This window comes from Rhinatrema bivittatum, chromosome 2 (assembly GCF_901001135.1).
Source record: "Rhinatrema bivittatum chromosome 2, aRhiBiv1.1, whole genome shotgun sequence".
Taxonomy (NCBI): domain Eukaryota; kingdom Metazoa; phylum Chordata; class Amphibia; order Gymnophiona; family Rhinatrematidae; genus Rhinatrema; species Rhinatrema bivittatum.
In genome coordinates, this window is record NC_042616.1 from 221198466 (window position 1) to 222297223 (window position 1098758).

A 1098758-nucleotide genomic window follows, 5' to 3' on the forward strand; every position below is an offset into this window, starting at 1 on the left:
CTATATGCCTCCTTTTACAGCTGTTACTATCTATTTCTTCCAATATTCATTCTGCAGAAGCCAAAAAGATTTTGAGTGAATGGAACCATGTGCATATACTCCCATGATTCAAGAAAAATATATCCTTATTCATTCACAAGGGTTTCCATAAGTGAGAATTCTGATAAGTACCTTATGCATTTTGTTGAATGCTTAGAAAAAGTAGTGCTGAAACATCAGCATCTTTTTTTAGAATATCAGTTACATCAATAGTTTTACTATCCACTTCCTGAACGAAACCTGTCAATCATATTAAAGGATCATTCAGGCTGTTCAGATGGCAGGATGTGACCTCCTCCTCGAACGATGACCTGTGGGAGAAGAAAGAGAAAGCTGGTTTCAAAACACACTGAATCACTTCCAAATGATCCAAGCACCTGAAGTTCTAGGCTGCCAAAACATGCTTTGCTAAAACAAAACAAGTTAATCAATCTCAAACAACCCTCTTTTTTTTACGTCATAAACAGGGCTTTGTTCAGATTTCAAACAGAGAAGAACAGAGGCACTCTATTATGTCTAATGACTAAACAATATACAGGATTCACCCACCTCTCAGTCAATTAATGCGATTGACTTGTATTTGGACTCCTCAAATTTCACTCAAATAAGAGACAATTATTTGTGCTCTGATTTTTCGTGTGTGTGAATTTAGTGTCCATGTAAGATACCAGGTTGACAGTACTGGAAATCAAGTCCTCCACAATAACCGACACTACCCTACCAATGTACCTCAACCCTGATCATGAGTTACCACTTCTAGAGCGGAGAGGGGAATTCAGAAAACTTCTCTGTGCAGTTTTGGCCCTTCTACAGAGGCTGTCAACAAAAGTGTCAATTGTTTTGAGCAGTTTTACTGATGTGGACATCTGGGGAAAAGACAAGAACTACTGCAAATCAGCTTTATTAAGTCATTACTACCTAAGCCAGATTTGAAGCAGTAACTTTAAGGTGAAAGTATCCATAACTCCGCCAATTCCCTTAAGCCACCTAGTACCTTGTGCTTCGACATATAAGACCAAGAGCATGAGCATGACTTGTCTGAACTTCCTATATAATTTCTTTCCCTCTCCTATTGCCTTAACATGTCAACATCTTTAGAGCAGGTTAAAAATCATCTTAACTGACTTTTTCTGTCGCAAAAACCTTGGTTCAATTTATATCATCACATGCAGTATGTCTTCTACTACGTGCCAGATCCTTGCAATGTATTCTGAATGCATCTGCTTGGTTAATTTACCATTCCCTTTGTTGCATGTACAATAATTTCACACTCCTATGCTTGTTCATGTGGCTTCTTGCTTATCAAACAATTCAGTTTAAAATCCTTAACAGCCCTTTTTGTATTTTATTCTATAGCTCTTCCTTCCCTTTGCTTGATTTCTCTCCATGGACTTCACAACTTTGTTCCCAGGATACATTTTTTTGCTGTTCTTCCTCCTGTGGTAGATAATCACAGTTTTGTTCTTTTCTCATTTTGCCCCTCCCCCCCCCCTTTCATGGTGGAATCTGCTTAATCCATTTTCCATAAGCTGCTAAAACTAATTTCTCACTTTCATCTACTTAGCTGGACGACTATTCTATGCTCCACCAAATTCCCTTTAGTTCACTTTTAAATTACTAGTTGAAACGGTCATGAAAAATAATGGGCAGAAAAAGGGTATCTACATGCATGTGCTCCCCCCCACCTCCCCCGCATGACCAGGTGTGTACCGTGTCTCATGCACATACAGATTTTCTAGTAAGTAAAGTACATGCACTATTACACAGCATGCACACTTTCACATGCAGAGAAACTGGACAATGTTCCCAAGTGCGGTTTATGTGCAAACACACATTTACACCCTCAGGAAAGGAAATGCATAAAGGGGTAGATTTTAAAAAGGTGAGTGCGGGCGTACATGTGCGCGCACTACCCGGTGCGCGCACATGTACACTTGATTTTATAACTTGCAGGCGCATGCAAGTTATAAAATGCAAGGGTCAGCGCACACAAGGGGGTGCACAATTGTGCACCTTGCGCGCTGCCTTCCCACATTCCCTCCCAGGCCCCTAACCTGAGCTTCCCACCCCTTCTCCTAACCTTTTCTCTCCCTAGCCCTACTCTAACCCCCCCAAAATTGGTATTTTACCTTTTGCGCCTGCCTCTGGGCAGGCGCAAGTTGCGCGCACCGGCAGGCTGCCGGCACTCAATCCCTCGACACAGCGGCAATGGCCTCTGGCCCCACCCCCGGACCGCCCATGCTCCGCCTCTTTTGTAAAGCCCCGGGACCTACAAGCGTCCCGGGGCTTTACGCGTGCCACCGGGCCTTTTTAAAATAGGCCCGGCACGCGTAACCTTCTGAAAATCTGGTCCAAAGTGCATAATTCATTTTAATTGCATCTCTTCTTTAATTAACATTCCTAAAGATTGCATAAATGTGCGAAGCTATAAGTTCCTTCAAAGCAACTGAAAAAAAAATGGCAACATATTGTCACCATGCACTGAAGTCCAACATCATCAGCATGCCAAAATCCTAAAACATCTTTAAAAAACCTCAGAAAATCCTTTGAAAATAAAGGGGACAATGATCTTTCCTTTGGTTAAAAAGGAAGAACTTTGAAACTTTTTGAAAAATAATTACTATTACATGGGGTTTTGACCCTGAAAAAATGTGATAAAAGTTATGTTGAATTGTTGCTTATCTTTCCAACTGGTGAAAAGAAGTGTTCCTATATAAGTACAATTTCATTTTATTAACAATAACCTCTTTCACTATATTTATCTATTTATTTATCTATTTAGCCATTTTAAATACCATCATTCCAAATGAAAATCAGAGCAGTTTACAACATGACATACATAATTTTTGATCAATATATACATTGACTTAATGTGAACAAATAACATACATATTATAGATTGACACATACATTGATCTAGTACATTTAGTGGACGTAGTAGGAATGAAGTGTGGTATGTAGTTCAATTGTTATGTTCCTAATGAGTTTATCTTTGTAGATACATTCTCTGAGTTCAGATATTTTTAAGCCAGGTTATAGACATTTTTAAATAATCATGTTTTAGTTCACATTTGAAATTATTTTTCTGGACTCAGTCGCAGAGGCTCAGGTAGAGAGTTCCATAGTATTGGGCCAGCTATGGAGAACACATGGTCTTTTATTTTTGTTAGATGAGTATTCTGTAGTGATGGCACGACTAGTAATCCTTTGTTTTGAGATCTTAATGATCTCTGTGGCTTGTTTGGCTGCGGTGCTACACCTACCAGACCAGAGTTGGCAGTATGTATTAATGTTATTGATTCAGGCTTGTATAGGCAGCCAACGAAGATCTATAAGTGAGTGTGAGATGTATTCAAATTTTCTCGAACCTGTTAGGAGTCTTACTGCAGCGTTTTGTAGTAGTTGTAGTTTTTTTTAATAGAAAGTTAGGTACTCCAAGTAAAAATGAGTTAAGGTAGTTTAAATTTGAGAAGATGAGGGTTTGCAGGACCATGCAAAAGTCTACATATGTCAGTAATGGTTTCAGTTTGTATAAAAATCACAGTTTATCATAGCATGATTTGATTAATTTATTTACATGCTTTTCCATTGATAGGTTCTCGTTGATCTGTATTCCTAAGTCACGTACTTGGTCTGAGGGAGTAATATTGAATTTAACCAGGTCTAGTGTCTGCGGAGTCGCTATAGGTAGGTTTCTTCTTAATAGAATGTTTTCAAGGGGTTTTTTTTGCATTAAGAGTTAATTTGAGTTTGAATAGTTCATGTTCTATGGCCTTCATGTGTGTCAGGACTCAGGAGAGTCAGTGTTGTATATTCAGCGGAACTGGAGCAAGGTGTGTAAAACTGAATGTCATTGGCATATAGGTAGAAGGTGATTCCTAGATCAGATAGTAATTTACAGAGCGTCAGCATATAAATGTTGAATAGAGTGGCTGAGAGTGCTGAACCCTGGGGGATACCTGCATCAATCGGGAAGGTGTCAGACATATGATTGACCAGTTTGACTTGGAATGTCCTTTTTGATAGGAAGGAGGTGAACCACTTACTAACAATGCCATCAATTTCAATTTTACTCAGCTGATGGCATAATAGGGTATGGTCAACAGAGTCAAAGGCTGCCATTAGATCAATGAGTACCAGGAGGATATAGGATTCGTCATTGTTAAATCCCTGTAATATGGGGTCCATTAAGGATACGAGTAAAGTCTCAGTTGAGCAAATTTTTCTGGACCCGAATTAGTTTGGATGTAGAATGTGATGGTCATCTAGATAGTCTTCTAATTGTGATAATATAGCTTTTTCAAGAATTTCTGATAGGAATGGCAGGTTGGATATTGGTCAGTAATTCTCCCAATTATCAGAACTGCTGGTATTACTTTTTAGGATAGGTTTCATGACTGCTTGTTTCGCCATATCTGGGAATAAGCCTTCCGAGAATGATTGATTGATTTAAGGATGTGATTGTTGGAATGATATTACTATGTATTAATTTTAAGGAGCTAGCTGGAATGGGGTCATGTGGGCGATTTGCAGGTTTTATTTTATTAATAAATTGCATGAAGTTTAGATACTCTGTTGAAAGTGGTCCATTTGGCTGGTTCACATTATTTTTCCTGTTCTATCGTTGGTGAGCAAGTAAGGAATTGAATTTTTAGCCTATTTATTTTTTCTAACAAATGAATGGCATAGTCATTGCAGGCATTCTTTGAGAAGCAGTTGCTGCTTGAGATTGAGGAAGATGGGTCCTTGATTAGATGTTTAATGGCATCAAAGAGTAATTTGTAGTTAAAAATTACCCCATGAATCTGCTTAGTAGAGTATTCTTTTTCTGCTTTGTTGATTAATACCCGGTATTGAGGAAAGATGTGATCTGCATTTTCCAAGTGATTCTGAAGTTGGGCATTTCTGCCAGTGTTTCTCAGATTTTCTCAATGATTATTTAGAGTGTCATAATTCTTCATTGTACCATGGTTTCTTTTATTTAGAGATACATTTCTGTAGGTGAATGTTTGCTTATTATTTGTATTTATTTTTGTTGGATAGAGAAAGGTTATGCACTCTTTTAATATTTGGTGATCAGACCAAGGCAATATTGTGAGAGAGGTTTTTTTTTATCATACAATTGTGATTGGAAAAGATAAGATCTAGAATGTATCCTGCTTTATGTGTGGGTTTAGTTAAGAATTGTGACCATCCCATTGCTTCCATAGGGGCGGATTTTAAAAGCCGGGCGGATTTACGCGAGCAGGGCCTTGCGCGCCGGCGCACCTATTTTCCATAGGCCTGCCGGCGCGCGCAGAGCCCCGGGACTCGCGTAAGTCCCGGGGTTTTTTGTCGGGGGTGTGTCGGGGCGGGGCCTATCGATGCGGCGTTTTAGGGGCGGGACGCGGCGTTTCAGGGGCGGGCCCGGGGGCGTGGTTTTGGACCGGGGCGGTCCGGGGGTGTGGCCGTGCCCTCCGGAACTGCCCCCGGGTTGTGTCTCGCCGCGCCAGCGGCCCGCTGGCGCGCGTGGGTTTACGTCTCCCTCCGGGAGGCGTAAATCCCTGGACAAAGGTAGGGGGGGTTAGATAGGGCTGGGGGGGTGGGTTAGGTAGAGGAAGGGAGGGGAAGGTGAGGGGAGGGCGAAAGAGAGTTCCCTCCGAGGCCGCTCCGATTTCGGAGCGGCCTCGGAGGGAACGGAGGCAGGCTGTGCGGCTCGGCGCACGCCGGCTGCCCAAAATCGGCAGCCTTGCGCGCGCCGATCCTGGATTTTAGCAGATACGCGCGGCTACGCGTGTATCTACTAAAATCCAGCGTACTTTTGTTTGCGACTGGTGCACCAACAAAAGTACGCGAACGCGCATTTTTTAAAAATCTACCCCATTGTTTCTAAGAAGATTTCACAAGCAGAGGATTTTGTTGATCTGTCAACATGTAGATTAAAGTCACCTACTATGAGGGTGGACTCAGGTGAAGGAAATGTTTTAGTGAATACTTCAATTAGTGGTGAGCAGTCTTTTTGGAGTATTCCTGGGGGGGCAATAGACCATTCCGATGTTTATTTGTGGTGATTTAAGTATTGCCACTTCATAGGGAGGGTTAATTTCTACTTTATATGGAATACGTTTAAGCTCTTTTTTTACTAATTATTAGTAAACCCCCACCTTTATACTTAGGTCTGGGGAAGTGAAAGACACCATATTTGGAATGTTCGATTTAATTTAAGAGTACATTATCATTATTGTTCAGCCAGGTTTCAGCAATGCAGAAGATGGTCGGGTTTAAATCTTCAAGTAAATTATTTATTAGTGGAATTTTTTTTTAGAAAGACTGCACATTCAGAAGAAGCAGTGTGAACATTAGGTAGGAGTAGACTCACATAGAGCATAAGAATTAGGGGTATGCGTTCATTTTTTAACAAAATGAAAAACATGACAAAACACTTCTGTTTCATTTAAAAATGAAATGAAATGATAATAAACCCCTTCCCAAATTTTTTTCACTGACTTAATTTCCAAAGCAGGCAACCTGTGAGGGAGTCAATTGGATCGTTAGATGATGATGAAGGGTTTAAAGGGGCTCTTAAGGAAGATAAGGCCATCGTGGAAAGACTAAATGAATTCTTTGCTTCTGTGTTTACTAATGAGGGCATTGGGGAAATACCAGTTCCAGAGATGGTTTTCAAGGGTGATAATTTGGATGAACTAAACCAAATCATAGTGAACCTGGAGGATGTAGTAGGCTACTAAAGAGTAGCAAATCACCTTAACTGGATGGTATGCATCCTAGGGTTCTGAAAGAATTCAAAAATGAAATTTCAGATCTATTAGTAAAAATTTGTAACCTATCATTAAAATAGTCCATTGTACGTGAAGATTGGAGGGTGGCCAATGTAACCACAATATTTAAAAAGGACTCCAGGGGTGATCCGGGAAACTATAGACTGGGGAGCCTGACTCTGGTGCCGGGAAAAATAGTGGAAACTATTCTCAAGATCAAAATCACATGACATATAGAAAGACATGGTTTAATGGAATATAGCCAGCAAGGGTTTAACAAAGGGAAGTCTTGCCTCACAAATCTGCTAAATATTTTTTGAAGGGGTTAATAAACATGTGGATAAAGTTGAACTGGTAGATGTTGTGTATTTGGATTTTCAGAAGGCATTTGACAAAGTCCCTATGAAAACTAAAAAGTCATGGGACAGGAGGCGATGTCCTTTCGTGAATTACAAACTGGTTAAAAGACAGGAAACAGAGAATAGGATTAAATGGTCAATTTTCTCAGTGAAAAGTAAACAGTGGAGTGCCTCAGGGATCTGTACATGGACTGATGCTTTTCAATATATTTATAAATGATCTGGAAAGGGATACAATGAGTGAGGTGATCAAATTTGCAGATGACACAAAATTATTCAAATTAGTTAAATCACATGTGGATTGTGATAAATTGCAAGAGGACTTTACAAGACTGAAGAATGGGCACAAAACCAATAGAATGGGCACAAAACCAATAGAATGGGCACAAAACCAATAGCAGAAATTATCAACACATCCCTGTCTCAAGGCTCAGTTCCTAACCAGTTAAAATTGGCAATCCTGAAACCGTTACTGAAGAAACCAAATGCTTCTCCATCAGACCCAGCTAACTTCCGACCTATTGCAAACTTACCACTCATCGCCAAACTGATGGAAAAAATTGTCAACAAGCAACTGTCAGAATATCTGGAAGATCATAACATTCTATCCCCAGCTCAATATGGCTTCCGAAAACGACTAAACACCGAATCTCTCTTATTATCGATCACTGATACCATCCTCGTGAACCTGGAGAAAAAACAATCTTACCTGCTGGTTCTACTTGATCTTTCTGCGGCGTTTGATACGGTAAAACATACTACACTTATAGACCAACTAACTAATATAGGGATCAAAGGCACAGCTCTCAAATGGTTTCACTCCTTCCTAAGCAACAGATTCTACAAAGTAAGGATAAACAACAAAGAATCGCATCCAATCCTTACAGAGCAAGGAGTCCCGCAAGGATCCTCACTTTCTCCCACCCTATTCAATATCTACCTCCTCCCTCTCTGCCACCTCCTCTCAAACCTCAAGCTTACCCATTACCTCTATGCAGACGACATTCAAATCCTTCTCCCGATTACAGAATCCCTTCAAAAAACCATCACTTACTGGAACGAATGCCTTCAGCCCATCAAGGAATTACTCTCAAGCCTCAACCTAGTATTGAATGCCAATAAAACTGAAATGCTCATTGTCTCTCAGGATCCACTCACAATCTCTTCTAGCTTCTCTCTACCAAACGCTAATAACATGTTCTCACCGGACGTCAGAAACCTTGGAGCATGGCTTGACAATCATCTTAACCTAAAAAAGTTCGTAAACAATACCACGAAGGACTGCTTTTACAAACTGCAAGTCCTCAAAAAACTTAAACCCCTCCTTTATTTCTCTGACTTCAGGCTAGTACTTCAATCCATAATATTTTCAAAGCTCGACTATTGCAACGCCCTGCTACTAGGTCTACCCAACAACACGATCAAACCATTACAGATGGTACAGAATTCTGCTGCCAGAATTCTAACAAGCACTAACAAAAAAGATCACATCACCCCAATCCTTAGTAATCTACATTGGCTTCCCATTAAACAAAGGATACTCTATAAGGTACTCACAATCATCCACAAAGCGACAAACAAAATAGCTCCCATCACGTTAAGCTTTCAACTCCAACCGCACACATCTTCCAGACCTATCAGAAGCGCTTACAAAGGATCACTGCATGCCCAACAAGTAAAATCATCTCTGAGCAAAAGAGCGCTATCCTTAGCAGGCCCCCACCAGTGGAACATGCTCCCCCCAAATCTAAGACTTGAACCCAATCATCAAGAGTTCAAAAAAAGGCTAAAGACTCTTCTTTTCCAACAAGCCTTCCCAGACTCACAATCCTACCAAGACGGAAAGTCTTCCAAATAAGAAGTATCCCCTAATTATGGTCACCATACCAAGTCCTACCTTCAGGACTCTGCAACTGGACAACAATCTTTGAGTTCTAAAAATTAATCTTATTTATATTTTCTTCTGCAACTGGACTACAATTTCTAAGTTCAAAATTCATTTTATCTTATTATTTATATTTGGCATGGTTAATATGTCACTATATCCAAGTTAAATATTTAAATTATATAGTTTATATTACATAATTTTATTAATTACCAGTAAAACTATTCTATATTATTTATTATCATTATGTTAAATTGTCATCCAGTTATAATGTTCTATATGTACCACTGTTCTATGTAAAGCCCCCTTATCTATGTTGGGCAGTTTATCGTTATATGTAAACCGGAGTGATTTATAGTCTCTATAAGAACCTCGGTATATAAAAATTAAAAATAAATAAATAAATAAAATAAAATAAGAATGGCAGATGAAATTTAATGTGGACAAATGCAAGTTGTTGCATATAGGGAAAAATAACCCATGCTGAAGTTACATACCGTTAGGTGCCATATTAGGAGTTACCACCCAAGGAAAAGATCTAGGCGTCATAGTGGATAATACATTGAAATCATCAGGTCAGTGAGCTGCAGCAGTCAAAAAAGCAAACAGAATATTAGAAATTATTAGAGATGTGAATCATGTCCTCGATCGTCTTAACGATCGATTTCGGCTGGGAGGGGGAGGGAATTGTATTGTTGCCGTTTGGGTGTGTAAACTATCGTGAAAATCGTTAAAATCGTGAGCCGATACACTAAAACCCCCTAAAACCCACCCCCGACCCTTTAAATTAAATCCCCCACCCTCCCGAACCCCCCCCCCCCAAATGCTTTAAATAACCTGGGGATCCAGCGGTGGTCCAGAACGGCGGCGGTCCGGAACGGCCCCCTCAATTGAATCCTGTTGTCTTCAGCTGGCGCCATTTTGCAAAATGGCCGCCGCAAAATGGCGGCGGCCATAGACAAAAACGATTCGACGCAGGAGGTCGTTCCGGACCCCCGCTGGACTTTTGGCAAGTCTTGTGGGGGTCAGGAGGCCCCCCCAAGCTGGCCAAAAGTTCCTGGGAGTCCAGCGGGGTTCAGGAAGCGATTTCTTGCCGCGAATCGTTTTCCGTACGGAAAATGGCGCCGGCAGGAGATCGACTGCAGGAGGTCATTCAGCGGCGGTCCGGAACCCCCGCTGAACGACCTCCTGCAGTCGATCTCCTGCCGGCGCCATTTTCCGTACGGAAAACGATTCGCGGCAAGAAATCGCTTCCTGAACCCCGCTGGACTCCCAGGAACTTTTGGCCAGCTTGGGGGGGCCTCCTGACCCCCACAAGACTTGCCAAAAGTCCAGCGGGGTCCGGAACGACCTCCTGCGTCGAATCGTTTTTGTCTATGGCCGCCGCCATTTTGCGGCGGCCATTTTGCAAAATGGCGCCGGCTGAAGACAACAGGATTCAATTGAGGGGGCCGTTCCGGACCGCCGCCGTTCTGGACCACCGCTGGATCCCCAGGTTATTTAAAGCATTGGGGGGGGGTTCGGGAGGGGGGGGGATTTAATTTAAAGGGTCGGGGGTGGGTTTTAGGGGGTTTTAGTGTGCCGGTTTTCCTGCCCTCCCCCTTCCCCCTTCCCCCGATTTACGATTTTTTAACGATAAATCGGGGGAATTGGTATTGTATCGTGGCCCTAACGATTTTTGACGATTTAAAATATATTGGACGATATTTTAAATCGTCAAAAAACGATTCACATCCCTAGAAATTATTAGGAAGAGAATGGTGAATAAAATGGAAAATGTCATAATGCCTCTTTTTGTTCCATGGTGAGAACACACCTTGAGTACTGTGTGCAATTCTGGTCACCGTATCTCAAAAAAGATATAATTACACTGGAGAAGGTACAGAGAAGGACGATCAAAATGAGAAAAGGGAATAGAACAGCTCCCCTAAGAGGAAATGCTAAAGAGGTTAGGGTTGTTCAGCATGGAAAGAGATGGCTGACCGGGATATGTTAGAGGTTTATAAAAACATGAGAGGAAACATAGAAACATAGAAATGATGGCAGAAGAAGACCAAACTGCCCATCCAGTCTGCCCAGCAAGCTTTCACACTTATTTTTCTCATACTTATCTGTTACTCTTGGCCCTTATTAGTAACTTTTTGGTTCTAATTACCTTCCACCCCCGCCATTGATGTAGAGAGCAGTGCTGGAGCTGTATCAAAGTGAAGTATCAAGCTTAATTGGTTAGGGGTAGTAACCGCCGCTATAAACAAGCTACTCCCATGCTTATTTGTTTACCCAGCTTGTGCAATTCAGTCCTTGTTGGTTGTTGTCTGAATATAAATCTTCTTTTCTTCAATCCCCCCTGCCAATTAGAACAGGTAAATGTGAATCGGTTATTTACTCTTTCGGATGATAGAAGGACTAGGGTGGTACTCTATAAAGTTAGCAAGTAGCATATTTAAAACAAATCAGATAAAATTCTTTTTCAGTCAATGCACAATTAACTCTTGAATTTGTTACCCGATGATGAGGGAAGTTAAAAAAGGGTTTAAAAAAGTTTTGATAAGTTCCAGGAGAATTCCATTAACTGCTATTAATCAAGCTGACTTAGGGATTAGCCACTGCTAATACTGGCGCATTAGTAGCATAAGATCTACTTAACGTTTGGGTACTTACCAGGTACTTGTAACCTGAATTGGTCACTGTTGGAAACAGGTGCTGGGCTTGATGGACCCTCAGTCTGACCCAAAATGACAACTTCTTATGTTCTTATGAGAAAGTCAATGGAAAAAAAAGATGCTGCAAATGTAGCTCCTTTTCTAGTATTATCTGAGAAGACAGGGTCACCCTGAGTCCTGGGGCTAAGTCCTTGCAAAGTTCAAACAGCCTCACAGCATGAATTCCCTGATGGAGGTGGGGGCATGATGGATCTCTGGGGCCCAGAGTACAGGGGATGACTCTAGATGTATGCTATGGATATGTGTCTGGGCCAAATAAAACAATCAGTATACTCTGGATGAGTTTTCCAAAATTAAACATTACTGCAGATATTCCAAGATAATTAACTGACACCATACCACTTGAATCAGAGAATAACTTTGAGATTTAGATGTGATCAAACTGCTTCTCTATTTGTGAAAGTGTCCCTTGGTACTGAGGTCCTAAAATGGTCTCACCCTTCAGGGCCTGGAATGTTAACCCTCCCCAGTGGGCGAGGGGTCTCCTAGATGAAGTGAAATCCCTTTCTAGACAATACTTGAGGCCAAGATATAATTCAGTTTCTCCAAAATGTCTAATATTCTTCTTCTTCCTTGGGTTAGAGACTTCATATCTCCTCTTCAGATGGCAACTTGCAATTTTTCAGAAGGAAAGGCCCAGTTTTTAGCAATAACTTTCCTCAATACTGAGTTTTTTTACTAGCTACTCCAAGCCCCCAGCAACAAAGCAACAAAAATGCACTGAATATACCCCCATGGTCAAACACCCCCCCCCCCCAAACACACACATAAATTAAAGCTGGAAATGTCAAACATCAGCAAAATGGGGAGTGAAGAGGAATCTGTCTGTATGGTTTATTAAACAGAAGATGTATATGCAGATAGAGCTCGGCAAACTTGAACTCTTGTATACTTCTGTTTATATCCAGTCCAGCCTGCAGCTGCAAAATCTATTTCAGCTAGAACAGCTGTATTTTGTTACAGAAATAAATGTAGCTGGCTTAGGTGACCTCAGTCCACTTTCATTTACAGAGAAGTCGCTCCTTTGAAAATTGCTGAGCCTGGGGCCTGCTGTACCTGGTAGTGGTTTGGAAGAAAATTCCAAGTCAGATTAAAGGGGATCGGCTAAGACCCCCTTTGGGAGAAGTGAACATAGAAATAGTTGTTTCCATTTTCATGAGAGAAAATGAATATTCAATAAGCTTAAAAAACAAAAGAACAGACACTTGGCATGCAGTTGCACAGCTTGAAGTGCAATAGTATTTTCTATAGAGCCTTAGAAACATGGAAGAGCATAGATAATAAAATGAAATGTCTTTTCATCTCTCCAATTATTGAAATGAAGTGTGTGCTTATGGTGGCACACAGCGTTGAAACCCATTCTCCATAGAATGAGCATCATGATATGCCATTGCACTGTATTCTTTCCATACCTTTACCTTTGACAGTCAGTTCTGTGGGGTAGCTTGCTTATTACGGCGGTTACTACCCTAAACCAATTAAGCCTGATGATACATCACTTTGAATGCATATACGGCATTGCTCTCTACTTCAACGGCAGGGGGAAATGTGGAAAACAGGATTTACATTCAGACAACATCCAACAAGGCATTGATCTGTGCAGTCTGACATATCTGAAAAAAAGTTTTGTCACCTCACTTTACCTCTTTAATGATGCTTTCTTCCACAGGATAGCTTCTGCTATCCTGATTTCTTTTTCATCTTCACCGGACATTCCTCCCTGTCTTCCTCTTTTTGAGTTCCTTTTATTTTCTGAATGCTGCTCTTTTTGCCTTTTTTTTTTAATCCAGTTTGCTGGAGAACTATATCAGTTTCCTTTTCCTCTTACTTTCCTTTTCTTTTCTTACCACAAAGATTTGTTGCCTTTATTATAACACCTTTTAATCTGGCCCACTCTTGTTCCACTTCACCCATCTTCTCCCAGTCTTTTAGCTCCTCCTCAAGGTACATCCCCATTTTACCAAAGTCTGCATTTCTGAAATCCAGGACTTTGATCAAAGTGTAACGTCTCTCCATCTTGGCCTGCTATATCAAACCATACCATGTGAGAATAACTGGTGTTCAGGTGGGCATCTACCCGGACATCAGAGATACTATCTCCATTTGTTCCTACCAGGTCCGGTATCGCCCCTCCCTTCATGGTTTCCATTATCAGTTGTCCGAGCAGAGCCCCTTGAAGAGCATCCAGGGATACTCGAATCCACATCGGGCAGATTAAAATCTCCAGCCAGCAACACCTCTCTACACTTTCTGGATGTCTGTTCAGTTCTTCTGTGATTTGGAGGCCTGTAGACCACACCAGTGTAAACGTAAGGGCCGTTGCCTTTTTTTTTAAAGACAGCCCACAGCGCTTCCTCCTTTCCCCATGCCCCCCTGCATTTCAGTTGCTTGGATATTGTTTTTGACATTCAGGGCTATTCCTCCCCCTTTTCTGTCATCCCTATCCTTCCGCAATAGGTAATAGCCCAGTATGACCATATCCCATTCAGGAGATGCCATGTCTCTATAACAACAACAATTATCCACTGTAAGTCCACCTCCACCATTAGGGCCTGCAGCTCTGGAACTTTATGCCCAGACGATACCCTTTCGCACTCATAGCTTTCCAGCTGTTCTTCTTTGGCATGCTGCTTTTCCTGGTCACCTGTTCTGAGTCATGAATTGAAGTTGTTTGTATGTGTACAGACCCCCTTGGGTCTCTACAAGGTGGTCCTAGATCCCAGCCCTTGGGCTAGCTAGCAGTAGGGGGGGCAAACCATTTTATACTGCACCTTCCCAGAGCCTTGCTGAAATGGAGAGCTCCTGGTGCACAAGGTGTGTGTGTGGGGGTGGGGGGGAGGGCGCTAGGACAGAGGAGAGTGTGACAGTCTGGAGTTTTAGTTCTGAAAGTCAGGAGGATTTTGATGTGCTTTCACAGGTTTAGGCTCCGGCCTAGATCAGGAGGGGAGAGGCACTGCCTTGCCAGCAACTTGTTTAGAGCTGAAAGGGAAGTTGAGAAAAGAAGAGTTTTGTCCCTTTTTCTGAGTTACGAGTCTTTTTTTCTGCTGAAGACCCGGGCCTCTCTGGAAGGTTGTTCCCTTGTCCAGGAGAGAGCTATATACTTTTTTGGCCCATCCAAGAGGGGATTGCAGTGACCATCATAGTGAAGAGAGAAGTTTTCCCAGTTTTGTGTACCAGAGCTTGGGAAGGAAGTTTTTTTCCTGCCACCTTTCCTTACCCCAGAGCTGAAGAGCCTTAAGAACTATTTCCAGTAAGAGGCTTTTCCTCAAGAATGGTCCGTAACCATCTATTTTTTAAGAGGAATTCAAGGGAGAGAAGAAGAGTGAAGAGCATCTGGAGATCCCAAAGGAGTTTCCACCCGGAATACTGGTTACGGCCAGGTTGGGACGATTGGGAGTATACCTGGACTTCAGGTACTATGGGGAGGGGACCCTATCCACTTCTAGGATATCCCGGCCAATGTTGGGACACGTTTCATTCCATACCATGAAAGATAAGCAATTCCCAATCCCCTGTACTGAGGGACACCTCCACAGAGACTTTAAATCTTTACTCCCATATGGCAGAAAAACCTGGATGTAACTGGACACTTCATTATTTAGTCATCTTAATTATTTTGAAATCAGTAAGAGTAAACGTTTATTTGAACACCCATCCAGTGAGCCCAGCCTGGTTTGTCAGTGTATCTGCCCCAAAGAGCCACAGTAACACAGAAGGAAGGGATTCAACCAAAGCCTTGGGCCTTGAAGAAATCAAGAATCCAGGGCAAAAGGAACAGTGACTATACTATTAGGACTTAGCCCTAGGCTTTTTAGGACCCCATCAATATTCAATCCATACACTGTATTGGGGTTACATATGGGTTAACCTTTCCTTTCTCTTTCCATGTACAGGTAACTAAAGATACTGATCCTGGGAAAGAAAGCTTCCTAGTACATATATTTTAGGAGTGAAATGTCTTCCTTATTAAACTAAAATAATGACATTCAAACTACCATGAGGTCTCAAATTATGTGATGGGAGTAAGCCTGGGTATTTTATTTCACTCACACAGAAAATGAACCAATATGTCAACCAGGCTGATGTGTGATTTCCCTGTTCCCATTATGCTTTTCAGGACTTTGCATGCACCAGCTGAAATGAATTACTTCCTTTCTTATAAATGTATATACAACGGTTCTTAAGTACTAGCCACATGTTTGCAGTGCCTGCATGTGATGGATGTTGCTACAGTTCTCTTCAGGACGTAAGTTTTTTTCCATGCCAGTCAAATAACTGAAGGGACAAGGGACGAGGGAAGAGAGGCTTGGTGGCCAAAGCTTGTTTTTCTCCTTCCTGCTGGGTTACGTAGCAAAGGTTTGAATCGTGTTTTCATTCTGATCTTCTTTAAAGATAGACTAAGTCCAATCTGTATCATATTTCTTTTTATTTATTTATTTATTTATTTTTAATTTTTATATACCGACATTCTTACATCAAATGCAAATCATACCGGTTTACATAAAACAGAAAAAGCAGGAAATATATTTCCATAGTCAAATACAATGAACATTTATAAAAAATTGTTAACAAGCCATAAGGTAAGAACTTGGAAAAAAAGTGACTCCTTACAAAACCCTTACTGGATCCTACCTGTCCTGCCATCTATTGCCCCATCGCCCTCCTCCCTTTTGCCTCCAAACTACTTGAATGTGCTGTTCACCACCGCTGTCTTGACTTTCTTACATCTCAAGCCATTCTTGATCCACTCTAGACTGGTTTTCACCCTGTAAATTCAACAGAAACTGCCCTTGCCAAAGTTTCCAATGACCTGTTTATGGCTAAAGCCAAAGGTCTTTACTCTGTCCTTATCCTGCTTGACCTGTCTGCTGCTTTTGACACTGTTGATCACCACCTACTCCTTGATACTCTTCCTCGCTTGGATTTTGGGACTCCATCCTGTCTTGGTTCTCTTCTTACCTCTCCCATCACACCTTTAGTGTTTCTTCTGGTGGTTCTTACTCTCCTGCCATTCTACTATCAATTGGTGTGCCTTAGGGCTCTGTCATGGGCCCTTTTCTCTTCTCACTATATAATAATTCCCTTGGTGCGCTGATTTCCTCCCATGGCTTTCAATACCATTTTTTATGCTGATGACTCCCAGATCTACCTGTGTACACCAGAAATCCAATCCTGGATCTCAGCCTGCCTGTCTGACATTGCTGCCTGGATATCCCGCCGCCACCTTAAACTCAACATGGCCCAAGCCTACCTCCCCTCTTCCTCCATTCTCTGTTTTGTAGTTAACAGGTCGTCTTCCCTGTCCCATCAGCTTGAAACCTTGGAGTCCTCTTTGACTCCTCTATCTCATTTTCTACGCATATCCAAAACACTGCTAAAATATGCAATTTCTTTCTTTATAACATTGCCAAAATCTGTCCTTTCTTTTCTGAACACACTACCAGAACCCTTATTCACGTTCCCATCTCCTCCTGCTTAGACTATTGCAATCTGCTCCTCACAGGTCTCCCGGCAAGCCATCTCTCTCCACTGCAATCTGTTCTAAATTCAGCAGCGCAATGTATCTTTCACCAAAGTCGCTTTGCTTACATTGCCCCTTTTCTGACGTCACTGCATTGGCTCCCTATCCACACCCACATTCAGTTCAAGCTCCTCTTTCTCACCTACAAATGCCTTCACTCTGCAGCAGCTCACTACCTCTCCTCTCTTAACTCTCTCTAACCCCTTCTCGTGCACTCCGCTCATCGGATAAGTCACTGTCTGAGCCTTTCTCCTCTACTGCCAATTCCAGACTCCATGCTTTCCACCTGGCTGTGCTGTGTGCTTGGTATAGTCTTCCTGACCTGGTGTGTCATGCTCCCTCTCTTGCCATGTTTAAATCCCATCTAAAGACCCACCTTTTTGAAACAGCTTTTAAATCTTATGCCTGATTGTCTGACTTTAGTCTTGACTAACTTTCTTTTCTTTTAACCAAGTCTCTTGTCTTGTATGTTTGTCTTATTAGATTGTAAGCTCTATTGAGAAGGAATTGTCTTTTTGTATGTTTGTATAGCATTGCGTATGTCATGTAGCACTACAGAAATGTTAAGTAGTAGTAGTAGTAAGTAAGTACTGAAAATTTTGTGTGGCACCACTATGTTATCTCCATCTCATTCTAAAGCATGCTTCTTCTTTTGTTATTCTGTTTATTTAGCTCACACCTTTTCGTTGGTTGCTCAAGGTGAGTAATGTTCCAGTCCTGTAGGTATTTCCCTGTCTCTGAAGGGCTCACAATCTAAGTTTGCCACTAAGGCAACAGAGGGTGAATTGACTTGCCCAAAGTCACAAGGCGTGCCAGTGGGACTTGAACTCTGGCTTCCCTAATTCTCAACCCCGCTGCTCTAACTATAAGCCTGCTCCTTCTCCCTCCATGTCTTTTACCTAATCCTTCACCCCTTTTCTACCACTGCCCTCCATATCAATCCCGAGGGTGCCCAGAATTTGTAAAAGGACTGGCCCGCAGCACCTTCGCTGGGCTTTCTCATCTTCCTCTTTGATTCTTGCAAGGACCCAACAATGAATTGAAAACCCAAATGCCGTCCCCATGTGTTAGTGCCAAGCTCTCTCACAACCCATACAGCTACCAAAACCAACAAGGCTAATGTCCAAAACATCTGCATAACTGGGAACGTTTGATTTCCGGTCACCCTGAGTATGTGGCGGATTAACGGAGGGTGGGGAAGGGACCCACAGCTGCAGCATGTGCACGGACTTTCTCTATATACACGCGCACTAACACGCTTATATGTCCTTTCTCATACTCTTAGACACATACACGCTCACTCTTACTCCTGTCATTTTCCCACACTCTCACATGTACAGAGCACTCACCTTATAATCATTCTCTCACCAATAATCAAACCAAACTATCTCTGCATAGTTTTGCTTATTGCCAAGTGAAAAGTACCACACAGTTTTTCACCTCCTTTTCCAGGCAAACTTACACATTGTTTCCTCCTCTGACCTCACCCCCACCTGTGGGAATGTCTCCTCAGTATGTGGGTAAAGGTGTGGCCATTTTATGGAACAATACGCATTCTTTTACCCACACACGGGGTGAGCAATTTTCAAAGTGCCCATCTCCATAAGTAAACCCTCGGGAAATTACTTTCTATATTGCCCTTATTTTTAGCAGTAATGAGAGTGGAACTAAAGAGCAAAGTGTTAACCTGTCAGGACACATTGCACCATAAAACAAATAAAAGTACAGTAAAACACTCTGAAGTCAATATTCAAATGCCATTTAAATGGATAATGTAAACAGGACGTTTATTCTACTGAATATAGAGGACAGGTTATCCGGCTAACTTTAGCAGGATAATTTGTTCACTAAACCAGGGATGGGCAAACTACAGCTCATGAGCCAAATCCAGCTCATCACCATGTTTTCATTCAGCCCGCCTGTCTCTAAAAAATGTACATTATATGCAGCCCGCACAGTAGGTCAGGCAAGAAGGCCACCGCGGAGCTGTGGAATGACGTGCTGGTGGGGTTACCAACTCCCACCAGCAAGAAGAAGAGCGGCGCAGTGCAGTAATGTGTTTGCAGGGTTCCCACCCCCAGCCAGCAAGAACAGGCCCTGCACAGTGGTGGGCCCAAAATTAACCTGCCAGCGGGCTTCCAGCATCCAGCCGGCAGGAAGAACACGATGACACCAGCAGGAAGGGTGAGTCACATGGAGGGAAAGGAACAGGTATGAGTAAGAGAACTGAAGGGAAGGGGGTGAGAGCGGGAGTGACTGAGGGGCAAGAAGGGAAGGAAGTGAAAGGGGAAGGGAGAGTGAGTGGGGGGGAGGAAGAGTGACTGAGAGGGATGAGAATGTGAGGGGGCAGGGAGCATTCACTGAGAGGGAAGGGAATGAGTAGTAGGGAGGGAGCCTGACTGAGAAGACAGTGGGGGGTGTGAGGAGACAGCCTGACAGAGGGAAGTGAGTTGGGAGGCAGGGAACCTGATGGGAGGGAGGGACCCTGACTAAGTGGGGGGGGGGGGGGGGAAGGGAGCCTGAGTGAGAAGGAAGAGGTAAGAATGAGGGAAGGGAAAGTTATTGAGTGGATTGGTGAATGACAGAGGGGAGGGAAGGGAGTGAATGGGAGGGGAGGGGTGACTGACACAAAGAGAAAGGAGTGAGAGGTGAATGAGAGAGGGAAAGGAAGAGGGTGAGTGGAAGTGAGGAATTGAATGTGAGGGTGATTGACTGAGTGAGAGCGGAGGGAAGAGGGGTGAATAACTGAGGGGGTGAGTAGAGGGGAGGGGTGAATCACTGAAAGGTGAGTGAGAGGGAAAGGGGAGAGAGGGTCGTGAGAAGAGAGAGTAGCAGGGTTTGTGATTGTAACTGTGTATATATGAGAGAAAGGAGAACGTGTGTTCTCTCACCTCTTCCACTATTGTACTGCAATCTCAGGGTGAATTGAAATCAAAAGTTCATAGATATGGAGAAGGGGAAATTTGTATCCTTATTAGTTTTAATTATTGGGTTTTTGATATATTTAATATTTGATTGTTTTTTGGGAAATGTTTAACCTTTTTTAGCCTTATTCTTTGTAATTATTATATGATCTATTCTTTATCTGATTGGAAATATTTTTATTAGTATGATTGATTTTATGTATCTTGATTTTGTTTCATGAGGAATGGTGCTATTTCTATTTTTGCATTATTGCACTGGCTTTTAGTGGTTTCCTGTTCAGTTTTTTGTCTGCACCTTTCTGTTTTATACTTTATGGCCTTGTTCTTATTTGGTGAGAGTCTATGTTCTGCATTTGTAATTGAGGTGAGGTAGTCTGCTAGCCGGGAAAACACCTTGTACCTCTTGAGTTGAAGGTTCTGCTGATTTGGGTAGAGGCTGGGGATCCATGATTGAAAGGGACTTCTTTGGTGCTACAATGATGGTGTTTAAGTCTGCTGGATACTGAAATGCCTGCAGCAAGTGTTAGGCAGTTTGGTTGTCGTGTCGAGGAGCTCTAAGGGAGAAATCTCCGCCCCCCCCCCCCCCCCCCCCCCCCGGCCCCCATTGTGGTCCATAGTTTATAATCTGGCCCCAGCACAACACCTTTGCCCAGCCCTGCACTAAACAGCCTACTGAATATTGACCTCTAAATAAACCCCACAATTCTATACACCACAAACTATAATCATTTAAAACTTGCAAAGCACATAATCCAGTATACAAAGTGAAAATAACTGTGTTACTTTTTCTTCCTCTCTGATCTTGTCACCTTTCTTGATTCTCCTTTTAATTCTCACACTTCTCCCTTTTCTTTCTCCCCTGCCCTTCCATCTGTCCGACCTCTCTTTCACCTCACTTCTCTCCATTTCCCTTTATTCTGTATCTCTGTTCGCTCCATCACACCTCTATATTTCATCCTTCTGCATATTTTTTCCTTCAACTCCTCCTTGACTCCCTTCTCCATCTGTCCATCTTCTCCTCAAATCCACAACTTCCCCTCCACCATGCTCTATTTGGCACTGTCTTTCACCTCCATCTCACTGTCTCTCTTCCTCCTGTCAGAATGCTCCTCTCCATACCTGGGAACTTTTGAATCCTGCTCACCCTGAGATTTCTCAAGATTAGCAGGGGCGGGGGAGCGGCCATTTATCACCATCATTAATTATCATTCATATATTCATAATCATTGTTTAATCACCAATTCATCACTATTATTCAATTCACTATCATTCAATCAATATAATCAGTATCAATATTTCATATTAACCATCAATTCATCAGGCAGACCAATGAAACCCTGCCCAACCCACCTACCCTGAGTTGAAAGTGTGCTCTTACTGTGGTTTTATATATATATATATAGTCATCGTGTTTGACTTCCTTTAGTTCTCTCTCTCTGTTATGCTCCCCGGCCACAGACGGCTGCGGCCGCCATTGCTCACCTCTCTTTTTACAACTTTGGCTCCGTTGGGCGAACTTGCGGCTTCGGCCAACCACTGCCGGCCTTCCAGCCTCCGTTCCCGGGCCTGCTCGAGCAGCATGGACGCTGTCGACTGCCATCTTACCTGTGGGGTTCCCTAGGCACGCGCGTGCACGCGCCCTCCAACCAGCTTTAGCAACGTCATGGCGGGAACCTCGGGGGCGTCCCTAGCAGATGACGTCACTCCACTCCGATACTTATACTCACCAGCCCAGACAGCTGGCGACTTGGCCAAGAGTTCACTTGCTGCATTCCACAGCTTCTCTTCAGCTTGTTCCGGTTTCTGCTTTCGTGGTGTGAGACTATCGGGTACCCACTCCTCGGGGGCCCCCCTCATCTCTTGGCTATCCGCTCCTCAGAGGGCCTTTCACCCGGACTTCAGCCTGCCTCATCCCTGAGGCCTACTTCAGGACTTCCATTTGCTTCCAGTCGCTGTGAGTACCTTCCTCTGGATCCTTGTGGTGATTCTATTTGGGAATCCTCTCCAGTGTACCCCGCTCTGCAGACCATTGCCGTGAGGATTCACTTCTGGGTTTTGCCCCTGCTCCACAGGACCCGCACCAAGTCACCATCAGAGAAACCCTTGCCGGTGTACCCAGCTCTGCGGACCATTGCCTCAAGGACTCATTCCCAGCTTCCTCCCTGCTCTGTGGACCTGTGCCATGATACCATCAGAGGAACCCTCGCCGGTGTACCCTGCTCTAAGGACTACTACTGTGTTCTCCCATCGATTGACCCTCCTGCATACTTCACTACAGATTCAGTGTATTCAGTGACTGTACTTTCTCGGCATTCTCCGCTCCTCGGGTAGTGCCGCTTCTCCCCTAGACTCTCGTCTCTCAAGCTGAGATGACGTCAGCATCTCTGCTGCCGTACTGTGGCCCGCCTCCAGGGGTCATCCTCTCCAGCTCCACCTCTACGTCTGCTGTATCCCATCCCGCAGCCGAGGCTCCGCCTCCCGATGGTGAGGCCCAGCGGGGCTTCTCCCCCTGGGCAGTTACACCTCTCACCTTGGCCAAAGGGCCCACTCACTTACTGATTCTAACACACTCTCTCGCTCTCTCTCTTGCCAGCCCGGAGATTTTATCGTCCTGCCCGGAGACCCGGAAATTTGTCTAAATTTCCGGAGTCTCCGGGCTAAATCCGGAGAGTTCCCAGGTATGCTCCTCTCTATCTTACTTATGCCATTTCCTTTCTTTCCCCTACCTTCTCCTCTTCCTTTTCTGTCAAGTGTCTTTTGTATTTCCTCTCACCTCTCACCTCAGCAGATCAGCCAGGACTTAACACAGGCTGTGAGCTGGAGAGGGGCAGAGATCTCTGGGCCCAAAGCATCCCTGGTTGGGGGAGGTGCTGCTGCAGGCAGCATAATCAGCTTCTCAAGGCAGAGGGCATGCAGGGACAGAGAAGGAGTCAGCCTGTGCTCCTCTTTAAGGCCTCGCCTCCCACCAGCAGGGCCTAAAAAAGAGAGCACACACTGAGTCCTTCGCCGTTCTCTGTACCCGGGCTGCTTGAGAAGCTGATTCTGCTGCATTGCTAATGCGATTGCCCTTGGAGCAGTCCCTTAACTCCAAATCTTAAAAAAGACTATGCTTTTGTGCTGGATGCCCATACTCTTCCTCCTTACAGCTGCATGGCTCCACAGATATCCTTCTTGCTTCCTTCCAATGCAGTGGGCCCAGGCTCCTCCTTCCTGGCTGTGCAGGTCTGACAAATTTCCTCCCCGCCGCACACCCAGGTGATTTGTTTTTAATTCCTGGGCCTGCTTCTGTGGCAGGACATGGAGTTTTTCAATGCTGGCATTCCTTTAGAATTTTGGAGTCTCCAGGCCAGATCCTGTAAGCTCCCAGATATGAATATCCAGCCTCCCCATGATCACTGAAATATGGTTGTAACCGCTGTCACTCCATTTATTTACTTCTTTATTTAAGGAAGCATTTAATCCCGAGTCAAAGTCTATTCGCTGAATTCTGGAGTATGCAAGCCAAATATTAGTTAATTGCCATCAGAATTGTTCATCAGAAGCCCTGAGCTGTTATGTTTTTGTTTTCATCATGATTTTTATGTTTTTGAATTTTATGAATGTACACTTCTAATCTGCTTCGAACCCAGTAGAAGTGGATATAAATCTTTTAAAATAAATAAATAATTAAAGGCAAGAGAAATTTGAAGGGACTCACAATAAATCAATTTAGTTGATGTTGCCGATGTCACACTTACAATGGCAAAGTCTTGAAAAACATGGACAAACTACAATAAAATTCCTAATATATTGGAAAGGCCATTAAGAAAACCATTTATAAAACACAGATCACTCCATTTCTCTATTCAGTCCTTCAGGCATAACCGTGACCCAATCAAAAGTGAAATGTTGGTCCAGTTGCAACTTAACTCCAATTGGAGCAATTGTTACAATTCCCGGTCTCAAGAAGCCTGTCCTATCTCCCAACACCGGGCCCAGGCCGTGGCTCTTCTCTCTTCGGCCCCCTTTTTCACTCCTTTTTCGCTTTCGTTGCTTCGGGAGGAGGGTAGAGAGGACTGGCAATCCCGAACGTAGGAGAACCGAGTGTAGGAGAACCATCCACTTCCTGTTACCCGTCATTTCAAATGTCATTTGAAATGACAGGTACCAGCGCACCCAGGTTACTGTGCTCTATACAGTAAAATGGATTGCGCAGGCCTAACCCTTCTCGGATGCTTCTTGGAAGCGGCTTGCATTTGCAAGCTATTTAAATACAGTATCGAGCGGTAGGTGAGCCAGACTGTGCGTGCGGCAAATGCGGGTGCACCCGGCACTAACACAGCTCTTCCTACCGCTCCTTACTGTATCGGCCCGTGAGGAACTACCATTGGTGCCACACTCCACCTGACCTCAGAGGATGATTTTCCTTTTTTTATTTTCTCTCTCTCTCTCTTTTTATTTTGTCTTGTGCAGTTAAGCCCATAGAGCTGGATTTCTTCATAAATACAGTCTATCACCAGCACAAGACAATTTCCTGGATTTAAGGTGAAGGAATTGTTTTGTTTTTTTTCTTTCAGATCAAAGTAGGAAAAGCAAACCAGTGCCCAGCAGTCCAGCACTTATCCAAAGATCTTTGCATACATCGTATAGCATGAACACCATTTACCACCACACTTTCGGCTCGATCCAGTAAGGCCGCGGTAAAAACAGTGAGGTAGTGTCAGGCACACCCTTCCTCCCCGCACGCACAGTTCTCTTCACTAACTCCCCGATACTCTCCTCTAATCGCATGCAAATGCATGCCGCGGCTGTGAAGCGTTAGGGAAGGGTTATGCCCGCGCAACCCATTTTACTGTATAGGCGCTGTAACAGCGCCTATACAGTAACCTGGGTGCGCTGGTACCTGTCATTTCAAATGACATTTGAAATGACAGGCACCAGGAAGTGTAAAAAAGTTTAAAAAGTGTAAAAAACAAAAAACCTGTGTGTTATATAAAAAAAAAAAACAATTTTAAATACCTGTCGGAGGGCCGTGGGTCCAGGCGGCCGGTGGGCGGTGGGCAGCCATCAGCGGCATCCGGTAGTCCCTTCTCCCTGCCTGGATGAGCGCCAAAATCGCACGGGCGGGTCGGCAGCAGCGGGGTCCGGGGGTGGCAGCGAGATCCGGGGAGCCAGCAGCGGCAGCATGTTCGATCGAGCAGGCAGGTAGGTGGCAAAGTAAAGATGGCCGCCTGCACGGGAAAATCGTGCAATTGGCCGCTGAAGACGTGACGTCACACCCCGTGACGCCAAACGTCGTGACGTCACGTCTTCAGCGGCCAATTGCACGATTTTCCCGTGCAGGCGGCCATCTTTACTTTGCCACCTACCTGCCTGCGCGATCGAACATGCTGCCGCTGCTGGCTCCCCGGATCTCGCTGCCACCCCGGACCCCGCTGCCGCTGCCCCCCCGGACCCCGCTGCCGCTACCCCCCCGGACCCCGCTGCTGCCTACCTGCCGCTCCCGGATCCTGCCCCCCCCCCCCCCCGCTGCCGACCCGCCCGTGCGATTTTGGCGCTCATCCAGGCAGGGGAGGGAGGGAGGGAGGAAGGGAGAAGGGACTACCGGATGCCGCTGATGGCTGCCCGCCGCCCACCGGCCGCCTGGACCCACGGCCCTCCGACAGGTATTTAAAATTGTTTTATTTTTTTATATAACACACAGGTTTTTTGTTTTTTACACTTTTTACACTTACCATAGCAGGCCCGAGCCTTGCTACTTTTTCGTTTGTTTTTTTTTGCCCTGGTCCCGTCCGGTCTCCTGCAGCCCCGTCCGGTCCGGACGGGGCTGCAGGAGACCGGACGGGACCAGGGCGGGTAAGCAATGTTTTTACCCTACACTACACTACACTAACTCCTACTAGGGGGAGGCGGTTAAACTAGCAGGTTAAGGCCGCGGCAGAACAGCGGGTTACGGAGGAGATAATATCAGCGCCCGTTACAGTATCGCAGGGGGATAGCTAATTCCTTCATTATACAGCTTTTTCGTTCATTTACATGCCGGGTGCGGAAAGGGTTATGCGTCTGTTTTCAGAAGCGATACGGACGCGTGAAACTGGAGACTGTATCGCCGAATTGCCTTGCGCGCCCGAATTGTGCGCTACGAGCACGTTACAGACGGGCAATCCTCGAGCGGACGATACTGGATCGACCTGTCATCTGTCTCTCAACCAGTTTCTTGTCCAGTCTACCAGCTTAGGTCCCATCCTCATACTGCCGCATGGGAACTTTTCCTAAAAAGACTGGCATTGGTCAGCTGAGAGATCAAGTGGCACTCTGTCTGCTCTACCTGATCCAGCCTGGCAGAGACTTAGCAGAGCAGCTTTCTGTACATAGTAATTCAGGGGAAGGTTTAGAAAAACATACTGAGTGAATTCTGTGATAATGAAAAAATTCCTGCTCAACCCCAAATAAGGCAATCAGCTCAAAATCACTAGATTTAATTAGCATTTTTCCCTCGTATGTAGCTCTGTCATTATTTCCATAAATATATTTATCCTCTGTAAGCTTGTCCAATTTACTTTTGAATTCATTGAATGCTGCAGCCACAATTACCTTCTGCTGCCAAAATGTTCCATAATTTGATCACTCAAGTTAAAAAAAAAAAAATCCTTTCCTTTGAAACATCTTGTGCTTCCCCTAGTAATTTGCATTTAAGAATTCAAGGTTACAAATTCAAGTACAGTTGGTACAATCTGAGGCAGTGTTTCTATGGCGCACTGGTGTGCCACAGGAACGTCACCACTGACTGATACGTAAGCTCCATGCCAGGACCTGGGTCTTCTCTCAGCCCTGCACAGCAGCAAGAGACATCAGCAGTGGCTCTTGAGTATGTAGGAGCTCCTTCTGAGAACATGTGTTCATGCTTGCCTCTTCCTAGCTTAGAGTATGAGCCCTGGACTATGGTAATTAATGTGCAGCATGCAGGGCCAGGGGTATCTGGCACCCCGCTTTGTGCAGCGCACACATTGCAAACAGCACCTCATCTTCCCCATCTTGAGCCTCCTTCTTTGAGTGCTTCCAGGCTGAGGGGCTGATGCAAAAAAAAAAAGCAGGTGCCAAAAAGTCAGGGAGGACGCCATGCTATATTATAATTAGGGGGTCGTGGTTACCGGCAGTCCGCCGATTATGAACACCAACGCCGAGTTTATCGGTGTCGGGTTTCATAACGCAGCAGACCGGTTATGAAAACCGACGCCGAGCATATGGGCATCTGTCTTCAATGCGGCCGGCTGAGTTTTTTTTTTTTGTGGTTTTTTTTAAAATTTTAAAAAGTACAGAAAAGCAGTTTTTTCTGCGTTTCTGTACTTCTTTTCAGTGCGCTCAGCAGGCACAGTGCGCTCCAGGCAGGCATTAATAGTTGAGCGATAAATGTGAATCTGACACGCACATTTATCTTTTTGCATTTGGAGTTAGTGATAGCCTCATTCACATGCATTTGCACGTGATGAGCGCTATTAGATTCTCTCCGCATCAGACGTGTGTTAAATAGGCGCTAATCCCCCTATTGCATTAGGGGTGGATTAGCGTCTATTTAACCTGCGTCCGACAGCAGGTTAAACAGTGCGCTCGCCTGAGCACACTGTATTGCATCGGCCTCAGAGTGAGACAGGGAAAGAGTAGACTGAACACTGGATATGACTCACCCTGAGTAGTGGGAACAGCTCCAGCAGCCAAATGAGATTCCTATACAACACACTAATTTCTATCTTCTCTTGCACTTGTATATAGAGGGACCTCATCCATTGTAATGAGTTCATGTGTGTCTCTGTCTCCTCGCTCTTTGGGGTAGAATTTATAAATCTACGCCCGTGCGTACTTTTCTTCGCACACCAGGCGTGAACAAAAGTACGCGGGATTTTATAAGATACGTGCGTAGCCGCGCGTATCTTATAAAATCCGGGATGGGCACGCGCAAGGGGGTGCACATTTGTGCACCTTGCGCACGCCAAGCCCTGCGCACGCTGCCCGTTCCCTCCGAGGCCGCTCCGAAATCAGAGCGGCCTCGGAGGGAACTTTCCTTCCACTCCCCTGCACCTTGCCCTCCCTTCCCCTACCTAACCCACCCCCCCAGCCCTATCTAACCCCCCAACCTGTGTTTAAAAGTTACGCCTACCAGAAGCAGGCGTAACTTGCGCGCGCCAGCAGGCTGCTGGCGCGCGATTCTCCGGTCTGGCACCCGTTTCGGAGGCCTCGGCCATGCCCCCGAAACGCCCTCGGGCCGGCACCATGCCCCCAACATGCCCCCCCCGGAATGCCCTGAATGATGCTTCGGCCCTGACACGCCCCCCGACATTCTCCCGAAACGCCCCCCTAGCGAAGCCCCGGGACTTACGTGCGTCCCGGGGCTTGTGCGGCACCGCCAAGCCTATGCAAAATAGGCTCAGCGCACGCAGGGGGGGTTTAAAAGGGTTACGTGCATAACTTATGCGCGTAACCCTTTTAAAATCCGGCCGTTTTTGTTTTAAAATTTGGAATGGATTGGTAGGGCTTTCAGTGCTTCTGTAGCTCATATGAGCCTTCGCCATGTCTGCACTACTTGTTGCACAGAGTTAGATGTGCTACATAACATTTTTGTTAATGTAGGTGTGCCTTGGGCTTGAAAAGTTTGGAAAACACTGATCTCAGGGGTATGTTTACTAAGCCATAATAAAAATCCCATAGGATTTTTTTTCTGGGAAAACCACCACAGTAAAGTGCCTCCAGTAGTGCATGATGGCAGTTCCACAGCCCAGGGCTGCCACCTGCTTAAAGGGCTGGAGCAGCTCACATAGTGCACTCCACCCTCCAAGTGGATCAGAGCGGTGGGCTAGGATAGGGGGGTTAGGAGGCCTTGCAGTGATTTTTTTGACAAAAGGTGGCAAGGTTTGGGAAGGGTCAGGGATGGGTCATTTGTAATTTTCTTTACATTTTGATCCCTGGGGCCACCTGAAGGAGCAGCAGGGGAGAGTAGGGGTGGGACATGGGGTCTCTTGAGAACCCTCAAAGATTTTAACCCACCTATCTCTTCACCAGGTTATGCAGAGGGGTGAGACAAAAACCTCAATATGAACAGAAAGGGGGAAAAATCCAAAAGACTCTAACCGGAAGGTCTCATGCTGGGTAGTGCTGTCACTGGCGTTGCTTCCTCTATGGGGCAGAGGGGTTGCTCACAGGGCTCCAGCCCCTGGACCAGAATCTACAAGAAACTTAACTCTCTACAAAAGGGAGGCAGACCCTCTCAGACAGGGAATGTACTAAGAAGGGATCTCCTCTAAACACAAGAAAAAATAGCAAGAGTGGGGTTAGTGGGTCCAGTGCAGCTGGGAGAAAATAAAATAGCTCCTTACCCCTCAACCTCTAACTCAAAGTGACCCCACTCTGACTCCACTAACTCCACCTTATGACCCTGGGATAGCCAACCTAGTCAGCTCAATGGAGAGAGTGAAAGAGAATGGAAAATCCCATGATGTTACTAGTCTAGATGGGTAAGGGACCCAGGGCAATCTAGAGACAAACTGAAGAGGTGGTCACATAAGTTCTGTTTCTTTTGCCTGATAGCTACTAATTGCAGCTTGCCATACATTGTACACCATTATATCATACAGTTGTACCTTGTACAGAATGTGAAACAGTAGTTCAGAGGTGCTCAAACTGGTCCATGGGCTCCCCTCCTCCAGCCTGTTTGGTTTTCAGGATATCCCTAATGAATATGCATGAGATATATTTGCATTCACTACCTCCTATGTATGCAAATATTTCTCCCGCATATTTCATTAGGGATATCCTGAAAACACAACTGGCTGGGGTAGAGCCTAAGGACTGGTTTGAACACCCCTGCAATGGATTATTACTCACTTAGGGGCAACCTTGAACTTAATCTGAGCAAGGAAAGTCAGTACAGACAAATTAGTGTACCAAAGGATCTGGTGTATTAACTCTAAAACTCATCAATATCACCAAATATTTGATTTGCACTAAGAACTTTCCAACTAGTTTTATATCTTCCCTTGCTCAAGATTGACACTAAACATTCTGTGGCACAATTCCATATTACCTGCAAAATTAAAGGTCCAATTTAGAAAAACATGAGCTGACCAGTTTACTACCCTTCTGCTGCATGCCTCCACACTCCTTTAAAGAAACAGAGGAATGACATCCACCAGCAGAATTTATAGCCTTCAACTGACAGTGACCCCACTTCATGAGAAAAGGTAACAGCAGGATCCAGATTGTGCTTAGATTCACTATGACCCAAGTTTCCTGTCTGATCTCTGTCTAAAGCCAACTCAGTGAATAGGCTGGAAGAAGCTCCTCCACTATCAGAAGTCGTAAACTTAGCTTCTAAGTAAGAAACACATAGCTAGCTTCTTAGCTGATTCGAATTTACCCTCATGTCTAGGGAGGATTTTGAGAAGCAAACCATAAGAATTCATCTTTTTTTATTACATTTTTCAATATTTACTTATGACCTTAACCAAAAAAAGAAGTCAACTTCTACAGACTGTGTTTCCTCTCTCTATACTCTTTGATAATAAGCAGACCTCAGCTGCATACTGTTGTGTCCTACCAACTCGTAAAATAAAACAGGCTAGATGGAGAACTTAGAGTTTTGTTAGGATAACATGCTTTCTGGCTTCATATTCATCGTGCCACTTTTTTTTGTCATTTAACCTTTTAATTTAAATGATGACTTTATTATTTATTTAAAATATTTATATTCTGCCTCATGCAACTTATACAATAACATCCACATTAGAGAACACACAATTCCTATAACACATCACACATCAATCTGTGCAAACATTTTATTGAGACCACATGATAAAAGCTCTATCTAGACAATAAATACTATCTAGCTCACGCACTCATTCACAACCATACCATTCAGTCACTAAAACACAGTGTATTCTACAATGTCTACAAACATATTGTTACATATTCATCAATTGATAAGAAGTATACATAGAAATATAATTCAAGGATACAATAAACAAACATCTCTAAATTTTTAAACAATATCGTGTGCAGATATCATATATAGTCTAATGGAAAAAATTAAACAGGTCACATCATCCAAACATTTTTTGGACTGCTGGATATTCAATATTAAATATGGCTCATCACTAGAAAGCTGACACATTCCATAAATTCATCCAGTATCCAAATATAGAATCAGCACTGTCCAATGGACTACTCCGACAAGAGATCCTTGTTTCACCCGAGAAGGACGGGCTTCTTCAGGGATACATTTTTGCCGAAACTATACTCGCCAACGATTCCCCTTCTACAACGTCCATACATTCACATTGTTGAAACTCCTAAATCCTCAGGTCTCGAGATTAATTTCACCTCTCCAAAGAACGTTTAATCACATTTCAAAAGTGCTTCATAGGTAATATTTCAAACTATTACTTCCAGTCGCAGAAAGTCAAAAACCGGAAATGACGAAAACATCCCACATTTTCCATTAGACTATATATGATATCTGCACACGATATTGTTTAAAAATTTAGAGATGTTTATTGTATCCTTGAATTATATTTCTATGTATACTTCTTATCAATTGATGAATATGTAACAATATGTTTGTGGACATTGTAGAATACACTATGTGTTGTTTTAGTGGCTGAATGGTATGGTTGTGAACGAGTGCATGAGCTAGATAGGATTTATTGTCTAGATAGAGCTTTTATCATGTGGTCTCAATAAAATGTTTGCACAGATTGTTACGAGTGCGCGCGGGCGCGGTCGTCTCGGGCGGGTGGTGAGCCCTTGGACCACGGCAGGACCCCAGGAGGAGCCCAAGGCCACACCGTGGGAGGTGAGCTGAGCAGGCATGGTGAGCCAGGCAGGCAGGAACAGAAGCAGGGAGTCCGACCCTCAGCCGGACCTGCATGCCCATGGTAGCCAACACGGGGGAAGTTGACTAATGAACGGTCCTCCGACTGTTCCCGGCCCTTTCGGACCTGCCGCAGGGAACGGCAATGGGCAGCAGGCCGGACAGAGGCGAGGGCAGACAGAGTCCTTAAACAGAAGACATCAAACGGGGCAGAAGCAGGCTGAAGCAAGACGGAGACAGCAGGACAAGGGCTGCAGCGAGACACAGGGAGGATCCAGGCGGGCAGGAACTCCGATGCTGGGATACTCACATCCGAAGCCCCCTCGGCTGGCAGAAGCTCAAGAGCCCGTGGGACGAATCCCTCCTGTTGGCCACTCCAGGGCCCAACAGGACAGAAGGCTCAGGAACCAGGTCAAGGCAGAGACAGGAAGACATCCGGACAAGGGCTGAAGCAGACACTGTAGACAAGGCTGGACGGGAACATTGCACTGTCCATCAGGGCGCCCTACTCAGCCCACCCATGGGACTGAGTCGCAGACCACCCTGTCCCAGACGCGCCCTACACAGCCCAGGAAGGCTGGTCGCGGACCACGCTGAGAAGGAGGGTGCAGGGAAACTCCAGGCGAACAGGAACTCCGATGCTGGGATACTCACATCCGAAGTCCTTACAGCTGGCAGGCACAGGAACAAACATCTAGGCAGAGACACTGGACAGGAACCCATCAAGGCATAGGCGAAACCGGGGGACCTGGATCGGCAAAGTTACAGACGACTGTAGAGCCCGATCCAAAGGCCCGGTGCAAGTGAACAGACAGTCCTTAAGTACTGGAGGTAGAAGGCAACTCCCTGGGAGGAGCTTGCCAGGACCGCCCACCGCTGGTCCTATAACTAGGGTAGAGAGCTGCGGGCCAGCCCCTAGGGAAGGGCGTCGCCCAACAGGAAGTCCAAACACTGAGGCTGCAAGCCACCGGCATGCCTCAGGAGCAGCTAGGCCTCTCAGGCCCTGGAGCAAGTCCTGGATGATGCGCAGGCGAGGCCCTGGCTTCAGAGCGGCCTCTGGAGGAAGGTAAGAGACCTCCTGCAGCGCAGCAGCAGGGGGGATCGCAACACAGATTGATGTGTGATGTGTTATAAGAACTGTGTGTTCTCTAATGTGGATGTTATTGTATAGGTATAGAGAACCTATTGAATAATTTACCCTTAGTGAGTATTATCATGCAACTTATAGTCATTCTAGGATGATAACACAATTACGGACTTTTCTATGCTTATTGTTATGCCACTTTATAGTTTTGGGGGAAGGGAAGCTTCTGGTAAACTAGGGCAAGATGCCAGAAAGCACCTTAATAATCTTCTAATAGAGAAAAATCTTCTGGAAGAATGACTTTAGAAGCTGCATGACACTATTGTTTTAGGAACATTTGCAAACATTTGTGTTGTGCAAGCCAAATAATTTTTAATAACTATGCCTTGCACGCATCTCACTTCCTGATTATCAAGTTGTATTTGCTTTTCCTTCCTTTCCCAAAGGCTCTTTTCATACCATGCCTATGCCAAATCTTTTTGTAAATACTGGACCCAAAAAATTGTGCTGCTTTGTTAGTGCACTTGGATATGTAGAATTATGGGTCATCCTACAAACTGTAAGTAATACCTTCTAATTGGACTAACTCAATACATCTGTGACAACCTTTCTAAAGTTATCCTCTTTTCATCGTCAGTGGGGAAACAGCACAGTTACACAAGATTTAAATAGTATTCTCCATGAACTTGGCCATTTGTTTTTTCATGCGGCTGGATGTAGCATCCTGAACAAGGGATTGTAGTTGCCATGTTAATTTACTTGGATATGTAGGATTAAGACTCAAACAAGTTATAGGTGATGTTGGAGGATCAATAGCAGAAGGTCACCCTCCAGCACAGATAGCAAAGGGTTAACACCCTTCCCCAGCCATGTCATCTGACATTAAGACCCATGCAACAACCTATGCATGTGCGCTGAAATTCAGCACACAGTTTTTTAACAGGCAAAAAATTTTTCAACTCCCAATGCAGTAATCTCATGCTATGTTAATGCATCAGGAGTTAAAAGGTGAGGATGCCCAGTTAAAATGTGCGTTCAGCACAGGCCGAACGTATATTTTCACTTGGGGTGGGAGGGAGGAGGGAGCATAAGATGGTAGCGGCAATACTGACAAGTTCCAAGGGTCACTATGCCTTTAAAAGCACCGATAACACTATGCCTTTAGGACAGAGCTTCCCAAACTGTGGGTCGGGACCCCAAATGGGGTCACAAAACCTCTAGCCAGGGTCACAAATGCCTCAAAGGGTCGTCCTCTCCAGACATCACCAGCAGCAGAAGTATTTTTTTATTTCAAAATTCTTCTATACCGTCGTTAAGTTAGGTAACCATCACAACGGTTTACATGGAGGCACGATAAAGTAAAATATGAATGGTATAGATTTACAAGTTAACCATGTGCCATCAAAGTACGGTAACATTTTCGTAATAATAAACTATGGGGTAGATTTTAAAAAGCGTTTACTCGAGCAAAACTGGTTTTTGCTCGAGTAAATACACTTTACTCAAGTAAGTGGGCTTTTCAAAATTGCTACAATATATGCCATTGAATTGTCCATAGGATTTACTCAAGTAAGTGCACTTTACTCGAGTAAATAGCTTTTGAAAATTGCTACGATAGTATGTCACATTTACATGCGTAACTCCTTTGAAAATGACCCCCTATGTGTATAAATTAAACCTATATGTATTTTAAGAAATATTGATTTGAATTTTAATGTAATGATATATTTTACGGTTAAAAACAACTTATTTGCTTGGTGCGACCTTTTCACTCAGCTGTATTTCTCCTTCTCTTTGTCTATACAGAAAGCTTGTTTATAAAGCCATGTTTTCAAGTTGGTTCTGAATAATTAAAATCTCTCTGTCGTCTCAACTCGAGTGGCATGGTGTTCCATAGCACAGGACCAGCCAGTGATAGTGCTCTTTCTCTCACCTGAGTAAGGCGTGCTGATTTAACAGAGGGTATGGTTAGTAGAGCTTTATTGGCGGATCTCAGGTTTCTGTTTGGGACGTGTACACGTAATGCTGTATTGAGCCAGTCAGCTTTCTCATCGTGAATTAGTTTGTGGATTATACATAATGCTTTGTATTGAATTCTTTGTTCAATTGGAAGCCAGTGTAGTTCGGAAATCAGCATGGGATCTTTGAGCTAGCATGCACCCAGGTCCTGCAATGGTCCTGCCCTCACTTGAGTTTCCACCTTAACAGGAAGCCATGTGTAAGGTGGGACTGGGGCCACTGCAGGGCCTATGAGCTTTTACTGGCTCACAGACCCTGTGCTGACTGCTGCCAGTTTCAGATCAACATCAGACATTAGACCAACCATTGAGGAAGAGTGGGCAGAATGTGCAGAGGTCTATGCAGGTTGTCACTTCTCTATAGAGATGTGAATCGTGTCCTCGATCGTCTTAACGATCGATTTCGGCTGGGAGGGGGAGGGAATCGTATCGTCGCCGTTTGGGTGTTTAGAGTATCGTGAAAATCGTGAAAATCGTGAACCGGCACACTAAAACCCCCTAAAACCCACCCCCGACCTTTAAATTAAATCCCCCACCCTCCCGAACCCCCCCCCCCAAATGCCTTAAATTACCTGGGGGTCCAGCGGCGGTCCGTAGCTAAATCGGGGGAAGGGGGAGGGCAGGAAAACCGGCACACTAAAACACCCTAAAACCCATCCCCGACCCTTTAAATTAAATCCCCCACCCTCCCGAACCCCCCCCAAATGCCTTAAATTACCTGGGGGTCCAGCGGCGGTCTGTAGCTAAATCGGGGGAAGGGGGAGGGCAGAAAACCGGCACTCTAAAACACCCTAAAACCCACCCCCGACCCTTTAAATTAAATCCCCCACCCTCCCGAACCCCCCCAAATGCCTTAAATTACCTGGGGGTCCAGCGGCGGTCCGGAACGGTCTCCTGCAATTGAATCGTGTTGTCTTCAGCCGGCGCCATTCTGCGCCGCCATTTTGCAAAATGGCGGCGCAAAATGGCGGCGGCCATAGACCAACACGATTCGACTGCAGGAGGTCGTTCCGGACCCCCGCTGGACTTTTGGCAAGTCTTGTGGGGGTCAGGAGGTCCCCCAAACTGGCCAAAAGTCCCTGGGGGTCCAGTGGGGGTCCGGGAGCGATCTCCTGCCGCGAATCGTTTTCCGTACGAAAAATGGCGCCGGCAGGAGATCGACTGCAGGAGGTCGTTCAGCGGGGGTTCCGCCATTTTGCGCCGCCATTTTGCAAAATGGCGGTGCAGAATGGCGCCGGCTGAAGACAACACGATTCAATTGCAGGAGGCCGTTCCGGACCGCCGCTGGACCCCCAGGTAATTTAAGGCATTTGGGGGGGGGTTCGGGAGGGTGGGGGATTTAATTTAAAGGGTCGGGGGTGGGTTTTAGGGTGTTTTAGTGTGCCGGTTTTCCTGCCCTCCCCCTTCCCCCGATTTACGATTTTTTGACGATAAATCGGGGGAATTGGTATTGTATCGTGGCCCTAACGATTTTTGACGATTTAAAATATATCGGACGATATTTTAAATCGTCAAAAAACGATTCACATCCCTACTTCTCTATGTTCTCCCATCACTGAACTTACCTAAGAGAAAAATGTTGCCCCTGTCATCAGCCTGCCCTCTCTTCCCACTAGTTGTCATCCACTTATTGCCTGAGGCCCAAAGGAAAATGTTGCTGCTGATCCTAGTCAAGGGGATGTTTGGATGGGGGCTGTTTGCAGGGAGGGATCAGATACAGGAAGGGTTTGAGGATTGGATCAGTGGGAGAGGGATTGGCTGTGGAAGGTGAGAGGGGAGATGCAAGAGAGGAGCTAGGGGTGAGAGTTATCAACTGGGGGGGGGTATGTGAGAAAAGAGGGAAGGGATGACAGATAATCAATTGGGGTTACAAAAATGGCTTGAAGGTGAGAGAGGTTCAGTGGGGATGATATAAAAAGCTGGAGAGAGTGAGCGAGCAGCTAGTCTGGGAAGGGGAGAGGAAATGGGGAATGTAAGAGGGGATCAGCTGGAGGGTCAGAGGTTGAGAGGCCCTCTGGAGGGGATGGAGATTGAGAGAGGGGATCAGTTGGAGTGTAGGAATGGTGAGTGGAGGGATTGATGGAGGCAAACGACACCCTTGCTAATTAGGTTTGGTTGTCCTCTGGGGTCATGTGAATTTTCAAGTGCTGAAATGGAGTCACATTGGCTAAAAGTTTGGGAAGCCCTGCTTTAGAAAGAAAGACCAGCCCAAGAATCCTCCTTTGCAGGTTTTATTTTTTTATAATGTTATTCTCCCACAGGAGATCTGCCCACTAAAAAGAAAATTGCAGCTACACCTGGGGGAGAGGAATTCAGACTCCTGCTGACTCTTAAATGAGGATTGAAGCTCTTTCTGGAGAGAAGAACAAAAGCCACATACAACCGAGTTGATCTTTGAAATGCTCTGCTTATGTTCTGTTGGCAAGTTGATTTTTCAGGAAATCTGCTTATCTGCTTAGATAAGTGCAAGACTAAGCCCCCAGCTTTCCTACAATAAGCAATAAAGCATTTAAATATTAACCAAACCCTTTGGATTTTTGGTAGTACAATAGTGGCTGCTTCTGACACCACCTGCTTTTCCATTGCTGGAAACTTTACTCCATCTCTGATCAGGAGTAAAATTTCCAGTGCTAAGAAAACCTGAGTTAACCCAGCACACCTCTCTGCATCAGGTAATACTGCTTAATGCCTTCATTTGCATGGGATTTTCATTTGAGAGTGCTAAACAGTACTCAGAATTGTATGCACACATGTATGCACATAAAACTCCTTGCTGCATTAGCAGTAAGATTTACCCTCATAAATTGTGCGTTTAAGTACAAGTAAAACTATGTGTTCAGCTGAACATATTTTTCTGCATCAGTCTGTTGGTGTGGGGGGAGTGGGTCTTCAAGAGTTTTTAGATAGAATTGAAACCCACCTCCCAAGGGAGATGGAGGTTAACCATGCTACCATTTAAGAGAACTGCAGCCAAGAAAAAAAAGAGGAGAATGCAGCTATGTAACATGAGCTGCCACCAGAAAACCCAGAATGAGTTTGAAAAAGTTGCCAGACCTCTTACTGGGAAGATGCTTAAGTGACCACTGAATAGATGAGACAGAGACTCAGGTAGGGGATTTGTATGTCATAGCCCCCTGGACTACTATTGGTAACTTTGCAGTGAAATATCACTTTAATTCAAAGGATAGCAAAATCCTAAATTACAGAGCTATGACTGGGAAAGTCCTACATTAGAGAATTCTGAATGAGAGGGAGTTGTGAGAAAAATGTACTGAAAAACAGTCCTAGAAAGCAAAAGATTCTCACCCTGACTAACAAGGAGAGTCAGACCCTTGGTTACCCAGTTCTCAGATGACAGAAGAAAAAAAAAGCTATACAAGATAAATGAGTGTGCACATATTCTCTTTCCATGGTCCTGCCTAGGTCCTGCTTTTTGGTTGAGAGAAGTTGATCCATCCAGGCTGGGTAACAGCGAATGACTGGCCATGATCTTAGCAGAGCTGTAAACCTAAGAAAGGGAAAACCTCCTACCAAGGGAGAAGAACTGAAGGACAGCAGTAGATCTAGAGGTAGAGTGGCTCTGCAGGAGGAAGGGTACCCTAGCGACAGATTGAGAGGAGACTCTGGGTCTCCCTTGACTAAGAGGACCCCAGCAGCAGATTGAGCAGTCCACAGGAGGATGTGGACCCCAGCAGCAGATTGAGTGATCCCCCAGGAGGGCATGGACTCCAGCAGCAGATTGTGTGCTCCCCCAGCAGGGTATGGACCCCCAAGGAGGTCATAAACCCCAGCAGCAGAACAGGAGGTTATCTTGCATCCCCCTTGAGCAAGGGGACTCCTGTGGCAGATTGAGTGGTCCCCCAGGAGGGTGTTGACCCCAGCAACATCCCAGGAGGCAGAGTAAGCATGGACCCCAGTGACAGATTTAGCAGTCCCCCAGATGGGCATGGAACCCAGCAGCATTCCAGGAAGCAGAATTGGGTCTTACAGGAGGGTATGGACCCCAGCAACAGACTGGGAAGTAGCATCAGGTCTGATGCATGGTTATCCACCCATGGACAAGCTATCTACCTGTGGACATGGTATCAGAGTCTTTTGGTGTAAGATGGACTTAAACATGCCAGGTTAACTTTAGAAGGACCATAGAGTATCTGTGTAATGCGCCAGTACTTGCTTTTGCTGACGCAGGCAAACCCTATGAACTGCATATAAATGCTTGCCTGAAAGGCTTAGGAGTAGTTTTATATCAGCCACATCCAGAAGGACTAATACCTGTGGCCTATGCAAGCCACAGTCTGAGTAAAACTGAGAGAAACTACGCTGCTCATAAACTGGAGTTCTTAGCCCTTAAGTGGGTGGTTGTGGACAAATTCAGAGAGTACCTATATGGGGTTGAGTTTAAACAGACAATAATCCATTGATTTATGTTTTTAATACCTGCAAAATTGGATGTAACTTGTTCTAGTAATTTGTAACTCCGTCTTTTTTCCCTGCCTGTTGTGCTGTTTCACCCTAACACAATCACATGTATAGAACCATGTAATTGTAAACATAATGTTTATTGTTTTCTATCACAGTTTCCTAAATAAAGAATCTTTGCATGCAACCACAGAAGACTTCTAAGTTATTTTAAGTGTTTCTCTTGGAGGTGTGTGAATCCCTGCTGCACACACATCCAGTTATGACCCTGAATAAATAGATTGGGCCAGAACCGATACCAGATAAAGGAGAGAAAATTTCCATCAGGTTATGAACCCAGAGAATGCTATAAACCCAAGGACACATATAAATCAGGCTATAAGCAAAACCAATGAAAAGGCGGCCTACTGGGTCCACAAACAGTGAGTAGAACAAAAAACAACAATTGATTCAGACAGCATGGCATCCAGCACAGATCTCAGAACTGCTATCACTAAGTTATATGTAAGTAATTATCAAATATGGAAGTTTAAGTCAGAAATACTGTTGAATAAACATAAATTATGGGATGTGATATGAAGAACTTTGGGACCAAAGAAAAATCAAAGGAAAATGTTTTATGGGGCAGATTTTTAATCCTACGCATGCGGGGTACATTTGTGGGCGCTACCTAGCGTGCACAAATATACACCTGATTTTATAACATGCATGTGCTGCCGCGCGCATGTTATAAAATCCGGGGTTAGCGCACGCAAGGGGGTGCACACTTGTGCACCTTGCATGTGCCAAGACCGAGGGGAGGGAACTTTTCTTGCACCCCCCACCTTCCCCTCCCTTCCCATATCTAACCTACCCCCCAGCCCTACCTAAATCCCCCCTACCTTATTTTATTTTTTTATGCCTATCTTGTGCGCACTGGCTGCCAGTGCACAAAGCTCTGGCACGGCTGCTCTGCCAGAGGACTCGGGACCCCTCCCAGACCGCCCCTGGACCGCCCCCAGATCGGTACCACACCCACGACCCCACCCCCTTCCCGCCCCTTTTTCAAAGCCCCGGGACATACGCACATCCCGGGGCTTGCATGCACTGCCAATAGGCTCAGCGTGCACAGGGGCAGGTTTTTGGGGTTACGTGTGTAAGTTATGCGTGTAACACTTTTAAAATCTACCCCTATTTGTTTTATTATTGAAGATAATTAGTTTATATAATCTGTGGTTATGCTACCACGAGACAAATGCAGGAATGTTTGAAAAGATTATATGAAAGGTATAATTTAAACAGCAAACTATTTCTGCTTTACAAATTATACAGTTTAAGATTGAAAAAATCCCCCAAATTTGTAGAGTATATTAATATCATACTAGAAATCACAGAGAAATTGAAATGCATGGGAGATGATTTAAAAATATTGCATTATTATTGTGTAGCTTGCCAGATACTTATGATATGCGTATAAATACTTTAGAGTCTAGACCAGAATGTGAACTATCACTGCACTATTTGAAAGGCAGACTCGTAGATAATTTCATTCGCAGAAATGCAAACTATACAAGTCAAAGGCTAGCATCTTTAGTACCAAGAGGCAGCCCTGCATGGGGTAGGGAAAGACAGAAAAGATTTTCAAACTGCTCTTGCTGCAGAGGGAGGGCCTAGTATACAAAAGCAACCTAGAAGAACAAAACTTTCTAACACAGCAGGGGGTAAAGCCTGTGGGAAACCAAAACCCATAAGAGGCAGAGATAGCTACAGAATGTGCCATGGTACACCAAAGCACTTCATACACTTAAGACCTTATTAAGATCTAAGGAGCGACATTGGCGATGTAAAAAATATCCCAAGACCAAAAGGAAGTACAATAAAGAAATTAACTTTGCTAAAAAAACGTACTTTGCCAAGAAAATTATGATTGCCAATGTCAATCCTAATACTCTTTTCAATTTTGTAAAATCCTTAACTACTCTGAACACGAATAATCCTGTTATTTACGACGCTAGCACCTGTAACAAAATAGCAAGCCACTTTAAATCTAAAGTAGACAACATATCCAAAGAATTTCAACATTTATCTTTCCCTACATTTAACAATTCCGCTACTAGGGTCAGTTGGTCAGAATTTTCTATGGTCTCAGAAGCAACTATCCTAGCTATAATTCAAAATCTCAAACTCTCCTTTAAATCCTTGCTCAGGTTCTTTCTTTAAAGCAATTGCTCCATTAACTGGTGGCTTTTTATATACTCTGGTAAATCAATCTCTTGCATCAGGCCATTTTCCAGATAACTTGAAAAAAACGTCAGTCTTTCCTATAGTAAAAAATAAATCTAAAAGTCCAATGGACATAGATAATCTCAAAAAACAAAACGGAAGCCGATCCAGTTGGCTGTGTAACAGTGACGACAATAGGAATCGGATGATAAAAACAAGCCCTTTATTAAAAATGCCTGACTCTGACCGAGTTTCGCTCTCTTACATGGAGCTGCCTCAGGGGCAATTGATTGTAACAGGACTTGGGTTTGTTCACAAAGGTGAAATCGCAGTGACATTCAGTGTCATTGATTTCCTTGTTGTGTCTAGAAACCTTTTCTCTATTCACACTGCATTACCACATGGTATTAACAGTGAAAATGGTTTTGTTCAAATATATATGGATGCTAAGAGTACTCAAGCTATTAGCTTGGTAATGCAGTGTGAATAGAGAAAAGGTTTCTAGACACAACAAGGAAATCAATGATACTGAATGTCACTGCGATATCACCTTTGTGAACAAACCCAAGTCCTGTTACAATCAATTGCCCCTGAGGCAGCTCCATGTAAGAGAACGAAACTCGGCCAGAGTCGGGCATTTTTAATAAAGGGCTTGTTTTTATCATCCGATTCCTATTGTCATCACTGTTACATGGATAATCTCAGACCCAATGCTTTGTTACCATCTTTATCAAAATTGATTGAATCAGTAGTCTTGCATCAACTTTCTGACTTTCTAGCAGAAAATGACATCTTGCACCCTTGTTGGCACAGTTTACGAAAGGGTCACTCTACCAAGACCCTTTTGTTATCTTCGTTTGATACGCCTTACCGTGGGTTTGACTCCAATATTGATTTCATATTGGTTTTTTTGGACATATCAGCAGCGTTCAATACTATTGTTCACCAGATTCTAATTTCTGGTTTACAGTCAATTGGTATTTCAGCTATACTTCTGAAATGGTTTTCTTCTTTTCTTTCTAATAGATCACAACAAATCAATATCAATAATCATTCCTCAGATCATTATACTATTTCTTCTGGGGTGCCGCAGGGATCAGCTTTGTCTCCAATTCTCTTTAATATCTATTTACTCCCTCTCTGCCATATACTTTCAGCTCTGAACATTCAATTCAAAATTTATGCAGACGATATTCAGTTTTTAGTTCCCTATAACAATTCTTGGTCATCCACTCTTTCCATGGTCACATTATATCTGAATACCATTAGTACTTGGCTCTCGCACAATTGGCTAAAACTAAATCCAGCTAAAACGGAACTGGTTTATGTTACTTCTATTTCTGATTCTACTATAGGTCCTCCATCTCATTTTATTTTCAACGGAATTACTATTCCAATTCATAACCAGGCTTCTAGTCTAGGAATAACAATAAATTCAGATTAATCAATGAAAAATCATATATCTGCTCTCACAAAAAAAATCTTTCTTTAAACTTCATCTTTTAAAAAGACTATGTCCACTATTGTTCACTCGAGACTTCCGTACTGTTCTGCAACGCACTCTACCTAGGATTACCAGATTCTATAATTCACTCACTACTAGGAATGTGAATCGTTTTAGGACGATTAAAATTATCGTCCGATAATTTTAATATCGTCTTAAACCGTTATGGAACACAATACAATAGAGATTCTAACGATTTATCGTTATAAATCGTTAGAATCGTGAGCCGGCACACTAAAACCCCCTAAAACCCACCCCCGACCCTTTAAATTAAATCCCCCACCCTCCCGAACCCCCCCCAAATGAGTTAAATAACCTGCGGGTCCAGCGGCGGTCCGGAACGGCAGCGGTCCGGAACGGGCTCCTGCTCCTGAATCTTGTTGTCTTCAGCCGGCGCCATTTTCCAAAATGGCGCCGAAAAATGGCGGCGGCCATAGACGAACACGATTGGACGGCAGGAGGTCCTTCCGGACCCCCGCTGGACTTTTGGCAAGTCTCGTGGGGGTCAGGAGGCCCCCCACAAGCTGGCCAAAAGTTCCTGGAGGTCCAGCGGGGGTCAGGGAGCGATTTCCCGCCGCGAATCGTTTTCGTACGGAAAATGGCGCCGGCAGGAGATCGACTGCAGGAGGTCATTCAGCGAGGCGCCGGAACCCTCGCTGAACGTTCCGGACCGCCGCTGGACCCGCAGGTTATTTAACTCATTTGGGGGGGTTCGGGAGGGTGGGGGATTTAATTTAAAGGGTCGGGGGTGGGTTTTAGGGGGTTTTAATGTGCCGGTTTTGCGATTTTTAGATTTTTAGATTTTTCACGATTTTTCACGATATTTTACCCCCCCAAATGGCAACAATACGATTCCCTCCCCCTCCCAGCCGAAATCGATCGTTAAGACGATCGAGGACACGATTCACATCCCTACTCACTACAATTAGTCCAAAACGCAGCCGCTCGTATTCTTTCTGGTTCTTCCTGCAGAAATCATATCACACCTATTCTATATTCCCTTCATTGGATTCCAGTAAAATTTAGAGTACTCTACAAAATTATATCCATTATCCACTCTCTTATTGTTATGCTCAGGCTTGTGGACCCTTGGGCCGACGAGAGGGTGGAATACCTTGGGGGAAGACCCGAAGGTTCTCCCGTCGGGTGGCGAGGCAGGAACCGAAGATGTGACCGGTGGACCCTCGATACTGTAGACAGGCGTGACGGTGGAGGCGGACAAAGAGTCGTGATGTCGAGGAACGGAGGTGGAGCTTCACCCCTGGAAGCCCGCGGTCCCCCCAGGAGGAGCCCGTAGGGACCCGGGCCGCTGGGACTTAGGTGGGCCCTTGGAGACGATGGTCAGAAGGAAGTCCGAGGTCGAAAGCCAGAGGGTCGTCGCTCACCAGGGATGGCTCTGGTCCCGGCGGCCAGCCCGGAGGCCAGCGGCGCCGCGCAAGGGTGCCGGGTCCGGCGCAGGGCAGTTGGCCCCGCCATGGTCGAGAGTCCGGTCGGGGAACGAGGTAGGGGGCCGCACCCGTGGACGGCAGCGGGCGCGGAACACAACACTTATACACAATCCTGCTTCTTTGTGCCCTCCTGTGATTGTCCTCTTCTGCTGACCCTGCCTAACCATCCCCCTTCATTCCCTTTGGTCGGATATCTGCTTTTGACCTTGGCTTGGATCCTGGATAAAACTGGCCTCTCCCTGCCTCTGACCATTGCCCGGAGCTCTGCTATGCCTGATTGCTGCCTGCCCATGACCCAGCTTATCCACTGACTTCTGCCATTTGCAGAGACCCCCCGCCCCTGGCCCCGGCACCCAAAGGCTCAACCTAAGAGGAATGAGGGCTGGTAGTAAGTGAAAGTCCTGATGGGTCTCTGTGCTGCCTGGGTCCACCTGCCGATGGTGGGAATCTGCAGGGAGAAGCCCTCAGGTAGTGTCAATCCTACCTCACTCCAAGGGTTCACAGACAACAGTTTTCTTATTTATGCATCTATATACTCCCATACTTTTTCTCCAGGAACATACGGGATTTTAAGTGGTGGAAATGTCCAAACTGGCCAATCTGATTGCCTCATTTAGGCGTTATGACTGCACAAAGCCTCAATATGTTGGCAATACACTGGGCTGACACTAGGCAGATGCAGGGTCCAGGGCAAATCATTGGGCGTGTCTCTCCCCCCAGGCAATTTTCTCCAAACATTCTAATTCCCCTTCCCCAAGCATCACCCTCTCCATACACTCCCTTAGCACAGTCATCTTTTCTCCTTCTTTTTACCAGTAGGAAGGAAGGTGGGAGAATCATAGTAAGGGCCCCCCCAAAGCACAGGGCCCAGGATAGTCAGTCCTGGCAATATATGCTGGCAGACATACCTAGGAACTTTTGATTTGCAGTCGTCCTGAGATTGTTGTGGTTTAGTGGAGAGGTGAATGAGGGTGGAAGAGGAGAAGAAAGGGATCTGGGGAGGACAGGGAACACACTAACACACATACATTCTCATTCTCACCTGCTCACATATACACACTCTCACGTACATGCCCACTCTCACTTCTATTTTCCACACACACACACACACACACACACACACCTTCTTACTCAATCCCTCACACATCCATTCACACACTCACTCCCTCACACACATACTCACTCACTCCTTCATACAAACATGTCCACTCACCCACACACATGATAACTTTCATACACCTCTCTCGTTCCTTCACTCTCCCTCTCCCTGAACTCAGCAGCGACAGTAGCCCTTTCGTCCTACACGGCCCATGGGAGTACTTTACATTCCTGCCATGTGGCAAGTGCTGCTTCCTCCTTCTTCTAGCTCAGTGTGTCCCGAAACCTCTCTTGCTCTTCTTTTGGTGAGGGCAAATCAATGTATCCCTGCTCCTTTGGGCACTGGCCTGAGACTCCGCCTTCTTCCCACCTACGCAGATCCAGGTGACTCCCTCTTCCAGGCCCACACAGGAGCCTGAACAGCAGCAACAGCACCAGCACCCGAACATGGAGTTTTGTAGTGTTGACCAGGAGACTCAGCAATTCCTTCGGAATTCCAGAGTCTCCGGGTCAAATCCGGAGAGTTCCCAGGTAGGTATACTGGCAGTCAGATAGTGTGCCAACTGGAATGTTTGATCTTTCTAAAGCAGTGCAATACACAACTGCCTTAAAATTGTTCTTTAGAAGACTGAACATCTCATTTACCTTTCTATATACTATTCTAACAAAGCAGAAGGTAGTGTATGCATACTTCGTCATCCATCTAGAAAAATAGCAATTAACAACAAACTGGCTTGCTTAGTAAAATGGCCAGGGATTTGTTGACCCTTTACAACACTATATCTAAATGGAGATAACCGTTCAGGTTGTTTTCAATCAATCTTTAAATATAATCTGAAACTACCATATAGTAAACCAGGTGTTGTTGTACAACTCAATTTTATTCCCAATAAATGTGGAAAACAATTTTTTGAAAAACTTTTTTAAGGAGAAGGATGGAAGTTTCATAAATTTTATTCAGCACTCACCCGATGCCCCCTTAGATGTATTCATAAACACCATCCCACCTCCATTTTTTATGTGAAATACTTTTTCTAATACTTTGAGTGTAACTACAACACCCGTATATAACTCATACAATTGTTTTTATTTAATCTTTTTCAATATATTTAAAAACATTATTTGTGTGTGCACACCTCCTAAAAGTTTTTCACCGTTGGGGTGGCCAGCTGTTAATCTTCGCTATACATTGGCTTCTGTAAATACAACTTAGAATTTCTTAATTTTACTTGTCCTTTTATAATATCCAGCGAAGACCAATATTTATAAATTCTTTCTTATAAAGCTCATAGAAATTCTTTTTCATGAAAAATAGCCAATGTAAATAGCACTTTGATCATATTTCATTTTTCAAGTAGCTTTTCAAAATCTCTACGTGTCCAATATTCATTCGACTCGCGCAAGTTTCGGCATGAACTGCCTTCCTCAGGAAACTGTTGTTCTTTTTCTTCCTTACTTGAAACACTGACATGCAACTGAAATAAATATCTTGTATCGTGCTCACTCAAAGCCTCCTCCCAACGCTAACCGGCGATTCCGTTACAACAAACATGTAAATTACCAGCACAAAGAAAGAAATATTTCAGCAAAAAAAAAAAAAGACAACTTTGGGGCCGATGCAATAAATCAGTGCGGAAAACAGGCGCTCAAAACACACGTCCAACCATGGGTTAAACAGTGCACTCGGCTGAGCACACTGTTTTGCATTGGCCCCTTTGTGATTATGGGAGAAGCTTGAGCTGATAAGGCAGGTCAGGGAATGCCAACTCTGTTCTTTGTGTGAATGGTCAGCTAAATTTGAAACTGCAATGACTGGTGCTACTGCTCACAAGTTAAAACCTTTTGCTAATTAAATCATTTCTCTGTGTGTATTATCATGTATACAATATATGCTCATGTACTTTTCTGTCTAATCACAGTTAAATGTAGTATGTAAATGTACTAAGTATACTGTTTTCATATAGCAAAAGAAATGGGTCCCCTTTTGGGTGAAGGCCATCACTTTCTGTGCATTTTCTGAACCATATTCTAGCTAACACTGGATATAGAAAAAGGATCAGGACTGCAACAGGATCAGTGGCGATGAATGATTTCTTCCTATATTTTTGTGTTGTGGCCTCTTTCCCCAAGTCAGTTTCTTGTTTGCTGGAAAGCATGTACTTTTTGCCATTGTCTCTAGCCCCCCCTGAAAACTCCTATTGCCTATTGATATTTAATTTCCCAAAACATTCCCTAACCTCCTATAAACCCAAGCCTCTCCAGTAGGTATCAGATATCCGGCGCTGGAATGCGTCTGAAAGCTGTCTGAACAGAATGGTAGCTAAGGCTGAAGCTAGAATGAATCATTCTATTTATGCGCAAGTTTCAGACTTGTGCTAATTCAATCATTTCTTTGCATTTTCTCTGTGTCCTATACATGTGCAAGTACTTTTGTGTGGAACAATTGTACTGATGATGGATTCCAAGAGCGCTGCAGGCTTCAGACTTCACTGCAGGGAAAACTGCTTCACACTGCAAGGATCCACAGTGACATTCAGTGCAGCACTTGCATGCTTGATCTATCACAGAAAGCAAAATGACCCTCATCAGAATGCTACATAACAAATCCATCCTTTTTGTCATGTTTAAACATGCATAATATTCCCAAAATCACAGACTCATGTGTGAAGTGACTACAATGTTCATTTACAGTAACGTTCCTTAAAAAAATATGTATATACACATATCTATATACACCAAATAAACTCCCAGTAAGGGAAGAAAAGCACACGATTCTGAATCACATGAAGTTTTATACCAATGAAAAAACTGTTGCTATCTAAAATAACTAAGTCAGAGTATTTATGGTGTGTGTGTGTATATATATATATATATATATATACACACACACACACATATATATATATATATATATATATATATATATACACACACACACACACACATATATATATATATATATATATATATATATATATACACACACATATATATATATATATATATATATAAACATAGAAACATAGAAATGACGGCAGAAGAAGACCAAACGGCCCATCCAGTCTGCCCAGCAAGCCTCCCCCACCCCTTCTCTCACACCCATCTGCCTCTCCTAGCCCTTGGTTCTAATTCCCTTCCACCCCCACCATCAATGTAGAGAGCGGCGATGGAGCTGCATCCAAGTGAAACATCCAGCCTGATCAGTTAGAGGCAGTAGGGGTAGTAACCGCTGCAATAAGCAAGCTACACCCATGCTTATTTGTTTTTACCCATATTATGTTATACAGCCCTTATTGGTTGTTTATCTTCTCCCCTGCCGTTGAAGCAGGGAGCTATGCTGGATATGCGTGAGGTATCAGTTTTTTTCTTCTCCCCTGCCGTTGAAGCAGAGAGCTATGCTGGATATGCATCAAAAGTGAAGTATCAGGCACATTTGGTTTGGGGTAGTAACCGCCGTAACAAGCCAGCTACTCCCCGCTTTGTGAGTGTGAATCCTTTTTTCTTCTCCCCTGCCGTTGAAGTTATGCTGGATATGCGTGAAGTATCAGTTTTTCTTTCCCCCTGCCGTTGAAGCAGAGAGCTATGCTGGAAATTCGTGATGTATCAGTCTTTCTCCCATGCCGTTGAAGCAGAGAGCCATGCTGGATATGCGTCGAGAGTGAAGTATCAGGTACATTTGGTTTGGGGTAGTAACCGCTGTAACAAGCCAGCTGCTCCCCGCTTTGTGAGTGTGAATCCTTTTTTCTTCTCCCCTGCCGTTGAAGTTATGCTGGATATGCGTGAAGTATCAGTTTTTCTTTCCCCCTGCCGTTGAAGCAGAGAGCTATGCTGGAAATTCGTGATGTATCAGTCTTTCTCCCATGCCGTTGAAGCAGAGAGCCATGCTGGATATGCGTCGAGAGTGAAGTATCAGGTACATTTGGTTTGGGGTAGTAACCGCTGTAACAAGCCAGCTGCTCCCCGCTTTGTGAGTGCGAACCCTTTTTTCTTCTCCCCTGCCGTTTAAGCAGAGAGCTCTGCTGGATGTGTGAAGTAACAGTTTTTCTTCTCCCCTGCTGTTGAAGCAGAGAACTATGCTGGATATGCATTGAAAGTGAAGTATAAGAATGGAGTGATCAAGCTAGTTGAAAGGCATCAGGAATAGAGGAAGGTGGAGGTAGTAATTTGGTTATATATATGTGTGTGTATATATTTATGGTGTGTGTATATATATATATATGGTATATATGTATATACATATATATGGTATATATGTGTGTATATATTTATGGTGTGTGTGTGTGTATGTGTATATATATATATATATATATATATATATACACACAAACCATGATTGAAGGGTTCTGGGGGGAGCCCTGGTTCACGGCCCCTAGCCAAGGACTGACACTGGCTCCAGTGTCAGTCCTTGGCTAGGGGCTATAAAAACAATGGGAAAATCTCCGGGCAGCTGTGAATGAAGGTCCATGGTGCCAGATCCCAGACCTGGTTCTTTTGGGATTTATTTTTTAATGACCTGGCAGTTTCCTCCTTTTCCTTTGTGTTTTAGGTTCATTTGTAACCAGGGTTGGGGATTTGGCATCAGGGGCCTTCATTCACAACCATCTTAGGATTTCCCCCCCCCCCCCCAATCTTCATATCACCCTGCCTCTAACATACCTAAGTCTGGTCATTGTAGCAAGGGGCCTGGGCTAGAGGTTTGTGTAGCAGGGCTCCATCTGGAATCTTGCAATCATGGGCCCTGAATCCAGCCTCTAAGTGTCACCCTTAAGCAGTAATCATGATTGTCCCTCACCCCAGCACTGTGGATATTGCCTCTGCAGCATCCTCAGCCAACCTGGGGAGTAGAAGACCTGACCACTGGGTTTGAACCAGGAACCTAACACATAGCAGTGCATGACACTTACTACCCAAGCCACTGACTCTGATTGAACTGGAAGCCCAAAAGGAGCAAGAGAAAATCTGCCAGCCCCCCCCCCCCCCCCCCAAAAAAAAACAAATTAAAAAAAACTGTGGTAGTCTACCTTTCATTTTTGTTGCGGAAAAAAGTTAGCTGTGATGACCAGCAAAGCCCTCTCAGTAGCAGCGCCTTGCTTCTGGAAGTCTCTTCTGACAGAACCAAGACTGGCCTTTTCACGTGGTAACTATCTTATCCTTTTTGTGTGAAGAACTGCTTGCGCTTGTACATCTGAGTCTTGCTTATGACACTTTTTAATCAGCCTTCAGTTTTCATAGTTAAAACTGTAAATCATCCCTTATAGTGCCAGCCACAGCCACTGAGCTGCACATGAATGGGCAATGTAGACATTTTATTAAAAAAAAATTCAATAAAATATCAAAAGTTCACAATAATGAATTTGAGGGATGGGGGAAGGCCCCTGCTGCGATTCCCCGGGGGAAGAGCGGTTTCAAGAGAAACCTAATACTAATAACAGAAAACTAAACACTTGCATGTGTTCCCCCACGCACAGGAAAGGATTTCTGGGTTGTCTGCCAAGGTCTTTTTTACATTTCCAAAAGCGGTTCCAAAGACACCTCTCCAACCCTGCATCCCCCAAGTGCACTGCAAGCTGCACATGAAAAGAAACCGGGAGAGCCGAACTGCTCCGGGGTGGAAACACTTCAAGAAAACGTTTCGCCTCACTCCTCCTTTTGTTTAAAGAGTGTATAACTGCAGTAACGAGTTACTTTTGTCACAGGCTGGGATGGTTTTGCCCTAGAAAACACAGAAGTCCTGCAGTGGCCCAAGAAATATTTTCACAGCTCCAGTCAGGGCAGACTTGCACCAGTACTTGGTATCCAAATGACCAAACAGCAGTTGTGAAAATCTTAAGTAATGGATATTCCTAACACTGTTGTACGGTAAACGACTTGCCATGCAGATCAAGTTACCTCAGCAATGGGCTGTAACCTTTAACAGTGCACTCTGGCACTCTGCGTTGCCAGATTCCTTTCTTTTGTTTTCTTATAGCCCTTTAGCTCTGTATTAGCCACTTTCCGGCAAGGCTGCCAAAAAGTAAAACCTTCCCTAACCTGACTCTGGAGAGCCTTTGCTGCTGGGGAACCAGGGGAAGGGAAAAAGATGAATGACAAAATTCCAACAGGTCAGAGAAAAGGAATTGTCTTGCTGGCGGTTTGTATACCTGCAGTGAGCCAGCTCTATCTACTACCACTATCTATCTATCTACTACTACTACTACGGTAGATATGACCTGAGACCCAGTGCAACAACATGCCTCTTTCTCTCCTGCCTCCCCTGCAGCTCTCGCCTCTTTACCTCACCTATATCCCCATCCCCCTACTCCTTCAATGTCCCACCTCTCTCCCTAGCCCCACTCCTTCTTGCTCTCTCCCCATCTTCCTCTTCCCCCTCTTTAGCACCCTACATCTGTTTCCTATTTCCCCCTGCTCCCTCTTCAGCATTCTATATCCCTCCCCCATCTCCGCTCCCTCTTGCTCTCACTACTTGTCCAATCCCTCCTCCTGTCCCTATAGCCTTCCTCCTCTTGTCTCCCTGCCCCCAGCTCCCACTCCTTTCTTTTGCTCTCGTCTCCTTGCTCCCACTTCTCTTCCCGTTGCTTCCTCTCCCTCTACCCCCACCTCTACCCATCTCTCACAAGAAAAACAACAAAGGCTCAGCGGCCCCAACATAATACCAAATTAACATAATACCATATTATGTGGGCGCCACCAAGCCTTTGTTGTTTTTCATGAGGGGGGTGTCATCTGACAGAACAGCCCTCACTCCCCACAAGGACAATATCTGGGGCTCAACTTAACCTAAGAGGAAATGCATCTATAAGTGCTTCAGTGTTGCAATGCATGCAGAGTCTGGCTTCTTAATTTTGTATTTGTTGAGGGTCATTTTGCATGTGTGAGTGTGACTAAGGTGAAGTATTCTACTAGCATGTAGTTTCTGTGTAAGGATTTGTAGCAGTCTTGTTCATTGTGCTTTCCCAACAGGAGGTGTATTTGTGTTCTAGGGCCAAGTGTAATATATGCGGTGCTGCCTAATCATAGGTAGAATTGTTGCTTTTGGAGTCTTATGAGTTTGTTCTGCTGTAGTATGGCAGGTTTGCTACATATGTACTGACTAAGTGATTTTTTTTCCCCCAGGATTTAGTATTATTTCATAGTGTGCCTGATAGTGGAAGAAATTTGTGTTTCTTAGATGACACCAGAATTTTTTTGGATGGTAGGGGAAAATATCCTGCTCTGCCCCCATTGTTAGAGGTCTGTGTTTATGTTTTGGGACAGATTTGTGATTACAAAGTATATATTCACAGATCTGGAGGTACAGGATTTATATAGGGTTTGTCTTGAACAAACAATGACAAGAATGAACCTCTCTTAAATCAGGGTACAATATAAGAACATAAGAACATGCCATACTGGGTCAGACCAAGGGTCCATCAAGCCCAGCATCCTGTTTCCAACAGTGGCCAATCGAGGCCATAAGTACCTGGCAAGTTCCCAAAAACTAAGTCTATTCCACGTTACCGTTGCTAGTAATAGCAGTGGCTATTCTCTGTCAACTTAATTAATAGCAGGTAATGGACTTCTCCTCCAAGAACTTATCCAATCCTTTTTTAAACACAGCTATACTAACTGCACGAACCACATCCTCTGGCAACAAATTCCAGAGTTTAATTGTGTGTTGAGTGAAAAAGAACTTTCTCCGATTAGTTTTAAATGTGCCACATGCTAACTTCATGGAGTGCCCCCTAGTCTTTCTATTATCCGAAAGAGTAAATAACTGATTCACATTAACCCATTCTCAACCTCTCATGATTTTAAACACCTCTATCATATCCCCCCTCAGTCGTCTCTTCTCCAAACTGAAAAGTCCTAACCTCTTCAGCCTTTCCTCATAGGGGAGCTGTTCCATCCCCTTTATCATTTTGGTTGCCCTTCTCTGTACCTTCTCCATCGCAACTATATCTTTTTTGAGATGCTGCGACCAGAACTGTATGTTGTATATGATCTCAATGTAACATCCGCAGGAATGCTGGATCTTTGGTACTGTGTTACGGTTGGTGCAGCCTAGTGAGCAAGCCCACTAGACCCACCACGGAAGCTGCCGGAGAAGCCCTGTGGCAGGACCATCTGGAGCCCTTGGGTTCTGGCAGTCAGCAGGTCTTGGGTGGGTCCCTAGGACAATCCAGAGATGAGAGTCCAAGTTCAGGTAAGAGATAGGGCAGGTGGCTAAGAGCAGAGTCAAATAACGATCCACAGATCGGGGCAGGCAGCAGACAGCAAAGACTAAGAACAGGCCAAAGGTTGGGACAGACAGCAGGCTGAGCAAAATCAGGTCCAAAGCAGAGGGTCAGTTCCAGGCAACAATCACAGACGGTCAGAGTCCAAGTCAGGCACTAGCTGGTTGCAAAGGAATTCCTTATATACTGTGGAGGATGTGATGTCATCAGCCAATGCCACAGGAAGGCCTGGCTAGGGGATCTATAAAGGGGGTCCAGAGTTATAGGAAGTTCTATTCTAGGTCCTAGGAATAGCATGCTGTCGGAAGATATGCTGGAGTTGCTTCAGATCAGAGGTGAAAGGCGTAACACTCAATCTTTGAAATTTACTGCTAGTGCTCTTCTTAGTACTTGCATTGTGACAAACTGCTTCTTTCTGAACCTCGTTAAGCTGTTGTATATACAGGCAACATATCAAAGTGAGCCTGGAAGTGTTGGATTTAGATTTCGTGGACCCTTGAGCCGGCTCGGATAGGTGATGGCGCACTGTGTGAGGACCCACAGTGGAGGTCGAAGCCGGGAGGCGGTACGGGGCAGGAGACCAGTTGAATCTTCACCAATGGAAGCCGAGGTCCCCCCGGGAGGAGCCCTTGAGGACCCAGGCCACTTGGACTTATGTGCGGTCTTCTGTGGGTGAGTCTTGAAGAGGAATCCAGGGATCCTGAGGAGTACCGAAGCTGAAGCCAGGAGGTCAACTGGAACTTCACCACTGGAAGCCCGAGGTCCCCCCAGGAGGAGCCCGTGAGGACCCGAGCCGCTTGGACTTAGGCGAGGCCTCCTGGACGTAGTGGAATAGGACACTGAGAGCAAGTTGAAGTCACAGACCAGGAACAGAAGCTGAAGTCAGAAGCCAGGGATGAAGCTGAAGACAGATGCCAGGAATGAAGCTGAAGTCAGAAGTCAGAGGACGAGCCGAAGTCAGAAACCAGTGGACAAGCTGAAGTCAGAAGCCAGTGGATGAGCCGAAGTGAGAAGCTAGTGGACAAGCTGAAGTCAGAAGCCGAAGTCAAGACCCAGGAACAGCAACTAGCAACCTCTGGAACAGAGAAACCTCGTTGCAAGGCGAGGAACAGGACTAGCTGCAGGGCTTAAATCCCTGCCGGCGTCTGACGTCCTTCGGGGGTGGAGCAGCAGGTTCCCGTGCTGGTCCCTTTAAAAGCTGTGCCCCAGCGCGCACGCACGCGCCTAGAGGGGCGGAGCCAGAGGATGTCAGCGGCATCTCCCTCACGGAGGGAGCGCCGTGAAGAGAAGCCAGCCAGTCCCAAGAAGGCCTCACGGATGCCGCGAGGCAACCCGCGGTAAGTGGGGAGCCGGCCTGCGGGGGTTCGTGGGTTGGAGGCGCAACAGTACCCTCCCTTCTATGCCCCATTCCTGGGGGTTTCAGCTTAGCAAGGTGGCATAGATGAAACTGGTGGAGAAGAGACTTATCCAAAATATTGGAGGCAGGCTCCCAAGTATTCTCTTCAGGGCCATAGTCTTCCCAAGAAAGAAGGCATTCCCAATGTCTATGATAAAATCGCACATCCAACACCTCTTTCACTTGATAGATGGTGTCTTCCTGAGCCACAGGGCTGGTGTGTTCAGGGGACTTATTGTGGAAGGCTGACAAGACCAAAGGCTTGAGCAGGGATACGTGGAAGACGTTATGAATCGTTAGCGTGGATGGAAGACGGAGGCGGTAGGAGACGGCGCCCACCAATTCCGATCCTGCAAACAGACCAATGTACCTTGGAGCTAGGCGCATAGAAGGAACCCACAGGCAAAGGTGTCTGGTACTTAGCCATACCTTGTCCCCTGGGAGAAATGCAGGAGCTGGGAGTCGTAGACGATCAGCGTATCTCTTCGCAGTGGCTGCCGTGCATTGTATTTCTTTCGAGTGGAACCCCAAAGATTCTGTAACTGTTGGGCAGTGAGTTGTACGGCCGGCGATGGCACCGCCAAAGGCAGGGGCAAAGGAGGTCTGAGTCGTCTCCCATAGACGATCTGGAAGGGAGACATGTTGGTGGCAGAATGCCCAACTCAGGCCGAGTTTCGCAGCTCAACAACCACTGCCTCAGGGGCTTAGATAATCATGATTCTTGAATGTGTTAAAATGGTGTAGAATCATTAAGGAATAACCCATGCTATAATTATACAATGTTGGGTTCCATATTAGGTGCTACAACCCAAGAAAGAGATCTAGGTGTCATAGTGGATAACACATTGAAATCGTCGGTGCAGTGTGCTGCGGCAGTCAAAAAAGCAAACAGAATGTTGGGAATTATTAGAAAAGGAATGATGAATAAAACGGAAAATGTCATAATGCCTCTGTATCGCTCCATGGTGAGACCGCACCTTGAATACTGTGTACAATTCTGGTCGCCGCATCTCAAAAAAGATATAATTGCGATGGAGAAGGTACAGAGAAGGGCTACCAAAATGATAAGGGGAATGGAACAACTCCCCTATGAGGAAAGACTAAAGAGGTTAGGACTTTTCAGCTTGGAGAAGAGACGACTGAGGGGGGATATGATAGAGGTGTTTAAAATCATGAGAGGTCTAGAACGGGTAGATGTGAATCGGTTATTTACTCTTTCGGATAGTAGAAAGACTAGGGGGCACTCCATGAAGTTAGCATGGGGCACATTTAAAACTAATCGGAGAAAGTTCTTTTTCACTCAACGCACAATTAAACTCTGGAATTTGTTGCTAGAGAATGTGGTTCGTGCAGTTAGTATAGCTGTGTTTAAAAAAGGATTGGATAAGTTCTTGGAGGAGAAGTCCATTACCTGCTATTAAGTTCACTTAGAGAATAGCCACTGCCATTAGCAATGGTTACATGGAATAGACTTAGTTTTTGGGTACTTGCCAGGTTCTTATGGCCTGGATTGGCCACTGTTGAAAACAGGATGCTGGGCTTGATGGACCCTTGGTCTGACCCAGTATGGCATTTTCTTATGTTCTTATGTTCTTAACAGATTACTGTGAATCAGCAGTGCAATGCAACTTGCAGCGCACAGTCCGGTGATCAGTCTCTACTCGTAGTGTGATACTACGAGTAGAGACTGATCACCGAGTAGAATCATGATTATCTAAGCCCCTGAGGCAGTGGCTGTTGAGCTGCGAAACTTGACCTGAGTTGGGCATTTTTAAAGAAAACGTCTCTACTTTAATAAATATTTGAAAAAGATCAAAGCATCTATTCTTCTTTGTTATCCTAACGCAGGCCCATCCACCTCCCCTGGGCACATGATGCAGTAGGCTAATGAGCTGCTGTGTTAAAAATGAGGCACTAGGGGAAATTGTGTGTCCCTAGTGCCTCCTCGGCATCGAGAGCCCAGGAGAAGTGGCTGTGTGTGGATTAGGAAAATGGACGCCCAATTTGCCATGATATTAAGTTGGAGGAACCACATAAAAGCAATATTTATTTTCTGCTTTTCTTTTAAACTTTTGGGACTCCTCAAGACTTAATGCCAGCTCCAGGGCTGCCATTAATTTTTGAGTGTTAAAATGTGCGCATCGGGCGCACATTTATTTTTTACATAAGGGTTACTAACTAATAGTGTCATCAATATGGCATTTACATGTGATGAGCATTGTTAGCTACGCACTGGTTTGGACGCGCGTTTTGGATGTGCTGATCCCCTTATTGCATAAAGGGTTATGGACGCGTGACCAAAATGCGCATCCAACCGTGGGTTAACCTGTGCACTAGCCTGAGTGCACGGTATCGCATCGGCCTGCAAGTGGGCTCTAAGCTTTGATCTTTATCATGGACTTAGGATCAGTAAGAAAGGAAAGTGTTGTCACTGTTGTGGTATATATTTTCTTTTTATTATTCTGGGTTCTTTGCCTCCCTAGCCTTACCTCTTGGCACCAATCCAATAGTGCAGTGAGTAGTTGAAGGACTGTAAGTGACCATGGGCCATGTACACACCTGTGGCCCTGGAAGTCCCGCTTCCCCCCGGGAGGAATCCAGGCATCACAGTGCCTTGATTGCTGCCAACCAGCCATTTGGGGGTCCTGCTACATTAGCTAGGAGGATAAAGACCCCAAGGTCTAAGGGAACACCATCCTGCCTGGGGAAGCTCACAGTCAGAAAGGGCAAAGGTGATAAATATGAAACTGTCAGCTGCTGTGGGTCTGAAGGAGAAAGGGGATCCTGTTGAGGGGATGAAAAGACAGCTTTGTCCAAAGACCTTTGAAATAGGCAAGTGAAAGAACTGTGAGCAATCTGAAGTACCCAGGGCCGGTGAAAGGACTAAGCAGCCGCCTTGAGCACCAACAGTCGGGGAGCAGCAACAGTATGGTCTCGCCTTCTCGCCCACACGGCCCGGAAGAGAAGGCGCCAGGGAGTGGGACAGTGCGGGTGGGATGAAGAGGCAGGAAGAAGAACAGAGCAACCCCAGCACAAGCAGAGGCAATATTGGCCCCAGGCCTACGTTCGCAACAGTGAAAAGGAGGAAGAGAAAAAGGAGCAGCAGCGCGACTGAGACTGGTACAAACAGTACCAGCCGAGCAGCCATCAGAAGGATGTGAAGCACGCGGCCCCGCCCACTCCGGAAGTAACATCGGCATGGTCCCTGCTCAGCAGGAGGAGCAAGAGGCAGAGAAGCATTAGCAGGCCTGAAGAAAGGAAGAATATCCTAGGCTGCAGCGGCTGAAGGAGGAGGCTGTTGGCCTTGTGCTTCTCGGAGAGGGGCAGTGAGTGAGAGATCGCATGTCTGCGTGTATGTATAAGAGAAAGGGCATATCTGTGTGTGTGTGTATGAGAGAAAGAGGGCATATCTGGTGCGTCTATGAGAGAGAAAGCATGTCTGTGTGTTTATGTATGAGAGAGAAAACATGTCTGTGTGTTCATGTATGAGAAAGAGCATGACTATGGGGGTTATTTTCTAAAGCTATCGCATGCGTGCGATAGCTAGCTCGGGGGGAATCAGCACCGGAAGAGGAGGAGACGGGGCAGCACCGGGGTTGACGCCGCGAAGACTGCACCGACAGCGAAAGCAGTCGGTGCAGTTGCAGACTGCAGTTGCAGACTGCAACTGACAGCGACAGCTTTATCGCTGTCAGTTTTGCACCGAATAACTATACCTTTTATGGGGATTCACTATGCCTTGCGGCATTAGTGAATCCAGCCCTATATTTGTATGTATGAGAGAAAGAGGGCATGTCTGTATGGATGCATGAGAGAGAGAGAGGGCATGTCTGTGTGTGTGCACGTATGAGAAAGAGAGAGAGAGGGCATGTCTATGTATGTGCTGTGCATGTATGAGAGAGAGAGGGCATGTCTGTGTGTGTGTGCTGTGCATGTATGAGAGAGAGAGGGCATGTCTCTGTGTGTGTGCTGTGCATGTATGAGAGAGAGAGGGGGGGCATGTCTGTGCGTGTATGTATGAGAGAGAGGGCATGGCTGTGTGTGTGAGTGAGCAAGCATGTGTGTATATAGGAGAGAGAGATAGGAGAAAGTTTGTGAGAAATAACCCCTGTCCTCTCCACCTGCTAATCTATGACAATTTCAGGGCATCTAGAAATCAAAAGATTCCAGGTATGGACAGCAGGGGATTTTTTAAATCATTATTTTTAATTATTGGGTGCTCTATGATGTGTCTGCTAATTTTAAATAGTGTTATGGTCGTGGACCCTTGGGCTGGCTGAAACTGCAGATGAAGCACTGTGGGGACCCACAGTGAGCTTCACAGCCGGGAGGCGGCGCTGAAGAGAGACTCCGGAGAAGACTTCACCACTGGAAGTCCGAGGTCCCCCCAGGAGGAGCCTGTAGGGACCCAGACCTCTTGGACTTAGGCGGGACCCTATGCGACCAAGGATCCAGGAAGCGGCCGAAGAGATGGTCGATGAGGACGGCAGGACCCAGGAGGCTGGAAGAGTCTTCATCCTCGGAAGCCCGTGGCTCCCCTGGGAGGAGCCCGTGAGAGCCCAAGCCGCTGGGACTTAGGAGAATCCCCTGGGCCAGCAAGAACCGGATACCTGAAGAGGCGGAGAGAACAGAAGTCGGAGTCCAGGAACGCAGCAGGGTCAGAAGCCAGAAGTCAGAGATCCAAAGCCAAAGCCAGGGGCGGAAGCTGGAAACAGAGTCATTGGACGGAGCCGGGTCAGAAGCCAGAAGTCAGAAATCCAAACCAAAACCAGGGGCGGAAGCAAAGACGAAGTCAAGGGATGAAGCCGGGTCGGAAGCCAGAGGTAGAAGAGACGATCCAAGATCCAAAGCAGCAACTAGCAAGTCAGGGGACTGAGAGAACCTCGTTGCAAGGCAGGGATTTGACCAAGCTGCAGGGTTAAAATACCCTGCAGCGTCTGACGTCATCTGAAGGCCGTCCCCTTGATTTCCCGTGCTGGCCCCTTTAAGAGCCAAGCCCCTGCACGCACGCGCGCCTAGGGGGCGGGGCCCAGCGTGTCAGGTCGGCGGCGTGTCCCTCGTGAAGGGAGAGCCACGGTGGAAGCCATGTCAGGCCTGAACGGCCAAAGACGAGTTCCTGCGGCCCGGGCTGGCCCCGAGGTAGGTGGAGGGACCGGGGTATGGCCCGGGACCATAACAAATAGTTTATTTGTATTTGGAAAATGTGTATGACTTTTAAATTACAAGTTATTGTTCTATTCATCAACTGTTTTGAAATATTTATTTTTTTGATTAGTGTGGTTTTACTCTAGTGATAATGTATATTTCTTGATTTTACTGTTTGTTTTATGAGGAATGGTTATTTCTGGTTTTCCATTGTTGCACTGAATACAGTATCTGGCTTCTTGTGGTTTCCAGTTCAAATTTTGTCTACATGTTTCTATTTATAGTTTATAGTGTCTTTATTCTGTATTTGGTGAGGGTCTGTCTGTGTTCAGCATGTGTGATCAAGGTGAGATATTCTGTTAGCCTGTTGTTTCTGTGTAGGGATCAGTGTTGCTTTTTCAAAGATAGGGTTGTTACTATTTGAGTTTTGGCAATTAATTAGTGCTGTTTTGATTGAAAGGTTTACTATATTGAAATTGTAATACAGTTTATTTATGGCTTTCTGAGGGCCAAGCCTACACCCAATGAATATTGCGCATAAGGCCTAATAGCAATTCCAAGTGTACCTTTTACTTTTTTCTGCAATTTTCTGGTTGGCACCATAGCAGTGAATGTACATATAATATACATGTTATAAGTTATATTTTTACCTCAGAAGTCTGTACTTTGAATGTTCTTTATCATGTAAAATTATTATAAATGTGTGGGGAGGGGGTGACCTGGGACGGGGGTGGGTGGCAAGCTGCAAGTTTCTCCTAGAGCACCTAATGCCCTCGCACTTGCCCTGGAAGTACTTTGAATTAGATTAAGAGACAGCTAAAGTATCTTCTTTGTGCTTTTTTTCTCCTGGACTATTCTGTCATTTTTTACTACTTGACGGGCTGTTATTTTTTTGGACTTTTGTAAATAAATCCTTTTTTGTTTTGGAACAAACCCTCTTGGTCTGGGCTACTGATTTTTCTTCTTATGGTGTAAGAGCCTGAATCCTGGTTCCTGGGCTGCAGCCATCAAAGGTGACCCTGGATAAAGAGGAGGGGGCGTTACAGGTGTCTTTTCAAAATTGTGCATGCTGCGCAAACTTAAAGGACACATTTAAAAGCCCTATGCGCGGCAAATCTGGGAGATACGGGTGTGACTTGGACGCACGCAGGCCGCACGGATTTTAAGAGGCCCTCAGCCACGCGCGTATCTCCTGGTATGCGGATGAAAAGGGGTGGGACGGGGGTGGGGTCTGGGTAGGGCGTGGGCTGGGACTGCACCCATGAAGTCAGTTGTGCGCACTAGCGCGCCGGGATCGCACAACCGTGTAACTTGTTTCTGCTATGGACAGCATGTAAGTAGTTAAAAAAAAAAGGGTAGTCAGCGGGGTTTTAGGGGTCGGGGCTAGTAGGATAAAAGGGAGGCAAGTTAGGTAGGGGGTTTAGGAAAGCCGCTCCTTTACTGAGGCAAACTGGGAGGGAATTGGGAACTACAATCCTCCCCCCCCCCTTATGTGCTCAAGATGGGATTCGTGCGCACGTGCGTCAGTTTGAAAGTTACCATCCCAGCCTTTCCTAAAGCCTAATGATTTTAAGGCTGTCCAGCGGGCATTAGTTTTATCCAATCTGGATTATTGTAATTCACTCTATCTGGAGTTGCACTTACCACCTTAAAAGCAGTTTGGGCAGTATAAAATGCTGCGGGCCATGTTTTGACAAGCACTCATTTAAGAGATCATATAACACTAGTATTATATGTGACTTACATTGGCTGCCGTTCCAGTGGTAGATATGCTTTAAGATTCTCACACTTATCCATAAGCTGTTAAGCAGGGATGCCCCTATCTGTTTGAATACTGTGTTGACGACCTACAGGCCTCCTCGTTTTCTAAGACAATTTGGATGTAATATATTTAATGTATCTTCGACTTGCCTAGTTAGACTTTCTAGGGCCAATATTCAAAGCATGTTCAGCACTATTTAGCACGATAAGCGGGAATTATGCGGCTAAGAAGCAGCTGCTGAATATGTGCCAATGCTCAGCAGTCACCACTTAGCCACATAAGTTCCTTACATGGCTAAAAGTTACACACACAAAAAGTAGGCATGTATTGGGCAGCTGGGGGCAGAGTGAGCTAGGCGTATAACTTATACAGCTAACTGCCGATATTCAGAGTTAGCCGCATAAGTATACATGTAAGTTTAGACGCACTATAGAGCAGGTCTAAACATAGCCAGGTAGACTTATCTGGCTAAGTGCGCACGTATACTCGTATATTCAGCAGCTTCGCCATGCCACGGAATATACATCTTAGTCAGATAAGCTCTAAATTACTGACATCGTCAGCCTTGAATATTGATCCCTCTAAATCTGGAGCTAGGAAGTTCTCTGTGGTAGGTCTACTGCCGTGAAATTCCTTGACAGAGTCTTTGAGATCTATAACTTGTATGCAGACGTTTAGAAAGCGAATGAGGATTTTGGACAAATTATCAACTAATTGCTAGGTTATGGCTTAACTATGATGGTGCATGGAGAATAGTGCACTTTATGGGCCAGCGTGATTGGTTTCGTGAGTAGGCTTCTCTGCTGAGCAGGTAGTTGATTTTTGTCTCTGTTTTTATTCCAATGTGTTACATTAAGATAACAACAAAAATAAGTTATTTCATTATGTATGTGACTAATGTTACCCACCTAGGACTGTGGATAGCGCGGGATAGATATTTTTTAAATTTAAAAAAATCTTCAAAACGGACCTATGTGCATAAGCCCATATAGAATATTGGTGTAACTTATGAATCATATTTGCTGGCTAATTTATGTGCAGTGTTAACAAAATGACCACCTTAATGGGGAACCACTGTTGGTTCATTCCATCTTTTGCCGCCCTGCTGAGATTGCCAAAATTAATTAAATGTGAATGTCAATTAGTGTCATTCATCAAAACATGAATACATGTCTACTGGGAATTAAGTAAAGAACACCAATTCAGTTCACACAGCCACAGACTTTCTTCCTGTTGTTACTCACTTCAGCTGGTGACCTCGGGGTGAAAGGTTCTGCAGCCCTGTGCCCATTCCACTTAAGCTCCATCCATCTGACATGCTATTTAAGACTATTTGTATGTGCTTCCTACTTCTGATCTGACATAAAACAGATATGGTTTGTAGTTTTATGCATTATGTTATTGCTCAGCTGCAGCACCAAAATAAATGAAGCAAATCATCTAGAACAAGGTCTAATCTTAGGAGAACTGAGGAGCCCATTGTTTTAGGAAATAAATGTGAGAGCATTAAGAATCTTTGAAACATTTACACTCTAAACATGGGTTATTGGCCACAGGAATGAAAATTACATAGACATCAATATTCAAAAGGATTTGTCCAGCCAAGTTCAAGACTTAACTGGACAAATCTGTAGTTTAAATATTCCCCCAGTGTACAGATTATTTGTAACCAGAAAAGTCATTGTGTGGTTAAAACTTATAACGTCGCGACCGCTGATGCTTGGGGCGCTGCTCCGTTCGCTGTCGCAAAGTGGAATCGCAAATACAATACAGAACAATATGAGGCAAACGCTTTTTATGTGGTAATAATGGCCGCAGCTTTATTATATAATTAATAAAGATGTGCATTCGTTTTTGCCGACTTGGACAATTTCAAAGAAATTGTCCAATTCGGCATGGGTCGGAGAGCCCGAATCCTGAGATGGATTTCCCCCGAACTTCATGGAAAATTCACTGTTCGGGTTAGCGCGGGAGGGAGGGGCACATTTATTTAAAAAAAAAACCCAAACCCACCCCAACCTTTCAAATTTACTTAATTACAACCCCCCCAAAACTTCCTAAAGTCCCTGGTGGTGCAGCAGGGGTCCCAGGAATGATCTCCCGCTCTCGAGCCGTCGGCTGCCAGTAAACAAAATGGCGCCGGTGGCCCTTTGCCCTTACCATGTGACAGGGGCTACCGGTGCCATTGGTCGGCCCCTGTCACATGGTAGGAGCAATGGATGGCCGACCTGGAGAAGAATTTGGTGAATTGGTGGAGTAATTGATAAACTGGTAATGTCAATAATGTGTGCATGTTTTAAAATATACTTATGTGCTTAAATCTGGTTTTATGCGAGTTAAGTCCTACTTTATTTTTGCAAATAAAGTATATGCCATGTGTATTTTTAAAATTGGTAGGAAAAGTACACATATTCAATGCATTGAAATACTTGGCTCTCAATGCATTGCATGTATTCGCATGTAAGCATACATATGCACATATGTTGCAGGTTAGAGATTCACATGGGTTATAAATTATTACCATAGATCTATGCTCAGCCATATACACACATATATGCTACCACTTGGAGTTGTTTGAAAGCTATCCTCATATTTTTTAGACAGTGTTGTTTAACAGATACCATATTGTCAATGCTGATAATATTTGTGTTTCCAGATAAATGATGCATCAAAAGAATGAAATATAAACTGGCCACTTGGCGCAGAGCTTACATACGAAAGACTTGCGGTATATTCCCAGATCTGGCTTCTCATCAGCCTAGGGATACTACAGAGGTAGTGACCACAGTCTATGGGGGTAAGGGAACTTACCCAGTCAACCAACAGTGATATTTGGATGGGAGGCAAGGTACATGTATATTGGGTTTTGAAGTGGGTCCTGGGTCTATGGCCTCCTATCAAGGATGAGCAATGTGATGGATGATAATAGACGGAGGAGGGCAGGACCTAACTGGGCAAAACGTTTGGGTAGCCATAAGTGAGGGATCATGATACCTCAATTTCATATCCCTCTTCCTCCTGTCTTAAATAGCAGTGATTGGGATAGGTTTCTTCTGGGGAATGGACTAAATTAAGGTGTAAGATTGCACATGACAATATGAAAACTTGCAGGAGAGAGAGAGATAGAAAGAGAGAGAGTTCTCATATTAGTCATCTATTTAGTGGTGGTCTAGGGTTTGGGGGCCAATTTTACATTTACAGTGAGATGTACGAACACTACAGCACAGTACATATCAGTGAAGATTTGATGTGATTTGGAGTGAGGAAAGGTGCACACATCAAGCTAGGGCGAGAGTACATTGTAGAAATTTCATCTTTGTGTACCTTTCCTCATTCCAAATCACATCCAATCTTCACTGATCAAATCTTCTGTTCGTATGTTTGACTGTGCAGGTAAAATTGTCCCCCAAACCCTAGACCACCACCAAAACCTCACCTCGAGTTACTAGTTGACCCTCCTATAGTGGTATAAATAGATGACTAATATGAGAGCCTTATAAGGAGTCTCTCTGTTTTGATGAAACTAGGAGTTGGCTGGTAAACATTTTGCTATTGTATAACTATTTTCAAATGTAAGTGCTATAGTCACACAACATCCTAAAAATAAAACAATTTGAAGCTTTAAGTGAAATAAAGACAACCATGATGATACAAACACTTGTGTACTTAAATGATGCTATATTCCAGTCTAGCTAAAATAAAACAAACACAATAGGTTATGTTGTCAGGTCAAAGAACCACTTAACCATATTAAGTAAATAGCAATATCACTTTTCCAAGTGTCTATGGTGCACCCAGTCATCAAAATGAAAACAGCAAACTCCAGTTAAACACTAACATTCTCAGGCAAAACCTTTTCCAGGCTCTCCTACTTTTCATTAGAAGCAGACTTGCTCATCAAAGTGACCACACAATAGATCCTTTCTTCTTATATTCAGTGGAGGCAATAATCCTTACTCTGAGCTTCCTCTCAACATCTGGCCATCAGACTGCCACATACTCAGACCTCCATTGTGTCATTTCTAGTCTCTAACCTGTTAGAAGTCTCCAACTTGACGCACAAAGCCAGCGACCTCTATGTCACAGGGGTGGACTTTCCAATACAATCTCTCAGCCCTCTTGTATTCCTCCACTTTGGATAAAGGCACAGTAGGTAGGAAGCACTCTGTCAGGGAAGCTGCCATAATAACATTAAGTTGCCCACTATACAAAATAACCTAGAAGTGTGGGCTTGGGAGGCGAAGGAAACAGAACAATTGTCAGACACAACATAGAGCTGCAAGACACATGGAAGATCTAAGCTCTTTCAGTTAAAGACAAAACTAGATATAGATGTATAGGTCATTACACTGCCTTATTTTTTTTCTAAATATCAGAAAACATATGGCATAAGAAAGAGAGAGAATGCTCATGGAGCTAAAAGATAACCTGCTGTCAACAAGTAAATCTCATATCGCACTTGCAGTCAGATTATTTATATGATACAAATTATATTAGAAGACTAATTATGATGAGGTGAAAGGTTCACATAGCAGAGCGGTTACAGTAACGTAGACAGGAAAGCATGATTAGGAAACGGGAATCTTTTTTCTTAGTATGTTTATACTTTTATTTCAGACAAGGAAAATACTGAAACCGACAAAGTTTAAATCAATTTTAATATGAAAGCACACACAACAACTGCACAATACCTCCTCTAAGTGCTGTTCTGATCACTGCAGCTGCTGCACCCCTCAGTGTGGCACCAGTCTCTGCAGCTGTTGCACCTCTCAGTGTGGCCCCAGTCTCTGCAGCTGCTGCACCCCTCAGTGTGGCACCAGTCTCTGCAGCTGTTGCACCCCTCAGTGTGGCACCAGTTTCTGCAGCTGCTGCACCCCTCAGTGTGGCACCAGTCTCTGCAGCTGCTGTACCCCTTGCAGCAACAGTGATTTCTGCACTTACTGCACCACAGCTGCTACACCCCATGGTGAAGATCACTGCAGCTGCTACATCCCTCAGCACAAATCACCAATGTTTACAGTTGCTGCACCCCTGTGCGTGGATCACTGCTGCTGCTACACCCCTTGGCACGCCCTAAGGCTGCCCTTGCTTATACTAACTAGGGAGGTGCTATCGTTTCAAATGACCATAGACATAACATTGTCTATATCATTTCATGTCATTTTGTAAATGAAATGCTAGCCAAAAATAAAAAATGTTGTTTTGTTTTGTTTTTAGTGCGTGCTAAATTTAAATAGTACACAGTAATGCAAATAGTGTATAATGCAAATAGTGTATAATGAAATAGTGTGAAGTATTATCAAGTATTACAAGTTAGTGCTACAACCCAAGAAAGAGATCTAGGTGTCATAGTGGATAACACATTGAAATCGTCGGTTCAGTGTGCTGCGGCAGTCAAAAAAGCCAGCAGAATGTTGGGAATTATTAGAAAGGGAATGGTGAATAAAACGGAAAATGTCATAATGCCTCTGTATCGCTCCATGGTGAGACCACACCTTGAATACTGTGTACAATTCTGGTCGCCGAATCTCAGAAAAGATATAATTGCGATGGAGAAGTTACAGAGAAGGGCTACCAAAATGATTAGGGGAATGGAACCGCTCCCCTATGAGGAAAGACTAAAGAGATTAGGACTTTTCAGCTTAGAGAAGAGATGGCTGAGGGGGGATATGATAGAGGTGTTTAAAATTGTGAGAGGTTTAGAACGGGTAGATGTGAATTGGTTATTTACTCTTTCGGATAATAGAAAGACTAGGGGGCACTCCATGAAGTTAGCGTGTGGCACATTTAAAACTAATCGGAGAAAGTTCTTTTTCACTCAACGCACAATTAAACTCTGGAATTTGTTGCCAGAGGATGTGGTTAGTGCAGTTAGTATAGCTGTGTTTAAAAAAGGATTGGATAAGTTCTTGGAGGAGAAGTCCATTACCTGTTATTAATTGAGTTGACTTAGAAAATAGCCACTGCTATTACTAGCAACGGTAACATGGAATAGACTTAGTTTTTGGGTACTTGCCAGGTTCTTATGGCCTGGATTGGCCACCGTTGGAAACAGGATGCTGGGATTGATGGACCCTTGGGCTGACCCAGTATGGCATGTACTTATGTTCTTATGTAGTGCACACTATTTGCCTTAGTGTGCGTTATTTCAATTTAGTGAACACTAAAAACAAAGCAAAAATAGAAAAATGAAAAATTTTACAAAACGAAACAAAAAATGAAAATAAACTAAAAACAACACAAAAATAAAATAAAAATTATTACCAGATACACATCTACTAGTAACAAACACCCCAATCAATGAGTCTACTGTATGAGTCTTTGAGACAACAGTAGATGTTCCATTTTGTTTTGTCACAACCAGATGTTATAACAAAATTAGAAAAAGATTAAAAAAATTCAAGAATAGCATTATAGTATCCTGCCTAGAGCAGTAGTTACAACCTATTTTATTATGTGTGCAAATTTGTAACCCACCTAGAATGAGCAAAAGTGCGGCTTGTAAATGTTTTAAATAAAATAAATAATAAGCCCTAACAGCAATTGTATGGTTGCATAGGGCTTCCAAGAAGGTACTGGGATAACCTACATGAAGTACCATGGTTAAAAACCAAGATTCAATGCATAGAAATATAAGGCTGAATTTTAAAAGCCCAGTGCCAAAATGGGCGGATGCGAGCATGGATGGGATGCGCGCGCCACAGGGATTTTAAAACGCCTGCAGCCACGCGCGTATCTGATGATATGCACAAAAGAGAGGATTTGTGAAAAAGGGGGCGGACTGGAGGTCCGGTCTGGGCAGGGCATGGACGGGCCGGGAAGAAGCACGCACCAGGAGACAACCGGCCTGCGCAAGTTGCTGCTGCTCTGGACAGCAGCTAAGTTTCAAAACAAAAATATGTAGGATAGTTAGTGGGGTTTTAGGGATCCAGGTTAGTAGGGCAAAAGGGAAGCACGTTAGGTAGGGGGGAATAGGGCCTATCGCGTCGCCGCACCCCTTCCATGTGCAATTCGGCACTCACGCACACATGCACGCGCCAATATAAAATTGTGCGCAGATACGCACGTGGGTAGCAGATTTTATAACATTTGCACATTGACGCGCACATGTTATAAAACTGTCAAGTCCATGTGCGCGCGCTGGGAATGGCGTGCAAAAGGACACCTTAATGGTTTACAAATGAAAACAAAACCAAAAAAAACCCAACAGTATAAGGTGATACCTTTTTATTGGGCTAACAATACATTTCTTGACTAGCTTTCGAAGCCGATACGCTCTTCCTTAAGTCAGAACAGAATGAGCAAAAGATGACATTTTACCAGAAATATAAGTGAATCATAAAAGACCTTCCAGTGATAGGGTACAGGCAGGGGTGTGGAGTCCCTTTGACTTAAAAGAGAAAGCTAGGTTCATCTTCAGTATCCACCCACCCCAAGCACATTCTTTGATTTATAGACTTTTATCCCTATTAAGAGGACAGGAGAGAAAATTTTCACAAGAGTCACTCAGGGATTTAGATAAATCAAGGGGGTAACCAAGCCCTTATCAACAGATTAATTGTTGTCCCTTTGCGAACGATTGCCAAACTAACATAAAATATACCAAATTAAATGTAAAGGACTTTATATTAAATTAAGCAACCCTTAGCAACCTTAACTAACAAACTCAACAGTATTAAGATGCAGACAGCAGTTCAGAAACGAGATGGGGACTGTCCAGTCTTTTGCACCTAGTGCTACATGCATGATTGTCTACCATTTGGTGACAGGTTGTGCGTGCGATGCAGAGAGCTCCTGTATCTCAGAGAATGATCTCTGAAGACTAGAGTGGTAGGCCTGGAGGAGCTGTGCTACCTTGGAGGAGCACAATTGCCAGGAAAGAAAGCATCCCCTTTGGTGTGGTAGAAAATGACTCTGTAGCTAGGACCTACCCACCAGGTGATGCACTATCCTCTTATACCAAGGATGTATCTTCAGGGGCATGTGCCCAGCTGAGAAAGGTTACGATAACCTTTGTAGCTGGCAATTCGATCATTAGCAATATAGATAGCTGGATGGCTGGTGGGCATGAGGATCATTTGGTAATTTGCTTGCTTGGTGCAAAAGTGGTGGACTCGTATGTCTCCTAGAAAGGATTTTAGACAGTACTGGGAGAAGCCAACCGTCATGGAACATGTGAGGTAACAAGGACATAGGAAGGTATGGGATGGCAGATCTGGAAGTCACATTTAGGCTTTTAGAAAGCTGAAATCCAGAACCTCCAGGAAAGCATTCACAAAAATGCTCCCCATTCCACATATAGAAGCAGGGAGAGCTCCAGAGTCTCAATGTATGGATGAGGTGATGGTGCAGGGAAGAAGGCTGTAGATTTGTTAGGAGCTGAGCAATACTTGGGGGAAGGGGGAGCCTATTCTGAAAGGATGGGTTCCACCTTAAGCAGGATGGAACCAGACTGCTGGCCGCTAACATGCAAATAAGAGATCAGCTTTTAAACTAGATCATGGGAGAACGCCAACAGTCTCTCAGGAATGCATGGTTGGAAGTGAGGTTTCTTCAAAGGATATTGGCATAGTGGGGAAGTTAGAATAATATCCCAATTGAAAGGTTCTGCTAGAGGCAGAAGTGGCCCAGGTGCACAGACAGAGATAAATGATTTAAAACTACCCATTACAACTGCTAGGCTGGCTGTGATTACAATTACAAATCATACTTTGAATTGTCTGTATGTAAATGTAAGAAGTCTAAAAAATAAGATTGAAAAATTAGTTTGATCCTCTGTGTAATTTGGTACATTTGAGCATCTGGTTTGAATAAACATGTTTTTTTGTTGGGGGTTTTTTTTTTTTTTTTAAATAAAAAGAATACATGGCACTGAAAAGATGTAGACATAACCTGGTGGAAAGATGATAACCACCAATGGGACACTGTGATACCAGGAAATAAAGTATATTGAAATGATAGGCTAGGTCAAACTGGTGAAGGGGTGGGAGTGTGATGCCATATGTTAAGGATAGTATAAAGTCAAACAGAGTAAAAGTCTTGCAGGAAACAAAATGCACAGTAGAATCTCTATGGCTAGACATTCCCAGTGTGGTGGGGAAGAGTATAGTGGTGAGAGCATCTACTGTCCACCTGGCCAGGATGAAGAGACAGAAATTAGGAAATCTAAATTAAGCAACAAGATAATAATGGGCGATTTCAATTACCCCAATATTGATTGGGTAAATGTGTCATCAGCACATGCAAGGGATGTAGTGTTTCTAGATGCTATAAATGAGTGCTTAATGGAAAAGCTAGTCCTGGAACCAGTGAGTAGGAGATAATTCTCTGGATCAAATACTTACTGAGATGCAGGATCTGGTGCGAGAGGTAACGGTGATGGGACCACTTGGCAATAGTGATCATAACATTCTGAGATTTAACATAACCACTGAAGGGAGAAAATTAAGGAAAACGTCTGTAGTAGCATTTAACTTTAAACAAGGAGACTATCCTAAACTGAGGAAATTAGAAAAAAAAATAAAAGAAGCATTTGCAAAGGTTAACAATTTTCACGAGGCATGGATGCTGTTTGAAATACCGACTAGATGTATTCCAAGCTTTAGAAAAGGTAGAAAGAAGACCAAATGAATGCCAGCGTGGTTAAATGGTGAGGTGAATGGCTATTAAAGCCAAAATGACATTTTCTAAAAACTGGAACATGGAACCAAATAAAATAGGAAAGTGCAGAAGCACTGGCAAGTTAGACATAAAGCATTAATGACACAGGCCAAAAGAGAATTTGAAAAGAAACTCGACAGAGAGGCAAACACACAAAATAAAAACTTTTTCAAGTATATTCGATGCAAGAAGCCAGTGAGGGAGTTGGTTGGACCACTAAATGACTGAGAGGTAAAGCGGTGCTAAGAGAGTCAAGACCATAGCAGAAAAACTAAATTATTTGCTTTTATTTTTACTGAGGAGAGTATCAGGGAGATCAGGAAGCATTTTTTAAAGATGATGATTCAGAGGAACTGAAACAAATCACAGTGAACTGGGAAGATGTAATAGAGCAAATAGACAAACTAAAAAGTACAAACTAAAAGATATTACACTCCCCCCCCTCCCGAGTTCAGAAAGAACTAAAAAATGAAATTGCAGACTTCTTATTAGTAATCTCTAAGTTCTCAATCAAATCAGCTACAGTACCTGAAGATTGGAGAGTAGCCAACAACACCCATTTTAAAAAGGGTTCCTTAGATCATCAGTGCCAGGCAAAATGATAGAAACTAATCTGAACAAAAGTACTGGTCATCTGGATAGACGCAGATTAACAGAGCAGAGCCAGCAATGATTTAGCAAAGGAATGTCGATTCTTACAAATCTGTTAGATTTTTTTTGATGGGGTTAATAAATATGTTGACAAGGGTGAGTCAGTTGATATAGTGTATCTGGAATTTAAAAAGCATTTGACTAAGTCTCTCATTAGAGACTTAATAGGAAATTAAAAAGACATGAGGCAATGTATTATTGTGGATTGATAACTAACTAAAAGATCAGAAACAGAGAGTATGACTGCATGGTCCTTTCTCTCAGTGGAGAAAAATAAAACAGTGGAGTGCCCCAGGGATCTGTACTCGGAACGGTGCTTTTTAATATATTCATAAATGATCTGGAAATGGAAGTGATGAGTAAGGTGATCAAATTTGCAGATGACAAATGTATTCAAAGTAGCTAAATAACAAGCCAATTGTGAGGAATTGCAAGAGGACCTTGTGAGATTTGGGGATTTGGCATCTAAATGGCAGATGAAATTTAATATGGACAAATGCAAAGCTTGGCAGCCTGCTGCTTTAACTACCAGATTACTCCTCCACTCCAATCTAAAAAAGTAGCTGCACACTGCTGGGTTCTGTATTAGAGTCTCTACCCAGAAAACGGATCTTGAAGCCACTGTGGACAATACTTTGAAATTTTGGAAATGTTAGAGGAATGGAAAATAAAAATGGAAGATAACTTAATGAATCTGTATCAATCCATGGTGCAACCTCATCTTGAGGACTATGTTGCAATTATGGTTGCATTTCAAAAAAGATATAGTAGAACTAGAAAAGGTGCAGAGAAGGGTGACCAAAATGATAAAAGGGATGGAAAGGTTCACCTAAGAGGAAAGGCTAAACTGGTTAGGGATCTTCATCTTGGAGAAGAGACAGCTGAGATGTGATATGATAGCGGTCTCTAAAATCATGAGTGGGGTGGAACAGGTAAATAGGAACGTCCAATAGTATTAGAACTAGGGGGCACTATGAAGCTAATAAGTAGAAAATTTAAAACAAATCAAAGAGAAAATATTTTTCCCTCAGCATATAATTAAACTGTGGAGTTTGTTGCCAGAGGATATAGTGAAAGCAGTTAGCATAACTGGGTTTAAAAAGTGTTTAGACAAGTTCTTGGAAGAAAAATGTGTAAATCACTTTGTCTCACCCAAATTTACACTTTAGTAATAGTGTTGTCCCTTACTAGTATGGCAGTAGTGGCCTCTGTAGGCCTGGTTGCCAGTAACGATGGCAGAGTTGGAAGGCGCGTGTAGGGAGGCTTTGCATTACAGCAACGGGAGGACGGGGAAGCTGTGAGTGCCTTTCCAAGCAGAAGGTGCTGGAAGTCAGTGCCTCTCTTACAGAGGGTGCTATTGGGACTTTCTCTCCACAGGAAAAAGATCTAGAGGTGTTGACCCTCTCTCACATATAGAAGGGTACTCTGGAGAAGAGGTTTCCTGTCTGTGGAAGGTGGCTGGGGCCCAAGGTAAGAACATAAGAAATGCCATACTGAGTCAGACCAAGGATCCATCAAGCCCAGTATCCTTCCAACAGTGGCCAATCCAAGTCACAAATACCTGGCAAGTACCCAAACATTAGAAACATCACAAGCTACTATTGCCTATTAATTACCATCATAGCAGTTTATGGATTTATCCTCTAGGAACTTATCCAAACCTTTTTTAAACCCAGTTACACTAATTGCTGTAACCACATCCTCCGGCAATGAATTCCAGAGCTTAACTATGCGCTGAGTGAAAAAGAATTTTCTTCGATTTGTTTTAAATGAGCTACTTGCTAACTTCATGGAGTGTCCCCTGGTCCTTCTATTGTCTGAGAGAGTAAATAACTATCTCAGACAGGGTTCTCAGAAGATATCTTGGGGTAAGTGAGTGAATTCCTGAAAAGTGATGCTGTGGGTGCTCCAAGCTCTAGAGGTCCAAAGAATGGGGATTTCTTCAGGCAAGGAAGAGTATTGGAAAAGTGTGGTGAATCAGAGGCCTGTCCTTTGTGGAGTTCAAAGAGGACTTGCCTTCCAGAGGAAGTTCCTACAGAGTTGCTGACAGATAAAAAGGAATCAGACAGAGGCTTATTTGAGTTTGAGAAGTAACAGAAAAAAAGGAAGGAGAGCTGCATCCTAAAACATGACCTGGAGAAGAGCCAGGATAGGAGAGCCCCTGCCTCACAGAGCTTACCTAAGGGTGTGCAACACTGTGATACATGAGAGACTGAGATAGTTTTCTTTGTGCTCTGGGCTATCTGAGCTGTTTAGTGCAGTAGCCATTGGACTTTGCTCTGTCTGCCATCAGTGACAGATTTGAACAACAGCTTTGGGGGTCGGTGTGGTAATTTTTTGAGTGACTGGATTGGTGAGAGAAAGCACTAAAGGTTTTGAAGAGAGTAACCTTCCCCCCCCCCCCCCCCCCCGTGCAGGAACCCTGGGAAGTTGTGGGACTGTGCCTGGTCCACAATGTTCTCACCGAACCCCTGTGCTCCAGAGCTGACTGAGCCAGGAGCCATGTCATTATTAGCCATGAAGACTTGGGAAAGCCAATGCTTATCCCTGGTTATGAGCAAGAAGGACTGGATCTATTCTTTGGGATCTTACCGGGTACTTGTGACTTGGATTGCCCAAAGTTGGAGACAGGCTGCTGGGCTTTAAGGAACTTTGGCCTGACCCAGTGTAGCTTTTCCTATGTTCTTAACTTTAGGGAGTTAAAGTTGTCTTCCAAACTGTAGAAAACCTGGGTTTCTTCTAAGGGCCTCTTTTACTAAGCATTTTTCTCAGTCCTCTGGGGTACTTTTTCTTTGATGGATAGGAGGGAAGGATGGGGGTGTGCTGTCAGTCCAAAAGTGAACTTTGAATTCCAGCTGGTGGGAGGAAGAGGTAAGCTAGCGCTGGCTGTCCAGATCTGGCCCTGCTATTGCAGCGTTTAGATTTAGCTGCCCAAATTAATCTCCTGGCCTTGAAAATTAGTGCTAGGTGCCTAACTTCTTTACTGCAACTTGATCTTCTCTGCCCTGCCCCCCAAAAACCACTCACTCATACACCTTATCCATACCTACTTTTAGGATCCTAAACTGAGGAAGCCAATGAAAAGTTAGGCCTTGAACTATTTCAATTTTCACAATGGCGAATTTAGGGTCCTGACTCCCAAAGCTAGGGGTCAGAACCCTTTGACAATTGACTTCATACTATTCAGATACTTTTAGATGAGACTATTCAAACAACTCTACTCCTAACCTGGGGGTGGGGGGAAGAAATGTAAAGCAAAATTATTCTTAAGTGTACAGAAGTAACTTCTAATGATATACACACAATCAACATTTTGTTTTGGCTACAATCTGCTGCGTTAGTCTTTCAGCAGACATGCAGACAGAATGGATAAATAAAGCCTAGATTAACCAGGGCTAACTGCGCTGACATTCCAGAAATAACAAGACTTTCACCCATGATTTACAGGCAACGTTGTGTGTCATCCCCTGTGAATTATTTTCCCCATGTGGGAGACATTTTATAAAACTATATTTAGAAAAAAAAACCCAACAAAACATCATTTGACCTTTTCCATGAGAGTGACATTTGAAGTCACAGTTGGTCATAATATTTTTTGTCTTTCCTATTTGTTTGAAACTACATCCTAACAAGTTTTAAAGATTATTGCTGCATGGTGGAATGATAATGATAAATAGAAAGAAAAAAAATAATTTTGGTGGAATCCTCCTGCATCTATTTCAAATCTATAGTGTATTTTATTATATTCACATATTAAAATAAAAAAAAAAAAAAGAAAATCTTGAAGATTGATTTTTCCCAAAATGACCAATGCATTGTAGTCACTTCTTTAAGCCTGAGAACTCTAAGTCTGTGATGAACATACAGTAACCTTACAGTTCTGCAAACTGCTGACCATGGTGGTAAGGGGAGGTAAGCGAGCTCTTGTTTTCTGGGAACTTTTGGATCAGTGATAACATTTATTTATTTTATTTTTCCTTTCACAGCAGTTTACATAATATTACAGACACAATGATAAAAACAAGTATGAGAACTGAAAACAGGTAATGTACATTTATTTTATTTATATTCTGCTTTTCGGCACTTCAAAGCAGATTACATGCAGGTACCATAGGTATTTCTCTATCCCCAGAAAGCTTACAATCTAATTTTGTACCTGAGGCAACGGAGGGTAAAGTGACTTGCCCAAGGTCACAAGGAGTGACATTGGGATTTGAATGCTGGCTTCCGTGGGTCTTAGCCCACTGTTCTAGTTACTAGGTTACTCATCCATTCCCTCTATAAACAACTGGAGACCCAATTATTAGCTTTGAAAAGCCATCTCAAAAGGTGCATTTTTAAGGTCTTCTCGAACACTTTTAAAGACGAGGCCACGCGTACTGATTCCAGAAAGTTGTTCCATAAAGGTGGAGTGGCCACAGAGAAATCTGATGCAAACTATATATATATAGGTGGCTAAACCTGTACTACATCAGAACAAATCAAAAATCAATTTGCAAACTTTGAAATGAGGATTCCATATATTTCCACTTGACATTAGAAACAAGAGTCCAGATGAAACAGTCTGAGAATAAAACAAAATAACATCCACAAGAGCACATGTTTATTTTGGAAAGATCCCCGCCAGATTCACTTTTGCTCACAAAAAAAAGTTTGAACATGTTGCCAGCAAACTTTTAAGAAAGTCATTTAGTTCCGCACTTTAGAGGCACTTTTCCCACAGTGAAGGCATTTATTTAATACTCTGACCCAAATGGGTATATGGTTTTGTCTTGCTGGTCTCTTTCTATATGCAGTTCACTCCACGGCTTAGTGAAAGATACCATACTGGATAGTGTCAAGGCCTGACTTCAGACTTTTTCAAATTACCTCAATAGGCATGAATAGAATGCTCTTCACTAATCCCAGAATTAGCCCATTACAGCTATGATATTTCAACTGTCTGGCAAAAAAAAAAAAAAAAACCACCCACAAAATTACATTTATTGGTGAATCAGAATGTTGCATGGGCCTATGATTCTCTAAGACATAGTGGAAAGACCCAGTTTAACCATTATAAGAAATATCCCAAAGCCAGCGGATCCTGCTGTGATGCCATAGACACTCTGAATCACCAGGCCACCTGCAGAAAATACTAAGCAAAGCGAAATTAGGGAGACCTGCCTCCAGAAGTTCCCTCTTGGACCAGCAGTAGGTGTGTCCCAAATAGAGAGCTGTATATAAGGAGATCTAGCCTGACACACCTTTGCTGGTCCAACAGTCCACTCCGTGATGTTTTCTTTCCTGATGGTGTTCCTGTATTTTCTGATTCCTGGTCTTGAGATACTTTCCTGATTCCTGCTCTGGTTCTGGTCTTTGGTTCCTTCTTAGGTCCTGCTTCCGCCTGAGAAGTCCTAGCAGCTGCCTGCACCCAAGGGCTCAACCCACGGGGAATGATGGGCTGCTTTAGGCAGAGACAGCAACTCTGGATCACTCGATCTCTTCAAAGTGCATCCCTACCTAGACACTGTGCTGAGTCTCCGTCCCCCAGCTGAGCACCATGACAAAATTAAGGAATTATTGAAATGAAATACAGGGCAAGGGATATACAACTTTGAATTACATCAGGACTCTAATTGTCAAGAATCTGTGGGATTTTCTTTATCAAACAGAGGCCATATTGTAATAAATAATGTCAGGAACTACATCTATCTATCTATCTATATACTAGCAAAAAGAGCCAGGTTTGCAGGTTTGAACCTTGCTAGGGACTGTGTTTCGCAGAGCTGCATCAGGAGGGACATAGGCTGACTTTAAGAGTGTAGTATACACTTACTTACATTATTTTTAATGTAAGTAAACAGTAAGTAAGTAAACAGAAAAACTTTTAGCTGCAAGAAAAAATTGGAAAATATTTTTTTACCAACAAAAATGCATAGAGGCATCCAGCAAAAGGCATAAATGTGATATGCGTACAACATAAGGAAACATAAAAACAGATAAAAAATAGATAAAAAAAACAGATAGTATACTCTATGGGCCGGATTTTAAAAAGGTTACGCTCGTAAATCCGAAGGATTTACGCTTGTAACCAGGCTTACGCGTGCCGGGCCTCTTTTCAAAAGGCCCAGCAACGCGCGTAAAGCCCCGGGACGCGTGTAAGTCCTGGGGCTTTACTAAAGAGGCAGGAAGGGGGTGGGGTGAGGGCAGGGTCAGAGGCTCCGGGCACAGCGGCCATTTGCCACTGTGCCAGGGATTGGGCGCCGTCAGTCGGCCGGCGCGCACAACTTACTTCAGCCCCAGGGCTGAAGTAAATTTGGAAACAAAAACAAGAAATCAAAAAAGGTAGGGGGGAAAGGGCGGGGGAGGTAGGGGAAGGGAAGGGAAGGTGGGGTGGGGGGAAGGGAACAGGGGAAGGCAGCGCGGCTTGGCGCGTGCAAGGTGCACAGTTGTGCACCCCCTTGCGCGTGCCGATCCCGTATTTTATAACATGCGCACGCCTGCGTGCGCATGTTATAAAATCGGGCGTACATGTGTGTGCGCCAGGTAGCGCGCGAACATGTATGCCCGCGCGTAACCTTTTAAAATTTACCCCTTTATGAAGAAAATCAAACCATTAAATGTACAGTCTATAGAATACTATAGGATACTATAGAACAGCAGTATTAACAGGACGGAAATGATTTAAAACATTTTTTACATGTTGTTTACCACACAACAAAGTATCCTGAGGAGACAAGGGAAAAGAAAAACAAACCGGAGTGAATATTAAAGAGGTAGAGGTAGGAGCAAACCTGATTTAATTGAAGAAGTTACGATGAGAGAAAAGAAACTGTTGTCAAACGCGTGATGGGGCAACCAACATATTCTGAAACCAAAAGGCAAAGGTCAAAGAACATGAAATACCTCAGGTTGAAAAAAGATGAATATCAAACAATATGGGCCAGATTTTCAAAAGGTTACGCGCATAAATCCCCAGGGCTGAAGTAAGTTTAGTAATAAAAGAAAGGAAAAAAAAGGTAGGGGGGAAAGGGCGGGGGTGGTAGGGGAAGGGAAAGGAAGGTGGGATGGGGGGTTAGGGAAGTTCTCTCCAAAGCTGCTCCGATTTCGGAGCAGCCTGGGAGGGAACGGGGAAGGCAGTGCAGCTCAGCGCAGGCTCAGCACACACAAGGTGCACAATTGTGCACCCCCTTGCACGCGCCGACTCCTGATTTATAACATGTGTGCTACATGTGTGCACGCCAGGTAGCACGCGTACATGTACACCCCACGCGCTCCTTTTAAAATCTACCCCTATATATTTGAAGAATAATCCTGAATTACCTGCTTGAAAAATGTAGAAAGATGTAGAAAATATGTGGAAATGAAGTGGCAGTGTTGTCCCTGCTGGGGGACTGAACTCATTAATATCTGTTTAGGTGACTGATGTGCATTTGTTTAGATTTACAAAAACCATTGTCAATTGTGATTTTATCGCAACTGACCACTTTCTCAGTGAACCTCGATAAAATATTAGCATTAAATTGCCTAGTAATGAGCTGCTTTGCCTGCATTTGCATTATTCATACATGCAAACCACATGCAAAGCAGCTCATTGTAATAGTGGAGGCAACCTTGGCAGGGCCATGCAAATGTCAAGTATATCACATGATGTATGCTGTTTAAACCATGTTAGAGCACTACCGTGGCTTGATGCATCACTCAGATGGTTAGTAACTTTCTTTCTCTTGGCTTTATTTTCCCAAGCGTCTTTCAATTCTTGTGCATAAAGTGAGCCAGGCTTCTAGGTTGGCTGGGGGCTGTAGCTGGGCCAATTCCAGCCCAGATCATTTGCTAACTAGTTATATTCCATGGCATACTTGGTTACATTGCACTGGTCCTGATGGATCCCCAAGATCTTACGCTTCACCAACTGAACATGTTCTAGAAGATCACCAAAGGCCAGGAAGAGAGCAGTCACAAATGAGTCTGTTCAATTCAGGATTGGATCATCTCGCTCCAGAAATGTGTTCCCCATGCCAGGGCGTCTTTTTGTGAACAGGCTAATCATATCACCCATCTTATGTGATACGGACACGTACGAATGTGGGTGTAGGTGAAACCATAACTTGTATGGATGCAAGAACCCTACAGCCCATCCCTATTACCACCAAACCTTTTTGGAAGGGGCGATCAGGGTTATGGAATGGATGTGGCAGGTCTGCTCAGGGCTGCTCACCTTGCTGGGGGGATTCCATCATCAGTTGAAGGCCACGAGGCTGGGTTTGCAACCTTTGCACCGCCTCTATAGGGTCTTTCACACATGCAGAAAGCTGCCCCATTTAGCCCTACCTCTTTTTTGGGCTGGTCCAAACTATCAAGGCCTGATTCATTGGATACAGAGATTCGGTACAGTGTCTAGGCAGGGGCATGCCTTGGAGAGGTTGGGCGATCCAGGTCTGCTGTCTTCTATCTGAAGCAGACCTTTCCCCATGAGTTGAGCCCTTGGGTGCAGGCAGCTGGCAGACGCTCCTCAGGCAGAAGCAGGAACCAGGAAGGAACTGAAGACCAGGACCAGAACAGGAAGCAGGAATGTAGCTGAGTACAGGAGCAGAGCAGGAACCAGGAGAATATCCAAGGACCAGGATTCAGGAAATTCAGGAGCATGGCCAGGGAACAGGTCCAATCGTAAGCCTCCGGAGGCAGGTCTCCTTAACTTTGCTTTGCTTAGTATTTTCTGCAGAGGGGGGTGGTGATTTAGAGTCTCTGTGGGTCCACAGTAGGATCCCTTGGCCAATACCCCAGACACAGGTTTGATTCCCATGACCCCCCAACAGATTTCTGTAAATGTAACAGCAGCATATTTCAGTACCAGAAATGTAAAGTATTGCCATGTCACTTGCTATAATTCTGATTAGAAAAAAAGAATTGGGTGCCCTGTAACCTTTTCTACTGTCATTTCCTAAATGCATATTTCAGATTGTCATTATTCTACATGTGCCGAAGATAAATGGAGACCTACTGAAGGAAAAACCATATGTGACTAAATGCTTTAGGGTGGTAGAGCCCCACCAGATGTCACCATAAATACTTGTCCCACAAGATGATGTGAACCTTTGTTATTAAGCATGGCAGGCGCAGGGCCCTGAGTTTGCCTGATGCATGACACAGGAAGATCCCAGTAAGTCTCTGCAGAAATGAAGTCCGGGAGTTTGATGGCCTGTACACATAAATCCTGAAGAGTGAGAGGGTGGACACGTTATAAGTGAAGCAGCAGAAACTGAACAGTCCAAGCACACACAAAAGGGACAACTGCGGGCAAATTAGTACTCTTCCAAAAGAAATGGCCCCTTAGAAAACGATGTGCCCAAATATATGTGTAACATTACACTCATGCACACTACATGCACATGGAAGAGAAGTGTTCCGGAAGCAAAGTCTAGTTGGGGTTGGGATTTATCTGCATAAGGTTTTGAATTGAAAAAGTATGCGCATAAGTTCTTTCATCAAAACTACATGCACTAAATAGCAGGTGTAATTGTGTGGGTAGTTTTGCCAGGAATATTTTCAAAGTGGACTAATTCTTTTTGAAAACTGGTGTGTTATGTGCATATTTTACAGCTAATTTATGCACAGTGTTACAAAATTATCCCAAATGCTGTTTATTCACTGACCTGATGAAGAGAAGATAATCCTCGAAAACATGTCAAAGCTGTATTTCGCTAATCCAAGAAAAAGGATCGTTGCAACTTGCTGTTTGACTCTTAATTCCCCTGAATGCTGAAGGTCAAATAGTAACCACGTAATAACCACTTTACCTGGCTCTGAACTGGCTCTGGTCACAGTGACTTTCTTATGAAAATCGCTTAGCCTCTGAGGAAGGGGTCTCTAGAATGTTCTAGTGTTATATTGTTCTTTTTTTATTCTAGTACTGTTGTTATAATAGTAATAATATAGTCACCATTTCATATAATACTTCCGAGAAACAGTAGTATATCCAGAACTTATAGTTCAGTATGAAAACAAACAAACTAGGAAGCAAGTCTGAGGAGAAACTGAACTTGTATGTCTATGCCTACATCTTGTCTCTGCAGCAGCTATGCTGAGTCCTGCCTGTGAAATAAAAACCAGCATTTACTGAATGAAGCAAAGGATTCAAGAGCATTTTTGTACCTTCCTGGCTATACAATTTTAGCCATACAGTGAACTAAGTGCTGTCATTCTATTTATACATAACACAGAAGAGCTCTAGAAATGTTTCCTATTATTCCTGAGGTCCATATTGAGCCGCTGCACGGCTCTGCTAGCTAGCCAGTTAATGTATCTGGCCAGCTTGACTCTTCCATGATCCGCCCATTCCCCACCCCCGAATCATCTGGCTAAACATGTGGGCTTAGATTCATCAAAATGCTATAAATTTTGCATGAATAAAGCCCATGATAAGGAAAAGGGCATGGCTATGATAATTTAGAGTTACTGCACTGTGTGCTATTTTAGTACTTTGCATAGGTATTTTATTGCAACCTGTTTTACATTTTTGCAAACAGTGAAGTACTCAGACAGGCATTTTCTTATTTTGGGCTGTTCCTAGAGGAGAAAGAGAGTGCACAAGAAGTCTCTTTATAGGGGGTTGCATAGTAGTAAACTATTTATACCACTATAGGAGGGTAATCTAGTAACTCAAGGTGAAGGTTTGGTGGTGGACAAGGGTTTTGGGGGCCAGTTTTACATGCACTGTCAGAGGTACGAACAACACGGTACACATCAGTGAAGATTGGATGTGATTTGGAATGAGGAAAGCCACACAAAGATGAGATTTGTACAATGTTCTCTCCCCCTAGCTTGATCGTAGCCAAGTAGAGATGCATCAATCTAGGGCGAGAGAACATTGTACAAATCTCATCTTTGTGTGGCTTTCCTCATTCCAAATCACATCCAATCTTCACTGATGTGTACCGTGTTGTTCGTACCTCTGACAGTGCATGTAAAACTGGCTCCAAAACCCTAGTCTGCCACCTCGAGTTACTAGATCCCCATCCTTTAGTGCAGAGCTTTCCAAACTTTTCATGTTGGTGACACACTTTTTAGACAAACATAATTTCGTGACACAGTAATTCAGTCTACCAGCAAACCAGAAGTTAAAGGTTAAACGAACAAAATGTATTTCAACAATTTATGTATGTTTCCTTAAATATATACATAAATAAAATGTTTCACAACACAACCTATCTCATAATAAATATTTGCAGGCTTCCACTTCCTCCATGCTGATCTCGTACATTGTGAGATCGGCATAGAGAAAGTGCTACTCTTGCACATTCCCAAAGATTACATGTGCCAATCACTAAAAAGTAATTTTTTTTTTTACCTTTGCTGTCTGATCTTAGTTTTCTAATCGGTTGGTCACAGGCTTTTTTTCCCACCTTTCCTTTCTTGTTTTTTTGCCAATTCCTTTTACAGGGTCTTTTTTTCTATTTCTTTTCTCTCCATCTGTCTTCCCTCAAACACACAATCAGGTTCTCATTCTCACACGCTATCTCACACATACACAGGCTCTCACTCACATGCAATCTCACACATCCACAGCTCTCACTCTCACATGCCTCTCTCTCATACATACATACATACATACTGTCTCTCTCGTGCACATGCTGTCTCACTCTCACACACACAGGCTCTCTCACTCCTACATGCTCTCTTGCTCAAGCACAGGCTCTCACTGGCACATGCTGTCCCTCTGCACGGGTTGCCGAAGGATGGGCTCTTCAGAGGCCCTGATCTTCCCTGGCCGTGACATGGGATCTGCAGCGGCCCTGCTATCGGGTTTCCTCCTCTTCTCGGGCTGCCATGACGTGGGATCCGCAGCGGCCCTGCTATCGGGTTTCCTCCTCTTCTCGGGCCGTTGCGACGTGGGATCCGCAACAGCCCATTAATGCTGCTCTTCTTCTGTACGCAGCAGATGCTCCTCCTCCTTCCTGCCCACGCGGCTCCGGCAACGTTTTTCTTCCAGGGCTGCACAGGCAGGAAGGAGGAGGAGTGAACGTGACCCTTTTCTTCAGGCCGTGGTGATGTAAGCTCCACCACTGCCCGCCGATCTTCCTGCTATAGTTCCCTGTGTGTGGAGGTGTGTCGCCCTGTGGACCGGGCGACACACCTCCACACTACAGGCGACACACTAATGTGTCCCGACACACACTTTGGAAAGCTCTGCTTTAGTGGTATAAATACATGGCAATTATGCATGCCACCCCAGAGGTGTTCTCTCTCTCTCTCTCTCTCAAATATAATTCACAATATTTATCACAAACTCCATTTCAGGCATATTGCACGGCTTAATGCCAGGAAAAAAGTGTAGTTATTTACAGCATTAAAAAGCTGTGTTGATGCCCCTCATTTTCATAGACCTCGCCCAAACTCCTCGCCGTTGAATAAATTTTGAAAAATTGTATTTGTGTCATGCAATGCGATAAATAATGCATGCGTTATTGCATTATTGTGGGCGTTAAGACCCTAATGCCCATGATAACAGCCTGATGCATTTTGATGAATGATCCTATTAGCTGGCTAAGGGGGTCATTTTCCAAGCGGATCGCACGTGATAAGGGACGTTTCGCACGCGAAAAGTCCCTTAGCGCATTCGATACCAAGATCGGGGCGGCTTCAGCCCCGGAAGAGGAGGAGTCGGGTCGGCACCGGGGCTGACGCTGCGAAGACTTCGCCAACAGTGAAAGGTATGCTCTGTTTTCGCTGCTAGTTTCGCCAAATACAGACCTTTTATGGTGTAGTTATTTGGCGCGATGCCAGCAGCGATCACAGGACAGCCCCCCCCCCCCCCCCCCGTTTTGCCCCCCGTTACCACGGGATTCAAAGAGCCCGGTGGTATTAGTAAATCCAGCCCTAAGCCACTTAAGCAGCTAAGTGGTGCCCATTGACTGTAGCCGAATATTCAGCTGAGTGCCGTTTTGAATATCAGGCTCCCAGTGCCCCTTTATAAAGACTGAATAGCAACTAACTATCCTTTTTTGGCCACTATTTGCCAAATGAAAATCAGACCCTCTAAGGGGCCGATGCAATACGGTGCACTGAGCGGAGTGCACTCTTAACGAGCAGTCGGAAGTGGGTAGAATAGGCGCTAATCAATCCCGTAATGCAATAAGGAGATTAGCGCATATTCAACATGCGTCCAACGCAGAGTGAATCTAATAGCGATCATCACATGCAAATGCATGTGAATGAGGCTATTAGGCATTCACTCCCGATGCAAAAAAAAAAAAAATGTGCGTCTCGGATGCACATTTAACTGTCATCTATTAACACCTACCTGGAGCAGGCGTTAACAGCTGTGCACATCAAAAAAAAGTACAGAAAAGCAGAAAAAAAATGCTTTTCTGTACTGCCTCCTATTTAATATCGTTGAGATATTAAGTAGGATGAAAAATAAAAGTAAAAAAAAAAAAATTTGACCCATCACGAAAAACGACGCTGAGTTTATCGGTGTCGGGTTTCCTTACCGGCGGACAGCCACGAAAACCGACGCCGATAAACCTGGCGTCGGTTTTCGTGACTACCGTTCGCCGTTAAGGAAAACGATGCCGAGGCTATCGGAGTTGGTTTTCGTGACAGCCGATAAACTCGACATCGGTTTTCCTTACTGCAGAACGCCGGTCACGAAAACCGACGCCGGGTTTATCGGCGTCGGTTGTCCGCCGGTAAGGAAAACCAACGCCGATAAACTCGGTGTCGGTTTTTGTGACCGGCGTATGGGAGTCACGAAAACCGATTGGGTTCACGTTAGCAAGGATGCGCTAGGGTCGCGCAAGCTAAGGCGGCCCCCTAATTTTAATATTTGAATTTAATTTAATTTTAATATTACATGGCGCCCCCCCCCCCTTGGGGCGCATTAAGAGAGCAGGCGCTGACTGTTAGCGCCCGCTTTCTACGTGACTTTATTGTATCGGCCCCTAAGTGTGAATCAATGTCATTCTCTTTAGTGATTTCTTTCTATAGAGATCAATCAGTAATATTCTAAAAGGTCTCCGATGGCTCTCAAAAGCCATTAACCCTCCTTTTGTTAATGTAACTATAATCATATACCGGGACGCCAACTTCTTGGGGGTTTATTTTTTCAGTTTTGTTTAATATAAAATAGACAATAAACATAATGTGAAGGCCCAGCTTACCAAAAGTAACCTACATTTAGTACAGAGAAGGAATTTTTATGCAATGTGGAACCAGTAAGCTTTAATTCTACAAAATCATGCATGAGAGCAATTAGCTTTCATTTTGCTATGCTTCCAAACTGAATGCTTTCCTCCTGGTAAACCACTTATTCTAAAGAGCAAAGAGCAGCCATTTCTATGGCATGGTTTAAGGATTAAAAAAAAAAAAAAAAAAAAACTTTATAAATGCATTTGCATTTTTTAAGCTTGATTTATTATTGTTGCTTGGCCCATTTGAATTGTAATACTTTTACAGACAAACATGTTTTCTTTTCCTCATGATCTAGTGACCTTAATCTGTAACATTTTGTGGTTTCCTGTTTGGGAAAATGATAGAGCAGTGGTCTGAGAGGTCCCAGGCTGCACAGTGCTCCCAGTTTTCTGCTATCGATCCCAGATTTATGTGTTCTCTGGTTCAAGAGATCTTGATACAGTCGCTAAAATCAGTCTAACATCTGCAAAGAAAGGCTTCACAAAGGACTCGGTCCAAAACTCAAGATACTTAAGTCTCACGGTAAGCCTCATAGATACAGTAATGTGTGCAGAAAGCTTCTTGACGAAGCAATTTCAAGATTCAATTCCCGGTCTTTACGGACTGCAAAAGTTACTCAGCTCAGCTCAAACTGGGCCTGGGGAAGTCTCTTTTCTCTTTTCCTTGAAAATCAATTTAAATAACTAACGCAAGAAGTATCTTCTGGAAACAGTTCCTCTTTTTTGAAGATGCTCTGTTTTATGAAGACAAAAACGTTAACCCTTGGATGAGCAACAGACTTCCAGCTTTCTCAGAAATGCACCTGATGGTAGTGTGTCTGCCTGAGGACAGGTCGTTTTACAGTTCTGTTTCCCAACATCATTTGGGAAGAAAGTTAAGCGAGGACAGTTGTTTATTATACCCCTAGCATGTGAGCTGTGCGCCGGCTTTCCTCTGCAAAACCAATTTTTTTTTTACTCCTATGTGTTTTTCTAATATCATGCAGGAAACCTGAGCCCCCCACTTCTCCTCCCCTCTGCCCCAGTTTAAGCATGGAGGAGACTGGTAGGAAATGAATACTGCCAGTTAATAGAGGTTCACAGACACTAACATTACTCCGGCATTCTCCAAGAAAGATGTGCTATTCAGCTGTTCATTTTCAGACGAGGGGGCAGGGCCGGCGGACGCACTAGGCCTAGTAGGCAGCGGCATAGGGTGCCAGGGTCCCAGGGACAGCAGCTGCTGCAGGCAGCAACAGCCAGAACCTTAAAACCCTCACATCTCACAAAAAAAAAAAACAAACCAAGAAACCAGAGGTAAAGAGCATAGAATGAAACGCTGCCTGGGAAGGTAGAAACGCAAGCCCACACTAAGGTGAAGCGGGGCGAGCGGTGTCTCAGCTGAGCGCATTGGCACGAAACAATGCCAACCAGGGAGGACGGGGCAGAGCTGAGCCCCGTGGCCGCAGACCTTCCTCACCGGCTGCCCCACCTCCGCTAGGCCCAGACCTGCTGCCAGCCAGCCGAGGGAGACTTTGTCCGAGCCAGTAGCGGGGCTCACGGCGTACACCTAGGCCGGGCCATGCGACTGGTGGGGGGGAGGGGAGCAGTGCAACGGGGGGAGGGGGGAGAGCGGGCACAAGGCAGAAGGTTCGCCTAGGGCGCCTAATCCCCTTGCACCAGTCCTATGAGGGAATCATGGATGGGAGAGATCTGCAAACTGCAGGTAATCGAGTCCTTCCATTTCCTCTTTCTATGTAAGAATCTGATGTTTTTTTCATTTACTAAGATGCATTTCTTAGGTTGCATTAAAATGATAAATATAACATTTTAAAAACGTAATCAGATGAAATACCTACAGTACCTAATTTATAATCCGCTCTAAAATGCTTGAAAGGCAGACTAGAAATCAAATAAAGAAAGAAGTCTAATATGATCTCCCTGTGCTAAAACTCATGCCATCTAGTACCTAAAGCCCACTGGATTCAAGAGACATCACTACCCTTTCTTTCAGAAGTGACTCCATTAATGTATCCACTGTGGAGGTCTGACTAACTGGCCTGCACTTACCAGACTAGCGAAATGAAAAAAAAAGCTTTTAATGATCATTCATAGAATCACTTATCTATGTCTCACAGCAACTGCAGGGATTCAGTATCCGCTCACACAGGAATCCATCAGCAGCTCACAGGGGCTCTCTGTGGTGTAAAATTACATTCAACGCTTTCTCTCTCTCATCATCCTTCTGTAGCTTTAGAGCTGAAAAGCGATTTTATGTTTCAGTGTTTGAACATTTAAAGTGGAACAATCTGGACCATGCCATTCTGAAAATTATAATTGGTTCTTTTTTTTTTGGACTGTCAAGTGATTTGACAGAAACTGAAATATAAAGCTGATAATCTCTTGCCCCTGCTAAACTGATAATGAAACTGTGGTATCAAATGTAAAAAGAGATGAAAACAGTTTTGTTTATTTATGTATTTCTATTCTTTTGTATGGTCATCTGTTTGAGTTTTACTGTAATTTGAACATTTTAATACACAGAAAAAAAATTCTATAGCTCTGTGCTGAAGAGAAGTGTTTTACTACAGGAACACAAACTCCACAGTGAATAGCACTTTGATGCACCAAAAGTCAGGTTTTAGTTTTCTACTGGCCTTCCCTACATAAAAAGTTGACATGGGCAACTACAATGCATCTCACGTATGTGCTGTTACAACTTGAATTTTAAGAATCCTAAAATAAACTCTTTCATCTTGAAGACCAGGCGGGAGGTATTCAGCATGAATCTGTATTGTTAACAATAGCAGCAAAGAAATTGCTCTAAAAGGCTTGGTAGCTCCTTAATCATTCCTTGCTCACATTCCTCATTTAAACATTGGCCACGCACCAAAAAAATATTTCATATTTCTAGGTCAGACGAACACCACCCATGGTTTTTCCACAAAGCTCAGGGTATTTCTCAACATACTTCAGTTTTTAAAAATGATATCCTTCTACCTAGATGCGAAAGGACTATACTGAAATACACATACATTCCCAGTCCCTTTTTAATATTTCTTTCTTTTCTGTAATGGTGCTGCCTTTAGTGAATAACCAGCCCACTTATGTGCTGCCTTTCATTAACTCTGATAGAAAACCCTTCTCAATCAATCTTTTAGTCAATAAATCTGCCCGTTTACATAACTCTTTTTCACGATCACCTTTACCGCAAAAACTGCCCCATCGGCAGTCCTCTCATAAAGAAAGATAGATAGGAACTTATAGAAAATGTAGTGATATAACCCACTGGGGTTCATTACCAGTAGTGCCCTTAGTAAAGTCCTTTCACTAGGCACAGAGAGGTATAGATTGTTGGAAGGCACCATTCAGTGCAGCCCATCCCTTTGAGGGAGCCGGATGACCGTCTCCTCGGTAAGGATATAAAAGCAGCTCTCTACTGAGAGACTGGAGGCAGTACCTTTGCATTTGGAGTTAGATAGCAGTGAAGGAGCATTTTCCTTTTTGGATTTTTTGGCCTACTTAGAGGATCCAGGCAAGCCCTGCCTGGAGATCCTATGCAAAGTCAGGAGGCTGCACTACCAGTCTACTAACTGGCTGGTTGGGCTGGCCTATGGGTTGTTTTCAGGTTTTGGACATTTTAGTGGTAGGAAGCCTTGTAAGACCCATGAGTGTCACCTGGCGAGAGGGCACAGGGGGCCCCAGGATAAGGACGACTTGCCCTTTGTAACCTTTTTAGGGAACCAGAGGAATGGTGGTGACCTGATTCAAGGATCTTCTGGTAATTTTGAACTCAGTTGTGGGGAAATGTATTTTTGTTAGAAGAACCAGGAGGAAGAGTTTTACTGCCCCCCCCCCCTTCCTACCTGAGGATGAATATTGACAGCTACACGTTTCAGGCTGAGAGGATCCCTTCCATCGTGAGATTTGCGAGAAGTAAGAGAGATCGAGAGTGTGAGAGCAGAACAGTGAGTAAGACCAATTTTAAACCTAGTGAGGACACTCACTTGGAGTCTTCAACCCGTGGGGAGAGAGGAATTGGGACTGTCTGTGCAGAGACTGTATTTTACCAGTGTTGGAGGAGTTTTTCCTGCCTACCCAAGGATACTCTGCCCACCTGGGATCTTCACTTATCCAAGCCCTGGAGGGTGAAGACTTCCCATGATCTGGTAGTAGAGACCCGTGCGCAGAGGAAAAGATGTCACGGTGCTAAAGACTGTGTTAACTGTGCCTTACACTCATTCACCATCAGTAAAGTATTTAATTTGGACATTCAAAAAAGAGTCTCAGGTGTTTTATTTGGCACTATCAGCACTCACAGCAGTACAAGGTATACATCTCCCAGGGTAAGTAGCTACAAAGGCACCCCTGTTGCTCCAGGCCCTGAAAGAAGTTTGCCTTCCCCCCACCATCAAACAACTCAGATGTTGGGAAATAGAGACTGTGAAAGAGCTAGCCTAGGAGATCCAGCCCAGAAAGAGACAAATTTTTTTATGGCCCCATCAGTGTGTAGCCTGCTCCCGGAGACGGGGTGACAGTAGAAATGAGTTCCTTTCAATTACCTTTCTATATACTCACAAAAGACCTTCTTTCTCAATGAAATATACATAAAAAGAATATTTCTGTGCCCTCTGGTCCTTACCTGCCATCATATTGTCTGTCCCTATGTGTCTTTACCATCTACCAGCATCTTACATTTCAATTTATGATCTTTGGTGGTCAGCTAATCAAGAAATGATTTACAGGAGCAATAAAGTCAGTTAAAAAGCACCACCATCATTCCATAGATTGGTATCATGGGTCAATTTTTATATCAAGAACATATTTGCAGTCAGACTGTAAAGTACATTTGCAATTCAGCGGACCACAGTATTTGTTGTAAATAAATTGTCTTGCCAATAAAGTTATCTGTTTTTATGCATGTAAATGGACTTTTGAAACTTACCCAGGGGGGGTTGTGCATGGAAAGGTGTGCACAGAAGTGATTTCTTGCATACTTTTAAGCTCACTAAAAGAGGGATGGCGATGGGGTGGAAAAACCATTTGTACACAAACATTTGATTTTTGAAAACTATGGGGGTAATTTTCAAAAGGATTTATACCTTTATAACTGGGACTTACATGTGTAAATGCACTTTACGTGTGTAAGTGGGCTTTTGATAATGGCTACAATATAGGCCATTGAATTGTCAATAGGTTTTACTCATAAGTGCACTTTAGGCTTGTAAATGGGCTTTTGAATATTGCTACAAAAGCATGTTACATTTACACGTGTAACTCCTTTGAAAATTACCTCTCCTGCTCTAAAATCTACACACACACATTTATACTTGCTTAGTTGCAGGTGTAAATGAGTGTCCGTATGCCACCAGGATTCCGCGCATACTTGCTAATTTTCAAAGCAGACTTGGGTGCATTAGTTGGCTTTTAAAATCTGGGTTAAAGTACATAAAATCTCCACACACAGATTTTAGCACAATGTGGGCTGTAAAAAATTTACTCTCCCTATTTCTATATACAACTATAGAAAACTAAAGAGAACGTGTACACGTGTGTGTGTGTATATATATATACTGTATGTATTTCTCCATGGTTCATATTCAGTCCTATGCATTATTCAATATTCATTATGGGGCAGATTTTTAAAAAGTACGCGCGCGTACTTTTGTTTGCGCACCCGGTGCAAACAAGAGTACGCCAGATTTTAATAGCGCGTAGCCGAGTATATCTTTTAAAATCCGGGGTCGGCATGCACAAGGCTGCGCAAAATCGGCAGCCTGCGCGCGCCAAACCGTGCAGCCTGCCTCCGTTCCCTCCGAGGCCACTCCGAAATCAGAGCGGCCTCAGAGGAAACTTTCTTTCTAGCGCCCCCCACCTTCCCCTCCCTTCCCCTCTCTTCCCCTCTCTTCCCCTACCTAAACCCCCCCCCCAGCCCTATCTAACCCCCCAACCTTTATTATAAAAGGTACACCTGCCTGAGGCAGGTGTAACTCGTGCGCACTGGCTGGCTACCGGCGCGCGATTCCCCGGCCCGGGAGCAGTTGCGGAGGCCTCGGCCACGCCCCTGGGCCGGAACCATGCCCGTGGCCCCGCCCCCGGAACGCCTCCGATGATGCGCCGCCACGACACGCCCCCCGACACGCCCCCGACACCCCCCGCCCCAGGAAAGCCCCGGGACTTAAGCGTGTTCTGGGGCTCGGCGCACGCAGGGGGTGGAAGGGGCAACTTTTTGGGGGTTACGTGCATATCTTAAGCGCATACCCCTTTGAAAATCTGCCCCTATGTACACTGTTTTGAAGATCGGTCTATAAAAATAAAAAATGTCACATATGGGCCTGTCTATTTCATAGGTATGCGCGCTCGTCCATGTGCTCGCGCTTCCCGGTTCTCACGCATGTACGCGCCAATTTTTTTATGACATGCGCGCACATGTTTATAGAATTGTTGGGCCGCAGGCACATGCGAGCCAGATTTTGTAATCCACATGCGCATGTGCAAATAAAGTTCTGCAAATTCGCACGGCGATGCATCGTGGCCTTCCCCAGTTCCCTCCCAGTCCGCCCACAAGGCCTGGCCACGCACATAATCCCTGTTTGTTACGCACGTGGGGGGTTTAACATTTGGCCTTATGTTTGTACCTATAATGCATTTGCCTGTGAGAGGTTCTAAGAATTATTATTATTATTAATTGGACTTTATATTCTGCTTGTAAAACAAGTTATCCAGGTGGTTTACACAATAAAACATACTTAATATGAGCAAAAGATTAAAACAATATGGACATAAGAATTGCTATGCTGGGTCAGACCAAGGTGTATCGAGCCTAGGGGCCAATTCAGGTCACAAGTACCTGGCAGGTCCCATAAAGTAGATCTAATTCCTGTTACTGACTCCCAGTCATAGCAATAGCTTTCTTTAGTCTACCTGACTAATACTTTTTTTATTGATTTTTCCTCCAGGAACTTGTCCAAACCTCTCTTAAACCCTAGTCACCTTGATTATGTTCTCTGGCAATAGATTCCACAGCTTGATATTGCTCTGATTTCTCTGATTTGTTTTGAATCTACTTGTTGTTAGTTTAATGGAGTGTCCCCCTTGTTTTATCATTATTTGTAAGAATAAATAACCATCCTTTATTCCACTCCACTCATGATTTTATAAACTTCTATAATGTCCCCTCTCAGCCTTCTCTTTTCCAAACTGAAGAGTCCTAGCTTGTGCAACCTCTCATCATAGGAGAGATGTTCCATATCTCTTAACATTTTTTTTGCTCTCCTCTGTACCTTTTCTAGTTACGCTATATTTTTCTTGAGATGGGGCGACCAGAACTGCACACAATACACATTGTGCAGTTGCACCATGGCTTAATACAGAGGCAATATGATATTTTCCATTTTATTCCCCATTTCCTTTTGGATCATTCCTAACATTTTATTTGCTTTTTTGACTGCCGCCATGCACTGAGCTGAGGATTTCAACGATTCATTCACAAGAACTCCAAGGTTCTTTTCCTGGGTAGTGACTCACAATACAGAACCCAGCATCGTGTACCTGTAGTTGGGATTATTTTTCCCTATGTGCATTACTTTGCACTTTTTCCACTTTAAATTTCATCTGCCATTCAGTTGCCCAGTCTCCTAGACTCACAAGGCCCTTCTACAGCCCCTCGTAGTCCACAGCTGCTTTAAGAAATTTGAATAATTTTGTGTCATTTTCAAATTTGATCGCCTCACTCGTCGTTCCCTTTTCCAGATAATTTAAGAATATGTTAAACAGCACAGGTCCCAGTACCGATCCCTGTGGTACTCTACCAAAGACCTTTCTCCATTTGGAAAACTGACCTTTAGTCCTAACCTCTATTTCCGGCTTTTTAACCAGTTACCAGTCCACAAAAGAATACTGCCTCCTATTACATGGTGTTGTAATTTCCTGATGAATCTATCATGGGAGACTTTGTCAAATGCCTTTTGAAATGCAAATGCACTATATCAACCAGCTCACCTTTATTTATGTTTATATACACCTTCAAAAAAATTCTAAAAGATTGGAAAGACTAGACTTCTCTTTGCTAAAACCATGTTGACTCATCCCCATTAAGCCAGGTCTACTATATGGCCAGTGATTTTGTTTATAAGAATGGCTTCTACCATTTTGCCCAGCACCGATGTCAGGTTCACCGGTCTATAATTTTCCGGATCACTCCTGGAGCCCTTTTTAAAAATTGGTGTCATATTCTTCTGTAGAAGAAAATCATTCAATAACTTTCTTTTCAGTGAATAATGCATTGTGAATTGTTTTTATTTTTAAATGTACCGTATTTAAAGGAGATGATCTTGCAACAGTGTGGATTCTGTGGTAGAAAATTACAGAAATCTAGTGCAGGTGGAGAGGAGCCCTCAAATATCTGAGCCTGTCATATGCCTTCCTGTAACACTGCACAGTAAGCTTAGAGCATAGCTTTTTTTTAAAAAGTAACATTTTCAGTGTCGGTGCTTCCATTAGGCAAACTAAGGCAGTTGGCTAGAGTGTCAAACTATTAGGGGTGGTAAAATCCCACCAGTGCAAGGCCCAGAGAGGTGCTGTGCCAGAGGCAGAGCTGTGCAGGAGCTACTACCGCTGGTAGGAAGGAGTGCCGAGTTGGAGCGTCTGCCAATAGGTAAGTTGGGGAGGGTGGTGCATGACCAACAATTTGCCTAAGGAGCCAAATACTCTTGCACCGACCCTGAACATTTTCAGCTTCACATAAGGTGATCACTAGAAAAGAGTTTTTTGGGAACCGGTTGCCCTGTACACATGAAGTACAGTTTCCTTTTTCTAAACCTCCACACATGAGGTAGAAGCTTGTAAAAACATCTCATCCGAAAGACAGTGAGGCACCTCCAGCAGGGTAATTATTCTCCAGGAATTTTGGCAGCCAAGCAGTCCAGCTCCTGATTTCCAATCCTCACCGGACCCTAGCGAATATGTTGACAATTTACTGACAAAAGTGATACCATCAGAACCTCTCAATCTCCAAAAAATGCACATTTCCAAATTGCCATAGCTAACTAGGTAAGCACAGAGCATTAGGCTCCAGTCTTCCTAACCAGTGAGCAAAGGCTCACTAGTGCCACATATGAACACTGTCACAGCTACAGCACAAGGAGAAAACTGATCTACTCATCTGTTCATTCTGGCAACTGTTTGTTCCTTCCTAGCAGGATCCTAAGCTAAATAAAAAATCCTTACACTTTTAGGTCAAGAAATGATTAAAAACCTGTTGCATGAAACCGACATACATTTTGAGCCTGAGTGCTAAAAAGTCCATCGAAAACACAAGCAGATCTACCCAAGGAGGCTGAGCTCAGCATTTCGTTCAATCAGCAAAATTAGACGTTTGACAGTCCTCATCATCAATCAATAAAAAAGCAGAGGAAACAAAGGAAAAAGAAAGAAGAGACTCCAGCTGAGCTAAATTACAAACAGCCAACTGTAGGGCCTCTTGCAAAGCTTCCTCTGGGATCTTGAAATCCGAGCCCTTATTTGTTCCAGATGGCGCCCTGCATTCTTGTTTAGCTTTAGTTGACCACTAGATAATGATACCCAGCGTGCATGAGTGTGTGTGAACCCCAGAAGTGGATGGCTAAATGATGGATGTCTGGAGTTCCACATCTCATTCATAAAGGCAGCCTTTATTGTTGTCCAGCTCCGAGAAACGCTCAGAGATGTGGGGGAATTGCGGGTTAATATATTATGCTGTGAGGAGGATACAGTGCAAAAAGCCATGCTGATGGGTGATTTTTGAGGACCTAAAGTGTATCATACAAGGCTGCTGTTACGGCGGTGGCTGCTGTGCTACCGCCTCACCACCAGGGGTCCCTCTAGGGCTGGCTTTCCTGACAGGCCCAGTCCATCTCCTATGTCCACTCTATGCTCTGGGTGTGCCCTCTTAACCCTGCCTGACAGTTGCCTCGGTGCTTCGGCATCGAGCTCACCTGGGCTCCCTGCTCTAGCCTGCCTTGCGCGGCCTTCGGGCCTATCCTTGCCTTGCCTTGCGCGGCCTTCGGGCCTATCCTTGCCTTGCCTTGCGTGGCCTTCGGGCCTATCCTTGCCTTGCCTTGCCTTGCGTGGCCTTCGGGCCTATCCTTGCCTTGCCTTGCGCGGCCTTCGGGCCTATCCTTGCCTTGCCTTGTGCGGCCTTTTGGCCTTCTTCCGTGTGTGTGTGTGTGGCCTACGGGCCTTCTGACCTGCCTTGCCCCGTCTATGGTGTGTGGCCTACGGGCCTTCCGTGTGTGTGTGTGTGGCCTACGGGCCTTCTGACCTGCCTTGCCCCGTCTATGGTGTGTGGCCTACGGGCCTTCCGTGTGTGTGTGTGTGGCCTACGGGCCTTCTGACCTGCCTTGCCCCGTCTATGGTGTGTGGCCTACGGGCCTTCCGTGTGTGTGTGTGTGGCCTACGGGCCTTCTGACCTGCCTTGCCCCGTCTATGGTGTGTGGCCTACGGGCCTTCCGTGTGTGTGTGTGTGGCCTACGGGCCTTCTGACCTGCCTTGCCCCGCTATTGGTGTGTGGCCTACGGGCCTTCCGTGTGTGTGTGTGTGTGGCCTACGGGCCTTCTGACCTGCCTTGTCCTGCTTACTGTGCCCTGACCCAGCCTGGACCCAGACACTGCTGACTGCCGCCTGCCCTGACCCAGCCTGTACTTGACACTGCCACTTGCCGCCTGCCCTGACCCAGCCTGTACTAGACACTGCCACTTGCCGCCTGCCCTGACCCAGCCTGTACCAGACACTGCCACTTGCCGCCTGCCCTGACCCAGCCTGGACCCAGACTCTGATTATTGCTGCCTGCCCTGACCCAGCCTGGTACCTGACTCTGTTTCGAGCCTCCTGTCTCTCTCCACCTGGAGCCACCCTGCTGGGTGGTGTGCACGACTCCTGTCCGGAGCCCAAGCGTAACAGTATGCCGAAGCCATCACATTTTCCAGGGGAAGAGATAAGTCTGTGTCCTGCCGGTGAGTCAACTTTTCACTATTCAAGATGCCTCCTTCTTTAAAGTTTTATACCTGCAGTTCCTGTCAAACTTTGAATTATCCTAGCTATCAGAACTGTCTAGCCTGTGAACTTGTTGGTCAGGAACACTGGTCATGCAATAACTGCAACAAGAAAAATGTCTCTGTCTATCAGGAGTGTTTGAACTGTCTGGCTCCTAAACCAGGGTGGTGGAAATGCTCCTGTCTCCCGTGTTTGTTACCTCCAGGCAAACCCTGCCCCTGTTGTTCTGCTCTAGGACCAGCTGTGCAATTAGAAAAGGCATTCAGCTCTCCTAACCAGTATTCTGTTTCTGGCTCAACTAAAACAAACATTTTTGCTGGCAGTTTGAGGGTAGAAAAAACCCAGGACTTACCTGGCCAAGAAGGCTTCTGTGAGACCAGTGCTAGAGCCTCGGGAACAGGTTTCTCTACAACGGAGAGAGCTGATTAGCTCTAGCAGGGCTCAGCTTCCCACAGCTGCCAAGTGGACACTAACGAGCACCTTCCCTAGACGTCCTAGAACTGCCTGTGCCTTCTCTAAACTGCTCCTCCAGAAACAAAATCAGGAGCATCAGACTTTGGCTCGAGGTATCAAGCCCACGGCAGTACAATCTGTGTCTTCCATGCACCCTACCTTTAACCATGCTACTCTGCCATCTGAACCTGCTGCACTACCCCGAGAAGAGCCTGAGTCTGCTGAACCGGCCCTGCTGCCGTCCTCGGAGGGGTCCGCACCAGCCCTGCTGACAGACTTTCTAACTCTGCCATCTGAGCCTGCCGAACCGGTCCTGCTGCCGTCTTCAGAGGGGTCCGAACCTGCTACAACGCCCTTGGAGGGGTCTGAACCGGCCCTGCTGCCGTCCCTGGAGGGGTCCATACCGGTCCTGCTGACGCCCCCGGAGGGGTCCGAACCAATTCTACTGACAGACTTCCTGAGTCAGCCATCGGAGTCTGCTGAACTGGTCCTGCTGCCACCCCGGGAGGGGTCCATACCGGTCCTGCTGCCACCCCTGGAGGGGTCCATACCGGTCCTGCTGACGCCCCGAGAGGGGTCCGAGCCTGCTACAATGCCCCGAGAGGGGTCCGAGCCTGCTTCATCGCCCCGAGAGGGGTCCGAGCCTGCTACAACGCCCGAGAGGGGTCCGAGCCTGCTACAACGCCCCGAGAGGGGTCCGAGCCTGCTACAATGCCCCGAGAGGGGTCCGAGCCTGCTTCATCGCCCCGAGAGGGGTCCGAGCCTGCTACAATGCCCCGAGAGGGGTCCGAGCCTGCTTCATCGCCCCGAGAGGGGTCCGAGCCTGCTACAATGCCCCGAGAGGGGTCCGAGCCTGCTTCATCGCCCCGAGAGGGGTCCGAGCCTGCTACAACGCCCCGAGAGGGGTCCGAGCCTGCTACAACGCCCCGAGAGGGGTCCGAGCCTGCTACAATGCCCCGAGAGGGGTCCGAGCCTGCTTCATCGCCCCGAGAGGGGTCCGAGCCTGCTACACCGCCCCGAGAGGGGTCCGAGCCTGCTACAATTGCCCGAGTAGGATCCGAGCCTGCTGTACTGGCCCAGCTGCCGCCCCTGGAGGGGCCTGTACCGGTCTTAATGCCGACCTTGGAAGGGTCCGGACCGGTCCTACTATCGCCTCAAGAAGGGTTACGGACTATTTCTCTGCCCCAGGTGGGGTTTGTGTTCCCCTTGTCACCCCAGGAGGGGTTATGGAAATCTGCACCGCCTCTGCTACCCCAGGAGGGGTCTAACCCTGCCGCCTTGTCCCAGGAGGGGTTATGGACTGCCTTTTTGCCTCGGAAAGGAGTTGAACCTGCCGCATCACCCCCGGAGTGGTCTCCCGTTATTCTTGATTACCTCCTGCACAGATGGGATCCAGGAGGAGGGGGAGGCCTTGAGGGGGGGGGTACTGTTACGGCGGTGGCTGCTGTGCTACCGCCTCACCACCAGGGGTCCCTCTAGGGCTGGCTTTCCTGACAGGCCCAGTCCATCTCCTATGTCCACTCTATGCTCTGGGTGTGCCCTCTTAACCCTGCCTGACAGTTGCCTCGGTGCTTCGGCATCGAGCTCACCTGGGCTCCCTGCTCTAGCCTGCCTTGCGCGGCCTTCGGGCCTATCCTTGCCTTGCCTTGCGCGGCCTTCGGGCCTATCCTTGCCTTGCCTTGCGTGGCCTTCGGGCCTATCCTTGCCTTGCCTTGCCTTGCGTGGCCTTCGGGCCTATCCTTGCCTTGCCTTGCCTTGCGCGGCCTTCGGGCCTATCCTTGCCTTGCCTTGTGCGGCCTTTTGGCCTTCTTCCGTGTGTGTGTGTGTGGCCTACGGGCCTTCTGACCTGCCTTGCCCCGTCTATGGTGTGTGGCCTACGGGCCTTCTGTGTGTGTGTGTGTGGCCTACGGGCCTTCTGACCTGCCTTGCCCCGTCTATGGTGTGTGGCCTACGGGCCTTCCGTGTGTGTGTGTGTGGCCTACGGGCCTTCTGACCTGCCTTGCCCAGTCTATGGTGTGTGGCCTACGGGCCTTCCGTGTGTGTGTGTGTGGCCTACGGGCCTTCTGACCTGCCTTGCCCCGTCTATGGTGTGTGGCCTACGGGCCTTCCGTGTGTGTGTGTGTGGCCTACGGGCCTTCTGACCTGCCTTGCCCCGCTATTGGTGTGTGGCCTACGGGCCTTCCGTGTGTGTGTGTGTGTGGCCTACGGGCCTTCTGACCTGCCTTGTCCTGCTTACTGTGCCCTGACCCAGCCTGGACCCAGACACTGCTGACTGCCGCCTGCCCTGACCCAGCCTGTACTTGACACTGCCACTTGCCGCCTGCCCTGACCCAGCCTGTACTAGACACTGCCACTTGCCGCCTGCCCTGACCCAGCCTGTACCAGACACTGCCACTTGCCGCCTGCCCTGACCCAGCCTGGACCCAGACTCTGATTATTGCTGCCTGCCCTGACCCAGCCTGGTACCTGACTCTGTTTCGAGCCTCCTGTCTCTCTCCACCTGGAGCCACCCTGCTGGGTGGTGTGCACGACTCCTGTCCGGAGCCCAAGCGTAACAGCTGCAATGATCCCCAAAGGTCCTCAACAACCAAAGGGTCTTCCCCTCTGATGCTCCACCTTCTCACTATCTGAGTGAGGGCCCCTTTGGGCCAGGGAAACCCCCAAACACACACGCACACTCGGTCTGCTCCTCCTCCTTAATCTATGGGTAGATTCTTCCACCTACCCCATCCAATGGCAATAAAGACATGAGGGGGAAGCAGGAAATATCATACTGCTCCCCCCCCCCCCACACACACACACCCTCAACCTGCCAGTTATTTCAGACATCTACCACCCTTACTGCAGAAAAGTATTTCCCCTAGGGATCTGCATGAAAAAAATTATTCTGTTTGGTTTATTATTTCAGTTTGGTTGCTATTTTACATTTGTTTCAGTCCCCAAATTTATTCACTTAGGGGGTCATTTATCAAAGTGCTATATGGCGTTTTCGCATGGGTTAAGGCGTTTTCGCATGCAAAAAAAACTCCTTTAACGCATGCGAAAATGCCATTAACGCATGCGAAAGCACCATAACATTTGGTGCGATGCAAATGAGAAAAAGGGGAGGATATTGGGGTGGGAATTTTGGCCAAGTGGGCTGGGCTCACAGTTTTGCGAAGCTGTATTGCATGGCTTTAATGCGAATTTTAACTACACCTTTTTCATTTGCGTAAAGCTGTGCGATAGGGCTTTATCTCAGTTGTGATGTTTTTCGCACATGTCGTTTTGAGCTCCTGGAGAGCCAGCCAAGCTATCAGGGCCCGAGAGAGATAGAGAGAGAGAGTGAGACGTATGAACAGAGATTTGTGCAATGTTCTCTCAACCTAGCTTGATGGACTCTCTACCTGGGTAACATCAAGCTAGGTTGAGAGAACATTGCACAAATCTCATCTTTGGGTGAGTTTCCTCACTCCAAAAATCATCAAATCTTCGCAAGAAATCACTGTTCTGTTCGTACGTCTCACTTTGAATGTCAAAGTGGCCCCTAACCCCTAGACTAATACCTAAATCTCACCTCGAGTGAATAGGTGGGCCTCCCATAGAAATATAAATACCAATCTAGTGTGAGGGTATTATGGCTACTCTCTCTCTCTCTCTCTCTCTCTCTCTCTCTCTCTCTCTCTCTCTCCCCCTCCCCCTCCCCCTCCCCCTCCCTAAACATGGTCTCCCCAGTGGTTGTATGTAGAAAATACATCAATTCTGGCAGTTATCACATAGGTATTAGCACAAATTGCAATAAACTGTCTATTACCATAAAACACACCCCTTTTCCTATCGCATGCAATATTTAGTGCATTTTGATAAATCCAGGCCTTATTTTGTTATGTCATTTCATTTGTTTAACATTAAAGTAAAAAAGGAAAACAATGCCTTCTGCTTTGAACTCTAACATTGGGATTTTCTATTCAAATGTATTGAAAGTTTCTGGCAGACATCAGCAGCAGAGGAAACAGCACTCCAAGCTACCAAGAGTGGGAAAAAAATAATACCAGCAGTGGCATGAATAGCTGAAGGCACTATGAAGGGGCAAAGAATAATGAATGGTGTCATGAATACCCCAAGGCACCAATTGGTCTCCTCTTTGCCCCTAAACCTAACAGAAACTATTTTGATAGGTGACTTCAATTTACAGATAAATAATGAGCCTTCATCCACAACTACGACAATTACATCCTTTTTAGATGCCATGGCTGGTTTAGGCTGGACTCAACCTGTTGCTGAGCCTACTCATAAAAAAGGTAACACTTTAGATTTAATATTCTACAACTCCTCATATTTGAACATACCTTCGGCTGATTTAAAAATTCAACCGGTTCCTTGGTCAGATCACCATCTTATTTCCTTCTCGACCTCTATTATGCAAAAACACCCTCCAAAGGAGGCGGTTAAACAAATCAAAAGAAGGAAACCTATAGTAGTAGACTCCTTTCTAAATACATTTGCCGAGAACATACCATATGATCTTGCAGAGAATGTGGACAAATCCCTTGAAAACTGGAACTCAGCTATCTCTAAGACATTAGATGCTGTGGCCCCTTTTAGAACTATAATTCTGAAGAAACCTTACAATAAAGCAAATTTTCCTTGGTATAATAATTCTCTACGAATGATGAAAACTGCTTTAAGGAAGAAGGAGCGTCTCTGGTCAAAACAGAAAAACTCTGAAACATTGCGTGTCTTTCATAACACGCTAAAATGTTACAAAAAAGAGGTTAACTTAGTAAGGAAAAGATATTATGCTGATAAAATAGCAATGGCAAATAACAATCCTACTATATTGTTTAACTTAGTACAATCTCTAACAACTGATCATGCAAAGGTACTCCCTGAATCACAAAACGAAATCTGTGAACAAATATCAAACTTTTTTCAAAATAAAACAGAAACTATATCCAAGGAATTTGCTACCTTACCATATCCTAGTTACAAGCAACAACTAGCAATCTCAGAATGGACTGAGTTCCATCCTATTACTTCAAAGTCCATTCAGAATATTGTTGGCAAGCAAAAAGTGTCTAACTCGCCATTAAATCCTTGTTCAGGTACACTTCTAAAAAGTATTGTCGAAAAATACCCTGACTACTTATGCCTACTTCTTAATCAATCTTTGGACTCCGGTAAGTTCCCTGACTCATTAAAACAAACGTCAATATTGCCTATTTTAAAGAACAAAAAACTTCCATTTATGGATTTTTCTAACTTGAGACCTATCGCCACCTTATGCTCATTAGCAAAAATTTTGGAATCGGTAGTCTTATACCAGCTAAAAGATTATTTATCCAAGCATGACATACTCCATCCGAGTCAGCATGGGTTCAGGAAGGGACATTCCACTGAGACTTTACTACTATCCTCTTTTGACACCTTCCTGAGAGGTTTCGATTCTTATACGGATTATGTAGTCATTTTATTAGATATCTCAGCAGCATTTGATACGCTGGACCATAAATTATTATTATCTGCTCTACAACTTATAGGTATCAAATCGACAGTTTTGAGCTGGTTCAGAAGCTTTCTCTCAAACCGTATCTGCCAAATTAATTTAGGCACCTTTTCTTCCCAAAAATATGCCCAATCAACCGGTGTTCCTCAGGGCTCCTCGTTGTCTCCAATATTGTTCAATATTTATCTTTTACCTTTGTGCCAAATTCTATCTGCACTGAATGTTCAGTTCAAACTTTATGCTGACGATATTCAGCTATTTGTTCCGTATAAGTCATCCTGGGCAGATACTTTTTCTCTGATCCAACTTTATATCAGTACAATTGAGCAATGGATGGCTCATAACCGTCTAAAGCTCAATAAAAAGAAAACAGAGCTTCTGTGTTTAAGCTTTATATCCAACCCTACCAACGCCCCACCAACTTGCTTAACCATAGGTACTGAAACCATACAGGTTACTAAATTAGCACGTAACCTCGGTGTATGGGTAGATACTAACTTATCACTAAAGCAACACATTTCAAAAGTGGTTAAAACTTCATTTTTCAAATTGCATGTTCTGAAAAGATTGCGGCCCCTTTTATTTTCTCATGATTATCGCTCAGTGCTTCAAGCACTGATTCTGTCTGGTCTAGACTATTGTAACGGCTTATATTTGGGATTGCCTGATTCTACTATTAGGCCTTTACAATTGATACTGAACTCGGCAGCTAGACTTCTTACCGGTACTCCATTAAAACATCACATCTCACCTATTCTGCACAAATTACACTGGCTTCCAGTTAAATATAGAATTCGTTATAAAATCATCATGTTAATCCATTCTCTGTTGAACAATAGTGACTCCACTTGGATGTGTTTCACCTTACATATCTATAAACCACAGAGAGAACTAAGATCTACAGGAAAACATTTATTGGAAATTCCCTCAGTGAAGAATGCGGCATTGAGTATAACAAGAAATAGAGCTTTCTCGGTTGCTGGCCCCATTCTGTGGAATGCATTGCCTGACTCGCTTAGGCTAATAAGCAGCCGGAAGGAATTTAAGAAGGCTTTAAAAACCTATTTCTTTCAAGAGGCTTTTAAAGATTTAGAAACATCTTAGCTAAGTAAATAAGACTAAATAAGTTTGTATTATATTATATTACTTTACTTATTCTTACTTTAAAATTTTTTAATGTAATTGGCCATTCTCTGTTTAGTCATCATTATTTTTATTGATTACCTAAAATGTTGTATTTTTATTCATACCTATTTTACTGTTTTAAGTTTTATTTAGTATTAATTTTTAACCTTTTAACTGTTAAGGTTATTTACTGCTGTAAACCGTTTTGGTCAGTAAGCCTTACTGGAAAACGGTATATAAATTTGTTTAAATAAAATAAATAAATAAAAGCAGTACAAACAGTGGAATGAAGATCCCCAAATCATAAAGTGACAGATATAGCAGAGAGTGCAGTGGCATCAATATGTCAAGACACAAAGCGAGGGGTTAAGGCATCAAGAGGAGTGGCATCAACACAACAAGGTAATGAACCAAGAGAGAGACAGAGCACGAGGAGCAGGCTGGGCAGTAAAAACACAATAAGACCCTGAACCAGAAGAGAGCTAGGGCATGTGGCGAAGGCTGGGCAATGACAGCAAGCGCGGCAACTGGCAACAGCATAGCAAGGTGTTGAGGCCAAAAACTGTGAACATTGGTTTGTTATTGCTCTGCACTCAGCCCTCCTACCGCCCACATGGATATTCAGGGAAACCCAGCAAAGGGAGATTTAAGATTATATTTTACACCAACTCTATAGCCAGCCATGAACAATCTGAACTTGCCCCCTGCTATTGAGAATACCTGTTTGCTAGGCACACTGGATGGTGGGCAATAATGAAAATGTTAGGCGACATTGGTGAGGTCAAGCCACACCACGGACTTGTTTACACAGTATGCCAATGTGTCTGTGTTCAGAACCTCAGTGGGCTTCCAAAGCTACTGTGCAGCAGCAGTTTGTTCAGGGGGAGTAGATATTGGTCTCTGTTGCCAATCACTGAAGCTATGGCATGTGACAGGAGAGCCTGTTGTGTGGTAGCCACAGAGGTGTGGCGAATAAAAGTGAGGGAGGAAGTGGCAGCATTCAGGGTCCTGTTGATGCTGATAGTAGTGTAGGGGAGCCCAGTCTTTCCTCAGCTGCATCCCCACTGCTCCTCTGCCTCTGGTGCTCCAATTGCCTGCATCTATAACTCAAGGTTTGAGTACATAAAGTGAAGGAAAAGATTCCCTGTTGAGTAAAGGCAATGTTTCCCAAATTTATTTCGTGGATTCTGAAGGTAGGTCATACAGATGATGAAATGGACAGTGGGGGGGGGGGGGGTGTGGTAATATACCATAGTTATTCTTCTCTGATAAGGGAGGAATTGCTAATCTCCTTTCCATGAACACTAGCCCCACGTTATCCATTAAGAAAATAAGAAATTGCCATGCTGGGTCAGACCAAGGGTCCATCAAGCCCAGCATCCTGTTTCCAACAGAGGCTAAACCAGGCCACAAGAACCTGGCAATTCCCCAAACACCAAGAAGATCCCATGCTCCTGATGCAATTAAAAGCAGTGGCTATTCCCTAAGTAAACTTGATTAATAGCAGTTAATGGACTTCTCCAAGAACTTCTCCAAACCTTTTTTGAACCCAGCTACACTAACTGCACTAACCATATCCTCTGGCAACAAATTCCAGAGCTTAATTAGTCCTGGCCCAAATAAAAAAATAAGCAGACTCCTCTTTCAAACATACCAACTCTTAAAACTTTGTTTCTGAATCGATCAGCCAGCAACTATATACACTCTGGCACAGGGACAAATTGTCAATAATGAATAATAAGAAGTCATGACATACAACAGTCAGGATTATCTTCTTCTTCCCCACATCAGTCAACAGAAACATATGATTAACATTCCACCAAGTACAACCTTCCCTTCATCAGTCAACCCCCAAACAGCAAGGGTTAGGTTCAACTCTCAGGTTCCTTTTTATTTTTACCTCAGTCTCCTCCTGTACTGAAGGAATAGGGTTCACTCCTTTAGACTACCAAAGTTATCTCACATTGAAATTCACATCCAAAAGGGACATGCAGTTTCACGATTTACTGGGAAGGATTCTGCGACCACCAGGCTTCAGGCTGGTCACTCCTCAGGCCGGCCATGTTGGAGGTCCCTTCTCTTTCTAGCCCCATACAAAAAAGGTTAGGATCCAATGGCAAGCTTGAAAGAGGACTAGCAGAAAGGGCAAGTTCCACCAAAACCACCCACTCTATACCCCTCGCATAACCCTTTCCTACCAATCACACACTCTGTTCTTAAGGGCTCACACACACACCAACCTTCAACTCAAACCATAACATCTCACCATGCTTCAATGATCATGTCTTTAAAAATGCCATCCAGTGGTTGCAAATGTAACCCCTGTGATGGTTGAACCTGGCTAACTTGTTTAAGGGGCCATATCTCAACTTTCTATTTAGTTGGACACTATAGCTATTCCATTAGATTTATTTCCAGGGTTTCCTGCACAGCAGGGGATAGGGAGTTTCCTTTCAAGGATCTCACATTGCTCTTTACTTTTCCCATATTGAAGTTTCTTTGAACATAGCACTAATAATCTTTAGAGATGTGAATCGTGTGATCGATCGTCTTTTTTTTTTTTTAATTCTTTATTTATCAATTTTTAAAATACAATACAAGAATTACTTGCAGTATTGAAATTACAGAAAAGAAAAGGAGAATAATCATCAAAGACAAAGAAACATTATACAGGTAACAACTCAAAACTTTTCTGTATCATTTATAAGAAAATTAGAGAAGTATATCCCTCTTGAGCAGTTCTAATGAAAATATATTATCATGAAATTGTAAGTTATTTCTCCAAATTATTTTTCACCGCCATTTAATTAACTCCCAGGAGTGTTTTTAGATGTTCTGGATCCATATAGTGGTATGTCTGACCTTTAAGCTTTATTACGCACTTACAAGGATAGCGCAATAAAAATTGACCACCTTGTTCAATTACATGATGTCTTAAATCGAGAAATTTCTTCCTCCTAAGTTGAGTGGTTTTTACAAGATCTGGATAAATCCAGATCTTGTAACCATAAAAGGTTTTAGATCTATTTCGAAAAAAGTATTTCAAGATGTTATCTTTGTCCGAAATAAATGCTAACGTAACCAGCAAATTTCCTCTTTTCTCAATAACTATCTCTTCCTGGGATTTTTCAAGGAAATCCGATAGGTCTACTGAAATTTCTTTATTTGGATCTCCTAGATCTTTACTTTGCAATCCAGATTTTATTTGCTCATTCATTTTAACAGAAGTAGAGGCATTGATGTAGAAAGCTTTAACTATTTTGGGAGTACACTGTTCAGGAATCTTTAATATCTGGTTTGTATATGATCTAAATAGGTCTATTGGGCCCATTTTACTTGTAATAGGAAAATTTATAATCCTCAAATTTAACATACGAGAATAATTCTCTATGTTTTCAATTTTCCTTTGTAATTCCCCTTCATTTTTAATTTGATGGATTGTACCTTCTCCACTTTTAATAAACGTTGTTCTATATCCTTTACTTGCTTTTGCTGTACAATCAATACATCAGCATTACTTTTAACAACCAAGTTTGTTTCATTTACCACCTTTGTTAAATTCTTTATAGAAGAATCCAATTTAGTTAAATAAGTCCATAGAGTCTCTAAGGTTACATTTGCTGGTTTAGGTATCAGTTCCTGAATCAATGTTTGTTGGTTTTCATCACCCAGATGATACTTCTGTGCTTTAGAAGGAAGAGTGTCTCGTTCTATATTTTGATCCATTTTTGGCACAGGGATCTTGCTTTTCAATATTCCTTCCTTTACCAGAATAGTTTCACCAGATTCATCTACACTCCCTGGATCTCCTTGAGAGATATCTGGCAAACTGAGGGGTGATACCCCTTCATTGCCAGGTATAGTTGGAATATCTGGCGCCCCTGGACTTAAAGATATATCTTCGGCCAAAAGAGACTGAATTTGCCCTAATTCATTCTCTTTAGCGGCCCCCTCAACAGGGGTACTACATGGAGAAATCATCCACTCTGTGACCGTCCTTTGGCCTGACTGAGCTGTTGGAGTACTTGAGGCTGGCCTTATCCTGGCTTTCCTCTTAGTATGAGGCATATATTAGTCTTAATATGAATCAGCTCAGAGCCTTGGTCAGGAAACACAGATATGGAACTTACATATATATAATACACTTCTCTGTGGAGGTCGAGGAGTTTGTGTTATAAGAAATTATAATTATAATGTCTTGACTTACCCAGAAATATAAAGGATCTATACGAAATCCTTTTTGTTCAACACCTTTGACCAAATGTATTAGGCAGTTCCAGGCGGTTCCGGTCGGAGCCGGTCAGAGCCGCGCGCCCCTTTGGCGCGCAGCTTCGGCGGCGCGCCTCGGCAGCCGCGCTCCGTAGGAAATCAATTTTAAGCTAACTTTCCGGTCCCTCCTATTGACGTGGCAGCTGGTAATTGGTCAGTCGGTCCAAGCTTCAGGGCGGACTTGCGTCCTCACCCCCGCGGCAATCAAGAAGCCAGAGTTTCCAAATTATGAGGCAAGTGTCCACCGTCAGGTAAAATAATTCCAGGGGAAACAAACTCAATCCAAAGCGTTGACACAGCTCACCTCGCCTCAAATGAGTTCTTTATGGTACGGCCGTTTTAAGGCTTCCTTCCGGCCCCTCCTATTCACGTGGCAGCTGGTAATTGGTCAGTCGGTCCAAGCTTCAGGGCGGACTTGCGTCCTCACCCCCGCGGCAATCAAGAAGCCAGAGTTTCCAAATTATGAGGCAAGTGTCCACCATCAGGTAAAATAATTCCAGGGGAAACAAACTCAATCCAAAGCGTTGACACAGCTCACCTCGCTTCAAATGAGTTCTTTATGGTACGGCCGTTTTAAGGCTTCCTTCCGGTCCCTCCTATTCACGTGGCAGCTGGTAATTGGTCAGTCGGTCCAAGCTTCAGGGCGGACTTGCGTCCTCACCCCCGCGGCAATCAAGAAGCCAGAGTTTCCAAATTATGAGGCAAGTGTCCACCGTCAGGTAAAATAATTCCAGGGGAAACAAACTCAATCCAAAGCGTTGACACAGCTCACCTCGCCTCAAATGAGTTCTTTATGGTACTGCCATTTTAAGGCTTCCTTCCGGCCCCTCCTATTCATGTGGCAGCTGGTAATTGGTCAGTCGGTCCAAGCTTCAGGGCGGACTTGCGTCCTCACCCCCGCGGCAATCAAGAAGCCAGAGTTTCCAAATTATGAGGCAAGTGTCCACCGTCAGGTAAAATAATTCCAGGGGAAACAAACTCAATCCAAAGCGTTGACACAGCTCACCTCGCCTCCGTGATCGATCGTCTTAACGATCGATTTTGGCTGGGGGGGAGGGAATCGGATCGTCGCAGTTTTGTTTTTTTAAAATCGTGTAAATCGTAAATCGGGGGAGGGCGGGAAAACCGGCACACTAAAACAACCCTAAAACTCACCCCGACCCTATAAAATAAATCCTCCATCCTCCTGAACCCCCCCCCCAAAATATCTTAAATTACCTGGGGTCCAGTGGAGGGTCCCGGTGTGATCTTCCACTCTCGGGCCATGGGTGCGATAATAGAAATGGTGCCGGCGCTACCTTTGCCCTGTCATATGACAGCAGGGGTCGCTCCCGGACCCCTGCTGGACCCCCAGGGACTTTTGGCCAGCTTGGGGGGGCGCCTCCTGACCCCCACAAGATTTGCCAGAAGTCCAGCGGGGGTCCGGGAGCAACCTCCTGCCAAAATGGCGCCGGCCGTATGACCATATTGCCGTATTGCAAAATGGCGCCGGCCATATGGCTGGCGCCATTTTGCAATATGGCAATACGATTCGAGTGCAGGAGGTTGCTCCCGGACCCCCGCTGGACTTTTGGCAAGTCTTGTGGGGGTCAGGAGGCCCCCCCCCCAAGCTGGCCAAAAGTCCCTGGGGGTCCAGCGGGGGTCCGGGAGCGATCTCCTGCGCTCATGACGTCGGGGGACAGGAACCAAAATGGTGCCGGCGCTACCTTTGCCCTGTCATATGACAGCTAATAAATATATTGTGACATTACTCCAATTTTTAAATCTTTATTGGTGAAAAATATCAAAAACACATCCCACATTTAATCCATAATACCCCACACAATAGATATTATATTTTGATTAAAACCTATTTCATCATACTCATCCATACATCCTACATATCACTCATACAAAAATCATTCAACCTCTTATAAAACAGTTTTCAAACTTTCAAGTGAAACATCAAATACACATTCTTCTTAACAATTATCCAATTGTAGATACAAATTGTTTTACAAGCAGAAAGAGTCACATTGCACATGTATTTCTGCGTTACTACAACGCCATTCCTCTTGATCTCTTTTTAATTCTCTCTACATGTTTCGCCTTCCCTCAGGCTTCTTCAGGAGAGCTTATTCAAACAGTCTCCCACTGCTCATATATCCAACATCTATCCACAGGGCGTTCTGCACGTCCCAAAGAGTTTACCCAGACGTACAGCTTGGCACATCCCCGACTCTTTTCATAGCGTCTCAATCATTTCAAATGCATGGAACACCACATCTCAAATGCGTTTAAACTTTCCATTTTAAAACAAACAAACACCGACACCTCATATCAGAGTAAACGCTGCCATCGAGTGAATCAAACGGAATGATTCACTCGATGGCACTCGATGGCAGCGTTTACTCTGATATGAGGTGTCGGTGTTTGTTTGTTTTAAAATAGAAAGTTTAAACGCATTTGAGATGTGGTGTTCCATGCATTTGAAATGATTGAGACGCTATGAAAAGAGTTGGGGATGTGCCAAGCTGTACGTCTGGGTAAACTCTTTGGGACGTGCAGAACGCCCTGTGGATAGATGTTGGTAATATGAGCAGTGGGAGACTGTTTGAATAAGCTCTCCTGAAGAAGCCTGAGGGAAGGCGAAACATGTAGAGAGAATTAAAAAGAGATCAAGAGGAATGGCGTTGTAGTAACGCAGAAATACATGTGCAATGTGACTCTTTCTGCTTGTAAAACAATTTGTATCTACAATTGGATAATTGTTAAGAAGAATGTGTATTTGATGTTTCACTTGAAAGTTTGAAAACTGTTTTATAAGAGGTTGAATGATTTTTGTATGAGTGATATGTAGGATGTATGGATGAGTATGATGAAATAGGTTTTAATCAAAATATAATATTTATTGTGTGGGGTATTATGGATTAAATGTGGGATGTGTTTTTGATATTTTTCACCAATAAAGATTTAAAAATTGGAGTAATGTCACAATATATTTATTAGTTGTTAATTGGCTTGTGATATTTGAATAATTTGCCAGGATTTAGTATCCTGTCATATGACAGGGCAAAGGTAGTGCCGGCGCCATTTCTATTAACGCACCCGTGGCCCGAGAGTGGAAGATCACACCCCGGGACCCCCCCACTGGACCCCAGGTAATTTAAGACATTTTGGGGGGGTTCGGGAGGGTGGGGGATTTATTTTAAAGGGTTGGGTGGGTTTTAGGGTTGTTTTAGTGTGTCAGTTTTCCCGCCCTCCCCCTTCCCCCGATTTACGATTTTTGATGATAAATCGGGGGAATTCCTATTATATATCGCCTCTAACGATTTTTGACGATTTAAAATATATCGGACGATATTTTAAATCGTCAAAAAATGATTCACATCCCTAATAATCTTAGCATTGAAGAACAATTAAGTCACTAATTAATAAAACACATGAGACTTGTCTAGTGGTCTCCAACATGTCTCTTTTATTGATAAGGTGCAATAATGGTTTAAAGTCTTTATAGCCATGTACTTCAATTTCAAGTTGATACACGTGCTTTTAGTAAGTCTGTGACTTCTTACAGCCTTTATTAAATTCAGATGTTATTCCCATTTCTTTCTTTCTTTTAGTTGATTGCTCTCTTCCCTTCCATTGGAATATAGGGTAAGTGTGATTTTTCCCTCCCAATGTAGATTAAAAACCAGTGAATACTTTTAAAGTATTTAGTCTTTTTATCTCCTCTTGTAGTATCAAGGGTAATAACTTTTTCTCCTTCTCCTCATCTTCGGTAGATACTCATGGCCGTTAATGTAGTCCATCTGATCTCCTTCTCTCCTCTTTCTTCTTCCTTTCCTCAGGATGGCTAGAACTCATCCTCTCCTTGGATTCTGTTGATCTCAGGTTCCACTTTCAGGAAGGGAACCTCTTCTATTAAATGAGAAACCCCCAAACAGCTTAGTTGAGTCCAAAAGGATTTGGAATTGGCACTCAAAATCAAATACGTTAAAGGTGGTATCAGAGGGTGTATAGAATCTCTCACCAAAAACAAAGGTCTCCATAGAGCTTAAAGTTAAATCTTAGATAAAATGAGAGCAGAGCATAGAACATGCTGCTTCCTCGTAAACAAAAATCACAATCATAAAATGGTGATCCTTCTAGAACAGTGGTTTTCAACCCTGTCCTGGGGACCCCCCCAGCCAGTCGGGTTTTCATGATATCCACAATGAATATGCATGAGAGAAAATTTGCATGTTATGGAGGCAGTGTATGCAAATTTTCTCTCATGCATATTCATTGTGGATATCCTGAAAACCCGACTGGCTGGGGGGTCCCCAGGACAGGGTTGAGAACCACTGTTCTAGAAAAACACAGTGGACACTACCATTACCAGCTACCACATGGGGGAGCTGCAAACCCAATAAACACCACTTTAGCTAAATGGTATAATCCTTATCTAGTCTTAGTAGGGGACTAACAGGATTCCTACACAAACATACAATACATTTCCCAAACAAGTCAAACATGATAACTCTTCCAGATCTCCCCCATCCAGAATATCTTGTACAACTAGAAACCAAACAGATGCTCAACATTTGGCCACATTCTCCCCCACTCAAATGTGGTCCTAGTCCTCCAGACCACCAGGTTCAGGATCAGGTAGCTGACATCATGATCATCCACTACTTCCTAAGCTCTCCCACTTATTTCCAGTAACTCATCAGGACTTAAAAAACACTAAAAACAAAGCACACTCTCTCCTCTCCTTTACATTAGCAGCCTAGCAACCATCATAGTTTACAATTACAGTTTGCATCCACGGGAACCCCCCTGACCCACAATAATGGATGTTCATTACAGAGGTTCTCCAAATAACATCCTCCCTCAGAACAGTTATCCAAACTGTATCTCTGCTTCCTGTTATGTCCGTCGGTCACAGACGGCTGCGACCGCGCTTGCTCACCTCTTTCTGCACAACATTGACTCCGTTGGGAAGACTTGCGGCCTCCGCCAGCTGTTGCCGGCCTGCCTACCGCTCCCTGGATGGCACGAGCGCTGCCAACCGCCATCTTGCCCTTGGAATCCCTTAGGCACGCATGTGCACGGGCCAGTCTTAAGCCTGTCATGGCGGGAACCTCGGGGGCGTTTCCTCCAGATGACGTCATTCTTCCAGGTCACCTAAGCCGGCTGGCCCTGCCTACCTATGACTTGGCAACGAGTTCCCTCATTGCTGAATCCACCTCGCTCACAGAGGACCCTTCGTTCCAGCTCCTGCTTCCTTGGCATAAGATGTCCCGGGTACCCGCTCCTCGGGGGCCCTCTCCTCATCTCTGGCTATCCGCTCCTTGGAGGGCCTGATGCCCAGGACCTCTGCCTGCCCCGTTCCCCTGGGCTTTCCTGGAACAATTGCTACTCCTGCCGTGAGTACCCCGCTCTGTGGACCATTACCATCTCTACTGAGGACCCTCTTCAGTGTACCCCGCTCTGTGGACCATTACCCTATCTACTGAAGACCTCATTGGTGTACCCCGCTCCATGGGCCATTACCATCTCTACTGAGGACCTCATTGGTGTACCCCGCTCCGCGGACCATTAACATCTCTACTAAGGACCTCTTCAGCGTACCCCGCGCTGCGGACCATTACCATCTCTACTGAGGATCCTCATTGGTGTACCCCGCTCCACAAACCACTACCATCTCACCTCTGCTGGAGAACCCTCATCAGTGTACCCCACTCTGTGGACCATTGCAGTACCATCTATCCTGAGGTATCCTCCTTGGGTATCTCCCATTCCACAAGACCCGTGGCACCTCGGTGTCTGTGTGACTTTACTCTTGTACCCCCCACTCCACAGGTAGTGCTGCTCTACCTCTGGGGATAGGGAAATACCTACAGCACCTGAATGTAATCCACTTTGAAGTGCTGAAAAAAGTGTGGAATATAAATCTAAATAGATAAATAAATAAATAAAATAATAAAGACTCTAGACTTGAACTGTGTCTGACGTCAGCTGAGACCTCGCCTCCCAATGGTGAGGCTCACAGGGCTCCTCCCCATGGGCAGTACCATCTCTCACCTCATATCTGATTATCTTAAGATAGAAAAACAATGGAACAATGTGTTGGCCAGAGCCAGAGTAATGCTATAGTCCATAGGAAATGGCATTATCAGTAGAAGAAAGGAGATAAAAATGCATCCAAACAGGTCATTGAGATTGCATCTGGAGTATTTTGTCCACATCTGGAGGCCATACTGTCAGAAGGATATAGAGAATGTGGAGACAATCCAAAGAAAGTCTACCAAAACAGTGCAGGGTCTTCATCAAAAGCCCTATGAAATGAAACTTAAGCCTTAAATATGTACATTCTGGAGGAGGAGAGACAGGAAGGATATGATAAATATATTTAAAGACCTCAAAAAGTATAAATAATGCACAAGAAGCAAATCATTTTTTATTAGATGGGAAATTTAAAGGAAGTATGCTCAGGACTAACACTATAAAAATTTGGTGTTTCACAGGAAGAATAGTAGATACGTTGAATGACCTCCCATAATAGGTGGATGAGGCAAAGACAGTAAGAGAATTCAAGAAATCCTGGGGCACACACAGAGAATCTTCATTTGTGAAGAAGTGAAAGGAAAGCCTAAGATCAACTGTGGTCTAGGGCATGAAAAAAGGAAGTGGACTTGGCAGACTAGAATTGGCCTTATAACTCGCCATCATATTCTCTGTTTCCAATTTTTTTCAAGTCCCTTTTCACTTTTTTCACCACTACTGATGAGTCTAACATGTTATAGATTTCTGTATTATTTGCAAACACTTTTTTCTCAAGACCCTCTGCAATGTCGCTAATAAAATTGCAGAGGGAGGAAATGGGTAAGAAGATCTATTAAAGAACCAGAGAAGAGGTGTGTGTGCTACAAGGTAGCTGATGGCAACATTTGCGGGGTACTATAGGAAGGGGACAGAAGGGCCGATTAGAACCACATACATTTGGAATCACTAGCTTTTCTTAAATTATCTCTGATGGGAGAAGTGACTAAGATATACTTATTGAGGTCACTGAAATACTGGAAACACTTAAATTGTTAAAGTCAAAGAAATCCCCAGGCTCAGATGGGTTTGCCATTGAGTATAAAGATGCAATTTTAAAATCATTTACACGATAAGAGAGCAATTTCCCTCTGAAATTGGATATCTGAAAATTGCCCTAAGTCATCTTGGCTAAAAATACATACATTGAGCCTCATTCGCTAAAGCTTTTCTCCCATTCTATGTCTATGGGAAAGAAGCTTACAGGTAGATTTTAAAAGCATTGCTCGCACAAAAACAGCCCATTAAATGTATATGTGGGCCATGTTAATCTGGAGATCTTGAGCCAAAGGGGTTCTGAACACCGGGGGGGGGGGGGGGGGGGGGGGGAAGGGGAGAGACAGACAGAGAGAGAGAGACTCTGTTAGAGAGACAATATGACATTTTGTATATCTCCCACTGTAAGAAGGGCTCAGTGTGAATTTTGGAGGTGGGTGGGTGGTGTTACATTGGTCTTCCTAGGGCGCAAGGGTCTTTAGACCCTTTGTAAAACCGCCCTCCCCCCCAAAAAAAAAGCCCATCCTGAATTGAAAGTGCCCCTCTTACAGTGGGAGATATATAGAGTGTCAGGGTGTCTCTCTATCTCTGTCTCTCGTGTGAGCATGTTATTAAAATATGCGCGTAAAGGCTGCTCCTTTTTAAAATGTACATGTTAGAAGATAACTTTCAAATAACCCCATGCAATCACACATATACGTGCATATATGGCCAAGCGGAGATTTACAATAGTATTTTATAACCCCCACATCTCAGATATGCACATTTTATAAAATACATGCAATTCTATCCCACAACATATGTGCGTATGTATGCTTGCATACAAATATATGCAATGCATTGAGAGAATTTCAATGCATTGAATGCGCATACTTTTCCTACCAATTTTAAAAATATACGCGTGCATATTTTACATGCAAAAATAAAGTAGGATATGCTCACATAAAACCTGATTTACATGCAGAGGATGGTATATTTTAAAACATGCACACATAACTGAAATTGCCAGTTTTCTAATTCCTCCACCAGTTTTCCCAGTCCTTCTCCAGATCATCATGTTCCTCCTGGCTCTTCAGCCTGAACCCCCTCCGGTTCACCCAGACCTCCCACCCAGACAATAATACACAAAAGTAAGTCAGATATCAATTGCACCAAATAATTAGCAGGTGTAAAATTGCATGAGAAAGTTGCCAAATGTACGCGTATAACACTCTTATAAAACAGCAATCTATGGGGTAGATTTTAAATGGGTTACGAGAATATGGTATGCACGCAACCCTTTTAAAATGCCCCTGCGCGCGCCGAGCCTATTTTGCATAGGCTTGGCGGCGCGCACAAGCTCCGGGACGCTCGTAAGTCCCGGGGCTTCGCTAGGGGTTCGTGTTGGGGGCGTGTCGGGTGGGCAGCGCAACGTTCGGGCGTTCCAGGGGGTGTGTCGGGGGCGCGGTGCCGGCCCGGGGGCGTTCCGGGGGCGCGGTCGAGGCCTCCAGAACAGCCCCTGGGTCACGAGATGGTGCGCCAGCAGCCCGCTGGTGCGCGCAAGTTACGCCTGCCAGAGGCAGGAGTAACTTTTACAATAATGGTAAGGGGGGGTTTAGATAGGGTCGGGGGTATGGGTTAGCTAGGGGAAGGGAGGGGAAGGGAGGGGAAGGTGCGGGGGGGGGGGGAATGAGCAGCGCGCGCCGACCCTGGACTTTATAAGATACACGTGTATCTTATAAAATCCAGTGTACTTTTGTTTGCGCCTGGTGCGCGAACAAAAGTATGCGCACGCGCTGTTTTTTAAAATGTACCCCTATGTGCGCAACTGTTGGCCCAGGCCCAGAATGCCCCTAGACCGCCCTTTTTTTCACGTGTATATGTACACGCCAAACGTAAAGTACTCGTGTACTTTCAATGTTTATAAAATAGCGATTATGCAAGTACAGGCTACTTACACATATATATGCTGATTTTTACATATATAATGCTTTGAAAATTCACACCAAAGTAAATAATGCTCACATTAATTACAACCAGGTTTCTTGGTTACAAATTTTTTTATCATTATAAGTAGACAGAAATATGGACATGTTCTCCCCTGGCCATTTCACAAGGCATAACTTTCTGTTCTTCAGCGTGCTAAGATAGTGAGCAGAAGGCGTTCATAGATTATTGTACCCAAAAGGCAGTACAAAACCATTGATTCTTTATAAAGTTTTCCTCTCCAGGCCTACATTGCTTATTCACTTTTATTCTAATCACTATTTCGTGATTCTGGTTTGCGAGAAGTAGATTGCAACATTTGCTTCTCAATCAAACTGGTGATTCACGTAACCAAAGATCTAAGACTAAAAACCATAACTATTTCATTGTAAAAAGCATATTTAAACTATTCTTTTCCTTATCCCACCTCCCAGGCAATACTGTTAGTCCCCTACTAGCTTTGGTCAGTTTTATACCATTTGGTGTGGGGAGAGACAGTTTAGAGATAAGTGTTTGCAGCTCCCCTGTGTGGAATGCTTGCAATGGAACTGTCCTGTTGGTTTTCCTCGTGGTTCCTTTTTGCTTTTGAGGAGGCAGCATGTCTGGTGCTGAGTTCTGACTTAACTTAAACCTCCATGGAGTTCTTTATTTTGGATGAGAGTTTCTTTCCTCCCTCTCATTCCATTCTTTTATCTTTGATTAAGTATTTGAGATTAGAGTGCCAAAATTCTTTGGGACTCGGTTAAGCTTACTTAATTTTGCTCATCTATTATATGGGAGAGGTTCCCTTCCAACAAGAGGAATCTGAGATAACCAAGATCCAAGGAGAGGATGACTTCCAGCCATCCTGTGAGAGGAAGGAGGAGAAAGGAGAAGAGATGGACCATTTCAATTGCCCACATGTATCTACTGAAGATTGGGAGATGAGGAGAGAAAGGTATCATCCTTGATACTATAAGAGGAGGTAGGAGATAAAAAGACTTAAGCATTTTAAAATACCCCCTTTGATACTTCAAACTACCATGGGAGGGAAGCACATAAAGTTTGTCCAGAACCTTATGGGAAGGAAGATATCAAGTAATTAAAAGAACTGATTAAATTCTGTATATCGTCTGAATATAAGAAAGATTCTTAAGAAGTCACAAACCTACTAAAAGAACTTGTACCATCTTAGAAATGAAGTACACAGCTGTAAAGACTTTAAATCATTATGTGCACCATATCAGTAAAAAGAGAAATGCTGGAAACCATCAAATACCTTCTCACTGTTTTACTGAGTAGTGACGTCATTCTTTGCTAAACTGTGATTATCAGTGCTGCATGCAAAAAGGTCCAAACAAAGGAAAATCTCAGAGCAATGTGAGAGCCTTGAAGGTAAGCTTCCCACCCCACCCCCATGCAGGAAACCCTGGATATTCATCTTGTGTTATAGTAACAGTGTCCATTTAAAAATAAAATGTGAGATTTGGCCTCTGCAACCTTTATCTGGGTTCAGCTATCACAGGAGCTACACCTTTGAAATAAATAAATAAATAAATAAATAAATAAATAACTAACAAATTGGGGTGTAGAATTGTGAAACTGTCTTTGGCACTGGAAAAAAAACTATTTAGCTAGATGATTACATGATAAAACTATTCACAAAGACCTGATTCATCAAGGTTTATTTCCCTAGACAAAGACAGAGAGATCCTGTGATGAATCAGCCCCAGTGTGGCACATTTACATAAATGTCTGTCTTGGAGGTTTTCAGCCTGTTTGTATTCTTGTTACTTTTTGGACTCTACTAAGTGATAAGCAGGTGGCCTAGGGTTAAAACAATGGGCTGGGAACCAGAAGTGGAGGTAAATTCAAATCCTGCTTCTGATGCTCATTGTAACCTTTCATGAGCTACCTTATCTCCTATTGCCCCAGGTACATACCTAGATTGTAAGCTGCCTGGGACTGTTACCACTTGCATATATTTTATTGTAAAGTGATATGGTTTAGGTTTAGGGTACTGTATGAGTAACAAACTAATTTAACCTCCTAATGGGGTACATAACATGAGGAGGGGGATTCCCTGTTGCTTAAAGGTCAACTCTTCCATCTTTTGTGTGGGTTCTTCAAAGCTGGTCATGCAGATGGTGAAGTCTACCTGATGGCAACAGCATCCTCCACAGACCTCTCCTTTGCTCTTAGCTGCATCATGCATAGGGAGGACGCCACTTCATTCTCCTCCATGATCTCTGATTACATCCAGAACTCCAGGCTGGCTCAACGATGGACACTGACACATTGTATCAAATTTCAAAAAAAAACTTGCAAGTTTATTTTCTGGTATATCCAGCCAGTCGAGAACTATCTACATGGATGAGAAGGGGCTTCACAAGATACCGAACAAGTCAGAAAAAAAAATCATGGGCTTCCATACAGAGAATAATTACAGTTACTACTGATCATAAGGGGTCACCCTGTTATCCTCTTCACTGCCTTTTCTCTCCCTCAGCTCTATGGGAGGGCTGGTTTCTTCCCTTCAGGCATACTTATAGCAGAACTCTCATCCAATGGGTACCCAAAATCAGAGCACCAAATTCCATGACAGTACAATACACCATCACTTTTCTCAAGGCACTACTCATACCCTACAATGGTCCTCCTGGACCTCTTTATGCAAATCTCCACATTACCATCCTTTCATGCTGGTTTCCCTAGACACAGTACTAGCAAGGACTTCTTGGGCAATACCTCAGTACAACTCATCCTTCTCTTTACCTCATTTTCTTCCCCTCCTAGAGCATCCTGCTCTGCACCTTATGGGTAGCTCCTCGGGAGAAGGACAACACCATGCCCCACTTTGGCCTCTGGACTCTCCGCTTCACCACTATGTTAAGCTCCTCTGGGAGATGAGGAAAACTCTCCTTCCCATCTGTGTTAGGTTCCCTGGACCACATACATCAAGAATACTACAAAGCAGTTCCCCATTGGATTACCTCACTCTAGTCCTGCAGCTCTCCTTTTGGGCTGCATGGTAGTTCCCCTGGGAGGTAAGAACCCAGTCCTTGCCATTTCAGTGCTCCTAGGCTCTGGTCCAACCATAAAAAGGAAGAGATGCCACACAACCTCTTCTCATCCTTGGGCCTCCCCCCTTGAAGGGAAGAGCCCCTGCAGGGTCCCACTCCTCTTGGAAGATACCCAGGTCTCCCAGCCCTCAAGCCGGGGTACTATTAATTTCATAAGCTGGAGAGAGCAGGGGAGGAAAGGACAAAAACCTACCAAAACCTTTCCCCTTTATACTGCCCGCTTCTCTTTTAGCAAGCAATCAGAGAATCCTATACACACTTTTTCCCATAAAAGCACATTTAATAATTTACATCATGACTCGTTCCCTTAAAATGCCATCCAGGGATCATTTCATGGTACTACATGATAACTATTTAATATTTTTGTTAACCAGACAAGACATGATGAAGGCGGGGTTTCCCTCACCCAGATGCTTTGATACCAAGCAAAAAAAAAGGGTCAACCCTTAGGGGTCACCACAATAATAATATCACCAAAGGATTCAGCTTCTACCTCTTTGTTGTGCTGGGAAATTGGGAATTCTCTATTTTTGTGGCTGCTCATGTCATGGTGGCAATAAAAGAGCTCGATTTAATATGGAGAACAAATTCAAATCACATACCAACAAATGAAATCTTTCACACACCACAAAATGGTTGGCATCAATTTCATGCAAAATGCAAATGTTTTCAGTTCAGCATGTCGCAGGAAGCTGTACAAGAAGAACATTATTTAAAAAAAAAAAAGGCTGCATGGCTTTAACATTTGGATGTGTTATAAGCACCACTTAAATCATCAAACCCCTGAATACCAGAGTGAAGATGCAATTACCCACGAGTTTAATGAGCTGCAGATGACTCCACAACAGGGCCCATGTAACTTTATGAGCATAAATTTCCTGACTGCAAAAGACGATCTCTTAAGAAGTGCAATACTGACCTCACCCTAGGGCATGTTAACCTTTAGAATGGCTTTGAGGCGAAGGTCAATGCATGGCATGAGCTCGGCAATGTGCTTTGGGATGAGAATTAAGAAGCAAGGGACAGGATAATGGCTGAGGGGAATAATTTGATCTGTTTTGTGTGGGCACATGTTTTCCGTTTCAGCCTCCAAACAAACAGGTTTCATATGTTTAAAATGCAGTGAGGATTTCTGCTCATTAAAAAGCCTCTTTACTGAACTTTGCTAAAAGCAGGACCCCCTGAACTAACTCGCCTTAAATTTAGTGTCTAGTCGAGGCCTTGCCTTAATCCAGAGATGCAGAACAAGCTACTATAAAAATGCCATATAAAAAAAAATATCTGATAGAAAAGCGAGATAAAGAGCAATTAATAATGATTTTACATATCAGCAGAAGAGCTTTTAATCAGCTTGCTGCCAATAAAAACACAGAACAGCAGCTCACTCATCACAGGCTAAAAGCCCTGAAAAGTCAAAATTGTAGCCATTCATATGATGAATACATATTTCATATATGTATATGTTATTATTTTATAATTTATATTTTTGCTATTATATTTAATGTATATACAACTGTTATAAACTGCCCTGTGGTTTCTTTGGGGGAGGGCAACATATAAATGGAAAGTGAGAATAATATGTAGAACAATGTAAGGATGGTCACAGGAGTCAGTGAGTGTGATAGAGCCTATATGTGCCTGTGGGAGGAAGAGAGAGTCAGTGAGTATCAGAGATCCTAGGTGTGTGTCTGAGGGAGAGTGAGTCAGTGAGTGGTGAGACATTCTGTGTATGTGTGTGTGAGGGAGTCAGTGAGTGTGAGAGACTGTGTGTGTGTGTGTGTGTGTGTATGTGAGAGAGAGTCAGTGAGTGTGAGAGATCCTGGGGGCAGGGTGAGAGGGAGGGAAAGAATAAGTGAGTGTGAGAGTCTGTATGTGTGTATGTGTGTGAGGGAGAGAGAGCCAGTGAGGGTGTGAGAGCTTGTGTGTGTGTGAGAAGGTCAGTGAGTGTAAGAGATCCTGTATGTGTGTTTGGGAGGGAGAGAGAGTAGGTGAGGGTGAGATAGTCTGTGTGTATATGTAAGAGAGAGTGAGTGAGTATCAGAGATCTTAGGTGTGTGTCTGAGGGAGAGTGAGTCGGTGAGTGGTGAGAAATTCTGTGTGTATGTGTGTGTGTGTGTATGTGAGGGAGTCAGTGGGTGTGAGAGACTCTGTGTGTATGTGAGGGAGAGTGAGTCAGTGATTGTGAGAGATCCTGGGGGCAGGGTGTGAGGGATGGAGGGAGAGAATAAGTGAGTGTGAGAGTCTGTATGTGTGTGTGTGAGGGAGAGAGAGCCAGTGAGGGTGTGAGAGCTTATGTGTGTGTGGGTATCTGTGTGTGTTTGTGTGTGTGTGAGGTCGGTGAGTGTAAGAGATCTTGTATGTGTGTTTGGGAGGGAGGGAGAGAGAGTAAGTGAGGGTGAGACAGTCTGTGTGTATATGTAAGAGAGAGTGAGTAAGTGAGTGTGAGAGAACCTGGGGGGTTGTGTGAGAGAGCCTATGTGTGAGGGGAAGAATTTCAGTGAGTTTGAGAGAGTCTGTGTGTGTGTGTGTGGGGGGGCTGTGTATATATGTTTGGGGGGGTGTATAAGGAAGAGAGAGAGCAGGTGAGTGTGGGAGAGCCTGTGTTTGTGTGAATGAGAGCCAGAGTTTTGTTTGAGTGAGTGAGTGAGTGAGACTCTGCATGAGTGAGAGAAAGAAAGTGAACATATAAGAGAGGGCTTGTGAGTGCCTGTATGTTTGTGTGAATGTGTGTGTCAGAGAGAGATGGAGTGTGCATATGTGAGAATGTTTTTGTGAGAGAGAGAATGAATGTATATGGAATGAGAAAGAGAGGATAAAGTGTGCACCTCCCTCTACCCACTAATCCATGACAATGTAAGATGACAAGATGATTGGAAATCAAAGGTTCCCAGGTATGGCATCCTGGAATATTTTTTACCCCCTATTTGTTTGAATTATTAGACTTTATTTGATATATATGTTGTTTTGAAATATTTTATTAGTATATGGAAAATGTTTAAAATTTTTAAAATGAGTTTTTATTTATTGGATGTTATTCTTTTCATCAGCTCTTTTGAAAAATGTATGAACCATATTGAAATATGGTTTTACTATTAAGATGTTTTATATTTGTTGGCCTTATTGTTTGTTTTGTGAGGAATGGTGATGTTTCCGTTTTTCCATTCTTGCACTTTATAAGGAGTCTGGTTTGTAGTTTCCAACTGCATGTTTCTATACTTTATGGTCTCTGTATTCTTTATTTGGTGAGGATCTGTCTATTCTATATGTGTGACCAAGGTGAGTCATTCTGCTAGTTTATAGTTTTTGTATAGGGATCTATAGCAGCCTGCCTTGTTCTGCTTCCTAATAGGAGGTGTATTGTTATTTTAAAGCCTGGTGTAAAATTTTAAGTGTTGTCTTTTCTTAGATAGGGTTTTTACTTAGCGCTGTTTTGTTTTAGGTGGTTTACTATACTGCAATTGTAATTTAATTTACTCATAGCTTTCTGGTGGCCAAGCCCACACCAAACACATTATAATAGGCATAATACCATATTTTATTTATTTTATTTATTTGTATATTTGTATATACCGAAGTTTGTTGCAGACCTTCACTCCAGTTTACAGGTATAACAACAGATTACATGATCAGTCAAAAGATTTACATTGATAACTGTGGGATAACAGGTATAACAGTGGTTTACATGAACAGTCGACCGAATTAAATTAAAAAACTATGGGAGGAGGTATAACAACAGAGTATATGAAAAGACATATTGTTTACATTAATAAGTCATATTATATACATTAATAATGAATGGAGAGTGGTTTAGTAGTTGTAACAGCTAATTTTAGAGGTTTAACAGAGAAATGCTGCATCATATTGAGAATATTTTGCTAGTGAAAAACTACTGGTTACAATAAGGTAGGAAGGGTAGGTAGAGTATATGGGTTCCAAGTGTGTTTTTTGCAGGGCTTGTGTTTGATACCATAGCCGTGCATATAAATATAATATGCATGTTGTAAGTCATATCTTTACCTCAGAAGACTGTACTTTGAATGTCCTTTTCCATGTAAAATCTTTTATAATTGCATACTTTTTAATTGTGTGTGAGGGAGGGAGTCAGGCAAGGCTGTAAACTTTGCCTAGGGCACCTCATACCCTTGCACCAGTCCTGTGACAGCAGTGCTGGGTAAAAGATTGTGATACTTTTTTACCTAACATCACAAGATAGTGGGAAGAAGCTGGCATTGGGTTGCATGTGGGAATATGAATGTTCATCTACCCAAAGCAGAGGAATTTCAACTGGGCATACTGAATGGACCAATTTGGGCTTCATCTGCCATCATTTATTTATTTTATTTATTTGTTGATTTTTATATACCGACATTCGTTGGAACATCATGCCGGTTTACATTGTAACAAAATAACAAGCGAGAGAAATACAATAAACAGGGAAGGGAAGGGGGGAGCAGTAATGAAAGAGGAGAGAGGACAGCAGTAGGAAGGATAGGGAAAGAGAGAAATTTGATAGGAACATTTGAAGAAAATAAAATTAACAATAGACACCATGTACAGGTGGGCTGGTAGGTACCAGACCAGTGATGGCAGAGACAGGGAGAGGTGGAGGGGGAATGGTAGGGTAGGCTTAAAGGAGGATGAGGGGAAACTTATAACAGAATTTAGGCATCATTGCTTAGGGGGAGAAACACTATATTTTGGAGTCTTTGCTTGGGGTGAAGAAAGGGGGAGAAAAGGAGACGCAGAGAGGAGGAGGAGAGGGGAAAGGGTGGGCTGCGGGGTTAGAGTGCAAGCTAAGTTTGGTCAACATCTGGATATGCTAATGTAAAGAGCCAGGTTTTGAGCCCTTTTTTAAATTTAGACAGGTTAGGTTCTAGACAGAGGGCCGTGGGCATGGTGTTCCATAGGGAAGGACCGGCAATAGAGAAAGCCCTTTCTCTGGTTGAGGTGTGGTGTGCAGTTTCTAGGGAGGGGGTGTATAGGGTACCAGCAAGGTTGGATCTGGAGGGGCGGGTAGATGATCGGAAAAGAGGTGCATTCTCGAGCCAAGTGTGATTTTGATTGTACAATAAATTGTGGAGGATGGTGAGTGTTTTGTATTTTATGCGTGAGGTTATGGGTAACCAGTGGAGGTTTTTTAGGATAGGGGTAATGTGATCCGATTTACGTGCGTTTGTTAGGATTCTGGCCATGGCATTCTGTAAAAGTTGGAGGGGTTTGATAGTGGAGAGAGGGAGGCCCAGCAATAAAGAATTGCAATAGTCCAGTTTAGTTAAAATAGTTGCCTGTAGGACTGTGCGGAGGTCTTGGGTATATAGCAGGGGTTTAAGTTTCTTTAGGATGTGTTTCTTACTATCAGGCCGATACAGTACAGTGTGCTCCGGCGGAGCGCACTGTTAGTCCGCAATTGGCCGCGCGTTTTCGATACGCTATTTTTACCCCTTATACAGTATGGGGCAATAGCGCGTCGAAAATGCATGGCCAACCCCCCGAAACTAATAGCGCCCGCAACATGCAAATGTTTATGGGCCTATTAGTTATTCCCGCACCATACAGAAAGTAAAATGTGCTGCCAAGCTACACATTTTAATTTCTGCCAGCACCGAGAAAATGTACAGAAAAGCAGAAAAAACTGCTTTTCTGTACACCCTCCGACTTAATATCATAGCAATATTAAGTCAGAGGCCCCAATATTAAAAAAAAATTAAAAATCGGCCCGCGGGTCGGAAGACGGACGCTCAATTTAGCCGAAGTCCGTTTTCTGAACCCGTGGTTGTCAGTGGGTTTGAGAACTGTCGCTGCTAAAATTGAGTATCGGCTGTCAAACCCGCTGACAGCCACCGCTCCTGTCAAAAAGGAGGCGCTAAGGACGCACTAGTGTCCCTAGCGCCTCCTTTTACCGTGGGCCCTCATTTAAATACTTGATCGCGTGCCCAGAAGAGTGGCCTGGGCGCGCGTTGGGAGAGCGGGCGCTCGCCTCGGAGCACCGGCTCTCCCGCAGGTTTTACTGTATCGGCCTGTATGAGACTGATCGCTTGCTCAAGGGATAAGTAATAGTACTAGGGCAAAATAGATTTAATGAGTTATTAGAAAGTTTGTGTGACCTGAAAATGACAAGTATTTGTGATTCTTCAGATCAAATGCACATTTCCTAATGATGGGGGGTGGCAGTAGTTACATAATTTTCATTTTCCTGACTGTTCTAATAGAATATTATTGGTATTTTTTCTATAATTGGGATCACGTCCTTGCTTTGGGCACAACTTTCTAGTAATAAATCAAGTAATACAATTTTAAAATAAATGATCATGCAAAAGGACAAAGATGAACATTTTACTCCGTGTGTCCCAGTGTTCTGAATTTTCACATTTGAAAGCTGGAAACCTTAGATCAGCAAAATGTGGAGAGATGAAAAACAGGCATAAGAGTTAATGTTCACAGGAGAGAATCAAACTTCGCCTGAGCATCTTTATTGCAGCATGCATAAAAAGAAAGTGTGAGTCAAACATCTATAGCTCTGGGGATAGGGAAATACCTACAATATGTGAACGTAATCCACTTTGAAGCGCTGAAAAAAGTGTGAAAAGTGGAATATAAATCGAAATAAAATAAAAAATAAATAAAAATTGCTCAGAAATTTTGCAAAATTGAATCCTGTATGTGTGGTACCAGATGCCCCTTGCCATGAAATTTCTTTTCTCCTGATTTTTAAATAAATTGTTATGTATTTCAAGAGTAAAATTTGCCACTGAAAACATTTATAAAATTTAAAACAAAAATAAATTATTATTATTACAATAAATGGCCAAAACAGCACCTGGCAACAGCTGAGAGCAGATAAAGATGAGTATTTATAGGGAATAAGAGGGACATGTTGGAAGCAGTGTTTCAATCCACTTGAGTTTGAGCTTTTGGATGGACAGAGCAGACAGTGGATATGTTTTAGGAAAAATAAATTTGCAATGCCCTCCAGAAGAAAGACAGCTTACCATTTTGAAAGAAATGATCCCAATGGAAAAAAAAACCAAAAATTTTGTGTAAATTCAGTTCACACTAGAAGTAAAATCAATTATAAGCAGCAGGCATTCTCTTTATTTGGAATCAAAATGCAGTGCAGCTAATGCACACCCTCACAGTCAGAAGAATCTCCAGAAAGTTTAACATCACAATAAAAAGTTGAATAATGAAACAAAAAAACAAACTAAGCTCTTCCATTTTTTTTACCCTTAAATTCTTCTAATATTTGGACTTCAGAAAACATCTTATGCTGTGTCTTGCCAAAGAATCCCCTGAAAGCAAGGAATAGAAATGTTTGTGGTAGCTTGTTAATGCTATAACACAAATTATATACTTGCAAGAAGAACAGAAGACTGGAGTCAAAGTAAGCCAGCCCGGGTTGGTTTGCTCTCTACACTTTGGTTTACCACCAAGAGTCTGTGTGCCAAAACATATAATCCCCGGATTTATGGCAAATCCAGCTGTGCAGCTGCATTTGAAACAAACTGTGAAAGCACTCCTCCTTCAGTAGTGCTTGCACTTGATACTTAAGGAATTGATTTACCCAAATTTTGGACTTAGAAAAATGTTCAGCTGGAAGATATATGGCAACTTTGTCAAATATAAACATTCATACCCCAAAGTTAAGAAAAAAAAAACTTCAATTATTTCAGAGGCTTTCTTGGAAAATTGCACAAAGCTCCTTTTAAGGATGGTCCCTTGCTCTAAATATCATATTGCATTATGAACTTCATATTAATATTTCTAAGCCTTATTATCCGTTCTGCAAAAGTCAGGATATCTTTATGACAACAGTAACATCTGGAATAGGGCAGTGGAAACAGTGAGCATGCTCTGACCATGATGTCATCTCTAATAGAAGGAAGCCAAGAACATTCCACAAACACTTACCAGGAACTTCTTTTAAAATACTTTTATGCCCCAAATGCCATAGGAATCAATGGGGAAAAAGAAACTGAAAAGACAACTAGCAATCAGTTTGGGAATACTCTCATATGTAAACCTTTTTTTTAAAAGGAAATACTGTATAAGAGCTACCAGAGGTAAATAAAAGACACATATATATTTGGGGGAATCAGTCCTGGGAGGCAAGTGTTTTTTGTTTTTGTTTTGGTGGGTTTTGTTATCTATTTATTAGAATTTATATTTGTATGATATAACCGTTTAGAAACTAAACTTAACTACATAAACAGAGAAGAAAAAATACAGCCAAACTATTAAATTCCAAATTAAACTGCAAGAAAGTTAACCTTAAAATGGGAGAAGAGCAAGCAGAGAAAACATATGTGACTAAACAAGCCATCGCCCAAAATAACAATCTGAAAAAGAATGCATTTCTGGTGGTGATGAAGTAATCTTAACTAAAAATTCAGATAGCTGGTTATAATTCCAAATAATATGAAATTCTATATTTGGCACTGATCAAGAGGCACCAGCTTTGGATAATTCTGCAAATACAGCCATAAAAAAGTTTCCTTTTCACATGGGTTAAACAAATGACATTGAACTAAAGCTTAACTTTACAACCCACATAACTTAAGATACATTACAAAACAATGCTTGCATACTCCATTCCTTATCTGGCTTCAGCACAATCACAACCAAAAGAATTTCTTTAGTCCAGGGCTTCCCAAGCCTGTCCTGGGGACCCTACAGCCAGTTGGATTTTCCAGATATTCACAATGAATATACATGAGATAAATTTGAATATCGTGGAGACTCAGTGCTGCTCCTGTTGTCATTCTGGAGCGAATCTTCTGGATACATTAACTCTTGCTCTCTGAATTCACCTCCTGCAGCCCTAGACCATCTCCATCGCTGTCTGCCGCCGGGACCAAGTCGTTCTGCACCCCCCCCCCCCCCTTGACGTCATCTGGGGCGGAAGCTCAAAGAACCCGCATAGATGCCGGAGGGGCAAAGCACCCTGGACTCCGTGCTGCTCCTGTTGTCATTCTGGAGCGAATCTTCTGGCTACATTAACTCCTCCGCTCTGAACTCACCTCCTGCAGCCCTAGACCATCTCCATCGCTGTCTGCTGCCAGGACCAAGTCGCTCTGCCCCCCCCCCCCCTCCCTTTGACATCATCTGGGGCAGACGCTCAAAGAGCCTGCAGCGATGCCAGAGGCGTCCTTTGTGCATCCAATAAAACCACCCAAGTTTAATAAAACTTTCTTAGATCCCTACAGCACTTTTGACCGGTCTCTCCCTATTTTATTATTCACATTCATACATCTGTTTGGACTCCATCATGGACATACCAACTATAACCGGCATGGTAAATATGGTGACCTGATTCACCATTATAACAAATACTACTCTTTGAAATCAAAAACAATTAGTTGCGCATCCTTAATCAATATATCTACTTCAGTTATGACCCCCCTTTTTATTCTCTACTCCTTCACACTATTGCTCTATAATGTACAATCAATTGGGAAAAAAAACGGATTGTTTCCTCATTACAGTCTTGGCTGACAGATGCAAACAATGTTACAATCAACTCATTATGCCCTCCGGACTATATCCCAATCTCTGAACATAGGCCAAACCGGCGAGGAGGCGGCCTCCTAGCAATTTGCAAATCTTCACTATCCCCCCAAAAAATCATTCTTCCCTCATTCTTCCATTCAAATTCCTCCTAATTTTGACCAATGTTTTAAATATCCTCCTGATATATTGCCCTCGTGGGACAATTCATCATGACCCATCAACAGTTATTGAATCCATATCCACCCTCCCAGTAGACTTTAGTAAAATCATTATTGCTGGAGACTTCAACATCCATTTTGATGCCTTAAACCCACATTTTATTGCAACATCTTTCATTGATGCCCTATCAGGTTTAGGTTTGCTTCAAAATATTACTGCCCCTACCCATAAACATGGTCATATGTTGGACCAAATCTTCTGCAATCCAACATTCATAAAACCTGAAGATACCACACTAGTTGCATATCCAATTCCCTGGTCTGATCACAGTTTGATTTATCTATCCACCTATCTAAGGTCTAACACCAACTCAACTCAGTCTTCAACCCCTCTCTCCATCTATAAACGGAAAAAAATTGACCCTGAAGAGTTTGTAACAAATCTCACAGAAAACTTACCTGATTCCATATTAAATGACATTAACTCAACAGTTGATCTTTGGAATAACACCATCTCCAATGACCCCGACTCCTTAGCCCCTATTTCTCGTTTTCACATTAAGCCCAAACCCTCAGTTCCCTGGTATATACCGTAATCAAACTCAAAATGTTAAAAATCAAACTACAACAATCTGAACGCGCATGGATGATTCCCTTAACTCAAAAAAACACTACTTTATTTGTCTCAGAAAATATAGGAAAGAAGTCACATTAGCAAAAAAGAATTTTTACTCATCTAAAATTAAAGCAGCCAATGGTAACATTTCGGTGCTATTTAACCTAGTGAAGCAGTTAACCTCTTTTCCATCACTTGTTCCCCCTATACTATTACTCAGTAACGATTTTTGCAATCAAATTGCTTCTTACTTTAGAGATAAAATTACCAACATATCATCGGTCTTTACACATTTACCCTACCCCAAAGACTTCATCCATAAAGCTGACTGTTCTTGGTCATCATTCTCGCCCACTAACTCGGACACAGTCATACGCATTTTTCATAAAACAAAAATATCCTTTTCTCCATTCAATCCCTGTCCTGGACACTATTTGAAATCACTTAGAGCCGGATTTTAAAACATACACATGCGGCGTTCATTTGTGCATGCTACCTGGCATGCACAAATGTACGCCCGGTTTTATTTGCTTCCAAGTTTACCTCCCTTGTTGAATGTAACTTTGTTCTTCCTGTTACCTACGGTTTCGTTACAGTTCCCCCTTTTTGATGTAAACCGACCTGATATGGTCCCTACCATGAAGGTCGGTATAGAAAAGTGTTAAATAAATAAATAAATAAATAAATAACATGCGCACACCTTGCGCACCGAGCCCTCGGGGAGACCAGCTGGCTTTCCCCTGTTCCCTCCCCATCTTCCCCTCCCTTCCTCTACCTGTCCTGCCCCCCAGCCCGAAAAAAAGAAAAACCCGTACCTTTATTTCACAAGTTACGCCTGCCAGAGGCAGGGCAGGCGTAACTTGTGCGTGCAGGCCGACTGCCAGCGCGTGATCCCCCAGCACAGCGGCCAAGCAGAGGCCTCTGGCCACGCCCTTGCCCTGCCCCCGGGCTGCCCTGCCCATGTCCTGCCCCTTTAGTAAAGCCCTGGGACTTACACGCATCCTGGGTCTTTATGTGCGCCACCGGGCCTTTTGAAAATAGGCCTGGCACGCGTAACCCCCCTACACGCGTAAATTCACCTTGATTTACGTACATAGGGCTTTTAAAATCTGCCCCTTAGTTTACCAATATATGATTTCCTTGTTAACCTCATAAATCAATCACTACTCACTGGTGTTTATCCTGATCAGTTTAAACTGACCTCATTACTACCTATTCAAAAAAAGAAAAATGAAGACTTCTCCAACCTTAACAATCTTCACCCAATATTACCTTGGCCAAAGTAAAGGAATCTACTGTTCTCTACCAGTTAAACAACTACCTCTACGATAACAAGCTTCTTCACCCAAACCAACACGGCTTCCGAAAAAGTCACAGTACAGTGCTGCGTACATTGAATAGCGTTATATAAATGTTAAGTAGCAATATCAGTAACAGTAGTAGTACCCAGACTGGCCACTATCAGAGGCAGGATCCTGGGCTCGATGGACCTTGGTCTGACCTAGCATTGCATTTCTTATGCTCTTATTATAGTCACTTTCTTTCTAAATAAGTGACCAGCAAAAGGGTTCTTCAGCATGTCCTCACAACCCTGGCACTGGTATCTTTATTCTGTATTCTCTATATGGTTCCATGCCATGAAATCCACTTCCATCTTCTAATTCTATAGAAACATAGAAATGATGGCAGAAGAAGACCAAACGGCCCATCCAGTCTGCCCAGCAAGCTTCACACATTTTTTCTCATACTTATCTGTTTCTCTTAGCTCTTTGGTTCTATTTCCCTTCCACCCCCACCATTAATGTAGAGAGCAGTGATGGAGCTGCATCCAAGTGAAATATCAAGCTTGATTAGTTAGGGGTAGTAGGGGAAGTAACCGCCGCAATAAGCAAGCTACACCCATGCTTATTTGTTTTACCCAGACTATGTTATTCAGCCCTTATTGGTTGTTTTTCTTCTCTCCTGCCGTTGAAGCAGGGAGCTATGCTGGATATGCGTGAAGTATCAGTTTTTCTTCTCCCCTGCCGTTGAAGCAGAGAGCTATGCTGGATATGCGTGAAGTATCAGTTTTTCTTCTCCCCTGCCGTTAAAACAGAGAGCTATGCTGGAAATGCATTGAAAGTGAAGTATCAGGCTTATTTGGCTTGGGGTAGTAACCGCCGTAACAAGCCAGCTACTCCCCGCTTTGTGAGTGCGAATCCTTTTTTCTTCTCCCCTGCCGTTGAAGCAGAGAGCTATGCTGGATATGCGTGAAGTATCAGTTTTTCTTCTCCCCTGCCGTTGAAGCAGGGAGCTATGCTGGATATGTGTGAAGTATCAGTTTTTCTTCTCCCCTGCCGTTGAAGCAGAGAGCTATGCTGGATATGCGTGAAGTATCAGTTTTTCTTCTCCCCTGCCGTTGAAGCAGAGAGCTATGCTGGATATGCGTGAAGTATCAGTTTTTCTTCTCCCCTGCCATTGAAGCAGGGAGCTATGCTGGATATGCGTGAAGTATCAGTTTTTCTTCTCCCCTGCCGCACTGCTGTCTTCCTTAAAATGTTAACTTGAGCATTCCTTCATTGAATGCCTTCCTCTCTGCATCATTCTTCAAAATGCGTTATGGCCTTAATGCATGCATTAAGGTGTTTTTGCATGTGTAAAATTTATTATTTATTTATTTATAGACTTTTCTTTGCCGACATTCGTGAGGCACATCATACCGGCTTACATTGAACTGAAAGGAGGAAAATACAATGAACAGAATAACATGTCATAGTTAAACGCAAATGGTGTAAGATATAGGCATCGTAAAAACATTCTGAGATTATATATAATAACATAAAAGAACTAAATAGCTATGGAAGAAAAAGGTAGAAAGAAAGAAAGAGAAACTTTGTACAAACTAAGAAAACTTTATCTTTAACAATGAGAAAGTGGTATAGGGGTTATGAAGTGCAGCAAAGTTCCAGGGGGGGAGGGGAAGGGCACAGATGGAAAAGGAGAAGAGCAAGGGGGGAGGGGCATGGGAGTGGGGGGGGGAGGAGGGGGGGAGGGCAGGTAGTGGAGATTCTTAGAAAGGTCCATTTAGAAAGGTCCATTTAGGAGAAGTCTACGTAATGGTTGAGTCGGGATATGCATGCTTGAAGAGCCATGTTTTGACTCCTTTTTTGAATTTGTTAAGTGATGGTTCTATTCGGAGGGAAGGGGGGAAGGGATGCTCTACCTGGGTAACATCAGCTAGGTTGAGAGAACATTGTACAAATCTCATCGTTGTGTGAGTTTCCTCACTCCGAAGGTCATCAAATCTTCACAAGAGAGCACTGCTCTGTTCGTACGTCTCACTCTGCATGTAAAAGTGGCCCCTAACCCCTACACTACTACCTAAACCTCACCTCGAGTTACTAGGTGGCCCTCCTACAGAGATATAAATAACTAAGACTATCTACGAAGGCCCTTTAGTTACTACAGGGCCTTCGTAGATAGTCTGTTTCTCTCTTTCTCTTTCTCACTGTGAGAATGATTAATCTAGGGTTCTGTTTGTTGCATTCCATTCTTACCACCTTTCTATTTTGGCTATATCTAGTTATTTCAATACTCTTTAGATACTTTTAATAAAAAGGATGTTTTTATTATGGTCATTTCCTCCTTATAATCTCCTCCCATTAGTTCATACTCAGCTGTGTATACCAGGAGCTCCCACACTGAGTATGAATCCACTAAGAAGTCCCTCGAGGCTTGCAGAAAGGTCCTGCTTAAGTCCCACTGGGGAAATCCAACCAGGAAATTCAAGAGCAAGGAACAGCGCAACAAGACAGCAGATTTCTACAGCATGATAAGCATCCAGCACTACCCTTGTTCTGCATTCTGAAGCTATTCTGTTTATTTATTTATCAAACATCTTACTCATAAACAGAAATGCTCCCAGAGCAAGGAATAGCAATAATAGCTACAATAAATCATAAAAATTATTAAAAAATAAAGCACATACATAAATAAATGTGACAGGTCCCCTGAATTTGGTTTAAAGTTGGTCCCGAATGAAAAAGGTTTATGAAGAAATGATTTATGCACTGTTTGGACTTTGGATGCATCAGTGTTTTGGTTTTCCCCAAGAAAGAAAGATACCAGTACTCTGAAGCAGGGCCATCCTTGAGTGGGGAAGGGCTGTGGGAAAATCAGTGTAATTGCCCAGTGCCCCATCTCCTGAATGGTAGCCTCCCTCCCTGCAACTGGCAGTGGGGCTCAGTCCTAGCATAATCCATCCTCCTTCTCATCCTGCCTCCTGGCTGAAAGTGAGAGAGGCACATGCTAGGCTTTTCTCTCCCTCCCCTCACTGGTGCTTTTCCCAGATTCAGTTTCAGGAAACTTTAGTGTCATGACAACATTTATAAATGTACTGCCAAAATAAAACATGAAGTGGATAATTTTCAAAGACTTCCATGGGGAATGTGTAGGTAAAAAAAATCCCCATACAGGCATGTAAGTAGCCTCTTGCACAATAAACAAACTTTCATAAGGGCAGAAAAAATATGCGCATACAAAGAGGGCATTTCGAGGGTGCTCTGGGGCGGGGCTTGCAAGTATGCACATCAGTAAGTATTCTGAGAAGCAAGATATGCGCATATATCAGGCAATGTTGTAAAATAACAGTTTAAACATAAAATAGCTGTCTCTCCATGTAAACTGAGGGTTATTCACACATATCACAATTATTTAACATACAAAATATATGCACATGTTTTTATAAAATAGGTGTGCAAACTAACCAGGTTCAGGTATTCTGCATTATCCCTGGTCATGGCATCCAGTGCTGATATCTTAAATCTCCTGGTGAGTGCCCTGCAGAAAACAGCCCCTACCCTCCCATGCAGCTGCAGACAGAACAGAGCAGAGAAAAGCTACTCTGTTCTCTTAGCCAGCCCCTACACTCTGCCTATTATGAAGTGGGGAGAAGAAGAGGGTAAAGGAGAGCAGGCATTCCATCCCTTCAACACCACCTTCACTGAGGCAATCCCTCCAGACACCTTCCTCATCCCCTCAAGTTTAATATCATAAGAGAATCATCACCCCTACACGTGAGACATCAGGAGGGCACTCTGTTCTGAGGGAGTCATGGCCTGTAAAGCTAGGGGTGTCCAGGTCAAAAAAATGTTTCGTTTTGTGTTGTGTTGTTTGCGGGTTGATTTTCATTGTCAGTAATGCTTTTCCTTTTTTTTTCATGTTTCGGAAACAGAGCGCATAAAAAAACGCTAGAAGAAAAAACCATGAAATACTATGTTTTTTTTCCTATCATTTTGTTTTGAAAACAACAAGAAACAACACAGGCAATGTCGTCGATATTGTCTGTGTCGTTTCAAGCAAATGCACAACCTTACGTAAAACATGCAGTTTACTCCAGAGAAAAAAAAAAAAGCATAAAATGCAATACCAATTTCAGCCTTTCATAAAGTGGAATGGCAGGAGAGTGCCAGAGAATGAATGTTGCTAACAACCAACAAAATAAAATGTTGCTTTCTTGCCTAATCGAATACTGATGGCTGTCTTAGACCTCCAAAGCGCAGTTAGAACAACTACCTCCAACAGTAACTTACCCTGTAATTATATATAAGAACGGCCAACTACGGCTTCACTGTGTTCATCATATCTGCAATCAAATGCTTCCAACTTCAGCCCATTACTGAAGGCCTTGTTTCCTCACATCTGGGAGTGATAAAAACCTTCTGCAGTCTTCCTGGTATCAAGGTTCCTTTTACAAGAAAGACATGATGGTACTTTGGGGGTAATCGTATCTTTTATTGGGCCAATAACAACAAAAAAAGATTACACACACAGAGTTATTGTGGCTGAGCTAACAGGACCTCTCTCTCTCAGGCCCCCATTCTTCATATCTCTCTGCAACAGAGCGAGTGAGCAAAATAAAGCTATGTTCACACAGATCAAATGCAAGGACCAGCATTTTCTGCCCATACCCAGGAACTTTTCACCATAACAATGTGCGATTTTCAGTGCACATTTTTAATGCTTAGATTTTTTTTTTTTTTTTTAGCTCCTGATACATAAGCTAATGCTACGCAAATGCTTTGGGAGTTAAAAAAAACACACACTGACTGCAAAATGTGTGTTCAGCACAGGAGGAGGGGGAGGCATTCCTGACAGGAAAGATTGCAGTCAGATCGCAGCCATTATATGGGTAGAGTGCTATCCCTTGATCCAACTCTCTGGTCACTCAATCAAAGAAATTGATCAGATCAGTCCAACAAGATTTACCCCTGGTAAAACTATGCTGCCTCGAATCTTGCAATTCATTGGATTCCAAAAACTGCAAAATCTTCTGTTTTAGCACAATTCCATGTATTTGTTCACCACAGAGGTCAGACTAACGGGTCTATAGCTCCCAGCCTCCTCCTTTCTTCCACTTCTATTAACAGGAATTACATCTGCCTGTCTCCAGTCCTCCGGAACTATTCCTGATTCTAAAGAAGCACTGAAAAGCTCATCCAAAAGAGCTGTCAGGACTTCTCTAAGTTCCCTTAATACTCTCAGATGTATTCCATCCAGCCCTATTGCCTTATTTACTTTGGGGTAGATTTTATAATTTTGCGCGAGCGCGTACTTTTGTTCGCGCACCAGGCGCGAACAAAAGTATGCTGGATTTTATAAGATACGCGCGTAGCCGCGTGTATCTTATAAAATCCGGGGTTGGCAAACGCAAGGGGGTGCACATTTGTGCAACCTGCGCGCGCCGAGCCCAGCGTGTGCTGCCTGTTCCCTCCGAGGCCACTCCGATTTCGGAGCGACCTCGGAGGGAACTTTTCTTCGCCCTCCCCCCACCTTTCCCTCCCTTCCCCTACCTAACCCACCCCCCCGGCCCTATCTAAACCCCCCCCCCCCTTACCTTTGTGCGCAGATTTACAGCCGTAAATCTGCGCACGCCAGCAAGTGCTGGCGCGTCATTACCCGACCCAGGGGCTGGTCCGGAGGCCTCGACCACGCCTCTGGGCTGGCGCCACGCCCCCGGGCCTGCCCCCGAAACACTGTGTCATTTACAGAACGCCCCGACACGCCCCTTTTACGAAGCCCCGGGACTTACGCGCGTCACGGGGCTCTGCACGCGCCGGCGGCCTATGCAAAATAGGCGTGCCGGCACGCAAGGGCCCTGCGCGCTTAAATCCGGCCGGATTTACACGCGCAGGGCATTTAAAATCCAGCCGTTTAAGTTTAGTTAGTTCCTCATGAATACACTGTTGCAAAGATCACTTGAGGTTTACCTCACGTCCAATCTTATTTATGCTTGTTTTATGTGGTCCTGCTTCAGGCCCTTCCACTGTGAACACTGAACAGAAATATTTGTTAAGCAATTTTGCATTTTTCTCATCAGCCTCTACATATTCCTCCCCTTCACTTCCGAGTCTCACAATACCACTTCTGCACTTCCTTCTATCACTAACATATCTAAAAAAAAGTCGTCTCCCCCTGTTTTACCATATTTACTATTTTTTCTTCTGTTTGCCTTTTTGCATTCCTGTCTACTTTCCCAGCTTCTCTTAATTTTTCCAGATATTGTTGCCTGTCTTCCTCTTTCTCTGATCTCTTGTAGTTTTTGAATGCTAATCTTTTCTCCCTTAACTTTTCAGCTACTTCTTTAGAAAAACACAGCGGCCTCTTTTCCTCTTTATTTTATTTAACTTTCTAACAAAAATATGTGTTGCCCTTTTATCATCTTCTTTTAATTTTGCCCACTGTTCTACTTCTAGATTTTCCCATCCGGCTAACAGCTCCTTGAGGTACTCCCCATTTTAAAAAAATTAGTTTCCCTGAAGTCTAAGGCCCTCACCTTTGAATGAACCTTCATCTCTTGTGCCCCAATACTGAACCACACCATTCAGTGATCACTGGATCCCAAATGATCATCCATTACAACATCAAAAATACTGTCCCCATTGATAAGCACCAGGTCCAGGGGATTCCATTGCCATTTGACAGAACAGTTCTCCTTGCAGAGAATCCAAGATCTTCCTGCTTCTAGAAGACACTGCAGCTGAGATGTCCCAATCAACTTCTGGCAGATTGAGATCCCCTAGCAATAGCACCTCCACTTTCACAGCAATTCAGCGAATATCCTCCATTAAATCTCTATTTCTTCTGTCTGTGATGGAAGCCTGTTTACTATGCCAACATAAATAGATGTTCTGTTCCCTCCTTTCAGATTAACCCACAGTGCCTCCTCCTTACCTCGTAAGCCAAGCAATGCTATTGCTTTTATATTATCTACTAGATAAGGGAGCCCTTTATTTATTTATTTTTTTTTTTATTTATAACTTTTATATACCGGCATTCGTAAAAAAAAACATCATGTCGGTTTACAGACAACTGAGAAAGGAAATTACAATGATAGATGGAGGAAGGATAGGAAGTTAAAAGGTGACAACTTACTGTAGAGCCAACGGGCGCCACAGTTATTAAATGAGATTACATGTGGTTAACCAGGTTGGACATAAATTAATTATATACAAGAGACGACAAAGTGGGGGGTAGCGTGGGGTGGGGGATGAAGCGCATAGGGGAGGCGGGGTGGGGTAGGAACTGTACAAGGGGGCAGGGGGTGGCGATGGGAAGGAGAGGTGGTGACTGAATATCAGGAAGCCATAATATGGATGGGGGTGGTGAGGGAGGGAGGGTGTGTAGGGGGGCGGGGGACACTGTACTAGGGAGAGGGAAATAATGAGTGTTGAGGAGAAGTCAAATGCTAGGGTTGAGAGGCGTTGGGATAGGCCTGTTTAAATAACCAGGTCTTGATTCCTTTTTTGAATTGATTAAGTGAAGGTTCTAGTCGGAGCTCAGTGGGGAGGGAGTTCCAAAGGGTGGGGCCGGCGATGGAGAAGGCTCTCGCTCTGGTGTTTGTGAGGTGAGCAATTTTGAGTGAAGGGGTGTGGAGGGTGCCCGCAAGGGAGTTTCTGGTAGGACGGTTTGCCTGGTGGAAGTGTGGCATATCTTCGATCCAGGGGGAGTTATTTTTATATAGCCCTGACAGACGTGCAGCAAATGTGCAGTAGAGAGCAACTCTACCACGCATGCGCGGGCAGCACGTCGGCCAGAGCGGAGCGTGCCCGAAAAAAAAATGGCGCCTGCTCCTTAGGAGCAGGAGTGGCGGCGACGACGAGCAGGAGCGAGAGGAACAGTAGCTGCGGCGACGACGATGACGACGACAACAAGCAGGAGCGGGAGGAGCAGCGGCGGTGGCGACGCGCGCGAGGGAGGGAGGAGCAGTAGCGGCGGCGGCGCACGAGGGAGGGACACCCCCTGTCTGCCGGGTGTGGATGACTGAAAGGGGAGGGGAGTGAGAGAGGGGGAGTGAGTGAGGGGAGGAAGGAGAGAGTGAGCTGAGAGGAGGGAGGAGAGAGTGGGTGAGGGGGGTGAGAGTGAGGTGAGGAGAGGAGAGGGAGGGAGATGAGAGGGAGGTGGGGGGAGGGAGGAGAGGGAGGGAGGTGAGTGAGGTGGGAGGAGGAGAGAGTGGGGGGAGGAAGGAGAGAGTGAGCTGAGAGGGGAGAGAGGAGAGAGTGGGGGAGGGAGGTGAGGTGAGGAGAGATTGAGGTGGGAGGAGGAGGAGAGAGTGAGGGGTGGGGGGAGGGAGACTAGAGGGGGGAGGAAGTGGGAAGGAAATGGACCGAAAATTTTTTTTTAAATGTAGCCCGTTGTTACGGGCTTAACGGCTAGTTTCTTATAAATAATGCCATACTTCCTGCTTGCCTTCCCGGTCCTTCCTGAATAAATTGTAGCCTGGTATAACTCTATCCCAGTCACGGTTTTTCCATGTACCAGGTCTCTGTGACAGCCACTATATCTAAATCAGCTTCTTCTGTGACTACCTCTGGATCTGTTATTTTATTTCCCATACTATGAGCATTCATGTACATGGCCTTCCAAATATTGCCTTTTTATCCCATTTCTCCCATTTCTATACAAATATTGAATGTTCTTTCTTACCTTAGGGCTTTGTTCACCCATCCCCAATGATTCTAGTATTAGTTCTCTTCAATACTCTTTCATTTTATTAAGCAGGCTGTAAGAATCAGTATGCTCCTCATGTGGATCCTTGTGCTGTGGTGTGGTTGGCGTAGCCTAGCGAGTGAACCCCCTAAGCCCTCTCAGACAGATGACAAACAGTCTCTGAGACAGGACTGAACAGGAGCTTCACCTTTACCAACCCCTTTACCCACAGATGGAACCTTTGGATTCTGGGGGCCGGTGGGGCTTAGGTGATGGTCCCCCAGGGCAAGAAATAGGAGAGAGTCTGGGGCCAAGCTGAGGTATGGGCAGGCAGTAATCAGAGAAACAGCAGGGACAGGCCAAGGGACAGGGCAGGCAGCAAGCAAAATATACTCCAGGTCCAGGCAGTGGTCAATGAATGGTAGCAGGCAGAAGGTTAGTCTGGGTCCAGGCAGAGGTCAAATCCAAAAAGTCAGTCCAAGGCAAGGGCAGGAATAAGGCAGAGACGACTGGATGAGGCAGGGCAGGTAGAACGAGGGGCAGGCTGGACAAGGCGAGGATGAGGCAAGGCAAGGCAGGAAACAGGAACGTACCAGCAACACACACACACTGCGAACAAGGCAGGAGACCATTTCTGAGGCAATGCAGAGATGCACAGCTGGGGCTTATAGACCCAACCACTCAATGTCATCCAGGAGCACCTGCAGTCTTGGTTCCCACATGGGGCCTTTAAGGAGTGGTATGCCACGGGCCTAAGAAGGTCCATGGGATGAGCAACATGGTGACAGCATGCGGCGTTTCTGCCACTGAAGACAGCATCAGCTTCCAGGCTGAGCCGGAGGCTGCAGGCATCTGGGGGTGAGTGCTACCAGTTGTGGGCCAACCCCACAACCAACAAACATTACATAAAGGGCCTGTGTACTAAAAGCCACAATAAATTTTATTTTAGTATACATGCTAAAATCCTACTTAACATTGAAGGCACTACGTATTTTTGTACACCAACTAAACAGTTGGCATGCAAAATTAGGGTACACATTAAGCCAACAAAATTTTAACACATGCATGCTACATCTTTATTTTTTTTTTATTTATGCTTTTCAGATATACATAGAAATTAAACATTGATACAGTAATGTCAATATCACATTTTCAATATTATTGACCAGATTTCAATTGAGTAATTCTAAATGTATCTTCATAAAATAAAAAGGTAATCCACTAAGGAGATTAATAAGAAATATCTAGCGGACTAAAGGGAAATTATGAGAACTATCTCAATGTACAACTGAAAACATAAGGTAGCACCTATCTATCTATTATGCCTCTTTACCCAAAAACTAAAGATTTCTAGGCCTGTGAATCAAAAAAAACTCTCAATTGAGAAATATCATAAAAAATGAATCTCTGGTTCTGATGCATTATTTCGCATTTACATGGGAATCTTATTAGCATTTTCCCTTCTATGCTTTCTACTTCATTTTTCATTGCAAGAAATTTCTTTCTCCTTATCTGTGTGTTACGAGATAGGTCAGGATATATCCAAATAGGAGCACCATGGAATTTCTCCAACCTCTTCCTAATGTAAATGCGGAATACTGCATCCCTGTCAGCTGAAAAAACAAAAGATACATGCAATGTAGCCCTAGCTTCAATTTTTGTTTCTGCTGTTGCTTCAATTATTTCTGATATATTTAACTGTGGTTCTAAAGGCTTACTCTCTGGATTTACAATATTCCCCTTTATTTCAACATAATAAATTTTTGCAATAGGAGGAATAGATTTTTGTGGCATTTGTAAGGTGACAGTAAGATATTCTTTAAACATGTCTAATGGTGTAATCAAATCATGTTTTGGAAAATTCAGAACTCTTAAATTTAAATACTTCAATGAGTTTTCAATGGCCTCAAGCTTTTTGTCATAAAGAATCTCTATTTTAGTAAACTTTTGAGAACAACTTTGTAGTCCATTTATTCTCATATCCATTTCTCGTTGTTGTACTTCCAATTTTGACACCACAGTCTCTATTTTATTGAAGCGCTGATTTGATGTCTCTGTAATTTTAGTTAAGTTTACAATAGCAGCTTCCAACAAATTTATGGCTGACCATATAGAGCTCATTGTTATTTCTTCAGATTTTTTTTATCTGTAATTGATTATCAGAGAGATTCATAGATCCACTTTGACCTCCTTTAGCTTGGTCTCCTTCTCCAACCGATTCACTAAAAGAGTTAGTTATTAGGTGGTCAGGAGAAAAGATTTGTGGCGGAAGAGGGGTCTTAGGGGCTCCAGGGGTTAAAGATGCCTCGGCCAGAGGGTCTGTCACCCGCTCTATGGCAGTTTCCTCAGCGGCCATGTCCACAGGTTCATTTAAAGGTGCTGGTGAGAAAAAGGTAGGAATCTGTGATTGGGTAGGCACAGGATTGGGAGATGAGGTTATTACCTCCCTAATCCTTGCCTTCCTCTTAGTATGAGGCATAATATAGGCAAATAGTAAGGGTCACTGCTCCAATTCCTTCAATTCTTCACTCTACCTTATTACTAATTAGGCTCTCCTTAAATGGTAAATGGAGGTCGGAGTGAGGGAGAGTAAAAAGAAATTTATTTACTCACAGTTCACAAATCTCTATGGAGGTTGAAGAGAATAAATTTTGGAACGTTTCTGCCCAAGATGAAAAATTCAAACCAAAGCCACGCGCCCCTTAGGCGCGCGCGGCTTGGGCGACACGCCGGCGGCACCTACACGCCGCAGGAGGGGCCGGCTTTTGAAGGCCTTCCGGTCCCTCCCTGATGACATCAGCGGCAAGGTCTCCTCCCCTCGTCGGGGGTCCGGTCAGCGTTCGAGCACAGCGTCTAGGGGACGGTCCATGTCCCAGTCCCCATGCACAGGTAACAAAATGAAAAGACCTCCTCGAGTTCTTCTCCCTCCTCTCCTCGAGTAAGCCGCAGGAGGGGACAGCTTTTGAAGGCCTTCCGGTCCCTCCCTGATGACGTCAGTGGCAAGGTCTCCTCCCCTCGTCGGGGGTCCGGTCAGCGTTCGGGCACAGCGTCTAGGGGACGGTCCACGTCCCAGTCCCCATGCACAGGTAACAAAAGGAAAAGACCTCCTCGAGTTCTTCTCCCTCCTCTCCTCCTGCATGCTACATCTTTAAATTACAGTACTCCCCCTCATAAGCCCCCTCCCCAGGTTCTTAACCTTGCCATCCTGGGAGAATTAACGATGGAAGTCCGTCACTTTCTGAGGGGCTTGCAGGTTGGATGCTGGCTCCTAAGAATTCTCCTCCAGTCCAAAGCCTTTCCAAACAATAAGGTACTCCTGCTGCTTCCGGCATCTTTGGGAGTCCGGGGTTGGTGTCAGTCTCAGAGATGGTTTGAGTGGGGCTAGGAAGTTGTCATGAAGGCCAGAAGAGGACCAGAGGGTTTTAAGAGCGAAACAGAGAAGGTGTTGAGAATCTTCAGAGTGGGTGGGAGTTTCAGCTGAAATATTATGGCACTGATCTGTCGTAGGATGGGGAACAGCTCAATAAACTTGGGTGCGAACTTGGTAGAGGGCATCTTAAGTTGCAAGTTTAGAGTATTCAGTCCGACTAGATCTCCAGTTTTACACTGTGGTGCAGGTTGTTGCCTCTTACCAGTCTGTTTGTTTAATCAGCTAGTTGCAGTGGTAGCAGTTGATAAGTCCTCTGCCATAGGTCTTGGAAATCATGGCTCATAGCCTGGGCCACTGGGCATGATACCAAAAGTAGGGCTGGAAGAGGTATCCTAGAGTGTTTGCCACAGATGATCTGAAACAGTGACAATCCAGTGGAACTCTCTATGTGATTGTTATGGCAGAATTCTACCCAAGGGAGGAGAGTAGCCCAGTTGTCCTGTCACTTACTAACATATGCTCTTGGAAAATTCCTGAGGATTTGGTTGACCCTTCCATCTGCCTATTTCTTTGGGGCTGCTATGCGGATGTGAAGCCCAGTGCAAATCCAAATTTCTTGCAGAGACAACCCAAGAAAGAGATTTAGGTGTCATAGTGGATAACACATTGAAATCGTAGGTTCAGTGTGCTGCGGCAGTCAAAAAAACAAACAGAATGATGGGAATTATTAGAAAGGGAATGGTGAATAAACGGAAAATGTCATAATGCCTCTGTATCGCTCCATGGTGAGACCACACCTTGAATACTGTGTACAATTCTGGTCGCCACATCTCAAAAAAGATATAATTGTGATGGAGAAGGTATGGAGAAGGGCTACCAAAATGATAAGGGGAATGGAACAGCTCCCCTATGAGGAAAGACTAAATAGGTTAGGACTTTTCAGCTTGGAGAAGAGACGGCTGAGGGGGGATATGATAGAGGTGTTTAAAATCATGAGAGGTCTAGAACGGGTAGATGTGTATTGGTTATTTACTCTTTGAATAGAAAGACAAGGGGGTACTCCATGAAGTTAGCATGTGGCACATTTAAAACTAATCGGAGAAAGTTCTTTTTTACTCAACGCACAATTAAACTCTGGAATTTGTTGCCAGAGGATGTGGTTAGTGCAGTTAGTATAGCTGTGTTTAAAAAAGGATTGGATAAGGTTTAAGGTTTAAGGTTTATTTGTGCTTATATACCGTTGTCTCGGCGTAGCCTTCACAGCAGTTAACATAGCAATAAAATACAATAAATGAAAATTACAAACAATAATAATAATAGAAGATAAAATTTAACAAGTAAGAATAAAAGATGTCTTAATAAAATAATGTCTGAAGCCATAAATATTAAACCAATAAATACTAAAAACATAAACATGCTTTAAGTATTAAGGTTAATAAAAGTCGGAGCCACCTGTGATTGTACAGTTACATTGATGCCTATTTCTTATCTTCATTTCTTATCTTCATTATATGCCGCATAGAATAACCAAGTTTTGGATAAGTTCTTGGAGGAGAAGTCCATTACCTGCTATTAATTAAGTTGACTTAGAAAATAGCCACTGCTATTACTAGCAACGGTAACATGGAATAGACTTAGTTTTTGGGTACTTGCCAGGTTCTTATGGCCTGGTTTGGCCACTGTTGGAAACAGGATGCTGGGCTTGATGGACCCTTGGTCTGATCCAGTATGGCATGTTCTTATGTTCTCCAAAATCGTGATGTGAATTGAACTCCACAGTCTGAGAGGATGTGGGAGATTGGTCTACTTCTTCTTCCACATTATAGTGGGCACTCACCCCCAACAACAAATGTTTGACCTCTGTCTTACTCCCATGTGATCCCCAAACCTTACTCAGATGGTTTAAGTTGTAAAAAGGCCTCTGAGCAGGTCTCCAGTATGGACTTCAAAGGAGTCAATCCATTTCTCCTGCTGGATATACGTGACACCCTGGTCATTCTGCTTCTGCCTCATTTACCAGGCCTGTTTGGTACAGGAGTTCTGCATAGCCCCCAAGCATCTGACCTATGCAGGATGGAAAGAGAAGCTCATTAAATTCTTAAGACTGCGATTGAAAAAAGGTAAAAAAAAAAAAATGTAATCATTCACTAAAATAAGCTTAAATTTAAAAGTGGCTTGCTTGGCTTATCTAGCAACTTGATGTTCTGAAACATTTGGTAAAAATTAGAAGGTTTAAAGCCATTAGGAAAGCATCTGGATATTGCTTCTCGTTATCAAGATAGTGCCTGTAACATGAGAAAAGCATTCCACTTGATTTAGAGGTAACCCCCTTCCCAACACACACACATTAAATAAAATAGGAAACCTACTATTCAGGATCACAAGGACCGGCTCCAGTAGAAATACCCTTCGGGTTTATCTTAACCTCAGCTGCAGGATTGTAGATATGGATATCATAGGCAATAGACAACCCAAATTTCCCTGCATAAGATTAAAGGAAATAGAATGTTAATTAAGATTTAGTATACTTTTCCCCTAAACATTCTCTTATTTATAAAGAGTTATGACTCACTCACTAGACTATATGATGATGCTGTTCAAAAACATCACATTTATTGTAGCTATATTTTAACTAGTGACACCACAGATGTCACCTTCTCTTTTTTTATAATTAAACAAAAAGGGTGGAACACCAGTTCAGCTAAGCAAAAGCACTGGAAGAAGAACTTACACAAAGACTTTCAGCTTCAAACTGCCTCAAAACTGGCAGGGGATGACTTCATTCCTGGAGTACAAGTCAGGTCTGCAAATTAGCCAAAATCCCAGGTCAATTAATTCTATGACGATCAATTGTAGGCAAACCTCTAGGCATATTTATTTTGGCTTCTATTGGGTAAAATTTCAGAAACGCAGATGAGTACATCTCTGGAAAGGAGCCAGCCCAGTTATCTTTTTATGTAGGAAAAGGGAGTCCCAAAACTGATCCCGACTGGAGTGGTATCAGCGTCTCCACAGAAATTGTATGAGATGCATGTGATGCCACAGTAGAGTAGGAGGGTTAGAGGAGGTATGATGCTCCCCATTGGGAGGTGTCATGAAATTTATTAAACTCCTGTAGCCTCGTATTTCAGGGGGTCTTCAAGCCTCTCTTGCCAAGAAAGAGGGTCTTCGACACTCTCCCTCCAAGGGGACACGTCGTGCGTGGCGAGGTGCCTCTCTCTCAGAGTAGTGCTAGAGGCCAGGATGGATTTAAGATTTTGCAGTTCCTAGACACTTTTGGTGCTTTCACAATACCCCCACCCCCAGACCCGATTTCACCCTGAGACTCAGGGAATTTGCATCAGTTGCAGGATCTCAGGGGAAACACTCGAAATCTCAGGGCCTCTCTTTATACAACTCAGCCACTCCCCTTCCTCAGTGAGCCTGCAGAGAACAGGACTGAGTCTGGAGCAGACACTGCAAGCAGAATGTGGAGAGAGACTGGAAAGGGGCTGCAACACACACAAAACTCAGTCTGCAGATCCCAGGACCCGGGGCTCAATCAACATGCCTAAGTCATGGAGCTGTGACTTATAGAGGGTGGGAGCAAAGAGAGTGCTGGGGTCAGGGAGAAAGGAAGTATGCTGGAGTCATCTCTGGGTTGGGGGGGAACAGGTGATAATGGTGGGTAGGAGAAAGAGAGGAAGAGTGTCGATTGATTGGGGTTGGTGTAGAAGAGAGAACAATTATGCATATTATTCCATTCTTTCCTCCTCCCCGCTCTCTGCTAATCAACGGCAATCTCAGGGTGGCCAGAACTGAAAAGTTCCCAGGTATGCCGTCCCCCCACCCTCAACACACAGTCACACCTCCTGTAAGGGGCTGTTACAGGGTAGCAGAGGGCTGTTCTCTGCTGAATGAGATTCAGCAGAGCTGGAAGGCAGCAAATCTTAGCCAGCCTGCTGCCCCTAAATGTTTGCTGCCCTAGGCACAGGCATAATGGGTGCCTATTGACAAGTCTAGGACTGGTTAGAAGGCGCCTCCTTTTCTAGAAAGGTGGCTGGAGCCCAAGGTTGAGATACACAGACATTCATGATTAGAAAGTTCTTGTTTTGGGGGTGTTTTTGAAAATAATAATAAGAGGTCTCTGAGAACAGGGGAGCTAAGCTCCATCCTGCCTATCCTAAGATTTTTGCAGAGGTGGAGAAAGAGAATTGTCCTTTTGGGAGTCAAAGGGAAGACTGCCTAACAGGGAAAGGTCCCAAGATTTGCTGATTGTGGAAAAGAATCAGCCAGAGGCTCATTTGCTTTTGAATATTGGATGATAAGGGAGGGAGAGATACATCCAGGAAAGCAGGTATTGGGGAAGAGCACAGGGAAGGACTTCCTAACTCTGAGCAGAGTGCCTACCTGCCAGGGTGTGCTACTTTTGCTATTGCTTGGAACTGAGTTCTTTGTGGATTGCATTTTTTGTACTGATTGATACACTAAGCTTTAGTTTACTATCTGCAAATTGTTGTCTCCTGCAATCACATTCAGTAGTAAAGGATTTATTTTTTTGAACAACAGCAACAATGTGAAATGTGCTCTGTTCTTTTATTGAACTGCCTATTGACAAGTCTAGGGCTGGTTAGAAGGCGCCTCCTTTTCTGGAACGGTGGCTGGAGCCCAAGGTTGAGATACACAGGCATTCATGATTAGAAAGTTCTTGTTTTGGGGATCCAAGAGAGGTTCCTAGGCGTCACAGTGGATAACACATTGAAATCGTCAGTTCAGTGTGCTGCGGCAGTCAAGAAAGCAAACAGAATGTTGGGAATTATTAGAAAGAGAATGGTGAATAAAACGGAAAATGTCATAATGCCTCTGTATCACTCCATGGTGAGACCGCACCTTGAATACTGTGTACAATTCTGGTCGCCGCATCTCAAAAAAGATATAATTGCGATGGAGAAGGTACAGAGAAGGGCAACCAAAATGATGAAGGGAATGGAACAGCTCCCCATATGAGGAAAGGCTGAAGAGGTTAGGGCTGTTCAGCTTGGAGAAGAGACGGCTGAGGAGGGATATGATAGAGATCTTTAAGATCATGAGAGGTCTAGAACGGGTAGATGTGAATCGGTTATTTACTCTTTCAGATAATACTAGTACTAGGGGGCACTCCATGAAGTTAGCATGGGGCACATTTAAAACTAATCGGAGAAAGTTCTTTTTTACTCAATGCACAATTAAACTCTGGAATTTGTTGCCAGGGGATGCGGTTAGTGCAGTTAGTATAACTGTGTTTAAAAAAGGATTGGATAAGTTCTTGGAGGAGAAGTCCATTACCTGCTATTAAGTTCACTTAGAGAATAGCCACTGCCATTAGCAATGGTTACATAGAATAGACTTAGTTTTTGGGTAAGTGCCAGGTTCTTATGGCCTGGATTGGCCACTGTTGGAAACAGGATGCTGGGCTTGATGGACCCTTGGTCTGACCCAGTACGGCAGGTTCTTATGTTCTAAAGCTCTAAAGGCTCTTATGAGGGAGTATATAAGAAACTCCCTCAGAACATCTTAAAGGACTACTACAGCTATGTGGCCTGGCCCTCTTAAAACTCAAGCCAGCAAGGGATTTTCTGCCCAGGCAGGATCCCTGCAGCCTAGTATAAGAAGGCAGAGCACAGAATGGTGAAAGAGACCTCAGGGAGAATGTAGGAAGCCAGCCTGCACCCAAACTACTTATATTTGACTGTTTGTTAACACAAGGGACTACTGAGGTAAGCAGCCTTTATGCTATGTTTTGCTTTGTCTGTAAATAATGTGTTTTGTTTTTGTGGAGCCAGTAAGAATTTGACCTTAATTTTGTATTCCTGGCTGTATCTCCCCCCATGGCTACTCCCGAATGACCTCCTATGGTAGCAGTAGTGGGATCTCCTGGTCTAAGCGGGAAGCACAGGCAGGAGCCCACTGCATAGAAAGAAATAAAAAACATACATAATTTTTTCTCCTCCTGGGGCATGGCTACAAGTGCAGCCAGGACTCTGGTAGAGCAGGCTAAGGGAGCTAACCCCGCCTGCAGCAAGTAGGGAAGTAAGCAGCTAGTAAGGGCCAGATAGGCAAGAAAGACTTTTTTGTTTTCTGTCCTCTCTCCTTCCCCATAGAGCCACCCAGCTTCACTGCTTGTACAGTGTGAGAAGTGGGGAAGATGGAGCAGGTAGTATGGATCCTCACCGCAGAGCAGCAACAATTTCAGGCCACTGTGTAAAACCAAATTAACCAGCAGCAGCGCTGCTAGAGCAAGTTATACAACAAAATATGGTGCTAACTCAGGTGACACAGGCCATGCAGACTGCAGTAACCAGGCCACCTGCATTAACACCAGTAGAACTTAAGATGGCTCTGGGAGAAGATCCCGATTGTTTCCTGAAGAACTTTGAATGGATAGCTTGATTGGCAGGATGGCCAGAAGATAGGTGGACTACATATTTGGGTAACCTACTTACAAGGAGTAGCCAAGCTGCCTTTCACACCACCAACCCGGAAGGAAGGGCTACATAAGCCAAAGTCAAAACAGCCATCCTAGAAAGGGTGGGACTCACTCCGGAAGCCTATTGGCAGAAATTTCAGTAAGGAGTTCTTCAAGCAGAGGAAAATCTGCTGAACATTTTCCACAAACTTAAGGATGAGGCTTGGAAGTGGCTGCATCCGGAAGGGAAGACCAGCATGGAAGTAGCCAAAGCAGTTTTGCTGGAACAATTCCTATATGGCCTAGAACAACCGATGCAACAGTGGGTGTGCCAACACCCAAACCATATGCTAGAAATGATGTTGGACGTGTGAGAGGCCTATTACCAAGCCTAGTCCATGCCTGACTTGTCAAGATCTCAAGGGAGACCACCTGACCCAGGTACAGAATTCTAGAGTCATAAGGGCAGAAGACCCCGACAGCCGGGGAAGCCGGATCAGCCAGATTTTTTGCCTGAACTGCAAACCCCAACAGGACTGCTGTGTTTTGGCTGCAGAGAAAGGGACAATTTTGCATGAGACTGCCCATGCAGGGAAGATGAGCCAATGGACGTTAATCTCGTGGCTCCACACTTTTTGTAATTTTGTGGATGTCCCCAGTCAGGGAGTCTCTACTTTTGTTATTGCTAGTGAGAGAGATGCCACTCCAAACCAGGAATTAGTGGACTCTGGGAGTGTAAAAATGCTCTTCAAAGAGTGAATTGGGTCCAGATTGATGACAGATCCATGATCCTGGCATGCATTCACAGGAACCAACATAAGTATCCATCAAGCCATGTACAAGTGAAGACCCTGGTTGGCCAAGACAAGATAGAAATGGGAGTTTTTCCTTGGCTTCCATATCCAGGGGTGATAGGAGAGGACTGTCCAAACTTCAAAATCCTGTGGAACCAACTCACACCCAATTCACCCACACCCAGCAATGAAGAACTGACATTTCCAGAGCTCTTCCCTTTAGAAGATCCCAACCTCTATTGTAAAGACTCTAAGATTCCTAAATCCCTATGTTTCTGATTTTAATGTTTTTGAAGTAATGTAGTATTGTCTTGTATATTTTTAAATATGCTATTTTTTGGATGTAACCCTGTAATCTGCACTCGATACATGTTAGGAAAATGCGGGCTAAAAGACAATTTTAAATAAATAAATAAATAAAATCCCAGAGGTGATGTCGACAAGCAAACTACAGTCACAGGAGCTACAGGGGAAGTGGGATCAGAATCCAAGCAATAGAGTGAGAAAATCTGCTTGAATACCGGTAATTTAAGTGGTAGTTAAAATGAAACCATTCAGATTGCTCTTCTTTATTCCTGTAAGGGTGTTACCTTAGTGTCCCTTATTACATACATCAGAGTCTTCATAGCACGGCAGGATAATCGAGATTAGGCATGTCCCAGTGGGAGGGGTCTTGTCAGGAAGCGGGATTTCACAAAACTCATGAGCCCAGTGTGGCTTGTGTTCTTTCACCCAGCCTTCCATCCTGAGAGAGTGGCTGAGGCTCCAGGGTCAGAGCCCTTGGACCTTTCAGGAGGAGGGAGATTTCTTGGCATCCAAACAGGATTTTGAGATTGAGAGAACGGAAGAGGTGAAGCACAGAGAAAGGGGAGTAGCGTGGATTTCTGGTTGGATTCAGAGTAAGGACTGCCAGGCTAGGAGGGTGTTGCAGTGTGGTTGCTGGACTGCAGAGATCTACACACCTGAATCCAGGTAACAATAAGGGGAACCACTGGGAGGGTCCCATTCTCCTAACACAGTATTTCATAACCAGTGTGCAATGGCAATGGAGTGCCTTCAGACCTGATCAGGTGTGCTGTGGAAAAGTCACCAGTGCCTGATGCTCAGATCCAGGCCAGCACTTGGGCTCTTCTCTCCGCACCATGCAGCAACAAAAGACGGCAGCAGAGCCTTTTAAACTTGCAGAACTCCTTTTGGAAAACAGGTGTAATCATACGTGCTTCTTCTTATTAGCTAAGCATGAGCCTGATGTATGGTAATTGGCAGCATGCATGGCATGGGTCAGGGGTGGCTGAAGGCCAACTGCTGCCTGAGGCGAGGGAGGAGATGGCACTCACATCCCCACGCATACACACACAAGGCGTGACTCGACACAGATTATATCATCGAGATGGTAAGGTGGTGGTGTCCCCTTTGGAGTCTGGCCCTTTCAATGATTTGAATTGCTGGGAAAGTGAGAAGGCGGGGATCAGCACTCCCAGAGCTGTGGCAGATAAAAGAATTTGTGATATTTCTAGGAAGCTGGCAATCCTGCCTCACTCCTCGGAACCCCGCCATCTACTTTCCACCCTTCCTCTGCATCTGCACCCTTGGGGAAGTGGGAGATGGGTGAATGGTGAGGGTCTGTGCTCGGCGCTCTCTGTCAGGGCCAGTGCAAGGGTATAAAGCACTCTGTGAACCTTACAGCCTTGCACCCCAATATTCAATTATGCATTAACAGATTTTATCTGAAAAACAACGTTCAAAGTACAGTCTTCTAATGTAAAAATATCACTTACAACAACATGTATATTATATGTACCTACACTGTTGTGATGACAATAAGGAAATCCTGCAAAAAAGACACTTGGAGCCCATGGGTATTGAGCTTATTGTAAAGTGTGTATCATTTGGGTCTAGCCCTCAGAAAGCCATCAATAAACTGAATTACAATTAGAATATAGTAAACCTCCCATACTAAAACTGCCCTAATTGTCAGGACTCAAACAGTAAGAACCCTATCCATGAAAATGCAACAATGCAAATATTACACCAGGCCCTAAAATACCAATTCATCCCCTATTAAGAAAACAGAACAAGACAGACTGTTATAGATCCCTACACAAAAACTACACAATAGCAGAATACCTCACTTCCATCACATACTATAACACAGATAGACCCTCAGCAAATACAGAATCGAGTGACCATACAGTATAAAAGAAATGTGCAGACAAAAACTGAACTGGAAATTGCAAAAAGCCAGACTTTGTATGAAATGCAACAATGGAAAAACAGAAATATAAAACATCAACCATAATGGTAAAATAAACAAATTAAAAAAATATATATTTCAAGACAGCTGACAAATAGAATAAAATTCCTCAATTAAAGCCACAACAAGTTTTTAAAACATTCCCAAAAACTAATAAAATTAAAACAGCAGCCACATCAAATAAACATCCAATAATAATTAAAACTATTAAGGATAAAAAAATGTCCAGCTTTCCATACCTGGGAACTTTTGATTTCCAGTCACCCTGAAATTGTCCTGGATTACTGAGGGAAGGAGGGGGGGCTGTACACAAACTTTTCCCCACTCTCTCTGATATATACACATTTTCTAACACATATATGCTCATTTTCTCACACACACAAGCTCACTCACACTCTCATATTCTCACATGCCCTCACATTCACACACACACATGCTCACACTTTCATGATCTCATACACTCACATGCTGTCACACATGCTTACACACACACTCACATGCTCTCACATTCTCTCACACACACATGCTAACATACATGCACACTCACACACTTCCATGGTTTGGGGGAGAGACGCAGGGGATTTCTGCTAGCTTGTTCTGATCAATATCTGGAGACGTGGAATTTTAAAGTATTGAAAAGGGATGGTATTGAAAAAACGGTTGGAGTGCATTGGCTAGGGGGATCATGGAGTGGCAGTAAATTGATGTTCACACACTGCAGATGAAAGCAGTTCCTGTCCCCTATCACCTTGTCCTTTTTCTCCTCTTTATCCATCCTGAAGTGGAATAGTTGCTTTGCAAGGGCCAGGCTAGGCCCATCTGTTAAATCCTTGCTGTAACCAACTGAGTGGGATTAGGGGAAGGTGGGAGTGATTAGGGGATGAGACATCCAGTGGTTTCAATGGCGCTCTTGTTTGTGTACTTTCCCTCTTTGGGGACTTCCTAGAATGCAGGGGTACAAGGATGTCCCTGGGGCCACTGTCTTCTGGATCTCCCTCTTCTCACGCCAGCCCCAGGGTGCCAGTGAGGAGGAGGCTTCAACCTCCAGAGCCTAGACTCATAGGGGTAGGGACCACCACACAGTCTCTCAATCTCTCTGTTCCTCTCCCAACCGTACTGACAATTAGAACACCCTTGCTTTACAGCGTCTCTGGTTCTCAAAAAAAAAAAATGCTGAATATGCTGCTGGAGATGGTGTTCCAACAGAAATTTACTGTAATCAAAATACTTCAAGTCCAATTAGCAACAAAAATTCTCCAATTGCTTTTCCCTCAACAACATTCCAGATCTGCACAGCTATGTCAGTGTCCCTCTGGATGGCAGGCACAAAAAAAAGACCCAACGCTCTTTAGTGATAGAGAGTGGGCTCCTAGTGGGGACATGGGATCTCCTATCTCTTTCTCTGAGGTTAGCTCAGGACCTCTCTCGTATTTGAGGTGCCAAAAAATACTACAAATTCCAACGTATCTTCTCTCTCTCAGTGGGCAGGAAATGTTGGCAAAAGAAATCCCTCCTAAAATTACAAGAACAAACTTCTCTTCTTCTCGGTCAGGTCACTGCTGTCCTTCCTGAGCTAGGCAAAAAGAATCACAGCACCTTATCCTGACCTCCCACCGGCAGGGGTGACAATCCTCCTAGACAGGACTGGGATCCAAAAAGAACAACTCTTCTCAAAAACAAACTGCTCTTCCACAAAAAACTCTTTTTCCACTTTCACAAAAGCCTTCCTTCCAGGCCTGACGGGTACCAAGTCTCTTCCCCTGGATTAGGCTGGGGAAACTCTCAAAATGCCACACTGCCCTTCGTGCAGTGCTGCTTTTAAGGCACTAACTGACCAATCCAGGAAAGCCTTGCTGGAAGTGCCAGCAAGGGATGGTCTGCAAACCACTCCCTCCTTCCTGATCTTTGACTAGGGCTTAAGCTGGGGGCAAAATGGCTAGTGAGGCTTCTTTACATTTATATCATAGCATGCCATTTTCTGCTGAAGTTTGCATTTGAAAGGACACCACCTAACAAATTTTGGGTAGGAGAAGCCCTTATCAGACAGAATTCTTTTTCAAATCCCCTGCTCCTTCTCCACCCCTCCAAATTCTTTTACGTGTAAAGTTTTACATAGATAATTAGCGTATTATTTCCTTTAAAAAAAAAAAAAAAGCAGCAGCAAAAAGAATTCCTTGTAAGCAGGTCTCCTTCACCTGCCAATGCCAAACAAAAGCAGCCAAGTCGTCAGATCAGCGGTTCGAACCTAAGATCAGCTCACCAATCAGAGCTCTTGGCTTAGTGGTTTTGTACTACAGTGACTTCCTTAGACTGTCTCCTTTACTAACAGTCTTACAAAATCTGGCATAGTGCACAGAGTCTAATAGAACCCTTCATAAGCTTATAAAGTAAAAACAGCCCCTGGCTTTTATTTAATAAAGTCACAGTTTTAAGTGGTCAAATACAGAATTAAATGGCTTTCAGAAGGATTCAGTTCCTTAAGTGGGTTGGAATACCATGCCACTCACTCTCTGTCAGTTTTAGATTGATGTAGCTTTCTTAAACACGGAATAAGACAGAAAAAGACCAACTTTTATACACCAGTGATGCTGGCAGGAAACCTCTTGCATTGACAAGAATGGTCGCTGACCAGCTCTAAACATCAAGAGATTCGAGTAAGATCTCTTCTGTTAGAACACAGTCTGTCAAAAATGTGGGTTTGAAAAATCCTATGCATGAGTTCGTTATTGGCTGCAGGTCTTTCCTGCTTTTTCATAGTATAATGCTCCGGTCAAGCTTATGCTGCAAACCATCGCAACGTCCAGTGTACGTACGTCTTGCTGTTGAGTATTCATTAGAGATTATCAGCGCTGTTTATACCAATTGACCACCGAGATATAGAATAAAGCAATGCACGGGGCCTAAAAGATCCTTCTTTCCCCTGTCCAGGGAATCATGGACACCCTCAGATAACTTGATATCATGGAAAGAATTAACTATGAGGTGTGGACCTCTGCGGCCTTAATCCAGGACTATCAGCCCAGGGGGGTCACATTAAAAAAAAAATTGACCTATTTAAATCAGTTTTCCAGTTCAGAGGGATCCCTGGGCTGCACTCCGACCCTGGCCCCATATTCAGCCACTCTCTCACTGCTGACACTATCTTTTATTTCAGGGTACTGTATGCCCCTTTTACTGGGAAATTCAATAGGTCCTTTATTCCTGAATAAGTCAAACAACAACCCAGAGTTTCAAGTAAAATTACCAAACTATTAGCCTGTAGTGCAGGGAGAAAGAAACCTTACACAATTTTGAAGGGCCGCAGAATCACAGTGCTCCAATCAGCTTATAGTGTAAGAAATCTTTTTATTCTCTTTCAAGACTTTTTGTGGCAGTTTTGCAGTATCCATTTTAAGAGAGATTTTGACCAAGATATGCTGCACAGTATCATGATTTGACACTGCAAAGTAAAACAAGCATAATGGGGAAAAGCAATGGCAGAGTTTTACCTTGCTCCTGGGAAAATCTAAGATGCAAAGGAATTCATCAGCCTATTCTGTCCTTCACAAATGCCTGTTGCAGAAGGACCCATGAACATGATTAATTAGAGGACTTTCTCAACACTGGAACATTTTAACTCATTTACATTTTGTTTAAATCACCTTATCCCCTTTTTTATCCTTTTTCACACACCCTCTTCAGACAGACCAGGAAGGCTAGAGGGACCTCCTTAACACTATACCTTTGACTAGCAAGTGTGCTGGCACAGTCATCCGGAGGTGTGACCCCCAACATCAAGAGCTGGTAATGCACAATGCACAGACAGAGCACGTTTGGTGGATTCTAACAAGAGCAGAGACAGGCCTCTTCCGCCTGCATTGATCACCTTCCTCTTAGGTTGAACTCTTGGGTACTGGCAGTCGGCAGAACTTGATAAAGGAAAACAGGAAACACAAAGGCACATACTACTAAGGCAATATAGAAACTAAACCTGGAGACAAGAAGGTGTTCACAGAAGCAGGGTAGGACCAACGTAGAAGGACTGGATATATGAAGCAAACCTGTACCAAACAAGAAGGAACATCAAATTTAGGACTAAACAGAGGACTGAGTACAGGATCATGCTCTGTAAAAGTGCAGACTGGAAACCTGGAATAAATATGTGCCTGGATAGGAATATGATAGCCAGTAGCCATCAGCAGGAAATGTGTGCCATAGAGCTGGGAGGACTGAACAGATAGTCCAAAGGGCAGACTAAGACCCTCTGCAGGCAAGAGTCAAGAACTGCCCACAAAGGCCTCACAGCAGGGAAGGAGGGGGTGGGGAGGACTGTAGTAGCAGCTGTCATCCTCCCTCCCTCCCCTATATCAGGCACAAGTCCTCTGAGACTTTTCCAACCCCAGCTGGCCCCATTAGATGGGACATGACTCATTCCCAATTTATTCTGGAATTTGAAGTTCTGCATTTTGTCCCCCCAACGAAAGCAATAAGATTATAAAACTTGGAGATGAGGGATTAAAAACAAAATCCATGGAGTCATTGCTTCATCCAGAGTTAAGTCTATATTATGCAATCGTCACCATCATGGGTGGTGGGGTTACCATGACAAGCACCTCTCTGGGACAGAAAACATATTCTTCATTCTTTGGTTATTAACCCACCCCAAACATACACACACCCTGCAGATTACCACTTCTGGTGAACTGAAAGAGCCATAATGCATTAGGAAGCATGTTGATTTGAATTTTCTTGAGAATGATTTATTTTAGAAAGGGTTTATGTCCCCCACTGAATAAAAGCAAATGCCATTGCTTATATAGGCACCATGCAACACCACTAATGACTTTTAACTGCGCTGCCCTGGCCGGAAACAAGAGAAACTTTGCAGTTACTGGCTCAAAAGGGATAACACTTTTTTTTTTCTTACCCTCCTCTCCCTCTATTATAATTAGCATTTATTAAGTGCAGCTTGCACTAGGGTTTTGAAGTGGATTGTTCATGCCTGGAGGTGGGGTACATTGCCAGACACATTTGTCACTCCCTCTCTTCACCGAAATTAAAACCAGTTGCGGTGCTTTTTTGAGTGGTATTGGAAGGGAGGGGGGGGGGGGGGGTAAAGCATTTACTCATTTCTAATCACAACCAAACCAGCATGTGCTAATAAGTTCCCATCACAATCAGTTACTCATGCAAATATAAAATAGCAGCTGAAAAGAAGAAAGTTGGAGCCTTTGTAGAAATGGAGATTTTGCTGATGAGAAAACAGGAAGTGCAGACTGCACAATTCCTGTGTGGTCCTCTGTCAAGCCCTTCTGGCTGCTGAAGGAGAAGGACACATATGAGGCACGGGACAGAGCTCTTCTGCGCCACTGGCAGAAGAAACGGTGCATCAGAGAACTGCTGGCATCATGACACCAACCAAGGTCAAGAGGAGGACTGCACAAACCAGCATCTGCCACCAAGCAGAACACAAAATCCAATGTCAAAAGTAGACTTTCTGTTTGCTTAAAAAGAATGCACAAATGAGTTATCAGAACCAATAATAGTAATACAGTATTTCTAGTAATAGTAATATTTATTTTTGAGAGCTGATTTTCATAGTAACTTCAGAAGTATGCAGGAGGCTGAAAAGTCCACTGGTACTTTTCCCTGCCCCAGTTCTCAAAGAGAAAGGTCAAGCATGCTTTTCATTGAAAGCTCCCTGAAAATGCAAACACCTAACCCTACCTCTGAGCTGGCTTGACAATTTTTCACATGGGTAAAAGTAGGCATGTTGTTGATCTCTGAGCGCGCTGTTAATCTTGTTGACAGTTTTCAGACAGTCTATCTATCGGAATAAATGACTTTTAAAAATTGCTCTTCCCTAGGGATGTGCATTCGTTGGAAACAAAATAGGAAATGACAACAAAATTTATTTCATTTCATTTAGTTTTCAAAATGAAATGATTGACAATCCAATGAAATTTCATTAGTTTTCATGGTTTGTTTTGTTGTTTTGAAAACCTAAAAAAAATTAAATAAAAAATCACCAGTTGGGACTAGGTCCAGGCCCAAGGCTGGAACCTCGCCTAAGGAATAGGCTGAGGCCCAAAGCAGGGGTTATGGCTACGCCAGAGCAAAACACCAGGGTCTCTGCCTAGGCCCGAGCAAAGGTTCAGGCCCAAAAAACTTTGCCAGGGCTGGGAAACTTTCTGGCCCCCTACTTACCTTATCCATCAGGGTTCCGATGCCGTGTGCCAGGTATGGATTCAACGCGGAGGACCATATCCTGATGCCTGGGTCTTAGCATAGGCAAAGTTCTTGCCCCAGGCCTGACACCAGGGCCCAGTCTGGAGTCCTTGTCCCAATTCCTCGGCCAAGGCCTGGGCCCAGGGCCCATGCCAGGAACCCAGTCCAGAAGCCGAGTCTGACACCTCAGTGCTGGCCTAGGCCATGGTCTGATGCCGGCGCCTGGTGCAGAGTCTAGATCCAATGCCAGCTCTCGATACCTGGGCATCGGTCTAAGCCAAAGCCCAGGCCAGAACCCAAGCTTTGTACGTGTATGTACTCTTCTTTCTTCTTCAAAATTACGGAGTCTGTTGTGGACACATCAGAGTAAATTAACTTTGGCATCTTCTTCCTCAGTGGAGGGTGCCATTTTGGTGCATGGCCTTTGTGAAGGGTCTAGGCTGAGGCTGCGGCGACCTACCATGGCCTAGGCTTAAGCAAGGCCAAGGCTTCGGCCTAAGCCTAGACCTTGTCAGCAGATCGCCCCTGGACTGGGTAAAAGGCGGTCTGGGAGGATCCTGGCCCCGGCATTTTTCCGGGTGGGAGGAATGGATAGTGGGGATGAGAGGCTTCGGAGGCCCAGTTTTTTTTTTAATTTCTTTTTGGGGAGTTTTTTTAATGTTTATTTTGTTTTTGGAAACTAAAGAAAATGAAATGAACATTAAAGGAAACAAAATTTGTAAAATAAAACACTCCATAATGAAATTTATCCTCGAATACAGAGAGGTTATTGGCTTAACCAAGGTTTTCTTAGCACTAGAAATTTTACTCCTGGCTAGAGATGGAGTTAAGTTTCCAGCGCTAGTGTCAGTCTATGGGCAGAAGCCAGATTTATGTGCAGAAAACATTCTTTGCACACACAAAACATGCTTTCTGTGCACAACTATGATTTGTATGCACAAAAAATGTTTTCTATGCTAAAAGCATTTTTGTGCTCACAAAACATGTTTTATATGCATTAAAGTCTTTTGTGCGCCAAAAAGATGAGTATTGTGCATAGAAATCATGGCTGAGAGATTTCCTCGGGTCAGTGCACAGATTTTCCAGTTAGTGCACTTTTTAAACTCCTGATGATTTAGTATATCATTAGCTTACTGCATTGGGGGTTAACAATTTTTTTTAAACCTGCATATTAAGAAACTGTGTGATGAATTTCAGCACAGTTTTAACCTCCACTTTTATTACATAGGATGTATGCTACATAGCTAGGTCTTCAAATGGGCTCTAATACCCCTTCAGTTATACTTGTCACACTACAAGCAAATAGGAGTCAATCCTCAAAAGATTATGCAGTTAAAATAGGATTTCAACTTCATAAATCTAAGTGGTTAAATATCCCCAGGGTCAGTTTGTGTATTAGGGAAACATCTAGGGTGCCAGCATATGCGGGGCAGCAAAGAGCAGTGGCAGTGACAGCAGTACAATAAGTTCTGGCAGCCACACAAATTCAAAGAGCTGGCAGTGCTTTTATTCACTTTTATCATCACATTTTTAGGGTACACAAATAAACAGCCACAGCAAGCAAATTTTTCACCAGGGCTTTGTTTCTGTTTGTTTTTGGGGGTTTTTTAAAGTGGTTTGACTCAGTTTGTCTCTACACCTTTGACAGGAATTGACAGCTTTGTTTCCAGGGGGCTTAGCCTGGAAACAAAGCTGTCAGGAAATAGGAGGGGTGAAGGTGAGGCCAGAGCGGACAGAGCAGAGCAGAGCTACCCTACTCCTCAATCCAGTCCTTCCCTTCCTGTTGTTTCCTTCTTCCCTTCCCTTCCTCTCCCCTCCCAGCCAGCTGCAGGGAACAGGAAGGTAGAGGTGAGAATGGCGTAGACAGAGAAAAAGTACTCTGAACCCTGATAATCTGGCGGTGTGCACATGGCCCTCTAGGCTCTGGTGGTTCCATTTCCAAAACGGTGCCGACCAACCACAATCACACCTTTGTCTTTAGGGCTCCAAGAGATGCCTAATTCAAAAGAGGAAGTCCGGAGGAGATGGAGAGTTCACTTTTTGGACACAAGGGGGTGGGTTTTGAGATTAGGGGAGCAGGGCTGGCGTCAGCACCAGGACCACTTTGTTTTATTTTTTTTAAAACCGGGGGGGGGGGAGCAAGGCAAGAGGAGAGGAAAAAAATGAGGGGGTAGGGAGTGATGAGGAGAGTAAAGGGGGTGGGGGCTCCATACAGATTGGGTGGGAAGGAGTAGGGCCCTCACTAGGTAAGAAATGCACTCACTATGTACATCCTTTTGATGAGTAGTCAGCAGGCGCTCAGAGGCGGGAGATGCTACAGGGGATCTCTCAAGCTGATATAGTTTTGAGAAGGGACCCTGATTATTTTGTTGAAAAGACTGCAGAAGTGACCCTGGAAATCTGGAGGGACATTTTCCCCAGCTAGAGGCTGAAATTTTGCAAGTTCCATCTCTCGGTGCACAGTGAGATCTTGCCATTGCAAAGCTGCTCACACCTTAATAAACTAAACTGACTGATAAATGTCACTTGTGGACACACAGGGTTGAGCAAGTCTCTGTCTTTATTTTCTGCTCAAACACTTTATTAATCAGAATTGCCTGAAATTTATATTTTCTTGCTGTTTTGTATACAAATTGCACTTACATGTGTGTGTTTGTGTGTGTGCACATGCGCAAAGGTTCAATACGTTTTATTTTGCTGTTTCAGTAAACCATTATTGAAACTAGACCTAAATCAGTATCATCGTTGCTGAGTTCCAAAATCAGCCTTTGTTGTGGGTATAGTTTTTTTCTTTTCCTCAATGAAAAAATTGCAGTCAGGTAAAATCTCGAAGAACCCTGAAGAAATGTATTGTTAAATGTTTTTGTTTGTTGCCACTGGGAAGGAGGAGGTGGTTACCCTAAAAATAAATTGATTTTACATAGTGACTTGATCATATCATCAGAACGCTCATATGCTTTGTGAAATGTGACATTATGCATGTGCATTTGGCCCAGAATACGCCAGGCTCGACTCTGTCCCTGAAGTCAGCTCCTCCCTATGGAATGTAAACAATTTAACAACTGGCAGGAAGAGAAAGAAGGAAGCAGGGCATGGTTTCAAACAGGGAAACAAAAAAAAAAATGGTTTCAATTTGGCCTTCCTATAGCACTCCCCATGCCCCCCTTTCCCTTATGTTTTGAAAGCAAAGGAGGACTCCAGCCCAAGGAGAACTCTACTTTTTACCTGCTTGCATCCCATTTTAACATTCACATTCCTGTTCTGATAGAAGAAATCAATAGATGCATAAAACACTGGAAGGCCTGCATTAGCCCACCCCATTTTTTAATGGGGTGATTTAAGTCCCAAGGGCACACAATCTTATTTATATCTTCTGGAGCTGCTCCGGCTAGCCATCCACTCCCACGCTGACTCTTAATCCCTGGGGGGGGAATTCTTGTTATGGGGGGAAGCTCTCACTTATGGCCCAGATGATGAAATAGGGTCGCTAGTGTGTGTTCTTTACTTTTGGTGCTTCCCATGAGGAGAGAGGCTGTAAGAATTAGACAGGACCAGGTCTGGGTGTTAAAATAAAGTTTACTGATTCTTAAAGACAAGTTAAAGTCCATTGTCCATAATTGATGAGTGTACATCTGACTGTAGTTACAGGGTTTTTTCTGTGTAGGTAGGAATCCTTATTACTGACCTCTGGGTAGAGCACATATGGATGTTAAATGTGCTTATTCTCCCAGCGGCTGTGCTGTGAGAATCCTAGTGAAGGGATCCCCTATGCTTTGCAAAAATCCTACCTTTAGATATCTTCTTTCCCGTGGACACTCAGCCTGTCCTGTTTCCTTCTCTCCTTCCCATCACATAGAGATTGACAGAATTCTTTAAAAGGCTGGAACACAGGATCATCATTTTATTTTTAGTGTAATTCTCCTGTAAATAAATAATGAATTAGAGTGCAAGGTGTCACATTTTTATAGGAGACTCCATCTAAGAAGGAAAATAATAGTTAATCGCAAAATTCACATAAATAAATCAAACACCCTTTTAATGAAGTTTTATAACTTTATCAAATCTAAGAAAAGGAGTATAACATTCAGCACATCACAAGTGAATAAGGTAGACAAAAACAGTCATTTCAGAGTAAATAATTCTCTGTTATGAATATAAAACCTTTTAAAATAGATACCCTTTCGTGAAGGGCTTTTAGAAGTTCAATGTCTATAAAGTCTTCACCCCCCTTTGAAGTCAAGCTAACAGTCTTTGATGAAAAGTGGAAATCTTCCCATTCTCATGGAGGGTAGGCAACAATCTTTAAATCAGGACCCTCAGCCCACAGATCTGGAACTGGAATCCAAACTGCAACTTGACAGCCTGCAACAAAGCAGAGACAAATATAAGAGAAAAGAGAAACAAATACCGTTCCTTTAAATTGGCACAGGAATAGTTCTTTTATTGTAGTATCCTTCCTCAAAGGGAAATCAAATCCTCACTGGTTCCTTCCTCCTTCTTGGGCAGTCTTCTCCTCCCGTAGTGCTCAGAGCTGGGTTTTTTAACCAGGAGCCCATTCGGCAGAAGACAGTTCACAGAATAGGGCTTCTGGGGCCCACACTTTAAATAGTAGATCACAGCATGCTTAAATATATTCCTGCCCAATTGCAGGTCTGCTATTTTCCTGTCAAGGGCCCTTCTGTAATCAGGATGATCTCTGATATACTGAGGAGTTTTAGAGTCCTTGACTATCATTTTGTCAGCATGTTCTGCAATCCATGCATCCTGGTTTTTTTCCACAAAGTTCATAACATATACTGGGACATATGAATATTGAAGCCCAAAAATGCCTTGCACTTGGCGATCAATAATGCGCTGAGCCTGTGAGAAGCGTTAAATGTTGGGACGCTCTCCCAACATGTGGTACCACCCATGACTAGTCCCATACAGCTAACAGCAGTGGCTGATCTAGGAGATCACCATCAGGTAAAGCCTCTGATGGCACTCATGGGAACAGGTCCTCTGGGGCTGGTGGTCTTGTCCCCTCGGGATTGTGAATCACTGCTAAGCGCTAACTCCCTCCACTGTATACGCCTGATCTGGAAGGTCTGACTGGCACCCCCATAGCCATCCAACTGAGTTCTCTAAAGGTCTTCAGGCCTCGTGTTCTAAGATTACATTTTGGTGATACCACTCTATAAAGTTCTTCTGCCTGTTTAGCGGTTATTGCCGTAATCCACTCTCGGTGTTCCATCTGCCTTTGCTGTGATACTGTCCAGTACTGTCCATGCAAAGCTCCTGAGCTAGTTGTTCCTGCTCAAGCGAAACAGGGTGGCTGTGCTGGCTTGAGCTGTCATGGGTACATTTTCATTGGGGTCGATGGCCGCACAAATTCAGATTCCACTGACCTTGGAATCCTCACTTCCATTTGCTAGTTGATCCTCCTTCAGTGATTATAAATAGTTGACTTATATGAGAGACTTATAAAGAGTCTCTCTCTCTTTCCTGCCCAAAACAGGATTTGCAAATCCCGTTTCAGGCATATCGCATGCGTTACAGCGTTATTGCAGGTGTTAGGGCCCTAACACCCGTGATAAGACCCTAACATGATTTGAAAAATGACCCTCTGAGTTTGTAAAGTTGTTCTAATAACTGTTCTAAAATCTCAATTGCTTAAGATTTAAAGAGAATTGTATTTACTGTTGGTAAACGATAACTGTTTAACTTAGTTTTAACATCATTGCCATCTGGTAACATTTTTTTTATTTAATAATTGCCGCTGCTACCTTTTTCCCAGTCCCAGCCACTTTGCAACATGGTGGGATGCTGCTGATGCGTGGAAGATACCACAAGCAACTCCTGCCCCGAGCTATCCCATCACTCCTCAATGCGGCTGGACGCTATTGCCGACTTCCTGTGCAGCGTGTTGCCTTAGGTGCATTCTCCTCAGAATTTAAAGGGACTATGGAGGGAAATTCCCCACAGCCCCCACTGATGACATCTGTAATGATAAAAACGCCTCTCCTGACATGATTCCAGAGCCTCGGCAAATGGTCAACCTGCTTCATTTGGTTGTGTGAGTTGCCTGTGTCTCTTCTTCAGTTCCAGCTTGTCGTTGTCTCAAGTTCCAATTGGATCTTTAGTTCCACTTCCTGTCTTTTTCTTCAGCCCCTGTGGTCAATCTTCAGTTCTTCAGTATGTTTTGCCTCCCTGTTTTGCTCCTCATTCCCCTGCTTTGCCTCTCCCATGGACGGATACCTAGTAAGCAACCTCTGCTTGTTTCTGGACGTTCCTTGAACACTGTCTGCCGCCGGCCCTCACCGATCTCAAGATCACCTGATCCCAGTCTGCTCCAACCCTGCTATATCAAAGAATCCCCATTGCCCACAGAGGCCCCCTCCTAAATCCTGCTGGCCCTGGCACCCAAAGGCTCAACCCGAGGGGAATGAGGGCTGGTAAAGGCGAAGCTCCAGTTGGGCCTCTGCCTTGTCCAAGTCCACCTCGTGACAGTAGGGACAGTTGGTGCAACCTGCAGGGCTCCTCCCTGCAGGTTGCACCAACCTTATCTCCGTCCAAGGGTCCACACCCACACCACAACACAACCAATTCTTTCCTAAATAAAATATTGTTGTACTTCCTGCTTCTTCTCCCAACCTCCAGGAGTACTACTGGCTTGCTGGGATTTCCCATTTATTTTAAAATTACCCAGTCAGGAAGAGGGCAATGCGTGGAACCCCTTTAGTTGCAGCTCGACTATAATCCCATCGACCTACCCCAGTTCCACTTGGAACCTTGAGCCACTATAGCAGGAGAGAGTCGCTATTTCTTCCATTTGCAGCAAGGGGTACTATATTACTATGTTACATTGGAATCCAACAGCCAGGAATCAGTGACACATTAATCATGAGAATCAGTGGTGAGCAAATCATGCAAGATGGAAATTTTCTCCCAACAGATTGTGCATTTACTAATAATATAAAAAGTTTCAAGCTAATTTGCTTTGCCAAAGACCTATCACACTTATCTGGAAACAGGCAAGATGGCCGCTGACCTATAAGAGGATGGCGATGGGGACACAAGTTACCATAGCTGCCATGGCCACAAATCACCTAACATAGTGGGGTTCAAAAAACAATTGGGCAAGTTTAACTTTAGTTTTATGATAAGTTTTATGATAAGTTAATAATTTTTTATTATTAGAATATTGGTTTTTGCTACCTATTGCTGTATGATAGTGAATTATGTTTAGTATTATTTTAATGCTACTGTATGACATGTTTCTTTGATTGCATTTTTGTTTTTTATGTAAATCCTTGGCATTGTAAACCGACTTGATATGAATTTGAATGTCGGTATATAAACCTGACTAAATAAATAAAAATAAAATAAATACTGAAGGAAAAGTCCATAAACAGTTATGAGCTAGGTAGACTTGGGAAAGCCAGTGTTTATCCCTAGGAATACAATACAAGAAATAGATCAACTATTGGAAATCTGATGGGTACTTGTGACCCGGACTGTCCACTATCGGAGACAGGATGCTGAGCTTGATGGACTTTGATCTGACCCAGCATGGCATTTCTTATGTTCTTATGTTTTGTTCTTATGTTATTAAACTGGAATTCCACTATAGAGTGAAGATCAGGCAGGTCCGACCCACACAAATTATCATTGGGCCACCCAGCAACACTGAGCACATGTGAAGGAGCACACAAAGGAGCACACACCATCCTAAAGAGTGGCGCCTCAGGTGTTCTCAGTCAGTTCTTCACCCCCTCCCCCTACCCCTCCACATGCTTATGACATTAGCATGGGAGGTGGGGCTTGGAGGCCCAGATGATAGTAGAGTTGGCAAACTAATTGAGCCCATGATGGGAGCTGCGATTGTTGGTAGTGCTTCAGCATAACAGGCAGAACATCCAGGCATAGTAAGACAGGCAAGGGAGAGGCCCAAGCCAGTATCCTCAGCTAGCTCTTTACCCCCTCTTGCTGTTGATGTCAGCAGGGAAGGGGGGGCTGCATAGCCTGGATGACAGTGGAGATGGAAAGCTGAATGATCCTTTAGTTTGGACTACAATGGTTGGCAGCCCCTCGGGGTGACAGACAAAACGTCCAGGCATAGTAAGACAGTTACACACCATTGGATTCTTGCCATGCCAACTGTGAATAAACCAATAGTGAATTTGATACTAACTGTATAGTAATTCGTTTGGTATTGTCTGGTATTGTCGTCGGTTCAGTGTGCTGCGGCAGTCAAAAAAGCAAACAGAATGTTGGGAATTATTAGAAAGGGAATGGTGAATAAAACGGAAAATGTCATAATGCCTCTGTATCGCTCCATGGTGAGGCCGCACCTCGAATACTGTGTACAATTCTGGTCGCCGCATCTCAAAAAAGATATAATTGCGACGGAGAAGGTACAGAGAAGGGCTACCAAAATGATAAGGGGAATGGAACAGCTCCCCTATGAGGAAAGACTAAAGAGGTTAGGACTTTTTAGCTTGGAGAAGAGACGGCTGAGGGGGGATATGATAGAGATGTTTAAAATTATGAGAGGTCTCGAACGGGTAGATGTGAATCGGTTATTTACTCTTTCGGATAATAGAAAGACTAGGGGGCAGTCCATGAAGTTAGCATGGGGCACATTTAAAACTAATCGGAGAAAGTTCTTTTTTACTCAACGCACAATTAAACTCTGGAATTTGTTGCCAGAGGATGTGGTTAGTGCAGTTAGTATAGCTGTGTTTAAAAAACGATTGGATAAGTTCTTGGAGGAGAAGTCCATTACCTGCTATTAGGTTCACTTAGAGAATAGCCACTGACATTAGCAATGGTAACATGAAATAGACTTAGCTTTTGGATACTTGCCAGGTTCTTACGGACTGGATTGGCCACTGTTGGAAACAGGATGCTGGGCTTGATGGACCCTTGGTCTGACCCAGTATGGCATTTTCTTATGTTCTTAATATGTTGTAATCTGTCTTGAGGCCATTCTTTGTGAAGCCCCACCCCAGTATGAGTGTCCTGCATGGGTGGGGGCCATAAAAGAATGTATAAGTTCTTTGGGGCAGGAACCTTGACTAGCTCTTTTATTTGCCCATTTCTCCGGGGCATGGATATTTTGGCTTGGGAGGAAAGGGTTCCTTTCGGGTCCCTTTGCAGGGGTGGCAAACTTCCTCCTGGTTATCCCTGGGAGGGGAGTCATTTTTCTTTCTGTGTGCTCAAATAAACCACTGGACACACTGGATTAGTGTCCAAACTTAAATATACTGAATAACAGTTGCAGATTGTACAATAAATATGTTTCCAGCACCACAGTCTCTTTTCTCTTAAGTACAGGTTTATCTCTATAGCTGTGCAGGGATCTTTAAGTAGGCAAGGGATCCTACCACCCTCCTGGGTTAGGAAAGATGGAGTTCCCTATAGCGAGGGCAACCTTTAAGCTGGGCAGGAGAACCCCTTCCACGGATGGCCAAAAATCTTGTCCTTGCACAGAGAATAACATTTCTCTTTCCCCAGGGGCTGAAGATTCCGGATTGGTGTTGTCAAATCTCTTTACAATCCTGGTGCTCACAGTTAGCACTTTCTTCTCCTCTTTGAATTTATTAGGGATGTGCAAAGGGACGCCATATGTTGCATTCGGGATTTGGATTCCTCGGGGGGCAGATACGTTGCATTCGGCCCTATGGTGCCCCGATACATTGATAAATTGATTCCTATTCGTTTTCCCGCTAAAATTAAATTAACTACAACCCCCCACCCTCCTGACCCCCCCAAGACTTAACAAAACTCCCTGGTGGTCCAACGGGGGGTCCGGGAGCCATCCCCTGCACTCAAAATGGTGCCGATAGCCTTTGACCTACTATGTCACAGGGGCTACCGGTGCCATTGGCACCATCTTGTGCTCCTACCATGTGACAGGGGCTGACCAATGGCACCGGTAGCCCCTGTGACATAGTAAGGGCAAAGGCTATCGGCGCCATTTTGATTACTGGCAGCCGAAAGCCCGAGTACAGGAGATCGCTCCCGGACCCCCGCTGGACCACCAGGGACTTTTGGCAAGTCTTGGGGGACCCTCCTGACCCCCACAAGACTTGCCAAAAGACGGTCGGCCTCTGTGACATAGTGAGGGCAAAGGCGATCGGCGCCATTTTGAATACTGGCACCCGACGGCCGGAGTGCAGGAGGTCACTCCCGGACCCCCGCTGGACTTTTGGTAAGTCTTGTGGGGGTCAGGAGTGTCCCCCAAGACTTGCCAAAAGTCCCTGGTGGTCCAACGGGGGTCCGGGAGTGATCTCCTACACTCGGGCTGTCGGCTGCCAGTAATCAAAATGGTGCCAATAGCCTTTGTCCTTACTATGTCACAGGGGCTACCGGTGCCATTGGTCAGCCCCTGTCACATGGTAGGAGCACAAGATGGCGCCCATGGCCATGTGACAGGGGCTGACCAATGGCACCGGTAGCCCCTGTGACATAGTAGGTCAAAGGCTATCTGCGCCATTTTGAAACTGGCAGCCGAGGATGTGAGTGCAGGGGATGGCTCCCGGACCCCCCGCTGGACCACCAGGGAGTTTTGGTAAGGCTTGGAGGGGTCAGGAGGGTGGAGGGTTTGTTTAAATTGGCTCCTAGGTGGCCAAATAATTCGGCGAAGATTCGTTGTATTCGTGGGGAATCACGATACATTTCGCTTCCCCACGAATACAACGAATAGGGCCCTATACGTTACGGATTCCCAATTCGTAGGGAACGAATGCACACCCCTAGAATTTATCTCAGTCTCTCACTCTCCTTTGAATCCCTTATGGGAGGGATCCCTGGAAACAGGTTCTCTTACCCTGCTCCACTGCAGATAGGAAGGGGCAGTCAAGCAATCTTCCTCCTGAATATCTAACTTAATATTAGCTTCTCTTAAACAAGATAACACCGGAATTACCCCTTGCAGTGGGTTACCACCTCAGATGGGCAGGTCTTCCTTATCCCTGAGTGTCCCAAACACAGTTTTCCCCATTCCCTGAATTCAGGAAAGGCCCAGGTGTCCAGCAAAGCTCTTACCAAGAAAATCTCAAATCCCGAAAACGACACAGAGGAGTATCCAAACCAGCTAGGGAGTAGACTTGCAGGAACACTTTCCTGACCTTGAACAGGAATCCTAGGCTGGGTTAGCCTGTTCCCTCTGACTGGGCCTGAAAATACAACAAAAGGTAAATCACCTCCTAACTCTCCAAGATTCATACATGACTGCTTCCAGACTCTCAGGAAAGAGCTGTTATAAAGTCTTCTATGGGGATAGCCATTCCCATGCCCTTCAAAGGGAGGGGCCTATTCTACATAATACTTCCCTGGGCATAATGGTAACCAAAGAATGGCTCTTGGTTATACTCGTATAAAGCAGAATATTAAATGTGCATAAATAATAATAAACAATAACAATAAAAAAGACACTTAGAGCTGTTTATTAACAAGTTACAACTACATCTAAATCATTTAAAAACTACAGAAAAATATAACTTTTTTATTGGAACAGGTTACCATGCTTTTTCCAGGGGCTGGGGAAGGTGATTGTGATTATGCTGTGGGAGGAGGGGAGGGAGATAAGGAAGGTTGGGAGATGAGGAGGGTGGCTGTGCCAGAGAGGTGGGTGGAAGAGATGTGTTTATGTCAGAGGTGGGGAGGTAGAGAATGAGGAAGGTGATTGTTTTGGGGAGGGGGTAGGGGGGAGAAGGGAATCTGTGCCACGACAATGTGAGCTCAGCATCAGGTATGCCATAATGTGAAAAAGCTTGGGGAACGACTGCTTGAAGATGAAACATTTCATTCAGCAGACCAAGACATTCTCTGGAAAACTGCACAAGATACAGGCTTGTCAGGGACGCCTTGCCTGCAACGCTCTTAGAGCTCCTCCTGGGGACAGCTAGAGGGTGATACAGGCACAGCTATCCTACAACACTGGAAAGAGGAGGCTGAAATATTACAGAAGTTAAGGGGGAAACCCTGTGTCTGAGGCCCGGATAAATGCCCTGGGATTTCACCCCAAGCAATACTTTAGAACAGACACTGTGCCAGGAAACTAAGAACCATTTTACTATCCCCGCACACCGTCCAGGCTGTAAAGTGTGGGCACAACACAAAATAGACACCACAGATTGCCAAAAAAAAAAAGGCTGAAGTTCCATAGCAAGATCAAAACATGCTGTTTAAAAAAATGTGCTTAAAGACATATACAAATAAGCAGATACCAAAGGCAATTAGTATTCATTACAAGAAAGTAATCCAGCAACCATGGAATAATAAAAAAAAATATATATATACATATACATGACTAACTTAAAAATGGTTCGTTATGGTACTAACAAGCAACTGTGACATGGTCTCTTTGAAGGAATTTACATTTTATTATTCAGCTGTTCCCAGTGAGTATGTTAAAGGTTGGATACTGACAAAAACCGAGAACCCATCTTAAATGGACTATTACAAGTCATTCTGCAAAGCTCTGGTGATTGCTTTTGTATGAATTTTTTATTTGAATTCCCCCTGATGAAGCCTTTTGATTAGGTGAAATGAAAACCTTGATTGAGGTTTTTGAAACAGTCCTTTTAGGTTTTTTTTCAGATGGGTGTAACACATCTTTGAGTTTGACAATTAATAATGGTCATCTTGGTCAATCAATAATTGTCATGTGTCCAAATCAACTTGCTTCAATCAAATAAAACTATAATTAACTCTACATGGTTTTGAAAAATGTATTTTATTTGAAAAAATTGTTGATAAAAAAATTGTTGATAAGAAAACAATTTTTTATGGAAAGGATTGTGGTTTCATATTCCATATATTCATCAATTGGTAATATTCCATTACCTTATGTTTTTCTAATCATTAACTGACCAACCACCTTCCAACTAATAAACTTTTATTGAAAAATAATGAAAATTGTCCTCTATTGTTTTATTCAAAAAATTTAAAAAAAAGGGGGGGGGGGGGAAAGCCTCTTCCACTCTTACAATATTATTTCCCCAACACTTTTATCAAACCATGAGCCGAAGTCTTTCACAAGTTCTAAATTGCGATTTTTGCTCAATGTAAAAAAAATAAAGACTTCACATTGTCCCACCTAATGCTCTTTAATTCCAAAATAGAATCAATATATTTACGTGCTCCCAAAGTGGGCGCGTTTCAGACAATGTCCTTCATCAGGGGTTGTTTGTAAAACAGGAGGTGACTGGTGAGGGGGGAATGACTGTATGGGGTGCCAGGTGGGAGAGAGATTGGTTGTGGTGGTGACTGGTGAGAGAGAGGCAGCCTGGTATGTGGGGGATGAATGGTGAGAGGGGGAGTGATTGAGGTGGCTGTATAGGGTGACAGATGGGAGAAAGACTAGTTGGGTGGTGACTAGTGAGAAAGAGGCCACCTGGTGTATGTGGGGGTGACTGGTGTGGGAGAGACTGGTTACAATGGTGACTGATGAGAGAGAAGCAGCTTGTTTTGTGTGTGGGGGGAGGTGACTGGTGAGAGGGGAAGTGACTTGGGTGACATGTGAGAGAGATAGCCTGATATGTGTGGGGGTAACTGAGGTAACTGTATGGGGTGTCAGGTCACCCGCCACACACACCAGGCTACCTCTTTCTGACCAGTCACCACACCATTCAGTCTCTATCCCACCTATCACCCCATACATTCACCCCAGTCACTTCCCCTCTCACTAGTCATCCCCCCCACCCAAACACACAGACACACACCAAGGGAATTCAAAGTATGCATGTCCTAAAATGCCAGGGCTCTTTTCCTAAAATACAAAGGGATTATGAATTCAAATTATGCATTTGCATTACATGCTTTTGCTTTTGCTGACTAGAACTTGTTGCTATTATTCATTACACCACTTGTTTGTTTATACTTGTTACCAGGCACTGGCCATCCCCCTACAAACACCACCTTGCAATCTTGGCAGCACAAACAAGTAACTAACGAGACAGCCTATGGGAATGTAGAACCATTTCTCTAGCTAACGTACTGCTCCCCAATTGACACTTTAATTTATTGTAAACATTTTTCACTTAGGGCCGGATTTTAAAAGGGTTACGCACATAAGTTATGCGCGTAACCCTTTTAAAAGCCCCCTGCGTGCGCTGAGCCTATTTTGCATAGGCTCGCCGGCGCGCGCAAGCCCCGGGACGCGCGTAAGTCCCGGGGCTTCACAAGGGGGGCGTGTCGGGGGCATGTCGGGGGCGTGCCAGGTGGGCGGCGTGAATTTCGGGGCGGGGCGGGAGGGTGTCGGGGGCATGACGCCGGCCCGGGGGCATGGTCGAGGCCTCCGAACCAGCCCCCGGTTTGGGTGATGGCGCGCCAGCAGCCCGCTGGCGCGCGCAAAGTTACACCTGCTTCAGGTAGGCGTAACTCTGTCGACAACGGTAGGGGGGTGGTTTAGATAGGGCCGGAGGGGTGGGTTAGGTAGGGGAAGGGAGGGGAAGGTGTGGGGGGGTAGAGAGAAAGTTCCCTCCAAGGCCGCTCCGATTTGGAGCGGCCTCGGAGGGAACGGGCAGCGCGCATAGGGCTCGGCGCGCGCAAGGTGCACAAATGTGCACCCCCTTGCGCGCGCCGACCCCAGATTTTATGTGATATGCGCGACTACGCGCGTATCTTATAAAATCCGGCGTACTTTTGTTCGCGCCTGGTGCGCGAACAAAAGTACGCGCGCGCGTAAGTTTAGAAAATCTACCCCTCAGTGCGCACTAAGTACCATTAGTGCGCACTAACTCTGAAGATAGGGAAATCCGAAATAAACACCTCCGAACAATTTAAAAGCAAAATCAAACAGATAACAACACGAAACAAAAATGACATGAAAAAATCAGTGCACACCCCTAGTTAAGATTGCTTGTAACTACTTTTTAGTATTGAATGAGTGAGTGAAGTGTGGTATGGATGATTGGTAGGAGTGCTGAGAATTTTCAGAATAATGGTTTCTAGGTGAGGTGGTTTTATGTAATGCTTGTTCTATTTCTATATCAAATAAAGAATAAAGCTATTGTTATAAAGTCTATCTATGAATTTACATATGTATATTTGCATTAAAGGATTTGTCAGAATATTGAAGGGATAATCATTTTTCCTGTGTATTATCATAATTTTGATATCTTGACAGTAGGGAGAGTGCCACTATAGCACATATCTCTGGAACTATCTATATATTTATTCTAAATATGTTTGCGCTCTGGGAAGGAGAGACCTAGCAATCTGAGCAGCTGTTTACATACTTATTGGATTATCAATATAGAGCATAGAATATTTAGACGACCAAATGAATTTGTGAGTGCTTACTAGGAAGGGAGAAAAAAAAATAGTTGTTATCATTAACATGTGAATAATTAAAGCAGCAATAATACAATAGCAGAACTCACTAAAAATAATGTTTTTTACATTTTTCTAATTATGCTGTGTGTGTGAAAAAGCAGTACTAACTGCAGAGACAATGTCTCTCTCCTTTGCCCTGCCTCCAGCCATCCACTTTTTTAGCAGCACCTTATCCAGAATTTATTATGTTGCTGACACTGATTTTATAATACATTGACACAGTACATTAAGACTCAGGTGCAACCTACTAAAGTGGCCACATATTAGGATTTTATGGCCCTAGAGTGCTTCAATAAATGCTAAGAGACCAGCCGGCTGAAGCATCCTTTCCTTCAATCTGTAAAAATGGGAGACATGCAAAAAATTCTGTAGAGCAGTAAATCTTCATGTAGTAGAACTGTATATTCCTTCTTTTTCTGTAGCAGGATACAGAAAAATAGAGGTGAAAAATCAAGCTGTAGGTGACATCCTTTCAGTGGACCCACTTAGTATATGCATGACTAGCTTTCGAGAGCTATGCTGCCTTCCTCAAGTCAGTGCAGAATGAAGTGTAGCTCTTGTAAGCTCATCAATGTGTTAGGTTAGTCCAACGAAAAAGTATTACCCCCAGCCAGTCAGTTTTTCAGGATATCCGCAAAGAATATACAGGAGATAGATTTGCATACTCTGCTTCCATTGCATTCAGATTTACCTCATACATGTTCATTGTGGATATCCTGAAAACCTGACTGGCTGCGGTTCTCCCTGGAATAGGTTTGGGAACCACCAACCTACAACATATTTGCTGACATTTATTTCTACATAACTATGTGGATTAATATGGCCATCTCACTGAAAAATAATGCTGCTGGTCACACATCTCTGGATATTCAGTCATTTACTTGATTTAGAAACCCATGTGAAAAGGGAGGTGGGACAGCCACAGGGCCTCAGGATTCATGCCGACTCACATTCCTGTCTACAACATAACACTCCTACTGGCTCCCCTCAGCAGCATGCATGTACCCTGCAATCTCAAGAATGTCGCTTGCAATTTGCAAACTTACAAGGGGAATTCATGAGGACCACCATACAGTATATATTGACCAGCTTTTACAGTTTATACTTTCAAGTCAAAGGGAGAAGCCATGATCCCAGTTCTACTGACTCCTAAAACAGTGACATCAAAGTGGCCACCAGATGTTAGGTCAAAAATATAGACTTGTGGCCAGTGTGATGGCTCTGAAGTAGAAGGTTTAGGTTTGAAATACAGCCCTGGATCCTCTCATGGAGCTCTTGATGTGAAAGAGGCACAAAGGTTAAACCTACCTCAAACCTCATGTTTATGTTACGGCGACTGGCCGCGGCTGGCCAGCCCCCCCTACCTTCCTGAGTTCCTCCGGGGCGAAGGCCCTCCCTTTGCGGCAGGCCACGAACGCCCGACCGTGTGGCCCGAGCAGCGTCTCCTCCCAGCCAGCGTCGGGGCCTCCCCTGACACATGCGCGTGGGAGGCTCCACCTCTTAAAGGGGCCACGGCGGGAGAATCAACCTGGCCCCAGAAGATGACATCAACCAGGAGAGGTATTTAAACCCCGCAGCTACACATTCTCTTTGCCTTCGAAACAGATCTCCTCTGTTGCTCCTGGCTGTACTCCTTTCATGCCTTGGTGCTCCCGTTGTGCCTCTGGGTTCCTGCCTTGCCTCTGGGTTCCTGCCTTGCCTCCGTGTTCTTGCCTTGCCTCCGAAGTCCCTGCCTTCATCCCTGTATCCAGTCTCCGGCTTGATCTTCAGGTTTGACCTTGACTCGTCTTCTCGTTTCCGCTTGTCTGCTGCCCATCCTGACCCTTGGCCTGTATCTCCGTTTCGCCTCTACGCTGCCTGCCCTGGATCTTCTGCCTGGACTCCATCTCGCCTCTTCGTGGGGACCGGTTCCTATCTCGCTGGGTAAACGCTCTGAGCACCCGCTCCTCAGGGACTCTCCTGCGTTCATAGGCTATCTGCTCTTCAGAGGGCCGTCCTGCTTGATCCTTGGAACCATCCCCCGTGAGTTCTTCTTTCACCAGCGCCACCTCCCAGAAACGAGTTCCATTGAGTGTTTTCCCTCGGCGGCCTACACCTCTCGCTCTGGCTCAAGGGTCCACATCCTCAACAGTTTACATGTATATGCAATATATACATGTTTAATGAGAAGGGTCATCATGTCAGTATGTTCACTGGTTGAAGAGTATGTGTGTGCTGGAGAGTTGAGTGGGAGAGGCAAGTGGGAGCACTTGCCCACCTATCAGGTCCCCCAATCTCTCATCCCCTTAGTCTTCTTTCCGGCCCACCACCCTCCATCTATAACGCACTCTCACACATATCCCCATCTCTCTTCTGTAATTAACTTTTCTCCATCACTCGTTCAGATCTCTCATTCCTCTTCATTTAGTCTCAGTACTCCACCCCATGTAACTTCCTTTCTCCTTATTCTTCACTTGCCCAATGCATCTCCCCACGATCCCCTCCACCTTACATTTTCCTTCATCTCTCTCCCACTTCCATACTCCACTTCCTGCCATCTTTCCTCTTGCTCCTCCCCACCCTCTCCATTGAGCCACTGCAAGACCTGTATCAGCATGCAATTCCTTCCCAAACAGGATGCGTGCGAGGGAGAGGGATGTTGCACAGACAGATGCACAGCAGTCATTCTGTTCCCACATTGACAACTTAATCCATTTGGGGCTTCCAGCAGCCCAGTAGTCCCACGTCAGAAGCCTTGATTTGTCTACCAGCTACAGACGCTTGTCTTCCTCCTTTTCTCAGTGGACTGAAGAAGGTTGAAGAAGCACTAGTACGAAGTACTGACATGTACGGCCTCATTTTGAACTATGTGCATATATCATGTTCCCAGAGCCATGGCTAGCCTATGACTAATGTGCCTGTAGCCATAGGCGCCATCCACCAGGGAGATCACTGTTTTCTCACTGGTCTCTAAAATTCTGCCTCTCCTCCTCCCAATACAGCTCTTGATCCTCAAGCTAAAGATCTGCCTCCCAGGGAAAGAACTGCTGTGCATGCTCCTGGTGTCTCCCCCTCTCTTCAGGGTCATCCTTGAAAAGGAGGGGCCCTAAATTAGGATAACATTGCTACTTAGCTCAGAGGCAACCTGAGCAGGTGCTTGCCCCCTGCAGTAAGGAGCAGTGTGACTCACGGGGCCACAATCATCATTGACTGTCCGTCCTCCAGTCAGAACAGGAAGAGCAGCGTGACATGTGGGGCCTCAAAAAGAAGCATCAACTCCCCTCTCCTCTCCTGGTAGTCAGGAGCAGGAGGAGCAGTGCGGCCTGTAGTGCCGTAAGCAGCATTATTGGACTCTCCCGCTCCCTCTAATCAGGAAGAGCAGTGAGGTGTGTAAGGTGCAAAAAGAAGCATCAGCCTCACTCTGGTGGTCAGGAGCGGGAGAAGAAGCATGGCCTGCTGGTAAGAAGAAGCTCCATCTGCTTTCCCTCCCTACAGTCAGGAGTAAGAGTAATGGGGCCAAAGGCTAGAAGAAAGAGGAAAAGCCTGATGGGCCAAAGGAGACAGCTTCTGTGGCTGCTCTTGTGCTTCCAGAGAGGAGAAACAAGTAAGAAAGCGTGTGTGTGTGTGTGTGTGTGTGTGTGTGTGTTAATGTGTGTGTGTGTGTGTGTGTGTATGTGACTAAGCATGTGAGAGAGTGTGTCTGTAACTGAGCATGTGAAACATACATGTGTGTGATTGAACATGGGAGATAGCACATGTGCATATGTTACAGAGCATGTGAGAGACAGCATGTTTGTGTTTGTATGTTTATGTGACTGAGCATGTGAGAGCGTGCACATGAGTGTGTGTGGCTGAGCATGTGAGGGAGCATGTGAGTGTGACTGAGTGTAAGAGAAAGCGAGTGTGTGCACAACAACCCCCTACTCTACCCCTGCTAATCCATGATAATCTCAGTGCATCTGGAAATCAAAAGTTCTCAGGTATGGAAAGCTAGTGATTTTTTTAATCCTTATTAGTTTTAAATATTGGGTATTATTTGATGTATCTGCTGTTTTGACATATTTTATTTGAGTTTGGCCAATTTTATGAGTTTAAAATTATTAGATGTTCTATTTGTCAGTTGTTTTGAAATATTCTTTGTATCAATATGGTTTTACATTACTATGGATGATTTATATTTCTTGATTTTATTGTTTGATGTTTTATGAGAAATGGCTATGTTCTGTTTTTTTCATGGTTGAACTGAATACAGAGTCTGGCTTCTTGCAGTTTCCACTTCACTTTTTTGCATGTTTGTAGTTATATATAACTAGTGATGGGTATCTTTTTTTTTGTTTCGTGGTTCGGTTCAGGTCCCCCGTGGATAATTCTGTTTTTTCTGTGGTTCGGGATTTTTTTTGCATGGTTCCCGAATTTCGTGTTAGTTTGCACTAACGGGAGTGAACATTTTAAAGTTAGTGTGCTCTAACTCCCATTAACGCACACTAACACAAAATACGAATTTTTTCAAAATTTCGGAAAAATTTCTTTCATTTTTGAGTGCTCTTGAACCATGACGAATTAGACAATTTTGTTGAAATTGTCTAATTCATTTAAAATAAATGCACATCTCTATATATAACCAGGCCTTCCAGGGTTTACTATATATTGGTCTGGTATAGCCTCCAGAAGGGGGAGTTCCTCCCTCTTTGTTCTACCTTTCCCCCTTATGGGATGGGCTTTAGGCTCACATATAAGGATGTGTGAGCATGTTCAAAAGGTCTTTGCTATCCCCCAGGGTGGTCTGACCAGATGCCTTGAGGTTTGTCTACTTCACAGTGAACAAGGCCAAAGGAGACAGAGTTTTTGGAGTAGTTAGAGAAAAAAGATGTAGAGATTTTTAAGGAACAGTTACTTCCCACATCCAGTTAATAATGGGCTGTAGCTGGTTCAGGGTCGTTATCCATGACCAGTTAAGTGTTGGTGGCATTTACGCTGAGGACTGCTCTTTTTTGTACAGTATTTTGAAGAACGGTTCTTGAGGAATTTGGGATTTGTGTTGTTCAGAGGAGAAAGACAGTGGGGATTTTTGGACTTTTCCCCTCTGGCTCATGTTGCAGGGACAGGTCAAGTTACTTACCCTTTTTGGAGAGGGTTTTATGGACAGTGATCCAGAGAGGTATCAGCTAGAAGGAGAAGGAAGTGCAGGATGGATAAGGACACTGTTTTTCTTATGATTTTTGTAGTACTCTCTATGATTTTTGTCATACTGGCATGGATCCTATTTTTCAAACTTCAGTAAAGTTTACTTTTGTTGAACACCATCTCTGCCTCCACACTGTCTTATTGAGAAGTATTCCAGCCAGCGATCTCTACCTCTGTGAGTACCAAGCATTCAGTGACTGTGTTAAGAGTGAGTGCACAAGGCACTGAGTTCCCCAGCAGGGGTTCTTCCTCTCGCTGCCAGTGACCCCCCCCCCCCCCCACACCCCCCCAGGGTTATAAATCTGATGTGTGAGAGCTGTTTGAAATCCGGAAGAGAAGCTATGATCCTGGGACTCTGCTGTACCCTTCGATTAGATGGCCGAAAACCAAGAGGGGGTTACATATAATATATTATCTCTTTATTCTGTATTTGGTGATGTCTGTTGGTGTTCTGCATATGTGACTGAGGTGAGGTATTCTATTAGCGTGTAATTTTTGTGTGAGGATCTATATATATCTCTTAACAGGAAGTATATTGGTGTTTAAGGGCATGGTGTAATATTTGTATAACTCCTGCTTGGGGTACGTAAAATAATGGAAAGGGTTTCCCTATTGAATAAGGGTCCTCCATTCCAAATTTTTTTAGTGGGTTCATAGAAAAGGTCATGCAGATGGTGAAGTGGACCTGTATAGAGACAGCTGGGGACACCGATTACTATTTTCTCTTCTGGCTGGACAGGGAGGATTCCTGCTGGTCCCTGTTTCCTACTAGTACTGGCTGAATAAAGTTTAGCAGACACCATGTTTCAAACTTAAACCATTCACTTTATTTCTGGATAAACCAGCCAGTAAAATATTTACAATGGATGTGAAGCAGATAAAATAGCCAATACCAAAAACATCAGAATTAATGGGAATCAAGAGTTAGTACTTTTACTTCTCCCCTCTATAACCATTAAGCAGAGCATAATGGCACACCCTAGGCATTAAGCCATTGTCTACAGACTTCTCCCATGTTCCTTCAGAACATCACAGGGGTTCAAGGCTTCAAAACTAAATCCCCCTCCCTACACACCAAAGATCGATTTGGAACCTCAGAGTTACTTCAACTTTACCTAATTTCTCCAATCCTATTAGGAAGGAATGGGGTGCATTTTTTCCCTGATACCCATATCAAAATTCACATCCCAAAGGGTCCACAGTGCAATTTCCTGCTCTCAGAGCTACTCATGACTTAGGAGGTCTCAGACCTCCCACATCATCTTCCGTATTGTACTGCTCTCACAGCACGCAGGTTTCTTCCCCACTCCTGTTCTCCTCGGTCCTAGTCTGCAAAGGCGAGAAAGCTGACGCTCTGACACGGATCATGGTCAATTCCTCAGGAGGAGGAAGAACCCTCTCCACTTTCTGGCCTCGGGCCTCTTCCGTTGAGGGGGAAGAGCTATTGCAGGCCCCGACTCCTCAACTCGTGAGGGTCCCCGGCCCGGCTCCGACTACAGCCCTGGAAGTCCCTTTCATCAAGCCCACACAGGAAAGAGCAGGATCCAAAAAGGGCAAAACCCACCAAAGCCTTCCCCCTCTAATACCTCCTGCTAAACCTTGGCCACCCGATCAGAAAAACCAACATTTTCTATTTTGCTTTTATGCAGGGTTTTCTGGTTGGCACCACAACACTTATAACACATGTTGTTATAAGAGATATTTTCACCTCAGAAAACTGTACTTTGAATGATCTTTTTCATATAAAATCTTACAATTAAAAATTGTGCAACTGGAAAGGGGCACAAGGTTGCAAGAGGGAGCGTGGAGCTTTATAGCAGGTGCAAATTCGACATTATAAAGCACATACAGGAATTTCAAAACGAGATCCCAGCATATTGCTCGTTGGCTCCTCGCTCCCTCTTGCAACCTTGTGCTCCCATTTTCAAAGAGAAACTTTGCGTGCAGTTTCCCAGCCTCTTACATTAGGTACATGGCTATGTCTCATAATTTACATTTACATTTATTAAGACTGAATCCTCTGATCTGTCCATTACAGATAAAATTATTTTCCATGTTCATTATTCCATTAGAAACCTAACTAATTTCAATATGGTGAACAATATTTAATGTATGGATGTATAAATATTGTTGGGAGCCTTTTGATGGTTATACATTTAGTATGTATGTCACTTTGAACCTCGCCTAGAGCTGTAGAAAGAAGAGCTGGTTATAAAGGTTTAAAAATGAATTAATGTAAAAAATAAGGCCATAGCACGAGGATTCCCATTCTTATTCTGATTGAGCTGGAAGCTCAAAGGAGCAGGAGGAAACTGCTGGGTCAAAATTAAAATACCCAACATTTAACAAAGTCTCCCTGTTCGAGGTATTTTATGTTGTGTTCAGGGTGAGGGAGGGTGCACTTTTTCACAGGGCATCTCTCATGAGCAAGGTCACTATGCAGTAAAGTGTAGTAGTTCCTTAGTAAAGTACTTTGGATATAACCTGAAATGCAGGTTGCGTTGACGTAGAACCTTCGGTAATGGCCCCCTGCTTCCATCAAAGCATTCTGCTGGTAACGGGCTGCGGCCCGAGGCTCCGGACCTTGGCCTCAAGCTGATGACATCTCTGTCTGACCCCAACTCTGGGTGCAGACTGCCACCCAATGAGGCCATACAAGTATTTGTTCTCGTGAGGACAGGAACCTTCCCAGGCTAGCTGATCCCTGACCCTTCTAGGGCCTGGATTTCTGGTCGAATGAGGGGTGGGGAGATGATTCCCAAGGCCCCTAGTGCTAAAGGTGACTCCCGTGTGTCCTTTACCTTTTACCTGGGGCAACCTATGTATGTCTGTCCCACAGTGTGCTGGGTGAGCCAAAGAAAGACTGGAGCCAAGGTATTAGTGTCCAAACAATTCTTTACTGATGAAATTGATGAAAAATGGCGGCAGCAGCAGCAGAATGATTCCCTTGTCACAATTTCTTCCTCAGTCTGTGCAGGAAGGTCAAACGCCAGCCAGGAGAATTCCTACCCTCCGAGGCTTGGAAAAATAGGGTCTCCAGGTGGGCAGAGTGTCCTTTTGATGGGTAGGACCACCCCTTCCAACTGGCAAGGATATTTTGTTGCAGTCTCTGCACAGAGAGATAAACTCTCTCTCTCCCCAGGGTTTGGAAGCACCGGATGGGTGATTTCCCGGATGTTAGGCTTTGCCTTTACTCACAGTTTGTTGGATTAGTCTTGGTTACTGATTCAGTCCTTGTTCTTTCTTTCGGATCCCTGATGGGAGGGATCCCTTAGAGCAGGATTCTTAATGCTCCCAGCAGGAAGGAAGGGCAGTCAGAACTTCCTCCTGGATCTTGAATTAGGTTTACAAAACTCAGAAAAAACTCTGGAGTGGCTCACAATAGGTCACTGGCACCCCCTCCTTACCGAGGCAAATAGGAGGGGGGGGAGCAGGTTCTTCCCGAACCTGCCCAGGCCCGGATCCAGGGTTCCCCATTCCCTGAGCCAGGAGCCGAACAGGCTCCAGTAAGGCCCCAATACTTAAAGGGTAAAAGTTCAAAAAAATGACCCAGAGGGGAATAGCCCAAACCAGCCAGTGAGTGGACTGGAAAGGAAAACCCCACCCGACCCTTGCTGGGACCTCCAAGCAGGGCTTGCTTGGCTAAAACTGGCTGGGCCTGTAAAATAACAAAAATCTAACTCCTCACTACCTTCTGTATTCAGTACTTAACCCAAAGGACTGCCTCCTCAGCTGTAGCTGGGGAGCTATTATATATATAGTATCACCAGTGGGCAGGTCAAGGCAAACCCTGCAGAAGGAGGGGCTGCATCTGCATGGACCTCCCCAAATCCATCCTCCTCTGGCTAGCTGACACTGTCACTAAATACCCAGGGCTTACTAGTAATCCGAGAAGTGCCCCGGTTACACCTGGGACAGGGTTTCACTTGCCCGGGCCTGGTATACCCTCATGCTGCTGTGTCTGCACCAGCTGATTCTGTTGCAGCAGCCCTTGAATCGGCTGCCACAGCTCTTCCACTATAGTCATTGCAGGCTTGTCTATATATGCTGGAGAGAAGCACTACCCACTTCTTCCTCTCTTTGGTAAGGAGCAGAACCACGATTCTGGATTGGCTTTCATTCCAGGATTTCTGTGGGAGCTTCAGGGCAAAAAACAGATTGCAGGGAGTGGCACTCTACTTAAGGTTGCCAGCTGACTCCAGATTTTCAGGGCAGGTTGATCCAGTGCTGGTTTTAGCCCCTGCTGCCTGCATGGACTTGTAGTTCTGGTGTGCCTCTTGATTTCCTTAGAAAAGCAAGACTATAAATCCATGCAGGCAGCGGGAGTAGAACGAGGACTGGGTCAGCCTGTCCTGAAAATCTGGAGCCAGATGGCAAGCTTAACTCTGCAGGTACAGAGGACTGTTGCTTGCTCTCAGCACCTGGTGAACTCCACTTCTCTTTTTCCAAAGAAAAACCTCCTTTTTTTTGAAGTGCTGACTAATTCCGGGTGACTTCTCTGTGACGGAGGCACAGCTAAGCTGTTTAGTCCCAATACATAACAACAATAAAAATAGAATCAACTTACATACTCAGGGGTTTACTCCATTCTTTTTTTTTTTTGGCTGCTTCCTGCAACACCTCCCAATATGAGTGTGAGAGAGAAGTAAAGGGGAAAATGTTGACAGTTCAACGATTTCAAGATTATTCCAAAAACATGGCCTGTATGGGAGACAGTGATGGATTTATGCTTTTGCTGCCCCGGGCGCTGTTGGTGCTGTCACTCCACTTCTCCCTCTCCCCCTCCCTCCCTCCAAACAGAACGTCAGACAACAGGGAGCAGAAGAGCTGGGGCACAGAACCAGAGTTTTCTGCAGCAGGGATAGGAACATTTGTTCTTGCCTGCTAATTTTTGTTCCTGTAATACCACGGATCAGTCCTGACAAGTGGGTTATGCGCATCCCTATCAGCAGATGGAGGCAGAGAATAAAACCTTTTCAGGCACTGCTACATAACCGAGAGTGCCACCTGCAGTCCCCTCAGGATTTCTCTGTCTCTAGCAGATGGTAGCGGTGCAAACCTGCAGTCTGGAGTTCCCAGGGAATGAAAAAAAGAAAGGGAAGAAGGAAGATTCCCAGTAAGACGGCTCCCCGAGGTGTTAGGGTCCTTCATGGGCCATCCCTTGGGTAGAGCAGGATGAGGGGGGGGGGGCGGGGGTTGGTTATCCCTGTCCTAGCTCGACCCTTGTCATCAGGGTGGGGTGAAAGCTGGGGTCCTGGTTCCCTCACCCCCTCTGGGTCCTGGTCACCCTCAGCGATCAGCCTCCTTCACCTAGAAACAAGGACCGATTAGGGTACAAACAGGAATAGGAAATTATGAAGCACACTGACATATATTTCCATCTTTTATATTATATTAGCAAAAAAAAAAAAAATCTTTTTCCAAACTTGCTTGTGTCTGTAGAATTAATTTGGTTTTTACTGCATGAGGAAAAGGGATCTCATGCTGTATCTCTAAAGCATAGAAACAGCTACAGGAGAGGAACGCTGATGTGATTGAGCCAACTGTTTAGCCACATAATCACTCGATCCATTCTGTAGGCCGTGGAGAGACAGGCAGTTAAAACTGACTGCAGGCCTCTCTGAATTTCTGATGCAAAATGGAGAGTTTCCTTCAAGAGGAGAAAATTTCCAGCACATCTTACAGCTCACCCAGAGTATAGATTATTATTTTGTTTAGGAAATTCAGCTTTCAGTATAGATAGGCCCTTTCTACTGTAAGGTTTACTGGTAAGAACATAAGAACATAAGAACATGCCATACTGGGTCAGACCAAGGGTCCATCAAGCCCAGCATCCTGTCTCCAACAGTGGCCAATCCAGGCCATAAGAACCTGGCAAGTACCCAAAAACTAAGTCTATTCCATGTTACCATTGCTAATAGCAGTGGCTATTTTCTAAGTCAACTTAATTAATAGCAGGTAATGGATTTCTCTTCCAAGAACTTATCCAATCCTTTTTTAAACACAGCTATACTAACTACACTAACCACATCCTCTGGCAAAAAATTCTAGAGTTTAATTGTGCGTTGTGTGAAAAAGAATTTTCTCCGATTAGTTTTAAAAGTGCCACATGCTAACTTCATGGAGGGCCCCCTTGTCTTTCTATTATCCGAAAGTGTAAATAACCGATTCACATCTACCCGTTCTAGACCTCTCATGATTTTAAACTCCTCTATCATATCCCCCCTCAGCCATCTCTTCTCCAAGCTGAAAAGTCCTAACCTCTTTAGTCTTTCCTCATACGGGAGTTGTTCCATTCCCCATATCATTTTGATAGCCCTTCTCTGTACCTTCTCCATTGCAATTATATCTTTTTTGAGATGCGGCAACCAAAATTGTACACAGTATTCAAGGTGCGGTCTCACCATGGAGTGATACAGAGGCATTATGACATTTTCCGTTTTATTCACCATTCCCTTTCTAATAATTCCCAACATTCTGTTTGCTTTTTTGACTGCTGCAGCACACTGAACTGACGATTTCAATGTGTTATCCACTATGACACCTAGATCTCTTTCTTGGGTTGTAGCTCCTAATATGGAACCCAACATTGTGTAATTATAGCATGGGTTATTTTTCCCTATATGCATCACCTTACACTTATCCACATTAAATTTCATCTGCCATTTAGATGCCCAATTTTCCAGTCTCACAACGTCTTCCTGCAATTTAGCACAATCTGCTTCTGGTTTAACTACTCTGAACAATTTTGTATCATCTGCATATTTGATTACCTCACTCGTCGTATTTCTTTCCAGATCATTTATAAATATATTGAAAAGTAAGGGTCCCAATACAGATCCCTGAGGCACTCCACTGCCCACTCCCTTCCACTGAGAAAATTGTCCATTTAATCCTACTCTCTGTTTTCTGTCTTTTAGCCAGTTTGTAATCCACGAAAGGACATCGCCACTTATCCCATGACTTTTTACTTTTCCTAGAAGCCGCTCATGAGGAACTTTGTCAAACGCCTTCTGAAAATCCAAGTACACTAAGAACATAAGAACAAAAGAAATTGCCATGCTGGGTCAGACCAAGGGTCCATCAAGCCCAGCATCCTGTTTCCAACAGAGGCCAAACCAGGCCACAAGAACCTGACAATTATCCAAACACTAAGAAGATCCCATGCTACTGATGCAATTAATAGCAGTGGCTATTCCCTAAGTAAACTTGATTAATAGCCATAAATGGACTTCTCCTCCAAGAACTTATCCAAACCTTTTTTGAACCCAGCTACACTAACTGCACTAACCACATCCTCTGGCAACAAATTCCAGAGCTTTATTGTGCATTGAGTAAAAAAGAATTTTCTCTGATTAGTCTTAAATGTGCTACTTGCTAACTTCATGGAATGCCCCTTAGTCCTTCTATTATTCAAAAGTGTAAATAACCGAGTCACATCTACTCGTTCAAGACCTCTCATGATCTTAAAGACCTCTATCATATCCCTCCTCAGCCGACTCTTCTCCAAGCTGAACAGCCCTAACCTCGTCAGCCTTTCCTCATAGGGGAGCTGTTCCATCCCTTTTATCATTTTGGTTGCCCTTCTCTGTACCTTCTCCATCGCAACTATATCTTTTTTGAGATGCGGCGACCAGAATTGTACACAGTATTCAATGTATGGTCTCACCATGGAGTGATATAGAGGCATTATGACATTTTCCATTTTATTAACTATTCCCTTCCTAATAATTCCTAACATTCTGTTTGCTTTTTTGACTGCTGCAGCACACTGAGCCGATAATTTTAAAGTATTATCCACTATGATGCCTAGATCTTTTTCCTGGGTGGTAGTTCCTAATATGGAGCCTAACATCGTGTAACTACAGCAAGGGTTATTTTTCCCTATATGCAACACCTTGCACTTGTCCACATTAAATTTCATCTGCCATTTGGATGCCCAATCTTCCAGTCTTGCAAGGTCCTCCTGTAATGTATCACAGTCTGCTTGTGATTTAACTACTCTGAATAATTTTGTATCATCTGCAAATTTGATAATGTCACTCGTCGTATTCCTTTCCAGATCATTTATATATATATTGAAAAGCACCGGTCCAAGTACAGATCCCTGAGGCACTCCACTGTTTACCCTTTTCCACTGAGAAAATTGACCATTTAGTCCTACTCTCTGTTTCCTGTCTTTTAACCAGTTTGTAATCCACGAAAGGACATCGCCTCCTATCCCATGACTTTTTAGTTTTCGTAGAAGCCTCTCATGAGGGACTTTGTCAAACGCCTTCTGAAAATCCAAATATACTACATCTACCAGTTCACCTTTATCCACATGTTTATTAACCCCTTCAAAAAAATGAAGCAGATTTGTTAGGCAAGACTTCCCTTTGGGTAAATCCGTGTTGACTGTGTTCTATTAAATCATGTCTTTCTATATGCTCTACGATTTTGATCTTGAGAATAGTTTCCACTATTTTTCCCGGCACTGAAGTTAGGCTCACTGGTCTATAGTTACCCGGATTGCCCCTGGAGTCTTTTTTAAATATTGGGGTGCTAACTCTGTTGCAGATCTTAGGCAAACTTTTCCTTCTAACTCCTCCACAATATCACTAACAAAGACGTTGAACAGAACTGGCCACAGGACTGATCCCTGAGGCACTCCACTAATCACTCTTCTCTTCAGGTTGAATTCCATTTATCATCACCCTCTGTAGTCTATCATTCATCACCTCTCTGACCAGTTTCTCTCAATCACACACATGCTCTCTCTCTCACACACTTACACACATGCTCTCAATTAAACACATGCTCTCAATCACACACACATTCTCTCACTTACAGGCTAGCTGTCTTCTCTCTCTCTCATTCACTCCCCCCCCCCCCCCTGAGCACAAATGGTAGCTGCAGCAGACTCCTCCAGCCCCTGCAGGCCAAGAAAGAAGAATCCCATCGGCCGCAGGAGGCTTATACTGCTGTCTCCTTTGCAGATTGCCAGCTGCTTCGATTGCTCCGGGCCACGCTACTGCTCAGGGGTCGATACTGCTGCCGCTGCCGCTACTTTTCCACGCGGCACAGCTCTTTCTCCTTCCCGCGCACTGCACTGTGTATCACTTCCTGTTCTGGGGCAGGCGCGGGAAGAAGAAAAGGCCAGCCGCGGGTGCCACAGCTTCCTCTAACAACGCTGCCGTTCCCATTGGGCTTGAATGTGCTGTTAGCCCGACGGCAACAGCAGCAGGGAAGGAAGAGCAGCGGGAGAGACTGAGGGCACGTGACACACCTGCTGGTGCTTGGCGACACACTGGTTGAGAAGTGCTGCTCTAGAGGTCCCCTTTTAGCTACCCTACATGGGAAAGAGCAGAAACAGAAAAGGGCAAAACCTTCCCACTTTTATAGCTCCTACAATATCTTGGTCACCCAATCAGGAAAACCCACACACTTAAGGAGACACACATCATTTCTCCCAAAATCACATTACTATATTAAACTGTCATCCAATGGTCATTTGTTACTACTACACTAGCAAATATATTAAACATTTTCCCAAATACATCAAGCATGATAATAACAAGGTCTTCCCCACCCAAAATTCTTGTATACTAAAACCCAAAACCAGGGTCAATTTTGAGGGTCTCCTTACATTTCCATGAAAATATATTTCTTGACATTGTTCCCGAGTCTACCCTCTTGGAACTTCATATTATGATCCCTAGTTTTACAACTTCCTTTCTGTTGAAAAAGGTTTCTGTTTTGTGCATTATCAATACCTTTCAATATTTAAATGTCTGTACAATATAGTGCCCTCTTATCTTGCTCTTTGTGCAGTCATCTCATACCTTTTTGCCTGTCACAAAAATGTAGCAGGGACACTGTTGATTTGTTGCTTCATGGACATCTGAGGGCCTTCTCAACATGACTGCCTCAGACTGTCATTTCCTCATAGGACTGGACAATGCCCCTGCTCCAACGTCTCTAAAAGCCAATGGGAGCACAGGGGGAGAATTTGATTAAGGAGAAAGCAAAGAGGACATAGATTTCAAATCTGACTGGACTGTTGAGTACAGTTAGAAAGAGACAGACATACCTAGGAACTTCTGAGTTCTGCTTATCTTGAGAAAAGCGAGAGCGGTGTGGCTGTACAGAATTTCTTTCTTCCTCTATCCCTCCTCTCCCCCCTCAGGCATGATTTTCTGGCTCTGTATCTTTTTTTAATTATCTGTCCTAATCTCTAGGCCTTTATTTGTTTTCTGTCTCTCTGGTAACCTCCTTCCTCTTCAGTTTGCTCTCTTGCTTCCTTTATCTCTTTCCTTCAGCAGCAAATACTTTAATACTTTCTTTTCATCTCCCCTTCTGCTTCTTTCCTTTTTTTCTTCTCTTCCTATTCATCCTATCTGCTCTGCTTTTACATTCTTCCTCCAGTTTCTCTTGCACTCTAACCTCCATTTCTCACCCCATTCCTTCTACATTATCACCCTGGATTCCTCTCCCAAATGAGGGTCCTCTCCTCCATCTCTTGTCGTCCCTGGTCCTCACTCTTACCCCTTTCATTTCCTCCTCCACATTCCTCACCTTTCCTTCTCCTCCTCCTCCTCGCTCTAATCTTCTCCCAATTCAACTTTCTCACCTTCTTCTTCCCCCATCTTACTCTCCCCTGTCTCTACCCTCCACACCATTGCTCTTCCCTTTCTCTCTCTTTCCCATGTCTTGCTCTCTCCTCTGTTCAGTCCCCCCCACACACACACACTCCTGTCCCTCCCCTTGTTTGCCCCCTCTCTCTCTTTCCATACTTACTCTCCCCTCTGGCTCACCCCATGCTCCCCCTTTCTCCCTCTCACACACACTCTCTCTTGCTCTCGCCTCTCACTGATTCTCCTAGCACTCAATCTGCTCTCATCTCTCACTATCTCCCCACATTCATTCTTGCTCTGTCCTCTCACTGAAACCCCCTCATACACACAGACACACACACATACACACACACGTGCACACACACACATGCACACACACACACACACACAGAGCCAAGGGTGGCTTAATACAATTTGCTGCCTGAGGTGAGGGATGAGATAACATAGCACCCTTCCCCTTCCCCCCGCAAGGCACAGCATAAGTCAAATTATTGAGGAGACCTGTGCTGAGGCATTATCTCCCTCTTTCTTTTTCTGCTGGTTATGCCTCTCTCTGTGCATTCTAGCGTCCCTCTGGCTCTGGTCACTGGCTTATCAGACTGCTACCTTGAGATCATTAGATACTATCGTGCTGAGAGATCTCACCTGGCTGGTGCACATCAGCTCCTCACCCTTGCATCATATACTGCTCCATCAAATTTCTGCATGCCAAATGCATGACTGCACTTTCTTGCACTGCATCTTCACGGCCATGTATAAGACTACTCTTCAGACTTTCTTAGATCATTTCTCATTCTGTCCACCCCCCCTCAGGGGTGCTAACTCTGTTGCAGATCTTAGGCAAACTTTTCCTTCTAACTCCTCCACAATATCACTAACAAAGACGTTGAACAGAACTGGCCACAGGACTGATCCCTGAGGCACTCCACTAATCACTCTTCTCTTCAGGTTGAATTCCATTTATCATCACCCTCTGTAGTCTATCATTCATCACCCTCTGCAGTCTAACATTCAACCAATTTCTAATCTAGTTTGCCACCTTGAGATCCACCTCCAGGCTGTTCAGTTTATTTATGAGCCCCTTGTGTGGGGCAGTATCAAAAGTCTGACTGAAATCCGAGTACGCCACATTTAATACAGCTTACCTTTGGCTGACCCTTGAGTTCTCCTTTTTTTTTTTTTTTTTAACTAATATAGGTCAGTGTTTCTTAAGCCAGGCCTGGAGTATTCCCCAGCTGGTCTGGTTTTTCAGGATATCCAGAATGGATATGTACGGAGAGATTTGCATGCATTGGAGGTCCAGCTGGACTTTTGTTCAAGGAAGGCAGTATAGAAGTGTAACAAAACATAGCATAATGTAACATAAACACTGATCTAAATAATCAAGGTGGATAATATAATCAGATGGATTTCCAAAGATGAAGCTGACATAGTGTGATGGTGGCTGAATGAGAAAAACTGTTCCTATTTCTCAGTGGTTGCCGGATGCTATTCACCTAACAGGGTGTTAATTTATTGAAAATGATCTGAATATTGGAGATGATTGGCTGCAGTTTAACCATGAGTTTATGCAAAAAACATGGTCTTGATTTGTTTAATAATTTCCTTTAGTATTGCTTTTTGCTACAATACAGAGAACCAGTATGAGCATAGATCTTAACATATGTCTCAGAGAAAACACAATGTAAACACATTTTGTTATTTTACTTAGGTCTTTTTACCTTGCACAATATCCCTGATCTGATGTTTTTCTAAGCATGGTCTTGCCCAGAATCACTGTTTTTCATAGGTCTAAATTTTATTTTTGCTTTGATTGTGTGATCATCTTCACAATTCAAACTATTTTCTACTATCAGTCCATTAACTCTACTTTTCTGCATTTCTTTTTTAATTTTGTACATTTTATTTCATGCAGTGTGGGCTTGGATTATTTTTGTTGGGCTTTGGGATCATAATTAGGAATGACAATCACTATAGGGAATTTAAATTTTATGTAAATCCTGGGTTAGTTATTTCCAGATAATGGTTCCAGAAACCATATCTCAAATCACAGTTTTGATGGTAAAGTTCCCTTGATATTAAATTGCAGGGAGGAAGACAAGTTTTCTAGGACATTTTTGCATTTTGAAGTTAATTAAATCCCAGTTAGCAATTATTGGGGCAGATGCAATAAATGTGTTTAGAAAGCGGGCGCTGAACAGTCATGCAATATTTAAATTAGGGGGTCCCGTTAGCAATCTTGCTAACAAGAACCCAATCGGTTTCCTAACTCAGCTGTCTGCCTGTTGGGAAAACTGATGCCGGGGATTCAGGAAATGGACGCTTGTCAGTTGAGTGTCTGTTTCCTGCACCCTACTGTCAAGTGTTTTTTTTTTAACTTGTTTCCTTAAGTTTTTCCTCCTACTTAATATCACAACAATATTAAGTAGGAGGAAGTGCAGAAAAGCAGTTTTTTCTGCTTTTCTGTACTTGTTTTAAATGCGCTCAGCTATTAACGCCTGCTCCAGGCAGGCGTTAATAGCTGATCGCTAAATGTGCGTCCGAGACACCCATTATTTTTTTTTTTTTTTGCATCACAGTGAATGCTTAATAGCCTCATTCACATGCATTTGCATGTGATGAGCATTATTAGATTCACTCCGCATTGGACGTGAGTTGAATACGCACTAATCCCCTTATTGCATTAGGGGATTGATTAGCACCTATTCAAACCGCGTCCAACTGCGGGTTATACAGTGTGCTCGGCTGAGCGCACTGTATTGCATCGGCTCCATTGTATACAGCAGTGAGGCATGCTCAATTCATTAAACAGTAAAAAGCACACTGGAAGCTGTGATGGTTTCCAACAATATTTTCCCTGAATTGCCCTGAAATGATGAAGTGTTCTTTAGACTGATGTCTTCAATTTAGATGTTACAATCAGAGTTTTGGAATAAATGTGTGACTTCATCAGTTCTTTAATTTGTTTATGGATATAAAAGTGTTTCAAACATGAACTGAAAGCATGGCTCTTCAAAAATGCAAAGGATCTAATTTAAAATATCAGTATGCAGATAACATCACTATCAAAAACATAGATAATGTTAGAAGAACGAGCTATAAGTAATGAGAGATGTAAAGTGTATTAAGACAACTTACTGACTAATGTCATGAGAGGGAACGCTAGAAGAACAATCCCATTAGAGGGGATTGTATGCCCTTGGACCTCGACCCGATCCCAGAAGAATCCAAGACAGCACCGAGGGTTGGCGAGACATGTCCAAGTATGGGTGAAGACAAAGTCTGACCCTCTGCCATCCTGCATGCTTCTGGAAAGCCAACAACACTATGTTGGCTATTGAACAGTCCTCCGACTGTTCCCAGCCCTTTTGGACCTGCCGCTGGGTATCGGCAAGAAGCAGCAGGCTGGACTGAGAATGAGGGCAGACAGAGGCCTTGTGACACAGAAGACTCAAGACATGGACGAGAAGACTCTGGATGTGGACGAGGAGCTTGGAAGACTCTCGACGAGACGAGGAGCTGGCAAGGTTCAGACATTGGCACTGTCTCTCAGGGCGCCCTACACAGCCCACTGTCATGGGCGGACCCAATGCGGACCACCCTGTCCCTGTAGCGCGCCCTACACAACCTGGAGAGATTGATTACGGACCACGCGGAGAACAGGACTAGCGCAGGAAGGGAATCCAGCTGAGACGAAACTCCAATGACGAGAACAGGAACCGACGAGACGGATTTACCCCAACAAGATGTCATCTGGAGAACCAAAGGAGCTGGAGGGTCAGGAGGACTCGGAACGAGTTAAGGAGGAGCGGAACCTCGGAACATCAGGAAGTGGAACATCAGGAAGCCTGGACTAGGAACCTCAGAACATGAAGACATGGAACATCAGGAAACCACGAAGGCTCAGGAAGCAAGTCGAGACATGGAGCTCCAACAAAGAAAGAAGACCTGGCAGAGCGCTGGAAGACGAGACTTCCAGGAGTGAAGAACTCCAATGAAAGGCAAAGCAGAAGTGTTGGAGAAGCCCTTTTATAGGGCTGAGACAGGAAACAGTCATCAGGTAGGGCGGGGCCTTTAAATCTTGTGAAGAGGCGTGGCCCGCACCTTAGGAACAGGAAGCAGGAAGTTGTGCAGGACCATGGCCAGTGGCCAGGCTGCTGCTAACGCCGAAGAGCAGGGCGGGGCCAAGCAGAGCAGGACGGCGTCGGGAGCAGCCTTCAGGCCGCGAAGAGAACTGAAGTCCGCGGCTTCCTGCCGCTGAAGGCAACGCTGCTTCGCGGCTCCCTGCCGTGAGTGAGGACAAGACTGGGAGCGGCCTCCTGACCGCTTAGGAGGTTGAAAGTGTGGCGTTCCAGGCCGCATGGCGCGACAGCGGCAGTAACGGCGGCCTCCTGGCCACATGGTGAAAGGTAGGTGAAGAGGTCTGCTCGCGGGATGGGCCCCGCGGGCAGGAATCATAACAACTAATACGTGAAGGTTATTGAAATGGAACTTACATATCACAAACTACTGTCCTAGCCCCCTAGTTAACATTTTTTTTAGTTGTTGTGTTGACCTAGAATATGAATGTTGCTTTTGTAAATTGTTGTGATCTTCTTTTGGAATAATGATATATAAAATGCCTAAATAAATAAAAGTCAATTATCCAAATTCTTGAAATGTATCTTTTCTCTACTTTCTCATGGTAAGAGACAGGTATAAAGTTCCCTCCCATGTAGACAGTAAATAGAATGTTATAGTCCAATTTACATACAAAGTCTCATCTCCTAACTCTCCAGTAATTCTCCTTTTCTGAACTCACGTTCTCTTCAAAATCCCAGATTGATACTGTTATTTATTTATTTTATTTATTTAAAGACTTTTATATACCGAAGATCATGTACTAGTACATATCGCTTCGGTTTACAGATAACCAGCATTAGAATTACCATATACATGATGTACATAGAACAGTAAACAATCAACAGTGCACAGTTAATAAATATGGTATACATTAAACACGGAATATTATTAATTAAACATTGGAATTTTTACAGAGAACAATTAATGAATGGGTATACATTGAACATGGCGTAATATACAAGTGAAACATTAATGTGTATGGTGCATTATAGGTAGTCTGGTACTTTAAAGGTAGCATGGGAATTTAAGTGAAGGCTTTGGTGAAGAGCTTTGGTGAAGAGATGTTGTTACGTTGTTATGTGTTTATGTTATGTTATTATGTTATGTTGTTGTTATGTTGTTACGTCTCCTTTCTCATATTCTAAACAGAGCCCCCTCTGTGGCAGAGACCTTCTCCCACTGTAATAGCTGAGGCAGGTGGGGTTTTAAAGGTTGCTGTATTGCAAGGCCTCTAGATGAAACCTCACAGGGTGTACTTCTCAATGCCCTCTTCCCTACTAGGTCTCCTACACAGGAATGGGGTCCAGAACCCACCCAGCAAAGTCTCCCATGGGGAGGAAGGGGAAGTAGGAAGAAATTTAGGATAACCATCCTGAGGGAGGATATCACTTGGAATACCTTGGAAATAAACAATTCTTGATGAACAAGTTTAACAAGTTTATTTTTACCAAAAAGAAAAGGATTAGAAGTAATCCTGAAGTAAACAATATAAGGGGCTGATGCAATACAGTGCGCTCAGCTGAGTGCACTGTATAACCTGCACTCCGATGTGGGTTAAATAGGCGCTAATCCACCCCCTAATCCAATAGGGGGATTAGCGCCTATTTAACCCGCGTCAGACATGGAGTGAATGAGTTAGCAATCATCACATGCAAATGCATGGAATGAGCCTATTACTAATTCACTCCACATGCAAAAAAATAAATGTGCGTCTCAGATGCACATTTATCGCTCAGCTATTAATGCCTGCCTGGAGCAGGCGTTAATACCTGAGCGCAGGTAAAAGAAGTACAGAAAAGCAGAAAAAAATTCTTTTCTGTGCTTCTTTTTTTAAGTTTAAAATAAATAAATAAATAACCCAGCAGACTGCCGAGTTATGAAAACCGACGCCGGTAAACTCGGCGACTGTTTTCATAACCAGCCGTCTGCCAGTAATTAAAATGGCCGCCGATAAACTTGCCATTACTGGCAGACAGCTGGCTATGAAAGCCAACGCCGAGTTTACTGGCGTCGGTCTTCATAACCGGCAGCCTCGGCAGGGTCGCATTAGCAAGCAGGCGCTAAGGTCGCGCAAGCAACCCTAACGCCTCCTTGCTAGTACGACTCCCTTATTTGAGTATTGCATGGCGCCCCCCCTTGCGGGCGCCATGCGCATGTTAGGAAAGCGAGCACTGACTTCTCAGCGCCCGCTTTCCGTGCTTTATATTGCATCGGCCCCTTAGTATTCAAGTTCTTTAGCATGTACCATTGGAATAATACTTCAAAACCTTTTGTTAATAATAGACAATTAAACAATTAGAAATTGTAAACACTTTATTGCAGATGTGGACCCTAGGACCAAGGTGGAGTTGGAGTAATGCCGCTGCTGACTTCTCCCAGGCTAGCTGCTCTTTCTTGAGGTAGCTGGATGCCAACGCCAATTTCTTCAGGCCAGCCACCCTTCCTCGATGCGGTTGGATGCCGACATTGACTTCCTATGCGGTACATTGCCTTAGGTTGAGCCCTCAGGTGCTGAGGCCAGCAGATCTTAGGTGGGGAACCTTTGCTGACAAAGGGAACATCCATGGGACATCAAGCATGCAAGAGAAGTCAAAGACAGGTTTGGTTCAGGGCAGGAGGCATTCAAGAGAAGTCTAGTAAGCAAGCCAAGGTCAAAGTCGAAGATCAGTCTAAGGAAAGGCAGGATGGATAGGCAAGACAGGAGATCAAGGAGCAATACGAGAGGCAAGGAACACTGAAGAACCAAAGACTGAAGGCTGACCACAACCACTGATGGACGAGACAAAGACCACAAGAACCAAAGACCAGGGCAAAGACCAGGAATCAAAGATGAAGACAAGGAACTGGAACACTGAAGGCACAGGAACCAAAGACAGCTCACTGGGAACTCATACCAGTAAGAAGCAAGCTGACATATTTCCAAGGCACTGGAATCATGCCAGGAGAGGCCTTTTATAGTACTCAGTAGCTAATTTCATCATTATGGGCTATGGAGGATTTCCCGCCGCAGTCCCTTTAAATCCTGAAGAGAAGCGGGTGCACTTCAGGCAGTGCACCATGTAGGATGTCAGCAGTGGTGTCCAGCTGCATAGAGAGAGTGGCTGGCCTGAAGAAGTCGGTAGTGATGACCAGCTGCCTCAAAGAAGGATGGCTGGCCTGAAGAAGTCAGTGGCGGCATTCAACTGCCTCGAGGAAGGGCAGCTGGCCTGAGAGAAGTTAGCAGCGGCGGTCCGCAGTACATGCTGGTGGCGTCCCAAAACAAATCAGGCTGGAGGTAAGAGCAGCAGTCTGTGAGGCAGCCCGCAGACCACCAATTGCAACACACTTTCCAAATTTTCTTTTGCAGTAGCAGTGCAAAAACAATATTAACAATTCTATGATCTTGTTTATAGGAGCCTTATGCTGGATTCAACTCCAAGTCAGAGAAGTATTACTTTTATTTTTGTGTGCGTTGGTCTTTACTTTACTCTGTGTTTAACTTCATATCTGTATCATAAGAAATTAAGTCTTTATGGGTACTTTTTCTCTTTTCCAAGCTCTTCCAAAAACCAAGAGTCTCGCTTATGATAAGTATTCTCTTTTATCTTTTTTTCTTTAGTGATTGCTGTTCACTTTCAGTGTCATCTGTTCCTTTTTGTTACTTTCCTATTGAGCTCAATTAGATTCTACTAGCTTGCTAATCTCGCCAAACCTAAGGTGTGATTTTTTTTTTGTAGATGTATGCACACATTTATATTGGGTCCAAACTCAGTCCATTGTGATACAATCTCTGAAGCTATGGTTGCTGGCACAACAACCATCTCCTTCAGGTGATGGGTCCTGAGGTCACTGGCATCCGGTTTTCCTCCGTTGGTGTCCACCTCCAGAGTGGTGCCTACTACCTCACTATACCAACTCAAAAACAAAGACTTCCTCCCTGGGACCAAATTATCTTCCACAAGCTAAAATTATCTTCCACAAGCTAAAAGTCTTTCTACTGCTGGTGCCATGCACCTTAGTATGTTATATATCAAATTGCAAAAGAAAATTTTTTTAAGTATTTTTGTGAACAAATAAAAAGAACAACAGTCCAAACAGAGTATTTAAGTAGCCCAAATAGAGGCTATTTAAATAGGACTATTTAAATATTCTGTTTGGACAGCACTCTAAGGTGAATGAATGATAAGACCAGGTTGTCCGTGCTTTGCTGGCTTGCTGTCACCTTATTTTTTAAATAGTTTGCTCTTTCAAAATTGATGATACATCAGGAGTGTTCTTTAGAAAGGAAGATTACAACTCTTGAAACCCAACATAAAGTTACTTGCTCCCCAAAGACCTATGCTGCTCTACAAAGAGCAAGGGAAGACCTTTGCTCACTGCAAATAGAGGCCGTTGAATGTCAGTTACAGTTTTCCTGTCAGCGTATATATGAACACGGGTATAAAACAGGAGCCTTAATGGCTAGGGTGATCCGTAAAAGGTGTAAAGAGACAATCATTGGGAACATCTGCACTCCTGGAGGGGAGGTGGTCAGTCACCCATGCTCTGTTAATGAAGTTTTTAAGAATTTTTATCAAACTCTCTATGGTCAAACATGCCAAAGTAGCAACACTGAGTTAGATGATTATTTAACTGACATTGAATTCCCACCTCTTACTGATAATCACCTTGACAAACTTAAGGCTCCCATCACAGATAGGGAAATATATGCTGCAATTATGCAGTTACCTAAAGGCAAATGCCCAGGCTCTGATGGCTATTACATAGATTTTTATAAAAAATTCCCATTTGAATTAATGGATAGATTGAAAGGGGCTTTTGAATACTTGCAAAATAACCCACACACAGTGCATAATTTGTCAGATGCAGTCATAGTCTTGATTCATAAACCCGGTAGAGATAAGCTAGACCCGAGTTCATATCGTCCAATCTCATTACTGAACTCTGATGTCAAGATACTGGCAAGAATACTGCAGATGCGTCTTTAGAAAGTAATGCTGGTCTTGATTGGAGATGATCGAACTGGTTTTATTAAACGTCGCTTATCGACCACTAATACCAGATGACTCTTTAACATTATTGCTCTGGCAAAGAAAACTAACACCACTGGTTTGGTGGTTGCTTTGGATGCAGAAAAGGCATTTGATCGCCTTCAATGGGTCTTTCTGTTTAAAGTGCTGGTAAAGGCAGGACTTCCTATAGACTTTAGGTAATTAGTGCATATCCTATATGCACATCCCCGACCCCAAGTCTACACTGATGGTTATTGTTCCAGCCTTTTTCCAATCTTATGCAGCACTAGACAGGGTTGTCCCCTTTCCCCACTTTTGTTTAACTTAGCTATTGAAGTTTTAGCACTTAAGGTTCGCAATGACCCTGGGGTGAGGGGTTTTCAATGTGCAGGGGTAAAACACGTCATCTCCCTTTATGCAGATGACGTTCTGTTCTATCTGACCAGCCCCAGTCAGACAGGGCCCCATCTCCTGAATGTTCTGTCTCATTACAGTAGACATTCAGGCTACAAAATTAACTTCTGTAAATCATAAATATTCCCACTTGGCCCCTTGTCCTTGGAAGGGTTTCCCCATTTTTTTCTCCTTTCAAGACAGCATGGAAGGAATTAAAGTACTTAGGCATCTGGATCCCATGGGAGACATCAGATCTATATAGACTCAATTACGCCCCAGTAGTCACAAAGATCTGTCAGGATATGGACAGATGGGATCATTTTCGATCCTGGGCAGGTAGAATTAATGTTCTTAAAATTAATATCTTGCCACACCTGATGTACCTCTTTCAACATGTTCCATGTTATTTACCTGAAGGTTTTTTCACATCACTAAACAGAGCTATCTCCAAGTTTATATGGCATAAGAAACCTGCGCGTATTAAGCTCAGCATGCTTTGGAGGCCTAAGGCCGCAGGTGGAATGGCCCTACCTAACCTGCAATGTTATCATTGGGCTTGCAGTCTTGTGGGCGCCAGGGTGTGGCTACATAGGGATTGTGCCATGCTTTGGTACATCCTGGAGCGCACGCTCCTAAGCGACACTGATCTATCTTTATTATTATTGCAAAAACCTTCACCACAGGAAGCCAGACGCATGGGGAGAGCTAGTCCACACATAAGTTACACCTTCAGAATATGGAAAGCTCTGAGTACGAAACATAGAAACATAGAAATGACAGCAGAAGATCAAACGGCCCATCCAGTCTGCCCAGCAAGCTACGCACTTTATCCATTTTTTTCCCCTTTTTTTCTCTCCCACCTGTTACTATTGGCTTCCAGTACCCTCCAGCCCTAATTCCCCTCCACCCCACCACCAATTTAGAGAGCAGCGCCGTATCTGCATCCAAGTGAACGTCCAGCTCAATTAGGGGTAGCAACCGCTGTAACAAGCAGGCCACACCCTTATCCCATACTCTTACCCACCCCTGTTTATTTTTGTTTGTTTTTTGGTTTTTTGGGTTTTTTTGGAGATAGCAGCCCTCCATCCTTCCGCTCCGTGAAGGTGGAACACCAACTACTGGCCACTGGCATCCCACTCCGTGAATGCCTCTGTGGATATTGCCGCTCCGTGCAGTGTTTGAATGCCTCTGAGGCTACTGCCGCTCTGTGCAGTGTTTTGCTGCCTCCTCTTTATTCACGCCCTCTAGACTTGATGGATCCACAGTGTTTATCCCATGCCCTTTTGAAGTCGTTCACAGTTTTAGACTTCACCACTTCCTCCGGAAGGGTATTCCAGGCATCCACCACCCTTTCCGTGAAGAAATACTTCCTGACATTGGTTCTTAGTCTTCTTCCCTGGAGCCTCAGCTCGTGACCTCTGGTTCTGCTGATTTTTTTCTGACGGAAAAGGTTTGTCGTTGTCTTTGGATCGTTAAAGTTTTTCAAGTATCTGAAAGTCTGAATCATATCACTCCTGCTCCTCCTTTCCTCCAGGGAGTACATATTTAGATTGTTCAATCTCTCCTCGTATGTCATCCGATGAAGACCCTCCACCTTCCTGGTCGCCCTTCTCTGTACCGCTTCCATCTTGTCCTTGTCTCTTTGTAGATACGGTCTCCAGAACTGAACACAGTACTCCAGGTGAGGCCTCACCAAGGACCTGTACAAGGGGATAATCACTTCCCTTTTCTTACTCGATATTCCTCTCTCTATGCAGCCCAGCATTCTTCTGGCTTTTGCTATCACCTTGTCGCATTGTTTCGCAGACTTCATATCATTAGACACTATCACCCCAAGGTCTCTCTCCTGCTCCGTGCACATCAGCCCTTCTCCCCCCATCGAATACAGTTCAATCGGATTTCCACTCCCCATATGCATGACTCTGCACTTTTTGGCATTGAATTTCAGCTGCCATATCTTCAACCACTCTTCCAGCTTCCTTAAATCCCGTCTCATTCTCTCCACTCCTTCCGGCGTGTCCACTCTGTTGCAGATCTTAGTGTCATCCGCAAAAAGATAAACCTTACCTTCTATCCCGTCCGCAATGTCGCTCACAAATATATTGAACAGGACCGGTCCCAACACCGATCCTTGTGGTACACCACTTAAAACCTCCCTCTCTTCAGAGAGAGCTCCATTTACCATCACACATTGTCTTCTGTCCGTCAACCAGTTTGCAATCCAGGTCACCACCTCGGCACTCACTCCTAAGCTTCTCATTTTATTGACCAATCTCCTGTGCGGGACCGTATCAAAAGCTTTGCTGAAATCCAAGTAGATGACATCGAGTGCTCTTCCTTGATCCAATTCCTTGGTTACCCAGTCAAAAAAGTCAATCAGATTTGTCTGACAGGATCTTCCCCTGGTGAATCCATGCTGCCTCTGGTCCAGCAATTCTCCCGACTGTAGATAGTTCACTATTCTCTCTTTCAACAGTGACTCCATTCCTTTTCCCACCACTGAAGTGAGGCTAACCGGTCTGTAGTTACCAGCCTCCTCTCTGTTCCCACTCTTGTGAAGCGGAACCACCACAGCTCTTCTCCAATCACTTGGCACCACTCCGTTTCTAGGGATCTATTGAACAGGTCACACAGCAGACCCGCCAGCACATCTCTGAGCTCCCTCAGTATCCTGGGATGAACCTCATCAGGTCCCATGGCTTTGTCTACTTTCAGTTTCCCCAGCTTTTCCCATACATTTTCTACTGTAAATGGAGTTACATCTACTCCACTCCCCTCCAGTATCCTGTTAACTAGGGATGGTCCTTCTCCAGGGTCCTCCTTAAGTGAACACAGAACAGAAGTATTCGTTTAATATTTCTGCCATTTCTTCATCTCTTTCCACACATTGATCCTTTCCATCTTTCAATTTCACTATACTACTTTGAACTTTTCTCTTTTCACTGATGTATCTGAAAAATGTTTTGTCACCTCTCTTTACTTCCTTGGCAATCCTCTCTTCCGCTTGACTTTTTGCTCTCTTGATTAATTTCTTCGTCTCCCTCAGTTCTACCAGATATTCTTCTTTGTGCTCCTCTCTTTGGGATCTTTTGTATTTCTTGAACGCTGTTCTTTTAGCCTTTATTTTGTCAGCCACCTCCTTTGAGAACCAGATAGGTTTCATTTTTCTTTTGCTTTTCTTTACTTTTCTAACATATAGATTAGTTGACTTGGCAATTGCTCCTTTTAGATTGGTCCACTGTTGATCCACATCTCTCACATTCTCCCAGCCTTTTAGTTCTTCCTCCAGGTACTTAAATGGTCCCTCCATGGTGTTACCGTACTTACCCCCCTGAGCGGAAACTGGAATTTGACTGTGACTATATTGTCCACAGAGCCTGTTAGATGGTGGAAATTAGGCCTTAAATGTGTGGGTCAGCCATGGGAGGATGACGTATCTCAATTTCAATCCTTTCAAGACCTTCAAGATGAATACGACCTGGATGATAGTTCAGCGGAGTTCCATAGTCAATTGCTAGTTGAATTCGACCATTTACAGGAAAAGGGTTGCACCCAGTGCTCCCGGATCCTGTTATATGAACCCTCATCCAGGACACCCTTCCCCGCAAGGGAATTTCCCTTTTCTATAAAGCTTTATTGAATGCCCAAGGTATGCAGGTTACCTCCCAACATTATCCAACTGTGGAATAGCGATTTACAATTTGATTTGCTAGGTCAAAATTGGAAATTTATTTGGGAAAAAGCGCTTAAGATTTCATTATGTGCCCGGCGAGTGGAAGTTATGGTGAAGCTTCTCCACAGGGCTTACCGATACCCTATGTTTTACGCTAAGTTCAATTCCACCTCTACCGGCCTATGTTGGCGTGGGTGTGACCTGTCTGGTACATATGTTCACGTGTGGTAGACCTGTAAACATATTGATCTTTACTGGAAAGCATTGTTCAGGGTATGCTACCTTATTTTGGGTAAGGAAATAATCCAGACTCCTGAGCTGTGTTTACTCGGCTTATGGAAGAAACATAACCTCACAGTTGCACAAAGAAAGCTAGCCGGTCACTTAATTCATGCAGGACGATTTACTATCATGCTAATGTGGAAATCATCTCCTACACTGGAACGATGGTTGCATCAGGTACACGAGATTGCTCTTGTGGAGAAGCTCACTTACACTCTTAAACGAAAAGTATCAGTATATGACACAATATGGTCACCTTATTGGGCTTACAGGAGGGCATTCCTTGTATAACAACGCACTTCAGCTGTCATTGGACAAGGTTAAGTGTTAGTGGGTTAAACCTGGATATACTTGCATAATCTATTTACTCTGTTCATATTGTGCACTTGGTCCAGCTCCTGGGGGGGTGGGTAAAGGGATAACTACTGTCTTATTTCATTCTGTATTAAGCTTTTATTCTCTGTATCATTAAATTCTTAAATAAAGAGTTTCAAAAAAAATTGATGTGATGGTGGATTGCAAAATCTTTCTTAATAGCATTTCGTTCTCATTTTTTTTTTTTTTTGTTATCCCTTTAAGTGGGTGTCAGGTGATGATGCCATCATTGCTGGGCTGCTAAAATGAAACTAAACTGGCAACTCCTTTTGATCTCCCGTAATCGCGGGTAGCAGCAGCCCTTCTCTCCTGCTTCAAACAGCTGATACACCGGGGGGGGGGGGAGAGAACATACAAAAGAATAGCATGGTGTCTCTGCCTAGCGATGCTTTTGCAGCAGCCCAGGTAACTTTTATTTATCTTTTCTTTTAACTTGTTCACAATATCTTCAGTAGATGCAATTTCTTTCCCTCCCCTCTTTCCTTCTCTCCTCTGGATGATTGTTAAGTCATCCCTCCATATAGAAGCAGATGATCCCAGGTTCCTTCTCAGTGAAGAGAACCTCTTCCTTGGTGATGTTACAATAAAAGATTGTGGTAAAAGCTGTTAAATTAGCTGGGTTTAAGAAAGGCTTGGACAAGTTCCTAGAAGAAAAGTCCATAATTAAGGTGGGCTTGGGGAAATCTACTGCTTGTCCCTGAGAGAAGCAGTATGGAATCTATTGAACTTAGGAATCCTGCCAAGTACTGGTGACCTGGATTGGCCATTGTTGGAAACCAGACCTTTTGTCTAACCCAGCATGGCAAATCTTACGTTCTTATCTAAACAGTGCTGCATTGCAGGCATAGCCTAGACATGCACATCTATCTTCTCGAAGCACTGCTGATTCGTGGAAGGTTTTGCTATTCATGGTACCATTATTTGGCGATAACGCCGTACAATATATCAGTGCACACATAGGCCTTCAGAGACAAAACACCACAGACAGCCCATGATTTACAAGCTGTGTAAAAAAGAGCCCCTGGTTAATCAGAAAACCCAATAAAAGGTAAAATATGTTTCCAGGAGACTGGAGAAAACTCTTTGCTCAGCAAAAGGAAATGTTCTTAAAAAAAATGGTCCTTCAAATACAGTATAAAGAAATACTCTCTGACTCCATATCCATTCCCCAGGTCTCATTTTGAGACCCCTTCAACATATTCCAAAACAAGAGACTGCCATGACATGTTGCCCCTGGATAGGGTAATCAAAAGCTGCACAAGGTGAATTGCGATCCAAGTATTTGTATCTGTGGAACTCACCATTTGCTCTCTCCCACATGGGGGAGCTAACTACCTGCATTTTATTATGCTTTCTCCTGAACTTAGTAGAGAACCAAGGGGTCTCTACATTTACGAAGACATTTTTTTCTCCTTCAGAAATGATATACTTGGTGTTCTGATTCAGAATTAATTATTATGATAATTTTTTTAATTGTGTTCAAATTGGGAACTGAGATTTGCTAACATTAATATCAGTTGTGGCAGGCAGTGAGAGCTACTGGCTTTCACTGAATGAATTATAGTTAGCTTAATACAGAGTGTGCTCTGAAATGCTTGCATAGACTATGAAATGCTGAAGATGTACAAGAGTTCAGAATTATTTAATTTAAAGACTGTATTGTGCTGACAACAGTGGACTGAAGATATTTCAGCCACTCACCACAATAACTCGAGCTGCATTGGAAAAGTGGCATGAAATTAATCCTAAATTATGAAATATTGAATGATTATTGTCCCTGTTGAGGCAGATTCATCAATTTAATGTGCTGACAGCCACGGACAGTGTAGACAAAACACTTTGGCTGGTCACTGTGATGTAACCAGAGCCACAGCTGGGAGAGAAATAAGTGTAATGAATTCTAAGCTTTTTTTTTTTTTTGGAGCATTCAGTATTATTACTGTAGATACGCATAAATTGCTGTAGATTTAGAGAGGATTCCTGTGGATGAATTACCAGTTTGGAGTTTGATGACTAGCCTGAATGGAAGGTGAAAACAGGAGGTGCTTCAGCCTGTTACTGTGATTACCAGAGGCGAATCGCAAGAGAGTCTGACATAACAATAACCTTAAAGCTGTGTGCTATTACAGGCTTTTTGGACATTGTACTTCACTCTTATTTCATGACCCCCCTATGATTTTTGATCACAGTGGGATGTTTTGAGGTCATAGGTCAAGGGATGGTATCAGAATTTGGCACATTTTGTGGTATAGAAACATTGATTATTTGAATATATATTTTGTTTGTATTATGTCTAATCCTGAGGAAGAGTCTAGGCATAGATTGAAATGGTTCTAAATGTGATGAGTTGATTGATTTAATAATTGTGTTAAATTTGTGGTGCTTCTGGTTCTTCATTCTTTTGTTTTCTTCCTAATGCAAGACCTGTGGTTGCTCTCTGATCTCTGCTGGACTCTCCTTCCCCCCTCCTGCCCATGGCAGCATATGATTCTCTAATTAGGACCTGCAGCAGGCCGGGGCACCTCTAGTGAGGAAACAGATATTTATTTATTTAGACATTTTATATACCATCGTTCCATGAATAGATCACAACAGTTTACTAAGTGACATTCATAGTTATAAAACAAACAAGCCAACAAAGATTGGTTCTAGAGGTGGTATTCATAGGCAGGCATTGGTATCATCAAATGAACTTTTCTAGAACATAATAATTGATTTTGTATATAAGGTAAAGAGTATATATAATTAAAACAAAATGATAGTTTTCACATATTAGTCAGTGGGTTGTTTTGAGTAACTTGCACTCTCTCTTTTGATTTATTCTTCATGATTCTATTATTATCTTTTGTAGTGAAGTTTAGCTTGAGCCTGAGGGGGCACATGCTCATAGTCCTGCAATGGCTTGCCCTTGCATGAGTTTCTGTGTTTAGGAATCCCTGTACAAGGAGGGAATGAGGTCTCTTGCAGGGTCTGTAAGCTGGTACTGGCTCACAGGTCCTGCATTAAATTTAATTAGTGAGGGAAGGAGAGGACTGAGTGTGGGTGGACCAGTGGAGATGGTCACTGCTCCTCTCTCCTCACCCATCACTGAATCTACTCAAGAGAAAAATGTTGCCCCTGATATCAGGGGGTTCCTGGACTAAAAAATTCCAGAAGGATTTTCTCCATCAGATTGCTCGACTGCTTGTGACAATCCTGGAGGCTGGCATAATGGGGCCTTTATCACAAGGTACAAGAGACTCCTCAGAGGAAAAAGGTCAAGATAATGCATCAACTTTAACATTCTCAAGCTAGGACAAAAGGAGACAATGAATTGGAAATGGGAGAATATGACCCATCATGCTTGCCAGGTGTTCAGATATTTAACAGCTTAAACTTAAAGTTTTATGATCCGTGGACATTGTGATCAGAAAAGCAACACTTCCAGCAAGTGTTTCCATTCTTCCAAAGAACACTTAATGGCAATGAGATCATCATAGTTGCGTTCTACAGGAGAGAACTTTCAAAAAAGGTTAGCACAGGCGTGCAACCAGGAGTCCAGATCAGGTCTTTGAGATAAGATGGCACCTGCACCAGCCTCAGATGTGTCCATTTCTAAAATGAAAGGCTTGGCTAAATCAAGGTGATGCAGGTTTTGAGATGAAAGGAAGATTTGATTCAGTTCTTCAAAGGTCCACTGAGCTTGGGGGTTCCAAGCATTCTATAAAGTCCCCATATGTGTAAGAGCCATAAGTGGAGCCACTAAGTTGGAGAAGTTTTGGATAATGTGCCAATAATAGTAAAGCCTATTCTTTTATGTTTATCAAGGCCTACATTTTTAAAGGGAAAAAACACTTTTAGTTTAAAAATTCATTTTTGCTTTTTATGCGTGCTGCCATATGACTGTAGCATTTCAGCCCGGCCAAGTAAAATACTCACTCTATACTCAAGACTGGCTTAACCATTTCCAGTTTGAATTGAAATAATTACTTGTTGTGAGGACCAGTTCCCCTCTCGTTCAGATGCATGCATATATCATTCTTTGCCAGTGTTTCTCAAATGTCTTAGGGTACCCCCACCTCATTTTTCTTTTCTGCAATACTTTTACCTAAAAATGGTTAAATTTGTTTTTTATGTTTCAAATCTGTTTATTAATTTATATGTAAACACAGTGTACAATAACAAGCAAGAGACATGAATTAGGAGACAGAAGTTAAACAAAAAACATAACACTCAGTACATAAAGAGGGTGGCCAGGTGTCAAGTGTGAAGCTGTGAAGCTAATGGGTACAGGGATGGGAAGTAAGGAAGGGTGAGTGATGGTTGCAGCATCGAGGAGGTCAGAGGAAACCATAAAATTTATGAAGTCAGTCCTTGGGCACTCAAGCAACATAATTCAAACCATGCCATTTTTCACTGACATTACACTGCAGTTTGTACTCTGCCACTTGGTTAAAATGCTGAAAGGGATACTCACTCTGTAAGAAACTGGTATCATAGGAAACAGAAATTGTGTCTGGTTGATAAAATAAAATCATCATGTTCTAATAAACATCAATCATAACCTCCTCCTCACCCGGCTGACAGAAATAGGCATCTTAGGCTTAGCTCTCTTGTGGTTCAAATCATATTTATCCAATTGAAAGTTCTCCGTCAAAATAGGTAATGCAGAATCCACACTCTACTCCTTGTCCCAAGGTGTCCCACAAGGTTCCGCTCTCTCCTCCACCCTTTTTAACATATATCTCACAACCCTCTATCAGCTCCTTTCGGACCTCGGCCTCAAGTTCTACCTCTACGCCGATGACATCCAAATCGTCATTCTCATCCATGATTCCTTATCCGATGCACTGAAGCTTTGGGACACATGCCTTGCTTCCATCAATAGCTTACTCACAAACCTCCACCTTGCCTTAAACACAACCAAAACAGAACTGCTCCTCATATCCCAACACCAAACCCCTAAACCATCGATATCCAATGACCTGGCCTTCAGTGCCATTTCAGTTCAGCTTTTTGTAAGAGACCTTGGGGTCCTCCTAGACCAACAACTGATCTTAAAGAAATATATTAACTCTATCCTCAAAGAGGGCTTCTATAAGCTCAACGTCCTAAAAAAACTAAAACCCCTGCTCCACTGCCATGATTTCGGACAGTCATTCAGGCCACCCTCTCCTCCAAGTTTGATTATTGTAACTCCCTCCTACTAGGGCTCCCCTACTCCACCATAAAACCCCTACAATGCTACAGAATGCAGTAGCGAGGGTCATCACAAATGCCCAGAAATCCGTCCATATCACCCCAATACTCAGAGACCTCCATTGGCTCCCCATCCCCTCGTGTATTCTCTTTAAAACACTATCCATCATCCATAAATCCATCTACTGCCATAACTCTAACTGGCTAGATGAACCCTTCTGCCTTACACGCTCCAACCGTCCTACCAGGACTATCAATAAGGGAACCCTACAGGTACCCCCTCTTAAAAAGGCTCATCTCTCCTCCACAAGGGATTGTGCCATCTCCATTGCTGGCCCCAAGCACTGGAACTCTCTTCCCACCTCCCTTCGACTTGAACCCTGTACCTCCAAATTTAAAAAGAAACTAAAGACTTGGCTCTTTAAGCAGGCCTGCCCAGACTAGTCTCTGACCTCCATCTCACCTATGCAACCCCCTTGATCTGATCCTGTATATAATTTTGGCACCAGCTCCTGTATATAATTTACTAGTTCTCGTTATTTTTACAGCACAACAATTGTTTTTGCGTTATTCCTTCTGCTCTGTCTCTGGCTTCTCCTTGCCCCCCTAATGTCAGTATATAAAAGTGTTAAATAAATAAATAAATTATATTGTTTATAAATTTCTCTTAGCCTTTTGAGGTTTTTTTTTATTTTCACTGTTATTGGCCCAGATCTGAAAGGGTTGGATCCATGTTGCAAAGGCTGTCCATTTTTATTTTTCAGTTTTTGAGTCTGACTGATTGAGGGTTTCCTCCGTAAGCACAGAATGGGCACAAGCATCTAGTAAGAGAGGCTCTTCGCCTATTCATAGAGCACAGGAGAGTGGACAGTCCTCTTGCTTTAATTTGCATATTTGTGCTGCTGCACCATGGAAGTGAGTGAAAACCAGAGAGATTGTAGAAGCAATTCAATCATAGTTCAAAGTTTATATTACAAATTGAATGCATTTATAAACGTGTGCAAATGTTAATTACAGGTCTGTACCTACTGTATAAGTAAAAAGAAGTAGCTTGCTGCTTAGTACTTTTGCTTAGATCCGCTTTTTCTTTTGACCCAGTAATTTCCTTCTGCTTCTGTGGATCAAAGGACCCTTCCTCTGCTCCAGCTCAGATCGATAGTTGCCAGCACTAGATTTTTCTGTATGTATAAAAACTATTTGTATGTTTTTGGTATTGTGCCTCAGGGGATGGGTATCGCAGGATAGTGTAATAAACTTTTATCTCAAAATTTTATAATGAGGTAACGTGGTAGGGCCACTTGGCAATAGTGATCTTAACATGATCAAATTTAAACTAATAACTGGAAGGGGGACAATATGTAAATCTACAGCTCTAACACTAAACTTTCAAACGGGAACTTTGATAAAATGAGGAAAATAGATAAAAACTGAAAGGTGCAGCTGCAAAAGTTAAAAGTGTACAACAGGCATGGACATTGTTTAAAAATACAATCTTAGAAGCACAGTCCAGATGTATTCCATGCATTAAGAAAGGTGGAAGGAAAGCAAAACGATTACCATCATGGTATCCCAGTTAATTGGTCTCACTGTTTTCTCACTAATATTATTCAATGCCCAATCTGTAGTAAAAAAGACCCCGATCCTAGACGACATCTTAGCAGACCAGAAGCCAGACATATGCACCATCATTGAAATATGGTTCAAACAGACAGACATAGTCCTAATTAACCAGCTACCGACTCACCTCTACGACATCATCTCCATTCCTAGGATCAACAGAAGAGGAGGTGGCCTTCTTTTAGCCGCAAAGAAAGAACATGGCTTTAGGCTTCAGACCATTCACACAGCACCACAATTTGAAATAGGCTTCTTAAAATCCAATCAACTACAAGTCTGTTTGGTATACACCCCTCCAGGACTTCTTGAACGCAATGCCTCCCCTCTAATCAAATTCATCATTGAAAATATTGACATGGACATTCCTGCCATCATCCTAGGCAATTTCAATTTACATGTAGTCATCCTTAACCCCCAACTGCGAAGCTCTCCTGACCACGCTAAATGCCATGGGCTTTAAACAAATCATAGACTGCCCTACGCACAAAGCAGGACATTCCTTAGATCTAATTTTCATAAACTCACACTACAAACCTTGGAACCTCCCTCATGTACACCTGTCCCATGGTCTGATCACACACTGATTCACGAAATTTTCTCCATAAACAAACCAGACAACTCTCCACCAAATCACAATTCTACAATCCAATTCAGAAAAGCATGTAAGACTGACGACTTGATTGAAGCGCTTCCAGCCGCACTAAACAATTTAGATCTAACTAGTATTGAGTCTGCTCTTGCAACATGGAACACCATTACAAACAACATAGCCAACAAATACTGCCCTCTAATGACCAAGGAATTAAACCCTTCCCATCAAAACAAAAACACATGGTACTCTCCTGAACTAAAAAAACTGAAACGCACCCTCAGAAAAGTTGAAAAGAAATGGTGAAATAATTGCATCCTCAGCCTACTGACCACCTACAGAACCACACTACACAATTATAGAACAACAATTCTTAAAACTAAACGTGATTTTTACTCAAAGAAAATACACGATTTCCAATTCAACTCTAAATCCCTCTTCTCCTATGTAGCTGACCTAACAAAGATAGCTCCCCCAGTAATATCTGATAAAGATTCCAAAGCAAAATACAACGAGCTTGCTCTCTTCTTCAAAGACAAAATCACAAACCTAATGGCAAATTTCCCCCGACCAACTCAAATAAAATTATCCTCCCCAAAAACCCAGATGCCATCTTAAATACCTTTGAGAGTAGTTCCTCCTCAGAAATAGAGTCGATCATAAGAAAAATAAAACCCGCAACACACCTAGCATACACAATCCCAATAAAATCACTAAAATCTATTCCAAACATCCTAGCCAAACCCTTATCTGATATCATTAACACATCCCTAACCCAGGGAAATGTACCAGTTGCCATAAAAAGCGCCATGGTCAAACCCATATTAAAATAAAACCATCTAAACCCCTCAGAGCCAGCCAACTTCCAGCCCATATCCATTCTCCCTTTCTTAGCCAAACTTCTTGAAAAAGTAGTAAACCAACAATTAACCGAACACTTAGAAAAACACAAAATTCTATACCTGTCCCAATTCGGTTTTCGCAAGTTTTTTTAGCACTGAAATCCTATTAATCGCCCTCACTGACACTGTTCTCAGAGGAATAGATAAAGGCCAGTCCTATATTCTAGCAATGCTAGATATCTCTGCAGCCTTTGACACCATTAGTCACAAGATTCTAATTGACAGACTGATAGAAATTGGCTTAACTGGTAGTGCATTATGATAGTTCAAATCATATCTAGAAAACAGATATTACAAGGTTAAAATTGGCAATAGTGAATCTGAACCCATCAAACTAACTCAAGGTGTGCCCCAAGGTTCCTCCCTATCATCCACACTCTTCAATATATATATATGCTTCCCATATGCAAACTACTATCTGACCTGGTGCTGCTGCACCGTGGAAGTGAGTGAAAACCAGAGAGATTGTAGAAGCAATCCAATCATAGTTCAAAGTTTATATTACAAATTGAATGCATTTATAAACTTGTGTAAATGTTAATTACAGGTCTGTACCTACTGTATAAGCTCGTCAGATAGTAGTATGCAAACTACTATCTGACGTGCAAATCCTAATCCCCATCACTGAATCCATATCTAAATCACTCCAGCTCTGGGAAACCTATCTCACTACCATCAACCAACTACTCACTCAAATGAATTTAGCACTAAATACCACCAAAACCGAACTTCTAATAATATGTCACAAACTATACGATAAGATCCTATCTGATATCACCTCCAATCAATCGAAACACCCAGTCGCGCAGGATGTGAGAAATCTAGGTGTTATCCTAGACAACGAACTGAGCCTAAAAAAATTCATAAATACAACTCCCCCAACCTTTATTTTATAAGTTGCGCCTGCCTCCAGGCAGGCGTAGGTCGCGCATAGGGGGGTTACGCGCACCGGGCCTATTTTCAAAAAGCCCAGCAGTGCGCGTAAAACCCTGGGATGCGTGTAAGCCCCAGGGCTTGAAAAAATAGGTGGTCCGGGGGACGGGCGGGGGTGTGGCGGGGCAGTCCAGGGGCATGGCTAGAGGCCTCTGGCAGGCGTAACTTGTCAGATAAAGGTACGGGTTTGTTTTTTTTTGGGCTGGGGGGTGGGAAACGGGGAAAGCCAGCTGGTCTCCCCGAGGGCTCGGCGTGCGCATTGTGCACTAGTGTGCACCCCCTTGCACACGCCGACCCCTGATTTTATAACATGCGCACAGCTGCATGCGCATGTTATAAAATCGGGTATACATTTGTGCGCACTGTGTAGCGCGCACAAATGTAGGCCATGCGCGTAGCTTTTAAAATCTGCCCCACAGTCTCAATCACAAACATTCTCTCACACACTTATACACATGCTGGCTCATTTTCTCTGTCTCATTCACCCCCACCCCCAGCACACATGGCAGCTACAGCACGAGGCATCCTGGATCTGAACTGGGCGATTGAGAAGGGCAGCCAGTGTGTTGCTATTAAAGCAGAGTCGTGACAGGCTGGGACCTGCAGCAGGAGTGACTCCCCCGGCCCCGCAGTGGTAAGAAGGCAGCACTCCGCTGTTTTTTCCTGTGCTGCGATCATCACAGCAGAGCAGTCAGCTGAGAATGCAGACGCAGGGATTTTCTGTCACACGGCTGTTTGGGAAATCCACAATCAGCTGACCCCAGGTCTGCAGCGGTGAAGGACTGCCTCAGAAAAGAGACAGAAGAATTCCCACAATCGCAGGAGGTGGAGGGAGCCTTGGGACTCTTGATCTCTGTAGCAGCGGCAGCAGCAGCATGGTCCTGAACATCACTTCCTCTTCTGGGCCACAGGTGCGGGAAGAAGAAAAGACCATGTTGCTGTTACCAGCTTCCACAAACACTGCTGCCTTTCCCCTCCGGGCTTGAATGTGCTGATAGCCTGGGCTGGAACAGCAGTAGTGTTTGTCGAAGAATTGTGTGCATTTCACTGGGGTGGAGGAGAAGGAGGGAAGAGCAGCTTCAGACCAGGAAGTGCGCAACATACCTGCCAGTACTTGGCGACACACCGGTTGAGAACCGCTGGTCTAAGGTATAGTTCCAAAAATTCTGCAGCAGGTATTAGAAAATTCTGGAGCATGTAGACAAACAAGTCCATCTTTTATTTTACATTAAAAAATAAAATAAAAATAAAATGACATCAAATCTTCTCCGAGGTGTACTGTGCTGTTTGTACTTCTCACTCTGCATGTAAAACTGGCCCCTAAACCCTAAAACACCACCAACACCTTACCTTGAGCTATTAGTGGGTCCTCCTATAGAGATATAAATAGTTGACTACTAAGAAGACCTTATGCTCTCTCTTTTTCTCTCTCGCCTTCTCCCTTCCTCCCTCCCCAATTTACCATAAACTTGCCCCTTTTTCTTACTGTGGGCATTATTATAGCATTTTGATGAATCTAGGGGTATGTTTGAAGACCAGGGAGGAATCATCTTTTCTGCCCCCTTCCTACTCATCAGTGGATCTGTGACACCTACAGCTCCAATCACAATCCCTCCCATCACAGATCTACATCAAGACAAAGGGCATCTGAGAGTAAAAAATCATCCATATGTAACCCCCTTTTTAGGAGAGGTACCGCTAGGTGCACATTCTGGGGCTGCTTCAGCTCGGTCTTCATTCCCATGCTGACTCTTACTCCCTGGGGGGGATTCTTTTTACTGGGGTGGCCCAGACGATGAAAGAAGGTTGCTAGTGTGTGTTCTTTACTTTTGGTGCTTCCCATGAGGAGAGAGGCTGTAAGAATTAGACAGGACCAGGTCTGGTGTTAAAATAAAGTTTACTGATTCTTAAAGACAAGTTAAAGTCCATTGTCCATAATTGATGAGTGTACATCTGACTGTAGTTACAGGGGTTTTTCTGTGTAGGTAGGAATCCTTACTACAAACCTCTGGGTAGAGCTCAGGATGATTTTAAATGTGCTTATTCTCCAAGTGGCTGTGCTGTGGGAATCCTAGTGGAGGGGTCCCCTATGCTTTGCAAAAATCCTACCTTTAGAAATCTTCTCTCCCGTGGACACTCAGCCTGTCCTGTTTCCTCGGGGAGAAATCCAGATGGGATCTCCTTCTCTTGCTCTTCCCTGGATTCAGTTGTTCATTCTCATCGGTTACTTAAGTGATTTCTCTGGTGGAAAAATCTGGGGACCAGGATAGTCACAGCACTGTAATCCCAGTAGGAAAGGGGGATCCAAAAACCTCCCCACTACTCTTAAGTTATAAAAATTACTTTAAGTCTTAATCGGGATAGCTTCTCTGCCCTCTTCCTGTCTCTCACAGCAGGATCCATCACTGGTGCTTGCCTACCTAGGGAGTAGAGTAGGCTCACAGGTCTTTGATCCCCTGAAAAGAGCCCCTTGCCCCAAAGGGGTATCAGGGTTAAAAGCCTACCTCACTGTAAATTATAAGAAGGACCCTCTGGCAGGGAGTGCACAGTGAGGAATCTCTTCTAAAAGAAACTCCTTTGGGCAAGGCTGGAAGACTCTACCAGAGTGTGGAAAAAACACAGGTTTACTCTGCAGCTCCTCTCTCTAACTGAACCCCACCAGTGGTAAAATGGCTGGGCTAAGTTGGTCAACCAATCAGAAACTGCAGATGGGAGGGACTAAAGGGTATGGATGGCTCCCTTTGTATGTGTGTTCCAAGTACAGGGATAGTGACATCTAGTGGCCAGACCCGGTAAGGGTGCCACATATAATTGGAGGACACCCATCAGGATTCTTCAAAACCCCTGGGGAGAGAGAGAAAATCACTCTCTGTGCAGAGACCGTTTTTGCTATCTGGGAAGGGTTTCCCATCCACTAAAGGGACCCTGACCAAGGGGGATCACTACTTAACTTAACCCAGGAGGGTAGCTGGATCCCCGGTCTGTACAGAAGAATCTTGCATGGATAGAGGAGCACGTTTTGCACTAAGGAGCCAGAAAGTCTGTGGTGCTGTCAATTATATTTATTGTACCAATAATCCATCACTTTCTACAGTAAAGTTATTATTCTGGACATTAATCCAATGGTCCCTAATCTTCTTTGGGCACACAGAGTATAAAAATTCACCTCACCAAGGGAGGAAGTCAGTCACCCCACGCTGGGACTTGAAAAGACCAGGGCTGGTGCTCTAGGCGACTTCTGCCTTGCACCCGCCCCCCCCCCCCCCCCCATTCGTGCTGGTCTTGGGCCCGACTCTTCCTACCTCACGCTGCCCACTGTATGCTTCTCAGGGTGTTAAGGGAAGAAGAAGAGCTAGTCAGGGTCCCTGCCCCAAAGAGATTATAACTAACTTTACGGCCCCATCCATGCCGAGCATGCACACTGGGGTGGGGTTACATTTAGTTAGCCCATCAAGAGAACAGGAGTTCTCTGTCTCCTGCCCTTTATATTTTTTCTTATTATTGAAGGAAGAGGTGTCTGATTTTTCCTTGAGGCCTGCCTGCCAGTTTGACCCAGCTTAGTATTATTTTGCTCTTAAAAAAAAACAATTTTTGGAGACTTTTCCCTGTGAGAGCCTTGGTACCCCTTCACAACGGATTGGGGATCCCTGTGTAAGGTAGGGATGTGCTTTAGTTTTAAACAAATTAGGAAAACTAAACAAATAGGGCCAATTTGTTTCTTTCATGGGGCCACAAAATGAATTGAGCCCCCCCCCCCCCAAATTAAATGAATCCTATTTGTTTAATTCATTTGAAATTAAGTAAAAGTTACCTGTCGGGCCTAAGCCTAGGCCCAATGCCGGGCCTGACCTAGGGAATAGACTGAGACCCAAAGCCTTTGCCCAAGCATGACACCAGCACCTAGGCCTGAGACCAAGGCATCACTTAGGCATAGGTCGCAGCCAGATGCAGAGGCATGGCCTATGCCTGAGTGTGATGCTGGAGTCTCGACCTAGGCCCAGATTGAAACGTTTTGCCAGGGACATGAAATTTCCTGACTCTCACCAGATCCATCGGTGATCCAATGCCGTGGCCAGGCCCTAGCCCGATGCCAAGGCCTGGCCCGGCAGCCCAGTCCTGATGCCTGCGCCTCAGACCAAGCCAGAGCACGGGCCCAGACCCGATGCCAGAGTCTCGGTCTAAGCCAAGGCCCAGACTCAGGCCCGACGCAAGATGTACAGCAAGTAATACAGCAAAATGGCACCCTCCGCTGAGGAGGATGCACTGGAGTTCATTTTCTGCAGTGCAGCCCCAGTGGATGGCGTCATTTGAAGAAGAAGAGAGAAGAGAGAAGACTCTGAGGTCTAGCTCCAACTTATGGGCCTGGGCTCTGGCCTAGGCCGAGGACCAGGCATCAGGACCTGGCCTACAGGTCAGTGCTCACATTGGGCCTGGGTCCACGCCTTGGCCTGGGCCCAGGCTCTGGCCTAGGCAGAGTCCCAAGCATTTGGTCCCAGCCTCTGGTTCGGGCCCCAGCATTGGGCCTGGACCCGAGCTCTAGCCTAGGCTGAGGCCCAGGAGTCAGTACCCAGCCTAGGCCAAAGCCGAGGCCCAGCTTCCGGCCTAAGCCGAGGCATTGGGACAAGGCCTCTAAGCCTCAACTTTGCATAGGGTCTAGGCTGAGATCGTAGTGACTTACCACTGCTTAAGTCTCACCAGCAGATCCTTCCCCAGACTGGATAAGTGGGGGCATGGGAGGATCCTGGCCCCAGCATTTTTCTGGTTGGGAGGGATGGGACAGGATGCCATGGGAAGCCCCATTGTTTGTTTAAACAAACCTCAAGGTTTGTTCATATTTTAAACTAAAGAAATGTATTAAGTTCCTGAAGAGTTCGTATTTAAACTTAATTAGTCATAATTGTTTTTACTGTAAACTCCTCTAAGTTCATTTATGCTCCATTAAGCTCCTTTATGTTTCTCTGTTAATTGTTTCAATGTAAGCCGCCCCCGAGGCGACAGTTTTACTTCCTTGTACACCGGTGTGATATGTATATTATACAGGAACGTCGGTTTATAAAAACTAAAAATAAATAAATAAATAAATATTGAACATAATGAAATTTGTGGGAAACCCCTCCCAAAAATGAAAATGAAAAACAAAATTAATTTTTTACCCCTGCACACCCCTAGTGTAAGGTTAGATCAAGTGTTAGGGAAGATTTTGGCAGACTTCTAGCTCTTCTCCAGAGGATAAAGCTGCCTAGTGACCCGATGCAGAGGAGTTTCACTTTTAAGTATACTGTTTACAAGACTATCTCCTAATTTTGGAGACAAGGAGGTTTTTTCCACCCTTTCTCTCTCTATATTGTTTTTTTCCCTTTTTGAGTAACAAACTATTTTTGTTCCTACCTGGAACCATGTGCCCTTCTTACCAGGGTCTCAACTTCCAGAAAGGTGTCTTTCACACCGAAGGAACCTGAAGATGGGAGAAGTGTTGGGAGAGGACTGAATCTTTGCCTTTGGCAGAAGAAGGAAAAATCTGAAGGAATTTTTGAAACACTGTTGCAGTGCACTCAAGTATGGTTTTGCCTGAGAAGAGAAGTGTCCATCTGGTACTTCATAAGGAGAGCTAAAGTATTTAAGACTTCAGAAAAGGTATGAAAATTGGGACTTACATTCTGATACATTGTTGGGACTTTATTCTAAGCATTCCATGGTGAGGAGATGCCGGGACAAAACAGGGACTGAAAAGGAGGATTGAGCTATCTTCAATATAAGTAATCTGAGTAACTGAGAAGAGAAAGAGATCAAGTGTTAAGAAGCGTGCTTCCAGAGGAATTGAGAGACTTTGCTAGAATACGTCACAAGTTTATTAACCTTTCTACTGTTCTATTATTCATAGACTTTGATTTGAAACAATTGAGAGCTGTAAATATTCTTCAGTCATCTAATCAACTAACTGTACAGAAGTTGAAAATCACATTGCTTCTCAGTGTGATTGTTATGAAAAGTCTGTTTTAGTGAACCCTTGGCCCGGCTGTCTGGATAGTGGAAACCAGACGATGGAAAAGGAGCCGGGAGGCGGTACGGATCTGGCGGGTAGGAGCAAGTGTTCGCCCTGGAAACCCGAGACCCCCCCAGGAGGAGCCCGTAGGGGTCCGGGTCGCTGGGACTTAGGAGGTCCGGTAGTCAGGGCTGGCTGAAGACAAGAAGGGTCAAGCAGAAGTCCGAAGATCAGGGCTGGCTGAAGACAAGATGGGTCAAGCAGAAGTCCGAAGATCAGGGCTGGCTGAAGACAAGAAGGGTCAAGCAGAAGTCCGAAGATCAGGGCTGGCTGAAGACAAGATGGGTCAAGCAGAAGTCCGAAGGTCAAGGCTGGCTGAAGACGAAAAGCTGGAAAACCTGGAGCGGAACCACAGGAACAAGGACAGGAGCAAACAGGAACGGATCCACAGGAACAAGGACTGGAACAAGCAGGAACGGAGCACGGCAGGAACCACAGGAACAAGGACTGGAACAAGCAGGAACGGAGCAAGGCAGGATCCAGGGAAGCAACTAAGTACTCACAGGAGCGACCTCGTTGCAAGGCAAGGTAAGAGAGACTGAAGCTGGTTTATATAGCCAGCCAGCCTCTGACGTCAGGAAAGGGGCGGTTCAGCACTTCCGGGTGCTGGACCTACAAATGCTGTCCCCTCGCGCGCGTACCTCGGCAGGGGGGAGGAGTTAGAATCGGCCTCGACGGCGTCTCCACGAGGGAGACGCCGCTGCCATGCGGCTGCACAGGCCTGAAACCCCGGCGGAGCGCGACACGAGCGGGGGCCTCGGCACGGAGGTAAGCGGCCCGGTCGCTAGTCTGGCGACCGGGATAGCAACAGTACCCCCTCTCTTACGCCCCCCTCTTCAAAGGACCAGGCTTTTCAGGGTGATCCAAGTGGAACTGTCGCAGGAGAGACTTGTCTAGGATGTTGCGAGCTGGTTCCCATGTATTGTCTGCATCTTCACAACCCTCCCATGCTAGCAAATACTCCCAATGTCTGTTGACAAAGCGAGTGTCCAGTACTTCACGCACTTGAAAGGTGGGATCGTCCACTGTAGGTGCCGGGGTAGCATCAGGGGGTCTAGGATGGAATCTTGAAAGTATGACTGGCTTCAGAAGAGAAACGTGAAAAACGTTGTGAATGCGCAGGGAAGTGGGTAGTCGTAAGCGGTAAGAAACCATGCCCACTCTCTCTGCTACGCGGAAAGGACCGCAGAATTTGGGTGCCAACTTCTTAGATGGTTGTCTGAGATGGAGGTGTTTGGTACTGAGCCATACTTTGTCCCCTGGGAGAAACAGTGGTGCGGCCTTTCGATGCCGGTCGGCAAATCGTTTAGAAGCTAGTGCCACCCTTTGTAGTCGGTGCTGCGTAGAAACCCAAAGTCTATCCAGTTGGTTAGCGGTTGACTGAGCGGCAGGAGAGGAGACTGGTATTGGTAGCGGCAAGGGAGGTCTAAGCTGTTTCCCGTATACAATCTGGAAAGGAGATCTTCCGGTTGCGGCGTGCACTTGATTGTTGTAGGCAAATTCTGCCCAAGGTAACAAATCTACCCAATTGTCCTGTTTGTGATTGATAAAAGCTCTCAAGAACAACTTCAATGAACGATTCATGCGTTCCGTTTGGCCATTACTCTGTGGGTGGAACGCAGTGGAGAAACTTAACTGTATCTTGAATTTTTTGCATAGTGCTCTCCAGTACCTGGCGGTGAACTGGGGACCACGGTCAGAGACAATATCATGAGGTAGCCCATGGATGCGAAAAATATGGTGGACGAACAAGAAAGCCAGTTCTGTAGCGGAGGGAAGTTTGGGTAAAGGCACAAAATGGGCCATTTTAGAAAATCGGTCCACGGTGACCCAAACCACCGTCTTGCCTTGAGAAGGCGGAAGTTCTACTACAAAGTCTGTAGCGATATGTGTCCAAGGTTCCGCTGGGATCGGTAATGGCTGTAAGAGCCCCCTTTTGGAACCAGTTAGGGGTTTTTGTAGAGCGCATGTAGGACAGGAGTTAACAAAAAGGGAAACATCCCTCCGAAGTCCAGGCCACCAATAGAAGCGACCTATAAGATCCAGTGTTCTTTGTACTCCCGCGTGCCCTCCAGTCAAGGAATCATGCCCCCAGATTAAGACCTTTCTGCGAAGTCTTTTGGGTACAGGAGTCTTAATAGTGCTGTCCAGCGGAGTGAGGTTCAGTTGTATGCTTGCTGGGTCCAAAATGTGCTGCAAAGCCTCCTCCTCTTCCGGTTGAGTGGTCCGAGATAGAGCGTCTGCCCGAACATTCTTTTCCGCAGGTCGGTATTTAAGAATAAAATTGAAGCGACTAAAAAACAGTGACCACCTTGCTTGACGAGGGTTCAACCGTTGGGCTTGAGCCAAGTACTGCAAATTCTTATGATCTGTATATACGGTCACTGGATGATTGGCTCCCTCAAGCCACTGTCTCCATTCTTCGAGGGCGAGTTTGATAGCCAGGAGCTCCTTGTCACCGATACCGTAATTACATTCGGCCGATGAAAATTTCTTTGAGAAGTAAGAGCAAGGCATTAACTTGCCGGAGGCATCGTGCTGACTGAGGACGGCCCCAACCGCCAAACTGGAAGCATCCACTTCCACAATGAAGGGGCGCTGCGGATCCGGGTGGCGCAAGCAAGAGTCTTGTAAAAAGGCTTTTTTTAGTTCCTCAAAGGCGAGACAAGCAGAAGTGGACCAGTCATGAGTGTTGGAACCCTTGCGGGTGAGTGCAGTAAGCGGGGCCACTCTTTGAGAGTAGTGTGGTATAAAGTGTCTGTAAAAGTTGGCAAAACCAAGAAAACGTTGAAGAGCCTTCAACCCCACCGGTCGGGGCCAATTAGAGATAGCAGCGACCTTCTCCGGGTCCATTTGGAAGCCACTGGACGAAACGATGTAACCCAAGAAAGGAAGTGTCTCGCACTCAAACTGGCACTTTTCCAGCTTGGCATACAGTTGATTGTCTCTTAAGGCGTGTAACACTCGTCGGACGTGATGACGATGAGAAACAAGGTTCGGAGAGTAGATCAAGACATCGTCAAGATACACGATAACGAATGAGTGGAGCATCTCACGGAGTACCTCATTCATTAAATTCTGGAAAACAGCTGGGGCGTTACATAATCCGAAAGGCATTACAAGATATTCGTAATGACCGTCCCGGGTGTTGAAGGCCGTCTTCCACTCGTCCCCGGGACGGATACGGACTAGATTGTAAGCCCCACGCAAGTCAAGTTTCGTAAAAACCTTGGCTCCTTGGAGTCTGTCCAATAGCTCAGGTATTAATGGAAGCGGGTACCGATCCTTCTTGGTGATAGTATTTAATCCACGATAATCAATACATGGCCTGAGGGTACCATCCTTCTTGGCCACAAAAAAGAAACCTGCCCCAGCTGGCGAGTGCGAAGGACGGATAAAGCCCTTGGCAAGGTTTTCAGTAATATAGTCCGACATCGCCCGAGTCTCAGGTATAGACAAGGGATAGACCCTGCCTCGCGGAGGAGTGGTGCCGGGAAGCAGGTCGATGGCACAATCAAATGGTCGATGAACAGGGAGGAGTTCCGCCTTCTGTTTAGAGAATACATCCGCGAAATCCTGATAGGGGACTGGAAGTTCCAAGGCGGCCTGACAGAGCGGAACAGCTGGTCTCTGAGGCAAGTTCAAACAGTTCTGGAAACAATAGGTGCTCCACTGGGCGATTTGAAGAGAATCCCAATGAATGATCGGAGCATGCTGTTGCAGCCATGGAAGACCTAGGACTATAGGATGCACTGATTTTCCCAATAGCATGAAAGAAAGTCTCTCCGTATGGAGGGTCCCGGTCCGAAGAGTGAGGGGTCCAGTGACCTCCGAGATGTCTCCCGGTAACGGAGTTCCTTGGATCGAGGTGACTCGGAGCGGAGGCTCCCAGGGTAATGTGGGAAGCCCCAGTTGATTGACCAGTTCTTTCAAGATAAAATTCCCTCCAGCTCCAGAATCGATAAAGGCTAGAGTCTGGAAGGAGCCTCCTGGGTAATCCAGGGTGACAGGTACCGTACATTGAGGAGCAGGATTAAGACAACCTAGAGAGATCTCCTCCTTCTTCTCTAGGTTCAAGCGTTTTCCAGCCTCACGGGGCACTGGGCCAACAAATGACCCTTGGTACCACAGTACAGACACAGTCCTAGGGTGCGGCGTCGCCTCCTCTCCTCGTCGGTTAGCGGCGTTCGCCCAATTTGCATGGGCTCCTCGGAGGAGATATGACTGGGAGTGGATTGTGTCTTATGGGCCGAGGTCAGAGGCCGTGAAAAGGTGGGAGCCAGAGCGACCGGTCGCCTAATAGTTCGGCCCTCCTTGGCTCGCTGCTGAAGGCGTCGGTCGATCCTCCCCGCCAAATCTATTACTTCGTTCAAGGTAGTAGGAATGTCCCGAGTCATCAGTTCGTCTTTTATACGTCCCGCGAGACCTTCCAAGAAAATGCCTCGCAAGCAATTATCTTGCCACCCAAGCTCCATAGCCAGGGTGCGAAATTCAATGGCGTAGTCCGCTAACGAGCGGCTCCCTTGTTTCAATTGAAGAATTTCTGTAGTGGCGGTAGTCTGGCGAGCTGGTTCGTCAAAAGTCTGTTTGAAGTGATCCACAAACCTTTGCAGGTCCTGTAGTAAAGAATCTTGATGTTCCCAGAGGGGAGAAGCCCATATCATGGCCTTCCCATCAAGCAGGGACAAGATGTAGGCGACCTTGACAGCATCAGAAGGAAATTGCCCCGGCAGCAAGGAGAAGCGGATGAAGCACTGATTCAGGAAGGCCCTACAAGTCTTAGCATCCCCAGAGTAACGCGTAGGAGCCGGAAGTTGGGTCTGCACGGACGGCTGAGGAACTAGTGCTGGGAGTGACGGCTGTACCACCACGTCACGCGGCTGAGCGTCCAGCCGACTCGCCAGGCGGTCTACCGTGGCAGCCAATACTTCTAAACATTGTTGCTGTTGCTGGATTCTTTGAGCCATTCCCGGAATGGCCTGCAGGCCGGAAGTGTCCGCCGGGTCCATGGCCTTGCAAACTGTTATGAAAAGTCTGTTTTAGTGAACCCTTGGCCCGGCTGTCTGGATAGTGGAAACCAGACGATGGAAAAGGAGCCGGGAGGCGGTACGGATCTGGCGGGTAGGAGCAAGTGTTCGCCCTGGAAACCCGAGACCCCCCCAGGAGGAGCCCGTAGGGGTCCGGGTCGCTGGGACTTAGGAGGTCCGGTAGTCAGGGCTGGCTGAAGACAAGAAGGGTCAAGCAGAAGTCCGAAGATCAGGGCTGGCTGAAGACAAGATGGGTCAAGCAGAAGTCCGAAGATCAGGGCTGGCTGAAGACAAGAAGGGTCAAGCAGAAGTCCGAAGATCAGGGCTGGCTGAAGACAAGATGGGTCAAGCAGAAGTCCGAAGGTCAAGGCTGGCTGAAGACGAAAAGCTGGAAAACCTGGAGCGGAACCACAGGAACAAGGACAGGAGCAAACAGGAACGGATCCACAGGAACAAGGACTGGAACAAGCAGGAACGGAGCACGGCAGGAACCACAGGAACAAGGACTGGAACAAGCAGGAACGGAGCAAGGCAGGATCCAGGGAAGCAACTAAGTACTCACAGGAGCGACCTCGTTGCAAGGCAAGGTAAGAGAGACTGAAGCTGGTTTATATAGCCAGCCAGCCTCTGACGTCAGGAAAGGGGCGGTTCAGCACTTCCGGGTGCTGGACCTACAAATGCTGTCCCCTCGCGCGCGCGCGTACCTCGGCAGGGGGGAGGAGTTAGAATCGGCCTCGACGGCGTCTCCACGAGGGAGACGCCGCTGCCATGCGGCTGCACAGGCCTGAAACCCCGGCGGAGCGCGACACGAGCGGGGGCCTCGGCACGGAGGTAAGCGCCCGGTCGCTAGTCTGGCGACCGGGATAGCAACAGTGATATTTCAATACAAAAGACTGTGACCATTATCAGTGCTGTTTATAGAGAAGGAAAACGAGCTGGTACTCTGATGAATGCAAAAGGGCCTTGAGGTTAAACCTCCCCACAGGGTTTCCTGGAACTCAGATTGTTAATGCTATCCGAAGAGAGAATAAAAAAAACTGAGAGCAGATAGGGTCTATCTCTTTTCCTATGTACCCCTGGGTGCAGTTAAAGGATCCGTCCCACCCAGGGGGTTACATACATAGCCCTCTACACCACTCCTTTCTCTCTCTCGCACTCACACACACACACACACACACAACTGGAAAATTGGGCATCAAAATGGCAGATGAAATTTAATGTGGATAAGTGCAAGGTGATGCATATAGGGAAAAATAACCCATGCTATAGTTATACAATGTTAGGTTCCATATTAGGTGCTACAACCCAAGAAAGAGATCTAGGCGTCATAGTGGATAACACATTTAAATTGTTGGTTCAGTGTGCTGCGGCAGTCAAAAAAGCAAACAGAATATTGGGAATTATTAGAAAGGAAATGGTGAATAAAACGGAAAATGTCATAATGCCTCTGTATAGCTCCATGGTGAGACCGCACCTTAAATACTGTGTACAATTCTGGTCTCCACATCTCAAAAAAGATATGATTGCAATGGAGAAGGTACAGAGAAGGGCTACCAAAATGATAAGGGGAATGGAACAGCTCCCCTATGAGGAAAGACTAAAGAGGTTAGGACTTTTCAGCTTGGAGAAGAGATGGCTGAGGGGGGATATGATAGAGGTGTTTAAAATCATGAGAGGTCTAGAACTGGTAGATGTGAATCGGTTATTTACTCTTTCGGATAGTAGAAAGACTAGGGGGCACTCCATGAAGTTAGCGTGTGGCACATTTAAAACTAATCAGAGAAAGTTCTTTTTTACTCAACGCAAAATTAAACTCTGGAATTTGTTGCCAGAGGATGTGGTTAGTGCAGTTAGTATAGCTGTGTTTAAAAAAGGATTGGATAAGTTCTTGGAGGAGACGTCCATTACCTGCTATTAATTAAGTTGACTTAGAAAAGCCCACTGCTATTACTAGCAACGGTAACATGGAATAGACTTAGTTTTTGGATACTTGCCAGGTTCTTATGGCCTGGATTGGCCACTGTTGGAAACAGGATGCTGGGCTTGATGGACCCTTGGTCTGACCCAGTATGGCTTGTTCTTATCTTCTTCCCCATTCCCTTTTCTCTCAGACACATGCCCCACAACCAATTTCTTCTCATCCTCCAGTCCCTCTTCTCAAGCCACAATGAGCTCCCGTTCATCCCCTCCTAATTTCCCCAAAATGATCCTCCTCTCCTCTTTCTACCCCGGTTCACCATTTCCCCTCCTGCTGGATTAGGGAGCAGAGGGTCTTTCTCTACTGAGCCAGCCCGCTGCTCTCAGATTTTTCTCACCCTAGGCACAGGCCTAGTATTGCCCTGTTGACAAATCCAGGCCTGCCCCTTGGTCTCTTTAGCCTTTATCAGGTTGATAAAGTATCTCATTGAGCTCATGCTGAAAATGAAATGCCAACTAAGTTTGAAGAATTTAGAATCAACTCCCCTGACGCAGACTTGATTTTCGAAACACAGCCTGTGTGGGGATGATTGAGGACATTATTTACAAGAACATGAATGTGTGCTTACAAGATATCAGAGTTGGGGGTTTAAGAAGCGGCTGGGGAATCTGACCACTGCTAAGATAAGTGTGTATATAAAAGCCTTATGGTGATTTTACTTGCATAAAGATAAAAATTGAAAAATATTGACATTGGACTTGTCCTATGATTAATAAAAAAGCAATGAAGTTTGAATAACCGGTAGTACTTATTATGACAGTCCACTAACATAATTGTTTGGCTACATTTTGATACTCTGGTGGTTATTTAGACAAAACTTTCACAACACTCCTATTACTATTAATAAGCCTAGGAGTCTTACATTATGTCTGTGGGCTCTGTTCTCCTGATAATCTAGTTTTGACTTTGTGTTTTACTTATCTGGTTTTCTTGGAGTTTGGTTTGATCCTCTGTGCCTCCAACTTGTCTTTCCACCGACTCCACATGACCAAACGCTAATCACACATTTTTTTATTTTTTCAATATAGCGTTCCTTATCATTCATTTTACTGGTTAAGCTTGCCAGTTCTCTCTTACTTTCCTGCATAAACTTGGTTGATCCAGCATTAATCAGATCCAAGTCTATGAAGTTACAACTATTTTCTGAGTCTTGTAAGAACCGGCAAAGACAGTGGACAGAAAGTCTGAGAGCATGCCACACTTGCTTCCTTCCTGTTGTTTATCACTGCTTTTTCACTGGATACCACTAATTTCCTGCTGCGGTCATAATTCAGCTTATTTTAGCTTTGCATTGACACAGCGGTTCTTGCTTGGTGCAGATCATTTAATACTCGGTAGAATTTTTAAGGATTTTGTACCATGAGTGATCCAGATCAAAGCTCAGAGACTGTTTTCTTCTCTTACGTCGCCATCTAGTGGCACCCCCTCCCCATATAAATACTCTTAAAATCTAACAATCCCATCAGCAATGTCATAACAGCACTTGCACGCCTCACACCTTCTAGAGCAGCAGTTCTCAAACCAGTCCTCAGGACACACCCAGCCAGTCGGGTTTTCAGGATATCCACAATGAATATGCCTGAGATAGATTTGCATACAGTACAATGGAGGCAGTGCATGCAGATCTTTCTCATACATATTCATTGTGGATAATCTAAAAACCCAACTGACTGGGTGTGCCCAGGACTGCATCCAGAACCACTGTTCCAGAGAGCGCTCTGAACTGAGGTATTGGGACTATGCATGAGCTCTCTGGAATGCTGCATTTGCAGTGGCTCTTTCTCCATCCTCAATTTCTTCCTGTGTATACATCTCTACAGCTATCTCCTCTTGCCACAGAAAACAGTGATTGACACAAATATTGTGTATCTTTCCACACACAATGAACATGTTGCTGACTTTCACTGAACTCAGGAGAAGGAAGTCTCTGGTATGGTCTGCTGAGCAGAACCATTATTTAAGTAGCCCAAAAGTACACTTGATCAGGGACCTAGTAGTTGTACCGCTCTTCAGAGGCAGAGAAGAAATGGAGGAAGGAAATAAGTAGGCAGGTGAACAGGGGTTAACCATATCACCTACAACCACAGAAAGGAAATGTCACACCATGAAATATTAGAAGCTATGAATATATCACTAGCACCACTGAAGATTACAATGATTTCAGCACTTACCCCATAGAAAACCCTCTCTTGGATCCCGAGCACATGTGTAGGTGACATGACTCTTTCTGTGAGTAACTCATTGAAGCAGTATTTCAACACAGGCATCCTGAAAGTTAGTAGTGTTGAAATACTCTCTGCTCCTGTACAGTATATTGTGTTATTCCTTCTTTGGAATTATAGAAAAACAGTATTTAAAAATAAATATATTCTTCCGTAATTTTGTGCTTACTGCATTACAAGAACTTTTTATTTCCAGCTTTCTGCTATTCCCTTTGCCTATCTGATACCTGCAAGCATTGATTAGCTTTCTGGTGCCTCCCTGAGGGGAGCTTAAGAGTGTAGTCAGGAGCACAGAACCTAGAACAAGACTCTTAAATAGAGAGGACATGAGCTTTTTATTAGGAATGGGCATTTGAGAGAAATTAAATAGGAAATGAGATGAAATTTCCTATTTTGTTTCATTTCGTTCTCAAAGCAAAATGATTGAAAATCCAATGAAATTTTGTTGGTTTTCACATTTTGTTTTGAAAAATAAAACAAAAAAATGTGATCTGTTGGGCCTACGCCCAAGCCTGATGCATGACGTCGGGATCTGGGCTTGGGCCTGGGCCTGAGGCCTGAGGCCAGGGCCTTGCCTAGGTGTAGGCTGAGGTCCAATGCAGGAGCCATGGTCTAGGCCCGACCATGACACCATGGTCTCAGCCTTGCATAGGTCTAGGCCGTGGTAACTCACTACAACCTTGGCTTAGGCCCTATGCAAGAACCAGGCTTTGTCTGGACCTAGACTTCGTTTGCAGACTCCCGCCCCTCCGGACCGGGTAGGTGAGAGCCGGGGAGGATCCTGGCCCTAACATTTTTCCAGGTAGGAGGGATGAGTGGGGTACATGGGAGGCTTCAGAAGACCTTGTTTCTTTTTTTTCCCTTTTTGGTTTTTTTTAAATGTTTATTTTGTTTAAAAAGAAAACATAAAGAAACAAAATAAGCATTACAGGAATCAAAATTACCCCCAAAAATTAAATGAAAAACGAAACAACATTTTTACTACTTCCCACTCCTATCTTTTATTAAAAACACATTTGTCCAACTTTTGGAGGCTGTGTGGCATTTTTTACTAGTAAAAATGCCACTTACTTACAGGCACATGTTAAAACATAAATTACTTCAAGTCAGCCATAGTTTGCTGTGATGCCGCAGATGTATTTTGAGCAAGGAAATCTTAGTGTTGAGCAAAGCTGCAATTTGCTAAGGAAATATTCTGCTCCTTTCCACCCTGGAATTAATTGGGGTTCAGTCCCTGAAAAAACATGGGCCAGCAGTGGGCCAGCAGATAACCATGCCTGTAGCAGTGGCACACTCTGTTATTGGAAGAGCCATTGGAAACACCCAACAAAAGCCATTTTTTCCTGATTGTCATGTATACACAGTTACAGGAGAATGTGATAAAGCAGACCTACGACACAAAAATTTCTCAGCTTTACCATGGCAACATGCCAATGATCACACGTGCCAACTGCAACTCTGCTCTGATATAATGATGTGGCTTTGTCCTGGAAATATGCACAAAGAACACAAGACTATCAAGTGATTACACAAGCAGCACCCTGTAATTTCTTTCTCATTTTCTCAATCCAATGAAAGGAACGTGCGTCTGGACACTGTTGCCCTCTCAAATAACACCTCCTACAGAATGAGTTTTCAGTCACAATGACTTTATGCTCGATAAAATGTGAACATTTTATAACTCTTCAGCCTCTATTATGCAAAATTCAGAGGTCTGGAAAAAGAAAAAACCCTGTACACAAGAGAAAGAACAGATTATACCCCAAGCCAGCCTGAGTATCTTTTCTGCAGCATGAGGGGAAAGAAAAGCATGCTGGATATATAACTCTGTGGCAAAATCTGCAGCTCAGAAATCCTGCAGACTTTTGCCTATATGATTAATACGTGAAAGACAATACCTGAAATGCTGCTGCATTCCAGGCACCTTTGTTCTCATGCTTGAAAGGTGAGATTTTAGTCCCCAGGTTTTGGGTGAAAAAGTGGAAACAAGGGTTTAAATTCACTAGTACTACAGAAAAGACATCTTATGGTGAAAAGAACATGGAGCTAGCGTCTGAGTTGAGCCATTTGTAGAGAGACATAGTTAATGAATTTAACATCTTTTAACTGAAAAACGAATATCAATACTTGCATTAAATTAGTCCAATAAAAAGATTTCTTCTTCATTTCTGTGCATTCAACTGGACTGACACGGCAGCTGCACTACTTTAACTCACTGCTGGAAATAATTGCACTGCTTCTCTGTCATCCTCTCACTTGAACACATCAAATACCCTTTCTCCTCCTTTCCCCTTCCCACTGCCACTGTAATGTATTTTATGATTCACTTGTATTTTCTGGCAGCATCTTCTTTTTTTCATTCTGTTTGGACCTTAGGAAGAAAGTATAAACTCCTAACAGTTAATGAAAGGGAGGGGAGGGGGTCATTTTATAACAACCTTAACCTATGTAACTTGTGCATTTCAAAATCGCATAAGTTATGACAATTTTCAAAGCAAACCTATGTGATTACGTTTACTTTGAAAATTATCCAAAATCATGTGCACAAACTCACTCGTTCACAGTTACACCTGTTCTTTGTAGGGCGTAAACTGTGGTGTTAATTTATGTGCATACTTTTAAAAATCTAAATTATTCACATAAATCCTATCTCCACCCCACCCTTACCCCACTGGAACACCTATTTTTGAAGCACATAAAAGTAAGTGCAAAATTGGGTTATCTGCATGCCTTATGTGCACAAATCCCAGGCAAATTTATAACAAGGGATTTAAGCATGAAAACTTTCCTAAACAGAAAATGCCATATTGAACCATCTGCTTCATTCTCCCCGCAAAACAATCCCCAGTATAGGGATAACTCAGCAGTATCCAGAAGTTGGAGAATGTTCTCCATCCAACCTAGGAACAGAGTTTCCTTCCCATATCTACCTTCTGAACACTGCATAGCACTATTTTAGATATTTAAAGAAGCACTTCATGTCTATCTTTAATTCTTTTTTCCTTCTTAGCATTTGATAAACTCTTTGAATTTAAATATATTTTACCTGGTGATTTTGCCTTTAAAATTATAAAATTAGTTTTTAATTTGCTTCTGATTTTATAAGTTATTATTGTTTGGCTATTGGCTGCACAGTAATAACTTATAAAAAGCATTCAAATCACTGAAGAGATCAGTCATCATAATGTGCCTCTTTAAATTTAAGGGTGAGCAGTTGACCAGGAAGTGCTTAAATATTAAAAGATACAAAGCATTAAAGGAAAAAAGTGAAAACAATAATTGTAAACATCAAGTGCTTCTCTAAGAATTCTATTAACATAAATGAATAGTGGAAGCAAAGTTGAGTTCCAATGCAGCAGAACTCAAGATGCATAATACAAGATAACATTTATGTAATGAATTAAAATTTTAATAAGATTTCACAGAGTATAACTGAAATTTTGAAATGAATGTGTAGTGAGAAATGTGACTTATCATGTAAGCAAGAGCATAAGACACGAAAGCTTCAATTCTGCAAATATCTGAGATGTACAGAAAATTATGCAGGAAGATATTCAGGGGGCAACTGCAAGGGAATGCAGTCACATTCGGAATTCAAATATTGTGAAAAGGAGTGTCACATCTCACATTTTTGTGTAACTGGGGTTTCAGTGATATATGCAAGCCCTGCTCTCTGCCGCAGAATATATGATCTCCCTCATTTCAGTGTCTCCTTCCCACTTTTCTCAATTTCAAGTTCTTTATTGAATGCCAAATATCAGAACATAAAATGAAAAAGTCTTAAAACAGTATCGTAGCTCAAACTAATTCCAACCTAACACAAAACATGTCCCTCTCACACCGTCCCTCCCACCCATACCCAAATGTCAGGAAGAAAGTTTGTTCAGATAAGAGGAAAATGTAAAAGAAATTCCCCACAGCAAACAGAAAACCATATAAAGAACATCGGCATATTGTATTGGACTCAGGGAGTCTGAAACTCATGTCCAAAGGAGTCACAACCAGCTTTCCATATTTGATTCCCCAGCCATATCCCCATCAACACCCCATTCCCAATTAGAAATTGCTTCTAAATTTCAGATACATTAGTGTAACCCCCTACTGGACAGGGCACATAAAATATGAGAGGGTCCAACACCAAAGTAAGCCAAGTACTGGACTCTCAGGGGGGGTCAGAAAGGAATGCTGGTGGACTTGGTCCCAGAAGCAAGGAAAGAGTGCAAAAAAGGCTTGAGCTGGATAGGGATCTTAAATTTTAAGAGAATCTGCTTTCTGGCTCCCTCTGACTGCTATCTTCTTTGCTCAGATCTCTCACTACATCAGAAAATGGAGGTCACTCTGCACAGATTATTTAACAGGAGTGAGGGGGAAAACTGATTAAATCAGGATACATAGTCTTACACAGCTAGGCTGTGGAAGTTACGATCATCATAGAAAGGTCAACATGCTGAATCCTTAGTAAATATATACATCCTCCTTTGAATTAAGAGAATGTCTTACAAATAATTTTCCCCAATTTTTCTCTCTGACATTACAAAGTGCACTCCAATTCCCACATCTCCAACCATTGCTTCTCCTATTTCTTAAGAGACTATGCTTCTCACAATCTTTTCTTCAATTCCTCCCACCTTAAGTGCTTCAGTACTCACTCACTTGACAGTTAATAATTTTCTCCATTTCCATAGAAACTCTGTAATCCTTCAGAGGTTTGTTCTGCCTCATCTAAACAAAAGCTTAGAATTTCCCCAGTGTCCACGGCTTTCATCCTCCGGGGCTTCCTTCCCACTGACTGTGAGAACTCCAGACTGTGCTCCGCCTTCGGGAATCGGATTGGGTCACTTGGTTGTGTCCCCTTGAGGAGAAACATCTATTCCACCTTGGGCCTTTCCCCTTGAGGGAGAAAGCCCTTGCAGAGCCCTCTCTGCAGAAAGGCTGCCCAGGGTGTATTATGACTTCCGGCCGCGGCAAACCGCGACCGGGGCCGGTCACTCACCTAAACACCGGGGCCAAACACCGACGCTGAGGCCAGCGTTGCCGGTTTTATCTCTAGCAGCCGCTGCTGCTTCAACATGGCCGCGGCGTCTTCCCCGCACGGCCAAGCTCCGCCCCTTGATGGTTCCCTAGGGCCGCGCGGGCAGCCTTTGCCTGGATTTAAAGGAACCCATACCGGATGTGGACGGTTCCTTCCTGCCTGCCCTCATCTTCTGGGACTTATTTAAGGCAAGGTCTGAGCCTTCAGACCTTGCCTTGGCTTCTTGGCTCCTGAGTTGTTCCTGATCTTGGTTCCTGCTTGCTTCCTCCGTGCTTGATTCCTGGACTGGCTGCTGTATCTTCTGGATCTCGACCCCTGGATTGGCTGCGGTACTCTCTGGCTCTTGACCCTTTGGACTGGCTGTGGAACTCTCTGGCTCTCGGCCCCTGGACTGGCTGCGGAACTCTCTGATTATTGATCCCTGGACTGTCTGCAGTACTCTCTTGCTCTTGGTTCCCGGCTGTGCTACTGAGGAATCCTTGGTTCTGGCTCTTCGACCTGCTGAAGGCGTCAGCAACTGCTTTCTCGACCCGCTGGAGGCGCCAGCTATCTGGAGAACACAACCTGCAGGAGGCGCCTGCATCCAGATCTTCCTCAAACCTACCAGCAACTCCGAGAACCGGCCTCGCCTACCAACGGTGGTCTAACAGACATCGCCGGACCAAGGGTCCACGCCTCTGATCATAACAGGGTGAACCCAGTCACCAGCTGGGTTCTCTCCAACTCCCCTTGCCAAATCCTCCAACACCGCTTTTAATACCAGATGAAATACTCCCTGTATGGGATCTCACTCCTCATCAAAGAAGAACGTCCCCATATAGACCATTAACCACTCTTCCACATTACCACAGTGCTAATGCATCATGCAGTTTTACTAGAAGGGATGCCATCTAGTGGCCTTTCAGAGTTTCACCTCCTCCAAAGGAAAATAGTAGTAACAAAATGGGAAAAAAGAGAAAGAGCCCAAATGGGGTTTTTTTTTGTTTTGTTTTGTTTTTTTTAATGCTGCTGTAGCCCTGGAAACAAGGGCCCTGGGAGGAGCAGGCAAGCAGGAGCATTCTGTACCTTACTTTGGCAACGCATGTAAAACTGTCATGCCAATAAAGTTATTGGAATGTGACTCTGTGTCTCAGAGCTGGGCATGTGCTGTGTTGCTGGGCAACAGAGAAGCTGGTAAGGGAAGCCTGTTTAGAGTGAGAGAGAGCTGACAGACAATGGGTTGGAGATTGAAAGAATCAGGAGCTCAGTGAGAGGTAGATTTTAAAAGCCTGGCACACGAATGAATGAGGCGATGCGTGCACGAGTCAGGCTTGTGCGCGCCGCCCGAATTTTAAAAGCTGCTCAGATGCTCGCGTATCTCCCACAGTGCACACATCTCACTTGATTCCAAAAAGGGGCATGGTCTGGGTGGGGCGCAGGCATTTCGGGGCATGGCCGAGTGATGTGTGCGTATATACTGACGCGCCCAGTGCATGCCCAGATGTTGTACTGCATAAGTTTACTTCTGCCATGGAGGAGGGTTAAAGTTAAAATAATTTAAAAAACTGGCCATCCCTGAGGGGTTTAAAGGGTCTGGAGTAACTGAGGGGCGTGTAGGCTATTACACCAGGGGGTTTACAGGAGCTAACTCTACACTGGAAGAACTGGTGAACAAACTGGTAAAACTGGTCATGGCATGGACGTGCACACCTTTTAAAATTCCCCAACTTACGCATCTGAAACCCAAGATGTGCAGCTGGGCACTCATAAGCCGAAAATTAGGAGCACATTTGCGCACGTCCAGGCTATTTTATAACATGAGAGCATATGGACATGCAAGTTATAAAATCGCTGTGTCCCCTGGATGCACGCTGACACACATGCATCAATGTGCACCAGTGTGCCGCTTTGAAAGTTAACAACTCTGTGAGCTACTTATACACTTTGCTAAAACTAGAATTGAATTGAATAAAAAATAGAAATGAATATAAAAAATAACCAGTGGCTGTGATAGGAGTGTGTAGTGAATGCTGGAAATTCTATTTGTGATTGTAGATTAGTGAAAGATCATTTGTAGTAAGGATTTTGACAGAAATCTGTTCACTAAATAACATTTTATAGGAAAGGTTTTTCCCGAGTAAAAAGACAAGGAGCAGAAATGAGCAGAAAAGGTGAGTACTTAAATAGCAGATTAATTAGTTGTTGCAACTTTCGCTGCCCGATGTATCCACTACGCCCATCTTACCTCTTTGGCGACTCCCTCTTTGCCTGTTGGAAGTTTGACTGCCGCGGCGTCATCATGCCGTTCTCCTCCAGCATCCCAGATCGGCTAGACGCCGCACTCCGCCATGTTTCCCAGCAGCCTAAGAGCGCGCGCGGGGCGGCCCCGACTCAAGTACCAGCAGTGGCGCAAACTTCAGGGATGTCCCCCTGAGGTGACGTCATCTCCACCGGATATTTAAGGTCTCTGAAATCTCTAACTAATGCAGTTAGCAAGGAATGGAGTTGGATCGGAATGGTTTTCTTACACTCCTAGCTACTCTGCCTCCTCGGACTTACCAGGGGTACCACTCCTCGGGGGCCTAGTTTCTCTTTGCCTTTCAGGTCGCAGTCTGGAACCGGTACTCGCTCCTCGAGGGCCCACGTACCCGGACTTGCTACTGAATACCACTTCTGCCAGGAAGTCATCGCTGCCTACAACACCAGTGAGTTACCTTCTCTCTCTGAGCGTTCCCTGGAACCAGGTACTCGCTCCTCGAGAGCCTACTTCTTTCCAGCTCCTGGGCTGCTTCTAGAGACTATTGGGTGAGAGTTACCATCAAGGTTCTGTTCCTGAACTCTGCATACCCTGCCTACTCACTATATTCAGTTTCTCTACAGCTCAGTTATCCAGGATCGCTGTTCCAGTATCTGAGGGACTACAGCCCAGCCAGGTGTTCCAGCTCACTACTACCACCTCTGGTGGTTCCATATACTGTCTAATAAAAGAACTAGTGTGTATCTGTCTCCATACTCTGAGCCTGACCGGTGGTCCCTCTCGGGTCTTCCCCCGGGGGCATGGTCATCTGCCACCAGCCCAAGGATCTACCCACAACTACCTCAAACACCAACATTAGTAAATACTCCTATAAATTTAAAGTACTCTACTTCCAACTCCCTTAGTATCCTAAACTTAACTAGGAACTCAATAAAACTAAGATGAAGGCAGCAGTCCAGCAGCAAGAGGGGGGCTTTCCAGTCTTTTGTATTGAGTGTCACATGTATGATTTTTTACCCAACTGTGAGAGATTGTATGTGTACACTCGGTGCAAAGAGCTCCTGGCTCTCAGGGAATGAGTCCGATCTCTGGAGACTAGAGTAGCAGACTTGGAGGAGCTGAGGCAGACAGTGAGGTACATTGATGAGACCTTCAGGGACATAGTAGCCAAGTCCCAAATCCAATCTGGCAGCCCCAGTGCTGCCTTGGATCGGAAAGGTCTCCCAGTAGGAGAACATCAACCTGGTGTAGCAGGAAGTGATCCTGTAGCAAGGACCTGCTCTCCAGGTGATCTACTGTCCTCTTGCACTGAGGACAAGTCTCCCAGGGCTACTGCCCAGGAGGGAAGGGTTAGGCCGTCCATCATAGTTGGTGATTCAATTATTAGAAATGTAGACAGCAGGGTGGCTGGTGGACGTGAGGACCGCCTGGTAACTTGCCTGCCTGGTGCGAAGGTGGTAGACCTCAAGAGTCACCTAGATAGGATTATAGACAGTGCTGGGGAGGAGCCGGCTGTCGTGGTACATCTGGGCAGTGGCACCAAAGACATAGGAAAATGTGGGAGAGAGGTTCTGGAAGCTAAATTTAGGGTTTTAGGTAGAAAATTGAAATCCAGAACCTCCAGGGTTGCATTTTCTGAAATGTTTCCTGTTCCACATGCAGGTCCCCAGAGGCAGGCAGAGCTCCAGAGTTTCAATGCATGGATGAGACGATGGTACAGGGAAGAGAGATTCAGTTTTTTAAGGAACTGAGGAAACCTTTGGGGAAGGGGGAGACTTTTCTGAAAGGGTGGGCTCCACCTTAACCAGAGTGGAACCAAGGTGCTGGCACTAACTTTCAAAAAGGAGATAGAGCAGCTTTTAAACTAGAACAAGGGGGAAAGCCGACACTCACTCAGCAGTGCATGGTTCAGAGAAATGTATCCTTGAAGGATACTAATGAAACAGGAGAGTTAGGACATCCCAACAGAGAGGTTCCAATAAAAGCAAACGTAGTTATGTGCCTATATGTAAAAAATCACTGCAGCTAATGATTTCCAAATTATCCCTAACAACTGAAAAGCAGGTTGTTAATATAAACAAAAAACACACTTTGAAATGTCTGTATGCCAATGCCAGAAGTCTAAGAAGTAAGATGGGAGAGTTAGAGTATATAGCAGTAAATGATGAAATTGACATAATTGGCATCACAGAGACTTGGTGAAAGGAGGATAACCAATGGGACAGTGCTATATCAGGGAACAAATTATATCGCAATGATAGGGAGGATCAACTTGGTGGGGGTGTGGCACTTTATGTCTGGGAATGTATAGAATCCAACAGGATAAAGATCATACAAGAAACTAAATGCTCAGCAGAATTTGTATGGGTAGAAATCCCATGTGTGTTGGGTAAGAGTATAGTGATAGGAGTATACTACCGTCCACCTGGACAAAATGGTCAGACAGAAGATGAAATGCTAAGAGAAATCAGGGAAGCTAACCAATTTGGCAGTGCAATAATAATGGGAGATTTCAATTACCCCAATATTGACTGGGTAAATGTAACATCAGGACTTGCTAGAGACATAAAGTTCCTGGATGTAATAAATGGCTACTTCATGGAGCAATTGGTTCAGGAACCAAGAGAGGGAGCTATTTTAGATTTAATTCTTAGTGGAACGCAGGATTTGGTGAGAGAGGTAACTGTGGTGGGGCCACTTGGAAACAGTGATCATAACATGATCAAATTTAAAGTAATAACTGGAAGGGGGACAATAAGTAAATCTACAGCTCTAACACTAAACTTTCAAAAGGGAAACTTTGATAAAATGAGGAAAATAGAAAAAAAAACTGAAAGGTGCAGATTAAAAGTGTTCAACAGGCATAGACATTGTTTAAAAATACAATCCTAGCAACGCAGTCCAGATGTATTCCACGCATTAAGAAGGGTGGAAGGAAGGCAAAACGATTACCATCATGGTTAAAAGGCAAGGTGAAAGAAGCTGTTTTAGCCAAAAAAAACATCCTTCAAAAATTGGAAAAAGGATCCAGCTGAAGAAAATAGGATAAAAAAAAAATATAAGCATTGTCAAGTTAAATCTAAAACATTGATAAGACAGGCAAAGAGAGAATTTGAAATGAAGTTGGCCATAGAGGCAAAAACTCATAATAAAAACCTTTTAAAATATATCCGAAGCAAGAAACCTGTGAGGGAGTCAGTTGGACCATTAGATGACCGAGGGGTTAAAGGGGCTCTTAGGGAAGATAAGGCCATTGCAGAAAGACTAAATGAATTCTTTGCTTCCGTGTTTACTAATGAGGATGTTGGAGACATACCAGATCCGGAGATGGTTTTCAAGGGTAATGAGTCAGATGAGCTGAACCAAATCACTGTGAACCTGGAAGATGTAGTAGGCCAGATTGACAAACTAAAGAGTAGCAAATCACCTGGACCAGATGATATGCATCCTAGAGTACTGAAGGAACTCAAAAATGAAATTTCTGATCTATTAGTTAAATTTGTAGCCTATCATTAAAATCATCCATTGTGCCTGAAGACTGGAGGGTGGCCAATGTAACCCCAATATTTAAAAAGGGCTCCAGGGGCGATCCGGGTAACTATAGTGTCGAGAAGAGGGTGTTTTAGTGTGCCCATGGGCCTCGGCCCGACCCCAGACGGATCCAGGACCGAACAGAAGGTTGACGGCGTGTTCCACCATGGCTGACGGTCTTACCCTCTGCCAGGCCTGCAAGCTCCCAAGGCCAACAACAGGAAGATGTTGGAAAATGAATGGTCCTCTGACCATTCCGAGCCCTTTCGGACCTGCTGCTTGGATCGGCATGGAGCAGCAGGCCTGACCTGAGGTCGAGGGCAGACGGGCCTTGACACGAAGACATGACAGCAGGATCGATGCAATGGCATCGCAGACGAGGACTTGACACCAAGGCTGATGCAGACAGCATCAGAGACGAGGGCTGGCACAAGACAAAACACCAAGGTAGCTGAAGACGTGACACCAGGGTCGATGCAACGGCATCGCGGATGAAGACATGACACCAAGGCTGATGCGAAGACATTACAGACCAATGGTCGATGCGACGGCATCCCGGACCATGGTCGATGCGTCGACATCAGGAACAAGACGTTGACATGATACCAAGAGTGATGCAACGGCATCCAGGACAAGACGAGGAGCTTGATGAAGTCCAGACGAGACGAGAAGCTGGACAGAAGGACATTGGCACTGTCTCTCAGGGCGCCCTACTCAGTTCACCCGCAGAACTGAGTCGCGGACCACCCTGTCCCACTGCGCACCCTACACAGCCCGAGGAGGCTGGTCATGGACCACGCTGAGAACGGGACGAGCGCAGGGAAAGATCCAGTCGAAGCAGAACTCCAACGACAGAGCCGATGTCATCCGAAGCTCCACCAACGGCTGGCAGGACATGATGGCTCAGGAGCACAGGACACCAGTCCACCTGCAGGCTAGTCCCCACTCGGGAAAGACGTCATTTGAGGGACTACCGGCCTACAGGACCAGAAGGCTCAGGAGCGTTGATGAAACAGCAAAGGGCAGGACATCAAGGAACCAGGAACAACAGGAAGCAGAGAATCAGGACGAGACACCAGGACATCTGGACGAGGACCTCAGGCACGAAGACTTAACTTGACATGGCGTGACAACAAGAACTCCATGGAGAAGACGAAGAAGACCTGACGGAGCTCTGGCAGGCAGGAGCCTCCAGAGTGAAGCAACTCTGATGCAAGCCAAGACTGACTGATGGAGCAGCCCTTTATAGGGCTGGAGAAGGAAGTCCACTCCCTAGGTGGGGCCAGCACACTTCCTGTGCCTGGCCCTTTAAATTCAGTGGAGAGGCACGCGCCGGCACCTAAGGGAAGCAGGAAGAGCTGTGCAGGACCGCAGAGACGCAGGGCTGGGCCTGAGGAGCAGGCCCGATGACGGCAGCGGCTCCAGCTTCTGCAGGAGGCCCCGGGTACGGCTCCAGCTGCCACTCGAGCCCAGGGATGCGGTCTGCAGCCCCGGGGAAAGATGGTGATGATGGCAGCGGCTTCTGGCCACGATGGACGGCGGCAAAGTCCGCAGCTCCAGCCGCGGTGAAGTGGAGCCTCGAAGGGCGGCCTCCGGGCCGCAGGGGAGATCAAGTCCGCAGTTTCCAGCCGCGTAAGCAGGCCCGACGTCGGCGTCCATGCCGCGGCGGGTGAAGAAGCAGCATGGGTGAGTGCCTGCTCACGGGGGGACCCGCGGGCAGGGATTTCATAACATATAGACCAGTGAGCTTGACTTCAGTGCCGGGAAAAATAGTGGAAACTATTCTAAAGATCAAAATCGTAGAGCATATAGAAAAACATGGTTTAATGGAACACAGTCAACATGGATTTACCCAGGGGAAGTCTTGCCTAACAAATCTGCTTCATTTTTTTGAAGGGGTTAATAAACATATGGATAAAGCTGAACCGGTAGATGTAGTGTATTTGGATTTTCAGAAGGCATTTGTCAAAGTCCCTCATGAGAGGCTTCTAAGAAAACTAAAAAGTGATGGGATAGGTGTCGATGTCCTTTCATGGATTACAAACTGGTTAAAAGACAGGAAACAGAGAGTAGGATTAAATTGTCAATTTTCTCAGTGGAAAAGGGTAAACAGTGGAGTGCCTCAGGGATCTGTACTTGGACTGGTGCTTTTCAATATATATGTAAATGATCTGGAAAGGAATACGACGAGTGAGGTTATCAAATTTGCAGCTAATACAAAATTATTCAGAGTAGTTAACTCACAAGCGGATTATGATACATTACAGGAGGACCTTGCAAGACTGGTAGATTGGGCATTCAAATAGCAGATGAAATTTAATGTGGACAAATCAAGGTGTTGCATATAGGGAAAAATAACCCTTGCTGTAGTTACACATGTCAATTTCCATATTAGGAGCTACCACCCAGGAAAAAGATCTAGGCATCATAGTGGATAATACTTTAAAATTGTCAGCTCAGTGTGCTGCAGCAGTCAAAAAAGCAAACAGAATGTTAGGAATTATTAGGAAGGGAATGGTTAATAAAAGGGAAAATGTCATAATGCCTCTGTATCGCTCCATGGTGAGACCACAACTTGAATACTGTGTACAATTCTGGTCGCCGCATCTCAAAAAAGATATAGTTGCGATGTAGAAGGTACAGAGAAGGGCAACCAAAATGATAAAGGGGATGGAACAGCTCCCCTATGAGGAAAGGCTGAAGAGGTTAGGGCTGTTTAGCTTGGAGAAGAGAAGGCTGAGGGGGGATATGATAAAGGTTTTTAAGATCATGAGAGGTCTTGAACAAATAGATCTGAATCGGTTATTTACACTTTCGGATAATAAGAGGACTAGGGGGCATTCCATGAAGTTAGCAAGTAGCACATTTAAGACTAATCAGAGAAAATTATTTTTCACTCAACGCACAATTAATCTCTGGAATTTGTTGCCAGAGGATGTGGTTAGTGCAGTTAGTGTAGCTGGGTTCAAAAAAGGTTTGGATAAGTTCTTGGAGGAGAAGTCCATTAACTGCTATTAATCAAGTTTACTTAGGGAATAGCCACTGCTATTAATTGCATCGGTAGCATGGTATCTTCTTGGTGTTTGAGTATTTGCTAGGATCTTGTGGCCTGGTTTGGCCTCTGTTGGAAACAGGATGCTGGGCTTTATGGACCCTTGGTTTGACCCAGCATGGCAATTGCTTATGTTCTTATGAGTAGGCATAATAAAAAAATTGGAGCAGAATTGAAGAATGCACAGTAGATCTGCTCTAGTCAGGTTTAAAAGGTTGATAGAGAGGCTCTGAAAATCCCTGGAAATTTATGTAAGCTCCTGCCTTGGTGAGAAAATATTCTTTTTCTCTAAATTTGAATACTATAAGGTGTCTATTAGAACCATAACTAAGTGGCTCACTGTGAGAGGGCAGACTGATTGCTGACAGGTGTCAATGCTGCAGAACACTCTCACACAGTCAGTGGTGGTCTGTGAGATTCCAAAGAAGCTTAAAGGGGGTCTAATAAGTGACAGTTTAAATATTTTTGAAGGGAATAGAACAATTTTTCTCTTAGAATGAAGAATCATTTAGGTCCATATTCAGACATAGCCTGGCTAGCAAAATTAGCCAGATAAACTTATCCGGCTAACTTTAGAGGTATATTCAATAATGAAACTACACTATTGAATATTTATTTATTTTATTTATTTATTTATCAGGTTTTATATACCGTCTTTCGAATTCATCATTATAAATCCATCATAATGGTTTACAAATATGAAGGTTACATGTTAAGGGATAAACAGAGTTTCAAAAAGGTTCAAACTGTTGTTAAACAAAGGGGAATCAAATGTTAGTTAATTTCTGTTCTGGTTTACGTTTAACTTCATAGTTATAGTCCATATTTGAGATAAGTTCATATATTCATTTAATCTTCAGGTTGAAGTGGAGGGTGAAGTTGTTGTATTGTTCATTGGGTGAGTTGGTATGCTTTGATGAACAACCATGTTTTTAGCTCTTTTTTGAATGTTTTTTGTTAGGGCTCTAACGTGCATTATATTACATATATCATTGATTACAATGACATATTGCATATATTGTAATAGGAGAGGGTATCTGGGTTGGGAGATGCAACATTTTGTGATATATGCAATATTTTGCATCTCCCCGCTCAGATAACCTCCGCTATTACAATGATCTTCTTTGCATGCAATTTTCATGCATGAATAATGCAAACGCATGCAAAAAGGTCATTACTAGTCGATTTGATGCAAATATATTATCATGGCCGACCGAGAAGGTGGTCAGCTGTGATAAAAAAATAAAATCTCCCTGGTAAGCATTAGATGTGCAGCGGGAGGCCCAGGACCCTAACACAGGTCCCGAGGTTCCCGTTTCACATTTAAAGCATCTGGGAAAAAAAATATAAAACTGCAGCTAGACGGGGAGGTTGAGCGGGGATCAGTGCTGTAAAATTACTGAAAATATGTATGCAGCAGTGGGTCTCCCCAAAGTCTAACCCCCTGCCCCCGCCCCTCTGAAGGACTTTTAAGACAACTCCCCTGACAGCAAGAACTACCCCCGGCTTTTGAATCTGGACCTCATTAAAAATATTAAATGAAAAAACAATCTGAAATAAAATGCAGCCAACATAAATTTGGTAATAATGTTTTAGCAAAATTAACTTGCACAGCCGTGGAAAATAATGATTCTGAAATAAAAGTAGACAGGGAAACATGTTTTCTTTTCTTTTTATTTTTACTAGATTCCACTGCAGTTATATTAACGTATCCCATGGAACTGAGGGTACATACTAATTGTGCAGAAGAGGAGGGACATGAGAGAGTAGACAGCATTCTCTTTTTGATTTATTCAAGCTAGAACAGTAGGTCCTCAACAATGATTTGCTGCCAGAGAGGGAATGCAGAAGAACCAAAGACCTGATAGAGAAGATTTGAGCAAGGTGTGCCAACGATTCAACACTGCAGAACTATGAGCTATATATTTACAACATTTACACACATTTATGGCCAGAAATATTTTCACATTGTAGCTAACATCAATTAACTATAGTGTTTACTTTCTACTGTTTTCTAAATCCATACTTATCTGATAGATTTGTGTTGAATAGTTTTGGAAACCTATAAAAAGAAGAAATAATTGGCATAAGATAAATTTGAGGTTAGAAACCTGAAAAAAGGAAAAAGAGAAGTCAAAGAAAGGTATATTGAAAAGGAAACATACTTATGTATTGACTATTGATACCTTTTGAGTGCACTGCTATGAGGTTCTATGTAAATGGATGTTTCTTCTGAAAATCAAAAGTACAATTATTTTAAAGTATTTTTTTAATATTTATTATTCAATAAAATGTATCAAATTCCAGGACTTCCAATGAATAGGAAACACTGAGAGAACACAGATGAGAGAGCTCCATTGAGGCCTATTTCAATTAGCTAAATTATTTTCTTGGGGAAGCTCTCTGAGTCTTGATATTCATCTTCTACAACAGATTGCTGGACTCTTTTGATATGTGGCTACTGGTAAGTTGATTAAATCAGTACAGTTTCTAAAAGATAAGACTAAGCATTCTGACTCTATAATGATGACTAAGTTGAAGCATGTGCTTGTGGACTTAAGGAAGACCTTGCATAAGAGAGCTCTAAGAGTGTGTCAGTAACTTTGGAAGATAGCTTATCCAAGTTGCAATTGTCCTTGAATGAAATTAAAAATGGGATAGCAAAGCCTCAGGGAAGTTATCCAACCTAGAAAACCATATGGTAGTGCAAGAGATTTTCACCGACCAATTTACAATGCAATTAGCTGAAATACAGAAAGAGAATGAGTTATTAATGGAGCATGTTGAAGATCAGAACAGAGCAAGACAAAATAATTTGAGAATTATAGGTCTTCCAACAGGTTAAAAATACCAAACTCTTGCAGCTTGTGCAGGTAAGGCTCCCTGAAATGTTGGGCCTGTCCCTTGTAATTGAGAATGTGGTGTTGCTCATCAAGGGGGCCCTTTAAAAGAGGGTGGAACTAGATCTAGATCTGTGGTTTCTAAGATTTTTTACTGTCACAAAGTCAAGATATTGCAAGCATATAAGATATGAACCTCATTAAAATATGAAAGGCACAAACTCCTCTTATTTAATGACTTTCCTTTTTGTCAATCTGTTTATTAACATTTCAATAAGAAATCAGACATATACAGATGGTAACACATGATGCATAATGTCTTGTAGGGAGATATCCCATGTTTTACCACTGAAAGCACAAATATGAATCAGAATAGCCAAGAAATATGCAGACAAAATACTGACAGGCCAAGACTCTGTCTCGGTGGAAAAAGAAGAGACCTTGCTCACATGAGAATTTACACTGAAGGATACTTTAACTACATCTACCTGTTTGTAGGTGCCTGTGTAAATAAAAACCAAGTCAGAGAGACAATGTAGCAACTTAAGCTCCTAAGCAGGAGTCATGGACCAGCCAAGCAAGTCCAGAGGTCAGAAGGACACCTACCCTTGGAAGAAAGGGGGGGCAGTCTGAGACGTAGAAAAACACTGACTCTGGCACACAGCTTGGCATACAGACGTGACAGTACTCCCTCCGAAGAAATGGGCAGGGGAAAAAAGACCTGCAATGTGGGAAAGGCCCTCCACCCACCAGTGATTATGCATGAGCTTATGCATATTTATCAGCTGAAAAGTATAAGACAGGGGGGCAAATAAGGAAAAGAAGCAAAAAACCAGATATTAACCCTGAGAGCAACCCTGAAACCAGAGGAGAGACCCCTGAAAGAAATGGAACCAGAAGAGTGAAAAGGGAGCCCTAAGCAAACCAGCACCCCCTGCTGTTGAGGAGGGAGAAGACTGGGTGTGGCCAGGAGACCAGAGAGAGGAGACACCCTGCTCAGGTTTGGAGAGTACTGTATCAAAATAACCTCTTAATGAGAGAAAAGAAAAAATATAATATGCACTTGTAAAGATTTCTCACTGATATTGGGACTGGTGAAGGCAAGATTTACTGTGTTGGTAGCCCTGCAACCATCATAATGCACAAGGTTCCAGAATATATGTCTGGTAACCTGGAAGAGCTGCTGCTTCTTCGTGCTAAAGATTTAATCATCGGTTGCTTAGGGCCATGTCTCTCTGATTATTGTTAAGCTAGTAACTAAAGAAGCTGTTTGTAAATAGTAATACTTAGCTTAACAGTTTGGAGAGTGACATGGAGTTTGAGATGGTGTGGGGTGAGAGCAAGGCCCAGACAGCCCAGCAAGTACCAGAGCCAGAAGCAAGTCTCCTTCCTGGACCGCTGCCAGCTCTGCCAGTCTCAAACCCAGGAAGCACATCTCCATCCCTGCACAAATCCTCCAGACCTCCAGCCAGCATCTGCTTCAGAGGGGCCATGGGTAAGTAAGCTAACCATAAGTATTAACATATTAAGCAGGCTAAGGTTTATGACATGTTTGAAACCACCCATGGTACAGAACTTTCTTAGGGTAAACTGGTGCTTAGTGGCCAGGATGTTAGAGACAGGGATTGTTGTTACCTTCTAAATGCTAAGTCCTGCTAAACCTGATAAATAAAATTCTATTTCTGAGGAGAACACATTGTCTATTTCCTGAGCTTAGGATCGTGAAGTGAAGTGGGACGTGAACTGGAAGTGTCCTGTAGCAGACAAGTCCCTGAACCCATAAACTTGCTTAGTCTTATTTAATGACTTTGCTCAAAAGGTTTCAGCAGCTTTCTGGAATCTCTCCCCAATTTTTTCAGAGTTACACCACTGTAGCATGAAGTTCTCATTGTTCCCTGTTACACTCAAGGTTTTTGCTGATAACAAAATCATTCTTCAACAAACAAAGGAATAAGCCCATAAATAGATTGTCTCTATAATCAGCTCAATGTGGTTTCTTTGCGTGTATCGGTGTTAATGTAGCTTTGTTGGCATGCAGCTGAATATCAGTGAAGTTCTGATCTAGTGCAGCTTTTCATTACTTTGGTTATCGTCAGTGGCGTGCCTAAAGTATTTGGTACCCGAGTGGATACTTCCTTAGGCTCCCCTCCTAATATTCACTCCTCCATTCCTTCCCCCAGTGATTATTGGTTCCCTAGTCCCTCACACAGGCTCCCCCTCTCTTTCGTAATACACACACCCTCACACAGACTCTCTCTCTCGCTCTCTTTCTCTTGCACACACACACACGCACATCCCTGCGCACAGACTTCTTCCATTTCTCTCTTTCTCACAATTACACACTGCTTCACACAGGCTTCCTTTCTGACACACAAACATGCACCCCCACTCCCATAAACACACATGCTTCCAGGCTCTTACTCCATACACACACACACACACACACACACACACACGCCCACATTCCCATACACAAATGCAAGCTCCCAGTCTCTTACATACACACACGCACACACACACACTTTCTTCTCTCACTCACAGAGGCTCATGTGCAATTATTCTGGGCCCCTCCCTCTTCAGCTGAAGGCAGGATGGATTCTGCCTGCAGCTATCCAGACTCTCTCTTCCCTGTCTTCCACCATGAGTGGGACGGGCTACACTCGTGATCAACTGGGCCTCCTCCATCTTCTGCGACGATCAGGATGGTCTCCGCTCATGGCTTGCTGGATGTCGCTGCTCCTCAGTCACAAGCAGGAAGGAGCACTTCCCTGCACTCGCGGCAACCCCAGTCAATTCTGGACACCGCGAACTCTACAAGTTGGTTGCATTTGTAGATTCCAGGAATTCATATGCACTTGTCATTCTCAACTGATATTAGCGATAGCAGCTGGCATCGCTTTGCAGAAGTATTTCTTCCACTGTAAGCACCATCATAAGTTGTGTCCTTGAAGAAGGGGTCTCTTTACTAGGGATGTGAATCGTTTTTCAACGATTAAAATTATCGTCCGATAATGTTAATATCGTCTTAAATCGTTATAGAACACGATACAATAGAAATTCTAACGATTTATCGTTAAAAATCGTTAAATCGTGTTAGTGCGCACTAACTCGATTTAGTGCGCACTAACTGAAAATGATACAAATAAACACTTTCCAGGTCACTGAAGGTCAGTTAGGAATGAATATGTGTTCCTATTGGCTGGCTGCCCTCTTATCTATTGATGTTACCAAGGTTACCACTGAGGTGATGGTTGGGGGGATGGGAAATGGAACTGGAAACTAACGAACACCAACAGAAAATGAAACAAAGTGTTCACACTTCCCAGGTCAGTAAAGGTCACTTAGGAATGAATATGTATGTATGTATTCCTATTGGCTGGCTGTGCTCTTATCTATTGATGTTACCAAGGCTAACACTGAGGTAATGGTTGGGGGGATGTGAAATGGAAACAGTTGGAAGCTTGACAAAAAAAGTAATGTAATGATCAGCACTCACGTGACTAGAACTTGTTTGTTTATTATTTTTGTTAGCAGGCACCTGAAATGCTAGTGCATGTTGAATTTGCCAATCACTGTGCATTTTAGAAAGGTGGTCCTGGCTGGAACTGTACACAGTTCAAATATATGTAATTGATTGTTGGTAAGTGTATTTTTTAAGTAGCCACACTGGCACAAGTATGTTTACTTTTCCTCCTACTTAACTCACTAGCTCAGCTTTGTAAGAAGGGCTTCTCTGCTTGTGTGTTGTTTTTGTTTGGTGTGAGGAGAGCAGAAACATCAGATCTTTATTCAATCTACTACAGTCATCTCTTACAGTGCCCTATCCCTATTAATACCAGGAGTGTTGTGATCTTCCTGCACACAGTGCCCTAACCCTGATACCAGTCTGAGACAGCTCCCTCCCTGCATTACTAGTGAGAGGCTGGCTTCACAGACAGGGGGGAGCTGCCTGACCCTCACTCCTGACTTCCCCCATGTCCCAGCTAGTGAATGGTGTGTGGGTGAGGGGGGGGGGGGGGAGGAGGATGGTGAAGTCTGAGACAGCTCCCTCCCTGCATTACTAGTGAGAGGCTGGCTTCACAGACAGGGGGGAGCTGCCTGACCCTCACTCCTGACTTCCCCCATGTCCCAGCTAGTGAATGGTGTGTGGGTGAGGGGGGGGGGGAGGATGGTGAAGTCTGAGACAGCTCCCTCCCTGCATTACTAGTGAGAGGCTGGCTTCACAGACAGGGGGGAGCTGCCTGCCCATCACTCCTGACTTCCCCCATGTCCCAGCTAGTGAATGGTGTGTGGGTGAGGGGGGGGGAGGATGGTGAAGTCTGAGACAGCTCCCTCCCTGCATTACTAGTGAGAGGCTGGCTTCACAGACAGGGGGGAGCTGCCTGACCCTCACTCCTGACTTCCCCCATGTCCCAGCTAGTGAATGGTGTGTGGGTGAGGGGGGGGGAGGATGGTGAAGTCTGAGACAGCTCCCTCCCTGCATTACTAGTGAGAGGCTGGCTTCACAGACAGGGGGGAGCTGCCTGACCCTCACTCCTGACTTCCCCCATGTCCCAGCTAGTGAATGGTGTGTGGGTGAGGGGGGGGGGAGGAGGATGGTGAAGTCTGAGACAGCTCCCTCCCTGCATTACTAGTGAGAGGCTGGCTTCACAGACAGGGGGGAGCTGCCTGACCCTCACTCCTGACTTCCCCCATGTCCCAGCTAGTGAATGGTGTGTGGGTGAGGGGGGGGGGGGAGGATGGTGAAGTCTGAGACAGCTCCCTCCCTGCATTACTAGTGAGAGGCTGGCTTCACAGACAGGGGGGAGCTGCCTGACCCTCACTCCTGACTTCCCCCATGTCCCAGCTAGTGAATGGTGTGTGGGTGAGGGGGGGGGGAGGAGGATGGTGAAGTCTGAGACAGCTCCCTCCCTGCATTACTAGTGAGAGGCTGGCTTCACAGACAGGGGGGAGCTGCCTGACCCTCACTCCTGACTTCCCCCATGTCCCAGCTAGTGAATGGTGTGTGGGTGAGGGGGGGGGGGAGGATGGTGAAGTCTGAGACAGCTCCCTCCCTGCATTACTAGTGAGAGGCTGGCTTCACAGACAGGGGGGAGCTGCCTGACCCTCACTCAAGCAGAGAAGCCCTTCTTACAAAGCTGAGCTAGTGAGTTAAGTAGGAGGAAAAGTAAACATACTTGTGCCAGTGTGGCTACTTAAAAAATACACTTACCAACAATCAATTACATATATTTGAACTGTGTACAGTTCCAGCCAGGACCACCTTTCTAAAATGCACAGTGATTGGCAAATTCAACATGCACTAGCATTTCAGGTGCCTGCTAACAAAAATAATAAACAAAGAAGTTCTAGTCACGTGAGTGCTGATCATTACATTACTTTTTTTGTCAAGCTTCCAACTGTTTCCATTTCACATCCCCCCAACCATTACCTCAGTGGTAACCTTGGTAACATCAATAGATAAGAGCACAGCCAGCCAATAGGAATACATATTCATTCCTAAGTGACCTTTACTGACCTGGGAAGTGTGAACACTTTGTTTCATTTTCTGTTGGTGTTCATGAGTTTCCAGTTCCATTTCCCATCCCCCCAACCATCACCTCAGTGGTAACCTTGGTAACATCAATAGATAAGAGGGCTGCCAGCCAATAGGAACACATATTCATTCCTAACTGACCTTCAGTGACCTGGAAAGTGTCTATTTGTATCATTTTGAGTTAGTGCGCACTAACTCAAGTTAGTGCGCACTAACGGGGAGTTAGTGCGCACTAATCGGAAAAAACGATTTTTAACGATTTTTCAACGAAATAATCGTGCCAAACACGATTTTCTTCTCCTGCCACACGATTTCTATCGTTAAGACGATATGGAAAACGATTCACATCTCTACTCTTTACCCCGAAACCACGCATTGTCGGACAGTTAAAACTTCTATTTCAAGTGGATTTTCAGATAAGTACTTTTTCAGCACTACTTCATCGTCTATTTTCCTGGACTATAAATATTATGCAGCAATAGAACAGCACAGTTCTTGGTCACCTAATGATTAACAAAGCTCTCATTATAATTATAGAGCTGATCAGCAAGATAACCATATTCTGGCATCGTATGAAAGTAGACCTATAGAGAAATTACTATTAGCAGCAAGTTTTATATATATCTTTATAGTTAAAAGGGTGGCAGGCGTGAACGAGCCTAAGTAACCTCGGATGAAAGATGGCTGCCGGGAGCACCCACGCCGTCCCGGGCACACCATGAGGGTCGGCGTGTGGAAGCGGAGGCTGCCATTCTGCCCAGACTTGGAGCTGTATAGAGAAAGGAGGTGAGCAGCATAGGTCGCAGCCGCCTGCCGTCTCTTCTCCAAGCTGAATAGCCCTAACCTCTTCAGCCTTTCTTCATAGGGAAGCTGTTCCATCCCCTTTATCATTTTGATTGCCCTTCTCTGTACCTTCTCCATCGCAACTATATCTTATTTGAGATGCGGCGACCAGAATTATACACAGTATTCAAGGTGTGGTCTCACCATGGAGCGATACAGAGGCATTATGACATTTTCCATTTTATTAATTTTCCCTTCCTAATAATTCCTAACATTCTGTTTGCTTTTTTGACTGCTGCAGCACACTGAGCCGACAATTTCAAAGTATTATCCACTATGATGCCTAGATCTTTTTCCTGGGTGGTAGCTCCTAATATGGAACCTAACATCGTGTAACTACAGCAAGGGTTATTTTTCCCTATATGCAACACCTTGCACTTGTCCACATTAAATTTCATCTGCCATTTAGGTGCCCAATCTTCTAGTCTTGCAAGTTCCTCCTGTAATGTATCACAATCTGCTTGTGATTTAACTACTCTGAATAATTTTGTGTCATCCGCAAATTTGATAACCTCACATCGCATTCCTTTCCAGATCATTTATATATATATTGAAAAGCACTGGTCCAAGTACAGATCCCTGAGGCACTCCACTGTTTACCCTTTTCCACTGAGAAAATTGACCATTTAATCCTACTCTCTGTTTCCTGTCTTTTAGCCAGGCCATGAGATAAGGCAAGGCAAAACTAAGATCAAAGGGCCTAGAGGCCATGAAGCAAAGCAAGGATAGGCCAAGAAGGCTGCAAGGCAAGAATGCCTATGGCAGGGAGCCAAAGGAGACTCGATGCAGAAGCATTGAGGCAAGAGACAGACAAGGTTAAATAGGGCTGGAGTCTGGGTGTGGTGCAAGCGTGAAGGGGGAGCTTGACCAGCCTGTAGTGTATGCTCACTGGGGTCCCCTGGTGAAGGGAAGGCTGCACTGCAGTTGGAACCATAACAGTTCCCCCCCTTTAAGACCTCCTCCGTTTTGGTCTCATTTTCCATAGGGGTCACAAGTTGAGAACTGATCAAGAAGTTGTTTACCAGGGCAGATACCTCTTGCTAGGTAGACTGGCTGTAGACGGATGACCTCTCCTGGGTGGACTGACTGTGGACATACACCCCCTTCTGGGCAGATTGACTGTGGACGGACACTCTTCTGGGTGGACTAGCTGTAAACAGATGTCCCCTTTTAGACGGACTGACTATGGATAGAAGCCCTCTCCTGGGTGGACTGTTTGTGGATGGAGGCCCTTGGACAGACAGGCTGAAGACAGATGCCCTCTTTTGGGCGGACTGGCTATGGGCAGATTGGCTATGAACAGATTCTTCCTGCTGGGCGAACTGGCTGTGAACAGATGCCCCCTGCTAGACAGACTGGCAGTGGACAGGTGCCTCCTGCTGGGTGGACAAACTGAAAGAACGCCCTCTGCTAGGTGCTTAGGTGGTAGAAGAGTTCCCTCTGTTGCATGGTCAGGCTGTAGAAGAGCACCTTCTGCTGGATGATCAGGCTGTAGAAGAGTGCTGTCTGCAGGGCAATCAGTCTGTGGAAGAGTGCATTTTGCTAGGCGGTCTAACTGAGGAAGAGTGTCCTCTTCTTGGTGGACAAACTGTGGAAGATTGCCCTCTGCTGGGCGATCAGGCTATGGAAGAGCACCCTCTGCTAGGCAATCAGGCAGTGGTAGAGCATCTTCTTCTGGATGGATGATGTCAGGCTTTGGATGGATGCCTTTGGCTGGACTGGTTGTATCAGGATGGGAACTGTCTGCTGGGCAGACTGCATCTGGACAAGACTTCTCTGCTGGACTGGCTATATCTGGGTGAGATCCCTCTGCTGGTTGGTAGCATCTGGGTAAGAGTCCTCTGCTATACAGGTTGCATCTGGACGAGATCCCTTTGCTGGGCTAGTTGCATCTGGGTGAGAGCCCTCTGCTGGGTTGGTTGCATTTGGGTGAGAATCCTTTGCAGGGCTGACTGGAACATAGGTGGATCCCTATTCGAGACTGGTTGCATTTGGGTGAGAGCCTTCTTCCGGACTGGCTGCTAGTGGACTGGAGCACACTGCTGGGTTGGCTGCATATAGGCGAGAGCCCTCTGCTGGGCTGGTTGTGTCTAGATGAGAACCCACTGCTATGCTGATTGCATCTGGATGAGAGCCCTTTGCAGGGCCGACTGGAACATAGGTGAAGCCCTCTTCTGGGCTAGTTGCATCTGGGTGAGAGCCCTCTTCTATACTGGCCGTAACTGGGTCTGGACATCTGGATTTTGTGAGTGTAGCTTAAGGTTGGTAAAAGCACATGCTATTCTCTGAGGCTTCACTGAATGGCTCATTAACAGCTTCTGGGTTGCAGCTGCAATGGACTGAGCTCTGCCTAGGTTAATTAGGCCTTTCTGCTTCAAATGCAGGCCGATGCAATATCAGCATGTAAAATATGTGCGTCTAAACTGGATGCACATTTTTTGAATGTGCGCACTTCCACATATCCTGGGTGCTCGATGCAATAGGCAAATGAGCTGCCGCACTAAAAGGGACGTACAATGGGTAATTTGTGCGTCCCTAGTGCTCTGCATCGGGCACGCAGAAGTATGTTGCGACATTCGGTCTGTGACGGCTTCGCCCTGCCTACCTCACTCTTCTTGCGGCTCCTCCCACTCACCTCGGACTACTGGCTGCCCCGGCGTCTGGCTGCCGACCTCTCCAGTGTCCCCGGACCAGCTTTGGTTCTGCTTCCCACCATGCTCCTCCAAGGTACCATAGGGCGCGCGCGCCCACGCTGCTCACATCTTTATTTCCTCGTTGGCGCAAACCTCAGGGGCGTCCCCCTGAGATGATGTCATGCTGCCTGGATATTTAAGCCTACAACCTTTGCTAGCTAATCGAGTTAGCAACCGGAATTCTAAGGATGGGATTCGCTCTTCGTACCGAAGCTGCTCTGCCACTCCAGCGTTATTTGGAACTCTTACTGCTAATGGGGTACCCACTCCTCGGGGGCCTCTTCTGCTTCTTTCAGGTGCTATCAGGAAACCGGTACTCGCTCCTCGAGGGCCCAAGTTCCCTGAGTCACTGCCTGCATCTACAACCCTTTCTACTTGGAAGACTTCACTAATAGTTTCCATCTGTGAGTACAAATACCATCTAATTCCACAGTACTGCTTCCCTGGAACCATGTACTTGCTCCTCAAGGGCCTGCCCTCTGTTCCAGTGCCAGACCTCTCGTCTAGTGGAATCACTGTGTGAGTACAATACCACTGAGTCTCTCTACTCTAAGGGATCAGGTACTCGCTCCTCGAGGGCCTGCTCTCCCAGTCTCGGAGCTTCTCCTATTCTACCTGGGACTCTGTATGTTTCTCACTGTGTACTCATAACTCTCAGTCTCTTTCCACTACAGCACAGCCAAGCAGAGGATTCGCTGTTCCAGCGTCCTGTGGGATACTCGCCCAGCCGGGCTCAATATCTACTACTCACTACTGCCACCTCTGGTGGTTCCCAAAACTGTTTAAATAAAGATTCAAATCTGTGTTTGTGTGTCCAGAGTCTAGTCTGACATCATGGTTCCTCACGGGAGTGCCCCCCATGGGCGTAGTCAGCTGCCACAGTGTCCAAGGATCCACCCAAACATCAATAACCATAACAAAGTAGCTGTGCATCTAGAACAGCCTGTCCAGAACTCCCTCCCCAACACCAGCAGACTGTTTTTGATTGGTCCTTTTCACTGACACTTGTCAGTGAAAAGGACCAATCCCTTTCAGGACAGCCTTCTGAAAGGGGATTGGACGTTTCACTGAAATGTGTCAATGAATGGACCAATCAGCAGAAAGTGAAGGAGTGAATTAATTAATATCAAGTGACTGACACTTAATGTATTCATTTTTTCACTCACTGCTGCCAGGGGTTCCGATTGGGCCAGACCTTGGGGATGCTGCTTTCTGTGGTTCTCCAATGAGGAACCATAGAAAGTAGGATTTTTTTTGTTTTGTTTTGTTAAGCCCTTGTGCAGGACATAATTCTGCTTTCTGTGGTTCCTCCTATTTAGTATCGCTAGGATACTAATAGGAATCACACAAAGCAGGATTTTTTTGGGGAGGGGGTTGTCAGCCCTTGACCACATGTTTTAACACCTCCTCCCAGGCAGGCGTTAAATTTGCAGTATTAAAATGGGCACCATGCCTGCATGCCAATTGTTTGCATCGGAGGGAAGAGCTTACAACTTCATCAACATGAATTTACATCTGATGAGCGCTATTAACTACATGCTGGTTTGGACACGCGTTTTGGACGTATTACTCCCCTTATTGCAAGAGGGCTATTGGACACGTGTCCAAAACGCGCATCTAAGCACGTGTAAAGCCATGCGCTCGGCCAAGCGCACTATTTCGCATCGGCATGATAGTCTGATGTCTGAAAACAGAGCGGGGATGCCACAGAATCACTGCAATCAAGATTTGTGTCAGTCCTCACTGGTAAAGTTTTTAAGTTACTTTGCTAAATAGTTTTTGCTGTGTTTGTGCAAGAAGAAAAATTCAGAGATTTTAATTCAGGTGCAGGTTTTGCTGTTTTTGGCACCTGGTGCTGCAGATTAATCACTGGGTGACCGAGGGATCTCAGTGAGTATACGTTACTTGAAACAAATGTTGAGACAGACTTTCTTTGTAAACCTTTTGGGAGAGCAGGCATTCTATCAGAAACTGATTTAGGAACCTCATAGTCAAGACAAATCCCCATAGACATGAGATTTATACATTTTCACCCATTGCACTCCTATATGGCTGGATTGGAAAATTTTCTTTTGCAGTTTTGAGATGGGACTTGGTTATTGCTAGGGAAGCAGTTATAGGTAACAAAATCTTCATAAAACTCACCAGGCTACTTTGGGGTCCTGCCCAGACTCACGAAGGCAATAGTTGACTTCTGCATGCTGTTTTATCTCCAGATCAGGTGGAGTGTAGGGAACACCACCTCTGGAGTGACACAGGACGACAAGGCGAGGCTGGCGCAAGACTGGGGAAGTCTGGTAAGGCTGAAGCAAAGCTTGGACTATCTGAAGGTAAGGTTATGACTGAGAACATGTGTGCTAGTGCAAGCAGCGTGTCCCGAAAAAGAGAGGCACAGCCTGAAGGATGAGCAGCATGGTGTGGAGCACAAGTGGAGCAACGTCAGCCCTCACGGCCGATGGGAGTCCTTACTCGAGGCCGTGAGGGCTGGAAGTGGAGGAGGTTGCTACTGCCATTAAGGAAGGAAATAGAGGAGGCTGCTGCTGTCCCTAGTTTGGCGTGGGGAGAGAGAGTGGGTGAGCAAGCATGCATATGTGTTTGAGATCCTGTGTATGAGTGTGTGAGAAAGAGAGAGACAGCATGTATGAAAGTGAGTGGTTGAAAACCTGTTTATGTGAGAGTATGTGTGTGTGAGAGCCTGTGTGTGATTGAGATCCTTTGTGTGTGAGAGAGATAGCTTGAAGGTAAGTGTATGACTGAAAACCTGTGTGTGCAAGTGAGAGAGATCATGTATATGTGTGATTAAGGATTGTAATTAGAAAAACATCATACCCACAAGAAAAACATCATACCCACAAGCTGAAAACAACTCCTACCATGTAGTCTGTTAAATGAGCGTGGAAACCTCATAAACTGAGTGTGACCACACTCACTATTGTCACTATTGTCTGTGTTTTTTTTAATTTTTCAAATTTTTCAAAAGATTTTTCAGAAACTAGACACTTATCATTGCAGTGCTTGGACAACCCAAACCGACACGGCTCATGTTTCGTAGGCTTCGTCAGGGGTGATAAAGTTATTCGGTGTCTAAAATATAAAAGCAAACAACTGTACTTATCTTCTTGGTTTACTGCACATTAATGTATATCGCTACTCAAGATTACATACGTTCTTTGTGTCTGTCTGTCTGCATGCTCTGCTACTCGGTCTCCGCTTTAACAAAAACTGGGATAATAGGTGTCTAGTTTCTGAAAAATCTTTTGAAAATTTTGAAAAATTAAAAAGAATATGGACAATAGTGAGTGTGGTCATCAATGATTGAAACGAGGTAATACAGTCTTAAGCAATATAATTGACTGTAAAGCAGCATTTAAAACACTGCAAAATCGGCAGTGTGTGCGTTATCTTTTTTAGCAAAAAGAAGCACACTCAGTTTATGAGGTTTCCACGCTCATTTAATAGACTACATGGTAGGAGTTGTTTTCAGCATGTGGGTATTATGTTTTTCTAATTACAATCTTTGATTTGCACATCATACATATACAGGTTTTTTTTTATTGTATGTATGATTAAGAGCATGTGTGTCTGTGCGTGATTAAGAGCCGATGTAGGTGAGAGAGTATGTGACTAAGAACCTGTATGTAAGTGAAAGAGAGAGCATGTGTGTAAGTGTGTGAAAGAGAGTCTATGTGTGTGAGAGAAGATACAGCATGAATGTGTGTGAGAGAGAAAAAGCATGTGTATATGTGTGTGATTGAGAGCCAGTGTGAGAGAGAGAGCTTGGGTGTGACTGAGAGGAGAAAGTTGCAAGCAAACCATCCCTCCTCCTGCTAATTCAAAACAATCTCAGGGTACCTGGATATCAAATGTTCCCAATTATGCAGAACAAAGCTCCTTTATGAGGAAAGGCTAAAGAGGTTAGGGCTGTTCAGCTTGGAGAAGAGATGGCTGAGGGGGGGATATGATAGAGGTTTTTTAAATCATGAGAGGTGTAGAACAGGTAAATGTAAATCGATTATTTACTCTTTCGGATAATAGAAGGACTAGGGGGCACTCCATGAAGTTAGCAAGTAGCACATTTAAAACTAATTGGTGAAAATTATTTTTCACTCAATGCACAATTAAGCTCTGGAATTTGTTGCCAGAGGATGTGGTTAGTGCAGTTAGTGTAGCTGGGTTTTAAAAAGGTTTGGATAAGTTCATAGAGGAGAAATCCATTAACTGCTATTAATCAAGTTGTCTTAGAGAATAGCCACTGCTATTACTGGCATCAGTAGCATGGGATCTACTTAGTGTTTGGGTACTTGCCAGGTACTTGTAGCCTGGATTGCTACTGTTGGAAACAGAATGTTGGGCTTGATGAACCCTTGGTCTAATCCAGTATGGCAATTTCTTAAGTTCTTATCCTTAACATTTTTCATTATTGGGTCTTTGTGCCTGCTATTTTGAAATATTTTATTGGTCTCTAAAAATTTTTGATATGAGTTTTTAATTATTGGATATTCCATTCTTCAGCTGTTTTGAAATAATCTGTTCTTTTTATTATTATGGTTTTACTGCTATTGATTTTATATTTCTTGATTTGTTTTATGAGGACTGGTGATGTTTCTCTTTTCTCTTTGTTACACTGCATACAGTCTCTCTGTCTTGCTGTGGTTTCCAGTTCAGTTCTTATCTGCATGTTTCTATTTATGCTTTATGGTCTCTTTATTCTTTATTAGGAGAGGGTCTGCATATATGACTGAGGTGAGGTATTCTGCTGACATGTAGTTTCTGTGTAGGGCTCTATAGCAGCCTGGCTTCGTCCGTTTTCCTAATAGGAAGAGTATTGGAGTTTTAAGGCCTTGTGTAATATTTTCAGTTTTGCCTTGTAAGGTGGTTATTGTTTGAGTACTGGAAATTGGTGCTGTTTTGGTATGGGATGTTTACTATATATGCAATTTCTGTTCAGACAGAGTACTTATCTTTCCCTTGTGTCATTCTTAACAATAAAAATAAATCTAGGCCTTTATTTTTTATTTCCGCCGTGAATTCTAATGAGCAGTGAGTCACAGATGTGAACATGGTCTGTCAGGTGTGTCACGATGGGAAAAAGGTTGAGAACCACTGCTGTAGAGTATCCTCACTAGCATCCCCTGGTGGAGGAGAGGCTGAACCGCAGCTGGAACTATAACAGCTGGAACTGTTGCCAATACACTTCTGGTGTCCACCCAGCCCTTTTAAGGATGGTGGCTTTAACAGCCGCATAGCTGGCCTTTCCATCTGAATTTTCAGCTTAGAAGGCAGCCTGGCTGTTGCCTGTGAGCAGGTTGCTTAGGTAGTTAATCCACATGGACTCTGGCCAGCCTGTCGGTCAGGTGGTTTGTTCAAATTTCACCAAGAAACAGTCTGGCTTTCCTGGACCTATCTTTTGTATTACAGGAGACAGTGGCCAGGCCGGAGCATAGAAATTTGCACAACTGGTGCTACTTCAGTCAATGACATTTGTTGCTTGTTGAAACTCTCTTGTAGAGCTTGCTGCGACAGTTTGTAGTTGGTGCTGCTCCTGTGTGAGGGCCTGGAGTAAGTGCTTCATGCCGGTTAGCAAGTGTTCAGGTAAAACAGGGGCTACTGTGCTCCCAGAAGACTGCACCCGATTCAAGAACACAGCTAAAGAGGATAAGGAAACAATCTCCTCTTTTTATTCCCCGGGGATGAAAAGGAAAAGAAAACGTAGCCTGTCCGGCTATGACTCACTGTACAGCCCTCTCCACCCGGACAGGGCTAGGCCCTTTAGCATACTGGACTCAGCTCTCTCAAGGCTGCCATTGCAGCCAGACAAGAGAAAAAAATAACTTTTGTAATATGAATCTTTGATCTGTGGTGGGCTTAGATAAGAATCCCCACCTCTGAAACTATGTGTGATAATGTGGGAGTGGAGCTTGGCTTCAGGGAGGGTGCCAGAGGACAGAAGCAGCCTGGATTCTGACCTTTTCTCACACAAAAGAACTTTTGTTAATTAGATAAAAAGAAAATACCTCAACAGTTTGTCTCAAAGGTTAGGACAGTCAGAAATGTAAGTCTTGGCATAATGTCTGATGCTTACTCTTCCCCTCCTAGACCTGTCTACTTGCTCCTGAGCTTTTATGTTTTTCCCTAGAGAACCACCCTCTGCCTTGGTTTTCTCTCCTGGATGTCTCTTAAGGTGGACTGGGCTGGATAATAGGGTCAGTCTTATATACCCCTGTACAGCACACTATTTGCAAATAGCGAGCACTATTCAGAATTAGCGAGCACTATTTTCTGAAACCTAAAAGAAATGAACACCCTCCCCTTAAAACCCCCCTGAACAACACTGAAGTTGAACCCCAAATGAAACAATACAATATTTTTTGGCCTGCACACCCCTACCAGTAACCTCATCTTCACACACAACTTCTTTTTGCATCAATACAGTTACTATTTTCTTTTAAACAAACCTGTATAGATTTACCTCCCTGCTTTTAAAATCTTCAAAACAAAGGAACAGTAAGGAGCCTCATATGACAACTATTTTTCCATTGGCAGTGTTATAGTCACATGCCCTTTCTCAGGATGTTTCCTTCAAACTAAGGGGCTGATGTAATAAGCTGAATGTTAAAACTGTGCGCAGAATTCAGCATACAGTTTCTTAAGGCATGCACTAAAAAATAGTTTAATTTCCAATGCAGTAAGCTAATGGAAAACTAATGCATTAGGATTTTTTAAAAAGTGCACTAATCTGAAAATGTGCATCAAAAAATGCTTAGCACACATAAAAACATGATTTATGCATATAAATCATGTTTTCCCTACAGAAAAAATAATTTGTGCATACATCATTTCTGTGCACAAAAATAGTTTTCTGCGCAGAAAATTATTTTTGTGTGCATAGCCTGGAGGTGGCATTGTAAGATTGAAAGGAGACCAGCAGTAATGGGTGGAGAAAGAATAGGAAATAGTAGAAATATTAAACAAATACTTCAGTTTCGTTTTCACTAAAGAAGACCTTGCAGGAGGGTCATGTCTGGTTGGCAAGAGAGTGGTGGGAAGGAACTAGCAAAAATGAAAAAGTGGACCAGGCCTTTGGACCTGATGAGATACATCCCATGATGTTGTTGCTTTCGGTGGCCAGCGGGTCCATCCCATAGACCACAGCTCTTACTGCCACCTGAAGAGCCCTCCGGTAACCCAGCTCCAACTTCCTCCTCCTCTCGACATGGCAGCAGGCCATGCCACAGCTCGACAGCATGCTATGCAGCACTCGCAGCAGAATGCCGCTGTTCTTGGCTCCGCTCCCCTTAGAGCATGCACCTGTTGACTGCCAGCAATTTAAAGGGCCAGCAGTGAGAATCTGGAAGAGACCCTCCTGATGACATCATAGCTTGCTCAGTATTTAAGGCCTTTCTGGACAGCCCTTCAACACCTCAGCAATAGGCCAACTCCATTGGAGAAGTGCTTTGCCTCTGTGTTCCTGGTTCCTGATCCTGGCTTCCTAGTTCCTGCTTCTGCTGTGTGGCTTTCCTGAGTTCCTGTGTCCTGTTTCTGGTTCCTTGGTAATCTGGTTTGTCTCCTGAGTTATCGTCTTTGTGGTCGGTCTTTCCTTCATCTGTCTTCAGCATCTCGTCTTGCTTCTGTGGTTCCTCGTCCTCCCTCCTCCTCTTCGTTCCTCACCTCTTCGGATTAGACTTCTGCTTTGACCTCAGACTGGCTTCTGGCATTAGACTTCTAGCTTAAACTTGTATTGGACCTCGATGCTGCTTGACCTCTGCCTGCCCCTGACCACTGCCTGCTTCCACTTCTGACTGAACTCTGCCCAGATCACTGCCTGAACCATGTTACTGCGAGAACACTGCCTGCCTCTGACCTCAGCCTGAACCTGGCCCTGTTTGATTGCCGAATGTCCTGGCCACAGCTTGTCCTGACTTTGCTTCCTTCTTCGTGTTGGCCTGCAATGACTTCATCTTGACGAATCTTCACCTCCACAGAGGCCCGCACCTAAAACCAGCGTCCATGGCACCTGAGGTCTCAACCTAAGGGGAATGTGGGCTGGTATTGGCGAAGTTCCAGCTAGGCCTCTGCTTCAGCCAGCTTTGCCTGCTGATGGGGGCAGGGGACCTGCAGGGCTCCTCCCTGCAGGTTGCACAAACTCCCCCTCGGCCAAGGGTCCACATCCGCAACAGATTTCTGAGGCCAAGGACCCAGCAGACATTTCAGACTTCTAGGCCATTCCTGGCCTGACACAGAAAATCCAGCAGCAGCAGTTTCTTGAGCTCCTGGCGGGCTCCATTGAATGACTCAGTGCTCACCTGGATGCACTGCAGCTTCAGCTGCTTTTTCATCTCCTGTAGCCACTGTAGCACCTCCAGCCATTCGGCTACAACCATGATTTGCCAGTTCCACCCCAGTAAGCTGGAGATCTGAAATAGTGCCGAGGGTTCTTGAACCAATGCTTGATGCACCTCTCCCTCCAGCTGGCACTGTTTCCCAATGATTCTGTCAAGACCAAGTTCATGCTCTCTCTTTTGGATGGGAAGGTCTTGTCCTGGGCCTCTCCTTTGTGGGAGTGAGGTGATCCCCTTCTTCAAGATATGCAACAATTTGTCAAGGCCCTCATCTTTGAAGAAGCCAGCCAGCTGGCCATGGTGGTTTCAGACTTCCTTCACCTTCATCGAAGCAATCGGCCCTTAATGGAGTATGCAATTGAGTTCTGGACCATGGCTACAGAGCTGAGGAGAGGATATCCTCTGTAACATTTTTATGGAGAGACTGTTGTTCTAGGTTAAAGATGACTTAGCCACTTGTGAGCTTCCTGAATCCTTAGATGGTCTGATTGATTTGGCTGAGAGAATCGACTGCCACCTCCAGCAACGAGCCAGGGAGCTCCACCCACCATGCAGACAGTTTGTGCTGGCTCCTTGATTTTCATGCCCCCCCCCCCCCCCCACCCTAGGCACGACTGGAAGAATCAATGCAACTTGGACAGTGACACCTCACCCCTGAAGAAAGGCTTCACTGACATCAGCTGGGATTTTGCTTCTTCTGTGCCAAGACCAGGCATCAGCTTGCGCTTTGCCCACTGAAGCCAGGAAACTAGCATGCCTGGGATCTACTGGGGAGGCAATCGTAGGCTTCATAACTCCAGCTCCTTAATTGACTCTCCCAGTGAGTTTTTCCATGAATAACCAAGAATTTTCCACCCAGACGTTGGTTGATTCTGCCACCTGGGGGGGGGGGGGGGGGGGGAGGGGGGACTTCATAATGAAGGCCCTCGTTGACCACTTACAGCTTCCCATAGTTGCCAGAAAGACGTCCCTTGTCATCTCCTCCTGCCATGGGGACCCACTTCCTGGTTGGATCACCCTTGCCACGGCACCCTTGCACATATGAACTGGCTTGCTACATGTGGAAAGCATAGTCTTTCATATTAACAACAAGGCAGTACATCCCATGGTGTTGGGCTTTCCATGGCTACAACTCAACTCTCTGCAGTTTGACTGGGCCTCGTTACAGCTGACAAGCTGGGGTCACCATTGCCACAGCTCATGCCTGCAATGTGTGGAACCACCATCTCACTTGATCTTGGCAACCACCCTGGTAGACCTCCCCCCACAGTATGCAGACTATACTGACAATTTTTCCAAAAGGAAGGCTGAGGCAATGCCCTCTCATAGAGTATATGATTGTGCCATCGATCTGCTACCCAATATTGAACCGCCTCGTGGGAGAGTGTATTCATTATCCATACTGGAGGCTAAAGCAAATTCGGAGTACATTAAAGAAAACCTCGACTGGGGTTTCATCCAGCCCTCTACTTCCTCAGCTGGAATTGAGGTCTTCTTTGTCTCTAAGACATATGATTCTCTACGCCCCTGTATCGACTACAGAGGGCTAAATGCCATAATTAAGAAAGACCGGTACAAAGTTGTTCAACCGTCTCCAGAGATTGCGAATATTTACAAAGCTGGACCTCCATAGGGCCTACAATCTAATTTGGATCAAGCATGGAGATGAATGGAAGATGACATTCAACAATCAAGATGGGCACTACGAGTACATAGTGATGCCCTTTCCGCTATGTAATGCTCCCACCTGTATTTCAGAAGATGATGAATGAAATCTTCGGAGACCTCTTCTATGTCTGTGTCATTGTGTACCTCAATGATATTCTCATCTTCTCTAAGGATCTCAACACCCACCACCAACATGTTCACCTAGTCCTCCAGAGACTACAAGATAAACTGTACGCAAAGTTGGAGAAATGCCATTTCGAGAAAGAGAGTCTTCCTTTCCTAGGATACATTGTATCTAGCAAGGGCTTCCATATAGATCCAGATAAGGTCAAGTGCATCCAAGACTGGCCACAACCCTCCAGTCTCCATGCCTTGCAGAGATTCCTAGGTTTTGCCAACTATTGCCAACATTTCATTCTTAACTACTCATGGTTGCGGCTCCACTCACACCACTCACCTGAAAGGGAGCCAGCACAAAAGTCTGGCCATCGGAGGTGGGAGGTGGTCACTGCATTCCAAGAGATGAAGGATGCATTCCTTCAAAAGCTTTGCCTCCATCACCCTGATCCCACGTGTCCCTTTATCCTCTAAGTCAATGCCTCATCCCTGTGGGTAGGAGCAGTACTAAGTCAGCACTCCGATATGGGAGTCTTAAATCCCTGTTCTTTCTTTTCATGAAAATTCTCCCCACAGAACGCAACTACAGGATCGAAGACAGAGAACAGTTGGCCATGAAGCTTGCATTTGAGGAATGGCACCATTGGCTCAAAGGTGTTCAACATCGACTACCATCTACACTGATCATAAGAACATAGAACATCTCCATCAAGCCCAACCGCTAAACGCCCAGCAAGCCCACTGGTCTCTGTTCTTTGCATGTTTTGATTTTGATCTGAGGTACTGGCCAACTGTCAAGAACCTTAGAGCAGATGCTCTCTCCCAGTCTTTCCTAAAGGAGGACACCCCAGAACCTCCCAGGCATATTATTGATCTCGCCCGGATCCTCCTAGCTCCAGCATGACCGTCCATCAGGGAAATCAGTTGTACCACACAAACTCTGAGAAAAAGTGTTATAATGGTCCTATGACTTCTGTATTGCAGGTCACTCTGGACGAGCTCAGACTTTCACAATGCTTCTGCAGTACTACTGGTGGCCCCAAATGTACAGAGATGTCCAAGCTTATGTGGACTCTTGTCCCACCTGCGCACAGTAGAAAACTCTGATGGGACAATCCTGGGGGCTGTTACAGCCGTTGCCAGCTCCCAGAGAATCCTGGACCCACTTGTCCACCAACTTTGTGGTGGACCTCTCTCTCTCAAACGGCTGCACAATCATTTGGGTTGTAATCAACCATTTCTCAAAGATGGCCCATTTCATTCTGCTCCCTGGAGTTCCCATGGCCCCTATGTTGGCCCGCCTATTCATGTAATACATCTTTCACCTGCACAGTCTGCCCAAGCATATCATCTCTGATCATGGAGCTCAGTTCATGGCCAAATACTGGTGGTCCTTATGCAAAAGGTTGAACATCTCCCTGGACGATACAACAGCATACCACCTCCAAGCTAATGGCCAGTCCAAACAGACCAACCACACACTGAAAACTTTCCTCAGAGCTTATGCAAATGACCAACAAGATAACTGGGTCTCTCTTTTTCTGTGGGCAGAGTTTTCCCACAAGTCCCATATCAGCACCGTTACTGTTATGTTAGGACCACTAAGAGAGCAATCCCAACTTGAAGGGAATGTGTTACCTTGGGCCTCGGCACGATCCCAGATGAATTCAAGACATCACTGAGGGTTGGCGAGGCATGTCCCAGCATGGGCGAAGACAAAGTCTGACCCTCTGCTGGACCTGCATGCTTCTGGAAGCCAACAACACTATGTTGGTATTTGAACAGTCCTCCGACCGTTCCCAGTCCTTTCGGACCTGCCGCTAGGTATCAGCAAGAAGCAGCAGGCCGGACAGGATGAGGGCAGATGGAGGCCTTGTGACACAGAAGACTCAAGACGAGACAAGAAGACTCTGGAAGTGGATAAGGATCTTGGAAGACTCTTGACGAGATGAGAAACTTGGAAGACTCTTGGACGAGATGAGACTCTGGGAAGGTTCAGACATTGGCACTGTCTCTCAGGGCCCCCTACACAGTCTACCAATGGGACTGGTCGCATACCACCCTGTCCCACTGCACGCCCTACACAACCTGAAGAGGCTGGACACGGACCATGCAGAGAGTGGGACAGGCGCAGGAAGGGAATCCAGCTGAGACGAAACTCCAATGACGAGGCTAGGTGTCATCTGGAGAGCCACAGGAGCTGGAGGGTCAAGAGGACTCGGAAGCACAAGAAGGGATTCCAGCTGGGATGAGACTCCAATGACAAGGCAAGGTATTATCTGGAGAACCACAGGAGCTGGAGGATCCGGAGGACTCGAAACAGGCGAAGGAGTAGCGGAACCTCAGAACATCAGGATGTGAAACATCAGGAAGCCTGGAACATCAGGAAGCCTGGACTAGGGACCTCAAAACATGAAGACATGGAACATCAGGAAGCCACAGGAAGCAACGAAGACTCAGGAAGCAAGATGAGACATGGAGCTCCAATGAAGACCTGACGGAGCACTGGAAGATGAGACTTCCAGGAGCAAGTGACTCCAATGCAAGGCCCCCACTAAGGAAATGCTTCTGAAAGCAGCTGAGAGGGCCAGGAAAACTATGGATGCACATCGTAGGCTTGCACCACAATTTAAACCGGGGACAAGGTCTGGCTCAGCATCCATCACATTCAACTCCGGATGCCCTCTATGCGGCTTGCCCCCTGATACATCAGGCCCTTCCCGATCATCCGCCAGATGGATCCAGTAACCTACTGATTGTGCTTACCAGCTTCCCTAAGAATCCACAATGTATTCCACGTTTCACTGCTCAAACCTCTAATCCTCACTTGGCCCAAAGATATTACCTATCAAATAAAAAAAATCGTGGATGTCAAATGATGAGCCAAGAGATGGGAAAACCATATATCATGGGAAGAATACAGTCCAGAAGAAAACATGCGGGAGCCCGCCTCCAATATATTACATAAGAAACTCTTGAAGGAATTTCACACCACACAACCCAACATGGGAGCGGAGTTTCTATTGATGTTACCAAAGGGGCATGGCTTAGGGCTGTTTGTGCTGTTTGTGCTGCAAGTTCCTCCGCCGGATATTTCAAATCTGGTCCGGCCATCTCAACCCCGAAGCCGCTCTCCTTAGATGTTGTAAGTGGAGAGTCTATTGGCAGTGGAAGTGATTTGGCGAATATTATCTCCTTTAAATCTCCCCTCTCAAAACCATCTGAAATTACCTTCGAATCAGTTTGGGATGCTCTAGCTACTCTGGAGGCTTCCATTACTTAATTAACAAAAGTTATCTTGCATACAAATAATCAAACACGAATGAATACGGCTTCTATAACCAAGTTTGCAACTAAGCTGGATACATTTGAATCTCGAATATTTACGGTTGAGAAAGTCCAATATACTTTGGTTCAGTCAGAGCAAGTACATGCTAAGAAGTTGGAGAACTTAGAAAGCTCCCTCAGAAGACTGATCTTAAGAGTTTTGAACTTTCCTATCATAAGGTTGATTTCACTTACTGAACTTTTTAAGTCTTGAAGGTGCCTAAAGAAGCTATGCCGATAATAACGAAGGTAGGGAAGTGATTCGGCCAAACCTTTTGGTTTGGCCTTTGATATTGGCCTGCCGTGGGAAATTTCGTTTCCCATGGTTCAGGCCGATTTTTTTTCGGCTGTCCCGAACCGAAACCCCCCCCCACCCCAAGCCTTCAGATTTAATTAATTACAACCCCCAACCCTCCCGACCCCCCCCAAAACTTACCGAAAGTCCCTGGTGGTCCAGCGGGGGTCCCAGGAGCGATCTCCCACTTTCAGGCCATCAGCTGCTAGTAAACAAAATGGCGCTGGTGGCCCTTTGCCCTTACCATGTGACAGGGGCTATCAGTGCCATTGGCCGGCCTCTGTCACATGGTAGGAGCAATGGATGGCCGGCACCATCTTAAAAAATGGCACAGTGGGAATCTGGCAAAGGTACCTCCTGATGACATCATAGCCTGCTCAGAATTTAAGGCCCTTCAATGCCTCAGCAATAGATCGTCTCCATTGGAGAAGTGCTTTGCCTCTATGTTCCTGGTTCCTAGGGATGTGCATTTGTTTTCAACGAATGTGCAATCTGCAACACATAAGTCCCTGTTCATTTGATTCATGGGTTCACGAAACACATGGCGATCCCCCACAAATAAAACATCATATTAGTTTAATTATTTTAGTTCGCAGTGATCTCTTAGCAGCCGTTTGAAATAGGAAAAGGCCATGTGGGAGTATCCATAAGAAAAAACAGCCCTTTCCTGTGAGTCATAAGTGACCTCACAGCCCTGTCATACAGTGGGTCAGACAGGTTGGCAAGGAGACGAGAATGCAATCTATCAGAGCTAAGCATTTTTCTAATGCATCCAATCGCCGCTCTCACTCAGTGCTCTGTGACGCTGTTCCTGATGACGCTGTACTATTTATACCTTAAGCACGCGGCGTGCCACGCAATTTCTTTGCGGGGGTGGTCTGGGGAGGTGGCTTTACTCAGAGCTATTCTGAGTGTCTCAAATCTGTATTCAATTGCTAGCTACTTTGATAGAATTTTCCATTGAAAAATATATTTGTTTGTTTTTCCTGCAGTGCCAGCCAGCCAGTCTTTTTTTGACCGCAATTTTTTTTATTGAACTCAGACGGTCTCTCTGTCTCTCCCACTGAGACAAGCTGCTAGCAGTGGCATTTTGCTGATTATCTTACCCCCCTGGGGTAGATAGTTGCAGGCTAACATTAATGTTTCTAGTATTATAGAAAAGTGGTGGTAGTTGCACTCTAGTTCATCCTCTGTATTCCCGTAGTTTACAGAGGCACTGTGTAGGGTACAAAGTCAACATAGGTTGATATTGTAGATTTGGACTTGAGTAGCAGTTTTCTTATTTCTGAGAGCTCTTCAAGTTCCTTTCTCATTAGCTAAAGTGCAAAAGCAGTTAATAGCTTCTGGGTATTCACTAGACGCCACTCTAGGGGCCAACCCATTTCAGGGAGCCTTTTCCTGTGCAAAGGAAAGGGAACTCTCGCTGGGTGTAGCCAGCCTATCTCTTAGTACCTGTTGATCCATGTTGAACCGCTGTTCACATGGAAACCTATTCCATGTCAACTCGCCACACTTTGAAGGCTCGTGCTCCACTCTAGGGGCCAACCCATTCTAGGGATCCCTTTCCTGCACAAAGGAAAGGGAACTCTCCCCAGGTGTAGCCAGCCTATCTCTTAGTACCCGTTGACCCATGTTGAACCAGAACCGCTGTTCACATAGAAGCCTCCTCCATGTCGACTCGCCACGCTTTGAAGGCTCATGCTCCACTCTAGGGGCCAACAATCCATTCTAGGCAGCCCTTTCCTGCACAAAGGAAAGGGAACTCTCCCTGGGTGTAGCCAGCCTATCTCTTAATGCCCGCTGACCCATGTTCAACTGCTATTCACATGGAAACCTCCTCTGCCTCGGCCTTCAAATTTCTCGTTTGTATACATCCACCAGATTTTAAAAGATCAGCGAGAGCTCACTGGATGCCAACGGAAACATCCCTCCTTAGGGGCGAACCCATTCTAGGGAGCCCTTTCCTGTACAAAGGAAAGGGAACTCTCCCCAGGGCCAGCCTGTCTTGCCCCTATCAAAACCACAGGGACCAGACTACCTCCGCTCTGCCAGCCTTTCTTGCCCCTATCAACTTTCTGCCACTCTGCCTTGCTGCCATACACCAGATGACTCACTCTACTCCTTGTGGTGTTCTTGCCACTATCATGGTTCCTCAGTGTGTTGGTGCTAGTCTTTCTGCTGCTTTGTCCCTTTATCGGCGCCTTGTGGTTTTTTTCTGACACTCTTTCTGCTTGCTATGTTCACCCTTCATTGTGCTGTAGAATGTTGATGCCACTTGTCTTGCCACTTTGCCTGTCATGCTGCCTTCGAGGGTTCATGCAACTGTTATCGGTGCTCTCTTTTGAAGCTGTGGTGTGTTTTTGACACTCTCGCTGCTGCTTTGCACCTCTATTAAAGCACTCTTGCCACTCCTGGTACCCCTTTGCCCCTTTACAGTGCCTTAGGCTATTCATGCCACTTGGTGCCACTTTGCCGCAGTCTAAGTACCTTGGAGCTCTTTTCTCATTCTGATGATTGCTCCCCAGAAGTTTCATCAAAATTGATAAGAAAACCCCAATTCTGCAGCCAAAAATAGGCTGCAAATACTTCCCCCATTGACTTTAATGAGAAAATGGAAAACGAATAAAACTAATCAACAAATTGGTTTCCCCCACCTATGAAACTAATGAAATGAATTTGGCTGGCGAAACGAAAAATGAATCGAAACTATTTTTTCCTTCTGCACATCCCTACTGGTTCCTGATCCTTGCTTCCTGGTTCCTGATTCCACTGTGTGTCTTTCCTGAGTTCCTATGTCCTATCCCTGGTTCCTTGGCAGTCTGCTTTGTCTCCTGAATTCTTGACTTCATGGTAAATCTTTCCTTCGTCTTGTCTTGCTTCTCTGGTCTCTTGTTTTCCCTCCTTCTCTTCATTCCTTGCCTCTTCAGATTGGACTTCTGGCTTTGACCTTGGACCAGCTTCTGGCTTGACCTTGGATTGGACCTCAATGCTGCTTGTCCTCCTTCTGCCCCGACCACTGCTTTCTTATGCTTCTGACTGAATTCTGCCTGACCACTACTTGAACCATGACACTACGAGAACGCTGCCTGCCTCTGACTTCAGCCTGAACCTGACCCTGTTTAATTGCCACCTGTCCTGACCACTGCTTGTCCTGACTCCATTTCCATTTCTGTGCTGGCTGGCAACAACTTCATCTCGATAGATCTTCACTTCCACAGAAGTCCGAACCTAAGACCAGCCAGCCCCAGCACCCGATTGCTCAACCTAAGGGAAACATGGACTGGTATTGGCAAAGCTCTAGTTGGACTTCTGCTTCAACCAGCTCCGCCTGCCAATGGGGAAGACCTGCAGGGCTCCCCTCAGCCCAAGTTTCCACATCTGGAACAGATATCAATGAGCTCAGAGAATTGTTTACAGGTCCGCTTTCAATAGACCCTTGGAGACAGGAATGGTGCCACAAGAGTGGAAGAGGACAGTTATGGTTCGATTCACAAAAGTGGTAGCAGAGAAGAGGCTGGAAACCACAGGCCAGTTAGCCTTTTCTCAGTGGTGAAAAGATTGAAGGAAACCCTTCTGAAAGAAAGGATAATGAACTATATACAAACAGATGGGTTGCAGCAGTGAGTTGCAGGATCCAAGACAACGTACTTTTACCAGAGAAAGGTCATATCAAACCAAACTGCTTGATTTTTTTGATTAATAGAGAATTAGATGAAAGAAGAGCATTTGATGTGATTTACTTGGATTTCAGCAAAGCTTTTGATACAGTCATGCATAGAAGCTTGTCAATAAAATGAAAAACCTGGGAGAGGGTCCCAATGTGGTGGAATGGATTATAAATTGGCTGACTGACAGACAAAAGTGCATAATGGTAAATGGAATCTACTCTGAAGACAGTGTGCCTCAATCACATAAAATGGCATAATAGCATATATATCTTTGCTATATAATTATGCTTAACTATAAAAAATATGGAGGCCAATATTGAAACATTACTTAGCAGATTAAGTAAGACTTATCCAGTTAAGTGGCAGCTGCTGAAAATCCGGTTATGTCCAGTGACTGACCACCACTTTGCGAGAGAAGTAACTGATCTGGCTATGTAGATAACCAGATAGTCAATGGGCAGGGAATAGGTAGATCGGGGCAGAGCTATTTATCCGGTTAACTTAACTGGATAAGTGTTGATATTCAGGCTTAACCAGTTAAGTTAATTGGATAAGTTAGACCTGTCATAGAACTGATATAACTTAACCAGATTTAACTTATCCAGCTAAGCAGAGATTTATACATGGATATTCAGCAGGATAGCTGTGTTGCTGAATATCCCATTTAAGTTAACAAGACAAGTCTGCTTCAATGCAGGGCCGGTGCAAGGGTATTAGGCGCCCTAGGCGAAACGTCAGCTATGCCGCCCACCCCCCCCCCCCCCCCCCCGCCTCCACACACAATTAACTTACATTGTGCATTAATGAAAATAACGAAGTCTGTATTTATAACAGAACACTTATTTGACATTTTTATGCCATGTAAACCATTGAGATGATTTGTCTTATTGACGGTATAGAAACTTTTATAAATAAATAAATAAAAATAAATAAAATAAACATAAACCAAAGCTATACTTGTTGCTCAAACAAAAAAAGCAGACACATCACATAATATTAAATAATTAAAATGGCAGTCAATCAAGAAAAATAAACTTAAAAAGCCATCTTTACTTACCCCCTCCAGCAGCTCTCTTACTCCTCTTCCATGCAGGCTGTAGTACACACCAGAAGCAGCAGTAGTGGCTAAGCTCTATACTCATGGTCCTCTTCCTTAAGGCCCATGTCTCTCACACACACACCATATCAGTCATGCCCCATGACCAGTTTCTGTCTCTCACACACCAATCATCTCCCAAACAGTCTTTGACAAACACACCAGTCACCTTCCTGAACAGTTTCTCTCATGCCATACACACACAGGCTTCCCACTCCCGTGTTCCACTTACATATATGGGCTTCTCACTCTCATAATCACTTTCTCTTTCTCACACACACTCACCAGTCTCTCACTCCCATGCTTGTTCTCTCCACATGCACAGGCTTCTCATTCCCATAATCACTTTCTTTCTCTCACACACATACACAAACACACACACCAGTCACCTGATCTCTCTCATGCATACACACACACAGGCTTCCCACTCCCATGTTCTCTTTCAGATATACAGGCTTCTCACTCCCATGCTGTATCTCACACACTCCCAGCTTTCTCACTCCCATGCTCACTCTTCACATGCACAGGCTTCTCATTCCTATAATCACTTTCTTTCTCTCTCTCACATACACACAAACACACATCAGTCACCTGTTCTGTCTTACATATACAGGCTTCTCCCTCCCATGCTGTGTCTCACACACACCCAGGTTCTCACTCCCATGCTCACTCTCTTCACATGCACAGACTTCTCATTCCCATAATCACTTTCCCTCTGTTATACACACACACACACCAGTCTCTCTCTCATTTCCATGCTCGCTCTCCAGGTGCACAGGCTTCTCATTCCCTGAATCACATTCTCTCTCTCTCACATTCACATACACACCAGTCACACCGTCACCTTACCAACCAGTCTCTCTCTCATACATGCACGCACACACAGGCTTCCCACTCCCATGCTCTCTCTCACATAATCAGGCTTCTCACTCCAATGCTTTCTTTCACATACACCCCCACAACACCAGGCTTCTTACTCCCATGCTTTCTCACATACCCAGAGTTCTCACTTCCATGCTTTTTCTCTCTTTCACACACACACACACATCAGTCACCTCCCTGACTAATGTCTCACACTCTCACATACACAGTCATCTCCTTGAGCAGTCACTTTCATTGTCTCTCACATATACACATACATCAGCTCTCTGACCAGTTTCTCTCAATCACACACACATGCTCTCGATCAAATACATTCTCTCACTTACACACAGGCTCTCAATCACACACAGGCAGGCTGGCTGCTTCTCTCTCTTTCTCTCACTCACTTCCTCCCCCCCCCCCCCCCAGCACAAATGGTAGCTGCAACAGCCTCCTCCTCCAGCCCCCGCAGGCCAAGAAGGAAGAATCCCATCGGCAGCGGGAGGCTCATGCTGCTGTCTCCTTTCCCTGTTATCAGCTGCTTCAATTGCTCGGGGGCCGATGCTGCTGTCGCCGCTATTTTTTTCTTGCGGCATGGCTCTTTCTCCTTCCCGCGCATCACTTCCTGTTCCGGGTCAGGGGGGGCGGGAGGAAGAAAAGGGCAGCCGCGGATGCCACAGCTTTTTTTTTTTTTTGCACCGCTGCCGTTCCCGCTGGGCTTGAACGTGCTGATAGCCCGGCGGCAACGGCAGCAGGGAAGGAGGAGCAGCGGGAGAGACCGGGAGCACGCGAACCGCTGGGGGAGGTCAGATGGGTCTTTTGGGGCGGGCTGCCAGCAGCGGCTCTTTTATTTTTATCGGGGGGGCGGCAGCTGAGCGCGGTTCTCTTAATTTTACCGGGGCAGTGCCGCCCCCGGGAAGCTGGCACCCTAGGTGACCGCCTAGTTCGCCTAGTGCTTCCGCCGGCCCTGCTTCAACGGCAGGGGAGAAAGTCTGATACTTCACTTTCAATGCATATCCAGCATAACTCTCTGCCTCAACGGCAGGGGGAATGAAGAAAAGTGGATCTTTGTACAGACAACAACCAACCAGGACTGAATTACATAGTCTGGGTAAACAAATAAGCATGGGTGTAGCTTGCTTATTGCGGTGGTTACTACCCCTAACTAATTAAGCTAGATATTTCACTTAGATGCAGTTCCAACACTGCTCTCTACATTAATGGTGGGGGTGGAAGGGAAATAGAACCAAAAGGTTACTAAGAGCCAAGAGTAGCAGATAAGTATGAGAAAAAAAAAAGTGCGAAACTTGCTGGGCAGACTGGATGAGCCGTTTGGTCTTCTTCTGCCGTCATTTCTATGTTTCTATGTAAGTCTTATCCAGTTAACTTAAATAAGCTTTTATTTTTGAATAGTGGGTCCATGATGTTTTCCATTTCTTTAAAACAAATGATATGCTGAATAAATTAAAGTAGAATTATTTTCATTAAAACAACTACTTAAATAACACTTTCAAAATCCCAATATTTGCATTATACTTGTGCAAGCACTGGCTTGTACTGCACAAATCTGAACTCAGCTTATAAAAGTTGCAGAAAAGTATATTTACACATGTAAAACCCAATTTTACGTGTGTAAATGCTTTTGAAAATCAGGCACATAAACTTTCAAAAGTTAAAGGGAAGATTGGCCTCAAGGATTGATTCTGAGACCACCAGTCCTGTTCAATATCTTTGTAAGCAATACAACAGAGGGGTTAGATGGTAAAGTGTGTCTTTTGCGAATGATACTAAGATTTGCAACAGAGTGGACACACTTGAAGGAGTAGAGAGAATGAGACGTGATCTAAGAAAACTCAAGGATTGATCAATGATTCGGTAGCTAGGATTCAATGTCAAGAAGTGCATAGTCATACATTTTATTTTTAGATTTAGATTTATATTCCACTTTTCACACTTTTTTCAGCACTTCAAAGTGGATTACATTCAGGTACTGCAGGTATTTTCCTATTCCCAGAGATGCAGTAATCCAAAGCAGCTGTATGTGATCAGGGGTGAAATACTGATATGCATGGACTGAGAGAGAGAGAGACTATAGGGTGAAAGGGTCTGACGATCTGAAGGTAGCGTACCAATGTGACAAGGTGGTGGCTAAGGCCAGAAGGATGATGGGCTACATAAGAGAGGCATAAGCAGGAGGAGAAAGGAGGTGATAGTTTCTCTGTAAATGTCTTTGGTGAGGCCTCACCTAGGGTACTGTGTTCAGTTCTGGAGAACGTATCTCCAAAAAAGATAGAGACAGGATGGAAGCGGTCCAGAGAAAGGCAACCAAAATGGTGTGGGACCTGCACCGAAATACTTATGAGAAAAGACTGAAAGACCTAAATATGTATACCCTGGAGGAGAGGAAAGGAGAGACAGGGGAGACATGATACAGACTTTTAAATACCTGAAAGGTATAAATTATTCACAAGAATCAAACTTTTCCAATGGAAGTAGGGGTCATGATATGAATCTCCAAGGGGGCAGACTCAGGAACAACATCAGGAAATATTTCTTTATAGAAATGGTGGAGGATGCATGGAGTGCCCTCCGGGAAGAGGTGATTTAGACAAGAACAGTAATGGAGTTCAAAAGGGCATGGAATAAACACAGAGGATCCCTAGTGGCTAAAGGATGGAAATGAAGAAACAGGGAAACCTATGTTAACTTTAGGTGTAACATTTATAGATATGGGTAACCTGCACAAAACGGCAGTTGCTACCTTACACACGGGCCGATTCAGTAAAGTCCGCGGGAGAGCGGGCGAACGCCCGCTCTCCCAGCGTGCGTACAGGCCACTCGCCTGTGCGCGCGATACAGTATTTAAATTAGGCCCGGCGGTAGAAACGGGCAAAAGGAGGCGCTAGGGACACTAGCACCTCCTTTTTGACAGGAGCAGCGGCTGTCAGCAGGTTTGACAGCCGATGCTAAATGTTGCCGGTGTCGGTTCTCGAGCCCGCTGACAGCCACGGGCTTGGAAACCGGACGCCGGCAAAATTGAGCGTCCGGTTTTCGCCCTGACAGCCGCCGGCCGACTTCAAATTTTTTTTAATTTTTTTTTTTTACATTTTTTAGCCTTCGGGACCTCCGACTTAATATCGCCATGATATTAAGTCGGAGGGTGCACAGAAAAGCAGTTTTTACTGCTTTTCTGTGCACTTTCCCGGTGCCCGAAGAAATTAGCACCTACCTTTAGGTAGGCGCTAATTTCTGAAAGTAAAATGTGCGGCTTGGCTGCACATTTTACTTACTGAATCGCGCGTGAATACCTAATAGGGCCATCAACATGCATTTGCATGTTGAGGGCGCTATTAGGTTCGGCGGGTTGGACGCGTGTTTTCCGCCCCTTACTGAATAAGGGGTAAGGGAAAACGCACGTCCAATCAAGGGTTAACAGTGCACTGTACTGTATCGGCCTGACAATTTGCTGGGCAGAATAGATGGATCATTTGAGTCTTTATTCACAATCAGAAGTGCTTACTTTGTAACTTGCTTCCAGTTAGGGTCTTTGCCTGTCAGCTACAGACTCTGTTGGTGACTCAACAAAGCACTGAACTTAAACAGGCAGTTAAAGATAACCTCAGGCTAGTCTGATATGACAGCAACTGTGGGTCTCATGATTATTTGACTGTAGATAGTATGGAAGCTCATGGAAAAAATGTAAAAGATACATTCCTAATCATCCTGCTAGACCAGTCTCTAACAGTGGGATTCAGCCACCCTATCAGCAGTTGGAGACAGAATGCAACACTCTTTCATGCTGACTTCCCTCCCTATATAGCCTGATACAGCAGGGAAAGCGTCACTAGTGCTCTGCCACAGCAGATGGTAGGACCCTGTTACAGCAGGAGGTGGAAGCAGCAGGCTACTGGGGCAATGATATGTTAGTTAGGCTGCTTTCCCCAAGAATGTCACGGCTGAGTAGGGGGCTCATCCTCTCTCTTTCCGTAAGAGACTGGAACGACAGTCAGTAGAATAGTCACTCTTTCCTTCCCCCAGGCCAATCAGGGCTAAGCTCCCTGGATTTACCTAGCACGGTAAGGAGAAATGGTGTTGCCCCTTTAAGGAACTCACAAAAAAAAGAAAATAAGTGGAATTGGAATAAAGGAGCTGCTTGCACAAAGCAGCCCACGGCCCAAGGCAGTGATTTGGTCTAAAGAGCTGGTGATTACTTGAATTTTCCTCCAGCAATCTCTAAGGTACGAACTGCAGGAGGAAGTGTGGAGGATGTGGGACTCGCCACCTGCAACCATGTCCAGCTCCTTTTGCAGGAGCTGCAATGCTGCAGAGACAGAAGTTACAAAAAGAAGGGAGGGCCCCGCGGGGAAATCTAGCACTACAGAGCTCCCAGGGCCCTCTGTAGTGTTCTCGGCATTACTGGAGCAAGGAAATCACTCCAGACACTGCTCTGCAGCTTCAGAGGGATTGCTGCCAGAAGACCAGGAAGCCTGATTGGCACTGGGCTCAGAAGGGGAGGAGTCAGAGTTTTTCAACAGAGTTTGTAATGGTGATGCATGAGGCATTTTTGAAAACTAAGTCAAAAAGAAGACAGCTAGTTGCTAGCACCAGTCCTAGAGAGCAGGAACCTCATGAGCAAAAGAGGCAAAAATTGCAAGAGGGTCAGTATTTGCCCGTAGATGTACATCTCCATGTACCCTATACAGCAAAAGCAAAAAGACTAATTATTTCAGCTACCTAAGGTAGATGCAGCGGTAGCGGCCAGAGCGAAAAAAATTACAATCTTGGTGGAAGGGAGTCTAGCTCTTAAGGATCTGCAAGATAGGAAAGTAGAATCTGTTTTGAAAAGAGCATTTGATGTAGCCAGTTTCTCTCTTCAAGCAGCTATTTGTGGAGGCTATATGGCCAGGGCATTGCTTAGATGGATACAGTAGTCCCCATCGGGGGAGGATCTAGGCACAGCGCAATCAAGCAGTGAACAGTCAGCACAACTGGAGTCAGCAGAGGCATTTATGGCAGATACCATGTATGATCTGATAAGATCCTCAGCCAAACAGCTGGCATCTATGGTTATGGTCAGGTGGCTATTATGGTTGAAGAACTGGGCCGCAAACTCAGACTTCAAAGTAAGATTGGGCAGGCTCCCATTCAAAGTCAAGCTGCTTTCTGGAGAGGATCATGATAGGGATGTGCAGAGGATACGGATTCATCCGATTCAGTATTTGTATTTGTCGGTGGGCAAATACGTTGCATTCGTTCAATGGCAACCCTGATACATTGATACGTGCATTCGTTTTCCGGTTCCCATTAAAGTCAATGGGGGAAGTATTTGCAGCCTATTTTTGGCTGCAGAATTGGGGTTTTCTTATCAATTTTGATGAAACTTCTGGGGAGCAATCATCAGAATAACAAAAGAGCTCCAAGGTACTTAGACTGTGGCAAAGTGGCCCCAAAGTGCCATGAATAGCCTAAGGTACTTTAAAGGGGCATAGGGGTACCAGAAGTGGCAAGAAGTGTGCTTTAATAGAGATGCAAAGCAGCAGCGAGAGTGTCAAAAACACACCACAGCTTCAAAAGAGCGCACCGATAACAGATGCATGAACCCTCAAAGGCCGCATGACAGGCAAAGCGGCAAGACAAGTGGCATCAACATCCTACAGCACAATGAAGGGTGAACATAGCAAGCAGAAAGACTAGCACCAACACACTGAGCAACTATGATAGTGGCCAGAACACCACAAGGAGTAGAGTGAGTCATCTGGTGTATGGCAGCAAGGCACAGAGGCAGAGAGTAGATACAGGCTGGCTACACCCGGGGAGAGTTCCCTTTCCTTTGTGCAGGAAAGGGCTCCCTAGAATGGGTTCGCCCCTAGAGTGGGGTGCTTCCGTTGGCGTCTAGTGAGCTCTTGCTGGTCTTTTAAAATCTGGTGGATTTAGCAGATATACAAATGAGAATTTTCAAGGCTGAGGCGGAGGAGGTTACCATGTAAACAGCGGTTCAACATGGGTCAGAGGGTAGATATAAGCTGGCTACACCCGGGGAGAGTTCCCTTTCCTTTGAGCTGGGAAGGGCTCCCTGGAATGGGTTGGCCCCTAGAGTGGAGCACGAGCCTTCAAAGGGTGGCGACATGGAGCAGGGTGCCATGTAAACAGCGGTTCAACATGGGTTAACAGGTACTAAGAGATAGGCTGCAAAACCGGGGAGAGTTCCCTTTCTTTTGAGCAGGAAAGGACTCCGCGGAATGGGTTGGCCCCTAGAGTGGAGCACAAGCCTTCAAAGCGTGGCAACTTGGAGCAGGGTGCCATGTGAACTGTGGTTCAACACGGGTCAACCGGTGCTAAGACTTAGCTGCAACACCGGGGAGAGTTCCCTTTCCTTTGAGCAGGAAAGGGCTCCGCGGAATGGGTTGGTCCCTAGAGTGGAGCATGAGCCTTCAAAGCATGGCGACCTGGAGCAGGGTGCCATGTGAACAGTGGTTCATCATGGGTCAACCGGTGCTAAAAGATGGGCTGCAACACCAGGGAGAGTCCCCTTTCCTTTGAGCAGGAAATGGCTTCCTTGGAATGGGTTGGCCCCTAGAGTGAAGCACAAGCCTTCAAAGCATGGCGACGTGGAGCAGGGTCTCACTGTGAGCAAGGTCTCACTGTGTTTGCCATAGTCTAATAAAGGAGCTGCTTGCACAAAGCAGCCCACGGCCCAAGGCAGTACCTTGGGCCGTGGAGTTCTTTTCTAGTTCTGAACATGGGTCAATAGGTGCTAAGAGACAGGCTGCTACACCGAGGAGAGTTCCCTTTCCTTTGAGCAGGAAAGGGCTCCCTGGAATTGGTTGGCCCCTAGAGTGTATAATGGTACAAATTGTTAGGATTTAAGCATTTGCAAACAGATCATGACTTCATAAGCAAGACGGAGGAAGTTCTCTTCTCTGACCTGAAACTAAAGAAAACTGTTTGTTTTATTTAAGGATCCATGCTGTGAAGGATTACTAGTTTGAATTGCCAGAGACTGAGGTTTCCCTTTGCAACAAGGGTTCAGCCATTAGGACTGGACATAAGGCCTGGACGAACAGGCACAGCAATCGAGAACAGAGGTCAATCCCACCTAGGGACAAAAGGCCTGGATGAACAGGCACAGCAATCGAGGACAGAGGTCAGTCCCACCTAGGAACATAAGGCCTGGACGGACAGGCACAGCATTCAAGGTCAAACCCTTATAGGTACATAAGGCCTGGACGGAGAGGCACAGCAATCGAGGACAGAGGTCAATCCCACCTAGGGACATAAGGCCTGGATGAACAGGCATAGCAATCGAGGACAGAGGTCAATCCCACCTAGGGACATAAGGCCTGGATGGACAGGCACAGCAATTGAGGTCAAACCCTTGTAGGGACATAAGGCCTGGACGGAGAGGCACAGCAATTGAGGACAGAGGTCAAGCCCACGAAGGGACATAAGGCCTGGATGAACAGGCACAGCAATCGAGGACAGAGGTCAATCCCACCTAGGGACATAAGGCCTGGATGATAAGGCACAGCAATCGAGGACAGAGGTAAATCTCACCTAGGGACATAAGGCCTGGATGGACAGGCACAGCAATCGAGGTCAAAACCTTGTAGGGACATAAGGCCTGGACAGAGAGGCACAGCAATCGAGGACAGAGGTCAAGCCCACGTAGGGACATAAGGCCTTGATGAACAGGCACAGCAATTGAGGACAGAGGTCAGTCCCACCTAAGAACATAAGGTCTGGACGGACAGGCACAGCATTCAAGGTCAAACCCTTGTAGGGACATAAGGCCTGGACGGAGAGGCACAGCAATTGAGGACAGAGGTCAATCCCACCTAGAGACCTAAGGCCTGGATGAACAGGCACAGCAATCGAGGACAGAGGTCAATCCCACCTAAGGACATAAGGCCTGGACGAACAGGCACAGCAATCGAGGACAGAGGTCAGTTCCACCTAGGGATATAAGGCCTGGATGGACAGGCACAGCAGTCGAGGACAGAGGTCAAGCCTACATAGGGACATAAGGCCTGGATGAACTGGCATAGCAATCGAGGACAGAGGTCAAGCCTATGTAGGGACATAAGGCCTGGACGAACAGGCACGGCAATCGAGGTCAAACCCTTGTAGGGATATAAGACCTGGACGGACAGGCACAGCAATCGAGGACAGAGGTCAATCCCACCTAGGGATATAAGGCCTGGATGGACAGGCACAGCAATTGAGCACTGAGGTCAATCCCACCTAGGGACATAAGGTCTGGACGGACAGGCACAGCAATCGAGGTCAAACCCTTGTAGGGACATAAGGCCTTGATGGACAGGCACAGCAATCGAGGACAGAGATCAAACCCTTGTAGGGACATAAGGCCTGGACGGACAGGCACAGCAATCGAGGTCAAACCCTTGTAGGGACATAAGGCTTGGACGGACAGGCACAGCATTCGAGGACACAGGTCAAAAACTCTTAGGGACATAAGGCCTGGACAGACAGGCACAGCATTCAAGGATTTCCTTTGTGCAGGTATGTTGTGGTTTGACCTGTCACTTCTTCCTGAACTAGTTCAATGCCAGAAGAAAATGGCATCTTTTTCATTTCTGAAAGACAATTCAACAGAGGATGCTTTTAGAGCAATAGAGACTGCCATTTCTGAAGCAGGAACTGAGCTGGAGATTATTTTTTAATACCCAGAAGCTTTTAACTGTACTTATGCACTTCAGTTGATGACAAATGAACATGAAGAGCTCTCAGAAATAAGAAAACAGCTACTCAACTCAAAATCTACAATATCAACCTATGTTGACTTTGTACCCTACACAGTGCTTCTGTAAACAATGGGAACACAGAGGATGAACTAGAGTGCAACTACCACCAGTTTTCAATAGTACTAGAAACATTACTGTTGGCAAGGTCATGAAAAATATTGAGCATATGAAATATTAGGGGTGTGCATTCATTTGCAATGTATTGGCAAGCCACAACGTATATGCCATATTCGTTGTATTTGTGGGGGTCAGGAAATGTATGGCAAACCCCCACGAATACAACGTATCACTAACGAATAAACCCCCACCCTCCTGACCCCCCACCTACCCAAGACTTGCCAAAAATCCCTGGTGGTCCAGTGGGGGTCCTGGAGCGATCTCCTTCACTTGGGCCGTTGGCTGCTGGTATTCAAAATGGCGCCGATAGCCCCTGTGACATAGTAAGGGCAAAGGCTATTGGTGCCATTTTGAATACTGGCAGCTGATGGCCCGAGTGAAGATCGCTCAAGGACCCCCGCTGGACCACCAGAGACGTTTGGCAAGTCTTGGGGAGGTCCTCCCCAAGACTGTGCTGGTGTTTCCTTTGCTAGGGTGGGCTGAGAGTCACTCATGCCAGATGCTTTCTCTCTAGCCCCTGGCACAACAGATGAATCTTTATGGGCAACATGCCTTTGGCATTCTGGAGGAGGAGGAGGAGATACTAACTGTCGCTGACAGAGTGCTGCTCCTGCTTGGGCTACCACAACTCTCTGAAGTGTCCACTGTTTCTACCTTTGCTTCACGCCTAATCTGTCTCTGCCTATGGCGCTCCTGTTCACGGAGTTTTGCTAACAGCAGGTCCTTCACCAATAAGAGACAATCGTACTGTAGGGCGAGTTTCCCTTTCACACGGGGATCACAGACTGTGGCGAGCATGTATGTGTTCTGTTCACTCTCATACACACACACCTTGAATACTATGTACAATTCTGTCGCCACATCTCAAAAAAGATATAGTTGCGATGGAGAAGGTACAGAGAAGGGCGACCAAAATGATAAAGGGGATGGAACAGCTCCCTTATGAGGAAAGACTAAAGAGGTTAAGACTTTTCAGCTTGGAGAAGAGACGACTGAGGGCGGATATTGTAAAGGTGTTTAAAATCATGAGAGATCTAGAACGGGTAAATGTGAATCGGTTATTTACTCTTTCGGATAATAAAAGGACTAGGGGGCACTCCATGAAGTTAGCATGTGGCACATTTAATTTTATCATAAACAGTTTTTATTAAGTTTCACCAAAGCATGTGGCACATTTAAAACTAATCGGAGAAAGTTCTTTTTCACTCAAACGCACAATTAAACTCTGGACTGTGTTGCCAGAGGATGTGGTTAGTGCAGTTATGTAGCTGTGTTTAAAAAAGGATTGGGTAAGTTCTTGGAGAAGTCCATTACCTGCTATTAATTAAGTTAGCACCTGACAGTCAAGGGCCATCAAAGACCTGAAATACCAGGAGAACTACTGCTAGTCAAGACTTCATTTTGGGCACTAATTTCATATTCCATGCTATGGGTGGGAATTTATATTTATTGGGTTTGAAACTATTAAAGCAGGGGTGTGTGATTGTATCTGGGTATTTATCACTGATCTATTACTTAATAATATGGAATGTTGATTGAATAGGTAAATTCATAGGCATCTTATTGCGGATGCAGATGGCCCAGTTAATTTCTGATTGCTGGTTAAATGATATAAATGGATTATTAAAGAAAAATTTAAAAATCTAAAAAATAGGAAAATATTGAAAAGTTACATAAAATAAAGGTGTTCAGTTTATTTATTTGTAACTCTTTTTTCAAGCTAAGTACTAATACACTGGTGGTGTGATTATGCTAATATGAGGCTGTGAGGGAAGCAAAGATCTCAGAGATACTGTTTGGATCAGACTTCTCCACTTTGTACCTTAATATTTTTATAGGATTTTCATGGCTACAGATGCAATCTGTTCCTTTTTCCAACTGCTCCCTTCAGGTGGAAGTCAGCTTGGAGTGTATTGTTTTGAAGGAGTTCTCCCTGGAATTGCCAGCTTGTAAAGAAGATTTTTCTGTAAACGTCTAATAATATTTGAATTTGTTTCTCCCATCTCTTCCCCAAGGAGAGAATGGTTTTGTGATATCTTGAAAAGGCTTTTCTGTAACTGTTCCCTGCCTTACAAGTATGGGTGGCTACACTTTTGGGAGAGTACCCTCCACATTTGTGGTCCTCCCTATATCTGGGTTTGTAGAAGAGGCCTCCTAGCTATGCCCCGGAATGCCTCTAACTTAGACGCCTATTTACTAAAGGTTTTCTCCCATTCCGGGTCTATAGGAAAAATGCTTAGTAAATGACCCCCTTTGCTAGCTATGGGGGTTATTTTCTAAACGTTTATCACATGAGTTAGAGCCTATTGCACGTGAAAAGGGCCTTTTTGTGTGCGATAGGATGCAAAAAAAGCTGGAGTGGAAGAGTCAGGGCGGGGAAATCCACTTTGAAGCACTGAAAAAAGTGCAAAAAGCGAAATATAAATCTAAATTTAAAAAAAAATGTGAGGAACATTATCGCCGGCAGTAGCACGGTGAATAGCGCCACCTTTTATAGTGGTGCTATTCACATGAAAGGCTGCGGCCGGCCGCACCACAGCCGGTGAAATCGCACCACCGCAGTGTGAACGGCTGCGGCCTTTCGCAGGCCCGCCCCCTTTTTCACGGGATTCATCATTCCGCGAGGAATGTTGAATCGAGCCCTAAGTGCTCAAATATTCATTTAGCTGGATAACTTTTGAGTTATTCGTCTAAATGCTTCTGAATATAGACCTCAATACAAATATTTTTCAGAAATCATATCATAGTGTCTGATGAATGTGTTATCTGTGAATTTTGGGGGTAGATTTCAAAAAATAAGAAAACAAGAAAGAAATATACATGCAAATTTAAATAAATCCATTCTGAATTAATTGAGAGTAACTATCAAATGCTAAGAAAGCTGTTTATTAAAATGAAAAACACATCTTGAAATGTCTATATGCAAATGCCAAATATCTAAAACATAACAGGCTAATTTTAAATGAGCGTGCATGTGCCCACACACATGCGTATTGGTGCGCGAGTGGAGATACACTGGAATTTTAAATCATATGCAGACTTGCACGCATACGTTTTATAATATACCTACCGCAAGTAAGCATGCTCCTAATTTTAAGAGATTACTTGAGCAAACCTACTTTGCCGATCTTCCATAGGACTTTTCCGGCATTAATTAATTAATTAATTAATTTTCATTTTTATATACCTAAATCACCACGGAGAGACAGAAGAATTAAATCAGTCCCAGAGCATCCAAATTTTTAAATATGCAGTATTTTTATTCATCAAGTCGGCAACTCCATTGCTCAAAGATGCAGAATTAACTTAACACCGGGTCCCCGGTGTTAAGTTAATTCTGCATCTTTGAGCAATGGAGTTGCCGACTTGATGAATAAAAATACTGCATATTTAAAAATTTGGATGCTCTGGGACTGATTTAATTCTTCTGTCTCTCCGTGGTGATTTACATATTGTTTGTGGAGAGCAGTTTCCGCTCCTTTTGACATTTTTATATACCGACATTCATGTATAATATACAAATCATACCGGTTTACATTAAAACAGAAGATGCAGGCAAAATGTTTCCTTTGTCTAATACATTGAACATTTATAACAAGGAAATTGTTAACAAGGGATAAAAACTAAGAAAAACATGGAGAAAGATAAAACAAAAGAGGAAGAAACATAGAAGTTTAAAAATGAAAAGGAGGCACAATGGGTTGCACGAAGGGGTGCACAAAGGGGAGTGCCCCTTTGTTGCGCCCCTTTGGCGCGCAACGCCTGGTGGAATGGCGCCATTTATCGGCTCTACGCTAGGCGGGATGACGTCAGAAGGGGGCGGTTCTCTTGTATGCATGTATGTAAGCAGATTTTAAAACATGCTCATGCGAGGGACATTCCCAGTTTTTCTAATTATTGCACCTGTTTGCCCAGTCAATCTCGAGGTCATCTAGACCCCTCTGGTTATTCATCCTGTACACACCCAGTTGACCTAGATCCCTCACCCTGCATTGTAAGCCCTAAAATGCAAAACCTGCAGACTTGCTCATCAGAAGCAGCAGTAAAGTTGCGCGGCTAAGAAGCCACCGTGTGCTGAGGGCTCCGATTTTAAAATACGGAGTTACTCGCGTAACATTTGGCCCCCCACCCTGGAACGCTCATGCCCTACTCCTTTTCCTCTCCCTTATTTTTTGCTTGCGCATGCTCAAACACACGCATAAATTGCAGCTTTTAAAGTCCGTGTTGCTCATGCGCAGCCCACATACCCCCTTATGTGGGCATTTTTTGCACGAGCAACACTTTTAAAATCAACCCCCAAGATGGGAGAGTTAGAATGTACAACACTGAAGAGGTAGGCATAATTGGCACCACAGAGACATTGTGGAAGGAGGATAACTAATGGGACAGTGTTATACCAGGGTACAAATTTTTTTGCGATTGTAGGATGGATCAGCTTGGTAGAGGATTAGTGCTCAAAGTTAGAGATGGCATAGAATCAAACAGATAAAGATCATGCAGGAGACTAAATGCAGTGGGTCGGATTTTAAAAGGGTTACGCGCTTAAAAACAACAACCCTGCACACGCTGAGCCTATTTTGCATAGGCTCGGTGGCGCATGCAAGCCCTGGGACACGCATAAGTCCTGGGGCTTTGCTAGGGGAGGCGTCGGGGGGCGTGTCGGGGGCGGCATGACGTTCGGGCGCGTGCCGGGGGGCATGGTGCCGGCCCGGGAGTGTTCCGGGGGGGCGTGACCGAGGCCTCCGGACCAGCTCCCGGGTCGGGTGATGGCGCGGCAGCGGGCCATTGGCGCGTGAGTTACGCCTGCTTCGAGATTTCAATTACCCCAATATTGACTGGGTAAATGTCACATCTACTAGACTAGGAACTGATGAGGAGCCATTTTAGATCCAGGTCTTAGTGGAATCCAGGATTTGGTGTGAGAGATAATGGTAGTGAGGCCACTGGGCAACAGTGATCATGACACTAAAATTTGACTTAATAACTGGAGGGATGACATTAAGTAAAATAAATGCTGTAGCATTTAACTTTCAAAAGGGACATTTTGATAAAATGAGGAAAATAGAAAAAAACTAAAAGGTGCAGCTGCAAAGGTTAAGCGTTTTCATCAGGTATGGCCTTGAGTCCTCCTCTGTGATCATCAAAGCTAGGCAGCTGCAAGATAATTGCAGCTTCAGCAGCATCATGCAACTCAGGCTGGTAGAACATGTGTCTTGGTCCTGCCCTCTGATGTATAGCATTGTGTGCCATGAGGTCATCTGTTTACAGGCAGGCTTTTCACTATAATCCATGCACAGATGGTGGGGAGAGGGGAGAAGTTTGGAGACTGGGGATATTGGATTTTCTTAGGCTTCTCAAGGACTGGACTGGGAGGCAGCTTCTTTTTGGCTCTGTGGGCTGCCCACATCACAGTTGTTGGGCAGAAGCATATTAATACCAAGGTAGCTGGTCCTTTCATGCACCCCCCCCCCCCCCACTCCCATCCTGACTGGCCACTGTGGTGACATTATCTGTTGCAGCACACGTAGTGATCTTCATCTGCCATTATTCCAGATGTTATCAAGCAGGGCCACCTATCCATAAATGGGTAAGAAAAGACAGTACAATGAATGCAAAATGTATTCCCTTGTGCAAAAAAAACTTAGGAGGTGTAGAACACCTAAGGCTCTGTCTTTGAATAATAAATGCAAATTATGGAGGCAAAGATCACTCCAAATATCCTAATGCAGGAATTTTTTGACACACCTCCAAATTTGGCAAAACAAAGCTCCTATTAACACTCTAGTCTGCCAGAAGGTAGGCTGCTTGAAAAAAAAAAAGAGAGCGCATGAAGAATTTCACATGAACACAAAACATTCAAAAAACTTTTTTATTATTAATCTTTGATCTTCACTATTGCTTGGAAATGTTACTAGGTCAGACTGAGGTCAGGCCTCTTCACAGTGATTTCAGTCCAAGTTATTAAAGTGCACAAACCTTTTCATTTGTGATTAGACATTGGCTAACCTATTAATACAACTTTTGATAACACTTTATTTCCTGTAGTTTCTTCCACTGTTTTTGATGGATATTTGAGGAAGTCACAACTAAGTTCTAATGTGTTGTTTTATTCCCAAGAAAACGGTAAATATTTCCAATACTGGAAGTACAAATTATGTCGAGGGAACCCTCCCTTGCAGACAAGGGCCGACTTCCATGAATTGTATGAGCGAAGATATCATCTCTGTGTGACAAGGGGAGGGTCAAGTTTGTTTTCTGACGTCTGTTGCAACAAAAATTTCAGCAACATTTCAAGCCTCCTTGCCTGCCAGGCGACGATTTAGCGTGTTCCACCATCTTCCTCTCCACCCCCTGATCTAGCTTTTGTCTCAGCCAACACCTGAAGCAGGGAGGAGACTGAGCCTCACTCTCCAGTGCCCTGGGCAGCTGTGCAGTTTTAAATTCACTTTAGCAGCAGAGCAGCAACAGTAGCAGTGGAACCAACAGCAGAGCCTTTGTTGCAGTGCCGCACACCCCGTTGTCTCCTTGCATTTTCTGCAGCTGCGTCGCCTCACGCTCTCCTGCCTGCACTGCAGAGTGAGGCCTGGGCCCGCCAACTGGAATGGCAGTGGTGCACATGCAGCAGTAGTAGCAGCTGCTGCGGCCCCTGACCCCAAGCAGCTGCGGCGCCCTCATCTCACCCGTTTCCTGCCAAGCCCTCCCAGCACAGCAGGGGCTGCAGCTGCCTCTCTCTCCTGCAAGGCTCGGCAGCTGGGGCTGTCATGGGGGCTGCAAATGTCTCTTGCGGAGCAGGGACCAGCTTCTTCTGCACCCAGGGCAGAAGTACAGAATTATGCCCCTTCCCCCTTTCACTTACCAGCGTCTACTCTGACAAAGGGGCTGATGCAATAAAGTGTGACCAGCCTAGCAGCGCACAGGTTTATGAGCGGTTGGACACGCGGCTTGAATGCGCTAGACTAGCACACGAAACAATAAGGAGCTCAGCACGTCCAAAACACGTGCCCAGACAATAGCACTCCTCACATGTAAATTCCATGCAGATGAGGCTATTAACCGTGACCCCGATGCAGAAAATCGCTGGGTGCTCAACGCACACTTTTTAACATAGTAAATTTAACTCCAGCCCCGGAGGTGGAGTTAAGCAATCCGCGAGTCAAAGGCACAGGAGAAATTACAAAAAATACAGTCCTCAGTGGTTTCTCCTGCTTAGTATTGTTGTAATACTTAAATCTACTGCTTGCAGTGTTTAAGAATCAAGGTGTAATGTAATGACGATGTAAAAAAAAAAAAAAATTTCTGGACTCACATTATATATGCTCAATACAATATACATACTCCAGGCCGATTTTGCGTGTATATTGGGTGAAATTGACCTGATGCGGGATAAAACGGACACTCATATTGAGCGCCCATTGCAATTATGGGCACCCAATGCATTTGAGTGCTAGGGATGCACAATTCTTCCCTAGCGCGTCCTTTTCCAATGCAGCAGCTCATTTAAATATTGCATCAGGCACCCAGGAGTCATGGCTGTGTGCACGGTAGGAAAACGGGCGCTCAGTATGAGTGCCTGTTTTATCACGCATCTTATGGCAACGGTCCAACAGTGCTTTCTCCATCAGCAGCAAATACACAGCTGCCCTTATAAGAACATAAGAAATTGCCATGCTGGGTCAGACCAAGGGTCCATCAAGCCCAGCATCCTGTTTCCAACAGTGGCCAATCCAGGCAGCTTCAGCAAAGCCCCATTCTCTCTCTCTCTTTCCTCTCCTACCCAGCATCCTCCTTTCTCTTCCCCCACTCCACGTCCAGCAATCCCTTTCGCTTCTCCTTTCCTCCTTCCCCTGTATTTCCCACTTCACTCTGTGCCGTGCTCTGAATACTTTCTCCCCACTCCTTGCCCTGCATCCCCCAATCCACTTCTCTGTGCCTTGAGTCGCCCTCTTTCCTCCCCCACTCCCTAATCTGCATTCCCCCTATCTCTTGCCCTAGGTCTTCCTCTTTCTCTGCTCCCCCCCCCCCCCCCACACCTTTCACCCTCATCTACTCCCTGCCCGGCAGCGGGGATTCCCTCTCCTCCACCACTCTGCCTAGTTGCTCTATTTTTTTGTCCCCCCTCCCCCCCTCAAACCTATTGTACAACCGCGGTCCCTTCTTTGGCTCCCCTCTTTACCTCTGCCAAGTGGTAGCCCTCTCCCTTCTCTCTCTGATTCTCCTCCCTCTTATGCTCCTCAGGCTGCAGTGCTGTTGATCTTTGAACCAATTTAAAACCAACACAGGGCAGGTAAGTCAAGAGGCAGCCCTTGCCTTTCTCCTACACAAGAATATTCATTGCAGTATCCTGAAAACTTGAGTGGTTGGGGGTCCCCCAGTACAGATTTGGAAACTACTTCCCTAGGTCCTCCAGCCTTGCGCACCCTCCTCGATTTTCAGGCCTATAGGCTCCCCCCTGAATTTTTATAATCAAACAACTATCAGGAAGTCCCCACCACAGCCCTTCCCCCGAACAATCCTGTAAAATCACAAATCTGGACATCATACTTTTAAATATGAAACTTTGTTTTGTAAAACATGTTTCAGAAATCATGCCACAGTGTCTGATGAATATGTGTTCTGTAATTTTTGGAAACAGTCTGCAAAATAAGAAGATCCCAAGAAATGCCTACATTTATCAAGTAAAAGATAGTCATACTATATTGGTTGAAGGTAATCTCTGAAATGGCTGGCTGAGCTGTACTGGAATATTTTTCCTTTTACTACTCACCATAGGAAACACATTCAAATTATGTTGTCACTTCAGTTATATTGACACAAAGTCCCTGGATTACCAGGCATTTCGTGAAATAACACACTCACCCTGCAAAACGTCTCTCAGAACCTCAAGGGCTGTAAACCAGTCAGGTTTTCAAGATAACCCTAATGAATATGCATGAAACAGACATAGACTTAATTGGCATCTCAGAGACAACCAATGGGTTGGCATCTCAGAGGACAACCAATGGGACAGTGCTATACTGGGGTACAAATTATATCGCAATGACAGAGAGGAGCACCCGGGAGGCGGTGTGGCGCTTTATATCCGGGATGGCATAGAGTCCAACAGGATAAACATCCTGCAATAGACTAAATGCACAATTGAACCTTTATGGGTAGAAATCCCTTGTGTGTCGGGGAAGACTATAGTGATAGGGGTATACTACCGTCCACCTGGTCAAAATGATGAGACGGACAGTGAAATGCTAAGAGAAATTAGAGAAGTTAACCAAATTGGTAGTGCAGTAAAAATGGGAGACTTCAATTACCCCAATATTGACTGGGTAAATGTATCATCGGGACTCGCTAGAGAGATAATGTTCCTGGATGAAATAAATGATAACTTTATGGAGCAATTGGTTCAGGAACCGACGAGAGAGGGAGCAATTTTAGATCTAATTTTCAGTGGAGCACAGGATTTGGTGAGAGAGGTAACAGTGGTGGGGCCGCTTGGCAATAGTGATCATAATATGATCAAATTTGAATTAATGACTGGAAGGGGGAGTGTAAGCAAATCCACAGCTCTCGTGCTAAACTTTCAAAAGGGAAACTTTGATAAAATGAGAAAAATAGAAAAAAACTGAAAGGAGCAGCTACAAAAGTAAAAGGTGTGCAAGAGGCATGGTCATTGTTAAAAAATACCATCCTAGAAGCACAGTCCAGATGTATTCCACACATTAAGAAAGGTGGAAAGAAGGCAAAACGATTACCGGCATGGTTAAAAGGGGAGGTGAAAGAAGCTATTTTAGCCAAAAGATCTTCATTCAATAATTGGAAGAAGGATCTAACAGAACAAAATAGGATAATGCATAAACGTTGGCAAGTTAAATGTAAGACATTGATAAGACAGGCTAAGAGAGAATTTGAAAAGAAGTTGGCCGTAGAGGCAAAAACTCACAGTAAAAACTTCTTAAAATATATCCGAAGCAGAAAGCCTGTGAGGGAGTCAGTTGGACCGTTAGATGATCGAGGGGTTAAAGGGACACTTAGAGAAGATAAGGCCATCGTGGAAAGATTAAATGATTTCTTTGCTTCGGTGTTTACTGAAGAGAATGTTGGGGAGGTACCCGTACTGGAGAAGGTTTTCATGGGTAATGATTCAGATGGACTGAACCAAATCACGGTGAACCTAGAAGATGTGATAGACCTGATTGACAAACTGAAGAGTAGTAAATCACCTGAACCGGATGGTATACACTCCAGAATTCTGAAGGAACTAAAAAATGAAATTTCAGACCTATTAGTAAAAATTTGTAACCTATCATTAAAATCATCCATTGTACCTGAAGACTGGAGGATAGCTAATGTAACCCCAATATTTAAAAAGGGCTCCAGGGGCGATTCGGGAAACTACAGACCGGTTAGCCTGACTTCAGTGCCAGGAAAAATAGTGGAAAGTGTTCTAAACATCAAAATCACAGAACATATAGAAAGACATGGATTAATGGAACAAAGTTGGCATGGCTTTACCCAAGGCAAGTCTTGCCTCACAAATCTGCTTCACTTTTTTGAAGGAGTTAATAAATTTGTGGATAAAGGTGAACCAGTAGATGTAATGTACTTGGATTTTCAGAAGGCATTTGACAAAGTTCCTCATGAGAGGCTTCTAGGAAAAGTAAAAAGTCATGGGATAGGTGGTGATGTCCTTTCGTGGATTACAAATTGGCTAAAAGACAGGAAACAGAGAGTAGGATTAAATGGACAATTTTCTCAGTGGAAGGAAGTGGGCAGTGGAGTGCCTCAGGGATCTGTATTGGGACCCTTACTTTTCAATATATTTATAAATGATCTGGAAAGAAATACTACGAGTGAGGTAATCAAATTTGCAGATGATACAAAATGGCAGATGAAATTTAATGTGGATAAGTGAAAGGTGATGCATATAGGGAAAAATAACCCATGCCATAGTTACACAATGTTAGGTTCCATATTAGGTGCTACTACCCAAGAAAGAGATCTAGGCATCATAGTGGATAACACATTGAAATCGTCGATTCAGTGTGCTGCAGCAGTCAAGAAAGCAACAGAATATTGGGAATTATTAGAAAGGAAATGGTGAATAAAACGGAAAATGTCCTAATGCCTCTGTATCGCTCCATAGTGAGACCGCACCTTGAATACTGTGTACAATTCTGGTCGCCACATCTCAAAAAAGGTATAATTGCGATGGAGAAGGTACAGAGAAGGGCTACCAAAATGATAAGGGGAATGGAACAGCTCACCTATGAGGTTAGGACTTTTCAGCTTGGAGAAGAGACGGCTGAGGGGGGATGTGATAGAGGTGTATAAAATCATGAGAGGTCTAGAACGGATAGATGTAAATCGGTTATTTACTCTTTCAGATAATAGAAAGACTAGGGGGCACTCCATGAAGTTAGCATGTGGCACATTTAAAACTAATCGGCAAAAGTTCTTTTTCACTCAGAGCACAATTAAACTCTGGAATTTGTTGCCAGAGGATGTGGTTAGTGCAGTTAGTATAGCTGTGTTTAAAAAAGGATTGGATAAGTTCTTGGAGGAGAAGTCCATTACCTGCTATTAATTAAGTTGACTTAGAAATTAGCCACCGCTAGTACTAGCAACGGTAACATGGAATAGACTTAGTTTTTGGATACTTGCCAGGTTCTTATGGCCTGGATTGGCCACTGTTGGAAACAGGATACTGGGCTTGATGGACCCTTGGTCTGACCCAGTATGGCATGTTCTTATGTTCTTAAATAGATTTGCATACAACTGAGGCAGAATGTATGCAAATCTCTCTCATGTGTATTCATTAGGGATATCCTGAAAACCCAACTGATTTGCGGACCTCGAGGTCCAGAATTGCTCACCCCTGACCTATATAGCAAGCCTGCCATATTAACACAGCATTAACTCCCAGAACTCAAACAGAAACAATCCTGCATGAAAAGGCAATACTGCAAATATTCCACCTGGGTTTAAATCACCAATACATCTTCTATTGGAAAAACAGAACAAGCTGGACTACTACAGATCCCTACACAGACCCTTCATGCTAGCAGAATACTTCACCTCTGTCACGCATATAGAGCAGAGACAGACCCTCACCAAATACAAAATAAGGGGGGTCACAAATTAGAAATATGCAGATAAAAATGGAATTCTTCTTTGTTCTGCTGTTCTCTCCAGTTCCCGACCCCCCTTTCTGTTCCCTGCAGATAGGAGTAGAATGGGGCACAAGAGAGAAGGGGCTGGATTAGGGAGGGTTCTTTTTTTGCTTTGCACTGTGCTCTGTCTACTCCAGGCTCGCATCCACCCTCATCCAGTTCCTTGCACGCTGCCTGGGAGAGGAGGGGCTGGATTAGGAAACTGAGGGCTGATCTCTGGTGCCTGAGATTTTGGGCACTGGCCAATGGAGTGATCGGGGGCAGAGCCTTGTGTGTTTATGCCCATAGGTATAAGCAGCCTCGTTGCGGACGCCCCCCTCGGGTTTGACACCCGGGGCAGCCACCCCCCACCTCTGTGGCTCTTTGCAGCACAGCACGTTAAATGTTTTTCTTTCCTTTGTGCCCGTGTGACTTGAGGAGGAGGAGGGGGTGTTCCCTTTGCCAGGTTTGCGCTAGCTCTGGCTGTCAGTGCTGAGCGCGGCTCTAGGCAGAGCTGCTAGCGACTCCAGCTGCGGGGGAGCAAGGGCAGAAATGCAGTGACAAGCGCTGGCACAAGGCGAAAGCGCTGCTCGCCTTAGTGACGGGCAGCGGTGAAATAAGGCAGCTTGCCGGGCGAAGGGGGGGGGGGACGACGACTCGAAAGGGACGCGAGAAGACGCCAGAGACGGAAAGCAGAGCACATCTCCCTCGAAGCGGCGCAGGCACGTCAGCGGCCCGAGCAGGAAGTGCCGGGAAAGTGTGAGCCTGGCATGGGGTAGCGCGCTGCCAGCAGTGCACACCATGGCAGCGTCCAGCAACTCCAGCTTGTCGGGCTCCTCCGTTTCCTCAGGTTAGTGGGGTTTTTTTTAAAAATTTTATTATTGTTGTTGGTTTGCTTCTTTTCTCTTGCCGCGGGACTGTTTGGTTGCCTGGCCGTTTTCTGAGCTCTCCAATCCGTCAGTCTCCAGATTGTCCAGCGCTGTCCCCCGGGGCAGACCTTGCGGTTCTCCGGATCCCTCTCCCTGCCTGTGGCTTTCGTGTGTGTGTGTGTGTGTGTGAGCGAGAGAGAGCGGGAGCCCGGGAGGGGAAACGCTGAGGAGCGGGATGCACCCCCTGCCTTGCTGCCCTCCCCGGGTCTGCGGGGAAGATGTGCAGCGGCTCGAGAGTGCGCCTGAGGAACCTGGAGCCCTAACTTAGAGCCGTTCCACGCCGGGGCTTTGGGGGGGGGGGGCAGCAGGGGCAATCGCAGCCTCGTGTGGCTTTTTGGCCGTTTCTGCTGCTTCACACCGCCCCCCCCCCCCCCCCCGGCTATGAATTAGATGTTTAAAAAGCCGAATGCGGCTGGAATGCTGCAGCCGGACCCTAAGCGGAGTGAGCCAGACTGGCCCCCCCCCCCGACAGAATGATAGATTTTCTTCGGCTCGCCTAAGCTGCGTGCAGTGTAACAAGTGAAACAGAAGCGGCTGTGTTTCTCTGATGCAGATACGGGCAGCTTTTCGTTGTGGCTCGCAGCATTTCTGTTGGAAAGACACTTTGTTTATTTTTGTCCGAGAGAATGGCATGGTGTTGAATCAGGGTTAGAAATCATACCCTTTATAGCTTGTTGCGCTGATCCAACTGAAATTTATATATATATATATATATATATATATATAACACGGACTTAGAGGTTTTGCTTCTGGCTATGGCAGTTTGTAATCAAATGATTTATTGGGGAAGAGGGGGGAACACCATTTTTGCCTTTGACTTCCTCAGGTGATGGAGTTGTTTAATAATAAATCTTGTGCAGGTAGGTGAGAAGTGATTGCACTGAGGAGCTGTCAGACTGGCTCAGAGATAGAGGCACTGCTGCCTGTAGGGCCTCAGACTGTTACCTGCGGTTAGGTGGCATTCAGAATCCAAAAACCTGTTTTGAACTTGGCAAAATAGTATTTCATTAATATACTGTTAGTAAAATATGCTTTTTAAATGGAAAAAAAAAATCTGTGTAGACATTTGAAAAAAACCAAAAGGCATAACTAACACAACCGTTTAATTAATTAATTTAATGGGTCTGTGTATCAGCAATAACAAGCTTCTTTGTGTCTGGTTGCTTGTTGTGCCAAGATGCCATGGGGTGCTGTGGAGTTGACTATGTTAAGACATATATCTGTATATATTTATCTAATATTGGATATGCAGAAAGATGTTATTGCTCTACTAAGAGTTTTGTATAAGAAAATATTTAATCTAACAAATTTTAGTGCTGGTGAAAGGTGCCAGCAGTTGAAACTGATTTGCTAACAAGTCAGTTGGGTGTACAGGCTGCGTGGCCATGCAGACCTCCTCACTTCTTGGCCAGAGGCTGCTCTGGAGGGATCACCTCTAAGGGCAGGAGGGGAGTTCAGCCTCCATGTTCTGACTCTTGGCCTCACTGCTGAGACTGTCTATCAAGGATATTTAACTAGGAAACAGTTGTGAGGATGGCTATTGATGGTCATGTCCTCCAAGCAGAGCATGGACTGAAGTCACCATTTCTTTTCACACAGATTACTGAACGATGAAAGCAATTTATAAACTTAAAAACCTTCCATCCCAGTTAGAAAGTTTGTGATCAGGCCCCTCTGGGTGGAGTGGAAAGACCCTAACCAGAGCAGTCACCACGAGCCCCATGCTGCTGGGATAACCTCGCACCCTAGCTATCACATTCTTAAACCGTGCCCTGACTCTGCTGCTCCTCCTCCACTCACTTCCCAGGTGAAGAAGAGCTGCCTGCTGCATTGCTCTAGAGCCCAGGTGGTGAGAAGTGGCTCCTTCTTCAGTCTGGCCAGAAGGAAAGTGGAACTAGCGGATCCAGTGTTTCTACCCTGATCCTATTGGTTCTTCCCCCAACTGCTCAGTCAACTGATCTATCCGGCATGGGAGGGAGAGGAAGGAGTGGCGGCAGGAGGTGTTGGATCCGCCTGCCTCATTTCTCTATTGGCTGGGGGCGGGGACAGTGAGGGGGAAGTGATAGCGAGGCCCCTGGGAGGCAGAAAAGCAGCTTTCAAGATGGGGTTGCAGAGATGGGGGGGGGGGGGGAGAGGGGTGACTGGGCATAGTTGGGACTCAGGAATATGCAGTGGGAACTGAGGGACGAGATTGTAGGGCAGAGCTGTCTGAGGGGAAGAATCTTGGCCTTCCCTGACGTTGCTATTGGTGGACCAGGAGGTGCTATCAGTCAGTATGGAGGGAACTCTCCCGTCCCCATCTCACTGTTCAGCCTCATGGCGTGGGTCCTCGGTCCTGCCGATTGTCTCTGGACCCCTATACTTCCCTAGGGTCATCTCTAGTGGTGATCAATTTATATGCTGAAGTTATTCTTGCACTTAGTCACAGGTTCTAGCTCTATGGGTGCAGTGAGTGCTTGAACACCTCCAATTCTGAGCAAACATCTTCACTGTGTCCAGGGAGGGATAACATGCTTTGGTGCCTGCTCAACATTTGACGTGGCTTTTTTTTTTTTTCTTTAATAATAAGTTATTTTATCTGTTGCCTGTGAACTTAATCAGCTATCAGTGTAAAGTGCAATTCATATCTTCAAACACTTAAAAAAAACCACAAAAACCCAAAACAACCCCCCCCCCAAAGTACTGTATTTTTAAAAAAATGTAATTTTTTATTTAAAAACATTTATTACCCACACTGCCGATGTTCAGAGCAGGGTACAGTATAAACATATACAGTCTAAACATATACAGTCAAATGAACAGGAGAGAACAGGACATTACATACCGTAGTTGCAAAGCTACAGCAAACATGTTGAATGTACCTAAAGGAAGAGAATATTTAAGAAAATAAAACTAAGCAGTCCCTATTCTACTGATACTGACATAAATAGTCAGAAAACATATTTTAAAATGAACAGTGTGATTTAGTTTACAAGTCCTAGAGCTGCCTGCATATAAACTGTATGTATGGGAGCCAACTTTTCAAAGTGTATGGGGGATATTAAACTCAACCCAAATTTCAACATTGTCAGAGCTGACTCTGCGTGTTTGCTTGCTTATTTTTTTGGGATTGAGCTGTTTCCTTCTGCTCCTTCCTACTTCTAGCTCAGTCAGAACTGTACTGGCATCTGACTCTAAGGGCCTCCCTTCACACCTGGGTGGGGAATGTTCCCCCCTCCTGTTTTATGTACTCGCCCAACGTAATTAACCCACTCTTTTCAGCAAAATCCTTGGCCAGATCCCACACACCAAGCAGGGGGGCTCCTTCTGGAAACCTGCAGTCATAGGCTCTGGCTACATTGCCTGATGGCTGCGAACACCACCTCTACCGCATCTCCAGCCGACCCAGGGAGAGAACACAGGCACTGCCACCAGGGTGGCCCGCACGCTAGCTTTTAATCTCGTTTTGACAGTCTTCTGTTTTTGACCTTAACTCGCCTAAATTTGAAGCCTTACTTCTTATTATAATGGGTCTCTGTGGTGAGCTTTGTCCATCAATAAGCAAACCTTGCCTTGCTGGGCAGAGCCGGGTTTCCCGGTAGGCGCGTGCCTAGGGATGCCTTGTGTCCGGAGGTGCCACGGACCCTTAACAGGGCAGGTCCAAGGTGGAGGAGGAGGTTGCCCACTGATTATGGCACATCTTTGGAGGGTAGCCTGCACTTGCACCCCCGATGCCACCACAGCTTGCAGTGAGATTCCTCTCCCCTTCCACCCTGCTCCTGCAGTTTTAGAGGGGCGACCCCTCCTGCCACAACAGGTATATCTCACCTTTTATAGACTGTATGCATATCTATCAGTTTTTCATCATCTTCCTGATTCTTTTGTAGTTTATTTATTTATTCTTTTTCTATACCGACGTTCATGACCCGTCATATCACATCGGTTTACATCAAACACAGGAGAGAAATACATGGAACGGGTAAAAACTTGGTCGGTAACGGGGTATTAACATTTCTGCAGCCATTTAGAGTATAACAAATTATGAACGAAACCTAGGGTGGGGAAAGTGGCGTGTAACAGGGGGAGATGGCGAGGAAGGACTTCTGGGGACCGAGGGATAAGCAGTATAGAATATAACAGTATAAAAATATAAGGATGTAGCAATATAAAACAATATAAAAAAAACGACATAACCACTATAGCAATAAAACAATATAACTTGTATCTTCTGAGTCTTAAGTATCCAGGGCTGAGGAATAACGAGGGTGGGGGGGTGAGAGGGCCTTGCAGTGAGGAGGGTGAGGGTGGGGTACCCTGGGCGGGGAGGGTGTGGAGGGGGGAAGGGTAGCACGGGGGCGGGGGGGGGGGGGGTTGACAGGAGGGTAAACAAGGGAGTAATGTGGGGGGGGGTGCGAGAAGGTAGGACGGCTGGGAATTAAAGCTGAGCAGTAAAGCAGGTTGGGGAGGGTTCTACAGTCTACAGTTCTACAGTCATTTTAAGGAAACGCTTGCTTCAGTTCTTTCTTGAAAGTCCGCAGGCATTGCTCTTGGCGTAGGTCTGGGGGTAGAGCATTCCATTGTGTGTGCATTTTTTAGACACAACAGCCACATAATCAGGCCGATGCAATATCGGGCGCTAAGGTCAGCGTGCCGCCGAATGGGTGGTTGGAAGTGTTAGACTTGCGTCCGAAGCATGTCCAAACCAGCGCATAGATAATAGCACCTATCACGTTTATTTATTTATTTAACTCTTTTTTTTTTTTTTTTTTTTTAATACTGACATTCATGGAGCATATCATATCGGTTCACATAGAACAGGGGTATTATAAAATTAGAAAGAAGGTTAAATTACATTGAACAGGGTCATGAGAACTTGGTTAACCGAACGAAGAGGAAAGGCGTAGCAGGTCGAGATGAGAAATCAGTAATTAACAATGTAGAATGACGTGCTGCATTGCAGATCTCGTTACAATTGATATAGCCAATAATATAAACTTAAACAAAATTAAGATTAAAATTATAACATATGGCATAACGTAACTGGTTGCTGGCTCTAAGGAGGCTAAATTAATTAATAGGGGTAAGGATGGGGAGTGGGAGGGAGGGGATGGAGGAGGCTTAGGTGAGAATTATATGCATGGTAGAAGGCGAAGGATAGGTAACAGAGGTAGCATATTAAGTGGATTCAACAGTGACTTAAATGTAAATGCATGATGAAGAGGTTATTAGCTGGTATGCCCAATGTAAAAAGTTACTGTGCGCTGGACTTGCGTGTTTTTACACTCAAAAATTAGCGCCAGCCCCGGAGCTGGCGTTAAGTTTTGAAGCACCCCAAGCCATGCACAGAAAAGCAGAAAATTCTGCTTTTCTGTGGTTCCTCCAACTTAAGACTTTAAAGTGGTCAGGATAGGAATAGAGACGCTCCATTTATGAGCGTCCGTTTTCTTAACCTGGGCACAGCCATGCCTCATGGACACGCTAGGGATGCACAATTTATCCTTAGCTTGTCCTTTTTAGCATGGTGGCTCATTTGCCTATTGAATTGAGCGCCCAGGAGCGGTGATAATGCATGTGTTAAAAAACAAAACAAAAACCAAAAACAGTGCGTTCCGTTTGGATGCATGTTTTTAGTGTGTCTGTATTGCATTGACCCGAATATTGTTTACAAATGTGTTTGTCAAATAAGTTCATTTTGCCCTCTCTTGACTTCCCTTCAGAAATCCTAAGTGTGCATCTTTTACAGCATCATCCATTGGCCCCACCCAACCAAATGTACTATGAATAAGGTTATAACCAGTATCACCTGGAACATTTGGTATGTGAGGCTTTGGTTTCCTGCTGCCTTTTAATCAGTGCGGGTTTTGTTTCTTGTGAATGTATACGTACAAAACATGCTGCTTATTGAGGGAGGAACTGCTGTATTCACTGTGGCAGCAGCAGAAGAGCTTTTTAAGGCAGAAGGCCTTTGCTGAACAGAGCTGCTAAATGGTAGCCATTTCAGGTTTGGGAAGGCAACAGTGACCTACATATTTCGTTTACCAACTTTAAATGGCAGGCCAGTAATGGGACTTTAGTTCCTACCGAGTAAATAGCATTATCAATCTACACCTCCTCTGAAGTTCAAAGCAAGTGCTGAAATTATCTTCCAGTATCATCTCGCTTTTAAGGTGTCTTTAAATGAGCTATCTCTGTAGTGTAGACCCCTTGCCTTGTCAGTGGCAGTCACAGGCTGTTATTTTGAGTAGTGGTGGCTTTAGAATGGAAGTCAGCCGACAGTATATTTGACATTTTGTAATGATTTTGGAGATTGTAAAACAGGAATCTAAATAGATTCTGTATAATATTCCTTTGTCTATCTGACTCTTCTTTCTGTTTTGTACTTATTCTTAGGTCTCCTTCCTTTTTTGTTTTCCTCTGTTGGAATGGTCTGCAGGTTTGTGGGCCCTTGGCCCGAGGTGCGAGTTGTTACTTCCTGTGGGGAGGCGAGGTCAGGCACAGCGGAGAGCTCTGGGTGAAACTGTGGAGGGGTCCTGAGGTGTGGGGTAGGAGACAAAGCCAGGAGGGATCCCCACAGTAGATTAGACAGGCTGGAGATCAGTACCTGGGCAGAGGCCTCCGAAGGGGATAGCGCTAGGCAGACACATGGAGCGGGGAGCGCGAGACAGGACGTGCAGGAGGTGTCCCGGAGAGGCAACCCCGAGGGGCGGAGCTTGCGCTTGAAGGAGGTACTGATGTGATGACGTAGGCCAACCTGCGGTGCGGGGAAGCCTGAGTCAGGTCTCCAGATGATGATGTAGTCCAGCTCGAGGAGCGGGAGGCACCGGCAGAGACCGGTGGTGGAATCAAGGGTACTGCTCTGAGGAGCAGGGAAGCACCAACAGTCCCAAGTGTAAAACGTAGGCACTACCCCGAGGAGCAGGAAAGCACCGGCAGTCTCGCAATAGAATGTAGGCACTGCCCCGAGGAGCGAGGAAGCACAGAGGTAGAACTCCCAAGTGGTGAAGGCGTTCCCAGAGGCGGCCCTGAGGAGTGGGGAGTCAGGTAGATAGGACTCCTGGAGAGAGTAGGGCTAGCCCGAGGAGCGGGGGAAGCCAGGAGACCAAGACCCCGAAGAACGCGCACGCTGGCCCCCGAGGAGCGGGTACCAAGCAGGGTCCAGAGTCCAAGAAGGTCCGGTAGCATCACCACAGGAACGAAGGAAACAGGAGCAATAGTAATGGAACTCGTTGCCATGTTGGCTAGCTGAGGGCAAAGATGGAGCTTAAATAGTCTTATCCAATGATGTCATCAATCAGGGACCCCCTTGAAGTTGCCGCCGAAGAGGCTTTAAAAGAGGGTGGTGGTGGCGGTGGCGGGTGGCGGCGGTGTCTCGACCGCCAGGAGGAGCCATAGGAAACACGGCGGCAGAGGCTGGCCCGCGCCGCGATCAGGCCTGGAGAAGGAAGCAGGACGGTGCAGGACATGAGTAAACGCGGTCGCAGCCATCTGCGACCGCCGGTCATAACATCTGTCGTCTTCTGTATTATGTTTTCATATTTTCAAATTTTGGGGGAATAAATGATATGCTACTATGTACCATACAATATGTCTTTCTTACAAAACCTCCTCCTCTGAGTGCACTCTTCAGTCAGTCATGCTCTGCTCATCTTTATTATGTATCAGTGTGAAGTCTGCATGGGATTCTCATGAGGGTCAGCGCAGCGGCAGCCTAATTTTGTTAGATGCATGATGGCAGATGTGGCACATTAGAAAGGTGCTGTGCTATTGTATGAAAGCTGTTTCTGTTGCTTTTTTTTTTTGTCTGTAATGCTCAAAATGATTTATGAATGTTCCGCGTGCAATCCGAACTGGACACATTTTTCGGAAGTTGCGGAATATAAAAGACATTGTAAATAAGTAAATAGCTAAAGATAAAAATTCCCTCTCTGTGGGCAGGGTAGTCAGCCACAAGAAGAAGCCCCCGTGCTTGACTGGCAGCCTCTGACCTGCACTGGGCGCGGAGATGGCAAGAGCCGAGCCCTTGCTCCCTCGTGCTCACGCAGTGAGAAATCTCAACAGCTGGTGCCCGAGGCTCCTGCCGCTCGGAGGCTGCACCAGCAACAGCTCAAAAAATTGAAATAAGAAATTTTAAGCTGTTATGAAAAAGTTGAAACCTATAATTTTTATTTCTTGGATGGGCACTTAAGCTAGTCAAAAATTAAACGGCAGTGCATCCTCGTAAACTAAATAGAAATAAAAATGAAAAAGGCAGATGTTAAAGTATTTAAGTGCCGGCTGAGTTGCCCCGTCACTTTTTTGGTTAGTGATGTTGATGCAAGTGAAACCTGGCATTTAGCATTGTTTCATCATATTTAAGCTTTTCTTGTTTTCTGGAACTTGCTGCCATTTACTCCTGTCTATGATGGTACATGCAGCTTATTCTTTAAAACAACAGCAACAAAAAAATCACAGTACAACTTAGCCAGCCTACTGCGGCATGTCTATGATGAGATGTACAGTGCCACCCACTGACTCTTGGCAATTTGATACATGCCCCTAACCGTCAGTTACCAAATGATGTACAACAGAATACCATGGTCTCTGCATGGAAAGGTTTATATATAAAAACACTGAAAATGTCTTGGGAGGTATCTCCGGCCCTCTCAGTGGTTGGACCGCCGAGGTTTACACCTGGAATGGAGAAGACTATTCCCCAGATTGGGCAAGGAAAAGTCTCTCCCTATTATGGCAGTTCACCCATACTGACCTGGGGGGGTTTTGTTGTTTTAGTGACTTGAAAGCGGAGTTTAAATTGTCACACAAGGAATTTTATATATATTTACAAATTGGACATTTTATTGAGAGAGACTTCTACAAACGGTCCAGGTTTTTGCATCCTCACCCAGTGGACGAATTTTTTGAGCTGCCCCCGGGGAGGAGGCAATCCCTGGCCGCTTTAAATAAAGTTTTAAAGAGGCTGAGCTCTCCCATTGACCTGCAGGCATTAGTACAGGGGTGGAATGCCGAGTTGGAAGTCCCTATCTCCTATAAAGTACTGAGAGAATGTTTTATGTACAGTGGTCCCTCTAGTTACAACCAGCTTGACATACGAACAACTTGGGTTACAACCAAAATTTTAGTTTTGAGTTTCAACCCAAGACTTGAAGTACAACCTTAATGCCGGCCAAGGCCATGTGTATCCGCTCGTGTGTGCGGTTGCTTCTAATTGGGTGTTTTTTCCTGTCAATAGCGTTTTTTGGGGCTTGGTGGGTGGAACTTCTGCTCTGCTGATGCAGTGATTGGCTGCTGCTGCTGCTGCCGCCGATGAGGCCTGTCCATCTTAGGCGCACCCAGAGCTGCAAATGTTCACAGGAGCACATAGGCAGACCTGGCACGGCATTGCAGCAAGCAACAGCATCACTGGTGACCAAGGAAGCTTCTGTGCAGCAGCAGAAAGGGGGTGTAGCACTCAGCTGGCTACAGCAAGGTATCAGGAGGAGCGGATTGAGTATGCTGGGAGGGGGAAATGAGTATTTGGGGGCCAGAGATGTGCTCTGAGGGGATGGGGAGGGGGGAATCCTCCCCCTCCTCCCTTCCTGCAAGCCAAAGATGTCAACTTGAATGGTGAGTACCGTATGAAATTGTTGTTTCTGGTAGGCTAGGCACATTTTTATAACTTTTTGGTGATTACACTAGGAAAATTATAGGTGTTTCTGGTAATTACGCACATTATACAACCCTTTTTTATTATGAAAATGTTAGGTAAGGGGTGCTTTGGGAGGTTTGGAATGCATTATGGGTATTTCCATTATTTCTTATGGAAAAAATGGTCTTGACTTACAACCAATTTGAGTTACAACCAGCCCCCTGGAACAAATTGAGTTCGAAGTCAAGGGTCCACTGTATATAACAGATATTTCTGAAAATGTCATTTTAAGATTTTGCGCCTTATGATTGTGCCTGTCACATGGCCCTTAAGGCGAAATTGGTTGAATTGAATATATGTTTGAGATGTAAGATTACTCCTGGAACATTATACCATTTTTTCTGGGACTGTGTACAAATAAGAACATTTTGGTCTGATGAACTTACTTAAGAGGTATACTACAATGTAAGGTACTCAGGTCACCTACTGTATGCTTGTTTGATTCTCTAGACAAGTTGGATCCCAAAATAAAGAAAACTCAAAAGGGGTTTTTACAAAAAGCATTTTTATTAATGAAAAAATTCTGGATTTCTGGCTGAAAACGGAAAGTCCATCTTTTGTATATTGGAAGTCAAAACAGCACCAAATGGTTATATTTGAGCATATGACAGAAGCAGATCATCAGCACCTAAGACAAAGAAATGCTCTGTTCATAGGGATTTGGCGGGACTATCTTACATCTTTGACATCCAAATCCAGGAACACTATTTTGGCAATGCGATGATTGTGGAATATGGTTCGGACAAAACCTGGCAGATGCTTGAGCTCCACCAGTGTTGAGACTTTGAGGGATCCTATAGGGCAGTGGTCCCCAATCCTGTCCTGGGGGCCCACCAGCCAGTCGGGTTTTCAGGATATCCACAATGAATATACATGAGAGAAAATTTGCATGCACTGCCTCCATAACATGCAAATTTTCTCTCATGCATATTCATTGTGGATATCCTGAAAACCCAACTGGCTGGTGGGCCCCCAGGACAGGGTTGGGGACCACTGCTATAGGGTCTGCGATTTTGGTGTTCACCATACTCTCTGTTGTGCTAAGGTTCTGACGTGGACTCTGAAGGAGATGAGGACAGTAAGGGAAAGGGGGCTGGAAGGGAGAGGGCTGTGGGATTATTCTTATCCCAGTTTGTAAGAGTTATGCAGTATCATGTGTTATCTGTTTCTCTGTGAAAATGGTAGAAAAAAAAGTAAAAAATAAATAAATAAATAAATAAAATTCTTTGATAGCAGTGTAGTCTCGCTCTTATTCTGAGGAATAATTTCCTCAGTCGTACCTTGAATTTAACCAGGCTTTCCCCCCCAAAACAACATCCTGCCAAATCTATCCTGAATAGCCCATAAAGTATATCTTCATTGGTTTCTTTCATTTGTAGACTGTCTTCATCTCTTCCCTATTAAACCTGTACTCAGGGGCAGGTTCCCAGTGTGGCTACTCTTGATCTATGGGAAGTGCTGCAAAAAAAAAAAAAGGAATCGTGACAGACTTTGGCCGAATGAAAGTACCCGTGTCTTGTTAGCCCTTCCTTTGGGGGTCATTTTGTAACAGCCCACATAAATTAGATGGCAAAGACATGAATAAATGACCCCAGTTTCCAAAGGGAAAGTACGCATAAGCATGTGCATGCTTTTCTTTGAAAAAATGACCCCACCTAAACTACCCACACATAATTTATACCTCTTTATATTTGTGCGCTGATGTGTGTTGGAAAATTTGGATGCATATACTTTTGAAAATGTGTGCGTAAATGCATCCTCTTGGAATGCCTCTGTTCCGACTGGGTACACCTATGAGTAAGTGCAAATGTGTGTGTACAGAGAGTCCTTTGGGATCTCCTCTAGAGCTAGGCGAGGGGCGTACCACTTGGCTACAGTGCTCCCCTGTTTGTTTGCTACAGTGTTGGGCTCCTGTCTGTTCAAGTGGGGCGTCAGATCAGCCTGGCATTTTTGTGTGGCATTCAAAGAGAGAGGCTCTTTTATTTATTTATTTGTGGTTTTTATATACCGGACTTCGTAGGATAACATCAGTTCGGTTTACATTATAACTTCAAAATCAGCAAAACAGAGGCTTTACATAGAACTTATAGGAAAACAGTGAATAAAACAAAATTAAATAAACTATATAATGAACGAAGCTTAAATAGAGAGACTTAAATAGAGGTTGTTGGATAACTGAGATGGTATTGAGAGAAATGGTTGGGGGATGGAGTGGGGGAAAGAAAGAAAGGGGTAGAGGGAGGATGAAGATGGACAGAATGTATAGAGGGGATAGGGGTTGTATATTGCATATAGGGAGGGGAATGAAGAGTTGAAAGGGTTGCATGGGGAAGGGAAAGGAGGAGTTGCATAGATTGCAAGGAACTATTTACAATAGATGCATTGGGGAGGAAGTAGCATATATGATTATAAAACTATATACAGAGCGTACATTATTGAAGATATGTAAGTCAAGGCATGAAGTTGAAAATCCAAGATGGTAGCAGCTAAGAGAGGGAGTTATCTTGTGAGGGATCGTAAAGTTAGAACTGATGGATCTGTTAGGGGCAGGGACGCGGGAGAGGAGGATCTTTTGTTTTGTTCCCTTGTTCCTAAATAGGAGGTGCCACTGTATTTTTGCAGTCCACAACCCGGCTAGTATTTGGATTGTTCTGAAGAATTTCTGGACTTTGTTCTCATTTTTCCTGGTCCCCCCCCCCCCCCCCCCCCCCCCCGGTCTTTCTCAGGGAGGGAAGGAAGCATCCTGTCCAGAGAGAGGCTAGGAAGTGAACCAATTTTCCATCTGAATCTGACACCTAGTATTTGGAGTGGGGCATCTCTGTCTACTTTAGGAGAAAGTTTTGTTGGTATTTTTAAATGACTTGTCCCTTTTTTTTTTTTTTTACTTTTATTTACATTGGATCTCTTATTAAGAACATAAGAACATAAGAAAATGCCATACTGGGTCAGACCAAGGGTCCATCAAGCCCAGCATCCTGTTTCCAACAGTGGCCAATCCAGGCCATAAGAACCTGGCAAGTACCCAAAAACTAAGTCTATTTCATGTTACCATTGCTAATGGCAGTGGCTATTCTCTAAGTGAACTTAATAGCAGGTAATGGACTTCTCCTCCAAGAACTTATCCAATCCTTTTTTAAACACAGCTATACTAACTGCACTAACCACATCCTCTGGCAACAAATTCCAGAGTTTAATTGTGCGTTGAGTAAAAAAGAACTTTCTCCGATTAGTTTTAAATGTGCCACATGCTAACTTCATGGAGTGCCCCCTAGTCTTTCTACTATCCGAAAGAGTAATCATGCACTTTCAGCAATGACATGAATTAGGTAAAAATGGTTCTACGCCACAAACAATATTGCATCGATTTTATAACACAAAAAAACATACTGGTCACTGTAGCAACCCTAAAAAACAACACAAGACAACCATCCACCTACACTTCGTGCAACAAAATAGATAATACATGAAGCTAATCATCGATCTAATGTGCAGAGCATTGCAATTCTTGTAATCTCGTTGTAGTCATTAAAGATGATTAAAAAAAAACCAAAACAGCATTTCCCAAGCAGATACATAAGCCCTGGCCACGTTTCTTGACATATAGCGAACGTCAATGCATTCCCTTCCTGCCTAGGAATGGGGAAAGCGGAGTTTTTCCTGTTGGTGATTGGGTCTGTCAGGCTGAGAGTCCAAAAAACAACCCCTCTGTGAGGATGAGATTTTGAAGAAGTGTAAAGGATTTCATCTGGAGACCCCACAGGAGCCTCTTGCCCTTGGAGAGGAAAGGACTGGGAGATGTGGAGCTGAGGAGAACCTCAGTGACCTTGAGCTACTTTTCTGCTTTTGGGAGGGAGAACAATATTTAGTTAGAGCCCATTCCACCCTGGGAGCTTTCTTTTCAATAACCTGGAAGGGAAGACCCCTCGGAGCCCTGAAACCATGAAGGACACTTACATAGATTAAATTGAATTTAGATTTGATTCGGGGACATGGATATATAAGAGAGAGCATATTTGGTGCCAGCTGGTCATCAGTGAAGTAGCACAGTAAACCTTATTTTGTTGGATCACCCATCCAGAGTGTCCCATCTACATCCTTTGATACATTTACTGAGAGAACCCTCACACTGACCTGTCTTTTGTGCCCTGAAAATGTATCCCCCACCCCCCAGAATCTTACCTGGGGAGGTGGAGACTCCGTGAGGACTTAGCACCTAGACTGAGTGTGACCACCTGCCTTCTCGGCACTGTCTAGAAGTGGCGCTGAACATACGTACGCTTACCTGCATATTGGGTGGGCAATTTTATAAAACATTTCTGTGCATAAATACTGTCTTATCTGCAGAAGTCCCATTGAAAATTACCCTCTTGAACTTGACTTTCAAAAACATTTGTGTATAAATGGACTTTTGAACATTATCTTGGCAGTGGCATTTCTGTGGGTAAAGTACACGGAAAACCTTTTTTTTTTTAACCCGTACTCGAGGCTTTCCCGAGGGTGGAATTGGGGTGGGGAAGGGATTTACTTGCATAATTTTGATTTTCAGAAGTACTGTGCAAATCTACATGCAGAAAGTTATGCATACTCCAAACAGGTTGTAGCTTTCTGCATGTAAGTCTAAGGGTACACCTGTGGAATCATGGGCTTTTCAAAGTGGACTTATGTGCACCAGTCTGCTTTGAGTCTGCAGGTATAAAGTATCCGCAGACTTTTAGCTCTAAGTGTGGAGTATACAATTAACCTTCCTATGGGCCAGATTCCTCAGACAGGCCTTCTATCACTCTGCCTGAACAGTGATGCAAAATTTACGACTGTTTATAGCTATTGGGATTATGAGCACTGTAATTGCAGATTGTTGTGAATTTAGTTTGAGTTACTGGTTTGTGGCATCCTGTTTTTATAAATGCATGTGTAATCTGAGTCTAGGAAAGGGTTTTACATTAGAAAAACAAGATTTATCTAAGGGACCTTAATGGGACACATTGTGTAAATAAAGGCTCAAGAATTACTACTTAAACATGTGTGTTGAGATTTATTGTTTAGGTCAACCAATAGCTTCTAACAGTTAACCATTTTCCCACTTTATTTTCTAAGCGATATTCATTCATTGAGGAAAAAAAATGAAGTATTCTTTTGAAAGAGCTTGGTTATCAAAAAAAAGAAAATGTATATCAATAACCTGTATTAGAAAGGTGAAAAATATATCTTTCTTTTAGAAAAAAAATCAGGGTATTGATGCTGCAAAGCCTGTAATCTGGATGTATTTTTGGGTTTGGTAGCCCATTTTGGCCAAAAGTGAACATTACATTGTGGCAGTGGTAGGCAACTCTGGGTCGGAAATGCGCGGCCAATTGTGTCGTAAATGGTGCGCTTGGCTTGTCTGTGTGTTAAGTGAAACAGAGGGCTAAGTTTTTTTTTTTTTTTTTTCCTGATGAGGAGAATTAGGTAGGGAGAGTTTGTTTTTTTTTTTGTTTTTTTTTTTTTTCACATAGCATAGATTCTACCTTAACTAGGATGGAACCCAGCTGCTGGTGCTAACATTTTAAAAAGGAGACAGAGCAGCTTCTGGGGGAAAAGCTGACAGTTACACAGGAGCACTTGATTCAGAAAAAGGTATCTTAAGAACATAAGAAGTTGCCATACTGGGCCACACAAACGGTCCATCAAGCCTAGTATCCTATTTCCGACAATCCAGGATACAAGTACCTGTCAAAATAAAAAATATTAAATAGATCCCATTCTGCTAATCCTGGTAATAAGCAATGGCTATTCCTTAAGTCAACTTAATAGCAGTTTATGGACTTCTCCACCAGGAACTTGTCTAAACCTTTTTTTAAACCCAGCTCTGCTAATTGCTTTAACTACATGCTCTGAATGAATTCCAGAGCTTAATTGTGTGTTAAATAATTTTCTCTTATTTGTTTTAAATGTGCTAACTTGCTGTCTTCTATGGATACTAGCATAACATGGTTTGTAGAAAATGCTGAAATAGCCCATGTATAATGAAACTTATGAGCAGACAAATATGATGGATTCCAAATTACCTTTATGAACTGCTAATAAGCAGGTTGTAAATAAAGTTAATGGTAAAGCAACATATATGAATGGGGTAAAAATTTATACTGATGGTCAGTAGTGCTGTCCCTTTAAGGGTTCTGAATGTTTTTGTGCTGCAGTCTCTATGGCTGAAAGACAAAAATAAGGCTGGTGCCGTGTTGCTAAGCAATGTAGGAGCTCACCAGGAGTGAGCAGTTAGGTGAGGCACTTGAGGAGAAGTAGTTGATTAACTGAAGGACAGAGGAAGTATAATTAAACTTTCTGCTCTGTGGCTTTAAGTCTTTAAAGTTCTTTTTAAAGGAAACTGTCAAAACTTTATTGGCAGCAGTGAAAATACCACAAAAGGGGATATATACAGGAAGCTGTTCCTGATTCTGATCCACATTTTAATTGATTTTGAGAATATGTAAATGGGTTTTGCTGACTCTGGGATAAATTTGATGGTAAATACTTAAAAGGAGAAATTTTTAAATATCCTTTTTATGAGAAGGTAAGGAAATCAAACTACAGGGAAAGGGAAACTTAATTATAAAATTAGAACAGAAATGCAGCAATCTAAGTAAATCTGCTGTTAGTCTGAAGGACAAAGATGTGCCTGTGAGAGAAACCATTTAGGACAAAAGCTCTGTGAGGTCAAAAGTGTGAATTTTAGTGGTTGTGAGGCGGGTTTAAAAATGTACCAAGTGTATGGGAATGTTCAGTCATTGGCACTGGCAAGCACCTATAAGAGATTAGGAGACCAATTTGATGTCATTGAATCGCTAAATAAAAGGATTTCCTTAGAGGGTGGGATTATAGAATTCTAGATGATCCTTGAAGGTCTAAAAGTTGGGAAACATGTTTCTTGGCTTTTTTCCCTTAGCTGATTTCAGGAAATACGTAAAATATCCGTGTAAACAATGCATATACCGATTGTAGGTTTGCGGAAGATAAACTCGTGTAAGAGAAGAGCAAACTTTTTTTTTTTTTTTTTTTGTTACTGATTTATTAAAGATAGCAGTAGGTTGAAGAAGATATCCAAGCTATAGGAAATATAAACTGAGTCCTGATAGGGAGAGCCATGAAAATTGGCATGCCCAGGGCACTCTAGTGACTGACCCAGGAGTTATAGTCTACACTGTGTTTAACATGTCTGATCAGGAAACATTTAAAGGAAAATACCAGCTTACTTGGATAGTAATTTTGCAGTAAAGTAGGAAAAAGGATACATTTTAAAAAAAAAAGAACCAAATTCTGTATAGAATTGACACTGATGTTTGTGGAAATACATAACTATTGTTTATATCTTATGGTAAAACTTGATATTTTGGTAATTCTGGAACCTATAAAAAGAACAGTGAAGTTATTTAAAGAGAAATGTTATAGATACAAACAGCACATAAAAGAAGTTTAATTGCAGAAATTACATGTTAAAGACTGTTTACTTACCCAAAGTGATTTTATATTCTTCAAGGATGTCATTCTCTTATTGTACAACTTTTTTTTGCCAGCAGTATCTCTTGCAAAAGGAAAGCAGCAATAAATTTAAATTGTATTTACAATTATTTTATTTATATACACTTAAATTTTATCCCTTCTTCCCCTCCCCCCCCCCCCCCGGGACAACCTTTGACCTAGATTCATCAAAATGCTATTAAATATAGTGGAAAATGTGCCCGTGATAAAAAGAGGGCGTGGTTAGGCTAATTTCCCTGCTCCCGCATAAGTATATCATGCATTGCAGAAATTACCTATCGCATCCATGCTATTTTTTGCATTGCATGCTGATTAATCCATGGGGGGTGGGGGGAGAGATTTGGAGAGAGACAGACTAATATGTACATTTACTATTTATACCACTGAAAGAGGGGGCACTTTTAACTCGGAGTGAGGTTTGGGGAGGGGGGGGGAGGGCAGTTTTACATACACAATCAGAGGTAAGCTAGATAGAGAGTACAATGTACAAATCCACTCCTCTTTTACCTTTCATCGCTCCAAATGACAGAAAATCTCCAGTTATGTCAACTTTGCTGTTCGTACCTCACAAACCTCACCCCAATTGTTCTGCCAGATATTAAGCCCTGAGACAAAGGGTTTGAATTAGCACAAGTTTGAAAATTGTGAGCTGTAATGCTTATCAAGACTTGCATTGAAGCCTTGATGATTGCTTCTACTGCACATATGTTTCAACCTTGTGCTTTTTTCCTCTCCAGCTTCTGCTTCACTATCAGCCCTTCTCCTGTTCCCTGTAGAAGAGGAGTGGTGGGGAAACAGGAGGGAAAGGGCTGGATTACGGAATTGAGGACTTGTTCTCTGCTCTATTTGCTCCAGACTCATCCTCTCTTCTCCTCCTCCCAGCAGGCTGCCTAAATGGGAGGGGCTGAGCAGAACACCTCTGCTGTTTTAGCTCTTAAGTCTGGAAAAGAAGTAGTGTTTCCAGGCCATTCCCCCACAAATTAAGCCCTGATAGTGAGGGTATATTGCTACCCCTGAAAGTGAAATACAAACAGAAATTTGAAAGGTGAATAAAGCTATCAACAATAATAATGGAGATTTCAGTTACCTCAATATTCATTGGGTAAATGTCTCATCAGGATAAGCTAAGGAGTTAGTTTCTGGTTGTCATAAGACTGCTATATGGAGCAACTGGTCCTGAAACAAACAAGAACAGCTATTTTAGATCTAGTCCTCTGGTGGAATGCAGCACCTGGTGCAAAGGTTTAATGGTGGGGCGCTTAGCAGTAGTGATCATAATGCAGTCAACTTTGACATAATCACTGGACGGGAGTATATTAAGTAAAACTACTGCAGAGGAATTTAACTTTTAAAAAGGGAGAATGTAATAAAATGAGGAAATTAATTAATTAGAAAAAAACTAAAAGGAACAGTTATGAGGGTTTAGTTTGCATGGGGCATATACTTTTTTTTTCTTTGTTTTAAAAATACCATACTGGAAGCCCAGATAAAATGTATTCCATGCATTAAAAAAGGAAGAAGGAAGTCTAAACAACTGCTATTGTAGTTTAAATAATAAGGTGAAAGAGGCTGTTAAAGCCAAAAAATATCTTTCAGAGAATGGAAAGCTGATCCAGCTGAAGTAAACCAGGAAGAGTACAAATCCTAGCATGTTAGATGTAAAACATTAATAAGGCAAGTCAAGATAGAAATGAAAAGAAGTTAGCTATATAGGCAAAATCTAATAATAAAAAATCATTTTCAAATACATTCAAAGCAAGAAGTCTGTGAGCAGGCCCGGTGCCACCGGGTGTACAGACAATTGCACAGGGAGGTACACTGGGAGGGAGGCGGTATCAAGAGCAGGGAGAGGCCCATGTTATCACCAGTGGACTGAATCCCACTGGCAGTGGAAAAAGCAGGAGGCCCATGTGGCCACCGGCGGGCTCCATCTCATTGGTGGCCAGAGCAGCAGATGAAGTTTGTCCTGCAGCTCCTCCTCACGTACTGGCCTCTTGATAATTCAACACTCACGGTGTGAGTATTTCCTATGTTCTCATCTCGCAATGCACAAGATAAGACTACAGGTAGTGTAAGCACCGTGAGTTTTGAATTACTGCAGAGCCAGCATGCAGGAAGAGCCTGAGAACTGAGCAGGAGCAGAGAAGGAATGACCTGTTGACCTGGACTACCTGGTCTGCATGAGTATGTGTGTGAATGGGCGGCTGCCTGGGATGGGTTGGGTGTATGAGTGAATGGGCGGCTGCCTGGGATGGGTTGGGTGTATGAGTGAATGGGCGGCTGCCTGGGATGGGTGGGTGAATGGGTGGCTGTCTGGGATGGGTGAGTGAGTGTGTGTGTATTAGAGAAAATGGGGCTGCAGGTGGATCCCAACCTGCTAGCAGCTGAAATGAAATGAATAGGAGGGCCCAGGGCTGCTGGCAGATCCCACCCAAAGAAGAGCTGGAGACATGTGGGGGCTTGTCTGAGAGAGAGAGATAGAGTGTGTGTGTGTGTGTGTGTGTGTCCCAGTCCCACTAAACCATGGCAATCTCAGGATGACTGGAAATCAAACATTCCCAGGTCTGGAGAGCATGAATCTTTAAAAAAAACCTTTTTAGTTTTATTTTTCAGGTGTAGTCTGCGGTTTTCAAATATTTTATTGGTGTTTGGGACATAATTAAAAACTCACATACAATTTTTTTTATTTGATCTTTTATTTGTCATCTGTTTTTGGAATATTGTCAGTATGTTGTTACTATGATAATTATGTATTTATTTTATTTCTTGATTTTGTTTGATATTTGAGGAATGGGGATGGTTCTGGTTTTTTATTGTTGCACTGCATAGAGTCTGGCTTCTTGTGGTTTCCAGTTCAGGTTTTGTCACATTTTTATATTTCTACTTTATGGTTGCTTTATTCTATATTTGGTGAGGGTCTGTTTATGTTCTATATTTGTGACTGAGATGAGGTATTCTCCAGTAGGAAGTGTATTAATGTTTTAGGGCTTTCGGAGGTCAAGCCCACTCACAACACATGTTACAATAGGCCTAATACCTTCTGGGTTCCAAGTGTGTTTTTGCAGGGATTTCTGGTTGGCATCACAGCAGGGCATGTAAATATAATACAAGTGATATTTTTAACTCAGAATACTGTGCTTTGATATTTTTCATGTAAAATGTTGTTATAAATGCATAACTCTTAACTGTGCTTTTGGAGTGGGCCGAGGGGGGGAGGGGAGGTTGGGGGGCAGTGGGGCATTGTACTCGGCTGTAAGGTTTGCCTAGGGCACCTAATACCATGGCACCAGCCATGGGTTCCAGAGAGTGGGGCAAATTAATAAACTAAAGAGTAACAATCACCAGGACCAGATAGTAGTCACTTGAGAGTACTGAAAATTCAAATGCAAAGTTGCAGACCTGATACTAATAATCTGTAGCTTATCATTGGAAATAGCCACAGTACCTGAAGACTGGAAGGTGGCCCATCTAAAGACAATTTTTAAAATGAGCTCCAATTGTGATCTGGAAAAATATAGACCAGTGAGTCTGATGTTTGTGCCGGGCAAATTGGTAAAAGCCATTTTTACAAACAAAATTACTGACTATAGCGAAACAAATCTGCTTCTTTTTTTTGAAGGGGTTAATAAACATGTGGAGAAAGATGAACCGGTAGATGTAGTGTATTTGGATTTTTAGGCATCATTTGACAAAGTCCCTCATAAGAGGCTTCTAAGAAAATTAAAAAGTGATGGGATAGGAGTGCCTCAGGGATCTGTACTTGGACCGGTGCTTTTCAATATACTTATAAATGATCGGGAAAGGAAAACGACGAGTGAGGTTATCAAATCTGCAGATGATACAAAATTATTCAGCGTAGTTAAATCACAGGAGGACCTTGCAAGGCTGGAAGATTGGGCATCCATATGGCAGATGAAATTTAATGCAGACAAGTGCAAGGTGTTGCATATAAGGAAAAATAACCCTTGCTGTAGTTACATAATGTTAGGTTCCATATTAGGAGCTATCACCCAGGAAAAAGATCTAGGCGTCATAGTGGATAACATTGAAATTGTCGGCTCAGTGTGCTGCAGCAGTCAAAAAGCAAACAGAATGTTGGGAATTATTAGGAAGGGAATGGTTGTTAAACTGAAAATGTCATAATGCCTCTGTATCGCTCCATGGTGAGACCGCACCTTGAATGCTGTGCACAATTGTGGTCGCCGCATCTCAAAAAAGATATAGTTGCGATGGAGAAGGTACAGAGAAGAAAGTAGGAAGTAGTTTTTCACTTAGCGCACAATCAAGCTATGGAATCTGGAGTTAACAGTACAATAGGTATATGTAAACATTCAAAACTCATTCGCTTTCAACTCTTATCTCCACCACTCAATGGCAATAAAGACTTCATATTTGGGTCTACAAAAGCTTTGAAATAATCATAGGTCCAGGCTTAATATTTTTGAAATGTTTGTTTTGCAGATAAAATTTCAATATTTCTTTCAATCGCTTTTGCGATTAGTGATGATTCATATAAATAATGTGGTTCCCGACATGGGTCCATGTTTTGATGTAAGATCTGCGACAGGAGCTGATGGGAGGACTTCTTCCATTATCAATATTCTACCATGAATAATTTGTCAGTGTTCGTGTCTAGTTCCCCTTGGTCTCTGACATTGTTACATTGTGAGAATTCCTTAATTGGAGTTATCCATGCACTTAGTATGTGTTATCGCTTGTTTGCATAATTTATAATTTGTAGAGTTATAATATGTTTCCCATTAGATAAACCTTTATTTTAAGCACCCTAATTGAATATTATATGCATTAAAAAAGAGGCAACATCAGCAAGTATAGAGCAGGCTTTTAAAGTCTGGGTTGTAAGGTTGAAATTGTTAAGATTTTGCAAAATAAGGACTTTTTTTTATAAGCTTTGGAGCTATTAATTTCTAAGGTTAAACTCGATGAAAGATAATACTGTATCTTAGTGATGGCCTACTTACTTAAACTCAGATTTATAAAGTTGTTACCACAGAGAAAAAAAAATGTATAAAAAGAGCAACCGAGAGAGAGACACTGAAGCAAGTTTATCACCATGCAAGGCAGTGGTTAAGACCAAACTCAAATACAGTTTACAGTTTTGCTCTTTTCAGCACTGTAAAGGAAGTGATGAAATTAGTTGCTCTGTTAAGTTTTTCCTGTTATCTTATCGGAAGTTTTAAATACAAGCTTGGCTCTCAATAATTTGAAATCTTATAAATGTTTACACTGCAAACCTGAGTTTGAATACTGTACATGCAATATATGCATATTGTTAAGCTTTTGAAAGGAGGTGATTGTCACAGTATGCTATTTAATATTTGTATTTTAAAACTATATGGCTAAATTGGTTAGTGGGGAAAAAGAGGGATGTGTGAGGTGAGAGAAGTTAACAGGCAAAGGATTAGAATACAGAACGTAAGTTTGATAAGAGAGAGAAGAGAATGCAGGAGTGATACAGAAGGAAAGAGAAGAAATAGGCCAAAAGACTGGAGAAAACCAAACAAGGCCTGCAATGGGTCTCCATCTATCCTTCTGATGTCATTGCACAGTGAGCTGCTGGAAGCACAATATATTCAGTTTGTTAGGATCTCCTCTCCTAGTGATTAAGTCTCATTCTCTACAAGTCATTTGGTTGTGTGCTGCATGGACATAACGTATTTGTCACACCAAAAAAAGAACTGGAACAATTTCCACAAACACAAAGTAGTAACCAAAAAGGAAATGTTATATGAAAAATCTTATATTGAATGCCACTCCCAAAAATTTTTGACAATTATTTAAGTCTATAACCGCATTATCAAGCCTGACAGCGTGCTCTCTGTGTTTTCAAACGGGAACCGCCCGGACCTCTAATCATGTCATTTTTTTCTCTTTTTTTCTTATTTCTATTTCTATTTTTCTCATTTCTATTATGTCATTGTTTCAATTGTCATTTTTTCAAATAATGTTTCACATTTAAAAGAAGCTGTGGTTTCAAACGGGCGGCTCCCATTTGAAACCACAGAGAGCACGCTGTCAGGCTTGATGATGCGGTTATAGACTTAACAAATAATTGTCACAATTTTGGGAGTGGCATTCAATATAAGATTTTTCATATAACATTTCCTTTTTGGTTACTACATAACGTATTTGTGCAATATTGCTTTTGCATACTGTTCTTTTTTTTTCTCTTTAGGTACCTTACTAACATTTTTCGGCAGTATTTCTAGAATAGTACCTGATCTATCATTATCCACTCCTGAATGTCTTCAGTCTTCATATAGTGGTGGGATTGCATGTTCACTCTCCAGCCTTTTGGTTCTGTACGTATATGGAGAAATTCTTTAAACAACATCCTCTCACATAAACTGGGTAAATGCTATATATTCATTTTAAGATTCTAAAGCATGAGAAGTCAGAGTGGTGGATTGACTGGAATGCCCCTGACTGTGTGTCTGGAGCTCTGTCCGTGTGTTCCGTGGAGTGGCACATGTACCATTGCCTTGTGGTCTTATGGGGGGAACCATTCTCCATGGCACTGTCTAAAAGATTTAAAAAAAAAAATGTATTTATTAGAAAGAACCTCCAAAACCTAACATTTTGTAGATACCTGAAAGGTGAATTTTTATGCGCCAAAACCGGGCGATATGCAAATATGTCGGGCCAGCACGCGCAGCACGGATTTTAAAAGCCGCCCGAGTATGGTCATATCTACCGCTAAGCGCACAAATGAAAAGTTTCAAAAAAGGGGCAGGGCATGAGCGTTCCTCTGTTTCAACTTCAAATTAGCATGTAAATACTTACGCACACTAGTGCATGCCGGGGGGTCCCCTGCCGTGTAACTTTACTTCTACTATGGAGGGCATGTAAGTAGTAAAATAAAGATAAATAGATCAGCAGGGCGTTAAGGGTAGCGACTAACAGGAAAGAAGGGAGTCTATTGAACTAGGAGGGTTTGGAAGTCCTACTCTTTACCTGTGTGAGCTGGGAATGAACCGGTTAAACTGGTAATGGTATCGGCGCCTGTCTCTTTTTTTTTTTTTTTTTAAATCCCCCCCCACTTATGCGGTAGAAGCAGCATTTTGCACGTATAAGTGCGCGTCCACTTAAAATTGTGTGCACTTGTATGTGTGGTCAGGCTATTTTATAACACACGTATGTTATAAAATCACAGCGGGCACACGGGCTGACAAACGTGCGCCTGCGTGCCTATTTTAAACGTTCCTGTCCCTGTTTATAATAAGTTAATATGCATTGCTGCCTCTGTCTTACAGTTTAAAAATGTCATTGTGCATAGGTTTGACTTGTTATAATTGCTTACTTCATTCTGTTTATCTCGCAGTCCTCAAGGCCAAATCTGCAAATAGGGAGTTGTGACAGTCTTGCTCAGTAGGATGGCGGTTCTGAATCCTTTCCTGGAGGTCCCTATCTGTTTTCAGCATAATGAAGCTGTTTGAGAGATGTTTGCATATATTAAGACTCAGTATTTGCAAGTTTTTCTCATATTTAAAGGTAACTTTTAAGACGTATGCGTGCGCCCATATTGGGCATGCAAGCAAAGATACGCTTAATTTTGTGTTGTATGTGCAAATACATCTGTATCATTTAAAATATCCCTGCTGCATGTATGTGTGCAGCCTTTATGCAGATATGCATAACATGCTTGCACAAGTGACCATGAGAGAGAGACAATATGACACTCTATACCTCTCATTCTAAGAGGAACACTTTCAACTCAGGGTGGTTTATTTGGGGGGGTGCGATGTTACAAAGGTCTACAGACCCTTGTGCCCTAGGCAGACCAATGTGACACCGCCTCCCCCCCCCCCCCCACCTCGAACGCACCCTGAGTTGAAAGTGCCCCTCTTACAGTGGGAGATATATAGAGTGATTCATTCCCTCTCTCCCACCTCTCCCAGTGTTCAGGACCCCTCTGGCTCACAATCTTCAGACTTGCGCGGCTCATCAGGACCAGCAGTAAAGTTACGCAGGTAACATGGCAACACGTTCCATGATCAGCCTTTGCAAAATTCGGGCTGCTGTGTGTAAGTCTTGGCCCCGACCTGGAATGCCCACGCCCTGCCCCCTTTTCTGCCTCCTTATTCTCGACGCGGCTTCTTAAAATGCGCGTTGCTCGTGTGCGGCCCTCACATGTGTGTAGGGGGCTGTTTTTGCGCGAGCAAAGCTTTTACAATCCACCTGTTACTGTGGATAAACCAGACCAGGTAGGTGCCCCTGGGTTGAGAATCAGTGCAGTAGGATACATGGGCAGTCCCATCTGTTAAATTATTGTAACCACAGGACAGGCGTTTCATATATTCAGCAAGATTTAAAAGCACATAGTGGATCTGTTATATGTGCCCAGACATCTGGTGAAATCATTTATGAACTGACCAATGCAAACCATTCTACCTTCTACTAGCTTTCATTATCTACCAGCAACCAAATTCTGTGGGATGCCTCTTCACTGGTCTAAATGAAGATATACCCTTAGGAAAGCTTCTGCATGCTGTTGGTCTTGATGTCTGTATATATTATGTGTGTGTGCCTCTTAAAGGACTGACCAGAAATAATTGGTGTTAGTCCTGTTACATGGTGTCTCATTCCATTTCCTTGCTGATGCCTCCTCATACATCTTTGAGGAAAAGAGAACGGCCACTACCTCATTTTCCCATATACAGAACTTCTGGATCACTTATCTGTAAAGACTGGGCATTTGTGACCTGGCTGTACTTTCGCTGTGCATGCATTATTAAAAAAAAAAAAAAAAAAAAAAGGAGGTGGTGGAGCTGGCCTGGTGGTTTAGTGGCAATGCACACTGGCATTCGAGTAGCTAGTCCCTGGTTTGGGCCTCTTGCAGCATCCCCAGCCCTGGCTCACCCAAGGTGCAAGAGGCAGAATTCACAGCCCCTTGAGGAAGGCGGGACGGAGTTGTGGTCATGGCTTAAACGTGATGCTTGGTGGCCTGATGCTAGAGCTCATGATACAGGGTTCTGGAAGGCGCTGTGGCGCATGGCTCCAGACTAGGAACAGTGGGAGGATGGGCTCATTAAACAGGGGAAAAAAATCCCCAGATAGTTGTGAATGAAGGCTCATGACAGCAGAATCTCAGCACTGGTTTCAGCTGAGCTGGTAGAGAAAGGAAAAACTACCAGGCTAAAAAAAAACAAAAAAACCCCCCGAGCAAAATTAAATGTAGGCTTTATGAAGGCACTAGTTTGTGAAAATATAAAGATTTTAAATTGGACAGAATACTGCATATGTGAATGACAACATAAGCTGATTTTTAATTAAGATGCTGGCAGGTGAGATGGGTTGGAATACAAAGGTAGAAAAGTTAATTAATTGTACAAAAAAAAAAAAGAGTGAGCAAAGGCTATTTATATGTTTACTTTCTAATGATTTAATATGTGTGTGTCTTGCCATCTGAACATTGTGAAGGGCCTTGCATTGCTAGTTATTTAAAATGGTGCTTTTCTTTTCATTTTGTGAAAAAAGTGTGTGACCTGGCAATTTCTTCCGGGTCCTTTATATTTCTTGCATAATCAGAATCAAGACTGAGATCTGGTGCCACGCGTCTTCATTCACAATTACCTGGGGACGTTTCCCCTATGTTTTATATCTCCCCTCGCCCTAGCGTACATAGTCTGGTCCTTGCAGTGATGGTCCCGGGCTAGAGGCCTTTTCCCAGGGCTTCTTCCAGAGCCCTGCAGTCATGGGTCCTGAATTTGGCCAATAGGTGTCAGTCACCCTTTAAGCAATGGCTATGACTTGCCCCAGCCAGCCCAAGGAGCTGACCACCCACCTCAGGAATTGAACCAGAGGCCGCCTGCATGGCACTGCACAGCACTCCCACGCCCCAGGCCATCCACCACGTCAAGTTTTGAATATTTAGTAAAGTTCTAAGCTGCTTTGTCCTAAACTCTTGAATCTCCATTGAGATTCTGAGGAAACAGCAATATCACATGGCCCAGCTAAAAATTATTCACAACCTGCAGGTACTCTGTGGATCGCAGTCGCACCTGAGATGCAGTAAAAGATTATTAGCATTGATTTGAAAGTGTATAATTAGCTTATGTTATTTGCAAACATTTTATGCACATGTTGCAGTTTGTGCAGTAATTTTTGACTGGCCAACGAGAAGGTACATGCTGCTTTAACTACCTTGGTTCATTATCTGACTGTAATACTGCGAGCTCACCACTCATCTGCCCAGAAACATAACCTCATTCTCACCTCTGATCAAGCGCAGATGTCACGCATCACACTGAGTTAATCCTGGGATCCTCTGTTGAGAGTTCGGGGAGGGGCTGGACTCTGGCTTGCTAATTAATCTTAAAAAGGGCTGCAGGCCATAAATCAACAAGTTGTTGTTTGTTTATTTTTTGTTTTCATGTAGTTGCCTGGGGAAAAATCCCAAGTTCTTTTGCTGGGTGGGTGGTGGATTCCTTTTCCTCTTAGCAAGAGGTACAAATTATGAAGTATGAGTTCCTTGACATCACCCTGGTTTTGAAGTGCATGTAAGAGAACTGTACTGTCTTTTGAATGCTCAAAGGGGACATTTTCAAGGTGATTTACTGTCCAGTCAAGTGAAGGCAGCCATTTTGTGCTGGGATGGGGGCTTCTTCATGCAGCCCCTGCTCAAGAGAACCAGTTCTTCATTAATATTCGTCTGTGCCTTTTTTTGGTATGCGTATTTATTTAGATTTAATATTCTACTGATTCCCTTTCATCTCAAAGCGATTTACAATAAAATCATTACAGTCACATAAAACAGTCTTTTATAAAGAGAGAAACCTTCCTCCCAATAACCCACAATTAATAAGACAGTAGATCCTGATTTCCAAAGGTAATACTATTCAAATCAGCTTATCCTGCACTAAATCACATCGTCGACCAAAAGCCATCTTGCATAGCCATGGCTCAACTTCTGAAACTTTTTAGGTAGGGAAGAGACTAATACCGTTAGGCAGATCATCATAAAGCATAGGAGCAACGCAACCAAATGTGTGTAACCCCTTTTTGGAGGATTGTTCCTCCTCAGGGCACACAACTAACATTTCTTCAGGGACTGCTCCGGCTAACCATTCCATCCCATGCTGACTTTCAATCCCTGGGAGGATTCTTCTTCTTGGGGGGGGGGGGGGAGCTCTCGCTTATGCTCAGGCGATCAGAAAAGGTCACCAGTGTGAGTGTGGTCACTTAGTACTTCCCATGAGGTGGGAGGCTATAAGAACTCAGACAGGACCCGATCAGGGTTTTAAAGTAGACCATTATCCCAAAGTGTGAGTTTACATCTGACTGGTACATTACTGTTTTTCCTCTGTAGGTAGGTGCCCTTAATCCAGACCCCTGGGTAGAGTCCATGGTGATTTTTTTTTAAGTGCATTACTCTCCCAGCAGTTGTGCAGGAATCCTATGGGAGATGTCCCCAACTTTAGACATCTTCATCATGGACACCCAACCTGTCCTGGTCTCTCGGGTGGAAATCCAGATGGGAGCTCCTGATCTTGTTCTTCTTTCCTTTAGTTTTTTTTTTTTATCATTGATTCTCTGATCTTTCTGTGGAACATCTCTTAAGGAAAGGTCAGTGGGATCAGGCTATTACCCCTGCACAGAAATCCCAGTGGGAAAGGGGGATCAAAAAAACCTCCCCACACTGTTGAAGTTCAAAAGATAATTCAAAAGTCAAACTGGATATCTTGTCTATCCTCACTGTCTCGCAACAGGATCCATCTCTGGTGCTTGCCTACTTAGTTTTTAGAATAAGCTCACAGGTCTTTGGTCCACTGTAGAGAGCCCCTTCGCCCCCAAAGAGGTATCAGGCTTAAAATCTGTCACTCTGCAAAATAGGAGAAGGACGCTCAGGCAGGGAGTGCACTGGGAGAACATAAGAACATCTGAAATTGCCATATGGGTCAGAGCAAGGGTCCATCAAGCCCAGCATCCTGTTTCCCACAGAGGCGAAACCAGGCCACAAGAACCTGGCAATTACCCAAACACTAAGAAGATCCCATGCTACTGATGCAATTAATAGCAGTGGCTATTCCCTAAGTAAAATTGATTAATAGCCATTAATGGACTTCTCCAAGAACTTATCCAAACCTTTTTTGAACCCAGCTACACTAATTGAACTAACCACATCCTCTGGCAACAAATTCCAGAGCTTAATTGTGCATTGAGTGAAAGAATTTTCTCTGATTAGTTTTAAATGTGCTAATTACTAACTTCATGGAATGCCTCCTAGTCCTCCTACTATTCGAAAGAGTAAATAACCGAGTCACATCTACTCGTTCAAGACCTCTCATGATTTTAAAGACCTCAATCATCCCCCCATAGCCGTCCCTTCTCCAAGCTGAACTCTTTAGCCTTTCGTCATAGGGGAGCTGTTTCATCCCCTTTATCATTTTGGTTGCTCTTCTCTGTACCTTCTCCATCGCACTATATCTTTTTTTAGATGTGGCGACCAGAATTGTACACAGAATTCAAGGTGCGGTCTCACAATGGAGCGATACAGAGGCATTATGACATTTTCTGTTTTATTAACCATTCCATTTCTATTAATTCCTAACATTCTGTTTGCTTCTTTGACTGCTGCAGCACATTGAACCGACAATTTCAATGTGTTATCCACTGTGATGCCTAGATCTCTTTCCTGGGTGCTAGCTCCTAATATGGAAACTAACATTGTGTAACTATAGCAAAGGTTATTTTTCCCTATATGCATCACCTTGCACTTGTCACTTCTAAAAGAAACTTCTTTGGGTGAGATTGGGAGGCCTCACCAGAGTGTGGAAAAAAAACATCTTGCTTTGATTTCTCGCTGATTGAATCCCACAGTGTAATAAAATGGCTGGGCTAACTAGTACTGAGGCATCCAATCTAGAACCTCCAGGTGGGAGCATTGAGGGGTATGGAAGGCTCCTTAATAGAGGGTTATACCACAGGGATACTGGACGTTGGAGGCAAAAACCGGTAGGGGTGCCCCATGTGCTACAGTGCATAACTGTCAACTGAGAAGTGGCAGTGGAGATAAAAGTTTACTGGGATAATCTCAGAATTCTCTTTGGCTTATAACACAATAAGAAGTCAAAGTATTTGGGCATGCCAATCTGTAGACAAACAGCCCAGATAGTGGTAAAGTCTGTGCATACATTGTGCATGCAGGCTTTGCCAAGTATTCAATGCCAACTTATATGTTTGAGTTTGCTTTGAAAAAAAAAATATATATATTTTTTTTTTTTTTTTGGATAAATGGCAGAGTACCCAGACTTCCCTTTAGAGTGTGTAACCTGTGCAATGTAATTTATATGCATACTTTTAAAAATAGAAATATATACACACATTCCAATTCCTCTCCCCACCCCCAGAACACCTCTGCATCTCACATAAAAGTACCCATGTAATCAGGTTATATGCATGCTTTTACATAAATTACCCCGGGACTATTTTAGTACATCCATATTATGTGCATAAATCTGGATAACTAAATGTCTTGTTATTAACCTATGGAAAACCTAAGCTAAATCTTTCCCGTCAAAAAAAAAAAAAAAGCATGGAATAGACAAATTCCGAATAGACTCAAAAATGCATTTTGGATTACTGAGATCACTTGCATCTGCATCAATAACTGCACATCTAATTCTACGCCCCGAACTGTGGACTACATCCTTTGGTGTGTTAGGCTTACTCCAAACTCTGCAGGAAGCATAGTGAACTTCCTCCCTCGTTGGCTAATCCATAATGCTTCTGATTTAAAGGTATTCAATTTAAGTTTATTTTCTTTGAGTCAACCTGCCATTGCATCTAAGCAGGCATTATGTTTGGGAAATTCGTAGGGACTGATCAGATCTCACATATGCCAGCAGCTGCATGATTTCGGTAACATGTTGGGCTGTCAGTGTCAAACCCTTGGTTCAGAACTACAAGATGGGCCAAATACAAGTGAAAAAGCATCGCTGAGCGGACTGAGCATTGAGGTACTTCACAACTCAAGATTTTAGTTGACAAGCGCTGTGTCCCAACACATAATACTGTGTGCGATCAGACAAGAAAGAAATGAACCATTGCATGAAAGAATCTGTAAATCCCAATTCCCTTAGTTATGGTTACAGTAGGTCATACTCAATGGAATCAAATGCTATAGTAAGATCTAATAATATAGAAAATTCAGTCTTTTATCTGCCTGCATTCTGACTCCATTTACCAGAATCAGGAGGGTGGTTTCGGCACTGTCGTTCATGGAACACCAGTTGACTTGGACTACTTGTTGAATGTTCAAGAATGTAATCTTGAATCTAATGATAAACTGTTGTTTCAAAAAGTTTACTCAGGAAAGGAAGGTTTGATATTGGTTGATAAAAGTCCACTGTGTTCAGATCTGAATTTTGCTGCTTTAATCAATACTGGCCAGCACTGCTTGATCTAAGCTTGAATTAATAATGGACGTAAAGCGAAGCATGAGATCCAATTCAGGTTTCTTAATCAAACAAGATGGCATGAGATGGAGAAATGAATGGAAAATTTAAGTCTCCAATAGTTTGCCTGCTCCAAATTATGTCAGCACTAAAACCCACAGACAGATTAGATGACCAATTAAGAAAGCTTAATCCATTAGCTCTAAAACAGCTACTGTAAGTCTGGAGTCCCTCTCAGTCTTTGTTGATCAGCACTTTTGATGTCTGTGTGCCATAATTCCTTGCATAATAGTTTATGGACCCCCTGTATGTGTATGTGTGTTGCAGCTGTATAGAGAGATTAGACAATTCCAGGGAGCAACATCTCACTGAGCCAGTTCCAGATCAGCATGGAAAATTCCAACAACTCAACTAGGGCTGGCTTTTTGCCACTTGAAGTATTATCAGGAGCACCTCCTCCTTCCGGGAGCCACTTCTGGTGTCAGCACCTGAGGCTGATTAGTAAGTATCTTTGCCGTGCTAAGTAATGAGTGAGGACCCTCTAACTTGTAAGTGTCTGAACATGTCTGTTATGCCCAAGTAATTTTGAGTCGAACAGGCAGTTCATGAAAGCAGGGACTCTGCTCGCTGACTGCTGAAGTTGCACTCGAAGGGCCTGCAAATCTAAACTTTAGTGCTATGATAGCTTTATTCAAGAAATAGTTTCTTTCCTGAGGAACAGTATATTACTACTAGAGCTGTTTTACAGCATAAATGAGTGTGCATTTACTGTGAGGCTCCTTGTGGATTGGACATCTATAAATCCTCTTCTGTAAATAAACTCAGACCAGTCAGAACCATCAGGAGGCTGTAGATTGAAATTCTTTCAGGCTTGCTAGAAGAGGGAGGTTTGGTTAGCCTTGCAGAGTGAATGTTTCTCCCCCTGGTCCACTACAACATCTGATGAACCAGTGATTTAAAATGAACCCCTTAACCTGTGCTCAGTACTACCCTTTTCCCCTCAACATCCAGTTACATTGACATCACTGTTTTGCTGTTCTGCACAAATTGGTTGCTGCTGGCAACAGCAGGGAGCTTGTATCAGGCTAACCTAGTCCAAGATCCAATGTCTTGCTAAATAATCACAAATACACATGTTATGTTTTGTAATTATTAATTTATATTCAAATAGATGCAACCCCTGGGCAGGACAGATCCTTTAAACTTGCACCCAGGGGCACATAGAAGAAAGAAAGGAGCCAGACCCTTTCTGCACATCGCTCCTTGAATGTCTGACTCTCACCGTCCCTGCCAGATAGCTTTACATTCTCAGTTCCAGGATTCCGATTGTGGGGAGGAACAGTAGTTCTTGTATCCAGTTTTTTTGCAATATCAGCCCTTCTCCATCCTGTGCGCACAGCACTGTTAATTAATACTATCGCTGCATCCAATAAACATACAATGACAAGAATGGTGGTTTCTGACTTCTTTACCTGATAGTCGAGATGACCGAATGATATTCACACTTTTATTTGTTTATTAGTACCATGCAATAAATAATAAGACAGAAGAAAGATATAATAAACTGGTGACTATTTCTTTTGCAAAGTCTCTACTTCTACTGCAAGCTCTCTATTTGCACTAAATTCATTCTTTTATCCATGTCCATCAAATCCAGTATTCTTTTGGATGAAATTGGTTCAATCCTTCTTTACTCCCCTATTTAATTCTCAGCTCTTCCCACCTGAAGGTGGTTAATATATCTCAACATTCAAGAAAAGACTTAAGACGTGGCTGTTCACGCAGGCCTTTCCTAACTCCAACATTACTTAACTCCCTTCAATCAACATACTTTGCTAGTAATAGCATTAATAGCCACCTCTTATAATGTTATTATATATATATATATATATATAATTATCTGATCTTCATTTTCCTCCTTACTCCAAGTTACTGATTCCCTGTTACATGTAACTGCTTTTCTGCACCATTGTTCAAATTGTAAAGTTTATTGCACCCCTGTTTCTTGTGAACCAGCATGATGGGACTACCGTCTTGAATGTTGGTATATAAAAAACTTAAATAAATTATTGGGGCTATATATATTTTTTTTATCAGAACTTAGTCCCAGATTTAATGCTCTTCCAGAATACTCTTTAAATACTTTAAGTGCTTATTCAGCGCCTGGTGGGCGCCTCACGCTCCCCTTATGTAACACCACACAGCAACAAAGTTCTTGTTACCTTTAGTTTGCATCCTTTGGCTTCCTTTCTGTAGTGCACTTTGCTGGGCTCCCTTCCTTCAGATGACTCTCGCCGCACTTCTGTTTCAGGGTGGAAGACTCCACTCTAAGGTGTTTGGTTTACTGAGTCCCGGGTAACAAGGGCCAGCAGCTCCAAGGGTAACAAAAATATTATTTAAAACCAAAATGGAGAAAAAAAAAAAATCAAGCAGGAAGAGTGAAATAAAACTTCCTTGCCTCCAAATAGAGGAGATAATGCAAAAAGACAGTTAAATCCCAAAATATACTTCTGCATCTGGTCACCAGACAGCTTTGTCCTCTGGAGGAGAGAGAGAAGTCTGCCAGGATCTTCCCTTACACATGATCTAACCTTACACAACAGACTCCCCAGTACGCTGCGAAAGTGAGTCCAAACCAAGCTTAAAGGCTGGATAGACAAGTCCAAGGGAGGCTGACTGCTAAATGGGAAAATGTCCTTACTCCTTTCCTATAAATTAGGAAAAAAAAAAAAAAGGTAGAGAGCTCCTGCTTCAGCAAAATCCAAACTAAAATCCACGAGGATAGATGGTGCTTTGGGATGATAAACAGCTAGGACACACCATCTGCTGTTTCCACATGGTGGGAGCAAACCCAAAACCTTTCTACACAGAACCTCCCCAGTAACTTGCTATGCTTCTATTAGTTAGGGAAACCAAAGGTTCTCTACGTATATATTACACACAGGAAAAAACTGTCCCCGCAAAATTGGGGCAGAAGGAGTGGCTGAATGGTTAGAGCAATGTGCTGGGACAAAGGAAACCAGGCTTTAAATTCTCCTGCTGCTGCTGACATTCCTTGTGACCATGAGAGAGTCATTTTGTCTTCCTTTGAAAATTGTCCTCCTTATGTAATTGCAACATTCAAGGGAGAGTGAACCCTTGGAGCACTGTTATGCTCCCGGGAATAGTGGATCCTTGGTGCTGTGGTTTGATTGGCACTTCCTAGTGAGTAAGCCCACTAGGCCCATACTGACAGCTGGTGGAGAAACCCTGTGGCGGAAGTGACTGGAGCTTTGCCTATTCCAGCCGCCTTCCCTACAGGTTGAGCCCTCGGGTTCTGGTGGCCAGCAAGACTGGGAGCAACCCGCTTGGATTGAGGCAGGTGAAGAGCTGAGAGGCAAAGTTCTGGGCAGGTGACTGGGAGTAAATGCAAAGTCCAGGCATTGATCAGGCCAACAGCCATGAGCAGATGCAAAGACCAAACAATGGTCAAGGGCAGGCAGCTATAACCAGATGCAAAGTCCAGGCAATTGGCAGAGCTCAAGCAGAGTCCAAGGCAGTGTGGGTCAGCAACAAGGAAGACAGGCTGAAGAGGGGAGGGCAAGGAGCGGGAGACACTCATGGAGACAAGGCTGGGTATCAAAGAACACAAATGACCACAAGACACTAAGAACTACCAAAAAGCAAGGAAAACCTGTTCTTGAGGCACTGGCTGGTTGCAGAGGGCTTCCTTATATACCTGATCAAGATTTGATGTCTTCAGTCAGGGTCCCAGGAAGTCCAGGCTGCAGGACCTATAAGAAGAGCTCAAGGAAACAAAAGTGCTGTAAATGTCCCTTGGATGCAGCATGGTGTGGGATGCTATGTTAGAAGTACTTGCAGGTAAGTTGTGTCACTGTAATATACTGGCCACATAATTCTTTATCTGATGCAATATTCCTGAAGATTTGATGAAATTTAAAAGAATAGCAATTTGAACATCAGTTTACTATGAGTGGAGCAAGTTTGAGTCTGTGGCTATCCATTTGTTTTTATTGGTGGTGAAAATAAAGTGCAGAATAAACAGTTTTCATAAGGAAACATCAGAAAAAAAACCTCTAATAGATAGAAAAAAAGAGCTCATTGTCTACAAATTGTTAGTGTGACATGTAGGGAATTATAAAGATTGTGTAAGAACTGTTCCAGCATTCTGTAGAATTTAAGGCAAGGGGGCATCTGATAGTTCTAGTAGAACATTAACCGGTAAAAAGCAAAAAAAAGTGTCCAGTGGAAATCTGTATGGATTCCAAAGAAAAAGCAACCAGCAGCAAAACTAGACACCTGCAAGCATGCCTCACATATTATGATGTGACCACGGCTGCTCCTTGTGACCTTGGGCAAGTCGCTTTATCCTCCGTTGCCTCAGGTACAAAATTAGATTGGAAGTCCTCTGGGGATAAGGAAATACCTACAGTACCTGAATGTAATCCGCTTTGAAGTGCCGAAAAGCTGAATATAAAAATAAAAAATCTAAATGGGTGTCTTGGGTTAGCAATAACAACTAAAAATTGCACACGGAACCAATGGAGGCTACTTTCCAGAATGCACGCACACTCGTGTCTGCACGCCTATATAGATCCAGAAAATCATACCTATGTTGGACACCTCTTGCCCCCTGACATCTCCTGAAAATTTGTTGTGATCCGGATGCAAAACCAAAACAGTTAAATGACAATTGTGTATGCATAGTAGTGAAACCTACGATTCTCCAAAAATATACCCCTTTCATGATCCTCAGAGACCCCCTGACATGTTCAGAGAATAGGATCCCAAACCAGACGTTTATTAGATAGGGTAATTGTGTTTTATATTAATGGAATATGTGGAACCAAAAATAAAAAATACCCCTTTCAGAATCATCTTGTCCCCCTGACACATCCTGAAAATGTGGCATAGATCGGATAGAAACCCCAAAAGTTATTAGGTGGTGTAACTGCCACAATGTTAAGTGGGGCTCATTTTATTTTTGGAATATGTCCTTTCCTCACACTCCTCCAAAAACCAAAAAAAAAAAAAAAACCACCCTTTTATGATCCTCATGTGCCCCCTAACATGTAGTAAACTTTTGGTGTGGCTGTCCCAAAAGAAGGTCACAATGGTTTACAAAAGCGACATTCATATTATAGGTCCACACATGTCAACTAGAGGGCTAGGACAGTAATTTGTGATACATAAGTTCCATTTCAATAACCTTCAGGTATTAGTCAGTGAGTTGTCTTAATACACTTTACATCTCTTTACTTGTCACTCATTTTTCTAACATTGTCTTTGTTTTTGATATTGTAGTTCTTTGCATGTTGATACTTTAAATTAGATCAGATGCATTTTTGACGAGCCAGGTTTTCAATTCACATTTGAAACTCTTTCTGATATCAGACGTAACATCTCTGGTAGAGTATTCCATAACTTGGGGCCCGCTATGGAAAACATTCTGGGGTAGATTTTAAAACGATACGCGCGTGCGTCCATGTGCGTGCGCAGTTTTATAACATGTATGTGCTGGCGCACGCAGGTTATAAAATGCCAGGTTGGCACGCACAAGGGGGTGGGTAGACATATGCAATTATGTGCGGCAATGCATCGGGGCCTTCCCAACCCCCTAGTCTAACCTCCCTTCCCCTTCCCCCTATCCTAAATACCCCCAATTTTATTATCTTACATTTGCTCCTGCTTCTGAGCAGGAGCAAGGTGTGCGTGCCGGTGCCCGATCCCCTAGCACAGCAGCAAATGCCCGCTATTCCGGGTGCTTCTAGCCCCGCCCCACCCCCAGGACTTACACGTGTGGCTGGGCCCTTTGAAAATTGGCTCGGTGCGCTTAAAGCCCGGCCACGCTTGTAAACCCCTGGGTTTTACGTGCGTAAGTTTTTAAAATCCAGCCCTTAGTCTCTTATTTGCATTAAATGTGTACTCCACGTTGTAGGTAGTCAGCAGTCCTTTGTTTTGCGATCTTGGTGATTGCTGTGGTGCGTATGGTTGGAGTGTCACGTCTATTAGGCAGGTGTTTCTGTTGATGATTATTAAAAATTAGTGTTAATACCTTATACTGGATTATGCTGACAGCCAGTGCACTGCTATCAGCGAGGGGGTGATGTGGTCAAATTTTCTTGTTTCTAATAAGTCCTGCTGAGGCATTCTGTAATAACTGTAATGGTTTTAATAGTCCTGAGGGTGGGCCTAGTAATAGGGAGTTGCGGTAATCTATGAGAATATTAGTGCGGAAGTCCTAGAATGTTAGAGGTTTCAACCGATGTAATATTTGCAGCTTGGAGTATCCTGTTTTAATTAATTTGCTTATGTGCTTTTTCATTGTAATGTTCTCATGCCTATGTCCCATTCTTGATCTGAGGGTGTAATGTGAAAATTACCCAGGCCTAGCGGTGGCGGTTTAACTATAGAGGAGTTTCTCCTTAACCATACAATTTCAGGTTGTGTTTGGGTTTTTTTTTTTGCGTTTAGTGTTAATTTAAGCTGAGAGTTCTTGCTGTATTGCCTTCATGTATGTTGAGTGCCGATGCTATATTTTCAAATAGTTTGGCTAATGGAATGTACAACTGTATGTCATCTGTATATAAGAAGTTGATTCCTAGTTCTGCTAGTAATGTACACAAAGGAAGCATGTAAATGTTGAATAGTGTTGCTGAGAGTGCTGAACCCTGGGGGACTCCTGTATCGATAGGGAAGGTGTCAGATATGTAATTGCCGAGTTTGACTTGGAATGTTCTATCAGCTAGGAAGGAAGAGAGCTGTTTGAGAATACTATTGTCTGTTCCAATTTTTCTCAACTGATGTTCCAGTAGCAGAATATGGTCCACAGTGTCGAAGGCTGCTGTTAAATCAATTAGTACCAGGATATAAGATTTATCATTGTCAAACCCCTGTAGTACAGGGTCTATTAAAGATATGAATAAAGTTTGTTGCGTGATATTTTCTGAATCCAAATTGGTTTGGATATAGAATATCATTGGCTTCTAGGTGGTTTTCCAATTGAGATAACACTGATTTGTCTAGAACTTTTGCGATAAAAGGCAAGTTGGATATTGGTCGATAATTGTCCCAATCGTCAATTCTGCCAGTTTTATTTTTTAGGATTGGTTTGATCACAGCTTATTTTGCACCATAAGGGACCAATCTTTCTGAGAGCGAGTTGTTGGTTATGGTTGCGATTGTCTGTGTGATTACGCCGTGTACTATTTTTAGGGAGTTTGCAGGAATTGGGTCCAGTTGGTGGACTTCAGGCTTGATTTTGGTAATGATCTGGTTCATTTCTAGTTTAATTACTCTGTCAAATGTGGTCCATTTAGCCTTCCCTTATTTTTCTTCAGGTTCTTTTGTTGGTGAGCTAGTGGAGAATTGTGTTTTTAACCTGTTGATTTTATTTAACAAAGAGGTGGCATAATCATTGCAGGCATTTTTTAAGAAGTAAGAGTTACTCAAGGTGGAGGAAGATGGGTCCTTGATTAAGGGCCGTAATTTAAAAGGGTTACGCACATAAGTTATGCGCGTAACCCTTAAAAAAATCCCCTGCGCACGCCAAGCCTATTTTGCATAGGCTTGGCGGCGCGCGCAAACCCCGGGACGCGCGTAAGTCCCGGGGCTTGCAAAAAGGGGCAGTCGGGGGCGTGGCCAGGGGCGGTGTGGTGTCAGCTTGGGGGCGTGTTTGGGAGCATGGGGGTGGTCCGGGGGCGTGGCCGATTGCCCCGACACAATGGCCTGTGTCGGGCCTGCCGCTCCAGCAGACAGCCGGCACGCGTAAGTTACGACTGCCCTGAGGCAGGCGTAACTTCGCGGATAAAGGTTAGTAGGGTGATTTAGGTAGGGCTGGGGGGTGGGGAAGGTGGGGGGAGGGAACGGGCAGCATGCGCAGGCTCGGCGCGCACAAGTTGCACAAATATGTACCCCCTTGCGCGCACCGACCCCGGATTTTATAAGATATGCGTGGCTACGCGCGTATCTTATAAAATCTGGCATACTTTTGTTTGCGCCTGGTGCGCGAACAAAAGTACGCGCGTGCGCTGTTTTTTAAAATGTACCCCTAAGTGTTTAGCGGTTTTGAAGAGTAATTTGGAATTAAATATTACCCCATGAATCTGTTTGGTGTAGTTGTGTTTGTTTGTTTGGTTTTTTTTTTTTTTTTTTTTTTGCTTTATTGATTTGTGCATATTTTAAGAGGGATCTGTATTTCCCTAGGGATTCTGTAGATGGGCATTTCTGCCATTGTTTCTTAGATTTTCTCTGTGTCTTAGTTCTTCGCTATACCATGGTTTCTTTTTGTTTAGAGGTATTCTGTTCATTTTGGAACTTTTTGTCTGGACTGGGCTTAGGTTATCTGCTATGTCATTTACAACTTTATCCCAGGAGTGAAATGCTGATGAGGCATTAGCTTTATTAAAATCAATTAGCTTATTTTTAATTGATTCTTCAAGTATAACCAGATCTATTTTTTTTCTGAAGGTGAAGTTTTGATTATTATTAAATTTGTTTGCTTTGTGTTTAGGAGGGTTATATCCACTTTTATTAGTTGGTGATCAGACGACGGCAATATATTTTGGGAAGTATTGATTAGACAATTATGATTGGCAAATATTAGGTCTAGGCTATGTCCTGTTTTGAGTGGGGTTGGTTACAAATTGTGACTATCCCATTGCTTCCATTGTATCTAAAAAGATTTTACATGCTGCAGTTTTTGGTGTTCTGTCTAAGTGTAGGTTAAAGTCTCATACAATTAGTGTAGAGTCTCGTGATGGAAATGCTTTAGTTAATAATTTGATTAGTGGTGAGCAGTCTCTTTTGAAGTATTCCAGGGGGGCATAAGAACATGCCATACTGGGTCAGACCAAGGGTCCATCAAGCCCAGCCTCCTGTTTCCAACAGTGGCCAATCCAGGCCATAAGTACCTGGCAAGTACCCAAAACTAAGTCTATTCTATGTTACTGTTGCTAGTAATAGCAGTGGCTATTTTTGAAGTCAACTTAATAGCAGGTAATGGACTTCTCCTCCAAGAACTTATCCAATCCTTTTTTAAATACAGCTATACTAACTGCACTAACCACATCCTCTGGCAACAAATTCCAGAGTTTAATTTTGTGTTGAGTGAAAAAGAACTTTCTCTGATTAGTTTTAAATGTGCCACATTCTAACTTCATGGAGTGCCCCCTAGTCTTTCTATTATCCGACAGAGTAAATAACTGATTCACATCTACTCGTTCTAGACCTCTCATGATTTTAAACACCTCTATCATATCCCCCCTCAGCCGTCTCTTCTCCAAGCTGTCTCTTCTCCAAGCAGTAGACCATTCCTGTTTATTTGTGGTGATTTTAGTATTGCCACCTCATAGGGAGGGTTAAACTCTACTTTGTAAGGTATAAGTTTAAGTTCTATTTACTGATTATAAGTAGACCCCCACCTTTGTTTTGGTCTGGGGAAGTGAAAGACATGGTTGGGTTGATCAGTTTGATTTAGGTTGTAATTCAGCCAGGTTTCGGAAATGCAGAAGATAGTAGGATTTAAATCCTCTAACAAATAATTTATCAGTGGGATTTTTTCTTGACAGTGACTGAACATTCAATAATAGGAGTGTAAACATTAGCAGGAAGAGATTACAGGAGAGTTGTTACTTATCATGGGGAAGATCAGCTTTGCGTTCTTTCTTTGACTGTGTTTTGGTATTCTCCATAGATTTCCATATATTCCTTGTCCAATGATGGTATCGATAAGGTGTGCTGGCTCCATTATTATAGCTGTATAGTCAGGGCAAGATTAAATAGTCACTTCGTGCGTGCCCGAAGTGAAACCCGAAGGGGCGCACAAAGGGGCAAGCTCCTTTGTCCTGCTTCATGTGCGCGCCAAGGGCTTGTGGCCACCACGCTCTTGCCTCTTCAGCAGTGGGCGGACAGTGGGCCCATCAGTGGGCTGGCATAGGCTTGCTGGCACCAGCTTCTTCTTCCTATCTCCGGAGGGAGGTCACGCTCCACAAGCGCCTGCCTCGCCGATGTCTCTCCGCTCCAGTGGAGGAGCTGGGGTTGGGGTCTGGCGCCGGCTGCAGTCTCTCTCCGGCATGGCCGCCGCGCTCTTACCCCTTTGGTGGTGGGTAGGCCGGTTGGTGGGCGGGCACAAGCCTGCTGCTGCCAGCTTCTTCCTATCTCTTGGGGGGGGGAGGGCGCCTGCCTCGTCTCGCCGGTGTCTCTCAGCTCCCGTGGAGGAGCTGGAGTCTGGGTCTGGTGCCTGCTGCAGTTGTGTGTGCGCATTTGTGGAATTATGTAAATCTGCAGAAAAACACTTATCTCCAGCTCCTCTTAGCCCCCCCCCTCCCCCCCCCCCGACATGCCCTGAAAATATGGTATTGATAGCACAGTGAACAGGAAAGTTTCTTAGTGGGACTCACACACGATGAGAGCATAAGCCTCCCTCCCTTTGAAAAGAAGCCTAAAAATACTGAGCCTTGGCCTTTCGTATTTGTTAGCACGTTAGTGGATATGGTACAGAGGTGATAATGGGGAAAGCAAGCTAGAGTTTGCTAGAAAAGTCACTGTTCTATGTCACAGCTGTCTGTGATTAATACATAAACCGAGTCAGCAATATTTGTTTGGCAGACACAGCATATGGTAACACAGCCTCAGTTGCATGAAGAGAACGTCCAGGGCATGCCCTCAGTTACCCACCAGACCTCTGTCATACTTCATATACTCACTAGGGTTCTAGTCCTCTGCAGGCTTCAGTTTTTCTTCAGTGGGGGGGGACTGGAGGATTGATCTTAGGGGGAGGAGAGATCGAACATGTGGAAGGGGTTCAAATAATGAGGTGGAGAGAGATTTGCTGGGGAAGGTTGTTCTCGCCCTTCTCCAGGTTCAATCTGGAGGAATCATGTCTTATGAAGGGAAAATTCTGCACAAAAAAAAAAAAATTAAAAACTCTGCATCTTTGAGGAAAATGTTTTTTTGTATTGCATTATAAATTTAATTATTCCTCAAAGACAGTGATTATATTATTTATTTATTTTATTTATTTATTTAGAATTTTTATATACCGAAATTCTTGTTGGGAAACAAATCAATCCGGTTTACAGGTAACAATAATAATGCTTAGGGGCGGGAAACAGTGCCCCTGGCTTTACAAGAAACATATTAAACATGGCTTTACATGAAACATAATGAACAGAACGATTCAATAACGATTCAAAAAGAATAACAATAAGGTGACTTCTCTGGGTTGGGGACAAACCTGGACTTCTCTGGGTTAGGGACAAACCTGAGACTTCAGATAAAAATGAATTAAGACTCTTTAAATTATAACTTGCTAGGATTTCCCTAAAGTGTGCACAATAAATACAATATAGAAATAAGATAAAATTAGAATTGAAAATAACTACTTAAATGAAGTAAAGATAAAATAAAATAAATAAAATAAAATGTACAAAAATAAATTAAAATAGCGAAGGCAGTTTGTATAACGGAGTCCTTTGGGTGGTGAAGTCCGGGAACATCAAGTGATCCGGCTGTAATAAAGTGACCTAAGTCATAAAGTAACATAAGGCATAGACATTGATGATATAAAGAGATATAAGGCAAGAAGTAACATAAGGCATAAACATTTATGTCCTAAAGTGGCGTAAGTCATAAGGTAACATGAGGCCGTCCTAACGTAATATAAGGGGTGGTGAGAGGATAGGCGTCGAAGATGGGAGGTGAAGAAGAGAAGACTGCGTGGGTTGAGTTGCTTATGTGCCTGTGAAAGCTTGGCTAAAGAGCCAGGTTTTTAGCTTTTTTTTGAAGACAGGCTGGCTTGTTTCAAGTCTTAAGTCTGGGGGGAGAGTGTTCCAATGGTGGGGTCCAGCAGCAGATAGAGCTCGTTTCCTTCGTGATGTTTTTGCGGTTGGGGCATACAGTGTACCTTTGTATGCGCTTCTGATAGGTCTGGAGGAGGTGTGGGGTTTAAGATTATTATATTAAGATTATATTATATTAAGATTAAGATTATATTATATTAAGATTATATTATAGATATTATAGTGTTTGAACAAATTGTAGAATTAAAAAATATTGTGCACAGAATTTTCAATTTTTTTTTTTTTGCCCAGGAATTCAGCCCCTAGGTGTTGCCGTTGCACAATGGCTATGATTTCCCTCCAAGCCTTGTGAACGCTGCCTCCACAGCATCTCAGTCAGTCTGGAGAGTGAAAGGTCTGAGTCTGGGATCAAACCCAAGTCCCTCGGCAAGGCAGTGCACAGAACTTCTACTGAGCCATGAATCCATCTTTAACAAGGGAAATGGACTTCTGCACTACCTGTTCCAGAATCTATAGCAAGCCCATCCTGTTCAGAATTGTGCTGACTCCATTTTAGATTTTTACCCTACCAAGTACTAATTTGTGATTCACATCCAAATAAAGATTTCAGGGTAATGAACCATTAACTTTTTTGCTTTGCTATTTGGATAGATAAGTCAGTGCAAGGTGTTAAGATGGGATAGAATTTAACTAGCAGCTGGGTCTGTCTGGCAGGCCACAGATTTAGTAATAAACTGGAAGTCTTGGTAGAAACACAGCCACTCGCATACAGGTCTATACATACTGTATCGATAGCTGGGTCAATCTCGCAAGCTGTTGCAGGGGATCTAGGAGACCAGATGTTTGGCCAACAGCCATCCTGGTGTTGGTAGATACTTAAATTATTACAAAGCTTTGTGGTTAGATATGAGCGAGGAAGGGAGCTACAGGAGAAGTAAGTGGGGGATCTTGTGGAAGAGGCCACACTCTCCTGGATAAGGAGATACATCTTTCAAGTGATCATGCTGCACGGCTGGCAGCTAGGATATACTGCATATTTGCAGTGAGGACAGGACATAAATAACTGGGTATGCTAGTTACCTTTTTGTTTTATGTTTCTTTTTTACTGTTACTATATCACTGATTAAATGTATCTAAATACTTCTGCCTTTTTGCTACCACTTGATTGATATTGGAACTTGTCAATATAGTAGATTTTGCCATATATCCTTATCCACTATTGTGAGACCACACCTTGAATACTGTGTACAATTCTGGTCACCGCATCTCAAAAAAGATATAGTTGCGATGGAGAAGGTACAGAGAAGGGCAACCAAAATGATAAAGGGGATGGAACAGCTTCCCTATGAGGAAAGGCTGAAGAGGTTAGGGCTGTTCAGCTTGGAGAAGAGATGGCTGAGGGGGGATATGATAGAGGTCTTGATCATGAGAGGTCTTGAACGAGTAGATGTGACTCTGTTATTTACACTTTCGAATAATAGAAGGACTAGAGGGCATTCCATGAAGTTAGCAAGTAGCACATTTAAGACTAATCGGAGAAAATTCTTTTTCACTCAACGCACAATAAAGCTCTGGAATTTGTTGCCAGAGGATGTGGTTAGTGCAGTTAGTGTAGCTATGTTCAAAAAAGGTTTGGATAAGTTCTTGGAGAAGTCATTAACGGCTATTAATCAAGTTGACTTAGGGAATAGCCACTGCTATTAATTGCATCAGTAGCATGGGATCTTCTTAGTGTTTGGGTAATTGCCAAGTTCTTGTGGCCTGGTTTGGCCTCTGTTGGAAACAGGATGCGGGGCTTGATGGACCCTTGGTCTGACCCAGCATGGCAATTTCTTATGTTCTTATGTGGAAAATATGTACAGTAAGCTCAAGTTGTAAGAAAGCATCTGAATTTGTGGGTGCCTAACAGGATTAATGAGCATCTTGGGACACACTTTTTTTTTCTTGGATAAAAGAGCTTCCTCATTTTCTCCTTGTAATTTTCCTGCTCATCTCTTTAAATTCAGCTGCATGCTGTTGTATGGTGTTAATATAATGAATGCCATATTTCCCAGTTGCTTACAAAATGCTTGGACGTTAGATATATCAGAACCTTCAGTACTAGTGTTCTGGGTACCCCTGCAGACTGTGAAGGTGATGGCAGACTCTTGTCCTCCAGTGCTTCACAGGTTTGGGTTTCAGTTCAGTATGCAAATTAACCTGGTTTTTAGATCAAATGCGTGAAGATATCTCTCAAATGTTCACGGTAAAGATCCTGAAAGCCAGACCTATTTGTGGTACCTGATGACTTTGCCATCCCCGGTCTGTGCTTTAGTAATCTGGGTGCTTATTTATTTATTGATAAACATATGATGATCCACCTATTTACCAAGAATGATCTCAAGGTGGATTACGCCCAGTTTTAAATCAAACAGTACAGAATGCTGTGACAGTTACAGTACCGAGGCAAGATTTTCCTTCTTCCTGGAACAAAGAGCAGGAAGGAAGAACAAAGAAAAAAGGAGTCATTTTCTAGGAGTAGGTAGTACCTGCAGTGGGATCAAGGATCTGGAATAACAAGTGTAGGAGCATAGGTGCATTAACAATAAGGTTAACATCTGATGTAGTCAAGCGAGAATCCCATGAAGTTTAAATAGTGTTTGTTCAAAGTTCTGAGGTCAAGTCAATATGACTTAGTCTCTGTAGAGGAATCTAGGGGAAGGCCTGTTCGAGCAGTTATGCCTTAGCCTTTCTGGAAAGGGAGATAGCATGGTTTGATATGTATGGATAGTCCTACTTTGTTTACGTGTTTTGGTGCATAGCAGTTGAAGGCACAAAGTCTCTTGAACAAGTTAATATGACAGTAATCGGAGGAGAGGAGGAAAGTAGGGCCATTTGGGAGGATCAGAGTTCTCCTGTGGGATTGTGGGTCTTGTTTGTTTATGCATTTGAAGATGAAGTAGAGGGTTTTGAATTCTGCCCTGTTTTCTACAGGGAGCCAGTGCAGTTGATGCAGGATTGGTCTTATGTGGTTAGAAGCTTTGGCCCCTACCACAATGTTATCAGCTGCATTCTGTTGGAGCTGGAGATGTTTCAGAACTGTATTGTGAGATGCTGCTAAAAAGAGAATTGCAATAGTCAGTTTGTTTGATATTAATGCATGACTCACAGTAGCAAACCATTTAAGGGCTGTGGCTTTGATGCCAATGTCTCTTAAGTGTTGAATTGGCAGTTGATGATCGATAGTGTCAGGGTGCAGTAGGACCAGGATGCAGTTGTCACTGGGGTCTGCATTAAGGTGAATACCGTTAGTGATCGCTAACAGGACAGATTCAGTTCCATGGCTTTTCTTGAAGCCAGATTGGTAGCAATGCAGGATGTTACTCTCTTCTTGGAAATCTAGGAGTTGGAGGTATACAACTTTTTCTTTTAACTTGGATAAGAAGGAAAGACTTTGAGACTGGCTGATAGTTGTTAATATTTATTGGATCAGAGCTTGGTTTCTTCAGGATTGGTTTGATAACTGCCTTGTAAGTGAGCAGGGTAGGGAGCCTTGGGATAGTGTGGTGTTTATTATGATGGCTAATTGGGGGCTAGGTCATATTTCAGGTTACAGATGAATCTGGGGAAATAGGGTCTAATGGGCTGATTGATTTTCTGGAGTATCTTCTCCACCTCCTGTATATAGATAGCATCCTATTACATTCAGAACTGAATATGCATCTAGGTTTTAGCACTTTCTGGTTAACCTGGCTTAATGGTACCTTGGTTTATCTTTTGGATAAACAATTGTATGAAACTAAAACTGGTGTCATTTTGTGTTAAAACCTGACAGAATCAACAGGCAGTCTTCTACAGACTGTCACACCCAAAAGAGGTTCTTTGCATGGCTGAAAGTTTATTTATTGAGGCTTGCTTGTTGGTCTAATGAAATACCTTTCATCACCTGCAGTTTGTTTTTTCTGTGCAAGCAGAAGTGTAGGTCAGTAGGCTGCACTATAATATGAAGCTTAAAGAGAAGTGCCTTATTTTGAGCTCTCACCAGGAGTATGTACAGTCTAGTCATGCCCTGTGGCAGTCCGTTGCTTGCTAATCAGTTTTAAAACCCAGCTTCAACTCCTTTTGAATTGTACACCATATTTTCTTGCCTGTGCATTTTGAATAGCATGTTAGGAATGTATGAAGAATGTTTGGGCTCAGAGGAGGAGCTATATTTGCATTCTTTGAGTCTAGTTTAAAACTTGCTAATTTACATTGCTCTCTACTTTAATTAGAGGGTGTCATCACAGATTCTGTAAATGTGTGATATATTGTACAGAAAACAAGAGTTGCAATCCCATCTGACCCTGTTAATGATGGTATTTGTTTTCTTTTAAATCCAGTTATAGCTGTAGGTTTACAAGAATGCAGAAATACACTGCGGGGTGAACAGAAGTAGGTGACAGCACAAAGACTAAGTGACCCATTCAGGCTGCCTAGTTTTTTGTTTTTTTTTTCCTGACCAACACCTTAAGGATATGTCCCTGCTTCTGACTCTAGAAGCATGACTACTTGTAGGATATCATTCTCTAGCCATTCAATTCAGTTCTTGGTTTGTTTTATTTTTCCTCCTTCTGAGTAGATTAATATACAGGATCCCATACTTAAACCAAAACCCAGTCTCCTCCACCCTTACCCTTACCTTGCCTTTTATCTCCAAACTTTACAATAATCTAAATGACCAAAACTAGAAAAGCTGTTTTCCAAACATCCAGCCTCCTAGGTTAGTTACTCCAGCCTCCCTGAAAGTAACCTTACTGAGCAATGAACTGCCATAACCAAAGTGTCGGGACCAACATGATAGTTGTCCTGTGATATCTTAATCCTGACTTTTACATCCCCCCCCCCTCCCTGGCTGATTATTATTCTTTAGCTGGGGAGTTATAAGGTACCTTCAATATACCAACCTGATACTGCAGACCATGGAGGTATCGTTGGATCCATTATCCCCCATCATCAACCTTATCATTTATTTGTTTCACGCTTTTCCAGCAGAATAAGTTCAAAGCGTGCTAGAGGACTGATAATACTGAAATTAATGAATGTAACATATGAGTTGGCAGGGATAAGGAAAATGCCATAATCTCAGCATTGTAGCTGTTCACTGGAGTGCAGTTTTACTCTTTGTTAAAAAACAAACCCAACTTCAAAAATCAAGCTGATTTTTATTTATCGATTGTTGTCAGGCCAGTTCATAGCCCAGTGGAAGCAGTCATGTAGGAGTACTGACTTTGATGCCTAGTTCCGACTGTAACTCGGGACAGTTGAGGGATGAAAACTAATCAAGAGATCAGACTTACATTCTACTGACGGGAGTGAAATTCGGGCATTGCTTTCAAGTAACTCTCTGGTTGGAGAGAAAGGTGCACTTTGATTTGGTCTATATTTTCTTTGCAGCTCTTTGAGTTAGAGGTCCTGCAGTAGCAGTCTGTATCTCAGGTTGCTAGCAGCAGAGCAGTGACCAGAGGCCTGGATAGTCTGGTGGGCAAGCGAATGCTATTTAACTGGTTTTCACATTGGGATTTACTGGGTACTACTGGGTATATCTGGCCACTGTTGAAGATAGGGTGCTGGGCTTGAAGGAACATTCCTTTGACCCAACATGGTATTTCTTATGTTCTGCTCCTTGGGGGAATTCTGTGTGGCACAGAATTGCCCACAATTTGCCTCCCACACAAAATTCTGTCTTTGTCCATTGAATGAGGCAGCAGCAATGACAGTAGAGGCCTGCATGGGCCAGAAGAGAGGAGAGACTAGCATAGGTGTCGGCTAAGTGATGAGTGCCTACAATAAACTTTTAATAAATAGAAAAATAGAAGCGAGAAGGGAGCAGTGGCAGGCTGGCCTACACTGACTTGGAAGAGTTGGAAGAACTGATGTTGGTATATGTAGGCCGGAAAAAATGAGCCTGCAGTTTCAGCCTTGGCCTGTGTGGTCCAAGAAAAGGAAGGAGCAGTGGGAGTCTATTGGAGCCTAAACTAAAGAGGTAGACAGCGAGCTTAGGGGAAAGTAGAAGAGAGCTTGGACAGAGAAAAAGCTAGGGGGTCTCTCTCTGCCCTTCCCCCTACTCCCCCCCCCCCCCAAGGAGTCACTTGAGGGAGGCAGACAGAGTAAAAGTTAGAGGGTTTGCTGAGGTTAGGGGGAGAGAATGGGGAGGAGCAGAGAGCTGGGGAGTGGGGTTTGCCTGTGGAGGGGAGAGAGAAAGCTGGTGCATGGGAAGAGAGAACTGGGGGAAGGGGGGTCTGAGTTGGGGGAGGGGTAGAGAGTGAGCGGAGGGTCTCAGGGGTGGGAGAGAGGGATAGAATGGAGGGGGTGGAGTCTGATGGGGCAGAGAGAAAGCTGGTGGGAGGAAAAAGGATGGGCGGAGGTAGCGAGTGCTCTGGGGGATTAACCTGAGAGGGGGGAGGTGAGATCAAGCAGTGGGAAGAGGTTCAAACCATAAGGGGGAGAATGCTGCGGAGGGTCATTGAGTCTGGAGGAGGCGAGAGCAATCTGGAGGGGTCAGGCCTTATGGGAAAATTCTGCACATAAATTCTGCATCTTTGAGTAATAACTTAAATTATTACTCACAGTGATTATATTGTGCTATTTGAATAAATAAAATCTGTAGAATTTTGCAGGATTTTAAAATTATTTTGCACAGAATTTGTAATATTTTGTGCAGAATTCCCCCAGGAGTGTTTATGTTCTTAAGAAAAGACTGCCTCATGACAGTGGTCATGTGACATTTTAATCCTGGCCTTTAATCCCCCCTCCCTGACTGATGATTATTCTTTAGTTAGGGAGTTATACGGTACCATCAATGTAAAAATCCTGTATAAATGTAGCAATTAAATTTGTAGGAAGACATAGGAAGCAAATCTTTTTTGGAGGAAGTAATGCTTTAACGGGCCGATACGGTAAAAATCACGGGAGAGCGGGCGAACGCGCACAGGCCCCACTCTCCTGTGCGCGCGATTCAGTAAATTTATTTAAATTAGGGCCCGCGGTAATTTTTGGACAGGAGCGGCGGCTGTCAGCAGGTTTGACAGCCGACGCTCAATTTTGTCGGTGTCTGTTCTCGAGCCCGCTGGCAGCCGTGGGTTCGGAAACCGGAGGCTGGAAAAATTGAGCATCTGGTTTTCGACCCGCGAGCTGCAGGCCTATTTCAAATTTTTTTTTCAATTTTTTTTTTTAACTTTTTTTTAACTTTTGGGACCTCCGACTTAATATCGCCATGATAAGTCGGAGGGTGCACAGAAAAGCAGTTTTTACTGCTAATGCACCACTGTCTTCCTCCTCTTCCTGCTGAACAATAGCTGCCTGCCCAATCTAGTCCTGGATCTCCCCCCCCCCCCCCCCCAGTGATTCTTTGGGAAGGGCCTGATTTTTGCCTGGCCCATGGACCCTGTTGGATACCCCATTCTCATGCCCATGGCACGTTGGCCATATTTATAGCAGCTGTTTTAACAGCTGCTGCAGAGACCATTTTTGGGGGGTTTTTTTTCTTTGATTTTTTTTTTTTAGACCAAAATCCCTCCCAAAAAACATTGGGGGGAAAACGAGGGATTTTTTTTTTCCTGGCAACCTATGCCTTTTTTTCTTTCTTTCAAAGACATCTCAACAGTATGTAGTGAATGGGAAGTGCCCTAATTAAGCATCCACAACAGGGCGGGTTTCTTGTTTAGTATATAGACAGCAATGTATGCTAAAGTCAGTTCAGAAATAATACTTATTAAATGTAAGCACTGGCCAATCTGCAGCCGGATTCAGCAGGCACTTAATCATGTTGAAACTTGCCACTGGTGAGATGGATTAAAAAAATCAATAACATGCAAAAGAATGCCTTTTCGGTTGTTTAAAATTCCATTTTCTTGTAGCAGTATGTACAATTGGTAGGGGATATTATCTGATCAGTTTCTTGAAAATATTGTTATCCTTCAGGACCTCTAGCCATCAGCATGGGAAATTAACTTATAACACCTGCTGCTATGGCCACTGTTGATGAATTTTTTTATTTTTTTTTTAATGTGTTTGAGCTTGTTTCACTTTGGTAGCCTGGTGTTTATCCAGGCCATTATCAAAACCACTTTCTCTTTGCTTGGTTAATAATCCACAGATGAATAAATTAATGTACGGTGTGGTAATGCTGAATGATACTACCCCAAACAATAGATACATTTGATACAAAAGACATTAATCCTAGAAGTTCACAAGTGCATATATGTCAGGGTATCCGGCTACTACCTTATTATTCTAGAGACAGTATGTAAGCACACTACCAAACGCATCTATTGTTTTCTTCTTTTCCTAAGTTCATGGATGGTCAGATCTGCTTGGGAGGCTACAGGCGAGCAGTCCCAAACCTGTTCGAAATCAGTTTTGTCAGGATATTGTGTATACATCATATGCTGGATTGCCAGCAAATGCGTACCTGCTACATATTTACATAACAGAAAATACTGTCGCAAAGTATTTGCTGTTCCAGAATAGCATAGAGCAATGCATCATATCAAGCCCTGTTCAATCTGAGCTCCCAAAATGCAAGCTGTCCTTGTGACTTTATTTTATTTATATATTTATTTATAAGCATTTGCATTCCGCATTCAATCAAAAAATGTTCTGAGCGAATTCCATAATTAAACTAGGCTTCCAGAGCTGGGATCTAGTGTCATGAGTCTTCATGGGAATTTTTTCTCCCATTTTATATCCCATCCAACATTCTTTGCCAGTCGTTGTAGGGTTCTGGCAAGGCCAAAGCCGGTGGCTGCAATCAGAGGTCTTAAATCCAACCATTAAATGTCGCTGTTGCTGTGTGATTGCTATGATTATGCTTCCTTCCCCAGGGTCTGTGAACATTGGCTTCTTGGTGGTCTTATCCCCAGGGAATAAAACACCCAAGCTGGGGATTGAACCCAACTCCATGCCAGGACAGTCTCTGGCTTTCTTTATTCTTAAGAGCAAACTGGAATTAAAACCAACCACTCTGAATCACATAAGGTGTCTTTCATGTCCAGCCTTTAAATTCTGACCATTTATTTATTTATTTATTTTATTTTAAACTTTTTTTTATACCGACATTCATTTGCATCTCACATCGGTTTACATGGAACAATTTTAACAGCAACATATGAGATTTACATGGAACAGTTTTAACAGAAACATATGAAAATTGCATTGAACTAGTGTAACAGTAATGAGAACATAATTGAGGTACGTACATAGAACTAGTATAACAATGATGAGGATATAAATAAGGCATGTGGGTAGAGGGAGGTAATATTTCAAGACCATGAAGGCAGGTTGCAACAGTTTATACTGCAGCTGTTAATTGGAAGGGAATAAGTTAAAGTGGTAAGGTGCATAGTTAATCTGGATGCAACAATTGTGTAGAAAGGTTGTAGAAGTAGCATTATTTAATATAATGTGGAGGAGGAGTAAATGTGTGGGTGGGGTTATGCAAAGGCCTGATAGTGTATGTAGCATGGGCTGATGGTGTTATGTGGCACTGTGAGGGAGTATACAGGAAACTCCCTCGAACCACCTTAAGGGACCAGCCACAGCTATCTGGCCCAGTTGAGGATCAGCCCTGCAAGGAATTCTGGGTGAAGGGAGTCAGGGTCCATAAGGGTTGGAGAAGCTCTGGGAAGCAGGCAGGAACCAAGTGTATGCGAAGATCTGCTATGTTTAATGTTGAGTGTACCAGAACTGCAAGGTGAGCTGCACTATTTTCTGTTTTGCTTTTTCAATGTAAATAAAATTGCACATGAGGAAACAGCCAGTCTGCCTTCTTTGTCCCATTGACTGTTTCTCAAGCCATGACTGACCAAGTTTCCACAAATGGTAGAAGCAGTGGAATCTTCTTGCCTAAGCATTAAGCACAGGCAGAAGCCCACAGCCGCAGCACTTATTTTTGGGTGCATTTCATTTTGAGCGCAAGCAGGTTCAACGCACGCTTACTGCTCTGGCGCCGGTAAGCAAGAAGCCTAAGCATCTTACTATCTGTGTTACCTGTCATATTAGGGCTTCTCAGCCTGACCTGGCTTCTAACCTGTGTCAATGCTGCTCAGACACTCAGGGAGAGTTGTTTTTCTTGTATTTTGCTAAGCCTGGCTCTTCCTGTTCGGATGATGGGTTGGTCATGGATTTGACTGGGGGGGGACACCAGATCTTTGTTCTCCCTTGACTGGCTTCTCCACTTGTGAGGGCAGTTCAGGGGGTCCAGCTCCAGTTCCTTCTGGGCTTGGTCTGGATCCAGCTGCTTTTTCTTGGGTGAAATGTTTTCAAGGCTTACAAGCCTTTCTTTAGGCACAGTCCTTCACTTTCCTGATTTCTGTATGGCCGGGCCCTCAGCCAGTGGTGCCTCCCTCTTCTAGTTCTATGCTTATGCACCAGGGCTCGCCTCTGCTCCCTGCAGGTGTTCCCGACAGGAATTCGGATGGCACTGATGAGGTTGTTCCTGATTTCTCTGGAAGATGGGGAAATTCCTCCAGGGCTGGAACCGTATTGAACTATGTTGTGGTTCTTTCATAGAGATGAGCTGCCAGCTCTGATTTCCCTGACCTTGAAACAGCTGGGAGTCCTTGGTTCAGATGGTATGTCAGAGCCGAAGAAGAATTCCATTTTGGTTTCTTTATGCAAAGCCTCTTGTTTTTTTCCCTGTGATGGATGCCATTCAGGAATTAATTGATCTGCCATGGGATGCCCCAGAAGCAAATTTTAAAGGGGATCAAACACTGGAAGGCTTGTACCCCCTGGATTCAGCTGAGAGAGCGTTTACATTTTCCCAAAGTGGATGCTCTGGTATGTGCCATTTCTAAGTGAATGATTATCCTCGTAGGGGGAGGAGTGGCCTTGAAGGAAGTACATAATAGAAGGATTGAAGCTATTCTTAAGAAAGCCTTTGAGGTGCTGGCAATGAATTTACAGATTGCCTTCTGTTGCACCCTAGTAGTGAGATCTTGTCTGCTTTTCTCTCAGGAGGTTGATGAGTTTGGAGGGAATTCCAGAGCGGTTATGGAACGTGCTGCTGCCTGTTTAGCAGACGCAGGCTGTGATTTGGTTCGGACCTCTGCCAGAGGAATGGCTTCAGTGATAATGGCCAGGCGTCAACTCTGGTTGCAAAATTGGTCGACTGACGCAGCCTCCAAAGACAATCTTACCAAGATGCCCTTTAAAGGCTTGCTCTTGTTTGGGAGTGAGTTGGAGAAACTGGCCAGTAAGTGGAACGAATCTCCAGTTCCTCGGTTGCTGAAGGATAAGAAGCAGTTACAGCGCTCCTTTGGTATGAGGGGGCATCTCCAGGTTCCAGGTGTTTTCATCCCTACAGAGAGACAACCTTTCAGCAGACTCGGCCTTTCGGTAAGTCGAGGTCCTTTCATCCCTGACAGCTCAAGAGAGGAGTGGGCTCACGTGGTGTTTCTTCCTGAGCTGTCCATTGAAGGTTTGCCGACCCTCCTTCCGGAACAGGAAATAGAGGGACATCTATCTTTATTGGAGGTGGGTTGAGATCACGTCAAACAAGTGGGTACTGGAGGGGATATGAGAATTGTTTACATTTCGCAGAATTCCTCTGGACGTGTTCATGGTTTCCCCTTGCCACTCCTCTAGGAAGAAACAGGCAGTGGAGTTTACGCTTCAAAGGCTTCTCAGACTAAGGGCTGTGGTTCCGATGTCCATGTCTCAAAGTATGGGGCTATATTCCATTTACTTTGTTGCACCCAAGAAGGAGGGCTCCTTTCATCCCATCCTAGATCTCAAGAGGGTCAACTGTCATTTTGAAGGTGACTCATTTTTGCATGGAGACCTTACACTCTGTGATAATGGCGGTGCAGTAGGGGGAATTTCTGACCTCCTTGGACCTGTCAGAGGCTTACCTTTATATTTTCATCAGATTGGAACACCAATACTTTCTAAACTTTGCAGTGTTGGGGTACCATTATCAGTTTCGGGCACTGCCTTTTCTTCTAGCCACTGCTCCCAGAACATTTTCCAAGGTTATGGTGGTAGTAGCGGCAACCTTGCAAAAAGAAGGAATCCTGGTGCACCCGTATTTGGATGACTGGCTGATTCAAGCCAAGTCTCAGAAAGAGAGCCACCTGGTGACACAAAAGTTGATCTCCTTATTGTAGGAGCTTGGTTGGGTAGTGAACCTGATCAAGAGCATCTTGATCAATCCCAGATGGAATTATCTGGGGGTTTGGTTTGATACAGGACAGAGTTTTTCCTACTGGAAGTTTGGATCCAGAAATGAATTTCTCAAGTGTGTCAGCTGATGAACAGCATTCGCTCGACAGTGTGGTCCTATCTACAGGTGCTTGGTTTCATAGCGGCTACCCTGAAAGTGGTGCCATGGCAAGGGCACATATGCATCCTCTTCAGCACTTTCTGCTACCTCGTTGGAACCCTCAGTCTCAGGATTATGCGGTTCGGCTCTACTTGCCAATGGAAATCTGCTCCCAACTCCAGTGGTAGTTGCAGGAGGATTATCTGAGAAAGAGAGTTCCGTTGTCTTCTCTGACCTGGTTGGTGCTCACAACAGATGTGAGTCTCCACGGTTTGGGAGCTCACTGTCTGGAGTTAATGGCCCAAGGGTGTTGGAATGCCGAAGAGACCTGCTGGAACTTCACTCGCCTGGAAGCCCGGGCAGTACGACTAGCATGCTTGCTGTTCAGCCACAGGCTGCAGGATCAAGCAGTTTGCATGATGTTGGACAACGCGACGGCGGTGGCCTACATCAGTCGCCAGGGAGGAAACAAGAGCCAGCAAGTGTTGCAGGAAATAGACCAACTTATGGAATGGGTGGAAGGTCATCTGCAGATGATCTCAGTCTCCCACATTGCAGGAAAAGACAACGTAAGAGCAGAATTTCTCAGCAGGGGGAGTCTGGACCCATAAGAGTGGGTGTTGTCAGCTGACACATTTCGACTGATTGTGGATCGCTGGGGCCTTCTGTTCCTAGACCTGCTGGTGACCTCTCGAAATGCAAAGGTTCCTAAATTCTACAGTTGCAGGAGACATCCGTGGTCCTTGGGAATAGACACTTTAGTACAGGTCTGGCCAAAAGACAAATTGCTTAATGCCTGTCCTCTGTAGCACTTGCTGGGCAGGATAATTTACAAGATTGAAGGCCACAGGGGGCTAGTATTCCTGGTGGTGCCAGACTGGCCCAGGCATCCATAGTGTGCAGATCTGCGACGACTCCTGGTGGAGGCCCCCTTTGTCATCTGCCACACATGGACTTATTAAAGCAGGACTGGTTCTTCACGAGGATCCAATGGTTTGGCCCTTGAGAGGGCTCGTCTTTTAAAGCATGGTTATTCCTCTGCAGTGATTGCCACTTTACTCTGCGCTCACAAGTTCTCCACTTCCTTGTGTGGGTTTGGAGCATTTTTGAGGTATGTATGTGTGGGGGTTCTCCCTCATTCAGTTAAGATCCCTTTCATTCTGGATTTTTTGCAGGATGGGTTTAATAAAGGATTGGTCCTTAATTCCTTGAAGATGCAGGTTGCAGCTCTTGCCTGTTTCAGAGGCCTGGTGAATGGTGTGTTATTGTCTTATGCTGATGTGGCCCATTTTTTTTGAAGGGAGTGAATAATCTTAGGCCTTCCTTGAGGTTACCGGTTACATTGTGGAGTCTTAATTTGGTGCTGGATTTTTTGGCAGGCCCTAAGTTCCAACCACTGCATAGCCTTTCCTTAAGGTTGCTGACCCTGAAGACTGCATTCCTGGTGGCGATATATTTTGCGTGTCTAATTTCTGAGCTGCAGGCCTTGTCTTGCCGGGAGCCATTCCTTCGGGTAACTCTGGAGGCGTTACACCTGCATACTGTTCCATCCTTCTTGCTCAAGGTAGTCTTGGACTTTTATTTGAATCAGTCCATCTCCTTGTCATCCCAGGATGCTCCCTGGATAAGGTCAGGGATGCGGAGGAGTATTGCCTCTTGCACTCCATGCATGTCAAGCGACTTGTTAGGAGGTGTCTGGAGCTCTCCGAACCTTTTCAAAAGATGGATTGCCTGTTTGTTCTCTGTGGCAGGAGTAAGCAGGGCTCTCCGGCTTTGCAGACTACCATAGCTCGTTGGATTAAGAAGGTGGTCTCGGCCGCATATGTGGATGTTTGAAAGCTGTTGCCTTCTCAAGTTAGGGCTCATTCCACTAGGGCACAGGCATGGTCATAGGCAGAACTTAGTCTGTTGTCTCCCATCGATATCTGCCGAGCTGCAATGTGGTCTTCCTTACACACTTTTTCCAGGTTATATTGTCTGGATGTGCAGGCCTGGAAGGATGCAGCCTTTGCAAGTGCGGTGTTATCTGGACCGCGGGCAGGACTGCTGGCAGCTTCCCAATCTGTTGGGGAGTAGCTTTGGTACATCCCCACTGGTCTACACATTAGGAAATGGAGAAATTACTTACCTGATAATTTTTTTTCCTTTGTGTGGACAGATGGACTCAGCTTCCCCCCCTTGGCGGCCGCATGAGTGTGTCAATAGTCCTCCTGTGGGGCTATGAGGCTCCAGGTATTACTGATGTGTTCATCCAGACCCTAGCTTGGGGTACCTAGAATCTTATGTGAGTTCAGTGTTTATAGTTGGTTGAGTAAAGTTCTGGTTACCTGTTTTTAATCAAGTTTTTTAAGTCTGTCCACAGTTGCTTTTGAAGAGAATACTGATAGGCTTGGGTCACTGCAGGGCTGTACATACTGTGACCTCATCTTGCTCCGTTTCCGTCTGCTGGCAGGAGAGCATAAATCCATTGGTCCTGAGTCCATCTGTCTACACTAAGGAAAACAAAAATATCAGGTAAATAATTTCTCCAGTGGTGGGACACACTGCTCATTACAATCCATGGCGGAAATAATAAATAAATAAATAAATAAAGGCCCAGTATTATTTATTGTTAAGAACAACAAAAGAGAAAGATAAGTAAACATGCCATACAAAAACAGCACCAATTTCCAGCACTCAAACAGTAACCACCTTACCTAAGAAAGGGCAATACTGAAAATATTACACCAGGCCTTAAATCACCAGGACACTTCCTATTAGGAAAACAGAACAAGCCAGGCAGCTATAGAAGCCTACACAGAAACTACATGCCAGCAGAATATCTCACCTCAGTCACTTGTGCCAGACCTTCACCTTACAATCAAGAGACCATAACGCATAAATAGAAACATGCAGACAAAAATTGAACTGGAAACCGCAAAAGCCAGAGAGATTGTATGCAGGGTAACAAAGGAAAAAGAGAAACATCATTAGTCCTCGTAAAACGAATCAAGAAATATAATGTCAATAGCAGTAAAACCATAATAATAAAAACAGATTATTTCAAAACAGCTGATGAATGGAATATCCAATAATTAAAAACTCAAAAAAATTTTTTGACACCAATAAAATATTTCAAATCAGCAGACACAAAGACCAAATTTAAAATGAGAGAAAAATGCTTTGCTCTTCATACCTAGGAATGTTTGATATCCAGATGCCCTGAGATTGTTGTGAATTGGGGGGGGTTGCTTGCAACTTTCTTTTCTGTCACACACAAGCTCTCTCTCTCACATTGGCTCTCAATCATACACATATACACATGCTCTCTCTCTCTCTCGCACTTATATAAGCTCTCGATCACACACAGACACACATGCGCTCTCTCTCTTATTTATACACTTGGGCTCTTAATCATACGTACATATACTCTCACTCCCTTACACATACAGGCTGTCAATCACACACACACACATACACACACTCACAATCTCAATCACACACACACATACACACACTCACAATCTCAATCTCACACACACACATACACACACTCACAATCTCAATCTCACACACACACATACACACACTCACAATCTCAATCACATACACAAAATGCGATAAATGTATCGCACCTGCACTATTTTCTGCTTTGCATGCTGATTAGTACATTGCAGAGAGAGAGAGAGAGAGAGTCAGTCTGACACTCTAAATATATGTACCACTGTAGAGGGGCACTTTGAATCTACTCCAAGTTATTCATTTTATCCATTATAATGACTAGAAATCTTTAGTGATGTTAATTTTACTATGAATACCTCAGATTGTTTCTGTATCACCACCCCCTAACCCCTCCCACCCTCTGAAACCCACCCTGAATCAAAATGCCCCTCTACAGTGGTACTCATATAGAGAGTGTCAGACTTGACTGTCTTTCTCTTTCTCTCTCTTCCCTGTGCACTAAATGTATTTTGTCCGTAACACAAGTCTATTGCAAGCACATCACACTGAAAAATAGGTGTAGTTATTTCCTCCCACTCGAATACTCAATGTGGAATAGGCATACTCATTTGCGTTGTTGTTTATCGCATGTGGTCGGTCACTAACATGCGCATTTAAGGCCCTTTCGTGAAATGATAAATGACCCTGTTAGCCAGCTAACTGAACTCCCAGTTATGCCCCTGGACCGCCCCTAACTTATCTAGCTAAATTCTAGCCTCCAAAATTATTAGCCGGATAGAATTTTGCCAGATAAAGACTGAATATTGCTTGGTAAGGCCGCTGCCTCCTCCTCCTCCTCCTTCTCCATTATCTTAGATTGAAATACTGGAAATGCAGAGAGATGAGCCAGCCTAATGGTAAAGCAGCAATGCTGCGCAAGGCAAGAGACTGAATTCTAATCCTAAATCTGGCTTCTGCTCCTCAGATCATCTGGTATTTGGGATGCTGAGGAGATGGCTGTCACAGTCCACCTTAGGAAGGCTGCTTAACAGTGATGACGACACCTAGTGGTCAGACTCAGGTTGCACATGTACCTGGTTTCAGAGGGATCGGCAGTCTGCTGCCCCTGCCTGAGAACTGTTGTAATGGCTGAGCTAGATAGGAAGGGGAGAGCTTTAAAACTGAGGTGATGGTGATGGTGGGGAACTCCAGGTTCCTAGTACATGAAAGGTCATGGCACTGTAGCTCAATAGAAGCCTGTTTTAATTCAGCTGGAAGCCCAGAGGAGGAGGAAACTTTTGGATAAAAAAAAAAAAAGAGAGAGAAGCAGAAGAAACAATTGAGAGAAACTAACTTTTAAAAACTATTTTGTTTTCTATTGTGGGAAATTGAAGCAGTTCTGGTGACTAATCAATAAGCCTAGATGTTATAAGCTTACATAAAAGCTTCTAGATGGATTGTATTGATATACAAACAGCACTGTTTACAGGAAGTCAAGTGATTCATAAAACACATATGAATCTTGCATTTACCATTTTGCTGCTGTTGGGGAATTTCCACACAGTGAAATTTTATGACCCATCAGAGTTCAACAAGGAAAGCAAATGAGCATTCAACATAAGGTTTCTTGAGCCTTCTGTGTTGGACAGAGCACCCTCTAAACCCTAGCCAAAACTTCCTTCTACATTTTTTTTCAAGTGGCAGAATTAACCAGTTACATATATAGTATTTGCTCTTGGGGTAATGTAAACTGTTAATAAAATTCTGCATAGAAAAGTACTTGATGCTCCTTTGTATTCCATAGCGAGCAATTTCTCAAATAGGGTAGCTCTGTCAATCCAGCTTCAAAAAATCAAAACACTCTGATCTGTCATAGACTTTGCTCAGAGAGAGAGAATAGCAGAATCGGGCCTGATCGGTAGCACATTCCAGGAGCAATTTACGGCAATGTCTGTCCTCCTAAGGCAGACAAGCTGAGTCAGTGACCCATCCTTCTACAAATGCTTAGAAGTGCTACTTAGACTGTGATAAAAATCATACACTAGTCTTTAAAAAAAAATTAAAAAAAAATGATACTAGTAGGAGGATATGCATTAGTGAAGAGAGAGGACATGAAAAACACCAGCTTAGATAAAGTGTTTCACGCCTACATTTTTGTTAGTGGGTCAGGTGAATCGATTGACTGCATTCTTGAAACAGAGAGCAGGCAGAGGTTGCCTGGATTCTTTCCTAAACGGACTGAACAGTAGAATCAAGCAAGAGATCCGTGTGGTCTAAATGTTTTATAAAAGAGGTGAGCAGTCAAGTGTTAGTGACTTAAACTATTTCTTCATGATCCCAGGGCTGGTTCCAGTTGAGATGAAAGAAAAGGAGGCAAGAGGATCAGTTGGGCTAAAAGAAAAGGTTTCTTAATAAATTTGAGGACTCTCAAAGATTAGTTTACCTATCGTATGTTAGGTGCATTTTGTTCCGGAATATTCATGATAGCATTTTGTTCCAGAATATTCATGCAAGATGAAGTACAAGAATCTTGCCTGAGCAGGATTACAGATTTTTTTTTTTTAAGAGAAAGGTCTTTGTGGGTTCCCGGTAGGCTGACTGACAGGAAAGAGAGTCCACTATGGTTTTATAAAGAAGTATCTGAAAAGGTAAGATGAAGAAAAGATTAGTGTTCATAAACTACAATAAATCACAGAAAGAGGGAGACAGGCAACAATGTCTTGAAAACTATGAGAAGCTGGAAAAGTAGTTAGAGTGAAGATGCAAATGGAAGACAAAATGGTTAATACAGTAAAATGGGGGGAGGTAAGCTATTTTTTTTTTTTGTGATAGGAGAAACTGCAAAAGTGGCATTGATAAACATAAGCGCCGTAAATTTTAAGTGCAAAAAAAATGTGACATGTATGTGTAAAATCCTGACTTGTAGGCAGAAGTTGCTATATTTGAAAATATGCACGCGACATTGAAATTGCCAGTTTGCCGATGCTTCCGCCAGTTCTCCTCCAGGCCATCAAGACCTTCCTAGTACTTTGCCCTAAACTCCGCTCACTTCACCTAGACCTCACACTCGGCCAGTAACAGACAACAAATAAGTCTGAATTCAATTGTGATAGACAATTGGCAGGCGTAAAATTGCATGTATTTGCATAAATCTCTTATAAGTTAACAACATACACACACATCTCTTGACCCTGCCCCCAGAACGCTCCTAGACTGCTGCTTTTTGCGCAGGTATATGTGCGCATGCAATCGAAAAATGTGTGAATATTTTTCATATTTATTCAAACTACCTAGTTGCGTATATGCTAATTTTATACATGTAACTCCTTTGACAATTTCCCCCATAGTATTTAAGGCCCCTCATTTTCAGTTTAAACAGATTTTTACAGAAAAAGTTTGTTTTATAAAACCTATTCTTTTTTAAAAAAAAAAAAAAATGCTTTTCACCCTCACTTTGTAACACTCAACACACCAAATTTTGATTTGGGCTTACAAAATTCACGATTGGCTTGGGCACACTCCAGACTGAAGAAACATTTGAGTAGTTGTGGTGATATCCTCAACCAGATTGTCAGAAAATATGTTATTAAATTGTTTTTATTGATAATTACCTATATTCAGTGTAGTCAGTAACAGTGACACCACTTATTTGTGAGGCAGGAACAAAATGGGATTTTGATGCTCTACAGCGTAACTGCATTATTTAAAATAGAAAATCAACAGCATAGAAGTCTCTCTTCATTTAAAGCAATTCAATAATAGAGAGTCTTTAAAGTAGGAGGTGGGCAGCTCCGGTACTCAAGAACCCCTTACCAGTCAAGTTTTCAGGACAACCCTCGTGAACATGCATGAGATAGATTTGTATGCAGTTGAGATGTGTATTGCAAATCTCTCTCATGCATATTCATGAGATTGGAGTGTCCTTCCCCCCCCCCCTCACTTTATCGTATCAATTTTCTTTTTCTTACTTCTAATGCTTCTGCCCTATCTCTTATTCCCAGTGCCTTTTTTTTTTTTAAACCATGACATCTTACTTAAATTTTATACTTTTTTGAAGAAAAGATATGTACCTTTTTATTATGGTAAACATCCATCCAATTTTATTAAAATTTCATGCCTTTATTTAACATGATGGAATGGAACTTTACTGTTGTGCAGCTGTCACCCACTCCAAATGTATTATGTGGGTTCTTCAGAATAATCATGCAGATGGTGACGTGAACCTTGATGGTGACAGCATGATTTAACACAACTCTATGTTGTTTGTGCTGTTAGGACAGGGAGGAAGCCCTCTGATTCCATCCATAGGAACAGGTCGTCATAAATATTACCCCTGGGGGAATTGTGCGCAAAAAAAGATATAAAATTCTGCAGACAAAAACTTAAAATGCTGCAACATTTTGCATACTTTACATTGGTCAAAATAACACAATATACATTCATTAAGTAATTAATTTAAAATTTAATACAGAAAAAAGATATTACTTAAACATGCAGAGTTTTAAATATTTTGCGCAGTATTTTCCTAGAAGTTCACTGGAAGAGTGTCTCTTCAATCCCTACCAATCTACCTCCACTCCCAGAGTTCAATTCCTCTCTCAGTACTGCCCTCACACAGGCTCTCTTTTCCCTCTCTCTCTCACACACAGAGCGACAGACATAGGCTCCCTCTCTCTAGTGCACACACCCCCCACCCTCATACAGGCTCCCTCTATCTCTTACACACACCCCCACACAGGCTCATAAGAACTTAAGAAGTTGCCATACTGGGTCAGAGACCAAGGGTCTATCAAGCCCAGCATCCTGTTTCCAACAGTGGCCAATCCAGGCCATAAGAACCTGGCAAGTACCCAAAAACTAAGTCTATTCCATGTTACCGTTGCTAGTAATAGCAGTGGCTATTCTCTAAGACAACATGATTAACTTACCAAACCTTTTCTAAACCCTGCACTAACCACATCCTCTGGCAACAAATTCCAGAGCTTAATTGTGTGTTGATTGAAAGAATGTTCTCTAATTACCGTAGTTTTAAATGTGCTAATTTCTAACTTCATGGAGTGCCCCCTAGTCCTTCTATTATCAGAAAAAGTAAATAACTGATTCACATTTACCCGTTCTACATCTCTCATGATCTTAAAGACGTTTACCACATCCCCCCTCTGCAATGTCTTCTCCAAGCTGAACAGCCCTAACCTCTTCAGCCTTTCCTCATAGGGGAGCTGTTTCATCCCCTTTTTCATTTTGGTTGCCCTTCTCTGTATCTTCTCCATCGCAACTATATCTTTTTTGAGATGCGGCAACCAGAACTGCCTTCGCTCACTGTACATCGGGGCCTGCCAAATTCTGTGCAGAAAACAAAATTCTGTGCAACTGCGCAGAAGGGGAATTCTGTGCAAATTCTGCGATCCACCGTAGTTCAGAATTCCCCCAGGATTTTTTTTTCTGAAATTCCCATGTAAATGTCAAATTACCTATCAATCTAATAATTTTATTTTCTTTGATCCTTTACAATTACAATGCTTTATTGGGGATAAAAGTCAGAATTCTTAGTAGGATCAGGAAGTTGGATTCATGATTATATCATTTGGATGTAAATGTTATAATTTGAAAAATTGTAAAAAAAAAAAAAAAAAAAAAAAGAATTCCCCCAGGATTAAAATATGGAGATTGACAAATTGTATCAAATTCCAAACCAAACAGCAAGCTATTTTCTGGAATATCCAGCCAGTCAAAACTATGTACATGGATAAGAAGGTGTTAAACATAATTATTGAACAAGTCAGAAAACCATGGGCTTCCATAATAGTGAATATTACCCCCACTGCTGACCAGAAAGTGGAGAGGATTACATGTTGACCTATCTTTTCTCTATCTCAGCAGTAAGGGAGGGCTGTATTTTTTTTTCAGACAAACCCATATCAAAACTCTCATCCAATGGGCACCAAATACTTATCACACTTCCCATAGCATTACTCACGCGTTGTGTGGTCCTGGACCTTTTCCCCAATTTCCACATCACCATCCTCTTAGTGCATGCTTCCCTGGACACTGTACATCAAGGACACATTGGGGCATATCTTCACATAAAATCACCCCACTTGTGCTTCTACTTGGTGCCCCTCTTGGGCAGATCCTCAGGAGGAGGAAAATGCCACTTCACACCCAGACCTCTGGCCTCTCCATTTCACCCTGGAGGGGAGGAAGAGGCAGCTCCTTTCTCTCTGTGCTGGCTCCCTGGACCTCTGCACGAAGAACACCCTGGGGTGTAGTCAGTAACAGTGACACCACTGGGGCTCTGCCAATTTTGTTAACTCACCCAATCCTGCACGGTAGCTCCTTGAGGGAGGGAGGGGGGGAAACCACTCCCCAGCCACTGTCTTGTGCTTCTCTCTTCTGGTCCAAATCCCATAAAGGTGGACTCCTCTCCACTTCTTGGCCTCGTGCTTCTGCCCTTGAGGGGAAGAGCATCCTTACAGAGTCCCACTCCCCTTGGAGGATTGCTGGGCTCAATCTCATAGCTGGAGGTTCCTAATCCCCACCCTGTTCAGGCAAGAAGAAGGGAGGAAAGGACAAAGCCCCTCCAAAACCTTTCCCCTTTATACTGCCCACTTCTCTTCCAGCAACCAATCAGACCTTCAGCAATCAATCACATTATTAACTGTCTTAAATTGCTCATACAGCCAACATGCCACCTTGTGGACTTTTAGTGGGGTTACAACAAATGGAACAACATTTTCCTAAATTTGCCATCCATGATAGTTTTCCCAGGTCTCCCCTACTCAGAGTCTTCTGGATACTCCCAGGCTTGCAAAAAAGGCAGAAATAATTGAGGTTCTCCCTATAAGTAAATTCTAATTCACATCACATTCAGATAGACAAAAATATTACAGAAACCGTCCAATCAATATTTTAAGCAGATGTGTAAGAAAAACAATAGATAATTCAGTTGAAATTTAAAATAAGCAAACATTTTTAAACCCTCTCTTATTCATATTTTATTCCAAAGGAGGTATTAGTGTTTGACAACCCAACTTTCAAAACCGTCCAAAGTACACTATTTGCATATGTAAGTGGCTGCGTGGAAAATCATGCTAGCATTTTGGCAGGAGCTGCACGGTTTATAAAGTCCTATATATTTCCGCCCTGAAAGGATGCATATATATTCACAATGCAGGAACACATACACTTTCTCTACCCATTTTATAAAAATACACATGTATATTTTACATGTTTAATTACTGTAACAATTGTTTATTTCTGTTGGCACTTAACTCCTTGTTCATAGTGGCTCTACTAGGCTGAACAGATTAGGAATATTGCGTGTAAGATCATTTTCCAAGACTCGTGAGTGGGATTATCAGTTTAGATCTTAGTTTGTGATATGATTCTTCGTTTGTTCTCTTGTGAACCGCTTTGAACCTGGTCTAAGCAAGATATGAATGTTTTAAAGAAAAAAAAAATGTGGGCATTAATAAACTCGAATTAAATATGGAGACAGAGGTTTTATGAAGTACGAGTGCATACTTGTTTGTGCATATGCTTGGAATCACCAGTTCACTCACATCCTGTCACCCTGAACCTCCAAAAACTGTAGAGAAAAAGACAAGTCCGTTTTCAACTTTGCGAGTCACTTTGTAGGTGTAAAAGTTTACAAACAAGTTTGGTAATATGCTATACATATACACATACATACACACACCCAATTTTTGAAAGCTCCTGCTTAGTTACTCCCACCATTCTTAATGCACATAAATCAGGGAGCAGGCCCTGCTGCTGACCCTCCTCATAATCCCCTGTGGATATCACACTGGTACAATTAAATAGAGTTTAAAAAAAAAAAAAAAGCTACTGAAGAAATGTATCCAGTCGGGGAGGGAGGTATTACATACTGCTATATACTTTAGCATAATCCAATTTACTGCCAAATTAAGTACATCTATAATTATTTTTTTAAATCTTCTAAAGTAAATACAAAGTTAATTGTTTGAAAGCCATTTAATGTGTGGGCTGCTTGTCAGCAGAACCTTTAATATTTCATAATGCTAGGGATGTATTTGTAAGCAACATACAAAGATACTTCAAGTGGTTACATTCCAACTCAGTGACACAATTTAGTACATAGGAGTTGTTTCCTAACTTGCAAGCTTCATCTTAGAAGTGAGAAACTGCAAATCTGCATAAAACATTTTAGATAATTCAGTTCACAGTTAAAAACAAAATCATTAAGCTCTCTCTCTCTTGTTCGTTCTGATTTTTTTTATGTAATTTTTTTTTTTTTTAGAAAATATTCTAAGATATTTCTTCCTACATGGCACTCCTATTGTTATTATGACTGTAAGGGGACTATATACTAAACAGCATTAACATTTACACAGGTATTAATGCCTGTTAATATTAACATGGAGATTTCACATTAACACTTATAAATATCATTTAAAAACTCAACCATTGAAATTTTAAATAGTTAAACATTTAAATGAGCAAATGTATACAGAGCTACATTCAATTGTGGGGGAAGGAATCCCCCCCCCCCCCCAATGTTCCTATGCACTTCCTGGGCTCGCCAGTAGTGGCCCAAACTGGCCTAACATGGGGAACTCAAGCCCATTGACGCCTTTTGAATTATAAAGCTGGCAGGGTGGGAGCAACTGGGGAGTGTTCCTGCCCCATTATGGACCTGGATTCTGCTTAGGGTAAGGGGAAGAGGGTTCTAGGATGGTAGGAGGAAGGTTGGGGGGCATCTTTTTTGGGATGTCAGGTGGGGGTTGAGATTTGACAATAGGTATGGGTTTACCTGGAGGGTTATTGAGTTGGCAAGGAGGGAACCTTTTCCTTTTAAAGCTGCCCCTTTAACATTGATAGGCCTGGGGTGACCGAGGCTGAGCCTCGACACTTGCATTAGCATTGCCATTGCTCAATCAGAGGATACTGTGCAAGCCTCATTAGCATGCTAATTAACTCCTTAGCATGTTTTGTGTTTACATTGAGAAACCACATTTAGGAATCTGAAAGAATGTTCACCAATATTCTTGGACTATCCCATACAGTGTGTGTGTGTGCATCCCATTTGCACATGAGATCTTCCCATTCCAATCTAAAATCTGAAATACATACTCTTATTCCATCTTAGCAAAACTCTTTTCAGCATCTAATGGTAAGTGGACCCCCAAATCTGCTCTTTACTAGCAGAGGTTGTCCCTTAGTGGTATGGTATTAGTGTCCTCCACAGATCATTTTGCCAGCATTGTGAGTCAGAGGTGTCAACAGACCCAGCCACTCTGTGTGAAGCTAGTGTATTGTACTGTAGGTGTGTTAGTGTAGTTTACCACTCCTCATTAGGAATGGTTGTAATTGTGTATCAAATACTTCTACCCATGTGATACAGGAGAGTCTAGAAGGTTAACCTTAGCTCATGGCTGAAGATGAACAGATGTCTCTCCTTGTGGTGGACACTGGATGGGCCTTATCCCTCCAAGTCAGAAAAGGTGTGGGAGAACTGCAGGATTCCAGGAGGGATGATGTCCTGGGAATCCAGGAGGTGCAGAAGGAAAAATTCATGGAAAAAGGAAACCCAAGAGTATTGAATTCTTAAGAAAATGGGATGTGTACCAGGGAGGCATCAAAGGAAAGACAAGCTAAGCTGTCTGGCAAAATCCATAGAGTGAAAGATTGATCAAGCAATTCGGTCAAGTGCTCTAGAAAGGAACCAGAGTAACAGAAACATAGAAGAGAAGAGTCGTCAGCTATCCTTAAAATACTGGGAGGGCCCAGGGTGGAAGGGATATGACCTATTTGGGAACGAGTTGGGAAGAGACAGTTATTTTGAAGTGTGTTTGAAATTTGCTTTTGGGCCTTCTCCACGGTTCCAAATTATTTAAACTGTTTTTATTTCCTGCCATCAGTTCGGAAAAAGCTTTATTTTGGACAGCAGTTTGGAGTGAAGAGTGATTTGTTGAGTTATTGACTGGTGTGCAGAAGAGGTCCAGAGAAAGAGAGAACCCAAAGCGTCTTGAAAAGTCTGTCTCCCCCCCCCCCCCCTTCTGCAGGCACCCTGGGATGCCATGATGCTTTGCATGGTCTGTGGCTCTCCTCGTGTGCTTCCATGCCCAAGAATTGACCAGGATTTGAGGGGGATGGGGTGGGAGGCTGCATAATTACTACAACTAGCATCAACACCTCTTTAGCTTTGTGTAGGATATTACATCATAGCCTTGCATTACTTGTGGCATAATGACATTTTAAGAAACCTGACTGATCCATGTGGATTAATCCTCCTATGACTTTGCTTAATCCTTAAGCCAGTATCTCAGCATTTTACAGTCCACATTAATTAATGGGGTAGGCCTGTAATTTTGAGCAAGCAATGTGTAATCATGGCCTCAACAAAGATATAGTTGCATCTTTAGTCTTTAAAATGAAATCTTGATATAGTTTAAGGTGGGAAGTTGGTTTACTATTAAAAGCTTGATAAAACTCAACCATAAAACTGTTGTCTTTTTCTTATCTGGCATTTTCTTAGATATTCTAGGTGGTTTACAGTTCCAAATGTAACTCCCTCTTCATGTGAGAGCCAGAATGTAGGGGCCACACAGTCCCCAGGACCAATCTCACTGTCCCAGACCTCTCATTTTTCTCTCTATTCATGATCTCTAGAGGCCCCAGGTGCATGAGGGAGGGAATCCCTACTTGGTCTTTCCCCCAGTGGAGCTCACTCCGATAGCTCTAAGCAGTTGTATGCTCCAACATAGAACAAGCAGCTAGTCTTGAAGTTTTACTGTAAAATAAATAAAACTTGATCTAAAGCAAAAATAGGAAAATCACAAAATACAGAAATAAAAATATTTGGATACAAATGGCATGTGCCTTAGTCTCTTTTTCTCCTTCTCTGACTCTGAGTGAATGTTCCTTCCTGGTGGCAGGAAAGGTTGAAAGAATCTTCTCCAAAATCTAGGAAGATGGTAGTAAAAAGTCTTCCTCCTGTCAAGGAATAAAAGAAAAATATCTCCAAATACATTCAGATATAAAAACTTAGATATTTTATTACTCCAACAAGATTTATACAATCATAATCTCAAGTACAGTAAATAATCAAAAGCAAACAATCTATTTTAAAAGCAACACCAAATATACCCAATCCCGATATCCAATCCTAACTAGAAACCTAGTTTTGACAGCTGTATGCCATCTTCTTCAGGGGATACCCCACCCTTAAGACCCTCTATCCTAAAACAATATCATATAACAAGTAACTATAACCCATTACATATTCATATCTCCATGTTCTTTAATTGCCAATTTTGTATATTTTTTATATTCAAAAGCCATTTAGATGGATAACGAGAAAGTTATTCATCTAAATGGCTTAGCTGCATATTTAAAAGGCTTATCTGGCTAAATTCTAACAAATTATCCAGCTAGAATTTATCTGGGTAAGTAGGGGACAATCCTGGAGCAGGAGGTAGGTGTTCCGGGGAAGACTGGACACACAATAGGGCAAGTCTAAAGTTAGCCAGATATCACATATCTGGATAACTCTAACTTATTCAGGTATATTCAGTGGTGTAGCTGTGATTCCGGCTAACTTAACTAGCTGCTCATTGTTTGAATATTTACCCCAGTATTTTTAATTTCACTTTCACTTAAAAACACATTTAAATCTGCTTTAGGAAAGTTGATCTTAAACTTTGACCACTTTGCTGTAAAGGTCAAGCTGTTTAAAATAGATGGGGTGTAGAGGATTGATGCCCTATAATTGTAAGAATAAGACTGCAAACAAAGCAAGGTTTGATCTCAAGAGGACCAAATTTCAAGCCACCTATATTAAATATCTATTGTCAGGGCCGGTGGAAGTACTGGGCGGCGGCTTAGGGTCCCGGGGCAGCAGCTACAATGACCGAGTGACTCGTCCTTTCTCGCCAGACATAACTTGGGGTAGGGAGAGCACCAGGTTACCGCACGGCTGGCTGTCGGCGCCTGCGCTGCGAGGGAGAGAGAAGCGCTGGCTGTGCCCTGGGAGGAGGGATGTGCGTGCTCATCTCTCGCAGTTTATCATTCAGCCGGCAGTAGTGGCAGCTCAGCAGCTGCGATTCCTCCCTCCATACTTGCACCGGATCTTGCGGCTTCCACTCATCATTTTTCTCTCCCCTGCTGGCGCGTGATTGCCACAGCACTACCTACCTTACCCGGCAACAAACCAAGAAAAGCCCGCGCGTCCTTGGAAATAATTTCCCCGCCCACCACCAATAGCCCACCACTTCCATTGGCCCTACTAATAAATGCTTTCTGCCCATCTTGTATGACCATTGGATAACGTGAACTTCTATCCATTAGCTCCACTCTGACTGGACTAAGGCGCCTCTTATCAAATTGTTTGCCCATTCTGACTGGAGGCTGATATGTGCCTGAGGACCGAGCTTTCCGATTGGCCCAGGGAAGTATAGCATCCGCCTGCACCAATCCGCCTTGGGGATCCTCCCATTCTGACAGGTGGTGCTGATGACCAATGACTGTGAGCACAGCACAAGCTCCTCCTTAGTGCTAAATGCTGAGGGTACTTTAACTTCAGCCTGAGTGGTTTTGCATGCTTTATCCAAATAATTCACAAATTGGGAACACATGCACAATGTAGTAATGCAGCCCACAGGCACGTGCTCAGACTCTCGCTCACTGGTCCAACATGCCCCTGCTCAGACTTCATTTCTGACCTGGTGGCAAGATCCCGCAGATTTTGCCGCTGTTTCTCCTCTTTACCCCAGAGCTTTTCCAGGATCCTGCCGGCAGCTGCTGAGCTGCCACTACCGCCGGCTGAATGAGAGCTGCGAGAGGTGCACGCATTCCCCCCCCCCCCTTCTCCCCACTGGGCACCGGCCAGCATGTCTCTCTCTCCCTTGTAAGCACTGACAGCCAGCTGTGTGATAAGCTGGTCTCCCCCCCCCCCCACCACCACCTTACCTGCAGCAGCTCCCTCAGGCCAGACCCCACCACATGCTGCCTCCCGCAGGAGACCGGGGCGTGGTGGGGGGGTGGGAGTACAAGGCAAAGATTCTCCTAGGGCACCTAATACCCTTGCATTGGCCCTTTCTATTGTGTATATCCTTGGCCAATGGTTTCCTAGATAATAACAAAATAGGGGGAGAGTGGGCAGCCCAGTCTTGTTCGCCTTGCGATAATGTATTCTTCCAAGTGCCCACCATTTATTTGGACTCTGAGTTCTAGGTTGTCATAGAGTTTAATGATCTTATTCCTACAGTTAGGCCCAGACCTTTTTCTTTGAAGAACTGATTTAATAAAGTGCTAGTCAATTCTTTCAAACACCTTTGCTGCATCCCAAGAAAGTATCATGGGTGAGACGTTTTCAGACTAGAACCTGTACATAATGATGGTAACTTTAAAAAAAAAAAAGCTGCGCGGGTGCACGTGTATGCACGTATGCCGGCTCGCACCAATGAACGTGGCCATTTTATAACATACGCACGTATATGTGTGCATGGTGCATAGGCTGTGTGCATGTACATGTGTGTGCGGTTTTATATGGACGTGCGCAGATGCCGCCTCTACTGCGTAAGTGGGGGATTTCAGTAGATATGTGCGCCAACGCCATTACCAGTTACCCCAGTTCGTTCCCAGTTCACCCAGGTAAAGGATATGATTTCCTAACCTTACTGTTTAAATGGCCTCCCTTTTACCCTCTTAGCCTCAACCCTTAAAACTCCACTAACTAGCCTAGTTTTTGTTTTTTTTTTCGTTTCATGACTTACACGCCATCCATAGCAGAAGTAAAGTTACACGGTAGGGGACCCCGACGAAAGCTTGTATGTGTAAATACTTACGCACTGGTTTCATTGATAAATCCAGGAACGCCCATTCCCCTCCCAGACCAGGCAAAACTATTTGTATGCATTTCTGGAGATACGCCCGTACTCTTGCGCCTTTTAAAATCCGTGCATCACGCGCTAGCCAGAGTTCTGCATGTTTCTCTCAGCTTTGGTGCATGCTGGGTTTTTTAAAAATTCTCCTTTATGTTCAGAAACTTTTTATGTTCCTGCCTATCGAGAACAAAGCCCTTTTAATCTTTATTTATTTATTTATTATTTATTTATTTTTAATTTTTATATACCGGAATTCCTGTATACAATACAAATCACATCTGGTAATATCAAATTTAATCTTTCAGCTAAAAGTTTTTGAGGTCCATATCCGATTACTGTCCAGATAGCAAAGTTATCCGGATAACATTATCCTACTAATTTGGGAGGTATATTCAGTAATATGGCTGCACTGTTGAATATAGCCCGCCCTCTTAGAGTTAGCTGCCTAACTGTATTCAGCTAACTTTAGAACAGCTCTTTGGCCTGACCAGACTTACCTGACTGGCTAGCATAAATCTTCCCAGTTAAGCTCCCAGAAAGCCCCTAATTATCCTGCTAAATTCTAGTCTGCTACTTTCAGCTAACTTGTTAGCTGGATAAGTGCCCAAATCTTCAATTAGGCAGATAACTTTTGAGTTATCCGGCTAAATGCCTTTGAATATGGACCCTCTTCACATTAATTATAACATCAGGTTTAATGGTGCAATTGGCTTATAAACCGAAGCGATATGTACTAGTACATGATCTTCGGTATATAAAAGTCTTTAAATAAATAAATAAAAGCTCAGTTTGTTATGTTTTTGCCAATGTTAGCACAGTAACACCTGCTGCTGCCATAGGTTATGGTGATCTCTCATCCTTCTGTACAGAATGTTTGGCCCCCTCTAGGCTGCTAGAATGTTTGTTTTTAACAGAGGGAATTTTCCAAAAATGAGGGTTCCGGAAGAGTTCTGGGGATATGTGGTGATGGACAGGATGTTCTTCCCTCCAAGGGGATGGAACAAGTAGGAGGTATTAAAAAAGCATCCAACGAGGCACAAGTCAGAAGCTAAGGAGGAGTTTGGAGTGAGGCGTTTAAGAGAGTTGGAGTTGGGAGCAGGGTATTGTGTTGAAGAAACTGGAGGACAGGAAGGGGCAACAAAGAGCTGCTTGTCTTAACCTGGACTGCCAGGGGTGTTTCTGTGGGGGATAAAGATCCCTCTACAGGAAGACGGGGTGAACCAGGAATTTCTATCCACCAGAAAAAAGTGAGGAGATTTGGTTTCGGGCAGCTCACTAAAGTGTGAGTTCTTAGTCTCTCTTGAAATTTCTCTCCATTCTTGTCTGTTCTTTCTAGGGTGAATATCGGGATACTAGCGGGAAAAGGAGTAGAGTTCCAGGGGACTGAAAAGACTTACTTTGCATAAAGGTTATGTATATGAAAGTGTTTTGGAAGAACAGATGCCTGATTTTTCTTGGCTGTGGATCTGTATGGACTTTTTGTACCTGCTGAAACTTGGCGTGTTTCTTCTTCAGTAAATTTAATTTGTTTGGAGCACAAACTCAAAGTAGACTACTCCCTCAGTTGGTCTTGCAGGAATGTCCTGACCCATTTCACAGAACCTTAGGGCCAGATTTTAAAAGCTACGCGCGGGCGTACATTTGTGCGCGCAACCCGGCGCGCACAAATGTACACCTGATTTTATAACATGCGCGCGCAAGGGGGTGCACAATTGTGCAACTTGTGTGAGCCGAGCCACACAGCCTTCCTCCATTCCCTCCGAGGCCACTCCGAAATCGGAGCGGCCTCGGAGGGAACTTTCCTTACGCCCCCCCCCGCCACCTTCCCCTCCCTTCCCTTCCCCGCCCCCAAGCCCTACCTAACCCCCCCCCTTATCTTTATCCTATAAGTTGCGTGTGCTGGCCGATGGCTGCCCACGATCCCGGGCACAGCAGCAAATGGCTGCTGTGCCTGGAGACTCTGGCCCCACCCCGCCCACGCCACGCCCCGCCCCTTTTTTTAAGCCCTGGGACATACGCACATCCTGGGGGTTGCGTGCGTCGCCAGGCCTATGCAAAATAGGCTCGGCGCGCAGGAGCGGGTTTTCTGGGTTACGTGCATAATATACGCCCGTAACCCTTTGAAAATCCGCCCCTTAGAACTTCCCCTCTCCATATGCAAGGAAATTCAGGGCTGGAAAATTCAATGTGTGTGTTACACATTGAATAAATTAGCTAGGCGCTCTTCTACTTCAGTTCTAGATAAATTCATAAACATTTTTTAGTTCAAAAATATTTGATTTAGTTGCAAACACAACAAATAATACAAACAAAGCTTGGAGACCATTAGTTCACAAAATGTAACAAATCGATCATCCATTCTTGCTGATTTGTTAGACTTGAGGGAGTTCATAGCACAAACCACTTCAGTAACTCTAATTGGCTGGCTCTTCAAGAATGTTGATTGATAGAAGGAAATCCCACTCCAGAGAGAGACTTGGCCTGCCGATCCTGAGTATCAAAGTATGTGAGCAATTATACTACTGACAAAATCCAGCAAATACTTTGGAGACTTCTCGAGCTGTGTACAGCCTTCCTCCTTTCCCTTCTTGAATGCCCCCTAGATTTCCCTTCGGAATTGTTTCTTCGGTCATAGTGTTAAATGGCTTGTCCAGTTGTATTTCCCTTTCCATAAAAAATTCTGCTTAAAGTGTGATTGGTGCAAGAAACATTTTTATTGGCAGTTGGAGAGCTTTTTTTTTTTTTTTAATTGACAGTTTTTTACTGATTGACCATCATGTAACAGGTTTCTCTTAGATATTGAAAGGTGGGAGAGGGGGAGGGGTCCGTTCTGCGGATGAGGAGAAGGAGATTTCTCATGGAAGATGAAGCGGGTATAGAGCCGCCTTTGAAGTGATAGCAGCAGCAGCAAAGCTGCAAGTTTGTGTCAGGATGGGTTTGATTAAACCTCTAAGGGCCATGCGTTGCATGAGAAGGAAGCAGCAGTATATATTAGCTGTTGAGTATTCCTGGCTGCGGTAGTGCAGAACCGTAGGCTGCAGATGAATGCTGTTTACAGGGGTCACATTGAAAGCAGGCTCAGGGTGCGTCTTGGACTGCAGAAAGCAGTCTCTCTTGGAGTGGAGGATGTTGGAGTTGTAGCTCTTTCTGGAATGAAATATGGCCTATCCAGCACTTGCCCAACAGTCAAGATTGCTTGAAGAGAGATATAGCATAAAGGTTTCTACGTACCTTGTGGATAGGCCCATCTTTATGCCAAGCTTTATGGACAGCCTGTAAATGTACAGGTGGTGGAGAAAAAGCAGCCTATGTCACCTTTATCATTCTTTGGGGAAAAAAAGGGCTAAAAATCCAGAAATTTTTATTACGTTGGGAATGTACTAGAACTTTGCGATGTGGAGATTCTGTAACTTTCTAACTATAGTTTATCAAGAGGTTTTTTTTTTTTGTTTTTAACCTTTTTCCTTATGTTCATGTTCTAATTATTTTATTTGCTTTAAGTCCTTTACTGTTCTTTCTAGTGACTTGTGCAGTCAGGCATCCCCTTACAAACATTTTAAAAGCATCCCATCCTACCGTCCGTGATACTTGCTCATTAATATTCTGCAGGACTGGACAAATCCTGGGCATTAGGTAATCGTGGCTGTGGTAACGTGGCCAGTCATGACTTAGGAAACAGCCAAGAAAATAAGGGGGTAGACTCTGGCTGTTTCCATAGGTGCAATTTTATTTACAGTACAAAACAAATACAGAAGAAAATCTGCTCACGCTGCAGTTCTGATAATAACCAACCTCAAATGTAACAGGTCTTCACATAGTCTGGCTTCCTGTCTACTTCCCGGACCTTTCTAACACTTCCAGGCCCTGAATTCTTACATTTTGTTGAGGGGCTCCTCCCTTCACCCAGGATTCATTATGGGTCTGGATCTTAAGGAAGACCAGGCAAGAGAGCTATGCCTGATCCCTTAAGGTAGTCTGAGGGAAATTCCTATAGACTACCTCACAGTGGGGCCTAGGAATCACATCCTGGCATCCATAATTTGTTCAAAGAGAGTAGGACCAGTGCAGCCTGTGGGAAGAGTGGGTCTGGTCTACTGGTTCAGCTGTAGGGGGAGCAAGTCACTGGAGTGGCCATGGGGAGAGAGGGCAGTGTAGCTGTAGTACTACCTGGAAGACTGTGAGAAGAGAAGGGATGTTGAGTGACAACTGTGGGTAGATATAGAAAGCCGTAAAGCTAGGGGTAGAAGGAAGAAGAAACTGCAGTTAGGGGTGGATGGATGAAGGAGGAGGCTGAGGAGGTAGAGTTGGGTGGGAAGAGAATGTTGCATCAGGAAGGGGAAAGTGGGAGGAGGAAGAGAAGAGTATGGAGAGGAGTGGGTGGAAGAAGAATGTGTGGAGGTAGGGGATACGTTAGGAAAGAGTTCACAGGTAGGGTGAGAGAGCAGTACAAACAGGCCGATTCAGCTGAGCGCACAGATTAGCACCCATTTGGCTGCATGTTTTCAACGCATGTCTATTACCCCTTATACTGTAAGGGGTAATAGCGCCTTGAAAATGCAAGGCCAAACTCGCGAAAACTAATAGCGCTCATCACATGCAAATGCATGTTGATGAGCCTGTTAGTCGTCCAGGATACTGAAAGTAAAATGTATGGCCAAACTGCACATTTTACTCTCAGAAATTAACACCTGCCCAAAATGGAGTGGAGGAGTAGCCTAGTGGTTAGAGCAGTGGCTATGAACCAGATGACCAGGATTTGAGTCCCTCTGTCGCTCCTTGACTTTGGGCAAGTCACTTTACCCTCCATTGCCTCAGGTACATACATAGATTGTAAGCCCTCTGGGCTTGTAATCCACGTTGAAGTGCTGAAAAAAGTGCAAAAAGCGGAATATTAATCTAAATAAATAAATAAACCATAGACAGCACTGGGAATGTTTACAGAAAAACAGAAAAAACTGCTTTTCTGTACGTCCTCAGACTTAATGTCATAGCAATATTAAGAGATGGATATTACAAGCTCCTAGTCCTTAGATGTCTAAAGCCACTATTAGACCTTAACGATTTCCGATCAGTATTACAGGCCCTCATACTATCCTCGCTAGATTACTGCAACTCTCTCTTATTAGGACTCCCAAAGTCAACACTTCGTCCATTACAGTTGTTGCAGAACGCTGCTGCGTGGGTACTAACGAATTGCAACAGACGAGAACACATCACTCCAATTTTGATTAACCTGCATTGGCTTCCCATCACCCAAAGGATTCTGTACAAAACTTGCTGTATTCTTCATAAAGCTATTTACGCTCATAAGACAGACTGGTTAAATTTTTCCATATGTATGCATACCCCACATCGATCTCTAAGATCTGCTAATAAAGGACTGCTCTCCGTTCCTTCAATAAATACTGCACATTTGGCATTAGTTCGGAATAGAGTAATTTCCATAGCAGGCCCAAGCACCTGGAACACCTTACCAGCTGAGTTACGGCTTGAAACAGAGTTCAAGAAATTTAAGAAAGGGTTGAAAACTTGGCTCTTTGAGTAAGCCTTTGCAGTTAGCCCCTAGATTAATGTTTTTGGTAGGAATTACATCTGTATACCAGTTGATTTGTATATTTAAATGTCTTAATGTTTTATTTGTATCTGTTTTTTTAGATGACTATTTTGCTGTTTTAAGATCTAATAACATTGTACACGTTGTGATATAACCACGAATGACGGTATATAAAATCTTTTAAATAAATAAAAGTCGGAGGTCCCAAAAATAAAAAAAAACCCCAGAAACGTCAAGAAAAAGAAAAAAAAAATCTGCCCGCCAGTTTGCGGGTTCGAAACCGGACGCTCAATTTTACCGGTGTCCATTTTCCGAACCCGTGGCTGTCAATGGGTTTGAAAACGGATGCCGGTAAAATTAAGCGACTGTTGTCTGGACCCAATGACAGCCGCCACTTCCACCAATAAGGAGGTGCTAGGGACAATAGCGCAGGCCCTAATTTAAATAGAGAATTGCGCGCCCAGGAGAGGTGCCTGGGCGCGTGTCGGGAGAGCAGGCGCTCAACACGGGAGCGCTGGCTCTCCCGCACTTTATAATGAATCGGCCTGACAGTGAGTAAGCAGTGCAGTAGTAGTGAAAGGGAGTGTAAATGAGAAGGTTGGAGAGTAAAAAGAATTGAGGTACAAGGGGTAGAAAAGCAGAAGGAGGAGTTTTTGCTTTGGGAAAGAGAAGAGGAAAAAGGAGATTTGATAGAGAATAGTAAACGGATAAAGGAAGGAAATCAAGAATTTAAGAAAAGAGAATGAAAAGGAGACTGGACATGCAAATAGCAAATGAAATTTAATGTGGACAAGTTCAAGGTGATGTGCATAGGGAAGAGGAACACAAATTATAGCTCCACAATGCAAGAGTCATTCAGGAAAAAGATCTAGGCATCATCGTGCATAAATCTTCTGCTCAGTGTGTGGTGGCCACTGAAAAAGCAAATAGAACGTTAGAAATTATTAGGAAAGGAATGGAGAATAAAACGGAAAATGTCATAATGCCTCTGTATCGCTCCATGGTGTGACCTCAACTTGGCACCACATCTCAAGAAAGATACAACAGAATTAGAAAAGATAAAGAGAAGGGCGACCAAAATGATAAAGGGGATGGAACAATTTCCTTATGAGGAAATGCTAAAGAGGTTAGGACTCTTCAGCCTAGAGAAGAGATGGCTGAGGGGGAAGATATGAGTTCTAAAAAAAATGAGTGGAAGGTAATGGGGAAATGCGAATTGGTGGTTTACTCTTTCAGAAAGTACAAGGACTAGAGGACACACAATGAGGTTACTAGATAGTACATTTAAAACAGGATACAATTTTATTTTACTCAACGCATAATTAAGCTCTGGAATTTGTTGCCAGAGGATGTGGTTAAAGCTGATAGTGTAACTGGGTTTTAAAAAGGTTTGGACAAGTTCCTGGAAGAAAAGTCCATAAATCATTATTAAGGTGGACTTAGATTCTATATTGCTTATCCCAGGGATAAGCATTGAATTTCCCTATCAGCTTATTGAGATCCTGCCAGGTACTTGTGACCGGGATTAGCCTCTATTAGAAACAGGATAATGGGCTTGATAGACCTTTGGTATGTTCTAAGGAAAATGGCTGAAAAGAAAAAAAACACTGAACAGAAGTTAGAAAAATACTTTTACCTAATCATTCTCTTTCCTTTTAAATTTGATACATAATTTTGTTTCACTGCTATGAAAAAATCTTCTTGTGTAGCAGTGATTCCTTGAATGACTTTTTTCCCCCACCTTTTCTTTGGATAACCTGGCCTGTTTTCCCACAATCTCTACAACAAAATGTCACATCCAGTGATGGCCAAAAAAGAGAGAGTGAAAAGAAAAATTGCTTTCTGTATCCAATAAAACAGTCACACCCTTTGTGCATTGCACACAGGGTGTGCAATGCACAAAGGGTGCATTGCACCCTTTGAGTCCTTTGAGTCCTTTGAGTCCTTTGAGTCCTTCCAGCCTCTGTCCTTTTCCCAGGCTGAGGGAAACATGAAGAGTGTGCCCTGAGCACTGCCTGCAACTCACTCAGACTGCTTGGGAGCAGCAGCACTGGAGGAGCTCTGGCAGTAACTAACCGAGCCAGCTGCCTGCAACACACCAACTTCTCTCTTCTCCAGCAGTGGTATGTAGAGGGAACCGACTCGGTGGTGACGAGTTCCTGTGCGTCTCGTTCCCTCTCTTCCTTTATTTAAAATTTCGAAGAGACTGATGGGGCTTTCAGTGCTTCCGTATCACGTTTTTGATCTTACAAACCCTCTCCATGCCTGCATTGCCTGCCCCCCCCTGGAGGTTGGTATGCCACACTATTTTTGTTAGTGTAGGTGTGCCTTGGGCTTGAAAAGATTGGGATATACTGAGTTAAAGACCTGTGGGGTAGGTAGATAAATGTCATTGTGCTTAGCTAAGCTAATTATAGGGTTAAAGATTATTAGCATAACCATATTAAAATTTCAGTGGGTTTTCCCTTAGATTTGGAGTGTGGGATTATTTTAAGTAGTCTTCAGTTCCTGGTTTATTTCTTCACAAATAACCAAATTGGTTGCATAATTACTGTAGCTAGAAGTAACCTATACTTTTAAATTTTTTGATTAAAAAAACCAAACCAAATTACTCTTAAGTTGTGCATACATTGAACAGGGGAATATCTGTCTATATAGCAGGAAGACCGGCACATGATAAACCCACAGCCGGTTTGTAATGTCGATTTCTTGTACTACATATGGTGTAGAAAAGGATAGTCTTCAGAAATCAGTTTCTGTGTCTCTTCCTCCTAAAGAGGCATGTTTTCCAGAGGCTTTTGTCTGTTTTGGACCTCCAGGAAAAAGTCTTTGTAGAATAAAGTCCTTATAGTGTACTGATGAATTGTATGATATTTATCTTTGCCTTATTATGGACCAGATGGACGACAGCATTTATTTCCCATTCTGTGTCTATATGGGCTAAAAGCTTAGGGCCTGATTTTCAAAAGTTTTAGGCATGTAAGTGCACTTTAGTTGAGTAAATGGGCTTTTGAAAATTGCTGCAATATATGCCATTGAATTGTCCATAGGCTTTACGTGCATAAAATCACTTTTAGGTGTGTAAATGGCTTTTGAATATTGCTACGATAGTATGTTACATTTACACACACAACCCTTTTAAAAATTACCTCCAGAGTGAATCGGTCCCTGGATCTGTTTCAGTTATTGAATAGCAAATGTAAATCTGGCACTATGAAGTTGCTTAGCTATCTTTTTTTTCTAAAATAAAACAAAAAACGTATTGCATTTGCTTTATCTGTCTTTGCACACATTATATCCCAAACCATTCAATTTATAGTTAATGATATTTTCTGTTTTATTCTCTATTCCTTTTCAGATCATACCTAGCATTCTGTTTGCTTTATTTTTTAACTCTTTATTCATGGATTTCATAATTAGCATAGGAGTGAAAACTTGCAATGAAAAAGCAATCACCAAGAGTAAATTATTTAAAAAAGAAAAACATTTTATTTATTTTATTTAATGGCTTTTCTATACAGATATTAGTGGATACATCGTATCTGTTTACATCAAACTGCAGGTAGAAAATTACATCAAACAGGGACTGGACAGTGGAGTGAAGGAATGTAACAAGAGTAAATATAAAATACAGAAAGCAGGAAATACAACTGAGAGCAAGTTAACATATTAGAAAACGGGTATTGAATTGGAGGCATAATGAAAGCAAACATATACCTAAAGGAAAAAAAATACCTAAGGGATTACATACAGAGGCCACCACAACCTGGTAGGAGCTCAGAAATTTAGGGAGAAAATACAGAAGAACATAAAAAGAAAAATTTTTTCCAAAAAGACAACGTCGCCCTTATATTCCAAACATATTAAAAAGAACCACCAATTTTCACGAATGAGGTAAAGTGACCTTCATATTAACAGAACAAAGTGGAACATTAAAGCATTGTAATTTTGCTCAACGCTCTAGAGCTCTCAAATACATTGCAATCATTGTTCTCTAAAATGTGACTTATTGTAGATTGATTTTTAGAATTGCGAATAAAATGAGCATAAATGAAGTGGTATATAAATGTGGGGAAAATTATCTTATGCAAGTCTTAAGGAATCCACGGCATCCTTTCATTTCAAAACGAGCCTGACGCGATGCGTGTTTCGGATTCTTCATTCTACTCACTGGGTGCTAACTAAGACGGAAGCCACACTAGTCTCAGAATCGCAAGCTTATCTTTGGATTGGATGGGGACTGTGTCTTGGGATCACAGCTCACCCTAAGGAGATGAGATATTGAAGAGTTGGAGAAAGAGGGCACTGTACCATTTGGCATGGCGCAGAGCTCTCTGCACACAGGTCACAGGTGCTCCCGAACGGGATGTGATAGCTTTGGGGAGGTGATGGGGATAGGGCCCTCTCCCACCAGAGCTCCAACTGATCCCTACAAGGGATGGCGCCCCCCAGGAGTGGAGGTAGAACCGGTCTTAAACCAGCTTATAACATGTTTTACAATCATAGGGTGCTTTTTTGTTTTTAAAAGGAAAAAAAAAGTGCTCAATCAAATTGCTGTGAAATTCATTTCTTACCTGTTATTTATCTTTTGATGGGCTCTTTCATTTATTTAACTTTTTTTTTTCCTCCTCACTGTGGCTGAGAAATTCTCCCTTCAGCCTAGAAAATTGCTCATCATACTTGGAGCTGAGATGGCTCCATTTTCACACACCTGTCAAAATACATATTCAAAAATTATTACTTTTGAGATTCAATCACATCTGAATAATATGAAAGAAATATAAAATGTGTTCAAATTAGAGCCGCTAGGTTTGCAAGTGTGGTGATGGTTGAAAGAATACCTTATGTCTGACTAACTGTAGTTTCTTTATTCTTTGCCAGATTTTTCTTTCCTGAATCAAAAGAAATATTTGAACTTTGCCAACACTTTTTTTTTTTTTTTTTATCAATGTGCCTCACATCTGTGGGTGTCCCTCACATTCTTACCTCCTATTTTTAACTTCTCTTCAGCTTTTTTCTCCTTTTCCATGTGACGTTCTTACTGTATCCTAGATCTAATGGGTCTTCCTGAGTAGCGCACCGCCTCTTTCCTTTGCTTGCCAGGAAGCCCTTATTATTTATTGCTTATAGAAAGTCCCATCTTCTGCTCTCCTCTTACTATTCCCAACCTTTGCCCTTCGGAGCTGCACTATTGCATTTGACAAATGCGCTTCCATTGTTCTGGAATCACTTATAGCCATTACATTTTGCTACACTGCTGACGGTTGTTTCCGGCCTTAATTTATGATATATGCACAGTTGTCTGCTGTTTTTCATTTTGTGATTGAAGAGGATGTTCTGTGACTCCTACATGTGCATGTGTCGGTGTATCCCTTCCTACAGGGCCAGAGTCGCTAAGGGGGGAACTTTCAATAGCATTTACATGCATAAAACACATGCAAATGCATTTTACACGGGGAAGTAGGCTTTTGAAAATTTGCTACAATAGTATGTTACCTTAAGGCTTTTTGCCCATTCTATGTATGGGGGCGGGGAAGGAAGCTTACTAATTCAGGCTTGCTGAATAATGGATTTGTACTGAAGAATTATTGGGAAATCCTGCTCCCCAGGAGTACTGTTTGTTCTCATGTTATCCAGTGTCGCTGATCCTGGGATTAAGTCCTCCTAACTCTGCCATGTTTTGTTTACATGCTTGTGGGTGTGGGTGCGCGCAGCTTACACAGGGAACACTGGTCTCCACATCTGTTTAAAATGTTTTGTATGCTGTAACCCTTTTTAGAAGGGTATGTTTCATTATAAGGGGAAGAGAAGGATTTTAAAATAAATAACAGAGAGAAAAAAGAAGGGAGCTGGAAAGCTCATGGCTGCTCTTTGGGTAGTGCTAATGTTGGCCCTGTCAGAGATATCACAACTTTGTGAAGGATCCAGATCCGGGTTTCTCCAGGCTACTAAGACCAGCAGCAGCAGCAGCAGTGGGGAGAGGTCAAGGAAGAGGAAGGAATTGGGAGGGGAGCAGCTAACTATATCCTAGGAAAGGGGAATCCTGTAGATTAATGGAAGAAGGTGAGGAAGAATATCCAAAGTATAATGTTTGTTTGTTTGCCTGTAGCAAAAAGGGAAAAGGAGACTAGTTTTGATTCCCCAAATTATTTTTTTTTTGTATCCATAATTTTTGTACAGGTCATAATTGGGATAGTTTGCTATTCATACTTGTCAGTTTTGTTTATGTCTATGGTGTATGCCAGTCACAATATTTTTCTCGCCATTTCCCTGCAATGAACTTGTACTCTATCTTGCACTGTGCTTTAAGTTAATTGTACATTTTCACAGATTGATGGTTCATAATGAAAAAGCAAAATGTTGCGCTTGCCATCTGCGGAGCCCTGTGAGCAGCTTCACTTACCACAACGCCATGCTGCCGTGGCCAAGTCAGTGCCGGGCTCTCTCTTGTGGCTGGGCTGCTGCCAACATTGTTGTCTTTGTGGCTCTATGCTGCCAACATCTGCTTCATCGCAGCCCAAGTTCTGCTGATTCCTGCTGCCTCTTAGCGGCTGGGAGCCGTCGGTGGCAGGAGTGCCACCGACGCCTCCAGCCCGGCGTCGGTGGCACTCCTGCCATGAAGATGCCGGGCTGGAGGCGTCTTCGTGGCAGGAGTGCCACCGACGCCTCCAGCCCGTTGCAACCCTGAGCCACCATTGCAGGCCCTTCGGTGCGGCTGGGATACTGCCGACTTCCTCCAGCTCTCCCTGGCGCCTCTGCATTCAACTTAAAAGCCCCGTGACCCTTGCTGATGACGTCCTGCTTCGTTGGTCCTGCAGCCCTTCAAAAGGGTTTCTCTGCCAGTTCCTCGGGGCTGTCACAAGAGTGTTCATGGTGGTCCATGGTCTTGTCGTTCATCAAGGTTTTCCGTGGTCATACTCATGTCTTGATGGTCTTCATGTTCTTCGTTGGATGTTCCTGATCTTGTTCCATGTTCCTGTTCCTATTCCATGTTCCTGGTCACTTTGTTCTTCGTGGAAGCTCCTCCATGTTCTACATTCCACATTCCTGGTCTCTCGACAGTTCCAAGTCGAAGTCTCCGCCTCTTCTGAACCTTCAATGAAGTTCATGATGATCCTGTCTTCATTCCAAGGTCAGCCTTCTAGATCCTCCCTCGTCCCTCCTCCAGGCTTGCCAGTGTCATGTCCATGACCAGTCCTTGGGAAGCTGTGTAGGGTATTTACTGGCACAGGGCCTGTCTCCAAGTGTTTTTAGAGTTCCAAGTTCCAAGCCATGTTGTGGTCAAGTCTCAAGTTTCTAGTCATGTTCCTAGTTCCAGGACTTGTGGAGCTTGTCCAGCCAGCAGATTTCCTTGTTCCTCGTTCCAAGCCATGATTCCTCATTCCAAGAGATGTCCTGGTTCCTGTCCTCATCAGAGTCTCAGTCCAGAGCCTGTCTCGCTCCTGCATACTCCGTGACTAACCTGTGTCAGGTTGTGTAGGGCGCACAATGGAGAAAGTGTGGTATGTGACCAACCCATGCGAGACTGTGTAGGGCACGCTGAGGTGCAGTGCCCCAGGAAGCTGAACTCTAACCTGAACCTGAGCCTTCGTTCATGTTCCTTGTCTCCAGAGCCTTTGTCCAAATTCATAGTCTTCGTTCATGTGCCAAGCCTTCAGTGTCTTCGCTCATGTTCCTCAGCCTTCGTCTGTTCTGATGTACTCTCCGTTCCAAGTGGCTGGTCCAAAAGTGCTATTGAGTGGCCGGAGGGCTACCCTAGAGGCCAGCATTGCGTTGTTGGTATCACTCTGTGTGTACGGGTTCAGTGGAGGTCTGAGTGTGCGTCGATCCAAGTCTAAACTATATTTCAAGTTCAGCCCATGCCCAAATACTATTGCTTCTCACAGTGTTTACCTTGAAGCCTCGCCCTGAGGCTGTCCTGTGATCCAAGGGCTCACTCTCTCTCGAGCAAGCGACCGCATCCTGTCCTCACAACACAAACTTTGAATAGTACCATGACAATCACTATTTTCTCTCTGTATGCAGATCATAGGGGTTAAAAAGCCCAGGAGACCAGCTAGCAGCACAGAACTTAACAATTATCTGTTCAACCTTTAAAAAGTGCACACAGAAGAAATGGGGAAGCAGAACAGCGTTTTGGGCAGACATGAGGTAACCAAAAAGCGTAGCTAGATCCCCCTGCCTACTAAGGGTCCAATTTTAATAAGGTGCATTCAGCAAAGCACACAATTTTACCTGCAGTTGTTCACACATATTTTGTGTGCAGACTTTACTTCCAATGCAACAAGTTTTGCACACAAAAAATGTGTGTTGAATTGTGCACACTGCTTAGCGCCCTAGTATGGAAATCCCATGCAAATGAATGGCATTCGCTATTAACCCCCTCCAGTGCAGAGACTTGTACTGGCTGAACACTTGCTGTGTTAATGTTGGAAATTTTATTTCTGGTCTGAGGAGGAATATAGTCTATGGGCAGAAGTAAGAGTTCCTATGTTGGGACGTGTAGTCAACATTTTATGCACAGAAAAAATGCTTTGTGTACATAAACCATGTCTTCTGCACATGAAACATAATTTATGTGCATAGATCATGTTTTTCTGTGCACTAAGTCTTTTCTTTGTGCACATTTTCTAGTTTGTGTGCATTTTTTTTTTAAACTCCTGATACATTAGAATACCATTAGCTTACTGCAGCGGGAGTTAATTTTGTGCATTAAGAAAGTGTACTGAATTTCAGTGCACAGTTTTTAACTCCTAGCTGATTACATAGACCCCTAATTTAGATGAGTGTAGTATAGTGGGAGATGCCATTTATAATCATAATTGACTATGGGCCTCATTTTCTAAAGTATTGCAGGCCTGCGATACTTTAGCTAATGAGGGGCGGGGGGCCGAAACGGGGGGGCGGTCCTGCACTAGCCTGCAGCTATCGCTCCGCCGCGGTGTGATCGCTGCCGGTTTCGCACCCAATAGCGCCACCATAGAAGGTGTAGCTATTGGGCGCGAAATAGGACGCGAAAAGGCCCTTACCTTTTCATCGTCCACGGTGTCTTCGCGGAGTCGACCCCAGTGATGCCCCGACTCCTCCTCTTCCGGGACCGACTCCGTCCCCATCCTGGTATTGCACGCAATAAGGGACTTTTCGCGTGTGAAACGTCCCTTATCGCGTGCGATCCGTCTGGAAAATGACCCCCTAAGTTAGATATTAACTAGTGTTATGATTACATATTGAGGTGAGAGTGAGGAATGGAATGTTTAAAGTGAAGATGTCTTTGTGATGTAGATCTGCTGGAAAATGTTTGAAAAGAGAAACACTGTTCTTTGTGCTGAGTCCTAGAGGGTAGGCAGTTTGTTACCTGGCTATATTAAGGTGAGATTATGAGACTGTAAATCTGTACTCCTCTGACACAGTACATTTGGGCAGTTTTGTAATACCATGCACATGACCAGCTTTAATGTAATTAACATATACTGATCCTTGTTTTACTAGATTTTGTAACCAAAGACTCAAAATGAAAATAGAAGATAATTTAATAATAATAATTAAAAAAAAAAAAGGGCTAGTAAAGCATTGCTTTAGGAGGATTTCATAATGAATGAAGATGCCTTTTGATTTTCGTTCATTTTATTGTCTGTACATAGTCACTTTTCTGCCATGCTGTGGTTCAACTGATTTGCACCAGTTTTGATATGATATACTGGTCCTTGCAAGTGTCACTGTTTCTCAAGGCTGATTATGCCCTGTTGATGTCACAATACTGGGCCCTTCCACTCAGCCAGGGACTCACCCACTGGGTTATGCTGAAAGCATACAAGTCTCCAGCTTGTTCAGGTCCACAAACTTCAGAGACTGTTACAAATAAATGTTTTAGTAACTTAGAAGAGACAACATCTCAAATCCTGATGATCACAGTCATCCTCCCCCCCCCCCCCCCCCCCCCCCAACACAAGACCGTGTTTCGATTAACTACATGGGGAGGGACCAAATCTCAGTTCATATGCTGTCAACAATCCAGGCTTGTATACGGACATCAATCAGTATCTGCACATGCCACTCTTTAAGCTTCCTTGAGATATTCAGTACTATATCCTAAAACTGCTCTGAGTGCTACCTTCTTTAGCTGATTGATGTCCGTATACAAGCCTGGGTTTTTTTTTTTTTTTGAATGCATGTGAACTGAGATTTGGTCCCTCTCGCCGTAGTTAATCGAAACACCGTCCGTGTCAGTGGGACTGTGAACACCAGGATTTGAGATGTCTCTTCTAAGTTAACAAAGCATTTATTTGGAACAGCCTCTGAAGTTTGTGGACCTGAACATTTTACCAAATCATTGTGTGTGTGGGTGCATTACATATGTGATTTGGATTTTCCACCTACGTCGCTTGGCTAATTAAAAAAATTGGCCAACTTAGGCTGGACTGGTGGTTCAGTGGCGGCACTGTGCAAAAGGTCCCCAGTTTGCTTCCTATGTTGGCCGGGGCTATGGCCACTGTGGAGGCAGCAATCACAGCCTCTCCCTCCCTGCCACCCTGTGGTCATTGATAGTGGCTGGATTCAGAGACCATGATGATTGCAGGGTTCTGGAAGGAGTCCTGGCGCATGGCACCTGGGCCCAGGAAACACTACTGCAATGACCAAGTTAGGTATGATGGGGGAGGTGGGAGAGAAGACAAATAGGAGCAAAATCTCCTGGGTAGTTACAAATGAAGTCTTATGGCTCCAGGGTACCATCCCTGGTTCTGACTGAGCTGGAGGCCAAACGGAGCAGGAGCAAACTGTTGGGTCCAAAAAAAAATAAATTGCAATTTATTTTGGTTCCTTTTTTTTTTTTTTTTTTTGAACACTTAGGAAACTTTTAGCAAATGCAGGTGTGTATGTGTGTATATGTATATATTTATACATACACACAGACACACACACAGACACACACACACACACTCTTTTGGTCTCATTTTCAGTTCATTCACACTGCTTCCCACCAACAATAGAAAAGCACTTAAATGTCTCTTAAATCAGTGGTCTCATCCTGTCAGACCTATTTCTCCACCCCCCACCCCTCCCATGGGAAGTGTTAAGAACTCCTTTGTAATTGCCAGAACATTATAATAACACCAATGTAATCATCTGCTCGAGTTTTCTCTATATTTGCTACCCTTCTTGCTGCAGATCCCGGTCTCTGCTTTTTGCTTTTTATCGTATTGATATTTCCACCTCAGTCTGCAGCATTGATACTTCAGAGCTAATCAATGTGTATGCTGGCAAGGCAGCAATATTATACTGCCTACATCAAGACATAATGGTGCTCGGAGGAAACCTGGCATTCCCTGCTGACACAGGGTACTTGCTAAGCACGGGCTTTGCAGGAACAAGATCAATTTACAGCAAGACCCAGTTGATTGTTGCTAAATGAACTGCCTAATTAGCACTGATATTTTGAAATTATGTTTAGAAGATGGTCAGTAGGTGGGATTGTTGCTCTAAAGGGAGACTGAGGGTGGTGGCATGCACTAACCAGGGCTCATTTAAGCAGCATCTCGCATTTATGCAAAAAAGAGAGAGAAGCACCATTATTAGATTGCAGGATGACACTTTAACATTTGAAAAGATTGCTCCCAGGACATGTCATGGCAAGATACCATTATTATGAGGTAATATTGTGTGGGTATGTGTGCATAATATATATATATATATATATATATATATATATATATATATATATATATATATATATATATAACCCCGATTGAGGGTGTTTGCTGCACTTTATTGGCCCCACAATAAATCCCAGGGCTAAGTCCCAATTTTACAATCACCAGTCCATTTTGCCCTGGGGTATGGGTTCTTTTCTACTAGTGGGAAGGATATCCTTCAAGGCCCAAGGCCTAAATGGAAACCTCTCCCTGTTACTATCAGCTGTTTGGGATCGGAATTCTGGAAATAACAAGCTGCCCTCATTGGTGAATGTTCCAAATTAAAATTTTACTTTGATTTATCAAAAATGCTCAATGTCCATGAATGCTTGTTTCCACACAGACTGCGTTCCAATGGTTTAGGTTTTTACCCCTCTGTGGAAGTGTCCCTCACACTAGGCCCTGAGAATTGTTCCCTCCAGGGAGAGGATAGTTCAATATCCCAAGTGGGTGGGATATACTGACTGTGGTGGAAATCCTTTCTCCAAAACGGTACCTGAGGTCCAGAGGGTCTCCAGTTGTTTCACACACCAGTTTCTGTCCTGTGCCCGGGTCGAAGATTCCAGTGGGGGTCTCCAGATGTCTCCCAAACTCCTCAGGCCTGTTCTCCTCTCCGATCTGCAGCTGGACCTCCTTGGATGAAAAGTCCCAGACAGAGAAAATACATCTTTGCTTTCCCAAACCTCCGGGCAAGGAAGGGTGGCTCCAAACTTCCTGCCCTAACTCAGAAAAAAAAACACCAAAATAGGACTTCTTCACAAAACCAAAAAGGTAAAACTCTCTTTCAGTCTTTAATGGAGTGAGTCACCTCTGTCCCTTCTCTGAACAGGTCCAGGGTCTGCCCACAGAGGGAAAAAATCAACGTCCCAAAGGAACGTTAAAACTGTTTCAAAATCCAGGACCTAGGCGGGAACCCTCCAGGCATTGGGTGCCTGGTAAGGAAAAACCTTTTCAACCATGGTTAGGCTGGAGGGCCCAACCAGAATAGCTGAGAAGCCCTAACAGATCCTTGCTCTCCAACTCTAACAAAACAACCCCAAAAAGCCACCCTATTCCTGCTACTCCCCCTCTCTTATTCACAGAGGAGCTCAGCCCTCCAGCAAGCTTCAGAGGAGGTGCTGTTCAGAATGATATGGCCTTTCTCCTAATTCACTAATCCCTGAATTGGACTAGGGCCATCTAGTGGAGACCTAAAGGGTCTCTACATATAGATATACAGATCCACAGATATACAGTCCACGCAAGCTTCCAAGTTCTCTTTCCCTGTTGATTGTAACTTTGACTTATTCCTACCCATTGTTTAGCTCTCGTTTACTTGAATTGTTACTCCAGTTATTCCCTTGTTAAATGTAAACCGATCCGATATGGTTATTACTATGAAGGTCGGTATAAAAAACTGTTAAATAAATAAATAAATATATAGATATAGATAGATATAGATATATCTATGCAGCTATAGAAATATATAATATGAGGGGGTGAGGCATAGGCTCATAAAACATACATTTTTGTACAGAATTTTGGAAGATGCCCTCAGATTCAGCTGCAGTGAATGGAAGCTGTAAAGGTGGTTTTGGTGGTCTGGCAGTCATTAAAGTACCACTGTCCGCTGATACTTTTGGAAGTCTGTTTTTAAGCCATCTTTTCTTTCTATGAAAACATCCGAGCTGCGTGAACTGAGCTTGTTGATGAAGCTGACTGGAAGTGAGCAGCGACCGCTTTGCAGGTGACGTGTTGATTTGGTAGAGTTGTTTTCCCGTGATACGGTGACGCAGACTCTTTATTAGTGAGTCACCAGACTGCTTCCTGAGGTTGTGAACCTCCCAAGGGTTCTTTTTTCACGTCCCACCTTTACAGGCTGTTGCAGCACCAGATGCAGATACCTCACTGAACTGTCTGCGCATTTTCACTGCCATATTTTTATTTCCATATTATTGTAATCCTCAGACAGGGCACATTAATAGTTGAGAAATGTCTGATGCTTGTTTGCTGTCTGAGCATCGGTCTCTCTAAGCTTTCAAATTCTAAATTGGTCAACTCAGAGGCTAGGGTTTTATGTACCCCACTGGACAGGGAAAGGTCCACGAAACCTTCTTTCCCATCTGTGATCCTTCTGACTGATATCCAACCACTTCCATGTACCCCAAGATGCCTTTTACCTTGGGATTAAAGAAGCCGCACTGCAGGTGGGTTTAACCAATCAAAACTTTTATTGGGAATTTTGGGTTCCCAGCAGTTAGGATGTACATGCCAACTCCAGTCCTTGAGAGCCACAAACGGATCAGATTTTCAGGCTATCTGCAATGAATATGCACAAGATAGATTTGCATGCCCTGCCTCCATTTTATGCATTTTATCTTGTGCATATTCATTATGGATATCCTGAAAACCAGGTCTGTTTATAGCTCTTGAGGACTGGAATGGGGCCGCCCTTGGTATAGAAAATATATTAAAAGGTATTGATTCAATCAGTGATCACAGGATTTCAGAGTAAGGCGATTTGCAGAAACAGCAAAACCAACAACAAAACTTCCTTCCTGCAAATCTGTACTTTTAATACTGTATAGAAAAAATACCAAAATAACTGCCCATCTCCCCACTTTAGTACAATAGATTACTGGTATTCCCCTTGGAGCACACATCAAACAGTCTTATCACAAACCTCCCAGTTGTCGTATTTTTACCTCCTGTTTGTCACCACAGTACCCTCCCAAGGCATCTCCTGAATGATACGGGATCACGTTATCGGCCCCACTGGACCACCTTTTAAAAAGTATTGCATGTAAATTCCTGCCCAAAACCTATGTGCACCAAATAGGAGGTGTAATTGTGTGCGCGCAGTTTTTTTGCCAGGATGGTTTTCAAAGCGGACGTATACATACCTGCATGCTTGCTGTGACAACTGGTGTAACTTGAGCACGTAACAGCCTGTAAATTTTATGTAGCCCGTTATAAAATTACCCCCATATGTACAGCATATATTTCTGGGTCACCGGGATTCATCTACTTACCTGTTGCACTTCTTATCGGGGGTTCATTTTTAAAAGGTTTCCTGGGTAAAATCACGTATGTGTATTAAGCAGCACGTTGGCGCGTATGTGCTATTTTGGGAACATTGCGAGTCTGTCCACGCTTGCGGCATTTATGTGTGTGATCTTAAGAGGGGAGGATAAGGTGTGCTCCAGGACAGGGTTTGCAAGTAGGCACACAGTAGCTATTTTGTAGGTGGTATACGTGCATATATTACCAAACTTGCCTGTGCGTTTTTTGCACCTGCTGGTGACATTGTGGAAGTGAAGTTGCGCTTGTCTTTTTGTCTGCGGGTTTTTGATTGGAAGGTCAGGGTGAAGTGCTAGGAAGTTCAGTGAAGAGGTGATGGCAAGTATGCACGCCAGTGAGTATTTTCAGAAGCAGAGTACGCCGTTCTTTTAAAATTCGTGCCTCCGCGTATAACTCTGTGCTGTTACACGCACATATAACTATTATGCACGTCAAATATGAGTACAAGTTTCCTGCATTACAAACACATTGCATGTACTTTTAGGGCAGATATCCGCCGGTATTTTATGAACTGTGCGGCTCCCACCACACAGTTTGTAAACTGCTAGCAGAAATCTTCACAGGATTATGCAGAGTACTGAAAGTGTGGCCCGTTGTGTTTAACATAAAATAATTCATTCATGGAAGGCATTATGAACTCTGCGTCTTCCAGCTTCACACGCACCACTCACAAATGGCTGGTTACACATAACTACCATCATAACGTGATTGTGGGAGAGTAGGAGAACCCCCCACATATTTCAAGGCAAAGAAACAAACCTGCTGAAGAAAACCCTCCAGCCAGGCCACAGAGATCCCAGCTGCCTGCAATTATGAACCGGAGCAGGAGGCAAGGGTGGGAGATCATCCTAGATTAAAGCCCCAGCAATCCAGAAAGCAGGAAGAGAAGCCTGTCAGGAACTTGAGAGTTTTTAGGCTGCTTTGAAACTGTCTCTGTCTGGAATTTCATTTTGAAACTGGTTTTGATTTGACTTGCTCTGAAATTGTAGGAGTCTGGACTGTTTTAAACAGACTCAGAAAGCAAACCAGCAGACCATACAACTTGACACAGTAATTTAGCTGCAGGAGCAGCTCACTAGGACTGTCCCTGCAGAGGCAGTAGCCGAAGTTGGGCTCTAAGCCAGGAAGGGCTGAAGGATTGCTGTTTTTGCATGAAATACACTGAGAGGTCAATGCAATAAGACGCTGGCTTGAAAGCAGGTGCTCGGATTGAGCGCCTGTTTCCCTGACGCTCACGCAGCCACACAGAGGCTGTGATAAAAAGGGCGCACTAACTGAATTGAGAGTCCATAGCGCTCAGTACGAGCGTCCATTTTCATCCTGTTTCTTTTTTTTGCTATTCGCATCAGCAACCTCAACAAAATATTAGGCGCCTTTTGGGTTCCTTTCTTTTAAGGAAGTAAAATATGCAATTATTTTTCTCCACCAAAAGCAGTAAATTAGTGTCACAGTGATACATGCTGATTTTACTCCACTTCTGAGGCTTGAGTTAAATTTGCCACACTAAAAAGTATGCATTCGGTGCCCAGCGCTTTACTAATAGTTAATGTCTTCATCTACATACAATTTACATCTGACGGGTGCTATCCTGCTCGCGTTTCTTAGTCCGCACGTTTTGGATATGCTAAACTCCTTACTGCTCTGGGCGCTAGTCTAGAGAGTCCAAAATGCACATGCTAACCGCATGTAAAGCCCTGTGCTAGGCTGGGCGCACTTTGGCCCCTGTGTGAGGGCAGTTAGAGCCCAACAGAGTTTCCCCAGTCCTGATGGGACCCTGAGGCCTTAGTGGCTGCAGATAGGAGAGAAATAACTCCTATTTGAGGAATTCCTGACCAAACTTAGATTGCAGCCATGCAGCACACCCTGCACTGAGTCCTGAGCGCAAGTTGCACAAATGTGCACCCCCTTGTGCATGCCGACCCCGGATTTTATAAGATACGCGCGTAGTCCGTGTACTTTTGTTTGCGCGCGCGTAGATTTGTAAAATCTACCCCATAATATGCAAATAGATGTTGCTAAGTCTATTATAGATTTCCCCTTCCATGCAAAAAAAAAAATGTGTGCCCGAGGCACACATGTTTACTCTCAAAAATTGCCAGCTCTGGAGCTAGCGTTTGTCTTGAGGAACCCAAAAAGTGCACAGAACTGCAGAAACTACTGCTTTTTCTCTACTTCCTCTGACTTAATCCCGTGGCAGCCCATTTGCATTTAGCATTGGGCGCCCCGGAGAGGCGGATCGGCGCGCGATAAAGGAGCGGTCGCTCCCTTATCCCTGCGTCTTAACCCCTTTGCTGCATCAGTACGTGAATTGAACTTATTTGTTATGTTACGTTATTTAGCATGTTATTTTCTATAGTCTGATCTCTTGTCTGCCAGCTTCCGGCTGCCCGCCTCCCCTGTTCCTTGTAGTCCCATCCCATGTCCCTGTTTGATGTATATTCTACCTTCAGTTCGGACGTAAACCGGTATATTGTAACCACTAATACCGGAATAAAAAAGAATTAAATAAATAAACCATGAGCAGCACCCCTTTAACGTGCGCCGATATTGCATCGCCTCGATTGTTTCTTTAGCATAGGATCGGGACAGAGGCCGGTTGCTCGGGCATTTTTTAGGCATTGGAGTGAAGTTTTTCTCCAAATTAGTCAGGGGTTTCTGTGCTGTGCCCAAAGTCATACAGAAAAAGCCTAAACAGTTTTTTTTTATGAGACCTAAAGTGCTGCAAATAAGTGCTTAGTTTTAAAAAAAAACTTCCTTGTAAAAGTTATGATAAGTACAATGAGGTCTCATTTTTTGAGCCATCTTAAGTAAACCTTTTTTTATTCTTTTGGGTGATAAATCTGTGCAATGGCGCAGTCCTCATCTTGGCTTTCAGCTCTTCAGTAACATCTTAACTCCGTTAATGTTCTCCAAGTAATCTGGCGCTGCTTAATTGTGGTTTCTTTGACTTTATACTTTTTTTTTTTTTTTCTTGGGATTGTGGCATTGCTGTCTCCCTTATTGTGGACTAGAATTCGAGCTACGTATGTTTGCTTAGCCTGTGGTATGGTTTTTGTGGTGTTCAGGTTAAATGTAACTTTTTTGTTCTCAAGGTTATCTTGAAGGATTTAATAAAGAAATAATTACAACCCCCCCCCTCCCCCATTTCTTTGAAACCCTGAAACCAGAATGTGCCGTCCTATCTATTCCTGTCCCAACACATCCCCAAACCTTTCAAAAGTTAAGGTTTGACGTTTTGGCTCGAGCCTTTCCTTAGTCTCCTCAGCAGAGATTTTCTGTCCTGTGAAGTGACTACCAGAACCTTTCATCAGACCACTAGGCTTGCAAACTCAGCACTCTTGCTTGCCTGTTCTAGGTGCCTGCCTCATTGTAAATGCCTCTTTATTCTTGTACCTGTGCCTATGCTCTTGCTCCTCACCTACCAAATAGATCCTTGATTATCAACTTCAGGTACTACCAGTTCCTAGATGACTTATTCACAACTCTGCCGATTCACAGCTCCGTCACTGTCAGCAGTGCTACAGCCCAAAACTACTTAGGCTTCCTCTCTTCCTATCTTTATCTGTACAAGTGCCCTAGCTTCATGTTTGATTGTTTTTGTTCTCATAAAAAAAACTGTAGTGCTAGTGCTACTGCAGCTGCAATTTTGATTTAACTCTGATTGTAACTCACCTCAGACTAATGCTACTGTAACCCTAAGCTTGATTTAATTTTGATTGTCATATACCTTGAGACTATTTAAGGAAAAGGCAGAATATCAAATATTTATAAGTAAATAAATAGTACCGAGAACGTTAATTAAATATCAGCTGTGAGACACTCAGTCTTGTACTGTTGAGCAAACTATACGTCTTGGTGAGTGACTTTTGTTTTCCACCAGTGCGTCCGAGGGGGATGGCCAGGTTCAGCATTTCCACTTCTCTCGGTGCTTTATTTGTGTAAATCCCAATTCCTTATAATCTAAGAGGATGTTATGGGAGTGTACTTTTTTTTTTTTTTTAAGCAGGAAGAATTAGGCTAACAGCTCAGACATGTTTCCTGGTCTAATTCAGACATACAGCAAGTGAAAGTCTCTTGTGCATGTGTTTGTTTTTTTTCTACAGCATTTGGCTATCACATCATCCAAACACCAGCTAGCACTGCAGTACTGCAGACACTGATGCAGGCAGAGAACATCTCGCTTTAAATCTGCCACGGTGGTAAAAGGAATGGCGGCAGATGGCACAGAATCTCAGGTTTATTTAACTAACCCCTTTCCTACCCTTTCTGCAAAAATTACCTTTACAAGGTGGGACCCTCGTTTTGATGGTTGACTGGAATGCAGTGGCAAACGGTTGCCCCAAATCTACTCTTTACCAGCTCCCCCTTTATCCAGTCCTCAGCAGGTCCCCAGGATGCCGGGATTTTCCAGCAGGGAGGAGGATTCAACTCTGGGGCTTTAGGCTCACGGGGTGGGCATCGCTCATTTTCTCAGGTATAGTCACTGTCATGATGTCCTTGCTTTAGGGCACCTCTGACTCTTAATGAAGGCACTGGATCCGCTGTCAGGGTGTGGCAAACAAAATTTGAAGGGCTTCATGCCCACTTAGCAACCCAAATCTCTGGCTGATCTTTTCACCAAAATAAACAATCCCCTTATACTTTTCCTCTCAATACCACGCAATTGCATCAGGGTCCCTTAGGAGGCAAGCACCAGGCAGGAAACCCAACATGTGGGCTTCCAGTGGGAACTTGGATCTCCTTTTCTCCCTCCCTCTCTCTCTCTCTCTTAGATGTTAGCTCTGGACTTCTGGTTTAGACTTCTGGTAACATTTTTAAACAGCCACGTGGGCGCACGTGCGCGCGAATGCCAGCTCGCACCAAAGGATGGCACGAGCTGGCATTCGTATAACACATACGTATGTGCGTGCATGGTATAAAATAGGCTGAACATGCATACATGAGGACACAATTTTAAATAGATGTGCACATGTGTGCGCAAATGCCACCTCTACCATGTAAGTAGGGGGGGATTTTATAACAGACGCATGCCAACGCCATTAATAGTTTTCCCAGTTCATTCCCAGTTTGCCCAGTTAACGGCTAGACTTCTAAACCTCCCTAGGTTATTAGCCTCCCTTTCTCCCTGTTAGCCCCAACCCTTAAAACTCCACTGACTAGCCTAGTGTTTTGTTTTGTTTTTTAATTTTATTACTTACACACCATCCATTGTAGTAGGAAAGTTACATGGATGGGGACCCCGGCATGCAATTGTACCCATAAATACTTATGCACACATTTCATGTCAACGTCCTGGAATGCTCATGTCCTGCCCTTGCCCTGCCCAGACCACACCCCGCACCTTTTCTGGGCTTTCTGACTTGTGCACGTACCGGGAGATGTGCGTACGTGGGCGCCTTTTAAAATCCGCATGGCATGTACTTGCTAGACATGCTTGAATATCTCCTGGCTTTGGTGCATGCCGGGTTTTTAAAATTCACCTAAAAGTCTCTTCTTCCTTTCAGTGGGAAGGCATCGATGCCAGAAGATCCCTCCAAAACAATAGAAGCAAAACTTCTCAAAGCTCAAAAATACTTCTCTCTTCCTTCTCTGCCAGGTCATTGATATCCCTCCTTAGCTAGTTGGCAGAGAAACACCTGTACCCTATCCTGACCTTCCACAGGCAGAGGTGATAATCCTCCTGGGTAGGAAAGAAAATTCTTCCCAAAAACAATAAAAACCCCAAAACCTCCCTTCTAGACCTGCGGGGTACAGACCAAAGATAAGTCTCTTCCCCAGGCTGGTGGGCCTAAACTTAGGAACCCCTGCAACACTTTTTTTTTCTCCTTCTCCCATCTCCAGTTCAAAAATGCCCCTCTGCTCCTCATGCACTACCTGCTTTTATTCAGGCTGCTGACCAATCAAAGGCATCCTCACAGGAGGTGCCTGCAAGGGGTCGTCTGCCAACTCCTCCTTCCTACCTAAATCCTAATTTAGGGTTTAATCTAAGGACAGTATAGGATAGGGAGCAAGGGGGTCCTTTCACACTCACTCTGGATTTTTCTGTGGTTTTATTCCTCATAATTAAAAAAGTTTCTACAGTGTATCAGTAATCATGTATAGGGTACCAAACAACAATGTACTTAGTTTCAATGAATCCTTGCCCTTCAGAGGTTATAATGTCATGAGTATCACTGGCCAAAATAGAAATAGAATTTCTGCTAAGGTCTCTTGGTCTCTGTCCATTGTTTCAACCACTGTCTACTTGTTTATTCCATATTAGTTTTTCCTATGCAACACACACAAATTATGTTTATTGTTTGGAACAAATGAGGTCGAAGAAGATATAATAAACTAATCGTCTAATCCGGTAATCCCCACCCTTCACATTTTGTTGTCCTTTACTCCTTTTTCAGCCTGGAATAACCCAAGGTGCATTCGCCTAGTCATACTGCTGGCCACTTACTAGCAATAGCATTTCTCACCTTGGTTTTTTTTCCCCCTGAATTGTACTGTGAAGCTATGATCTGCTGGTTCTCTGTCCTGGCATCGACACTGTTCCAGAAGATGCTGTGTTCTGTCATGCTCTAAAGGATCCAAGGAAACTGCTATTGTTTTCTCCAACTGTAGGTCCTGGCACTTAGCTGTTAAATATCCTGGTATCCTTTCAACCTTGAGATCAGGCTGTTAAATTTGGACTTTCAGTAACTTTTGTTGCTTTCTTGCAAGTCAAGTCCTTTGCTTTCACATATCAGTTAATAATGTTATGGGACACTCACCTGGCATTTTTAGAAGAGCAGTTAATCATTTATCCAGTGTTTTTCTTGTTGCGTGTACTTTTTGTGGAAACACAATGAACCCTCATTTGCAACTACCAGGGGGTATTTTCCCTATTTTATTAAAACCGCCCCCCCCCCCACCAATTCACCCAATCCAGTCATTTCAGTGGCAATTTTCAGCTGAGGACAATGCACCAGGGCTGCTTCTGTAACCCTGCAACCATGGGTGCCAAATCGTGTTCCATGGGTCTCCATAACCTTTCCCCAGGAAACGGAAATCAAACCCAGCTCCTTGTTAAGGTGGTGCTCGGCACTTCCCACTGAGCCAATGGGCCATCCCTTCATTGTATACCCTTCACAATTAATGATCCTTTTAACTTCCTGCTGAATAGTCTGAATGTTGTCATCTTTTTTTGTTTACTCAGAAATTTGATTTTAGACAGATTTTACTCTGGAGAGAGAAATTTAAATAAACCAATTACATCTGCCTTAAGGGTGCTCTCCGTCATGGGTTGCTTACTTGTCTTACCAAAGCAGGGGCTCTGTTCCTGTTAGGTAGCTGTCCAGAGGTTCACTGACGTGTTCATGTTTTCACCAAGGTCATTCCTATTGTTTTTTCAGATCTGAGTGTTTGTTTTTGGTTTGTTTTAGCAGTCATTAAACAAAATGGCTCTTGTAAGAGTAATTCCACTGAATGTTAACCTCTGATCATAAAACAGTGAACATGGCTTTATAATCTCTTTTTTTATTTTTTTTTCTCTGAGTTGCATATGTATTTATGAACTGAAGTTTTAATGTTATATTTTGTGTTTATGAAATTGTCTTTCCATTGGTTGTAAGCTGCCCTGAGAGGTCAGTTGGGACTAAGGCAGGATATTCTGTAAGTATAAAATAGATTAGGTTAGTTTTCTTTCGACATAAGGTCCGAAACATCAGCCAGTGCTTGACATACACAAATCCACCTTAGCTGAAAGAAAAAAAAAATAAATATAACATCAGTGCGTTCTCAGGGTGAAGGAACAAGAAGAAAAACGTTAGCTAACATTTAACAGAATTTATCATCTGTGCAGGCTAACTGTAACATCCCTAAAGTTTCTCCTCATTCCCAGCACAATCATGTGGGCACGTACCAAGACTTCTCAGCTGATTCATAAAAAATCATGTATTTTAAATCCAGCAAACCTTGTGCATTATAGACATAACTATACAGGAAATACGATTGACTTGTACACTAGTTCTTTCTGCTGTTTTGCCAATGACCCTCTTGTACTTGGTGTTATGTTGTTTAAACATACTGCTTCTATATGTTTTGCAAATCATTCATTTGCAGTGTTTCTATCATGGCAGTATAAGCAAGGGCCCAATTCAACTGCATTTCTCTTCTATCAGTTTTCTGAAAGAAGGACCAGTGCCACCTTCAGCCCTCCCAGACCCAATCCGCCACCGCTGCTATGGCATCGCACCCCTCCCAGGGCTTGATCCGCCACCGTATTTGTCACTGCTACCTCCTTCCTCTCAGGTTCGATCTGCTGCCTAGCCTTGACTGGCTGATGCAGCTGGCTCTAGCTCCTTCCCCCGCCATGGTCTGCTAATAATTTTGCATTGTGCTGGCAGATGCTGGCAATTAGGTTCTTGGATTTAATGAATGACTTTTTGCAGGTAGGGAAAGGTATGCATAAGGGTTCAATATTGAAAAGATTTACCTGTCTAAAATATGGCCCCTTTACTTGCTAAGGGCCCAATTTAATAACCTTTTTTTTTCTCAGACACAGAATAAGAGAAAGTCTTTAATAAAATCTGGCCCTAAATTTGTGCAGTTGAAATATCAAGCTGCACAAATTTATCTGGGTAGAAAATGGGCTCTGTCTGAGGCATTCCTGGGACTGGCGTTCAGATTTCGTCAGCATCGTATTTAGTGCTGACTTGGTGAATTTAGCCATCTAACTCTAGCTACCCAAATAGCAGCCCTGAATCTAGTGGATAGATTTGGACGGATATTCAGCTGCACAGTTAACTGAGTAATTGTGGCTGAATATGTGTTCAAAAATAATCGGGTAAAGTTTGCCCTGTTATCTCACTTGCTTTGCTGGTTTTTAAATATCAACCCTGAAGTGTTGGGATGGGATGGACTATTGGTGCCAGTGAAAAGTGGCATTGTGCCATTAAGTCTTTTTAAAAACTTTAATTCTTATTCTGAGAGGTGCCACAGTAACATTATGCCTCATGAGAGAGACTGGATTTTAGATTTCAATTACTCAACTGTCTAAATGCAAGCTCAATGTAAGTTACAAATTCAGCTTCATTTGGTAAGCCCCTGGCCCAGAATGCTTACAATCTAAAATTTGCACTGGAAGCAATGTTGGTTGAAGTGACTTGCCCAATTTCACAAGGCACATCCGCGGAATTTGAACTCTGGTTTTCATGATTCTCTGCCTGCTGCACCAACCATTAGGCCTCTCCTTCACTCATACTAAATGCGCTAGATCCGCAGTGATTTCCAAACCTGTCCTGGGATACTCCTGGCCAGTTGGGTTGAATATGCATGAGAGAGGTTTACATTCACTGCCTAAACTGCATGCAGAGCTGTCTCATGCACATTCATTGTAGATATCCAGAAAACCTGACTGGCTGGGGGAAAGTAAAATCTAACCAGTAACAGGACCATAGGGCGCCAGTGGAATGTCCCTCTAGTATGTCACTGCCCATCAAATGGCAAATCTAAGATGATCACATAGAGAATAAATGACAGTACAGTGCCTTCCCCTTAATTATCATTTCTCACTTAGTATTGCAGATAGAGATGAGTTTGGAGCAGGCACCGATTTGTTTTGCAGATGAGTACTTAATATTTGGAGTATTTGAAGAATCATGCTACCTGTAAAATTCTTCAAACTGTCTTACCCTGCAGATATCTGCCATGTATTTAAACCAATCTGAGGAAATCTATATATCAGTCAGTTTTTAATTGGATTAATGCTGTCTTTGATTATGTGAGTAAACTGAAGTGAAATATTCATTTATTTAAACCTTGATTCAGCTTGGATGGGGAGGGATTGTCCATCCTTAAAACTCCCAATAGAGTCATAGAAATGTCAGCAGATAAAGACCATGTGGTTTACCCAGTCTGCCTATTTTTTGTCTTGCTACTATGCTGCATTAGCTCTTACTTAATCCGTGGTCTTCTCCCATCCTTCTCTTACCACTAAAGTCCCCTTGTGACTATCCATGCATGCTTGAATTTTGCCCCGTCTTGGCTCCTCCTACCTCCACTGGCAGTCTGTTCCAAGTGTCCACCACCCACTCAGTATGTAACTATTTTCTTATATTGCTTTTGAGCATCTCTCCCATCAACATCAGCAATGACCCCTTGTCCTTGAGCTTTTAATTCTATGGAAAATGCTACCTCAATGAAACTTGCTAGATATTTTAATTTGAACGTGTATCCTAACTCCCCTTTCCCTGCTTTCTTCTAGACAATGTATCTTCAGATCCTTGAGTCTCTGAATATTGCTTATATCATAGGACATGCAACATTATAATGGCCATTCTTTAGATTGTCTTCACCAAAGTCCAAATCATTTTCTTTAAAGCTTACAGGAATTTTATGTGCTTATCAGTGACTTTACAGACAGTACTTTAACTAAACCATCTTTAAAACTGCAGCCTTTGAAACTTTAATTCTAATTCTGAATTAGCCATTGTCACTCCTTCCTTGGGTCTTCTCTCAGTTTATGCTATTCTGTTTATAGTCCTGCTTTTTCCTTTTGGAATCAACACGACAGGTGTCTGTCAATATAATCAAAAAAAGGATATTAAAAACAGGCTGAACTGAAGTACCTCGCCAAAGATTGGGTTTTATCATACCTCTGTTATAAGGGAAAAGAGGACTTGGTCAAGAAAACACTAACCTATTAATTTTATTACTGCCTACATCATTTATATGTGAAAATAATAATGGAGCTTTAATGAGAGAAGAAGGTGGAGACTTCCTCCAATATGATAGCATGAGCAACCTCTAATGATTCTAGTCTTTACATCTCATTTTAACAATTTTCTGGGACCTATATCTTTCATTTTCAAGGATCACCAAAACTGGTCCTTAGGGACCCTCAACTAGGGCTGCTATTCAGGATATTATATCCACAATGAATGCTCTTGAACTATGTTTTCTATATTTTTGGTCTAAGATCCAGGTTAATTTGCATATTTTGGTTGTCTGGAAAATCAGATATGGCTGCGGGTCTCAAAGATTGAATTTAAGAAACCTTGTTTAAGTAAACGTGGTGTAAAACAAATCTCAAAAGGTAATTTCAGTTTTTAATATTCTTTGGGATCTGGCCATATTCTAAAAGCCTTTATATCGGTTTGAATTTAATACAGTTTTCCATATTTATGCACTTTCTAAGAATGAGATTGATTTTGGAGATGCAATTTTTCAAAAATTTCTTTTTCTAAGCCAGACAGAAGTAAAATAATCAACCTTCAGACATTCCTTACATGATCAGTTGCCATAGACCAAAGTGTTACCCCTGTACAGCTGGCTCCTATGTGGTGTGAGTTTTCTCAAGTCATCCCTGTGGATTTGTCACTTTTGTTATCTCAGTTGAAGTCTATCACATCCACACTTAATCCTTGCCCTCTACAGATTGTTGGGAATCTGAAGGACAAATTTGCAGGCAATCTGGCTAACATTAATATGTCCCTGGCAGAGCGTGTGGTTTTGGATCCTTTGAAAAAAACTACAGTTCACCACGTATTAAAGAAATTTTACTTTTGTCCTCAGATTTGGCGAAATATTGTCCAATTCTGAATCTCCTCACTTTGGGAGAATTATTAGAGAAGAGCATTCTTTTACAGCTGCAGGAATTCTAGGGAAGCACGAGATCTTGGATTCATTCCAGGGTGGGTTCCTTGAAGGCCATAGCACAAAGACTGTATTGGTCTCTATGCTTGATTCTTTATTATGGGCTGCGGATGGTAGTGACACCGGGGTCCTGGTGCTGCTTGACATATCATCCATCTTTGGCACCTTGATTCACTCTGTTACGATTGAACATTTTGCATTCAGTGGCGATTGGCAGTATTGTAGTCAAATGGTTTGAATCAACAGGTGAGGAATGGTGTTGTCACTCTTTATATGCATCAATGCTGACACCAGCTTGCCAGCATTTACCTTTATGATGGAATCCCCAATCACAAAATTATTCCATATGACTTCCAGTGCCAGAATCGGTCAAGATGAACTTGTAAAAGTGGTTAGAGGCCAAACACTTTAAACTGGGAGTGGACCTGGATACCCCAACCTGGGTGCTGATGACTTTAGATGCCAGTCTGATGGGCTAGGGGTCACAATCTGGAGCAGTTTGCTCAGGGACAATGGACTCCAGAGGAATTGAGTTGGTCTATCAAATGATTGAAAGCCAGAGTGATTCAATTTGGGCATCTGGAATTTACTTCTTGGCTAGTGGGTTAAGCTCTCAAGAGTATTGTCTGACAGCGCCATGGCTGTGTACTACATAAATCACCAAGGAGGAACAAGCAGTCCTCATGTGTCGTTGGAGATAGATTTGCTCCTCTTGGGTGGAGAAGAATTTGAAGGCCTTGTCAGCATTTTACATAGCAGATGAGGACAATATTCAAGCATATTACCTCAGTTACAATGTAGTCGACCCAGGGGAATGGTCTCTGTCTCAAATGGCCTTCAATTGTATGGTCACCAGATGTAGGATGCTGGGGCTGGATCTTATGTCAACCAGCAAGAATGCAAAGGTACAAACATTTTTCATCAGAAAGAGGGATGCTCTTTCATCTGGAATCAATACCTTAGTTCAAGACTGGCCCTCAGAGGTGGTCCTGTATACATTTCTTTCTTGACAGTGTGCTTCACAAGATCTGAGTGTCCAGGTCTAATAATTTTAGTAGCTCCAGATTGTCCACATTATCCATGGTATGTGTATTTCATGTATCTGAGCAGCAGACTTCTGAAGCTTCTGTCTCAAAAGGTGTTGCTTTTTCTGGGTCTGGTTCTTCATGTCAATCTGGATCAATTTTATCTTAAGGCTTGGCCCTTGACAGGGCACGTTTGGTAAAGAGAAGATATTCTCAAGCTGTGGTGGCTACACTCTTGAAGGCTAGGAAATTTTCTATGTCCTTAACTTATGTGTGAGTTTGGAGATTTTTTAAGGATTGATCCACTGGGAACCATAGGCATCTAAATAGGGGGCACACAAGGGTCAGGGCCTCCCCAATTTTTTGCCATCAACGGGAGAAGTCTCATTGGTGGCAGTGGGAGGGTGCATTATTCCCTTTCTGCTGCTCATCCCCGTGGTGTCACGATCCCCTCACTCAACCTCCCTGTGCCAGAAGAATCAAAGGACCTTGGCCATGCAGCATGTGCTGCTTCCTCCCTTCTGACTGCCAGCACTTGTATGATGTCATCAGGCGCCGACAGTCAAGGAGGAAGAAGCAGTCTGTGTTGCAAGGCCGCAATCCTCTGAATGTTTGAAGCATGGAGAGTGAGTGAGGGGGTCACAGCAGCGCCAGCGGAAAGGAAATAATGCACTGGCCACTTGCAGTGAGTGAGGAGATTGTGGGTGAGAAGGTATGGGAGGGGGAACAAGATTGCTGGGGATTGGGGAACAATTTCTGGGAAGTAGGGGGTGTGGGAGGGGTGGGGAAAGGCAGCTGGGGAGCAAGACTGCTAGGAAGTGGGGTCTGGGAGGGGCTGTTGAGCAAGATTGCTAGGAAGTGGGGTCTGGGAGGGGCTGTTGAGCAAGACTGCTGGGGAGTGCATGGGCTGGGAGAGGAGAGGGGGCTGAGAGCAAGATTGATTGCTGGAGAGTGTGGGATCTGGGAGGGGGAGGGGAAGGGGTCTGGGTAGCAAGATTGTATGGGATCTGGAAGGGGAGAGAGGAGCAAGACCAATGGGAGTTGGGGGTCTGAGCGGGGGAGCTCTTGAAACCAAGAGTGCTGAGGATAGGGTGGCTGGGGTGCAAGACTGCTAGGGATTTGGGGTCTGAGAGGAGGCTTGGGACCAAGAATGCTGGGGAGAGGGGCTGGCGAACAAAACTTCTAGGGGCTGATAAGCAAGACTGTAGGGGATGAGTGTATGAGAGCCAGAGAGCGTGTGTATTTGTGTGTGTATGTAAGAGCCAAAAAGCATGTGTGTGTGTGTGTATGTATGTGTGTGAGCAAGAGAGAGGTTATGTGTGTGAGACAGCATGTGTGTATATGTGTATGTGAGAGAGAGGGGATGTATGAGAGGCTGTGTGTGAGCATGTGTCTGTCAGAGAGAAACGTGGGTATGTGGAGAGAGAAAGAAGGAAGTGTGTTTGTGAGAAAGAGAGGGTGTGAGAGTGTGTGAGAGAGAGAGGAAAATGTTTGTGTGGCTCCCTTCTCCTAATCCATGACAAACTGAGGGTGACTGGAAATAATAATAATAATAAAAAAAAAAATCCCAGTTATGGAAAGCAGCAGATTTTTTAATCCTTTAATCCTTATTAGTTTCATTATTGGTTATTTGATGTGTCTGCTGTTTTGAAATATTATAATGGTGTTTTGGGAAATTTATAAACATTTCCATGAGATTTTAATTGTTGGATGTTCTCTTCATTAGCTGTTTTGAAATATTTATTATTTTTATTAAAATGGTTTTCCTATGATTTATTTTTCTTGATTTTCTTGTTTGTTGGTCTGTCAGTGTTCTGAATGTGTGATCAAGATGAGAGATTGTTAGTATATAGAGTTCTATATTTCTGTAGGGTTCTATATTTCTGCTTTCAGGAGGAGGTATATTGATCTTCTAAGGCCTGTTGTAATATTTGCAATGTTGCTCTTTCCTACATAGGATTGTTGCTGTTTGAGGGTTAGTGTTGTTGAGTTAGTGTTGTTTTGCTTTAGCATATTTGTCTCTTGGGATAAACTGTATGCTTGGCAGGCTGTGATAGCTTTTATTGGAGCTATGTAAATACTGTTAGCTATTGAGACAATGAAGGACCCATCTTTAGATGTAAGTCTCTGATCTGACATCTGAAGAAGGGGCCTATGTATTTTTAAAAGCTTTTGTACAATACTTTTAGCTACATGTGCAGTAATACCTGTTCATTGAATTGTTAATATCCTGCTATAACTTAAGGAATGACAGGACAAAAAAGGGGGAGGTGTAGCACTTTATGTCAAAAATAATATCCAAGCAACTGAACTGCAAGGAAAGTGGGGTAGAGAAAAAGCATTATGGGCCGCCTTAAAAATAGATGATGGTATACCAGTTTTTACTGGAGTGGGGTTCAGGCCTCCAACTCAAAAGAAAGAACTAGACAGAGATCTCTGATCAAAGACATTAAAAAGGTGGGAAAGAAGGGGGAAGAGTTGATTTTGGTGACTTTAATCTGCTGGACGTGGACTGGAGAATCCTTTCTGCAGATTTGACCAGAAGTAGAGAGATAGTGGATGTCCTGCAAGGGGCTCTGTTCAAACAAATGGTAATGGAACTCACGAGGGAGGGAACTATACTTGACCTAGTGCTCACTAATGGGGATAATGTCTCTAATGTCTGGGTGGGTGCCCACCTCAGCATCAGTGATTATTAAACAGTATGGTTTGATATTGCAAATAGGATCCTGCGAAGTCACACAAAGACCAGAGTTTTGAACTTCAAAAAAATAGACTTTGTAGAAATGGGGAAATTTCTGGAGGCAGAACTTGAAGACTGGAAGAAAATGGGAGAGGTCGAACAGTGGGCCAAACTAAAAGGAGCAATTACAAAAGCAACAAATCTGTATGTTAGAAAAATAAACAAAAGTAAGAGAAATAAGAATCTAATCTAGTTCACCAAGGAGGTGGCTGATGTAATAAAAGCAAAAAAAAAAAAAGCAGCGTTTAAGAAATATAAAGGATCCCGAAAAGTGGAACACAGGGAGGAATTTCTGGTGAAACTGAGGGAGATGAAAAAAGTAATCAAAGCAAAAAATCAGGCGGAGGAAAGGATTGCCAAGGAAATAAATTTATTTATTTATTTATTTTTAACTTTTCTATACCGACGTTCCTGTATAAAATACATATCACACCGGTTTACAATGAAACTGCAAATTCGCTCAGGGGCGATACAAGGAACAAGGGATATAAGTAACTGTGGCGAGGGGAACTATAACGAACTTCACAAAAACATCAGAAACAGAGAACAATCCTTAACTATATCATGAAGAAAAATACATTTGAGTGCAATATGAAAAGGCCCAACCTTAATTGTAAACATACATGAGAATGCCCATCCTTAAGTCACAAACTTAAGTAAAATTGTAAGATAAAGATTGGCAGCGGCCTGTATACGGCTAGCTGTAAGCTTAAATGATAGTGCAAGATTATTTTATTATTTAAAGAAGGTCACGGACTGGGAGATGTGAACCTGCTGGTGGGCGAGTGATCGAAGGCAGGAAATAGTGAAAATGGACATGTCAGTTACGAACGTGTGTATGTTAAGTTTCAGGAAAAGCTTGGCTGAAAAGCCATGTTTTGAGGTTTTTTTTGAATACCGATGGGCAAGGTTCTTGTCGGAGGTCCGCTGAGAGCGTATTCCAAAGAGAGGGACCTGCTGTCGATAAGGCGCGCTTCCCTAAGGATGTTTTAATTTGGGGGGCATGCAATGTGTCTTTGTAGGCTCTTCTGATAGGTCTGAATGAAGTATGCGGACGTAGTTGGATAGTTAAATTTAGAGAGGTGAGGTGGTGCATAGCTTTGTGTATAATCGTGAGGACTTTAAAGAGAATCCTGGATTTAATCGGTAGCCAGTGAAGGTTCTGCAGGATGGGGGAGATGTGTTCTTTTTTTTGGTGTTGGTAAGAATCCTGGCGGCGGAATTCTGAACCATCTGTAGAGGTTTGATGGTGTTAGCAGGGAGTCCGAGAAGAAGGGAGTTGCAATAGTCTATTTTCGACAAGATGATGGATTGCAGCACCATTCGGAAGTCACGGAGGTGAAGGAGTGGTTTCAGATTTCTAAGGACTTGAAGTTTGTAGAAGCATTCCTTTGTGGTGTTATTCACAAATTGTTTTAGGTTAAGCTGGTTATCCAGGAGAACGCCTAGGTGTCTCTCAAAAGGTGAGTGATTTAAATTTAATTTGGCTACTTGGGAAGCTATTGGTGAGTTGAGATGAATGATGTTGTTGTCTTGAGAGATAAGAATCTCCGTCTTGTTGGTGTTGAGGACTAGGTTGAGACTGGCGAGAAGGTGATTGATTGAAGGCAGTTGTTCCAGTGGATCAGGGTTTTATGTAGAGATTCTGTGATCAGGATGAGAATTTGTACATCGTCCACATAGAGGTAATGAGTTAGCTTTAGATTTGTGAGAAGGTGGCAGAGTGGGAGAAGGTAGATATTGAAAAGGGTAGGAGAAAGAGAAGATCCTTGGGGAACTCCCAGGTTGGAGCGGACGGGGTGAGATTCTTTGTTGTTTATCCTGACCTTGAAGAACCTGTTACACAGGAAAGATTTAAACCAGCTGAGTGCAGATCCCTTTATGCCTATGTCTGAGAGCAGATCTAATAGGATTGCATGGTTCACCGTGTCAAATGTGGCGGAAAGATCTAGAAGAGCCAGCAAATAGGGTTGTTTTTTTTCGAGGTTTAAAAGGATGGTGTCCGAGAGAGATATAAGGAAGGTTTCTGTGTTTAAAGATTTGCCAAAGCCATACTGAGAAGGGGAGAGAATGTTATTTTCATCTAGGTATTCCGAGAGTTGCTTGTTGACAATTTTTTCCATAATTTTAGCAATCAGAGGCAGGTTAGCTATCGGGCGGAAATTGGCTGGGTCCGCTGGTGACAAGCTTGTTTTTTTTTTTTAGTAGGGGTTTCAGTATAGCGAGCTTTAGCTGATCTGGCACTAGACCTTGAGCTAAGGAGCAATTTATGATTTCCGCGATTGGCTTTGAGATGGTATTTGGGATATTGATGAGAAGGTTAGGCGGTATTGGGTCAGACGGATGTGAAGCAGGTTTCAGATTTTTCAGAATATTTTCTATCTCCAGTAATGATGTGGACTCGAAAGCTTCAAAAGTTGAATTTTGTTGAGGCGAAGAGGAGCGCGGGAGAGTGGGCAAGAAATTGGCTGTTGTGAGGGGGTTGATTAGGTTGGTGATTTTTTTTCTCGAAGTATATGGCAAGTTCTGAGGCTTTGTTGAGAGCTTGGTTGTCCGGAATGATGGGTGGGGATGGTTTGGTGAGCGGTGCGACATATGAAAACAGAGCTTTCAAGTCAAAGATGAAGTGGTGGATTTTTTTTGCGAAAAAATCTTTCTTTGCTCTGAGGATGGTGATCCTGTATGAGTTTAGGAGGGATTTGTAAGCAGCTAGAGTGGAGATGGAGGGGTTTTTCCGCCATCTGTGTTCTTTACTTCTAAGGTCTTGTTTAAGGGACTTCAGTTCAGGGGTGAACCATGGTTTCCTGTTGTCCGAAGCAGGTTGTAGAACTTTAGTGATGGTTGGGCAGGTTTGGTCTGCTACTTTGTCGGTGATATTGAACCAGGAAGTGGTGGCTGCACATGCGTCTGATAGGTCGAGTTGGGTTAATTCCTTGGAGAGCTGACTGCTGAGGTAGTCCGAAGAGCAGGGTTTTCTGAATTGGATTGTAGTGTTAGAGAAGGATTGTGGTGGGTGATCTTTAATCTCCAGCACCGTGGAAATGATCTGGTGGTCCGACCAGGGGACAGGAGAGCTAGTGGGCTTGGAGGAGAGAGAGATACCTTCATTGATGAAAATAAGGTCCAATGTGTGGCCCACTTTGAGTAGGGCTGTTAACAATTTCTGTGAAGCCCATGTAGCTGAGCGAGGAGAGTAAAGTTTCGTAGTTGGTGGATTGAGGGGATGCGTCAACGTGCATGTTAAAGTCTCCCATTATTACGGCTGGTTTGTCAGCATTGATATGTTTAGCTATGAGTTCAATAATGGGAGAAGGGTTGGATTCTAGGATTCCTGGAGGGGCATAGATTAAGCCAGTTTGTAGATGATTGGATTTGAAGAAGGAGGCTTAGAGGTTAGTTGTTGTATTGGTCTGTTGAAGGGTTAAACCTAATCCTTTTTTTACCGCTAAAAGAAGCTCTCCTCCTCTTTTCTTAAGTCTGGGGATTGAGAAGAGGTTATATAGATGGGTGGGAAGTTGATTTGTAAGAACTGTATCAGTGGGTTTCAACCAAGTTTCTGTGATTGCACAGATGTCTGGATTGACTTTTAAAAGGTAGTCATTAAGAATGAGTTTTTTTGGTGAGTGATTGAGCATTAAATAGTAATAGTGTGAAGAGTGAGAGACAAAGCAGCTGAGTTATAGGAGAGATCATTATTGGGATTAGCCTCTGTTGGATGATGGGAAGAGAGGGAGGTTTGTTGCGATTTCTGGGGTGATTGCCGATTATGGGAATAGTGAAGGTGCACATTTTATTCGAGAGAGGGTGGAGTAGATGGAGTAGAGCGGCAGCAGTGCAGTTGGGAGCAGTCTCCGGCCAGTGGGACACCTGCAAAGTGTGCGAATTTGGTACAGATATCAGGCTAGGCCAGAGCTCTATGAGGATGCCCTTCGGGGCTACACGAAGGGGGCGGCCCCTTTGTCGCACTCCTTCAGCGCGTGACGCCTGGAGGCAGGTAGGTGATTTAAATCCCCGGCAGACGCAGTCAGATGAGGACACTGGCGCGACTCCAGTGTGGTAAGGAAGCATCGGTCTGCTGCGTGGGTGTCTGTCAGGAGGTGTAGGTGATGGCGGGAAGCCACGTGGACCGGCGCGGTGACCCTCAGCGGTTGGAGCGAGATTTAAAGGGCCTTACCCCAATAGGCTCAAACACCGGCAGCGCAGCCCTCTCTCCCAGCTTCCACAGATTTCTTCGATGTGACAAAACATTTTTCAGATATATCGGAGAAAGGTCCATAGTGGTATAGTGAAATTGAAAGGAGATAAGGGTGGAGAGAGATGAAGAATTAGCAGAAATATTAAACACATACTTCAGTTCAGTGTTCACTAAGGAAGACCCTGGAGAAGGACTGTTACTTGTTATCAAAACTGTAGAAGGGGGTGGAATAGATGAAACTCCATTTACAGAAGATAATGTATGGGAAGAGCTAAGAAAACTGAAAGTGGACAAAGCCATGGGGCCTGATGAGTTTCATCTCAGAATACTGAGGGAGCTCAGAGATGTGCTGGAGGGTCTGCTGTGTGACCTGTTCAATAGATCCCTGGAAAAGGCTGTAGTGCCTAGTGATTGGAGAAGAGCGGTGGTGATCTTGCTACACAAGTGTGGGAGCAGAGAAGAGACTGGAAACTACAGGCTGGTTAGCATCACCTCGGTGGTGGGAAAATTAATGGAGACTCTGCTGAAGGAAAGGATAGTGAACTATCTACAATCCGATGGATTGCTCGATCAGAGGCAGCATGGATTCACCAGGGGAAGGTCCTGTCAGACGAATCTAATTGATTTCTTTGATTTGGTGACTAGAGAACTGGATTAGGGAAGTGCACTCGATGTAATTTACTTAGATTTTAGTAAAGCTTTTGATACGCTCCCACGTAGAAGACTCGTCAACAAAATGAGCTTGGGAGTGAGCTCCAAGGTGATGGCGTGGATTACAAACTGGTGATATGATGGTTCAGAACTTTGGCTCATTCAGCCAGTCCCAGAATCCTCAGCTGGCTGATTCACACTGAACCTGTTAAGGTACAGTGAACTTCTGACCACTTCAGACTCAAGAATGTGGAAGATCTGGGAAACCTGTAGGCTCTGCAAAGCCTATAGTTAAAGGCTAGGAGGACATCAATGGCAATATTTAAATCATAATACAAGGACCATAATATAAGTTTGGTTCTCACAGAAACCAAAATAGAAGCTTGTTTCTCACAGATTCCTATCTCAATTGACAGAAGCCAGGTGAACTGAAGATTCCCGGAGGTTACAGCTTTAATGAAAGGTCTGGCACCAGCAACAGAATTCAGGCCTACTATCTATTCAGAACACAGACCTACTATCTATTTACAAAACACAGAAGATCAGAAGGATCAGAAGGAACAAAGTGCATCAAAGCCATGTTGATAAAGGAACTTTTATGGTGGGAGGAGATTGTTTTCAGGATAGACAAGTTTAGTTTATGACATTGACAAATTGGTGAAGGATTTTCTCACAAGCATTTTCTATGTATAGTTGAAAGTATAAAATAACAGCGTGTATTAGAGATTACAAGACACAGCGTTGCTATGCCCATCTTGAAGGATAGCTCCTGTTCTTCCAAAGATATGAAATATTAAAAATTATATTTGTTCTAAAATTCTGAGTCATATCTTTGTTTGAAAAAGTGCTGACAAGCACCTTATTAAAGTCTAATATTTAGACACTGGTTGATGGGTAGAAGACAACGGGTGATGGTAAATGGAATCTACTCTGAAGAGAGAATGGTGCTAAGTGGACTGCCACAGGGATCGGTGTTCGGACTATTCTGTTCAACATTTTCATGAGCTACATTGTGGAAGAGATTGAAGGTAAAGTTTGTCTATTTGCAGATGATACTAAGATCTGCAACAGAGTGGACATGCCGGAAGGAGTAGAGAATGTGACTGGATTTAAGGAAGCTGGAAGAGTGGTTGAAGATATGGCAGCTGGGATTCAATGCCAAGAAGTGCAGAGTCATGCATCTGAGGTGTGGTAATCTGAAAGAACTGTATGTATTGGGGGGGGGGGGGTGTTTGAAGGCCTGATGTGCATGGAGCAGGAGAGAGACCTTTGGGTAATAGTGTCTTATGACTTGAAGTCGAGAAGCAATGTGACACGGCGATAGCTAAAACCAGAAGAATGCTAGGCTACATATAGAGAGGAATATCTGGTAAGAAAATGGAAGTGATAATACCCTTGTACAGGTCCTTGGTGAGTCCTCACCTGGAGTACTGTGTTCAGTTCTGGCGACCGTATCTTAAAAGGGACAGAGACAGGATGGAGGCGATCCAGAGAAGGGCGACCAAAATGGTGGGTGATTTCCTTCGAATGACTTATGAGGAGAGGTTGAAGAACCTGAATATGTATACCCTGGAGGAGAGGAGGAGCAGGGGTGATGTGATACAGACTTTCAGATGCTTGAAAGGTTTTAATGATCCATGGTAGTCAACAAACCTTTTCCATTGGAAACAGTTTAGTAGAACTAGGAGTCATGATTTGAAACTCCAGAGAGGAAGACTTAGAACCAATGTCAGGAAATATTTCTTCACTGAGAGGGTGGTGGATGTCTGGAATGCCCTTCCGGAGGAAGTGGTGAAGACTAAAACTGTGAAGGATTTCAAAGGGGCAAAGGATAAACACTGTGGATCCCTAAAGGCTAGAGGGTGGGAACGAATGAAAAAGCTTGGGGGTAACCTGCACAGAACGGCAGTTACTACCTTGGGAAGCTTGCTAGGCAGACTGGATGGACCATTACTATGTTTAGGACATTGCTATACTTAGTGTACTATATACAAATCTACTTGCAGACATAATATTTAAAACATAAAAAATATACTATTAAAATTTATGGGGCGCCTGCCCTCTTCAGAATCCCACATCCCTTTCCCATCTCCACTCCCTCTTGCTCTCACCCCTTGTCCCATCACCCCTCCTCTCCCTTCGGTCTCCCTGCTCCCACCCCTCTTGTTGCTCTCCCTCCTACCCACTTCCCACAAGAAAAATGACAAAGGCTCAGCAGCCCCAATATCATACCATATTCTGTGGGTGCTGCTGTGACTTTGTCATTTTTCTTGTGAGGGGTGTTATGATACATAACAGTCTTCACGCCTCACAAGAGCAATGACTGGAGTCTCCTTAATCTAGGAGGCAATGCATGTCTTTTTCTAGTGCTCCAGTGCTGCATTGCATGCAGAGTCTGGCTTGAGGTTATGGTCTAGTGTTTGCATATTTTTGTTTTTAATTTGTGATCACTTATTTTGCATTTGTTGAGGGTCATTTTGCATGTGTGACTAAGGTGAGGTATTCTGCAAGCATGTAGTTTCTGTGCAGGGATCTGTAGTAGTCTTGTTTGTTGTGTTTTCCCAACAGGAGGTCTACTGGTGTTCTGGGGCCTGTGTAATATTTGTAGTGCTGCCGAATCACAGGTAGAGTTGTTGCTTTTGTAATCTTGTGAGTTAATGCTACTGTTGAATTGGCAGATTTTGCTACATATGTGCAGAGTTTTTTTTTTTCTCCCACCCCTAGGATTTTGTATTTGACAATATGCCTGGTAGTGGAGAAACTTTGTGTTTCTGTTACTTATATGACACGAGAATGTTTTTCTATAGTGAGGTGTAGGGGAAAATATTCGACTCTGCCCCCATTGTTAGAGAGTTGTGTGTGTGTGTATTTTGGGAGGTGGTCTGTGATGACAAATAGTCACTTAATACTGACATTTCTATTAGTAATGCTGTTTTTGTCATTTTCTCCTTTACAATTATGTTTGGTTTTGTAGCAGCAAGCAGTTAATTGGTTTGAGAATGAATAATCACAGTCTATGATTAATGCAAAGAATATATGTAGGACAGAATAATTAACAGCAAATGTAAAGTAAAAGCTTGGCAGTGGGAATGCGGATGGAGCTTGGGGGTGGAGCTTGGTTGCCTCCCCCTCCCCTCCCCCAACCAAAAGTCATTCCGCTGCCCCTGCTGGGAACAGTTGTACTCCTGGAGAACCTTGGTTCTCTTGATTCTGTGTTTTTTTTTTGCAGGAAGATCTTTCTAAGGGCTTGACTGCTAATACCTTGAAAGTTCAGGCTCTAGCTCTCGATTGCTACAGGGGCTCATGGTCTTTGAGAGGCATTAAGCATATTAGGTCTTCACTGAGGTTTCTGGTTCCATCTTGGGACCTGAATTTGGTTTTATCCTTCTTGATGGGATTACAGAGCATTTATCTGAAGATGCTTACATTGAAGACTGCCTTTCTAGTCATTATTTGTTCCACTTGGAAGATTTCGGAGTTGCAAACACTTTCTTGCAGAGAGCCTTTTCTATTGATTACTAGGGATAGGGTCCAGATTTGTATGGTTCCTTCTTTTCTACCAAAAGTGGTTTTAGACTTTCATTTAAATCAGTTGACTTCTTTGCCTTCGTTCAGCAAATGGGTAGGAAGCTAGGCTTCTGTGAGCCTTGGATGCTTTTGAAATATCTCAAGGTTACAAACACCTTCAGAAAGTTAGATCAAGTTTTTTGTTCGGTAGAGTGGAGTACGAAAAGATGAGACAAGTCACTAAGGCTATGGTGACACATTGGATTGAGGAGTGGTTCTCAACCTTTTTCCCATCGTGACACACCTGATGGACAACGTTCACATGCGTGAGACACTGCTCATTACAATCTACGGTGGAAATAAAAAAAAAAAAAAAAAGGCCTCATTACTTTTATTGTTAAGAATGACACAAGGAAAAAATAAAAATACTCTTGCTGAACATAAATTATATAAATAGTAAACCTCCCTTACCAGAACAGCACCAACTTCCAGCACTCAAAAAGTAACCACCTTACCTAAGAAAAGGCAACACTGAAAATATTACACCAGGCCTTAAAACTCCAATGCTCCTCCTATTAGGAAAATGGAATAAGCCAGGTGCTATAGAGCCCTACACAGAAATTACATGCCAACAGAATACCTTACCTCATTCATATGTGCAGACCCTCTCCTAACAAAGAATAAAGAGCCCATAACACATAACTAAAAACGTGCAGACAAAAACTGAACCGGAAACCGCAACAAGCCAGAGAGACTGTATGTAGCGTAACAAAGGAAATAGAGAAACATCACCAGTCTTCAAAACAAATCAAGAAATATAATGTCAATAGCAGCAAAACCATACTAACAAAAATAACAGATTATTTCAAAACAGCTGATAAATGAAATATCCAATAATTAAAAACTCATATCAAATTTCTAGATACCAATAAAATATTTTAAAATAGCAGACACAGACCCAATAATGAAAAATAATAAGGATAAAACAATGCTTTGCACTGCATACCTGGGAAATTTGATATCCAGGTGCCTTGAGATCATTTTGAATTCACAGGAGGAGAGATGGTTTGCTTGCAGCTTTCTCCTCTGTCACACACAAGCGCTCTCTCACACACTGGCTCTCAATCACACATATATACACGTGCTTTTCCTCTCTCGCTTATATAGGCTCTTAAGAACATAAGGAATTGCCATACTGGGCCAGACCAAAGGTCCATCAAGCCCAGCATCCTGTTTCCAACAGTGGCCAATCCAGGCTACGAGTACCTGGCTAGTACCCAAACACTAAGTAGATCCCATGCTACTGATGCCAGTAATAGCAGTGGCTATTCTCTAAGAAAACTTGATTAATAGCAGTAAATGGACTTCTCCTCCATGAACTTATCCAAACCTTTCTTAAACCCAGCTACACTAACTGCAGTAATCACATCCTCTGGCAACAAATTCCAGAATTTAATTGTCGAGTGAAAGAATTTTCACCAATTAGTTTTAAATGTGCTACTTGCTAACTTCATGGAGTTCCCCCCTAGTCCTTCTAATATTCGAAAGAGTAAATAACCGATTCATATTTAGCCGTTCTAGACCTCTCATGATTTTAAAGACCTCTATCATATCCCCCCTCAGCCGTCTCTTCTCCAAGCTGAAAAGTCTTAACCTCCTTAGCCTTTCCTCATAGGGGAGCTGTTCCAACCCCTCTTAATCTCACATTTACACACATGCTGTCTCTTTTCACACATACATACACTACGTCTGGGGGAATTCTGCGCACAAAAACTTAAAATTCTGCAAACTTTATTTTTGTCAAAATAACACAATTTACATGACATTCTTTAAGTAATTACATTTTAAATTAATACAGAAAATGCAGAATTTCCCTAGAAATTCACTGTAAGAGTGTCCCTTTCACCTGCTCTCCCTACTCCCCTGGCCACTTTGCCCTCTCAGGCCCCAACTCCTCCACCTGCCAGTATCTCTCCCCTCCACCTATAGGCTCAACCCCTTCTACTCTATCGCCAGTTCCAGAGTTTGACTCCATTCTCAGTTCTGCCCCTCACACAGGCTCCCTCTGTCCTTCCTCTCTCACACACATGCTCCCTCTCTAGTACACAAACACACACCCTCATACAGGCTCTCTCACTTTCTCGCACACACACATCCCCTCATACAGGGCCCTCTCTCTTGCATACCCACCCAAACAAGCTCCTTTTCTGTCTCACACATACATCCTCACACAGGCTACCTATGTCTCTCTCTCATGCACTCCTTCACACAGGCTCTGTCTCACACATACACAATCCTTTCACACAGGCCAGCACCCTAACATTCACAAGATCCCTTTTTCATACACACAAGCTTCCAATCTCTCACACACATAAACACTCCTTCACAATTTTCTCATATAGGCTCCCTCTCTCGGAAACCCACACTAAAGCATCCCTCCCAGCCCCCTTCTCTTACCTCCTAGGCTCTCTCTCACACCCTCCTGCTCTCTGTCACCCTCCCCTCCCCCACACCCCTCTCTTCTCTCACACCCCCTCCCTCTCCCTCTCTCTCACACACATACACACAATCTCAAACACATATGCTTACTTGCTCACTCATTCTCTCTCTGCCCCCACTGAACTAACGACAGCAGCAGCCTCTTCCACTTACAGCCCTCGTGGCCTCGAGAAAGGAGTCCTCTTGACCATGGTGGCTGATGTTACTCCTCTTTTTTGCTCCGAGCCGCGCTGCTCATTCTTCGGCCCGCACTTCTTCTCTTCTTTGGGCCGATGCCCGCACTAGCATGGTCTCTCTTTCCCACGCGCATGGCCGCTGCATTACCACTTCCTCTTCTGGGCCGCAGGGGGCAGGAAGAAGAGACCTTGGCTGTCCTGCCATGTTCCATCCGGGCAGAAGATAAGTTCCTATTTCACTGGGGCAGGGGGAGCAGCTCGGCCAGTAGGGGACTGGGAAGTGTGGCGACACACTGGTTGAGAACTGCTGCTTTAGAGGACAATTATCACAAATATTTGCACATGTAAGGAAGTATTTACCTAGGTAGATTGCTCTGGTTGAAAACTGTCTCCTGTAAGAGTGGGTGAAAGTACACATGGGATTTCACAATATGTGTACTATGAGCCAGGTGTCTGTGTAGATCAGGAGAGCAAATGGTGTGAGCACATTTGTATGTTTAAATGTACACACACGCGCATGCACTGTTTCTCCCTCCGATTGGCTGCCTACAGAAATAGCAGGAGCAAATGTGCATGCCACTGTGTACATGCATACCTCATAGGTAATTTTCAAAAGGAAACTGCTACTATGCAGCTAAATATACTCTCACAAGTTTACAAATTACAGAACGTGGCACAAAGTTTTGTACCTATATGGCATACGTGCATTATGAAAATTCAGGTTACTCCTGTAAATCTTTAATATATCAATGAAATACCCCTTTTTTGTGCAAGTACATTTATACATGCAGTGAAAATATGCAAAGGATTTTCAGGTGGCTGAGAATCCACTTTCAGCGCACAGAACTGAGTTATATACTTTACCAATTATTGTATGTGCCTGTGCCCAAATCCAAGCGTTGGAAAGTTTACCCAAGTAGAGGCAAACTCTTTGGAACAAATCTTTGTCATATTATAGACTTTTGCCATACAATATCACCAGAGACAGTGCACAATTAAAGCTGCAGTTCATATTGGCTGAAAATTGTTTAATGGTGCTCCCAAATTTGTAACTACCGTAGTGCTATTAAGGGGCACTACTTAAAATTATAATAACTGGGCCCAGAACAGAAATGCAGGAGAGAGGCAGGGAGAGTGAAACGAGATATGGAGTAGAGAATATCATGAGATTTTGAGCTGTTTCTGTTCATTGTGAGCCAGCCCGGTGGAAGAGAATCTCTATGGTTTACACTGGTGGTTGGGAAGGATACAGAACCCATTCTCGTTCAATGCCTGCAAGCTAACAAATCAGGGACGGGAGTGCAAGATCACAGAGCAATTTGAAAATGTGAAATCAAATAAAGAAGAAAATGCTGCTTCAGAAATCTGCAACCATCCGTTTCTTTAATTCACGCATGTGAATGACATTTGTTTTTATTGCTTCTCATTACTCTGCCAATTGTGAGTTAACCCATCCGTAACCTGTGAAATCAAAACACGTATCCCTTACACTACAGTGCAGGGCTGGACTGCGCAGTCATGCTGTGAGGTACAAGAAAACGATGCAAATGATGCCATGGGAAGCTTCAGAAACAGAAAATGAGGAAAGAGCCGCCTGTGGCTCCTGAATGCTGCAGAGCTGAGGGTGAAACTACTTTCAAGCCAGACAGCCCCTGTACTAGTTTGCATGTCCTGCTGCTTTTTGCCACCCTGCTGTTTATAGTCTAATCTCCTCTCAACATCTCCTAATGAGTCACTTTATCAATGAAATGATTTCCTCCTGTTCCCTCTCTCCCTCTCTGTTCTGCAAGGTTTCTCACTCTGGTTTACATAGGATGGGTTATATTTAACCTTGGTTGCAAGAACAGCTACACAGACACTGTCTGACGTGAGATGCAAAGGAGGAACACGTCCATATGCAAATACTACAATACCACAAATGTCCTCTTCCTGTCAGGCTTGGGGCTGTGCAGATGGGAGATCTTAAATATAACACCATGGCCTGACTAAACCCTGCTGTTTTGTGCTGCAAAGGTGTACTGCCTATGTGCATCAGCCTTAAATCTGGTCCCATATCAATCCATAGACTTCTACTGTCTGAAGTTCAGAGGAGTGCAAACATTTATGTTCAGGAATAAAAGCCAGAGGCAAATACTCCCCGGGATGGCTTAAATACCTTTTTCTGCAGCATGAGATTATCACAGTGTCTGGAATCTATCCACGCATTTGGTTATTTACATGATTCAGGGATTTTGCTGAGAGGCCACGGTGATTAAATCACAAAGCTTTGAGAAACAGTGGCCGCCAGTCTCAAGGTTCTAGTACTGTCTGTTTGATTTGGACATAGCACAAGTGAACGCTCTGTAGCATCTGGTACATCAATGACTAATTTAGCCATTCTTAGGGATAATGTGGTGTGGTGAAGGCAGGCTCACACATGTCCATCGCTCTCCTTATTCTTTCCCTGATCCAGGTTTTATGCCTGCTCAGTCCTGCAGTTTGGTGCTTCCTTGACTGATGATCACCACTGCTAGGTGACATGTCATCAATATATAAATGCTCTCAGCAAGGACTGGAAGCAGACAACAATTTAAGTGTTAATAGACGGCAAGGACCGAATCAACCATGAGGCATGGATTGCAGGAGCCCTTACTGACCTCAAACCAGGAAAGAGGGGTGGGGGAAGCCCAGAAGCACCAGTATCCATATCTCATGGTATGACCAGGGTCAAAGGCAAGTAATATTATGAAAAAATGTATTTTTCAGAGTATGCCCTAAAATGTAAGTAAACAAATACTAATTATAAAAGCAGCTGAATGGGGAGCAGCATGTCTGCAAGCCCCTAGTCTCCTTCATACCCATAACCCGTCTTTCCTTGAGCAGCAGGGTGTGGTTTCAAACTGTTATGCTTCCTTTTTCTTAACTAGCAGGCACATTATTATTATCTCTTCTAATAAGAACATGCCATACTGGGTCAGACCAAGGATCCATGAAGCCCAGCATCCTGTTTCCAACAGTGGCCAATCCAGGCCATAAGAACCTGGCAAGTACCCAAAAACTAAGTCTGTTCCATGTTACTGTTGCTAGTAATAGCAGTGGCTATTTTCTAAGTCAACTTAATTAATAGCAGGTAATGGACTTCTCCTCCAAGAACGTATCCAATCCTTTTTTAAACACAGCTATACTAACTGCACTAACCACATCCTCTGGCAACAAATTCCAGAGTTTAATTGTGCGTTGAGTGAAAAAGAACTTTCTCCGATTAGTTTTAAATGTGCCACATGCTAACTTCATGGAGTGCCCCCTAGTCTTTCTATTATCTGAAAGAGTAAATAACCAATTCACATCTACCCGTTCTAGACCTCTCATGATTTTAAACACCTCTATCATATCCCCCCTCAGCCGTCTCTTCTCCAAGCTGAAAAGTCCTAACCTCTTTAGCCTTTCCTCATAGGGGAGCTGTTCCATTCCCCTTATCATTTTGGTCGCCTTTCTCTGTACCTTCTCCATTGCAACTATATCATTTTTGAGATGCAGCAACCAGAATTGTACACAGTATTCAAGGTGCGGTCTCACCATGGAGCGATACAGAGGCATTATGACATTTTCCGTTTTATTCGCCATTCCCTTTCTAACAATTCCCAATATTCTGTTTGCTTTTTTGACTGCCGCAGCACACTGAACCGACGATTTCAATGTGTTATCCACTATGACGCCTAGATCTTTCTTGGGTGGTAGCACCTAATATGGAACCTAACATTGTGTAACTATAGCATGGGTTATTTTTCCCTATATGCATCACTTTTGTTATAGTTAGTGAGATTTGGGTGGACCCTTGGACACTGTGGCAGCTGACCCCGCCCACGGGGGAAGTCCCGTGAGCGGCCACAGGTCAGGCTCAGCTCTGGACACACAAACACAGATAGTTCTTTATTTAGACAGTTTGAGAAACCACCAGAGGTGGCAGTAGTGAGTAGATGTAGCCCAGCTGGGCTAGTATTCCCCAGGGTGCTGGAACAGCGGTTTGTCCGGTATCAGTTCTGTAGTGGAGAGACCTGAGAAAGTGAGTATAATAGAACATTCACAGAGTCCCAATTATAGAGAAGCCCCGAGATAGGGAGAACTGGCCCTCGAGGAGCGAGAACCAGATCCCTGGAGGTAGAGAGACTTGTTGGCAAAGTACTCACACAGCGGTTCCACGTAAGAGATGGCACTGGCACTGGAACGGAGGCAGGCCCTTGAGGAGCGAGTACCTGGTTCCAGGAAGACAGCTCTGAGGAGTAGATGATATGGTACTCACTGATGGTGTCTGTAGCGAATTCTTCGAAGTAGAAGTGGAGATAGATGCAGGCAGTGAGTCAGGGAACATGGGCCCTCGAGGAGCGAGTACCGATTACCTGATAGTGACCTGAAAGAAACAATGAGGCCCCCGAGGAGCGGGTACCCCGTTAGCAGAAAGAGTCCAATAGGAGTTGGAAGGCAGAGTAACTGGGTACAGAGAGCGAATCCCATTCATAAGATCATCCGTGCTAACTCAACGGCTAGCAATAAACAGTAGGCTTAAATATCCGGGCAGCGTGACATCACAGGGGGACACCCCTGAGGAACGCATCAATGAGGAAATAAGAATGAGGGCTGCACGGCGCGTGCACCATAAGGTACCTGAAGAGCATGGCGGGAGGTAGAGCCCAAGGCAGTCTGGGGACGCCGGAGAGGACAGCAGACGGATGCTGCGGCAACCAGGCGTCCATGAGGAGTCACAAGAAAGGAAAGGTAGGCGGAGTGAAGCGGTCGGGCAAAGACGGTCACAACAGTACCTCCCTTCAAAGGGTGATCTCCTCTGCAGGTACCAGGTTTTGGTTTCCAAGAATATGAGAGATGAAACTGATGGAGCATCTTTGTCAAGGATATTAGCCAGAGGCTCCCAAGAATTTTCTTTGGGGCCAAAACCTTCCCATGAAAGAAGGTATTCCGAAGTCTTGCCTCGTCTACGGACATCAAGGATAGCTTGAACCTTATATTCTAGGTCATCTTCTGCATTGATGGGAGATGGTTCCTGAGACTTGGAAGAGAACTCACTGAGAATGAGTGGTTTCAAAAGTGAAACATGAAAAGCATTGTGGATGTTTAATTCAGGTGGTAGCTTCAGACTGTAAGTGATGTTGCCAAGAAGTCTGAGGATTGGAAATGGTCCAACATAGCGAGGAGCAAATCAAGTGAAGGGTAACTTCAGTCTAAGGTGCTTAGTGGATAGCCAGACTTTGTCATCAGGTTGAAAGAAAGGCGCTTTGGAATGGTGAACGTCATAAAATCTTTTGGCTCGATCACTCGCTTTGAGTAGCATCTCTTTCATCTGAGTCCATAATTGATGGATATCAGCAGTGGATTGAGCTGCTGGGGATGTCACTGAGAGCTTCAGTGGATGTGGCGGTGGTGGTGAACGTCCATATACCACTTCAAAAAGTGTTGATCCAGTGGATGACCCTTGATGAGAATTAATGGTGAGTTTGGCCCGGTTATTCTGACGGCAACTCACATAGGCCCGAATGAACTGTTTCAGGGTCCTATTCATCCGTTCTGTTTGGCCATTTGATTGAGGATGATAGGCAGAAGTATAATCTAGAGAGATGTCGAAAAGCTTGCACAAAGCCTTCCAGAATTTTGCTGTGAACTGTGATCCTCGATCCGAGACTATGTGTTTCGGTAGGCCGTGAAGGCGAAAGATGTGGGTTATGAAGAGCTTCGCAAGCTCCAAGGCTGAAGGTAAACTAGGCAGCGCCACGAAATGGGCCATCTTGCTGAAGCGGTCGACTGTGACCCAAATGGTATTCATACCTCCAGAGAGGGGAAGATCAACTACAAAGTCAGTAGCGATTGCGTCCAGGGCTGTTCCGGAGCTGGAAGCGGTTGCAGCAATCCCCACGGTTGGCCAGAAGTAGGTTTGTGTTTAGCACAGTTGGTACAAGATGCTACGTAGGAGAGTGTATCTTCCTTGATAGTTGGCCACCAATAATACTTCTGGAACTTCAGCAGGGTACGGTGTTGACCAGGAAGGCCAGCCAGCTTGGAATCGTGTGCCCAAAAGAGCACTTTCTATCTGAGGTGTTTAGGCACGATGGTCTTACCAGCGGGCACAGTATGAGTAGCCGCCAAGACGACTTTCTTCGAGTCGATAATATGCTGAGGTTCTTCTGGAACATCCTCTGAGAGAAAGGAGCGTGACAAGGCATCAGCTCTGGTATTCTTGTCTCCGGGGCGATATTTGAGCATGAAGTCAAAACAGTTAAAAAATAAGGACCATCTGGCTTGTCTATGGTTAAGACGTTGCACATGGCGGAGATACTCTAGATTTTTATGGTCCGTAAATACGGTAATTTGATGTTCAGCGCCTTCGAGCCAAGGCAGCCATTCCTCGAATGCTAACTTAATAGCCAGGAGCTCTTTATCTCCGATTCCATAGTTCTTCTCTGCCAGAGAGAACCGTCGCGAGAAGAAGGAACAGGGACGTAAGGATTTGGAGTCTCTGGTTTGGCTCAATTCAGCTCCCACACCGATGACAGAAGCATCGACCTCCACGATGAGTGGCTTGTTGGAGTCTGGATGACGCAGGCATGGTTCGGTGGAAAAGGAAGCCTTTAAATCCTCGAATGCGGATATGGCCTCCACAGACCATTTAGAAGCGTTGGCCCCTTTCCGGGTCATTGCAGTTAAGGGCACAGTTAAAGAAGAATATTTCATTATGAAGCTTCTATAGTAATTAGTGAACCCCAAAAATCATCTCGGGGCCTTCAGGCTGGTAGGTTGGGACCAATTTTTAATACTCTCTAGTTTTTGGGGATCCATCTGGAAGCCATCTTTAGACACAATGTAGCCAAGAAAAGGCACAGAGTCCTTATGGAATTCGCACTTGGATAGCTTGGCGTAGAGCTGATGTTCTCGTAGTCTTCGTAGTACTTGTTTGATGTCCTCTAGATGAGTAGACAAGTCCTGAGAAAATATCAGGATATCATCCAGGTACACTACGACACTCTTGTACAACACGTCCCACAAGATGTCGTTCATCATGTTCTGGAACTCAGCGGGTGCCTTGCACAGGCCGAAGAGAATTACTAAGTGCTTGAAATGACCATCTCGAGTGTTGAAGGCTGTTTTCCATTCGTCGCCACTGCGAATGCGAATTAAGTTATAGGCCCCCTTCAGGTCAATTTTCGAGAATATCTGGGCACCTTGAAGCCGGTCGAACAACTCTGAGATTAAAGGCAGGGGATATCGATCTTTGATCGTGATCTCGTTCAGACCTCGATAGTCAATACAAGGATGCAAGGTACCATCCTTCTTCCCCACAAAGAAGAAGCCTGCGCTGGTTGGAGACTTCGATGGTCTAATGAATCCTTTCTGTAAATTCTCCTTGATGTATTTTATTTTTTTTTTATTTAGCATTTTTATATACCGACTTTCCAATAACAGAATTACTGATCAATTCGGTTTACATTCTAAACAATAACATTGACAGGTAAATGTCTTACAATGAACAGGTCGATATAACTTGGATTAGTATATATGGGGTTAGTAACATAAGTAAAAGATACGGTGCCTAATGTAGGCTAAATAAACAGTTAATAGTTATGATACTAGGTTTTGATATTAGACTGCCAAAGTTCAAGTGAGTTCTAGAGATGATCTAAATAGTTCTCTAGCGTGTTACCACCGAAGGGATCATTGGCAGGGATATTCCGCAGGTTGATGTTATGGGAAAGCTTGGTTGAATAACCAAGTCTTGAGTCTTTTTTTAAATGTAGTGGAGCATTGCACTGATCTGAGTTCTGGCGGGAGAGTGTTCCAGAGTTTGGGACCAGCTGTGGAGAAAGCTCTTTTGCTTAAAGCTGACTTCATCGGTGGGATATGAAGGTTGTTTCTATAGGCTTGTCTCACTGGTCTGGTAGAGGTGTGGAATTGGAGAGGGATTTTGAGCTCAAGTGGTGCCAAGTTGTGTAGTGCCTTGTGGGTTACTGAGAGCACTTTGAGAAGTATTCTGAATTTGACGGGAAGCCAGTGTAGGCTTTTTAAGATGGGAGAGATGTGGTCTCTTTTGTTGGACTTAGTTAAGATCCTTGCTGCAGCGTTTTGCAGCATCTGTAGCGGTTTTATGGTGTTAGCAGGGAGGCCCAGTAGAAGTGAGTTGCAGTAATCTATTTTCGTGAGAATGATTGCTTGTAGAACTAATCGGAAATCTTGAAAATGGAGGAGAGGTCTCAGCCTTTTTAAAACTTGTAATTTGAAGAATCCATCCTTTATGATGTTATTTATGAGAGATCTGTAATTCATTTGGTTGTCAAGTAAAACACCTAGATTTCTGACTTGTGGGGACATTGTTAATTGGGTAGACAGGATGGTACTGGGATGTGTGTAGGTTCCGTCTTGGGAGATAAGGAGGTATTCTGTTTTGTTTTGATTTAGGATCAGATTGAGGCTAGTGAGCAAGTTGTTGATGGCTTGTTTGCAAGAGTTCCAGAAGTCCAGAGTTTTTTGGAGAGATTCAGTAATTGGAATCAGTATCTGAACATCATCTGCGTATAAGTAGTGGATGAGATTTAGGTTGATGAGGAGCTGGCAGAGTGGTAGAAGGTATATATTGAATAAGGTTGGAGAGAGTGACTATCCTTGTGGGACTCCCAAGTTACAGGAGACTGGTTGAGATTCTTCCTTGTTGACCTTGACCTTATACTGTCTGTTCTGTAGGAACGATTTCAACCATTTGAGGGCCTCATCTCTAATTCCAATGTCTGACAGACGATCTATTAATGTGTTATGATTGACCGTGTCGAATGCTGCTGTAAGATCTAGGAGGATGAGAAGACAAGGGTGTCTGTTTTCAAGATTCAGTAATATGGAGTCCGTTAATGAAATTAGGAGGGTTTCCGTGCTTTGAGATTGGCGGAAACCGTACTGCGCTGGGGAAAGAATGTTGTGGTCGTTTAGGTATTCAGTTAGTTGTTTATTTACAACTCGTTCCAGGATTTTTGCGATGAATGGTAAATTTGCAATTGGGCGAAAATTGGCTGGGTTTTCTGGAGAAAGATTAGGTTTTTTTTAGAAGTGGTTTTATGATTGCCATTTTTAGAAGGTCAGGTACTAGCCCTTGGGAGAAGGAACAGTTGATGATTTGTGCAATAGGTTTAGAAATGGTTTTAGCGCACGCGATGAGGAGATTGGTAGGTATGGTATCCTGAGGGTGTGAAGATGTACTCGGACATAGCCTTATTCTCTATTACAGAGAGTGGATAGACATGTCCTTTAGGAGGTTCAGTGTTCGGTTTCAGCCTTATGGCACAGTCGTAAGATCTGTGTGGAGGAAGGATGTCAGCAGCTTCTTTGGAGAATACATCAGCGAATGATGTGTATTGAGGCGGCAGTCCTGGCATCACTGGAGTTGTAGGCATGCAGAGGACAGGAGAAACCTCCTTAAGGCACTTGCCATGACAACCTGGGTCCCAGTGGGAGAGTTCCAAGGCGGCCCAGTCGAATTGAGGCTGATGCGATTGCAACCAGATAACCCCAGAATGATAGGGTGCATGGCCTTCTCTAACACAAAGAAGGAAATTGACTCCACATGGAGGGCTCCGGTGTGGAGGGTTACCGGTTCGGTGCGACAGGTAACATCACCCGGCAAGGGCTCTCCATGGATAGATAAGAGCAGTGGAATCTTCAAAGTGATGAGGGGAATCCTCAAATGTTCCACTAGGTGTCAAAGTATAAAGTTGCCTCCTGCCCCTGAATCCACTAGGGCAAGAACTTGAATTTCAGACGGTCCACAGATCAGGGAGACTGGGAGAAAGAGCGGAGGAGAGGGCGTAGTAAGGCCTAAGAACAGTGTTCCCACAGGACTTAGGCCCGTCCTTTTCCCGGACGAATTGGGCATGTTGGGACATCGTGACCAGCTTGTCCACAGTACATACACAGGCCATGCCTCTTTCGAAGTCTTCTCTCTTTTGTAGTCAGGTGACTGTGACAAAGTTGCATCGGTTCATCTCCACTGGCGACAGGTATTGCTGGGATCAACTGTAGTGCGGGTTTAGCACGAACCTCCTTCTGAACCGGTCCTTTACTAGGCTTGAGTTTTTTCACCTTATCATGAAGCCGGTGGTCAATTCTAGTGGCCAAAGCCACAAGTTCATCCAGCGAGTCAGGTGTCTCATGAGCGGCCAGCTCGTCTTTCAAGCGAGTATCCAATCCTCTGAAGAAGAGGGTTTTCAGACATTTAGAATCCCAGCATAATTCGGTAGCAAGAGTCTTGAGCTCTATTGCAAAATCAGCCGGTGGTTGGTTGCCTTGTTTCAGGTCTACCAGAGCAGAACCAGCAACAGTCACTCGAACAGGATCATCAAAAACGGATTTAAACAAATCCAGAAATCCGTCAATATCCTGCAGAATTGTATCCTTACATTCCCACAGCGTTGAGGCCCAAGACAAGGCCCTTCCATTAAGATAAGATAGAATATAAGTAGTCTTGGCGTAGGCTGTGGGGAAGTGAGAAGGCTGTAATGCAAAATGCATGCAGCACTGATTTAGGAAACCTCTAGTTCTTTGAATCTCTCCAGAGAAACAAACTGGAGCAGCCAGAGGTACCATAGTCTTTATAGTTACTTCAGGTAACTGACCTTCATTACTGGAAATAGTGCTTTGATTCTTCTGTGCGTGCAGCTGATGAAACGCAGAAGTGAGTTTCTCCAATGCTTCCTGTTCAGCAATGCGCAGGGCCAGGCCAGGAATGGCCTGCAAGGCATTGAGCTGTGCCGGATCAATGGAGTTAGCAATCTATTATAGTGAGGTTTGGGTGGACCCTTGGACACTGTGCCAGCTGACCACACCCATGGGGGAAGTCCCGTGAAGGGCCACAGGTCAGGCTCAGCTCTGGACACACAAACATAGATAGTTCTTTATTTAGACAGTTTGAGAAACCACCACCGCACAGTTAAGCTCTGGAAATTGTTGCTGAAGGATGTGGTTATTGCAGTTAGAGTAGCTGGGTTTAAAAAAGGTTTGGATAAGTTCTTGGAGAAGTCCATTACCTGCTATTAGTCAAGTTGACTTAGGGAATAGTCATTGCTATTACTGGCATCAGTAGCATGGATCTACTTAGTGTTTGGGTACTTGCCAGGTACTTGTAGTCTAGATTGGCCACTGTTGGAAACAGGTTGCTGGGCTTGATGGACCTTTGGTCTGACCCAGTATGGCAATTTCTTATGTCCTTAAGATGAAAGGACGTCTTCACGCTAGCTCCGTGTTTATTAATTTTTTAAAATGTTTTCCCACTCTGCTGGCTGTGGTTGCTTCTTCTCTATTCGCAGGTGCCTCTGCGTCTCTGGTGGTACATAGCTGTCCTGGCTGGCTGCAGCCTTCTAGCTTGCTGCCGCCACTTCGCTTGATGTTCCCCCACCTTTCTGTGGCTCTTGTGCCCCACCTCTGTGGCCTGACTCTCACTCACCACTCTGGACCCTGCTGCTGGTGGCAGTGTCCTGCGTCTGGGGTGATAGCTGGTCAGAGGCTGGCCTGCTTCTGAGAATTTAAGCGATCTCAGACTCTGGTGTGGTTGAAGGAAAAGAGAGAGAACTGGTGAGGGGTCCAAGCCTGTGGTGAGATGGGGCTGGGGGTCTTGAGCTTGGTATGGGAGGAAGGAGAGAGAGAGTTGGGAGGAGGGGGACACAGAGAAAGAGAGAGAGCCGAGGTGGTGGTTACACTTAGCGGAGGGAGAGAAAGAGCTCTGAGGAAGGGCAAGCCTGGAATGGGGGAGGGAGGGAGAAAGAGATGGGGAGGGGGAGGGTCAGCCTGGGGGTAAAGGGGGAGCTGGGGTTAGGGGCATTCAAGCTTGGTCAGGGAGGAAGAGCTTGGGAAGCAGGGGGAGAGAAAAGAGAAGAGAGGTGGGGTAGTTAGTTGGGAGTAGTTGATGCTTCCAGTGCTACTTTTGATAGCACTGGGGAGTGGGGGAGGACATAGGGGCCCAAGAGGGTGCAGCCTGGGCCAGTGAAACTGCAGGTGGGTTGGGTGTGTGTTTGTGGGGGGAGGTCAGGGGGATCGGAGGAGGGGAACATGGATTTAAAAATATTACCTAAAATGGGGAAGGGATGTGTGGGGGTGGGGGGGGAGGCCTGGCCTGTGGACTGCAACACTTTGACAAATTATGAGGAGGGTGGGGGTGCATGCCATGACAGGGTCATCTATTATATTTGGTGAGGGAGGGAAGGGAGAGAATCGGGGCCAGGCCCCTTAACTTCTTTTTTTTCTCCTTTTGACAGTTTAACTGGATATCTTTTGAAAATATCCGGTCAAGTAGCTAGTTATCCAGCCACACAAGGCCAGATATATTCAAACATAACCAGATAACTTTGGATGAGTATATCCAGCGGGGCATTTATCCTGCTGAATATCCGGGAGAAGTTATCCGGCTAACTTTAGCTGGATAACTTGTTCATTCACCGGTTTACCTAATACGAACCTTTGTCGCCTTTGAGATGGGGCGACCAGAATGGCACAGGATACTCAAGGTACAGTTGCACCATGGATAGATACAAAGGCAATATGATATGTTCTGTTTTATTCTCCATTCCTCTTGGGATCACTCCTAACGTTCTGTTTGCCTTTTTGACCGCTGCTACACATTGAGGTGAGGATTTCAATGCATTATCTGCAAGGACTCTGCCGTCCTTTTCCTGGTTGTTCACTCCTAATACAGAATCCAGAATTGTATACCTGACCTGCAGTTGGGATTATTTTTCCTTGTGTGCATTACTGGGTACTTTCCCACATTAGATTTCATCTGCCATTTAGATGCCCAGTCTTCTAGTCTTGCAAGGTCCTTCTGCAGTTTCTCACAACTGTGAATTATTTGTCATCTGCAAATTTGATAATCTCACTCGTTGCTTCTTTTTCTTTTATGAATATGTTAAACAGCACTGGTCCCAGTACATCTCCCTATGATATTCCACTAACCTTTCTCCATTTGGAAAATTGACCATTTATTCCTACCTGTTTCCTGTCTTTTAGTCAGTTACTAATCCATAATAGGACACAAACAAACTGTTGCGTTCATGCCTGCTCTTGCCCTCGCTCCACCCTCTCTACCTCTGAGGCGACTCCCTTCGGGTCTGATGGACAGTTGCTGCTGCGGCTTCTCCTCGCCGTTTCTTCCCGGAGTCCCCGGCTGGTCTGATGCTGCGGATCCGCCATGTTCCTGATGACGTAGGGTATGCGCGCACTCTGAAGTTTGTACCAGCAAGGGTGCGAACCTCGGGGGCGCCCCCCCCCCCCCGTAGTGACGTCATCCCCTTCCAACATAAAAGGTCTTTGCTTACGCTTACAAATTGAGCTTGCAAGGGTTTGATTGCGTGGATCATCTCAACCCGCTTCATTCTCCGCTGCTCTGCCTCCTCGAACTTACCTCGAAGGGCTACCAAAATGATAAGGGGAATGGAACAACTCCCCTATGAGGAAAGACTAAAGAGGTTAGGACTTTTCAGCTTGGAGAAGAGATGACTGAGGGGGGATATGATAGAGATGTTTAAAATCATGAGAGGTCTAGATGTGAATCGGTTATTTACTCTTTCGGATAGTAGAAAGACTAGGGGGCACTCCATGAAGTTAGCATGGGGCAGATTTAAAACTAATCGGAGAAAGTTCTTTTTTACTCAACGCACAATTAAACTCTGGAATTTGTTGCCAGAGAATGTGGTTAGTGCAGTTAGTATAGCTGTGTTTAAAAAAGGATTGGATAAGTTCTTGGAGGAGAAGTCCATTACCTGCTATTAAGTTCACTTAGAGAATAGCCACTGCCATTAGTAATGGTTACATGAAATAGACTTAGTTTTTGGGTACTTGCCAGGTTCTTATGGCCTGGATTGGCCACTGTTGGAAACAGGATGCTGGGCTTGATGGACCCTTGGTCTGACCCAGTATGGCATGTTCTTATGGGTACCCGCTCCTCAGGGACCCCGCTTTCTCTTCTTGTTTTCAGATTGCTAAGACGGGATCTGGTACTTGCTTCTCGAGGGCCTATGTCCCTGAATGCTCAGAAGACTCCCTATTGCCTGGAAGCGATCGCAGATGTGAACATAGTGAGTTTCTATTCCAGTTGCATATAGGAGCCGGTACTCTCTCCTCGAGGGCCCATGTTCCTAGAACCCTGAAGATTCTCTTCTGTCTAAGATGCTATCGCAGGTACGGAGATCGTGAGTTATTATTACAGATTGCAGATAGGAACCGGTACTCGCTCCTCGAGGGCCCATGTTCCTAAAACCCTCAGACTCTCTTCTATTTCAGAAGCTATTTCATATACAGATATTGTGAGTTTTATTTCAGTGCATATAGGAACCAGAACTTGCCTAGAGGCTCCTGTTCCTGAATATACTAACTATTCTCTATTGCCTAGAAACCATTACAGAGATAGATAACTATGAGTTACCATCGCTCTCTCAGAGCTGTCCCTGGAACCAGGTACTTGTTCCTCGAGGGCCTAACTCTCTCCAGCTACTGAGCCTTCTTATTAATCTATTTGAGTGTATCAACTACTTCTGGTTATGTATCCAGCATACCCTGTCTACTCACGATCTATGAGTCTCTCTCTACAGCTCAGCAAACCCGGAGATAGCAGTTCCAGAATCTGAAGGACTTCAGCCCTGCCGGGCACATCAGCTCACTACTGCCACCTCTGGTGGTTCTACTACCTGTCTAATAAAGAACTATCTGTGTCTGTCTCCATACTCTAGCCTAGTCGGTGGTCCCTCTCAGGATATCCTCCTGAGGGCGCTGTCATCTGCCATCGGCCCATGGATTCACCATTCTACATTAGAGTGCTCATCTCTCACACTTCAAGAGCTGAGTACAACAAACTGCTACCTTGCAGTCTAATCCTCAACTGTTGCTAACATCTTCTTCCTCAGGAACTGTATCATAACCAATTGCTATTTCTTTGCAGGATCTATACAGATGACCAACACCTCCCTTCAGGGGAACTCTTGCATATCAGGTTGCCACTCTGTGCGGAGATCCATAACAGATACTAACTCCTCCCCTCTGGAAGAACAGATCTTATGGTTGCTGACCTCTCCCCTCTGGGAGCATCTCCATAACAGTTTGCCAACTGATTGCTAACCCTAGCAGAGTCGCTAACAGATTGCTAGCTCCTCCCCTCTGGGGGAGCAAAGCTCAACAGGATTGCTAACTCCTCCCCTTGGGAGGAGCAAACCTAACAGACTGCTAAATCCTAGCAGCTCCTACAACAGATTGCTAACTCCGCAGTCTAACTCATAACACAAACCCTGCATGTACACTCACACACACCCTACTACATTCACAACAGCCATACTCTAAAACTGCTCCTCACAATCCCTTTACACAAACAACTCCTCCACCTACTCATCCCAATCACACGAGCCCCTACCCACCATAAAGCACATGCATCCATCCCCCTCAGATATTCCCCACTTCACGCCCACACAGCCCTATAGCCCCCATTCACTCCCCACTACTCTTGCTCACTCTTTCATGCTTACATACAGACCTCCCCCCTACACAATCCTAACCCACCCCACACTCACACCCTCTATTTCCCCAAAGCACATTCCCACCACAAACACCTCGTCCCCTCCCCCCTCAACAGTCACATCCTTCACTCTTTCTGTAAATCTGTGGTGGAAGGTATTCGCAAAGCTAGGCCTCTGCATACTTTTCTTTCTAGTTATACCTTGTCCAGTTTCACAGACGTGAAACCTAGAACCAGCCATTAGACATAAGGGGATTTCTGTTGCATTTTCAAACAATGAAGACAGAAATGCTAGTGATATATTATTTCTTATTTTGGAACCTTTTTTTTATCCCTTCTAACATACAGAATGTTGGAAAGAATTACGTCCATCTGTTCATCCACCCGTCTGTAGGCACAATAATGCTCCAAAAAAGGGATAGAAATTCACAAAATTTGGCATGCAGGAAGAAAATGTGACTCTGTCTCAGATGTGTTTGAAAACCATAAACATCAGATGAGTGTTTCCAGAGAGCCAATCCTCCCAAAAGAATCTCCACTGCTTTCTGTGGGAATCTGTTAGAATGCTGACCAGTGCTCTATTCCAAACCCCTCACCCCCCACCCTTATCCTACCAGTACTTCCCTACTGGGCATCACAGGCAGAGAGAGAGAGAGAGACTGAAGAAATAACGGAAGCAACTGGCAAACAGTGGCACAAAAAGATGCTTCCAAAGAATACACACCTCACCTCCCATACCACACCCACTGCTCCCCACTCCGCCCACCCCAACACCTCCTCAACTTCACACAAACCCTTCAGCTTCCTACACCTTCCACACTCACACACGCACACATTCCTACATCCCTGCCCTTCCACCACACTTTCTCCAAGTCTATCCACAGCTTCCCCCGCCCCCTACAGAGACAGGGAATAGAAAAGATGTAGCTTCTCGATTCACCCTACATGCCTTCTCGTACACACATATGCACAACTCTCCCTACGCGCGTGCACACACACACACACACACACTTATCTCAACTACATACCTCCATCTATAGACACAGTTATACCTCCCCAAAATACCCACACCCATATCTCCTATGACACACACAATTCTGTCACACATTATCCCTTACAGAACCCCTTCACACACACACTTACCGAAACACACACACACATCCATCTCCCAACACTCCCCGACATCTATTTACACTCACATACACCTCCCTACACATATACATAAAAATGCCTAAGGCCAAGTTGAAATTCAAAAGTAAAGTTAAATGTACTTGTGTAAGTTTGACATTTGCGCGTATGTCTCTTTTTTTAAAATCTCATTATATTCTTACGTGCAAACCCCATGCTGACATGCCCCTAACATGTTCCTTTTCTAGCCGTGTACTTTTACTTGCAAACACAAATATACATTCATATGTGGCCACTTTTTAAAATATTCATTAGGATTATAACTTTCAAAACTACTTGCATGCACCCATATGCGCACATATTTATTTACAAAATCTTAGTATTCCGCACTCTTTCCAAAACAATTTAGAGGCAGATTACAGCATCAAAATTAAAGCAAATATAATTTAAAACAAATAAATCACACATCAAAAGCAAAAAAATACAAAAATACAAGCATAAAATTGAACAATCCAGAAAAAACATTTATTAAAAGCTTCCCTGAACAAATAAGTTTTAGCATTTCCTAAAGCTTTAATAATCACTCAAAATGCATTTCCAAAGGAATATTATTCCATAGTCTTGGTGCAAAATGAGAAAAGGCTAGTTTAGAAGTTTGCGGCAACTGTGCATTTTTAATATTCGGAATCACCAACTACATAAGAAAGTAAGATATGCCTTATTTGGATTTTCAGAAGGCGTTTGACAAAGTCCCTCATGAGAGGCTTCTACAAAAACTAAAAAGTCATGGGATAGGAGGCGATGTCCTTTCGTGGATTACAAACTGGTTAAATGACAGGAAACAGAGAGTAGGATTAAATGGTCAATTTTCTCAGTGGAAAAGGGTAAACAGTGGAGTGCCTCAGGGATCTGTACTTGGACTGGTGCTTTTCAATCTACTAGATAAATGAGGCTTGACCGACGTGCCGCAAATGCGCAGTAGGGAGCAGCTCTACTGCGCATGCGCGGCACCAAGAACTCTGCCTGACAATCCCGCGAGAGAGCACGTCGGTCTGAGTGGCGGACACGGCGTTTTGCAGCAGTGGAGGCAGTATGTCAGCATCGGTCGGGCCAGCAACAGAGAGCGGCGGATGCGGCGTGGAGGAGCAGCAGCAGTGAAAGATGAGCGACAGACGGGCAAGCAACGAGCGCGGTGGTCAGGCGCTCCAAGAAAAGGCTCCTCAGACATGTTAACAGCCTGAACCTGGCCCTCCGTTGCCGGGGAAGGGGGGAGGGAATAGAAAGTAGGGACGGCGATGGAGGGACAGGCTCAGGCTGTTAACATGCTGCAGTTCCGTCAGCAAATGCCTCCTCCTTTAGCCTGGTCCCTCCCAGCCAGCCCTGTAGAAGAGAAAAAGAGGGAGGGGAGGAGGGCTGAGGGAGAGGGAAGGGGTTGTGGATGAGGTGATAGTGGAAGGAAAGGGAAGATGAGGGGATGGAAGGAAAAGTGATGAGTGAGTAAGTGGGAAGGGTAAGAGGTTGTGCAGAAAAGAAAAAGAGGGAGTGGGAAGGGGGTGTGGATGAGCTGGGAGGGGATGAGAGTGAGGGATGGAATTGAGAGAGTGTGGGGAGTGACTGAGGGAAGGGGAGGTGAGAGTGAGGGAAGGGGAGGGAGTGGGATGGAGGATGAGGGGGAGGTGAGAGTGAGGATGAGGGGGGAGGTGAGAGTGAGGGAAGGGAGTTTGGGGCAGGGGAGGGAAGGGGGGTGAGTGACTGAGGTGAATGAGCAAGGGGAAGGGGGAGTGAGGGAAAAGAAGTGTAGTCGGATGCAGTGTCCGAAAGCGGACCAAATTTTTTTTTAATGTAGCCCGTTGTTACGGGCTTAATGGCTAGTATATATATAAATGATCTGGAAAGGAATATGACGAGTGAGGTTATCAAATTTGCGGATGATACAAAATTATTCAGAGTAGTTAAATCACAAGCGGATTGTGATACATTACAGGAGGACCTTGCAAGACTGGAAGATTGGGCATCCAAATGGCAGATGAAATTTTAATGTGGACAAGTGAAAGGTGTTGCATATAGGGAAAAATAACCCTTGCTGTAGTTACATGATGTTAGGTTCCATAATAGAAGCTACCACCCAGGAAAAAGATCTAGGCATCATAATGGATAATATTTTAAAATCGTCGGCAAAAGTCAAAAATGCAAACAGAATGTTAGGAATTATTAGGAAGGGAATGTTAATAAAACGGATAATGTCATAATGCTTCTATATCGCTCCATGGTGAGACTGCACTGTGTACAATTCTGGTCGCCGCATCTCAAAAAAGATATAGTTGTGATGGAGAAGGTACAAAGAAGGGCAACCAAATGATAAAGGGAATGGAACAGCTCCCTTATGAGGAAAGGCTGTTCAGCTTGGAGAAGAGACGGCTGAGGGGGGATATGATAGAGGTCTTTAAGATCATGAGAGGTCTTGAGCGAGTAGATGTGAATCGGTTATTTACACTTTCGAATAATAGAAGGACTAGGGGGCATTCCATGAAGATAGCAAGTAGCATATTTAAGACTAATTGGAGAAAATTCATTTTTACTCAATGCACAATAAAGCTCTGGAATTTCTTGCCAGAGGATGAGGTTAATGCAGTTAGTGTAGCTGGGTTCAAAAAATGTTTGGATAAGTTCTTGGAGGAGAAGTCCATTAACTGCTATTAATCAAGTTTACTTAGGGAATAGCCACTGCTATTAATTGCATCAGTAGCATGGGATCTTGTTAGTGTTTGGGTAATTGCCAGGTTCTTGTGGCCTGGTTTGGCCTCTGTTGGAAACAGGATGCTGGGCTTGATGGACCCTTTGTCTGACCCAGCATGGCAATTTCTTATGTTCTTATGTTCTTACTGGGTCAGACAAAGGGTCCATCAAGCCCAGCATCCTGTTTCCAACAGTGGCCAATCCAAGTCACAAGTACTTGGCAAGTACCCAAACATTAGTTAAATTACAAGCTACTATTGCTTATTAATTACCGTAATAGCATTTTATGGATTTTTCCTCTAGGAACTTATCCAAATGTTTTTTTAAACCCAGTTACATTAACTGATGTAACTACATCCCCTGGCAATGAATTCCAGAGCTTAACTGAGCATTGAGTGAAAAAGAATGTTCTTCGATTTGTTTTAAATGAGTTACTTGCTAACTTCAAAGAGTGCCCCTGGTCCTGTTATCTGAGAGAGTAAATAACCAAATTATATTAATTTGTTCATGTCCTTTCATTATTTTGTAGACTTCTATCATATCTCCCTCTCAGTTGTCTCTTCTCCAAACTGAACATCCCTAACTTCTTTAGTCTTTCCTCATAGGACAGCCGTTTCAAGCCCCTTATCATTTTGATCGCCCTTCTCTGCACTTTCTCCAGTGCAGCTATATTCTTTTTAAGATGCTTAAAAAGAATTGCACACAGTATTCAAGGTGAGATCTCACTATGGAGCAATACAGAGGTAATATAACATCCTCAGTTTTATTTGCCATTCCCTTCCTAATAATTCCTAACATTCTGTTTGCTTTTTTGATTGCTACAGTACACTGAGATGACTATTTTAATATATTATCCACTGACGCCTAGATCTCTTTCCTGGGTGGTAAGTCCTAAGATAGAACCTAACTTTGTGTAAGTACAGCAAAGGTTATTTTTCCCTATATGCATCACTTTGCACTTGTCCATGTTAAATTTCATCTGCCATTTGGAAGGCCAGCGGGACTTTTACCATATACAACCCGATGAACTAGAGCCAAAATCTTAAACCTTATGTAAAACTCAATAGGAAGCCAATGTAAATCCTGTAAAATAATTGACATATGAGCAAATAATGGACAGCCTGTGACAACCTGGGCTGCATCATTCATCAATATTTGCAATGCCCCTACGTAGCACTATGTACAGTGCATTGCAATAATCCAGATATGTTAAAATAAATGCCTGCATAACCGTCCTAAATTCATCATGATCCAAAATAAACCTCAATCTCTGCAACTTCCGTAATTTAAAAAAAACCTCTCTGCACAACCTCTTTTAATTGTGGCTGCAGTGTGAAACCTGTTTCCAAGACCCCAAGGTTTCTGACTGTTTCCACAGCAGGAACCGCAACCCCACTAGCTTGACGACTGAGTAAAGAAGATAGATCAATCTTTAGGGTAATTGGTAAAATTTTGGTTTTCCTCATGTATGCACATTAACTTGCTTCAATATTTTATAACTTGCGCATGATCGATGTGCACAGGTTATAAAATGAGATATATGCGCGTGCACATGCTCACATATGTAAAAAGCACGAGCCATGCAAATTTGGAATTATCTGGATAAATGCTTCTTAATCCGGCTAGGTAGTGGCACATAGCCAGATAAGTCTGAAAGCACTACTTGCCAAAGTCTGAAATGCACTACTTCTCCATCTAAGTAGGCCCGCCGCTACGTAGCTGGATAAATCGGAATTTAGCCGGATGGATGCCATGACTTCTGCAGATAAGTTCTAATTTGTTAGTTTAACTGGCAGCAAAGACGCTACTTACCAGGATAAGTCGTAATTTGGCCGGATAACATGTGCAAGTGATATACTCGCATGCTTGTACTTCGAATTTTAAAAGGATACGTGATTAGATTTTATGCACGTTGTGTAAATTGGCTTTTACAAGCAAAGTCAGGGGATTTTATAACATGTGCATGGCCATTGAATAACCAGTTTGACCAATTAGTCTGCCAGTTCGCCCAGTCCAACTGCAGCTCATAAAGACCCTCTTGGCTCTTCAGCCTGAAGTCCCTCCATTTCACCCAGAGCCCCCCACCCAGTCATTGTTTTCACTCTTGAGCCGTTTACGATCACTTACACCAGATATTGAGCAGAGTAAATATACACACGTAAAAGACTTCCATGCGTCACTTTGGCAGGTTGTAAAATAGCAACTTATGTGCGTAAATGTTGGAACTGCCCTGGAATGCGGTGGCCCGCCCCCTTTTTTACCTTTGTAAATGTGCTCATGGCCCCCAACTTATGCGCATATGTTGTGGTTTTTACAATAGCATGTGTTTGTGTATATGCCATGGCGCGCATGTGCTATTTTTTTTTCCATGCACAGCTTTTGAAAAGTCACCCCTATGCATGAACAGGCCACATGCCCTTTTTCTTCATATCTAAACCTTTGAAAATTTACCTTTAAGTGCATGGAGGAGTAGCCTAGTGATTAATGCAGCAGGCTGAGAACCAGGGAGGCCAGGGTTCAATTCTTTACTGTCCCACCTTGTGACCTTGGGCAAGTCGCTTTACCCTTCATTGTCCTAGGTACAAACTGATATCGTAAGCCCTTTGGGGACAGGAAAGTGTGCACAGTACCTGAATGCAATTTGCTTTGACGTGACTGACCATTCCCAAACGGTGGAATAAAATATTAAAAAAACAAAAAAAACAAAAAAGCATTTTAAGGACAGTCCTATGCACCCCTGCATCCTCCAGTACACGCGCTTCCATCCCACACACACACAGACAGACATCCCACCACACCAACTGCACCCTTCTCATGCTCCTAAACCCCACCCCACCCCGCCCCACAGCTACTTCTGCAAATCTGTTAGCATTATCAAAGCCATGCCCTCTGCATGCTTTCCGTACTTGTTTATTATTGCTGGGCATTTACATAATGGGCAAGCAGCATATTGACCCTAACAGCCTAAGCACAATGAAAATGCAACCCACTGATAAAACAGAGAATGCTTCCCACATGGCTGTCTCCTTCCTGCTTTTTCATGTCTGCTGGGCATTTGAATTTTGCTCTGGTGCAACCTATACAGCAAATACTCTGACAAGCTGTTCATTTTAGTTGGAATCGGGGCCGCAACTTCTGGCATTTCTTTTTCCCGTGTTAGAAAATATATACACGTGTGTGTGGTAACTCTTTACGTTCAGGAGTATACAATAGAAGGTGTATAGCAGTGTAGCATAATGGTTAGAGCACAGGGCTATGAATATGAAGACAGCGAGGTGTGTGTTTGGGGGGAGGGGGGCAGGGAGATGGATGGTCCGGAAGTTCCTTCGGGTTTCCAGCTCAATCTGAGTCTTCATTCACAACTTTTCTCCCCACATTTTATATCCACCTATCTTATCTGGTCAAACCCTTGCAGTTCCAGTTCTTCAGCCGGGGCACAAGGACCAGGCTGTCAGAAGAGGCAATTGAAGCAGGTGACTGCCTGGTATCGCAGGACCAGGGGGACGATGACACATCTTGATAGGAGGTGGAGCAGCAGCATTCAGTGTTCCTACTGGTGCCGTAGCACCAGTAGGAACACCTGTAAATTCTTACAAGGCCCTCCAGTGTGCGACTTTGTCATCGAAGGGGCACCCCTGCTGGGCTGACCATGTCCTCATCACAGGGAGCCTCTCCTGCAGCCAGCTGGAACTTTGAAGAGGGGACCCATATCCTGTCCCTCCAGAGTGCCCAAGGCACTGGTTAGTCCTGTGAAGGGTCTGACCACAGACTCTGCCTCCTTTCAGAACCCAGCATGCGTGCAGTCTGAATCTGATCACTAGGTGTCGCCATTGTGCAGTGGCTGGGACTCCCTCTCCCCCAGGGGCTATGAACCTGCCTCTGCAGCCTCCCGGGCCGTAAAACCTGTGCTCACTACCAGTGAATGACTGGGTTGGTAGAAGACCCGAGCCTGATGGCTCCATATCCTCCACTTGCCATGCGACCCTGGACATGTTGCTGAATTTCTTTGGGCAGGGATACTGCAATCACGTTTAATTATCTGAAGGGATCTGGGTAGAGCAACTTAATAAATACTGAACTGATAAGAAATTAATGTAATACTTGGGGACAGTAACTTTTAAACAGCTGCGCGGGCGAACATGTACATGGACGCGGTCATTTTATACCATATATGCGTGTATGATATAAAATCAACTGTATGCGCACAACTTTGTATGGACACGTGCTTGTGCGTGCAAATGCTGGCTCTGCCGCTTAAGTGAGGGGGTTTTATTGCATACACACGCCAGTGAAATTACCAGTTTTCCCCAGTTTGCCCAGGTGAAGGCTAGGACTTCTAATCCTCCTAATTAATCTTCCTCCATTTTACCTTATTAGCCCAGACCCTTCAAACCCTGCTGATTGGCCCTGCTTATTTTTTATTTTAATAATTACATTTGGCCTGCGCTTGTGCGTGTGAATACCTGCCCATGTCCTGCCCATTCCCCCGTCCTCATCCCCTTTTTTATTTTTTTGAGTTCCCGACTTGTGCGCTCACTTGGGAGATAGACGTACCGAGGCGCCTTTTAAAATTCCATACGGCACCTGCTAGCCAAAGATACTCGCGTATCTCGTGACTTTGGCCTGCGTAGGGCTTTTGTAACCTGCCTGTTTTGGAGGGAAGAGAGGAGGGGGCTGATGAGGAGGTGAATAAATGTCGAGTAAGGCGAAGCGGTTTCTAACACAACGCCTGCATTGAAGAACGGTCTGCTCAGGAGTCGTGAAGACATCATCCTGGAGCGTGCAACACAAGAACAAATCTGTGCATATATAACTATTCAGAAAGGGGAAAGTGAGAGCTGTGTGAAATAATATGAAGTTTTTTGGTTTGTTTTTTTTTTTTTTTGTGGTGTCTTTCCCACCAAGAATTCCGTTTCCTTGCTGGCTCATTGAGGTGACCTCAAGGAAAACTAAAAAAAAGTGCTCCCTACCATACAATGAGTTTGACAGGTATTTGACAGTTCAGTATAGTAATTCTGCATTACAGCACCTCTACTGGTCTTTTCCAAACATGAGGCAATCAATCAAAGTGATGTTGTGTCATCAAGTAAAAGGGATTATCCTGCAAGGCAATGGAAGCGTGAAAAGTTTTTATTGCTACAAGGGAAGCTTTATTTATTTTATTTTTTTTCTGGTAAGCAGGCTGCACTTAGCCAGTGCTTCTACTAGATGGTGTTCTTTGGCAGTCTGAGGGTAAATTTCAGATGTGCTTACTCAGGATCGTTGTGATTTACCTAAGGTAAATCGACTTGTCCAAGAATTGCCTTCACTCAGTCTAGTCTGTGTACTTCTAGGTGGACTGCAAGCTGAGGTTCCTAGAAGTGCAGTTAGACTAGGAGAGAAAAATACATGATGTTTTCATAACTGTACGCACTATTTACCCTCCTTGGCTGCTTGCACAAAAAAAAAAAATTACCTTACGCTAAATGTACAACACATGCTAGAAGTGCCCACCTACCTTACAAGTATGCAGGGCTAACAGAAGAATGCCCCTGTCTATCCAGTAAACAAGGTCTTTTTTAAGACATTGGGTCTGTGTACTATGTGCAGTGTTTAAATTTCCATTAACGTGCTGATTTTAATATGGGCAACAAACTTAAGGATGCAAAGCCTTTAGTACACTAGGCATTAAAAGTGGGTTTTACTGCTAGCTAAGATATTTGCCTTATCGCTGCTGGTAACAAAATACCGGATGGAGGCCTCAACCCACCCTATCTCTGAGTCTAAAATCAAGGGGCTTCTGTGGCCCAATCCACCCCCTCAAACACCCCTCCCCTAGACTGCAACACCAAGGGTTCTCAATACACTGATCCTTTCCACCCCTCATTTTTAGCATAAAGTTCGCCTCAATGACCCCATTCTCCCCCTCCCTAACCCTGACTACAACTTGAAGAGCCAAAGTACCACAAGAGGTCAGCCAGTGCCCTTCTGAATTCAGCGTCAGCAGGGCAGGAGAGACTGGTGCTCCCTCCTGCCTGCCTCTTCCTTTTACACAACTTCAGAAGAGAGAAGTGTGTGTGTGTGTGTGTGGGGGAGGGGTTACAGAAGCTCATTCTTGTTGTAGCCAGCGGGCAAGAGGATGGATCACGTTCCCCAACGGGGCTGGCATCGGTTACGGTCGGCTAACGCTAAAACTCTGAAGGGTAGAATATCTTAGTATTACCAGAAAGTCAACGTAAATCGTGTTACTTCCTGCAGTTTGTGTTTGCCCATTTGAATTACTCATATGAGTGTAGACTATTATGGCAGAGTTACATAGAGATGAGCAATCATCCATTTTCTAGCAGATTGTTTATAATTTTTAATATAGAGCTTGTTTGTGGTAATATCTATTGTTCTTGATTGTTTTAGCCCCTGATGCAGCCTTTTGGCGAAACTCAGCTTGTATTTTGAGTCGGGCAATTCTAATAAAAGTCTTTCCACGGTGTAAGGTAGTCCCCTCTGTTTTTTTGCCTTGGCTACGTGGGACCACCTTCCGGTTTGTTTCATTGGACCTTACGTTTTTCATCCTACATGTTTTGGAGTGCAGGCCTCAGTTGTGTTTTGCACCAATTGCTGTGCCATAAAATTTTAATGCAAACCAAAATCTTTTGTTAAAAAAAACCCCAAAACAAAACCATGGTTTCTGTGTTAGTCCATTTGGATGCTTGGAAATATAGATCTATAAATAAAAATAAGGTTATGCTTTTTATTGAGCTAATTTAATACACTTTTTGACTAGCTTTCTGGAACAATGCTCCCTTCATCAGGTCAGTGCAAAATAAGCAGGTCAAAGCAAAAAGATGACCATTGTCTGAACATTCAAGTGAATCATAGTTGCTTGAAGGACCTGCAGTATTTTTTCCATTTTCCTTTTAAAGGCACTGCACTATGTAGGCAGACAACAGAAACTTCACATTCAACAGAATGGAAAGGAGAAAAAGAGAAAAAATTAAACCCTTAACTTGTTCGGCACTTAATAGTCCATAGCTGCTCATGCGGGGCTACTCTCCTTGGCCTGCTGTAATGGGACTCTCTGCTGCCGGAATAGCCAGGCCCCAGGAAAAAAAAAAAAGAGAAAAAGAAATCCCACTTTTTTTTTCCCTGTGTTGTGGGTTCCTGTCTGTACTTCATGCTTAGACCAGAAAATCCCAATCCTGCCACCATATGCGGGAGCTTGGGATCCTCTCCTGTTTGGGAGATGGGCTGGAGGACAGAGAGGTGGGACTCTGGCCAGTTCTCCACAGAATACTTTATTTACACAAAATAAAAAAGGAAAAGGCTGCTTACCTTAGCATTCCAGGCAGTAATTAAACATAAACAGTTTTGGCATTAGTTCAACATTTGACCTCGTCCTGGGGCCTCTCGAATCCTTCTGGGCCCTGAATTCTTATCCTCTGGTGAAAGGAGATTCCCTCACACCAGAATCTCTTGCTAGGCTGCTTCTTGAGGACCGGGCCAGATAGCTGTGGCCAGTTCTTTAAGGTATCTCGGGGAAGCTTTCTGTATACTCCCTCACAGATATAGATAATTTCTGTACAAAGAATTTGGCATTGTGGACAATGTTATACGCTGTCCTGCAATGAAAGGGGAGGTATCTGATACTTTCTAGCAAAGTCTAGATGCCCTTCAAGAATTAAAAGATAATCAGCTCCTACATACACTTAATGCTGGGCAACGATACTCGCACAGAGCAGGCTTTTTCAATGACCACCCTTGGAGAAGCAAGAGGAACAGACTAGAAGTGGACATTGTGAAAGCAGAGATCCAGATCTATTATTGTTTCAAAAAAAATGCGCAAAAAGCAATGCTGGGGAACAAAAACAAAGTTTTGAATGATGCCAGGAACAGATAGAAATATCAACACTAGTCATTCCTAGGATTAAGGGTAAACACTTACATTTTTGATGGTCTTAATAGATGTGGTTATTATGAATATCACTACTTTTAGTTAAAAAAAAAAAAGATTATACATAAACTGCATAAACTTGGGAACTCTCTGGATTCGGCTTGAAGGCTCTGGAATTTTAAAGGAATTGCTGGGTCTCCATGCCAACACCTGAAAACTCTGGGCGCTATTACAAAAGCAGAGCCTGGAAGAAAAAAAATGGTCTGGGCCGAAGTGACGGAGACCCCCCCCCCCACACACACACACCTTCCTCCCCCACCAGTGGAAAAAGAAACAGGGGGCTGCGTAGGCCTCACATAGGGGAGGAAAGCAGGAGGTGATCGGTTGGCCCCCATGGGGCAGCAGGAGGAGGAGATCCCTGGCTCAGAGCAACAGCAGCAGGCTCAGGAGGAGATGCAGTGGGCCTTGAGGAGGCGGAAGAGTAGCCTAGTGGTCAGAGCAGTGATCTGTGAACCAGGTAACCGAGAGTTCAAATGCCACTGCTGTTCCTGGGGACCTTGGGCAAGTCACTTTACCCTCCATTGCCTCAGGTACAAACTTAGCTTATAAGCTCTCTGGGGATAGGGATATATCTGCAGTACCTGCATGTGTAATCTGCTTTGAAGTCCTTGAAAAGCAGAATATAAATAAATGTTTTTGCTTGTAGATTGGGGTAACAAGAGAATGAATGAACATATGTGTGAATGAGAGAGAAGAGTGTGTGGGTGAGTGAAAGAGAGAATGAGTGGAGGAGGATATGGGAGGGATGGAGGAGAAAAGTGTATGTGTGGAAAAGTGTGCCTGAAAAGTGTGTGTGTCCGCATGGAAGAATGAAAGGAGTCGGTGTGTGTGCACAAATGAGCTTATATGTGTACGAGAGTGCACATGTGAGTGTGAAAGTTTGTGCGCATGCTGACACCCTGCCTCGTTCCGATCCATGACGATTGCAGGCTGATCGGAAATCAAAAGTTCCCAAGTATAACAATGCAACAGTCCTCTACTCTCAAGGGAACCGATGCAATGCCATGCGCTGTGGCTAATGCACAGCTCAACATGCGACTGGACGCACATTTCGGACGTGCATCCATAACCCCCGCTGCAATACAGGGATTAGCGCGTCCAAAACACTACGCAGCTAATAGCGCTAATCACATGTAAATTCCATGTAGATGAGGCTGTTAGCTAATACCCATGATGCGCCTGTTTTCTACACACAAATACTGCATCGGCCCCAAGGTATCTCAGTGGCCACTCTTAACTGTGGCCGTACTGTAATTGCTATTATCAGTTCTGGAGTGCCACAGACAGGTCTGTGGAAGGAGTATACAGAAAACTCCCTCGGACTATTTAAGGGACTGGACACAGTCTCGCCCGGTCACCCTTAAGGTTCAGATCCACAGGGAATCCTGGGTGAAGGGAGCAGCCAGGCCCTGATGGTTTAAGGCCCTGGGAAACAGGCAGAGACTCTTTTTATGAAAAGACCTGCTAAGTTTAAGGTTTGACAGTGACAGTTTTAAAGATTGGGACTTGTCTGAAGTCAAGGTGAGCTGCCTACACTGTTTTGCTTGTACTGCCCCTTTGTTGTTTTTGAGACAGCTGAATTTCCAGGTGAGCTGCCTGATTTGTTTGTTTTGCTGTGCACTTCCCTTTGGTTTCACTGTAAATAATCTCAAGTTAAGGAACAGGCAGTTTGCCTCATTTTTTCCTCTGCCTGTTCCCAAGCCACTACCACTTGAGTTACCACAGGCTGGTTTTCTGGATGTCCACAATTAATATGCATGAGGTATATTTGCATGCATTGCCTCCAAGATATGCAAAGATATCTCGTGCATATTCATGGTGGGTGTCCTGCAAGCCAGACCTATTTGTGATATGCCAGGATTGGAGTTGCCTACCCCTGTCCTATGTGGTGCCAAGTGATCTGCTGCTTCCTAGCCAGTGATTTATAATTCTCCAATTCTTTTATAAATGAAGTCTACATTGTTGAAGATAGGAACATTATTCTCATAACAACAGTGTGTACTTTCTGCTGGGAGCAATGGAGCGAACTGTGTAAAGAAAACATTGTTTCCAGCCCCAGTGCTCTGTTGCTGGAATTGATTTAGGAAGAAACATTGTTTGCTGGTACATAATTCTGGCCTGAAAAATCTAAAGAGCAATTTTATTTGGTAGCTTTTGGAGTGCATTTATCTAATGAAAATTTTCAAGGAGCAAAAACACAGAAGAGGAAATGATCTGGCCAGTCCATCCAGAATATCTTGTGCAAGTTTTATTTTATTGTTTGATGCTGTATAAAATTAACTTTCTGTTTTGTATTTTTTCTGCTTGGAAAATGTCAAATCATTGTAATGAAATTTTGTAGAATCGTTGTGCAATTTATAAGACATTTTTATAATATGGGCAGCCAGGACTGACGCGTCTGCCCAAGCCCGCCCATGTACAACCACATAATACACAAACACAGCTTTGGGAGTCAACAGGCCGCAGCTCTATTAAAACCCCGGAGCCCGAGCCATACACGTATAATCTTGAATTCCCCCATTTGCACCCATCCGCCACCAGCCAGCAAGATGGGCAACCAGGGCTATCCCAGCCTGCCAATTGTGCAAACCCCAGGCTTATCCCAGCCTGTATGAAGCGCCCCCCTTTCTCATGTCCCCCCACGACTCCCGCCGCCATCAAGCAAGAAGGCGAATAAATCGACCCCCAGCCATCATCCAGCAAGTGGCCGTACCAGCCACAACTGCACCCAGTTGCTTGGCTAGGGATCACTGACCTGCCTCCCTTCAGGTCAGCCACCAGTTACCCAAGCATAACCCCCCACCAATCGGCTCGGGCTACCCACCAACCCCCCCCCCCCCCCCCCCCATTGAAGCTGCGACAACGATAAAGCCCCCATACAACAAACAATAGCAACAAGGGCAGGCGGGTGGGATGCAGCGCCAGAAGCAAGGCTGGAAAGAGAGACGGACCCCGAGGGATCAGGTAGTCTCTCTTCCAGCTCCTCCCCCCCTCCCTCCCAACTAATCGCCTCAGGAGCCAATAAGCTCCCACCCCGGAGTGGTTCAAAAGAACCACCAATCCCTAATGCAGGAGGGAGCATGAGGAGCCCGGGTGACCGGCCGCCCACCTCGGGGCTCTTCCCCCCCCCCCCTCCCCTCCGCACAACGCCAGCCAGGCTTGCATCAGCGAGCCTGGCGCCATATTATCTTGGCCGGGCAGACATGAAGCCTACCCGACCTCTCAGTCCATGAAATCTGATGGGGTAAAGTGAGGGAGAGGATAGTCACACACTTGCTCGAATTGCTTTGTGTTTACTTAGAAACTCAGATGTTTTTGCTACTTATTAAAATGATTTCATTTATAAATAAAGAAGAAAAACTTTGTTTCATGCTCTTGTCTAATTAAAGAGCCACCCTGCCTGCTGAATGAATAGGTAGGTGCTGTATGCAAAAGTCAAAACTGTAAAGTTGCTGTTTTGCTGGGTAAAATGTGGGTGGGTTAGTCCTCTAAGGAATTACAGATTTAAATGGAGGATTTGTGTGATGGGTTCAGTCCCTTCTACCACTGATTTTCTTGGGCAAAGGTCTTTTCCTTCCCGTAGTTCACCCATGGTAATAACAGGAATCTGGCTGCCTCTCTTCCTGCCACCTTTTGCGCAGGCTGTGTCACGCCAGACCATCCACCCCAAAGACCGGCTGCATGCATGTCTGTGGGACATTGCATTGGAAGGCTGGGATTCTGCTTAGGTAAAAGGCATTCTTCTATGGATCAGGTTGCTGTCATTTCCTGAGCAAATGTTAGCAGACGTGGCCAGTAAATCCATGGTGTCCACACAAACCCCAAATTTGAGACTTGTTCACTGTGTGACTCCAGAGAGCTGTGGTCCGTTTTTTAACTAAGAATAGTTTCAACGTCTTTTAAACAAAGATAGGAAGCTGTTGCTGAAATCTTAAATAAGTCAAGTAAAATTCTCCCAACATGCATACAGGAAACCAGTGTTTTCGTTTCCCGATCCTGACTTGGAGAAATTCTGTCATGAGGGGCTTGAGAACGCCGATGACTGAGCTCTTGTACCACACCCCCTGTGTTTGCAGCTCTCAGTGTGTTACATCTGTCAGCAATTTAATGTGGTGCATTGGGGCTTTCAGAAAGGCCAGCTGGCCACCAGATAGCCCATTACCCTGCATTCCTTTTCATGAGAGAGAGTTTTTTAACCTGCTCATTTTACCTTTCTTTTAAAAAGTAAGTAAAGGTCAGCAAAAAAGTTGCTAGTGATACCTTTTTATTAGAAAAACATAAAACATTTCTGACAAGCTTTCAAGAGCTACAAATCCCTTCGTTAGATCAAGGCAAAATGAGTGGATCATTCTAATGCTGCTATTACCACAATTACAGTTGTTGCTATTACTAGTACTACAACTGATACTCCTGTTACTGTCAGTGATGGATTTAGGCTTTTGCCACCTGCAATTATGTGCAAGTGGTATTTGGCTTTATATATGGATGAGGGAGGACAGAATAGTCTGGACTTCAGCCTTTTCTCCACATAATCAGCTTTTATTTAGCATAACAGAAAACAGGCAGAAAAAGTCTGCTTACCTCAGCAAATCAAAAGTTAAAGCAATAGACATTCTTGTTGTAGGAATTGCCTTCTCCTTGTCCTCAGGGCCTCTCTGCTCCTCCTGGGCCTACTCTCTTATTCCCCTACTTGGAGAAATACCCAGGGACCAGAATTCCCTCCTGGGCTGTACCTGGTCCTGATCTTTCAAGGGGGCTCCCAATATACACTCCTTTACATTCACTTCCCCTTAGCTTGACATTCACAGGCCAAGCACCTGCTCCTACCCAGGTTACCACCCAAGGAAGTGAATCGTTCGTTTTTTCTTTTCGACTATTAATTTCTTTTTCTAATGGAGGGTGAGGTCAGGTTGGAGATCTATAAGCCAGAGAGTGACTTTCCCTTTAACTCCTAAACAAACTCCATTTTGAGTGGAGTTTGTTTAACTTTTCCCAGGTTATCCTTCTCCACCCTTTCTGGGGAAGCAGGTAAGGGTTTCTGGAGTGCCTGCAGTTCACCTTTGTTTTGGAATCCTTTATATATTGTTCCTTCGAATCCATCTCACTATGCAAAGTAGGCAGAGAAGTTCCTGGCATGCATCTTTCCAGTTAACCTTTCAATATGCCCTTTTTAGCCTGTATAAGGATCAACGTTTCATACAAATCAGAGTATCAGAGTTCTGGTCTTCTCTCTTCACATTTTTGTAGAGCTATTTAATATCCTCAAGGGTCAACTCTTCCTTTTCCACAAAACAAATTCTGGACTTCTCCGAAGGAGGATCTCTAGCAAGGATTCTTCTTCAGTTGCTTGACCCACCATTAAAGTGGGCCCACAGAATCTCACAATACGGGAAACTGCGTCCCACGACAACTGGACATGAGGGTCGCCAGAGTGTTCCCCTTCAAGGCCAGCTTGTTCAGCTGACACATCCAGTGAAACCCATGTGGCAGAGCCCCTCCACTGGTCTCCATAATTGTAGGCTAAAGTTACTGGAGGTTCATGATCTGTGTAGACTCGCTTAAATAGCTCCCTCAAAATGAAGGGTTTTCCAGTTCCAGAATCAAGAGCCTGTACAGGAACCCAATCTAGCACAACTGGGACCACAAAAGCACCAATGCTGGGGTGACGAGTATTCATAAAACTACAGTTGTGGGTGTTGTAAGCCCGCGAGCGGCCTCCCACCTTCCCTGCTGGCTGGATGCCGGCTTTTTTCTCTCCCATGGCGTGGCGTGCCGCAGACGCCATCCTCATGCAACCAGGAGCACTGCCAAGACTGCCATCACCACCACTCTCTCGAGTCCTAGAGGGGGCACTCGATGAAGTTAGCAAGTAGCTCATTTAAAACAAATTGGAGAAAATTATTTTTCACTCAATGCATAATTAAGCTCTGGAATTCATTGCCAGAGGATGTGGTTACAGCAGTTAGTGTAACTGGGTTTACAAAAGCTTTGGATAAGTTCCTAGAGGAGAAGTCCATACACTATTAATTAATAAGGAATAGTAGCTTGGGATCTATTTAATGTTTGGGTACTTGTGAAGTACTTGTGACTTGGATTGGCCACTGTTGGAAACAGGTTGCTGGGTATTGATAGACCCTTGGTCTGATCCAGTATGGCATGTCCTTTGTTATGTCCTTACTATTAAGATAAGTTCATTACTGGTTGTGATATCACGCTGCAGCAGTCTGAGAATAACAAGCTCTGTTCCAGTAAATTCTAATGTGTGCAATAAAAGCGAAGTGAACCCAACTTCAACCCTTCATTTAATTCTAACTGTTTCAACTACAAGAACTGAACTCACTACTGTTATGAGCCAGTTTTAACCTGTGGATCACAGATTAAGTTATTTTTGAGCTGTAGTATGGCCAGCATGTCATGATCTCACCTAATCCTAGTTCTTGTCCTGTGGCTGACTTCATCTCTTTTCAGTGGGAAAACCTGCAACACCGTTCTACCACATGCCTGAGCTACAGGAATCTTGTACCATAAATATATCATCAAATCTGGACCTTAGTCAGTTAGGACCTCTGTAGTTCTGCTGTACAGGACATGTCAAGATCTATAACCGCACACCCAAGTTCTCCAGATCAATTTTTCCAGTACCATCTGCTACCCAAGAGCCAACCTGTTTGTGGTTCTGCAGTTCAGTCTACTCATTTATCCTGATATAACACTTCTAGCAGTAAAAGAATCAAGCAATAATGCTTTAATTAGTTAACCACCACCTTTACTAGAGTAGCATGAGGACAACAGTTCTAATGTGATTCCCATTTCTGTAAAAATCAAGTGAGAATCTGAAGTATCAGATCAGATACACTTGGAGGATATAAAATAAATCAAGTCCAAGCCAAGTTTTGTTTTTTTTCCTAGTCAAGTTATGATTTTTGTCCAAACTTTACCCATGTCTTCATCCAAGCACTCAGCTAAGCCTTTGTCAGAGTCTTTTGACCATGTCCATGTTTGTCCTCAGTTTTATATGCTGCTTGCTCCAGTATCCAAGTCCAGTATCTCCAGATCCTGTCTTTGGACCTTCGATTTCCCCCTGCTGGGATAGGGATATAACTTCATATCCTTGGAAGCTGAAGAAACGAGGCTTGAGGAGGGGATAGTATTGCGATACCACCACGGGACAAGCCTTTGAGTGGGCTCTCACCTTCCCTGCTGGCTGGACGCTAGCTCTGTTCTCTCCCTCAGCATAGAGCACCGCTGATGCTCTCCTCATGTGGCTGGGAGTGCCGCCGACTATTACTATTGCCGCCATTTTGTCTTGCAGCATGGAGTGCTGCTGACATCTGCTGCCGCCTGTGAGCTATGCAGCTGAATGCCGCCTCTGCCATCTTCGCGGCCTGGGATGCCGCCAATGTCTGTTCCTACCCCAGTTGTCCTCGGCGCCCTCTAGGCACGTGTGTGGGCCTCAGCACTGGATTTAAAGGGCCTACGGCAGAAAAGACCTTGGCCTTTCGTGATGTCATGCCTGCAGCCCTATAAAAAGGCTCCTCTGTCAGTTCAGGCTTTGCCTTCATTAGGAGTTGCCTTTCTTCTGGAGTTCCTGTGCCATCTCTTTGTTCCAGGAGTCTTTGCTTCTTCAAGGTCTTCTGTTTCTTGTTCTTTGTGGGAGCTCCTTCATGTTGCCTGTTCCATGTTCTGGTCTCTCGTTGGTTCCTCATCCAAGTCTTCTGAATATTCACTTCATCCAAGTCTTCATAGTAACATACATATAGAAACATAGAAATGACGACAGAAAAAGACCAATTGGCCCATCCAGTCTGCCCAGCAAGCTCCCACACTTATTTTTCCCATACTTATCTGTTTCACCAGCCACCAAGTTCATGGCCCTTATTGGTAACTGTTTGATTCAAATTTCCTGCCATTGATGCAGACAGTAATGTTGGAGTTGCATCAAAGGTGGGCATAAGGCTTAATGGTTAAGGGTAGTAACTGCTGCATCAAGCAAGTTACCCCGATGCTTGTTTACCCAGAGTCAAGTTCTGGATGTTCCAGTCCTCTGTTCCAAGTTCTGTCTTCCAGCTCCTCTCTCGTCTTTCTTCCAGGTGTGCCAGCGACGTAGTCCATGACCAGACCACAGTAGATTGTGTAGGGCGCCTCCTGGCACAAGGCCTGTTTCCAAGTCCATCTTTGCTGGTTCAAGTCCTCAGAGTCCATCCTTGTTTTAGAGTTTCAAGTTCCAAGTCAAGCTCCTAGTCATATTCCTAGTTCTGGTCTCATAGAGCTTGTCCAGCCAGCGGATCACCTTGCTCCTTGTTCCAAGCCATGTTCCTCCTTCCAAGCTATGTTCTTTGTTCCCAGCCATGTTCTAAGGGATGTCCTGGTTTTTGTCCATGTCAGTCCCAGTACAGAGCCTGCTCCGCCCCTGGCATGGTCTGTGACCAGCCCATGGGTTGTATAAGGGCAGCATGCTTCAGCAGTACGTTTTGCGCCCAAAAAATGAACTCAAACGCAGGCAGAAAGAAGCGTTAGACTGAACACACCTATCTGTATCATCCTGTAGGTACGTGTGCCCGAATGAATCTGGGAAAATAAATCCCTGACAGAATTTTTTTTTTTTTGAGCCCCTGACATCTGTTGAACATCTGTGAATCGCATGCAAAACCTAAAAGTTAGTTGGTGGCATAATTACATGCACGCGTGCATAGAATATGCATAAATGAATGGACTAAATAAAAAAAAAAATATGTCATGATCCTGGTCAACAGCTGGCCCTCTCTGGATAAGTTTGGTATGGATTGAATGTAAAATCAAACAGCTATTAAGTAGAATAATTGCGTACGCATGAATATTCATGAAATACATGAATTCCCCTCTCAAACTGTCCCTTGTACAGAAAATTTGGTGTGGATCGGATGTAAAACTAACAAGTTAAGTAGCAGGCGGCAACTGCACACACTGTTTTTGTTGAATGTGTGGATTTGGAAAAATGACCAGTGACTAACTCCACTTGGACCCTGACATCTCCTGAAAGTTTGTTTTCAAAATACAACACTGAATGGCAAAGTTATTAATGGGAGACACACATACAGACAAGATGATTGCATAATACTCCTTCCCTTTGAAAATTAGGCAAAAATGAGAAGGGCTGATTCAGGAATATAAACCTCCTAGACGGTAACTTTAAAATGAGTGCACGGGCACCCATATGCATGCGTATGTGCATACGAGTGCAGTTACGCTGAAATCTTATATTGTGCACACACGTTTAAAACATACCCATCACGCATCTGTGTGCTCCTAATTTTAAGTGGATATGAGCACATGTAGTTTGCATATCTTCCTTAGGAGGGTGCTTTAATGTACGCATGTAAGTGGATTCTAAAACATGCTCGTATGCCCCTTTTTTTTTGTATGTTGGGTTGCTTGCGCACGTGCATATATGCGCTTAATTAAGCCATTTAAAATACAAGTTGACCGTGCCCTGGCCAAATACTGAGATATATGATCCTTCTAACGAGAGCAGCTCTAAAAATTCACCCCTTAATGTGGAATATGGTACTAGTGTGCACATAAACTCCTGAGCCAAATAAAATAATATCAAATTCAGGTTCATAAGCCCCGAGCCGCATTTCTCATAAAGCCCTGTGGTAGCTAGATCCAGCTGTTACATACAGCCTGACCTCGAGCTGAGTCTTTTTCTCATTGGAACAGCATGAGATAAAAGCTTTAGTAAATCAGGCCCTGTGTTTTATGAACTTGACCTACTGCTCAGTTTGCCTGAGCATTTTATTTTTACAAGGCACACTTAAAGCCGGGTTCAGATCTGTGATTTGTTAACCGTGCAGTCCCTAGTCCAGTCAGTCACCCTGTAAAGTACAGCCTATCTGTTCTGTTACTTCATATTATTCTCTGAATTTGAAAAAACCCAACCCTATCAACCCCTGCTGATATGAAAACCAAAATAACTAAAACCTCACAAAGGGCTTGCTGGATATGGAGATGAATCTGATTCGGTATTTCAGGGAGCTCAGTCGCTTGGCTCTTTAACCTTTGCTCTGATTTTATTTGTATTTCCTGTGTAGGCTGTCATCCATACGACTAGCACTGTGTGAAAATAAAATATATTCATGCTTTGTATTGCATTCACAATAAAGTGTCAGAGTAATTTAAGGATGTCAGACCTCTGTGTAAATCTAATGACCATACTGAGGCATAACTGTTTCTGTAGTAATTCCCTCTAGATTTAAAGAGGATAATTTTCAGGAATGCTAATTTAAAATTGATTAAAAAGAATCCTATGTGTTCACCCTGTAGATTCAGCCATCTCGTGTTTTTATAATTTAGCAGGAAATACTTTACGCATAGATAATATTGAGGGAATATTTACTGGGAAGTAATTAATTTTCTAAATAAGATTATCTTATCTAGATGCCTAGCTCTGGTACAAGTGAAATCTATGGGTGGGATTCACGGTGTATGCATACTGGATTCTGAAGGAGACCGTGATCTGTGGCCTCTTCATTGAGGATCATCTCTGTAATGGTTGGGTGACAGAGTAGAATAACTATGCACAAAGCTCCAAAGTGCCTCAGCTCTGGACCTCCTATCATAAAACAGCACAAGTCAATTTTAAAAGGCCCATGCGCCCAAATACTGGTGGTTACACAAGTGGCTGGGCCCTGTGCGCGCCGAACGCGTTTTAGAAAGGGCCCAGCCACTCGTGTAACTCTTGATATGCGCAGAAGGGGCGGTTGGGGGGAAGGGGTGGGGCGGGCTACGACTCTGCCATTAGAAGCTGTCCTGGGAAAGCATGCGCTGGCCAGAGTTTATTTCTGCTCCAGAGAAGCAGTGAGTATAAAAATAAAATTATGCATAGCTAGGGTAGGTTTAGGGGTCAGGGAGGAGAGGGGAAGAGGGGAGGAAAGATAGGGTTAGGGAAGTTGCCTCCTAGTCTGCTTCTTAATTGAAGTGGACTGGGAGGGAACTAGGAACATGCCAATCGCGTGCATGTTATAAAATAGCCTTTTAAAATTGACCTGCAGTGAGCAGGATCAGGGCAAGTTCTGGCAAGGCAGAAGGTGAGTCAGATGGCGGCTTTAAACTGAGCAAGCTACGATAAAAAAAAATTCTCTTGAGCCCCTAAAGCAGACGCTGGCAGTGTCGGGTAATGAATGACAAGTCTAGTTTCTGATCGGCATGTAAGTAAACATCTGCGCCACCAATCTTTAAGTCCTACAAGAAACAATATCAGCCCGCTTGCATTTGAAAAGAGAGCGAGAAAGGTAATGGACTAGATAACACTGGTAAACAAAGAGGTAGATTTTAAAAACATACGCGCGCGTACTTTTGTTCGCGCACCAGGCGCGAATAAAAGTACGCTGGATTTTATAAGATACGTGCGTAGCCGCGTGTATCTTATAAAATCCGGGGTCGGCGCGCGCAAGGGGGTGCACATTTGTGCAACTTGCGCGCGCCGAGCCCCGCACGTGCTCGGAGCGGCCTTGGAGGGAACTTTTTTCTACCCCCCGCACCTTCCCTTCCCTGCCCCTCCCCGGCCCTATCTAGACCCCCCCCCCCCACCTTTATCAGAGAAGTTACTACTGCCTCCGGACAGTAGTAACTTACGCGTGCCGGCGCGGCAGGCCCCAACACAGGCCTATGCAAAATAGGCTCGGCGCGCGCAGGAGGGGTTTGGGGTAGGTTTTCGGGGGGTACGCGCGTATCCCTTTGAAAATCTACCCCATAGTTTTTGTTTCCTTCAGGCTTCTGGTGTTCCAAATAGACTTTTTGATGCTGATCACAGATATTACTTCGAAATTTGACATCACGTAAGGTTTTTGGGAAATGGCCAATTTTCTGTTACAATAATTCTGAAATTTTAAAATAATCTTATGTATATATATTTTCTTGCTGGACAGTAGTTTTTATGATTTTTAAAATTTATGTCATATTTTTGAGGCCATAAGCAACATAACATATAGCAGAGACTAACTTTTTTTAAAAATATACCAAGAAACTCTGCCTGATCATGCCAGAACTTGCTTGGGCAAGCTCCAGCCCAAAAGTGATGCCAAGATAAAAGATGATGTTTTCATCTTTTATCTTGGCATCACTTTCGTTCATCACAAATCCGAGCTGTGATGAACGACAGCCACCTTTGGTCTTCTGCAAGGTACAGAATGTGTTGCATGGACAGCCTTCAAGAATGTAGTTTGTAACTTTCTAGGCAACTATAAGGCAGCAGACTATGTCGAATAGGTTGAAAATCTGCTTCAGGCATACAAACTAATGAAGTGCAACATGTCATTGAAAATACATTTTCTTCATTCCCACTTGGACTTCTTCCCAGACAACCTTGGCACTGTGAGTGACGAACATGGTGAAAGGTTTCATCAAGACATTGTCAAAATGGAGAAACGGTATCAAAGCAAGTGGAACCACTCCATGCTGGGTGACTACTGTTGGACTCTCATCCGCGAAGTGTCGGACAGTGATTACAAACGAAAATCTGCAGCAAAACATTTTTAGTTTTGTTTTCTGGTGCAAACATTGCCATTATAGCTTATGCCACTACAGACATGTAACAATGCTTAATGTATATCTCACTTTTCTGGCAAACAGTAGGTGATACATAATAAATTCATATTTGTGTTCAGCTTGTTAAAATCTACTTGTTTCACCTGAGGTTGTGGAGGAAAAACTTTTTTCCCAGAATTTTGTTTACCAATGTAAGCTAGCAAGCACAGTGATTTCTGGACACTTTAATTTTACATGGAAGAATTTTTATAATGCAATGAAAATTATGAGAAAAAATGTTTAACAAGAAATATGAAATTCGGAAATGATTGATTTTTTTAATTTTATATTTTATTGAATTTTAACAATACCTTTTGGTAAAATTTAAGTAAACATATTGGAAACTAGAATTATTATCACATCAACATAATGCATACATATATATAGAATTCTAATAGACAAGTCCTCATTCTGGGAGGCTATAGTGGAATACAAATTAAAGAAAAAATGATTTAATATTAAATTTGCCATCAATACAATGCAAACAGTATAGTGCACTTTGAGTGGCGGAAAGGTAAAACGACCTCCGCTGTTTTAAACTTTACCAGACAAACTTCAACCAACGTTTGTATATACGTGTCCCCTAGTTTGTGTTGATTTTCTGTTGGTTGGGGACCATTTTTGAGGCAGTTTTCTATAGTAGGAAGGTGAGTCAGATCCAAAAAACAATAAGAACATAAGAAATTGCCATGCTGGGTCAGACCAAGGGTCCATCAAGCCCAGCATCCTGTTTCAAACAGATGCCAAACCAGGCCACAAGAACCTGGCAATTACCCAAACACTAAGAAGATCCAATGCCACTGATGCAATTAATATCAGTGTCTATTCCCTGCCATTTGGATGCCCAATCTTCCAGTCTTGCAAGGTCTTCCTGTAATGTATCACCATCCGCTTGTGATTTGATTACTCTGAATAATTTTGTATCATCCGCAAATTTGATAACCTCCCTCATCATATTCCTTTCCAGATCATTTATATATATATATATATATATATATATGATCTGGAATTATAAAATGATCTGGAAAGGAATATGATGAGGGAGGTTATCAAATTTATATTTATATATATATATATATATATATATATATATATATATATATATATATATATATATATATATACTGTTTACCCTTTTCTACTGAGAAAATTGACCATTTAATCCTACTCTCTGTTTCCTGTCTTTTAACCAGTTTGTAATCCACGAAAGGACATCGCCTCCTATCCTATGACTTTTTAGTTTTCTTAGAAGCCTCTCATGAGGGACTTTGTCAAACGCCTTCTGAAAATCCAAATACACTATATCTACCGGTTCACCTTTATACACATGTGTATTAACCCCTTCAAAAAAATGAAGCAGATTTGTTAGGCAACACTTCCCTTGTGTAAATCCATGTTGACTGTGTTCCATTAAACCATGTCTTTCTATGTGCTCTACGATTTTGATCTTGACAATAGTTTCTACTATTTTTCCCGGCACTGAAGTCAGGCTCACTGGTCTATAGTTACCCGGATCGCCCCTGGAGCCTTTTTTAAATATTGGGGTTACATTGGCCACCCTCCAGTCTTCAGGTACAATGGATGATTTTAATGATAGGTTACAAATTTTAACTAATAGATCAGAAATTTCATTTTTTAGTTCCTTCAGTACCCTAGGATGCATACCATCTGGTCCAGGTGATTTGCTACTCTTTAGTTTGTCGATCTGGCCTACTACATCGTCCAGGTTCACAGTGATTTCATTCATTTCGTCTGACTCATCCCTGAAAACCATCTCTGGAACTGGTATCTCCCCAACATCCTCATTAGTAAACACGGAAGCAAAGAATTCATTTAGTCTTTCTGCAATGGCCTTATCTTCTCTAAGAGCCCCTTTAACCCCCTGTCATCTAATGGTCCAACCGACTCACTCACAGGTATCTTGCATGGGATATTTTTTAAAAAGTTTTTATGAGTTTTTGTCTCTATGGTCAACTTCAATTCAAATTCTCTCTTCGCCTGTCTTAACTTGACAACACTTAACTTGACAACACTTAACTTGACAACACTTAACTTGACAACGCTTATGTTTTATCCTATTTTCATAAGATGGATCCTTCTTCCAATTTTTGAAGGATGTTTTTTTGGCTAAAATAGCTTCTTTCACCTCACTTTTTAACCATGACGGTAATCGTTTTGCCTTCCTTCCACCTTAATGTGTGGAATACATATGGACTGCACCTCTAAGATTGTATTTTTAAACATTGTCCATGCCTGTGAACACTTTTAACCTTTGCAGCTGCACCTTTCAGTTTTTTTCTAACTATTTTCCTCATTTTATCAAATTTTCCCTTTTGAAAGTTTAGTGTTAGAGCTGAGATTTACTTATTGTCCTCCTTCCAGTTATTAGTTTAAATTTGATCATGTTATGATCACTGTTGCCAAGTGGCCCTACCACCATTTCCTCTCTCACCAAATCCTGCGCTCCACTAAGAATTAAATCTAAAATAGCTCCCTCTCTTGTTGGTTCCTGAACCAATTGCTCCATGAAGCAATCATTTATTACATCCAGGAACTTTGTCTCTAGCAAGTCCTGATGTTACATTTACCCAGTCAATATTGGGGTAATTGTATTAACAACCTGCTTTTCAGTTGTTAGGGATAATTCGGAAATCATTAGCTTCAGTGATTTTTTACATATAGGCACATGGACTATGGGCCTTATTTTCCAATATCGCATTGGTAACGCATTAGGGGGCGTTACCAATGCAAATGAGACTTCTTTCGTGCAGTGGGGAAACATCGTGTGCGGCGATGTTTTCGCCATTCGCGAAAACATTAGTGCCGCACACAATGTTTTCCCAGTGCACGATGATTCTTTCAGTCTTTTATCACGGTGCACGATATTCGCAGTGTTTCAGGCTCAGAGAGAGAGAGAGAGAGAGAGAGAGAGAGAGAGAGAGAGAGAGAGAGAGACTTACTATAGTGCCTATGCCCTACATAGGTATTTGAATCCCTATGGCAGGGCTACCTACTAACTCGGGGTGGGGATTAGGTATGAGCGTCGGGGTTTGGGGGCCACTTTCGCATTCCACATGAGACCTACGGACAGAACAGTGGTCTCTAGTGCAGATTTGCTGGCCGTCGGAGTGAGGACGCTCACTCCAAGAAGTGGTTTGGGCAACGTTCTCTCTACCTAGCTTGATGGACACTCTACCTGGGCAACAACATGCTAGGTGGAGAGAATGTTGGCCAAATCTCTGCTTGGAGTGAGCGTCCTCACTCCGACGGCCAGCAAATCTGCACTAGAGACCACTGTTCTGTCCGTAGGTCTCATGTGGAATGCGAAAGTGGCCCCCAACCCCCGACGCTCATACCTAATCCCCACCCCGAGTTAGTAGGTAGCCCTCCCATAGGGATTCAAATACCTATGTAGGGCATAGGCACTATAGTAAGTCTCTCTCTCTCTCTCTCTCTCTCTCTCTCTCTCTCTCTCTCTCTCTCTCTCTCTCTCTCTCTCTCTCTCTCTCTCTCTCTCTCTCACACAATCCTTTTCTGGCCCGTAGCGCAGTCCAGAATGCGAAGTTGTAGTTATTAGCCGCGCTAACACTGCGGCTGTTAACGCGATTTGCGAATTTATCGCACGCGGTAAAGTGCTTGGAAAATGAGGCCCTATGTTTGCTATTAATGGAACCTCTCTGTTGGGATGCCCTAACTCTCCTGTTTCATTCGTATCCTTTAAGGATACTAATGAAAGATAACTGTAGGTAAGCCCACCCTGCGTTCATGTCAGAGTTTTGGTTGCTCAGACGTTCTTGTCTGTCTGTGATACTTCCTCAATTGATAATCAGCATGGGAGAGTTTCTTATTCATTCCTGTCTATTCTCTTTAAAATCTGCCTTGAGCATATGCAGGTATAGTTACTGTTCTAATCAATTCAGTTCAACATTACAATATTTATATATATACAAAGTTATGGATTATAAATCCTTAACATATTTTGCATTGACATTTTTTAAATTAAAAAAATATAATTTCAATAATCAAATACAATATAATAACCTGTTTTCTAGTGGAATATCCTGAATCAACTTGGAATTCTTGTAACCTGTTTGATCAGTTGTTTTAGAGGTCCATGGGCTAAAGCACAAAATTAAAAGTTGACCAGTTCTCTCTGTGGCTACACTGTGCTCTTTTAACAAGACATGAAATAATGGTGCTCAACTCCAAGTCTGTGGTTCCAAAACAGAAGAAAGTATTTACCAACCTGCTCCACGGGCATATTTGAGTGTACGCAGTCCTCACATATCTGTGCTGTGCATTGGGATGTAAGGTTCAAAACAACCACTGAGAAATCCCCGAAGTTTTTCTTAACACTCCATAAATTCTCTCATAGCAAAGCATAGGGAGTTGAAGACGTGGGGGGTCTATATTTTGACACAGTCCGGATAGCAAAATTAACCGGATAAACTTATCTGTCTAACTTTGGAGGTAAAAGGCCAATTTTTCAAAGGCCGGCTATCTTAAAGTGGGATAACTTTAGGACAGCTCTTTGGCCAGACCAGACTTAGCCAGCTAACTCAGCTCCTCCCAGTTATACCCCTAACGTATCCGGCTAAATTCTAGCAGCCAACTCATTAGCTGGCTAGAATTTGGCTGGTTACGTGCTCAAATATTCATTTAGCTGCTAACTTCTGAGTTAGCCGGCTAAATACTTTTGAATATGGAACTCGTGATGTCTATTCTTAATCTCCCTCTTCCCCTTTCTTCCTCTTTGAATTGTTCCTTCATTTGAGCAAATTTACAGTGGGGCTTAATGCCCCTTTAAGTGTGTGTGTAAGGAGGCTCCCTGTGTTACTCACAATTCTGAGCATCTCTTTCATAGGACCCCAGGGTGCCTAACACTAGTCCCTTAGCAGAGGTCTGACCTGAGCTGGACTATGGGTAAGAGGAGATGGTAAAGTCTCACCAGGAATGTACTGCATATTGTGTTGTGCAATTCCTTGGGGCCTGAAAGCTTCCCATGTTCATTTAATGCCACTTATTTGAATGATCAATATTTAATAGTGAAAGCCAATTAACCTTTTTTTTTTCTTTTAAGTGTAATAGCTGTCTGTTAGAAATGTCCTGCTGTGTGTAATAGATTTTTTAAATTAAGGCCATGTTTCGGTCAGAGAGTAAGAGGTAGAAGAAGTAACTGCTAGTAGGTAGTTAACTGTTAGCATCTGAGAAAGACAGACATGTTGGGATCTATTGAAGATAGAGACCTTTTGTTTTCAGTTTTTATCTTATTTTTCCTGGGAATTTCGATTTTATAACAAAAATTAAGTGGAACAATGACTTTGTTATAAAAGGAGAAAAATCGGTTCAAAAGTCAATTTTCCACTAAATAGTTTGCCTCACAGGAATTCACAGGAAAACAGAGGTCCCTAAATATAAAGGAATGAGCTGATCGGAGGCATTCATTTAAGCTCCTGAAAAAGTTGCAACGAGTTCTGGGTTTCTCTCCACATGAGGTCACGGTGCTCTCTGTGCTGAGTTATTAGTGATGTCGGGGGGTGGTTTAGATCTATAGTGCAAAGTTTTAGGACTATCCTGGAGAAAACTGGGTTCTTCATAAGTTATAATGCCTTTTATTGGACCAACAATAATGTTTCTGTAGTACCTGAGCTTTTCGAATCCACAGAAGCCTGCTCTTATTAAAGGATGAACTGGTGTGCAGTGTCTTAAAAGCTCAGCTTTTTTTTTTTTTTTTTTTTTGCGGGCTGGAGGTGGGGATGGAAGGCGAATCCACATCACATAGGGGGCGCGTGCAAAAAAACATACGTCCAATTAGATGCACGTTTTTTGAACGCGCTCTCATCCCCTCTCTTGGGCACTTGATCTAATATTCTAATGAGCTGGCACACTAAAAGGGATGCACAATGAATGGATGCACAATGAATGGATAATTTGCTCGTCCATGCCATCGAGCACCCAGGAGAAGTGGTTGTGCGCAGGTAAGGGAAACAGAGTTGTTTTCCTAACCTGACCACTGTCAAGTATATTTTTTTTGGGGGGGGGGGGGGGGGGGGTTTGTTTCAGCTTTCTGTGGTTCCTCCCGCTTAGTATTGCAACAATATTAAGTGGGAGGAACCACAAAAAAACTTTTTTTTTCCTACCATGTAGACAGATGGACTCAGGACCCCAGTGGGTTTATGCTCCCCTGCCAGTAGATAGAGACGGAGCAAGCTGACATCACAGTATTATATATCCCTGCAGTGACCCCAGCCTGCTAGTATTCTCCATCTCCAGCAAATGGTGAACGAGCATCTCCCAATGGGGATTGCTTTGAGCTTTTTGAAAGGAGAAATTTGAAATTCTAAATTCAGGAAAAGAAAGCCCCGCTCTCCTGTGGTGGTAACTAAAGTTCCCTCCCCCAGTTGCGAATTCCTGAGATGATTTTCGTGGTCCCTCAGAGGTGTGCCTTGGTCCGGTAGCTGGGACTTGGCTGCTAGTTCAGCTGAAAGGCAGTGGGTGCAGGAGGCAGAGCATGGTGGTCACAGCAGATGCCCTCTCCCTCTGCAGCCAGTAAGCGCTGAGCTCAGGTAAAGTTTTTTGTTGTTGTTTTTTTTTTTTTTTTTAAAGGAGAAACTTTTACTTGAATCAAAGACAGAGATTTCAGCACTTCCTCCAGTCTCCGTTCTTGGCGCACCATGCCGATGTTCGTTCCCACTCCCATTGGGGTTGGGGAACTGGGCAGCCTGGCAGGTTAAGCGGCCCCGGTGGGCTAAGCCCTGAACTAAGGCTTTTTTTCTTGCACACTGCGTGGTAGGCCATGGCGCTGTTTTCGCACACTGTTGTGCGTGTTCTGCCCTCTGTAGGCCGTCGATATGCACAGTGTGTTGACTCTGTGCAGGCATTGTGCGCTCATTTTATGGGTGTGCTTTTTACGCGCAGAAACTTTTTTTCGCGCTTAATTTGGTGCACAGGTTGTACATGCGCCTTGCTGTACTTTCTTCTAGGTGCTTATTTTTTTGGGCGCATTTCATTTTTGAGCGCAAGCTGTTCCAACGCACTTTTACCACAGTGATGGCACCAGTAAGCAAGAAGCCTAAGCATCTTCTGATTTGTGTTCCTGTCATATTAGGGCTTCTCAGCCTGACTTGGCTTATAACCTGTGGCAGTGCTGCTCAGACGCTCAGGGAGAGTTGTCTTCCTCGGATTTTGCTAAGCCTGGCTCTTCCTGTTCTGATGGGTTGGTCTCAGCCTTGTCTTGGGGGACACCAGATGTTGGTTCTCTCTTGACTGGCTCCTCTGCTGGCGAGGGCAGTTCAGTGGGTCCAGTTCCTTCTGGGCTTGGTCTGGACCAGGATGCTTTTCTTGGGTGGAACTTTTTCAAGGCTTACAAGCCTTTCTTCAGGTGCAGTCCTCCACTTCCCCTATTTCTATATAGTCAGTCCCTCAGTGGTGGCTCCTCCGTCTTCCAGTCCTATGCTTGAGCGCTTGGGCTCGACTCTGCTCCCTGTGGGTGTTCCCGACAGGAATCCGGATGGCACTGATGATAAGGTTGATCTTGATTCCCTAGAAGATGGGGAAATTCCTCCAGGGCTGGAATCATATCGAGCCATGTTGCGGTTCTTTCATAGAGATGAGCTGCCAGCCCTGATTTCCCAGACCTTGAAACAGCTGGGTGTTCCTGGTTCAGATGCTATGTCAGAGCCAAGGAAGAATCCCATTTTGGTTTCCTTGCGTAAAGCGTCTTGTTTTTTTTTCCCCGGTGATGCATGCCATCCAGAAATTGATTGATCTGGAATGGGATGCCCCAGAGGCAAATTTTAAAGGGGGTCAGACATTGGAAGGCCTGTATCCCCTGGATCCAGCTGTGAGAGAGTGTTTACATTTTTCTAAAGTGGATGCTCAGTTATTTGCCATGTCTAAGGGGACAACTATCCCTGTAGAGGTAGTAACAGCCTTAAAGGATGTACATGATAAAAGGATTGAGGCTATTCTTAAGAAAGCCTTTGAGACAGTGGCGATGAATTTACAGATTGCCTCCTTTTGTGCCCTAGTGGCGACATCTTGTTTGCTTCTCTCTCAGGAGGTTGATGAGTCTGGAGGGAATTCCAGAATGGTTATGGAGCCTGCTGCTGCCTTTTTAGCAGAAGCAGACTGTGGTTTGGTCTGGACCTCGGCCAGAGGAGTGGCTTTGGTAATAGTGGCCAGGCATCAACTCTGGTTGTGAAATTGGTCAGCTGACACAGCTTCCAAAGCCAGTTGTACCAAGATGCCCTTTAAAGGCTCGTTATTTGGGAGCGAGTTGGAGAAAACTGGCAAATGGGCTGAGTCTCTGGTGCCGGTTGCTTGAGTTAAGAAAAAGTTATAGCGTCCCTTTGGTATGAGGTATAGTTTCCGGGTTTCCAGGTGTTTTCGTCCCTACAGAGGGACGACCTTTCAGCGGACTCGGCCTTTCGGTAGGATTTAGTCCTTTCATCCCCAGCAGCCCAAGAAAGAAGTGGGCTCGGGTGCTGGACTTTCCCAAGCTTCCCAATGAAGGCTTTCCAGCCCACCTTCCAGAACAGGAACTAGGGGAATCTCTGTCTTTCATCAGAGGTGAGTCAAGATCACGTCAGACCAGTGGGTCCTGGAGGTGATACAAGAATGTTATGCTCTGGAATTTTGCAGTATTCCTCGGGACGTGTTCATGATGACCCCTTACCACTCCCCACAGAAGAAACAGGCAGTGGAGTTCATGCTTCAAAGGCTCTTCAGAATGAGGGCTGTGGTTCTGGTGCCTACTTCACAAAGTATGGGGCGATATTCTATTTATTTTGTTGTGCCCAAGAAGGAGGGCACCTTTCGTCCCATCTTGGATCTCAAGAGGGTCAACAGTCATTTGAAGTGACTCATTTCTGAATGGAAACTCATTTCTGAATGGAAACCTTATGCTCAGTTGGGGGAATTTCTGACCTCCTTGGATCTGTCAGAGGCTTATCTTCATATTCCCATCTGATTGGAACACCAACACTTTCTACGCTTTGTGGTGTTGGTGGCGCCATTATCAATCTTGGATGTTGCCTTTTGGTCTAGCCACTGCTCCCAGAACATTTTCCAAGATGATATGGTGGTGGTTGTGGCAGCCTTGTGAAAAGAAAGAATCCTGGTGCACCCATATTTGGACAGCTGGCTGATTCGAGCCAAGTCTCAGGAAGAGAGCAGCCTGGTGACATACAAGGTGATCTCCTTATTGCAGGAGTTCGGTTGGGTGGTGAACCTGACCAAGAGCAATCTTCGATCATCCCAATTGGAGTATCTGGGGGGGTCCGGTTCAACATGGGACAGGACAGAGATTTCCTACTGGAAGTTCAGATACAGAGATTGATGTCTTAAGTGTGTCAGTTGATGATCATATGCCTGATGGCGTGGTCCTATGTACAGGTACTCTGCTTGATGGCAGCTAGCTTGGAAGTGGTGCTGTGGGCAAGGGCACATATGCGTCCTCTTCAGTGCTCTCTGCTATCTCATTTGAACCCACAGTCTGGCTCCATTTGCCGATGGAAATCTGCTCCCGCCTCCAGTGGTAGTTGCAGGAGGATCATCTGAGAAAGGGAGTTCTCTTGTACTCTCTGGCTTCGTTGTTACTCACGACACATACCAGTCTCCACAGTTGGGGGGCTCACTGTCTGGAGTTAACAGCCCAGGGGCGCTGGAATGCCAAAGAGTCCCGTTGGAACATCAATTGCCTGGAGGCCCATATGGTATGGCTGGCATACTTGCAATTCAGCCACAAGCTGCAGAATCAAGAGGTTCACGTGATGTCTGACAACGTGACGACAGGGACCTGAGCTGGCATTAATTTTTGAGCGTTAAAATGTGAGCATAGGCCACACATTTATTTTTAAAACCGGGGGTTCTAGCTACTAGCCTCATCAACATGGCATTTGCATGTGATGAGCGCTATTAGCTAAGCACCGGTATGGATGTGCGTTTTGGACACGCTAATCCTGATATTACAATGGGCTTTTGTCTAGTGCGTCCAAAATGTGTGTTCAATCAAACTTGATGGTCGGTGAAACAGATAAGTGTGGGTGCATGGTGGGCAGACTGGAATGGCCGCTTGCTATTTTTCTGCGGTCATTTCTATGTTTCTATGTTTCATTTGGTGGCGCACTGAGCTCAGCGCCCGATACTGCATCGGCCCCAAAGCCTTTAATAGATTAGATCCAAATCTGTTGAATGATCACTGACAGGATTTCCAGATTCTATAATTTAGCAAATCTGTGCAGTTTGCAGTAGCAAAAATATTTACTTTAGATCTTTTTTTTTTTTTTAATGTAGGCAAGAATGCAGGAGAAGAGTTGGTATTTTACATTAGGAACACAAAGGCGCTTCAGCTTTGATGGGAGGCTTTGATTGTGTGGCCGGGATACCAGGGTTAGTTTCCTTGCTTCTTTCCTTACTCTTCAGCAGTGCCATGCCTTTCCAGTTTTCTTATTTTCCTCCTGTCTTCCTTTATTATTGCATTCTGACGGGCCGATTCAGTAAAAGTTGAAGGAGAGCAGGCGAGCGTCCAGGCAACTCTCCTGTGTGCGCGATTCGGGGGGAAGAAGATGCAAATTAGAGCCCGCGGTAACAAGAGGCGCTAGGGACACTAGTGCGTCCCTAGCGCCTCCTTTTTGACAGGAGCGGCGGCTGTCAGCGGGTTTGACAGCTGACGCTCAATTTTTCCGGTGTTGGTTCTCGAGCCCGCTGACAGCCACGGGTTCGGAAAACGGACGCCGGCTAAATTCAGCATCCGTCTTCCGACCCACGGGCCGCCGACCGATTTAAAATTTTTTTTTTTAAACTTTGGGACCTCAGACTTAATATCGCTATGATATTAAGTCGGAGGGTGTACAGAAAAGCAGTTTTTTCTGCTTTTCTGTACACTTTCCCGGTGCCGGCAGGAGTTAATTTCTTAAAGTAAAATGTGTGGCTTGGCTGCACATTTTACTTTCTGTATCGTGTGGAAATAACTAATAGGGCCATCAACCTCCTCGGGGAGGTTGGACGCGCGTTTTTGACGTGCTATTACCCCTTACTGTATAAGGGGTAAAGCTAGCGCGTCAAAAACGCGCGTCCAAACCCGGGCTAACAGTGCAGTGCGCTCCACCGGAGGCTAGTAGCTAGAACCCCCAATTTTAAAAATAAATGTGTGGCCTACGCTCAGATTTTAACGCACTGTACTGTATCGGCCCGATTGTTAGGGCCATGATGTTTAGTCTCCAGCATTTATTTTATTTCTTGTCATTTTATATGTGCACTGTAATGCAGTAAACTTGTGGTAGGCACTTGTGATGTTTACATTACAACCTGCTTTCACCCAACTGAGTGATTTGTGAAACGCTGGGTCACTCTCCTGGTACATTTTGCATTATTTGCTGTTAATCTGTAGTCACCAAGGCCCTTTTTAATGTTAAACCTCATTCCTGATGTTACTGTTACTTTTAAAGCAGATTTTGAAATTTAAATCTGTATAAAAGTGCTGATGTCACATACTGCACAGCAGTTAAACAAGAATTTCAATTTGAATTTCTCCAACTCTCCCTTCAGTGGGTTGTAATAGTGCTGCACATTTGCAAAGGGAAGATTATTACTTTTTTAGTCCTGGAAACTTTTTTGTTAGTGAAACTGAAATCTACTTCAGCTATCGCTCTGGCGCCATGAACCTTAATTTTGCAGCTTCACGGATTTTGCCCTCATTTTTATTGCTCTTCTATAACCCGGTCATTGCAGTAACCGCTTCTGCTAGGGGACCAATGACTCTGGCTGTCTTTGGAATCTTGTGCTGGTGCATCCAGAGCTCCACTCAGAGACGTTGATGTTGTGTGATGACTGGGACCCCCCTGAGTGACTGTAAAGGCTGCTTCCATAGCATGCTCAGTCCCTACCAGGCCAAAAAGCATGAAAAAATAAAGCTGAGCCTGGGATTCAAATGTAGGTTGCCTACATGGCATGGTACTATTAATAAAAAAACAAAAAGCAAAACAGATAAAAAGATGAATCACCAGCTATATGATATTGTAAACCAAAACTGATCTAGCATGGAAGAAACAGGCAAACTTCTGTCAGCCCTCGAATGCCACTCCTTGCTTGCATACTTCTAATGATATTTTTGAAATGTGAAGTATTCTGAGTGCTGCTGACTGCAGCATGCAGGAGCTTTGGACTGTACATGGGACTTTGAGCTCACGTGTTCATAGACCCCCATGGCGGTGCCATCCCCTCCTCCCATGGGTTTCTGTGTGAAAGGGCGAACAACTCTTTATTATTAATGTGTTCCATAACCACTCATAATTCTATAAACCTCCTCCATATCCTTTTTCAGTGATACAGGCGGAACTGGATTAACATTTTGGGGTGAACTTTCCAAAATTTGTGTGTGTAAAAAGTAGCGTATTTATAGCCTCTTCGTCTATTCTTTATTTTATAAAAGTCTAAAATACACTTTTGTGCGCTCATATGCATGCATACAAAAGGGCAGTTAGGGGTGTTCCAGGGTGGGCCAACACTTCCATGGGTTAGTCGCTATTTTAAGACACTTACATGCATACATTTGCTAAGTTGCATATTTTTACACCTGCTAATTGTCTGGCGTAAGTGATGATAAGCATGTTTACTGTATGGTACTGACTGGGTGAGAAGTCTGGCTGAGCTGGGGAGAGTTCAGGATGAAGAACCTGGAAGGTCTCAGTGATCTGGAGAAAGTCCGGGCGAACTAGTGGGCTAATTGGTAAACTGGTTAATTTTGTTTTTACGCATGTTTAAAATTGGCTGACTTGCGTGCGTAAATCGGGACTTACGTGACTAAGTTCTACTTTACTTTTGCACGTCAGCGTTTCAAGGCATTGATATATGTGGTTTCAATGCATTGCATGTATTTGTGCGTAAGCATACATACATACATTCATATGTTGCAGGGTAGAGAGATGCATATTTTATAAAATGCACGTATATCATACATGCGGGTTATAAAATACTAGCTTAGATAGGCTTGCGACCATATATGCACATATAAGCCACTGCATATGTTTGTTTGAAAGTTATCCGGCCTGTGTGCCATCAGGCCAGGGCCACTTAACCATTTGAGGAGCTTTGGGCAAACATTTTCTGGATGAGTTTCCTCTTATTTTTTCCATGTTTACTGTTATCCTCCCTCCCTCCCTGATCCCAGCACTTGCCTCCTTCCCTTGCCTCTCTGCTGTTAATCAGATACGGTCTGCCTGCTGCTGCAGCTTTCCTTCTCTGTGCTGGCTGACAGAGGGCAGATGCATATTGTCACCATCTTCTGGCCCACACTGGCCTCTGCAAGCACATGTGTAAAGACAGGAAACAGAGTAGGATTAAATGGTCAGTTTTCTCAATGGAGAAAGGTAAACAGAGGAGTGCCTCAGGGATCTGTAATGGGACTGGTGCTTTTTAATATATTGATAAATGATCTGGAAAGGGGAACAATGAGGTGGTCAAATTTGCAGATGACACACAATTATTCTGAGTTGTTAAATCACAAGTAGATTATGAGAAATTACAGGAAAACCTTGCAAGACTGGAAGACTGGGCAGCCAAATGGCAAATGAAATGTAATATGGACTAGTGCAAAGTAATGTAAATAGGGAAAAGTAGCCCAAACTATCGTTACAGTACATGTTAGAAGTTTCCACCCAGGAAAAAGATCTGCGCATCACAAGGGACAACATTTTGAAATCATCCACCAGTGTGCGGTGGCAATCAAAAATGCAAACAGAATTTTAGGAATTATTAGGAAAGACATGGAGAACAATATGAAGAAGGTCATAATACCTCTGTATTGATCCATGGTGAGACAGCACCTAGAGTATGGTGTGCAATTTTGGTCACTTCATCTAAGAAGATTATATAGTTGCACTGGAAAATGTCCAGAGAAGCATGACCAAAATGATAAAGGGGATGGAACAGCTTCCCTATGAGGAAAGGTTAAAGAGGTTAGGGTTGTTCAGCTTGGAACAGAGATGGCCGAGGGGGGATATTTCCTCTTTCAGAAAATATAAAGATTAGGGAACACTCCATGAAGTTAACAAGTAGTACATTTAAAACAAATTGAAAAACATTCTTTTTCACTCAGTGCATAGTTAAGCTGTGGAATTCATTGCCAGAAGATGTGGTTGAGGCCGGTGCTAGATTTTTTGCTCTCCTGTGCAAACAATTATTTTGCTGCCCCCACCCTCTCCCCGCTCTCATTCAGTCTTTGTCTTGGGCCGCCAAAAAAAGCCCAGCTCCTTCCAGCAACCTAAACTTTAAAAACTGTCACCCACCAACCCTCTAGGTCTTCATCCCCTCCCCTGGAACCCACAGCCAGTGCAAGAGTTTTAGTGCACTAGGCAAACCTTATACCCTTGGCAACCGCCCCCCCCCCCCCCCCCCGCCTCCATGCACAATAATTATTATGCAATTATAATAGATTTTACAAAAAAAGAATATTCAAAGTACAGTCTTCTTCGATAAAAATACCAAATGAATATTATATTTCATGTACTACTACTCTGGTGCCAACTAGAAAAGCCTGCAAAAAAGACATTTGGAACCAAGATGGCATTAGGGTTATTGTAATGTATGATGGGTGTGAGCACCCTCAGAAAGTCATGAGTAAATTACAATTAAAATATAACAAACCTAGCACACCAAAACAGCACTAACTATCAGCACTTAAAAAGTAACAAGCTTATCTATGAAAAGACAACACTGCAAATATTGCACCAGGCCCTAAAAGACCAATATACATTCTATTAGGAAAACAGAACAAACCATGCTGCTATAGATTCCTACACGCTAGCAGACCTCTTCCCTCACCAAATACAGAAAAATAGAAGCCATAAAGTATAATAGAAACATACAAGCAAAAACTGAACTAGAAATAGCTACGTCAGACTTTGTATGCAGTGCAACAGTGGAAAAACAGAGCTATCTTCAATCCTCAACCTTTAAGCAATAAAATCAAGAAATATAAATATATCATGCATTATACTGTAAAATACTAATAAAGAATATTTCAAAATAGCTGATGAATGGAATATCCAATAATTAAAATATACTATTTGTTTTAAATTTCCCAAACACCTTTAAAATATTTCAAAACAGCAAATAACACTTAAAAATTAAAACTAATAAGGATAAAATAATTCATGCTCTCCATACCTGGGAACTTTTGATTTCCAGCCACTCTGAGATTATCGTGGATTATTGGGAGAGGGATACATAAACTTTTTCTCTTCCCTCTCTCATAGATATAGATGAGAGAGATATGTTCCTTCTCCCACACACATACATATACTCTCTCATATGCACACATGCTCCCGCTTACACATGTTCACACTCACATGTGCCGTCTCACATATACATACACACACTCTCACCCTTTCTCACACACATCCTCAGAAACACACAAGATCACACATCCCTCTTACATGCACACACACAAGATCCCTCTCTCTCATACACACATGCTGAGACACATACATACACATACTCATGCACATGCATACACATACACTTGCTCAGACCCACACGAAGAGAAGTGGCAGGCCTGGACTCCCACCCACTCAGAGAACGCGCTATGCTTCAATAGCACAACGTTTCCTGATATAAACTGCATAATTTACTGCTTAAAAGAAGCTGCTACTTACTACTTAGACCTCTTGTCCATTTCCCTAGAGCTTTGCCTCTGCACTTGTTTCAGTGCTCCCTCTAACACACACATGGTCAGTGTCCCGTGACTCTCTCTTCTCAGCTGTGTGGTGGGTTGACAATTGCTGGGCATCCCCGTAGCTCTTTCATCTTGGCTGCACAGTGGGTTGGGAACCACCAGGCAGCCCTGGAACCCCTGGGGAGCTTTGCGGCATTGGCTTCTTCAGGCTGCCTGGTGGGTTCTTGCCAGATGGGTGGTGACCTCTTTCTTATCTCGTGTGCTCAGTAGATTGAATCCAGTGGCGGTGACATTCTTTCATTTTTCCTACCAGCCCCATGGCTTTCTCTTGTCTTTGGGCCCCAGTGCCTCCAAGGCTGCTGCCCCCTTCATTCCGCCACCCTGTGCAAGTGCACGGCTTGCACAGTGGGGTGCATTGGCCCTGGACAAGTTCCTGGAGAAATTCATAAACTGTTATTGAAGTTGACTTGGGGAAAGCCACTACTTATTACTGCACATTAGCAGCATGGGATCTACATACTTATGGATTCTTGCTAGGTACTTGTGACCTGGATTGGTTACATTTAGAAACAGTATACTGGGCTTGATGGACCCTTAGTATGATCCAATATGGCAATTTCCTATGTGTTTTATATACAATTTTCAGGCCAAAAGAAATGTGGCATGAGGTGTCTTCTTCCTTCTGACCCTTGCAAGCTGGCATGAGTGCTTTGCACTATGGGCAGGGCTGGTGAAAAGGTATTAAGCACCTTAGATAAATCTTCAGTCTTGCTCAAAACCCCCTTCCCCCAATTAAATTTAGAGTAATAGCTCCCTCCCCCTGAGACTTTCATAATTAAACTAAGCAATTATTATGACTCCATTACCACCCAGCCCAAAAACAATCCTATAAAAACAGATAATTGAACATCATACTAATGTTCTTGTCTGATGAATGTCATCTATGATTTTTGGGGTTAGACTTCAAAAATAAATAAATAAATAGATAGATAAATTGAAAATCGTAAATGTAGTATAAATTGAAAGAAATCCATACTGCATTGGTTGAAGTTAATCTCTGAAATGGCTGGCTGCCTGGCTAGGCTGATCTAGGATATTTCCTCTTACTTCTCATCAGAGGAAAAAAATCAAATTATGTAGTCCTGTCAGTAACAGTGACACAAACACCCTTTATTCTGGGATACTACCAAAAAAGTCACTCAGAAGATATATAGTAAATCTGCCATACAAAATTAGCACTAACTCTAGGGTTGCCAACTAGCCCCAGAATCACTTGGCAGGGTTGATCCAGTTATGCATTTATCCCATTGCATGCAGGAACTTGTAATTCTAAGAAAAGTAACTGTGTGAGAGAGCCTGTATGTGCGTGTGGGAGGAAGACAAGATCAGCACATTCAGAGCAACATGGCCATAGGCTTATATGTGTGTATGGGAGAGAGAGTCAGTGAGTGTAAGAGATCCTGTATGTGTATGATGGAGGGAGAAGAGAGTATGTGGTGAGGAGGATGTATGTGTGGGAGGATGTCAATGAGTGTGAGATATCTTGGATGTATATGTGTGTGTGTGGTATGTGTGTGTGAGAGAGAGAGTCAATGAGTGTGAAAGAGCCTGTGCGTGAGATGGAAAAAGTTGGTGAGAGTGGGAGAGCCCGTGCATAAGGGAGAGAGAGCCAGTGAGTGAGAACCTGTGTTTGTGTGAATGAGTGAGTGAGAAAGAGCCTTTGAGTGAGAGAAAAACTGAGCATGTAGGAGAGGGCTTGTAAGTGCCTATATGTTTGTGTGTGAGTGTATGTGTCAGAGAGAAAGTGTACATGAGAGAACATATGTGAGAATGTTTGTGAGAGGGAATGAATGTGTGTGTGTATGTATGTATGTATAAAACAGGTTAAAGTGTGCACCCTTCCGCTCCCCACTAATCCAGGACAATCTAAGATGACTGGAAATCAAAAGTTCCCAGCCATGGAGTCCTGGGATATTTTTTACCTCAGTTTGTTTAAATTATTTGACTTTATTTGATATGCTTGCTGTTGTTAAATATTTTATTGGTATTTAAGAAATGTTTAATATTTTTAATGAGTTATGATTGGATGTTATTATTTTCATAATTTCTTTTGAAATATTTTTGAACCATATTGAAATATGATTTTATTATTAAGATGTTTTTCATTTCTTGTCCTTATTTGTTTTGTGAGGAATGGCGATGTTTGTTTGTCCATTCTTGCACTTTATAAGGAGTCTGGCTTGTGGTTTCCATCTACCATTTGTATTTATACTTTATGGTCTCTGTAATTTGTATTTGATGAGGATCTGTCTGTTCTACATGCCATTACCAAGGTGAGTTATTCTCTAGTGTATAGTTTCTATGTTGGGATCTATAGCAGTCTGCCTTGTTCTGTTTCTTAATAGGAGGGGTATTGGTGTTAGGGCCTGGTGTAATATTTGCAGTGTTGTCTTTTCTTAGATAGGGTTTTTACTTTGTGTGTGCTGGCAGTTAGTGCTGTTTTGTTATGGGAGGCTTACTATATTGTGATTATAATTCAGTTTACTCATGGCTTTCTGAGGGCCAAGCCCACACCAAACACATTATAATAGGCCTGTAAATGATTTCCCCACCCTAACTCGCCCCCATAAATGCCTCTTTGAAGTACGCATTAAAGAACACAAAAAATTTGCTTTTGTGCGTACTTCTACATGTGCATCATTCACGGGCATCAGTGCTTTTGAAAATTCCCCCCAGTAGGTTTTTAGCAGGTGTGCAGAGAGAGTACGGATATGCTCTCCTTCATTCACTATTTCTCACAGGCTCATTCAAACCTTAAACTTAACTGCTTCAGAGCAGGTGTTAGCATGTCAGCATGGCCTTCTCCCCTACAAATGAGCCTCCACCTACATACATCACAGAACAGTGGACTGCCCCAAACAGCTTGAACTTCCCACCGTTGATTCAGGCTGGCATCCCTCCACAATTCCCCTTGGAATGCAGACCAATATCACCTGCACAGCCCAAATAAACCCTGAATGCACACCAGCATCCCCTTATACAACCTGTCACCTCTGTAATATAGGCTGACACTCCCTCCAAAACCAACACCCTTCACCCCGCTGGAATGCAGCCAGGGTCCCCTATCCAAGACCATGGTTCTCCTCCAGAATTGAATGTCCCACCACGCCAGAAGGTCCCCATCTTGAAGGGCAGTCTGGCAGGCGGGATGCAAAAGCCCTTCTTGATCACTGCAACACTTTGCTGTATCTAACTGCAGCATGAAATGTGGGAAGTGCTCCTAAGCAGATTCTTTTGGCCACACGCTATGGTGCCAGCAGGAGGTTCTCTCGTATCTCTCTTCCTAGGTTGCCCTTCAGGATGGGGGACCTCCAGAAAAGTAAGATTATGTTCCATGTGATGACGCGGGGGAGTAAAGCAGTGTGGGAGTTGCGTTTCTGGAATGGGTGCCTGGTTGTATTCTAGGGATGCCTCAGTCTTGGAAGGGAGGTACCAACTTGCATTCTGGGGATGGCTGTGTGTGTGTGTGCGGTGGTAGTGGCGTATCGGGCTGTGTAGTGGGAGGGTCTGCAGTGATAGAGGGATTAATGTCCTGTCTGCACAGGTGTTTTTCTGTTTATTCTCTGTTCTACTTTCAGGGTGTCCTGCTTCCACAGCAGCATTTCTGTTTCTGTATTCTGTACAGTTTCTTGTTTACTCTTATACTGTCTGCATGTTCACTGTTTCTGCTATATTCACTGCAGCTGGCTCTAAAGGCTTAGCCTTTGACCTGGAAGCAGGGGTTTCTGGGTGTTCTGTGTTTCTTCAGTCAGCTCTGCCCTGTCCAGCCTGTGTGATGCAGCAGCTAATCTGGTCAGCCTTGCAGAATAATCATCATTTTACATGTCTGTATTTCTGTGACCTAGACTGCTTTGGTTACTTTTATCTTCAGTTTTTCTACAGTAAGTCTCTATTTACTTGCTCTACCTGTTAATAAAGTTTGGAGTTGAAGAGGCGGCCTCTGTCTGTGAGAAAAGACCGAATTAAGCTATCTGTTAAAGTTGTGCAAAGGAAACGCATAGTGGAGACAGAATAATTAAATCCCTGGTGCTAACTGGCCCTTCCATTTTGGGATGGTTAGGATAGGGGATTTCGATATGCAGTGTGTGCTTGTTGAACTTTTGGGCTTAGTAAGCATGCTCATTTTGAATGCCTAAAAAGCCTATATTTTAGCAAACATTGTAAAATGTTTAGCTTGTGAGTGCTAAAGCTTTTTATTAGTGCAGGTTTTAGTGCACAAGTCCCAAAGACATAATTTTAATTTTAACTGGCAGCTAAAAAAGAAAAATCTTTGACACATCTGTCTTTACTGTCACCAAACTTGTTTAGCTTCATAGGAAAACCTTTTCAAAGTACCCGTACAATCCTCCCTCCCTTTGTCATAATTAATAAAGACAACATAATGACTGATTTAATAGTGAATATAACACGGCCCTTTGGGACTAAGACAGTCAAAGCAGTTCTAAGTCTTGGGTTATCAGGATACAAAATAATAGCCTTATTACAGGTGGGTCTGGCCGTTTGCACACATATGTCAGTATTTGAAATAGGGAGTTGCAATAGGAAATATTGACATTAAGAATCATTTGAAGTTTTGAGTTCAAAGTAGTGCCACTCCCCCCCCCCCCCCCCCCGCCTCAAATTTGGGTTGCTAGAATTGTGGGCTAAATGCTCTCAGGAGAGGGCCAATTCAGGAGCAGTCTCATAGAATGTTAGTGATACAATGGGTTAATAGGTCACCACCTCCAATTTACACACCAGTGAGTTAATTTGTTTGCATAACATTTTCCTAATTGGTTGGCATTATAATTTTCTCTCATATATGCTAATGAGATTGAATTCTTGTAAATCAATTGATTTCTTGTGAATTGAGCCCAAAGGCAAAAATGAAACTCTGTTGAAGTTTAACATACTTTTTGATCTTTTTCATACTTTTTAGCATTTCAGCAGCCTTTGATATTTTTGCAAGTCTGATCAGTATGGTTATTTCATTGCTGTAATTATCTTTATTTCTTCATTGTCACCAAACTAGTTTAGCTTTATAGGAAAACCTTTTCAAAGCACCCTTACATGATAGACCAATAAGTAATGCAAACATAAATAATTCTGGGAAGTGATTTAGATTTTCCTGGGGCAACATTCCATGTAATTATCTTGTGTAAAACAGTCTACCTCCTTTAAAAGGGACCTGCACAGTGATCACTAAATAAGCATTCACCAATGAGCAGTTGATTTCCATATAGCTATTAATATAGCAAAATTAATTAAAAAAAATACAGCATATGGATGCGCCAATTTTATAACATGTGCGCGCGTGTTATAAAATCCACTTGCCACACACACATGCGTGCTGGATTTTAAAATCTGTTCGCACGTGTTTGGGCATCCCTCAACTCGCGAAAACGGGGAGGGGGGGGGGATTTTATAACCTACGTGTGGCGACGCGATTGACCTGTCCCCAGTTCCCTAACTATAACCCTATCCTTCCTCCCTCTGCCACTCTCCTCCCTGCCCCCAAAGCTACCCTAACTATCCCCAAATTTTTTCATTTTCGTACTTACTGCTCCTCTGGAGCAGAAGTAAGGTCCGAGTGCTTCCCCAGGACAGCGTCAAATGGCACTGCCCTCTCAGCCCCCACCCCTTTTTTGGGCCTGGCATTTTGGCACGTAACGGGGTTATGTGCGTGGCCGGGCCGCACATAACCCCCGCCCCCAATCTTACTTGTGCGGGTCTTTTAAAATGTACTTGTTAATCAGCTATATTCAAAAGCACATAGCCATTTAAGTAGCACTGTGTTTAGTAAAAAAAAATATATATATATCTTTTTCTGTGAGCTCTGTAGCCCCCCCCCACCTGATATTTAACAAATAGCCCTGCCAAGCACTACCATGCCCTCAAACCCCTTTAAAAGTGCAAAATGATCGTAAGTGCCTCTTCTCTCGCTTCCCCGCAGCCCTTCTGCCGGGATCGTGGTGCTGAAGCTTGATGATGGCCACTTTCAAAACTGCTGTGAGAGCCACTTAAGTGCAATGCAGATTTTAAAAAATAAAATAAATGTATCTTACGGGCCTAGTGCTCTGAATCAAAGCTCCACACCCAAGCAGCTAAATCAGGGCCTGCTGGACTGAGCCTCCACTCACTCCTCCTCCTCCTCCCCCCCCCCCCCCCCAACCTCTCTGATATCAATTTTTACGCAAGTTTCAGGAGTTCGGGTCGGCCTACACACTTCCCCCCCCCCCCATCCTACACGGCCATGCCATGCTGGTAGCGTACACTTTCAGCATTGCTGACGTAGCAACGAGGAAAGCTTTGGCCCAGGATCTTGGTAGCAGCCTACCCCAGTTTGAGCTGAAGATTTACAATTTAAAAAGTACCTGGAGGACAGGAGGGTTAGGGTTGGGGGGTGGAGGAGTGCGGGGAGGCACAGGAACTTTGGATCTTCTAAAATATTGATGGGATTGGGGAGTGTTGAGGAGGAGGACAGCCCAGGACCCCTGGAACTTCTGTATAAACTGATTATCAGAGAGGTTGGTTGGGGGGGGGGTGGAGTTGGAGGCTTGGCCAGGCAGGGCTCTTGTTTAGCTGCTTGGGAGGGGGAGCTTTTTCCGATCACTAGGCCCACAGGAAAAAAGTCTGCCTGGCACTTAGCAGCTGTATTCTTTTGAGTATAGCCAGTTAAGTCTAAAGTTATCCAGTCGTACAAGGCCAGATAACTTTAGGCCTGCCTCAGAGCAGGCGTAAAAGTATGTGGCTAACTTACCCAGAGTGCCTCACTTTTATCTGGATACATTTTAGCCGGATAATGTCTTATCTGCTAACTGGCTCCATATTCAGACAGCTGCCATTTAGCCTCGTGACTTGAGTTATTTAGCTAAATGAATTTTAGCATTTTAATATTGGCCCCTTTATGACTAATCCTTCCTGGGGAAGAACACCTTGCTTTTTGAAAAGGACCAGGTAGGAAACTAGATCTCAATTCAGCTAAAGTGACAAGAAAAGGACCATATTAATCAATAAAATTCTTACAACTAGCAAATCATCAGGTTTTTTTCTGTGTGCATTGCATGTAGTGTAGGCTGAAGACCAGACTGTTTTTGTTTTGTTTTTTTTACCAGCCAAGACAACAAGCTTAGACATATTTTCATGATGTAGGCGAGGGGGCGGGGGGGGGGGGAGAAGAAGCCTGCTGCCCGTTAGTAATAAAAGCAAATATTCTGCAGAGATTGCACCAGCTGCCGCTATTTCAGAACAAACATCTCTAAACACTGTAGGAAACATGTTTGCAGCAGCTAAAGTCTCTCTGTGACACCATTACTAATTATAGGCTATTGTGAAATTTATGTTTAATACTTGAAACAACACGGCCAGCCTTTGTAGGCGGTAAATGACCTTTTCAGTGTTAGTGGTTACAGTCTCGTTCTACATTGTTTTCCTTTTCATAGAAGGTGCTTGTTTTTCTTAACGTCTGCTTATATGCGCTAAGCAGCGGCGAGTTTCCTAAAATAAATCTCACTCTTTAGAAATCTGTATTTCCCAGACAGTTTAAAGTTTGGTATGTGTTGGTATTTGGCCCCTCTGTGCACACTCAAGCACATGTTAGGCCATTCCCAGAGTCAAGATTCTGATGTACAAACCTGAAATAAGGTGCAGGTACATAACTGTGTGCACAGTAGTTTAGGAGAATCTGCGTTAGGCTTGCTCCTTCCTTTTCCTCTTGTTCTGCATTATTCTGCTTTGTTAGTTTATTGATTTATTAATCACCTTTTTGCAAGTAAACGTTTTACCCAAGGTGGTATATAATGGAATTAAGCATGGGTGGGTGAGGAAGGTATAGTCCCCCCTCTTGTTATAAGCTACTGGTACATCTATAAATGGTAAACATAAGAATAAATAATAATGGTACAGCTAAATAGATATAGGATGGCAGTGTACAAAAGTCTCATCTATATAAGTGGATCACATGAAGGTAAATAATATTGGTACAACTACACTGATATGTTATATAGGATGGGATTAGATACAAGTCTGACGATGATGCATTAGAATATTCATCAGATGGGCTGCAGCCAGTCTACCATTGAATCCTTGTCCAAAATGAGAAGTTTTCACTTACTTCCAGAAAAGGAGTAGTTTTCTGGTAAAGCATTTCTGGTAGTGAGTTGTGGAGAAAGGGGCTATACCTGAGAAGGCCTTATGTCAGTTGTCACAGCGCTTTTTCAAAGGACTAGCAAGATGGCACTTTTCACACATGGGTGACATCATCCGATGGGGACCAGCATGGAAAAGTTAGAACTTGACTGTGCTTCACTGGGCATGCTTGGGCATGCCATAATACCATGTGACCATTCAGGTATCCTACAGTCTCTTTTTTTTTTTTCGCAGAGCCCTTTGATCATTTTTCTAAGTTTGTTTGTTTTTTTTTTTTGTAGTTGTTCCTCTCTGCAGCAGCAAAGCCCTTTGGTGGCCATTGGCTCATTGATGTCATTGAGTTTGATTTTGCCTTCCTTTTATTTTGGTTCAGCATGTCTAATGGGTTCCTGTGATGCTCCTGATGCAAAAGAACCATGTCTGTCATGGACCCCAGTGATAGATGAATCCTTTGCTTGGGGGCATCTCATGATGTTCATGGGTGCCGCAAATGTATGCCAATGATGCCGGTCCTGTTTTTAACTCATGGACGAGCTCTTCAGGCACAGGAAGATCAATCCATTGCTGTCATCATTGGAGGCATCTTCATCAAAGGACCTCTGAGCTGCACTGATGGAAGGCATGTCTACATTGAGGGGACCGTCCATGCCATCAGCCAGTAGAGAACCAGGAGACAGACCATTGTCGGACTCTTCTCATTTGAAAAAAAGGCATAGAGTTCAGTCTCTTCAACTCTGGTATTGAGGAGATCTCCTGTTGTTCATCAAGGAAAGCTAAAGAATCATTGATATTGATCTTCATTGCTGTACAATGCTGGGAGTGGGGACAGTCTGGCACATATGAAGACCCCCCCCCCCCCCTCCAAAGCAGTTCCATGGTGAGGAGATTTCATCCTTTACAAATGCCAGAGGTCATGACAATCTCTATCAGTCCTGGTGACCACGACCGATCAACCTCTCCGATCCAAAGTGGATGTGGTCACTTCTCTTCGATTTATTTATCTATTTATTTATTTAAAAGAAGCTACTTAAAAAAAACAAAACGATTCCCAGTCAGTGTTGGCATCGGCAAAGTTTGAGGAGTAGTTGGATGAAAAGATCCAGCAGACTTTGGAGAAGGCACTGTAGAACCTCGGTGCCAGGGCATTGAGGGCACTGGGACAGGCTCAGACTATCCTTGAGCCGCTGCTCTATTCCCTCAGTTGCATGCTGGTGATGCATTGGCACTGAATCTGGCACCCATTCTATCACAATGTCCAGAGGGGCCTGCTGTTGATCTCTGGCTCTTTGGGGAAGGAAGTTTCCCTGAAATGTTTAAGTTCCTCAGGGTTCAGGCCCAAACAGCCAACTGCACTGGTCCAAGAACAACTGGATGGGGTCAGAGCATTGAGAGAGTTATCACCAGCAGATCAGAATGAGTCAGACTTTCAATATTTGTGGGGGTATTGCTATGATTCTCTGAAGTCGCTTCTGAAGAGGAGGTATCTATGGGTCTCCACCAAAGAGAAGGAAGTTTCTATTGGAGTACCTACCCTTTGCAGGTTTTGAAACTAAAATTGCAAAAGCCATTCCATTTACTTTACAAATGGAGGAGGAGTCCAGAATTAAGATGCTGGACATCCTCCAGTTTGTACTCCCTCCTAAGGAGACTGGGGCCATCCCAGTTCATGAGATCCTTCAGGAGATACAGATGAAAGGCAGATAGGAAGGCAGATTTGGTGTATCTCATTCAGAAGGCTCCTGGATTCAATAAGTGGCAGCTGCCTCACTAATCTGTGGTAGCTGAATCAGCTCTCAAAAAGGCCAAACATTTTAGAACCCATGCTCAGTGCACCTTGGATACTATTGAGACAGAAGTTTTTTAAGATGCTATGCTCCTTTCCTGCATGGTATCCTACTAGCTCTTTATGTGCCAGTAAATGCGAGACATTCTGAAACATGTGCAGGTGGTGGCTGAGCAGCTTGCTTAACAGTAGCAAGTCACTTTCCAGTCACTGGTGAACAAAGGGTTGGAGTGCAGCAAACATAAGGTCCATTCTATCTTCAATGTTTTTGAAACTGCATCGAAAATCTCTACCAAAGGGATAGGGCATGCAGATTCACCTGGCTGCAGGCCTCAGTTCTCTATTTGGAAATGCAGGAAAGACTCGCTGACGTGCCATATACAGGAGAGAATCTCTTCAGAGATAAGGTCAGAGATGTTGCATAGATACACGATCCCAGAAGCTCTCCATGGGCACTCGAGACCTGGGCTTCTCCTCCACGAGATATCAGAGGATAGGGCACAGGAGGGCACTCCTTCCACCTGAGGAAATGCTGTCCTCCACTCCTTCCATCTGCATTTACAGCAGACATCTTGTGCCTGTCCAAAGCAACAGAGGGCATTTAAGATTCAGATGGCAACACAGTCAACACTTTGGATGGGTTTTGGCTGAATCATAGAGAGCATATCCAGAATCCCTGTACCCATGTCAGAGGACCTTTATAGTCAGAGAGAGGCTTTAAATCAGTGACCCAGTGAAAACTCAGATATGTAGGTCCTCAGCATCATCAAAAGAGGGTACAAGTTAAACCTTTTGGGATCCCCACCAAATCTGCTTCCAGACCCTAGTAGGAGTAAGTCTTGTATCAGAAACTGTTTCTTGCTGAGCTTTCTTCCCTTTTGAAGGTCAGAGCAGTCAAATATGTTCCACGAGGACAAAGAGCAGGAATTCTACTGCATTTCTTGATTCCAAAGAAAAAGGGAGGACTCTGTCCCTTCCTAGATCTGAGGGCTTTGAACAAATTTATCAAAAGAGAAGTTGAAGACTGTTTCCCTGAGCATTTTAATTTCTTTCTTCAAAGATTGGTCTGGCTATGTTCTCTTGATTTCAAGGATGCATGTTACTCACATTGGGGTGAATTTTAAAAACATTGCTTGCGTTACAAGGCTCATATATACAAGTATATGGGCCGCGCACGAGCAATGCATATTTTAAAATCCACAAATTACGTGCATATGTATGTGGGCGTGAGTCAGAAAAAAAGGGTGCAGTTAGGGTGTGTTGGGCGAGCCCAACAGTTGTGTCTGTAAATCCGTATTTTAAATGCAGCAGCCGCAGCACACAGCAGGCTGTAAACTGCGCATGTTTAACATAACATAGAAACATAGAAATGCGGCAGAAAAAGGCCTCCCACACTTATTTTCCCATACTTATCTGTTTCATCAACCGCCCTTGTTGGTAACTGTTTGATTCAAATTTCCTGCCATACTCTGTCATTGATGCAGAGTAATGTTGGAGTTGCATCAAAGGTGAGCATAAGGCTTAATGGTTAAGGGTAGTAACCGCCGCATCAAGCAAGTTACCCTGATGCTTGGTTACCCAGACTGCACAGATCAATGCTTTGTTGGATGTTGTCTGAATGTAAAACCTGTTTGCCACATTTCCCCCTGCCATAGAAGCAGAGAGTGACTCTGTATATGCATTCAAGGTGATGTATCAGGCTTAATTGTTTTAGGGTAGTAACTGCCATAATAAGCAAACTACCTCATGCTTCTTTGTTTACCCAGATTGTGAAGTTCAGTCTTTGTTGGTTGTTATCTGAATGCAAATCCTCTTTTCCACATTTCCCCTTGCCGTTGAAGCAGAGAACAATGTTGGAGTTGTGAAGGCTTATTGAGAAAGGGTAGTAATCATCAGGTAGTAGCCTCCACTCCAGTACTCCACCCCCATGGCTCTTCTCTTCATTCCCATCCTGTAGCCTTTATGGATCCACAGTACTTATCCCATGCCCCTTTGAAATCCTTCACAGTTTTAGTCTTCACCACTTCCTCCAGAAGGGCATTCCAGGCATCCACCACCCTATCCATGAAGAAATACTTCCTGACATTGATTCTGAGTCTTCCTCCCTGGAGCTTCAAATCCTGACCCCTTGTTCTACTGATTTTTTTTCCAACGGAAAAGGTTTGGTGTTGACCATGGATCATTAAAACCTTTCAAGTATCTGAAAGTCTGTATCATATCACCCCTGCTCCTTCTCTCCTCCAGGGTGTACATATTTAGGTTCTTCAATCTCTCCTCATAAATCATTTTATGAAGACCATCCACCTTTTTGGTTGCCCTTCTCTGGACCCACCTCCATCCTGTCTCTGTCCCTTTGGAGGTAAGATTACCAGAACTGAACACAGTACTCCAGGTGAGGCCTCACCAAGGCCCTGTACAAGGGGATCATCACTTCCTTTCTCTTTCTAGATATTCCTCTCTCTATGCAGCCCAGCATTCTTCTGGCTTTAGCTATCGCCTTGTCACATTGTTTCGTGGACTTCAAATCATTAGACACTATCATCCCAAGGTCTCTCTACTGCTCCATGCTCATCAGCCCTTCACCCCCCATCAAATACAGTTCTTTCGGATTTCCACATCTCATATGCATGACTCTGCACTTCTTGGTATTGAATCTCAGCTGCCATATCTTTGACCACTCTTCTAGCTTCCTTAAATCCCATCTCATTCTCTCCACTCCTTCCGGCATGCCCACTCTGTTTCAGACCTTAGTATCATCCGCAAAAAGACAGACCTTACCTTCTATCCCTTCCGCAATGTCGCTCACAAAGATATTGAACAGGACTGGTCCCAACACCGATCCTTGCAGCACTACGCTTAACACTGCTCTCTCTTCACAGTAAGTTCCATTTACCATCACACATTGTTTTCTGTCCGTCAACCAGTTTGCAATCCAGGCCACCACCTCGGCACTCACTCATAAGCTTCTTTTATTTTATTTTATTTTTTATTTTCTATTTTCAAATTTTCACAATCAATCATGAAATATTCTTGCGGAAATTCGGTACATATTCTAGAACATCATATTACATATATTTAAGAACCAAGAATAGGTAAATTTCCTTCTAAATACACACCTAAATATAAGTATTGCGGAGGCAAGAACAAATTTGAACGAATAATTAACAAAATTCAAAATATATTGACATATAGATAGGTGAGCAACTGTTATTTACTTAGCCGATCACACATCAGTAGGTTCTTGAGGGTGTCCCAACAGAAAATCCTTCAATTGTTTGGGGTCAAAGAATACATAATTGTTCCCTTGGAATCTTATACAGCATTTGCATGGAAATTTTAACACATATCGGGCACCTATAACTAATACCCTTTGCTTCATTGTAAGAAATTCCTTTCTGCGTAGCTGCGTTGTTCTAATTACATCAGGATAGATCCACAATTTTGCTCCATAAAATAGAGCTAATCTATTCCTTAGGAACATTTTCAACACATAATTGCGGTCAGAAATGAACGCAAAAGATATTAACATTGCTTTCCTTTCTTTCACCTCAGAGTCAATGGACAGTTCCAGTATCTCAGAAATGTCCATTTCTGGTATATTTTCTTGTGCAGCCTCTGACAAACCCTGGGGCAAGTAGTACGCTCTAATACATACAGGCAGCGTGTTCTCAGGTATCTTTAAAACTTCTTTCATATCTTTAAAACTTCAGCTTCTTATTTTATTCACAAGCCTCCTGTGCGGGACCTTATCAAAAGCTTTGCTGAAATCCAAGTAGATAACATCGAGCACTCTTCTTCGATCTAATTCCCTAGTCACCCTATCAAAAAAAAGTCAATCAGATTTGACTAACAGGACCTTCCCCTGGTGAATCCATGCTGCCTCTGGTCCAGCAATTCTCCTGAGTGTAGATAGTTCACTATTCTTTCTTTCAGCAGCAATTCCATTACTTTTCATACCACCAAGGTGAGGCTAACTGGTCTGTAGTTACCAGCCTCCTCTCTGCTCCCAGTCTTGTGAAACGGGACCACCACTGCTCTTCTCCAATCACTTGGCACCACTCCCGTTTCTAGGGATCTATGGAACAGGTTATGCAGCGGACCTGCCAGCTCATCTCTGAGCTCCCTCAGTATCCTGGGATGAACCTCATCAGGCCCCATGGCTTTGTCCACTTTCAGTTTTCCTAGCTCTTCCCTTATATTCTCTTCTGTAAACGGAGTTACATCTACTCCACTCCCCTCCAGTTTCTTGTTAACTAGTGACGGTCCTTCTCCAGGGTTCTCTTTAGTGAACACCGAACTGAAGTACTAGTTTAATATTTCTGCCATTTCTTCATCTCTCTCCACACATTGATCCTTTTCACCTATCAATTCTTCTGCTCTTGAAGACATGTAAATATTCATAAATCTCTGTTAAGGCCTAAAACAACTGGGTGAGGGATCTGGGTCAACTGGGCTGAGTGCAGGCTGAAGAACCAGAGGGGTCAGGATGATCTTGAGACAGATTGGACAAACTGGTGGACTAAGTGGTAAAACTGGAAATGTCCTTCATGCAAGCATATTTTAAAATGTGTTTACCCATCTGCTCCACTCGCGGCTGAAGTCTAGGGAGGCCCTAGTGGGCTGCAAGTGGAGCCCATCCCACTTGCAGCTGAAATCAAGGGAGGCCTGTCGGGCCATGAGTGGAGCCCATTCTGCTTGTAGCCATAGTCAGTCAGATTGTGTTTGTGAGGAGCCAATTAAACTAAAAGTAGATAAAGCAATGGGTCTGGACAGGATACATCTAAGGCATTAAGGGAACATGAAGAAGTTCTGGCAGCTTCACTAGATGACCTTTTCAGTCCTTCTTTAGACTGGTCTGAACTGGATTGGAGACAAGTAGATGTGGTTCATGTTCACAAAAGTGGAAATAAAGAGACTGGGAACTGCAGGTCAGTTAATGTGAACTCTGTGGTGAAGAAATTAATGGAATTGCTGCTAAAATGGAGGTTACTGCTGTTTCTGGAATCCAGTGGATTACAGGATCCAAGGCAGAATGGTTTTACCAGAGATGGGCTTGTCAGTTGAATCTGATCCAATATATTTGACTTGGTAACCAGAGAATTGGATCAGTGGTGAGCGGTAGATGTAGTGCCCTTGGATTTCAGTAAGGCATTTACCATGGTTCCACATAGGCAACATATAAAAAAGCTGATCACCCGTGATATGGGTGGGAGGCAGCAAAGTTTAGTGAAAAGGGAGTTCACTCCGAGGAGGGCATTACTGTTGGTGATATTGCAGAGCTAGGTCTGGATTTTGAGCCACTGGTGCCCTGGGTGAAAAGTGCCCCCCCCCCCCACATGATGGCACCCCTACCCCCACCTTATGGCACCCCCCTCCTTGAGCCTGTCTTAGGCTGTGGCAGGATGTGATCTGCTACATAAGAACATAAGAAATTGCCATGCTGGGTCAGACCAAGAGTCCATCAAGCCCAGCATCCTGTTTCCAACAGAGGCCAAACCAGGCCACAAGAACCTGGCAATTACCCAAACACTAAGAAGATCCCATGCTACTGATGCAATTAATAGCAGTGGCTATTCCCTAAGTATAATTGATTAATAGCCTTCTCCTCCAAGAACTTATCCAAACCTTTTTTGAACCCAGCTACACTAACTGCACTAACCACATCCTCTGGCAACAAACATTAGACCTCTTTTTTTTTTTTTTTTTTTTTTTTTTTAGCTGCAGTGGGATGGATTGGGATCTACTTTGGCCATGGGCTTCTCTTCGGCCACTGCAGATGAGTTCCACTCTGGCCTTGCTGCCACAAGATGTGTGATGTTTGCAGTGCCCAAGGTGCTCCCCTGCTCATGGCGCTCTAGGCAACTGTCTAGCTTGCTCACCCCAAAATATGGTCCTGTGCAGAGAATCATTGGGAAAGTTTTTTCGTTTATTTATTTTTTGCAGATACCAAAATCTGCAACAGGTAGACACCAAGGAAGGTGTGGAAGGATCTAGCGAAGACTGAAAAAAGGTCTAGATCTGGCAGCTAAGATTTAATGCTAAAAAATGCAGTTATGTATTTGGGCTACAAAAATCCAAGGTAGTGGTACAATATAAGACAGGGTTATCCAACTCCAGTCCTCAAACCAGTTTGGTTTTCAGGATATCCCTAATGAATATGCATGAGATTGATTTGCATGTAGTTGATGCAATGTGCATGCACATTTATCTCATGCATACTCATTGAGATTATTCTGAAAACCTGATTGGTATGTGTTTATTGAGGACTAGAATAGAACACTTCTGGTGAAGGGGGTGAAAATCTTCTGAGCATGAAAAAAAGGCATGATTGTATCTGATCACCCCCAAACAGGTGGATAAGACTATTGCAAAAGCCAGCAAAATATTTGGTGCATATGGTGAGAATGGCCAGCAGAAAAAAAGAGGTGATATTGCCACTGTAGAAATCCCTAATGAGAAGTCATTCGAAATATGTCCAATTTTGGAGAAAAAAGAGGTGATATTGCCACTGTAGAAATCCCTAATGAGAAGTCATTCGAAATATGTCCAATTTTGGAGATCACACCTTCAAAAGGATATAAACCGGATGGAGTCAGTCCAGAGGGTGGCTACTAAAATGACAATGGCCTTTGTTCTAAAGTATCACATTGCTCTTTACTTATCCCATCTGTTGCACACAACACTGATAATATCAGCAGAGAGGATAACAGTCATTATGATCTATGATAATATTGAAACAATGAAATCTTGGATAGATGTAACCACTTCAATCCCTGATGAACTTAGTCCTGTTATCAGCAAGTATATGAGTGATACAAGGCCAAATACCCCATGGTATACCCATGATATAAGAAAATTTAAAAGATTACTTAGAAAGAAAAAGACTATGGTGAAAAAATCCCTCCTATCAGACAACAGGAATATATCGAGCCCTCCTGTCTATGTATAGACCTTTTAATAAATAAGACAAAACGAGAATACTACGTCAAAAAAATCCATGACTTGAAATTTAACACAAAAATCCTGTTCTCAATGGTACAAAATTTGACAAAATCTAATCCAGACGATCAAACAGTAAATCCTGAAAATTGAGGAAGTGAATGCAATGAGTTTGCAATTTTCTTTAAGGAAAAATTCCAGAAGCTAACAAATAGTTTTACTATATTTTCAAATCAGAATATGATATTACAGCCCCATGATACAACACCTTGGACACTTTTTGAGAATACATCCACCTTAGAAATTTAATCAATTATATGTATATGTGTGTGTATGTATATGTGTATGTATGTATGTATATGTGTATGTATGTATATATATGTATGTATGTATATATGTATATGTATGAATCCAGCAAACCATCCATTAGATTTAATCCCTATAAAAGCATTAGACAATTACGAATATAATCTCTACCTGCATTTACAATATAGTAAATTTATCACTTTCAGGGGGAAAGGTGCCATTCCTTTAAAATGGGAGTTAAGAAACCCCTGTATAAAGCAGAAACTTTGAAACAATCAATAAATAAAAGCCTATAATGACACTGAGACCTGGTATTTGTGGTGCAACAGGCTAGAAATTATATGATAAGGCCTTAAAGCACAAAATCCAGTTTAATCATCGGTCATTCCTCACCGCAGTCTTTGTACAGGCTCCAAATCGCTTTGGCTATGATAAACTTGAGAATGACATTTAATGTGCACTTATCTGAGTCCTGAAGTTAATCCTCCAACTCTGCAGGGTTTCGGAGTGAGTAACACTCCTTCTTCAGAGAGCTTCAGGATGACTCGGATGAATTACTTCAGCTTCCAATAGCCTATAATGCTTTAAGCAGTGTGAACTCTGCTGTGGTTACCTTTACCGCGTCAAAGACTTGGTAAAGTGTTACTCACTCCGAAACCCTGCAGAGTTGGAGGATTAACTTCAGGACTCAGATAGTGCACAGAATGACATTTGGGGGTAGATTTTCAAAAAACGCGAATAGGCGTACTTTTGCTGGCGCATCAGGCGCCAGCAAAAGTACGCTGGATTTTAGTAGATACGCGTGGAGCCGCGCGTATCTACTAAAATCCTGGATCGGCGCGCGCAAGGCTATGAATTCTGTATAGCCGGCGCACGCCGAGCCGCGCAGCCTACCCCCGTTCCCTCCAAGGCCGCTCCAAAATCGGAGCGGCCTTGGAGGGAATCCTCTAACGCCCTCCCCTCACCGTCCCCTCCCTTCCTCTACCTAACCCACCCGCCCGGCCCTGTCTACACCCCCCCCTTACCTTTCTCTGGGGATTTACGCCTCCCGGAAGGAGAAGTAAATCCCCGCGTGCCAGCGGGCCTGTTGCGCGCCGGGACGCGACCTGGGGGCGGGTACGGAGGGCGCGGCCACGCCCCCGGACCGCCCCGGGCCGTAGCCACGCCCCCCGTACCCGCCCCCAAAACGCTGCTGACACGCCCCCTAAACGCCGCGACGACCGGGCCTGCCCCCGACACGCCCCCGACACGCCCCCCTCGGAGAACCCCGGGACTTACGCGAGTCCCGGGGCTCTGCGCGCGCCGGTAGGCCTATGTAAAATAGGCTCACCGGCGCGCAGGGCCCTGCTCGCCTAAATCCGCCCGGTTTTGGGCGGATTTAGGCGAGCAGGGCTCTGAAAATCCGCCCCTTAATGTGCACTTATCTCAGGTTTATCATAGCCAAAGCGATTTGGAGCCTGTACAAAGACTGTAGTGAGGAATGACCGATGATTAAACTGGATATTGTGCTTTAAGGGGTAGATTTTATAATTTTGCGCGAGCGCATACTTTTGTTCGTGCACCAGGCGCGAACAAAAGTACGCTGGATTTTATAAGATACGCGTGTAGCTGCGCGTATCATAAAATCCGGGGTCGGCGCGCGCAAGGGGGTGCACATTTGTGCAACCTGCGCGCGCCGAGCCTGGTGCGCGCTGCCTGTTCCCTCTGAGGCCGCTCCAAAATCGGAGCGGCCTCGGAGGGAACTTTCTTTCCACCCCCTTGCACCTTCCTCTCCCTTCCCCTACCTAACCCACCACCCCCCCCCCTGGCCCTATCTAACCCCCCCCTACCTTTTGTTGGCAGATTTACGCCTGCTGAAAGCAGATGTAAATCTGCGCGCGCCAGCAGGCTGCTGGCGCGCCATCACCCGACCTGGGGGCTGGTCCGGAGGCCTCGACCACTCCCCCGGGCCGGTGCCACGCCCCCAGTCCTGCCCCGAACCGCCCCCTGACCCTGGACACACTCCCTCCCCGCCCCTTTTACGAAGCCCCAGGACTTGCGCGCGTCCCGGGGCTGTGCGCACGCCGGCGGCCTATGCAAAAGAGGCGCACCGGCACGCAGGGCATTTAAAATCCGGCCCTAAGGCTATATCATATAATTTCTAGCCTGTTGCACCACAAATACCAGGTCTCTGTGTCATTATAGGCTTTACCAATATAGCCAGTGACAAGACACATATGATGGTCATCCACACCTCCTATATATAATATTACATGAGCCATGAGTAGCAGAATTTTTTATTTATTGATTCCTTTAAAATGTGCATCAATTAGACTGATTCTAAAAAAAAAAAAAAATGTAAATGCTGATACTAATGTTTTAAATAATTTTAGACCAATTTCAAACTTACCATTAACAGCAAAAATAATTGAGAAAGTAGTAGTACAAGCACAATTGATTGAACATCTTGAAGTGAACAATATTCTTTTTACATCCGAATTTGGTTTTAGAATTTTAATACTGAAACTTTATTAGCACTGATATTGTCTTGAGAGGTTTCGATGCAGGCCAATCATATTTGCTAATCTTACTTGATCTGTCTGGTGCATTCAACACAGTGGATTACATCATTATGATCGATAGGTTATCTGAAATTGGATTTAGGGGTAAAACCCTTCAATGGTTTACTTCATATTTAAAGGATCGTTCCTTTCAGGTGAAGATTGGTAATTCCCTATAAAAAAAAAAAAATTGACATGGACTCAAGGGTTCCACAAGGGTCATCCTTTTCAGTGACCTTTTTTAACATTTATATGCTATCACTATGCAAGTTACTATCAGGATTAGGCATTAACTAATATATTATATACACAGATGATGTGCAAGTCTTAGTTCCAATTGAAAATTCCATAGAACATACTTGAAGCTGGTAGAGGTTTATATATCAGCAATCCAGTAATTATTAATTCATATGAAACTTATATTAAACAATCAGAAAACAGCAATCATACTGTTAAACAGAAAATTATCAAAAGCACCTATATATCTAAAAGCAGAATCTATGCAAATAGAATTGACCAATCATGCACTTGATTTGAGTATAATAATTGATGGTGATCTTAATATGAAGAAGCATATTAGTCACAAAATTAGAGATGGCTATAATAAATTACATATTTTAAAATGTCTGAAACCTCTACTTAATTATGAAGATTTTCGCTCAGTACTTAAAACAATATTTTCCAATTTAGATTACTGTAATGCTCTCTTATTGGTTTACCCGCAAGCATAGTAAGACCATTACAGTTATTGAAAAATGCCACAGCCAGGAAACTGACAGGCAACAGAAAATATGATCATGTTACTCCAACACTGATGGCTGTTCATTGGGTACCTGTAAAATTCAGAATTTATTTCAAAGTGCTATGTCTATTACATAAATCCATCAATATTGAAAAAACAGAATGGTTGAATGTTTTTCTGCACCTTTATACTCCGCAATGAAACTTAAGATCTGCAAATAAAGGTCTTTCAAATATTCTTTCTGTACGAACTGCACATTTAAGTGAAGTAAGGGAAAGAGCTATATTGATTGCAGGACCTAAATTATGAAACACTCTACCTTGTGCACTAAAGGTTTTCTCTCATTCTGTGTCTATAGGAAAAATGCTTAGAAAATGACCCCCTAAAACTGCAAAGAAACTTTTTGGGTTTTAAGAAAAATTTGAAAACATGGCTGTTTAAACAGGCCTATGAGAGCACTAATTTAAATTGAGTGAGTTATTGGAATTATGTTAATATAAGGAGATAAAATAGAATTAGAAAATAGCAAAAAATTGAGGCAATTCTTAGTTATTTTTATTTACAAAATGTATTGGATTGTTTTATTTTTCTGCTAAGTTTTGTCATCACTTATTTTAATGTAATTTTTATGATTTTAATGATTCTAATATTTTTACTATGTCATATTTTTTGTTGTAAACTGTTGTGATTGATAACTGAATGACTATATAATAAATATAATAATAACTCAATATGACACATGAGTTGTTTGGTTTCCAACATTTCTCTTTACTGATAAGGTGCAATGATGAGATTTAAAGTCCTTACAGCTAGATCTTTCACTTCCAGAGAGTACAGAATATATTTAGAGTAATTTTGTCATTTCTTAGAGTCTGAAGTTCAGATGTTTCTCCAGTTTAAGTAGTTCTTTTAATAAGGTGATTCCTTCCCTTCCATTGGAATACAGGGCAAGTTTGGATGCTTCCCTCCCAATGTAGATGAAGTCTCAAAAGGTATTTTCAAACAAGCCGATGCAATACCATGTGCTTTGGTCAGCGCACGGCTCAACGCGCGATTGACTGCGCGTTTTTGGCAGGTCCATAACCTCTAATGCGAAATGCGAAATGGGGGTTAAAGCGTCCAATTGAGCACGTAGCTAATAGCGCTCATCACATGTAAAGTACATGTAGATGAGGCTATTAGCTAATCCCCGCGATGCAAAAAATTTCCTGCGTGGCTAAAGCGCCCTCGCAACGCGGCAAATTTTACGCCAGACCAGGGCTGGCGTAAAAGTCTGCCACGCTCAAGGGCGCATTGTAAAAACCCTAAATTCCTGCTTTCTGTGATCCTTCCTACTAGTATTGTCACGATACTAAGTAGGAGGGACCACCAAAAGTGTGTGTTATTTTTTTTAAATGATTCCACTGTTTGGGCAACGCTAAATTTTTTTTTTCAATGTACACCCACAATATGCATGGTCCAGGCAGTGTATATTGTAGTTGTATATTGTGCTGGTAGCAGGAGAAAACAGACGCTCATATTGAGCACCCACTGACAGCCACCTTTCCTGGGTGCCCAATGCCAAGGAGACATTAGGGACGCATAATTTTCCCTAGTGCTTTTTTTTTTCCAACCGCGGCAGTGAATTTTAATATCAGGCGCCCGGGAAAGATGGATTGGCATGGTTAGGAGAGTGGGCGCTTAATCATGAGCATCCATTTTCCACGTGCAGATATTGCATTAGTCTGTTTCTGTTTAATTTTTCTTCTTCTACCTCGTCTTGTAGTATCAAGTGTGATGCCTTGTTTCTCTTTCTCCTTACCCTAAGTAGATTTTTGTGGGTCATTGATATAGAGAGGTGAGAAGGAAAGGAGATGGATTGTCTTTTCACCTTCTCTCAGGATGTCTGAAAGTCATCCTCTCCTTGGATTCTGGTGATCTCATGTTCCTCTGGTTGAAGGTACCTCTTCCTTGGGTTTTAGAAGAAAACTCAAAATAGCTTAGTTGAGTCCAAAAGGATTTGGAACTCCAAACTCAAATAAGTGGAATGAGAGGGTGGAAAGAAACGCTCATCTGAAACAAAAGTCTCCATGGAGCTTAAAATTAAGACTACAGAAAAATAAGAGCACAGCTTAGGACATGCTGCCTCCTTGAAAGCAAAAACAATCCACAAGAGCAAAATGGTGATCTCTCTGGGAAAAACACTGGGGACACTACCATTTCCAGCTGCTACATGGGGAATTGCAAACCCAGTAAAGTACAACCTCTCTTCCCCTGTATACCAAAATGGTACATTCCTGATCCAGTATTGGTAGGGAACTAACAGGATCCCTACATGCACATACTTTTCAAAATTGAAAAGTGTGCTTGTAAATGCAAACCCTGCCCAAATTCTTCTCCCCGGAATGCCTCTCCCCAATGAGCTTAAAATTATTTGCACATGGGTTATACGCATGGAAAGTCGACAGTTTTCTAAAAGGTCATTTCTGCAGGTAAAGCAATCGGGCCAGAATTTAGGCATTGGCAACTTAGGCAGCTTACTCTGGTGCCAAATTCTTATAGGTGTTTGAGCATCACTACCGCTGCCATTCCTAAATCTGAGACTGCTGCTGCGGTGCCACTTTTCTCCTCTAGTGACAGCAAACACTAAAGATGAAATAAAACTCAGCATGGGGCCTTCAGCTACCCTCATGGTCTGATGGACCCCATGGCACCTCGCCCGAATTTCCATAGTAATATCCCATGTGGGAGGATGAGGCAGGGTGGTACAGGGTCCATCAGTGTGTGAGGCCTGCTGAAGGCCCTGCACTGAATTTTATTCATCTTCAGTTGCTATTGTGACTTGAGGGGGGGGGGGGGGGAATGGTCTGAGAGGAGGATTTGGGAAGGTGGGATTTTTCTCCTTCCCCTTCACATCTCACAGGGAGGAGAGGAAGCATAACTCCTAGTGATATGTCAGAAAAAGACTACTGCAGCCTGTCCAGTCTGCCCATACATACATATAAATAGCATGAGTGACTATGACATTTCCTTCCAGCAATGCCTGTGGATGCACACTGCCTTAATCCAACCCTGAAAGCTTCCTTTTACCCTCAGAAGTCCTTCTGAAAATTTCCCTCAACCCAACTCCTCCCCCTTTTGTGTAGGGGGAAGTATACAGTGCAGTAAAACAGCCCATTTTATTTATTTATTTATTTATTTATTTAGCTAGCTAGCTAGCTCTTTTATACCGTCGTTCAGACTGGCCATCATTTCCTTGCAAAGGAGGCTGGGGGTGGGCAATAATCAAACTGCATTTTAATATAGAGGAACACATTTACCCACTAAAACCTTTTGATTTATTGCCCCCAATATCTTTGCATTATCTGCAAGTCTCATTATTTTGAAAATAGCATGTTAGTCTTTCAAACTAATTTAAAACATTTTTTCTTTTTGAATACTGTGGTGTGATACTTTCTGTTACTGTGGTTGCTTTGGGCTACTAAGGTAGAGAAGCCGGTTCATTTCCTTCCTCTCCTGTCGCCCACACTGACAGAACAGTAGCTTTTAGCTGACGCCTGTATCATATAGTGCAGAAAACTTGCATATTGATCCACTGCTTATATTATTTTCTATGTCTGAGATGTTTTTGTTTGGAGGCTGCTTTTATTATTGTTGTTTTAACATTTATAAAGCTGGAACTCTATATGGCCCAAAAGCACTGTTAAGGAAACCGTTGCGCATATTTGAAGACCATAATATTTGAAGATCATTTTTATAAGTAAGCACAGCAGCTTCATGCTTTACCCCCATCCTTTGATTTTCATATTTTATTGCATTGGAAATGTTTTCTTTAGCAAGTGGCTAGGCAACATTGGAGCTTGTAGGTGATAAGGTATAAGTACTCAGCTTTTTTTGCAACTGGTTTGCACAATTGCAGAAAGAGGGGGCATGATAGGTTAGGTTTAGCGAGAGCTAGCTAGTAAGGAATATAACATCGTTAAGCATATCCTGGGAGCATGCTCTTTGTAAAAATAGAAGCAAAATCCCCAAAAATCTACAACAGGTCACTCGGGGACATGCAAAGCAAATTATTTGCTTGGGCACCATTTGAAAATGATTCCTGGGGTCTAAGGCTAGTCCTTGTCCCAGTATCTTTTTCATGGGACCAGCTGGAATGGGGCTGGTGGGGATGTCTGAGCTGCTGGGCTGTGGTGTGGCCATTGTTGGCTGTCAGTAAGGCAATGAATATGATGACATTATTATTCCTGCAAGTTATACTGGGTTTAACATTAGCATAGCATATTTCAAGCATTTAAAGGACCCATGTCTGTATGTGCTGCCTTAGCATAGCAGGAAGACACCCTATGCTCTTTGGTGATTATAAGCAGCTGCCTTTTGAGAAAGGACAAGAAGAATAAATGGAACAGGAACAGATTTGTGTTGGAGAAAGTATGTGAATAAGGTGGTGGAGACTGAAGTGTGAGTAGACGTTTTTTTGGCTTCTTGTCCTTAGTATGCACTGGCTTGACAGACTACATCTGCTCAGTGCATTGTCCTGCCTTTTTTCTATAGGGTACTGACATCTGAGAGACTTTGCATGTCTGAAAAGGAAATACAAAGGTCATGCTTTTTTTTTTTTAAACAAGGCTGGTATTGTATTTCACAGCTTGCAACCAGGCGGACCTTAAATACTTCATATTATGCTCTTGTTATACCAGTCATGTTACACCTATCATTCTTTGATCTTCAGATGTGTTCATTTTTGTGTACATGGTGTGGATAACAATATATATGTACTGACCTGCATCCCTGTTCAGAGCAGTGACAGCAGGAGGTGTGCAGGCCTTCTTAGTGTTAGGTGCTTTCTAAATGCAATACATGTAAGGCCCTTTCCCAATGTGTATAATGACTGATGGAGAAGGTGGCAGGGTGCCGGAAAGAGTGGAGTGTATGAAGGCTGTGAACCCCCTATTTTATTGCATGATTCACTGAGGATGCAGGGTAAATGCAGTGATGGATCCCTTGTATATGATAAATGAGGCTGTAATGCCCACTGTTTAGTGGATTAGCTTGCTGCCCTGTGAGGATATGTAGAAGGATGTTGTGAGGCATTAATGTAGTCCATCTCTTTTCCTTCTCACCTCTCTATCTTTTCACCTTCTCTCAGGATGTCTGAAAGTCACCCTCTCCTTGGATTCTGGTGACCTCAGGATATACACACACACAATACTTATAAAAAGAGAGAGCATTCACATATCATGCAGGGGTTGAGGTTTGCATAGTGTGTATATAAATGCTCTTATATAGTGTGTGTGTGTGTGTGTGTATATATATATCCTTGAACTAACAATGAAAAGGAATGAGCTAAATTCCCCCAAAAATTTTATATAATGTGTGTGTAGGATAATGATGATCATCAATTTATTTCATGATTTTCCAACTAGAAGAGTTCTAAAGAGGTTACAATAGGGGGCCAATTTTTAAAAGCTGGTGCATGCCAATCCCGGGAGATACACGCGTGGCCGAGCTGCACGCATTTTCAGAGCGGCCCGGCCACACACATCTCACAGTACGCGTGGAAGTGCCGGGTTTTTGAAAAGGGCCGGGGGCTATCCAGGACAGCACCAAGAAAGCAAGTGCTGGCAGCCGACCGGCGTGTGGAACTTACTTCAGCTCCAGAGAGGAAGTAAGTTAAAAACCAAAAAACAATTAGAATAGTTAGATGAGGATTAGGGGTTGGGGTGGAGAGGGGAAAAGGGAGGAAGAGTAGTTAGGGAACTGGGGCAGGCCCTGTCCGATCGTCGCGTATTTCTACAAACATTCCCGCCCCTTGCACACGCAGGTATCAGATTTTAGAATGTGCGCGTCACATCATGCATGTTATAATCGTCGCATCCGTGTGTACGTGACTTTGAAAATGTTGACATAGCAGAAACTCGGTACCATCGATAAATACATTTTATACACACATGCATAATGTTGCAATTAGACTCTTTGATGGCATTTATTTACTTTATTTTACTAGTTCAATGTGATTGTTTCCACTCCTCCCCGGATGTTTTTATTTACTATACTTATTTATTTATTTATAGCTTTTATATACCAACATTAGTGTACAACATCATACCGGTTTACATTAGAACTGCCAGATGGAAAGTACAAAAAACAGGGGCGGGGGAAAAAGGAGGCAACAAGATTTAAAGCCAGGCAGAGTAGAAACTAGAACACAACTAACAAGATAATACAATGGGGTATAGGGAGAAGACTTTGTACCAAGGTATATACAATATAATATACGATATAATGAGTCAACTTATATACATTATAATATACAAATTTGAAAGATGAGGCTCATGTCAGAATCGTACGCAGGGGTAGATAAAGGGGGTTGCCTGGGAGGGGGAGGCAGGGTCTAATCCGGGTAAGCCTGTCTAAAAAGCCATGTTTTTAGTTTCTTCTTGAATTTGGAGGTGCAGGATTCCAGTCGCATTGATGTGGGGAGTGAGTTCCAGTGCTTAGGGCCAGCAATGGAAATAGCACGATCTCTTGTGGTAGAGATCGTGCTATTTCAGCACGATCAAGACCTGGCTGTTCAGGCAAGCCTACCCAGAAGCCAATCAAACCTAGCCCACTCCCTACCCCTTCCATCACCGTCCTCCCCCCCTTCACCCCCCACCCTCCCCTTACCTCCCTAGCCCACCCTCCCTGCCCCCCTATCTCCCCCTCCCACCTCTTCCTTCTTCTTCCGCCTCCCTCTCCCCCCTCCCCCTTCAATCAATTAATCATACAACTGATCTATTGTAAATGAATACTTCGCCTTAATTTATAATTTTAAAACAGTTACAATTATGTTCCTTTTATTATATTTATCAAGTTGTTTGTTCCTCTCTCTCCTTCTGCCCTATTCTTTCTTGCTGCTCTTCCCCTGCCCACCTCTCACCTTTTTCTTGCCTGCTCCCCTTCTCCCCTACCCTTGTTCATTGTATTTTCTACCTGCTTCAGTTTTTTTGAAAACCGGCATGATATGCCCTATGAATGTCGGTATATTAAAAGTTAAATAAATAAATAAATAAATAGAGAGATGAGCCTTTTTGAGAGAGGGTACCTGGAGGGTACCTTTATTAATGGTCCGCGTAGGGCAATTGGAGTGTGTGAGGTGGAAAGGTTCGTCCAGCCAATTGGCATTATGGCAGTGTATGGATTTATGTATGATAGATAAGATTTTATAGAGGATCCGTGAGGGGATGGGGAGCCAGTCGAGGTCTTTGAGAATAGGGGTGATATGGGAGGATTTCCATGTGTTGGTGATGACTCTAGCTACTGCATTCTGTAACATTTTGTAGGGGCTTTATGGTGGAGTAGGGGAGCCCAAGCAGCAGGGAGTGACAGTAATCTAGCTTGGAGGAAAGGGTGGCCTGAATGAGAGAACGGAAATCATATTGGTGGAGCAGAGGTTTGAGTTTTTTCTAGGACGTTGAGTTTAAAGAATCCAGCTTTGAGGATAGAGTTAATGTATTTCTTTAGATTAAGTTGCTGGTCCAGGAGGACTCCGAGGTCTCTTACACAATGCTGGGAGGATATAGCACTGAAAGCCGGGTCATTGGAAATGGAGGGTTTGAGGGTATGATGTTGGGATATGAGGAGCAGTTCTGTTTTAGTTGTTTAAGGCAAGGTGGAGCTTTGTAAGTAGGTTATTTATGGAAGCAAGGCATTTGTCCCAGTGCTTCAGGGCATCAGATAGAGAGTCGTGGATAGGAATGATGATTTGTACATCATCAGCATAGAGATAGAACTTAAGGCCTAGGTCCGCTGACAGAGGGGAGTGAGATATATGTTAAATAAGGTGGATGAGAGGGTGTGTTTCAACTGTAGACTCATACCAAATATTGTCCTTTGTTTCTCTCCCATATTCTACTTCATTGGGATTAGCTCCTGGGATATATTTATTTGCTGCTTTTAACTACCTCAGGGTGATTGTAATTGTCACTCCAATGTATTTATTTATTATACTGTTTTTCTCCTGTAAACCCTAATGTAGAATAATATGCTTTGATCATCCTTTAAATCCATTTATATCCATTCTCTATGGCAGCATTCTATGAACCTGAGATTAAGAATAAATATAAGAACATGCCATACTGGTTCATACCAAGGGTCCATCAAGCCCAACATCCTGTCTCCAACAGTGGCCAATCCAGGCCATAAGAACCTGGCAAGTACCCAAAATCTAAGTCTATCCCATGTTACTGTAGCTAGCAATAGCAGTGGCTATTTTCTAAGTCAACTTAATTAAGAGCAGGTAATGGACTTCTCCTCCAAGAACTTATCCAATCCTTTTTTAAACACAGCTACTCTAACTGCACTAACCACATCCTCTGGCAACAAATTCCAGAGTTTAATTGTGCATTGAGTGAAAAAGAATTTTCTCCAATTAATTTTAAATGTGCCACATGCTTACTTTATGGAATGCCGCCTAGTCCTTCTATTACCCAAAAGAGTAAATAACTGATCCACATTTACCCGTTCTAGACCTCTCATGATTTTAAACATCTCTATCATATCCCCTCTCAGCCTTCTCTTCTCCAAGCTGAAGAGTCCTAACCTCTTTAGTCTTTCCTCATAGGGGAGCTGTTCCATCCCCTTTATCATTTTGGTCGCCCTTCTCTAACTTTCTCCATTGCAACTATATCTTTTTGAGATGCGGCGACCATGGAGCGATACAGAGGCATTATGACATATTCTGTTTTATTCACCATTTCCTTTCTAATAATTCCCAACATTCTGTTTGCTTTTTTGACTGCCGCAGCACACTGAATCAACGATTTCAATGTGTTATCCACTATGATGCCTAGATCTTTCTTGGGTGGTAGCACCTAATATGGAACCTAACATTGTGTAACTATAGCATGGGTTATTTTATTTTTCCCTATATGCATCACCTTGCACTTGTCCACATTAAATTCCCTCTGCCATTTGGATGCCCAATTTTCCAGTCTCACAAGGTCTTCCTGCAATTTATCACAATCTGCTTGTAATTTAACTAATCTGAATAATTTTGTATCATCTGCAAATTTGATTACCTTATTCGTCATATTCCTTTCCAGATCATATATAAATATATTGAAAAGTACGAATCCCAATACAGATCCCTGAAGCACTCCACTACCCACGCCCTTCCACTGAGAAAATTGTCCATTTAATCCTACTCTGTTTCCTGTCTTTTAGCCAGTTTGTAATTCACGAAAGGACATCGCCACCTATCCCATGACTTTTTACTTTTCCTAGAAGCCTCTCATGAGGAACTTTGTCAAATGCCTTCTGACAATCCAAATACACTACATCTACCGGTTCACCTTTATCTACATGTTTATTAACTCCTTCAAAAAAGTGAAGCAGATTTGTGAGGCAAGACTTCCCTTGGGTAAAGCCATGCTGACTTTGTTCCATTAAATCATGTCTTTCTATATGTTCTGTGATTTTGATATTTAGAACACTCTCCACTATTTTTCTTGGCACTGAAGTCAGGCTAACTGGTCTGTGGTTTCCCAGATCACTCCTGGAGCACTTTGCAAATATTGGGGTTACATTAACCACCCTCCAGTCTTCAGGTACAATGGATGATTTTAATGATATGTTGCAAATTTTTACTATTAGGTCTGAAATTTAATTTTTAAGTTCTTTCAGAACTCAGGGGTGTATACCATCCGGTCCAGGTGATTTACTACTCTTCAGTTTATCAATCAGGTCTACCACATCTTCTAGGTTCACCATGATTTGGTTCAGTCCATCTGAATCATTACTCATGAAAACCTTCCTTGGAATGGGTATCTCCCCAACATCATCTTCAGTAAATACCAAAGCAAAGAAATTGTTTAATCTTTCCACAATGGCCTTATCTTCTCTAAGTGCCCCTTTAACCCCTCGATCATCTAACGGTCCAACTGACTCTGGTTACTCTGGTTTGCACAATGGTAAATGCACCCACTCTGCAAGAGCCCAGTCCACGAATCCTTGTATTGCATTTCTTTTATATTTATATTTAAATCTCTAATATTCTTGCATAGCTTTGAAGCTCCCCTGTAGTATCTTGGACCCTAAAATGGAAAATTAAAACATTCTAAATTTAGTGCTTTGGAGCAGTAAATAAGGAACGGTACAAAACCTTGATTTCCGCCATTGTGCAAGACAACCCAGTAGGTTGATGGGCCGGTGGGCCTCACTGTGTTCCCTTGTGCCACAGAACTGACCAGGGGGGGGAATTAAAAATATATTCCTGGGGAGTTTAGAGATTCCTTTTAAGTATGCTGCTCACTGATGGAATTGTCCGCACCTACACCATTCAGGGCAATAAAAATAAACTTAAAAATATAGAACCTTGGAGCCATAAATAACTGTGTCACTATGTAAGCGTTCAATTGTATGACTATATAATTATATAAATGTAAAACTTTACAAGTTAGTAATCTTGAGAATCCACATCTGTGTAATTATAATTTATAAACTAAAGTATATGTTTATGTGATTGTCTAAGTTTGTGTCTGTGTTGTGTTACTTTACAACTGCATTTATGAGTGTGAATCATTTCATTATGTTTTTGAATACATACTGGCCTTGTATGGCAGTATGGCAGCAGTTTCCCAGATACTTCAGCTTGCTAAGGCATTTGAGGTATATTTCATCACTGTAATATACAGTTTAGTTTGTGTATGTGAATGCTGAGATTTTCACTATTTCTATATGCTATAGAACCGGAATGGATAAGAATTGGAGAAGTAGGCGCATGAGTTGGTGAGACTGAAGTGTGTGGGCAGGCGTTTTTGGCTTCTTGTCCTTCGTTTGCACTGACTTGGCAGACCACATCTGCTAGGGACATTGCATGTCTGAAAAGTGATAATGAGGGCCACACTTATTGTAATGAGGCTGGTATTGCATTTCATAGCTTGTAGTAAGATGGCCCTCAAGTACTTCATTATACACTCATTATCATCCAATCTGTGGCTATTTGGCCTCCTACATAGCCTCCGCTCAAGTTTTGAGTACTGTTTTAAATTCTCTGAATTTTCCAAACATCAGTTCTTCTTGGGCTCCATTCCAGCCTCAGAAAGGGTAAATGGAGCCCTTTGTGATTCACAGTGCTCAAGTTGTGGACTAGTTAGCTTTTTCATATTTTGAGCAAAAGGAGATTGACTACAAGTGATGTTAAAATGGCTATACTGTTTAGAACTGTACTGGGCTGGAAATCAGAATTTGAATCTTTAGAAGGAAATAAGAAATTTTCTCTGAGAAGTTGTGATTACTGTGCAAAAGACTGTGTCATGGTTTAATTGACTGAATCCTTCTTGTTTTAGATGCTGAAGAGTACCAGCCTCCAATATGGAAATCATACTGTGAGTATGGGCAGTGGGAAAATCTCCATTAAAAGTAGGATTGTTTTAAAAATCAATGTTTTTAAGTAGAGTGTAATGCAGAAATGCTTTTTTCCTGACCTATTCTGGTAAGCCCAATTTATGTTCAAAAAGGAAACTGGATTAAACCTTTAAAAAGAAAAAGCCATGAAAATCCAAACTGACAGATTTCTAGTCCACGTCCGATTCGGTACATATTAACTAATCATCAAAGTCTATTTTTTCTTGCTATTGATTTGTTTGACTTTTTTTTTTTCTACTTTTTTCAAACATCTAGAAACATTAGTCTTTAGTAGCGAGCATTATCAGGTAATTGCCCTAGCTTGGCTTTAGATTCCTCTCACCTCTGACTTGAGACATTCAACTAGTATTGCATGCCAGCTGCCATAGGAGCTATGTAGATTTCATAGGACAACATCAGCTATTTTCCAAGTTTCATATATCTATACATATATAATATGTATGTGTGTATGTATGCTTGTAGTAAAATGCTCCTAGAAAATGTACCAGCACTGAGAATTGTTATCCTCCCAAATACTGATATTCATATAGCAACAATACAAGCAGTGATTGTTAGCTTGTGTACCCTGTGCTGTCACTGTGTTAAGCCTTATCTAGAAGCACTGAGGCCCATATTCAAGCATGTTAAGCCGAATAACTGAAGTTATCCAGCTAAATGAAAGCTTTTTTTTTTTTTTAAGTTAGAATTTTGCTGGATAAATGAGGTGCATTCCGGGGCAGAGCTAAGTTAGCTGGATAACCTATCTGGCTAACTGTGGCCATACCATAGAGTTGCCCTAAAGTTAGTTGGATAAACATATTTGCTAACTTTAAGGTAGCTGGGTATATTCAATGACATGGTGGCACCGCTGAATATCCAGCACTAGTTAGTCGGATACATTTATCCAGCTAACGAGCAGAGCTGCACATTGGCTGAATATGGCCCTCACCATTGGTAGGGGTGAATGGATCGGCTAGTTTGAGTGCTTAGTGTTTTGTCTTCCTAACAGTTCCAACTAGGATGCCAGTTAATCTCAGTTGTTTATGCATTTATTACCACCTGTTAATAAATCCTCCTACTTTGGACATGGTTGTAATGTCAATTTTGTCCTCAGTTGGGTCAAGTGACATGGCAAGAGTCTTATTTTCTTTTTCTCCTTGTTGAATTGGGCCCACTTACCCAACTTGGTGTTTTCCATTTAGAGGAGATTCCTTATCACTACACTTTGAGGGTCTGCCTCAAATTTTGAGAGAGAGAGACTTTGAGATTTTGGTCAGATGTGGTATAGTTTTTCTCATATTGGAGAACACCCTGTTCCCTTTGGAGAGGGACCAGCCCCAATCCAGAGAGCAGTCGCTGACGATTTGTGAGCTGTCCTTCTGCTCTCTAGAGGAAGAAAGACTAATGACAGCACTACCCCGCATGGAATTTTTGGACTAAGTATTTGGGATTTTTTTCCTTTTTGGTTAGTGTGGAGATTTTTTCCTTCCTCATAAAATTGGAGCCAGGAGATTGGGAACTTGGTTTAGGACCGTTCCCTCAGAGACGTTATGTAGATATAAGAGAGACTGCGGGAAGAAGAATCAAGATCCGGATACCCTGCCTGGGATCTCCATCCCAAGGGGACCAGGACACAGGCTGTGGGCAAGAGACAGAGCATTGGACTCAGGATCTTTTTGGGCTTCGGAGTTTCCCCAATAGGACTCTCCTCACACCCTGGGACAACTTTTGTACACTGAGGAGAAAAGTGACCAGCTTTCCTCCAGAAATTTAAGAAAAGGACACGAGCCCATCCTCAGAGAGACATTGTAAATATTCCCATTGTACAGATTCATTTGTGGGAATAGCCATCAAACTATGAATGAGGTTTGTGAAATAATCAGTAAGTTTTGTATCTGAGCACCCAGTCTGTGTCCAGCCTGTTTGCCCCTGAAACAAAGATACCATCAGAGAGGGAGAAAGACAAACACAATTAAGGAGAAGCACACCATCACCTGTGCCACAGCGGACTACCTTTATCCCCTTGGGATCTGCATTGAGGGGGAGGTATGTGTGAGAAAACAGTCCCAGAGAAAAAAAATACTTTTATGGCCCTAGGGGAATCGGCGAACCCCCAGACAAACAGTTGCATAAAAATAAATACAAAATTTTGCTTAAGATACTGCCTTTCACAAACATCCATTCATATGACTGTTTCTCATATGCACGAGCCACTTCTCTGCCTTTTTTATTTTTGCTTAAGATCCAAGCATGGGGTCTGAGCCATGTTCTCGTTTTGGCTTTTGACTGAGATTGAGAAGCCCTGCCTTTTAACCCCACTGGAGACACAATTGAAAAACAAATCTGTATGAATTTGGCTATTCTTTTTGTAGGCGATTGGGAATTCCTGGGATGGAAACCTCCATAGAGCAAAAGCCATTGCTCAGGAGACCTCTTCCAGCTCCTCACTGGTTGCCCCATGTTCCATTGTGTGTGTTGCATTACTCTCTTGTTACTTGATTTGAAAAAAAAAAAAAGAAAGGAGGGAATGAGCTTTTGAAACCTTCATCTCTGTGGCAGTGCTGCCTTCTGCCTTATTGTAGCCCTAATTTGGAAACATGGGCAAGCATGCTTTTGTTTCCCTAGATAAATCAGCTACTGTTCAAAGAATGTGATTTGTGGTTAAAGGCAGAAACGTATCTTCAGCATCTAAACTCCATGGCATTTGCGACCTTGGAAGAGGGACCAAGATGAAATGCTCTGATTTAAACTGACTTGGCAAGTGATATGATAGCAAGAAGATTTCTGCTTGGATTGCTTTTGGTTCAGGACCATGTTTTCAGTGTAGTCTAACACTGAAGGTGAAATCCTGCTTCCTTGTCACTGACAGCATGACAGATTTAATTATCAGAAACTTTCAGCTCATAGTGATATTAATCTAGTGGATAATTTGACTGGTTTGACATGTTTATTTTAAAGCCGGTCACTTCTGCCCCTATTCACCTATATTTTCTTTTAAAGGAACTGTAAAAGGCACCTACTGAAACTTACACGTTTTATCTATTTATTTCATTTTATATGTCACCTAAATATTCACTTACACAACCCCTAAATGGATCACAGTAAGGTTTTAAACAATATACAATGAGGAAGCATCAAATACAAAAACATAAATCAAAACAGAGGTCCATATTCAGACAGTCCTGATAGCAAAGGTAACTGAATAAACTAATCTGTCTAACTTTGGAGGTATATTCAGTGCAGCCGTACTATTGAATTTAGCCAGCTATCATAAAGTTAGCCAGCTAACTATAGGACAGCTGTTTGATCCAACCATACTTAACCGGCTAACTGGGTCATTTATCATTTTGCGTTGGGCCTTAATGCTAAGGCTGTAATGCACGCGATAATGCTGTAATGCTATAAGTTTATTATTTATACCACTGTAAGAGGGGGCACTTATTACTCTGGGTGAGGTTTGGGAGCTGGGGTACGTTTTGGTGGGCAGTTTTACATACACAGACAGAGGTACGAACAGTAAAGTTGACATCAGTGAAGATTTTCTGTCATTTGGAGTGATGAAAGGTAAAAGTTGATTTGTACTGTGTACTCTCTACCTAGCAGGCTAACTTCTGAGTTAATCAATATCAAAAGATACACCTGTGCCGCGAACTGCTGTACTAAACAAAAACAATCAAGAGCTAAGCTCTGTCGCTGGACAATTAAATAACCTTTTAGTGAATAGTGTGTGTTCTAGAATTATTTTAAATAAAGTAAATACCTATACTACCAATGGTAAAAAGTTTTTAATAATGTGTATAAATTTAAAAATGTTAAGTGGAGTCAGAGAAAGGTTTCATACATGGTGTAGGTGCCCTGCACCTCCGTAAGGTGAACTTATAATCATCAACCTTCCTCCTCCTCCTCAATAGCTTTTAACGATTATTTTTTAAGAGTTTTGTATGTGAACTTGTGTTGTCCCTAACAACACCTAAAGGACTCTTCCGTGGCAATATGATTTTTAAATGCGTGACCGCAAAAGTTTACTCCATAATACTCAATGAGAATGTCAATAAAGGGTATAAAAACAGACTTCCCCGATTTTGGTTGGTGTGTCCATCTTCTTATAAGTTATCCCAACATGTTTCAGACGTAAATGCCTTTCCTCAGGGGGTTCGATGTTTACCAAGACCAACTTCACGGAGTCTGCAACCCTCTCCTCGACGGTTTCTCCTGAGCTCAAAATGTTGTGCCACAGGGCGATCTTCCTCTAACGATCGCGGCATTTACGTCTGAAACATGTTGGGATAACTTATAAGAAGATGGACACACCAACCAAAATCGGGGAAGTCTGTTTTTATACCCTTTATTGACATTCTCATTGAGTATTATGGAGTAAACTTTTGTGGTCACGCATTTAAAAATCATATTGCCACGGAAGAGTCCTTTAGGTGTTGTTAGGGACAACACAAGTTCACATACAAAACTCTTAAAAAATAATCGTTAAAAGCTATTGAGGAGGAGGAGGAAGGTTGATGATTATAAGTTCACCTTACGGAGGTGCAGGGCACCTACACCATGTATGAAACCTTTCTCTGACTCCACTTAACATTTTTAAATTTATACACATTATTAAAAACTTTTTACCATTGGTAGTGTAGGTATTTACTTTATTTAAAATAATTCTAGAACACACACTATTCACTAAAAGGTTATTTAATTGTCCAGCGACAGAGCTTAGCTCTTGATTGTTTTTGTTTAACTTCTGAGTTAGCCAGCTAGATGCATTTGAATATGGACCTCTTGCTAAATTAAAATTAAATCAATTATAACTCAGAGAGCTGCAAAAAGGAAATGAAAAGAAATACAAATTAAAAAAATACAAAAAGCAACCTGTAAAATATAGTAACATAGGAAATGACGACAGAAAAAGACCCTATGGTCCATCCAGTCTGCCCAGCAAATTACTGCTCAGCCTCTGCTAATACTGGCATCAGTAGCATGGGATCTTCTTGGTGTTTGGGTACTTGCCACGTTCTTGTGGCCTGGTTTGCCCTCTGTTGGAAACAGGATGCTGGGCTTGATGGACCCTTGGTCTGACCCAGCATGGCAATTTCTTATGTTCTTATGCCACTCCATGCAGGTTATACCCATGCAGAAATGTTACCCCTAACAGATTCTCTATGGACAGGCAGGGCTGAATTAGCCATGACACATGAATGACATCATTTGACGGTGCCAAACAAACACATTTCTCTAGCTCAGTAAAGTTTTACTACTGAGCATGTGCGGGAGTTCCCGCGAAAGTGCTGCCTCATGAGATCCTCAGTCTTTTTTTATCTGAGCTTCTGTACGGAAGTGTGTGCACTCTGCCTTGTTTTATCGGTATCTTGTACTTCAAAGCTTTACCTTTCATCTTGCTTTGAGTTGCCTGGCTGCCTCAACAGCTCCTCAATATCACTTTTCAGTGCTACCAAAAAAAAGAAAAAAAAATCATGTCCAGTCCAAGAAAGCCACTTCCAATAGTTTCAAAGACCATGTATGTGGCCTTAAGATGTCTATCACCAATGGCCATGATATTTGTTACATATGCTTAGGTACCCAAAATCTAAGTCTATCCCATGTTACTGTAGCTAGCAATAGCAATGGCTATTTTCTAAGTCAACTTAATTAAGAGCAGGTAATTCATTTGCTATGAATGTGGCCAGATGTCAACAAGATACCAAAGGAAAAGTGCCTGGAAGATGGAGGAACTTTGCAGTTTAGTAAAAAGTTGGACTTGTTCTTCTTCTGAGTGGGCCCTCTTCAGGCTTTCTCTGTGCTGAGTTGAGTAGGAACTCCTCGAGCGAAGATATCCCAACGGCAGCATCGATTCCCAGATCCTTGGTGGTTCGGGGTAATAACATAAGAATATGCCATACTGGGTCAGACCAAGGGTCCATCAAGCCCAGCATCCTGTCTCCAACAGTGGCCAATCCAGGCCATAAGAACCTGGCAAGTACCCAAAATCTAAGGGGCGGATTTTAAGAGCCCTGCTCGCCTAAATCCGCCCAAAACCGGGCGGATTTAGGCGAGCAGGGCCCTGCGCGCCGGTAAGCCTATTTTACATAGGCCTACCGGTGCGCGCAGAGCCCCGGGACTCACGTAAGTCCCGGGGTTTTCGGAGGGGGCGTGTCGGGGGGCGGGCCCGAACTGTGTGGCGTTTTCGGGGCGTGTCGGGAGCGTTCCGGGGGCGGGCCCGTGGGCGTGGCCGCGCCCTCCGGACCCGCCCCCAGATTGCGTCCCGGCGCGCTAGCGGCCCGCTGGTGTGCGGGGATTTACTTCTCCCTCCGGGAGGCGTAAATCCCCGGAGAAAGGTAAGGGGGGGTGTAGACAGGGCCGGGCGGGTGGGTTAGGTAGAGGAAGGGAGGGGAAGGTGAGGGGAAGGCGTTAGAGGATTCCCTCCAAGGCCGCTCCGATTTCGGAACGGCCTTGGAGGGAATGGGGGTAGGCTGCGCGGCTCGGCGCGCGCCGGCTATACAGAATTCATAGCCTTGCGCGCGCCGATCCAGCGTACTTTTGCTGGCGCATCAGGCGCCAGCAAAAGTACGCCTATTCGCGTTTTTTGAAAATCTACCCCTAAGTCTATCCCATGTTACTGTAGCTAGCAATAGCAGTGGCTGTTTTCTAAGTCAACTTAATTAAGAGCAGGTAATGGACTTCTCCTCCAAGAATTTATCCAATCCTTTTTTAAACACAGCTATACTAACTGCATTAACCACATCCCCCGGCAACAAATTCCAGAGTTTAATTGTGCGTTGAGTGAAAAAGAACTTTCTCCGATTAGTTTTAAATGTGCCACATGCTAACTTCATGGAGTGCCCCCTAGTCCTTCTATTACCCGAAAGAGTAAATAACCGATCCACATTTACCCATTCTAGACCTCTCATGATTTTAAAGACCTCTATCATATCCGCCCTCAGCCATCTCTTCTCCAATCTGAACAGCCCTAACCTCTTCAGCCTTTCCTCATAGGGGAGCTGTTCCATCCCCTTTATCATTTTGGTTGCCCTTCTCTTTTCCTTCTCCATTGCACTATATCTTTTTTGAGTTGCGGCGACCAAAATTGTACATGGTATTCAAGGTGCAGTCTCACCATGGAGTGATACAGAGGCATTATGACACTTTCCGTTTTGTTAACCATTCCCTTCCTAATTATTCCTAACATTCTGATTGCTTTTTTGACTCCTGCAGCACACTGAATCATGACTCCTAATATGGAACCTTGCATTGTGTAGATAAATGTGATTTACTCTTCCTTAAGGGGTAGATTTTCAGACGAGCGCGAACAGCCTACTTTTGTTTGCGCTCCAGGCGCAAACAAAAGTACGCTGGATTTTAGTAGATACGCGCGTAGTCGCGCGTATCGGCTAAAATCCTGGATCGGCGCGCGCAAGGCTATCGATTTCGTATAGCCTGCGCGCGCCGAGCCGCGCAGCCTACCCCCGTTCCCTCCTAGGCCGCTCCGAAATCGGAGCGGCCTAGGAGGGAACTTTCCTTTGCCCTCCCCTCACCTTACCCTCCCTTCCCCTACCTAACCCACCCACCCGGCCCTGTCTACACCCCCCCTTACCTTTGTCGGGGGATTTACGCCTCCCGGAGGGAGACGTAAATCCCCGCGCGCCAGCGGGCCTGCTGCGCGCCGGGCCGCGACCTGGGGGCGGGTACGGAGGGCGCGGCCACGCCCCCGGGCCGTAGCCACGCCCCGTACCCGCCCCCAAAACGCTGCCGACACGCCCCCCGCAACGCCGCGCACTCCGGCCCCGCCCCCCGACACGCCCCCCCTCCGAGAACCCCGGGACGTACGCGAGTCCCGGGGCTCTGCGCGCGCCGGGAGGCCTATGTAAAATAGGCTTCCCGGCGCGCAGGGCCCTGCTCGCGTAAATCCGCCCGGTTTTGGGCGGATTTACGCGAGCAGGGCTCTGAAAATCCGCCCCTAAGTGTATCATTTTGCCCTTGTCTGCATTAAATTTCATTTGCATTTTGCATGCCCAGTTTCCCAATTTTTGCAAGTTCTCACAATTTTCTTGTGATTACATAAAATTATTCAAAGTTGTTAATCTGCAAATTTGATCACCTCACTCATTCCCATTTCCGGGTGTTTTATAAATATATTAAAAATTTGTGGTCCGAGAACAGATCCTTGGGGAACTTCACTATTCACCTTTCTCTACAGAGAAAATTTATGATTTAGCCCTATCTTTTAACCAGTTCCCAATCTACAATAGGACACTGCTCCCCATTCTCTGATTTTTTTTTTTTTTTTTTTGGAAATGTCTTTTATTCAAGGATGTACCAAGACATAGCAATATTATGAAAACATCAAAACAGACCAACCAATTACAAAGTACAAACCTTCTTTTTAACTTTTCACCCCCTGAGCACCCCCTTTCTCTGATTTTTAATTTCCTAAGAATTCTCTCATGAGGGACTTCCAGTTGCTTTCTGGAAATCCAAATACACTGTATGAACTGGCTTACCTTTATCCACGTTTGTTTACGCCTTTAAAAAATGTAGCAGATTGCTGAGACAAGACTTCCCTTGGCTAATCCATTATGGTTTTATTACTTTAAACTATGGCTATCTATAAGTTCAGTAATTTTGTTCTTTATTATAGTTTCTACCATTTGCCCAGCACAGACATTAGACTCGCTGGTCTGTAGTTTCCTCTATCACTTTATAAAAATTGATGTTTCACTGGCAAAAAACCTCCAGTCTATTTTAATGATAGTTTGCAAATTAGTAATAACGGGTCTGCAATTTCATTTTTCAGTTCTTTCAACACTTTTTGAGATGTATACCATCTGGTCCAGGTGATTTGCTACTCTTTAGTTTCAGTTTGCTCTAGTACATCTTCCAGATTCACTAAGATTTCTTTCATTTCCTCTGAATCATCACCTTTGAATATCATTTCTGGCATGGGTATATCTCTTACATCATCTTCAGTGAAGACCGAAGCAAAGCACTCATTTAGGGTCTCTTCTTTGGCCTTGTCATCCCTAAGTGCCCCTTTCACTTCTTGATCAACTGACTCCCTCACAGGCTTTTTACTTGAAATGAATCTGAAAAAGTTTTTGAGTTTTTGCTTCCACAACAAGATTTCTTTTTAATTCTCTTTGCCATTCTTATCACTGCTTGGCATCTAACTTGCCAGTTCATATGGTATTTTCTGTTTTCTTCATTTGGATCCCTTTTCCATTTCTTGAAAGTTGTTCTTTTAGTTATTATAGCCCCTCTCACCTCACTTTTTAACCATGCCTGTAGCCATTTAGCCTTCCTTCCACCTTTTTTAATGCATGGAATACATGTGGTCTGGGCTTCCAAGATGGTATTTTTAAACAAGGTCCATGCCTGATCTAAGCTCTTAAAGTGAATTTTAAAAGCTCTGTGCCCACATCAGTTAGGGGATGTGCGACGAAGTCGGGCTTGCGCAAGCTGACCGTATTTTAAAAAGCGCCCAGATATGCAGATAAAGCCCGCAGTGCGCACATCTGAAAAGTATCCAGAAAGGGGCAGGGCGTAGGCATTTTGGAGCTTGGCCAAAATATTTGCGCGTAAATACTTACATGCCCCAGAGCGCACAGAAGTTCCCTTCTGCATAATTTTACTTCTGCTATGGATGACAAGTAAGTTATAAAATAAAAGGATAGAGCCATTTCTGAGGGGTTTAAAGGGTCTGGGAAAACTGGGGGGGGGGGGGGAGATCTAGCTTTTAATTGGGCAAACTCGTGGACGAACTGGTAAACTGACAAAGGCTTGGGCACGTGCCATTTGAAAAATCCCCCACCTTGTATGGTAGAAGTGGGATTTGCTCGTCCATGTGTGTGCCCACTTAATATTTGACATACATGTGCATGGGCCAGGTTATTTTATAACATGCCCACATATAAGCACGCAAGTTATGAAATGATGGCATCCCTGGGTGCGAGCCAATGCACATGTGCCAATGTGTCCCCGCGACTGGTTTGAAAGTTACCGTCCTTACTTTTGCAGCTGCTTTTTTCAGATTTTTCCTAACCATTTTCCTCATTTTATCAGTCACCCTTTTGAAAGTTGAATGCTGTCGCAGTAGATTTCTTTAGTGTCCTCCCTCCAGTTATTAAGGCAAATTTGATAATGTTGTGATCACTTTTGCCAGGTGACTCCAACATGGTTACCTCTCTCACCAAATCTTGTGTTTTACTAAGGACCGGATTACCTCTCTAGTATATACTGATGTGATATTCGCCCAGTCAGTACTGGGATATTTTAAATCTCCCATTATTACTTTACTGCTGATTTTGTTTCCTTCCCTAATTTCTTTTATTATTTCATTGTCTGTTAGTTCATTCTGGCCAGGTGGACAGTAATGTACCCCCACTGCTATTTTATTCCTCTTTTCACCTGTGATTTCTATTCATAAAGATTCAAATTTGCATTTGGTTCCCTGCAGAACTTTTATCCTATTTGACTCAGTGTCCTCTTTAATATAAAGTGCACCCCTCCACTAATTTGATCCATCCTTTTGGTATAATTTGTATCCTGGTATCAATGTCCCATTGGTTATCCTCCTTCTACCAGGTCTCTGATGTGTCAATTGTATCTACCTCTTCATTCAGTGCTATATACCCTGTCTCCAATCTTATTTTTTTTAGATTTCTAGCATTTGTATACAGACATTTCAAAGTATGTTATTTTGTATTAACAACCTACTTATCAGTTGGCAAAGATAATTTGGAATCTTTCTACTCTCCCTGCTCTTTACTTAAAGACATCTGGTACACTTTAGCACGTATTCAGGGCTTCCCAAACCTGTCCTGGGGGACCCCACAGGCAATCGGGTTTTAAAGATACCCACAACAAATATGCATGAGATAAAGTTGCATATCACAGAGACTCAGTATATGCAAATTTATCTCATGCATATTATTGCCGATGTTCTGAAAAACCTGCTGGCTGTGGTTTGTGAAGCCCTGATTTATTTAATACCCTCTTCTGGGATGCTCTAATTTCCCTGCTCTGACACTATCCTTCAAAGATGCAGCATTCCAAAGCACATGCTCCTGAGCGACTGTTGGCTTTCCCCCATCATCTAGAGAGCGCTAGTTGCTGAGAATAAACTTTTTTGCTACTCAAGATTTTACAACTTATGTGTTTTACAGTGTATTACATTGTCTAGAGAAGGACATTTTTTATCATTGTCTTTCTAATTTACACAACTATCTTATTCATAGATGCAATTCGTTTGTAAACCAAGGATAGTTGGGTTTTTTTTTTTTGTTTATTCAAGATGGAACACTTTTTTTTCAGAGTCCAATAGATCCATAACTGTCTTAAATTCATGATCCCAAAGTTGAACCATCTGCTCAGTTGACATGTTCTGATAATAATTTTTCCAAAAGTTTAATACTATTCAGCTTACTCAAATTTCTGGTCCACCTAACTATCTTCAGTTACTAAAACCACTCTCAATGCATTCTTTGCTAAAAAGCAGATTAGAAAGCGATCAGACCAAAAAAGACAAACAATACAAGTACTGGCCACCTGTAGGTTAGATCTGTCTAATGCAAACATTAAATCTAAAAGATGGTCCTTAATATACATGTTATCTCTTACCGTTTGATAAAATCCTAAGTTCTTCATACTCAGTATAAATGCCTTAAGAGAGGCAGATACAATACTATCAAAATGTCCACTGAAATCACCAATGAACACAACAGGGACAGTAACTTCCAAATTGGCACACAGGTGCATTTTGGCGCATGTTGTCTGCGCACATCCAGATACAAGGCCGTTTAATAGTGTGCGCGCATGTTATAAAATAGCTTGGCCGCATGCACGTTCATCCAGTTTTAATTGGGCGTGCGCCCAAAAGGCGCACAAATCTCAATTCTGCCACATAAGGCAGGGTATTTTACAATAGGCATGTATCTGTGCCATTGCCGGTTTCACTAGTTCGTCCACCAGTTTGCCCAGTTAAGACCTAGGTCTTCCAAAGCCCTCTGGTTTGATAGCCTGCACTCCTCCCAGTTACACAAACCTTTATACCCAGGAGAAATGGCTTGTTTTAAAAATTTTTTTTTAACTTACAGCTCCTCCCTGGCAGAAGTAAACTTTATACGGTAGTGGATCTGGGTGTGCGCGAGGGTGTGTTAAGTATTTTTTACATTCACGTCTCTTGGTCTTGCCCCAAAATGCCCACGCCCTAGCTAGGCCATGACTGTGCCCCTTTTTTAAAATCAAGTGAGATCTGCATGTAGCAGGAGATATGTGTACATCTGGGCAGCTTTTAAAATTCAGTCGTTGCGCATAAGCCCGACTTGTGTGCACATCCCCCTAATTTATGCACACACACCAGACTTTTAAGATTTCACCTTTAATTGTTTACAGGTCGGAGAAAATTCAGCAGCAAGAGTTAAGACGCAATAAAACCTTTTATTATTGGCTCATAAGACCCCCCCCCAGCCTGAGGGAGGCATTACCTGGGAATTTTACCACTCTGCATTCCAACCTGGTAATTATTTCAAACTCGAGAACTAAACTGTCTAAAAGTACCACCGCTGCTGCTCCTCCCCATTTAATAGTCCTTGGGTTCTGAACAGGGTAATTAGGAGAAGGCAACTGTATCCCCTCCCACCTCACCCAGGTTTCTGTAGTTCCACAGATTTGACACTTTATGCTGCAGCATTAAATTCTGAATTACTGGAGTCTTATTCATAATGGGGCGGATTTTCAGAGCCCTGCTCGCCTAAATCCGCCCAAAACCGGGCGGATTTAGGCGAGCAGGGCCCTGCGCGCCGGTGAGCCTATTTTACATAGGCCTACCGGCACGCGCAGAGCCCCGGGACTCGCGTAAGTCCTGGGGTTCTCAGAGGGGGGCATGTCGGGGGGGCGGTCCCGGTCGTCGCGGCGTTTTCGGGGCTTGTCGGCAGCGTTTTGGGGGCGGGTACGGGGGCGTGGCTACGGCCCGGGGCGGTCCGGGGGCGTGGCCGCGCCCTCCGTACCCGCCCCCAGGTCGCGCAAGAGGCCCGCTGGCGCGCGGGGATTTACGCCTCCCTCTGGGAGGCGTAAATCCCCCGCAAAGGTAAGGTGGGGGCTTAGACAGGGCCGGGTGGGTGGGTTAGGTAGGGGAAGGGAGGGGAAGGTGAGGGGAGGGCAAAAGGAAGTTCCCTCCGAGGCCGCTCAGATTTCAGAGCGGCCTCGGAGGGAATGGGGGTAGGCTGCGCGGCTCGGCGCGCGCCGGCTATACAAAATCGATAGCCTTGTGCGCGCCGATCCAGGTTTTTAGCAGATACGCGCGGCTCCGCGCGTATCTGCTAAAATCCAGCTTACTTTTGTTTGCGCCTGGAGCGCAAACAAAAGTAGGCCTATTCGCGGAGTATGAAAATCCGCCCCAATGCATATTACACTCAAAAGACCACAAATTAAGTGCAAGGACTGCTGAGCCTTAAAATCCGTATTTCACTTCAGCTTTTGGGAGAGGGAGGGGGAAGATGCTAGAGGGATTTGAACTAAACAACAAGATTGTCTCAGAATACCTCTCTTATTCCTTCTTCTATCCAATCCCACTTTACTTCTACTGCTTGTTCAGTCTTCTGGAAATATGTGTACAAGCAAACATTTCGGGTATCCACTCAAAAGCTTACCAAATAAATTTCAGTACTACCTTTTTGTTAAAGCAGCAACAGCAGAACCAAGAGTAAATAATCCTCTAAGGAGCATTCCAAGGGAACTCCCAGTGGGCCCGGCTGCTGTTTAAAAGCAGTCATGGCCTCTTTTGCTTCCATCCAAGAGAAAACGGGGTGGAATAAAATGTTAACTGGAGAAAACAGAGAGTTAGAAAAATTGGAAGGAACAGCAGCGGATAACAATCCGATTACTGTTTTGAGGAAATGTAGGTAATAGCTCTAGGGGGGAGCTCCTGGAGAGGTGAGGAGTTGCAGGGTGCTTCCGGATCCCCGGCTGGACTTCAGGTGATTTATCATCTTGCTGACCACCCCGGGAGAGTTTGGGCATGTCATCTTGCTCGACCCGTGCACTGCCGGACAGTCATAAGGGCGTGTCTTCCAGACCTTTAAATCTACCGGCTCGGCGGCGCACCGCCGCTGCCGGCATGCGGCTTTGTCTGGCTTCGTCCGATTTCACCTGGTTATTCTGTTTCCTGAACTTAGTGTATTAATTGGGAAGAAAAGGAAAGCTAGAATTGTAACTTCTTCCCTCCACTCCTCAACCTGTCCATGGCCCAGTGGACGTTCTCCTGATTAGGGAGAATGAGCTGCCAATTGGTGACAGTGTGGGAGGCACTTCTAGTGCTTCCTTGGGTCCCAGCAATGGTCTTCCTCCTCCTCTTCCTCCACAGCCTGTTGGGTTGTTACCAGGTGAAGCTTCAGTGGTAAGAGACCTGTGGATCCTGAATTGAGGGTAGTGTGAGTCTCCTTCTGAGCCTCTTAAGCCTGTTAGTCCACTCAATCACAAATCATCTGAATGCCTTCAAATGAATGTTGAAGAGCCTTCTAGTGTCACACTCACTGATTTGTGGAGGATGTTAGCTAAATTAGACTTTCTCACAAGTTAATGCACATCTTTCTTCCTTAGTGGATGCAAATAGATCCTGGATTGAAGAGCAGAGTAAGAAAACTGGTAAATTAGAATCTTCTGTATGTACTTTGATTTCTAAAGTTCAATTATTTCAGAATGCTGAGAATATGCATATTAAGGATAGTTTGGTATTACACAGTGAGATTGAAAATTTAATGAGATGAAAGAATTTGTTTGGTGAATTTTCCATATACACGGTTACTGCTCTTGAAATGTTCAAGACATTTCTTAAAGAAATATTAGCATATAATGATAACATACCAGCTATTTCAAACTTTTTTTATTTTTCTAGGCAGATTAATGATGTTAATAACTTGCAGAGAGAACATGTTGAGGGAACTTCTAGTCCAGGGATTTCTTTTTTAGAGGAGTCAATTGACGTGATAAACAGGAGGGCTACACTTTTTGTATCCTTCTGTTTAGAACAGGAAAAGGAAATTATATTCAAGAAGCGTTTTAGGAACAAAGATGTTTTATTTTGTGGGCAGAACATTTTTTTATTTCCTGATGTCTCCAGACCCACACAGGCCCGTAGGAGGCATTTTCTATCCCTGAAAAGTAAGAGTGGAGGAGTAGCCTAGTGGTTAGAGCACTGGGTTATGAACCAGGAGACCAGGGTTCGAGGGCAAGTCACTTTACCCTCCATTGCCTCAGGTACAAACTTAGGCCTGGATTCTCTAAGGTCGCAGAGAATCCGGTGGGGGCAAAGCGGGGGGCGGGCCTGGGAAAGCCGGCAGCCATCGCACCACTGCAGTGCACTGGCTGCCGGCTTTTGCACTGAATAACTACACCTGGTGGCGATAAGGGTCCCTTACCTTTTGCCGCCAGCGATGTCTCCGCCCGACGACTCCTCTTCCTGGGCCGACTCTGCCCTGACTCCGCCTCGATTTAGGTATCGCACGCGAAACGTCCCTTTAGAGAATGACCCCCTTACCCGACAGTACCTGAATGTAATCCACTTTGAAGTGCTGAAAAAAGTGTGAAAAGCGGAATATAAATCTAAATAAATTAAATACATAAATAATAAATAAAATACTGTTTCCTTTATTACTTTTCAGGCAAAGAAATGTATTTTTACTGACCCTCTGCAGCTTGAGACTTTTTTACTTGATAAAGCTACCATAAGTGAGAGTTCTTCTTTAGCAACATAAGAAATTAGGACCTTTAATTTTGAATTTACTCCTTCTCCATATTGTAATCCCATCCCCAGATTATTGGGTCTAAATATGTAGTTACATTTTTGCTAAACTTTATATTATGACTATTTACTTGTACTGCATACTTTGTTACTTCTTTTTTCTTTTTATGATATATAATTCAAAATTCAGTAAAGAAAAAAAATAATCAGAAAAAAGTTAACAAAACAAAAGAAATAAAAAATATATATAAAAAATACTTTTTATTGGACTAACTTAATATATTTCTTGACTAGCTCTTGAAAGCTAATTCTCTCTTTCTCAGGTCAAAACAGAATGAACAAAAATAATCAGGTACCTAAATTAAATGAAACTGTACAGCTGAAAAGCTTTTGTAACTATTTGAACTGGGGCAGGTTTGTCCCTGGAAAGGCAGATAACAAATAATGGGATAATTTTTGTAACAGTCCATGTAAGTTACAGCAGTTTTCAAAACAAACTTGTACGTATAAATTCACTTTCTAAATTACCACAGCAAAGTCAGCCCCAGCAGTTACATACACCATTTGGTGCAGATAGTTTTGCTGTGAAAGTTTACATGCTATGGAGTTAATTTTAAAAAGAATTTGGATGCTTAAAAACTGGGTTTTATGTACATTAAGGGGTACATTTTCAAAAAAAGCACGAGCGCGTACTTTTGTTCGCGCACCAGGCGCAAACAAAAGTACGCCGGATTTCAATAGATACACGCGAAGCCGCGCGTATCTTTTAAAATCCGGGGTTGGCGCGCGCAAGGGGGTGCACATTTGTGCACCTTGAGCGCGCCGAGCCCTGCGCGTGCTGCCCATTCTCGCCAAGGCCGCTCCGAAATCGGAGCGGCCTCGGAGGGAACTTTCGTTCCCCTTCCCCTTCCTTCCCCTACTTAAACCCCCCCCCCCCCCAGCCCTATCTAAATCCCCCCTACCTTTATCACAAAAGTTACGCCTGCTCAAGGCAGGCGTAACTCGCTCACGCCGGTGGCCCGCTGGCGCGCCATCACCCGACCCGGGGGCTGGTCCGGAGGCCTCGGCCATGCCCCCCCCCGGAATTCCCCGAACATCGCGCCGCCCCCTAGCAAAGCCCCGGGACTTACATACGTCCCAGGGCTTGCGCGTGCCGCCGAGCCTATGCAAAATAGGCTCGGCGCGCGCAGGGTTTTTTTTTAAGTGTTACGCGCGTAACTTATGCACGTAACCCTTTTAAAATCCACCCCTAAGTGTACTTTAAGGGCCTGATTTGGAAAAGCATTTGCATTCTTAAAACTGGGTACCATGTAAGCGGGCCTATGAAAATTGCTACAGTTTATGCTATTGAATAGTCAATAGGTTTTTACATGCGTAAATGCAGTTAACGCGAGTAAATGGCTTTTGAAAATTGCTATGATAGCATGTTACGTTTACATGTGTAGCTTCTTTGAAAATTCACCTGTTTCTGCTTAAATGGGCTTTAGAAAATAGCTATGATATATGCTACCTTTACATGTATAAATCCTTTTGAAAATTACCCCCATGCTGTTTGTTTGTTTATTTAAAAATGTATATACTGCACGATAAGCAAAACTATCGGAAAGTATATGTGTAAATGATTACTCCGCCTGGACCCCTGCCCCCGAGCTCACCTCCTGGATACAGGTAAAAGTGCACACATGCAGGTCTTATGCACTGCACACATTTTTACCCACATATCGGGCAGGCAATTTTATAACAGGACATTTCTGCAGGAGAAGCACTGCTTTTCCAGCAGGAAATGCCTTTTAAAATTTCCCTCCCTCTAAATAAACTGTTTTCGAAGATGAAATGTTTTACATTCATATTTTTGCATTTGCATCAAAGCCAATAGAAGTAAAAGGGAGCGAGAAGTCTAAAATGTTTGTCTTGCCTTTTGTCTGAATGCTGCTGTTCTGTTGTTGCGTTTGCAGTGTATCAGTTGCAGCAGGAGGCACCTCGTCCTAAGAGAATCATTTCTCCTCAAGAGGTCAGTTCTTCTTCTCTCACAGCATTGTGCTGGAACTGCATAATGTCTCATCTCCCCTCCCAGCACTGAAATTTAGATTTTCGGATTTCCCGGTGGGCAGTTCTTGAGGCACTAGGGGGTATATGTGTGTTATATCAGGCTGAAATAAACTAGTTTTAGGTACTACTGATTTCTTATTCTCCTACATATAGGGTTGCCAACTGGCTTCAGATTTTCAAGATAGGCTGATCCAGTTCTGGTTTTACCCCATGCCTTGTGATCTTTCTTTCCTTAGAGAAATCAGAACTGCCAATACTTGCATGCAGTGGGATAAAATCAGGACCGGATCAACCTACCTGGAATAAATTAAGCCAATTGGCATTCCTAAGCCACACAATTACAAGGAAGGGCACACTTCTTGTGCCATGTTGAAAATGTCTTATGGTTCTCCATATTATTGTTTTTTAATTCGGTGTTGTAGAAGGCACTTTTTTTTTTATCCTTCTTTATTTGCATCCTGACCTTTTTATAGTGTTTTACTGTGCTTGATAAAAGATGTGGTTATGTATGCTTCTGATGTCATTTTAAATGTTTCTGGGTCAGAAAAAACTGGGGGGAGCATGTTGAACTGAAGTGGAGATAAAGCAGCAGTACCTCCCAGAGAGGGATCCTGAGAAATATCAGGTGTCTTTTCACACTCCCTGACGTGACAAAGAGAGCATAACTCTAGAAATGTAGTCACAAATATATTTGTTTCATCCTGTAAAATTGTTCTGGCTTGTTGGCTGACAATTATTTCTGTCTAAGAGGACTGCACTCCCCCAATACGTTTTAGGTGCTCCTTCCTTCTGTACAAATGCTTGGTCATACTTAGGGCTGATGAAGCTGCTGTATTGGTTCTCTTTCTGATGATAGGTAGTTACTCCAAACCTTTCTTCTCAACCTTTTAATTAGACCCATGCCAAATGTAGCAGAAGGGTTGCCACAAATTGGAATAAATCTAAGGTACCCACTGGTAGCCATCAATTGAATCCTCAAACTGCTTTTTATTGCTCACAGATTTTTACTTATTTTTTACCTGAGAAACAGGCGTAAAAGAATGGGTGGTATGGAGAGGCAGAAGAGCACCTGGGGTCAACCGGTGCAATTTTGAAAATGGCATGGGTGGAGCAGGACAAGCAAGGATTGCTCTATCCACAGAAGACCATCTCTTCATAGTGTAAGCTTTGGGTGGGATCTGAATTTAACATTTTACTTTTTTCGGGGGCAAGGAGCAAGACTTAAGAGCTTACATTTTTCGCATGTACTTTTTACTATAAGACGAGACTGAAAGGGGTCAGTGCAGGGTCAGTGCATTCCTGGGCATGCCCAGTAGGTGCCAGTCAAAGTTCTAGAAACTTTGACAAAAGTGTTCCGTGATTGGGCTCCATCCTGATGATGTCACCCATATGTGACTCATATGTGAGGACTAACATCCTGCTGTCCTGTGAGAACACCTGTTACAGGTAAGCAACTCTGCTTTCTACTAGATGGAAAATTAACAGTTGCTAGTTGCAGTATGATTGCAGAAGTTTTTTTTTTCTTACAATAATGGAAACTTTGTAGGACCCATGCTCTTGTTGAAGCTTCTTTTGACTGTTCAAAGCTGCTTGTATTTAGATCACATTGAAAATCCATCTGTATTCTAAGTAATTTAAATGTGCAACTGTTTATATTGTACTTCTTGGTATCAGAATCCAGCAAAATTAAACTAGATGATATTCCTTCCAATTTTTCTTTTTCTTTTTTTCTTTTTTCCATCTTTGGGGACCACCTTTGTAGTTCTAAATTTTAATTAGAGGTAGATTTTCAAAAGTTGTGCGCACAAATAGAGCAAGTGCACGCGTAAAATATGCGTGTCAACGCTATTTTAAAAACTGCTACATATGTGCATAACATAAGGACTGTGAGTAAATTTGTGGATTGAAAAGAAGGGCAGACCAGGGACAGGCTAGGGGCATTCCAAGAAGAGGCCAAGTTGTGTATAAGTTGCTATTTTAAAAGCTGCCAAAGTGAAGTACTTAATTCTTTTACTTGTATATTTACTTCTCTCAATAACTGATGCAAGTGATCATAAACATCTTGAAAGTGAAACAATGACTGGGTGAGGGGTCTGGGTGACATGGGGGGATTTCAGGAGCCTGGAGGGTCTATACGAGCTGCAGATGGATTGGGCAAACTGGTAGACTAATAGGTAAAACTAGTTATTTTATTGCCACGCGCCTATTACAAAATTTGAGGAAGTAGGCGTATAAAAGCAGACGTTTGCTTTGAAAACTGCGCTAGTTAAATCTTCTCATGTAAATGATTAAAATTAGGAGCACAATTACATGAGTAGAGCTGAATTGCATTACTTAATCTGGATACATTTCTACTTCTATGAGTAAGTGGTGACTTTGCTACCATTTAGCAGGATAAGTTTGAAAAACCTCCACCTATCCAGCTAAGTAAGGCCTAGATTCATCATTTTGCTATAAACGTCACATGAATAGTGCCCACTATAAAAAAAAAAAAAAAAAAAAAAAAAAAAAAAAAACCCCAAAAAAAAACAAACCCAGGGGTGTGTGTAGTTAGGGTAATTTGAGTTACTGCAATGTGCACTATTTTAGTGCTTTGCATAGGTATTTTAGCACAATGTAGTTTGAGCTAGAGAGAGACTAACTCTTTTTATAAGGGTCTCATATTAGTCAACTACCTAGTTGCTATCAAGCTAGGGCGAGAGTACATTATACAAATCTCATCTTTGTGTCCCTTTCCTCGCTCAAAATCACATCAAAGCTTCACTGATGTGTACTATTGTTCGTACAATGATTAGGGTACTCTCTCCCCCAGGGAGCCATACACTGAAGACTGCCACCACAGCATCTCCAGTCCAGTCTGGCTCGGGGAGAAAAAGGCGTGATTATGAATCTAACCCGGGTCTTCTGTGGCAATGTGGGGTGCATTACACTGAGCCACCAGGTGGCCCCTTGTAGAAACCTTCTATGATTCACAGTTCTGCACTCATGACAAAGATAGTTTTCTTCCTGGATTATTAATTGTTCTTCTCTCTCTCTTTTTTTTTTTTTTTTTTTTTTACTTAGGTGGAGAACAGACCAAAATATTATGGAAGAGAGTAAGTATGTCATCCAATTATAGTTTTCAAGAATTGTGATAATGGTCAACAGACAAATTGTAGGTAATACCATTTTATTAGAATAACTTAATACATTTGTGACTAACTTTCAGCATCAAAACATCCATCAAGTCAATGCAAAAGAAGTCCATTGTGACTTCATGAAAGAAACGTAGCTCTCAAAAGCTAATTAAAAAAAAAGTATTACATTAATCCTAGAAAAGATATCGCTTGCAACTTGTTTTTTTGACCTTTATTTCTGTGTTTCGTCATTGACAAACAGGAATGAATTAACCATAATGTGTGGGTGACATCTTGAAGGCTCTGACAAGACTCCACTCTCAGAGCTAAGTAAAGACTTTACTGAACATGTGCGGAAGGTCTTGCATATGCACACTGCCTCGTGAATCTTTCATTGTTCGAGCTACTGCATGGTTGTGTCCCAGTCTCTTGCAATTTTTCTGTTTTGGGCTTTAGTGCCCTTTTTACTGCCTCGTTGCTTCTTCAGAATATTTTTTTATCACTTTCTTGGCAGCCCCTCAATCAGAATTTTTAAATTCTTTAAAAAAAAAAAAAAAAAAAAAGAGTTAAATGAGTATGGAAAAGCCCAAGGCCTGCATCCGTTTCTAACCAAATCATGGTGTATATACCATTGAATCTGTAAATAGTTTCTCAGTTATCCAGGTTATCTTGTTATGGTTAGTTATTGTACACTTTGTTCCTGTTCTATGTAATGGCATTGCCAATTAGTTATAAGTTACATGTAAACCGATACGATGTGCAAACGGCTGTCGGTATATAAAATTCTCTAAATAAATAAATAAATAAATAAATAAATCTGTGGTTGTCAAATGTCCATCATGTATACACATGCTATCTGCTATCTCTGTCTGGGTCCATCTTCCTCAGAGCCAAAGAAAATACTGCCGCTATTGACTCAGGAGTCCACTGCAGCGAGCCCTTCCTAGATGCAGAGCCAGGAGATAGCCTTATCAGTGCAGGTCCCATCATCTTTCATGGCACGGACTATCCCTTTGGCACTGAGCCATTTATTTTATGCAGACCCAGAGCCAGCCAAAGCCTATCACTCCCACAGTAGATGCAGCTATTGAGGTGCAGAGATCCTCCTTGGCTTTAGCCACTTCACTGGCAGCTCCAAGTGAGGATGAGCCAATCTGGGTTTCTGAAGAAATCTCTCATCCAGCTCTTTTTAGACTCCCTCAACCAGTGGCAAAGACATCTCTGCTTAAGCTCTGAAGACTGGCGAGGGAGATTAGAATGTCTTCTGTTCAAAATAGAGGATGTTTTCTACATAGTGAGGCTGCCCAAAATCCTACACCAGTGCGTACCTGTCCTCAAGAGATTCCAGCATTGGGAGTAAGTCCTCACCATGATGTTGTAGTTTTTCCATCTTCTGGAGAGTCCCTTCACAAATCAAAAGGGGAATAAGTGGGGTCAGTTCGTTCTGAGTTTCTACTAGACATGTCCCCCTTGGATCAATGGAGATCTCCTCAGTTGCCCTCATTGTCTGGATCATGGCTCAGTATTTCCCCCTCAGTCGGGGGAGGAAGAAGATTCCTACAAATCCCCTATTTGAATTGCTGCAGCATACTTCTCTTCTGGATGATCTCTGCTATTCCAGGTTCCATAGATAAGCTGGCAAAAAGCTGTCCATCAGTTTTAGAAAGGAAAAGAACCTGAGGACAGATGTCTTTGGGCTGCTTCAGTTCCATCAATTTCCAGTGGACTCCATGGTAATCCCAGTTCTCAAACTCCTCAATGACCTGCAGAGGGGGATAAGGCAGATGCCATCATTTTGCCTTCTGGTTACCCAGAAGCTAGATTTAAAGTACAAAGTTCAGACTTCCCCTGGTTTTGGGGTGGTACAACTACCATAACATTCTGCAGTAGTGGAGTCAGCAGTGAAACGTGCAAAGTGCACTCATGATCACGCCAATACATCTCCTGGGTGGATCCAAAAGCAGTGGATGTGTTTGAGAAAATGCTCTTACAGGGATCCATGCAGAGTGCCTGGTTTGTTGTCAAAAGCTAAAGCCTTTGATAGAATTATCCGACCCAGAGCAGGTGGACTTGCATCATGCGGTAGACGATATGGAGGAATGTGGGAAACACCTCATTGTTCCATTTACAAAACTTCATACACCATGGCCAGGATTCTGGTCATTTCCATTGGACCTCAAAGGCCTTGGAAAAGGTACATGCATTATATTCTCGTAGATGTTCCTTGCATAGAGGACAATTTAGTTGGCAACAGAGTTAAAGAGATGGTGACTCGAAGGAGTATCAGTCCACCCTACAGTCATCAGCTGTGGCAGGGTACAAGCCATTTCATGCCCGATGCCAATATTTTTTCCTACAAGTGTCCATTTTTCCAAAGACATCCCTTCATTCTCATCAGCATCATCAAACTTCTCCCACTCCTCAGCAGCAACAGTTGCCTGAATGAGGTCAACAGAGGCATCAGCCAAAGGCTCAGCAGCAGCCTGGGACCAGTTTTTGATGACTTTGAGACCTGCCTCCCTGCCTTCTCCAGTGGGGAAAAGGGTTCTTTCTGTCTTCCTCCCTAGAGTAGCACTATATAACCAGGGACAGGTGAGTCCTTCATAGTAATGACAACAGAAAAAGACCAAATGGGCCATCCAGTCTGCCCAGCAAGCTTCTTATGGTAGTAACTGCCACTCCGTGCAGGTTACTCCATTATGGATGTGCAGGGGGAAAAAAAATTGGTTCATTTTCGGGAGGTATTTTTTACCCATGAATTTCGGTTCGTGGATTGCTTGATTTGTTTAATTCATGTGAAAAAAAAACAAACAATTAAAAAAAAACAAAACCCAAACCAAAACAGCCAAAATGAAAACTAGGCCTCCCTCCCACTCTCTCAGAAAAATGCCAGGGCCTGGATCCAGCCCGGCCCCCACTTACCCGATCCAATGGGAATCCACTGGTTACAACTAGACCGAAGTCTTGGACTTGTATAGGCCAAGGCTTTGGTAGGTCGCCTCAGCCTACTCAAGGCCACCGCCTTGGCCTAGGCTGGAGCTTGGGCCCAGGCCTGATGCTGTGACCCGACCCAGAGGCCATGTCCCAATGCTGGGGCCTTGGCCTGGACCCATGACACCCCCCCCCCCAGAGGATGGGTCCCAATGCCTAGGCCCGAGCCCAGGCCCAATACTGCAACATGACCCAGAGGCTCTGGTCCCAACACCAGGACCTTGGGCTAGGCCAGAGCTGGAGCCCAGGCCCAACGCCACAACCCAACCCAGAGGCCCTGGTCCCAATGCCAAGGCCTAGGCTGGAGCCCAAGCCTGGGCCCAACGCCATGACCCAATCTGGAGGCCCTGGTCCTGATGCCAGGGCCTCTGCCTGGACCCAGGCCTGACATTGTAATCCAACCCTGAAGCCAGGTCCTGACACTCGAGCCTCAGTTAGGAGGCCGGGTTCTAATGTCTGGGCCTTGGCCTAGGGTCAGGGCCAGGCCTGGGAGCTCCTCTTCTTGGTCCTCTTCTTTCTTTGGCTAAATGACTGTATCAGCTGGAGCCTCGCTGGAGTTAGTTTCATATCATGACCCCTAGTTCTACTGTTTCTTTTCCTCCAGAAAAGATTTGAGGAACATGCATCATTAAAACCATTTAGATATCTGATGGTCTGTATCATAACTCCTCTGAACCTCCTCTCCTCCAGGGTATACATATTCAGATCCTTCAGCTTCTCCTCATAGGTCTTCTGGTACACACCCCACACCATTTTGGTCACCCTTCTCTGTACCACCTCCATCCTGTATCTATCCTTTTTCAGATACAGTCTCCAGAACTGAACACAGTACTCCAGGTAAGGCCTCACCAAAGACCTGTACAAGGACATTATCACATCTTTTTTTTTTCTTCTTACTGGTTATTCTCTCTATGCAGCCCAGCATTCTTCTGGCTTTAGCTATCGCCTTGTCACATTGCTTCACCGCCTTCAGATAGTTGGACTGTATCACCCCAAGCTCCCACTCCCAATCTGTGCACATTAGTTTTTTATCCCCCATCACATACAGCTCTTTTGATTCTGAAAATTGTGGAGTATGGCTACCATGTATGCTTCTCTCACCCTTCTCTGATCCAGTGGATTTCAGTCTTCATTTCAGACCTTACTTAAGCCCAACTGCAGTTGGAGGTGATCTTCTTCAGCAGAAGGTGGTTGAAACTGTTCCTTCTCAGGATTGTGGCCAGGGCTTCTGTTCCTGGTATTTCTTAATCCGCAAGAAGTGAGGAGGTTTGAAGCCTATTCTAGACTTGAGGAGCCTGAACAAGTTGTTGGTTCTGAGAGTTTCAAGATGACCTCTCTCCAGACAATTATTCTTTTCATTCCACAGATGGATTGGATGTGTACTCTGCATCTAAAGGATTCATATGTTCACATCCCCATTCACCCCACCCATCAGAAATTCCTCAAGTTTCTGGTGAACAATGCACATTACCAATAAAAGGTGCTTCCTTTTCTCTCTATGTGGCCCAGAATATGTTCACAAAAAGCCTTGAGGAGTGGCAACCCAGCTTCATTGGCAGGGACTATGCATGTTCCCATACTTGGAGGATTGGCTAGTGATGGGTCTATTCCTGTCAAAAGTTCTGAATTCCCATGTGAAGACCATACAGCTTCTCCAGTCTCTGGGTTTTCTGGTCAAATTTGACGTCAAACATGGTGCCAGCTCGAAGAATTCAGTTTATAGAAGCCTGGATAGACTCTCTTCAGGAGAAAGCATTTCTCCCTAGCAAAAGAGCTGCTTTGCTGATGGGCCTGATACCTATCTCTCCTTCAGCAAGGCCAAATATCAGCATGATTAGTTCTGGTCCTTTTCTCTATGATGCATGTGGTTCCTCTGACTCATCTGCAAATGTGAGGCCTTCAGTGGGGCCTCTGAAACCAAAGAGATCAGCTCTTTCAGCCAATATTCCACCAAATCTCAGCGATTCCCAGGATGAGAATATCCCTTCAATGGTGGATGAATATGGAACGCACATTAGTATCTTCCTTACACCTTTCCAAAGAGGTGGAAAATATTCTGACTTCTTCCAGGAAGCCTTCATCTAGAAGAACCTACAGTTTTAAACGGAAGAGGTTCTTGTCTTGATGTAGGACCAGCCTGTTGGATCCTTTCTCCTGTGGCCCAGGAGACTTGCTTCAGTATCTATTCTGCCTCTTGTCCTCTGGCATTAGTACCTCACTAGCAGGAGGAAGGCATTCCAATCTCTCTCTCCCCCTTGGTATTAAAATTCATGAAACGATTGTGGCATTCAACATCTCCAGTCAGTAAACCTCCACAACCCTAAGACCTTGATGTAATCCTCACTCAGCTCATGAAACATATTTTCAAACCTTTCAAGTTGATGGGCTTGAAGTTTCTCACTTGAAATGGATTGTTTCTTGTGACCGTCACTTTGGCACAAAGAGTAAGTGACCACAGGAACTGGTTTCATATCACTTACACCATCAGTCTTTTCATAAGAAGGTGATTTTACAAACACACCTCGAATTATTTTCAAAAGTGGTGTCTGTCCCACATTAATCAAGTCATTTTGCTACCTACATCTTTTCCAAGACCACATGCACACTAAGGAGAATGGGCTGTTTAATCTTGGAATGTAAAAGAGCCCTGGTGTATTACCTAAAGAGGACTCAACCTCACTGTCAAGCTTCTTAGTTCTTTGTCCTTTGATCCCAATAGATTGGGAAGGGCAGTTACCAAAAGAACTCCTATACAATTGGCTAACAAATTGTATAGTTCATTGTTATGTACTGGCTCTCTTAACAGATTACAGACTTTATCATGGCTCATTAAGTGAGAGCCATGGCAACATCAGTGGCTGATCTCAGGGCCACTTCTATTAAAGACATTTGCAAAGCTACTACTTGTTGTCTGTTCACACTTTCTTGTGTCTAGGAGACAGTAACTTTGGAAAATCAGTTCTGTGCAGCCTGTTCACCCAGGAGTTCACTCTCCACCTTAAATGATTGAACAATGCAAACCTAACTTAGGACTCCCCATGCATTATGGCTAATTTATGTCTGCTTGTTGATGGAGAAACAAGGTTGCTTATATGTAAACAGGGTACTCTGTAGACAGAAGGATGAATTATCCATACTTAATACCTGCCCACCTCCGGGAGTGTCCACTACCTCACTAAAGTTAAGCTCTGGAAGAGACTGAAGGTCTCATGAGACAGTGTGTACATCAGAACACTCATGGATGCTCAATAAAGTCTTTATTGAGCTCTCAGAGCTTGGGTCCATATCAGTGCTGTCAGATGACATCACCCATGCATTTTGGCTAATTCATCCTGCTGTCTCCATAGAATTCTGTTTACAGGGAAGCAAACTTGCTATCCAAGTGGACTAACACAGCAATCATACGATGTATAAGAATTGTGATGAAGCAAGGTATGAGAGCCATGTTGCCTCTTATTACAAGAAAAGTAGCCTTACATTGTTTTCTCTCACTTTCAAATTCCTAGGTCCAGATCTCCCATGTCCTGTGCTTCAGTGTTGTTTGGAAGTTAGCTAAAATTAATTTCATCACTTAGGAATTGGATAGTCTTCTATGGTGATATCTGCTTAGATGACTCAGCATGTACAGTTCCTTGGTATTTCAGTGCAGCTGGGTTTCCTTCTGCTATATAGTGCTTGTATAAATTCAAGCTTGCAGTAGAATAAATATATCAATATTTTGGAAATTAAGGAAAAATGTTTAAGAATTTGGTTTATAAAGAAGCATCCAAAATGTATATCACTAAAGGAGAAGACATATCATGACTTTGGATCAAGCAGAGAAGATCCTATAGTCCTAGTGGATTATGCAATCTTTTCTTGTTTATACTGCAAGTCTTTTTCTTTTGTTCCTGACCTTAGTTTCTCTTCATCCCCCTCCTTCTTTTGCCTTTGTTTCTTATTATTAGTACTCAAGGTGACATCCCATGCTATTGCTGGGAATAATCCACTTCTTCAGGCCCCTTCAATGAAGTTTTCTTCCAATGGCCTTCTTTTAGCCCATGCATTGTGTGCCGTTAAAGAAACATTAATAATGATTAATGACCACCTTGCCAGGCAGCTTGCTCCTAATTGCTATAGTTGCATATCTTAACTTGAGCCATCCTAGAGAATTCAATCACAGCTTCACAATTGCAATAGCAATAAAAAGATAAGGCCCCTGGTTTATTGAACCATGATTGGGTTATGACACTTGATATGTTCATAATCCCCTATTTTTGACTAATGGTCAATATCCAAAGCGGGATCGAAGCATGCTTTTGAAATGCACTTTGTCTTACTCAAATGCTTCACTATGAAATCATTAGCTATTTTGATACAGGCACTGACTGTTCTGCTATTAGTTAGATGTAGTATAATTTGAGGGATGTCCAGCCTCAAACAGCAGTGCTTCTTACTCATAGCAGAATTAAAAATTTGTTGTGAATAGGCTGAGAGATCTAATTATAGTAATAAGGCTGTACTGCTGGAACTTTTATTTTCTCCATAATTGTCCAGTTTTAAGGGGAGGGGGGAGAATTTAAAATGAATTTGCTAGGAGCAGAAAAATCAGCATTAGAACACTGTCTCTTTGCTTCCTTCTGCTTGTCATGCTTTCGATTAATGACCACAAATTGGGTACCGCTTCAGAAGCACCCATTTAGGGGAGGCCCAGTGGCAGTGCTATGTGCTGCCATGCTGGAAACCCAGGGTTCAATTTCCAGACTTGGCTCCTTTTCTTCCTGCTGGTGACATTGCAGAGGCAGTGTACAATGCCTCTAGAAGGGAGGGAATCACAGCCATCACTCAAGAACACCTACAGATTGGCTCAAGAGTTCACTTGCACCAGGTTCAGAAGGAAACTGTGGAGCTAATGTAAGAAAATCTGCACTAAAATGGGAGTCAAATTTTAGTACTGGTTTTAATTTACACACAGGATAGGTATCTGTGGTGTCAAAGATGCAGTAAGCTAATGACATGCAAATGTCCTATGAGTAAAAATAAACATAAAATTTGCTAAATGGAAAAGGCATGCTTTTTTTTTTTTTTTTAATTCACAGCCATTTGCAAAACCAGGGTGAACAAAAAGGGCTCCCTCTTCTGCTTAGAGCAGTCGCTACAGCGTCCCCAATATCTGCTGTGAGCACTACTATAGCTCTCAAAAAAATGCATTTTTATTTTTTTTAAAGGTAGTATATCTTGCAGCAGTGTTTTAATACACCACAATGACTTTGAAGTGTGTCAGTGTTTGTGTATTCACATTAAAGCGAGCTGTGTTGGCTATATTTGTATGGGTGATAGCCATGCCAGCCTTCTCATATGCAGTCAGGGTTCAAGCCATGAATTTGTGAGACACCAAAATTCCCAATTATTCCTTCCAGCTTCCCAGCCAAGGAGAAGACCTTACTTCCTCCCATCAGGCTGCGGTATCAGCATTTAATATTCATTCGTTTATTCACTGGCCACTGATTGGCCCCTTCCTTGAAGGAAATAAATGAATAAGCCGGTTCAACTCCATGTTGGCAGCAGTCTGGTGGGAAAGAGGTAAGGTCTTCTCCTCTTCTGACTAGGGTTCTTTGCATTGGGGAAGGGGGGAGGGAGGGATTTTTAGGTGTCTTATACTACTATTTTTTTTTAACTTGGGCAGACATTTTTATAAAATGAGCTCTTAAAGAAGTGTTTGCAAAGATATTTTTAATAATTCCATATATGTGTGTGTGTGTGTGTGTATATATATATATATAGAGAGAGAGAGATTGTGAGAGATTGTGAGACTAGGAGCTTTGACATCTGAATGGCAGATTAAATTTAATTTGGAAATAAGTGCAAAGTGATGCACCCAGGGTAAAATATTTCCAGCTACAGGTACACAATGATGGGTTCTATATTGGGAGTCATCACTGAGCTAAAGGACCTTTGAGTTCTTGTAGACAATAAATTGCTCAGCGTGTGGCAATGGTTGAAAAAGCAAATAGAATGTTAGGAGTGATCTGAAAAGGAGTGGAGAATAAAAGAGAACATATATTGCCTCTGTATCACTCCATGGTGTGACCACACCTTGAATATTTGTGCAGTTCTGGTCTCCCCATCTTAAAAAAGACATAGTGGAACGAGAAAAAGTGCAGAAGAGGATGACAAAATGATAAAGGGAATTAGACCGACTCTCCTATGATGAGGTTACTGTCTAAAAATTTACACAGGTTAGGTCTCTTCAGCTTGGAAAAGACGGCTGAGAGGGGATATGATAGAAGTTTTTATAAAATCATGAATGGGGTGGAATGGGTAAATAAAGAGCAGTTATCTACCCTTTTAAATAATACTAAAACAATGGGACATGCCATGAAACTAATAACCAGCATATTTAATACAAATTGTAGAAAGTACTTTTTTTTTTACTGAGTGCATTATCAATCTGGAATCTGTTGCCAGAGGGTGTGGTCAAAACTACTAGTATAGCAAAGTTTAAAAAAGGTTTGGACAAATTCCTGGATGAAAAGTTCATAAAAGATTAGCCAGGTAGACTATAAAAAGATAGCAAAAGCATTCCAGGCAATGAGTAACAAGAAATAGGTCTATTTCATGGGATCTGCCAGTTAAGTCACTTTCAGAGACAGAGGATAACTTCAAACAACTGTGCATGGCATCATATGCACATTGATGTAGCCTCGCATATTTTTGCTGTAGTATTTTATAATACTTGTATATGTGCTCATTTTATAAAATAAGCCTAATTCTACCACACAACATACACGCATATGTAGGCTTATGCATGAATACATGCCGTCCATTGAAAGCACGTGTTTCAGTGCATTGAACACACGTACTTTACTCACCTATTTTAAAAATATACACAACCATATTTTACATGTCTAAGTAAACTTGGACTTACTTGCGTTGTCCTGATTTACATGCGTAAGTTGGCCAAATTGAAAACATGGGCCATCGAGGAAGTTAACCAGTTCCAGAAAACAGTCCACCGGTTTGCCGAGACCTTCTTCAGCCTGAAGTCCATCCAGAAATCCCACCCTGTCAGTACTTCACAATAAACACATGCAACTCTCATCCCTGGGTGCGGGCTGAACACAGATAGGGGTCATAAAAAATGTTAAGTCTCTCTGGGGCTGGACCCACTCCCCAGCTCACTCTCTCACTATCCCTCTTTTCCCCTGGGCTGAATCCTTAGTAGGTAGGGGGGGGGGGGCGGGAGATTTGCTTCCAGGGCCCCGTGTGAGAGGGGAGCTTCTACTTGTGTTCCCCGGAAGAGGTACACTCTTCTCAACACTGTGGATGTTGCAGGCGTCGGAAAGAATGCACAAGAGACTTGGGGGTGTTTAGTGTCCAAAATCAAAACCTTTCCTGATGAGTAATCAGATGAAATACTGGCACAACTGAACTTAATTCCTTTGGTTTCCACAGGCGGCTGTTACAGTTCTTCATCTTTTCTCTATCTGTGCAAGGATTTCTTTGTCTTGGTCCAGGGGCCAGGAAAGTACTCACCATTCAGGGTTTGAATTAATGAGGTTCCCAAATGGGCAGGAATGTATCCTTGTTGGAATGGAAAACCCCTTCCAGCTGGCCGACATCTACTACACAGTCTCTGTACCTGACTCCCAATTATCTCTCTTCCCGGGGTGAAGACTCCAAGTTGGGGGGTCCTCAGATGTAACTCATATTTGATTTTACTCACAGCTTTCCTAAGTCCTTCTTGATCTCACAAACAGTATTCAAATCCCAAGTTGGAGGGGGATCACAAACAACTCTGTGTTCCTTCTCAGGGGATGAAGCATGGGAGGCAAAACTCTTCCTCCCAGATCATCTAACCAGAATGTCTCTTTATCCCAAAAATTGATCTTAATATCAGAATTGTTCTTTGCTTCAAAAGGGTAGGTCTTCCCTATCTCTAGGTGCTCCAAGCATGGGGTTCCCCATTCCCTGTGCTCAGGAGAGGCCCAGGGGTCTCATAAGGCTCCTACCACAAAACGTCCCCCCAAAATATCCCAAGAACAACCCAGCCAGCCAGTTAGTGGACTGAGAGGGATGCTCCCTTGACCTTACCCAGGAACTGCAGGCAGATGGTACCTGAGTCCTAGTGTAGGCCCAAAAACTAACACAGGCAAAAACTCCTACACTTCCTCCTAAGTCCAACTCAAAGCTGCAGTGCCCCCAGAGCTCACTGTTACAAGCTGCTTTCATTAACTCTCTTGAGGCCGGCCATCCCAGCACCCTCAAAAGGAGGGGCTGTACCAAATGGTTCCTCCCCTTTTTTCTGATCCAACATAAACTGCTTTATGAATACAGGAATACCCAGGACTTAATAGTAACATCGTAGTGTCCATTACACATGTTTAATATTACTTATGCCAAATAATGAGCAGGTATAAAAATGAGTATATTAGAAAATAGACATGTGTAAGTGTCTTTTAAAATAGCCCTGTCCCAGAACATTCATAGACTGCCCCTTTTCTACATTTGTATATGTGCACGCATAAGTGAACATATGCATGCATTTTTTATTTTTATAAAATTCAGAATGCATGAGTTGAGGCTACCTGTGCGTGTACATACTATATTTTACCGTGTGAAATTTTGAAAATTCACCTTAAAATGCTGTGCGCGAGCTCCTTGGTGTGATCCAGCACGGCATTTCTTATGTTTCTATCTATCTATATCTATGTAGATATACACATACATGTAGAAGGCTGATCGACTTAAAAATAAAAGAAGAAGAAAGAAGTGAGTGAGGCGCCTCAGAAGAAGTGTGCCAGAGTAGAATAGACTCTCCTTCCTTGGATTACCTTTTACTATTTTTTGTCTTTCCCTTCCTTCTTTGTCTCTCTCTTTCTGTGGAAACCATTTCCCTCTTTCTCGTCCCATTCCTTTCCTTCTATTTTCTCCAGTCATGCAACATTGGTTGCAGCATCTGTGGTTTAAGAACATAAGAAGTTGCCATATTGGGTCAGACCAAGGGTCCATCAAGTCCAGCAAGCTGTTTCCAACAGTGGCCAATCCAGGTTACAAGTACCTGGCAAGTACCCAAACGCTAAGTATATCCCATGCTACTGATGCCTGTAATAGCAATGGCTGTTTTCTAAGTCAAGTTAATAGCAGTTTATGGACTTCTCCTCCAGGAGCTTGTCCAAACCTTTTTTAAACTCAGCTAAGTTACAAAATTTAGAGTGGCGAGCCTTTCCCAAACAAGAGCGAGAGTATCTGCAAGGCGATGCCACATGGTTTATAACCCTCCAGTAGGAACTTGGAACAAATTTGCCCATCTACCTTGTAACTGACCAAAACTCTTCAGAGCTGGTTCCGATCTCTTGCAGGAACTGTAACTCTTACTCTGACCCAGGAGGTCAATTTCCTGTGGTGAAACAATCTACATAAAACTGTATGCCTTGAGGCATCTATCCCTGCATTGCATGGTAATAGCTGATAAGTTCTTTCCCCTGCAGTTTGCATGGAGACTCACTAATCCTGGAGTGGGTTTAATTCTTGTTTTACTGCATGATGTTTGGTGCTAAACTCCTATTAAATACCAGGGTTGTGCTAGTGCTGAAAAATTGGGACAGAAAAAGAAAAAAGAAGCCATGCTAAGGTCAGCGCGGCTTATTACATTGGCCCCTGTATTCTGTGCTTCTCGGAAAGAAGGTACAATGAAGGCTAGGCTACATGGGAGGAAGGAGAAGGAATAAAAGCATGGTTATCTGCAGTGAAAGCTCAGAACAGTGTAGCTCCAGTTGAGAGACATTTTGATTGAGCTGAATGTTCAGTGGAGCAAGAGACAGCTGTTGGTTAAAAAATAAATAAGAACCTGAGAAAGGCTTTTGTCCCATTTTGTGTTTACCGGAAAATGTGTAATAAATCAGGTGTTAAATTTGGTGGTGACAAATGGGACTTGAAGAAGAAGAGGGAGATCTGATTCATTCAGGTATTTTTTTCTCAGTTTCTAGTTTATTCAGTGTAGGGAACATTTGGTTTCCATTACTAAAAGGAGTATACTATTTAACAGGGGGGCTTCAGTGTAGAAAATTTGTAAAGAAAGGTTTGGGTTTTCCTTCCCCATGTGGGAGTTGAGGATGGTGTAACCTAGCTGTTTATCATTCCCAAGCACCATCTATCCTCGTGGATTTTTAATTAGTCTTTCAAGGAGCTAGGGGCACTCTGTCTCTCTTTATCAATTTTTCCTTATGTTAATGGAAAGGAGTATGGGACTGTTCCTGTTGGTGTTTGGCCTCCCGTGGACCAGATTTTGCATTCTTTAACTCTTTTAATCCAATTTTTGGAGAATTCCATGTGAGAGCTAGTCCCCCTTGTTGCAGTGGATTGGGGTCCCTGTATGCAAGACTGGATTTGGAGTAAAGGAGACCTGCAATGTACTATCTCTCCCTCAGAGGATAGGCCTGACAGTGACCTGATGTAGAGGAATTTAAACTTTCAATTAGCTGCCTTTTTGCACTATCTCCTCTGTTCTGAGGCAAGGAAGTTTTATTCCATCCTGTCTCTTGCATGGTTTTTCCCCCTTTTGGGTTCAAGGCTATTTTTGTTCCACTGGGAGATGATGTCCCTTGGTTCCCAGGACTCTGTAATCAAACAATTGAGAGAGTGGGGTCTTTCATCCTGAAAGAACCAGAACTGTGGAGAGTTCATGCTGGAAGAGAGGATCCCAGCAAATGGCATAAAGGGAAGGAAACAGAATACAAAGTGGCAAGGAAGTGAAGGTAACAAGAACGTTGTTGCTGATTATTCAGAGGAAATACAAGTGAGAGTAAAGTGCCCAACTGGTATTTTGTAAGGAGTTAAAGGATTTAAGAAGGTTTGGGAAAGGGCATAAATTTGGGACTAAGTTCTGATAAAATATTGGGATTAATGAGATCTGGGAATTAAATCTAAAAAGAAAGCAGGATTGAATTAACTTCAATCTGAATATTCTGAGCATTTGAAGTAATTGAGAAGAGAAGGTATCTGAGTGTAACTAAGTGCTTCCAGAAGAGTTGAGAGACTTTGCTAAAGTGGAGTCACAAGCTGATTAACCTTTCTGCTGTCTTATTTTTTTTTACTTTAATTGAAATCCGAATTGAAGCTGTAAGTATTATTCAGTCATTTAATCAACTATTAGTAAAAAGAAGTTGAAAACCACCCTGCTCCTCAGTGGGTTTTTCAGATGCGAAGACTGTGAAACTTATCAGTACTGTGTAAAGAGGACAGAGAAGGGCTTGTATTGCAAGAAACAAGTATAAAAACTATTGTTCACCCTTAAGTAGAATCCTGGAACTTAGAGTGGTAAATGCTGTTTGTAGAGAGAGATTTCAGAAGAGTTGAATGCAGAAATCATCTCCCTTTTTTGTGTACCCCTGGGTGTCAGCCAACGGATTTGTCCCACCCAGGGTCAGTTTATAACTTGCTTGACAAAATTGAAGCATTGTGATTTGTCAGACAGATTCATATGTTAATGCTGCTTGTCTATGTGCAGAGGAAAGTCACTTTAACAATTTCTGATTATATCACAATGTCCTCTTATCTCAATGTGATTGGACAAACATTAAAAACAATATTAAAAGTTGGGAATTGTTTTTATTTTGAAGAAATACTAATTATTTTTGGTCCCAGGATGTGTAATAAGTATAAAAATATGCTGAAATATGTGTTTTTAAATTATTTCAATGCACTTCTTCCCTGTTGAAGACCCTTGTGCCTTTTGAACCAAATATTCCTGTATGTCACAATCTTTTACTATATTCCCTGTTTTACTGCCTGTAAACCACATTTTCCTGACAAGCCAATGTTCAGCCTTCTCACTCTATGCTTGTCCTCCCACTGGCTCTACAGATCTCTTTTTTGCCATAAGTAGAATGTATGGCTACTGCAGTTGACTTTTTTTGCAGGGAATTCCTCTCTGTCTTTGGTAAAAAGGAAATTCCCAAGTGGACAAAAAATTCTAAAGGAGAGCTCTCTGCTACAACGGCAAGGGAGAAGAAAAAGGGTTCGCACTCAAAAAGCGGAGAGTAGCTGGCTTGTTACGGCGGTTACTACCCCAAACCAAATGTGCCTGATACTTCACTTTCCATGCATATCCAGCATGGTTCTCTGCTTCATCGGCATGGGAGAAAGACTGATACATCACGCATTTCCAGCATAGCTCTCTGCTTCAACGGCAGGGGAAAAAAAACAAACCAAAAACAAAAACAAAAGACTGATGCTTCACGCATATCCTGCATAGCTTCAACGACAGGGGTGAAGAAAAAAAAAAGGATTCGCAATCACAAAGCGAGGAGTAGCTGGCTTGTTACGGCGGTTACTATCCCAAACCAAATGTGCCTGATACTTCACTTTCAATGCATATCCAGCATGGCTCTCTGCTTCAACGGCAGGGGAGAAAAAAAAAAAAAAAAACAAACCAACAAGGGCTGTACAACATAGTCTAGGTAAAACAAATAAGCATGGGTGTAGCTTGCTTATCGCGGCGGTTACTGCCCCTACTACCCCTAACTAATCAAGCTAGATATTTCACTTGGATGCAGCTCCATCACTGCTCTCTACATTAATGGTGGGGGTGGAAGGGGAATAGAACAAGGAGCTAAGAGAAACAGATAAGAATGAGAGAAAAAATGTGTGAGGCTTGCTGGGCAGACTGGATGGGCCATTCGGTCTTCTTCTGCCGTCATTTCTATGTTTCTATGTTTCTATGAAATGTTCCAAGGGACATGGAGGAAACAGCACTTGAGTAATGACACGCTTCATACAGTACAGTTCATGAGTGTGCCAGTTCAACTCTGAAACGAAGCAGCACTCTCCTATGTTACCTCCCTCCATACTTCTTTACTGGTATTGAAAGGACAAACAAACTAGGGTCATATCAGTTTGTTCTATACTTTCTTCACTTCAGATAGTGACTTTGCAGGGCATTTGATTTCATGAATAGGTTGCAGTGTAAGTCACTGTTGAACACAATCTGTATACAGATCTGATAGAGGATTTTTTATATTGAATGCTTATTCTCTGAATTGCCTCTCAATTCCACGTCCTAAAAGCCCTAGCCTTAGTTCTTGTATCAAACAAAAGGTCAAGGAATCGCCATATCTTCCAAGCTTTTTCCATGGTATCTAATAAACTTGCTCTCCTCTTCTGTTTTTGCTGCATTTTCAGTATCTAAATTACCCACATACTGTGTGTGTGTGAGGGGAGGTTGACTTATAAAAGAGCATTCAGCAGCACAAACAATCTCTGTCCCTCTGTCTTTGTAATCTTAGCTGTCATCCTAGCTCCCTCTGGGGGTTTACTTTATTGCACAATCATATTGATATATGGACTGGTAAATTCTAATGATTTATTCAGAGAGTTTGCAGTAAAGCCTTGGTCTTTCTGCCCCCATCAGGTTCCATGGAATAATTTCCCGGACGCAAGCGGATGAGGTTCTCGCCGGCGCAGAAGGTGCATATCTTATTAGAGAAAGTGAGCGTCAGCCTGGCTGCTACACTCTGGCATTAAGGTAAACAGGAAAGCCTGGCCTTGCTAACCTTTTAGTGATGATGTAAATATAATATAGCAGCATAGCCCTTAACACCCTCATTTGCATGTCTGCTGTGCCACTAACCAATGGCATAGCTGCTTTGGCAGGGTTGAATGACAACAATCAGCTGCACTAACATTCCAGAGTAAAAAACATGAATAGAGAAGAGCGAGCATGTTGTAGGCAGCTGGCTAAAAATGTTTCTGCGTTAAAGCAGCTATACTGGTAATTTTTTCATTTTTGGAGGGTTGTTTTAAATAATTCAAATGGCCTTAATATTAAGATTCCCTTGTCTTGTCTTGTGGCTTTGCATGCAGTTCCTACGTAAGATGTTAATCACTTAAAGTTTTGGAAAACACCTCCTCTGAGGGGCCCTCTTACCATTTTGAATCTGAGTAAATCTGGGCACTGTCATGCTTGTCCTGATCAGAACCACATGCATGCAGGCCTCTCACAGACACGTGTGAAACAGAAGCAAACATGGAGAAGGAAACTGTGGACTCAGGCAAGGAGGCATGATTATAATAAAAGGCACACAACTTTAGTTCCAAAGGTTTAAACACATAAAATATTGAATGCTTTAGGGCAATAAAAGGGAACTAAGAAATAAGACCAAAGGAGAGCCATAAAACAGGAAAGCTGATATTTTGGACATTGATCCAGATAGCACTGTGCAAATAGATCATGTAGCTAGTATTTTTTTAAAACTGTTTTACTCAGGTTTTTTTTTTCCAAATGAATACAATACGAAGGGAAATAAAGCATAACACAATATATGACCCATTTACAAATATGCCGTAGTCTTCTGAATCAGGGAGAGACGGTCGAAGTTGTCAAAATGCTGTCAGTTGCACCAAATGCATTATTGAGCCGTTCCTTTCTCCTAGGACAAGCAAGATGGTAGTCCTCACATGTGGGTGACATCATCCAATGGAATTTCTAGAAGCTTTGACCAGTACATTGAGTATGCCCAGCATGCCACTATCCATGCAAATTCCCCCTTCAGTCTTTCTTTTTCTGTGGTGCAATTGCCTTGAGGTTCGTGGAACTCTGCTCTGTTTTCTTGCGAGAAAAGTATTTTTTTTCTAACATTGGGTCCCCCTTCGCAGTCAGTGCCTCCTTGGCACGGTAGGTTAGAACTTCTGTTTTTCTGCTTCTTTGCGGTCTATTCTCAGCTTCTCGCCTCTCGGTGACCACCGGTCAACGACTGCACATCGGGTACTTTTCTATGGCGTCCGGCTTTCATTGGTGCCCCCAGTGCCTGTGGACCATGTCCATCACGGATCTGCATAAGGTTTGAATCCTCTGCCCTGGGGCCTTCGCACAACGTCCGAGGGTGTCAGCTGTTGTGATCAGATGACCCCCAAAGGCCATTGTGAATGCCTTGACAACATGGAGAAACATTTCGGTTTTAAAAAGTCTGCTTCATCTATGCCTGCTTCAGAGTCATCGAAGCCAGAGGGTCGAGGGGTGGCCCTTAATACGCTCCCTCTCGCCACTCCTTTTTCTGCTTCTTCAAAGGATCATGGAAACTGTGACTGATCCTCCATGATTTCACCGCTTTCCAGGACATCAGGATCCTTCACCTCCTTGGTGCTGGGGAAAGACTGGGCCAAGCACTGTGGGAGGTCCCGCAAGCATTGACACTGGTCACTGTCAATGCATGGCTCCAGTTCCGGTGTGGGTACTGGTGGCTGCTGTACTGCCACTGAAGAGACCCCGTTCCTCGGCAGTCCCATCCTCTGATGTACCCGGGAGTCCCACGTGTTCCCCACAGATATCGGTGCAGGACACCAAGCCACCTTGGAGGACTAAGGAAGAGCCGGTGACTAGGGATGTGCATCCGTTTTCCACGTATTTGTAATCCGCAACTTATTTTGTCCTATCTGTTAAATACGTGGGGAGGCGAAACGCATCGCGACTCCCCACGTATTTAACAGATTTCTGTTTTATTCGGCCTCCTAAATAAAAATTTAAACCCCCCACCCTCCTGACCCCCCCAAGACTTACCAAAACTCCCTGGTGGTCCAGCGTGGAGTCCAGAAGCCATCCCTGCACTCGTTTGCCGGTTTCATCATGGCACCGATAGCCTGTGTCACAGGGGCTACCGGTGCCATTGGTCAGCCCCTGTCACATGGTCACAGGCACCATCTTGTGCTCCTACCATGTGACAGGGGCTGACCAATGGCACCGGTAGCCCCTGTGACATAGTATGGGTAAAGGCTATCGGCGCCATTTTGAGTCCTGGCATCGGACGGCCGGCGTGCAGGAGGTCGCTCCGGGACCCCCGTTGGACCCACAGGGACTTTTGGCCAGCTTGGGGGGGCCTCCTCACCCCCACAAGACTTGCCAAAAGTCCAGCGGGGGTCCGGGAGCGACCTCCTGCATGCCGGCCATCCGATGCCAATACTCAAAATGGCGCCGATCACTTTTGCCCCTCACTATGTCACACATAGTGAGGGCAAAGGTGATCGGCGCCATTTTGAGGGTCCGGGACTCAAAATGGCGCTGTGGGTCCAACGGGGGTCCCGGAGCGACCTCCTGCACGCCGGCCGTCCAATGCCAGGACTCAAAATGGCGCCGATAGCCTTTGCCCATACTATGTCACAGGGGCTACCGGTGCCATTGGTCAGCCCTTGTCACATGATAGGAGCACAAGATGGCGCCGGTGACCATGTGACAGGGGCTGACCAATGGCACCGGTAGCCCCTGTGACACAGGCTATCGGTGCCATGATGAAACCAGCAAACAAGTGCAGGGATGGCTTCTGGACTCCACGCTGGACCACCAGGGAGTTTTGGTAAGTCTTGGGGGGGTCAGGAGGGAGGGGGGTTGTAGTTAATTTTAATTTTAGCTGGGACACGAATTTAACTCGCCGTATTAACACATTGGGGCGCCATACGGCCGAATGTAACGCATTTGCGCCCCGACGAATCCGAATCATGAATGCAACGAAACCTTTTGGCTGCACATCCCTACCGGTGACACCTCATCCCCCTCCTTCAGTCCAGGTCTCACCAGACTTTCAGGTTGAGTTGGACCGCAGGGTACAGATCGCGGTACTCAGAGCTCTTCGGATTGTTAGGCCCCCTCACCACCAGTCCCCATGCCGGTGCCAGAGTCTCCGCCATCTATTTTGGCACCTCTGCTTGAGTGTTTGGAAGTCCTGTTAGGCAATTCCTCTCATCAGATCCTCTGAGAAGGAAGATGCCGCCAGTTTCGCATTCCTGAGGTCTCGGTTCTCCGAGTCTTTACCTGGGCCCTTCGGCCTCTGACGACCCTCAGTCCCCTGATGTCGGGGGAACAGATTCCTGTGGTGCCTTCAATGCTTCCAAAGCCATTGGAGCTCAGGGCTGGAATCCCTCACAGGCCTTGCCCGCTCCGCGCTGGCCTTAGAGAGGAGGAAGGCCCTTATGACCTATGGGGGGGGGGGGGACGATTCCTCAGAATCTTTGTCCGAATATTCAGATGAACCCCTCTCCGAGCATTCCCCATTAGAGGAAAGGCATTGGTCCCCCACCAAGGATCTTCCTTTCACAGGGTTTGTCAGGGCCATGGCCGAGGCTATTCCCTTCCAGCTCCTTATGGAGGAGGATGCGTGACATAAGATGCTGGAAGTGCTCTAGTTTGTCGATGCTCCTAAGGAAATCATGGTGGTTCCCATCTTCTCCACATCTGGAGGACCTTCTCCTCCAGATGTGGGAGCACCCGATCTCTGTATCCCCCGGCAATAGAAAGGCGGATGCAACCTATTTGGTACAGCAAACTGTGGGGTTCGAGAAGTGGCACCTCCCCCGCTAGTTGGTGGTTGTAGAGTCCATCCTGAAAAAAGCCAGGTGCTCCCTGCCCATTCTTCTGCTCCCCTAGGGTGGGAATATAGGGAGCTCGATGCCTTGGGTAGAAAGGTCTTCCAGGGCACTATGCTTATCACCCGTATTGCCGCCTACCAGTTGTACATGACCCAGTATCACCGGAACCTATGGAAGTGACTCCAGGACCTCTCAGAGAGCCTGCTTCAACAGCAACAGGAGGCATTCTTAGCTATCGTCCTGCTGGGTTTAGAGGCTGGCAAACATGAGGTGAGATCCACCTATGATGTATTTGAAACTGTGGCCCGCGTAGCTGCGGTGTGCATCGGCGCCCATAGGATGGCCTGGTTCAGAGCTTCTGACCGCCATCCAGAGGTACAAGAAAAGCTAGCTGATCTCCTCTGCACAGGTGACAACCTCTTTGGGGATAAGGTCCGGGATGTGGTAGAGCAATTGAAGGACCACCATGACACCCTTCAACAGCTTTCCGCTAGCATTTCTGACGCCTCTTCCTCAACCAGGAAATCTTCCAGACCAGGTTCCGGGACGTCCTTCTATCGGCAGAGGAAGTATTATCCTCTGGCTTTTTGAGCTTGCGTGCCACGCACTAGCTTCGGGGGCCGCCCTCACCAGCAGCAAGCATCCAGACCCCAGCAAGCCCTGGCTACGGGTTTTTGACTGGCGGTGAGGGAGCACAAGTCACCCGAGTGCACCCCTGCTGCCGGATCCCCTAGTGGGAAGCAGGCTCATTGGCTTCGCCATCACTGGAAGGAGGTCACTTTAGATCGATGGGTCCTTACTATAATCCATCAGAGGTACCGACTCAACATCAGATGGCTCCCAGGGACCTCTCCCCGCTTGCCCATCATGGGGTTCATCCGCCCAGCAGGTCATACTTCAAACAGAACTCTTCACCCTTTTCGCAGCAGGGGTTCCTCAACCCCAGCAGGGCTGAGGGTTCTATTCGAGGTATTTCCTAATTCTGAAGAGGAACAGTGGCTTACACCCCATCCTCAACCTCAGGGCATTGAAGAAATTTCTCTTAAGAGAAAAATTCAAGATTGTCTCTCTGGGCACGTTGATTCCCCTTCTCAAAAGAGGAGACTGGCTGTGCTCCCTCAATCTCAAGGAAGCTTATGCTCAAATAGCCATCTTCCCTGACCACAGAAAATATCTCTGCTTTCTGGTGGGGAAAGCTCACTACTAGTACAAGGTGCTGCCTTTTGGGTTTGCCTCAGCCCCTCGCGTCTTTACCAAATGCCTAGCGGTGGTGGATTTGTATCTCAGTCATTGTGCGGTGCATGTCTTTCCGTACCTAGATGATTGGTTGATCAAGAGAGATTCCCACACAGGGGTGCTGAGTGCTTTAACCTTGACAGTGTGGACTCTACAATCCTTGGGGTTCTTGATCAACTACCCAAAGTCTCACCTCTGTCTTTCTCCTCAGCTGGACTTCTTAGGAGCCAGACTAGACATGGTGCAGGCAAAAATGTTTTTGCCCCACGATCGGGCTCTTACCCTCACCTCGCTGGCTGCCTTCATATGCAGCAGCCAGCAGGTGAATGCCTGCCTTTGCTTTGTTTGTTGGGCGCATGGTGGCTTTGGTCCATGTTACTCCTCTTGCCCGCTTGTGCCCGCTTGCCTTGCAGTCACAGAACTTCTGCGGGCATCTCTGTCCTGGTGGGAAAACCTTTCCAATTTGGAGAGGGGAATCCCCTTCCAGGTTGCTCCATCTCAAGTGGCCCTAACCACCAATGCTTCTCCTCAGGGCTGGGAAGCCCATGTGGATGGCCTCCACACGCAAGGCCTATGGATCGCTCACAAAGACTGCTGCCAAATAAACTTTCTGGAGCTTCGGGCAATCGTTACGCTTTATGGGCGTTCAGAGACTAGTTGTCGCACAAGGAAGTTTTGATCCAGACAGACACCAGGTGGCAATGTGGTATTGCAACAAACAGGGAGGCATGGGATCATTCTTCCTCTGCCACGAGGCAGTGTAGATGTAGTCTTGGGCCCTGTCACAGGGGATGTCATTGGGTGTGACATACCTACCTGGGACTCTGAACATGCTGGCGGACAGTCTGAGTAGCTCCTTCCAGCCACACGAGTGGTTTCTCAATCCGGAGGTAGCGGCCAGACTGTTTCATCGGTGGGGTAGCCCAGATGTGGACCTCTTTGCCTCCTTGTACAATTACAAGGTGAGCAGTTTCTGCTCCCTGTCACCGGGAGGGCGGATATCTGGCCTGTGACGCCTTCTCCCTTCACTAGGGGAGAGGTTTGCTGTATGTGTACCCTCCTCTCCCGCTTCTCTTGAAGGCCCTGCTGAAGTTTCAACAGCACAAAGGGACCATGATCCTCGTGGCGCCCTTTTGGCCCTGACAGATCTGGTTCCCTCGCCTGCGGGACCTGTTGGTCAGGGCCCCCATCTGGCTGGGGACCACGTCTGATCTGATCACTCAGAACCAGGGCACCCTGCGCCATCTGAACCTCCGAGCATTGGCCCTAATGGCATGGATGTTGAGCGCTTAGTCCTTCAGCCCTTGGCCTCTCAGAAAGTGTCTCCCAGGCGCTTGTGGCTTCTAGAAAGCCTTCCACCAGGAAGATTCTCCATCTTGTGAGCGGGGCATGGCTTAGATCCATTCACATGCCCCCTTCCCCAGCTGTTGGACTACTTGTGACACCTTTCTGTGTCTGGGCTTCAAACCAGCTCAATCAAGATTCATCTTAGTGCTGTTAATGCGTACCATTGGGGTGTGACTGGCATGCCCATATTGGGGTAACCCTTAGGTTGCTATGAGGGGACTGCTCCAGCTGAAGCCCCCTCTTCGGCCTCTTGTTGCCTCCTGGGATCTCAACATTGTCCTGTCGCGGCTCATGCATCCTTCCTTTGAGCTATTGCGTTCCTGTGACCCGAAGTTCCTCACCTGGAAAGTTATATTCCTAGTGACAATTACTTCGGCTCGTAGAGTCAGCGAGCTTCAGGCCTTGGTCACATACCCACCATACACGAAGTTCTTTCATGATCATGTGGTCTTGCATAGGCACCCTAAATTCCTGCCTAAGTTAGTGACTGATTTCCACATTAATCAGTCCATGGTTTTACCCATCTTCTTTTCCAGGCCTCATTCCCATCCAAGGGAACGGGCTCTTCACTCTTTGGACTGCAAAAGGGCTTGGCTTTCTATTTAGATCGCACTACCGGTCACAGGCAATCCACTCAGCTCTTTGTGCCTTTCGATACCAATAGACTGGGAGTGGCGGTGGGTAAACAGACTTTATCCAACTGGCTGGCCAGATTTCATCGCCTTCTGCTATGCGCAGGCAGGCCTTCCGCTGGTTGTCTGGCCGAATCAAAGTGCACTCTGTGTGGGACATGGCGACGTTGGTGGCTCATCTGCGAGCAGTCCCCATTGTCGAAATTTGCCGGGCCTCAACATGGAGTTCTCTTCACACGTTTGCGGCTCATTACTGATTGGACAAGGATGGGCGGCAGGATAGTGCCTTTGGTCAATCTGTCCTGTGCAATCTTTTTCAGATCTGACCCCAACTCTTCCTGCGTAGTGCCCCTGGTGGGAGCTAGGCATTCTCCTGTCGACCAACAGAGCCGCAGTTATTGTTGTGCCCATTGGCACTTTGTTTGGCATCTGTTGGTCTCTCTTGTTAATGGAGACAGCCTGGAGTTTGGTATTCACCCACCTGCTTGTCCTAGGAGAAAGCAGTGTTGCTTACCTGTAACAGGTGTTCTCCTAGGACAGCAGGATGTTAGTCCTCAGGCCCGCCATCCCGTAGATTTGGGTGGTTCTTCCGGTTTGTTTTATTTTTTTCGCTCGTACTTGTTTCTCTGTTACAAGACTGAAGGGGGATTTTGCATGGATGGACGGATAATGGCATACTGGGCATGCTCGGTGTGCTGGCCAAAGCTTCTAGAAACTTTGACAAAAGTTTTCTGTGCCAGGCTGCATTGGATGATGTCACTCACATGTGAGGACTAACATCCTGCTTTCCTAGGAGAGCCCCTGTTACAGGTAAGCAACTGCGCTTTACTTTGCACATGTAGCTCACATTACTACTATGTGATCTGGAGAGGAAAACTAGTACTATATTTGTCATTTCTAATGTACTACCAAAAGTAGCAGACTTGCACAGACATGCAGAAGAGAGTCCCTGCTCCATGGAACTTATAGTCTTAGTCAGGATAATTGGACACAACAAATGAGAGGCTTTGAGTTAAAATTAGCAGCCATGTGGGTTAAAGATGGGATTAACTGAGGAAGGAGACAACTTTAATGAGTAAAACAGTTGTAAGAAATGAGGCCTCTAGTCTCTTAGTCTATATAAGAGAAACTGGAATTGGGGGTGGGTGCGACTCTTGAAAAGACCTTAGACCATTTTGGAAAAGCAACACACAAACTTCCTTTAGCCTCCCTCCAACCCTTGCCAAAAAAAAAGTCAGGTAAAACATTTAAAACCCAGGAGCAACCTTATAACACAGCAGCTCAGAGAGCGTGCGTGGGGCTCAGTGCTGGCACAAGCCCAGCAGCAGGATATAAAGAGCTCACACTGGTGCTGTGTCAGCCTTATGGTATATCCTTCCACATGTTAAAAATGTTTCCATGTTCATGGAAAAAAGTAGCATGGACTGTGATTTATGGCTCAATTAGAGTGTTCTTTCTGGACATTCTGTCGCCCATATAGAATGAAAATTGATCAGAATTGGATTTGCAGTTCAGTGTTTCACAACATGCTGTGCAGGGTTTGAATTTGACCTTTTTCTTTTTTTTTTAATTTTAAATAAAAGAATAAGCAATGACTAATCCAAAGGGAATCAATCCTACAGTCCTTCCTAACTGCCCTAATGTTGCTGTTCCTCTCTAAATAGGTTTGGCCATCAGACGTTGAACTACAGACTTTTCTACGATGGGAAGCACTTTGTGGGAGGGAAGAGGTTTGAATCCATCCACGATTTGGTCACGGATGGCTTGATAACGCTGTACATAGAAACCAAGGCTGCCGAGTATATTTCAAAAATGACCACGAACCCTATATATGAACACATCGGCTATGCCACCCTTCTCCGAGAGAAGGTGTCCAGGAGGCTGAGCAGAACGAAAAGCGAATCCAAGAAAGCAAGCGTGCCAAGTGAGGAGGGTCCTGCTGTAGAGAAGGTGAGATGCCAGGCTCCATTCTTCATTTGCTGCTTGTAAAATCTGTTCTCTATCAGGCCGATACAGAAAAGGGTGTTTGGGGGAAAACAGGTGCTCAGTGTTGGGCGCTTGCTTTCCTAACGTGCGCCCAATCACTTCTCCTAGGCGCACAATACTGTATTTAAATGAGGGGTCGCACTATAAAAGGGAGGCGCTATGGTTTTAATTTTACAAGCGTCCGTTTTCCTAACCTGAGCCACGGCACAATTTAAAAAAATTTTTTTTTTTTTTTTAAACTTTCGTTTAACCTTTTGGTTCCTCCAACTTAATATTGTCATGCTATTAAGTCGGAGGATGTACAGAAAAGCAGCATTTTCTGCTTTTGTGTACACTTTTCTGAGCGTGAAATGTGCGGATCAGCCACACTTTTTTTTTTTTTTTTACTGGATCCCAGGTGAATGACTAATAGCCTCATTAACATGCATTTGCATGTGATGAGCGCTATTAGTTTCGGGGGGGTTTGGATGTGCGTTTTAGACACGCTAAGTCCCTTATTGAATAAGGGGGGGTTGTGGTCGCGTGCCCTCAGCTAAGCCCACTTTATAGTATTGGCCTGTATGTGTCTTGTGCTCATGGCTTGGATCCTTTTTGTAAAGCAGCAAATGCCACACCCAAGGCTGGGGTGCCAAGCGGCACACTCTTTTTAGGTTTTCCACCATGCAGCCTCTTATGCCACCTTTCACAAGCGGGGAGTAAAATGAGATTGATGCTGAAATGTTTAAATTAGGATGAGGACATCACAGTGTGCATTGCTGCTGCAAGTGTTGCTTATTCTAGGTAGGAAAAAAGTTCAGGGGCCGCTGAAATGAAGCAAGATGAAAGAATTAAGGGAGCTCTGCTGTCTGTGTGATGTAGTAAATAGGATTGCTAATGCCTTGGATTTTCTCTAAGCAGAATGGTATTTAGGGGTAGTGTCTGTAAACCAGAAAAGGGGGTGGGATGAAATGTCCAGATTATAGCCCTCCAGCTAGCCGTGGACACACTCCTCTGATCTGGGTCCTGGTTTCTCTGATCTCTTCCTCATCCAAACCACGTCCTCTTTTCTCTTCCCCTCCAAGCCAGCTAGCCTGAGTTCTTGTCTGTTCCTCCCTGGCCTGCAGGAGTGTGGTATATTACTGTTTGCAGCCTCTGCCAACTGTCCAATAAATCCATCAATCCACTTCATTATAATCGAAAATCTAAGGGGCCCATCACACTTCATTTTTTCTCTGTTTTATTAGTTTATTTGTTGGATACTTTGTATAAATGGTTTGTTTATTAGAAAATTGTTGTTTTGTATATTTTATTGGTTTATTTGGTTTTTTATGCCTTTTTTATTTTTTTTATTTTATTGTGTACTAATGTCTGTGAAATTTCTAAACATAGTATTGTCAGCCACCTTGTGCAGCTTTGGTAATATGGCATAGAAATACAAAATAGTAAATAAATCAAATGAATACACAGGGTAGAGGAGGTTAAGTGGGAAGGAGAGATCAAATAGGGGAAGAGAGAGGGTCAGTGTGCAAACTTGAAGTGAGGAGAATGGGGATCAAACTGGGGTGGGGGAAAGAAAGATGGAGAGAGAAGCAAATGAGAGGAAGAAGGGTGGAAATATATGTAGTGAGGGCCAGAGATGGAGGGTTGGGACAAGGGGATGGGGAAATATTGGAAGAGGGAGGGATCTGGATGAGGAAGGTGCAAGAGAGATGGATGAGAACAAAAGGAAAGATAAAGAAAAAGTTGGCAGAAGGTACAGAGATAAGGGAGGCTGGAAAGGGAGACAGAATTGAAGCTGGAGAGAAGGGGAGTTTGGCTTGAGCAAGGGAAGGAAAACTGAAATCTGGGGAGGAGAGAGAAGAGGAAAGGAAATAGAATGAAGTAAAGAAACAGGACCAAGTAAGGGAGAGATGTAGGGAGTTTGAAAAAGAAGAAATTGAAGGCTGAGAGGAAATGGAGATAAAAGAGATGGAGTGATAGGAAGAGTGGGTCATGGCTTGGAGGGGACAGAAAGAGGAAGATGAAACCTTAGAAAGGGAGAAGAAGTTGGAGGCCTGAGACTTTGAGTGGACAGAGTTGGGGAGGAGGAAGCAGAAGAATGAGATGGGGAGAAGAGAGAGAAAGAAGTGACATGAAAGATTTTAAAGAGGTGGAAGGAGGAGAGATGGGGAGGGGAGTGGGTGAGACAGCAGAAGGAAAGGGAACAGAAATCAGAAGGAGGAGACCACGCAGATAGCTATGATCATGAAGAAAGAAAACAGTAAGATGAGGAAAGACAAAACAAAGGTGCAAGAGAAATTCCATAGCGCACATACTCTTAGCCAGATAGCAAACTGGCATTTCCTGGGGGAGAAAAACAGCCGACATACATGGCTTTTTCAAAGTATGCTGGCTATTTTATGCCTCCCGGCCGCCCACACAAAATAGCAAGTGCAAAGTACATGGATGCCTTTTAGCGCACATATTTTACATTAATATTGAAAGAGGAACTGCATACGTTGTTTCTCTTTTTGAAAATTGGTGTAACGTATGTGTGCTAAAAGCTCCTAGAAATTACCCTTATATGTACTTTGTTAAAAATGTATTCTTTGTTTTTTAATTCTACGCCTCTCCCTCCCTCCCATTACTCCCTTAGAGGTCTCTGTCACCCCTAGGCCATCCCACCACGCACACCAGATTAGAGGATCGCCGCCCCCGAGCGCACCTTCACTGCTGCTGCTCAGCTGTGCGGGGGGGGGGGGGGTGTCTGCTGTGCTGGCAGCTGCCTTCCCTCTCTCCCTGGGACTGTGCTCAGCCCCAAACCTGGATCCCTCACAGTGCAGTTCAGAGCCCTTGGGATTGAGTTACTTCTGTAGCTTTTATAGTCCGATTTGGTGCTGCAAGGTGTAGTATGTCCTGACACAGTATGCATCCTAATGGCAAGAGTGGCAAGGATGAGTCCCCTGTATTGAAAACACGGTCAGTGGAGATATTACACAACGCCTCCAAGCGTTCGGCGCTTTCAGATTGAAAGTTGGGAGCCCCAGTATCAAAAGCACGCAGCCGGCAGCAAAATATGCTGCTGACCCTCAGTCATTTAAAAATGTTGCAAAGACATTAGGTTTGAAGTCCCTGTAATTCCCCTGAGCCACAAATTCCCTTGAATGGATTGCTCTTTCTTGATTGGAGTGTCGCAAATGCCATCACACAACGTACATGCACCTGGACCAGCCGGGGCCTCCACGTTCCACTCCAGCTGCAGTGGGAAAAAGGAAGCAAGTTTAAAGAAAAAAAAAAAAAAGGTAGGCGAGCTGGCAGAAAATCATTACTGGCATAAAATAGTTTCTGCCACAGTTCCAAGCATGACTGCTTCCAGGCCTTGACAGAATAACTTTAAAGAATTTAAAAAATAGCGACGTAGCACTAAAAATTGTGAGTTGTACAGGGAGACAACTATCTAGTGGACCTGCTGGTGTGCTGCCAGGCATGCCCATCTGTGCCAAGGAATTTTTTTTTTTTTTTTTAAAGTAGTGTACATATGGAAAGCTTTAGGATGTTTGCTCTGAGCATTACAAGATGCTACATCATGGGAACACAATGCCAAGGTGCCAGGAGGGGGCAGTGCAGTCATGACTGTATTCTCCAGCCCTATGAATGAAATAATATGGTCTGTGTGCTGCTCCTTTTTACATGTGTAGAAATGTTACCAACTCTGTTGGCATATATTTGAAGAAAAGAAATTTTGCTGTCTCCACATCTGTGTGCAGGGATATAATATCAACTGAATCTGTATGTTGGAAGATCAAAGTTATCTGGGATCCCTTTGTATTTATTTACTTAATATAGACTTATTATCTACTTCCCCATCCAACATCTGACTTCCCAAAGTGATGTACATGGTTGAACCAGAGGCCTAATAAAAGCCATACACACAAACACAACAAACTGAATACAGACTGACCCCATTGGTACCAGTAAAATCATCCCTGGCCTCACCAGCCATTGGCCTCCTTTCAGTTGGCCCCTGTGACATAGTGAGGGCAAAGGCTATCAGCGCCATTTTGAATACTGGCAGCCGACGGCCTGAGTGCAAGAGGTCGCTCCCGGACCCCCGCTGGACTTTTGGCAAGTCTTGTGGGGGTCAGGAGGGTCCCCCAAGACTTGCCAAACGTCCCCACTGCTTCAGCGGGGGTCCGGGAGTGATCTCCTGTACTCGGGCCATCGGCTGCCAGTAATCAAAATGGCACCGATAGCCTTTGCCCTCACTATGTCACAGGGGCTACATGTGCCATTGGTCAGCCCCTGTCACATGGTAGGAGCCCAAGATGGCGCCGGCCATCCATTGCTCCTACCATGTGACAGGGGCTGACCAATGGCACCGGTAGCCCCTGTGACATAGTAGGTCAGAGGCTATCGGCACCATTTTGAATACCGGCAGCCGAGGGTTGAGTGCAGGAGATGGCTCCCGGACCCCCCGCTGGACCACCAGGTAGTTTTGGTAAGTCTTGGGGGGGGTCAGAAGGGTGGGGGGTTTGTTTAAATTCGCTCCTTTAGGTGGTCGAATAATTCGGCGAAGATTCGTTGTATTCGTGGGGAATCGCGATACGTTTCGCTTCCCCATGAATACAACGAATATGGCCCTATACATTGTGGATTACCAATTCGTAGGGAACGAATGCACACCACTAGTTTAAACCCTTTAAACACCTCAAATTTGACATGTCCGTTAGACACCGCCGATTCAGATAAGGGTTTTATTTGTGCTCCTTAAGCAACCCATACGGACCACGTTTCGAAGACGCTGATTTCTTCTTCAGGGGAACGGTCATGTTATTTCAACCGCACCGCCACTGAAGAATGTGTCCTAGGGTGGCATCGGTTTAACCAAAATGGACGGTTTTAACCATACATCGCTTTAAAAGAACTGTGCTTTATCTTTATAAATTTTCACGTTGAGCATTCAAACAATTTTTTTCAAAAAAAATATATTTGCTGCATGGATGGAGGGGGGCAATGATGAAATTATGGCTAAACAGTTGCATTCAACTGGTGGCCTCAAGTATATGAGCATTGTCTCTCTCATGCTGGTCAGTTGGGCTTTAACATCAGATGATTGTTCTGACAATATAATCACCTGATGGTGTTCATCTGAATGTGGACTGTTAATCAGTAGCCTACGTTCCTGCCAGTATGCTGACATTGCAATCATCTTAAAACCTCACAGTGCCAAAGGGTCAGCACAGCTGCACTTTGAGTTTAGAAATTGCTAGCGGTGCTGGCATGCGGGCGGGAGTGGGGCGTCCTGCAGACGTACGGCAGATTTTCATCGTTGCAGGTTGGGGCTGACTTTGCCGCAGGGGGGGGGCCTCTCTCCCTCCCTCCCTCCCCCCTCCCCGCCTCCCCGAGCAAGTAAGAACTTTGCTCCAGTAACGATTTGATTTTCTGTGGGGGGAGGGGGGACCTTCTTTACCCCTCTTCCCTCAGCATGGAGGGAAGATGATTATACAATGGGCAAGGGTTGATGCAGCAAACTGTTTGGGGTTTTTTTTTCCCCCCATGAGACTCAATGGAAGAAAAAAAAAAACATTCTGAGGCTCCTCCCCACAATAGCATCCGTGTTCTCGGGCCCCCTTTGCTCATTCTTAAAGCCCCCTCCATAGCTCTTCTCTAGGTAGTTACAGGATATGGTACGGTTGATTTTTGTGCAGAGGTTCCGGCGATTTCTCAAACCCCTAAACCTGTAAATAAGTGGTCTGCTGAATTTGGCACTGGCTTCACAGTCACTTTAATGACCGGGCTCTTTACAGATCTGTGTTCTCTTACAGTCAGTCCCAAACCGATGGAAATGCAAGTTAGGATATTATGTAGAAGTCATTATACCTCTGATAGGATGGCAAGAATAGGCAGTGCATCGTCTAATCTTGGGATTGCATGTAAAATTCATAGACGTACATTGCCACCTCATTATATGCTCTGTATGATTTCTGGGATATTATACTGTCATGGGTCCAGGCTGCAATCACTAATAAGTCCCCCCTTTTTGGGAGACTCATTGCTATTGGGTGCGACAACATGGGTGGCAGTGCTGCCTCGGGATTGTAATAAGTTTGCCCATATAGCTTTTATGCTAGTCAAGTTAATTAGCTATCTTAAGTTCTGGATTAAAGAGATACCATCACCAGTTCAGTGGTGGATTGCTCATATGATGGAGTGGAAGCAAAATTGACTATTTGGATGCTCTTTTTTTCATAAACATCCCACCAGAGAGTATTCTAATGCATGGTAATTATTTCTCACTAGTCTTTCTGCATAGACAAATGGTTATCCAGTAATACTATGATGTGATCTATTTCTCACTAGATGGTGATTGTGTCTGTGCGTGTGAATGGTTGTCCATCTGCCTAGAGTTTGTGTTGCTAGTTTACCAGCTGGATAATGTTAAAATGATGTGACAGCTTTGTTTTGTTGATTGTTGCTGTTCGCTTTTTATGACCTAATCTACTGTTGCATTGTTTAAATAAACATAAAAAATAACGGCCCTGTACCCTGATGAAGGTATTCCTCAGACTTATTGTGTGTAATTTTGAGGGTCTAATGTTTTAATTAAAGAATTTATAAAGTGTTTTCTTCTACTGATGTCTGTGTATGTGTGCCAAGACACACTTTTTTGCAGTTCAGGGAAAGTATCTCAGTTTTCGGCTTCTTTTTATTTTTAAAAAGTTTATTATTTGTATCACTTTTTCAGTGCTTGGACAAGCTCATTAGCAGAGCTGTTTGTATTCTGTTGCAGCCCTTCATTAAGGGGACGATCTGATTCTGCGCGTCATTTGCCACACGATAGAATGCAGATTGATCATCCTGCCACTAGGAGCAGGCACAAATGCCATGCGCTTAAGGAGTCCTTTCTGAATAGCTTGCCTAAATGTGGCAGCAAAAACATGCAGAAGTTACACCAATTTTCAAAGCAGTCTAGCATGCATAAATTTGCTTAGAAAGTTATCTTGGAAAAACTGCACACACACAATAAAACTTTTGGTGAATGTAGTTTTGACGAGAGAATTTATACGCAAGGAGGATAACTTTCAAAACTGCTCGCATGTGCCCATATGCGTTTGTATGTGGGTGCACGGTAATTTACTCCTGTATTTTTTTTCACCTGTGTGCAAATGATATGCGCATGTCATAAAATGAGTGCATACGTGCGCATACAGCCTAAAGTCCCCCCATTTCACCCAGACCTCCCACCCAGTCATTTTTCTTTCACTTTTAAGATGTTTGCAATGATTTATGCCAGATAATGGCCAGCTGCAAATATACGCAAGTAAAAGACTTCCATGCGTCACTTTGGCAGGTTGTAAAATAGCAACTTATGTGCGTAAATGTTGACCCCCTCCCCAGAACGCCCTGGCCCGTCCCTTTTTTTACATGCGTAAACTTACTTGTGGTCCCTCATATATGCGCATATGTTCTGTATTTTAAAATAGCACATATTCTCATATATACCATTTTAGGTGTGCACGTTATTTTTTACACATGCATCACTGTTTAAAAAAAAATGATATGCACAAGTGTCAACTCCATCCAGATGCCACCCTCTGGAATGCCTCGCCCCTAAATGCATAAAAGTACGTGCAGACAGCATGTGTGTGCATGGTTTTGCACACGTCCAGCTGCACAATTTTCTAAAGGCCATTTCTGTGGGTAAAGCACTACTTTACCTGCATAAATCCCTTTGACAATTACCCTTCTTAAGTAAAACAAACATGATAAAAGATAAAGAGGCTGGCAGGCACACCCATGTGTTGGAGGCGGGAAGAGAGAGTTCCCTTTTCTTTGCAAGTTAACCTGGGTGGCCTAGTAATGAAGCGAGATTCTTAACGCCGCAACTTTTTTTTTTTTTTAGTGTGTTAAAAATGCATCGGAAACTGGATTGTTTGGAAGCTGTGATTGGTGAAATTGAAATAGAAGATTAACAAAAAGCATCTATGAAAATTATTCAAAGTTGTTAGGACTGTGAGAAATTGCAAGAGGACCTTGCAAAACTGGGAAACTGGGCATGCAAATGGCAAAAGAAATTTAATGGGGACAAGTTCAAAACGAGGCACGTAGGAAAGAGTAACCCAAATTATAGCTACAAAATGCAAGGCTCCACATTAGGAGTCACCACTCAGGAAAAGGATTTTCAATGTATTTCGTTGATAATACATTGAAATCTTCTGCTCAGTGTGCAGCAGCAACCAAGAAAGCAAATAGAATGCTAGGGATTATTAGGAAAGGAATGGAGAATAAAACAGAGAATATCATAATGCCTCTGTATCACTCTATGGTGTCACCTCATCTTGAGTACTGTTTGCAGTTCTGGTCACCACATCTCAAAAAGATATAGCAGAATTAGAAAAGGTACTGAGAAGGGAGACCAAGATGATAAAGGGGATGGAACGATTCCCCTATGAAGAAAGACTAAAGAAGTTAGGACTCTTCAGCTTGGAGAAGAGATGACTGAGGGGAAGTATGATAGAGGTTTATAAAATAAGTGGAGTGGAATGAGGAAACGTTAATCACTTGTTTACTCTTTCAGAGAGTACAAAGACCAGGGGGACACATAATGAAGTTACTAGGAAATAGATTTAAAACTAAGAGAAAATATTTTTTTTACTCAACGCATAATGAAGCTCTGGAATTTGTTGCCAGAAGATGTGGTGAAAGCTGTTATAACGTAGTTGTGTTTAAAAAAGGGTTGGACAAGTTCCTGGAGGAAAAGTCCATAAACAGTTATTAATTGGAAACTGCATAGAAATGTCGATGGGTGGCTAATAAATTTAAAAAATAAACAAATAAATAAATAAAGCAGAGTTGCAGAAATCCACTTCCTACCCCTGGAATAATGATCTTGAAATCTGTCTTACCCTTTGGGATCCTGCCAAGTACTTGTGACCTGGATCAGCCACTGTTGGAAACAGGATCCTGAGCTTGATGGACCTTTGGTCTGACCCAGTATGGCAAATCGTATAGTCTTATGTTCTCATAATAAAGGTTGGCGATTGACCTATTTCCTTCATTGATATGTGCTGTCAGACCAGTGTGAGAATAATCAAAAAATGTCGTGTAGCACATGAGGTCACATCGGCAGAAGGGACCTATATTGTCTCAAAGCTCCTGCTCAGCAACACTTCCTGATTCTTATCTTGATCTGTTCAAAGGTATCATAGTCTGGTAAAAACCAGTCTAGTAATAATTTAATTATTACTAGACTGGTTTTTCCTCTTATAGCCTGTAGATTGATATCAACAGCTACTAATGCCTTGATAACAGATAACTAGCTCATGATTTATGAGTTACTGTTTTTCTGTCCGATGTGGTTCTACAGTTGATTTATAAGTGTTGCCTTAACATTATCACTATTTTACCACTGAATTTAGGTAAAAACAAAATGGGTAATGCTGATGATTTCATAGTTATGGGAGTTCTTGCCCTGCTTGATGCCAGATTATGCCAGATATGAGAGTACATTTTGGCTTTTAGAGATGTATTACTCCATTCTCTTGTAACCTGTCACTAGGTTTGAATTTTACAGAGTAAATGCTATAGTACACCTAGGGGCAGATTTTCAAAGGGTTACGCACGTAACCCCCGAAAAGCTGCCCCTGCGTGTGCCGAGCCTATCTTGCATAGGCTCGGCACGCACGTATGTCCCGGGGCTTTGAAAAAAGGGCGGGAAGGGGGTGGGTCCGGGGGGGCGGGACAGAGGCCTCCTTCGTTACGGCTGTGCCGGGGAATGGTGCACCCGGCAGCTGGCCAGCACGCGCAAGTTACGCCTGCCCAGAGGCAGGCGTAACTTCTGCAACAAAGGTCAGGATGGGGGTTTAGGGTAGGGGAAGGTGGGGGGTGGCAGAAGGAAAGCTCCCTCCGAGGCTGCTTCAATTTCGGAGCGGCCTTGGAGGGAACTGGGAAAGCCATCGGGGCTCCCTTATGGCTCGGCGCGCACAAGCTGCACAAGTGTGCACCCCCTTGCGTGTGCCGACCCTGAATTTTATAACATGCGCGTGGCAGCATGCACATGTTATAAAATCGGACATAGATTTGTTCGCGCCAGGTTGCGCGAACAAATCTACGCCCACACGTATCTTTTAAGATCTGGCCCCTATCGTTTTGTGCTTTCAAAGTAAATTTCATTTAATAAGCCAGATATGGGAGGAAAAATAGATTATACAGATCTCTTTATACGGTTGTGTAACCCCCATCCTGGGAGGCAGGCTAAACTCTGATGGGGCCATAAAACTATTTTTTGCTCTTTGGGGCTGGAATCTCAGGCTAGTGGCTAGCTCTCTCATGATCTCTTTCCCCAGGGCCTGGACCCTTTCTTTGAGGGGGGAGAGTGTATCTTCCAGGGCTCAGAGTGCTAATGGTGACTTGGATGCACATTTCTCTCTTTCTCTGGGAAGTGGTGTCTTTTTCCCAATGTGTATGCAGTATTGAGCCCAAAAAAACACGCCAGAGTCGCTGGGTTAGTGTCCAAATAAAATTCTTTACTGATGGGTAATTAAGTTGTGAAATGACAATGTTAAAAAAAAAAAAAATCCTCTGCTTCACAAAAATCTGTTCTCTTACAGTCTTTTCTCTCTCTCTGTGCATAACTCTCCAGACCAGGGCCGGGAAATTTCCACCCTCCGGTGTTTTGGATAAGTGGGGTTCCCAGGTGGGCAGGAAGTCCTTTAGCTGGGCAGAAACTCCCTTCCAAACTGGTGTAAATGGCAGATACTGTCCTTGGCAGAAAGAGTCAAATCCTCTATCTCCCCGGTGGGTGGAGACACTGGATGGGTGCACCCTGAAAGGGAGGGCCTGCATTTGAATGGTGTAATCTCCCCCATTCTCTAACCTGCACTGATCTTAGTTAGTTAAGGATGGACCTAGGCCTTAACGGTAACAGAACCAGGTGTCTGTCACAAATGTAGCTAATATCAAGTTCATAAAACACGGGCTATTCCTTTGCGCACTAAATGCCAAAATTAATGGAAAAATTAATATTTAAGCAGAGGACTTGACTAGGCTTGTACAGGTCTTGACGTAACTTCTTGTTATTTTTAACATATTGTAAGCATGCCCATAAGATCCAACTAGGTATCCTGTTGCCTTGTGTATGTGAACACTTCAGGGAACATATTTCAGTACAAAAATAACACTTTTTGGAGAGAAATGAAAGAAGTGAGAAAATTGACCCTTTTATCCAAATGAGTAGATAACTATAGAAGTAATTGTGTACATGTGGCTGGAGGACATTTTCAGAGGGCTTTACCTTACAGAAGTTTTCCTGATCTGATCTTGTTTCATATAGTGTTTTTTTTTATCCATCGTTAGATTTACATCGTTAGATTTACATGAGGCATCAGGGGGGAGAGAGCCACTAAATGCTAGTAAGATATACACAACAGGAAATTGTGGCTCCATGAAAATTAAGGAAGCGCTCAGACAACAAATATAAAATAAGAAAGTACTGCATGGAAATATAGAAACTCTTATACTCTTGCTTGAAAGGAAGGGTGACAATCCTGAAAGTGGAGCAAAGGCCACAATATCCACCACAGTAGGTCTTTCTGCAGACCTCGGCATATTTTATGTGGTGCTTTCTGACTTCACTTTCTTTTGGCTTCCAAGAAATACCAAAGAATTTGTTACGAAGTTAATAGGAACCAAAGGTCAGGGTGGTTTCTGCTTATCAAGGTAGGAAACTAAAGTCACATTTCTCCTCCCCTTTTTCTGATCCTATCTTCCCTGATGGCCATAGTGGGCAAGACCAGGGCTATAAAGCAATCCTCCTCAAAGGGCTGAGCCGGGCTCTCTGCATAACCTGCTTTCATTTGTACTTTTATGTGTGCTGAGCAGAGGGGGAAGGGGGGGGGCACATAGTTTAGTTGCACCCTCCGAAGAGGAGGCGTAACCTTATGCAAATGAATGCGCGCATGCACTCTGCCAATTTCCCTAGCGTTCTGAAAGTGAGCTAATGCATGTACGTTCTGCTTGTTTAATATGAACATGCTGCTCTTATCTCTGTGCGAGCTTTTTGAGAATTACCCTCTTACTTTCCTCTTCTGCCATCAGAAGTGTGCGGCTGCATGCCCTGCTCTCCAGCATCTGGGCACATGCCTGATCCCCCAGGTCTCCTTGCAGCTTTTCACAGCAGGCCCAGTAAGATTCCTGAATAATTTATTACACTCATGCAAGGCTGAGTTCTTAAATTTAAATACCTCTTAAGGTACATGGTAATTGGAAAGATTAAATTTGGCTGGCAGAGCAAGTGTTACAACATAATTTTCATGTTCTGGTGGGATGGTCTTTTCTCTCCCATGTCACTTTGTAACTATGCCCGGATAATTACACTGCTGAAATTGCTGGACTGAACTTAATACATAATCTAGAGTGAACAGTAAAACTGTTTATGGTCACATAAACAGGGCAAGAGTGAGACTAAAGACAGATTAAAAAAAAAAAAAGGAAAAAAATTTAGGTCAGGAAGTTCAAAAGATTTACACATTACAAGCAATCAAGCACCAGAAGTCTGTGACTTTATTTTATTTATTTATTTAAAAACATTTCTATACCGTCTTTTAAAAGCGAATAGCTGGCCAAAACGGTTTACAATAAAAATATAAAAAATAAACAAGTTTTAAAAAATATATATAAATAAAATAGGAGATAGTATCAACTAAATTATGTGAATAAAAATAAAATAAACTGAAAACAATAAAAACTATAAAGCAAAAATAGTAGAAGTAGGAAAAAATACAATTAATTCATTAAACCCTAACGGCCGGATTTTAAATGCCCTGCGAGCGTAAATCCGGCCGGATTTACGCGCACAGGGCCCTCACGCGCCAGCGCACCTATTTTGCATAGGCCGCCGGCGCGCGCAGAGCCCCGGGACGTGCGTAAGTCCTGGGGCTTCATAAAAGGGGCATGTCGGGGGCGTTTCGAAAATGACGTGGTGTTTTGGGGGCGTGACGCGGTGTTTCGGGGGCGGGCCCAGGGGCATGGCACCGGCTCGGGGGCGTGGTCGAGGCCTCCGGACCAGCCCCCGGGTCGGGTGATGGCACACCAGCAGCCCGCTGGCGTGCGCAGATTTACGTCTGCTTTCAGCAGGCGTAAATCTGCCAACAAAGGTAGGGGGGGTTTAGATAGGGCCGGGGGGGGGGGGTTAGGTAGGGGAAGGGAGGGGAAGGTGGGGGGAGGGCGAAGGAAAGTTCCCTCCGAGGTCGCTCCGAAATCGGAGCCGCCTCGGAGGGAACATGCAGCGTGCGCAGGGCTCGGCGCGCGCATGTTGCACAAATGTGCACCCCCTTGCACACGCCGACCCCAGATTTTATAAGATACATGTGGCTACGCGCGTATCTTATAAAATCCAGCGTACTTTTGTTCGCGCCTGGTGTGCAAACAAAAGTACGCGCTCGCGCAAAATTATAAAATCTACCCCTAAATCTAGTAATTATTTCCTTAATAATTAAAGTTAACTATACTAAACTTTTTACAAAGACAGAATGAAGTAAAAAATCAATAAGAATAAAAATCAAACTGATGAGAACAAATCTAATGTCCTCTAAAAAATATCCGCTGCAGTACATTGATGTTAACAACTGTAAATAGTATAAAACAGTGTATGACACTTCAAGGTTGATTATGAATTCCTGTACCTGAGTCCCCAAACGCTTCTTTAAATAAGTGAGTTTTTACTGATTTTTTGAATTCGGTATGATTCACAATTTGTCTCAACGTATTAGGGAGAGACTTATCTAGAATGAAGGGAGAGCTCCTGAATCAGTTGTGAACTTGTGGAATCAGCAGCATTGCTTTGTTCTGTTACTGTTTAAGGAAGTATTGCTGTCTAGATTGCTTAAACATTTTCCAAGTAACACTCCTTCCATCACAGGGGGTCAACTTCGGGTGCTGCAGGGTGGGAAAAACCTGTCTGCAGTCCAGCATAGGATTCTTTCCACTGGGGGATAGATTTTTTTTTTGATTCAAGGGAGCCTTGCACCAAAAGAAAAACCCCACAGACATTGTACGAAGACTGCATTCCAAACAGTGCTCTTTGGCATAATAAGTGAATCTGAACATCAGTGGTATGGCTTCTTGGAACAGCTGCCCTCTGAGGAAAGACTAAAGAAGTTAGGACTGTTCAGTTTGGAGAAGAGACGACTGAGGAGGGATGTGATAGAAGTCTACAAAATCATGAAAGGACTTGAACAAGTTAATGTAAATCAGTTATTTACTCTCTCAAATAATAGAAGGACCAGGAGGAACTCCATGAAGTTAGCAGGTAACTTATTTAAAGCAAATTGGAAGAAAATTATTTTTCACTCAGCACATAGTTAAGCTCTGGAATTCATTGCCAGAGGATGTGGTTACAGCAGTTAGTGTAACTGGATTTAAAAAAGGTTTGGATACGTTCCTAGAGGAAAAATCCATAAACTGCTATTACGATAATAAATAAGCAATAGTAGCTTGTGCTTTAACTAATGTTTGTGTACTTGCCAGGTACTTGTGACTTGGATTGGCCACTGTTGGAAACAGGATACTGGGCTTGATGGACCCTTGGTCTGACCCAGTATGGCATTTCTTATGTTCACTGTGAAGTCAATGCTCAGCCATGGGCTATCTGGATAAGTTACACCATATATTCAGCAGAGCAGATGTGCCACTTAATATATCTAGACAGCCCCAAAGTCATCCTGGTAAGTTTATCTAGATGACTTTAGGACCACTTCTCAGCATGACTAAAGTCAACTGAATAACTCACCCGAATAACTTTGAAAATCCAGGTTAGCCAAATAACTTTGTCAAACCCAGATACATTGCTGGGTTCGCTTTCCCTCCTCTCCCAACCCCTTTATCCAGATATATTTTCGTGAGCAATAATCATGTAACATTTATCTGTTTAGCAGGGTGGGAATTTAAAGCCTCAAAAGTTACACGAACAAACCCCTTTCAATTATCAACTTCAGTGTGTACAGGGCTAACTGATGATATGAGCCCCCTGAGAGCATGAGACACCTGAAAATAAAAAAAATGCCCCTGAGAAAATTCAGCTATGAATCTCCTCCTTCAGCCTCTGTACAGATAAGTTTGTTATAGCCCTGGACTACAGAACAGCCTGAAAGCATTGTTTGGCACGAAAGAAGAAAAACATATCATCGCATCAACCTCAAGTGAACTGCTGCCCTTCCACTCTCACCAGCGCTGGCCTCCTAGCACTCCACATACATGAAAGCTACCTAAAATCTCCTTGTCATTATATTATTTATTTTAACTTCTGTGCCCTACAGTTTGCTTACCTCTCATGTAAAACGTCTTTTTGTAATGTTTGTTGTATTACACACTCGTCCCTCGTCCCTCTGTACTAGACCAGCTAGTATATACTGCTTACTCTGCCTTTTCTGTCTTGCATATGTGATCCTCTCAACTTTCGTTTTGTAATGTTTCTTTACCTTATTATGTATACCTTCCTCCATCCTCTGTGTAAACACATCACATTATCTGCTGTATTTTCCCTGCATTACAGATGTAATCCGTTCTGTAATCCGACCCCTCACTCTGGAGTCAGAACGTGAGTACTAAATCCCTGTAGTAAGTAAATAAATATTTCAGAAATGTGGTGCGCAGTAATTAGGCAGCAGTATTCTGAAGTCGGTGCTATATAAACCACAGTTGGCCACCCAGAGTCCAGTAAACACAGGCAGTCATGAGCAATCTTACCTCCTGCCCGGTCAGCCTCTTGCGGGCCGTGCCCTTGATCTTGGCCATCCCTTTTCCTATGAGTCAAAGTCAGCAGGTGAAGGTAAAAATGAAACATTGCTGGGGTCAGGTTTTCAATGTTTGCTTTTCCCAAGGCTTCAGCCCCTTAAGCAAAGTTCGCTTGATTACAGCATTATCTTCTAAAGTGAAATGGGAAAACCTGCTGTTGGCTTGAAATGTTTATCAGAGACTTTTTTGAGGGTCAGATGAGATCATTCACCACTTTATAAGATCCTGATGCATCTCTTATGCATGCCTTTTTTTTTTTTTTTTTTTTTTTCAATTTACTGTTTCATGTCAGGTCCCTGACCATTACTCACATACCTACTGGTGGAGGGGTCATTTTCACATCCTCGCCACTGAGAAGGTTTCCACACAAATAATCTGTCTTGAGATACATTTATTCAAACTTGTTAAAACACGAGTAGGTTGTGAGTAATTTCAGAAGTACCTTGTGAGGCTAGGAGTCTGGACATCTGAATGGCAGATGGAATTTAATGTCTAAGTGCAAAGTGATGCACATAGGGAAAAATAATTCAAACCACAGGTATACAATACTAGCTCCATATTAGAATTTGCCACCCAGGAAAAGGATCTTGACATCATTGTGAATAAATATATTGAAATCCTTAGCTCAGTCTGCGGTGGCAGTAAAAAAAACCCAAATAGAATGTTAGGAATTATTTGGAAAGAAATGGAGAATATTGTAATGCCTCTGTATTGATCCATGGTGCACATTGAGTATTGTGTACAGTTTTGGTCACCCCCCCCCCCCCCCCATCTCAAAAAGATATAGAAAAGGTATATAGAGAGGCAACAAAAATGGTAAAGGGGAGGGGATGGCTGTCTTATGAACCAGTGGCGTACCAAGGAGGGTTGAGGACAGGGAGAAAAATGCCACTGGGTGTCGGCTGTGGGAGGGCACTGACCAGTCTGGATGTCACCACCAATAACCAAATCTCCTAATGTTCAGGGAAATTGTATCTCAACGTTAACATACCCCAGATAAGGAACAGGTTGGCCTTCTGTACCGGGACACAAAGAAAATCTAGAGATTGCAATTTTCAATGTGATAAGCAGTTCCCATAGGAGGTTTGTGTTATACATTCTTACCTGAGAGCCTGCGTCCACTAAACAAGGGCACTGCACACCATTTAAATAAGCTGTTGCAGAGCAAACCTTCCCCGCAAGGTGATTTAAAACCTCATCTGGTAGTGGGCCTGATGGGGTATGATAATTTGACATTTCCTTTTTGAGACCTTGTGAAATTTCACCTGCTGCCTTTGTTCGTCCCTAATCAAAGCACCCTTGTAGTTTAAAGGATCGTTTGAGGCCTGTCTGGTACTGAGAGTTCTTTCTTCCTTTCAAATCCTCCACACAGATTCTGTTGACTTAGAAGAGCACTCACAGGGTTTGTGCATCTTCCCATCATGTGTCTGTCCTATCCACAGTTATAACAGAATGAAACTGCCCTGGAGTAGTATTTATCTTTTGGGGATGCTTTCTCTACCCATGGATTTCCGTACATCATTCTCAGGCCAATACAGTAGGAGGGCACTATCGGAGCGCACTGTTAGCCTGCTCTTGGACGCGCGTTTTCCCTTACCCCTTATTCAGTAAGGGGAGGAAAACGCGCGTCCAACCTGCGGCAGCTAATAGCGCACTCAACATGCAAATGCATGTTGATGGCCCTATTAGGTATGCGTGCGGGATACAGAAAGTAAAATGTGCAGCCAAGCCGCACATTTTACTTACAGAAATTAGCACCGACCCAAAGGTAGGCGCTAATTTCTTCCGGCACCGGGAAAGTGCACAGAAAAGCAATAAAAACTGCTTTTCTGTGCACCCTCCGACTTAATATCATGGCGATATTAAGTCGGAGGTCCGGAAGAGTAAAAAAAGTTAAAAAAAAAAAAAATGTGAATTCGGCCCGCGGCTGTCGGGCCGAAAACCGGATGCTCAATTTTGCCGGCGTCCAGTTTCCGAGCCCGTGGCTGACAGCGGGCTCGAGAACCGACGCTGGCAAAATTGAGCGTCTGCTGTCAAACCCGGTGACAGCCGCCGCTCCGGGCTAAAAGGAGGCGCTATGGACGCACTAGTGTCCCTAGTGCCTCCTTTTCCCCGTTTCTACCGCACCACCTAATTTGAATACTGAATCGCGCGCACCGGCGAGGGGTCGGTGCGCGCGTCGGGAGAGCGGCATTCGTCCGCTCTCCCGCGGACTTTACTGAATCGGCCTGTCTGTTTGCAACAAGGTATTTACCACTTTGAGGTTGGCAGTTCTACATTGAGTGACTAATGAAATGGGCAAAATATTAACTACTCCTGAAAATGCTCTTGACTCGGTTTCTGTTTTAAACTCGCTTGCCTCTGGCAATGTTTGTCATTGGCTGTGCAAGTTCTGCTTACAGGTTTAGTCCCCAAATGACATATCCTAGATTCTTTCATGTTCCTTTCCTCCTCAGTTGCTCTGGTTTTAAACAGCAGCTCAGAGTACTCTCAGTCTGGCTCTCTAATAAGTCTCTAAAATACAACTGGGCAATCAGAGCCTCTTCCCTGCAGCCTCGTACAAACTGTTGCAATAACTGCCTGTGAGGAGCAAGTGCAAAGAAATTTCTCCACTCCAACACCTTCTGCAACAGAATCCGAAGCCTTCTCAAATAAGCTGAAGATTTTTCTTTGGCATTTGGGTAAGATTCTGTGACTTTGAAGAACAGTTTCTCCCCATTAGTTACAATGCCCTATGCCCTATCCAGCTCTTTTTAAGCACTGTTCTGCTGTAGCACTTTCACCCACATAAGAGGCAACATTTAAAGCCGGAGAAAGGAGGCTTTCAAATAGTTTACTTCTTTTCTTGTCCTTGCAGTGAGGTCTGGATCATGCAATAATTGCAAAATCTGAATGCACCAGGTTTCTAATCTCCTTCATTATTAGGTTTAGGACATTCCCAGAGAAAACATTAATTCGGTGATAAGTATGATCCAAAACTGCCCCTTCTTTTGAAGTTTTAACCACATGCTCCACTGTAACTTTTGAAACATTTTCAGGAATGGAAATGGAGTAGAATAGTGAGGAAAGTTGGCTGGCCCAGAATAATGAGTCCATGTAATATCTTGCAATCTGGGAACTTCCTGCTGACTTTTAAAGTCTGAGCCACATCCTGATGTGATTGATCCATATTAATTGCTTCTTCCATTTTTGACCCCAAACCCTCAGTCATATGAGTAGATGTTCTCTTTTGCAATTCCTTAATATCAACTTTATGGCTGTCAGCTATATGATCTAGCTCTTCTTGCAACTGACCTGTCATACCTAGGAGTGTCGTTCACTAGGGAGTCAGTGAATGCCTTATGGGCCTTAGACTCAGCATTCTGTTGTGATGGTGTGACATCCAAAACAGGCTTAACTGTCCACGGCCTATCCAATTTCCCACCAATGCATATCTCTTCTAGCGAGAGTACAGAAAGTAGGTCTTCAAGCTCACACAAAACCTGATCAGATGATTCAGCCTTCTAAACATTGTAGTTTTGTAACCATACCTGCTGAGTTTAAAGCTTTCTCGACGCTTGCCATAGACGTTGCAGGGCTCACTGAACCCAAGATGACAGATCTGCCAGAGATAAATTCATAACAGGTATTTGTATCCCTATGGGAGGCCCACCTAGTAACTCGAGGTGAGGGTTAAGTATTAGTGTAGGGGTTAGGGCCCACTTTCACATTCAACGTGAGACGTACGAACAGAACAGTGGTCTCTTGTGAAGATTTGCTGACCCTACGGAGTGAGGAAACTCGCTCCAAGATGAGATTTGTGCAAGGTTCTCTCCACCTAGCTTGATGGACTCTCTACCTGGGTAACAAGCTAGGTGGAGAGAACCTTGCACAAATCTCATCTTGGAGTGAGTTTCCTCACTCCAAAGGCCAGAAAATCTTCAGAAGAGACTACTGTTCTGTTCGTACGTCTCACGTTGAATGTGAAAGTGGGCCCTAACCCCCTACACTAATACTTAACCCTCACCTCAAGTTACTAGGTGGGCCTCCCATAGGGATACAAATACCTGTCTAGGGAGGAGGCACTATAGCAAGTCTCTCTCTCTCTCTCTCTCTCTCTCTCTCTCTCTCTCTCTCTCTCTCTCTCTCAGGCAATTTGCGATAAACATGCTTATTAGCATAAGGTACACCCCTTTTTGGTATCACATGCGATACCAATGCGATATTGGAAAATGAGGCCCTAAGTGTTGCTACGAGAAGCATGGGGAAGAGGGAGCACAAATGAAATATTGGCCCCTGGATGCCAGAGATAAGAACATGCCATACTGGGTCAGACCAAGGGTCCATCAAGCCCAGCATCCTGTTTCCAACAGTGGCCAATCCAGGCCATAAGTACCTGGCAAGTACCCAAAAACTAAGTCTATTCCATGTTACCGTTGCTAGTAATAGCAGTGGCTATTTTCTAAGTCAACTTAATAGCAGGTAATAGACTTCTCCAAGAACGTATCCAATCATTTTTTAAACACAGCTGTACTAACTGCATTAACCACATCCTCTGGCAACAAATTCCAGAGTTTAATTGTGCGTTGAGTGAAGAAGAACTTTCTCCGATTAGTTTTAAATGTGCCACCTGCTAACTTCATGGAGTGCCCCCTAATCTTTCTTTTATCTGAAAGAGTAAATAACTGATTCACATCTACCCGTTCTAGACCTCTCATGATTTTAAACATCTCTATCATATCCCCCCTCAGCCTCTGCTTATTATAAAAGACTAAACAGGTTAGGGCTTTTTAGCTTGCAGAAGGGACTGAGAGAAGGGACATGATAGAAGGTTCAAAATCATTTGTGGGTGGAACAAGTAAATAGGACCCAGATCATTACCCTTTTCAATAATATTAAGACTTAGGGGCATCCTGTGAAACTATAACAAATAGCAAATTTTAAAACAAATTAGGAAAAGTTATTTTTTTTCACTCAATGCATGATCAAGCTGTGGAATTTGTTACCAGAGGATGTTGTCAAGGTATTTAGCATAGTTGCATTTTCAAGGGGTTGGCCAGCTTCCTAGAGGGAAAAGTCCATAAACAATTATTAGTCAGGTAGACTTAGGAGAGCCACCGCTTCTCTATGGGAGTGGGCAGGAAGGAATAGATGTGCTGTTTGGGAACTGCCGGATACTTCCTAATGACCTGAATTGGCCACTGCCAGGGACAGGATGTTGGGTTTGATGAACCTTTAGTCTGATGCAGCATGGCAAATCTTATTTTCTTGTGACCATAAATTTAAGACAAAAGCATGCTAACCATCATTTACATACTGCTAATTAGGGATGTGCGAATCCTGAACCTATTGGTTCGGGCTTCGTTTTTGGCCCACCGTGGGAAATTTCGTATTTCCCGCGGTTCGGGCCTTTAAAATTCTGGGAGACCCGAATTTCAGTTTAGGGCACACTAACAGGAGTTAGTGTGCACTAACTCCCCATTAGTGTGCACTAACAGGAGTTAGTGCGCACTAACTCCGAAACAAATTTATCCCGAAATTTCAGGAAAAATTCCTTTGGGTTTCAGGCTTCCAGATCCAGGACGAATTAGGAAATTTTGTTTAAATTGCCTAATTCGTCCTGGACGAATGCACATCCCTACTGCTAACAAAAAATAAACTAGAAGCCCTAACTCATATATAAGCAAAAGAAATGAGTCTTAGATATTCGTTTTCTTTCTAAAATAGTTATCATTGATTGTTTTTGTAGATTTTATGCATAATAATATTGAATGATTTTTGCTTTGTTGTCTTGTTGCCACAAAGATTTCTTGTTGGACAGTGTGAGAGGAAATTATACCTCAAGACACCGTGTAATAGTAAGAGCTGGCCCAGTTCTAAGTTACAATATCATGCAGACACAACCAGATCATCTAAGGCGTAGTCCTTGGTAACACTGCTATTTTAATCTCTTGTAAGTGTGCAGCTATTTTTAGTGGGTCTGATTCAAACCTTTAATTCAGGTGCACCTTGGTAGCAGAGAGGGGTTTTACTTGCTGGGAAAGCACAAATCAGGTCATCAGATTGGTTGGCTGAGTCAGGTTTTCTGGAGCATAAAACGCCCTCTCTACACTTGCCGTGCAAGACCAAATGAAACATTTGAACTGGATGGAGAGTGAGAGGCAGTATTGCCAGTTAGAAGTGGTGAGGGAACATTGCTTCTGGCCTTTGTAACTGAATAAAAAAGCTGGATTGATTGCCAGGGTTTTACCATGGCAGAGAACAACCGAAGTGCTTTGGGTGGTTGACTTATAAACCACCCAACTTCATTAAAGTGTGCAGTTGAGTGTCTATTTTTACAGGTGCCTACTTTTATGGGATAATATTTGTAACAGCCCGCACAAATTTGACAGCAGATATGTGCATGAGATCCACCAATTTTCAAAGTACACTTATGCACCTAAAATTGCTCTGAAAATCATCCTGCCAAATCTGCCTGCACATAATTACACCTGCTGGTTTATTTTTTTTCAAAATATTTTTTATTAACAGCAAGAATATGCATCTGTACAATAGACAGGGCAGTATAGGACAGTCAGTGCCAACAGGGCACGGCACAACAGAAGCAGTGTGTCCAAACAGTAACAAAAGCACAAACTGATCAGCTGAAGGCATACAGTGCAATTCCCGCTTTCCTCTTTTTTAGTAACCCCCCCTACTCTCCCAACCTGTCATCCCAAGTGGTAGGACTCATCCCAACCACACCCATCTCAGCATCCACAGTCACTCCTGTTGCCCTCCCCATGCATTCAGCCATACAACCTCAAACAATCAGCGGCAGCCCTCTTCCCTCCCTCTCCCCCTCCCCCTCCGAGACTAGGGAATTCAGTCCCAAACCATGTGAGCATCCGGCATTGCAGGAGACGGTGTAGCAAAGTTCCCTCCTCCAGGCCACATTCGATACAGAGCGGAGAATCGGTGAGGCCCATCTTGAAACGGCGGTCATCGTCAGCCAAGTGAAGAATCCGGAACTGTAGGTCCGCATCAGCCCCACATCCGGGTTTTGAGCGTGTAGAATTTTAAAGCAGTTCAACGTATACTCCACCGTGATATCCCGGGTCAGGATGGCAGACCATCGTCGCACCAGCGGCTGCAGGAAGTCTCGTGCCTGACGAGCCTGGCCTAGGGTTTCCCATCCTGCTGTGGTGGTGTTGAGACAGGCTGCTTCAAAAACTTTAGTTGCAAAGTCAGTTTCCGCGGCCACCGCCTCCGTTGTCCACGAGAGGGACTGCAGATAGTGGCAGGCATTTGTAGATATGCAAAGAAATGATGGGGGAGGGTAGATGATAATCCTTAGTCAGCGTCTGAAAGTGCAAAATAGTATGGGACTCCGAGTCATATAAGTGAGAGGTGAATACCACCCCGCGACTGGCCACACCTGCTGTTATGCATGCAGAAGGTTTTGAGGAAATTTTATGCACATGCTTTTGAAAATGGAAAACTATATATGCAAGTGCAATGCCCTCCTTACCTCCGCCCCTAGGAGCGCCTCCTCACAGTCTGGGTAAACTTACTCAGGTGGGCAATACTATCACAGGCCATTTCCAAGGGTACCTGCAGAAATGCCTTTGAAAATTACACAGTTAAGGTGCAGAACACCTCTGTATCTCTTTTTCTAACACTTGTAACACCCAGAGTGAAAAATAGATTAGATACATCTTGATTGTGTACCCATCATGAGTTTTAGGTTGGACACAAAGATTAGAGTGAGACAGAAAGTTTTATTCTTTGTACTCCTAAATAGACTAATAAGTTTTATGGCTCCTTCTCCAGTATTTTTAATCTTGTTTGCAGCAATATGGATGAATCCTATGAAAGGTCTGCCTGACTAACCTACATAATACTGTGTCTATTACTTTGAGAAATTCAGGCATGCATGTGGCATGTGTGATCCACTGCGTAAATGTGTGTTTCCCACAGTGCGAGACGCCATGCTAAGCCGTGCATAGAGCAAGAAGTGTTTGCAGCACCAGGAAAGCCCCAGTGGGTGGGCCATGCAGGGAGGGAGAGGCAGCTGCAGCTCAACTCAGCCCCTACTCTGGGAGAATATACCGCTGGGGTAAGGGAAGAGTAAGAGCGGTGAGGATGGCCGGGGTGGTGGGGATGGGGTTTGACAGAGAAAAGGTGCTGGAGCTGGATTGTGGAAGGGAGGGAGAGAGAGAATGGTAGAGGTAGGTTGGTGAAAGAGAGAGTGATGGTGACAGAATGGGAGGGTGAGAGAAAGTAACTTCTGCTTCAATCTGCTCAGGGTTTCTGCTCATTGTAAATAATAGCACGTGGACACTTCTTTCCTTTACATGGTGCTCCTTCCTCTTTTAATGGACGATAAATAGGTTTACAGCAGCAAGAAAGTAGCTCCATGCCCAGTTCACCCGCCTGGTAAGGATGTTATCACCACAGGAAGACAGACACGGTCTGTCACTCATGCCCTTCATTTCCAAAGCTTCCTTCTCCAAAATCTCAGACCTGTCCTTTTATCACCATCAGAGTTGTGAAAACCTCACTCATCAGTCACTCAGTGAGTTCTGAAGTCTTAAGTGCACACAAAGGGGTTGAATTAGCACAAGTCTGAAACTTGTAAGCCTTAGCTCCGGTCATCGAGTCCTCAGCCCCAGCTACTGTCCAGTTCCTGCACCTCTCATAAGCTTTCATTGTTCAGCTGCCTTTGTAAGTTCAGAATCAGAGCAGTGAACAATAAATAATTATTCAGTTACCTTAAAGTACAAAGAAATCTATCAAAAGTAAAAGGAAGGTTTCATTCACTTCCCTCGTGCTTGGTTATGTCCTGGGCCCGAGCTCCGGACCATTAGGGAATTTAGGGCTCAAAATTGAAACTGTTGGTTTGGCTTAAGTTAGGACCCTATAAATCACAGCTTTTACATTCACTTCCACAGTAAACAGCTCTGATTTATCTGGATTTTAGCTGGATCAAAAACTGAGCTGGATGAATTTGGGGGCATTTTGGGTTGGGCTAGATTTAGCCAGGTAACTTGTCTGGCTAACTTGACGCTCAGAGTTATCCGGGTAAGTTGTCCAGCTAAGAGTGACATGGGGCAGTCCTACGGTTATCCAATTAAACTCACCCAGATAGCATACCTGAACTGCCCATGGCTCCACATTGACCTCATAAATAGCAACAGGGAAAAGGAGGTGTGCAGAGGAAATGTGATTATTTTGTTGATCTTTCAAATTGTCTAACTCGACATTATCCATGAATTAATTTGCGGGTGTAATCCTGCACAACAAACACTAGATGTCAGTTTTGCCTAATTTTAAAGCCTTCTGGGCTGTGCAGCCCACTTGATGTTATACTGGAAATTTGTGTTTATAGTTTAGTCATGCAGAAATACAGGTCAGCAAACAGGTTTCAGGACCAGCTCTTAGTACATTTTGTGAGCTCTTGTCGCACTAGGCTGATGAAAGGGTGATGAAAAAGGTCTCTGCTCCGTCTCCTGACCTCTGTATGTAGATGGAATAAGCCAACAGCCATATTACTTTATTACATATGATTTCATCAGAGATTGTAGAAATGTGATATGTGTTATACATTTTTTCTTTTACTGAGAAATTTTGAAATTAATTTGTAAAAATTCTAAAATTGGTATCGTTTTACTTGTTTTTTCCTTTGAATTAGTCATCTCAGAATTAAAAGCAGAATTATATCTGCCTGTCCTAATTTCACAAGCACTCTAGTATAAGGGGTGGCAGTAGTGGTGATGGGAAGTGAGGGGTGAAAGGAGCAGCTGCAGCTTTGGAGCAAGGGGAATCCCCCCCCCCCCCCCCCCTTGTTCATGCAGCAAAAGGCTCCAAACCAGGTTGATGAATGACTGCCAGTAAAGCTGAGTGAAGGACGTGTTTCCGTTGCAGTAGGGAGAATGCAACATTTTGTTTCATATCATTGGGGGGGGGGGGGGGAGTTTGTTTTGTTAGGGTGGTTTTATGTTTTTCTTTCAGTGCATGCTATTTTATGGACAGGCACACTGAAAAGAATTAATGAAGACTATTGACAGCGCATACTAAAATCACAACCCATGTGTAGAGGTTTGTGGGTTTGTGCCTTACAGGTCCACACCGTAGGGGGGGGGGGGGGGCGAGGTCAGGCACAGTGAGGAGCTCTGGGTGCAACTGTGGGGAGATTCCAAGGAGCGGGGTAAGAGACACAGCAAGGAAGGATTCCCGGAGAGAGTAGGCAGACTGGAGATCAGTACCTGGGCAGAGACCCCCGAAGGGGATGGCACTAGGTAGGCCTATGGAGCGGGTAGTGTGAGACAGCAGGCTCAGTAGGTATTCCAGAGAGGCAACCCCAAGGGGGCGGAGCTGCGCAGCGAAGGAGGTACTGATGCGATGACATAGGCCAACCTGCGGAGCAGGGAAGCCCGAGTCAGGACTCCAGATGATGAAGAAGGCCAGCCCGAGGAGCGGGAGATCCCAACAGACCCAAGTGTAGAACGTAGACACCACCTCAAGGAGCAGGGAAGCACTGACAGGCTCTGTATTGAGCGTAGGCACTGTCCTGAAGAGCGGGAAAGCACTGAGGTAGAACTCCCAGGTGGTGAAAGTGTTCTCAGAGATGGCCCCGAGGAGTGGGGAGCCAGCAAGATAGGAGCTCTGGAAGGCACAGGTCCAGCCCGAGGAGCGGGGGAGGCTAGGAAACCAAGTACCCACAGAGTGCGCACACTGGCCCCCCAAGGAGTGGGTACCAGGCAGGGTCCAGAGTCCAAGAAGGTCCGGTAGCGTCTGCACAGGAACAACAGAGACAGGAGCTCATAGAGTAGTAATGGAACTCATTGCCAAGTCGGCTAACTGAGGGAGAAGGTGGAGCTTAAGAACCCTGATCAAATGACATCATCAAACAGGAGGGCCTGGAGTCGGCGTGGGTGGTGGCGGCATCTCGACCGCCATGAGGAGCCATGAGGAACGCAGCGGCAGAGACTAGCTGGAGAGGGAAGCAGGACGTGAGTAGACGTGGTCGCAGCCGTCTGCGACCAGCGGTCATAACACCATGCTGTCTGATTACAAGAATGCCCCCTCCTCTCAGGGGCCATTCATGTTGTATGTTTTATATTATTTTATATTGGCATTGTATTTCATTTATTTTAAAAATTTTATGTATGTAAAATCTGTAAACACTTAGCTTGATGGTAGGCGGTATAGAAAAAAGAGAATAAACATTAAAATAAAATTACTCACCCCCAGCAAGACCTTCTCCAGATCCCCTCCCACCTTTCACCTTAACTGGGGCAGGAGCAATTCTCAGTTGCTCCTGCACCACTGCTGCGGTATTTAAAATAGGCACTGGTTGGCACGGGTTTTAAGTATGGACCATACTTCAAAATGGCATTGACCTTGGATCAGCCGGCATCATTTTTAAATACCATGGGAGAGACTGGGGATTGATCCTATCACTGTGGGTAATCTGGGGAGGGGTCTGGGGGGAGTTCAGGGAGTGGTGAAAGAAAGCCCAGGGAGTGCTTTTGTGAAGTCAGGCAGCATGGGATTTAAAAAAAAATAAAAAATTAATGTCTGAGAGAGAGGGCACATAATGAAATATAACTAAATTTCGTTCATTTTTCTTTTTGTTTCAAAAACACAAAACATAGGAAATGTCACCTCAAACGACTGCACATCCCTAAGGTGCAGTGGTGTCCTTAAGGTGGTAGATTTTGCAGTTAAGTTGCAGGTTGCTCCATGGTGTGTGAGGTTAGTGTCAATGACCAGGTGAAATAGAACCACCAACAAGAGAAGGAAAGCTTTAAGGCAGCAGATCGTGCAGGGACCGGATGGCTGAAGAGATTTTTCAAGCAGCACCTACTGAGTCTTTTGCACTAGATCCCTGGTTCAAAAAAGCGATATATGTTTAGGGACCTTCTCTTTCAGTTTTTATTTTATCAGTGTTATTGTAATGAATAAAAATGAGAGAAAATAAGTGGAAAAAAATGACACTTTATTTCCACTTATTTTCTTCCATTTTTTTTGTTTGTTATAATAAACGCACTGATAAACTCCTGGGGGAAAAATGTAAAACTGAAAATGAAGGTCCCTGCCTATGTTAAACGATTTGGTGGTCTCAGCCAAGTTCTGGGAGCCACACCAGAAGTGGTCACATTGTCACATTGTGGCCCTTGTCAAATCCCTATGAATCTGTGAACTCTGTGCACATCTTGTCATGGCGTTGTGACAGGAACATGAGGAGGGAGGAGGAGGAAAATAGACCATGTGAGCCTCAGGTGTATGGGCCGAGGACCTGGTGTTCACTAGGCATCCTCATAAGATAATGATTGATGTACAGTGTTATATTTCATTTGCTGTTTATCACCCAGTTCTCCAGTGGAATTCATCTGTCTTTTGTTTCTCTTTTAAAGTTATAAAACAGTGCTATGTAGATTGCTCTGGTTGTCAACTTGACAGTGGAAGCCTCCTCAGGGGAAATACTTGTTTAAAATGTAAGAAAAGCAGTGTACTCTCAACTTCTCAGAAGGCTGGTAAATTGGAGCAGGAGTAATAGTCTGGGGTTTTGTCTTCAGGGACAATGAACAGGCAGTCTATTGCTGGAGTTTGCCCCTGGAGAGGAGTCCGACGTGACCTACTGTCGCTTACAGGGAATAAAGAAACTCTGTAATTGGCCTGTGCCTGTAGCTCTTGTGGATCCAAGCATAGGGATTTATGAGCTCTGCTCTGTTGTCGTATTTTAGCTCCTTGCAGTTATTTTACAGGGGGAGGCAGTAAAGAATATCCTTACCCCACTAGTAGTTAACGCCACCTTAGCTGGGCTGTTCCCTCCTGACTGGGACATCTTGTCAGTTCCTTTTAAGTGCTGGAAGGGGTTGTTAAAGTAAAGCTGAACCTGGCTTTAGTTTTACCTCCTGCTCATCGGGCAATACTTCAGAATAGGCTGTCGCCCCTTGAGGACTGAGGAGGGGATAGCATCTGTCTCCAAGGAGAATCCCCTGTGTATCTGAACCAGCTGTCTCACCTGTTCTGTAGAGATTTGCAAAACAATTTGATTCAAACCAGCCTGGTCTGAATTCTAACAAAAAAAACCTGTGCATTTCACTGAGATCTATGGGGAAAATTCATCTTTTTTTTTTCAGCAGATCTTGAGCAAATCCATGGGCAGAATTTTTAGAGATCCACTATGAGGTTTTGTCAACAACAACCCAGTTTCTTTATTAAAGAAGAAAAGTTTGAACCTGAAAAATGTATGCAGGTTCAATGAAACTAGTCTGCTGACCTCTTTAAAAGAAATCCATTTCTGTGTACTGTTCTCTCAGTCACTGGAGACTTGCTTTACCAGGAAATGCAGCTCATTCTATGGCTGGAAAAGAGGGGGGTGAGAAACCCAAATCCTCTTGCAAGCAGGCAGGCAGGCGTTTTGGAGATGTTGCTTTCTCTTGTGCTCTGACTCCTGGATCTGCTGTCTTTACAACAAGGTCACACCTTTGCCTTTTCCCAATCCCAGCAGCGATCGGCTGCAGTGGTGGCACCTGTGGCTCAGTTGCAAGGCCGCCGGTTCAGAGGTGAAAAGTCAGTATTAGTCCAGCCTTACCTTGAGAACTCTGTGCAGATATAGCAGAATTAGAAAAGGTACAGAGAAGAATGATAAAGGGGAAAGAACAGCTCCCTTAGGAAGAAAGGTAACTTCAGCTAAGAGAAGAGATGACAGAGAGTAAATATGATAAAGTATTATAAAATCATGAATGGGATAGAACTGGCTGATGAGGAACTCTAATGTCTCCTTGCTTTCGGTATCCTTTATGTGATGGATTTTATTATGATTGCACACAGCTTTGGGTGGATTGTTTAATCTGGAGAGATGGTTTACACAGTAAATGCTTAAAATTAAATAGGACTAGGGGACACTCCCTGAAACGAACATGTAGCAGATTTAAAGCAAATTTAAGAAGGTAATTTTTCAGTGGGTGCACAGTTAAGCTATGGACTTTATTGTCGGAGGGATGTAGTCAAGATAAGTAGTATAGCTGGCTTTAAAATTGTTTGAGTTCCAGGCCAGATCTATTAACAGTTATTAGCAAGGTAAACTTGGGGTTCCCTGCCTCTTTCCTTCTGCAACAAAACAGGAAAGGGATCTGCCCGGTGAATTGGCTGCTGTCGGGGTCAGGATGCAAGACTTTGGACCATTGATCTGACCCAGCGAGGCCCCTCTTGTGTCCTTGTGACCTTATAGATGAGCCTTACCAATCACCTAAGCATACATATACACCTCAAAGTTAGGAAAACAACATCAAACCATAGGACAAAGATGTGCATGTGTGTGTATGTACTGTACGTATGCATATATAGAGATAATCTCCCCTGTAAAACACTCAGCATAGATGTTCATAATTGGTTTTTAAAATCTGTCGCAGCAGAGCCCAGGTACACAGAGCACCACTCACTTGTACACGGAGTGACCACTGCACTTAATCTCAGTGCATCTCCTGTTTTGATTGTACCCTCATGAATCTGTGCTGAGGAAATCGGACTTTCCAATGGTGAATTCATTTTGGCAGCTAATTTCTCACTTTTCAGTGTACATGAGTGCTATAGGAGTAAAAGCTCGTCTGTAGGGTTCACTTTTGCTTTTTCTGATTACTGGTTGGCACATATTACAATTTTAATGAGACAGGTGTCAGTTTGCAATAAAGAAATACGCTTGGTGGCTGAGGCTTAGCCTACTTACTATAGAGTAGATGTGATATATAGAGATGATATATATATATATATATATATATCTCCTTAAGCACCCTAGCATTTCACTCACTCCCCCCAACTATCGTGTCACATGGTAACCTCTTGGTCCACATATATGATCATTCCTAATCCTTCTGTTTGCTGTTAGCATTGCTACCCCACTATCCCTCACAGAAATCCAGAGGAGCACTACTGCTTCTCTGGATTTCTGTGCCCAGAGTATATGGGTCCACCAGTTTGGCCAGTCCTTCTCCAAGCCATCGAGACCTTCCTGGTCTTTCATCCTGAACTCCCCCAAGTTCACCCAAATCTCCCACCTAGTCAGCACCACACAAAAATACATGTAATTTCACTTATGCCAGATAATTAGCAGGTGTAAAAATCCGCGAGTAAGTTGGCAAACTTGCATGTGTGTCTTTTAGAATAGCAACTTATGCATATATGTGTTGGCCCTGCCTCAGAACGCCCCAGTTTCTGCATGTATATGTACGTGCATATTTACGAGTTTTATAAAATCTGGAGTATGCATGTGGAGGCTACTTATGTGTGTATATTTTAATTTTTGCATGCATAAACTTTTGAAAATTCAACATGAAGTATTTCTTTAAGATTCATTTTAGTACCAAGGTATGGTACCGAAGAACAGTTTTACTATGACTGTGGTAAAATTCTTTGATAGCATGCTAAGTTGTGTTTTAATGTGCAGGTACAAATTTTACCAAGGCACCCAGTAAAACTTTTTTTCCTGCAAGTTTTATTGCATAGGCTTCTCCTTCTCCCAGGTTAGTGCATTCCGCAGGAAGCAAGTGTGTGTAGTTGCGTCTTGGTGTCCACTTCAGCGGCGACTGCTGATTGTTGCTGAAATTTTAGGTGTGATAGAAAGTTTAAAGGCATGAGTTTAACAGGCATGCTACAAAGCCAAATTTCTCTACCTTTTTCCTGTACTCTGCCTGCTGCCAGCTCATTTCTCTGCATGAGGAATGCAGGGTTATATAATTGTATAAAGAGGATTAAGTGTCAGCAAGCAAAGCAATATGTGGAGCTTGTGGGTTGTGTTTTTTTGTTTTGTTTTTTTTTAAATACCGCTAGGTAGCATCTATTATTCAAAATAATAAAAAAATGTATACCATGGAATGGGCAGGGGGAGGATGACCCAAAAAGTGGCAGGCGTGATCCTTGTTTTCTCTTGCTCCCATTGATTCCTTTTAAAAATAGGCACCAGCCACCCAGAAAATGGTGTCAAAGTGAGTCTCTCTCAGATATGGCTGGTGCCACTATTAGGCAAGGGGTTCAGAAAGGCCTGACAAGGTCCCGACTGGACTTAGCTCAGCCCTGCCGGGTAGCCTTGGGTAGCAACCAAAACGAATAGATCAGTAAAAACAAGGATTCTTTTATTATTACAATGTGGTCTATTAGAAGTAAAAGCCCAACTCTGGCCGAGTTTCACTCATTTGACCGAGCTGCTTCAGGGGCTGTAGAGTTCAGACCAGCTTTCTCATTGGTCTTTAAAATACCACATTCAGTCCTCCTTTGTAACCAGATACAATGTTGTACTTAAATGTACCAGCTTAGTTTGATGCTGAGGTCCGCGCATCCAGTGCTTTCATGCCGCTACCGTAAGTAGTTCAGTCAAATGAGTGAAACTCGGCCAGAGTCGGGCTTTTACCTCTACTAGACCACATAGTAATAATAAAAGAATCCTTGTTTTTACCGATCTATTCTTTTTGGTTGCTACTTTGCCACTTTGAATTGGCTTCTGTCTTGTTTCTTGGGTAGCCTTGGGTGCCAGGTATGGTTTTGTGTGGCTGGAGGAGCATCAGAGGGGCCCAACAGGGCACAACTGGACTTAGCATGAGCTCCAAGGCTTGATTGAGGGGGCAGAAGAGGGTTGGAAGGCCTGTGAGAGGCCCATTTAATATTTATTTTTTTTTTGATTTGGGGCTTTTTATTTTTTCAATGATTTTCTTTGGTTTGGGAAACAAACTGAACAAAAAAACATTAAATGAACTGATAATGAAAACCACCCCCCATAATGAAAAAAATGAACTGAAACAAAATTATTGGGCCTACACATGTCTAGAGTGCAGAAGCAGAAAAAAAGAAAAAAAAACAAATAGAATGTTAGGAATAATTTGAAAAGGAATAGATTGAAACTGAGACTATAATAGCTCTGAAAATATTTATGATGCAACCTCACCTTGGAGCCGATGCAATACAGTGGTCTCAGCCGAGCGCACTGTATAACCCGCAGTCAGACAGGGATTGAATAGGCGCTAATGAATCCCCTAATGCAATAAGGGGATTAGCGCCTATTCAACGCGCGTCCAACACAGAGTGAGTCTAATAGCACTAATCACATGCAGATGCATGTGATTGAGGTTATTAACATTCACTCCAGATCCAAAAAAAAAATGTGCATCTAGGACACATATTTAGTACTCAGCAATTAACGCCTGCCTGGAGCAGGCGTTAATTGCTGAGCACTCCTTAAACCAGTACACAAAAGCAGAAAAAAACTGCTTTTCTGTACTGCCTCCTACTTAATATCGTTGCGATATTAAGTAGGAGGAAAAACAAAATTAAATAAAGTTGAAAAATAGAAATAAAAACCGAAAGCTCTGGCAGTTGGGTGCAGGAAACAGACGCTCGAATGACAAGTTTCCTGAACCCCCTGACTGCGGCTGTGCGGCGTTTAGGAAAACCGACGCCGATAAACTCTGTGATGGGTTTCTTAACCGGCGGACCGCTGACACCAATCGGGTTCTCGTTAACAAGGAGGCGCTAGGGGCGCACAAGCAACCCTAGCACCTCCTTACTAACGCAATCCCCTAATTTAAATTGTGCATGGCGCCCCCCCCCCCTTGGGGGTGCCTGGGGGGCGCATTAAGAAAGCAGGCGCTGACTGTTCAGCACCCACTTTCTGAGCATATTTATTGCATCGGCCCTCTTGTATATATGTAATGGAGCTTGCATTCCATTCAGCCCAGGCAGTAGAGTGCATGCCAGGAGGAGTCACGGGGTGAAAGTGAGAGAGATTCCAAATTGAGAGTTCTAGGAAGAGTGGGTCTGGACTCCAAACCATGCCCTAGAATGGAAGACAAAAAGCAAAAGAGAGAATAGGCAACTGGAAAACAGAGTTCTGGGCCTTTGACAGCAGCACTTTTAGGAGAGAGGCTCCATGGTGTGACCACATTCTGAATATTGTGTGCAGTTCTGGTCACCCCATCTCAAAAAAAGATATAGCAGAATTAGAAAAGGTACAGAAAAGGGTGACCAAAATGATAAAGGGGATGGAACAATTCCCCTATGAAGAAAGGTTAAAGAGGTTAAGTCTCTTCAGCTTGGAGAAGAGAGAGCTAAGGGGGAGATATGATAAAGGTCTATAAAATAATGAGTGGAATGGAACAAGTAAACAATCAGTTGTTTGTTCTTTTGAAATGTACAAAGATCAGGGGACACACAATGAAGTTACTAGGTAATACATTTAAAACTAATAAAAGAAATTTTTTTTTAGTCAATGCGTAATTAAGCTCTGGAATTCATTGCTAGAGGATGTGGTGAAAGCTATTAGTGTAGCTGCGTTTAAAAAAGATTTGGGTAAGTTCCTGGTGGAAAAGTCCATTAATCATTATTAAGGTAGAGTTGCAGAAATCCACTGCTTGGAGGAAGTGATGTCACAAACCCTGATGGTTGTCTGATTTTGTGCTCCTGCTTCCCCCAAGCAAAATCTGGTCACCACAGGGCGGAACTCCAAGGTATGCGCTGCGGGGAGGCAAGCATATCCGGGCACAAGCTGGACCAAAACTGGAGACACTTGGGCCCTTGGAGACGTGAAGCACTCAAACCTCTGCTGAACCTGCGTGCAGAGGAATGAGACCCAGCAACGCAATGCTGATCTCTGGGGTAGCCTTCCAGCCACTCGAAAACCCTTTCAGACCTGCTGCTTGGGAATGGCTAGTGCATCAGGACAGACGGAGATCGAAGATGGAAGATGAATCTGGAACAACATGATGAAGGCACTGAAGATTTTGACAAGAGCACTGAAGATTTTGACAAGCGCACTGGAGCAAGGAACCCAGATTCAGGAATCAAACTCTGGTTCAGGCTCAGGTTCAGATCGGATAGAGCCCTGCACCACAGCATGCCCTATATAGCCCATGGGCTGGTCGCAGACCATGCCAAATGCAAAGCAGGCTCTGGGCTTAACACTTGGACATGGACAGATGCTGGAACAAGGTACTCCAAAGACCAGGAATAGGATTCAAGGATTCAGGAACTCAGAACCAGGGATGGGACCCTAGCATTTAAAAGCAAGGGTCTTCCAGAGATTTGACAGCGGACTTGAAGGCAGGACTTGTGCTACGAGGTGACCTACATAACCCGGGGGCTGGTCAAAGACCACGACAGTGACATGCCTGGAGGAGTGGACGAGGAGAAGGACTGGAAGCAGGATGAGGAAATGAAGATTGGAACATCAGGACACTGGAACAAGCTGAAGACACAAGGACCATCAAGAGACCAGGAACACGGAACAAAGAACATCAAGGAACATGAAAGCCTTGAAAAAGCAATTCTAGAACAAGAAGAACCCTTGGATCAAGAAGCTGGAACAGGACTCCAGGCGCAGGACAACTCCTTGTGAAGGCAATGGGAGACAAACTGAAGAGCCTTTTTATAGGGCAAACGGGCTGACGTCATCAGGGAGGGCCGCCGGGCTTTTCCTGCCACGGGCCATTTAAATCCTGAGAGAGGCGCATGCGCGTGCCTAGAAGCGCTGAAGCAAGAAGATAGCGTTAGAGCAGAGCCCCGGGCCATGAAGAGCAGCAAGAGGCTGGCGGCATTTCCAGCTGCAGGGAGGAATTTGCATCGGCGGCGTTCCTCCTGCCGTGAAGATGCAGGTCAGCGGCCGACTCTGTGCCCCATAGGGAGCGGCAGGCCAGCTCAGCGGCGTCCAAGGGTGAGTGAGCCACTCACAGGGCCGACCTGCGAGCAGATTCACAACAGGAACACCACAGTTATCTGGATGTTCCTTCAAGGTAGGAAGGGGGCAGCAAAACCTTCTTCCCAGGTCTTCTAACCAAAAATCTTCTTCCCCCAAAATCTGATTCCAAACACCAGAAGTCAGTTGCAGCGAGTCACCCTGATTCCTTTTGTCCTTGAGGAGGGTGCAAAGGGGCAGGTCTTTATCATGCCCCATTCCAGGAAGAGACTTCACTGTCATCTCTCTCCAAGTCAAAAAAACAGAGGTCTCGCAAGACTTCTCACAACAGAAACAGGAAAGTCCCAAAAGCAACCTGGAAGACAGACCCAACCAGCCAAGGAGGGGACTGGAATGGCAGCTTCCCGACCTTTTCCCGCAGACTGCAGGCAGATGGTACCTGAGTCCAAAGATAGGCCCAAAACCAAAACTAGGCAAAAGCTCCTGAAGGTCCTCTAACTTAAAAACAAATCAAGCTGCATTGTCTCACTTTGTAAGGTAGAGAGGTGCTTTTATAACCCCAAAGGGAATGGCCTTTCTAGTACCCTCAAAGGGAGGAGCTGTACCGAATGGGGCCTCCCTTAATTACTAACCTGTCTTTCCTAGTTCAGAGTTACTAGGGCCATACTTGTAATGAACCCAAAGGACCCCTAATTAGCTTGAAAATAAACACCTACATTTACAAGTAATAAACACTTAAGAATAGAAGTTGTAGATTCAACACAACATAGGATTTTTGTTACTTTAATTACTTTAATACATATTTTTCTGAAACCCATTACCATTTTCACATAAAAAAAAAACATACTTGGTGCAGTTTTCTACCATCTAACACAACTTTCTGTATCTTTTTACTGTCTCTCTGGTAGTACCTATAAAAAGTTTAAAATTGGAAAATAAAGTACCTCTGTGATGTCTGTTCCAAAATGAAATTACATTGTTTTGTTGCTTATGGTCTTGGGATCCAGGGTCAGATTACCATCTGACAGAGTCAGTTGGGCCTAGGTGTTTCATGGGGCTAGCATATGCAAGCATGGGGAAGGAGGGAAGTTGGCTACCACCACAATGGAGGTGGCTACTGGCCTATCTGCCTAAGAGGAGGCACCCTTTTAGTCATGGGGCTGGTAAGCGGTACCTGTCCACTAGGCCTGACTGTGTGGGAATAGTGCAGGTCGAGAGACACTGCAAGGGCAAAGGGGGGAGAAGTGGGGAATCACCGCAAAAAAAAAAACCCAAAAAAGCCCACTCATTTGATGGTGAATATTCAAGGCAACTTTCTGTTCAGCCACACACCGTTGTTCTCCAGCATGTGTGTCAGTCCCGAGCTAGCTGAGCTTGAAGAAGTCTCCTTGCTGCCACTGAGAGCATCCTTTTAGTGCAGGGGTGGCCAACTACAATCCTCAAGAGTCCTAAATAGGCTTGGTTTTCAGAGTGTCCACAATAAATATTGCATGAATTAGATTGCATGCACTGCCTCCATTATATGCAAATATATCTCATGCATGGTCATTATGAATATCCTGAGAATCAGGCCTGTTCTTGGCTCTTGAGGACCAGAGTTGGCCACCCCAGAATTAGTGCTATTAGCAGCAGGGAAGTCAATACTGCTAGTATCTTTCCCTCTTCTCACAATGCTGTGGGACACCCTGATTTCATTGTTCTGCTGCAGCACACGATGGGAGCCACCAGCGGCAACAGAGAGCCCTGGTTCAGGAAAACTAGCTTTTAGCCTGCATGGATATAAAAAATTCATTAACCTGACAGGCAGACACTTTTGCTTTGAACAATTAGCCACCTTGAAGTTTGAGACAGAGTTTTATCCCATTATTATAAATGGTAATCCATTGCTCTGATAGCTCAGCATCGAAAATGGCTTGCTTAACTGCCTATGGTTAACGTCTAGGCACTGTGATGGCTAGCATTTTGACTTGTATGAATTATAATCAGGGAACAAACCTCCCAGTCGGTTCCACAAAAAAAACAAAACAATGGTTAATTGTTGAAGTCCAAATTCCTTAGCTGTGGTTTAAAAAATACTTATTACAACAAGCATTTGTCTTTTTTTGGGTTAGGAAAGGTCATGGTGACTTGCTTCAGTTGGATGGGTTGTCTCTTCCAGATGCCTGGAACTAAATTCATCAGTGTGAGCCATCTCGGAGGTCAGAAGGGCTTGCATTGTTTAGCAACAGAAATATCTTTCTCCCACTTGCTTCTTTCTATGTACATTTTTCCATTGACTTGTCACTATTAGTTCTAAAGTATGTTATTTTTGTACTGAATTTCCTTTAGTTTATTATTCTGATTTGTTGCTGTAACAGCTAAGTAATATAGTGGAAACTGAAGCTAAAAATGTCAAAAATGTTAGTGTCTTTGAAACCTTATATAAAGTAGGTGGCTGCATGTTATTTGAGAAATAAAAGTCAAAAGAATAAGCTGTAGTTGTTACTTTTTTATTGGAGTAACTTACCTCATTTTTGACTAGTTCTCAAAATGTAGTCAGTTATGTCTTACGTTAGGACAGTAAAAATGTATTTCTTACAATTTCTCTGTTGACCAGTTCATACCTTGAGATAGTCTTATCAGAATTTGTTAGTGTACCATCTATTAGGCAAATCCAATTCACGGAGACAAGGGAACGAGTATTTAGTAAACCTGGGCCTTCTATTTGGAATGATATGCCGGAAGAGATTAAAGCTGAAATATCAGTAGTCAGTAGGGATGGGAAGAAGAAAAACATTACTTTTGTTTTTGGGAGTTGATTTCGCACAAATTTTGTTTCTTCTAATGTTTATTTTGTTGAAAAAAAAAAATTACAGTAAAACCCAAAACAGGGTAAAACAAAAAAAGAAATGGGGTGTCCCAAGACCTCTCATGCCCCACACCCATCCCTCCCACCTGAAAAAATGGCAGGGTCTGGATCTTCCTTGCCCCTACTTAACCAGGCTGAAGCCTGAGCCTTGCGTAGGGCCTAGGCTGACATCATAGCCTTGCATAGGCCTAGGCCACGGTAGGCTGCTGCGATCTTAGCCTAGGCCCTAAGCAAGGCCCAGGCTTCAAGGCCTAGACTCAATGCCTGGGCCTCGGCCTAAGCCAGGACTTGGGCCCTGGCTCAGGCTTAAGCCAAATCTGCAGACCAATCTGAAGACCGGGTCCTGAAACCAGGGCCTAGGCCAGGATACAGGCCTGATGCTAGGTCCAGACCCAAAGGCTAGGTCTCAATGCCTGGGCATCAGCCTAGGCCGGGGCCCAGCCCGAAGATTGACTCCTGATGCCGGGGGCTCAGTCCAGACCCAGACCCAATGCCAGGGCCTGGCCTGGAGGCTGGGTCTGAATGCTGGGGCCTTGGCTCACAATCAGGCCCAGGCCCAGTGCCCAGGCTTGGAGGTCTTCTATCCCATCTTCTTTCTTCTTAGACAAAATGATGCTGTCTGCTTGAGAGTCTCCAGAAATAATTAACTCAGGGGCATTCTCCCCAGCAGAGGGCACCATTTTGATCTATGGCACCCAGGCCCAATGCCGGGGCCTCTGCCAAGACCCCAAAAATTGAACAAATGTACCGTACTTGCTCTGCTGGTGATCCAGCATTGCGGTCCAGGTACTACAACGCTGGATCTCTGACAGCAGATAAATTTGTTCAATTTTTGGGGTCTCAGCGGAGTTGCTGGCATTAGGACCGAGCCTCGTCTGATACCCCAGCATTCCACTCGGGCCTAGGCCATGGCCTAAGCCTGTGCAAGGCTCTGATCTCGGGGCCAGGCCCTGGCCCCAGCGCTGTGCACTGGCATAGGTTGGGACCTCTGCTTTGGGCCTCAGCCTATTCCCTAGGCAAGGCCCTGGCTTTGGGCCTAAGCCTAGGCCTGACAGACAAATTATTTTTTTCAAAACAAAATGTGTAAACCAATGAAACTTCATCATATTTTCGATCGTTCACCTTGAGAATAAAATTAAATGAAATAGAGAATTTCTTCTCATTACCTATTTCGTTTCTCACGAATGCCCATCCCTAACAGGTTCCAGAAAAATTTGAAGGCACATTTTTTTTTTATCAAGCCTTTGAAGGGCAATATTAAACATCATGGTAGTATGGGTAATAGCAAATGTTAATTATACATTACTGATAGCTAAGATCAGATTTGAATATTTAATCAATGAGGGATAATAGCAAATGTTGTTGGTATGTGACTGATTTGAATATCTAGGGCTTGATTCACTAAGCATTTTTCCCATACACACAGAATGGGAGAAAAGCCTTAGTGAATCTGGCTCTTAGTTAATGGGTAATGTGCCTCAAGTGTTTAGTTATGTTTGGATTTGTTTTAAGTGTGTTATGTTATGATTTTTAATGATTTTATGAATGTTTGTGTTGTATATGTGTTGTTTGTAACCCACCTAGAACAGGCAATAGGTGGGCTATAAATATTTTAAATAAATATAAATTTGTATGAAACCTTGCAGAGTGAACCTTGAGTTCAGTGGGCAACTAATGTATCACCAAAATGTTCATGTTCTCAATAGGTGAGGCATGAGTCTGGCACTGCTGGGAGTAATTCGGTTACATTCATTTTTAGCATTTTGTTTTTATAAACCTAAAAACTTCTATGGCTCATTCCCCATGCACAAAATGACAGTATAAGAACATAAGAACATAAGAAAATGCCATACTGGGTCAGACCAAGGGTCCATCAAGCCCAGCATCCTGTTTCCAACAGTGGCCAATCCAGGCCATAAGAACCTGGCAAGTACCCAAAAACTAAGTCTATTCCATGTAACCATTGCTAATGGCAGTGGCTATTCTCTAAGTGAACTTAATAGCAGGTAATGGACTTCTCCTCCAAGAACTTATATAAGAACATTTGCGGTCTCGCCCTGCTAACAAAAAGATATTTTACATATTAATGTACTTTGTCCCAGCAAACAGTCATAGTTCTAATTTTTATTTATTTTATTTTATATTCTGCTTTTTGGCACTTCAGAGTGGATTACATTCAGTTACTGTGGGTTATTTCCCTTTTCCCAGTGGGCTCACAATCAATGGGCCTGATTTTTGAAACATTTACACGCTTAAAATTGGGTTTTACTTGTGTAAATGCACTTTTGAAAATTGCTGCAATATATGCAATTGAATTGTCCGTAGGATTTACTGGCGTAAGTGAAACATAGAAACATAGAAATGACAGCAGAAGAAAACCAAATGGCCCATCCAGTCTGCCCAACAAGCTTTCATACTTGTTTTCTCATACTTATCTGTTACTCTGACCGCTAACTTTTTGGTTCTAATTTCCTTCCACCCCCGCCATTGATGTAGTGAGCAGTACTGGAGCTGCATCAATGTGAAGTATCAAGCCTAATTGTTTAGGGGTAGTAACCACCGTAATAAGTAAGGTACTCCCACGCTTATTTGCTTTACCAGCCTGTGCAATTTAGTCCTTATTGGTTGTTGTCTGAATATAATTCCTTTTTTCTTCATCTCCCCCCCCCCCCCGCCATTGAAGCAGTGTATTCAAAGTGAAGTGACAGGCTTGATTGGTTCAGGGTAGTAACCGCCGTAACAAGCAAGCTAGTTCCACGCTTATTTGTGAATGCAGATCCTTTTTCCCACATTTCCTCTTGCCGTTGAAGCATAGAGCAGTGTTGGAGTCGCATTAACCGTGTGTATGTTTATTGAATAAGGGTAGTAGCTATCATTCCCGTAAGCCACCTCCATGCCTCTTCTCTTCATTTCATTTACATCCTCTAGACTTTATGGATCCACAGTGTTTATCCCACGCCGTTTTGAAATCCTTCACAGTTTTGGTCCTCACCACTTCTTCCGAAAGGGCGTTCCAGGCATCCACAACCCTCTCCTTGAAGAAATACTTCCTGACATTGGTTCTGAGTCTTCCTCCCTGGAGTTTTAAATCATGACCCCTGGTTCTGCTGATTTTTTTCCAATGGAAAATGTTAGTCATTGACTTTGGATCATTAAAACCTTTAAAGTATCTGAAAGACTGTATCATATCACCCTTGTTCCTCCTTTCCTCCAGGGTATACATATTTAGATTCTTCAATCTGTCCTCATAAGTCATTCGATGAAGCCCCTCCACCTTTTTGGTTGCCCTTCTCTGGACTGCCTCCATCCTGTCTCTTTCCCTTCTGAGATACAGTCTCCAGAACTGAACACAGTACTCCAGGTGAGGCCTCGCCAAGGACCTGTACAAGGGGATAATCACTTCCCTTTTCTTACTTGTTATTCCTCGTTATTCCTGCAGCCTAGCATTCCTCTGGCTTTAGCTATCGCCTTGTCGCATTGTTTCACTGACTTCAGATTGTTACACTATCGCCCCAAGGTCTCTCTCCTGCTCCATGCACATCAGTCCTTCACCTCCCATCGAATACATTTCTTTCGGATTACCACACCCCATATGCATGACTCTGCACTTCTTGGCATTGAATCTGAGCTGCCACATCTTTGACCAGTCTTCCAGCTTCCTTATATCCTGTCTCATTCTCTCCACTCCTTCCTGCGTGTCCACTCTGTTGCAGATCTTAGTATCATCCGCAAATAGACAAACCTTACCTTCTATCCATCCGCAATGTCACTCACGAAGATATTGAACAGGACCGGTCCCAACACCGACCCTTGAGGCACTCAGCTCATCACCGCTCTCTCTTCCGAGTAAGTTCCATTTACTATCACACATTGTCTTCTGTCCTTCAACCAGTTTGCTATCCATGCCACTACCTTGGCACTCACTCCCAAGCTTCTCGTTTTATTCACAAGCCTCCTGTGCGGGACCGTATCAAAAGCTTTTCTAAAATCCAAGTAGATGACATCAAGTGCTCTTCCTTGATCCAATTCCTTAGTCACCCAATCAAAAAAAGTCAATCAAATTCATCTGACAGGACCTTCCCTTGGTGAAACCATGCTGCCTCTGGTCCAGCAATTCTGCTGCTTGTAAATAGTTCACTATTCTTTCCTTCAGCAGTGACTCTTAATACTTTTCCCACCATTGAGGTGAGGCTAACCGGCCTGTAGTTACCAGCCTCCTCTCTGCTTCCACTCTTGTGAAGAGGGACCACTGACGCTCTTCTCCAATCACTCGGCACCACTCCCGTTTCCAGGGATCTATTGAACAGGTCACGCAGCGGAGCCGCCAGCGCATCTCTGCATTCTCTCAGTATCCTGGGATGAACCTCATCAGGCCCTACGGCTTTGTCCACTTTCAGTTTTCCTAGCTCTTCCCATACATTTTCTTCCGTAAATGGAGTTTCATCCATTCCACTCCCCTCCAGTTTCTTGTTAACTAGTGATGGTCCTTCTCCGGGGTCTTCTTTAGTGAACACCGAACTGAAGTATTCGTTTAATATTTCTGCCATTTCTTTATCTGACTCCACCCATTGATCCTTTTCACCTTTCAGTTTCACTATACCACTTTGGACTTTTCTTCTTTCACTGATGTATCTGAAAAAAGTTTTGTCACCTTGCTTTACATCTTTGGCAATCCTTTCTTCTGCTTGACCTTTCGCTTTCTTGATTACTTTCTTTATCTCCCATTTACTCCAGTAAATGGCCTTTGAAAATTGCTACAATAGTATGTTACATTTATGCACATAACTACTTTGAAAATGACCTCCTAAAAGGTAGCTTTTAAAAATGTTGCTCGTGCAAAAATGTCCCCATACACGCATATGTGGGCCGCTGGCGAGCAATGCAAATTTTAAGAAGCTGGGAAATATGCGCGTTCGTACCTGTGCAAACATCAAGAATAAGGCAGAAAAGAGGCGGGGAATGAGCATTAAGTGGTGGGGGCAAGACTTGCGCGCGAAACCCCCAAATTTTACAAGGCTGACCATGGCAATGCGCACCATGTTACCAATGTAACTTTACTAATGGTCCTGATGAGAACATAAGAACATGCCATACTGGGTCAGACCAAGGATCCATCAAGCCCAGCATCCTGTTTCCAAAAGTGGCCAATCCAAGTCACAAGTACCTGGCAAGTACCCAAACATTAAATAGATCACAAGCTACTATTGCTTTTTAATTACCATCATAGCAGTTTATGGATTTATCCTCTAGGAACTTATCCGAACCTTTTTTAAACCCAGTTACACTAACTGCTGTAACCAAATCCTCTGGCAAGTCTGGAGATTTTGTGCCAGAGGAATCCTGAATACCGGGGGCAGGGGGGTGCAGAGAGAGAGGGTCTGTAGACTTTTGTAACACTGTCTCTCCCCCCCCCCCCCCAAAAAAAAAAAACCCCACCTTGAGTTGACAGTGCCCCTCATACAATGGAGGATATATAGTGTCATATTGTCTCTAAAGAGGCCCTCTCTCTATCTCCAGTCACGCACTTGCACGCACATTTTAAAATTGATTGTATTTTGTATGTGTGCTCCTTTTAAAATTTACTTGTAAGGAGGGTAAAGTGACTTCTCCAAGGTCACAAGGAGTGAGAGCAGGATTTGAATCCTGACTACCATGGTTTGTAGCCTAGGCTGCTACTCCTCCATTCCCAGAGTGTTGCCACCATCCTTGATTGGTACCTTGGCTTCCTGTTCTTTCAGAGCTTATCTAGCTTTCATCTGTAATTTCAGGTCCACCTCTGGGTGGCCATTCTTTGCTGCTAGACCCCATCAGAGAGACACTCCGAAAGCCCAGGCAGTCTGATATGCCCAGCAGGCACCAGGGAACAGAGCTGAAGGTACTTGGCTCATGGTAACTGCAAAATTCAGCAGACAATACGCTGTTTCACTCTATTTTTACCACTTGTAGGCGAAATAGCGTTCTTCGCTCAATCCAAGGCATTTAAGCATTACCAGTATTATGATAGCTGCATTGATATATTATTTTGGCACAAAGTGATTACGCAATTAAAATCCATTATTTTCTATGGGAGAAATTGCCAAAATGTGAGCGTCAAAATAGTACATTGTACTTTTTTTTGACAGTTTATTTATTTATAATATCTGATATTCTGCCTTTTCCTAATAAGGCAGAATACATTAAAGATAAAGTACTTTCAGCATGTGGTAATGCATACAATTATATGCAAAAGTTTAGGAACTCTGATCAAATTGTGTGCTTCAATGAATCTCTAAGCGAACTAGGACCAAAGGAAGCGCTAAGCAGCTAACTAGTCCAATCGCCAGCCCTGCTCAGATGTTGTCTTCAGGTGGCAGAACAAGACTCTGGACTCTTCTGGGTGGCAGGACTATGGTGACTGTATCTTCTTTTCTAGTGGAGCTATGATACAAACCCTCAATACCTGCAAGTAATTAATTCTGATGGAAAGGAAGATGTAAAACTAGGGGTCACAATATGAAACGCCAAGGGGGACAACTCAGAACAATATCAGAAAATACTTTTTCATGGAAAAACATGATGGATTCATGGAAGAGGTGGTGAAGACAAGAATGATAATAGAATTTAGAAGGATGTAGGACACATGCAGAGGATCTCTGCTGGCTTGTAAATGGAAATGAAGAAACGAGATAACTATTCTATTACACTTAAAATGTACACTTCTGCTTAGGGTAGTCTGCACGGAGTAGCAGTTGCTACTAGCCTTAACGGAAGGCTTGGGGGTATCCTGCACAGAGCAGCAGTTGCTACTATCCTAACAACTTGTTGGGCATACTAGATGAGCCATGTTGGTCTTTATCTGCCATCTTTCACTATGTTACTATGTTAGATATTGGCATTGGCCCCGCAGAGGTGGAAGAAAAGCTCAGGCTTTAGGGGTGGAGCAGTGTTAGCAGAAAGAGAGGAGGAGCAGCATCTGCCCCACAAATGGGAAAGAGCGGAGGCATCCTGATGCAGGCCCAAGGTGGAAGCTACTGCTGCTGAGAGAGAGAGAATATGTATGTGTGAGTGAGCAAGCATGTGTAAGAGAACGTGTGTGTGTGTGTGCATGTAGATGAGACAGCAGAGAATGTTTTTCCACCCCCGCAACCCACTAATCCACTGCAATCTCAGGGTGACTGGAAATCAAAGTTCCCAAGTATGGAGAGTGGGGGGTTTTCTTATAAAAATAATTTTAATTATTGGGTGTTATTTGATATGTCTGCTGTCTTGAAATATTTTATTGGTGTTTGGGAAATTTTAAAACATTTGAATATGAGTTTTTAATTAGGGGATGTTATTGTATTCATCAGCTGTTTTGAAATAATATTATTAGTATGCTTTTACTGTTATGACTGATGTTTTATATTTCTTGATTTTATTGTTTTATGTTTTCTGAGGAATAGTGGCAATTCTTTTTTTCCATTATTGCATTTTATACTGAGTCTGGCTTGTTGGGGATTCCAGTAAAGTTTTAGTCTGCATGTTTCTATTTATACATTATGGTCTCTCTATTCTGTATTTGATGAGGGTCTGCATGTGAGACCAAGGTAAAGTATTCTTCTAGCATGTAGTTTCTATGTAGGGATCTATAGCAGCATAGCTTGTTCTGTTTTCCTAATAGGAAGTGTACTGGTGTTTTAGGGCCTGGTATAATACTTGCAGTGTTGCCCTTTCATAGATAGGGTTGTTACTGTTTGAAAATGGAAGTTGGTGTTGTTTTTGGTATGGGAGGTGTACTATATTGTAATTGTAAAATAGTTTATGCCTGGTTTTCTGAGGGCCAATCTTATACTCAATATATGTAAAAAGAGGCCTAATACTATATGGGTTTCATTGTCTTTTTTTTTTTTTTTTTGCAGAGCTTTCTGATTGGCAGCACAGTAGTGTATGTAAATATAATATATATGTTGTAAGTGATGGTTTTACCCCATCATGTCCTTTTTCATGTAAAATCTGTTATAAATGCATAGAAGTAAATTTTCAAAAGATGTGCACGTAAAATAGCAAAAACAAAAAAGAGCAAGAACCCCAGTTATACGTAGCACAAAAAAAAAAACAGGTTTCATGAAATTTATCAAACAAATATTATGTGATTATAAAAAATAAGTTTCAGAACGAACACAGCATCTGATGTATATTAAAGTGCAATCTCTTGCCTCACAATGGGCTGCAAATGGTGTGAGCTAATAGGCACAAAGGCTTTCTTTCATCAAAACCCAAACCACCTACAAACCCTCAAAAACCCGAAAGGTGAATGCTACTTAGCTTCTAGAAGATTGCCATTCTAAGAATTGAATCTAAGATTGGATCTTGGCACTTTAAAATTCATCTGATGCTGTGTTCGTTTTGAAAGTTAGTATTTTTTTTATATTACATAATATTTGATATCTTCATGGTACCTGTTTTTATGATAAGCACAGGTAAAATAGCACATGTGAGTACCCTATATGCTATTTTAAAAACCACAAAAAACCAAAAACCCACAAAGTGTAAGAATAATCAGGTTAATGTATATATTGCGATCTAATTTATGAACAAAAATTCAAGGAAAGTAAGGACCACTACAATATTCAATGGATTATATAATAATCTTCATATAGTACTGGGGCTACATATTGCTTTCCCCTTAATATACAGTAATTTATAATCATTGGTCATATGTATTGATGTGTCCTTATTTTCGTCTTGCACATAAAATAACAAATATTTTTAAAATCACATTTATCTTTGTGTTTAATCTTCCAGGAGAGGTCTATGGATGTGTGGGAACAGTGTAAGCATCTGAGTATCGCTGAGCATTTCATATTTATTCTTTGCACCAGCCCGATATTGCAGTGTTTTGGAAAAAATGTTTCCTTCATCAGGGGTACTTCCGCTTACACACTTTTCGAATAGTGACAATCCTGGGTTCTGAAATATGCACAAAAGGGAATAATTTAATGTATCAAAAAAACACATTGTTGTAAGTTACCACGGATATAAGTTCATAACACAATTGTTAAATAAGTCTCAATGGCTATTGGAGAAGAAAAAGCCATATTTCATTTGACTTACTCAGACCAGAGCTCATTGCAAAAAATGAACGGAGCATCTGTTGTTGCTGTCCGCTGTTCTATGCTGATCAATTCATTCTGGCCGAGGTCTGCGGCAACAACATCGCCATATTTAAAGGGTAAAAACACGGGAATGGCGAATGTTAATCAAAAACAATCACTATATCAAAATTTACAGAATTTAAAAAGAATATCAATTAGAGAGTGTACCATTCAATTCTGTCATTAAGACCCCAAGGCTGTATTGTGTTTAATTTAAAAATCCAAAAATGTTCACACTGGTTGAGTATCGACATAACATCGCCTCCTCGTGGGGAAGGAAGAATTTGCTCCAAACTTGTCTGTGTGAGATCTTGAAAGATATGTCCAGCTTCAACACAATGGGTGTCTACAGGGGCTCAAACATCTTTGTTATTGACGCCTATTGTGTTGAAGATCTTGAGGGGAATGAAGCATCTTCGTCCTCCCTTGTGGTTACCGGTTCGTTTTGACCACTGCGTGGCCTTTCCTTGCAGTTAGTGATCTTGAAAACAATGTTTCTGGTGGCAATGTGTTCTGCATATCAAATTTCCGAGCTGCAGGAGCTGTTCCTTTGGGTGACTCCAGGAGTGATACAGCTGCGTACTATTCCTTCGTTCTTGCCTAAGATGGTCTCGGATTTTCACTTGAATCAATTAATTTCCTTGCCATCCTTGGATAAGGAAAGAGATGTAGAGGAATATCACCTGTTGTGTCCCTTGAATGTTGAAACACGTCGTGAGGTATCTGAAGGTTTCTAAATCTTTTTGAAAGACGGATCACTTGTTTGTCCTTCATGGTGGAGGTAAACAGGGCGAGTTGGCTTCGCAGGCTACAATAGCTCGCTGGATTAAGGAGGTAGTCACGGTCGCATATGTGGCCATTGAAAAGGCATTGCCTACCCAGGTTAGAGCTCATTCCACTAGGGCTCAGGCAATGTCTTGGATGAAGGTGAGATTGTTGTCTCCCATAAGCATTTGCCGAGCTGTGACATTTTCCAGGTATTATCGTCTGGATGTGCAGGCCCAGGAGGATGCAGGCCTAGGAGTATGCAGCCTTTGCACGTGCGGTTTTGTCTGTACTGTGGGCTGCTTCCTGCCCTGTTAGGGAGTAGTTTGGTTACGTTCCACTGGTTATGGATTCATCTGTCTGGACGTTAAGAAATGAGAAATTACTACTTACCTGATAATTTCCTTTTCATTAGGACAGACAGATGAATCCAGCTTTCTGACCTTGGCTGTCAAATGATTGTGTTATAGTCCTCCTGTGTGGCTACGTGTTCCAGGGTATTACTGGTAAGTGTTCATCCAGTCCCTTGACTAGTATTCATACATTCTCGCCTGAGTTCAGTGTTTCTTGTTGGTTGAGCACAAAAATAGTTCTCTGTTTTTAGTCGTTTTTTGCTAGTCTGTCCACAGTTGCTGTTGAAGAGAATACTGGCCAGCTGATGTCACTGCAGGAGTATATATACTATGACATCAGTTTATCCATCTCCATCTGCTGGTAGAGGTGCATAACCCACTGGTTCTGAATTCATCTGTCTGTCCTAAAGAAAAGGAAATTATCAGGTAAGTAGTAATTTCTCATTTTTCACTGACAGGGCTGGCTGGATGTGTTAAGCTTCAAAGGGTGGCGTTCTTTGTCCTAGGGAGGGAAGAAAGACAGCTGCTGCTACCATGGTGTACCCTGCTGGCCAGGGTAACAATGCTGAGGGTATCAGTGGAAATGTCCTTCTAGTCCTCCAAGCCAAGGACAGCATATGTCTGGCCATGCTGTGTGGGGTAAGGGATTGGTATAGAATAGTACAGGGATGGCCATCTCTGGTCCTCAAGTACCATAGACAGGCCAGATTTTCAGGATACCATAAAAAAATATTCATGAGATCTGTTTGCATACAATGGAGACAGTGCATGCTTATCTATCTCATGCATATTGATTGTGGATATCCCGAAACCCACGCCTGTTTGTGGCTCTTGTGGACTGGTGTTGGCTATCCCTGTAATAAGGGAAGATAAGGCTAAACACATTTTAAAAAAGAAAATAATTTAGAATGATAAATAGAAGGCAAAAAGATTTAATTAAAATGGCTTTTAAAACAAAAACAAAAACTTGGAGGACATTTGGAATTATATGACAGAAATCAAAAAGAACAGACAATTACAGGTACTGTATATACTAGGAACAAGTCCCTACCCACCCAGGGCTGTTTTAAAAAGAAAAAAGGTGTGTTCTGCATACTGAAAAAATAAAATCTAAGAAGCTACATAGACCAAGGCAGATTTTCAGCCCCAGTCCACCCTTGTAGAGGATGATTCAGTAATGCAAGGAGAAAACCATAAACAGAAGAGAGGAACAGCAGTGACACTGCCTGAAACTCCGAGGTCATGGAGAAAGGGTCCTGCTCAGCAGCCATTATCTCATAAGACAATAATGGGGAAATAGTTACTGGAAACACTTCTGAATAGAGCCCTTGAAGCTGGCACAGCAGTCTGACCCTTGCAAGAAATGTTTTACACTGGAGATTTCACCACAGCACTTTATTGGAAATGTAGCCCCTGAGGACACTTTCATGCACATACAACTCTCTGTCCTTTCACTTCAGTACACAAGTCTCCCAGACAAACCGGTTTCTAACACAAAGGGCCCTACTCATTGCAACCCGGCTACAGCATTTGCACTCTTTCAGTTCTACCCAAGGAGTTATTACTCAAGGGAGAAAAACAATCTGCAGATTTAACGAGAATGAAACAGAGTCCCTAGGAAAACAAAAATGCCTCCAACAGTAAACATAAGGCCATTATGTAAAATTCGAGATGTGTTTAGTTGTGAATACTGCCTTACAAAATTTAAAACTGCCTTGGTACAGTTGCATGCAAGCAGATGTGACAAGAAGTAATTACCAGTGCGTACCTTAGACTAAATAATGAAGTGAAAATAATTTTTTTATGTTTAAACACAGAATAGTTAAAGGCTTATGTAGACAGATAAATAGTAGGAGACTTTATTTTCAAAACTTATGAAAATAAAGCCCAGGATATTTGTTTTAAACTGAAATTTCAATTTGGCCATAATTATAGTGCAATGAAAGGATGTTTTATTAGACTTAGGGGTAGATTTTAAAAGGTGTGCGTGTTCATGTGCTGGCATGCGCATGTTATAAAATTCATGGGCTGCTCACACGTGCACTGGATTTTCAAAACCACGTTTGGGGGGGGGGGGGTGTAGTAGAATTACGCAAGGTGACGAAATCTGGCCTTCCCCATTCCCTCCCAGTCTGCTCCAATTAAGGAGCAGACTGGGAGGGAACTTCCCCACCCCTTTAACCCATCCCAGAAACTTACATTTTTTTTGTTTCACTACTTACTGGCCCCCTGGAGCAGAAGTAGTTTGCTCGTGCCGGCCAACTGCCAGCACATGTTTCCCCAGGACAGCAGCTAATGGCTGCTGTCCCAGCCGGCCTCCGTCCTGCCCTGCCTAGACCATGCCCCCAGTCCGCCCCATTTTCAGGGCACGGAAATTGTGCGCGTATAATCACTTACGCACGTGGCCGGGCACTTTTGAAAATGTGCACGGTGCGTGCAGGGTCTGGCCACGTGCATAAGTGACAATATTTGCGCTCGTGGCTGATTTAAAATTTGGCTGTTAATTTCGACGCAATAAAGCTTAAACAGACCAAAATATTAGGTCTATAGTACCTGAATGTAATCCAGTTTAATGTATACTTTGAAGTGATGAAAAGCAGAATATAAAAATAAATATCATGCAGAAAAGTAGGCAGTAACATAGTGGTATGCTTATATTTCATATAGAAGTGGAGGAGTAGACTAGTGGTTAAGAGCAACAGGTTAAGAACTAGAGAAGCCAGGGATTAAATCCCACTATGCTGCTTGTGAACTTGGATAAGTTGCTTCACTGTAGGAATGCGAATTAATTTTTAACAAATGCAATGAATAAGGCCATTTTTGGTTTGCTCCAAATGGAGCAAATGGAAAATAGTCTCCTATCAAAATACCCCAAAATTTTTGGATATTTTCATTTGCATGGCATTAAAAAAAAAAAAAAAAAAACCGGGGCCTTGCACCTATGCCCAAACTGGGGCTGGAGCCAGGATCCTTCCCCTGTGTAAAAGTAAGACTGACGAGCTCTCACCCGGCCCACACTTACCCCATTCCAGGATGCTGCTTGTAAAAGAACAAGAGTGAGGCCCAGTTGCTCCTGCTCAGGTCCTGGTACTTTAAAAATGGTGCCATCCACCTGGAGAAATTGGCAGTAGAGGAGAAGGGCACAGATCGGTAGAGAGAAGACATAAGGAGCTGCAATGAATGCATTTATAGGCAAGTAAGAGAAGCAAACAGAAGGATTACATGATTATAGCAATGTTGAAGGAGTTGTGCATCTGAATTTTTTAATATATTGTAAAGAGCAAATTGTAGTAGTCTAAATGGGAGATAAGAGAATGGATGAGCATTTTGGTAACATGCTTAGAAAGAAAGGAATGTATTTTAGTGATGTTATAAAGGAAGACATGACCCACTGTAGTGGTGCTTTGGATGTTCATAGAGAAGGAGAGAGGCATCAAAGATGATCCCAAGTTTAAGGGCTGGGGGTAACCAAGAGGATGAGTGTATCCACAGAGACAGAAAAAGAAGAGAGAGAAGAAGGTTGAGTGGAAAACGAGAAGTTCTATTTTGGCCATGTTAAATTTAGGGTGGCAGTGGGACATCCAGACAGCAGTGCCAGACAAGCAGGCTGAAATTTTCTTTCATATACTTTATTAGATTTTATACATTATAACAAAGCATTGTAAAAAAACACCTGATGTATCAATCAAAGGCACATTAGAAACAAATTAAGGCAATAAACATACATCCAGTAGTCCTTAAGTATAACGTGGGGAGAAGAGAAGGATAAAGGAGGAAATGAGATATTTGGAACACGGATTTTTCAGGCTATTAATTTCATGACAAATTAGACATACAAATGACTGTGGCTGAGGTTAAATTGCATTGCCAGGGACAGTAAATTCGATACCAGCCCACATATACATGCATATGCTAGCTCACAGCGAAGGGCACGGCCATATTGTGACATATATGCAATGGTATAAAATAGGCCGTACGTACATACGTGTGTGCACAATATTATATGGACGCGCACATGTACACGCAGATGCCACCTCTACCATGCGAGTAGGGGGATTTTAGTAGATGCGCACAAACTCAAGTTACCAGTTTTCACAGTTCACCCAGGCAAAGGATAGGACTTCCTAATGCTCCTAGCTAAATAACTCTTAAAACCCCACTGACTAGCCTAGAATTGTTTATTTTATTACTTGCATGCCACCTATGGCAATAGCACAGTTACATGGAAGGGACCCCGGGGCGCACTTGTGCACGTAAATACTTACATGCAAGTTTCATGTTAAGTCCCAGAACGCCCATGCCCCAGCTATGCCCTGCCCTTTTTTTGCAACTTCTTATTTGCGCACCTGCCAGGAGATCCGCGCATCTCAGGTGCCTTGTAAAATCTGTGTGGCAAGCACCAGCCAGACATACTTGCATATCTCCTGGTTTTGGCACGCGGCGACAGACTTTTAAAGTTCACCTCTTAATGTAGATGGGGGTACACTTCCCAGTAAAAAGAAAAAACATGTTCAAGAAAGAGCAGGGAAAATTGTTTTCTTACAGGAAACTCATCCATCCCAAGCAGAGCATGAAATGTTTAGACAGGACTGGGTTGGCCAATGCGTATTTTCTTCTTTTTCTGCTAGACAGAGATGTGATCATTTTGTTACATGAAAATCAACTTTTTGAGATTGCCAGAACTATTACTGAACCCAATGAGCATAGGAACATAAGTGGCTCTCTTTATAATAATAAATATTTACTGGGGAACATTTATGCTCCAGATATGTTTCATCATACTTTTTTCCCCCCAGCTAGTAACCTTGGTAAGTCCATTTATGAATCTTATTATACTTTGGGGAGATTTTAATTTGGTCATGGATCCAAATCTTGATGCTAAGCCTCCTAGACTGCAGAGAACTTAAAAAAAAAAAATGGGGGGAAAGTAAGTACAGGGGTGGGAATGGGACTTCATTTTTGCTGAAAGAATTACAACTATTAGATTTTTGGCGAGAGTTACATCCAGAACATAACATAAGGCTTGCCATATTGGGTCAGACCAAGGGTCCATCAAGCCCAGCATCCTGTTTCCAACAGTGGCCAAGCCAGGTTAAAAGTACCTGGCAGGATCTCAAGAGGGATCCCAAGAATAAGCAGTAGATATGTCACGCCATCTTAATAATGGAACTTGTCCAAACCATTTTTAAACGCAGCTACACTACTAGCTTTAATCACATCCTCTGGCAACGAAATCCAGAGCTCATCCTGATTATTGGCTTGTTTCGGCTTCATTATTTTCCTCTATTAAGTTGGCTAAGGTTGGGGTAATGACGGTCTCCGATCATACTCCTGTTTCCATAGTGAACCACACGGCTACACAACTGCACCAGACTTTTAAGTGGTGTTTTAATATTGCATTATATCATGACAAAACATTTGGTGGTTTGTTTGTTTTTATTTCTGGAAAAGTAAATGGCAACAATATTTGGCTCTAAATTAATCTGTGAATATCATGGAAAGCTGTTTTGAAAGGGGAAATTATTTCATATATAGCACATAAAAATAAAATTAGAGATGCAGAAATTTTGCAATTTACTCAGCAAATACAAGTTGCTAAACAACAACATGCTCAATCTGTGGTGTAGTCAAATAAGGGTTATTTTTGATTCAGTGAGAAAGTAATTGAATAATTTGTTACATTAGCATGCCATAAGATTTATCCAGGGCTTTAGAGTTAAAATGTTTTCATTATGCTAACAAGGCAAATAAAGTATTGGCTAAGTTATTTAAAAGCTTGCAACTAAAATGTTATATTACTAATATGCAAAATTCTCAAGGTGAAGTTAAGCGTGATAAAACCAATATAATGGATATTTCCTTGAATCATTACAAAAAGCTTTATTCTGAGCAATCTCTGGAAGAAGATACTAGAGAACTCTTTTTAGGGAATATAGCCATATCACAATTGTTAGAACATCAAAAGGAAAAAATAAATGCCCCTTTATCCAAACTTCAGTTAGTTACAGCTATTGGGAAATTAAAATTAGGAAAAGCACCAAGGCTGAAGGTCCTAAATGTGGAGTTTGAAAAAAATATTAAGAAATAGTTTAATTGACGCTTTGCTACAAACGATTACATATTCTCTACAAAAAGGGTCTTTTCTTTTTTCAATCTAATCAGACTTTTATTAAAGTTTTAACATCAATTCTTGCTAATAGGCTGAGTATGGTGGCCCCAGATTCAGTGTCAAGACATCAGGTGGGCTTTGTGAAAAGCAAGCATGGAGTCTGTAATATTCGTACATTAGGACATGCTTTATGGGAGAAGGGATGATTGTAAATGTGGATGCAGGAAAAGCCTTTGACAAAGTGCAATGGAAGTACACGTTTTGGATTTTGGAAAAGCACGGCTCCTACAGTACCTTTATTAAGTGGCTTTGGCTTTTATACAGTAATCTTCAGGCCAAGTTAATTATTAATGGCCAAGTCTTGCTCCTTTTCAAATTGGCAGGCAGTACTAGGCAGGGGTGTCCCTTATCTCTCTTCTTATATATTCTTTCAGTAGAACGTTTAGTCATTAAGTTGAGATTGCATACTACGATAAAGGATCTGTGGCTAGGCTCTTTGGAACAAAAACATCTATTTACTGATGATATTCTTTCTTTATTGCTAATCCTTGTGAGGCCATTGGTCTAATTGTGCCAATATTTCAGGATTTTGGTAATTTCCTGGACTTAGAATCAATTCTGCTAAATCTGAAGCTTTACCCTTAAATCCTTTGATGCGAGAGAATTGTCAGGGTGACCTTCCTTTGAGATGGACATCACATTACTTAAGTCAGACCAAACTGAACAGACGGATGATGGAATGCTAACAAATTTGGAAGCACAAAAATAATGGGAGATTTCAATTACCCCAGTATTGACTGGATAACTGTAACGTCAGGACATGATAGGGAGGTAACGTTTCTAAATGAAATAAATTACTTCTTTATGGAACAGTTGGTATGGGAACTGACAAAGGGGTTAGCCATTTTAGACCTAATTCTTAATGGAATGCAGGATTTAGTGTAAGACATGGTGGTGTGACTGCTTGGAAGTAGTGATCATAGTGTGATAAAATTAGATTTAATGACCGGATGGAGGACATTAAATACATCTACATCTCCAGCATTAAACTTTCAAAAGAAGGATTTTGATAAATTGAGGAAAATAGAAAAAAAACCTGAAAGGTGCAGTTACAAAGGTTAAGAGTTTACATCAGGAATGGTCACTGACCAGTCCAAATGGATTCCAAGCATTAAAAAAAAGTAGAAGGAAGGCCAAACGACAGCCAGAATTGTTAAAAGCTGAGGTGAAAAAAGGCAATTTTAACCAAAAGACCTTCTTTCAAAATTTGGAAAAAGGATCCATCTGAAGAAAATAGGAAAAAGCATAAGTATTGGCAAGTTAAATGTAAAACATTAATAAGGTGGGTTCAAAGAGAATTTGAACCGAAAATGGTTGTAGAGGCAAAAACTCATAATAAAAACTTTGAAAAATATATATGAAGCAGGAAGCCTGTGGCAGAGTTGGCTGAATTGTTAGATGATCACAGGGGTAAAAGGGCATTTAGGGAAGATAAGGCCATTGTGGAAAGACTAAATTAATTCTTTGCTGAAGAGGATGTTGGGGAGATACCTGTGCCGGAAACTGTATTCATTGGTGATAATTGAAAAGAACTGATACAAATCACGGTGAAGCTGGAATATGTAATAAGGCAGATTGATAAGCTAAAGAGTAGCAAATCACCCAGACCAGATGGTATACACGCCAGATTTCTGAAAGAATTAAAAAATGAAATTGCAGAACTGTTACTAGTAATTTATAACTTATTAAAACTGTCCATTGTATCTGAAGATTGGAAGGTGGCCAATGTAACCCTGATCTTTAAAAATGGCTCCGGGGTGATCCAGGAAACTCTAGACCAGTGAGTCTAATTTCAGTGCCAGGAAAAATCATGGAAACTATTCTAAAGAACAAAATCACAAAACATATAGAAAGACATGGTTTAATGGGATACAGCTAGCATGAATTAACACAAGGGAAATCTTGCCTCACCAATCTGCTACATTTTTTGGAAAGGGTTAATAAACTTGTGGATAATGGTGAGCCAGTGGATATAGTGTGTTTGGATTTTCACAAGGTTTTTGACAAAGTGCCCCATGAGAAACACCTGAGAAAATTAAAACGTCATGGGATAGAAGGCAATGTCATATTGTGGATTACAAACTGGTTAAAAGGTAGGCAATAGTAGGAATAAATGATCCATTTTCTCAGTAGAGAAGGGTAAACTGAATGCCTCAGGGATCTGTACTGGGACCGGTGCTTTTTAATATATTGAAAAATGATCTGGAAAGGGGAACAATGACAAGTAAATTTTAAAAGGTACACGCGTATTGGGCATGCGACCAAAAAAATACACTCAATTTTGTATTGTGTGTGCAAATACGCATGTACCATTTAAAATATTCCTACCACGTGTATGTATTGGAGCCTTTACACATGTACCCACAAGAGAGAGAGGGACTCTTTTAAAGGGCCAATCTGACACTCTCTCTATATATCCTATTGTTAGGGGGGTACTTTCAATTCAGGGTAGGTTTTGGGGGTGGGCAGTGTTACATTGGTCTGCTGCACTGGTGTCACCACAGTGGATGACACTAGTGCAGCAGTACTGAAGCAGCAGGCCAGGCAGCCAAACAGAATTTTACTAAAATTGATGAAGTGATGCGTGAGAACAGAGCATAATATACAATCTCCTCTCAGAAGAAAGTCTGAGAAGAAATGGTGCAGCATTGTCTGCTCCATACATGCCTAGACTGCAGGATCAGCATTACTGGATCCAGAGAGCAGTAATAGGCTGGAATTGAAAAAAGCTTCACTCTGATATGTTGCCTCTGATGTCTTTGTCAACAAGCCTGGCCCAGTGCCCACCAGTCCACCACAAAGCTGGGACGTTAGATATGACTCACATGGAAGGGTTGGTTGTTATGCTAACAGGGATGGGCTGGCTTGTTGGATGATTACAGTAACATTTTTTTTAACTGTCAGTACACTCAGTGACGAAATGCATCTGTTACCATCCCATTCATTCCTATGAGTCATTAGACTCATAGGAATGAATGGGACCAAAATGAATGAAACTAATAGGATATGCTTCATTCGTGGGATGATCGCACAAATGAAACAAATGGGACTAGTACAACTGACTAAGGAGCTAGTGTGACCGAAAAGTTTAAGCAAGCTTAATTATGAGAAAAACAGCACATGGAACAAAGAAAGACAACTAGAGAAGAGACCTCAAATTCTAGGCCTTGAGGGCCACAAACATGTCTGTTTTCAAGATGTTCATGTTCAGTTTGACCTAAAGCTATCAAATAACAAACCTTAGCTAGCCATCTGAAGAAGGTACACACGTACAACTTCTCTGGATTATTCTTACTTTGGTTCAATAAAAGGTTTCACAACCTGCAAAGAATGCAGTTTTCATGGAGTGCAGAGTAAATATATTATTGAATTGAACCACAATTGAAACCCTCTGAACAAAATTTTTGCCACAGTTTATATAATATTAATGGGCCCCGATACAGGGTGAAGCATTTAAACTAACATTCAAGAAAAAAATTTTTATCACAAAAAAATTTTTAGGAGAAGAGAGGAACGTTTCATATATTAATATCATAAATCCCCAAAGGGTGATACAATTGTGTTATAATCATAAACGGACCTCCTCCATCCTGGTTTTTTTTGAAAAAATTGTAATGTGAAAACACCAAGTGAAAACCTCTTTCATTTTTTTAAAAAGATATTCTTGCTGAAAACTGTGAATGTCACTTCATAAATAACTGAGACCATGAATAGAACTATCCCGGTAATCTGTGAAATACCCAATTGTATTTATAATGCTTAAACAAGCTATATGGACCTCTCAGGCATTTGTAAATGTGAAAAAGGCTTGAACACAAGCTCAATCAACATCCCGACTTATCTGATGTTATAAATCAATGACCGACGCAGCCACGTTTCAAGTCCGTCCAGGGACCTTTCATCAGGGAATTCGTCCTCATTAAATCCTCTGTCGGTGAGTGTTGAGATGTTGCCTGATCAATTTTGTATGAAGTCTAAAGCGTGAGTCAAAATGACTCTACCCGAATCTGAAAAAGCTCAAAGCTACCGGATGTGCTTTTTAAACTTGGTGAAAGGATAGCCGAGTAGCCAATCAATGCATTGCTATGATGTCACTACGTACAGATACAAACGACCAATCCTGAAAACACAATTGTTCTGATGTTCACTTGGTGTTTTCACATTACAATTTTTTCAAAAAAAACCAGGATGGAGGAGGTCTGTTTATGATTATAACACAATTGTATCACCCTTTGGGGATTTATGATATTAATATATGAAACGTTCCTTTCTTCTCCTAAAAATTTTTTTGTGATAAAAAAAAATTTTCTTGAATGTTAGTTTAAATGCTTCACCCTGTATTGGGGCCCATTAATATTATATAAACTGTGGCAAAAATTTTGTTCAGAGGGTTTCAATTGTGGTTCAATTCAATTCTGGTAGGAATCCCTCATAAATTATTTGGTGCCATTGAAAGATTGAGTAAATATATTAGTCATCGAGAAGTTGTACGTGTGTACCTTCTTCAGATGGCTAGCTAAGGTTTGTTATTTGATAGCTTTAGGTCAAAGTTAACATGAACATCTTGAAAACAGACATGTTTGTGGCCCTCAAGGCCTAGAATTTGAGGTCTCTTCACTAGTTGTCTTTCTTTGCTCCCTATGTGTTGTTTTTCTCATAATTAAGCTTGCTTAAACTTTGCGGTCACACTAGCTGCTCTTAGTCAGTTGTACTGTGTAAGTTCAAAGCTCAAGAGTGAGGGAAACAGCTTCTTCCAGAAACCAGGTTACTTGGCAGCTCTACAAGCATCTATTAGGGATATGCAGTGCCGTGGTACTGGTATTGCAGTTTTATTTTCTTTCTATGGATACCATTTTACATGTAGTAAAAGTGGTTAGACTTTTGCAGAAAAAAGTGTGCCTTTTTTGACCAAATAAATACAACATTGCTGGCTGCAAGGCGGGTCCAAGGAGTTACACATGCTTGTGTATAGTCAGTTTAGCTCAAAACAATCAGGTGTGGAATACAAATTTAGAACAAATACCTCACCTCCTTGCAAGCTAAAAGGAAGAGGTGTGTAAGTTTTCTTTTTTTAACTCTTCATTTTCAAAGATTCTTAAAGCTTGGGTGTTTCCAGTCTACCAAAGTCCTTTAAGGAAGATAAGCAGTGCTTGCCTGCAGTGCGCCTAGTTTTATGCAGACAGAAGTACCGCTCACCAGGGGGCCAATGTAATAAAACCTGTGCAAAAATTGGAGTTAGATTTTAGCACATGTTTTATCTAACATGGGTGTTAATAAACCGCGGTCCCCATGGGATGTAGTAACCTAATGACATGAAAATAGACAGAGAAACCCCCCAGCTCCATTGGCTGCTCATCCACCCTCAAGAGCTGCCCCTAACCCTTCCTTTCTATATAAAGAATAGGCCAGTAGGGCCCACCCTCAACCCCCCAAAAATTACCTGGTGGCTTAGTGGCCAATAGTTTGGCTCCTCCCCTTATATCATCTCCTTACATTTAAACTAATCATTTGTGGCCATAGGAGGGCCCAAGGTGTCCCCTGGCCCCAGGTATGGCTTGGAACTATTTTCCAAAATGATGCCGAACAGTCTTTGCCCCACCACATGGAACATGGCATCATTTGATGGGGGCAAAGGGCTAGTTGGTGCCATTATGCAAAATAATGCCGACCATCCTAGAATCTAAGGGTCAGCTTAGGCCCTTCTACTGGCCACCAATGATTATTTTAAAGGTAAGGGGTGAGGGCGGGGAGTCCGGAGCGAGGGGCACTAGGCCACCAGGTGATTTTTTTGAGGGTTAGGGGAGGCTCTACCAGCCTATACTTTATATGGAAAGTGAGTGGGAGGCAACTCATGGAGGTAGGGGATGTAGCTAATTGGACCCAAGGGAGTTGCTTGATTGGGGAGGGGTTTGGGCAATGGGGATCAGTCAATACCATGCAGTGTGTTTTTTCTTTACAAATTTTTTGTGAGGCTGCCTCAAATAGCAAGTTTGGGGTGGGCAAGAGGGGGTCTAGTAAGACCCCTGGAGACTTTTTTAAACTTTTGGGGTGATAAGTGGGGTCATGTTGGGCCGCATGGCCCTTTAATTCTACCACAGGAGCACTGGTACCCACGTTAGGGTCTCAGTGATCCCGTGGTAGGATAGTGTTTCCAGCAAAGGTGTAAACAAAATAATATGGCTGAAAATGTTTTAAATCAGCCATGGTATTTTATTTATATAGGATTAGGTATGCATGAGCTGCTTTGCATGAATTTGCAAAATTCATGCATGCAAATGCCATGCAAAGCAGCTCATTGTAGTAGGGGTGGGTTTCAGGTCCATGCATCATGCAATAGGGCTTTATTGCACGATATATATACTGTGTAACGTGCGTTGTAGCCCTATCGCAGCTTGATAAATCTCCCTATTAGCCAGATAAGTGCTGATATTCAGTTTTATCTGACTAACCCCAAGACTCATCAAGCTGTGATGTGTTCTCGCAGGAAGGTCCCACTGTTGAGGGGGGGGGGGGTTGCTGCCATAGAGGGGCCTCTCCCCCCAAAAGGTATTGTGACTCTGTGGCGCTTTCTTTTGTTTCATGGCCAAACAACATGACACAAAACTGCGAGCAGCCCTTTAACGCAAAGGCAGCCCCAACCTCATGGGACCATCATTGCTTTAAAAGACCACTGGCCCCAAAAAACAAAACCGTGGCCAAACGGGGGAGCTTGAGTTGGGGGGTCAGTGCTGATCCTCATTTCAACCTGGGGCCACCAGTTGAGACGGCCCCGACTGACCCCCAAATTGAAAAGTGATTGAAATTGTGTGCAGCAGTAACCGACCCCCCCCCCCCTCCAAGTCAAAGCCCCATCCCCCAAAATCATTCACTACCCAGCCTCCACCCCCTGGCCCCCTCAAAAAATCAGTTTAGAACTCCACATGCCTTCCTCCCACCCTTGCCCCCTCCAGAACCCCACCCCCACCTTGAACTGGATCCCACATCAGGGCCGGGTGCACCCTTGCACCTGACCTGTTTGGTGTCATTTTCCAGGAGATTGGGGTCAGGTTTGGGGATTGGACCTAGTGGCTAACTCCTAGATAAATTGGGGGCTGGGGCAAGGTCAGGTCAGTGCCATTTTGGAAAGTGGTGCCAAAGTAGGGGGGTACTGGAGAGGAGCGGGGGTGGGTGCAGGCTGGTGGGGGATGCTGAACTGATTTTGGGGGGTTTTTTTGTGGGGAGTGGGTAGTTGTGAATGTCAGGGCAGGGAGCCTTGACTTTGGGGGGGGGGGTCACCACCGCTTCACGCATATTTTCAACTTATTTTTCAATTTTGGGGAGTCGTGGCCCCCGTTTGAAACGGGGGTCAACACTGATGCCCAGCTCAACCTTCCTGCTTATCTGCAGTTTTTCTTCCTGCCGCTTTAAACGTGTTTGCATTAAGGTCGCTGGCTTCCGCTGCACATCTAACACTTTCCAAGGAAGTGGTGGTGTTTTATTGTGGCTGACTACCTGTTTGGTTGGCTGCGATAACATATTTGCATGCAAAGAAGGTCATTCTAAAAGAGTCCAAATAAAAATAAATAAATAAATAATAAGGGAGAGTAACTGGGTGGGGAGATGCAAAATATCACACAATATAATGCCTATTAGAGCCCTAACGCCAGTTGATGGATGACCTTATAAGTTAGCTCAGTAAGGTAGATGTGCTATTCAGCTTGTCTAAAGTTAGCAAGATAAGTTTATCTAGGCCTGGATTTAGGTATAGGCAACATAGACAACTGCGTCCAGTGCCAAATTTTGATGGGCGCCAGAGCATTACCGCTGCTACTATGCCTGTATCTGGGCCTTCCTCCCAGTTGAAGTGGCAGTGCTCTCATCCCACAAAGCAGCAACTTGAAAAAATAATTTTATCGGGGACCTGCAGCCCCCAATGCATGCTCAAGGCCCTGCACAGGAAGCTATTTGGGAGGAGAGGGGGTGGGGCAGTTACAGGGCCTATAGTGCAAGGAGCAGCTGCAGGCATGGTGCTGAATTTATTTTTACAGTTGCTGTCACCACAGGATGGGGACACTGCCACTTTAGGTAAGAAGCTGGGATGGGTTGGGCTGGGAATGGACACCCCACCCTACGTCATGGGGAAGGGTGCCCGCTGCTACACCACCCCTACCCACTCGCTGCCTGTGGGCGCTAGAAATATAAATCCAGTGCTGAGTTTATCCAGCTATTAACCCGGTATATTCAGCAGCATGGCTGCACCACTGAATATCTAGGCCAAATTTTAGCTAGATAAGTTTATCTGAATTACTTGCTCAGCTGGATAGTGGCTGAATATGGACCACATTGTTAATACCTATTCTGCGATCCACGGTAAGAGGATGGGAAAAGGAAAAAAAGAAATGACCACTAATTATCCTGAAGGAACAATTCCAGATGAGAAGGGCCAAAAAACAGATTTTGTTTCCCTTAATGTTAAGGAAAATGACAGGAGCTGTGTGGTACCTTAAGGACTAACCAATTTATTGAAGCGTGAGTTTTCGAGGATAGACTCCACTCTGTCCTCGAAAGCTCATGCTTCAATAAATTGATTAGTCTATTAGGTGCCATGCAACTCCCTGTCATTTTTGCTACACCAGACTAACATGGCTATCTTTCTGAAAATTTTAAAGTTAACAAGAAATTTTCAAGCAAATTTAAGGAAAAAAAAGTGGCACCGAGTACCAGCCCTCACTGCCACAAATGTAGGAAAGACTTCCTTCGTAGCTGTGTGGACCTTGTCACAACAGGAAAGACACTTATGGGTTGACTTCACGTGGTAACATTTTCATACTTAAATTACAGTCTTAAGCACTAAATACTTGCCTTTCTCCAGACCAAAATTCACCAGTAGTGTGGCTTAAGTAGTTATTTCGTCTTGCAAACCTTCCAGAAAAGCTGACAAGTCCAAACTATCTGGAGATTAAATAATTTCCAGATGTCCCTCTTCAGGGTTTACCTCTAATTTTCTAAGCGGCAGATAAAACATATTGGATGTTCTGGATAACCTCTCATTAGGGATATTAAGTACCTCTTTCGGGTATTTTCTGAAAAGTTTCTGAGAGGCTAAAACCGGAGATTTTGAACTCTAGAAAGGTTCTCTGTGTCTTCCGTTTTATTGTACAAAGGCAAACTGTATTTCCTCAAAGCCACACTAGAGGTTTGTACGCCTTAGAACTTAGCTTCAACTAGAGGCCACTTTCCCCTCTCGTCGTTCCAGCTTCTGGTGTTGACCCAAAAACTTAGCAGCCACTTCATCAGTAAACCTACACAAATTCAAAACTACAGGAAGCAAAGTAACTTACTTTCTAGTAATTGCGGTCCACATTTCTTCGAGTGTAAGTTTCCTCCCTGGGCTGAACAAAAACCATCTGCCACCTCCAGGCACCACTGCTGTGGAACACTAGAAAATATGGAAAAGAGAGGGCTTTCCTTCCGGTGTGGTCTCCTGTAGCTACTCCCTGGGAGAGAGATATCCCTTGGTGGTGGATTCTTGCCATTGATGTAAATTCCAGGCCTACTTGCTGCAGTGCCTGTGGTGGAAGGCATTCAATCTCACCACCTTCATAGGTGTTTGCAGCGGCACTTATTTCCATTCTGGGCCACAACACGGAGCGAGAGCCCTGGAGTGAGTAAGAAATTTTGCCATAGGAGCTCAAAGGCAGCTCATATATATTAGCTTACTCCCGGCAAACAGCAGCTACTTCTCCAGGATGCTGAACTCCAGTGCTGACAAATTTTGTCAACTGGGCCTTTAGCTGGCAATTGAGGTTGTGTTGGGTAAAACTTTGCCTTGGCCTTCCTTTTCCCCCTCATTAAGAGCATTCATAGACACCTATCCAGGTGTCGTCTTGCTTCCTTCATGAAATCTACTTTCAAGGAGCGACCCTACCACTAGAAAAGGAAAGAGTGCATGAAAAGGGCCTAGAGAGTTAATCCAATATTGGCCAACTACCTCTTAATGAGTTCAACAGTAAAACATTATTTGTGGAGCCTAGCATACCAACAGTGAAGCCATATATCAGTTATTTCTTTGCAGTGATCACAGTACTTGAGCCTACTTAAAATTATTTCCTATAATCAATATATTCAAATATTTGAGAGGCCTCTATAAAGTACAAGAAAGTAGCATTTTTCATGGAAAAGGAAGGTCAGCAACAAGCAGTTATGCTATCAAGCTTAGAAGGAGGGAGACTCAGAAAAAAATACTTACGGTAGATGGAAATGATTGTGGATTCCTGGAATTGTTTGCCAGCAGATATGGTAACAAAGAAAACTGAGAATTCAGGCATGCTTGGCACAGATACAGAGTGTGGTGATAAGAACAAGGAAAGATAATGGCTGGAAATAAAGTGGTATAGGTAGGGCAAACTGAACAGATGGAATGGGCCAAATAGTCTTTATTCTGTGACCAACCTTTCAGTTTGTCACTAGATGGCCCTAGGTCCCTTACCATCTGAACTATTATCATCATGGAATTTTCCATTCATTTCCAGTCTCTCCATTGAGCTGACTGTGATTGGCTATCCCAGGGGCATAAGGCGGAGTTGGAAGATTAAGGAGCTGTTTTTTGTTATCTCCCTGCTGAGTTGGGCCCACTAACCCAGCTTGGTATTGTCTTGCATTTAGAGGAGATCCCTTCTCAGTCTATTCCCTATCTGAGAGAGTCTGCCTCCTTTTTGTAGAGAGTGAAGATTTTTGGTAGCTTTTGATAAGTTTTTCTCATTCTGGGAAACACCCTGTGCCTTGGGAAAAGAGCAACCCCCTCTGATCCTCAGAACCAGGGTTGGAGACCTGTGAGCAACCCCCTCTACTCTCTAGAAGAAGCAAGACCAGTGATAGCACTTCCCAGCATGAGATATTTTGGATGGAGACTTTTGGATTTTTCCCCCTTTTTGTTCGTGTGAAGGTTTTTATCCCGCCCTCTGCTCAGTTATGTAAAGGAGATAGAGAGCTGTGAACTGAACTGGAACATCTGGCCTCTCTCCCTGAAAGGGCCGTCAAGCCTTGGGAGACTTTTAATCGGATCTCCACCCCAAAGGGATCAGGACGCAGACTGGGGCTTCAGAATTTTGGAATCAGGTAGCATCTTTTTGTGGTGTGGAATCCCCCACTAGGATTCTCCCTCTACTGGGCTGCTGCACAGATGAGATAGACACCAGCATCCTAGCAGAGACCCTGTGTAAATAGTTCAGCTGTACAGTTTCATTTGTTAAATGTTTATGGGATAGTGATTGACCTTTTGGAACTAATCAGTAAATATGATTTGAACACCCAGTCTGAGTCCACCTGTCTGTCCTTGAGGAGAACACCACACCAGAAAGATCTACACACAGAGCATTTCCTCTTAAGAACCTGATGCCAGTAATAGTAGTAGCTGTTCCCTAAGACAGCTTCATTAATAGCAGTTAATGGGCTTCTCCATGAACTTATCCAAACCTTTTTTACACCCAGCTATACTAACTGCACTAACCACTAGGAATGTGCATTCGTTTGCGACAAAATAGAAAATAGAGATGATATTTCCTATTGCGTCACGTTTCGGGAGGGTGCTGAAACGATAAGAAAACTCACAAAATTTCGTGTGGTTTTCTTATCGTATTTCTTGGGGGAGGGGGGAAGAAAGGGCACATTAAAAACAAAAAAAACCGACCCCTCTGCAACCCTTCAAATGTAATTAATTGCAAACCCCCCCCCCCACCCTCCCAACTCCCCAAGACTTGCCCGACCAACCCCCTCCAAGACTTACTGAAAGTTCCTGGTGGTCCAGCGAGGTCCCAGAAGCGATCTTCCCCTCTCGGGCCGTCGGCTGCCAGTAATCAAAATGGTGCCGATGGCCCTTTGCCCTTACCATGTGACAGGGGCTATCAGTGCCATTGGTCAGCCCCTGTCACATGGTAGGAGCAATGGATGGCCCTCGCCAATGGCACTGATAGCCCCGTCACACAGTAAGTGAAAAGGGCCATCGGCGCCATTTTGATTACTGGCAGCTAAAGGCCCGAGAGCAGGAGATCGCTCCTGGGACTCCTGTTGGACCACCAGGGACTTGGAGGGTGGGGGTTGCTATTAATTAAATTTGAAGGGTTGGGGGTAGGTTTGGCTTTTTGTTGTTTTTTTTTTTTTTTACGACCCCCCGTCTGACCCCCCCCCCCCCCCCCCGGTTTCGGGCTTCGTTTCGGGGCGGGGGGGGGGGGGGGCAGACAAAATAAAATTGTCCCGAACTGCAGGAAAATGAGATTTCCTGCGGTGGGCCGATAACAAAGGCCTAACCAAAAGGTATGGCCGAATCACATCTCTACTAACCATGTCCTCTGGCAACAAAGTCCGATCAGTTTTTAATGTGCTACTTGTTAACTTCATGGAGTGCCCCCCTAGTCCTTCTATTATCCAAAAGAGTAAATAACCAATTCACATTTACCTGTTCTAGACCTCTCATGATTTTAAACACCTCTATCATAACCCCCCTCAGCCGTCTCTTTTAAAAGCTGAACAGCCCTAATCTCTTTAGCCTTTCCTCATAGGGGAGCTGTTCCATCCCTTTTATCATTTTGGTCGCCCTTCTCTATACCGTCTCCATTGCAACTATATATTTTTGGAGATGCGGTGACCAGAATTGTACACAATACTCAAGGTGTGGTCTCACCATGGAGCAATACAGAGGCATTATATTTTCCATTTTATTCACCATTCCCTTCCTAATAATTCCTAACATTCTTTTTGGTTTTCTGACTGCCACAGCACACTGAGCCAACAATTTCAATATATTATCCACTGTGATACCTAGATCTTTTTCCTGGGTGGTAGCTCCTAATATGCATTCTAACATCATGTAACTATAGTGTGGGTTATTTTTCCCTATATGCATCACCTTGCACTTGTCCATACTAAATTTCATCTGCCATTTGGATGCCCAATCTTCCAGTCTCACAAGGTCCTTCTGCAATTTATCACAATTGTTGCGACCGTCGGTGCCAGACATCTCCACTACGCCCACCTTACCTCATTGGCGACTCCCTCTTTGCCAGTTGGAAGTTTGGCTGCTGCGGCATCATCTTGCCGTTCTCCTCCGGTGTCCCCGGACCGGCTGGACGCTGCACACCACTATATTTCCCAGCAGCCTAAGGGCACGCGCAGTGCGGCCTGACTCAAGTACCAGCAGTGGCGCGAACCTCAGGGGCATCCCCCTGAGGTGATATCATCCTCACCGGATATTTAAGGTTTCAGAAATCGCTAACGTATCGAGTTAGCAAGGGTTTTCCTCCAGGTATCGGTGGATGGGATTCACTCTCCGCATACATTGCTACTCTGCCTCCTCGGACTTACCAGGGGTACCCGCTCCTCAGGGGCCTCGCTTTCTCTTTGCTTTTCAGATTGCAGTCTGGAATCGGTACTCGCTCTGCGAGGGCCCTTGCTCCCGGACTTGTTACTGAATATCACTTCTGCCAGGAAGTCAGCGCTGCCTACAACACCAATGAGTTATCATCGCTCTCTCAGAGTGTTCCCTGGAACTAGGTACTGGCTCCTCAAGGGCCTACTTCATTTCAGCTCCTGGGCTGCTTCTAAGAGGCTATTATATGAGTGTTACCATCAAGGTTCTGTTCCTGAACTCTGCATACTCTGCCTGCTCACTATATTCAGTTTCTCAACAGCTCAGTTATCCAGGATCGCTTTTTCAGTATCTGAGGGACTACAGCCCAGCCGGGCACTTCCAGCTCACTACTGCCACCTCTGGTGGTTCCATATACTGTTTAATAAAAGAACTAGTGTGTGTCTGTCTCCATACTCTGAGCCTGTCCGGTGGTCCCTCTCGGGATCTTCTCTGCCTCCTGCCCAAGGATCCACTCACAACTACCACGAACACTAACAGTCCACTTGTGATTTAACTATTCTGAATAATTTTGTAGCATCCACAAATCTGACTACTTCACTGGGCAAATTCCTTTCTAGATCATTTATAAATATATTGAAAAGCACTGGTCCAAGTACAGATCCCTGAGGCACTCCACTGTTTACCCTTTTTCACTGTGAAAATAGATTTGCTACTCTTTAGTTTGTCAATCTGGCCTGCTACATTTTCCAGGTTCACAGTGATTTGGTTCAGTTCGTCTGACTCATCTTCCTTGAAAACCATTTCTGGAACTGGTATCTCCCCAACATCCTCATTAGTAAACACTGAAGCAAAGAATTTATTTAGTCTTTCTGCAATGGCCTTAAGTTCCCTAAGAGCCCCTTTAACCCCTTCGGACATCTAACAGTCCAACCGACTCCCTCACAGGTTTTTTGTTTTGGATATATTTTTAAAAGTTTTTATGAGTTTTTATCTCTATGGCAAACTTCATTTCAAATTCTCTTAGTCTGTCTTATCAATGTTTTACACTTAACTTGACAATGCTTATGCTTTTTCCTATTTTCTTCAGGTGGATCCTTCTTTTTTGAAGGATTTTTTTTGGCTAAAATAGCCTCTTTCACCTCACTTTTTAACCATGCTGGTAATCATTTCTACCCATATAGATTCTACTGAGCATTTACTCTCTTGTATGATCTTTATCCTGTTGGACTCTATACCCTCCTGGACATAATGTGCCACAACCTGTTACGGGTTCAGACTCTGCACTCTGGTATCCTGTGCAGGGACTCAGACCTGGGGAGCTAATCTCATATAAACACATAATTACTGGGATTATACTTGGGGGCTTGAACCCAGGAGCTTATTCCCTATACAAATGGCCACATAACCCCACCAAGTTGATGCTCTCTATCATTGCAATATAATTTGTACCCTTATATAGCACTGTCCCTTTGGTTATCCTCCTTCCACCAGATCTCTGAGATGCCAGTTATGTCTATCTGATCATTCACTGCTATAACTCTAACTCTCCCATCTTACTTCTTAGACTTCTGGCTTTGGCATACAGACATTTCAAAGTGCATTTTTTGTTTGAATTAACAACCTGCTTTTCAGTTGATAGGGATAAATTGGGATTCTTTAGCTCAGGTGATTCTTTACTTATAGGCACATGGACTACTTTTGCTTTTATCTGAACCTCCTTGTTGGGATGCCCTAACTATTCTGTTTCATTAGTATCCTTCCAAGATACATTCTTCTGAAACATGCACTGCTGACTGACCTTCTGATTTCCCCCTTGTTCTAGTTTAAAATCTCCTTTTTAAATCTCCTTTTTAAAAGTTAGTGCCAGCAACCTGGTTCCACTCTGGTTAAGGTGAAGGTCCATCCTTTTGGAAAAGTCTCCCCCTTCCCCAAAAGGTTCCCCAGTTTTTTACAAAACTGAATCCCTCTTTCCTGCACCCTCTCATCCACGCATTGAGACTCCGTTGCTCTGCCTGCCTCTGGGGACCTGTGCGTGGAACAGGGAGCATTTCAGAGAATGCTACCCTGGAGGTTCTGGATTTAAGTTTTCTACCTAAAATCCTAAATTTGGCTTAGAGAACCTCCCTCCCTCATTTTCTTATGTTGGTGCCCTCATGTACCACAACAGCCGGCTTCTTCCCAGCACTGTCTATAATCCTATCTAGGTGACGCGTGAGGTCTGCCACCTTCAAACCAGGCAGGCAAGGCGGTTCTCATGTCCACCAGCCACCTTGCTATCTCCATTTCTAATAATTGAATCACCAACTATGATGAAAGACCTAACCTTTCCCTCCTGGGCAGTAGCCCTGGGAGACTTGTCTTCGCTGTGAGAGGACAACACATCACCTGGAGAGCAGGTCCTTGCTATAGGATCACTTCTTCCTACACCACGGTGATGCTCTCCAACCAGAAGACCTTTCTGATCCAAGGCATAACTGGGGCTGTCGGACTGGATTTGGGACTTGGTTACAATGTCCCTGAAGGTCTCATCTATGTACCTCTCTGTCTATGTCAGCTCCTCCAGGTCTGCCACTCTAGCCTCCAGAGATCGAGCCCATTCTCAGAGCCATGAGCTCTTTGCACCAGGTGCACACACATAATCTGTCACCGGTGGGTAAAAAATCATACATGTGACACTCAATGCAAAAGACTGGAAAGCCCCCCCCCCCCCCTCTTGCTGCTGGACTGCTGCCTTCATCTTAATTTTATTGCATTCCTAGTTAAGTTTAGGTTGCTAAGGGAGTTGGAATTAGAGTACTTTAATTAGTGAATACACCTATAAATTTAGTCTGCTAGTGACCTACAAGGGGATGATTGAACTCTCAATAAGGGCTGGTGCAGTAGTATGATTTAGACAAGAACCTGATTGATTTTTAATGAGAAAATGTTTCTAGCCTAAAAATCAAGGGTTGAGCTAGGAGTGGGTGAGAGGGAAAGACAGACACTAGAATTAACTCCTTTTAGCTTGCTTATTTTCTCAGACATACACAAACTCTAAAGAATATATCCCACTATTTCACCTCTCTCCAAATTTTTTTTAAATCCCAAGATTTCCCAAAGCTATACTTACTAATCATCTTCAATCAACATTAAGTTGATCTTCACTCAAAGGATTGAGAGTTTTGAAATGCGTGTGCTTCCAGTACTTTTCTGCTGCAAAGGATGCGGTGCCTCTGGTAGCTGGGGCTGTGGAGTTCGAAGCCTATATCACTCACTGTGACCTCGAGAGTCCTCTCCCAAGGGATGCTGGAAACAGTATGCAGATGAGCCTTCCGGTCTTCTGCTGCTGCAAAAGGTATAGAGCTTCTGGAAGCTGGGGCTGTGGAGTTCGAAGCCTAGATCACTCACTGTGACCTCGGGAGTCCTCTCCCAAGGGATGCTGGAAACAGTATGCAGATGAGCCTTCCGATCTTCTGCTGCTGCAAAAGGTATAGAGCTTCTGGAAGCTGGGGCTGTGGAGTTCGAAGCCTGGATTGCTCACTGTAACCTCTGGAGTCCTCTCCCAAGGGATGCTGGGAACAGTATGCAGATGAGCCTTCCAGCCCTCAGCTACTGCTCTTCCCCTACAGAAAGTGCCCACTCCCTGGGAAGTGCAGAAAGGATGGCAAGATCAGCCCCAACAAATACTTTTATGGCCCTAGGGGAACCAACAACAGGCCAACTAAGGGTTACACTCCATTGACATCTACTATGCACAGTACTCTTGGAGGAATTCTGTGCCACTATGTAACACAGAATTGGCACATAATTCCCCTCCCCTGTAGAATTTTTGAATTCCATGCAGAATTTGGCATGATGGCCTATGTGGGTTGGAAAAAGGAAGAAGTGATATCAGCTGAACCCACATGGGCTAGAAGGAGGAGGAAGTAACATTGACGCAGGCCAGAAGAAATTGGAAGTAGAATTGGCTTCTGTGGACTGGAAGAAGGAGAACTTGGTATTAGTGCATGCTGAATGGAAGGAGGAGGCAGTTCCAATCTGGAAGGAGAGAAAAAGGGAGCCTGAGTTCATTTTGGGTGGAGAGAAGAAGAGTGAGTGGGTTGGTTTGGCTTGGTGGTAAGAGTGGGTGGATGGTTAGGCTAGGAAGGGGGAGTGGATGGGAAAGTTTGAAGAGGGAGGGGGGGCTGAGTAAATTAGTTGAGTTTGGGGAGATGAGAATGAGTGGGTAGGTAAACTTTGGGGGAGGAGTGGGTAAGTGAATGAATGGGTCACACTTAAAGGGCATAGGGAAAAATTAATGGGTGGCTTAGAGTGACGTGAGTAGAGGGGACAGCTGGATTGGGGGAATAGGCTAATGCCTTATATTATGACAGTATTTGTCGGAAAATACTGCATTTGCAAACAGTTTTTTTCAGTATTACATTTTAAATTAATTCTTGCTGAGTCAGTAATTATATTGTGTTACTGAACAAATAAATTTTTTCAGAATTTTAGTGTTCAGAATTTGTAATATTTTTCCACAAAATTTTGAATTATCTGGTGCAAAATTCTCCCAGGAGTAGCACAGTCAAGTACTTCTGCCTGCAATAAGCCCTAGGACCTAAGGCTTGTTCCTAGGATCTTTGGAACTGTCAGCAATAAAAAAGATGACATTTTGATAAGGCTTTAGAAAATTATTAATTAACATGTTAATTTTAATGTGCAGCCTTTAAAGAAAAGTTGCTTAGAGTAGACTATGTTAAAGGAAATGATTCTTATGCCTGTGAAAGAGCAGTTTTGTTCCATGTGAAGTATGCTGTCAGATCACTGTTTCACTTAACAGAGCTATTTTTTTTTCATTAACTTTTAAATTGTGATCCTCTTCACGTTTCCATACAGAGGTGCAGTGTGGGGCTCTAGGAGTCATTCTAGCCCTGCAGAAAACTAGAGTCCATGCACAGTGTGCTACGTTTCATTGGACCAACATGGAAATAGGATGTTGCTGTGCAGGAGATTTTTGAGACCCTCGCATGGATCCCTTCTTCAGATTCGGTGCAGAGCCATTGAGCAACTGTAGGCTTCTACCAGAAACGAGTTTGCAGCAGATTTGGCTTTAAACTCTTGCCTGGGGCATTCTGGGTTTCATAGTCCTGCTTTTTGTCAGTGCAGAGGTAGGATGGAGGTGCTCCAGTTCACAAAACTGTGAAAATGCAAGTCTGACTTAGAGTGCCCTTGAGTGCTTGGAGACAGCCAACAGCAACATCACTTGTGCAGAGTTATGGCCACGAAGCACAGAAGCATAATGAGCTGTATTTTGTCAGGACAGGCCGAAGCAGTTCTAACTTTGTCCTAGTGCATGCATGGGCATGTCGTTCCGATTGTCCTTATTGCTTTCCATAAGAAAAGCAGGACTGTGAGTCTGTGCATACTAAACTTGTGCTGGTGACTCCATAGCCAATTGGATTTTCAGAATAACCACAATGAATATGCATGAAACAAATTTGCATAAGCTTGGTCTCCAATGTATGCAAAGGTATCTCATGCATATTCATTGCAGATCTCCTGAAAACTGGCTGTGGGTTCACCAGAACAGCCCTGCTGTAAGACCATGTATGTTGTGTGATATAAAAAAACAAAACAGGATCAGCTTAGCCTGTCCTGAAAAAAAATGGAGCCAGTTGGCAACCATTCAATGCAAGATTATATCAGGAGTGCTTCCAAAGTATAACCAAGCAGGACTGCTGACCACAACTGTCTGGAGTTTTGGGAAAAAAAAATTTTTTAATTCAGTTAAAACGTCGTCTCTGCCAGGCAAAATAATAATCCAACTCTAGCAATGCATAGATGAGATCAGTCTTCTCTTTCTGGGTTAAAATTTTCCTTTAACATTATCATCATGGTAGCGGAAGTGAGGAGGAATACTATCTTATTTATTTGATATTTGAAACAATTAGGATGTACCTTTTTGTCATTATGAAAAAAAAAAAGAGTTGACAAAAAAAAAATGTTTCCTTGTGTTGCTCCATGTTCTTGCATGTTTGCCCTGTGCAGGGTTCCTCTTTCCTTTTGTATGGAAACAGAGCCCAGTCCTGGCCTTTGAGGTGCATCTGTAGAAAACGAGAGAGCCTTGAAGCAGGGAGTGCCTCTTCGTTTGTTTGTTTTGCACGGGTCTGTTGGCATGACATTGAGTAATCAGGTTCTTATTGAGCCCAAGATAACACGACTTTGTGAAATAGCCCGAGGCCTATTTTGGTTAAAAAGTAGAAAGGGACTGAATACAGAGATATCAAATGAGTTACATATTCATTTGATTTAAAGTAAGATCAAAACCATGTAAGCCAGATTAGAGAGAAATATTTGTAAACGAACAAAGATGGCTTCCCGCAATTCCAGTGCTACATATGCAGGCTGATTGGAATCTAGTGGTCCTTATCTGCTGAAATCTTCCTATTTTTCAATATATACAGTAGTATTATGAAGCACTGCATCTTCGATCCTTGTTCTGCTGAGTTCCTAAAACCAGACGGAAAATATAAATATCTTGGAAAACATTTGCATCTCAAATGAGTACATCCACCACTGGAAAACAGTGATACTGATTCAGACACATGGTTACAGATGTATTGTTTCAAAAAAATCATGCAAAATATAACTCATCAAGCACAATTATGTGACAAAAAAAAAAAACCTCCTGAGGTTTTCCCTTTAAAAAGATGGGAACTTTGTTTACTTCAGTCCTCTTTCAAGGTTGCCCTGTAGCACACAGTAGGGTTTGTCCTGTTCAGAAGATGCTGTTTCCAACTTTATCTTAAAATAGGCAATAACTATAGTCCTTGCTTTCCTGAAATGCAATGGTAACTGCTGGAAAATCTTGCCCTTGAAGCAGAATTTGCTGCTCCCTGTGGAATCGTGGGAAAGAAAACCCTGCCAGATCCAGCAGCTGCTTGGGGCTGACTGCAGGAGAAGGGAGCTGGATAGGCGTACGCACAGAGCATAAGAACATAAGAAATTGCCATACTGGGTCAGACCAAGGGTCCATCAAGCCCAGCATCCTGTTTCCAACAGTGGCTAATCCAGGCTATAAGTACCTGGCAAGTATCCAAAAACTGTCTATCCATGCTACTGATGCTAGTTATAGAGTGGCTATTTTCTAAGTCAACTTGATTAATAGCAGGTAATGGACATCTCCTCCAAGAACTTATCCAAACCTTTTTTAAAACCAGCTACACTAACTGCACTAACCACATCCTCTGGCAACAAATTCCAGAGTTTAAGTGTGCGTTAAGTGAAAAATAACTTTCTCTGATTAGTTTTAAATGTGCCATATGCTAACTTCATGGAGTGCCTCCTAGTCTTTCTACTATCCGAAAGAGTAAATAACCGATTCACATTTACCCGTTCTAGACCTCTCATGATTTTAAACACCTCTATCATATCCCCCCTCAGCCATCTCTTCTCTAAGCTGAACAGCCCTAACCTCTTTAATCTTTCCTCATAGGGGAGCTGTTTCATTCCCTTTATCATTTTGGTTGCCCTTCTCTGTACCTTCTCCATCGCAATTATATCTTTTTTGAGATGCGGTGACCAGAATTGTACACAGTATTCAAGGTTTCCTCCTCCCTTATCCTCCCGTTCCTGCTTGTGGATCCTCCATCTCCTCCCTGGTTTACTGATCCCTGAGATCCCTTCTCCCCTATGCTGCCAATTCCCAAGATCCTCCTTTCCATCCTCCGGCTGGCAGGAGGAGATGACTGGCTCTTCTGGTGGAGACAGGCAAAAGAAAAGGCACCTTTAACAGGGGAAAATACAGGCTGTAGTGAGAGAACAAGACAGTAGAGAGAGAAAAAAATGAAAATAAAAAAGAGGTAGAAACTTAGAGAAAGGAATGAATTCCCGCCTCGACACACACAGCAACAAAAAATATTATCCAGACACAAGAAAAATCGGAAAAATATGAAATGTTTTTGCATATTAAATAAAATATTTATATAAAATTATGCAAATAAGCCCCAGAATTTCAAAATCTTTGCCACATAGTTTTCTGTTATTGTGCAGTGGGAAGAGGATTGTTGGAAGGGATGGCCGAGACAGGTAACTGTCTGGAGTGCCAGGCCCAGCTTGGTAAGGGGGAGGAAGAAACTGGTATGGATGTAAAAAAAAAGAGGTATCTGTCCTTTTTTTTTTTTTTTTCTTACTTGCATTTCAAAAACATTTCAACCAAGTATTACTTGTAAGGAAAAGTATATAAAAGTAAGAAAGAATTAGATCAGAAAATGTTTAAAAACTACTTCATAGAGCCCACAATACGAGGAGCTCTATTTATTTATTGATTTTTATATACCATCATTCGGTTTCGCCATCACAACGAAGCTCCTCGTATTGTGAAGAAAAAGCTTCTGTCCTTTTATAAAAATTAAAAGTAGCATTTTTGTTTCCAGACTTCAACATGACCTCAGGCAATTTAAGAAGGACTTGAGAACATGGCTATATACAAAGGCTTTCAAAGATTCTTAGAGTAGTTATTTGTTGTTTATTTCTTCTTTTATTAGGATTTTAGTATTTATTGTATATTTTACATTATTAATGTTTTATGCTATTGATTTTTATAAAATTTTATTAGGTTTTATTTTTGAGTAATTTGTATTTTATTATCTGATTATTAATATTTATTATGTTATTATGTCACAGTATATGAATTGTAAACCATTGTGATGGTCCCACTTAACGACGGTATATAAAAGCTATTAAAATAAATAAATGACAAATCTTCACCAAGGTGTACTGTGCTGTTCATACATCTCACTCTACATGCGAAACTGGCCCCCAAACCCACACCTCACCTCGACCTATTAGATGGCCCTCCTATAGAAATATAAGTAATTGAACACTGTAAAGGCCTTGTAAATAGTCTCTCTCTCTCTCCCTCTCCCTCAAAAATAGGGATTATTGCAAGGTGCGCTAAGTTTACCATACTACCAATGCGAAGTGGTTCCTTTTTCTTAACGCGGGTGTTATCAATGCATTAATAACACATTTTGATGAATTTAGGGTTTAGCTGGTTAATTGGCTGTGCCCCATGTTATCCAGCTATCTTGGGGCCAATCATCAATGAGGAATTTTCAAATCCAAACATTTCTCCAGCTAAATCCAGGTTTAGTTCACAACTGGTTCATCTCCTTCTTACAAACTGACAATGTCAAATTTACTTAGGAGCTTTCACTTCCTCATTCTGTTCTATTCCATCCCCTCTGGGGTTCACAAGGGTTTTTGCTCTCCCCAATCCTTTAAAAGATCTATCTTTTACTGCTATGCTATTCATTGGACAGCCTAAACATTCAATTTAAAATATATGCGGACAATATGCAATTTTATATCCGTTACTCAATTTCATGGTCTTATATTTTCTCATTAGTTTCTCTATACATAAATACAATAAAAGTATGGCTTTCACATAATCATTTAAAACACAACACCTCCAAAACAAATAATTAATTTATCATCCATTCCAAACTTTGATTGCGATCCACTCTCTACTTTCAATCTGAATGACTCTTCTCTACCAATCATTAAAAAAGCCCGAAATCTTGGTGTCATAATTGACTCCAGCCTTTCCATGAGCAATTACATATCTACACTGGTAAAAAATTCCTTTTTTAAATTACATATGTTGAAAAGACTTCGCCAACTAATACATCTCAACAAATTTAGAACAATACTGTAATCTTTAATATTCAGTGGTCTGGACTACTCTAATGCACTACTTATTGGTGTTCAACAAAACGCACTCCATCTGCTACAATTGATCCAGAATGCTGCGGCCCGCGTTCTCACAGGACCTTCTTGCAGAGACCATATTTCCACATTTCTTTTCACCCTACATTGGCTACCCATAGAATTTAGAATAAAATATAAAATACTTACTATCATCTACAATCTATTGAACAACAATACCTCTTCATGGCTCAGCTCGCAGCTTTGTATTTATAGACCATCTTGAAGCCTCTGATCTGCCCATAAAAACTTATTAGAAGTCCTGACTATTAAGACTGCTCAATTAGACATAACCAGAAAGCGAGCTTTATTGTGGACGTGGACCCTTGGGCCGGCTAGAGTGCTTGGAGGAGCTTCTGAAGGAAGGCCTGCAGTGGGACTCGTAGCCGGGAGGCAGAACTGGACCAACCCTCGTTCGCCGCAAGATGAGCCCTTGGGTACCGGGGCCGGCAGGACTTAGGTGAAGGTCTCCTGGTGAAGAAGAGTCCGGTGAACAGTCCGAGTCAAGGCAGGCAGAAGAGCTGGGAAGACGGAGACAATCCAGAAGCCGTGGCAGGTGGCAGCGATGCAAGACGAGGGTCCAGGTCAGAGGTCATGGTAGCAGAAGACCGGTGAAGCCGGAGAACGAGCCAAAGGTCAGGACGGGCAGCAGAAGGAGGATACCAGGAGCCAAGCCGAAGTAAAAACCAAAGAGTCAAGCCAGAGCAGGAGCTGGAACAGGATCACGGAAGCAGGAACACGGAGTCAGGAACACAGGAGCTGGAACTGGAACACGCAGGGACAGAAACTAGTTACTCGGAGAGTCGACCTGTTGCCAAGGCAAGGCAGGAAGATTAGCAGAGCCCTTATATAGTCCTTGGCTGATGACATGGGATTTGGGGCCGGGCTGAAGTTTCCCACCGCGGCCCCTTAAAATCCCGGGCTGGTGCACGCGCCTAAGGGGTGGAGCCGCACAAGGAAGTCGGTGGTGTCTCCTTCGTGGGGAGGACACCGCGAGAAGGCTCCGTCGCGGCCCGGACCGGAGCAAGGAAACCTGCGGCAAGCACCGGAGAGTGCAGGAAGGTGAGGGGGGACCCGGACATGGCTACCCTCGGCCCCCAACAAGCTTTTTCTGTCGCAGGACCCCAACTCTGCAATTTAATCCCAGACACTCTAAGAAACTCCTTAAGAACTTAAAAGCCTATCTTTTTGAAAAAGCATTTACTAGAAATAATTAACCAGCTCTAAATATATGTCCTGACCAGCTTTACTTCTCCTGCCTTATCTAAACAAAGTTCCATCCTCAGACACCACCGCAGGAAACTATAATTTAATTTTAAGTTATTTTTCATTTTTACTACCATTTCCTTTTTACTTTATTTTCTTATATATATTTTTTTTTTATTTTCTGTTTATTAATTTGTTCAAATTTTACAAAGAATATACTCTTTGCACTGAAACAAAGAAACAATCACTTTTTCAATATTTCACTGTTCAAATTGCTAGAAAAATAAAGGAAAACAATTTTTCTAAACATGACCTCTAATATAATATAAAGGGGCTTATGCCTGACATATGAGGAGATTAAACACAAAGAAACCATTTCTTTAAAGAATAAGCTTATTGCTTTTAGCTATTCCTTTCCTTATGACTCACTTGTAGTATTATCCTGAACTTCGGGATTAGGCAAAACCTTTTTCTTATTATCTAACAGTGCCTTCAATTGCTGAGGAACAAAAAAAACATAGGTAACATTATCCATTTTCAGTATGCAACGACACGGATATCTAAGCATAAATACAGCTCCCATGGAGCGGGCTTTCCTGCCTCATAACAAGAAACCCTCTCCTCCTATCTTGGGTAGCTTTGGCTAGGTCGGGGAACACTTGTACAACCTTACCCATGAACTCTACTCTCATGTTTAGAAAATAATTTCTCATAACTAAACTGAGGTCCTGTGAGTGTATGAAAGACACTAAGAGGGTTGCCCTCTCTATTATCTCAGAAGTAGAAGTCTCTAAGAAAGCAGTCAAATTTGCCATATCAATCATAGGTGCCACATCTTCTTCTCTTGATCTTACATGTGGTAGAAAATATACTTTGTTTAAAACTGGTATATTTTCTGGTGCAATTTTTAATACCTCAGTCATGTATTTCTTTAATGTTATCCTTGGTTGTTCTCCCAGAACCTTAGGGAAATTAATAAACCTAAGGTTCAGGTGTCTGATCTTATTTTCCATTTGTTCCATTTTCCTATTCAGGATAACTCTGTCTTGCACCAGTGCCACCTGTGTATCTTGAAACTTCTTAGTTTGATCCTCCAACTGCTGGATCCTCTGTTGTTGATTCACATATCTTGAGTTAAAGTCCTGGGTAACAGTTTCCAATTGTAAAGAGACACTTTTTTGCTGCTGGGAGAATTTTTGTAGTGCAAACCCCATTTGCGCCATCAGCCCCCATAGGGAGTCCATAGTTACTACAGGAGGTTTAGGAAACCTGGCTTTTGCAGCTTCAGACTCCACAACTTCACCAATTAAGGCGTTCAAAGAAAACAGTCTCAGGAATAAAACTTGCTGCTTGCAAATCTGCCAGCGTTTCCCCTTCCAGGCCTTGTTCACTTCCCACGGTGGCTCCCACAGTTGCATAGACTTGTCCCGTCGGGGTCGTTTCTGCACTCACGGGGCTTGAGAAGTCCTCGGGAATCGGCACTGGAGGCATCCGAGAGTCCGGTGGGGGCTTAAGCTGGTCTCTCCAGGATCGACCGCGGCTCCTCCCGCGATCACCTCAGCGGAGCATTGCTCCCACTGCTTAGAATAGCCTGCAGCCAGCTCGATAATGGTCCGCTGTCCTGAGGGGAGAGAAGGGGCCATCTTTATCGAAGGAAAGAAAAGCATTAGATGAAAATCGGGCAGCGTCCCGAGCCGTGCTGCTATACCACCACCATCTTGGCTCTGCCCCTCCCACCTATATCTATTTTTTTTAACATGATAATGTGATATGTGGGTCTATTTTAACTTAGTCTGTCTTTTCTGTTTTTTATTATGTATTATGCACTGTAAACCGTTTTGACTACTTTCCAGTAAAAAAAACAAAACAATATATATAAACTGTTTAAATAAACAACGCTGAATATTGGCCTCTAAGCTGTATAAATCGGAGATGTTCACAGCAGCAGGAAATTTAAAACTCATGGTTTGTCTGGGGAAGTCTTGAACTTAGTAATATTAATTGGTATTTTTTAAACATAGTGTAACCGTGTGTTAATGCTTCAGTAATAAAAGTAACAAAAGGACAAAGAGCAAAAAACAGTTTTTTGTAGAGTTTGTTACAGCAGAACTTGACTGTTGCAAGAAATAATGCGTATGATTTGGTTTTGTAAGTAGAGATGGCCAGACATCAGTTTATTTATTTATTTATTTATTTAAAATTTTTATAGACCGACATTCATCAGGGATATCACATCGGTTCACATTGTAACGCAAACATACGCCTGGGGAGGCGTTTTACATCGAACAGAGTTATATCGACAATTTATAACAAATGTTTAATGTAATCATGCTTTGGTTATAAAAAGGGTTATGGGACCATTTCTGCAAATCTGTCATGCAGCAGTCTTCTTAACTAATGAGACAGATCCAGGAGGAAATGAATTGATACAACCTTTAACTCCAGTGCAGTTAAGGATTTTAGTTTTATGAAAACATGTTTACTTTTAAACCATTATATAATTAGTAATGACAGATTTTAGCACTTACAGTATATTAATTCTTCACTAAATAAATTGATTATAGTTTCTTTAACCAGAACCTTTGCATTAATATTCCATAAACTGCATATGACTCGGGTAGCTATTGTCCCTGTAATTCATTCAGAGTTCTATGTTTTTGTGGTGCACTGTCCTGTCATAATGCTGTGCCTAGTGCATTGGGCAGTCAAAACCCTGGGGAATATTAAAAGTATGGGACTCATTTTCAAAAGGATTTACGTACATAAAAGCATATTTCACAGCAATTTTCAAAAGCCCATTTACGCACTAACAAGTAAGTGGTGAATTTTCAAAGGAGTTGCACATGTAAAGGTAACATACTTTCATAGCAATTTTCATAAAGCTCAAACATACAAGCGCAAGTAATGGTCCGTGAATAAATTTGCTCCTATAATGAAGGGGACAGGTTATGGGCTGGTCAGGGGCGGTGCCAACCTTTACACATATAGGGGCGGGTTTTCAAAGGGTTACGCGTGCAACCCCGAAAATCCGCTCCTGTGCGCGTCAAGCCTATTTTGTATAGGCCCGGCGACGTGCGCATATCCCGGGGCTTGAAAAAGGGGGCGGGGAGTGGGTGGGGCGGTCCAGGGGGCAGGGCGGGGTGTGGCTGGAGCCTCTAGACACAGCGGCCATTGGCCGGCGCGCGTAACCTATGCCTGCCTGGGGCGGGTTAAGTAGGGGAAGGTGGGGGCGGAGGGAACGGAGGAAGGCTGAGCGGCTCGATGCGCGCAAGTTGCACAATTGTGCACCCCCTTGTGCGCGCGCCAACCCAGCTGCGCGCACATGTTATAAAATCGGGCGTAGATTTGTGCGCCGGGTTGCGTGCACAAATCTACGCCCGCGCACAATTCTTAAAATCCAGCCCATAAAGTACTATTTACACGTACAGATGTTACCTGCATTTGTTTACACAGCTAATTATCTGGTGTAAGTTGAAATAGAATTCTGTACAGCCAAATATTAACTGGCTGAGGGTCTAGGTAAACTGCAGGGAGTTCAGTCTAAAGAACTAGGGGGTTCTTGATGACCTAGAGAGAGACTGGGCAAATTGGTGGACTAATCGCTAAAACTGGTATTCTCCTTCACATGCCATTGTTATAAAATTTGATAATTTACATGCGTAAAAGCCAACAAGTGCTAAAGACAATACACATGTTAAATTTCCTTGTTAAATGATAAAAATTAGGAGTACAAATATGCATGCATAGCATTTGTCCGCCTCTTAACCAGAAAAGTATTAAAGTGCTGCTTAGGCAGATAAGTAAGATTCTCATCAAATGCTAGTTATTCTTCTATTTTACTTATCTGCCTAATTAGCACTTTTCTTTTATTTATCCATCTATCTTACTTAGCTGGATAAGTCTTAACAGCGCTACTTAGCCGGATAATTCGCCACAGTGCTACGTAGCCAGATATTTGTCGCCACATAGCCGGATAGGTCAAAACTTGTGCGCCTGTGTTTAAAATACATGCTGTATATTTTTTGATAGACTTAAATCTAGCCAACATATTTGCGTATTTTATATAGTGTGTGCGCATTTGCACATATGATATAAAATACATGTGCATGCATGCATGTGTCTGTCTATATAGCTGCGTACATGGCCGTGCTCGTGCATTTTTTTACATTATACCCCCTGTGCACTGAACGTGTGCAAAACCTATGCACAATTCAGTGGCATACAGTATATATTGTAGCAATTTTCAGAAGCCCACTTCCAAGGTTAAAGTGCATTTATACCTGTAAATCCCAGTTTTAAGCATACAAATGCTTTTGAAAATTACCTCTTTATGCATGTAAGTTCTGTCCCACCCCAACTATACCCCCCAGGAAGCCTCTTTATAGTGGGTGTACATCTACTTGAGGTGGTGCCGCGCGCCACCTCGGCATCCCCCGGCACAGGCCGCAGTGCCGGGGGACTCAGGACAGCCCTCCCGGCCCGCCCCCTAACAGTCGCCATGCCTCCGGACACGCCCCCTCCCGCCCCTTTTACGAAGCCCCGGGACTTACGCGCGTCCCGGGGCTTTGCGCACGCCGGCGGCCTATGCAAAATAGGCGTGCCGGCACGCAGGGCTTTTAAAATCTACCCCTTTGTGTACACAACTTATATCCCCCCACCCCCAAGAAACTTTTAAAAGTCCTTTTAAACACACCTAAAACTGGAGTTTCTGCACACAAATCCTATTGAAAATTATCCCTCTATAAATAGACTAGATGTAGCTCAACCTCAGTTTTCTAAAGGTGTTAAACTCTAAGGGGTGAATTTTCAAAATGTTATGTGCATAAAAATTAGCATATGCGCAGTTAAGTAGCCTCTACTCACATATTCGGTATTTTATAAAAGTGGAAAATATGCACATATGCTCACATTCAGATGCACATATATACATGAAAAAAAAGTAGCATTCTAGGAGCATTCTGTGGCAGGGCCCACAATTCCGCGCGTAAGTTGCTGTTTTCAAAGACATAAGTGTACATTAGCTAACTTACTCGCATATTTTTACACTTGCAAATTATCTGGCATAAGTGCTATTAAACATGTTTATTGTGTAGTACTGACTGGGTGGGAGATCTGAGTGAATTGGGGGGCATTCAGGCTGAAGAACCAGGAAGGTCTTGATGACCTGGAGAAGGACTGGGCAAACTGGTGGACTAATTGTTAAAACGTGTTCAATTCATTTATACGCACATGTTTAAAAATATGCGTGCTAAAATCAAGACTTAAGCAAGTAAATCCTACTTTACTTTCGCACATAAAATATAGATATAGTTTTTTTATATAGGTAGGAAATGTACATGGATTCAGTGCATTGATATAAATAGTTTCAACACACTGCATGTATCTGCATGTAAGCCTACATACGCTCGATTGTTGCGGGATAGAGATACACGTATTTTATAAAATGTACATACATCATAATGCATGGTTTATGAAATACTTGCGTAGATCTACTTGCAGCCATATATGCACATATATGCCACTGTGCACATTTGTTTGACAATTATCGTCCCTTTGTTTGGACTGCAATTACAGGGGTAGATTTTTAAAAAGTGCGCCTTCGCGTACTTTTGTTGGCGCACCAGGCGCCAACAAAAGTACGCTGGATTTTAGTAGATACGCGCGTAGCCGCTAAAATCCAGGATCGGCGCGCGCAAGGCTGCCGATTTTGTGCAGCCGGCGCGCGCCGAGCCGCACAGCCTGCCTCCGTTCCCTCCAAGGCTGCTCCGAAATCAGAGCGGCCTCGGAGGGAACTCGCTTTCGCCCTCCCCTCATCTTCCCCTCCCTTCCTCTATCTAACCCACCCCCCGGCCCTATCTAAACCCCCCCCCCTACCTTTGTCGGGGGATTTACGCCTCCCAGAGGGAGAAGTAAATCCCCGCGGGCCGCTAGCGCACCGAGACACGACCTGGGGGCGGTTCTGGAGGGCGCGGCCACGCCCCCGGACCGCCCTGGGCCGAAACCATGACCCCGGGCCCGCCCCCGAAATGCCATGTCCCGCCCCCAAAACGCCACGCTGATCGGCCCCGCCCCGACACGCCCCGACACGCCCCCTCAAAAAACCCCGGGACTTACGCGAGTCCTGGGGCTCTGCGCGCGCCGGCAGGCCTATGGAAAATAGGCGTGCTGGCGTAAATCCGCCCGGATTTACGCGAGCAGGGCTCTTAAAATCCGCCCCACAGAGTGTGATTTACAAACCTCAAAAGTCTACTTTAGCCTGTGGAACTGGGCTTTTATCTTGCATAACTTATCTTACATGACTTGAATGTTTAGTTTGAGTTAAATTCCTTTTCCCAGCCTTTTAAAGATATAACATGCACAGGTGATGAGACAGCACAGTAGGGATTTGAACTTTGTTGTTGTGCTTATTATGATTATAATATTTTAATTGTTTTTGTTATTACGTTTATGATATTTTAATTAAATCCACTTTATGGTTCATTCTGAATAAAAGACAAAAAATCACATTGAAATAAATAGAATGCTATAGTGTGAGTGAATATTATGGGAGCATTTTACATTTTGTTAGATTAACTGCAATTAGGGGATGGACAGAGATCTTCTGTAATGATGATTCAAAACCTTACACACTTGCAAAACATAGACTATATACATTGATTTTGTCTCTATCATTCTTTTTCCTTTGTGGCTGTTGTGTTGCAATGAAACCATTCTTTAAATTGGGGAATGGTTGGCGTAATCATAAATGCAAGTTTATAATATTATTTATATGTTATATAGTTCAATGCAAAATGTCAAGAATTCCAATCTTAAGTGTCACAATGGTCTAATGTAAAACAAGAAGTCTATGCCAGTAGGCTCCTCTGTAGCACTGTAAACCGGTGTGATATGTCTGATGAACATCCATCTAGAAAAGCAAATAAATAATTAAAATAAATAGTTAAAATAAATGGTGCTGCACTATTTTCTATTTTTTTACCCCACTTTTTTTTCACAAAAGGACTCAAAGCAGTTTACAGTACACAGCAATAATATACAATCAAATATAAAATACAATGAAAAGTTCACAAATGCAACCTAGCCCATAAATTAGTTGTTCCCCTAATTTTATACCAAGCTCCCCCCTTCACAGAGGGGTTAGAAAAAGTTAAAATACCCACCCTCAACCAAAAACTATTTATATATACAATATTAAAGATACACAGAAAATATCAGCAGTATAAACGAAGCTTGACCGATGTGCCGCAAATACGCAGTAGAGAGCAGCTCTACTGCGCATGTACGGGCAAGCACATCTGTCTCAGCGAGCATCAGCTGGATATCAACTTGGCGGCGTCGGGCGACGACGAGGAGCGGCGGCCAGTAGTGAGGAGTGAGAGGGAGGAGAGAGTGTGTGGGTGGGAGGGGAGGGAGGTAGGGGGTGGGAGAGGTGGGGAGGAGTGAGGGGAGAGGGAGAATGAGGGGGAGGTGAGAGACAGAGGGATGTGAGTAAGTGGAAGGGTAAGAAGTTGTGGAGCAGAGAAAAAGGGAGTGGAGGAGGGCTGAGGGAGAGGGGATGGGATTGAGAGAGGGTGGGGAGTGACGGAGGGGAGGGAGGCAGTGGGAGACAGGGTGAGTAAGACTGAGTGGAGGGAAAGGGGTGAGTGAATGAGGGGAAGGGGGAGTGAGGAAGAAAAAGTGTAGAAGAGTGCTGTATTCGAAAATGGACTGAAAAAAAAATTAAATGTAGTCGGCTTGTAAATCAATAAGCAAAGCTTATGCCTTACTTAAACTCAAGACTTATTAAATATTGGTGGCTCAGAGAGGGCTGTGCACTACCATCTAGAACAGTGATGGCGAACTCCAGTCCTTGAGTGCCAAAACAGGCCAGATTTTCCGAATATCCACAATGAATATGCATGAGATAGATTTGCATACAGTGCATGTTCACCAAGCATTCATTTGAAAGGATATTCTCTCATTCCTTCAGAGTCTTCCCAGCTTCAGCCTCATAGGATGACCCTTTCTTCTTGAGCTTCTCATTCTATGGAAAATGTTATCTTTGGGTACCTTAGTGGTACCTGCTAGATATTTGAATGTTTTGTCACATCTCCCCTATCCCTCCTGTCTTTTAGAGAGTACATATTTATCTCCTTCAGGCTTTCTGCGTATGGCTTATAGTGTAGGCTGTACACCGTTGTGGTGGCCTTCCTTTGAATTGACTCTGCCTTTTCAATGACAGGATGTAGATGTGGTCGCCAGAACTGCACACAGTACTCAAGGCAAGGTTTCACCAGAGACATGTATAAAGTAAATATTGCTCCTCTTTTTCTAATTATGATACCTGCCTATGAACCTAAATATTAGACAGCTGGCTTTGGAGTACTTTGTAGTGTAAAGAATTATTGGCTATAATGTAAATGTTTCATGCTATTTAATATTTATTTCTTTGTTAGGTCCATCTTGGCCTTCTGTCGTGTAATTTCTGTGTCTGTATAAAGAGTTACAAAAAAAAAAAAGTCTACTATAACGTTTTCAAGCACTTTGTTACACTGACTGGCTATCTTGAGATCCATCAGTGATGATGACCCTAGGTCTGTTTTATGCTCTTACAACATTATGGCAGTATTGGTTAATCTGGAACGTGCATGGAATATGTTTATTGCACCTGCAGTTATATTTGTCTCCAGCTTAGTCATCTATATCTGGAGTCCTAAAAGATGGAAGCAGTTTTGCTTCTTAGATCAAAGTCTCGTGGAAACTTACCCATGTGAAATATATTACTGTGGAGGGTGTGCGTGTCTGTGTAGAATGTTTTAGGAAGGCTGAAAGAGAATTGTACAGTGAAATCAGTGTTTGTTGAAAGAAAAGGAAGAATATTTTTATGGCAATTAATCCTTGAATTATGAATGACAAAGTTGGCTAGCTTTGGTTTTTCTTCTTTTAGCAGGCTGAATATTTTCTGCAAGTGGAGCTTCAAATGATGCATTGACAGCTCTCCTCCTTCACTCTATTTTCTATTATTAGAGCCCTCTTCCTCCCTGCCAGGGATTATGTGCTAAATGGGATGAAACAAAGACCAGCAAGGATATAAACCATGCAAACTCCAAGCCCTCTTATCATAAATCAAGCATTTATTTTCATAGAGAAATTTATTTCAAAGTATTAGCATGACTTATACAAGACCACAAAAGAGACAATGTTGTCATTGCTTTTCTGGGTGTGCGTCCTGTACTAATTCACACATTTGTGTTTACTCAGTTTGAAAATTAAATTGATGTTTTTCATGTTTACCCTTACAGTGCAAGATGTACCCCATAAAAGCAAGAGAATGAGAGACTCAGAAACACTTAGCAAAATTTAAATTATCAAAGAGCAAGAAACAAAAGCAGTGAAAAGAAATGTCTTCATGTACAGCTTCCTTCAGGAGCCAAGGAAACTGCTGTAGAAAAATTAGAAATTAGTTGCTGCTATCATACTCTTAAACATGAGTCACTTTTTTTTTTTTTTTTTTTTTTACTCACTGAAAATTAGTTTAAAAAAAAATGCTATCCAGATAGTAATCTAAAAAAAAAAAAAAGTAGCAAGATCTTGTCCTCAGGGGATGCATCTCTGCCCCCCTCTATTATCTTGTGCTAGAGAGAGGGGTTCAAGAGTCACCTCAGAGTGCAGTTACTGGAGAGCTCCCTTTAAGTGAATTAGTGCCAGACCAGTAAATACTGTACTAAACCACAGGTTTAAGACTTAGGATTAAAAGGGCATTATTTTTGTGGTACCTCTCATAAAATACACCATTTGCTGAGTTCCTTTGGCTCTGTCCCATGCTTCCCCACCCCCTGTTTGGTTTGGCAGTGATGTTTAAGTGTTCCCACTGAAGACCTTTGAACGATCCCTACAGAGACAGGTAAATGTAGGAGTGTGGCGTGTAATACCCATCACTCTACTCAGCTCCCTGAAGCCCAGGTACAGAAGCCAGTGTCAGAGATTTTGGATTTAGTTACTTGCTTTTCCAAATCTGAGCTCTAGTGAATTACTTTTCAGGAGGTATTTCCCAGTCCACAAAAAAACTTATAATCTAAGCTGATATAATACGCACTAAAATCTGGGCAAAATGGTAGCGCGACTTTATTTGCTCAGGCGCAAGAAACCCGTAGTCCCAAATAAATCAGGATAAACAAAAGCGTACTAAAAATGTGCTTTTTTTTTTTTTAATTCACATGGCATTTGTATGCCATTAAAAAGCAAAATCTACACTAAAAAGAAAACAGAGTAAAAAAAAAATATATATATATATATATAACGTAAAAAAAAGAGGTGGTAATTCTACAATAGCCAGGGCCAGACTTAAGTTGCGAGTGCCAGATGGGAGAAAGTAATGGATTAAGCTCTCTTTCCATCTGAACCAATAACCAGTACCAAAATGGAATATAACAGCAGGAAGAAGCCACTGGAAACCAGTATCCTCCGTGACAGAAAGAAGAGGGTCATTTATCAAAATGCGTTAGGGTGTTGTCAGGGGCGTTAGGGCCCTAAAGCCCACAATAGCAGCATAATGCATGTGATAAATACCACATCGCGAAATGCGTATGCGTATATAAAGTTAGTGTTCATGTGGGAGGATTAAATGGAAATGAGGGCTGCTTAATGTTGCATGCGATAACGCAACGCACACTATCGCGGGATTTAGCACTGGAAATAACTTCACCTTTTTTCTCTGCGTTACGGGATTTATCACAAATCCCGGTAGGGAGAGAGACTCTGTGGAGGATCACTTGTATTTGAACTTTTCATACCACTGTAAGAGGTGGGCATTATGAACTCAGGGTGAAGTTTGTGGGGTGGGCTCTGGGGGGCAGTTTTACATGCACAGTCATACTTACAAACAGAAGAGTTACCATCAGTGAAGATTTCATGTGATTTGGAGGGATGAAAGGTAAAATAGAAATAGATTTGTACCATGTTTTCTCTACCTACCTTCATGCTCTCTCTACCTAACTGCAATCAAGGTAGGTAGAGAGTAAAGTATACAAATCTACTCTTCTTTTACCTTTCATCTCTCCAAGTCACATGAAATCTTCACTGATGGTAACTCTTCTGTTCGTCCGTATGACTGTGCATGTAAAACTGTGCCCCAGAACCCACTCCACCCCACGAACCTCACCCCAAGTTACTAGTGGTCCCTCTTACAGTGGTATAAATAGTTAACTTTTTTCTGTTAGCCTCTACAGAGTGTCTGTCTGTCTCTCTCTCAAAATTAGCCTAACCATGCCCTTTTTTTTTTTTTTTTTTTTTTTTAATCGTGGACACATTTTTGCTGTATTTAAAGCCTAGATTCATCATTTTGCTATCGTGGGCTATTTGATGCTGTTGTGATGTTGATTATAATTCCTCACTGCTCGTGAATGAGCAGAGCTGGGAAGTGATGCTGTCACTGACTGCTTTGGCACTTGGGAAGAGGTCTCTCCACTCTCCAGTGAGTTGTTTGTAGAAGCTTTTTCCTAGCTGGCTGGGACCTTTTCCAGCTCTAAATAGTTTGGCACAAAAGGAAAAGCCAAGCAGAAAAGAATTCAGGCAAGTTAGGCACACTGACAGGAGAATTCAGTATCATTAAGTTTCTTTTTAAATGTGCAAAAAACTCATTTGTAAACTCGGAAGGGTGAGGCTCCAATGCCACGTCACCGTGACATAAAATAAGAGCAGAAAAGCAAACTTTTTACTGCCAAACTTTGCAAGTTTCTTATGTTTTGTGTCAAAGGGAAGGCCAAGTGCCAGCTTTATTCCAATTTAAAGGTACAGCTTGAGGTAATAGCTCTATACCACAGCTTCTACTTGAAGAAAGATCTACATCTCTGAGGAGCAGACCTAATTTGTGCAGGAGCTAACTCCTGCTGGAGGTTGGGCCTCTCTCTGCAGCCTAGCGGGCCGATACAATAAAGGCCCGCAGAAAGCGGGCGCTGAACAGACAGCGCCCGCTCTCTTAACGCACACATGGCCCCCCAAAGGGGGGCGCCATGCAATATTCAAATTAGGGGGTTACGACCCTTAGCGCGTCCTTGCTAACGCGAACCCAAACTGTTTTGTGACTGCCATACGCCGGTCATGAAAACAGACACCGATAAACCCGGTGTCCATTTTCGTGACCACCGTACAGCAGTAAGGGAAACAGACGCTGATCGTTTTTTGTGATGGGTCCGACTTTCAAAAATTTTTTTTCTTTTATTCCTTTTCTTTTTCTTCTTTTCTTGATGCGCACATCTATTAAGGTCTGCTCCTAGCAGGCGTTAATAGGTGACAGTTAAATGTGCGTCCGAGACGCACATTTTTCTTGTTGCATCGGGAGTGAATGCCTAATAGCCTCATTCTCGTGCATTTGCACGTGAAGAGCGCTACTGCATTCACTCCACGTTAGACACGCGTTAAATAGGCGCTAATTCCCTTATTGCATTAGGGGATTGATTAGCGCCTATTCTACCCGCGTCCGACTGCTCGTTAAGAGTGCGCTCGGCTGAGCGCACCATATTGCATCGGCCCCTAGAAGTTCATACTGTCTCCTAGGAGGACCCAGTGCTCCTGCGCATGTGTCTCGATCATTGCACATAAACCACTGTACAGTGCACAGATCCTGAAATACAACTGGGGCCTTGGTAAAAGAAAAAGAAAAATCCTTCCAACTAGAAAATTTCATTGCTTTCAGTATGCTCAGTTTTGCTTCATTGTTATATAGTTCTCAACTCTCCTGCAAATTATAAATAAAACCAAATATGCATCATGGTTTTACAACATAACTAATACACAGTGCTTATTCTTTGAATCAACTAAACTCCTTTCTCTCATCCATTTTCATGCACAAGTCTGGCCTCCAGAAATGCAAGTTAAGTTTTACTCCTGCTCTGATTCCTGCAGTCAAATTTTCCATACTAAAAAAAAAATATGGGTAAAGCAGTCCTACCTTTAGCCTGCCTCCTTGCATTGTAGAGCAATAGCTAATAAACTAATTAACATAGGCTTTGTATTTACATGTGCTATTCTTAGCATGGTTTTTAACCTGCATTTTAGCATGCATTTTTTCAGTGCAGGGAAGTAGAAGCTGTGCTATAGAGCTATTACCTCATTTCTCAGGCACAAATTACATTGGTGAAGAGAACTGTGAGCTGGTAGTTGCTGCCGGAACTAATCATTCATTTGCTGATCTTAAGGTAGCTTTCTGTCAAGATAAAGCATGCGTTCTTGTTCAACCTTTCACTAAGTCCTAAAAGCAGCAGTTCAAGCAATCGTGACTCAAATGCAGCTGGTGTTGAATTCTGTTCTATTGGTGTCCACTTCAGCACTGGTCAGCTATACACCTTTAGAAGGCAAAAAAAAAGATTTGTATAAGTTGTTTGGTGATAATGTCATAGCAAGGATCAAATATTCCCTGCAGTGCTTGCTGAGCCCCTGGAAAACGTCTGTGCTGCTAAAAAGGCAGCACTCTGTTCCTGGCCCCTACAACCGCCAGCCTATGGAGATAAGCATTCATCCCTTACGAGGCACGCACTTCAACATAGCTAATGTTTTATGGCGAAGTGCTGCTTTAAATCTATCATTAACAAAGGTTTCTGTACATAAATCAAACCTAGTAAGTCATAGAATCGGGTCTTTAGATTCTCTCGCACCAATTTTTCCACTGTTTCCTTATTTCATGTTTGCTTCATTTATGCGTTATCCCGGGGGGGTCATCATTACCCAGCCGTTCCTAAAATGGACCAAGGCCACAGCCTTTCAGCTGTAGGCAAAGAATCTCCAAAGAAGGCCTCAAAGAAATTGTGTGTGTGTGTGTTTCCTATCCTCCGAACACTAGGTTGGCCTCCTCATTTAGTCACCCCTGAGAAAACAGTTGCCTGGCACAAATATCTGCCGTGCTGAATTTGCCCTGCAGCAGAATATATTAATAACCCCAGATTGACTTGGTGACGCAATATATTATTTATAGCACTGTTTGTGGTTTGTTCTACAAGATATTCATCCTAATACTAGGCTTACTTTTGAGACACCACATGCGCAATAGTTATGTTCCCAGCATTGGATTCACTGTAACCCAGGGCATTCACAGCATTAGGTCTGCTGTGTAAAACCCCATACCACCACAAAATAGAATCGAACTTTCAACAAAGTACTTTTGCAGCCATGGCTTCACCATGTGACGCATGCCGATTGGGCACTACGGAAGTCTGAACAACGTCACCTGCAAGAGGAGGATGAATCCATCATCTTGCAAATTTGAGAATTGAAATCACAGTGTCTGCCTTGTTCAGTCACTTTTAAGAACTGTTTTATGTAGTAGAATTGTGCACCCGTGTGGAATCTATTCTGCAAAATTTCAAGATGTGTAATTAAAAAAAAATCTCCACAGGACAGATAAGAATAGGTTCAAACATCTTCTCTTCTTTCTCTTTTTCCTCTTCTTTTTTTTTCCCAGTATAAGAAATAAAATTACTCTGGGCCAAATATTCTTAGCATTCAGCGGTTTATAAATCTCAGAAATGTTTTAAGTTAGAGGCCTCTCTTCTATAGAAATTTAAATGAAAAAAAACCTTAGATCCTTTCAGGCCTGACAGTAAATGATGTGCTCGGATTTCGTACACTAAACTAATTGAGTGAATGTGAAGTGAGAATACATTTTCCATAGTGCTTTTTAAATTAAGTTACAAAGAGCTTGAGTCTGGTGGGTCCCCCTTTGAGAATGATTAAATCGGTGCTGAGGCATAATTTTTCTTGACCCTTTGACCCAGCAACTATCCAGAACATTCTTCCAGATTCTCTCGTTAAGATATTTAAGCAGAGCAGAAGCCGCAGAATAGTGGAAAGCTGTATTTTGTATTCATAGTACATCAGGATGACACGCAAACTCCTCTCTCCAACACTGAATATTTAAAAATCCAATAGCTATAAATCTAGGATAGATTTATTTGTAAAGGGGAGTGGGGTTTCTGGGATGTGGAAGATACAGAATGTGATAACAACCCTGAACAAAAAGAGGAAATTTCTAAGAAATAATAGATCATCTTAAAAGAGCTGTATAAAACTGAGGATGGTTATCCAGAAAAGGTGAGTGTTTTGTTTTGCTTTGTTTTTAAAGCAGTGATGAAATGTCAAGTTATTTTTTTCAGAATGACTCCTGATTGCCCTGCTTTGCACATGCTCTGTCTGTCACATTGACTGGCACAGAAACGGGTCAGAATGTTCGGCTGCTTTGTGCGCAAGGGAATCGGAGCTCCCGACATGTGGCGCGTTGTCTGGGATTATGATAAGTGTATCTGTTTTCTTACCGAAACCAACTGGCGCTGCCTTTGAAAGTACGTAAAGGATTTCATTTCCATCTCTAGTATAAAGCAAATTGCAAGTTTCAGATAGCCAACAACATGGGCTAGCTACTGTCACGTCGGTAGAAGTTAAAACTGCTAGGAAGGCTACATTAGAAGAGCTCCAAAAGAAATATAACCCCAAAACCCTATTTCCCTATCCCCCCCACTGCAAAGCAGGCCCTCTAAAACTGGTTACAATAGTGGAATATTTTTAATCGTTTTTTACACACTGGGACTCATGCAGCATAATCAATACGAGGTGGGAGGAAGAGGACTGAAAACAGAGTAGCAGGATGTCATGGAATCAATCAGGTCTTTTATCTTTTGGGGGGGGAGCAGTGGGGCGAGAAGGAATGAAAGCAGCCATCTGTCCCCCACAGAACAATCCGTGCAGCAGCTGTGAATATTTCTACCAGCAATGACAAAGGCCACTACTGCTCCATCCCGGGAGTGCAGCAGGCTGGAGGCCTCTGGGAGTTATAGGGGGTTGAGCGGGGTCAGCTGACACCTGATGCCTCACTGTCTGGGGAGAAAAAAAAACATAAAACATAAATGAAAATGTGGACTGTTAATCTTGTAGTGGTTTACTAGTTGGGTGGCAGGGACCATCCTTTGCCTGACCTTTCCTAAGCACTATGGGAATGAACCATATGTTACAGGTGTGCGGTATGTAAAGCACGCTAGCATTTCTTTAGTTGCCTGAAGGAAGAATAAAAGGTACATAGACTCTATTCAATAAAGGCTTTTTTTCAAATGTAAGCTTTTTCACAAAAATTCTTTATATGGGGTTTGCTAAATATGGAGAGGCCGATATTTAGCACTACTTTCTTTTTTTATCCTCCCTTCTCTCTTCTAGCCTGCTCCCCCTTCCCCGTCCATTGTATTTTTCCAACTATTTCAAGTTAATTGTAAACCGGTGTGATGTTCCTACGAATGTCGGTATAAAAAAATGTCATAAATAAATAAATACTTAGCCGGATAAATAAGGATTTATCCAGCTAAGTGGCAGCTACCGAATATCCAGCTATGTTCAGCAGTCACCACTTAGCCAGATAAGTATTTATCTGGCTAAGTAGATAGCTGGTTATCTTGGGGGCAGGGCAACTTATCCAGTTATATTAACTGGATAAGTGCCTGTATTCAGCCTTATCTGGGTAAGAGTTAGACCTGATCAATAGCAAGTCTAAAATTATATGGATATAACGTATCCGGTTAACTAGAAGCCATGCTGCTGAATATCCCTTCTAAGATAAGGTATAACCTTATAACTTAGATAACCAGATAGCTTTGAAATTCCTCTGTAATCATGTATCTGGGGGGACGACGCCATAATTATCTTTGATTTTTGTTATTAAAAAAAAAACCAAAAAAAACTGAGCTACTGATTTGCTAACACAAAAGAAAAAAGTAGTGATTTTTCTTGTAAACCTAAGGGGCAGATTTTAAAAACTTGCGCGAGCGCGTACTTTTGTTCGTGCACCAGGCGCGAACAAAAGTACGCAGGATTTTATAAGATACGCGCGTATGTTATAAAATCCGGGGTCGGCGCGCGCAAGGGGGTGCACATTTGTGCAACCTGCGCGTGCCGAGCCCACCGCGCGCTGCCTGTTCCCTCCGAGGCCGCTCCGATTTCGGAGCGGCCTTGGAGGGAACTTTCTTTCGCCCTCCCCCCACCTTCCCCTCCCTTCCCCTATCTAAACCCCCCCCCTTACCTTTGCGCGCGTCGGCCGGCTGCCCCGCTCCGTGGTCCGGTCCCAGGGGCTGTTCCGGAGGCCGCGGCCACGCCCCCGCCGCCGCCCCCTAAACACCGCGTCATCCCAACACACCCCCCGACACACCCCCGACAGGAAGCCCCGGGACTTACGCGCGCCGGCGGCCCAATCAAAATAGGCGCGCCAGGCCTTTGAAAATCCGCCCCTAAGATTATAGTAGATGTATGGTTGTTTGAATGTGCTGGTTTGTTCCTACTGAGCCAGATATACTTAAGCACTTTTTCCCTACAAAACACAAAATTAGAAAATCCATTTAGAACATCATCTTGGCCCACTGTTAGGCAGGAAAGGCGAGCCCTAAGGCTGTAAACCTGCTTTTGGTTTGTTAAGGTCATAGAGAGAGATAAGAGAGGAGAGGAAAGGGTGTTCTCGCCATCGCTCTCTAACACTGCAGTGGTTGCATCAGGAGTTATCTGGCTAAATGCTAACTTTTGAATATTTGGGGTACTTATCCAGCTAAAACTTAGCTGGACAATGTAAGGATATTGTGGAGTGTTTTTGGGAGGAGCTAAATTAGCCACATAACATGGTCTTTATTTGCTAGTCTGCCCAGCAAGGTGTTTAGGGTTGAAATTGCTGCCCCATGCAGGTTATCCTAAGGGTAAGTAGGCCCCATCCAAGCCGTTAAAACAGGTGATGGCTCGGCCTGCACCTTCCAGCTTTATTCATTCCTTCTTGCAGTTTACAGTAGGTCTGCCCCTGCCCATAGAATTACACGTGTAATGCTCCTGCCCTACCCACCATCATCAGTGAACTTGATCAAACTTCATTGAAGTAATGTTAGCAGCCAGTTATCTAAAACATATGTTAACTGTAAGATAAGCCCAGTTGGAGCTTTTGAATGCAGTGCTGGCTGGTTATAACTGCTAGGGGTGTGCATTGATTTATTTTTTTTCTTGTCGTTTTTGTTTCGGGTCTTTATCTGTTTGATTTCATTTTTAAAATGGTTCAGGGGCTATTTATTTCAGGTTTCCCAAATTTCGAAGTTAGTGTGCACTAATGGGACTTAGTGCGTGCTAACTGGATGTTAGCACGCACTAACTATAGTTAATGCAAACTAACTGAAAATGTTACTGATAAGTTAACAAGTGTCACTTGGGAGCAGTTCTTTAGCAAGAGGTATGGTTCTGCATTCTCAATGGCTGCCTCCTTAGTTACTTGTTTGTGCTGCCAAGATTGCAAGGTGGTGATTGTGGGGGGATGGCCAGTGCCTGGTAACAAGTGTAAACAAACAAGTGATGTAATAGCATCAGGTTCTAGTCAGCAAAAGCATGCAGTATTTTGATTTCAATGCATATTCTGATTTCACCAATCCCTTTGTATTTTAGGAAAGAGGCCCTACTTTGAATTCCCCTGGCATATGTCTGTGTGATGGGGGGGGGGGGGGGGATGGGGAGAGAGAGACTAGTGAAATAGGAAACGACTGTGGTGAATGGGGTGACAGATGGGAGAGAAACTGGTTGGGGTGATGACCTGTGTGTGTGGGTGGGTGGGTGAGTGAACTGTCACACCATACAGTTACCCCAGTCACTTCCCTTCTCACCAGTCACTCCACACACTCACACACAGAACAGACTGCCCCTCTCATCAGTCACCACCCCAACCAGTCTGTCTCCCACCTGTCATCCTATACAGTCACCGCAGTCACTCACCAGTCATCTCCGCATCCACCAGGTTGTCTTTTTCTCACCAGTCATCATCCCAACCAGTCTATCTCCCACCTGACACACCATACAGTCACCCCAGTCACACTCCCTCTCACCAGTCACCCCCTCCCCCCCCCACATACGCACACCAGGCTTCCTCTCTCACCATTCACCACGCCAACCAGTCTCTCTCTCACCTGTTATCCCATTCAGTCACCCCAATCACTCTCCCCTCAAACCAGTCCCTCCCACAACATTTTCAGTTAGTGCGCACTTAGGGGGTCATTTTCTGTGCGATACTAAGATTGGGGCGGAGTCAGGATGGCGTCAGCCCCGGAAGAGGAGGAGTCGGGGCGGCACCGGGGCTGACGCCGCGAAGACTTCGCTGACAGCGAAAGGTACGCTTCTTTCTTGCTGCCAGTTTCGCGCCAAATAACTACACCTTTTAACCTAGGCTTCCACCAATCCTCTCTGAGAATAATTATTTCATTTATTAGTATTTATCAATCACTTTCCAAATAAAAAAAAAGCCCAAAGAAATATACAACAAAAAAAATGACTGACAATATGAAGAGATAAATCCTAACAAGGAAATCTCTGCACAAACATCACCAAAGATTAGTTAAAGTGGGATTGTCAGCATGCTGGGAAAAATTTGTTGTCATGCACGCCTCAAAGCATATATATCGCTGAAATGGTGGAGGTAGGACTGCCCAGTCTTCTCTATCATTCATCCCACACACAAACAAGCTTTTTTATTTATTTATTTATTTGTAATATGCAATTTAAAAATGCAGTCGTCACAAAAGGTCCAACAAATGTTTAGCAAGCAGATATATAAAAACAGTGGGCCAGATTTTATAACATGCGCGTGGGCGTTGATTTGTTCTCGCAACCCGGCACGAACAAATCTATGCCCGATTTTATAACATGTGTGCGCAGCCACGCGCATGTTATAAAATCCAGGGTCGGCGGGCGCAAGGGGGTGCACAATTTTGCAACTTGCGCGCGCCGAGCAGCCTTCCTCCGTTTCCTCCGAGGCCGGTCCGAAATCAGAACGGCCTCGGAGGGAACTTTCCTTCCGCCCCCCTCCCCCCCCCCCGACCTTTGTCGAAGAAGTTACGCCTGCCGGCTCTCCATCCCCTGGCCCGGGGGCTGTTCTTGAGGCCTCTGTCCCTCCCCTGGAACGCCCCCGGACCGGCGCCCCACCCACAGCCCCGCCCCTGGAACACCCATTTTTTCAAGCCCCGGGACTTACGCGCGTCCCAGGGCTTGCGCGCGCCGCCGAGCGTATGCAAGATAAGCACAGGGGGAGGCAGGGGGAGGTTTTCGGATACGCGCGTAACCTTTTGAAAATCTACCCCAGTGTGAACCCATGACAATCCCGGGAAAAAAAAATGTTCCCGTCTTGCTGACATCCCGCTTTAAGTAATCTTTGGTGAAATTTTTGTACCTGGATCTCTTTATGATTTCTCTCTTCATATTATCTATTTAAGTTTTTTTAGATTCTTTGGACTCTCTTCATTAATGATCAACAAAAAAAATATTGCAATCACATAAAATTCCTAAAGCAATCAAAAGCAGAAAACAATAAATAGAAGAAGTAAAGAAGGGTTCGCACTCACAAAGCGGGGAGTAGCTGGCTTATTACGGCGGTTACTACCCCAAACCAAATGTGCCTGATACTTCGCTTTCGATGCATATCCAGCATGGCTCTCTGCTTCATGGCATGGGAGAGGCTGATACATCAAACATTTCCAGCATAGCTCTCTGCTTCAACAGCAGGGGAATAAGAAAAGCTGAGGCTTCACGCATATCCAGAATAGCTTCAACTGCAGGGGAGAAGAAAAAAAAAAAAAAAAAAGGATTCGCACTCACAAAGCAGGGAGTAGCTGGCTTGTTACGGCGGTTACTACCCTAAACCAAAAGGGCCTGATACTTCACTTTCAATGCATAACCAGCATGGCTCTCCGCTTCAACGGCAGGAGAGAAGAAAAACAACCAATAGGGGCTGTATGACATAGTCTGGGTAAAGGGAATAAACATGGGTGTAGCTTGCTTATTGCAGCAGTTACTACCCCTACTACCCCTAACTAATCAAGCTAGGTATTTCACTTGGATGCAGCTCCATCACTGCTCTCTACATTAATGGTGGGGGTGGAAGGGAAATAGAACCAAGAGTTAAGTGAAAATGATAAGTATGAGAGAAAAAAAATGTGTGAAGCTTGCTGGGCAGACTGGATGGGCCGTTTGGTCTTCTTCTGCCGTCATTTCTATGTTTCTATGTTTCTATGTTTCTAAGACGCCTTACCCCATATATAATACTACCCATTCAACCAGCAACTGACATCAGCCAGGTCTTCAAACCTTTTCTGAAATACAGCAAATTAGTATCCTCTATAAGCTGAATTGTCAGTTTATTCCACAGAGGGGGAATAGCTGCACTAAGCTGGATTTTGTAAGTGATCATGGTGAAAGGCTTTTATTGATGGAAGCTGTAGCTGTCACTTCTATGAAGATCCAAAATGCTAGTACCAAACATTTAAACTGACATCGTAGTACAATAGGCAGCCAATGTAATTGTAAGAGTAACAGTGCAGCCAGATCCCACCAATAACGTCCTGATGTTGTTCTCGAGTCTGCCTCTTGGAGCTTCATTTCATATGAACTCTAGTTCTACAGCTTCCTTTCCTTTCCACCGGAAAAGGTTTGATTTTTGTGCATCATTATACCTTTCATCAGCTATTTACAAGTCTGTATCATATTCCCCCCGTCTCTCCTCTCCGGCAGTGGTTCTCAACCTTTTTCCAATCGTGACATACTTGGTGAACAACGGTCACATGTGTGACACACTGCTTATTACAATCCATGGCAGAAATACAAAATAAATAAATAAAGGCCTAGTATTATTTTTATTGGTAGGAATGACACAAGGGAAAGATAAGTACTCTGTCTGAACAGAAATTACATAAATAATACAACCTCCCATACCAGAAGAATACCAACTTCCAGCACTCAAATAGTAACCACCTTACCTAAGAAAAGGCAGCACTGAAAATATTACACCGGGCCTTACAACTCCAATACTCCTCCTATTAGGAAAAAAGAACAAGGCAAGCTGCTATAGAGCCCTACACAGAAACTGCACGCCAGCAGAAAACCTCACCTCAGTCACATGAGGTCACATGAATAAAGAGACCATAAAGCATATCTAGAAACATGCAGACCAAAACTAGAAACCACAACAAGCCAGAGTCTCTGTATGCAGTCTAACAAAGGAAAAGGAGAAATCACCAGTCCTCCTAAAATAAAGCAAGAAATATACAATCAATAGCAGTAAAACCATAATAATAAAAGGAACAGATTATTTCAAAACAGCTGATGAATGGAATATCTAGTATTTCAAAACGCAAATAAAATTTTCCAGACACCAATAAAATATTTCAAAACAGCAAACACAAAGACCAAATAATTAAATATAATGTGATAAAAATGCTTTGCTTTTCATACCTAGGAACGTTTGATGTCCAGGTGCCCTGAGATTGTTTTGAATTAGAGGGGGGGGGGGGGGGTTTGCTTGCGGCTTTCTCCTCTCTGTCATACACAAGCCCTCCCTTCTCACACTGGCTCTCAGTCACACACATACACACCTGCTCTCTCTCTCTCACTTACATAGGCTGATAATCACACATTTACATTACACATTTACATACATGCTGTCTCTCTTTCTCTCATTTACACACAGGCTCTCAGTTACATATTCACATACTCTTTTTCACCTACATAGGCTCTCAGTCACACATAGATACACATGATCTCTCTCTCTTACACATACAGGCTCTCAATCACACACTTACATATATGCTGTGTCTCCCACAAACAAAGGATGTCAATAACTCACAAACACACACACAGGCTCTCTCTCACACACTCACATGCTCTCAATCACACAGTTTCACACGTGCTCTAGGGTGTACATATTTAGGTCCTTCTGTGAGAGTTGCTAGAGAGGTCTCTGTAGAGACAGGCCTGTTGGTGGCAGTGAAGAGGCAGAAGGATTAATGGCAGCATAATAAAAACTGAAACTGATCAGAGCTGTAGATATGTTAGGCTGTGGAATGCTGAAATATACCAAAGGTCAGTACCTGCATTCCATCCCTGCTCCAGGGATCAACTTAAAAGAATAGTTATGTATTTAAAATATTTATATTCCTCCTATTTTTTTTATTTATGCAATTTATAAGTACCGTAATATACAAAGCAAAACATCACTTTGTATAAGGCAACATTTAAGTATCACAAAACAAAATTTAAATAACAGCAGAAAAAAGGAAAATACTAACAATTATGATTTAACCATAAGCATCTCATAACAAATAAGAAAGGGAAGCAAAATTACAAAGGAAAAATTAAAAAAAATATTAAGGAAAAAGTCTGAACATGAAAGATGCTACCAATATGTGTATACTGTATTTGTGCCAAACTAATTGGAAGTTAGGGGTCAACCAGCAGTCTCCTGGAGTCCAAAATAGTTCTCAATTGTTCAGGAGCAAAACATATACATAACAATCACTATTAAGTTTAACAATACACTTATACAGATACCGTAGTATGAAAGCAGCACCTAGAACAATTAATTCTTGCCTTAAAGTAAGAAGACCTCTTCTTCTTTCCTGACTTACTTTAGAAATATTAGGAAAAACTCTCACAAGCTGACTGTAGAAGAGAGAGTTCAAATGTCAGAAAAGTAAAATCTCATAATCTTGTTAATATCTTGTTCAAAAACAAAAGAAACTAATAATGTACTGCATTCAGTCACCTCAGGACCTTAATTCTCCAAAAAATTGTAAGATGAAATAAATCAGGAGAAGCCTGAGCCTGGTCAGATTGTTGTGCATCCAAACAGAAGATGGTAAAAAGAAAATTTTAATTGAGGGAACCTAATCTTCTAGGATAAGTAAAACATTAAGAAAATATTTCTTTAAGGTAATATATATGGAAGTTCCCCCATTATATTAGAAAAGTTCACCAGTCTAAAATTCAAGTATCTGTTTCAGCTCTCTAAAAGTTTTAATTCTTCTAGGAAGAGAGTTCCTATCTCTGATCTCAATGGTGTTGAAACTATTGATATCCTTGATATCGGCCTCTAAAGTTTAAATTGACATTTGAAATTTGTTGCGTCCGTCGGTCGCAGATGGCTGCGACTGCTCTGCCTTACCTCTTTTCTTCCCTATTCTCTCTCCTTGGGGAAGATGGCTGCCTCCGGTGCCGAGGGCCTCGGCGTCTCCAACTTAGCATGGGCGTTCCAGTCCACCATGCTCACTCCCGTGTCCTCCTAGAGCGCACGCGTGCACATCTCCTACACTCAAATACACATCATGGTGGGAACCTCGAGGGCGTCCCCACCGCATGACGTCAATACCTCCGGGTATATCAAGCCTCCATTTCACTACCACCTTTGAGTTAGCAAGGACTTCGGTTTAGCTACTCTGACCACTCTAAACTAAACACTTAGACGCTGCTTTCACTCAAAGGGCCTCGCTCCTCTAGAAGCTCTAGACACTCGCTCCTCGGGGGTCTCTCGCTTCAAACTACCCTTCGGGGTTCTCTACTAACTAGACAACCACACCTCGGGGGGTCTTTCTCTCTCTTCTACATTTCAAAATATTGGACTATCAGGTACTCTCTCCTCAAGGGCCTACCAGCCTATGTATCCTGCGCCACGGACTTTCGGTCCCACCATCTCATCATCAGGAAGATGCCTTCATTCCTGTGAGTACCTCTACGATCCGGTGCTCCAACTCCACCCACCAGCCGCAGCGTTACCCGCACTGTGGGCTCCCGCCTTTCATGAACATCTGGATGAGATTCTACATCCGAGCCTGTTGAACGTGTTGGCACCTCACGGATATCAGTGCCTTACCTTCCTGCTTACATCTATCTACAGCAGTACAATAAAGCCTTCCATCCATCCTGTGATCTTCTATATTGAGTTCAGCCTATCGCTGTGGTTCCCCACGGGGCTCCTTCCCATCGGCGGAGTCATCTCCACAGCGACCAAGGGTCCACAATGCCACAAACACAACAAAATCCTTTTATAACATCTCTGTGTCTCTTCACCTGTGGTTTTAACTTGTTAGATAAAGTCTCAGTTCTGCCAGTTTAGTCTTTAATGGCCTTCCCAAAACCAACCTTCAACTCTCAAAATACATTCAAGTTTATATTAACCAGGGTTTGATATAAATCACCATAAGAAGGGAGCTGCTTCTCTCGGGAAGATGACACAGGAGAGAGCCTACTGACATCAGCAACTGCCTCAATGGATGGCACTGGGAAGGTTGGCCATGAATTTACTCTTTCATTCCGTTCCCCCTCTAAAAGCGATGGCATTGATTGATGTTCCAATGACTTGCTCGCCCGAACCCTCTACTACCGCCATCCCATTGATGGTCTCGTTCTTCTGCGACACAGATGGTTCACATGGCTAGGCATCTCTCTCCGCAGGCAATGGGCATAGATCGAGAGGGCTGAGGGACGTCTCCTCCCCTGATGAGAATGATGCTCCTTCATCAAATCCCACAACAGAAAGATACCCCTTGAGATTATAGGTCCAGGGGACATGTAAGAAAAAATGAGCTGCTGACCATCAAGGTGAGAAAGAATTGAGAGGAAAAGCTTCACCTTTCCCTTTCTTTTAGATGGCATTATAGGAGATAGTCAAGGAAACCAGGGAAGCAAGCAGCAGTGTTACATGCCTTTGCTCATTTCACCATCTTGCTTCCTATATTCCATCTAAAATAAATAATTAAGGCCCAGATTTTAAAAGGCCTATGCGCGCTGGGCCTATTTTAAAAAGGCCCAGCCACGTGCGTAATGCCCCGGGTCGCAAGTAAGTCCCGGGACTTTGGGAAAGGGGTGGGGCGGTCCGGGGGGTGGGGTCAGAGGCCCCCAGCACAGCAGCTATTTGTCGCTATGTCGGGGGATCGCGTGCCAGCAGGCTGCTGGTGCATGCAACTTGCGCCTGTCCGGAAGCAGGCATAAAAGGTAGGACAAATGGGGGGGGGGGGGGTCTGGGTTAGGGGAAGGGCAAGGGAGGCTAGTTTACGGGGTTGGGAAGTTCCCTCCCAGGGAAGGAGGGAACGGGGGAAGGCCGCGGGAGTCTGCATGCGCAAGTTGCACTAATGTGCACCCCCTTGTGCGCACTGACCCCCGATTTTATAAGATGCATGCACCGGCGCAAGCATGTTATAAAATCAGGTGTCCATGTGTGAGCACCAGGTAGTGCGTGCACATGGATGCCCGCATGTACTTTTTAAAAAATTTACCCCTAAATGTAGTATTTAGCATATTTTAAATAAGACAGTACTAACCACCTGAAAAAATGCTATGTTAACAAAATCTAGGGGAGGTGACATATAAACCCACTGTAAAATCTCAAGACCTCTGAGTTCTGCTTTTGCCTTATCTTGCTATGGTGATCTGCATTTCTTTTTGCTGGCTGGTATTAAGTGCTTATTTTAATACCCATAACACTTCGGTCTCAAATGTCTTTTGGTGCAGACCCCTCGCCAATCTAGTTGTCTTACTCAAGACTGCTTCCAACCTATCTCTAGTTTTTTGAGTTATGTTCTTCAAAACTGAATACAGTATTCCAGGTAAGGTCTCATCAATGACCCATACAGGGGAACAATCACCTTCTTTATCCTGTTAGTTATGCCTCCATGTAGCCCAACATCACTCCGGCCCAAATCACCTTGTCACATTGGTTTGCTACTTTCAGATCATGAGACACTATTACCCTGAGTTCTATCTTCAGGTCCATGCACATCAGTCTCTCATCCCATGTCATGTACAACTTTTTTAGATTACTACTCCCCAAATGCATGACTTTACATGTCTTGGCATTCAATTCTAGCTGCCAAATTTTTGACCACTCCAAGTTGTCTTGGATCACTTGTTCTCTTTATTCCTTCAGGAGTGTCTACTCTGTAGCAGACCTTAGTGCTATCTGCAGAAAGATGAACTTTTCCTTCTAATCCCTCTGCAATATTGCTTACAAAGATATTGATAGAACTGGCCTCAGAATTGATCCCTGAGGCACTCTACTCATCTACCTTCTCTCCTCAGAGCATGTTCCATTTATCAGTATCTTTTATCATCTGTCAGTCAACCTGTTTCTTATCCTTTCTACCACTTTGGGACCTACTTCCAGGCGTTGCTGAAATCCAGGTAAATCATATCATGTACTCATCCTTGATCTAATTCTCTCATTACTCAATCAAAACATTTAATCAGATTAATTTGACATAATCTTCTTTTGGCAAAAACATGTTGCCAGGGATATTGCAACGCACTGGATTATAGATAGATCATCATTCCTTCCTTCAGCAGGGTCGGCATGAATTTTCCCACCACTGAGGTAAGGCTAACCAGTCGGTAGTTTCCTGCCTCCTCCCTGCTTCCACTTTTGTGAAATAGGACCACTCCCATCTCCAAGGATCTATTGAATAGGTTCTTCAGCCGACCCACCAGCATCTCTCTGAGCTCCCTTAGTATACTGGGATATATCTCATCAGGCCCATAGCATTGACCACTTTCAGCTTTCTTAGTGTTTGGGTGGAACTATCTTCTATAAATACGGTGATATTTACCTCGCACCCATCTGTACTTTTGGCAACTAGCAGTGGTCTTCCTCCAAGGTCTTCTTTAGTGAAACAGAACTAAAGTATTTGTTTAATATTTGTGCTTTTTCTTCCTTTTTCTCCAAACATTGATGCTGGTCACCTCTTGGCCTTCCTCCTTTCTATGACCTAATTGAAGAACGTTTTATCATGTTGCTTTTCCTCTCTAGCACTCCTTTCTTCCTTTTGAGTTTTTGCCATGCTGATTTTGTTTTCTTGTCTCAGTTTCACCAGATGTTCTTCCCTGTGTTCTTCTTTTGGAGATACTTTGTACTTTTTGAATGCTGCTCTTTTTGCCTTTATTTTTTTAGACACCTCTTTGGAGAGCCATACTGATTTCCTTTCTTCTCTTACTTTTATTTACTTTTTTAACATAAATATTTGTTGCTTTTTAGTTTGATCCACTTTTGTTCCATAAGAACAGCCATACGGGGTCAGACCAACATCCAATGAACCCAACATCCTGTCACTGACAGTGGCCAATACAGGTCGCAAGTACTTGGCAAATCCCATAAAATAGATCTATTCCTGTTACTCACTCCCATGGATAGCAATAGCTTTCCTTAGTTTACCTGGCTAATAATTCTTTTTATTTATGTATTTATTTTATTTATTTAAAGTTTCTTATATGCCGCACCCTCCAAAGTTTGGAGGGTGCGGCACATGTGCGGTTTACAAAGCACATTCATAAATAATAAAACATAAAGTGGACAAATAAAAGGTATAAAATAAGAAAGCCAAAACATAAAAATAAAATTAATTAAGATTCATTAATATCTTTAAAAGCTAGTTTAAAAAGATGACATTTGAGTGCTTTTTTAAATTCCTTGGATTCTGAGATGAGTCTGACATATAGTGGAAGGTTGTTCCAACAATGGGACCTGTGATGGAAAATGCGTGTTCACGAGTAATGGATAATCTAGTTTTTCTGGGGGATGGAACTTGTCTAAACCTCTTTTAAATCCCACTATGCTAGTCACTTTATTCCTCTTCACCCATCTTCTAGCTCCTCTTCAAGGTGCTTCCCCATTTTACCAAAGTCAGTATTTTTAAAATCCAGGACTTTGAACTTCATGTGACTTCTCCTCGCATCGGCCGTTATATCAAATCATACCGTCTGATGCTCATTGGTGCTCAGGTGCACATCTACTTGGATATTAGAGATACGGTTGCCATTTGTGAGTACCAGATCCAGTATTGCTCCTCTCCTAGTGACTTCCATCGCCATTTGTTTGAGCAGAATCCATTGAAGGGCATTCATGATCTCTCTACTTCTTACAGATTTTTCGGAAAGGATACTCCAATCCATATCCGACAGATTAAAATATCCAAATGCCCTTCCTTCCATCTTTTTTGATGTCTTCAGCCAGATCTCTGTCTTTATGTTAAAACTAATGTCCAAGCAACTGAAACACAGGTGGTGAAGGTAAAGGAGGAGGAAGCGCTAGGGTAAATGGAAGTGCCATCACATCTTTTTAAGACAGCCCATAGCGCTTCCTCCTCCTTTACCTTCACCGCCTGTTTTTCAGTTGCTTGGACATTAGTTTTAACATAAAGACATAATTCAAATTTGTGCCACAGATTTGTAGAGAAACCGTGATCCCAGGCTTACACTTTTCATATGCCCTTGACATCTCTAACCTATTGAATCCCGATTTGTTATCCTTTCCTATCAGAAATAGGTCATTTCAGTTTAGTTGGAATCTAATTTGTTAAAGCGCATTCTGATATCACTGAGCATTTTGAAAACTGTCCTGGCCAATGGTTAGAAATCAGAAACATATGCAAATTTCTCTTCCAAAGAAGAGACAAAAATGTGTTGAATTGATACAGATTCAAAACTTATGAGAATTAGTGCCAGTTGTCAAGACGTCAACAGTAGTTACTGTCTATTTTTGCATCTTTTTACATTCAGAATTCAGTACATTCTTAATTACATTATCTTGAAAAATATAAGAAAAATCTGTTCACATCGAAGTACATTTTACATTCATTCACCGCCTGCTTAGATAAAAATGGCTGAGCCTTCTGGCTGGAACTCCTAAGGAGTTTCCATTAGAAATTTTAAATATCAGTGGGGATGCAGATATGCAGGGTTTGTGATTGTCTAGGGAGAGGAGGGAGCAAGAAAGATGGTAGAGAAGCACATTTTAGGATCAGGACCAGGAATAATATATAATCCTTGCTAAATTTCTGTGATTTTTCTTTTCATTCCCAGGGTCAGTATCCCAACTAACTTTTAATTTTCAGTGTTTTCCTCCCAGCCCCCTTGCACTTTCTTCTCCCCAGATAATTATATCCCCCCTGCATACCTGGTGAGGCCTCTGCTGCCTTCTGTCCAGGCCTGTTTCTCTGAAGTAAGTAAAGAGCATACCCTAGGCTGGACTAAACATAAATAGTTTCCTTGTAAGATTGGGTATCTTTAGTCTCCAGCCTGTAATAGGGGGGAAGGACCAGCAATGATGGGACAAGGAATGGAGAAAGAAAGGACTGGGCATCGAAAGTTGGGGGAGATTTGGTAGGGAGAAAATGCCATGCTTCCTTTTAGGTCTGAGCCTCATAAAACATCACCAGCCATATCATGTGATGTACTTTATATGGGGTCAGGACTCAACTTTGGTTTAGGAGATGCAAAACAAAGAGATGGCTTGGGTGGAATAATATATTTACTTATTTAGATTTAGCTCATGCCTTTTCATTGGTAGCTCAAGACAAGTTACATTCAGGTACAGCAGGTATTTGCTTATTCCCAGAGGACTTACAGTCTAAGGAGTCTATTTACTAAGCCATGGAATTTTCCCCAGAGAGGAAAGTACCATGGGATTCACAAAGCTAAGGTAATTGGTGCTGCATCTTTGCAAATCCCATGGGATTTTTCCTGGCAGTATTTTCCACCAGGAAAAATAGTATCGCAAAGTGCCCCTCATCAGCAATGTTTAGTGGCAGCCCCAAAGCCCAGGGCCACCATCTTCTTAAAGGACACAAGCAGCCTGATTAGGCCTCACTGCCCCCCCCCCCCCCACCCCAGTGGCGTTAAGATCCCTGGGAGTTTGGTGAGACTCTCTGTCCCACCCCTCTGCTGCTTCACGAGGCAGCCCCAGTGGTCACCATGTTTAAAAATAAATAAAATGGTGCCATTACGGGCTCCTCCCCATCCCCTTTGAACATAAATTACCCCTGGATCTCCTACTCGCTCCCCTTCCCTAGTCCATCCCCTGTCATCCCCCCCCCCCCCAGCCCCTACCTTTAAGCCCTGGTGGTCTAGTGGTGCCCAGGACCACCATTTTTTAATATGGTACCAGCCATTTTTATATTTTTTGCCCCATCACATGATATATGTGGATGGCCTTTGCCATTTTGAAAATGGTGGTGCTAGGTCCACGTCCTGGGGGGGGTGCTCTGGACCCACTAGGGCTTAAAAGTAAGGAATGGCGGGTGGGTATGGAGGTTTTATGGGCCTCACTCCTCTCTCCCAAACCCCACCCAGAACAGCACTATTTTATGCTATTAGAAATATGATGGCTACTAGGGCTGCCTCAAGGGATAGGGCGAAGATGGGAGGTCGTAGAGCCCCAAGGAGCTTTTGCCTACTTGAGGGGGGGGGGATTGTTCAAGCCACTTAGGCCCTTTAAGTTTAGCCCTGGGCGCATCGGGATGTGCGTTAACAATCTGATGCTCCTGGGGAAAGTTAGCTACAGCATTTGAGTTCTAGCTAACTTTCTTTAAAATAACACAACTTGCAAATTTTAATGCAAGATGCATTTTTATTGGGATCAGATTTGACTGGTAATGAGCTGGTTTGCATGTGTCACTGTCTGCACGCATATCAACTCACTACCATTCCCATGTTTCGCCTGTTTTTGTTTGGGTTTTTTTTGGTTATTTTTTTTAGGGGGAGATAATGTAGTATTTCAAATGTCGCACATTATCTCCATATTAAGGCTTTTACAATGTGAGAAATGCTGTTTACCACATGTTAAAGCCCTAATGTGGCTTAGTAAATGACCCCCTAAAATTCTTCTTGAGGTAATGGAGGCTAAAATGACTTGCCCAAGGTCACAAAGAGTGGCAGGGGGATTTAAATCCTGGCTTCCCTCTTTTTCAGCTTGCTGCTCTAACCACTAGGCTACTTTCTGTAGGAGTTGCTTTTTGAATTTCACTGTTCAAAGCTGAAACTAAAAACTATTTTGTTTAATATCTGCATTGTTTCTGTACAAATAATGTAAAGATACGTTGCGTTGAAGGGGATGATTTTTTTTTTTTGCATGATTTTCCAAGCAAGATGAAACTTGAAACTACACACCTACATTCTAGGACTATAATAAATAAGAAACCATCCTTTGACACAGCAATAACATGCAGCAAAATCTTAAAAGGCATTCTGAGGAAATGGGGTGAAGTTGTCAAGCCGGTTGCTTTATTTTGGAAGAACAGTAACAGCCTAGAATAGCCAGACTCAAATAAGCCTGCAGCACAGAACAGCCAAGGAGCACCATACGAAAGGTATTGGCACAGCTAGAGCATTCAGAAGAGGTAACCGGTGACATACCAGTGAACGATAAGAGTGCAACACAGGAGGACGAGAGCAGTGTAAGACAGGCCAGGAAGCAAAGTGAAAAGGAAAGGCAGGTCAGAGATCAGGAGATGGAAAAGCTGGCAGTTGAGCTCCCTGGCTTAGGTAGAAATGAATTTATATGCTGGGATGCAGGAGAGGGAAAGATTGCCTAAGTTAACCCTGACACCCAAACTAAAAGCATGATGAGTTAGATCAACAAGACCATAACATGCATAATGGGAACATCTGTTAATATCTCAGAAATAAATTGAATATAATATTGTGCAATGAAAATAACTATTGAGAGAGTCCAAACAATAAGAACACAGAACTAGAAGAAATGGAGAAAGATAACTCCTCCTCCTTGAGAGAGAACCTATAGAGGAAAAAATAAAACCACTGCGTCCAGAGGTGTCACCGGTAGATTAGTACCTCAAAGGATTGAGAACACCAAAAATAATGAGAAATTCAAAACATCAAACAGAAACATACTGCATTAACAGAAGAAGAACTTAAATTCATATACCCCAAAAATAAAATGAAAATAACAGAAGCACAAAAGCTACAGAGATATGAAGAAAACAGAAATGAGACACCAAAATAAAGCATTTTAGAGAGAACCCAAAGCAATTCCACAGGGAATTGGGCCATCAATCAAAGCTGAAACAGAAGAGTTTTGGAGAAACTTATACGAGGTTCCCGTAGAGTACAACAAAGAAACAGATGAGTGCTCAGCATATAGGAGAACATGGAAAAGGCAAACATCAAAACTATGGAATGGCTTGAACTAACAACGAAAAGCTGGAAACCAGGTGTAAAAGATCCCCGAATTAGAAGTTCCCTGGTCTTGATGGAAGGGCCAACTTCTGGCTGAAATATTTAACATCTCTCCACCAAGAGCTGGCAAACTGTAAAAATCCAATGGCTCAGACAGCCAGACTTAACAACTCACTGGTTTGTAACAGGAAGAATACTTCTCCTTTCAAAGTGAGACCCAAGTAGCATCTCTAAAACCTACTGATCAATAATGTGTCTCTGTATAATCTGCAAGCTGCTCACTGCAATGGATGCAGATAAAATATATGATCACTTACTCTGATAACATCATGGTGATAGAACAGAAGGCTATAAAAGAGGATATATAAAATCAAAGATCAGTTGATATTGAGTAAAGCCGCCATGACCAGCTTTAAGAAAATTGGAAACATCAATACTGCATGGATTTGACTATAAGAAAGTTTTCGATAGCATCCCACATTCTTGGGTAATAAATTGCCTTGAAATGTACAGAGTGAACCCTGGATTGATTGAGTACATCGGGTTCACCATGAAAACGTGGCAGACTACATACCATCTGAATTGTGAAGATGGACAATTTGTCATTGCTATCCTCAAAATCCAAAGGGAAATATGTCAGGGAGGTTCTGTGTCACTGCTCTTCTTTTGTCTGGCAGTAATTTTTCTGAGTGCTCTCATTAACTTCTGGGACTATGGATTTAGCATAATTGATCCACAGATAACAACGGATCCACTGTTTGTAGATGACTTGAAGGGTGATGACTTGATGGTCATTTAGCAGAATAACTCTGAGTAATGAAAAGCTTCTCAGATGACATCAGAATGAAATTTGGCCTGGAGAAATGTGCTTTACCAGTATGGTATAAGATACAAGTCACCAATCAGCTTGCAATCTCCGCACTCTTATATAGCTTTGTAAGTGTAGATTGGTCCCATAAACAGCTTGAAAAATTGGATGTAATAATAACAACCTCCATGTCCAGTAGGTAATCTATAAGAATCAGTGTATGCTGAGATTGTACAAGAGCTGAAGGCGCTATGGCTCTAACAGAACATGATTACACATGTAGAGCTACCATCTTAGGCCTCCAGGCATACTTAACAGCATTAACAGATCCAAAAACTCAAAAAGTGTTGAAGTATAAAAATGAACGGCCAGAATCAATTCCAGTTTGGGACCTGTGCACTAGAGCTTAGCGTGAATGCTGAACGCCATTCAATGTGCACCCAGATTAGTGTGCAAACAAACTGCAGATTATCACCTTTTTCTCAGGCTAACTTAATTCATTTTTTATTAACTTCAAGTTTTACTCCTTACACAAGGACCTTGCTAAGGGTGGTATTTTTTGAATGTGCAAATCACCAACTTATGTTCAGGAAGGAATCATCACTCTCTGTTCATTTTACACTACCCTGATGAAAGGGTGACACGTGCAAGATTTGGCTGAGGAAAAGATGCTACCTGCAATAGTTGGTTGACCTTAATTTTTGTGAGATCAATCTGCAGAGTTTAGGCTCCTAACTTTGGGAGTTAGGCCTCTAATTAACCCTTTGGAAAATGTTCTGGACTGAGTGCCATAGATTTAGGCTCCTACTTTCACTAGGCTCCTACATTTTCAGAAAAAGTGGGTAGCCATGGAGGTGGATTTAGGGCAGTGATGGCTACCCTATGACACGCGTGTCAAAGGTGAGACACCGAGCCGTTTTTGCTGACACGCGTAGCGTTTCGGGACTATCGATTTTTTTTTTTTATCGGCTATGCCGAGCCTTTTTTTTTTATCGGCTGCGCCAACCCTTTAAAATTAGTTTTTTAGTATCCCTCCAGCCCCCCCCCAATACCCCCGGGCGCAGGGAGGCGCATGCAGCGCAGCGACAGGCAGATAGACAGGGCCGTGGTGAGGCTCACTTCACCACAGCCCAAAGAAAAAGATCGTGTTGAACGCGCTGATGCTCCTCCTCCTTCCTGCCTGTGCGGCCCCGGAAGTAAACGTTGCCGGAGCCACGTGGGCAGGAAGGAGGAGAAGCATCAGTGAGTGCAGAAGAGGGGCATCGCTTGCGCTTACGGGCCGCAGCGAATCTCAAATCGCAACGGCCCGAGAAGAGGAAGAAGCCCGGTAGCAGGGCCGCTGCAGAGCCCATCCTGCGGCGACCCGCGAAGAGGAGGCCCAGAGGTGAGAGAGAGGCTGAGGGTCTGTGTGTATGTGTGTGTGTGCGTGCGCATGTATGAGATGAGTTGAGAGATTGTGTGTGTGAGGACCTGAATGTTTGCAGAGACTGCATGTGCTTGAGCAAGACAGCATGTAGGAGTGAGAGAGCCTGTGTGTGAGAGTCAGACAGCATGTGCCAGTGAGAGACTGTGTGTATGAATGGTTGTATGAGAGAGAGCATGTGACAGTGAGAGCCTGTGTGTGTGTGTGTGAGAGAAATGCATGTGAGAATGAGAACCTGACTGTGTGTTTGAGGGAAGAAGATGGAGAGAAAAGAAACAGAAAAAAAGACAATATAAAAGGAATTGGCAAAAAAAAATAAAGGGAAGGTGGAAAAAAAAAAGCCTGTGACCAACCAATTAGAAAACTAAGATCAGACAGCAAAGGTTAAAAAAAATATATTTTTAGTGATTGGCACATGTAATCTTTGGGAATGTGCAAGAATAGCAACATCCCCAATAGTCATGTGGCAGCAGTGACAGTGGCAGCAGAGGAGTGAGAGAGGTTCCGATGTTGCTGGCAAAAGAGAGGGGGGTCTGCCTTTAGTGTGTACATGTGTATGAATGGGACTCTGCCTGGGGGTGTGTGTGTGTGAATGCATAGGTGCCTGCCTGGGGGTCTGTGTGTGTGAGAATGAATTGGTGCCTGCCTGGAGGATGGAGCGGGATTGGTGTGAAAATGAATGAGAGCTTGCCTGGGGTTCAGTGTGTGTGTGAGAATGACTGGGAGCCTGCCTGTGTGTGTGTATGTGAGGGAGCCAGTGAGTGTGAGAGCATGAGTGTGTATGAGAAAATCCATGGGAGTAAGAGTTTGTGTGGAGGGGGAGAGAGTGTTTTAATTGAAGATTTAGCCGACGAAATTCAGCAACAAAAAAGTCACTAAGCAGGCAAGGTAAAGAATTATTTGTTTTTGCTTTATTAATAAATACAGTACATATATTAAAATTATAACTTCTTGTTATTAATTAGAGCTACAAATATCACAATTATGGATTTTTCTAGAAGTGACACACCACCCGAGTTATGCTCTGTTTTTTTATGAATTTTGACACACTGAGCTCAAAAGGTTGGCCATCACTGATTTAGGGTGTGGGAAAAAGGCGAGGTGCTTAGAACTGATTTTCAGTGCTAGACACTTAACTTAGGAGCCTTTATTTAGGGAAAGGAACAGCAGGCTTAAATACAGCATCATAAGTTTTGGGGCCCAAATTTAGATTGGATTTTCAGCTGAGAATTTAGCATCCTGTTATGAAAATAGGTGGCTAAGTGAGGCGCCTAACTTTAGGAGCTGAGTAGTGGATTCAGATAGTGACCACATTATTTCATCTAGATTTAATTGAAATAGCATTGGGAAGTACATGTTACAAAAAATTCTACAGTTTTTTTTTAAATGTTAAGACTTGCAAGAATGTCAGGACGGTGAAACTGTACTTAAGTTTATCTTTGTTCTTTGATCCTCTGTTTACAGAAAGAACTTATTTTACCAAAGGAACACTGGTTTCACCATTTTTCATCAAGTTGCAGTATGTGCCTTAAGGGCAAAAGGATATTTGCTGCCATACCTTGTTCTTCCAGTGCAAGAATAGCAGCTGAAACTTCTTGAAGAGGAGACTGATAATTTCCTTATTTACCTATGTTACAAAGCAAAACAATGACCATCAGCTGTGGCAGTCTAGTGGTTTCACTGTGGGTTGGTTTTTTTTTTTTTTTCTTCAAGTGTTAGGACAATGTTTCGATTGTAGGGATTGCTGTCTGTCACCTCCTAAATCCATAATATGATTGGGGGAGGGGTTTGGGGGGAATGGATTTTTGGATGAATGTGAAGAACAGAGAATGCAGGTGGTGGAGGCGAAAAACAGTAACTTAATTCAGGAAAGTCTGGGATAAGCACAGAGGATCCTTAATAGTGAAGATGTCAGGGTTAAGCCAGAACCCAACTGGAGTCTGTGCACTGCACCTGGAGTTGAATCAGGCAGATGGGCCTTACAAACCTTTACTGTCATCATATTCTGTGTTTCTCTGTTATCAAAAAGTCTGAGATCATGACCCAAAAAGCGGCCCATTGCTGTTTTGTTTTTTTTTTGGGGGGGGGAGTAATTTTACCTTCCCAAGTGAGACTGTAAATTAGTTATGTATAATCAGCTAGATGGAAAACTAACACCAGCAATGATTTCTAAAACAACAAAAACAAAACTGTAGTTAATTTGAACAGGGTCAGTTTTATCTGTTTTCTTTTGATGCATATCAGCCGTTTCCTGCTACTTGGGTAACCAAACTGATGGTAACTTTGTCCTGCTGGGTGCTGTGGCACCAATGGGCCTTCGCTCACAGTTCCTGAGGATTAACCCTACTCCTTTCAGTCTTTCCCATCTAACCCAACTTGTTCAGCGACGACAGTTCTCGGGCTGAGAGGCAAAGATCATGACATCCTGCACAACCTGACACCAGTCTGCTTTTAAACTGGTCAGTAGGTGTCACTGTTGAAGAATGGCTGGGACTCCCTTTCAAGGATGTGAGCACCATATCCGCAACGTCCCAGCTCCTGTTGCCTGAACAGCAGGAGATGACGCGCAAGAACAAAACTCAGATCTCGCCCAGGGGGGAGGACAACTCTCGATGCTACCACTGGGTCATCTGGACAGCGAGTTTTCTTTATATTTAATTAAGCTTTTAAAATTAAAAGTAAATTTCCAGATTTCCATATTCCATTAAGTGTTCAAAGCATTTTTTGTATGAATTAAGCGGACATTTTTTAGTAAGAAGCAGTACAAAGAGAAACACAGCAATCAAGATTTCAGTTGCGGCTGATATTAATGTGTGAAACAATTCAAAATGGTGGGGGGGGGGGGGGGTGGGAGTGCAGGGTAGGGTTGTTAAAGAGCGGGTTTTCAATCTCAATTTTCCAGGATCCCTCAGTGTAGGGTCATGAGCATTTCTGACTTAAGTCACTGCTTCACCTCTCTTCTCATGCAGTTTGTTTATTATTTTTGTTATGATTTATTACATGTCTTTTTGAAGAACATAAGAAATTGCAGTACCGGGTAAGACCGAGAGTCCATCAAGCCCAGCATCCTGTTTCCAACAGTGGCCAAACCAGGTTTACAAGTACCTGGCAAGTACTCAAACATTAAATAGATCCCATGCTACTAATGTCAATAATAGCAGTGGCTATTCCCTAAGTCAACTTGATTAATAGCGGTTAATGGACTTCTCCCCCAGGAACTTATCCAAACCTTTTTTTTAAACCCAGCTGCGCTGACTGCCTTAACGACATCCTCTGGCAATGAATTTCAGAGCTTAAGTGTGCGTCGAGTGAAAAAGAATTTTATCTGATTTGTTTTAATGTGTTGCTTGCACACTGAGCCGACAATTTCAATGTAGTATCAAGTCCTGTCATGATTCTATAGACCTCTATCATATCCCCCCTCAGCCGTCTCTTCTCCAAGCTGAACAGCCATAACCTCTTTGGCCTTTCCTCATAGGGGAGCTGTTCCATGCCCCTTATTTTGATCACCCTTCTCTGTATCTTCTCCAGTGTAACTATATATTTTTTGAGTTACAAGACCAGAATTACACACAGTATTCATGGTGCGGTCTTACCATAGAGAAATACAGAGCCATTATGACATTCTCTGTTTTATTCACCATTCCCTTGCTAATAATTCCTAACATTGGGGGTCATTTTCTATCCCTATCGCACGCGGAAAGGGACTTTTTGCATGCGGTAGCTAGATAGGGGCGGTGTCGGGACCGGAAGAGGAGGAGTCAGGGTGGCATCGGGGCGGACGCGGCGGAAACTTCACTGGCAGCGATAAGGCCTGTTATTGCTGCCAGTAGCTATCATATCCCCCCTCAGCCTTCTCTTCTCCAAGCTGAACAGCTCTAACCTCTTTAGCTTTCCTCATAGGGGAGCTGTTCTATCCCCTTTACCATTTTGGTTGCCCTTCTCTAGAGGTCATACCAGGAAGACTCCTAGGGGTGAAATTTAAAAAGGTTCCAAAAGGAGAGTTCACCTTAAAGAAGCAAAAGGCCCTTGGATTTGAAATCCCAGGAAAAGGATGGATCTGGACACCAAAGCACACCCTAGAAGGGGGAGACAAAAGGGAAAAGACAGGAAGGAGGAGGGAAATGGAGTCCTGGCCATTGACAGCACTTTTTCCCAGCCATGACAATCAAGAAGCAAGAATTGGAGATGGTGCTGGAAAAGGGACTTTCCTGCCTGGTACACACTAGAGTGAAAAATCTGGATAGTTGAGCAAGCTGCTTGGATACAGCTACATTTTTGTTTCTTGAAATTTATGTATATAATCATTTTTTTGAACTCTGATCCTTAAGAGCCACAAACAAGTTTAGTTTTCAGGATTTCCATAATGAATATGCTTGAAATAAATTTGCATACAGTGAGGACCAGAATTGGCCATCCCTGCTCTAACCACTAGACTGTCTAGCCACATTGTAAAGAATCTTTCTTGCAAATAAACTCTCCATGGTAAAAAGTAAAAGTGATTTTGAAATCAGTTGGGGAGCTCAGGCAAGTGGAGAGTGCACAGTGAGTGTGGAACCTTCACATTCCCCCTTCAAGTCAGCTAAAAGTGTGCTTGCTGTGGAAATCCCTAGCATACTTTTACTGGGATTGATGCTGGCACTTTTCAAATAGCCAATTTAACCAAATCAATTGCTTTTGAAAATAGCCCTGGCGATTGCATGCCTGCACTCTTCCGTGCACTTATTTTAGCTGTCGCTTATATTTTGCAAGGTCATGAATAACATAACTGAAATTAAACTTTTTATGGCTGGGCAGTTTTCCTCCTGTTGGGCTTCCAGCTCAACTTGAACCAGCTTCTATTGGGCTTACTGCACCTTGAGCCTTCATTTACCTATACCTGCAGGAATTTTCCCCTGCCAGCTCACTTAACCTAGTGATTGCGGTGATGGTCCTCAGCCAGTGACCATGCTTGGGGCTCCTTCTGGAACCCTGCTGTTACATTATGAGACAGGTGCTGGTTATTTAGGTATAACTAGGTCCCATCCCAGAGGGACTTAACCACCTAGTCTGAACAGTGACAATGAACTTCTTCATTGTTTCTTAGGCCACCCTCTGGTGGCCTATGATCTTTACTAATAATTTTTTTTAATACGCCTTTAACAGAATATTGTACATTAAACATTGTACTCCACATTACACCTGCAATTATGGATCCTAATTCTGGCCACTAGGTGTTGCCATTGCGCAATGATTGGGACTCCTTTTCTGCAGGGACAGTGGATGCTGTATCCTCTCCACAGTATCCCTGGCCTTAGCTGGCCCAGGGAGAAGAAGCTGGGCCCTGGAATCTTATCATGCACACTGCCACTGAACCATCAGGCCTACCCAGAATTTGGGCACAAAACATTTCCAAGATTTTTTTTTTTTTTAATTTGCCATGTCGTATGGTGAAACCAGACCTCTTTGCCTTGCAGCCTGGTGGTTCTCTGGCTCTGCTTCCAGAAGTCATATTTGCACTGTGAGGCTTTCTGTCCCAGTAGAGACTCTAAATTGCTGTTAGAAATTAATTTGATGTTTTATTACAAATATTTAATTGAGTAAAATTATATTGCTTAAATACATTCGTGGAGTTCTGCAACTTAAGTAACTTTACCATGGTTGTTCATAGCAAGAGATGTCTTTCAAAAGTATAGCACAGCAATAGATGAAGTGGCCGATGGTTACTTCTACCCAAAACCATGAATTAAAGAGAACCTGAACCTATACAGTTTAGCTTTGTTGTTTCAAGAAAAAGGGGCAAGTTAATCAGTGCTATTGACAAATAACTAACCTGCCCCATATACACAAGAAAGCCTGAGTCTTACCACTGGACCCACAAAGCAGGTCTCTTTTCTCTGGTTGTATATGACCTATTTTTCACTAAATTCAGTCATTGGGTTATCCAAAATTATAATTATGGACCTTTGACCAAGCGATGATGAGTTAAGATCTAATAAATGAATCAATGATAGAAGCTACAGTATTTAAATGTTGCATTTTTGTAAAACACCGCATGTTAAAATAATTTTTTTAAGTTTTTAAATAGAGAAGCCTTTATCTTTCCTTCTGTCTTCTACCCTCTCCAGCCTTCTCTCTTTCTCGTAAGGCCGTCTTCCTATTTCTGTGTTTCCTGTTTAACTTATTGTTTACACAACTAATTAATTTATTTAATAAGATGAAGATATGTACGAGCGTCCTTGATTAACTCAAAACTAGTATGACTTGACACTCGTATCAGCTTGAAATAATATCACACACAACTGTTGCTAGGTTAACAAAGTCCTTTAAAGCAAGCTGTTTAGTGCTTGCCAACTCTTGTTTTCATGCCAGAGTGCTTCAACATTACAAGAGTGGAGACTCACCTCTTTCTTGGAATGTAGCAAATGAAGGAGGAGGAGGATGCTCCTACAGTAGGAAGCTGCCTGGGGGATGTTTAGAGTAAAGCAGAGTATAATTATCTTTGGCTATTTCTAGTATTTGGGAGGCCAGGGTGTGCCATGTGACTCATGGTTCCATGCCGTAGACACGACACCTTGGATTTACATCTCTGAGTGCCTTTCCTACTAATGGGCGCATGTGCCGTGGACGTTTGGGCAACAGGAATCTTTTTAGATTTTCTAAGAATGCTTTTCCTAACTTTTAGTAGTTGAAGCATAATTTCTTGTGTACATTACAGTATATCAGCAGAAAATGTTGACATCAGTTCTTGTTCTGCATTCTCTGATGATAATGTCGTCTGTTAATCATTGCGACATCAATTACAGTGCCAATGCTAAATATTTCGGGGGGAGGGAAGGCCTTACGTCTAAACCCTCAACAGATGTCTGTCTATAATCTTTCTAAGATGTGATGACACATTTTAAAGGATGAGGTCTGTAAAGCCCATGTTTTGGAGCATCTCATTTGTTGGTTGTTTAGAAGGCATCACAACTTACAAATGATTCGTTTTCACCAGCAATAACATGGCGACTAGAATTCTACACTGCCTTGTTTTGGATTTTTTTCTGTAACCTCTAAAATGTGAGTTCTAAAAATCCAACGTGCTCAACAATCAGGGGATGAGCGAATATGTCGGGCCGGTGTGCCAAGCAGATTGTAAAAGTCGCCGGGATACATGCGTACATGCCACTGCGCACACAAATGAAAAGTTTCCAAAAAGTAGCGGAGTGTGTGCCAGGGCATGGGCATTCTGAGATTTTGATATGAAATTTGCATGTAAATAACGCGCACTGGCGCACGCGCTGGGGTCCCCTGCCGCATTACTTTACTTCTGCTTTGGATGATGTGTAATTTATAAAATAAGAAATCTAGGCAGATCAGTGGGGTTTTAAAGGTCAGGGCTAACAGGGGGGATGAAAGCTATTAAACTAGATGGGTTTGGAAGTCCTGTCCCTTAACTGGGTGAACTGGGAATGAACTAGTTAAACTAACAATGGCATTGGCGAACGTGCCTTTCAATATTGCCCCCACTTACATGATAGAAGTGGCATTTGCACGCTCATCCACTTAAACTTGAGCGCACGTGTGCATGCGGTCAGAATATTTTATAATATGCATGCATGCATATACACATGTCTTATAAAATAGCCTCGTCCCTGGGCGCTGGCCTAAAAATGCATGCACATGTGTTCCCGTGCACCGCTTTGAAAGTTTCCATCTAAGACTTTTAAAAGTTTTACAAGATGCATCTGAAAAATACAACACGGAAAGGCAAATGAATAGGAGAATATTAAATATGCAATTGCGGGCAGTTCCAGTTACTCTTAATATCTGTATATGTGAAAAGCTGCCACTCGCCTAGTAAAGGGATCCTCCCTTTATCTGCCCTCATTGTGAATGGGCAAAAGGGCACATGTGTTGGAATTGAATTTGTTACCGTTCAAAAACTCCTCTCCTAACAGCCTCACTCAGAGGGCCTGATTCATCAAGGTATTTTCCCATAGACACAGAATGGGAGAAAAGCCTTAAGGGCGGATTTTCAGAAGGCCACGGGCGTAAAATCTGGCCTTTATGTGCGTGGCCGGGCCCAGCGCAGGCCGAGCCTATTTTCATAAATGCCCGGCCACTCGCATAAAGGTCGGTACGCGGGCCTTCCTGAAAGGGGCAGGCCAGGGGGCATTTTCGGGGCTGGGGCAGGGCTAGAGGCGCCCGGAACAGCAGCCATTTGCTGCTGTGCCTGAGGATCGTGCGCCAGCAGAAGGAAAAGGTAAAACAAAAAAAATAGGGCAAGTGAGGATAGGATAGGGGAAGGGAGGTTAGGGTAGGGGGTTGCGCTGGGAGGGAACTGGGGAAGGCCCCGATGCGTCACCCACGATTTTGCAAAACAAGCCAGCGTGCGCTTGTTATAAAATCTCGCGTCCATTTTGAAAGTCTATCCCTTAGTGAATCAGGATGGTAGTCTGCTATTGTAGAGATCTCAGAGCGGCTATATAAGGCTCTTGCCTAGATAATCTCTGAAACACAGTTCATGGACTAAAGTGTTATGTTTTGCACATTTGGAACCTTTTATGTCTGTACTCTGGATACGTTATTGGCACGCCTCTGGAGGGAAACCCCAAACGTTTCTTCCTGTGGCCAGCAACATCCCTCTGAGTATTCCTGTTGTGGTAAAATGCTAGATTTGTTAGAGCTGATTGGGTGGTGCAGGGACCCGGCTATTACTTCACCATCCAAGAGACCTAGATTCAGATAGATGTAGATGGATTCATATCAGTTTGGTTTCCGAATGGAAAAAAAGAGAGTTCTGTCTCTGTGTTTATTCATAAGGGAGAGGGGAGTATTGGATGCATTTTCTTTGAAAATGTATTAGTCAGCCTATAGAGTGCTATGGATTTTACTGTAAAAGCAGTGAACTACTCTCCCCAACTGGAAAAATGGATGCTGGGCAGGGTCTACAGCTGATTGAGTAGTCACTCTGGAGGTTTCTCTGGATGCTCCTTTTCCTAGCCTGGGCCAGCCTTCCTAACTTAATTGAATGCACAGAAATATATAGAGATACCACCTTTTTATTGGAATAACAATGCATTTCTTGACCAGCTTTAGAGAGCTAATAGGCCCTTCCTCAGGTCAGAAAAAAAAAAACTTTTATACAATCAAGTGGACTAACCTGGCAGCCACACCATTTTAACTTTAATGAAGGAATGGGGCAGGATGAGTGGTGAGGGACTTGCATGAACATTATGCATATTAGAAAATAAAGGACAAATATTGGCTATGGTTACCTTTTGAGAAACTGATTTCAGGGGGTTACAGAACTTGATGAAGACTGTGGCCATTATATGGAATTGCACAGTGATGGAGTTGACCATCTGTTCCCGTCAGCTTTAAATCCAGAGCACATCATCATTACAAAGGGCACGTAGCTACTTGGTTTGTCCAGTATTAGGGACCATAAATCTATAATGTTAAATGCCAGCAGTTTAAGTATGCTTTGATGTGCAGTAGTTTGTGCAGTAAGGGTCTCCAGCTATGAGGAAATGTAAACTTTAGAGGAAATGACTGACCACTTCCCACTATAATGTATTGCTAACATTTTGTAAAACAAGCATAGTTAATCCTCTGCTCCCTGCAGGATTTTTACTTGCACAGGATCTGACTAAAATGGATTTCAGCACTGCCAGATTAAGCCGTCATCTGGGTTTAGAGGGTTTATTTAATCTGCCGCTCTTCAGACCGGAATGTTTCCTAAGTGTCTGGGTAGGATCCAGGGTGTAACTGAATGCAGCATAAGACTTGGAACATCTGACCCGCTTTTTAACGTGGGCAGCAAGCAGAAGTGATGTTTTCTTTCAAACTTGCTGTGGTGTGAGGGTGTAATGCCCTGCCTGCCTGGCTAATGCCAGTCTGGGGGGGTGGGTTCTCAGTGCCCGAATGTGAGCCACTGTTCTAGGCACACGTCTGCCTTTAAGAAGTAGCACAAAAGAGGGCATTACTTATTCAAACGCAGAAGCATCTTCCATCACACAAGACGGCCCCCTTAAGTCACATGCCGGAGGTCCCAGCTGAGCGGGCTGCAGCTGCTTCAAATCTGTTATCCTGCCTTAGAAAGCAGTTGGACAAACCCTGCTGACTGTAAGCCTCCTCCAAGACTCAAGGGAAGAAAGAGAGAGAGGAAAAAAAACCCAAACCCCTCTGGGATCCCAGCGCTATGCCTTCTGAGGACCTGTGGCTGGAAAATGGAAAAAACCGTGCCACCGTTCAGAAGTCAAAGGCAAACCAGAAACACCAGAAGCTTCTTGCAGTGACACTGGGGGCTAAGGTGGGCAGGAAGGGGGCAATGTTGTGGCAACCTCTGAAACTCTTTGCCTATTCACAGATCACTTCCTTGGTCAGAAGAGCAGCCTTGGCGCAAAACGATAACCACTGCAACTACGAGAAAGCACATAATTTCAAGGTAAGAACCACGTTTTCTTGTTTTTCTCTTCATCTAAAATGATTGAGATCATTGAAGTGTGTGTGTGTGTGCTTCAAGTGCATAATGATCTATTCTGAGATGTTCAAAGAGAGAACAGTTATTCTAAAATTTGGGGTTTTTTTTAACCTAGCAGTGACACTATATGAATGCTTAGTAACTTCTGTATGTGTATATTCCAATTTGGCAGATGCACACTCGTGTTAGTTAAGCTAGAAAATATTCATAACTGGGGCTCTGCATTCAAGTATTTTATTCTGTATTGTCTGCTAAGAATAAACCAAAGCCCCTTCACTTCCCAAGTTTGGTCTCTCTTCCCCCCCCTCCCTCCTTCCTCTCCCTCTCGCCAGCTGTTCTTTTATACTTTATCAGAAGAAACGGGCTTCAAATAAATATCACATCCCTCAGAAGCTTCACAAAGAAATAGCCAGCTTTCCACGTTGAACTGCATTGCATTGCATTTGTTTAGCCACATTGTCATAACTGAGTTCCTAAGTTATTTCGTGTCTGTCTGTTTAGACTGTAACTAGAAGTGCTCTACAAACACACACACACACAAAAAAAATGTTGTGATGGCATTGTCTGGTCTCCTTTGTTCAAGCACCATATGCTGAGGAAAGGCCCTCTTAGTCACCGAGCTAGGAGATCTAGCCTTCTGCTGGCTTGTTACTGCCAGTGAATAGCTCTACAGACATCAAAGTGTTTCCCTTGTTTCTCAGGCTGCGGCGGCAGCTGCTCGGAAGGAGGACCACTCTGTGGAGGTGACACTTCTGAGCGGTTATCAGGTTTGGGGGTTGTTTTTGGTTCATCGTTTTGGCACCCTCTTTAGGTAAAAGGATTATGGTAACTCTTCGAGGGACTGCTGATCTCTCAGCTGGATATTATTTTTAGCCTACTTAGACCATCAGACCATTTGATAACACTTAAGCCTATTGTATCACAGGAAACAGGCACGATGCGCGCAGGGAACAAGAGGGACAAAGAACTTGTGGTGTTCTTTTTTTTTTTTTTAATTCCTGAGTTCTCCTAATGCTTACAAGTTGCAATGTGTGGTTGAAGAAAAAAAAAAAAGCATAAAATTTAAGTCTCTAATCACTGAAGACAAAAGTTGCTTATGAACAAAACTGTGCAGGTGGCATTGATTCAGCTTCAAGACTTCAAACCGGAGGGCCCCCTTTTTTTTTTTTCGTAAAGTACTACCTAGGGAGAAAAGTCTTTTGGCGGCCATCCCTGGTGGCTCAGTGTCTGTCTTGCGCACCGCCGTGCAGAGGGACCTGGGTTTCATTCCCAGTTTGTTTAAACTTGCTTTCCTGACTGTCATTATCCACATCAGGAAATAAATCAAAACAGCTAGGATCCCAAAGTATAAGACTCAATACTAGTGTAGATACACAGCGTGATATTACTCATCAGCAGACCTCATACAAGGCATACATATTTGATGCTAGTTAGCATAATAGCATAAGTATACCAATATTATAATCATAGGTCATATAGTGTCCATCAAAAAATTTTTTTAAATTTTTCTTATGCACAAGTGAGACATTAAAATGGCCCATTGGCCCATCAAAAATTATGTGGCATTGCAAAATTAGCACTTAGCTTTTTTGTTATCGAGGACATAGCAGAGACATGGACGTGAGGACATGCACAGCGTCAAGCCCAACACGGACTGTGTTTCGGCTTCAAAAGCCTTCTTCAAGGGCCAATGATATCTGCAATTTAAACACATCCATATGTGCTTGACGCTGTGCATGTCCTCACGTCCATGTCTCTGCTATGTCCTCGATAACAAAAAAGCTAAGTGCTAATTTTGCAATGCCACATAATTTTTGATGGGCCAATGGGCCATTTTAATGTCTCACTTGTGCATAAGAAAAATTTAAAAAAATTTTTGATGGACACTATATGACCTATGATTATAATATTGGTATACTTATGCTATTATGCTAACTAGCATCAAATATGTATGCCTTGTATGAGGTCTGCTGATGAGTAATATCACGCTGTGTATCTACACTAATATTGAGTGTAGATACACAGCTGTTATCCTGTTATCCTGCCTGTTTTCCTGCTGTTTTGATTTATTTTCTGTTGGGTTGCTACTCCCTTCCTCAAATTGGGTGCTACAGGATAGTTGTGGTATTATCCACATCAGGGCAGGTTACAGTGCACCACAGCAATATTTAGAGAGATGTTTTCCCGAGTTGGGTGGGGCTGCGGGTGCTGCACAGGCTGCATTCACGGGGGGGGGGGGGGGGGGGGGGGGAGAGAAGGAGGCACCGTCCTTGTGCAGTGGCAGCACCTTGTGGCTAGATTCAAGGCCCTCGATGGCAGGGGGTTTCCCTGGGCCAAGGGCTGTCGCTGTGATGAAGGGAGGGGGCTACGTGAGTTGGGAGGAAGCGATATAAAATAGGAAATAAAATTCCCGGGTAGTTGCAAATGAACACTCAAAATGCCATATTCCAGCTTTGTTTTTTGATTTGAGCTGGAAGCCCAGAGGAGCAGGAGGAAACTGCCTGGTGAAAGAAAAAAAAAAAAAGTCCTTTTGCATTTTGGGGTCAGGATCCGGATGCCCAGAATAAATAATTCAGTGATAGTGAAGAGTAAAGTCTTCCATTAAAAAATGTCAGCTTCCTGATGGATTCCCTTCTCCAGTTGCCTTGTCAATCTCCTGCAGGTGTTGATAGATGTGCAAAGCACATTTTCCCGCTCCTAGCTGAAGTTGGCTTCTTAGGTGATTGTGACTTCACTTTGCATCTTAAATTTGCTCTCCCGTGTGGTTCATTTTCAGCCCTGTGTATCACACACAAAGCGCGAAACCATAAACGGGATCTAGAATTGCACCTTCTCCATTGTGGACTGTAAGCTCTTTGTTGCCAGTTGTTTACAAACACACAAATATGTCTCATTTTCATATATATTCAGAAATTGAAAACCAGTGCAAGCAGCCCCTGGTGTACCTACCAAAAATAAAATTAAAAAAAGATGTTACTTGTCATCAGTGACAGGAAGTCCATTAACGCTCTCTCTTCTGTGAAATTCAGAGATTTGTAAAAAAAAAATTCTAAAGAGAAGGAAATCTTCATGGAAGAGAGCCAAACTTTTAACTCAAGCCAGGCCGAATATCTTTTTTTAAGGCATGAGAAAAAATGCCATAGGACGATTATCACCAGATGTCTGTTTTTGTGTGACTGTCGGTGTTATTTATGTAACCTGCCTAGGACGATGGATGGGTGGGAATAGAAATATTTTAAATAAATAAATAAATAAATGTTCGGTCACTGATGACGCAGGGATTTTCTATAGTAGAGGCCTAAAACGTTACATAATTGCATTGTTTAGATTGTCCCCCAGCAAGAGTGAGTTTGATTGGGTTGGCAGTGTAGCATACTAATTTGAGCACAAAACTGAGATCCCAGAGACCAGTGGGGGTTTTTTTCTTACCCTAACTTTGCTGTGCTTGCACGTGGATTGTAAGCTATTTTAGACTGAAACACCGAAGTAGACTAGATAAAATTATCATCAAATGCATAAAACCTTTATATCTGCATCAGCTAAAAAAAAAAAAAATATATATATATGTCTAAGAGCCAGCCTAGCATTTTCACACTGCCAGGCGGATGACCTGGACTCATTTCTTGGGCTAGGATTCTGCTAATTGGGGCTGGGTTTGTTGCAGATGCAGTATTCATAAGTCGTAACATAACAGTGATAATTAGTGACTGAAGACCCATGATTGCAGGTTTCTGGAAGGAGCTGGGTCAGTTGACCTGGGAGCAGAACATAAAATAAGGGGAAACTCCAGATTTTATGTTCCCCTCCCAAAAACTGGTTCCACTTGTGCTAGAAGTAGGAGGAAACTGCAGGCCAAAATATAAATAAGCAGATGTGATTATTTTTTCAAGGTAATTAATGTAAAACTGGAAGAGCACATGAACAGTGCAATAGTTTAAAAAAAACAAGAAGTATCATTGATCTTTCTGTTGAAATTGCTTGTCTGGCGAGGTGTAGGCTGACTGCATTCTTGAGTATGTGACTGTGCTATGGATTAACAACTGCTGGGAATATATGGGAAAAAAAGGAAAGCTCTGGACTGCCACTCACAGCATTTTAGCAAAATTCTCAGCAGATTTGTTCAAAACTTCTAAATGAAGGCATGCATAATGCTTAAAGAAAATTGTAAAATGCCATTCATCTAAACTCACCAAATGAATGTTCCTTATTTCCTTACGCTCTCTTTTATAATGTAACAGATAACGTACAAGTGTTTGTCCATTCAGCCTATGCACAGCCACAGAAGTTTACAGTTTTAAGTTTCTTTGTGGTGTTGAGTTGCCACTCCTATAGATGACCAGCCTTTTTGGGTCATTTTCTCCAAATTCAGGACAGAATATTTGGGGGGAAAAAATTATCTGAGTTGACTTTGGCAAATAAAAATAATCATTCCCCTGTGTTTTGAAAACTGGGATTAGTTCTGCAAAGCTCAGGAAATGTCATATAAACTCCCTTCACATGCCTTTTAAGTCATGTAGACTCAGGAGTAAGAGCAGCAGAATTTCTTCTTCCTCCTTGAGATTATGCCTGGATTCAGTGCTGCAAATGCTCACTGGTACCAAAATCAAATCTGTTATAGCTGCAGGCCTGAAAAGAAATAGCCTACTTGAAGGGAAAGCAAAGGCAACTGGGAAAAGGACTATCTTTATTTAATAATTTTGCCCAGAGCAATGGAAATGATTTAACCATCTCTGAAGGACTAACTAATAAGGACAAAATAGAACATAAAAAGCATGCGGCACACACAAAAACATCCTCAGTACAGGCTTGATATAGAAATCAGTTGGATCTTATGAAGGAACACACACCTTCGTTGACTGAACAGAATGCCAACTAAACAAAGGCTTGATATACTAAAGGATTCCTGTTTTTCTCTGTGGAAGAAATGCTTAATATATATAGGCCTCTCTAAGAATTATCTGCATTCCCTCTTCCCTAAATGTGGAAGAACTGAGAGCTACTGGCATGGTGTCTGGTGTCCGCCAATATGTGTGCTATGCAATTTTTTTCCCTTGGAACACATGGCACAAAAATACAATTGATGGTTAACCAGGGACCTTGGAACTCCCTGGGCTTAATGTTCTAAAAACAAAATCTTGCCTTAGTTTCTTAACACAACTGAGAGACTAAACCTTTGCAAAGCATTTATGGAGAATATTCTGAAGGGAGAAGTAATGCACCTGTAAAACTCTTTTAAAAAAAATGTGAATCAATCTATGTGCTTTTCATTTGCTTTTAAATCATTATTTGACTCTTAGAAACATTACTGAAAATCAGTCATCCAGTACAGAGATGCCAAAAACAGAATTCAGAGCAATAACAATTACAATCAAAGCTAGATGACAAAAAAGAGAACCTCACCCCCTATCATAATCCATTACCAAAATAATTTGGGAAGAAGGGTGAAAATAATGCAGGACGGTTATATAACCACGATCAACCAGCATTAAAGATCCCTTTATCTGAATAATAAATTGCAGAGCCAGTCAGAAACATAATCCTCTTGTGATCATCCCCTGAAGTCATGAACTGGGAAGGAGAAAGTATGACTTTTAATTTTCCAAACCTTTCAGAGGACGTTATTGGATGGCATCAAATTTTGGTGAATAAACATGTTTTGATTCCTACAGCACTGATACAAAATGAAGTCTGAAGTTATCTGTAATCGTAATGAGATTCATCTCCTAATAAAATAATTCTGTATACAATACTGTCTTTTACAGCCAAAATTATTCTTTTGGTAGTAAAAAAAAAGCCATAGTTATGGTCCAAAAAGCTATCACTGTCAAAGTCCTTTAAAACTATATGTATGTGTGTAAATAATATAACCCCAATTCGGGTAAATTTCAGGGTCACGGGTTTTACACTCAATACCAGGGCTAAGTGTCTATAAATACTGTTCAATCTCTTTTGCCCCAAATGATGGATTATCTGTAGGGAGTAAGGATAAACCTTCTTTGTCCTAAGCATTGCATGTAGTTCAGACCCATCTTCTGTATGTCAGTGAAGAGGCTGAACACTAGGGCGGGGTTCCAATATAAACTTTACTGAAGAAATATGAAAAAATTGGCATTTAATGCAAGTCTCTCGGATAATACCCATAAAGGAAAGACAAATATTAAATCTGTAAATCTGTGGTTCCTTAATCCAGTGTTTCCCAACCAGTATGCCTTTAGACCTGATCAGGGGCACCATGGAAAAGTCATCACTGTCTGCGCCGATCCAGATAAGCACCTGGGCTCTGCCATCAGCACCTCATAGCAACAAGAGACACCAGTTGTGGTTCTTACGCCAGTAGGAACTCTTCATGCATGCCTGTTCTTCCTAGCTACAGCATGAGCCCTGGAGTGTGGTAATTAATGGGCAGCATACATGGCATGGATAGCCAGGCCCTGCTTTGAGAGACACACTCAGTGCACACAGCACCTCCTCATTTCCCCCTCCTGAGCTTCCTCTTTTGACTGCTTCCAGCCTCTATTTTGTGCCCAGGCTGATTGAGACCGAGAGAGAGTGCACTGAGCGCTGGATGTGAATCTTTCTGAGTGTTGGAGCAGCAGCAATGAAGGAGCTCTGGCAGCCACATGTGGCAGCCAAGGGAGCTAAGCTGGCTGCCCACATCACACTGACTTCTCCTTTCTCCTACACTGGGGTAAGGGGGTGTCAAATTCTGCCCCTTACTAATAGTTGCCCTTTTCTAATATAGCTTCAGCTGATCTGAATGCAACCAGTATGTGTCAGGAGTCTCAACTAGACCCTTGCACTTGGGTAAGGATAGTCATCGTAAATAGGAGTGTTTAGGGAGATGTGATACTCCCCATTGGGAAGGGTCCTTTGAGTTAATAAAATCCCCCTGTACATGTTGATGTGAGGGAGAAGGCTCATGTGGATCTCTGGCGTGGAGGATTCCAGATGTTGGTGTCCAGTGTAACTGCCTTTTCACAAAAGGCAGGTCTGGAAAAAGAGATTATGCCAGAGGTGGAAATCTGGAGAAGTGTTAGTCTGGACCAGAGATGGTAGATAGTGCTAAAAGATAGAGGGGTTCAGACCTTATTGCACTAGAAAGAGTAAGATGAGAATTTAAGAGAAATACCTCATTTGTCCGAGAAGAGAGATTGAGAAAAGTGTAAGCTTGGAAAGAATGGTTTACAGTGGGGAGATTTGAAGGGAAAAGAATCTGCCCTGCCATTGGGATAAGAATCTATGAGACAGTCCTATTCAGTAAGGAGTTTCATAGACCAGACGCTCATCAAAGAGGAAAGATTTTTTGGGAGGAAATGCGTATCTGCCATACCAAGCAGGTACCTGAGAGCTCCCAGGGAGGAAGGGTCCTTGTCCCTGAGTGCTGATTGTTTGTTTGCAGTGGTGTTGAATTTTAAGTTTAGAGACTGTTTACTTGGTATGTGCTGATTGTTGGACTTTGTGTTTACCTGATCACCACTCTCAGTAAAGACTATTTTTGACCCACAGTTTGAGTATCAGCGTGGGGATTTTTGGAATGACTGGATTAGAGAGCAGAAGAGCCCCAGTGTGAGAGAATTCCTAAGGGCTTTGAAAGACTGCTTCTTTCCCCCCTCTGCAGGAACCCGGGCGGTCTGGGCCATGCCTGGTCCATGTGTGTTCTAATGTGCACAAGAGCTGATTGGGACGGGGGCTACATTTACATATAGAGGGAACTGGCCCATTGTGATGGGTTAATCTATGCCCCTGCTACCTTTCTTCCTTTGTTTTAAATTTTTGAAGAGACACTGGTGGAGCTTTCAGTGCTTTCCTAACTCTTATTTTGACCATAGAGTCCTCTCCATGTCCGCATTGCCTGTTCATGGCGTGGTGTTGATGTGCCACACAACATTTTTGTTAATGTAGGTGTGTTTCAGGATTGAAAAGGTTGGGGAACACTGCTTTAATCTCTCCCTCAGGGTTCCTTCCTTCTCTTCAGATGGCATTTGAAGCTGCCCTGAGTAAAACTAAGCGAATCTTCCTTTTCCCAGTTTGGTTTTCCATCCACAATACCTGAGATCCACTGTTTGATCCTGAAATCTCCAATTTTCTCCTATCATCTCTGTTGTATCCTGAGGGTACCTCCTTAGGTGTTTCTGAGCACCAGTGTGGTGACGCAGTTCCTCCTCTCTCCTCCTGGGCATGGTACTACTCCTTCTTTCAGTTGCCAGTTTGGCTAAGACTTAGGAAAAAAAAAGTCTTCTCTTTACTCTCTCTGTGGAGTTAGAAGGCTAGATATAGCAACTTGCTCCTAATAAATGTCACATCTTAAAATTATTTTTCCCTAAGAGAGATTTGATGTTTTTCAGTTATAAAGTAAGAGTATATCTTGATGTTTGCAAAGTGACACAGAAGAAAAGGAAACGGATTTTTATTATAAGGGTTAGGGTATTACAATTGGGTGATCAGTTTTGGCTTAAATTTCCTTGTAAGTGTGAGATAAAATATCAGAGTGTTGCATAGTAATATACGTGTATCTTTTATGAACCTATACAATTTTCCTCATTTCTTATTTCTAGAACTATTGCTTCTGTTCCTTCTACTTCTTCACCTGACCCCCCTCTTTATCAGCATGAGGGGCTGTATGGGATTCTATCCACATTTAATGTTTGGACCAACTGCTAAAATTGAATGTATATGATTAATTATGTTTCCTAATATTTAAGGTTGGTATTCTCTGAGGACAAGTAAAATGGTAGTCCTCGCAAATGGGTTACATCATCAGATGGAGCCCGATGACGAAAACTTACGTCAAGGTTTCTAGAAAGTTTGACTAGGCACACTGAGCATGCCCAGTATGCCCTATACCACGCGTCCACGCGGGATCCCTCTTCTGTCTCTCTTTTTTTTTTTCTTCTGCAAAACTGTCAGCATTGCCCCCGTGTGCCCCCCGTGCCTGTCACCATGCATTGACGGTGACCGGTGCCAATACGTCTTAGTCTTCCCATAATGCTCGGCCCGGTCTTTCCCTGGTGCCGAGGTCAAGGACGATGAACCCGATGTCCTCAGCCCGGAGGAGATCTACAACTGTCAGTCTCTGGCACCCCTACCCACCGGCAACATTGACGGAACAGACGGTCCCGCCGATGTTGATAGCATGGTGTTCATCAGTGTGGCTCTGATGTCCTCCGATGCCAATGGCTCGGATTTCTTCAACCCGAAGAGGTTGTCAATCTTGTCAAGTCAAAGCCGATGTCCCTTTGTGGTCAGCTGGGTGCACAAGCGGCAACTTATTAGAACCTGATGGACAGAAAGAGATAACCATGAAGCCAATTTGTCAAATTTAGTAAAATGTATTCAACAGCTAGCAAATATTTTAGAACATACAAAATCAATCTCGCTTAGTGTTCATTAGTTAAGGTTTATTGCCAGCTCTTCCTTCCTGTGGAGAAAATGCCAGGACTCCTACAAGTTGCAAGAATTTTTTCTGCACTTCTCTTCAAAGCACATCTTACCAATAGACTCCTTTTATCCAGTCTGTGTAGGTGACAGCCAACGCATAGTGCTCGTCAGTCCTTTTGTTACATTCCCCAATGTCCATCCTGAACCTGTTCACACTGGCTCTTTAATTGCTGACCATATCCTCTCCTTTCATTTGCTCTTCAGTTCCACTGGAAAAAAACAGTTTCTATTCCACACACACACACACCCCTTTCCTTCGGGCACAGAATTCAAATCCTTCCCCTGCAGTGCATACTGAGACACACTGGCTGCTAAAGTCCTACAGGGCTCCTCAGTGTTCCAAATTTTGCTATTATTTTTTATACTTGTATGTTCTGTCCATCAATGTCATTCTATCCAGTGTAGCAGAGCTGGCCAGGCCCTACCACACAAGGATCAGTCATTCTTTGGACTATTGCAGCTGTGCTGGGTTCCCTCAGTTGTGCATATTTCTACAGTTGCAATCTACTCTGAATGAATCAGCATGTGTCTACCCTTTGCTGTCAGATGTGGGTAGCCCGCTGTAAATATTATAACATCACTGTACCATAAAAGCATTGTGATCCTGAATGAATTGTAGAGAATGAACTTGTGTTCACTTGGGTCATTCTCATTCCAACAGATAAAAAGCTTGATGCAAGAAAATCAAATATTATGATCAAGAAGAAAAGCAAAAGAACAGCATTGATGATAGAAGTGTCAGTACCAAGCAACTGTTCTGTGGACTGTATGGAGAATGATCCTCAAGTAACAATTGATGTAATCAGAGTCCAAGAAAGATACATAAATGGTTCCAATTTATTGCGTTCTGTCTGATTAAAAAGAACTTCCAGGCACATCTAGTCATGTTGCTTGTGCAGATAATGCCTTATGAACTCCAGAAGAAAGCTCTTTCTGGCAGAATGCAAGTATTAAGAAGGGCATTAGCAGTGAATTTGAGAGACTGAGACCATACTCTACATATCCTGGTTTGTGAGTGAGATTCTTTCTTGTCAAGGTGCATGCAAAATCAGTCCATTTGGTGACATTAATCCCTGGAGTCTGTACCTTAGGAGAACAAGAACTGAGAGGATTGGAGTTTGTGGAGACCAGCAGTAGACCTCGAGTATTTTTTTCTGGAAATGGAAGCTACTTCAGATACAATACTTTATTTATTTAATTTATATGCCACCTAGATAAAAATTTGAAGGAATACGCTTTCTTCTACTCTGAGCACCTTACTTTTCACACCCTGGAAGGGAGGATATCCCAGGCCCAAAATACCAAGGAACACATACACGATCCAGTGTATGTTAATGTATTCTGATCATGGATTTTACAGTAAAGATGTGTGTTTGGTGCTAGCTGATAGCCATTGACAAAGTAAACTTTTCTTTTGGAACATCCATCCTGAGTATCCTAACTCATTTATTCTGGCCCTGGTAATTTAAACACTTAAAAACAGAGATTATATTATATCCATAGAGAGACTTGGGCACTGAAGGTATATCTTCCCCACCCCCATTTAAAGAATCCCACCAGGGGTTTTGGGGCTTTTCTGGGCAAAGTCCCGGAACTGAATATGGCTTCTACCTTTACAGCTCACATTAGAAGAGGGATGATAGTTGCCTGAAAAATGGAACCTTAGCAGGTTTTGATACCTCCTTTTATTGGACTAACACAGAAAGCTGCTAGTGACTCATAACTTGCATGGGCGATTCCTATCACATCAGTTTACAGGTCACAGAATTGAATCTGTTCATGCTGCTTCTTCCAGTAGGAAAAAAGGCACATCTGAGCCCAGGAGAATACCTACTTCCTTCCCTGAGGCAAGAGGAACATACTTGGAACCTTTTGAGTTCTGATCTCCCTCAGATTAGTGTAGGGGTGTGTGGCACATGTCATTTGCTTTCTCTTTAACCCCAGCTCCCACCCCCAACCCGGATTCTCTCATCACATTTTCTCTCTTCTTTTTTTTTTTTTTTTTTAATCTCTTCCAGGGATGATGCAAGTGCTCTACCTCATCTCCTCCTTCCTTCCTTCCTGACTTCATCAGTCTCTCCATCTCCTTTCTTCTCTTCCATTCTCCCTTTTTGATCCCAGCACTCTCCCCCTGCCTCCTTCCTCCCCCCCCCCCCACCTCTGAAACTGTTGCCCAGCTGATTAGCTACTACCACCACTGCTTCCTCTGGCCCCCATGGAATGATTTAGCTGTCACTACCGCTGCTTGCTCTCTTCCCTCCCCTCATGAGTTTAGTGTGTTTCATAGGGATGTGAATCGGGTTTCGGACGATTGAAAATATCGGATGATATTTTCAAAATCGTCAGAAATCAGGGCTCCCCAAAACGATGGGAAAACCCCAGGATACTGATCGTGGGGGTTCTCTTATCATTTTGGGGGAGGGCGGGGAAAATGGCACACACAAATAACCCCTAAACCCACCCCGACCCTTTAAAACTAATCCCTTAGCTTCCCCACCCTTCCGACCCCCCCCAAAAAAAAAACCTTTTACAGGTACCTGGTGGTCCAGTGGGAGTCCCCGGAGCGATCTCCCGCTCCCGGGCCGTCTGCTGCCACTAATCAAAATGGCGCCGATGGCCCTTTGCCCTTACCATGTGACAGGGTATCAGTGCCATTGGCCAGACCCTGTCACATGGTAGGAGCACTGGATGGCCGGCGCCATCTTGTGCTCCTACCATGTGACAGGGGCTGACCAATGGCACCGGTAGCCCCTGTGTCATATAAGGGCAAAAGCTATTGGCGCCATTTTGAATACTGGCAGCCGACGGTCCGAGTACAGGAGGTCGCTCCCAGACCCCCGCTGGACTTTTGGCAAGTCTTGTGGGGGGTCAGGAGGGTCCCCAAGACTTGCCAAAAGCCCCTGGTGGTCCAGCGGGGGTTTAGGAGCAATCTCCTGCACTCGGGCCATTGGCTGCCAGTAATCAAAATGGCGCCAATAGCCATTGGTCAGCCCCTGTCACATGGTAGGAACACAAGATGGTGCGGGCCATCCAGTGCTCTTACCATGTGACAGGGTCCAGCCAATGGCACAGATACCCTGTCATATGCAGTCAGCCGGTTATGAAAACAGAACCCGAGCATATTGGCGTCGGTCTTCAAAGCGGCCGACAGAGATTTGTTTTTTATTTATTTTTTTTACTTTTAAAAAAGTACAGAAAAGCAGTTTTTTCTGCTTTTCTGTACTTCTTTTCAATGCGCTCAGCTATTAACGTCTGCTCCAGGCAGGCGTTAATAGCTGAGCGATAAATGTGCGTCTGAGATGTACATTTATTTTTTTGCATTTGGAGTGAACGAGTAATAGCCTCATTCACATGCATTTGCATGTGATGATTGCTAACTCATTCACTCCGCGTCGGATGCTCGTTAAATAGGCGCTAATCCTCCTATTGCATTAGGGGGTGGATTAGCACCTATTTAACCCGCGTCAGACAGCGGATTAAACAGTGCGCTCAGCTGAGTGCACTGTATTGCATCGGCCCCTTCCACCCTTTCAGACAAAAATGGTTTAAAAAGAGTCATTGGTAAAAAGCTAGGACTCTGTTATACCTAAGACGACAGCTTCCTCAGTTAATATCAAATCATGCAAGACTTCTGTCTTGTTCTTTACCAGTCTTGCTTTAATTAGCAAATAAACGAAGCTCCTAGAGTTGTAAACACCCTGACATTTATCCACAAATACTGGCCTCAGCGTCAGACTTCACTTACTCTTTTTGTCCTGCCTCCCAAAAGAATATCAGTTCCCTCAGCCGCATACCACCGATATTGCCTGAGAGATGGGAACAGGCAATAATCATGGAAAGGCCTCTCGCTGTCATAATCCCTACACACATTGTAATTTGCAAACACCAATTTCCCCTGCTCTCCATCTAATCCCATTGTACGCCTCCTACCTCCAGTTAATCCCTGTATACCCCCTCTCACCCCAAGTAGTCTCATTACACATTCATCCCTTTTCCAGCCTCTGAAAGAAGGACCGGGTTTAATGTTGTGTTGACCTTGCACTTAGGGCATGCAATTTCATAGGAGGTAGTCTGCATTCTCAGTTATTTGGGGTCACGTTTTTCTGGGGCTGCAGCTTTGAGAAAAGAAGAGGACATGAATAAATGTTAGATCAAGAGCCTCTCGCACTGAGGCTTCCTTTTATGTACATAGTTCTTTGGGATGGGTAGAGAACATAGTAGAGCAGATTTAAGAGGCAGTATATCGATTTATGAGGTGAGAGAAAAAGCTAAAGATAAGGTATGGAGTATGCCAGATTGGTGTTAGGTTATTGGTTATGAATTTTCCCAGTTTGAAATACAAGAAAAATGTATCTCACCCTGAAAGGGAAAATCACGTTTTTCCTGTTGCCTCCATAGGAAGTCAGGTAGCATGCATGCTTTACCTCCAGTGTGTCCTTTCCTCCACCTTAGTCCTGGCGTGAGGTCCAGTTGCTCATGTTTCTTTTCTTTTTTTCTAGTAACTCGGTGTGATAGTTTATTTTATTTTCTGTGAGTGTTTTGGCTGCAAATGCAATCCTAAAAAGTAAAAACAATGAGAGAGACTTTTTTTTCCTTTCATGGTATTTTTATTTTCTCCTCTCCTTGGTTGCCTTGGGTCCTAGTCAAGGAGACAAAAGGAAATGACTGCTTTTGAATTTTCTTTTAGTGGATTTTAATGGGTTTAATTTGTATGTTCAGAGTTCCCCTTAGCCTGGAAAGAGTCAAAGTTCTAGTTTATTTCACCTTTGAATCAGGTTCATGTTTTAATTGCTTTAAGCAACAGCAATGGAAATGTTTAGAGGCAGAGCCAGTTAAATACAGTATTTAATCTCTAAACCAGGTTAAGGAAGTGCATATGTTTAAACCTTTGAGATAGGAGTTTTCATGTTGCTGCAAAGACTTTAGAATGGAAGATGGAAGTTAGTTTCGCTTGTGAGATGACCAGAGGTTCACAGAGTTCAGCCTCCCTCTGAATTGCCTAACAGCTCTCTCTGCGCGATGATCCTGGAAAGGTGGGAAAACCCCCCCAGCAATTCTGCAGCATAAAAAAAAATGTCCTTCCTAACACTGAAATATAGCAACTACCTCAGAACTGCTGGCTTAGCATGTAAACTCCTTAGCATGTAAACTCCTTAGCATGTAAACTCCAGCAGAGCCATGAAAAGCTTCCTCCTTGCAAGGCTGCTCGGAGACCCTACCCATTCAACATCCCTATTTCTCAGTTGGGTTTGGTTTTTTTTCTGAGCTTGTACCTGGGCCTCCATTCTGTCAATGGCCATTTTATTTCTTATATAAATCGCTGCAGTTATTGCTATGACCCGCTACTTTGAAAAAGGCTCCTGCCTGGGTCACTTTTCGGCATCGAATGTAACATGCAGCAGGCATGAGAAGCAATGAAAATTTTCAAGCCCTTGGATAAGAAACCATAAAGAAGAAGAAGGAGGTTGTGTTGATGTTTAAGGTTCTCCTTGCTGCCGACCAAATTCCTTAAAAAATGTACACCTGGTAATATAGCATTTTTAACCGAGAATAAACTTGCTTGACATTTGGTAAGAATAAAATTTAAAGTACAATTCGGCCAAAATTGTCCCTGTGAACATACTAATGCAAGGAATTCTCTTGAATAAATTAATGGCGCAAACTTTTCATGAATATATCTTCACAGGGTTTACGCCTAGGGAAAGTCTGTGCAAAAAAATAAAAAACCATATAGATAATAAATTCTGCAGACTTTGTGGGCCTGATTGACTAAGGATTTTCTCCCATTATGTGTCTGGGAAAAATGCCTAGTGAATAAGGCCTTTTATTTGTTTAAATAAAACAATATAATCACTCTTTAATGTATTTATAATGCAATACAGAAAAAAGTTATTGCTTGAAAATGCAGAATTTATTATTTATCTCTTTGCTGAATTTTCCCAACATAAGGCCAGGCCATTCTCTCCCCCAGACTCAACCCGCCCCTGTTTTCTCCTCCCTTTTCACTGAACTCCTCCCCAGGTTTGAGCTCACCTTCCTCCACCCCTAGGGTCAGTCCCTCAGCTTTCTGCCCCTCTATGTTCAAATTTAACCTCCCATTTATCTCTCTTCCCCAATCTTCCAGCAAGACTCTCATTCTCTGTTCCCTCCCCAAATCTCTCTTTCTGCTTTCCTAGTTTGAATTGTTCCACCTTCCTCCCCCCACCCAGTTTTCTCAGGTTCCTACTCCTCAGCAAGACACCCCCCCCCCAACTATTTTTAGTTAAGTTGGGCTAAATTAGTCATGACACATGGGTAATGCCATCCAACAGTGCTGAATGTGCCCATCACTCAAAGTTCAATTGAATTCTTACTGAGCATGCCAGTTGAAAGCACTTTGGCACAGGAGGCTGTAACAGAGGTCCTGACATGGAACCCAGCTCTGAACCTAATCTTTCTTTGGAACCAAGTGCATCAGTTCTTTTCAAATAAGCTGAGGAAGAACCCATATTGATTTCTGAAGCGGATGTCTCTTCAGCTCTGGCCCAGAGAGCCCAACAGCTGATGGACCAGCTCACTAATAGGGTCATTTTCCAAGGTGTGATAGCCCATTATCGCATGCTTTAGGGCGTTATCACGTGGGCTTATTGTGGAGGTAAAATTAAAATTAGGGGAAGGGGTGGAGTTAGGGAGGGGGTTAGGGAAATGAGGTGGCAGCACCACTGTTTTGGACATTATCGCCGGCAGTAGCATGGGAAATAGCACCACTTTTTAGCATGCCGCTATGGGGGCGATGGTGTGTGGCACGGCCGCACTGCCACAGGCGAAACTGAACCGCCATGATGTGGCCAGCTGCACACTAGTGCCCCGCCCCTTTTTTCGCCCCCCGCCCTCTTTATCATGGCAGTTCATCATTCCTCAGGAATGATGAATCTTGCCCAAATTTGGTGAAGAATTTCTTTACCTCCTTGATTCTTGAGGATAGAAGAGGAGCCTTGGAACCTCTCCTTTTCTAAAATGGGAGAGAGATTCCACAGACTGAAGCTCTACTTAGTTCCACATCATTGAGTAGCCCACCGCAAGGGTTGCTGACCATAGGAATTAGCCAGCAATTGTGGAAGGCCTCTCCTGGGATCAAAGAGACTGCCTGGTGGATGAGAAAGGAGCCTCAGCTAGGTTGGCTTTCCTTCTGGACATGTCCCCTCTGGAGAAACTGAGATCTCTGCCTTGGTTGCCAACTTCATCATCGGGGTCATAGATCAGCATTCCCCATTTATCAGGGTCAGAGGAAGGTTCAACAGATTCCAGTGCATCCTTTGCCTAACTTACCACAGCACTTCTCCCCTCCAGAGGACCTCTGCTATTCCAGATTTCTGGAGAAATTGTCAATTGTATTGAACATCAATATTAGGAAAGAGGCTGATCTGAAGACAGATGTTTTCAGCCTTCTTTAGCTCCTGCAACTTCCAGTGTACTCATAAGTTGCTGCAGGACTTCTATTCTAGGATCTGGCAGAATCCCACTGCTTGCCTGCCAGTAGTCAGGAAACTCAACTTAACATGCAGGGTGTAACCAGCCACTTGTGTTGAAGTGGTCCAGCTTCTTCACCACCTTGTTATTGTGGAATTGGCTCTCAAGCTGGCCAAAAAAATCCAGGAGATCTCCAATACTCCTCTGAGAAAAAATCCAAAACTCCTGGATACCTTTGGAAAGTCTTCCTGAATTCCATGCTGAATGCTCAAATAATAGCACACCAACTGTACATGGTACAATATCTGCATGGGTGTGTAAAGAAACTGAATCCAGTTGCTAGACCCAGAGCAAACTATAGTTCATAAAGTGGTGAATAACATAGTGGAGTATGAGAAACATCTAAACTGCTTGGCCTGTGAGGTGTTTGACCCTGTGGCTAGAACCTTAATGGCAGCTATTGGGACATGAAGGCTGGCTTGATTATAAACCAGTGGTCTGTAGGAAGATATGTATGACTGACTTGCAAATATTCCTTGTATTGGAGACAACTTGTTTCAGAGATAAGATTAAGGAAACTATAGTCAGATCGTGGAGTATCAAGCTACTATTCTGCATTTGTCAGCTGGAGTAGATGATCAGCCAACAATCCTCCAGAGGTTAATACTTCTCTAATAGATGTTTGAGGACCATTCATTCATTATTTATTTTTATTTATTAAAATTTCTTATATCCCACCCAATCTGATACATCCATTCTAGGCAGAATTCAATTTTAACGTAAATAAAACTTTTTAAACATTCCAGACAAACATATAAAATTTCCAATGCAATACTCCTAAACCAGAGCTGCCGATTTTTTATTATTTATTTAAAAGCATTTGTATGCTGCATAATCCTATGGTCTAAGCAGCTTACACGAAAACATACGCATTTGCAGTAAGACAAAACTTACTATACCTGAAGAACGTCATCCCCCAGACCAGGGGGGGATGACGTTTAACAAGGGTTTAAAATTTCCTGGTCTATCACCTGGCCTTGTAGGGGAAGGAGTAGATCTGCAAAGGCTTCTACATAGAATGTAATCTGTACCAATGAGTTAAATCTCCATCTTCCTCCCTGTCTATTATATGGTCACGCAAGGCTAAGATTTTCACGAATCTTAGCCTTGTGTTTCGTGTGTGGCATTTTTAGAGGTAATATTTCAATCTTAGGGCAATTTTAGAAACGTCCTCGGAGCTGAGCAACCTACATGTACACTATACAGTGGCCATCTTGCTCTCGAAACTTTGTAAGATTGTTATAATGTGCACATTTTGAAGTGCAAGAAAGGGGTGGTCTAGAGGCTTTCCAGGGCAGGGTGAAGAGATATACAGAAGCTGCTCTTTTTTAAAGAGAGATTCTCATATAAATTATCTAATTTATTTGCTCAGTGTTACCACCTGCTAATTGACTAGCGCAATTGATATTGGACTTATCTATTGTCTGCAATTTTTTGATGGGAGGTTTTAGTGAACTGGTGGGGTTCAGGATAAAATATTAGAGGGTCTAGGTGACTGGAGACAAACTGGATGAACTGGTAGAGGTATCAGCAAACTGGTGATTTCAAGAAAGTGCATATACAGTAAAATGTATGTGCCTCAGGGTTTTACATGTGATATTTTTTCATGCATAAAAAACAAGTATGTATGTTTATAAAATAGGTAGAGAAAGGGGGAAATAAGCACTTTCATTGCATTAAAAATATTCACACATTGAAATACTTGCGTACTTTCAGAGCTGAACTATGCAGTATTTTATAAACTGTGGTAACCTGCTGTACAGTTTATAAATTACTAAAATAAATCTGTGAGTCTACATATGCATACATATATAACTACCACAAATAGATTTGAAATTTATCTTCCCTATGTTTCTCCTGGAGGCACAGAGGGGCTCCACTCTGCCCACTCAGTTCTTACTCTGAACAAGCAGACTGGGACAAATGATACTGAAGCAGGAGAAAACTTCTATAGGTTATGGCCCAGAGAGTAGGACAGACCCAAAGAACCAGCATTGATCATAGAGATGCAGTGCTGAAATAAGCCTGAAGCAAGCATCCTGCTGCTCTGACCATAAACTGTCAAGACAACAAAAGAAAGCAATTAACTCAGAGAGCATGGCATTCAGCATAGATCTCAAAGCATCTGTAACCAAGCTGAATGCAAGTAATTATCAGATATGGAAGTTTAAGGTGGACATGCTGCTGAATAAGGATAAATTATGGTATGTAAGATAGACCAACTAAAAATGGAGATCTTGGAGGTCACGTGATGCAGTGAGCCGAGGGAGACGTTCTTCTCACGGCTCCTGACCCTCTGAAACCTGCAAATTAAGCCTGCAAAACTCCAAAACGCCGCGAACAAAAGAGAGGTCCCGCAAGGCTGAAGGATAGGCATCAATCTTTGCCTGCTGCCACCGGCCGGACATGACTGCCAAACCGCCGCGGAAAGAAAAAGTGAAAATCGTAGTGGACCCCAAGATGGCTGACAGCCGACGAACCTCCGACAGCGCGAGCCTGGACAAAGCGGCCGTGGCGAGGCTGACGGCGGCGGTTGTGGCGGCGCTTGAGCACAAGTTCGGCATAAATGAAAATTTCACAGTAGTCAAAGAGACTTTAGGGGATATTGGCAGATGTATAGATATTGCGGAAGGCAGAATATCGGCGGTGGAAGAGAGCCAGCAGGCCCTGGCAGCCAGAGTCGCAACCCTGGAAGCCTCCGCAAAGATGGCGGACAATAAGATTGAGGACCTGGAAAACAGAACCCGCCGAAATAACCTCAAGTTCCTGGGGATCCCCGAAGAGGTGTCAGAGGGTGAGCTTCAAAATCTCTTAGCCGAATGGCTTCCTGGCACCTTAAAGTTATCAGCACTGGAGGGGAAATTAGATATTGAGAGGGCGCACCGGCTGAGGCCCCGGAGGGACTCTGACAGGCACCCAAGGCTGGTCATTGCACGCTTTCTTAACTGGGCACAAAGGGCATTAGTCCTCACGGCCTTCAGGAAACTCAGGGATCTACGCTATAAGGATCATAAGATTGTAATATTCCAAGACTTTTCAGCGGCAGTGGCGGCAAAGAGACGGCTCTTTTCGGGAGTATGTAATGATCTTTATAATCAAAATGTCCGATTCGCCCTGCAATTCCCAGCATTGTAGGTAAAGTGCGTTATATATATTGGAATGTGGGAGGGCTTGGAACGCCTATTAAGAGGCAGAAAGTACTTACTGCTCTCCAGAGGCACCAGGTAGCAATAGCGGCCCTCCAGGAAACGCATCTGTCAGCCGGGGAAAGCCAGAAGCTGAAATGACAGTGGATCTCGCCAACTTCCTTTTTGGTAGCTTGGCTACACCCCTACAGGCCAGAAGTGCTAATGCAGATTCCTGGTGCTCAAATTCCTGCATGTTATAGTAAACATATGCTCATTATTTCTGGATGTAAGGCCTGGAGATACCTATGCCTAAATAAGTTATGCATAGGGAAGTGCCTCTCTCCATTTATTTCATTGAGCGGCAACCCCCAGTTTCCCACTGGTTTAGATGGAGTGGTTTTACGAAATTGGCACAGACAAGGGTTGAGGAATGTCTATCAGTTTTATATGACTGAGACCGGAACTCTGTGGAGTTTTAAGGATCTTCAGGAGCAGTATGGGCTTCAAAGTCAAGAGTTCTATGCTTACTTACAGGCGAGGCACTATATAGGAGCAGTCTTTGAGACACATTTGAAGGAGGAGCAGTGGCATCGTCTGAGAGAATTTTTTAACCCTGAGAGCCACATAGGCAAGACAAATTTGTGCTCTACTTTCTCCAGAGCCTTAAAAGGGTTAACGGATCAATCTGCTTATTTAGCTATTCAAAACAAATGGGTAATACACGCTGACATTTACTTATCAAAAAGGGACATAGCTACGATCTTGGATGGTTGTATTAGGGTAATGGAGAATGTAATCTTACGAGAGCTGAGGTTTAAAGTCTTACATTGTATGTACATCTCCCAAGCTAAATTGTTTGCGGCAAAAATGTGTGACTCAGACTTATGTATTAAATGTCAAACAGACGGGGACATATATTCACAGTCTGTGAGAATGTGATCAGGTGGTTTTATTCTGGGAGGAGGTTCTGGACAGCCTGGATCAGCTACTGCATACTCAGCTGCCCAGGACCCCTAAGGTATGTCTATTCAGTCTCTTTCCTGATGCCCTTGAACACTTACCGCTCCCCGAGCAACTATTTTTACAGAAGGCGCTGTTACTTGCTGTGTAAACAATTCTGACCCAGTGGATTACAAACACCCGTCCCACTGGAAAACAATGGCGGGCACGCCTGGAATCTTTGCTGATAAATGAACTGCTGACAGTGCATACTCTGAGAAAGGAGGCATAAGTGGAATGTTTTTCAGTTTGGGATAGATTCTGGTGGTCACTCCCATCTTCCAAGCGAGACCTTATTAGAGGTGCTACTGCCTATCACTACCGGGACTCTGGTACCGCTGCTCAGCAGCATTAAGTAGACATGAGACCTTAAATTTCCCTGCTAAGGGACCAAGGGAGGGGAGGAGGGCTCAGTGGGGCTATGTATGTATTTTCAGGTTTCATATTTTTCTATATTATTGTTATACTGTTAAACGATGAATGTTCTTGTGTGTGATGTTCTTACTAAAAAGTCAATAAAGAAAGGTTACAAAAAAATAAAAATGGAGATCTTTGGGACCAGAAAGATATTGAAGCAAAACGTTTCCTTTCTGTTGTTGTTATTGAGGATTATCAATTAGCACATATCTGCAGCCATGTCACTACTAGACAAATGTGGGAAAGTTTGAAAAGATTACATGAGATGTAATTTAAACAGTAAACTTTTTTTTCACAAATTATACAGTTTAAGACTGAAAGAATCCCAATAAATGCTTGAGCATATTAATGCTATTTTAGAAATCACAGAGACTGAGAAACATGGGACAAGATTTGAACGAAAGGTATGTGACTGCAATATTATTGTGAAGCTTATCTGACACACATGATGCACACACAAGTGCACTGGAGACTAATCCAGAGTGTGAACTAACACTGGACTATATAAAAGGCAGATTCATAAATTAATTCATTTGCAGAAAGTAAAAGCAAAAGGAGACAATGGCAAGCATCACAAGTACCTTAAGGTAGCCCTGCATAGAGTAGGAGGAGAAAAACACAAAGTGTATTCAAACTACAGGGGAAGAGACTGGTCTACAGAAGCAACTGAAAAGAGAAAAAATTCCTCAATATGGGGTAAAGCCTGTGGACATGCACTGTATGGAAGAGGCAGAGATAGCTACATAGAAAGGGGGGGGGGTCACAGCTAAAGCTTTGTTATTACTGCAAAGAGCTGGGCCACTTAAGGAGGAGCTGCCCAGTCTGAAAATCTGATTGCAGTTATTATCTGAGACAACAGAAGCAACTGAGAGTGCAAGCAGCCAGAGAAAATGGTGAATTGCTTTGAAACTGCAGTTTTAAACTCCTTGAGGGAAGTAATTGGCACATTGATTCCAGCGCAGCAAAGTGCATTACTAGTAATAGATTTTTTCACTTAAATCAATTATAGTGTGAAAAATAACATGTGCCTAGCAGATAAGAAATGCATTCCTGTGATGGGGAAGAGAGAAGGGCAACTCACATGTGCCACTTTTGCTAGACGCAGACACAGAACACTTATGAAAAATATACTGCATGATGGTGGATTTAAAAATAACTCCATACACAGAGACACTGATGTGTGTACTGTCTGAAAGGCAAAACAACACATGCACCACTATCGAAGGCAAGCCACAGCAGAGCAGATCAGCCACTGGTGTTAATTCACAGTGATCTGTGTGGAGCGATGAAGAATGTGACCCTTTCTAGGAAAATATATTGATGATTACTTCAGGTACATAAACACCTATCTCCTGAGATACAAAAGTGAAACATTAGGGGAACCCATGGAGTACATAGCATTGATAAGCAATAAGTTGTAGTGTAAAATTAGAACCATTCATATGGTTGATGGAGGAGAGTATGTGGACAGAACAATTCAAGCATACCTCAACTGACACGTGATCAAGCTTTAGACCACTATGTCCAATGCTCCAAATCAAAATTGTATAACCGAGGAAAAGAACTGCATGCTGATAGAGATGGCAAGGAATATATGGCTGGATATCAGTCTTCCGACAAGTTCTAGGGAGAGGCACTGATGACTGCAAACTATCTGCAGAACCTGCTGCCAACAAGGAAAAATGAAATACTTCACACAAAGTGTGACATAGCAAAAAACATTGCATGAGTCACCTGAAAACATTCGGCTGCAAGGCTTCTATACATAACCCCAAATTGAAAATGTTCCAAAATGGTGGACAGAGCAACAGAGGGCATGCTGTTGTAATGCAGCAAACAAGACAGGGGCTATAGAATCCTACTTCCTGGGGCAGACCAGGTGACACGCAAAGTGTGCCCTTCGACAAGGTGCCCTCTCTGAATATCACAACTCCAGTGAGCTCTGCACAGATGGTACCTGTGAGCTTTACCACCAACACAGGTTGAGGTGAAGTAATGGAACAATCTATTTATCGAAATTTGTAGCCCACTCAATCCATTGTTCTTTGTGAGTAACAAGATACACTCATAAAATCAACATAAAACATACAGACCCCCCCCAAAAAAAAAATCATAATAATTATTATAAAAATACAACAATTTCTCAACAATTATCCCATAATAAAGAAGAATAAAAGCATTAATCAGTAATACATATATTTAAATGACCAAATGAAAAAGAAAAAAGCTACAAAAGAATCGCATATCAAGATTAAAATTTTGCTTAAAATAAAAAGCCTTGACTTATTTTCTGAAAATCAAGTAACATTGGAGGTTCTGGACCTCATCTGGTATGCTATTGCATAAGCATTCTTTCAGACACACCCCCTTCTGACCACCCCTGTCCTGCAACAGCTTCCAACCAGGGGGAAACAAGGAGAAATGTGTCAATCTAAGGTTCTTCAACAACTATAGGTGAAGCCTGGACCTAGTTTTTGAACAACTTGAAAACCTCTGAAGTGGGAGAGGAAGATCCAGTCCTTTTTCTCAGAATGGGAAAAGATCACCAGGGACCTTTTAGGGCCTGAAAAATTGTGAAGTGTGGTTACTACTTACATTTCTCTTGCCTTCCCACAGCTTACTGAGTTTTAGTCTTCAATTTAGACTCGTCTCATTCCACCCAGCTTCAACAGGAAATCGAGTTGATCCTTCGGCAGAAGGTGATAGAGCTGGTTCCTGTCCAGGAGAGTGGCCAGGGATTTTACTGTTGATACTTCCTCATCCCCAAGAAAACCTAGTGGTGGGGAGAGGGGTGCTGATAACTATCCTGGATTTATGAAGGCGGAACAAATGCCTGGCGATCGTAGCAGCACACTTTTGCTGTCTGGTAGTCTGTGTATTTCCCTATCTGGATGATTGGTTGGTGATAGGCCCCTCACAGCAGGGGAGGATTTTATGGAGTCCCTCAAGAAGATTATTTGACTCCTTCAGTCTCTGGGGTTCCTAGTCAGCTTTGCCAAGTCAAACCTCACTCATGTCCAGAGGGTCCAGTTCACAGGAACATGAATAGATTTGGTACGGAATCGAATGAAAGATCTGCAGTGCTAAGAGGACTGCTAAAACCCTTCCTAGTAAGATCATTCTTGGTCAATCTTGGTACATGGCAGCTGCAGTGCCTGTTGTCCCCATGACATAGTTGAACATAAGAGGGTCTTCATTGGGTCCTTTGGTTTCATTGGGACCAGTTATGTGAACTATTATCCCATCGTATATTGATGATAGCAGGCATGAAAATGGCTCTAAAGTGGTGGTTGAAACCATCAGTCCTGCATGTGGACCTTCCTCTGTGGGATCCACTTCATCAAGTGACTCTTTCCACTAACTCCTCCACCAGAGAGTGGGGGCCTCATATTGAAATAGCTCGAACTCAGGGAAAATGGTCCTTAGCAAAGAGCCATTTTCAGATCAACCTCCTAGAGCTTTCACTCTTCTGCTGATGGGAAAGAGAATCTTGATCCAATTGGACAATCAAGTAGCTATGCTCTAGATAAACAAGCAAGCGGACCCAGGTTCATTTATCCTCTGCCAAGAGTCTCTCAGGATCTGTCTGTGTCATGGAGCTTATCTGTAGGCAGCCTACGTTCCAGGAGCTTTAAAAACATTGGCAGTCTGCCACAGCCAAGTCCTTCTACTTCATGAATGGTCCTTAGATCAACAAATGAAAACAGTTTATTTGACCTCTGGGATCAACCGACAAGCAACTTGTTTGCTTCAAAGATGCATGCTGCCAAGCAGGTTCAGTTCAGCTCCATAGGCTTTTCTGTTACACTGAGATGTTGGTCGTCTTTATGTATATCCATCAATCCCATTGATTGCAAGGACAATGCAGAAGGTACTCCAGGATTGTGCAAGAATGATCCTCAGTGCATTGGTGTGACCAAGGCAAGTATGGTTCCTCTACCTCATTCACCTTGCCAAGCAGGCAATGTTTTACATTTTTAAAAAAATGTTTAATAAACATTTTGAACAATAAAAATGTTACTTAACTTTTTTTTTTTTTTACATTATTAGCTTCTCTTTAAGATGGAGTAGGAAGTCTAACTAGTAAATTAAACTATGCAAGGTACGTCTCCATCCTTAATCACACAGGGAAGAGGCAAACTCTGCCATCTGAATCTGTCTTCTCTGTCCCTCAAGATAAAGAAATTGAACACTTGGTAGTTTCCTCCCTGCTCCTTCCAAGAGAAGTCGAGCATGTCTTGATCTTAGCCAGGAAGTCTTCAACCAAAAAGTTGTATAGTGTCAAATGGAAAAGGTTTTCATCCTGTTGTCAGGCTGCCTGTCCTGATCCTTTTCTCTGTAGCCCAAAGGACTTACTCCCATACTTGTTTTCTCTTCTTCATGAGGACTTAATATGTCATCAGTGAAGGTACAACTCAGTACAGCACTCTTCAGGCAGTAGAAGCATTAGTACTGGAAGTCAAGGTGGGGCCTCTGAGCCAGCACACACTCATAGGCTCTACATTAGCACTGCCCTCACATGAGTTTCTGTGATAACAGTAAGCCCTTCATGAGGAGGAATCAAGGCTACTGCAGGGCTTGTGAGCTTGCACCAGCCCACAGGCCCTTGCTGACTTTCATTAGCATTGCTGCTGCCACTTGCAAATTACTATCGGGCTTGGGACCAGCCATGAGGGGAAGGAAGGGCTGAATGTGCATGAGCTGGTAGAGACTACCACCGCTCCTTTATCCTCACCCACCACTGAACCTGCCCAAGAGAAAAATATTACCCTTGTCATCACCCAACCATGTCTTCCCACTGGTTGTCATCTGCCTTTGCTCAGGGCCTAAACGAAGATGTTATCACTGATCCTGGGTAGGGGGATGTTTGAAGGGTGGAAAGGAAGGATCAGAGGCAAGAGGATTTGAAGGTTGGATAAGGTAGGGAGAGATTGGCTGTGGAGGGTGAGAGAGGAAGGAATGATAGAAGATCAGCTGACAGATGTAAGAGGAACTAGGGAGTGATAGGGGATCAGCTGGGGGAATGTAAGAGAAGGAGAGGAGATGGAATGAGAGTGAAGAGGGGATGGGGTGAGAGGGCAAGGAGGATAGAGGATCAGTTGGAGGTCATAGGAGAAGGGCTTTGGACTAAGAGAATCAATTGGGAATGCAAACATGACTGGAGAGGCGAGAGAAGAAATGTGCTTGGGAGGTCAGAGGAGCAGAGTTTGCGAGAAGGGGTATGCTGGAGGGAGTGAAGTTAAGAAAGGAGGTCCTCTGCAGGGGGTGGAGGCTGAGAGAGGGGATCAGCTGGAGAGGAGGAGGGTGATAGTGGAGTGATTGTTGGAGGGGGACTACGCCTCTGCTAATTTATTTTGGTTGTCCTCTGGGATCATGTGAATTTTCAAGTGCTAAAATGGGGTCACGCTGGCTAAAAGTTTGGGAAGCCCTGAGTTAGAGGCTGTTGCATAGAGTTTTTATACCTGCCTGTACATAAATGCTTACTGTATATGAATAGCATGCTATTGTTGGAAGGAAGAAGCTGTGTTATCTGTGAAGTAACAGACCCAGAAAATACATAAAAACTGGGCCCTGCTGCACTGACCTTGAGGCAAAAATCTGCCTTAAGAATTAAGCATTCAAAATAATTGTATCTAAACAAAATAATTTACATATCTAATTGGCAATCTGCTGTGGTCAGGGGACCCCTGGGAACCCCATCTCTCCTGACAGTAGGTGATAGTGGAGCAATTGTTGGAGGGGGCCTATGCCTCTGCGTAGTGGCAGGAATGGATTTAGGATTTTGCTGCCCCTAGATACTGCCCTTTCATCCCCCCATCTCCTGTAAGGGACTGTTAAGGGTAGCAGAGTGCTGATACCTGATGAGTGAGATTCAGCAGAGTTGGAAGGCAGCAATCCTCCACCAGCCTCCTGCCTCTAAATGTTTGCCACCCTAGGAACAAGCATAATGGGTATCCAGAGCTGATTAGGGGACCCCCAAACTTTAATCGGGGACCCTGATTTAATTTTGCAAAATATAGGCATTTGCATTAACATTTATATAATTATAATACAAATTGTGAAAATGCTTAGCACACATTTGTCACAATGGTTTTAGGAGCAATAAATGTGCAATAAAGCCTTAGAACCAGCTAGTAGCTGGGTCTGTCTGGCAGGCTAGACAGGAGGCCAGATGTGCAGGCAGCAACCACACTGGTATTGCCGGTTATTTAGATTGTTACAGAGCTTTTTGACTGGACATGGGAAAGGTGGGGTGCTTGGAGGAGACTAACTGAGGATTTTGTATACTGCTCTTCCCAACATGGTGAAGTACAAAGAAGGAAGACATACTGCCCTGGATAAAGAGAAATATTGTAGATAGTCACACTCTGTGACTGGCAACTAGGATGAATCCTTAGTAGTGTGGACAGAATGACTGCACAGAGTGGATAGACTGGATGGTCTCTTTTTTTTTTTTTGCTGACCATCTACTATGTTACTATGAGGTCAATGTACTAAAGTGTGGGCCAAACGTCACACAGAAATAGCGATTTTTTTACACACACATTTTCTGCTGGGGCTCATGTACATATAAGCATAGTAGAAAACATATGTACATACATTCCCTATAAACAGTTCCACAAAAAAACATATCTACACCTCAATAAGGCCTCAATAAGGTGTAGTTGTCTTTTGCAAAAAAAAAAAAAAAAAAAGGCCTGCAAAAGCCTTCACATGTATATTTTAGCACTGCGAAGTTGGTTGCATCACAGCAGCTCATTAACTTTGACTTTTGCATAAAATTTGCAAAAACCAAAAAACTTAGCAAAGTCTGTTTCACACATTAAAAAAGGGAAACTTCTGCTCCTAAGCCCAAGTTACACATACAAGTTGCTGAGATCAGATTGAGAGATGGTTTTTCCAGGGAGCTCAGACTCTCATGTTCAGCGTTTCTCATTGCGTGTGATTGAGCTGGGTAAAGGTCGGATAGTTGTTCCGGTGATTGAGTCGTTTATAGCTGCAGTTACTTATTATAGAACTGATTTTTTTTTTTTACCATGGATTTCATGAACAGTGAGGGTAAGTTGCCACATGTTTCACAGGACCTGGAGATTGTAGGTTTCTTTATCAAACAAATTGGTTGCTTTTGTTAGCATATTGCATTTCCTTTGGAGTTTGTCTTTAAGCATCCGTTGAATAGCCAAAAGTAATATAGCACAAAATGTATTTTTGGACTATGATAGAATTAGCTGTGGTGGCTTTATGAAGCTGGAAAACAAAACATCTAATCCTTTTCAGAGGAGAAAAATCTGTTGACAAATTACTGAGAATACCTACACACAAATGGCAGTCACTCTGTTTTACTTTGTACTGAGCTGGGGTGCGGGTGGGGAGATCTGGTTCCTTTCTCATCCTTGTGGCATGAGTCCCTGAATGTGGAAATTAACAGGCAGCATGCAGGGCACAGAACGGATTTGTGTTTTGCCCTGCACAGCGAGGCAGCTGGAGACCAGGGGTGGGGAGGTCTGTTCGTAGTGTGAAACAGAGGGCATGGGATAGAGAGAGGAGGGGTCCATGTGTGGTGAGGAGCTGAGGGGAGGGAAGGAGCCAGGAGTCTGTAGGCAGTGAGGAGTGGAGAGAGCAGAAGCATCTACAGGGTGGGAAGCTGAGGCAAGTTGGCGATGTTACTATCTTAAGACAACCAAGAATGGAGAGGGTGAATTAGAGAGCAGCAAGTGAAGAGACAAGGGGGCCCCAAGGTGAGACTCCTGTATGGACAAAAAAAAAAGAGGTCAAACTGTTTCTGAAGCCCAAGGAAGTGTTACTGAAAAATGTGTCGAAGCTGTGGATAAACCCCCACAAATGTAACTTTAGACTTCATTCTCCAGTGCCAGAGGAGCCATGGAGAAGACTGGAGAGATTCATGGTTAACAACTAGAGGAACAAAACTGGCAGCAATTATCTGCATGTCAGTCCCAGCTTATCTCTGACTTTTCCTTCACTTCTTCACGATTAAGGATCTTATGTGCTTATCTGGCCACTAGGCAGCCTCACACTTAAGCAATACGCCCTCCCTCCAGGAGCTGTGAATGCAAACTCTACAGCATCCTCAGCCAACTAACAGGCTGATACAGAAAAACGCGCGGGAGAGCTGGCGAGCGCCCGCTCTCCCAGAGCGCGCACAGGCCACTCTCCTGGGCGCACGATTCAGGAGGGTGGCCTATGCAAAATAGGGCCTGCGGTAAAAGGAGGCACTAGGGACACTAGCGCATCCCTAGCGCCTCTTTTTTGACAGGAGCGGTGGCTGTCAGCGGGTTTGACAGCCGATGCTCAATTTTTCCGGCGTCGGTTCTCAAACCCGCTGACAGCCACGGGTTTGGAAAACGGACACCGGCATAATTGAGCGTCCGTCTTCCGACCCGCGGGCCGTGGGCCGATTTGTATTTATTTATTTATTTATTTGATTTTTACTTTTTTTTTTTTTTTACTTTTGGGACCTCTGAATTAATATCGCTATGATATTAAGTCGGAGGGTGTACAGAAAAGCAGTTTTTGCTGCATTTCTGTACACTTCCCCAGTGCCGGCCGAAATTAACGCCCGCTTTTGGGCAGGCGTTAATTTCTGAAAGTAAAATGTGCGGCTTGGCTGCACATTTTACTTTCTGTATCGCGCAAGAATAACTAATAGCGCCCGCAACATGCATTTGCATATTGCGGGCGCTATTAGGTTCGGGGGGGGGGGGTTTGGACGCACGTTTTCGACGCGCTATTTCCCCTTACTGTATAAGGGGTAAACTAGCATGTCGAAAACGCGTGTCCAAACCTGGGCTAACAGTGCACTCCGATGGAGCGCACTACTGTATCGGCCTGTTAGGGAGTAGAACACCCAAGTCGGGAATCAAACCAAGGATGATCCTCTCGTCAGTGCACCAAGTCACCGGGCCGTCCCCAGAAAACATCTGTGACAATCTTCGAAGAATATAATGTACTGAATCGTATCATTCTTAATTTTACTGAAATAGTTACAAATTTAACAGATTGTAATATCACAGCGCACGTGTTATAAAATAGGATTCCCGCGTGCACATGTACGCTGGATTTTAATATCTGTGCCATCATCCGCGGGCGGGTAACGTCTCACATGTGCAAGGAGGGGATTTTAAAAAAACTACATGGCGACGTGAATAGGCCTTTCCCAGTTCCCTTCCAATCCGCTCCAGTTAAGGAGCAGACTAGGAGGGAACTTTCCTATCCTTCTACCTAGCCTTCCTCCCTTTTCCCCTCTCCTCCCCGGCCCCTAAACCCACCCTAACTCCTCTAAATGTTTTTGTTCTATTATTCACATGCTCTAAGGAGCAGACATAAGTTGTGCGTGCAGGCCGGCTGCCGGCAAGCGCTTCCCCAGGGCAGCGCAAAATGCCGCTGTCCCGGCCGGCCCCTGCCCTACCTCACCCCATTTTGATGGCCCGGCACTTCTTTGCTTACCGGGAGATACGCACGTGGCCGGGCCATTTCTAAAATGCACAGCTTGGCCCATGCGCGTATCTTCTGGTTTTTGAGCGTGCGGCCTTTTGAATATTTGGGCTTTAGTTTACAGAAAAAAAGTTTATGCATAGAAAACATGTTTTTTGTGCATAAATCACACACTCCATGCATAAAATAAGATTCTGCGTAGAAATCATTTTTTGTGTGCATAAATCATATTTTTTGTGTGCATAAATCATATTTTATGCATGGAAAACTTTGTGCACATAAACATTGAGGTCCATATTCAAGTCATTTAGACCAATAACTTATGTTATCTGTTTAAATGGCCAGTTTTGCCATATTCAGCCATTTATCCAGCTAAAGTATAGCCGGATAAGTAGTTATCTGGCTATAATTTAGCTGGATAAAAACTGGGCATTCTAGGGGCATTCCAGGGAAGCATTTAGTTATCCGGTTAACATAGCCGAATATCAAGTATATCCGGCTATCTTAGCCAATAACTTCAGACTTGCTCCAGAGATGGCTTAAAGTTACCTGACTGTGTGTGGCTGGATATCTTTGAAGATATCCGGTTAAGTAGTACTGTCATTTCCCTCCCAAAAAAGCCATGTGCTCCCAGACTGATTATGAGCCTACCCACACATACTGTATATAAACAGCCCTGTTGGGACTGGATAACTTGTCCACTAAATGGCCAACTGAATATTGGCTTCCACGTTTTCTGTGCATAAAATATGAAAGCATTCTTTTGCGCTTAAATCATATTTTATGCATGAAAAACATGCTTTTCATGTTCATGTTAGAAAACTCCCAACTTACTTGCGTAAAACTCGACTTGACTTGGGAGTTAAATACGTGAAAATTACACAGATAAAAATCTCCACACGTATATTTTTAAAGTTAGACATAGAAATACGCGAGTATAACAGTTGTGCGCTACTCATGTAGATAAATTCCGATTTATTCTGTCTAAGTAGGGGTTTTGCCGCTACTTGGCCGAATAAATCTTGAAAGTGGCATGTATCCGATCAAGTTCCAACTTATCCAGCTAAGTACCAGCAAAGGCACTAATTAGCCAAATAAGTGTTAAAATCAGTACTTATCTGGTTTAGTCAGATAGCCGGATAAGTCTAAACAGTGTTACTTATCCGGCTATCTCACCTATATTATAATAATACCTATATTACATAAGATTAACACGCCTCATTAAAACCATATACTTCTTGAAAAAAATGTGCTTTTGTCCCCTTCCTGAAGTTTTTCACATCCTGCATTCCACTGAACTCAGCTGGAAAATTATTCCACTGTGCTGGAGCAACAAATGAAAAAGCTCTGGATCGAGTTTGAGATAACCTACCCTCTTTCACGGATGTTACGATCAATAAACTCAGAATTGTGAATGCAAAGTACTACTTGGGGTATAATATGACAGCACTTTCTTCAAGTTACAGTAGTTACAGTCTGCCCTCATATATAGCAACTTATGTACCATTACCATCAGACGATACCTTGCCCGAAATTTTACTGGTAATTAATATAGATGCTGGAGCGTGAATGATGCATGCACAAGTTTAAGAAAACCCAAACAAATCCACGTTGCAGCATTCTGCACTAACTGCAGTGTCCTCAGCAAATTGTCTGGCAGACCCACTAGCAGTGTTGCATAGTAGTCAAGGTGACTCAAAACCAACGATTGAAGTACAGTCCTAAATAGTCTCTTGGGCAAAAAAGGGTTGACCAGTTTCAATAGTTTTACCTTATAAAACATGGCACGTTATACATAGCTAGCATGTGGGTTCATCTACAAAGAGTCTTAAGACTACTCCCAGACTGCGAATTTGAAACAGAATTTGGATGTGGTTGCCCTTCTTTACTAAACTGGAGTTGACCCAAGTAACTGGTTGTTTGCCTTTCCATAAGACCTTCATTTTCTCGGTATTCAATAATAAACCATTTGATCCCAACCATATTTTGATAAATGAAACACATCTATTAAAAGACAGTAATGGTATTTCCCCTGGGACCTCACTAGGTAAATAAGTGTACATAGTCTGCATATATAAAAAAAATCATACATTCAGTTTTACCTATTCAAACCCTAACAGTGCCATATAATTGTTAAAAGGTTTAGAGGATAAAGATCATCCTTGAGGTACCCTATACTCGATTTGTCGCCAACTAGAGTGGTCCAAATCCATTTGTACCCTAAACTGCCTCGGGACAGAGTCTACGGTTACCTTTGAACCATGGTCTTTACACCAATTTTCAAAGTGAAAGTATGCAAGGACTTTCTCTTGGCATTTCTGGGTACTTATTTAATGACAAATAACGTGCATGCATTTGGCAAATTCCACCTATGCGCCTTATTTTCCTCCCTCTGACCTGAGCCTGCCCTAGAGTACACCGCCTCCAAAAGCAGCTAAAAGTAAGTGAGTACTGAACCTCCGCACCTTCTTCTAGCTGGGTTAAAGGAGGATGGTTTTCAGACAGCCCTCTTACTTACCTGGCTAAATGTCTTCTGAAATTGGCCTCCCTAATAGCAGAGCATACCCTATTTGCAGGATTACAAACTCTCCTCAGGAGACAGATGCTAACTTATTTGGTGTAAAAGAACTAGTGTGTTTATACTAAAAATGCCATCTTCTTGTATGTTCTCCCCTCCTAAAAGCCTCCAGTGTGAAATTAATATAACCCCTCACACACACACACACACACACACACACACACTCCCACACACTCACTTTCTCTTTTTTCCTCTATCTCCTTCCCAGCAGCTTTAAAATATTGGTTTGCACGTTGGCAAGCTTTGCTTCCACATCAGCACATGTTCATTCTATGGAAGGTTACAGTCAAGCAAAATAAAAGGTTCTGTTGGGTTTTTTTTATAAAACCACATAGATACTTAGTGGCCACAAAGCAACCAAAGATAGCCAAATAAAGTTACCCGAAAATCTTTATTTGGATGTTCAGCCACACCTAATAGCTAAACATGCAACTTGAATATTCAGCTAAATCCCACCACAGAAAATGTGTGCAGTAGGCTTTTAGACCAGCTGTGTAAGCAACTGAATTTAGGAGGAAAATATTTAGCTGGTTGGCACTTAATATCACACTAACAGGCTAAATTGAAAATCTCTCCCTGGAGATTCCCCACCCTGGTCCTTTCTTCATCCAATTAAATCTGTGCACACAAAGATTTTTTTGGTACAAAACATTTAGCCAGACAGCAGGTAGGTAGAAGGAATTTAAACCCAATTAGATTAATGTGGTAAAAGCTGTTTTTAATAGCATAAATCTTTAAGCATCAACCCCTAAGTGTGCTTTTGTGCTACATTTATATGAATTAACTATGTATAGTAAAATGCATAATAGAGACCATGAGGAATGTATGACATCACTAAAATGTCATGTAAAAATAAGAAAAAAGCTTTAGGGAGGGTAGGATTCCTTTTTTTGCAAAGCTATGGGCCCAACGTAATAAAGTGCACTCGGCAGAGCCCACAGTTTTATCTGCAGTTGTCCGCACAATTTTTGTGCACAAACCGTACTTTCGAGGTAGCAAGAAATTTTGTGCACACAAAATGTGCATATAAAACTGTGCATATTACCTAGTGCCCGCTAAAGGAAATCCAATACTAATGAAGACGTTAGCAATAGCTACTACCCCCCCAGTGCAGAGAGATGCACTGGCTTAATTCTTGTTTCCTTAGTGCTGATTGCTGAAAAATTTTCTCTTGGTCAGAGGTGGCGTAAACTTTCTGGCTCGAATGTTAGTCTATGGGCAGAAGCAAAAGTTCAGGTGCCAGGACCTGTAGTTGGGATTTATGCGCAGAAAACACGCTTGGTGCACACAAAATGTGTTTTTGCACATAAATATGATTTAAGTACCCAAAAAATGGGGGGGGGGTGTTTTGTGCTGCAAGCATTTTGTGCACATAAATCATATTTTATGCATGCAAAACAAGCACAGATCATGTCTGAGACTCCCTCCACCCCCGACTCCCCAGCCCCCAAGTTAAAATGTATGATCATCCTGTGCTGAGCACACATTTTAACTTGTTTGCATATTTTTGTGTTTGCGCACATTTTCAACTCCCAGTGCACCGTTTGCTTACTGCATTGGGAATTACAGTTTTTGTGCTTGCGTTAAGAAACCGTGTGCTGAATTTCAACACAGTCAACACAGGGCTTATTTACATTGGCCCCTGTTTTTCTTATTGTAACAAATTTACAGGGTCATTTTTCAAAACTCGATGGGCCGTTGTCGCATGTGTTAGGGCCTTAATGTGTGTGATTAACGCACGCGATCATGACCGCATCGCGACGGTAACATTTAAATAAGGGAAAGGGAGGGGTTTGGGCGGGGTTTAAAAAATGTGGGGCCCGGTTGCGCTGCAGGCGATAATGTTTAACACATTATCGTCGTCAGGATCACCGGAAATAACTACAACTTTTGCAGGGGCGCTATGGGGGGGGGGGGGGCGATAGATGGAATGTGCCATGGCGGGCGAAAATGCACTTCCCCTTTTCTGGCTGCGGCTCATCATTCCACTACATTTATAGCAGAATGATACATCCTGCAGTCGGTTATGTCCCTTTAATTGCTTGTTGTGTTTGTATTACTACGGGCTTTCTGCAGAAGGCAGGGAGGGAGGGGGTGGGAATAGAATTTTGCAGATACACATGTGTTCATGCAACCCAGAGCTTAGGCTATGTCAAAGTCAAGAAAAAGGAATCTGTACTTCGAGTTGTTTAAAGCCTGTTTTTGTTGTCTCATTCCTGCTGTGACCTTTGTTGCTTGCTCCATCTGTCAGGCCATCTGCCGCCTCCTGACCTCCAAACCTTTGTGCTTGTGCTGCAGGTCCACACATTCCGAGGTCCACACTGGTGTGAATACTGTGCCAACTTCATGTGGGGGCTGATCGCCCAAGGAGTCCGATGTTCAGGTATTTACAAGCATTTTCTATTCCCGCTCGGATGACAGAGAAGTGTCTTAATAAAGAGTTTTTTGATAGTGAAAAGCAAAGTCTCCTAGGGGGACGTGCATCAAAATTGTTTTCGTTTTGTTTCTGATTTTGTTTCATTTAATTTAAAACAAAAATAAACAACAAACAAAACGAAAAAAAAAACAAAACAAAAAAGAGAAAATATCTGGTCGGATCCGTTCGTAAATTTGCTTTGAAAATCGATGTAACTTAGGCGTGTAACAGCCAGCAAATTGATGCAGCCTATTATAAAATCACTCTCTTTTAGTATTCAACCTATATCTAAATGACCAAGCAAGTGGCTTTTGAGTTTATAGGCAGATTTGTACAGAGATGTTAATCCCGTATTACTTCAAAGCCTCAGAGGAAGGAGCAAGTTGTCAGTCTATGACCCTGCTCATTTGCTGAGGTTCTGTACTAACCCAGAGGTAATCCATTCTCCCCTGGACTCTTGCCTCAATGCCATTAGGGCTGGGCATCCCTCACTTCCTAACAGGAGATCTCTCTATCCATATCTGTGCTTTCTTTATCTGTTAAAGTATCCAGTGGATAAAGTAATGTGGTTGCCTTCTTGATCCAATTGAATGCACAGAAATAAAGGTAAGCAAAAACAAAGAGGGTATGTAAAGCAGCTAAGGGCTTACTTTAAGATGTAGATATGCATTGATTATAGCAAAAAAGGTGTGAAACCAATCACTAGTGCTGTTCCACATGCAATAAAGTGACAATACTTCAAAAGATTTCCCAAGACAACAGTTTTATGTGGACAGCTTCAAAGAAGTATATAACGGTACAGTCTCCCAACAAGGCCGTGTTTCACTGCAGGGGCTGCGTCGGGAGGGAATCACAAGGAACAATTTCCAAATGATTATCCAAAAGAATTAGGACTGAATGCCTAAATATTTAAATTTTTAGGTAGGAGGCATCCACATATACAGCTGAATTTTAAATCAGCCACACGCGCACTGCGCGCATTTTCAAAAAGGCCCAACCACGCGCATAAGTGGCGATACGCGCACAAGTTCGGGGCCCTGAGAAAGGGGCGGGCTGAGGGGCGGGACATGTGTGTGCGGCCTCCAGAGTTTATATCGAGCACGCACCGGTGTGCGCATGTAATAAAGTTGGCGCTTCCATATGCGCGAGCCCGGAACTATGCGCACATCTTTTAAAATCTGCCCCATAGTTTATAATGTCACATATCTCCATATTCAATAGTGTACAATAAAGTGAAAAAACTCGCCACACGTGGAGTCGGGACACCTAAAAATTTAAGGGGCAGATTTCTAAAAAGTACGCCCGCGCATACTTTTGTTCGCGCGACCGGCGCAAACAAGAGTACGCCGGATTTTAATAGATACGCACGTCGCTGCGCATATCTTTTAAAATCCAGGGTCGGCGCGCGCAAGGCTGTGCAAAATCGGCAGCCTGCGCACGCCGAGCCGCGCAGCCTGCCTCCGTTTCCTCCGAGGCCGCTCCTATTTCGGAGCGCCTGGATGCCTTTCCCTGGTACAGCGGCAAATGGCCACTGTACCGGTCGCCTCCAAGCCCCTTCCCGCCCCTTGGACCGCCCCTTTAACTGGGCCCAGCAGTTCGGCACGTAACAGGGCTTATGTCATGGCCGGACCCTTTTGAAGATGCACGCAGTGCGCGCAAGGACTGGCCAAATGCGTAACCCCTGTTTTTTGCGCACAGGGGTTTCTTAAAATCAGGCCTTCAATGCACAACTCAGCTCTAGAATTCTTGCCAGAGGATGTGGTTAAGGAAGTTAGTGTAGCTGGGTTTAAAAAAAAGTTTGGATAAGTTCCTAGAGGAGAAGTCCATAAACTGCTATTAATCAATAGGGAATAGCCACTGCTTGCTGCCAGCATTAGTAGTATGGGATCTATTTAATGTTTGGGTACTTGCCAGGTACTTGTGACTTGGAGTGGCTACTGTTGGAGACAGGATGCTGGGCTTAATGGACCATTGCTCTGACCCAGTATGGCATCTTCTTATGTTCTTATGAGAGGAGGAAGGAAACATAGATACACTCAAGGTGGAAATTCTCTCACAATCTGGTGAGGAGGCCCACTGAGAAAAGTGCAAGAGAATTTTGCTTAATGGGTAGGATCTAGCAGTGGAGGGCAGAGGAATTTAGCCAATCAACACTCCAAAGGTAGAGAGTACATAAATACAAAAGAGAAAAAACCTTCCACCTAATTAAATAATGTTAAATACTTTCACTCCTCACTGAAGCCACGACATAATAACATGTAAGAACAAAGTATAAGAACAAATTGTATAGGACCTTCATATGACACGCTCATTGCACAACAATTAGCTTAACAGGCAACTAAAAACTAAATTGTTGCACATGTCCCGTATTGTTTAATCATCAGTCCTTTTTTTTCGTATCTTACAACATATTTTTTATACTTTTTATAATTTTGCAGAGGAATATACCATCTTGCCCCAGCACCCTCACTGGAGGTTGCTGCAGTGATAGTTTCCTGCCTGCATATTAGCAGGTTACCCCTAGATTCACACTGGCATTTTGTTTTACAGTTTGAAGGAAGAGGTATGTTTTTATCATTCCCTGTCAGTATTGGTTCAACCTCTTGGCTGAAAAGTGTAGGAAGAAAAAGAGATCAGTTATGCTGGACCATATCCAACAGCCAGTGAACGGTGTTCTTAGTGCTTTTTATATTTCGAGTACGTGTAGATTATTGTTGGGAGGAAGTTTCCTTGTCTACCCTTCCTGCCTGAGAGAGAGGAATGGAGAGGAAGGATTTTTCCTTGTTTTATAGTATTTTTGGATTCTTCAGACTGAAAAGATTGATTTGCCATCCAAGAGTACTATGAAGAAAGGGGCTATACCTAACTGGAATCCAAAACTGGGAGGAGAAAGGAGGAATCTTTGACCCCAAACTGGTGTTTCAGCCAGGAAAACAGGAAAGAGTTTTAGAGAAAGAAGGATCAAGCAGTGGAACCCTGTGTATTATGCAAGGAGACCCTAGAGTGATAGGAAGATCCTTTTAAGTTCAAACCAGGCAACCTACATTCCATCCAAAGGAAGATAGGGGACTGTTATGATTTGCTATGCTGATGGGAGGAGCAAGCAGATGGGAGTTAGCAATCTGTTAGGCTTTACTCCTCAAGATGGAAGGAGTTAGCAATCTGTTATGAACTGGCTGCTGGATACTGCCGTTGAAGGAGGAGTTTAGCAAACTTGTTATGGTTCTCCTAGGGAGTTGGCAATCTGTTATGATCTGCTCCTGTAGAGGGAGGAGTTAACAATCTTGTTATGCTCCGTAGGCAGAGTTAGGATATAGACTGCAGAGTTAGCAATCTGTATCAGCAGAGTGTTAGAGAGGGCACTCAGCTGTAGAGAAATGTAAATAGGTGGATCCTTGGGCCGATGGCAGATGACTGCGCCCCCAGGAGGATATCTCGCCACATTACAGACCCTCGCCACATTACAGACCCCCTCGCCACATTACAGACCCCCTCACCCAAAATATATAACCATGCCTCCACCAAAGCACGAGCGCTTTCCTTTGCTGGCCCATTGTTATGGAATACCTTGCCCACTGAACTGCGCCTTGAGCCATCTCCCAAAACTTTCAAGCAAAAACTCAAGACATGGTTATTTACACATGCCTATACCTGAAATATATATGTCTTTCTTCCCCTTTTTATGCCCTGCCTTATCTACCCAACACCCCCTTTCTCTACACTATCTCTAATTTCCCCTTTTTTTATGTCCTTACTGTAAATACCATTCCATACTTTTGCTCTTAATTGCACCTGAAGCGCTTTCTCCCCTCTCTTATCACTCCTAATTATAACTCCATCTCCTCCTAACCTGTCCCTAACCTCATACCTAATTTCCTAAAATCCCTTTACTTTCCAGCTCTGTTTAACTCAGCTCAGTTAAGCCTAAATGATAGTTCTGTTTTAAAAGATTCTACTTGTTTTATGTTCAAATATATATATTCTTACTTTTGTTAAATGTATAATGCTTATTTAATCCTGTTAAATGTATAACGCTCCGGCGTAAGTTCCTGTTCATTGTACACCGACGTGATATCTTTGATGAGCGGCGGTATATAAAAAAAAAAAAAAAAATTATAAATAAATAAATAAATAAATATCTTGAGAGGGACCAGAGGCTAGGCTTGAGTACGGAGACACACAGATAGTTCTTTTATTGGACAGGTTAGTAGAACCACCAGAGGTGGCAGTAGTGAGCTGCTACGCCCGGCAGGGCTGAAGTCCCTCAGATACTGGAACAGCGATCCCAGGGTGGCTGAGCTGTAGAAAGACTATAAATAGTGAGTAGACAGGGTATGCTGTATTCATAGCCAGAACTAGATGACAAATCTCACATAAGGTCTTAAGGAGGCACAGTAGCTGGAAAGAGTTAGGCCCTAGAGGAGCGAGTACCTGGTTCCAGGGAAAGCTCTGAGAAGAGCGATGGTAACTCACAAATGTCTGTATCTGCAATAGCTTCCAGGCAGAAGAGAAATCTTCAGAGTGTCCAGGAACATGGGCCCTCGAGGAGCGAGTACCGGTTCCTATCTGCAATCTGAAATAGAGAAAAGAGAGCAAGGCCCCTGAGGGGAGGGTACCCCTGGTAAGTCCGAGGAGGCAGAGTAGCTTGGATGAATTCGTAGCGAGTCTGTATTCTTATCCTTGCTAACTCAATCTGTTAGCGAAAGTTTGAGACCTTTTATACTGGAAGCGGATGATGTCATCTCAGGGGACGCCCCTGAGGTTCGCGCGCTTGCTGGTACATACATCGGAGCATGCACGTGCGCATCCTACGTCATCAGGAACATGGCGGATCCGCAGCGTCGAGCCGGTCTGGGAACGCCGGAGAGAGGTGGCATGGAGATGCCGTGGCAGCAAGCCATCCATCAGACCCAGAGGGAGTCGCCACAGAGGTGTAGAGAGGGTGGAGTGAGGGCGTAGAGTAGCCGTGATCGCAACAGGGACACTGGGAAAAGATCAAGGGATCACACACAGGGCATTCAGGATTTGATTTATTTTTTTATTATGGATGAAGCAAAAAGTAAATGTACCTGGTGCCAATTAATTTCCATTGAACAAGCTAAACAGTAAAATTTTAATGTTTTGAATATCACATATGTGCCCAGCCTGTTTCTTGGCCCTGGAAACTACAGACTCAGTTTTGAGCATACACCCATAGAAAAGAGACTTGGTGAAGGCCTTGGGACTTGGAGGCCTATCCTCCCCACTTTTGGAGAATCCACACCAGGATTTGGTGGAAATGTGCATTGATTAAGGCAAGCCCTGGTATTCTCTGCCCTTGCTTCTAGCGCAGCTCCTCCAGCAATGGTAGAAGCACTGGGCTGAAGATATTACTAATTTAAGGTACAGAAAGGGTGCAAGGGTTAGGGTTGGGGGCTTTGAGGGTAGCCGCAGAGGCCACATTTTGGTGTAAATTTGCCATGACTGGGGAGCAGACAGTGGGAGGGGGAGGTTGTCACTTGCCCTTAAAATTAACTGTTTTTTTTATCAGTTGGAGAGTTTTGGAGGACTGCAGGCTCAGCCCAATATTTGGAGATGGGGTGGGTGGCTGTTGCATCCGTCAGCCTTAGACGGCTTCGCCCCATATGCCTCACCTTGTTCTCGGCTCCTCCCGCTTACCTTGGGAAGATGGCTACCGCGGCATCTGTTTACTGCCCTCTCCGGCGTCCTTGGAATGGCTATGGCGTTGCCTCCCACCATGTTTGTTTATTTATTTATTTATTTAAAAATTTTTATATACCGACGTTCATCAGGGATATCACATTGGTTTACAGTGTAACTGAAACAGGCGCCTGGGATGGCGATTTACATCGAACAGATATAACAAATTAACATATGAACAAATGAGGAGGGGAGATAAAGGCGGGAACTAATCAAACAAAACTTATGAGCAAAATTTACAAATATATATAGAGTATCAATATATACAAAGTTTCATAAAAACAGCAAGGACCTCCCAAGGACCTACTAGGGTGCGCGTGCGCTACCCTCAACTTTATTCCAGCTATGGCGTGAACCTCGGGGGCGTCCCCCTCGAGTGACATCATCATCAACCGGGTATATAGGTTTCCTTCTTTTGCTAGCTAAACAAGTTAGCAACGATTGGATTCGTCCAGTCTATGCTGCTCTGCCGCTTCCGTGCTGCCGCTGGAAGCTCTCTCCTTGCCCTTTGGGGTAACTTCTAACCTGGGTACCCGCTCCTCGGGGGCCCTTCCTCTTCTTTCAGGTGCCTTACTGGGATCAGGTACTCGCTCCTCGAGGGCCTGTTCTCCCTGCCTCGGTGCCTGGAACCAACTACTTCTGCCTGGTGGGAACCTACCACATTACAGCTACCACCTAGTGAGTAATATAACTTTCGGTCTATCTCATCTACAGCTTTGCCGTGCTGGAAACCCGACATCGGAACCTCCCTATAATCATCTTGGTGAGAAGGGTCCCTGGACTGCTACCCTGGAACCTGCTCACAGTTGCCACCTCTGGTAGCCTACATCTGCTGTTTAATAAAAGACAGTTCAGTGTTTGTGTGTCCTGAGTCTAGGCCAGTACTGCGGCTCCCCATGGGGCTCCTCCCTGTGGGCATGGTCATCTGGCACAGTACCCAAGAATCCACCCAAACACCTCAAAACCCATAACAGTTTTCTAACTCCATGGATTTGGCTCAGCTCACCGCATTGCAGGCCATTCCAGGCCTTGCCCAGTGAATCCCTGAACAGGACACACTGGAAAGTTTGACTGCTGCATTCAATCAGCTGCACGCACAGATGAATTCATCTACCACCACAGGTAAAGAAGTTACACCACCTGAAGTGACGGTCAAGACAATTGTACCTCGATCTGCTCCAACTCGCTTCTCAGGGGAAGTGTGGAGATGTCGAGGGTTTATCAACCAATGTTGCATGCACTTTTCTCTCCAACCTAATCATTTCCCCACAGCATATGCCAAGATCACCTACATCTTGTCTTATCTGGACGGAAGGATGCTGGCTTGGGTCTCTTCGCTGTGGTACCGCGATGACCCTATCCTACATGATCTAGCCGGATCTTCGTTGGTTCACTTGAAGCAAGGTAATAAACCTTTATCTGACTTCACTATTGAGTTCAAGACATTGGCGTCTGAATTACATTGGGACCCTAAATGCCTAAAGACCCTTTTCTTTGAAGGACTGAATTCTCATTTGAAAGACGAGCTGGCAGCTCGTGAGATGCCTGAGATCTTGGTTGAACTGGTAAAGCTGGCTACCAGGATTGATCGCCGGCTCTGTGACAAGGTTCAAGAAGCCAAGCCCCCTAAGAGAGTCCTTCAGGGTGAGACTCTAGTTAAGTCTACTCCCAAGCCTGTTCCCTCGGGTCCAGTTTTTGGTGAGGAAGAACCAATGCAACTAGGCCGCAGCCACCTGACATCAAAGGAGAGAAGAACACGGAAGAGGTTGGGATTATGCATGTATTGTGGCCAAGCTGGCCATGCTGTACAAACATGCCCTATATGTCCGGGAAACTGGCAGACCTAAGTCCTGCTGGAGGACTCTTCTTAGGTCTAACTGCACCCTTTCCTCCACTCTCTCTTCCTGTATCCTTAATCTGCGGACCTTTAGAATACCAGACTCTTGGCCTAATGGATACAGGGGCAGGAGGCAACTTCATTTTGAAACGATTAGTGGAGCACTTGTGGATTTCCACTACTACCATGACGACTCCATTACTCCTATCTTCAATCCATGGGGAGCCTTTACCGGGCGAAGTAACTCAGCTCACCGAACCAGTGAGTTTATGGACCAGTGCTCTTCACTCAGAGACTATCTTCTTCTTTGTATTAGAGAAGGCCATGCACCCTATAGTACTGGGGTTACCATGGCTGCAGCAGCATATGCCTCAATTCAATTGGGCTACTCTGGAGCTTTCACATTGGGGTCCAGAGTACTGGGGTAAATGTCTGATGGAGGTCTCTCCTATACCCTGCATGCCAACTACCCCATTGATGCCCGGGTTGCCGCCTCAGTATGCATCTTTTCAAGATGTGTTTTCCAAAGAAGCTGCAGACATACTTCTTCCACACAGAGCCTACAACTGTGCCATCAATTTGAAGCCTAAGACTGAACCACCCAAAAGAAGAGTCTACCCTCTCTCCGTGGCAGAGAACAAGGCTATGTCTGAAGATATACAGGAGAATCTCCAGAAAGGTTTCATTCGACCCTCCAAGTCTCCTGCCAGCTCAGGCTTCATCTTTGTGGGGAAGAAGGATGGAACATTGCGTTCATGCATTGACTACAGAGGTCTAAACGAGATCACTGTGAAAGACCACTATCCCTTACCACTCATCTCAGAGCTAGTTGACAGACTACAAGGCGCCAAGATATTCTCCAAGCTTGATCTCAAGGGAGCCTACAACCTAGTTCGCATTTGCTCTGGTGATGAATGGAAGACAGCCTTCAATACTCCAGATGGTCACTTTGAGAATTTAGTGATGCCCTTCAGCCTGTGTAACGCACTGGCTGTCTTCCAAAATTTAATGAATGACATCCTGCGTGATCTACTCTATAAATATGTTGTTGTGTACTTGGATGACATCCTGATCTTTTCCCAAGACATGAACACTCATCTAGAAGATGTCAAAAGGGTGTTGCAAAGACTCTGTGAGAATCGTTTATACGCTAAGCTGTCAAAATGCGAGTTCCACAAGGAATCAGTGCCTTTCTTAGGGTACATTTTTTCCAATCAAGGCTTTCAGATGGACCCACAGAAGCTGGGGAGCATTCAGAAATGGACTCAACCTTCAGGTCTCAAAGCTCTCAGACGTTTTCTGGGATTTACGAATTATACAGAACCTTCATCAAGAACTACTCTTCATTAACTGTCCCATTGACAGCGATGACCAAGAAAGGTGTCAACGTCGCCAATTGGTCGACGGAAGCAATAACAGCATTCCAGAAATTGAAAGACACCTTTTCTAGCAAGCCATGCCTCCGACATCCGGATCCGAATTGGTCCTTCATCGTAGAGGTCGATGCCTCTGACGTGAGCGAAGGGGCTGTATTAAGCCAGTCCAGTGATTCCAAGGTTCTACACCCATGCTCTTTTTTCTCCCATCACTTCTTGCCAGCGGAGAAGAATTACAGCATAGGAGATAAAGAATTACTGGCAATAAAGATGGCATTCAAAGAGTGGTGACCCTGGCCTGAGGGTGCACAACATCAGATCAGTCTTTTCAGATCACAAGAATCTGGAATACCTCCGCCATGCTCAACGCCTAAACCATAGGCAGGCGAGATGGTCCCTGTTCTTTAACAGGTTTGACTTTGTGCTGAAATACCGCCCTGGAGATAAGAATGTCAGAGCAGATGCCCTATCTTGCTCATTCCTCTCCGAAAACGTACCAGAGGAACCTCAACATATCATTGACCCAAAGAAAGTTATCTTGTCAGCTACTCACCCTGTATCTGCAGGTTAGACTATTGTACCCAAGAACCAAAGGAAAAAGCTACTAGTTTGGGCTCACGACTCCAAACTGACTGGACAACCTGGTCAATGCAGAACCCTAGCAAAATTAAAGAGCTACTACTGGTGGCTCACCATGAAGGAAGACATATTCTCCTGCGTCGCTTCCTGTACCAATTGTGCTAGACAGAAACTGCCACCTGGACGTTCTTGGGGCCTTCTCCAACCAGTGCCAGACAAGCCCTGGACTCACATTGCCACATACTTTGTGGTGGACTTACCACTTTCAGGAGGAAACACCACCATCTACGTAACAGTGGATCATTTCTCAAAGATGACTCACTTCGTGGCACTCCCTGGCTTGCCTTCAGCTATAGAACTAGCAAGACCTTTTAAAGCTCACATCTTTTGCCTACTTGGGATGCCTAAGCACATCGTCTTGGACAGAGGAACTCAATTCACAGCCAACTTTTGGAAGGCATTATGTAAGAAGTTTGATATCTCTCTCGACTTCACCTCTGCATACCATCCTCAGTCAAATGGGCAAACAGAGAGAATGAATAGGACCCTCAAACAGTTCATTCGGGCCTATGTTGGCGCACGTCAGAATGATTGGGCTGAACTGTTGCCCTAGGCTGAATTCACCATGAACTTTCATCCAGCAACATCCTCTGGATCAACACCATTTGAAGTGGTCTATGGATGACTACCAGCACCACCTTTACCATTTCCACTTTCAGTGATGTTCCTGGCAGCTCAATCTACTGCCGAAGACATTCAACAACTTTGGACTAAAACTCAAGAGATGCTTCACAAAGCAGGACAAAGAGCAAAGAAAAGCTATGATATTCATCATGTCAAGGCTCCAGAATTTCAGCCTGGTGCCAAAGTCTGGTTGTCCACTAAACACCTAAGACTCCAGCTACCTTCAGCCCACTTTGCTCCTCCCTTCGTCGGACCATTCCCCATTCTTCAACGACTTGGCACTCTCACCTACAGTCTCAAACTACCACCAGCATTGAAGATTCATAATGCGTTCCATGTCTCACTATTGAAACCATTAATTCTTAGTGAGTTTTCATCTAAGACATTTGAGCCTTCACCTATTGATGCAGAAGAAGACATCGAATACAAGGTAGACCCTGTCCTTGAGGTCAGGAGAAGAGGCAGAACATCGGAATACCTCCTGTCATGGGAAGGTTATGGACCAGAAAATAACTCTTGGGAATCTCAAGCAAATATCATGGATAAAGAGATGCTTCAACAATTCCACAGATTACATCCTCACAAACCTATCCCAGGTAGGAAGCGAGGGCGCCCTTTGAAGGGGGGTACTGTTGTGTCCGTCGGTCTTAGACAGCTTCGCCCCATATGCCTCACCTTGTTCTCGGCTCTTCCCGCTTACCTTGGGAAGATGGCTACCGCCGCGTCTGTTTGCCGCCCTCTCCAGCATCCCCGGAATGGCTATGGCATTGCCTCCAGCCATGTTCCTCCCAAGGACCTACTAGGGTGCGCGCGCGCTACCCTCAACTTTATTCCAGCTATGGCGTGAACCTCGGGGGCATCCCCCTTGAGTGACGTCGTCATCATCCGGGTATTTAGGTTTCCTTCTTTTGCTAGCTAAATGAGTTAGCAATGATTGGATTCGTCCGGTCTATGCTGCTCTGCCGCTTCCGTGCTGCCACTGGAAGCTCTCTCCTTGCCCTTCGGGGTAACTACTAACCTGGGTACCGATCCTTGGGGGCCCTTCATCTTCTTTCAGGTGCCTTACTGGAATCAGGTACTCACTCCTCGAGGGCCTGCTCTCCCTGCCTTGGTGCCTGGAACCAACTACTTCTGCCTGGTGGGAACCTACTACATTACAGCTACCATCTAGTGAGTAATATAACTGTCAGTCTATCTCATCTACAGCTTTGCCCTGCTGGGAACCCGACATCAGAACCTCCCTATATCATCCTGGTGAGAAGGGTCCCTCTGCCGAGGGTCCCTGGACTGCTACCCTGGAACCTGCTCACTATTGCCACCTCTGGTGGCCTACATCTGCTGTTTAATAAAAGACAATTCAGTGTTTATGCATCCTGAGTCTAGCCCAGTACTGTGGCTTCCCATGGGGCTTCTCCCCATGGGCGTGGTCATCTGCCACAGTACCTAAGAATCCACCCAAACACCTCAAAACCATAACAGTGGCACAGTGATAGGGTCACTAGGCCCGTGACCCTTTTTTTTTTTTTTTTAAATAAATTATTGCTTGGCACTTAACCAGCTATAGTCATTTGAATAACTTCAGACCTGCTGTTAGGCATGTCCAGAGATAGCCAAATAACTTATTTGGCTAACTCTAGCTAATGTTTGACCAGACAAGCAAGGGGGGATATTGAAAACTCTCCATTTAGCCAGATAACCTCTGAGTTTTCCAGCTAAATGGCTTTAAATATTGACTACAAGGTGTATCAATAAAAGCCCCTCTTGTATGGATACAGACCCCAATCCAAGTGGATTGGAAAGAGAGATACAATCCATTATTCCTGGATTGGAAATTCTCCATATATCTACTCAATTTAAACTATCCATTAATATATGGGCTTCTGTTGTAATGAACTATGATGCCCTTCAGAGTTGGTCTTTTATCCATCTTTGGATCATGGACAAAATTAAAATCTACTCCTATTAGTAACCATTTAGAATTTATCATTGCTATCTTTGAAATAATTCCTGCAAAGAAGGAATACATAGATATTCAGTGCAATTCAATTTTGTCCATGATCCAAAGATGGATAAAAGACCAACTCTGAAGGGCATCATAGTTCATTACAACAGAAGCCCATATGTTAATGGATAGTTTACATTGAGTAGAGATATGGAGAATTTCCAATCCAGGAATAATGGATTGTATCTCTCTTTCCAATTCACTTGGATTGGGGTCTGTATCCATACCTGACTGTTTCTTATTTCAGAGCATATGTATCAGAGGACAAGAGGGGCTTTTATTAATACACCTTGTATCTCAAATCGTGCAGGCATAACCTTTTCATTAAAACCCAATACAGAGTTATGCACATCTGTATCTTGGAAATTCCCTATACAGTTATATAAGGATACATATTTTGAACAATTTCTGAAGTCGGAATGGAAAAATTATGAAATCAATGGCAAAGTGCACAGAGAGGAAAATCCATAACTATTCTAGAATGCAGCTAAACCTGTGTTAAGAGGAGATCTAATTTCCTGTCTGTGCAAGAAGGTAAAAAGAAGAGGAGATGAAATGGTTGAATGCACATGGACATTTATTACAGGCCAAAAGAAAATAATTCAAAACTCATCAGAGCAAAAGAGCACATGAAACCCCTGAGGTAACGCTAGATAACCTATTACAGGACAATACAAAGCAGGCGCATCTTAAGACTTCATCTGTATGGTAATAGACCAGGTAAGATGTCTGCCAGACTAGTAGCCAGAGAAAGAAACAGAAGAGAAGGAAAGGATGTTTTAAAAAAAAACAAACGATGAGATTATTAGAGTATTCCAGGAATATTATCAAGAATTATATGGTAAGCAAAACATGATTGAAGTCATCATTTTATATTTATTTTGTAAATAGAAGTGCCGGCTGTGTCCCCAGATGACTTAACTAGACTCAATGGTAAAATTAAATGAATGGAAAATATGTTGGTTACAATTATCAGAAACCCCAGGAAGAGACAGCTTTGGTCCAGAGTTCTTTAGGTTACTAGAGGATACTAAATAGTCTCCCTGCTCAATATGTACAGTGACACTCTGGAGATGGGGAGTTTACTGTTGTACACCGGCTCATCTTTAAAAATTTTGCTAAGTAAAGCAGAGAGAGACTCACAGCTACCAGGGTCATATAGACTCCTATCTGTACTTATTCAAGAGGTAAAACTTTTGGCTACCATAATTCCAAAATGTATTCATCTTAATCTGGTAGGATTTGCTGAGGAGATTATGCACTAAAAGTCACACTAAATATTTTTGCATGTACTCATTAAAAAATATTTTACCTGCACACTAAAATGCCACTTAACAGGTTGTGCACTTAATTTTAGCAAGATCCTTATTCTGTCACTGTCCAGCTAGCAAACTTGCTGCCTTGATTCACTAAGATGGTAACTCTTAAACATGCCATGTGCAGGCATTTGCCGGCTCGCACCCAGGACCGTGGCCATTTTATAACATATACACGTATATGCACGAATGATACAAAATAGGCTGACCATGCGCACATGTGCATGCAATTTTAAGTAGGGGAGCGCCTATGAGCACAAATGCCACTTCCACCCGCGCCAATGCAATTACCAGTTTTCCCCAGTTTTGTTCCCATTTCACTCAGGCAAGGGATAGGACTCACAAACCCCCGTTTAATAGCCTCCCTTTTAACCTGTTAACCCCGATCTTTAAAACTCTGCTTAGCTCTTTACATCCTTTTTGTTTTCCCACTTACACAACATCCATAGCAGAAGTAAAGTTACTCAATAAAGGGAGCCTGGAAGCTCGCTTGGGCACTTTAAGTATGTCATGCGCTAGCTTAATTGTGAAATCCAGGAAGGCCCATGGCCCATACACCGCCCCTTTCTCGGGAAAATGTGTTGGTGCATGTAGAGGCAAGTAAACACGTATGCGGGATGCCTTTTAAAATCCGCGTGGCATGCCAGTCCGGCTTGTGCGCATATCTCCCAGTTTTGGCACACGCAGGGCTTTTAAAATTCATCTTTAAGGCTTTTCTCCCATTCTGTGTCTATGCGAAAATACCTTGATGAATCAGGCCCTTAGCCAGATGTATTTATCCAGCTAACTCTGGAGGTATATTCAGTAGTGCAGCAGCAGTTACCTTAAAGTTAGCTGGCTAACATTAGGGCAAATCTTTGACCTGACCAAACATAGCCAGCTAGGTTATCTGGCTACTCTGAATATCAGATAACCTATCCAGCTAACTCAACTCCTCCCAGTTATGCCTCCGGAATGCTCTAACTTCATTTACTAAGCATTTTTCTCATAGACATAGAATGGGAAAAAAAGCCTTAGTAAATCAGGATCTTAGCCAACTAAATTTCAGCTGGCTAACTTATTAGTCAGCTAGAATTTAACCGGATAAATGTCCAAATCTTCATGTAACCAGATAACTTCTGAATTATCCGGCTAAATGCTTTTGAATATGGACTTCAGCATGTACATGGTGAAACAAAATTGCCTCAGTAGTGGGTACAGGGTAGTTGCATACATGTTATCTATTTCTCAAATTTGCCTGTGCTAACTGATCTGAAGTGTAAGGGCTGGTTAGCACAGGAGATTTCATCCCTCCAGCTCCTCCACCCCATCAAGCCCCAACCCTCCTGCAACCGATCCAGCTTCCCCAGTGCTGATGCAGCCGCCTTGTGTAGATCTGGACTTCCACCCATCAAGGCAACCTTCCCTTTAGGCCAGATAATCCGACCCTTCCCACAGCTCTGGAATGAGTTCTTACTGCTGCAGCCTGCTTATCTTTGACCGAACTGAAACGTTTAGATACCGATCCCTAAGACTTTTAGAGGTCCATATTCAAATGGGTTTGTCCTTCTAAATTCAGACTATGCTCCCTCTTTTGAAGGCCTAAGAGCCCCGGCCATCTTCCCTGGGGAGAGTTAGAAAGAGAGAAAGGAAAGAGTGAAAGACCCACAAGGCATCTCTGTTATATAGAGTCCGCGGTTTCCTGCAGCAGATTTTTCAAGATTCTGAGGCAAGTGTTAGCAAATTCTATGCTAATAATATGGCAGATTAGCATAATTTTGCATAAAGATGCACACCTCGGTCTATGCAAAAAAAGTCAGTTTTTTAAAAATTATTCACTTGTTTTATAAACAATATTTAAACTATATAAAAATAAAAAATGTACCAAGTACAAAAATCAACAGTTTATCAAGTTAAGACATATAAATTACAAGCTTTTAACTGTGAAATGTCACTTTTGTTATGAAGTGAAATTGTGTAATCATCCTTTTATATTTTCTTGAGAAAGTCATTGTTGCCTTTTGGCATATATAAACATATATATTGCTAAAAGTAACTTCAGCATCAGCAGTTTGTCATGCTGTTAATTTCACATAAAATTGTGTTTGTATATATTTGGCAAATAATTCAGTTCCTTTTTGTGTCTAACACAAGCTTGAAACTCATCAGCAGTAGTGCTAGTCATCAAGGTATCTATGAATTAAAATGAATACCCTCTCTGCCAGCTGTGAGACACTAGCAGTTGCATACTTCCAGAAAACACATCCAGATCTTTGGAGCTGGTGTATGGTTGACCTCATCACTCCATCCAGGCATTTTATCAAAATCATCTTTGGTTTGATTTAAGAGATCTTTGAGAGATCAAACATCCTGACTGCTTTCTCTGTCCACTCCAACTTCACCCATCCCCTTCTGTTTCCTTCAGTAAAGGAGAAGGGGAGGGGGTACAAGAGGAGGAGGAGGAGGAGAGGCTGGGTTAGCCTCCTATTCCCCTGCATGCTGTTTACAGGAGGAGTAGCTGGAGCAGGAGCAGAGAAATAGCTGAGATTGAAGGCAGGCACTCTGTTGCTTTCTTCAAATGATTGAATTAAAGGGTGGGGCATCTTCATTCAGGAATGTTGATTGTAAGGCAGTTTGTCAATTATGCAGCCACAAGCTAAATATGTGGATTCTCCTAGGGGCACTGGTTATATAGACTCTAATCTTATGACCCAAGACACCATCTATTGGGGAATGTCTGAAATACCAACACATACTTCTACTACTACCTGACCTCAAGCATAAGTATCTGTAGAAACATCTAGGTCACTAGTAAGAAACACTTTTGTGAAATCCTTACATATGATAGAAACATTATAATTGAAAGTCTTTAGATAATTACAGGCAGGTGAAATTTTCCATAGAAATGGAATTTCACAGACAAGGAATCATGATATTCACTTGGAGGGAGAAAAGTTCAGAGGAGTGATTTCTATCCTTGTCTTGGAGGCACACCTAATGTTGCGGTCTCGGTCGCGAGTCTTGCGACCGAGCCCTTACCTGCGCCGCCGGGGCTCCGTCTGTGGGGTCCGGGGGTCGGGCTCCCTTCCCCGCGAGGGTCGCGGCTGATCGGGCCTGCTCGGTCTGCTTCGCGGTGGCGTCTCCATAAGGGAGACGCCGCCGAGCCTCGGAACTTGGCCCCTTCCCTCCTAGGCGCGCACACAAGGAGGGGGAATTTTAAAGAGCTTTTCCCGCCAGACCGCGGGCCACCCCTTGGAGTGACGTCATACGCCGGTAGATGTTTAAACCCGGCGTCTGACTGAAGCAAATTGCCTTGCAACGAGGTTCCTGCTTGGTGCTTGTTGCAGCGCTCTGACCCTGTTGGTTCCTGTTCCTGGTTTCCTTGGTTCCAGTCTCGGATCTTCAGCTTCGGTTCCGGATCTTCAACTTCTGTTCCAGCTCCGGGTCTTCCGCTTGTTTCTCTGGTTCCTGACTCCAGCCTGTCTCTGACTCTCCACGTTTGCCGCCTGCCTCGACCCTGGTCAGTCTCATCTACCTTCCTCTGTCTCAGTCACCTAAGTCCCAGCGGCTCGGGACCTCACGGGCTCCTCCCGGGGGGGTCCTCGGGCTTCCAGGGCGAAAACTCCAGCTCTACGTTTTGCTTTGCACTGCCTCCCGGCCTACCTCTTCACCGCAGCGTGCTCTTCCTCTTCTACCATCTCTCTCCACTAGGCCGGCCCAAGGGTCCACCACCACACCCGCAACACCTAAGTAGGCTGATTTTCAGGATATCCATAATAAATATGCATGAGGTAGAATTACCTAGTGTGTACTGAAATTGTTTCATGAATATTTATTATGGTTATCTAGAAAATTAGACTGGCTAGATCTACCTCTGGGGGGCATTGGGAAATGCAGGCTCAGAATAAACAGAAAATATTTCTTTACTAGGAGGGTGGTAGATGGCTGGAATAACTTGCCAGCAGAGATAGTGGAAACCAAAACTCTGACAGAATGCAAGCCTGTTTGGGAAAGGTATTGAAGACTGTAGCAGGAACAAGGTTAGGAGGTTGCGTTATTGCAAACAACCCACTTGTCATTCCTTCAAGGGCAGAGGTGACGAGAAAAGAAGATGCAGATAAAGGAAGCATAGCTCCACAGGTCACTGGGTAGACTCTAAAACCAGTGGGCTACAGTTCCCCAGAAACCAAATCTGATCCATACTATCAACTTGGTAGCTGGATACCATCCAGAAAGGCGATAAGAGGAAAGCAGAATAAAAAAAAAAAAAAAAAAAGCAAGACCTGGCAACACTGCAAGCCACAGGATAGCTGAGTTGGAACCAGCAGGAAAACTCTTGCCAGAAATTAACTGGGTCAAAACTGGCAGGTTGGTGGCAGCGGGGTACCACTCAGCGAGACCATGGGGACCTGCACAGCCAAATGTTTGGACCACAGCCTCACAGATTTTTAGACACTGGCCTCACTAATTTTGGCAGCTGTTTAGATGATCACAAAGGTTGGTAGTAAGACATGGAGTATGGGGGACCGAACAAGTGTTGAATTAAGTTTGCTCATCCTACTCAAGATAGTAGAAAACAAATGAGGTGGATGACAAAAACTGACTTGGGTAAAAAGTGATATCCTACAAATGATCAAACCTCCATGACTGGCAACTTGGATATACCCTGAGCAGTGTGGATGGATTATTAGCTGTGTCCGTGCTGCCTCCCATTGCTATTTCAGCTGTCATCTTGGGTTCTACATGTGCTGTCAGCAGGTGCTCTTGTTACAGAGATGTGTGGAAATCCCAGGATGCCACTGATACTGACAAACCCACAGCCTCACTTTGCTGGCTCCCTTGCCTTTCCTGCAGACCTCGGAATAGGAGTTTGCTGTCTTCTCCAACCCACCTCCTGCAAAAAAAAAATAGCTGATGCCAGCATGCAGAAGACTTGGAACTCAGCTGAGTCTAACAGACCCCACTGCTTCACTTTGCCAGCCCCCTTGCCTCTCCAACAGACCACGGGGAAGGAGCCAGTGCCTTCTCTGGCCCCTCTTCCTCTTGCAAACAGCTGACACTGGCTCTTCCCAGCACCGCATTCCTTCATTGGCATATAGAGAAATGCACCTTTGCATCGTGAACTTTCTAACACGTTATTGTCTGACAACCTATCACACTCTTGACTCTTGCGAACACTTCAGTAACACACTTTTATTATGTCTCCCTAATTCTGCATAAGAAGTTTTTAAAAAATATTTTCTGTCTGCCTGCATAGGACAAAACAGAGTTAACATGTCAGTATTGTGCAGGAGGGTAGCAGCAGGCCTGAGTGATCAACACTGGCGGTTCCTGAGGGACACACCCAACCAGGCTGGTTTTTCAGAATACGCATGATGAATATGCATGAGCTAGGTTTTCAAATACTGTGAAACCTATATTCAGACATCATCCGGATAGCAAAGTTAGCCGGATAAACTTATCTGGCTATCTTTAGAAGCATATTCAACAGTGCAGCCACACTATTGAATATAGCCGGCTATCTTATTTAGTTTCTGGCTAACTCTAGCCAGCTAACTTTAGGACAGCTCTTTGACTCGATCAGACTTAGCCAGCTAACTCAATTCCTGACAGTTGTGCCCCTGGATGGGCCCCTAACTTATCGGGCTAAATTCTAGCCTCCTATCTTATTAGCCAGCTAGAATTTAGCTGGATAAAGGCTGAATAGAGCCAGGTAAGCCATTTAGATGGATAACTATTATGCTGTCCGTCTAAATGGACATCTGAGTTTCCAATGTATGCAAATCTATTTCCTGCTTAGTCATCATGGCTATCCTGAAAATCAGACTGGTTAGGAGCAATTACAGGGTTAAGAACCACTGGTTTACTCCATCAGGAAAGCAACGTGCGATGGCCTGCACCACCAGCGCAGTAAAAGCTCTCCATTCCTTCCCTATTCTTCTCCAAATGCACTCTGGTAATAGGCAGACTCAGTCAATACTATGTATGCTGTCTCTGGGGAGGCAGGAATCAACAGTGTGTGGTGCATGAATGACAGGGAAGGACCCTGGTTCCACAGTCACAGCAACTGCTGCAAAATCTGCCTTCTACCGCAGAAATGGTCACTCGCCATCAGAATAGTGCCCTGCTGCTGCTACCTCTCACTGGCACTGGTGCAGCCTGGCTACCTTTGCCATCCTCCACGTCCCGTCCCGCCCCCCCCCCTCCCCCCCCCCCAAACCTCCTGTATTCTTTCCTTCCTCCTTACCTGCCAAATGCCAGCATACTTTCCTCTTTCCGCCTCCCCTAACCTGTCAAGCTATCACATTCTGTCCCTCTCCAAAAGCTGTCTCCCACATCACACTGTCCCGCCCTTACTGTTGTATCTGCTGCACTTTCCTAATAATAGCTGTTCTGTCAGAATTCAAGGCTCTGAGTAACCCTGAACACCCCCCCCCCCCCCCCCCCCCCCCCCCCGGACCCCGGAAGGGGCAAGGGAGAGCAGTGACTGGAGAAGGAGGCTGAGAATGAGGAGAGGCAGAATGAAGAAGGGGCAGGGCCAATTGAGAGAGGACCAGAAGGCCCATTGTAGCCTGGGCCTCAAACTTAAACACTTGTTAATTTTTTTTGTGTTGTCATTGGTTTGTTTTTTTATTATGGCTAGGGGCCTCCAAATTTGAACTGGTCCAGGCCTGTCTAGAGCTCTGAGAGGGCCTGGGAAAGGGGGAGGGTTGAAGTAGAACACCTGGAACACCTGGTTCCAGCCAGATTAAGGAAAAGTAAGTGCAAAATTGAGTTATGTGCGTACATAGAGCCTGAGTCACTTTTAGAACAGCCATTTACGTGTATAAAACCGGGCTTTGACGATCAGGCCCAAAGTGGATATTTAAGCTTAGCAGTCTGCTTTGAGGCTTCATGGCTGGGTTTCTTCCTGTTGCTTTCCCAAGCTTTTTATATTTCCTCGTGCTTTATTTTAAATAAACAGTCTTCCTCTTTAAACTGCCGGCACTCGACTCTAACCGGATGAACGAGTTTTTAATTTCACATAAAACAAATTAAGGGAACACTATGATAACAGTAAGGGGAGTAGCCTGTGCGTGGCAGGCTCGCTGGCAGATCTGCTTGTATTTCACCAAACAATAACACATTGTACAGTAGTTTCTGTTGACGCAGACAAAAAAACAAAAAAAAACCCCCAAAACTGATATATTAAAAGTAGTTAAACATATTCTAATGATATACTTCAGCTGCAGTGCTAGCTCATAAGATTGCACTGGACTCCAGTGTTCTTAGCAGTTTGGCTTTGTTTTTATTTCAGTCAAATATGTTGCTGAATTTAGCTGGCTTTCTTTTATTATGATTGTGTGGGGGGAGGGGAGGGTGATAAGGTACAAGTAGGCTGGAAGCCCAGCTGAGATATCTCTTTCTATGAGTAATCTAGATAGGAAATAATGTGAGAAAAGCCTGGTTTGATTGCCAGCGAGTAATGTACAGTTTCCAGAAAAGGGAAATGTGGATCCCAGCAGCTCCAGTGTGTGACTACCAGCAGGGCCTGTGCTAGTGACACACAAAGCATTGCCGCTCCTTGCACTCAGAGTGCTGCTGGCTACTGTACATGCGAGGGCAGGGTGCCAGCAGCCTACCACAGGACTAATTTAACAGGTAGCACTGGTTTCTAACCTATGCTGCGCAATATGAAAATTGAATATTTTAATATCGTGGTGTCAGGTTTTTTTTCCCTCACGTGATTAAAAAAAAAATCTTTCTTTTTTAATACGCATTTAGTTCATCACTTTTTCTTTTTTTTTTTTTTGTTCTCCTTCAAAATAGGTAACTTTTAATTCATTAACTGACTTGTATAAAAATCATGAAGTATAATGGGCCCTCTGTTCTGTAAAACCGCTGCCCCTGACCTCCTGTCTGCATTTGAAACATGGCTACTTGACTATGACATCCTAAGATAACATTACCTGCATTTGAAATCCGCTTTATAAGGAGGGTCAGCAGATCTACTAAATCTAGACAGGCTTAGAAGAGCTAAATTTGAACATAATTCCATTCGTATTAATTGAGTGATTTCGCACTCATTCATTTGGATAAGCAGATAAAGAACTAAACATATAAGAGCCTAAATAGTACTTTGCATACTGTCGGGGTTAGACTTAAGCCACTGTTCAGCCACTCTTTGGTCTTGTCGTCCGTTCCTAAAGTGAAGGTGGGCTGATCCTTTGCAGAGCCGGCAGTGGAGTTACTGGGAATACCTTTCCCACGTTCAACTTCTCTACGTCACCCATCCCATGAAACTACCGGCTTTGTTCTTGTGGGGCTGAGTGTGCTTTCCAGCGGCAACTCGAGAATGGTCTTGACGACTAGGACCGTCAGAGGAAGGAGGGAGAGCCATAGCTACCTAGGGCTAGGGACCTTTGTTCTCAGTTTTCATTTTATTTTCTCTGGGAATTCCAATGTTAAAAGCAAAAATAAAATCAGTGGAAAGTGACTTTGTTACAGGAAACAGGAGGAAAATCAGTGGAAAAGTCACTGTTAGGCATAACATTGAAATTCCCATGAAAAATAAAAACTGAAAACCAAGGTCCCCCGCTATGGTCCCCTAGGTGTCATACACCGGGAGGCACCAGTACTCTCTCCCAATGCAACTGAAAAAAGACTTCCACTTTCTCTGTCTTGCCACTCCTGCTCTTGTGTCTACTTATAGACTATGACTAATAATAATGTTAATGCTTTAAATAAAAAAAAAGTCTCCCAGTTCATGGTGTTGTGTACTTGGCCATAGGTGTCAAATTGCCTGCCTACAGCTCTGGAAAGAGGAAACAAAAAGCTGAACTCCTTAAGTGGAAGGGGAGGTGACCCACACATTTTTCCATTAGGAGAGATCAGATATACTTGGAAAAGGCAAACAAGAAAATAGATATTTAATGGGAAAGAGAGTTGATTGAGAAAGCATTTTATTAATTTTATTTATTTAACACTTTTTTATACCGACCTTCATAGTAATAACCATATCGGATCGGTTTACATAGAACAAGGGAATAACAAGAGCAATAAATAAAGTAAAAAACCAACAGAGGAGAATAAGGTAAAGTTACATTTAACAAGGAGTAAAAAACTTGGAAGCTTAAAAAGCTGGAAGAAAGGTAAAGGCAAGTAGTTGTAGCATAGTTCAAAAAGAATATGGGTTAAAGCTTAAGGTGCTTTAACCTGGGAGAGAGAGCCTGAGCATGGAACAAGACAGTGGGGAGGGGGACGAGAGATCGTAAGACAAATTGGGAACGAGAGGGGATAAAGGAACAGACAAAACTGTGGCAGATATAGACAGACTGGTTGAAGGGAGGTAGAGCCAGGCATGGAAGGGAAGAGATGGGAGATAACTATACGAAAGGATCAAGAACAAACTGGGAACGTGTTTAGAAACACCATAAAGGGATTGGTTGAGAGTCATTAAAAAATAAGAACATAAGAAATTGCCATACTGGGTCAGACCAAGTGTCCATCAAGCCCAGCATCCTGTTTCCAACAGAGGCCAAACCAGGCCACAAGAACCTGGCAAGTACCAAAACACCAAGAAGGATCCCATGCTACCGATGCAATGAATCAGCAACCAAACCTCATTCCCTTGTTTCAAGAAATCATTAACAACCCACCATTAAGGGAACTCCTCGATGTGTGGTGATGTGCGGTGGTTACGTTTAAGACAACCACTTTCTAATTGTCTCAACAGGTAGCTCCCGTGTTTATTCTTCAAATACTTTATTAGGGCAAATTTTTCAACTTTTTTTTCTATTTTCTTGCTTGTGCTTAGTAAATATCCTCACCCTAGCGGATAACCCGACCCTCTCTCAGCTTTATCACTTTTCTGTGGGTACTTATCGGTTTCCTTTGCTCCAAACAGATTCCTGCTGCTTCTGTGGGGTCAGAGCCACCTGCCCGACATCGGCCGTGCTTCGGCAGTTGACTGCCTGCTTCAGGGACCTCGGGGGGGATTTTACTTTCAGTTCGCCATGCGGTTTCCGAATTACTAAAGCACATATGAGTTTTCTTTAAAATTCATTCTTGTGACCACAAAGCGGTTGTCTTAAATGTAGCCACCGCACATCACCACACATCGACTGATGCAATTAATAGCAGTGGCTATTCCCTAAGTAAACTTGATTAATAGCAGGCAATGGACTTCTCCTCCAAGAACTTATCCAAACCTTTTTTAAATAAGGAGGCAAAAAAACAAAGAAAAACTGATGGGGAAAAAGGCAAATGATGGGATAAGCTGGGAAAGATTAGGGGTAGGGTCAGGGAGAATAGAATATCAAATGAGGAGAGAGAGAAAAAGAAACAAGGAACAGAAAACATATAAAGATGAATTTTAAAAGCCTGACGCGTGCTGGAATTAAGGGATGGGCAAATATGTCAGGCTGGCACGCGCCGGGATATACGCGGCCACTGAACGCGCAAAAAAAGGTTTCCAAAAAGGGGCGGTGTGGGGGGTGTGCTCTGGGGGGGCATAGGCTATTAAACTAGGGGGGCTTAGAAGTCCTGTCCCTTAACTGGGGATGAACTGGGAAAACACCCAATGGTGTCGGCATACGTGCCTTTTAAAATTCCACCACATACGCGGTAGAAGCTGCATTTCGCACACAGGTGCGCATCCACTTAAAATAGCGCGCACGCATGCAGACGGTCAGACTGTTTTATAACGTGCACATATACGCACGCATGTTCTAAAATGGCCGCATCCCTGGGCGGAGGAACGTGCGCACATGTGCACCCGCGCATCACCGTAAAAGTTACTGTCGGAGAATGCAGAAAAAAATTGCAAATTGGGGTACAGCACGAAAGAGCTAGATAGATACAAAATAAAACAGGGAGATGAAACAAATTCTGAAAAGTTGTGTGTTAACCATGAATGGTCAGTGCCAGACTACATAAAGGAAAAAAAAAAGAACTGTATGCAAAGGAGAAAGACCAGGGAGTGCCTTTTATCACTGTGCAAGGGCCATGGGTAAGTTATGCCGTTGCCAGAGTCCCCAGTGTGCAGCGTCCGATGCTGGGTTAACTGCAGCAGCCTGGTAATCAGCCTCCGCATCTTCTCAGCGGCAGTCACCGAGCCCGCTCTTTCCGTCCATCGGCTGCTACCGGCACGGGGCATTCACCACCCCCAAACCTTCTCTTGCTGCTGTCACTGGCCCAGGCTAGCCTGCGCCCTCTCTGCCTCTGCTGCCGCCGCTTGGCTCTGGTTACAGGGAACAGCGTGGTATCTGCCGTTATCTCTGTGATCTGGCAGGCTGCAAGAATGAAGTGTGTTATTGCACGCAATGTCTGGGTCATAGTAAACACAACTGTGCAGCGACAGCTGGGATGGAGGTGGGGGGGGGAGGGGGGGAGTTAGTTGCTCGTGGGAAGGAGGGTTGAGGGGACAGATTTGAGACTGAAGGGAAAAAGAGGAGCCCTGGAAGGGAGAGAAATAGGGGAATCAGGTGTTGAGAGAGGGGGAGGGAAAAGGATGTAGAGACTGGAAGTGAGGAGAAGTTGGAAAGGAGAGAGAAGATGGCAAAATGTGGATTGGACCCCCCTGCAGAATGTCAAGTGCAATAGACTCTTTTTCCTCATCTCTCTCCCCCACCGGGGAAGATGAGAGAAAAAAGAGCTTTTATTATTTATCATACATGATATTCTGCGTTTCCATCTAGTGAGCGCAAAGTGGATTCCATAAAAATACTAAATATACACACAAAAGTTATAGCCAACAAAACAAAACATACCAGCACAAAAGATGAATAGAGTAAGCCTAATTTATACAATCACATGCCTGGAGGAGGGGAAAACCAGAGACAAAAAACATTTGCCAGGCTCTGATTTATTCTGTATGCTCAGGTGGGAGGCTTGCTTTGCTTCTTTACGTTATGATTATATTTCCAAACGGGCTTTATTACCAGAAAATATTTAGAATGTACTTTTTAATACAATTTTGCTTTTTGGGCACATACATCTTTATTCAATAGGATGCAAATCTATCATAGCAAATAACGGTAGATCAGGACATTTAGGCCCCCCTCCAGCCTGCCCACTTTCATTCCGGAAGCAGTGCCACAGATCCCATTGATCTCTGGCTTTGCCTTCACTTCTTTGCAACTATGGGTCTTCCGTGCTTACCCCGTGCTTTCTTGAATTCCACTTTTGTGGCCGCCTCCTCCAGAAGCAGGCTGATCCATTCATCCACCTTCCTTTCACTGAATAACTGTTTTCAGACTGTGCTCCTGGGCCCCCATGTGACCTCTCGAAGACCTAGAACATTCCTTCCTCTGGATAAAGTTTATTGCTTGCGCAGTATCTAAACCCTTTTGAGGTACTCGAATGCCTGTCATTTCTCCCTTTCTCCATGATACACACACACACACACTTAGAACCCAGGGATGGTGGCTTTTAAACAGGTGCGTGGCCGCACATATGCGCGCGTTTGCCGACTCGCACATTTTATAGCACGCATCCGTACACGAGCGGACGTTGTAAAATAGGCTGACCGCACACGTGTGCGTGCAATTTTAAGTGGGCACGCGTCTATGCTCACAAACGCCGCTTCTACCGCGTAAGTGGGGGCATTTTAAAAGCCACGTGCGCCGAAGCAGTTGGCCATTTTCCCAGTTCGTTCCCGGTTTGCCCAGGTAAAGGATAGGACTTCCTAACCCCCCTACTTAAATAGCCTCCCTTCTCCCATGTTATCCCCAACCCTTAAAACTTTGCTGATCTTTGTATTTTTGTTTGTTTGTTTGTTTTATGATTTGCATGCCATCCACAGCAGAAGTAAAGATACGCAGCAGGGGACCCCGACTCGCTTGCGCGCGCGCGTGTGAGTATTTACGCCCCGGTTTTGTTGAGCAATCCATAAACGCACACGCCCCGCCCAGACCACGTCCACACACCCCCTGCCCCTTTTGGGAAAGATTTTTGTGCATGCAGTGGGAGATAACGCGCATATCCGGGTGGCTTTTTAAACCCGCTCGGCGCGCGCAGGCCCGACATATTCGTGTGTTTCCCAGTTTTGGCGCACGCAGGGCTTTTAAAATTTGCCTTTTAAGTCTCACGTCATATGGCTTTCGGTATAGACCCTGCCCCATTTTGGTGCCCGTTCTCTGGCCTGCCTATGCTCTTTCGGAGGTGCAGCCTCCAGAACTTGGACAATCATCTAGATGAAGCTTCAGATGTCAAATGGTCACACAGAAGTTTACACAGGGTGTTGTATAATTTGAAGCCCCATTCTGTAAATAAGTGTATCGGGCAACTGAGAAAAATAAGAGAGAAGGACTTCACATAAATGAAAAGGAGGTAAAGGCTTAATTATGAAGTGAGGATGAGCACTTTTCTTTGGAAAGCAATAAAGCAGAGGTCTGAGCACATTGTACAAATATGCCAAAGGGTCTGTCTTTTGGTTCAGCCTGGCTAAACCTTCCCATTACCAAAAAAAAAAAGTCTCATCAGAACCTCACAAAGGGGATTCTTTCAAATCTAGAGGAAAAAAATGGTTATCCATCAAGATTAGAAGGCTGCAGTGTGTTTCAACTCATCCAAAAGAAAGGGAGTTTATTGTGTGATTAAGCTGAAGGATATTTTCCTGACTAATGCTGCTCTTGGTCTATTCAGTAAACTTTCTAAAGTTGGATGGTTATTGGGTGTTGAGCCGGGATATGCCTTATTCAGTTTTATGGAAGATAATGACAGGATTAATTTTTATTTGGAACATATCTGACTCATATTCCGCAGGCTACTTTGCCTTTCTTTGAGTTGGCATAAATAAATGTAGAAACACAGGCAGCTTAGTTTGGTTATATGTCCTTTTTCTCCCCACTAACTAACTTATGACACGTGCCTTTGGCTTTCCGCTTGAAATTTGGTTCTTATGGATGTAAGATTTCCGTCTCGGACAGCTACAGGAAATGTGCCCTAGTGCTCAGCTAGAGCCGAGCGCTTCCAGTTTAATCACAACCCTTGCATGTTATACGCTGTAAATGGGGCACTCGTTTTACCATCACAGGACCAGGAAAGAGGGAAACCATTAGCCGTGATTCTTTTTTTTTTTTTTTTCAAAATATGAACCCTTGATATCTTTGTCACAGCTGTTATTCACAGATTCCCATAAAGTTCTACAACAGCTGTGAAAGACACTGGGTCTTATTCAAAAAGGAGAAAAAAAATTCTTTACTGACTGAGGCCCGTTGTCTCTTTAGTATGTCTCATGTTTCCATGCCTACTCATCAAGACTTCATATTTCTGAAGAGACACTATAGTTGGGTAGTTGTGCATTGATACAAAGATTGATGTATATGTGTGTGTGGGTACCAAGGATTGGAGAGGAAGTCTGCTCCAAGGCTGAACCCCACCCTGCACTGTCCTGGAGCCAGCAGGGATCACTGCTACAATTGTCTTCCTTTTTTTTTCTTCTTCCACAGAGCCAGAATGTACCAACACTGTGATGTGCCCAAGTGTATGTGTGTATATAGTTGTGTATACACACACACACACACACACACACAACTTTCTGAATGCTGAGGCAATAATTTTAATGGAATTCATAGGATTTTGGGGCCAGCCTTGGAGGAGATCTTCTCTCCATCCCTTGGCATATTATCCTGACAAGGGGCAGGGGAAAGAAGAAACAGGACAAAATATAATATAAAAAGAATAAGCATTTCTTAATCTGATTTAAAAAAAAAAAAAAAAAAAAAAGAAAAAGGAGGTGTGTGTGATAATGACCTTCTTTTCCCTTCTAGACTGTGGATTGAATGTACATAAGCAGTGTTCCAAGTACGTGCCGAATGACTGTCAATCAGACCTGAAGAGGATCAAGAAAGTGTACAGCTGTGATCTGACCACCCTTGTGAAGGCTCACAATACACAAAGGCCCATGGTTGTGGATATCTGCATTCGAGAGATCGAAGGAAGAGGTTCTGCAAATATTCACTACTAGCTTGCATGACATGGGATTCCTTCATCTGTTATGTAGATTACTTCTGTGGTTCACTACTGATTGCCAGGTGTATTACTTAGAAGATAAAACCAACAGAAAAGAGGCCTTTTTTTTTTTTTTTTTTACAGCCTGGCAGTTCCTCCTGCTTCTTTGGGATTTCTGCTCAATCAGAACTGACCTCTGTTGGATAATGGAACCATGAGCATTTATTCATACTTCTAGGAGGGGTTTCCCACAGTTCTCCACCAAGGGCCATAGGCTGCACTCCTTCTAGAACATGTGCTCCCTGAATCTGGTCACTAGGCATCACTGTATATATGTCTCTGCAGTATCGCCAGCTTCATTCGGCCCAAGGTGCAAAAACTAGGCTTGGGAATGTAATCCATAGTCCTCTGCAACACACCATAGCTGGGAACTCCTGGGTTTGACCTGGAGCTTATGGGGTTAGAGACCACTCTGGGTCTTCAAGTAATGTGGCCTAGGCATTGCCATGGGAAGGGCACATGCCCCTCTAAAAAAATAAAAACATCATAGTGCCCTTCCCAGCCCCCCCACCCCCCCCCACCCCACACACACACACACACCTCATCCCCTCCAGATTGGCTATCTCTCTTTCCTCTAGAGTTGGTTGTTTATGTTCAGCAGGAGCTAAAAGGAAGCCTCTCTCAACCTGATGCTGTCACTTCTCCGCCTCCTGTTACTAATTGATTTTGGTGAACGGAATAAGTCAATCAGCAGTGGTAGGCAGTTAAGTGACAGCCATACTCTGAAGCACTTTCTCCCTCCCCCTGCTACTCTCTCGGGTACAGCACCCACAAAGATAGTGGAGAGGGGAAAGCAAGATTGGAAGGAGGGCTAGAGAGAGGCATGCAAGAGTTACAGGAGACAAAATGGGGAAAGAGAGGAAGGATGAGAGAAGAGAGAAAGAGTGGGAAGAGCTAGGGGGGAAGCAAGAGGAGGGTACAAAAATTGGGGGAAAGGTGAGAATAAGGAAGAGGGAATGAGGTGGTGAGGAAGGGGAGTGGGAAAGATAGGGGAGTGGAGAGAGCAAGTGGAGAGGAGGAGAAAGAGGTTAGAAGGGGAGAACAGATGGTAGAGAGAGAGAGATGAAAACGAGAAGGAAAGAGGGGGAAAGAGGAAGAAAAGGCCCATGTTGAGGGAGAGAGAGAGACCTGGGGATGGAGAGGAGGACTGGAGATGTGGGGGAGCTTGAGGGAGAGAGGATCCAGGATAGGGAAGAATGATGGAAAGAGAGAGGACCATGGATGGCAGGGATGGAAGAGAGAGAGAGAGAGAGAGAGAGAGGATCCTGGATTGGGGGAGGAAGGAATCCAGAAACATAATGGAGGAGGAAGGGGCAGAACAAAAGAAGAGGGCTGGAGGCTTAGGTAGGAAGTACTGTGTTCTGCCACATGGAAGGTCCCTGTTTCAATTCCCGGCTCGGGTCTGCTGCTGCCTGTCTTGGCCAGGGATGGGGATGCGGTGAAAGTGGGTGGTGGGGGAAGGTGTAGGCTTGAGTCTTGGTCATTGCCTAAGGTTAACACCTGGAGGCTGGACTCAGGACTTATGGTTTTAGGGATCTAGAATAAGCCCTGGGGTCCCCAGAACTGTCACGCCAAGGACTGGAGTGAACAGAAAATGGGAGGGGGGGATACAAAACCGAGAGGAACACCCCTCCCCCCTCCGGATAGCTGCAAATGAAGGCTCAGCCCTGGTTCTGTTTGAGCCGAAAGCACCAAGGAGCAGGGGGGAAACCACTGGGTCAAAAAAAATAAAGAAATTGAGAAGGAAGAGAAAGTATTAAAATATCTGCTGCCAAAAGAAAGAGATAAAGAAAGAAGAGAGAGAAAACCCAAAAAAGGAAAGAGAGAGACGCTGAGCCTGAAAATCAAGCCAGGTTGGAAAAGATGTCGTCTGAGAGAATATGAAGAAGAAAGTGGCTTTGTGGGAGGTGGTGGGGAGAGAGAAAGGGGGTAGGGGAGGAGGAAGAGAGAGAGAGTCTATGCAGGTAGCTCCGCCCTCTGCCCCCTGCCAGTTCTCGGGGTGAGTGGGAGCTTTTCGTCTCCCAGATAGGCGCAGCGCTTACCAGAGAGAACAGGCTTCAGGATCCTTCTACAATCTGGAACTTTATCAGGAAGCTCAGCAAAATCATTCATAACAATAAAAAAAAAAAAATCTCGTCCTGGTATAGCATAAATATATAATTACTATTATTATATAAATTACAGCGTTAGCCTGTGTCAGGTTCCTTATTCTGGGACTAATCCGACTCCACGGATCTCATCAGGTTGCACTAATCCTGCCGTTTCAGCTCAGTCCCATGTAAGCAGGTACATTTGGAAGCAGCGGTGCTAATTGTCAACAAATGCTGGCCTCTCTGCCTCAGATCCTGTTGGATGAATGTACTGAAAATAGTCAATAAATACTCACTAGATCCTGTTAAAATTAAAGTCCTCTTCAGTAAGGGCTTTCTGCACTTTAATTGTGCTGGGATGGTTTTAAAATAAGTGCTTAATACGTATGTATAATGTAATATATTCTGAAGAAGAAGAAAAATATTTTTTTTAAATTATTTTTATCCTTGACAGCGAAGTGCGGTGTGCAAGAAACTGGGTGTCCATACAGCTCTGTATTCCCATTCAGGAACATTTTAACGTCAGTTTCTAAGTGTTCAATAAAACGTTGCCTTAAAAGTCAGAGCATAGGAGATTTTCACACATGCATAAAAAAAAAGATGAAAACTCTAATGGCTTGGTCCATAGTGCAGCTTCGGACCAGATATTGTATTTACGTGTGCTATGTGGCCCTTTTGGAATGTAATGTATCCAAATTATTAAGTTTTTTACCTCAAATAGGTTTACAATGAGAGATGTTTGGGTTTTGACAAATATCAACTCTGGTAAAAATAAGATATTCACTTGAAAATTTGAGATATTCAACAAGCGCTCTGCAAAAATGTTTGGGGTGTGTAAGAGGCCTTTTCCTCTGTAGACACTCCGTGCATGAACTCATCTTTGCCCCTAGACAGCCACCTCGAGTGTTTCATCCAAATTTGATTGTGCTGTTTATACAACTCTTAGAGCCCTCAGAAATGAATATATCGATTCCTGCCTCAGGCAGAAGTAACATTAGCTTACTTTTGCCCTTCCTTCCCCTGTCATTACTCTCCCCATAGACTTTCTACTGGCCCTTATCTAAGTACCATGCTTTCTCCTCTCTTCCATCTTGCTCAGTAATATCTTGCCTATTTTGACTCTCTTCATCTCCCCTTTTGGTAGCAATTAGTATCATACTGCCTCCTCTTTTAAAGATGCATTCATATAAGAACATAACATTTTCCATACTGGGTCAGGCCAAAGGTCCATCAAGTCCATTATCCTGTTTCCAACAGTGGCCAATCCAGGTCACAAATACCTGGCAGCATCCCAAAAAGTCAATAGACTCCATGTTGCTTATTCCAGTAGTGGATTTCCCTAAGTACATCTTAATGGTTTATGGATTTTTCTTCCAAGAACTTATCCAATCCTTTTTTAAACACAGCTATACTAACAGCTTTTACCACATCCTCTGGCAACAAATTCCAGAGTTTAATTATGCATTGGGTAAAAAAAAAAATATTTCTCCTATTTGTCTTAAATGTATTACCTAGTAACTTCATAGCAAGTCCCCTACTCTTTGTACTTTTTGAAAGAATAAACCATCGATTTGCGTTTACCCTTTCCACTCCACTCAAACTTTTACAGACCTCTGTCATATCTCTCCTCAGCTGCCTCTTCTCCAAGCTGAAGAGTCCTAACCTCTTTAGCCTTTCCTCATAGGGGAATCATTCCATCCCCTTTATCATTTTGGTCTCCCTTCTCTATAACTGTTCTAATTCTGATATCTCTCTTTTGATATTCATTGACCAGAACTGCAGTACAGAGGCATTATGATATTCTCTGTTATACTCTCCATTCATTTCCTAATAATTCCTAGCATTCCATTTGCTTTCTTGGCCACCACTGCACATGAATAGAGGATTTCAACATATTATCCACAATGAAGCCTAGATCCTTTTTCTGAGTCGTGACTCCTAATATGGAACCTTGCATTGTGTAGCCATAATTTGGGTGCTCTTTCTTACTTGCACCACTTTGCACGTGACCATATTAAATGTCACCTGCCATTTGGATGCCCAGTCTCTCAAGGACCTCTTACAATTTCTCACAATTCTCTTGTGATTTAACAACTTTGAATCATTTTGTATTATAGGAAAATGTGATCACTTCACTCATTGTTCCCATCTCTAGGTCATTTATAAATATGTTAAAAAGCAGTGTTCCCAGTACAGATCCTTAGGGCTCTCTACTGTTTTCTGTCTTCAATCCACAATACAACATTGCCTCCTTCCCATGACTTTTTCATTTCCTCGAGAGTCTTTCATGAGATAGTTTGTCTAACATTTTCTAAAAATCCAGATACACTGTATGAACTGGCTTACTTTTATCCATATGTTTACTCAATCATACAAAAAAATATAGCTGATTGATGAGGCAAGAATTCTGTTGGCTAAATCCATATTGGCTTTGTCCCATTAAATTTTGTTCTTTATAATAGTTTCAACCATTTTTCTCAGCACTGATGTCAGGTTCACTGGTCTGTAGTTTTCTGGATTATCTCGGAACCCTTTTTAAAAACTGGCATTACATTGGCCTCCCTCCTATCTTCAGGTTTCATAGACTATTTTAATAATAGTTTATAAATTACTAATCGGTCCTCAGTTTCATTTTCCAGTTCTTCTAGCACTCAGGGATATATACCATCTAGTCCAGGTACTCCTTAGTTTGTCAATTTGCCCTGTTACGTCTTCTATGTTGAGATTTATTTCAGTTCTTCTGAATCATCACCAAATATCACTTCTAGCATGGGTGTCTGTCTTACATCTTCCTCAGTAAAGACTGAAATAAAGAATTAATTTACTCTCTCTGCTATGGCCTTGCATTCCCTTAGTGCCCCTTTTACCCCTTGATCATCTAATGGTCCAATTGACTCCCTCATAGGCTTTTGGCTTCGAATATACCTGAAAAAGGTTTTAGTATGAGTTTTTGTTCCCACAGCAAGCTTTTCTTTTTGCTATCCTTAACAATGTTATGCATCTAACTTGCCAGTAGAGATGTGAATCGGAACCAGAATTGGTTCCGGTTCCGATTCACATCGTGAATTTTTTTCGTGCGACCCGATCAGGTTTTTTTTTTATCAGCTGCGCCTGAGCCGATAAACAAAAAACTCACCCCGACCCTTTAAAACAGCTCTCTTAGCTTCCCCCACCCTCCTGACCCCCCCCCCCCCAAAACATTTGAAAATTATCTGGTGGTCCAGTGGGGGTCCCAGGAGCGATCTCCTGCTCTCGGGCCGTCGGCTGCCACTAATAAAAATGGCGCCGATGGCCCTTTGCCCTTACCATGTGACAGGGTATCCATGCCATTGGCCGGCCCCTGTCACATGGTAGGAGCACTAGATGGCCCACGCCATTTTTAAGATGCCTGATGTAAACTCTTAACCTTTGCAGTTGCTCCTTTCAGTTTTTTCCTAACCATTTTCCTCATTTTATCATAATCTCCCTTTTGAACGTTAAACGATATTGCGGTAGATTTCCTTAGATGGTAACTTTAATACTGGTGCGCAAGCACACATGTGCGTGTTTGCCAGCTCACATCCAGAGACATGTCTCTTTTATAACATACGCACGTATATGTGTGCATGTTATAAAATAGCCTGGATGTGTGCACAATTTTAAATTGACGCACGCATGTGCACACAAATGCTGCTCCTACCGCATAAGTGGGAGAATTTTATAAGGGAAGCACACAGACGCCATTCACCATTCTTTGTTTGTTTCCAGTTCACCCAATTAAGGGATAGGACTTCCTAACCCCCCCCCCCCCAAGTTAAATAGCCTCCCTTCTACCCTATAGGCCCCAACCCTTAAAACCCTACTGATAAGCCTAGATTTTTTTAATTTTATTATTTACATGCCATCCTATAGTAGAAGTAAATTTACGCAGCTGGGGATCTCGGCACGTGCAAGGATGCAGTAGTATTTCCATGCATATTTCTTGGCCAGGCTCCGACATGCCCACACCCTACCCATACCAAGCCCATTCTCTGCACCTTTTTTTTTTATTCTTTTCACTGGTGCGCGCAGCAGGAAGTATGAGCATCCAATGACAGCTTACAAAATCCACTCAGCACACGCAGGCCCAACTTATGCACATATTTCCCGAATTTGCTGCACTCGGGGCTTTTAAAATTCACCTATAAATGTTCACCTTCCAGTTATCAAATCAGATTTGATCATATTATCGCTATTGCCAAGTGGCTCCAACGTTGTTAGCTCTTGCACCAAATTATGGCCTAGATTTATCAAAATGCAGTAAATATCGCATGCGATTGGAAAAAGGGCATGTTTTATGGTAATAGCCTATTTATCGCAATGTGTGTTATCTTAGCGCTTCGCATAGGTATTACCGCAAAGTGCGTTAACTTTTCACACTTTGCAGTAATACTTACATAATTGCATTTTCTTACCTGCAAAGTTCTCATTTCACCACTGGGGAGAGAGAGACAGACAGACTGACTCTGGGGGTGGCATCATAGTAAGCAGCTATTTATGCTACTAAAGGAGGCCCACCTAGTAACTCGAGGTGAGGTTTAGGTTGTAGTGTAGGGGTTAGGGGCCACTTTTACATGCAGAGTGAGACGTATGAACAGAACAATGCACTCTTGTGAAGATTTGATATCCTTCAGAGTGAGGAGACTCCCACAACGATGAGATTTGTACAATGTTCTCTCACCCTAACTTGATGGACTCTCTACTTGGGTAACAAGCTAGGTTGAGAGAACATTGTACAAATCTTATCATTGTGTGTCACAGGACAACAAACAAAGAAAAACATTAATCTAATTGCTGAAGTATAAAAATAATAAATTCAAAGGTAATAGATGAATAAATAAAGAAAAGGAAACTACCAAATACATGCTATATAATTTTTTGATCCCTGCATAATTTTAAACTCCTGAATTTGGGCAAATCAAACCCTCATTGATAGGAAATGGAAGTTATTGTTTTTGATCAGAAATTGTTTTTGGCAAGGACAAAACGCCAATCCTGAACTAAAACTGAAGACTGTAATGTGTTGCTTATTCAGTTCCTACTGTAACCATATCTTTTGGCATCTAGTAAATACATCATTACTGCAGAGGCATAACTGTGTTTTGAAAATGTTTAGCTTTAACATTTATAATACCATTACTGCATTCACAGGTCTAAAGTCAGAAGGACTTTACAGAGTCTCTGGGTTCACTGAACATATTGAAGATGTCAAGATGGCCTTTGATCGAGGTATGCTTTACCTCTAAATGATTTTTCAATTATGTGGCCTGGAATTTTAGGCCTGATAGCATTGGAAGGGAATAGTCTAAGATGCTGCTTGTGAAGCCCTTGCTCAAAAAAAATTACTGGACCCATTTCACCTCAATAACTGCAGACCCATCGCCACCTGCCTTTTGCAGGAAAAGTGATCGAGCATGTGGTTCATGCCAAACTGGTGGGCATCCTAGCTAGTAAGAGCCTCCTGAATCGTCAGTCATCTGGATTTAAGTGCAATTGCAGCATAGAATCTACTTCATTAGCAATTCTTGATGGCCTGTGGCGATATCTTCATAGGCGCTATGACTCACTATTGATTGTGATTGATTTCACAGCAGGTTTTGAGATATTTGACTACAGAATCCTGCTTGATTGCCTAACTGATTGAAGGTTAGGCAACCCTGCCTTCAGCTATTTTGAGTCATTTCTGCTATACCAGGAGCAGTCTGAGGTTGGGAGACAACTCATCTATCCCCTGGAGATGACACTGTGACATCCCTCAGGGCTCAATGCTATCCCCATCCTCTTTAAGGCCTACATTTATCCCTAACCTTGCTATTGCATAGCCTCAATGTCACCTATTAGATGTATGCAGATGATGCAGCTGCAAAATCATATTTGTCTAGCAAAAATATCAGAGTGATCTGTCCAGGATATTTATAAGCATTTGATATTCCATCTTTTCCTAAAGGTAGGCCCAAGGCACATTACATAAAGTAAAAAGACCTTGAATACATAATAATGGATACAAACAGATATGATAACATATGAGGTAGATTTCTAGAAATATATACAAGAAGTGGATACATTGGCTAGAAATAAGGAAGTGGGTGCATTGGGTATATATTGCTTATATATATAATTAAGAAGTAAATTAAACAGCAGTGTGACAGATATTGAGAATCATTTGGATAGAGGTAGCTCTGAAGTGGGCAAACCTTGTGGAATCCACGGTCAAAAAGACATATGGTGGACTAGGATGAGTCTCTCTTGTGGAGCCAAGTTTTGCTTATTTTTCCAGAAGATGAGGTAGTAAATTTCCCATCACAATGTTAGAGATAACTTGTTCCACATTTTAGGAGTAGATCAGCTAAACGTGCAAAGTGCTTTGCAAGTTCGTCTAGCTGGAGAGGAAGATAGAAAGGAATGATGGGAGGACTGAAGTTCTCTTGTGGGGGCGGATGTAAGAAGAGTAGAAGTTTGAAAAGATAGTCAGGTGCTAATTGGTTCATGCATTTGAAGCAAAGTGTTTTAAATATTATCCTGCTCTCAGCTGGGTACCAGTGTAGCAGATGCAAAATTGGCATAACATGGTGGGTGGATTTGGCCCCTGCCAAAAGTCTAGCTTATATGCGCTACAAAAGTTGGAGATGTTTCAGATTGTATTGTCCAACGTAAATAATGTGTGGCTGGACATGAATTACCAGTCAATACATCGCTAGGAGAATTGTTTTATTTACAAAGAAAGTCACAAAAATGTACATTACTAGAAGATGCTTGTGCAATACAGTGCTGCAGTTGGTGATCAATAAGTGAGTGACAATAGCTAGGTCACGGTTCTCAAAGTAATTACAAAGTTGACAAATCCAGCAAAAGTCCTTAAAGGAGTTCTTTACCACTGCTGAGATCTGGGTTTCCATCGTGAGGTGCTGGTTGAATTGTACCCTCAGACTATGCGCCAGAGTTTTTAAGCTGTAAGGGGGTTCCTAACAAGAAGGGTAAAGGTAATTGAGAATGTCCTTTTCAGCTTAGCCAGAGAGGTTTAGACTTAAAGGGGTTTAAATTGAGAATGTATTTAAGCCATAGGGTCCCTGCTGAGAAACAGCATTGGGGTTAGCAATAGCTATAGTTTGGTCGGCCCCTGTGACACAAAACTGGTTGTCAGTGGCATGTAAGTGAGGTTAAACATTGAAAGATTGAATGAGGCCACTGACTGTATGGATGTAGATGATGAAGAGGAATAGAGAAAGCACAAAACCTCTGGGCATTACATGGGTGAGATTCCCAGATATGGATGTCTTGTTGTCCCATGAGACAAATTGTCATCGATTGGTCAGAAATGATTTGAACCATTCAAGAGCAATGTCTCTCAAACACTGTAGCAGGAGTAGGTGATCGCCAGTGTTGAATGCTGCAGAAAGATCTAGTTGGGACCAGGAGGGAGTCACCATCTTAGCATGTAGGCAGATACTGATGGTTAAGGCTAACAGAACAGATTCCATTCCATGACCTCTCCTGAAACCAAATTGATAAGAGTGGAGGAGCTGGCCTCCTCCAGGAATTCTAGTAGTTGAAACTAGACCACTTTCTCTACTTTCTTGGATAAGAAAGAAGGCTGGAGACTAGGCAATAGTGATCAACTATTCTGGAGTTGATGCTTGTTTTTTTTTTTGTTTCATAATAGGTTTGATGACAGCTTTTTAAAGTGGGACAGATAGGTCTCCTTGGGTTCACATAACACTGATTATGCTGGTTAGCCAGGGAGCCTAGGTCTTGTCTCAGGTCACAGATGAATTAGGGAGGTATGGGATATAAAACACAAAGGGGACTGATTGATCCCTTGGAGGATCTTCTTTACTTCTTTGGAGGTGATCATCCTGAAACTGGTGGGATTCAGTCTGGAGGGAGTTGAATAAGTCTGGTTTAGTTTGGAGGAGGAGCATCTGGGGTACATTTATTGCATAGGACTGTGAGAGAGGGAGAAGATGCAATAACAAAAGAAAGAGTGGATAGCTTGAATTTTTGAATCAAAAGAATTTGGCAACGAATCTGCTGAGGGGGCCCTCCATGGTGGTACTGGGTACCCATGGAGTCAGGTCTCAAGAGATTCCTTACTAGTTGGAATATTTTCCTGAGTGATTCTTTTCTAGTTTGAACCGGTATATAAAAGTTTCTAAATAAATAAAAAATAGTTTGAGTCATTTTGGAGATACTCTTTTTTTTTTTGCAGCCAAATGGCTGTCTTGTGTGTTTTTTGCATGTTCCTTGCAAATGCATAAGCTAGCATTTGCTTTTGGTTTGTGCCATTTCTGTTCAAGTTGACAGGATTTTTGAGAAGTCATAGGAGTTCCTAGGAGGTCTGGTTTGAGGGGGCTGTAGTGAATTCTTCATTCCATTATTATACTGGTTCTGAAGTGACTGTTATTTTTGGTAGGTTAAGGAGCTTGCTAACATTGTCACTAATGACAAGGGACATATTTCTGGTGGGAGGTTTGGGCTCAGGAATATATGAAGGGTTGTTTGTGTTGGGTAGAGTAACCTGCAATAGGTAGTGGACTGATCCTAAGATAGGATTCACCATTACTGAATTAGCATCTACATAGATGCTGGGAAAGTAGAATATCAAGTCTCGAGAGTGCCAACCCTTGTGGATTGTTTAACTGGATGAGGCATAGATTATCCAAGTTTCATTGAAAACTGATTGTGTTATCTTTGGGAGCGGACTCTACATGCTAGTTGAAGTGAGGAGTTTGTTGATAGAGGTAGCAAGGTCACATAGGAGTTCTGAGAGTTGGAGGAAGGAATCAAATTGAATATTTGATGGGCAATAGATTAGGACCAATTCAGGACTCTCATAGGACTGAAATTCTTTAAATCGTGAAACCCTCTGTGTGCACATTGTCCTCCACTTTTGCTAAATGATGTACCCCTGCAAACAAGTTCCAAAGTGAAGAGTCTTGGTGTCGTTCCCAACTCCTCTTTAACACTGTAAGACCAGATCTCATCCATAACCAAAACAGTCTTCTAGTAGATGTGATACATTCACCAGCTATGGCCATATCTTTCCCCCACTAGTCTAGTTAATGCTATCTACGGAGGTAATTTTTAAAGGAGTTACATGTATAAATGTAACATACTATCACAGCAATTATAAAAAGCCATTTACACACGTTAAGTGCACTTACACGTGAATATCCTATAGACAATTCAGTGACATGTAATAATTATCAAAAGCCCACATTCAGGAGTAAAGTGCATTTATACTTATAAACCCAATTTCAAGCATGTAAATACCTTTTAAAATAAGGCCCAGAATGTACATCTCTTATCTAGACTATTGTAACTCTCTGTATATTAGCCTACTACAGACATGAATCTTGAAGCTCCAGCTTGTGCAGAACTTGGCAGCTTGTCTCGTTGCTAACTGCAGCCCTAGAGACCATATCACATCTACACTGGCCAACTAACACAATCTCCCAATCCGCTGTAGATTCAGGTTTAAAATGCTCTTCATCATTATGAGGGAGTCTGTAGGAAACTCCCTGAGACTATCTTTAGGGGCTGGGCACAGCTGTGTTGCCCGGTCCTCCTTAAGATCCAGATCCGCAGGGAATCTTGGGTGACGGGAGGTGCTCCTCACCAGAGTATATGAACTCAGAGCCTGGAAAGGTTAAGCAGGCCCCGAGGAGCAAGCAGAGGCCCACCATACGCCAAGATTTGTTATGTTTAAGGACTGTGCGTTACCTAAATTTAAGGTGAGCTGCACTGATTGTTTTGATTTTGGTTTTTGTACTGTAAATAAACTGCAGCTAAGGAACAGCCAGAATCTGCCTCCTTATTTCTCTGGCTGTTTCCAAGGTGCTATTGCCACATTAGCACAATCACCTCCAGTGTGCTGATGATAGGACCACAGTATCTCATATCTCACCTGTCCATATACTCTATCAGTGCCCTGCAGTCCTTACACGAGAATCTCTTGGCAATCCTATCACTTAAGAAAGAAATGCTCACTCGTACCAGAAAAAAAAACAAACCACCTCCAGTGCTGCACTGCATCACTACAATCTGCTCCCCAGTAACTGCAACTGGCACCTGACCTCGTGAGCTTCAGGAAATATGTGAAACCTGGTTTTCCCAATGACTCTCTTTAAGTATTCCCAAACTTCTGATTACCCTAACCTATGTGTCCTCAATTGACTTTATGCTCAACATATTACTATATCACCTTTATATATCTACCCTCTGTTACTACTGAAAGTATGTAATGGGTTACGGGACCTGTGATACCCCCATGGGCCATCCTTTACTCTTTTCCATTATACCATTGATAATTTATTGGCCTTGATGCTCTGTGGGTTATTACATTTCCTTCTTGTATTAATTACTCCCGGTGTTTATTGTGATTATTACAATCGCTGTGTGTTTGGTATTGTATTCTACCATGTATCATCTTGTCTGTGGGTTGTGATCATATTTCCATCTTGTATTGTTCACGCCCTATACTTATTATGAATTTTGCAACCTGCTATGGGTTTATTGCTGTATTTTTGTCTTGTATCATCCACTCTCCTTAATTACTGTGAAAATTGTAATCCACTTTGAGTTTCAGGAAGTGCAGAATATATATTGAATGAATGCTCCTTCCAGTTCATGACAGTATTCAGTTTCTTCAAATAGTGTTTTGCAGGGCAGAATCTGCAGGTTTAAAATATTTAGCTGGGTTTCATTCTGATGTGTATTTTCATATTTTCTATGGACAAGCAGGACAAAGATCAGCCTCATAAATAGTGTAATGTCATCCGATGGCACTGATACGGAAAACCCAGAAGGTTTAACTGAATGTGTGCAGTCATTCCCCCACAGCCATCGCTGCATGACTTTCCTCAGTCTTATTTCTTCCACTAACATTAAAGGATAACTTTTGGCTCTGTTTTGGGTTTTTTTTTTACAACCCCCCCCCCAATGGACTTTTTTTTTTTTTTTTTTTTTTTACTTTCAAAATTTTTGTTTAATCTGCATTTAATTTATTTTTTTATCAAGTTCCTCAAAAAGGAAAATTAGTTTTTCTTCAAAACTGAGTTTGATTTGGCTTCGGTCCTCTTCAAAATGGCAGATAAACAAGGGGGGGGGGGGTTTCAAGGAATCTCCTTTTTCAAAATGACTCTGTCAAATCAGTCTGGCAGACGTCTCTGCTGTCTGGGGCCTTCCAATGTCCTGCCAGATTGTGCTGCCTGTGCTGTCATGCCTTCAGGGCCTTGAAAGACTTTGTGAGCTCTCGTCCGGCATCTACCTGTTCAATCAAAGTAAAGCATTCTTCGGTGCAAAGGTCATCACCTAAACCTAAGAAGGTGCAGCCCTCTCAGCACTGGTGCCACGACTTGGAGAAATCTCAGCGCAGGCCTCATTTCACCCTCCAAGGAAGCTGACAGCAAATCCAATACCTCTGCACCAAAAAATGTCTTCGCTTCATGCCAACCGGTGCTTCCTTGGTGCAGAGACGGTCCCATTCGGTGGAATCTTTCCTTGGCGCTGAAACGTCTTCGGCATCATCCTTTTCACAGATGCAGTCTTAATGTGGAGACTCCAGTTTGGACACAAAAACATTAAAACGAGACCAAAGCTTCCCAATACCAATTCTGGTTCTTGAATCAGTTCTTCCATTGTCCTTACTGCAACCACTGTACCACAGTCAGAAGAATGTGCTTGGAATTTGTATTTTACAGATATTCCCCTTTTTGGAATTAAATGACACCTAATTCTGTGATCCCTCCTTGTCAGTTTAGACAAGACACAATGCAGACTAAATCCCATGATTCACTCTTTTTGGGAAGGGACATAGGAGAATCTGAATTTTCTCATGTTTCCTCGTTAATTCCAGTCTGAGGATGAAGACACTATTAGTCTTTCACAAACTCTTAGAAGCTAGCAACTTGCCCTTTTGCTATGATCCAGTGTAGTCTGAGCTATGAGCTAAAGGTGGCCCTTTCATGGCCTTTTGGTTGAAAATGAGTGCAATATGGGAAAGTAATATCCTGCTACCCAGCTCCACTGGGGACATGGTAATGTATATGTGTTTATGCAGGTATATACTGTGTGTGTGTATGTGTATATACATATCTATATGTAGATACACCTTCCAATTTATATACAGTATATTTATATATTTAGAAGGTGTTTAAGGTGTATATTTATTTATTTTTATAAGGAAAACTAAATGAGGGTTCAATTTCCAGGGAAGATCTTCCACTCCCTGGGTCAGCCAGGGCTGGGGAGACAACAGAGGTGGCATTCTCAGTCCTTGAAGGAGAGGGCATCTCAGCCATTGTGTAATGACAACACCTAGTGGCCAGATTTAGGGCCCATGATTACAGGGTTCCAGAATGAGCCTGGTCCCTGGGAGAGAACCATCTGGCCTAAGTGAGATAGGGGGATGGAATATAAAATAGGGAGGAAAACCTCAGGAAGATGCGAATAATCCGTCCCTGGTTCGGACTGAGCTGGAGGCCCACAGGGAGGATAAGGAAACTGCTGCCCTTCCACCACCCCCTTCAAAAAAGAACAACAACAAAAAAAATGAAGAAAACGTTCTTTTTATGCCACTTTGGTCTCTGAATTAGACTTTATGCTCCCTGAGGAGTTTTCTTAAGGCATACAGTCCTGTTTTGCCTGTAGCAACATTACAGAAAGATGTATTTTAGCATGAATTCTGCCGGGCTTTCCTTCTTTCTCTTCTGAGGTTCAGCAGGTTGAATTGGAGACCATTTCCAGCAATTCAGGAAGACTTACAGCTCTTTGTAATTTGTTCACCTAGACCTTTTTATTTTTGCATTTTGTTTTGTATTGTTATTTGTCTAAAATCCAAATTGGAATGATATTTAGCTTTGCACTCCACCTAGCTAAAGGAGCCCCGATCTAGGTGGAATACAAAAATCTTAAAATAAATAAAGAGAATGTATCTGCTTAAAAGTAAACATCTCACCTGCCTAAATTATGCGCCAAGTTTTCAGGTGCCCCCTTTCTTGCTTTCAGTTTCGTCAAACTGAGATTAAGCTATTGCAAATTATTTTTCTAATTCTGTGGTGTTTGGCAGAGACCAGGCTTGTGTTTGGAGAGTTTAATTCCTCCCCACCCCACCCCCGGGGGGAGAGCATAATTATGTGGTATTTTCCCCATGCCTTTGGCTTAACATGAAGCGTGTTTTCTGCCAGCATATTGAAAGAGAGGTGAACAGCAAACAGCTTTGGTATGACTTTCCTGGTTTGTTTCCTGCAGCTGCAGCTAATGTTATTGGCGAGGGCTCCTTGGTCGAGTACCATGAGGGGACGTTCACTGGATGGCCCTTCCACTCCTCTGCTCTTGACATTGTCTGTGATTAAAAAGGAACTCTGGACAATGGATGCCTTCTTTCAGCTCTGTCTGTATTGATGCAGCTGCTGCCTTCTCTTTACCCTTATTTCCCTGTAGCACGTTTTTCTACCTTACCATACATCGGAAACCCATTGTTGATCCTGCAATGATACTTTATAATGCCGGTGTTGCCAAGCAGAATTGTCCGGAAAGTGAAAGGTTGGTTCAGGTGAACCATTCTGTTAATGCCATAATCATTCAAGGAGAAACACCGTCCATTTAGGATGTAATCGTGTGTGTCGTGGCAGGAAATAGCAACCTAAAAGGCAGTCCAATTAACAATGCCGTTTTTCGTTTTCAAGACTTTATGCAAATGTTTTGATGTGCTGTCCAGTTAACAGGGAAAGAGCCATTGAATTAGCATTGGTTTTATCAATATGTATTATGAGTTATTAAAACAAACAAGCAAAAAAAAAACATCTGCTGCAGCATAGTTTTATTGAAGTAAAAGAAATAATTTCCAAATAAGTCAGACATGTTTTAGAGCAGTACTACTTGCTTTCAAAATGTCCATTTGTCTGTTCCACGTCTGCTTTATTTTTTTCTGCTTTGTCTAGCAAGCTGGGAGGTCTTGTTTCTTTTCTGAATTAAGATGTGTACATATATATAGAGAGAGAGTGTATGTTCCTTTTCTCCTTCCTATTTCATTCATATCCTCATAAGCAGACGGCATGCACCAGTGACTCGGCTACATTTACCAGCCTTGAGGGCCGGAGGGAAGTCTCTTTGGAGACTGTGCACCTCTCTCTCTGTACGGCCAGAATCCTCAGCGTAATGGCATCTGTCCTTCCCTACCTTCTTGGCTTGAGCTCATCACTTCCACAGAGTAGATGAACATTGCTAGCCCTGTCGAACACAAAACTAAAATATTCCACTGTGGCTCGGCACACAGCACTTGAAACTGCAGGGCAAGCCAGACTAATTTATCTCGCTTACATAGCTTTAGCTGGCCGCCCTCCATGTTTAAAAAAAAAAATGTCTTTCCCCGAGCCTTGTTCAGCAGTCCAAGCTGTATTCATGCTTCCCATGTCATCATGTGACACCTGAATGGAGTCCTGAGGAGGACCAGCACAGGTCACAGCAGGGGAGCTGAGGTAGCAGCCGCTTTCAGACACTTCCAACACTCAGATCCCCTGAAAAACTAATTGCAAATCTGAATGAAAGAGGAGCTTGTCGTGATTTTATTTGACCTTACCAACAACTGGTCCTGGGGGAATTCTGCGCTACTGTGGAGCACAGAATTTGTGCAGAAACCCCGCCCCCCCCCCACATGCAGAAAATGGCAGAGGAGACCCCGGCATGCCACAGACAGAGCGCGCGAAGATGAAGGCCCTGGCACACCGTTCGCAGCGAAGATGAAGGCCCCTGTGTGCCGTGGGATGTGCTTCTCTCGCGGCAACGATGAAGGCCCCGGCGCGCCATTCGCAGCGAAGATGAAGACCCCAGTGTGCCCTGAATGGAGTATGCTCTGCTCGCGGCGAAGATGAAGGCCCCAGTGAGAGTGAATGTGTGTGTGAGGGGAGGAGGGGGACGAGAGAGGAGAGGGAAGGGGAGGGGCTTTGAGAGAGGGAAGGGGAGGGTGAGAGAGCAGGGAGAGGGGAGGGCAAGAGAGAGAGTAGGGGGGTGAGCAGGAGGGTGTGAGAGCACGGGAAGTGAGAGAGCCGGGGGGGGGAGAGGGAGAGGGATGCTTAAGTGTGTGGGTGCCAGAGAGGGAGCCTATATGAGGAGATTGTGAAGGAGTGTGTATGTGTGAGAGAGATTGGGAGCTGGTGTGTATGAAAAAGGGATCATGTGTATATGAGTGTGCTGCCTGTGTGAAGGAATTGTGTATGTGTGAGACAGAGCCTGTGTGAATGGGTGCATGAGAGCGAGACACAGGTAGCCTGTGTGAGGATGTATGTGTGTGAGAGAAAGGGAACTTGTGTGGGTGTGTGTGCGAGAGAGAGAGCCCTGTATGAGGGGGATGTGTGTATGCAAGAGAGTGAGGGAGAGCCTGTATGAGGGTGTGTGTATGTCTATTAGAGAGAGGGAGTATCTGTATGAGAGAGGGAGGGACAGAGAGTGCCTGTGTGAGGGGCAGAACTGAGAATTGGGTCAAAATCTGGTAGGTGGCGATAGAGTGGAAGGGGTTGAGCCTAGAGGTGGAGGGGAGAGATACTGGCAGGTGGAGGAGTTGGGGCTTGAGAAGGCAAAGTGGCCAGGGGAGTAGGGAGAGCGAGTGGAAGGGACACTCTTACAGTGAATTTCTAGGGAAATTCTGCTCAAAATATTTAAAATTCTGCATCTCTAAGTAATAACATTTTTCTCTATTAATTTAAAATGTAATTACTTAAAGACTCTGCAACCTCACAGAGACATTATAAAAGTCACATTTTAGCAGAGTGACATTCAGCTCTGAAATCCTGTTTTAATGAATGCCAGCACGATGCTCTTTTGGTTTTTAAGAGCCCACGAAGTTGGTTTGTGTGTTGCATATGTGGAAGCAGCCCCCTTCCCCTTACAAAATAATCTTGCATTCAGATGGACTATCGTGGCAACCACACTGCTTTTTCCAAATAGTCCTGAGAAACTAGTTTTAGCTTGCAAAGCGGCTGCAGTGGAGGATTTTATTGCTCCCAGAAGCATAGTTGAACCAACTGACTATTAAACAGGCCGATACAGTAAAAGGCCACTCTCCTGTGCGCGCGATTCAATAAAAAAAATATTCAAATTAGGGCCCGCGGTAAAAAGAGGCACTAGGGACACTAGCGCATCCCCAGCGCCTCTTTTTTGACAGGAGCGGCAGCTGACAGCTAGTTTGATAAAACCCGCTGACAGCCATGGGTTCGGAAACCGGACGCCGGCAAAATTGAGCGTCCGGTTTTCAACCCACGAGCCACAGGCCAATTTTAAATTTTTTTTTTATTTTTAATTATTTTAAACTTTTGGGACCTCCAACTTAATATCGCCATGATATTAAGTCGGGTGCACAGAAAAGCAGTTTTTACTGCTTTTCTGTGCACTTTCACGGTGCCGGCAGAAATTAGCGCCTACCTTTGGGTAGGCGCTAATTTCTGAAAGTAAAATGTGTGGCTTGGCTGCACATTTTACTTACTGAATCGCGCAGGAATAACTAATAGGGCCATCAACATGCATTTGCATGTTGCGGGCTCTATTAGTTTCGAGGTGGGGGGTTGGACGCGCATTTTCGACACGCTATTACCCCTTACTGAATAAGGGGTAAAGCTAGCACGTCGAAAACTGTATAGGCCTGTTAGAGAGGGTTGATTTTGGTAGCACAAGTGGTGTTTGTACTTTCACCCATTATGAGGCCAATGCAATAAGACGTGCATTAAAACAGGCGCTCGCATTGAGCTCGCAGCCACATCCCCTGAGCGCCTGATGCAGTATTTAAATGACGGGCGGCATAAAAAAAGGTTGTACTAGAGAAGAATTGTGCATCTCTAGTGCTCAAATACTTCGGGCGTCCACAATTGCGATGGCCGCTCAGTACAAGCTTCCATTTTTATCCCACTTCTGGCCGATTTTGCTGAGGTTGCTGAATACTCCCAATGCTAAGCGCCCCTTGCTATGGACGTCTAAATTTTGCATTCAGAAGAAATTTTTTTTTTTAAAGCCAATATACATTTATTTTTGAACACTGCAAGCAACAAATGTAAGTGTCACAATGATACTAAAGTAGAAGGAGCCACACAGGACCATGTTTTTTAAAATTTCTTATGCGCCCTTGGTTCGCAGATTGACTTTACGACACCTCCGGGGCTGGAGTTAAATTTGCTTTGTTAAAAAGTGTGCGTTGGGCACCCAACGATTTCCTACATTGGTGGTAATAGATAATAGCCACATCTACATGGAATTTACATTTGTTGGGCGCTATCAGGTATGCATTAGTTTGGGTGCATGTTTAGGACGCGCTTATCTCCTTATTGCATCAGGTGCAAGTCTAGCACGTCCAAAACACGTGACTACCTGCATGTAAACCTGTGCGCCAGGCTGGGCGCAGTTTATTGCATCGGCCCCTATGTGAAATCAATCTTTTCTTTAGGACACCAGGAACAGAAAGCATGGTTAGTTCTTAATTTGCAGCCAAAGCGTTTGTTCATCTCAATTCAAAGACTTCTCTGTTGTAACTTTCATAGCTCTTCATAAATAAAGTGAAATCATTTGCTTCACAGAATATTCTTTTCCTCTGTGAAATTGGGAAGCTATTTATTGCTTTTATTTATAAAGCATGAAAAATAGTTATTAAAAATGAGAACTTTCAAAATCTGAACATCTGGTATTTTGACTCTAAGGAAACCTATGTCTGCGAGTCTGTCTGCAAAATCAGTGCAAGTAGAAGTATCAGGCATACATGAGGGAAATGGTGGAGTAGCCTAGTGGTTAGAGCAGTGGGCTGAGAGAACCCGAGAAGCCAGGGCTCTAAATCCCACTGACCCTCCTTCTGACCTTGGGCACATCGCATCGCTCTCCCTCGCCTTAGGTACAAACTTAAGAGTGAATTTTCAAAAGCTCATTTACACACAAAATCTTTTGGAAATTCAGCCCTATGGAGTGAATTTTCAAAGGAGTTACATGCGTTTAAAAAAAAAAAAAAAAGCAATTTTCCAAAGCTCATTTATGTGCTTAAAACCTTTTGAAAATTGCCTCCTCTATATACAGGTAAAAGTGCACAGGCTGGAACTCTGTGCTTACTTCTACCTGCAGTGGCAAGTGGTGTGCCGGGGAGGGGAGGGGTGGGGTTTGGAATTGCACGCATACTTTTGCATTTTCAAACTTGTGTGTAATTTTTCTTGAAAAGTACCCGCACAATTTAGTAGCTGAAAATGTGTGCAGGTACTTTTCCTGGGGTAATTTTTGAAGTAAAAGTATGCATATCCTTCCTCTTTGAAAATTAGTGCAAAGTCTGCAGGAAAAATTACCTGCAAGGTTTGCACTTATGCGGACAGTCTTGACATTAACCCCTATATTAATGTCCTAACAAATGCTAAAATTGTTGACTGTTCTAAGCTTTTTTTTATTTTTTTGAATAATTTTTTAAAGCATATTTTAAGGGCATGCACGGTGCTAGTTTTATAGCAGTGGAAACCTAAAACCTCCATTTATCCACATAAGTTGAGTGTAGCAGTGGTGGGAACTTCCCCGTGCTGTTCTGTTAACATATCTCAATGCTGTTCTAGAAGGACAAACCTCTACATGATTCTGCTTCTGTACCCATTCAGTCCTTTCTCTCTCTCTGTTGGGCCTGCTGCCAAGGCTGCTAATTAGCATTGGCTGTGAAGGGAGAATTTACAATGATCTGGGCACATGTCCACTGGAAGCTAAAGTAAGACCACCAAATAGTTTTCAAATGACAGCTTTCGGCCCCTGCCAAGTGCAGCAGTGATTTACCCAGCAACCTCCCATAAAGAAGTACTCTGTAGCCGTGGGCTAGTCCACTGAGCCATCAGTTCTTGCTTTTAAAGATGCATAGCATGGCAATGCAAGCTTGATCAAAAGAAATGCTCCGCAAGGAACTATTTGTGGTTTTCATTTTTATTTACACAGTAAAAAATCAGTAGATGGTCCATGTAGGTGAGCAAAGAACCAGTACACTGGATAGTAGGCAATTTCTAGCAATAGCTCGGGTCCAGTTTGGCAGACAGTACAGAGCTTTGTTAGAAGTACAATCATTTAAAATTCCATGGGGAATGAAACAGTTTGGAAATACTGTGCCCGCATGCTTTGGCATAGAGATAATCAGTAGGGATGTGCAGAGGGACGCAATACGTTGCATTCAGGATTCGTATTCGTCGGGGGGGCAGATACATTGCATTCAGCAAGGGGGGCCTCCGATACGTTCATGCGTTAATTCTTATTCATTTCCCGGCTAAAATTGAATTAACTACAACCCCCACCCTCCTGACCCCCCCAAGACTTACCAAAACTCCCTGGTGGTCCAGTGGGGTCCGGGAGCTATCTCCTGCACTCACACCCTCGGCTGCCGGTATTCAAAATGGCGCCGATAGCCTTTGACCTTTCTATGTCACAGGGACTACCGGTGCCATTGGTCGGCCCCTGTCACATGGTAGGAGCAATGGTTGGCCGGTGCCATTTTATGCTCCTACCATGTGACAGGGGCTGACCAATGGCATCGGTAGCCCCTGTGACATAGTATGGGCAAAGGCTATTGGCGCCATTTTGATTACTGGCAGCCGAAGGCCTGAGTGCATGAGATCGCTCCCAGACCCCTGCTGGACCACCAGGGACTTTTGGCAAGTCTTGGGGGACCCTCCTGACCCCCACAAGACTTGCCAAAAGTCCCTGGTGGTCCAGCGGGGGTCCGGAAGCGATCTCCTGCACTCGGGCCGTCGGCTGCCAGTAATGAAAATGGCGTCAATAGCCTTTGCCCTTACTATGTCACAGAGGCTACCAGTGCAATTGGTCAGCCCCTGTCACATGGTAGGAGCATAAAATGGCACCGGCCAACCATTGCTCCTACCATGTGACAGGGGCTGATCAATGGCACCGGTAGCCCCTGTGTCATAGTAAGTTTAAAGGCTATCGGCGCCATTTTGAATACCGGCAGCCGAGGGCGTGAGTGCAGGAGATGGCTCCCGGACCCCCCGCTGGACCACCAGGGAGTTTTGGTAAGTCTTTGGGGGGGTCAGGAGGGTGGGGGGTTTGCTTAAATTCGCTCCTTTAGACGGCCGAATAATTCGGCGAAGATTCATTGTATTCGTGGGGAATCGCAACATGTTTCACTTTCCCATGAATACAACGAATATGGCCCTATACGTTGCGGATTACCAATATGTAGGAAATGAATACACACCCCTAATCAGAGCTCTGCATTACTTTGAACATGTTTTACTACTCAAATACAGTACAGTTCAGTAGCTGGAAAAATGGTTTCAGACAGTGGTAATTTACTTAAAAAAATAAAAATATCAGGTCAGTGTCAGCAGTGACCTCTACCTTCCACTCCAGCTGCAGTGGGAGAAAAGGAAGCAAGATCTAAACTGGTTCCAGGTCAGCGACCTGGAACCAGTTTAGATCTTGGATCCAGGTCAGTGACCTGGCATGACCTAGCAGAATTTTACCACTGCTTTCAGGCTCTCTCAATAAATTCTCTACACTTTTATAAACATGTTGGGCCAGATTGACGTAATTCTCCTGTATGCAGCAAATGCTCGCTGCCCGCAGCACTTTAATCACAGTTACAGAATCATTCTTCAAAGGGATCAATTGTATCATTCTGCACTAACTTTAAAATTAACTAACAAGGATACGAACTGCACTGATTCTGTTTTCTTGCTGAAAAAAAAAAAAAGACTGTTTCATTCATGTTCTGTGACTTTCATGTGCTGAAAAGATTTTCAGTTTACTGTTTCACATATTAAGTTTGTAGCAGTCAGCCTTCACTACCCAGCATTAAGCTAGATTGTGCTTGGTGAAATCAATTCTGCATTAGTTGCAATCACATTTCCTGCTTCTCTTCTAGACGGTGAAAAGGTTGACATCTCTGCCAACACATATCCAGACATAAATATCATTACTGGGGCATTTAAACTGTACTTCAGAGACCTGCCAATTCCTGTCATCACCTATGATGCCTATTCCAAATTTATAGAAGCAGCAAGTAAGTCTTGAAAAAAATGTCACATCTATTTAGCAAAAGTGATGCTATAATCTTTAAGAACACTAATGGTGAATTTGCATGCTTGTATGTATATACAAATATGTACTGCAAGAAATATGGAAAGAGGAAGATGGGATTTGCACCACCCATGAAACATGTGTTCTAATATAAATAACTGGATCTTAATTATAGAGGTATATGATATAAGATAAATATATCTAGACTAAGTAGGAAGCCAAACTTTTGCACATGATCAGTCCAAGTATTGAAACTAAAAGGAAAAACATTTCCAGAATTTTTAATTGAACTGAACTGAAGTGAACAGTTTCTTGCAGTATTTTTAATAGATGGTGGTTCAGAATATGAGTCAGATTGGCACATTTTCAAAAACCAAGAATACTTTGTAAAAAGTTTAGCACTGAGTTAGCTCTAAAGGGGTTGTTTTTTTGACCCAACTGTTTCTTCCTGGATTTTGGGCTTCAACTCAATCAGAACCAACCTCTGTTGGGCTATAACACAATGACTCAGGGTTATTCCCCTATTCTGTGTTCCCCTCCTAACTCATCACAGTCATCGTAGTAACAGTCCTGGGCCAGGGGCCTGCTATCATGGGCCCCGAATTTGGCAGCCACTGGGTGTTGCCTGTGGCTGTAGTTCCTCCCATGCCCTAGGGGCTCTGAATGCTGCCATCGCAGGATCCCCAGTCCCAGCTAACCCAGGGGACAGTCTCTCTCCCCCCCACCCCCACCCCCAGCATTATAATTTTAACACTGTTATAAATTGGCACTTTTTTCCTGAACACTTTTAACATCCAATTACACTAAACAAAGGAGAAAATCAGTCATACAGATGGAGACAGGACAGTATAATAGGTAATATGTTATACATGGATATTTCTGACGTTGCTTGCTAGGAATGCAAATATCAATGTCAGTATACCCTTATGTAATGGAAATAATCTCACACTTCCTTCCAAATGAGGAACACAAAGGAACTAGTTGATAAAGATATGAGGAGGAGAAGCAGAGCAGCAGGTAAGAGGAGGGAGAGAGTGACTTGAGAGAGGTGAATATGCCAAAGGGGAGAAGGTAAGAGTGTGATGGGATTAGAAAGAGACAGAAGGGAGAGAAATAATGGACAGAAAAGCAAGTATTATGTTGTGCTGTTTTTGTCCTGATGGTAGCAGCTGGTATCTCTGTGGATGGTTTCATTTTCCCTGCAGTGTCTTCACACTGATTCCACTGGTGTGTTGTTAACAGAGCAATTGTACTCTTAACAACAAAACAAAAAAAAAAAGCTATAGGACTTTTGCTTGATCTTGAAATTTAGTCCTTAGGGACAAAAACTCTGCAGCGCCTTTTGGCACACAATTTTGTTTGTACAGTTCTTTTCTGTGGGATGCTTTCCCTTCCACAAGCAACAAAGATTAAAAGCTGGAGGGAAAAGGTGGGCTAGCAAATAGACTTGCAGGTTTTCCTGATCGTTAAATCTGGCACACAGATGCTGACTTGTGACAGTTTACTCCCAATTACCATTGGCCATGGAGGGGGTAATTTTCAAAGCTACTATGCTCAGGGAGGGTAATTTTATAACACCCTGCATGTAGTAAGTACATGTGGACTTCAACCCAAAATTTTCAAAGCAGACTTGTGTTTGTAAGTTGACTTTGAAAATTAGCGGGGACATGCGGAACCCTGTGTACATTTACGAAAATTGAAAGCATACGAATTAATACTTTCCTCTACCCTAACTCCACTTCAGGAAAACCTCTTTCAAGTATACATAAAAGTATGGAGCAATAAAAGGTTATATGGTAAAGATGGCCTACATTTGTCTGTGGCAGAAAAGAGGATGCTAATTGAAAAATTCAGATCATGCATTTTCAGGCATTTAAACTAGGAAGGTGGTAGGTGGTCAGTGAAATTGGCATGTCACTCCCAAACAATAGAGGAATTGGGAAGAGGAAGTAAAAAAAAAGAAAAAATCAATCATTTCAAAAAAATAGAAAAGGCGAGTTGGAAGAGCAGCTGGAAAGCAATGACCACAAATTCTCATAATCGGAGCAATAAAATCCCCCACCTGCAGGCCCTAATGATGGAGGCGGAATAAGACATTGTTGCTATTACGGAGACCTGGTTCACTGATTCTCATGTTTGGAATATGGTCATCCCAGGCTATAACTTGTTAAGAAAGGACAGAGAGGATAGAAAAGGGGGAGGAATATTGACAAAAACTATATCCAAGCAACTGAATTGCAAGGGATGTGGTATAGAGAAGAAGCATTATGGACAGTCCTAAAAAAAAAAGAAGATGGTGTTTCCATTTTTACTGGTCTGATCTACAGGCCACCAACCCAAACAGAATAACTGGACAGAGAACTGATTGCCACATCCAAATTGTGGGAAAGAAGGGCAAAGTGTTGCTCGGAGATTTTAATCTGCCAGATGTTGATTGGAGTATCCCTTCTGCGCAATCTGAGAAATAGAGAGTTAGTTGATGCTCTTCAAGGGGCTCTGCTCAAACAAATGGTAATGGAATCCATGAGGAAGGGTGTGATACTCCGATCTAGTGCTCACTAATGGTGATAATGTCTCTACTGTTCAGGTAGGGGCTCACCTGAGCAGCAATGACCATCATTTGGCATGGTTCGATTTTGCAAATAGAATACAGAGAAGTCACAAAAAGATCCGAGTTTTGAATTTCAAAAATACTGACTGTCAAAATGGGGATATATCTGGAGGAAGAACTAGCATACTGGGAGAGGATGGGTGAAGTGGGACAAAAGTGGGCCAAATTAAAAGGAGCTATTACAAAAGAAATAAATCTATTTGTTAGAAAAGTAAACGAGTAAGAGGAAAAAGAAACCAATCTGATTCTCTAAGGAGGTGATGAAAACTTAAAGGCAAAAAGAACAGCGTTCAAGAAGTATGAAGGATCCCAAAAAAAGGAACAAAGTGAAGAATATCTGTTAAAACTGAGGGAGACAAAGCAAGAAATAAGGAAAGCACATAGTCAAGCGGAAGAAAGAATTGCCAAAGAGTTAAAGCAAGGTGATAAAACATTTTTCAGATTTATCAGAGAAAGTAGGAATGCCAGAAGTAGTATAGTGAAATTGAAAGGTGACAAAGAGCCATGTGTGGAGAGAAATGACAAAATGGCAGAAATATTAAACAAATGCTTCAATTCTGTGATCACTAAAGAAGACCCTGGAGAAGCCCATTTCTGGTTGATAAGACCGTAGATGGGGATGGAGTAGTCTAAACTCCATTTACAGAAGAGAACACAGGGGAGGAGCTAGGCAAACTGAAAGTGGGCAAGGCCATGGGGCCTGATGTGATACATCCCAAGATACTGAGGGAACTCAAAGATGTGCTGGTGAGTCAACTGAAGGACGTGTTGTTTATTTATTTAAATGTTTTATATACCATCATTCCATGTGAGAATCACTAGTTCACAACTGTTTACATGTAAAACATTCATAAATAAAATGAGTGTTACAGGGTGGATAGACATTCATAGTAGTACATGGTAGACATCTAGCATTGAAACAGAGCTAGATAAATGAAAATGGGAGTGGTGCCATGGGACTGGAGAAGAGCAATGGTGGTCCCACTTCACAAGAGTGGTAGCAGAGACAGGCTGGTTAGTCTCACCTTGGTGGTGGGAAAATGAATGGAGACGCTGATGAAGGAAAGGATAGTAAACTAACTACAATCCGGTGGGTTGCTGGACCCTAGGCAACATGGATTCATCAGGGGAAGGTCCTGTTAGACAAATGTGATTCATTTTTTTTGATTGGGTGATTAGAGACCTGGATCGAGGAAGAGTGCTCAATATGATCTACTTGGATTTCAGCAAAGCTTTTGATACTGTCCCGCAAAGGAGGTTTGTGAATAAAATGAGAAGCTTGGGAGTGAGTGCCAGGGTGGTGGCTTGGATTATAAACTGGTTGACTGATGGTAAATGGAACCTACTCTGAAGAGAGATCAGTTAAGTGGTGTTGGGACCATTTCTGTTCAATATCTTTGTGAACGACATTGTGGAAAGGATAGAAGGTAAAGTATGTCTATTTGCAGATGATACTAAGATCTGCAACAGAGTGGACATGCCTGAAGGACTAGAGAGAATGAAAAACGTTTTAAGAAAGTTTGAAGAGTGGTCGAAGATTTGGCAGCTGGGATTCTATGTCAAGAAGTGCAGAATCATGCATCTGGGATGTGGTAATCCAAAAGACCTATATGTGATGGGGGAGTCATGCACGGACCAAGAGAGGGATCTTGGGGTTATAGTGTCTAGTGATCTAAAGATGGTGAAACAATGTTACAAGGTGATAGCTAAAGCTAGAAGAATGCTGGGCTCCATAGAGAGAGGAATAAGCAGTAAGAAAAAGGAAGTGTTAATGACTTTGTACAGTACCTTAGTGAGTCCTCACCTAGAGTATTGTGTTCAGTTCTGGAGCTCATATCTCAAAAAGAATAGAGAAAGGAATGAGGCGGTTTAGAGAAGGTTGACCAAAAAGGTGTGGGGTCTATATTGGAAGACCTATGAGGAGCGGCTGATGGATCTGAATATATATACCCTGGAAGAGCGGAGGTGCAGGGGAGATATGATACAGTCCTTCAGATACCTAAAGGGTTTTAATGATGCTCAAACTTTGAATCTTTTTCATTAGAAAGAAAACAATACAACAAGGGGTCATGAAATGAAACTGCAGGGGGGATGACTCAGAACCAACATCAGGAAATATGTCTTCATGGAGAGTGTGGTAGGTGCCTAGAATGCCCTTCCATAGGAGGAGGTGAAGACGAAAACAGTCGAAAAATTCAAAGGGGCATGGGATAAACACTGTGGATCTCTAAAGGCTAGAGGACAGAAATGAAAAAAGCATGCAGGAAGATAACTTGCTGGTGCAGCAGTTACTACGCTTAGCAGAAAGCATGGTGATTACTTGCCTTTATGCTTTTAATGCAACTGCAACATTGATCCCCATTTAAATGGCAGGTGGGAAAAGAGGAATTGGATTCAGACAACAACCGAGGGCACTGACTTCTAGAGATGTGCATTCGTTTATCACAAATTAGGCAATTTCAATGAAATTGCCTAATTTGTCCTGGTTCGGGGGACCCGAACCCCGACCCAGATTTTCCCTGAACTACGAGGAAAATTCATTGTTCGGGTTAGCGTGAGGAGGAGGGGCACCTTTATTTAAAAAATAAATAAATAAAAAACCCATCCCAACCTTTACAATTTAGTTTATTACAACCCCCCCACCCTCTGGACCCCCCAAAACTTGCCTAAAATCCGTGGTGGTCCAGCGGGGGTCCCAGGAGCGATCTCCCGCGCTCGGGCCATCAGCTGCCAGGAAACAAAATGGCACTGGTGGCCCTTTGCCCTTACCATGTGACAGGGGCTACCGGTGCCATTTGTCGGCCCCTGTCACATGGAAGGAGCACAAGATGGCTCCTGACTTGCCAAACGTCCCTGGTGGTCCAGCAGGGGTCCTGTAGCCATATCCTGCACTCGTGCCGTCGGCTGCCAGTATTCAAAATGGTGCCGATAGACTTTGCCCTTACTATGTCATAGGGGCTACCGGTGCCATTGGTCGGCTCCTGTCACATGGTAGGAGCACAAGATGGCGCCAGCCGTCCATTGTTTTCCATGGGTCGCCCGAGCCGACATACAAAAACTAAAAACATCTCTACTGATTTCCACAGTCTGAGAAACTGATCCACAGGACTGCTTCTATGGCCAAGTCCTAAAGAAATGAAAAAAAGCTTGCATAGTGGTAACTTTCTGGTATGGGAGTTACAACCCTTAGCAGAAAGCATGGAGATTACTAACCTTAACCAATAAGCCTTGGTACTTTTTAATGCAACTGCAACATTGTTCCCCACTTCGTTGGCAGAAGGAAAAGAAGAAGTGGATTTAGACAACCAAGATGGCCCCAACATCTATGGTCTGGGGTATTGAATCACAAACATAATAGAAAAAGCACAGGACTACTTCTAAGGTCAAGTCCATAAGCAAAGTACTAAGGCTTGAGAATAACTACACAGTGCAGCAGTTACTATCCTTAAACTAAACATGGGAGTGATTTGCACAGAGTGGCAGTTACTACCTTAAGAATCTTGCTGGGCAGACTGGATGGACCATTTGGACCTTTTCTGCCCTAACTTCTATGTATTTTTATATGTACATCTGAAATTGTTTCCATGTGTACTTTTATGCACAAGACTCCCAGGGTAATATTCTAAAAGCCCATTTACATGGATAAAACCATGTTTTACATGCATAAATGCTTTTATAAATTACCCCCATAAAACCCAGTTTTTTGTAGCTGGACTAGAATAACCCAAGGATCTGTATGCATATAAGTACGTACAGAGTTGGAACTTGCATGCATACATTTTATTTTGAAAAAGTACACCCATAAACTACACCCACCAAAGAGGAGGTGTAACTTTGCATGAGGTTATTTTTTCAATGCATTCTGAGACAATTACCTGAGGATTTTCAAAAGAATTTTATACACGTAAGTTCATTTTGAAAATCTTTGATAGTCTATATATACAATATAAACACAGATTTTACTATGCAGGGATTTCTAAAATTGCCCTCAGAGTAATTTTCAAAAGGACTTCTCTGGGTAAAACAATATTTTACATGCTGAAATGGCCTTTTACAAAACTGCCTGCCCTATATCCAGCTAAGAATATAAAGTTTGCCATACTGGGTCAGACCAAAGGTTCATCAAGCCCAGTATCCTGTTTCCAGCAGTGGCCAATCCAGGTGATAAGTACATGGCAGGATTCCTAAATTCAATAGATTCCATGCTGCTTATGCCAGAGACAAGCAGTGGATTTCCCAAGATCTCCTTCATGAGGATTTATGGACTTTTCTTCGAGGAATTTCTCTAAACCTTTTTAAACCCAGTCACACTAACAGCTTTCACCTCATCCTCCTAAGCTCCCCTTACATGCATATGTTATGCTGATGTGTAGGTTTATCTGAATCTAGTGGACTTGGGGAAGGATTTGGACTTAACACACACAAGTTTTGGGCTTTAGAGGATGTGCCCGTAAATTTTCACAAAGCATTTATGCGGATGATTTAGCAGATGTAACTTGTGCGGGTAAATTTGATGGGATAATTTTCAAAGTGGATTTCTGTACCTAAGTACTCTTCAAAAAACGGTGCAACTTATACACATTTATTGACTTTATGTGTAATGGTAGAAAATTACCCCCTAAACGTTGGCCTGATTGACCTGTGAGAAGTAAAGTTGTTGGGGCCATATCTGTTTCGGTGCTTCTTTCTGGCTTCCTTAGCCAGGTAGTTCTTTCTGGCATTTGTCATGAGGACAGATGAGTGGCCACCTACAGCACACTAGGCTAAAACAGTATCCAAAAGGTGAAAGGGGCTGGAGACAATATTTCTTCTTCACTATTGCCGGGTGATTCAGATGGTAATGCAGCTCTAATGTACATGGTTTACTTTTGGACTATCAACCAGAGTGAGCTACCTGTTTAATCAAACCATGAGCATTTGTCTGATTTGGTTTTCATTGCCCACCTTCTTGCTGTTGAACACCACCATGGCAGACCGTATGTTATGCAGGATGAGACCCTCCTGCCTCACTGCAATAATTTATTCTGCTGTATATGTATGTCATATGATGTTCAGATTAAGTGCGTTTATTTTTTTTGTGTGCTGTAGAAATTTCTAATGCCGACGAAAGACTAGAGGCAATCCATGAAGCGTTGATGTTACTTCCACCCGCACACTATGAGACGCTTAGATACTTAATGATTCACCTCAAAAAGTAAGTTACCACTTTCTATGCCAGTATCATCCTGACCTGTGTACATTCTTTCATATAAACAGCACAGGATGAAGAGAGAAGATTATATTTTCAGAATTCTGTCCTACCCAGGTTTAGAAATATGCAACATGACGGCAGATAAAGAGCAGACCTGTCTGCCCATTTTCCTTTCCTACCGCAGGACCACCAACCCTATTTCGCTACCTCCAAGTATCCTCTGTGCATATCCCATGACTTCTTGAATCCTGATACATTTAGTTTCCACTAGTTTCCATGTACCCACCTCCCTTACTACGAAGAAATATGTCCTTACATTACACCTGAATCTACCTGGGAATGATTCAAAGATTTTGGGAATAATTTTCAAGTGTCTGCTGGTAATTGCAAAGTTTGTGGGTGCTTTTCACCCTGGACTTTGCACCATTTCTCAAAAGATGGTAAGTGTGTACTTTCCCTTTGAAAACCTTCTAGGAAAAAAATAACCCGCAGAGATTTTTATCAACTTCCAATGTGGATACATTTTCCCTTCAAAACAGCGTGCGGAGTTTTTCAAAAATATTGTTGCATTCCTTGCCTTATGTCCACCTTTGGGAACACCTCCATTTTCAATCCGCTTGTTTAAATACTCATGTTACACTTTTTTTGTGCGGAGAGAGGGGATAATTTGCAGAATTTTAAATTACGCAAGTTATATCTGCAGTAACGTCTTACCACAGCTTGGTAAATGACCCTCACTGTTTTGTAAAAGTCCTATTAGCTGGGCTGACTTGAGATACATTATCCATTCACTAGTGAAATAATCCCCCATGCCTTCGCTTTGTCATGTTAGGACAGAAAGTGAAGGGCTCATGCAGTCTTGCTTTTTTGCCTTGTGATTTCTTTCATGATGAAATGTAACAGTGACGTTGTGCATACTGCTGACCAGCAGCACCTGCGCATAAGGAAAGAGAAAATGACACCAGTGCTGTTCTGTTAGGGAATCACTTTTCGGAACTGAAGTGAAATAAATTGAAAATCTGAACCTTATTATACAGTATCTTTATGTGTATTGCAATTTAGGTGTGGTTTGCATCCTAGGCTTTATAAATAATAATTACAACGTGGTAAGGTTATAAGAAAGGTAAGCTATATTTGTAATGTCATGCAGTGATGGTGAATCACATCATCATATTTAAATTTATATTTACATATGGAAGTATTTCTGAATATATGACGCATCCTTAATGTGAAAAGGTGTGGCAGTCCACATGTTATAAACTTAGAATGCTAAACTGGCAGAACTACAGTTCTGCTTACCAAATGTCTCCAGTTCATCAGGGACAGGTTGAGTCAGCCCAGGGGTTTGCATCATTGCATGTGCTCCTGATTTCTCCAAAGAAAAGGACTACAAGTTGATATCTGCAGTGGGTCAAACATAGGTGACTCTCTTCCTGTCCTTGATAACCTGAAGTCAGCTGATAACCCACATTACAGGAGGTGTGTACAGTTACTGTGTGCCAACAGTGCAACTACCATTGATTTCTTTAGCAAGAGGTGTGTCATGGACCTTATCTCACATGTGCAATTAACTTTACCTGTTTGGGAAAAATCATAATTTATGTTCTGTAATCTCTGCTCTTTTAGGCTTCTCTTGAAATGTTTGTGTAGCAAAGTGAATACAGCAGCAATCATTTTTCATTGGCTGAAAAATTTTCACCATAATGTGTCACCCGGAGCCTGGGCTCTCCTTAAGGTGATGGGGCACACACTCAACACCAGGGGCTAAATCCTGATATTCTCTCTGTATACCCTGAACACAGGTCCTCTGTTGGGTTGAGGGGGATAAGGATAAACCTTCAAGGCTCTAGGCATGTTGTAAATAATACTCTCCTAGTTGCCAGTAATTAAGCTGGACAATGTGGTAGTATTCCAGCATAAAACTTTACTGAAGAGCTTGTTCATGTGAGTAATATAGCACTTGATACAAATGTGTCTGAATACTTTCATAATGCAACTGAAAATAGTAAATCTGTGACTCTGTGGTCCCTATATCTCCCTCTTAGGGTCTCTTCTTTCTCCTGGGATGGAATATGACAATGCTCTAGGCAAACTGGGAAATCATCTTTCTATTGCCTTGAGGATTTCCCTTGAAATACCTGGGATCCACTTCTACAGTTTCCACTTTTCCTTTCTCTTGTACCTTGTGAGCATCCCTGTAGCTGTTATTCTGTAGGGAAGCACCAGTGTGGAACTCTTTTTCTGCCTCTCACCTCCCAGTTATGGTACCAACTGGGTATCCACTCCTTACCCACCAATGGTCTGATTTGGCAATGGAATCCCTAAGGCTGAGGAATATATACATGACTTGAAAAAAGTCAGATCTTCACTCCTCTTTCTCTCGGGTAGGTAGGGTGGGTAAACATCCTCTCAAAAACAAAAAAACATACAAAGAATAGAAGCTAAAAAAATGAGAGGTAAGTTACCAACTAATGGATGTGAGTTAGAAATAAATCACTTAATTGTCCAAGACTCCTCAGCCAAGGCTAAGTACCTGTTCTATGAAAATTTATAGGAACTGAAAGGAAAAAAACTCCTAACCTCTCAAGTCTAAACTCAAAAATGCACAGAGAAATTAAGGGTCACTTGCTAATATGAAAATAAACCATGGAATAAACCATTGCAGAGACCTCCCATAGAGATGTTCTGGCAAATGTAGTACATTCCTCTACTCTCTGCAGCATGACCTAGCTATTCGGCCACACTCTTTAATAGGGATCTCATTAGACTTCTAAATAAGACTTTTTATTTGATTGATTTGAATGTTATAAGGTAGGACTTTTTGTCTTAAATTATTGAGTTTAATGCCTTAGCCATTTCATGTCAATTGAAGTAGAAACTTGATCAGCCAGTTTTCAGTGCACTGTTTTTGTTTTTTTTTTATTGAGCTATAGATTGAGGGTATTCAATTCTAGTATCCTTATGATGTCAGAAACTTTTTATTCAATGAGATCTATATTCAAAGGGGTTGTCTGTTTAACTTTTGGAGTTCTCCAGACAAACTCCAAAGTTGAACATATTTCCCCTGCTCCCTGGCTACATTTTATTTGGAAAAATTGTTCCCTGGCTGGTAAAAAGTGACAGTACGGGGGGGCGTTCTTAGAACTTGGTTTAACTTTGTCTGGGCAGTGCTGATATTCAGTGCTATCTGGTCAAACGTACCTAGATTACTCTGCCCAAGTAAAGAAGTGTCCTAAAGTTAAGTGGACATTTGTTCGGATAACTTTTGTGGTTAGTGCAGTTAGTATAGCTATGTTTAAAAAAGGATTGGATAAGTTCTTGGAGGAGAAGTCCATTACCTGCTATTAAGTTCACTTAGAGAATAGCCACTGCCATTAGCAATGGTAACATGGAATAGACTTAGTTTTTGGGTACTTGCCAGGTTCTTATGGCCTGGATTGGCCACTGTTGGAGACAGGATACTGGGCTTGATGGACTTATGTTCTTAAAGATTGAGCCAATGCAGATTTGGGCTGAATAACCAGTTATCTGGAGAAAGTTGACCAAGTAACTTTACCTGCTGACAGCTGGCTGAATATCCATCTCAGTGTGTTTTAAAAAGCTCAGGTTGGCCTAATGGTCCAGTGGTACGGGTGCCATGCAGAGGGAACTGGATTTCATTCACAGCCCCTGGTGGATGGGGTTCATAGTTGTCCTGTAATGGTGGTACCTAGAATAGAAGCCAACTTTTCAAAATAATTGAGGGTGCTCAACTCAATACAAGTTACCCTACCCTGGCAAAAAAAAGAAAAAGCACAGCATGGAGGGTCTTGGGCACAACTGGCCAAGGTGGATCAGGTGATGCAGACATTAGAGTACTTGTGACCAGAAGAAGAGCTAGGGAAGCAATGAAAGTCCCATCAGTCTATCTTGTTTTCTTCTCTGCCCCAACCCCAGCTAATCCCCTCCAGCCCACCCCGCAACCCATCCATACAAATAGATCTTCTGAATGCTCCCCTTTCGTAAACCATATAACCCAGTGAATCCTTTCTGTTCCGGAGATACCATTCAGAAAGGTTTTACATTCACCTTAAAGTGTGAGTGTGTGTGTGTGTGTGTGTGTGTGTGTGTGTGTGTAGTAAGAGGATCCTCTCTTACTCAGTGTTCCATATCCTCACTGAATAGAAACTCCATTAAGTTGGATAGCATACTCCTCCCAGGAGCTCAGTGCTTCACCAGGAGCTTGGCATCCTTTCTCCAGCCACGATTCCTGCAAACCTTCTGTTTCTTAGCTCCATTCACTGCAGCTACACACACATGCTGCCTCATGCACTGACATCCAACTCAAGACTCAATCATTCCCTTTAGAGCATGCTCACATCTCTTGGGGGGGGGACCTCATTAAGGCTCGAAACCAGGGGTTCACGCTGTCTGAGACATACCGCGTGACTCAGGTGTTGCATATGCTTTGAATTTGCAATGGTGGTGATGGTCTAGTTTTTGATGATGAACAGCACAGCTGCATCTTGAAGTATTTAGCTCCCTAACAATAAGAAAGGTCAAGGAAAACAAACTTTCAAAACACCAGTTGCTTGTAGATACTGTATAATGCTTCTCAATGTCCTGCTGCATGCAGTAAGAGATCTGGAGTCATTGTTCTGTAGAGATCCAGGGTGCACCATTCTGGGTTTTAACCCATTTGGGGTCATCTTGTTGTTTTCCTCATGGACATTCTAAGTTCCTGTATGATGGAGAAAAGCCAAGACTAAATCATATTAGTCCTCTTGACCTAGATCAGCTTGGTAACTGTAGGCTGTGTTTTCTGAGTGGAAACTGAATTGTGTTGTGTTTTTTTTCCCCCATTTCGTGTATCTTAGGGTTACCATGAACGAAAAAGAGAACTTAATGAATGCTGAAAATCTCGGAATAGTATTTGGGCCTACTTTGATGAGACCTCCAGAGGAAAGCACACTCACTACACTGAATGACATGCGGTACCAGAAACAGATTGTGCAGATTTTAATAGAAAATGAAGATGTTTTGTTTTAAACATGTGACGAAGTACCATTTGCAGTTAGTGCTTTAGATAACTGTTTTAAAGCAATGCAAATGTATTAATAACAAGGAAAGCTGATTAGCTGGACTTTTATTTCTGCAGGTGTTGGAAATAAAATGCCAAAATATGTAAGCATATGTCTCATAGACATATGCCTGTTTTTACAGTAAGCCAAGGTCAGAAAAGTCCATTTGCCTAGTATCTTTTGCCTTGCCTTGTATGTATATTTGGCTCACACACAAACATTTTGTTAATGTATGAAGAATGACAGATGTTATATTTTAATAATGTCCAGGAAGTGAAATTGTACTTAAATGTCTGTACAGTTTGGCTGCATGTATATAAGACATAATTCTATATGTCAGGCATTACCTATGTTGCAAAACAGCTTCTTACTTTCTTTGATCCACAACCTGAATAAGATTTTGTTTTGGTAAATGCAATTCAATGCAGTGCATTGACTATTTCCCTGCCTCCTCCGTCTTGCTTTCTTATATTGCAGTCCCATGAACACATTACCAGCAATGCAGTATTACCCTGGTATACCTTGCTCATTTACTGAGCTTTCAAACTAGCTTCGTGTGTTGTGTGTCGTCTTCTTTTATATTTATTTAAAAAAAAAAAAAAAAAAAACCCAACCCATATGAAAACAAATTACCAGCTTTCCTGACCTGCTTGCTTTTTGCATCTAAGGTGCTTTTATACTAAGTAATGTTTTCATCCTTTTCATGTGATCAATGGTGGTGTTGAAATGTTCATTCTGGGTCACTATCACTGTAGTACTGTGTGTACAGTACAAGTTAATGTGTTTGAAGTACAATAGTGCAAGGCAATTGATCCTAGGGCACTGGAGATTTTCTGGCCAGATTATGAAAATAGCACTTTTTTTTTTCTTTTGGTTCTGAGATTTTCATGTAAAAGTAAATTTTATCAGGATGGGGAGAGGGTTTCAGGGAGGTTTATCTGTATTTATCGCAGTAGATTTGCATAAGGATTTGGTATTTTCTTTAAATGTGTTTCCTGCTATGAATGTGTATAATGTGTGGGATTTGGTGATTATAATTACTTCAGGAGCTAGAATGTTGTTTTATAGTTCTCTTCTTGCTCACAATTAGCTTATTTAGCTCATGGTGCCTATGGTTTCTCAGCAGTGGTCTTTTCTATGAGCAAATTCTTTGAGAACTGACAAATTGGAGCACAGAGGCTATTTGCAGGAAGCCAAATTTAAGTCTCCAGAAAAATAGATTGCATAAATGAATAATTGAGATAACTCATTCATGCACCGTTGCACAAATCCCTCGTTTTGGTGGTAGTTAATTATCATTTTGTGATCATGAAATATCAACATTATGGGCACAAACTGAGCAGTTATATGGGTAAATGGTGATCCTCTGGGCAGGTTATAGAGGTTTCAGTAGATGCACAGGGAATCCTATATTTGAAGAACTGCTCCATCCTTACTTGTTGTTTTGCCTCTTGTTAGCCCCTTCATATTAGCAGTAACGTACTCCAAGCTGTGAATATGAGTAATTTTTGTGTTTCCTTTGTCAGCTGACAGCACTTGGTATTCCCTTTTATGCCTCATAAATTACATCACACTCAGGGCACAAAATGGTGCTCCGTGGGTGCAGTGAGGGCCACTTAGAAGGTAGAAATTCCCTAGGCAGCCAGGGCCAGCCCCAGGCATTTCCCCTGCCTGACATGGAGCTGCCCACCTATCGCTCACCGATTCCCCACACACATCTCCTGCTCATCACTGGCACTGTCCATGAGCTGTTGGTGCTTCTTAATTATTTTGGAGAGTACGTGAAACCAGAAGTAAGTAATAGGGTGATTTGCCCCACAGGGGTTGTGTAGATCAAACCAAGACTGCATCATACATGTTAACTAGTTCTAATTTGCTCATGCTGTTAATGGTTTTTCTTCCAATGTGTATAGTTTGGTTATTGCATCTGGATTTCTTCTGAAAATGTGCTTAAAACGGTTTTATTTTGTGAAGCGAGCTGAATTTGTTTGTAATTTATGAGTGTAAAACAAGGGGGGAAAAAAATCAATAAATATGTTATGTTTTTTTGTCTCCTGTTGAATTTCCATACTTGTTGAGAATAAGATGCTCCATAAAGTGTACCAGTGGTTGTGAGGTGGATTCTATTATACTTTTTTAGATTTTTAACAATTCATTGAATAAATGAGCAACCAAATGTAGGAAAAAGGGCAGGTAACTAGCACCTGAGTCCTAATATAAACAAGTATATGGTAATGCATCGGTGGCACAAGAACAGGTAGGGTACAGTACACTCTTAATGAGGCAATACTTGTTAACACTAATCAAGGTGTTTTAATTGATGATAAACTGGAAATGAGTGTTGCAAAGCCAGGCAGCAGCCCAAAGCTGGGTTCATCATGCTAACATGCATTAAAGGGGGGGGGGGGGGGGGGGGGGGGTGGGTGTGCAGGAAGAAGATCATAAGAAATGCCATAGTGGGTCAGACCAAGGGTCCATCAAGCCCAGCATCCTGTTTCCAACAGTGGCCAATCCAAGTCACAAGTACCTGGCAAGTACCCAAACATTAAATGAATAGATCCCAAACTACTGATCCTTATTGATTAATAGCAGTTTATGGACTTCTGCTCTAGGAATGTATCCAAACCTTTTTTAAACCCAGTTACACTAACTGCCGTAACCACATCCTCTGGCAATGAATTCCAGAGCTTAAGCACTGAGTGAAAAAGAACTTTCTCTAATTTCTTTTTTAAATGAGCTACTTGCTAACTTCATGGAGTGCCCCCTAGTCCTTGTATTATCCGAAAGAGTAAATAACCAATTCACATTTACCCATTAAAGTCCTTTCATGATTTTGTAGACCTCTTTCATATCCCCCCTCAGCCGTCTCTTCTCCAAGCTGAGCAGCCCTAACCTCTTTAGCCTTTCCTCATAGGGGAGCTGTTCCATCCCCTTTATCATTTTGGTCACCCTGCTCTGTATTTTCTCCAATGCAACTATAATCCTTTTTGAGATGCGGCGACCAGAACTGCACTCAGTATTCAAGGTGCAGTCTCACTATGGAGTGATACAGAGGCATTATGACATCCACCATTTTATTTGCCATTCCCTTCTAAATAATTCCTAACATTGTTTGCTTTTTTGATCGCCATAGCACACTGACCTGACTATTTCAATGTATTATCCACTATGATGCCTAGATCTTTTTCCTGGGTGGTAGCTCCTAATATTGAACCTAACATTGTTTAACTACAGCAAGGGTTATATTTCCCTATATGCATCACCTTGCACTTATCCACATTAAATTTCATCTGCCATTTGGGTGCCCAATCTTCCAGTCTCATGAGGTACTCCTGCAATTTATCACAGTCTTCTTGAGATTTAACTACTCTGCATAATTTTGTGTCATCTGCAGATTTAAGCACCTCACTCATTGAGCCCCTTTCCAGATCATTTATAAAAGCACCAATCCTAGTTAAGATCCCTGAGGCTGTTTACTTTTTTCCACTAGGAAAACAGACCACTTAATCCTACACTCTGTTTCCTGTCTTTTAGCCAGTTTCCAATCCACAAAAGGATGGCACTTCCTATCCAATGACATTTTAGTTTTCTTAGAAGCCTCTCATGAGGGTCTTTTTCAAATGCCTTCTGAAAATCCAAATGCTCCACATCTACTGGTTGACCTTTGTCCACATGTTTATTCATACCTTCATAAAAATGTAGGAGATTTGCGAGGCAAGATGTTGGGAATCCTAGCCGCGGTTCCCCGCAGCCGGCTCCCCTTACCTGCTGCAGCAGGCCCAGATGCCGAGTACCCCTCTCTGGTGGCTTGAGATGGTCGTTGTGCTTCCCAGCCGCTGCAGGCCTCTCATGCGGTCTGGGAGGCTGCCATCAGGCTTCCTGCGCACGCCTCCCTAGGCGCGCGTGGCATCTGCCGTGTCTTAAAGGGGCTGCGGCGGGAAACCTCGGCCCGGCCCCCGAAGATGATGTCAGATGCCCTGGCTTTTTAAGCCCAGCTCAGACCAGCATTTTCTGCCTTGGCAACAGGTCCTACTCTCTGAGTTTGTGTTACTGCGTTCCTGCCTGTTCCTGAGTTCCTGCTTGCCCCTCACCCGTGGTTCCGCTGTTCCTGGCTCCTTGTTCTTTGGATGGTCTTCTCTGTTTTGACTTCGGTTTGGCTTCCTGGTTTCTCCTTGTCTGCTGCCTGTCCTGACCTTTGGTTTGTTCCTGACTTCTCTGAGTCCGCTGCCTGCCCTGACCCCTGGCCTGTTTCCGTGCTCAGCCTGCTCTCCACTTGCCCTGACTTCTGGACTTCCCACAGTGCTTCTATACTCAGCCTGCCTTGACCCAGACTTCCTGACACCACCTCATCCTCTGGACCAGCCTGCACCGGGAGACCTCCGCCTAAATCCTGCCAGCCCTGGCACCCAAGGGCTCAAACCGAGGGGAACGGGGTTGGTATAGATGAAGCTCCTGCTGGGTCTCCTAGATCTGAACCACCTCCTGGCTATGAGGTCCTCTGGGGCCGTCCCTAGGGGGTGATTCCAGTGCTCGTGCCGGCTCAAGGGTCCACAGAGCTAACACAAGACTTCCCTTGGGTAAATCCATGCTGGCTGTGTCCTATTAAACCATGTCTATTTAAATGTTTTGTGATTTTATTTTTTATAACAATTTCCATGATTTTTCCCAGCACTGAAGTCAGACTCACCAGTCTATAGTTTCCTGGATCTCCCCTGGAGCCCTTTTTAAATATCGGGGTAACATTGGCTACCTTCCAGTCTTCAGGTAAAATGGACAATTTTAATGATAAGTTACACATTTTTACTAATAGGGCTGAAATTTCATTTTTTAGTTCTTTCAGAACCCTGGGATGTATACCATCCAGTCCAGGTGATTTGCTACTCTTCAATTTGTCAATCTGGCCTACTAAATCTTCCAGGTTCACCATAATTTGTTTCAGTTCATCTGAAGCATTACCCTTGAAAACATCCTCTTCAGTAAACACCGAAGCAAAGAATTTGTTTAGTCTTTCTGCAATGACTATATCTTCCCTAAGGGCCCCTTTAACCCCTCTATCATCTAACAGTCCAACGGACTCCCTCGTAGGCTTTCTGCTTTGGATGTATTTTTTTAAGTTTTTATTATGAGTTTTTGCCGCTACAGTAAACTTCTTTTCAAATTCTCTTAGCCTATCTTATCAATCTTATGCTTATGCTTTATCCTATTTTCCTCTGATGGATCCTTCTTTCAATTTTTGAATGTAGATCTTTTGTCTAAAATAGCCTTTCACCTCACTTTTTAACCATGCCAGCAATCATTTGTCCTTCCTTTCACCTTTCTTAATGCATGGAATACATCCGGACTGCGCTTCTAAGATGGTATTTTTAAACAATGTCCACGCCTGTTGCACACACTTTACCTTTGTAACTGCACCTTTCAGGTTTGTTTGGGTTTTTTTGAACAATTTTCCTCATTTTGTCAAAATTTCACTTTTGGAAGTTTAGTGCTAGAGCCATGGATTTACTTACTGTTCCCCCTTCCTGTCATTAATTCAAATTTAATCATGTTATGATCATTATTGCAAAGCGGCCCCACCACCATTACCTCTCACAAGACCCTGGTCTCCACTGAAAATTAGATCTAAAATTGTTCCCTCTTTTGTTGGTTCCTGAACCAATTGCTCCATAAAACTGTCATTTATTCCACCCAGGAACTTTCTCTCTCTAGCATGTCCTGATGTTTCACTTACCCAGTCAATATTGGGGTAATAGAAATCCAAATCAAAAAAGTGCAGAACAGAAATACCTGGTTGGACTGAGGGTAAATGCGCTCCCTGCCATGTTTAGAACGTCTTGCACCAAGGTATGTTACTATTTATTTAAGTTTCATGTGTCGGTTTAAGTCCATTGTTTAGGTCCTGATCTATAATTATTTTAACTTGCAGATTTATTAAAACTTGTTGGTCCCCCCGATGCAGCCACCGGCGAAACACGGGACCGTGTCGGGGCACCTTTGAAAACAGTCTTTTGTGGAAATATTATGCAGTGGAGTTGCCGCAATAAAAATATAAATTACTTTTGCACAAAAATGTTTGGAAATCTCTTTGATCGGGACTAGAAGTTTTCTGTTCTGCACCTTTTTGATTTGGATTATTCTGTAGTGCAGTATTTTGCTTTGTGTTCTCTTTGGTAATAGAAATCCCCCATTATTACTGCACTACCAACTTGGTTAGCTTCCCTAATTTCTCTTAGCATTTTACTGTCTGTCTCATCATTTTGACCAGGTGGATGGTAGTATACCCCTATCGCTTTATTCTTCCTTAACACACAAGGGATTTCTACCCATAAAGATTTGATTGTTCATTTAGTCTCTTGCAGGACCTTTATCCTGTTGGACTCTATGCCATCCCAGACATAAAGCGCAATCCCCCACCACCAATTTGCTCCTATCTTATCATTGCGATATAATTTGTAACCTGGTATAGCACTATCCATTGGTTATCCTCCTTCCACCATGTCACTGAGATGCTTACAACCCTACATAAAATAATCATAGGACAACAAAACAACTGGCTAAGCAAATCCATTGTAATACACACTCCAAAACGGAATCTACACTCAATGAATAAAGGCCTCCTCAAAATCCCTCACGCAAGAACCACTCGACTGAACACAACATGTGAGAGAGCCATATCCATCGCCAGCCCTACTCTATGGAACTCAATACCAATTAGAATAAGAACCCAACCATGCATCAAAATGTTAAAAAAAGACCTGAAAACCTGGCTATTCACTAGAGCCTACTCAGATTCACTCAACCAACCAGTCCACAAGTACACACAAAACCCAAGAACAAGAAAAATGCTACATCCCTAGATCTACCAAAGAACTCTTAACAATGATTCCACAACCAACCTCATATAGTATATATTACTTCATCAGAAAGACACTTGGAATTGTTAACACCCCCCCCCCCCCCCCCGCTACAGATCCAAATGTATAATATCTCACCCAGCCTATGCACCTTCCCCTCTTCCCCATCCCTCACTTATTAGCCCAAGCCTATATGTAACATCAGTATATATGTAATATCCTTGCTCTATGTAAGATCTTTACTGTATATAATGGGGGTAATTTTCAAAGGAGTTATGCGCATAAATGTAACTACTATTGTAGCAATTTTCAAAAGCCATTTACTCACGTAAAGTGCACTTATGCGAATAAATCCTATGGACGATTCAATGGCATATATTGTAGCAATTTTCAAAAGCCCACTTACTCGAGTAAAGTGCATTTACATGCGTAAAACCCAGATTTACGCATGTAAATGCTTTTTAAAATCTGGCCCAATGAGCCTCACAATTGATAACTTTTATATGTAATCAACTTACACTACATGATAAGATGGTGATGATGTTTATACAACTGTCCCATGATTCTGTAAACTGTTCTGATGGCGAAACCGAATGATGATATACAAAACACGATAAATAACTAAATGCCAATTAAGTCTATGTTGTCATAGCATGAGGATATTATCCTACCACTGTGTAAGTCTCAAATGTCTCAAAAAAAATGTTAAGAAAATGGAGCATGAGAGATTCCCGAAAGAAATTCTTCAGTATGGTCCTACAGAAAAAGGAAGTCCAGGAAGACCTAGGAAAAGATGGACTGACCAGGAATCAATAATGAAGCCTGAGTCAGTTCTATCACCTGCTGCATGATGGAAGATGATGCCAATGATGACTGTCAGACTTTTGTGGGCACCTTTCCTCTAAAGGATATTCAAATGTTATAAAAGTTACAAAGAATGACTTCTAAGGCAATAAAGGGGACACAAGGGCTTACATGTGCTGATTGTCCAAACTCAGGTTTTTTACATTATATAAAAAGCATTTAAGAGAAGAGATTCAATTACACTATAGAGATATACAGTGCTGGGATCAAATCTGTGAACCCTCTAGGATGGTCTGTATGCTAGCACAATTTATACTCAAAGCATGAATAGATCCTAATCTAAACCCTGATAAGGAAAAAGATAGTCCCTATTGAATAAATACGTTAGACAAAAAGGATATATTTTGATTATTTATTCAACAAAAAGATTCAGCAATAAATATCCTTGTGTGAAAAAGTATGTGAACCCTTCTGTGGCATCTTCTTGAGCAGCAATAATTTCAACAAAACGTTTTATGTAAACATCGATTGGTCTTTCACATTGCTCTTGAGGAATTTTGGCCCATGCTTCCTTGTAGAGCTGTTTCATCTCTGTGACATTTGAGGGCTTCCTTGCATGAACAGCTGATTTCAGGTCTTGCCACAACATTTCAGTAGGGTTTAGGTCGGTACTTTGACTTGGCCAATCTAAAACACAGGGAGGATAAATTTAAAACAGATGTGCACAGCAGTATTTAGAGTACGTGTATATATGGCCACAGGCATTTCTACGCTAGTATTTTATAACCCATGCATATGATAAACGCGCATTTTATAAAGTGTGCATATCTCGACCTCACAACATACGAGCAAATACATGCAATGCATTGAAAGAATGTATATCAACGCATTGAATGTGTGTACATTTCCTACTTATTTTTTAAAATGCACACAATATTTTATGCGTGTAAATAAAGTAGGACTTGCTCGTGTAAATCAGTGACATCTGTGAGCCAAGGAAATTACCAATTTCACTAATTAGTCCACCAGTTCACCCAGTCCTTCTCCAGGTCATCGAGACCCTCTTGGTTCTTCAGCCTGAACTTCTCCCAGTTCACCCGAACCTCTCACCCAGTCAGTACCACACAATAAACACGTTTAATATCGTTTACGCCAGATAATTAGCAGAAGTAAAAATACACAAGTAAGTTGGCAAATCTGCATGCATGACTTTTAAAATTGCAACTTATGCGTGTAAATGTTGGCCCAGCCCCAGAATGCCCCCTGGACCGTCCCTTTTTATGCACATATATGTGCATTTGAAAGTGAAAACATGTGCGTATTTTGGACTTTTATAAAATATGGAATATGGGAGCAGAGTTTACTTAATGCATTTATACATTTAACCTTTTGAAAATTCACTCCAAAATCTCTTCTTCAGCCATTTTGTAGCATGCTTACTTTAATGTTTAGAACTGTCTTTCCCAAATAGATAAGAACCCAAACAGTGTAAGAATGTTATCAACAATTATATAAAAATCTCATTAATTGTCCAAAAAGAGAACAAAACAAAAACATTTTGAAATACTACCATAAAACACTGGGTGGGCTCTCACAAAATATGTGCAGCAAACCCTATCGCCTTGCTGACTTTTTGTAATCATGTAAACATTCAAAATATAAAAATCCCAATATTTAGTAATTTTGGGACATTTAAAACACTGCTTTCTGCAGAGCACCGATGTGGCTTTCGTGAAGTCTTATTGTTACACATTTTACAAAATACCGGGATTCTTATATGAATTTCATAGTGTGGTCTGTATAACCCCTGAAGAAAGAAGGTAATTTTTCCTTTCCAAAACATTGCAATGTCGGGTTAAGAAGAAAATTGTTAAACACAGCACAGATTTCAGACACACAAAGATCTCCTCCTATGTGGGGCTTTATTCCCGGCCACCTTTCTACATTCAGAGAAGTGGATTTCTACATGAAAGTTAAATATGCATATGGGAATCTAAATGAATTATGGAGTTTTCAATACATATAAAAGTTTAAAATAACATATGCATAAATTGAATGTCTAAATGATTACAAAAATTCAGCACAGTGATAGGGTTTGCTGCACATATCTTGTGAAAGCCCACCCAGTGCTTTGATAGTCATGCAAAAATGTTTTTGTTTTGTTCTCTTTTTGGATAATTAGTGAGATTTGTTTTAAAGGACTGTCTTTCTGCATGAACCACTTTTGGCTCTGCTTCAGCTCAGACAGATGGCATAACATTCTTCTCTAGGATTTTATGATATAAAGCAGAATTAATGGTTCCATCAATGATGGCAAGCAGTCCAGATCCTGATACAGCAAACCAACCCCACACCATGATACTTCCACCAAGATGCTTGAGTCAGGATGAGGTTCTTACTATAGAATGTAGTGTTTGGGTTTTGCCAAACAAGACATCTGTAGTTGTGACCTAAATGTTCAATTTTGCCTCATCTATCCAGAGAACATTATTCCAAAAGTCTTTTGGGTCATCTGGATGATCTTTGGCGAATTTGAGGTGGGCAGCAATGTTCTCTTTAGCGAGCAGTGGTTTCTACCTAGCTATCCTCCCATTAATACCATTCCCATTTAGTATTTTCCTGCTAGTTGATGCATCAACCCTCACATTAGCTGCAGCGAGAGAGGCCTGCCTGTCTTTAGATGTTAGTCTGAGGCTCATTGTGACATAGTGGATGATTTTCCAGTTTGCTGTTGTGGTGATCTTAGCAAAGCAACTGCTCCTGGGTAGTCAGTGTAATCTTCAGCATTTTCCATTTCTAGACTATTTGTCTGACAGTGGATGGATGGAGCCCCAATGTTTAAAAATGGACTTATAACCCTGTCCAGATAGATGAGCATCAATGACTTTTTTTTGTAAATCCTCTGAAATTTCTTTTGATGATGACATGATGAGTTCCCACCATCTTTTATGGTGAAGACCAAACTCAGTTTGGTTGACAGTTACTGGAATCTGGGTACACGATTCCGGGAGCTGTGCAGGACTGCAAGGCAGGACATGGGCTAAACAAGGGCGGTTTTCTGCTTAGCCAGCTTCCTCCCCCTCGAGTTTAGCCCTTGAGTTCTGGGGGCCAGTAGATCTTTACTGAGGCAATACAACATGATGAGCCCAAGCAGGCTGGAACAAGGCTGAAGCAAGGCAAGGCTTGGAGAGGCTGGACAAGGCAAAGCTGGCACTGTGGACAGAGACAGACTGAAACAAGGTTGGGCTGGATACTGGAGCTGGACACAGAACAAAGATTGGGGCTGAGTACAGACAAGAACAAGGCAAGGTACTGAGCATGGTCCGGGAGAGACACAGGCAAGGCATGATATGGGACAGGAACTGGAATTAGACACTGGATGAGGCAAGACAAGGTGCTGACAAGACAGGGAATGAATACCCAGGAACAGGACTGGGCAGGGTGCAACAAGACCAAACAGACAGGACTGGGCAATACAGACTAGGACAGGACATGACAAGGACCAGGCTAGACAACATAGAACAAAGAACATAGAAACCTGAAGGCTGGAGGGCCCATAGGCCACTGGCTATAGGTCCAAAAGCCCCTAGGTATAGAGAGCCCTGGATAGGCCACAAGTCAGAATGCAAGAGTAAAGCAGGACCAGAGGCCACAGGGCAAGGTAAGGCCTAGACAGGCCACAATGCAAGGATCAAGGAACAAGAAAGCCTGGAGGCCCAAGGCAAGGTAAAGACTACGATGGGCAGGTCAGAGAGCCAAGAGTGACTCCATGAAGAGGCATCTTGAGTTTGGCAAGGCAAGATTAGATGAGGCTGGAACTTGGGTGTGGTACGAGAAGTGAGGAGCTTGGAAAGGCTAGAGGTTAAGCTCGCTGAGGACCCCTGGTAGAGCAGAGTCTGTACAACAGGCTGGATCAGGTAGCCAACGAGGAGATGGCTCGGGTAACTAGAAGCAGAGCTCACTGGAGGCCTCTGCTGGTGGGGAGGTGTAGTAGCACGGTGAGGCTGCAAGACAGATGAAACCATGACATTTTTGGACCTTTATACAGGACAGGATGACCAAACTGAGTCATGCATAATTACTCTGCAGGTTGATTTTTGTTATCCAATTATTTAAGCAGCTGATTCTAAGTAGCCAATTAATTGTGCTAAGAAAACTAGGGGTTCACTTACTGTTTCACACACACTTGATTCTGAATAAGTCTTATTGTTCCTACTTTGACCTTATTGTGTCTCAAGAAATATAGAATTTATACCCTTTTTATTGCATATGAAAAGACTAGTTTCAATTAAATAAGGGTAACATGGTAAGAATTTGTAATTCTCATAATTACACTTAGGGTTCACACATTTTTTCTGAGCTCTGCACCAATGGACACTACAAGGATCCCACAAATGTAAAAGTTTGGGATCATAACCAACATATTCTGGCTTATGAGGGAGGTTCGTTCCTCTCATGGTGTACACAAAAACTAACCCATTCGGAGACATTAACCTTGTGATCATTTTACCAAAGTTTCTATAAAAAGAACAAAAGAGAATCCTCTAAGATTAAGGGATAACAGATTTCATCATTTTTAAAGTACGGACTTTTTTATTCAAAGAGTGGAACAATTGCGGAATATTTGGCCATCAGAAGTGTCAACCCTGAGAGAATGGACGCAGTTCAGAAATGGTCTACTAAAATGATACAGGGCCTGCAATACAAACATTACAATGAGAGACTTAAAATGTACTTGCTGGAGGAAAGAAAAGGGAGAATATGATAGAAGTTTTGCAATATTTATCGGACTGCAATAATGTGCAGGAAGGCACAGTTTTCCATACAAAAATAAATATAAGACGACTTCATTTGAAGTTGGGGATTGCAGGGGGTGCACAAGAGAGATTCTAAGAAAATGAGAGGAAAAACATCTTTACTGAGAGTGTGAATACAGGGGTGGGATGGCAAGGTGGTTGCCTAGAATAGCCTATCAACCGAGGTAATGGTAATCAAAATCATGAAAGAATTTAAGCATGCTTGGAACAGGTGTAGTACCCTCTTACCTTGCTCTTTGTGCAGTCACATTGGGGCAGATTTTAATACCTACGCGCGAGCAACCCGGCGCGCACAAATCTATGTCCGATTTTATAACTTGCACGCGTAGCCGCGTGCATGTTATAAAATCCGGGGTCGGCGCGCAAGGGGGTGCACACTTGTGCACTTTGTGCGCGCCAAGCCCTATGGGAGCCCAGATGGCTTCGGAGCGGACTTGGAGGGAACTTTCCTTCTGCCCCCCCCAGCCCTACCTAACCCCCCCCCCCCCCCCCAATACCTTTGTTTTGCAAGTTGCACCTGCCTCCGGGCAGGCGTAGGTTGCGTGCGCCGGCTGAGTGGCCCTACAGAGGCCTCTGGCCACACCTCCGCCCCGGACCGCTGTCACCCCGCTCCTTTTTTCAAGCCCCGGGTCATATGCGTGTCGCCGGGCCTATGAAAAATAGGCTCAGCGCGCGTAACCCCTTTAAAATCTGCCCCATTATGTCTTCATGCCTGTCACAAAGGAGCAGCTGGGACATTAATAAGTTGCTGCATTTGAGACATCTGCAGACCTGCACAACATGGCTGCTTCAGCTTGTCATTGCATCATGGATCTCAATTACACAGAGCAGCAAGAGAAAAGTAGACAGCTTGAGACAAGACCATTTGCAACTCAGTAGGAGTTACAGTGCCTCTGCTTTGCTAAGCATTGGATTGCTACTGTTACCTGCTGCCATGTGATTGCCATGTTTGGCTGAGATCTGGTGTCAGGAGGCTGCAGTCTGACCGAGGTGCTGTTTTCTCCAGCCATTTGCAGAGATTAAAGACATCTTGGAGTGGAGATTTGATTTGAACACTATCTTGAGAGCATGAATACCCTTCGCAGACATACAGGAGAAAAGTCTTTTGGCTACTGGGATCTGTATCAGTTTGTGAGTTGCTAATTTTTTAATTTAGTTACCCTTGATTACACGCTCACCCTTTCAGCCCAGAATGAGTTACAATGGGCATATTCACCAAAAGGGTGCTCTGTATCACAGATAAATTACAATTAAAAATTTTCTTTTTTTGTATTTAATGCTTTTATTGATAAGTCGCAAATCAAAACATGAACATGTACATAGAATAAACATTATCAACATTTTCCAATGTATATACCCCAGACATTCATCCCCCCTCCCTCCCCCTCCCACCATCAAATAAACATAAATCAGACATAACATAGTATGACTGAAAACAATTACATCATATGCATCTTACTCCACCCATAAGGCAACAATTAACAAGAAATAAGAGAAATTCAATTACCGCATACTGGTCCACGGCGGATTGGCTTGCTCTAGTTCTAGGCCAGATCATTCCTACCGAACCCACTACCATTCTTCTTGGGAAACCAGTAGAGTGTCTCGCCATACACTTCAACAGATTTTGCCAACAATTAAAATTTTAACAAAGATCATTGCAATCTCTCATTTTCCTCTTACCCAACCTATCTGACAAATCTACTTCCAGCCCCATCATCACTACAGTGACACTCACCACCACCTTCATGTTTTTCATCTGCATTGCATACAAGTATGTGGCTTACAATTAAGCTTAAGTTCTCTGTGTTGCTTCAGCATTACACCTTAAATCACTGATCCCATCATTATTCCCCGGGGCAGAAACGGCATCTCTTTACACATCCTAGTTGAACTGGAGGTGTGTTTCACCATTGTCGCTCTCAGAAGACTGACGGCACATTACACACCCTGCGAGTTAAAGAACAATAAGCATCACAGCACATACTGTACCTGTAGATGGCTTGGGGACAATTTTACTTGTTAATGCATGTGTATTGGTGGGCACAGTGATTAGAGTGCTGTTATAGGTTCAGTGTTTATAGTGAGCTCAATGGTAATTTAATGCAATACCAGACCTTGGTACCATTAAGAACAAGGTTATATTATTCATATGTTATTACTGTAAGGGCAGAATAGAGTGTCAAGGAGGGAAGACAGCAAAACTGACTTGGATGAGGAGCAATTATATCTTGCAGGCTGCCTAGCTTATATGGTTAGCAGCTGGGATATATGCTTAGCTACAGCAATGTAGACAGGAAAGTTTGGACAGACTGGATGAGCCAATTGGTCCTTATCTTCTGTCTATTCCTATGTTAATATATATTAGAACACTAACGCCCAAATTTTAAGAGCCCTGCGCACGTAAAAATCGGAAGCTACGCATGGAGACGAGCCCTGCGCGTGCTGTGCACATTTTGGAAAGGGCCCGGCCACACATGTGACCTCAGTAGCATGCAGCAGTGCCAGGCCAAGTAAAAGGGGTGGAGCGGGAAGCGTGGTCTGGGTGGGCAAGGTCAGCGCCTTTAGACGCTGCCCTGGGGGAGTGCTGGCCAGCATGCGGAAGATACTTCTGCTTCGGAGGAGCAGTAGGTATTAAAATAAAAAATTTGTGGCTAGGTAGGGTAAGGTTAGGGGTCGGGAAGGAGGAGGAAGGATAGGGTGAGGGAACTGGGAACTGGCCGATTGCATCGCTGCACATAGATTGTAAACTTCTGCCCCTCCTCCCACACATGCATGTGCGGATGTTAAAATCCGGCGCGCATGTGCGCGCAGACATTGCATTTTATAATATGTGCGCCAACACGCGCAATTTATAAAATGATTGCATCCGTGTGCGAGCGCCGGGACCGCGCGCACATGGACACATGTACGCACCTATTAAAATCTACTTCTAAGGGCTCTATGTTCAAAGGGTTTATCTGGCTAACAGGGTCATTCATCAAGCCACAATAGGGCCTTATGACGCGACAAATAGGGTCTAATGCGATAGAAATGTGATCTTTATTGCATCGCGCATTTGCATGCAAATATGAATAAGCAAAAGCTAGAAAATTATGGAAATGAGGGACTTCTACTGCACTTCGTGGAAAAGAGCTCACACTAATGTAGGATTTAACGTCAGATTAACCACCTTTTTCTTGTTCAGTAGAGGGGAAGAACAGTTTATATTGCGCCATAGGGGCCGTTATCGCGGCTATTATCATGAGCGATAAAATGAGGGCTTTTCTAATACCTGCCTTGTCTTCCTAAATCTTCGATGTAAAGGGGAAGTGTACTAGTAGTGGCTGCTTCACTGGCCCACTTACGTGATGGAAGCGGGATTTCCGCCCACATTTGCATGTCCATTTCAAATAAGTTGCACATGCATGCGCTTCCAGCCCATGCATATACGTGCCCATGTTATAATGGTCACAGACAGAATTACATACGCACGTGTATGCATGGTATAAATAAAGGATGGAAGCAGGTACTTGTGCACACTATTTAAAATGGATGCAAACATCCCGATTCCACCTCGTAAATGTGGGTAATTTAAGGACGGGATAGTGGTTCAAGTGGATGTGTTCTGGGCTGCAAGGGGGGCGGGGGTTGAAAGGAAATGAGAAGTGATAATTGAAAATGTTTGTTTTTTGGAAGAGCCTTTGGAGAGCACAAGAGATACTACACTTTGAAGGTTTGTGTATGAGGTTACTTTTGTTAAATTAAAGTTTTAAACTGAAAGGGACATGCTCCGACGCCATTGCCAGTTTCACCATTTTGTTCCCAGTTCGCCCAGGCAAGGGATAGGACTTCCTAATCCCCTAGATTAGGTCTTCCTTTCCTCCTGTTATCTGAATCCCATTATAGCCCGGCGCTTATCCTAGATTTTTTTTTTTATGACTTACATGCCATCCATAGCAATAGTAAACTTTTGAGGCAGAAGGACCCCAGCGTGCGCCTATGCACATAAATATATATGTGCGCATCTATTGGCCTCCCCCTATGTCCCATTCCTTTTTCATAATTGCACATAGCAGGAGATATGCGGGTACTCAGTCAGCTTTTAAAACCCACTTGACGCATGCCAGCCAGAGTTTTGCGTATATCTCCCAGTTTGAACATGCAATGCACTAATGCTTCATACACCACAATACTTTCTCCTACTGTGCAAAATTTTATCGTGGGTTATGAAATTTACATACATTATGCAGGATTAAAGACATTTACCTAACCGTGCCACTTTTTTTTAGCGCAGCCGCTAACGCGCCATATTTCCATGGAATTTATAGCGATTTATTTATTATTTATTTACTTTATTTATTTATAGTTTTTTTTTTATATACCGTGGTACGTAATGCACATCACCTCGGTTTACAGCAAACAGTAATTCAGCCAAAGGCTTTACAATGAACATAAGTGAAAAAGCAAAGTGCTAATTTAAACAGAAAAACTAGGAGTATATATATGAAATACATATGTGTAACAATATTAACAAAAGTCTGTCTTGAAGGGAGTTATTTGTAAGGAAAAGGAGGGTAAGGGAAAGGGGAATTTGATTTGATGAATCTAGGCCTAAATTATGGACTTGACCAAACAAACAATGGGTTTTAAAAATTCCTCTGGCTTCATTGTCCCCGACTTATCCAACTAAATAGTTATTTGACTAAAAACTAGCTGGAGTGGAGCAATGTTATCCTGCCAACTTAACCGATCCTGCTAAATTAGCCGAATAACTCTAGGGCTGCCTCAGAGCAGTCCTAAAGTTACCCTTGTGTGTACTCGGATAACTTGATACTTAACAAGCTGTATTCAGAATGTAGCTAATTAAGCATAGTAAATAATAATAATAACCTACTAGCTCTTCAGACCCTAGTCCTCCATCCCCCAAAATATTTCAGAGTAGTTGCAGACTAGCACCCAATTCCCCTCCAAAATTCTTTAGAAAATGTGGGCCATAGGAACCTCCTGCCTGCCCTCAATCTTTTGCATCCTCCTCATCTTCCTGGACTCCCTAAAACCTCAGCCAGGAATGCAATAAAGTCTCATTTGCTTCTGGCCACTTCCAGTGTTGTTCTGATGGCATAGCAACCCAAGGCTGGCTGGAAGAGCCTATGACCTGCAAATTTTTAAACAAATTTTTGGATTTGGTGGGGAATTGGGTACTAGCCCATAACTACTTTGAAGCATTTGGACAAGAGGGTAACTAGAGGATTAGGGCTTAAAGCTTGAAAGGTATTTTTTTTGGGGGGGAGGGTTATCTATACTTAGGCTTTCTTTTAAATAGAGCCTATTAATTATCAAGGGGTTCATGTGCACACATCCGGATACTTTAAAGTACATATGCATATGCACCCAAATATTTTGAAGTATTTTTTTTTTGCTTGGGGGGGCGGTTAAAAGATCGGGCCTGAAAGCCTAGAAATGTTTTCTTTTAACTATGCTTAATTGGCTGTATTCTGAATATAGCTGGATAGTATTGAACTTATTTGGGTAAAACTTACCCAGATAACTTTAAACCTACCCAAAAAATTCAAAATATGTCCAGTTAGGTTTAAATTTGTCTGGTTAAATTTAGCCAAGTAAAGTGATGATCCAGCAGAACTGAAAAAAATCTCAGTGGACCTGGAAGGTGTAATAGAGCAAATTGACAGAGTAGCAAATCACCTGGATCAGATGGTATACATCCCAGAGTGCTGAAAGATCAGAGAAATGAATTTGTGGAACTGTTATAAGTAATTTTGTAAACTATCACTAAAATTTCTATGGTACCTGTAACACCAATTTTTAAAAAGGGATCAAGGGGTGATCCAAGAAATTACAGACCAGTGAATCTGACAACTGTAAAAATGGTAGAAGCTATCATAAAGAACAAAATTGCTAAACATATAGATAGGCATAGTTTAATAGGACAAAGTCAATCTGGATTTAGCCAAGGAAAGTCTTGCCTCACCTATCTGCAATCCGTAAATCCGCGCGCGCGGATTTACGGATTGCAAGACCCGGGGGCCAAGACCCGCGCCAAGACCCGACCCGGGGGCTGTTCTGGAGGGCGCGGTCATGTCCCCGGAACCGCCGGCGGCCTATGCAAAATAGGCGCGCGAGGGCCCTGCTCGCGTAAATCCGGCCGGATTTACGCAAGCAGGGCATTTAAAATCCGCCCGTTAGTGTTTAGGTACTTGGCAGGTACTTGTAGTCTGGATTAACCCTTGGTCTAACACAGTATGGCAATTTCTTGTGTTCTTATGTTCCAGAAAGCATTTGACAAAGTCCCTCAGAAGAGACTTCTTAGGAAATTAAAAAGTCATGGAATAGTGTCCTACTGTGGATTGTGAACTGGTTAAAAGATAGAAAACAGAGAGTAGGGCTAAATGGTAAATTTTCCCAGTGAATAAATATGAATCCCCAGGGATTTGTTCAGGGACCACTGCATTTTTAATTACCTGGAAATGGGAACAGTGAGAGGGAATCAAATTTGCTGATGACGCAAAATTATTCAAAGTTGTTAAATCACAATGGCCAGATTTCCGTACCTACGTGCGGGTGTAGATTTTTGCATGCAACCCGGCGTACACAAATCTATGCCCATTTTTATAACATGTGCGCACAGCCGCACACATGTTATAAAATCCAGGGTCAGAGCACGCAAGGGGGTGCACACTTAAGTACCTTGTGCACGCCGAGCCCTAGGGGAGCCCCGATGGCTTTACCTGTTCCCTCCCCCCCATCTTCCCCACCTTCCCCTCCTTTCCCCTATCTAACCCGCCTCCCAGCCCTACCTAAATCCCCCCACCTTTATTTTTTTATTTACACCTGCCTCTGGGCAGGAGGCCTCGGTCCCACCCCCGGACCGCCCTGTACCGCCCACTCCCCGTCCCTTTTTTCAAGCCCCGGGACATACACGCGTCCCGGGGCTTGCGCGCGTCACCAGGCCTATGTGCAGGAGTGGGTTTAAAAGGGTTACGCGTGTATATTACATGCGTAACCCTTTTAAAATCCGCCCCCAAGTGAATTGTAAGAAATTGCAAGAGGACCTTGTAAAACTGGGGAAATGGGCATGCAAATGGCAAATGAAATTTAATGTGGACAAGTGCAAAGTGAGGCACTTAGGGAAGAGTAACCCAAATTATAGCTACAAAATGCAACATTCCACATTAGGAGTCACCATTCAGGAAAACGTACATTGAAATCTTCTGTTCAGTGTGCAGCAGCAGCCAAGAAATCAAATAGAATTATTAGGAAAGGAATAGAGAATAAAACAGAGAATATCATAATGCCTCTGTATCGCTCCATGGTGTCACCTCATCTTGAGTATTGTGTGCAGTTCTGGTCACCACATCTCAAAAAGATATAGCAGAATTAGAAAAGATTCAGAGAAGGGCGACCAAAATGATAAAGGGGGTGGAACATTTCCCCTACGAAGAAAGGCTAAGGACACTTCAGCTTGGAAAAGACAGCTGAGAGGAGATATGATAGAGGTTTATAAATTGAGTGGAGTTGAACGAGTAAACATTGATCAGTTGTTTACTCTTTCAAAGAGTACAAAGAGTAGGGGACACGCAATGAAGTTACTAGGTGGTACACGTAAAACTAATGAGAGAGAGTATTTTTTTACTCAATGCATAATTAAACTCTGGAATTTGTTGCTAGAGGATGTGCTGAAAGCTATTAATGTAGCTGCTTTTAAAAAATATTTGGACACATTCCTTGAAGAAAAGTCCATTGACCATTATTCAGGTGGAGTTGCAGAAATCCACTGCTTATTCTTGGGATAAGGAACTTGGAATCTACCACTTGGGTTGCTGCCAGATATTTGTGACCTGGATTGGCTACTGTTGGAAACAGGATACTGGGCTTGATGGATCTTTGGTCTGGCCCAGAATGGCAAGTCTTCTGTTCTTATGAGTATATTCAGCAGGTGATTTGTCCAGCTGAATATCTGTGACAAGTTATCCAGCTATTTTTAGCCAGGTAACTTATCTGCTCACCGCTTTTCTGAATATTGACATCTAAGGGAGTTATTTTCCAACTCGCGTTATGGCTTTTTTGCATGCGAAAAATGCCTGAACGCATGCAAAAAGCACCATAACGCATGGTGTGATGCTAATTTTTTAAGGGGGAGGAGTTGGGGGGGGCCGGATTTTTTGAAAAGTGGGCTGGCTTCACAAAGTGCAAAGCCACATCGCAGAGTTTTAACACCAAAACTAACTACAGCTTTTTCATTGGCATTAAGTTGTGTGATATGCCCATAATGCAAATTGCGATTTTTTTCGCAATTTGAGTTTTGGGCATTTTTAGGCTGGGGAATGGGAAGAGAGAGAGAGAGCGAATAGCTATAAGGCCCTTCTAGTAGTTAGCTATTTATATCTCTAAAGGAGGCCCACCTAGTAACTCAAGTGGCCCCTGACCCCTACATTACTACCTCCCCTGACCCATACATTACTACCTAAACCTCACCTCGAGTTACTAGGTGGGCCTCCTATAGAGATATAAATAGCTAAGTACTAGAAGGGCCTTATAGGTAGTCCCTCTTTCTCCCCCCCCCCCCCTCCCTGGTGGTTGCAAGTAGGAACTGCAATAATTGTGGTATTACCGCAAAGTTAAGCACACATTGCAATAAATAGGCTATTATCATAAAACACGCCCCTCTTCCTTTCACATGTGATAGTTTGATGAATCTAGCCCTAAGTGATTTGTTCATTAAAGTTTTTTACCATAAACACAAAATGGGAAAAAAGTTCTTTGTGAATAAGGCCATACAATTAATTCAAAAGTAAATTGTTGCAACGTATAATGGTTAAGCGACATACTTGGCAAAATTGCTAATCCAGCAATTCTATATCATTTGTGATGGTTGGGATTGGGAAGGAATAGTTTTCACTTCTGCAAAATCGGCTATAGATGAGCAGTGGGGTTTTTTTCCATCTTCCCCTGGATTGCCCTTTTGAAAGAATTGTTAGGCAATCAGAAGTTTGGACTTAACGGACCACTGGGTTTATTAAGAGAACTGAAATTTACACCCTATGAACTCCAGAAGGAGGCTCTCTTTGGCACAATGCAAGTACTAAGAAGGACATTAGCAGTTAATTTGAGTGCCTGAGATCATTCCCTGGCTTACAAATGACGTTCATTCCTGTGAAGGTATTCGCAAAATAAGCCCATTTGGAGAGACTGCCCCAAGAAGAATCTACATGCTGTATAGTACACAGACAGCTTCTGCTTCGTCAGTGAAAACTTCTCTGGCTGGAAGAGTGGATTACTGTTAGTTGGGAAACATGCAACTCATCCTTGAATCATATGCTCTGCTTTTTGGAGAAAAGTACCCTTTTCTTAATGCCAGTTAGGATCTTTAATGGAGCCTTCTAAATCAGAGGTTCCTGAACTGTGGGCCTGAATCAACTTGCAAGTAGATCCCAGCATGAGGCACCGTTGATGTCATTCTACCATGGAAACAGAAAATACAAAGAATAACAGTGGTTTGTGAATTATTTTAAACTAATAGCACCACATGCATGCATTGAAACTGGAAAAAAAACAACAACAATGAGATGCAGATTTTGAAACTGATTTTGTATAGCTTGGAAGTGGATCCCAAATAGGCAAAACTTGCGAACTAGTTATCTAAGTAATGACCTTTTTGTATATAGCTCATGCATTTTCATTGATAGCTCAAGGTGAGTTACATTCTGAGGGTTTACAATCTAAGAATCAATGACAATTCTAGTTTACAGTGCTTCAAATGCTTCTGGTCCATAAACCCCTGTGCCTTTAAGGGGGCAGGTCTGATGAAGCACTAGCACTCAGCCTGAACAGTGCTTGTGAGAAGCTGCCGCTAGGACACGGGGGAAACACCTCTTTCAGACATCTGTAGGCTACTGCCTACTTCACCTGGTGCAAAATCCCAAGCCTGTTTGTCATTCTTTACACTGTCTTCCCTTTCTCCTCTCATTTTTACATTCCCACCCCTGCACTTCCAGTTTTCACTGGCTTATCTTAAAAAAATAAAATAAAATAAAAAATTATCCTCAGTTTGCTCTTTTGCTATCCTAATTACCTTTCAAAAAGAAAAAAACTTCACATAAACATCTAAATCATTTTAAACTGAATATTTTTAACCAGGATGTCATCCATAAGGAGGAAAAAGACCTCAGAGCCTCTGTAGCTGTTCTTATTAGAACAACGTGGTATTTAAGAGGTTGTGTCAATCATAGATCTTAAAAAAAACCCTCCAGTCACCTCATTCACTTTTATTATTCCAAACAATTTTTTATCATCTTTATTACTTTTTTTGTATTTTCTATAAAAAAAAATCTCTTTAAAGATTCACCACTAGTATTGGGATACGTGGAACCATTGAAGTATCACATTCCTATGGATTACTTAGTGTATCATCAAACAGTTCTTTCAAAAATTGTATCTGAATGATATAGTGTTTTAGAAAAATACACTTATCTGAAGCTTGATGTTGCACATCTCCATTTTCCTTTAAATACCAAAACATCTGTTTCCCATGTTGATTTTACTAGCAAATATATAAACCGGATAGGTGACCTGGTGAACGGCTTATAAAGATTCAAAAGACAGAAAGACCTTGTTCAAAGAGAGAGCTGACGTCAGCTAATGTTTCGCCATACAGGCTGTGTCAAGGCTCAAACTGCAAAATTATAAAACAAAAAATTAATTGTGAGTTTTAAAACTTAATGTATAAAATTATATTCTTCTCCTTATTACCTTAACCAGAAAATCTCAGCATCCATGGTTTTGTCTTCAGCGAAATATCGCTACTGCAATTCTCTGTGCCAAGAACGCCGGCGCGTGCACTCTTTACTTATACTTCCGTTTAACCAATGAAAATTGACAAGCAAAATTTAAAACAGTTGAATGACTGACTATATTGTTTGTATGCAAAAATAATCGAAATAAAGATTCACTAATTGGAACAAAATTCATTTTTTATTCTTTTATGTTCCATATTTTTAATTATTGATTAAATTAAAGCTTACATCCCGATTACATACATCAGTTCTGTTGTAAAAATACAAATAAATCACCCTATTCATCTTTTGAAACATTATGAAAAAACATTTGAGAGGATTAACAAAATAATAGAGATCTGAATCTAAGATTGAAAATTAATGATATTAACATCTTTATTGCCTCAGAATACTTGAGGTTGTCAAAATGGTGATTTTGCAAAAAATCATTGTTCTGCCTCCGTAGCACGACCATCTAATGCAGAAGCACGACTAGAAAAAAGGGAACCACTGGAGGTGGAGGAGAGAAGAGTTGAATCGGAAGACTCCCACTTTGATTACCTGATAGATGTTTCCTGGGTAGAGGAGACTCTTGCCTGAATAAGGATTTCCGTGGGAGGCTGACGTCATCAGGCCGGGACCTGAGAGAGGTATAAGACCTGATTCCTTACGGCACATCGCCAAAGGGGTGCGTGGCTTTGTTGGAACTTTGATTGAACTGAAAGTTTATTGGGCAATAAGATGAAGGACTTTAACTATTGAATGTAAGTACCTCAATTAAATATTTCTGATTCTCTCTTCGAAGCCTCCATTTACTTATGAGGCAGTTTTGAACTTGCTTTGAGGAACGGGGAAAAGAAGCAATCTGGAGGCTATTACAAGATTTCTACTTAAATAAGATGCCTCATACAAAGCGGAAGGCAAAAGTCAGGGAGATGAATACATCAACCCCTGTACTGAAACCTTCTCAGCCTCAGATATCTGCTTTTTTTACCCCTACGACAGGATCACAACAGGAGGACTTGGCCGCAGTAAGTTCTGGTGGAGAGCAAACACCAGTCTTAATGGCCGAAATATCTTTGAGCCCCGGGGCACCGAATACTCCTCCTCCACCTTTAAACATTGCCCCTGACTTTTTAAAACTATCTTCTTTGTCACAAGAGGGTAGAGGAGAAGTTTCAGCTACATCTGGGGAACATGTATCGGAACCATTATGGAGCTCTTACTCTGTCCTGGTCAAACCAACAGTCATAACAATGGACAGGCTTGGCGCATGCAGGGGGAACTTGGGGCAGATTTTCAAAGGGGTACAAGCGTAAGATACGCGTAGGATCAGACTTAAGTAATGTATATATTGGTTTATCTTCCAATTGATTATATAATTCTTGAACATATTTATCTCTGTCCTGTATGACAATGGACCCTCCCTTGTCAACAGGTCTAATGACAATCAAATGATTTTCTTTTAAATTATTCAAGGCTCTCTTTTCATCTAATTTCAAGTTTTTATTATAAAAAATACCTTGTTTAAATTGATGCTGTTCAACCACATCTCTCAGAACTAATTTTTTATATGTTTCCAAAATAGGTTCTAACGGACCTGGTGGACACCAGCTAGATTTGTCAAACACTCTCGACAATTGTGTATGTTCAATGGGCTGTTTGGAAAAATATAACTTAAGTGATATTGCTCGCAAGAATTTCTCAAAGTTCACACAGATTTGAAAAGAGTCATGTTTAGAATGTGGTACAAAAGATAAACCCTTAGATAATAAACGTTCTTCCTGAATATCCAGCTTATATTTTGACAAATTGACAACTACTGATTCCATGTGTGTTGACGCATTGTGACGATCTTGTGGAAATTCTTTGATCTTGATAGATGTTGTAATCCCCTCTTTGGTTCCTCCAGTTGTAACATCCTCTCCCTCTTCTTTTTGGTTTGTAACCTTGCTCCAAAAAATGGTTATTCTCTGATTGTGATTTATTCTCCAACTGCGATCTATGATCAGATTGAGATCTATTATCTGGCTCTTCTCACTCTGATGAAGAGTCCGATGATGACATATTGAAGGTAACATGTTTGACATCTTTAAATGTATTCTTTGTCCAAGGGTAAATGGTACTATTTGCATAGTCCCGTTCATCCCGACTCAATTTGTTAATTTTGTATTTTCTAAGCTCATTCCTGAATTTCTCAATGATGTTTCAAGCTCTTCATAATTAGAATTAAAAAGATCTATAGTTGTGTTCTTTTTAAGCTCATTGATTTGGACATCAAAATCCTTTTTTTATCTCCTGAGCCAGTTTCCTGGATGATTCAATTATTAAAACCATTAGATCGAGAGAACATTTATTTAATATTGAGTTCCATTTAATAATAAAGTCACAATCCTCTGTAAACAATTTAGGTGCCTTCATGTCTCTCAAACCAAGTGGGATTCTCTCAGTTTTACAATATTCTTCCTTCAATTTCCTCCCCCTTTCAGTTTTACAATATTCTTCCTTCAATTTACAATATTCTTCCTTCAATTTCCTCCCCCTTTCAGATCCTAGTTATTTTTCCTTGTTTTTTGTAACTTTCTCACATCCTAAATATTGTTATTATATTTGTTAAGTTTCATTCTATATGTGACGTTGAATTGGGAAATGTTTTACTATGTTACTCTCTGCTTTTACTCACATTGTTAATTGTAAACCGGGTTGATGTGATTCCTATCATGAAACTCGGTATAATAAAAAAAATAATAAATAAATATTCACCTAGGGGCAGATTTTTAAAAAGTACGCCTATGCATACTTTTGTTCGCGCATCCGACGCAGACAAGAATACACCGGATTTTAATAGATATGGGCGTAGCCACGCGTATCTTTTAAAATCCGGGGTCGGCGGGTGCAAGGCTGTGCAAAATCGGCAGCCTGCGTGCGCTGAGCCGCGCAGCCTGCCTCCGTTCCCTCCAACCCCCCCTGCACCTTCCCCTTCCTTCCTCTACCTAACCCACCCCCCAGCCCTATCTAAACCCCCCTACCTTTGTTTGAAAAGTTATGCCTGCCCGAGGCAGGCGTAACTCGCGCGCACCAGCGGGCTGCTGGCGCGCCATCACCCAATCCGGGGGCTGTTCCGAAGGCCTCGGCCACGCCCCCGGGCCGGCACCACACCCCTGACACGCCACCCGGAATGCCCCCGAAAGTCGCGCCGCCCCCGACACGCCCCCCCCTAGCAAAGCCCCAGGACTTACGTGCATCCCGGGGCTTGTGCACGCCGCCGAGCCTATTCAACATAGGCTCGGCACACGCAGGGGAAGCTCGGGGCAGGTTTTCGGGGGGTATGCACGTATCCCTTTGAAAATCTGCCCCCTAATGTGCTACTATGTAATTCAGCACGAACTAACCTGTTTTGTAACGACAATAAATCTGACCATTGTTGTGAAGAATGTCCAGAATTCTCATCATGTAATGTTTGTATTTCTTGTAAAATTGAACTGACTTGTTCAGAACTGTAACTAAATGCGCTGCGCCAAACATTCAACATACCTGATGATTTCAGAAAAATTCCAAAAATGTGCAGGCAAATGTGAAGATATAATAAACCATTCAAAAAGAAAAAAAACTTCACATAAACATCTAAATCATTTTAAATTGAATATTTTCAACCAGGATGTCATCCAAAAGGAGGAAAAAGATCGCAGAGCCTCTGTACCTGTTCTTATTAGAACAATGTGGTATTCAAGAGGTTGTGTCAATCATATGTCTTAAAAAAATTAAAATAAAAAATTATCCTCAGTTTGCTCTTTTGCTATCCTAATTAGCTTCCCATATTCCATTCTTCCCTCAGTCATTCAAGATATTTATTCATATCCTCCTTTGAAGAACACAGTCCATCACTTTAAAAAAAAAAGTTAAAAACTTGGCTGTTCGAGCAGGCCTTTGCTAATTTGGCCGCTCCTAAATTGGCCTTTGCCTATTTAGGAGCGGCCTTGGAGGGAACGGAGGCAGGCTGCTCGGCTCGGCACGCGCAGGTTGCACAATTGTGCACCCCCCTGCGCGTGCCGACCCTGGATTTTATAACATGCACACGGCAGTGCGCGCATGTTATAAAATCGGGTGTAGATTTGTTCGCGTCGGATTGCGCAACAAATCTACGCCCGCACATAACTTTAAAAATCTACCCCTAAGGGTTTTTCCTCTTATTCTTTCCCTTCCTGTTCCTTTTAAATTTTAGAATTTATTTATTTATGTACATAGCTTTTCCTTATATATCCTCTCTTACCCTCCCCCGCCCCCTCCTTTGTCTCGCCTATCCCTACCCCTCCCTCCCTTACTTATTTATCTAGTTAATTGCCCTGTTACTGCGTTTTTGTTACACACTGTTCCTTGTAAAGGCTTTGCCTATATATTCTTTGGTTGTAAGTTATTTGTAAACCGGCACGATGTGCAAACGGTTGCCGGTATATAAAATAAAATAAATAAATAAAAATAATAAATAAATAAATAAATAAATATACCGTCATTTGGTTTCGCCTTCACAACAGTTTACAAAGTTTCGATGTATAACATAGTGTTCAAAAATTCATACACTTGTTAACATATTTATCTTATTCGTTATAAACATATCTTGTTTGTAAGTTGTACAGGTTAAATTTTGTGTTTTGGATTGGGTCTGCATGTTTATATAGGTCGATAGGGAGGAAAGATGTATCAAAGAGTCATAGGGTGTTTTGGTAGGCTTTCATGAACATCCAAGTTTTTAGTTCTTTTTTGAAGGTTTTTAAATTTTGTTGTGTTCTCAGTTCAGTTGGAAGGGAGTTCCATAGTTCGGGACTTCCTAAGGATATGGCTCTCTTCCGAGTTGAGGTAAGTTTGTGACGAGCGGGTGGAATTTTTAATAAGCCTTTGTTAGCTGAGCGGAAATTTCAGTTTGGTGAGTGTAACTTTATGGATGCACGTAGCCAGTTTGTTTGTTTTTCATATATTATTTTGTGTATTATGGATAGTATTTTATAGTCTATCTTGTATTTTATTGGGAGCCAGTGTAGGGATAAGAGAGTTGGAGTAATGTGATCGTATTTTTTCGTTCCTTTGAGTTTTCTGGCGGCTGTATTTTGCAGGATTTGGAGTGGTCGGATGGTGGTGAGAGGTAAGTTGAAAAGCAGGGAGTTGCAGTAATCCAGGTTGGAGAAGATGAGTAGTTGGAGGACTGTTCTGAAGTCGTTGGGGGAGAGGAAAGGCTTTAGGTGTCGTAGGGTTAGGAGTTTGTGATATCCATCTTTATTTTTGCAGAGATGTTGTTCTTGAATGATAGTTCCTTGTCGATTATTATTCCCAAGTTGCAGGCATGGGTGACAGGGGAGATTGTTGATTTTTGATTCGATATGTTGAGTGGTGGTATGTGCGTAGGGTTATTCTTTCTATCCAGCATGATTATTTCTGTCTTATCAATGTTTAGGATAAGTCTCATGTTGGTTAGTAATTGCTTTATTTTGGTGAGGTAGTTGGCTGTTTTTTATGTAGGTGTCTTCCAGAGAGTTGTATTAGTAGTATTAGTTGGAAATGTTTAATGGTAGGAATGTATTATTAATTTTTAGGTATTTTATTTATTATTTATTGTATTTGTTTTTATAGGTTTTGATTAATGTTATTATATTTTTATCTCAATTGTACATGTTTTAATATGTACACCGATATATCTTTTTGAATACCAGTATAAAAAAGTGAACTAAATAAATAAACAAACACTTGTACCTTCTGAATATTAATCTTTTTATCCTTACTTTTTTAGCCACCTGCTTTGAAACCAATGTGGTCTTTTTTTTTTTTCCTCTAGATGTCAGTCAGAGAGGGTGGCGGAACTACATTATCAAAGCAATGCTGAAGGCCAGTGCACGAAAAATCCCTTTGTGTGAATACTCTTGAAAAGAGAGCAATTTTTTATTTTTTATTTATGCTTCAAGCAAATATAACTTGAGATGAACTATCAGAGTTTGCAGAGCCATAATAATATAATTAACATTCATCAGAAATAAGGAAAACAATTTCCCTACCTGCAAACTCTAACCAAGAGGGAACATTACCAAATCCAAGAAAGAAATAAAAATACAGAAGAAATAAAAAAAAAAGCTCTGTACAGGCTTCCAATCAATTATAGAAGAGGCAAATAACAGGGAAGTTAAGGAGTGGATAGGAGTGAGAAAATACTTGACTGCACAATCTTATCGCTTAAGAAAAAATTAAATTGCCCAGGCACAAAAAACATATAGACGGTAAAGCGTGAGTGCCCATATTTATGTGTATGCGGACATACACAGGAATTTTCAGTCATGCGTGCACAAGATTTAAAATATACCCATCGCACATATGTGTGCTCCCTAATTTTAAGCGGTTACATAAACAAGTGTAGTTCACATATCTTCCTTAGGACTTTGTTGGCTTTAACATGCGCAGAGGAGCAGATTTTAAAACATGCTCATGTGAAGGACATTCCCAGTTTTAACCAATTAGTCCATCAGTTTGCCCAGACTGTCTCAAGGTCATCCAGACCCATCTGATTATTCAGCCTGCACTCCTCCCAGTTTACCAAGACCACTCACCAATCATTTTAGGCCTAAAAAAGAGATTTATGAAAGATTACACCTCATCAAGAGCAGAAGTGAATGTGCACGGCTAACAGCACCTAATGTTGGCCCCTGACAAGTCCTGACTCCATCCTTTTTCTTACACATTGGCTTGTTTGTGCACACACAATATACGCATGTAATTGTGTAAATACCCTTGGGCACCAAACTGTCTCAGGCACTGTCACATGTAGCCAGATGGTAAGGCTTTTTAAAGATGGTATGGAGATAGTTTGCACTCCCAGAGTATCTTCTCACCAGAAAATAAATCAAAATAGAAAATGATTTCAGAGGCAACTTTTATAATTAAATTAAAGAATTTTTATTTTGCTGGCAAATGGATAATTTTCTAGGTTCTTTCACCTCTAGAAACAAGTTTAATTATTGAACAAACAAACCTTTCAATAATGTAAATAATGTCAATGAGAAATAATTTACTTCTGGTGCACAAACAATTTCCTATATGTAACTCTCACTCTAATTCTTAACACAGTTTGGAATAGAAACTGGTTCCTGTACAAGGATTACTGCTTTCCAAGATACTATCAGATAAGTATTTTCTGAGTTAGTTGCTTCTTAATGAGAACAAATATTGAATTTTAACTTTAATTCAAGAAATCTGATATTTCAAGTTAACTTGTAAATTACAGGCTCTTTAGGCAATTCTGGAACTCTCCAGGTAAGTATTAACAACTTTTATCTTTAACCTGATTTAACTCAATGACATTGACCTCTTGTATGTCCATGAGTGATACACTAGTGCAGTTTATCAAAATTGTGTTACAGTTCGTGGTGTGCACTTATCTTTGCGGATAATAATTTTTGAGAGCACTGCTTATGAATGCTGGGTAGAGAGTGCTGACCCAGGAATGATGTGAAGCTTTAATGGCTTGTTATCGAAGAATAGCTCATGCTTCTTGATGGCACAGACTGGACCTGATCTACCACTCTTGACCACAAAGACTCAGGATACAGTGGTTCACCTACTAGGCTATCTCAAATCAAATCAGTAATAAAGACTGACTGCCTCACACCGCCAAACTTCTGCAGTCTATGATGTTGCTAGCGTGTGCATCTAAATGAGACTGGAGTTTTTGCTAATAGAAATCAAAAAATAATTACAACCCTGTATAAGGATGCTGCCTTTGAAAGAACTCACAAAGTAAAGAAAATATTTAATCACTTTCTCTCTCTTTCACATTCTACACTTATTTGCCAATAAAGACAGGAACAAGTTGTAGGACTTCTATATTTCAAGTTATTTCAAATATTTTTTTCCTCTAAGGAAACAACACAGAGGTATCTTTATTTACAGGTCCTGTGATTAAACACTGTAGCACCTTTATCTACAGGTAGAGTGTATACAATCTGAAGTCTGTGAGACTTAATGGAAAATGTTTCCTTCTGAGGTAGTATGTACTTCAATTAAATCAGCTCAGACCCAGACCATCAATCATCCACTTTTTTCATATCCACTTATCTATCAAAGCTGGCAAAAAAATACCACAGACCAGCTATAGAAAGTTAGTCTCAATTTTAACTAATTCCTTACCTCAGAAAGGATTAGAATTACAATGAGCACCACTTTCACACACTATCACCCACACAGCTAGTGTGTTCTAGGTTCTTGGGTGCACTACCATTTAGTCTAGGCTTCTATGACAGGAATCTGCAACCAGGTCTCTCCCCTGCAATCTCTAGCACAGCTTTGCCTGCAGTCTCTAATGCAACCCTGCCTCAGATTTCCAGCACATCTCTCTCTGGGGGTTATTTTGTAAGATCATCACACGCAAAAAGGGATTTTTCGCACGTGAAAAGTCCCTTTTGCGTGCGATAGGCTGCTGGGGGCCAAGTTGGGGTAGCGAGGAAGCGGACACAGCAGTAACTTCGCTGGAGGCGATAAGGTAAGACCCATTATCGCCGCCAATAGCACGCCCAATAGCACCACCTTTCACTGTGGCACTATTGGATGCGAAAGCTGGCAGCGATAACACCGCGGTGGTGCGATCGCTGCTGGCTTTCGCAGGCCTGCCCCTAGCTTCACGCCCCCCATTACCATGGGATTCACTAATCTTTGCGACAATAGAAAATCCAGGCCTCTGCCTCAGTCTCCATGTGCTTTCTGAAAAAAGTCCTCAGAAGAGGTCCTTACTTCTCTGAAGTCTTTTTAAGAAATAGTTCTCATCTACTTTTTAAAAACCTTTTTATCCACCAATAAACCATTTAAAAACTCATTGACTAAGGAACACAGCTTTCAAAATAATTTTTAGTATGTTCAAAACATTCTTTTAAGGCAAATTACTTCTCAAATCTCTCTTTGCTTTGCCTCAACTTGGTGTTGCTACACAGACCTGATCACCCAGCTGCTTTGCATAGACATTGAGATGGGCTAGCAGTACTATGGTGTTACAATGGCATTGTCTATGGCAGTGGTTCTCAACATGTGTGTCGCAAGGTCCTGGGAGGTGTGTCTCAGGGCCAGCTGTCTCCTTATCAGTCTGTTGGTTGACTTCTCTTATATTGGGCCTGATGAGAGGCTACTTTCGCTTCCTTCTCTTTTCTGGCCTAGTGGCAGGCTGTTTCCTCTTTCACCCAGATCAGAGCAAGACTTTGCCAACTCTTGCTGTTCTGGTCCCCAATGGGACATAAACCTTATATTCTCCTGCTGAGTTTGGGAGTGATGCACAAATCTACGCCCACGCATAACTCTTAAAATCCGGCCCTTAGCGTTTAAAGGAAAATTTCAGGAAATGTATCTACTCATTCTGATGTACTTTATTTCTTCACAGCAGCAAGACTCAATGGATCAAATATATCCTTAGCTACATCTTCATGGAGTTTAAATGTGGTGCTAAAATCCTTAATGGGGATCTCCATTTGAACCTTTAAATATAGATTGTATTTTTCTATCTATAAGAGAGGTTTTTGGTGGCGGGATGTTCAGGTTAAACATGCTTGTGAACTTTATGCCATCTCTGCAGCTTCAATATTCATACAGGGATGGGAGGTGGGGGCATGGAGGAGGTCCCCAAGATAAATTCATTTTTTGGACAATTCCTCATTTTATTCCTAAAGTGAATTCAGATTTTTACGTTAAGCAGGATACAGCTTTACTGACCTTGCATACTAATCTGCAGAATGAGGAAAGAAGATTGCATAGATGCTAAAAGATCTGCAAAATATTATTTACACAGACGAGAGGCATTTGGAGAGAGTGAAAGAGGCAAATTATTTATTTTGAATAATCCACGGGGAGCAGAATTTTACTAACCATCAAGAAAACAGCCTCCTTTATTTACTAAAGCCTTATTTTCCAAGATCAGCAGTAAAATCTCAAGCATCCGTTCAGGAGGTATGTAAAACAGCAGCTTGGAAATCAAGCCATGAATGGATTTGGACTACAGCGTTAAAACACAGTGCAAAAAGTGACTTTCCACAGCAGAGAGGCAGGATGACTCCTAAATGACAGCACAAACCAATGTGGGCTCAAGGTATGGAGTAGAATTTTGAATGTGGCATGTACATTTCCACCCCAAGGGGTGACAAGCATTTGTATAACTTCTGTGACTATTTCACATTTCACTGTGGGCCTGGAATATAGATAACCTTCAGTTGCCAAAATGATGCATGAAACAATGATAATGTATCATCACACCCTCACAGTGTTCCTCACACTAGTGTTCTCAACACTGTAGAATTGATTTAACATATTTCTCAAACCTGGGTCCTTCCAACAAAATCTGTGAAAATATCCAGCGTATAACTGAGAGAATGTGATATATATGCTGCTTTTCCCTTGACTGTACACTTGGCACAAATACATTCTTAGCCTGGATCACTTGCATGTATAGCTTTATGAATGCAAAATGCAGTTTTGTTAAAATGTGGGACAGTGAAAGCCCCAGGTAAAAAGCTATGCTATGTAATTTCAAATGTCAAATGCACAGCATTAAAGAGGGGATACTTGGTGAAAGAACCAAACGTTCTTTTTGCCAATCTAACATGCTTCAAACAGCAAAATGATGTAAGTTAGCATGAAATGAGTTTCTGAGCTGGACTGATCCCAATATTTCCTCCTTCTAAGATGCGTGGACTATTAACTTTGATAAATCACAGATAGGAATAAATCCTGCTTGGCTTATAGCTTTCCCATTTGTCCTAAACACCCTTTCAATCTCTGAAGCCCTTGCTGTTACAGTTTGTAGCCACATGTTTACTGCATTCTAATGGTTCTGCCACATACCCTGCTCCTTCTAATTGATAGGCACTATATCAAGTACCTGTCCCAGTACTCTCATAAATTATGCTGTTTAGCAATCCTTGTGGCAAGATATACTCAAAGAATTCAAATAAAATGTAAATCATTCCTTCTCTAAATTGTACTCTTCTGTTTATAAAGTCAGGTTTTCTGAGCTGTTCTGTAGTATCAGTTTCCTTGTGGAAGCAGCGTGCTGTTACCATTCATGAATCAAGCTCTGCTGTGATTGAAAGATGCTTTGCTGCCAGCCCTGCTCATCTCTTGAAAGCAAATAAAATTCTTTACTGAGCGACTAATTTTTTATTTCTCCAAGAATTCTGGGGTGCAAGTCTGGGTCTTATTTGCATGTTTGGGAATGCCCCACCCTATCTGCTTTTTGCTTGCGGGGGCGGAGACTTATCGAGTACATGGGGCCTCATTTTCTAAAGTTTCGCAGGCCTGCGAAACTTTAGAAAATGGCGCTAATGGGGGGCGGGAGTCGAAGCAGGGGGTGGGGTGGTCCTGCGCTAGCTGGCAGCGATCACACCGTCGCGGTGCGATCGCTGCCGGTTTCGCACCCAATAGCGCCACCATAGAAGATGTAGTTATTGGGCATGAAGTAGGACGCGAAAAGGCCCTTTACCTTTTCGTTGCCCGTGGCATCTTCGTGGAGTTGGCCCCGGTGATGCCCCGACGACTCCTCTTCCGGGGCCAACTCCGCCCCAATTTCAGTAGCGCAGGCATGCGCTACCTTAGCAGGCTTGCGCTAACAGCACAAGCCTGCGATAGCCTTGGTAAATAAGGCCCATGGTTTGTTGTTCCCTGATTCCGAGCCCGGGTCTCTGTCTTCTTGGGTTGTGGGGTTCTCAGAGGACAGACAAATTTAAAAGGGTTACTGATCCAGCAGCTGTTACATGCTGCCCGCTTTGTTATTGCCTGGAAATGGAAGTCTGTCCCAACTTTGGAGGACTGGAGAACTCTGTGGCTTTACTGGAGAAATTAAGTTTTATGCTGCGGATAACTTACCCTACCATGATAAGATGAGGGAACCATATTGGAAATTTTTCAATTCGCTCTAAGTTATTCTTTGCACTATGAGGTTGTTATTTGATTCCCTGTTTTCTTTGCTTGCCATGTATTGCTTTCCAGTGCTTTGTCTCTGTGATAAAAATAAAAAGTTAAAAAAACAAAAAAAAGTCACTGTGACTTTTTTTAAAACATCTTTCTTCCCCTGTGAGAACCATATTTTCCCTTTGAAAGGTAAAAAGATGGAAAAAAGTAAGAAGAAGATGAGCACCTTCCAATTTGTTTGGGATTTGGGTTTGTTTTTGTGAGTGTTTGATTTTTTTTTTGTTAAATATGATTTTATTTTTTTACTGCCTCCTGAGCACTGGTACCGATTTTGGCAGCAAGTTTCCATATAATCTACCTTCTGATTTCTCACACGTGAAGCAACTAATCTGCAATGTAATGGGAGCCTCTCCATTCTGAGAGGTCAATATTCAGTGGGCCAGTGAGCGGGAAAGTTACTTAGATGATTTTACTGGGATATGTAGCTGAGCATACCCGGATAAGTGTTCCATTAAATATACCTGATTTCACACATTAAGAAAGTTGGAAAGAAGGCAAAACGATTACTGGCATGGTTAAAAGGGGAGGTGAAAGAAGCTATTTTAGCCAAAAGATCTTCATTCAAAAATTGGAAGAAGGATCCAACAGAAGAAAATAGGATAATGCATAAGCATTGGCAAGTTAAATGTAAGACATTGATAAGATAGGCTAAGAGAGAATTTGAAAAGAAGTTGGCCATAGAGGAAAAAACTCAGTTAAAACTTTTTAAAATATATCTGAAGCAGAAAGCCTGTGAGGGAGTCAGTTGGACTGTTAGATGACCGAGGGGTTAAAGGTGTTTTGATGGCCTCCAATTCTTAGCTTCTGATTGGCTTAGGTACTACAATATGCCATTATAACATAGTCATAATCTTTAGGAACCTGGAACAGAGCTGGCGCTAGGCTCAATGGGGCCTCTAGATTCATTTTTTATTATTTTCCCAGCAGATCTCTGCTCCTTCCTTCCTTCTTTCAACCCTTCTTCCTGCCCCACCCCACCACCATAGTCCTCCTCTTAGGGCCTCCAATGGGCCAGTACTACTCCAATGGGCCAGTACTACTCCAATGGGCCAGTACTACCTCTGACCTAGAAGAAGATAATTGATAACTTTCTAGTTAATTCTAGTATATGCAGCTTTGGCTCTAAAAGCACCTTAATTTCATTTCATTAGTTTTGAGCTGGTTGGAGAGATGATTATTTCATCATAAACTGGAGCTACTGGTGTGTTACCACCTTATCCTCCTCCACCAGCTTATGAATATAAATACTTTCTGCAGGGCCAGCTCAGTGGCAATGCTGTGCACTGCTATGTGGGGAATCTTGGTATGATTCCCCAGTCAGTCTTCTGCTCCACACTGTGGGGCAGATTTTAAAAGCCCTTCGCGCACCAAGCCTATTTTGCATAGGCCCGGCAACGCATGCATGTCCCGGAGCTTGAAAAAACGGGCGGGGCTGGGGGGTGGCCAGAGGCCTCCATAGGGGGATCGTGCGCCAGCACTTGGCCGGCACGCACAACCTACGCCTGCCTGGAAGCAGGGGCAACTTGCACAACAAAGGTATGGGGGGGTTTAGGTAGGGCTGGGGGGCGGGTTAGGGAGGGGAAGGGAGGGGGGGTGGAAGGAAAGTTTCCTCCGAGGGAACAGGGAAAGCCATCGGGGCTCCCCTAGGGCTCGGCGCACACAAGGTGCACAAATGTGCACCCCCTTGCGCGCGCCGACCCCGGATTTTATAACATGCGCGCGCAGCTGCGAGCATGTTATAAAACTGAGTGTACATTTGTGGGCACCGGGTTGCATGCATAAATGTACGCCCGCACGTACCTCTTAAAATCCAGCCCTGTGAGTACAGAATTGGAGAATGTCTCCTTGAGTCCAGAAGCCAGGCTTCCACCTCCTATTCCGTGTGGTCTATCTGTTCAACAAGAGACTATTCCTGGAATGACTGGTGGTTCTATTTCTTCTCAGCCTGTTTATTGGATTTAAATATGGGTCAGACAGTTGAAACGAAGTCAGTTATTCCAATTCCGATCCCAGTGCAAGTGTTGCCTGGAGGAGTCACGGAGGAGTCTAATCCTTTATCTGCTTCTGATGAGCTTTCACTTAAAGATATCTGGAATGTATTTATAGGAATAGATGCTAAACTTTCAAATTTAATAACTCAATTGTCAATTCACAAGACACTGTTAAAAAATTAAAAGAAGTTGATACTAGGCTGTCTTCTATGGATACTGCAATGTCTGCTCAATCTTCCATTATTTCTAATTTACAGACAGTGTCAAAAGCAGGAATTAAAGATAGAATGTTCCTTTATACTAAATGTGAAATTTTGGAAAACAAATTTAGGACTAATAATCTTCATCTGTTAAATTTTCCTATTTCCTGTCTGATTTCAGGCAAGGAATACTTTAAAAAATATATGGTTGAAGTATTACAATTCCTGCCTGAGAAGACATTTTTGATAAATAATTCTTATTATATTCCTGATAAAAAGAGATCTCCTGGCTGTGGGAGAGGCGAGGCAGATGTGCTGATGCTGATACCTGATCACAGTCCAGATCTCTCTTCATTTTTGCAGACTTCTGATGATCTGGTTCCCACTAGAGCCACTTTTGTTGTCTCCTTTGCATTGTCTAGGGACAGAGAAGTTTTCTTTAAACAATCTTTTAAATATAAGGAGACTTTATTTTGTGGCCATAGAGTAATGGTATTTCTCCCGATGTATCTAGGGAGAGACAGATTAGAAGAAAGCAATTTCTTCTTTTAAAGTTTTGCGTTCTCTCAATTGGTGCTATGTTTTACCAAGGATTTCCATGTAAATGTATTATTACTTTTCAGGGAAATAAGTTTGTATTTGTGGACCCTTTGCATTTGGAAACATTTTTGCTGGATAAATCTAATGGGTAATTTTAGATACTAGTGATCAGTTAAGAGTTATAAGTGGCAACTCCAATAATGTGGACTATATTTATTTTCCTTATTTTGATTTATTGATGATTGTTATGTTTTTCATTTTTATGTACCTTTTTTGCATTATATTAGTAAAATCAATAAAGAATTAATTATAAAAAAAGATTTACTTTATGGCTTTCTTATGTAGTTACTTCACTTGTTGTACACCGTTGTGAAGGCCATGCCGATGTGATGGTATAGAAAAACAATAAACTATAAACTTGTTTCTATGGCAGAGTTTTATGCTTTGTTTCATATATTAAATCTGATTTAAAAAAAAAAAAAGATTTTTAGACCAAATTATCCTAAGTCCTAAGTTCATAAAAGAAACAAACATCACACTAATGCATGTTTGCTAAACCATAAACGTTTTCCAGAGATAGCAGGATGAATTAGCCATTACATGTGGGTGACATCATCCAGCAGCACTGAATGGAATTCTCTCCTACAGGCCGATATACAGTACAGTGCGCTCCAGTGTTAGCCCGTGTTTGGCCGTGCATTTTTCACATGCTATTTTTACCCCCTTATACAGTAGCGCGTCAAATGCATGGCCAACCCCCCCCAAAACTAATAGCGCCCGCAACATGCAAATGCATGTTAATGGCCCTATTATTTATTCCTGCACATTTTACTTTCAGAAATTAACACCTGCCTTTCTGCCAGCACCAAGAAAGTGTACAGAAAAGCAGAAAAAAACTGCTTTTCTGTACACCCTCAGACTTAATATCATAGCGATATTAAGTCGGAGGCCCCAAAAATAACAAAAAATTTTAAATTAAAAAAAAAATTTAAAATGTGCCCATGGGTCGGAAGACGGACACTCAATTATGCCGGCGTCCGTTTTTCGAACCCGTGGTTGTCAGCAGGCTCAAGAACCGACACCGGAAAAATTGAGTGTCGGCTGTCAAACCCGCTGACAGCCGCCACTCCTGTCAAAAAGGAGGCGCTAGGGATGCGCTAGTGTCCCTAGCGCCTCTTTTTACTGCGGACCCTCATTTAAATACTTGATCGCACGCCCAGGAGAGTGGCCTGGGCGCGCGTTGAGAGAGCGGGCGTTCGCCTCGGAGCACCGGATCTCCTGCGGGATTTACTGTATCGGCCCGCTAGCCAGTAAAACATTTAACTTTACTGAACATGTACAGGAGTTCCCATGTAGGCGTTGCCTTATGAGCCTTAGTCAGTAAGAGAGCTAAATTCATCTGTGTAGTCAACTTTCCAGGGAGGTTTGTGGGTATTCCTTGGCTAATTCATCCTTTTATCTATGGAAAACACCATTTACGGTATGCAAACATGATTTTTCCATTGATAAGCAGGCTGAATTAGTCATTACATGTGGGGAATTCCAAGCTGAGGGTTGCAGGGTAATTATTTAGTAAGCAACCCAGAATCTATCATATAGAGTGGACCTCAGATTTTGCAAACTGCTTCTCCAAACCTTCTGTCAGTTTTTGAAATGTTATCAAGACAATAATGGAATGTGAATGTTTGGACGGATGACCAAATCACAGCTTTGCAGATATATTCCATGGGTACTTGTCGGAGATGAGCAACTGAGGAAGCCATAGCTTGTACTTGAAGTGCCTTGACTGAGTCTGTAAATCCAAGTCCCGCTAGGACATAGCCATGATAAGAACATAAGATATGCCATACTGGGTCAGATCAGGGTCTCTATCAAGCCCAGCATCCTGTGTCCAACAGTGGCCAATCCAAGTCACAAGTACCTGGCAAGTACTCAAACATTAAATAGATCCCAAGCTACTATTCCTTACTGATTAATAGCAGTTTATGGACTCTCCAACTGGATAAAGTTCGTTTGGCAACCGCTATTCCAAGGCAGTTAGGATTGTTTGAGATAAGAAGCTAATTAGCTGGATGATGAGGTTGAATACATCATTTGTAATATAACAAGACCCTCTGCAATCCAGAGGTTAGAGGGCTTTTTCTCCCCTTGAGCATGCGGCCTTTGAAGAAGGTAGGAAGTACCACAGATTGATTAATATAAAAAGCTGAGACTATTTCAGTAGAAACTGTAGCCTGGAGTTTGCTAACTCTTCTTACCAAGGTGACAGCAATGAGGAAAAGTACTTTCCAAGTTAAGAACTTTAAAAAAGGAGCTGACTCCAATAGCTCGAAAGGAGGCTTTATAAATTAAGAGGACCACATTGAGATTCCATTGTTTCTGTACTGGGGATTTGATGTTCCAGAGTCCTTTCATAAAATGAGATACAAGTGGATGTGTGGAGATTGGTTTGTTGTCCAACAAAGTGTGGTAAGCCACGATGGCACTCATCTTCAATCGCCAATGGTAAGTGAAGATTGCCAATCACTGAGCATTCAGCATCCATGGCCATGAGGTTGAGGGCTGAAAGACTGGGATGAAAGAGTGTCTCATCATCTTGTGAAGTGTGAAGTGTGAAAGTGTGAAGAGATACGCATACCAAATTTGTTGGAGCCACACCAGTGTTATGAGGATCAGGAAGATAACTTTCTGTATTATCTTGGCAATGATTTTGGTGGAAAAGTGTGCATACCGCTTTGGCCCCAAATGAGAAGGAAAGCATCTTGTACTAGTCTGAGATCACTTGGAAGACTGGAGCAAAAATGATTTAGTTTTGCATTCTGCTGCAAACAGTTCACTGTCGGTAGACCCCAGCAGTCGAACAGTTTGTTCATTATTGACTATTGAAGAGACTACTCATGAAGTCAAAACATTCTGCTGAGTTGATCTGCTAGAATGTTATAAAAACCTGTTAGATAAGTTGCTTGCAGGGTTGCTTGGTGTCATTCTGCCCAGTTCCAGATTTTCAGCACTTCCCAGCAGAGAAGCCACAATCCTGTTCCTCCTTGCTTGTTGACAAAGAACATGGCAACTTGATTATCTGTTTGAATTAGGATGATCTTTTTGCAATGGACATTCCTGAATGTGATGAGAGCATGCCATATTGCTCTTAGCTCTAGAAGACTGATCTGGAAGAAATATTCTTGTGGAAACCAGAGACCTTGGGTACAGCAGAGTCCCACATGGACTTGCCAACTTCTGGTTGAAGCATCTGTTGTAAGGATGAGATGATGGGGATACAAGCAGAGTTGAGTACCATCCTGGAGTACATGAGGATGCCACCACCATTGCAGCTCCCTTTCCATTGTGATTCATACTACTGAAGACAATGGTTGAGTAAGCTGATTCCACTGAGATTGTAGTCCCTACTGGAAATAATGTATGTGAAGTTGGGTCAGGGGAACTTGTGGATGGCAGCCACCATATGATTGTGCATTACAAGGAGTCTTCTGGCAGTGATCTTTGGATTAGCAAGCTGTTTTTTGATGAGCGAGACTATGGTTGATTTCTGATTGGTGGGCAAGGAAACCTTCTGAAGCAAAAAAGTCTGTGGGCCCCTATGAACTGAAAGTTCTGCATGGGTTCTAGTTTGGATTTCTTGATGGAAAAAAACCTAAGCTATGAAGCAGACATATGGTCATGTCCAGAGAATGGAGAACTGCTTCTTGAGAATTTGCCATGACCAGCCAGACATCTAGGTATGGAAACACCAAAATGCCTTGATGATGAAGGTACACTGTTACTACTGCAAGGCATTTGGTCTAGGGGTAGAGGAGAAGCCAAATGGAAGGACTTCTAATTGTAATCCACTTGGAACTATAGGTAAGCCAATTCATCCATTCACCATGCTGCGTGAATGGGTGAATTGTGCTCAGTAAATTAATTCTGAATTTTTCTAGGAGGATATGCTTGTTGAAGAACTGTAGATCCAGTATCAGTCATACTCACCCTGGCTTTTTGGGAATGAGAAAATATTTGGAGTATAAATTCTGCTGGTATTGTGATGCAGGGAGGATCTCCCCTGCTTAGCGTTGTACAAGAGATTGCACCTCCAGGTGAATCTGTGGGAGATGAGGGACCTGGGTGGGGTGGAAAATAGTGTGGAAGGGATGGGTTCAGGAGAAATGCAACCAATACCCATGCTGCACAATACTGAGGACCCAAGAGCCGTTGGTTATTTGATGCCAATTATCCTGAAAATGCTGAATTCATCACACTACCAGAAGGAAAGGATGGAGACTGGGCAACAATATAAAAAACTGGGCCCTGGCTTAGGATGGACCAGCTGGGCTGTTTTTGACTGACAGTGTTTCCTTTATCTAGGTCTGACTGAAAGTTGTTGTTGACACCGTGCCAGAAAAGACTGGAGGTAGTATTGCTGAAAAGGATGAAACTGTCTTCTGTGAAAATATGAATATTTGTAAGGTTAGTATATTTGTAAGGTTAGTAAAGCTATGACAGAGCAAGTTGTTCTAGTGGCAGGGCAAGAGATTGGACCACCTCATTTTGGTCCTTTATCTGTGAAACCTTTTCTCGGAGTTTCTCTCCAAAAATATTGTCTCCCAAGCATGGGAGGTCTGCTAGTTTTTCATGGGCATCCTCTCAGATGGAATTGGCTCATAACCTCGGCCATGTTTCATGCTTCAAAACAGGCTGTGGAAACGCATGAAGCAGAATCAAAGGATACATAGAGTAGAGTAGGTGTCGCACTATTTCTTTAGCATCCCAGAATGGTTGAGGGAGAGTATTCTGATTAGAAGAATTTAAGTATGGCTTCAGTTCTGGAGACAATCATGAATGTACTATACCATGTAGAACTGATGAATGGCAATGCGTGTAGAGAGCATTGCACTCTGAAATGTTCTTTTACCAAAATTGTCTAGGAGTTTATGATCTTTTCCTGGTGGGGAGTTGGAATAAATACATGTCTTCTATAAATATGTGTCTTCTTTACCTTTTTCATAGCCGATTCCACTATAATGGACTGCTGTGGGAAGATATGCTATGCTGAATCCTGGAGAGTGTTGGATTCAAATTTTTTAAATTCAACTTTCTAGATGTGGTGAGGCAAGATATAGATGTTTCCTATCATTTTAAGGTAATGCCTTAAGAATATCATGAACTAGTATGGTGGCAGGTTCCACTGGTGTATCCAGAATCTTTAATAGCCCAAGGAGTTTGGATTGTGAGTCTTTTCCCTTACAGACATGAATACCCAGTGCTGCTGCAAATAAATGTCACATAGATTAGGTCTTCCAGGGGAAAAGAATGCTCCGCAAGATCTGACAGAAGATCTGATGGTATTCCACTGGACACCTCATCTGATCCTAGAGGTAGTTGCTCACTCAGCCAGGATTCCAATGATGAAGAAGGCTGATCTTCCATTTCAGGCTTCAGAGGAGTGGCTTAGTTTATTGCTTTTCAATGAGTAGATTCCATTGCAACTAAATGAAGCTCACCCAAAGGTGAGTTTGGGACTCCAGTCTGAGGAAACACCAAAGCAAAAGTTGAAAAGAGAGGTTGGTGTGTTCCATCTATCTCTTTTGCAAGGGAGGTAAAGAAATTTCTTACTAACCCTGCAACATCTTCATAGGATTGCTGTGTCCTTTGGGCTGGGATTAGTGGAGGAACATCCTTCTTCTGAAACTAGAACTGGTTCCTGCAGTACGACAGGCAGTGGATTTGAGGACAGTGGCACTATCGAACAGATAGGATCCAGCATTTGCAATCGAAGACCTTCCACTACCAACTTGGGGGGTTTAACCATCTAACTAATTGAGGAGATAAGAATACTATTACTCCTTCTCCTGAAAATCTTGGATGGTTAGCAAATTTTTGAGTGGAAATCCTCTGAGTTCCCAGGAAGAGGATGCAGAATCTCTGGCTGACATAGAAGATTGTGCACTCCCCTTAGGCTGTACGCTTGAGGAAAGTCCACGGACATCATGGAGTGAAATATGAGTCAAATGCATCATGGACTGCATCGGGAATACTGGGACATGATGCAGAGAAGACATTGCTGCATCTGGAGTGAAGATGAATTGATTGCATTAGCATTACTTGCACTGTGCATCTTTCTAGGGTGCGCTGATGTACCTTTATCAGGTCGCTGTGCACCGGATGCATCACACTTCAGATGCATCGATGCACTGTGCTTCGGGTGTGTTTTCAGTGTCCCCACTACTTCAGCTGTGTCAATTGCTTTAGGTGAGTCAAGGTACCTTGCTTCGATTGAGTCAATGCATCACGCTTTGATGCAACATAGGCATGCATAGATGCATCAGTCTTTCAGTGCTTCGATGCACCAAGTTGGGATGAGGCCTGCCCCAGTGGCACCAAAAAGAAATGGCACGATGATGTTGGCGCCAGTGAACCTTGTGAAGATTGCTTATAGTTCTTCGATGAAGATAGGGCTGGCTCAAAGGAGTGATGCCTTTTATGCATCGATGGCATCCAGACAGCTATACTCGGACCCGGAGCCGCAGACCTTGCAGATGGAGGAGTTTTGAAACAGCTCTGGCTCACAGGCTTTCCCAAAGAGGCAGGCAATGCTGCACTGCAAGAGGAAAATTTACTGCCACTCCTGAGAGAGTTACGCAGCTTTTCCTTGCACACAGCCCTGGAGTGCTGTGAGTGCAGGGACATCCATCCACAGGCTTCACACGGTTTTTGGTTGTGCTACCCAAACAGCAGTAGCATAACTCGTGGCCAGTGGGGAGGAACATGACTTTCCCCACACAGGCAGTTTTTTAACCCACTCAGCATTGTAGCATTGTCTTGGCCTGACATCCTGTAAGAGAAAAAGTTTCCTCTCTGTTTTTTGGTTTTGTTTTTGTAACACTTAAAAATGCTATTTGTGTGGCTACAAAAGCAGCAATGCAAGACAGAACAAGATTCTTGAAGGAAAATTGCAAATTTAAGTAAAAAATAGAGGTGAGAACGAAGTGCACATCCATGCTTCAGTTTGGACAAAAAATGACTGAGGAGGCTCATTAGGCAACTCCCATGCAGGAACTCCTGCACTTGTGCGGGAGAGCTAAAAGCTCTACGTCTTGGAGAGACTAGTCTGTTCATTGCCACCAGATTACGTCACCCACATGTAAAATGGCTAATTCAGCCTGCTCACGGATGGAAAAACAACCAAAGCTCTGAGTGTACAAAATCACTCTAAGCAAAACAGAACTGTAAATATAGACAAAGTCCAGCAGTCGCTTTTTGATATCTGAAAACAAAGTCCAGCAATAATCAGCATCAGATGATTACAATATCAGATATGCATTTGCTATTGGCTAATTAAAACCTCTTATTCAGCAAAGAAAGCTTCCCTCAATAAATGAACCTTTAGTTGCTTTTTAAATGTTTTTATGACAAGCCTCTCTCCGTAAGTTAATGAGGAGCTGCTTCCATATTAAAGGCCCTGTTACCCCAAAGGTTTTCTCTCTCAGTTCTGAAAGCCTGTGGCTGGGAAGCCATTGGCCCTCTGATCTTAGATTTCTAGAAGGACAATACTTTTTTTTTTAGTAAAGAGCTACTACAAGATGGGGCCTTGTCACTCAGAGCGTTGTGTATCATTGTAAGGATTTTGCAATGCATTCGTTGCTCAATCGATAGCAAGTGCAAAGAACTCAGTACTGGTGTCGTGTGATCACGTGTTTTTGTCACAGACAATATCTTAGTGGACACATTTTGAACTATCTGAAGGGCCTAATAAGGTAGGCCTAAATATAACGAGTTGAAGTAGTCAACCCCAGGTATCACCAGGGCCTGCAGCACAGAAGGAACTCAGTTGGATCAAGATAGGACTTGAATCTGTGCAGCATACGTAATTTCCAGAATGATTTTAGAAGAAGGGTTTTAACATGAGTTTTGAAGGAAAGCTGAGAATCGATTATGACAATGGGGATTGTAAATCCCTGAAAAACAAATGAGCGATGACTGGATTATTTTTTCCAAATCAGGAGAACTGAGAAAAGGGTGGATCTGTTTAACTGCTCTCAGAAGAAAAATAATTTATTTTTTTTTAGAGATAAATGCAATGTGATGATTCATACTGAGAGGAGACAAACAGAACTCACAAACTCCTGACACAATCACCAGAATAAGGGCTGGTTTCAAATTCTGTGCAGACCCCTTTCCAAATCACAAAACTTCAGTTTTAGCTAGATTGAAACAGAATTTATAGTATTTTCAAGCAGCAATACTCTAACCTCTTCTAAACCATGATATATGTAGAGAGAGCAATTACTTTTCCTGCTGTTATCTGAGTAAAAATAATCAGCTAAATATCATCAGCACAGCAACATAACTGAAAACCCTTTTTTTTTTTTATTATACAATCAGTTAATGATTTCAGTTCCAAGTTAAAGAGTAAGGATGAGATCATTGACTCCTGAGGGGCACCCGATTCCAAAGGTTTCCATGTTAAATTAAATTCCCTAACCTTACAGACAGCCAATGATTTCTAAGGAAAGACCAAAACAAGTTTAATGCCCAAAAGACTCCAAAACGATGTAAAAGAACAATATCTTAAGCAGCGCTTAAATCCAGAACAAGCACTGTTGGACCAGTCTCTTCTGCATAATAAATTAGTGAGTCCAATGGTGAGTTAAGCTCCATCTCTGTACTGTGGTCCATGCTAAAATCAGCCTAACCCGAGTCCAAGATATCAAAATCCTCAACTGAAAGCCCACAGCTCTTTCAACAATTTTTGCAAGCAAAGGAATATCTGGCACAGGGTGAAAATTGGCTACGTTTGCTGGATCCAGCTGAGGATTTTTGTAATCGGGCAGATCACTGCTGCTTTGAATGCCATTGGACAAAAAGATGTGTTTTGAAGAAGAATTTACATTTTGCAATATCCAGTCAAAAAAATGTTTCACTATGTTTATGTATAAGCCATGAAGACGCTAAAACAATACTGGTTGTTTTAGCCAAAATTTTCAGTAATTGTTCTGGATATAACAGAACTGAATGCAAACAAACCTGAAAACCTTCCAGTATCCAAAGGAGAAGAAAAAGGCAGTAAGCAGGAATTCTTCTCATCTATTTCAGATCTAAATAAAGCCACTTGCTAACTAAAATACAGGCTAATATTTTCACTATTTGGTTGAGAGACAGCTATGAGAGAATTTGATAAAGATGGTAAAATAATTTACAATTTCAAATAATTCTCTAGTTGGAATTCTTGCTTTATTTAAATGGTGGGAATAGTATTCCCACTTTGCAACTACTATCTCTTCTGTATATTGTATGTTCAGATTTTAACAAAGAAGCTTATCAGCTGGTAACTGAGACTTTCTTCATCTTTCGTACCTATATTTTCAATTGTCTACTTTGCAAACTTCTCATATACCAAGGAGAATATCTATCAGCCCTTAACTTCACATTGTTCAGTGCAGCAGTTACCTCATTTGACCATGTAATTAGGAGTAAGTAGGAGTAGCTAAGACAGGAAAGAATAAGAACATAATAGAGTTAAGCCTCTGAACTATCCATGCCACCCCCCCGCCCCCCCCCGCCCCCAACATGAGGAACCTGTATGATGACTCCTATAATCGTCTGGACACCCTGCCATCCCAGTCAAGGTTCTAAAGAGACAGAGAAACATAGAAATGATGGCAGAAAAGGACCAAATGGTTCATCCAGTCTCCCCAGCAAGCTTATGGTAGTATCTGCCAGGCCATGCGGGTTACCCCCATGCTTATCGGTTTCCCAAATCGTAAAAGTCAGGGCCCTCGCTGGTTGCTGTCTGAATCCACGTCCCTGAACTCGTTGCCTCTGAAGCAGAGAGCAATGATAGAGTTGCGTTAACAGTGTGTAGACGTTTTGGGTAATAACTTCTGCAACAGCAAGTTACCCCCATGGCCTTACATTGGTTACTGGTAAAATTTAGAATTGACTTTAAAGTCCTGTGTTTATTACACAAATCCATCAATAATGATAAAACAGAATGGGTGAATGCATCGCTACATCTTTACACCACCCAAAGAAACTTGAGATCTGCAAACAAAGGCCTTTTGGCTATTCCCACTACATATTTGAGTGAGGTGAGGGAGAGAGCAATATCGATTTCTGGACCCAAATTATGGAACTCTCTCCCCTCAGACCTAAGGCTGTTGGGGTTTTAAAAAAAAGTTGAAAACATGGCTCTTCAAACAGGCTTTTGAATCGGCTTAATATTAAGGCGTATGATGGTAATGGAATATTAAAGATTGAGGCCTTTGTTTCCTTTGGTCTGTCTTCGTTATTTTATGATTTGCATTATTTGTTTTATTATAACTATTATGTTCAATCTTTATTTTTTCTCTTAATTTATTTTTATGATTTATCTGATTGTAATTTTAGGATTTTATTATTTTATTATACTACTCATTGTAAACCGTTATGACTGGTCATATAAATGCAATAAACACATAAATGCCTATTTGTTTCCCCAGACTGTAAAAGTCAGGGCTCTTGTTGGTTGCTATTTGAATCCCCTTCCTCTTTTCCCCTGCAGCTGAACTGATGGAGGTGTATTTATAGTATGCAGGCTTATTGGTTAAGGGGCAGATTTTAAAACCTGCGCGTGGGCGCAGATTTGTTCGCACAACCCGGCGCAAACAAATCTAATCCCGATTTTATAACATGCGCGTGCTGCCGCGCGCATGTTATAAAATCCAGGGTTGGCGCATGCAAGGGGGTGCACAATTGTGCAACTTGCACGCACCGAGCTGCGCAGGCTGCCTCCGTTCCCTCCGAGGCCGCTCCGAAATCGGAGCGGCCTCGGAGGGAAATTTTCTACCGCTCCCCCCACCTTCCCCTCCCTTCCCCTATCTAACCAACCCCCAGCCCTAACTAGATCCCCCCTACCTTTGCTTCAGAAGTCACGCCTGCCTGAGGCAGGTGTAACTTGCGCGTGCCGGCGCACCATCCCCCGGCACCGGCCGCTGTGCCGGAGGACTCGGGACTGCCCCCAGACCACCCCCGAACCTCCGCCATGCCCCCGAACTGCCCCCTGACCCCGGACCCGCCCCCGGACCATCACCACGCCCCAGGACCTGCTCCCTTCCCGCCCCTTTTTCGAAGCCCCGGGACATATGCACGTCCTGGGGCTTGCGCGCTGCCGAGCCTATGCAAAATAGGCTCGGCGCACTCAAGGGCAGATTTTCTCAGGTTACGCGCGTAGCCATTGAAAATCTACCCCTAAGGGTAGTAACTGCCACAACAGCAAATTACCCCCATGCACTCTTTTCTTTATTTCCATCCTCTAATTTTAGGAATCTGCAGTGTTTATCCCATGCCCCTTTGAAATCTTTTACTGTTTTTGTCTTCACCACCTCCTCTGGAAGGGCATTCCAGACATCCACCCTCCTTTCAGTGAAGAAATATTTCCTAACGTTGGTTCTGAGTCGTCCTCCCTGAAGTTTCATTTCATGACCCCTAGTTCTATTTATTTCTTTCCAATGGAAAAGGTTTGACAACCTTTCAGGTATCTGAAGGTCTGTATCATATCTCCCCTGAACCTCCTCTCCTCCAGGGTATACATATTCAGATCCTTCAGCCTCTCCTCATAGGTCTTCTGATATAGACCCCAAACCATTTTGGTCACTCTTCTCTGGATTGCCTCCATCTTGTTTTTATCCCCCTTCAGATACAGACTCCAGAAATGAACACCGTACTCCAAATAAGGCCTCACCAAGGACCTGTACAAGGGCATTATCATCTCCTTTTTCTTACTGGTTATTCCTCTCTATGCAGCCCAGCATTCTTCTGACTTTAGCTATTGCCTTGTCACTTTGTTTTGCCATCTTCAGATCTCCAAACACTATTACCCCAAGATCTCTCTCCTGGTCCATGCACATTAGTCTTACATCCCCTATCACATACGGCTCTTTTGGATTAACGCATCCCAGATAGCATGACTCTGCACTTCTTGGCATTGAATCCCAGCTGCAAAATCTTTGACAACTCTTCCAGCATTCTTAAATCACTTTTCATTCTCTCTAATCCTTCAGGTGTGTCCACTCTTTTGTAGATCTTAGTATCATCCGCAAATAGGCAAATTTTACCTTCTATCCGTTCTGCAATGTTACAAAGATATTGAACAGAACAAGTCCCAACACTGATCTCTGTGGCACTCCACTTAACATGGTTCTCTCTTCAGAGTAGGTTTCATTTACTATTACACTCTGTCTTCTATGAGTCAACCAGTTTGTAATCCACACCACCACCTTGGCACTCACTCCCAAACTTCTCTTTTTATTGACAAGCCTCCTATATGGGACTGTAGCAAAAGCTTTGCTGAAATCCAAGTAGATCACATCTAGCACTCTTTCTCGATCCAATTCTCTAGTCACCCAATCAAAAAAAATCAATCAGATTTGTCAAGATGGCCTGGGCCATTTCTACGCACCCAGAAGACAGTGCTGACCTCACCAGCTTCAATCTGGGAAACGAAAGTGAGCAACATGTCAGTCAACAGATTGTAACTTAAGGGAATCTTAAAACATTTTAACCTCTAATCCTAGACTACCCATACAGTCAAGCACAGCGTGACTGAGCAGGCCGTTCCATCATTCAAGCAGTCTGGTTTTTTAAACCAGGGGAGAAGCAAATTAATTTATTGTTATTGGTGAACTACAATCCCCTCGCAGACAGACCAGCGGCTGCTTCATATCCCCTTTTTAATGGATGAGGAAAAGCAAACAGTGGGTGGCTGAAGATAGCAGAGGTGGTTCCACAGGGGCTATAGAGTCCCATCTGTGTAAATGAGAAACAGCCTAGCTCCCAGACTGAAAAGTTGAATCTAAACAAATTTTCTAAATTATTTAGCAGGCTGCAAAAGTAGGCCAGGTCAACGTGAATATCAGTTTTCACAGGACTGTCTCTTTAAAGACAAGCAACCAGTGTTAGAGTATACATCATCTGTAAGAGAGTAGCTCTGCCCATAGGGGATAATTTTGTAACAGCCCACATAAAAAAGTCAGCAAATACACACATTAGACCAGTTTTCAAAGCAAACTTTGAAAATCTTCCCAACAAAAGTGCCCGCACACAATTGCACCTGCTAATTTCTTTGCAGGACATTTATAGAACAATTTATATGTACACTTTTGAAAATCCAAACACATGCACCTGTTCAATTCCCCCCCCCCCCCCCCAATCCTGCCCCCAGGAGCATCTCTGCTCAATTTGGGTAAACATATGTGAATACAGGACATTCACATGTAAGTTTAGTTGTGTATTGGGTGGGTAATTTCAAAACTGGCCATTTCGGTAGGTAAAGCGTCATTTTACCCATGGAAATGCCTTTGAAAATTATCCTCATGATAGTTTGGAAATATCCTCACAGGAACAGGAATGGGGCAGAGTTTCTTGTTATAAAGGTTCTCTTATTAGGGTCTGATTATTATGCATTTATTTCATTGTTGTTTTATGTTCCTTTGTAAATTACCCTGGGTTGTTTTTAGAAAGACATTTAAGAAATTTGAGCAAAAAAAATAAAACGTGCCAGTGTGTTATTAAAGCAACGGATCCTGACAAAGCAGAACAGTCCAACCCTACCTCAACCCACAGAGACAGGATACAACAGCAGTACACACAGTACATCATTACATTCACAAGTCCAACAGTGTGAACTCAGAAACAACCCTTTCTTTTTAGGAACATGGCAGGAAACAGAAATCCACAAGTAGGAAATCTTACAACCCAGAGTAGATATGGAAGAGTTGACTTCAATACAGTTGGAATTTAATAAAGAAAAAGCAGATTCTAAAAGATTATACAGCTCCATTTTTGTGGAACACTGTCCTGCTGGATTTTGCACCAGGCAAAGAATGATTTGAAGTACTGTAAAAAGAAAGAAGACCTAGGGGTAGATTTTCAAAAAGTACGTGCGATTTTATAATATGCGCGCACTGGCGCGTGCATGTTATAAAATGCCAGGTCAGCGCACACAAGGGAGGGGGGGGGAAGTGTCTAATTTTGCAAATACGTGTGGTGATGCATCAGGGCCTTCCCCAGTTCCCTCCCAGTCCGCTCCAATTAAGGAGCGGACTGAGAGGGAACTTTCCAACCTCCTACCCTAACCTCCCTTCCCCTATCCTGCCCTCCCCAATCCTTGTCCTAGCTACCCCAAATTGTTTTATTTTACCTTTTGCTCCTGCCAAGGAGCAGGAGCATGTTGAGCGCGCCAGCACCCTGCCAGCATGCAATCTCCTGGCACAATGGCAAATGGCTGCTGTGCCGGGCGCCTCTAGTCCTGCCCTGCCCAGAAAATACCCCCCGGCCTGCCCCTTTCAGGAAGGCCCGCGCTTATGCATGTACCGGCCTTTACGAAAATAGGCTCGGTGCGCACTAGGCCCGGCAATGCGCGTAAAGGCTGGTACACGCATAAGCGCGGGCCTTCTGAAAATCCGTCCTCTAGTGTTTACTCATACTCAAGCCTTTAATTTGTAAGCAGGAAGGGTAACTTTCAAACAAATATGCGCAGCTGCATGTACACGTGTATATGGCCACGAGCAGATATACGCTAATATTTTATAACCTGCATGGACTTTGAATAAAATATGCTTATCTCTACCCCGCAACATACACTCGTATGTAGGCTTACATGCAAATACATACAATGCACTGAAAGAGCATATTTCAAATGCACTGAACACACATACTTTTCCTACTTATTTTAAAAATATATGTGCATTTATTTTGCGCATGAAAATAAAGTAGGAATTATTTGTGTAAATCAGTGGAATTTAAAACCGGCGCATGTCAAGGAAATTACCAGTTTTACCAATTAATCCTCCAGGATTAAGAATCAGGAAAGTCATCCAGACCTTCCTGATTCTTAAGCCTGAACTCCCTCTAGTTCTCCCAGTCAGTACCACACAATTAAACATGTTTAGTATCATTTATGACATATAATTAGTAAGTGCAAAATAGCGCGAGTAAGTTGGCAAATCTATGTGCATGACTTTTAAAATAGCAACTTATGCACGTAAATGTTGGCCTTGGCCTAGAATGCACCCTAGATGTCCCTTTTTTATACACATATTTGTGTGCGTGAAAGTGAAAATACACACGCATTTTGGACTGTTATAAAATATGGAATATGCAAGTAGAGGCCATTTAAACGCTTAGATGCTAATTTTTACACATAATGTTTTGGTAATTCGCCCCTTTGTGTAGTTTTAATGACTGAGGGTACTGTTCATTTTAATTTTGATTCTGTGCTCTATTTTCAAAGGGTTGCCTTTTTATTTGTATTGCAATCTTATAAGCTCAGTTTTGTTGTAGTATTGATTTAGTGAGTTTGTGTTATGATACAGTTCTTTATTTTATACATTTTAATTTTGTTTGATTAGTTTATCCTGTCTGTGCTGCGCTGTCAATGTTATTTATTGTGTAGTCACTGTTTATTTTTACTGTTATTTATTTCGATTTTATTGTGTTACTCTATTGTATTTATGATGCTTTTTATTGTTGTCTGATTTAATGTTTGTCAAACTGCAGTATATTAAGTAATAAACCAAATTGCCAAACTAGATCACTCCTCTTTGAGCTGTTGTGTGGTCAGTTTGGGTCGCCTGTACACCATCATCACCGCTTGTGTATAAAAGCAAATGTAATAACAGTCTTTGCTACCTGGCTAATGGTTCCTAGGGTGACAGGAGACATGGCTAATAACAGCCAGTCTTCTGCAATGCTCAAAATAGAAAAATAGTAGCTAAAGAAGATTTTCCTGCAACCTACACGTTTATGATACACCCTTCCTATTACCCTCCATTTAAAAATCTGTATAATACACTTATGTCCTTGCAAGTGGCATCTGTCTGTTGGGGCCAGCAATGTGCATGTGCGCGCCTGTGCAGCTCCACTCCAACAGACAGAAACCATTTGCTGGGATCTAAGCACGTGGGCTGAAAGGAGACATGGCGGAGATCCAGCAACTATCAGCGTGGGCCAGCAGATGTAGCAAATGGCTGTGTTAGCTGGCTCAACCTGCATGGGCCAGAGGACAAGTGGGCAGGGTGGAGAGGGGCAATGGGCCAGTGGTACAGAAGGTCTGGGGGAGTTAGTGCTAAGGGCCTTGCAGGGAGGAGAGGGTGCGCAGCCAGGGACGATGGGGAAAGTTTCATTCTTTTTCTCAGTATCCACTCTCTTTTTCGTCATTCTCATTGTCCCCATGATGATCTCCATTTCATCCTTTCTTTCTCAGTCCCTCAGAGTCCAACTTTCTCCTTTCTCTCCTAGCCCACCCACTCTTTCTATCTTTCCCCCTTCCCAGCCCACTCACTCATCTCTCACTCCTACTGAGCATCTCTCACCCCTTTGTACTTGTTCTATTGTTATTTTGTTTTGCTGTTTTTATGATGTAAACTAGTTATGCATTTTGACTAAGTTTTGTACTTGCCTGGAGGAGTGAACAAGCGATTAAAAAATAGCAATAAATCACCCCCCCCCCCCCCATCTTCCTCCTCTTCCCATTCTTGTCTCCCCTAACCTGTGCCTTTACTGCAGATCCTTCCAGTGTTCCAGCTATTTCCCACTCCCCTATCATCCTCTCCCCAGTTCCCATCAGGCCATAGCAAGCATAGGCAGGCCCCGAGGTAATGACAGGAGGAAGAAGATCTGTATCAGCAGCAACAGAAGGAAGAAGAGGAGGCCACACATTGTTGCAGCAAGAGAAGTTCTGCATTGCTGGCGGCACTGGAAAAGGTCCTGCACTGGAAGAGGCCCTACAGAAAAAGTGTGAGAACAGAGAAGCATACACTCCCTATTTCAATGGCTATTGCCACAATCCCTCCTCCTACTCCTCCTGTTTTGCTCCTTCTTCTCTGGCATATGGAGCTGACAATGCATCGTTTACTATAAGTTCCTCTCCTAGCCCATGACTGCATCCTTGCTAATTTTTCTGCTGCCCACTCGTAGAAGGCTACCGCATGCTGTTCCCTCTTCTCCTGTTCCACAAGCGGGCCGCTGCCGCCTCTTCTCGCTGAAGGAATGGCCCAGTGTCACCTGAGACTGTTTGGTTTTGTACCAGAGAAGAATGGCTTTCGGGGTGCGTGACCTATGCAGCTGCATAGGGTGTCATGCCTGAAGGAGCACCGCAGTGACGGCACCCTGACCTCTGCCTTGCCTGACTACTCCTCGGACTGACCCTTGGATTCTGACCCCTGCCTGATTGACTACGTCTCCTGATTCTGGCTCTGTCCCTTGCCTTGTCATCGCCTACGCTGTTCTGGTCTTCCTTGCTCCATCTGAATCTCAGTCTCAAGTCCGACCACACTCCCTTGCTGTCCGTGGGCACACCTGTCTACCACCTCTCCAGGAGACCCTGCGAGGCCCACCTAAGTCCAAGCGGCCCGGGTCCCTATGGGAGGACCGCGGGCTTCCAGTGGTGAAGCTTATCCTAGCCTCTGTCTCCTCCAGTGCTCCACCCCCTGGGGGCAGGTGCTTCCTGGTCCCTACCAGGGAGCCGTTCTCCACTGCTCCTGGACAAGGGTCCACCCCTGAGCGCAACTGGTTGCCAAGGCCATGGACTTGGTGGAGTCTCCTGCCTCCAGGGCCCTACCGGGTTTGACCGCCACAGTCAAGGAACATCATCAAGCTTTGGAATCGCTAGCTGCTTCAGTGGAAGAGCTTCGTTCCCAGCTACAAGATACAGTTCTGGCCAACAACGTAGGTCTATCTGCCTCTATGCTACCCAAAGCATCATTGGCGCTCCCTGCACCTCCTCGATACAATGGGGACCCACGCTCCTGTCGTGGATTCCTCAACCAGTGCTTTATGCAATTTGCACTGCAACCCTCCTTGTTCCTGAAGGAGATCACTAAAGTGACTTTTATCCTTTCCCGCCTGGAAGGGAAGGCTCTTGCATGGGCCTCTTCCTTATGGGAATGCTCTTTTCCCATACTTTCCAAGTTATCAGAGTTTGTTGCTCTATTCAAGCAAACCTTTGGAGACCCAGGCTGCCAGGTTGTAGCCAGCCATGATCTGCTTCACCTCCATCAAGGGTCGCGGACCCTCTCTGAGTATACGGTGGAGTTCAGGACCCTGGCCACTGAACTTGGGTGGCAAGAAGATTGTCTGCAAGCCATCTTCCTAGATGGAATCTCCAGCACTCTCAAAGATTAACCATCGTCTCCGGCAAAGGTGCCTAGAAGTAAAGGCTTCCCGCTCTCCGATACCACGCCCCACACGTGTCCCGAGTCCTCCAGCCAAGACTCCAGCACCACCACCCTCTTCCGTGGTGGAACCTATGGAGGTGAACAGTGGGCGACTGTCTCTGACCGAACATCTCCATCGGAGAAAGGAGGGTCTTTGCCTTTACTGTGGCATTCCGGACATCTTCGTCAATTCTGTTAGGCTCGTCCGGAAAACTGCAACGCCTGAACCCGGCGGGGGTCCCGAGCTTAGGCACTACTGTCACCAGCCCCCAACTCCTGCTTCCCATCTCTCTGGGCATTGCGGCCCACTCCTTCGCCACCACTGCTCTAGTTGATACCGGAGCAAGTGGCAACTTTCTCATGGATGACATTGTCAAACTTCTGAACATTCCTCTTCAGCCATTAGATGTGAATCTCTGAATCGCCTCCATTCAAGGAGAACCCCTTCCCGGATTGATCACCCATCACCCATCCTGGGGCTGCCCTGAATCCAGGCCCATGAACCCCAATTCGATTGGCATGCCCTGCAGTTGGTGCAGTGGGGCCCCAAATGCCAGAAGACATGTCTTTGTCAAGTAACTCCTGTAGTCCCTGTGCTGAAGTCTACCACCCTATCTGGGTTGCGTACTCAGTATGCTGACTTCGAAGATGTCTTCTTGAAGGATAAGGCGAATACCTTGCCTCCATTGCACAAGTTCAATTGTCCCATAGAACTTCTGCCACACACCACGCCTCCCAAGGGCAGATCTTATCCACTGTCTCACCCTGAAACTCTAGCCATGTCTGAGTATATCAAAGAGAACCTAGAAAAAGGATTCATTCATCCCTCTGATTCTCCTGCCGGAGCGGGTTTCTTCTTTGTTAAGAAAAAGAACGGTGGTCTACACCCTTGTATTAACTACAGAGGGCTCGATGCCATAACCCGCAAAGACCAATACCCTCTGCCTCTTATCAGTGAGCTGTTCGACCGCCTACAAGGGGCATGGATCTTTACCAAGTTGGATCTAAGGGGTGCGTACAATCTGGTATGCATCCGACATGAAGACATCTGGAAGACCACATTCAACATGTGGGATGGTCACTATGAATACACTGTGATGCCCTTTGGGCTATGCAATGCCCCAGTGATCTTTCAATGCCTTATGAACGAAATTCTCCGAGACCTCTTTTACTCCTTAGTAGTCGTATATCTTGATGACATCCTGATTTTCTCCAAGGACCTTGAATCTCATCGAGATCATGTTCAGACTGTTCTCCAGCGTCTAAGAGAAAACCATCTTTATGCCACGTTAGAAAAGTGCCTCTTCAAGCAAAATCGTTTACCCTTCTTAGGGTACATCATATCCGATCGACATTTCTCCATGGATCTAGAAAAGGTCCAGGGGATCAGAGACTGGCCCCAGCCAGTAGGCCTATGAGCTTTACAACATTTCCTTGGCTTTACCAATTATTACCGGAGCTTCATTGCCAATTATTCTACCCTAGCTGCTCCACTAACTGCCATGACCAAGAAAGGGGCTAACACTCGTGTGTGGACTCCCAAAGCACAAGCCGCCTTTCAGACGCTTAAAGAAGCTTTCTGTTCCGGTCCTTGTCTCCAGCATCCAGACCCATGACATCCTTTCGTCATTGAAGTCGACGCCTCTGCAATTGGAGCAGTAGCCGTCTTAAGCCAGTTTTTTCCCAAGGGTAAATTGATACCCTGTTCATTCTACTCACATAAGTTCTCTCCTACAGAACAACGCTATACCATTGGTGACTGAGAACTTCTTGCCAACAAGTTGGCACTCCAAGAGTGGCGCCCCTGGTTGGAAGGAGCGCAACACAAGTTTACCATTTTCACCGACCATAAGAATCTTGAGCACCATAAAGACGCTCAACTCTTGAACCCTCAACAAGCCTGATGGGCGCTCTTCTTTGAACGGTTCAACTTCATTCTAAGTTATCACCCAGCTTCCAAGAACCTCTGTGCAGATGCCCTTTCATGATCCTTTGAACCTGAAGATGTCCCTGACATTCCTAGATATATTATAGATCCTGCCTGCGTATCCCTTGCCATGAGCACCACAGTTCAGCTGGGAAAACCGTTGTTCCATGTAGATTACATGAACGAGTTCTGAAATGGGCTCATGATTCCAAGTTGGCAGGACACCTGGGTCGTGCCAGGACCCTAGAGATGTTACGAAGACACTACTGGTGGCCCAACATGGTGCAAGACTATGTAGATTCATGCCCCGTCTTTGCCCAACAGAAGCCGCCTACCGGACGGCCTTGGGGTCTACTTCAACCACTGCCAGCACCTACCGAGCCATGGTCTAGTATCTCAACGGACTTTATCATGGACCTGCCTCCGTCCCGCAACAATACTGTAATCTGGGTCATCATCGACAGGTTTTCGAAGATGGGTCACTTTATTCCCTTGCCGGGCCTCCCATTGGCCCCAGAATTAGCCAAGTTGTTTCTGAAACATATTTTCCTTCTCCATGGACTCCCAAAGGAAATTATATCTGATCGAGGACCACAGTTTTCTGCCAGGTACTGGCGCTCCCTATGTAAGAAGTTTAACATTGCCTTGAGTTTCACGTCGGCCTATCACCCAGAGGCCAATGGTCAAGCTGAAAGGACCAACTGAACCTTAAAGACATTCCTCCGTTCCTATGTGAATCATCAGCAGGACAACTGGTCTGATCTACTACCCTGGGCTGAGCTGTCACATAATACCCACGTCGCTGCTGCCACCGATGTATCTCCATTCTCCATGGTATTCAGACTACAACCTTGGCTGCCACTCCCAGTTCCTCTGACTGTTCCTTCTCCAGCTGCGCAATCCATGGCCCAAACCATTTGTCAGGTGTGGAACCAGGTCAAAGAACGCCTTACCCAGGCCGCTGAACGTTCAAACGTACTTCTGATGCCCATAGATGTTCCGCTCCACTCTTTCATCCTGGCCAGAAGGTGTGGCTGAACATCCGACACATAAGATTGAGACTTCCCTCTCACCGTTTGGCTCCCAATTACATCAGCCCGTTTCCGGTGATTCGAAGAGTGGGAGCAGTATCGTATCAACTCCAGCTACCGCATGCCATGGGCATCCATAACACGTTCCATGTTTGGCTGCTGAAGTCTTTGGTCCTCTCCTGACCTTCGCGTAGAGTTCCCTCTCCTCCACGGGTCTCTGCAGAACCAGATACGTCTCTTCAGGTAAGAGAGCTCCTAGATGTCCGTCGGCGTCGAGGGAAATGGGAGTACCTCCTAGCCTGGGAGGGTTAGGGAGCCGAGGAGAACTCGTGGGAACCTTCCCAAAACATTCTTGATAAGGAACTCCTGAAGGCCTTCCATAGGACTTATCCTGACAAACCATGGCTGCGTAGATGGAGGCCTAGAAGGGGGGGGGGGGTACTGTTGCGCGCATGGGCCTCTTACCTCTCTGGCGCCTCTGCAGGTCCCGGGTCAGCCTCTCCAGCGGCAGGCACACCTCCAGGCCTCGGCGTTCCGCGGCAACGGTTGTCGGGCCTTCCACTGCGCATCAGGCCTCACGCCGGAGTTCGGCGCTCCATGCCCCTACGCGTGTGCGGACCGCCCAGCCTCTTGTAGGGCCAGGGGCGGGTCCTAGCTCCATGGCACGCCCTGATTGAAGGAACTACTTAAGGAAGTCTCTGCCTGCATTTCCTTGCCTTGGCAATCGGGTCGGCATTGTATTGTGTGCTAGATTGTCACTGCGTTCTAAGCCTTGTTCCAGTCTCGTTCCAGCCTTGTTCCAGGATCCTACTGTTCCAGCCTTGTTCCTGCATCTGTCCGTTCATCTCCTCAGGTAGTACCCTCGGACTGTCTCTTGGTACTGACCTCGGCCTGTTCCTCGACCTTCCTGTCTGCTGCCTGCATCCTGACCTCTGCCTGCCTTGAGAGCTTGTCTGACCTCCGGAACCTGACCTCTGCCTTGCCTGACTGACCCTCGGATTCTAATCCCTGCCTGATTGACGACCTCTCCTGATTCTGGCTCTGTCCCTTGCCTTGTCATCGCCTACGCTGTTCTGGTCTTCCTTGCTCCATCTGAACCTGTCTCGAGTCCAACCGCACTCCCTTGCTGTCCGTGGGCATGCCTGTCTACCACCTCTCCAGGAGACCCTGCGAGGCCCACCTAAGTCCAAGCAGCCCGAGTCCCTATGGGCTGCACCCGAGAGGACCATGGGCTTCCAGTGGTGAAGTTTATACTAGCCTCTGTCTCCTCCAGTGCTCCGCCCCCTGGGGGCAGGTGCTTCCTGGTCCCTACCAGGGAGCCGTTCTCCACTGCTCCAGGACAAGGGTCCACCCCTGAGCGCAACACCATTCTCCCGCCACTTTGTGGGTTTGCTCTGTATTCTGTGTAGAGGTGCGGTGTGGGTTGCAGAGATGTGCTTTATGTAAAGGGAATGGTTATCTTGGTGGTCCAGTGTTACCCAGCAGTAAGACAGGCTAAGGAAAGTGTGCAATGGAAAGGAGACAGTATTTTTTTTATCTTTCACTTCTACATTATACTGTATGTCAGCATTTCCCAAAGTTGTATGCACCATACTTTTTAATGAATATACAAATATAAGGGTTTGTTTTTTTACCTTCAAATACAGATTTCTATTAATATTTTTAATTTCCTTTTTCCCCTTGATTCCTATGGAGGAAAGCAAGGAAAATAGTAAAGGTTCTCATTAATAATCTGACCTGTGAGGTAAGGCAGAAGGAACTGGGCTTTATTTAGCCAGGAGCCTATCTCTGTGCAGGACATTCAGATATAGTGGATCCTATCTGGAGGTGGGGGGTGGTGGAAGAGATGACCTTGAAAGATCCCTTCCAACTCTATCTTTCTATAATTCTGTTAACAATACTTTTGCCTGTCTCTAGTTTGAGCTGGACCCTAATCATTTCTGTCAAAGCCACATGAAGGGAAAATTAGTAACCAAGGCTCATAACAAACACTGCTCTCACATCTGCAGAATCTCCTTGTCATCCTCTCTATGCCAAGTTGTGTGAAAAGTCTGTAATGATGTGAATGTTCAGCCAATAAATTCACTTCTCCCAAGCATAGGCAATAGATACATAAGCGATAGTCTCTGCTCCTTGGAGCTTGCACTTTAGTCAAGACAGGCAAGACCTACAGACAAATACAAAGAGTTTCATATAAACCAGCCTGTGCTATATACTTAGCATGAGATTAATTACTCACTGAAATGTACATGCCCTCATATGGACAAACTAAGCATAAAGTAGGTTTGACTGAAAATACAGCCTAGTTTACCTTCTATCCAGAAAAAAGGAAAATCAAAACTAAAACTCCTAGAAAATAATAAATACAGCAGATTTATAACTGAAAATGTTACACATTTTCCAAAATGACCTTTCCGATTGGAGGATTCTTTGACATAACTCCTGTGATCATTTTATTTCAAAACTATTCATATTCTCATATGCACATTGCTAGAAGTGTTTTACATTTCAAATTTTCCCTCAGGCAGAGGGTTGCTGATGATTACTATGTACATGTTTTATTTGTGTTTAAAGTCAGCAATTACAGATATGTATAACCTTACCATATTGCCATGACAAAAATGCCAGAAATAAATGTATTTATTTATTTGATTCATATTCTATTTTTTCAGGCACTTCAAAGCAGATTATGTTCAAGTATTGTAGGTTTTTCTCTGTCCCCAGAGGGCTCGCAGTCTAAGTAAGTACCTGAGGCAAAAGAGGGTGAAGCAACTAAAGAAGATAACATGGCATTAGCATGCATGATTATAACAATAAATATTACATTCAAATTTGTTTAAAAAATGTAAACTTAAAAATGTAAACTAACAGTGTGATCGGTGAAGTTTAAATAATGAGCGAAGTTGGAGTGATTTAAAAAAAGAACTAATACTGAACATTTCTGCTATCACCAACATTCTGGTATGCTAAAATCAAAACTCACTAACTAGTGCCTGTAGCACAGTACCTCCCCTTAATTTTTGCCCAACACACGGGCTGATACAGTGAAAAACGTGGGAGAGTGGGTGAGCTCTCCCGGCGTGCGCACAGGACACTCTCCTGTGCGCGCGATACAGTAAATAAATGTATTTAAATTAGGCCCGGTGGTAAAAAGAGGCACTAGGGACACTTTCCCGGGGCCCGGAGAAATTCCTGGAGAAATTAGCACCTTAGGGTAGGCGCTAATTTCTGAAAGTAAAATGTGCGGCTTGGCTGCACATTTTACTTACTGAATCGCGTGGGAATACCTAATAGGGCCATCAACATGCATTTGCATGTTGCGGGCACTATTAGGTTCGGGGGGGTTGGACACGTGTTTTGGACACGCTATTACCCCTTACTGAATAAGGGGTAAAGCTAGTGCGTCGAAAATGCGCATCCAAATGCCGGCTAACAATCCTGCTAACAGTGCGCTCCGTCGGCCTGTACTGTATCGGCCTGACACAGAGTTCTGAATGAAAGTGCTATAATTAGGTACAATGCACAGCATTGCCACGGGATTGGAAGTCAGTGAGTTAGTGCAGAGGGGAAGAATAGAATCCATAAAGCCTTTTGTTTCTCTCTCATACTCTATTTGAACAATCTCCTAGCCAAATCTAGAGACCACACTTTCAAAAGGATATTAACTAGATGGAGTTAGGCCAGAGATTGGCTACTAAAATGATCAGTGGTCTTCATTATGGAGCATAGGGGGACAGACTTAAAGATCTAGAAGAAAGATAGACTACAGGAAACATGATACAGATATTTAAACACCTCCAAGTTTTCCAGGAGGCTCTGGAAAGAGGGTTCATGGGATGAGGGTGAAAGGAGGGCACACTCAGGTGTCATCTTCAGAAATATTTCTTTGCAGAAATGGTGGTGGGTACATGGACCCACCTCCCAGTGCAGGTGGTGGAGACAAGCACCGTCTCTGAATGCAAGAGAGCATGGGACAAGCACAGGGAAGCTCTGAGACAGTGGTAGGAATTGTAGAGATGAGCAGACTAACCTAGCCTTACAGTCTTTTTCTGTCATGTTTTTAATAACTGGGTGAGAGAACCAGCTCCAGAGAGCAGGGGCCGTGCTCGTACCTCTCGCTACAGTAATGCCTATCTCAGATAGCACTAGAGAAATACTAAGTATCATTAATAGTGACGTTAGCAAATGCCGGAGGCGGGCCCGCGGCTCCCGAGCTGCACCTGCCGCACCCCGCCCACACCTGGCTGCTGCTGGGCGGAGCCAGCGGTGACCGCGGGTGGGCAAGGAGGTACTTTGACAAGATGCATTACGGGGGTTAAATAAAGTAAAAAGCCAAAAGAATGTAGAACGGCGCCAGAAAAGGATCAGCGTATCGACTGCCCAACACGAGAGCCCGCTTCCCGGATCAGGGCTTCGGTTAGTCGCTCCTCATCTGGCCTGCGTCACCAGGTGAAGTTGTCTCCCCACCCCCACCCGTTTGCTTGGGCTCCCGCGCCGGTGACGTATGCGTGCGCGAGGCATCCTCCTCCTGGGCCCGGCATTCCGCGAGCGCAGTCTCGCGCGGAGCTTTGCCCGGAGATCAGCGGCAGCAGCAGCGGTAGCAGCGCCGAAGAAGGCGGAAGAGAGGAGCAGCGCTCCTGAGGCACTTGTTGTTGCTGCTGCTGCTGCCGCCACCAGCTGAATTCTCGTGACACGAAGCTGAACTTACTGCAGACGTCCGAAAACACCTTATTGGGGAGAAATGAAAGGATTTTGGACCAATACATGTTATTATTATTAATTTATCATTCCTTCCTCTTGGATTGTGATATCCTCAAATTTTGGTGGTTTATTGTTCCTTTTTGGATAGAGACAAGGCAAGTGCTTGCTGTGCCTGCGAAAGTTTCCGCCGAACAGGTGAGACTCTACAGTGGAGGGAACAGGTGCACAAATACAAGGCAAAGAAAACAGACTTTTATCTTTCTTTTCATTTTGCATTTCCAGAAGGTAAGGGGGGAGGGGGGGGGCGAGCGTTGCCTTTTCTGTTCATCTCTCTAGGGTTCCAGCTCCGTAAGGTAGATCGAAAGTCTGCCTAGCGCAGAATTTACATTAAACATTGCGGGTTGCCACAGTAATGCACACAAACACCTGTAGGTATTTTTACAGTGAGATTCATTTTTTTCAGGAATTGATCCGTGACTAATCACAAGTAAATGAGATCTTACGTCAGAAGAGAAAAGAAAATCCCATATGATTGAAATGCTTTTGTTTTTCATTTCAAGAGAATTAGCTTGTTAGTTGAAAAGAGGGAGCTGCCGTTAGCTAATGCTCATCTCAGGTAATGGTGCTATAGCCAAGCTACCTTACAGACGTCAAGGTTGTGGGGGTATTTGTTTTATTTCTTCTCTCCCCCCCCCCCCCCCCCCCAAATAGCTTTTACGGTTACGGTACAGAAACTTTTGAGGTCAAGTTTGTGTTCTGATTCATCGCAAGCTGTTGTTGTAAGGGAATGTGTCTTGCCGTTCGGCTCCTGGTCTGGAATTTGAGATCCTGAAACTAGAGTGACAGGTGGCCCTGGTGGCAGCGCAGTCTTGTGCCACCCCCGCCACTCCCTCCCCCACCCGTCATATATATTAGCTGGAGCTCTGTTTCTAGAGACATACAAAATCGAACTCTAATTCCCCCCTAGTGGTTTATCATCCCGGTACAAGTTTCGTGATCAAGTGACTAAAATAATGCTACTACCTCGAGCCAGGAGAGAGTAGATCGGCATTATTACTGGTTTTCACAAATCGCCCTATTTCCGGCTATGGCAGACGTTAATAGAACAAAGGTGTCGCAGAGCGCCCCTCTCATCGGTCACGAGATGAAGGGGTGGGATAGCTTTTCGGACTGAAAATGTGACATGTAGTGGGGAGGCACACCTGGCAGGGCGCCCCTTTACTTGACAGGCAGCTTGGCTATTCCTTGTGCTCTTTACTCCAAAGATCTAATTTGAAAATGTTGGGGAGAGAGGTTCTCTGAACGCTGTTCAAGGCTGCTTTCTTAATTTTTATTTATTTACTTTTTTTTTTTTTTTTTTTTTAAAGGTAATATTGAAAACGGGAACGGAGCACTTCTGAAGGAAGAAGACACCCAAAAGAAAATAAAAGCCCCGATGGCGGAGAGCGCGGCGGAAAAGAGTAGTAATCAGGCTTGGTGGAAAGCTCTGACCGTGCGCAAGAAACCCAAGGAGGCACCAGCAGCAGCGGCGGCGGCGGGAACGGGACCGGGACAGGACACTGAGCACGCGGCGGCCCCAGCCAGATCCTTCCCCGGGGCGGGAACTGCGAGCTCTCGCGAGAACCAGCATCCCAACTCCTTGAGTGACTTCGGCGGAGGCGAGCCTGGCGGCGGGGGCGAGCCCCGGCACGAGCGCGGCGGCTTCACAGACAAGAGCTGCCGCAGGAACCTCAAGATCTCGCGCTCGGGCCGCTTCAAGGAGAAGAGGAAGCTGCGAGCGGCCTTGCCCGAGAACCCCAAATTCTTTGAAGGAAATACAGCCAATGCAAACGAAGAAAGACAATGAGCGGGAAATACAAAAAAAAAAAAAAAAAGAACAAAACTATGCAAAAACACAGAGCTATATTTGAAGAGACGCAGCTGCCAGAACTTTATTTTCTTCAGATCATGAACTCTCTTAATATTTTTAATATGGAAAAAAATGGAAGTGTCAAGTTTATGAGCTGTCAATATTTCATGATTACAGGAATACATTAAATATTTATTTGTTGTAATAAGAGGAGCCGGCTGCTGCTTTCACGGTTGATTTTTAAAACGTCTTGAGATTTTTTTTTTTAATTTTATTATTGGCTTTCTCTTTTTAATTTAGGGCCCTCAAAGATGTGACAGTGAAATTCACTGTTGAAAGAATCATGGACGTGATGCATTTTTTTTGTTCTGTTTCAGAACATTTTGTAAGGAATCACACTTTTTAAATGTTTTATTCAAAATATATGGGAAATGCACTTTAGACTGGAGTATCTCAAATAGATTTTTTTCTAAAAAAGCTCGGAAAGGGCTGCTTTTACCAAACAAAACGGAAAATACACATTTCTGATCAAAATCTTTCAAATAAGTAAACTGAGATTAGTTTGAAATTGTAATGCTTATTTTACTATAAAATATTAAAAAATTACAAAAAAAAAAAGAAAAGATTGTTATCAGAGCTTTAAAATGACTTTAATTGGTTTAACTACAAAGGGAAACTGATTATAAGACATTAGATGAGACTTATATCTGGCATGGGTTTTATTTCCACTAAACAGTATCCCTGTGATCTGTCCCCCTCTCTCAGGAGGATCAGACAGATCATGTTTCTTTTTCAATTCCTCCAACTATAGCTGTGGTTGGATGCAAGCTATACAATTGGTAGCCTTCCCAGAATCTACGCATTCTTCTCTTTGCCATGATGAATTTCTTGCAACATGTTATGGCACTCATCCTTTGCAAATAGCTTTGCAAAAGTACTGTCCTAGAGATACCGGTACTTTTCTATGTCTTTTAGCAAGCAACCTTATTTTGTTTACTTCTTTAATAAACTCAAGGTATCCCTTTGATGAAAAATAGTCAAATGCTATTTTATATCTTTGCCATTTATAATGACACCTGATGGCTTTCAACAAAAGTCTTCCTGTTTGCTTTTAAGAGTACAATTCAACAGAGGAAGAAAAAGTAAATGAATCTGCCAGGCATTCAATGAATCACAAGAGGGTTTTTGTACCTGCCAAAGACAGAACTTTTTGCACCCATTTAATTGTTCGCATGACCATAGGACATATTGTTCATTTCTAGAGTTTAAGTACAAATAGACTAAGCCTGTTTCCATCTGTGCTTTCTTGATCCTGTGATTTAATGTGGGTTTATTTTGCATTAATTCATTTTAGGGAATTTATCGCTATAGCTTCTCAGGTAAATTGATAGTCTGTTTAACAGAAGTGAGCACTTTGGCGCCACAAAAGAGGAGAGTGAGTGCACAAAGAACCAGTGTTACCTGGGAAGAGATTTTCTTTTGTCTTTAGGGCAGTGAAGTAGTAATGCTGGGAAGAGATTTTCTAAACATAATAGCAAACCCATCTTCCTGTTTTCCCGGGACCTTCTTTCATTCTGTGCTTATGGAAAATATTTTGGGAAGTAAGGCACATGAACTGGATTCACACTTTTTATGTATTAGGGGAAGGGGAAACTTCTGCTCAAAGTCTGATCTGTATTAAGTGAGATTTTTCTACTAAAGAAAACAGTAATAGTGGTTGCATGTAGATTATATAAAGGACAAAAAATAAGCCCAGCTTCCAAAAACCGGGAGTACGCGTACACAACAATAAAGTTTTTGGATCAATTTTTCAAACTTTTACACGCCATATATGAAAACACAATTGCCTAAGAGCAAAATTTTGTTTTGTAGGACCGCTACCAAAGGGATCTGTCTAGCAATCAGACCAGCCATAGGAGAGGTCACTTTACTTTATTAGTAATGTCAAAATTTTTCGAAAATTATATTGCCACGGGAAAATGAACCAATGAATGCTTGTGATTAAGAAACGCCAGTTTTGCCGTTCCGGGAATGATTTTTAGCAGCTCTACTTTGAAGGATTGATAAGATTTAACCCCTGAAGCAGGACCCTGGGTGGTCCGAAACGTGATCACGTCGGGACTCCATCTTTGATCTCGGCTTGAAGCTAAGTACTGCAATTCTTTGCAAATGATTGTTCCTTGAGACAAAAGCTTTTTGTGGCTTTGTTGGAATTCATTGGTTCATTTTCCCGTGGCAATATAATTTTTGAAAAATTTTGACATTACTAATAAAGTAAAGTGACCTCTCCTATGCCGGGTCTGATTGCTATACAGATCCCTTTGGTAGCGGTCCTACAAAAAATTTTGCTCTTAGGCAATTGTGTTTTCATATATGGCATGTAAAAGTTTGAAAAATTGATCCAAAAACCTTATTGTTGTGTACGATTATATAAAGGAGCCTGACTTGATGCCTTAGTATGGGGCTGGAATTTGACTGTATTTAACACAGTTCTTTTGCTGAGAGTTATCTGGTTTATCTGCAATTGTTTGGTGACATGGTATCCCTTTAATTTTGATCTATGGAAGTCAAAACATTTCATATGGACATTTTAATGCAGCTCATTCTTTTGGGCTCAATATGGTAATTCTCCCAATTTTTTAAGAAATGTCTTCCTTTTTGTTGTCTGGATTTTGGACGTGAAACACCTCCAGATTTAAGGTTAGCGTGATGTTTGTCCTATTTTAGCACATGGAATTGAAAACCAGTGAAAATGCTGCTGGTTTCCTATGTAACCAAGTGTTAGCCATACACATTTGGGATACTCTAAATTTGTAAGTGCTTACAACAGGCTTGGGTAGCCATTTTTCAGGGTGGTAACTCATTTAGGGCAAAATATGTAGTAAGCTTTCCCCCCTTTATAGACAGAATGGAAAAAATCTTAGTAAATCAAGCCCTTGGTCATACCCAGAGGTTTTACTTCTTTTGTATGCATTTAAATGGATATTTCTTCTTGCTTTCATGTCCTGTCACAAGATAATGTGTAGAATAACGTGCGTATATATAGGGTAAATGGACCCAGATAAAATGCATGGTGCTGTATTACATGTAGGAAGAGCCATGCGTGTTCTCTACTTATATGAGCTGAGAAACCACAAGCAATCTGTTGCTTGGAAGCAGAATCTCAGTCTGGCAATGGGCTGTGATAAGAGGACATTCTGTTAACCAGTGCACTGTAATGTTTTATTATATCTTCTTAGACTTTTATATGATTTTGTAAAGGAGATACTTACTTTACCCCTGGAGTTAAAATACTTGAATAGTAGATCTTGAGTATATGAATTAAAAGCTGACTTTTGATAGTTGCTGTCATAGTGTTTTGAAGTAGAACTACAAGTATTCTTATGTGACTTAATAAACCAATACAAAAGGCTGCTTTTTGGAACATGAAGTGGTCTTACAAGGCTGTAGTAGGCTTTACAATGTAGCTGACCTGGTGCAGACTAGGGCTCCACAATGTGAGGGAGAACTGTGGATCATGGACGTGGAAAGAGGGGAGAAGCAAGAAAGTGAGGACCGTGATCTAAACAATGATCACGATGCTGTTAAGCCACTGTAGCAAAAATGGTAGCAGTAAGGCGGGGTGGCCAACTCTGGTCCTCGAGAGCCACAAACAGGCCAGGTTTTCAGGATATCCACAATGAATATGCATGAAATAGAATTGCACGCACTGCTTCATTGTATGCAAATCTGGCTCATGCATATTCATTGCAGATATCCTGAAAACCTGACTTGTCTGTGATGCTTGAGGACTGGAGTTGGCCATCCTTGCACTAAGGCAATGAAAAGAGATGAATGAAAGTGCTTGTTAGCTTTTTTTTAAAAACGCTTATTTCCTTCTATCTTTAAGATTCCACTGAGAGAAAAATTGAAAACTAAAATGAACAGAGACCAAACAAGACTACTGAATGTTTATGGAGGGAATAAAGAAAAGAACAGAAGGAGAATCTGCTGCTTGAAAGACAGAGTAGAAGGGAAACCTGGATTCTTTGCAGGTTGTAATTCCTTTCATTGAACCAGCATTCAAGGCTAAGGCTGTATGTAAACTATTGACACAATACAGGTCCCTTCCTTAGATGTGACGAAAGATCCAACATGGTATCAAGTACCCATGTACAAAATCAATTTTTAATATTTCTTAGACTGGTTCAATAAAAACAGATTACAAACTGCAACTAATTTCTCCAGGATCAATACATCTACTAGAACACTGCACAGTGGCAGGGAATGAAGCAGGGAGGAAAGCTAGGAGAACACATTTTCAAATACTTGAACTTTAACTCTCATATTCAATAATTGCTAAGGTGGAGCAGTGGGAATTCTTGTAGCACTTTTCTGAGCCAACAGCTGGATGGAAAAACAAAGTTAATAGCTATGGGCAAATGGAGATCTCCCCTCAGCCCCTCCCCCCCCCACCCCATTATTACAAAAAATTGCACAATATCCTGTATAATATTTTCTTCATACTATCATAAGAACTCTACATACAGGGACGCATTCTCTTCCATCCTTACTTAGTAGAATTCTGTCCCAAGGAGCCAAATATATGGACTCATAGAGAGATTTGTGCTGTAATACACTCGTGTATAGGCAGTATGGCAGACTCAGGACATCTGACCACCGCATTTAGAAGTCGGTGAGATTGAGTCACCTCTGGTAGGGTAGTCTCCACTTGGCGAATAGTGACTGAATAGCAGCTTGTGATGAATATCACCTGTCATAAAAGGGGACATTTAGCTGCTATTTTATGTAATTTGAAATTATCCAAATTATCCAAAAGATATGCAAATACAGCGTACACATGTATTTGTCATTAGTAGGCTCTGCTCTGCAGTTATTGTGCCCACAACTAGTGATTCAGCCCCTAGGTGCATGGTTTTATTCACTTTCTAGAAACCTCCCTCCCAAATAAATTTATTCCAGCTCAGGAATAAAGCCATGTGCCACCCTTTTCCCCCCAAGAGCACCCATCCTAACCTATAGGAAGAAAATGTATTTTTTAAAATTTTCCTATCATGGAAAACATGGCGGCTAGCCATTGCTATGCACTTTTTTCTTTTACTCTATCCCATCCCATGTGAATAAAAGCCAAACAAAGGTCTCTGGGAAAAAGATGTTAGAAAGACCCATTGTGGTGTGGTTTCTCATCACTTTTAATGGGACAATCTTGATTTGTTGCCACACTTTTCTCATGAAGAGTGATATTGATAGCCCCTAAACTACTGCCCAAGCCTCTCCACACACTAACCACAACTACCTGTCCCCTACTACAACCACACACCTACATACCTATTTCTTACAATTGCACTCATTAGTATTCACTATTGGGACCCACCCCATGCACATGCACTAATGTTCTTGAATGCACACTCAGCATTTAGGTGCACACACTACGCCTACCAAAAGCCACACAGGATAACAAAAGTCCCTAAAATAAATCAATTAAAAAAAAAAAGATTGTTAGCATTTCTCAGAAGCAGCCTTGCACCCAGGAGCAAAGGCCACCTTTAGTGGCAGACAAGTCTCAGGCCTCTGTCTTAAAGAAGCTGCCTCCTCCATTGCCTGCCCGGGAGAGGCTGAAGGACAAGTCGGCAAGGAGAAGTGGAAAAGGGTAAACAGTGGAGTGCCTCAGGGATCTGTACTTGGACCGGTGCTTTTCAATATATATATATAAATGATCTGGAAAGGAATACGACGAGTGAGGTTATCAAATTTGCGGATGATACAAAATTATTCAGAGTAGTTAAATCACAAGCAGACTGATACATTACAGGAGGACCTTGCAAGACTTGAAGATTGGGCATCCAAATGGCAGATGAAATTTAATGTGGACAAGTGCAAGGTGTTGCATATAGGGAAAAATAACCCTTGCTGTAGTTACACGATGTTAGGCTCCATATTAGGAGCTACTACCCAGGAAAAAGATCTAGGCATCATAGTGGATAATACTTTAAAATCGTCGGCTCAGTGTGCTGCAGCAGTCAAAAAAGCAAATAGAATGTTAGGAATTATTAAGGGAATGGTTAATAGAACTGAAAATGTCATAATGCCTCTATATCGCTCCATGGTGAGACCACACCTTGAATACTGTGTACAATTCTGGTCGCCGCATCTCAAAAAAGATATTGTTGCGATGGAGAAGGTACAAAGAAGGGCAACCAAAATGATAAAGGGGATGGAACAGCTTCCCTATGAGGAAAGGCTGAAGAGGTTAAGGCTGTTCAGCTTGGAGAAGAGACGGCTGAGGGGGGATATGATAGAGGTCTTTAAGATCATGAGAGGTCTTGAATGAGTAGATGTGACTCGGTTATTTTCACTTTTAAATAATAGAAGGACTAGGGGGCAATCCATGAAGTTAGCAAGTAGCACATTTAAGACTAATCAGAGAAAATGCTTTTTTCACTCAACGCACAATAAAGCTCTGGAATTTGTTGCCAGAAGATGTGGTTAGTGCAGTTAGTGTAGCTGGGTTCAAAAAAGGTTTGGATAAGTTCTTGGAGGAGAAGTCCATTAATGGCTATTAATCAATTTTACTTAGGGAATAGCCACTGCTATTAATTGCATCAGTAGCATGGGATCTTCTTGGTGTTTGGGTAATTGCCAGGTTCTTGTGGCCTGCATTGGCCACTGTTGGAAACAGGATGCTGGGCTTGATGGACCCTTGGGCTGACCCAGCATGGCAATTTCTTATGTTCTTGTGCAGGAAAGAAGGCAATGCATTAAACTACACATCCAATAGGGGGCATCTCCTCACTTCCAGGGCAAGCACTAGGGCATTCATGCATGCATGCATTGCTGGCATGTTTGGACAGCAAGATACCCACCCTTTAGAGAAACAGCTGCATGCTCTAAGTATTCAGGGGAAAAGAGACAAAGGGAGAAAAAAAATCTGATTCAAGAGAGCAGGGAGAAGAAAGAGATACAAGAAAGCAACAGTTACACTAAGAAGCATAAACAAAGAATGCAAAGGCCGGATGCATTGAAGACAGAACATACAATTTAACAAAGAAAGATAAGACTGGCAATGTAAGATACACCACTTAGGGAATCTAGAAACAGAATGTGCCTTTCCAATACAGGCAATAAAAATAGGCATAACAGTGAGGGACAGTAAAAGGGAATAGATACTGTTAAATTGGGATCAAATACCCACATACAAGGTGGCAATGCAGCAACTGCCATAATAGTATGCCAGACAGAGAAACATCACATGAAAACACACTTGCAGACACACACACCAGTCTCCATAATGAACAACAACCAACATATACAAGGGCATGTTTTTAAGGTTGATCTTCCCCACCACCCACAGTTGCTCCTGCAGGCCTTATACCACTTTGAGTCTCCTAGCATCATTGGGACGTCCTTGACCCCTCCTCATTCAGTCAATACTCCTCTAACCCTTGAACTAGAACCAAAAAAAGGGAGTTATTTATGTACTGAGTCTATCAAGTAGTAACCAATGTATTAGTTTGGAAAAACGTCTCACTCATTGTTCTACAGAAAGACCATAGTGAACTTACCAGAACTGGCCCTAGTATTGGTCCCGGTGGACCAACTGCATGAAGACCTGTTGGCAGAGGCTGGAGGTCATAGAAAAGGTGCTCTCTATCTCCCCCTCCTCAGATAGGCAATGAGCAAGATCAGATGATGCCTGCCTTTGTCATGCTGTCGTTAGATCTTCTGCGAGGGGGCTGCTTGTGCTTACTAAGCCCAGCTGTTAGGTGTCCTCGTAGGTTCTAAGCTTGAGAGAAGGTGCAAGAAGAAGTGGCATGGCATGGGGGGTTCCACACTTAATGACATGCATTCCTGTTCAGAGCCATGAGAGCAGGAGGTCTGCAGGGCATCCTGACCTTGATTTATTTATTATATACTGACATTGATCTGAGATATCACATCGGTTTACATTCAGGTACTGTAGGTATTTCCCTGTCCCCAGAGGGCTTACAATCTAAGTTTGTACCTGAGGCAATGGAGGGTAAAGTGACTTGCCCAAGGTCACAAGGAGCAACAGTGGGAATTGAATCCTGGTCTCCTGGTTCATAGCCCTCTGCTCTAACCACTAGGCTATGCCTCCTCCCTTGATGACCAGAGGGGCTGCTAGGTACCTAAAAGACTCGGGGGGGGGGGGGGGGAGGCTCAAAGGGCTCAGGCCCATACAGTCTTCCCCCAAGATCTTGGTTATTAAATGTGATAATCATGATCAGCGCCCCTCCTTCCCCCACCACCCCAAGAAGGATCCTGTAGGACACTAGTGTTACTAAGATGCTGCTGGCCTTATAGGGACCAACCACACTGGAAGAGGCAAGGGGATGCACTGCATAGGTTGATTCTTACATGATTGGCGGTGTGCTGCCAGGTTTGTTTGTTTATAAGAAAGTGGCTCACACCAGCTCCTCATAACATAGTGAGGGACTCCTTTTCACAAAACTTTTTAACTCTCCACCACCTTTTGCCATATAACAAAAAAATGCATTTAATATAGAACATACAATAACTACAGCTGAAAATTACATTCCAGTCATGGGATTCTCAACCGAGTCTGACACCTTTAAGTGGATCAGCATAGGAATTATCTAAAAATATTGTAAATGAACTATTGAGACCACAGAGGTTTCTGCTTCAGATGTTACATCAGGGACCTTCACATCTGAAGAAGAGATTTTTGTGATCTCAGTTGCTTGTGTATAACATTTTTGGATAATATACTGCTCCAGTAAAAGCCATTACAGCCTGCAGAGAATCCAGCTTACTCCAGGAGCCATAGAGCATTAGATCACTGCATTACATATTCCAATCACTAAAATGGAAATAATATGTTTTTTTTCTTCCTTTACTGCCTAGGTAGGGTTTCTTTTGCTTTGGTCTTGGTCTCATAATCCTGATTTCCCCTTGTCTTCCTTCTCCTAACTCTTTTTCCAAGTATTCCTTTCCATTTTTCTTTTTTTTCCCTCTTCTGTCTTCATCACTCCCTCCCATTCCCTGTTATTAATCTTTCCCTTTTGTCTAATTCTCTTTCATTGTCTCTTCTCTGCGTCTAAATCTCTCCCTTCCATAGCCATCATTTCACTCTGTCCTCTCACACCTGGATCTCTCCTCTTCTATCCTTCATCTCTCATCCTCCAGTTCTCCTTGTCCTAACACTTCATTCCCCATCTCTCCTCTCCATTGCTCTTTTTACCTTCCATCTCCCCCTGTTTGGGTTGCTCCCCCCATCAATATCCTTCTATCTGGCTCTCTTCTCCTCTTACACCCATCTTGCTCACCATTCCCCATGCTGACTTTCTCCTCCCCCCCCCCCCCCCCAACCATTTCATTTCACTCATTTTTATTTATTTATTTATTTATTTAAGTTTTTTATATACCAACATTCAAGACAGTGGTCCCATCATGCTGGTTCACAAGAAACAGGGGTGAAATTATAATAAACTTTACCATTTAAACAATAGTGCAGAAAAGCAGTTACATATAACAAGGAAAACAATAACTTGGAATGAGAAGGGAAATGAAGATTAGAAAGTTATATATATGTATAAATAACATTGTGAGAGGTGGCTATTAACGCTAATACTAGCGGAGCTTGTTGCATGAAGGGAGTTAGATGGGGTTGGAGTTAGGAAAGGCCTGCGTGAACAGCCACGTTTTGAGTCTTTTCTTGAATGTTGAGATGTTGGGTTCCATTCTAAGATCCGGGGGAATGGAGTTCCATAATGTTTTTTCATGTTCTCATCCCCTTCAGATTGTCTCCTTCACCCCATCATTCCTGATTTGACTCTCTCACCCCAGCATCCACTTTATTTCTGTTCATCACGTTCTCTCTGATTCACTCTACTCTTTTCCTTACCTAACAAATTCTCTCTGACTCTTTATCATACATGCTCACCCACCATTCTAGCTCTCACACACCAACCCCTCCATCATAATTCTTTCTCTCTCTTGCAAACCCTTCCTCTTCCCAATCACTATTGCTGACTCTCTCTCATTTCCTCCACCCTATCACAACCTCTGGCTCTCTCACAGTGCCCCTCCCCACCTCACTTAATCACACCTCTGAATCTCCTTCCCTATCATCACTTCTAGTTCTTTGTTACCATCCTCCACCTCAATACCTCTGGTTCTTTCATATAGATCCTCCATCATCACTTCTTCCCCACCTGTTTTGCAACACCATCTCTGGCTCTCTTCACCCCAACACATTTTTTGGCTTTCTTTCCCATAGACCCCCCCTCTAATTCTCTCTCACTATCCATAACCCATGATTTTGTAACAAGTTCATACATGTTTTGCTTTATGCTTATTATGAATACACTCTTGTATCCCCTGCCCTGAATGTAGGAAGGGCAGTCAAAATATTTTAAATACATGAATGAATAAAATAAATACCACCAGCTCTTTTGTACTCCCTCCCCAGGTATTGTGCTCATGCATTGCCCCAAACAAATCCACTCCTTCCATATAGTTCTCATTCATCCCAATAAGAACATAAGAGCTTGTCATACTAGGTCAGACCAAGGGTCCATCAAGCCCAGCATCCTGTTTCTAACTGTGGCCAGTCCAGGCTACAAGTACCTGGCAAGTGCCCAAACACTAAGTAGATCCCATGCTACTGATGCCAGTAATAGTGGTAGCTATTCCCTAAGTCAATAGCAGTTAATGGGCTTCTCCTCCAAGAGCTTATCCAAAACTTTTTTAAACCCAACTGCACTAACCACATCCTCTCATGACAAATTCTAGAGCTTAATTGTGCGTTGAGTGAAAAAGAATTTTCTCTGATTAGTTTTAAATGTGCCACATGTTAAAATCATGGAGTGCCCCCTAGTCCTTCTCCAACTTAAATAAACGATTCACATCTACTCTTTCAAGACCTCTTTTGATTTTAAAAACCTCTATCATAACCCCCCTCAGCCGTCTCTTCTCCAAGCTGAACAGCCCTAACCTCTTCAGCCTTTCCTCACAGGGGAGCTGTTCCATCCCCTTTATCATTTTGGTCGCCCTTCTCTCTACCTTCTCCATTGCAACTATATCTTTTTTGAGATGTGGTGACCAGAATTGTACACATAATTCAAGGTGTGGTCTCGGTCTCACCATGGAGCAATACAGAGGCATTATGACATTTTCCATTTTATTCCCTCATCCCCTTTTAGTATTTACCTCACTTCTCTCCCCATGAATCACTGATTACTGTGTCTGTGTGCTAGTTCAGTATTTCTCAACCCCTAGACTAGTGCAATTATGGGTGGGGTGCAACAGGTAAAGAGGGAGCCATTAGTAGCCAGGTAGACTCAAGAAAGTCCACTGCTGATTCCAAAAGGAATGGATCTACTCTTTGGGATTCTGCTAGTCACTTGCAACCCGGCTAGGTTATTGTTGGAGACCCAATGCTTTGCTTGATGGACCTTGATCTGTCTGAGCATGGCACATCTTACATTCTTATGTGTTTGTTCTTATGTGGCCATGTTTATGGATGGAGTGGAGGGCATTAATGGAGTGTAAAGTGGCTTCTGCATGTTCTGAATATGCTTTTCTCATATGGTGTAAATCACTTTGAATCTCCTTTAGGAAGGTGGTATAGAAATACTGGAATAGAATGAAATAGAATTTTCTCCTTTTGGGGGGGCCCAAATATATGCGTTTGCAACTTCTGATAGTCAGCAAAACCCAAATATTTCTCTCTATTTGCCTTTCAGAAGCAACTATGAATATTGGTGAATCAAACCCTAAATGTTTTATTCTGCTAAGAAAGCAACATGGTTGTGATCTTTTAGAACTTAGCAGGTGCTTCAAATGTCAGTAGTTTAAAAAAAATGTGGAAAATTCTGAGAAGTAACTTAAACAAAATATTATGAGAGGAGGCATTAAACACTACTGTAGTGCCAAGATGTGCTATGTTAAAGAAACATTATCACATCAAAAATATAATCATTTCCCTCATATATGTCCAAGTTCACATATAGTCCAGTCTTTAATTGTAAAAACTTCATCCAAAAGCATTTAAAAACTCTCACACCATAGACTGACCCACTATGCCTAACATCCAGCTCAAGATGCTGCCATACAAATATTTCACACTAGGAAAACTCAAATGATTTTCTAAACAAGAGCAGAGAAAACAAATACTTGCTTCTACAATATCCAAAAGATTAAAGCCAAAATTTGAAAAGCCTGGCGTGCACAGAAAACCGGGGGATACGTGTGTAGCTGGACCATGCGTGTGCCAAGCGCATTTTCGCACCAGCCCCGCCATGTGCATATCTCCCAATACGTACAGAAGTGCTGGCCTTTGTGAAAAGGGCAGGGTCTGGGTGGGGGCCGCGGGCCGGGAACATACTTCATCTATTCAGATGAAGTCAGTTCCAAAATTAAAAAAACAAAAGGTAGGAAATGGTGTTTTAGGGGTCAGGGAGGAGAGGGGGAAAGGGAAGCAGAGTAGGAAGGGGGATAGGGAAGTTCCCTCCCAGTCTGCTCCTTAATTGGAGTGGACTTGAAGGGAACTGGAAATGGCCGGATCGCGTCGCTGCTCATTTTTTAACCCACCCCTTGCGCGCATGAGACACCATGCGCCCACATATGTGCGCACCGATATAAAAACTGGCCACGTATGTGCGCACAGATAACGAATTTTATAACATGCACGCGGCGACGCGCACATGTTATAAAATCGGCGCGTCCATTGTGCGCATGCCGGGAACCACGCACACTTGGACGTGCATGCACGTCTCTTAAAATCTTCGCCTTAGTGCTTGTCTTAGTATTTGAAATATTATTGTTCTGCTTGTCTTTTTGAGAAGAGTGGGGTAGACATTTAAAATAGAAATAGTTAGACCATGTAAGTTTGCATGGCGTTATCCGACTCTTTGAAAACTGTATCAGTGCCAGCTAAAGATGGAGCCACCCAGTCTGGCTCTTGGCTGGACAGGAGTTTCATGCATGTAGCATGGCAGGCATTGCTGTTTTAACTAGCGGCACCTTTCATTCTGTGTAGAACTCCAACGTGACCACACCTGCCAGAGATCTTCTCACTGTGGTTTAAAGCAGTGTTTTGCTGACAGCAAAATCTTTCAGGAAGGAACCTACAGAGATTGTTTAAGCAAGAAAATTTCAGGAGCATATGCTGCCTAGCAGGGTAGAATTTGCATCTCTTCTATATTATATTCCCAGGACAGTTTGCTCATAAAGCTAGCAGCTGACCTGCTTATTGATTTGTCTCGCTTCCCCAAGTGCCTTACCTATCTATCCATCTATCTGTCTCTCTATTTCATCATATTTATTACATGTCAGCATGCCAAAAAAGGCATCCTGGGCCAGGTACAAGTGAAAATCACACAGTTTACAAAACAAAACTAATTATAAACTAAAAAATAATATCAGTAAAGTAAAAACAATAAAATACATTGATATTTTTTCTGTCAGGTCCAGTGGATCGTTTAAACAAATAGTATTATACAATCTAGAAACTTCAGAATAGAAAAAAATATACACATTTTGTGAATATGAATCCAGTTACATTCAAAGTTTTATGGGAGTTAAAGGCAGATGATCCTATTGGAATGAAAGCCACTGACAAATGGGATGCTGATGTAATAGATCAGGACATGAGGACAACTGGATTGGCATAATGCTAAAGATCCTAATTTAAGATTTTCTATACATACTGGGAGGGATCGTGCCTCCTTTTTGGATATCCAAATCATGATTGCTTTGAGTAGTTTTGATAAACTCAAAGTTTATCAAAAAAGTACAGTTTGTAACACTTTGCTATATTTTGGTAACTTCCCTCAGTGGGCTTTGCCAGAAAACCTGTTTAATTAACATGTGCAGTCACAGTATTCCCCAAAAGCACAAGAAATACATGGAAAATATCAATTTCATGATGTTTTCTACAAAATTCCAAGGTTTTCATTTACTCAAAACCATAATCTGATTCTTCCTTATGACCTACTTGGAGGTCCACTTGAATGCATAGAAATAAAGGTTAACAAATATAAACAAAATAAAATACCAAATATATATATATTGTTACCTTTTTGTTAGACTAATTATACATTTCTTGACAAGCTTTCAGGAGTTAATACTCTCGTCTTCGAGTCAGAATTCAAATGAGCAAAGGATGACATTACCAGGAAATTTATAGCAGTGTGGCTGCTTTTGATGATTCACTTATGGCAGTCTTACTGCTTTATTTTTCCGGCCAATTGCAACCTCTTCGTCCGAGTGTGCCTCTGCTCAAGGTGACGGAGCTGGTCACCAGAGCTGAAGAAATTGCTCTGTCTGCAACCAAATTATTAAAACTGAAAGAATTTATTCATACCAATGCAGTTTTAAAATTAAGACGCTTTACCAACCACAGATCTAAATCTGTGGCACGTGTGGTGGTTGTCAATAAAACCAAGAGCAAAATTCCAGTGCGGGTCACTGAACATCACAACTGTAATTAAAGGATAAAATAAAATAGCTCCAATTATCAAATGTTTTGAAGAAATAACCCAAGGCTTTAAAGAGCTGTTGTTGTTTCTTTTTTTTTTTGTGACTGAGAAATTGTTTTCAAAGTTAAGAGGAGTCATCAAGTAAGAACTGGTCCAACCAAAATAAGGATGTATGTACACCTTAAATACACTCAAACCTCCGGCTCTGAACATGAAGGAAGATTTCAGATTTGAAAAGAGATCTTCAGCCCACAGCCCTGCACACTGCCACAACCTCCTCCCCTCTACGCTGACCTTGGAGTAAAATAATTTATTTACTCCAGTGACCCCCTAGGCTGGATGATAAAAGCAAATACCTGGAGCCTCCACACTTCATCCACTTCCTCCCCCTCCCTTGGCACGGCCCAGTGAGTACAGAAATCTTCACCAAACAAATCAATTTTCCATCCTTTGTGGCTCTAGTTTGATGTTTATCCTCTCTGTCTCTCCCTGATTGTGCTTGGTCTTCTCTTGGTTTCCACTCTGCCTTTTCGTTTTTCTCTTTTGAAAATTATTTTCCTATACTCCTCTCCTTTCTTTCACATTTCCACTCTCTCTCCTCCCTGTGTGTATATCTCTATCCCCACAGCCTGTCTTTCAACAACTCGCTACCTTCTCTCACTTCCTATTGGTTTCATACTCTTCTGCTTCTTCTTTCCCCTCACCCTCCTCACTCTTCATGCCTTTCCCCTCCATTATGACCTTCTATCACAACTTTCTCCTTCTCAGCTTACTTTCCCTATCATGACCGACCACCTCATCTCCCATCCCATATAGTTCCTCTCCCAGCCCTTTTTACTTCTTTCAGTTATTATTTCTCCCCAGTGGCGTAGCCAGAACTGATTTTTTGGGTGGGCCCAAGGTTAACATGGGTGGGCTGTAGGCATACAGGTCTGAACCCTACTAGTTGTACTCTTATTGATAAATAATATCTTAGCGTGCACCCTGCAATGGGTTTCTAAATAGTCTACAACAGCCGTTATGCATCATGAGTGAACTTTTTAGAATATTTTAACTCATATTTAACTCAATTACTGCAAGCATTTACTGATATTAAAATTTTCTTACTAATCTGTATTAATTTATTTTATATGTATTGCAGTTTATAATTACACAATATAATGTAAAAAGCATAGAACACAAACATCAGATCCAATCAATCATGTCATAAAACAAATTTCAATGTATTCTTTCATGAATCCTCTTTCCAGAAAGGCAGAAATCATCATATTTACAATAAAACAGCAATAATCATAAGAACAGGTGCAGAGCAAAACTACGACAGTTCCCATTGCAACCCAACATGAAAAAAGATATATTCAAATTATGGAGTCACCTCAGCAAAAAAAAAAAAAAAGACTCCCTCCAATGCAAAACATTTTATAAAGTAATACAAACTCCTGAAAAAAAAGGTATCTAGAACCTTTCCATACTGACTCTCAGGACTCAAATAACAGCAATCGTATGAAAAAGCAGCAATGCAAATACTACACCAGGCCCTAGAACATTAATACATCACCTACTGGAGTAACAGTCAGTCTTCTCCTAATTCTTTCTCTAAGGTCAATCTTCTCTGTTTCTTTTCTCTCCTATGTTCTTCCCTTCCTTTCTCACAGACACACACAGGTTCATCCATTCTCTCACAGACTCCCTTACACACACAAGCTCTCACTCTCAGATGCTCTACCAAACTCACAAGCTCACTCACTCACACACCCAGGGTCTCATTCTCTCTCCTCTCTCTCTCTCTCTCTCTCTCACACACACACACACACACACACACATAACACCTAGGCTCTCATTCTTACACACACACAGGCTCTCATTCTCACATACAAATACCCAGGCTCCCATTCTCCCATTCTGGCACACACATACATATACATATACACACAAGCTCCCATTCTCACACACATAAACCCACAGGCTCCCATTCTCAAACATGAACACCCCCCCCCAACACTCACACACACACACACACAACAGAGGAGGGGTAAGACTATGCTGCCATTTAAGTGATCTGTAGCAGAACAAAAGAGGACAGTGCAGCCATGTAACATGAGCCACCAGCCCAGGAAAACCAGAATGAGATTGAAAAGGTTGCCAGACCTTTTACTGTGGAGGTTCTTAAATGTCCATTGAATAGGTGAGTCAGAGACTCAGGTAGGGGATTTGCTTGTAACAGCCTTCTTTGACTACTTCTGGTAACTTGCAGTGAAACATCACTTTAAAAACAAAGAATAGCAAACTCCCAGGTTTCAGAATTTTGACTGAAAATGTCCTACATTGCAGAATTCTGATTGAGAGAGGGATTTGTAAGAGAAATGTACTGAAAAACAGTCCTAGGAAGCAAATTCTCACCCTGACTAACAAGGGGAGTCATAACCTTGGGTATCCAGTTCTTAGACAAAAGAAAAAAAAGGGAGGGGGAGGGGTAGGCAGGATGGAAGGGCTTGCACATATTCTCTTTCATTAGTCCTGTCTAAATCTTGTTTTTTGGGGTGAGAGGAGGTGATTCTTCCAGGCTGGATATCAGTGAATGACTGGCCATGAGCTTCGCTGAACTGGATGTGCATCATGAGGACCACCGTGTAGATATGATGATTTGCTGACTGTACTGTAGGACTCACAATGAGCTAGTCGTCCACATACAGGAAGACAAGAATATCCTAGTGATGGAGGTAAGCTGCTACCACTACAAGACATTTGGTGAAACTTCTTGGGGAGGACAGGCCAAATGGAAGGACTTTGAATTGAAAATGATGATTCATCACTAGAAAGCGGAAGTAACATCGATGAGACAGATGGATAGTGAATGTGATTGTATGCATCTTTTAGATTGAGAGATGTCAGCCAGTCTCCTTCATAGAGGAGAGGAAAGATTGTGGCCAAAGACATCAAACAAAACTTTTCTCTCTGCAGGAACTGATTCAGGGCCTGAAGGTCAAGTATGGGATGAAGGTCCCCTGTCTTTTTGGTGATAAAGAAGAAACAGGAATAAAACGTTCCCATTGTTGCTGTGGGGCGGGCTTGACTGCTCCCATTTGGGGAAGACAGTGCAGCTCTCTGTGCAGTATGAGCAGCTGAGCCTGTGGGCAGATAAAAGGAGCAAGAGGGCATGGTGGAGGCAGAGAAAGGAAGTCCAGGAAGTATCCTTTGGTGATTATACTGAGAACCCAACTGTCAGTAGTAATGGTCTTCCATTCTTCCAAAAACAAAAGAAGACAGCCCCCTAATGGAATGGAGGGTAGGGGTTCAGAGGCAGAGACTAACCATCAAAAAGTAGAAAGAGATGACAAGGTAGACTGCTCAGGTTATTGCTGAGAGGAGTCTCGGGAATGTTAATGGTTCTGAGGTTGGGAGCATGGAGCAGAGGAAAAAGCAGAAAACTGTGGAGACTGCCGAGGGCAGAACTGAGAATATTGCTGTTGGTAACAGAGATGTTGTTAGGAATAAAATGGCTTATGATGATATTGGTAAGCTGGCTATTTTGCCTTTGCTGCATTGAAAACGAAAGTGAAAGGAATGCATTGCAGAGGCTTGATCCTTGAGATGAGTGACAGCTTCTTTAACCTTCTCACTAAAAAGGTTGGTACCAGTGCAAAGAGCATCAGCGAGTTTCTCAAGAATGTCTTTCTCAAGACGTTCTTTGAGACAAGCCAGTCATCGAGTAGTAATAGCAGTCGCAGAAGCATGGGAAGAAATATCGAACACATCATAGTATGACCTAATAAGATGTTTCATACAGTTGCGAGCATCAGCCAGCAGTTTCAAAGCATCAACAACACGTCCTGCGAAAGTCAAGCAGAGATGTCCTGGATCTGGTGAAGAAGTGTATACAAACACTGTGTTATTTGGAGTTGATGTGCAGCAAAATGAGTGATGAGGGATGGAGAGAAAAAAACCTTCTTGACTGCAGAATCTAGGACATGAGGCTCCTTTCCCGGTTGTGCAGAAGCATGAATGCAAGAACATTTGGCACGTAGTAAGGTGGTCTCAATGATGATTGAATTAGGTGGAATTTGAGCCTGAGTACAACCCGGACAGGGTTCAACCTTGTATTTCGTGTCAACTGATCTTGAGGTAGCTAGCCTTGAAAATGGGGCCATCCACAGTTTCTTTCAGGCATCCTGAAAGGTGTCATGAATGGGCACTGCACAAGTCCTTTTAGTCTTAAATGCCTTCATAGGTCTTAAACGGGGCATCATCCCCAAGGAGACTGAATACATTGGCATCAGCAAGCTTGGAGAGGAAGATGGAATAAGTGGAGTCATCTGGTGGGTAGATCTCCCCTACAGTATGAGGAGAGGACAGAAATGAAAGGTGAAGATGGAGCGGCAACTAAACTGGAGAATATGAGGAATCCAGTGCATCAAGAGATCTTGAATGTGGTTGAGAGTGAGCAGGAGAATGCCTTGGAGGACTCGGACATGGAGGCTGACACGAAGACGGTTGAGACATGTGAGCCTTCAAGGATGAAAACAAAGGCAAGAAAGACTTAGACACAACTGGCATGTGCATAAAAACCCCTTAAAAAAGGCTTGCCAACAATCCCTGGCAAGAAAAGATCAGGTAGAGAAGACTGCTGGGTAGGAGGGCGGACAGGACTAGAATCTGTTAAGGGATCAGAAGATGACATGGAAATCCGATCCAGTTCAATATGAATTCCAAGACCAGCTCCACATGACTCAAAGTCCTGAAAATAAGGGGAGAAGACACTGGAGCTGGCTGAATTGAGGAGTGCTGTGAACCAGGAAGGTCCCTTAGATTTCATTAGTGTAGATGGCGCCATGGATGGTACAGAGGACGGTTGGTTGGTAAGTGGTAGAGTGGTGGCACCGATGATTTCTTAGTCTTGGTTGGTTCCTTGTATGGAGCTGAGGCTTTTGGTGCTGAGGTTTTCAGTGCCTTGACAGGTGCCCTTGACAGCACTGTAGATTTAGGTTTGGCAGTCTGCGCCAATGAATGTGCAGAAGGTTCCCAAAGGGGCCTATTTTCAATTGGCGCTGGAGCCAGCACCATTGACTTAGGCAGCGCAGGAGAAGATGATGCAACACAGCGGGAGCCCTGATTGTGAGCCTTAGAGGAGCTATGCTTCTTATGCATTACATCCATGTCATGGGGGCACTGTAGTCAAAGAACCAGAGATGTGGGACTTGATGCTATGACTTGGTGTTAAACCTTCTACACTGTGGGAAGAGGAGCGGTCAGACTTTGGCATGGAGACACTGATGCCTTTGAAGAACAATCAGCATTAGAGCAATGGTGCTTACCCGACCCAGATTGAACCGGAGATGGTGAAGAGCTCCTTTCAGACAGCCAGCAGAGGAAGGGAGGGTAGACTTCAGACTACGAGTTAGGTCAACAATAAGGAGAGCTTCAGAGTTCAATAAGAGTCCTGGCTTCTCAAGCAGCAGATTTCCTGGAATGTGGGGATGTGAATTTGGTGGTGAAGCACCATGCTTTCTGTTGTGTTGAAGATGTTTGGACTTGAAGAAATTCATATTTCACCTTCAGGTCTCGATAGCATCTGGCTTGTGCTGACATGCTCCCACATGCCTTGCAGTTGGTGGAGTCATGATGAGCACCCAAACAGAGGAGACAAACATCATGGGTATCATGAGAGGAAATATTTTTCTCACATTTGGGACAGAGTCGAAAAGGGCATATTCCCTTGCAGGAACATGCTTCGTCAGACATCATATAATGGAGAGAACAATCAGACCCACCTGTTCGTTGTAGTGGACAGAAGACTGAGAGGGGAGGAGTGAAGATCATGCAAAGGTTCTTTGTGCCAGCCTAGTGTGCATGTGCAAGAAAATTCTAGATGATTCAGATACTGATCAGACCCAACTCAACACCATTGGATTATGTAATCCCATTAGTGTGACTGATGTCTTGCTTGTCCATGGAAAATCTCTTTCTTCTTACCCTCCTCTATGGCCATGCAACATGGAGTTCTGAGCAATTTGACCTCCTCCCAGGCTAGGCAGGGGTTTGCTCTCTGCTGGCAGGAGTGCATGAGACAATAGCCAGAAGTGGGAATCTTCAACCCAGTGCTGAAGACTTTGCAGATCTGCGGTACCAATCATACATGAATCCAGGGCTGGATTTACATCTCAGGCATTGCTAGGTACCCCCTGAACTCTTCCACTGGTTCAGTCCTCCCCCTCCCTGACATGATTTTCACCCTCTCTTCTGGCACAATCCCTCTTTCCTCCTGCTAGCAGGAGGAGAGCAGCCCTTGCTTCTTACCTGTGTCTGCTTCCTCTTCTGCCAGCTTCAATCTGTAGCCTGAATGTACATTGCTGGCTAGTCCCATGAGACTGCAGGACCCCCATGTGGTTCAACTTCTGACTGAAGCTGGCAGAGAAAGAGGAAGATGCAGGTAAGAAGTGCTGGTCTACTCCTGCCAGTGCTAGGAACGGAAAGGGTGGGGGGGGGGAGGTGATCCCTCTGGGGATGGAGGGGTTGAGTTTCACCAATGTGATGTTGAAACATGGGACTGCTCCCCTCCCCTCAAATGTACCATATATCTCCATATAATATTATGGTTGATTTTGTCTATATTTTTTTAAATAACCTTACCTACCTACTTTTAACCCACAGCACCCTTTGCTGCGCAGGGACGTGGCTAATCTGACCCCCACATTAGGCCCAGTCTTGCAAAGGGTTTCTGATTCTGTTGTTTTGTTCTCTGCATTCACAACCTGTCATGTGACTGCAGCTTAACACTGAGATATGCTGAGGGCAAAAATTTTAAATAGCTTTTAAATTAAATAGTTTTTCATTGTGTTGGTTGAGGGTGTGCCTCAAGTTAGCTTACAAATGAAACTTTTGTACAGGTAATGTAAGAGGAGATGCTGACAGCTTTTTATTCTCTGTAAATAGAAAGATGACTAGAACTTAGTGCACAAAAAGCCAAATCCAGCATCAGATCCTAAGTGGTCTTTCTAGCTTAACTGTACAATGCTTAAATATTTTTAAGCATGTACTTTTATCTGTACCATATTTACATTTTCTTTTTAGTAATGGGTGTGTAAGTAGTGAAACTGTAGGTCCAATTGCCCTAGCCAAAAGTCATTTATGATTGCCAGACTTGCTTACCCTGAGATGAATGGGGGCAGGAGCAGGAAATTCAGTCAGCATTTCCTAAAACAGGCAATGCGCTGATGCACCCTTCATGCAGGTGGGCCCCACCAACGAGGCAAGGTGCCAAAAATAGGAAGAGGCCCACCTCGCTGGTGGCAGCTACCTGGACATAAATCAGACTGGCCCAGAACTGTCAATTACTGGCACTCAGGTGTCCCAAAAAACACTAATACCCTGCTTTCCTTCTTTTCAATGTTTCCTTCTCTCTTCCTATTCTCCCTCCCTCCCACCCCATCTTGCATTTCCTTCTTCTCTCTTCCTCCTTTCCTTTTCTACCTCAGGTCTGCTTGGGCTTCTTTTCCTTCCTTCTCTGCTGCAAAACTTGTTTTTTCCATCCCACAGTGGTGCGGCACCTCCAGTCCTATACCCTCCCCTATATCCTCTCCCTCTTCCCCTTTCCTCTTTGTTCTCTGTAGCTCTTTCTCTCTCTTTCTATCCCCCACCCCTCCTCCTTTTAGATTCAAGAAATTTTACTGGCATGACAAGTAGTACTATTGCTTTCAAAGGAATACATTCAGAGGGCAATTTTCAAAAGCCATTTACCCGGGTAAGTATTACCTAGGTAAAAGGACTGTCTGAAAAATGCCCTCTCAGAGGACAACTGGCAAAGCTAGTTATTTGGGTAAAATGGCTTGGCTGAAAAATGCCTTCCACTGCCCAGCTAGAAAAAAGTGCGGTCCTCCTCGACACATGTACTTTCTGCCTGACTTCCAGGAGGCATTCCCAGGGGGGCGTGCTTAGGTCAAGGGAGAAAAGTTGCCTGCACACAGACATTTCCCCAAATCTCAAAGCTATTTTACCCTCTCGGCCACCTGCACAAGGACAGAGTCAAAGGGGCAGATTTTCAAAGGGGTACGAGCGTAAGATGCGATAACATTTTCAGATGTTGCGATATGTGCCAGACCTGTTGTATTTCCTGCATACAACCAATGGGGGACCATGTTTAATGGTGAGAGAGAGAGAGAGAGAGATATTTGTGCAAGGTTCTCTCAACCTAGCTTGATGGACTCTACCTGGGTAACATCAAGCTAGGTGGAGAGAACATTGCACAAATCTCATCTTGGAGTGAGTTTCCTCACTCCGAAGGTCATCAAATCTTCAGAAGAGACCACTGTTCTGTTCATACGTCTCACTTTGAATGTCAAAGTGGCCCCTAACCCCTACCCTAATACCTAAACCTCACCTTGAGTTACTAGGTGGGCCTCCCATAGAGATATAAATACCTATCTAGGGAGAGGGCATCATGGCCTCTCTCTCTCTCTCCCACCCAGATGCATGTTATAAAATTGGGTGTAGATTTGTTTGCGCCAGGTTGTGTGAACAAATTTGCACCCTCACATAAGTTTAAAGATTTGCCCCAAAGTGTGCAGGCAGTCTTAGCAACTGTGCCTTGTGCCTATTTTCCATGTCAAAGTACCTGCTAGCTTCCTTTGAAAAGTTTGCATAAAATTCATGCTCTACCAATGACTGTGTGTTCTCTGTGCAAGAGCACGGGGCACTGGGAAATTGCTCCCAAAGGAATTTAGCTGGGTAATGAGGTAGTTACCCAGTTAAATTTCTCTGCATGAAAACCATTTCTTTCAGAGGGGCTAAAAGTAGATGTAGGCTTTTATCATCCTCATGCTTTCCCTTAGAAAATTAGTTAAAAGATCCATGCACTTGGCAACAACTTGGACTACTGAAATCTGTCCCTTTAGGAACCAGTTCACTGAGGCTTTATTTCCATTCTGTGCCTATGGGAAAAGGCTTTAATAAGTCTAGTGGCCTAGTGGCAAGATACAACATATTTTTCTGCTACATTTGCCATTCATAGAGATTTTCTTGCTCATTTTTTTCTCTAAGGAGCATTCCTTAGGTAAATAGTGGAAGAGCCCACTTAAGGAGAGACAGCACTGGATCTGGTACTGACCAATGGAGACAGTGTCACTGACCCACAAGGTAAGGGAAAATGTAGTATCTCGTGATCACTGTGCTGTAAAGTCCAGTGTTAAACTCTGACCTGATCTGAGCCGTATTAAGCCAGGGCTCCTGGACCTCAGGAGGATTGACATCATGATGGTGAGTGATGGCGTTGTGGAGGCCCCATGGGGAATCCGAGAGCTGATGGGGATGGAGGAACCTTTGGTTGGCAATGAAAGGGGAGCATTGGGAAGGCGACAAACCTCTGTTAAGGAAAGGAAAAAAAGAAAGAGACCAATATGGTTCTCTAACGAGATAGCAGAAATTATAAAAGCAGAGAGGTAAGGGATGTGCTTTAGTATGGAAATGGCATGAAAATATTTGTGTTGTTTGCATTTGAAATGACATAAACCCCACGATTAAATTTTATGTCATTTGTGTCACTTAATTTGCCCTTGTTATTAAAAAAAAAATCCTCTCAGGTTCAGGCCTCCCTTAGTATGTGTAAAACAAGCCAATCTCCTCATGTTCCCCCATCCAAAGCCCCAAAATTCCCCCATCCAAAGCCCCAAAATTCCCCACGCCAATCCAGCTGCAGGACTCCTGTTGACCTGCTTGCTTGGTGTCCAGCTTTGGTCTGACAATGTTATTCTAGCTACACTGGCTAAACTAAAGATAGCCAAAACTGGACCTTGAGTTAGCAGGTAAGGGGAAGTCCTTCTGCTAGTTTGGAAGGTTCTGAGGTGTTGGGGGTGGGGGGATGGGGAAGCGGGGATGGATAGAGGCCTGGAACCATTGGTTTTACATAGATTAGATGGGTGTGGGGTGTGATGAGGGAAGCAATGCAGACCAGAGAAGGAATTTTATTTCTTTTGGAACAATCAGGTGGGAGAGGGGAAATGAGAGGGTTGGGCTCCCAAAACTGAAAGCCATTTTTTTTTAAAGCATGCTGAAATGCAACAAAACAAATGACACAAAGCCTGAAATGACACAAATGAAATAATATAAATATAACACCACAAAGCTACAATTTTTTCCAAGGACATCCCTATAAGAGTCAAATAAAACAAAACACCCCACAGGAATTTACTGAATCCCCTACTGTTAGTGTTTATCCCACTGCACACCACTGTTCATCTTCCTCTTGGCCTGCAAATGTTGTGATATGATATTAGCACTCTAGTGCAAGGAAACTGCAGACGTCTGGTAGGAAACGCTACCCTCAGATGCTCCTGCTCCTTTCTTCTCCCATGGCCTGTTGGGTTGTAGTGCTGACTTACTTTAAAGCATGAGGCAGACACATGAATTCCTTTCCAGAGAGGAAGAAGATAATCTTGTAAAGTTTCCAGCTGAGCAGGGAACAATTTATGTCAAGTTCTTGTTTTCTGCAAATAACATTGGTTCATAGATGCCAGAATATGGTTAGATTTTTAAAAGGGATTACCCTATATATTTAGCAGTTCTGACTAAATATGAGCCTATTTGGGTGCTTCACCCTTTTCTATAATCTCATCTCTGTTTTCAATACCATCTATGGTAAATGCTAAATTTCTACAATACATCAAACACCCTTTAGCTGTTTTGGGTCCCTTCTCTGGAACTCCATTCTATTGGAGTTCAGGAATGAGGTTGAATATCTGAGATTCAAGAAGCAGGCCAAAGCATGGCTTTTTAAATTATTTTTCTCTCGGTTGAGGGAAATTGATTATAATATGGGGCATCAGGGTTGGTATAGCAAGAGTTGAGGATTTTTTATGTGATAATTTTTATTGTTAATGATTTTATGATTATTGCATTTATTTGTTCTGAAATTGTTGTAATTGAGGTACTTTTATTTTGATTGGTTATTCCACTTTGATGTTTTTGATGGAAGGCAGAATATCAAAATTTAAGAAATAAAAATAAAAAATTGTTTCAGTTCCTGCCATTAATGGGCTCAGGGGCAAGGTAACTGGAGAATCAACCCCTTTGAGTAAGGGTGTAGTGGCCCTACTGTTGGGAACTGGTCAAAAATCACCAAAACCCCTAGTGTATCCACAAAAACTCTTCAGCTGGTGTGCCATAAGGCCTACCAGGAACTCCAGCTCTTCAAAAGAACTCTTCTTGTTTCAAGAGGGTCTCTCCTTGAGGGCCTGATCTGCTTGCTTACCCAGTATATAGAGGGCAAGACCCATTCCAAAAAGGGGATAGTCAAAAGATGAGGGAAGGATTCACGTATGTAAAAAGCCCCAAAAAGGTGTCACTAGGGAAAAGTTTAGTGAGGGTGTGAAGCCACTGTCATAGGTCCTTGCACATCACCCTCAAAAAGCTTGACCCTAGGGCTGTACCATTCCCTCTTCCAGGGGCTGGATTTGTTTTAAGTGAGGGAAAGGAACTTTACAGTTTTAGCATTAGGCTGATAACCAGTAAGCGAGATCAATTTTGCTTGAGGGAAGAACTTCCTGGCAGTCTCTGAAGCCCAGTGATGCTATAGCAGTAGCAAGCCAATTATTAGTCTGGAAATTCCAATTAACTTTGGCAAGTTGGCAACCAGAAATGTTATACATATGTTAGTAACAGTGTGACAAAGAAATCTGAAATTTTAGTTTATCCTCAAAACATACACTAGGAAGTAAATAATCAGACTGCCTGCATTTCAGCAAACTCTGTGGATAGTTTTGATTCAATTATTGCCCCATGGAAAGTACCTGCCAAATTTGTGCCTGTGTTTTGAGAAGAAGATACTTTTTCAAAGCAAACTTACATGTCTGTTTTTTATTATTCCCCAGCCAGACTCCACCCCAGGAATGCCTCCAAACATAGGTGGGTAAAAGTACCTATGTTGCTGACATACTGTACGTGGGAACTTTTAACCAGAGTTTGGCACCCATACACAGGGTTGAAGAGTTGGGGAATGGGAGATCCTGGAGACTGGAACATGGGGAATGTTTTTTCTCTCCACTACCCTCTAAAGTCCCAGAGTGCCAGGGCAGCGCCCCTTTGAACTGGATTGCTGGAGCAGGCCTCTTCTTGGCACAGTTGCATTCCTCTTTGGCCCGGGTATTTGGAGCTTTCAAAGTTTGGAGCCCTGGGCAATTGCCTGTGTTACCTTATCCTAAATTCCTGCCTGCTTTTACCTATGTAGAGTGTTGGGCTTTTTGATTATTCCCATTTCTGCAGGTAAAACAGTATTTTACTCATGGAAATGGCTTAGATTCTTGCGCATAGGCTTTCAAGTTGCCTTATCCATAGGCAAGGATTCTCAACTTCGATCCTCAAGGACTGTAAACATGCCAGGTTTTCAGGATGCCTATAATGAATATGCATCAGATATGTTTACATACACTTGGTCCAAAGCTGGGTAACTTTGAATATTTGAGTTAATATAAAAGCAAACTTATTTGCAGCCCTTGAGGACTGGAGTCGAGAATCCTGCTATAGAGAACCCCATTATGGAAATAAGTGGGTAGTTGTCAGTTTCTGTGCCATTTAATGACCTCTGTGGTGAGACCATCAGCTAAGATGGCATTTGTTTTGGCATTTTGTGAGATATGGACATCTAAAACTGAGGACAGAATTGGAATCAGATTGCATGCACACAATCCACTAAATGTCCATTGGATGGTGATCATTGCTTAACTACTGGCCTTGGTTAGATATCATCCACGATTAAAAAGCCCCATGATAAACTGCTAACCACCCAGTCTCCTGAGCTGCCTCAGTTCAATGGCAATTCAGAACATTTGTGATTTTTTGCTCAGAACATAGAGACAATGTATGTACAGTATGTCCTATCCTGTGCACACTCGATTTTAATAACATAATATCACCCATGTGCCCCTTCATTGCTCTATTGATTTTAGACAATGAGAGGCTGAGAACCAACTGTGGCAAATGATTAAAGTCAGCACTCTGCAACACCTCTTATAGTCTTCTGGAAAGGATAAGGTTTATTTTATTGGAAAGCAAATAGAATACTATATTAATATATTTATTTTATATATTTTTCTATTCTGTCACCTCCATACAAATGTTCAGAGTAGATTTCACCATCAGCATTCATAGTCCTTTTACAAATAGACAATCATTAACAAAACACCATGAAAATGAATAAAATAAAAAAAAAAAACCATGAAATTCAAGGCATTTCACAATACTTTACCTTATAACCTGCAACAAAGGTATCAATATCTCCTACTATATTAAGAATTACATAAGCAGTTATATAACCTTAGAATGCTAGGCAGTGGCCTGCAAAACAACTTTCTGTGCACATGGGCTGCAACTGCTGGACTTGTCTTCAGAATGAATTATCATTTCTTAGAATGTGAGAAAAACACTGCTGAGTTTTGACAGTTAGTAAGGATCTGCAGAGCACGGGTTTGAGCACATGCAATTCTGTGTTTGCTTTCTTTCTTAATACTACAATTGGGATTCTGTAGCAGTGACATCCAGTACCTGACACAGGTAACAGTATCATTTTGATGTAAAGAAACCATTTTACAATATTACTTTTGAAAAAGAAACCATTGCTCTGATTTGGCCCTCTCCAGAACATTGCCATGCAGAGCGCATCAGAATTAAAAAAAAACACATGGGACAAGAACAAAGGATCTCTGAGGAAGGGACTATAAAGCTGAGCAGGAGTTGTGGGTGGGCACATTAGATGGGCTGTATGATCTTCATCTGCTGTCATGTTCTGTGTGTTTGTATTTATGTTACAACCAGAAGTAGTTACATGGGATTTTACTACATTCAAATTCTCTGTTGTTGTAATTATTTTATTTACATTTTTGTTTTGGTAACTTGGTTTACTCGTGTACAGTGGCAGCCCTAAAAATATGATGATGTCCCCTCTCCCTCAGTCTCTTAAGTTAGTCACATCAGTCTAAGGCAATTCATGAAAACAGTGAGGTTAGAACTGCTACCCAGGGATGCACAGCATTAAATTATATCTTTTCAGAATTCTGGCACTTTATTTTCACAGGTGTACACTTGACTACTAACTGTTCTCTGAAAGGCCCAGCAAGGGACTGGAGAGTTCACAGGGAGGAAGAGATGTTCTCCACACATGCATCACTGTGATTTTCTGAGAGGAGTTATTTTCTCCTTCTGAAGGGCTATAGTGCTATATCAAATATGCTTATTTTCCCAGTCGGAGTATGCTTGTCGAGCTTGGGAAATGATCTGTTCCTGCAAGCTCTGCAGAGGCTATTCACCCATCTGATGCAGTAGCTGTAGCCATTGCTTGTGGGGTGCCCATCATGCATGGGCAAAAGTTACTTCCATGCCCGTGTGTGCCAGGCCCCTGTGGCAGCGGCGATGACCAAGTCCAGGAGAGCATTTGTGAATGTAGAGGCATCTTGTCAAACCAAGAACAACATGAAAGTAAACAGTACACAGTCTGATCCTTAGCACCGGGTGGGGGCGAATTAGAACTCAAGGGTGTCAGGGCTGCTCGGTTAATGGGTGGCCTGCTAGCACAGATGTGTGGGCACCGCGAATAACCTGGTGCCTGATGAACCCTGCCGCTCTGATGGCTTACCTCCAGTTGGAGGAGGGAAGGGTCCGACCCCCTTTTTCCTCTGCATAATGCTTGGAATGGTGCCAGTATCGTGTTGCCGGCGCCGTGGGGTACTGTGGCACAATGGTGCCGCCTATCACATTGCGCCCAGCTGATTGGCCCAGCTTTGGGAGCGACGACATCATCAGGACATGCCCCAATGCCGGGGCACCCGATTGGCTGGGGCAGTACGCGAAGTGATGTCGGGGGAAGGGGGGGAGGAGGGCTGCCAGCAGGCACTTTAAATCCCACTGGCTCCCCGTGGTCCAGCCTCTTCCTCCTCAGCCCCAGCCAGAGTTGTTTACCCACCCGATCCTCCCCTTGTGTAGATATTTGTTAGACAGCTGAGTTTACGCCTATCTGTTAACTACTTGTGGTGGCGGCGACAGAGTCCAGGAGAGCATTTGTAAATGCAGAGGCATTAGAAGTAAGCTGGGAGGTGCCAATATGTACGTGAGAGGCCTAGGGGCCTTCATTCGTTGCCACAGATGATCAATGTCAGGCTCTGGTGTGGCTCAATGGATCTAGGGCTGATACGTGGGGAGAGGCTCCGGCATGGGGCTTGCTTTGTGGTGGCCCGAGCTGAGGAGCCCATCCGGTGCTTGGCAGTCACAACATCTGTGCCCACTAGGGGTGGAACTGCTCGGCTCCGCGTGGGCGGAGATTAAAGTATCAGCACCTGCTCACCCGCAATTTCTGTAAACGTTATGGACCAGACTCAGTGCCTGATTAGACTCCCGTGTTAGGGATTCTAATAAATGGATGCAGCCTTTGCATCCAAATTAAGTGTCGCGTTTTCCTTGCGTGTAACTGGTGGAGTCCAGCAGGGCTGGGGTGGGGGCAGATTAGAGCCTAAGGGTGTCCGAGTTGCCCGGTTATTCAAAAAAACATGGGACAAGAACAAAGGATCTCTGAGGAAGGGACTATAAAGCTGAGCAGGAATTGTGGGTGGGCACATTAGATGGGCTGTATGATCTTCATCTGCTGTCATGTTCTGTGAGTCTGTATTTATGTTACAACCAGAAGTAGTTACGTGGGATTTTACTACATTCAAATTCTCTATTGTTGTAATTAACTATTTTATTTACATTTTTTTTGTAACTTGGTTTACTTCTCCACACAGTGGCAGCCCTAAAAATATGATGATGTTCCCTCTCCCTCAATCTCTTAAGTTAGTCGCTTCAGTCTAAGGCAATTCATGAAAACAGTGAGGTAGAACTGCTACCCAGGGATGCACAGCATTGAATTATATCTTTTCAGGATTCTGGCACTTTGTTTTCACAGGTGTACACTTGACTACTATCTGTTCTCTGAAAGGCCCAGCAAGGGACTGGAGAGTTCACAGGGAGGAAGAGACGTTCCCCCACACATGCATCACTGTGATTTTCTGAGAGGAGTTATTTTCTCCTTCTGAAGGGGGTACAGTATTATATCAAAATAAGCTTATTTTCTAGGTGAGGGCTAACTCACCAATCATTCTCAACCTGTATGCTGCGACCACCAGGAGGAGGGTGGGCAGGGCCACAAGTCAGCACTGCCCTGGTTCCAGCACGGGAGGAAGCAGTCCACTCTCTGTCTTGCTGCCTACCCTCCATCAAAGCACAAAGAAGAAGGGAACAAGCAGCACGGCCTTCTGCCTGTCCCTCCTCCCCGTCCACTGAGGGAGAGAAAAGCCATGAACAAGCGGGACTCTCTGCCCTTTCTTTCCTGCTTACCTGATGAAGCAGAGAGGTGTGGGAGAAGTAAGCCACCCGTTCCATCAACACCAAAGGAGAGAGGAGCCAAAGACATTTTCTACACTAATACATGTTGTATCCCTTTTACTGTGTAAGATTAGTTAATTAAAATGGCTCATTTCTTAAGCTTTTTACTCCCAGACACAGAATGACTTAAAAAAAAAAAAAAAAGCAGCAAATTGAGACCTAAATTATTAAGAGAGTAATTTTCAAAGTGTCTTTTGTGGCTAAAACAGTGTTTTATGCACAGAAATGGCCTTTTAGAAAATCACCTGCCTGACATGTATGTAATCTTTCATGCATATAATCATGTTTGTATGTAAGTATACCTGTACTGAGTGGAATTGTTCCTAGGGATGGGGAGAAGGTGGAAATTTGCACTTCTATACATACTTTTTCAATTTCAGATGCATGCGGATAGAATTTCCCCCAAAGATTTCTGGGTAACGTTTGTGTACAGGTAGTTTTGTTGGGATAATTTCAAAAGGGAAAGTATATGCTTACTTTCCCTTTGAAAATTAGTGTGTAAGCTAGTAGTTTATTAAACTGCTCTTTTCCCTGCTTGGCTAGGGTAATTTAACTTATAAAGGAGATAGCCTCTGGTCATTTCTCTTTTGAAGTCAGAAATGCCATGATAGAACAACAAATGTTTCTTTGAAGCCTACAGAAGAATCCTTATTACTTCATTGTGATGTTTATTACCTGTGTTGTTATCAGCATGGGGGCACCTTTGATTGGAAGCCAATGCTGTAGTATTTTCTAGACTATACTGACGCCAAGTGGACATTACTAGAAAAGAAAGATAATAGAATTTATTATAATTAACTTCTCTTCTTCAGCTTATGAAAGTCAAATTTATATTTAAACTCACAAATATATCTTTGCATCAAAGCTTGGGTGGGTGATACTTGCCTGGAACCAACAAGGGGCAAGGGATTGAATACTAATGAGCCTTTTTAATTGTAAATTAAAGATAATGTGATGCATTTGTTTAAAAACAGAGAGACAGAGAGAGAGATACAGGGATGTAGCCATGAGGCTAGAGGTTTATCTACAGCTTCTCTGCAGAAAAAATAGTACATTTCCTTTCCCACTTTCCAATTCTGGCAGCAGGAATAAGCAAAGCTTTTTGTGTGTGCGGATTGTTTTTTGTTTTTTACAAGAAAATTAAAGTGATTTTCTTAGATACATTTTGTTTTGTTTAGATAATTTAGTTCAGAGAAGTTTCAGAAAATTTGCTGGAAATTTATTTAGAATAGAGAGGAGATTTGATTTTCATTGGGAGATTTTGGTCATTCTTCTCTGGGAAGCAAAATGATCCTGTATCTTTGTGGAAGCAAAGATACAGACCCCAAGCATCTGCAACTACTTCATCACCCATCTGGACTGCAGAGAAGTTTGTGTAAAGAATTCAACCATCACTTGAGATTACACTGAGAACTTATAATATTCTGGCTAAAATTTAGAAGGAAACTTTTAAACTCTAATAATTTTTTATTTTCTACAAGTGAAATGAACTGAGATTTAGGGCAAGGCTAGTGGTTTTATGTTATAATTTACAAAAAGCAAATTTTCTTAATTTTCAATGCAAATAAATCCTTCTTTTACTATAATGCCATGTGCTTCTCTTTTCTATGGAGTATAAGAATCCAAATATGAATGCACATACACTGATTTTACTTATATTGCTTGCATAGTAATATTGTAGGGTAAATATTCAGCTGCTGAGTGGCTAGTTAAGTTAGCTGGATACACATATCCAGCTAACTTAACCGGGATATTCATCGGTGCAACTGTACCACTGAATAATATACCCAGATAAGTTAGAGTTAGCCGGATATGTGGTATCCGGCTAACTTTAGATCTGCCCTATAGCGAATATAGAGTTTGCTGGTTAAGATAACTGGCTATCTCCGCTCCTCCCTGGAACACCTATCTCCCACCCAGGAATGCCCCCAACTTACCTGGCTAAATTTTAGCCAGAAAATTCCTTATCTAGCTAGAATTCAGACAGATAAGCCTTTTAAATATGCGGCTAAACCATTTAGACGGACAACTTTTGCTGGGGATGTGGACCCTTGAGCCGGAGCGAGAGGTGATGACTGCCGAGGGGAAACCCTCAATGGAACTCATCTCCGGGAGGTGGCGTAGGCGAAGAGGAGGACTCACAAGGACTGATTCCAAGGAATCGGCAGGACGGTCCTCCGAGGAGGCAGATAGTCTATGATCGAGGGAGTGCCCCCGAGGAGCGGGTACTCATAGCGTTCACCCAGCGAGTTAGGATCCGATCTTCACGAAGAGGCGGAACGAAGTCCAGGTAGAAGATCCGGGGCAGGCAGTGAAGATGTAGGACGAAGATACAGGTCACAGGTCAGGACGGGCAGCAGACAAGCGAAGACGAAGAGACAAGCTGAGGTCGAGCCAGGAGATCAAGCCAAGGAAAGGGTCCAGGGACGGAGGCAGGAACTTCGGAGGCAAGGAACACTGAGGCACTGGAAGACAGGGGTCACAGGACGCAGAAGCACAGGAGCACAGAGGCAAAAGAAACGCAGCACAAAGCAGCACAGCCTGAGAGCAACGGAAGGATTCTGTTGCAAAGGCAATGAGAGGGAGCGGCTGCAGGGTTTAAATACCCCTCCGAAGCAGACGTCATCTTCTGAGGCCGGCTCGAATCTCCCGCCACGGCCCCTTTAAGAGGCGGGGCCTCCCACGCATGCGCACAAGGGAGGCCCCAACGCTGGCCGGGAGGGAGGCGTCGCTCGAGCCGCGCGGCCCAGTGCCTGCGGCCCGTCGCAGAGAGAGGCCCCGCCGCATCGGGGGAACACCGGAGGTGGGGGTGGGACTGGCCAGTCGCGGCAACATCTTTCCCATTATCCATCTAAATAGTTTTTGAATATGTACTCCCGTATGTTAATTTTATTTTATGTTATCTCTACGCTGTGCTCCAGCCTTTCCCCTCCACTCCTAGGAAAGCCTTTAGTTGTGCAGGCTTGCTACACATGCTCATTCCAAATCACACAGCTGAGAGGTGGAAATATTTATGTGGTCTCTTCTGTAGGTGGGCATTTGCAAGTGTAACATATATATACATACATTGGCTGTCTAATTCACGCAGGCTGTTACAAAATCCCCCCCCCCCCCTATAGTTTGTAAAGCAAAATATGTGTGCGTTTGACGAGGGGGAGAGGGAGAGAGATATTACTGGAGCCCACGTAATTTCAGCTGGAGTGGGATGAGGGAACTTGATGCAGTAAAGGTTGAGAAGAACTGCTGCTTTAGCACAAAACAACAGTGTATGCTTTCTCAAAGCTGTTGAAGGCACTTATAAACACCATGACACACAATGATTTATCCCCTTAATTTTTGGCTGCACAACATTTTGTACAGGAAAGGAAAATCAGCAATCCACACCAGTTTTACACCGTACCTTTGATTTTTGACCTGGCACAATACAAGCTGTAATCAATGGGTTTTTTTTATTTTTATTGCCACTTTTGTTGCGGTCTCGGTCGCCACGGTGGCGCCCGAGACCTTACCTTCTTCCAGGGTCCCGGGGAGTTGCCGCGTTCCGCGGCCTCAGGACCTCGGCCACTGCTTCCCCCAGCCGTTTCGGTCCTCCGCGGGCCTGCAGGGCCTTCGGGCGCCATGCGCCGGCTCCCACGCTGCCGCTGGCGTGCTCTCGCGGCCAGCCCCGCCCCCAGGCGCGCGCGTGCGGCTGACCTCCCGTTTTAAAGGGACCAGCGCGGGAAAACCCGGCTCCTCCCTTCTTTGACGTCAGACGCTGCAGGGCTATTTAAGCCCTGCAGTTCCTTCTCTTCTTTGCCTTGCAACGAGGTTCACTACTTCCGGTAGTTCTAAGTTGCGTTCCTGGATTGCCTGTTATCTGCCTGACTCCGCTCTGCCTGACTCCGCTTGCCTGCTACCTGCCTTGACCACGGATTGCCTGACTCCGCTTGCCTGTTACCTGCCTGACTCCGCTCTGCCTGACTCCGCTTGCCTGCTACCTGCCTTGACCACGGTTTGCCTGACTCCGCTTGCCTGCTACCTGCCTTGACCACGGTTTGCCTGACTCCGCTTGCCTGTTTCCTGCCTTGACTCCGGTTCGTAGTTTTGACCCTGCTTCTTCAGCCTGCCCTGACCTCGGTTCGTGACCCCGACTTCTGCTCGCTCGCTGCCTGCCCAGACTCCGGTCCGGATTCCACTCCTGGGTTTCTTCGTTCTCGCCTAAGTCCCAGCGGTCCGGGTCCCTACGGGCTCCTCCTGGGGGGACCTCGGGCTTCCAGGGCGAAGTCTCCTAAGTCCTAGCAACCCGGGCTCCCACAGCTCCTCTGGAGGAGTTTCGGGTTTCCAGGTGAAGATCCTATTGCCCAGTGGGAGTTCTGCCTACCGACTGTTCCCTCGGGCCAGTCGGCCCAAGGATCCACATCCGGATTGTCTCCAGCACAACAGTTTGCAAGGCCATGGATCCGGCAGACCTCGCCGGGCTACAGGCCATTCCGGGTTTGGCCCAGCGGTTGGTTCAGCAACAGCAAGTCCTGGATTCCTTGGCTGCTACAGTAGAGCGGCTGGCGTCTCGCATGGATACCGAGCCGCCCGTGCCCGTTCCAGTACCGGCACCTGTTCCTGCACCACTGGTAACTCTCCAGTCCCCTACGCAGCTCCCAGCGCCCTCTCGCTATGCCGGGGATGCCAAGGCATGTCGAGGGTTCTTAAATCAATGTTATGTGCGCTTTGCACTACTGCCTAACCAGTTTCCTACGGATGGCACCAAGGTGGCGTACATTTTTGCCCTTCTGGACGGACGGGCCCTGAATTGGGCTTCCCCCATGTGGGAGAATAATGATCCTGCACTGGGGAACTTGAATCGCTTTGTGGAAGAGTTCAAAGCGGCCTTCGATGAGCCAGCACGACAGGCTTCCGCTACTTCAGAGTTACTTCAGCTCCGGCAAGGGTCACGGACCTTGGCGGACTACGCTTTGGATTTTCGCACCCTCGCCCACGAGGTAGGCTGGCAGGATGAGGCCCTCCGGGGGGTGTTCCTGGAGGGCTTAGCCGGTCGTATTAAGGACGAGCTAGCGGCTCGGGACCTGCCGGAGACCCTGAGTTCCCTGATTGACTTAGCAGGTCGAATTGATCGGCGTTTGCAGCAGAGGGCGAAAGAGGGGCGCCCTTTCCGACGTTCGACGTTTGTGACTCCCAGGTCCTCGAATTCAAGTTCGGGGTCGCGAGGACCTACATCTTCACCTGGAACTGTCTCTGACGAGCCCATGCAAGTGGGTCGTTCGTCTTTATCACCCGAGGAAAGGCAGCGACGCCGGGACTTAAGACTGTGCCTGTACTGTGGAGGAAAGGGCCACTACCTTGCCCAGTGTAAAGAACGGGCGGAAAACTCCCGCGCCTAGGTGTAAGGGAGGAGTGTCCCCTAGGCTGCCTTAGTCCTGCTCCTCAATGTACTATACCGGTAACCTTGGAATATCCAGGTGGGTCCTTCCTCACGCAAGCCCTAGTTGACTCCGGGGCTGGAGGCAACTTCATTACTAAAGAGTTGGTGCAACAGTTGAATCTCTCTACGCGACCTAGGACTCCTGCCTTGCGGATAACTTCCATTCAGGGCACTCCTTTATCAGGGTGCATCTCCACCGAGACCGTCCCGTTGATTCTGCAGACGGGCTTGTTACACACAGAGGAGATTTCCTTGCTAGTGTTGGAGAGAACTGTACATCCGGTAGTTCTTGGGTTACCCTGGCTTCAGAAACACTCTCCTGTGATTCGCTGGAAAGATTTTCAGATTATCCAGTGGAGTTCGGAGTGTTTCCAATCTTGTCTCCAAGCGAAAAGATTCCAACGGATTCCGCTGGCCCACACCGTACCGGTATTACCGGCTCCGTATGCTGATTTTCAGGATGTCTTTTCCAAGGAAAAAGCGGAATTGTTACCGCAACACCGACCTTTTGACTGTGCAATAGAGTTGCTTCCAGGTACTACTCCCCCCCGGGGACGAGTTTATCCTTTGTCTCAGCCAGAGACCCGGGCCATGTCCGAATATATCTCCGAGAATCTGGCTAAGGGCTTCATACGCCCTTCCAAGTCTCCCGCCGGAGCAGGTTTCTTTTTTGTTGCCAAGAAGGACGGAGGTTTGCGGCCTTGCATTGATTACCGTGGCCTCAATGCTATCACCAAGAAGAACCGGTACCCGCTTCCCCTCATTCCGGAGTTGTTGGACAGACTCCAAGGAGCCCAAGTCTTCACTAAATTGGACCTCCGCGGCGCATATAATCTGGTTCGAATCCGCCCCGGGGACGAATGGAAGACGGCGTTCAACACCCGGGACGGCCATTATGAATATCTAGTAATGCCGTTTGGACTGTGCAACGCTCCCGCTGTATTCCAGCACTTGATGAATGAGGTTCTGCGAGACTTATTGCATTCCTGTGTGATCGTCTATTTGGACGACGTTCTTATACACTCCCCGGATCTTGCTTCCCATCGGCAACATGTGAGACAAGTACTCCAGATTTTACGAGACCACCATTTGTATGCTAAGTTCGAAAAATGTCTCTTTGAACAAGAGTCATTACCCTTCCTCGGGTTTATAGTGTCTTCTACGGGTTTCCGGATGGACCCCAGCAAGGTATCCGCCATCAGGAAGTGGCCCCGACCTGAGGGGTTAAAAGCATTACAACGCTTTTTGGGGTTTGCTAACTTCTATAGACACTTTATTCCTCAGTACTCTCGCTTGGTGGCACCTTTAACCGCGCTAACTCGGAAAGGGGCAAACACTCGCCTTTGGCCTGAGGGAGCTTGTGAGGCTTTCGAACAATTGAAGAAGGCGTTCCTTCGGGATACCTGTTTACGTCACCCAGATCCAACACGGCCATTCTTTGTCGAGGTCGATGCCTCTAACATTGCTGTAGGAGCGGTCCTCTCACAAGTCTCTAACTCCGGACATCTCCTACCCTGCTCCTATTTTTCTAAGAAGTTCTCCTCAGCCGAGTGCAATTACGGTATTGGGGATAAGGAGTTGCTGGCTGTCAAACTTGCGTTGGAGGAATGGAGACAGTGGTTGGAGGGCTCTCTTCATCCGGTTACAATTTATACAGATCACAAGAACCTGGAGTTCCTTAATCAAGCCCAACGTCTTAATCCTCGACAAGCACGATGGTCCCTTTTCTTTAACCGTTTTAATTTCATTCTGAAGTACCGACCCGCCTTGAAGAATGTACGGGCTGACGCGCTCTCCCGTTATGAACTTCAGGAGGAAAAGGAAGACCTCCCACAACACATTATTGATCCCGCTAAAATCCAGTTAGCTAGCACCACAGTCTCCACCCTAGGACGAGTGGTGGTTTCCCACAAAGACCGAAGAAGGGTGTTAGCTTGGGCCCATGACTCACTTTCAGGGGGTCACGCCGGCAGGAAGAGGATGCTCGACCTGCTTAGCCGCTATTACTGGTGGCCTCGAATGTGACAAGATGTCCGAGTATATGTTGACTCATGCCCAGTATGTGCCCGGCAAAAAACCGCCTAGTGGTCGGCCCTGGGGCCTCCTGCAGCCGCTGCCTATTCCCGTGGAACCATGGTCCCACATAGCCACGGACTTTGTAGTGGATCTGCCCCCTTCGGAGGGTAATACGGTGATTTGGGTAACGGTAGACCGTTTTTCTAAGATGATTCGCCTGGTACCTTTGCCTAAGCTGCCCTCTGCACCTGAACTCGCACTCCTGTTCACTACACACGTCTTCCGGGTTCACGGTCTACCACAGAGTATCGTATCGGATCGAGGGCCACAGTTCACGGCTCGTTTTTGGCGTGCTCTTTGCAGAAAATTTGGGGTCCAATTAAATTTATCCACGGCCTTTCACCCCCAGACTAATGGTCAGACGGAGCGCACAAACCGCACTCTTAAAACTTTCCTCCGCAGTTTTATCTCCGAAAAAGGGAATAACTGGACTTCTCTCCTGCCTTGGGCAGAGTTCGCCTACAACAACCATACCCATGCTGCCACAGGACAAACCCCTTTCCAGATTGTGTATGGACGTCACCCAAGGCCTCCTTTGCCGCTTCCTATTTCCATTCCATCGCCTGCTGCCTTAACCATAGCACGTCAAGTGCATCATCTCTGGAAGAGGATTCAACTCAAACTGAACACCGCAGCAAAAAGATCCCAGCAGTATACCAACCGTCACCGACGACCAGCGCCAGTTTTTCTGCCAGGTACCAAAGTGTGGTTAAGCACTCGGAACCTCCAACTACCTAACCGCTCTCGTAAGTTGGCTCCTCGATACTGCGGGCCCTTTCAGGTTGCGGAGCGTATTGGTACCGTTTCCTACAGACTGCGCCTCCCGTCTTCACTTCGCATTCATAACGTGTTTCACGTATCTTTGCTGAAACCGGTGGTACTGTCCCGGTACCATCATCCCTCTACAGATGCTCTATCATCTCCTACGTCTACTGAGACTACGTATCAGGTACGAGAAGTCTTGGACGTTCGCTTCCATGCCCGTCGCTGGGAATATCTGCTGGCATGGGAGGGGTGTGGCTCCGAGGAGGACTCTTGGGAACCAGCTCGGAACATCTTGGACAAATCATTGCTCACTCAATTTCATCTGGACCATCCCGGGAAACCTGGCCCTCGGCGGAGGGGGCGTAAGAAGGGGGGTACTGTTGCGGTCTCGGTCGCCACGGTGGCGCCCGAGACCTTACCTTCTTCCAGGGTCCCGGGGAGTTGCCGCGTTCCGCGGCCTCAGGACCTCGGCCACTGCTTCCCCCAGCCGTTTCGGTCCTCCGCGGGCCTGCAGGGCCTTCGGGCGCCATGCGCCGGCTCCCACGCTGCCGCTGGCGTGCTCTCGCGGCCAGCCCCGCCCCCAGGCGCGCGCGTGCGGCTGACCTCCCGTTTTAAAGGGACCAGCGCGGGAAAACCCGGCTCCTCCCTTCTTTGACGTCAGACGCTGCAGGGCTATTTAAGCCCTGCAGTTCCTTCTCTTCTTTGCCTTGCAACGAGGTTCACTACTTCCGGTAGTTCTAAGTTGCGTTCCTGGATTGCCTGTTATCTGCCTGACTCCGCTCTGCCTGACTCCGCTTGCCTGCTACCTGCCTTGACCACGGATTGCCTGACTCCGCTTGCCTGTTACCTGCCTGACTCCGCTCTGCCTGACTCCGCTTGCCTGCTACCTGCCTTGACCACGGTTTGCCTGACTCCGCTTGCCTGCTACCCTGCCTTGACCACGGTTTGCCTGACTCCGCTTGCCTGTTTCCTGCCTTGACTCCGGTTCGTAGTTTTGACCCTGCTTCTTCAGCCTGCCCTGACCTCGGTTCGTGACCCCGACTTCTGCTCGCTCGCTGCCTGCCCAGACTCCGGTCCGGATTCCACTCCTGGGTTTCTTCGTTCTCGCCTAAGTCCCAGCGGTCCGGGTCCCTACGGGCTCCTCCTGGGGGGACCTCAGGCTTCCAGGGCGAAGTCTCCTAAGTCCTAGCAACCCGGGCTCCCACAGCTCCTCTGGAGGAGTTTCGGGTTTCCAGGTGAAGATCCTATTGCCCAGTGGGAGTTCTGCCTACCGACTGTTCCCTCGGGCCAGTCGGCCCAAGGATCCACATCCGGATTGTCTCCAGCACAACAACTTTTCATACTCTTCCAGTATCTAACATACCTTTAAGACCCAGAGGTATAGGAACTGCTCAGTTCCTATACCTCTGGGTATATTTGTCCTAGTTATCAATCTTACCAGTTGTTTTTTTAAGTTATAAAGTAGTAATATGTGTTCTGTTCCTTCCAGCTATGAACATGAGAGGACAACCTGTCATCTTAGAATAGATCAGAACTGGGGGGATTAGGTATCAGGAAAGCCTCCCTTTTTAGCTCATCACCCCCTAAGGTACCTCTTACCTTAAACTGGAGGGGAAGATTTCATAGATTCCCACTATTTACAAATGATCGGCTGCAGCCCAGATCTCATGCCTTCATTTACAATAGTGAGTCTGATTTTTTAATATGTGTACTCATGCGCAACATCCATGAAACGATTTAAAAAATAAAGTTGTCATATGCATTTACCTTTGACGTAGTTTAACAAAATGTTAATGCTGCTCATTGCTGATGAAATATGAAGGGGAACAAATTGCACCCAGAACAAAACAGGGCAGAAAATGCAGTCTGCCAAGCTTTAATGAAGAACAGCCAGAGGGCTCCATCAAGAGTGACTTAGAGGGTATCACTGCACATCCGGAGGCATTTATTTTCTCTTGCTGCTTTGGGTTTCCAGCAGCATTAGAACTGGCCTCTCGTGGGCTATGACACCATAAGCCTTCATTCACTTCTACCCGGGGTGGCGGGGTTCTCTCATCGTAACCTGTCTGCTGTCTATCCCAGCCATTGCAATGGTCCTGCAGCCAGGGACCACAGACTGCAACCCCCTACTGAGCTCAGTACCCATGGCTCTCTGCATCTGACCAGTAGGTGTCACTGTTGCAAAACTGTTTAGCAGATATTGAAACTTTTTTAAGTGCTGAAGGCACCTCTAGAGCTGACCTGGTTCTGAGTGTTACTGTATCATAGATTTAAACGGAGGCATTATGATATTCTCAACTTTATTCTCTCTTCCTTTCAGAATAATTCCTAACAGTTTATTTGCTTTTTTTGACTACTGCTTTACACTGAGGTGAGGATTTCAACGTATAGTCCCTAATGACTTCAAAGTCCTTTTCTTGAATGGTGACTTTTAACATGGAACCCAGCATTGTATAACATAGGGAGGGTAATTTTCAAAGGGACTTCTGCAGATGGTAAAAAAGTAGGGATGTGAATCGTTTTTTGACGATTTAAAATATCGTCCGATATATTTTAAATCGTCAAAAATCGTTAGGGCCACAGTACAATACCAATTCCCCCGATTTATCGTCAAAAAATCATAAATCGGGGGAAGGGGGAGGGCAGGAAAACCGGCACACTAAAACACCCTAAAACCCACCCCCGACCCTTTAAATTAAATCCCCCACCCTCCCGAACCCCCCCCAAATGCCTTAAATTACCTGGGGGTCCAGCGGCGGTCCGGAACGGCCTCCTGCAATTGAATCGTGTTGTCTTCAGCCGGCGCCATTCTGCGCCGCCATTTTACAAAATGGCGGCGCAAAATGGCGGCGGTCCGGAACCCCCGCTGAACGACCTCCTGCAGTCGATCTCCTGCCGGCGCCATTTTCCGTACGGAAAACGATTCGCGGCAGGAAATCGCTCCCGGACCCCCGCTGGACCCCCAGGGACTTTTGGCCAGCTTGGGGGAGCCTCCTGACCCCCACAAGACTTGCCAAAAGACCAGCGGGGTCCGGAATGACCTCCTGCAGTTGAATCGTGTTAGTCTATGGCCGCCGCCATTTTGCAAAATGGCGGCGCAGAATGGCGCCGGCTGAAGACAACACGATTCAATTGCAGGAGACCGTTCCGGACCGCCGCTGGACCCCCAGGTAATTTAAGGCATTTGGGGGGGGGGGGGCGCGGGAGGGTGGGGGATTTAATTTAAAGGGTCGGGGTGGGTTTTAGGGGGTTTTAGTGTGCTGGTTTTCCTGCCCTCCCCCTTCCCCCGATTTAGCTACGGACCGCTGCTGGACCCCCAGGTAATTTAAGGCATTTGGGGGGGGGGTTCGGGAGGGTGGGGGATTTAATTTAAAGGGTCGGGGTGGGTTTTAGGGGGTTTTAGTGTGCCGGTTCACGATTTTAACGATACTCTAAACACCCAAACTGCGACGTTACGATTCCCTCCCCCTCCCAGCCGAAATCGATCGTTAAGACGATCGAGGACACGATTCACATCTCTATAAAACAGTGTTCTATCTGCAGAAATGGCCTTTTATTAAATTGCCTGCCAGATATGCAGGTAAATGAATGCATGTATGTGTGCTATGTCATGTCTGCACATAAGTTTACCCATACTAAGTATAGGCATACTCAAGGCATGCTTGGGCAGTTTTAGCAGATTTAATTGTGTGCAAATAGATTTGGTGCAATAATCTTAAAAGTGAACCTGGGCACGTTAGTCGGCTTTGAAAACTGGTGTAAATTATGTGTGTATTTGATGGCTAATTTTTGCACAGGGTTACAAAATTACCCCCATGCTCAGCACCAGTGATGTATGTTCTAATTCTGGGCCCCCATGCAAACGTTTCCAAGAGGTCCCCCTGCCGGTTTGCATGTGAACAATGTAGTGTGAAGTAATGTGACAAGGCATATCATTCCGACATCATTCATTACTAATAAACAGTCTGAGGACATTAACATATGTAAATAGAAATTTTAGATGATAATTATCAATATCGTGAATAATTCAGCACATGCATGCATTAGAAGGTCTTCCTAAAATTACACTTGTATTTTATACACTCTGGAGATGGAGCCGTACAGTTTATAAAAATACCATTTATTTCCACCCCAAAAATACTTGTGGATGTTTCAGTATGTGCACATATTTTTATGCATTAAATAACTGAAATATGTGTACATTACCACCCTCAGCTTATGAGCAGAGGCAGGTATTTTATAAAGTTGGCTGGTGTAAGCGAGTGTCTCGCTTGTGAGAAAACTTACATGTACACATACTTCCAAGCACCAATTTTCCAAGACTTCCACCAGTTGCCCCCATCTCCCAACCCAAAAGCTGCAGACAAAAAAAGATGTCAGATTTCATTTTCCATGGCTTGATTTGCGGGTGTAAAAGCATTGCGCAGGGGTTTGATAATGCATGCGCATACTTTGCTTCTATAATGCTGCAAATGAATGCATGCTTCCCGACCCCGGGCCTGCAGCACCCTCGCGACACCTTCAAATGCTCTCTTTCTCTTCACATACCATTCTGCACTCCAGCGGAAGTACTTAAGTACCCACGGCCTTCTGAAAATTTGTATGGCCCACACAAGGACTACTTACATGCGGATAGGCCAATTTTACACACATAAATCCCATTGCAAGGCCTTGAAATTGCAACGCGAAGTTCATAAATCTGCTGCCTAAAAAGTGCCCACCCTCAGTGCAGCTGAAGGTCTGTGCGTTGTTGCACAATGTGTGTATATTTTTAATGTTTTGAGAGGACACATTCGCGGGGGCATGTTTGGGTAAGGGAAGAAACATAGGGGGGTAGATAGATTGCATTTTAAAATCTACATGCATCAGCTTCCTTGAAAGAGGTTAATTTTAAAAGCCCTATGCGCGCCAAAGCTGGGAGATATGCGCATATATCAGTCCAGTGCACGCCGCGTGAAGTTTAAGAGGCACCTGGTTATGCGCATATCTCCTGGTACGTGAGCAAAATTTTTTTTATTAAAAGGGGCTGGGCATGGGCGAGGTCTTTGAGGGGCAATATGAGTTCCAGGAAATATGGATGAACCAGCGCATAAGTATTCACGCACACCAGCGTTTGCCGGGGTCCCCTATCCGCATAACTTTACTTCTGCTATGGACGGCGTGTAAGTCATGAAACAAAAAAATCTAGGCTAGCCAGCGGGGTCGGGACTAACAGGGTAAAAGGGAGGGAAGTTTGCTAGGGGTTTAGGAAGTCCTCTCCTTTACTGGGATGGACTGGGAATAAACTGGGGAAACAGGTAATTGCGTCGGTGCACGTATCTACTAAAATCCTCCCCGCTTATGAGATTGAGGCAGCATTTGCACGCAGATGCGTGCGTCGGTGTAAAATTGTGCACAACTACGCGCGTATAGACGATTTTATATCATGCACACATATATGCGCGCACATTATAAAATCACTGCGTTCTCGTGCGCGAGCTGGCAAACGCACGTGCATGTGCTCCCACACGCAGGGCTTAAAATTCACTTTCTACGTATAGTTTTACATTGAAAATGAGCAAAGTCCATGGGAAAAAAAATGCCCATGAGCTTTACCCAATGCAATCTGTTCAAAAATGGCTCTCTTTACTCTTAATCCAAATTATATTACATTTTCTTTTGCGGTTCCTTTGATTTTGTGACATCGTCAATTAGTTTTTCCATGTTCATTTTCTTGGCACAAGCTGGAGGAAAGCAGATGGAGTATGACAGGGATGAAGCATCAGTCCTACCCAGTTTCCCTTTATCTTTCCCTCTTTAACATCTATTGGATAGATTCTCATTTCCATAACTGAAACAAATAACACAGTGCTCATATGCCTGCAGACAATCTGGTCATTTTATCCCCTACCCCAGTAGATCTGCAGGAGAACCTAAAACTGCTAGAAACCTACTGCAGGTCTCAGGACTTATAGTTGAATTTTGGAAAGACAAAAGATACATTTGTTCAGAAAATGGCAAAACGTCTTCAACACAAATTCAAATCTTTCCTAAATAACCAAGAACTAGAGCACACCCCTACACTATGCATACCTTGGCCTGACAACTAAGGGGGTCATTTATCAAAATGCGCTAAGGCGTTTTCGCATTCGTTAAGGGCTTATCGCATGGAAAAGCCCCATTAACGCATGCAATAGGCCCTTACCGCATGCAAAAACGTCTTTAACGCATGCGATAGCACCATATTGTATGGTGCGATGCAAATTTGAAAAAGAGGAGGAGTTAGGGGCGGGGAGTGGGCTGGGTTTGCCAGTCTGCGAAGTGCTATCGCACAGACTTAACGCCGATTTTAACTACACCTTTTTCAGTAAGAACATAAGAACATAAGCCGTTAAGCCGTGCAATAGCTTGCATTACAGGGCGGTAAGGTTTTAGCACATTTCGCGATGTCTCCTGAAAAGCCTGTTTTAGTAGATTTGAAACTCCCATCTAGCCATCTGGGGGGGGGGGGGGGGGGAGAGAGAGAGAGAGAGAGAGCCTAGTACGTGAGCCTAGTACGTGAGATGTACGAACAGAACAGTGGTCTCTTGTGAAGATTTGATGACCTACGGAGAGAGGAAACTCACCCAAAGATGAGATTGGTGCAATGTTCTCTCAACCTAGCTTGATGTTACCCAGGTAGAGAGTCCATCAAGCAGAGGCAGTCGGCAGGGAAGCCAGTTGTCACTATTGCTTTTTATTTTATTGTTGGAACCATTTTTGCAGACTATTCGGCAATCTAATAACATCTCTGGGATTGCTGTAGGGGATCGCAGTTATAAAGTAGTGGCATATGCTGATGACTTGCTATTGTTTTTATCTAACCCTGACTGTTCTGTTAACTTCACAAATAAATTACATTTTAAGCATGTCATCCTTTTTCTTCCCTAGATCTTTTTATGTTAAAATTGAAAAGTAATCAACTTCATTTTTGTGGAAAAAGAAACCACTGTAAATTACTTTATAAAAATTTAAATTAAGGAAAGGTCAGGGTGGGGTAGGTTTCCTGGACTTTTATAGCTACCACTGTGCTTTTCTTTTGTGGCGTGCAATTAGATGGCTCTTAGAGGGAAAATACTTTCATTACACTCCTAATTGGTTGACTCTAGAAAAGGCCTTGGCTGCACCATTACCAGTGAATCTGTCACCTGGTATGAAAGTTCCTAAATGCATAAACATTGTTCCCGCTCTAGAAGCCACTCATTCAGTTTTATGTGCTTTAGATAAGCTTTAGGAAAAAAATGAAATTCTAGTATGTGTTCCCCACTCTGGCACAATCCACTTCTACTTATTAATAAGAAAATAATTAACTGGTCCATGTGGTTAGCAAAGGGAATATGGACACTTCAACAGATAACAGAGGAAACGTGACTGCAATCATTTGAAAAATTGGTCCAGGTGTGTCATTTACCAATGTCTCAATTATACAAGTGGCTTCATCTTCAATTATGCGATTGCATTATGAAAACAGACTATATGAATATATTATATTTATTTTAATAATACATTTGTTTAAAATATTTTTCTAAAAAGAAAAACATTTTTATGGAAAAGGTTGTTGGTTTCATACATATTCTGTTTTGTTACTACCAGGTAACTAATGCCATAGTGGGTTTATAATCATTAACCACCAACCTCATTCCAAACAGGCTGATGTGCTTGTAATCAAAAGGAATTTTTTATTGAAATACATTTTCTAAGGCACTTAAAAAGTATGGGGTAGATTTTTAAAGTTATGCGCAGGCGTAGATTTGTTCGCCCAACCCAGCGCGAACAAATCTACGCCCGATTTTATAACATGCGCACGCTGCCGCACGCATGTTATAAAATCCAGGATCGGCGCACACAGGGCGGTGCACTTTTGTGCAACCTGCGCACGCTGAGCCGAGCAGCCTGCCTCCATTCCCTGTGAAGCCGCTCCGAAATCGGAGCGGCCTCGGAGGGAACTTTTTTTCCAGCCCCCCCCCCACCTTCCCCTCCCTAGCACACCCCCCAGCCCTAACTAAATCCCCCCTACCTTTGTTAAGAAAGTTCAGGCAGGTGTAACTTGCGTGCGCCAGCGAGCTGCGAGTGCGCCATTCCCTGGCCTGGGGGCTGGTTCAGAGGCCTCGGTCACGCCCCAGGAATGTCCCTGGGCCGGCACCACACCCACAGCCTCACCCCTGGAATACTGCGCCGCCCCCAACACGCCCCCGACACGCCCCCCTCCCCCCGAGCAAAGCCCTGGGACTTACGCGCGTCCCAGGGCTTTATTTTTTAATAAATAAATTAATGTATTAATTTATTAATTAAAAAAAAAATATGTGGTAGGAAAGTGTGAGTTTGTTGACACTATTTAGAGGTTTCACCTTTTTTTGTATGGTGGATTTTTTGGCTTTGGGTATATTGCATAATTCCTTCTTTGGATTCTCTGACTGAATATGATCCAGAGCTCTACTTTTTATGTCTTAAAATGTATTTCCCTTTTTTTTATAAACTGCTTTGCTCTCACTCAACATTTCGATGTTTAGAGTTGGAAACGTTATGGGAGAGGGAGTTAGCACTGGAACCTGGGTCTTTTAACTGAAAACTATTTTAGATGCAATCTGTGAGAGTAGCACAATTGGTAAATCTTATACAGTCTATATATTTTATACTTCATCGCACCAACTGGACACCAGTGAAGCTATTTAGAGAGGGTTTGCGCTTATCTAGTCTATGTTGGCATTGTGAAATTACAGATGGCACATTACAACATAGGCCATATAATTGTAGCAAGATCCAACCTTTTTGAACTCAAATATGGAAATTTATAACCAAAATTTTCTCTCTTCTCTTACCCAGCGTCTATAAGACTATCATCTTATGATCATATGGATTTCATGATAAGCTCACCAGTAACCAATATAAATTGTTAGATACTCTTACTGCTATATTTTGCAATGCAGCTGATACTTAGCAATTGGAAAGATACTAGCTTATTAAATAGTACCTATTGGTGGAATACTGTATGTATGGTTTATAGATTTGAAGTTGCTGTAGCAGCTAAGTTATGTAAAACAAAACAAAACAAAAAACCCTATGCGATTTGGCAATCCCTGAAGACTTTCTTGAATCCAGTAAATGAACATATGAGTAATCATTTTGAAATCTATTCAAATGGAAAACTATCTTCTTCTGCATTTTATGTTATTTTTTTATTTTAGTTATTTTTGTAATTGTGTTTTTGAATGCATAATATTTCTAAGTTATTAATAAAAAGATTGCACACAAAGAAAATTATCCTTTTAATAAGCAAAATCCAACAGCCTCAGGGAGATCCAAGTGCACATTCCTCTTCCCCTCCTACTCTACTTCCCTTTTGACAGCAGAGCATGGCTCTAACCTCCTTTTGAGAAATTTATAATAATCTACAGTAGATACCTCTAACTTCTTACTAGTGTTGCCTTAGGTTAGGAGTGTTTTCAGAATTAGAAAATAAATACATTCTGTCCCTGCCTTCCTTTTTTTCACTCTCTCAAGCTTTTCCTGTTGTAGAGAAGCTGGTTCAGAGATTCCTTTTTTCAGCTTTTATCTTTTCTTTAGAGCTGCAGTGAGTCACTGGTGTTTGCATTTTAGGAGGAGTTCATAAACAATAGTGAGAAACAACTGCTTCTTTTGGTTAGCCACCCTGTTGCTCTATGCCAAGAAAAGTTAGGTCAGAGAGCACCTGTCAGAATCATTGCTGGGTGACACGGCATCTAAATTTAACAAACTATTAAAGGTTGTTAGGTGCCATGATGCAATTGATTATGCATCATTACTACATAACTATTTTCTCAGAATGTTTAAGAATGGGTGTCTGGAATATTTCATAGGGATGTGCATTCATTTTCAACGCATGGGCAATCCGCAACGCATAAGTCCCTATTCGTTGTATTCATGCGTTCACGAAACGCATCGCGATCCCCATTGAATAAAACATATCATTTTAGTTTCATTCTTTTGGCTCGCAGTGATTTCTTAGCGGCTGTTTGAAATAGAGAAGGCCAAGTGGGAGTATCCATAGCAAAAACCAGCCCTTTCCTGTGAGTCATAAGTGACCTCACAGCCCTGTCATAGAGTGGGTAAGACAGGTTGGCAAGGAGACGAGAATGCAACCTATCAGAGCTAAGCATTTTTCTAAAGCAGCCAATCGCTGCTCTCACTCAGTGCTCTGTGACATTATTCCTGATGACGCTGCACTATTTATACCTTAAGTCACGGCATGCCACACTTTTTCTTTGCGGGGGTGGTCAGGGGATGTGGTCCGGGGATGGTGGCTTTACTCAGAGCTTGTCTGAGTGTCTAAAATCTATATTCAATTGCTAGCTACTTTGATAGAATTTTCCATTGAAAAAGATATTTATTTCTTCGATTTTGCTGCATTGCCGCCAGCTAGCCATGCTTTATTTGACTGCACTTTTTTTTTATTGATCTCAGATGGTCTCTCTGTCTGTCCCACTGAGACAAGCTGCTAGCAGTGGCATTTTGCTGGTTATTTTTATATTTTACCCCCTGGGGTAGGTTGCAAGCAGGATTTGGGTGTTGTGGGTGGGAGATATATTCAGTTTCTAGCTAGTTTGATATAATTTTCCATTGAAAAAGATATTTCTTCATTTTGCTACTATGCCAAGCAAGCCATGCTTTTTATTTAAATACACTTTTTTTTATTGAACTCAGACTATCTTTTTGTGCTCTTTTAAGCCAAGAAGTCAGTGCACTGGGCAGTTTTGCAGACTCACATATATTGGGACAGCAGTGCTCTCTGAAGCCAAATCCCCAGTGGGCCTCTTTTGTAGTTACAAGTTTAGTGCATGCACAAGCACATACAGCGGTCTATGAGCAGTTTTGCAGACTCACATATATTGGGACAGCGGTGCTCTCTGAAGCCAAATCCCCAGTGGGCCTCTTTTGTAGTTACAAGCTTGGTGTGTGCACATACAGCAATCCCAGTAGAAGTGTACATCCAGGTACTTCCTCGTGGGCCTGTGGGCAGTTTTTCAGACTCATATATATTGGGACAGCGGTGCTCTCTGAAGCCAAATCCTCAGTAGGCCTTTTTTGGAAATAATCCTTTTAATTGAAATCCCTAGTAGGCAGTTACATTAAATCCATAATGTCAGGGAAAGCTAGACGTGGTCGAGTGATTGGGACTGGTAGAGGAGGCACTTCAAAAGGCAGTGCCAGTCCCCCATTAAATTTAAAAAGGTACCTGTTCCAATCTAAAATCTCTGGAGGGGCAGGCAGTTCCATCCGGAAAAAAATGGAATTTAAAGATGATGCATCACCACCAAATGTTTCTGACCCTGTAGATTTGGAGGTGAGGGAAGGGGAGGCTGAGTCATGCAAGTCAAAATGGCAACACCCAAAAGCAGAAGTGTGAGAGCAGACTCGACTTAGCGTTGAAAATGTAGTGCAGGCACTGTTTGCTTCTGATTCTGATGAAGACTCATCTCTTATGGGATTCTTTTTTTTTATTATTATTATTTATTTATACATCTTTTACAGATATTTTTAGACAACAATATACATTGCCAATGAAAGATCTACTTTTAAATACGTGATCATCTTATTCAAAATACAATTAAGGAAATTATAATCAACTGCCTTATCAGCATTATTAACATTATTATTTGACCAGTAAAGGAAAATTTGGTGGAATTACATCCTCTAGTGCATAAAAAAAAGGAAGTAAATAAATATTACCCTTTGAAAGAAAAAAGGAAGATGAACATTTAAATTAGTATTTACTCCCTTCCACTACACTAAGCTAAAGCACACAGTTTCCTAAGTGCTATTTGCATTCAAAATAGTGACACCCAAAAGCAGCAGTGCGAAAGCAGACTCGACTTAGCATTGACAATGTAGTGCAGGCACTGTTTGCTTCTGATTCCTATGAAGAATCATCTTATGTGGGATTCTCATCATCAGAAATGAAAGAAGTAATAGCTGAAGAAGGTTTAGGAGGATTCTTTAGTCCTGTCTTAGCCTCCACTTCAGTGCTGCAGGGGAGAGATGAAACTGATGATGATGAGGAGGAAGAGCAGTCAGTGCAGGCACAGAGTGTGACTGATGCTCCTGGCATTGCTTCTCAGGGTGCACCCACTACTTCAGCTCCACCAGTGCCAGCATCCACTCTGAAGGCTATAGAGAAGGGATCACAAAAGAAATCTGCAATCTGGAGCCACTTTAAAGTGACAGAGGACCCGTGTTTTGTTCAGTGTAATTATTGTACCAGGGCTATTAGCAGAGGTAAGCAAATGGGACATCTAAATAATTTTGGAATAATGCATCATATGAAGAGGCAACACCCAACAGTACTTCCATCTGGGGATGGTGGCAGTACCAGTCAGGGGACCCCTTTTTCCAGGTAGCATAAAGTGGTTGAAAAGGAGCAGAATCACCCCACGAGCTCAGCCCCTTCTAGCAGTTAGGTGGCAGGCCAGCAGCCCCCTGCCATGTGGCAGAAGCGACAACCCACCATGGAGGAAATGGGGTGGTGTTCGGTAATGCTATCCCGAGGTAGGAGGCAGGCAGCCTCAAAAGTTGTAACCAGGAGCATTGGGGAAATGATTACCTTTGATGACCAGCCCTTGTAGATAGTGGAGAATGTGGGTTTCAAGCATTTGCTGAAGGTCTTAGTTCCAAATTACAAAGTCCCCTCCAGAACCACATTTAGCAGAAAGGGCATCCCCAGCCTGTATAACCAGTGTCGCAGTCACATCCAAGTGCTGCTAGCTAAGGCAGAGGGGAGTGTGCATTTCACCTGCGATATCTGGACTGCCATGAATGCTGCACACTCTTACCTCTCCCTGACAGCACACTGGTGGGACCTGGCTGAGGCAGGGGCAGGCAGCAGCTCTATTAGTGAACAAGTATCAGGGTGGAGGTGGGCTTTACTGCACACCCACCTGATGGACGAGGCCCATACTTCAGCCAATATTCTAGCATGCATCAGACAGATGCTGGTGGGCTGGCAGCTACATCAGCGAGACAGGAATCTTCAGGCAGGGTTCTCTGTCACAGACAATGGTGCAAACATGGTAAAGGCAATATCCGACCGGCGCTTTCAGAACATACGATGTTTTGCACACACTCTGCACCTGGTAGTGAAGTCACCTCTGGGGTTGGAGTCCAATCACCAAGAGAATGAAAACCTGCATACATTAATACACAAGTGCAGGAACATAGTAGGGCACTTCCACAGAAGTGTGAAGGCGGGGCAGTTTCTCCGAGAAAAGCAGACTGATTTGGAGATGCCTCACAAGCGTCTCATTCAAGACATTTCCACCCGGTGGAATTCCACCTATATGATGCTGCAGAGGTTGGTGGAGCAGCAGACACCCCTTCATGAACTTTCTGCGGCAATGGACATAGGTGTGCATAGTCCCCTAGGGCATTAAGATTGGTTAGTTATGAGTCAGCTGGTAAAAATCCTGCAGCCCTTCAAGGATGCCATGGAGGAGCTGAGTTCCAGAAGTTCCACCTTGGCTGACATCATCCCTCTAGTTACTTTTCTGGAGGAAAATTTGGAGGGCTTTAAACAGGAAGAGGGAGTGATAGCAGAGGTGCTGCATTGTCTGGACATTTTGCAGAAGCAGGTGCAAGAGAGATTAAGGCCTTTAACAGAAGACCAGAGATACATGCTCGCCACAGTCTGTGATCCCTGTGTGAAAGGGAAACTTGCCCTACAATCCAATTGTCTCACATTTGTGAAGGACCTGCTGTTACTAAAGGTCTGTGAACAGGAGCGCCATAGGCAGAGATAGATTAGTCTTGAAGCAGAGGAGGAAACAGCGGGCACTTCAGAGAGTTGTGCTTGCCCAAGCAGGAGCAGCACTCTGTCAGCTCAATACGCCAAAGCCATGTTGCCCATAAAGAATCATCTGTTCTGCTACAGGCTAGAGAGAAAGCAGCTGGCATGAGTGACTCTCAGCCCACCCAAGCAAAGGAGACACCAGCATAAATGTCAGTGACAAGGTATTTCTCAGAGCCCATAGAGACATGCAGACAGATCCACTTGGCATATTGGGCATACAAGTCCACTCTCTGGCCACACCTAGCCAAAGTGGCTCAGCGATATCTGTCATGTCCACCAACCAGTGTGCCCAGTAAATGTGTAGTTTCAATGACAGGGGATATCATGAGCCCTCACCGCTCAAGGCTGGCACCAGAGTTGATGGAAATGCTAGTGTTTCTGAAAATAAACATGCCTTTGCTTGGGTTTCCAAATTTTCCCTGTGAATGGCAAGATGCATAAAAGCAATTTAAAGCCTTGCAGCAGTTCCAACTGCCTTATATGCTCCAGATAATATCAGCACATGTACCTGACCTCAACTGCTGTGCCTGTCTGTCCACTGTCCAGCCCTTACGTCACTACAAGGGCCTGTCTGAGTTTAGTTCTAGTATTTGTGCCTGTCTGAGTTTAGTTCTAGTATTTGTAATTTTAGTTTCATGTATTTGTGCATCACTTCTTTCCAGAATATTCTTTTTCCTGTTTTGCAACATTTGGAATGTAAGAACATAAAAAGCTGACTTCAGATGTTTGGAGCTTGCATATTTCATATGCTCAATAGTTTTCATGACCTTCATAATATGGGCCATTTTACCTAAATCTTTCTTAGGTGCCAACATTAATGTTTCTAGTACTATAGAAAACTCTAGTTCATCTTCTGTGTTCCCATAGTTTACAGAGGCACTGTGTAAACTACAAAGTCAACATAGGTTGGTATTGTAGATTTGGATGTGAGTAGCAGTTTTCTTATTTCTGAGAGCTCTTCATGTTCCTTTGTCATCAGCTGAAGTGCATAAGTACAGTTAATAGCTTCTGGGTATTTACAAGGGCTTGACCTCTAATGCTGTGCCTGTCCGTCCAGGCCTTATGACCCTACAAGGGCTTGACCTCTATCCTCTAATGCTGTGCCTGTCTATCCAGGCCTTATGTCCCTACAAGGGCTTGACCTCAAATGCTGTGCCTGTCCATCCAGGCCTTATGTCCCTACAAGGGCCTGATCTCAAATGCTGTGCCTGTCTGTCCTGGCTTTATATCCCTACAAGGGTCTGACCTCTAATGCTGTGCCTGTCTGTCCAGGCTTTATGTCCCTACAAGGGCTTGGCCTCTAATGCTGTGCCTGTCCGTCCAAGCCTTACATCCCTATAAGGGCTGACCTCTAATGTCGTGCCTGTCCATCCAGGCCTTATGTCCCTACAAGGGCTTGACCTCAAATGCTGTGCCTGTCCATTCAGACCTTATGTCCCTACAAGGGTTTGACCTCTAATGCTGTGCCTGTCCATCCAGGCTTTACATCCCTACAAGGGCTTGATCTCTAATGCTGGGCCTGTCTATCCAGGCCTTACGTCCCTACAAGGGCTTGACCTCAAATGCTGTGCCTGTCCATCCAGGGTCTGACCTCTAATGCTGTGCCTGTCTGTCCAGGCTTTATGTCCCTACAAGGGCTTGGCCTCTAATGCTGTGCCTGTCCGTCCAAGCCTTACATCCCTATAAGGGCTGACCTCTAATGTCGTGCCTGTCCATCCAGGCCTTATGTCCCTACAAGGGCTTGACCTCAAATGCTGTGCCTGTCCATTCAGACCTTATGTCCCTACAAGGGTTTGACCTCAAATGCTGTGCCTGTCCATCCAGGCTTTACATCCCTACAAGGGCTTGATCTCTAATGCTGTGCCTGTCTGTCCAGCTTGGAGCTTGGATATTTCATATGCTCAATAGTTTTCATGACCTTCATAATACGGGCCATTTTCCCTAGATGTTTCTTAGGTGCCAACATTAATGTTTCTAGTGCTATAGAAAATTGGTGGTAGTTGTACTCTAGCTCATCCTCTGTGTTCCCATAGTTTACACAGACACTGTGTAAACTACAAAGTCAACATAGGTTGATATTGTAGATTTGGACTTGAGTAGCAGTTTTCTTATTTCTGAGAGCTCTTCAAGTTCCTTTGTCATCAACTGAAGTGCATAACTACAGTTAATAGCTTCTGGGTATTCACTAGACACCAACGGAACTACCACACTCTAGGGCACAACCGATTCTAGGGAGCCCTTTCCTGTGCAAAGGAAAGGGAACTCTCCCCGGGTGTAGCCAGTCTATCTCTTAGCACCCTCTGACCCATGTTGACTCGCAACGCTTGAAGGCTCATGCTCCACTCTAGGGGCCAACCCATTCTCGGGAACCCTTTCCTGCGCAAAGGAAAGGGAATTCTCCCCGGGGGCAGCCAGCCTATGTCTTATTACCCGCTGACCCATGTTGAACCGCTGTTCACATGGAAACCTCCTCCGCCTCTGCCTTGAATGTTCTTGTTTGTATATCTGCTACATCCACCAGATTTTAAAAGACCAGTGACAGCTCACTAGATGCCAATGGAAACACCCCAGTCTAGGGGCGAACCCATTCTAGGGAGCCCTTTCCTGTGCAAAGGAAAGGGAACTCTCCCCAGAGCCAGACTGTCTTGCCCCTATCAAAACTACAGGGACCTGACTACCTCAGCTCTGCCAGCCTGTCTTGCCCCTATCAACTTTCTGCCACTCTGCCTTGCTGCCATACACCAGATGACTCACTCAACTCATTGTGGTGTTCTTGCCACTCTCATGGTTCCTCAGTGTGTTGGTGCTAGTCTTACTGGTTGCTATGTTCCCCCTTCATTGTGCTGTAGAATGTTGATGCCACTTGTCTTGCCACTTTGCCTGTCGTGCTGCTTTTAAGGATTCATGCATCTGTTATCGGTGCTCACTTCTGAAGCTGTGGTGTGTTTTTGACATTCTCGCTGCTGCTTTGCACCTCTGTTAAAGTACTCTTGCCACTCCTGGTACCCCTTTGCCCCTTTAAAGTGCCTTAGGCTATTCATGCCACTTTAGTGCCACTTTGCCACAGTCTAAGTACCTTGGAGCTCTTTTCTCGTTCTGATGATGTCTCCCCAGAAGTTTCATCAGAATTGATAAGAAAACCCCAATTCTGCAGCCAAAAATAGGCTACAAATACTTCTCCCATTGACTTTAATGGGAAAACGGATAATGAATAAAACTAATCAATGAATTGGTTTTCCCCCCTATGAAACCAATGCAATGAATTTGGGTCCTGGTGAAACAAAAACCGAATCGAAACAAATTTTTTCCTTCTGCACATCCCTAATATTTCAACATGATAGACAGATATGTGCTTTTTAGTCTATAAACTTTGGATTCAAATATTTCAGGTATTGGCTGCATTGGGACTTCATTCACCAGAAAATCTTGAATTAGCTATGTCATATGAACTTGATGGACAGGAGTATATTCAAAGGTTTGGGGAGCAAAAGCGTGTCCTAAAGGACTTGCATATTATATATTCCAGAGTGACATGGGGAAATCATTTCTAGTGCTATATTTGTTTCTTTTTCATTGTAGACCACAAAAATGAGAATCCAAACCCAAAATCAGAACAGTGCAATTTTTCCTACGTATAAATTCAACAATTCTTGTTTAACCCATGCATCACTCTTCAACACTGATGCTCAGTGACAAGAGCAAGAGGATATATTATGGGTATAGACTATGGATTCGAACCAGAGATCTCTAACTTCAGAAACATAGGCTAATCATTAGTTTCCTGGTATCCCAAAGGGGACTTATTTCAGAAGCTTCCTCCTTAAAACATAGTACATCCAGACCAACGTAGAGTACCTATCTCAATAAAGTACCCATTTGTAGAAAAATGCATGTCATGAGCATTATGTAACTGTAGACATGGCTATGAGCATTTAACATGACAACTCTTAATTCAGAATATTTTCATACATATTATTCATTTATTTACAGTTTAGAACTAGATATTAGAACTATAAGGCCCAAGTCATACTTTGTCATTCAGTTCACACCACTTATAGGAGGGATCTACGTACTAGAAAAGTTCTGACCAGTAGTAATGGCTTGTTTTAGCATCCATCTAAAAAGTAAATATTCATTTAAGAAGCTTATATTTTATATCTAACAAAATATATGCAGCCACATGATCAATATTTGAGAGGCTGAGCTAACCTTGGCGTGGAGAACTTATAACTAGACCATTTTTCAAATATATCAATGTCAAAATAAAAGTATAAAATGAGACATTGTTTTGTCTTATTCTTACATGATGAATCAATATGGCTTGGATGATTATTTTAATTATACTCTGCTTCCTGTTAGTGTATTTTGTCAGGCTTAAATTAAAAACAAGTGTGCATCTGCACCTGTTATGATTTTGGTGTCATATTCAGGAAATTTATAAGGATCCTTTTGAACTAGGTAACTGAGCACCCGTTATCAGAATTGTTCCTTAGCCGTCTTCAAGATGAAGATTAAAATGCTACCAGAGCAGAAATATTATTTTGCCATAGTTGAGAAGATATGCATTGTGTACATATGTGGGGGGAGGGGGTGGTAAAATGTTATTTCCAGCTTGATTTTTGTCATGTCTAAATATCACAGTGGATATTGCATGTATTTAAGAAAGCTTTTATCTGTTTATACCCCCATATAGCAGCAGCTGGCAAAGGGATACAGGAGAAGGGGCAAGTACACAAAACTTAGATACTAGGGTCATGCATGGAAAAATAATGTTCAGTTTAGTTCAGATTTTCAGTTCATTTTCCTGTTTCATTTGGGTCATCTGTTTCATTTATGTCCATAAAAGTCAATGAGGGAAGCAATGCATCCTATTTTGGACTCTAACTTTGGGGTTACCATCCAAGTTTAATCGAACTTGCTGGCAGGCATCAGCAGCAGAGTTAAAAGCACTCCAAGCCACCAAGAGTGGTATCTGAACACCCCACAGCACCAAAGTGGCACAATCAATGCCACGAACATCCCAAAGCACCAAAAGAAGGCAAAAACAGTGGAAACAGTGGAATGAAGACCCCCAAAGCACCAAAAGAGAAGCAAAGGGAACCATAGTGGCAATGAGACCATATGGCATAGAGTGAGAGGTATGACAGGAAGTCATAGAAACATAGAAATATGATGACAGAAAAAGACCATTACAGCCTATCCAGTCTACCCATGCATACCAATTACTCAGCTTTACTACTCCCTCAGAGATCCTCTGTGTTTATCCCATGCCTTCTTGAATTCAGATACTATCCTTGTCTCCACCACCTCTACAGGGAGGCTGCTCCACCACCCTTTTCGTAAAGAAATATTTCTTTAGATCGATGTTTCCCAACCTTTTCATATCCAAGGCATAACCTACATTAAGAAAAATGTTGTGTGGCACACCAGCCTCCACGGAGCAGGCAGTGTTGAGAGGACTCATAAGAACATAAGAAGTTGCCATACTGGGTCAGACCAAGGGTCCATCAAGTCCAGCATCCTGTTTCCAACAGTGGCCAATCCTAGTCACAAGTACCTGGCAAGTACAAAAACATCAAATAAATCACAAGCTACAATTGCTTATTAATTAATAGCAGTTTAAGGATTTTCCTCTTGGAATTTATCCAAACCTTTTTTAAACCCAGTTACACTAACTGCCGTAACCAGATTCTCTGGCAATTAATTCAGGAGTTTAACTATAAACTGAGGGGTAGATTTTTTAAAAAAGCACGATCGCGTACTTTTGTTCGCTCAGCAGGCGCAAACAAAAGTATGCAGGATTTTGTAAGATACGCGCATAGCCGCGCGTATCTTATAAAATCCTGGATCGTGCAAGGCTGCCGATTTTGAGCAGCCTGCGCGCGCCGAGCCACGCAGCCTGCCTCCGTTCCCTCCGAGGCCACTCCGAAATCGGAGCGGCCTCGGAAGGAACTTTCTTTCGCCCTCCCCTCACCTTTCCCTACCTAACCCACCCCCCCGGCCCTATCTAAACCCCCCCCCTTACCTTTGTCCCTAGATTTATGCCTGCGAGAAGCAGATGTAAATCTACGCGCGCCAGCGGACTGCTGGTGAGCTGTCATCCGACCCGGGGGCTGGTCTGGAGGCTGGACCCGGGGGCTGGTCCGGAGGCTCGACCGGAGGCCCCCGGGCCTCCGGTCGCCCCCAAAACGCTGCATCCCGCCCCCAAAACGCTGCATCCCGCCCCCGAAACGCCGTGTCGTTTGGCCCCGCCCCCGACATGCCCCCGACACGCCCCCTTCAAAAAACCCCGGGACTTACGCTCATCCCGGGGCTCTGCGCGCGCTGGTGGCCTATGCAAAATAGGCGCATCGGCGCGGGAGGGCCCTGCTCGCGTAAATCCAGGCGGATTTACGCGAGCAGGGCTTTTAAAATCCGCCGGTGAGTGAAAAATAATTTTCTTCAATTTGTTTTAAATGAGGTACTTGCTAACTTCATGAGTCCTTCTGTTATCTGAGAGAGTAAATAAACGATTTATATTAAATTGTTCCTTTCATGATTTTGTAGACTTCTATCATATCCCCTCTCAATCATCTCTTCTCCAAACTGAACAGCCCTAACTTCTTTAGCATTTCCTAATAGGGCAGCTGTTCCATGCCCCTTATCGTTTTGGTCGCCCTTCTCTGCACTTTCTCCAGTGCAACTATATCTTTTTTGAGATGCCGCAACCAGAATTGCACACAATATTCAAGATGCGGTCTCAACATAGAGCAATACAGAGGCATTAGGACATCCACCATTGTATTTGCTATTCCCTTCCTAATAATTCCTAACATTCTGTTTGCTTTTTGATCACCACAGCACACTGAGCCGACGATTTCAATGTATTATCCACTATGATGCCTAGATCTCTTTCCTGGGTGGTGACTTCTAAAATAGAACCTAATAGGGATGTGCGAAGCCCGAACCTACTGGTTCGGGCTTCGTTTTTGGCCCGCCGTGGGAAATTTTGTTTTTCCCACGGTTTGGGCCTTTAAAATTCGGGGAGACCCGAATTTCATTTTAATGCACACTAACAGGGTTAGTGCGCGCTAATGAAAAAATGTTAGCACGCACTAATGGGAGTTAGCACGCACTAACCCCGTTAGTGCGCACTAAAACCGAAAATGAATTTTTCCTGAAATTTTGGGAAAAATTCCTTTAGGTTTTGGGCTCCCCGAACCAGGACGAATGCAAATCCCTAGAACCTAACATTGTGCAACTACAGAAAGGGTTATTTTTCCCTATATTCATCACTTTGCACTTGTCCAGTTTAAATTTCATTTGCCATTTGGAAGTCCAGTCTTCCAGTTTCGCAAGGTCCTCCTGCAATTCATCACAATCCGCTTGAGATTTATCTACTCTGCATAATTTTATGTCAGCCGCAATTTTTTGATAACCTCATTCGTCATACCCCTTTCCAGATCATTTATAAATATATATTAAAAAGCACCGGTCCAAGTACAGATCCCTGAGGCACTCCACTGTTTACCTGTTTCCACTGTGAAAACTGACCATTTCATCCTACTCTCTGTTTCCTGCTATTTGCAAGGATAAGTACAATCTCTACTTAATATTGTGACGGCTATCATTTTATTATAACTGCCACCTGAGTTTTCTTTTTTCTTTCTCTTTTCCAAAGACAAGCCAACACAAAATTCTGATTTATATCAATGTCATTAGTTTTACTAATCTTAGTTAACTTCATATTGAACTATATTTGACTTTAAGGGAACTTTCTTTGATAATATTCTTGATATTATCTATACATTCTTGTGTTTACCTCATATGAGAAACGGCAATATCTCAGTAGAAAACTTAATTTTGTTTGAATATTAACATGGTAAGTTTTATGTACCTATTATGAGTCATATGGCCTCTGGATACATCTTCAAGAAGATAAGGAAGAATAGAAGATGCTGTCCTTAGGAGTGAGTGGGTACTGGTTTATAAATGTTGTTGGGTCTCTTTTTATGTTGTATGTGAAGTATATGCTTGTATGGTTGCAGTGTATTGCCAGTCTGAAAGTTGGAAGACTGACCACATCTATATTGCTGAGTAGCGAAGAAACAAAGAAGATCGGTGTATCAAGGGACTTTTATTAGAACTTGCGCATGTTATAAAATCCGGGGTCGGCCGCACAAGGGGGTGCACACTCGTGCACCTTGCGCGCACCAAGCTCTAGGGGAGCCCCGAAATCGGAGTGGCCTCGGAAGGAACTTTCCTTCCACCCCCCCTCCTTCCCCTCCCTTCTCCTACCTAACCTGCCCCCCAGCCCTATCTAACCCCCCCTGACCTTTGTTAAATAAGTTGCACCTGCCTCTGGGCAGACGTAGCTTGCACGCACCGGCTGAGTACCGGCGTGCGATCCTCTGGCACGACTGCTGTGCCGAAGGCCTCGGTCCCACCCCCTCCCCACCCCAGACCACCCCGCCCACTCCCTGCCCCTGTTTTCAAGCATGTCCCGGGGCTTGCACGTGTCGCCAGGCCTATGCAAAATAGGCTCGGTGTGCGCAGGACTGGGTATTCACTGGCTATTCACTGGGTATTCACTGGGTATTCACGGTTACACGCGTAATTTTCATGTGTAATTCTTTTAAAATCCACCCCATACAGCCCAATATCTTTGCTCAATGTGGATGTCAAGCTTTTAGATTTGATATTGTAGAGATGAAGTATCATCGTTCCATATTTAGTAGCTTCTGATCAAACTGGCTTTGTAAGAGGCTGACTGGGGTAACCAATGTACGTAAGTTAATCAAAGCTTTATGGTTGAGAAATCCTCAAAACCTGCAGGGCATTGTGGTTAGTCTAGATGCTGGAAAAGCTTTTGATAGGGCTCAATATAAATATATATTTATTGTATTGAGGAAATATGATATACATGAATCCTTTTTAAAGTTGATTCAGCTGCTCCATACTAATCCACAAGCTAGATTGATTATCAATAGGAATGTTTCTGGAGCTATTGAATTGCAGGGAGGTACACGCCAAGGCTGTCCTTTATCTCTACTATTATACATTTTGACTATAGAACATTTGGTACTGAAAATCAAAATGACACCAGATATTTTGGGGAATATTGAATATTAAATCTGCTTATTTGCAGATGACATGCTCTTATTCTTACGAAATGCTGATACTGTGCTCCCATAAATGTTGAACCTCTTTGGTTCCTTTATTTGGTAATATTGCAGGTTTAAGACTTCATTTAAATAAATCTGGAGCTATGCCAATGCTCCTCCATACTAAATCTAGATGGGCAGTATCTCTTCCATTACAGTGGAACACTCCTCATCTTAAATATTTGGAATGGATACACCCAATTATATGTTACTACTGTGGTACCCCCTATGGGTTGGCCACAAGATGTCCCTAGTAGCTCATGAATCATCTACAAGGAATATAACTCTTCAGCTCCTCTTCCAGGCAACCTGAATGGGTGGACCTTGTTAATAACTAAGGTTTGAGAGAATAGTAGGTGTGGTTTTTAATTTAGCTTTTGACAGCACCAGTGCAAGGATCTCCAGCCCCCCCCCCTCCCCCAGGTGGTGACGTCATGGTGTTATGTGGCTCTCTCTCTCTCTCTGAACCCCCTCAATCTTGTAACTCACACCATCATCTCATACAACCTATCTCTCCACCTCCTTCTCAAGGATCTCCCACACAGCAAACTCTCTCATACCTCCTTCGCGTATTTCAAAAAATGGCAGCCTTGCGCCCGCTGATGGTGCCTCGCCCACTTCCAGTGCCCTAGGTGACCATCTAGTCCCACCTATTGCTTGCCCCAGCCCTGGCTTTTGAAGAGGAAAGAGCTCTGTTTAGTTTCTGCCAAAGTGAGGCCTTTATAGTCATTAGAAGTGCTTTTTGTTAAGGGAATTCTCTGCCAGGGTGGAGCAACCCTGAGAATTAAAATTGAGGATTTCTGAGACTGGAAATGAGAACCTGGAATTTCCCAGGAAAAAGTCACCTAATCTGAAGAAAAGAAGGGCTACAGTGACAGTGATCACTCCAGAGAAGACATTTTGCTGTAAAGTAACTTTGATTCAGATTTTGTTTTGAGGAGGTTCTGTTTGCCACCTGTCCTTTTTTTGGGACTGGAGCTGCAGTCACACAGTCCTGAAGTTCCATCTCAGGCCTCTCCCACCTGAGGAGTCACATAAATGAGACAGGAGAAAGAGGAATAATCTTGAAGCCCTTCCACAGGATCTTTCACCGGGCACACAGGCGCAGGCTGGGTTGTGTTTGGGGTCTACTGCAATTCAGGTAGGACTGTGTCAAGTACCTCTAAGGGGATCTCCCTCACGGCATAAGATTTTCCCTAGAGTCTAGGATGCTGGTACTTTAATTTCAAGAGAGTTAGGAGCCCCCCAGGAACCTGAATTGTTAGAACATACACGGAGAGAACACTCACCTGTAATATTGTTTATTTCACCTGGACATTGATTATCTTTTTTGAATAAATCACTAAAAGTTTATTATTTGAACCCCCAGACCTGTGTCCTACGTCATCTGTCCCTGCATAGCATCAGCTACCACATTAACTAGCTGCACACTGACAAAGGGATCAACCAGGAGCTACAGAGAGATGGACACGAACACCCCAGCAGAGAGACTATATAAATGAATAGTTCATATGTACAGTTTTATTTGTGGAAAATATACTAGACTATGATTGATGTTTTGGAAAGAATCAGTAAATTTTATTTGAACACCCAGTCTGTGTCCAGCCTGTCTGCTCCTGAGGAAAATGCAGCACCAGAAAGATACACACACTTAAGGAGAAACGCGCCATCGCCTGGATCAAGGTTTTCCGTCGCCCGTATGACATAGTGAGGGCAAAGGTAGCGCCGGCGCCATTTTGAAGATTGGCAATATGGCCCACGTGCAGGAGGTCGCTCCCGGACCCCCGCTGGACTTTTGGCAAGTCTTGTGGGGGTCAGGAGGCCCCCCCAAGCTGGCCAAAAGTCCCTGGGGGTCCAGCGGGGGTCCGGGGGAGATCTCCTGCACGCGTGACGTCGGGAGCCAGGAACCAAAATGGCGCCGGCGCTACCTTTGCCCTGTCACATGATAAGGGCAAAGGGCCACCGGCGCCATTTCTCTTAACGCAGTCGTGGCCAGAGAGGAAGATTGCGCCGGGACCCCCCCCACTGGACCCCAGGTAATTTAAAACATTTTGGGGGGGTTCGGGAGGGTGGGGGATTTGTTTTAAAGGTTCGGGGTGGGTTTTAGGGTTTTTTTGGTGTGCCGGTTTTCCCGCGCCCTATTTAACGATACAATACAAATGCCCCTGACGATAAATCGGGGGCATTTGTATTGTATCGTGCACTCTAACGATTTTGGACGATTTTAAAATTATCTGACGATAATTTTAATCGTTCAAAAACGATTCACATCCCTAGGGGTACTCCTTTTGAAAGCAATAGGGAAAATAATTAACGTTTTACCTCCATACACAAGAGCATTTTTACTCTTAGGGTCCATGGCTCCTTTACTGTCTAATGGATATGTAAAATTTGTGGGGATAGCTCTATTGATGGCTAAATTTTGCATCTTCAAATATTGGATCAAATCCAATCCTCCTCTGCAGTTGTTCTGGTATCAACAAATGGCAGATTGGATACAATTGGAACGTTTAGATGTACAATGTACTTTATGTGTAGAAGGGTATCACATGACTATCTTAACACTTGGGGAGAGCTATACAGATTACAGACTTCTTCCACAATCTGTGAAAGATAGGCTTACTGTTATAGGCTATTATCCAGATTGGCTTTGCTAGTTTAAACTAATATGATGTTGAGCAATGCAGTGAGGTTTATCATTCCAGCAGGTTTATGTGTTTTGTGTATGTGTTTGATGAATGTATGAGAGATACAAATCTGTTGTCTCTTTAGCTGATTTGCAGCTATTATATGTTTTATTTCATGTTTGAATGTAATGGTGAATCACATTCTGGTACGGTCCTATTTTTTGTTATACATACTGTTCATGCTTTGTAATATATGTGTGGAATGTTTTGCACTTGGATAAATAAAGGTTGAATTAAAAAAAATGAAAAGAGGATTGAACTATCTTTAGTCTGAGTAATCCAAGTAATTGGAGAAATTGGGACAGGGTAGAGATCAAGTGTTAACAAGACTTTACTAGAAGAGTGAGGTCACAAGTTTATTCATCTTTTTGCTGTCCTATTATTTATCAATTTTATTTAAATGCAGAATTAAGTACTGTAAAAATTCTTCTAAGCAACTTTCAGTAAAGAAGTTGGAAACCACATTGCTTCTCAGTGTGTTTTTGGATGCAAAAGACTGTGATTATAATTATCAGTGCTGTTGACAGTGACAGAAAAGGAGCTCGTAATGGGAGTAATGCAAAAGGGCCTTGAGGTTAAGCCTCTCCCCACAGGGAGCCTGGGAACTCAGATGTAAATGCTTTCTGTGTAGAGACTATCGGGCTGATACAGAAAAAAATACGGGAGAGCCAGCCAGCACCTGCTCTCCTGATGAGCGCACAGGCCACTCTCCTGAGCACGCAATTTAGTATTGGCCCACATGCAAATGAGGGCCCGTGGTAAAAAGAGGCAGCTGTCAGAGGGTTTGACAGCCGACGCTCAATTTTGCCAGCGTCGGTTCTCGAGCCTGCTGACAGCTACGGGTTCGGAAAATGGACGCCGGCATAATTGAGCGTCCGTCTTCAGACCCGCAGGCCATGGACCGATTTAAAATTCTTTTTTTGAAATTTTTGATTTTTTTTTAAATTTTGGGGCCTCTGACTTAATATCGCTTTCTGTATCGCGCGGGAATAACTAATAGGGCCATCAACATGCATTTGCATGTTGCGGGCGCTATTAGTTTCGGGGGGGTTGGATGCCTGTTTTCGATGTGCTATTACCCCTTACTGTATAAAGGGCAAAGCTAGCGCGTTGAAAATGCGCGTCCAAACCCGGGCTAACAGTGCGCTCCACCGGAGCATACTGTACTGTATCGGCCTGTATGGGAGCCAGCAGCCCGCCCAGTGGATACCAAGATATAACCTAAGACTGCATAATTATTTTAAAATCTAAGAGTCGGACAAATGATCTCAATTGTCCAACTAATCTCAGTTTTCAATAAAGTTTTTTGAGCTGCCACACACACCTGATCATCCATTTTCAGTGTCAGATCCAGAAAGACCCCAAGCTCCAAACTTTAGTCAGAGGGTTAAGAGGGATACCAGAAATCCTTGGCATTGGATTAAAAATTGAGATAGTCTTAATCCCTGACTACAATGTCTCTGTTTCAGCAGTTTTAATGTAAGATGATTCAGACTCATCCAGTTCCCAATATCAGCTATACAGAGACTCGGAGGTTTTTATTGCATTCTTCTAAGAATTGTTAAATGATACAAGGATCTGAATATCATCTGCATAAATAAAAGCTTTACACATGTAGAAGATACTGTTTTGGCCGTGATGATAGCTCTAGGACAGGGTAGTCTTGCAATTAAAGGTGAGTTGCTGGAGCAGGATAAAATTGTTAATTACTCTATGAAGAGACTAGCAATTGCTGAGAAAATAATTATGGATTACAAGGGGGTCTGTGATTCTTTTAGGAGGCATAATTCAGCTGAAAACACTAATGTGTCCCAAGTCTATAGAATTTCATATGGAAAAGGCAAAAGAAAAGAAAAATGGAAATCTTTCATTCCTGGTGAAAATAAGTTGTATTAGATGTAAAAAAAGAATGCTATATAAAAGTTAGGAAAGGCTCACAGGTGTACAGAAATCCAAAAGTGAAAATAAAATATATCATGCCCTTTGCTGTGCTCTCATTGCCTTATCAGCACTCAGCAGCACTATTGGTGAAGGAGGAACAATTCGTTTACAAACAGCACATGTCTGCTTGTCCCATGCTGAAGCTTCAGTCGCCACTCCACAGTTGCTACACAGGTCAACCTCACACAGAAGGAATAGTGGCATGGGAAAAGAGATGCATATCTACCTAATATAGCACAAACAGTCTCATCGTTCAACAGTTACAAGACCTGAAAACACACAATACAAGATGGCAATATTGTAATCTGGACAGGTACAACAATATATACGCACACACACACACATTCTATCTTACACCCAATCCATTACACTAAAGTTAAAACTTTTACTTTTCACATCTTTACCCTTATTTGCCAGGACTCAGCACAAATATTGAGTCATAATCAATCTCTCTGATATGCTCTTATAGCACCTCATGTTCTGTCCTTTGCAGATCCCATTACCTCTGTATCTTCCTCCTCTTTCTCCAGTTAAAGTAGATGATGCCAGAAGCACATGTTGTGAATCAGACAGCATTACCACAAACATCTGTGTGCCCCCCGTGTCCCACAGAAAGGATTGCAGTGTGTATAATGTTAAGAGTGGACAATGTCATGTGCAGAGAGTGCACTGTGGTTAATGTGATTTCCCCCTATGGGAAATACTAGTAGAGGGGACAAAAGAGCAGGGAAGGTTCAAGCTAGTAAAAGGTTATCCACTGGGCAAGGGGTGGCCCTAAATTTCTTGACAGACAGACTGATTCAGCCCCTAGGGGTTGGGTTTTGAAAAGGAAATATAACCCTGCTTAGAGCAAGGGTGGAGCTCCCCCAGGGTCACCAAGAGAAAAGGAAGCACAGCTGGGACCCTCTCCAGGGGTTTCAGGGGAAAGAGAGAGAGTTGGCAGAGATAGAAACATAGAAACATAGAAATGACGGCAGAAGAAGACCAAACGGCCCATCCAGTCTGCCCAGCAAGCTTCACACATATTTTCTCTCATACTTATCTGTTTCTCTTAGCTCTTGGTTCTATTTCCCTTCCACCCCCACCTTTAATTTAGAGAGCAGTGATGGAGCTGCATCCAAGTGAAATATCTAGCTTGATAAGTTAGGGGTAGTAGGGGTAGTAACCGCCGCAATAAGCAAGCTACACCCATGCTTATTTGTTTTACCCAGACTATGTTATACAGCCCTTATTGGTTGTTTATCTTCTCCCCTGTCGTTGAAGCAGAGAGCTATGCTGGATATGCGTGAAGTATCAGTCTTCTCCCATGCTGTTGAAGCAGAGAGCCATGCTGGATATGCATCGAAAGTGAAGTATCAGGCACATTTGGTTTGGGGTAGTAACCGCCGTAACAAGCCAGCTACTCCCCACTTTGTGAGTGCGAATCCTTTTTTCTTCTCCCCTGCCGTTGAAGCTATGCTGGATATGCGTGAAGCATCAGTTTTTCTTTTCCCCTGCTGTTAAAGCAGAGAGCTAAGCTGGATATGCATCGAAAGTGAAGTATCAGGCACATTTGGTTTGGGGTAGTAACCGCCGTAACAAGCCAGCTACTCCCCGCTTTGTGAGTGCGAACCCTTTTTTCTTCTCCCCTGCCGTTGAAGCAGAGAACTATGCTGTATATGCATTGAAAGTGAAGTATCAGGCATATTTGGTTTGGGGTAGTAACCGCCGTAACAAGCCAGCTACTCCTCTCTTTGTGAGTGCAAATCCTTTTTTTCCACATTTCCTCTTGCTGTTGAAGCTTAGAGCGATGTTGGAGTCACAGTAAGCATGTGTATGTTTATTGAATAAGGGTATTGTCTCCAGGCAGTAGCCATCATTATGGTGAGTCACCCACTCTTCATTGGCGGCCTCTTGACTTTATGGATCCACAGTGTTTATCCCACGCCCCTTTGAAGTCCTTCACAGTTCTGGTCTTCACCACTTCCTCCGGAAGGGCATTCCAGGCATCCACCACCCTCTCCGTGAAGAAATACTTCCTGACATTGGTTCTGAATCTTCCTCCCTGGAGCTTCAAATCGTGACCCCTGGTTCTGCTGATTTTTTTCCTACGGAAAAGGTTTGTTGTTGTCTTTGGATCATTAAAACCTTTCAAGTATCTGAAAGTCTGTATCATATCACCTCTGCTCCTCCTTTCCTCCAGGGTGTACATATTTAGATTCTTCAATCTCTCCTCGTATGGCATCCGATGAAGATCCTCCACCTTCCTGGTCGCCCTTCTCTGTACCGCTTCCATCTTGTCTTTGTCTTTTTGTAGATACGGTCTCCAGAACTGAACACAGTACTCCAGGTGAGGCCTCACCAAGGACCTGTACAAGGGAATAATCACTTCCCTTTTCTTACTCGATATTCCTCTCTCTATGCAGCCCAGCATTCTTCTGGCTTTTGCTATCGCCTTGTCGCATTGTTTCGCAGACTTCATATCATTAGACACTATCACCCCAAGGTCCCTCTCCTGCTCCGTGCAGAGATACTTCAATAGTGTCTCAGGGAGCCTTGGTGAAGTGATTGGGAATTTGGATCTAAGAGTAAAATGTACATGAGAAAAAATGAACAGTGACGGGAACAGTTGGGACCAGCAAAGAGAAACCTGTGCCCGGTTGGATCTTGGAAACAGGGTTGAAAGCATCCTGATTCCTCCTGCAACAAGGAGACGTGAGTATCTTGGAGCCATCTGATATCTAAAATGAGTACTTTGCGACTTACTGGGTTTGAGACAAGTGTGGCCTAGTTCAGGCAGAAGAGCAGTGTATATAGACTGTAACATAAGTTGTCTGTGGCTTGCTGGAAGGCTGAGAGAAGAGCCTTACTGGATTTGCTGTAAAGTTGTACTCTTCTACAATAACTGAATAAACTTCTAATAAACTATCTTTTCATTTGGAGCACAAGTTTTGATGTGGACAGTGGCTTTTTGTAAGTGCATGTGTGTGTGTGTCCTGCACCCAGTTTTGACCTTGCAGTTCAGCTGCCCCCAGCCCATGACCCAACTGAGATTCATTTCCTCACTTTGGGAAAGGACCCCAGGCTCCCTAAAGCAGAGAAGCTGACTCCCAATGGACAGGGGTTACATTTGCATACCTTGACAGGAGTCAGAAACAGACATTTTCCAGATGGGCCACTCAGTAAAAGCTATTTGTGGATAGTGAACTTGCACTCAATATATGCCCTGGTGGATCTGTAGACACTATTGTAGCATCCTCTTGAATCTTGTAGATAGTACAGGAATGGAGTTAACAACCAGTACTAAAGAGGATTACCACCTACCAACATATCAAAGGAAGAATATAACAAGTACTGCAAGACTTATTCCACATTTCCCTCCCAACAAAACAGAACACACAAGAACTTCCTCACTCCACACTTACCCAGTGGTGCTCTGTCACAAGGATCCTGAGATGCATATATTATATTATTCATACAGTGGAGTTAGGGGTACGCTTTACTGTTTTGTGAAGCCCTATTGCAAGGCTTTAATGCTGATTTTAGCTACACCTTTTTCAGTAGCATTAAGCTGTGTGATAGTTTTGAAGCAGAGACAGAGAGAGAGACAGAGAGAGAGAGAACATAGCCATAATACAGAACACTGCTCTCTTGTGAAGATTTGATGACCCTCGGAGTAGGAAACTCACTCAAAGATGAGATTTGTGCAATGTTCTCTCAACCTAGCTTGATGGACTGCTCTCTTGTGAAGATTTGATGACCCTCGGAGTAGGAAACTCACTCAAAGATGAGATTTGTGCAATGTTCTTTCAACCTAGCTTGATGGACTCTCTACCTGGGTTACATCAAGCTAGGTTGAGAGAACATTGCACAAATCTCATCTTTGAGCGAGTTTCCTCACTCCGAGGGTCATCAAATCTTCAGAAGAGAGCACTGTTCTGTTCATACGTCTTACTTTGAATGTCAAAGTGGCCCCCTAACCCCTACACTAATACCTAAATCTCACCTTGAGTTACTAGGTGGGCCTCCCATAGAGATATAAATACCTATCTAGTGTTAGGGCATGACAGCTATGTTCTCTCTCTCTCTCTCTCTCTCTCTCTCTCTCTCTCTCTCTCTCTCTCTCTCTCTCCCTCCTTCCTCCCTCTCAGTGGCCCTGATAGTATACATGGTCCCATTCCCCCCCCCCCCCCAAGTGATTGTATGTAGGAAATACCAAAATTCTGGCACTTATCTCAAAGTGCAAAAACGTTATGGCAATTTGCAGTAACTTAGCACTTTGCATAGGTATTAGCACAAACACACCCCTAGGCACGTGTGCACAGACTAGCCACTCTGATGTAGGCTGCAGGGCGGGGCCTAGTTCCATGGCACACCCTGATTGAGCTCCTGTTAAAGGGAAGTTCCTGGCCTCACTTCCTTGCCTTGGTAATCGGGTCGGTTTGTTCCTGAGATTGCCTTTGTTCATGTATCTTGCTTGCTTGTCCCTGGTCTTGTTCCAGGATCCTTCTGTTCCTGCTTGTGCCAATGTTCATCACCCTGGACTAACTTACTGGTAAAGACCTCTGCTTGTTCCTTGTCTGCCTGCCAAAGACCTCAGCTTGCTCCTTGACCTCATCTGACCTCCGGCTCCTGACCCTTGCTCGGACTAACCTCTGGATTCTGACCTTTGCCTGCCTGACCTTGTCCATTGATTCTGGTTCTGTACCTAGCCTTGTCCTCGCTATCACTCTGCTTCAACCTATCTTCAGCCTCGAGCCTGATAGTGCTCCCCTAGTCTCAGTGGGCACACCAGACTTCCATTTTCCCAGGAGACCCTGCGAGGCCCACCTAAGTCCAAGCGGCCCGGGTCCCTACAGGCTCCTCCCGGGGGGGGACCTCGAGCTTCCAGTGGTGAAGCTCTACACCACCTCTGTCTCCTTCCATGCTCTGCCCTCTGGGGCAGTCCCTGCACTGTTCCAGGACAAAGGGTCCACCCCCGAGCGCAACAAAGTGCCTATTACCATAAAACACACCCCTTTTTCTATCACATGCGATATTTAGTGCATTTTGATAAATCCAGTCCACAGTGAGCTTTCTAATCCAGAAATATCAGTTCATTGTTTTTGGAAATATAATCTGAGAACCCAGTTTCTATAAAAGAGATGAGAGGAAATATAAACTGAGAACTCAGCTTCTATAAAGGAGATGAGAGGCCTGGTTAGATGGAATCTAGTCAGGCACTGAGAATTATACATGCAATTCCTATGTTAGAGTTAAATGCGTGAACAGAGGATTTACATAATAAACTCCTTTGTCTTTATGGCTCTGTACACTTTGTCAGAAGATATTTGCTTTTCGGCAGCGACAAGGGCATTGAACCAGAGTTCAAAGCACAGTTATCGAAAGGCTGAAAAGTCATCAGTCTGCAAGCAGGGATAAAGGTAACACAAATGTTCCAACATATTTGAGGAGGCCGCTTTCAAGCAATATTAGAAGTTGAAAATTGCTTAGTATTGTTATAAATTTAAATCCTGAATTTCTCTATTTAGTTCATGCCTAATATCACAAGTTGAGACAGAAGGAAGAAGTACAGCAATGACCTAGCATAAGTTGATTATTCTGAATGGGGGATTTCTATCTTCAACAGCCTATTGCCATTAACCATAAACTCAGTAGCACTACAGACCTGTATGAACCTTGACCTGCACCCATTTGCTTGTTTATCTGAACTGAGTTTAGAAGATGAGTTATGTTTTAATCATATCTAACACACAGGCCTATCCAGTACCGAGCGGTAGGAAGAGCTGCGTTAGTGCCTACGGCACCCGCGGTTACCGCCCGCACAGTGCAGCTCACCTACCGCTCGATCCTGAAGCCTAATTATATGCAAATGTAAGCCGCGTCCGAAAAGCCTTAGGCCCGCGCAACCCAGGATACTGGATAGAGCGCCTATACAGGATCCTGGGTGCGCGGGCCTAAGGCTTCACGCCATGCTGGTATCTGTCATTTCAAATGGAAATGACAGATACCAGAAGTCGGGACTGCCAGTCCCCCCTCCCTTCCTCCCGAAGCAGGGCGCGAAAAGCAGCCTTGCTCCGGAAGGAGGGGAGAAGAGACAGCGGCGAAGCTTTCCCCCAGCCCGAACCCGACCCGGACCCCCAACCGGACCGCTGTCAGTCTGTTCTCCCTCCTCCCGGAGCAAGGCTGCTTTTCGCGCCCTGCTCCGGGAGAGGGGAGAAGAGATGACAGCGGCGAAACTGAGCGGCGAAGCCCGAACCCGACAAGCGACGAAACTGAGCGGCGAAACTAAAAAAAAAAAGAAAAGCAATTTTTTTTTTTTTCAAAATTGACAATTTTGGTTTTTTTCCAAAAGCGACTTACTTTTGGGATCTGTCAAGATCCCAAAAGTAAGTCGCTTTTGGACGCAAGCAAAACTTACTTTTTACAGCCATCTGCAGGAACACGACCTGGCTCCGTAGCTCCTCCCGAAGACAAAGATGGCCGCCTGCACGGGGAAAGCGTGCAATTGGCCGCTCAAGATGTGACATCGTGACGTCACGTCTTCAGCGGCCAATTGTACGCTTTCCCGTGTCTTCGGGAGGAGCTACAGAGCCAGGTCGTGTTCCTGCAGATGGCTGTAAAAAGTAAGTTTTGCTTGCGTCCAAAAGCGACTTACTTTTGGGATCTTGACAGATCCCAAAAGTAAGTCGCTTTTGGAAAAAAAACAAAATTGTCAATTTTGAAAAAAAAAAAAAATTGCTTTTCTTTTTTTTTTTTAGTTTCGCCGCTCAGTTTCGTCTCTTGTCGGGTCCGGGTTTGGGGTTGGGGGGCCGGGTCGGGTTCGGGCTTCGCCGGGTCGGGTTCGGGCTTTGCCGCTCAGTTTCGCCGCTGTAAAAAGTAAGTTTTTAAATTTTTTGCAGGTGTCCGGGCTGGGGGAAAGCTTCGCCGCTGTCAGTGTCCCCCCTCCTCCCGGAGCAGGGCGGCTTTTCCACCCTGCTCTGAGAGGAGGGGGGACACTGAAAAGTCGCTTTGCCGTTGCAGTCTCCGTGGCAGCCCCAGTCCGGACATCGGAGGGGGGGCTGCAACGTTTTTTTTCACTTTTTTTTTTTTTTGGCTTCGGGAGCAGGGGAGAGGACTGGGGCTGCCACGGAGACCGGCACCCATGATCGCGGCGGGGGGCAGGTGAGCGGGGTCTGGGGGAAAGCTTGCCACCTACCCTTACCCATGCCTCTACCGCCTGGGTCAGGGTAGGCGGTAAGTTTGCAGGTTAAACGCGCGAGAAAACGGCAGGGAAAGGTAGCGTTAGTCACAGCGCGGGTTACGGGATGCTAGGGGAATAGCTAATTGGCTCGTTTGCATGCAATATCGAGCTAATTCGCTCGTTTGCATGCAATATACATGCCGCGGGCGGAAGGGGTTACCCGGGGAATTTAGGACGCGGTAGAACTAGGTTAAAGGGGATTCGGGATCGCAGGAAGGGCTAACGCCGGAACGTGAGTTAGAAGCGGCTTAGGAGCAGGGTAAACACGGCCGCACTTTACAGGATAGGCCTGACAACTAGCTAAGAAACAGGGTGATCCAGTACCGAGCGGTAGGAAGAGCTGCGTTAGTGCCTACGGCACCCGCGGTTACTGCCCGCACAGTGCAGCTCACCTACCGCTCGATCCTGAAGCCTAATTATATGTAAATGTAAGCCGCGTCCGAAAAGCCTTAGTCCCGCGCAACCCAGGATACTGGATAGAGCGCCTATACAGGATCCTGGGTGCGCGGGCCTAAGGCTTCACGCCACGCTGGTATCTGTCATTTCAAATGTCATTTGAAATGACAGATACCAGGAAGTCTGGTCCGATCGGGTGCAAAAGTAGTTGCTTCGCCGCTGTCAGTGTCCCCCCCCCCCCCCTCCTCTCGGAGCAGGGAGCGAAAAGCAGCCTTGCTCCGGGAGGGGGGGGACACTGACAGCGGCGAAGCAACGCAGAAGCAACGGCGAAACGACTTTTCAGTGTCCCCCCCCCCTCTCGGAGCAGGGCGCGAAAAGCAGCCTTGCTCCGGGAGGGGGGAGACACTGACAGCGGCGAAGCTTTCCCCCAGCCCGGACACCGGCAAAACTTGCTGTTTTGCAGCCATGAGCCACGAGCAGGAACGCGAAGATCTGGCTCCGATAGCTCCTCCCGACAAGATGGCCGCCTGCACGGGGAAAGAGTACAATTGGCCGCTCAAGACGTGATGTCGTGATGTCACGTCTTCAGCGGCCAATTGTACCCTTTCCCCGTGCAGGCGGCCATCTTGTCGGGAGGAGCTATTGGAGCCAGATCTTCGCGTTCCTGCTCATGGCTGCAAAACAGCAAGTTTTGCCGGTGTCCGGGCTGGGGGAAAGCTTCGCCGCTGTCAGTGTGTCCCCCCCCCCCCCCCCTCCCGGAGCAAGGCTGCTTTTCGCGCCCTGCTCCGAGAGGGGGGGGGACACTGAAAAGTCGTTTCGCCGTTGCTTCTGCGTTGCTTCGCCGCCGTCAGTGTCCCCCCTCCTCCCGGAGCAAGGCGGCTTTTCGCGCCCTGCTCCGAGAGGAGGGGGACACTGAAAACTCGCTTTGCCGTTGCAGTCTCCGTGGCAGCCCCAGTCCGGACATCGGAGGGGGGCTGCAACGTTTTTTTCGCTTTTTTTTTTTTTTTTTTGGCTTCTGGAGGAGGGGAGAGGACTGGGGCTGCCACGGAGACCGGCACCCATGATCGCGGCCGGGGCAGGTGAGCGGGGGCTGGGGGAAAGCTTGCCACCTACCCTTACCCATGCCTCTACCGCCTGGGTCAGGGTAGGCGGTAAATTTGCAGGTTAAACGCGCGACAAAACGGCAGGGAAAGGTAGCGTTAGTCGGGGCGCGGGTTACGGGATACTAGGGGAATAGCTAATTGGCTCGTTTGCATGCAATATCGAGCTAATTCGCTCGTTTGCATGCAATATGCATGCCGCGGGCGGAAGGGGTTACCCGGGGAATTTAGGACGCGGTAGGAGTAGGTTAAAGGGGATTCGGGATCGCAGGAAGGGCTAACGCTGCCGAAACGTGAGTTAGAAGCGGCTTAGGAGCAGGGTAAACACGGCCGCACTTTACAGGATAGGCCTGAAAATTACTGAGGACAATTGAATAGAAAGGGTGTGGTCCCAACCTTTGTTCACATCTGATATTTGTTTGCAGTTGTTAGGAGTTTGGCTGGTCAAGATAATTAACTTGCTTGGTTCTATAATATCTAGTTGTCATCACACTAGACAGGCAAATTCCTTTGGCTATTAGCTTGGTTTTAGAAAGGAAACAGAAACAAAATGGCTTTATAATAGAAACATAGAACATGATAACATATAAAAAGCATATGGCCCATACAGTCTGCCCATCCATACCACATCTCCCCTTCAGCTTTATAATCTCTTCTTCTTCCTCAGAGATCCATTTGGCCGGTCCCATGTTTCTTGAATTCAGATACTGTCCTCGTCTCCACTGGGAGGCAATACCATGTACCCACTAACCTTTCTCTGTAAATAAATATTTCCTTAATTACTCCTGAGTCTACCCGCCCCCCCCCCCTTCCACCCTCATCACATGACTCCTCATTCCAGAATCTTCTTTCTATTACAAGAGTCCCAACTCCTGCATTTATTCCTTGGATATATAGTAGCTAAGTGGCAATTTCAAATCTCCCCTTTCCTTCCTTTCCTCCAGGGTATACCAGAATATAACCATAATTTCATCTATAGATTAATCGTTTATTACAACCCTTCAGAATTTGGGAACAGACAAAAAGAATGATTATGAAAATATATATTTTTAGCTTGGTGCTCTTCTGATTTCTCTCTGCTGTATTTAGACCTACTTATGTTATTAAGCTCACAACAAATATATCTTATCTGTAACTAATGGAACAAGAAACTAGGAACAAGCCATTTCTTAATTCAGTGGTTCCCAAAACCAGGGGCGGTTCCATCATGAGACATAGTGAGGCGGTGGCCTCAGGTGGCAGAATTTTGGAGTAGCAAAAAGTGCCCCTCCAAAAAACCTCAACCGCAGCCACTGCCTCACCCTGCCTCCAAAGTCAAACATCGGATCAGGCAGATAAACCAAACCTCTGCCCGATCTGCTCAGTGGCAACACTCGTCCCCTAACCCTGGGCAGCAGGAGTTGCATTTATTCTGATGCCATCTCCTGGTGTGTTGTAAGGCCAGCCTGTGTGGGTGTGTATGTATATGTATGCCTGTGCGTGTGTGTGTGTGTGTGTGGGTGTGTGTGGGTGACTGCCCGCCTGGATAGATGGCTAACTGCTTGTGTGTGTGTTGGAGGGGGGTGAGTCCCTGTGTGTGTGTAGGTGAGAGGCAGTGTGGGGGATCTTGTATATGTGTGTGTGTGTTTGTGTAGGTGGGAGGGTGAGAGCCTGTGTGTGTTGGTGGGGGGGGGGGGGTGAGAGACTGTGTGTGTGTGGGTGTGTATGTATGTGTAACTGCTTGGGTGTGGGTGGGTGATTACCTATGTGTGGATGACTACCTGGGTGGGTGAGTGAGATCCTGTGTATGTGCGGATGAGAGGCTCTTTGGGGGTGGGTTTGAGAAGCTTTGTGTATGGGGGTGGATGGGTAGGAGCCAGCGTGTGTATATGGGTGGGTGGCTGGGTAAGAGCCTGAGTGTTGGTGTGCATATGTATTTATGACTTTGTGAGTGTGTGTGTGTGTGTGTGTGTGTGTGTGTGTGGTGGGGGGAGGGTCTGTGTGTGTATGTGTAGATGACTTTGTGGGTAGGTGAGAGAGGCTCTGTGTGAGGGTGAGGGGAGAGGCTCTGTGTGGGGTGTTGGGGGAGAAAGGCTGTTTTCATGGTGAGGAAGGGATTGAGTCTTTGTGTGCATAGGTGGGTGGATAAGAGCCTGTGTGTGAGGATGTCTGTGTATGTGTGATTGCTAGTATGTGGGTGGGTGTGAGAGCCATTGTGGATGGGTGGGTGAGAGTCAATGGATGGTGCGGAGGAGAGCCTGTGTGTTGGGTGCATATGTGTGAGGGAGTGAGAGCCTGTGTGTGTAAGAGAGAGGATAAAGTTTTTACAGCTCCCCCTACCTCAAATCAACAACAATCTCAGAGTGGCTGGAAAATGAAACATCCCAGGTATGAAGAGTGGGGGATTTTTAAAACCCTCATTAGCTCTATTATTGGATATGTGTTATGCCTGTCGGTCACAGCGGCTGCGACCAGTAATGCTCACCTCTTTCTTTGCTGCATTGTCACTGTTGGGGAAAGTGGTGGCCTTCTCCAGCTACCGCCGACCTGCCTGGAGTCCCCGGGACAGCGTGGGCGCTGCTGACCACCATCTTGCCTTCGGGATCACTTAGGCGTGCGCGCATGGGCCAGTCTTAAGCACGTCATGGCAGGAACCTCGGGGGCGTCCCCTCCGGATGACGTCTTCACGCCACGATACTTAAGCCGGCTGGCCCTGCCTACTGATGAGTTAGCAACAAGTTTCCTCATTGCTGAATCCGCTTTGCTCACTACGGACTTCCCGTTCCAGTTCCTGCACTTCTGGCATGAAATGCTCTGGGTACCAGCTCCTCGGGAGCCCTCCCTCGTCTCTTCCTATCCGCTCCTCGGAGGGCCTTTCAGCCTTGGACTGCTGCCTGTCCCTGTTCCCCGGGGCCACTGCTGGAACTTTCATTACTGTGAGTACCTTGACTCTATGGACCACTACTGTACCATCTCTGGTTGGAGACCTCTTCAGTGTACCTCATGTTGTGGACCTCTACTGTACCATCTCTAGTGGGAAACCCTCACCGGTGTGCCACGGGCCACTACCGTACCATCTCTGAGTGAGGAATCCCTTGGTGTACCCTGTGCTGCAGGCCACTACTGCATCATCACCACTACAGAGAAATCTCATCGGTGTACCCCGCTCTGCGAACCATTACCGGATCTCCACATCTGAGGTATTCCCTCTGGGTAAAACCCACCGCATAGACTTTATTTTCTCCTGCACTCCCCGCTTTGCAGGCAGTGCCTTTCTACCTCTCTAATAAAGACTCTATTCCACAGCTGTGTCTGACATCTGCTAAGACTGCGCCTCCCAGCGGTGAGGCTCACAGGGCTCCTCCCTGTGGGTGGTACCATCTCTTACCTCGGCCCAGGGCCCACATACCTACAAACCCTAACAATATGTCTGCTGTTTTGAAATATATTTTGGGAAATTTTATAAACATTTTTTGAGATTTTAATTATTGGGTTTTCTACTCAGTTTTTAAATATTTATTCTTTTTATTAGTATGGTTTTACATTTATGATTGATGTTTTATATTTCTTTTTTTGATGTTTGCTGGTCTCTTATTTTGCCTTTGGTAAGGGTCTGTGTTCTGTATGTGTGATCAAGGTGAGGGATTTTGCTGTGTATAGTTTGTGTAGGTCTATTGCATTCTCTCTTGTTCTGTTTTCAGTAGGAGGTGTATTGCTCTTTCCTGAGTAGGGTTGTTGCTGTTTGAGTTCTGGGAGTTAGTGTTGTTTTGATATGGCAGATTTGTCTTTTGGGGTAAACTGTATACTTGACAGGCTGTGATAGCTTTTATTGGTTATGTAAGTATTATCCAAAACTATTGTACATGAGTTATTGAGACAATATAGGATCCATCTTTAGATGTGAATGTCTATGATCTGACATCTGAAGAAGGGACTTATGTAGTTTTATGTAGTTTTTGTACAATATTTTTAGGTACAAGTATTTTTTTTATTTGACAGGTATTTTAGGCAGCCCAGCTTGTTCTGTTTTTTTAATAGGAGGTATGTTGGTGTTTTAAAGCATGATGTAATATTTGCAGTGTTGCCTTTTCGTAGATAGGGTTGTAGTTTAGTGCTGGCAGTTAGTGCTGTTTTTGGTATGGGAAGTTTACTATATTGTAATTGTTTATTCATATTCATGGCTTTCTGAGGGCCAAGCCTACACCCATTACAGGTTACAACAGGCCTAATTCCATATGGGTTCCATGTATCTTTTGTCTCTAGGGAAGAGTGGATTTAGGGAGGAGGACAGCTGTAGACTGGGGAGGGTGGGCAGGTAGCACATGTGGGAGGGGGAGAGAGGACTGAGGAAGCAATACTGAATCCCCTGCTATAAATGTCACTACACGCTGAGAAGGAAAGCGGTGGTGGTGTTTTTGGCCTACCCGCGGGGTTCCCACGCTCTGTAGGCAGAAGAGAAGAAAGGAGATGGTGGTGTTTATGGCCTGCCTGCGAGGTTCCCACCCCCTTGCCCAGCATGCAGGAAGAAGCAGTGAGGCCAGGCATTAAAGAGGAAGGTGAATAAGAGATAATGTTTTCCTCTTCCATTAGCTCAACCCTCTTCTCTTCCTTTTTACTGAGAAGAAAAGGGAAGAGGAGAGTGACTGAGAACTTACCCATCCTGTAAGTCAACCCCCCTTCCCTTCCCAGAGGGAAGGGGTGGCTGAGCTGACTGAAGGGGAAGTTCTCACTCAGCCTTCTCTTCACTCCCCTTCACATAGCTCTGCTCCCCTTCCCTTCTCTTCTCACTAAGAAGGAAGGGAGTGAATGAGTGAGCAGGAGGAGAAGGGAGTGGAGTTGGGAGAGGGAATGGGAAGGGGGAGGGAGGAGGTGTGAGTGAGGGGAGGAGGAAGGGTGAAGGTGTGGGGGAGATGGAGGGGAGGGGAGAAAGAAGGGAGGAAGTGGAGAGGGAAAGAGAAAGGGAGGGAAGAGGGAGGAAGAGCAAGGGAAGGGAGGAGGTGTGGGGGATATGAAGGGTAAGGGAGGAAGTTTGGGAGAAAAGGGGAGAAGAAGGAGGTGTGGGGGAGGGAAGGATAGGGAAGGGGGAGAGAGTCAGCTGTTTTGAACCTTTTTTAGCATGTTTTTACTATTCTGATTGATATTTTATATTTTTTGATTGTATTGTTTGTTTTATGAGGAATTGTGATGTTTCCGATTTTCCACTGTTGCACTGCTTACAGAGCTGGCTTCTTGCGGTTTCCAGTATAGTTTTTGTCTGCATATTTCTATTTGTTCTTTATGGACTCTTTATTCTATATTTGGTGAGGGTCTATGTGTTCTGCATGTGTGACTGAGGTGAGATATTCCCCTACTGTGTAATTTCTGTGTAAGGTTGCAAAGCAGCCTGGCTTGTTCTGGTTTCTTAATATTAATGTTTTGTATGGGTGTTTAGGGCCTTGTGTAATATTTACAGTATTGCTTTTTCATAGGCAAGGTTGTTACTGTTTTGAGTGCTAGCAGTTGGAACTGATTTGATATGAGAGATTTACTGTATTGTAACTTGTAATTCAGTTTACTCGTGGCTTTCTGAGGGCCAAGCTCACACCTAACACACTTCACGATAGGCCTAGTACCAATGGGTTCCAAGAGACCTTTTTTTGCAGGGTTCTCTGGTTGGCACCACAACAGTGCATGTAAATATAATGTATATGTTATAAGTGATGTTTTTACCTCAGAGATTTTACTTTGTCCTGAGTCATATAAAATATTTTATTATAAATGCATAATTTTTAATTGTGTATGGGGAAGGCTGAGGGCAGGAGTTGTGTGCAAGGCTGTAAGGTTCACTTTGGCACCTAATACCCTTGCACCAGCCTGAGAGTCTCACATACAGCCACATTTTTCAGCCATCTCCAATTTCCCTAGGGGGCAAATGCCAGGGAAGGTTGGTGGTAGGGTTCCTGTCAGCTTCCAGAAATAGCATTAGCACTCTATGTACCACTCCTCTGGATATCCTGACCCCACATCCTCCCTTTCCCTAGCATGTCAAATAGCCAAAAGGGCTATTCGCCAAGGGGGATGCCCCCCTTTTTTGCTTTCTCGCTGATTTGACCTGTGCCAGGCCGCACGGGGGGGGGGGGGGGGGGGCATGCTTTCGTTCCTTGCCTCAGGCAGCAGGTCGTCTTGAAGCAATCCTGCCCAAAATGGTGCTCAGGTTCTCTCCTCCCCCCAGCCAATCAGAATTTTGGAATATCCACAATGAATATGCATGTAATATATTTGCATACACTGCCTTAGTTATATAAAAATATGCATGTTCATTGTGGATATTCTGAAAAGCCAACTGGATAGGCTTGGGAACCACCCAACTGTTCAGTCATCTTTGGCTATCAACCCACTGCTCAAATTTAACAAGAAATGAGATTCACTTTCGGTGAAAGACTTGGCCAAAGGTTCTCAGCTTTGGTCCTTGAGAGTCACAAACAAACTTGTTTTTCAGGATATCCAGAATGAATGTTCATAAAATATAATGGCCGATGCTTGAGCCAAGAGCTAGTTTAATTTGCATATTAGGTAACGCTGGAAACCAGACTTGTTTGTGAGCCTTGAGGACTGAAACTGAGAACTGGTCTGTTAGTTACAGTATAAACACCAATGCAAAATTAAAACGAATCCAATTTTCAGTTTGGTTGTACCTTTCTCCGAGGCCTTTGATAAACTATCAATTATTGGAGGGAAGTCCCATTTTGAGGGTCTACAATGCTATTGTTAGGCAACATTTCCTCAGTGTGTCAGGGATAAGTGGGGAAAGGGTGTTGAATAGGAACTATTACAAGAAGACTGGAATAATACTTAAGAATTGTTTGGCAAAACATCTACCTTGGACTCGTTGAAAATGTTTACATTTAAGATATTTATTTCAAATCTCTTATATTTCACTGATTCGTGTTTATTTTCTTAGCGGAGCATACTTACTAGAATAAAAAAAATCTAATAATCACATTGCAAAACACAAATAACAAAAGGACAGCGACACACAATGAATAATCTGAAAACATGAATAACTAAAAGACAGCGATGCACAATAAACAAACTAAAAATATAAAAATTAGGCTACCTAAGAAATTGCTGCCATCAGCAAGGATTGGTTTTGGGTGTCAGTTAAGTGGAATTTTTAGAAAATGGGAACAGCAAATTCCTAGTGGACCACAGAGAACAAGCAAAAGACAAAAAGATCCCTAAGATAACTTGGACCCAGACCAGAGTAAATACTTTAAATTGAACTTGTTGGACAACTGGTAGCTAATGGGGGCCTGCAGCAAAAGAAAAATTATATTCATGACTGGGGCACCCAGTAACTAACTAACCATTCAGCAGACTTCTGTAAAAGCTTTAAAGCCCAAAATAGATATTGGGAGAGGCCCAGATAAACTGAATTACAATAATCTAGGCTATTTAACACTGGGGCTTGAAGAATTGTTCTAAAGTCATAAGACTGCAAAACAAATCTCAGGCATCTCATAAGACAAAATTTATAAAAAGTGGATCTTGCATTGGCTTTGACTTGCATTTTAAAAGAGAGGTTGGCATCAAACAATATTCCCAGATCACATATGTGAACCAGGTTCTAAATTATGATCGCTATACCACTAGTTGTTTTATGCTTAAAAATTTCCCCAAATTTCCCTTTAAACTCTACCATTGGTTATATTGGAAGGATGATGATACGGAACAGGATGGCATAGTTAAATCTCTTCCTTTAAGTAACTATCTGGAGAAATCACCTCTAGAGAGAGTGTGCCCTGTGTATATAAGTCTGACTTCTGAGTGGAAGAGGGTTTTGTTTTTTTTTTACTTTGAGGAGATTGTAAAGAAGTCCAGAAGGACAGGACCTGCCCAGGATTCTGGGACAATTCCCTAAGGCCTTCTGGTTCTTCCAGTCCAGCAGGGCCTCCCTTTTCAATGGATGCTGGCGTGTTAAAGATCTGCTCTTAGGTGCAATATGCCTAGCCTCTTATCAAGAGTACTACGGAGATTATGGACACAGTCATCTGCCAGTACAATTTCCTGCAAGAAGGACACGTTGATGGACTCAAGGTTACATAGGGGCCGATGCAATATGGTGCGCTGAGCCGAGCGCATTGTTAACCTGCAGTCGGACACGGGTAGAATAGGCGCTAATCAGCGAGTTTGACAGCCGACGCTGTCAAACTACTAGGGCATCCCTGCCCTAGTAGAAGTCTGGGGTGTAGTGGAGGAATCTCAAAGCCTTGTGAAGAAGGAAGCAGGACACAAGGGGTCTAATGGTTGGCCCCATCAGGCCCAGAGTCACTGGAATGAGGGCCTGATTAATGAGAGCTTTTTTGCCCATTGGCTACCATATTCTCTGAGTGGGGAGCTTATAAGTCCATGAGAGAGGCTGGTTATATGAAAAGGCTAGTTTGTTAACAGGATTCAGAGCTATACCCACAAAACCCACCTGGGCTGAGCATGTAGATACTTGGGAAACTCAGAGTATGCTAGCATCTGATATGGCCTCATTACCAACAGTTGTCCAGAGACTATGCAGGACTATGTTGACCTTACATTGGAGTCCCTAGCTGAGAATTCTTCCATATCTGTTAATTCCCCAGAATGGTCTGTTACTAGTCTGGCCTCAAATCAGATATCCAGTTCCAGGAGCAAAGCTGTAGCATTGCAGACAGCTGGAGTGGCCCCAAGATACAGATATAGGGTTTTGGGAGGATACAGAGCTGGACTTAACAGCCATATTTATCCCTCAGAAATTGGTGAAGGGCCCATAGTTTGAGACAGGTTGTCCAGGGTATAAGAAATTGACTGGTCACAGGAGAAAAGGATGATTAGGCATGTAGAGTGGGAGATCTGGAGGTATTCGCCTCACTGTTATAAGCATTGTGGATCTAAAGAGAGATGAGTGGGTATGTGAGGGAATATACCAATGTGTGAGAAATACTGTGGCATACAGGACTTTACCCTATGATCACTATCTGGTACAGACTACCATTAACAAGCAGTGTGAACAATGGAAAGTGAAAAGATGTATCGGGAAGAATGCCGTTGTTTATAGGGGAAGCTGATGGCCACTCTAGGAGTTATTTTAGTGCAAGAATGTTACTTGAAGGGATCACAGAGAAAATCTCTGACCCAGATTGGAACAGCCCACAGTTCCTGAAGCTGCTCCAGATGACAGGATTGAACTGATTCCATTTATGCTTGCTGATTGTTTCAGTTACATGTACCTACAATGGAAAAAAAGAAAGAGTTTTTCTGTTCTCTTTATAATTTGATTCCCTCAAGGAGCTGAGATATATTAATCAGTCACTTAAGGAGCAAGGGCACAGAAACTTGCCCAGATTTAACTTAACTTGAACTGTTTGGGGTTGAGGAATATTAAGATCCCTGAAAGAGATAACCTGTTCTGTTTGAAACTACTGGAAGAAAGGAAGTCCATAAGAAAGATTTTTATCTAATTCAATGACATTTTCTCATTAATTTGAAAAATAAAGTAGCTGATTTGTGAGTGATTTGTAGTTGTAATAGGGTAATGTAAAACTTTGTTGTATGTGTGTGTAAAATGTCATAGAACACACTGTACAAAATCTCGTAAAAGCAAAACTTAGTTTACTAAATATAATAAATAATTGGAAGAAAATTGTATAAACTCAAACATAATATCAAAAAGCAAATATCAGCAATAAGCACACAATAGCAGTAAGCATTACATAGATTAATCAAGACAATTAGTTATTGTAATAACAAAAGATAGGACTAAGAAAAGATTATTTTACAAAGAATACTTCCCTAATTGGTATTCCTTTCTATGAGTCAATGTATTCTGTGAAATGGAAGACTCCAAGCCCAGAGCTTCCATGCACAAGCTACCTGCTCGTGTCATGGCTCATCTAGAGAATGTTGTTACATGCAGCTTCTTATATCTCATTCTCTCTGGCTTTAATCCAGTGTTAATCTCATTCTCTCTGGCTTTAATCCAAATCGAAACATCAAGTTAGATGTTTCGATTTGCACCCATAGCTTTGACAAGAGCTATCTGGAGCTTGTTGAATTCTGGCAATTAAAGAGTCTGGTACTGCCTGTCAGATAGTGCCTAACTCCCAAAAGGTTCAAACATGGGGTTTTACCAGCCTTATCTCTTAGAATAACAAATATAGAAGGAACATATTTTAGCTCATTAGAACCAAGTAGCATGCTTAAAAGAAAAACAATGACATTTTACAGTTTCAGGCCTTTCTTATGCTTAAGCTATGTGCAATGTACATATATTGATCCACATTTTTCAATTATTGGGGCCTCTTTTGATCCATAGCTAACCACATCTTTCGTATATAATGTCTTCTGAAAATCTAGCTTACTGCCTAAAACAATCTTCTCACAGTCTGTGCACTCTGTACAGTTCTGGACGCTGCATCTCAAAAAAGATATAATTGCACTAGTGAAGTTACAGCGAAGTGCAACCAAAATGATAAATGGGATGGAATGACTCCCCTATGAGGAAAGGCTGAAGAGGTTAGGGCTGTTTAACTCGCGAGGAGACAGCTGAGGGGGGATATGACAGAGGTCTTTAAAATCAAGTGAGTTCTAGAATGGGTATATGTGAATCGGTTATTTACTCTTTCGGATAATAGAAGGATTAGGGGGCACTCCATGAAGTTAGCAAATAGTACATTTAAAACAAATCAGAGAAAATTATTTTTCACTCAACACACAATTAAGCTCTGGAATTTGCTGCCAGAGGATGTGGTTAGTGCACTTAGGGGTACATTTTTTTAAAAAAGCGTGCACGCGTACTTTTGTTCGTGCACCAGGCACAAACAAAAGTACGCTGGATTTCAATAGATACGTGCGTAGCCGCGCGTATCTTATAAAATCAGGGGTCGGCACACGCAAGGGGGTGCACATCTGTGCACCTTGCACGCACCGAGCCCTGCTCGCGCTGCCCGTTCCCTCCGAGGCCCTCAACCCTATCTAAACCCCCTAACTTTATCACAAAAGTTACGCCTGCTCGAGGCAGACATAACTCGCATGTGCCGGTGGCCCACTGGCGCGCCATCACCGACCTGGGGGCTGGTTCGGAGGCCTTGGCCATGCCCCCTGGAATGCCCCCAGGCCGGCACCACGCCCCCCCGGAACGCCCCAAATGTCGCGCTGCCCCCTGACACGCCCCCCTAGCAAAGCCCCGGGACTTACGCGTGTCCCGGGGCTTGTGCTCACTGCCAAGCCTATGCAAAATAGGTTCGGTGCACGCAGGGTTTTTTTTTAAGGGTTACACACGTAACTTATGCGTGTAACCCTTTTAAAATCCGCCCCTTAGTGTAGCTGGGTTTAAAAAAGGTTTGGATACATTCTTGGAGAAGTCTATTAACTGCTATTAATCAAACTGACTTAGGGAATAGCCACTGCTATTACCAGCATTAGTAAAATGGGATCTACTTAATGCTTGGGTACTTGCCAGGTACTTGTAACTGTATTGCCACTGTTGTATTTATTTATTTATTTATTTTAACATTTTTATATACCGAAATTCATGTAGCAAAGTTACATATCATTTCAGTTTACATTATAACAGAAACAAGCATGTAAGAATGCGATTACATCAAACCGGGAGAATAAACTTGGATCAAGGAACTGGGGAGTAACTTACAAAGATTACGATTAGGTAGTGAGATTCTATAACTGAAACCTGGCTGCGTATCTGGAAGTCATGTTACATGGTGCATATTGCATGGTGTATAACTTACATGGTGCATAACTTACATGGTGCATATTGCATAACTTACATGGTGCATATTGTATGGTGTATAATTTACAAAGATTATGATTTGGTAATGAGATTCTACAACTGAAACCTGTCTAAGTGTATGGGAGTTGTGTTACATTGTGCATATTGCATGGTGCATATTGCATGGTGCATATTGATGGGCGATTATTGGTATGGGTTAAAAGCTTGTTCGAATAGCCAGGTTTGTAAACAGGATGCTTGACCTGATGGATTTTGGTCTGACCCAGTATGGCAACTTCTTATGTTCTTATGTTGTTATGTATAAGAGGAAGATGCAATTTAATTTTGTTAGGAACCAGTAACAGTTTGTGGAATGGGGATCCTATTCCAAAAGGATGGACTCCACCTTAACTGAATTAGAGACAGGTTGCTGATGCTAAACTTTAAAATGGAGATAGAACAGCTTTTAAACTAGAACATGGGGGCAGGCCACAGTCACTCCACAGCGCATGGTTCAGAGGGAGGTATCTTCAATGGGTACTAAAATAACAGTTGAGTTAGTGCATCCCAAAAGAGAAATTTCAATAAAAGCATACTCAGCTTAAACTCTCTTAAGCATAATTCTACCTGTACTACCTCAGGAGTCAGCTATGATATTTTCTGCCCATGACCCTTGCTCTATATTCTATCACAGACTTACAGTTTTTTGTTTTAGAAATCTGCTCCCCCCCCCCATCCTCGTGGGGGCAATTTCACTTCTCTTTTACTTTGCATGAACAACACTGGATATTCCCACTTCAGACAGTTGCCTTGTCTGTTATTTGATATATCCCCTCCCCTTAGCAACCGTAGCCCACTCCCTCCATTGTCCTAACCTTTGATTAGTCCAAATATACCCTGTGACTTTCTGGCGCCTTTTCTGCCTTTAAATTCCAGCTCTGTATTCAGTCTGACTGCTGCCTGTTTAGAAGCTGTAAGCATGCCTTTGTTCAACTGTGCTTGGTAAGTTTCAATATGACCATTAGTATTGTTTCTAACAACTCTCATTTGCCCATTTGAGCTCACTTTGTTGTATACTTTTTATTAGATAAAATGCTGTAGCTGTTTTGTCAGCCCTATTTACTCTTTGAGACGTGCAATCACTCCTATTAAGAGTTGCCCTGTATTATGAATATTTGGATGTTACTTAGATGTTGGCTTGTTCGTTAATAGATGAAACTATACTTTTTGAGTTTCCTGGAATATATGGTGGGGTGATTCCAGCTATATTGTTTGAATTGACCTAAAAATTTGTTACTTTAATGGTAAATAATATGCCTTTTGTACGACGTAGAGGAGTTTTCCTCTTTTATTTTTCTTGATGTATGCCTTGAAAATGTTAATAAATAAAGAGTTACAAAAAAAAAAAAAAGGAGTTGCCCTTATGTGTGCTTTAAAACCTGTCTTGGCGTGGGCCATCCATTGCTTCTTCCATGTGACAGGGGCCGACCAATGACACCGGTAGCCCTTGTCACATGGTAAGGGCAAAGTGCCACCGGCGCCATTTTGATTAGTGGCAGCCGACGGCCCGAGAGGGAGAGATCGTTCCCGGGACCCCGCTTGACCACCAGGGCTTTTAGTAAGTCTTAGGGGGGGATCGGGATGGTAGGGTGGGTTGTAATTAAGTAAATTTGAAGGGTTGGGGTAGGGGGGGTTTTTTCGGCTTGTTTCCGAAAACGAAACGAAAAACATTTTCGGGTTTGGGGAGTGGACTGAAATGGTCCACCCCAAACTCGAAAATGAAAATGAACCGAAAAAAAAAATTGTGCACATCCAAGTATTTCTCTAAAGTTTCCATTAGATTAATTGCCCCCCCTTGAGACAGCATTTCCATGAAACATGGCTCATGTCGTGGCCGGGACTTTGCTCCCCTGTGTCATCATCTGGCAATCTTAAGTCTAGATTCATCATTCCTGCAGAATGATGCCGCAGTGCAGCCGTGCCGCACACTATCACCCCCATAGCGATAGTGTGCGGCACGCTAAAAGGTGGTGCTATTTCCCGCGCTACTGTCCAAAACATTATCGCCGGCAGTGGTGCCGCCACCCCATTTCCCTAAACCCCTCCCAAACTCCTCCCTAACTCCACCCTTCCCCCTAATTTTAATTTTACCACTGTGATAAGCCCATTATCACGTGCATCAGAGCGTTATCGCGTGCAATAATGCCCTAACGCACGCGATAACGAGCTATCGCACCCTGGAAAATGACCCTGTTAATTTGCTGTAGCTATTATTTTAAAACTGAAACTATGCAGACTTTTTGAATAAAGATATATGAACTTACTTTAATATACCTTGGCAGACTATACTTGACCTGTTTCACCTCATTTGTCATTTTTAAACTAAGAATGTGCAATGATATAGTGGAGATTTCCCCTAATAGGAAGTCTGCAAAGGGTAAAAAGGTTTAAAAGGTTGCACTGAGGTAAAAGAAAAATATTCCGGTGATTAAAGGTCAGAGGGTGTTACAATAGCTCTTTGACAGACAGCCTGTTACAGTCCCTCTGGATTTGGTTTAGGGAGAAGGTTATAAAAACCCTGACTATACATGGTCTGGGGCTTCTCAGGGGTGCATATCTAAACTGAGGATGTAGGCTATGACTCTCTCCCGGGGTTATAACAAGGGAGAAGCAGGAGTAAGACAGAAATTCTTAATTAGAGTCTCAGGAAGCCCGAAGGAAAGGAAACTAAGATCTTGTAATAACTGGTCAGCCCGGACACCCTTGATTCTACCCAACCCCAGCCAGCCTAGCTGGACTCCTCCAATTACACACACAAAACCACAAGGAAAACGTAATACATAACTTCGATGAAATGGCTGCAGCCGTTTATTAGAGTCCCTAACAGGGGAGTCTAATTAGGCGCTGAGTCCTGCCAATAATGCCTACTCTCGCCACTGGGCAGGTGCCAATAACTCTGACTCTTTCCGCCCAAGCGGAACCTCAGAGGTCTCGCTTCCTGTGAGCCCCCGGACAGGCGTGACCACCAACACCGGAGGAGGTCTTGGCCCAGCCGCCATGTAGCAAGCCCCGCAAGAGCCCCTCCCCAAGTATCCAGCCTTTGATCTCTCAAGGCCCCAAACCCCGGGCCCGACATTGATCATCCGTGGCCAAACTGAGTGGTGGCCCCTAGGCCCCTCTCGTCCATACTGGCACGTCCCAGCTTCCTTCTAATGCCTCCCGTGTTACAATAGGCTTTCCTGGATTCGGTTGCCGCCACTGTGACAGAATAACAAATAAGTGATGAACCTGCTGCCTAACAATTAGTTCTGGCTAACACAAGCAGGGAGTTGGGCGGGGAATCAACTCCATTTCGAGGCCGAGGAGGAAGAGGCTGAGCGAAGGGAAGCCTGCAGGTTTTAAATCTCCCGACAGCCACCCCTCCCCTCAATGAAGGTATTGTGCGCTCCTCCAGGCCAATTGGGCAGCCTGGCGTTGGGGCGCGTTTTACTGACGTCACTGCTCCTGATGCCAGACCAACCCGGAGGAGCGGCGACAACAGCGGCACTGCCATGAAGAGGATCCCCGTGGTGCCAGCAGCACGATGCCGAGTCATTGTCCATCAGCGCAGGGGTGGGGGGGGGGGGTAGGGAATGAGCCTCCCTCCCCCCTGGCATCCAAGGTAAGGCCAAGCACGGTAGGGGCAGCTGCCCTCACAGATGCGTCGGGCGCCTGGTTATACACGTCACCCGCACATCTGTGCTGGGAGCCCTCCCATTATTGTTTGGAAGATTTAAAGAAACTAGGGATGTGAATCATTTTTTGACGATTTAAAATATCATCCGATATATTTTAAATCATCAAAAATCGTTAGAGGCGATATGCAATAGGAATTCCCCCGATTTATCGTCAAAAATCGGGGGAAGGGGGAGGGCGGGAAAACCGGCACACTAAAACAACCCTAAAACCCACCCCGACCCTTTAAAATAAATCCCCCACCCTCCCGAACCCCCTCAAAATATCTTAAATTACCTGGGGTCCAGTGGGGGGGTCCCGGTGTGATCTTCCACTCTCGGGCCACGGGTGCGTTATAGAAATGGCGCCGGCGCTACAGGGCAAAGGTAGCGCCGGCGCCATTTTGGTTCCTGTCCCCCGACGTCACGAGCGCAGGAGATCGCTCCCGGACCCCCGCTGAACCCCCAGGGACTTTTGGCCAGCTTGAGGGGGCCTCCTGACCCCCACAAGACTTGCCAAAAGTCCAGCGGGGGTCCGGAAGCGACCTCCTGCACTCGAATCGTATTGCTGTATTGCAAAATGGCCACCATTTTGCAATACAGCAATACGATTCGAGTGCAGGAGGTCGCTTCCGGACCCCCGCTGGACTTTTGGCAAGTCTTGTGGGGGTCAGGAGGCCCCCTCAAGCTGGCCAAAAGTCCCTGGGGTTCAAGCGGGGGTCCGGGAGCGATCTCCTGCGCTCGTGACGTCGGGGGACAGGAACCAAAATGGCGCCGGCGCTACCTTTGCCCTGTCGACAGGGCAAAGGTAGCGCCGGCACCATTTCTATAACGCACCCATGGCCCGAGAGTGGAAGATCACACCGGGACCCCCCACTGGACCCCAGGTAATTTAAGACATTTTTGGGGGGTTTGGAAGGGTGGGGGATTTATTTTAAAGGGTCGGGTGGATTTTAGGGTTGTTTTAGTGTGCCGGTTTTCCCACCCTCCCCCGATTTATGATTTACACGATTTTAAAAAAACCAAAACCGCGACAATCCGATTCCCTCCCCCCCCCCAGCCAAAATCGATCATTAAGACGATCGATCTCACGATTCACATCTCTAAAAGAAACCTGTACTTAACTGTGGTAGGAACTTGCTTGGACCAGGAGGCAAACTGTGCCAGCGAAGACTCTCTGCAGGGCTCAGTGGATTCTTGTTTGCAGAACAAGAGGAATTTCTTCCTTGAGTTGATCAGGACCATTATGATTAACTAAGGGGGTCATTATCAAAGTGCTATATGGCGTTTTTGCATGCAAAAAATGCCTTTAATGCATGCATAAGCACCATAATGTTTGGTGTGATGCAAATGAAAGGGTATTGGGGTGGGAATTTTGGTGAAATGGGCTCACAGTTTTAGAGAGACGTACGAACAGAACAGTGCTCTCTTGTGAAGATTTGATGACCTTCGGAGTGAGGAAACTCACCCAAAGATGAGATTTGTGCAATGTTCTCTCAACCTAGCTTGATGTTACCCAGGTAGAGAGTCCATCAAGCTAGGTTGAGAGTACATTGGTGCGCTCTCTCTCTCTCTCTCTCTCCCCCCCGCCCCCCCCCCCCAGGAGTTTAAACATCATTGCTAAGATAGCACTTCACATAGGTATTAGTTCAAATAGTGATAAACTGCCTATTACCATAAAACACACCCCTTTTCCTATCGCATGCAATATTTAGTGCATTTTGATAAATCCAAGCCTAATTTTGATAATGGAAAGGAATACAGGGCCAGTGTAGGCCAAAGAAGATACAGTATAAAGAGAAAGAAGTAACTGTTGCTGAGTGAGGAGAAGATTTTAATTAAGACCTGTGATTTTTATTTTTGTTATTGCTGCTTCCTGTGCTGTTTCACTATATTTTATTATGAAGCTACAGCAGTAAACTATTTTTATGTTGGCGCACAATTACTATTTATTTATTTATTTATAACTTTTATATACTGAGGTTCAATTAACAGGATTTAATTACCACTTCGGTTTACATTATAACTTGCAAAAAAACCAACAGTGACAAAGTCTTGTCTTACATTTAACAAGGTAGAAAAAAAACCTGGAAAACAAAACTCGGGTGAAAAATAGGAAACATAGTAATTTGGGTGAAAGCAGGTGAGGGATCAATGGGTGATCATGGCTTGAGTGAAAGCCGGGAACTTGATTGAGGAGGACTCTGAGAAACCTCATAAGGGAGAGGTAACCAAACAGTGCGGAGTAAGACCATGGCAGAAAGGAGTAGTTATGAGAAAGCTTGTTCAAATAACAAAGTCTTAAGTCTTATTTTTGAAAGAGAGAGGACATTGTTCCATGGCAGCAAGGAGGACATTGTACTATGGACATTGGTTTATTTCTTGGGAGTGTCCCTGACCCAGAACTGGCCCTACAGGTCATCCTGCCTCCAGCTCACTGCCACAGAGATATTTTCCCCTACCTTGGGAGAGCGGCCCCAATGACTGGGAAGGTGACCCAGAGTGAAACAGGGGTTACATTTCTGATGCATGATATATATATTATATTATAATTTTGTATTTTATGGAATCTGCCTTGAAATGGCTATCCATGATAAATGCAGACAATTCAAATTCAGTGATCATAATGCGATCAAATTTGAGTTAATGACTGGGGGGGGGGACATTAAGTAAATCTACTACTCAAGCATTTAACTCGAAGAAAATTCTTATTCGCTCATGCACAATTAAGCTCTGGAATTCATTGCTGGAGAATATGGTAAAAGCAGTTAGCAGTACTGGGTTTAAAAAAGATTTGGACAAGTTCTTGGAGAAGTCCATAAATTGAAGCAGTATGGCAGTTGTTATGTTCATATATTTGTGTTTACTGAAAAAAATGTTAAGAGGAAGAAAAAAATACATAAAGTACAAAATGGTTGCAAACATCTTCCTTTGTCACTTCTCCATATTTCTATTTTGTAAGTCTTTGATTTTGTTATATATGTACAGTATTATTATGTACTCTGCCCCAAACTTTGGAGGGCACGGGAAACAAATACTTTTAAATGAAATAAATAAAATGATACTCATTTATGGAATATTTCTAGCATGCTGTTACTCCAGGTACAAAACACACTAGCAACAGCAGACTCTAACTTGGGCTCCTGGAGCAGCAGCAGCCTCTTCCTTCTCCTCCTGTGCTGCGGAAGTGGACGCTGCCTGTTTCTTACTCCTTGTTTGATGCACGGGCAGGAAATTGCAATGTCGATTGGCCAAGGCAAACAGGATGGGGCGGGCAAGTGGCTGGACACAGGAAACAGGCTGTGCAGGAGCAGGTGGTGTCAAGAAGAAGTGAAGTTAAGAGTTAAAAAGGGCCGGAGATGGTAGAAATCACTGTCGAGTTCCTCCTTTTTCAGCCACGCAAGACCAATGACGTTCCTTTCTTCTTTCCGGGTCCAAGCAGATTGGTTTTGCTGCAGCACCCGGAGATTTCCGGTATTGGCCCGGAGACCCGGTAATTCTTTTAGAATTCTGGAATCTCCCAGCCAAATCCAGAGAGTTCCCAGGTATGGTGATCATGTCTCTAATTCAGAGTTCTTACATGTATTCAGAAGTGCATCTTCTCCACCTAGGAGATTTGTGTAGGAGATTTGATGCAATATATGCTCTACTGGTTCCCTGTATAAACTGGTGGATGATTTTTGTGGAAAACAATGATTGGTTTGGATTTTGGGACTGGCCTTGTTTTTCTCCTTCCCACACAGAGCAATGTGGTCAAAGCTCATGAAATGGTGGTTTCACATGTGTTATAATGTTGTTCTGGTCTTATATGTAAGTCCATGAAATTGATTTCGGACGTTCTTAAGAAGTCTAAGATGCTAAGCATCTGCAAACCTCTAAAATATTTTTGTCTATTTGATTTTCCTTGGCTATAGAAAAAAATTCCTTTGTCGATATTTTGAATGTTGTGTTTTAACCACTTTTTTCTCCATTTTTCTTCTTTTCCGGTAGACATCTGTGTTAGCCACAGGATTTCAAGGAAGCACCCCTTGGCATATGCCTCCCAGATCAGATTTATCATCTGAAGAGTGTTTTTCCTTGTGAACTGTATTTTTTTTTACGTTGTACAAATTTGTAAGTGGCATAAGAAAAAATATGCCCTTTGTGATTCCAATGTTTTTTAATCTTGGTGTGGGGGTGTGTAGGGATGTTTTCTTCCTACTAGTCCTTAACATTAGGGGATTTTCCAGCAGTAGGAGGTTCAGGAGGTGTGGCGTCGGGGGTCCTTCTCCTCTACGTTGGGTAAAACCATGCTGCTTTGGATCCTGCAATCCATTGTTTTCCAGAAACTGCAACGTCTTTTGTTTTAGCAGCATTTCCATTAATTTACTCATCACCAAAGTCAGACTAACTGGCTTGTAGTTCTCGGACTCCTCCTTCCACTTCTCTGTCTCTAGTCCTTTGGAACCATTCCTGACTAAAAAAGCATTGAAAACATGATACAGTGGAGCAGCCAGAAAGTCCCTAAGTTCCCTTAAAACTCTCAGTTGTATTCTATCTGGCCGCATTGCTTTATATATTTTTAGTCTTGCTAGCTCCTTGTGAATACAGTCTTTTGAAAAATAACTGAGGTCTAATATTTCCATTCCTATACAGTATGTGGCAGTTGATTATGGTTTTAATCCAAGCCCTTTCTCAGTAAATACTGAACAGAAATATTTATTAAGCAATTCTGCTTTCTCTTCAAAAGCAGGGCCGGCACATCCCAATGGGCGAACTAGGCAGTCACCTAGGGCACCAGCCATTAGGGGGCGGCAAAGAGCAGCCATATGGGGCCACAAGCAGAACCCATCCCACTCATGGCCGAGAGGAGTAGAGATTCGGCAGGCTGCGAGCAGCACCCATCCTGCTCATGGCCAAAAGAAGTAGAGTCTCGGCGGACCACAAGCAGCACCTCTGTGTGTATGTGTGTGTGTGTGTGTGTGTGTGTGTGTGTGTGTGTGTGTGTGTGAGAGAGAGAGAGGGACTGTTTATGTATATGAGAGCAAAGGTGTTAGTGAGAGAGAGGGAGGGAGCTTGTGTATGGGTGTGTGTGTGAATGAGACAAGGAACCTAAATGTGTGTGTAAGAGAGGGGGCCTGTCTGAGTGAATGAGGTCGGGGCTGGAGCCAGGGCCTGGAACGAGGAAGGGGGGGGGGGGGGGTACAAGGCAGAAGGTTCACCTAGGGCACCTAATACCTTGCTCATAAGCCTCTACATATTCCCCCCTTTACCTTTGAGTCTTATAATCCCATTGCTATACTTCATCCTGTCCTCAATATATCTAAAAAGAAATCTTGCCCTGATTTGCTGTATTTGCTCTTTTTTCTTTCATTTGCTTTTCGTTCTCCTGATTGCTTTCCCGGCTTCTCTTAGCTTCTTCTGATATTGTCACCTATCTTCCTTGCAATCTCTTATAGTTTATGAACACTAAACGTTTTTCTCTTGCCTTTTCAGCCACTTTGTTAGAAAACTATAATGGTCTCTTTATTTCCTCTTACCTTATTTACTTTTCTAACTACATGTGTCAGTTTAGTTATGGGCCATGTGTTTCATTCAGAATAATCAAATCCCATATGATGATACACTCACTGGAGATTAACATTCTCTGAGCCCATTCTTATAACAGCCCATCTAGAACTAAAGTCCAGGCATAAAGCAGGCATAAATGTCCAGGTGAATATTTACATGCATACCTTAAAAAATCAAAAGTAAACATCTAAATGATTTCCCTGCCCCAGCTCTGACCCTGGGAACACCTCTTTGCAGCACATGTAAAAGTACACACAAAATCACCTCAGCTTATACTTATATGTGTCAGACTCCCAGGGTAGTAGAGCCCATTTACGCACGTAAATGCTTTTGAAAATTCACCCCTCTTGTGAATATGTGGGATCGCTGCATTAAAACAAATGCAACTTACAAGTATATTGCTGCCACTGTCCTAATGGACCTTTGTGAATGAAGCAGACTGTGACATGGAAGATCTATCTTTGATTTTTCTCCTAATTCCTTTCTACAGTCAATAAAAGGAACATAAAAATGAAACACAAAATGCATCAAAATAAATGTCTAACCCACACATGCCGTGGATGATGCCACCTTCTGCTTACTGCCCATACAACACTAGCGATGGCTGAACACATTCACTGCAGTCCTCCATTATGTTTCCTACCCGATTAATTTCAAAGCCTGTTTCAAAGCAGTCGATACAGTAACGTGACCTAAAATCCTGAAATGCGTTTAAAACTGCTTTGGATCTTCCACAATGGTTGAGTGAGAGTAATGCGCGCACCGCCATGGGAATGACCAGAAGCTGATTCCTACATGTGGTGTCTGCTCCTTAGGTCCAGCCATAACGGAGGCAGCACTCACAGCCCCCAGGATGGAGAAAATACCAGATATTACACAACGCTGGCACTTACTTGGGAGGTTCAGCATGTACATGCACCAAGCTTCAGAGCGAGTCATCAGCCATGGTTCCAGGTCCAGGGTTATTGCTGGGATGGCTGGACCGCATGGGAGGAGCAAGAAAGGGTGAGGTTAAAAATTAGGAAAATGTCCTGGGCAGCTGCAAATGAAGGCTGATGGCACCATAACCCCAGCAGGACCCTCTTCCTGTGGGCTTCCAGTACAAAATACTGATGACTGCAGTATTAATCCCCTGGATACATAGTAATAAAGGTCAACAAAAAACATAGGTGATATCTTTTATTGGACTAAATTAACAATTTACCCTTAGATTTCAAGAGCTCCCCCCTCCCTTCCTCAGGTCAAAGCAAAATGAGCAGGTTAATGCAAAGGATGATGTTGCTCAGACACACAGATAACTCACAGGCAGTTTTGCAATGGAGGTGTAATGTGAAAGGCTGGTGGGAGGAAGAAAGAGGCGACATCTAGTAATAACTCAGGAAACTCTTGTTCCTGTTAAGGCCTTTCATGTTTGTTTGGAATTGTCTGATCATTTCACCGGAAAGTTAATTGAGGCGCAAAGAGTAGCGGTGCCTTCCCACGATCTAAACTGTCATGACAGTTCATTTTTCATTCAGATGTTTCATTAGATACTTGAGAACATTATTATTAATATTATTATTATTATTATTATTATTATTATTAATAAGGGCTTCATAGTCACGGTGTATATTAAAATAAACTTTATTTTAGATTGTTCACTTGGCAGGTAAATCAAAATAATTAAGATCCTCCTTTTGTGTAATGATTTTTCCTTCCTGTGTAAATATTGCCTTAGTGTTTCAAGGTTTTTACAGGTCCTCCAGTTTATCCTGGTGGAAGTAAGTAAATCACTGTGCTGATTGTCATCCTGACCCAAAGCAGGCAGCATCACAGACAAACCTAACATATGAACGCAGCAGCAACAGCCGACGGGCGGGGAGTCGGGAGGAGAATTTTAAAAAAACAGGGTCATAAGAAAAATGTGCCTGCTTTTTATTCTAAAGATTGTGAAAATATAGACAGATGAGGGAAAAGAGAGAAAAGAGACCTTGGAATGATAACACAACAGGAAGGAATAGGATCAGCAAAGAGGATTCTGGCTATTACTGTTCCTTTTCCTGGAAAAGCTTTGAGCTGTGCTGTGTTCTTCAGCACGCTGGTGTTTGAGATCTGTCCATAGCGGGGAAGGGTTCTAAGGGCAGATAGATAATCAGATATGCCATCTATAATATATAAGTATCCAGAGTGCTGGCCTGAAGATAGTTATCCAATTGCACAGGAAAAGCTGTGCCCTTTCTTTCTATACAATGGTGATGGTCCTTCTCCAAAAGTCCTCATCTACTGACTCAGATACTTCTCGCTTTCTCTCTCTGGCAACTGATCCACGGCAGTTAGACCACTGGTGGTGGCCATGAATAACCTAATCAGAGTTGTCCGTATTAAAATTTACCAAGCTGGGTAGAAAATTGGAAATCCAGTCACAGCACAGTGGGCTCAGATTTTGGAAAGACAGGTTACATTGGTTCAGATTCAAATCAACCCACATCAGATCGAGCCATACCTGGTTCTCAAATCTGAACCACGCTCTCCGTGGTCCAAAACTTCCAGTAATTATTGGGGGTGGGGAGAGAAGGGAATAAATAAGAACAAATATTATTAAGTGAGAATTTTTTTAACCCCCTATCTGAAGAGAAGAAAGTTTATGAGGTGTTTAATGGCCCAGCCACAGCAGATTTTCTGTAGATGCCAGCGGGTGCATGCATGCCCCTGAAAGCAGTTTGCATTTTTTTCTGATGGAACTCCTTGTTTGACTTTACCATGTTAGTAGTAAACATGGACCGGCAGACTGTTAAATAATAGAATTGGCTGCCTTGCTGAATTTGGATGGTTTGTTTACGTTGCCGCTCTTGCCCAGTTACCAAGTAACCTGTGTGCTGCATCGCTCCGTCTGTGGAAGCTGAGAAGTCTGGTAGCCACATCACCTAATACCCTTGCTCTGTGACTCCCTGAGATCCTCAACAGATCGCTAAAGGCATCTAACTGTCAAGTGGTGCATGCACTCTGTATAATAAACACCCCACAGAGACCCACTCTCATGGGGACACTTAGAAAAAAATCCCTATAATTATTTACCGACACAGTGTCAGAAATCCTGTGCACACTCCTCCTAGCACCCAGCAACGTCCCTGTATCTGCAGACACGCTCTCTTGACAAGGTGGTGCAGCTCGCTCTGGTTTTGCATTTTATTTTCAGTGGCACATTGAAAATCAAAGATAAAACAAATTGGCATTTGGTTTAAAAGCTTTAATACTCTTGTCATATCGTATTGGGGGAGGGGTGAATGGGAATTCAGAAAGCTTCTGAGGACAGGGATGGAGCTAGTTGTGACAGCCTGTGTCCAAAGCTGGACTCCTATAAAAACAGCACCATCTAGTGGCTCATAGATGTTAGTATTGTGTTATAAAAGGATTCAGAAACATAGTTTCAAACAGGTTGTTACGATTCACTAAACGATTTGTTAGATTTACATTCAGTCCACAAACAGTTCACAAATCTCATTTTAAGATGTCTGGGGAGGGGTGTTTTATTTTTGTTTTTTGCACTATTCAGTTCACACAGATTCTGTCAGGTATCACTGGAATGGTTCACATGAGTGGATTTAGATGCTAGGGACACCTAATAGCCATAAGATACACAGTGACCAAGGAGCAGCTGAGTTGTTGCAGGTTGTCTTGAAAACAAAAACTAAATGGTCTAAGTATCTATCTAGGTGTAATTTAATTACTTATGTAGTCATATTTTTTCTTGCCCAAGTGAGATTCAGCAGCATAATAAAATGTAAAACATATACGTAATTAAAACACAATAATACATAATTCTTCCACATAGGAAGAACCATACTGGGTCAGACCAAGGATCTATCCAGCCAAGTATCCTGTTTCCATCAGTAGCCAAGCCAGCTCAAAAGTATGTGTCAGGATCCCCCAAAAAAATAGTAGATTCCATACTGCTAATCCCAGGGATAAGCTGTGGTTTCCCCCAAGTCTATCTGGTTAATAGTAGTTTATGGACTTTTCCTCCATGAACTTGTCCACATTTTTTAAAAGACACAGCTATGCTGTCTTTACCACATCCTCTGGCAATTAATTCCAAAGCTTAACTATACTTTGAGTGAAAAAATATTTTCACTGATTTGTTTAACTGTGCATCACATATTAACAGCAACAATAAAACATATAGTATACAATTCATCATCCCCATCCCTGACGCTACAATACATCCTTATAAAACAAACACAAAAAAAGTAAAATATATAAAATTGTAGGCTGTCACCACAAAAGAGCAAGGTTAGATGGATCCCACAGTCCTTACCTGCCATCATATTCTCTATTTCTATTCTAAGAAGTAGATATGGATGTAACAGAAACCATCCAAAGGACAGCATGCACAGGAAAGGAGCTGTTAATAAGGGAAAGTGCCAGCCGCAGGATCAGCTGAAAGCAGGTGGGATACTGGAATCCTTGCAAGATGTGTTGCTCAAGCAACTAGCTAAGGAGGCCATTCATGGCAAGGTCAGATGATGAGTCAGACAAACTGAACAAAATCATTGTGAACCTGGAAGATGAAGTAGGCCAGATTGACAAACTAAAGAGTAGCAAATCACCTGGACCGGATGGTATGCATCCTAGGGTACTGAAGGAACTAAAAAATGAAATTTCTGATCTATTAGTTAAAATTTGTAACCTATCATTAAAATCATCCATTGTACCTGAAGACTGGAGGGTGGCCAATGTAACCCCAATATTGAAAAAAGGCTCCAGGGGTCATCCGGGTAACTACAGACCAGTGAACCTGACTTCAGTGCCAGGAAAAATAGTGGAAACTATTCTCAAGATCAAAATCGTAGAGCATATAGAAAGACATGATTTAATGGAACAAAGTCAACAGGGATTTACCCAAGGGAAGTCTTGCCTAATAAATCTGCTTCATTTTTTTTGAAGGGGTTAATAAACATGTGGATAAAGGTGAACCGGTAGATGTAGGGTATTTGGATTTTCAGAAGGCGTTTGACAAAGTCCCTCATGAGAGGCTTCTACGAAAACTAAAAAGTCATGGGATAGGAGGCGATGTCCTTTCGTGGATTACAAACTGGTTAAAAGACAGGAAACAGAGACTAGGATAAAATGGTCAATTTTCTCAGTGGAAAAGGGTAAACAGTGGAGTGCCTCAGGGATCTGTACTTAGACCGGTGCTTTTCAATATATATATATATAAATGATCTGGAAAGGAATACGATGAGTGAGGTTATCAAATTTGCGGATGATACAAAATTATTCAGAATAGTTAAATCGCAAGCAGACTGTGATACATTACAGGAGGACTTTGCAAGACTGGAAGATTGGGCATCCAAATGGCAGATGAAATTTAATGTGGACAAGTGCAAGGTGCTGCACATAGGGAAAAATAACCCTTGCCGTTGTTACACAACGTTAGGTTCCATATTAGGAGCTACCACCCAGGAAAAAGATCTAGGCATCATAGTGGATAATACTTTAAAATCATCAGCTCAGTGTGCTGCAGCAGTCAAAAAACCAAACAGAATGTTAGGAATTATTAGGAAGGGAATGGTTAATAAAATGGAAAATGTCATAATGCCTCTATATCGCTCCATGAGACCGCACCTTGAATACTGTGTACAATTCTGGTCGCCGCATCTCAAAAATGATATAGTTGCAATGGAGAAGGTACAGAGAAGGGCAACCAAAATGATAAAGGGGATGGAACAGCTCCCCTATGAGGAAAGGCTGAAGAGGTTAGGGCTGTTCAGCTTGGAGAAGAGACAGCTGAGAGGGGATATGATAGAGATCTTTAAGATCATGAGAGGTCTTGAACGAGTAGATGTGACTCGGTTATTTACACTTTCGAATAATAGAAGGACTAGGGGGCATTCCATGAAGTTAGCACGTAGCACATTTAAGACTAATCGGAGAAAATTCTTTTTCATTCAATGCACAATAAAGCTCTGGAATTTGTTGCCAGAGGATGTGGTTAGTGCAGTTAGTGTAGCTGGGCTCAAAAAAGGTTTTGATAAGTTCTTGGAGGAGAAGTCCATTAATGGCTATTAATCAAGTTTACTTAGGGAATAGCTGCTATTAATTGCATCAGTAGCATGGGATCTTCTTAGTGTTTGGATAATTGCCAGGTTCTTGTGGCCTGGTTTGGCCTCTGTTGGAAACAGGATGCTGGGCTTGATGGACCCTTGGTTTCACCCAGCATGGCAATTTCTTATGTTCTTATGTTCTTAAGGTCACACTTACCCGATCCTAACAAATGGAGACTCTATCCCTATTGGTTCTTTGTCCCTATGCCCATCTAACTCTGCAAGAGTCTCAGGATGAGTACTGACTCGTCCCTCTCATTCTGCTCTTACATGTTTGCTCTTTGTTCCTCCTTTTGATACCAAGTTTTAAACATCTGTAAGATCCAGTACTCTCTAACATTCATGCTTGTTATCTTCTTGTCTTGATTGTTGCACCAGCCTCCTCGCTGGTCCTCCAGATTCCACGTTGCATCCTATCCAGTTACTTCAGAGCTGTGCAGCTTGCCTTCTGTATCAACTCTCCCATCATTCCCATGGATGGCAGTATGTGTTTGTGAAGAGAGAGATACACAATGACATACTTAAAGGGTGCAGTTTTCATAACTGTGTGTTTTGATGCAAGGTGCATCAGGCCTACCCAATCAGGGCTTCCCAACACCAAACAGTGCCTGAAGAATGGACTTCATCGCAGTAGCTGAAGAAGGAGAGAGTTTGCTGAAACAAGGCCTCCACAGGAGCCTGTCCCTGTGGCATCGAAGAAGAGGACCCACTAAAGCAAGGTTACACAGAAGCTCATCCCTGTGGCAAAGAAGAAGGCTCCACCATAGCAAAGCCGCCATGAGAGCACATCCTCATGGTGGGAAGAAGAAAGCCCATTCATATAAGGCATGTGCATATATGTCGGGGTAAGAATGGAAGCCTGTGTGTGTGTGTGTGTCTGTGTGTGTCTGTGCGTGTCTGTGCGTGTGTTGTGTGTATATGTGAGAATGGGAGACTGAGTGTGTGGGTAAGAATGACAGCCTGGATTGTTTGTGTGGGTAAGAATGGGAGCCTGGGTGTATGAGTGAGAGTGAGAGCTTATGTATTTAAGAAAGTCTGTGAGAGAATGCATAAACATGTAGGGATTTGTAGCAGTCTGGCTTGTTCTGTTATTCCAGTAAGTGGTGTATTCATGTTCAGGGGCCTGCTGTAGTATTTGTATTGCTGCTTTTTCATAAGATTGCTGTTATTTGAGTCCTGAGAGTCAGTTCTGTGATTGTATTATATGGCAAGGTTCTTAGTGGGTTTTTTTTATTTTCAGGGATTTGTGTTACTTCACAAGATGTTTATTAGTGGAAGGAGTCTTTTTTTTTTTTTTTTTTTTTGCTGAGGTGACTCAGAATTTGAATATAGTTTTTTTCATGTTGGGTTACAATATAAACTGTCATAGTTTTGTTCTGCATCTATATTTTATTTTAGTTATGATGATCTCTGCCTTTCTGGAAAGAGGATTCATGAAAGAATAGATTGCTATTTGTTTTATGATATGATTAATTGGATCTGATGTTTGTGTTCTTTGCTATTTACCTGATATTCTTGTGTTTTATAAACTGCTATAAATATAAAATGAATTAATTCAGATTAATAAGGAATTTTAAATGTTAGTAAGTGATTGCAATAATTGAGTTAAAATATTCTAAAAAGCTTCACTCATGATGTATAACAGCTGTTGTAGACTATTTAGAAACCCATTGTAGGGTGCACACTATGGGGTAGATTTTCAAAAAGCGCGATTTGGCGTACTTTTGTTGACGCATCAGGCGCAAACAAAAGTACACTGGATTTTAGTAGATACGTGCGTAGCCGCTAAAATCCTGGATCGGCGCGCGCAAGGCTACCGATTCCGTATAGCCGGCGCGCACCGAGCCGCGCAGCCTACCTCCATTCCCTCCGAGGCCGCTCCGAAATCGGAGCGGCCTCGGAGGGAACTTTCTTTTGCCCTCCCCTCACCTTCCCCTCCCTTCCCCTACCTAACCCACCCCCCCGGCCCTGTCTAAACCCCCCCTTACCTTTGTCGGGGGATTTACGCCTCCCGGAGGGAGACGTAAATCCCCACGCACCAGTGGGCCACTAGTGTGCCAGGACGCGACCTGGGGGCGGGTCTGGAGGGCGCGGCCACGCCCCCGGACCGCCCTGGGCCGTAACCACACCCCCGGACCCGCCCCCGAAACGCTACGTCCCGCCCCGAATACGCCGCGCGGATCAGGCCCGCCCCCGACATGTTCCCAACATCGGGCCCGCCCCCGACACCCCCCCCCTCGGAAAATAGGCGCACCGGCGAGCAGGGCTCTTAAAATCCGCCCCTATGGCATTATTTATCAGTAAGAGTACAACTAGTAAGGTTCAGACCTGTATGCCTACAGCCCACCCATGTTAACCTTGGGCCCACCCAAAATAATCAGTTCCGGTTACGCCACTGGTCCAGATAGAAATGGGACACAAAGGTGTGAACTGATAACCATGTGCAGCTTTGCAGATGTCTTCAAGTGGTTACAGCTTGCAGATGAGCCATTGATGCAACATTAGCACTAACTTGATGAATCTAGATGGTGTCTGTAATTTGTAGACCTGCTAGCCTATAACAGTGAGTGATGTAGTCACTAGCCAGTTGGACAATATATGTTTGGCCACTGCTATGCCTAGTCTGTTAGGATTGTAAGAGAAAAATAGCTACAATGTCTGATGATGAGGGTAAGTTCTCTTATAGTGACCCAAGGCCCATTAACAATTTAAGGTATGAAGTGCTCTCTCACCTTCATGTGTGTATGTGTGGCTTGGGAAGAATTTAGATAGCATGATGATTAATATGGAAAGTTGACACAAACTTTGGTAGAAACTTCGGGTGGGTACAGACAGTACCACTCTATTGTGAAAGAATTACATATAAGGCGAGTAATGAACTATAGCCTGAAGTTTGCTTACTCTTCTGGCTGAGATTACTGCTACAAGAAATATTACTTCCCACCATGATAGAAATTTGAGAGAAACCAATTCCAAAGGTTCAAATGGTGGCTTCATCAGTTGTACCAGAGCCATATCCAGATCCCATGGAATAGGAGGTTTTATAACTGGTGGTTTAATATGCCACAGGACTTTCATGAATTTGGCTACTAATGGATGAATGAAGATAGGCTTACCCTTGGATTGAACATGGTATGTGGCTATGGCACTGAGATGTATTAGAAATTAGAAAGAGAGAGCAAATAATTCAGTAACTCTTTGGGTTTGTATGCAAACAGATTCAAGCTGTTGTGTTGACCCCATGTGGAGAACCTTTTCCATTTAAAACCATAAGTTCTTCTAGTTGACGGTTTTCTGGCAGAAACTATTATGTCCTCAATTTCTTTGGTAAAGATAATTCTTTTATCACTGAGCAGTCAACATTCAAGCCATCAAGCTGAGGGAGGGAAGGCTTAGATGAAACAGGTGTCCTTCCTCTTGAGTTAATAAGGATGGATCTGACCCGAGAGGTATCAGAGGATGGCTGGAGAGCTGAACTAGATAATCAAACCAGACGTATCTGGGCCACACTGGAGCTATGAGGATCAGACGGGCCTGGTCTTTGAGAGCAGTTTCCATTTTGGCTATGAGTGAAATCGGTGAAAAAGTATACATGAGATCTGCATTCCAGTCTACCAGAAAAGCATCCTGAGGTGATCTGAGCTTGCTGGAAAGAATGGAGCAAAACTATTATAGTTTTCTGTTTTGCTCTGACACAAACAGGTCCCCATAGATTTAACAGTCTGTCAGAATGCCTCTTCTTACTGTTGCACTGGAGGTGGATCCTTGGGCCGAGGTGGGGTTGAGGCTACCCATAGGAAGGATCCTATGGGTCCCCACTGTCGGCAGGCAGAGTGGGCTGATGGATGGAGGCCGGCTGGCCTTCACCAATACCAGCCCTCATTTCCCGTGGGTTAAGCCCTTGGGTACCAGGGCTGGCTGGGCTTAGGTGGGCCTCCATATGTCGTCGTCGATGGAAAGGTAATGAGGTTAGCCCAGAGGCAGCAACAGCAAAGCTGGGAAGTCTGTACTGGATGAGGCAGAGTCCCGGAGACCCAGGTGCCAAAAGAACCAAAGGTAGACAGAGGGCACTCGAGCAAGAACAGGCTGAAGCCTGAGTAGGCCAAGTCCAAGATGTAGACTGAAGAGATGTCATAGAGCAAACTGGAGTCAGGGCTGGTGGCAATCAAGGAGCAGTGGCAAGGCTGAGGTCTGAGTGAAGAGAAGATCAATGGCGTAGTCAGGTGAAGCAATGGTCTGAGCTTGGAGAAGATCAGTAGCATGGTTAGGCAAAGCAGAGATCTGGGCTTGGAGAAGATCAATAGCGTAGTCAGGCAATGCAGAGGTCGTGTCCAAGAAGTCAATCAGACAAAGGGCTAGGAATCAGGAACTTAGGAACGAAGGAGAACAGGAACTGGAACTTGCGGGGATCAGGAACTAGGAACGCAGGAGAATCAACAGGAGGCAACAAAGTACACAACCAGCGATGGCGACTATCAGGAGCTGAGCCTGGCCTTAAGTACCGGAGCTTCAGCGACATCATCATCCGGGGCTGCGGCCAAGTTCCCGCCGCGGGCCCTTCATAAGCTATGTGATGTGTACGCCTAGGGAGGGTCGCAGCACTGAACGGCAGCATCTCTCCGTGGATCATGCGGAGAGGCCCGTCGCGGAGCACAGAGGCCTGTAGCAGAAGCTGGAGCATTGGGGGTGGCCCGAGGATGGAGCCGACGGCCCACCACTGCCAGAGACATGGAACTAGATGCTAGATTTGGCAAAGAGAGGTGAGAGGGCCGGGCCATGGGTCTGCCGCGGCCGGCACATGCAACACTTACAGTGGTATAAAAAGTTGACTAATATGTGTGCTTCCCCGGAGGTGCTCTCTCTCTCTCTCTCTCTCTCTCTACAGCAGCCTCAAATTGCAATAAAACCTGTCCGGGCAGTAAAGCAATGTGAAGATAAAGCGGGTGCGATAAATTTAACACGTTGCGGTAAAATACCACTGTGGTATCAGCAAAATTATCCTAACTATGCCTCTTTTTTTTTATCGCAGGCACTATTTTGTCTACTTCATGTGGCTGCCAGAGCTCCTCCACTGTGCTGCTCCCAATGCCCAATACTCTTACTGAGTCCCATCCAGTGCTCAGTGGATGCTCTCCCTGTCTCACTCAGCCTGGGGATATGGCAGAGGCTGGAAGTACCTAAAAAAGGAGGCTCAAGAGTGGGGAGTTGAGAAGATGCTGTTTGCAATGTGTGTAGACTGCAGATAGCCACACCCTGCATGCTGCCCATTAAGAACCACAGTCCAGGGCTCATAATGTAACTAGAAAGAGGCGTGTATTACACACGTTCTCAAAATGGAGCTCCTATAATTTCATAAGCAATGTTGGTGTCTCTTGCTGCTGTGAGTTGCTGAGAGCACAGCCCAGGTGCTGGCCTGGGTCTGAGCATCAGGCAGTGGTGATTTTTCCATGGCACACCTGACCAGGTCTGAAAGCACACCAGTTAGCTGGATAACTTAATAGACGAATATTAAGTTATCCAGCTAAAATTAAGCCAGGTAAGAGGAGGAATATTCAAAAGTCAGTATTTAGCCAGATAATTCACAAGTTATCCTGCTAAATGCCACTAAATTTTGACCCCCAAGATAATTAGGAATTAGAAATATGGGAGAGGTGTACTCTATGAATATTCAATCTGCTTTAGAAAGTGTTAAAAGACTTTTGGAGAAATGAAAAACATTCCATTTATCGTTATTGGGAAGGTGTGCTCTTGACAAGATACTTGTTTTATCCAAAATTGTATATCGTCATCAAATATTTTGGATTAAAAAAAGATGTACAATTTTTTAGGTCTCATATTACTGCTTTTATTTGGGGAGGCAAAAGAGCATGCATTAGTTTTGACACCTTAGTAGATAATAGAGATGTAGGGATATTGGCCTTACCTGACTTGAGAAAGTATAATGTTTGCTTTTTAAAATATGTGCATAAAAGAGTGGTGAAGAAAATCAAATATTGTTATGTTATGAGTAAAGTCAATAGTGGACCCTTGGGCCGGCTGAGGTGGACAGCGTCCACAGGAGTTAATAAGCCGGGAGGCGGCACTCAGCTGGAGCGGACTGATGGCGTCTTCACCCTGGAAACCCAAGACCCCCCCAGGAGGAGCCCGTAGGGGTCCGAGTCGCTGGGACTTAGGAGAATCGTGAATGAGTCCAAGGTCTGTGGCTGGCTGAAGACAAAGGAGAATCGTGAAGAAGACCAAGGTTCGAGGCTGGCAGAAGACAAAGGAGAATCGTGAAGAAGACCAAGGTTCGTGGCTGGCTGAAGACAAAGGAGAATCGTGAAGAAGACCAAGGTTCGTGGCTGGCTGAAGACAAGGAGAATCAGGAACCGGAGCTGGAGTCAGGATATGTAGACAGCAAGTAGAGCCCAGAGCTGGAGCCAAGGCACAGCAGGACCAAACAGAACCTGACCTGGAAGCAAGGCACGGCTGGGACAAGCTGGAACCGGAGCTGGAAGCAAGGCACGGCTGGAACAAGCAGGAACCAGGGCTGGAAGCAAGGCACGGCTGGAACAAGCTGGAACCGGAGCTGGAAGCAAGGCACCGCTGGAACAAGCAGGAACCAAGGCTGAAAGCAACGCTGGGAAGCAACTAAGCACACAGTAGAGTGACCTCGTTGCAAAGGCAAAGCAAGGAAGTCAGACGCTGGTTTAAATAGCCGGCCAGCGTCTGACGTCAGGAACGGGGCGGTTCAGCACTTCCGGGTGCTGGACCTTTAAGAGCCCCCTGCTCGCGCGCGCGCGTTGCCTGGCAGTGGGAGGAGTCTGAGTCGTCCCTCGGCAGCGTCTCCACGTGGAGAGAGACGCTGCCATGCGGCCCTGCAGGCCCCAGGAGCAACGGAACGCAGCGAGACCGGGAGAGGCAGCAGAAAGGTAAGGACCCGGTCGCTAACCTAGCGACCGGGACCGCAACAGTACCCCCCCTTTTACGCCCCCTCTTCAGAGGACTAGGCCTGTCAGGATGGTCCAGATGATATTGCTGTAGGAGAGTCTTGTCCAAGATGTTGCGGGCAGGCTCCCACGTATTGTCTTCGTCTCCACAACCTTCCCAGGCCAGCAAATACTCCCAACGTCTGTTGGCGAAACGAGCATCCAGGACCTCTCGTACCTGAAACGTAGGATCCCCATCCGTGGTGGTGGAAGTGTCGTCAAGAGGCCTGGGGTGGAATCTGGAAAGAATTACTGGTTTTAAGAGAGAGACGTGAAAGACATCATGAATGCGTAAAGTGGTTGGGAGTCGTAGACGGTAAGAGACCAACCCTACTCTTTCTGCTACGCGGAAGGGACCACAGAACTTGGGAGAGAGTTTCTTGGAAGGTTGCCTCAAATGAATGTTCTTTGTACTAAGCCACACTCGATCGCCTGGGAGGAAGGTGAATGCAGGTTTTCGGTGTCGATCATAGTAGCGTTTAGCAGTGCGTGCGACCTTCTGAAGACGGTGTTGAGTTGAGGACCACAATTTACTCAATTGGTCCGCGGACAATTGAGCAGCGGGTGAGGAGGTTGGTACAGGTAGAGGTAACGGTGGTTTGAGCTGTTTACCGTACACAATTTGAAAAGGGGATTTCCCCGTCGCCGTATGTATCTGATTATTATAGGCGAATTCAGCCCAAGGCAAAAGCTCCACCCAATTATCTTGTTTGTGGTTAATGAACGCTCGTAGGAACAACTTTAAAGAATGATTCATGCGTTCAGTTTGCCCATTACTTTGCGGGTGAAAAGCGGAAGAAAAACTCAACTGGATCTTAAATTTTTTGCATAAGGCTTTCCAATACCTGGCTGTGAATTGAGGACCTCTGTCTGAAACAATGTCCTGAGGCAGACCATGAATACGGAATACATGGTGTGTGAACAGAGAAGCCAGTTCAGTGGCGGAAGGTAATTTGGGTAAAGGCACAAAGTGAGCCATTTTAGAGAAGCGGTCCACCGTGACCCATACCACAGTCTTGCCTTGCGAAGGCGGGAGTTCCACCATAAAGTCAGTGGCAATATGTGTCCAGGGTTCCGTGGGTATAGGTAACGGTTGTAGTAACCCTCTCGGGGGGCCATAAAGCGGTTTCTGCAGAGCGCAAGTGGGGCAAGAACTCACGTAAAGGGAAACATCACGTCGAAGACCTGGCCACCAATAGAAACGATTTATAAGATCCAAAGTTCTTAGTCTACCAGCGTGCCCCCCGGTCAAGGAGTCGTGGCCCCAAGACAGGACTTCCCTCCGAAGCCTTTTAGGAACCGTAGTCTTACTTGAGGAACAAATGGAAGTAGTAGTTAGTTGAACACAGGCAGGATCCAGGATGGTTCGTGGAGAGTCGTCCTCTTCCTCCGGCTGACAGGTACGAGATAGAGCATCGGCTCGAACGTTCTTCTCCGCTGGTCGAAACTTGAGGATGAAATTGAAACGACTGAAGAAGAGTGACCATCTTGCTTGCCGCGAGTTTAGTCGTTGAGCTCGGGCCAAGTACAATAAATTTTTGTGGTCAGTGTACACTGTCACCGGATGATTAGCCCCCTCCAGCCATTGCCTCCACTCCTCGAAGGCTAACTTAATGGCTAGGAGTTCCTTGTCTCCGATGCCATAGTTACATTCAGCAGGCGAAAACTTTTTAGAGAAGTAAGAACATGGCATCAATTTGCCCGAAGTATCGTGTTGACTGAGCACCGCTCCAACAGCCAGATTCGAGGCATCGACCTCCAAGATGAAGGGTCGTTGTGGATCTGGGTGTCGTAGGCAGGAAGCGGCTAGGAATGCTTGTTTTAAGTCTTCAAAGGCAGCCGAGGCGGTAGTGGACCAATCGTGAGCGTTAACCCCTTTGCGAGTAAGCGCCGTGAGAGGAGCTACCTTCTGGGAGTAATGTGGTATAAAATGCCTGTAAAAATTGGCGGATCCAAGGAATCGCTGTAGCGCCTTCAGGCCAGACGGGCGAGGCCAATTGACAATGGCCGCCACCTTCTCTGGGTCCATCTGGAAACCGGACGAGGAAACAATATATCCCAAGAACGGAAGCGACTCGCGCTCAAACTGACATTTTTCAAATTTAGCGTATAGATGATTGTCCCTTAGAGCCTGTAAGACTTGTTTGACGTGTTGGCGATGGGAAGAAAGATCTTGGGAATAGATCAGGACGTCATCAAGGTACACTATGACGAAGGAATGAAGCATCTCCCGGAGTACCTCATTCATCAGATTCTGGAAGACAGCAGGGGCATTACATAAGCCAAAAGGCATTACTAAGTATTCGTAATGTCCATCTCGCGTGTTGAACGCTGTCTTCCACTCGTCACCGGGACGAATACGAACCAAATTGTATGCTCCACGTAAATCCAATTTTGTAAAGATCTTGGCCCCCTGAAGTCTATCGAGCAGTTCTGGGATCAGAGGCAAGGGATAGCGATCTTTCTTAGTGATGGAGTTCAGACCTCGATAGTCTATGCACGGCCGGAGGGAGCCATCTGTTTTGGACACAAAAAAGAATCCTGCTCCTGCAGGAGAGTGCGAAGGACGAATGAACCCTTTGGCAAGATTCTCCGTAATGTAGTCTGACATTGCATGGGTTTCTGGCAGAGAAAGAGGGTATACCCTACCCCGCGGAGGAGTGGAACCAGGTAGTAAATCAATGGCACAGTCGAAGGGCCGATGGCATGGAAGCAGTTCAGCCTTTTGTTTGGAGAACACGTCAGCGTAATTCTGGTACGGCAAAGGAAGGTCCAGGGCAGAGTGAGAGAGTAATATCTCCGGTCTAGGAACGGGATCCAGGCAATTCTGGAAACAGGAAGGACTCCATTGCGCAATTTGGAGAGAGTCCCAATGGATCACCGGAGCATGTTGTTGCAACCAAGGGAGTCCCAGGACCACAGGGTGCACCGATTTATCAAGTAGCAAAAAGGAGATTGTCTCAATGTGAAGCACTCCCGTCCGTAAAGTGAGAGGCATCGTAGTTTCAGAAATGGATCCAGGTAGAGGGGTTCCCTGGATAGAGGTAACCCGTAATGGAGGTATCCGGCGCTTAGTAGGTAGTCCTAATTGGTGTACCAGTTCTCTCCAGATAAAGTTCCCTCCGGCTCCGGAATCAATGAAAGCTAGAGTCTGAAAGGAGCCACCTGGATACTCCAACGTTATAGGAACTGTACATTGAGGAGTAGCATTAACATAGCCTAGGGGAACCTCCTCATCTCTCCCTAGACTTGAGCTTTTCCCGGTCTCGCAGGACACTGACCCAGGAAATGACCCTTAGTGCTTCAGTATAAGCACAGGCCTTGAGTGCGGCGACGTGTCTTCTCCTCCTCGGTTAGGGGCGCCCGACCAAGCTGCATAGGTTCCTCAGAGGGGCTGTGGGAGGCTGATGATGTCTTGTGAGATAAAGTCAGAGACCTGGAGAAGGAGGGTGCCAAAGAGACAGGCCGACGAGGAACTCGACCCTCCTTAGCTCGTTGCTGCAATCGCCGGTCAATCCTCCCGGCCAAGTCTATCACCCCGTTCAGAGTGAAGGGCAGGTCGCAAGCCATCAGCTCGTCCTTGATACGGCCTGCAAGGCCTTCCAAGAAAATACCCCGCAAACAGTCATCCTGCCAGCCGAGTTCCATCGCCAGAGTACGAAATTCAATAGCGTACTCCGCCAGAGAACGGGATCCTTGTCGAGGCTGTAGAATTTCAGTGGTAGTGGTGGTAGCACGAGCTGGCTCGTCAAAAGTCTGTTTGAAGTGAGTCACGAAATCCTGTAAATTGTGCAGCATGGCGTCCTGTTTCTCCCACATGGGAGAGGCCCATAGCATAGCTCTCCCATCGAGCAGAGACAAAATATATGCTACCTTGACGGCATCAGACGGGAACTGCCCTGGTAGCAAAGTGAAGCGGATGAAACACTGATTCAAAAACGCCCTGCACGATCTGGCATCCCCGGAGTATCGAGTAGGCGCTGGAAGCTGAGTCTGCGCGGGAGCTAGAACCGCCGGTGGAGGCGGGGGTTGTGCCACCGGAGGAGGATTGGCGTCCAAGCGACTGGCTAGGCGATCCACCGTAGCAGCCAAGACTTCCAGACATTGCTGTTGCTGCTGGATTCTTTGGGCCATGCCAGGGATGGCCTGCATAGGAGCGGAGTCCGCCGAGTCCATGGCCTTTGCAAACTGTTATGTTATGAGTAAAGTCAATAGTGGACCCTTGGGCCGGCTGAGGTGGACAGCGTCCACAGGAGTTAATAAGCCGGGAGGCGGCACTCAGCTGGAGCGGACTGATGGCGTCTTCACCCTGGAAACCCAAGATCCCCCCAGGAGGAGCCCGAAGGGGTCCGAGTCGCTGGGACTTAGGAGAATCGTGAATGAGTCCAAGGTCTGTGGCTGGCTGAAGACAAAGGAGAATCGTGAAGAAGACCAAGGTTCGAGGCTGGCAGAAGACAAAGGAGAATCGTGAAGAAGACCAAGGTTCGTGGCTGGCTGAAGACAAAGGAGAATCGTGAAGAAGACCAAGGTTCGTGGCTGGCTGAAGACAAGGAGAATCAGGAACCGGAGCTGGAGTCAGGATATGTAGACAGCAAGTAGAGCCCAGAGCTGGAGCCAAGGCACAGCAGGACCAAACAGAACCTGACCTGGAAGCAAGGCACGGCTGGGACAAGCTGGAACCGGAGCTGGAAGCAAGGCACGGCTGGAACAAGCAGGAACCAGGGCTGGAAGCAAGGCACGGCTGGAACAAGCTGGAACCGGAGCTGGAAGCAAGGCACCGCTGGAACAAGCAGGAACCAAGGCTGAAAGCAACGCTGGGAAGCAACTAAGCACACAGTAGAGTGACCTCGTTGCAAAGGCAAAGCAAGGAAGTCAGAAGCTGGTTTAAATAGCCGGCCAGCGTCTGACGTCAGGAACGGGGCGGTTCAGCACTTCCGGGTGCTGGACCTTTAAGAGCCCCCTGCTCGCGCGCGCGCGTTGCCTGGCAGTGGGAGGAGTCTGAGTCGTCCCTCGGCAGCGTCTCCACGTGGAGAGAGACGCTGCCATGCGGCCCTGCAGGCCCCAGGAGCAACGGAACGCGGCGAGACCGGGAGAGGCAGCAGAAAGGTAAGGACCCGGTCGCTAGCCTAGCGACCGGGACCGCAACAAATATGACATGGAAGCCTTAATAGCTGATTTGGTTCAACCTTTCTGGCCAATAATTTTGTTACTTTTGCAATGATACTAGTTGCCAGAGATTATGTAAAAATAATTTTGGGTCAGGTCCTATTAGGAAAGCTTGGAGTTGATAGAGAGTTACAAAAAAAAGGGCATGACCATTTCTCATTTTTTCGCTTTTCAAAGGAATATTGATTTTACGGCTGAGTTGGGAAGATCTATATTTCAGGTTTGGGAAAATATAGGGATTCGTTTTCTAGGTCAAATCATTCATGAAACACAAGCTTGCCTATTGTCATTTCAGCAATTAAGAGATAAATGGTAGGTTCCCTCTAATCATTTTTTTGCTTATTTAAAAGTTTTACATTATTGTTTATCATGCTGTAGAAATACTATAGGAAGTATTAGGAGTAATGCTATAGCAGAAATGTTTCTGAAAACCAACAGAATAGCTATTTATTATATTATGTAAAAATAAAATATGGATAATGCTTACTTGCAACCTGATAATGTGGAGTGTTAACTTTGGGGAAGAGTTGGAAATGATTGATATATGTCAAGAATTTACTTTAATGTTTTTTAGATCTATTGTCTGCCAGCATGAGAGAAATGCAGTTTGAAGTTATTCATTGACTTTACATAATGATATCCTTAGGGGCCAAGATGAATCTATGGGACTCTTATCTCTGTGTTAAAGGCAGCTATCAAAGTGGAACTCTGTGTTATATGTTTACAGGTTGTCACAAGTCGAACTCCTTTTGGAGAATTTTTGGATGTCTAAAAAGTCTGCTAAATTGTTTAGTCAAATAGACAAAGAAATTGATGTATTTGGGAATCCTTGAGGCTGATCAGAGATTACCTAAAACTGGGGGGGGGGGGGGGGGGAGGGAGTTAAAGATTTGTTGTCATTTCCCTCATGCAAGCAAAGAAAAAAATGTGGAAAGGGGAAGAACTGTCTGCTATTTTGCAATGAAAAATTTCAGATGAATCAATGTGTTTTAATGTAAAAATGTGAATTTCTGAGAAGCAAAACCTTAGCAGAGTCAATTTGAACAGTCGGTATCTTCAATTTTGGAAGAAAGTTGAAAACCTTTAAAAAATGGAGTGATTTTGTTTTATATTATTTTTCATGGTACAATGGTTCTTGGCCTATAAGAGTTCATTCATATGTTGTTATATAATATGAATGGCTGTGCATGTGGAATGAATGAAGGAATGATTGCTTGAAATGTTCTACAGGCAATGATTTTCACGAGCACAGATTACTGTAATTCCCTGCTATTAGGGCTACCTCGAGTTACCATTAGGCCACTACAAATATTGCAAAGTTCTGCTGCTAGAATTCTGACAGGAAAAAAGGAAAGAGACCACATTACAGGAACACTTGCTGAACTACACTGGCTCCCAATCGAACAAAGAATACAATATAAGGCACTGGGTATAATTCATAAACTAATCCACGATGAAAAGGCTGACTGGCTCAACACGGCACTGCGCGACGCGTGCATGTACCACAAAGAAATCTGAGATCTGCTAATAAGGCTTTACTAACTGTTCCTTCTGTCAATTCAGCACGCCTGCCTCACTCAGGTAAGGGAGAGAGCACTGTCACTGGCTGGTCCTGTGTTATGGAACTCCATGCCACTCGAAATAATCTGAAAACCTGGCTTTTTAAACAAGCCTTTTACAAAGACAAAGAGAACGAGGGAAGCAATCAATAGATAAAGAAGCACCAAACAAACAATTTTATTCATTTACATCTCCAAATGCATATTAAATGTAACAGTTTCCTAACCAAATAATATAAGCTCTAACCAACACATAGTTTCTCTTATTAAAATTTGTTACCGTTTTATGTTAGCACATGTTTAAATTGTAATCTATACCAATTATATATTTTTTTTCTTATTGTGCCATTATGTAAACCGTTGTGATGGTGAATTAACTTAACGACGGTATAGAAGAGTTTTAAATAAAAAAAAAATAAAAACATTTTAAAAAATGGGAAAAAGCAAATATTGTTCAGATTGTTTTGGTTTTAAACTTCTAACAAAAATTACTGTTAAATTCTACATGAATGTGGTTATATTTTTTTGTTTCCTTGGTTCTATACTAATCAAGGCAATTTTAATAAGCATATTTATTTAAAAAATGACTTCTAAGTTTCTGAGAGTTATTCCCTTTTGTATTCTCTCTTCTCCTTTCCTCTCTGATTAGCTCAGCCATTGTGGTCATAATCTTTAGCCAGGGCCACAGATTGTGGCTCCCTCCAGAGTACAGTATTCATAGAACCTGAATTGGGTCATTAGGTGTGGCCATTCTGCGATGGCTGAGCATCTCTCCTCTCCAGGAGCGGTGCACTTTGCCTCCACTGAATCCCCATACCCCTGATGGCCCAGCAAGTAGAAGCTTGACCAGCCCCAGGTCTTCGGCACAGCAGTGCACAGTCAAGATGCGGAGCCAACCTCGAGAGCAGATTGGATGCCATGTTACTTTCCCTTACAGGAGAGCCCTCATGAAGAACACCTACAGGGACCACCTGCCCAGCTAAGCTATCAGTGTAAGTATATGTGTAATAAGTTGGTCTCACTTTAGTTCTCATTGGAAAGATGTCTGCATCATAGGGATGTGAATCGTTTTAGGACGATTAAAATTATCGTCCGATAATTTTAATATCGTCTTAAACCGTTATGGAACACAATACAATAGAGATTCTAACGATTTATCGTTATAAATCGTTAGAATCGTGAGCCGGCACACTAAAACCCCCTAAAACCCACCCCCGACCCTTTAAATTAAATCCCCCACCCTCCCGAACCCCCCCCAAATGACTTAAATAACCTGCGGGTCCAGCGGCGGTCCGGAACGGCAGCGGTCCGGAACGGGCTCCTGCTCCTCAATCTTGTTGTCTTCAGCCGGCGCCATTTTCCAAAATGGCGGCGAAAAATGGCGGCGGCCATAGACGAACACGATTGGACGGCAGGAGGTCCTTCCGGACCCCCGCTGGACTTTTGGCAAGTCTCGTGGGGGTCAGGAGGCCCCCCACAAGCTGGCCAAAAGTTCCTGGAGGTCCAGCGGGGGTCAGGGAGCGATTTCCCGCCGTGAATCGTTTTCGTACGGAAAATGGCGCCGGCAGGAGATCGACTGCAGGAGGTCGTTCAGCGAGGGTTCCGGCGCCTCGCTGAACAACCTCCTGCAGTCGATCTCCTGCCGGCGCCATTTTCCGTACGAAAATGATTCGCGGCGGGAAATCGCTCCCTGACCCCCGCTGGACCTCCAGGAACTTTTGGCCAGCTTGTGGGGGGCCTCCTGACCCCCACGAGACTTGCCAAAAGTCCAGCGGGGGTCCGGAAGGACCTCCTGCCGTCCAATCGTGTTCGTCTATGGCCGCCGCCATTTTTCGCCGCCATTTTGGAAAATGGCGCCGGCTGAAGACAACAAGATTGAGGAGCAGGAGCCCGTTCCGGACCGCTGCCGTTCCGGACCGCCGCTGGACCCGCAGGTTATTTAAGTCATTTGGGGGGGGTTCGGCAGGGTGGGGGATTTAATTTAAAGGGTCGGGGGTGGGTTTTAGGGGGTTTTAATGTGCCGGTTTTGCGATTTTTCGATTTTTTGATTTTTCACGATTTTTCACGATATTTTACCCCCCCAAACGGCAACAATATGATTCCCTCCCCCTCCCAGCCGAAATCGATCGTTAAGACGATCGAGGACACGATTCACATCCCTACTGCATCATATAAAACACTATCACAATGTGGTGTTTTTTTTTTATAATTTATATCTTTATTGATTTTTCAAATTGATACAGAAACAATAGTAAGATCTCATAATAATTCAAACAATAATAATTCCATAATTCTTCCTTATTATTTTATCATCAAACAGAAATATTTACCCATCATCATAATTCGAACAGAGGCTCGGAAATAAGGGAGCAAATATAAAGAAATTAAGACAAAATCTTCTATTAATCTCATCCACAGTTAAGCTCTGAATATGAATTTACTATTCACTAGAAAGTGGGGAAGATGTGATTATTCTCCTTTGTTCAATAAAGTTTTTTAATTGCTCGGGTAAGAAAAATACAAAAACATCCTGTTCTTTTTTTAACATGCATTTGCAGGGAAATTTCAGGGTATAGGAAAATCCCATAGTAATGACCTCCTGCCGGAAGGCCAAAAACTCTTTTCTTTTTTGCTGTGTAGCATATGATAAATCTGGAAAAAATTTTACCAAATTGTCACAAAAAGATATGGGGTAGGCTGAAAAATATTGCATCATATAAAACACTATCACAATGTGGTTTTAATTGGCACATCTCACTGGCAGTCTCAGCAGGGAGGCCAAAGATTTGCACGGCCATGGATATTAAGCCACCCTCTTGCTCTGAGAGGTGGTTTCACCAGAGAAAAAATAGAGCACATGAGTAGGACTGTGTGGGAGATCTGATGCTTCTTCTTCTGCTGCTGCTGCTGCTGCTACTGCTTGGGCTGATTCTGTTCTATGCATAACCAAAGTGCTTCCATTAGTAGTGATGGCAATCTAGCACCTTTCAGGAGAACAAAATTCATTATTAATTTAAACAAAACAAAATGATTTTAACTTTAAACCAGGAAAAGGACCTAAAAAGTCATTCAGAAAGGAAATGATAGTGCCCTCCTTTATTTGTGGCTTTTCTATTTTCTCTGCGGTTATTGTCTCCAAATGGGTTTGTTTTGTACATACCATGAAGGGCCCTCCTTTTTAAGCCAGCGTATATTTAGTATAGTCTCAATCTATCAGGCTTACTTAGGGCTTGACTTACTAAATGTTAGTAAACCAGGCCCTTAGTGTGGATGCTCTGTCAGCTGCTATAGCAGCTGCTGTGTTAGCCCACTTAAATGCACAGAAATAAAGGTTAACGAGTTAAAACCAAACATATTGGACAAACTTAATACTATCACCTTATATATGTTTGTTTATTTTTTACTTGTTAAATTTTATTTCAGGTGCTATAATTTAAGCTATTGATTTATCTTCTGCCTTTCAAAACTAGTTAGCTATTTCAAAACGCATTACATTAATGTAATGTGAATGATAGACTTGGTCAAGAATGTAATAGACCAGCAGAGGGAGCTCTCACCCCTTCCCAGAGAACATTATACGATCCCCTACCTGGCAGGGGCAGTTTGTTTAGCACCAGTACTGCTTCCTATGCAGAAAATTGACATCTGCTGTTCTTTAAGGAAATAATAATGGGATTCACTTGGAAATTTACCACATGACACAAATGGCAGATGAAATTTAATGTGGACAAGTGCAAGGTGTTGCATATAGGGAAAAATAACCCTTGCTATAGTTACACGATGTTAGGTTCCATATTAGGAGCTACCACCCAGTAAAAAGATTTAGGCATCATAGTGATAATACTTTAAAATCGTCGGCTCAGTGTGCTGCAGCAGTCAAAAAAGCAAACAGAATGTTAGGAATTATTAGGAAGGGAATGGTTAATAAAACGGAAAATGTCATAATGCCTCTGTATCACTCCATGGTGAGACCGCACCTTGAATACTGTGTACAATTCTGGTCACCGCATCTCAAAAAAAGATATAGTGCGATGGAGAAGGTACAGAGAAGGGCAACCAAAATGATAAAGGGGATGGAACAGCTTCCCTATGAGGAAAGGCTGAAGAGGTTAGGGCTGTTCAGCTTGGAAAAGAGACGACTGAAGGGGGATATGATATAGGTCTTTTGAGTATTTTTAAAGATGGCGCCGGCCATCCAGTGCTCCCTCCATGTGACAGGGGCCGGCCAATGGTACGGATACCCTCTCACATGGTAAGGGCAAAGGGCCATCAGCGCCATTTTGATTAGTGGCAGCCGACGTCCCGGGATCGGGAGATCGCTCCCGGGACCCCCCCGGACCACCAGGCACCTGTAAAAAGTTTTTGGGGGGTGGGGGAAGCTAAGGGATTAGTTTTAAAGGGTCGGGGTTGGTTTAGGGGTTATTTTTGTGTGCCATTTTTCCTGCCCTCCCCCAAAACGATAAGAGAACCCCCCACGAACAATTTCGTGGGGTTTTCCTATCGTTTTGGGGGAGCCCCCGATTTCTGATGATTTTGAAAATATTGTACGATATTTTCAATCGTCCAAAGCCCGATTCACATCCCTACAAATAAATAAAATAAATAAATAAATAGTGCGATCCCCAAAGGGCCTAGGTACCAGTTCCCATACTTTGTGTTCCGATTCCGCCAGCGCGTGGAACTGGTCGGCAACCTCACTCTCCTGCCGAGAGCAGCAGAGGGGGGTCCTGAACTACGGGAGGAAGAGGAGAATGAACTTGAAGAGCCCCTAAGGAAGGAAGAGGAAGATGATGAGTGCCTCTACCTAGGCTGCTCACGCCTTTCCCTGCCTGCACACTCCTTTGGGGGAACTTCTACGCTGTAATCATGAGGCTTACCCTGCTCCTCGTCTGGCTGTGCAAGGTGACGGGGGTCCTTAGCGACAGCTTCGGTGTCAGGGATCTGCGAGCGGCGATGCTGTGATGTGACTCAGCTGAGTGCACTGATGAGAAGGATTGTCTTTTGCTGCATGCATTGCCATTTCCCCTTCTTTTCGGGCCGTCCAGAGGCGCTGACAGGTACTTGTCGCAACCGTGGCTACCTCTATATTGCTCGGGTAAAAGACTACGCCCTCCGAATTCCTGATCCCATTCGGGATAAGTTGAAGGATCCCAATGAGAGTACAGCGGAGATCAGAAAGTTGGAAGGAAATAGCGAGGCCAGCTGTCCCACCTCGGCTGTGGGTCGATTTCATATCCCTAATAATGCGAAGGGGCAGCCGGGTCCCCAAAGGGGTTACAGTCATAGGAGGGCCAGTTGTATGGCCAGTGCCAAGGGCCAGGGCTGGTGTGGAAATGCTCGGTCGGTGAGCGTGGAGCTGGTCAGGATGGGGACCTGAACCGCCTCTCGCTAGGGCTATGGGAGTTCCTAGTGCTGGGCTCGTGAGCAGATGCTGAGGCATATTCTACACAGCCATCAGGACTTTATGCACCTACATCAGGTAGTGCATTAGTAAGGATAGGCGGTCAACTTGCGTCTGAATGGCTGCCCTATCCTTCAATTCCTCGGGGGCGATCTGCATGATATCGGTGCTGAGGGCACCGGTGCTGCTGTTGCTATCCTCCGACGCTTTTCCTCCATGGCCCCATTTTTTGCCGAATTAGCCAAATTATGCTTTCTGCTCAGGGTCTTTTGAGCCCTAGCTCCACACTTCGCGATTCTCTTGATGGAAACTTTTGCTCTTCGAGGCAGCCCGGATGCCCTACCTCCTCCCTGTCAGCTTCTAGCTCCCCTACGGTCTGAGACGCCAGTGGGTAGGAGGACCACTGGGTCAGAACTAGATAATTCTGCGCCAGTGGGCGCCTCGGAGCCTATGTCTGTCATGGAATCCAGAAAAGTTTATGTTACACAGGGAAGAATTGGCCTATCGGGGGATCGGGCATTCCCCGGTGGGCCGGTCGCACTGGTCACGTAGTTATCTCAGCTCCTGCTAAGCGATTGCCGCAGAACTTGACGCGGCCCGAGGGAAGTGTCAGCGGGGCCGCACAGCCCGAAGGAGGTCTCTGTGGGGCCGCAACAGAGCCCAACATGAAGAAAGGCCTACAAGCCTACATGCTCAGCAACAGGACACATCTAGCTGTTGCAGGGCAGCTTTCTCCCACGTCCCCCTCCAGCAGTAAATGAGCAGTGCAGGTTCGGCCAAGGCCAAGAAGAAAGGAGGATGCCTGAGAGGTGTGTGTATATGTGTGTATGAGAGAAAGTGCCAGCATGTGTGTATCAAAGAGAGAGAGAGCCTGAATATGTGCATGAGAGTGAGCCTGCATTTGAGTATGAAAGAGATAGAGCCTGCAAGTGTGTATGAGCGAACGTGTACCTACATATTTGTATGAGAGTACCTGCATGTGTCCATGAGAGAGAGAGAGAGAGAGAGAACCTGCACGTGTTTGAGAAAGAAAGTGCCTATGTGTGTGAAGGAGAGAGAGAATAAAGATTGCGTGGCCTTCTTCACCTAAACCCACAAAAGATGCCAGTAATTGATTTATTTAATGGTATGGAGAGCTGGAGATTTTTTAATTATTTAATTTTTTATTAATTTTAACTTTGGGGTGTTATTTCATGGGTCTGCTGTTTTGAATTATTTTATTGGTGTTTGGGAAATATTAGAACAAATTTATGTGATTTTTTTAAATCATTAGGGGCTTAATATTAAAAGATGGCCATTTAAGTAACTTGGCAGGATATAACTTATCTGGCTAAATTACATGGTATTTTCAGTGGCATGGCTATGTTGCTGAATATACACATATATATTTGTACTTAGCCTATCAGTTATAACCGTCTAACGTAGCTGGTAAAGTTATGCGACCAAGACAAAATATTGCTACTTTGTTGCATAAGTTATGCGGCTAAGTTGCTCCACCCACTGCCTGCCCACAACTTATGCAGCTAACATTTTAGCCAGATAAGGGACTTATGTGGCTAAACAGCAGCCACTAAATGTAAGCACATATTCAGCAGCCGCTACTTAACCACATAAGTCCTACTTAGCCGGCTAAGTAGTGCTAAATGGGCTTTGAATATTGGGCCCCCTATGTTTGTCAGCTGCTTTGATATATTCATTCTTTTCATGGTTTAATATTATGAATGATGTCTTACATTTCTTGATTTTATTGCTTGATGTTTTGTGAGGAGTGATTATGTTTCTGTTTTTCCATTGTTGCACTGCATAATACAGTCGGGCTTGTTGAGGTTACTAGAGCATGTTTGTGAGCGAGAGAGAATGCGTGAGCCAATGAGCATATGTTTGAGCAAGAGGACTATTTAAGCCAGTGGGCCCATGTGTAAGTATAAAAGAGGTCAAATGAGCCAGTGAGCATGTGTGTTAACAAGAGCATGAGTGTGTGACACAGTGAGCATTCATGTCTGTGAGAGAGAGCATGTGAGCCAGTGAGCACGTGCGAGAGACAGCGTGTGATCTAGTGAGCATTTGTGTGAGAGAGAATATAAGGGAGTTTGTGTGAGAATGAATATGTGTGTTAGAGAGAGAAGAAAGCTGTGCATATCTCCCACCCCTTACTAATCCATAACAATCTCAGGGTGACTAGATTCTAAAGTTCCCAGATACGGAGAGCAGGGGATTCATTTTAGCTTTAATTTTAATTATTGGGAGGTGTTTGCTGTATCTGCTATTTTGAAATATTTTATTGATGTTTGGGAAATTAAAAAATCAATGTTATACGTTTGTAATCATTGGATGTTCTTTACATCAGCTGTTTGAAATATTTATTCTTTTTATGAGTTTGGGTTTATTATTATAATTGATGCTTTATATTTCTTGATGTTATTGTTTGATGTTTAGAGAGGAATGATATTTGTTTTTCCATTCCATACAGAATCTGACTGCTTGTGGTTTCAAGTTCAGTTTTTGTCTGCATGTTTCTATTTATACTTTATTATCTCTTCATTTTGTATTTGTTGAAGGTCTGTCTGTGTTCTATATGTGTGACTAAGGTGAGGTATTCTGCTAAGCAGACTTGTGGGGTGACCCCAACCGATTTGCATGGATGGAATGGAGGTCTACAGCTTTGTTTTTCTCACTGCTGGTCTAGAGTATGCTCTATTTCTTAATTATTTAGGAAAAATGTGAAATTTATTTTGGAGATATTTGGGCTTAATTCTGCCAGGTTTCAGAGTCGACCTGGCATGTTGATGCACGTGCTGCAGAGAAAGTGCAGAAGGGAGTAAAATACCCAATGGGCCGGTTTTGAAAAAATCCCCTGGGCTGATATTTTCCTGCAATCTGGCCCTGATAGTACATTATCAGCAGGTCATCTACATGTAAACTAAAATCTCCAAGAAGAATGTTATGCTATAGATATATTCTTGCCAGCTGCAAAACAATCTGGTAAAACAGTTGAATGAGGGGCTCTGTATACTGACAGCATGGCCAGGCTGGACAGGCCTCTGAAGAAAAGCAACCAAGGTTCTAGGCCTTTTTTTTTTTTTTTTTTTGCATAAACATTTTTATTGGTGAATAACAGTGAAAATAAAGTTACAATACAGCTTGTAAGTACCATGCGTTATTCCCCAGGTATTTAACATTCTTCCCTCCCTCCCTCCTGCACATTACACCTATACAGGTTCTAGGCCAATTATATTAGAACGTCATGAATGACGAGGGCCCAGGGAAGCGTGTATTTTACCATTAGAACACCTCCTCTTTATCTTTATGCTCTAGGTGAGAAAAAAAATCGAATAGTTTGCAGGACATAGTTTTGTCAATATTATCGTGCCATTATTATTTATCCCAGACTCCATGATGCAGAGTAGGTCTAAATCATTATCAAGCATTAAATCATTATGCTCTACGATTTTAGAGCACACAAACCGCAAGCAGCTATCAATTGCATGTTAAGGGCAAAGTTTTTACATAATGGAATAGCAGTCAACACTGAAGGAGAATGATGAAGCAGACGCTTCTTTTAATGTAACCTTAGACCTCACAGTGACCTTCCACAGCTTTTTCCTTAATCCACGGCTACGGACTTTGGAGGGACGGCCTTGATTGCAGCAGTGTCTTGGTGCTGCCAAACTGTTTCCACTTTCCACTGATAGATCTGACCGTGTCCCAGAAGATATTTGAACACACTGATTTTTTTTTCTTATAGCAGTTCCCCAATCTATATCTTTAAATAATAATATATATAATCTTAACCCAGGGCAGAGCCGGGACACGTGGAGGGGGCCGTGAGAGGGCGGCTGACCCAGGTGTCAAGCCCAAGGGGACGTCCTCAGCAGGGCTGCTTTTATTTGTTGACTGAAGCACACAAGGTTCTGCCCCAATAACTCTAGTGGCCACCAGTGCCACAGATCTCGGGCAGCCTTTTGTTTCCTGCTCTAGCTCTTCCCTTTCCAAGGAATAAAATGTGATGGTGGTGGTGGGGGGAACCTGATGCAGTGTCTGGATATGTGGGGGGGGGGGGGGGTTTACATTTTAATTTTTGTCTGTACATTTCTAACTTTTGCTCACTTATTCGCTATTTGGTGAGGGTCTGTGAGATGTTCTGTGAAGTGTGCGGTTTCCATGGATGAATTCGCAGCAATCCAGGTTGTGTTTTTCTAGTATGAGGTGTATTGCTGTTCAAGGGCCTGATGTATATTTGCAGTGCTACCTTTTCATGGGCAGGGTTGTTATTTCAAGTCTGGCAGTTGGTGTGCTATGGTGTGGCAGGTTTGCTCCATAGGTTCTGTGTGCATTCTTTGCAAGGTTTTGCATTACTTCATAATGTTCTTGGCAGCAGAGGGAGTTGTGCCACATTTGCTGAGATAACACCAGAATATTTTTGTATGGTGACTCGAGTAGTAAGGGAAAATGTCCCAGTTCTGCTCTGCACCAGTAATTGGAGCTGTCGTGGATGTAGGATATGTTTACAGGCGCAGGGAGTATATGTGGATTCTGTCCCATCTGTATAAACCCCGCACTTCATTCACACATAGAAGAACTGATTGACTGATGCTACTGAATTATTTTTAATGGTAGTTTTACTGGGCGGCTGAAACTGGCCTGGGTTTCTTTTTTGGATGGAGACACCACTGACATGCACACCCAGCACCTCCCGACAATGGTGCGAAACATTTGCTGCGGTGCCTCCTGTTTTACGAATGGGGGTGTGTTCTCTCTGCGGGCACAGAGCTTGGTGAGAGAGGCAGGTGCGGAGGAATCCACGGGATCTTCACTGGCACCACAAACTGTGATACCACAAACTCCAGGTTCAGCCCCATAGACTATCATGAGCCCCAGAAACTTCACCTCTGATAAGGAGTAAAATATCCAGTGTTAAGGATACATGAGTTAAGCATTGGGGAGTAATAACATGGGATTTCCATGGAGGAGTATCAGGCTGTGTGGACATTTTTACTTGGGGTTGTGTACACATTTTCTGTGCATAAAACTAAGTGATAAGTACTATGAACTTCAGTGCAGAAGGTCTCTAGTTTGAATCCTGGGTCAGGCCTTCTGCTTCCTGGGTTGGCCGAAGCTGGGGGTGCTGCAGAGTCAGTGGGAATAGCTGGAGGAATCAGGGTCAACAAGAAAGGTGACACCCAGTAGCTGGATGTAGGCCCCCAAGATGCAGGGTTCCAGAATGAGCCCTGGTGCATGGCTTCCAACCTCAGTACTGTTTCTGCAAGCTTGATTAGAAACTGGAAAAAAATCCCTGGGTAGTTGTGAATGAAGACTCATGGGATCAGGATCCCAGAGCTGGTTCTCAGTGAACCAGAAGAAAGAGAAAGGAGGAACTACGGAGCCTAAAAAAACCAAACAAATAACAACAGTCTCTTTTTTTTAGCATCATTATACTTCTGATCTTCAGTGAACCGTCAACAATGGAACAAATAATGCTGTCTCTTCCACTACAGTTCAGGCCCTATGCAAGTTTGGAACTTTATAATGAGCAGCGTCTGATTTGGGGTCACAAGCGCTATTAGAATTCTCTGCACTGTTGCAAACTTGTCTGCGCCTCCAAAGTTGGTAAAAGACCTACTTGATGTTTTCTTATTGGTCTGCCCACCTCCCAGACCAATCAAGACTTATCCAGCACTCTCGGGAATATAGGATCCTCTACTTCCAGCTGGTGATATATGGGGGTGGGGGGGGGGGTATTTCTCTAGCTGTTCATTCTTGGCCTAACAGACCCCAATATCCCTCAAGTCTCCCTCTCCCATCCCATTCATAATAGGAATAATTTCAAACTTTCTACATTGGGACAAAGTCCACATGTACTTTTAACCTGCAGAGTTGGCACCAATTTTCAAATAAGCATACATTTTTTGCCTTGGAACTAGCTGTAAGATACAAAGTCCGTGCAATCATTTGCACCTGCTTTTTCTGCCAGTAATTTTTTTTCCACCGATAATAATCCGCACAGATTTGAAAATGCAATCTCTGCACGTGCTTTTCCTCCCGCAACCTAAACAACACCCGTGGGAATGCCTCCTCTTACTGCAGCTAAAAGAACGCATGCTGTGGAACAATGCATGTGCTTTTATCTGCATTGAAGGAGGACATGCTTAAGCAGCTAATTAATGTGAGTAAAACGTTTTGCCTAGGTAGATTGCTCTGACAATCATCCTCTTATAGAAAGTGGCACATAAGATGCGTGGAGCTTCCGCTCCCTGGATGAGTTACAGGGAATGCAGAAAAAGGCTTTTTCTTTTGCAGGTCCCATGACTTAGAACTCCAGAAATGAGGTCAGGGATGGATAGGTGGAGGATTTTTCTGGTTCACTAAAGTCAAAACCTCAAGAGTGTGGAGAAAACTAGCATTGCAGAATTCATGGTACAGACTCAACTGCACAACTCTTTGCCTTCACACTGTCACACTGACACATATACACACATCTCGCAGACAACTGCCAGCTATGCTCCTCCAGTCATTACCTGTGTATTTTCTCCTGCCATCTCTATGGCTCATCTGGCATTGGAGGATGAAGTCTAAAGTTGCATTTATGGGTTACCCACAGCTTCAGCACGTTTTTCGGTGACACTTCCTTGGGCTTCAGCCACAGTTGGGTCCTGCTGTCATGCAGAGAGGGGTCTTGCCTCAAGGCCCCTTCTCTCTCCTTCTGATGCTCTCTAATTCACCCTCTCCATGCTCAGCTATCTTTTTTTATTTTTCATTTAAATCTTTATTAGACATGTAACAAAATGCAAAACAGCAGGCTGTAGACAGTAAGATACCTGATATACAATCGGCCATGGCAAACATTTTCCATTAAACCCCTCCTACCCCACTCCCGGGAGACATAAACGGTGAAGTGGACAGTCTCTAAAACCAATAGAGAAAGTCAATAATGTTGTTTATACCATTTCAGGAACGGATCCCAAATTTGTACATGCTTCAGCACCTGGTTCACTAAAGTCAAAACCTCAAGAGTGTGGAGAAAACTAGCATTGCAGAATTCATGGAACAGACTCAACTGCACAACTCTTTGCCTTCACACTGTCACACTGACACATATACACACATCTCGCAGACAACTGGTTGCAGTAAGATAACTGGTTGCAGTAAGATAACTCATGTAATGAGTTATCTGTTCCTGGTTGCAGTAAGATAACTCATGTAATGAACATTCCATAATCTTCGTACCAACAGACATTCTGAAGGAGGCTCTGAGCGTTTCCAGTGTACCGCCACTTCACAATGGGCTGCATCAAGAACATGGTTAATTAGAAGCTTCATATTCACTGGCCAGTTATCTGGATAATGTGATAATAAAAAGATCTTAGAGCCCCAAGGAATACGAGTAGTAGTCATATTCTCTACAATTAGCCCAACATTCTTCCAAAAAGATACAATACCCAGACAAGACCACCATACATTTATTTTTATTTTATTTATTTAAAATCTTTTCTATACCACCTTTTCTATACCATCGCTAAGTTATATACCATTTACATGTAGGCACATATTTAATGTAGGTAAACGTGTACTATAGTACATTCTAACAGGTGCCGTCAAAGGTTCGGTTACAATATATCATTAGACAAAAACAAGTTTTAGAGAAGTGGGTCATGACCGAGTGTACTGAAAGTACTTTTACGGGTAAATTTATCAGACATAGTGTTATCAATATGCTAGTTGTGATGTGGGGTTCATAGACTACTCTACTGTATTGTCCTAAGTACTGTGTGTCAGTGCTTATCTGCTTATTCCTGAATAATTTCTATTCTCCCGTCTCCTTGTAAAATGCCTGTTTAAAAAGCCATGTTTTTAAACTTTTCTTAAATGCCTTGAGATCACTTTGTAATCTGATCTCTGGAGGCATTGTGTTCCAAATTGTGGGTCCTGCTAATGATAAGGCCCTTTCCCTCACTTGGGTTAGTCTTGCTGTTTTAACTGAAGGGATGGTTAGGAGTGCTTTATTTGCTGATCGAAGATTTCTGTGTGGGACATGTACCCGTATTGCTGTGTTTAGCCAGTCTGATTTCTCATCATGAATTAGTTTATGGATGGTACATAGGGTTTTGTATTTAATTCTGTGTTCAATCGGTAACCAATGTAGTTCCGCTAGGGTTTCGGTTATGTGGTCCCTCCTCCTTTTTCCAGTTAGTATTCTAGCTGCTGTGTTCTGAAGTATTTGAAGTGGTCTTAACGTAGTATTTGGTAGTCCTAGCAGCAGGGCATTACAGTAATCCGTGCTGGAGAAAATTAGTGCCTGTAGAATTGTTCGGAAATCATTTTGAGTTAGTAGTGGTTTTAGTTTTCTGAGTACCATGAGTTTTGCGTATCCTTTCTTTACTTTTAGTGATATGTGCTGTTTTAGATTGATTTCAGGGTCCATTATTATTCCAAGGTTACGAACTTTTCCAGCTAGTTCAATTTTCTGGTTGTCTGGTTGTCTGGTTGAAAAAAACTTTCCTTCATCTTTACATAGTTGCCAGTATACAGATAGATAGTTTGGATAAATCTTATGGATCCTATATAGTGTCGGATACCATCTATACAACAATTTGTAATTAGTTTTGACTATGGCTGAAGAAATAGAACTTTTAGCTACGTCCATATAACAATCCTACCACTCATCTACATCCAATTCTTCCCCCTAATCCTTTTCCCATCCCATTATATGTCACATGTTATCCCACAAAGAGGGTGCTAACAATTTTTACAATTTAGAAGGCAATCCTCTCCCAACATTTTATTTTACACAATTACTACACAATCTAGCGACTTGACTTTTGATCTGAGATTATGATAATCAAGAGGATAATTGCACATATCTAAAGAATTCAGTGGAAGGCAACTGAAATTTTTCTAATAGAACAACAAAACTTAGAAATTTGCTTTGAGAAAAAAAGTTGCCCAGAATACTATATTTCCCTTTGATTCCAACGTTTAAAATATGGGGAAGAGTAATCTGTACGCACACCATTAACATAAATACCTACAGACTTTAGTGGAGAATATTCATAATGTCCAGTTAACCTGAGCTTATGCCTATTCCATAAGTTTAAGGTTAAAGCCAGAAAGGGATTGTCTACTGTATGTGTACTACCCCCCTTAGCATAATCCCACATCTTAGAGTATAATTAGTCCGGTAATAACCCCCCTTGTTGAATGTAAACCTGCTATTTAAACTTGCTGAAGGGAAACCAATGAAAAACAGCCCTTAATTGTGCTGCTGCATAATAACGATAAAAGTCAGGGGTAGCCAACCCACCCTTAGTCTTTTCCCTACAAAACAGCCATCTAGCTATCCTCGGAGGCCTCCTACACCAGATATATTGGAATACCCTTTTATGTAATAAATTTAAAAACCCACTGGGTATTTCAATTGGCAAAGTTTGAAAAAAATAAAGCCATCTATGCAATATGGTCATTTTAATAGTTGCTATGCGGCCTAACTAGGAAAAATGATACAGAGACCACAAATCCAACTCCTTCACAATTGTATCCATTAACAGAGAGTAATTTAATTGGAATAGCTTCTGCCAATCTGCTCCCAATTGAACTACCAGATATCTAATACTTTCTTTAGCCCACTTAAAAGGAAACGCAGCCTTAATGAGAGAGACTTGAGAATCTGCCAATGATAAATTCAATAGTTCTGACTTCCCCATAGAAACATAGAAATGACGGCAGAAGAAGACCAAACGGCCCATCCAGTCTGCCCAGCAAGCTACGCACTTTATCCATTTTTTCCCCTTTTTTTTTCTCTCCCACCTGTTACTATTGGCTTCCAGTACCCTCCAGCCCTAATTCCCCTCCACCCCACCACCAATTTAGAGAGCAGCGCCATATCTGCAGCCAAGTGAACGTCCAGCTCAATTAGGGGTAGCAACTGCTTTAACAAGTAGGCCACACCCTTACCCCATACTCTTACCCACCCCTGTTTTTATTTTTTTTTTTGTTTTTTTGTTTTTTTTTTGGAGATAGCAGCCCTCCATCCTTCCGCTCCGTGAAGGTGGAACACCAACTACTGGCCACTGGCATCCCGCTCTGTGAATGCCTCTGTGGCTACTGCCGCTCCGTGCAGTGTTTGAATGCCTCTGTGGCAACTGCCGCTCCGGGCAGTGTTTGAATGCCTCTGTGGCTACTGCCGCTCCGTGCAGTGTTTTGCTGCCTCCTCTTTATTCACGCCCTCTAGACTTGATGGATCCACAGTGTTTATCCCACGCCCCTTTGAAGTCGTTCACAGTTTTAGACTTTACCACTTCCATGTTCACCTTAAATCCAGAGACCCGGCTGTAATCCTCTATGCCTTGACCACAATTGGTAAAGATAATAGAGGATATTGTATGGTGAAGAGAATATCATCTGCACATAAATATATCTTAAACTGGGATTGCGTAACTGCAATACTGCGTATTTATTTTATTTATTTATTTAAAATCTTTTCTATACCGTCGTTAAGTTATATACCATCACAACGGTTTACAATAAGGCACAAATACGAATGTTACAAAAATGACAGTGAATAGTGCATTATAAAAAGTTATAAAAAGTGCCATCAGGGTTCCGGTAACAGAAAATTTCAATATAAAGACTATTTGATGAGTGACTTTATGTCTTGTCCATTTAATACATGTATCCTAGTTAATTTACATGTAGATCTCTCTTGTTTTTTTATCTAATGTTAATAGTGCATCTTAAAATAAAAAATAAGCGTATAGGATCTAGCTGCTGAGTGCTGATGTTATGTTGCCTGCTTTACTTACTTTCTCTATCTCCGTTTTCTGTATAAAATGCCTGTTTGAATAGCCAGGTTTTTAAACTTCCTTTAAATAGTTTGAAATTTCTCTGTAATCTTATCTCAAGCGACATTGTGTTCCATAGTACGGGACCCGCCAGTGACAGCGCTCGCTCTCTGACCTGGGTAAGTCTTGAAGTTTTAACAGAGGGAACGGTTAGGAGTGCTTTGTTAGCCAGTCTCAGATTTCTATGTGGCACATGTACACGCAGAGCTGTGCTAAATGTCACCATTTTGCCCGATGTTTCCCTGCAAATGGTTCCATGACCAAAACAAATAACAATGGCAAGAGTGGGCACCCTGCCTTGTTCCTCTTCCCAGCTCAAATATAGAAGAGTAAGTACCATTCAACTTAATACGAATACATAGCCCCCAGGCAATTAAAAAATGTAGGGCCCAAGCCAGTTTTACCCAGAATTTTAAACAAATTCTCAATGCCTTTTTGGCGTCTACTGCTGGCTTCTTCCTCTCTTTCACCATCCTAATCAAATGAACAATTTTCTGAATATTGTCTGATGCCTGACTCCCTAGAATAAAACCAGATTGATCAACATGAACTAAGTCAGGTAGTATCCTAGTCAACCGGGCAGCCAATAACTTAGCCTATAATTTCAAATCTATATTTAAAAGTGATATGGGTCTAAAAGAGTTGCACAAATGAGCATCTTTACTTGGTATAGGTAAAAAGTGATAGCTGCTAAGCACATGGACTTTGGCAATAAGGACTGTGTTGATATGGTATTAAATAATTTCTGAAGATGTGGCACTAATTCGTCATTAAACTTTTTTTAGAACAATCCTGTAAAACCATCCATCCTCAGAGATTTGATGTTTTGAGAGAAAAAAATAGCTAAATCAATTTCCATACTTGTAATATCCCTATCAAATGACAGGGCTAGCTCTGGAGATATATTTGGGATAAAAACTTCCTCCAAATACGCATCAATCACTCCTTCACTAATGTTAGTTTCAGCCATATAAAGAAATCATGGTAAAACTGAACAAACCTCTGTCTCATTTGATCAGTATCATACAAAACAGCTCCACCCATATCCTTAATTTTTCAAATCTGATTGAGAACACTGCCTTTTTAGTTGCCATGCCAATAATTTACTAGGTTTATTTCCCCAATCATAATATTCTTGACGGTTAGTATTGATTCTAAACTGGATCTCTTCACACACGCAATCTTGCTCTCTTTTCATCAAATTACTTAAGAACTTAACTGATGACTAAGTTGTGGCTGTTTAATAGATGCCTCTAAGGTTAACTTCTCTTTTTGTTTTAGTCTGTTAACAGTCGCTTCTTATGCAATCAATTGACCCCCTTAACACCTCTTGAAAGCCATCACTACATTATCTGCAAAGAAACCTCCCCATTGTCATTGAAACGAAAATACTCTCTTCTCTGATTTTGTACGTATCAGTGGGTCATGTAATAAAGAGTCGTTTAACATCCAATATGTTTGACCACTGTCTCTCAGAAGCACAACAAGCTCACACTCTATAGTTGCATAATCCGACCATGTAATAGGGCCTATATCTGTTGATTTACAGGAAGATGCCCCTAGCAAATTAAGAAAATAGAAACCAAGTCTGGAATAAGACTTATAGACCCTAGAAAAAAAAAGATGTGCTCCCTATGAGAAGTATTACATAACCTCCATATACCATCAAGTTCGCAAGAGGAAGTCAGAACCTTCAATTTGTTTCTCTGGACTTTAAGCAAATCCGGGAGAGAGTTAGAGCTATCCAGTGATCTATGTAGTCAAGTTTAAATTCCCCTCCCCCAATACCACATAGCCCTCCAAGAAATTGCTCAGATACTCTACCAATTTTGAAAAAAAACAACAAAACCCTGCCCTGTATTATCATTGTAACTATAATATTAGCCAAAAGTATTTTGATAGCCAAGAATCTACCTTCTTTATCTTTCTTAGTATCTAATAATTCGTATTGTAAGGTGTGTGTGAAAGTAGGATTCCCACACCTCCATGTTCAAGTTTTAAATGATTGGATGTAAAAGAAATATTGGAATATTGTTTGTCCCTATTTTTTAAAATATGTTTCTTGAATGAAGAATATGGAGGCCCTAGTGTTTTTGGCTTCTTCAATCCATAGTTGCCATTTTCTAGGTGAATTAAGGCCCTTCACATTAAGAGAAACAAATTTTATATCAGCCATTTTCCCATAAGTAAAATGCTATCACACCCTGACCCTCCATGACACATGCATCCCAATCTCCCTTCCCCCTGCCCAAACTCCCATCCGCCCCATTTCTGCAAGTAAAGATATGCATACCCCTTGTGTCACCTCCTGGCAACTGCACCTTTCCTTGATACAGATTTTCACATAAATAGCATCCAATCACCCTTTCACATCTCAAATATTAAAGATAACATATTATAAAATCTGAATAGCAATTCTCTGGATATTCCAGCATCATTTCTCACTATCAACCAACTGGCATCCTCTTTTCCCAAACCCAAAACGGTTCCATGCAGCTCATATATAACTACAAATAGAGCAAACACCGAAGAATGGGATCCTCAGTTCAAGTGTTAAGGTCTCTCTGTTGCAGATAACTGTCAGAATTCCTCCTCAAGCATTTTCCATCTTTGCCAATCCGCTGCCATCTTGGATGTTTCTCGGCATAGCTTTATCCTAGCCTTCAAAGCTGACTCCTGCATCTGTATACCTACTCTTTGCAAAATGACCATTGCTTCTTCAAGAGACCGTGCTTGTGAAGAAACTCCACTGATCGTGAATGAAAAACCAAATGGGTATAGCCATTTATATCAAATGTTCTCTGCCCTCAGTGTAGCAGTAAGGGATTGCATACTTTTACATCTCTGCAAGGTAATAGCTGAGACATCATTGAAGATTTGAATGGGCTTATCTCCCCAAGTAATGGCTCCCATGCCGCTAACCAATCGGATTAGTTTATCTTTCACTGGAAAATGTTGAAAGCAAGCTAAAATATTTCTGGAACGATTGCAAACAGCTTTCACCAATGCTCTATGCGCTTGATCCACCACAACTTCCAGTACCGCTTCATCAGGTAAGCCTTTAAGGAAGACAAGCCTGCAAATATCTTTCACAATTTGAGTACCATCAGAGAATTCCTCTTTTTCGGGCACTCCTCTTATAAGAACGTTCCCTCTCCGTGAGCAGGTCTCAAGATCCTCCAATTTAGTTAAGAGCCCCTGATGCCCAGAACATAGCTCCTGAATCTCTTTTGTTTGGTGCATCACCTCCTCCTCCTATTCATCGGCCTGCTGTTCAAGCATTCTTTGGCCCTGCTCTGTTACCTCTCTTTTCATCTCACCCATGGCTGACTGAATTTCTTGTTTTACCACTGCGATATCATTCTTTATATCAGTGAACTAACTCAGAAAATTGGCCCTCGTCACGCCACTCTGATTATGGCCAGCCTCTGTTCCGTGCTCAGCAGGAACTGCACTAACCTCACGATCATTGCTAGGGATGTGAATCGTTTTTTGACGATTTAAAATATCGTCCGATATATTTTAAATCGTCAAAAATCGTTAGGGCCACGATACAATACCAATTCCCCCGATTTATCGTTAAAAAATTGTAAATCGGGGGAAGGGGGAGGGCAGGAAAACCGGCACACTAAAACCCCCTAAAACCCACCCCCGACCCTTTAAATTAAATCCCCCACCCTCCCGAACCCCCCCCCCAAATGCTTTAAATTACCTGGGGATCCAGCGGTGGTCCAGAACGGCAGCGGTCCGGAACGGCCCCCTCAATTGAATCCTGTTGTCTTCAGCCGGCGCCATTTTGCAAAATGGCCGCCGCAAAATGGCGGCGGCCATAGACAAAAACGATTCGACGCAGGAGGTCGTTCCGGACCCCCGCTGGACTTTTGGCAAGTCTTGTGGGGGTCAGGAGGCCCCCCCAAGCTGGCCAAAAGTTTCTGGGAGTCCAGCGGGGTTCAGGAAGCGATTTCTTGCCGCGAATCGTTTTCCGTACGGAAAATGGCGCCGGCAGGAGATCGACTGCAGGAGGTCGTTCAGCGGCGGTCCGGAACCCCCGCTGAACGACCTCCTGCAGTCGATCTACTGCCGGCGCCATTTTCCGTACGGAAAACGATTCGCGGCAAGAAATCGCTTCCTGAACCCCGCTGGACTCCCAGAAACTTTTGGCCAGCTTGGGGGGGCCTTCTGACCCCCACAAGACTTGCCAAAAGTCCAGCGGGGGTCCGGAACGACCTCCTGCGTCGAATCGTTTTTGTCTATGGCCGCCGCCATTTTGCGGCGGCCATTTTGCAAAATGGCGCCGGCTGAAGACAACAGGATTCAATTGAGGGGGCCGTTCCGGACCGCTGCCGTTCTGGACCACCGCTGGATCCCCAGGTAATTTAAAGCATTGGGGGGGGGGGTTGGGGGGGGTGGGGGTTTTAATTTAAAGGGTGGGGGGTGGGTTTTTAGGGGGTTTTAGTGTGTCGGCTCACGATTTTAACGATTTTCACGATAGTTTACACACCCAAACGGCAACAATACGATTCCCTCCCCCTCCCAGCCGAAATCGATCGTTAAGACGATCGAGGACACGATTCACAACTCTAATCATTGCTACAATCTAGGCCTTCCTACTTTAGTAAAGCAGCCACTCACGTAAAGCAAAACTCTCAGAGATTGGCAGCCTTTTCTCGACTCGCATGCTCTAGACTCTTTCAGCAGTCCCCATTTGGATTGCCGGAGGGTTGGATGCAATTTAATGAAAGCAGCCCCAAAGAGCTATCAAATTATGTTGCCACCATGTCCGGATGATATCATTTCCTCTCTCAACTGCCTTTTAACCTGGGCACATCACCCATCTACCCTGCTCCCTCCATTCCTTCCTGTCTGTAGATTCCTGCTCCTTCCCTACCTTCAACTTCTCAGCATATATGGACTCCTTTTCCCTCTATCCTGTCCCCTCAATTTCTTGCTGTAAGCAAACCCACCTACTCCTGGACTCCAGCTCGCTCTATGTGCAAGGGCAGGAGAAGGCAGAGGACTGTGCAGTATGGGCACCTGGCTGCCAGAGCTCCATCCCTGCTTCTGCTTCCAGCACCCAAAGAGAGTTGTATTCATTGCTCAGTGCATGCTCTCCCTGTGTCACTTCACCTGGGAATAAGAGAGGATGGAAGGACTCAAAGGAGAAGGCTCAGCAGGGGACAGGGAAGGAGATACAGTGCGTGTGAGGCACAAAACGGGACCCAGCTATCTATGCCCTGCATGTTGCCCCTTAATTACTACTCTCCAGGGCTCATGCTGTAGCTGAAAAAGAGAAATGTGTGACTACCCTGTACTCAGAAAGGGGCTCCTTCACATTTGAGAGTCCCTGCTGGTGTCTCTTGATGCTGAGAACAGAGCTTGAGCGCTGGTCAGGATTTAAGCATCAGCATACCTGGGAACTCTCCGGATTTGGCTCGGAGACTTCGGAATTCTGAACAAATTTCAGGGTCTCTGGGCCAACACCTGAAAACTCCAGGTGACCTGCTGAAGAAGGCCCAAAGAAAAAATACAGCTGAAGCAGTGTGGATCCAAAGGAGGAGGAGCATCAGCAGCCATGCTGCAGGAGGACGAGAAGTGAGGGGCCTTGCAACAAGAGCAAGACAAGCAGAAGCACAGCCCCACCCCCACGAGGAACAAGAAACTGCAGACGCAGGAAGAGCAGCAGCATCGGGCCGTGCATGGAAAATTAAACAAGGGCAGAGTGGGCCTGAAGCTGCAGAAGGAGGAGGAAGTGACGTGCTTGTCCTGCAGGCCTGGGGAAATGAAGATAGAAGTGAGAAGAGAGATTGAAAGTGCATATGGGTGAGGAAGAGGGCGAGAAGTGAATAAGTGTGCATGTGTGTGGGGGGGTGTGGCAAAGGGAGAGGAGTGAATGCATGTATCTGTGTGGAAGAAGAAAAGTGAGCGAGTGCATGTGTGTGTGTGAGAGTGCATGTATGTCTGTGGCTCCCATTCTTACCCACACCGGCTCCCATCCTACTCCCATGCACATAAGCCTAGACTCCCATACACACACCCACAGACTCCCATTCTCACCCCCCCATACACACACCCACAGGCTCCCATTCTCACCCCCCTCCATACACATAACCACAGGCTCCCATTCTCATCCTCCCCACACATACACACATACCCAGGCTTCCATTCTCACACACACACACACACACACACACACACATTCAAGCTCCCATTCTCACCCATAGACACAAACATTCAAGCTCCCATTCCCACTCACACACACCCACATATTCAAGCTTCCATTCTCATCCACACACATGCAGGGCCTTTCCATTAGGCACAGCCAAAGTTCTACTTCCGCCGCTGTGGGGATGGGATCCCGCGATGGTCTTGCTGCTCCGGCTCTTCTCTTTGCTGCCGCTGGAATGGGATCCTGCAATGCTCTTGCTTCTGAGGCCCTCCTTTTTGCCATCACGGGGATGGGACCCATGACAGCATTACTCCAACAGGCCTGGTTGTGTGGGCCTGAGCCCAAAGTGGGTGGGCCAAGGCCCATCCAGGTCCAACCATGGCTATGCCACCAGAAGTAAGATTGGAAATTTTATAGCGGTGAATGATGAAATAGGCAAAATTGGCAACTCAGAGACCTGGTGGAAGGAGAATAACCAATGGGACAGTGCTATACCAGGGTACAAATTATATCACAATGATAGGAAGGATCAACGTGGTGGGGAGGTGTGGCACATTATGTCCAGAAAGGCATAGGGCCGGATATTGAGTTACACGTGGGCGTAGATTTGTGTGCGCAAACTGGCGCACACAAATCCATGCCCAATTTTATAACATGCGCACACAGCCATGCACATGTTATAAAATCCAGGGTCAGTGCACGCAAGGGGTTGCACAATTGTGCAACTTGCGTGCGCCAAGCCGTGCAGCCTTACTCCATTCCCTCCGAGGCCGCTTCAAAATCGGAGAGGCCTTGGAGGGAACTTTCCTTCCACCCCCACACCTTCCTCTCCCTTACCTGCCTCCCAGCCCTTCCTAAACCCCCCCCCCCCCCTTACCTTTAACTTAGATGTTGTGCCTGCCTCCGGGCAGGCGTAGGTTGCGTACGCCAGCCAACAGCCAGCCCATGATCCCGGTCACAGCAGCAAATGGCCGCTGTGCCTGGAGGCTCCAGCCCCGCCCCCTCCCCACCCTGCCCCACCCCCCTTTTTCAAGCCCCGGGACATACGCACATCCTGGGGCTTGAAAAGATAGCGAGGCCCCCGAGGAGCGGGTACCCCTGGTAAGTCCGAGGAGGCAGAGTAGCTTGGGAGAAAAGCCAAAGCAATCCCCAGCAGTCCCCTTTGCTAACTCGATTCATTAGCGAATACTGAGACCTTTTATATTGGAAGTGGATGACGTCATCCCAAAGGGATGCCCCCAAGGTTCGCGCTCTTTCTGGTACATCAATCGGAGCGTGCACACGTGCTCTATGTCATCAGGCAACATGGCAGATCCTCCGCATTATGCCGGTCCGGGGACACCGGAGGGAGACGGCAAGGAGACACCACGGCAGCTAACCGCCCATCAGACCCGGAGGGAGTTGCCACAGAAGTAAAGAGGGCGGAGTGAGGGCGTCGTGCAGCAACAGACGCAACAGTATCCCCCTTCAAAGGGTGATCTCCTCTTCGGGTACCAGCCTTAGGTTTCAAAGGATGCGCGAGGTGAAACTGATGAAGCATCTCTTTACCCAAGATATTGGTCTGAGGCTCCCAAGAATTTTCTTCAGGGCCCAAACCTTCCCATTTCAGAAGGTATTCAAAAGTCTTGCCTCTTTTACGAACATCCAAAGCCTCTTCAACCTTGTATTCTAAGTCGTCTTCTGCATTGATGATGGTAGGTTCTTGAGATTTGGAAGAAATTTTGCTGAGTGTGAGTGGTTTCAAAAGTGAAACGTGAAAGGCATTATGAATGTTGAGTCCAGGTGGTAACTTCAGACGATAGGTGACATTGCCAATACGTTGAAGGACTGGAAATGGTCCCACGTAGCGAGGAGCAAACCGAGAGGAGGGTAGTTTGAGTCTGAGGTGCTTGGTTGACAACCAGACTTTGTCTCCTGGCTTGAAGACTGGAGCTTGCGCATGGTGTGTATCGTAGTATTTCTTAGCACGATCACTCGCTTTGATTAGCATATCCTTAGTCTGAACCAATAGTTTATGGATATCATCAGCAGTTGATTGAGCTGCTGGGGACATCACTGAGAGCTTCAGTGGAAGTGGCGGTATTGGGGAACGTCCAAAAACCACTTCAAAAGGTGACTTTCCAGTAGATGTAGCTGAATGAAAGTTAGTTGCAAATTCAGCCCATGGAAGCAATTTGGCCCAATTGTTCTGTCGGGACGTGACATAGGCTCGAATAAACTGCTTCATTGTCCGATTCATCCATTCCATCTGGCCATTCGACTGTGGATGGTAGGCTGAAGTATAGTCTAGAGAGATGTCAAATAATTTACACAAGGCCTTCCAGAATCGTGCCGTGAACTGAGATTCACGGTCGGATACGATGTGTAAAGGTAGACCATGGAGACGTAATATGTGTTGTATAAAAAGCTTAGCGAGTTCCAATGCAGAGGGTATGCCCGGAAGCGCCACGAAGTGTGCCATCTTGCTAAATCAAACCACTGTCACCCAGATGGTGTTCATTCCTCTGGATGTGGGTAGATCGACTACCGATGCTTTTCAATATATTTATAAATGATCTAGAAAGGGATATAATGAGTGAGGTGATCAAATTTGATTATGACACAAAATTATTCAGATTAGTTAAATCACAATCGGACTGTGATAAATTGTAGGAGGACCTTGCGAGAATTGAAGATTGGGCGTCCAAATGGTAGATTAAATTTAATGTGAATAAGTGCAAGGAGATGCATGTAGGGAAAAATAAGCCATGCTGTAGCTACAGGACGTTAGCTTCTATTTTAGGAGCTACCACCCAGGAAATAGATCTAGGCGTTAGAGTGGATAATACATTGAAATCGTTGGCTCAGTGTTTTGCGGCAGTCAAAAAACAAACAGAATGTTAGTCATTATAAGGAGAGGAATGGAGAATTAAATGGAGAGTGTCATAATGCCTCAGTATTGCTCCATGGTGAGACTGTACCTAGAGTAATATGGACAATTCTGGTCGCCGCATCTCAAAAAAAGATACAGTTGCACTGGAGAAGGTATAGACAAGGGCGACCAAAATGATAAAGGGGATAGAACAGCTCTCCTATGAGGAAAGGCTAAAGAGGTTAGGACTGTTCAGCTTGAAGAAAAGACAGCTGAGGGGGGATATGATAGAGGTCTATAAAATCATAAGAGGACTAGAACGGGTAAATGTGAATCGGTTATTTACTCTTTCAAATAATAGAAGGACTAGGGGGCACTCCAAGAAGTTAATAAGTAGCACATTTAAAACAAATTCAAAGAAATTATTTTTCAATGCACAATTAAGCTCTCGAATTTGTTGCCAGAGGATTTGTTTAGCGCAGTTAGCATAGCTGGGTTTAAAAACAGTTTAGATAAGTTTGGAAGAGAAGTCCATAAACTGCTATTAATCAAGCTGACATAGTGAATAGCCATTACTATTACTGGCATTAGTAGCATGGGATCTACTTAATATTTGGGGTACTTGCCAGGTACTTGTAACCTGGATTGGCCACTGTTGGAAATAGGATGCTGGGCTTGATAGACCTTCGGTCTGACCCAGTATTGCAACTTATATTCTTAGAAATGTCAGTACTAAATGACTATTCTGTACTATATGATGAGAAGATCATCGGGTACCAAGGCTGAAGGCCGTTATGATAAATAACATTCCTCACAAGAAAAATGACAAAGGCTCAGCAGTGCCCATATAATAATATATTATGTTGGAGCCGCTGAGCCTTTGTCATTTTTTTTGTGTGAGTTGGATACGACAGGAGCAGGAGAAGGAGAAAACAACAGTAGTAGGAGTGGAAGCAGGGATAAAAGAGCAAGAGGAGGTGTGTAGCAGCAGGCGGAAGAGAGCAGAGAGATCGAAAGGAGAGAAGGGGGATGGGACAAAGGGCCAGAGCAAGAGAGAGTGGAGATGGGGAGGGATGTAAGGGGGAATAGGAGGGATCAGGCAGATATGTAGGGTACTGAAGAGAGGAGAACAGGGAGATGAGAAGTGAGCAAGAAGAAATGGGGATAGGGAGAGAGGTGGGAGCTGAAGTAGAAGGGGGATGGGGCTGAAGAGGAGGCAGGAGAGAAAGAGGAGAGGGCTGGGGGCCAGGAAGACATGTCTGCCTCCAATTGAGGAGGGAGGATATAGGATGCAATAGAGGACTCTTCCTTCCGTTTCAAAATGAAATGAGCCAGTGAGCGATGGGGGTGAGACTGCGTCATCCACTACCACCAATGTCTTCTTTATCCAGGGCGGGTAGTAAAGAGAGGGGAAATGTGCACTCCTAGTTTGGGTGGGAGGGAGAGAGCGAAACACCAAAGCTTGCCGGCTGAATTCTTGGGTGGGGCGGGGCCATGGCCCCCTCAGCCATGCCCCCCCCTGTTCTGATGCCTATGGATGGATGGATGGCAGGATAGGTGGTTTGTGTGTGGTGCTTTTACTTTGTCACCCACTCCGCCCCATGCACTCTTGCTCCCTCTCACTTCCTTCCCCCTTCTCATCCCTTTCCCCCACCCCTACCCATTTTCCTTTTTCCCTTCCTCTCACTCCACTCTCTTGCGACATGCCAAATTCATGGAGTGAGCAAAACAGCCCCCTCTGGAGACCCGAATCCAGGGAGAGACATTCAGACTTGACATCTGGGTTATAATTATTAGAATTTCTGCAATCTGCGTCACCAAAGACTGCATCCTTAGGGATCATGTCCAGGCTACCTCACCCACAGCTCTGAAGAAATCTGGCATGGCTGGAAGCTCTAGGAAATATCATCCTTTCTGGCTTTTCCTAGCTGCCCCGCAAAACCAACAACTGTTTCACCAATGCCTTCTACTCTTTGACCTGCACCACCCTCCATGATGGCCGAAAGCTCCTTATTCTGTGCTGCAGCCTCTCTCCCTGTATTCGACCCAAGTGGCTCCACCTGCACAAGCAATGCATAATGGCTGTTGGAGAAGTGGACCCCTAGTGCCGAGGGGTGGTTGATGCTGCTTAGTGAGCAAGCCCACTAGGCCCACCCCATCAGCTGGCAGAGAAAACCCTATGGCAGGACCAATTGGAGCTTCACCTATATCAGCTCTTCCCTGCAAGTTGAACCCTTAGGTGAGACTTAGGTGGGTCCCCAGGACAATCCAAGAGAAGAGTCTAAGCTAGCATGGGTTGAGGCAGGCAGTAGACAGCAAAACAGGTAACAAGCCAGAGGTCAGGGCAGGTAGCAGGAGGACAGAAGCCAGGCTAGGGTTAGGATCCAGGTAAGCAGTCCGAGACAGACAGAACAGACAAGACAAACAGAACCAACAGGACAAGCAAGGAAGGGAACATGCAGGAACTGGAATGAGAGGAGACAGGCAAGAAACTGGACAACGAACAGAGCACAGAGTAGCTAGAGACAAGGTAAGGAACCACACCAGGGAGCATAGAACAAGGTACAAGGCAGGGACAAGACAAGACTAGCAACACACACTGGGAACACAAGGGCACCAGGAGACCTGTGGGTGAGGTGCTGGCTGGTTACAAGACACTTCCTTATATACTCCAGGAGGATGTGACATCATCAGCCAGTGCCATAGGAAGTATCAGCTAGGGGAACCTATAAAGGTGGTCCATAATTGGAGGAAGTTCTATCCTGGGTTCTTGGAACAGCATGCTGCCAGAGGCTATGCTGGAGTCGCTTTGGATCAGAGGTGAGGGACGTAACACAACACTAACACCAGCAATGCGTAAAACAGCCAATCAATGGTGGCCTTGCACCGGCATACTCTGCCCATGCCAATATGATGTGCTGCTACTGCATTCCTGACTTCAAGTATCTGAGAAGGTGGTAATGGCAGATAACTCTCATGTCATTGTCACTGCAGGCTAGATCAAGCTCCTTCTATCATCGCTGCTGTGGACCAGATCATGCTACTGCTGTTGCTGCTGGAGGCCGGATGAAATACATCCAAGGGTTGCATCCCATCCTTGAGGGAGAACAGGAGGGGACTGAGAAAGGAATCGAGAGGCTGAAGGGGGTGAGGTGGAAGTTGGAGGTTGGAGGGTGTGAAGGGGAAATAGAGGCTGGAGGAAAAGGGTGGGAAAAAGAGGCTGATAGGAATCACAAGGAAAGCCGGAGACTGGATGGGTGATGAGGAGATGGGATAATGATTGAACTAGAAGCTGGAGAAGGATCAGAGAAAACTGGAGAGAAGTTGGAAGAAATGACTGTTAGAATATGAGGGAGAGAAAAAAAGCTGGTGAAGTGTGGAGGGGAATGACAGAGGAGATGGAGGCTGGAAGTGGGAGATGGAGTATGGTGATGGGAAAGGGATGAGAAGGAGCTGGATACCAGAGAGGAGGAGCTGGAAGCAGGAGGAGGGTGAAAATGGGAGTTACAGGGTGAAAGGTAGGAGATGAGGCCTAGCCAGCATAAGGAGAGCTGGAGGTTTGAGGATGTCAGGAGAGGGAGATGGAGGTGGAGGTGGAGCTTAAACCTGAAGAGTGGGAGCTGGAAGAGGTAAGAAGCAAAGTAAGGGGAGTGTTGGAGGATGAAGAGGGTAATTGATAAGAACTTGGAGCTGGATGGGACAAGAGAGGTGCTGTAATGTTGTGGCTGGCCGCCCTAACTCCCAGCTCCTCATGCTGCCAACACAGCTAAAACACCATCCTGCCATGTTCCCTGGGCCTCCTTAGGTACGCGGTGCACAGCGCAGCACCTCTTAAAGATCCCGCTGCAGGAAACCCGTCAGCCAGTGCTCGCTGAGATGTCATCAACCTTGTTATTTAAATCCTGGTGCTACAACAAACAAATGCCTCAACAACAGGTCCTTCTGCTTTCCAATGCGTGTTGCTTATCTTGTCTTGCCTTATCCTGTTTGTGTGCTGGTCTCCAGAGCCTTATCTTTGTCTTGGTGGCCCGTCTCTGCCTGACTCCTGGTTCTGACCCTTGCTACGGACATTGACTACTCTTCTGGACTGCCACCTGCCCTGACCCCAGCTTGGACCTTGACCTGCCTGCCTGCTGTCTGCCCCGATCTTGGCCTGGTCAGGTATCGTTTGCTCACTGCCTTCCCTGATCTCTGCCCAAGACTCGACTACATCTGACAGCTCCTTACAGGAGCTCGCCTAAGCCCTGCTGGCCCCTTGGAACCCAAGGGATCAACTTGCGGAAAACGAAGCTGGTATAGGTGATGCCCTTGATTCAGTCCTTGTAAGAGCGAATCCACCAGCTGTTGGCGTGAGCCTAGTAGATTCACCTGCTAGGCTGTGTCAACCACACTGCAGCCCAAAAGCTCAAATCCGTGACAGGTGCAGAGGCTGGAGGGGGTAAAGAGGAGCTGGAAAATTGGAGTGGGTGAGCTGGAGGGAGGCTAGAAGAGATATACTAGGAGATGGAAGCTGAAGAGAATGAAGGGATGTGGGAAACTGCAGGGGTGAAATGGTCAAAAAGATTTGGACTGTGACAGAAAAGGGAAAGCAAGAGTGAGAATCAATTATTTATTTAAAACATTTATATGCTGTTACTTCCAAGATTCTGAGCAGCCTGAGGTGGAGACAAGCATGGAAAAGAGGAAGCAAGGTTTGAATCCTAGGTTTACATTAGATAAGAGAATTAGCACTATTCTGAAAGATGAGGAGAAATTGTCAGCAGAGGAAGTCCAATAGGAGTAACTTCCTACCGAAATTAGCAGCAGAACAGGCACAGGAACAAAGGAGTGATTTTAATATGTATTTATTTATTTTATTTATTAGATGTATATTCCACTTTTCGCACTTTTTTTTTCAGCACTTCAAAGTCACCATCCCAACCCGAGCTTTAAAGGAAATTGCTCATCCCTTAGCCCCAACAATAGCAGCAATCATCAACAAATCTCTTACTGAGGGCGAGCTTCCTACTAAACTAAAAATTGCTACAATCACACCACTACTTAAGAAAAAAAACCTCAACCCAAAAGATTTAAACAACTACCCGCCCAATATCAAACCTTCCCCTTTTTGCTAAATTGACAGAAAAGGCGGTTCTGAAACAACTAAATGAACACCTGGACGACCACAAAATTCTATTTCCCACACAACACGGTTTTAGAAAAAACCTCAGTACAGACCCCCTACTACTCAATCTTTCTGACACCTTATTAAGAGGCTTCGATAACAAACTAGATCACCTTCTGATCCTCCTCGATTTGTCAGCAGCCTTTGACACTGTGGACCACAAAAGGCTTATTTTTAGCCTGGAATCCATCGGGCTCGCTGGAAAAACCCTCAACTGGTTTTCCTCTTTCCTTAAAAACAGATTTTTCAAAGTTTCCTACAACAACTTTTCATCTGAGGCCATCCCTCTGGATACTGGAGTTCCTCAAGGGTCGGCTTTATCACCTATTCTCTTTAATATCTACCTTCTTCCTTTATGCCATCTTTTAACAAGCCTTAACATCATTTTCTACATGTATGCTGATGACATACAACTACTCATTCCCATTACTTCGTCTTTAGAAGAAACAATGTCAAAAGCAGCCTCACACCTAAAAGCAATACAAAATCTGCTGAACAATCTAAAATTATGCTTAAATATGAGCAAAACAGAATATATACTAATTACAAGAAAAAACTTTGGTATAACTTCCACTCCACCCTTCCAATTTGACAACATTCAAATTCAACTCAAAGACAACGTTAAAGACCTGGGTTTCTGGCTAGATAATGAGCTAAATTTTAAAAAGCACATCACAACAAAAACAAGAGAAGGCTTCTACAAAATTCAAATACTCAAACACCTAAAACCGCTGTTTCATCCCCAGGATTTCAGAACCGTTCTTCAAGCCCTCATCTTCTCCAGTTTGGACTACTGCAACTCCCTTCTGATAGGCCTCCCTAATTCAACCTTAAGACCACTGCAGTTACTCCAAAATGCAGCTGCCAGAGTCCTGTCTGGTAAAAGAAAAGCCGACCATATATCCCCAGTACTCCACAACTTACAATGGCTACCAGTTAAAAAAAGAATAGAGTACAAAGTACTCACAATCCTACACAAATCAATTCACAAAGCTGACTACTCTGCCTTGGACAATATTATACACCTACATAAATCTTCACGTACAACAAGATCTACATATAAAGTTCAGCTGGATGTCCCTTCATTACCTCAAGCCAAATTATCCTCCATTAGAAATAGAGCCATCTCTATCGTAGGCCCAAAATTATGGAACTCACTACCTCAACACCTCAATTCGCAAGAAAACTTTAAATCTTTTAAAAAAGATCTTAAAGATTGGCTACTTTCACAGTCTTACAATGGCTGCTCACCCAATGACAACAGAACATAAATCTTTTTCATATCCACCTTCACGTTCTTTTATGCCAGCAATCCCCTCCTTCTGTCTTTCGTCCTATCTTGCAGAAACCTTTTCTTCTCATTTACGGTATCAACCGTCAACTTCAAGTGTTGCTTACACTCATATCTATTGTTCAATGTATTGTTCAATGTATTTATTGTCTTTTATTAAGTTAACAAGCCGTTAAGCCTGTTAAAACGGGCTACATTAACATTTTTTTTGGATCATTTCCTTCCCCCTCATTCTCCCTCCCACCTCCCCCACTCTCTCCCCTCTCCCCTCAGTCACTCCCCCTCCTCCCCTCAGTCACTCCCCCCTCCCTCCTCCTCCCTCAGTCACTCCTATCTCCCCCTCCCCCAGTCACTCCCCCCAGTCACTCCTCCCTCCCCCCCTCTCAGTCAGTCACTCCTCTCTCCCCCCTCCCCTCCTCACTCCTCCCTCCCCCCCTCAGTCAGTCACTCCTCTCTCCCCCCTCCCGAGTCACTCCTCCCTCCTCTCTCCCCCTCCCTCCTGTCACTCCTCTCTCCCCCTCCCCCCAGTCACTCCTCCCTCCCCCCTCCCCAGTCACTCCTCCCTCCCCCCTCAGTCCCTCCTCTCTCCCCCCTCCCCTGAGTCACTCCTCCCTCCCTCCTCCCCTCAGTCACTCCTCCCTCCCCCCCTGAGTCACTCCTCTCTCCCCCCTCCCCTCAGTCACTCCTCTCTCCCCCCTCCCTCCTCCCCTCAGTCGATCTCCCCCGAAGACCCGGAGCGGCGGCCCGAAGACCCGGAGCGGCGGCGGCGGCCCGAAGACCCGGAGCGGCGGGAGCGGCGACACCGGCCCAAAGACCCGGAGCGGCGGCCCGAAGACTCGGAGCGGCGGTGGCATGCGCGCGAGGGAGAGTCCCTCCCTCGCGCGCATGCCACCGCCGCTCCGAGTCTTCGGGCCGCCGCTCCTGCCGCTCCGGGTCTTCGGGCCGGTGCCGCCGCCGCTCCTGCACGGGTCTTCGGGCCGCCGCTGCCGCTCCCGGTCTTCGGGCCGCCGTTCCGGGTCTTCGGGCGGCGGGTCTTCGGGCCGCCGCTCCTACAGCGCCATTTTTATTTTTAAGAGGCACACTGTGACCGACGTGCTCGCATGCGCGGTAGAGCTGCTCTCTACTGCGTATTTGCGGCACGTCGGTCAACCTTCGTTTATTAGGTTGATGTTCTGATTCATTCTCTGTCACACTGTTATGAATTTAAATGTAACTGGTTTGTTATAATGTAAACTGGAGTGAAGGCTATGTCAGCTGTACCTCGGTATATAAACAAATGCTAAATAAATAAATAAATAAATAAATAAATAAATAAAGTGGATTACATTCAGGTACTGTAGGTATTTCCCTATCCCCAGAGAACTTTCAATCTAAGGGGGTCATTTATCAAAATGAGCTAAGGTGTTTTTGCATGCGTTAAGGGCTTATCGCATGCAAGAATGCCCTTAACGCATGCAATAGCACCATATTGTATTGGTGTGATTCAAATCTGAAAAAGAGGAGGAGCTAGGGGCGGGAGTGGGACTCTCTCCCTGGGTAACATCAAGCTACGTGGAGAGAACACTGCACCAATCTCATTTTGGGTGAGTTTCCTCTCTCCGTAGGTCATCAAATCTTCACAAGAGACCACTGTTCTGTTCGTACGTCTCACGTTGAATGTCAAAGTGGCCCCTAACCTCTACACTAATACCTAACCCTCACCTCGAGTTACTAGGTGGGCCTCCCATAGGGATACAAATACCTATCTAGGGAGAGGACATTATGGCCTCTCTCTCGGGCACCAAAGCCAAGTAATAGAAGAGAGCATCATCTCAGTGTGAGAATGATCTCTGAATGCTGGGGCACGTGAGTGAAAGAATAGCGGGACGTGCAAGCTCCCACGATTTATATCGTAGGGAATGCAATCTCGTACTGAGATACCTGGTCATGCACTTAATAAATATAGTTATCAACTCATACTATAACAGTTTTGCTTTAATTACTATTTTGCCCCAAGATGGTGGTGGTGTAAACTAAGGGCAAGTTAGGGGACAGCAATCAGTAAGGGATACTGGAGGGAGGGAGGGGCGAAAGGAGACAGTTTGGAAATGAGAAGTCTAACAGGTGGATAAGCTGTAAAGGAAAACAGTGCAGGCAAAATTTCTCCTAAATGAGCAGTGGGGCATTCTCTCGAAAGAGCCACATTTAAGAATCAAACATCCCACTAGATTTTTTTTTTTTTTTCGGGGGTGGGGGGAGAGAATACCGGTCTGAACTGGGCCCGAGCCCGGGCCCGGCCCCTGATGGCAGCGTTGGAGCAGCGCACGCCGCCCCGGGGCTTGGGTGGCAGCAGCTGGTGCTGCAGGTGGGAAGAGGCGGAGCGGCCCCGCCCCTAGCACCGAGAGTGAGTGAGGGAGAGCGAGCGAGGCCGGCGAGACGCAGCGGCAGCGGCCGAGGAGCTCCCCGAACACTGCGAAAAGTAAGTCGGGGGAGCCGGCCCCGAGCGCCGCCTCCCTCCTTCCGTGCGCGCCGGACGGGGGCTGCGCTCGGTGTCCCGCCGCGAGGGGGAGGGGGCGCTCCTGCTCCGCTTTCGGGGGCAGCGCGGCTCCACCGTCTCCGCTTGCTGGGGGGGGAGAAACAGTGTTGGCAAAGGGCAGGGCTCCAGCCCCCGACCTTCCCTCGTGCCAGCGAAAGGGCGGCCCCGTAACTAGAACGAGTCCTCCTCAGCCTAACCCAGGGCGCGTGGATTCTCCTTCCTTCCGAGTCCTTTCGCACTCTCTGCAGCCCCCCCAGCTCGACTCTTCTCCCGGGAGATGCCCACCTGCAGATGGTTGTCTTCCGTTATGGGAGACCAGTTGGCATGTGTATAGGCCAGTGTGGATATATACATCCACACACTTAATATATATGCAGAACTGCTGGCCCAGCGGCATCCTACAAAAAGTTTTGGCTTTATTTATTTTGCCTACTATATATATATAGGCAAATATATACTAAACTCCGATTCGGGGAGATCGTGGTAAAAGTAGGTAAAATAAATAAAGCCGAAACTTTTTGTAGGATGCTGCTGGGCCAGCAGTTCAGCACTGCCCCATCACACATTATTATTTGGGGACGGTAGGCAGAGATGTTGGAGTGGTAGACTAGACTTTTAGGTTACATATTCTTGTTGGTGTGGCTTGTATGAAAACAATGATAAGTGGATAAGTGATGAACAGGTCACAGGAAGGCAGAGTCATAATAGCTCCATGAGGAATTAGAAAACACTGGTGATATGGTGGGAGTGGCTTGACTAGATTGAGGGATTTTCTTTCTTGCAGTACTTTTTTTTTTTTTTTTTTTTTTTCCTGAATCTCAGGACATCAAGACACTATATCATTTTGTATCCCCTGAGCACGTTTCAAAAATACTGTACAAGCAGAAATCGGTTCAGTCTGTTACTGGGCTTTTTCCGCTTCTGGAGCTATAGCAAAATAACAGGACCTCCAAAAATAAAATGACTTCAAAAGCCATATTGAAGTAGCTGGCTTTAGGGCTCAGGCTGTAGAGCTGCAGTGTAAGAGGTCAAGGCTGTCTGGGCCGAGATCATGCGGCCAGGTAGAGGGTGCACTAGGGAACGAGGAGGGAGGGGAGGCAGCTGCCCACCAGTCCTGCCAGCCAAAGAGCGGCGCAGAGAGATCACATCGGAGGCAACATCCTTACAACCCAAAAGCCAATGAGGGTTCCATGAACCTCTCAGGCATACCATAGGCTTTGTGGAGAAGGAAGAGGTGGGAGGGTGGCAGGAGTAACGGGGTGAACATTTGTTTGAAGTGTTTCTTTTCAGAACTGTAGCCCTTTGGCTTACTGAAATACTGGTATCCTGCCTCCAGGCAGATCCGTGGAAAGAGACTCCACGTGGTTTAGTCTAGGCCGTGGTGGACCAGCCTAAGCAAAGAATAAGATCCAGAGTGGGTCTGTGTTTTTTCTGAAAGAGGTAGAGAAGGGAGCAGCATGTCTTCAGAGTTCCCTGAGGTGGGAAATACAACACCCTACTCTGATCGTGGTCGTGTCGGGTGCCTTTCCGGAAGGATGGTAAGCATGGGAGGGCAAAAATCTAATTGTTTGAGAAGGCCTTGCATGTTTTGTGGAGCAATGCGATTATCCAAAGGAGAAATGGATTAGTTCACTTTGTAATGTAACGTCTCCAGACTGTCCCACAATAGCCAGGAAGCTGGAGGTGGTTATTGTCATTTATTATTATTTTTGCTGCTGTGGGAATCCCACTTCTTTTTTGAAGCAAGCACTGTTGAAGTGTTAGTGCTTCCTAGAGCTGTAACTCCAACAGTTACATTCAGACTCTGGCAAGCTTGTTTGTAGTTTGAAGACAGTCAGAGGTTGGACACCTCCCAAGTTTTATCTGCAATGGAGGCAGATTGAAGATTGCATGTTAGTTGGAATGTACTTGGGTAGTAATTCTGTAAGAAAAAAGGTATCGGCTGAGGAAAGCACAGAGGGTGCCCATGGTGTTTTTCTCTCTACCCAGCCCAGACCTCCTTTCTCCTCCTCCCTCCCTTCCTTCCTGCAGGGGGTCAGGCGGGCAGCATCTTCTGTCTTTGCAGCTGGTGGGATGAGCACTGCTGGCAGCACCATCCCAGCATTGCAAGCTTTTCTGAAACTTGCTGGTTGAGCACCAATACTTTCTGGCTGCTGGCCTCGTGAGATTAGCAGGCAGGAAGTGCCTTCATTCAGCCCGTGAGCTTTGAAAATGCTTTCAGTGCTAGCAAGAAAATTCAAGAGCGACAAGCAGAATGTAAGACCATAGCTCCTAAAGCAGGACTTCCCAAACTTTTAGCCAATGCGACCCCATTTTAGCATGTGAAAATTCACACGACCCCAGAGGACAACCAAACCTAATTGGCGAGGGTGTCGTTCGCCTCCAACAATCCCTCCATTCACCATTCCTGCACTCCAACTGATCCCCTCTCTCAACCTCCATCCCCCTCCAGAGGGCCTCTCAACCTCTGGCCCTCCAGCTGATCCCCTCTTACATGCCCCGGTTCCTCTCCCCTTCCCTCTCTCCAGCTTTTTATATCCTCCCCACTGAATTTCTCTAACGTCCAAGCCATTTTTGTAACCTCAATTGATCATCTGTCATCCCCTTCCTCTCTCTTTTCTCACATACCCCCCCCCCCAGTTGATAACTCTCACCCCTATCTCCTCTCTTGCATCTCCCCTCTCACCTTCCACAGCCAATCCCTCTCCCACTGATCCAACCCTTCCTGTATCTGATCTCTTCCTTCAAATAGCCCCCATCAAAACATCCCCTTGACTAGGATCAGCAGCAACATTTTCCTTTGGGCCTCAGGCAATAAGTGGATGACAGCTAATGGGAAGAGAGGGCAGGCTGATGACAGGGGCAACATTTTTCTCTTGGGTAAGTTCAGTGATGGGAGAACATAGAGAAGTGACAACCTGCACAGACCTGTGCACACTCTGCCCACTCTTCCTCAATGGCTGGTCTAATGTCTGATGTTGATCTGAAACTGGCAGCAGTCAGCACAGGGTCTGTGAGCCAGTAAAAGCTCACAGGCCCTGCAGTGTCCCCAGTCCCTTCTTACACATGGCTTCCTGTTAACGTGGAAACTCAAGTGAGAGCAGGACCATTGCAGGACCTGGGTGCATGCTAGCTCAAAGATCCCATGCTGATTTCCACTACTTCTGCTGCTGGTGATGTCTGGAGAGGACGACCCTTTGAGGCATTTGTGACCCTGGCTGGAGGTTTTGTGACCCCGTTTGGGATCCCGACCCACAGTTTGGGAAGCTCTGTCCTAAAGGATGACATGTATACATAGGGATCTTCATTTCAGTTTTTATTTTATTTTGCCTGGGAATTTCAATGTTAGAATTGAAAAAGTGACACTTCCACTAATTTTTTTTTCCTGGATTATATCATTTTTCCACTGATGTTTTTTTGTCAGAACATTGACATTTCCAGGCAAAATAAAAAAAAAAAAAAGAAATGAAAATGAAGGTTCTTATGTACACAGCACTACACTACAACATGAAGGCTGTGTGGCCTTGTTTCCCAGAGAGCGGGAGACTGGCCGTGTGGGTTCAGTTGAGCTTGTCTAACAGCTGCTAAAGTGGACCACTGGTGGCAAAAAGGTAAAGTTACACAGTTCCCACAGAACTACTGAGATTTACTGTAAAATCTTGAAAAGGGAATTTGCCATACCACAGCTGAAAAAGGTCGTGGCTGTAATACTGTTGTGAAATGTTGGAAGGATGTTCTTGTTTAGACCCTGTTGTGAATTACAGTAAATCAAAGTAGTTCTAAGAGATCTGTGTAATTTCTGCCACCTCTGGTGCACTTCACCAGCTCTTAGACGAGCTCAGCCGAAGCCCCAGTGGACAGCCTTGCACTGGCTAAAAGAACAAGGCCGCACGGCCTTCGGACTGCAGTGTGGTGCTGTATTCAATGTTATCCTGTACGAGCTGTTGTCTTACCATTCTGCTTTTTTTTGTTATTGAATTTCTTGCCTGAGGATCATCCTTGGTGGGTGCGTCATCTTGGGACTCCCCCCACCTTCAGATCTTCTGGGGCCCCATCTCCCCTTCCACAAGCAGTAAAATATCGGTGGTTATCTTCAAAACGAGCTGCCTTAGCTGCATCAATCGCAGCGCCGGGATTCCCAGCCATGGTAGGACAGCAGCACCTACTGGTGGGCTTGGGGTGCACATGTACCAGGGTCTGAGGAAAGCTTGGCCCTTTCACCTCACCCACCCCCTAGTGCCTCTGTAAGGTTGGAGGGGGAATGGAGGCTCTGCAGAAGGAGAGAGCCAGTGGCTGGGAAGTGTGGGGTGGGCCAGGCTCTTGGTTTGGGGAGAAGGGGAGACTGAATTGCTATACCTAACTTGGCTTACTAGTCAAGAAGAACAATTTTTTTAAGTCCATAATTTTTCTCAACAGTAAGAAGCGGATCATTTTTGTATTTTTTTTTACTTTTGATTCTTGCTTCTCCATTCTAAGCTAAAAGTGGAAACTTTTTTTTTTTTTGTTAATTCTGTGTTTGGATCCATTATTTATTATGTTAGTCAATCAGCCGCAATCTTCCATCCTCTCTTGCTCACTGCAAAACCTTCCAATTAACATGAAAGATTATTTTAGTAGTAAACTGAGCTCGTATGCGCTGGAAGCTACAAAGCACTTACATAGCGGCCATCCTCCCCACCCTAATATAATAAGATTTTAATTTTACATAGCACCATTGGTGTCCAGTGGCCTCAGAGTTGATCTTCCCCCAGGAATTTGCAATCTAAGTAGGTAGCTGAGGCATGTGAAGATAAAGTGATTGCCCAAGGTCACAGCAAACAGCTATGACAGAGGCAAGCCTTCTGATTCTAAGACATAAGAACATGCCATGCTGGGTCAGACCAAGGGTCCATCAAGCCCAGCATCCTGTTTCTAATAGTGGCCAATCCAGGCCATAAGAACCTGGCAAGTACCCAAAAACTAAGTCTATTTCATGCTACTGTTGCTAGTAATAGCGGTGGTTATTATCTAAGTCAACTTAATTAATAGCAGGTAATGGACTTCTCCTCCAAGAACTTATCCAATCCTTTTTTAAACACAGCTATACTAACTGAACTAACCACATCCTCTGGCAACAAATTCCAGAGTTTAATTGTGCATTGAGTGAAAAAGAACTTTCTCCAATTAGTTTTAAATGTGCCATATGCTAACTTCATGGAGTGCCCCCTAGTCTTTCTGTTATCCAAAAGCGTAAATAACCGATTCACATCTACCCATTCTAGACCTTTCATGATTTTAAACACCTCTATCATATCCCCCCTCAGCCGTCTCTTCTTCAAGCTGAAAAGTCCTAACCTCTTTAGTCTTTCCTCATAGGGGAGCTGTTCCATTCCACTTATCATTTTGGTAGCCCTTCTCTGTACCTTCTCCATCGCAATTTATATCTTTTTTGAGATGCGGCGACCAGAATTGTACACAGTATTCAAGGTGCGGTGTCACCATGGAGCGATACAGAAGCAATATGACATTTTTCCGTTTTATTCACCATTCCCTTTCTAATAATTCCCAACATTCTGTTTGCTTTTTTGACTGCCGCAGCACACTGAACCGATGATTTCAATGTGTTATCCACTGTGACGCCTAGATCTCTTTCTTGGGTGGTAGCACCTAATATGGAACCTAACATTGTGTAACTATAGCATGGGTTATTTTTCCCTATATGCATCACCTTGCATTTATCCACATTAAATTTCATCTGCCATTTCGATGCCCAATTTTCCAGTCTCACAAGGTCTTCCTGAAATTTATCACAATCTGCTTGTGATTTAACTACTCTGAACAATTTTGTATCATCTGCAAATTTGATTACCTCACTCGTAGTATTTCTTTCCAGATCATTTATAAATATATTGAAAAGTAAGGGTCCCAATACAGATCCCTGAGACACTCCACTGCCCACTCCCTTCCACTGAGAAAATTGTCCATTTAATCCTACTCTTTGTTTCCTGTCTTTTAGCTAGTTTGTAATTCTTAGCCTCTTCTAATAACCAGCACACTCCATTACGTTTACTGTCAATCATAGACATCAATCTGGTACAACCCAATAATTTTTCTTATACAACATTTAAAACTAAGTATGTAGCAGTAATATGATTTCCTCTTTTAATAACCCTGCAACAAGACCTTCAAATGAACTGAGACATATTTAAGGAATAAATTTAAGAGCCCCCTTTCCCCCTATTCCCTTTTTAATATTATTTCAAATGCATTCTATATCTCCGTAATTCAGAATATGTTATGCACATTACCATGGTTCACAATTTAATAAACTTGCAGAGTGGTATAGGCCGGGAGAAGATCAGCATTGGATGGAAATGGGGGGGGGGGGGGAGAGAGAGAGAGAGGATGGGATCTAGTTAATGTTTGGGTACTTGCCAGGTACTTGTAGCCTGGTTGGCCCCTGTTGGAAACAGGATGCTGTGCTTGATGGATCCTCGGTCTGACCCATAAGGCAACTTATGTTCTTAAAATAACAGTATAAAATTCTATACAGAGCTTACCTGATCCCACCTTGACTCGAGTCAGTATATCCTAATAGAAATGCTGGATGTTGGCAATGTGCAGGGAGGGGTTATTAGGGATGTGTAGAGGGTACGGATTCATCCGATTCGGCATTCGTATTCGGCGGGCAAATATGTTGCATTCGTTCAATGGTGACCCCGATATGTTGATACGTGTTATTCATTTTCCGGTTCCCATTAATGTCAATGGGGGGAAGTATTTGCAACCTATTTTTGGCTGCAGAATTGGGGTTTTATTATCAATTTTGATGAAACTTCTGAGGAGCAATCATCAGAACAAGAAAAGAGCTCCAAGGTACTTGGACTGTGGCAAAGTGGCACCAAAGTGGTATGAATAGCCTAAGGTACTTTAAAGGGGCAAAGGGGTACCAGGAGTGGCAAGAAGAGTGTTTTAATAGAGGTGCAAAGCAGCAGCGAGAGTGTGAAAAACACACCACAGCTTCAAAAGAGAGCACCGATAACAGATGCATGAACCCTCGAAGGCAGCACGATAGGCAAAGCAGCAAGACAAGTGGCATCAACATCCTACAGTACAATGAAGGGTGAACATAGCAAGCAGAAAGACTAGCACCAATGCACTGATCAACCATGATAGTGGCAAGAACACCACAAGGAGTTGAGTGAGTCATCTGGTGTATGGCAGCAAGGCAGAGGGTAGATACAGGCTGGCTACACCCGGGGAGAGTTCTCTTTCCTTTGTGCAGGAAAGGGCTCCCTAGAATGGGTTCACCCCTAGAGTGGGGTGTTTCTGTTGGTGTCTAGTGAGCTCTCGCTGGTCTTTTAAAATCTGGTGGAGTTAGCAGATATACAAACGAAAATTTTTGAGGCGGAGGAGGTTTCCATGTAAACAGCAGTTCAGCATGGGTGAGAGGGTAGATACAGGCTGGCTACACCCAGGGAGAGTTCTCTTTCCTTTGTGCAGGAAAGGGGCTCCCTAGAATGGGTTCGCCCTAGAGTGGAGCACGAGCCTTCAAAGCGTGGCGACGTGGAGTAGGGTGCCATGTGAACAGAGGTTTAACATGGGTCAACCGGTGCTAAGAAATAGGCTGCAACACCGGGGAGAGTTCCCTTTCTTTGAGCAGGAAAGGGCTCTGTGGAATGGGTTGGCCCCTAGAGTATATAATGGTACAAATTGTTAGGATTTAAGCATTTGCAAACAGATCATGACTTCATAAGCAAGACGGAGGAAGTTCTCTTCTCTGCCCTGAAACTAAAGAAAACTGTTTGTTTTATTTAAGGATCCATGCTGTGAAGGATTACTAGTTTGAATTGCCAGAGACAGAGGTTTCCCCTTGCAGCGAGGATTCAGCCGTTAGGACTGGACATAAGGCCTGGACGGACAGGCACAGCAATCAAGGACAGAGGTCAAGCCCACCTAGGGACATTAGGCCTGGATGGACAGGCACAGCATTAGAGGATTTCCTTTGTGCAGGTATCTTGTGGTTTGACCTGTCACTTCTTCCTGAACTGGTTCACTGCCAGAAGAAAATGGCATCTCTTTCATTTCTGAAAGATAATTCAACAGAGGATGCTTTTAGAGCAATAGAGACTGCCATTTGTGAAGCAAGAACTGAGCTGGAGATTATTTTTGAATACCCAGAAGCTAGTAACTGTACTTATGCACTTAAGCTGATGACAAAGGAACATGAAGAGCTCTCAGAAATAAGAAAACCGCTACTCAAGTCCAAATCTACAATATCAACCTATGTAGACTTTGTGGTTTACACAGTGCCTCTGTAAACAATGGAACACAGAAGATGAACTAGAGTGCAACTACCACCAGTTTTCGATAGTACTAGAAACATTACTGTTGGCAAGGTCATGAAAAATATTGAGCATATGAAATATGCAAGCTCTAAACATCTAAAGTCAGCTTTTTATGTTCTTACATTCCAAATGTGGACGGTCAGGCCCTTGTAGGGACGAACGGCCTGGACAGTGGATGGACAGGCACGGCGTTTGAGGTCAGGCCCTTGTAGGGACGTACGGCCTGGACAGTGGATGAACAGGCACGGCGTTTGAGGTCAGGCCCTTGTAGGGACGAACGGCCTGGACAGTGGATGGACAGGCACGGCGTTTGAGGTCAGGCCCTTGTAGGGACGTACGGCCTGGACAGTGGATGGACAGGCACAGCGTTTCAGGTCAGGTACATGTGCTGCAGTGCTTATATTATCTGGAGCATAGGAGGCAGTTGGAGCTGCTGCAAGGCTTTCAATTGCTTTTATTCATCTTGCCATTCACAGGGAAAATCTGGAAACCCAAGCAAAGGCAGGTTTACTTTCAAAAGCACTAGCATTTCCATCAACTCTGGTGCCAGCCTTGAGCGGTGAGGGCTCATGATATCCCCTGTCATTGAAAAGACACGTTCACTGGGCACACTGGTTGGTGGACATGACAGATATCGCTGAGCCACTTTGGCTAGGTGTGGCCAGACAGTGGACTTGTGTGCCCAATTTGTCAGCGGATCTGACTGCATGTTCTCTGTTGGCTCTGAGAGATACCGTGTCACTGACAGCTGTGCTGGTGTCTCCTTTGCTTGGGTGGGCTGAATGGTCAGTCATGCCAGCTGCTTTCTCTCTAGCCAGTCTCACAACAGATGAATCTTTATGGGCAACATGCCTTTGGTGTTCTGAAGTGGAGGAGGAGGAGGTACTTGCTGTCGCTGACAGAGTGCTGCTCCTACTTGGGCTACCACAAGTCTCTGAAGTGTCCGCTGTTTCCACCTCTGCTTCATGCCTAATCTGTCTCTGCCTATGGCGCTCCTGTTCATGGACGTTTGCTAACAGCATGTCCTTCACCAATAAGATGGGTTGATAAAACAAGGAGGAAGGCAGCTCAGCAGTGATGGATTGATAAAACGAGGAGAGACAATCGTACTGTAGGGCGACTTTCCCTTTCATACAGGGATCACAGACTGTGGCGAGCATGTATGTGTTCTGTTCTGTTAAAGGCCTTAATCTCTCTTCCACCTGCTGTTGCAAAATGTCCAGACAATGCAGCACCTCAACTGTTAGTCCCTCTTCCTGTTTAATGGCCTCCAAATTTTCATCCAGGAAATTAACTATAGGGATGATGTCAGCCAAGGTGGCACTTCTGGAACTCAGCTCCTCCGTGACATCCTTGAAGGGCTGCAGGATTTTTACCAGCTGACTCATGACTAACCAATCATGATGCCCTAGGGGATTCTGCACACCTATGTCCATTGTACCAGAAAGTTCATGAAGGGGTGTCTGCAGCTCCACTAACCTCTTGAGCATCATAAAGGTGGAATTCCACCGGGTGGTAATGTCTTGAATAAGACGCTTGTGAGGCATCTCCAAATCAGTCTGTTTTGTCGGAGAACCTTCCCCGCCTTCACACTTCTGTGGAAGTGTGCTGCTATGTTCCTGCACTTCTGTATTAACCTATGCAGGTATTCATTCTCGCTGTCATTGGAATCCAGCCCCAGAGCTGACTTCACTACCAGGTACAGAGTGTGTGCAAAACATCGGATTTTCTTAAAGCCCTGTCGTTTATTGCCTTAACCATGTTTGCACCATTGTCTGTGATAAAGAACCCTGCATGAGGATTCCTGTCTCGCTAGTGTAGTTGCGAGCCCTCCAGCATTTGTCTGATGCATGCTAGAATAGTGGCTGTGGTATGGGCCTGGTCCGTCAGGTGGGTGTGCAGTAAAGCATCTCCACCCTGATACTTATTCAGTAATAGAGCTGTTGCCTGCCCCTGCCTCAGCCAGGTCCCACCAGTGTGCTGTCAGGGAGAGGTAAGAGTGTGAAGCATTCATGGCGGTCCAGATATCGCAGGTGAAATGCACACTCCCCTCTGCCTTAGCTAGCAGCGCTTGGATGCGACTGCAACACTGCTTGTACAGGCTGGGGAGGACATTTCTGCTAAATGTGGTTCTGGAGGGGACTTTGTAAACCCATATTCTCCACTAACTGCAAGGGCTTGTCTTCAAGGGCAATCATTTCCCCAATGCTCCTGGTTACAACTTTTGAGGCTGCCTGCCTCCTACCCCGGGATAGCGATACCGCCCTCCACCCCATTTCCTCCATGGTGGATTGTCGCTTGTGCCACATGTCAGGGGGTTGCTGGCCTGCCACCTGACTGCTAGAAGGGGATGAGGGCGTGGGCTGACTCCGCTCCTTTTCAACCACTTTACGCTGCTTGGAAGGGGTCCTCTGACTGGTACTGCCATCATCCCCAGATGGCAGTACTGTTGTTGGGTACTTGCCTCTTCATATGATGAGTCATGCCAAAAGTAGATGTCCCATTTGCTTGCCTCTGCTAATAACCCTGCCACAGTAATTACACCAAGCAAAACGCGGGTCCTCCGTCACTTTAAAGTGGCTCCAGATCGCAGATGTCTTTCGTGATCCTCCCTTCTGTATAGCCTTGGGGTTGGATGCTGGCACTGGAGCTGAAGTAGTGGGTGCACCCTGAGAAGCAATGCCAGGGGCCTCAGTCACCCTCTGTGCCTGCGCTGAGTGCTCTTCCTCTTCCTCATCAGTTTCATCTCTCCCCTGCTGCACTGAAGTGGAGGCTAAGACAGGACTAACTGATCCTCCTAAAACTTTGTCAGCTATTGCTTCTTCCGTTTCTGATGAGAATCCCACACAAGATGATTCTTCATCTGAATCAGAAGCAAACAGTACCTATGCTACATTGTCAACGCTAAGTCGAGACTGCTGTCCCACTTTTGCTTTTGGATGTCTACATTTTGTCTGGCATGACTCAGCCTCCCCTTCTCTCACCTCCAAAACGACAGGGGCAGAAACAGGTTGTGGCAATGCAAAATGTTTAGATTTCATTTTTTTTCCGGATGGAACTGCCTGCCCCTCCAAAGAGTTTAGATTACAACAGGTCCCTTTTTAACTTTAATGGGGAACTGGCACTAGTGCCTTTTGAAGTGCCTCCTCTGCCAGTCCCAATCACTCGACCACATCTAGCTTTCCCTGACATTATGGATTTAATGTCAGTGCCTAGTGCCTACTGGCACAGTGCCTTGATATGCACTAATGTAATGTGTGTGCACACACAGAGCTTGTAACTACAAAAGAGGCCCACTGGGGATTTGGCTGCACAGACTGTCCCAATAATATACTTGAGACTGCTAAACTACCCAGTGCCCACTGGCACTGATGCCCAGTGCACAGAGAGACTGAGTGAGTTCAATTAAACAAATGCAGTTAAAAAAAAGCTGGAATTGTTGGCACAGCAGGAAAATCGATGAAATATATTTTTCAATGGAAATTCTAGCAAACTAGCTGAAAATTGAATATATCTCTCCCACACACAACACCCAAATGGTGCTTGCAACCTAGCCCAGAGGGTGAATTAAACAAAATGGCACTGCTAGCAGCTTCTCTCCCTGGCACAGAGAAACCGTCTCAGATCAACTAAAAACAAAGTGCTTAAAAGAAACCCAGGGCTAGCTGGCACTGCAGCCAAATAAAGAACAAATATCTTTTTCTCTCTAAGTAACTATCCTAGCTAGCAATTGAATACAGATTTGAGAACTCAGACTAGCTCTGAGTGCAGCCACCTTCCGCAGAGACCCCCTCCCCACACCACCCCTGCAAAGAAAGTGTGTGGCACGCCGCATGCTTAAGTATATATAGTGCTGGGTCATCAGGAAAAGCGTCACCGACCACTGAATGAGAGCGCGATTGGCTGCATTGCAAAACTTCTTATCGCTGATACGTTGCATTCTGGCCTCCTTGCCAACCTTTCCAACCCACTTTGACAGGGCTGTGAGGTCACTGATGACTCACAGGAAAGGGCTGTTTTTTGGCTATGGATACACCCAAACGTCGTTCTCCGATTGCAAATGGCGGCGAAGAAAAGCGCGCGGCACCAAACGTATGGAACGGATGATATGTTATATTCGTGGGGAGTCGCGATACGTTTTGCTTCCCCACGAATACAACGAATAGGGACATATACGTTGCAGATTGCCAATATGTTGAAAACGAATGCACACCCCTAGGGGTTATACTATTTCACATCATGTTCTAGTGCCCTGCACTGAGTGAATCCTAGAGAGGAGTCTGTGGGAATGATTTAAGGATATGCAGATCCCAAAATATACATGCACAGCGCCATGAGGAGGATGCTTGAAATAACATGAATCTAAACATTTTTCATGGTTGGGAGATGTATCATTTTTAGCTAAATGGAGGGATCTTGTTACTCCCTCAGAGTGATTGGGTGAAGTGTATGTGTGTGTGTGTATTGGATGATGCATAAAATGAATACTCTTTCAGAAAAACTGAGAGGAAAATCCAAAGATAATTATAACATTTGGACTTTAGAGGTTTCTTATAAGATGATATATGGTTCAGAGTTTGTTTGGGATGGGAGAAGTAGGGGGGTGAGAGTAAAGGTGAAGAATTCTAGATGGCTTCTATGTGGTTAGTAGTTAGTTTTCAAGTTTAAATATTATCATGTGTCTGTCACATTGCCGTGTCTGTCTGTCCCCCCACCAAGTGGCGCCTGGAACAGAGGCTGGTGCAACGATATGTGTGGTCTCTAAAGCACTGTCGCTCACACACACGTGCACAGGCATGTACACGCAGGCTCCCACAAACAAACACGCCTACAGGCAGAGGCATTCACTCCCACAAGTGCGCACACACAGGCTGTTATTGACCTGACAACCCAAGCAACACTGGATAATGTTCGCCAGTATGCTCTGTCTGCAGAGTCCTGTACCTCACACTCCCACACATACATAGGTGTGCACAGGCTCTCGCGACACGAGCACAGGTGCACAAACACACACAGGCAGAAGCAGATGCACACATGCAGGCACAAGCCCCCCCCACACACACACAGAGGCTGTTATAGCTGAGACTACCTGAGCAACGCCAGGCACTTCTTTGCTTATTATATATATAATTTCACCAGATGTTTGCTAGCAAATTGGTGGGGCGTATATGTATGCAGTACCTCACATGCGCTCCCCACTACCCACCAGATTCCAAATTTTAAACAACAAAAAGGAATTGGGGGTCCTAGGTTCCCTCCCAGCTTCGGTGAAACCCCACAGCCCTTACCAATTCGGCGCTCCCTGGGACTTCGGAGGGTTGGCGCTATCCTCCGACTTAGCAGAAGGGCTGCCGGTCAAGCTAAGGCCCGGCGCCATTAGGCTGCACTAGTTAGAAGTAGAGAGATCCTGAGCTCCCTTCAACAGTTTCCTTGTGGGACCCACATGGGAGTGGGCGATGCCAGACTTCGTATTCATAACCTGATGGTGCCAGGCCTTGGCTCGACCAGTGGCCCTTTTGCTAAGTCAGAGGACTGGGGAAGGAGCATCCCGCCCCCCCCCCCCCAAAGTTACGAGGAGCAATGAATGGGTAAGGGGTGGGGAGAGATTCATGGGAGCGTTCTGAGATCAGCGGGTGTTTTTTCCCATAGTTTTGTTTTTTTCTTTTGGCTAATGGAGGGTGCACACTCTGCTAGTCCAGTCTGGGAAAAGGAAGTTGCTTCGGGGGGGGGATCAGAAATGTGCTGGGGCCAAATTAGGCAGTGGAGACGGGCGTGATGGGATCGTGCTGGGAGTCGCGGGTGTGCCGTGATTAGGCTGGGAGAGGAGGTCAGTGTGCTAGGGTCAAGCTGGGGAAGGGCTATTGCAGTGCCCTGGGGTTGGGCTGGGCAGGCGAGGAGAAGTTCTGCAGTTCTGCCATCGGGCAGGATGTGCTGAGGTCAGGCTGGGGAGGTAGAAGGTTAGGGGGTCAGGGTGTGTTGGGATTGGGCTGGGGAGCAGGGGTGAGCAGTGAGCTGGAGTTGGGTTAGGGAGGGTGGTCAGGAGTGTGATAGGGCTAGGCTGGGTGGGGGAGAAGTGAGTTCTGGGACTGCCCTAGCGCAGGGGGTATGGGAGCACACGGGTGGACCTGGGGAGGGGGATCAGAATGTGTTAGGTCGGCCTGAGGAGCAGAGAAGGAAGTGCAGGGGTGGGTCTGAGAAGGGTCAGAGTGGGGAGGACGACAGTAAATAGGGGGCCTCCAGGAAATTTCTACGGGATTCAGCCAGTTGTATGATGATTGGGATTATTGGAAATATATCCTAGGCCAGCTTTTGAGGTGCATGATGTTCATGGCTGCTACAATACTTTATTGTTGCATTTTGTAGTTGTGTGTGCTGAGCTTTTTTGTTCACAGAGTAAAGGTTTCTTCATGTGCAGCAAATGTTACACTTCATTGGGATATATTTTGGATAAATGGGAACATTTTATAGAAAGTCATGAACACATTTATTTAATGCACAGCCAAAATAGAATATAGGCTGCAAATGCTTTCTTCTGCTGCTGGCATCATTGGGTGTGATTATTTTACTGCCTGGGGGTCATCAGCTACAGAAAGAACACATCCTCGAGATCCTCAACATCACACCCGAGTTCAGTGAGCCAGTGTACGTGAGGAGCTGGTCCCTTTTCACTCTTTCCCCACTGAGCCCTTCATAAGCTCCTCGTCACGTGCATGTGCAGGTAACTTTTATCTCCTACGGCACGACTAAAATGCCCCTAGAGTTAGAGCTGGGGCAGAGTTTAATTTTGTTAAAGCTTCCTCCCCCCAGTGGGAGAAAATGGGAACCCACTAGGAAACCCAGGGTTTGGCTTCTGAACCTGGAGTCTAAAGGTCCAATGCAGGGAGTTCCCAGGGATGCCTCTGGCTGTGCCCACCTCTCCCGGGGGCCGATGTAATAGAGCGTGCCCAGCCTAGGACACAGCTTAACCAGCGCTTGAATGCACGTTTTGAACGCACGTCCATACCCCCCCCCCCCCCCCCCCCCGATGCATTAAAGGGATCCGCGTGTTCAAACTCGCGTGCAGCTAATAGCGCTTGTCACAATGTAAATTCCACATAGATGAAGCTATTAGCTCTTACCCCGTGATGCAGTAAATTACCACTCACCCAATGCGCCCTTGTTAAAGCAGCAAACGTAACGCCAGCCCCAGAGCTGGCGTTAAGCTCACCCACGCGTTGAGGACCCACAAAAAAAATAATTCCTACTTTCTGTGGCGCCTCTATCATGACAAAATGAAAAGGGGGGGGGGAGAATTCTGGGCGCACATTTTACATGCTCCAGGCTGTATATATTGTGCCGGCAGCAGGATCAAACGGATGCACTTATTTGAGTATCCATTTTCCTAACCCACACCCAGCCATGTTTCCTGGGTGCCCGATGCTAGGGACGCACATTTTTCCCTAGCGTGTCCTTTTTAGCGTGGAAGCTCATTTACTTATTGTATCGGGCACCCAGTGGCTGTAGATGTGCACGCATTAGGGAAATGGGCACTCAAAACAGGCGCCTGTTTTTATCACGTGCTTTTATTGCATCGGCTCCCTGATGTGTCTCCTTGCTGCATGATATACCCATCTGTCACACACTCCTCATCTTGTTTCGGCTTTACCCTTCCATTCTTGAGGTTTACCTGATCAGGACTTCGCTTTCTGCCTTTTCCAAAACCGCCAAGAGTGCTTTGGTCCCGAGTTGCCTGTAAAGATATCTTCCATCTAGAAGTAACAAACTCTCTTGGGACAGACACATGATATTCGTTCCCCTGCTGGGCAGATGCGTGCAGTTGTGCCCCTGAGTCCTCTGAGGATGTGGCAGAAGGCGGGAGTCCACAGCTACCCAGTAGAGAGATCCTGGCCTCCCTTCAGGGTTTGTTTTTTTTATGTGGAACCCACAAGGGAGTGGGCGATGCCAGACTCAACAAACAGGGAAAGTGTTCCTAATGTTCAGGTAATTGGTCACCTAAATTCCAGTGATCATCGAAAGGTGTGGCTCAATCTAAGAGCAAAGGCAGAGTTGGGACACACAAGGGTTAGTGTCCTGGACTTCAAGAGCAGCATTTTTGTTACAGTGAGGAGGAGCTCCTTAGCCAGGCTTAGGGAAAAACAATCTTTGAAGTAGAGCAATAAGCTAAATAAAAAGGAGTCTTAGTAAGGCCAAGAAATGTTTGTTAGGAAAGTTAATACAAGTAAGAAGGAAACGACTGGTCAGCAAAAGTAAAGGCGAAAAGCTTAACGTTCCAAAGCTACCAAGAACCTCAAGAACTGGCAGACGAGAAAGACTATCTGGAAAAGCTGAGAAAAGTAGGGAAGGTAATCAGGACAGCAAAGGCGTGAGCAGAGGAAAAGATAGGTAAGGCAGAAAATCAAGGTAATTACTTTTTTCAGGTCTGTTGGTGACAGGAGGAAGTGCATGGTAGAATTGTAAGACGGTGAAGAGGAGGAATGTATGGAGGGTGTTCACCGACAAAGGACTTGGAGAAGGACCAGCAAAAGTTGGTTGGGAGGGTAGATGCTCCACCTTTTTAGAAAAGAGAGGCTAAGTATGGAAGCAGCAAAGTTGAAAGTGGACAAAGCAATGTGGTCAGATAGGATACATTGACCAGTGACACTGAGTGACCATTGGTCATTAAGCAAATAATAAATTGCTGAAAAAAAAAAAGAGATCCTAGGATGAGCTCAGAGAGGTTCGAGCAGCTTCAGTGATGCATCTGTTCAATCGGTCATTGGGGATGGGAGTGGTTCCACAGGACTGGAGAAGGGAAGATATTGTCCCTTTTCATTAAGAGAAGTAATAGTGAGGAGATTGGAAACTACACCTATGGTGGGACAATTGATGGAAAGAGTAGTGAAGTACCATTGATCTAGCAGGTTTTAGGCTCTGAGACATCATGGCTTTACCAGAGGGAGATTGTATCACAGTTGGTCAATTTCTTTCATCAAGGGACCAGAGGATTAGATCAGGGAGCAAGTCCCCAGTGTGGTGGATTTCAGCAAAGACAAAATCCATCCTGCATTAGGAGGCTCATAGATAAACTGAGCAGCCTAGGCATGGGACTGAAGGGGGCTGACTAGATTAGAAACTGGTTGAGTGATAGACAAGAGAGCTTGGGGGCAAATGGAATTCACCTAGCGTTGCCAACTGGCTCCACATCCTCAGGACTGGTAATCCAGACTTGGTTTTACACCAATGCTTGCATGGACTTGTAGTTCAGGTATCCCTATCCATTTTCCTATGGAAAACAAGTATACAAGTCCATGCAAGCAATAAAGTAAAACCAAGACTGGATCAACTTGCCCTAAACATTTGTTGCCAATTGACAACCTAAGATCAGTGTGAGGTAAGAGGGGTAATCAGTGGAGTGTCTTTGCAATCTGTTCAATATCTTTATAAGCAATATTGCATAGGGGTTAGCAGGGAAAATGTACTTTTTCCAGATGACACTAAGATCAGCAACAGAATATGGACAGACAATGAAGTGAGCTCAGTGAGTGGTCAAATGCTTAGCAGCTAAGATTTGCTACAAAGAAAATCAGATTTATGAATTTGGAGAGCAAAACTCCAAGTGAATTGTATTCGATTGGGTGTGAGATACTGGTGTACGTGTGGCAGGAGAGAGACTTTGGAATGATCGCCTCCTAATGACCTCAGAGTAATGAACCAGTGTGAGAAAGCAGTGGCCAGAGCCAGAGGAATGTTAGGGTGCCTAGGGAGAGGGATAAGCAGGAGAAAAAAAGGTGGTGGTGATGTCTCTGTGCAGGGCATTGGTGAGACCAGGGGCGGATTGTGGGAAAATAGTGGCCCGGTGGATTTTTCTCCATACTGGCCCATGGGTACCCAATTACACATACAATATAATTTACATATATATGCATACACCCCTTAAAACATTAAAAAAAAAAAAGCTACCAGTTTATTGACTTCTCCTCCAGAAATTTGTCTAAACCTTTTTTAAACCCAGCTACACTAACTGCCTTAACCACATCCTCTGATAATTAATTACAGAGCTTAATTGTGCACTGAGTGAAATAATTTTCTCCGATTTGTTTTAAATATGCTGCTCACTAACTTCATGGAGTGCCCTAGAGTCTTTGTATTTTTGAAAAAGTAAATAACCAATTTATATTTACCCATTCTATTCCATTCATGATTTTATAGATCTCTATCAAATCCCCCTCTTATCTCTGTTCTCCAAGCTGAACAGACCCAACCTCTTTAGCATTTCCTCGTAGGGGAGCCATTCCATCCCCTTTATCATTTTGTTCTCCCTTCTCTGTACCTTTTCCAATGCAACTATATCTTTTTTGAGATATGGTGGCCAGAAAAGTACACTAAGGAGTTCATTTTCAAAAGTCTTTACACACTTAAAACTGAGTTTTACATGTGTAACTGTACTTTACATGTGTAAGTGGGCTTTTGAAAATTGACACACTATGAAATTGAATTGTCAGTAGGTATTATGTGAAAGTGCACTTTACGTGCGTATATAACTTTTTTGAAAATTGTTACAATAGTACATTACGTTTACTCGCGTAACTTCTTTGAAAATTACCTCCTTAGTTCTTACACACAGGCTCGCTTGCTCTCTCTCACACTCACACGTATGCTCGCACTCTCACACACACGCCCCCAAGCGCTCGCGCTCTCACAGACACACATCAACCCTCAATGCCTACCCATCCCCAGCAGTCCTACAGTCATTCTCACTGCCAACATTGTTCCTGTTCCTTCCCTTGCTCCCTTCCCTCTCACTCACTCCCCCCCCCCTTTTCTTATCTCACTATCCTGCCCTTTCCTTCCATTCACTCTTCCTCCTCCTACCTTCATATACTCTTTTCCTCTCACTCCTCCTCCATTCCCTTTCCTCTCACTCACAACTAGCTCCCTACCCTTTCACTTATTCAGTTTGGCTCCCTTTTCCTCCCCTCCATTCTCAGAAATAAGGAGGGAAGGGTAGCTGAGCGCCAAGGCAGATGGAAAAGGAACGAATGGGTAGAGGAGGCCGAGGGAGTGAATCGTTCCCACTGTCCTACCTTCTCTTTCACAGCCTGCCTCCCGCACCTCCTGAAGCCTGTCAAGTCACAGTGGTCTTCCGCCAGGCAGCTGTGGTCCTTCAGCCCGCAGGGGTGGGACCCTTGCGGACAGGTCTTCACTGAGCCGCGGCCGCGCTTATGTGCTCGCAGGGGGTGGGGGGTAGGATCGTCAGTGTGCTGCCATGGGACAGGATCGTCATCACCGTGTTGCCACAGTAACATCTGCTCATGTGCCCGCAGAGGGGGTTCCCTGTGGACACGTCATAATCGTGCTGCTGCAGCGTCGGCAATCTCTGTTTAGGCGGGCTCTGTTCGGGCTTTCTTCTAGCTGTGACAGGATGGGCTCTGCCAGGGCCTTGCAGGCCTCCCAGCTCCGCATGGCTGTCTGATGCGGCCCCACCGGCTTCTCTTCGGGCCGCAGCAGCCCCTCTTCTTCCCTTTGGCCAGGAAGTTAAAAAAAAAATAAAAATCATGTGATCAGAGCAACCGGCCCACAGGGAGAAGCCCGATCTCCTGATTGGGCAATCCGCCCCTGGGTGAGACCTCTCCTGGAGTATTGTGTCCAGCTTCTGGAGGCTATACCTCCAAAAGGATATAGACAGAGGATGTCCAGAAAAGAACTACCAAAAGTATGCAGGCACTACAGCAAAAGTCCTATCAGATGATACTTAAAGACCTAAACATGTGTATCCTGGAGGAGTGGCGAGGCACGGTGATATGAAAGAGACATTCAGAGATCTGTTTTCAGTGTGAGGAAAGCTCTAAAACAAGAGGTCAAAGTATGAGGTTCCAAGCTGCTGAACGCAGGAGCTGCATCAGAAAACATTTCTTCATGCAAAGGATGGTGGTTGTATGGACTCCAGTGGAGGACAAACTGTTAGAATTCATAAAGCCCGAGATAAGCAAAGGGGATCCTTAATCACAAAGAAACAAGGGGAAAACCGGACGTCAGCTCTGGCCTATGGCATTGAGGCAGAATAGGTTGGGCCTTGTGGTCCTGATCTGCCATCTTATTCTGTGTTTCTGTGACATGGAGTTGGGGTAATCCTGGAGACTCTGGGCCAGACTTGGTGAGTTCCCAGATGTGTGCAGTCCCCAAATGTGTAAAAACAGAATTTTTCCAGTGAACAGCATATCAGAGCTGTACCATACGAAGCAGCTACATGCAAGCAATCCGAAGCTGTGCAAAAAAAAAGCACACTTTCAGCCTGGAGAGGTGCACTTATAAAGCACACAGAGCCCTGGCAGAGTTTGCTGATAAAACACTGCCTTCCCCATCCTCTCTTCCTGCCATGCCATAAAAACATGAACATGGAGTTCAGAGTGGGGCACTGAGATCGTAGTTAATGTACTTGGCCTTTGTCTCCTGCTGTTAGCTCAACTCTTTGTACGATGGCCTTGAAAGATACATTGATGATTTTGTTTTTCCCTGGCACTGGATAGTATAGTAATTAACATTAAAAAAGACCTTCTGACACCTGCTTTATTTTGAAATATTACCTGTGGTCGGTCTCTCTCTAAGCCCACCCCCACAGTTGCTTGTCTCTTCATTTTTTTTGCTCACTTGCAGAGACTTTGGCTGTGTGAGAGTCGCCCTGTTGGAAGCGTGTGGAAGCTGACAACAGTCCCTTTGAGCTTCAAACACGTTTTATCCAGAGGCCTGTGGAGTTCTTGTGGGATGCATTGCACGCTCCTCAGAGAGAGCAATAGATGAACGTGCTGCGGACGTGTAGTTGCATTCCAACGGAGTCAATCGTTTCCCTGATAACATAAATCGCCATTGGCGAAAGTCAGGGACATGGGGTCCCATTGGGCTTCATGCATGCCTTTGGTTACCCCCCCTGACACATCTGTCCGGAGGGAAGCTTGTATCACGATTGGGAGCTTTCCAGATGCAGCCGCATGCTGTAGTAGACGTTTGTCTGTAAAATGTCTTGCGCAACGTGCATGCCAGTCTCCTGGAAACGGTTAGCTTCGTGACAGCTGACCATAATCCCCCAGGTAGTTGCAAATGAAGGCTCATGGTGCCAGATTCCAGGCATGGTCCTGAATGAACAGAAAACCCAAAGGCACAGGAGTTGTTTAAGGTCCAACTTTGTGTACAGAGCTCTGGTACCTGTGAATAGTAATTAAGAACCAGGTGTATGGGGTGGGCTCCTTCCTTTTTTTGTGTGTGTATGTCAGTAGGAACGCACACTAATACTATTTTCTAAAATACCTCTTAGCACTTCTGAGCTATATAAGCATGAAAGACAAGGGAAGAGCATTTGCAGAATTTCCACAGCTCCCATCAGGAAAGAAAGAGAGGCATAAAGCACAGGAGCGCAGAGATTATTTTCACTAAAAGGAGACACTGGCTACAAGACCACACAAATCCTAGAGGAAAAAAAAAAGGGGGCCTTCAGTCAAAGCCTTGTCGAGAAAGCAGAAGATCTGGGGTTGTGTGCTCACATGATCCCAGTCGGGTTGTTTGTTTTTTTGACTGGTGAGCTGGAATACATTTTGTGTTTGCTTTTCATTTGCAGCGGTGTGCCTGACCCTGCCTGGGCCCTCTGTGTACAGAAAATATCTCTCGGCTGTGCTGGCCTCCACATCTTTGGTAGCCAGAGCGATAGTGAGATAAGTGTGTCAGTGCTGTAGTATTTATGAGGGAGGGAGGGTTCCTGGCGGCTTGACACGTCAGCTTCAGGGTGTGGAATCTGCCCCAGTGCAACTCACATTTAACAGGTTTGGGAACAAATTAACTAGGGTGACTCCTAATCCTCCCTATCCTGCTTGTGGGGAAGACAGCCTCGCTGAATGAATCCCGGCATCTTCGTTCAGACACCACATCTGTTTTTTTCATAAGATTGCATTTTTTGCCTGCAGTTTGTTGATAGAGTGGCACAGATCTGCTGCTTAAAACGTGCCAGAGTCCGGGGGAAGGATATTTTGTCTCCAGATTCAAGCTGGACTCTTGTGCATCCTTTTGCCCTACACCAGGGCTTCCCAAACCGGTCCTCGTGAGCTCACAGCCAGTTGGGTGTTTGCATATCCACACAATACATATGCATGAGAGCGCTATGGTCTCATTTACCTCGGACATATTCATTGTGGATAGCCTGAAAACCCAGCTGACTGTGAAGGTCAAGAGGCCTGGAAGCTTAACAGTGTGCAGTGAGCACAGCTCCGCAGAAATTCAGGAAATTCTCAGTTATGTTAGATCTGGGATTTATATTCTTAAAATTAGATGAGCAGTAATTCATCACTTCACTGTCCAATGAATTCCTTGTTTGGAAATATTCCTGTAAAAGTTCTAAATGTTTGACCACTAATTTCTATAGCACTGTACTAAAACAGCATGCTGTTATTACAGCAGGGTTTTTTGTTTTGTTTTTAAGATGACATCCATTACAATCCAGGCACATTTGCCCAAGCCAGCTAAGTTTATCAAAAATTGCAAAAAAAAAAAAAAGCCCTCCTTCGTTCTGGGTAGCACGAGGTCGAATGCCTCGAGTGACGGGCAAATAGTACATTCCAGAAGAAGTGGAAAAGCAGTGGGCGTCTTCGTGACACAGTGCTATGACTATTTGGGTGCAGACCCTGAAACCAGCTCCATGGTTCTCCCGTGTAGTGTATCATTCTGGCGTTTGGGTTTCTGCAGCAGGGCATGTTTCAGGAATGCTTGGAATGTCCATGACGACACACTCTGTTTAGAAGCAATTTATATGCAATAATAAAATAAAAGGCTCCGGAATGCATTGCTCTAGTTTTGTGATCTGACCTACAAAGAGTTCACAACCAGCAGATCAGGATTGTCTCCTCGCATTAGAATAACGAGTGCCAGGCTTCATTTGGGTCAGCTCAAACAGGCCGATCCAGTCTTGCTTTTTTTCCCCAGTTCCATGGAAGGAGCTGTAGCTCTGATTTCCCTAATTAGGAGTCTATTTCCATGCACGCATGCAGTGGGGCAAAGCCAGGACTGGATCAGCTTGTTCGGATTGACCTTTACGAGACAGCAGCTCTAACTGTAAAGAAAAGTTGTTCTGGAACCTATCCTGGAGGGACCCCCAGCTAGTGCGGTTTTCTGGATATCCACAATGCAGATGCATGAAATAAATTTGCATGAGGTGGAGGCAGGGCATGCAAATTTATCTCATGCTTAAGCATTGTGGATATCCTGACGACCCAACTGGCTGGGGGTCATTGGTGATTCTTTTACTCGGTATGACACCTGAAAGCAAACATGCAACACGATCAGCACAAACCTGTACGTACAAAAAAGGAAAAGAAATGAGAGAATAGCTCATGGATGCCGCGATCCCTGCTCACGAAGAATCTGAATCGGAAAAGGATTATAGAGGGGGATTTTCAGGAGCCGTGTAAATAATACCGATCCACCTGGGTAAACAGAAAATTGCGCAACCTTTACCCAACTAAAAGTACGGGTGAGCATTAACATGTGCACTTCCAGGCAGGTGAAAGGTTGGCAGTCCTGGGGGAGAGAGGGATATTTATATTTTCAAATCTCTACGCCATATATTCAGGAGAAAAATTATGTGCAGAAAGGTGCAGATCTCAGCAGCTGCTTTACCCTGGGATAGTTGTACTTTCCCTTCTGAGAATTGGTGCAAAGTCCGTGAGTAGGAGTGGCTGCAGACCTTGCGTCTGTGCAGGTCTGTTTTGAACATTGCTCTCCACAGAGCCTGTTAGGGTGTGCATTCGTTTGCAACGTATAATGCCGTATGTCAAAAGTCCCTGGTGGTCCAGCGGGGGTCCTGGAGCGATCTCCTGCACTCAGGCTATCGGCGCCATTTTGAATACTGGCAGCCGATGGCCTGATTGCAGGAGATCGCTCCAGGACCCCCGCTGGACCACCAGGGACTTTGGGGGGGGGTCAGGAGGGTTGGGGGGTAGTAGTAAATTAAATTTAAAGGGTTGGGATGGGCTTTTTTTTGGGAAACGAATACATATGTAACTAATGAACAGATCGGGGGTCCCCCGAGAACGGATGCAACGGATTTGGGTCCCAACAAATACGAATGGGACAAATCCGTCCCTGCTGCACATCCCTAGAGCCTGTGTCTCGGGTGTGTGCTTGGGCCCTTGAATGAAAGTTTGGCTCAGTGACAGGGAAAGTGTCAGGAGGAAGAGGCGGTAGTGAAGAAAGTTCATTTGCGTGCTTTGTAGGCTCCGCTAGCGTCGCCATGAGAGAGGTGAAAGATGGTGAGGCGGGCAGGTAAATGGGCAGTGTGGGCATCCTAGAGCTGGGTCTTCTCCACCCAGAGAATTTCCCCATTTTTCTAAGCGCTGTGTTTGACAGCTTCACCCCCCTGCGAAGAGTTTTTCTGAATTGAGACATAAAGAACATTCAGTGCCAGCACTAAATGGAACAAACACCTGAATGGGGCAATTTTTCTGTGGCTCGTGTGGTTGCAGATCTACACAGACACTTTTGGGGGCCGATGCAATAAATATGCGCTGAAAGCAGGCGCTGAACACTCGGCGCCCGCTTTCCTAATGCGCCCCCAGGCATCCCTCCTGGGGGCACCATGCAATATTTAAATTAGGGGTTGCGTTATCCAGGAGGCGCTAGGGTCGCTTGTGCGCCCCTGGCACCTCCTTGAGAACGGGAGCCCGCGAGCATCAGCCATCGCCGGTTAGGAAAACGGATGCCAAATTTATTGGCGTCCGTTTTCCAAAACTTCGTACAGCTAGGGGTTCAAGAAAATGGACGCTTGTCAACTGTCTATTTCCTGCACTCGACTGCTGGTGCTCTTCTTTTTTTTTAAAGATTTGCTCCTCCTACTTAATATCATTGCAGTTTTTTCAGCTTTTCTGAACTACTTTCAGGAACGCTCAGCAATTAATGCCTGCTCCAGGCTGGTGTTAATTTCTGAGTGCAAAATTGTGTGTCCTAGAAACACTTTTTTTTTTTTTTTTATTACATTGGGAGTGAATAGTTAATAGCCTCATTCACATACATTTGCATGTGATGAACACTATTAGTTTCACTCTGCGTTGGACGCGGGTTGTAGATAGCGTCGCCATGAGAGAGGCATAAGGGGATTAGGTAGCCCCTCCACAACCCGCAAACAACTGCGGGTTAAACAGTGCGCTCGGCTGAACGCACTGTATTGCATCGGCCCTTTAGTGTGTGCGCCTCAGGGAATTTTTCAAAGAACCCGCCCCCTTCCCCTTTGTTTCTTTAAAAGCATTGTGTTCTTTTAACCTGCTGTTTGTGTGGATGGTAGAGGAGGAGGGTAGGTTGTGCACGTGTGAAAAGTGAAGATATGCATACAGTTTTTCCTCTCTGGCCCCCATGCTTCTCTGTAATGCAGCTTGGAACACGAGCCCTGTGTTTGAGTAGAACAATTCTCAGCTGGGCCTTTTTAACCCCAGTATAAACCTTCTTGAAAATTGCGCAGAGAACTTGGGAATGATCACCATTCCCGTATTTAGGCACAGGTAATGTAGGCAGTTGCCTCCTCGGCTAATTAATTTTTTTTTATAGGTGCCGGAGAGTCACTGCCGCTGCTTTATCCTCTCTAGCAGTGCCGGCCCCACAGCAGCTGGAGAGAGAATATGCAGTGTGGAGCCTCCTGCAGCTGTTGCGTACTAACAGGCTGTAGGACTCGCCACACTTCGGACAGATTTCCATTGTAACAGGACACCCTGCAGGAAGAGGGAGAAATCGGTGGGAGGGAGGAGGGGGAGAATAAAGAAATTCATTGAAATGGATGCATGCTGGCGAAAGGCATACATTATTTTGTCTGTCTGCAAACAGCCCATTAGGTACCAGAGTGAGACTGTAAGGGAAGAATAAATATGACTACTAGTGTCGGTCCCGATTTGACAAACTACTATTAAGAGCTGCATTTCCCACGATCTGAATTTAAGGATTTTGCCACTGCTCAAAAGAAATGGAGAAATCTAGCAGTCATTGCTGCCCAAAAATGCACAGTGCAAGCTTAGAAAAGGGAAGGGGCTCCTCCAGAACCAGCTGACGGTGCCGATATCCTGGGGAAAGAATGAAATAAGTTGAGGCAAGGAAAAGCTCTTTTAGAAAATGGGGGAACCCTGTTATAGAAGGGAGGGGGTCTTGTCAGTCAATACAGCAGTCTCTAAATATAGAAAAAAGAAAAAGAGTATCCTGGTGGAATTCCTGACCAGAAGTCACAGTCTGGCCAAGCAACCACACTGCCCGCCAGTGGCTAAAAGGCCCAGTTTTGTGTCTCTTCACAAACACAGCCCGCACATGCGTGGAACAGGTAATTCTGCCAGTGCTTGCTATAGGAGTGATTCAGCGTTAAGAATATGTCAGGATAGGAGGTGAAATCCTGACAATTGAAAGATGAAGTTTATGATGTTGAATTAATTTAATTGTAGTAATTAATCTAAAAAAAAAATACATTGCAGAATCAGGCATATTCAACCTTCTTTCCCCCCCCCCCCCTGCTATTTAAGTCTAGCAGAGCAGGAATTACTTGAGCGCTGAGCATGTCATTTTTCTCTGCCGTTACCTGTCAACTTTTTAAGTTGGCTCTGCCATCTGTGCTGGTGCACCTGTACCCAGCAATCTCAGCTGCTGCTTGGGGATATCTGCGTGACGGAATTGCTTGCAGAAGGCAGAATGAATCTAATTGTACTCCCTTTAAATGGATGAAGAGTGGGCCTCAACAGCTGCTGCCCATATATAACTTTTCTGTTTATTTCTATTTTCCTTCATTCATTCCAGCCCTTTTTCTTTTTGGCATTTACTATTCAGGCGTATATTTTTGCCAGCTTCTTTGAGGAGACTTAAAAATGTAAGGTACTCATCTGACATTATTTCTAATTCCCAAGATTTGCAAAACTTGGTGCGTTTGATTTGCTATTGTCTATGTATCCTTAAAGCCTCTGTTCCAATCTAGCCCCGGACATTGTTTTCCCTTTTATACTGTACCTCTTCGCTCGCCATTAGACGTGCCTTGCTGCTTGCCTCATGCAGCCTCCCAAGCCTACCGTCATCTTAAGGGTGGCAGTCTCAATAACAGGTCAGCCACCCACACCAATAGCGTCATGGGAACACAAGGTAGAAAAGCAACCACCCTTTGAGAGCAAGAAGATTCAGGTTAATCCGTCGATGAGCCAAACTTCTCAAATCCCTGCCATGGAAGTCTCACTGAAGCCTCCGGGCTCTGCAGATTCTTATCTAATGTTAGTTAAAGGATGATATCTTTACAGGGCTAATAGGCAAGATTTTAGGACTCTTGGCTATAGTAAATAAGAGGTTTTCTTTTACTTTTAATGATTGGCTGATTTTGGAATTCTTGGTGATTTGTGCGTGGCTCCCTTTGGTGGTGATAGTGTAATGAGAAAAAGGCATTTTTGGAAAGGACCTTGGTTGTTTTTTGGTTTTTTTTTTAAGCTTTTCACAGTTTTTCCATTAATGAGGATTTTTATATTGTACAGGTGTTTGAAGACGTCCAAGCCTTGCTGTACCACATTGCAATGACCACACTTGTTTGCACATCTAGGGTGTTTATTTTTTTGAGCTCAGCGGCAGGATGGGCTCAACCTGTTGCTCCAATCTGCACAGTTTCAGCGGCACCATGGAAGAAAATAACAAGTGTTTATATAAAAAAAAAAAAAGCTTGCTAAAGGGATCCAATCACTTTAATAGCTTTGAATTGCAAATTAGATTTCACCACATTTCTGTGTAAATGCAATTGAATGTATGAGAATGTTCTGATTAAAAAAAAAAAACAAAAAAAAAACTACCTTATTGTATGCACCAGATAGAATCATCTGATTTGCTTTCATTTTTCTTCACTTCTCTCTGCACCCTTTCTCATAAGTGGATCACAGTGGTGGGAGCAGTGGCCATCTTGGCTCTGATTGTCCATTCTCGGCAGCAGGTAGCAAAAAGCACCAGGAGTTCCTAAATGCACCAAAACAGTTCAAAATTAGTCTAAAATCACCAGTGCCCCATGTTTGACATTTTTGTAGTTGCTGATTGGGCTCAAGCTTCACACACAACTATGGGATCTTTTTCTAACTTGGTCTATTTGTTGGTCACATGGACCTTGGGTGATGCCTAACTGTGCAGAAACTCATTCTCTCCATAGCTCTGGTCACTGATTCAGGTAGTTAATAGCAGTTAAGTTGACTTAGAAAATAGTCACTGCTATTACTAGCAACGGTAACATGGAATAGACTTAGTTTTTGGGTACTTGCCAGGTTCTTATGGCCTGGATTAGCCACTGCTGGAAACAGGATGCTGGGCTTGATGGACCCTTGGTCTGACTCAGTATGGCATGTTCTTATGACTGTACCAAAAGAGAGATTCCAAAACTGTCTGACTTTTTCTAAAACTCAGTTACTGACTTTGCAGTCTGTAGGTAATGCAACAAGCATAAATCTCTGTGTAGGAAAATGCAGATACAAGTGCTTCCCAGTGTTACACTAGAAACCACTTTGCCTCTGTGGAGCTTGGAGTTTGAGTTCCACCACTCACGTCCTTAATGGGAAGGTCCCCAGTGTAGTTGCAAATTACGGAACTATTTATGGTGGTCCTGATGATGGAGAGTAAAACAGTGTGGTTCCTATTGGCCTTCCTAGGAGCTGCTCAACAGGGGAGATGAGTTCTCTATACTTACTCAATACTGGCAATCTGCTGCATACATTCTGCAAACTGCTGCTATTCTCAATCCTTGCTGGTTTAGCAAGAACTACTGTCGTCTGTCCTCCGGATCACACCTGGCTAGATCAACTGTCCCTGCAAAAGGTTCACTGGAACATAACTGAGGGTTAGAGCCTTCCCAAGAAGCCTGCTTATCACCCTGAAAAACACATCCTGATTAACTTGGACCGGTGCTTTTCAATATATATATTAATGATCTGGAAAGGAATACGACGAGTGATATAATCAAATTTGCGGATGATACAAAATTATTCAGAGTAGTTAAATCACAAGCGGATTGTGATACATTACAGGAGGACCTTGCAAGCCTGGAAGATTGGGCATCCAAATGGCAGATGAAATTTAATGTGGATAAGTGCAAGGTGTTGCATATAAGGAAAAATAAACTATGCAGTAGTTACTCGATGTTAGGTTCCATATTAGGAGCTACCATCCAGGAAAAAGATCTAGGCATCATAGTGGATAATACTTTAAAATCGTCGGCTCAGTGTACTGCAGCAGTCAAAAAAGTAAACAGAATGTTAGGAATTATTAGGAAGGGAATGATTAATAAAAAGGAAAATGTTATAATGCCTCTATATCGCTCCATGGTGAGACCGCATCTTGAATACTGTGTACAATTCTGGTCACCGCATCTCAAAAAAGATATAGTTGCAATGGAGAAGGTACAGAGAAGAGCAACCAATATGATAAAGGGGATGGAACAGCTCCCCTATAAGGAAAGGCTGAAGAGGTTAGGGCTGTTCAGCTTGGAGAAGAGACGGCTGAGAGGGGATATGATAGAGGTCTTAAGATCATGAGAGGTTTTGAATGAGTAGATGTGAATAGGTTATTTACACTTTCAAATAATAGGAGGACTAGGGGGCATTCCATGAAGTTAGCAAATAGCACATTTAAGACTAATCGGAGAAAATTCTTTTTCACTCAATGCAAAATAAAGCTCTGGAATTTGTTGCCAGAGGTTGTGGTTAGTGCAGTTAGAGTAGCTGGGTTCAAAAAAGGTTTGGATAAGTTCTTGGAGGAGAAGTCTATTAATCAAGTTTACTTATGGAATAGCCACTACTATTAATTGCATCAGTAGCATGGGATCTTCTTAGTGTTTGGGTAATTGCCAGGTTCTTGTGGCCTGGTTTGGCCTCTGTTGGAAACCGGATGCTGGGCTTGATGGACCCCAGGTCTGACCCAGCATGGCAATTTCTTATGTTCTAATGAGAGTACAGTTTGTTTCAATTCTGCTGAAGCACACTTTGCATAGCAAAACACAGAAAAGTAACACTTGGAGACCTGAACTCAGTCCCACAGAGGATTTAAATTTTCAATATGTACATGCTAGTAGGTATTGATTAATTGCAGCAAATCCAACATTTATTTGAAGGAGAAGGTAATTTTATAGGTAACTTAGGATATCCTCAGGTTAAGGTGGATGAGTATCCAGATTCCCCGATGAGTTGTTGGGTGGATATGCAAGTACAACATCCAAACAGATCAAGGGGTTAAATACTTCTGACCTCTATCCTCCTGGTCTTGACAGCTAGGACTAGGAACAGCACCATAGCATAGTAACATAGTAATGACAGCAGAAAAAGACCAAAATGGTCCATCCAGTCTGCCCAGCAAGCTTCCCAAGGTAGTAACTGCCACTTCGTGCAGGTTGCCCCATGTTTCTCTTAAGGGTAGTAACTGCCGCTCCGTGCCGGTTAAGCTTTTTTTTTTTATTCATTCCCACCCTCTAGCCTTTTAGGGATCCACAGTGTTTATCCCATACCCCTTTGAAATCCTTCACAGTTTTAGTCTTCACCACTTCCTCCGGAAGGGCATTCCAGGCATCCACCACCCTCTCAGTGAAGAAATATTTCCTGACATTGGTTCTAAGTATTACTCCCTGGAGTTTCAAATCGTAACCCCTAGTTCTACTAAATTGTTTCCAATGGACCAGGTTTGTTTATGACCATGGATCATTAAAACCTTTCAAGTATCTGAATGTCTGTATCATATCACCTCTGCTCCTCCTCTCCTCCAGGGTGTACATATTCAGGTTCTTCAATCTTTCCTCATAAGTCATTCGATGGAGACCACCCACCATTTTGGTCACCCTTCTCTGGACCGCCTCCATCCTGTCTCTGTCTCCTTTGAGATACGGTCTCCAGAACTGAACACAGTACTCTAGGTGAGGCCTCACCAAGGACCTGTACAAGGGGATTATCACTTCCCTTTTCTTACTAGATATTCCTCTCTCTACGCAGCCCAGCATTCTTCTGGCTTTGGCTATCACCGTGTCACGTTGCTTCGTCGACTTCATGTCTTTGGACATTATCACCCAAAGGTCTCTCTCCTGCTCTGTGCACATCAGCCCTTCACCCCCCCAACGCATATAGCTCTTTCAGATTACCACACCCCAGATGCATGACTCTGCAATTGTTGGCAGTTGCAATTCTTGCAGTTGTTCCAGCTGTTGGTTCTTGAAGCCAGGAACAATTCTGGCCATCGCATCTCAAAAAAGATATAGTTGCAATGGAGAAGGTACAGAGAAGGGCGACCAAAATGATAAAGAGAATGGAACAGCTTCCTATGAGGAAAGATTAAAGAGGTTAGGACTTTTTAGCTTGGAGAAGAGATGGCTGAGGCGGGGATATGTTAGAGGTGTTTAAAATCATGAGAGGTCTAGAACGGGTAGATGTGAATCGGTTATGTACTCTTTCAGACAATAGAAAGACTAGGAAGCACTCCATAAAGTTAGCATGTGGCACATTTAAAACTAATCTGAGAGAGTTCTTTTTTACTCAATGCACAATTAAACTCTGGAATATGTTGCCAGAGGATGTGGTTAGTGCAGTTAGTGTATCTGGGTTCAAAAAAGGTTTGGATAAGTTCTTGGAGGAGAAGTCCATTACTTGCTATTAATTAAGTTGACTTAGAAAATAGCCACTGCTATTACTAGCAACAGTAGCATGGAACAGACTTAGTTTTTGGGTTCTTGCCAGGTTCTTATGGCCTGGATTGGCCACTGTTGGAAACAGGATGCTGGGCTTGATGGACCCTTGGTCTGACCCAGTATGGCATGTTCTTATAACTTCTTCAAAGTACCTGAACAGCTTGTCTGAGCTCTTAAAGGTGAGCATTAGAACCTTGTGCATCATCTTGGGTTAAATGGAAATGAGCAGTGGGCAATTACCTGAATCCCATACCCCTTTGAGCTGCAAGAGAAGAATCTTTTTGGCAGTTAATATCCTGCTGCAGCGGTAAGAGAAATAAAAACTTGTACATGTGAAAAACTTTAAGCACATTTACATGTAACAAAAGCATTGTAGACCAGTCAAGGACCCCTTTTTCAAATTTATATTCAAACATAAGAAGTAACCATGATTAACATAATAGTTTTTACTATTCTCTTCCAACTTAAGAGAATTTAACTCCCTGGAAGAATCATATGCAGGGAAAACCTGAAGCCACAAACTCAGGGAAATATTTCAGGACTGGTCGTACTGACCCTGATATTTGGGAGGCTTCATTCCTGTGTTCGCCATTCAGAACCACTGAGATTCGTTCTTGAGGAACTTCTGGGTTCCTTGGCTCCTCCTTAGCATAGCAGAGTTAAACTTTAAAAGTTAAAAACAGGCCATATCGGTTTTATGGGCCAATGCCCAAATGGGGAGGCTGGCATCCCCAAAACTCCATCAGGGCCCTTACGCAATGGTCAACAATCACCTAACATGGTGAAAGAACAAGCACCACTTTAGTGTAATAGATGGAGCAGCTACTTGTGGTGGTTCAAGTTGGAATGTTCAACGTTTCATTTCAACCGGCTGTTTTCTGATGACACTGGTAATTTTATGGTTGCCATTAGGAAATGCATGCCATGTTAGGCATCTACACACTGTGGCCTGCTTACCATGACACTTCAGTGTTTTCAGTTAATTGGTGGAAGAAAGTTGTTTTGGAGGACAAGTGAGCACATGTGGGTTAATGCCTGAGATGTTCATCACTTTCTGATGTACCCATATTTCTTAATCTCCATGCATCAAGTGGGGAGACATGATCCTTGTAACCCCACTGGTCGTTCACAAATATTTTAGATTTCCCTTTCTGCTTTGCAGAGGCATACCAGTTGGTAAACACAGAGATGTGTCTGTTCTACCACTAGATTTGTTCCAAAAGTCCTCTTGTTTGGGCATTAATGGCCTCAGAGCATCTCTCATCCTTTTTCTCTTCATCTTTTCCCCTTTGCTCTCCAGGGTGAATCATATTCGGCCAAGTTGGTGAAATCCAGAGTGTGGCTGAGGAATGTTTTCTGACCCACTCATGGCTGAATGGCATGCCCCACATCAGACTATGGTGGCCTTTGGCTTCTGAAATGGCTTTTCCCTCAGAGACTGGCTTAGTGAGTGGGTGACTCACCTAGTGGTTAGAGCAATAGGCTGAGAACCAGATAAACTATGGTTCAAATTCCACTCCCCCACTTGCATTCCTTGTGACCTTGGGCAAGTCACCATATCTTCTCTTGCCTCAGGCACCCACTTAGATTGCAAGCTTTATGGGGCATGGACTTAATGTACCTGAATACTAACAGTGCTGTAAGCCTCTTTGAGCATTAATTGAAAAGGTGGGCTAAAAATCAAAATAATTATTATTCTCTGAGGCTTATCTCCAACAGTATCTGATACAATGCAGGGAGCCTGTCTACCATTAGCTTCAAAACCAGGGCTATCTGGAACCTCTTCATCTGCCTTTTGACTCTGACTTCCGTTATGGTGGAGAGACCCCACTCTCCTACTGAAATCTGGCAAACTGGTAGACTGCTACAGATCTTCTCCAGGGATTTCTCGGTTATCTTCGCCTGGCTGTACCATAGTGGCATCTTCAAGTAAGGCGGGGGAGAACAACAGAGCATTGCTCAGCTTCAGACTTTTTTTTTCCCATTCATTGACAACGATACATGCTGACCAGTGGGATCTGGTGTGCACAGTGCTTCTATGGAGATCTCCTCTCCTTATGCTTGCAACCTCCAATTCAGGTACATATTCTTCTGCTGTCATTCTTCCATCAGATAATTGGCCTCATCCAGTTTCCACAGCAGCATTTGGGAGCTGAACGTTATTAAGGGGCTTGGCAAAACAGTTAGGCCTCAGTTGCAGCTTGCCAATTTTCTGGCATCTGCGCCTCTAGGGTGGTCGAGTTCTCTCGTGGGAAATCATAAGTTGACCAAACTTAAGATGCTCTGCCGCAACTCAAATCGATCATCATCGGGGAAACCAGGAGTTTTGCAGAGCTGGCAGATGAATACACACCAGAGCTCTATGATCACCAACAAGTTGCTGGGGAAGAGTGCTTCATCAAGGTGCACTGAAATACTTCATACACAGATCCTCCGTGCAGTTTTTTCCTTGTACATGATCAACCTCCAGAAATGGCTTGTTGCACAAGAGCATGTCGCATCTTTTATTGATACCAATCAATCCACACACTATAAAAACTTTTTGGGAGGGATCCACAACTATATATGAGTGCCTCGATTATCACCTCGCTATTAATTATTTACTTCAATTACTTCCTTTTTTACCTTTAACTCCCGTGAAAACTTTAAATATTTTTTTACCCTTAATCCAAAAGATTTTAAATTCTTTTATTGAGAAACAAAAGAATTTTTAAGGAAGGAGTGGAAGGTTTCATACAACATTATTTTGCCACTACCACCCAGTAATGTGCTATAGCAGTATACTCATTAACCAACCTCCTCCGACCTTTTCTTTTCTTTTTTTTATTTATTTTCAGCGTGACAACCCATTTAAAATCTTCAAATAATTTTGCCGAACTTCTTCTTCAAATGCTTTAAGAGGTAATGTTTTCCATATAACACCAATGTAACCTTGCAAGCACCAACATTATATATAGTTCAAATGCTTTCTATATCATAAACAGACTTATCTCTACAAGTAACCGTTTTCCAACGGGGTCTCATTTCAGATCCGTTGATCTTTCCTTAGGGGATTTTTATATAGCTTCGGAAGTCGAAAGCAAAAATTTCTGCGCTTAATTGTTTTCTCTGTCTCTAGCTTGCAAGCATTTCTTCAAGCGTTTAATTATTCTTTGCCGTCTCTGCTATTATCCGAACGGATCTATTGCTTCTCTTCCACCATGCTGTTCTAAATGCTCCAAATTGCTGACTTACCTATACTCCACTCATGTTTCAAATCCACCAATCCAAAAGCACGTCTACCCACCAACATCACAGTACATATTAAATCAAAGAACTCCAGTCCAGTTCTTCATTTAATCCGATCAGCATCTGAGTTTTCAGTGTAAAAATCCAAAACTGGAAGATTGGGCGTTCAAATGGCAGATGAAATTTAATGTGGACAAGTACAAGGTGAAGCATTTAAGGAAAAATAACCCTTCCTGTAGTTACACGATGTTAGGTTCTATCTTAGGAGCTACCACCCAGGAAAGAGATCTAGGCGTCATAGTGGATAATACATTAAAATTGTCAGCTGTGAGCTGTGGCAGTCAAAAAAGCAAGCAATGTTAGGAATTATTAGGAAGGGAATGGCAAATAAAACAGTGCAAGACATAATGCCTCTGTATTGCTCCATGAGACTGCACCTTGAATACTGTGTGCAATTCTGGTCACCGCATCTCAAAAAAGATATAGATGCACTGGAGAAAAAGTGCAGAGAAGGGCGACCAAAATAAGGGGCATGGCACAGTTTCCCTATGAGGAAAGGCTAAAGAAGTGTTAGGGCTTGTTCAGTTAGGAGAAGAGAAGACTGAGGGGGGGATATGATAGAGGTCTACAAAATCATGAAAGGAGTTGAACGGGTTAATGTAAATCAGTTATTTACACTCTCAGATAATAGAAGGACCAGGGGTCACTCCATGAAGTTAGCAGGTAGCTCATTTAAACAAATTGAAGAAAATTCTTTTTCACTCAGCACATAGTTAAGCTCTGGAATTCATTGCCAGAGGATGTGGTTACAGCAGTTAGTGTAAGTAGCTTGAGATCTATTTAATGTTTGGAGACTTGGATTGGCCACTGTTGAAAACAGGATACTGGGCTTGATGGACCCTTGGTCTGACAGAGTATGGCATATCTTATGTTCTTATGTAAATTTTTGGCTGAAAATTCATCTAGATTTAGGGACCTAATTTATCTGCCTAGTGCTGAAAATTGGTACTAAGAACCTAATTTTTTTCCCCTGCTGTCATGTAATGCATTAGCATTACCCCTAACACCTACTTGGAGTTAATCCTTTGGACACTCAGGCGATCTTGCCAAAAACTACCCAGGTCCACCTGCACCTTCGCTCATGCTCCTACATTGGCAGTCTCCCACCTGCCAACTGGGTTCCTACTTGCCTATAGGCAAATACACTGCCCACATGCAAATTGCCTAGTGGTTTCTAGAGATACTGAGACCCTACACAACCCAAGAGCCAAGCAGTTTCTATAAATGTACCCACAAACCAAATATAAAAAATGCTGTGATTGTCAATTGCTCATAAGACAGATTTAACACCATAAACTGTGCCTGAATGTAAACCGATGTGATATCCCAATTGAGATCGAATGTCGGTATATAAAAATAATAAATATTTCTGTTCACTGTTCTTGGTATTTGTTGTTAGATTTAATTTGCAAACAGCAATAGATAAAAGAACAATGGCTCGTACAGCTAATGCTAACTAGATACGTTTCACTGTATTTAGCTAGTAACTGGGGAGTTTTAGGAGAGATTGTACAAGGATGTGTAGAGCTAGGACAGGGCCCTGGCACAGTTCTGGTTCTTCTGTGTTCCCTGCCAAGAATGAGATTTCTGGCCAATTCTGGGCTAGGTCATTCAAGCTGGTGCTGTACAACCAATTAAAACTCAAGGCCCTGGCTTCCTTACCAGTAGTAATACAGAATGTTGAAATATTGTTCCGCCTTGAGGAGACTGGGGAAGGATGGCTTCCAAGCTTCACTTTGTGCACATGGCAAGTTAACCTGTTTAGTCCTAGCTGCAAGAAACTGCAGAGTGAGCAGCAGTTACTGCCACCTACCTGTCAATTCAAGGATTGCAAGGAAAAGATGTTACAGGGGAAACAAAAATAAATCTCGGTGCAGAATAAATCTTAACGGGCATAAAGATCCCCCATTTTGCCACACCCATCTTAACTCTGCCGCCATAGTCACTCACTTTATAGACTCTTAAATTTAGGCACCTAGTGACATTAGGAGCCTAAATTTTCGAACTCAGCCTAGTAAATTTTCCAAAGGACCAATTTAGGAGCCTAACTCACAAAATGAGACACCTAAACCCTTTGATAATCGACCCCCCCTTATTCATTGACATGCCTGAGAGTAACTTTCAAAGCCATTTATGCACATAAAACACAGGTTTATGCAGGCAAATGGAAGTTGTATAATTGACTCAGGCTCGGTATGTTTTGAATGTACTTCTGTGTACATGGGGGGGGGGAGCGGGGACACAAAGTTGGGACAGAGTCAGGAATCTGTACTTACACTCTTCTTGATTTTAAAAAGTATGCGTGTGAGAGTGCACGTGGTTGTGACTTTTGCATTTATATCCCAATTAGGACTGGGTTTTCCATTTTTAATTTTGGACATTTTGATGTGACGTGTCTCTGAAACATGACACTTACGCATGTTTCCAGATGTATCCCAGGGTAGCGCGGAGGAACACTGCGAACTCGGGTAGCACACTTTTCTGTGCTTGGTTTTCTTAAATTCCCATGGAAAGGCTTTGTAAAATTTCAAGGATCCAACTTTATTTGCGTTGCGCCATCCTAGATGACCGTGATGAGGCAGCCTGACATGCCATTGTTTAGTTTCCTGAGATATCCCTGCCTGAATTGGGTCCTATATTTGCCCTGTCCTTTTCAGACACCCTTTTTTTTTTTTTTTCTTGATTTGTGGGGGGGGGGGGGGGGGGGGGGTTTCCCCTTTGGAGACTGAGACTTGGATCCCTGGGGACACTAGGGATTTTTATTCTTTTGCTGGGATTTGTTCTTTGACATCTGATATTACTGCACATGTGTATTTCTAACTCAAGTTGTTTTCTTGAAGTTCTATTATAAAATTGCATAAATTAAAAAGATTTAAAAGAAAAATGCATTTGATTTTTATTCTTCATTGAGCAGTGACATCTTACCCTTCGTGCACTGTAAGAGATCCAGTGTTAGGTGATAGAAATCAGTTGCAACTTGCAAGGTCCTTTCTGGGCTGTTGTGCCTGCTACAGGAATCAATCAAAATGCAGTGGGGGTAGGCAGGGATTTTTTGTTTGTTTTCATTGGGTGGGGAGAAGAGGGGGATTTAATTTTATTTTTGGCTGTTCAGTTTTATTTAGTACACTGAATTGTTTTAATGTGCACTATAACCATTTAATGCACACCAAAATGGAAAAACGAAATAAAACAATTTAATGTTTTTTTTCTCTCATTTTCATTTTGAAAATTACACAAAACGAAGCAAAAGCACATCCCTAGAATGCAGCATTCATTGCCAGTGTGCTGTTTAGGATAAGCCAGCATTATCAAACTTTCACAAACCGGAATCAGTACCCAGCTGAATCCTTCCGCCTTTTGTTTTATGATCTCAACCCCTTTCATCCAGGCAGGGATGACAGGCCGTGTTATCATGAGCATTTCTCTGTTTAATTGTATTACAAATCTGCATCTGAATTCCAGTGACTTTATTTAGTTATTTATTTAAAATTACCTTTATTCTGCCTTTACTCACATTATTCACCCCACCCTGCTCTGATTCCTTTTATCCTTTTTGTCATGCCATTAACAAAAAAATGTCCCCAGGAGTAGAATTCTCACAGATGAGAAGCCCAGGGCACGTGATGATCGAATATTTAAATGAGGGGTCGCGCTGCCAAGGAGATGCTGGGGACAAATGTGTGCCCCTAACACCTCCTTGGCAGCGGGTGCCCAGGAGAGGTGGTTATCGACGGGTTAGGAAAACGAACACTCAATTTTACGAGTGTCTGTTTTCCTAACCTGTGCCTTGATATTAAGTCGGAGGAAGTACAGAAGAGCAGTATTTTCTGCTTTCCTGTACACGTTTTGGGCTGCTCAGAAATTAATGCTTGCTCTGGGCAGGCATTAATTTCTGAGGGTAAAAATGTGCACGATGGGTGCACTTTCTTTTTCATCAGGGGAGAATAGCTAATAGCCTCATCAACATACATTTGCATGGGATGAGCGCTGTTAGTTTCGCGGGGGATTGGGCGCGCTAATCTCTTATAGAATAAGGGGCTGTGGATGCGCGTCCAGCCATGGGTTAGACAGTGCGCTCGGCTGAGCTCACTGTATTGCATCGGCCCCTATAAATGCGCATGTCCCTTGCGTCAGTGCGTAAAATCTTGTCTTAAAGAGCGGTGGCATTCTTTTATTTATCAGCTAGAAAATGATCTACAGGAAATCGCCAAAAATGTTAGCCAAACAAAAATGCATCAGAGGGGAAAATACTCATATAATAGAGCTGCCAAGTCATATTTAACTATTCTGGTCCTTCTTTAAAGCAGACATGCCAAGGAAGAGAGATTTTGCTACAAGCGATTGAGTGATTTTTCACCAAAAGATTATTTTTTTTATTATTTATTTATTTATTTATTTTTACTGGTGGTGCAATTCAAAGAAGAAGTTTTACCCTGAAGAAGAAAGCCGCATTTTTCAAAATGCGGCCCATGTCGGGTTTCCTGAAAGCTTATAAGTAGACACCGTCATCACAGCTAAAGGTAAGTGTTTTGGTTGTAATTTTTATATTGTGTGTTGAAGCAATTAAAAATTTGTTTTAAAAAATTTTTTTACACATGGAAGGAGGAGGCGATGATGAAATATAGCTTGAACAGTTAAATATGACTGGCGATTCTGTTATATGAGCATTTTCCCCTCTTATGCATTTTGTTTGGCTAACATTTTTAGTGATTTTTTTGATTGTTCTTTTTATTGCATTTATCCTTCTTTTTTTTTTTTTTTTTCCAGGACTGCAAATCTTACCACACGTGTAAGAGTAAAATCAGAGGTTTGACTCATGCCAGTGCCGCCACCTCCCCCTCCTCCTCCTTTACTTACATCTGGGGGACCAGGGCCGCCGCCGCCACCACCACCTCCATCATACTCCCTGGTAAGGTTTTTTTATGTTTTTTTATGTTTCTAAAATGGTTGTAGACATGTAGTACAGGCACAGAATCCTGGCACACTGGTGATACTGTGGAGAGGGAGTTCTCCCATAGTGCTCCTTGAAGGGAGGTTGGGTGTGATGGGATTGTGTGCCCCTGGGGGAGGGGGTTACTGATTGTGAGACTTTTATTATGGGTTGTTTTTTGTTGGTTGTTTTTTTTTTAGGTATGCTGAGGGTTTATTGTGCAGGATTGTATAATTTTTGAATTGTACTTTATTGTTTTTATTAATTGAATTAACTTTGATTTCCATTATAAGCTGCTTCGATGCTGAAAGAAAGGTGAGGTATTGCATGAAAGGAATAAACAAAAATGGAATGTACTAGTCAAAGAACCCCAGTGCATTAGTACATTAGGATTTTATCTCTAAGGTGGTCAACTTTCCAAATGATGATTGTGGGACATTTTGGAACATACTGTATATATTTTGAAAGAGGGATATTTTAAAAATGCCTGATTAAAATGCACTTGGCTATGTGAATGTTTTTGAAGGATAGTGAGGGAAAGGTGTCACTATTCAATTGAAAATGGTGGACTGTCCCTCCAAATGCAGACATGTGCCTCAGACCAGAAAACTAATCTACAGCTTGGCATAGTTGTTAGTTTTTACATTTTGAAGAAACCAGGACTGAAATTCCCTGGGACTGGCAGTTAGCTTTGTAAGTAAATGACTGACTGAGCTGTGCTTAGAGCTGCAGATAATTTTGCCTGTATCATATTGGTGCTGTATTTTTTTGCGATATGATAGTGCAGTCTTTTTCCAATCCAGTTCTGGAGGCGCACCTGACTGGCCTGCTTTTTCAGATGTTTATAAAGCAAATGCTCAGTGTATATTTGCCATGCGTTAGAGATCTGGAGTATACAGATCTATCCTTTTTATCTTGAAACCCTGTTAAGTAAGGAATGCCTCCAGGGCTGGGATGGGATGGGAGACGCTGTTTGCCATTGCATCAGTAGTGATGCAATACTCCCTCTCCCTGCCAGAGCCATCTGTTGTAGAGAAGAAAGTGTGAGCTTCCTGACTGTGCATGGCACTGATGGGAGAGAGAACTTCCCAGTGGAGCCAGCAGATGGGAGATAGCAGTGTGCTCAGCTGGCAGGAAGATGTGTGCAGTGAGCGAGGGACTCTCCTTTCGTTCGCGGAGTTGTACAACATCTGGTACTCTACTGGAGAACACATGGAATTGAGGTTGTGTGATGTTTTTGAATAGCATAAACATTGGTCATATGAGATAAGTCCTCCCAAATCAAGGAGGGAGAAGTAAGGTAATGTGGCTCTTCAGAAGAGAACATTTCAGCTTCTTAATAGAATAATCTGGGTAAACTGAGTGTGATACAAGAAATCTTAAAGGACTTGGGTTCAATGCTCAGAGAATCGCATCAAATAATTGCAATATAGAACAAGTGCTATTGCCTGGGTAGAATATGAAAAGTTTAAATGTAGATACATAGAGGCGGATTTTACATACGTGAACCCTAGTTTTATGCACGTAAAAGGCTGATATAAAATAGCCCGTGGCTCTGCGTTCATAACCCAGTTACATGAGTAGTATTACATGCACTGCAGAGAGGCATTCCGGTGGGGGGAGGGGGCGGGGTTGGGATAGAATTGGAACCTCCATGCATACTTTTTGATTTTAAAGTTAACCCACGTAAGTTATACCCTCCAAAGTGGAAGTGAAACTTTGTGTGTTATGTGCCCAAGGCTTTTTACAGATTACCTGCAAATTTTCATAAATTAGCATAGAACATTCGGGTTAAGTTTACACGTGACAGGGCTGCTCGGACTTTACCCCACCATGCGCCAATACAGTTCCCTCGTAATAGTTTTTGAATAGGTTTGACATACAAAGTGGTTGAATCAGCCTACGTTTGAACCTTGTGAGCAGTAATGCTGATTGTCAAGGCTTCAACCCTGACTACTGTCTATTCACTCATCTTTCCTATGCATTCGTAATTCTGCCATCTTTCTTACTTAGGCATGAGAAATAGGTTTGTAGGTGGCTGTGACTGACTCTGCATGGACTATGGAGCTCCAAATAGCTTCAATTTCAAAAAATATATATTTCAGCTCCATCAAATTTTGCAAGCTTCAACCCTTTTTTTTTTTTTTTGGAAGAAGAAGCTTGAAGACTGATGTCCAGTACTATGATAACATCTTAGATGGATTATTGCAACTCTCTTTACACTGGGTTACCTCTAAAGAGTACTCTCTGGGTACCGTTAATTCAGAATACTGTGACTCAAGCTCAACATTACTTTTCATAGCCAGTGGGCTATAGAACTCAGTTTAAATTATTCGTTCTGGCTTTCAAGCCTCTGAAAGTGTAGGCCCTTTGTATCAAAAGGAATGTTTGAAATTTTACACTCTTCCCAGAATTTTTTTTAAAAGTAACTCCATTATGTATTTGAAACAGGCATGGTGCATATAGTACTTCAAATACAGTTTAGCACATTTATGTGAAACCTGTGCGGTAGATTTACAAAAACTGCGCGTTCGCGTACTTTTGTTGGCGCACCAGTCGCAAACAAAAGTACGCTGGATTTTAGTAGATACGCGCGTAGCCGCTAAAATCCAGGATCGGCGCGCGCAAGGCTGCGGATTTTGTGCAGCCGGCGCGCGCCAAGCCACGCAGCCTGCCTCCGTTCCCTCCAAGGCCACTCCGAAATCGGAGCGGCCTCGGAGGGAACTCGCTTTCGCCCTCCCCTCACCTTCCCCTCCCTTCCCCTACCTAACCCACCCCCCCCGGCCCTATCTAAACCCCCCCCTACCTTTGTCCGGGGATTTACGACTCCCGAAGGGAGAAGTAAATCCCCGCACGCCAGCGGGCCGCTAGCGTGCTGAGACGCGACCTGGGGGCGGTTCCGGAGGGCGCGGCCACGCCCCCGGACCGCCCCGGCCCAAAACGCCGTGCCGATCGGCCCCGCCCCCTGACACGCCCCCTCGAAAAACCCCGGGACTTACGCGAGTCCCGGGGCTCTGCGCGCGCCGGCAGGCCTATGGAAAATAGGCGCGCCGGCACGCAAGGCCCTGCTCGTGTAAATCCGGGCGGATTTACGCGAGCAGGGCTTTTAAAATCCGCCCCTGTGTGTCTTGTTCCCAATGCATTTCCTTTTGCCTTAAAGTACGGATGGCGCTTGGGGACATTTCATGTGTGCCTTTCATTGGGCAGGGCACCTCTTTCCATGCCTCGAATCACATTTATTCCCCTTTTCAACGTTACATAACAATTTATCCCAATTTATCTCCAGCCCCAAAGTTGATGCTGCATGCTGCATTACTGCAGTGTTCAGTGGAGAGTACAAACACATGATACTCTGCCCCTGTGGTGGTTATATCAAGGGGTATTTGCATATTTATCATTACGATGTTTCTAGATTGATTAAAGAAATCCATGAAGACCCTGTTTTTCATTTCGTAAAGTTGTTTACTCCCTAATGTACCTGTTTCAGTGTTTATGCCACATTCCATTGAATGGCTGAGGAATGCAGCTGGTAACTGCCCAGCATTTTAGATAGGCGGGCTACAAATTCATAAGTAATCGCTGGCTCTCTTGTTCCACTTGTTAATTAAAGCTTTTCTTTCTGCAATCAGCAGTTTTAGTATAAGATTTATAAAAGACTTCCACTCAGAATGATGTAGAATCAGACTCTGCAATGGCTGCCTTGGACTGCTCAGAATGGGATTCTGGTTATATTTTCAATTGCACTACATGTGTGCTTTTCAGCAAGGGGAAGAGTATACTTGCTTGTGGTTTTTGTGTTTTTTAATTCATTATTTTGAGAATGCACTTAAAGCAACAGCACGATATGCTGCTCACTCTGCTTTTTATTTCATAGCATCCAAGTGAGGCAGAACCAGAGCAGCTAAAGGGCATTCCAGCTGTTAAAGAGAGCTGGCTTGATCAGTTTAAATACCGGTATTCCCTTCAGAATGCAGGAAAAGCATCCAGGGGTGGCTCAAGGCAATCTGCTGCCTGAGGCGAGGGATGAGATGGTGCTCCCCCCACCCCCACTCAAAGCACTGTGCAGGTCAAATCACCAAGATGGCCCCGGGGGGCGGCCCTCTTGGAGTCTGGCCCTTTTGATGATTTGAAATGCTGGGGACATGGGCAGGCAGAGGTCAGAGTTCCCAGAAGAGTGCCAGATAAATATGTCAGTGATAATATTTCTAGGAAGCTGGCAACCTTGGGAACTGACCAATCTGCTTCCCAACCTTCCCCGGTATTTGCATCCTGGGAACGTGGGAGATGAGTGAATGGAAAGCGTCTGTGCATAGCGTGCACTCTCAGGGCTAGTGCAAGGGTATTGGGCACTCGGCAAACCTTACAGCCTTGCACTCATCCCCTCCCCTACTCCCAGCTCTTGCTGCACATACAATTAAAAATTATGCATTTATAATAGATTTTGTCTGAAAAACGATATTCAAAGTACAGTTTTCTGTTGTAAAAAAATCACAACATGGATATTATATTTACATGCACTGCTGTGGGGACAATGATGAATCCCTGTAAAAAGGCACTTTGAGCCCATATATTAGGTCTATTATAAAGTGTGTTGTTTGGGCTTGGCCCTCAGAAAGCCATGAATAAACTGAACTACAATTACAATATAGTAAACATCCCATACCAAAAAGGCATTAAATGCCAGCACTCAAACAGTAAGAACCCTACACAAGAAAATGCAACACTGTAAATATTACACCAGGCCCTAAAACACTGATACACCTCCTATTAAGAAAACAGAACAAGACACACTGCTATAGATCCCTACACAGTAGCAGAATAACTAACCTCCATCACACACCAGAATATACACATTCCCTCACCTAATACAAAGTGACCTTAAAGTATAGAGAGAAACATGCAAACAAAAACAGTACTGGAAATCACAAAAGCCAGACTCTGTATGAGGTGCTTCAGTGGAAATCAGAAACATCACCATTCCTCATTAAAACAAAAATAAAATCAGGAAATATAAAACATTCATAATAAAGCCATACTAATAAAGAAAAATACATATTTCAAGACAACTGATAAATAACGTTATATAATTAAATTTATATACCAAAACCAATAAAATATTTCAAAACAGCAGACACATCAAATAACATCCAATAATCATTAAAACTAATAAGGATTTTAAAAAATTCCCAATTTTCCATACCTGGGAACTTTTGATTCAGTCACCTTGAAATTGTCCTGTCTTAGTGGAGGAAGGGAAGCTACACACAATCTTTGGCCACTCTCTCTCATATGCACACACTTTCTAATATACATGTTCATTCTCAAAATGCACTCACTCACACACACATGCTCGCTCACAGTCGCACATACTCACACACACGTGCAATCATTCTCATGCTCCCTCGTGTTCCACCTTCCCATCTGTTCCTGCTCACTCAACCCCTTGTCTTACCTTCCTTCTCATCCACTTATCCCACTTTCCCTTCCATCCCCTCTCACTTGTTCAGCCTCCTTTGCTTCCCTTCCATCTCGTATCATTCACTTATCCCCCTCCCATGCCATTCTCTCACTCTTCCCTTTTACCTTAATCGCCATGTCTCTCTTCTCTTATCCGTGGGCATGTCAGAATCCCGTGCCGCCGTCGCTAATGGCTTTTCTGCCCGCGGGGCCTGGGATCCCCTTGGGTACGTCGTACTCCCGCCCGCGGCACGTCAGAATTCTGCCCTGCCAGCGCTAGGTTTGTCTTTCTGCCCACAGGGCCTGGGATTCCTGGAGACTGGTGATTTCCCCCCCCCCCCCCCTGCCTGGGTGGGGATGCAGATGCCACGGGAGTGTTTTTGAGGAACACTTTTTTTTGCCACTCCAAAATTCTGCGACCCGAGGCCACCATCTCACCCTGCCTCATGATAGAACTTCCCCTGAAGGCATCCGTGATATATTTATTTGCTTAGTTCTGCATTTTCCTCCTTTGTATAACCTCCCATCTTTTGACAACTCCTCTCCTCATGCCGGAGTAGCTGCCGGAGTGGCTGCAAAAGCTGTTCTTAACGGGCAGTGGATCTCAACCTTGATCCCCTGTGCCACGGCATCTTAGCCCGGGAGCTGGCTCCAGGCTGTCTTTGTTTGAGAGCAGGGAGGGCAGATAAGTAGCACTTTAAAATAACAGCAATCAGCATAACCAAGATTCCTAGTTTGGTATGGCCAAGGTGAAATTCTGTGGTACGGTTTTCAAGTTGCAGTGCTCTGTTTGCATACATTTTGTGTACTGTTATGCAGTACTTAAAATATATAAATCTGTCAAATGTATCGAAATTGTCCAAGTTTTAACTTTGTTTCTTTAAAAAATAAATGTTTCTAACCTTTGCTATGTATATTCGGATTCTATAATTTTTTGGACTCTGTGGGGGGGGGGGGGGGGTTTATTACCTCCTTTCTCTATTTTCCCCTTTTCTGCTTTGCTTTTCAGCCATGCAAAATATAAACAATGTGGGCCACTTCTAATAAACTGAAGCTCAATCCCTGCAACATAAGAGGTATTAACTCAATCTGTCCCCTGCTCCCCTTGAGCAATTAAAATTGATAAACTGAACACTCCCTCTCTCAAAGTCCAAAGCCTGAAGACTGGGCATCCTTCTGGACACCAAGCTAACCATGAAGTTCAAATCTCCACAGCTGCCAAGAAACGCCTTCCACCACCTCCGGGGCTATTTGAGAGAGTGCAGACTAAAAATGACACGTTTTCCAATGAAAACGATTCTGAATGGAGCTAAAAGAAAACCAAAACGAAACACACTATGTTTCCATGCACAGGGCCTGTTCATCCTCTCCCAGCTAGGTTCCTGTAACGTGCTGTACAAAAGCATCCAAGTCGTTTACAGCTAATGCAGAATGCTGCACCACGGTGGCTGTTTGACTGCAGCTACAGGGACCACATTGCCCTCGGTCCTCCAGAACGTAAATGCTGGCTACCAGTTCCCTACCGCACCTAACTCCGTGCCCTCTGCCTTGCCTTCCAGTCACCAAGAGCCAGATATTCAAAAGCGGCTCTGGCACATAAGTGAGGTGCCTAAGCTGGGAGCCCTTTTTTTTCAGCCAGACTTAAATACATGAGTTTCCAGTTGAAAACGGGCACATAAATTTAGGTGCATGGGCCCTGGTAAATGTTCAGAAGGACGGATTTAAGCCCTCGCTCCCACGGTTGAGCTCCTATACCCTTTTGAGAACTGGCTTCTAAGAAGGTAATTTTCAAGTAACGAACACCTGCAGACCTTAGCCAGAATTTTCAAAGCAGAGTTATGCACGGAAATCCTACTTTGAAAATTGGCGGGTTTGCACAGAATCAGTGCTGATGTGCTCTCACACACGGTTACACCTACTCGAACAGGCCTGACTTGGTGCATGCGGATCAAAATCGGACACGCGCGAAAATCCTTTCCCCGTCCCAGGCGACTCCTGCTTACTATGGTGTCTATATTCAGCGCCACTCAACCAGCTTTAATATTTGGGCATGGCCAAGGCTACCGCTTAGCCAGCTAACTTTTATTTATCTGGCTAAATGGCCGATTAAATGAGGGGCGGGACGGAGCGTTCTGGGGTGGAGCTCCTTAGCCGGATAAGTGCTGACATTCAGCCTTTTCCTGCTTAGCCAGATAAGCCTAGGACAGCTATTTGGCTGTCCGGTAGTTAGGTAAACTTTACCCGGCTAACTGTAAGATAGCAGAATATATTCAGCGGCACAACTGCACTGCTGAATATCTCGGCTAACATGTTCAGCCGGAAAGAGGCTGAATATTTACCTCGTGTGTTTAGTATGTGTGAGAGAATTTCTCACACACCTTTTATGCACATGCACTATAAATTGACTTTCAAACAAGAATTTAGGCACAAAAATTGGGGTTTCTGCATGTAAATCCTTTGGGGGAAATGAGCCCCTAAATGACCAAGGGCCCAACCTGTGTGAAGGATCGCCCCATCTCTTTACAAACCACCTCAGTCTGTGATTCAGCAAGGAGGCACGACTGCTACTCCTGCATCGTAAGAAGGGCTCCAGGCCCGGCCAGAACTTGGAAGGGGGCCTTCTCCTCGTTCAGGCCCAGGTTCTGCACCTCTCTCCTGATAGGGGCCAGACTAGCCCCTGACATTCTGCTGTCTCTTCCACCGAGCTTGCCCCTCCTAGCGATCAACGCCAGCCACCTTCACATCTCTGCCCATCTGTCAGAACTTTCCAGTGGCTGTTCTGCTTACCAATACACTTCCTCATACCCCTGACCTCCTCCCACTCCAGCACTTCAGCCCCCCTGCCACTGTTTTCCTGCCATCAGTTTATGATTAAGCCTTTATGCTGTATCTGTGTACTGCACATAGGGGGTAGTTTTCAAAAGGATTTATAGGCTTAAAACTGGGCATTTGAGAATTGCTGTAATATTATTATATGCAACTTTTATGCAAATAAATCCTTTTGAAAATTACCCCCATAATGTTTCTTCAAGCAGACTTGTATGTGATTACGCTAGTGTTATATCCTATGTATCGGATTTATGTATTACATGTGTGAATTGCTCAGTAATCCTGTACCTTGCTCTCAGTACTCCAGTAGAGAGCGAGTACTGATTTCAAATCCTTGTAATAAATAGATTTTCTCCAGCCTCCCTTCTGTCTGATTGCTTCCTTTTCTCCTCTTCTTCCTCCCTCCCTCTCCTCCATACGTTACCCTCTTCCAGTCAGTCCCCTTCCTTCCAGTGTCTTTATCCCTCCATCCCGCACTCTCCTCTCTTCCAAATTCCAGTTGCTCCCCTCTGTTCCAGTTCCGTGCTGCCCTTGCTTTTCTGTCTTTCCGTGGACCCCTGTCCGTGGCATCCTCCTAGTCTGTTGTGCTGAGAATGGGCACAGTCAGCAGCAGCGTAAGTGGCTACGGTGGCATGGGGATGGGGAAAGAAGCAGCATGAGTGGTGCCGCTGTAATGCCGAGCAGTGGATGGGCAGCATGCCACCATGGCGTGGCACTTATTTATTTATTTAAAAAGTTTGTATACCGTCATTCGCAAGAAACATCACAACGGTTCACATCGTACCACGATAAAACTAGCAGCCTTGTCCATAGGCAAAGCTATAGAATAAAAGGAACCTTTTAGATGACGAAACCCCTCATTTTCAGATATATGTGCATTTAAATGTATTTAAATAGGTCTAAAACACTTGTTTGCGCTTCTGTTTGGGCCATGCCCCCTTGCGTGTAGTTGGTGCTTGTAAAAAAGCTGAGCTGTCGATCGTGTGTGTATCCAGATTCTCTTCTTGCTTTCTGACACTCGGGGGGGCGAGGGGAGGGGGGGGAGTTGTCTTTTCTTTTCTTCCCTGTATCCTTAGTTTCCTCTCGTGCTTCTCCTGTGCAGGGTAAGCTAGAAGCAACAGCCAGACAAAAATGCTTGCCAAACTACTTTTTAACAGCACAGCAAACTTCCTCTCTATAAAAAAAAAAAAAAAAAACAACCTTCCACAGGGTCCAACACTGTGGCTGAAGGTGGAATCCACAGTCTGGCAAGGCTGGTGGAGCTCAGGTGAGTTGTGGAAATGGTCAGGCTCAGGCAGCAGGGCTGGATTACTGCCCCAGGGTTATGGAGGTGGCCTGTCATCAGAAAGAGAGAATAATAGAACGTGCTCGTCAACAGGCACGAAATTCTCACTTGGGACATGCGATACTGGCTCGGTAACGCGATCGGCCCATGGAGACAAGCCAGAAACGCTTCTGTCAGGGGCTGCTGCTCCAGCCTCCTCCTGCAGCTGTTAGCTCTCAGCACCAGTGCCTTTATCCAGTAGGCCATAGGGAGAGGAGGAGTGGGGGAAAAGCACTTCCCGCCTGCTCGCCTGATTATACCATGGCTTGGTCATGCAGGAGCACCAGCATGGCATCCCACTGTTCATCCAGTCCAAGAGGAGGGTGGGAAAGTGGAGCAAGAGGCAGCTGGCAGGTTGAGTGAGAGAGAGGAGGACAGGGAGAGGGGTGAGAAAAGAGATGGAGCAAGAGATAATGGGACTGAGAGAGGAGGATAAAGAGGGATGGAGTGCTGAAGATGGAAAGAAAGAGATGGGGGAGGAATGGAGGCTTGGATTGTTAATGCTAAAAGGAGGAGAGGACTTTGAATGCAGTTGGCTTGGAGGAAATGTCAATGGCTGATAACTTAGTGTGACTCCCTGGGATAGTTGAGGATGTTATGGTTCCTTAACTGGGAATAAGAGACAGCTCTACTCTGGTCCTTTTCGTACTTTTTTTTCCATGTGCTTTCACCTATGCAGTAAATGTTATGTAGTTTGTATCAATCCTATTTCTTCAGTATGCATTTTGTCTCCCCTAACTTTTAGATCCCTCCCTGGGACTGCTTTCTGTTCTTTCTGTAGCAAGCTAGGTTTATAAATAAACTGAACAGTCAAAGGTTGAATCCCAAGGTGGTTGACTAGGTTAGAAATTGGTTGAGAGAGAGGCAACAGAGAGTAGTGATTAATGGAGTTCACACCAAGGAAAGATTTATCAGTGAAATGCCTTAGGGATCATTTGAGGGGCCAGTTCTGTCCAAGATTGATGTAAGTGATATTGCAGAGGGGATGTAGGAAGTGTTACTCTTTCTGCCGTTTATTGCAAGAAGCAGTAAGATTATTTTTTTTGCAATAGAGGAGAGGCATGACCAGTAGAAAGAAAAGAGCTGATAATTCCTCTCTGCGGGTCTGAGATCTCACCTGGAGAATTGTGCCCAACTCTGGAGGTCATATCTCCTCCAAAAGGATATAGACAAATTCGAGGCACATGGGAGAAAAGATACCAAAATGGTTCAGACTCTAAACCATAAGCTCTAAGGTGCGAGGCTTGAGAACCTAGATCTGTATATCTTAGAGACATTCAGAATCTCAAAGGCATAAATACACAAATAGCAAAACCTTTTTCAGGAGAAAGGAAGTTCTAGAGCAAGAGATCGTGATATGAGATTCTAAGGAGTTAACCTCAGAGTAACCTTAGAAAATATTTCTTCACAGAAAAGGTGTCTGATCTGTGGAACTACTTCAGGCACAAACTGTAAAAGATTAAGAAGCATGGGATAAGCGTAGAGAATCCTTGGGACCAGTTGGTGCTGGTGTACGGGTATTCGGCACCCTAGGTGAACCTTCTACCCTGGCGGACCCCTCCCCACCTCCCAGACTTCCCCACACACAATTAAATATTAAGGATTTATAACAAGATTTTACATGAAAAAAAGGCATTGAGGTAAAAATATTTAAAACTACTGAGGTGACTATCAGAAATCCTGCTAAAAGAAGACACTTGGACATCATGTGGAATTAGGTCTATTGTAACACATGTTTGTGGGCTTGGTCCTCAGACAGCCATGAGTAAACTGAATTACAATATAGTAAATCTCCCATTCTAGTAGCAGCATCAGTACTCAATCAGCAATAACCCCACCTATGAAAATGCAACATTGCAAATAAAATACCAGTACACCTCCTATTAGGAAAATGGAATAAGCCCCAAACAGAAACTACGTGCCAGCAGAATACCTCACCTCAGTCACACAGGCAGAACACAGATTACTCCTGGGGGAATTCTGCGCAAATAAATTATAAATTTTGCCCATTAAAAACTTAAAATTCTGCAGACTTTATATTGGTCAAAATAACACAATTTACATGACAGTCTTTAAGTAATTACATTTTAAATTAATACAGAAAAAAGTTATTACTTAGAGATGCAGAATTTCCCTAGAAATTCACTGTAAGAGTGTCCCTTCCACTCGCTCTCCCTACTCCCCTGGCCACTTTGCCCTCTCAGACTCCAACTCATCCACCTGCCAGTATCTCTCCCCTCCACTTCTAGGCTCAACCCCTTCCATTCTATTGCCAGTTCTGGACTTTGACTTCATTCCCAGTACTGCTCCTCACACAGGTTCCCTCTGTCCCTCCCTCTCTCAGACAAATGCTCCCTCTCTCTAGTACACATACACACACTCTCATACAGACTTTCTCGCACACACACATCCCCCTCATACAGGGTCCCTCTCTCTTCTTGCATATACACCCACACAAGCTCCCTTTCTCTTTCACACATACATCCTCACACAGGCTACCAATGTCTCTCTCTCATGTACCCATTCACATAGGCTCTGTCTCACACATATACACAATCCCTTCACAATCTCCTCATATAGGCTCCTTCTCTTCCCCCCCCCCCCTCACCTCCCATGCTCTCTTACCCCTCCTGCTCACCCCTCTGCTCTCTAACCCTCCCCTCTCCTCTCTCACAGTCCTTCCCCTCCCCTCTCACACCTCCTCCCTTTTCTCACACTACTCTCCCTTTCCCCTTTCCTCTCTCTCTCTCTCACCAGGACCTTCATCTTCGCCGCGAGCAGAGCACACTGTGTTCACGGCACGTGGGGCCTTCATTTTTGCGACGAACTGCACATATCCAACATCACGGGGGGGCCTTCATTTCTATGGCGAACGGCACACCGGGGCTTTTATCTTCGTGCGCTCCGTTCGCACCATGCTAGGGTCTCCTCTGCCATTTTCTGCGCAGAATTGCCCAATTCTATGAAGAAAATAATTCTGCATAAGGGTGGAATTCTGCGCAAATTCTGCGCTCCACAGTAGTGTAGAATTTCCCCCAGGTCTAACAGATGGACCCTCGCCAAATACAGACTAAAGTGCCTATAATTTATAAATAGAAATTGCAACAAGCCAGACTTTGTATGCAGTACAACAATGGAAAAACAAACTTCACCATGCCTAATGAATCAATCATAATAGAAAAACTATATCAGTAAAAAAATTTTCAAAAGCAGCACATGAATCGAATAACATCCAATAATTAAATTCCATGTACAAATTTTTAAAACAATTTCCTGAACATCAACAAAATATTTCAAAACAGCAGGCATTATCAAATAACATCCAATAAATAAAAATAATAAGGATAAAAATAATTCTCTCACCGTACCTGGGAACTTTTGATTTCCACTCACCCTGAGATTGTTGTGGATTAGTTGGGGGAGGTGGGATAAGGGCGCACAAACATTCTCCTCTCTCGCCCACACACATTCTCTCACTACCCCCCACACATGTATGCACTCTCTCTCTCCCCAGATAATCTAGGCAGCAGCAGCCACTGCCTTGTGTTTCTGCAGCAACAGGAGGCCTGCACTTTCTCCCATTTATGTGGCATACGCTGTTCTTTCTTTAGCTATGCGGCGAGCCTCTGCTGCTTCGGCTTCTTTCTTAGGCTGCTTAGCCCCTGCTGCCGTTCCTCTGAGTCCTCCAAGTCATGTGGGCCCAGCCAAAGCTGCTCCACTGAGGACTCTTGCGTTCTTTTTTTCCAGCCCTGCAGAGCCTATGTCTCCAACCATAGATTGGGCCTCTTCTTTTGCGGAATGAAGACACACATCCTCTTCCAGCCCAATGGACGAGAAGAAGGTGGCTCAACGGCAGCAGTCCTGCCACCAGAAAAGTCCGTACTGTGGCTTCCACATTTGAAGAGAGCTGGTGAAAGCACTAGATTGGCACTCTAAGCAGCCACCTAGTTAACCTACTTGAAGCAGGCCTCTAGGCCCGCTATAATAAGGCATGTTTAGCAGAACGTACAGTATTACCCACAATTGTGTGCACTTATTTTGTGTACAAATGTTACTCCTGATAAATGTAACATGTAAATGTCTGCAGCATGAAATTTTGTGCACAATGTGGGTTCTATTCATCGCCCTTATAGGGAAATTCCATGCTAATGAAGGCAATAACTATTATCCCCTCATGTAGAGAAGAGCGCTTGTAGGGCTGGCAACTTAAGTCTAGTCCGAGATGGAGTAAAATTTCCAGTGCTAGTGTTAAATAAATATACGGGAAGAAACTGGAGTGCTGGTGCTGGAACCTGTAATCAGGATTTATGCGCCAAACAAAATATGCTTTGCGCGCATACAGCATGTTTTCTGTGCATAAATCATGTCTAAGACCCTTCCACGCTCACCCAAGTTAAAATTGTGCATTGAGCCTGTGCTGTGTGCTCGTTTTACTTCAGGTCTGTGCGCAGATTTTCCAGTCAGCGCTCGTTAACTCCGGATGCATTTGTGTACCATTAACTTGCTGCATCAGGAGTTAAACTTTTTTTTTAACCTGCATGTTAAGAGAGGTGTGCGCTGAGCTGCAGCGCACGGTTTTAATCCGCTCCTTATTACTTTGGGCCTCTTGCTTGCAAGGAAATGAAGGTAAATTTGGAGATTAAGTATGATCTGCCTTATTGCAATAGGAAAGGAGAACGAGCAGATTGGAGGGGCCTTATTCTCCTTATCTGCCGACACATTCTGTGGTTTTTTTTTTGTATGAGACCTCTCAAGGGATTTTCCTCGGATGTACGTTTTCTATTAACAGCCGGGGTGGAATGCAAGAACAGAGGGGCACACTTTTCCTGCTTAGCGGCATACTTGTGACCTACAGTATTTTATCTGCAGAGAGAGGATTTCAGGCATTTAAGCAAAGCCAAGTAACTAAGTGTAAACTTTCCTAACTACTCAGTTGTGATGACAAACAGTATCAGTCTTACAGCCTATAAAAAGAAAACACTATGAAATAAAATTGCCTGATAAGTATTGCTCAGATTTGTGTAACCTTGAATGTTTTAAAAAGCAGAAGACTGCAATGTACTGTTTAACCTTAACCACTTCAGTGCTGCAGAATTTTTACCTACTACATTAGTGCTCTGTTGCCTGTACTGCAACAAAGTTCCATGAGGACCATATTCACAAGACAGCCGGCTAGGAAAGTTAGTTGGGTAAACATATCTGGCTACCTTAAGATATTCAGCGCTGTTGAATATATTCAGATAACTTTAAGTTAGCAGGATAAGTTTATATGGCTAACTTTAGACCTGTTCAATAGCAGATGTAACTTATTTATCTGGGCTGAGCTAGCCAGATGTCGCCACTTGTCCAGCTAATTTAGCTGAATAAGTAGCTCCTCCTGGTTACACTCCTATCCCACCCACCACGTACCTGGATAAATAGTTATCAGGCTAAATAGTGGCCGCCAAATGTGGCTGAATATTGAAATGCTACCATTTAGCTGGCTAAGTGGCACTGAATATCAAGCCCCTTTTGTTTGAACAGGTTACTAACACATCCCTATGGGCACTGTTTGTGAGGCCTAGGAAGGGATACAGGGAGGAAATTCCAGTTTCTGAAATTGTTTGTGTTGTGTAGGCCTGTATTCCTGTAACTTAAGGTTCCTTTGGTGAAGACGATTGAGATATGGAGTCCTGGATAAAGAACATTGCTGATGACATGGACGAATATTTTTTAAATAACTTTGTGGCTCCTGAGGAAGCAGTTTAAACATCAGCTGTTGTAGAGTCACGGTCATTTTTTTGAAAGCTATGTTTCTGTGAAGCAATATATATATTTTAATTGCAAAAACAGAAATATATAAAAATTTGGATTGATACCGCAAATGATAGAGTCGTCCAGATGGCTTTTTGAGCAAAAGAAGGCAATTAGACAGGCTTGCTGATGTGGTTATACATAGATATATAAATGTATGTCTATTTAAGTTGAGTGAAGAAGGTCTAGACGATTGGCACGAACATTGTATTGAATTCTTTTGGCTGATTTCCTTTTATATGCGATTGTAACTTAAGGTGACCAGATAGCTCTCTGTTATAAGAAGGATTTGAAATGCATCTGAACATGTTTCCGATTACCAATACAACATTCTGAAATCAATATTGAAAGATAAATTTAGTCAGATAAAAGGCAGGGCAGGAAGTGTTCTGGGGACATGGCCTAAATTTTTTCAGGTAGCACTGATATTCAACTCTCTTTATACATTTAAAGCGTGTGTGGCAGACTCTCCCAGTCTGGCCATCAGATATCACTGTCTCTGTCTCAGAACACACGTTGTAAAGAGCCAGCCATACCCCTCAGTCCGTCCCACCTGGATTGGATGCCTGAAGACTTTTTAGCCCAGCCAACTTAATACACCGCGGGGTTCAGTTTGAGGAAGCAGTCAAGGAGTAAAGATGTATTTTTTTCCACACTCTGGTGAGGCCTCTCAGCTTCACCCAAAGGAGTTTATTTCAGAAGTGACACTCCCCTGCCTGAGGGTCGTCCTTATAATTTACAGAGAGGTAGGCTTTTACGCCTGATATACTTTAGCGGCAAAAGGGCTCTCACCAGGGGACCAAAGACCTGTGAGCCCACTCTAAATCCTCGGTGGGCAAGCACCAGAGATGGATCCTCTGCGAGAGACAGTAAAGGCAGAAGCGATATCCAGTTTAAGCTTGAAGGTATTTTTTGGATTTAAGAAGAGTGGGGAGGTTTTGGACCTGCCTTTCCCCACTGGGATTTCAGAGTGGAGAACTTGCCTGGTCCCACTAACTTTTCCTCAAGAGACATTCCCCAGAAAGATCAGAGAATAAGGATGAAATGATCTTTAAAGAAGGAAGAATAAGAGCAGGAGACCCCTTCCAGATCTCTACAGCTACAGGACCAGGACAGGCTGGGAGCCTGAGAAGACGTTCAAATGTAGGATTCTTCAGTAAAGCTGGGGACATCTCCACTAGGATTCCCGCACAGCCGCTGGGAGAGTTTGTGCCATAAATTCACCATGGGCTCTACCCAGAGATCTGGTAAAAGGACACCTACCTACCCAGAATTTTACCTGTACCATTAGACAGATGTAAATTCACACTTCTGGTTAATGGACTCTAATTTATGAGTATTAATTGGTAAACTTTTATTTTAACATCCAGACCTGGTCCTGTCTGCGTTCTTACAGCCTCTCTCCTCATGGGAAGCACCAAATGACTACACACACACTGACAACCTTTTCTCATCATCTGGGCCATAAGCAAGAGCTCCCCCCCCCCCCCCCCCCCCCCCAGGGATTGAGAGTTGAGCATGGGATGGATTTGCTAGCCGGAGCAGCCCCTGAAGAAATAAACTAGTTATGTGCCGTTAGGAGCAACAATCCTCCAAAAAAGGGGTCACACGTGTAAGTCTGTTCGGGTAAATTGCAGTCTTAAAGTTATCCAAGTAAGTCCTGCTGAACATACCAACTAGTTACCCAGGTAGCTTCCTGCTTGCCGCACCGCTCATGGACTTCTCTCAGACCCTAGCACTTTGTTCTGAGAGCAGGCCCTGCATCGTGCTAGAAGAGGTGGCAGTCAGCAGCCTAACTCCATAAAGGACCAAAACGAGGAGGCAGTCCAAACCAGTAGGAACTCTGGAAGAGGAGGCAGCAACTGATATGAAAGAGGAGGTGAAGAGAAGACTGAAGGGCACAAGAGAGAGAAGACCAAGAGAGGGGCACAGTTCACTGAATATCTCTGTGGCACGTTAGCAGGTGTGTTCTGCTTGCAGTCTCTGCAAGCTGACCTGGACCTTGTCGAAATACAGGTTCTTCATTACATCCCACCACTAAAGCTGCTCCCAGGTCCTGCTGAGGATTGTCAGCTGGCTCCATTTTTCCTGATTAGATTGATCCAGCTCTGTTTTGCTTCATTGCATGCATGGACTTCTAATTCTGATTTGTCTAAGGGTGAGCAGGACTAAAAAGCGATGTGCAGTGGGTTTAGAACCAGGATTGCATCAACTTGACAAGCAGAAATGAAGACAGTTGACAACCCTAGACCTGCTACACAGCATATACCAGAATGAAGACTCCTGCTAGTCTTTCCCCTACATCCTTTCCCTGTGTGGGGATGGGCTCCATCTTAACCAGGGTGGAACCAGGCTGTTGGTGCTAACAGTTAAAAAGGAGATAGAGCAGCTTTTAAACTAGACCATGGGGGGGAAAGCAGACAGTTACATCCATGCATTTTTGTGCATCTTCCAAAGATGTTTGCAAAATAGGGAAGTTGTGTTCAAGGCTGAAGTAGCCCAGATAAACATAGATAAAAAGCACCCAGATGTGAATGTCTGTAAACTGCCTATACCATCTCCTAACAAGCAGGTTGTGAATGAAAGTGCAAATAAACATGCATTAAAATATCTGTATGTGAATGCCAGATGTCTGAACAATAGGCTTGGTGAGAGAGGATATAGATAATATAAGCATTTCAGAACATGATGGAAAGAAGATAACCTATGGGACAATGTGATACCAGAGTATAAATTATATTGTTGTGATAGGACAGTTAATATTGGTAAAGGGGTGGCACTATATGTAAAAGATGACAGTCAAGCATGATTAAAAAAAAAAAAATCCTGCAGGAAATAAAATGCAGGGTGTAATCCTTGTGGATAGAAATTCCATAAGTGATGGGTAAGAGTATAGCAGTGAGTGCAAAGTACCGGTCACATGGCCAAAATGAAGAAACAGACTGTGACATGCTAGTTGAAATTTAAAAGGCAAATAAATTTGGCATCCTAATAATACTAGGGTATTTGAAATCTTCCTTTATTGACTGGGTCAGTGTCTCATCAGGACATGCTAGTGAGGTCAAGTTTCTAGATGCCATAAATGACTGCTTCATAGAGCAGCTAGCCTTAGAATAGATCAGAAGGGCAGCTACTTTTAGGTCTAGCCCTCAGTGAAACACACAACCTGGTACAAGGTATGTGGTTGGGGCCACTAAGCAATATGCAATCAAATTTGACATAATCACTGGAGGGGAGGACATTAATTAAAACTGCTATAATGGTACATAACTTAAAAAAAAAAGAGACTGATAGAATGAGGAAATTAGATAAAAACTAAAAAGGTTACAAGGGTTACAAGGGTTAGGTTTGTATGTGTTGTGGACATTTGTTTAAAAATATTTTGGAAGCCCAGATAAAATGTGTTCTATGCACTATAAAAGGCTGAAGGAAGATGAAATGGGTGCCAGTGTGATTTAATGGTGAAGTAAACAAGGCAGTTAAAACTAAAAGGGCATCCAGATAGAAAGAGATTTAAAAGTTGAGTTAAAAACACAGCCTTTCAAAAATGCATACAACCTAACTTAAAACATCAGAATGTAGAGATCAACTATAACAAAAGGACAAGAGATGCTACTTGATAAATTAGGAATAAATTTTAACCAGATTGTAAAAAGCTCCATGCACTGACCAAGATGTGAAATTTGTTATTTTAATTTATTTTCTATACTTCACATCTCTTGTTCAGATCTTTAGTTAATATGTAATGGATCATTCTTTTGATAATGTTATTGCCTGTTGGTGAATACTAACCCTGTAACCTGTCATTACCTGCTGATTTAGAGCTTTGAATGTTATTTTGTAAACTGTTGTGATCTTTACATGGGATGCCAGTATATAAAATGTCTAAATAAAAAAATGGAAAACGGACTCAAATGATGAAATGAGGCAAGAGCATAAGCACTGGCAATTTAGATGTAAAGCAATAGACAGGCCAAGACAGACTTTGAGAAAAAGCTTGCCAATGAGGCAAAAACTAATAGTAAAACCTTTTCAAGTAAATTCAAAGTGAAAAAGCCTGTCAGGGAGTCAGTTAGGCTGCTAGATGACTAAGGGGCAAAAGGCATGCTTAGGGAGGACAATGAAATAGAAAAACTGAACAAATTCTTTGCCTCGGTCTTTACGGAGGAGGATGTTAGAATATATCCACAGCTGTAGCATTCTTTAATGGTGAAGATTCTGAGCAACTAAAACATATCAGTGACAGTGCAAGATGTAATAGATGAGATTTGACAAACTAACAAGTAACAAATTGCCAGGACCAGATGGCATCCATCCCAGAGTTCAAAAGAAAAAAACTAAAACATGAAATTGCTAACCTGTTGCTAGTAATCTTGTAACCTTTCATTTAAAGCCAGCCATGATTCCTGAACACTAGAAGGTGGCCAATGTGATGCCAATTTTTTTAAAGGCTTTCAGGGGTGATCCAAGAAACTATAGATTGGTGGGCCTGATGTTGATGCTGGGCAAAATGATAGAAGCCATTCTTAAAAACAAAATCACTGGCCATATAGAAAGACCTGGTTTAATGGAGAAGAGTCAACATGGTTGTATCAAGAAGGAGGTCTTATCAAAGTCATAGGATAGAAGGCAGTATTCTATTGTGAACTGGTAACTGGTTTAAAGGCCGGAAACATAGGGTAGAACTTAATGTTTAGTTTTCTAAATGGAGAAATGTCATCACTGGAGTAGCATAGGAATCAATACTGGGTCCTGTGCTGTTTAACATATTCATAAATGCCCTAGAAAAGAGAACAATGAGTAAGGTGATCAAATTTGCAGATGATACAAGATTATTCAAATTTTTAAAATGGTAGCAGATTGCGAGGAACTGCAGAAGGACCTTGTGAGACTAGGAGACTGGGCTACTGAATAGCAGATGAAATTTAATGTAGATAAGTGCTGCACATAGGGAAAAATAATCCCAACTAAAGGTCCACGATGCTGGGTTCTGTATTGGGAGTCATTACTCGGAAAAGGACTTTGAAGCCCTTATGGACATTACCTTGCAATCCTCAGCAAAGTGTGATCTGACAAGGAATGGAGGATAAAACAGAAAATATAATGCCTCTGTATCGCGTCATGGAGCAACCGCACCTTGGATATTGTGCACAGTTCTGGTCTTGATTTAACAGAAATCTCGGTAAGGACATTTAGTTGAAATACATGCATGAACCTGCCTCCGTGTTTAATATATAGATATCTCTTAAACAGGCCAGTGCCGATCCCCCTGAAGTAAAGTATGAGGAGCAAAAAGGCCGGAATGCACTGTTGGCTGATATCCAGAAAGGAGCTCGCTTGAAAAAAGTAACTCAGATCAAAGATCGAAGTGCTCCGCAGATTGAAGGTTAGTGCATCTGTGTGCGAGGCTCGTTGGAACGCACCATAGATTTAAAGCGTGCTGTGTGTGTATAGATGTATAAGAGATTGTATGTGAGAGACCTTGTGTTTGTTCTATGGCCATAGGTGTGGGTATGAGGCTGTCCTCGTGTCTTGATATTGTGCCTTTTTCAGTGTAGGCAATTAACCAAGGCCAGATTGAAAGTCGGAACGTTGGCTTTCTGGAGAGCGCTTTGTATTGTTGCTGTGTGACCAACGTGGCAGCATTCATGCTGAACCACCTATTTTCAAATCAGTATGTTCAGGGTGATTCAAAATCAGCCTTTCCTTTTCATTTCAGAAGAGAATGAAATCATTGGGTTGGCTGAGTCTAGGCTCATAATCCAAACAACGGTGCGCGTCTCCGATCTGCCTTTTCATTGTCTGGTCATTAGAGCACGCCACAGGCTCCCTGCATAAAAGCCCTTCAGATATGCCTTGAGCTCGTTGTTTTATTTCATTGTGCCCTTGGGTTTGGTTTCCCCTAAACTGTTCATGGTTTTGGTTTTGGCTCCCCTTTATTGTGTGAGAGCAGAGAAATAAACATGCGTTTTTAAACCTTTTGTCAAAGGTTCCAAAGGACCTGTAAGAGATGGTGGTGGAGGTGGAAGTGGTGCTGGAAATGTCAGAAATGCTGCCACCCAGTCTTTGGGGGGTTTATTTGCCGGTGGTTTTCCAGTCCTGAGACCCACAGGTCAAAGAGAGAATGCAGGTAAGCAAGGTTGATGTATGCTTGTTACGATACACGTGCTGCTCACGTTGACTAAAAAGTCAAAATGCACAATGGAGAGGCAAGACTCTGTGGAGAGGGGGCCATGATCCGTGACTATCTCCATAATGGCTGGGCTAGATGAAGGGAAAGAAGTTGTGTTCATAAAGAAAATGGGGGGGGAGGAACCACAGGCAGTTGCAAATGAAGGCCCAAACGGGCAGAAGGAAGCTGCTGGGTCAAACCAAAGAAAATTCAAAATGCTTCCTGTTGGGTAGTTAGTGTGACAGTCCAGCTTTAGAACACAATCACAGAGGTGACATTGGTTTTCATACACACAAAACAAAGATGTGGTAGTGCACTATGTAAGTCATTTTTGAATTTTATATTAGAATTTTAAGGGTAAGGGGGAAAGCATCAGCTTGCCCTTGGCCTCTCTCCACAGCAATAAGTTTATCATATTGCTCCATGTCACGCAGGTCAGGCTGGGCCAGTCTTGGGGTTTTTTCTCCATCTATGGACTTGTAGTTCTGTCATAGGAGCCAATGTTTCAAAATGGTGGTAAACTCCACACAACTTAAGCCTCCTTTGAGTCAGTGAAGGAGTGTGCTCCACTCAAGCACCTTCAGAGCTGGCACCTAGGAGTAGCACTGTCTTGAAGAGAAGCAGGGGCTAAACCAGATGGGGCCAAACCGGGAACATTTTGGCCTGTTCCTGAGCTCCTGGAGCCACGTGGCAAAGCTGCGTTACGTGCTGCTTGTTACGGAGGTGCAGTCCTGTCAGATCAGTGTCCTATCTTCGGAGCACGAGCAGAGTGTGAAGCGCTGGATATCCCACGCTCTTGACTCTTTTTGAAAATGCAGTGACTGCGCTATTACGTGCAGTGAATGCCTGGCATTGCTTAAGCAGTACATTCCGGCTCTATCGAATCCGATATCCGGAGATGATGATAAAGAGATCTCACCAGCTCTGGACTGTGCTGAGCACAAAGTCAGCAAGTTTCTAATTTTAATAAACTGCTAGTGTAAACCAGTTCCTTATGATCTTAACTAAAACAGAAGGACAGATTTTGGCCTTTTAAATTTCAGCTCTTAGTGTTACTTTGGAGCTGATAACCCGTTTGTCACTAATGGCCCAACCCCACTTGTGGTTCAGATAAATCAGTGTGTGAAAATAGCTGTAACATACTCTACCCTAAAGAGAGAAAAAGAATCTATATGAGTCTTATGTTCTATATGAGAGTGCTCGTTGTTTTGTATAATGTGACCATTGTGCAGGATAGCCTGAGCAAAACCATTTCTGCATCTCCAGCTACGTTATAATAAATAGTTTGGCAGTGGCTCATATTGATTGTGTGCGTTCTCTGGCCTCCTCAGTCCAGAATCAATTCTAAAGGTGTTTATCCTTCACATTTCCTTTCAGTTTGCTGTTTAGTACATTGTTTTGCTGTCAACGCCCTCTGTAGGACAAGAGTGGCTTACCTGCTACAAAAATAAGACTTGATCCCTTTGAAGTAGCCTGGCTCCATTTCTGACTAATCCATCACCATCACTTAGAAGCACGCTGTTAATAATTTACCTTTTAAATGTTAGCGTATGGTAAAACTCTCTCATTGAATTAAGGCAGCGGAGATGTGTTTGATTTCATGGAATGGAACAGCGCTGAGCTGCCTTGGGACAAAGATTTAACATTATCCATGTTAACAAGAATGTTTCTCCAGGAGCCTCTGATGAATGACAATACTATCACATTCATAGCCATAGCTCAGCTCAAATAAGACCCTACACCCAGTGTCATTCCCAAAACAAATTCATTCTTACTCGTTGAAATTTGTGAGAGAATGCGTACACAAAGGAGTCTGCACTTCTGTCAGGGGAAGAGGGAAAATGTGTTATCCTAAAGAGGTTACTGGATGTGTATCATGTGATGTGGTGTTTGATACTGGTTGCCAATAAAAACCGTTTAAATAAAAAAAAAATGGTAGATCCTCCTTTTCTTCCAACACAACCTCCCGCCACTTCGCATCCCACTGAGTGATTATACCCCTCTGGCTGGAGCAGTCTAGGCCGGATGCTTTGTTCCCATACAGGTATTAAAACAGGCTGCCTTCTCATATGCAACTTGCCTTGCTTGTTGAGGCAACATCTGGACTCATCCCCAACTTCTGTCTATAACTTCATGTTCCTGCATTTGAAGCCTTCCCTCAGGCAAAATATTTCATTTCTCTCTCTAGTATTGGCCTTTGTCAATGTTTTACTCTTCCCAGATACTCTGCTCCCTTCAGAATGCTATTCTAACCTTGCAATATATAAAATGTATTTCTCTACAACTGATTCTGTAGCATGTTAAAGGTCAGATTGGGTATGTTCAAGAGTGCAGTCACTAATCTAGCATCAGTAATGAAGTTGCAGATGGCATCATTCAATTTGCTAACGGAATAAATACATTTGGTTAATTTGTGCAAAAACGTATACATAAACGAAACAGATTCATGCAATTGAATTTTCTTGAAATTAGAAAAACATGCTAGCATGCATAGCTGCCATGTCTTTTTGCAAGTCCATGCACTGCAGTTGACAATGTCGCAGCTCAATTGCCCTACTGTGTTCCTGGTATTAGCATAAGATGGCAGGAAAGTTATTGTTCCTGCTTGGACTGAAGAGCCTCTCCAAACTGCAGTAGCCAACAGCAAAAGAAATCCTCCCGTCTCACTGAACCAAACAACCCAAAGTGCTCACAGCATTAGTCCTTACATTACAACCAAATAATAACTTCAGGGCATTGCACACAAGCACACCTCCCTCTGTCTAGAATTAGCAGGAGCGGTAGATTGTCAGCATATGCTCTGTACCAGCCAATAATTCTCCGGCTCTTTAAGAGGCAGCACTAGGATTGCAGCCCTGCAGTGTCACGAGTACCTCATCTCGCATGACTTTTTCTTCCACAAAAGGTGGATTACGCTATGTCTTTTCACTCTGAAAGGCAAGGCTTTCCTCATTCCTAGCAAAAAGAGAAAACTACTTCTGGCTTTTTTTTTTTTCCTGTGGGCTAAATACATGGGGCTCCCTTTCTCCAGGAGAGATCAAGCTCTGACTTCCTCCCTTGATCTCTTCAGGGGGAACAAGTCCTCTCTACCCTAGGGGACTCTGCCTCTCCCTCTGCTGGCATCTGTCACTCATTACACATCCAGAGGGGATGGATAGATTGCACTAGCCTATATCATCATTTGTGTAAGACTGGAGCTGCACTTTAGTAAGGCCACTGAATGTTCTTTGTATATACCTACTTTTTACTTTGCTTCCACTGGTCTAAATTAACTTTTTTTTTTTTTTTTTCCAGTCAATAAACCAGCCCTCCAGTCTAGTGGAATCCGAGCAACTGGCCCAAGGTTTCCTGACCCATTACTCAGTAATGCTAAAGCAGGAAGCAACAGCGTTAATTCAGCAAATCCTTCTCGATCGGCGGCTCCTTCAGAAGCACCCAGCAGCACTCTGCGGCCTGTACCGCCTTGGTCCTGTGTGACTCCTCCCCCTCCTCCCCCGCCTACTACCAGCAAACCTCTGCTGGCCGTCCAGGACGCTCTGCCTCTCCCCCCTTTTGTGGACAGGTCTACAAAAATGACTTCCCAGGTCCCCCTCTATCCGCTGCCTCCACCACTTCCGCCTCCCGCATCGCAGAGCGACAGAGCCTTAAAGTTTCACGAGGCCCCTGCACTTCCACCACCTCCTCCCCGTCCCGCACCACCTTGTGGACTTCCCAACAGGGTGACAGAGTTTTCCAGCACTTCCTTCCCGCAGCCCACTTCCAGGGACCCCCCCTCCCTCACCACCACCTCCACCCCCTCCACCATTTTCTGTCCGCAAGTCCTTCCTGCAGCCTCCACCTCCTCCAGCTGTTAGCAATAATTTACATGGAAATCATGTCCCACCGGCTCTCCCTCCTAAGTCTCCTCTGTACCCATTCCAGCCTTCCAAACCCAGCATACAATTGATGCCCTTACCACCCACGCCGCCTGTCTCTCAAACAGCAGCATCAGCCACACTGAAGAGGATGCAAACCAAAGCTGCAGGTGGGATACAGTCTGTGTTTAAGTTGTTTTACATTTATTTGCATGTAGTATGAGAAGAAAGGGAAAATTTGTGCATGACCATTAACTGCCTGGGGACTGCGCCAGCTATTCTCCATGAGACAGAGGTTCTAAGTATTTTAACTAATGAATAAGCAGGTACAGGTCTCTGCAGCGCAACAAGTTTCAGTGTTTGAGTGGTTAATCTACAGTGGGGTGCAGAAGAGATGAGCTTCGTTTTTCTGGCTCGGTTCGGGTTTCAGTTCGGGCGCTTCGTGGGAAAACTCGTTTTCGCGGACAGCACTCTGCGGCTTGTACCGTCTTGGCCCTGTGTGATCACAGCCCCTCCTCCCCCACCTACTACCAGCAAACCTATGCTGGCCGTCCAGGACACTCTACTCCTACCATGTGACAGGGGCTAACCAATGGCACCGGTAGCTCCTGTGACATCGAAAGGGCAAGGCTATCGGCGCCATTTTGAGTCCTAGCAGGCCCGACATCATGGCGGGAAAGGTCGCTCGCGGGACCCCGCTGGACCACCAGGGACTTTTAGTAAGTCTTGGGGAGGGATCGGGATGTTGGGGGGGGGGGGTGTAAGAAAGTAAAATTTAAGGGTTGGGGTGGGTTTTTTTGTTTGTTTTTTAATAAATGTGCCCCTCCCCCCGCACTAACCCAAAAAACGAATTTTCCCCGAAGCTCGGGGAAAATCCGTTTCGTGGTTTAGGTCCCCCCCCCGAACCACAACGAATTAGGCAATTTCGTTGAAATTGCCTAATTCTTAATAAACGAATGCACATCTCTAAGTATATGTAAAACTAAATGACATATGTAAAAAAAAAAAAAAAAAAGTCTTCTAGCATGTGGTTTCTTTTTAAAGAGCTTGTATTTGTATGAAGAGATGAGTCCATAAGTGGTTCATGGTCATGTGAATCAGATTTCACATAGCCTTGAAAATATTAAATTCCACAAATGAAGTCATTCTTCCATGTGCTTGTGGTAGCTCGAGCGGTGAGTGGCTTGGTAACAGCCAGAGGAAGCCACAAGTAGACTCTGGCTGTGGCTAAAGTGCACTTTTTATTTACAGTGGAAGAACAAACTGGCAGCAGCCCTTTACTTCAGGTATTCCAGAACAGGTAGTGCAAACAGAAATCAACTACTGCAGGGTAGTTCATAGAGCATAGAAATGACGACAGAAAAGGACCACCCAGCTTATGCTTGTGCCAGTATCTGCTGCACTGTGCAGGTTACCCTCATGCTTATCAGTTTCCCAGTTCACCATAACCTCGGGCAACGCACACTCTTTCAAGTGCACTCTCTTTAAACTGTCTCTACCAAACTTAAAAAACAGCAGGGTAGGCGATCCAGTGATACCGTAGGGAAGCAACAACAGGAGGATGCCAAAGAGCGTCTTTTTCAAACTTTAATCAAGGAGACGTAAAGGATCAAATAAAATTGCCCAACTCTGGCCGAGTTTCGCCACCTGTGGTGGCTGCCTCAGGGGCTACAAACAAACATATAAAGTGTTTAATAACATAAGAACATAAATAATTAAAACCACACAAACTTGTAAAAATAAAATCATCAGAAAACATAAAAACCAATACATGAATACATAAATATGTAATGACAATGGAACAAGTAAAAATAAATAAAATGAGACAATAAAAACAACAACTAAAATAACAGCATCAGAAGAAGGTACCTTGATAATCAAAGAACAGTGTTCAGGTGATGGTCCGGATAAAATCAACAATGTACATTCATCTATGTAAAATAAATACAGGTCAGCTATACGTTAAAAAGCATATATCAGTATCTATTAAAACGTAGATCACCCCTTCTTTCTAACAGCATATTTGTGTGTTTATTTCAAATGGATAAAAAATTTTACCTGCATCAAGTAAAGCCATCTTTTTCCTATACTCTAAACAAAATATTGTTGTTTTTTTCATTTTTTCATTATTCTTATTCTTTTATTCATTTTTTCTTTCTTTGTGCTCTTTACACGGTGTTGATTTTATCCTGACCATCACCTGAACACTGTTCTTTGATTATCAAGGTACCTTCTTCTGATGCTGTTATTTTAGTTGTTTTTATTGTCTCATTTTATTTATTTTTACTTGTTCCATTGTCATTACATATTTATGTATTCATGTATTGGTTTTTATGTTTTCTGATGATTTTATTTTTACAAGTTTGTGTGGTTTTAATTATTTATGTTCTTATGTTATTAAACACTTTATATGTTTGTTTGTAGCCCCTGAGGCAGCCACCACAGGTGGCGAAACTCGGCCAGAGTCGGGCAATTTTATTTGATCCTTTACGTCTCCTTGATTAAAGTTTGAAAAAGACGCTCTTTGGCATCCTCCTGTTGTTGCTTCTCTACCAAATTTAAGACATAACAGTTCTTGGAATATGCTGGGACGCCATCAGCTCCCTGGGGCCTGCCTAATCCTTCTAGGGCTTTGAGGTCTTATCCTCTGGGGAAGGGCTCCACCCTTTACCCAAGATTCCCTGTGGCTCTCTGTCTTAACGGGGACCAGGTGGGATAGCTGGGCCCAGTCCTCTAAGGTAGACTGAGGGAGTTTCCTATACACTACCTCACCATGCTCAAAACCTTTCTTCAGGGGGCCTATGTGCCAAACTCAAGCTATCGTGCTAAATATGGCACTGTTTCCATTGTGTTAGAGCATGCCAGCACATGCTAAATGTTTATATTTGGCTCACACCTTTTCATGGTAGCTCAAGGCAAGTTACAATTAGTTATTTATGTATTTATTTGATTTATATTCTGCTGTTTGGCACTTCAAAACAAATTACATTTGGGGTACTGTAGGTAGTTTCCTGTCCCAGAGGGCACACAATCTAAATTTGTACCTGAGGCAATGGAGGCTAAAATGACTTTGCCAAGGTCACAAGGAGTGCCATGAGAATTTGAACCCTGGGTTACCTGGTTCTCATCCTGCTGCTCTAACCACTAGGCTGCTTCTCCATTCCATGACTTTATTAGCCATTATCATGCTATATAATAAGCTCACGGTACCGGAAGTTAAATTTCAAACTGCTTCGAGTGTGTTAAATTTAATTCTGGGCTGGGGCTATATTAAACTCCTAGGGGTAAATTTTCAGACATATGCGCGCTACCCGGCGAGCACACATGTACGCCCAATTTTATAACGTGCACACAAGGGGGTGCACACTAGTGCACCTTGTGTGCCTCGATGCCTGCGGCCTTCCCCTATTCTAACCTTCCCCCCCCCCCCCCCCGACCTCTCTTACCTTTTGCGCCTGCCGGCATGCAATCCTCCAATACAGTGACAAATGGCTGCTGTGCCGGAGGCCTCTGGCCCCGCCCCAGGACTTAGACGCGTCCCGGGGCTTTACGCGCGTCGCTGGGCCTTTATAAAATAGGCCCGGCGCACGTGACATTTTTAAAATCCGGCCCCTAGTGTACTGAGCTGGCACAATGGGATTGGCATGCTAGAAGCTTAGTGAAAAGGACACATCCCTTCCCAGATTCACCCTGGCAACACAAATGATCCCGTTGTGGCCAGCAGGCAGGAAGATGATGATTTTCCTGCTACTGGATGGCCTCCTGTGTTCTAGTGCTTACCTAGATGTAGGAGTGCTCCTTTTTGCTAATGTAATATACTGATCATGTCTGCATATCTACGGAAGTTTGCACTAGGCCTGGTTCATTTTAAGAAATAAAATAATACTGAGAACATAGAAGTAGCTACCAAATTTGAAAATGTGTCCCCTTTTTCTTCTGAAAAACATGTAAGTTTGTTCAACCGCAGCAGTTCAGGTCTTTTCATGGCCATCATAAAAGTTTCTAGACTTGTGGTATTGCTTGTGCATGTCACCTACTGCCTGCTTCCATTTCAGTGACCACCAGAGGGAAGTTAAATCCACCCCCCATCCCGCCGGCACGGTCATTGGTCACAGAGGTGTCTGGCAGGTATCAGCCCCACCAAGTCTCAGACTGGGCTCCTTCATATTCTCCACATCTGTTGCTCGGAAACGTAACCAGTGAGCTCATGGGTAAGATCCTCTAGAAACGTACATCATAAGACCGTTGAACACACTTAGATGTTGACAGATGCAGAATAACTGTGCATGCACATAGCTTCGCTTGATTGATAAATCTACACATATCTCACCACTTAAAATTGCTCCAGCAATTTCCAGTGCACTTTTAATTGTGGTTTGCTAAGGGGAAGCAACACTATGGATTCCCAGATGTCAGAGCCTGGCATTAATTAGTACCTGATGATGTCTAGGCATGGAGGTGCCGCAAAGCCAATAAAACTAAACTTACAGGGCCTAGCCTAGAAAATATACAAAACGGGGACCATTCCTAATTAATACCATGCGTTCCCTGGCACTCTTGAAAGGAGAAGCAGCTCTGATTGGGTCTCCTCTTGTTTGACACCTGATGCCAGAAGACCCAAGTGCTTTATAACGAAGAAGAAAAGCTGCAGTATCTTCATAAAAGAACAGCTTCTTTTTTGGCTCCTTTTACTTTTGCTAAAGGAAATGTCTTGTGCTTTTTCTTTCCAACTTATCTTTCCATCTTATGCATCCCACTTTAGATGTTTCAGATCCTACTGTAAATTGAAAAACTCCAAAATGATCTTACTGCCTCTCAAAATGGAATTCCCTGTCCCACAATGGGGGCATCCTGACTTCATGTGCATGAAAAAAACATCTCCGATGCCATTAGTAATGAGACCCTCTCTTGCATTTTGATAGCAGAATAGTTGGGTTTTATAGTTCTATGTTCTGATGAGATGGAGTTCTCTTTACACTCGGCTTACACTTTATTTGGTGACCCAGCTGCTCTCTGCTTGGCCATGGTGCACATTTAGGAGTTGCTGCTCTTCAAGTAAACGTGGTGAGCAGTTGCAGGTAGGACTTAGAGACCCAGCCATTCTCACGTCAGGTTCTTCTGCACACATCCACCTCCAATAAACCACTGGGACCAATCTGTTTAGCTTTTTATCCATTGCATGCAGTCTTTATACTTACGCATACGTGTGTTATTCCGTTGCCATGTATGGGGAATTCCTGCTGCTCTGCTTACCATAACTAATCTGTGTTCTCAAAAGGCTGAATCGCATATCCTCCTGATTAGCAAATTAATTAACTAAAAGCTCAGCAACTACCCTGGCATAGTCAGCTGTGCATTAAGTGATGATTTACAGAGGGCACCTACAATGGCCATTACCTTTTTATTTGCTTGCAGAAATGTCATCAGAAGAAATTGATTTTGCCAGTGTACGCACTGTGTTATGACTTTCTAAAGATTAACATTTTCTTGACAAAACACGGTCTGTTTTTAATGTCCGTCATACTGGCTACAATGCCTTCACACTGACCTTCCCATCTGCGGCCAGATGTTTCTGAGGTTATAAGAAAGGTACAATGAGGTACAAATCTAAGGTTCTTTCACAGTAGTTATCGGAATTAGTTACAAATCCTGAAATATTTACACCATCCTCAACACATGATCTACATGTGAAACCTACATAGGGGTTTCTCCCATTTTGTGTCGGGGGGTGGGGGGTATGCATAGTGCTCATGGTCTAGTCTCTCTTCTGTGTTGGACTCGTATAACACATTGTTATTTTCATTGCTGATTTCAAATGTGGCTTAGCATCTGGCTCCTGGTGAGGAGGAAATGTATGTTTATTCATGTCTGGCTACAGCAGACAACAAGGACGACTCTGTTATAAGAGAGCAATCCTCTGCTTGGGCTTTAATCATGTGAATTGTGGAAGACAGAGGCAGAGAATATGAGATAATGAGTGTAAGGCCCCTCCAGTCAGCCCAGTTTCATTCTTGGAGCAGTGCCACTGACTCCAGTTGATCTCTGCCTGTCCCTTCGTTTCTTTACACTAGGGCTCTTCTCAGCTTCTCCCAGGCTCTCTTGAATTCTGTTACTGTTTTTGTTTCTACCACTTTCCACGAGACTGTTGCTTGGATCCACCACCCTTTCTGTGAAGAAAAAGCTATTGATGATGCTCGCAAGCCTCTCTCTCTGAAGCTTCATACCATGACCTCCTGTTCTAAATCCATTCTTTCCTCTGAAAAAGGCAACATAATTGTATAACCAAACTAAAAGCTTTTTTCCACAAATTTTTGATACTTTATGTAACTTTGCATCTTAACATGGTTCGTTAATTAACAGGCTAACTGCATGTATTTTGTTTTTTTGTTTTGTTTTTTTTATTTAATGATTTTATATACTCTCTCCTCCTAGGCCTCCCCTACTCTTCAATAAAACCCCTTCAAATGCTGCAGAATGCTGTAGCAAGAACCATATCTAACGCCCGTAAATATGACCACATCGCGCCCCTCCTCAAAAACTTGCACTGGCTGCCAATCCCCTCTCGTATCTTACATAAAACACTATCCTTGACCCACAAAGCTCTACATACTCACAACTCAAACTGGCTCGTTGATCCTTTCTGCCCCTCACAATCTAACAAATCTACCAGAGCTTCCAACAATGGGACCCTCCACGTGCCCTCGCTAAAAAAGGCACACCTCTCCTCCACAAGGGACCGAGCCTTGTCCATTGCTGGTCCCACACTCTGGAACTCCCTACCCCCCAACCTACGGCTTGAGACATGCACCGCTAAATTCAGAGCCAACTTAAAAACCTGGCTCTTCAAACAAGCCTATCAGCAGTAATTTCCCCTCTCCCGGCTAACTCTCTCTTGTACAAAACCTTGGTTACTTATATTTAACCCATTGTTTTTTTCTTGTTAACGTTTAAGTAGTTTTCGAGTTGCCTCTCTCCATTGTATTTTTCTCACCTTTGACCTAGCAGTTCCTTTACGCTCCCCCCCCCCCCCCCTTGACCCTGTTCTATGTATTTTTCCATCCTGCACATTTGATGTAAACCGATATGATGTCCCCACTAATATCGGTATAGAAAAATTACTAAATAAATACCGTCATTTGGTTGAACCATCACAAAGGTTTACAAATTTAAGAATAATAAAAGGTACAATTCATAAGCGGCAATAAAATATTGATATGGTTACATTAGTAAAACAGTAAAATAGCAAATAAATACATTTGAATTCAATGAAAATAAAGCTAAAGAACCATTTTGTTTACTTATGACATCAGTGGCAAGTATTGACTCACTTACTTCAGGATCTAAGGCCACCGCAGAAGCAGCATTGAACAGTTCATTCTTGCTTATATTGTTTCCCTTGAATTGTACAGCACACATGAAGTATGTCCTGAGTAGAAATCAGTTCTGTTTTAAATATTTTGCCATCTAGTTAAAATTTACTGGTATAGAAACGCACAAAGTACAGCGTATAAAGGACAGCAAGCCCTTGTCCACAGGAAAGGATACAACTAGCCAGCAATGGGTTCAGTCCCTGATAAAGTTCAGCTATTTTTCACTAGGTGTAATTATAGTCAGTCTGCTCAGTGCATGATTTTTTTTTTTTTTTTTTTAAACTGCTAATGTGAGTGCTGGTAAGTAATGGCCTATACTGAACCTCTAGACAGTTTAGTGAAGGCCAGGACTTGTATGAAGTAAACCGTGTTCATGTAAACGCACTTGTACCTCCCTAAGCATAAAATCAAGCCCTACCAAACACAAGCTGTCGCGTTTGTTTCATGTAAATCGTGAGCTCCTTTTTGCTTAACTTTAATCGTGAGGTTCGCATCTGACTGGTTTGTTCATAAATTGTTGTACTCCCAGGTCGTGGGTAGGAAAGCCCAACAGAGGTAGGAGTGAAATTCGGTTTTCTTCCTGTCATCCAAGGGAAGAGGGTGTGCGTTTAGTTTAATTTACAAAGAGAAGGAAGGCTTATGAGATTGCTATGTGTCTCTAATAACTATTGTGTTTGGTGCCTTGTCCTGAAAATCTGGTGGGGATAAGTCAAGTGGGACATGAGGACTCTTAACAGGGCTGGGGCTTTTTTCGGATCCATTCTTTGGACCCTATGCATTTCTCATCCCGGAACATAAGCTCCTTTAATTAGCTCCTTTAATTAGGATAAGCTTTTCCAAGTGGAATTTCCTCTGGTTAAGATAAAGTATTGTTGGTCACAGACTCAAAACTGGAAGGTTTTCAATTCATTGGGACAGCCTGCTGTTGTGCTTCATTTTCCATCAACAAATTGAGGCTTTTTAAAAATGAGACCTGTGGTGTTAAAACTTCACTTCTAATTGATAAAATGGTTTTAGCTTTACATTTGTTTCTTTCTTTCAATAAATAAGGAGATGATAAATAAATATTCTTGGCAAGACATAGGTATGCAGTGGTCATACCAACTGACTTTTCATTTCTTTTTAACTCTCCAGATGAGTTTGAATCCAAATTTGCTTTCCATTCAGTGGAAGAGTTTCCAGCCCCTGATGAATACAAACCATTTACAAGAGTTTATCCAAGCAAAATAACTAGAGGTATGTAATTGTTTAGTTTATTGTATTTAAAAAAAATTATATCTCACTTCTTCCAATGCTCTGGGCGGGTAATATAAGAACATTCATAAAAGAAGACAAAAAAATTAAACTTTAATAAAAATTAGGTATAATGATTAAAACAGAAATGCGGAAATAGCTGTATTAAGATATATATGGTTTAATAATGATTTATGATTGAAAAATAGAGCACGGAAAGAGTTACAAACTAGAGAATGTTCGACCAGTGGCATTTCATTTTGAAATCCAAGTAAAATTGTCATGTGTCCTGTGATGCAATGCAGAGTCTTACTATTGATATTTGAGAAACAGGCATGGCATGTGATAGCTGCCTTCAGCCATTTTTACTGCTTTCCGAAGCATGCACAGGCCAAACAAAACACTTTGCTAATCGATGTAGGCTACCACTCCTGCAAAAAGTACCAGTCTCTGTTGTACTTGTTAAAAGACTAACAGACGTGACTTCATAAAGATTATAAAGACCTGTGCTTCCTGTGTCTGTCCTGACTCTGAGTTGGCCTGGTATGGTCCTGCTGTTAGGACTCTCATAAGTTGGCAATAACAGCTGTAGTATTGCTTCAATAAAAAGTTTAAACATAACAGATAAGAGTGTGTTAACAAATGTCACACGCCCCCTCCCCCACCCACCCCCAAGGAGCAGTAAAGGGTGAGTGACACAGCATCCAGGGGAGTGTATTGATATCTGTTAATGCACACCCTAAAGCACGTTTCACTTTCAGAATGCTGGAGGAGGAGAAAAACAAAAAAAAAAGCCTACCAGCGATTTTTCTTCTAAAACATAAAGGGCCAGATTTTATAACATGTGCGCGGGCATAGATTTGTGCACGCAACCCGGCACGCACAAATCTACGCCCGATTTTATAACGTGCGCAGGCAGCCGCGCGCATGTTATAAAATCCAAGATCTGAGCGCACAAGGGGGTGCACACTTGTGCACCTTGCGCGCACCGAGCCCTAGGGGAACCCCGATGGCGTTCCCCCGTTCTCTCTGCCCCCCCCCCACCTTCCCCTCTCTAACCCAACCCCCCAGCCATACCTAAATCCCCCCCCCCACACCTTTATTTTATGATTTGCGCCTGCCTCTGTGTAGGCGTAGGTTGCGCGTGCCGGCCAAGTGCCAGCGCGCAAACCCCCGGCACAGCCACTGTGCCAGAGGCCTCGGTCCTGCCCCGGGCCATACGCGCATCCTGGGGCTTGCGCGCGTCGCCTAGCCTATGCAAAATAGTGCCCCTGCGCGTGCCGAGCCTTTCTCAGGGTTATGCACGTAAGTTACATGTGTAACCCTTTGAAAATCTGCCCCGAAAGCATTATTTATTTTTAAGTAGAGATGGGCCACATAATCATAATAATGAGCAAGGGCAGTTTTAATTTTAATGACAATAGCCATGATCACTTTCTCAACTCAGCTCACATCACTTTGGATTTTTAGTGTAAGCACACTGCTTGAGAATATTCCAGGATTCCTGATAGCAGATCCATGAAGCAATATTAGGTTATTTTTTTTTTTTCCATTTTCATTTTCCAGGATTTTTCTGTTGTATTCTATGTAAACCATGACATATTTGGTCAGGCTATTCAACAGCCAAAAGCTAGCATCTGCATACGCAGCCTCTATGCAAGAGGCTTTAGAGTCTGGAGTGTATTATGGAATTGTACACTTGTACAGAATGTCAGTGGCAGCACACTATCCTTATATGTTCTATAGAGCAGTGGTTCTCAACCTTTTTTCTGTCGGGACACACCTGACAGATGGTTCTCATAGGTGTGACATCCTGAACACATGATCGGCATGGGGCTAAATATAAACATATACTCTGTAACTACAGGAACCACTCTGACCCTCCCCCCAACAATGGGTACAGAGCAGAACTAGGACATTTCTCGTTCAATTTACCATACAAGAAAAGATATTTCTGGTGTTATCTCAGTAACAGCAACATAAACTTTCTTTCCTACCAGGCACAATAGCCCTCCTTATGAAAAGACAGTAATTTACCACCCATGCATGTCCTATTGAGAAAACACAACAAATAAGATTGATATAAATGCCTACATACATGCTAGTAAAATATCTCGCCTTGGTCATACTCACAGAATCACCCTTCTCCAAGTACAGAAAGACTGCAGATTACAAATATGGAGACAGAAACTGGAATGGAAACCCAAAAAAAGATGCTCTGCATGCAGTGCAAAGCTGGAGAAACGGAAACAGAAATAATAGCACCTAACAGACTCCCAGGATCTGCAATAATGTATACAAATTAATCTGCTTAAAGTTATACCTGTATTATGGAACTCATTTAAACAGTAACAACCCTACCTATGAAATGGCAATGCTACAAATATTTAACCACCAATATACATCCAATTGAGAAAAGAGAACAACCCAAGCTGCTATAGATCCCTACATAGAAACTACAAGCTTGCAGAATACCCTTACCTGAGTCACACACACAGAACACAGACAGACCCTCACCAAATATAGAAAAAAGTGACCATCAAGTTAGTTTTTGTTTTTCCATTGTTACACTGCATACACTCAGTCTGGCTTCTTCCTGTTTCCAGTTCAGTTTGTTTACACTTCTGTTTATACAATCCTCAAGAAATATAAAATAATTCTAAAACTAGAATAAATGTTTCAAAACTAATAAATAGAATAAAATCCAATCATTAAAAACGTTTAAAAATTGGAGAATTTGTAATAATTAATAATCAATAAAATATTTCAAGCGGCAGCCACATCACATAATACCCAATAATTAAATGGCAATCAAGAAAGAAACTTTAAAAAGCCACCTTTACTTACCCTCTCCAGCAGCTCTCCTACTCCTTTCACTTGCGGGCCAATAACAAACACCAGAAACAGCAATGGCTGCTGAAGCTCCGTCCTCATGGTTTTTCTTCCTTAAGGCCCATGACTAGTCTCACACGCAGTCTGTCTCACACATCAGTCATCTCCCCGACCAATCTCTCACACACATACACCAGTCATCTCCCTAACCAGTCTTTCACATACATACACATTATCTCCCGACCAGTCTGTCTCACACACACACACACACACACGTCACCTCCCTGACCACTCCCTTGCGCTCACAGATTTTCTCTCCCTTACACATAGTCTCAATCACACATTTACACATGTGCTGTCTCACTCACCCCCACCCCAGCACACATGGCAGCTACAGCACAAGGCAGCTAGTTTGCTGCTATTAAAGCAGAGTAGTGACAAGCTGGGAACTGCAGCAGGAGTGACTCCCCCTGGCCCTGCAGCAGTAAGAAGGCAGCACTCAACTGTTTGCCTGTGCTGCAATCATTGCGGTGCAGAGCAGTCAGCTGAGAATGTGGCCACGGGGATTTCCTGCCCCAGCTATGAAGCGGTGAAGGTGGCTTAATGCAGACCCAGGGCAACTAATCAACTGATTTCCCAAACAGCCATGTGGCAGGAAATCCTCACTGCCACATTCTCAGCTGACTGCTCTGCACCTCGATGATCGCAGCACAGGCAAACAGCTGAGTGCTGCCTTCTTACTGCTGCGGGGCTGTGAGGAGCCTTGGGACATGATTTGTGCAGCAGAAGCATGACCCTTTCTTCTTCCCGCATGCCTGGTAAACATCACTTCCTCTTCCTGGCTGCAAGGGCGGGAAGAAGAAAAGGTCATGTTGCTGTTTCCTGCATCCCCAAACACTGTTGCCGTTCCCTTTCGGGCCTGAACGTGCTGATAGCGTGGGCAGGAATGGCAGCAGTGTTCATTGAAGAATTCTGTGCATCTTGCTGGGTAAGGAGAGGGAGGGAAGAGCAGCAGACCAGGATGTGCATGACATGCCCGCCAGTGCTTGGCCACACACTGGTTGAGAACCACTGCTGTAGGGGATAGTTAGAGTCAAATGAAAGACTGAAGGGGACTGTTGATGCAGTGCTGATACCTCAGTCTTGACCAGCTGTACAAATCTTTGTTTGCTATGGTTCACACAGTTCATTCCCATTGCTTCAAAGTTACCATTAATTGGCAATTAAAATATCCAGACACTATTTCCTTGTATATCAGATGGGATGTATAGTGATTCTCTGATTCTTGGTCCCTGTGTATGCTGGTTATACAGATACCCACCTCTCTCCAATTCTTTCATTAAGAAGGCCAAGGTGAATTACTAGGGTTTATTACAGTTTTCTTGAATTCCCCAGCTCTGCGTAACAATGGTGTTTTAAACAAATCACAAACATTCATTTTTTCCTTGCAGCTCGTGTTACAGTACAGACATATACATTTAATAATTATGGTATTAGAAAAAGAGGCATTAATTTACAGCCTCAGCCATTGATGCCATGCTATTGCTTATCTTCACTTTTCACTCTGTTTGTGCAAACATTAAAACGTGCAGCCAACCTCACCGAGGCCTGTATATCCTTTACAGGTAGGAGAGACTATCTCTCTCTCTCCACACACAGCACTTATGTCCACATTGTGTACTGCCTGCTGGATAGTGGTACAGAAGTGTAACCTATGTTGTGTAGCTGATGTCAACAACTTGTGCCTTGCAGTGAACAGCAGAGACCTTCCTCCAAGACCGCTGATGAGATAAGGCCGCTCCCCATCATGTAGCCCTTCTCCAGGACTTCAGAGTTCCCTGCTCTATGATGAGTGTCAGAGCCGTTCCACAACAGATAACTGGAGAACTTGATTAACGTCAATGTGCCCAAATTGTACCAGTGTTCTCTCATAGCATTTATGTGGGGGCAAGAAAGTTGGCTAAGACCAGTATGTCTAATAATTTTGAATAGTATTATGAATTGTAATTATCTGTTTTTTTCTGACCCCTACCTCATGGCCAGTCAGTGACAAAATAGGATCAAAGTGTTACTGGCAAGGCTTCTCTACGGTTAAAATGTATCACAGTGCCACAATCTTTGGTCAGTTTTTAGTTTGTCTTTTCATCCTGGCTAAAATGCTGTTCAGTTGATGTGACATCTCTGCCATACCCTTGTTCTGGTAAGCTTTCTTTGTCTCACATGCCACAATACTTTAAAATCTTTAAAAGTGCATTGCTGGAAAATAACTGTTAGATAAGGGATCCATCTGAAAAGGAAGATACTGCTAAGAATATTGTTAATGTTCTGTCAGTATTCATGATGCAATTGTGATCCTTCTATTTTTTTTCATGCTCAAATACTGCAGTAAATGTTATTACTGAAGAGAGCTGCTGCATACCAGCTTGTATGTGTGGGGCTTTGTGTAGCAGCCCCTCCGCTCCCTCCATGGAATTTGGAAATGGCTTAACAGCTGCAGCATTGCAGCTCACTTTAATTTATAATGCCATGGATTTCTGAAACCTCTAGCAGGTGCAACTGTGCTAGTACAATCGCAACTGGTTAAACATTGTATGGTCTTGTTTTCCTTTGTAATATAGGTACTGATGCTTTTTCCCATAGAAGTGTCCGTTCCCAAGCTTTTCTGAGTCTGCAGCTGGCTGGTCAAAGGTGAGGGAGCACAGCTGCCTCCTTGTATTAAAAAGCACCATGTGGGGTTAGACCAATCAAAATACTCCAACAGCACCACCACACCGAGTGGACAAGCAGTTGGAGCGTTTTGCTGCAGGCTATATGTGAACTTTTACCTTCTAACAGTTTATTTTTAGATTACATTTGCAGGTTCTTTTTTTTTTTTTTTTTTTTAAAGTGTGGGGGGTGTCTCACAGTATGACTTGCTGGAACAGTGCCGGTCCTATTGGTAAAAGTTCTGTGACTCATCTTACTGAGACCATCTCACAGTCCTCCTCAGAAAAGGTGCATATGGTGACACTTGCATCGTAAACTGCTCTGGCTCCAGCACATCCTTAGTATTACAGTAGAATCCTCAGTGCAGCTGTGAGGGAAAGAGAGATGATGATAAAAAAAAAAAAAAAATTAAAAACTTCCCTGGAAAGAGGGATGTACCAATTACCACCCTCTCTTTCACCTCCCCAGTGATTAAGGCTCTGTTCAGAATTATGGAGAGCACTCGGGTGATATTTTCTATTTTCAGTGCTGCTTGTTCCTTCAATGAAAAGGATTTTCTTGCCATGCATCTTATATGAAAACTCTTTCCTTGCTCTGGGGGTGGTCAAACACATTCTATCAATTCTTATAACCTAGAGCTATATGAAGTAGGGATGTGCATTCATTTTTAACAAAATAGACAATGGCAATAAAATTGTCTATTTTGTTGTTTTGGGAGAACCCCGAACCGAAAAAAAAAATATTGAAATTTCGTGTTAGTGTGCACTAATGGGACTTAGTGCACACTAACTACGTGCTAATGTGCACTATGTCCTGTTTGGAAAACTATAGTTAGTGTGTACCAAAGTCCCGTTACTGCGCACTAAGCCCGAAATTAGGAAAACCCTAAATAAGTACCTCCCGAACCACTATAAAAACGAAATTTAACAGAATGACCCAAAACAAAAACATGAAAAAAAAATCATTGCACATCCTTATGCAGTACCTTCCCCTTCTAAAGAGATATCTAGCTCCCTTTCTATCCATGCGCCTCGGATGCATGGGCAGCTCTCCATATTTATTTGCTTTCCTGCAGGTGCTATAGCCGTCTGTGCCTCAGAGGAACTGCACATCAGAACCGTCTTGGATAAAGTCAGAGTGCAGATGGAGCCTAGGTGCACATATTAATAAGGAAGATTAGACAACTGTGCTGCTGGGGCAGACGTGTGAATGTACTTGGGCACAGACTGTCCTCATAGCTGCAGTGACGCAAGTCTAGAGCTGATGTGAACTAATAGCGAGGACTCTTCTTTAAAAGCTTCAGGATAAGCTTGATCTGAAGGGAATCCCTCCTTGTGACTGCTCTGCCTTCAGTGGGAAAGAAATGTTGAATAATGGCTTTGTCCAGAAAGGACTCTTAACATTTAGGTAGTGATTACACATTTTTTAAAATAAAATAAAGTGGGGGGAAAAGGGGCAAAGAATTTATAAATGTTTCTTATGTTTATAAATTAGTTGTATTCTGTTTCCAGGTCTGCTTATTGTGGTCAGTCTTGTCCCAATCCATGCAAACTTATTTCTGCACCAGATAATTGAGCTTGAGTGCATGCATCAGTGAGAAATTAGTAAATTATTGTAGCAAGCACTCTTCCGTTCATCAGTTTATGAGCATAAGTGCTGTATGCAAAGGGCGGTCAGTGCCTAATTACAGAAACTCTTCACTTCAAACTCGTTTGCAGATTTTTCAAGAAGAAAATGAAGCTCTTTTCTCTTTATAAAGCACAGTGAAGGGTATGTAATTCAGATTTCCAGGTGAAGAAGGCTGGCCCTTGTGGCCAGGTGCAGGTTCTAAGTTTGATGCTTGAGCCTGTCTACTGTGCTCCAGGCCGGCTGTGGCAGGGATTGCTGCAAAAGCAGGGTTCACAGTCCCTGGTGAAAAAGGGGAAATCATCTCAGTTGTCTCTCAATGGTGGTTCCTACTTGCCAGATTGGTGTGTGTTTGTTTGCCAGGCTCTGAAAGGAGCGATGATGTATAGTCCATGCCCAGGGACACTTGCTATTATGGCTGGGCTAAATTAAGGGAAGAGAGGACCCCCTCCTCGCCCCCAGATAGTTGTAAATGAAGGCTTTTGATGGCATAGTAATTCTCAACCCAGTCCTCGGGGCACACCTAGCCAGTCAGGTTTTCAGGCTATCCACAATAAATATGCATGTAATAGATTTGCAGACAAGTAGTGCCTGCAGATTTATCACATGCATATTTATTATGGATAGCCTGAAAACCTGACTGGTTAGGTGTGCCCTGAGGACGGGGTTGGGAAGCACTGAACTAGAGCCTGGTTCAGATTCAGCTAGGAGTCTAAAGGTTCAAGAGCAATATGAAATGTTTCCAGATAAAGGAATTTGTTTTTTAAAATTCTAAACTAGTTGGACCAATCTTGGTTAACTGTGTATGGAGATACTTCAAAAACGCCACCAATACTGCAGTAGGGCTCCTCTTATTTGAGGCAGATTGAACTAATGTAACTGTCAAAAATATTAAAAATATATATATAAAATGGCTTGTTTATGCAATAAGTAAATGTAACAGTTTGAAATTCAAAGTTCTATGCGCTACGCAAGTCTTGCTTTATATTTTCCTATATCACTTCATAAAGTCTCTTTGTATACTAAGCAAGTTTCCCAAAGACACAAAATTGGACAAACCTGAAAAGAACAGTATTACAAATAAAACAAACTTATGCCTTAGAAGTTTGTACTAGTGATTGTATTCCATTCATTTACAAACTCGTTAGTGTAAATTTAAAAATCGATTTTGGATCTTCCAGCCTTTCCAAAGTTTGGATACTGTAGAAAGATTTCTGGCAGCATGATACAAACATAATGAAATTCCCTGTTTAAAAAAAGTAGTGTCTCAAGGTCTTCCACCTGTTGGGAGTGTCACATTTGCCAAACGTCGTGACATCACGCCTTGAGCGGCCCAATTGCACGCCCAGTGGCTGCTTTCGCCCGTGCAGGCATCCATCTTCGCGGGCAGCTGGAGGCAGGGGAGCCGCGGTCGTCTTCGCCGATGTCTGTCTCAGGAGGGGGGCTGCAAAAAAAGTAAGTCAAGTCGCTTTGTTGCTTTACACTGCCAGTCCTCTCGCCCCTCCTCCCGAAGCAAGGCTGCTTTTCGCACCTTGCTTTGGGAGGAGGGGAGAGAGGACTGGCAATCCCGAGCATAGGATTGCCCGTCCTCTCTCCCCTCTCTCTCTTGCAACTTTTTTTTTTTCGCTTTTTCGATTTTTTTCCGCTTTCGTTGCTTCGGGAGGAGGGGAGAGGACTGGGGCTGCCCTGGAGACCAGCACCCATGGACGTGGCCAGGGCAGGTGAGCGGGGGCTGGGGGAAAGTTTGCCGCCTACCCTTATCCCTGCCTCTAACGCAGGAGTAAGGGTAGGCGGTAAGTTAGCAGGTTAAACGTGCGGCAAAACGGCAGGGTAAAAAAGCGATAGTCGGGGTGCGCGTTACTGTATGGGAGGGAATAGCTAATTCGATCGTTTACATGGAATATACATGCCGTGGGTGGAAGGGGTTACCCGGTGATTTAAGGACGCGGTAAGAGTAGGTTAAAGGGGATAGTGTATCGCGGGTTGGACTAAAGTGGGTAGAAAGCGGGTTAGGAGCAGGGTAACCGCGGCTGCTGTATTGACCTGATTGTGAATAGTGCAACCCATTCTGGGGCTCGGTTCACTGTGCACGAGCTGAACGTGCTCATACACTCATGGTCAGTGTGGAGGAAAGAATGAAGTCAACCCCCCCTTCACATTCAGCGCTATACATTTTAAACTAGCTATTTCAAAATTGCCCACCTTGGGTGCAGGGAAAATCATAGTTGTACCACAATGTGTCTACTTTTACCTTCATTGAGTCCAGGTCTTCACAAGATGGGGGTTAGAGTAAGGAAACTGCGACAACTCTTGTATTTTCAAAACTAGGTTTTTTACTTTTTCCCTTAAAAAAAAAAAATCGGCAGCAAAAGCAGGTGCAATTCTCTCCAGGAGATTTTTCCCTAGGCAGCTTTCGAAGCAAAGTGAGTATGTGCTTGCCCTTTTGTGAACTTCTACAAAGTCATATGCTTTTACCCTCAACGTATAGCCATTTCCTACATCAGCATCATATCACTGTTTCATCACCACGAAACTTTGTTCTCTTCTGTAGTCCAACGACAAGGATGCACTGACATCTCTCGACAACGCAATTGAAAGCAAACTAGTACAGGTTGAGTAAGGTGAAAAAGAGGGGTTCATCTGCTTTATTTATTTTATTTATTTATTTGCGGATTTTTCTATACATTCATTTAGTGAAATACGTCACATTGGTTTACATTCAACAAGTAAGATAGCAATGGTGCTTTACAAGTGCAATTGTAGAGAATACACTATGATATTAAACAAACTAGTAATTAAAGTACTCAAGGGTATTAAATAAACAGAGGAATCCTGAGACTCACAGAATGACTCAAAAACCCAAGAGAAATACATTATAAAGGGTATCTCACACACAGTCTCCATATAAGACCAAAACATCTACATTACACAACTCCACAGCAGCCTGCAAGGAATCGCTTTGACCCCTGTGCATTTAAATTTGCCAATCAGGCGCTGGCAGGGGAGGAGGGAGGAAGTGCCTGAACAGCTGCAAGGCCCTGAGCTCCTCCTCTTCCTGTTTTAGGATGGTGGCAGGGCGGGGAGTAAGAGACCCGAAGTGGGAGCTGTCTTTCTGCCACCACTGCCTTTCCCTGAAAAGAAAGACCGCGGCCACCAATAATATTTTTATTCTGAGGGTCCCCAGCCTGTTCCATGCTGTTTCTTCAGCCCGCGGTTGTCGCATACACGCACATCCTCACCGGGCCGCTGCGGTTATGTGTGAGAGGAAGGGACATCCCTTCCTGATGCAACAAATCAGCCATTGCTGCAGGCCAATAAAAATGATCTCGCATGCCACAGGTGGCCGACCCCTGATTTAAATCAACAATCACAATCCACTTTCTTCCCCACTCTCCCCATAAGAGCGATCCTATAAAAAGACAGGACATTAATGTTACCTGATGGGGGGCAACCCTGTGCACTGATTCTTACATGCTTAGTGATACTCTGCCAGTTTGATATCAATGGGCTTTCATCAGTTCTGCTCCGCTTGGTGAGACACTCCTTGTTTTTACACTATTATTTAGCACCCCCACCTCTCCATCTAACAAAAAATAAATTATGTATAAAGCATGCAAAAACTCATTTCTGAAAATCACATTTTAATCATGGGATTATAGGTGGATTTTAAAAACTTTATACTGGATCAGTATATGAATTATCCAAAAATATTGTACATGAGCATTTGAAACCAAAGAGGTCCCTTTCTCAGATACCACTTCAGAGACATTTTTCACATCTGAAGAGGGGCGCTTTGTGGTCTCAATAACGCATGGATAACTTTTTATATATATATATATATATATATATATATATATATAATAAGTCATCATTGCATGCAGAGAATCCAGTTTGCTCTAGGAGCAAGCAATACAGATACTAAATCACTGCATTAAATATTCCAGTCACTAAAGTTAAAATAAAATGCTTTTTCCTACCTTTATTATCTTTTGTATTGGTCTCTGTCTCTTTTTCCTGATTTCTTTGTCTGTCTTCTTCTAAATCCCTTTCCAGGTTCTCCTTTCCATTTTACTTTTTCTCTCCTACCTTCAGCAGTTCCTCCCCTTCCCAACATCAATTTTTCTTTTATTTTCCTTCATTTCTCTCCTTTGTCTCTAACTCTCTCTTACATTTCTGTCACTTCACTCTCTATCCTCTGACACCTGGATTTCATCCTTCCTTTTCCCTCATTCATCTCTGTCTCGTTTTCACTAACCCAACACTTCACATGCCAAACTCTCTTCATTTCCCCCTCATTGGGTTGCTTCTTCTAGCAATCTCCTGCTGTCAGACTTCCTTCTCCCCCCTCCCACCCTGTAACACTACTCCCCCTCACCCTTTATTAATGTACTCTCACCTGCAATCATTCCCTTTCTTACTCCCCCTGCCCCCACAATATCCTCTCTGTCTATCATATATGCTCCCCCCATCACTCCATCTGACTCTCACAGACCAACTTCCTCCCACCTCTTTCTCTCTTAAACACTTCCACCTCCCAGTCTCTGTATCTGGCTTTCTCTCAACACCTTCACCCCCATCACACATCTGGCTTTTTCTTACATCTCCTACCCCATCATATCTCTGGCTGTTTTTCCCCCCCACCAACAAACTTCTGATCTCCCATCTCCTCGATTTATCAAACAGGCAATGTATATTCTATTTCTTTCTAAATTCCTGCACTTTTTTGTTTGTGTGTTTGGTTTTTTTACTGGCCCAGCCATTTCCTTCTGCTCCTTTTGGACATCCAGCTCATTCAGAAGTGGGCTCTATTGGACGATGGTGCTATCAGCCTTCATTCATAACTACCCTGGGATTTTTCCCCTATCTTTTTTCATCCCGCACCCACTGCAGCGTTTCCATCATCCATGGCCCAAAAGCCACAAGGCATAATAACCCCCTCTGAAACCTGGCCTCCATGGACCTCCCAAGTCTTGTCACTAGGGCATCATTGTTGACCCAGGGCTGAGACTCACTCCCCCAGGGGCTGTCAGCACTATCTCCACAGCAGCCCTAGTTCCATCTGGCCCAGACAGTAGAGTCCCCAGACTTGAACAGAGGTCCTCCCAATGTTAGTGCATAGCCCAAGCCATCTGGCTGTCCCCAGTGGAGAGAACTAATAAATTTGCTCTTCTTAATGCTTGGTTCTTTAACTAGCCTTGTGTACAGTAACGTTTAGTACAATATTCTTATGAAATCCTAACAAGCAAAGTAACAACACTCTAAACAATTACAGTGCAACAAAGAGGGAAGGAAAGTTAGTATTATGTGTGTTCAACATCAAGGAACTCCAGCCCTACTCCAGGCCTTGTTTTCCTTTTTTTTTGTTCTTTCGATTCTCATACTTGATCCAAAATCTAGGCCCCTTCAACATGTTTTGTAATCCACAGAGTCACCCAAACTGAATCTGCCATTTGTCCCATAATCACTGCAGTAAGGGTTATATCCATGGCCGCTCTGGGCAGGTTAGACCAGTCTTCTTCAAAGTCTGATATAGTTGTAATGTATTATAAAGAGCGCTTCTTAAAGCAAAATGTGAATATTATAGCAAGCGCTATATCAACGTTATCGGGTAGATTTTAAATAGGCCGTGCGCGTAAAATCTGGCCTTTACCCGTGTGGCCGGGCCTTGCGCATGCCAGGCCTATTTTCAAAAAGGCCCGGCCATGTGTGTAAAGGCCAGTACGCGCATAAGCAGCGGCCTTCCTGCAAGGGGCAGGCTGGGGGGGGGGGGGACAGGGCAGGACAGCGCCATTGATTGCTGTCCCGGCTGCCCACATGTGCAACGTACTTCAGGTCAGGCCCTTAAGTTGGAGCAAGGAAAAAGGTAGGAATTAGGGGGTGGGAAGGGAGGTTAGGTTAGGGGGGTATGGAACTGGGGAAGTCCGGGATGTAGGGAGCGGACTGGGAGGGAACTGGGGAAGGGCGGAATGTGTCACCACGCGAAATTTGCAGAAGTGTACCCCAATGCGCACGCGGATTACAAAATCCGATGCGCATGTTATAAAATCGGCGCGTCCATGTATGTGCGCTGGGAAGCGTGTGCACCTTTGAAAATCGACCCCTATATTGGCCGGCAAGGCTTCCATGTGCAATAACTAAACTTTTTTTTTTTTTTAAATAAAATTTCTTAGAAAGAGGGCCTATTTTGTTGGCAGAATGGTTTCATTTTTTTCCCCAAATATGTTTTTATATTGGCATATGGTATATGTTTTATCATAATAATTGGCTAGTAGAAGACAGATGTCATATTCACTGCCAGACTTTTCTGGAACTATCTCAGAAATATCCATGAAGGGCAAAATGAACATAACACCACTTTTGAACACAAGCGATACTTAGATTATTATTATTACCCATATTTTTTATTTTTTTTTTTTTACAGCATCATTTTAACAGTTCCTCACATATCATGGTCAGGGAATCACAAAAACACATTGAAATGATATTCTTATCAGTTTCTTCCTAATAGCATATATTCATGTTAGTTAATTGCACAACAATGAAGTCAATCATGCCTAGATGATAGAGAACACAACATGCCTAGAGACAAAATTAGAATCCTCAAGTGAGAGAATCCTAATTTTTAGTGCAAAATGGCCCAACCAATGCATTACCTGCTGTGATCACTTCCCAGCTCTGCACTTTGCTTTGGAGTCTTTGCATCCAATTCTTTGCAGATCATACCTTTTGCTGGGCTATCATAAGAATTTATCCAAAGGTGTATTCTGCTTTATGAGCTTTGGGAACCACATCGGTCTCTTGTCTCTCCCTTAATCTCATCACTTAAGATTTTGAATATTGCAAGCTACAAAAGCCCATGGCATCACCTTCGCTCCGGGTGAGAATTGGTTCCAGATGTGGTTTGTTCCCATGTCCCACGGAATGTGAACGGAACATTTTAAGATCAGGCATGACAGTAACACATTAATCCAGAATAAATAGACGGCAGGTATTACCATTAATTAGATTTGTTTTGTAAAACAATACATTGAAACAACATATGATAGAAAACGCACACTGGAGTGACTATGCCTTTGCTAGAGCTGCATGTGATGTTAGTACAGGATGTACGCGCGTATCTTATAAAATCCAGCGTACTTTTGTTCGCATGCGCATATGTTTTTAAAATCTACCTCAAAGTGTTGCCAGAAATTAAAACTGTTTTGTAGCCACTGCCATGAAGAGCCACTGAGGTAAGGGGTGAGGCAGAAGTGGGGTGGGAGAACTAACTACAGTGCCCTTCCATGTTAATCATGGGTCCCCCCTAAACATTCATTTCTGTCCATGCTCCTGTTTCCAGGATTCATGGAGAGTTTATAATCTAGATCTGGTTACATGGAGGTAAGCTGGTGTATGTACAGAAACACGAACAAGCTAAATACATTGCACACAGCAGCAGAGCTAAAACCCATTGCTGGATTGCTTTTCTCGCTAAGAATCTGAATGCTGACTACTTACAAATCATTTGACTAATTAACATGGGATTCATTAACAAATGATTCCACCAACCAACAATGGCCATGCAGAATACCACGTGGAGTAATTAAAGTACCACTAGTCTATCAAGTCGTTCCTATACATCTAGTTTCTGCAACAAGTTTCCTGTCTTTTCTCAAATAAAGGTACATAGTTGCTGCCTGGTGTTTCCATGTGTTGTTGCTCTTATGGTAGTTATTATGATATAATATATTGAGTAACTTGCAAAAGCTTTTATTAGTGCATTTGTCCCCATCCCTCCCCACCCTAAAGAGGATCCTTTTTCCAGCCATAATGTAAAAGCAAGACTCAAAAGTATAACAACTTCAAAATCCAAATAAAAGGTGAAATTGTCCAGGTTTAGTGCTAATAAGTGTGATTAGTATCGGCCATGCACGTAAAAAAACGGGGGTTATGTGTGTGACCAGGCCTTGCGCATGTCGCGCACATTTTCAAAGGGGCCTGGCCACTCGTGTAACCCCTGTTACGCGCAGAAGGATTGGGCCCAGAGAAAGGGGGGAGGGGAGGGGAGGGGCTGGAGGCGGCCGGTACAGCGGCCATTTGCTGCTGTGCCGGGGAAGCGCACGCCAGCAGTCGGCTGGCGTGCGCAAGTTGCTTCTGCTCCAACAGAGCAGTAAGCAATAAAACAAAACAACAGAAAGGTAGATGAAAGGGTTTAGAGGTGGGGAGGAGAGGGGAAGAGGGAGGGAGTGTTGGTAGGGGGATAGGTAAGTTCCCTCCCAGTCCGCTCCTTAATTGGAGTGGACTGGGAGGCCCGATTGCGTTGCCACACAGAATCATACAAAATTGGGTCCCCCTGCGTGAGGCCATGGGATTTTATAACATGCGCGCGCCGGCACGCGCATGTTATAAAATCGGCGCATCCACGTGTCTGCACCGGGAAGCACACGCACTTTTTAAAATCTACCCCATTATGTTTACAATCTTTTTATTTATTTTAATTTGTTACCCTCTGCTTGCATAAGAAATTCAGCCAAGGCAGGATGCAACACCTTAGAGTGGTAACACAGTCAGTCAAAGATCTGTAGGTGTACAGTGTCTACAGTGCAGCCTCATCGTACCCTGATTCAGATTGCTGTGACACCTCCCCACCTGCAGAGGCCTCGAGTGAGCTCTGCCCAGAGCTATCCAAGCCATCGCAATGGCTTCTTGAATCAGCCTGCCTTGCAGCCTCCACTCCACCAGGAGTCCACAGCGAGCTTGGCCTCAAGCCTTGCCAACCTCCTCCTCACTGCCTTCACCACACCCAAGCTCCAGCCCTATGTAAGTCAGTCTTTCCACTTCAACCTTGCCTCATCATGGAGTCACCCTTGGCTCTCTGCTCTGGCTGCTGCCTCTATGCCTTGTGGCCTTCAGGTCTTCTTGCTCCTAGTGCCTTGCCTTGTGGCCTCTGGGCCTTTTTGTTCATAGTGCTTCACCTAGTGGCCTCTTGCCATCCTGCTTCTAGTCTTGTAACCTATCTAGGCCTTGCATTGTGGACTTCGGGCCTGCTGTTTACCTTATCCTGCCCTATGGCCTATCCAGGCCTCCCCCTTTTCCTAGTGACCTATGGGCCTCCAGCCTTGTTGCCTTTGGGCTTCAATGTTCTCTGTGCTGTATTACCCTTCTCTGCCTTGTCTAAATCCTGCTCTAATCTGCCTTGTTGGTCTTGTCCTTGTCTGGACTACTTGTTCCCTGCCAGTGCTGCTGTTTCGGTATCCTGCCCACAGCTTCTGCCTTGTTCTTGTCCACTACCCTGCCTTACTTATATTGTTCCCTGGCTGTGCTCTCTACCTTGCCTTGTCTGTCTATTGCAGCCCCAGTCCTACCAGTCTGTACCAAGTCTTACCTGCTCCAGTTAGTATCCGAGTGCACTCTGCTCCAGCCTTACCTTCCAGTTCATCCTATACCAAGCCTTGCCTCATCCAGCTCCTGTACCAAGCCTTGCCTTGTCCTGTCTATCAAATCTTGCCAGGTCCTGCGTGCACATCGTGCCCAAGCTTCCAGCCAGTGTTTGCGTCCAGTCTTGTTCTGTAGTACTGATTCACTATGATGAACTGCCGCTGCAGAGAACTACTGGCCCCCAGAACCCAAGGGCTCAACCTGTGAGGGAGGGAGGGGGCTGGCTAGGGAAAAGACTTAGTCCTGCTCAGTATCCAACCTTGCAGTCCTGTACTGCTTCTCTGGCGATATAAGAGTACCTCCAGCAGAGAGACCCTGACAGATATTCTGCTAGCGTGTAGTTTCTGTTTTCCTAATAAGAGGTGTATCGTGTTTTAGGGTCTGATATAATATTTGCAGTGTTGCTTTTCCTTAGGTAGGTACTGTTTGAGTGATGGCAGTTAGTGCTATTTTGGTATGGGAGGTTTACTATAGGGAAGGGAAGGGGGGGGGAGGAGGTTGATATGTGATTTTATAAAACACCAGGACAGGGGTCTTGGTACCATTTAAAGGTTTGCGGGGTGAGGAGAGTATGGCCCAAAGGGCCTTTATAAGTTATTTTTGGGGGGGGAGGGAGGAGATTGGCCCACTGGCCAATTTATTTGTGTGGCATTTGTTCTTTAATGATAGCATTACTTAGCCAGATAATTAAAAAACCTATCCAGCTATATGCAGACATAGCCAGGGAGATTTTTTGTTATCCGGCTATAGTTGGCCAGATAATTTTAGGATGGTATAGTCAGCGAGGCATTTATCCCACTGAATATATGGGACAAGTTACTTGGCTAGTTTTAGCCAAATAACTTGTCCAGTATTTGTCCTATTGAACATTGTCCTCCATGTGTCTTTTTTGCATGGGATTCTGGTTGGCACCCCAGCAGTGCATATAAATATAATACACATCATGTCAATAATATTTTTCTCTCAAAATGTCCCTTTTCAGGCATAATTTTTAAATTGTGGGGAGGGGGGCCATGGCAAGGCTACAGGATTTGCCTATGTTGCCTAATACTCTTACACCAGGCCTGTGTCCCTCACAGTGTATGCCAATCCACTCTTGGTTCTGCTCTCATTTGTTGGACCCACACCCACTGCTCACAGTCCTTCTTGGCTCACTCACTCTTTCCTTCTGGTTTGGATCTTAGGCGCCAACTGTTCAAAACAATTGTGGTGCTAAACTCTACACAAGTTATCCCTCACTGGACACACTGAAGGAGATTACTCATTAGTGGTGATGCTTAAGCATCCATTACACCCAAAGAGCTGGCACCTATGGTACAGATGAGGTAGCCCTCTCTCTGCCTCTGGAGCCTTTTCGGACTTTGTGTTGGCAAGCCCTCTAAGGAAGGAAAGAGATGGTTCAAATCTAAATGAATGCTCCCAATCTCAGGTTGCTCATCTTTGCCTCCTTTGGCTGCTATCCCTGTAGCAGGCTGTCCATCTTTGCAGGCAATCCTTTCCACATCTCCACTTCTCCTCCCAGGGCCTTTCACCTTCTTAGGCTCCTCTTCCTCCTCCACCATCAGTCTGCCTTTTCAAGGCCTTCCCTCAGGGTATGTTTATTGAAGATTAGAGCCCATGCCCCTCCCTATCCCTTAGCTCAGTCCAGAGCCTCACTGATATCTTCTGGGTTGTCATTTTTTAAATTGCCATTACACTTTATTGGCAACTCTCATCTGTCCCTGGGCCATGGCTCTAGTTGCCTCCTTATTCCCTGCTGATCTTACACTCCATCATACTTACTCATGGTCTTTCACTAGCAGTCTCTCTCATGGTCTCTATTTTGCACTCATGGCCTATTTTTCTGGCATTTTCTCTCACAGAAAAATATAAGGCTCGTCCTCTCAGTCTTACCATTTGCAATCCAGGGATGTCTTTCTGTATCAAGTTAGCTATTGATGTATCTCTCTCTCTCATTCTTACATCTGACATAAATAGCTGTTGGGTACTGGTATATTTGTTGGATATGTACAAGTTCTAACCAACCTGTAGACCAGGTAAAAAGCTGAAACTTAGCTCTCTAATAGTCCAACTAGTCAAACAAAGTCTAAAAAACAGTATGTTCCCCCCCCCCCCACACACACACACACATACACACACAGACAAACACAAGTTTTTTTTTTGTTTCAATCAAATTCTAAACTGGGGGATTTTGAACGATGTCACTTCAGAATCTGAAATCAGATTTAAAATTTTCAAAAACTAAGCGTAGTTTAAAAAAAAAGCGGTTAATATAGAATCAGTTTTTAATTTTAACCTTGTTATACAGAACTTAATTCAGTTTCTTAAATTCCCCACCACATCCAACTACAACAAAACTGAAAATGAGTTATAAGAATGTAAATTGGATAGCCTAAATAGGTAATGTTATACATGAATATCTCTGTTATTGCTTAGGAGGAGTGTGAAAAATTATCCCAGTATGTCACTCTGGCACGAGATTGATATCCACATATGATTAGATTGCAACTTGGCTAAGAGAGAGGGGCCATTGTTTTTTTTCTGACCTGGGACCCCAAAAAATCCTTAATCTGGTTCAATATGCCATGGCAAATAGGAACCTTCTTTAGCAATAGCCCTGGGCATAATGTCTACCCTAAATTACAGAATGGACAACAAACCCTTATTACTCCTACATATCATTGATTCATTGCTATAGTGTTGCAAGATGAACGCAGCTACTAAACTTATGTTACCTTATCTGCAGGCCTGAGGTGCTGTGCATGTTTAAGAAGAGAAAGATGGTTCATAATGAACAGTGGTTTAGTACAATAACCAAAGATTTTTTATATATGTCACTGTAACATGAAGCAAACAATTGGAGCTCAACCATTTATGGAAAGCATGATTCGCAGCAGGCTACACCTTTCTAACTCTCTCCATTGTGTCCTGCTCCTCTCGTCAGTACCAGTCATACGCATGGCCAAACCGGCATCTGCCCAGGACCTAGAAAGACAGGGGCTTCAAAAAGGAAAATAAATATTTAAAAATACTTGGGCAAGGCAGAGAACCAGGAGTGGAGAGCTTAGGATATCCAAAGACTCAAAGCCTGCCTGATGTTGTCGTCTTCTTGTCACCATATGGAAACTGATCGGGAGGCAGAAGCAGCTCTCAGACATGGAAATGAGGTGTCATCCCCTCTCTAGAGAAGGGGAGAGCCTTCGGAGGCTGACTGCCCCTCTCTCAACTCTCAATGTCCAATCATCACTGCATATACAAGTACCAGTCACACAATGGGGTCAGAGATACCACAGAAGACTCCACATCATTCACTCTCCTTCCTCTGGCCCTGAGAGGGAGCCTGGGCCGGGATGTGCCCCTAATTCAACTCATATCAGGAGCAGCGATCCCTGCAGGTATCAGTGCAGGTAGGCAAAGAGTTGGGGACTGTGATTCTCCAGCAACGGGTACCAAATAAGAAATAGTGATTGTCCAGGGAGGGGAGAGCAGGCAACATGTATTTTTATCTTCTTTACATTATTTTATTGCTATTTTGTTATTTATATGATGAATTTTGACTATTGTATTTGTTTGATGTAAATTGCCTTGGGTGGAACTTGTGTGGCAGACCCCCCTCCCCAAATCTGGCCACCAGCTGTCACTGTCCCTGTCCTAGAACACACTTGTAAGGAGCCATCCATAGCCCACAGTCCCTCCCACCTGGAGGGTCTTCCTTGGATGCCTGAACACTATTTAGTCCAGTCATTTTGAGACCCATTGGGATCAGTTTGAGGAAGCAGTTGGGAGAGTGAGGATGTATAATTTTTGTACTCTGGTGAGGCCGTCCAGCTTCACCCCTATGGAGTTCCAGTTAGAAATCATACCTCATTGTGCCTGAGTCATTCTCCCTGCCTGAGTGAGGGTCCTTCTTCTAATTTACAGAGAGAGAGAATTTCAAGCTTGATACTCTTGGGGGGGCAAAGGCTCTCAACAGGGAACCAAAGGTGGAGAAGACCGGTGAAGGAGCTTGCTGTGAGAGATAGTGAGGGCAGATGTATCTAGTTTAACATTTGAAGGATTTTTTGGATTTGAACAGTGGGGAGGTTTTTGGATCCCCCCCCCCTTCCCCACTGGGATTGCAGTGCTGAGAACTAGCCTGAGCCCACTGAATTTTCCCCACTAGAGGTCCCCCCAGAAACATCAGTGAATAAAGGAAGAAAGAACCACTAAGGAAGGAAGCACAACGGTAGGAGACCCCAGTCAGATCTCCCCACACCACGGGATCAGGACGGGCTGGGTGTCCGAGGAGAAAGGTAGGATTTTTGCAGTAAAGTTGGGGACCCCTCCACTAGGATTCCGTCACAGTTGCTGGATAGGCTGTGCATATTAAAAATCACCATGGGGCTACCCAGGTGCCTGAAAAAAAGGACACCTACCTATCTAGAACCCCACGTGCAAACTTCCAGATATAACTTCAATATTATGGATGGATGGAATTTAATTTATGATTACCAATCAGTAAATTTTTATTTCACCCCCAGTGCCTGCTCCTGTCTATTCATTACAGCCTCTCACCTCATGAGAAGCACCTACACACAATGGGAGCCTTGTCACATTGTCTGGGCCACAAGCGAGAGCTTATCTTCGTAAAACGAATGGGACTGAGAATCAAGCGTGGGATGGAATTGCTAGCTGGAGCGGCCCCTTAAGAAACACATTAGTTTGTGTGCCCTTAGGACTAATCAACCCACAAAGGGTTACACTTGTTTTGAGGAAGGTGGTATAAAAGTACGACATAACAGGCAAGCATCACTGGGGCAGAAGCAGCTATGCTGCATGTCCACACCAGATCTCAAAAGCACCACCGATCTTTGTCCGCATTTGCTGATCGATGCCTTGATTCTGTCCAGTCCTTGCTCTGCCAGTCAACAGCTCCATTCCTTGTTCCACTGGTTAGTGACACTGCCTCTCTCCCTCCTTTAGTCCTTGTCCCACCGGTAAATGCTGGTTTCTTCCACATTCCATTTAGAAACTGCTGCTTACTAGGATTGGGAAGAAGCAAAAAATTGCTATTGTTTTGTTATTGGGGTTTTTTTTTTACCCAAGAATTTCATTTAATGTTTATTTAATTTAAAAGAAAATGAAATGAAAACATTTAAAAACAAACCCAAAAAAGGAAAAAAAAAAAAAAAAAAGATGCAGGGCTTCCCAAAATCTCCCGTCCCTCCCATCCATCCCTCCCGCCCAAAAAAATGCTGCGGCCAGAATCCTCCCCGGCAGTGGCGTAGCCACGGGTGGGCCTGGGTGGGCAGCTGCCCACCCAATTTAGACCCAGGCCCACCCAACTGACACCAGAACTGCAAGGCTGTCGCGGGATCCCATCCCCGCGACAGTGAAGAGGAGAACCCATGCTTGGCGCGCCATCACGGCGCACGTGGGGAAGCGGTCCTACAACCATATGGCCGACCGATCTTCCTGTTTGCGGGGGGAGGGGGGGAGCGGAAGCGCCGCGCACAGTTTCCGCTTCCTCCCCCCAGAGCAGGAAGATCAGCTGGCCTCTCCTGCTGCCACTGGCCTCCTGCGTACAGCCGACCGATCTTCCTGTTGGGGGGGGGGGGGGAGAAGAGCGGAAGCGCCCCGCACAGCTTCCGCTCCCCCCCCCAGCAGGAAGATCGGTCGGCCGTATGGCTTGAAGATAGCAGGAGGCCAGTGGCAGCAGGAGAGGCCAGCTGATCTTCCTGCTCCGGGGGGAGGAAGCGGAACCTGTGCGCGGCGCTTCCGCTCTCCTCCCCGCCCCCCCCCCCCCAGCAGGAAGATCGGTCGGCCATACGGCCCGAAGATAGCAGGAGGCTAGTGGCAGCAGGAGAGGCCAGCTGATCTTCCTGCTCTGGGGGGAGGAAGCGGAAACTGTGCACAGTCTTGAATGTGTATGTGAGGATGAGAATGGGAGCCTTGTGTGTGTGTGTGGGTGAAAATCGGACCCTGGGTGTGTATGGGAGTGAGAATGGAGTCTTGAATGTGTGTGGGTGATAATGGAAGCTTGAATATGTGGGTGAGGTTGGAAGCTTGAATATGTGGGTGAGGTTGGAAGCTTGAATGTGTGTATATATGGGTGAGGTTGGAAGCTTGAATGTGTGGGTGAGAATGGAAGCTTGAATATGTGGGTGAGAATGGAAGCTTGAATATGTGGGTGAGGATGGAAGCTTGAATGTGTATATATATGGGTGAGAATGGGAGCCTGGGTTTGTGTGTGTGGGTGAGAATGGAAGCTTGAATATGTGGGTAAGAATGGGTGCTTGAAAGTGTGTATGTGTGGGTGAGAATGGGACCTTAAATGTGTGTATGTGTGGGTGAGAATGGGAGAATGGGTTTGTGTGTGTGTGTAGATGAGAATGGGTGCCTGGATGTGCGTCTGTGTGTGCATAAGAATATAAGCCTGGGGAGGGGTGAGAAAGTGAGAGCTTGTATGTGTGTCTGCAGAGAATGTGAGCTTGGGGGGGGGGGGGGGAGAGCATATGAGAGTGAGAGCCTGAGTGTGTGAGGGAGACTGTGAGAGAAAGCATTTATGTATATATGTGTGTGTGTGTGGAAGGGAAGAAGACAGTAGTAGAAAAGACACTGAAGAGGAATTAGGAAATGAGCGACAAGGGAAAAAATGGGAAAGAGAGACCAGGACCAACTGATTAGAAAAATACAAAGATCAGACAACAAAGGTAAAAAAAAAATAAAAATATATATATATATATATAGAGAGAGAGAGAGAGATGTTAGCAATTTAAATATGTCATCTTTGGGAATGTGCATTCTTATATTTTTGTATTTTGCTCTTAAGTATTCCACTGTTCAGACATTTTAGTTTCTCAGGCTTTCTATTTTGGCTTTATCTACATGTTTCTGTTTCTAATTTATAGTCTCTTATTTCTATATTAGGTAAGGGTCGGTCTCAGTTTTGCCTGTTTGTGACAGAAATGAGTATTTCTAGCATATAGTTTCTCTGTAGTAGTAGTCCAGCCTGTTCTGTTATTCCCATAGGTGATGTATTAATGTTCTAGGGCCTGGTGTAGTATTTGCATTGCTGCTTTTTCATAAGGTTGCTGTTTGAATCCTGAGAGTCAGTGCTGTGATTGTTTGGCAAGGTTCCAGATGCCTCTTTCTTTGCAAGAGTTTGTTACTTCACAAAATAGCAGTGGAGGGTTATTTTTTGCTGAGATTACACCAGAATTTGAATTTTTTTTTTCATGTTACTTGTAATGTGAATTGCCCTAGCTCTGCGCTGCACCTGTTCTGATGATTAATTATATTTTATTGTATTTATGAAGATTTCTGGGTTTCTGCAAAGATGGTTCATGAAAGAATACATTAATTTTTGTTTTATTATATGATTGGATTTGATTTTTTTCTATACTTGAAATAATTGAAGTAAATTATTTTAAAGTTTCATACATGACACATAATGGCTGTTGCAAACTACTTAGAAAGCCATTCTAGGGTGCAGTATATATGGCATTATTTATCAGTAAGAAAACAACTAGTAGACCTGCATGCCTTGTGCCCACCTATGTTAACCTTGTGCCCACCCAAAAAATCAATTCTGGCTACGCCACTGCTCCCCGGCCCCCATTTAGCCAGTCGGGGGCGGATCTGATGACAAGGCCTAGGCCCAGGCCAAAGCCTGGGCCTTGCGTAGGCCTAAGCCACAGTAGGTTGCCGCAACCTCAGCCTAGGCCCTATGCAAGGCCCAGGCTTTGAGGCTTTGTTGTGACTCCAGGCCCGATGCGGGAACCTCAGCCCAAGGTCCCAGGCCTCGGAGATCCTCTTCTTGTTGGTTTTCTGTCTTCAACTGATGCCATTCACTGGGGATGTACCGGAGTAATTTAACTCTGGTGCATCCTTCTCAACAGAGGGCAGGCACCTTTTGGTGTATGGAAGTTCTGCTATACACCCAAATGGTACTCTCCCACTGGGTATCTAGACCCAGGTGTTGGGACCTGGCCTCCAGATCTGGCCCCTACATTGGGCCAGGACTTGATCTGAGGCCAGGTGTCAGGGCTGTGCCTGGATGTAGTGTCATATTCCCTACAGATAAGTGGGGGTCAGAAAATTTCCTGGGCTTTTGCTGGGGTCTTAGCCTCAGGCCAGGACCTAGGCCAAGACCCTAATGTCAGGCCATGGCCTATGCCTAGGCAAGACCCCAGCTTCAGGCCTAGGTAGAGGCACTGGCTTTGCACTCTGGCACAGGCAAGGGCCCCTGCTTTGAATCCCAGCCTCTTCCCTATGCGAGGCCCCAGTTTGTGGCTTATGCCTAGGCCAGATGGGTGACTTTTGTTTTTTCTCCGATTTTCAAAACAGGACAAAATTTCATTAGAATTTAAATTGTTCAGTTTTGAAAATGACCTAAAATGAAATAGGAAATTTCAACTCATTTCTTATTTTGTTTCTCCTCAACACCAGTCAATCATCTAATGTCTGAGACTTATTCCTGCCTCCAAGGGAGAGGCAGGGTTAGGAGGGGAAGGAAGGAAAAACCAGACTGGTTGCCCTCACAAATCTGGTCACATTCCTCCTCCACTTCCTCTTTCCTCTGCTCCCTGGCCTGCTGCTTGTGCTTCCTTTGCTTTCTCTGGCAAATGGCCAAACTGTTTTCGGCCACTACACCACATTAGCAAATGTCTGCTCAGGCTCAGTAAGTGCTGTTCCTCTTTTGTGACTCAAGTTGACCATGTGACTCAGTTTCACTGCTCCTCAATTTCCTGCTGTGGCCCTGCGGGCTTTCTGTATGCATCTACCATGAGTTCATAACCAAGTCTCAAGATTTCCTTGCTCTCTGCTTCATGTCACTGGCGCTATGGCTCTAGGTGTCAACCTGATTGCATGCTAACATTCAGGCTAGTGGACAGGACGACGCGCGTCCATGACCCCTGATGCAATAAGGGGATTAGCACATCCAAAATACGCATCCAAACCAGTATGTATCTAATAGTGCTCATCACCATGCACCCAATGCGCATGTTTTAATCCTCAAAAATTAACATCAGCCCTGGAGCTGGTGTTAAGTCTTGAGGCATCCCATGCACTGAACAGAAAAGCAGAAAATACTGCTTTTCTGTGGTTCCTCTGACTTAATATTGTCACGATACTAAGTAGGAAGAACCACAGAAAGCAGCAATATGTAAAAAAAAAAAAAAAAAAAGTCTTGCTGGCAGTCAGGTTTGGAAAATGGGCGCTCCGTTAATGAGCATCCATTTCCCTAATCCGTGGCTGTGTACAGGTTAGGAAAACAGATGCTTGTAAAGTTGAGCATCTGTTTTCCTAACCCGCACACAGCCATGGCTCTTGGGTGCCCAATGCCATGGACGTGCTAGGGACGCACAATTTAGACCTAGCACATCCTTTTTAGTGCAGCGGCTCATTTACCTTTTGCATCAGGCTTCCAAGAAAGGTGATTGCACGCGTGGCAAAAAAACGGGCGCCCAGTTTGGATGCATGTTTTTTATGCACACTTTATTGCATTAGCCTGATTGTAGGTAACAGCTGTACTACCACCCATTATGACTCTTTCTTTCTGCTGTGCAGATATTGCTGAATTCCACATCTCTACAGTGACAGGGTCAAAAACCCCCATCTTGACTCCCAAGCGAGTTTCTGAATGTAGTAATCATTGTCCAGTTCAAATAATGGTGTATGGGGATTGGATACATGCTTATGGAGGTTGTACAGAGTTGACTAACTTTCATGCTAGGCTTTTTTGCCCTTTACACGAATTTTAGCTGTCAGAGGAATGGATACATTATACCTATGAATGTTATTATTGTAAACCGTTGTGATCTTTACATGGAACAACAGTTTATAAAATGTCTAAATAAATTAATAATGGTACGATGGAGGCTAAGGTTGGAAGGATATTCACAGTTAACTCCAGTATAGTTACTTTTACAGTTGAAGAAATAGGGACACAGGCAGGAATGCAGTAACTTATGTGTTGTGCACTGGCCTTTTGTGAAACTAGGTAGGTAATTTAGAACGCTAATCCCTGTCTTGTGATTGCGATACTGAAGGTCATAATGACATTTGTGACAATGGCAGCTAAAGGGTTAAAAATGATAAATATTGTACCTGTTGCTCATTATTATTATTACTGACTCTGGCAAAGGTGGGTCTGATGCTAAAAAGCTCACTTGAGGCAGGCAGGAGTGTAGGGATGGCCCTGCTTCTCGTCCTTACTTATTTGAATTGTGTTTCCTGCTATTTTACTTTCTACCAGACCACGTATGGAGAGCTGCAGTGTTCATACAAATGGTGTGCTGACGCTTTTTCAAAATACAATTCAAATAAGTAAGGTAAGAAAGATGTGCGTGATGTTCGACTCCAGGCTTTAACTATACTTGAAAGGCTCTACCTGGACGACTCCACAGACAGAGTGGAAATAATACCTTTTTATACTGGCTGTCGCACACACATAAATGGTTTATAATATGAATACATACCACTGCTGATACTTGACCCATGAGATTACATTTGAATCCAATGAAAAAAGGATATTCTATACAGTAGCCCCAGAGGCAGCTCTTCGTATAGAGCGAAACTCGGCCAGAGTCGGGCTTGAATACTGTCAGAATAAAGGCTTTTTCTGTATACCGATCTCGTTCTTTTTGGTCGCTACACAGCCATCTTGGATCGGCTTCCAGTTTGTTTTTTTGGGTCGAACACTAGACAGCGTGCTCTGCAGAAAGCTAAGTGCAGTGTCTAGGAGATAAAAGGCGCCCACTATGGTATTTAGGTCTCTCTATCAGACCTCGCATGGATTAAGGTCTTTGGCATAAATGTTTCCTACACTGAGCACCTCCTCAACCATCAACCCCCACTAATTAGGGGCAAAAGCCATAGACAAATAATTGGCAAGACATTATAGTGGTGACTATTTTGGGGGCAGACCATTCACAACTCTGAATAGTTTCATCAGATATTTAATTGCTATGTTGATGTGGTATCTGATACAAAGACATTTTTCTCTCCTCTACACTATTTTTCTGGCATGTTAGACTGTGATCTAAATGACATCCTCAATGAGTAGATCCCCGTATTTCCTTGATAAATGCTCTAGTCTGACTAAGACTCTCCATAAATAGATCTTCCATGAATCATAGTGATTTCTAGATATCATTAAATAAGTCGCAGGACTTTGGTGTTGGAGCATGTCAAGTTCACCTATCATACCACTCTTCCAATCTACCTAATTCCCTGGTTATTCTACATAACAAATATTCATCCAAATAATTCATGGTTATCTGGATTAGAGTATGGTAGAGTAGTCTGCTAGCCTTTGTGCATCCACAACCCTCAAATCGCTATAGTTTGATACCCCCATGTCAATCTAACCGTCCTTACAAATGGAAGGAAAGGTGCTTTGTGATAGCAGTGTATGCAGAAAATGACAAAGCACAGTAAAGGCCATCAGTGACTCCCTTCACTTGAGTGGTTTCCACCACCCAGCATATTAGAGCTACATATAAAACCCCACTGAAAAAGACACATTTAGTGAAAATCTGAGTGGATACATCCAAGAACTAGGTTAAAAAAAAACAACCCACAACAAAACAAACATTTTCAAATGAAAGATACCAGCCTTAAAAAAAAAAAAAACCCCACAGAATTTTTTCATAATTAAAGACTTAGATCTAAATAGAAAGTGTTTACTTCAAATTTGAGTCCTGGGTCACTGATATGTAATGCCAAGTTTAAAAAAATCAGACAGGAAGGCACTCTTGTGCTGTTAATACACTGTGATACAATGCTCCAAGGTAACAAAGCTGGAATGCTTCAGTGTATTTGATGTGCAGATGACATTTGTAAACATCAGACAGAAGTCAAATTGCTACTAACCCTTTTACTGCAGTGCAGACACAAATGCACAAATTTATAATTGCAGAAAAGTACAACTATGCGTAGGCTGTACACTTTGGGCAGAATGGACACCTTTAACTATCCCAAGGGCCTTGTTTGGAGTGGAGGACTGGCAGTCATCCAATACATACTTTAATCCAAGAAAAGAAAATTCAGCTTCACGGCATAGGCTCCTCCAAAGAAGAAGAACATATGAGTCATGCAATTAACCTAAAATCATCCAAGAGATGCTGCTGAACTTCTCTTACCGCCACATCTTGTCCCCTGCAACATGATGAAATGGCAACCCTGAAACGTTCACAAGCTCAATGGTGATTTCCATCATTTAAACTCATTGCTTTTATTATTGCTCAGCTGAGTGAAAGTGCCCTTCAATAACTACATTTTAGAGCTATTTTATCTTGAAAAGAGCTTTCTGCAGCAGTCAGTAGCATCTATGGCATGCTAGCACAAGGGCAGAGATGTGACAAACACAAGCAAATTCAATGTATTCATTTTGACTGATAATACACAGAGGGAGCGCATCCTGGTCAGGGATGCAAATCCAGTTCAGTGCCGCTGGCAGGAAACGTCTCAGCAGGGACTGGAATTAATAACCTGCTGGTGCAGAGGCTGCAGCATCACTAGGCAGACAACAGGAAGCCCCCTCCTGGGAACCAAGCAAAGTTTGCTGGTGTTTTCTACCCATGGACCTTGCAGATCATCTTCCAAGGGAAACAAGGCAAGGGAGTTTCCTGTTGAAAACAGCCTACAAGGGTCATGACCTAAATAGGATTTGCAGACTCCAACTGCAATTTGTGTAGGTAAAACTTTTTTTTTTTTAATTATTTTTTTTATATACCGACATTCGAACTGAGATATCACATCGGTTTACATTCAGGTACTGTATGTAAGATGTTTCCCTAAATTGCCATCTCCCTGTCCTCAGGAACACCTCTCCCATCAATCTGGAAAGCACTTTTACCAGGCAATTTTCAGACGAGCAGATTTCCCTGGGTGGCTTTGAAAATGGTCCTGCAAAAAGCTTTTTTTTTTTTGGGTTGGCTGTAGTTGTCCTTTCTCACCAGTAGAGGGGGCTCACCACATTAGTACAAAATGCACGCTCCCAGCTCGGGTCTAAAATGTATCTTTCAGCTGGGGACATACTTCCACTTCGCTGAGCTGCAGGACGAATTCTGAACACAGAGTTTCTCCTTTTAAGCCCTTAAAGGAAATTACCAAAAGGCAACAAAGGAAGTATACAATTAAGAAAATGAGAAGGTTTGGGAATTAAACTTTATACACTACTACCGCCCACTGTACAGTGCAGCATTTCTCGAAAGTGGCTACTAAATCAGGCCGATGCAATAAAAGTGCGCCCAGCCTAGCGCACAGGTTAACGAGTGCTTGGATGCACCTTTTGAACGCGCGTCCATATCCCCCGATTCAGTAAGAGGATCAGCGCTTCCAAAACGTGCATCTAAACAAAGGCATAGCTAATAGCACTCATCACATGTAAATTCCATGTAGATGAGGCTATGTGCTATTACCCCACGATGCAAAAAATTACGCCTGCCTCGGAGTAGGCGTAAAGTCTTGCTGCACATCAAAGGGTCTACTTACAAACAAAAAAATACCAGGTAGGAGGAAACACAGAAAAGCAGTATCGCCGTGATACAAGTACAAGGAACCACAAAAAGCAGCCTCCTGAAAAAATAAAAAGGCTTGATGTGTGTACAACAAATATGCACAATATACATGCCCCAGTCCATGCATATTGTGCCAGTAAATTCGCTGCCGTGGGATAAAACAAACGCTCATAATTGAGCATCCGTTGTGGTAACCCACACACAGCCACGTCTCCTGAGCACCCGATGCTAAGGATGCGCTAGGAAAGCACAATTTAGCATGGCTGCTCATTTAACTATTGCATTGGGTGCCCAAGAAAGGTAAAAAAACAGGTGCCTAGTTTGGGTGCACGTTTTCATGCGTCGGCAACCAATGAAGCGAGCAGGAGGGAGTAAGGGAAGGTGGGAGGACAGAAACGTTGAGTTGCTGTAGTCGATTTTATTTTAACATTGTTAAGAACCGTACTACCTATTTTAATGTTCTGTATTCTGTCGCAGGCCTTTTGGGAAAGGTGCTCTATTGAATTTAAAAATAAAATAAATCAGAGGAGCTTAGGGAAGAGAGGGAAAGGAAGAAGAACAAGGAGAGAGGAAGAGAAGGGGAGAGAAACTGAAAGGTAGGGTGAGGAGGGTGAGAGTATTTTAGGAAAAAGCTCTCAATGCAGCCACTAGCAAGAGCTGGTAGCCACACTCTGAGGCCAGTAATACATTTGTTGTGAGAGCCTCAGTAAACCATGATAGTACAAACTGCTGTGGGCCAACAAGGAAGGAAAGAAAGCTTACTCTAATGTAAGCCAGAAGCTTAAGATATTATTCTTGCTCTGACTAGCAAAGGTGAATTAAACTGCAAAGGGGAGAACCCCCGGTTCACTCTGTTTGAAGTAAAAAAAAAAAAATGCCAGGGAAGAACAGTAAAGGCAAATGGTGACATGTGAATTACTTGGCATTACCTTTGTTGGTCGAGACAGAGAGGGGTCAATGCAAATTCTTTCCTTTGAAGCCCTCGGAAGTCCTTCTCACCTATGTAAATATTAAATTACCCTCTGGCTCCACTACAAGGGGAGGGGGAGTGCCATGGCTGGAAGCCAGTGGTATTATACCCTGAACTGCAGGAACACCAAGTGGAACTGGCTACAATTACTAGGATTAAATGGATATTTCTGCAGAAGGAAAATTTTGAGTTCAATGGATCTATGGCAGTTCTTGGAATCAGAACTTGGGGTGTAATCCCAGACCAGAGTCAATGAGGAGCAGGGGTTTGATTGCTAATGAAAATTTTAAGTTAGGTATAAAAGAAAGGTTTTCTTTTGCATACAGTCAGGCAGAGTGAGGAAAAGACAGAAGGACATAGCAATGAGGTAAAGTTCCTACCCCAGCCACATGGCTGCTACCACAAAGAGCAGTTGCAGATAGATGGGAGCGATCCTCATAGCCATAGTCTGTAGAATGGTAATTATATAGCAGTTCCTAGAAAGCAATGGTTTGTTATTTTATAGTGAGGGAAAAGAGTGTGAGTTTCAAGTATTTCCTGACTTTTTGTTTCATTTATAGCTAGAAGGACAGTATTTAGAATAGTATCTGCATACATTCAGTACCAGGCTGACTTAGTTGCAGGGAAATTTGGAAGATTTGTCACGATTTTATATAGAGTAAGGAGGAAATTTATATACATATATTTTTTTGTGAGAACCAGGACTTCCAATCTCTTGAAGCAAGTGGACCCTGCAGCTCAGCTGAGCACAGGATGTCAAGCCATCTGCATCGGCTTCATCAAGCACATAGTGTAGCAGCTTGTCTAAAGAAAAGGATAACAGGACTCACATGAGACTTAACTGAGAACTTATGTTATTATTCTGGCCAGAATTTAGGTGGGAGTTTGAAGTATTTTGCAAGTGAACTGAACTGAAATACAGAGTAGGGCTAGTGATTTGTCTTTTATATCTTGCAACCTGATTTTTCACACTTTCCCATGTTAATAACATCTTCTTTCTTTTGTTACTGTAATGCCATTTGTCTGTACTTACTATAGAGTATAAGAATCCTAATGGGCTGAGTATCTGTGCATGCACTGATTTTATAGGCAATGCTTGCTGTAGCTGCATAGGGTGGGTTTTATGTTTTCACTTTTTGTCCTATTCTCTGCTCCAGCCTCTCCTCCCCATCCCTGGGAGACCCTTTAGTTGTGTGGACGCATTACATGTGTCTATCCCTAAACACACAGCTGAGAGGTGGAGTTATTTTTGTGGCCCCTCCCACAACAGGGGAGAGGTTTACACTAAGAAAGAGATACTTGTTCCCGTATAAAGAAAACAAGGTAAACTGCCGTTTCCTTCAAAAGCTTACACCAGGTCATGAAATGAAGGTGAATGACAAACAAAAACTGTTTCTGCCTAATTATGAAACATTTCCATCTAACCCATGTATTCACATCTTTCAGGGGCGGATTTTAAAAGCCCTGCTCGCGTAAATCCGCCCGGATTTACGCGAGCAGGGCTTTGCGCGCCGGCGCGCCTATTTTCCATAGGCCTGCCGGCGCGCGCAGAGCCCCGGGGACTCGCGTAAGTCCCGGGGTTTTTTGTCGGGGGCGTGTCGGGGGCATGCCGGGGGCGGGACCGATTGACGCGGTATTTTGGGGGCGGGATGCGGCGTTTCGGGGGCGGGCCCGGGGGCGTGGTTTCGGCCGGGGTGTGGCCGCGCCCTCCGGAACCGCCCCCGGGTTGTGTCTCGGCGCGCCAGCGGCCCACATGGATTTACGCCTCCCTCTGGGAGGCGTAAATCCGTGGGTTTAGATAGGGCCGAGGGGGTGGGTTAGGTAGAGGAAGGGAGGGGAAGGTGAGGGGAGGGCGAAAGAGAGTTCCCTCCGAGGCCGCTCCGATTTCGGAGCAGCCTCGGAGGGAACGGAGGCAGGCTGCGCGGCTCGGCTGCCTAAAATCGGCAGCCTTGCGCACGCCGATCCAGGATTTTATAAGATACGCGCGTATCTTATAAAATCCAGCGTACTTTTGTTTGCGCCTGGTGCGCCAACAAAAGTACGCGAACGCGCATTTTTAAAA

General features: G+C 43.8%; 4 protein-coding genes across 7 annotated transcripts; 3 read left to right on the forward strand and 1 right to left on the reverse strand.

Moving 5' to 3' along the window:
- Positions 1 to 257: 257 nt before the first annotated feature.
- Positions 258 to 147352, reverse strand: CPVL (carboxypeptidase vitellogenic like; the record flags this gene model as incomplete). The annotated part of the gene is given in 5 exon segments (XM_029587066.1): positions 258 to 350; positions 66372 to 66554; positions 137099 to 137164; positions 146873 to 146923; positions 147230 to 147352. Coding segments are annotated over 5 exon segments (516 nt in total), but the record flags the coding sequence as incomplete, so codon positions are not given.
- Positions 147353 to 296407: 149055 nt separating this feature from the next.
- Positions 296408 to 777385, forward strand: CHN2 (chimerin 2). Its single transcript, XM_029589197.1, has 13 exons — positions 296408 to 296980; positions 504098 to 504136; positions 521844 to 521899; positions 525001 to 525032; positions 541435 to 541548; positions 550258 to 550543; positions 674824 to 674901; positions 710758 to 710842; positions 739102 to 739275; positions 746602 to 746679; positions 762317 to 762454; positions 770171 to 770276; positions 775130 to 777385. The coding sequence occupies exons 1-13, from the start codon at positions 296932 to 296934 to the stop codon at positions 775299 to 775301; spliced, it is 1407 nt and encodes a 468-aa protein (XP_029445057.1). The 5' UTR covers positions 296408 to 296931; the 3' UTR covers positions 775302 to 777385.
- Positions 777386 to 837857: 60472 nt separating this feature from the next.
- Positions 837858 to 841064, forward strand: PRR15 (proline rich 15). Of its 3 annotated transcripts, none has more exons than XM_029589200.1 (2): positions 837858 to 839419; positions 840502 to 841064. In XM_029589200.1, exon 2 carries the CDS (start codon positions 840570 to 840572, stop codon positions 840978 to 840980), a length of 411 nt encoding a protein of 136 aa, XP_029445060.1. In that variant the 5' UTR covers positions 837858 to 839419; positions 840502 to 840569; the 3' UTR covers positions 840981 to 841064. The 3 variants fall into 3 exon arrangements, with proteins under 3 accessions (XP_029445060.1, XP_029445061.1, XP_029445059.1); XM_029589201.1 differs by having other exon boundaries at positions 837858 to 838882; XM_029589199.1 differs by having other exon boundaries at positions 837865 to 839329.
- Positions 841065 to 991129: 150065 nt separating this feature from the next.
- On the forward strand, positions 991130 to 1073902 carry WIPF3 (WAS/WASL interacting protein family member 3). 2 transcript variants are annotated; one of them, XM_029589202.1, is made up of 8 exons: positions 991130 to 991344; positions 1031443 to 1031584; positions 1052262 to 1052394; positions 1052998 to 1053138; positions 1056475 to 1057204; positions 1061090 to 1061245; positions 1065539 to 1065640; positions 1070222 to 1073902. In XM_029589202.1, the coding sequence occupies exons 2-5, from the start codon at positions 1031492 to 1031494 to the stop codon at positions 1057032 to 1057034; spliced, it is 927 nt and encodes a 308-aa protein (XP_029445062.1). In that variant the 5' UTR covers positions 991130 to 991344; positions 1031443 to 1031491; the 3' UTR covers positions 1057035 to 1057204; positions 1061090 to 1061245; positions 1065539 to 1065640; positions 1070222 to 1073902. The 2 variants fall into 2 exon arrangements, with proteins under 2 accessions (XP_029445062.1, XP_029445063.1); XM_029589203.1 differs by lacking the exon at positions 991130 to 991344 and adding an exon at positions 1031083 to 1031195.
- The last annotated feature ends 24856 nt before the right edge of the window (positions 1073903 to 1098758 follow it).

Coding starts and splice junctions, on each gene's coding strand:
- WIPF3 (XM_029589202.1), top strand. CDS start 1,031,492: ATGCCAGTGCCGCCACCTCCCCCTCCTCCTCCTTTACTTACATCTGGG. Junction 1,052,395..1,052,997: donor AAGTGCTCCGCAGATTGAAG/GTTAGTGCATCT, acceptor CTTTTGTCAAAG/GTTCCAAAGGACCTGTAAGA. Junction 1,053,139..1,056,474: donor AGGTCAAAGAGAGAATGCAG/GTAAGCAAGGTT, acceptor TTTTTTTTCCAG/TCAATAAACCAGCCCTCCAG.
- CHN2 (XM_029589197.1), top strand. CDS start 296,932: ATGGCAGCGTCCAGCAACTCCAGCTTGTCGGGCTCCTCCGTTTCCTCA. Junction 521,900..525,000: donor GAATCATTTCTCCTCAAGAG/GTCAGTTCTTCT, acceptor TTTTTTACTTAG/GTGGAGAACAGACCAAAATA. Junction 746,680..762,316: donor CAAGATGGCCTTTGATCGAG/GTATGCTTTACC, acceptor CTTCTCTTCTAG/ACGGTGAAAAGGTTGACATC.
- PRR15 (XM_029589200.1), top strand. CDS start 840,570: ATGGCGGAGAGCGCGGCGGAAAAGAGTAGTAATCAGGCTTGGTGGAAA.